This window comes from Lynx canadensis, chromosome B3, assembly GCF_007474595.2.
Source record: "Lynx canadensis isolate LIC74 chromosome B3, mLynCan4.pri.v2, whole genome shotgun sequence".
NCBI classification, from domain to species: Eukaryota; Metazoa; Chordata; class Mammalia; order Carnivora; family Felidae; genus Lynx; species Lynx canadensis.
Genome location: NC_044308.2, coordinates 28,808,341 through 29,733,635, shown reverse-complemented (window position 1 = coordinate 29,733,635; position 925,295 = coordinate 28,808,341). Strand labels below are relative to the sequence as shown.

At 40.2% G+C, this 925,295-nt stretch overlaps 6 protein-coding genes, 2 non-coding genes and 2 pseudogenes across 15 annotated transcripts; 6 read left to right on the top strand and 4 right to left on the bottom strand.

The window, feature by feature from the left end:
• Positions 1-8,263: 8,263 nt before the first annotated feature.
• Positions 8,264-55,222, bottom strand: PSTPIP1 (proline-serine-threonine phosphatase interacting protein 1). 3 transcript variants are annotated; one of them, XM_030317628.1, is made up of 15 exons: positions 54,956-55,222; positions 34,976-35,076; positions 34,554-34,628; positions 25,779-25,813; positions 25,439-25,545; positions 23,151-23,213; positions 22,420-22,518; positions 21,555-21,600; positions 14,643-14,722; positions 13,939-14,037; positions 12,775-12,871; positions 12,170-12,260; positions 9,854-9,909; positions 9,525-9,649; positions 8,264-8,569 (listed from the first exon to the last, which is right to left on the bottom strand). In XM_030317628.1, exons 1-15 carry the CDS (start codon positions 54,989-54,991, stop codon positions 8,438-8,440), a joined length of 1,242 nt encoding a protein of 413 aa, XP_030173488.1. In that variant the 5' UTR covers positions 54,992-55,222; the 3' UTR covers positions 8,264-8,437. The 3 variants fall into 3 exon arrangements, with proteins under 3 accessions (XP_030173488.1, XP_030173489.1, XP_030173490.1); XM_030317629.1 differs by lacking the exon at positions 34,554-34,628; XM_030317630.1 differs by lacking the exons at positions 25,779-25,813; positions 54,956-55,222 and having other exon boundaries at positions 34,976-35,068.
• A 37,252-nt stretch (positions 55,223-92,474) lies between these two features.
• RCN2 (reticulocalbin 2) lies at positions 92,475-109,466 on the bottom strand. 2 transcript variants are annotated; one of them, XM_030317626.1, is made up of 7 exons: positions 109,119-109,466; positions 108,625-108,730; positions 105,352-105,548; positions 98,806-98,919; positions 95,120-95,216; positions 93,836-93,975; positions 92,475-93,300 (listed from the first exon to the last, which is right to left on the bottom strand). In XM_030317626.1, exons 1-7 carry the CDS (start codon positions 109,260-109,262, stop codon positions 93,148-93,150), a joined length of 951 nt encoding a protein of 316 aa, XP_030173486.1. In that variant the 5' UTR covers positions 109,263-109,466; the 3' UTR covers positions 92,475-93,147. The 2 variants fall into 2 exon arrangements, with proteins under 2 accessions (XP_030173486.1, XP_030173485.1); XM_030317625.1 differs by having other exon boundaries at positions 93,836-93,978; positions 109,119-109,465.
• Positions 109,467-133,584: 24,118 nt separating this feature from the next.
• Positions 133,585-641,678, top strand: SCAPER (S-phase cyclin A associated protein in the ER). 3 transcript variants are annotated; one of them, XM_030317623.2, is made up of 32 exons: positions 133,585-133,638; positions 141,042-141,109; positions 160,912-161,029; positions 171,288-171,358; positions 183,940-184,137; positions 216,058-216,158; positions 226,106-226,222; positions 228,359-228,519; positions 252,970-253,232; positions 256,300-256,515; positions 259,069-259,239; positions 264,315-264,390; positions 264,596-264,713; positions 264,978-265,089; positions 268,571-268,711; positions 281,276-281,431; positions 290,157-290,299; positions 316,252-316,333; positions 317,814-317,966; positions 318,493-318,600; positions 355,867-356,003; positions 391,743-391,808; positions 403,209-403,335; positions 476,600-476,715; positions 502,007-502,130; positions 553,809-554,041; positions 579,185-579,340; positions 603,935-604,172; positions 609,921-610,070; positions 635,377-635,568; positions 638,609-638,660; positions 641,233-641,678. In XM_030317623.2, exons 2-32 carry the CDS (start codon positions 141,104-141,106, stop codon positions 641,334-641,336), a joined length of 4,206 nt encoding a protein of 1,401 aa, XP_030173483.1. In that variant the 5' UTR covers positions 133,585-133,638; positions 141,042-141,103; the 3' UTR covers positions 641,337-641,678. The 3 variants fall into 3 exon arrangements, with proteins under 3 accessions (XP_030173483.1, XP_030173482.1, XP_030173484.1); XM_030317622.2 differs by having other exon boundaries at positions 133,588-133,638; positions 256,300-256,533; XM_030317624.1 differs by lacking the exon at positions 183,940-184,137 and having other exon boundaries at positions 133,590-133,638; positions 256,300-256,533.
• LOC115515967 lies at positions 178,564-180,629 on the top strand (annotated as a pseudogene).
• On the top strand, positions 342,729-342,893 carry LOC115517460. Its single transcript, XR_003969909.1, has one exon. It is a non-coding gene; the product is annotated as a U1 spliceosomal RNA (small nuclear RNA).
• On the top strand, positions 595,739-595,844 carry LOC115517333. The gene has a single exon (XR_003969797.1). It is a non-coding gene; the product is annotated as a U6 spliceosomal RNA (small nuclear RNA).
• Positions 641,679-648,513: 6,835 nt separating the features above from the next.
• On the bottom strand, positions 648,514-653,488 carry ISL2 (ISL LIM homeobox 2). Its single transcript, XM_030317833.1, has 6 exons — positions 653,431-653,488; positions 652,393-652,582; positions 651,850-652,112; positions 649,784-650,067; positions 649,034-649,201; positions 648,514-648,630 (listed from the first exon to the last, which is right to left on the bottom strand). Exons 1-6 carry the CDS (start codon positions 653,486-653,488, stop codon positions 648,514-648,516), a joined length of 1,080 nt encoding a protein of 359 aa, XP_030173693.1.
• An 11,047-nt stretch (positions 653,489-664,535) lies between these two features.
• Positions 664,536-665,455, top strand: LOC115517125 (annotated as a pseudogene).
• A 30,499-nt stretch (positions 665,456-695,954) lies between these two features.
• ETFA (electron transfer flavoprotein subunit alpha) lies at positions 695,955-774,112 on the top strand. Of its 3 annotated transcripts, none has more exons than XM_030317619.1 (12): positions 695,956-696,083; positions 712,308-712,454; positions 715,404-715,485; positions 715,589-715,671; positions 721,620-721,719; positions 723,726-723,836; positions 724,720-724,821; positions 725,163-725,231; positions 730,261-730,343; positions 758,159-758,224; positions 765,917-765,997; positions 773,808-774,112. In XM_030317619.1, exons 1-12 carry the CDS (start codon positions 696,045-696,047, stop codon positions 773,844-773,846), a joined length of 1,002 nt encoding a protein of 333 aa, XP_030173479.1. In that variant the 5' UTR covers positions 695,956-696,044; the 3' UTR covers positions 773,847-774,112. The 3 variants fall into 3 exon arrangements, with proteins under 3 accessions (XP_030173481.1, XP_030173479.1, XP_030173480.1); XM_030317620.1 differs by having other exon boundaries at positions 696,060-696,142; XM_030317621.1 differs by lacking the exon at positions 765,917-765,997 and having other exon boundaries at positions 695,955-696,083.
• A 10,534-nt stretch (positions 774,113-784,646) lies between these two features.
• On the bottom strand, positions 784,647-909,817 carry TMEM266 (transmembrane protein 266). The gene is made up of 11 exons (XM_030317618.1): positions 909,746-909,817; positions 858,242-858,372; positions 854,307-854,495; positions 835,682-835,836; positions 832,631-832,704; positions 819,414-819,470; positions 818,160-818,298; positions 814,295-814,410; positions 800,448-800,637; positions 787,312-787,374; positions 784,647-785,810 (listed from the first exon to the last, which is right to left on the bottom strand). The coding sequence occupies exons 2-11, from the start codon at positions 858,277-858,279 to the stop codon at positions 785,215-785,217; spliced, it is 1,617 nt and encodes a 538-aa protein (XP_030173478.1). The 5' UTR covers positions 858,280-858,372; positions 909,746-909,817; the 3' UTR covers positions 784,647-785,214.
• Positions 909,818-925,295: the final 15,478 nt, after the last annotated feature.

Genomic DNA, 925,295 nt, shown 5'->3' with positions numbered 1-925,295 from the left:
GGGAGCTTCAAGTAGCTTGTTGTACCTGGAGCTTAAAATAACAGGGCTGGGAAAAGTTGAAGTGGCAAAGCCCAAGTCCTCTAGGGTCTCCCACGACATCCTGTAGAGGTTCAATGTTACTTGAAAATGAGGCAGCTGTGTGTGTGCCTGTTATGGATGTCCGTGACTGCAGTAGGGAGGATGATTGAAGGGGCGTGAGGTAGGTGTAATGGCTCACGACAGAGCAAGAGCGTGGGGTAGGGTATCGTTGGTGGAGGTGGGGAGAGGGATGGTGGAATTCCATCACTGATTGCATATGGGATAAAGGGAGAGGAAGGAAGGAGTCTAGGTTGAGGCCCATGTTTCTGGCTCAGTCAGCTGAGGAAACAGAATTAGTAACAGAGCTAGGAAGGAAGTAAGGACCATATCTATGGGCATGAGTTCACATTCGGTTTTGGATCTATCAATTTGGGGAAAATCATGCAGGTCTGTCCTGCCTGAAAATGGAGGCATTGAGAAGAGTAAAAACAAACTCCTGTTCACAGAGTGGAAGTTAACTAAAACATTCATGGTTTTTGAGAACTACAGGAGGTTTGCTGTGTTCCTCTGACTCATCCCATCTCTTGTCCCTACAGGTTGCACAGTAGGCAGGAATGTTTTGCTTGTCCTCATGACCTTTCACTACTACCTTCTCCCCCCAGCCCTGTCTCTTTTCTTCTCCCTTCTGGTTTTCGATACGTACCATTCTTTGGCTGTCCCGTCACAGGTTGGAGCTGGGGTGAGCAATATCTGGACCGATGTTGGCTGTCCTCAGCAATTTCTGCACAGCAGAACTGAGCCTCTAGAGTAGGCAGTTGCTTTGGGGAAAATGTACCAATTGTTAGCCTGTTCCTTTAACTTGCCCAGGAGGCTAATTCCACACAGTCTCCTTCACTCGTTCCTCTCTGCTTGCCTGGTGAAAGCGCAGCTTCTTCCCTTTAATGGTGGACTGGGAGTTTATAGTACCTGAGACTCTGTTCCCCAATGCTTATTCTTCAGAGGGCAAAAGAGCCATTTTTTATGTCTGGATTTAATGGATGAGCTCTCAGGCTGTGTCGCTGTCCCACCCTTGTCCGCACATTGGAATCACCTAAAAGAACTTTGGGAACTACAGACCCCTGGATCCCAGAACCTGGGTAGCTTCCAGAGCATGAAGGCTGAGGGCCACTGCTGTATCCTATTGCCTTTTTTTAAAGTTACTTTTATTTGGAAATAATTTCAAACTTAGAGAAAAATTACAAGAATAGAAGGCCCAAATATCCTTCATATAGATTCATCTATTAATATTTTGCCCTGTTTGATCTGTCATTTGTGTTTTTGCATGTGCTCTCTCTGTAAGTACCTCATGGCCCTTAGCTCTAATACTTTGGTGGGTATTTCCTAAGAATAAGGATATTCTAATTCAGCACATTAAACACTGATACAATACTTTAACCTACCATTCGTGTTTCATTTGACCTCATAATGTCCTATACACCATATCTCCTCCAGTTCTGGATCCAGTCAAGGACCCAGGTATCATTTGTCCTGTCTCTTTGATCTCCTTTAATCTGGAGCATTGCCATAACTTTGTCACTTATGACACTGACATTTTGGAAGAATACAGTCCCTTCTTTTAAGTGCTGCTGCTTGTTTGGGGTTTGTCAGATGTTTCTTCTTGATTAGACTAGGTTTTGCATTCCAGGTGGCTGGAGCACCACCCATGTCATGTGTCCTCTCAGGGTGTAACAGTCAGGAGCACACAATGCCATCTGCCCCACAGTGGTGACGTGGTGATGTTAATTTTGATCACCTGGCACCTGGTGTATCCTTCAGGGTGCAGTGAGGGGAATATGAAAACAGGAAACAATATAAACAGTTGCTAACAGTGGTAAAGATTGGTTAGCTACTAAAAGCGGTTTTTAAAAAAAGCTCTAAAGCAGCTTAGTAGGAAACCACTCCCACTCCCAGGGTCAAGGGAAGAGAGGACAAGGAAGGAACTGAGAAAGTCAGAGGAGGGCCCTGCAAGTCTGAGGGTTGGACCTGACAGGAGTACAGTGCCTGCCCTGTGCTGCAGGATAAACTCCCTAGTGGTGCCCACCACTGAGCCAGGAGAGCCAAGAGCCACCATGGAGAATGCCACTGAGATCCAGGCCAGACTGAAACACAAAGTCTCCTCCAGCTGGCAAAAGAGAAATGTCCTCACTTCTATATGGCGAGGAAGGGCGAGTTTGGCACACATTAGTTAAGGTGGTTTTTGTTCTCTCAATGGTATAGTTACTGTTTTCTCCCAACTCAGGCCATCTCTGGAGACCATACAGTAAGACTGTTTAAAAATCCTGCTTCTCACCAAACTTCCCCTAGGTTTAGCAAATATTGCTGATTCTGGCCTGATTTGATCTTCTCTATGATGATTGTTGTTTTAGATTTCATCTTTACTATGATGGTTGTGAAACACTTTTTCCATTCCGGCACTCCTTCCATGTTTACCAGTCTGTCCTCCCTGCCTTCTCCCCCAGTTTATGTATGTATGTATGTATGTATGTATGTATGTCTACACACACACACACATTTATATTCATTATGGACTGATCAAGTCCCATTTTTTTTCCCCAGTGATCTATAGTTCATTATTGTCCTTTTTTGCTTTTGGTTTTCAAATAGTTTCAGATTTGGCCAGCGGGAGCCCCTTCAAGTTGCTTTTTGTGTCCTGACATTTTTTGTTGAACGTTTTTGTAATTTCTGACTTAAGAAGATGTCCCAGGCTTATCTTGTACCCCTGGTGCCCTGGAATCAGTTTCTCTGAGGATCCCTGGTCCCTGACACTAGCTGTGTGCATTACTACAGGGGTGTCTTTGCCGCTTATCCTATCAGAGCTTGTCTTAATCCCTTTTAAAAATTGTTCATAATTCTTTTTTAACAAAAGTAATAGTGCTTTAAAAAATGTAAACCATACAACTATTTTAAAAAAGTACCCACAGGTAAAGTTTAGGGATGGTGTGTATCCTTCCAGACTATTTACATATACAAAAAACTACATTTGGTGATGGGTTTAGTTTTGCTTTTTGCTAATATATGAATTCTGTTCTACAAGGTCTTTTTTTCTTCTTCACAGCATAGTATGTACTCTGTACCAGAATGTAGAATTCTGTCATTTTTGTTTGTCAGCTGCATGGGTATATTAATATCATGCTTAACCAGTGTGCAGTGGATGGACATTCGGATTGACTCCAGCCTTGCTGCAGTGCAGACTTCTGTACACATGCTGTTAAGCATTTAACTTTTTTTTAATTTTTAAAAAATTTTTATTGAGTTAAATGCACATAGCATAAAATTAATTTTAAAGTGCATGGTTCAGCATTTAGTGCATTCAGCGTTGCACAACCACCTCTCTAGTTCCAGCGCATTTTCACCACCCCATGTTGTGCATTTTTACGTGGACGCAAGAATGGAGTAATGGATTTACTCTGGACAAAAAGGCACATTAAAAGCTTTTCATGGTTATGTCCAGCCGCCCTCCAGAAAAGCTGTTCTAATTTATATTCCCACTAGAGTATGAAAGTGTGCATTTTCCTATACCCTTATTGACATTTTGTGTATTATCAGCCTTTATTTTTCTTCCACTCCAATAAATAAGAATATGTATTCTTTTACTATTAAGATGTTTTAGCCATTTGTATCTGTTGGATTTCCAGTTTCTGTCATCTGCCTAATTTGATAGGGTTTTGGTAGTGGATTTTTTCCCCTTACATATCTTAACAGGGTTAAGTTTACTTAGGAAACTTTTCTATGAAATTCAGTGTCTACTGCTGTGAGTGGGATAATCTTCCTGATACATTTTCTAACTGGTTATTGTTGGTGTGAGGGAGCACCTCCACCTTAGATACATTGATCTTGTATCCAACACAGGTTGGGGGGCAGTTCTTGAAAATAATTTGCACATTCTGGGTGGCTCTTTGTTACAGTGTGTCTGAGGTCTCCTGAGGGTGTTAGTAACCTTGCAAAAATAAGCTAAGTGTTCCTACTAAATACCTTTTTGGACAGTGCTGTGTACATTCCTATTCCTGGGGAAATGGACTTACACACAAGTCCTTCTCTCCTGAGTGTATTCACTGAAAGAAAAATAGATATGGAAATAATAGGATAGAAAAGAAATGTGTTTATCTTTGCATCCCCAGCACCTGGCACTTCGTGGGCACTGAATGTCTAAAATAAGTTACTGTGGTGCCAGAAGAATAGGATTTCCATTTTACTTTTTTTTTTTAAGCTGAAAAACCCATTAGCCAGAGAGGTCCTCACTGCTGGCTGCATATTAGAATCACCAGAAGAATGTTTAAAATATTTATGCTCAAATTCGGCTGACTGAGAATTGGTTTCAGTCTGTCTAAGGTGGGACCAAAGCATCAGCATTTTTAAAAGTCTTATTAGGTAACTCCACTGAGAAGCCAGGGTTGAGAACCACTGCTAGTCCAGCATATAAACTCTACAAGTGGAGTTCAAGATGAAATAGGCACGGCACTCCCTTCCTCCTCCTTTTGGCCCCTAAGTGGGGCTTTGCTGGACACAGTTGGAAAGCCACATCCCTGGGGTCCTGAGAATCCTGTGAGGATGTTAAGGGTGGTGTGCCCACTTGCTGGTGGCAGCTTTGTTCTGGGCCTGTGCTACCGCCTCACACGCCAGGATGGGAAATAGGCAGACATCTTGGTTCACCAGACTGAGGCAGATGTGGCTGGGCCTGGGAATAGCTATGGGAAGGTGTTTGGCATTAGGTGTTGGAGCTCAGCGATGGCATGCATCTAGTTTGGCCAAAAAGCAGATCGCTTCTTCTTTACTCCTTGTCTCCTTTGGGAAGGACTTACTGACAACCACAGCCCTCCAAAGGGCATGCTGAGTGAGGATGATTATGCCAAGATTCAGAGGCCTTTTTGTTCAAAATGGTCATCTCTTGCTTTTAATTAGTACTTATATCTAACTTGAACTTATATGAGGATAGCAGGTACACAAGAGGCTGATTATACCCATCTTACTGATGATGAAGATGAGGTCCAGAGAAATTGTGACTTGCCTAAAACCACACAAGGAAGCACGAGCCTGGCTTTGGACCCTGATGTTCTGACTTCAGAGGCTGTCATCCATCAGGAAGCAGGCTGCCAGCTCCCTCTTTATGTGGCGCCATCTCTTCTGCCGGGAAGGTTGTCCGTCCACACAGTTGTTTCATGGCAGCTGAGGTTCTGACCTGCCTGGTGCATGGAGAATGGAGAAAGCTGCAGAGGCCATGACTCTGACTTAGATTCATTTGTGGGTTTTTTCCCTGGTATAAATTGTGACCCATGAGTTGCTTTCAGCTCCATTCTCTGGCTGCCTGAACGACTAGAGCACAGGCTCTGTTATCTAACACTCATTACCCATCGCCCTCTGGGGCCGTAGACACTGCAGCACCTGTCAGAAATGATGATAAATATCTAGGCCAAAGGTTTTTTTAAAAATCTCTGTAGTCGAATGGAATGCTCAGTCAAGATGACAAGGTATTTTCAAGGAACAAATAAAGCACGGATACCTAACTTTCTCTTTTTCTTCCCTCTTGGCTGCCCATACGTGACTGACGCCGGTGGTCAGTCTCCTTGGCTGTCCTGCCTCTTCTGGGCCCTTGCTCAGGCTTTGTCCCTGCCGCTGACCCCTCCTCCATGTCCTTCTCAGCCTCGGGAGGACCCGTCTGCCCTCAAGGCCTGGCTCAGTTCAGAAGTCGCTCCTTTCCTCCTTCCTTTCCAGTCCTCCCACTTCTGTCTCTTAGCCTGTAAGTTACCGAGTCCTGTCGATCTGCTTTCCCTGGCCTTCCTGAACTGCTCTTCAGCCCCTTTGCCACTTCCCAGACGAGCCACCATCACTTCCATGTTGGACAGTCTGCACATAGCATCTGGGGCCTACTCTCACCTGCTTGCTTTCTACCTTATATCAGAGGAGTTACAGCATCTGTGCACCCCTTCTGGAGTGAGTGAGCTCTTTGCACCCCTGAACACCCCTCCACTCCCAATTATTAAATACAGGGCCAGTCACAGAAGTCATCAGGAGGCCTTGATCAAATTCCTTCCGAGGCGCCTGGCAGGTCCCACGCCTGGCAGTCGCAGGCAGGCATTTCCATAGGGCTTTATTCACTGACCTCTCTCCTTCAGGGGAGTAGAAGACCAAGATTACGCACAAGATTATGTTTTCCTTTCCAAACATCCCTATTTATGAACGTCAGATGTGTCAGGTGTTTGGTCAGTTCCCTTGTAGAATGTGCTTTATAAGGGACAATGACATTTCCAGGAAGATTTAAGCCTTAGTCTGATTTTTTCCAAATGCCCAAAGCCTTTCTCTCATCCCATCTGCCACATTGAAGCAGAGGTGGGTGGTATCCAGCAGAGGGCTAGCTGGAGCCCTGCTTCCGGGAGGCCTGCCCTGCACGGGGGCTGCCTCATGCCTTTCCACCCTGCCTGGCCCCAGCATGAGTAACACTTGGGTAGAAAATAACCATTTCATTGCTTGATGGACTTTTGTGGTGCCCACACCCAAGACAGGTGAGAGGCTGCACCCCAAAGGTACTACCCCTCCCAAGAGAACAGAGCCCATCCCCTCCACCACCAGGTGCCAAGTGTATTTAGTCACCCCTACTTTCTTGCTCACGTGATAAAGATGAGGCACAGAGCTGGAAATCTGCATAGCCATGGGGGGCAGCCCCCTTTTCTCAGTGCCCTCCTTACCCTCTGCCTAGGGAGGAGCTTGGTCAGATGCCTCATTTTTGCCACCGTAGCACCTGACATTTGCCCGGGCATATGGGCCTTCATGGATGCTGCCTGTCACCAGGGATGTTGATGCCGACTGGGGTACCCAGTGGTGACAGGCAGGGCATTGTGCAGGAGGTCAGATTAGATTCCCCCAGAGTATCTTCTAGTTCTAAATCCTGGGGGATTCCAGTGCTGACCCTCACTCCCTTCTCCATCACACACATGAGCCCTCTCCGGCCCATTGTGGGCTACCAGAGGCAGGCAGGAGCAGAAAGGAGCCCTCTTTTTTCTCTGGGAACAGCCTTCCTGTTTCCTTGGCTTCTCTTGGGTCACCTATTCCCAGAAGTCTCGTGACTGCTCTGAACCTCAGGACATTTCCTGTACTGTCATTAAATTTCTGGGCTGTTTGGTCCCCTTGACTGGGTCGTGAGCTCCTTGAGTAAAGCAATACTGAGGTTTACTCCTCTTGCTCGTATGGGGTGGGCCATACAAGTTTATGAATAAGTGAAGTAACGGTCCTAGAGAAAGCTGTCTTCAGGGAATAGTGACCCTCCTTGGCAGTATCTCTCAAGATGTGCCCAGTGCAGAAGAACGCTGTGTCCCCCGCCACCCCCTTTGGTCGCGCCTGTTGTGCTGGCAGTGTTGGGGCCCCCACAGTTGGGTGGGGGAGTGCCAGGAATGAGGAGCCACCGGTTCCCATGGGCTCTCTCCCCAACACCCACTCCCAACATCTTTGGCAACGATGGCACTTACTGTAGCCAGAGCAGGGCTTTGGCAGGCCTTGGCCAGCAGTGGAAGTTGTGTTTCTGGGGGCCTGAGAGCCCGGCAACCTCAGGGCCCAGGGCCAGCCTGCGTGGGCTCTGGAGCCCCTACCTGGGTGGGACATGCCATGTTTGATGGAGCGGCACAGGCAGCCGTGCCTTCCCTGAGCCTCAGCTGGGTCTGGGAGATAGGGTCGCTTGCACCCACAAGGCTCCAAGCCTGTCGACTCTGCACTCTGGTCCCTTCACCTCCGGTGGACCCATCACCTATTTCCTCCCCAGACTGAGCTTGGCTCATCCCCAGAATGTTCCAGGCATTCCCACCTCCACCCTGTGCTCACACGTTTACCCCACCCTGATGCTCTTTTCTCTGTGCCCTGTCTGCTACTGCCCTTCTGAGACTCCTTTCCAGTCCCTCTGCCCCCAGAAAGTATGGTCCCCCCATCCCAGGTCTCTTGAGCACATGCTCATCGCCATCCCCCATCCCGACCCCTACAGCCTTCTCCCATTGGCCTGTGTGTGAATGTGTCTCCCTGGCAGCGTGGGAGTTCCCAGACTGGGGCCAGGGCTCTTCTCCCTCCCCAGCAGACCTTGCGACAGGACTGGCCCGGGCCTTAGTGATAACACTGGAAGTAAGTGAGCTCTGCTCCCCCGGACTTCTCCATTCACTCCTTTCCCTCATCTTGGACGATGTACTTGGACACAGGGGCAGGGGAAAGAGTGAAAGGGACCCCCACAGACTAATGAGAAAAAATGCACTCCTTTATTCCCTGTGGGAGAGACTGTTCAGGGAGCCTCCAGCATACGTCCTGGGGTGTAGGCTTGGTCTTAGGGCCCCAGCAAGGCTGGGGCAGCAGTGAGGACTCTGCTGGCCCCAGGGCAGGGCAGGTCCAGGTGGGGGCTGCTGCCCCTTCCTCAGAGCTTCTCCAGGTAGGAACCAGGGACGAAGCCACGCTGCCCATTCCGTTCCACTGTCCACCAACCATCCTCCCCTTCCAGGATGACTTCCAGGATGTCTCCCGCAGAGATATTCAACTCGTCGGAATTCTGGGCAAGAGAATGAAAGTGCATTGGGCTGGAGGGGCCCTTTCAGGGGGGCTCTGGTGGGCACCCCCACCCCAGCAGTAAATGGGAACTTGTCTCCCCAGTGGGCCAGGTCTTCAGAGCCGCACCTGGCCTCCTGGAGCCACAAGACGAGGCTGCTCTGGCTGGGGCAGCCTCCGGAGACATGTAGGGTGTGGGGTGTCTTGTGGGACTCGGCCTCCTGCCCTCCTTGGTTTATTTTTAGGCCTTCCTCACCCTGAGGCTTCTTCCCCCACTTTCCCCCCTGCTGCCCACTCTCCCAGCTCTGCTTACACAGGTGTGTTCGCCACGCTCCGAGCCTTCTCAGGCGCACCGCACACAGCCTCCCCACTGCTGCTGAGCCAGCCCCTGTCACGCAAGCACACTCCCATTCTCCTGGCCTGTCCCCCCTCTGACCGAGAACCAGGCTTTGGGAGTCTGCACAACCCAGGGCACAGCCTGCCTGCCCCTAGGGGATTCTTGGCTTCCCTCTGTGTGGACTGAGGGGGGGCTCTACAACATCCACCAAAGCAGGGAGCAGATTGGACTCTCAAGGATCTCAGAGCACCCGTCCTATGGCCTCTCGACCCATCCTTTCCCCATGGACCTCAGAAGACCAACCCGAGGTCTCGTTCTTGGCGCCTGTGGCCCCAGTCTGAGGGCACAGAGTCTGACCCTTGGTCCATCTCCTGCAGGTTGCCCCAGGTGCTGTCAGCATGCCTGCACGTGCACACCCAGGCACACAGTGTCCGTGAATGCCTGGACACCGCGCGTGTGTGAGAACAGTTTCGGGCACAGGCCCTCGTACCCGTTCCACATTTGCTTGGCAGATACACAGCCACTGCCAAGTGCTGGGTGCTGTTCTAGGGGCACACGCCCCAGCTCACTCCACACTCTGGCCTGCCTGTGCCTGCCTGAGGAGAGGGGGTGAGGGCCTCACCTGGGCCGTGTAGTCGTAGAGCACCCTGTAGCCCTGTGCTGGCACGCTTGGGGGGCCCGGCGCCTCCTGCACCGTGATGGCAGAATAGACAACCTCACTCCGTTCAGGGGTTGGGGTCAGGGTCTCTGTGGAGGCGGAGAGCAAGGTGAGGCTTGGAGCCTACCCCTTTCAAAGGCAGTGATCCCGGAAGCCCCCCTGGCACGGAGCTTCTCCTGACTTGGCTCAGCCTCCCCCCAAAAGCAGTTAGAGAACCCGTCTGTGCCACAAAGGAGTCCTCTCCTTTCCCCTGGGCTCAGTTGCTTGGGGGCCCCCACATCACTCCCAGTAACCTGCAGAGGCTGCCAGTGATGCGGTCTTGGGACTTCCGTGTAGCAGCCCGGAGAACCTGGGGGCAAGAAGCAAAGCAGGGAGGGAGGGAGAGGGATTCAGCAAAGCCCCAGGGCTGGGGCCACCTGGCCTCTAGGCACAGAGTGACATGAGTGCCCGTCAGGCCTGAGGGTGGTCCTTCCCCTGCCTCACCCTCCTAAGCCTCCTCAGCCTGCTTTTTGCAGGCTCTCCTCACTGCATTCCCAAGGCCCTGAGCCCCCAGACTTCTGCTCCATCCTCCTTCTAACCCCCACAGGTGAAGGGGCTGCCCTCCAGAGTTCAGCCCGCTTGGGCCTTGCTGGGACCTTCACCTGCCTGGGCCCAGTCAGACCTCCTCCCTGCGCTCCACCACGACCTGGCCAGCCCAGCCACTCCCTGACCATGGGAAGTAGGGACTCCAATGTACATATGAGCACTAGGAAGCAGTGCCAGGCTAATTCACCCCTTCCCTTGTGCCTGGCTCATGCCTGGACTGAGCGGCCGCCATGAGGGTTTGCTGCATAAAAACACCAGAGCCAGCAAGAGGCAGACCCTGGGGGCATTGGGGAGACAGACGTGGGTACCCACAAAGCAGGCAGTGCTGAGGGCTGTGTAAGTAGAGGCTGATGCTATTCCTAGCCTCTGGAAAGGCTTCCAGGTGGGGTTGAGTCCTGAAAGACAGCTTTAAGTTTATTCATTTATTTTGAGAGAGAAAGAGCAAGTGGGGGAGGGGAGGGGAGAGAATCCCAGGCAGGACCTGAGCTGACGTCAGATGCTTAACTGAGCCACCTAGGTGCCCCCTGAAAGAAAGCTTTAACAGACAGAGATGGTGCAAGGCATAGCCTGTGAGTGGCTGTGAGGTGCAAGGGGGCTGCCCAGGATACATGCCCAGGATAGAAACACATGGACATGGGTGTGTGGACCCGGACTGATGATGATACGGGCTGTGCAGGTTCAGCACCAATGACAGAGTCCTGCCCCTACCCAGAGTCAGGGTAAAAGTCGGCAGGGTTGTGGCTGGGAGGAGCAGAGCTCATGGAGGCTGCTGCCCATTTCCCCAGCTTTGTCTATACCTGTGACACTTTACTCAGTTGCCGGCCACTGGCCCACCCCTCCTCAGCTGTACGTGGCTTCTAGCTCTCCCCTGCTTTGGCTCCTGCCCATCCCCTCCAGTAGCCAGGCCTCCTCCACCTGGTGGGACCGCTGTCTCATCAAGGCACCCGTGTCAGTCCTTTCTTGACGCTGTCCCAGGTGAGCTTTTCCATCAGGTGTTTAAATGACCATCTGTGCTGAGACCCAGGTCCTTCCTAGGGTTGCAGGGAGGCCTGAGTCCCCCAAGACTACACTAAGACTGTGAGGGTGTGACTGCCCTCCCTTGGGGCCTTTGCTTTCTCACGGTTCCTGGAGGGGCATGCTGTGCCCCTGCTCTGAGCACAGGTGGTCACTCCCTGTCTCCAGAGGTGTCCCACAGGGGAGGCTTCAGGAGTTCCCGAAGCCTCAGAGATAAGCTGTCCTCAGGGAGCTGAGAGGTCCATCAACCCCATCCTCATCCTTACCTACCTCCTGAAGGCAGGGCCTTCTCTGCACGAGGCTGGATGGAGAGAGGGCATCACAGGGGCCTCGGGGTGGGAGTGGGGCACAGGCACCACATGAAACCCACAGATGCAGACTCCTCCCACACACACACAGGGCACGTGGCCCCCTCAGGAACTTGGGTGCTCTCAATGAGCTGTCACCATTGTCACCTAAGGCCTGAACCAAGAGGGTCTTTGGATTCTGAGTCTGACCCCAACGACTTCTGGGCTCTGGACCTGGAGAAGGTGACTTGTGCAGGTGACACAGTGATGCATGGCACTAGGATCCTCTGCGGCCAGGCCAGGGAAGGGGCCCTGAAAGGCCTGGGGAATTCTCCCAGAGCACTGTCTATAAGGTCTGCTCTTGTGTCCTGATCCTGCACGAGCAGGAGTGTCACTACCACAGCATGACAGTCCAGGGTACCAACCCAGGCTAGCAGCAGGGCCCAAGGGACAAGGAAGCCAGCCTGGGGCCTCCCTGGAGCTCTGAGCGCAGTCACCGGCAAGTAAATGGGGTGTGATTATTTGCTTAATGTCTGGGTCCCTTTGGACTGAAGGTGTCATGAGTCCAAAATGAGGCTGTCCTGTCCCCAAAGAATGCCCAACACCTAAACCCAGCACTAGGCCCGCAGTAGGTGCTCAGTAAATACACGTGGGAGAAACACTTGGAGGAGGAGGGGCCGGACCCACTTCCTGGCACTTCCTCAGCCCCATCTGGCACCTCACCTCTTTATCACACCGCAAGATGGTTGTACGCCAGGGCTGCCGGATGAGGGCGCGACCTCCCGATCGTAATAGTTCTGGTAGGGCACCGGAGCTGTGGGCAGCAAGCCTGTGAGGCCCAGGGTGACCGAGGGCAGGGCAGGCGGGACCTGCACCACCTGATACCCGACTTGTCCCCATCCAGAGACCCAGACGGGGGCCCCACTTACCCACTCTGGCCCTAGCCTGCCTCGGTGCTTGGGGAGGGGGTCTCTCTCACTTTGATGAGACACACCCCACTGTGGGCACCACTGAGATCAAATATTCTGGGCTCATGATTTAGTGGAACCAAACCGGCTGTAAGAAGGCTCCCGCCTCTATTTCCCCTTCTGAGAGTTGTGTTCTTAAGCACTGTGCCATCTCTGCTTCAGAGGAGGCAGCAGGCCAGGGTCCTGACCAGGGGGTTGCCCCATCCCTGACCCCTCCTTGGGGTCTGGCCCAGGGTCCTTCACCCAGAAGGGAGCTGTGAGCCTTGTCCTGGCAGTTGAGGCTCAGAGAACTGGGGCCAGGCCTCTTAGGGACAGATGGGCCTGGCCCCAGAGGCTGTCTACCTGCAGGCCGGGCCTCACCCGGGGGCTCAGTGCCTGTGCTCTTGGCCTGGATGAAGCCATCGATGTCGGCTTCCACGCTGCAGCCTTCTAGCGTCACCCGCACCTCCTCGTAGAGCTGGCAGTGGGCAAGAGCAGAGGCTGAGGGATCAGGCCTCACCTTGGGGCCTACCCTCTTCAAAGCCCTGCTTCTCAGTGGGTGTGAACTCTGGCCAGGGGCCTCCACCCCACCAGCCTCCTCACGGGCCCTGTGCGCACAGCTCAGTGCCTGTATTTGGGGGCCTTGGCGTGGAACTGAGAGGTCAGAACCCTGGCTGACAGCTTCTTCTACTTCCTGAACACCTATTGTGCACAAGGTCCTATGCAAGGGACTTATCTCACTCCTGTCCTCTGAAGAAGACACCACTTTCCCCATTTTATAGATGAGGAAACTCAGAAAGGGGAAGAGATTTGCCCAAGGTTGCAGAGCAAGAATTCAGTGTAGCCAGGCTTTGCATTAATGAGAGGATCCAAAGCCCCCATTCCTTCCTCTGCCACAAGGAGACCACCAGTCCGTGGTCCAGGCAGAAGGGTTCAGGCAAGTAACAACAGTGGGCATCAGGGAGTCTGGGCTGCCTCAAGAGAGCTCATGGCTCTCAGGCTCCACTAACAGAGGTCAGAGCCCCTCGTGTGGAAGTGGGGGCCCCTCTCTGCTGGGGGAACCCACCCCAACACTCCTGGCATGTAGAGTTCAGTAAGGGGAACCAGGACACCCCAGGGACTTGGGGGGCAGAGGAGGGACTGGACCTGGGCTCTTACAAGCACCAGGCCTGGAGTAGAGCAGCCCAGTGTCCTCCAGCCTCTCTGCAAACCTCTGAGGGGCAGTGCAGAAGGGCAGAAGCTCCCTTCTGACCCCAACAGGAAGCAGGTGCTCTATGGCCTTGAGAGCAGAGCCAAGGACCTGGGAGCAGGGGTGAGCAAAGAGGCAGATGCCAGGGTAACCACAACAGCAGTCTTCCAGGCAAGGAGACCAGGGCCTTGGACTGAGTCCCCTGTCCTTTGGGGCTCCAGGGGCAGAGGCTAAGCCCTGAGCTGTTTGTTGATGGACTCAGACGGACCTGGGCATGCTGTTGCCTGGAGTCTCCCCTATCTGCACACCTCCACCCCCAGCTCACTCTCTGCCCCGCCCTGTCCTTAGTCCCCCACCTCATCGTCCTTGACACACTGCAAGGAGAGCTGGTTACAGTGCACCCACAGCGCATTGCGAAGGATGGTCAATCGATCAAACTCTTGCAGCTGGAAAGCCTGCGAGGTGGAGATGGGATGGAGGTGAGAAGTGAGGAGGGGCTCGCAGGGTCAGGCCAGACTGGGCCCCACTCAGCTACCGTGGCACTGACTAGCCACACGCCCCCCCCCCCAACCCTGCTGAAAGCCAAGTCCAAAGGAAATGCCCTTCTTGGAGGATCCCCACACCCACCTTTGTGCCAGCCCCTGAGGCTTCTGGTTCCTGCCCTCACCCTTCCTCCAGTCTCCATCACATGCTAGAAAAAAAGCCCTTGGGCATTGTTGTGAGAGGAGAACTGGACCCGGGGTCCTAAGGCCTATCTCCCTGGTCTTGTCCACCAGCAGGACCCAGGGAAGCCATGGGCTTTTTCTGAGCCTCAGGGCCGGCTTCAGCAAAAAGGGGTGAAGGATGCCTTACTCCCCATCAGGGCATAAAGCCAGATGGGGAACTCCCTGGGACAGGGGCCCAGCACAGGGCCTGGGGAGAGAGCAGATGGGTGAATGAATAAAGGAATGAGGCCTTCCTCCCACTACTGCCTCACTTTCCCCCATGAAGCAGCTGGAGGGATGGACAGCCTTCTCATTTCGCAGCAGGAGAAGCAGGCCTCATGCCCACAGTCACTCACCTCACAAGTGGTCCGGTGCTCCTGCTCCCACTCACCCCGCACCTTCTCCAACTGCTCGATGTTCTGCCTGTACACTCGCTCTGGAAGCACAGGTGGTCCTCAGGGAGGTCAAGGCCTAGACACCCACCCCCAACCTCCACCCCTTTGCTCCCTCAGTGCCCCTGCACAGAGTGCCCTCCTGCCCCAAGTCCTCGGAGTCCCTCCTCCTGCCTCAGAGAGACCTGCCCTGGCTTCTAGTGCCTCATCCAAAAGCCTGTCAGGACCACTTACTCTGGTACTGCTCTTTTTGGAGGTGACTCTTAGCTCCCTGCTGTGCTCTGAGCTGCCCAGGGCTGCAGTAGAGCCCACACCTCAAGATCAGAGTCCAAACCTTTGCCACCCCCAGGTCCTACCCTCTCACAATTTCTAGATGGGAAACTGAGGCTTGGAAAGGGCAGCACTGAAGGCGGGGGGAGGGGTGGAGCAGGGGAGCTGTTGAGTTGGAACCCAGCAGGCTGGGTTCCATGACCTCCGTTCCCAGAAATCTGAGGGACACCTATCTGCCAGCCAAGGCAGCAGCTGGGTTCTGGGAGAAGCAGAGAAAAAGGGAGAACATTTTCAGGGGGCAATAGGGGTGAGCTCTCTGCCCTAGGAGGTGTACCAACAGAGATGAAGTGTGTTGGGAAGGTTCTGGCATCAGATGAAGGATAGAGGAGACAGAAACCCAGAGAAGGCTGTGTGTGTGTGTGTGTGTGTGTGTGTGTGTATAAGAGAGAGATGATGAACAGGTCTGTCTCCCATGATGGTGGTTGTAAAAGTCCTGGACTCTGGAGCCAGATAGACTGGGTTGAAATGCATTTGTGTGTGTGTGTGTGTGTGTGTGTGTGTGTGTGTGTGTATGTGTGTATAAGAGAGAGATGATGAACAGGTCTGTCTCCCATGATGGTGGTTGTGAAAGTCCTGGACTCTGGAACCAGATAGACTGGGTTGAAATGCATTCACCACCACTTCTTGGCTGTGTGGCCTTGGGTAAGTACTTAACCTCTCTGTGTCTCAGTTTACTCATTTGCTTAAAAAAAGGATTCAACAGTGTGGCCAAGCCACTCAGCCAGCTATGCTGGGGGCTAACCTCACCCACCAGCACACCTGCAGCAGCTGCAGCCAAGCCTCTCAGCTGGCCATGCTGGTGGCCAGTCCTGCCCATCAGCAAGCCTGCAGCAGTCACAGCCAAGTCACAATAGGAGGACATATGCAGCCCACACAGGGGATACCTCTAGAGTCCTGGTTCTAGTGACCAGGAAGGATTGTCCTATTGGGACCCACAAGACATACATAGCTGACCTACCTAACACATAGAAACAAGCACAGTCAGACAAAATGGAGAGATAGAGGAATATGTTTCAAATGAAAGAACAAGACAAAACCTCAGAAAAAGAACTAAATGAAACAAAGATAAGCAGTCTACATGTTAAAGAGTTCAAAGTAATAGTCATAAAAATGCTCACCACACTTGAGAGAAGAGTGGATAAACTCAGAACTTAAAGAGATAGAAGATATTAAAAAAAGAACCAAACAGAGCTGAAGAATGTAATAACTAAATGAAAAATACACTAGAGGCAATCCACAGCAGATTAGGGGATGCAAAAGTACAGATAAGGTAGTAGAAAATATCCAAGTGGAACATCAAAAAAATAAGTTTTTATTTTTATTTATTTTTAATTTTTTTATGTTTATTCATTTTTGAGAGACAGAGACAGAGCATGAGTGGGGGAGGGGCAGAGAGAGGAGACATAGAATGTGAAGCAGGTTCCAGGCTCTGAGCTGTCAGCACAGAGCGCGACACGGGGCTTGAACTCATGAACCGTGAGATCATGACCTGAGCCTAAGTCGGACACTTAACCAACTGAGCCACCCAGACACCCCAAGAAAATAACTTTTTAAATGAGGATAGGTTATGGGGCATCTGGGTGGCTCGGTCAGTTGAGCGTCTGACTCTTGATTTTGGCTCAGGTCATGATCTCACAGTTCATGAGATCGAGCCCCACATCAGGCTCTGTGCTGACAGCAAGGAGCCTGCTTGGGATTCTCTCTCTCCCTCTCTCTCTGTCCTTCCCTTGTTTGTGCTCTCTCTCTCTCTCTGTCTCAAAATAAATAAATACACATGAGCAAAAAAATTTTTAAATGAGGATAGGTTAGGGGACATCTGGAACATCAGGTGTCCTATATTTGCATTTTAGGGGTCCCAGGAGGAAAAGAGAGAAGGAAGCAGAAAACTTATTTGAAGAAATAATAGCTGAAAACAACCCTACCATGGGGAAGGAAACAGACATCCAGGTCCAGGAAGCACAGAGAGCCTCAAACAAGACAAACCCAAAGAGGCCCACACCAAAACACATAATCATTACGATGTCAAAAATTAAAGCTAGAGAATCTTAAAAGCAGCAGGAGAAAAACAACTAGTTATATATACACGAAAAACCACAAAGTTATCAGCTGACTTTTTAGCAGAAATTTTGCAGGCTAGAAGGGAGTGATAAAATGCTGACAGAAAAACAAACAAAAAAAAGACCCTAAAACCAAGAATACTCTACCTGACAAGCAGTATAATCAATTATATCTACAAAAATTGGTCAAGAAATATACAAAATAAAAAAGATGTAAAATATGACATCATACATATGAAATGTAGAGAAGGGAGTAAAAATGTAGTGCTTTTAGAAGGTGTTGGAACTTAAGTGACCATCAATGTAAAATAAATTACTCTATTCATAGAATGTTATACATGAACCTCATAATAATCATAAACCCAAACCTATAATATTAACAAAAAAGAGAAAAGAACCCAGTCATCAAACCACAAGGGAAGAGAGCAAAACTACAAAACATCCAGGAAACAGTTAACAAAATGCCAATAAATGCATGCCTGTCAATAATTACTTTAAATATAAATGGACTGAATGCTCCAGTCAAAAGACATAGGGTGACTGAATGGATAAAAAAACAAGACCCAGCTATATGCTGCCTAGAAGAGATTCATTTCAGACTTAAAGACACACACAGGTTGAAAGTGAAAGGATAGAAAAAGATTCCATGCAAATGGAAGCAAAAACAAAATAAACAAAAACACAACTGGGGTAGAAATACCCCTATGAGGCAAAATAGACTTTTTAAAAAGATGGTAACAAGAGACAAAGAAGGGCATTATACAATGATAAAGGGATCAGTCCAACAAGAGGATGTAACAATTGTAAAGAGCCACACACCCAATACAGAGACACCTAAATATAAAAAGCAAATAATAACAAACACAAAGGGAGAAGTACAATAATATTAGGACACTAACACTCCACTTACATCATGGGTAAATCATCCAGACAGAAAATCAATAAGGAAATGATGGCTTTGAATGATACTTTAGGCCAGATGAACTTAGATATGTGCAGAAGATTCCATCCCAAACCAGCAGAATACACATTCTTTTCAAGTGCACATGGAACATTCTCCAGGATAGATAGATCACATGTTAGGCCACAAAACAAGTCTTAGTAAATTTAAGAATATTGAAATACTATCAAGCATCTTTTCTGATCACAACAGCATGAAACTTGAAATCAATTACAAGGAAAAAATACAAACATATAGAGGCTAAACAACCAATGGGTCAATGAAGAATTCAAAAAGGAAATTAAAAAAATACCTGGAGATGAATAAAAATGGAAACAACATTTCAGAATCTTTGAGAGATGGCAGAAGCAATTCTAAGAGGGCAATTTATACCAATACAGGCCTACCTCAAGAAATAAGAAAAACCTCAAATAAACAATTTAATCTTACATCTAAAGGAACTAGAAAAAGAACAAACAAAGCCAAAAGTTAGTTGAAGGAAGGAAATAATAAAGATGAGAGTGAAAATAAATGAAATAGAGACTTAAAAAAATCAGAAAAGTCAATAAAACTAAGAGCTGTTACTTTGAAAAGATAAACAAAATTCATAAACCTTTATCCAGACTCATCAACAAAGAAAGAAAATCAAAAAATAAAATCAGAAATGAATGCGGAGAAGTTACAACTGACACCAGAGAAATACAAAGGATTGTAAGAGACTACTAGAAAAAAACAGATGCAGAAAAGCCATTTGAAAAAATTCAACATCCAGTCATGATAAAAACTCTCAACAAGTGGGTTTAGAGGGAACATACTTCACCATAATAACCCACAGCTAACACCACAGTCAATGGTAAAAAGTTGAAAGCTTTTCCTCTAAGATCAGGAACACAACAAGGATGCCCATTTTTATTCAGCATAATATTGGAAGTCCTAGCCACAGCAATGAGAAAGGAAAAAGAAATACCCAAAATGATATGGAAGCAGGAAAACTGTCACTGTTTGCAGATGACATGATACTATACATAGAAAACCCTAAAGCTTTCACCAAAAAACTATTAGAACTAGTAAATGAACTTAGTAAAGTTGCAGAATACAAAATTAATACACAGAAATCTGTTGTGCCTCCATATACCAATAATGAAGTAGTGGAAAGAGAAATTAAGAAAATAATCCCATTTATAATTGCACCAAAAAGAATAAAGTACCTAAAAATAAATTTAATCAAGGAAATGAGAGACCTGTACTCTGAAAACTAAGGCATTAATGAAAGAAATTAAAGACAACACAAATAAATAAATGGAAAGATAGTCCATGTTCACGGATTATAAGAATTAATATTATTAAAATGTCACACTACCCAAAGAAATCTACAGATTCAATACAAACCCTATCAAAACACCAACATTTTTCACAGAACCAGAACAAATCCTAAAATTTGTATGGAACCACAAAAGACCCCAAACAGCCAAAGCAATCTTGAGAAAAAAGAACAAAGCTGGAGGTATCACAATCCAGACTTCAAACTATACCACAAAGCTATAGTAATCAAAACAGTATGGGACTGGCACATAAACAGACCCATAGGTCAATGAACAGAATAGAGAGCCCAGAAATTAACTCATGCGTATATGGTCAACTAATCTATGACAAAGGAGGTAAGAATATACAATGAGGAAAAGACAGTCTCTTCAATAAATGGCATTGGGAAAACTAGACAGCTACATGCAAAAGAATGAAACTGGACTACTTCCTTATACCATACAAAAAAATAAACTCAGAATGGGTTAAAGGCCTAAATGTAAGACCTGAAACTATAAAAGTCCTGAAAGAAAACATAGGCAATAAACTCTTGGATGTCAGCCTTCAGAGTACTTTTCTGGATCTGCTTCTTCAGGCAAGGGAAACAAAAGCGAAAATAAACAATTGGAACTATATCAAACTAAAAGCTTTTGCACAGCTAAAGGAAACGATCAACAAAATGAAAAGACAACCAAATGAATGGGAGAAGATAAGGGGGTAATACCCAAAATACATAAAGGACTCATACAACTCAACATAAAAAAAAAAATCTGATTTAAAAATAGGCAGAGGCCTGAATAGACATTTTTCCAAAAATGACATACAGATGACCAAAAGACACTTGAAAAGATGCACAAATCATTAATCATCAGGGAAATGCAGATCGAAACCACAATGATATATTACCCGATACCACTCAGAATGGCTAGTATAAAACAAACAAACAAACAAACAAACAAGAAATAACAAGTGTTGGCAAGGATGCGGATAAAGGGAACCTACTTGCACTGTTGGTGGGAAGGCAAACTGGTGCAGCCACTCTGGAAAATAGTATGGAGCTGCCTCAAAAATTAAAAATGGAAATACCAATTCAGTAATTCTACCTCTGGGTATTTACCTGAAGAAACTGAAAACACGAATTTAAAAAGATATATGCATCCCTGTGTTTACTGCAACATTATTTACAAGAGTCAAGATGTGGAAGCAACCTAAGTGTCCATTGATAGATGAATGGATAAAGAAGATGTACAATGGAATATTACTCAGCGATAAAAAGGAATGAAATCTTGCCACTCATGACAACACGGATGAACTTAGAGGGTTATGATGCCAAGTGAAATAAGTCAGACGGAGAAAAACAGATGCCATATGATTTCACTTTATGTGTGGAACTTAAAAAACAAAACAAACAGCAACAACAAAAAACAGATATAGAGTCATAAAAATAGAGAACTGGTGGTTGCCAGAGGGCAGGGGGTTGGGGGATGCAAAATAGGCGAAGGGGATTAAGAGGTGTAAACTTCCATTCATAAAAGAAATAAGTCACAGGGATGAAAAGTACAGCAGAGGGAAGAGAGTCAATAATAGTGTAATGACACTGGTGACAGACGGTAACACTTATCATGGTGAGCACTGCACAATGTTTATAATTGTCGATTCACTACGTTGTACACCTGAAATTGATATGATATTGTAGGTCAACTATACTTCAATTGAAAATCTAAAAATTTAAAAGAGATATAATTAGAGGTGCCTGGGTGGCTCAGTCAGCTAAGTGTCTGACTTCGGCTCAGGTCATGATCTCATGGTTTGTGAGTTCGAGACCCACATTGGGCTCTGCGCTGACAGCTCAGAGCCTAGAGCCTGCTTCAGATTCTGTGTCTCCCTCTCTCTCTGCCCCTCCCCTGCTCACACTCTGTCTCTCTCTGTCAAAAATAACATAAATAAATAACATAAATAAATAAATAAATAAATAAATGGGGGGACATTTATAGCAGTCATCTCATAGGACTGCTGTGTTGTGCAGACTGGTTGAAACATGCAAAGTACCAAGAACAGTCTTGGCAAATAGGAGAACACCAATGTTTTTATTTTACTTGCATGATCGTGTGAGACTGGTAAGCATATGACTCTGTACAGTCCTGCATGAGTGTGTGTCCCCGGGGTGAGGAAAATGTGGGGTGGGGCAAGGGACAGGCCTATCTGGGCTGCCATCCCAGGGCAGAGGAAGTGGGCCAGGCCGCGTACCTGCCTCCGTGGCTGAGTCCTTGCACTGCTTGGCTTTGTTCTGGCTCTGAGGAGACAGAGGAAAAGCAGTGCTGAGCTGGCCCCAGCGCTCGGGCTCCCAGCCTTCCTGGGGGGCTCTGAGGTGCTTCTATCCCACCCTTCCTGAGCCACCCAGGGGGACACTTAGGAGCCAACTGTGGGCAAGTTCTACCATTTACTCCAGCGTCACCCCACAAAGGACCACAATCAAAAAGCGTCCAATTAAAAAAATAAAAATAAATGCATAACCCGTGCAGATACATGTGAAAACTGGATATGAAGATCAGAGGGAGAAATATGGACTGGGGCCAGGTCCCATGGCCCTGGCCACCTCTGAACTCACCAGCTGGGACGTGGGCCCTGCCCTTACCTTGTTGCCCCTAATTCACCCACAGTTCTCTGCCCTTTGTGGGCCTCAGCTTTCCTGTCTGTGCAATGGCTGAAATATGTTCTTGGGCCCTGGTGCCTCTGATGCCTCACCCTGGCCCAGGGGCCAAAACAGTCAAGATCTTGGACTCTGGATGACCTGGGTGTGTATCCTTTCTTTATTCCTTCTTGGATCTGACACCTTGGACAAGCCACCCACTGTCTCTGGGCCTCGGTTTCCTCTCTGTGGCATGGGTCTCCTGAGCCTGTCTCCAAGGGTTATGTGAGAGTTAGCTGGCCCTGTCTATGTCCTGAGATTCCAGGAAACCCATTCCACAGATGGGAAGATGGTAGTTCAGAGAGGAGTAAACAGATGTTCCAGATGTGGACCTTTCTTGGGGTGTCTGTGGCATGCCCTCTTTCCCTCCCTGCCCTGCTCCAGCCCTGGGTGACACCACATGGCCTCAGTGGCCCCACGCACCTTCTCCACTTGCTTCTGGTGGCCATTGGTGCTAATGCGCTCAAAGGCCTGCTCGGCGTCATCGGCGTCCCGGCACTTCTGCTCATATGTCTTCTTGGACTGCGGGTGTGGAGAAGCATGACTGGGTGGGGGGGGGGGGTGCGGGAGGCACCCAGAGTGAGGCTCCCTGAACCCAGCCTCCCTTCTCCCTGTCGGGGACTGTGGGTGGAGTGGGGGCCTCCTAACCAGGGACAGGGATCTGGGGGTCCAGAATAGAGATGGAGAAGGGAGTTTTATTTCCAGGCCCTGTCCAGTCTCTTTAGAGACATGGTCACATCAAACCACTAGCAGGTCCCTGAAAATACCATGCATCTGCACGATGCTGGCCTCTGCATATGCTGTCCCCTTTTGCCGAACCTTTTTTCTCCTTTTCACTCAGTGTCCTAGGGGACACAGCTCAGGGGTCCTTTCTCCCTCCACCCCCAAAGTCCCTAGCTAACAGTATGGATCATCCCGTGGGCCACTTCTGGGACTGACCACCAGCCCATCAATCAGGAGCCCCCCAAGGGCAGGGTCTGGGTCCATCCACATGAGTCCTTGGCTCCCTGCTCAGCCCCAAACACCCAACAGGCGATGGTGTGTGTTGTTGGGCAGGGGTTGAGGCAAGCCCTGTTCCAGGGGCCCAGCCCAGGGCTCCTGAGGTCCACATTGTGAGTCCTCCACCCCTCCAGGCCAAAGACCCTCACACTCACATCCATAGCCTTCTTGTAGAGAGACAGCTTGCTCTTCTGGACACGGTCCATGACGGCCTCATACTGCAGGGGACACAAGGTTCTGAGCAGGGGGGCTGCGGTCTCAGGATGCTCCCCTAGGCCAAGAGGACGGGGTGTCCCTGGGATGAGACACAGCATCCCCTCCTGGCTCTGAAGGGAGCAGTGACAAGATGCCACAGAAAACTAGAGCCCGGGGCAGGATGTGCCCATTGTGTCTCTTTGCTGCAGACTCCAACCAGGACTTGGTCTCTGTCCCGGGAATACTCGCCCTGCACACACACACACACACACACACACACAGTCCTTCACTCACAGTCTCTGTACCTCCTCACGCTGGTCATACACTGTGTACACACCGGCACACATAGGCACACAAAGTTCCACATGACACACAGAAGTACACACTCACAGGCTCCCATTGCTCCCACCGCTCACGCTCGCACACACAGGCCTTCATGTGCACACTCACAGAGCACCCACAGACACCATCCAAAAGCACACACAAGCCACTCTCCATGTCCCTGTGCACAGCCATAGGCCTGTTCACATAGGTGAACATACACACACCAAACTTTTGCCACTTGTGGGCACACAGGGCCACTGCACCCCTACCTCACCTCCCAGGTTCCTCGTTACGGTAGAGAGAATAGAACTCAGCATGGGCAGCCTCAGCAGGGAGCCTCAGGCCTGCTGCCCAGTCACCAAGGTGTGGGCACACATAGACACTGACACACATGTACATGCTCACAAGTGAGGACACACGCATGCAGGCTCCCCCCTGCTCCCTCTCACACACGCATGTACGTATGCACACAAGTCCAGGCTATCTCCCCTACATACTACACCCCAGTTCTCCACTTGTGGGGTCTCTGGCCACCCTGGGGAAGGTGTCTCTCTGTCTGGAACAGCTTTTGCAGACATTACAGCCCCTCTGGCCACAGAAAAACTAAAAATAGCCAGCCTGGGGCCAGTCTCAGCAGGTGCCCTGCACACATGAGGCAAGTCCCAGCTCAGAGTGGTCACCTGCTTCAGCCCCTTGATGCAGAGCTAGCTTTTGGGGCTGGCTTGGGAGACCAACTGTCCACTCAGGGCCCCAAGTTTAGAATCCTAAAAGCCTGAGACCCCGGGTGGCTGGCTGGGCAGATAGAGTACAGTCATGCTCTATTTCTGTGGCCAGAGCCACTTCTCAGAGCCTGTCGAAGAAGACTGAAGGAGCCCTGCTTGTGGGCTGGGTCCCCAAAACTTGGGAGATGCACATACGTGTCCCAACCTGTGAGAGGGAAACTGAGGCACAAGGAGGAGAAGAGCTTGCCTGGGACTCCCAGGCCCAGCCTGGCCTTAGCTACGAGCTGGCAAGCCCTCCCCTTCACAGCTCCATTTTGTGGGCCTTTCCATTTTTCAATTCTTCGGAGAGTTTGCAAAGATCCTTCATCTCCAAGCAAGAAGTGTTTCTGTGTGCTGCTGGCCTGTCCCATCCTGTCCAGGTGCCACCCTCATCACTAAGGCCTTGTGAGGCTGAGCACATGTCCCCAGCTGCCTTCCCAGCAGCCATGGGCTCAGCCAGTCAGAGAGTCTCCAGCCTGGGAGGAGACCCTGGGACAGAGAGGTCACCGAGCCTACTCTCCACCCCACCTCTGCAGCTTCCCTGACAAATAGCCTCCAGACTCTGCTTACATATCTCCCTTGATGGGGACCTTACTTCCTTTCCATATAGTCCCTCCATCTGGGGACAGCTATGCGCTACCCATGGAGGAGAAGTACCTTTGGATGCCGAGGTCAGCATGACACCCCTACCCCCCATCTCCATGCAGGATCTGTGGCTCCTCTCAGCCGGGCAGCCCTACAGAGTGGCTCCAGTGACTAACCACCAAGTCTGCCTTTGTCCTAGACAAACAGCCTTGACCCTTCAGCTCAGGACCAGTTTCTGGTGACTCAGGCTGCCTCCTTTAGATACCCCCAAACTCTCACGGAACTTCTACAGTCTATTATAGTAGGCTAATCAAAAAGACCAATGCCTTTCCCTCTTCCTGGCATGAGAAGCTCAGGAGAAGACCTCCAGTGGGGCTCTCAGGCCTGCATGCTGGGCCCTCATTCCAGTGGCCCGTCTCTGCCCACACGCATCCCCTCTGCCTTCAAGTCACCCTCATCCCCAAGCCTGGAGTGCTGTCTTCCACCGTTCACTGGCTTCATCTCCAAGGTCCATCACCCAACTTCACAGAGATGATGACCACCTCCCACTCGGGGCCCACCCCCAACACCCGCCTCACCTTCTTTCTCTGCTCCTTCTGCCTCTCACGGAACTCCTCGAGGCTTCTCAGCTCCTCACGCAGGGCCAGGGCCAGCTGGATGTGGGAGCTGCCCACATTCTCCATTTCTGGGGGCAGAGCATGGAGGCGTGGAGCCCCGGCCTCCCACATACTCACTCCTGCCTGGACTAGCCCAGCCTCAGCCCCATACCCCCAAATCCTCTGCCAGCCTCAGAGTGCTGTGTGCAGCCTGAGCACCCCACCCCCGCCAGGATCTACCTCCCTCCCTCTATGGGGACAGGGGTGTTCCCAGAAGGTCCTGTCACCCTGCAGCCTGGGGTTGAGGACAGTCGGGACTTACGCTGCTTTAGGGAGTCAAAGGAGGCCCTCAGGGAGCTGTAAGACAGAAAGGCCAGGATCAGAAGAAGGAGGGCACAACAGATCCTAAAGCCCCCACTGGCCCCAGGGACGTTATGTTTGGTAGGATGGCCCTAGATTGCTCACACACACTGACCTAGGCGCAAGGGACCCTCTGGTCAGACCCAGTGACCATCCACTCAGCCCCTTCTGGAAGATGGAGCTTCTCTTTGGAAATGATAAAGCCTTCAAACCTTTCCACTGTGCCAGAATGTTCCTGGCTTCTGCATGTTTTCAAGGCCCTCCCTCCCTCAGTGGGGTCCCTCCCCCACGAGGTCCTCACCTGCCTTCAGGATGAGCTGAAGTAGGAAAGAGCAGCATTCAGACCTGGCTTTAGGCAAGTGGCCTGGAGGATGTTTTGGAAGAAGCTGGATGGGGAAGGCAAGCAGGACAGGGATACCAGAGGAGAGAAATGTAGGGTCTTAGGGTAGTATGAGCAGAACATATAGGTGAGGACAGAGAGAGGCTGTCCCTGTCGCTGGCTGGGGTGGCTGAGCAGACAGTGGTGACATTTCTGAGAGGGGACCCAGGAGCGAGGACATGACCCATGAGCAGTGTACAATAGGGTGCATTAAGCTTGGAGTTCCTGAGAGAACCCCTCAGGAGGAGTCAGGAGGCAGCAAGGTGGCCATTCTAGAGTAGAGACATGGCATTGTCCACTGCAGAGGGGATGCCAGGGAGGGCAGGAAGGGGAGAGGCTAGCCCGGGCATGGGGGGTGGTGAGGAACATCCAAGGGTAGGGCTGCCAGACAGAACAAATGAAAATAGGGGCGCCTGGGTGTCTCAGTCGGTTAAGCGTCCGACTTCGGCTCAGGTCATGATCTCGTGGTTTGTGAGTTTGAGCCCTGTGTCGGGCTCTGTGCTGACAGCTTGGAGCCTGGAGCCTGGAGCCTGCTTGGGATTCTGTGTCTCCTTCTCTCTCTGCCCCTTCCCCATTTATGCTCTGTCTCTATCAAAAATAAATAAACGTAAAAAAAAAAAAAAAAAAAACAAATGAAAATACAGGATGCCCAGTTAAATTTGAATTTCAGATAAACAGCAAATACTTCTTGAGTAGAAGTATCCCCCATGTAATACTTGGAGGATACTTACATTTAAAAAGTATTTATTGTTTATCCGAAATTTGAATTTAACTGGGCGTCCTGTATTTTATCCAGCAGCCCTGCCAGGGCCACAAATGGAGCTGGTGCCTGAGCAAAGGTGTTGGAGCCCACCCAGGACAGCAGTCCCGTCTGCTGGTAGGTAATGGGGCGCCATGAGGCAAACCTTTCCTTGGGTCAGAAACAGAACTGGCAGGGGAGAATGCCTCTCTGCAGGTCATTGGATCTCAGGGATAAGGGCCTCTCAGTGGGGTGAGTTCCCCATCCTGGTAGAGAAAGAAGGAGACTCGAAATCCCAGCCTCAGAAAGCAGCAGGGCCTTGGCAGGGGCTCCCTGCTCTGTGCTCCCACATGCATTAGAAGCAGACCCTGGAGCCAGACAGCCTCGGTTCCGTCCAGGCTACTCACTCTGTGGGACCTCGGGCGAGTTACTTACTCTCTCTGTGTCTCAGTTTCCCCTTTTGTAAAATGAGGATAATAGCACAAACACGATGTTTGTGAGGAATAAATGAATTAATATGTATAAAGTACCTTGTCGGGACCCGGTTGCTGTTGTGCAACCCTCCCCTGAGCCCACATTTGCACACCCCTGTCCTGAACTTGACCTGAGCTGGCCTCTAAACTACCCCACGTAAGAGCTTACCAGTTTCCCCACTTATCAGGAACCTCCCCAGTTTTGCTTTCAGGTAGGGGTTCTCTTGAGGTAGCACCATAGGCTGGGCTCCCTTCTCACCTCCCCAAACCCCAAGGCAGGAGGGGCAGCCTGTGTTCACCAGCAGGTGTGTGGGCATGTGCCCATGGGTGCCAAGTCTCCAAGTGCGCAGAGAGACGGTGTGCAGGCATTGCAGACTGGACCTAAGGCGGTACTTGTCTGCTCTCTCAGGGGCAAATATCTCGGCCTGAGTTAACTCTGTCCCTTAACCAAGGATGCAAAGTAAGCTGTAGCTCCTTCTGCACCTGGAGGCTCGGTCAGTCGAGGCAGAACGAGAAACTGGGGCCAGAGTGTGGCCAGGCTTGCTGTGGTCACACAGAGGCAGCAGCGAGTCACCCAGGCTCTGGCCACATCCTCTGCCGCTCTCTACCCAGCCAGCCCTGTGCTCCCCTCCCTGCCTCTCTGCCAAGTGGCACGCACGCCCCCTGGTGGCCATATGGCCTCATGACGCCCGCCAGGGACAGCCCTGGACTCTGGCCCTCCTGCCAGGGTCCCGCAGTCCTTGCAAGGCAGGCTTTCCAGGGGGCTCCCTCCTCTCATTGGACAGTTAGGGAAACTGAGGCCAATGAGGATCAGCAACCTGGTAGAAGTCACGGGGATCCAGGCCTAGAAGAGAACTGTGTGGGGTCTGTCTGGTCAATGCCAGGCCCCTTGCCCTAAACTAAGTGGATCTCAAAGGGTGGTCTGAAGACCAGCCACATGACCATCAGCTGGAAACGGGTTGGAAATACAGATTCTTGGGCTCCACCTTAGTCCTCGTGAAGCAGAAACTCCGGGGTGGAGCCCAGCACCCTGTTTTCACAAGCCTCCGGGTGCTGATGATGTACATTCAAATGTGAGAATGGCTGGCCTAAATTATTTAATCCTCACAGCTCTGCCAGAGAGGGTCTCATCCTTATCCGCATTTTACGGGTGAGAAAAACAAGCATCAGCGAGGTGAAGAAAGTGATCCACGGCCACACAACAGGTAAGATGGCAAGGCCAGCCCTCTGCTTCTCACCAGAGGAAGGAGGGGTGACTGCCAGGGTGACCCCACCTGCCCTGGGGATGAAGGGTCAGGACTCTTCTCTGACTGAATTGATGCCTTGCCGGTGGCTACACCCCCAACCCCTCTGCCTACCCACACACTCATGTCCTGCCTCAGTCTCTCTATTCACGGTGAGAGCCTCTCCAGACTCAGTGGGGCCCCTCCCCCACCACCAGCCCTCACCCACACCACCTTCAGGCCCCAACTACTTCACGACCACATCTCCTGCCAGAACTCAGGGCCTGAACACCCACAGCCTGGTCTTCACCTCTTTTTAGATCTCACGGCTCACAGACACCTCAAGTGCAGTGTCCAAAACTGGACTCAGCTCCCCACAAAACTCTGTTCTCAGCAAGATTCCCCTCTCAGCAAAGGCATCGCCCTCTACCTGGCTGTACACACCAGAGACCAGGAGTCATCCTTGTCTCTACCTTCTCCCTCCCCCTGCACTATCTTCCTTCTCACCTCCTAAATCTCTTATCCATCCACCTCACTGCCGCCACCCTGGCCCCTGCCTCATCAGCTCCATGCCTCCAGCTTCACCTATTAGGCCTGTTTTCTGGGCTACCTGGTCACCTGGCCACCCACCAGTTCCTTCTATTCGCCATGTTCATTCTTGCCTCAGGGCATTTGCACGTGCTGATTCCTTATGTGCAACATCTTTGCAGGTCTTCTTCTGTCTCTTCTGGGCACTTGTCCCTGTTGTCACCTTGGGGTGATGCATTGAGTATCTGTTCCTGCACTGACCTGTGAGCCCACTAAACAGGGGCAAGGGCTGGTTCTCCTCCCCACCTTGTCCCCAGGCTTGTAGTCCAGGGCAACAAATTCAATATTTGATAAATACCAAGTCCTTTCTCAATCCCAAACCTACCCTGACCCACCCTCCTTGGCCCATGGCCCTGGGGTGACGGTAAGGAGTCACAACCTCCTGGGACAGCTGGTCCTTCTCCCTACACCCCTCCCTGCCCCCCAGAATGGATTCTGGGAGCCCCTGAGTCCATAGCACTGCCACGTGGACATTCTCCGTTCCCACCCAGCACAGTCCTGATGGTGACAGAATCCATTCTCATCTTGGGCTCCTGTTTGTCTGCCAGCTTGCTGCCCCTTGGGGCTGCACGGATGAGGCCACCCTCGTTCTACCTGGGACAGTGGGGTAGGGTTGCAGGCTATGAGCCCTCCATGTTCCCTACCTGCTCACCTCTGGGCTGTGGTCCTTCCCGCCCAGCCCCATGCATTCCTGGTGCTGGGGATCTTCCAGCCACTACAGCTCCACTCACACAACAGGGCCCAGGACACCACCTCTCTTTCTTGGCCCCAGACTTTCAAGAAGGTAGTCTCTGTTCTATGGGGGAGGGGGTACTTCACTGTTCTTGGGCCCAGAGGCAGCCCACTGTGGGTTAGCCACAATTCTCCCTTGGAGAACAGCCTTCATCTCTGATCTTGTGAAGGACTTGGGGAGCATTTGAAGTTTTCCTCTGCTCCATGAGACCCAGAAAAGATGGCGTCTTGTAGCTTGCCTCCCTCTTGCCACTAGGACCTCCTAGAGTTTCTCTTCTATTGTGTCTCTCTCGCACGGTAAGGGCGGGGCCCCATGCAGGCCTCTATCCTGTGTTATCTGCCACCAATGTCCTCAGGTGTGACTCATCCCATTGTCCTTTTTTTGACTTGGCTGTCAGGACACAGAGCCTGAAATGCCATGCTCAAACACGGTCTAAATTGCCAGTGTAAACATGTCCTTCCATATCCTCCCCACCACCTCATACCCCTGCCTAGACATGCCTACCCCTGCCCACCTACTGGCCAGGAGGCTCCTGCCTCTCAGCTTACAGGAGCAGACTCTTCTCACCTCTGTGCTGGAGGCTGGGCCTCACTGAGCTGGTGTCAGAGGACCCCTGATGGGAACAGGGCCTGCCTCTCTCCCTCTAACACCAACAGCATGTCTTCATTTTCTGAGCTCAGAAAAGAGATCATGAAAAAAAAAAACAAAAAACAAAACCGCTTCTGACAGGAAAAGCACAGCATTTTAGGCAGTGGCCAAACAGTGAGGCGGGGGCTCAAATTCACAGCCTTTGAGGAGCTATCCTGGCCTGCGGTAGCTGCCTAGGGGCTCACAGGAAGTTGGCCGCAGCCCTTTTAGCCTTGATTTCCTTCCATTTCCAGAATGCCTGCCCTCTGCAGCTGCTGGGAGCACGTGGCACCCCAGCACCCCACCCGAGGCAAGATGAGGACTGGACAGGGGAGAAATGAGAGCAACCAGCAGAGCAAAGGCCTGGAGGCTGGAAGGGAGAGTCCAAGCGAACTTTCTGCAGAGAAGGACATGGAGTTTAAGCTTGGATAAGCTTGGATAATGGATATCAATGGATAAGCCCTTCACTCATTGAACAAGGTCTTTAAAATGCATTGAGAGGGCTTGTGGGGATCCCTTAGTTTGGGGACTGGGTCTCATATGTGTGTTCTCCATTGCCCCTGCCCAGGAGGTGTTTGCTGAGTCCGTGTGTGAAGGAGGTGAATGTTAGAAATTATTTAACGATGGGGGGAACCTCCCTTTAATGTATATGGCTGAGCCTCCAGGCCTGAGAGAGGTTTCCGGCCAGGCTGAGGTCAGAGGATAACGCAGAAATGCAGCATCTTCTGGCAGCAGAGGTCAGGGAGACTGGCCCACTCTGCTGTCTTTGCTCTCACTGGGCTTCTTCTGGGGTCACGTAACCCCCCAGCTTTTGTTCTCCCCACTTGCTCCTGCCCAGCCTGTGCACCCCCCAGCCCTCTACTTGCCCTCCATAGAGCTAAGAATGAGCATCTCACGGGACCCAGGAGGGCTGGCCGTGGGGAGGCTGGGAGCTCCACCCTACCAGGGGATGGGCCCTAGCGGATGAGCCGCCAGCCCCATGCTGAATAGCAGGCCATTCCCAGGTGCAAACCTCAAACACAGCCCCCACAAGTCTCCATGAAAACAAGGAGGTGACCCATGTTGTCATGGCCACCCTTCACTCTCCCCACAAAGAGCCCTCCAGGTTGGTAGGGGACAGGGTGACCTGGTCTAATCCAAGACTCTAACAGTCACACAAAGCTGAGTGTCTGGGAGGACCTCCTAGAGGACGTAGGGCATGAGAAGGCCCTAAAGGGAGGCTCTAATGCAAAGGATTGGGAAGGTTCCGCTCAGTGTGTTCGAGTCTGGCTTCAGGGTGGTAGGACCATTTATTTTACATTATTTTTAAATTCTTGAATCCTCCTAACCCAGCATAGGGCATGACACATAGTAGGTGCTCCATGAATGCTTGCTGAATAAATGGATGGGTGATGGATGCTTGGTCCCCAGTTAAAGAAAGGAATGACTGAAGAGTCTTACTAATCCTTGTACATGCCACATGGCTCAATAGCAACACTTATTGAGCACCTAGTATGTGCAGTCAGCTGAGCTGGGAGCTGCATAGGGCATGACTCTGAGGGAGGCAGCAGGTGAACTGAGATGGATTCAGCTCCTGCCCCTGTCACCCACTGGCTCTGAATGTGTCCTGACCTTGCCCACCTTCAGCAAGGTCTCTGACATCTCCCCTCTGTCTCTGTCTCTCCCAGGAGGTGCCCTCCCCAGTCCACCCTGTTCTGACCATCGGAGCCTAATGGTGAGCTTGGGGCCCTGCTGGCTCTCCCCCACCACCCCCGCCTGCTCTGTGCACATCCCTGTGCACAGGGATGTGGGTTTTATTTCTGCCTTTCCTGCTGCTGGGCAGACTGACCCATGGAGCCTGGTGTTTCCGGCCTAGGCTCCAGCTCCTCCTTGGTGGGCAGCAAGGCAGACCTTGACTCTACCCCTTGCTCTGGGCTGGGACTCTACCACTGATGCTCCCACCTTAGATGAAGGCTGACCCTCCAGTGATACTGGCTTCTAGCTTTCTGGGCCAGGGAGGGGCTGGGCCTCAAAGGAAATGGTCTAGACCACCAAGTCAGGCTTCTCAGCCCTAAACTAAATAGGGTGAGCCCAACTTATCTGACCTACACAGGGGCCGGTAAGACCATAAAGAACCCCACTGTTTATTGAGCATTGCCATGGCCTGGTACTTTCTGCTTGACATCGTGACTCCAGAGCAGCTCCTGGGGGCGACTCCTCTTTCACAGCCCAGCCCAGGAGTCAGCGAGGTGTAGCGACCACCCCACTGCCACACAGTACATGGGGCAGGGCAGACCTAGCCCCACTTGGCCTCTTACAGCCATGCAGGGGATCAGGACCACCTAGAGCGTTCCCCTGGCCACTTCTTAGTCCTACAATGGGGCAAGATACTGTGTACCTCCTGCATTTCCCGCAGTCCACCTGGCTCCCCTTCCATTTCGTTCTCTTTTTCAGTGGCTTCTCCTTCTCTGTTTAAGTCCCCAGTGACTCACAGGCTTCTGAGTATGAGTGTGCCCTACAGCCTGGTCTCCTGTCATGGCCCTGCCCGGAACACCCTCTCTATCCAACCCCCAGAAGAGGTGACCTTTCCCATCTGGCTTGGGTGGCCAGGAAGCAGAAAGGGATGCCTCCTGGGTCGTACTCCCTCAGCTCCCCTTCCCCAGGGAAGACAAAGAAGGGTTACATCAGACTTTCATTCATTCCTTACCATGCCCTGAGCCCTCCTCTGCACCCAGCCTGCATCTAACCCCAGCCCTGTCCTGTTTATCGGTAAACAGCCCACTAGAATGGGCAAATGAGAACCAAACTCAAATTGCCCACAGTCACATAGCTCATAAAGGCCAGGTGGGGACTAGACCTCATGCATTCTTACTTCTAGGGCTGTGTTCGTGCTTTCTGGTCCAAAGCACAAACCTTTGGGCATTGAGCATTAATCTCCCCTGGCTCACACCACTTTTAAACCTTCCTCCAGCTCTTCCTGTGTTCTCTCTGGCTCCAGTTTGGAAGCAGAAACCAGGCATGGTCCCACATATCTTTAGAAGACCCAGAAAGTGTTGTATGTTCAAGGCTCAAAATGAGGGAACCTGGGTTCGTTCCAAGTTTTGGAGCTGACAGCCTTTCGGGTCACTCCCCTTGTGCAGAGCCAGATACTCATAGGCTTGACCTCCAAGGGGTTGCTATGGCAGCTGCAGACCCCATAGGTGGGGCTCCTGGGTAGGAGGTGCTCACCCAGGGGGAGACTCCACATCTTCACAAGGCAGCCACAAGACTTACTGTTAGAAAGTCCCTCAGGGGCTCTCAAATCATCCTGCTCTCTCTACTGCCTCCCTATCCCCCAGTCTGCACACTGGGACCCAGGCCTCGGGGCTGGAGAAGACCCCTGCTTCACAGCAGAACTGCTCCTATTGTCTCCCCTTTGAGCCGGGCCTGAACCCGGCTCTATTAATCCTTTGATGAAGGTTGTATTATTATTCTGCTCACTGTTGAGGAAATGGAGGCACAGAGAGTGTCAGTGGCCAGCCTGAGATCCCACAACTGTTGGATGATGAGATGTCTCTGGAACCCAGGTGTATCCCCTCCCGCCACTGTCTCTGGCCACACCTGTCCCCTTGAAGCCCAGGCTAAGCCAAGGCCACAGCGGGGCTTGAGCAACCAGTGGAGGGCCCGTCACCTGGCCCTCAGGGCTCTCAGGACTTGGGTGGAGGCTGTCCGGGTGCCGCTGGCTGTGCTACAAACCCCTGAGGACAGTCTCTGCCCCCAGCCCAGAGTCTTCTCGGCACTGAGACAGCAGGGTGTTCTCCCCTACACAGAACCTGACCTCACCCAGAATGCCCTGTAAGCCAAGAGACTTGTCCTCCAGGCATCTCCGCCCTGGAGCCATCCAGACCCTTCCAGGTCCTCCCAGGTCCACCCCAAGCCAGGAAGTCCTAAACCCCATCCAAGGGCCCAGAAGTGCCTGGACAAGGAGGAGGGAGCCCAGGGCACGGGGCCTCTTACTTGATCTCTGTCTGGCCGCCTGCCTTCCGGGCGATCTGCACCAGCTCCTTCCCATACCTCTCCTCTGCTTGGGCCCTGCAAGAACAAAGTGTGGTCACTGTCCCTCTACTTCTGCTGGCTGCGGCTCCCTTAGATATCTAAGTGGTGGAAGCTGAGGGTCCACTCACTCAGCCTCTTGGGGCAGGCTGAGCCTGCAGGCCCTCCTTGACAAAGTTTGGCTCCCAGCCCTCCTTCCAAATACATGTTGGGCCAAATACCCGCACATCTGAGGGGACATCAGATCATTTGCTCATGAGGGGAGGCCCTGGCTGGGAAAACCAGGAGAGTCACACTTCCAACAGCAGGGTGGCCGGGCTGTCTGTTCCCACAGAGCCAGGAGGACAGCCCACGCCCTGCCGGCCCTCGCCCAGTGACTGGCTCACCTCTGCCTCAGCAGCTCCTCCACGTCCTTGCACATCTTCCTGCCGTCGAGCAGCCGCTGCAGCAGCACCTCATAGCCTGTGTGGGCCGTGAAGTCCCTGCACTGGAACACGAGACAGAGGGACGCGTGAGTGCCGCTGTGTGGGTTGGGAGGGGCACTGAGTTGGGGGTCCTGGCAAGGACTCCGCTGACATCCAGGAAAAGTCTGTGTCCAGCGTCTGGGGCCTGCCCTGCCTGTCTGCCTCCATTCTCCCACTCAAAGACGAGCTCTTGGGCTTCAGGATGTGGTTTCGCACCGCGGGGCCCCTGTCTGTGGGGGTGCCAGGTGTGTGAGCCCTACGCACCATGGCGCTCACAGTCTGGGACACATCAGCTTCATACAAGATGGCCACGGGGAGGGCCGGCTCCAAGGCCTGGTAATGACAACCCCGTAGGGTGCCCAGCAGGGCCCGTTTCTGTCACATTCCCAATAACCCTATTATCTCGGTTGTCCAAGTGAGAACACTGAGGCACGGATGGGTACGGTGTGCCCATAGTGACACAGCTTGGCAGCGGTAGGCCTGGCGTTGGACCCAGGCTGTCAGGCTGGAGTCCGTGCTGTCTGCCTCTACACCGCACAGCCTCTGCGAAAAACTGCACCAATCGTGTCTCCATCAACAACTGTGCGCCAGATGCCACGCCAGGCTCTGTGTGGGCTCCCATAACCGTCTTGTACCCACCTGGCAAGGTGGGCATCGAGAGTGACTTGCATCAGGATGCAGGCACATCCTAACACACCCAGGACACCTGACACATGCTTAGCACCTTAGGGCCAGCCCTGAAACAGGACAGTGGGGAGAGGGGCATTTGGGAGAGTTCTCCTGGATACGACTGCCCCTCTGCTGCCTGGCACTTTCTCAGCCTGTCCCAGGGCTCCTGACCAATCTGATTCTCCTTTCTCACCCTTGGAATGCATTCTGAGCTGCTGGTGCTGGACTTAGTCCTCATAGTCAAGAACTATAAGAGTCGGTCTAGGGAGTGGGTCTTGGGGCCAGGCTGCACACGTGGCTGATTGACAGAGGAGGGAGATTGATCCTAAGAGAAAGTAGTGAAACATTACGCTGAGAGCAGGGGCTTCTGTGTGTATTTCTTACCTGAGCCTGGCCCCCACATCCAGTCTTGGGGAAGGACCGCCCCCCAGGATGCTTGGCCAGGCAACTGTAAATTGAGGCAATCCCTGAGATTCAGCACCTAGTCTGTCTTCTTTTCCATCCCCATGGACCCCCAAAAGCCTCAGAGACTGGAGAAAGGGTCCCTGCTCTCCTGAGTGCACACACCATAGCCCCATGTCAGACCTCAGCAAATCAGTGGGGCTTTCCCAAGGCCACACCTTGGGGGAGGTAAGTCTAGTCCATCTTAGAGTCAAGAGCTGATGGTGCACCTTTCCCTGCCCCATGTCTTTCCTCAAATGCTGTGTATGGGCATGTAGAGAAAGTCAGGAGAGGAGTCTAAATCAAGGAGAGCTTCCCACAGGAAGAGGCATTTGAGCCAGGTTCTGGGAGAGAAGGTGCTGTTCTTCCAGGTCTAAGTAGAATAGACATGGTAGAAAGGGCAGAAATTCCACAAATTGTCCCAACTGGCCCTGTGCCAGGCCCAGCCACCCTCAGCAAACTCAGAATAGTGGAATCTCCAGGCCTATAGCTCACCTACGACCCCAAACTTATTCCCTCCTCCATAAGCATCCCTAGAAATCCCTGAGGCCCAAACTCAGCTGCTGACTGGATCTCAAGCAGTGTGCCTGGGCTCTGGCTGGCTATTTGGGGCCCCAGGGGAAGGAAGTTGTCCCCCTAACTAACCCCTGCCAGCCTGTCCTGGATCAGGCATCAGCCCCCAGGCTGGTGTGGTTGGGCCAGGCTTTCATTTCTGTGGTTTTTGTGAGTGGCCACTTGCCCACTAACTGGTCAGCAGACCCTGGTTTCCCACCTCTCAGCCTCTGCTCTCCCTCCAAACGCCCCTGGCAGAAGGCTACGACAGCCGGGGAGGAAAAGGAATCTGGAGCCTCAGCCTCCTGCCTTCTCCCCCTCCCCACGAGGGAGGCACTCTGAGCTGGACACCACCACTCAAGACTGAATTCCACAGACCACCAAACTGGGAAGCATCTTGTCCAGTGCCCCCCAGTCCCAGGGAAACTGAGGGCCAGAGAAGGGAAGGACCTACCTCAGGAAACACAGGCAGATGCAGGACAAGGATGTGGACTTGCAGGGGCCCTGTCACTCTCCATGAAGCCTCTGGGAGAGAGGGCAGAGCTGGCAGACTCTGTACCCTGCCCCACACCCCACCACAGCAGGTTGCTCTGTTCTTCCCTCCTAGGCCCCTGCCCGACCCCAACTCTCCAGGGAAGCCCCTCCGTCCTTACTGAGACTCCCGGAGTGGAAAGAAGCAAAACCAAACCTACACTGGCCATTCTGTAGGATGCAGAAGGTAGCAAGGCCCTTCAGGCTGGGTCCCCAGGAGCTCAAGTCCCCAGAACGCTGTAGGCTCAAGAATCTTGTCTAGCCTTTGCTCAGAGCCACAGTGGTGCTAGCAGTGGCTGTGGCCAAGTGAGCCACTGTCGCAAGTGACTAGATTGTTCCGAGGAAGTGCTTGGTTCCCCCAGGGCTGCTCCTTCTCAGCACTGCTCCCCTTCCCCCAGCCTGCATCCTCCTCCTTAGCCCCTACTCTACCACCTCCTCCAGGGAGTGGGTTCTGACTCATTATTCAGAGCTGGGCAGAGTCCTGCTCAGACTGCTATTGAGGAAACGAATGAACCAATCATTCAGTTAGATAATCAATCAGTTCTGCAAGTTCACAGGCCCGGGCCCAGCCACACAGTCACCCCTGCCAGGACCCACCCTGGCCTTCCTTCCCAGCACCCACCCAGTTCCACCCTGTGAGTACCAAGGGCTCCATGTCAGCCCCCCTCCTGTACCGGCTGACATTTCCACAATGCAGAAGCCACCAGGCAGGGCCATTCACCTCCTTCCATCTACTCACAGCCTCTGTTGCCTGAAACCCACCCATGGCCTTGATCGTGGTGAAGTCTACCGGCCACACAGTGCACTGTGAACATCACAGGGGTTTTCTCATTGAAAACGCCACACACCCAGGGTGGTTAGGACGGTAAGGAAGATGCCCCAAGGGGGGAGATGACTACCCAAGATCACCCAAATGGTAACGGTCAGAATCTGGAATATGAATCTAGGTCAGCCTGTCCCCAAGCCCACATACCTACACCAGTCATTCAATAGATAGTCCAGCACTGTTTTTCATGTTGAAACATCAAAAACTAGTTTTAAAAAATAACTTTGGAAAATGATTACTCAAATTCTTTCCAGCTTAAATCAAAGCTGTATTTTGGGCTATCATTCAGTTACCATGGATTCACAGAGACCAGCTCTGTGCCCAGGCTAGGTCAGAGAAACTCTTCCCTGGAGAAGGGCCACGTGGGCTCTGCAGATGTGCACACTAAGAACCAGCAAGTGGCCAGAAGCCATGCCCCATCCCCACCAAGTGGCACCTACAGCAAGCCACTCCGGGGTATGACGCCAGGTGGTGAGAAGGTACTGTCCCCTCCTTTGGGAGGCCTGCACAAGCCAGATGTGGGGACTTGCCATCACATTTGTGTGGCTACTCTGGGCCTCCCTTTCCCCACAGAGGAGCCAGATCAGGGCTGAAAGATGTCTCCCAAGGCTCTAAAAGGAATGCTCAGGAAAGCTCTGAGCAAGTGGAATCATATCTGTGCCTCAGCCTCAAGGCAGTGTGGGGAAGGCCTGGGTGCTCTGTTCTACCCGGGGACAGCCCATCTGCTTCCTTCTCTAGGTGGGTCTAGGTGACAGCCATTGTCCAGGCCTGTGCTCTGGGCTGGGCCCTGCCATGCTCCCACTTGGGTGGATAGAAAAACAGCCTTTGTACCCACCATGACTTCACCCTTTTCCTACCCACATCGCCTTTTTCCTTTTTAAATGTTTTATTTATTTTTGAGAGAGAGAGAAAGAGAGTGGGTGAGGGGCAGAGAGAGGTGGGGCAAAGGATCTGAAGCTGGCTCCTCTGTCAGCAGAGAGCCCAATGCGGGGCTCGAACTCACGAACCGTGAGATCATGACATGAGCCTAAGTCAGACGCTTAACCGATTAAGCCACCCAGGTGCCCCTACCCATAGCACTCTTGGTGGTTGCAGGGGCTAGGCCACAGAGACCAGGGCCTGAGCATGCCATTTCCCTTTGTGGGACTTGGTTTCCTCATGAAGGAAGTGGGAAGAGACCAACCTCTCCCCTCTAGGGCACAGCCCCATCAGGCAGACCTACACAGTCAGGGAAGGTGCCCAGGCCTGGTCTGAGAGACTGTACAGACATCAGCAGACTAGCTGTCAGTTCACACCTCTGGTCCAGTAAAGTGGGCCCAACAGTTCCCACCACTTATGGTTGATCTGAGAAGCCAATGAAATAATATGCAAAGGTGAGAATGGTGAACAGAGATCAGAGCATGCCCTAGGTAGGGTATGAGGCTAAGGATTATTACCCACATTTTACAGGTGAGGAAAATGGAACCCAGGGAGTTCACCTAACTTGCCCGGAGCCTGCAGGACACAGCCCGGATTTGAACCCAGCTCTCCCAGGGCAAGATCTTGGCTCTTACCCTCTCAATCTCTTGCCTCTCTGCAGTTCCCCAAGCTCAGCAGCTGCTCCGCAAGTTGTAGCTCCCCAGGCCCTGCCCTGTCCCTGCCTGCCAGCCTGGTGCCACCCCCAACAGACAGCAGGGTGAGAGGGTTGGCCTGTCCAGGAATTAGCACTGATATTTTTCTGGGGACCAAGTAGAGGCTGTGGAAGGTAGCTGGGAAGAGCCATCTTGTGACTTTCTGCCCATGAGACCTTGCTGACAGAGAGGAAGGAGCCACCGCAAGGGGCTGTGTGGAGGGGACTGCTGGGTGCAACTAAGAGGGGTCAGAAGTGGACAGGTGCAGGCAGCAGAACAGGGGGAGACTCGGTGGGGGAATGGGGACACCGAGGAACCAGCCAAAGTACCCAGGAGAGCAAGAGCTGGCCTGCGGAAATCTGCCACCTGCTGGGCCATTGCCAGCTACCACCCTTCACCCCTTTAGAGTCACTGAGCCCACACCTCACCACAGCTGCGGAGACAACAGAAGTAGCCAGCAGTGGGTATGGGTAGAACACAGCAAATGAAGAAACGAACCCTCTTCTTCCCCATCGTAGGCTCCCAATGTGGAGTGTTCAACTGAGCAAGACAGTGAACTTGTGACATGAGATAGAGCTGGAGTGAGTTATACTGAGACTAGAAAAGGACTAGAAAAGCTCTAACACATGCCCAGGCATGGGGAAGGGAAAGCTAACAGTGGCTTTAGAAGGTGGAAGAAAGAAAAGTTAAGTTGCCAGCTTGCACCTTACTGGGCTCAAAAAACATTTTGCAAAATGTTAACCATTCTTGTTGAAAATGTTTCTAATGTCTGGCATGTTCTTGGGTTGATGGGCTCTTCATTCTTTATTTTTATCCTTTTTTAAAAAAGAAATATTTGGGGCACCTGGGTGGCTCAGTCGGTTAAGCGACCGACTTCGGCTCAGGTCATGATCTCACAATTCGTGAGTTCAAGCCCCGCGTCGGGCTCTTTGCTGACAGCTCGGAGCCTGGAGCCTGCTTCAGGTTCTGTGTCTCCCTCTCTCTCTGCTCCTCCTCTGCTTGTGCTCTGTCTCTCAATAATAAATAAACATTAAAAAAAATTTTTTTTAATAAAAAGAAATATTTATTTTTGGAAGAGTGCGAGTGGGGGAGGGGCAGAGAGAGGGGTACAGAAGATCTGAAGGGGGTTCTGCCCTGATAGGCTGACAGCAGAGAGCCCAATGCAGGGCTCAGATTCAGGAACCACGATATCATGACCTGAGCTAAAGACACATGCTCAATCAACTGAGCCACCCAGGTGCTCCAACCATTAAAAAAAAATATTTTTTTTGAATGTTTACTTATTTTTGAGAGACAGAGAAAGACAGAGTGTAAGCTGGGGAGGGGCAGAGACAGAGGGAGACACAGAATCCAAAACAGGCTGCAGGCTCTGAGCTGTCATCACAGAGCGCCACACAGGGCTCAAACCCCCGAACAATGTGATCATGACCTGAGCCAAAGAGGCTTAACCGACTGAACCACCCAGACACCCCTGCCCCTGCCTTTTGTGGAAAACCACCTTTTATCAGCAGGAGAGGAGACAGAACAGGAGACTAGACTCACTCTTCTCACCCCAGAAGCCCCAGACAGTGGCCTGAGCAGGCATCAGGGGCGGCACGGTGCCACCGCACTGTCCTATCCTCTCGCACACTACTTTCACCGAAGGGACCTCTGCAGCCAGTGTGCCTCCCATGGCCAGTTTACTGGCCACAGTTTACTGTTGCCAGTCTTCTGTGGACTGAGAAACCAAAGCCTAAAGACAGGAAACCTGACGTGAGCACTGAACTCTCCAGAAGGCAGCTCCATGAAGGCAGAAAGTGGGTCTGTTCTCTTGCTGGGTCCCAGAGCCCAGAATCTGCACAGCAAATACATTGGACAAGGGCTAAATAAATGTCTTAGGGAGGCCCTCGAGAGGCTGTGGCTTTAAGACTGCTGGCTCCTGAGGTTCCCCATGGAGGGGACCACATCACTGGCTTGCATTTCAATGATTTATTACCCAGCACCTTTATATAAACCAGACAGACCCATCCCCTCTACTTCTTAAAGCAGTATTATCATCCCCATTGTACAGATAAGGAAACTGAGACTCAGGGAGGATCAGTCAATGAATAGTAGCCAGGGTCTTTCCACTGCCCCACAGTACTTCCTCACAGTGGGGCTAATCTCCACCATTCTTAGTTGGCAAATTGAGGAAGGCAAAGGGCCAAAAGCTCAGGTATGGCTTGGACGGATGGATGGTTGGATGGATGACCAGAGACTTCAGTAAGCAAGCTAGTTGTGTACCTGTTGTAAAGCAGGTGGCAGGTGGGTAAAGACAGGGTCCCAAGCCAAGGCCCTTGGGGAATTGGTGAGGAACACTGTCACCTGCAGACCTTTGTGGGGCTATCAGGAACAGAAGGAGTGTCTGTGGCTGGTGTCCCCAGAGGCCCAAGCCAGGACTCATGGAGATAGAGAGAGGGAGGCCGACTCCAGATCAGCACAAGGGCTTCCCAAAAGCCCAAGTGATCCCAAACATGGCTACACAGGGTATGCTGCTTCACCAGGTGGAGAGCACCCTGTCACAGGGGTCTGTAAGCAGGTTAGGGATTCTGCAGAGTGGTCTCAGCTGGGTCTAAGTGTCCCTGGCCCAAGGATTAAGGGGTCCATGCATAAGCAGATAAATGTGGGGTGATTTATAGTTTTTCTAAGATGGCCCAGGGTAGGTATCAGAGGGAGAGATTCAAGAAGGTAAAGGTGGACTTTTATTTTTAAAAGAACAAAAGCACGTTGAATGTGGTTAGATGAGCTACACTGGGGTCAGCTAGGCTGACAGGAGCTTGAGATTAGACATGAGTTTCCAGAGGCATATGGGTGGCTCAGCTGATTAAGCATCTCTAGACCTTGGTTTAGATCACGATCTCACGGTTTATGGGTTCAAGCCCCGCATCGGGCTCTGCGTTAACAGTGCAGAGCCTGCTTGGGATTCTCTCTCTCCCTTTCAAAATAAATAAACTTAAATAAATAAATTTATAAAAAAGAAATGAGTTTCCAGAGGACTCCACTTCTCCACTGAGCCCAGTCTGACCGCCTCCCCGGGGCCTTCAGGGGCCTTCACCCAAGCAGCCAAGCAGTAGAGTCCCCTGGTTGGCAGGGGCCCTGAGATGTCTGGGCCCCTCAGCCTATGGCCAGCAGTCACCCTGAGCCTTCCAGGGGCCCTGTCAGAGCCCTGTGAACTTTCAGAGCTTCTCAGGGATCCCACATAACCAGGTATGGGGGGCAACCCTAGCACCAGAAGAGGACCTACCGTGTGTGCTGGTGGGGAGACGGTGGGGGGTGGGGGGGGGGCATAGGGAAACACTTATCTTAGTAATACTGACCACAGAGTGCTGTTGTTTGAGAAAAGCAAGAATGAGAGAGGTTATGTAACTTGTCCAGGCCCAATCAGCAATTGTGTGGGCGGGCCTGGCTTTCAACCAAAGTCTGTCTGGTTTGAAAGCTTTGTTCTTTTAAATAAGCCTCCTCAGATTATCAGGAAGGAAAGGTCTTGGCTACCACACTCCCCTCCCCCAGTCTGTGAAGTCCTGCCCACTTCCCTTACGCATTCTCAAGTCTTAAAGGAGTAGCTCGACCCCCACTTCTTCCTACTGCTTTATGAAACCAAAACGTGTAGAAAGATTAGAAAAGGGAAGGGACAGGGAGTGAACACAAGTCCAGGCAGAAGCCTGCGGGTGGGAATGGGCCCCTGAGGTTTAGAAGACTGGAAGTCTAACGCACAGAGCTCTAAGTGGTCACGGTGAGATCTGAGTGAGGCTGGAGCAGGTGTCTGAAGAGGTAGCCTAAGGCCAGCTGGACGAGAGACTCATGAGCAGGTGTGGGACCTTCCCAGGAGGTAAAGGGAAGCTTCGCCAGGTTCTGAGTTCAGGGGATGGGAGCTGGGTGGGATGCAGACAGGTAGAGTTCAGTGCTCTAAATCCATTATCACCTCTAATCCTCAGCACCCCCTGGAATGTCAGGCCTGTGCTATTCTTATCGCCCCCTGTTACAGATGAGCTCCTGAGGCTCAGCAAGTGGATGATTGCTCAGGTCACATAGTCCCTCTGCACTGGCCCCACCAAGCTGGTGTGGCAGTGGGGACTCCCTAGATCTAGCACTGGGTGGAGTAGAAAGCAGATGCCAGTGGCCGAGGGTGAGGGAAGCAGTGGGATGCAGAGGATGGTTAATGGAGAAGAGAAGAGAACTGAGCCACCCCAGACACTGAGCCCTGGAGGAGACTGACCCCTTCAGCAAGGAGAGGCACCGTCCATTCCCTGTCCATAGCCAGCCACACAGGGCTCCTCGCCACATAGTTTGTGGGTGACCAGCCAGAGACTAGAGGCCAGCACTGATGGTCCACCTACTTACCCTGCACATCTCGTTCCCCTAGTTTCACCCCTCCTGCACACCTACACCTGCCAGGGGATACCCTACAGAACACCACCCCAGGAGGAAGCCCAGGCAGTGGGATGTGGGCAGAGCTCAGGCATTGGGTTCTAGTCTTGGCCAGTTCCATGAAACAGGCAGTGCGACCTTGGGCAAGTCACTTAACATCCTGAGCACAGAGCCCCTCCTGTGTAAAATGAATGTGAACATATTGCCCACCTCTGGGCTCTAGGACTAAATGAAATAATACATGGAGGAGCCCAGCAATGGGCACCCTGACACTTAATGAGCTCCTGGAAAATGGTGGCCATGGTGATGAATACATATGAAGTCAAAGAAAGGAAATAAAAAAGGAAAGCTAGGTGTGAATCTTAGCTGTGATACTTATTTGGACTGGTTGCCTCTAATCTCTCAGACTCAATTGTTTTTATTTGTAAAGTGGAATGAACACTTGCACTTTGTGCCCTCACAGGGCTGATGTGGGGTGTCTTTCTTTGTGGCCGTGAACTGCTCCTCCTTTGGGCTTGAGACTTGCTCAAGACACAGAGATGAAGCCCTGGAGCTGCAGAGGAGCCCCATTCCCATCCCTACGCCTTTTCCTGAAGGCAGGGACAGACCACTGCAGCCTCTGAAGAAGGCCCTGTGGCCTCCTCTGCCAGCCTTGTCAGGTTCTGGATCTCAGAGCTGACCCTGGGTTCTGGGTGCTAGCTGGGCTCCTGCACCTGCAGGGGGTCTGCACGTGAAGCTCCTTGTCTTTGCAAGGCCATTAACAAGCATGTTGCCACAAAAATCACTTTAATACAGACAAAGAGTCAGGCTCAGAGAGTGGAGGGACTCACCAGGGCCACCCTGTAAATGTAGTAGAATCAAAGCAGGGCATTAGCTTCTAAAGGCAGTGTAAGAGACAAAGATGGCACCTTGTACAGTAATTTAAATCGTATGGTACTGTCATAAGGATAGGCATATAGACCAATGGAATAGAATAGAAAGCCCAGAAATAAGCACATATATGATTTTCCACAAAGATATCAAGGTCATTCAATGCGGAAAGGAGTCTTTTCAACAAATGATGCTGGGGAAAGTGATATCCACATGCAAAAGAATGAAGTTGGACCCAGTCTTTACACTATATACAAAAATTAACTCTAAATTTATCCATGGCCTAAATGTAAGAGCTAAAACTGTAAAACCCTGAAAAGAAAACATAGGAGAAAAGCCTCAAAACACTGGACTTAGCAATGATTTCTTGGATTTGACACCAAAACCACAGATAACAAAAGAAAAAACAGATAAATTAGATTTCATGAAAATTAAAAACTTATGCATCAAAAGACAACATCAAGAGAGTAAAAAGATAATGCCCAGATTGAGAGAAAATATTTGCAAATTATATATATGATAAGGGATTAATATCCAGAATATATAAAGAATTCTTACAACTCAGAAAACACTAACAAAAGAGAGAGAGGATGGGCAGGGGAGGGGCAGAGAGAGAGTTGAGAGCTGTCCACACAGAGCTGAGGACACAGGGCTTGATCGCAGGAACCGTGAGATCACAACCTGAGCCAAAATCAAGACTCGGACGCTTCACCGACTGAGCCACCCAGGCACCCCAAGAAATGAAATTCTGATGTCTGTTGAAACACAGATAAACCTTAAAGACATGCTAAGTGAAATAAGCCAGACACAAAAGATCAAATATTGTATGATTCTACTCATATGAGGTTCCTAGGATAGGCAAATTCATAGAAAGAAAGTAGAATAGAAGTAAGAGACGAGGGAAGGGAGATGAAGAGTTATTGTTTAATGAGTCCAGAGTCTCTGCTTGGGATGATGAAAAGTTCTGGAAATAGGTAGTAGTAATGGTCGTGCAACATTATAAATGTATTAATGCTGCTGCATTGCACATTTAAAAATGGTTAAAGTGTTGGGGCGCCTGGGTGGCTCAGTTGGTGAAGCATCCGACTTCAGCTCAGGTCATGATCTCACGGTCTGTGAGTTCGAGCCCCGTGTGGGGATCTGTGCTGACAGCTCGGAGCCTGGAGCCTGGAGCCTGCTTCGGATTCTGTGTCTCCCTCTCTCTCTGCCCCTCCCCCACTCATCCTCTGTCTGTCTCTCTCTCTCTCTCAAAAATAAATAAACATTAAAAAAAACTTTAAATGGTTAAAGTGTTAAGTTTTATGTTAATGTATATTTACCACAATAAAAAAACATAATCGTAGATTATAAGGTTAAAAAGCAAAACGAAACAAACCTCTACCCTCTATTCATTCACAAGTGAGTCAAATGAGGTCACCTAAGTGGTAAAAGCCAGCTGTATGCTGGTTATCAGCAATGGCAATGCATCCAGCATCACAATTATCCACGCCAACGGCTCTCAACCCTGGCTGCACTTTGGAAACACTCAAGAACTTAGGAAAATACTGATGCCTAGCCTCCCACCCTGAAATTCTTATGTAATTGGCCTTGGGTGTGGCCTGGGCATTGGGATGTTTGAGAACGACAGTCCTACAAGGTTTGGCTCCCTGTCACATTTTCGATATTATCTCCAAGTACTACCCACCCCGGTCACTTGGCCTCAGTCACACAGGTCTCCTTGTCCCTTGAATATGTCAAGCACTCTCCTGCCTCAGCCCATCATCCCCTCTTTCCTTCCCAGTATGGCTCAGCTTCTGTTTTCCCATGTCCACTGCTGGGAAACCCTGAGTCCCATCTGGCCACCCCATCCCTGCCTTAGCTGTGGTCTCTGGAGCTCCAGCAGGCACTTCCTGTTGCCCAATAGTGGGTGCTGTCAACACCAGCGGAAGGGGCTGTCATTCCCCCACGTTCTCCTCACCCACTGCTCAGAGTGCCAGGTCTTAGTGAACCACCGCACCTCCCAGTAACCCCCAAGGGCTCTCTGACCTAAGCCTGAGAAGGTAGCAGCCAGGTCTAGACCAGCAACCCCAAAGTCCACCTCGGTGGTATCCCCAGTCCCACATCCCCTCTGAGATTTCTGCCTGCAAAACAGGCATAAGAATACCAAGTTCACAGAGCTATTGTTGGAAGGAAATGCATCTTGTCATTTGAAGCCATGGGAATGACTCTCTGATGGCAGAATTTAATGTGTAATGGTGAACAGAGTTGGGGAGACATTCTGGGAGTAGGAGGATGCACATACGTGGCTCACCCTGTAGTGCACATGCAATCCTAAGTCTGGGTCCCTTAGAACCTGTTTCTGGTCTGCTTACTCCCCATGGTGAGCAGCAGAAGGTGGTCCCCTTAGTGCTGCCCTTAGCCTCCTCATCTTTAAAGCCTCTGTCTTAGATGAGCATCACTCTGACATCCCCCATGAGGAATCTGAAGTTCAGAGAAGGGAAATGATTCTCCCCAGCCCAGCAAGTGAAGGTGGAGGCTAGGAGAGGCATTAAAGAAGGCCTGGAGGGAGGAGCTGCTGGAGCGAGTCCAGGGAAGAGCCCCAGCATGGGCAAGCCCCCAGGGCACAGGGTGCTACTCTCTCTTGCTGGAAGTCCAGGCAGTTTCAGTTTCCACACCAAGTTCCCTTCATTGTGTGGTTTGCGGCATCAGCTAGACTCTGGGTGAGGAGGGAGGGCATCCCGCCCACAGCCTGCAGCTCCTTTGCATGATAGGAAACATCCGCTGCTGGAGAGGGTGCAGGGAGGCAGAAGAAAGTGTCTCTGTCACCCCTTAAGGCCGGTCAGGACCTTTCACAACCTCCAGTCACTTTCCTACCAGTCACCCTGCATGAGCCTATGGGCCAGAAAACTGCCTTCCAAACCCATTGTGCCCACTCCCCACTTCCACACCTTCGTCCGTGCCATTCCTTCCCCTGGGCTGCCATCTGCCAGCCTGCCTTCTCCCAAATCCTTGCCTGCCCTCCATAGCCCAAGCAAGGCCCTCCCGCTCCATTCCGGGGGGCTACCCCCGTGGTGTGCAGTACACAAGTCCCAGGAACTGGAGTGCAGGGGGCCATTGAGAAGCAGACCTTGTTTTCCACCAAGAATAAAATTGAGGGTGACCAAGGCTGCTGTGGCCAGTAGATCCTCCAGGTGACCATCTGCCAGCCTCACAAATGCACAGTAAGCATAACCAGAGAACTCTGCCTCCTTCTCACACCATCAAACGGCTGGCCATGTCCTGGGAAATAGGCACAGATGAACCAAGTTCTTGGGCCCCAGGGGGACAATGTACCACAAAGTGCACACAGAGTATGTGCAAGAGGTAATGCTATCAAACCACAAATTTCACTTAAAATCTCAGGCTTGAAAACAGCAATTGCTTAGTTTTGTTTTCAAGCATTTTCCTTTTAATGACATACATAATCTGTGTTCACTTACAGAAAATTAGAGGGGAAATGGAGAGAAAAATAACCCTACTTCCAAAATGACCGAAATCAACGTCAACATATAGAGGGCCACTCATGTATCCTATAAGAATTATAACTGAACCAAGAAGAAACTAGTCAATCTCCTTGAATTCAGAGGCAGAATATGATGGTGTCCAATAGACCTGGGAGGGAGTCCCTGCTCTGCCCTGGACATGTGGCCATGGAATAGGCCCACCCATGCCTCCATTCAGGAGATAGGAGGACACTGACAGAGAGAGTCTGTCCTCACTCCTTCAGACGGCCATGGCCAAGGGCACACTGGGAAGGCATTTGGTAGCAGCAAAGGCAGGACAGCTAGGGCCTCCCTCTCCTACCTCCTGCACTGTCTACAAGCCCCTGATGCTTGGGAGGACCCATTCCCCAGCCACTGGCCTCCTTGGCCTTCAAGGCCATAGGGGCCTGCCCTGCTGCAAATTCTTGAACAAAGTCTGAGCAGGCTTCAGTTTGTGGCAGAGCCCGTCCAGGCCTGGCCCTCCCAGCCCCTTCCAGGCCACTCCGGTCCCTCCTTCCTGCATAAAAAGGCTCCTGCCCAGCTAGAGACGGGGCCCCACTATCTCACTCAGGAATGTCTCTTCTCCCGGGAATCCACCCAAGAAAATAATCCTCAAGTGAAAAATTTTGATACACAAAGATCTACCCAATGCATCACTGTCTAGAATAATGAATAATAGGCAGCAGCAACCTACATGTCCAACAATAGGGATTGAATAAATGAATCATACATCTACCAAATCCACAAGCTGGACTGTGTAGCCATTAACAATGGTGTTTTGAAACGAGGAAATCACACCCACACCCACACATGTTCAAAATGGAATTATGATGAAAAGAGGCAGGAGCGTCCACAACAATGTGAGTATACTTAACCCTACTGAACTGTACACTTAAATGTTAAAATGATAAATTTCATGTTAAGTATACTTTACCACAATTAAAAATAAAGTTTAAAGTGAAAAGGGGTGCCTGGACCACTCAGTTGGTTGAGCGTCTGACTCTTGATTTCAGCTCAGGTCATGATCTTGCCATTCATGGGATTGAACCCCACACCCAGCTCAGCGCTGAAAGCGTGAAACCGGCTTGGGAGTCTCTCTCTCTCTCTCTCTCTCTCTCTCTCTCTCTCTCTCTGTCTCTCAAAAATAAATAAATAAACATTACAAAAATTAAAATGCAAGGAAAAAAGGTACAGGAGAATACAAAATTGTGTACACAGTGTGCTTGCACCTATGTCAAATAATGTTAGGGAAGCAGAGCAAAATATTACCAGTTGTCTTTGTGTGATGAGACTAAGGGTGCTTTTCTCCTGGCTTTCTCTATTTTCCTACTTTCTTCTTAGGATCTTATATTTATTGATTTTATTTCTTTAGAAGGTATATACATAGCTTTAAGGGCTCAGAACAGAGTAGGTATCCAATGAGCATCAGCCTCTCCTGATTTTCTGGGAGGCCCCAAGACAGTGGTTGGCAGGTCCTGGAGTGGGGGACAAGCCAAAGTGGGGCCTCTATCCTAAATGGGGAACCTCAGAGTCTCAGAACTGGGAAGGGGAAGAGGCAACAGCAGCTGAGCCGGCACAAGAGGGGAGGGATGGGCCCATCCTCAGCCCCTGTGTATCCCTGGTGAGTCATTCCCCCACCCGGAAAGTGGTGCCTTCCTCTGTGCTCTGTCTGTTGGGGAGCTCAGCCCCTCCCAGGATGACACAGAGGTTTCCAGATGATGCTAGAGCCTAGCCTCAAAGGGGAGAGATGTGATTACAAGTCAGAGGGAAAAGTTCAGGCTTGCTCCTTCTGTCCCCTTTGGTGGTCCATCTTACCCCTTAGGGGTGAGATGTCACTGTAATATATGTGGCCCATCCTCCTCAAGCCCTTACGTTTCCTTTTAACAACACCAAAAGGGATAGGATGTGGATCTCAATAAAACCTGGTTCAAAACTAGATTTTCCTTCTTAAAACAATACTCAGTGGCTTCTTCGCAAAGCCGGGGAGGGAGCCAGAGGGTGGGATGGGAAGACACAGCTCAGAGCAGGGCACCCCGTGTCTGGCCCAGTTATTAGGGAACCTCAGTGTTCAGTGTTGGACAGTAACTTCCTTGAAGGCCAAACAGTCTCGCTCACCTGATTGGATGTGGGGGTGAGGGTAGGTAGGGATCTAGCTTAGACCACCTAGCAGAGAATACTGTTCAACAAATATTTGTAGAATAGAACTCAAGAGAAATGAAGGAGAAAATGGGTTCAGGAAGGCAGTGGAGCCATGTTCATGCGTTCATTCTACAAACATAGACTGAACACTGTCCCTCGCTTGCCAGCCCTGTGTTGAGAATTTAGACAGATGTTTTCTGCAATAGAGTTTAGCTGCCTGCTGGGAGCCGAGACACTGGCAAGGAGACACTGGGAGGTGAGGGGCAGGACCTTGCCTTTTTTGGGCTTCTGTGCCCGTCTGACTCACTGCTGGGCAGGTTATATGAGATCTAAACCCTTCTCAGCTCAGGCACCTGATGTTCTTACCCTCAACTTCGTCTCACTGACAAGCCCCACTCTGAGGCCCAGCCACTAACTTCCTGCAAAGCTGCGATGCTTTTTATCATTTGTATGTGTAACAGAAATTAAATTATCCCTTCCTTCCCCCCGTGGCTAGTCCACCCCTGCCTCACTCCATAGTGGCCTGCATCTGAATGTTTTGCCACAGAAAATAGCAGGCTATAAATAAATACTGGGTAGCCACATTGATAAATTAGAAATACAGGCCTGTTGAGGAACAGAACTGGCCTGCTCCCACACTGAATGTTCCCATCACTTCTGAGCCATTATGTCGGCTTTTTATAATTTTTTGGTCTCCCACCTTGCTATCAGCTATCAGCTATCTGTCAAACTGTCTTTAACAGTTCATATCACTCATCAATGTATATCATGTTCCATGTAGACCCCCTCTAACTGATACATCTATAAATTAAAAGCTTGGGGCCCCTGGGTGGCTCAGTTGGTTAAGCCTCCGACTTCGGCTCAGGTCATGATCTCGCAGTTTGTGAGTTTGAGCCCCGCGTCGGGCTCTGTGCTGACAGCTCAGAGCCTGGAGCCTGCTTTGGGTTCTGTGTCCCCCTCTCTCTGCCCCTTCTCTGCTCGTGCTCTGTCTCTCCTTCTCTCTCAAAAATAAATAAACGTCAAAAAAGTTTTTTTAATTAAAAGCTTGTTAAAATTATGGGTAAAATTAGAGTTCTTAAGCCCTAACTAAAAATTATGGGGCATCTCATATGATTAAAGCATATGAGCTTTAATATAAGCTCTTAGCTCCTCAGAAACCGCTTGTGTTTCTCTCTTACTCTGAGCTAGTGCCAGGAATGGGGCTACATACCACCTGTGTTCTGGATGGTTGAGACTGCCAAATAACTGCAGTGCTATGGTGTTAGACATGATCCTTCTAGTTCATGGGCTTCCTTCCACTATTTAAGACTACTCATTTTGGGGGTGCCTGGGTGGCGCAGTCGGTTAAGCGTCCGACTTCAGCCAGGTCACGATCTTGCGGTCTGTGAGTTCGAGCCCCGCGTCGGGCTCTGGGCTGATGGCTCAGAGCCTGGAGCCTGTTTCCGATTCTGTGTCTCCCTCTCTCTCTGCCCCTCGCCCGTTCATGCTCTGTCTCTCTCTGTCCCAAAAATAAATAAACGTTGAAAAAAAAAAAAATTTAAAAAAAAAAGACTACTCATTTTGAACTGCCAAGCTATGGAATGGGAGAGGGGCAGGTTGGGCTCTGTCCCTAGTATTTCTACAGCAGTGAGATCACTGTCTTTTGTTTTATAGATTTGTCTGTAAACTGAGCTTCAAAATACTTCTATAAACCTCGTCTGATCTTCTTACTTCTCTGGGAGGTAGGAAAAACAGACATTTTCCCTCCATTTTGCTGATGTGGCCCAAAGATCCAGTGATCTACTATGTTGATAGAGGGTGTTGAAGCACCTTGGGTGAGAGCCCAGACACTGGAGCTAGCCTGTCAGGGTTTAATCCCCACTGTGTGACCTTGGGCAAGCTATTTAAGCTCTGTGCCTCAACTTCCTCCTCTGAATAATAGAGATAACAATAGCATCTACTTCATCAGTTTAAGTAGATGAATAGATCAACAGTCCTGAGAACAGTGCCTGGCACTTCCTTAGTACAAGTAAGTGTCATTTGTCCTCATGGGCTGAGCTGAGCATCAGGGAGAGGGGTTAGAATTCAGAGCCCTGGGGTCAGTGATGATGACCATGACCTCCTGGTGCATTTGCCAGGCTCAGGGTGAGAGGCTCCCACTGGGCACTTCTCTCCCCCTCTCTGCTCTGGCCTTGCCTAGGCTATACCCTCACTCCAGTCCAGGGAGCCAGCAGGGAAGGAGAGGAGGCACTGGAGGTCTTGAAGCCTTCGATGGCTCAGAGGTGGGGCAGGCACAAAGCATGGCTGGATGTCCCTTAGAAAGCCACCACAGGTGGGTTCCTTTATTGCTGCTGCTGCTGTCCCTGCCACACCTTACCCACTCCTATGTCATCCCCCACTGCCCAGATCCTGCCATGGGGGCTGCTCCTTGCCAGAGCTCTGCCCTCAGGAAGGTGGGGCCAGGGGCCCTGGGGTGGGACAGATGTCCTAGAGGTGAAACGATCAGGGTCTCCTGGTCTGCCCTGGGCTATAGAGCACCCTGGATTTCCAGGCCCTACCTCTTTCCCCCACTTTTCACTCTAAGTCACAGCAGAGGTGATGACTCACTGCCCCACCCCTTACTGCAGCCAACACCCCTTCGAGAGGACCCAGTTGCCAGCCTGGTACTTGGGCTGGGCTGAGCCAGGTCTGCCTCCATTGTTTTCTCTGGACTGAGCCCACCTCTTCTTTGTAGAGATGGGGAAACAGAGACCCAGAGAGGAACGGGTACCCTCCCCAGGTGGCCCTCTGCCCACTGTATGGTCAGGGCAGGTGAGAAGCAGGCCACTCATATGTTGGCCACAAGCCCCAAGCAGAGCACGGCCCGGAACAGAAGGAAGGCCTGGCTTGTTAACTGTCATCCTCCTAGCCACAGGCCCCAGGAAAGGGCCCAGGGAGGGCCAGGATATTGTCTAAGGCTGAGACGGCTGAGTGAAGGACCAGGGAGTCCTCTGTGTGGTTGAAGGGAGGCACCCTCAGGACAGCCTCATTCCCCAGCTCTAACCAGAGAGGTCTCCGCTTTTTCCCATGAGCTGCTGGGGACAGCCAGAGCTTGAGAAGCAGAGGAAAGGTAGAGGCAGGGCTGCTAAAAAGCTGAGGGGATCTGGGGTCCAAAGTGGGCTTGCAGGCTGTGTGGCCCATGCCAAGCCATTTCACCTCCACAAGCCTATTGCGTGCCATCATTTCATGGGGGAAAGGATTTGAAGTATGCTTGCACTGAATTTAAGAAAGTTAGCAAGGAATTGCCCAGCCCTGCTGCCTCCTTAAAGGACCCCTAAAGTCTGCAAAGAAGAGAGGTTATATCAGGAAAAAAGAACTCTCATTTGATTACATTAGATCACCTTTTTAAATCCTCCCATTCAGTTGAGATGCTTATTAATATTTATCTGGACTGTATAGCTGGAGAAAATGAGGCTCAGAGAAATAAGATAGCTTGCCCAGTCTCTAAGTAGCAGGGCCAAGATCCCAATTCAAGTTTGTCTGGTCCCCAAACCCATGACCCCCCCTCCCTCATTCGCCTCACATGGCCTCCTCAAGCCCCTATCCATATATTAGATTCTCCTTTTTTAAAAAATATTTTTAGGGGTACCTAGGTGGCTCAGTCAGTTAAGTGTCCAACTTCGGCTCAGGTCATGATATCGCAGTTCGTGAGTTTGAGCCCTACGTCAGGCTCTGTGCTGACAGCTCAGAGCCTGGAGCCCGCTTTGGATTCTGTGTCTCCCTCTCTCTTCCCCTCCCCTGCTTGTGCTCTGTCTCTCTCTCTTTCTCTCTCAAAAATAAACATTAAAACAATTTTTTTAAATTTTTTAAAGGTTTATTTATTTATTTTGAGAAAGAGAGCCTAAGTAGGGGAGGGGCAGAGAAAGAGGGAGGGAGAGAGAGAGAGAGAGAGAGAGAGAGAGAATCCCAAGCAGATTCTGCACTGTCAGCTCAGAGCCTGATGCGGGGTTCAAACTCATGATCCCCAAGATCATGACCTGAGCCAAAGTCATACGCTTAACCGACTGAGCCACCCAGGCACCCCTAGATTCTCCTAAAAAGATCCTGCAGTGGGGAGAGGGTCTTTCAGAGAAATCAGGCCTGGGTGTATAGAGGATATCCCTCCCCCACCTCACCGTGGAGAAGTTTGCAGAGAAATCAGCACCCCAGGCCAAGGACCCCCTTCATCTTCCAACTCAGAAGGGACAGAAGCCCGGGTCACCTCCACAATAATTAAGACCAAAACATCAACCGCTATATTTATGAGCAAACCTCCTTCCTGGAGCCACACCCCCACCGGCTGCCGTGGGGGAAATTTCAGTGGAGCCAGCCTCCCCAGAGCCCATTCCACTTGTTCAATGCCCCAGCCGTCTTCACTCACCCAAAAGGCATCTCTGAACTGAAGCTGGGGCATCATCTTCAGGCAACTGCCACGGCAAAGCTTGCTCTCCTGCCACAGACAGGGCTGAACGAGGGCCAGGAGCCAGGCGCACCGTCCCAGTCCCGACAGGGCTGGCCCAGGCCCCCCCTCTCTGGCCGGCACCGTCTGCAGCGGCTCAGAAGGCAGCCGCAAGCCAGAGAGGAGCTGCCGGAGGGAGGAAAAGGGCTCAACCTGTTTTGTTTGGGGCTAGAATCAGCAGCAAAATGAGGAAGGAGCAGTACCCTTCCAGGGATGGGAGGGCGGGCCCTGGTGTCCGGCAGGCCCCTCGCCAACCCTGTGGTGATGGAGACACAGTCCAGGCTGCGGGACTGAGAGCAGGGATGCCAGCCCCGTCTGGGAGGCAGTAGCCAGCAGGAGAGGCAGGCTGGTGCACAGGCCAGGCGGGAAGGCAGCCTGGGGCCTGCGCAGGAAGGTTTGTGCAACCTCCCCCCCACCCCCCGCCCCCGCCCGGGGCAGGCACCGGGCCCTCGCCCACAGGAAGTGGAGCCGCGGTGCTCCCTGGTGCAGCCCCGCCTGACACCTGCCATTCTGCTGCCCGCCTCCACTTGCCCCCTTCCAAAGCCCTAGCTGGGCCATTCTCAGAGCCCATAAACTTACGGAGCCTGAAGCCCACCGAAGGTGGGGGTGAGGACGGGGCAGGAACCCCAGTGCTGTCGCCTACCATCCCAGCCCCATGGCCAAGCCAGGTGCAGATATGCTAGATCTCCACTCCCCAGCAGCAAACCATACCGGAGGGCTCACCCAGGTCCAGGACATCACTATCACTCATAAAACCCTGGCTGCCTAGTGCCTCAGTCCACAGCCTGCCCTCAAGGAACTCGCGGCCTGGGGGCAGACAGCCGTGTGCTATTGTTGGGCGGGGGTGGGGGGGGTTGGGGGGGCTAGCGGGGGAGTGGAAGACAGAGATGGAGTGACCAGGTAACTAGCAAGGGAAAACAGCCTGAGGTCTCATAAGCACTGCCCCCCCCCCCCCAAGTCTCCAGATTACACACTCTCTGGGGCAGGAAACCTCCCTCAGGAAATGGAGTCTTCAGGCTGAAGAACGTGGTTGAACTGAGAGACAGGATTATGAAGGCATAGTGTGGGAGTCTGAAAATCCAGGCTGAGGCGCCCATTTATGTTTTGCCTGGCCCCTACCCTTTAGTGGTCAAGGGACCTTAATCGACCCTCTAACTCTCTGAGTCTCAGTTTCCCTATCCGCCACCACCACCCCGTCCCCCAACTTTGGAAAGGAGATGGTGTTGAGAACATTACTGGGATTTCCAGTTTGGCTGGGCAGGTGCTGGGGGCACTGTCTGGTACCACCTTGGAAAGAGCCCTGGGCTGCAGCCCCGAACACAGCCCCAAAGAGCCAGGGCCTGAATGCTCAGCAGAAAATGCCGGCAGGGGGGCCTGAGCCCAGGGTAGGCAAGAAGGGATGAGTCAGCCTTGTCTACAAATCACCACCCTCACCAATGCCTCCTTTACCACCGACTGAGGTGATAAGACAGATGAAAGCTGGTGTGCAAGACAGCTAAGCTCCCAAGTGCCAGTTCTGTGTGCCCAGACTTAGAGATGGGGCACACCCATACTTCTGAAATAGCCGCCCAGGAGAGAATACTTCAGGGAGAATTGTAGAGCAGTGGGGCTGCCCCTGGGAGTCCCCTACCTCCAGAACCCTTAGGTTTGAGCCACTAAACATCTTCAGCATTGAAGGCACCAAGCCAGGTTTTCTGTTGCTTGCAGCTGATGACAGCTAATGGTGTAAATATCACCTTGAACTTTGAATGCTGAGGCTGCACCTTATCCTAACGGCAGCTGATAGCACTGACTCAGCCTCCCTGGCCTGTTTTTCCATCTATCAATTGGGGTGATGCCTCTAGTTCTGGAGGCAGACTAGAAACCCTATGGTAACAGGAGGTTACCATTGGCAGAAAACTTCACAGCCAGGTTCCTTCCCCTGACTCTCCAGGGGTTCCTCCCATCACCCTCAACAAATTTCTGTTCCTAACAGGCCTTTTCCCTCGCCCCAGAGGTACCCTTCTCGCTGCTACACTTTTCCCCTCTGTTCTCCAGCCTTCCTCCTGGCATGCCTTCCTTGACCTGCCTTACCTGGGCAAGTCCCCCCAAGGTCCACCTCAAGGACCCCAAAAATAAAGAATTCCTATCCTGACTGCTCTGGTCTAGCCAGGGCAGCCTCGGAAAGATTTGCTGTGCTGGTCATGGGCCAGAGCAATTGTGGAAGGAAGTAATGGGAGGCATCCAAAGAGGCTCTAAAGTTCTCCACTGCAAAGAGGTCTTTCTCCTCCCCTCACACCGCCCCACCTTTCACAGCTTCCAAGGCTGGGCCACCAGGGCAGCCAACTGGGCTTCGGAACACTTGCCAAGTACTGGGGACACCATTAAGCTTTCTACACGCACCGTCTCACCTAGTCCTCACCCTATCCTGTGGGGTGCATGCTATCATTGCCCCCACTTCCCAGTGGAACAAACTAGGGATTAAAGTTTATGTGACTCACCCAAGGCCTCACAACCGAGTGAACAGAGTGCTGGGCTGCACACTCAGGTCTGTCTGATGCCAAAGCCCAGGCTCTTGACCTCCACAGTATCTTTTGCCAACAGCTCTCTCTTTTAATTTAATTTAATTAAAAAATTTTTTTTGATGTTTATTTATTTTTGAGAGAAGGAAAGAGAGAGACAGAGCATGAGAAGTGGAAGGGCAGAGAGAGAGAGGGAGACACAGAACCCGAAGCAGGCTCCAGGCTCTGAGCTGTCAGCACAGAGTCCGACGTGGGGCTCGAACCCACAAACTGCCAGATCATGACCTGAGCTGAAGTCGGACACTTAAACGACTGAGCCACCCAGGCGCCCCAACAGCCCTCTCTTAACAATGGGTTTCAGCCTTCCTTTTTCCAGTTCTGCCTCCAGACCCTCTCACCGCAATCCCGAGCTGGAAATACTGAGCCTCGGGAGGCTGTTGGGGCTGGTGGTGCTATTGGGTGAGAGTCCAGTGCTGGCACATGGTCTTCACTGTGTTATTTGCATCCATTGAGGATGTCTTGGTTGCAAGAAACATAAAACCAAAGGGTTTATTATGGAGGAAGTGTGTTATCTCCCACATGAGGGGTCTGGAGGCAGCGTGGCCTCCAGGTGGGGTACTTTAGGGCTTCAGCTCAGTTTCTTTGTGGTTCTCCATTTGCTTTCTTCCCCCATGGGTTGCAGCAGCTCTGGCCTACAGCTCCAGACAAAGCCACATCTAGGGGAAGAAACAGGCTACCTCCCCTTGCATCTCATTTTCTTCAAAGTCCTCTCTATCCCCATCCTCCCAGGAGACCTCCCCTCATGTCTTGTGGCCAGAAGTGAGCCACATGTTTGTACTTCACCACTGGGGGGGGGGATCCCTTGGGGTGTCATGGATGTTGGGAGCCAACCGCTGTTACTACCACAGCCTTCTCTAACCCAGGTCCACAAACACTGCTGGACGCCAACCCCTGCCAGGACTTGCTAGAACTGGGGCCCAGAGAGGAGGCAGACCTGGTCTCTGCCTGGAGGAGCCCACAGACAGATTCTAGAAGATCTTTCCCGATGAGAAGTGGCTTGGGGTAGGAGTGGGGGGTGGGTGAAACCAGAAGAGGGTGTTGTTATATCCTAAAGGAGAGAGAGAGAGAGAGATGAGGCCTGGAAAAGGCAGCAGGGATGGGGGAGATGGACCGTGGGCGATCCAGGAGGTAGAGAAGCAAGACAGAAACATCTGAGTGCCCCTCAGAAAGGGAACTCTTTTCGGGCCTCCCTCATTCACTAGCCCCCTAGAGAGGTGAATCCAGTCCTGAAAATCATAGCTTTTTAATCACTGTTCCAGCTGCTTCAAAACTCAACTTGCCTTGAGGTCTAGGCAGCTATGCCTCAGGCCAGGCTATGGCTCCTCTTTTAAGGGGGAGTCCCCCTGCGCAGGCAATGTCCCATCCTGTTTTGCATGGCATTCGAACACATCTGCTTGAAGAATTCAAGTTGTAGTAGGCCCAAGGATTGAGAATAAAATGCAAAATAGGTTACAACATCGATTGCCACAGCCAGCCACTGGGCAAGGCTCAGCTCCCGAAGCTACTTCAAGATCAATAATATAGCCTCCATTAAGGGAATATCAGTACCTACAGGCCTGCATGTATTTTACATGCTTTATCTCATTGACTGCTTTCTACCAGGATGAGCTATATCATTTGCGGGGTCAATGCAAAATGAAAATGTAAGGCCTCTTACTAAAAAGGCAAAGACAAAAATTGCCATTAAAGGTACTAAAATATAAAGTTTCTCCCTTAGCCATGTTCTCTCACTCTCACTTTTGCGGTGCTTTATTTGCTATTTAATGTGCTTCTGCTCAAACCCCATCGGCTTTTGGGCTTCCTGTCCAGCCAACCATGGCACTGTCTTCCCTGGCTGGGGACAGGGAAGTCTAGCCAGTTGTCTCCCTTTCCTCAGTAGATAGCAGTCCCAAAAGGTATTGCAAACTCCCGCCAAGACACACTTTTCACCTGCATCAGGAATGGGAGAACGACTCACCCCTGAGTCACCTGCTGAATGTGCCATGGTGCTGTCCACCTAGGGCAGTGGCTGTCAACGACATGCCTCATCCTGAGGTGCCACCAGACAACCCTGAGCCTCCCCACACATGCACCCAGATCCCTTCTGGGGGCACAGAGTGGCAGTGGTTGCTAGGAAGGACTGGGGAGGAGGGAGCTGAGAACCTGTGCAGGGGACGTAGCAGGAGTCAGGACCACATAGGAGCCAGGGCTCCCCACCCTTCACCGTCTCAGACTTCACTTATAAAACACAAACTCAAAAGATAATATTATTAAGAATTTCAAATGGCAACTGCAGGGTTTTAAGCCCCAAGTGCAGGGTCCTTCTGATCAATAGTGCCCTGCACAACATCACTAGTAGCTCATCCCTGAAGCCAAATCTGTTCACTACTGTCTGTTCTCCACACAGCAGAATGATATTTTCAGACCCAAATTTGATCATGTACCTTCCCTTTGTCACCTTGCTATGACTTCCCATTGTCCTAAGAACAATGGTCATTGCTCTCACATAGCTTACAGACCCTGTGTGATCCAGCCCCAGCCTACCTTTCAACCTCATCTCATATAGGAAGAGTCTGAAGCAAGAGCTTGGACCCTCCTGGAGAGGGGAAGGGCTATAAAGAAGGAGGGTCTCAAAGCTGCTTGGTGACATCAGGAAACCAGAGGGCCTTTACCATAAATTTCACTTGGAAATGGCATTGCCTGTGGTCCAAGGGACATTTATTTTGTTCCTTTCATTGCTGACATGCTGTCTTGATAACATCTGCCATTCTCTAGGCAGGCCAAGCAACACGTGTATCTCCTTCCTTCCTGGAGGAGCAGAGTGCACTGCCATAATGTTGGCCATGGCTGTCAGGTGCCCAAGGGCTGAACTGGAATGTTCCCACTGCCATGCACTGTTCTGGGATGCCTGCAGAGTACCTCTGGGCAGCCAGAGGCTGGGCCACTAGGCTGGGGCTCCCACTCTCAACCCCACCTAGCTTGCCCTGGAATGGGACAAACCCCACTGCAGTGCACCCATCAGCATTTACTGATCTTCCTTCTGGGGACATGAAAACAAGGCATGGCTCCTGCTAGTCTGGTGGGGGAGGCAACCCAGGTGGGGAAATGTGCTGAGTGGCAGGACAGCAGTGTAGCAGTGAGAGAGAGACTCTGCTGGGAGGTCCTCCCATAGGAGGGGATCTGGAGCCTGATTAAGGAGAAGGAACTCACTGGTGAGATCAGGCAGGAAGGGAATTCCAGAAAAACTGCCAAAGCTTGTTGGGTGTCTCACTGCATCGGGCCCTGTACTTTAGGTCTCACCTAATCCAGCAGATACAGAAACTGAGGCTCAGAGAGGTCGGACAATTGTCAGAGTCCCATCCTAACCAGGATCTTTCCTTCCTAGAGGGTAGGGCTGGAGGTGAGAGGCTGGGCCAGGGTCTGGGGCAAAAGCCTGGCGGGAGGGGAAAGAAAGGAAGTCCCCAGCTGAGGAGGAAGTACAGAGACCTGGGGCCAGGCTGGGTGGGGGTGGGGCTCGTAGATCTTATGTCTGAACCTGGAGATATCCTTCTCTCAGAACCTTGATGGTTCCTGAGGATGTGACCCTCAGCCCTCAGGATGTGATATAGTTTGTTTTTCAGTTTGTACCAGGAAAGCAGTTGCAAATAATAGTAAGTCTTCTTCCCACTCAGACAGCTCTTCTGAGATGACAAGGAGCTTTCAGATTTACTAATTAGCAGCCACAAAAGTGTGACTCTGAGTTTCCATGCACTGTCAATCTTCAGAAGCTGGGGTGCTGCTCAGGATCCTTGAAAGATGTCAAAGAGGTACAAAGTGGCCAGTGGGCAGCCTGCAGAGTAACTGAACAGAGGACCAGCAGACACGGAGAAGGAGCTCCTTCAGTGAGGGCCAAGAATCCCCACCACCAGCTCACTGGTCAGAGGACAGAGGCCTGCAAAGACTATCTGGAGGTTCTCAAATAGTGGGAGGAGTGCCTACCAGAAGCTCTGTGCGACTTCGTAAAACAGTGTAAGGCCAGGCTCCAACTTAGACCTACTGACTGGGTGGGGGCCAGGGAATCTGCAAAGTTTATAGGTTTCATAAGTGAGTCAGACATACACCCTTGGATCAGAACTCCTGCTCTTGCCTTACTGCTTCATTTTACAGATGGGGAGACTGAGGCCCAGCAGGAAAGAAGACTGACCTGACTCTAACAGGGAAGGCAGGATGTAACCACCTCCCACCCACTCCACCCCTTGCCCCGCCCTCATCCTTTCCAGCCTGTTTGTGTTTTCTATTGCGCAGCTGCCTCAAATTAGGAGCTTTAAAACAGCTGCTCAGCATCGTCTCCTCAATTGGGTTGGTTTTAATTTAGTCAGAAAATGACTTGTTCACAGTAAAGCCAAGCTTGATTCTGGCCTTGTTGGTGTTTTATGTATCACCGAGAACCTGGGATTCAGGGGCAGGAGAACTTGACCTCACTTTGGCCGGCAGGAAATTCATGAAGTTCACATAGGAGGAGGGGACCATGGATGCAGGCAAAGGGAATGGCACGTGCCAAGGTGTGGAGGCAGGAAAGTCTCTGGCACATCCAGGGAGGGGGCCGAGAGCCCTAGACTTGGAGTCAGAACAGCAGTGTTTGCAACTTGTTCCAACCTCACCTTGCCAAGACTCGGTTTCTTCAACTGAAAAGCAGGGAATTATCCTATGTATTTAACAGGATTGCTTTAAAGCTTAAATAAGGAGTTTCTAATGTGCCTAGCCCAGAGTCTGAGAACATGAAAAGGTGCCTGGCCCTGAGCCCATGCCCAGCAGGCTTCCAACCCACAGTGGTGATGCACCCTTAGACCTGGCATTGTTGCTGCCCACAGCCCTGTGCCCTCAGGCTTGGTGGGAGAAGCCTCACTCTCAGGACTTAAACAGCAGAACCAAGCTGAGGAGTGACTGGTAGCTTGAGCAGCATAGGGAACTCGACAACAGACTCTCATTGGACCATGAGACTCCCTACTCTTGGGGTGCAGGTACCCATCTGCCTAGTTCCTTCCCAAGCCTGGCCCTCAGCAGCACCCTCCTCTGGGTTATCTGTAGGAAGCATGGTTTCTCATTTTGTAAAATACATGTACATTTTTATTCTGGTATAACTTTAAATTTAGAGAAAAGTGTACAAAGAACTCGTCTCCTTTACCCAGTTTACCAGATTAAGTTTTACCCCAAGTGCTTTACTATTGTTTCTTTCTCTATTTTTATATATGCTTATTAATTTCTTTTTTTTTTTTGCTTATTTCTTCTATTATGTTAGCATGGCGTCCCTTCACCCCTAAATTCTTATACCATAGAGACATGGTATCCTTTCACCCCTAATTTCTTCAGTGTACATTTCCTAAAAACAAAAACATTCTCTTACACAACCACAGGACAATTTTTATTTCTAAATGTTCATTTATTTTTGAGAGAGAGAGAGTAGGGGAAGAGCAGTGAGAGGGAGACAGAGGATCTGTGCTGAGAGTGCAGAGCCTGGAGCAGGCCTTGAACTCACGAACTGTAATGTATGTTTTTTTCTCCTGGTCTCCTTCAATCTATGACAGTTCCTGCCAGTGATTCTATAGAATGTCTTTCTATTTGGATTTGTGTCTAGTCCCTTCCTCATGATGAGATTCAGATCATGCATTTTTGGCAGTAATTCCAGATAAATGATTCTGTGTCCTTCTGGGTGCATCACATCAGAAGGCATGTGATGTCAACTTGTCCCATCAAGGGGATGTTGGCTTTGGTCACTTGACTGAGGTGGTGTCCACCAGTTTTCTTCACCATAAAGTTGCTCTTTTCCCCTTTGTGATTAATCAATAGCTCACAGGAAAATTCTTTGAGACTATGTAAATATGTGTATCCTGTTCCTCATCCCAACCTCACCCATTTGTTTTGGCTTCCAATGATGATTTTCTAACTCCGTCATTGCAAATGTGTCTGTTGGTATCCTACTAAAAGGAGAAAGCCCCCTTTACCTCATTTATTTATTCATTTACTTATAATAATGAGGACTCAGTAACTTCTATTTCATCCAATGGGTTATAATCTGTTACTATTATTTATTTTGATGCTCAAACTGTCACAGACTTGGCCAGTGGGAGCCCCTCTAGGGTGGTTTCTGTTTCCTTCAGATATGGCTCTGTTGCTTTTTGAGCACTTTCTTAACTTCTTGCACAAGATATTCCAGGCTCATTTGGTACGTTACCTGCCCCAAGCTCTGCAGTCAACCTTTCTCCAAGGATCCCTGGTTCCTTTCAATGGTGAGTCCAAAGCTTTTGCTCTTAACTAAATGTTCTTTATCCCTTGTCTCCCAGAAATGGTTGGAGTAGACTTTGAGGAGAGAGTCCAGGTTTTGCATGAGCAGGAGAGCCAAGAAGTTTTAGGCCATTGCTTCTACTGAACCCTAGGAGTGCCTGTTGTTTGGTGGAGCCTAGAGAAGCATGAGTTCTTTTATTATTATTATTATTATCATCACTATTAATAACAACAAACATTTCCATTGTGACACTCACTGAGTCCCCACTCCGTGGCAGCCTGGGAGGAGGCAGGGCCAGCCATAAAGGCATTACATGCCAGGCTGAAGATTTGAGACTTCAAGCTAAGGACACTAAAGGGCTATTGAAGGCCTTGGAGCCAGAGGGTCCTCCTATCTCCTCCCTTCCCTTGAAGACTCAAGGCTCAGGTCATGTCTCTTTCTAGGATTGCCTACTTTCTTCCTGACATCAAGGCCTCGGGGTCAGATCACACAGAAATGGGAAAAGGAGAGAGATAATGTTTAACTGAAGAATAATCTGACACCCTCTCCCAGCAGAAAGCATATTACCAGACCCAGGAGCAAGCACAGAAGGAGGAGAGGGAAGTGGTGAGATATGACAAGCCGGATATTTCAAAACTGCCAGGCCAGAAAATCAGGAACCAGTGTGCTCAGAGGATCTGACTCTCCTGACAGGGGACTCCATTGGTACACTACAACGATTTCTCATTTAATTTTCTTTTCTCTACCTAATCTTTTTAAGCATGTGGACAAGGCACAGGTTTGATCCTCTAAAATTTCTCTTCCAACAGGACTGCCACGTACAGGTGAGCAGGTGGTTCCTTGACCAAGGTGTCACAAACATGAAGATACACTACCCAGATTCCTCTTCAAGGCGGGACCTGCTGCCCAGATGCAGGGAGAGTAGTTAGCAGATAGCCTCCAGCTGTCAGTTCCCTCATAGCCTTTCTCGGCTGCAGAGTGAACCAGTGCCTGGCAAGGGCGGGGTTCTTGTCTAGGGTCACACAGTGAGCTAATCATAGAAGTGCCGGGCAGCTTGTCAGAGCCCCTTGATGCCCACTCCTGCCTTTGGCCAGCCTCTGCTGACCTGGTACCTGGATTCACCTTACGTCCTGGTATTAAACCAGCCCTTCCCTTTGGACCTCAGCCCCTTGGTCTTGACTTTTCCTGTGGGCCCCTCAAGCCCTGTCCCTCCACCCCACCACTTCCTTCTCCTTCCCAGATCTCCTTCTCAATCAGCCAGGAGATCACTTCCTCCCTCTCTTCTGCCCTCCGGACCCTTTGTTCACTTTCTCTGGCCTTGGCCTTTGCCTTCTGCCCTGCTGTCTGCAGGGTTCCTGGGGGCCTTGGCTTATTCAATGGAAGGGCACATATGCCTCAGTTGGTGGAGACTGGAGCCAAGGCCTCACCTGACAGCATCAGCTTACAGAAGGCATGAATTCACTCCAGTCCCAATCGGGAAGTGTCACACTGTAGCTGTAAGCAATTAGTGTGTTCCTACCGTGTGCCAGGTGCTGAGTTCTCTGCTTTATACTCACCTCACAAAACTGCCTAAGGACAGTATCATCACTCCTGTCATACTGTCCTCAGGAAGGAGAACTGATGTGGCCAGGGTTATGAGACCGCCAAGTCTGTTTGATTCAAACCCCACCCCACTCTATCTTTCTATTATAATCCTGTAAATACCTCCAAACAGACCCAAGGACTGACAATGCCACCACCACTACAGGGTACACTAGGAAAACCACTTCAGAAAGTCATTTGGTGGTAAATATCAAGGGATTGTTGACGATCTTAACATGTTGACGTCCTGTCAGGAATCCTGTGCCTGGAAATCTACCCCAAGGAAATACCAAGAAACATAGGAAACAACTTGTACACAAAGATGTTCGTAACAGTATTATTTATTATAGGAAAACAGAAACCCTGAAAACAACCTAAATGTCCAAGCCTAATTACATTATGGCGTTGCTCTACTCAAAATATACTGCAGCCATAGAAAGTATTTACAAAAGTTTAACGATAACATGGGGGAAATATTTATGACATAATGTCAATAAAAATAGCAGGTTTTAAAACTATGTGTACCGCTTGGTCTCGACCATGAAAACATGCTATGCAATTAAAATAAGAAAAAAGGAAGTGCAAGTCTTCAGCAGCTCCACTTCCTCGGTGTACCCCGCCTGGTGGGGCACAACCCCAATAGCAGTTTCCACTCTGATGGTGTTTCCCTGCTTTGCCTCTCTCTCTATAGGGCTGTGGGCATCTCAGGTGGGGGGCAACTAGGTCTTAGTCCTGTCTGATTTTGTTTAAGTATATTTATTTATTTTGAGAGAAAGAGGCAGAGAGAGGGAGGGAGAGAGAGAATTCTGAGCCGGCAGTGCAGAGCCCAATGCAGGGCTTGAACCCACGAACTGCGAGATCATGACCTGAGCTGAAATCAAGAGTCAGACACTTAACTGACTGAGCCACCTCGGTGCCCCTTCTGTCCTGTCTGATTAGCAGCAGATGGGACGGAGTCTCTTTCTGAGTGGATGCTCCATTCACACTATGGAACGAGAGAGCAAATGAAGGAACAGAAGGGGTGGGAATGTTGGCCCAGGTCCCAGGCCACTCACCTCCTTGGGATCAAGCAGTCCAGGATGGGGAAGAGAGAGTGTCCCCATCACCCTGGGCCAGGGGAAGGGAGCTGATGCCTAAGCTGCCGCCCAGAACGGGCACCATATATGCATCATTACCTCGAGTGCTCACAGCTCTAAAATGTTAGAATTGCAAGCCCCTGTTAACATTTACAGAAACTAAGACTCAGTTGTAACTTGCTCCAGCTCTTAGTAAGTGGCAGAGATGGGATTCAGATTTCTCTATCTGCAAAACCCACACCACGACTGTAAAAGTGACCTTGGGCAAGTCCCTTCTCCTGTATGAGCCCTGGGCTTCCCCTCTGGACAGCGAGGTGCTGACTCAGAGGGCTCAGCTCTCTCTCCCCACCATCACAGATAGCCTGTGATGATAAAATACTCTGATTCAACCCCAACCCCACCTAAGTCCCTTGGGGACTTAGGACTGCAATCCATCCAAGTGAAGGTATCTCTACCAACCCCTTTCAGGCAGCTTTGGTCTGGGGTCTGGGTCTGCCCCTTACCAGACACTGGGAGAAACCCCAGGAGCATAGGAGCATCTCATCCACACCTCAGATAGACACCTGTGTGGCAGGTTGCTGGCCATTTCCCCCTGCCTTATTCTCCCTGGGCTGACATCTGAGGGGCATGGAAGGTCCTAGGCCAGCTTTGCTTTGCTCAGCTCAGCTCATATGGCCAAGTAGCTCTAAGAAACAGTCATCCCCCTCCACCCCCAACACACATCCTGATTGCAGGGGAAACCTGCAATAATAACAGCCCACACCTGCACAGAATCTCCCACCCACCTTAACCCAATAAAGTGGCCAGGACAAGGATGGTAGTCTCATTTTACAGCTAGAGATCTAAAGGCCCAGGGAAAGACAGTAGCTCTCCACAGCCACACAGTTTGTTTTTTTTTTTTTTTCAACGTTTATTTATTTTTGGGACAGAGAGAGACAGAGCATGAACGGGGGAGGGCCAGAGAGAGAGGGAGACACAGAATCGGAAACATGCTCCAGGCTCTGAGCCATCAGCCCAGAGCCCGACGCGGGGCTCGAACTCACGGACCGCGAGATCGTGACCTGGCTGAAGTCGGACGCTTAACCGACTGCGCCACCCAGGCGCCCCCACAGCCACACAGTTTGTAAGTGGCAAAGCTGGGATTAAGCTCTAGACTCTCAAACCAGTGTTTAGCGCTTTCCAATCAGAGCCTACATTTGTCCTATTTATGTGACACACATTTATTGTTTATTAATCCCTGCCACAGGCAGGATGCTGCGGGGCCGTGAAATGGGCAATACACAGCCTCTGCTGCTGAAGGTTTACAGTTGCATGGAGCAGGAGAAGAAGGATAAGGTCTCACATGGGAGGTTAGTTGGTGGGTTACTGAGATCACAATACAAGGATGAGGTGTCAGAGCAGAGGGCACACAGTGAGGTGCCTGAAATACCTGCTGAATGAAAGGCTGCCTGAGCGAGTTGTTTTATTAACTAGATGGGGAGAGGAGAGCAGGATGGGGAAGGAGCCTGAGGTGTGGCAGCAGGAATGAGCACACACAGCCTGACACATGGACAGGACACACATCTGAAAGGAAGGAGAAATAAAGCTAAAAAGTTCAGTAGGACCACCTTCTTGAACCACTTTAAATGCCAGGCCAGGAAGTTTCAAAGATCCTTTGTAGGTAAAGGTCGTAGTTATAATACATGTTTTCAGACCAGTAGTTTGGCAGCAAAACAGTGAATAATCAGGAAAACAACGGCAGCTCTGGTGGATAGGTGTGAGGGGTAAAGCTGCAGGCAGAGAGGCAGGTGAGGGTTCTAGAAAGGCATGAAGGGGCGGGGCCAGGCCAGGGTGGCACAGAGGGAAAGGGAAGCATGGACATGGGTGAAGAGTGCATGGGCTTGGCTTCTGACAGTGCTCCCAAAAGCTGGGGCACCCTGCTGGCCACCTCAGCCTCACCCCTTCCCAAGGGTCAGGCCTGATTCACATAAGGAGGGTAAGAAGGCATCCAGCGGCAGGTCTCATCAGCTCTGCTGCTAGTCCTTTTCCTACCTGGATGAAACACAGTAACACAGTGATGTGCCTGGCTTGGTGCCTGGCACACAGTGGGCACTCAGCCCATGGTGGTAACCCTAGACCCTGAGCTGCACCTTCCAGACCCCATAAATGCCACTTCGTCCAGATGTGGGACTGCCCTGCCTCAGCTTGACAGAGCTGGAGTTAGGGCCCCAGATGCCAGACCAAGCTGCTTGTGGCCCTGATGCTAGGAACCACCTGACTCCATGTGTGCCCCTGCCCCCACCTCGTTAGCACTGCCTGTTGGACCACACCACCCTAGGCTGCAGTGGTAGACAAGGGGAGGGAGATGTGAAGATAAACCTGGGTGTGAATTCAACTCTGCCCCTGACTAGCTGCTAGTTCTTGGCAAGTTACTTAACTTCCCTGGGCGTCATCTATAGAAAGCGGCCAACAATACTCATGTAACAGGATGTTAAATGGGGCTTTCTGTTATCTGAGAGCTTGGTCTGATGCCCAAAGGTGAGGAGGAAAAAAGACATTAGGAAACTACCTGCATTGACAGGATCTGCCAAAAGGGGGCTCCACATAGGTCCTGCACTATTGCCCATCATCACCTCCAGCTTTATGTAGAGTTTGGGGCAGAGAGGAGACTGGTGAAGGAGGATGATTCCAAAGAGAGTTTTGGGGAATGCTGATGTATCTCTTCCTTTCCCCTCTGTAGATTCAGAGAATCAAAAATGGCCTTAGAGCTTGATCATTACACCTCTCTCCCCCATTCCCATTTTCTTTCTCTCCCTCTCCATTACCCAACTCTGCTTTCCTGGGAGTGGGCTCTGTTCTCACTCAGCCTCTTCCCATGTGGCTGCCCCTGGCTGTTCAAGGCTGACATCCTCGTTTATCATCCTCAGAAAGGGATACGCTTCTTGTCCAATGCTCCAGCCAAAGTCCCTGCCTAACTCTCCTTTGCCATGTTTGGGTCATGTACCCATCTCTGAACCAATCACTGTGGCCAGGGTGGGATGAGGGTTCCCGATTGGCCAGATCTGCGTTACGTGTCCACTCCAGGAGCCTATGCAGATCAAGAGTAAGGGAGGGAACTTGCTGTACAAGAGGAGGGAACGGGAGGCTAGGCCAGGTGAAATGTCCCATAATTCACTGCTTCAGCCATAGGAGAAAAACACAGCGTCTCCTTTCCGGATGGCCATATTTGATGTAGCTCTCCCCCCACAGCCCATTATTCTCTATCTCAGCACCCTCCCAGTTTCTCTTATTGTTCTTATTGCAATTTATAACTATGTATTTTACTTAACACGCTGCCCTGACACGTAAGAGATGCTTAAAGAATAGTTGTGGAATCAATGAGTAAATGTTACCCTTACAGTGACTGCCCTTGCTCTAGACAGCAGCCATACTTATAGGGTATGCCACCCACCCCTACCCTAGGCTGCGGCAGAGGGCATTCACACCCCATGGCCTCTTACTCACCTCTCCACTCTGACAGGCCCACCCCCAATCTCACTGGCCTAGCCCCAGCGTGGGTGTCCTTAACCTGCATTCGTGCCCATAAGATAAGGGTCCAGAAGGCAAAGAAAAGTATCTCTCCTCCACTGTTTACTGTGTGGTGGTGTCTATTATACTTGTCGTTGCTTGTGTCTTCCTGAGATAAAGCATTCAGGGAGCCTACCAGGGAAGGTCACTGCTCTCCTGCTAGGGAGGAGAGGACGCAAGAAATGGAACTGCAGCACTAGCCAGTGGTGAGGTGAGGGCTCAGCCTATCTTGGTCACTTTGGGAAGGGTCTGGACGAATAGCAGGAGCTCCTGAAACAATGGTGAAAGATGGTTCTGTTGGAGCAAGGTGGAAGAGAACCAAGCTATACCCCAAAGGACTTACCTTGGTTTGGATTCTGCCTGGGCCAATTTCCCTTGATTCTCCCCAAGGCTTTATCTGAGTAGTCTTTACCATCCCCAGAGGCCCCACCAAGCTCTCCCTTGGTACCTGCCCTTGGTTATGGCTCAGACCCTCAGATGTTGAAGAAACAGCGCCCTCTAAAGGTCAGAGGGGTGGGGCCGTGGAAATCAGCAAGAGGTCCTCTAAGGTTCCATCTTTGGGCTTCAAGAACTTCATGCCAGAGTCAAAAATTTCTGAATTGTATTTAGTTCAAGAAGCTTGAACTTCCTAAGGTGGCTCAGGCCAACAGTAAATGAAGATGCTCCCCACAGGCCTGCCTGGCCACGTGCATAGGCGCCCCTGATCCCAAGTGCACCCTCTCAAGTCTTCTGCCTGCCCCGTCCTGCTCCCAAATCTCTTCAGCTTTGGGGCGAGAGGTGGCTGTTTCCCTACCCTGAGCTATGCTCAGTATTCAGGACTTGTAAGCAATATTCGAGCAAATTCTTCAGAGATGTTGGGCCTCTCAACTGAATCCCAGGATGACTACAGAGGAGGGAAGACTGGCTGCTGCTCAACTCTAACTTACATACCCCAAATCTTATAGTTTGTAGAGGTAATCCTGGCACTACCTCTCTACAGAGAGGCATTGTGGCTGTTCAGACTTTCAGAATGTCTCTTCCAGGTACAGGGAAAGGGTTTTGGCATTTGCTGCACTAATATGTTTCCAGACTAAAGCCTCTGTCTCTGTCCTATGACCCAGAAGTTCTGTTCCTGTGCCCGTCCGTGTTGGGTGAGGGAGCAGGCTGAGAGTCCATCGGCAGGGGAGTGGATTAGTAAAACGTGGCCATGGCTGATGCACTATAGGCAACATGGATGCATCATAAAATTGAAGTGCTTCTTTTAAAAACCAGGAAATCAGAGGTGCCTGGGTGGCTCAGTCAGTTAAGCATCTGACATCAGCTCGGCTCAGGATCTCACGGTTCGTGAGTTTGAGCCCATGTTGGGCTCTGTGCTGACAGCTCAGAGCCTGGCACCTGCTTTGGATTCTGTGTCTCCCTCTCTCTCTGCCCCTCCCCTGCTTGTTCTCACTTTCTCTCTCTCAAAGATAAATAAAAGTTAAAAAAAAATTTTTAAGTAAGAAATCAACTGAGATTTTATAATGTGATTCCATTTCTATGCATTAATAATACAGGCATAGGTGCATACTTATTTTTAGCATACTTATTTTATTGTGCTATTGCCTCTGGTGTTAATAAAAGGAACATGACTATCTTGTATCAGTGTGTAAAATATTTCCATGACTTCGCTTATTCTTAGGATACTAGGGAAATGTATTTTCACCCAAAATTTGAGCACAAACTTCATAGACCAGCATGATTGTATAACATCTCCCTTGTGTTAAAAAAAAATTTGTTTTAATTTGCAACTTTCACATTTTTCACATGTGAAAAATTTTTCACATTTTACACAATAGTTGAAAGCTATTTTAGTAATTATGGTAATTTAGTACTATTCAGTACTATTCAATAAGTCAGTATTATTTTAACAATAAAATTTGAAAATTTACCAATTGACAGAAATAATATACATAAGTGGAAATGTAAATATGTGAGTTAATCACAACATATTTTCGCTCCCCAATAAATGGGGAATAAATTCAATAAAAGGGTGATAATGGGCCAAGAAGGCTGAGTAACTCAACCTACTTGCTGACACCTAAGGGCAAAAATATAAAACATCTTGCAAAGCTCCTGTCTCCAGGCCAAAGTAAGTCCATCTACTCCAGCTCTGGGGCCCAACTTCTTCCAAGAGTTTGAAACAAAAGCACAGTGGCCTGTGGCTTATCACCTACCCAGAGGTCCAGCATTATAAAAAACTCCCAGAAGCTTGTATGGAGGATGGTCAAGGCTCAGGGAGTTTCACACTATAACCTGTTAGACAGAGAGAACCGCCCCCTAGAGGCCAGAAATGTGGCAGCGGTCACAGAATTCTCTTTCTGGTCTATTTGAGTTTAACCAAAACTTCCTGGCCAACTTGGAAGCCCTTGACTGCCCCCAAAGCTCTAGCTATGAGCAGTGTTCAGGCTGCTGTGGCTGTGAGACCAGGAATGGGCTGGCAGAGCACTGGTCAACCTGAAGCCTGTGCCTTTGGTCCTTAATATCCAGCTCCTAAAAAAAAAATCAGGATTCCAAGAAGACACAAGTCTCAGATTCACAGTGTGCTGCCTGGCTTATAGAACTCTGAAAAATTCCTGCTGTTTTATATCTGTAATACATTCTGCATCACAGCCTCCTGTGGTACAGGAGCCCTCAGTAAAATTATGAAGAAGGCAAACTTGGGTGGAAGTCTGTACCCCATCTGAAGTCCTCTGTTTATTCTTCATCCCTTCCATTCAAGGGCCAGGGTGGCTGAGACTCTGTTGCCCTTGCCCTTCCTGTGAGAAAAGCTGGTCAACTTGTTCTCACTAAGGTGTGAAGGTCTGAGAGGTTTCCCTTCCTAGGACAAGTTGCATTTGCTCTAAGAGCCTGATGTATATTGCTGCTGACGCTAACAAAGTACTGATGGTGGGACTTTAAGCAACTGAGAAGCAAAGATTTTTCAAGTTAGGCCAAGAGATTGCCACCTGGTCAGCCAAACCAATAAATCTTGGAGGCATTATCCCCTGCTGTTTGGTTTTGGAATGCATACCAGTTTCATCTTGGAGGCACAATATGAATTTTATTTCAATAAGTGCTGTGACTTTTTAGAAGATACGATGTGTATAATTGAACTGATATTTATTTTCCTCTCCAATCAAACCAAAATAACTATATTATTTATAATGTTACTCCAAATAGTCAAATTTTAAACCCTCAAAGGATAAATCAGTCTCCTGATTTAAGATGGCTTCTAGGACACCCTTTCCATTTGTATGCCTTGATTTTGCTGTGGCTGGTCATCTTGCTGTGGGAATAGGGTTGCAGATGAAAAAATTATCCTTTTTCCATCACCCTTTAGGTAAAAGGCATGTATTTAATTCTGGATTTTGAAAATTCTAAGGGCCTTTCAGGTTTGCTTCATCTGAGATAAAATTTCCATCCTCTCACCAGCCATTCACTGGTATCACTCTGGGGACCCAAGGACTCTGGCCCCCATCATGGACCTCCCCCAACCACATTCCTCTCCACAGCATGAGGAGTCAATAGGAACAAAGAGACATACCCAAGCAGAGCTGTGTCCCCTTCCTGGAACAAATTTCAGATTCCTGAAACTCTGGAATAGCCTTCCCAAACTGCCTCCAAGCCTTGTGAGGGCCTCTTCTTCATACCTGTGTCCTCCTGTGGGTAAACTAAACTGTTGGCATGTGCAGCCATAGGTCCAGAGGATGGGGCAGCTTTGGTAGGCAATGTGGACAGAGGTTGGACATGTGAGCTGGGATACCCACATGCATGTGCACAAGGTTCTTTGCAATGTAGGACAAAGCTGGGGGGGAGGAAGAAAAAGGGAGCCCTTTCCAAAATTCCATGTTCCAGCACAGTCTAGGCATTTGAAATTTGAACCTGGTTTTCCAGGTCTGTATGAAAGTATATTTGTCAAGGTAAGAGGATAAAACAAATTTTACTTAGTAATTGTTAGTCTGATTTATAACTTTTATGATTTAGACATCCCATGGCATGTTGCCTCCATTTATACTCTTAGTTTGGGCCCTGCAAATTTGGGGAAAGGCCTGACCCTGTTGTCTTGTGAGTTTGAGACACAAACATCTGTTCTCTTGTTCTATGAGGCAGGGAAGGAGATGCAAAAGGAACTTGAGAAGAGAGTAGAGGAAAAAAATGCCTCTAAATACCCCTTCCAGCCCATCTTCCACACGGCCACTACAGGGATCTTTCTTTTCTTCTCATTGCTTTATGTTTATATTTTAAACATTTTATTGTGGAAAATCTCAAACATATCCAAAAGTAAGATAGAAGGTAGAACAGAAAAATGAACTCCCATGTCCCTAACACCCACTTGCAGCAATTATCAATTTACAGTCAAATTTATGTAATCTCTATCCCCATTCACGTCCTCCCCCTCTGCTATTATTTTGAAGCAAATCCCAGATATTGTATCATTTCGTATGTAAATATTTTTGTATATATTTCTCAAAGATAAGGACTCTTGGGAAAAAACCCATAACCACCTCACACTTAAAAACAATAAACAATAGGGATGCCGGGGTGGCTCAGTTGGTTAAGCCTCCGACTTCAGCTCAGGTCATGATCTCACGGCTTGTGGGTTCGAGCCCCATGTTGGGCTCTGTGCTGACAGCTCCGAGCCTGGAGCCTGCTTCGTATTCTGTCTCCATCTCTCTCTACCCCTCTCCTGCTCTTGCTCTGTCTCTCTCTCTCTCTCAAAAATTAATAAAATATTTCAAAAACAATTAACAATAATTTTAATGTTGTCAAATATCCAGCCATGTTCACATTTTAAATTTTTTGTATTAATTTTTAAAAATTTTATTTTTACGTCATCTCTACACCCAATGTGGGGCTCAAACTCCCAACCCCAAGATCAACAGTCGCATACTCCACTGACTGAGGCAGTCAGGTGCCCCAAATTTGTAATAGCCTTTTATTTATTTATTTTTATTATTTTTTTAATGTTTATTTATTTTTGAGACAGAGGGAGACAGAGTGTGAGTGGGGGAGGGGCAGAGGGAGAGGGAGACACAGAATCTGAAGCAGGCTCCAGGCTCCAAGCTGTCAGCACAGAGCCCATGCAGGGCTCGAACCCACGAACTGTGAGATCATGACCTGAGCCGAAGTTGGATGCTTAACCGACTGAGCTACCCAGGCGCCCCTCTAAGAGTCTTTTAAATGTCACAAATGTCTTGTTTTTTTAGTTTGTTTGAATCTTGATACAAATAAGTTGTGATTGCTGATATGTCTCTTAAATTTCTTTTAAATATCAGTTTTATATCTCTTGTCTCTTTTTTTTTCTTGCAAGTTATTTAAGAAATGAGATCATTTATCCTATAGAGTATCCCATGATGGAGATTTACAAATTGTATGCCCATGGTGTCCTTTTATATTTTCTTTTGTCCCTTATAATTCCTGTAAATTGCCATTTGAATATAGATTTAGGCTGAAAATCTTGACAAGAATACTTCCTAGAAGGCTTGTGATGTCTGGTTGTCTCTATTTGTTTTGTTTTGTTTAAAGTTTATTTATTTTATTTTGAGAGAGAGCACGAGCAGGAGAGGGGCAGAGAAAGAGAGACTCTCAAGTCTGCACTAACAGTGCAGAGCCTGACATGGAGCTCAAACTCAAGAACCATGAGATCATGACCTGAGCCGAAATCAGGAGTTAGACACTTAACCACGCGACCATCCAGGCACCCTGGTGTCTCTATTTGTGATAGCAGATACCGCTAATCAGTGCCACCATTCATTAATTAATTAGGGGTTGCCAAATGGTGATATTCCAATTCTATCATTCCCTCTTCATTTATAAAGGGAATTACTTCTAAAAAGAGAAACTCCCCCTCATCACTGTTGGGTTCCCCAGTAGTACAATTTGTATTGGAAAGACAGATAAATGCTCGATTACTTGTCTTTATAAATTTCAAAATAATGAATTTATTCATGAGCATGCTCCAAAGGCAACCGATCAGATTTGTTTTAATTTCATTATGAATTCATGGAGTTAAACTTGATGTGCTTCACTCCATTGCAGTTTTACCTATATTGATGCTAAAATTGTCCTTCTTTGTCCAGAGGGAGCCTTTTCAAGTTGACTCCTAAATCCTTTTAACCCTGTCCTAGCAGTCTTTGAGGACTTCCTTGTCATCTGGTTTGATTGATGTTCCAGGCTCCTCTTGTCCATTTCCTGTCCCAGACATGGAATCAACCATTTTTTCATGGAGCCTATCCTTTTATCAGAAAGGGGGATTTCAAGACCACAATCTGGGCACTGGGGGTGCTCACTGCTACTGGATAGGTTATTGGTCCTAGATCCTTTCAGAGATCAGAACAAGGAAATATGTCTTTTGTTAGTTTTAAAGATAAAACACATACATTCATAATGATACTGTCAATTCAAATTCAAGGGTAGTGTTTTTGCAAAACCTCTTATTTCTTCCACCTGAGTCTCCTTTCTTCCATGCTAAAAATCTCATTTCTCAAAGACACCAAGAATTATAGAATTAGAATTTCACATAGTTTCTCATTTGTTTCATCTCATATGTACACATGACAGTCTCTGAATACCAATATCAATTCTCCCATCAGCCAAATGATTGCTGAAAATGGCTTAAGATCATTTGTTTACAATTCTCTTTGTTCTTAGCTTATTTCTTTCTGTAGATATATAGTCAAATTACTGTGTTTGGAACAGTTTCCCCATGTGCTTATTCCACCAACAGCAAGCATACTTCTCTTTATTTGTTTCATTTCATTTTTTATTTTCAGGTATTCCTTTTTTAAAAATGTTTGTTTGTTTGTTTGTTTGTTTGTTTGTTTTGAGGGAGAGAGGCAGAGAGAGAGGGTGAGAGAGAATCCCAGAGCCCGACACAGGGCTCAAACTCACAAACCATGAGAACATGACCTGAGCCAAAATCAAGTCAGTGGCTCAACTGATTGAGCCACCCAGGCACCCCCCCAGGGATTCCTTTTTTATTTGATTTTGTTTTTTACTTGCATGAAATCTTTACTTGGTCCCAAAGTTAATATACAAAACAATGTACATTCAAAGAAGTTCAGCTTCTTTGTTTTTAAGTTTATTTTTTTATTCTTGAGAGAGAGAGAGAGAGAGAGAGAGAGAGAGACTGAGTGAGGGAGGGTCAGAGAGAGAGAGAGAGAGAGAGAGAGAGAGAGAGAATCCCAAGCAGGCTCCACACTCTCAGTGTGGAGCCTGATGTGGGGCTCAAACTCACAAACCAAGAGATCATGACCTGAGCCAAAATCAAGAGTCAGACGCTTAACCAACTGAGCTACTCAGGCACCTCCAAATAAGTTCAGCTTCTATCCCCATCCCCTCCAGTCTATACCCTCCTTCTCCGTATAAGTAACCATTTTTCACTGGTTTATCTCTCCAATGCTTGTCTGTTTTAAATATAAGCAGATAGGTTTATATGTTTATATATTTGTATCCCTGCCTTTCTTAGACAAATATTATACACACATGTCTTTTTTACTCAATAGTATGTCTTAGGTGGAGATATTCCTCATTCCTTTTTACAGCTGCCTAGTACTTCTGCACATGGGAATGCCAAAATTTATTCAACCAGCCTGCTGATAGACATGTGGGCTGTTTCCCATTACAAATAGTCCTGAAATTAATTGCTTTTTATATTTTGCCCCGAGTTTATTTGGATACAAATCTTAGACATCATATCATTTCATAGAGGAGTACAGAGGTGGTCATGACTCTCCCTTCCTTAAAACCCAGTAATGGCTCCTCCTCACTTGTAGGGTAAAGTCCAAACTCCCTAGCTCAGTAGACAGCACCCTACCAGATCTTACCCTGCTCAGCTTACCAGGTCACATGCTGCCCCTCACTCCCCAGCACCTCTCATGCCCCCTCCACCCAGGAGGATGGTCCATTCTTCCCTGACACTGGGCTTCTTACACATGCTCTACTTTCTGCTTTGAAGGCTTTTTGTCCTTCTTTTCTTCACCTGGTTAACCATGTAGCAGCTTGTGTAAACCAATTGCTGACAATGCATGGATGTATGGATCATGATTTTCCTACATCTACCACCTCCCCTCCTGGCCCCTTCAGAGTTAGGTTTGACTTAATATCTTCCATGCCCAGCAGAAGCCCAGCAGCTCTATGTGCTCACCAAATGTTTGTTGAATGACCAAACAATTGTCTTTCCTTTTAAATAAGCAAAATCAGGGATGCTTGGGTGGCTCAGTGGGTTGAGCATCCAACTCTTGAATTTGGCTTAGGTCATGATCCCAGGGTTGTAGAATTGAGTCCTGCATCAGGCTCTGTGCTGAGCTTGGGATTCTCTCTCTCTGTCTCTCTCTCTGTCTCTCTCTGTCTCTCTCTTCTTTTACCACACTCCCTCTCTCTAAAAATAAAATTTTTTAAAATTTAAATAAACATAATCAGCTCCAGGTCACAGCCATACCTCTTGCCAACCAGAGAAGCGGCTGTACCATAATAAGCTCTCCTTGGTGTTAGTCTTTGTGTGCCCTCCTGAAGGGAAAGCATTTTCTGCCTGTTAGATATTTATAAGAGAGACTTGAGTTATCATCACTGTGGAAAAAAAGAAAGATGTTAGAATCCAGAAACTCAAGTAGGCCAAGAATTTTATGACAGGAACTCGGTTCTGTTGGAAAAAAGGCAGACTCAGAGCCAGCCAGCAAATGTTGGGCAGAGAAGGGAGGGCCCTGGAGGTCAGCCCTCCACAGCAGGTCCTTGGGCCATCTCACATTTGGCCCCTTCAGAGTTGAAGAAGGCTCCCTTGTTCACCTCTGAGACCCCCTCCAAGGCAGGCCCAGACAGCCTTCTAGGCTGCCTTCAAGATGGGTTTCCCACAGCATGGCAGAACCAATTCCGTTCATGCTTACCTGTTGGCCCAGGCTTTGGGGTCTGCCTGCTTTGTCATGTCTGCACTAAAGCTGGCTGAAGACAGGCCTGTCCACTTGAGTGAGCTCCAATCACAGCCTCAGCTCTCTCCCTGCCACTATGATCCTCAGCCTCAACTTGGAAGGCCTTCAATGCGTGCCATCCCTGAGGAGGAAATGTGAGCCATGTGGCTGCAGAAGCATACACTCTTGGATTTGTCCCACCCCCTTTAAACATCACCATCTTGGTGATACCACGTTGAAGGAAGCTCTTGGGGAGCTCAGGAGAAGCCTAGAGAGGAAAGAGAAGTTCTGGTTCGAAAAGTTATCAAAGCACCACAGAATCAGACAGTGCCCCAGGGATCACTAAAGAGGCCTCTCTTCAAACTGTTTTATAAATTTAGGTACCATGGTGTACTTTCTAGCTTGAAGGAGTCCTGATTAAAAAATAATAGTAATAAGTCTGCAAAACCCTAGCCCTATGGCGGCTTCTTGCCTGATACAAGAATTCCCTTTACTATGGCACCTTTGTCACGTGGCCATCCAGACTTACATGCTCTATGAGCCAGGAGGCTCCTTATTGCCCCTAAGATGCCTTTCTATTATTGGGCAGCTCTAATGATCGTAAGGAGTCCCCAAAGCCTCCATGGTTCTCTGCATTGGTCCTTTTCCCGGTCTTCTTCCCTTTGGGCTGCAGCCAGTTAGTTGAAGGCAGAGCTCAAATCCTTCCTCTCTTCCCACCTCACCTCTTCTCCTTATTAATATCCTCAGGTCCTTGGTCTGCTCCTTTGATATTTAACAGACCATTACCTGCCCTAAAGGGATTCTCTTGTCAGAAGTAAAAATGTTTTATGGCTATCTCTTCAATTTGCTGTGCTACTGATTCAAAACAGCAGTTGTTTTTCTCTTTAATGGGTTTTTTTTTCCTCCTACTTGTGAGTTCTCTCCCTTTTTAAAGGTGTGAAGATGGAAAGCAGGCACCAGCAGGTCTGAGATTGCCTCCCCAGGCGTTTCCCAACACCGTGCTTCTTCCCTTCCTGTCACGGAGGTTGTTGCTGTCAGCAGCCTTACAAGGAGGCAACTTCAGGTGTGCAGAATTACAAAGGAAAGACTTTCTAAATTAGAAGTAAAGCGGTTTGATGATCCACACCAATAGAAACAGTGGTTCAAATTGGTAGTTTCACACCTGACCGCCTGCACTAGAATTACCCAGAAGGCTTGTTAAAACAGATTCCTGGACCCAGCCCCAAGTTTCTCATTCAGGGGGTGTGTGGTGGGGCCAACATGCATTTATAACTTGTTCCCAGATGGTGCGTGTGCTACTGGTCTCAGAACTATACTTTGAGAACCACTGGATGAAATGACCAGAGAAACATTCACAAAGGAAGCAAAGTTTCAGAGAATGAAAGTGTTTCTAAGTGCCCAGTAGGAAAGCTTGCAGCTGGACTTGCACACCCTGCAGGTACCTGAGCTCTCTGATGCCCCCGCTCCAGGTGGTTCCTCTCCTGCCTGCCTGCAGCATCCCTCCTCCCAAAAGGACTCTCACTGGGCCGGAAGCACTGTGCCTGGCACTTAAGCCTTGCTTTGCTGACCATTTTATCTCAGAGACTAAAGGAAACTGCTCCTCTGGACCCAATTTTGGCCATTAAAAAAGAATTGGCAAGAAAATAGCCATTTTGTCTTGGAGGTGGCAATCACCAGAGAACAGAACAAGTCATGGCTCTCAACCAGCATTTAAACAACTCCTATGCATGTCAAAGGGCCCTGCAGACATGTCTCAGTGTCTTCAACGCGGCACGGTTCAAAATTCTGGGAAATATGGTTCCCAAGAGATGTGGCTCCTGAGAGAGATGAGAAATACTTTAACAATAACGGTGGCCTGATTTTGCAATGCTAGAGGATGCTAGTAAGGAAGGGAAGCTGAGCAGGAAACCAAAGCAGGAGAACGGGCTGTCACCAGGACCAGGAGGTGTTAGAGTTTGTGGTGGGGGTGGGGGTGGTGGGTGTTGGTTTTTAAAATTTTTCACACCACCTGAGCATCAAAGACTGACAACACACTGTGAAACTTCCTGGTCCAAGAGAAAAGGCAGTTAAGTTTCAGGGGCAGGAGCTGTCAATTGGTAGCCAATGTGTGTGGAAAAGGAGCCTTCATCTCTGGCATCTTAACTCCAGGCTGTGGGGATTCATCTTACCCTGCAGCCTTATCAAAGCATTGCCCTTTTGTTGCTTAGAAAATCACTTTATGGAGATCTTAAAATGCCTAAATTTTCAAACCATTGTCAGCGGCTATCAGAACTCAGATGAGCTTTAATCAGAATGTGTGTATTTTCTGTTTTAACCTTCAAGAGGAACTTCTACAGTACCCACTGAGGTTTGACGAGAACTGTTTTACGACAGCGGGTTCCAGAGCTTTCCTTCACATTGTATTTTGGCCATGCTTGCTTCATCTTTTTATTACCTAGCAGGGAAAGAATTTCCTTTTTTTTTTTTTCTAGTCTAAACATTCCCCACGAGAAAAACAGTCTGCTTCTCTATTGAATAATAGACCAAAGAGCCTGTTAATAAAAAGTAAAGTCTATTTAGAAATTAACGGTAGGTAAGAATCAATATAAGTCATGTTAATCTTATTTTTGCTACCCTATAGAGCACGCAAAAAGCAGATTGCCTTCCTGAGCTTGCTTTGAAGGAGTTGATTCTCTCCAAAATGTCTCCGCCATCTGTTGTGAGGACAGTTGTCTTACCCAAGGGCTCATTATTCCTTTCTAGATGAGTCAACATCCTCCTAACCCCCACCCCTGATCTCCCCACCCCCACTGTCCTTCCCTTCCCATTTTGCTAATAATCCTTTCTCCACACACTTCCCAAAACACAGAACTCACCTATGGCCCATGGATCAAGTCCACATTCCTCCTCAGGGGGGCACCACAGAGCCCCCCACCAACATTCCTTTCCAGCTTCACCTAGCCCAGGCTCCCAGTTCCCAGCTCCTGCCTCAGAGCCATCACTTTTGAGTCAAGCAGCCAGGAGCTCTTTCATTCTCTCAGCACCCACTATGCCCTTTGGCCCTGGGCCACAGTTTTAATAACAATAACAACAGCTAATATTTACTAAGGACTTTCCATGGGCCAGGCACTGTGCTAGTCCTTTCAGGTAAGAACTCATTTGATCCACACAATGACCCTATTAGGTAAATATAGTAACTCATCAATCTCTGTTAACAGTAATGAAACAGACTCAGAGATGCTAAGCAGCTTGCCCAAGGTGATGCTTCACAGTTTTTGGGAGAGACAGAAGATCTAAAGATTAAGTGCTATAGTAGAGGTATGAAAGTATAGTGGGTGAACAGAGGAGGCTTCAACCTACATTTTTTCCTTCCTCCCTTCCTCCCTTCCTTCCCTCCTTCTTTCCTCCCTTTCTTTCTTTACTCCTTCTTTTTCTTTCTTTCTTTCCTCCTTCCTTTCTTTTCTTGCTTTCTCTTTCTCTTTCTTTTTCTTTTCTTCTAGTGGTTTTGGTGCACCTGTTATGTTCCAGGCATTGTTCTCAGTGCTTGCAAAATATGAGAGAAGAAAACAAAGAACTCTGCCTTCATGGAGCTTATATTCTTGTGGCAAGAAATGAACAAAAGAGAACAGACATCATAAGTAAATTATTTAGTGTGTTTGAAGGTGGTAAGGAATCAAATGAAGAGAAGGGCCTAGGGAAAGGGGAGTCAGTATGTGATTGGCAGGTTGCGGTATTAAATAGGGTAGTCAGGGTGGCTGAATTAAGCAGGGGACCTTTTACCAAGACCTGATGGAAGGAAAGGAGTTACCCTATGGCTGTATGGGGGAAGAGCATCCTTGGGAGAAGGAACTGGCTAGTGCAAAAGTCCCGAGGCAGGAATATGCCAAGTGCCTGGTGTGTTTGAGGAACTAGAAAGGTGTGGAGGGAGAAGAGTAAATGAGGGAAAATAGCAGATGAGGTCTGAGATAAAAGAGGAGGGGTGGGGAGTCAGAGTCTATAGGACCTTGTAGCTATCATAAGGACTTTGGTTTTCAAACTGAGTGAAGTGTGAAGTGGTGGGGAGCTGTTCTATTCTATTCTATTCTATTCTATTCTATTCTATTCTATTCTATTCTTTCTATTCTGGTGCCCTCTAGAGAAGAGATTACGGAGAAGAAGGTGGAGGGTGGGGGAAAGGGAGTCAAAATGGAAGCAAGAAATAGGAGTTGATTACATTAATCAGAAGAGATGGGTGTGGCAGGAGCAGTGCAAGGGTGAGAAGAGGTGGCTAGACTAGAAATGGAATGAGAGAAAGAGAGGAGTTAAGGACTCAAGGCTTCCCAGAGCCTCACTTAGAAGCCCAAGTGCTTTGTCTCTTGTCCCACCTTCTGTCTACCTTCTGCTCTATTCTGCCTCTTTACAGGTTCCTCTGATTTCACTGTTGGCTTTTAAAGGGCAAGGCACCAGTCCTAGCTGATTTTGTATCCCCAGTGCCCAGCAGGGCTCCTGTTTGCACAACTCCAGTGTTCTCCATTCACATTGTAACCTATAGGCAATGCTGCTGTCCTGTGGGGTGCTTCATTATGGGGAACGCAATCAATGATTATCAGAGAAGAAGAAAAGAGGGGCTGTGGAGGAAGGAAGGAAATCTCTTTGAATTAGCAGATTTGTTTGCAATCACACACTCCAAACTGGAAATAGTTCATTTAAGTTAATTTAATATTAGCATTATATTTTTAATATATTATTTAAAAAATAATATCTATATAAAAAATAACACCTACATTTTAAAATTCCTACAGACATTTTTTGTCTGTGAGAGTTGAAGTGTTAAATCCATCATCTCCACTTTTAAATTCCTCTCATAAAAAGCAGTGTTTCTTCCTGCCTGTTTAAATCATATTCCACACTGAAATTGGTTATGTAACTTAGGAATGAAAACAATGTCATGCCTTACTTTTAGTTTGTCCCCTGGGAGGTTGGTACAAGGAAACTTATTGAGGTGGAGTGGAGAATCAATAAATTCATAACCGTAAAGTAATTTGATGAACTTTTTCTTAATTAAATGGGAAATATAAAATTCTTTTCAGTAACTGTATCAATTATTAAAACACTCCAATCCAAGTGGCTGCTAGGTAAAGCAGGAAAAGACAGAGCTGGAAAGAAATGTAAAGATCCACTTTGGTTTGTTTGTTTATTTATTTATTTTGAGAGGGAGAGAGAGAGAGAGAGCACAAGCAGGTGAGGGGCAGAGAGAAAGGGAGAGACAGAATCCCAAGCGGGGCTCGAAACCACAAAACTGCGAGATCATGACCTGAGCTGAGATCAAGAGTCAGACACTTAAGCAACTGAGCCACCCAAGCACTCTGTTTGTGTGTGATCTTTTCCATAGCCCTCTGATGAGGAACAGGACCCAGGGAAGGAGAGAGTGTGGCTGGGATTGTAACGCTGTTGAGCAGCCAAAACCCAGGTCTGCCTTCTCACACCAGCTTAGCGCCTTTCCCAGACACAGTGATGCAGCTTCCTGTCAGAGAAGACACAGAAAACAAAATTACAGGCTTTCAAAGCCAGGCTCTTAAAGCAATACACGGAACCATAGACCAGTGGTTCCAAATGGGGTGATTTTACCCCATGGGAGGCATTTGGCAACATCTGGAGATGTTATCTATCACGAGTGGGGAGGTGCTATTGGCATCTCACCAATAGAGGCCAAGAACGCTACTAAACATCCTAGCACACACAGGACAGGCCCCCAGCAAGGAATTATTCAGCCCCAATCATCAATGGTGCTAAGGTGGAGAAACTCTGAACTAGACTGAAGCCCCCAAATGAAGATAAAGCCAGTGAGGCAGCTCCCACCCTGGGGGCCAGGACCACAGTGAACTACAGAAAGAGCTGCATTGGTGAGGGCCCCTGAGCTTCTGTTTGGATTCTATTTCCATGGGATGCCAGCCCGGTGAGCAAGCAGGCAAAGGGACCCAGCTTCTCTGGTAGGCTAGGATTCAAGGCTTCAGTCATCAAAACTAGATGTGTCCTCCTCTGAGATCCTGTTTGCCTGGGATTTTATCCTATCAGTATCATTAGTGAGCTCTATTCTCTCATGATTTTTTTTTATGTTTATTTATTTTTGAGAGAGAGAGAGAGAGAGAGCATGAGCAGGGGAGGGGCAGAGAGAGAGGGAGACAGAATCTGAAGCAGGCTCCAGGCTCTGAGCTGTCAGCACAGAGCCTGACAGAGCACAGAGATGGGTTGAGCCGGCTCAAACCCATAAACTGTGGGATCATGCTTGACTGACTGAGCCACGAAGGCGCCCCTCTCTCATGGGATTTTGAATAAGGTCACCATACACCAAAGTATTTAGGGCCCCTTTTTCTTTTGCCAATCTTCTCAGTTACAATAAAAACTGAGCCTGGGTGGCTCAGTCAGTTAAGCATCTGACTCTTGGTTTTGGCTCAGGTCATGATCTCACAGTTCTTGGTATCAAGCCCTGTGTGGGGCTTTGCGCTGAAGGTGCAGAGCCTGCTTGGGATTCTCTTCCTCTCTCTCTGCCCCTCCACTGCTCTTCTCAAAAGTAAATAAATAAACTTTTAAAAAAACCTTAATATGATGCAAATATATATGAGAGAGAAAATATTCTTCTGCTTTAAAAGATCTCAAGAGGGTAGGAACAGAAGTCAAAAGGGAGGGTAATGTTGATGAGCCTGGGAATTTATAAGGAAAGTCAGTGGGAAGGAAAGAGTTGAGGACATCAGAGGACATCAGATATAGAGTATCTAGAGGAGGATGGGATGGGGACTGGGGCTTAGAACCAACTCTGGTGGCTCTACACTTCAGCTACACATGCCTATTCCAGATCATTTTTTTCCAAAATGATCTTCTCATAGTCAACCTGATAACATACACTTAGTGGTGTTTTCCAGTAAACTCTGAAATGACCCACTTGGTTTCCTGCCTTTACCTCCTGGTTATATCCTTCTGCAGAATCAACCTTGATCCAAGGTCTAAGGTCAAGCCTATCATTAGGAAGTATTTTAAGGGGTAATTCTTACATTTTGATATAATTTCACACCTAAGAGAAGTTTCAAGAATATAACTTTGACTCAGATTCACCAACTGTTTATGTTTTACCCCATTTGCATCATTATTCTCTTTCTCTTCCCCTCCCTCCCCACCCTCTCCATGCATACACAGATTTTTGTTAATGATTTGAAAGTAAGTTGCAGATATCATGCTCCTTTGTCTTCCAAGTACTTCAGTGTGTATTTTTAGAACAAGGACATTCTTATTAAAACCATGGTTCAATTGTCAAAAATAGGGAGATTTATCATTGGTACAATATTAACAAATTACAGTACATTTCCAAATGTCAGTATTGTTCCACTAATGTCCTTTATCCCTATTTTCTTTCTTCAGGATCCAGTACAGGATGTGTTGTATCTGGCTGTCATACTTCAATCTCCTTTAAACTAGAAGAGTTCCATGACCCTTTTTATCTTTCTTCACCTATCATTCTTGAAGAACATAAGTATTTGTAGAATGTTCCTCGCTTTGTGTCTGTCTGAGGTTTCCTTGCAGTGATTCAGACTATTTTTGTCAGGAATGCCACAGAAATGATGGTGTGTCCTTCTCAATGACTATATCATAAGACAAATAATATTAGTTTGTCCCAGTATGGTGATGTTAATTTTTATCACTTGGTTAAGGTGGTGTCCTCCAGGCTTCTCAGCTATAAATTTACTGTTTTTCTCTTTGCAATGACAGAATCATTTGTGGTAAGATGCTTTGAAACTGTAAATATAGTGTTCTTCATCAAGCTTTCACCCACTAGTTTTAGCATCCATTGATGATTTTCTAACCCCATCATTTGTTTTATGTTTATTGGTTGGCATTCTACCATATGGAGGGAGGTTCCCTCTTCTGCTCACTTGTTTCATTCATTACTTTATATCACCATGGACTCATAGATTCTTATTTTATTCAAAATGTTATAATCTATTACCATGATTCATTTTGATGCTTAAATTGTACCATATTTGGCCAGTGGGAGCCCCTACAAGCTGACTCCAGTGTCCCTTTCATGTGTCCCCATTATTCTTCGTTTGAGGAATTTTAATAATTCTTGTTTAGTCATTTAGTTGACTCAACAGGTCTCTGGTTTGCTCTGACCTCATGGCTAAGTCTCAGGAAGAAAATGCAAATGAGATCAAAATAGCAGTGGGATTTTTCTGACAATCTGCACATAGCATTTTTATTTGAAAAGCATGTAAGACTGCATTATATATGTTGCTTTATTTTTGCACTATCAGATGCTCCTAGTTTGTGGTTACGTAACATTTCCAGCTCTCTTGCAATATAAATTAACACGAATTCTTGTAGTAATCATGGCTGACTGAAATCCTGCTCCAAATAAATAGAAATGCTGGACAAAATACAAAATGTTTAATATAAATCAGAGAACAAGAGTAAGAAAATCTCCAGGTTCTAGAAACAAAGAAGGAATAAACACAAAGAAGGAATCAGCAGGGGCACAATGGCTCACAGGGGAATCAGATATGGCCACTGGATATGGGCCTTAACCACTGGCGCTGAGGTCTCATGCCAAAGAGAGGGAACGAAATGATGCTTGTATATGTGGAGAGCTAGCCAGGACCACGAAGGAAGATCTCTTTGAGATGGAGACTAGAAAAATGCCACTTAACTGGTCTAAAAGGAACAAAGAATTACAGTATCTGCCAGTCATGGGTATATAAGGTCACTGATGAGAAATTGGGATCCAAAACTGTGCCTGTGCAGATACAGGGGAGGCCCTAATTCACTCTATTATGAAGTACGGAAACTTCAGGCTAAGAAATTTAACAAAGAAACCTGTCTAGAACAGATAAAACCACAGGGTTTAACAAAGGACACTTCCACGACGTTCCAGATTCCCATGAAAACAATTCTCACTAAATATGAATTCAGCCATAATTTGCAAACCACAGTGAAGCAGTCATTGGACTACTAAATGGGAATATAACTAGAAGTCACAAAATCATCTCAAAGACACTTTAACATAAATAAACTTAAATATCCAAAGAGATAAAGAATATATAGAGACTATAAGGCAAGAAAAAGGGACATAAAAAGAGACATAAAGAAAAAAAAGCCACAGCCATTGAAACAAACATATATTATGTCAGCTCTCTCATCTTGTACCATTAGTACATTCACTCAGTAGATATCTACTATGTGCTAATCACATCCTGGACACACAATGGTAAAGAAGATATAGCTGCAAGCCCTCAAGAAGCTTACATTCCATTTTTTAAGTGCAAGATAATACACTGATTTCTAGATAAACTGTTATACTTTTTCTTCTTGCCACACATAAACTTTTATAAATGTTTATCATGTCTTTAAATTTAGCAGGGTAGTGGCATTAATACAAACCATCCCCATTTCTTTCCCTCTGTTAAGCATTATGAATTGTTTTGCTTTGGTAGCTTGTTTGGAAGTGAGAGGGTTTAGCTGAGATGTTGCAGTATATAATGGGGAAGGGCTGAAGGAGCAGACTGAAGACTAACTTGCTGTGTGACCATCAGGTAATGTGTAAATCGCTTCATCACAGTTCAGTCTCAGCTGAGCCTAGCTCCCCTTTCCTTATCACCCTGGAGGCAGTCCACAATTAAATGTGATCAAGTTTTTCATTAGAGTATTCTTAGGAAATCAATCACTTGCATAATGTCATTGTCATAGACAGAACAACACGGCATCAGTTCTGACGGTCCAGCAGCTGGCACAAAAATACCCGTGTTTATGTTTTCAGTGTATCTTGTAACGGGATAGCCTCTTTGCCTGTGTCACTAACCACTGCTAATGGTACAAAAGAGCAAAACAGTGATGCCTTCTGTTCATTGGAACCTGGTCTCAGAAGAGATGAAAAATATCTTTGTAGAACAGAGAACTAGTTAGGACTTTATTTTTTAAGGTATGTAAAGTCAAGATTAAAGGCTATCTTATTCTAGAGATATTCTAATATTCTAATGATTCTTTAACCATTTTTAATAGTTTTATAAACTCAAATGATTTCCTTTCTACACCTCATGAACTAACTTTGGTTAATTTGAAATGAAGATATGGCAAACTTTAGGTATTAGTTTTTCTTTGTGTTTGGATTGAGTCCTTTTTTCCAAATAAAACTGAGATATATTTGGTAGCTTCTCTGGAAGCCCTTAGGTAGGAGAACTAGGAATCTAGCCAAATATTTATTTCACAAAACTCAATGTTGAAATAAAGCAAATTAGTTGTTAATACTTTTATCAAAATTTTCACTCTAATTGGCTTTCCTAAACCATTTTCCAAAGTGAAAAAAAGATTTCATAGCTTATAAGTAGAAATTTCTCACTGAAAAGGAAATATTGTTACACAAAAACCTTAGAGAACGAACAGCACAAATTTATTCTTACATTTAAAACTGTAAAGGAATCTGAAAAGACCACATACTGTATGCTTCCAACTATATGACTTCTTAAAAAAGGCAAAACTAGAGATACTAAATTCAGTAGTTGCCAGGGGTTAGGGATGGAGAAGCACAGATGATTCTTAGGGCAGTGAAACAACTCTATATGATACTATAATGGTGGATGCATGTCATTATATATTTGTCCAAATCCACAGAATGTGCAACACCAAGCGTGAACCCTAACGTAAACCATCATCTTTGGTCTTTGAGTAATGATATCGTGTCATTGTGTGGTCACTGATTGTAACAAATATCCACCCTAGTGTAGGATTTTGAGGGCGGGAAGGCTGGTTGTATATGGGGAGCAGAAAGTATATGGAAAAATCACTGTACCTTGTGCTCAATTTTGTTGTGAACCTGCAAGTGCTGTAAAAAATAAAGCTGCAAATGGAAAATAAAAATAAAGCTGCTGTAAAAAACTGCAATGGAAAGAACAAGCCAAACATGACATCATGGCTTTTACTCTGAGTGTCCTGGCTTCCTTTAAATTCATATCACAAACTAGACAGCCATTTTCTGTCCTGTAAAATTGCCCAATCAGAACCACCTAAGAATTGATTTATACAAATCCTGTCAACTTTTTCATTTTGAAGTAGTACCTGCAGTCAAACAATGGAAGTGATTAAGTCCTTTAGGCCAGAATCAGCCAATAATTCAAAAAGTCACATTCCATTTTTACTCTCATGCTACAAAGATATTCAAATTCTCCTAATTCCATCAAAATAAAAACAAAAGCTTTATTTTTAAATTTTTTAATTTTTAATAAATTTTTAATAATTTTTCTAGTTTGACTTATTAGAAGATATAGAAGCTCTTCTCAAGCAGATGATTCTTTTTCTCCGTTTGCCTGTAAAAGCCAGTTGTTTAATACTAAATTTTCACTCAGGATAAGCTAGGCTCTGCTGTGGTTAAACATACATATCCCCCTCCCCCAAGATCTCAGTGGCTTAACAACCACACACACAATCTCAGCAGCTTAACAGAGTAAAAGTTTATATTTTTTGATCATGCAAAGTCCACTGAGGGTCCAGCTGACCTCCATGTGGTCACTCAGAAATCAAGGCCTCTTTGATCTTGTCGCCCCACCATGTCACCTGAGGCCTTCTCTACAATGCCATGGCAAAGGAAATGGGTTGGTCACTGGCCCAGTCTGAGAGTGACACACACTATTTCCACTCACTTTTAACTGGTCAGAGGTAATTGTCTACCTACAGGGAGGCTGGGAAGTGTAATTTTCCTCTTGCCAGGAATAAAGGAGAACAGATATTACTGAACACTAATAATATCACCAAAATTCTTATATGTGATGATATCAAGGCTGAATGTAGAACGTTAATTCTTGGGGCACCGGGCGGTTCAGTGAGTTGAGCTGACTTCGGCTCAGGTCATGGTCTCACGGTTTATGAGTTTAAGCCTTGAGTTGGGCTCTGTGCTGACAGCTCTGAGCCTGGAGTCTGCTTGAGATTCGGTGTCTCCTTTACTCTCTGCCCCTCCCCTGCTTGCGCTCTGTCTCTCTCTCTCAAAATTAAATGTAAAAAAAAAAAATTAGAATGTTAATTCTTTTTTTTTTTTTTTTTCAACATTTATTTATTTTTGGGACAGAGAGAGACAGAGCATGAACGGGGGAGGGGCAGAGAGAGAGGGAGACACAGAATCGGAAACAGGCTCCAGGCTCTGAGCCATCAGCCCAGAGCCTGACGCGGGGCTCGAACTCACGGACCGCGAGATCGTGACCTGGCTGAAGTCGGACGCTTAACCGACTGCGCCACCCAGGCGCCCCAGAATGTTAATTCTTAACTCATTAAGATAAAAATAAAATCCGTATCTAATGATCTAACAATTCTGATATTGATTTTGAAGAACCTAATAACAAAAACAAATAGTATCATGCTAATTAAACTGGTTATTTCTAATATCCCAACTTCAGTAAGGCTGACAAGTGACAAGTGAGTGATAATGGTGTATCTTTAAATCTTAAACTGCTATCACCAGATAGGTGTTTAGGTTAAAATGAAAACCTTATACTTTAGGTACCAGGGTAAGCAAGCTATCAGTATGGTGTAAGAGTTTACAATTTGCATTCACACTTCACATCAGCAAAGATGGGGACAACAGAGAGGTAGGTAGATGCTGTTAATTCCATCAAAAAGAGTTTCAGGCTTTCCCAAATACTCATTGAAGACTTGCTAAGCCCCCTGACTGCTATGTGTGCCATAGAAGACACAACTTTATTCTGGAAGAAGATTAACAGAATATGTAGCTGACCTCTTCCCCCACAAATAAAAGTAATTAAAAAAAAATTTTTTAAATGTTTATTCATTTTTGAGAGAGACAGACAGTGGGGGAGGGGCGGAGAGAGGGAGACCCAGAATCCAAAAGCAGGCTCCAGGCTCTGAGCTGTCGGCACAGAGCCCGATGAGAGGCTCAAACCCACGAACTGCAAGATCATCATGACCTGAACCGATGTTGGCATTCCACCAACTGAGCCACCTAAGTGCCCCAAAGTAATTAAAAAAAAAAAAAAAAAAAAAAAAAGGAAGACTATCTGTAGGTAAGAGCTAGGAAAGCAAATTCCTCACCTTGTCACTTTTCTTCCCCCCCAACAAAGGTGAATAAATGGATCCCCTGAATGAGGTAGCTAGGAAAGCAAATTCCTCACCTTGTCACTTTTCTTCCCCCCCAACAAAGGTGAATAAATGGATCCCCTGAATGAGGTTGAAACTGACAAATACTTACCAAGTATGATTTTAATTTCAATAGAATGGACAGTAAACGATATCACTGATAACTAACCAGCTCTACTACTGATTCAACCTTGTAATTCTTAGGGTTATTTCTAGCACAAAACAGCAAGACTACATTTGTTACAATAGCAACCGAAGTAGGTCAAGTGTACATTCAATTATAACTTGATTCTTTTATCAAAAAAAGAAAAAAAAAATAAGAATATGTAGCAAGAATAATTTAAGTTTTGAGAACACTCACTACCAAAATCTAAGAACGAATAAGGTGAGATCATGTATAATAACAAAACCTATGTGAAATATCTGGGAGATCAAAGAAAAACAAACAACATATAAAAAGATAGGACATTCATTTTTATCAGTCAAAAAATGAAGAGTTCTGGACAATGTCAAATTCCACACACCATAACGCTATAGTTACAATTAAATATAATTACTATCTATACATATGCAAAATATAGTTCTATTTCATACAATAAAACCCTTTTAGAAACCATTTTAAAATAAGCAAACTTCTCAACATTAAAATGTGAGGTATAAGTCCTTCTAAAGGTTCCTTAAAGGTTTTAAAACAAAATGCTAAATCTAAAAACAATGTCCTTTCTGTCAGTTCCAAAGTTAAATCTACTTAAAACAAAAGAAAAACTGATAGCTCAGTCACATACTATTTAAATAATATTGTTCAGGCATCTCTAAAATCCTGCATTTTTTTCAAGTATGGGAAATAGAACTCAAATATCCCACGGACAGTACTAAACAGATGGAATATTTAGGAAAGACTTTGGTTGTCATATGGCACAATATTGTTTTATTCCTTCATACATTTTGAAATAAATACCAGGTTTGGTTCTGTTCTTCTAAAAGGCCAAATTACAATCTACATTTAAGATCATTTTTGACTGTGTTAAGACTTGAGTGTAAAATATAACATCAATATTTTATCACAAAAGTAAAGCTGGTAACAAATTATAAAAGAGACAGTACTCTACTCAGATCTACCCAGGGATTAAAGCTCATCATGATAGAAATACTCATCATGAAGCTGTCTGCCATAATCTGTAGCTTCACTGGTAAGAAACAAGTCCTGGTTCTCCAGAATCTCTGCTTCAGAGAGCTTTCTGTCACTATTCAAATCCATATTCATCAATAGTTGAAGAGCCTTTAAAAACAAAACAAAACAAAATAAAACCAAAAGGTGTCAAGTATTTTCAGCAAGATGTTCACATTTCAATGTGATTGGATTTGTCAAAATCATTCAGGTGTGCCAAATACTCATTATTATCTCAGTACTCAAAATATTAACACATTATAACCAAGCTATCTACTGCTTCTCTTACTATCTCCTTTCTTAATTTCTGCTAGGTTCTGCCTCCTCCCCACTCAAATCCAATTCAGGATTGGAGTTAAGCAAAGTTAAGCAAAATTAATATAACCCACTTTGGGCCCTTATAGGTAAAGTATAAACTTTTATTGTTCTATTCACTGTACTACCAAATTAATACATGATATAATCTTAACTTCCTTGACAATCTAAAACAGTTCACAGATTTAAGTCAAGAAATTGCAATGCATGGATCCTAAAGAAACAATGATTCCATTACTTCTTTCTTCAGCTTATGGCTTTGAACTTCTTTTCTATTAATAGCACCAAATCTGGGGAAGAGGAGAATATATAGTCACTTTTTAACACTCACCTCTTCTTGTGCAATTCCTTGATTATTGGGTACTACCCAAGACAACAGCTCTTGGGGGTCAAGCCTGCCATCGGTATCTTTGTCATAATCATTCAGGAATCTATCTTTCTCAACCAGTATCCACTCTGGATCCTCATTTGCTGCTTAATTAAAAAAATAAAACACAATATGCATACACAAGAATAGAACCTGTATCCAATAAGAAGTTTGGTATATCCCTAGAATAAAGGAAATGAATTTAAAGCTTACTACATCAAGGAAGCCCAATGAAACAGATCTACATATCTGAAAAGTCCTAAAATAAGTATACACTATATAATTTCAAAAGTGACATGTAAGTCTAAATGACCCAGAGTTTTTATTTTTTATTAAAGGTTTTTTTTTTTTTTTTTTTTTTTTGAAGATGAGAGAGAATAGAGAGAGAGAGTGAGCAGGAAAGGACAGAGAAGGAGAGGAATAGAGGATCAGAAGCGGGCTCTTTGCTGACAGCAGAGAGCCTGACATAGAGCTCGAACTCACGAGAACTCATGAACTGTGAGATCATGACCTGAGCCAAAGTAGGACACTTAACTGAGTGAGCCACCCAGGTGCCCCACCACTCAGAGTTTTTAAAATGATGTATATTATCACAACAAGTTAAGTCTGTTAACTGCTGCTAATTGTTCTGGTATCTAGTTTCCCCACATTTGAGCGGGGTACATGTACCCATGTACACATTACATGTACATCATGCGGCTATATAAAGCTTGCCATGTGTGCTTATAAAGTAACATGTGTAATTTTAAAGTGAAATTCACACTAAGTGATGCTTTGAAGCAACAATTCCAAAAAGACCTCTGTGAAAAGAAAAAGCTGCACATGCAGACTCCTCAAATTTCAAACACTCAGTAAGATGCCATCCATGGTCTATACCAGTAATTATAGTATTTTGTTTCTTTTTCTTTTAAGATCTACATGCAAAGGTACAGGATTTTGTTTAAAAATATCAACCTCTACTCCTTGCCCATTTGAATCGATAATTATGTTACGTTTGTTTGGAAAGGAAGAAAACTCTTTGAATCTACAAGTGGAACTAAAAGTGAGATAGCATTCTCACATAAGCCATGAGTCTGTTTTTGCTTATATTATATTTACTCGGCAGAACAAGCAGAAATCAGGCACAATTCTTCTTGTTCCATTTCCCTCTGTCAAACAGACCTCAAACAGAGTAAGGCTCTCTCCCAATTCCTTTCTTCTTTAATTCCCATGTTTCCTTCCTCCTTCCACACATCCCAGGGTACTTACTTGGATCCCGCCTGTAGTCACCAAGAAATTCTTCCAAACTAACAAATCCATCACCATTTTTGTCATGTTCTTCTAAAGCCTCTTGAATGACAAATTCCTATTGTATGTTCATAAACAACAACAACAATTAGTTACAAAATTTTCCCACCACCGTCTGAATCCATCCCAGTACAGAAGTTCTTTAGGAATAATCATTTCAGTTGTCCATACTTGCAAGACAATCTTTCTAAACTGGAATTTAGAAGCAGGAATAAAACCACAAATATTAAGTAGTTTTAAATTCAATGTCTTTAAGCTTCTGCTATTGAGAAGAACTCCACTTCACCCTCCTAAACAACCTGAACACTAAACTCACAATCCTATTTTCTGCACATTCCCCTCCTTCTCCAGAAGGACACCTCTTATCACCTAGGTCTCCTTTAGCTCCGCTTTTCGTCTAGTCCATTAACAAACCCAAAAGAACCCCCATTTTAGATCCCTTTGCGTGGAAGTGTTCTGTCTCTAGATCTAAGTGAAATGTGTCAGTCCCCCATAAACCTACACCTCCTTTCTTCCTCTTCCACCAAATCTACCCCATCCACTGCCCCAAATCTGCTCCTCATTCTTATCATGGCTTCTTATCAACCAATCCTCTCTAACCCAAAGATTACACGCTTTCTAGTTACATTTGACCCAAGGTGACCTGTTTAATGGCCAGCTATTTGAGGCCTTCCCTTATTACCTTCCTGTATCTTCTTGTACCCTTTTCTTACTTTGCCAATCTCCACCCTGTACAGCAGACCCACATCACTTTCTCCTTTATTCCAGAATCATAAAGTCTAAAAGAAAGAGAAACACAAATACAAATACAAACCTAACGCTTATAAATTAATTTTATTCCTTTCAGTGGGCTCTCACTGCAGTTTGGAAGTCTGTCTCTGCCTCAGTTTCCCTAACACATACTCTAAAGCTGTTTTTTGAAAATTCCACTTTGAGCCTGACTACAATTCTATCCAAATACTCTCCCATTTTTCAAAACAAGGTACAGGTCTTCTGAGAGATAGAGCGTGAATGGGGAAGGGAGAGAAGGGGACAGAGGATCTAAACCGGCTCCACACTAACAGCACAGAGCCCGATGTGGGGCTTGAACTCATGAACTGTGAGATCATGACCTGAGCTGAAGTCAGAAGCATGTGACTGAGCCACCCAGGCGCCCCAAGGTATGCCTGTTTATCAGCATTGCCTCCTCACCTTTAATTACCTCTATTTTTATGCCTATTCCTCTCATCCTTCTCTTCAATCTCAGGAATTTGCTATCTTTCCCCTTTCTCTAGGGTGAATCCCTCAACACTCTTCCTAGGAAGACTTTTCCCATACTTTTCCATTTCCTGAGTGTTTTCTTTCGCTCTTAACTCTGGCCTCTCCTAAGGGTCCAATCTCTTCTCATCAGCTTCTTCTATGCCTTTAACACATTCAAGTCCCCAGGACTTTGCTATACTCTTTAATTACCATCCTGGATTCTTTGATGCCTAGCTTCTTATGGGTTACATTTATTACTTTGTCCTCACGACCTGCTGCCACCCAAACACCTTTCCACCTGGATTCTAGCATCACAACTGTAACAAAAACATATTCTCAAAAGTCTCTAATTCTAGCCAAACCCAAAGGCTTCCTTTACATCTGCATGAAATAACTTAAATACAAGTTGTTAGTTTTCTAAAAATCAAATGTTACAGATTTTATATATAGAAATAAGGGGATCTTAACCTGGATATCCAAAGATTAGTTTTAGAGAATCTGAGAATCTCCTGAAATTATAATACCATATTTTGTGTGTAGGAGCCTATGTGATTTTTCTGGGATAGTCTACAGGTTGCTCCATATTTTTAAAGGAGTCTGTGATCCCATACAAGTTAAGAATCACTGTAATCCCATACAAGTTAAGTAATCCTCTTGGGAGACAACAGACTTACTTCAATAATGTTGCCATGATTAAAAGAAATTTTGGGGGCACCTGGGTGGCTCAGTCGGTTAAGCATCTGACTCTTGATTTCAGCTCAGGCATCTCATGGTTGTGAGATGAGGCTAAACCTGCTTGGGATTCTCTCTCTCCCTCAAAAAAAAAAAAAAAAAAGGAAATTTTGGAACTACATGAATGAAAGTACTTTAAATTCTAACTTTTAATCCAAAGTAAAACCATCTAGTTGATCTTGTACCCTGCCTTTTCCTTTATCAAATATATCTTTAAATGGAAAAAGGGATACACCAAAACAAATTAAAACAAATTAAGGTAAATAAGAATTAATGAAGCTGCTTTGAATGAGACACCACTTTTTGGTCACACATCTTATGTGCCACAGTCACATAAGTGGGAGTCAACTCCCACTTGGCATATCCTGTCCCGTCCTGACACAACCCATTCTGTCAATGGTACTACTGTTTTGATCATTTTTATACAAGCTCAAAACCTCACAGTCCTCTCTAGCTTTTCCTTTCTCTTCCCACACTTATTTAGTCAGTCAACATTCTTGCTGTGTTTTCTTCAAAATGTTGTTCATGCCTATTTCGTTCCATTGCCACATTGTACTCTGGGGCCGTGGCACATGATGCCCAAATTATTTCATTGTTTTCACTGGTCATTCCCCTCCTCAGTCTTCAATTCAATTGTTCCTTATTCCCCAGAGAATCAATACCTGCCTGCCATGCTAGGGTTCAATTAGCTAGTCTTAACTTAATTTTGGCACTTAAACAAATTGTGCCCAGCATTGTTCTAAAACTAGGTCGTGTGTTTTGTGCCAGGTGAGAAATCAGAAGCCTCAGTGGCAAATGTGGTTGCAATCGTGGTGTCTTGCCACTGGGCTATGGAGAAAAAGGTTAACTGCAGCCTTGTTATTCAAGGCAGCAGCTTTTGGCCATGACCCATTTAATATAAAGCTATGTTCCCTCCTTGAAATATCTTCCCTCCCTGAAATATCCACAGAACCAAGCCACACAGCTGGAGGCTGAGGCTAGGCAACAGACCTCAATATTGAATGTTTAGTCTATTTTTTAGAAGGCTATTTGTTATATTAGCCTTTACAATAGTAAAGTTAACTAGCCTTTACAATAGTTTCTGTTCTCAAGAAGCTTGCCGCGTCATAGTAGGGACTCAATCAATGTTTGTTGAGCTAAATTCTAGAGTTCAACAAAAATTCTGAAGAACTGGTAATTCTTTTAAGTACTAAAGTGATGAGAGGGATCATTCCTCACGCTGCAAACATGTTATTCAGCAGCGGCTACACCTACACCCCTCACCAACACCCTAGGAAAAGGGATCCAAAGGTGATATGTTTTCCCAGACCTGAAGTTTTTACAAGTGATGTCGTAAACTAAATAGAAGTACTGATGCTACTGATACTGGAAAACAGAACAGTGTGAAAGCTACAAAAGGACAAGGAAGGCAATGAAAGTAATGTGGTTATAAGGGAGAAAACAGCCAAGGGAAGCATGCCACTCACACATTGGACAGAGATTTACCTTCTCCCTCCTAATCAGCACTCCTCCCCCACCAGCAGAAATCCTTTCCCACCTCTCATCTTAAGTGGGGAGATCTTTGGATCTTGGGTTCTCTTAAAAATTCTCATTGCTAGATGATTCATTTTAACAACTTAGAAAAAAACAGGTTTTAAAGTTTTGGTTACTCAAGAATTCTCTTAAAACTTCCTTACCGTCATATAATCAACTTCTTCAGGATGCTCAAAAGCAATAAATTCTTCAAGATTCAAACCAGGACCAGAATCTTGGTTCGCTTTCTCAAATCGCTTCTTGTCCTTTAAATGAAGCTTTGAAAATTAAACATTGAATTTATTTAAGGTCTCATCCACAAACATCATTACACATACTTTGAAAAATACATACTATGTGAAATCTGAAGTACATTCTCATACATTATCTTCACATTGCCCTTTTGAAGGTAGGTTAGACAAATTAACAAACATTTATGAGAAGCAACTGAGACACAGACTCTAGAGTCAGAGACTCAGATCTGAATGCCAGCAATGCCACTTACCAGCTGTGGTAAGAACACATTGCTTAACCTCTCTGGTTTCCTCAGCTATAAAATCAGGATAAAAATCTCCATTGAGCAATTGGGATGAGAATCCCTCTCAAGCAATTAGTAAACCTTAGCATTTAAAAACTGTTACATATTACTATTATTGATAGAAAACTGAAATTAAATGATTGAGAGAGATGTCAGAAATACAGCTGGTATGCTGAACTTTGATCCTCCCTGTTCTTCTACAGTACTACACGTTATCTTCTTTAACAATCTCAACTTTTCCGAATGCCCCAAAAGCAATAAATTCAGACTATGTATTAATTCTTGATATATCATTTTCAAATAATTTCTGGTCCTTGGAATGACTTTTCAAAAATGTTAACAGATTTTAGAAAAATAGTCATCTTATGAGAATACTTCTGGTGTATGTATCTAATATTTGAAAGTCTATTGTTGGTAGGCCCTTTAGAGTGCTAATAATTACTCAGGTACAAACACATCAAAAGGTGAAACGGACCTATTTTGAGGTTAAGTAAACATACTTTTTTACTTTCTCACACCATCTTCCTTTTTTTCCTTTTGTAAAGTATGCACAAGTAGTAAATCAAGAAGCAGCTATTAGAGACAAGGCTGTTTTTAATGCATTTCTCAAAAGGAATTCTGTAATCAAGAACCTTGGAAGCCAATAGTGCTATATTGCTAATCTTGCATAAATTCTATTTTGAGAATTTATGGGAAAAACTTTCCTTTCTGTAAACTGTATGTATTAAACAGCACATGAAAAAAACCACAATTTCAAATATTTTGGAAGTTTTTAATATATGTATCTCATTGTTGAAAATAAATGCTCTTTTCAGTTTTCTAGAATAGAGGTTAGGTAGCAGTCATTTACTGAAACACTAGTTCTTTTAAAATGACTGATTTACAGTGGAGAGGCTCACTTCTTCCCCAAGAGTTCATCTTTTAAACCATCCAGATCCCACTAGCCAGTTATTACTAAATCATGACAGAAAAAAAAAAAAAAATAACAACAACCTTGTTTCCAAATAGCTACTTTTAACTTAATGTTTCCTAATTTCACGTAACTAGACCAAATAATTTACATTTGCTGTTCAGGGGCTTAACATGGGAAAAAGTAGACAAGAATTTGAGGTACTTTGTTGAGTCAATCAAGTTCTTTTTGAATAAACTACTATTCAAAATACCAAGTGCTTAGATTTCCTTATGAAAGAACCCTTCAGTTTGGAGCAAAAAGGTCCATGTTTCAGCAGCGGGAGCTGAATTTGGCCAAATTTGCCTATGGAAAGAAAGGATCTCTTTCAACAAGCTCAGATTGTTTTTTAAAAAATTAAGGAAAGTAGTTTTCTTGTTCATATTTCTCAGATTTTTAAAATCAAATGAAATAATGAGATTTTTAAAAAACAGTTTTATTCATGGTTATTTGAAGAAAACAATTTAAGAGCAACTCAAATTAAAGAAGCCAATACACAGGAAGATTGTTTTTCCAAAGTGGCAAAAGATTACAACAAAAAAGGCTGTCAGCTTCATAAAACCTCAACAGTCTTCTGTGTAAAAACACTGTATTTTAGTGGAGAGTAGAAAGTGCTACACACAGTTAGTAAAAAGGTAGAAATGACCATAATCATTTATTTTTATATTGTCACAGAAAACTTGTGAAGAACAAAACTGCCATCTTTTGGTAGACTAATGATTTTACACGAGGAAATATATAACCTGTGATGCCAGAACAAAAGTCTAGGTCTTAAAAATTCTGATCAGCCATGTGCCAGATTCTATCTTACATAAATAAATATTGCTTGTACATGCACATTCAGCAGCTGGCTTTAAAAGTTAGACCAATTGAACTTTTGCCAGGTAGATGCCCAAACTTTAATTATCCTGCCTAAAAGTGCTGACTATAATTGTTCATCATAACGTAAAGAAATGCTTTTTCAAGCATTTTACAGCCTTAGAGGGCCATTATTACAGGTTATCTCTATTCTCTACATGGAAAGTTACTAAAAATAAGATAAAATTCAGGCATCAAATTGATTTTTGTTTAATAGGCTTCCATATAGAAAAATTTTATTTTATTTAGATATGCAATTCCTTTTGATGATTAGTTATGGTATAATGTTAAGTCTGTAACTTTGAGTAAGACTGATTCATTCTTCATCCTTGTTGATTTTTATTTTGAAGAATAATACATACGTTTCTGAGTTCATCTTTATAATCCATATTCACTTTGAGGGGGTTATATATAACAAATTCTAATAAAGTATTATCAATGGAACTTCATATAGAGACATGAAGAGAGACATGAGACAATACCTCATGCAGAGATATTCTTGGGTTGTCAAAGAATAACCAGTAGGACTCCCATTGAGAAGTGTTCATTTTAGGGATCCATCAATTCCTTTACACTATTAAGATCTAATTCACTCTTAAAAAGTAGAGTCTTATAATCAAAATGTACTGAGTACCTTGGTGGCGAACCCATTATCAGAACCACACATTTTTTAAAAGAAAAACTGTTCTTAAGTAGGTTATATTAATGAGTCATGTATCCCTTCAAAGTGAAGATTTTTTTTCTCAACACCATCATCTATTACTAATCACCCTGTTCCAAGAATATAGACTCAAGAAACCACACATAAACATTTCTCATGTTTTGATGGAATAGTTATTAAATCTTTTGGGTGCCAAAAGAAAAAAAAAAGACACAATTATAGTCTGATGCTGGTAAGATTTTAAAATATTGTATTTAACTTCTCTCTTGTTACCTAGCAGGTAAGTCATATCATTCCATGGTTTGGTTTTAGAAAAGTCTCAGAACTCAAACAATACTTTTAAGATTAATTGATTCCTATAGGATACCTAGGAGACAGGCAAATCCCAAATCTCATTATCGTTTGTTTCTTTTTTTAGCATTAAGTAGTAAAAAGACTAATTTCCACTCTCTGTAGTCCACTGTAAGATGAAGACCCAAATAAGGAGGAAAAAAGGGAAAAGGAATCTTAACTAATCTAAAGCTGATATAGTTAACCAATTCTTCAATAATTTTTAAAAGCTAATTATGGGGGCGCCTGGGTGGCACAGTCGGTTAAGCGTCCGACTTCAGCCAGGTCACGATCTCGCGGTCCGTGAGTTCGAGCCCCGCGTCAGGCTCTGGGGCTGATGGCTCAGAGCCTGGAGCCTGTTTCCGATTCTGTGTCTCCCTCTCTCTCTGCCCCTCCCCCGTTCATGCTCTGTCTCTCCCTGTCCCAAAAATAAATAAACGTTGGAAAAAGAAAAAAAAAAAAAAAACTTATAAAAGCTAATTATGTATTAAATATAAACCTATGTGAATCACACATGCTTTCTTCAATAATATTCTTTTGTGGGGCACCTGGGTGGCTCAGTCGGTTAAGTGTCAAACTTCAGTTCAGGCCATGATCTCATGGTTCCTGAGTTCGAGCCCCACATCAGGCTCTGTGCTGACAGCTCAGAGCCTGGAGCCTGCTTCAGATTCTGTGTCTCCCTCTCTCCTGCCCCTCCCCCAATCATACTCTGTCTCTCTCTCAAAAATAAACATTAAAATAATATTCTTAACCGTCTGAGCCACCCAGGCACCCCTAAAATATTATTCTTTTGTTTACTGTTTAATATTCTGTTGACCTACCCAACTGCTACTATTTATTGCTATCTCTCCATACTTTTATTATCCTCATTTTTTGAGATGAGGAAACTGAGGCATAGGGAGGTTTAATAGCTTACCCAAAGCTGCACAATTATTAAGCTGTACAGCTGGATGTGAAGCCAGGCAGACTGGCTCCAAGGCTGAAGCCCTTAACCTCTACATTGGTGGCATACACATAGCATAATCATTAGCAGAAAAAACAATCCACTTTGAGTTAGTGATGGCCTATAGAGCTCAAGTGGCCAATATGATTCTGAAACAAATAGAATGTATAATGATAAATATGGCCACAACAAAACCTAAAAAGTAGACACCATAATGGAATGTTAAAGAATGGAAGAGGCTCAAATGTTATCCAAGTATCCTTGACTAGTATTTTGGGATGTAATAATTTGCAACAAGGTGTTTGGTTTAATTGAATCAGTTACTTTGTTTATTCATTTATTTTTAAAAAAAAAAATTTTTTTTTAACATTTATTTATTTTTGAGACAGAGAGAGACAGAGCATGAATGGGGGAGGGTCAGAGAGAGAGGGAGACACAGAATCCGAAACATGCTCCAGGCTCTGAGCAGTCAGCACAGAGCCCGTTGCGGGGCTTGAACCCACGGACCGGACCGTGAGATCATGACCTGAGCTGAAGTCAGACGCTTAACGGACTGAGCCACCCAGGCGCCCCTCATTTATTTTTTAAATAGGCTCCATGCTGGGTCCCTAACACAGGACTTGAACTCAGGACTCTGAGATCAAGAGTTGGACACTTAACTGACTGAGTCACCCAGGTGCCCCTGGGTTTATTTTTTCCACATAGAAAAAACTATCTATTCAAAAAAAGTCTTTAGAGTTACCTTTGAAATATAAAAGTTCATATTGAAATAGCAATTTCTTAAGCTTATTTTCCTTTGTGTTAAAAAGTTCATACAAATTAATAATTAAAAGTTCTTATTAACTCCTAAATAAAAATTGTCTTCCTCACCTCTGTTTAAGAAGCATTAGAACCTGTGTGGCTCAGTCAGTTAAGTGACTGACTCTTGCTTTCGGCTCATGTCATGATCTTACGGTTTGTGAGTTCCAGCCCTGAGTCGGGCTCTAAAGCTGGCAGCATGGAGCCTGCTTGGGATTCTCTCTCTCTCCCTCTCTCTCTGCTCCTCCCCTGCTCACGCTATCTCTGTCTCTCTCAAAATAAATAAACTTAAAATTAAAAAAAATACTTTTTTAAAAAAAGCATTAGAAGAAGACATATTTTAATTATGACAAATTAAACCATGAGAATCAACAAAACTTATAGTGACACTGAATCTTCAAAAATGAGTTACTTTAAATGGTACAGCCTCTATGGAAGACCATATGACAGTTCTTCAAAAAATTAAAAATGGAAGTACTACACAATCCAGCAATTCCATTTCAGGGTGTATATCCCAAAGAATTAAAAGCAGGATCTCAAAGAGATATTTGTACACCCATGTTCATAGCAACATTATTCACAAGAGCCAAAAAGTTGAAGCAACCCAAGTGTCCATGGATAAACAAAGTGTGGTATATATACACACTATATCCATGGATATACATGTGGTACATACATACGATAGAGTATCATTCAGTCTTAAAAAGGAAATTCTCACACATACTACAACATTATGAGGACATGATGTTAAGTGAAGTAAGCCACTCACAAAAAGACAAAAATATGTATGATTCCACTTATATGAGGTTCGTAGAATAATCAAATTCAAAGACAGAAAATACAATGGTGACTGCCAGGGACCCAGGGGAGGAGGAATGGGGAGTTGTTGTTTTATGGGTTTAGAATTTCAGCTTTGCAAGGTGAAAAGAGTTCTGGAGATTGGTTGTATTAACAATGTGAATGTACTTAACACTACTGAACTGAACACTTAAAAATGGTTAAAATGGGGGTGCCTGGGTGGCTTAGTCAGTTAAGCATCTGGCTTCAGTTCAGGTCATGATCTCACGGTTCAGAAGTTTGAGTCCCACATCAGGCTCTCTGCTGTCAGTGCAGAGCCTGCTTCAGATCCCCTGTCCCCGTCTCTCTGCCCCTCCCCTGCTCATGCTCTCTCAAAAATAAAAATAAACATTTAAAAAATCTAAAAAAAATGGTAAATTTTAAGTGTATTTTATTACAATTAATTTTTTCAAATAGTTATTTTATATAAAACTATCTGTTTACAAATGGGAATGGGCCTCTAGTCTTAGTCAATATGATATAAAACTGTTCAATAATAACAAAAAATAAAATACTGAGGTACATATTCAAAATACACTAAAAAGCAACTGTAGCAATGAGGACAAATGATGCATCTAGGAAAAAAAAATGCAAGGATAATTTAGGTAGTCCGGAATAAGAGTCCTGAATCCGGTGAGAAAGGAAGCCATCAAAATGACCACTGAAGTGGAACAGGTGATTGCCCAGAGGACAAGGCAATCCCAGTCTATAACCTCAGAACCTCTTGTGCTCATTCATGCAGGAAGGGAAAGTGAACTGATAGATCAAAAGGAACAGCCCATGCACGCATACTCACCTGCCGAAAAGACTCCTCTTCTGCGTCATCCAGAGCAGTGTTCTCATCAAAGTCAATCACACGATCATACATCTGAATGTTGTATTCATCCCATGACACACTACCGTCACTGTTTTTGTCATATTCAACAAACTGTTGTTTCGCTTCTTGCATAGCATAATGTTTGAAAGACATCTGAATCCACGAACTGAGTTCACCTGTGAGAATTTCCCAGAACACAATGAATGTTGACGGTAATTCTGGTATTTACTGAAGTGAACGTTTCTAAACTTTATCTAAAAGAAAAAAATCCTGAGTGTTTTCAAATACTGAGGGAGAATTAGCCTAGTTGTATTCAATAGAAATAGGAGTAGGAGGTGGTGAGAGCAGTTTGGAATCTAAGAATATAATATTATGTGATCCAAATAGAATGCAAACTCTGAGTAGAGTTTGGGTATGTTTTGTTCATTAAGGTACTCTAAATGCCTAGAAAGTGCCTGGCTCAATAAGTAATTTGTTAAATGAATTACCAATTAGCTAAAATAGTATTTGACTTTCAAAAATTATCCACAAAATTGCAGATGACCTTTGCTAACTATCACAGATCTCTTGGGAAGTACAAATATGTTAATAACTACCTATTTATTTTAATATGTATTAGAAATAAGTTTTTCATTTATGAAAGTAATATAAAGTTTCCCTTTAAAATAAATTTCATGTTGAGTTGAATCAAAACCATATTAAGGAAGTAACAGATGGCAAGTAGCTATGGTCTAAATTGTGAAAATCTATTCAAGTGACTGATGTTTGAGAAACACTATTACAGTATATGTCCTTCAACCATGTCATAAAACTTCTGGGTGAAATTTTAACAAAAGTTATGGGTAGCATTTAGGATTTAAGCCCTCTTGCAACAGCTCTCTGTGTTATCTTGGTACCTGAAGACATGGGAGAAAGTTTCTAAATCTCTAATGTCCACGTTCAGATCAACTTTAAAAAAATCTATTCAGAGATATTTACTCTATTGCATTATAGAAAAAAAGTGGTGGGGGAAGAACATGAATATTTGCAAGGACAGCAGGAGTACACCATTTGGTTTAAAAGTGATATACCATTTGGTTTAGAGTGGTACTCCTCTAACTGGTTTGGGGGAGGTCAAGTGGATAGAAAAGTGAAGACACTTTGTCTCTCCTGAAACTCTAAATTAGGGCAGAATAATTATCATGGTAACCATGTACTGAACAATTATTATATATTAGGTCCTCTACATATGTTGTCTCTAATCTTCACAGCAAGGCAATTCTAATAACTGTCCATTTCCGTTTCTAATCTAATTTATTTTAAGTTCAAGAAATTGCCATTTGGAATTGAGGACTCACAGCCAGTAAGCAGAATCCAGATTCAAACCTATGTCTGTTTCTAAAGCCCAAAATCCTTCCACAGAATTTCGGGCTCTCAAGAACCTGAGTCCAGTCCTACCTCTTACAGTGCAAATTAGCAAACTTCTCTGAAGGGTCCTTCAAGTACAATGAGGGTATCTTCTGGTTTATTTAAAGAGATCATCATGACATAATAGAATACAGATTGGAAAAGGGACCAGAAACATGGGTTCACACTTGAGCTCTGCCATAAGGGGTAAGTTTACTCACCCAAGTTTTTGTTTTCTCATATGTAAAATGAAGATTTGAACTAAGTTCCTTTTAACTTTAAATTTAAAGTTTACTATTAAATATTTGAACATATCTAGGCCCTAATAGGTACCACAAAGTCTTCCAAATCAACTTTTTCTGTGTGCTTGCTAGTGTAACCAAAGATAGACCTATTTTTAGTGGACAACTAGAGTCAAAGCTTTGTTTTTATTTGAAGTAGAGAACCCAAAACCTTAATATTTCTGAGAGCACCAATTTTACTGACAACACATCTTAAATTTACCAATTATTTTGTACTTCTCTGTCCAGCAATTTTCTTTATGACTGACTTCAGACAATGAGAAGCATTTAAATAAGAGTTATAGCAAAATATGGGATGCCTGGGTGGCTCAGTCGGTTAAGCATTCAACCTTTGGTTTCTGCTCAGGTGATGATCTCACAGTTTGTGAGTTTGAGTCCACATAGGGCTCTGCACTGACAGCACAGAGCCTGCTTGGGATTATCTCTCTCCCTCTCTCTTCCCCTCTCATGCTCTCTTTCTTTCTCTCTAAATAAATAAATAAGCTTAAAAAAAAAAGAGTTATAACAAAATATCTCCTGAATTTTTTTGGATGATCGACTTAGAAAGTTGAGAGGGTTTACCACTTGAATTAAGCAATGAAGAGAAACAGTTGCACAGCAATTTAATATTCTTTTAATAATCTGTGCATTTCATTTCTGACTGGAGAACCTACCTGAGAGCAAATTTTTTAAAGTAAACTCTACCAACTGAGCCAGCCAGGTACTCCTCATTAAAAAAAAAAAAAAAAAAAAAAAAAAAAAAATTAATGTTCATTTATCTTCGAAAGAGAGAAACAGAGCGTAAGTGGGGGTGGGGCAGTGAGAGAAGAAGACACAGAAACCAAAGCAGGCTCCAGGCTCCGAGCTGTCAGCACAGAGCCCAATGTGGGGCTCGAACCCATGAACCATAACATCATGACCTAAGCCGAAACTGAATGCTTAACCAGGTGCCCCTCAGATTTTTTTTAAGTGAAGGATATTAAAAACTGAATTAAGAGCAAGAAATCTGGATTCTAATCCTGGCCACTCATATAAGAAAGGCACTTACCCCTCTGGATTTCAGTTTCTTCAGCTCTACAAAGAGAGGTGGACAAGATGATTCTAAGGCCCCTACCAGGTGTAGTAAGTTGTAATAAACATAATTTACATGCAACAGGTCTTTTTCTACTTATGAAAAAGAAGCAAATTCTTAAATTGCTAATGAAGCATATATCAAAAGAGCAATACAGCATGTAACACCATAGGTTTTTGACATATTTATGTCAAAAGTCTATTGTTGACATCGATAAAAGTCATATGAGAAACGGGGTGTTTGCTCAATGTATGACTTACACATACCGTGTAGCGTCCACGATGTTTATATATTACCGGAGAGCACTGATTTTTACTTGGAACCTATGCCTAAAGATTTCCAGATAAAACCTACTCAACATGTTCCCCCCACCCCACCCCCCGTCACAGTACCTCTCATTTGTTGCAACACTAGCAATCTACACTCAACAGATAGACCTGCTTAATAAAATGTTTATATTTCTATCTCCTACAAAGGGATTTCTCCATTGTTAGTTGTGTAGGACGTCCTTACTTTCGGTGAGGAAGCCATCTGAGTCCAAGTCAATTTTCTTTATGATTGACTTCAGTCTTTTGTGTTGCTCTTCAGGGGTAAGTTTAACATACTCATCGACTTCTTCCTTTGGGGGGGTAAGCAATACATAGGGGGGTAAAGCATTACCATCAGTGCGGTAAAATGGTGGAAAAAATAAGGCTACCAGAAGCCTCTCCTGTTCAGGGTTTTGGGGTGACCCACACTTGCTCTTCCAAGGCCCCCACCGCCTACACACCTTCAGTGATCCTGCCCCGTGTCAGAGGGTGGAAGGGTTCCGGCTCCTGGGCCGCTCTATTTCCTCAGGCTCAGAGGCCTCGGGGTCCCCCTGAGAGTGAGAGGCGCCCCGCCCGGACCCCATTGTCAGGCAGCCCGGGCCAGGCCTCGTCTGGCCGCCCCTCTTTGTCCCGGGACAAAGCCCGCCGCAGCCGCGGTGCGAGGCCCGGCCCTCCCAGCCCCCGGCCTGGCCACCTCACCTGGCCGCCCAACAGAGCCTCACGGTCGTATTCGCTGCGGTGCTCGCCCTGCGGGTAGTGCAGCTCCTCGGCGTCCCCGGCGCCGGCTGTAACGGCACACAGCAGCAGCAGCCCCAGCGCCGCGGGCCTCGGGCCCAGCCGCATCGCGCCGACCCGCCGCGGACACAGAGAGGCGAGGAAGGAGACCGGCGGGGGCTCAAGCCCGCGGCGGCGCTTCGCGGGCTGCTGCGGACCGGCGGTGCGGCGTATGTGGGGAGGAGGGAAGGAGACACGGAGGGGGCGGTGGCCGTCTTTCCTCAGGCCGTAGGCGGATGAGGCCTGAGCGACTACTGCGATGTTGGGGCTGGCCAGCCCAAGGCCTAAATGGCCCCGGCGGAGGGGCGGGGCCCCAGGCCGCGCCGCTGATTGGGCCGTCAGGCGCTGGGGGAGGGCCGCGGCGATGTGGCGGTCTGCTGCCGGTACGACAGCTCCACAGCGCTAGCGGTGGCTGCCAGGAGGGGAGACCCCCGCAGGCGCCTTCGTCTGCGCCAAGAAACCTTCAGAAAGCACGACCCCACCTTACTCCCTCCCTGTCTTTTCCCGTCAGTCTTGTTAATGGCAGAAATTCCCCACTCCATGTGTCCATCCGCCCTCGAGAAAAGCTGGAGATTGGGATCAAAAAAATATGGTACCTAGAAAAATGTTTATCTTGAGGAACCAACCAACAGTATGCATTTCCCAGTCTTCAAGTGTATGTCTACTTATTTATTTCACCAGAGCAGGAAGAACAAACCCAGCTACTGAAGTCAGGTATTTGTAGCTGATGCTCAATTTCGTGACTTACAGGTTCTGTGACCATGGCCAAGTTCCTTGGCCCTTGAAAACTTGTTTGCTTACTTATAAAATGGACGTCAATTGACCTTAAAAGAGTTGTGAAGGTTATATTAAATAAAATAATGCGTTTAGAACAGTAGCTGCAGCATATGGTAAAGTGTTCAATAAATGTGAGCTTACATCCATGTGGGTGAAAAAGTAGCTGAATGGACAGATGGCATAGCTTAGAAAGTACCTAGGAAAACCTTTAAGAATAGAATGCATGTACTCGTAGCTTCTATTCCATGTCTGTCTACAGGTCTACGTAATTTCTGTACCTCATCCACACTAAACACACAAAAAAATTTGTAGGCTGCAGCTTGAGCCCTTTTCTTTCATTGACTGCTCCACTTAGGATCAGGCCTTTTCACACGGAAGAAAAGGCTTTCTGGGTTCTCTTTCACTTCCCACAGTTTCTATTTGGATTGGGAGTAAGAATCCTGTTCCAAACTGAAAAACTGAGTGGGCACAAATCAGACAAATTTCCTGGGTGAAGATGGAATTTTATTGTTTTTAGTCAGAGACCATGGAAAGGTTTACAGAGTAGACTAAGTTCAAATGGGATCTTTTCAGCGTTATAAAGAGCAATGCAAAATAAAGTTTTAAGTTTCAGAGTCTAAGTGTAGGCTCTAGAGTTGATTTCTCTAAAACAAACAGAAAAGAAGGAAAAAACTTTTATCACCAAGCCATTTTAATTTTAACTTCAGTTCTGGGTTTTGAGGCAGTCTGTGAAAAAAAGAGACACAAATGTCTCTAACTTAGCTTTGTACCTATTGTTCTCCAGTAAGTGCAAGGTAAACTTTGACTAGCTTCTGATGTGATTCCAATTACAAAGGTTAGGATAAAAGGTATTATAGAAGTTCTTCCGGTCTCAAGGGCTCGACAGGTGGGGGTTTTGGGGCAAAGCGAATCTAACGATATCTAAAGAGGCAGTGGTGAACAGACAAATGTCTGAGCATCAGAACACTTGGGTTCTGTCTTCCCTCAGCCCCTAAACAGGCTGCTTTTCCTCCTTGTGCCTATTTTTTTCCTCTGTTGCAAAAGGATTGGGTTAGCTCTGAGGATCTTAATTTGAGAATTTAGGGCTGCTAAGGGTTCCTAAATGGTGTGATAATCTCAAAATCTCATGCAAAATTGTGTGCATATGTACATTTCTGGGGAGGAGGTCTATAGTTTTGCTTTCATCAGAGTCTCAAAAAGATCCATGGTAGCAACACTTGTAGAAGTTTCTAAACAACTCTTCATCTCTTAAATGCACAATTTTATGATCTTGGCGGTCAGAATTGTTAGAGGGCAGATTACAGTAACGACCTGTGCTTAAGAGAGGCAAGAATGATGCATTGTCGTTATTTGTAATTAATCCATTTTATTCAGGGAAAAATAAGTATCTAAAATAAGCAGCCTGTTCATAAAAAAAAAAGGCATTATGAGAATCTGGAGATCAAATTTCTTGACCTATAAAAGTCATAGCACATGGCAAATTTGTTTTTATTTGTATTCAAAGTATAATTTATATGTAGTACAGTGCACAAATCTTATGTGTACAGCTCAATGAACTTTTAGATATATATGCACCTTTGAAACGTGCCCGGCACCCCAAAAAACTCCTTCCCGCTTCCTAGATATCATCTCTGCTAAATCTAGTTACTATTCTGACCTCTCTCATCATAGATAAGTTTTGGCTGTTCTCATCATAGATAAGTTTTGGCTATAAAGATGACATCATATAGCATTAAAAATTACTAATCATATGCCCTTCTGCCCTGCTGGAAAGCAGTATGGTGCCATGGAAAGAACACAGACAATCTTGGAATCACACATACAGAGTTTGAATCTTCAGTCTCCATAGCTTACTCCCTATGTAACCTTGAACAAATGGCTTAATCTTGTTTTTGACCCTGTAGAAAAATGGAATAATGTAAAACTGATAAGTTTTGTGTGATAAGTATATTAAATAATCTATATATCTGATCCATAGAAGGAGCTTAAGTTTTTTACTTTCCTTTCTTTTTCCCTAGAGAATTCCTACTCAACCTTCCAGACCCAACACAAGTGTTTCCTAAATGAGGTCTTTTCCAACTCCCTGACAACCGAAATTTTTAATCTCTTAGGTCTCTCTGTTTCCTCATTGTCCCAACATTGTACATATGTTCTTTGGTACAGCATTTAGCACAATCTACTGTGACTATTTGTTGACACTACTACAAGAACATGGGAGCCTTGAGGTCAGGAAATGTGTGATTGTGCCTGTATTTCACTAGTGTCCCTACTAGTAAGAGGAGCTCAATAAATTTTTGTGGAATGAATGAATTCTGCTGTAGTGACATTCTTTTAGAAGTATGGAGATAGGAGAGTTAGAAGGGGACATTTATAGATTTCCTCTTGAGTTGGGTAAAATGTGTGTTATGATGACAGTGGCTTAAAAAACAAAGCAATTCTTAACGTACATAGTGTGGGCATTTGTGTTATAAGCCAAGGTCCATGGAAATGAATGATTTTTGGCACAATAAACAACTTAAGTGGAAAAGCCAACAAATTCCATGAATTTGTAGCTTTTCCAAAGTTGGAAGACACAGAACAAAAGAACAGACTATTGGGCAGTGAATGAAGGAACAACTTAGACTGAATGATCACACAATTACAGGGATTTTGTCGGTTGTTTAATCTTTTATTAGTCTTTTGAGGAGAGGGGATGTGAAAATTCCAGGGTCACAGTAGAGTCCTAGAAGGTGACAGAAAATATGAAGGTGGGTAGGAGTGTTATACTACTTAGAAAATATTTTCATTTCCAAATGTGTAAGTAGTCATAAAATCTTAATAATCTATATAATTCCAAAAAATTCAATGTTATTGTTTCTTACTGAATGAAAGTTCCTTAAATTAAACATGAATTTGTCCCAATGATCAAATGTAATGACAGCTCTGTCCTCAAATAAAAGGCATCCTCTATATCCGGCAATTCACATTTATGGCCCCAGGCCAGTTACACCCATCTCTGGCTCTAAAGGCAGCCCAAGTGGACAGACACTAGTCAGATTCCTTCCCTGATTTGTTCCCTAAATCCATAGGGTGAATGCATATCTTGGTTGACCTGGCATAATTGTTAATCATGTCCCCTTTCACTCTCAAAAGTTCCAGAATGGGGTGATAAATTATAATGTCACCGTACCTTTGGGCCCCACACTCAAACTGTCCAGCCCCCTCTCAGTACCCCTCCCCAAGTCCCAGTCTTTATTAAGCCTCAGAACCCTTTCCCACACTCTATTCCTCAGGTTCTCAACAATAGGTCCTTGAAGGCTTAGTCAAACACAGTGGCAGTAAAAATAATGAGTACAAAGAAGGAAGGGATGAAACTTAGCTGAAGAAGGCAGTGAGACAAGGAACCAGAAGAGTAAGATTGTGGACTAAAACAGGAGTTTTAACGAATTATAATAGAATTCATTTCTTTAGGCATTACTAAACCAGCCTGAAGACAATTTTGTCAGAGGAAATCCAAAACTGATATGAGCAGAGTGGCTTCTCTGAAAGAATGTATAAGTTTTGGGTGATTATAGGATGAAAACTCAGGATTGCTTTATAGTCACACCATGCATGCAAGCCCTACATGTTCTCAGATCCAACCAACAAAGAGAAAATACAGTTGCTATGATTGCAGCTCCATCACAAGATGGTGTTCTGGGACTTGTGAATGATTTGGGCTTCAGTTTTTTAGATTCAAGATCAAACTCAGGTCTGTGGGCCTTTGAGGTTGGTTTCTGTTAAAAAAAAAAAAAAAGGCTTGTACTGCAATGTAGTGCAGAAACAAAGGATATATATAATGCATGCTTGTTTATTTTAGGAAAGTCAGTATATACAAATAAGCAAAAAAAAATGATCACAAATCACATTCTTATAAATAACTGCTATTAACATTGGTGTTTAACTTTTGAGAGTTTTTCTGTATGTGTTATACATATTTTTGAAGGCAGAGATGCTTTATGCAAAACTAAGATACAAAGGAAGGTACTACTATCAATGAAATAGCTTAAAGAAACAGAGGAGCATAGCCTAGAATGTCCTACAAGGTCTGGGGACAAGGTAAAAATCCTCACCAAATATGTGCATTCCATCTCAGGAATTTCTTTGTGTCAGTTCTCTGTAATGAACTTTTGCCTGATATGCTTTTCCTTATTTTCTCCCTTTCTTGTTGCATGTCTTCACCTCCCACCACAAATGCTGCTTGGCCTAGAGCCATCTCACCTCTATGAACATATGCTTTGGAATTGAGTATAACAAACTAGACCTTTGAATCTCCTCCAAAATATGGCTCCTGGTCTCTATCCTTACATTTTACTCATAATACCCAAAGTGAAAGGTATCTCTCATGCCCTCTCTCCCCAGCACTCAGTAGGAGAGTGGAATTGGAATACAAGGGGAAAAGACAGACATGATTGTATCTGTTGTTTATTCTGTTACAGAGGCCAGTTCTTGGACTCCTATTCCCCATGTCTTCTTCTAAAGAGTTCCCCCACCTGGTGCCTTGGGGCAAAAATAATCTGTGTTCTGAAGTTGTTGATTGCAATTTTCTATGTGTATCAATTAGGTAACGTTTGTTCATTGCATAGTATAGATCTTTTATGACTCTACTGGTATTTTGCCTGCTTGTCTTATCAGTTACTGAGAGATATGTTTCATAATCTCCTACTCTGGTTATTTCTCTACTTTTTTAAGTTTTGTCAATTTTTGTCATATATATTTGAACCTATGTTATTAAGGACCTACAGTTCTGGGGTGTCTGTGTGGCTCAGTTGGTTAAGCATCCAATTCTTGATTTCGTCTCAGGTCATGATCTCTTGGTTTGTGGGTTCAAGCCTTGCATCAGCTCTGTGCTGACATTGCAGAGCCTGCTTGGGATTTTCTCTCTCTCTCTCTCTCCCTTTCTCTCAAAATAAATAAACAAATAAAAAGGACATACAACTACATGATTTTTATTATCTTTCTGGTAGGCTGACATTTTAACATTATGAAATGTTATCTTTAGTTTTAAAGCTTTTTGTCATAAAGACTACCTTGTCTGATGTTAGTATAACTATATCAGGGTTCTTTTCATTACTGTTTGCAGGTATACATTTTTCTATACATTTACTTTTAGCCTCATTGTATCTTTATATTTAAGGTGTATTTCTTGAAACAGCAATGGTTGAATATTTATATTTAGTTTTCAAAATTTTTGCCTTCTAATTTACTTATTTTTGATATAGTGACTGAGAGATTGGGTTTAAAACCATCATCTTACTATTTCTTTTCTACCTGTCTGATATGTTCTATGTTCCTTTTTCTTGCCTTTTTAAAATTCATTTTCTTTTCATTATTTTGTTTTTTCTCTTATTCATTTGCTAGTTACACATTGATTTACTATTCCTTTAGTGTTTGTTATCAAAGAGATTATAACCTTGATCTTTGATTTCTGAAAATTTCTCTAATATAAGATAGGACTTTCACCACTCTCTGAATAGTGCAGGGATCTTAGAATCCTTTAATAACATTTACTACCCACCACATGCCTTAATGCTGTTGTTGTTATGTAGTATAATTCTTTCTACATGTTAGACTCTACAAGATATTGTTGTTGTTGTTGTTGTTGTTGTTATTTCACAAATCAGAGGCGCCTGGGTGGCTCAGTTGGTTGAGCATCGGACTCTTGATTTCAGCTCAGGTCATGATCCTAGTGTTGTAGGATAGAGCCCCACAATCAAGCTCTTCTCTGAGCATGGAGCCTGCTTCAAATTTTCTCTTTCTCCTTCTGACCCTCTCCCCAACTTGCATGCATGATCTCTCTTCCTAAAATAAAAATAAATTTTTTTCAAAAAAATCAATATTCATTTATTACCTACATATTTACCCTAGCAAGTCCCAGGAGGAGAGTCATAGTACAGACCACTTGGGTTCTATAGTAAAGCCATGAGGTCTATAGCAGAGAATTTTCTTTGAAAATAGAGTTAAACTCTATTTTAGCCATTTGAAAAGTATCTCTACGTATGCTATTGTGCCTTGGTAAAGAATGAACATCTGGCTATGATGATATTTTGTGAGGATGGTCTCTATCTTTCTTTATTCCTTCAACCAACAATCATTCTGTGGTTCTGGGTCCCTAGTCAGTACAATACATGGGTCTGGGAACCAGAGAGTGGAAGTAGGAGCAGCTCCATTCACTGTCATTCTTAGAAACCCGTTTGAAGAATTTAGGTTTTTTGTCTCCATAACTTTAGGTCTTATGGTTCTGTATATCCTGCTTTCTGGAAAGAGGATACCGATACCAGGAAACAAAGAATCCCACTGAACTTAATACTATGACTGCCTCCTTACTACTTTGGGTTCTTTGTGCCAGTAGAAAGGAGTTATAACCTTGTGAAGGAAATCAGGAGGAGACAGGTCTGCTGCTGCACAGTGGGGATAGGCAGAAATGTTTGGCACTTGGGTGATCCACTAAAGAGTCTCTTCGTACTTATGGCAATTTTTACTATAAATGGAACTATTCCTAATAAGGGCATGGTAATCGGGAGCTCAGGCTCCCCAGAGATGAGGATTGGGTCACCTCACCAAATAAACCATGTAGACCAGCAGAAGTACTACCCGCGGATGAGGAGAATCTGGATTGGATGGTAGAGGAGAAAGATGATGAATATCATTGTTGGCCTTGGGTCCCGCTACAGAGGAGAGACTGTAGCTCATCTCACAAAGACTACTTTCTTCTATTTTGCCAGAAATTGTAATTCACAGAATCCTTGAGAAAGACATGACAGAGTAGAGTGAACCGAATGTGTAAAGCACTCGGATCTGAACGGTACAAGAGGTAGCCTTTGCAGATATCGTTGATGCTCTGCCCAGATCTTCTGAGATCCCTTTTCCCAGTTTGGTTGGGTAGTATCCACTACCCAGCAGCCATAGGTACTTGAAGTAATGCGCCATACCTGCAACTTTCTCTGGAGGATTTCCCTTGTATATTTAAATCCTCTGGGGCTGGAGGTTCCTGGAGTTTGACCAACCTCCCATTTCATAAACTGTGACAAATAATTGATTGGGGGCAAGGGTACAAAAATTCTACTCCCTTGTTTCAAGGCAAGACAAGATCTGTAGTGCACTTTATACTTCCCCAGCTTCTTGTAGGATGAGGTTGAAACTAGATTTCACTTGGAATCCCATTATTCCATAGTTCCTTGCCTATCCTGCTTTCCTCCCCCACTTCTCTGTCTCTTCTGAGTGCATTCTCAATAAATTACATGCAAACAAATACCTATTTCAAGGAAGCTTACTTAAAATTTCTCCCAGATAAACTACCTGCACCCAATTCTTTCTCCAATGTAAGAAAGTAGTCATTTATCCAATTGATATTTAATACCTGGGAAGACCATATGACCCTAAGTTATTATAGGAAACAACACCTGGACTTCAACTGTTATAAAAACCATTAAACTTGAATCACAGTATATATTGGCATGCATAACTATATTTATACTTTTAAGGCATTTTAACTCACTTTGTATATGAAAGATTATGTGCGTTTGTAGAAACCTCATTAACAATGAAATATGAAAAACTTCAAGATGTGAAATTAGTTTCAAGGGTATAAATTACAGTAACAAGAAAATCCATTTATAGGGAGAACTTTTAGCTTTTAGAGTGGCCTCAGATTAGGTTGAATTTCCTGTCATCTTAGATTTTCAAACACAAGCTGGATGATCACATGGTGAAAACAAAATAAAGGGCTCATCAAGCATCAGAAGCATTGTATTGGTAGTTGGTTGATGCAGATGATCTATAGTTATGATCTATATTCAGGAACTTAAATATAGTATTTTGAACCCTCTGTTGGTTGGAGAAGGATTCAAGTGAGAAATTATTATTTCCAATTATTTACTTTTTCTGTTTTTTTTTTTAATTTTGCTTTCTGATACCTAGTACTAAATCCATCATTTGTTTTGTACACTTTTTGCTTTAACCAAATATCATCTTTATAGTTATTAATATGAACTAAAAACATAACCAACACACCAGCCTATGTGATCTTTCAATGAATTGTGTTGGGCAGTGACCATGACTGGAGGTATGGACTGAAAACCATCAGCTTTCTATACCTGTAGATGGCTGAAAACCAGATTTAAATTTCAGTTGTTGAATTTGAGCACTTACTGAATTCATAGCCTTTCTCTCATGTGAAAATTAAAGCATCAATTAGGAAGTAGGATGCTTAGAATTGAAGTGGGATATATGGTAGTCTTTGGATGATTGCTGTCTGATGGTACCATTCAATATCCCTGCCCACCATGCCTTAGACCATACCATCATCCATAGCCCTTAAATATCTTATACACCTTCATGGTATCCCATGTAATATTACTTCTGGCAAAGAAAACACACTTTATGATGAAAGAGTTAAGGCAATGAACTGATATCTATGGGATTTGCTGGTCTTATCATTTATTCCATCACCCAGAAACAAATGGTCTTATAGAGAGGTATGATGGTCTATTGAAAACTAAAATAATGCTGGCCAGAAGATTTTCCAAGGTTAAGGTGCTACTTTTCAAGGTGTCCTCTAAGTCAGCAGTCAAAATATAGTCTTATTTTCTTTTTCCATTGTAAAAGTATAGGTTCCAAGATGGAAGTGAGAAGTATACCTTTTTTTTAAAGTTTATTTATTTATTAAATTTTTTTTAATGTTTATTTTTGAGAGTGAGAGTGAGAAAGAGAGAGAGCACAAGTTGAGGAGGGCTAGAGAGAGAGGGAGACACAGAACCTGAAGCAAGCTCCAGGCTCTGGTTGTCATTACAGAGCCCGATGCGGGGCTCTAACCCATAAATCGTGAGATCATGACCTGAGCTGAAGTCAGACGCTTAACCTGCTGAGCCACCCAGGTGCCCTTAAGTTTATATACTTATTTTGAGAGAGAGAAAGAGAGTGAGCAAGAGAGAGAGCATGCACTTGAGCAGGAGGGGCAGAGAGAAAGGGAGACAGAGAATCCCAAGCAAGCTCCACTCAGTGCAGAGCTCAATGTGGGGCTCAATCGCACCAACCACAAGATCATGACCCAATCTGAAATCAAGAGTCAGACGTTCAACCAACTGAGCCACCCAAGCACCCTGAAAGTGTATCTTTCATACATAACGCAAATTAGAAAAAATGTTGGTTTTCTTTCCATGATCCTTGATGGGCTAGTTTAGAGGTTTTGGTATGCATGAGAGAAATGCTTCTGCCAGAGGCAGGTCCAATTCAGGTCGTCTGAATTGGAAATTAAGACTGCCACCTGGGTGCTTGAAGTTCTTTCTATCACTAGGAAAACAGGTCAAAAAAGGTACTGACTCGGATGATTGATCGTCCCTATCAAGAAGAGATAGTGTCACTGATAAGTGGCAGGGGCTTAACAGACTACAGCTGGGACTCACAGATCTCCTTGGGGTCACCCTTATTATTGCCATGTCCAGTGGTAAAGTAAATGGAAGACTCCAACAATCTTAAGTGGGCAAGACTATCAAAGGCTCAGATCCCTTGGGAATGAAGGTTTGGGTCATTCAAACAAGTAATGAAGCCTGACCAGCTGGAATTGTTGCTCTGGGCAAGAGAACATGAAATGAGTGGTGGAGGATAGAGGTTAGAAATATCAATTCCAGCCTTGTGACTATTTGCAGAAATAAAGCTTATAGAATCTGCCTAATTTTCTCACATGTTCTGCTCTGCATATACTTTAAATTAGTTTTATATTCTTTTCCATCCCTTTCTTCCAGGGCATGCTGGTGGTGCTTAGCTTTACAAGTTCACTCATGGGTTACAGAATTCTGAGAGAGGATCTTGATGGGACTAGATGAGGACTGAATACCATACAGAGAGTCAAACTGTATTCAGCTACCAATGGGATTTGAGGTTATCATTCTTTTAGGGAGGGAGTGAGCACATTTTAATTTTTTCTTCTGCAGGATTAAATACAGGAAGAAGAGTTATGTTAATATTGGACAGGGGCAGCAAAGAAGTGAGCTCTAGTGAATATTGTCACTTTTTTTCCATCTAGCATGGATGATTGGATGATTGGATGATTTCGATGATTGGAGAATTCCCCACCTTAAATCTGCCTCTTACTCTAGAAGTTGAAAATGGCAAATATTTTCTTACCTTCCTTACAGTAAGGGTATGGGTACATGATCTAGGACCCACCACTAACCAGACACAATCTTCCAATACTCTATATCGGGAGTAAGCCACAGGAGGACTGTGGGGAATTCTTAGCAGCATTACAGAAGGATCAAGTTCCTTGGGCAGAAGTAGTGCTTTCAATGACAAGTTTCGGGGTATGAATTTGGGTATGTTTCTAGCTGGGTAGCACTGGGAAATTCTTGGAACAGCTCCTATGTCATGTTTTTTTTGGTTTGCAAAGCTTGATTTTTGTATAATTTCATACTTGTCAGCAAAATTGTAAGAATAATTAAGGAGCCATATGCCCTTAGGACAGGGAGAAAGTGGGGGGTGGGGGTGGAAGAGAGCAAGCACTGGGAAGAATGGTAAAGGAAATGAAGCAAAGTGTAAACAATTGGTAAATTTAAATGAAAGGAATATGGGAATTCCTTAACCATTTTTGCAACACACACACACACATACATACATGCACATATTTTCTCTCATCTGAGAGTAAGTTGTAAACATAGCTCCGTACCCCAAAATACTTCAGTGTATATTTCCTAAAAACATGAATATTCTTTTACATAACTACCATACATTTATCTAAATCAGAAAATGTAGGGTGAAAATGAGATAACTACCATACATTTATCTAAATCAGAAAATGTAGGGTGAAAATTAGATAACTACCATACATTTATCTAAATCAGAAAATGAGCCTGGGTGGCTCAGTCGGTTAAGCGTCCGACTTCGGCTCACGTCATGATCTCACGGTCCGTGAGTTCGAGCCCCATGTTGGGCTCTGTGCTGACAGCTCAGAACCTGGAGCCTGCTTCAGATTCTGTGTCTCCCTCTCTCTCTGACCCTCCCCCGTTCATGCTCTGTCTCTCTCTGTCTCAAAAATAAATAAACATTAAAAAAAATGTTTAAATCGGAAAATGTAACATTGATATAATGCTATTATCTAAAGTATAGTCCACATTCAAATTCCTGTATCAGTTAAACAAATTTATTTTCTGCTTAAATGAATCAGTGTTAGCTTCTGTGAACTCTGATTAATTCAAAGTCTCAGAGAGCTATCACTTCCTCCCAGATATGTTCCTGGGCCCCAACTTTGGGTTAGATGACTCTCTTATGTACCCTTTATAATAGAGGGTACTCTACCTACCAGAGTATTTATAACACTATTCCTGATTATGTATCTGCCTCTCTAACCTGAATTAAGCCACTTAAAAGGGTAGCTATATCTCTTTTTCACTGGTCTTTCTTCACTGGCTAGCACAGTTTCTGAGATATGGTATATGCTCATAAATATTTGTTGAACAATTGGATCTGTACACTTTAGTGGCAACTCAAATTAAATATGTTCTTTTTAAAATTTTATATATTTTTAAATATTTTTGAGATAGTGAGAGCAAGTAGGGGAGGGGCAGAGAGAGAGGGGGAACAGTGGTTTGGAAAGAGGCTCTGTGCTGACAGCACAGCTGTGGTGTCAAACTTACAAACCATGAGATCATGACTTGGGCTGAACCGACTGAGCCACCTAGGCCTCCCTCAAATTAAATATATTCTAAGTTGAATTTGTCATCTTCACTTTTTCAATTGAAAGCTATATCTTTCATGGTTCAATGCAGAAATTAGAAACCATTCCAGGTACTTTTTATAGGAAGAAACTTATTACAAGAAATTGATGCATATAAGGTCTAGGAGAGCAAGATCTAGTCTGGGCCACTGGAAATTATTCCCAGAAAAATACAGAACTGGACCATCAGCAACATTCTGAGGTCATCATTTGAATTATTCAAGACACACCTATATAGTTTTGGACCAGGGGTCTGGAAACTGTAATTAAGAAGCTGTTGCCCCTACCACCATGGATGACTTCACTGCCTCTTGGCACTCAGAAAGCTGGAAAATGGCTATGGGAATTCAGCTGCAGAAAAAAATTCACATTTTCACAAGTTTTCTTGATAGTATAAAGGGTAAAAAGGTGATTTTCAGCTTCATCTCACTTCTACTTGTCATATTTCATGAGTTTATCCCATTATCAGAAACTAATTCACATTCAGAAACCTAGTTGCAAAGGAGTCTGAAAAAGTAGTTTTCTGCTATCCAGAATGAAGGAAGATAGCCCACAGAGACAGAGTTGATCCCCAGCATGCACCACAATGGCATCCCCATTCATGAAGTTGCTGAAGTTAGACACCAGTGTGCAAACCTCCACTCCTTTCTGATACCAAGCTGCTCTTCTTGGATGGATGGAGGTGGTAGCACCTCTTCTCTGTGAGATTAAATTTAGAGGATTAAATTTAGTATTCTGAGGGAATGGAACGAAGTACACCTTGGTTGACTGCTCCAGAATCACTGATCCTCTGAGCAATTTTCTGCCCAACAAAATGGCAGTCACATGACTAACTTGGACTTTCCTCCCTCTGGAGGTGGCAATAACAGATTAATTCATTTTCCAGGTACCCTGTGACTTTTGGGGTCATGTAGTAGAAGGAAAGTGGAGAAACCAAAGCCCAGATTGATGAGGAGATCTGGGTGACATTATGGAAAGAGCAAGGATTTTATAGTCAGGTGGCCCTGGATTTGCTCTTACTAAATATAACACCTAGAACAAGTTCCTTAGTTTCCCTATATCTTGATTTGTTTATCTTTAAAATACCTATCTCCTAGTGTTGTTATGAGGATTAAATTAGATAATACACATAGAATGCAGGTATATAAAAGTACACAAAGAAAATGTTGGTTCCTTTATTGATTTCCTATGGCTACAATGATAAATTATGATACTCTTGGTGGCTTAAAACAACATATATTTACTCTTTTACAGTTTTGGAGGTAGAAGTCTCAATTCAGTTTGACTGGGCTGAAATGAAGGTGTTGGGAGGGCCATACTCGCTCCAGAAGCTCCAGGGGAGAACTTGCTTTTACCACCTTCTAGATTGTTTGGAGAGAGCTGGAGACATGGAGGAAATATAGCCACTAATGGACATGTTGCCTGAGAAAAGAGTGAGAGAGCATAATACCCTGATTGTCCCTTCCTTCCACCTTTCAGTACTCTGTCAGGGCCTCTCACTGGCCAAATCTACCTGGAAGCCACTTGCCAAGGGATGCCAGGAAATGTAGTTCCCTGAGAGCAGAGCAGAGGAAGATCAGGGAACGGGCCAAGAGCAAACAGGCAAATAAGTGTCACAGTCCACATCATTAGCTATTCAAAATATTTACCTCCTTTATTACAGTTTCATGCTTCTTTCTAACAGGATGCAACTGTGCTTCACACAAATGAAGATGCCCTCATCATCTCCTCAACCTGGGTGAGATAAGTCATCATTGCCATCTTAAAGTCCATCATCTCTAGGAAATTCAGTCTTTCCCAATAAACTGTGTTTCTTATAGTCTGGTAACATCTGAACTTATTGGCAAAGTTAATACCATTGACATTCTTTGTGTAAATTAGTAGGAAGAAGGAGAAAAAAAAGAAATGATTATATTAAAATATACATAACACAAATATGCATAGCTGTTAGTAATTTCTATAACTGGTCATAAGAGCAGAGTTGATATTTACCACTTCCTTCTTTCACTATTCATTCCATGCTTCTGTTGTCCTTAGTTAGTGCTTGACTGTTTGTTGTTTTTACCTGGGTAGTGACCTAAACCTTCATTTTTGAAGGATCTGAATCCTACTGGTCTTGCCTTTATTGGGTTTTGCCTTTTTGGGGGGTTTTCCTTTAAACTTTTCAATTGGAGATGGAAAAACAGAGGCACCCCATTGATTCCCCCTGGGTACCAGATAGGGTCCTCTTTGTCTTCATTGCTAATTGGACTTACTGCTTCATCCAGTATTGTAACCTCTCCTCTGGCTATTGGTTCAGTGGCATGAGGCCCCAAAATAGTCAGGTGGCAGTTTCTTTTTCTCATTCATTACTGTGTACTCTCATGAAAGCATACCTCCCTTGGGACTGTAGCAGATGAGGTGGATGCCTCTCTCCATGTCCTATCAGTCCACCTGAGTTCATCTGCAGCTGCAATGGAGAGTTCCCTGAACAATGACAGCTTTCTCCCTTCTCTTGTCTCTTCTGGTGGGCTTTCTCTGGCACTCTGCCAAAGGGAATTATAGCCCAGGAATGTGAGAAAGTTAATATCCTGTGAGTAGGAGTTGTTGGGTATATTCCTTGGATTCTTGTACCCCAACAGGACAATTCTGAAGCTTATTTCATACTGTTTTTCAGAGGGTTTTTGGTGAGATTGAGCTTTAGTTGCCTACAGTGCTCATCTACTCATTGTCACACGTTTATTGGTTTTTCTCCCTTCTCTGGCTCACTTTCCTTTCTTCCTCACTTGTGTTTACTAGGATCATTGCCCAAACAAACAATTTGCACCCAAGACCTGTCTTAGGACAAGAACCCAAACTAAAAGAGGAACTAAGACCTCTAGAAGGGTCTAAGGTTGTGGACTTTGTCAGTGGGTCATTAGGTTTCCAGAACGTAGGTGTTCTGGCTGTAAGAGAAACAGCACCATCTGTTGGTCACTAGCTCAAAGCAAATACAGTATTCCATTCTGTAGGACAGCACTGTGTCTCACAGGGGTGTTATTATCCTATGGGGGTGCTGTAATTATGACTTCAGTAGGCCATTCCACCAATCTACTAGGTCAGTTATTCTCTGATGATTCTCACCCCTGCTTCCATGGCTATTAGTACACAGGCCCACTGAACCAGGCTGAGGTGGCTTAATAAAGGATCTGACCATAGTTCATAGAGTCAGTGGGTCATTCACGTGGTTATATTGAGAGCCCTCTCTTCAGTGAATGCCTTTTGATAAGCATTCACATGAGAAGCAAAAATCCTCATCCTACTGGCCAATTTTGAGAGATCTATCCACATACCTCTTCCATAGGTTTCTTTGTTATCAATATTCCAATATGATTCTTTCCAAGTCTCTGAGTAACAGGCATAATAATTAATTACTACCCATGAGCCAGAAGAGGTTTGTACTTTGGGCCATGTTTTCTTCAGGCAAAATGGGTATCCAGAAGTGCTGCCCAAAGTTCTCCCTACTTGGGGAGAGAGCTGACTTTCACCATTTTCCTTCAGAGTGATTCCTGAATGGAATGGTGATAGTCCAGCAGTCCACTTCCACCTGATGCCAACATATTGTGCAAACCCATTTTTAAACTAGGCCCAGGTTTTTTTTCCCTCTGTGACAACTGGTTATAGGGAACTCTTCATGAGGCTGTGGGGTCTGAGCCACCTGCCCATGCAACCTCCTGGTCTGCTCAAGTGTAATCTTTTCTATACCATTTTCAATTGATGATGGTTTATTGCTATGTATGCCCAATCTTATGGCAGTCCAAGAATGGCATGGGGTGCCTGGGTGGCTCAGTCAGTTAAGTGGTTAAGCATCTGACTTTGATTTTGGCTCAGGTCATGATCTCACAGTTTGGGAGATCAAGCCCTACGTCAGGCTCTGCACTGACAGTGTGGAGCATGCTTGGGATTCTCTCTCTCCCTCTCTTTCCCTGCCCCTCACCCCTCTCAAAATAAATAAATAAACATTAAAAAAAAAAGAATGGCAGCTGAGATCACATCGATCTTGATGTCATCAAGACATGGTCTCTACCAGAATCCAGTGCCCTTTCAGCAGAGGAGAACATGGTATTGTGTTCAAAATCCTAAAACTCTGTGCATCAGATATCTTATTGGGGTTTGCCAGAGGGTCCAAACAGTATCCTTACTTGCCACAGACACTTTGGATCTTCTGAATCATTAGGCTGGAGTGGCAGAGACTTTCATTTCCTGGGAACACAGGTTTCTCAGTAAATGGGTCAAAGAAATATACCCAAATATGGTATATATGTTGCCTCCAAAATTCAAAGGCTCACCAAGATTGTGCCTCTTTCTTAGTGTTAGGATGTGCAAAGTATAGAAACTTCTCTTTCACTTTAAGGTAGGGATTCTCAACCTCAGTCTTAACATTTGGGCTTGATAATTCTTGGTTGTGGGGAGCTGTCCCGTGCATTGCAGGATATTTAGCAGCATTTTTGGCTTCTACCCACTAGATGCCAGTAGCCACTAACTCCCTTACTCTCAGTTGTAACAACCAAAAAATCTCTCTAGATATTGCCTGTTAAATGTTCCCTTGGGGACAAAATTGCTTCTGGTTGAGAACCACTGCTATAGGGAGATATTCCAACAATCCTTTCACTGAGTTTTTGTATTTCTGGCATTCATGTGTCTTACTAAGAATATTTGCTACTTCCTGTTCACCAAGCCAATCAGCATGGTGTTATCAATGTAGTAGATCAGAGTGATGTTCTATGGGATGATCAAGATCCCTGTGGGCTAGACTGTGACAAAAGTTTGAGAGTTGACATGGCCCTGAAGTAAGACTGTAAAGGTGTATTGCCGACAGCTGAAACTTTGCTGCTAATTGATATGAGGGGAGAATGATTTGTCAGATAATAGCAGCATACTAGATGGCAGGACTATGTTGACTTGTTCCAGAAAAGGTGCCATATATGGATCGGAAGCTGCAAGTGAAGCCACCATCTAGCTTTGTCACTGTCAAACATAGGAGTTAAACAGAAGTGTGTTGAGAATCATCACTCCTGCATCTATCAAATCTTTGATGGTGGCACGAATTCCTGCAGTTCCCACAGGGATGTGATATTACCTTTGGCTTACTATTTTGTTAGGGAAGAGCAGTTCCAGGGGCTTCTGCTTGGTCGTACATACCATGGTAGCCCGTTCATTATGGGTCAGGGAGCCAGTGCAGAGAATTTGCCAGTTACGAACATCTAGCCCAAATATGCATTTAGGACCTAGAAATTGCCTTAGAATGTATCTACAGAGGCCATTGAGCTCTCTGTGTGGTGGACTTGGATATACATTTAGCTTATCATCTGATCACCCAAAGCCCTCCATCTATTCAGCTTTAATCTAAGCTGCCTAATGCTTGTGAAGTTGTTACCTTACTCTATAGTCCTTGTGATTATCATTACTAACACATGGCAGAATATAGCAGGTCCCCAAGGATGTGCATGAATTCAGAGCAGCATCTAATAATCCTTCAAAAGTCTAGTTATGTTCCTTTCTTCAGTGCTCACTCATCTTGTTAATAGTCACAGGTTCTTTTGGGAAAGACTTGGAGATATATTTATAGTATGTAGTCATGACAATGTTGCAGTGTCTTTCCTCAAGAAGACCCAGTTTCTCCTTCAATCACTGGGCCCTGGGTATGTGGCATAACTTAGGTCTGCAACTAAATGAGAGGCTATGACTTCCTTTTGTAACAACTCAAGTCAGGTCTTTGTACACTAGACCTATAGTTTTCCTAGTTGTATATATCAAGTAATACTTTAGTAGGCTGCCCATCTATTTCATTCCTAAAGACCTTGTCATCAGGGAAGCACCCCCACATATCCTTGAGGGTCAAAACATTCCAATTGCCACTTTGCCCCTGTTGTCCATTATGGTAATCGTGCCCCCTTGTCTCTGATGGTTAAGTATTGACACATGGCCTCTGCCACTCTGCCAACATTACCACTGAAATCAGAAAACCCATCCTTGCTCTAGAAAGGATAGTCATTTCAGAGCTTTCAAGGATGCCTATGTTTCTCTCACTAATGTTTTCTCAGTACCTTAGTGCCCTCTGGTCCCTTTCACGCAACATAGTCAGGAAAAGGATGAGCAGGTTACACATAACAAATCCACTCCAACATTCCCATCACCTTGATGCTTTCGTATATTCTGTGGCTTGGCCCTTTTGAATAGGACTTTTTACATTCATTTCTCCATTTATGTGAGGTGAATTTCTGGCATCTCAGCTTCATTGAAGTCAACCAACCAAGTAAACCATTAGATACTCAACTTAGTATATCAAAATTGGGATCTCAGGTAAGGACATATGTATTTAAATTTAGCCTGGCTTGTCAAATATATTCTATCTTTTCTGATGTAACATCCTTAGAATCTACTCCATATAGTTTTCCAGGTTACTGCTAATGTAAATGCACAAGATATTGCAATTCTTTGAGTGTATAAGTTTTGTTTTGTTTTGTTTTGTTTTCTGAAATAGACCTTACAATTCTGTTCTGGGTTCCTGGATTTGATTATAGAAGTGGGTTTGGAGGTAATGAGGGGTGGTGGATAGTATCTGGAGAGAATAGACATCTCTTTGCCAGGCAACTGCTGCATACAGAATCATTAAACAAGGGAATGTCAGTTTCCTAAGATAGAATAGGGATCTCAGGGATATTTACGGGGCTAGTCTGAGGTCCCCTCAAATGTCCCCATCCTAAGTCTCAGAATCCCACTTCTTTCCAATCTATGTCCTATCTTTAACACAGTGATTTAGAAAACCTGTGAGTTCAATTTCATTTTACCCTAGCAACTTGCACAAATAAATTTGGTTCTGATCCTAAGCCATGGTCTGTCCTTAGGCCATAAGAAATAAGAGATTCTCAGCCATGAGCTGAGAGTTTAAAGCACTAATTTTAGCATTTAGTAGCTTCCTAATGCTTGCGAAGTTGTCAACTTACTCTATAGTCCTTGTGATTATCATTACTTTCATGGCAGAGTACAGCAGCTCCAGAATTTTCAATTCCCTTACCTCCATCTGGCATTTTATTTCAAGCAACCACAGATATTAATTTAAGTGATTACACTACCATTGCCTGCCATGGATTACTAGAATTCTACTTTCCACTTACTAGGAGGTGATAACGGCATTCAAGTTAAATAGGTGAGAAAATTAATCCCTTGGTGAACAATGGAATGGGGTGCTGGTATCAGAACCTCAAAGTCAAGGCTGTCAGGGAAAATCCAGAATCATGGCCAGAGATTTCCAGTTGGAGCTACTGCCGTGGAAGAGGTGCATTGGCCACTGGAGATGACACCTGAGGGAACTGTTATACTTTGATCTCTATATGCTAAACTATTCTAACTGCTTTCTAAAAATTGATTAATTTAATACAAAACCCACTTAGGTATATCTTATTGCTCCATTTTACAGATGAGGAAGATGGAGTTTAGAGATGTTTAATAATTTTCTCAAGAACACACAATTACATAATCTGACTCCAAAATCAGAGTCTTAACTGCTATGGGATACCACTATTCTATACTATACTTCCATTTCATATAATTTCTTATTTATTTATTTATTTATTCATTTATTTATTTATTTATTTAAGTAATCTCCACATCCAATGTGGGGCTCGAACCCACAACCGTGAGATCAAGAATCACACACTCTTCCGATTGAGCCAGCCAGGTGCCCCTCATATAATTTCTTTACGTGGATTAAATACAGTCCATGCGAAGTGCCTCAGCATGGTGCCTCCTACAGTAAATACTGAAGAAAAGCTAACTCCCTTTAGCTATTATTATAGCCTAATGATTCAAAGAGGAGCTTTGGAGTCAAAGAGACCTGGTTTCAAATCCTAGCACTACCCCTTTCTAGCTGTCTGCCCTAGGAAAAGTAAATCCAGGGCCTTTCTTGATTTGTAAAATAGTAGAAATTACCTAATTCTCAGGGGTTTTTTTCAGATGAAATAAGACTCTCTCTCTATAGTCTTGCACATAGAAAATTCTTAGGCAAAATTAGCTATTACTATTCCAGTAATAAGGAACAACTTGAACAAAGAGGAAGAAATGAATTTCAGGGTTTCAGTGTACTGTATTTTGTCTGGAACACAGGCTGGTTGAGGAAATAGCCTGGAAATGAGGTTGAAGAAGTTATCAGGCCTGATTCAAGCCTTGTGGGCCATGTTAAGGAGGCTGGAGAGATAGTAGATCCACACAGCACATGGGACAAGTGATACTTTAGCACAGGCTAGGTTATGGTTCAGTAACAAATGTATCAAGCATCTGAGTGGCTTACCAAAATAAATGCTGCATATCCATTGGGGAATCATGCAGTTACATAATCTGGTTCTGTTCCATGCCGTCTTCACTCTGGAACCCAGGTTGATGGAACAACTTTTCTCTGAAATAAATCACCGATCTTGTGGCAGACAGAAAAGAGACATGGTGAACCCACAAGCTGGATTTTAAAATTTCTGCTTGGAATTGATCCTTCTTCTCACATTTTATTGGTCAAAGCAAGTCACCTGGTCAAGTCTGCCATTGGTGGGGCTGAGGAAGGGGCATTTCATGGAAGGGCACCAGAATATTTGGCAGAACAATAATCAGAACAGATTTTGTGGCAAAAGTTAATGAGCTGTGGGGCGCCTGGGTGGCTCAGTCAGTTGAGTGTCTGAGTTCAGCTCGGGTCATGATCTCACAGTTTGTGAGTTTGAGTCCCATGTTGGGGTCTGTGCGGACAGCTCAGAGTCTGGAGCCTGCTTCGGATTCTGTGTCTCCCTCTCTCTCTCTGCCCCTCCCCAGCTTGCACTCTGTCTCTCCCTCTCTCAAAAATAAATAAACATTAAAAAAAATTTTTTTTTTAAGTTAATGAGTGGTAATCCAATTAAAAAATGACCAAAGGATTTGAATAGACATTTCTTCAGGGACATACACAAATGGCCAATAAGCACATGAAAAGCAGTTGAACATAATTAGTCATTAGGAGAATATAAATCACAACCACACTTTACCCACTAGGATGGCTGTAATCCAAAAGACAGATGATACAACGGTTGGAAAAAGTGTGGAGAAATTGGAACCCTTGTAAACTGCAGGTAGGAATGTAAAATGGTGCAGCTGGTTTTGGAAATAGTCTGGCAGTTTTTAAGAAAGTTGAACATAGAATTAGCATATGACCCAGCAATTCCACTCCTAGGTCTATACCCAAGACAAATGAAAACATATGTCCACCCAAAACTTATACGCAAATGTTCATAGCAATATTATTCATAATAGTGAAAAAGTAGTGATACCCAAATGTCCTTCAACTAATGAATGGATAAATAAAATGTGGTATATCCATACAATGGAATATTATTCAGCCACAAAAAAGGATTGAAGTATTGATACATGTTATAGTGTGGTTGTGCTTTGAAAACATTATCCTGAGTGAAAGAGGCCAGTCACAAAATACCACATATTGCATGATTCCCTTCACATGAAATGAATAGGGAATTGAGGGAAAATGGGCAAGTGACTATTAATGAATATGAGGTTTCTTTCTGGAGTGATGAAAATCTTCTAAAATTGACTGTAGTGATGATTGCACAATCCTGTAAATGTTTTTAAAACCACTGAATACATTAAGTGGGTGGATTGTGTGGTATGTAAATTATATCCCATAAGGCTGTTTTACATGTATATAAGAAAGATAATGAGTGTTTTTATTTTCATCTTGTTGGTTTTGAGAGGCTCAAGTGGAACTAACCAGGTAGTTAACCATGTAGATCTGAAGCTCAGGAGCAGAAATCAGGCCTGGAGATATATACTGGGAAATCTAGAGCACAAAAATGCTAACTGAAATTATGTAAAAAGAAGCAATCACCCAGAGAGTGTGTCCAGTGGGAAAAGAGAGGGCTTGCACCTATCCCTGAGGGATACCAACATTTAAGAGATGAGAAAAATAAGAGGAGACTTCAAAAGAGATGAAGGAAGGGTGGTTAGAGATGAAAAAGTGAGATCAAGAGAGTAAAAATGGTAGGTGAGGAAAAAGTGTTTCCAGAAGGAAGAAGTGTCAAAATTTGCAGAGAAATTAAGTTAGGTCATGATGAATACATCCAAAGCATCTGTAGTCAGGTGAGCCCTAATGACTTTGGAAAGAATGGTTTTCATAGGGCGGTAGGGAAGAAACCAGAGTGCAGTAACACTAGTTATTAGACATGAGTTGTAGTTGATGAAGTAGAGACATCCTACACTGGAGAAATGTAGTTGTGAAGGGCAGATCTGCAAAGAAGAAAAATAAAGTGGAGGTTGAAATGGGGTTTGTTGGGTGGGACATTTCAAGATGGGAGAGGTTGTTTAAACCCTTATGGGAATTAAAAGAGAGGAGAAAAGGAATAGTTGATTAGAGGAATAAAAGCCCTGACTACACTTTATGAAATTGCAGTATGTTCCCTACTCCATCCTTCTTATCCTACTCACTTTGTTTACTGTAGTGCTTATCACATTATCATGTAATTTACTTATATGTTCACTATTTATTGTCTCCAGCTGGCTCCAAGAAGGCAGGCATCTTTATTTATTTTTATTTTATTTTTTAAAGCATTGTTTTAAAAATGTTTATTTTTGTGAAAGAGAGAGAGGCCATGAGCTTGGGGGGGGGGTGGGGGTCGGGGAAGGGCAGAGAAAGATAGAGACATAGAATTGGAAGCAGGCTCCAGGCTCTGAGCTGTCATCACAGAGCTGGAGGTGCTGGGCTGGAACCCGTGAGCTGTGTGTGAGATCATGACCTGAGCTGAAGTTGGATGCTTAACCAACTGAGCCACCCAGGCACCCCAAGGCAAGCATTTAAAAAAATGTTTATTTTGAGAGAGAGAGAGAGAGAGAGAATTCCAAGCAGGTTCCACACTGTCAGCTCAGAGCCCAATGCACGGCTTGAACCCAAGAACCATGAGATCAGGACCTGAGCCAAAACCAAGAGTCAGATACTTAAAGAACTGAGCTACCCAGGTGCCCTAGAAGGCAGGCATTTTTAATGTTTTTTTTACTTATTAACTCCAACCATCTAAAATACCATTTGTCATATGGTAAATGCCCTACAAACAGTTGTTAAGTAAATAAAAGAAATTTTCTAAGAAGGCAAAAGGGGAAAGGAACCAGAACATAGCCATTTAATATGGTTCCTGCCTTCAACAGCGTTTATAGTCTATTTGTGAGGCAGACTCCATTAGATTCCATGACTTCTGCTTATTGTGGGTAACAAGGGAAAGGGAAAGTTAGAGTCTGAACTTCCCAGGTGGATGAAAAGTGATGAGGAATATTCATTTGGTAATTACGGTCTGCGCGGAGTTTTTCTATTTCATTCAGAACTATGATTTAAACATCGTTAAATTATTTAATTGGTGTGTTTATTTCGTCTTTGAGGTAGAGAAAACATTTGGTAGATGCTTGTACTTTGAGCCTTTCAAGGCTGGCACGCAGGGGATGAAAAAAGGTTCATCGCGGAGGGTAAGCAATGCTTGGTGTAGTGCTGCGTGCTTTTCCAAAGCGTTTTCACAAGTATAGATTTTTGTAAGGCGGACCTCTAGGTCGTTATCTGTGGGACTGTGACGATAAGACAGGCGGAGGGAAGGGACTGAATCCAAGATTGTGGCTAAAAGCCGCGGTGAGAATGCAGCCTAACGAAGGGAAGAGCTCCTCGGAAGCAACCGCGCCGGTACAACGAAAACCAACCCACGCCAAGTCTCCCCGCCTTCTCGGCCGGTCGGCGCGAACCTGGCTGCGCCTGCGCGCGGGAGGCCGCAACTAGGGAGGGGAGCAGCATGGCCCCGGCTGGGGGTCACGTGGTGCTCCGGCAGCTGCCCCGCCCCCCGTAGCCGCCCCTCCCCGCCCCGCCCCTTTCCCGGCGGGACGCTCGGAGCCGCCCCGAACTGCGCAGGGCTGCCGGGGGTGAGTGTCCGCGAGGGGCGCGCGTAGCGCAGACCCAGGAGGCCCGGGGCTGGGGCCTGGCCGGGCGGAATGCGTTGCGGGGTCCAAGGGACAAAATGGCGGCGGGTACTCCCCTTCACCCTCTCCCCTCACCTGGCAGTGTGGGCGGAGAGGGTCAGCGATCGCTGCTGGGGGAGGGGAGCCACGGCTGCTCGGGAGGGCCCGGGGTTCCTCTGAGAAGGCCTGGGGGCGAGGGTAGGCAGGCTCCCGGCCTGCGCTGCGGGTTCAACTGGGTTGGGGGTGAAGGTGGGGATGGGTACTGCCTCACCCCTTCACTGAGTACGCGGTGGTGCGCGTGTTGAGGCTTCTGGAATGTCCAAACTGCAAGGGGTTTCCATAGGAGACTCCCACCCAGCCCTTCATTTGACAGGTGATCGCCATCATTTCATTCTCCGCAGGGTTTACCACGCTTTCCCTGCTTGATGGTTCGGGTCTTAGCTCTGCTTGGGAAGCAGGGCGGTAATTGTCTTACAAATTCGTAAACTGAGGCCTGGAGGGGTGAAGACTTGAACCAGTGCCTCACACCTGGGAGTATTAGGACCCAGCCTTCTGCCTGTGTTAGTGCTCCTTCCCCCCGCCCCAGTGAGTGAAGGGATTTTTAGAAAGCAGTCAGAAAACTGGTTCTCTGAGCACCTGCTGCTGTCAAGTGGCTCCCGCTGGGATGGGGCTGCCTGCCTGAGACCAGTTTCCTGTTGCTCGTGGATTGTTCCCTCCTTCTATATGTGCCGAGATATTTTCCATGAAAATGGCTGTTCATTATAGTCATCTTACTGAATAGATAGCAATTCCTTGTAAGTACCATAGTTTGGTATGGTTTACACATTGATTTCACCAACATTAGCTATTTCATTCTCATAATCCAAGGTAGAAGGGTGGGCTAGGCATTATGTTCATTTTATGAATGGGGAAACTAAGGTTCAGAGACGTTATTACTTGCCCCAGGGTCACCAGCTGGTGAATCGTTGATCTGGGATGATGCTTTTATACCTTGGGTTGGTAATCTGACCATTATCCCACTCTGGTTTATTTTGGTGCCCTGGCCCTTGTATTTTTTTCTAGCTATGACTTTTCCTCAAAATGTGTTGGGTGCAGATTGATTTATGCCACATATGGAAATGATCTGAGTAATATTCACTAAGGAATTAATATTTTAATTAATCAGAGAGTCAATTTTTAATATGACTTGGAAAGTTTCTTTGTGGGAGGAAGTGTGAGAATGAGGGCTTTGAAGGCAGACTGATTTGAGTTTGAATCCCAGCTTCACTACTTGTCCTTTGGCAGATTACTTAATTTTTCTGAGCCGTGGTTTCCTCATCTGTAAAATAGAGATAATGTGATTCACCTCATAAATTTGTTGATAGCAGGTAAATGAGGTATGTGTACAGCATTAAGAACTGCTCCCCGCCCATAGTAAGCCCCCAACAAATACTTGCCTCTTCCTTCTCCGCATTCCCTTGAGCTGCAATTTTTTTGTTCTCTGTAGTTAACCACTTTACGTTAGTCCACCTGGTGGATTGTGCATGGACGCATAATCAATGTTGCTATACAAATGCATTTATAAATAATTTTGGTTACTAAGGTTCAAAGGATATAGTGTTTTAAACATAGATTTAAAAAATATCCTTAGGGCTTCATAGATACTTAATCACTGAAAGGTTGATTTGATGTTAACTTTATTAAAAGCTTCACTTAACTACTTTACAGGAATGTTAAGATGAAGGGGGTTGATATTCTATCTTTTCTTTCACCTTCCTACCTAGCCACAACTCAACCTAGTTTTAAAGGAGAAACAAAAGTTATTTGGGAATCCCATGTGAACATTCTTTAAACACTTAGATGGTGGTGGTAAGTGGAAAGTTAAACAGAATTCTCTCTAATGGTGCAACCTGATATCCATTGTGAAATTCACGTTTCTGAAATTGTAGAAGTGAGAACTGCAAATGGCTTGAATAACAAAATAAGTAGTAAAAATCTGTTTCCAGTTTCATGCTGGGATGGTAACCTTTTTCACACACATGTTTGGCTTTGGCAGTAGATATTATGGGAAAAGCAAAAAGATCTGCAGTTCACTGGTGAGGCCACCTTAAATTATTAGAAGGAAATGATTTATAGAAAGACTTTATTCTGGACATAAAGATTTCATGGAGCTTTGCTAAAATAATGACTACTTTTTAATGATAATTTCTTCAATAGTAAGTTCATTATATGTTTTGAAAACGTGAATTAGAATAGTAGAATTAATTGCTATGTACCAGTTTTCTATTTCAGTAATTATGTATGCATGGACAATTTTGTCTCATAAAAGCTAATCCCCTTTCATTGTTTGGAAGCATATCTCAGAGGTATTTCATTTGTAAAGATTTCAGTATGTGTTAGGCCTATTTAATATAGTATTGCAAAAGAGAGGTAGTTTTGGTTTTTTCAAAGAGGCATGCCAGGTTCATGGGAGAAGATAAATTCATCCTGTGTGATTTATTCATGGTAGTATATATGGAAGTGCTCAGAATTGAAAACTTCATTAAACAACTGGAATTATAAATAAAATGTCTATATTCTTCAAAGTACTTATTTTGCCATAATACACTTAATTTTCCACTTCGCAAAGCTGTGAACAATTACTGGTAGTTTTTGAGTATGCCTGTGACAGCATTGTGTACCAGACTCAGGGAAATACTTGGATTGTCTTCAATTTCAGAAAATGCAAGTACATGAGTGGTAGACTGTGGACACCGGAGATTGTAAACCCCAGCTTTGTTGGATTATTGGCGAACGTGAGAACAATTCATAGATGTACTCACCTGGTTTCTGTTAGATGGGTCTATATTTTTTAGAGTTACTAACAGGCTTCTCACCATTTGGGCCTGCCATTTGCTTCTTGCCCTTTCACAACCTGCGTACCTAAACTCAGATGAAGAGAGGCAGGCCTTTCCTGGCCCTTGAGCCAATCTTCCCATTTCCATTTGTAGGACTCAGGTGTTTCCACAGACTTTCTGGGACTGTAGAGCAGGCTAGGACAAGTGACACTTCAGTTTATCATTGGCAGCTACTTGTTTTGAAATCTCTGGCCCAGGGTCCGTTTCCTGTTTACTGACTTGTTTATTTTTTGTGCTCCATTTTCTGCTTGCCCATTGTTTTGCTGTAGCCTAGAGTTTCTCAAATTTATTTGAGGAGCACTGCCAAATATTTGCCACATCCATTTTTTTATATTAACTGATTTTTTTGTTTATGGTAACATTTTAGATTTTCTTTTAAAATGTAAGTAAAAGGGGCACCTGGGTGGCTCAGTTTGTTAAGCATCCAACTTTTGATTTCAGCTCAGGTCATGATCCTATGGTTCTGAGATTGAGCCCCACATAGGATTCTGTTTGGGATTCTCTCTCTCCCTCTCTCTCTGCTCGTTCTCGTTCTCTGCTTGTGCATGCTCTCTCTTAAAAATAAATATTAAAAAATAAATTGTAAGTAAAAGTGTTTTATTTAGGGAAAAATGTTATATGAATAATAGTATGGGTGGTAGTTAATGGCAAATACGAAAGTAGTAACTGCTTGAAATTTTGGAAGTTCTGGATTAGGTGTTAGGTTTTTTTTTTTTTTTTTTTAAACAACTTATTGCGATATATTTCACACCATAAAATCAGCCATTAAAGTATACATTTCAGTAGTTTTTTGGTGTATTCACAGAATTGTGCAAACATCACCCCAATTTTAGGACATTTTCAAAAACCCCATATGAAACCCCATAACAGCCATTCTCTATTCCTGACTGTCATCTCTTCTCCTTCCCACTTTCTGCATCAGCCGTAGGCAACCACTAATCTACTTTTTTTTCTCTGTGGATTTGTCTGTTCTGGCATTTCATATTAATAGAATCATATAATAGGTGGCCTTTTGTGTTTGGTTTCTTCCATTTAGCATAGTATTTTCAATGTTCACCCATGCTGTAGTGTATCAACACTTCCCCCCCCTTTTTTTTTAACTCTTTAATGTTTTAGAACAGTTTTAGGAGCACAGAAAATTTTTTTAGGGAAAGTACGGAGATTTCCCATATGTTCCCTGTCTCCACTTAGCTTTGCTTCTCCCATCATCAACATCCCCCACTAGAGTGGAATATTTGTTAAAATTGATTTAACTTACATTGACAAGTCCCTATCACACCAAAGTTCATAGTTTACATTAGTATTTACTCTTGGTGTTGTATTTATGGGTTTGAACAAATGTGTAATGACATGTATACACCATTATAATATCTTAAAGAATACTTTCATTGCCCTAAAAATTCTTTGTATTCTGCCTGTTTATCCCTTTCTCCCTAACCCCTATAACAATTGATCTTTTCCCTTCCATAGTTTTGACTTTTCCAGAAACTTCATGTCTTTTTATGGCTGAATACTATTTTATTGTGTGGATATACCACATTTTATTTATCCATTCATCAGTTGATGGACATTTGGATGGTTTCACTTGTTGAATATTATGAATAATGCTGCTATAAACATTTGTGTACAAGTTTTTGTGTGGACATATGTCTTTATTTCTCTTGGGTATATACCGAAGAGTGGAATTGCTGGGTCATATAGTAACTCTACCTTTTGAAGAACTACCAGATTATTTACAAAACCAGCCGCAGCATATGACATTCCGAAGTTTATGTTGCCTCCACAATTTTTCCACATCGTCTCCAAGACTTGTTATTGTTTGTCTTTGGGATTGTAGCCATCCTAGTGGGTGTGGGTGTGAAGTGATATCTTATTGTGGTTGTGATTTATATATCCCTAATGATTAATGATATTCAACACCTTTTCATGTTCCTATTAGCCATTTGTCTATCTGTTTTGGAAAACTGAGGACATAGCCTTTTTTTTTTTTAAGTAGGCTTCACACCCAGCGCAGAGCCCAACACAGGGCTTAAACTCATGACCCTGAGATCAAGATCTGAGCTGAGATGAAGAGTCGGACACTTAACTGACTGAGCACCCAGGCACCCCAGGACATAGTTTTTTTAACTTCTTCATTTTTATAGATGAGACTTCTGATACTCAAAGAGATCAAATGACTTCTCATGGTCACAACCAGTGATTTGGTTGATGACTCCAGTGTCTCTATGTACTCTTTCTACTACATCGTGCTTTCTCCTACTTTTTATTTTTTATTTTTATCTATCTATCTATCTATCTATCTGTCTATCTCCTACTTTTTACAAGTGAATACAGATGAAGTGATCTGGAAATTAAGATGTAGAAGACATCTGTCAGCTGGGGATGTCAGAGTAGGCTTTATGAAGATGACTTTAGAGTTGGCCTTGAATAGTTAAAAGGCTTTGAATATGTAGGAGGGTGAGAGGAAGGCAACATGGTGAGCAAATATTCTTTAGCATGGGCTTTATCAAATAAGTATTTAATGCTTATTGAATGCCAGGTACTGTTCTAGGTTCTGAGACCATAGCCGTAATGAAACCAACAAACACCATGAAGCTTATGTTCTTGTTGGGGGGGGGGGGGAGATGGACAGTATACCAATTAAGTAAATACTATAAGGTGATAAATGCTCTAGAGGAGAAGTGGGATAGGAAGTGCCGGGGGTGGGAGTCAGGATAAATGGGTTGCAATTTAATGTATTTTAATTTATTAAATAATTTAATTTTGTATGTAATCTTTACACCCAGCATGGGGCTTGAACTCTCAACCCTGAGATCAAGAGTTGTGTGCTCTACTGACTGAGCCAGCCAGGTGCCCCTAAATGGGTTGCAATTTTAAATAAAATGTTTGGGAAGGCTTCACTGAGGAAGTGATATATGAGTAAAGATGGAGTAAATCTTGAGTCTTTCAGATAAGTGGCCAATAATTAAAAAGCCCTGAGGCCTGAGTGTGTCTGGCATGTCGGGGAACATAAAGAGGCCAGTGTGGCTGGAGTGGAATGAACACCAAAGAGGAGAGGAGTTGAGGTATGGTCAGGGAGGTATGAGTGTGGTAGGCTACTATGAAGACTTTGGCTTTTACTCTGAGATGGGGAGTAACTGGGAGAGTTGTGAACAGAGAGGCACTGCATTAAAAAATAACAGTTTAATTGAGGTATAATTTATACACCATACAATTCAGCCATTAAAAAAAATGGCTTTTGTATCCACAGACTTGTGCAACCATCACCATAATGAATTTTAGAACATTTTTGCCATTTCAGAAAGAAACCTCATGCGCATTAGCAGTCACTCCCATTTTCCTCCAACTTCCTAGCCTTAGGCAACCAATAATCTATTTTCTGACTCTGTGGATTTGCCTGTTCGGGAAATTACGTATAAATTATTCGATATGTTATCTTTTGTGACTGGCTGGCTTCTTAGCATAATGTTTTTAAGGTTCCTTCATGTTGTAGCATGTATAAGCACTTTATTCCTTTTTATGGCCCAGTAATATTCCATTGTATGTATATACCACCTTCTATTTATCCATCATTTGATGGACATTTGGGTTGTTTCCACTTTTGGCCATTATGTATAATGGTGCTGTGAATACTTGTGTATAAGTTTTTGTGTGGACTTATGTGTTGTATTTCAAAAGGAACAAATACACTTGGCAAAGGATAAATTACCTGGGCTCTGATCCCAGAAGCAACTAGGTTCCAACTGCTACATTTCTTCATTCATTAGCTTTTCTTATGGGGTTAGGTCATTCTATACAGGAATATCCTTGTTGCTTTGTGTTCTATCTCGGTTTCTGCTTTGGGTTTGAGTAAAGGTTTGGCCACATTATATTGATATCCTGAAAAGTAAGATATGTTCTATGTGGAGACTTATATAATAGTAATTAAAATATTCCGATAAAATCTCAGTTTTTCAAAGTTCCTAAGAATAGGTATATCATGTTTTGTGTCCTGGGTTGGCATTCATTAGTGGGTCATAAATCAGTTCAGTGAAAGCAGCATTTGAAAAATGAGAAGGAAATCTCAGAGTACATCTCACACAATAGGTATAAACATCACTTTATGAAACTTTTGTTGCAGTTAAACATTTGTGAACTGAGTAAGGATATACTATATGTGTGTTCTGTGTACTATATAGATGGTAGTAAAAAAAAAAGTCTCTGGATTGAGAGATCATAGACTCTTAATGTAATTAATTAACAGTGTTTCTCTTGTATTTAATTAAAAAAATTTTTTGGAGACCACTGAGGTATTGTTCAGCATGGAATATTTAAAACATGCAATATTACATCCAAACTATATAAAAGAGCAATTTTATTTTTTTGTTTAATGTAATGACAAACTTGTGGTAATGAGACTTCTGTCTCTTTAAGAATAAATGTTTTTTTTGACAATCTTATGACTAAGAATATATATATATATATATGTATTTTTTTTCTTTTTTATTGTAGGAGTCACACCCCAGGGGTTTATGTGGTAAATGAGCTTCTTGGCATACCAACGGAATTAAAGAATGATGGTAAGTGATCAAACTACCTTAAACACTAACCTGTTTTTTTGTCCTTCCTTCCATCTCTTTTTCATTTATTATCTTTGCAGTATACTCTAGAGCATCAGAGAGCTTTATTTCCTTTTACAGCTTCATAGTATTTCCTATTGATTTGTGTTGTTTTTAAATAGCTCTGATGGGCAAAGTGTAGTAAAAGCATTGCTTGTTTGCCAACTGTGATGGTAAGGAATGTGGCCAAAAACCTGAAAGTAAATTAAAAATGCCTGTGATCATCCATAACAGATAATTCCCATAATGAAAGTATATTCACTTTACTTTTTGTAACATTTCCTGTAATTCTAACAAATAAGAATTGAAAACTGATAGCTTGATAGGGAAAAAGAGAAAATAATTGAGAATTAAGCTTTTGTGTTCTGCCTAATTACCAGGAAGTAAAGAGTTCAAAAAATCTCAAAAACACTTTGGTCTGAGCCTATTAATTTTACAGCAACCATCCTCTGCATTTCTATAGTTCCTGAGGGCATATTGTAATATCATACAAAAGTTATTCCTGGTGCTAACTTGAAAGTATCAAGAAAGGAGGAAGTTGATTCAGTAGCCACTGTTTATTTTTTTACCTATTTATTTTTAATCTTTATTTATTTTTGAGAGAGAGAGACAAAGCAGGAGCAGGGGAGGAACAGAGAGAGGGAGACACAGAATCTGAAGCAGGCTCCAGGCTCTGAGTTGTCAGCACAGAACCCGACGTGGGGCTTAAACTCACAAACCATGAGTTCATGACCTGAGCCGAAGTCGGATGATTAACCGACTGAGCCACCCAGGTGCCCCAGCACCCATTGTTTAAAAGTCAGGGAAGTATGATCAGATTCTCATCCAAAATGGTAAAACTGAAAAGAATTTGTGCTTAGCAGGGCTAACTTCAATTACTTATTTTTGTTGGATACCTTGTTTACAAATGATGTTCATTTATTCATGATGTACTTATTTTAGTCATTTATTCATGATATCTTTATCATGCCAATTATTCATCATTCATGGGAGAAGATAGATGGTAAATACATAAGTATATGATTTAAAATATAATTGTGAGATGTGCTACAAAGGAGTACAGGTTTGTTCGAGCATATGAAAGGGGTCCTGGCTGAGTCCGGGGGTTAAAATACTTCATTTTTTTTTTTTTTTTTAAATTTTTTTTTTTTTTTTCCAACGTTTATTTATTTTTGGGACAGAGAGAGACAGAGCATGAATGGGGGAGGAGCAGAGAGAGAGGGAGACACAGAATCGGAAACAGGCTCCAGGCTCTGAGCCATCAGCCCAGAGCCCGACGCGGGGCTCGAACTCACGGACCGCGAGATCGTGACCTGGCTGAAGTCGGACGCTTAACCGACTGCGCCACCCAGGCGCCCCATAAAATACTTCATTTTGAGAGAGTTACTGTTTAAGTTGGGACTTGAAAGACCAGTAGGTTTTATTTATTTTATTTATTTATTTATTTATTTATTTATTTATTTATTTATTTATTTAAGAACAGTAGGTTTTAGTTGGGCTAAGAGAAACACCATCATCAAGGTGTCATCAAGGATTTGATTGCTTTTCTTCCCTTCTCTCTACCATCTAGTGTGTTTCCATTATATTAAGCTTCTTTATATGATCCTAATTGCCTAGAGGCAGATTTTCTATTTTTTTGGCAGAGTATCACATGACTGATGATGTGTCCTTCTCAGTGAATCACATCAGAAAGCATATGATAGTCAGTTTGTCCTGCTTTTGGTCATGTTACCTTTGATCACTTGGTTAATACAGGATTGTTTTTTCTGTTTAAAGTTTGTGTTTTCTCTTTTGAAATTAATGAGTAGTTTGTTGAGAGAGACTTTGAGGCTGTGTAAATACCCTGTACCTCATCAAATTGTCACCCGCTAGTTTTAGCACTCAATGATGGTAACACTTACTAAACATCTGTGAGGAAAAGGTTGACATACCCACCTATCCGTGTCTGGATACTTGGATTTTTTATTTTATTTAATGTTGTAGTCTATTGCTATCATTATTTATTTTGATGCTCAAATTGTTCCAGATTTAGCCATTGGAAGCTCCTTCAACCTGGCTTTTGCCATATGTCATTATTCTTTGAGCATTTCTGTACTTTGTAGTGTAACAAACTGATCCAGGTTCATTTGTGTTTTCACTGCCTCATTCTTTTTCCCACCTTATTACACAGGCTAGGGCCTTTTTTTAAAGGGAAGTGGTGATGGTGGGCAAGATCCTTGTCTCTTTCAGCATTATAACATTAAATATGGTGTTTGTTGTAGTTTGTGAAGAGTTTTTATCACATGCTTTTTTTCATCTGTTGAGATGAAAATAGGGCTTTACTCCTTTATTTTGCTTATTTGGTATATTACATTAATTGATTTGAAAATGTTATACCAGCCTTGCATATTTGAAATAAACTCAACTTCGTTGTGATATCTTAGCTGGATTTGATGTACAAATCTGTGTGTGTGTGTGGGGGGGTATTTTCACATCTTCACTCTTGAACTGGGGGCCCATGGAACGGGATCCTTTAAGACATCCAACAAACGAGCCCACTCATGCCTGCATGGCACTGTGAAGAGCAAGAAGCCCTTTGTTGGCTGGCTGGGTGGAGTGGTTCTACCCGGAACCAGGGCTTGCAGAGCGGGTCCCCTTAAGACATCAGGGTTTGAATCCCAGCCCAGCGCCTGGGGAGGGGGAGACTGTGGAGTAGAACAAACTGGTGTGCTGGCATCTACACCGCACTGTGAGGACGGCTTAAACAGAGTGGTTTGGGACACCTGGTCCAGGGAGAATGACTGGGGTGTTGCTATTTTTCTCCCCATCACAACAAGGTGGGGCTTCAGGGAATGGGCAATGGGCCCACAGTGGAGGCATGATGCACCTACACCAAATCACGTCTCTCCACGCCTGGTAACTGCATATCTACTGGAGCAAGACTGACACTGACCAGACCAGACAGCCCCTCATCCAGACCAACGCAGTCACTGGTTCCACCGCACCATCAGATATCTGTCTAATGGTTTTGCATTTTCTGATTTGAGTTTTGGTCAGTCCTTACTGTTTATATACATGTATAAGTATATAATTTTTTTTTTTCTTCTTCCTTTTCTTCTGCATGTTCCTTCCCTTCCCTATTCTGGTTACTCTGGTTGTTGGTTTGTTTAAAGAGACATTTTTAATCTATTCTTTTTATACCTCTTCTGTATCTCCTTCTTTATTTTCCCCCCTCTGTCTCTCTGGATTAAGCCATATAGTTCCTCTGATTCTTTGCCTGATCAGTTTTTTTTTTTTTTTCTTTTCTCTTTCCTCACCCCTGTCATTTCTCTCTTATTCCTATGGGATAAGGCTTCTTCTACCACCAACCCCCCCCCCCCCCTTAAAGATTTTTTCCAGGGTTACTTCAACAAACAAAGCATACCTGGCAGAAGGCCCAGACCACCACTACGAGTAGGGAAATAAAGCAACCAGAGTCACAACAACAGAGAACATGCAACACACTCCAAAAACACCTCCTGAAGGGCCAAGCCCTGGACAGTATATGAGCCTTTTTTGATATAATAGTGCTCGCAGGTGCAGGCCACATAATAAGCTATTAAAACACACAAGGGACAGAAAACTATCCAAAATGATGATCCAAAAGAATTCTCCTCAAAAGAAATTCCAGGAAGAAATGCCAGCTAGAGAATTGCTGAAAACAGATATAAACAATATATCTGAGCAAGAATTTAGAATAATAGTCATAAAATTCATAGCTGGGCTTTAAAAAGCATAGAAGACAGCAGAGAATCTATTGCTTCAGAGATCAAGGAACTAAGAAATAGTCACCATGAAATAAGAAATACTGTAAATGAAGTACAAAATAAACTAGATGCAGTGACATCAAAGATGGAGGAAGCAGATGGGAGAATAAGTGAAATGGAAGATAAAATTATGGAAAATGATGAAGCCAAGAAAAAGATAAGAAAATACTAGATGAGGAGGGGGGAATTAGAGAACTAAGTGATTCAATGAAATGTAATAGTATCCATATCATAGTTTCAGAAGAAAAGAGAAAGGGGCAGAAGGTTTACTTGAACAAATTATAGCTGAAAACTAATTTGGGGAAGGAGGCAGACATCCAAATCGAGGAGGCACAGAGAACTCCCTTCAGATTTAACAAGAATATGTCTTCTCCATGGGATATCATGCTGAAACTGGCAAAATACAAAGATAAAGAGAGAATTATGAAAGCAGTTAGGGACAAATGGGCCTTAACCTACAAGGGTAGACATATAAGGGTAGTAGCACACCTGTCCACTGAAACTTGGCAGGCCGGAAGGGAATAGCAGGAAATATTCAATGTACTGAATAGGAAAAATATGCAGCCAGGAATCCTTTATTCAGCAAAACTGTCATTCAGAATAGAGGGAGACAGAAAGGCTTTCCCAGACAAACAAAAACTGACGGAGTTCATGACCACTAAACCAGCCATGCAAGAGATTGGAAGGGTGACTCTGTGAGTGGAATGCTGCAAAGACTACAGAGGACCAGAGATATCACTACAAGTGTGAAACCTACAGATAACACAATGACACTAAATCCATATCTTTGAATAATCACTCTGAAGGTAAATGGACTAAATGCTCCAATCAAAAGACATAGGGTATCAGAATGGACAAAAAAACAAGACCCATCTATATGCTGTCTACAAGAGACTCATTTTGGATCTGAGAACACCTTCAGATTGAAAGTGAGGGGATGGAGAGCCATCTATCATGCTACTGGAAGTCAAAAGAAAGCTGGAGTAGCCGTACTTATATGAGACAAACTAGATTTTAAACTAAAGGCTATAGCAAGAGATGAAGAAGGGCATTATATCATAATTATGGGGCTCTATCAAGAAGAGCTAACAATTGTAAATGTTTATGCCCCCAACTTGGAAGAACCCAAATATATAAATCAGTTAATCACAAACAAAAGCAACCTTATTGGTAAGAATACAGTAATTGCAGGGGACTTTAATACTCCACTTACAGCAATGGACAGATCGTCTAGGCAGAAAATCAATAAAGACACAATGGCCTTGAATGATACACTGGACGAAATGGACTTGACATTATTGACATATATTGACATCTTGACATATATTCAGAACTCTTCATCCAAAAGCAGAAGAATACACATTCTTCTTGAGTACACATGGAACATTCTCCAAGATAGATCACATACTGGGTCACAAAATAGTCCTCAATAAATATAAAAGAATTGAGATCATACCATGCATATTTTCAGATCACAAAGCTATGAAACTTGAAACCAACCACAAGACAAAGTTTGGAAAGCCACCAAATGCGTGGAGATTGAATAATATCGTACTAAGGAATGAATGGGTCAACCAGGCAATTAAAAAAAATTAAAAATGTATAGAAGCAAATGAAAATGAAAACAAGACAGTCGAAACCTTTTGGGATGCAGCAAAGGCAGTCCTAAGTGGAAAATACATTGCAATCCAGGCCTATCTCAAGAAATAAGAAAAATCCCAATACAAACTTAACCACACACCCAAAGGAACTAGACGCAGAAGAGCAAAGAAACCCCAAAGCCAGCAGAAGAAGAGAAATAATAAAGATTAGAGCAGAAATAAATAATATAGAATCCAAAAAAACCCAGTAGAACAGATCAATGAATCTAACAGCTGGTTTTTTAAAAAAATAAAATTGAGAACCCCCTAGCCAGACTTCTCAAAAAGAGAAGAGAGAGAACCCAAATACATAAAAATCATGAATGAAAGAGGAGAGATCACAACCAATCACTCAGATATACAAACAATTTTTAGAGAATACTATGAAAAATTATGCCAACAAACTGGACAACCTGAAATGGACAAATTGCTAGACACCCACGCACTACTAAAACTCAAACGGGAAGAAATAGAAAATTTGAACAGACCCATAACCAACGAAGAAATTGAATCATTTATCAAAAGTCTCCCAACAAATAAGAGTCTTGGGCCAGATGGCTTCCCAGGGGAATTCTAACAGACATTTAAAGCGGAGTTAATACCTATCCTTCTCAAGCTGTTCCAAGAAATAGAAATGGAAGGAAAGCTTCTGGATTCATTCTATGAAGCCAGCATTACCTTGATTCCCAAACCAGACAGAGACCCCACAGGCCAATATCCCTGATGAACATGAATGCAAAAATTCTCAACAAGATACTAGCAAATCGAATTCAACAGTGTATTAAAAAGAATTATTCACCATAACCCAAGTGGGATTCATTCCTGGGCTGCAGGGCTGGTTCAACATTTGCAAATCAATGTGATACATCACATTAATAGAAGAAAGGGTAAGAACCATATGATTTTGACAATAGATGCAGAAAAAACATTTGACAAAATACAGCATCCTTCCTTATTAAAAACCCTCAGGAAACTCGGGATAGAAAGAACATACCTTAACATCAAAAAAGCCATATATGAGGGGCACTTGGGTGACTGTTGATTGAGCATCCGACATCGGCTTGGTCATGGTCTTGCAGTTTGTGAGTTACAGCCCCACGTTGGGCTCTGCTGACAGCTCAGAGCCTGGAGCCTGCTTTGGGTTCTATATTGCTCTTTCTGCCTCTCCCCCACTCATGATCTGTCTCTCTGTCTCAAAAATAAATACACATTAAAAAATTAAAGCCATATATGAAAAGCCCACAACTAATATCATCCTCAATGGGCAAAAACAGAGCTTTCCCCCTGAGATCAGGAACACAACAGAGATGTCCACTATCGCCACTATTGTTTAACACAGTGTTGGGAGTCCTAGCCTCAGCAGTCAGACAACAAAATGTAATAAGAGGCATCTAAATTGGCAAAGAAGAAGTTCAGACTCACTTTCTGCACATGACATGATACTCTACATGGAAAACCTGAAAGACTCCACCAAAAAGCTGCTAGAACTGATACATGAATTCAGCAAGGTTGCAGGATACAAAAATCGGTGTACAGAAATCGGTTGCATTTCTATGCACCAATAATGAAGCAACAGAAAGAGAAATCAAGAAATCGATCCCATTTGGAATTGCACCAAGAACCATAAAATACATAGAAATAAATGTAACCAAAGATGTAAAAGATCTATATGTTTAACTATAGAAAACTTATGAAAGAAATTGGAGAAGACACAAAGAAATGGAAAAACATTCCATTCTCATGGATTGGAAGAACAAATATTGTTAACATGTTGATACTACCCAAAACAATCTACACATTCAATGCAATCCCAATCAAAATAACACCAGCATTCTTCACAAAGCTAGACAAACAATCCTAAAATTTGTATGAAACCACAAAAGACCCCAAACAGCCAAAGTAATATTGAAGAAGAAAACCAAAGTAGGAGGCATCACAATCCCAGACTTTAGTCTCTACTACAAAGTTGTAATCATCAAGACAGTATGGTGTTGGCACAAAAACAGACACACAGACCAATGGAACAGAATAGAGAACCCAAAAACGGACCCACAAATGTATGGCCAACTCATCTTTGTCAAAGCAGGAAAGAGTATCCAATGGAAAAAAGGCAGTCTCTTTAGCAAATGGTGCCTGGAGAACTGGACAGCAACATGCAAAAGAATGAAACTGGACCACTTTCTTACACCATACATAAAAATAAACTCAAAATGGATGAAAGACTTAAATGTGAGACAAGAAACCATCAGAACCCTAGAGGAGAAGACAGGCAACAACCTCTTTGACCTCAGCCATAGCAACTTCTTACTCGACACATCTCCGAAGGCCAGGGAAATAAAAGCAAAAATGAACTATTGGGATCTCATCAAGATAAAAGACTTCTGTACTGCAAAGGAAACAATCAACAAAACTGAAAGGCAACTGACAGAATGGGAGAAGATATTTGCAAATGACACATCGGATAAAGGGTTAGTATCGAAAATCTATAAAGAATTTACCAAACTCAACACCCGAAAAATAAACAATCCAGTGAAGACATGGGCAGAAGACATGAATAGACACTTTTCCAAAGAAGACATCCAGATGGCCAACAGACATATGAAAGATGCTCAACATCACTCATCATCAGGGAAATACAAATCAAAATCACACTGAGACACCACCTGACACTGGTCAGAGTGGCTAAAATTAGCAACTCAGGAAGCAACAGATACTGGCAAGGATGTAGAGAAACGGGAACCCTCTTACACGGTTGGTGGGAATGCAAACTAGTGCAGCCACTCTGGAAAACAGTATGGACGTCCCTCAAAATATTAAAAATAGAACTACCCTTTGACCTAGCAATTGCACTACTAGGAATTTATCTAAAGGATGCAGGAATGCTGATTCATAGTGGCACTTGTACCCCAGTGTTTATAGCAACGCTTTCAACAATAGTGAAAGAATGGAAAGAGCCCAAATGTCCATCAACTGATGAATGGGTAAAGCAGATGTGGCTTATATCTACAATGGAATACTACTTGGCAACGAGAAAGAATGAAATCCTGCCATTTGCAACAACCTGGATGGAACTGGAGAATATTATGCTAAGTGAAATAAGTCAGAGAAAGACAGGTATCATGTTTTTACTCATATGTGGAAGTTGAGAAACTTAAGACCATGGGGGAAGGGAAAGGGAAAGGGAAAAAATAGTTTTAGGAAAGGGAAAGGGAAAAAATGGTTTTAAACAGAGAGGGAGGCAAACCCATAAGAGACTCTTAAATACAGAGACCAAACTGAGGGTTGATGGTAGGGCACGGGGGAGAGGGGAAAATGGTTCATGGGCATTGAGGAGGGCACTTGTTGGGATGAGCACTGGGTGTTGTGTGTAAGCGATGAATTATGGGAATCTACCCCCAAAACCAAGAGCGCACTGTATGCACTGTATGTTAGCCAACTTGACAATAAATTATATTAAAAAAAAAATAGTTTGAACTGGCAATTTACTTTGCTTGTATTATCCTGTTAGGTTCTGTTATCAGGGTGATGCAGACCTCATAAAATGAGTTGTGTTCCTTCTATTTTATTTTCTTTATGAATTTAGTGTAATTTTTTGTTTACATGGTTTGGAAAATTCACCAGTGGAACCCATGGGATCTGGATTTTTTTCTTTTGTGGGACTCAGTTTCTTTAATAAATACTCAGATTTTGTTTCGTTTTATGCCAACGTTTGATAATTTATGTTTTCCAAGGAATTTGCATTTCATCAAATACTGTAAATTGATATTTTTAATATCCTTTTTTTTTCTTTAAAGGTTGGAGGTTCTAGAATCTACAGTGATGTTTCTTTTTAATTCCTGATAATGGTTAGTTTTGTGTTTTTTTCCTTGATCAACATTTCATTGGTGTTTTCAAATAGCCCATTTTAGGTTTTATTAGTTTTTTACTATCATAGGTTTGTCTTGTATTTTATTTATTTTTGGTGCTTAATATTTCCTTCTTTTCTGGAATTAATATGCTACTGTTTCTAGCTTCTTGAAATAGAGACTCAGATAATTGGTTTTTAGCTTTTTGACATTCTCTCATTTATGGCTATACATTTTCCTTTAAGCATGGCTTTGGTTGCTGTACAAGTACTGATGTATCATATTTTTATTATGATTCAGTTGAAAGTATTTTAAAATTTCCAGTGTGGCTTCTTGTATGTATGTTAGTTAGAAATGTATTGCCTAATTTCCTAACGTACAGGGATTCTTCTGGTTGTCTCTCTTTGGTACTTTCTATTCTTTGAAATTTAGTGCGGCCTGCTTATGACCCAGGATATCAACAGTCTGGAAAATTCCATACACTGGAAAAGAATGTATATTCGATCATTGTTGAGTGTTGGGTTCCAGATGTGTCAGATATGTCAAGTTTGCTCGTTATGGTGTTCAGACTTCTGTATTGTTAACTCTTTTTGTCTATTCTGCCATCTTCTTAAGAGGTATGTTAAAATCTTCCATAGTAATAGTGTTTTTTTTTCTATTTCAGTTTTTCCTTTTGTAATATTAGATGTATATTTAGAATTGTTACATTTTACTGGTTGATGAACCTTTTATCATTTTGAAATATCACTTTGTCTCTAGCAGTAATCCTTGCCTTAATGTTGGCTTTGTTCAATATTGATATAGTTACCATTCTTTTTTAAATTTAATTCCAGCAGAGTTAACATACAGTGTTATATTAGTTTCTGGTATACAATATAGTGATTCAACAATTCTCTGTATTAGTTTGTCTCTTGTTCTTGTTCATTTGTTTGATTTCTTAAATTCTGTATATGAGTGGAATTGTATGCTATTTGTCTTTCTCTACCTGACTTATTTTACTTTGCATTATACACTCTAGACCCATTCATGTTGTTGTAAATGGCAAGATTTCATTCCACCTTATGGCTGAGTAATATTCTAATTTATGTGTATATTACATCTTCTTTATCCATTCATCTGTCAATGGCTGCTTCCATAATTTCACTATTGTAAATAATGCCGCAATATAGAGATGCATATATCTTTTTGATTTAATGTTTTTATATTCTTTGGGTAAATACCTCATAGTGGAATTGCTGGATCATATTGTAGTTCTATTTTTAATTTTTTGAGGAACCTTCTTACTGTTTTCTTCAGTGGCTGTACCATTTTGCATTCCCACCAGCAGTGCACAGGGTTCCTTTTTTTCCACATCCTCACTGGCACTTGCTGTTTCTTGCGTTTTTGATTTTAGACATTCTGACAGGTGTGATGTGATAGCTCATTGTGGTTTTGATTTGCATATCCCTGATGATCAGTGATGTTGAACATCTTTTCATGTGTCTGTTAGCTGTCTGTCTTTTGAGAAATGTCTGTTCTGTCCTCTGCCCATTCCTTAATTGGATTATTTGCTTTTTTGTGTGTTGAGTTGTATAAGTTCTTTATATATTTTGGATACTCACCCTTTATCAGATATGTCCTTTGCAAATATCTTCTTCCATTCCATAAGTTGTCTTTTAGTTTTGTTGATTATTTCCTTTGTGCAGAAGGCTTTTATTTTCATGTAGTCCCATGCCTCAGGAGACATATGTAGAAAAATGCTGCTATAGCCAATGTCAGAGAAATAAACTGCCTGTGCTTTTCTCTAGAATTTTTATGGTTTTAGGTCACATTTAAGTCTTTAATTAATTTGAATTTATTTTTGTGTATGGTGTAAGAAAGTGGTCCAGTTTCATTGATTTGCTCATAGCTGTCAGCTATTCCCAACAGCATTTGTTGAAGAGACTGTCTTTTCCCCATTGTATACACTTGCTCCCTTTGTCAAATATTAATTGACCATAAATGTTGACATATTTGTAGGCCCTCTATTCAGTTCTGTTGATCTATGTTTTTGTGCCAGTACTATACTGTTTTGATTATTATGGCTTTGTAATATAACTTGAAATCTGGGATTGTGATACCTCCAATTTTGTTGTTCTTTTTCAAGTTGGGTTTCTTTTTTTTTTTTTTTTTTTTTGCCATTTGGGGTCTTCTGTGGTTCCATATAAATTTTAGGTTAATTTGTTCTAGTTCTGTGAAGAATGCTGTTGGTATTTTGATAGGGATTGCATTAAATCTGTAGGTTGCTTTGGGTAGTAGGGACATTTTAACAATATTTGTTCTCCTAGTCCATGAGCATGGAATATCTTTCCACTTATTTGTGTTGTCTTCAATATCTTTCATCATTGTTTTATAGTTTTCAGGTATAGGTCTTTCACCTTTTTGGTTAAATGTATTTCCAGGTATTTTATTATTTTTGGTGCAATTGTGAATGGGATTGTTTTTTAATTCTCTTTCTGCTACTTCATTATTAGCTTATGGAAATGCGGTGGATTTCTGTGTATTGATTTTGAATCCTGTGACCTCACTGAGTTTATTTATTGTTCTAGTAGTTTTTTGGTGGAATTCTTAGGGTTTTTGATATATTGTATGATTCATTTGCAAATAGTGAAAGTTTTACTTCTTCCTCACTGGTTTGGATGCTTTTTATTTCTTTTTCTTGTCTGATTGTTGTGGCTAGGACTTCCAGGACTATGCTGAATAAACATGGTAAGAGTGGACATCCTTGTCTTCTTCCTGATCTTAGCTCTCAGTTTTTGATGTTGTTTGCTGTGAGTTTTTCATATATGGCCTTTATTATGTTGAGATATATTAACTCTCAACCTACGTGGGTGAGGGTTTTAATCATGAAGGGATGTTGTACTTTGTCAGGTGCTTTTTCTGCATCTATTGAAAGGATCATATGGTTTTTATCCTTTCTCTTGTTATGATATAGCAAGTTGATTGATTTGTGAATATTGAACCAGTCTTGCAACCCAGGAGTGAATCCCACTTAATCGTGGTGAATGATTTTTTTATATTGTTGGATTTGGTTTGCTAGTATTTTGTTGAGGGTTTTTACATCTGTGTTCAATAGAGATAGTGGCCTGTAGTTCTCTTTTTTTGTAACGTCTTTATCTGATTTTGGTATCAGGATAATGCTGGCATCATAGAATGAATTTGGAAGCTTTTCTTCCTCTTCTATTTTCTGGAATAGTTTGATAGTATAGGTATTAACTCTTCATTAAATGTTGAGTAGAATTCGCTTGTTGAAGTTCTTTGGTCCTGGATTTTGTTTTTTGGGAGTTTGTTTTTTTGACTATTGATTCACATTGATTGCTGGTAATCAGTCTGTTCAGATTTTTTTTTAAATTTTTTAATGTTTTATTTATTTATTTTTTTTTTTTTGAGAGCGTTCTTACGGGTGCGAGATAGAGTAATAGTGGGGGAGGGGCAGAGAGAGATGGAGACACAGAAAGTGAAGAAGGCTCCAGGCTCTGAGCTGTCAGCATGGAGCCCAACACGGGGCTCACACTTGGGAATCGTGAGATCATGACCTGAGTCATAGTTGATTGCTCAACTGACTGAGCCACCCAGGCATCTCTGTTCAGATTTTCTATTTCTTCCGATTTCATTTTTGGTAGTTTATATGTTTCTAGAAATGTATCCATTTCTTCTAGGTTGTCCAATTTGTTGGCATATAATTTTTCATAATATTCTTTTACAATTCTTTGTATTTACATTATTTCTGTTGGTATTTCTCCTTTTTTCATTTCTGATTTTGTTTGAGTCCTCTCTGTCTCTCTCTTTGATGAGTCTGGCTAAAGGTTTATCAATTTTGTTGACTTTTTTAATTAAAAAAATTTTTAATGTTTATTTTTGAGAGAGCAGGAGAGGGGCAGAGAGAGAGAGAGGGAGACACAGAATCAGAAGCAGGCTCCAGGTTTTGAGCTGTCAGCACAGAGCCCAACACAGGGCTTGAACTCACCAACCTTGAGATCATGACCTGAGCTGAAGTTGGACACTTAACCGACTGAGCCACTCAGGCACTCCTGTTGATCTTTTTGAAGAACCAGCTCCTTATGGGGTACCTGAGTGGCACAGTTGGTTAAGCGTCTGATTTTGGTTCAGGTCATGATCTGTGGTTCGTGAGTTCAAGCCCCACATCAGGTGCAGTGCAGTGCTGAGCCTGCGTGGGATTCTTTGTGTCTCTGTCTCTCTGCCCTCCCCCTCCATTTGCATTCTCTCTCTCTCTCAAAATAATTAAACTTAAAAAAACAACAACAACAACAAACCAGCTCCTTATTTCATTGTTCTGTTCTATTGGTTTTTTAGTTTCTGTTTCATTTATTTCTTTTCTCATCTTTATTATGTCCTTCCTTGTACTGGTTTTGGGTTTTGTTATTCTTTTCATATTCCTTCAGGTGAAAGTTTAAGTTGTTTAAGATGTTTCTTTCCTCATGAGGTAGACCTGTGTTGCTCTAAATTTTCCGTTTAGAACAGCTTTTGCTGCATCCCAAAGATTTTGGACCATTGTGTTATGATTTTCATTTGTCTACATGTATTTTTTTTATTTTGTTTGAGTTTTTGGTTGATGTATTCATTGTTCAATAGCATGTTATTTAACCTCCATGTATTTGTGTTCTTTCCAGGTTTTTTCTTTTGGTTCATTTCTAGTTTCGTAGTGTTGTGGTTGGAAAAGATGCATGGCATGACTTCAGTCTCTTTGAATTTGTTGAGACTTGTTTTGTGGCCTAACACGTGATCTATTCTGGAGAATATTCCTTGTGCACATGAAAATAATGTGTATTCTGTTGTTTTATGATAGAATGTTCTGAATATATCTGTTAAATTCTTCTGGTGCATTGTGTCATTGAAAGCTACTATTTCCTTGTTGATTTTCTCTTTGGATGAGTTATCTGTTGACATTAAGTGTGGTATTAAAATCCCCTAGTATTACTGAATTACTGTCATTTACTTTCTTTATGTTCCATACTAGCTGCCTTATGTATTTGGGTTCCACCATGTTGGGTGCATAAATATTTACAATTGTTGTATATTCTTGTTGGATTGCTCTCTTTATAATTGTGTAGTATCCTTTTTGTCTCTCGTTACAGTCTTTGTTTTAATGTCTATTTTTTAAGTATTGCTACTCCAGCTTTCTTTTCCCTTTGCATGATGTTTTTCTATCCCTTTGCTTTTTTTTTTTTTTTTAATAATTTATTGTCAAGCTAGCTAACATACATTGTATGTACAGTGTAGTCTTGGCTTTGGGAGTAGATTCCCATGATTCAACACTTATATACAACATCCAGTGCTCATCCCAACAAGTGTCCTCCTCAATGCCATCATCCATTTTCCTCACTCCCAACCCCTCACCCCCATCAACATTCGGTTATCTTTTTTTTCATTAACTTTTTTTTAATGTTTATGTTTGAGAGAGAGAGAGAATGAGAGAGCATGAGCAGGGGAGGAGTCAGAGAGAGAGAGAGAGAGAGAGAGAGACAGACAGACAGACAGACAGACAGACATAATCTGAAGCAGGCTCCAGGCTCCAAGCTATCAGCACAGGGCCCAAGGTGGGGCTCAAACTCAACGACCGTGAGATCATTACCTGAGCTGATGTTGGATACTTAACCAACTGAACCACCCTGGCACCCAAAGTTTGTTCTCTGTATTTAATGAGTCTCTTATGTTTTGCCTCCTTCTCTGTTTGTAACTTATTTGTCCTTCCCTTCCTCTATTGTCTTCTGTTTCTCAAGTTGCACATGAGTGAAAACATGATATCTGTCTTTTTCTGAATGACTTATTTCACTTAGCATTGACTGTTGTTGATAGCGCTGCTGTAAACACAGGGGTACAAGTGCCACTATGAATCAGCATTCCTGCATCCTTTAGATAAATTCCTAGTAGTGCAATTGCTAGGTCAAAGGGTAGTTCTATTTTTAATATTTTGAGGGACGTCCATACTGTTTTCCAGAGTGGCTGCACTAGTTTGCATTCCCACCAACCGTGTAAGAGGGTTCCCGTTTCTCTACATCCTTGCCAGTATCTGTTGCTTCCTGAGTTGCTAATTTTAGCCACTCTGACCAGTGTCAGGTGGTGTCTCAGTGTGATTTTGATTTGTATTTCCCTGATGATGAGTGATGTTGAGCGTCTTTCATATGTCTGTTGGCCATCTGGATGTCTTCTTTGGAAAAGTGTCTATTCATGTCTTCTGCCCATGTCTTCACTGGATTGTTTATTTTTCGGGTGTTGAGTTTGGTAAATTCTTTATAGATTTTCGATACTAACCCTTTATCCGATGTGTCATTTGCAAATATCTTCTCCCATTCTGTCAGTTGCCTTTCAGTTTTGTTGATTGTTTCCTTTGCAGTACAGAAGTCTTTTATCTTGATGAGATCCCAATAGTTCATTTTTGCTTTTATTTCCCTGGCCTTCGGAGATGTGTCGAGTAAGAAGTTGCTATGGCTGAGGTCAAAGAGGTTGTTGCCTGTCTTCTCCTCTAGGGTTCTGATGGTTTCTTGTCTCACATTTAAGTCTTTCATCCATTTTGAGTTTATTTTTATGTATGGTGTAAGAAAGTGGTCCAGTTTCATTCTTTTGCATGTTGCTGTCCAGTTCTCCAGGCACCATTTGCTAAAGAGACTGCCTTTTTTCCATTGGATACTCTTTCCTGCTTTGACAAAGATGAGTTGGCCATACATTTGTGGGTCCGTTTTTGGGTTCTCTATTCTGTTCCATTGGTCTGTGTGTCTGTTTTTGTGCCAACACCATACTGTCTTGATGATTACAACTTTGTAGTAGAGACTAAAGTCTGGGATTGTGATGCCTCCTACTTTGGTTTTCTTCTTCAATATTACTTTGGCTGTTTGGGGTCTTTTGTGGTTTCATACAAATTTTAGGATTGTTTGTCTAGCTTTGTGAAGAATGCTGGTGTTATTTTGATTGGGATTGCATTGAATGTGTAGATTGTTTTGGGTAGTATCAACATGTTAACAATATTTGTTCTTCCAATCCATGAGAATGGAATGTTTTTCCATTTCTTTGTGTCTTCTCCAATTTCTTTCATAAGTTTTCTATAGTTAAACATATAGATCTTTTACATCTTTGGTTACATTTATTTCTATGTATTTTATGGTTCTTGGTGCAATTCCAAATGGGATCGATTTCTTGATTTCTCTTTCTGTTGCTTCATTATTGGTGCATAGAAATGCAACCGATTTCTGTACACCGATTTTTGTATCCTGCAACCTTGCTGAATTCATGTATCAGTTCTAGCAGCTTTTTGGTGGAGTCTTTCAGGTTTTCCATGTAGAGTATCATGTCATGTGCAGAAAGTGAGTCTGAACTTCTTCTTTGCCAATTTAGATGCCTTTTATTACATTTTGTTGTCACATGGTCATCTATATGTAAGAAACCAGAAAGTGTTATCTAGCTTTGTAGCAGGAGAAAAACCTAGTGGTTTTGGTGACCATATTATTGTCTCTGTCCCAGAGGCTGTTATAATAATTTATGCTTGACATGGTAATGGCTCAGACTAGGGTAATACTAGTGGATTTATAATTTCAAGATATATGTAGGGTTAGAATTGGTAATATTTGATAACTGTTCTAACAGATCTCAAAACAAAGTAGCGCATATAAAATTGCAATTTATTTTTGTCCATTGTGATAGTCCAGATAGCCTCAGTTCATCTATGGCTTTATTCAGTCTTTAGAAAGATGTGAAATACCAGTAAGATCTGACAAAGTTATCATTCTGTTAGGGAAATTGAACCAGTTACTCAGTTTCTGAGATAAGTTTGTGGTTTGTAAAAATGTAAATGCTACAATTCTTAGAGTTTTAATGTACTCCTGGTGTTCAGTGACTGGTAATCTTATCTTCATTCTATTTAAAATATGAAGGGCTTAGTAGTGGGAATTTAAAACAAAGGGTCTTGAGGCACCTGGGTAAGGCTCAGTTGGTTAAGCATCCGACTTTGGCTCAAGTCATGATCTTGTGGTTTATGAGTTCGAGCCCCACATGGGGACATGCTGACAGTGTGGAGTCTCCTTTGGATCCTCTGTCTCCCTGTCTCTGCTTCTTCCCTGCTTGTCTCTCTTTCTCTCAAAAATAAAATAAAAAACATTAAAAAAAAAAAAGGTCTTTCCTGAATTATTTGAAAAGCTGAAAAACCATCTTAAAAAGGATGGGATTTCATTTTATGAGCAAGTAGTATTATGGATGGATTTTGAAGAATTTATAAGGAGTAGATACTTTTATGGAGATACAAAGATAAAAATTTAATAAATGGTGCTTGAAACCAGTTCAGGATTATGAACCACGTTGCTTAAAGTGGAAATTATTCAGGAGAAAAATAGGTTGAAACTTCTTTTCCCAATCTAGGAGCAAGTCTCAGAAATCATATGCATAAATCATAAACTGAGAGTTAAACATAAAAACTTTAATTCAAGACTGATATTTATTCCTTTTATTGAAACATTTAGTATTTGAACAAGCCTCTGCAAAATCTCCATATGGCACTAGGTGGCACACTGTGACTTTGGATGAAAATAATATATTTTGTTTAAGTCTCCTGGAAGAAAAGAACTTAGATGAAAATTTTGTTTGAAATAGATAATCTGTAATGTTATGAAGTATCTCAGAGTCATTTATTGAATACCAAGCCCTGATGCTGAGATTAAAATGTTTAAAACTACTGTACTTTAAGTTACTACTGACATCCTTACAATAATAGGGTTATTAAAAATGACTAGAATTTATTAGTTTATTGAAGAGTTCACTCAGCATATATTACAGAATGCACCTATACTTTTATGGAAAAATGATTTTCAGTCAGGCGTTGTCGTAAGATGAATGTTATACTGGTTTTGCATATGAAATATTAGAATTAAGAATTAAAATAAAGTCTTGAGCTAGTAGCTCTTTCTTTGAATGTGTGCATGTGTACTGAATATAAAAGAACTAACTTTGCAAAATTTATGGTAGAACTGAAACATTTATAGAAGAAAAGAATATTAGATTTCCAGTTTTCTGTTCAGACATTACTGCAGCATTGCTATCTTGTGATAACTTTAGTTCCTAGAAATTCATGAATTTATGAAGACTCTTGAGTTAGAGAATAATGTATAGAATGATGGATTTTGTGATCTGATATGTATCTCCATTTATCTACCTATAAGATTTTATGTGATTGCATAATTATTGGAAATATCTGAAATTATCGGAAAAAGAGCTGAAAAGCAGGCCACCTACTTAAACTTGTTCATCTGGCCTGAAAGAAATAGTTATACTCCTTGGTTAAACAATGCTTAGGTAACCTAAATGATAGATGCCAATCTAAGTTATCTATAGAGCTAATAATCATTGGGAGATGTGTTTAATCAAAAGGAGATTTTATTGTGTTTAATTTATTGGAAAGTATGGGAATAGAGATGATTCAAGAATTTTGCACAGGATGGAGTTGGAATAGTGGTCACAGATTAATGAGTTTTGGTGTAAGCTTATGAGTTAGGTAAGTAGATGCCATGTGGATATCCGGCGTAAAGTCAGAGGAATGAAAGAATGTAGGGGTAGGTATTTATTTTAAAGATGCAAAAGTTAAATTCTGGCTGCTTTCATACAAAAACTATGATTGAGTAGTTGTCACAGAGATTGTATGGCCTGCAAAGCCTGAAATAAATTATTATCTGGCCCTTTGTAGAAGTTTGTTGACCCATGCTTTAGAGGGTAATGCCTTTTTCGTCTCTTCAAGTCATACCATTCGTCAAGCAGTTTCTTTGAGAATAATGCTTTCTTTCATGTACTCCCGCAATAAACAAACAATTAAAATTAACCAGTAGGTGAGGAGAACCCAAAATGGAATGTGAATAACGTAATCACACTGAAAGTGGTGAGGATGGGAAGTACTAATTTAAGTAATTTTGGAAAACAAAATGCAGTACTTTGGATGCTGTAAGGCTAAAGATAAGAACTTTATAGAAATGTAATCTTAATAATATGTTTCTCAGAGTTGTGGGCTCGCAATTATGAAACTATTTGTGTGTTAGAATTGAACATGTAAGTAAATTTAGATAATGAGAACTGAGTTTCTCACTGGTAGAGAAAGAAATTACAAATGAAGAAAGGGAAAGAGTAAAATCAACCCTACGCGTGGGATTAAAATCAGAGGTATCAGACCTGTGATACGTAAGTGGTGGTGCTACAGTGTGTACACAGCAGTATTTGTGCTTCTTAGAAGAGCACATTTCCAAACTGAAGATTGTATTTATTCTTGAAGTAATTTGTTTATTTTTAAAGTTGTAAAATCGGTCTTTTTAGAAATAAAAAATCTCTGACTTACTTTCTTTTCCTCGTTTAATCTTTCAATCCCAAATTAGTTTTAAGTGTTTCCTTTATGAGAAAATGTGAGAAATAATGAATTTGTCAGCCAAATATATTTTATATGTTGACTAATCTAATAGTATAATAAATATTCTCTTTTCTCTATATAGGCTTCATTCCAGCGCTCTAATAGTCATGACAAAGTAAGGAGAATAGTTGCGGAGGAGGGTCGTACAGCAAGAAATCTGATAGCTTGGAGTGTTCCACTAGAAAGCAAAGATGATGATGGTATGTGTTTTTAAAAAGTTTCATTTTTGTTGTAAATTAGGAGGATATATTTAGCCCTAAACAGTAGATAGACCGAAAACAGTTTACAATTCAAACTCTTGAGCAAATTAGCATGCATTAAATAGGAAATAACTTTTCTGTTGCTTTTTTATCTTAGCTAATATACAAATGGTTTCATGAAAGTGTTAGTTTTGCTCTTTCACATAGGAAGGAATGTGGGTTATGATCGGCATATTAATTTTCTTTTTTAAGTTATAGGAGATTTAGATTTTTTCTTTTGTTAAATTCTTCTGAAAATAAAGAGGCTTTAAAATTTTACTGTATTCACCACAGTTACCTAGGTATAGTTTATTATTTTTTTTTCTTTTTTTTTTCAACGTTTATTTTTATTTTTGGGACAGAGAGAGACAGAGCATGAACGGGGGAGGGGCAGAGAGAGAGGGAGACACAGAATCGGAAACAGGCTCCAGGCTCCGAGCCATCAGCCCAGAGCCTGACGCGGGGCTCGAACTCACGGACCGCGAGATCGTGACCTGGCTGAAGTCGGACGCTTAACCGACTGCGCCACCCAGGCGCCCCTATTCTCAGTTTTTAAGAGTCTCTTATGGTTTACCTCCTTCCCTCTCTGTATATGTTTACCTATTTTTTACATTTTATCTTGCTTTTTATACTTTTTTACTTAAAAGTTTATTTTATCTGTATTTTACTTTCTACACTTTTATCTCTGATCCATTTGGAGTTTATTCTTGCATATTGTGTGAGGTGTGGGTCTCATTTTATCTTTTCCCATATGGTAAACAAGTTGCTCCAGCATCACTTACTATAAAGTCTATCTTGGCCCCATTTTTTTTGAGATGTCAGCTTATCATAAATTGAATTTCCATATGTAGTTATATTCTATTTCACTGGGGTGTTCATTCATGTATGAAGGCCATGCTGTTTTAATTATAGAGACATTATAGTATATTAAAATATCTGTTTAGGGGTGCCTGGGTGGCTCAGTTGGTTAAGCATCCAACTTCGCCTCAGGTCGTCTCATGGCTCGAGGGTTCAGGCCCTGCATTGGGCTCTGTGCTGACAACTCCCCTGCTCACACACGGTCTCTCTCTCAAAAATAAACATTAAAAAAAAATTAAAAAACAATCTGTTTGGACCAGTCCTCCCTCAGTAGCTTTTCTTTGCCAGTCTTCCTAGATATTTTTAAGGAACAGTTACTTTGAATCAAAAATTACTGAATAGAGAGGGAAATTAAATTTGTCTTAAAAATTTTTTTAAATGTTTATTTTTTGAGAGAGCAGGAGCAAATGAACTGGTGGGACTATTGAACTGTTGGGGAGGGGCGGAGAGAGATGGAAACACAGAATCTGAAGCAGGCTCCAGGCTCTGAGCTGTCAGCACAGAGCCTGACATGGGACTCGAACTCATGAACTGTGAGATCATGACCTGAGCCGAAGTCAGACACTTAACCAACTGAGCCACTGAGGCATCCCAAATTTATCTTTTTATATTTAGCTCTATTCTAGCCAAAAAAAAATTTTTTTAAATTTAAATCCAAGTTAGGTAACATATAGTGTAATAATGATTTCAGGAATAGAATTTAATGATTCATCACTTACATATAACACCCAGTGCTCATCCCAACAAGTGTCCATGCCCCTTTAGCTCTCCCCACCACCCAGCACTCTGCCAGCAACCCTCACTCAGTTTGTCCTCTGTACTTAAGAGTTCTCTTATGGTTTATCTCCTTTTGTTTTTATTATTTTTGCTTCCCTTATGTTCATGTGTTTTGTATCTTAAATTCCACGTGAGTGAAACCATATGATATTAGTCTTTCTCTGACAAATATCCTCTAGTTCCCTCCACATTTTGCAAGTGGCAGGATTTCATTCTTTTTGATCACCAAGTAATATTTGATTGTGTATATATACCACATCTTCTTTATCCATTCATCCGTCGATGGACATTTGGGCTCTTTCCATACTTTGGCTATTGTCGATAGTGCTGCTATAAACATAGAGGTGCATGTGCCCCTTCAAATCAGCACTCCTGTATCCTGTGGATAAATACCTGGTAGTGCAATTGCTGGATCATAGGAGCGGTTCTATTTTAATTTTTTGAGGAACCTCCATACTGTTTTCCAGAGTGGCTGAACCAGTTTGCATTCCCACCAGCAGTGCAAAAGAGATCCTCTTTCTCTGCATCTTTGCCAACATCGGTTGTTGCCTGAGTTGTTAATGTTAGCCATTCTGACAGGTGTGAGATGGTATCTCATTGTGGTTTTGATTTGTATTTCCCTGATGATGAGTGATGTTGAGCATTTTTTCATGTGTCTGTTAGCTATGTGGATGTTTTCCTTTGAAAAGTGTCTATTCATGTTTTTGCCCATTTCTTCACTGATTATTTGTTTTTTGAGCATTGAGTTTGATTAAGTTCTTTATAGATTTTGGATATTAACCCTTTGTCTGCTATGTCATTTGCAAATATGTTCTCCCCTTTCGTTGGTTGCGTTTTAGTTTTGCTGATTGTTTCCTTTGTTGTGGAGAAGCTTTTTGTCTTGATGAGGTCCTTCCCAATAGTTCATTTTTGCTTTTGTTTCCCTTGCATGGAGGGAAGTAAGAAGTTGCTGTGGCTGAGGTCAAAGAGGTTGTTGCCTGTTTTCTTCTCTAGGATTTTGATGGCTTCCTGTCTTACATTTAGATCTTTAATCCATTTTGCGTTTATTTTTGTGTATGGTGTAAGAAAGTGGTCCAGGTTCATTTTTCTGCATGTTGTTGTCTAGTTTTCCTCTCACCATTTGCTGGAAGAGACTATCTTTTTTCCACTAGATATCCTTTCTGCTTTGTCAAAGATTAGTTGGCCATACATTTGTGGATCCATTTTGGGTTCTCTGTTCTGGTCCATTGATCTGTGTGTCTGTTTATGTGCCAGTACCATACTGTCTTGATGATTACAGCTTTGTAATATAGCTTGAAGTTTGGAATTGTGATGCCTCCAGCTTTGGTTATCTTTTTCAGGATTGCTTTGGCTATTCTGGGTCTTTTCTGGTTCCATACTAATTTTAGAATTGTTTGTTCTAGCTCTGTGAAGAATGTTGGTGTTATTTTGATAGGGATTGCATTGAATGTGTAGCTTGCTTTGGGTAGTATTGACATTTTAACAATATTTGCTTTTCCAATCCATGAGCATGGAATGTTTTTTTTGTGTCTTCTTCAATTTATTTCATAAGCTTTCTATAGTTTTCGGTGTATAGACTTTTCACATCTTTGGTTAGGTTTCTTCCTGGATATCTTATGGTTTTGGTGCAATTGTAAATGGGATTGAGTCCTTGATTTCTCTTTTTGCTGTTTCATTATTGGTATATAGAAATGCAACCGATTTCTGTACATTGATTTTATATCCTGTGACTTTGCTGAACTCATGGATCAGTCCTAGCAGTTTTTGGTGGAGTCTTTTGGGTTTTTCATATAGAGTATCATGTCCTTTGCAAAGAGTGAATGTTTGACTTCCTCCTTGCTGATTTGGATGCCTTTTATTTCTTTGTGTTGTCTGCTGAGGCTGGGATTTCCAACGCTGTGTTGAATAATAGTGGTGAGAGTGGACATCCTTGTCATGTTCCTGACCTTAGGGGAAAAGCTCTCAGTTTTTCCCCATTGAGGATGATATCAGTGGTGGGTTTTGTATATGGCCTTTATAATCTTGACGTGTGATCTTTCTATACCTATTTTTTTGTATAAAAGTTTTTTTTTTATCAAGAAAGGATGCTGTATTCTACGTCTATTGAGAGGATCATGTGGTTCTTATCCTTTCTTTTATCAATGCGATGTATCACATTGATTAATTTGGAGATATTGAACCAGCTCTATATCCCAGGAATAAATTCCACTTGATCGTGGTGAATGATTCTGTTAATGTATTGTTGGATCCAGTTTCCTGGTATCTTGTTGAGAATTTTTGCATGCACGTTCATCAGGGAAATTAGTCTGTGCTTTTCCTTTTTAGTGGGATCTTGTCTGGTTTTAGAATCAAGGTAATGGTGGCCTCATAGAACAAGTTTGGAATTTTTCCTTCAATTGCTATTTCTTGGAACAGCAAGGTATTAACTCTTCTTTACATGTTTAGTAGAATTCCCCTGGAGAGCCATCCAGCCCTGGATTCTTGTTTGTTGGTACATTTTTGATCACTGATTCAATTTTTTACTGGTTATGGGTCTGTTCAAATTTTCTATTTCTTTTTGTTTCAATTTTGGTAGTTTATGTGTTTCTAGGAATTTTCCATTTCTTCCAGATTGCCCAGTTTGTTGGCCTATAATTGCTCATACTACTCTCTTAATATTGTTTATAATTTTGCAGTGTTGGTTGTGATCTCTCCTCTTTCATTCATGATTTTATTTATTTGCGTTCTTTTCCATTTTCTTAAAAAAAAATTTTTTTTTTAGTGTTTATTTTTGAGAGAGATGGAGAGAGAGGGAGGGAGGGATGGAGGGAGAGAAAGCACGAGCAGGGAGGTGCAGAGAGAGAGAGAGGGAGACACAGAATCCAAATCAGTCTCAAGGCTCTGAGCTGTCAGCACAGAGCCCGACGTGGGGCTTGAACTCATGGACTGTGAGATCATGATCTGAGCTGAAGTCGGATGCTTAACTTATTGAGCCATCCAGGTGCCCCTCCCTTTTCTTTTTGATCAAAAGGAGGTTTATCAATTTTGTTAATTCTTTCAGAGAACCAACTCCTGGTTTCATTGATCTGTTCTGTTTTTTTTTTTTTTCTTATTTTTAATTTTGTTGTCATTGATTTCTGCTTTAATCTTTATTAGTTCCATCATCTGCTGGTTTGGGGCTTTATTTGCTGTTCTTTTTCCAGCTCTTTTAGGTGTAAGGTCAGGTTATGTATTTGAGACCTTCCTTCTTCAGAAAGGTCTGGATTGCTATGTACTCCTTCTTATGACTGCCTTTGCTGCATCCCAGAGGTTTTGGGCTGTCATATTTTCATTTTCACTGGCTTCCATGTACTTTTTAATTTTCTCTTTAATTTCTTGGTTAACCTATTCATTCTTTAGTACAATGTTCTTTTTTTTTTTTTTTTAATTTTTTTTTTCAATGTTTATTTATTTTTGGGACAGAGAGAGACAGAGCATGAACGGGGGAGGGGCAGAGTGAGAGGGAGACACAGAATCGGAAACAGGCTCCAGGCTCCGAGCCATCAGCCCGGAGCCTGACGCGGGGCTCGAACTCCCGGACCGCGAGATCGTGACCTGGCTGAAGTCGGACGCTTAACCGACTGCGCCACCCAGGCGCCCCTAGTACAATGTTCTTTAATCTCCAAATATTCGTGGTCTTTCTAAATTTTTTCTTGTGGTTGATTTTGAATTTCATAGTGTTGTGGTCTGATAGCATGCAAAGTATGATCTTGATCTTTTTGTACTTGTTGAGGGCTGATTTGTGACTCAGTATGTGATCCATTGTGGAGAATATTCCATGTGCACTTGAGAAGAATGTGTATTCTCCTGCTTTAGGATGAAAATTCTGAATATATCTATTAAGTCCATCCAGTCCAGTGTGTCTTTCAGAGCCATTGTTTCCTTGTTGATTTTCTGCCTACATGATCTGTCTTTGCTCTAACTGGGATGTTGAAGTCCCCTTCTATTATGGTATTATTATCAGTGAGTTTCTTTATGTTTGTGATTAATTGATTAATATATTTGGGTTCTACCACATTGGGGTCATAAATATTTATAATTGTTAGATCTTCTTGCTGGATAGACCCCTTAATTACCATATAATGCCCTTCTTCATCTCTTGTTACAGTCTTTATTTTAAAATCTAGTTTGTCTGATGTAAGTATAATTACTCCAGCTTTCTTCTTGATGACTATTTGCATGATAGATGGTTCTCCATCCCCTTACTTTCAATCTGCAGGTGTCTTTAGGTCTAAATGAGTCTCCTGTAAGCAGCATATAGACGGGTCTCATTTTCTTATCCATTCTGATACCCTGTCTTTTGAGTGAAATGTTTAGTCCATTGACATTTAGAGTGAGTACTGAAAGATATGAGTTTAGTGCCATTGTGTTGCTTGTAGAGGGTGTTTCTGGTGATGTTCTGTGGTTGTTTCTAGTCTTTGTTGCTTTTGGTCTTTTTTGTTTTCTTTTGTCTTCTCTCCAATCAAAGGGTTCCCCTTAACATTTCTTGCAGGGCTGGTTTAGTGGTCATGAACTCCTCTAGTTTTTGTTTGGGAAACTCTTTATCTCTCCTTCTATTTTTGAATGACAGCCTTACTGGATAAAGAATTCTTGGCTGCACATTTTTCCGGTTCAGCACTTTGAATATATTCTGCTACTCCTTTCTGGCCTGCCAAGTTTCTGTGGATAGGTCTGCTGCGAATCTGATTTGTCTTCCCTTATAGGTTAAGAACATTTTTGCCTTGCTGCTTTCATGATTCTTTTCTCATCTGTGTATTTTGTGAATTTGACTACGATATGCCTTGGTGATGGTCGGTTTTTGTTGAATCTAATGGGAGTTTCCTGGTTTTTTGGATTTTGATGTCTACGTTCTTCTCTAGAGTAGGAAAGTTTTCTGCTTAAATTCACTCACATAAACCTTCTGCCCCTTTTTCTCTCTTTTCATCTTCTGAGACTCCTATGATTCGAATGAATCTGTGTTGATTAAGCCCCTGGCTGTCATTTCTTCCTCCTCTTTCTTTTGGGGTAAATTCCTTTGTTTTGTCATTTTGGAAGAAGAAAAAAATAAAGTGAAAAATAAAAATGAAAAAATCAAAAATCAAAAATCAAATAAAGGAAGCTATATCCTAGGTGTGTTTTTAGTCTGCTTGTTGAAGGAATCTTGATAGAGAAAAAAGGGAAAGAAAAGAAAAATAAGACATTTAAAAATTTTTATTTTATTTTTTTTTATTTAAAAAAAAAATTTTTTTTTCAACGTTTATTTATTTTTGGGACAGAGAGAGACAGAGCATGAACGGGGGAGGGGCAGAGAGAGGGAGACACAGAATCGGAAGCAGGCTCCAGGCTCTGAGCCATCAGCCCAGAGCCTGACGCAGGGCTCGAACTCATGGACCGTGAGATCGTGACCTGGCTGAAGTTGGACGCTTAACTGACTGCGCCACCCAGGCGCCCCTAAAAATTTTTAAAAAATAGATAAAATAGAATAAAGTGATATAAAGAAAATGAAATAGAATAAAAATTAAAAAAAAGTAAATGTAAAGTAGAAAAAATAAAAATAAATTTTTCTCTTTGTGTCCACTAAAGAGAATGAAACGAAAGAATGAAAAAAAACCAATTTAATCAAAAGCAGAAGCAAAAAAAAAAACGAATGCAAAACAGCAAACAGAATGAAACCTAATGAAGTTGCATCCAGTTTCCCCTAGAACTGAAACTTTAAACCCTGTATAGTCCATCTGTTCACTAAGTATGTGATGTGACTTCTGCTGGTCTTCTAGTGGATGTGCTTGGAGGGTGCAGTTGGGCGGGGCTTGGTGTAACAGCTCTATTCTCCACTAGGTTTCACTGCTTAGCTTACTGTGGTTGTCATTGTTGTGCGCAAATGTGTGCAGAGAGTGGAAATGGCTTCACCCAGTTCCCTAGTCTCTGGCACAGGAATGTTGCACTTTCACCACTTCACAATCAAGCACCCCTCCTTTGTCTCAGGCCTCTGTCCACCTTCAGCCTCTACCCTCTGCGTGTCCCAAGCTGTCCGCCTGCCAGGCAGCACCTCCCTCCAGAATTTTATATCAGATGGGGTTGTGTTTCAAATCCTCACACTTCAGAGACCCCTCCAGCTTGGACCCGTGCTGACTCCCTGTGGGAGGTTCTTGCTGAGCAATGGCTGGGTGCGGGATTGCCCTTGAAAATGTTCATGCGATCGCACAGCAGAAGAGGGTCAGAGATTATGTCAAACCACAACACAGCTGTTACTGGGTTTCACCACACTGTGGTGTCTTTGTCCCAGTACCAGCGAACATGGCTGCCCTCTGGGGTCTGCTGGGACCTTTGCTTGTTGGCAGGCCTTGTGGCCTCTACCAAATGCACTCCAAGCAGGGGAATCGCTTCTCCTGGGGTGGCACATGGACCCCTTAGATCCCTCTGCCTGCTCCTGGGAATCTACACTCCTTATTTCTTCACCAGAGCACCAGGCACTGAGTTTCGGAACTTTAGACTCTGGGCTCCACTGTTTATATAATCCTGATGGTATTGAAACCCTCTCCTTTCTTCCTGCCAGTGGTTTTGGGGAACAGATTTCTTGTTCAGTCCCCTGCAAGTGTTTTCACTCTTTCTCTCTCTTTCTCTCCAGCTACTTGCAGGGGAGTGTTTTTCCTGCACTCTTCTCATGTGCTGCACACTCCCCTTTCTCTGTCTTCTCTCTGCAAAAACAGTTTCCTACCCTCCATGGCTTTTCTCTTCCCTAGTTCACCTCTCTGCAGTGTGTATCCGCTGAATATTCTGTAGCTCAAGTTATGCAGATTGTTGTGTTAATCCTTAGGTCAATTTCCGAGGTGTTCAAAATGGTTTGATGTTGATCTAGCTGAATTTCAGGGACAAGGCAAGCTCAGGGTCTCCATACTGCTCTGCCATCTTAACTTCTCCCCTCTGTATTAGCCAAAATTTTCATAAGGAAGCTTACTGTTACGTTTTTAAATTATTTGATAGAGAATATATATTAATATTATTTACTATAAAAGTTATAACATAAGACCTAAGATTGTCTTATGGTTGTTGTATATGATTAACGAAATTTTATTTTCCCATTTCCATGGGTTATTTTATTATATAAATCTGAGGTTTATTAAAGTTTCTTCTAGTCAAAAAACATAAAACTAAAGAAAATACAACAGTGAATCACATCTCTGTATATAACCTGATTTTGCATGTAAGTGCATAAGAAATTGGCCAGTACAATTTTAAAGCTTCATTCATGCTTATTTCAAAATAACAGAACTATGAGCACAGAGAATCAGAACTTTCTGAATTTCTAAATAATGATGACAAAAGAAGAATGTTAACTTCATAATTTTTGAGGATTATTTTATATTGTCAGAACTTTGCCAGTAATAGGAAAATTTTTATTTTCTTTTTAAAAAAATAGCATCTTGTTCTTATTTATGGCTATAATATATACTCACATATTTCTAAGGATAATAATTCAGTTTTTAATAGTTTTCTTCTCTTATTTGTTTTCTCTGGTACTTGTTCTAAGCTGGTTATTCTACTGGATATTCTAAAAAATCTGCTGGTACCTTGTTCTCTATAATCAAAGGATGAATAATATAAGGACTGTGTAGGTGAGTGTAGTTCTATGCCTTTATCCCTGGTAGAACATTTGAGGGAGGCCCACTCATGGGTGATTAAATTGTTAACAGGTATTATGGCTCACTTCACTTATACTTCTTTTCAGGGGTCCTGGTCCAAAATTATTTTGCAGAAAGGAAAATCATTCTATTATACATTATAGATAGAATCTTATTCCTGTTTTGTCTTGCTCTCAAGAATAGAGTGATTATAAAACAGTAGTTAGGGGTGCCTGGGTGGCTCAGTCGGTTAAGCATCTGACTTCGGTTCAGGTCATTATCTTGTTTGTGAGTTCGAGCCCTGTACTGGGCTGTGTGCTGACATCTCAGAGCCTGGAGCCTGCTTCAGATTCTGTGTCTCCTCCTCTCTCTGCCCCTCCCATGCTCATGTTCTGTCTGTCTCTCTCTCTCAGTAATAAATAAACGTTAAAAAAAATTTAAAAAACACCAGTAGTTAGTGTCTTTCTAACTACTGGTGAGAAACAGGTGAGAATGATCTAAATGACGTCAAGAATACAAGGAACTGAAAACTTCTCTTCCCAATAAAACTGTGTATTTCATAAATCAGATAAATTAGTCAAAATACTGAGTTTTTAAATGGTAAAAAATATTCTTGATTTGATTGTTAAAATAAATTTTGAATTCAAAGAAGTATTTTTCAGACCTGTTTATAAGTTGAGGAATATCACTAACTTGATCTTGTTTTTAAATTACTGGAATATCTGACTTATTTAAGAAGTTGATTTATTCCTGTTCTGAGAAAGCCATTCAATAAAATCAGTTTCTGGTAACATGGAAGTTTATTTTTTTTATTTTTTTTTATTTTATATTGACCATGTATGGATTGTACTGTTCTGTGGTCTCTAGAAGGAGATTATATGTTAGAGTGTCCAAATGGTTTGTGTAGTTCAATTTTGTATTATCCATTTGTTGACTTTTATATTTGTCTATTTATTCTTGCCTTGAAGGAAAATCTAAATGTCAAACTGGTGGAAAATCAAAGAGGACAATTCAAGGCACACATAAAAATACCAAACAGGTACAGCATATACAACTTTCTACTTATAGAGTTTTAATTTCATTGAGACAATAAATATTGTGTATTTTGTCTTTATGTAAAAATCGTTGTAACATTCTTTAGTTAACAAATGTGTGTATAGTACTGTATACCCAGCTCGTACTAAATACTTTACAAATATAAATTTATTGCTGCTTGTCACAGTCCTTCAATGTTGGCATTATTATCTTCATTTAAAAAATGAGGAAACTGAGGTAGGAAGAAGTTCTATAACTTGCCAGTGAGTGACAAAGCCAAGATTTGAACCCATGCCATTAATTTCTAGTTTATGCTCTTAATGCTTCTGCTACACATCCCATATTTGTGAATTCTTTATGATTTTCTTTCTTGGTATGACAGTGTCTTTAGGTTGTAGAATAGTAAGAGTATTGTCTCTAAAAATTTTCACATTGCTTTACTAAAATTTGGAGAATGCAAGCCTACTTTATTTAAAAAATTTTTTTAGCATATGAATAGTTCGCTTTTTAATTCATAGTTATTTTCTCTTAAAGCATAGTTATATATGCTTTTCATATGTATTATTTTGGTTTTGATATTAAATATACCAATATGATTCTGTAAGCCAAAAGCTTCATTCACATAAGGAAAGCAGGAACTTCTAATCAAAATGTCATTGTGAGTTCCTAAGAAAGTCCCTGACTCCTCACATACAGTGGTATCAATGATAAAAAAATTAGTTTTAATTAAAAAGATAAAGGATTTTCAAAAATAAGATAACCATCTCTGTGGATCAGAAGTAAAACAAACACATTGACAGGTAGGTGGAGTTGGGGATGTGAACCTAATCAACAAATCTTAGGGGTAAAGGAGGCTGAAATGTCCTGATTATGATGGGAAAACAGATGGAGGATATGGTATAAAATTTTAGGCTTGTGTGGGGTTCTACATGAGAAGCAAAAAAAGCTACAATCTTCCTGGGGTTGTGCCCTGTGAATTGATGTCTGAAGCAGTACAAGGGAGTAGCCTGTGGTTTATGACAGGATCTGTATTCTTGAAGGGTGAGAGTTTTAAGTCCCCAGTAAAAGACCTCTGGAAGTGAGATCACTTCCAGAGTGGGCTAGATGATGGTCATCATAACACTAGTGCACATGGAGTGAGGGTGAGCAAAGTGAAGAACAAAAATATGAGAAATTCAGACTCAAAATGAACTTGTGATGTAAAATGTCAAAGCACATGAGGAGAATAATGTTATAAAATATAGATAACACAGTCTGTGAATGAGGTAATGAAAAGGCATTTTCCTAGAGAAGACTTGCAAATAGCTTAAAGTTCTCAAAGGAAAAAATAACTACAAACAAAAAGGAAAATTCTTAAAGAATACAGATGGATATTAATTTTGAACATTTATGGATGAAAGTGAACCAATTAGAAATCTTATAAATGAAATGTCAATGAAATTAAAAAAAACCCATAATTAATGGAGTAAATGTTGTATTGGACAAAGGGAATTTGTGAATTGGAAGACACTACTGTGGAGAATTTAAAACATGTCTCAGAGACCTAACGAGATGGAAAATAAGAAAGATGGATTCCAGGACTGTTGAAAGTAGAGAATAAATAGTGGGCATTGAATATTTGAAAAGATAATGTTGAAAAATTTTCTCATTTTGAGTTCCCAAGAGCTTCAGAGCATAACTGTAGAGCTGAGCAGGGTAAGTAAAAAGAGATATATTCCTAGCTACATTCTAGGGAGTCTGAAGAATGTTAAGGTTAAGGAAAAAAATCTTTAAAAATACCAGGAAGTCGGGGCTCCTGGGTGGCTCAGTCGGTTAAGCATCCGACTTCGCCTCAGGTCGTGATCTCGCGGTCTGTGAGTTCGAGCCCCGTGTCGGGCTCTGTGCTGACAGCTCAGAACCTGGAGCCTGTTTCAGATTCTGTGTCTCCCTCTCTCTCTGACCCTCCCCCATTCATGCTCTGTCTCTCTCTGTCTCAAAAATAAATAAACGTTAAAAAAAATTTTTTTTTAAATAAAAATAAAAATACCAGGAAGTAAACAAAACTACAGAGGAATGACAGATTAATAGCCTTATTATGAACAAAAGGACAATGAAGCAATATATTCGAAGTTTTAAGACAAAATTACTTTTAACCCAGAATTCTATGCTCAGCCAAGTGCAAGAGTAAAATAAAGCCATTTTTAGATATTTTAGACAAAGACTAAGTGTTTGCCACCCACTGACCCTTAATGAAGGAACTATCAAAGACGAACTTCAAGAAGAAAAGGTAACGTGGAGGAAGGAGCGTGATAAAAAGGTATGTGTAGGGGCGTCTGGGTGGCGCAGTCGGTTAAGCGTCCGACTTCAGCCAGGTCACGATCTCGCGGTCCGTGAGTTCGAGCCCCGTGTCAGGCTCTGGGCTGATGGCTCAGAGCCTGGAGCCTGTTTCCGATTCTGTGTCTCCCTCTCTCTCTGCCCCTCCCCCGTTCATGCTCTGTCTCTCTCTGTCCCAAAAATAAATAAACGTTGAAAAAAAAAAAATTAAAAAAAAAAAAAGGTATGTGTAAAATATGTTCGTAAATCTTACTAACAGTTGATGGTTTGAAAACACACACAATTAGATTCAGAAAAGTGAACTATAGTTTTAGACAATATTAACATGAAAGCTAGATTGTAGGGAGTTAGAATGGAGTTAGAGTGATAAAATCCTTGTCTAAAGGAGGAAGTTTTTGTTAGGAAAATATGAAGTAAATGTGTATGATAAAAAGGCCATCTACTAAAAGCAGCCATGATTTCCAAATAGAGGAAAAGAGGAAGTAAATAAATCAAAGCTTTTCAACCCCGTAAAAGGCAAGAGAAAGAAAAGAAAAATTATGGTAAAAAAAACCAGAAAAGATGGTGGTGGATATTAAGCATAAATATATTAGCAAACATAATATGTGTAAACTGATTTAAATTCACTACTTACAAGTACTGTGTGTTAACTGGTTGTGTCACTGGAGCTGCACAGGTTAAGTTCACCACTTAAAAGGCAGTTGATTGAACTAAATCTCTCATTTCAAATTGAGCTATATGTTGCTTACAAGGGACACATTTAAAACTTCAAGGAAAGACAAAAAACAAAGGGATAGAAAAAAATCCAGGTAGATACTTGGTATTCTAGATATACTCTAAAGTTAGTATAGCAATACTCAGATCAGATGGAATTCAACATGAAATGCATTGACAACATAAAGATAATGTTGCATAATGGTAAAAAGAATAATCATCTATGGAAAAATAGTAAATTTTTATGTACCTTACAGCATAAGCTTGAAATAAGTAAAGCCCAAACTAACAGAATTATAATAGGAAATGTACATTCATAATCATACTAGGAAATATTAATATCTCCTACTCAGAAACTGATAGATCAAGCAGAAAAAAAATAGTAAGGTTATAGAATTAGTACAATTATGTTACATCTCACATAAATAAATAAATATATGTGTGTGTATTGGCACTCAAGAAATAGTGTACACAGAACATATATGCAAAAATTGACCACATACTAGGTCGTAAGGGTAGTCTCAATAAATAGAAGTGAGAGAAGCCAGAACATGTTCTTTGACTGTAAGTGCAATTAAATTAGAAAAAAAATGGAAGGATATTTTAATATCATATACAAAAAATAGATTATTGATGGACTAAAGCCCAAATGTGAGAACAAAAATTTAAAACTATCTAGAAAGATATTTTTTATTACCTTGAAATAGGAGAGACTTTCCTAGATAAGACAAAAAACAGAATTCATGCATAAGTTACATAAAATTAAATTTATATGCTAAAAAACTCAGTTAAACAAAACTAAAGATAAGACTGGGAGAAGATACTATATATCAAAATTTATAAAGAGCTAAGATTAATCAGAAAAAAAACTGTAAAAAATTGTGGGAAACCTGAATAGCTTGTAAACCTGTGAAAAGATGCTTCGTTTTAGTAGTAATCAGGGAAATGCGTCTTGTGAAACCTTGCCACTTTGCCCTCTAGAACTAGGTTCATCATCAGCATATCTTCTGTATTCCACTCTTCTCTTGAACATTCCTTTTACCTTCTTGTTTTAAAACTAAATCCTAACTGACTTGTGAGGATCCTGCTTCCACGGTCTTTAAGTAATAGCTGCAGCACTTTGATCTATGGTTGTAGAGTTTGGTTAGGTATTCTGCCTTTCCTTACTGCCATTTCAGACAATTCTCCCTTCTGTCTCCTAAAACTTCCTGGATCTGATATAGCTATCAGACTATACCACCTGCGTTTCCTTCTTGTAGTTGCTGACAGACTTCTAGGTCACTTTTTATTCCTTGAAGATATAATTTCCAGGCTCACTGCAGGCTCTCTACCATCACTGCCATCCTCTCAATTCCTTGCATTTCTTTCTTCCAGCAGTCTTATCTTCTACTCATTTCCATGGTCACACTCTTGCCTTGTCCTTACTGATAACTACTCTTCCTCCAGTATCTCAGTCTCCATCCCTCTTCTACCTGTCATCTTTCTTTCCACCTTACTTCCTCTGATCTCCTGACTCTAATTGTTCTTCAACCCCATATAATCTGTAATTTATTGATCCTGCCACCCTTTGGCTGTCTTTCATTTTCCATATGTCTACACTTCCCTGAAAATCCACCTGAGATTCTATGGTTTGTCTGTCATAATCATTTTCCTGCATACTCTCTTGACTGTCTTACTACCCTGCCCCTTGGCAGTATATGCTTGGCAGGACTGTCCTGTTTAAATCTACCTTTCTGCCTGTTGTGCTGTGTATATCTATGCATTTTGAACATGGCTAGAGAAAAGTATCAATTATGTTGACTAGGCTATTTTTACACTTATGACCGCTAACTTCACATGGATAGTACTGTCCCAAAGTCCTATTGTATGCCCCTAGCTTTTTATGTCAATACAGATCCCAGAGTTATTAAAAGGATAATAAAGGAATACTACAAATAACTCTATATGACACAAATTTGATAACCTAGATGAAATGGACTAAGTCCTTTAAAGGCACACTATCAAAACTCTGTGAAGAGGGGCACCTGGGTGGCTCAGTCAGTTAAACCTCTGACTTTGGCTAAGGTAATGATTTCATGGTTTGTGAGGTCGAGCCCTGCATCAGGGGCTGACAGCTCTGAGCGTGGAGCCTGCTTAGGATTCTGTGTCTCCCTATCTCTCTGCCCCTCCCCCCTTTGTGCTCTGTCTCTGTCTCTCAAAAATAAACAAACATTTGAAAAGAAAAACCTCTCTGAGGAAGAAATAGATAATCTTTATAGGCCTAAAGCTATAAAGAAATTGAATCAGTAATTAATAATCTTCCAAAACAGAAAGTGCCGGGCCCCTGTGGATTCATTGTTGAATTCTAAGTATTTAAGGAAGAAATCAAACCAATTCTCTACAGTCTCTTTCAGAGGGTAGAGGCAGAGGGAATAGTTCCTAACTCATTTAATCAGGCCCTAATACCAAAATCAGACAAAAACATTATAAGAAAAGATAACTGCAGACCAATAACTCTCACGAACATAGATGAAAAACAATCCTCCATAAAATATTAGCAAATTGTATCCCACAATATTTGAAAAGAATGATACACTATGACCAAATGGGATTTATCCCAAGGACAAAGCTAGTTCAACACTCAAAAGTAAATAAATGTAATGCATTACATCAGCAGGCTAAAAAGAAAAATCACATTATCATATCAATAGGTGCAGAAAAAACATGTGACAAAACTCAACACTGATTTATGACAAAAACCTTCAGTAAGCTAGGAATAGAGGGGAGTTTCCTGAACTTGATAAAATAAAATCTACAAAAAAACCTACAACTAATGTGATACTTAATGGTGAGAAAGTAGAAGCTTTCCCACTAAGATCAGTTATAAGGCAAGGATGTCCCTTTCACTACTGGTTTTCAACATTATAATGGAAGTTCTCCTAATGCAGTATGACAAGAAAAGGAAATAAAAGGCATACAGCTTGGGAAGGAAGAAATAAAACTGTCTTTGTCCACAGATGATAAGATTATGTAAGAAATCTGAAAGTATCAAGAAAAAACTCCTGGAACTAATAACCCATTAGAGCAGGTTGCAGGGTAGAAGATTAATACACAGAAGTCAGTGGCTTTCCTGTATACCAGTGATGAACAAGTGGAATTTAAAATTAAAAACACAATACCATTTATATTAACACTCCCTTGAATTAAATACATAAGTATAAATCTAAGAATGTATGTATGGATATATATGAAAAAAACTATAAAACTCTGATGAAAGAAATCAACTAAATAAATGGAAAGGCATTCCATGTTCATGAATAGAAAGACTGAATATTGTCAAGATGTCATTTCTTCCCAGTTTTATGTGTAGATTCAGTATAATCCTGACAACTTATTTTATAGATACTGACAAACTGGTTCTAAACTGTATGTGGAGTCAACGAAATATTGAGGAAGAACAAAGTTGGAGGACTGACACTACCCAACTTTCAGACTTTCTATAAAATTACAGTAATCAAGGCATGTGTTGTTGGCAAAACAATAGGTAAATGGATCATGGAAGAGAATAGAGAGCCCAGAAATAGACCCACATAAATAGCTAGCTACTCTTTAACACAGGAGCAAAGGCAATACAATGGAGCAAATATGGTTTTTTCAACAAATCATGCTAGACCAACCAAATGGACATCCATATGCAAAAAATGAATCTAGGCAGATACCTTATACCCTTCACAAAATTAAACCAAAAAATGGATCATAGACCTAAATGTAAAGTGCAAAAACTATAACATTCCTGATAACATAGAAGACCTAAATGACCTTGGGTATGGTGATGAGATTTTAGATATAATATCAAATTTGTGATCCATGAAGGAAATCTTGATAAGCTAGATTTAATTAAAATTAAAACTTTGCTCTACAAAAGACAATGTCAAGAGAATGAGAAGACAGGCCACAGACTGGGAGAAAATATTTGCAAAAGACACCCTTGTTAAAGGATTGTTATCCAAAATATATGAAGAACTCTTTAAACTCAAATAGTAAGATACAGTGTTATATTAGTTTTAGGTGTACAGTATACTGATTAAACAACACTGTATGTTAACTGCCCTAGAATTAAAATAATAAAAAACCTCAACGATAAGAAAACAAGCAAACTGATTAACAAACAGGCCAGAGGATATACAGAAGGCAAATCAGCCTATGAAAAGATACTCCACATCATATGGCATCAGGGAAATGTAAGTTAAAGCAACAATGAGATGTTACTACACACCCATTAGAATGGCCAAAATTGGGAATACTGATAACACCAGATGCTGGTAAAGATGTGGAATCACAGGAACTGTCGTCATTCATTGCTCATGAGAATGCACACTGGTATAGTCACTTAGGAAGACAGTCTGGCAGTTTATAAATTGCTAGTTTATAAAGTCTTATAAAACTAAACCTACTCTTACCATATAATCGAATAGTCATGGTCCTTGGTATTTACACAGAGGAGTTGAAAACTTAATGTCCACACAAAAATTTGCACATGGATGTTTATAGCAACTTTATTCATAATTGTCAAAACTTGGAAAAAACCAAGATGTCTTTCAGTAGGTGAATGGATAAATAAGCTGTGGTACATCCAGGCAATGGAATGTTATTCAGTAAAAAGAAAAGAGCTATCAAGCTATAAAAAGACATGGGGGGGGGGTCCCTGAGTGGCCTAGTCAGTTAAGCGCCCGACTTAAGCTCAGGTCATGATCTCACGGTTTGTGGGTTTGAGCCCTGTGTCAGCTCTGTGCTGACAGCTCAGACCCTGGAGCCTGCTTCAGATTATGTCTCCCTCTCTCTCTGCCCCTCCCCCGCTCACACTCTGTCTCTTAAAATGGATGTTAAAAAAAGAAAAAAGTCATGGAGGAACTTTATTATTATTTAAAAAAATTTTTTAAATTGTTTATTTTTGAGAGAGATACAGAGCATGAACAGGGGAGGGGCAGAGAGAGAGGGTGACACAGAATTTGAAGCAGTCTCTAGGCACTGAGCCATCAGCACAGAGCCTGACTTGGGGTCTTGAACTCATGAGCTGAGCCATGAGATCATGACCTCAGCTAAAGTTGGAGGCTTAACCGACTGAGCCACCCAGGCACTCTGACATGGAAGAACTTTAAATGCTTACTACCAAGTGAAAGAATCCAACCTCAAAAGGGTACATACCATATGTTTATATGGCATTCTAGAAAAGGCAAAACTGTGGAGACAAGATCAGTGGGGTGGACGCTGCCCAGTAAACATCATTAAAGTCTTCTCCCTCACCACCATCGTGTCTAAGTCAGAGTCTCCCAAAGAGCCTGAACAGCTGTGGAAGCTTTTCACCGGAGGTTTGAGCTTTGAAACATCTGATGAGAATGTGAGGAGCCATTTTGAGCAATGGGGAATGCTTATGGACTGTGTGGTAATGAGAGGTCCAAACACCAAACACTCCAGAAGCTTTGGGTTTATCACGTATGCCACTGTGGAAGAGGTGGATGCAGCCATGAATGCAGAGCCACATAGGGTGGATGGAAGAGTTGTAGAACCAAAGACGGCTGTCTCAAGAGAAGATTCTCAAAGACCTGGTGCCCACTTAACTGTGAAGAAGATTTTTGTCGGTGGCATTAGAGAAGACACTGAAGGTCATCATCTAAGAGATTATTTTGAACAGTATAGGAAAATTGAAGTGATTGAAATCATGACTGACTGAGGCAGTGGTAAAAAAAGGGGCTTTGCTTTTGTAACATTTGATGACCATGACTCTGTAGATAAGATTGTCGTTCAAAAATATCGTACTGTGAATGGCCACAAATGTGAAGTAAGGAAAGCTGTATCTAAGCAAGAGATGGCTGGTGCTTCATCCAGCCAAAGAGGTTGAAGTGGTTCTGGAAACCTTGGTGGTGGTCATGGAGGTGGTTTTGGTGGGAATGACAACAGTGGTCATGGAGGAAACATGAGTGGGCGAGGTGGCTTTGGTGGCATTTGAGGAGGTGGTAGATATGGTGGCAGTGGAAATGGCTATAATGGATTTGGTAATTTGGTAATGATGGAAGCAACTTTGGAGGTGGTGGAAGCTATAACGATTTTGGCAATTACAAAAATCAGTCTTCAAATTTTGGACCCATGAAAGGAGGAAAGTTTGGAGGCAGAAGCTCTGGCCATTAAATCACGAAGCCAAGGTATCTATGGAGGTTCCAGCAGCAGCAGTGACTATGGCAGTGGCAGAAGGTTTTAATTACTGCCAGGAAGCAAAGCTTGGCAGGAGAGGAGAGCCAAAGAAGTGACAGGGAAGCTACAGGTTACAACAGATTTGTGAGCTCAGCCAAGCACAGTGTGGCCGGGTCTAGCTGCTACAAAGAAGACATATTTTAGACACTTACTCATGTGTATGGGCAAAAAAGTTGAGGACCGTATTTGTGACTAATTGTATAACAGGTTATTTTAGTTTCTGTTCTGTAGAAAGTGTAAAGCATTCCAACAAAGGGTTTTAATGTAGATTTTTTTTGTATGCATACTGTTGATTGCTAAATGTAATAGTCTGATCATGATGATGAATAAATGTGTCTTAAAAAATAAAAGATCAGTAGTTGCCAGAGGTTTGGGTGTGGAGTTAGGGAGGGGAGAACAGTCAGAGCACAGAAGATTCCAGATACCATACTATATATGATACTTTAATGATGGATACGTGCCATTATACATTTGTCCAAACCCATAAAATGACCAACACCAAGAGTAAACTGTAAGGTAAACTATGATCTTCGGGCGATTATGATGTGTCAGTGTAGGTACATCAAGAAAACATATGTTGAATTTTATGTGCCCATGCACTTTTCTGCGAATTGGTCCATAGGCATCATTAGAGTATCAGGGGAGTCATTGAACCCTTCTGAGAGAGATGAGTCAGAAATCTCAATTTCTCCCCTCCTCTTTCACTCTCCTTACCTTTATTCTTCCTCTTTCCCTCAAGAGTCATTGATTAAAACAGTATAATGTCACGGAATTCAGTTGTGTCAAACCTTTCTCACCAATTTAGATTGCTTTGTCTTCTTGAGGATCTTGAAAGCAGCTTACTACAGTGAGCTGTAGTAAGGGGATAATTCTCTGATTTTGAATCTTGGTTTTATCACTTAGTGTGAGACCTTGTGTTCATTTCCTAATTTAGTTAAACCTGAGTTTTCTCTTCTGTAAAATGGAGATAATAAAGTTACCTATTATATAAAATTGCTTCAAAGATTAAATGAAGTGTAACTGTGTGGAAAGCACTTAGCACAGTGCCTGGCACATAGCAAGTATACCATGAATGTTAGATGCTGCTGCAGTTATTTATTATCATTGCTATTATTTTTATCAGTGGTAAGTAAGAGCCATGTACTTTGGAACTCTATAGTGACTTAATCTCTACAATTTGATTTATCTGTTCCACTCTTTTTCACAAATTTGACAATTTTGCCATTAGTTTATTCCCATTTTTTTCAATGAGCACATTTCTTTTCTTATTCATCTTTCCCACTATAATCATACCTAACATTATTTGGGCACTAATTGTATGCTAGGTGCTATGTGAAATGCTTTATGAACATTGGAGTAGAGGTTGGAAGACTAGGTTCTAGTCCTGGTTCCATCACTCACCCTTTGACCTGCTAAAAACTTCAATCTTTCTGAGCCTCAGTTTTGTTATCTGTATAGGAATAATAAATATTTGTCCTGTCTTTACAGTTTGTTGGAATGATTAAATGATAAGTCTTCAAAATCCTTTGATAAAATATAAATAAGCATGCAAGTATAAAGTATTACCATTGTTGCAAAGTTAAACATCAAATTTGCATAGCATATTGCCCTGTAGATGGAATTTTCTAACTGTAGTTTTTTGCCTTACTAGCAACTTTCCTAGTAAAAGCTTCACATAGAGCAATCACAGAGAATAGAAACATCTTAACCTGCAAGCAGTAGTGGCTATTCTACATTGTAAGAAGGGATGGCAAAATGTTTGAATCATATACACATGGTTGTGTGACAAGGTAAATGCATAAATGGGTGAAAATGAGTGAAAGTACTTTTGAGAATTCCTAAGATTAGAATCTAAAGTCACAGGAAGCTACTAGCTCTTTGCTGATCAGTGTAGAACAACTTCATGAAGGAGGCACAATTTGGGAAACTTCACAAATTAACTTTAACTTTGGATGGTGTATGGGAAGAGAAGTGAAATGGTCTGGGCTGTATGGTAAAGGGCTGGCAGCACAGGGCCTGCATTACATTACATGCAGTGTAAATGGTAAGCAGTATTTTTGTGGAACTCTAATGGGAAGATGGTCTCCTGTGGCTATATGATCTTTGACAAATGAGCCTCTGAACCTCAGTTTTCTGAACTATAAAGTGGAGCTAATAATACATAGTTTATGAATTGTTTGAAGGAGGTTAGAAGATTATGTAAAGTTGCTTTATGATGTTTTGTTGTCCCTGTTATCAGGAGAGTGGACAGAATTGAGCTTTACTTTGGGATAGATGCTAGTTGAATGGGATTTTGAATTTGGTTTAATCCAAGGAAGGGATATTTGCCATAATAATAAAATTATTTACTACTAGGGCCAGAAAGAACTGGGAAAGCAAGTGAGGCAAAGATTTTGTGGATTGTTGATAATCACTTCAAATTTTATTGCTTGAGTATTGAGAATTTGGACCTGGGCTAGAGCTATCACATAAAACGTTTGCTAGTTTTCGTTTGTGAAATCTGGTTGGGGGACTGTGGAGGGAGGGTAAGCAGCTCCATCTCAACCTCCCAAATGCGTATATGTCTGTGTATGTATGTATACTTTATTTGCTTCCTTTTTGGTGTTAAAGATTCTGTGTAAACCAAAGATTGGCTATAAAAGATTTACGAAGTTTAGGAATTGCTGTTATATTGAAGACCAGAGCCTAAAACAAAACAGGAGGGTATTAGCCTGTTTCGGCTACTGTCCACTCTAGAGCTCTTCTATGAAAAAGAAAAACAAGCAATCAGGAATGATACACACACATACAAAACAACCCAAAGAAACCTGGGATTGTTTGTTGCTCTAACTGTAGTAGAGGGTTAATATTCATTTATTTTTCAGTTTAAGTAGCCACAGGAAGATAAGCAACTCTTTTGTACTTCTAGTAAGAAGCTTCAGGTTTGCATTTTGAATTTCGGTCTTTATGTAAACTACATGCTTTTTGGTGGAATGTCTCTGTGGTAGAGTCTGTAAAACTATAGAATGTAATCTTTATTTTCAAAGCTTGCCAGTGCAACTGAGCAAAGAATGGGTCCTTTAGTGCTCCTTTTTGACTAAGGGTCTGTTAACTGTTGAAGCCATGCTAATCTTCAGTAAGACATGTCTGAAATAAAAACATGTCCTTAAAAACCTGCTGGTTTTAAGATGAGAAGCTTCGTTTTGATGAATTCAGTGTGGTGTAAGATAAAAAGAAGAATGTCACGTTTTTAAGTATTTATGTTGAAAAATGTGTTTTATACAAAAGTCCAATCCCTGAAGGCTTTTACAAAATATTTTTATACGTTTATGTTTTGTTTTATCTTACCAGAATGTTGGAGTAGACTGTAAGATAACATCATCTACAACTGGAGATAAACACTTTGATAAAAGTCCCACTAAAGCACGGCATCCTCGGAAAATTGATCTAAGAGCTAGATACTGGGCATTTCTTTTTGACAATCTTCGCCGGGCAGTAGATGAAATTTATGAAACTTGTGAATCAGATCAGAGTGTGGTAGAATGTAAGGTAAGGTTTGCCTGGAGACTCTGAAAGCCAAATTCTCTAATTTTTGTTACACCTGACATGATCATTTTCCTCAGTATGCAGTACTGTATTGTTAACTATCAGTGTCATCATGCTGTATATTAGATCCTCACAACTTATTCATCTCATAACTGAAATTTTGTACCGTTTCATCAGCTCTATCTTCCCCACTCCTTGGAACCACTATTCTACCCTCTTATGATGGCTTCAGGTTTTTTTGGTTTTGATTTTTTGAGTACCCCCCCATTTTTTTTTGTATTACCTAATTATGTACTTTAATATTCTGTGCAAGATTTGGTAGAAAGCTGTGTTAATACATATTCCTGGGCCAGAAACCAAAAAGATGGATACACACACACACACCCCCCACACAAAATTATTTTGCAAATCTCTCTTATCTGCATTTTCCATTAGTACTGTAGGTGGCACTAGTGAGATTTTCACATTCTTTGGTTTCATGTTTAATGTCTTTAATTGGACATTGCTCCCTTTCTGCTACCATTCTGATCACTCTCCTAATTCACTGTGGTCAGGGAAAAGTGAGATTGATAGCTAACCATAAACGATCCTGGGTGGGATTGGGATGTCATTCTAAGGTGTGTTTTCCAATTTTGGATAACCTTGTGTTTGTAATAGGACATTAAACACATAGTACAATCTGTTTCTAAAAATTCACTAAAAAACCTTACCTTTTAGTAAGTAGAACTATATGCTGTCTTATTTAATACTGAATGAAATTGTTTTGAGAAAAGCCAGAGTGTTACGCCTTCATAGAAATATCTTTATAGAGATAGCTTGTTTTTACAGTGAACAGGATTGAAAACCCTGGAATTCATTATTTAACTTTTGAAAAATATGAAGGGTCTAAGAAAAGTTACATGTTGAAACAGCAGCTGTGTTTCCTCTGTAATTGGAAACAGCCAGAATAGGTTTTAGAATAGTTTAAAAATATCATTCATTAGAAGCAGGTTTCAGAATGAAAAGTAATTGAAAGCACCCAAATTTATAGTCTGTTTGTCACAATTTTGTTATTATCGCCATGTAAAAATTTCTATGTTTAAAAAATATGTTTAGGCAAAATCATAACCTTGGAGTTTAATGAGTCAGCATGTTGTGGTAGAAAACACTATTGACCTTAATTTTAGGTTACAGTTTCTTCTATAAAATGAGCATGTGGACCTAGATAATTTCTTTTTTATTTATTTATTTTCATTTATTTATTTATTTGTTTACTTAAAATCTTATTTTTTTTAAATTGACATCCAAAAAAACCAAAAACAAAAACAAAAAAAAAATAAATTGACATCCAAATTAGTAAGTAAGCCATAGAAATCAGTTAGATCAGGAAATTCTTTGATTTTTGTATTTAAAAACAACAAAAGGTTGAAGAAATAAAATTTGTTTGTAACATGTGTACTTCTTTATAGAAGTGAGTTTGACCAATTGCAATCATGTTTCTACCATGAGCAGAAACCCTTGCAACTGTCTGAATTTTGGTCTCTCTTGTTCATCTACCAAACCTTTGTGAAAATTTAATAACGATAGATCTTTTTTTTGTGCAAGGTATAGATTATAAAAGTAGAGAAGGTTTTGACAAAGAGAGAGTAGTACAGATGTGTTCTTTATTTTTTATTTTTTTTTTTTTTATTTTTTTTTTTTTCAACATTTATTTATTTTTGGGACAGAGGGAGACAGAGCATGAACGGGGGAGGGGCAGAGAGAGAGGGAGACACAGAATCGGAAACAGGCTCCAGGCTCTGAGCCATCAGCCCAGAGCCCGACGCGGGGCTCGAACTCACGGACCGCGAGATCGTGACCTGGCTGAAGTCGGACGCTTAACCGACTGCGCCACCCAGGCGCCCCAGTGTTCTTTATTTTTTGTATTGCTCCAAGATGCTCAAAGGCTTATGCTGGGAAATAAAATCTGAGAGCTTAAAAGCTGATTTTCATACCCAACTCTGCTCTTCTCCCCATCCAGGACTTAACAGGTGGTGAGGTAAAAAAGATATAGTTTGGTCTGAGCATGTGCTGGCTGTGTAATAACTAAAATTCTTTTATTTTTATTTTTTCTTTAGCTCTGTCGTTACTATAAAAGCGCTTTATTTCTTATCTCATTTGATTAGTACCTTTCTGAGACAAAAAACCCAGAGAGTTTTCCTCACTGTGCAGGTAGATTCAACTCTTGTTTTGTGAATTTACTGACAAGATTTACCCCTATTTGTGATTTTTGTGTTTTAGCCTTATTAAGTAATCACAGTTCAGTTCTTTGTCTCATGAGTAAAATGCAGTTAATAACACCTGTATTATGTAATTCACATGCTAAGTATAGCCTGATAGTGGAAAGTATGTTTTTTATTTCAGCTAGGATGGCTGACCAGAGCTCCACTGTATAATCAAGAGGCTAAATTTCTAATGTTTTAGTTTGAAGATGTGCCTTTTATGCCGTCATCCACTTCCCTGTATGACTTGCTAAGAATTGATGTTTCAGCAAAACTGTAACCACCACCATTGCATTTCCCCATCTCCTTTATAAATTGGGCTAGAGGATGGGCTAGGGCAGATTGCCTTTTAGAGAGTACATAGTTAATGAAGCGGTAGCCATCCTCTCACCTTGTTCTCACCAAAGTTTGAGGTGGTTTTGAATTTCTTGTAAAGTTTGTGAGTATGGCTGCAAGAATGAGAGACTGGCATCTTATTCTCTGGCTGGATCTTTGCTATGCTGACTGATTTTGATGCCTTTGGAATGTGTTGAATGAGTTTGGGGGAAAGTATCCTGGGTACACATTGTCTTTCTTTTCCCTGTTTCCCATTTTAGCCTGGGGGGTCTGGATGTGTGGCTCTGGAATATTGGGTATAGAGACTGGTGTATGTATCTGCTTTAGAGATTTCATAACACTATAGGCTTTCTGGCATAACTCATGCCAGCTGGGCTTGAAGGGACTATACAATAATATGTCTTGAAAGGAGATGGGATGGGAGTTATCATTGAGCAAGTAAAGAGGACCTCCAGTGAGTCTGATGATTTATGTGAGGGAAGGAGAGTGGACATTGGTGAAGATGTTGTAGTCAGAGGGGCTTCCTATGGGGACAGTTGGTTAGGTGAGAATATGCAAAATGCTGGTGGAGTTGGGGCAGATACTGGTTGGGTAGAGGGAGCCAGGGTGACCTGAACACTGCCTAGAGAACCACATATGCTACCTGTGCAGAAATCACCATCTACTGCAGAGATCAGTAGAGACCAGTGATCTCAGACTGAGTTAGAGAAAGATTAGGGATATATCTCTGCCTTGGCAGCACTTGACTCTCTTGGCAGTCAGCATTACTTTTGTCTCTGGAGAAGGACAGGCTGATGACTACAGCAGGTCACTAATATTTGGTGAACTCTTGTAAGTAGAATATTGCTCTGTTCCCACAGCTGCTGCACATGGCAAAGCACATAAAGTTTGTGAATGTAGGAGAGTGAGAAGGAGAGTACAGGGGAAGAAGAGAGGAACCAGTGAGAACAAGCCATACCCTTCCCACTACCAGCATCTGCTAAAGGCCATGTAATTCTCACTTGTGCTTAATAGGCAGGTTGACTGTAGATGGGATTTAAAAACTACGCTTTGATAATTGAATATAATTGGAAAATTGTGGAATTTCACTGAGCATACTCAAGAAGTTTAGTATTCAACTTAGTATTTAAGTAAGGTTATAGGGAAAAATATAAAGTATTCTATGTTTATATCTTGGTGAGTTGAGACTTCTCAGTCCAACAAGGAGTAAAGTGAGATGTGAGGAAATGCTTTGGAAGATATGACACGCACTAAAAAGAAACTTCAAGGGCTTCTAGGTGGCTCATTGGTTGAGCATCTGACTCTTGATTTTGGCTCAGGCTGTGATCCCAGGTTGTGGGACCAAACCCTGACTTGGGCTCTGTGCTGAGCATGGAACCTGCTTAGGATTTTCTCTCTCTCTCCCTCTGCCCCTCTTTCCTGCTCACACTCTCTCTAAAATTAAATAAAAGAAACTTTATACTTAGATATAAGGAGAATGTCACAGTTGGGAAAATAGAGGTCCAGAGACAGAGAAAGAATACTCGTGGAGATAGGAAGAAGACCAAGAGAATAGGAATGTCCTGAAAGCCATGAAAGAAGTAAGTGGTATTGGAGAGGTCATGAATGATTGCAGTTGAGAGAAAGCTTTTTCAGTTTGGCCTTCAAGAACAGTAGATAGGATCAAGGCAAAGATTTGTGTTAACAATTTGAAATTCCTTCTGATGAGTTCCTTGCCCTTTTTATTTTTGAAAAGTAGGAGGTATGGGCTGTTGGTTGCAGCCCTGAAGGTCACAGTTTTGATGGGAAATTCTTCTCTTTCCTGTATCTTCAGTTTTCCTTATTAGATTTCTTCCTAGTCAGCATTTAACATGCTTATTTCTCTTCCATAGTAAATAAGAACAATAAAAGCCCAAACCCTTTCTCTACTTATCCTTTCATCTCTTATCCCACCCCCATGTTTCTCCTTTCCTTCTTCGCCAAGTTTCATGGAAGAACTTTGTGTATTTGCTGCCTCCATTTCCTTTTCTTCCAGGTACTCATTAGACTACTCCAACCTGGTATAACATCCTATCAGAGCTCCAGTTAAGCTCTTATTAAAGTGGTTGTTCCTCTCAGTGTTACTAAGCCCAGTAGATGTTTTTCAGCTCCTTCCATGATCTTTGAGTAGCATTTCACACTGTTGACCACTTCCCTCTTCTTTTAGCACTCTCTCGTTTGACTTTTATGAAATAATCTCTGCTATTTTTTTCCTCTTTGTTGGCTGCTACTTCTGCCTCTTTTTTTTTTTTTTTTTTTTTTTTTTTTTGGTTTTTTTGCTTTTCCCACCTGATCTTTAACTGTTGGGAGGTCATTCAGTCTCCTTTTAGTCCATCTTCTTTTTTCACTATCACATACTTTCTCTCTTGGCAGTTTTCTCCATGCCATGGCTTAATTTACCACTTATTTGCTGATGAGTCTTAGTATATATCTCTAGCTTACACCTTTCTTCTCACTTTTAGGCCTGTATATCCAACTTGCCTAGTTGGGACCTCCAGTTGGATATCTCACAAGCATATCAAACTGACTTACAAAAAAACTAAGTTCATGATCTCTTCTTCTACCTGAAGATGTATTTCTCTCTCCTGAATGGGCCTCTACCCCCACCCCCCCCTTTACCTCACTCACGCCAGCCACTGTCCAATGAATTACCTCCTAAATCTTTCTAATCTGTCTACTTTCATTTCTCATATTTTATGATTCAGTGTTAAAGTTTAGAGATAGATAGGTTTCATTTTAGTCTGTTTAACATGACACTTAATTGTTGATTTATGGTTGACAAATCTTTGTTTCTTATACCTGGTTCTCATATATATTATACTCAATAGAGCATGGATTATTTTCTTTTTGGGTATTTGAATAACTTAATAACTTGATCTCACAGTTACCATGTCATAACTATTACTGGGGTTAGTTAAATCTGATTTTTCTGAGTTAAGAGCTTAGTTTTTAGGAGTAAGCATCATACCATTTTATACCATACTTCACTCTTATTTATTTATTTAGGTATAAGTGTAACTTTAAAAAATGTTTTATTAGTTACAGGTGTACTATATAGTGATAACAACAGTTCGTTACATTATCTGGTGCTCATAATGACATGTACACTCCTTAATCCCAACCACCTATTTAACTCAACAACCACCCCCCCCCCCCCCCCCCGCATCCTCTACCCTCTGGTAACCATCAGTTCTCTATAATTTAGAGTCTGTATCTTGGTTTCTGTCTCTTTTTTTCCCTTTGCTTGCCTGTTTTGGTTTTTAAATTCCACATATGAATGAAATCATATGGTATTTGTCTTTGACTGACTTATTTCGCTTAGCATTGTACTCTCTAGCTTCATCTATGTCATTGTAAATGGCAAGCTTTCATTCTTTTTGATGGGTCAGTAAAATTCCATTGTATGTATATACCACATCTCATCTTTATCCATTCATCAGTCGATGGACATTTGGGCTCTCTCCATAGTTTGGTTATTGTTGATAATGCTGCTATAAACATTCCAGTGCATGTACCCCTTCAAATATGTATTTTTGTATCCTTTGGGTAAATACCTAATAGTGCCATTGCTGGATCATAGGGTAGTTTTAGTTTTAGTTTTTTGAGGAACCTCTGTTGTCCAGAGTGGCTGTACCAGTTTGCATTCCCACCAACAGTGCCAGAGGGTTCCCCTTTCTATGCATCCTCACCAATGCAGTTTCTCATATTGTTAATTTTAGCCATTTTGTTAGGTGTGAGGTAGTGTTTCACCTCACAAATGAAATTGTGATTTTGATTTGTATTTTCCTGATGATGACTGATGTTGAACATCTTTGTATGTGTCTGTTAGCCATCTGGATGTCTTTGGAAAAGTATCTGTTCATACACCTTCTCATTTCTTTACTGGGTTATTTGTTTTTTGGGGGTGTGGAGTTTAATAAGTTCCTTATAGATTTTGGATACTAACTCTTTATCAGAAAGGTTGTTTGCGTATATCTACTCCCATTCTGTAGGGTGCCTTTTAGGTTTGTTGATTATTTCCTTTGCTGTGAAGCTTTTTATCTTTTTTTTTTTTTTTTTTTTTTTTTGAGAGGGCACAAGGGAGCCAGCGGCAGAGAGAGAGAAGTGGTGTTCACCTGGAGCTCATGTTTTACCTGCAGTGGGGCTTGAACTTGCCTGAAGTGGGGCTCGAGCTCTCCTAAAGTGGGGCTCGAGCTGTCCTGAAGTGGAGCTCGAGCTCTCCCAAAGTGGTATTCAAGCTCATCCAGTGTTGGACTCAAACTCACGAACTGTGAGATCACGACCTGAGCCAAAGTCAGATGCTTAATGACTGAGCCACTCAGGCACCCAGAAGCTTTTTATCTTGATGAGGTCCCAATAGTTCATGTTTGCTTTTGTTTCCCTTGCCTTCAGCCACGTGTCTAGCAAGAAGTTGCTCCTGTGGAGGTCAAAAGGTTGCTGGCTGTGGTCTCCTCTAGCATTTCAGTAGCTTCCTGTTTCACGTTTAGGTCTTTCATTCATTTTGAATTTATTTTCGTGTATGGTGTAAGAGAGTGGTTGAGTTTCATTCTTTCCATGTCACCATCTGGTTTTCCAAGTACCATTTACTGAAGAGACTTTTTTCCATTGGATATTCCTTCCTGCTTATATAGTTGTGGGTTCATTTCTGGGTTTTCTATTCTATTCCATTGATCTATGTGTCTGTTTTTGTGCCAGTACCATACTGTCTTGATGACAACAGCATTGTAATATAGCTTGAAATCCAGAATTTTGATGCCTCCAGTTTTGTTTTTCTTTTCCAAGATTGCTTTGGCTATTCAGAGTCTTTCTGATTCCATGCAAATTTTAGGATTGTTTGTTCTAGCTCTACGAAAAATGCTGATGGTATTTTGATAGGGATTGCATTAAATGTACATTGCTTTGGGTAGTATAAACATTTTAACAGTGTTTGTTCTTCCAGTCCATGAACATGGAATACTTTTCCATTTCTTTATGTCTTCTTTAATTTCTTTCATAAGTGTTCTATAGTTTTCAGAGAACAGATCTCTTACCTCTTTAGTTAGCTTTATTCCTAGATATCTTACTGGTTTTGGTGCAGTTGCAAATGGGATAGATTCCTTGATTTCTTTTTCTGGTGCTTCTTTATTAGTCTATAGAAATACAACAGAGTTCTTCATATTGATTTTATATCCTTTGACTTTGCTGAATTCAGTCTTAGTTCTCACAGTTTTTAGTGGAGTCTTTTGGTTTTTCTACATAGAGTATCATGTCATCTACAAATAGTGAAAGTTTTGACTTCTTCCTTGCTGATCTGTATGCCCCTTATTTCTTTTGTTGTCTGATTACTGAGGCTAAGACTTCCAGTACTATGTTAAATAATAATGGTGAGAATAGACATCCTTGTCTTGTTTCTGGCAGTAGGGGAAAGGCTCTCAGTTTTTTTGCCAAGGAGGATAATATTAGCTGTGAGTCTTTGGTATATGGCCTTTATGATATAGAGGTGTGTTCTATCTATCCCTACTTTGTTGAGGGTTTTTTAGTCAAGAATGGATGCTGTTACTTTATCTATTGACAGGATCATATGGTTCTTATCTTTTCTTTTATTAATGTGGTGTATCATGCTGATTGATTTGTGAATATTGAACCAACACTTTAGCCCAGGAGTAAATCCCACTTGATCATGGTAAATAATTCTTTGAATGTGCTTTGGAATTCAGTTAGCTAGTATCTTGTTAAGAGTTTTGCATTCATGTTCATCAAGGATATTGGTCTATAATTCTCCTTTTTAGTGGGGACTTTGTCTGGTTTTGGAATCAAGGTAATGCTGGTTTTGTAGAATGAGTTTGGAAATTTTCCTGCATTTCTATTTTTGGGAACAGTTTGAGGAGAAAAGGTATTAATGTTTGGTAGAATTCCCCTGGGAAGCCATCTGGGCCAGGACTCTTGTTTGCTGGGAGATTTTTTGATTACTGTTTCCGTTTCTTTGCTGGTTATGGGTCTGTTCAAATTTTCTTTTTCTTCCTGTTTCACAGTTTTGGTGGTTTGCGAGCTTCTAGGAATTTGTCCATTTCTTCCAGATTGCCCAGTTTGTTGTCATATAATTTTCCATAGTATTCTCTTATAATTGTTTCAATTTCTGTGGTGTTGGTTGTGATTGCTCCTCTTCTATTTGTGATTTGATCTCTTTGGGTCCTTTCTCTTTTTGATAAGTCTACCTAGGGGGTTATCAATTTAGTTTATTCTTTCAAACACCAGCTCTTGTTGATCTGTTCTACCAGGTTTGGTTTTTTTTGGTATCAATTATTTCTGTTCTAATCTTTATTATTTCTCTTCCACTGGCTTTACGCTTTATTTGCTGTTCCTTTTCTAGTTCCTTTGTGTGTAAAGTTAGGTTGTGTATTTGGAACATTTCTTCCTTCTTTAGGAAGGCCTGGATTGCAATAACTTCCCTCTTAGGACTGCCTTTGCTGCATCCCAAAGGTTTTGGACTGTCGTATTTTCATTTTCCTTTGCTTCCATGTATTTAAAATTTCTTCTTTAAACTTAACAGGAACATGGGGGGAGGGGAAGGAAAAAAAAAAGAGAGAGGTTACAGTAGGAGAGAGCCAAAGCATAAGAGACTCTTAAAAACTGAGAACAAACTGAGGGCTGATGGGGGGTGGGAGGGAGGAGAGGATGGGTGATGGGTATTGAAGAGGGCATCTTTTGGGATGAGCACTGGGTGTTGTTTTTTTTTTTTTATAATGCTCATAGATTTTATTATGAAATTAACATTCATAGCTATGATATACACACATTATCACAGCTTACACATAATTCTGAAACTAAAAACAGAGCTGGGATGTAGAAGGTCCGAGTTTGCAGTTTTAGAATGCAGCAGGGCCAGAATTATCAACACATAGAATCAAAATGAGCTACAGGGAAAATAATATCCTTGAGTTACACTTTGTCTTCTCTTTGCACTGGCCATGTTCAGTCTCAATGAATTTCTGTTTGTCACATGATTTTTGTAACAGCAACTGCCCTGTACTTCCCACAGCGTTTCTTCAATGGTAAAATCTCTCATAATTCTCATTTCTTAAGAAAAAAAAATTAGAACAGAAATATTCATATGGACAGCACAGCCAGGTAGTCAGCACAGTAGGCCTGAGGCTGGAGAAGACAGGTACCCAAAGGCCCATTTATACATACTTTTGCTCTAGATTATCAGCTTCCTTGGACATCAAAGGTCTATAATGGTATCAGAATTTAAGGAGCCACAGGGAATCAATGGGTGACTTTAAGATTCTTTTCATGTTTGAGATGACATGATAGTTAAGACAAGTAAACTGCCCTTGAAGAGAAGGTGCTAATTATTAGTACATGCATCCTTTGTATATCCCCATGCACTGTGCTTATAGGTGCTTATCCCTTACTTAGAATATGCAATGTGGTTTTCAACAACTATGAACTGAGTGTCTAAGAAGTCAGATCATGGGGTAAAAAAAGAAACACATTTCTCAGCCTTCTTAAGGCTGAGTATCTTATGGGAACCCTACTTCTGACTCAGTCACACAACAAAATATGAAATTAGTCCCAAGAAAAAGCTTCAGAAGAAAAGAGATACATGGGGTTATGTGTAATGATCAAGAAAAGATTTCCCATATTCAAGGGCAAAGCAAGCTTTCCTAAGAAAACGCTTTTGAGCTAAGACAGGAGGCCTGACCAGGAGCAAAGTCTATAAAAGGGAGAAGGAAGCATGTGTGTAAAAAGGAGTAAATGTTTCCAGACGATGTAGTCGGAGGAAGCAGGACACCGCTGAGGGGCTGTAAGAAGGTTTGAGTGACTGAAGCACAGAACAGGGTGAGAGGTCTGGTCTGGGAAGAGGCTACCAAGCCACATAGGGGCCAGACCATGATCTTATGTATTGCAGGCTGTTGTTTTTTTTTTTTTTTTTTTAATATATGAAATTTATTGTCAAATTGGTTTCCATACAACAGGAGCACTGGGTGTTGTTTGGAAACCAATTTGACAATAAATTTCATATATTGAAAAAAAATAAAAAAATAAAAATAAAAAAATAAAATTTCTTCTTTAATTTCCTGGTTAACCCATTCATTCTTTAGTAGGATGTTCTTTAAAAAATTTTTTTAATGTTTATTTATTTTTGAGAGAGAGCACAAGCAGGGGAAGGGCAGAGAGAGGGAAACACAGAATCTGAAGCAGGCCCCAGGCTCTGAGCTGTTAGCACAGAGCCTAACGTGGGACTCGAACCCACAAACCATGAGACCTGACCTGAGCTGAAGTCGGACACTTAACCGACTGAGTCACCCACTCACCTCAGTAGGATGTTCTTTAGTCTCCAAGTATTTGATGGCTTTTCAAATTTTTTCTTGGGGTTGATGTCGAGTTTCATAGTGTTGTGATCTGAAAATATACATGGTATGATCTTGATCTTTTTGTATTTGTCGAGGGCTGATTTGTGACCCGGTACGTGATCTATTCTGGAGAATGTTTCATGTACACTTGAGAAGAATGTGTATTCTGCTGCTTTAGGATGAGATGTTCTGAATATATCTGTTAAGTCCATCTGGTCCAATGTGCCATTCAAAACCATTGTTTCCTTGATGATTGTCTGCTTAGATGATCTGTCCATTGCTTTAAGTGGGATGTTAAAGTCCCCTTCTATTTTATTATTATCAATGAGTTTCTCTTTTTTCAATTTTATTTTTTTAATTTACATCCAAATTAGTTAGCATATAGTGTAACAGTGATTTCAGGAGTAGATTCCTTAATACCCCTTACCCATTTAGCCCATTCCTCCTCCCACAACCCCTCCAGTAGCCCTCTGTTTGTTCTCCATATTTAACAGTCTCTTATGTTTTGACCCCCTCCCTGTTTTTATATTATTTTTGCTTCCCTTCCCTTATGTTCATCTGTTCTGTGTCTTAAAGTCCTCATATGAGTGAAGTCATATGATATTTATCTTTCTCTAATTTCACTTAGGAGAATACCCTCTAGTTCCATCCACATAGTTGCAAATGGCAAGACTTCATTCTTTTTGATTGCCGAGTAATACTCCAGTGTGTGTGTGTGTGTGTGTGTGTGTGTGTGTGTGTGTATACATGGATATATGCATGGATAAAGATGCATCCATAGTTGGACATTTGGGCTCTTTCCATACTTTGGCTATTGTTGATAGCGTATATATACACGTGTATATATACATGTGTATATATACCCGTGTATATATACATGGATATATGCATGGATAAAGATGCATCCATAGATGGACATTTGGGCTCTTTCCATACTTTGGCTATTGTTGATAGTGCTGCTATAAACATGGGGGTGCATGTGTCTCTTCGAAACAGCATACCTGTATCCCTTGGATAAATACCTAATAGTGCAATTGCTGGGTCGTAGGGTAGTTTTTTTTTTTAATTTTTTGAGGAACCTCCATACTGTTTTCCAGAGTGGCTGCACCAGTTTGCATTCCCACCAACAATGCAAAAGAGATCCTCTTTCTCCACATCCTCGCCAACATCTGTTGTCGCCTGATTGTTAATGTTGGCCATTCTGACAGGCGTGAGGTGGTATCTCATTGTGGTTTTGATTTGTATTTCCCTGATGATGAGTGAAGTTGAGCATTTTTTCATGTGTCAGTTGGCCATCTGGCTGTCTTCTTTGGAGAAGTACCTATTCATGTCTTTTGCCCATTTCTTCACTGGATTATTTGTTTTTTGGGTGTTGAGTTTGATAGATTTTGGATACTAACCCTTTATCTGATGTGTCGTTTGCAAATATCTTCCCCCATTCTGTTGGCTGCCTTTTAATTTTTCTGATTGTTTCATTTGCTGTGTAGAAACTTTTTATTTTGATGAGGTCCCAAGAGTTCATTTTTGCTTTTGTTTCCCTTGCCTCTGGAGACGTGTTCAGTAAGAAGTTGCTGTGGCCAAGATCAAAGAGGTTTTTGCTTGCTTTCTCCTCGAGGATTTTGATGGCTTCCTGTCTTACGTTTAGGTCTTTCATCCATTTTGAGTTTATTTTTGTGAATGGTGTAAGAAAGTGGTCTAGTTTCATTCTTCTGCATGTTGCTGTCCAGCTCTCCCAGCCCCATGTGTTAAAAGAGACTGTTTTTTTTTTTCCATTGGATATTCTTTCCTGCTTTGTCAAAGATTAGTTGGCTATATATTTGTGAGTCCATTTCTGGGTTCTCTGTTCTGTTCCATTGATCTGAGTGTGTGTTTTTGTGCCACAATGAGTTTCTTTTTAAAAAAAAATTTTTTTTAACATTTATTTATTTTCGAGAGACAGATCACAAGTGGGAGAGGGGCAGAGAGAGAGAAACACACAGAATCTGAAGCAGGCTCCAGTCTCTGAGCTGTCAGCTCAAGCCTGATGTGGGGCTCAAAGCCACAACTGTGAGATCATGACCTGGGCTGAAGTTGGATGCCCAACCGACTGAACCACCCAGGCGCCCCCACAATGAGTTTCTTTGTTTGTTTTTAATTGAGTTATATATTTGGGTGCTTTCACATTGGGGGCATAAATATTTATAATTGTTAGATCTTCTTTCCTTCTTGTTAGATGGAAAGACCCCTTAATTATGATATAATGCCCTTCTTTATCTCTTGTTACAGTCTTTGATTTAAAAATCTACCTTGTCTGATATAAGTATGGCTACTGCAGCTTTCTTTTGATGTCCATTAGCATGATAGATGGTTCTCCATCCCCTTACTTTCAATCTGCAGGCATCCTTAGGTCTAAAATGAGTCTCTTGTGGCAGCATATAGACTACTTTTATTTTTTTTTTTATCCATTCTAATACCCTGTGTCTTTTGATTCGAGCATTTAGTCCATTTAATTTCAGGGTGATTATTGAAAGATGTGAATTTAGTGCCAGTGTGTTATCTGTAGAGTTAGTGTTTTTGGTGATACTCTTCAGTCCTTTTTAGTCTTTGTTGCTTTGGTATTTTAAATTCTCCAAAGAGTCTCCCTTAAAATTTCTTGCAGGGCTGGTTTAATGGTCTTGAACTACTTTAGTTTTTCTTTGTCTGGGAAACTCTTATCTCTCCTTCTGTTTTGAATGACAGCCTTGCTGAATAAAGAATTCTTGGCTGTATATTTATCCTGTTGAGCACATTGAATATATTCCTGCCGTACCTTTCTGACCTGCCAAGTTTCTGTATACAGATCTTCTGTGAACGTGTAGGTTAAGGGCTTTTTTCCCCTTGCTGCTTTCAGGATTCCTTTCTTGCCTGTGCATTTTGTGAATTTGAGTGTGATTTGCCTTGACAGTCATTGGCTTTTTTTTTCCTTTTTTTTTTTTCAACATTTATTCATTTTTTTTTTAAATTTTTTTTTCAACGTTTATTTATTTTTGGGACAGAGAGAGACAGAGCATGAACGGGGGAGGGTCAGAGAGAGAGGGAGACACAGAATCGGAAACAGGCTCCAGGCTCTGAGCCATCAGCCCGGAGCCTGACGCGGGGCTCGAACTCCCGGACCGCGAGATCGTGACCTGGCTGAAGTCGGACGCTTAACCGACTGCGCCACCCAGGCACCCCTATTCATTTTTTTTTAAATGAAATTTATTGTCAAAGACACTGTGCTAACTACTTCACCTAGATCATCACGCTTAATCCACACAATATTCCCACAGACCAGTACTGCTGTTCCCATTTTCAGAAAAGAAATCCAGGGTTTAGAGAGGTTAAATATGGCAGAGTAAGGGCCTCAATCCAGGCAGCCCCCCTGCTGAGCCTGAGCCTTTAACTACTTTACTACACTGTACTGAGGGTTAATCAAGATGACATGTGAAAGTGCTTGGAAATTAGAAAGCACTAAACAAGTGTGAGGGAATTTTTATTGCCACTTCCAGATACTTAGACAAGTGACCATGATTAGCCTTCATCCAATGTTAATAATTTAAACATTGTTTCCCCTTGTAACAGCTATTCAAAAGACAATACTTCATATTCAGCAAAAGGTGCAAAAGTACCTGTGAAGGTGTTGTTTTTTTTTTAATATGAAATTTATTGTCAGATTGGTTTCCATACAACAGTGCTTATCCCAACAGGTGCCCTCCTCAATGCCCATCACCCACTTTCCCCTCCCTCCCACCCCCCATCAACCCTCAGTTTATTCTCAGTTTTTAAGAGTCTCTTATGGTTTGCCTCGTTCCCTCTCTGTAACTTTTTCCCCCTCCCCCTCCCCCATGGTCTTCTGTTAAGTTTCTCAGGATCCACATAAGAGTGAAAACATATGGTATCTTTCTCTGTATGACTTATTTCACTTAGCATAACACTCTTCAGTTCCATCCATGTTGCTACAAAAGGCCATATTTCATTCTTTCTCGTTGCCAAGTAGTATTCCATTGTATATATATACCATAATTTCTTTATCCATTCATCAGTGATGGACATTTAGGCTCTTTCCATAATTTGGCTATTGTTGAAAGTGCTGCTATAAACATTGGGGTACAAGTGCCCCTATGCATCAGCACTCCTGTATCCCTTGGGTAAATTCCTAGCGGTGCTATTGCTGGGTCATAGGGTAGATCTATTTTTAATTTTTTGAGGAAGCTCCACACTGTTTTCCAGAGCGGCTGCACCAGTTTGCATTCCCACCAACAGTGCAAGAGGGTTCCCATTTCTCCATATCCTCACCAGCATCTATAGTCTCCTGATTTGTTCATTTTAGCCACTCTGACTGGTGTGAGGTGGTATCTGAGTAGTTTTGATTTGTATTTCCCTGATGAGGAGTGACATTGAGCATCTTTACATGTGCCTGTTGGCCATATGGATGTCTTCTTTAGAGAAGTGTCTATTTACGTGTTCTGCCCATTTCTTCATAGGATTATTTGTTTTTCGGGTGTGGAGTTTGGTGAGTTCTTTATAGATTTTGGATAATAGCCCTTTGTCGTCTGATATGTCATTTGGAACTATTGTCTCCCATTCTGTTGGTTGCCTTTTAGTTTTGTTGATTGTTTCCTTTGCAGTGCAGAAGCTTTTTATTTTCATGAGGTCCCAATAGTTCATTTTTGCTATAATTCCCTTGCCTTTGGAGATGTGTCAAGTAAGAAATTGCTGCGGCTGAGATCAGAGAGGTTTCTTCCTGCTTTCTCCTCTAGGGTTTTGATGGTTTTCTGTCTCACCAGGAAATGTCCTTCATCCATTTTGAGTTTATTTTTGTGAATGGTGTAAGAAAGTGGTCTAGTTTCATTCTTCTGCATGTTGCTGTCCAGTTCTCCCAGCACCATTTGTTAAAGAGACTGTTTTTCTTTTCTATTGGATATTCTTTCCTGCTTTGTCAAAGATTAGTTGGCCATACTTTTGTGGGTCCAATTCTGGAGTCTCTATTGTATTCCGTTGGTCTATGTGTCTGTTTTTGTGGCAATACCATGCTGTCTTAATGATTACAGGTTTGCAGTAGAGGCTAAAGTCTGGGATTGTGATGCCTCCCACTTTGGTCTTCTTCTTCAATACTACTTTGGCTATTCAGGGCCTTTTGTGGTTCCATACAAATTTTAGGAATGCTTGTTCTAGCTTCGAGAAGAATGCTGGTACAACTTTGATTGGGATTGCATTGAATGTGTAGATAGCTTTGGGTAGTATTGACGTTTTAACAATATTTATTCTTCCAATCCATGAGCACGGAATTTTTTTCCATTTCTTTGTATCTTCTTCAATTTCCTTCATAAGCTTTCTATAGTTTTCAGCGTACAGATCTTTTACATCTCTGGTTAGGTTTATTCCTAGGTATTTTATGATTCTTGGTGCAATTGTGAATGGGATCAGTTTCTTTATTTGTCTTTCTGTTGCTTCATTATTAGTGTATAAGAATGCAACTGATTTCTGTACATTGATTTTGTATCCTGTGACTTTGCTGAATTCATGTATCAGTTCTAGCAGACTTTTGGTGGAATCTGTCGGGTTTTCCATGTATAATATCATGTCATCTGCAAAAAGTGAAAGCTTGACTTCATCATTGCCAATTTTGATGCCTTTGATTTCCTTTTGTTGTCTGATTGCTGATGCTAGCACTTCCAACACTATGTTAAACAACAGCGGTGAGAGTGGACATCCCTGTCGTGTTCCTGATCTCAGGGAGAAAGCTCTCAGTTTTTCCCCATTGAGGATGGTATTAACTGTGGGCTTTTCATAAATGGCTTTTATGATGTTTAAGTATGTTCTTTCTATCCCGACTTTCTCGAGGGTTTTTATTAAGAAAGGATGCTGAATTTTGTCAGATGCTTTTTCTGCATCGATTGACAGGATCATATGGTTCTTATCCTTTGTTTTATTAATGTGATGTATCACATTGATTGATTTATGAATATTGAACCAGCCCTACAGCCCAGGAATGAATCCCACTTGATCATGGTGAATAATTCTTTTTGCATGCTGTTGAATTCGATTTGCTAGTATCTCGTTGAGAATTTTTGCATCCGTATTCATCAGGGATATTGGCCTGTAGTTCTCTTCTTTTGCTGGGTCTCTTTCTGGTTTGGCAGTCAAAGTAATGCTGGCTTCATAGAATGAGTCTGGAAGTTTTCCTTCCCTTTTTCTTTTTTGGAACAGCTTGAGAAGGATAGGTATTAACTCTGCTTTAAATGTCTGGTAGAATTCCCCAGGGAAGCCATCTGATCCTGGACTCTTATTTGTTGGGAGATTTTTGATAATTGATTCAATTTCTTCGCTGGTTATGGGTCTCTTCAAATTTTCTATTTCTTCCTGAGTTTTGGAAGTGTGTGGGTGCTTAGGAATTTGTCTGTTTCTTCCAGGTTTTCCAGTTTGTTGGCATATAATTTTTCATAGTATTCCCTGATAATTACTTATATTTCTGAGGGATTGATTATAATAATTACATTTTCATTCATGATTGTATCTATTTGGGTCCTCTCCCTTTTCTTTTTGAGAAGCCTGGCTAGAGGTGTATCAATTTTGTTTATTTTTTCAAAAAACCAACTCTTGGTTTCATTGATCTGCTGTAAATGGCATGGTGGGCCATAGTGTGACTGCGTTCTTCTTCATGGCTGTGCCCTTAGTTCCTGAAAGCTGGCCCAAAGCTCTGAAGCGTAAGCCCTCAGACAAAGACGCACCAGCTTCTGGATTGCAATGTATTTTCCTCTCAGGATTGCCTTCGCTGCATCCCAAAGCGTTTGGATTGTTGTATTTTCATTTTTATTTGTTTCCATATATTTTTAAATTTCTTCTCTAATCTCCTGGTTGACCCATTCATTCTTTAGTAGGCTGTTCTTTAACCTCCACACTTTTGGAGGTTTTCCAGACTTTTTCCTGTGGTTGATTTCAAGCTTCATAGCATGTGGTCTGAAAGTGTGCACGGTATGATATCACTTCTTTATACTTATGAAGGGCTGTTTTGTGACCCTGTATGTGATCTATCTTGGAGAATGTTCCATGTGCACTCGAGAAGAAAGTATCTTCTGTTGCTTTGGGATGCAGAGTTCGAAATATATCTGTCAAGTCCATTTGGTCCAATGTATCATTCAGGGCCCTTGTTTCTTTATTGATCCTGTGTCTACGTGATCTCTCCATTCCTGTAAATGGAGTATTAAAGTCCCCTGCAATTACCACATTCTTATCAATAAGGTTGCTCATGTTTGTGATTAATTGTTTTATATATTTGGGGGCTCCCATATTCAGCACATAGACATTTATAATTGTTAGCTCTTGCTGATGGATAGACCCTGTAATTATTATATAATGCCCTTCTTCATCTCTTGTTATAGCCTTTAATTTACAGTCTAGTTTGTCTTATATAAGTATGGCTACTCCAGCTTTCTTTGAGTTCCAGTAGCATGATAGATAGTTCTCCATCCCCTCACTTTCAATCTGAAGGTGTCCTCAGGTCTAAAATGAGTCTCTTGTAGACAGCAAATAGATGGGTCTTGTTTTTTTTATCCATTCTGATACCCTATGTCTTTTGGTTGGCACATTTAGTCCATTTACATTCAGTGTTACTATAGAAAGATATGGGTTTAGAGTCATTGTGATGTCTCTAGGTTTCACGCTTGTAGTGATGTCTCTGGTACTTTGTGGTCCTTGTGACATTTCACTCACAGAATCCCCCTTAGGATCTCTTGTAGGGCTGGTTTAGTGATGAATTCCTTCAGTTTTTGTTTGTTTGGGAAGACCTTTATCTCTCCTTCTATTCTAAATGACTGACTTGCTGGATAAAGGATTCTTAGCTGCATATTTTTTCTGTTCATCACATTGAAGATTTCCTGCCATTCCTTTCTGGCCTGCCAAGTGTCAGTAGATAGGTCTGCTACTACTCTTAGGCATCTACCTTTGTAAGTTAGAGCGTGTTTATCCCTAGCTGCTTTCAGAATTCTCTCCTTATCCTTGTATTTTGCCAGTTTCACTATGATATGTTGTGCAGAAGATCGATTCAAGTTTTGTGTGAAGGGAGTTCTCTGTGCCTCTTGGATTTCAATGCTTGTTTCCTTCCCCAGATCAGGGAAGTTCTCAGCTATGATTTGTTCAGGTACACCTTCAGCCCCTTTTTCTCTCTTCTTCTTCTGGAATTCTTTTGATAGGGTTATTGTTCCATTTGATTGCATCACTTAGTTCTCTAATTCTCCCCTCATACTCCTGGATTTTTTATTTCTCTTTTTCTTAGCTTCCTCTTTTTCCATAATTTTATCTTCTAATTCACCTTCTCTCCTCTGCCTCTTCAATCCGTGCTATGGCCACCTCCATTTTATTTTGCACCTCATTTATAGCATTTTTTAGCTCCTCCTAACTATATCTTAGTCCCTTTATCTCTGTGGCAATAGATTCTCTGCTCTCCTTTATGTTTTTTTCAAGCCCAGCAATTAATTTTATGACTATTATTTTAAATTCTTGTTCCATTGTATTGCTTACATCATTTTTGATCAATTCGTTAGTTGTTGCTACTTCCTGGAGTTCCTTTTGAGGAGAATTCTTCTGTTTCTTCATTTTGGGTAGTCCCTGCGGTATCTCCAAACTGCAGGGCACTTCCACTGTGCTCTCCAGAGTAACTTGTCTTGTTGGTAACTTTCGCTGTGCTCTCCAGAGTAACTTGTCAGACTGGTGTGTACCTTATCTTCCCCTCTCTTAGGGGCAGGACTCACTGTGGAGTGGTGTGACCCCTGTCTGGGCTGCTTGCATACTGCAAGGCTTGTGGTGCTGCTTTAATGGGATCTGGCCAAGGGCGTATTAGACAGGGTGGATCCGCAAGGTGCACTGTGGCTGGAGGGGCAGGCTTAGCTTGCTTTGCCGTAGGTGGTCCCCTGCAGGAGGGTCCCGAAGCACCAGGAGGGAGGCTGGCCCCTAGGAGGGATGTATCCACAGAAGCACCGCATTGGGTGTTTGCGGGGTGCAAGCAAGTTTGGTGACGGGAACTGGTTCCCTGTGGACTTTCGGCTGGGGGATGGGAGAGGGAAATGGTACTTGCCAGTGCCTTTGTTCCCCCGCTGAGCTGAGCTCTATCCTTCTGGGACTCAACAACTCTCCCTCCCGGCATCCTCTCGCCCTCCCCACTCTCAGAGAGTAGAGGTGTTGAGTTTTAACATTCCAGATGTTAAGTCCCGGTGGCTGTTAGAACTCATGCAGTCCGGCCTCTCCGCTTTTGCAAGCCAGACTTTGGGAGCTCTGCCTTGCAGAGTGGGCTGCCCCTCTGCCGCCCTGGCTCTCTCCTGCCAGTCCGTGTAGCATGCACCGCCTCTCTGCCCTTGCTACCCTCTTCTGTGGGCCTCTTGTTCATGCTTGGCTCTGGAGAGTCCGTTCTGGTGTTTTTCTGAGTTATTTAGGCAGATGTGGGTGGAATCTAAGCGATCAGGAGGATGAGGTGAGCCCAGCGTCCTACACCTCCAACCTCCTCTTCTTTTCTCTGAAATTCTTTCTCTCTCTAATTTGTTAATGCTATACTTTTTATTTCTTTCTGCTAGCTTTGGATTTAGTTTGTTATTTTTTAGCTTCTTAAGTTGTAAAGTTAAGTTTTTGATTTGAGATCTTTCTAGTTTTTTATGTAAGCATTTATAGCTATAAATTTCCCTCTGAGTACTGCTTTAGATATGTCTCTTAAGTTTTAATCTGTTGTATTGTTATTTTCATTTGTCTCTGTTTTCTGTTACCTCTTGTGATATTTTTCTTGACCAATTTATTGTTTAAATTCAACAAATTTGTGAATTTTCTAGTTTTAACTTTGTTATCAGTTAACTTTATTCTGCTTTGGTTGGAGAAGATACCTTGTATGATGTCCATCTTTTTAAGCCATCTTTTTAAATGGAGACTTACTATGTGTGTCCTAATATGTGTTGTATCTTGGAGAATGTCTAGAGTAGGGATTCTTAACCTTGAATTCTTAGACCTGTGTTTGTAAATCATCTGTAGGTATTGAAATTATTTTGTTCATGTATGTTGTTTTGGGTAGGAGGCCCATAATTTTCATGAAATTCTTAAGGATGATTGTTACCTGAAAAGGATGTATCACAGATTCTTGATTAATCTATTCTACTTACACCCTGGATGAGAAACATGGATGATAAAGCATAATAGAGAGATGATGTTACAGACTTGGAAATTTAACTCTCTCTCTGAAAAGTTAAAAAGGGCTATCTTAGATAGGAAAGGCTTAGTTATCTAGTCTCCTGTCAAGATGATGAGACCCATTAGAAATGCCCCTGCTTTTGTCTTCTCTATTCCATGGTGCCAATAATTTAGTCACAATTTTTGATTGTGGCAACATGTTAGATCTCCAAATTCTCAGTCTCTTTCTAACCATGCTTGTGGCTTCAGCCTGTTAAACTGCCTCATCTTGAATCCTGTTCACTTGCTCTCATCCCCTCCATGAATCCTGTCAAGGTTTTGCTCATTTCTTATTTCCTGGTATTCTGACAATGCCTTCCAATAACAGGCTTCAATACCTATAAACCTGCTCTGCTGCATCTCTGACTTGGGCTTCTTTTTGGAATGACTCTTGTCACAATTAAATTAGGTGAACATTTCCTTATCTTTCCATGATTCCCATAAAAAATTAAATATATTGCAATTATAAAATAGGAAGACTGAATAAAACAAGGCAAGAACATTAAGAAGGTAAACCTTGAATTCCTAATGTTTGCTGAGTTTTATTCTTTTGGTGAAGTTTTGTTTCTTTGGTGAAAACTATTTAATAGGAATTTATTCGTCACCTGTGGGCACATCAAGGAATTTGAGCTGATGGTGTTAGGAAACAGAGAGAGAAATCTTTAGGAAATGGATTTTTATAAAATTGTATCCCAGGAAATTCTGTCCAGTGTTCTTTAGCAAGAGGCTTCTTATTTCCCCTTCAGAAGAGGATGAGACAGTCATTTGAGTGGGATCTAGCTACACTGTCATGTAGTTGCTCTACACCCATTCCTCTTTTCCTCACTGTATTTAAATATTTAATAGAGGCACAGTCATGGAAATGATGGTTTGCAAAAGTAATCCATGAAGATGTGCTGCCAGTGAGCTCAAATTACAAAGTGCATTGATAATGATAACAATATCAGAAATATAATAATTAGCTCTCATATGGCTGATATGTGTAGTTCTCTTAGTTGTTATATACACTAACTTCTTGGGTGAACATTCCTGTAAGCTATTTCAATTTAGTTGGAATGTTGTAATTATCGATTATGGGACTGAAGTCTTTATGACAGTGTGCTCTTCATTTCATTAGGTGATAGTGAAAGAATGAAGTAGCATAATTTACCATATTAATTTACCAATTATCCTCCAATAAAATAATAAATAAGTGAAATTGAACGATTTGGGGGAGTTTACAGATATAATTGTTCTTAGTCATGAACAAATAAGGCAGATTTCATGGTAACATATTTGTTTAAAGATTTAGGTATCTTTTGTTGTTTTCTTTGTTAATGAGTATTTACATTGAAATTTGGTCATGATCCATTTCTTAAGTAGTAGTGTTTGGTGGTTTGTATTTTTAATAAGACTGGAAGCATCTTTAATGAAGACCATGTCATCTGCTTTTTTTGTTTCTACTACACTCTGGGTACATACAGTAAAAATTTAATAAATGAGTCTTAAATCTAGTTTGTGATACTCTAGTAAAAATTTACAGGGCCTACAAAATATTTATACAGTCTTTCCTTGGCAATTACCTTATTTTTAAGGTATCATGTTTTTGTTTTAGAATTAAGTTATTTGTCTCAGAAATATTTTTTGTAGTTATAGGATTAAAAACTTTAAAATAATTATACTTCATTTAACAGCTACCCTAATACTGATTTTGTAATTCAGTTACACTCACCATAGAGCATGAAATTTTTAAAAACAGTTGAGTTTTATAAGTATCAAAGGATGAATTTATAAGGATTCTTGGAAATAGAACAGTTTCCGTAAAAGGTACAGTTCTTGTTTCCTGTTTATTTTTTTAATCATAAAAAAAATTTTTTTTTTAAGGCGGCTCCATGCCCAACATGGGGCTTGAACTCATGACCCTGAGATCAAGTGTTGGATGCTCTACTGACTGAACCAGCCAGGTGCCCCTTATTTCCTACTTATAATTAGAGTATTTTTTTTTTTTTAAACTTCACATTTAAAAAATCAAGAAATACAAACAGACATATTAAAATTTAGTTTTGTTAGAAAAAAAGAATTTAAAATGTACATATGATTTGTATTAGAAACAAAAATAGCACAGAATGTGAAATAGTATCATAAATCATATCTGAATATAATTTTAGAAATTATATAATCCAGTCTTCTTATTTTACCCATAGGAGACTGAAAAACTAAGTGATCTGTCTGACATTATGTAATGAATTACCAGCAGAACTAACCTTTAGTTCTAGACTTATCTTTCATGCAACAACTGTTTACTGAATATTTATTACTGCTTGCACTGTTTTGGGTGCTATTCATGAGACTGAAAAAGTTATAACTATAACAAAACTGTTTTTGATCAAACACATCCTATTGATATAAACATCAAAGATTTTATAAAAATGTATTTAAGGACTTTCTTTTAGAAAGGAATATCTGTGCCATTCCTGCTGTGGATATTATCTTGGGTTATTGATATTTTTCATCGAGCGTTTCTGTTTTTTTAATTTTTTTCAGTTATTTTCTACTGTTATGTTGAAATGATAGAAATTTACCAGATAATGAGTGCAACACAGAACATAGATCTTGGTGTCCAGACACAAGATGTATAGCAAAGGTTATAGTTCTGTTCTATTATTCCTCTGGATCACTAAAAGTATTTGAGATTTGATTGATGAAGAGAAAGAGTCAGTTTATGCCTTTGAAATAGATTTTGCTCTTCCATGCATGGTGACTCAGTGGGAGTTAAAATTTTAGAAAAAATCATGGTGTTTTTCTCTTAGGATGTGAGATGTGTTATAACAATAACCATTTATTTATAACAATAAATGGCATGAGGGAGAAAAGTGTTTTTTCCCTTTCAGGTTCAGGAATAGCACTTAGGAGTTTAGTCTATGTATTGACATTAGTTATTATACTTGGTAATATCATAGCTGGAGAGGTGACTTTGGGCTGTAGGATTGTGGGAGAGTTTTGCACATGGTATTTGTACTGTCCTTTGCAAGGAAAGTGAGGAATAGTCGTGATTTCCATGTTTCCTCTAAGCTAGTTGTAGGACTTTGGAAGAAATCACCAAATCTTTTTCTACCTTTGTCTCTATAAACGAGGAGCTTGGTATAAATGAGTGCTGAGGACCTTCAGCCTGAATATAAGCATTTAGTTTGGTATTGGGAGAATAGTTTGGCAAAAGAAATGCCTTAAGCAGGTGTTTAGGTAAACTTGCAGGCATCAGTGGGGAATTTGAGTATGTTATTTTGAGACTTGGAACAATTTTTTTTTAAGATTATGTCAAGTTGGCTAGCATACAGTGTATACGACAGTTTTCTAAAAATACTTATTTTTGAGAGAGAATGAGAGAGCTTGAGTGGGGTAGGGGCAGAGAGTGAAGGAGACAGAGGATCCAAAGTGGGTTTGCACTGGTAGCATAGAGCCCACTGTGGGGCTTGAACTCACAAACTGTGAGATCATGACCTAAGCTGAAATTGGATGCTTCACTAACTGAGCCACCCAGGTGCCCCATGACAAATTAGTTTTTAGTATCATTGTTTACTTATTCTTAGCTGCAGTAGGTCTCTTGAGTTTTGTTAGTAGGAGTACCATAAGAGAAAATGTCTAATCAAGCCAGCTTGTAAATGAGTTGAGATAAAAATTAGCCACTGCAGTAGAATATTTGTATCATTACCCAGGCAACTGCAAATTTTATTTATCCACAAAGAACCTGGTAAAAATTAAATTAAAGGAGAGTGGTTTCCATTAGCAGATTTTCATTTATAAGTTTTCATTCATTGAATATGTTTTGTATTTTTTTTTTTTACTAGGCTGCTTATATAGAAAATTAAGGGGAAGTATTTGAAAGAAATGAATGATTAAAGGTTGAAGACTACTGTGAATGATACTGTTAGTTTTGAAAGTGGTTTACTTGCCATTTTTCTTTCCAATGATTTCTCTTTTGAACTATTTATTCTATTTGTAGCTTTTAAAAAACTTTTTAAAACTATTGTTCTTAAAAATAATGCTTTTAAAAATTTGTTTCACTTTTGGTAAAGCTCTTTCTTATAAGGTTCCCTTTATCACTGACTTCTCATGTGATGCATGTTTCCATCCCTTTATCACCACAGGGGCACACCACTGTGCACATTCCTGTAGCTGAATTGGAGGGCTGTGTTGATGTCCTGGGCCCAAGGGCCTGTGCACTAGTATTGTGTGTCAGGAGGACAAAGGGATGGCGCCAACCATCCTGCTCTGTGCGCCAGTAACTAGAATTAATTACAAACCAATCGAACCCGTTGCAGCCAATTGGTAAACTAATTGGTAATTTTAGCTGTATATCTATATGTAGTTATCTGAATGCCTATAACATTACTTTCAGAGCCACTTTTGTTCTGTTTCATCCTGATTGACAAAATGGCCTTCATAGCTATAGGGAGAAAGATGTGCATCAGTGACTAAGAAGCTGCTCCAGCTGTGTGTCTTGTTTGTATTCCCCTGTTCATAAAACATGACTCAGATTACAGCTGCATGGTACCACTCTGATCATTTCTGATAACATTGTGCTAAGCATTCCTTAAAATAGGTTGTTTAAGCCACCAAATGTACTTTCTCTGTGCCAACTAGTATCAGAAGTGTAGCTGCTTATATGCTTGCCCATTAGAGGGTTTTTTTCTCTTTTTTTCTTTTTTTTAAGCAAAAAGGGAAATCATAAAACTTCTGAAATAAATTATTCTGAATTACATCTTTCTGTGCCTAATGTAGGCGATTTAAGTTGAACTTAATTGAATTTGAATTATATTCGTAGAATTGAGAAAAGGAAGCCAAGTAAATTAAAAATTTTTTTCCTTTTCCTGATTGTAGAAGACTTTTATTACCAGGGATTTGGCACTAAGGATTACCTTTGAAAGGAAATAAACAATACTTCTTTGTTCAGGAGAGTATTTTAAATTAGAATATAACATTTATGACTAATGTGAGGTTGGTACTGTATTTTATTTGTGGCTAATTTGGCATACATAATCAATCTTGGGTCTGATTTCCAAAGTGTATCTATATTTTAAAAAACATAAATGAAAAGTGTTTTTGAGGTTTTGAGTTCCACTGAATACTAGAAAGTAAGCTTAGTTATGGAAAAGTAACATGTTTATAATCCAAGTGATCATTTTGTAGTTGGTTGGAGTTACACTAATACTAGAAAGTAAGACTTAGTTATAGAAAAGTAATGTATTTATAAACCAAATGATCATTTTTATAGTTGGTTGGTATTTTCTGATGGTCATCTTTGGGAGTATGGAAAATTGCCATTTCTAGTAAAATGAGACTGGTATGTCTCTATAGTAAGGTGAGTAAGGTGAGAATGGTATGAGACTGATAAAGTGAACACTTTAAATTTCGTTGTCTTATACATTTTAAATGACAACTTTGGACAATTAACCACTATCTACACACATATTTATACTTGGGATCAGTTTTTCTTTCTGAGCAATGGAGTGGATCTCAGTGGCCTATATTTTTATAGTCTTTTCTTATATACATTTTCATTGCCATTAGTATGCAAGACTAATCAGTACCAAGAAGAAAAAATCTTTGCCAAATATGTAGAATGTAGTATTACAGTAATGTAACTTGAATTATCTAAAGACAAAAATTAGCTTTCCCTGCTAATAACAGGAACAAAATACTGATGTCTATTCTCACTGCTTCTTTTCAGTCTTATACTTGAGGTTCTAGCCAGGGCAATTAAACAAGATAAAGAAATAGAAAGCATCCAGATTGAAAGGAAGAAGTAAAATTATATCTGCAGATGATTTGGTTCTACATACAGAAAACCCTATAGAATCCATTCACACACATAAAATTATTAGAGCTAATAAACAAACTCAGAAGGGTTGCAGAATACAAGATCAGTGCATAAAATTGTGTTTCTATATGTTAGTAATGCACAATAAAAAAGTGAGATTAAGAAAGCAGTCCCATTATAATGGCATGAAAAAGAAAAAAAAAGAAACATTGAGTAATAAATTTAACCAAAGACGTTCAAGACTTGTACACTAAAAACTACAAAACATCATTAAAAGAAATTAAAGAAGACCTAAATAAAGAGGAAGATATCTGAACTTGTGGATTGGAAAACTTAATATTAAGATGGCAATGGTCCCCAAAGTGATATACAGATTTGGTTCAATCCCTACTGAAATTCTAATCTCCTTTTTTGCAGAAGTGGACAAGGTGATCCTAAAATCTGAATGGAAATGCAAGGGACACAGAATAGCCAAAAACCATCTTGAAAAAGAACAAAGTTCTTTTCAAAACTCAGAATTCAAAACTCATTACAAAGCTACAGTAATCAAAATAGCATGGTACTGGGATAAGGATAGTTATAGATCAATGGAAGAGAATTGAGAGTTCAGAAATAAATCCACATCTGTGTCCATTGATTTTTGATAAGGGTGTCAAGATCATTTAATGGAAAAAGAATAGTCTTTTCAACAAATGGTGTTGGGATCAACTAGATATCCACACACAAAGAATGAATTTGGATCCTTACCTCACACCATATACAAAAAAATAACTGAAAATAAATGAAAGACCTAAATGTAAAAACTGAAACTATGAAATTCTTTGAAGAAAACATAGGTGTAAATCTTTGTGACCTTGGACTTGGCAGCAGTTTCTTAGATATGATACCAAAAACACAACCAAAGGTAAAATAAATAAATAGAATTTCATTAAAATTAAAAACTTATGTGTATTACAGGATGCTGTTAGTTGACAAGACACCCCACAGAATGAGAGAAAATATTTTCAAGCCATGTGTCTTATAACAGTCTAATATTTAGAATATATAGAGAACTCTTGCAGCTCAAAAATATAAAGGACAAATAACCTAGGCCAAAAATTGGCAAATAATTTGAATAGACATTTCTTCAAAGAAGATTTACATACGTCCAATAAGCACATGAAAATATGCTCAATAACTTTAGTCATCAGGGAAATGCAAATAAAAACCACAATAATACTATACTTATTAGGATGACTAGACTCAACAAATCAGAAAATAGCAGGTGCTGCTGAGGTTGTCAAGAATTTGGCCCTCATACAGACATACCTTGGACATCCTCCAGGTTCAGTTCCAGAGCACTGCAATCAAGCAAATACCACAATAGAGCAAGTCAATGAATTTTTTGGTTTCCCAGTACATATAAGTTATGTTTATACTGTAGTCATAAGTGTGCAATAGCAGCATGTCTAAGGAAACAATGTATGTGCCTTAAATAATGCTTTATGCTAAAAATTGCTAACAATCATCTGAGGTTTCAATGAACTGTAACCATAACAAATATAATAGTAATGAAAAAGTTTGAAATATTACAAGAATTACCAAAATGTAACATGAGACATGAAGTGAGCAATCACTGTTGGAAAAATGGTGTAGACAGACTTAGCACAGGGTTGCTACAAACCTTCAATTTGTAAAAAAACATGATATCTGTGAACTGCAATAAAATGAAGCATAGTCAAATGAGGTGTGCCTGTATATTGCTGCTGGGAATGTAAAATGGTGCAGCTGTTGTGGAAAACATTTTGGTAGTTCATGTTAAATTTAGAGTTACCATATGACTTAGTAAATCCACTACTAGGTATACACCCAAGAGAAATAGAAACATATTTTCATAGAAAAACTTGGATGTGAATATTCATAGCAGCATTATTTCTAATAGGCAAAAGGTGGAAACAAGCCAAGTATCCATCAACCGATAAATGAATAAGCAAAATGTGTTTGTTTATGCAATTATTTAGTCATGAAAAAGAATGAGTACAGATACATGGTACCAGATGGATGAATCTTGAAAACATTAGCGGCGCCTGGGTGGCTCAGTCGGTTGAGCGTCCGACTTCGGTTCAGGTCATGATCTCACAGTTCATATGTTCGAGCCCCACGTCAAGCTCTGTGCTGACAGCTCAGAGCCTGGAGCCTGCTTCAGGTTCTGTGTCTCTCTCTCTGTCTCTAACCCACTTGCATTCTGTCTCTGTCTCTCTCAAAAATAAATATTAAAAAAAAATATTCAGAAAAAAAAGAAAAAATTAAATGAAAGAATTTCGCCACAAAAGGCCATATTCTGTATGATACTGTTTATTTGAAATGTCCAGAACTGGCCAGTCCATAGAGACAGAAAGTAGAGTAGTGGCTTCCAAGGGCTGGAAAGAGGAGAGAATGGGGAGTGACTGCTGATGGGTACTGGGTTTCTTTTTGGGGTGATGACAATGTTTTGGAATTGGATAGATGCACAACTCTGCATGTACTAAAAGTGACTGAATTGTATAATTATAAATGGTAAATTTTATGGCGTGTTAATCATATCTCAACCAAAAAAAATGAGCAAAATATTGCCAGTATTATACAGACTCTTCTAGAACATAGAAAAAGAACTCTGCCAGCATAACTTTGATAACCAAAGGTCTCAGGAGAAATAAAAATAGAGACCACTTAATAATACAGATGCACAAATCCTAAACCAAATATTGATATATTAATCTGGTTATTCAAATACTGGACAATACATCACAGTCAAGTTAGGTTCTTTCCAGTACCGCAGTGTTGGTTTTATCATTTGAGAATGAAATTAATATTTATCAAATTAGATGAATAAAGGTGAAAATCATATAATTGTCCCAGTAGACCTAGGAAAAATATTTGATGAAATTCAGCAAACTGAGAACGAACATCTTTACTAATAGAATCTTCCAAAGAACCTATGTAAACATCATACTTAATGGTGAAATGTTGAGAACTTTCCTTCTGAAATTGGGAATGAGACAAAGTCTGCTATCTTTATTTCTATTCAACATTGTCCTTAAGATCCTGGCCAACACAGGAAGACAAGAATAACATATAAAATATATAACACTTGGAGAGGAAGAAATAAATATGTCATTATTCACAGATGATATATTCATATTTATGTATTTAGAAAATCCAGAAGAATCTAAAGAGAAATTATTAGATGTATTAAGTTAAAGTTGCTGGATACAAAAATCAATGGTAACAGAAAATGAAAAAAAAGTTAAATAGCTACCATTTATTCTTAGGGCTAAAGCTAAAAAAAATGTGCAAGACCTCTACACAGGAAACTATCATACATTTTGAGAGACACTGAATAAGGTACAAGTATATAGAGGTATAAATAAGATATATATATATTTCTTCATAGACCAGAAGATACAATATTATAAAAATGTCAGTTTTCATCTAGTTGTTTTATAGAATATATGCAATTACAATTAAAATTGTGTTTTTAATTTTTTTTCCTGGGAAATTGATAATCTGATTTTAAAATTTGTATGGAAATAACAAGGGGCTGGCATTAGCCTAGTCAAAGATATAGTTGGAGGATTTACTCTACTGGGTTTTGCGTTTTATTTTAGAGCTACAGCAGTGTAAGTTAGGTTGATATTGGTACAAAAATAAATAAACAGACCAGTGTAACAGAGGAGAGACTCCATGCTCTAAAAGACAATATTGGAGAATATCTTCCTGACCTGTGGTAGGAAAATAATTGCTTAAAATTGATGCAGATAGTATCAGTCTTAGATAAAAGAGTCAGAAGTTAGACTACCTTAAAATTAGGGATTTATGTTCATCAAAACATTCTATTCCATTAGGAGAGTAAAAAGTCAAGTATATGTGTGCAACATGTATAACCAAAAAAGGCCCATATCCAAAAGATGTAAGGAATTCCTTCCCATCAAAGAGTCTTGAATAGGCACTTCACAAAATGAAGATGGCTAATAAGCATGAAAAAAGGCTGAAAATCATTAATAATCATAGAAAACCATCTTGAAACCAAAATGAAACCATTACATAACCACCAACAAGAGTGGCTCAGGTTAAAGTAAACCCCAAACAGACAATACCAAGTGTAGTTGAGGGTGTGGAGTAAGGAGGGCTCATATACACTGCTGGTGAGAGTGGCAACCACTTTGGAAAACAGTTTGGTGTTATATACTGGAGTAGAGCATATGCTCATCTTGTGACTCAGTATTTCCTCTCTTGGGCTTGTTCTCAATAGAAATGCATACATATGTGCAGAGGACATACATGAATAACAGCATATAATTTGGAAATCACCTCAATGTTCTTCAGCTGTAGATTGGGTAAATAAATATGCATGCAGTATAATACTGTTCAGTAAGTGACCTTGGACAATGGCAATAAATAAATTGCAGGTTCATCCTGCAACATGGATGAGCCTAGTAAACAAAGTAAAAAAAGAAGTCAGAAAATGTTAATACTCTATGAATTTCATTTATATGAATTTCAAAATCAGGTAAAAATTAAACTATTACAAGTCAAAGCAGTGGTTGCCTCAGAGCAAGGACAGAGTAATGATTGGGAGGAGACACCAGGTAATTTCTAGAGACTAGCATTGTTCTGGGTGGATGGATGCATGGGCCTTTGCTTTGAAATGATCTGTATATACATTTATACACTTTACTGTTTATTAAACTTAATAATAAAAAAGATTAAAAGAATGGTCATGGGGGGTGGTTCTTGAGAAAGAATATCAATACCATCTCTTGGTCTTTGGACTCTCAGCTTTACTAATTTCTTATCATACAGTGAGAATGAAAATAAAACAAGATAAAAAAAACTAAATCAGTAGGTTTTGCTACTTTCTCAATGAGGAGTATAATGTAAAAACTATTAATTCCTAAGTACTTCAGTCTAAAGTTTTTTCTTAAAACTTTTCAGTATCAGAATGGAGTTTAATGATGTTGTTTGTTTTAACTAGGAGGTGCTAATGATGCTGGATAACTATGTGAGAGATTTCAAAGCATTGATTGACTGGATTCAACTTCAGGAAAAGCTAGAGAAGACAGATGCTCAAAGCAGGTAATGAACTTTGGTCTGTGTAGCAGCCAGCAATTTCAAAAGCAGTCATTGAAGTTGACAGTTAACTTGACCTAAGCTTAACTTAAAACTTGTAAAAATCTAAAAGTTGGGATCTGTATTTCTTATTCAGTTCAGTAACATAATTATTGGTTACCTACTAGTGCAAAGCACTTTTATCCAGTACAGAGATTTAATTGGTGAATATGATACATTGACTACTCTCATGAATTTGTAGTGTAAGGGTGGAATAAAATAGAGCTTATTATTACAAAAAAGCTATTACAGGTGTTCAGAACAGGACAGGGTCATTTCTCTTGTAGGGGATAGATGAGGAAGGATTTCATGCAGGATGCAGAAGTGTTTAAAAGATGTGATGGATCTTAACAAGTGGTTGGCCTTTTATTTTATTTTTTAAAGTTTATTTATTTTGAGAGAGAGAGAGAGAGAGAGAGAGAGAGAGAGAGAGACAGAGCGTGAGGGGGGAGGGGCAGAAAGAGGAAAAGAGAGAGAATCCCAATCAGTGCTGATAGCGTGGAGCCTGCTGAGGGGCTCAAATTGTGAGATCATGACCTGAGCCCAGATCAAGAATGGGACACGTAACCAACTGAGCCACCAAGACGCCCCAAGTGGTTGGCCTTTTAGATGAAGAGAGAAAATTAAGACAGCTATTAAAATGCAGAGGATGTGTGAAGTGAAAGTAATGTAGGGAAAATTATAGTATTTCTTCTTATATATTTATTTAAGTTTATTTTGAGAAAGCACGTGCAAGCAGGGTAGGGGCAGAGAGAGAAGGAGGGAGAGAATCCCAAGCAACTCTGTGCCGTCAGCACAGAGCCCAATGCAGGGCTCGAACCCGCGAACTATGAGATCATGACCTGAGCTGAAGTCTAACACTTAAACTGACTGAACCACCCAGTCTCTCCATGTTTCTTCTTAATGTAGTACTCAGTGAGGAAAATTGATGATTTTTGATTAGGGGAGTAATGAGAGATCAAAGTTACTTTAGAAACCTTCATTTTTTTGTTTGTTTGCTTCAAAATTTTACCTAAATTCCATTTAGTTAACATATAGTATAATAGTTTCAGAATTAGAATTTAGTGATTCATCACTTACATGTAATACCTAGTACTCATCACAAGTGCCTTCCTTAATATCCATCACCAATTTAACCCACTCCCCTGCCTATGTTTCCCTCCAGCAACCCTCTTAACTATAGAGTTAAGAGCCTGTTTTATGGTTTGCACCCCCCCCCCTGTTTTTTTTCCCTATGTTAATCTGTTTCGAGAAACTTTAATTTGAAATAACCACACAACATTTGAGTCCTAAGTGCCACGCTCTGGAACTATTGTTGTGAAGGAAACAGACACAGTCCCTGCCCTTAAGAAATACATAGTGCATTCACAGAAAAGATTGATGTGAAATACTTATCAGTGCACAAAATTCATCAATAAGAAATACAGGGTACTTGGGAAATATAAGAAAAAGCACCATCATCCATTTTGCTGAATCCAGGAAAGCTTCCCCAAGGAGGACATATTTAAGTGAGACAGAAGTATCAAGTAGGTGTTAGCTTGACAACGAGAGAACAAAAGGGTAATCCTGGGTAGAGGTGATGGGTATATGTGATATCCTGGAAGTAGAAGACAGCACAGTATAGTCAGGGAATTTACAGTTTAGCAGGACTGCAATGGAGAGAACAAGGGGAAGATAGCATGAAAGGAACCTAGAGAGGTAGGTTGGGACCAGATTATGTAGGGCTCTGTAGACATGATACAAACTTTAGACTTTTTTTAAGTTAAGGAAGTGACATGTCAGATTTGTGATTTTAAAATTCTTTCTGGCTGCAGTGTGGGGAGGTTGAAGTGCAGCAGTATAGATTATAGATTATGGCTATTCAGACTGGAATAGTAGCAACAGGGAGAGTTGAGAGATAACTCCAGAGATAGATGATCAACTAGACTTAGTATTATTTTGGTTATGTGCAAAGGCAGAAGAACAATTTATTACTCAGTTAAGCTTATAAGTGAAAACTGAGCCATTGTGAACTGGACCAAGTCACTTGAAGCTACGATGGTACCTTTTTACCCAGAGAAAACAGGCCTAGGCTCCTCTTTCCCTTGGATTTAACTGTGGTTCAGTTTCTATAAGTGGAATCATTTGGTACAGAACATGTTTTTTGTCCTATCCTGAGGTATCAGCCCCATGAAGGAATGAGGAGACTAAAGGTATCCCAAGAGGCAAGTCCAGGAAGGCTTGATCCCCAGGAAACCAAATTCAGGGAAACCATGATGTGTTGATTTTTTTAACATTTTCGTTCCTCATAATAAAAAAAAATGTTTTTAATTCGTGTGTAGTTAACATACAGTGTTATGTTAGTTTCAGCTGTACGATATAGCAATTCAGCAATTCTGTACATTATTTAGTACTCATCAAGATAAGTGTAATCTTAATCCCCTTTACCTATTTCACCCATCCCTGCCCTTACCTCTGGTGACCATTGTTTGTTCTCTGCAGTTAAGAGTCTGTTTTTTGTTTTTCCCTTTTGTTTTGTTTCTTAAATTCCACATATGAGTGAAATCATATGGTATTTGTCTTTCTCTGACTGACTTCGTATCTCATAATGAAAATTTTTGATATGGTGTTTTTGGTACTTGATTTACCCACACTCCCTGGGTGAGTCAAGCCTAGTTGTCTGTGTTTGTACCAAACAACTTCACACTTAACCCTGGATAATAGGTAAGTAGATTTGTGGGGGCAAGGGATGTGCATTCCCTCACTGGGTTGAACCAAGTTAAGGGATCATCATGCTGATTTGGGATTGGTGGCTCTATTGTTTTTGTGAAGATAAGTAGAAGAAAGCAGGTTCCAAGAAAATGGAAAAGATATACCCAGAGAATCAGGAAATAAGAAATCATGTGGACTTTGAGAGCGTCAGAGTGTTGCTTTAAAGCCTCTCTCTTCTTGGTCTTATCCTCATGAGTCTTGATTCTAGTTTTTTTCCCACCTTGGATGTCCTTGACCTTGTACATTTTATATCCTTGCAATAAATCTTTATTTTCTTCTTTCCTTTTTTTAAAATTTCTTTTTAAAATTTATTTATTTTTAATATAATTTATTGTTAAATTGGCTAAAATAACAGTGTACAGTGTGCTCTTGGTTTTGGGGGTAGATTCCTATGATTCATCACTTACTTATAACACCCAGTGCTTATCCCAGCAAGTGCCCATCACCCATTTTCCCCTCTCCCCCACTCTCCCATCAACCCTGTTTGTTCTCTGTATTTAAGAGTTTCTTATCGTTTGCCTCTCTGTTTTTATCTTATTTTTCCTTCCCTTCCTCTATGTTCATCTTATTTCGCCTAGCATAATACACCCTAGTTCCATCCACATTGTTGCAAATGGCAAGATTTCATTCTTTTTGATCACTAATATTCCATTGTACAGTAAAACCTTGGTTTGTGAGGATAATTCATTACGGAAACATGCTTGTAATCCAAAGCACTTGTATATCAAAGCAAATTTCCCCTTAAATAATGAAAACTCCACAGATGTTTCATTTCACAGCCCAAAAATATTCATATAAAAATGATTGCAATACTATAATATAATGCAAAATAATAAAATACAAAATATAAAGAAAAATAAATTAACCTGCATTTACCTTCGAAAACCTTCATAGCTGGTGTGAGGAAGACAAGAAAGAGGAAGGTTATTGTGTAGGACGACTTTCACTATCAGTGGAATCAATGCTATCTCTTGGCTCAGTGGAATCTTTTACTTTTCATGCAACTTTAACAAGGAATCTATCCAATGATGCTTGCTTTTGCCTCCTTTTGAGGGTTTCATGCAAATGTGACATTGCATTGTTGTTAAACAGATTCATTGCTTGCACTGCTAACAGCCTTATTTGGGTAGTACTTTTCTACAAAACTTTGCATTGTTTCCCACATTTTACACATCTCCTTAATCTCATTTGAAGTGAGGAATTCTTCTGCCTTCTTTTCTTCCTCCTCTGCAGACAAGATGCAGACACAGACTTACAAAATCTTGTACTTTTGGCCAGTCGCATACCTTGTTTGTGCTTCTTGATTTCTTTCTTAACTTCTATCATAATCATTTCCTCCTTCTTACTGCCTTTCTTTTCAACCTTTTCTGCATGGGAGCCATTGTGCGCCCTTGCATGGATGTTAACGACAGTACAGTGAGAATAAACTCTTGTCATATATGGTATTTAATGCAACTGGCAATAAGGCAGCAGAGGAAAGGGTCTATATATGCAGGCAGCCTGACCTAGAATGAAGCAAAGGATTCCTAAGCTTACTCTTATATGGAAAAACAAAGGACTGTCCATAGGTCCTTGAAGTAACAAAAAATACACTAGTGCCAATTCTGGGCACCTTCCAGTGTTCTGAAAAATCACTGATTTCTGCTAAACACCACAGCCTGAGACTGAGCATTCGAGCATGGGCGACAATAACCCACAATCCTACAGCAGGAGAGGGAGAGAACCAGTTCTGATCATGTGATATACAGCATCCCATAATACTTGTATCACAAAACTGCTTATCAAGTGAAAATTTATTAGAAATTTTTGGGGGTGCCTGGGTGGCGCAGTCGGTTGAGTGTCCGACTTCAGCTCAGGTCACAATCTTGCGGTCCGTATGTTTGAGCCCCACGTCAGGCTCTGGGCTGATGGCTCAGAGCCTGGAGCCTGCTTCCAATTCTGTGTCTCCTTCTCTCTCTGCCCCTCCCCCCTTCATGCTCTGTCTCTCTCTGTCTCAAAAATAAACGTTAAAAAAAAATTTAAAAAAAAATTTTTGCTCATCTTGTTGAACACTCAATAGAACAAGTTACTTGCAAAATCCAAGATTTAACTGTATGTGTGTGTGTGTGTACATATATATATATATATATACACACGCATATACATATATATACGTATATACATACACACACACACACACACACACATATATATATATATATATATATATGCATGCCACATCTTCTTTATCCATTCATAAAACAGTGGACATGTGGGCTATTTCCATAATTTGGTTATTGTTGATAGTGCTACTGTAAACATTGGGGTGCATGTGTCCCTTCAAAGCAGCATTTTTGTATCCTTTGGATAAATACCTTGTAGTGCAATTGTGGGGTCATAGAGTAGCTCTATTTTTAATTTTTAAGGAACCTCTATACTGTTTTCCAGAGTGGTGCCACCAGTTTGCATTCCCACTAGCAGTGCAAAAGTGCTTCCCTTTCTCTGCCTCCTCATCAACATCTGTTGTTTCCTGAGTTGTTAATTTTAGCTATTCTGACAGGTGTGAGGTGGTATCTCTTTGTGGTTTTGATTTTCCTGATGATGAGTGATGTTGAGCATATTTTCATGTGTCTGTTAGCCATCTGATTTCTTCTTTGGAAAAGTGTCTATGTCTCTTACCCATTTCTTCACTGGATTATTTGTTTTGGGGGTATTGAATTTGATAAGTTCTTTATAGGTTTTTGGCTACTAACCCTTTATCTGATATGTCACTTACAAATATTTTCTCTCATTCCGTCAGTTGCCTTTTAGTTTTGTTGATTGTTTCCTTCACTGTGCAGAAGCTTTTTATCTTGATGAGGTCCCAATAGTTCATGTTTGCTTTTGTTTCCATTGCCTCTGTAGACATTCTAGTAAGAAGTTGCTGTGGCCGAGGTCAAAGAGGTTGTTGCCTGTGTTCTTCTCTGGGATTTTGATGGTTTCCTGTCTTATATTTAGGTCTTTCATCCATTTTGAGTTTATTTTTGTGTATGGTGTAAGAAAGTGGTCCAGGTTCATTCTTCTGCATGCCACTGTCCAGTTTTTCCAACACCATTTGCTGAAGAGACTATCTTTTTTCCATTGGATATTCTTTCCTGCTTTGTTGAAGATTAGTTGGCCATACGTTTGTGGGTACATTTCTGGGTTCTCTATTCTGTTCCATTGATCTATGTGTCTGTTTCTGTGCTAGTACCATACTGTCTTGATGATTCCAGCTTTGAAATACAGCTTGAAGTCTGGAATTGTGATGCCTCCAGCTTTAGATTTCTTTTTCAATATTACTTTGGCTCTTCGGGGTCTTTACTGGTTCTATACACATTTTAGAATTGTTTGTTCTGGCTCTGTGAAGAATATTGATATTATTTTAATAGGGGTTGCATTGAATGTATAGATTGCTTATAGTGTCAACATTTTAAGAATATTTTTCTCCCAGTCCATGAGCATGGTATATTTTTCCATTTCATATCTTCTTCAATTTATTTCATAAGCTCTTTATAGTTTTCAGCACATAGATCTTTTACCTTTTTGGTTAGGTTTATTCCTTGGTATTTTATGATTTTTGATGCAGTTGTGAAGGGGATCAATTCTTGATTTCTCTTTCTGTTGGTTATCAGTGTATAGTAATGCAACTGATTTCTGTACATTGATTTTATATCCTGCGACTTTGCTGAATTCATGTAACAGTTCTAACAGTTTTTTGGTGGAGTCTTTTGTGTTTTCCATGTAGAGTATCACTGGGACATCTCTTTTTATCTTAACCGCTTATCAGCATATATACTCTTTGCTTCTTGAGGCAACTTTTAGATATAGAAAACAACCTTAAATTCCCTGTAGATGGCATTACCCATCTTCTGTTCCTCAAATCAAGCATCAAAATTCATTTCACTTAGACTTGAGATTTAAATGTAAAAACTGCAATATTTATATATTTTTATTTTGGGTAAGAATTCTTTTTTTTTATTAAATATGAAATTTATTGTCAAGTTGGTTTCCATACAACACCCAGTGCTCATGCCAACAGGTGCCCTCCTCAGTACCTATCACCGGCCCTCCCCTGCCTCCTACCCCCCATCAACCCTCAGTTTGTTCTCAGTTTTTAAGAGTCTCTTATGTTTTGGCTCCCTCCCTCTCTAACCTCTTTCTTTTTTTTCCCTTCTGCTCCCCCATGGTCTTCTGTTAAGTTTCTCAGGATCCACATAAGAGTGAAAACATATGGTATCTGTCTTTCTCTGTATGACTTATTTCACTTAGCATAACACTCTCCAGTTCCATCCATGTTGCTACAAAAGGCCATATTTCATTCTTTCTCATTGCCATGTAGTATTCCATTGTGTATATAAACCATTTTTCAGTTGATGAACATTTAGGCTCTTTCCATAATTTGGCTATTGTTGAAAGTGCTGCTATAAACATTGGGGTACAAGTGCCCCTATGCATCAGCACTCCTGTATCCCTTGGGTAAATTCCTAGCAGTGCTATTGCTGGGTCATAGGGTAGATCTATTTTTAATTTTTTGAGGAAGCTCCACACTGTTTTCCAGAGTGGCTGCACCAGTTTGCATTCCCACCAACAGTGCAAGAGGGTTTCCGTTTCTCCACATCCTCTCCAGCATCTATAGTCTCCTGATTTGTTCATTTTGGCCACTCTGACTGGCGTGAGGTGGTATCTGAGTGTGGTTTTCATTTGTATTCCCCTGATGAGGAGCGGCGTTGAGCATCTTTTCATGTGCCTGTTGGCTATCTGGATCTCTTCTTTAGAGAAGTGTCTATTCACGTTTTCTGCCCATTTCTTCACTGGATTATTTGTTTTTCGGGTGTGGAGTTTGGTGAGCTCTTTATAGATTTTGGATACTAGCCCTTTGTCTGATATGTCATTGGGAAATATCTTTTCCCATTCCGTTGGCTGACTTCTAGTGTTGTTGATTGTTTCCTTTGCAGTGCAGAAGCTTTTTATCTCCTTGGGGTCCCAGTAGTTCATTTTTGCTTTTAATTCCCTTGCCTTTGGAGATGTGTCAAGTAAGAAATTGCTGCAGCTGAGGTCAGAGAGGTTTCTTCCTGCTTTCTCCTCTAGGGTTTTGATGGTTTTCTGTCTCACATTCAGGTCCCCAGTGACCGAGGTGAGCTCTGTCTTCCGGGGCTCAGCAACTCTCCCTCCTGTTGTCCTCTCGCCCTCCCCACTCTCTGAGAGCAGAGCTGATGACTTTTAACCCTCCAGATGTTAAGTCCCGGTGGCTGTTAGAACTCAGGCAGTCCGGCCCCTCTGCTTTTGCAAGGCAGACTCACGGGTGCTCTGCCTTATTGGGAGGGCTGCCCCTCCACCGCCTTGGCTCCCTCCCGCCAGTCCGCGTAGCGCGCACCGCCTCTCCGCCCTTCCTACCGTCTTCCATGGGTCTCTTGTCTATGCTTGGCTCTGGAGAGTCCGTTTTGATAATCTTCTGGTGGTTTTCTGGGTTATTTAGGCAGGTGTATGGGTGGAATCTAAGCGATCAGCAGGACGCTGTGAGCCCAGCATCCTCCTATGCTGCCATCATCGGGAGTTCAGGATTGTAAGAATTCTGTAAGACTAAAGCAGAAACCACAAAGGAAAGTATTAATAGGCTTGATTTTTTTTAAATGTTTATTTATTTTTGAGACAGAGAGAGACAGAGCATGAACGGGGGAGGGTCAGAGAGAGAGGGAGACACAGAATCTGAAGCAGGCTCCAGGCTCTGAGCTGTCAGCACAGAGCCCGTCGCGGAGCTCCAGCTCACACACCAGGAGATCATGACCTGAGCCGAAGTCGGCTGCTTTACCAACTGAGCCACCCAGGCGCCCCTAATAGGCTTGATTTAATAGAAATAAAATATGCCTTTCCACATAAAAGAAAATCAAAAATAAAATTCGAATTTAAATAATTCTGTCATCTGTGCCAAAGGATTGGTAGCCATAATAGTAATAATAATAGTAGTAGTAAATGATTTCAAATTAAGGAGAAAATGATGCAGATTCCACTGGAAAAAATGACAAAAGCTACCAACATGCAAATCCTAAAAGAAGACATTTAAATGGGTGGTAAGAAATTTCAGCTTCACTAGTAGTGATAATAAAAATAAATAAGTTCAAAAACAAAAACAAATATTTTGCTAATGAATTTTTAAAAAATAAACACCGTTACTAAAATTTGTACAAGAAAATGAACTTGTCACATACTGAAACTCTAGCACAGAAGTCAGCAAACTTTTCCTGTAAAGTGCCAAGTAATAATTATTTTAGACTTTGCAAGCAGTGCTGTCTCTCCGAAGCCATTGACATTTCTAAAATAAGATACTGTTGACAAGGTTCAAGGGAAATGGACACTTTTTATCTGGCTGAGTTATAATTTGTTAGAACCTTTCTGAAAGGTGATTTGACAATAAATTGTCAAAAGCTTTAGACTTTATTTGGATAATCTTTTATCTGAATTTTCTTGTTTTCTAACAACAAATGTCAGTTTTTAATGTGACAAGAAAATCGCAACCACTAGATTGAATGCAGAGTAAGAGAGAAGGAGATTCTGGGAGTTATGGAGGTTCCCATTGAGGGCATTAGGGATAGTGAAAATGCTGCCTTAGGAAAACATTTTAGTAAAAATTGTGCATCCTGTCAAGGTTTGGGGAACAGTGAAGAAGAAGTTAGCTTTCCCAGCAAAGAGCAAGGAAATGTTTATGTTCCCACTCCCGTGTAGAAAAAAGGAGACTTCATATTTTCCTGTGTATTCTTCATTTAACCCTCTCATTCTGTTTTTCTGTCTTGATCTCTGTTCTACACACTTAGTTTTCCAGGGCATCATACACCAGTTTAGTTGTGTAAGTAGGCTCAATTAATACCATTGTCTGTTTAATGTGTTTTTAGCTGGGTATATGGAGACTTTTAAAACCTAAGTAGTGTATCTCATATCTTTGTAACCCCAAAGCCCATTTTAGATGTTACTGTGCTGCAGTGGGTGGAAAATCCTGGACCATGTGTCATCTGTGTTCCTTCCTGGTAATATGGTAACTTGCCGGTAAACAGTACTCTAGGAAAAATTGTGACCTGATTATGTTTTCACCCAGTAACAGCCAGAAAAAAGATGAAAAATTTTTCTTTATTCTCTGTTAATTTAATCTGTTGTATGTCTTGAATTGACAGACCAACTTCTTTGGCATGGGAAGTAAAGAAGATGTCTCCAGGACGTCATGTGATTCCAAGTCCATCAACAGATAGAATAAGTGTAACATCAAATGCTCGAAGAAGTTTAAATTTTGGGTGAGACAAACTCAAAAAAGCCTACTAAGGCTTACATTATAGTAAATTATTTTCTGTGAATAATACAGTATTATACAACTGATATTTCACTTAAAAAAATCCATGTATATGTTTGTGTATATGTTTGAAATTGTTTGAATAAAAAGTTTAAAAAATCCAGTAAAGTTTAACTTTTCGAAGATTTTATAAAATGTAATATATTCAAATAGGATCCAAAAATTAAAACTCATAAACATATTTCATGCTAAATGATTCATAACATGAACTGGCAATTTCTTTATAACAAAAGATCTAAATGTATATCATAATCTATGTTACTGTCATGAAATTACATCTTTATGCATTGTAATCCCATCAGTGCAGTTTTATAATTGTTATTTTATGCAGTTATATTTTAAATCAATAGAAGAAAAGTTATAAAGAAAAAAGACATTTATATATTTTTTTGTATTTATTACCTATGTAGTTACTTTTGTTAATGCTCTTTATATCTTAATGTGGATTCAGGTTACTGTCTATTTTTCTTTCATTTTGGCCTGAAGGACCCCCTTTAGTATGTCTTGTTGGGCAGTTTTTCTCAGTTTTTATTTTGAAACTATCTTAATTTGTCCTTTAGTTTTAGAAGGATAGTTTTGTAGTGCATAAAATTCTTGGTTGAAAATCTTTTTCTTTCAGGACTTTGAATATGTTCTTTGATAGTGTCTTCTATGTCATTATATTGACAAATTAATGTACATTTATATTATTAAAAGATAAGAGTTTCAAAATAAAATATTTAACTTATATATGTATATTTTTTAAAGGTCCCCATTTAACTGAAATTTTCTTTTAAACTGAATTAATGAGAGCTTTTATATCATCCCTGTTCCCATACAATATTTATATTAAATTAATGAAGTATTAGACCAACATAAATTTTTAAATATATTTGACTTAAATTGTTATTGTATGGTACTCTGTATATGTGGATACACACAAACACACACACACACACACACACACACACACAAACAATTAAAATTTAAATATATTAAGCATATATTTAAAATTTTAACTTTTTGGGGGAAAAGTCAAGCAGTTTTAGGGTGCCTAGGTGGCTCAGTCAGTTAAGTGCCTGGCTTTCACTCAGGTAATGATCTAGTGGTTTGTGAGTTCGAGCCCTGAGTCAGGGTCTGTGCTGATAGCTTGGAACCTGGAGCCTGCTTGGGATTCTCTCTCTCCCTCTCTCTCTCTGCCCCTCCCCTGCTTGTGCTCGCTCTCTCTTTCTCTCTCAAAAAAAAAAAAAAACATTAAAAAAAAAGAAACAGTTTTGAAATGTGTTAAATTTATTTAAATAGACATGACGTAAATAGTGATAGTGACATTTATATAGCCAAATCAGTAGGGAGTAAAATGTTGCACTGATTTTTTTTTTTCTTCTTCAGATATAGGGGAGAAAGAGAGTACATAAGTAGGGGAGGGACAGAGAGAGAGGGAGGGAGAGAATCTTAAGGCTCCATGCTCAGTGTGAGCCCAATGCAGGGCTCAATGTCACCACTGTAAGATCATGACCTGAGCCGATATCAAGAGTTGGATGCTTAACTGATGAGTACCCATGTGTCCCCTACATTGCTTTTTTATTTGGAAACATTTCAGGTTCTTTTTTTTTTTTTAATCAGGCATATTCCATTTCTTTTTTATTGACTGCATAATATTTCATCATATATATTTTTTCACTTTTTAAATTTTTTCTCAAATTTTTTATTTTTTATAATGTAAATATTTAATATGTAAATATTAAATACTACACTACTGCACAAGCAATGGGCCAAATGAGAAATCAAATGGCAAATCAAAATATGTCTCAAAAGAAAAAGAAAATCCAATATTCCAAAACCTATGGGATGCAGCAAAAGCAGATGTTAGAGCGAAATTTATGCTACAAATGTTTGTGTTAAGAGAAAAGGTTGAAATAAGCAATATTACACCACAAGGAACTAGAAAAAGAAGAAACTTAGTCAAAATTTACTAGAGGAAGGAAATAACAAAAATCAGAAATAAATAAAACAGAGACCAGAATAATATTAAGTATGTATTTAAAGTTTAAAAAGTTTTAACTTTTATATTTGATTTAATAATGCAGAATTTTCTCCATAGGGGTTCACCTGGCACAGTAGCTGCTCCCCGTCTGGCTCCCACAGGTGTCAGTTGGGCTGACAAGGTAAAGGCTCATCACACAGGCTCCCCTGCTTCTTCAGATGTATCACCTGCCCAGTCTTGTCCACCAATAACAGTGCAGAAGACTTCCCGCAAAAATGGCAAGTGACATTGAATCAACCTTTTTATGTGGTAGACAGGTGGAAGGCTATGGAATTTTACTTATTTTATTTAAAACTGGTGCTAATAGTATTGCATATTTACCTTTTGTATCATTTATGTGATATTAATTTGCCTTGAAATAATCTTAAAATAATAAAATAATCTTTTGCAGATCATTCTAATCTCAGGTTTGCTCTGTGTAAACTTGAAGGAGGGTGATTCTTTAAAAAAAAATTTTTTTTTAATGTTTATTTTTGAGGGAAAGAGAGAGAGACTGAGTGCGAGTGGGGCAAGGGCAGAGAGAGAGGGAGACACAGAATCCGAAGCACGCTCCAGGCTCTGAGCTGTCAGCACAGAGCTTGATGTGGAGCTCCAACTTACGAGCCATGAGATCATGACCTGAGCTGAAGTTGGACACTTAACTGACTGAGCCACTCAGGCACCCCAAAAGAGAGTGATTCTTTTGTTAATTCATTTGTAAGATCCTTTATAACTCTTTTGACTTAAATAGAAAAAAAATGACTACTAGTTCATTCCCTAGGCAGTATACTCTTTTTGTGTCACTACTTCATTTCATTAATATTTGAATACTGTTTTGGTACTAAAAATGATATTCTTATCTTTGCTTACACATTTGTTTTCTATGCCATCAGAATAATTAAGGGGCACAAATAAATGTAAGAACTGTTATTCCAAGGACCTGTTTATCCCATAAGAATTTCCTTCATGGACTTTGACAAAAGTGGTGTTTGTACTTTATCATACAAAACCTAGAGTATACAATTTAGAAGCAGAGGTCATGGGAAGGTATTTTAAGAAGAAACTAGAGTCAACCTTGATTTGGGAAGATCAATGTTGATACAATGGGGAGGATAGGCACCATGAGGGATGACTGGGGACTAGGGAGTAAGATGTCTGTTTACTTTTAAAGTTTTTATTTATTTATTTTGAGAGAGAGAGAGTGAGAATACATGTACGCTCACATGGGGAAGGAGTAGAGAGAGAGGGAGAAAGAGAATCCCAAGCAGGCTTCATGCCATCAGTGAGAACCCGATTCAGGGCTTGATTTCACTAACCGGGAGATTGTGACCTGAGCCGTGATCAAAAGTCAGACAGTTAACCAACTGAGCCACCCAGGGGCCCCTGGGATTGAGATTCTTATTAATCAGAAAGCGAAGTAATGAAAATGAGAAACATATCAGATCTAACTGGAATCTCTTTTGGAACACAAACATTATCTTGTCTCTTTTAACTGAAAGTAGTCTGAACTTAGAACATAAAAAATAAAAGCTGGTTGTTTAATGTAAAAAAAAAAAAAAAGATCTTCCTTCATAAAGCCTTTTTATTTAGACATCAAGAATAAATTTTTTTTAAATTTTAAACATTTACTAAGTTGTGCTAAACTTCTGATATATAGAAATGTATATCCACATAACTATATATATACACACATATAAATTATACCAATAGTAATATTTTGAGCTTTACCTATGAAATTAATTTTATTTTTGGTCAAATATTTCATCTGTATAATAAACCTAATCTGTTCATCAGAACCTTAAATCCATCTGAGGTAAGGAATATAATCCTGGGTAGGACTTGGATATGGTAGTGGAATGGTCAGAACTGCCCCTAGCCCATACAGGATGCCTTGGTACAGTTTAGAAAAGGGAGTCTGAGTGGATACAGTCATACACCCATAAACTTGGCTTGGTGAGTAGAGCCTGGCAGGATTTCAGCTCTCACTGTCTCAGCCTGGTGCCCTTATGCAGGGCATAACCTGCATATAGGTGGCAGTCCTGGAAGGAGCTGCTCAGTGGTAGAGTGAGCAGAAAGTGGTGATCAGGCCACCCTTGTACTGCTTTACTCCTGTCTGAAAAAGATTCAGTTTGGCTGAGTTTGGTCAGACAGGGGGTCCCTTCTGCTCCTTCAAGCCACTTCTGTTGATTTGGTTGAAGAGGGAGATCTCCTTGAAATGGAAGAAGATCATTTTCATGTTCAGGTGTGCACATGGCTATGCAGCATCCAAGTGGTTTTTCATGGCCCAATCTTAAGAAATAACCCATGGTTCATTTGTGATTTCTAAAAATTATGCTGTCAAGCTGACAGTAGGTGAGCTGTAATTTCTCTCTTTAACTGTCCTTAACCTTTAAGTACAAACCATAAGGAAGGCCTGTTCTAAAACTACTAAGATGAATTCATCACTAGGAGTGGGAGATCAAACCATTGCTCTTGGAGCCTTGTCTTGACTGCCTTTAACCCCGGGTATGTGGAGAGGCTGAGGGGAGAAGAGAGGAGCCAGTGGGCAATCTCTAGGCCATGCTCTCACCTTAGGCACGCGGGCCAGAGGCTCAGGGTGGTGGATTTCTCCAGCCAACCCCTTGGCAAGGCAGGTGCCCTAGGTCTAGGTCTACCAGGCTGTTGCCGAGGGCTCCACCGGGTCCTCCCACTCTATCTGCTACTTCAGGGCAGCCACGAGGCCATTGGGCCCAGGGACATACTTGTGCCTGGGCTGCCCCTCCCCCAACCTCGAGTGAAGTTTTTGTATATCTATAGAGGCTTGGATTTTAGAATAAAACTAAGTAATCGTGAATTTGTGTTATAAGTTAAGGAGTAACTTCAGAATACTGCTTTCTCCTTTCTTTAGTGAAAGATCCCTTTGGAGCTTCTTGGTTCAGAAAGAAATATTTTATTGGACATAGCAAGGCATTGCCACCTTTGCATTATGGATATTCTTTTTTCCATTTTTGTCTCAGTAAGGTGTGTTGACCTATTTCAAATAATAATTCTTACTCTTACCCATTATGTTGCCTTTGGTTTCTCTATACAGACTGAGTAGTAGTAATGGTTGTAGTAGTAGTAGAAAATTGAGAGTAGTCATGAGTTCTTTCTTCTAGGAGAAGGTAGGAAAATGTGGGATCATCAAGTTTAGTTTTTGTATTGTGAAAGAGTCTGAGAAAAATGTGTTGCATCATAATTGGAAAAAATATCTTAAAAGAATCATGATATTGGCATATATGATGGTTTTGTTTAAAGCATTACTCTCAGATTACTCTCATAAATATAAGTGTGACTCATTTGGTTGGGATGAAATGAAAGATCTTGATTATAACTAGGCTTAAAGTATCCATGTTCATATATAAGCAAATTTTGTTTTTGACTACTTTGGTCTCGGGGTTTGGGGTTTTGATGCACTTTTATGAAAGTGAATTATGGTGCATATAATTTTTTTTCTTTTCATGTGTTTACCATTTTAAATGTCTTATTTGGTGAAACATCTGTGCAAGTCACTGTTTTTTAATGGGTTGTCTTTTTCTTATTGAGATTTGAGAATTATTATTTTTTGGTTATTTTATTTTATTTTATTTTATTTTATTTTTCTCAACAGAATAATTTTATTTTTTTAAATTTACATCCAAATTAGTTAGCATGTAGTGCAACAGTGATTTCAGGAGTAGATTCCTTAATGCCCCTTGCCCATTTAGCCTATCCCCCCTCCCACAACCCCTCCAGTAACCTTCTGTTTATTCTCCATATTTATGAGTCTCTTAAGTTTTGTCCCTCTCCCTGTTTTTATATCATTTTTGTTTCCCTTCCCTTATGTTCATCTATTTTGTCTCTTAAAGTCCTCATATGAATGAAGTCATGATTTTTGTCTTTCTCTAATTTCACTTAGCATAATACCCTCCAGTTCCATCCACGTAACTGCAAATGGCAAGATTTCATTCTTTTTGATTGCCGAGTAATATTCCATTGAATATATATACACCACATCTTCTTTGTCCATTCATCCATTGATGAACATTTGGGCTCTTTCCATACTTTGGCTATTGTTGATAGTGCTGCTATAAACTTGGGGGTGCATGTGTCTCTTCGAAACAGCACACCTATATCCCTTGGATAAATGCCTAGTAGTGCAATTGCTGGGTCATAGGGTAGTTCTATTTTTAGTTTTTTGAGGAACCTCCATATTGTTTTCCAGAGTGGCTGCACCAGCTTGCATTCCCACCAACAATGCAAAAGAGATCCTCTTTCTCCGCATCCTCACCAACATCTGTTGTTACCTGAGTTGTTAATGTGAGCCATTTTGACAGGTGTGAGGTGGTATCTTATTGTGGTTTAGATTTGTATTTCCCTGATGATGAGTGATGTTGAGCATTTTTTCATGTGTCAGTTGGCCATCTGGATGTCTTCTTTGGAGAAGTGTCTATTCACGTCTTTTGCCCATTTCTTCACTGGATTATTTGTTTTTTGGGTGTTGAGTTTGATAAGCTCTTTATAGATTTTGGATACTAACCCTTTATCTGATATGTCATTTGAAGCTATCTTCTCCCATTCTGTTGGTTGCCTTTTAGTTTTGCTGATTGCTTCCTTTGCTGTGCAGAAGCTTTTTATTTTGATGAGGTCCCAGTAGTTCATTTTTGCTTTTGTTTCCCTTGCCACTGGAGACGTGTTGAGTAAGAAGTTGCTGCGGGCAAGATCAAAGAGGTTTTTGCCTGCTTCCTCCTCAAGGATTTTGATGGCTTCCTGTCTTACATTTAGGTCTTTTGTTCATTTTGAGTTTATTTTTGTGTATGGTGTAAGAAAGTGGTCCAGGTTCATTCTTCTGCATGTCGCTATCCAGTTTTCCCAGCACCAGTTGCTGAAGAGACTGTCTTTATTCCATTGAATATTCTTTCCTGCTTTGTCAAAGACTAGTTGGCTATACGTTTGTGGGTCCATTTCTGGGTTCTCTCTTCTGTTCCATTGATCTGAGTGTCTGTTCTTGTGCCAGTACCATACTGTCTTAATGATTACAGCTTTGTAATATAGCTTGAAGTCCGGGTTTGTGATGCCTGCTGCTTTGGTTTTCTTTTTCAAGATTGCTTTGGCTATTTGGGGCCTTTTCTGGTTCCATAAAAATTTTAGGATTATTTGTTCTAGCTCTGTGAAGAATGCTGGTGTTATTTTGATAGGGATTGCGTTGACTATGTAGATTGCTTTGGGTAGTATTGACATTTTAACCATATTTGTTCTTCCTATCCAGGAGCATGGAATCTTTTTCCATTTTTTTGTGTCTTCTCCAATTTCTTTCATAAGCTTTGTATAGTTTTCAGTGTGTAGATTTTTCACCTCTTTGGTTAGATTTATTCCTAGGTATTTTATGGTTTTTGGTGCAACTGTAAACGGGATCAATTCCCTGATGTCTCTTTCTGTCACTTTATTGTTGGTGTATGGGAATGCAACTGATTTCTGTGCATTGATTTTATATCCTGCAACTTTACTGAATTCATGAATCAGTTCAAGCAGGGTTTTTTTTTTGTGGAATCTTCAGGGTTTTCTATATAGAGTATCATGTCATCTGCGAAGAGCAAATGTTTGACCTCCTCCTGGCCGATTTGGATGCCTTTTATTTCTTTGTGTTGTCTGCTTACAGAGGCTAAGGCTTCCAATACTATGTTGAATAACAGTGGCGAGAGTGGACATCCCTGTCTTGTTCCTGACCTTAGGGGGAAAGCTCTCAGTTTTTCCCCATTGAGGATGATATTAGTGTTGGGTTGTTCATATGTGGCTTTTAAGATCTCGAGGTATGATCCTTCTATCCCTACTTTCTTGAGGGTTTTTATCAAGAAAGGATGCTGTATTTTGTCAAATTGTTTTCTATGCATCTCTTGAGAGGATCATATGGTTCTTGTCCTTTCTTTTATTGATGTGACGAATCACGTTAATTGTTTTGCGGATATTGAAGCAGCCCTGCATCCCGGGTATAAATCCCATTTGGTCGTGGTGAATAATTTTTTTGATGTATTGTTGGATCCACTTGGTTAATATCTTGTTGAGGATTTTTGCATCCATGTTCATCAGGGAAATTGGTCTGTAGTTCTCCTTTTTAGTGGGGTCTCTGGTTTTGGAATCAAGGTAATGCTGGCTTCATAGAGTTTGGAAATTTTCCTTCCATTTCTGTTTTTTGGAACAGCTTCAAGAGAATAGGTGTTAATTCTTCATTAAATGTTTGGTAGAATTCCCCTGGAAAGCCATCTGCCTCTGGTCTCTTGTTTTTTGGGAGATTTTTGATTATTGATTTGATTTCCTTACTGGTTATAGGGCTATCCAAATTTTCTATTTCTTCCTGTTTTAGTTTTGGTAGTGTGTATGTTTCTAGGAATTTGTCCATTTCTTCCAGATTGCCCACTTTATTGGCATATAATTTCTCATAATATTCTCTTATTGTTTTTATTTCTGCTGTGTTGTGATCTCTCCTCTTTCATTCTTGATTTTATTTATTTGGGTCCTTTCCTTTTTCTTTTTGATCAAACTGGCTAGTGGTTTATCAGTTTTGTTAATTCTTCCAAAGAACCAGCTTCTGGTTTCATTGATCTGTTCTGTTTTTTCGGTTTCGATAGCATTAATTTCTGCTCTAATCTTTATTATTTCTTGTCTTCTGCTGGTTTTGGGTTTTATTTGCTGTTCTTTTTCCAGCTCTTTAAGGTGTAAGGTTAGGTTGTGTATCTGAGATCTTTCTTCCTTCTTTAGGAAGACCTGGATTGCTATATCCTTTCCTCTTATGACTGCCCTTGCTGTGTCCCAGAGGTTTTGGGTTGTGGTGTTAGCATTTTCATTGGTTTCCATATACTTTTAAATTTCCTCTTTAACTTCTTTGTTAGCCCATTCATTCTTTAGTAGGATGTTCTTCAGTTTCCAAGTATTTGTTACCTTTCCAAGTTTTTTCTTGTGGTTGAATTCGAGGTTCATAGCATTGTGGTCTGAACATATGCACGGTATGATCTCAGTCTTTTTGTACTTGCTGGGGGCTGATTTGTGTCCCAGGATGTGGTCTATTCTGGAGAACGTTCCATGTGCACTGGAGAAGAATGTATATTCTGCTGCTTTAGGATGAAATGTTCTAAATATATCTGTTAAGTCCATCTGGTCCAGTGTGTCATTCAAACCCATTGTTTTCTTGTTGATTTTTTGATTAGATGATCTGTCCATTGCTGTGAGTGGGGTGTTAAAGCCTCCTACTATTATGGTATTACTATCATTGAGTTTATGTTTGTGATTAATTGATTTATATATTTGGGTTCTTCCACATTTGGCACATAAATGTTTACAATTGTTAGGTCTTCTTGGTGGATAGACCCCTTAATTATGATATAATGCCCCTCTTAATCTCTTGATACAGTCTTTATTTTAAAGTCTAGATTGTCTGATGTAAGTGTGGCTACTCCAGCTTTCTTTTGTTGACCATTAGCATGATAGATGGTTCTCCATCCCCTTACTTTCAATATGAAGGTGTCTTTAGGTCTAAAGTGGGTGTCTTGTAAACAGCATATAGATGGGTCTTGTTTTGTTATCCATTCCGTTACCCTATGTCTTTTGTTTGGAGCATTGAGTCCATTGACGTTTAGAGTGAGTACTGAGAGATATGAATTTATTGCCATTATGTGACTTGTATAGTTGGAGTTTCTGGTGGTGTTCTCTGGTCCTTTCTAATCTTTGTTGCTTTTGGTATTATATATATGTGTATATATGTGTGTGTATATATATATACACACACATATATATACACACACATATATATACACACACATATATATATGTATATACATATATACATATATATGTGTATGTATATACATATATACATATGTACATATATATGTGTATATATATACATATGCATATATGTATATATGTCTAAACATATATATGTATATATATATATATACGTATGTGTATATATATATATATATGTATATATGTATAATTTTTTTTTTTTAATCTTTTCTCCCCACAGAGAGTCCCCCTTAACATTTCTGGCAGGGCTGGTTTAGTGGTCACAAACTCCTTCAATTTTTGTTTTTCTGGGAAACTTTTTATCTCTCCTATTTTGAATGACAGCCTTGCTGGATAAAGAATTCTTGGCTGCATATTTTTCTGATTCAGCACATTGAATATATCCTGCCACTCCTATCTGGCTTGCCAAGTTTCTGTGGATAGGTCTGCTGCAAACCTGATCTGTCTTCCCTTGTAGGTTAGGGACTTTTTTTCCCTTGCTGCTTTGATGATTCTCTCCTTGCCTGAGTATTTTGTGAATTTGATTATGATATGCCTTGTTGATGGTCGGTTTTTGTTGAATCTAATGGGAGTCTTCTGTGCTTCTTGGATTTTGATATCTGTGTCTTTCCTCAGGTTAGGAAAGTTTTCTGCTCTGATTTGCTCACATAAACCTTCTACCCCTACTTCTCTCTCTTCCTCTTCTGGCACCCCTATGATTCTGAGGTTGTTCCTTTTTAATGAGTCACTGATATCTCTAATTCTTAAATCATGCTGTTTTGCCTTAATCTCCCTCCTTTTTTCTGCTTGGTTATTCTCCATAAGTTTGTCCTCTATATCGCTGATTCTCTGTTCTGCCTCATCCATCCTTGCTGCCGCAGCATCCATTCATGATTGCAGCTCAGTTATAGCATTTTTTTATTTCATCCTGACTAGTTTTTACTTCCTTTATCTCTGCAGAAAGGGATTCTAATCTATTTTCGACTCCAGCTAGTATTCTTATTATCGTGATTCTAAATTCTGGTTCAGACATCTTGCTTGTATATGTGTCAGTTAAGTCCCTGGCTGTCATTTCTTTGTGCTCTTTCTTTTGGAGTGAATTCCTTTGTTTCGTCATTGAAGGGAGAAAAGGAATTAATGAGGTAGAAAAATTAAAATAAAAAAATTAAAATGAAAAAATATTAAAATTAAAAAATTAAAAACACAGACACACAAAAAAATCGATTAAATGATGGTACATTCTAGGTGTGTTTTGGTCTGGGTGTTGAAAGTGGCTTCATAGATTAGAGAAAAAAAGGGAAAGAAGAAGAAAAAAGGAAATCGTTTGAAAATTTGACAAAATGAATACACTGAAGCAGACTAAAATGAAATGATGGAAGTAAACCAGAATTTGAAAAAATTTACACAAAAGTAAAAAATATAGTAGGAAAAAATTAAAAATATTTTCAATAAAAATTAAAAATAAAGATGAATTTTTTCTGTTTATATATTCAAGAAAAAGAATAGAAATGAAAAAGAAGAAAAGAAAAAAAGGAAATTGAAAATTTGAAAAAAGGAAAACATTGAAGTAGACTAAAATAAAATGATGCAAGTAAAATACAATTTCAAAAAACTTACACAAAAGTAAAAAATATAGTAGAAAAATTGAAAAAATATTTTTAATAACAATTGAAAATAAAAATGAATTTTTTCTTTTTCTCAAGAAAAATAAAGAAATGTAAAAAAGAAAGAAAATTGAATAGATGGACCTGCTAACAGATTGAAATATGACTGAAATTACTTTGTTTTCCCCTAGAAGTTAGATTCTGAATCTCTTTATAGTCCATAAACTAAGCAGGCGGTGAGACTTCTGTTCTTGATGAGCAAGTTTGGCCCAGTTGAGCGGGGTTAGTGAAACGGCTCTGTTCTCCACTAGGTGGCGCTGGTAGCCTGCTGGGGTGGATTGTTGTGGCACTTGTAGGTGCATATGCCCATGTGTGGCAGTGGTGAAAATTGTGTCACCCAGCTACCCAGTCTTTAGTATCAGAACTCTGTTCTCTCCAGTCAGCAATTGTGCACCTGTCCTTTGTCTTCAGCTTTTAGCTACTCCCCTCTTTTACACTGTCTGTTACCAAGCCCCAGGTAGTACCTCTTTCCTGAGTTTTGTTTCAGTTACAGCTGTTTTCCCCAGCCCCTTACTTCTGAGGGACTGCAGCTTTGACTCGTTTTTCCCCTCTGTGGGAGGGTCTCACCGAGCAATGGTCGAATGCCAGCTGTACCCAGGAAAGTTTGTGGGTACTGTGCTGCTGCTGAGGCCCAGAGATTGCGGCCAGGTGCTAGCCCGCCCCAGAATAAGTTCGCAAGATAGTGTAGCAGCAACGTTTCAGGGGTTATGGAAAATCACAACACACATCTGGCACCAGGCTTCACCCTTAACGACCTTATTCCAGCGCCAGCAAATGTGGCCATTCTCTGCTGTCTGCTGGGCCCAGGTTGCCTTACAGCTTCTACCAAATGTCCTTCCAGCAGTGGAACTGCTTCTCCCTGTGTGGCCCAAGAGCCTCCCTCACCCCACTCTGCTCCTGGGGATTCACCCTTCCCACCAGAGCACCGCCAGGTATCAAGCTGTGGAGTTGCAGTCTCTGCACTCCCCTGTTTACAGTCTTAATGGAATTTAAACCCTTTCCTTTCTCCTTTCTCCCTTTTTAGTTCAGTCCCTGCGCCTGTTTCCAATTTTCCACTTTCTCTCCAGGTGCTTTTGGGGAGGATGCTTTTCCCATATTCTCCCCACCATCTCCGTCCTCTCTCTGCATGCAAAAGCACCTCCCTGCCCTCCACGGCTTCTCTCTCCCCACGTTCACCTCTCCCCTCTGAGTACCTGCTGAATTCTGTGGTTCAGGTTGTGCAGATTGTTGTGTTAATCCTCAGATCAGTTTTGTAGGTGTATACGATGGTTTAACGTTGGTCTGGCTGTATTTCATGTATGCGAGACACACAAAAAACTTCCACGCTGTTCTGCCATCTTGACTCCCTCCCTTAAGTAATTTATAATAGCAGTAGTCTATAGTATTGAAATTTGTAATGATAGCTTATAAAAATGATTTTTGTTAAAGGTGATAGAGCACATACATTTACTTTTTTCTTTCCCTAACCTCAACTAAAATGATATAGAAAGATTTAATGTTTATTTATTTTTGAAAGAGAGAGAGAACTCAAGTGAGAGTGGGGCAGAAGGAGAGAGACAGAATTGGAAGCAGGCTTCAGGCTATGAGCTGTCAGCATAGAGACTGACGTGGGGCTTGAACTCATGAACCATGAGATCATGACCTGAACTGAAGTCAGATGCATAACCAACTGAGCCACCTAGGCAACCCTAAAGGAATTTAAAAATAAGACTTAAGGGAGAATAGATAGGAGAAGAGTTAATGAACACATTTTTGGAAGTTAGAAAGTAGAAAGACATATTCTAGTTTCAAATGTTAGTGGTGACATTTGAGTGAATTAGGTGAATCCTGGACCCAGCGAGTGGGCAAAACTGTAATGCAATCCAGTTTGCTTCAGAGAACTCCCAAATGAGTAGGAAATTCCAGAGCAGGTATCTCTGGAAGTGAGGGTAAAGGTAGGGATTATATGTTAATCATCCCAAATTTTCCCCACTTGCCTTCAGCTATGAGTAGTGGGATTACTGTATTTCCCTCACCCCAGCAGAACATTGGAGGTTATTTCTGTATAGAACGTAAAAGAGATGTATCTTACTGAGGGATACCAGGCAGATACAAAAGTTGGGAGTGCTGTATTGATAACAAGGAGATTAAGTGAAAGACTGTAAAGATAGTGTTTAGATGTGCCTCATCCTTGCATCTACCTCAAGCCTTCTTCTCTCTCCCACTGAACTACCAGGTTTGCAGATCAAGAGAAAACACACCTGAGGAACAAATCCAGAACCAGTGTAGATAATGAGATAATTGGTCTTGACATTGAGATGTAATTGGATGAGTGTCTGGTAGTCTCACAAGACTTTGGAAATCTGAAGCCAGATTGTGGACTACAGTAGATTGTCTGCAAATATGGGTGCCAGCAATTTCTCCCATTCCTATGCATACATGCCACTCCCACTGTCAAGTGGTAGAGTCTGTTTCCCCTCCCCTTGAATCTTAAGTTTGTCCTGTGACTTCATATGATTAATAGAATGTGACTGAAGTGATTGGTTAAGTTCCCAGCCTAGCCTGTACAAGGCCTTGCGCTTACCATTATCATTTTCTCCTGTGGAAGCCAGCTGCCATGTAAGGAAGCCCAGGATAGGCCGTTGAATAATGAGAGACTATGTGAAGAGGAAGAGATGATGAGAAGGAGAAGTAGCTATCTCAGCCAACACATGGTACCAAGACTTTAATTTAGGCATGTTGGTGAAGCCATCATGAACATTTTGGCCATATTTGAACCACTCTAGCTGACATCATGTGGAGATGAGAGGAGACCTCCCTCCACTGAACACTCCTCAGATTTCTGACTCAAGAGTTATATGGTTAGTGTTTTAAGATCCTAGGTTTTGGGCTTCTTATATAAAAATAGATAATGGGAATATCCAATATTTGAATAACAGGAGTTTTAGAAAAAGAGAGAAAGAAAGGAAATTATGAAATTATTAAAGGCAATTTACTTTAACAGAAGGATATGTTTCTTCTTCTTATAGTATAATTATGTAGAAGTATAATTGCTTCTGCTAAACTATCACTAGAAACCACAAGAAAATTGAACAATGTCCTCAAAATTATGAAGGAAAATGATTTCTATTTTTTTAATGTATTTATTTTTAAAGAGAGAGCACAAGCAGGGGGAGAGCAGAGAGAGACAGAGGGAGAGAAAGAATCCCAAGCAGGCCCCATGCTGTGAGCACAGAGCCCGATGCAGGGCTCAATCCCAGAAACCTTGAGATCATGACCTGAGCCAAAATCAAGAGTCAGATGCTCAAATTACTGAGCCACCCAGGCGCCCCTGAAGGAAAATGATTTCTAATCTAAAATACTGTGTTCAAATTATCTGTTAAATGTGAAAGTAGGCCAAAGATATTTTCCTTCATGCAAGATCTCAAAAAAAAATTTTTTTTTTACCTCCATGGACCCAATCAGTGCTGGAGGGAGCCAGCCCAGAAGAGAGGCCAAAGTAATACTCTATGGTGCTGATGCCACTGTGATAGCTGTGTACCAATTGTAGGGAGCAACCAATCCGGATTTGTGATGGTCCCAGTTCTCTGGAAGAGAGGAATCCAGGAAGACAAATGAAATTCTTAAAACATCTGATGTATTTGCACACATCAATAAGATATTTAAAATTTAGGAGAGTTGGGGTTGAATTAATTCAGAGTGTAGTAGAAAATATTGAGGCTAAATAATGTAGCAAAACGAAATAGGAAAGTTCATAGAGGCCCATAAGAGGCACAACTGTAAATCGAGTCTATGAAGGGATAGAGTGAATGGTGCAAAGGTAATGTTTGAAAAGATAAACCCTAAGAATTTCCCCAAACTGTTGAAAGACATCAAGTCTCATATTTAAGAAGCACTGTGAACTCCAAGCAGAAAAAACAGAAAACAAATCTCATTAGGTGTAATATAGTAAAAATACTAAAAATCAAAGAAAGAGAAAATCTTTACAAGTAGAGCCAAAAAAAAAAAAAAAAAAAAGAAAAAGAAAAAAAGAAAAGAAAAAAAGCCAGCACGCGAGAGAGACTATAGTTGACCCTTGAACTACCCTTGAAAATCCATGTATAACCTTTGTCTTCCCCAGGACATAACTATGCATAGCCTGTTGCTGACTAGAAGCTTTAAAACATAACTAGTCAATGAACACATATTTTGTATATGTGTTATATACTGTATTCTTCTAATAAAGTAAGCTACAAAAAGGAATGTTATTAGGATCATAAGAACAGATTAACTCATAGTACTATACTGTATTTTTCAAAAGAAATCCTTGTATAAGCAGACCCACACAGTTTAAACTAATGTTGTCCAAAGGTTAACTCTATTTTCGAAGGAGCAAGAGTAAGTTGATACCTAATGGAAGCCAGATGACCATGGAATGACATCTTTCAGGTGCTGAAAGAAAATAACTGACAAGAAAGAATTCTGTATCCAGCAAAAAAAGTAAAGGTGAAATAAAGACAATTCAAGACAAATAAAAATTGAGAGAATTTGTAATCAGTAGAATTATACTAAAAGAAGTACTACAGACATTTTTGTAGGTTGAAGGAAAAAGATTCCAAATTCAGACCCAGAAATGCATGAAGGAATGAAGAACACCAGAAGAGTAAACATGTGGAGTACATTAAATATTTAGTATTGACTGTGTGAAACATAATGTCTTAAGAAGCTTGAAATACATATGAGATGAGACTTTTTGACAATAGTCCAAGAGACAAGAGAAGAATAAATGGAGATTATATTTTCTAGGGTCCTGGCATTGTCTTTGAAGTTACAAAAATACTAACTTGTGTTAGATACTATAAGTCAAGGATGTATTTGTGAATTCAAGAAAACCACAGAGAAGAGTAAAGGAATATTCAACTAATAAAACCATTGTGATTAATGCAAAAGAGGCCAAGAAAGGAAAAAAAAATCATAAAACAGATGAAACAAATGAAAACCAAATTATAATGTGATAGAAGTAAATGCAAATATATCCATTCTTACATTAAAGGTAAATGGTCTAAATATTAAAATTTAAGAACAAAGATTACAATTGCATTAAACATAAAGCCCAACTGTATCCGCTTAAAGGGATATACTTTCAGTATGAAGATAGAAAAGTCAGAAGAAAAAGGGGGAAAGATAGTCTATGAATATCGCATTCAGATCAAAGGTGGCATTGCTTTAGTATCAGACAAAATGTATACAGTAGCCAAGAAACATTTTAAAGAGAAATCTTTTTTCATTATTAAAAGATTATTTTAACAGAATGGGAAAATAATTCTAAATTTATATGTAACATATCTTTAAAACATATAAAGCAAAACTGACAGAATTGAAAGAAAAATGGAAGAATCTAGACTCATACTTGGAAATTTTAACACAACTGTCTCAATGACTGATAGTACAAGAAGACAAAAATCGGGGCGCCTGGGTGGCGCAGTCGGTTAAGCGTCCGACTTCAGCCAGGTCACGATCTCGCGGTCCGTGAGTTCAAGCCCCGCGTCGGACTCTGGGCTGATGGCTCAGAGCCTGGAGCCTGTTTCCGATTCTGTGTCTCCCTCTCTCTGCTCCTCCCCCGTTCATGCTCTCTCTCTGTCCCAAAAATAAATAAACGTTGAAAAAAAAAATTAAAAAAAAAAAAGAAAAAAAAAAAGAAGACAAAAATCAATCAAGATATACAATATCTAAACAATATGATTAATGAACTTGATATAATTGATATGTCTAACAAATAATGCTATTCTTTTCCATTTTATTTCCTTTTGATGCATCAACATAGAAACATTTTACCGATCCTCTGTTCTGTGTGTCTAACCCATATTTTCTTAAATATATTAATAATAGCTATTCTGAAAAGTCTGAGTCTGAAAAGTAAAATACCTGAACTACCTGTGGCTATGTTACCTTAAAAATATTTTGGGGGAGTTTTCAGTCATTTGACCCTTGTTTTGATTCCTCATAATATTTAAGTGAATGTTTAACATGGTATATTTAAAATTATAGAGGCTCCTTTCAAAAATACTGTTGTTTTTTTCTTCTGGCAAGAAGATAGAGTATAAGCAGTTCACCATAATCCTTTAAGGTTTGGTTTGAGGTTTTATTAAAGTTGATGTGTTTCAGTTTTGTCCTTATTCCTTTTGGGGTCTTACCTGAAAATCTGGGGTGTTTGCCAAGGCTACTACATTCCCGAATTCCTCAGCACTCCACAGTTGCTATAATATCTGCTTAGCTCATTAGCATCCCAGCTGCTGCTTTTTGCTGGGTGTCTTGGAACCTTGCCTTGTATATGCAAAGCTTAGTAGCTGTCAGACTTCTAAAGGGAAGATTAAATGCAGGTTTTTTGGGCTCATTTTCTTGCAGTTCCTCCCTCTCTAAGATTTTTGCCCTTAAGGTCTCAGTTGTTTTAGACTCACTGAATTCCATTATCTGTTTCAGCCAGACAGGACTGCTGGTTTCTGCTAGGACTCACTTCCCCTGTACTGTGAATTTGAAATGTCTTCAGGGAAAAATTCTAGGGTGAATGTGATCTCATGTTGTCCTTCTCTTTCCTCAAGAATTGTAGTTCCTTAAAATCTTGCCTACTTTGGTTGCTTTCCAGTGCCTTTAAATGGTTCAGTTATATAGTTTGTCTAGCTTTCATAGTTGTGTTTGGCACGAAGAGGATTAATTTTGATGTAGGCTACTTTGTCCTGGTAGTAACTTGTAAGTCCAAATAAAGATCCAAACACACATGGAACATTTACCAAAATTGACACATGCAAAGCCATTAAACAGATTTCAAAAATTCAGATGATTGAACTCTTTTTGTCTTGTTGAACACAGCGGAATTATGTTAGAAATCAATTAAAAAAGATAGCCATATACTTCAACAAATGGTGTTGGGAAAGCTGGACAGCAAATTGCAGAAGAATGAAACTGGACCACTTTCTTATACCATACACAAAGTTAAACTCAAAATGAATGAAAGACCTATATGTAAGACAGGAAACCATCAAAATCCTAGAGGAGAAAACAAGCAACAATCTCTTTGACTTTGGCCACAGCAACTTATTTGACATGTTTTCTGAATCCAGGGAAACAAAAGCAAACATGAACTACTGGGACCTCATCAATAAAAGGCTTCTACACATTGAAGGAAACAATCAATAAAACTAAAATACAACTGATGGAATGGGAGAAGAGATTTGCAAATGACATATCAGATAAAGGGTTAGTATCCAAAATCTATACAGAACTTATCAAACTCAACACCCAAAAAAATAAATAATCCAGTGAAGAAATGGGCAAAAGACATGAATGACACTTTTCCAAAGAAGGCATCCAGATGGCTAACAGACACATGCAAAGATGCTCAACATCACTCATCATCAATGAAATACACTTGTCAGAATGGCTAAAGTTAACAACTCAGGAAACAATAGATGTTGGGGAAGAGGCAGGGAAAGGGGAACACTTTTGCACTGTTTGTGGGAATGAAAACTGGTTTAGCTACTCTGGAAAACAGTATGGCATTTCCTCAGAAAGTTAAAGATAGAACTACCATACAACCCAAGCAATTGAACTACTAGGAATTTATCCAAAGGATACAAAAATGCCGCTTTGAAGGGGCACATGCACCCCAATGTTTATAGCAGCACTACCAACAGTAGCCAAATTATGGAAAGAGTCCACATGTCCAGTGACTGATGGATGGACAAAAAATATGTGGTATATATACACAACGGAATATTACTCAGCTATCAAAAAAAATGAAATCTTGCCATTTGCAACAACATATATGGAACTAAAGTGTATTACAGTAAGTGAAATAAATTAGAGAAAGACCTATGATTTTACTCATATGGAATTTAAGAAACAAAACAGATTAACATAGGGGAGGGGAAGAAAAAAATGAAGTAAGATAAAAACAGAGAGGGAAGCAAATCATAAGAGACTTAAATATAGAGAACAAACCAAGGGTTGCTGGAGGGGAGATGGGTAGGGGGGATGGGCTAAATGGGTGATGGGCATTAAGGAAGGCACTTATTGGGATGAGCGCTCGGTGTTATATGTAAGTGATGAATCACTAAATTATCCTCTTGAAACCAATACTACACTATATGTTAACTACTTGAATTTAGATTTAAAGAAGTAAAAGGATAGCCATATAAATCTCAGATTTTTGAAATTTTGGAATATATTTCTGAATAATCCATGAGTCAGAGAAGAAATCACCATGAAAATTAGAAAATGAAAATGCATATTTAAAATCTTATGGGTTTAAGGTTAATGCTGTGCTCTGAGAAAAATTTCTAGCCTCAATTGCATATATTAGAAAAGAAGAAAACCTAAAATCCACATTTTTTGCCTGTCTCCAGAAGTTAGAAAAGAACAGGTTAAATCCAAGGAACATAAAAAGAAAGGAAAAGATATAGGTGATAACTGAGAAAATCAATAGAGCCAAAAGATAATCTTTCATATAGACTAACAAAATTTCTGATACTGATAAAAAAAGAGGAGACAAAGCATAATACCAAGGTATTACATAAGACTATTGGTAGAAATCCCATGGATATTAAGAAGATAATAGGATATGATGAACAATATTATATACTAAATTTACAAACTTAGAAGAAATTGACAAATTTCTTGAAAAACACTAAGCACACTTCCATGGCAAGAATTAGAAAAACATGAAGGAACTTAGTAATTTTTTTTTAAATGTGAGTCTATAATTAAACATTTTTTTGCAAAGAAAATCCCTGGTCAAGATGGCTTCACCTATGAATTCTTCCAAATGTTTAAGGTAAAAATGACAGTAATCACATAGAAACTCTTACTGAAAATGAAAAAATGGAGCTTGTTTTATGATGCCAGCATAACCTGAATGTCAAAACCTAGCAAGGATATTATAAAATAGAACATTTTCTCTTAAACACTGATATAAAAATTATAAACAAAATGTTAGTGAATTAAATATAGTGATAAAAATGATAACACATCAGTCAGATGGGAATAAATCTGGTGCTTTTCAATTATTGGTTATATTAATTTGTATTTAGTGCTACTTTATTAATGACATTTATAAAATTTTTAAAAATGAACAAGTTCTTGGGGCGCCTGGGTGGCGCAGTCGGTTAAGCGTCTGACTTCAGCCAGGTCACGATCTCGCGGTCCGAGCCCCGCGTCTGGCTCTGGGCTGATGGCTCAGAGCCTAGAGCCTGTTTCCGATTCTGTGTCTCCCTCTCTCTCTGCCCCTCCCCCGTTCATGCTCTGTCTCTCTCTGTCCCAAAAATAAATAAATGTTGAAAAAAAAAATTAAAAAAAAATGTACAAGTTCTTGGGTGTAAGAACTACGATAATGAAATACAGTTTTAAATTTTGTGTACTTCTAAGATTATTCTGAATGTTTAGACACTCTCTGACAGTTTAATTACATAATTTGATATTTTCAATAAGCATTCTTTATTATGGGAATGGTTTTTCAATATAGTTTTTATTGAAAGTTCCTTAAGAAGGTAATTTGTTCATAGCTAATTTCTGAGAGTCTAAGAGACCTATGTTATAGTTTCTATTTTGATATACTCCTCTTTGACTTGCTTCAATCATTTCGCTTTTTTTTTTTTAATTACATGACAGTGTTTGTGTTGGCCATAATACTGGTTGTGGAGTAGGTCCAAGTGTTAAGCAGTATTTCTATAAGGAAACTTTGAAAGAGGAGTGTTTTTCTTTCCTTTAAAAAGTGAAGTTATTAATCATACTGCTTCTAAGGGTGAGCCTGTTAAATTAACTGGAAACTAAACTCTTTTATTAAACTTAATTTTGGTATGTGTGATTTTTATTAGGTTGATTATATATATTTTTAATTTATATATATATACGTATATGTATATACACATATATATATTTAAAAGACAAATGTAATGAGAAATTTTTGAAAGTTAAATACGGAAGAAAATTGATCTCAGATTGGGTAGGATATGATTTAATTTTAATTTAATTTAATTTTAATTAATAATATTTTGTTGTTTACCATAATGATATTGTTACATTTCTTAAAAAGTCCTTTTAAAGACACATACTGAATATTTGCAGGAGAAATGATAATGATGTATAGGATTTGTTTTAAAATCTTTCAGAAGAAACAATAGGGAAGGGGAACTAGATGAAATAAGAGTGGCAGAATACTGATAATTATTGAAGCTGGATAATTGTAACATGGGGTTCATAATACTATTTTATCTATATTGTGTATTTTAAAATCTTCATGATAAAAAGTTAAAAAAGCACAAGACAAATTTAAATGTAGTTTTCCCTTAGAGATTTCAAAGTGTAGACCTTTGAAAGAAAAAGTTATAGGTCTTTTTTTCTTTTTATTTTAAAATATACAGTACTAATAAAGTCACTGCATTTTATTAAAATTTTTTTAATGTTTATTTATTTTGAGAGAGAGGTGAGCACAGGGAGGGGCCAAGAGAGGCAAAGAGAGAGAGAATCCCAAGGAGGCTCTGCACTGTCAGTGTGGAGCTTGACGTGGGGCTTGGACCCGTGAACCATGAGATCATGACCTGAGCCAAAACCAAGAGTCAGACACTCAACTGACCGAGTCATCCAGGTATCCCAACAGTCATTGTATTTAAAAAAATAGGATAATGAGTTATTCCCAGTTATAAGAACCAGTATTTTGTAAGTATTTTTTTTCCCTTGAAATAATATTCCTTTCCTTTAGTGAATCATTTGGTGGTATGGTCTTGATACTCATAAAAAATGTAGTTTTCATAGTGATGTAAGTTTTTAGTTTTACAGAAATAAGTCTGAGAAATCAGCTTACTTTTTCCTATTAAATTTTTTGCTTTTAATTCTTATACCAAATTTGTTAAGATAAAATTCATACCATTCAATTCATCTATTTATAATTCATCTATTGTTAGTATATTAACACATACATAGTACCATAATCACAGTCAATGATAGAACATTTTCATCACCTCAAAAATATATGTCTTGGCAATGATTTTTTGGATTTGACACCAAAGAAAAGCAACAAAAGCAAAAAACAAGTGGGACTACATCAAACTACAGAGTTCTGTACAGCAAAGGAAACCATCAACAAAATGAGGAGGTAACCTATAGAATGGGAGAAAATACTTGTAAATCATGTATTGGATTGGGGGTTAATATCCAAAATATATAAAGAACTCATACAACTCTTTGGCAGAAAACAAACAATGTAGTTAAAAAATTGGCAGAGGTTCTGAATAGACACTTTTCCAAAAAAGTATCCAACTAGCCTCAGGTACCTGAAAGAGTGCTCAACATCGTTAATCATTAGGGAAAGGCAAATAATCAAAACCACAATGAGATAAGACCTTACATCTGTCAGAATGGTTGTCATCAAATAGATAACAAATGTTGGAGAGAATGTGGAGGAAAGGGAACCTTTGTACAGTGTTGATGGGGATGTAAATTGGTATAGCCACTATGGAAAACAGTATGGAGATTCTTCAGAAAATTAAAATAGAATTGCCATATGATCCTGCAATCCCACCTCTGGGTGTGTATCCAAAAGAAATGAAAATACTAACATACCTGCTTCTTGTTCGTAGCAACATTATTTACAATAGCCAAAACATAGAAACAACTTAAGTGTCTATTGGTCAATGAGTGGATAAAGAATATGTGGTGTATATATATTTGAACGTTGCTAAGAGAGTAAATCTTAGAAGTTCTTATCTCAAGAAAAAACATTTGTTAACTGTGTGAAGTGTTGTATATTGACTAAACTTACTTTGGTAATCCTTTCCTGATATATGCGTATATCAAACAATATGTTGTACACCTTGAACTAATACGATGTTATATGTCAGTTATATCTCAGTACAACTGGAAAGATAAAAAAGAAACCTCATATCCTTTACTTAACACCCTTCTAACCCTGCATCTCCCCATCCATTATTAGTATGTAATACTGTGATTATATTGTATATAACCATTCTGATAGGTATAGAGTGATATCTCATTGTGGTTTTTAATTTGCATTTCACTAGTGGCTAATGATGTTGAATGTCTTTTGTTTACTTCTTTGCCAGTTGTATATACCCTTCATTGTAGTATTTCTTCACATCTTTTGCCCATTTTCTAGTTGGATTGTCTGCAATACTACTGTTGAATTTTCAGAGTTCTTTATATATTCTAGACATCATTGGGTATTTCCTACAAGTCTGTTGTTTATCTTTTCATTGTCTTCATAGAGTCTTTTGCAGGGGAAAATTTTTCAATTTTGATGAGGTTTGTGAGGGTTTCCTATGGATCATGCTTTTGGTGTCAAGTGTAAGAACTCATTGTCTAGCCATATGTTCGAAAGATTTCTTGTTTTTTTTTTTCTTCCTAGGTTTTATAGTTTTATATCTTAAATTAGTGATACTTTTTGACTGAATTTTTGGGTGAGGTGTGAGTTTTAGATGGAGGTTTACTTTTTTGCCTTGGATGTCTGGTTACTACCACCATTTGTTGGAATTTCTCTTGAAATTTTATCAAAAATCAGTTGGGCATATTTGTGTGGGTGTATTTCTGGGTTTTAAAGTAGTCTATTTCATTGATCTGTGTGTCTGTTGTTCCACCCATACTGTACTTTCTTGATTAATCTCACTCTGTGGTAAGCCTTAAAACATTGAATAGAGTGATTATTTTTAATTTATTCTTTTTTAAAGAAAATTGTTTTTAGCTCTTTTAGGTTTTATGTCTTTCTATATAAATTTTAGAGTAAGCTTTTCTAATGTTCAAAAAAATGTTACTGGTATTTTGATAGAAATTGCATTATGCTGTTGATCATTTTAGAGAGAATTGACACTTTGATGCTGGATTTTCTAATCATTTTTTAATGAACATGGTATGTCTTTCAATTTATTAGGTCTTCTCTTTTTTTAATCAGCCTTTTGTAGTTTTTAGGATACATATTCTGTACCTTTTTTCTTAGACTTATTACTAAATATTTTATTTTCTTTAGTGTAATCATAAATTGTTTCAAATTTGTTTTCACATGTTCACTGTTAGTCTGTATAAATGCAGTGCATTTGTGCATTGACTTGTATCCTACAACATTACTGAATTTATGTAATAATTCTGGAATTTTTATGTAATTCCTTGGGATATTCTATGTAGACAATCATGTCATCTGAAAATGGGGACAGTTTTATTTCTTCTTTTCCTTCTGCCCATCCCCACATCCCATGCCTTTTTGCACTGTCTAGGACTTCCGGTACTATGTTGAAGAAGGATGGTGAGAGGAAACATCCTTTTCTTGTTCTAGATCATGGGGAAAATTATTCATTCATTCTTGCACCATTGAGTATATGTTAGCTATAGGTTTTTTGTCGATGCTTTTTATTGAGTTGAGTAAGTTCCCCTATGTTATAGCTTAATAAATTTTTCTCAAGAATGGATATTGGATTTTGTGAAATACTTTTTCTGCATCAGTTGATAGGATCATATGATTTTACTTGTATAGTCAGTGGACAGTAGTGAATTACGTTGATTTTTTTTGAATGTTGAACCAGGTTTGCATACTTGTAATTAATTCTACTTGGTCATGGTTTGTAATTCTTTTTATACATTGCTGGATTTGATATGCTGATATTTTGTTGAAGATTTTTATATCTAAATTCATGAGAAATACTGTTATTTAGTTTCATTTTTATGTACTGTCTTTGTGTGTTTTTGTACCAAGGTAAAACTGGCCTTGGTACTTGGGAGGTGTTCTCTCCTCTCCTATTTTCTGGAATAGTTGTGTAAAATTTTTAAATCCTTTTAAAAGTGTTGCATAGGATTTGCCAGAGAAACCATCTGGGCCTGGAGGTTTTGAGTGGGGAACTTTTAAAAAGTACAAATTGAATTCTTTAATAATCATGAGACTATTCAGATAGTCTGTTTTCATTTTGGTTGAGTTTTATAGTTTGTGTTTCTTATAGAATTGGTTCATTAAACTTTATTTTATAGAATGAATATGGTCTGTGATACTGAATGTTATGTATATATTTGAAAAAAAAGCATTTTACTGTTGAATGGACTGTTTTGTATATGCTATTATATCAAGTTGGTTGATTGTATGTTCAATTTTTCTATATACTTGCTGATTTTCTGTCTAGTTCTATCAGTCCCTGGGAGGGAGTTAGAAGTCCACATTTGTAATTGTGTATCTTTCTCTTTCTCATTTCATCCTTATCAGTTTTTTTGCTGTGTATCTTGAGTTTATATTGTTCTGTGTATACATACTTAGGGGTATATATCTTCACTGTGCAATGCTTTTATCATTATATAATATGTTTTTGTTTCTGTAGTAATTTCTTTGCTCTGAAGTCTACTTTATCTGATAATAATATATCTACTCCTGCTTTCCTCAGTATTTGCATGGTGTATCTTTCTCGCTTTGAACTTACATATGACCTTGTATTTAGGTGAATACAAGTATTTAAGTGAATTTCTTGTAGATAACCTAGAGTTCAATTGTATTTTTATTTTTTTTTAATATTTATTTGAGACACAGAGCACAAGTGAGGGAGGGGCAGAGAGAGAGGGACAGAGGATCCACAGCAGGCTCTGTGCTGACATACAGTCAAATGTATGCTATTAGTACTAGGATAGAGGAAAGAACTTGGACTTTTGAGGTAGGCCTGTGTTTGGATTCTGAAAGATGGGGGTGGAGGGCAGTTTTTATGTAACCACGGGGACATGAACACCAGAACCAATTTGCCTAAACTTGCATCTTGGCTTTACCTTTACTGGGTGTGTGACCTTGGGGAAATTACTTAACCTCTCTTTGTCTCATTATTTTCAATGATACATGGGGTAAGTGAAATGACAAATGATAAATTTTATCAATGATAAAATTGGGATAATAGTATTGGTATTACAGGGTTGTTGTGGAGATTGAGAGTTACAATATGTAAACACTTGGAACAGTGCTAGCACACAGTACACACTATATAAATGTTTATTATTACTTTCTGACTCTGTGGCCTATGTCAGTCTTAATCTGAATCTCAGTTTTGTCATTTGTAAAACATGGAAAATCATACCAACCCCACAGTGTACTTGTATTAGACATTACATATGCACATACACACACTGCATCTTGTATAGTTAGTGTCATGTTTATATATTAGTTACACTTAATACAAATTTGATTGGAAAAAGTTTTTATTTTATAGGTTTTGAAAATTTTTATCATCTAAAGAAATCTTGATTTATTTCCTTCCCTCAATTGCATAGAACGGAAAGATGCTGAAGGATGGGAGACTGTTCAGAGGGGAAGGCCTGTTCGCTCACGATCAACAGCAGTGATGACAAAAGTTTCAGTAGCAACAGAAACATTAAGGTCAAAGGATGACAGTGATAAAGAAAATATACAACTTTTACCTGATGAAAGCATTGAGAAAGGTGAATTTGATGGAGATGGACCTTCTAATACTATAGAATCTCGGTCCAAAGACTCATTACACTCTTGTGACCATCCTCTTGCTGAAAGAACCCAGGTAGTACATTCTGAAAATCCTTTTAATACATTTTTATAAGGGATATGTCTATGCCGGAATGTCTTATTTTCCTATTTTATTTTTAACTTTTTATTGTAAAAAAATTCAGATCTCCAGAAAAGTTGCAAGAATGAACAATGAACTCTCCTATACTCTTTACCTAGATTCACAGATTAACATTTGCCTCATTTTTTCTTTTTTCTTCTTTATTCATACTTACATGTCACACACATGTATACTAAACAGTATGCAAACACCATAACCATTTACCTGCATTATAGCATGTATCTACAAAGAATAAAGAAACCCTTAACCATTTTAATTGTAAAATTCAGGGAATTTGATATCTATATAGTATTTTCCTCTAATTTATAATTCATATCCATGTACCAGTAATTTCTTCATAGAATTTTTAAAATTTATTTATTTATTTTGAGGGGGGAAAGGGCAGAGAGAGAGGGAGAGAGAGAAAACCCCAAGCAGACTCCACACTGGTAGTGAGGCAGGCGCCTGATGCGGGGCTTCATGAACCGTGAGATCATGACCTGAGCCGAAGTTGGATGCTTCCCCAACTGAGCCATCCAGGTGCCCTTTCATCATAGAATTTTTTCTCTGAGCAGAGATCCAATCTAGAATCACACATTATAAATTCAGCTTTGTTTCTTTAACATCTTTCATCAGGGACAGTTTTTCAGTTTATCGTTGTTTTTCATGACATTAATGTTTTTGAAGAATACATTGCATTATTTTTTTTGTAGAATATCCTTCAGTTAGTTTATTATCCAAGTTAGCTTATGCATTTTTGACAGAAATAAAGTGATTGGCCTTAGTGTCACATCTAGAGGCATATATTAATTTTCCCAACTTTGTTGTTAATTTGAATTACTTGGTTTAAATGGTGGTCTACTGTTTCATTTGGAGTGTTATTAAAAATGTTGATGAAAGTAAGGATCATTTTGAACTTGCTCTCCTTTTACATCCTGCAATTCAAGTGTATAGTCATTTGCCAATATTTAATGTAATTCTTTAAAGATGATATTCTCAGTATTTCTGCTGTTAGTCCATTTGAAATTTATTTTACTTATTTGATGAAGGAATGCATTTTTTAGATATTTGTTTACATGAAAATATATGTTCAATAGGCATAATTTTATGCAAAATGAAACATAAGAGATTCTTTATATGATACAGGGACTAAGTAAAAATTTGTAAAATAGTTACATTATTTCTCTGTTTAGAATAGTATTTCTGCTTTAAAGTTTTCTCTTTTTACATGTAGGATATTTGTTTTTATTGGAAACTGTACTCAATTTCCATGTTTTTCTTCTTAATGATGATAATGGCTCTTAACTGTACATTGCTCCTGATGTTCTGTAACTCCTTAATGTATGTATGTTTTATGCTCATGTGAGATTGGAAGCTCCTTGTGAGCGGTATCTTATGTTGCCTTTAATCTACTGCATTATGGAGCAGAATCCTAGACACAGGAAATAATCAGTATTTTTGTTGGTTATACTTTTCAGAAACTTTTTAATATAGGTAAAAAATCTTTTTGTATCACTTAACAGACCTGTAGCATTTTTGCTAACCTATATTTTAGCTATAAAACTTAACAATATAAAAATTACATTGGTTTTGGGTAATGAATAAACTTACATGATTTGGGATTTTAGGAATAATCCATACATACAACTTTTGAGTAATTTAACTATTGCTAAAATATTTCCATATAAAAAGTTCACTGCTCTTGGTGTCCAAGCTAATGATAATATTTGTTTTTTCCACTGTCATTCTAAAAATGGAAATAGCACATTGTATATTTTTTCAACATTATAGTTTAGCTTTGATTTTACTGTATAAATGATACTGATTTTTTAATAAACAGAGTTGACTATATTGTAAACATCAGTAATGCCAATATAAATATTGCCAAGAAGATTATAAACTATGGTGAATGATGTATAGATAATGTTGATAGTGATATAAACAATGAGCTACAATTTAAATAATACCTACACTAAAATCAGTGCTTTGGGACACTAACTTTTGACCAATAGTAGAATTTTTAAAGTAGTTTATAAGACTTGACCAAGTTTCATATTTATATAAATAATTAATCAAATTGGGAGCTTCATGGCCACTGCAATATTTATCTAATGTTTATTTAAATAGTGATGTGAGTGGGTTTGAAATCCACAATTTTAGATTTTAGTTCTACTTGTAGCTCATTACTCTGAGTATAATTGGAAAACACAGCACATTCTTTCTGTACTCTGTTACAAAGTGGAAATAAAGACATGTTTCTATTTACTAAACTAGGAGGTTTTTAAAAAATGGGTATTTGGCTTAAGACAGTACTTTATTTGACTTAGATCATTTTCCTATTTTTGTTGGTTATGTGTTAAATATTTCTAAAGGGTAATGGGGGAGGATATTGAAATCTAAATAGGAATTGCTTGCTCAGATATACTATACTTTTTATGGTGTATTTTCTCTTTTAGATCTGAGAATTGGTATTGTGTACCATGTGGGTTTACATGAAAGATACTTTGAGGTTTGTTAATGTTATCTTAAGAGAGCAACTGTCTTGTTATGAGTAAAATGCCCTGAAAGTATATATTTTGGTGAAAAGTGCCTTCATTTGATATTAGACAGACAATCTTTGCAAAACCACATAAATACCTTTAGTTATTTGAATATAAGACGAACTATTATACTTGTGACTAGAATTTCTTTTGTGACGTATATAAAGTACTCATCAAGAATCAGCCTACTAAAAATAAAAATGTAATTACAATATAGCTTAATAAAGCTAAACTTTCAATATAGCTTAATAAAGCTAAGCTTTCATAAAGCATTTCAGGTATTGCCCTGTACGTAGTAGGTGTGCAAATAAAATTTGTTCTGCTTAATGGTATTTTTTTTCCTTACACTTGAAACATAGAAAAAAGACGAGCGAGTCGTCAGTCAGCCAGTCAGCTACTGCTTTAGTTGATAGGTGTATTATAATCATTTTTTCTACAATGGAGTAGTTTGTCTGATTCATTCTGTAAATGTGTTTTGTTAGTTCACAGTGAATACATTGGATGATGTCAAGAGCTCTCGCAGTAGTACTTTACAAGACCATTCTCTGCGAACTTCTGAAATACCTGCTGTTCACATTGATACAGAATGTGTTTCAATTATTCAGCAAGCTGATATGCCTCCTTTGCAAGCAAATGACATATTTTCAGCAGAGAAAGCAGGGATAGAGAGTGAAATGGACCCTTCAGATATTTCAAATGTGAGTGCTGCTAACTTGGTAAGAACAACTTATCAGAATTCTGAGTAAATATATTAAAGAGGCATAAAACTTTAATAGTAATAAATTGTGTTACTTTACACTTTATAAAGTATTTTGTACATGTTATTTCTTTTTAATATTTTATTCTTATAGCAAGCTTTGAGATGCTTCTCATTTTGTAGAGGACGAAAATAAGATCGCCAAATAACTGTTGCTAAAATCATTCATTTTGTGATTTGATCAAATGTTTTTTAGTCTGGCATTAAGAAACTAAACCAGTAACAATAAAGTCTTCCATGCAACATCTAGCACTCTGATGGATGGAAAATGTTGCCTACTGGACTTTTTAAAAATTCTCTTAATAGAGTTCTTTAGATAGCCTCTGTCATTTGCTTGGAGTTGGTCTTCAAGATGAAATTTATTTACCATCCCTATTGCAGAACCTTTAAAAATGTGTTGATTTGGAATTACAGTTTTATGCTTTTAGATGACTACTTATTTGTCCTCATGTCTATTTCTCACTTTAGTAGTAAGATATATGACCTGAGGATAATCCAGAATGGGTTATTCTAGTATAAAAGTAACTTTCAGAAGAAATAGGCACACACAAAAAATTACTGAGAAAAATCATTCAAATCTTATTTTACTTTATTTTTATTTATTTTGAGAGAGAGAGCATGCACGTGTACAAGTGGGGGAGAGGCAGAGAGAGAGAGAGAGAGAGAGAGAGAGAGAGAGAGACAGACAGACCCAAGCAAGCTTCACACTGTCGCAAGGCTTGATCTCACAAACCATGAGATCATGACCTGAGGTGAAATCAGTCATATGCTTAGCCGACTGAGTCACCAAGGTGCCCCATCAAATTTTATTTTTTAAATGGCCACCGTATACTGTACTTTCCTTAAAAACTTAGTGCCTTATCATGCTGAAAGATGCTATTGACAGATGGTATTAGATCAAATTATGTATCTTAGAGAGATAATAACATTAGACACAGATGAAACTTGATAGGGGTTTGTATAAGGGAAAAATAAGGGCTCTATAGTAATAAGAAAAACATTTAAAAATTTAAAGTAAGGAATAAAGAGAAAATTATATTTTAAGTTGGCTCTTTCAGTGTGACTGTTCTTAAAGGTGAAACATAATTATGGTCATGTAAGTACTAGGTTTAATATATGGGATAGAAATTGGTCATATTTATATTTTTTATTTGCATAGCTAGGCATCATATTATTTATTTTGCGAATTGATTCTGTGAGAATCAAATTTCAGAAGAGGAAAAAAATCCCATACTTAAATAAGCACTAAATAGTTATTTAAAAATTCTTTCATCCATTTTATTTTGATCACATGTATAAATAAGCTTGTGGTAGAATATTAAAAACTCTTGGTTATTTTAAGGATCAAATTTATGTACTTTATATACTCTGCTTTTGATATGAATATTAGTATATTCTTAGAGTTCTTAGAGGAATTTTAATTAAACCAGATTTTAAAAAACTTTTGTGTTTGGATTTGTCTTGGTGGAGCTAAATCTTTGGATTGCTCTCTACATGTACCTCATTGTATAGGTTCTCAGTGGGGGGTTGTAGAGAATTGCTGCCTGTGATGACAGAACTTTTTCTTTTCTTTCTCAATGCAGTAGTCCTGTAGCTAAAGGTAAATAATAATAATAATAATAATAATTCGGTTATCTTATTCAACAGAAATTTTGGTAGAAAATGACTGTTCAAGGGGCACCTGGGTGGCTCAGTTGGTTAAGCGTCCTACTTTGGCTTAGGTCATGATCTCACAGCTAGTGAGTTTGAGCCCCGCGTCAGACTCTGTGCTGACAGCTCAGAGCCTGGAACCTGCTTTGGATTCTGTGTCTCCCTCTCTCTGCCCCTTACGCAGCTCACACTCTGTCTTTCACTCTCTCAAAAATAAATAAACATGAAAAAAATTTAATAGAAAATGACTGTTTGAACCTTTCTATTTAAGCTCAACTTTTGCCATTGTTGTAAAAAATGTGCTAATATAAAACCTAGCTGCAGTGGATCTAGGTTTTTAGATTTACTAAAATTTCAAATTTTTTTTTTTTACAGTTTATTTATTTTGAGAGAGCATGAGCTGGGGAGGGGTAGAGAGAGAGAGGGAGAGAGGGAAAATCCCAAGCAGGCTATATTCCTTTTATAGTGCTTTTCTTTTGTCTTAAAGATACTTGATCTACAACTGTTTTGAATTTTGGCACTCAAATGAAATTCATACTTTGACATTAATAATAATACCTGTTATTTGTATAACTTCACAGTTTCTCATACACAGCTGTCTCATGATGAAGGTAAGTCATGAATTATTGTACCATTTTATGGAATACAAAATAGGCTCTTGGTTTTAAGAAGCTTCCCAGTCACACAAGTAGCAAGTGGTTGAACTTATACTGAACCCCACATTTTATAATTCTAGATCAATGCTATTTTATGTATACTGTTGAGTGTGTCGTTAGTACATAAAGAAATGATTACTTTCCACTTAATTGATGATTCTTTTGTTTGTTTGTTTTTAACTTTATAGTCCATGGCAGAAGTTCTTGCTAAAAAAGAAGAGCTAGCAGATCGTCTAGAAAAGGCCAATGAAGAAGCTATTGCTAGTGCTATTGCTGAAGAGGAGCAGTTAACCAGAGAAATTGAAGCAGAAGAAAACAACGATATTAATATTGAAACTGACAACGACAGTGACTTTTCTGTGAGGTTTTATTTTTTAAATTACAAATTTTTATTTTTTATTTTTTATTTTTTTTTAATTCCAGTATAGTTAGCATATAGTGTTGTATTAATTTCAGGTGTAATATAGTAATCACCAATTCTGTACATCTTTACTCAGTGCTCATCCTAAGTGTACCCTTAATCCCCATCACCTGTTTCACTCATTCCCCCAGCTATCTCCCCTCTGATAGCTTTATTTTAAACGAGCACCCTCAGGTAAAGAAGGGTATTTTTTTTTTCCAACAAGAGCATTTTTTATTTGAAGCATACTTCAGAATACATGATTCTAAAAGATGTATTTAAAACATTCCATCCAAAAAAAATAGAACAGACATTTTTTTTTTAAGTATTCACAAAAGAATCCCAGAGACATAACAAATATTACAAATTTAAGAAGACTGAAATCGGGGCGCCTGGTTGGCTCAGTTGGTTAAGTGTCTGACTTTGGTTCAGGTCATGATCTTTTAGTTCATGGGTTTGAGCCCCGCATCAGGCTGTATGCTGACAGCTCAGAGCCTGGAGCCTGCTTCGTGGATTCTGTCTCCCTCTCTCTCTGCCCCTCTCCCCTGCTCGTACTCTGTCTCCCTCTCTCTCAAAAATAAATAAATAAATAAAAAACATTAAAAAAAAAAAAAGACTGAAATCATACTAAGTATAATTTCCATTTACAATGGTACAAAACTAAAGATCAACAATAAAACAAAGCTGGAAAATCTACAATGTAAATATTAAATATTTAATGTGTAAATATTAACACACCACTGCACAAACAATGGGCCAAATAAGAAATCCAATGGCAAATTAAGATATGTCTTAAAACGGGCGCTTGGGTGGCTCGGTTGGTTGAGTGTCCGACATTGGCTCAGATCATGATCTCATGGTTCGTGAGTTCGGGCCCCACATCAGGCTCTGTGCTGACAGCTCAGAGCCTGGAGCCTGCTTTGGATTCTGTGTCTCCCTCTCTCTCTGCCCCTCCCCCACACACGCTCTCTCTCTGCCTCTCAAGAATAAAGAAAACTAATAAAAAAAATTTAAAACAAAAGAAAAATAAAACACAATATTCTGTAACCTATGGGATGCAGCAAAAAGCAAATGTTAGATGCTAGATGCTATAAATGCTTGTATTAAGAAAAAGTGTTGAAGTAAACAACATTATATCACAAGGAACTAGGAAAAGAAGAGACTTAGGTGAAATTTAGTAGAGGAAGGAAATAACAAAGAAAAATCAGAAGTAGAGGCCAGAGTAAACAATAATATAACATTGAAAGTCATGACTGGTTTTTCCAAAAAAAAAAAAAAAAGGAAATAAAATTGGCAATACTTTACATTAATTAAGAAAAAGGAGAGAAGACACATAAGCCAAAATGAAAAATAGAAAACAATACAACAGATGATAACAGATTACTATAATTATATATTAATAAATCAAATAACTAGAAGAAAACCAAACAAACAAAATTCCTAAAAACGTACAAGTTACCAAGATTGAGTCATGAATCTTGAATCTAAGAAGTAGGAAATCTTCTTAGACCAATAACAAAAATGAAAGTTGAATTGGGAATCAAAACTCTGAGCACAGAAAAGTCTAAGACCACATGGTTTCATTGGTGGAATTCTACCAAACATTAAAAAAAAAACCAATGACAATATTTACCAAATCTCATAAATAATGGAAGAGAAGAAACATATTCAAAATCATTCCATGAGGCCAGTACTGTTCTGATACCAAAGCAGGATAAAGACAATACAAGAAAAAAAAGTCTAGTTCGTCCCATATAAGTATTGCTACTTGGACTTTATTTTGACATCCATTTGAGTGATAAATGTTTCTCCACTCCCTCACTTTCAATCTTCAGGTGTCTTTAGGTCTAAAATGAATCTCTTGTAGGCAGCATATAGAGGGGTCTTATTTTTTTAATCCCTTCTGACACCCTATGTCTTTTGACTGGAGCATTTGGTCCATTTACATTCAAAGTAATTATTGATAGATATGTATTTATTGCCATTTTATTACTTGTTTTGTTGTTTTTAATGGAGATTTCCTCTGATCCTTTCTTGCCTTTGTCACTTTTGGTCTTTGTACTCAGAGTCCCCTTTAATATTTATTGCAGGGCTGGTTTAGTGGTCATGAACTCCTTTAATTTTTGTTTGGGAAGCTCTGTATCTCCCCTTTTATTCTGAATGATAGCCTTGCAGGATAGAGTATTCTTGGCTGCAGACTTTTTCCATTTAGCACATTGAATGGAGCATGCCACTTACTTCTGGCTTGCCAGGTTTCTGTGGAGAGATCCATTGCTAACCTGATGGGTGGTCTTTTGTAAATTAAGGACTTCTTTTGTCTTGCTGCTTTTAGGATTTTTTCTTTCACTGTATTTTAAAATTTGATTACAATATGTCTTGGTGTTGGCCCGCTTTTGATGATTTTGATCAGAGTTCCCTGTGCTCCTGGATCTTGATGTCTGTTTCCTTTCCCAGATTACGGAAATTTTCTGCTGTTATTTCTTGAAATAATATTTTCTGCTTTCTGGGACTCCTCTGATATGAATGTTTTTATATTTGATGGGGTCACCGAGTTCCCTAAGTCTATTCTTGTGTTGTGTAATTATTCTTTCTTTTGTTCAGCTTCATTATTGTTGATTATTTTATCTTTTAGGTCACTAGTTCATTCCTCTGCTTCTTCCAGCCTGCTGTTCATTGCATCAAGCCTGTTTCCAATCTCATTTATTTCATTCATCTCTGGTTGATTTTTTTTTAAACTCTTTTATCTCTGTTGTAAGGGTCTCACTGATGTCTTCTATTCTTTTCTCAAGCCCAGTGAGTATCTTTATGATTATTGCTTTAAATTCTCCATCAGGCATGTTACTTATATCTGTTTTGCCTTATCTTGTTTTCATTTGGGATAAATTCCTCTGTCTTGGCATTTTATCTGGTATCTGCCTTCTTCTCTGTGTTAGAAAAGCCAGTTATGTCTCCTTCTCCTGAAAGTAATGGCCTTATGTACTGCCCAGGGCCTGGCGCTTCAGGGATTGGCTCTGGTGTGTGCTATACATGCTTTACTGTTGTGTTTTGGCTGCTCTGTCCTTTAGGCCAGTTGTCTGTAGAGCCTCTCCTTGCCTGCTGGGGGCAGTGTTTGGTCCCTGGCCTGAATGTGTTAAGTTTTAACTAGATGTGCTCTGGTGTGTTTGTGCTTTAAGACCTGACACCAACTCCACCAGAACCAAGGTCTTGTAGAACTCTCTGGTCAGGAGACGTGGTGTGGGCAGGGGTTTGTGCTGTTTTTCTGGGAGAGGGACTCACCACACTAGGGCTGAGGCAAGCTTGACTGAGAAGGGCAGTCCCGCTAGAGCACAGATGTGTGGGACTTGGTGGAAGCAACTTAGGCAGCCAGTGTTGGCGCTGAGCTGCTTCCCTCAGATGGCCTTGTGTTCATGCTGAGGGGTGTTGGAGGGAAATGGCTTCAGCCAGCTCCTTTGTTCCTGGACAGCAGTCTCCATGAATGTTGCCTCTCTGGGAAACACTCCTAGAATAGGGAATAATCTCACCACTGTGTGCCCCAGCTGTTCTTCAGATCACTGTTTCCACACTGACTGTCCCTGGGGTTGTTTGCCTGCCTCCTCTCCAGGAGCGGGGTTGTGCCCTCCGGGCTCTATCCCAGCTAAGCCTGCTGACCTTTAAAACTCTAACGTTTAAACCCTGCTGGTTGCAAGAGCTCAGAAAATTCAGTCCCTCTCTGTTTCCAAGCTAGTGGCTTTGGGGAAACGTTCTCCTTGTGTGTTCCTGGGCTTGTCTTTTTCTCTCGCCCTTCCTCGCGACCACAGCTCCTTCCTCTCTGCAGCACCCATGATCTGTTTCTCCCCTAACCCATGTCTGCACTTCCTACTTTCTTTGATATGGCCTCTTCTCTCTTTACTTGTGGAGTATGTCCTGTCTTCAGGGTGATTTCGGGGGTATTTAGGATGATTTGATAGTTACCTAGTTGTGTTCCTGAGACAAGATGAGCCTAGGGTCTTCCTACTTCACTGCCATTTTGGGTTCTTTCTGAGAGCTTTCAGAATTTTTTGCATAATTGTTCAAAAATTACATTTAGAAATAAAATTCTTTTTTTTTTTTTTTTTTTTTTTAGAAATAAAATTCTTAGGGCCAGAAGGACCTAGAGTTCATACAAAAACAATAGGAAATCATTTTTTAGCACTTTAACCATTACAGAGTATTTTTTTAAATTTTTCTAATGTTTGTTTATTTTTGAGAGAGAGAGAGAGAGACAGAGCATGAGCAGTGGAAGGGCAGAGAGAATGGGAGACACAGAATCCGAAGCAGGCTCCAGGCTCTGAGCTGTCAGCACAGAGCCTGACATGGGGCTCGAACCCATAAACCGTGAGATCATGACCTGAGCCAAAGTCGGACACTTAACTGACTGAGCCACCCAGGCGCCCCACAGAGTATTTTTGTATATAATGCAACTGACAAGTTGGAAGTTGTTATTTTCATTTTACAAATCAAGAAATTGAATCTTGGAAAAAGTAAGAACTCAGCATTACTCACATTTTAATTGCAGAGGCTGAAATAGAATCTAAGGTATTTACTTTTTTTCTGTTCCACTAATAAAAAGCAAATGATACATACCTTGCTATCAGGATTCAGGATATGTATGTTGATAAGAGGGATTTCTTCAGAATGAAAGTAACTGTAAATGTTTTAAATATTTTTCTATTAATTTTTAATGCCCAGTGAATAATCTTGAGCTCTTCTGAGGTATACTATGAGTACGGCAGAGTTATATAGTAATAGTATCAGGCCAATATGTTTCTTTTAAATTTACTTGATTTGTCTCTGCTGTTAATGACAAGTAGGTTGGTCTTCCTCTTAAAATATATAGACTATATAGTATTTTAACTTGGTGATTATTGTAACTATAAGAGGTATATAGCTTTTTTCTGGTTTTGAACTGTTTGTTAAATTCTTACTAACAGGTAAGAAAATTACATCTACAGTTCATTTTTAAGGTGATAATTGTGTTCAAATATTTGTTTTTCACTCTTCCTTATTACATTTTAGGCCAGCATGGGCAGTGGGAGTGTATCTTTCTGTGGTATGTCTATGGACTGGAATGATGTCCTTGCAGATTATGAAGGTATTGTGTGTGTATGCCCGTGTGCATTGTCTGTGTGCAGCTAAAAGGGTTTAAAATAGATTATCTTATTACATGGAGTTTATATGTGTAAAATAAATAATTTACAGTGGGAATGCTGATGCCTTTTAAAAGCCTGTTCTCAAATGTTGGTTTTATAGAACTGTGTGGTTAAACAGTAATGGTGGTTTTCTTTTTTTCTGGGCAGCTCGTGAAACTTGGCGCCAAAATACATCCTGGGGGGATATTGTAGAGGAGGAACCTGCTAGACCTCCAGGCCATGGAATTCACATGCATGAAAAACTTTCCTCACCATCTCGTAAAAGGTCTGGCCTTTGAAAATTAATTTGAAATGTTTCACAAGAGGGAAACTGACTAGTCTTTAGTAAAATTGCTATACAACATTTTAAGGCATATTATTCAGGATAGTTACAGATCTATTGAAAAGTGACAATGTTTTCCTGAAATGTTAAGCCAAAATTAGTTGTGTGTACTTCCTGTATTTATTTTAAGAATGTTGAAGACTAAAAATATTTTTGGCTTTATCATGTAAACATTTGTGTCTTCTATCCATTTGTTTGTGTTAATAGAACAATTGCAGAATCTAAGAAAAAACATGAAGAAAAACAAATGAAAGCACAGCAGCTAAGGGAAAAGTTACGTGAAGAGAAAACATTAAAGCTTCAGAAATTGTTAGAAAGGGTGAGTTTTTAACATTTAGAAAATTTTGACAGCCTTAAATTGATGGACTCATTTTTAACTTTTTTTGGGTCTAAGAGAAGCTAGCAGAACTATAAAAATTAAATTTTCTGGGAAACAAAAGCATTTCTACCTATTGAATTACAGAAGGTTACCTGCAAAAAAGAAAAAAAATTGACATTTCTAAATTAGCTAGTAAATTGATGTTTGCAGAGTTGGCATGGATTATTGAAGTTGCATTTTGTCCTTTCTTGTTTTCATTGGGGCGTTTCTTCGGGGAGTCTTGTGGACAATGTAGGATGAGTTGGTAGGATAGTTTTGAGCTTCAGATGATCAGGTTTGAATAAGTTGGGGCACTAATTGAATTTATTAAGAGATTTTTAGAATATTTAGAGAAGTGCAACTTCTGATCAGTGTGATATAGTAGAAAGAACATGGGATTTGGAGATGGCCAAGCAGGGTTCAAATCCTGGTTTTACCACATAATAAAATATGATGCACTGGGCAAGTTACTTGACAATATTACATTTCAGTTTCTTTCTTTCTTTTTCAAATTAAAAAGAATTTTTTATGTTTATTTATTTTTAGAGAGAGGGGGAGAGAGAGAGAGAGAGAGAGAGAGAGAGAGCGCGCTCAAGCTGGTGAGGGGCAGAGAGAGAGGGAGAGAGAAATCCCAAGTAGGCTCCACACTGTCAGTATAGAGCCCTGTGCGGGGCTTGAACTCACAAACTGTGAGATCATGACCTGAGCCAAAACCAAGAGTCGGACGCTTAACCAACTGAACTACCCAGGCTCCCTTCAGCTTCTTTATTTTTAAAATGGAAATTTTAATTATTAACATGATGTGATGATTAAATATGGCAAGTGTGTATAACAATGGCATAGTATTATGATGGCTGATGCTCAGTGTCTGGTCATTCTTACTGTTATGTCAAAGTGGCAAATATAGGCAAATACTGTATTAGTTACATGTGCTATATAACAAAAGACCTCAAAACTTAGCCACTGAAAACAGATGTTTATCACATTATATGTGGGCAAGAGAACCAGGAGTGGCTTGCCTAGTGATTTTTATTCAGAATCTCTCATGAATTTGCAGTCATGCTGTCATTTGGAGCTACAGGATCTACTTCTGGACTCACTCATGTGCTTGTAGGCAGGCCTCAGGTCCTCTTTAGCAGTTGGCTGTAGACTTCAGTTATTTGCCATGTGGGCCTTTTCATAGCCCAAGTGTCCTTATGACATAGCCCCTGGCTTCCCCACAGAAAGTAATCCAGGAGGAAGGGAGGAAAGGAGAAGGGGACAAAGACAAAGACAGAGACAGAGAGAAGGAAAGAACAAATGAGCTGCCAAATTCGAAGCTGCCCTTGCCTCTTATAACCTAATCCTGGAAGTGATAAACCATCACTTTTGCTGTATTCTGTTGGTTGCAATCCTGGTACAGTGTGGGAGGGAATTAGACAAGGATCTGAGTACCAGGTGGCTGGATCGTTGGGAGCCATCTTGGAGTCTGTGTACTTCAGGTACCTAAAACAACATGACGAAAGATGTGTGACTGTCATAGTATATGGGAACTCCTTTGTTACCTTCTAGTACTAGAAAAGAGTACTAATATGCATAGGTTAAAATATTATTTGCATTGGGGTGCCTGGCCGGCTCAGTTGATGGAGCATATGAGTGACTCTTAATCTCGGGGTTGTGAGTTCAAGCCCAATGTTGTATGTAGAGATTCCTTAAAAATAAAATCTTGGGGTGCCTGGGTGGTTCAGTCAGTTAAACGTCTGACTTTGGCTTAGATCATGATCTCACGGTTCGTGGGTTCTAGCCCCACCCTTGGGCTCTGTGCTGACAGGTCAGAGCCTGGAGCCTGCTTCGGATTCTGTGTCTCCCTCTCTCTCTGCCCCTCCCTCGTTTTCTCTCTCTCTCTCTCTCAAAAAATAATAAACATTTAAAAATAAAATCTAAAAAAATATATTATTTACGTTACTTATAATGTGTAATTTAAATTTAGGAGAGATAGTTGGACCAAATAATCCCAATATTTTTAAAAAATGAGGTGTGGTATAAGATTCTCTTTAGTACAGTAGAAAAGTTGATTGGGAAAAGAAGGAAATCTGTGATTTTTCTCTTTACCTAATGCTTTATTTTATTTTATTTTATTTTTATTTTATTTTATTTTGAGAGAGTGTGAGTGGGGGAGAAGGGCAGAGGAAAAGAGAGAGAGAATATATATTTTTTTAATGTTTATTTACTTAGAGTGAGCATGAGTGCGGAAAGGTCAGAGAAAGAGAGAGAGAGAGAGAGAGAGAGAGAGAGAGAGAATCCCAAGCAGCTTGCCACTGCCAGCGCAGAGCACAATGCAGGGCTTGAACCCACGAACTGTGAGATCATGACCTGAGCTGAAATCAAGAGTCAGATGCTTAACCAACTAAGTCACCCAGGCGCCCTGAGAGAGACAGAGAGAGAGAGAGAGAGACAGAGAGAGAGAGAATCTTAAGCAGACTCTATGCTCAGCACAGAACCTGACACAGAGCTTGATCCCACGACCCTGGGATCATAACCTGAGGCAAAATCAAGAGTCGGATGCTCAAATGACTGAGCCACCTGGGTGCCCCTCTTTACCCAAATCTTAAGAATTTGTCATTATTATTATTTTGATCATTCAGAATCAATAAATCAAAATGAAAAACTGCATGTTCTAGGATTCTATAAGAGTTAATGTATTATTTAATTTCAGCTTTAGAGAAATGCTGTAACACAACTACAACTTCACCTCTTACTGTGTTTTTCAGGCAGGAAAAATTATATAGTTTAATTTCTTACATATATGTATGTAATCTCCAAGTATTCCTGTAAACAGAGTAATAAATTCTTGAAATTGTACAAGACGTTAGAGGTTGTACAACTGGTACAACCTGGTTTAATTTTTCCATTAATTTTAATGATAAATCCCACCTTCCTTTTATATAGTAGGTTGTTATTTCAACACTGTTTTACATATGTGGTCTCATCTGATCACCAGAATTCTTTGTGGGTCACAGAACTAAACATACTGAATCCCATTTTACAGGTGTGAAAACTGAATCTAGGAGAGGTGAAGTGCTGTTTCCAGTGTCACATTACCAGTAATTTGCTGAGCAAGGGCTTTAAAGATCTGTGGTCTAGCTCTTAATCCAGTGCTGTTTCTGCATTATGCTTTTTGAGGTTGTTAAATGCATAATTATGTAGCTAAAATTCAACTTCAGTTAAATGCTAGTTTTATTCCCACTCATGTTGAGCCAGCATTTGATTTTAGCTAGCAGGTGACCAAAGTATATTATGAACTCAAGCAGTCTGGCTTCCTAGTCTGTGTTCTCAATCATTAGTCATGCTCCTTTAGGTCTTTCTGGGTTCTAGAATTTATCGTTCCGAAGCTGTTTATCAGTTTTCCCTTCTGTTAAATTACTATGTATGCTGAAATTAATGATATGATAACTCTGTATAGGAGAAAGATGTCCGGAAGTGGAAGGAAGAATTATTAGATCAACGACGCAGGATGATGGAAGAGAAATTACTTCATGCTGAATTTAAACGAGAGGTGCAGTTACAAGCAATTGTTAAAAAAGCACAAGAGGAAGAAGCTAAGGTAGATCTTAGGTGCTTTGAACGTTGAATTAGTTACCCAAGTACTTTTTTTCAGTTGTTAATATGAGAAGTAATATTTATGAAGTGTTTATTCTGTGCCAGAATAACAGGCTCACTAAAACTTATTAGGTGCAATATCATATACTTATAGTAATCCTGTGAGATGTATACTATGTTTTTACAGCTTTTTTTGAGGTGCAATTGACAGACAATAAATAGCACATATGTAAAGCTTCAATTTGATGAGTTTTGACATGTATATATTCCTGAAACCATCAGCACAGTGAAGATAATAAACAGTTCCATCACCCTCAGAAGTTTGTTCATTCTTCTTTGTATTCATTCCTTCCTCCAACTCTGTTACTGTGCAATTGCTGATCTGTTTTTTGTCATTATACATGTTAGCAGTTTCTAGAATTTTATATGAATGGAATCGTACAGTATATATTCTTTTCCTCTGGCATCTTTCACTCAACATAGTTATTTTGAATGTAATCCATACTGTTGTGTATATCAGTTCCTTTTCATTGCTGAGAAGTGTATCATTGTATAGAAATACCATAATTTGTTAATCCAGTCACCTGTTGATGGGTATTTGCTTACTTTCTAATTTTTGGCCATTATAGATCTAGGTGCTGTGAATCATCATGTGTAAATCTTTGTGCAGATGTGTGCTTTCATTTTCTTGGGTGAATACCTAAGAATGAATTAGCAGAGCATCATGATAGGTTCATGTTGAACTTTTGAAGAAACAGTTTTCCAAAATGGTTATTATATAAGTTTCCCCTACTATCTGAAAGTAGAGTGTTCCTATGAAACCTTTTGTAACCTGAAATGCCATAAAGATGCAATTACCATTAATTTATATGGAAAAAAATTTGAGCATTCCCAGACCCCAAAATAACCTCTTTTAGTCTTTTCTGATATGTTAGAACAGAACTTGCTAATGGATGCACAAAATAAATTGAGATAAAGCACAGATGTTCACACAGTTCAAAACTATGGTGGCCTAAAGCTGAGATGGTGAGTGTAGCTCCTGGAGAATAAGTGTGGCAGTCCACTCTCTCTCACTATTTGGGGTGTGCTAGCTCTGTAATGGCTCCCTGTAAAACACTGAATATAGTTTTTGCTTTTTGCCTTTTTTCATTAAGCAGAAATTCTCTTTGGATTTCTTTTCTTTTGGTTAGGGAAAACAAGTATAATGTAGGTCTCTTGTAAAAGCGAAGTGGTGTAATGAGAACTTTTGGAAAGCAGGGGATTTTTGTAGTAGTAGACATTCTTACCAGCGGTGGATGAGGGTTCTAATTAACCACATTCTCACCAACATTTGACATGATTACACACTGTAATTTTAGCCACGTAAGTTTACTATGTGTGTACAGTATCTCATTTGGTTTTAATTTTCATTTTTGAACATCTTTTCATGTGCTTATTTCATATCTTTAGCTCTTGTTTGGTGAAATGTTTGTTCAAATATCTTGTACATTTATTAAAGTTGGATTGTTTTATTGTTGAGTTTTTTCAGCTTTACTGAGGTATAATTGACAAATGGTAAGGTATATAAAGTATACAACATGATGATTTGATATCCATATACATTGTGAAAGGATTCCCCTCATCAAGTTAAATAATGCATCCATCACCTCACATGTTTATCTTTTATGCGTGTCTGTGAGCGAGAGAACATTTAAGTTCTATTCTCTTAGCATATTTCAATTAGTGTTATCGACTGTAGTTACTGTGTTATGCATTAGATCTTCAGGACTTATTCTTCTTATAACTGAAAGTTTATACCTTTTTACTAACCTCTCCCTATTTCTTTCTCTACCCTTAGCCCCTGGCAGCCACATTTCTACTCTCTATTTTTATGAGTTCAACTTTTTTTTTAGATTCCATATTTAAGTGATACCGTGCAGCATTTGTCTTTCCTTGTCTTGTTCATTTAACTTAGCATATTGCCCTCCAGTTTTATCCACATTGTCACAAATGAAAAGATTTCTTAGAGGACTTTATGTATTTTAGATACTAAGATCTATGTTTTGCAAATACTTCCTTGCAGACCTTGGATTGCCTTTTCTTTTTCTTGAAAGTATCTTTTGAAGTTTTAAAAATTGATCAAGTCCAATATATTAACTTTTTTTTTTCTGTACCCTGTGTCTTTTGTGTCCTATTTAAAAAATCTTTACCTGAATTTAAGGTCACTAAGATTTTCTCTTAATTTTTTTGTAGGAGTTTTAAATTTTACAATGACATCTGTGTCCTCTTTTGAATTAAATTTTGTATCTGGTGCAAGATAGGGTTGAGGTTCATATTTTCATAGGGATATCTAATATTCAAGTGCCAGTTGAAAAGATTGTCCTTTTTACATTGAATTGCCTTAGGACCCTTGTTGAAAGCTATTTGCCATATACTGTATGGGTTTGTTTCTATTTTGTTTCATTTGTCTTGATGCCTTTTTTTATGCCAATGCCATTTTATCTTGATTACTGTTATAATATCCTGTTACATTGATACATGTCTCTTTAGTGCTTTGAAGTTTTTAGTATGCAAAAAGTTTTTCAACTCATTTAAATTTATTCCTGAGTATGTACTCTTATAGACGTGATTGCAGATTGGAATTGTTTTCTTTTCTTTTTTTTAACCTTGTCTCATTTTATTTATTTGTTTGTTTATTTATTTATTTCCAAGTTAATATGTAGTGTAGTATTGGTTTCAGGAGTAGAATTTAGTGATTCATCACTTACATGTAACACCCAGTGCTCCTCCCAACAAGTGCCCTCCTTAATGCCCATCACCCATTTAGCCCATCCCTGCCCCACCACCCCTCCAGCAACCCTCAGTTGTTCTCTGCATTTAAGAGTCTTTTATGGTTTGCCTTCCTCTCTGTTTTTATGTTATTTTTCTTTCTCCCCCATGTTCATCTGTTGTATTTCTTAAATTGCACCTGAGAGAAATCATGTAATATTTGTCTTTCTTTGACTTATTTTGCTTACCATAATACGCTGTAGTTCCATCCACATTGTACCCTATGACCCAGCAATTGCACTACTACGTATTTGTCTGAAGGATACCAAGATGCTGATTCGAAGGGGCACATGCACACCAGTGTTTGTAGCAGTACTATCAACAATAGCCAAATTATGGAAAGAGCCCAAATGTCCATTGACTGATGAATGGATAAGGAAGATGTGGGTGGATACACACACACACACACACACACACACACACACACACACACAATGGAATATTTCTCAGGGATCAAACAGAATGAAATTGTTTTCTTAACTTCATTTTCAGATTGTTTACTGCTCGTGTACAGAAATAGAGTTGAATTTTATACGTTGATCATGTTTCTTACAGCTTTGTTTGAACTGGCTCTTTAGTTCTAATAGCTTTTTAGTGGATTCTTTAGGATTTTCTGTCTCCAAGATCATGTTATCTGCAAATAGATACACTTTTACTTCTTTTCCAACCTGGATGTCTTTGATTTGTTTTTCTTGCTTTTTGTTCTAGGTAGAACCTGAAATACAGTGTTGAAGTGGTAAATGTGGACATGACATCCTTGTCTTATTCCCAGTCTTTAGAGGAAGTATTTAGTCTTTTATCATAAAGTATGATGTTAGGTGTGGGGTTTTCATAGATGCCTTTCATCAGATTGAGGAAGTTCCTTTTTATTCCTATTTTGTTGCATGTTTGTATCATAAAAGGATGTTGGATTTTGTCAAATGCTTTTCTGCATCTATTGCAAAATAATATAGTTTTTGTTCTCTTGATATTTTCTGTATTACATTAATTGAATTTGATATGTTTTATGTATTTCCCTAATTTTTTAGTTGTTTAAGGTGGTTGCTTTTTCTGGCCTTAAAAATATTCTTAAGGTCTACTAGAAATGTAATTTCCTTGAGACATGTACCAAATATATTCATTTTAGTCCTGTTATATAATCAAGATATAATTTTTATCTCATATACACCTTCTGTGAGTTTGTGAAGTAAGTTCATAGTCATTTCAAATTCCTTATTTTTGGGGTATATACATGGTTGAAAACAAAACATCCACTGTTTAGTTGATAGTGACTATTATTATAACCTACATTAATCAGGACCTGGTTTTTTCACTTGCAACATCTACTCATTATTACAGTAGACTTTAATTTTTTTATGAGGAATAGATATCCTTTTCCTGATTTCTGGCAGTAGCCCTCTTCCATGTGCTGTGTCCTCTTGCCTGCTCTTTGAATTTGCTTCATTACTTCTTGTGCCTGCTCCTTTGCTTTTTTTCCTCTAGACTACCTACTTGTATACTCCAGTTCTGCAGATTATCTATTCTGGCCTTTTGTGAATCTGCAGATTCCTTGGAAAGAGTGAGCTGAGCTGATTTTCACCACCTCATCACCCATATCTTCTTGAATTTTTTATAATACCATTTTCCCTCTATGCTATACATAGAATACATACATAGAATAGTATCACTGTAGTATAGAATGTTATCACTAAGTTTAAAAGACTTTTCTGAATCTTTCCATTATGAATCCTGTGAAATAACATTTTCTAGAATATTCTGCACTACCTTGATTTTCTTTATGTTTTCTGACTAATCCTTTACTGTCTTTCCTTTTTCATTTGATGCCTAAGTTTTACTGACTTCAGCCCATTTCACTTGTTCTTTTCCTCGAGTATGACAATCATTATCTTGCTTCAACTATCATCTCCCTAGTGACTCCTAGATTTGCATCTTTAGCCCCAACCCCTAATCTTTACTTTTTATTTCTTTTGATGTTTGGGAATATTTCTTTTGAATTTTAATTCCCATTTAAATAACATACAGGTGTACAATAATTTCAGGTGTACAATATAGTGGTTTAACAATTCTATACATTACTCACTGCTCATCATGATAAGTGTACTTTTAATCCCCTTCACATGTTTCACCTATTCCCCTACCCAGCTGCCCTCTGGCAGCCACCTGATTGTTCTCTAAGTGTCTGTTTTTTGTTTCTCTCTTTTTTTCATTTGCTTTGTTTCTTAAATTCCACATATAAGTGAAATCATATAGTATTTATCTTTTTCTGACTACTTTCACTTAGCATAATACCCTCTGGATCCATCCATGCTGTTGCAAATGGCAAGGTTTCAATCCTTTTTATGGCTGAGTAATATTCCATTGTATATAAATACTACATATTCTTTACCTATTCATCTATCAGTGGACACTTGGGTTGCTTCCATAATTTAGATACTGTAAAAAATGCTGCAATGAACATAAGAGTACATGTATCTTTTTGAATCAGTGTTTTCAGATTCTTTGGGTAAATACCCAGTACTAGGATTACTGGATCATATGGTAATTTTTAATTTTTTGAGGAACCTCCGTGCTGTTTTCCACAGTGGCTATACCAGTTTACACTCCCACGAACAGTGAATGGAGGGTTCCTTTTTCTCCACATCCTCTCCAAGACTTGTTGCTTCTTGTGTTTTTGATTTTAACCTTTGTGACAGGTGTGAGGTGATATCTCATTGTGGTTTTCATTTGTGTATCCCTGAATATTAGTGCTGTTGAACAACTTTTCATATGTCTGTTGGCCATGTTGTATGTCTTCTTTGGAGGAATGTCTGTTCATGTCTTCTGCCCAGTTTTTAATTAGATTATTTGTTTTTGGGGATGTTGTATGAATTCCTGTGTATATTGGATATTAACCCTTTGTTGGATATGTCATTTGCAAATATCTTCTACCATTCAGTAGGTTGTCTTTTAGTTTTGTTGTTTGCTTTGCAGAAGCTTTTGGTTTTTCTTATTTAAGTTTTTATTTAAATTCCAATTAACATACTGTGTAATATTAGTTTCAGGTGTACAACATAGTGATTCAACACTTGCATACAATACCTGGTGCTCATCACAACCAGTGCACTCCTTATTCCCCATCACCTGTTTCACCCATCCCTCTACCCATCCTCCCCTCTAGTAACTGTCTGTTCTCTATAATTTAGAATCTGTTTCTTTGTCTCTCTCACTTTATCTGTTTTTTTTTTCCTTTTCTCATTTGTTTCTTAAATTCCACATATGAGTGAAGTAATTTGGTATTTGTCTTTCTCTGACTTATTTTCACCTAACATAATACTCTCTAGTTCCATCCATGTCATTGCAGATGGCAAGATTTTATTCTTATTTATGGTTGAGTAATATTCCATTTTCCCTATATACATCACATCTTCATTATCCATTCATCAGTCTGTGGACACTGGGCTGTTACTGTATTTGGCTATTGTACATAATGCTGCTATAAGCATTGTGGTGCACATATCCCTTTGAATTAGTATTTTTGTATTCTTTGGGTAAATACCTAGTAGCATAATTGCTGGGTTGTAGGGTAGTTCTATTTTTAACTTTTTGAGGAATCTCCATACTGTCTTCCAAAGTGGCTGCACCAGTTTATATTCCCACCAACAGTGCGAGAGGGTTCTGCTTTCTCCACAATCTTGTGAATATCTATTATTTCTTGTGTTGTTGATGTTAGCCATTCTGACAGGTGTGAGGTGCTTCTCATTGTAGTTTTGATTTGTATTTCCCTGATGATCAGTGATGTTGAGCATCTATTCATGTGTCTGTTGGCCATCTGGATGTCTTCTTTGGAAAAAATGCCTATTCATGTCCTCTGCCCACTTTTTAATTGAGGTATTCATTTTTTGGATGTTGAATTTTATAAGTTTTTAATATGTTTTGGATAGTAACCCTTTATCAGAGATGTCATTTCCAAATATCTTCTCCCATTCCATAGGTTGTGTTTTAGCTTTATTGATTGTTTTCTTCACTGTACAGAAGCTTTTTATTTTGATGAGATCCCAGAGTTTATTTTTGCTTTTGTTTTCCTTTCCTTGGGAAATGTATCTAGTAGGACGTTGCTGTGGCTGATGTCAAAGAGGTTATTGCCTGTGTTCTCTACTAAGAATTTTATGGTTTTTCAGCTCTCACATTCAGGTTTTTCATCCATTTTGAATTTATGTTTGTGTATGGTGTAAGGAGGTGGTCCAGTTTCATTCTTTTGCATGTTGCTGTCCAGTTTTCCCAGTACCATTTGTTGAAGAGACTGTCTTTTTTCCATTGGATTCTCTTTCCTGCTTTATTGAAGATTAATTACCCATATAGTGAGTTCATTTCTGGGTTTTCTATTCTGTTCTATTGATCTATGTGTCTATTTTTGTGCCAGTACCATACTGTCTTCATCACTTTAGCTTTGTAATATAACTTGAAATCCAAAATTGTGATGCTTCCAGCTTTGCATTTCTTTTTCAAGACTGCTTTGGGTACTTGGGGTGTTTGTGGTTCCATGCAAATTTTAGGATTGTTTGTTCAAGCTCTGTGAAAAATGCTGGTGGTATTTTGATAGGGTTTGGATTAAATGTATAGATTTCTTTGAGAAGCTTTTAAATTTGATATAGTTCCAATAGTTTATTTTTGTTATTTCCCTTCCCTTGGGAGGTATATTTAGAAAAATGTTACCACAACTGATATCAGAGAAGTTATTCCCTATACTCTCCTCTAGAATTTTTATGGTTTCAGGTCTTACATTTAGGTCTTTAATCTTGAGTTTGGAAGAAAGTGGTCCAGTTTCATTTGCTAGCATGTAGCTGTCCAGTTTCCAGCACCATTTGTTGAAGAGACTCTTTTTTCCAATGTATATTCTTGGTTCCATTGTATAATCATGGGTTTATTTCTGGGCTCTCTCTTCTGTTCTACTGATCTGTGTGGTTTGTGTGTGTGTGTGTGTATTTGTACCATAGTGTTTTGATTTCTACAGCTTTATATTATACCTAGAAATCTGGGATTGTGGTATCTCCAGTTTCATTCTTTTTTTTCAAGATCGCTTTGTTTATCTGAGACCTGATGTGGTTACATACACATTTTAGGGTTATTTGTTCTAGTTCTATTAAAAATGCTGTTGGTAGTTTGATAGTGATTGCATAAAATCTGTAGATTGCTTTGGGTAATAAGGGCATTTGAACAATATTTCTTCTCCCAATCCATGAGCATGGACTATCTTTCCGTTTGTGTCATCTTCAATTTATCACTATTTTATAGTTTTCAGAAGGTCTTTCACCTTTTTGGCTAAGTTTATTACCAGGTATTTTATTATTTGTGGTACACTTATAAATGAGATTATTTTCTTAATTTATTTTTCTGCTACTTCATAGAAATTCTTCGTGTATAGAAATTCAGTGGATTTCTATGTATTGATTTTGTATCCTGTGACCTTACTGAATTCATTTATCAGTTCTAGTAGTTCTTTTTGTGGAGTCTTTAGGGTTTTCTATATGTAGTATCATGTTATCTGCAAGTAGTGAATGTTACAATTTTTCCTTACCAATTTGGATGCCTTTTATTTCTTTTTGTTGCCTGATTCCTGTGGCTAAGACTTCCAGGTCTATGTTGAATAAAAGTGGTAAGAGTAGACATCCCGTCTTGTTCCTGACCTTAGCTTTTCACCATTGAGTATGATGTTAGCTGTAGGTTTTTCATAGATGGCCTTTATTATGTTGAGGTATATTCCCTGTAAAACTACTGTGTTGAGAGTTTTTATTACAAGTGGATATTGTACTTTATCAAATGCTTTTTCTTCATCTTTTGAAATGATCATACAGTTTTTATTCTTTCTTTTGTTGATGTGATGTATCACGTTAATTGATTTGTGAATATTGAGGCATTTTTTTTTAAATGTTTATTATTTATTTTTGAGAGACAGAGTGTGAGCAGGAGGAGGGGCAGAGAGAGAGGGAGACAGAGAATCCTGAGCAGGCTCCAGACTGTGAGCTGTCAGCACAGAGCCTGACGTGGGGCTCAAACCTACGGACCTCAAGATCATGACCTGGGCTAAAGTCGGTTGCTTAACTAACTGAGCCACCCAGGTGCCCCTGATTTGTGAATATTGAACCATTCTTCCATCCCAGGAATAAATCCCACTTGATCGTGGTGAATGTTATTTTTAATGTATTGTTGGATTCACTAATATTTTGTTGAAGATTTTTGCATGTCTGTTCATCAGAGATACTCCCCTGTTCTCTTTTTTTTGTATTGTCTGGTATTGGTTTTGGTAACAGGGTAATTCTGGCCTCATGGAATGAATTTGGAAGCTTTTTTAACTCTTCTGTTTTTTTAGAATAGTTTGAGAAGTACAGGTTTTAATCCTTACTTAAATGCTTAAATTTCATTGCTTGTAATCTGTCAGTTCAAATTTTCTATTACTTCCTGATTGAGTTTTGGCAGGTTATAGGTTTCTAGGAATTTATCCATTTCTTTGAGATTGTCCAGTGTGGTCCTTTTTTTTTTTTTTTTTCTTTTTTCTGATGAGTCTGGCTAAAGGTTTACCAATTTGGATAATGTTTTCAAACAATGAGCTCCTGGTTTCATTACTCTGTTCTGTGTTTTGTTTTGTTCTGATTTTTTTTTTTTTGGTTTTTATTGAATTTATTTCTGCTGCAATCTTTATTATTTCATTCCTTCTACTGGCTTTGAATTTTGTTTGTTGTTCTTTTTCTAGCTCCTTTAGGCAGAAGGTTAGGTTATTTGAGGTTTTTCTTACTTATTGAGATAGGCCTGTATTTCTTTAAACTTCCCTCCTAAAATAGCTCTTTCTATATCCCAAGATTTTGGACTGTCCTGTTTTCATTTATCTCCAGGTTTTTTGATTTCCTCTTTGATTTCTTGGTTGACCCATTCATTGTTTTGTAGTATGTTATTTAACTTCTGTAGTATTTGTGTTTTTTCTAGATTTTTTTCTTGTGGTTGAGTTCTAATTTCATAGAGTTTGATCAGAAAAGATGCATGGCATGACTTCAGTCTTTCTGAGACTTGTTTTGTAAGGGCACAGTTGATCTTTGGATTCAGTTATCTATTGCTTGGTGATGGCTTTCAGTGGAACTCATCAGCTCACCACCTCTATCTTCCAAACCATCTACTTCCTGAAATACGTATTTCAGATAATGATATTCCTAGTTTCCCATTCATTTAGACGTGGAAAAGTTTTGATCATATAGTTTGATTCACTGTTGTTACTGTTGTTGTTTTAAAAGATAAGCTAGTCTTGGGGTGCCTGGGTGGCTCAGTTGGTTGGGTGTCTGACTTCGGCCCAGGTCATGATCTCATGGTTCGTGGGTTCGAGCCCTGTGTTGGGCTTTGTGCTGACAGCTCCTAGCCTGGAGTCTTTCAGATTCTATCTCCCCCTGTCTGTCCACCCCTGCTTGCATTCTCTCTCTCTCTCTGTCTCCCTCTCTCTCAAAAATAAATAAACGTTAAAAAAATTTAATAGTTTTAAAGTTTATATATTTTTGAGAGAAGGCACACATGTGTGAGTGGGGGAGGGGCAGAGAGGGAGAGAGAATTCCAAGCAAGCTTCCTGCTGTTAGCACAGAACCCAACACGGAGCTCGATCTCAGGAACCATGATATCATGACCTGAGCCAAAATGGAGCCGGACTTTTAACTGACTGAACCACCCAGTTGCCCTGGGCTGTGTGGCATTTCTATCTGAATACATTTTGGCTAGAGATCAGATACATAGTTCAAAATGGTTTTCCTTCAAAATTTTGTAGGTTTTATTTTCTTTTAGCATTAACTACTTCTGGGGAGAAGCCTGAGGCCCAACTGATTTTTTTTTTTTTCCCTCTTCTTATAGGTGATTTGCATTTACTGCTTAGAAGCTTAGAAGAGTTATTCTTTTTCCTTAGTGTTTTGTAATTTAATATGGATATTCTTGGTACTGATTTTCTGAAATTTTTTTCATGACAACATGGCTTCTTTAAGTTCTCAATTTGCTTTTTTTTTCATGGAAAATTTTTTGTATTATATGTTGCAACATTTTCTTTTGTCTTTTTTAATTATAGATGTTATTCATGCTTATATTAGGCCATCTTCATTTGTTCTTTATATTAAAAGCTTGTTACTGATACATAAATTTTCGTTTTTAAATTCTGCATTAACTTATCAAAAGACTTAGCGATTTATTTTTTTGCCATCTTTATTTGTTCCATGCTTGTTCTAATTCAGTTAATTATATGATGGTGTTACTTTTGTCCTCAGTTTGTTTCCTTAGCTTTCTAATCTTTTATTGTTATGTTGTTTTGTCATTTTTTTCTACCTTTAAATTCAGGTTTTTGTTAACTTCTATATTACAAAGTTTGCCTAGGGTATTTTCTGGTGTTTCGTGGGTTTTGTTTTCTTTCAGATTGGGTTTTTTTAGTTTCTAGTTAACTTCTTATCTATTATTTATTTATAGCTTTATTGAAATATCATTGACACATCAAAATTATATATATTAAGGTTTACAACTCGATGTTTTAATATACATACACATTGTGGAATGATCACAACCCAGCTAATTAACATATCTATCACCTCTCCTTAGTTATCATTTGTATGTTTGCATATGTGCTGAAAAGATTTAAGATCTCTCTTCTTAGCACATTTCAAGAATACAGTATTGTTAAGTGTCATGATCATGCTGCACGTCTCTAAAACTTACTCATCTTCCATCATTGAGACTTTGTACCCTTTGACCAACATCACAGATTGAAATTATTTAACTTTTGCTCACTTTTCTAATTTTATTTTACTTATTTTTGTCTAGAACATTAAGTCCCATTTCTTTTTCTTTCATCTTGATTATGCTTAATGTGTGAGCCCTGATACAGTATGATTCATTTTCCTTCAGTACTGCTGTTTGCCTTATACTTTTAGTACAGTTTGAGGGTGGTTATGTTACTATCCTACTTAAAAAAGTGGCCACGTGGCAAGATAAGTGGGAAACCTTGGTTAGAACTCTATTCAAATTCTTGTCTGAGATGTATAACTTATCTAGTGATAGGTTTTATTCCATTCAGCATGGATTCCTGGAGTCTGTTCTTCTGTCAGAGTCAGTCCCGGTGTTTACTTCCCTGTTTTAGTCCATCATTTTCACTGCAGCATGCCTTCCCTCTGGCTTTCAAGAATGAGAAATTTGATCCCAACTGACATTTCCCTGCTTTATCTTTAGCTAAACTTTACTCATAAAACTTCACTTTCTAGCAAAACTTGGCTGGTAAGTATCAATATATGTGAAGTCGAGGTGTAGTGTATTTTCCACTACCTTGTTCCTAATTGTCACGCATTTGGTATATGTTGAAGGAAAATGATGTGATGCTCACTTTAAGTTTTGTCTTCTCAAACTCATTAGAAACACATGTACATACCTACTTAAGTCTTAATGTAATTTATATAATTGCAATCATAATGAAATAAGTAGAACTTCACAAGATGTTTTTGTAAGAATCTTAATTTGTTTCTTGACCTAAAGCTATTTCATTGGCAGATCTTTATTCTAAATTACTCCTTACTAAGGCCAATGGATTTGTTATATACACTGGATTATTATCCATTTTGAGGTAAATATTAAAGGAAAAGACCCATATTTAATTTTTGTTTTCTTCCTTATTAGTGGTTTATATTTTTATATAATGACTGCTGTGGGGTTTCTTATTTTTGTGGTGTGTCTTAGAATTAACTTGATTTGAAACTCCTTTTCTTTGTTTTTATTGAAGGTAAACGAAATTGCCTTCATAAATACCCTTGAAGCCCAGAATAAGCGCCATGATGTCTTATCAAAATTGAAGGAATACGAGCAGAGGCTTAATGAATTACAGGAAGAACGTCAGCGAAGACAGGAAGAAAAACAAGCACGTGATGAAGCTGTTCAGGTAGAATTTATTCGGCAAGCAGTTATTGAGCACCTGCCGTATTCTAGGCTCTGAGCTAGGTGCTGATGATCTAAAATGGAGTGACACCTAATCTCTGACCCAAGGGTGCCTCATTTAGTATAGCACTGTGGAAATATGAGGTCTGATTGCCAAAAGACAATATGTACCCCTTTAGATAAGGTAATCAGTGCTTTCGTCAGTACATAGCAGTCATAGAGTCTGAATCTCTAATCTCAACCAGATGAAGGACTAAATTGGACAGATTATTATCTATTCTTTTCTAATTGGGCTTTGTAAGAACAAGCTTCTTCCATTTAAAAAAGGAATGTGTTTGATTGAGTATATGTAGCCTTACAGAACTGGGCAATCTTTATGCTTATGACAAGGAACATCTGTCATTTATTGGGCAATATCATCAGATACTTTAATTGCTTTGCTCTTGACCTCTGTAGTGAACCCTAATTTAGGTACCGTTTTCAGGATAGGAAGAACTGTACTAATGTTTATAAACTATTTTAGATCTTACTTAGTAGAAAGTCTTGCCCACAAGACTCTTTTAGGACTTGACATTTTTGTTTGTTTGTTTGTTTAAACTGGTGTCAAAGATTTTATTCAACTCAATTAATTGGTGAGGGATCCAGTAAGATGTTACAACCAACGTGAGGGAGAATTCAAAGAATAGACCCATACGTGGGTGATCAGTAATGTTGAAATGAATTTGCTGAACAGATATAAAACTGTTCAACACTCAGAGGCAACAGTCAACAGATGACCAACCCTCCCCAAAATTGTATACATTACCATCATTTTCTTACAACTCACAGTTCAGTATATTAGCTCAATGAGACCAGCAGGCAGGGTGCACCCTGTGATTGTGTTTTTCGCACAATGCCTTTCTCAGTTTTCCCATTGTTAAAGAGGGGTTTGTTGCCAAAGTGTAAATGTCCGGTAAATTATTCTAAAAATGTGCTAAGGCTCTGGGTCATATTAAGTATGCTTTCTGAATTCACATTATATTTGCATCAAAGACTGTATTAGAAAAATAAATGTTTTTAGAGGAGGGGGATGATTTTGAGGTAGAAAGTATCCTCACATGTGGACATGCACCTACATGTAAGATATAAATTACAGTTATGTTCACACTGAAAATAAACTTCTAATGGTATGGTGCAGAGTTGGCCTTTGAGTAGAGGTCCACAGAGAGATTTTGAGGGCACAGAAATACTCAATTTTACTAATAAGGAGGATGATTTCTTAGGACTTATTGATGACATGGCTTTTCCACTCAATTGCAAACCAAATACAATTACCATCTCACTTTTATCAGTTGATATGGCACATTAAAACCAACACTTAAAAAGACTAAAGTGGTGTAGGAAATACATAAATATAACATACATACATATGGGTAAGCATATACATATATGTACACATATTTTACATTTTTCAGCCAGGGTTTAGAAAAACTAAAAAGGAAAAGAAATGAACACAAATGTAATTTTATTTTGTCTTAGAAAAGGAAGTATTTTACATATATATGTGTGCATGTGTAAATACATACACATATATACGTACACAAGCACCCACATGCAACCATGTATGTATGTATATTTGTCATATATGACTATTACATGATTATTTAAATATAATGACATTGTATGATCACTTACATATTCTATATGATTATGTATATGAGTACTTTGATCTCTCTTTTGGACTATCTCTGCTGTTTCTCAACTGTGTCATTATGATTTGTCAGCACTAGCCAGAGTAAGCCAAGCCCACTAGGGATGAGAAGGCCAACCTCATGGGCTGGAAGGACTGCTCACATGGTGATTTCCTGGGTGGCATGGGTCACCTGAATGGGTGCAGTGGCCGTGGTGCCCAGAGTGCATGGTGGGCAGCTTATTCATAGGTCTGCAAACTGAACAGCTTTGGCTGGAAGTCCTGAAGGGAATCCAGCACCAAGATGGCTTTTGAGGTCAAGTGTTGCTACAGGTTTCCATCTGGAACCATGACCACCTACATGCTGGCTGCAAGGGCCGTCTCCACACCATTGAGAACATCTTCAAAGACAAGGCACTTCTCCATGGGAAGAGGAGGAGAAAACCTCTTTGTACAGGCTAGAAATAAGGACTTGACACTTTTGATGTAGAGAACAAATTTTGCAGTGTTCAAATATAAGTGAGGACATACTTTATTATGACCAATGTTTATTTGTTCATTCAGTGATCATTTATTGAATTACTACTAGAGTTAGGGAACAGGTCATGCAGAGCTTTGTTATGTTAAAGATTAGAGATGTTATTAATACTTCATGCTTCTTTTTTTAAAATTTTTTTTCAATGTTTATTTGTGAGAGAGAGAGAGAGAGAGAGAGAGAGAGACCGATTGTGAGTCAGGGAAGGGCAGAGAGAGAGGAAGACACAGAATCCCAAGCAGGCTCCAGGCTCTGAGCTGTCAGCACAGAGCCCGACATGGGGCTTGAACTCACAGACTGCAAGATCATGACGTGAGCTGAGTCACCCAGGTGCCTCTCCTGCTTCTTTATGTTACTGGTGGTTTTAGGAAGTTAAAATATCAATACATTTTTAAAAGTTCATTGATTATTCTCTACTATTTGTGGGTATTGGCAGGCATTCCTATATTCATCCCTGATCTCTATTTGATTTCAGTTCAGTGTCTTATTTTAATCTGAGTTCTAAGCTAATTTATGTTAAAAAAATACGCAATGATTCTGTTTGAAAAACTTAAGATTTTCTTCTCTAAGGAGTAACAAAAGTTTTTATTTTATTTATAAGTTGCTTCTCTATTAACTAATTAAATGAGTAAATAAAACAGGAAATTTGAAGTTTTAATAAGAGATGTCTTTTCAGTATGAGTGCTATTTCTCTGCTTGGGACCGTTTTATAAAAATCATTATGTTTTGTAAATTATGTGTTATTTTTGAAGAACCATTAGGCATTAATAATTCAGATATAATTAAGACACAATCCTTGCCTTATGGCAAACAATACAACACAATGTGAAAAGTGTTGTAGAGCTATGTATGAGCTACAGATTAACTCTGTTGGTAGGAAGGGAAATATATGAGTAATATTGCATATTTTGAATAGACATCTTAGCTTCATTTTTTTGCATTCACCTTATAGATCTGAAGATTTGGAATATATAGTTATCTTCCATTTAAAAATGATGACTCTTGGGGCGCCTGGATGGCTCAGTAGGTTAAGCATCCTACTTCAGCTCAGGTTGTGATCTCACAGTTTGTGGGTTTGAGCCCTGCGTCAGGCTCTGCTGACAGCTTAGAGCCTGCAGCCTGCTTTGGGTTCTGTGTCTCCCTCTGTCTCTCTGCCCCTTCTCTGCTTGCACTCTGTGTCTCTCTCTCTCAAAAATAAATAAACATTAAAAACAAAATAATGACTCTTATTTCACAAATTGGGACATTTATTAAAGCCAGAAGGAAAGCAGTTTTTTCCTGAGAGTAGTAAGGAATTTCCTGTACACACTAGCACTTTAAAGTTGTTTTGACTGCTTAGAATTATTTTTCTAGTGAAAGGGGTGCCAAGGTGGTTCAGTAAATTGAACATCAGATTTCAGCTCTGGTCATGATCTCACAGTTGTGGAATTGAGCCTTGCGTCAGGCTCTGTGCTGACAGCATGGAGCCTGCTTGGGATTTTCTCTCTTCTTTCTCTCTGCCTCTCTCCTGCTCACACACTGTCTCTCTCTCAAAATAAATAAACATATAAAAAATTTGGAAATTTCCTATGGATTTAATTTTCAATGAAAAATTAAAAACCCATCAAGTTTAGTCAACCTATACTGATATTAGAAAAGTCCTTTGAGGTGCCTGGGTGGCTCAGTCAGTTAAGCATCTTACTTCAGCTCAGGTCATGATCTCGCGGTTTGTGAGTTCAAGTCCCGTGTTGGGCTCTGTGCTGACAGCTCAAAGCCTGGAGCCTGCTTTGGGTTCTGTGTGTCCCTCTCTCTCTGCCCCTCCCCTGCTCATGCTCTGTCTCTCTCTCAAAAATAAATAAATATTTAAAAAAATTAAAAAGAAAAGCCCACCGGTAATGTATAACTTATTTATAATTAAAAAAAATTTTTACCGGGTAGTCATTAGTAGATGTGCAAGGCACTAATGGCAAGCATTCTGTAGATGCAATAATAGTAAGGTCCTCTGCTTTTCTTTCACTATTTTACTTTTTAACATTCCCATAAACTGTTACAGGCAATTGTGACCCTTCTTTCTTGTGAGTAAAATACTAAGTATATGCTGTCATCATATATTCTCAATTTGCCATTTTAGTTATGTAAATTATTGGTTAGTTTTAAGTTCAATTTCCTTAGATATTCTGCCTGTCCTTTTGCCCTAGTCACTAAATTGTAGGCCTAAAGAGCGTATAGGGGTAGCAGTATCCATTCTTAGGCTTCCATAAACAAATACTGATTGGAATAAGCAAAGTTTGTGGGGGTTTCAGAGGTTTCAGAAGGCTTAAGGGTTAAATATCTTTCTAACTCATTTGCTGCAGGTTGATACTCTTTATTTGTGTGTATATAGATTTATAATGCCTATTATTTTATAAAGTTATGCTTCATTTAAGAGATATTCATGGAACTCTTGCACTGTGCAAAATGCTTATGTGGGGTACAAAGTTTCCTATATTTAGGAAACTTAAATTTTAGAAAGGAAAATATGAGCTGAACTTAATAATTTTATTCATTAGCTATAGTTACCAGTTATCTTTTCCATTTATATTAAAAACAGAAATTAAAATATTGAATATTTTTTGAAGTCCAGTTATATCTATTGGTACAATATTGGAGTATCTGTTATATATATGAATAAGATCAAAAGTTGGCATTATATTTACACATTCAACACAATGGCTACAATTGTACATACACATAAATTATATATACCCATATATTTCATTTATAAGACCATTTTATAATTTTTGAAAGCATATTTTTGAAACTTTTGGTTTTACAAAGTATGAAATGAAAAGTTCTGATTTAATTCTTTATATTTTATATCTAAGTTTATTGTATTTTATTGTGAAATTTGTGTTTTCACATGATATAGTTTTTTAAGGTTTTATTTTATTTCAAGTTAACATACAGTGTTATATTAGTTTTAGGTATACTATATAGTGATTCAATAATTTCATATATCCCCCAGCGCACATCACAAGGGCACTCCTTAATCCCCACCACCTATTTTACCGATCCCTCCACCCACCTCTCTGTTAACCATCAGTTGGTTCTCTATACTTAAGAGTCTGTTATTGGTTTGTCTCTCTCTCTTTTTGTCTTTCTTTTGTGTGTTTGGTTTCTTAAATTGCCCATATGAGTGAAATCATATGATATTTGTCTTTCTCTGACTGACTTAACTTCCCTTAACATTATAAGCTCAGTCCATGTTGTCACAAATGGCAAGATTTTGTTCTTCTTTATGGCAGAATAATATTTCATTGTATATATATATATACCACATCTTTATCCGCTCATCAGTTGATGGGCACTTGGGCTGCTTCCATATCCTGGGTATTGTAAATAATGCTCATATAAAGATAGTGGTGTATGTTTGAATTAGTGTTTTTGTTTTCTTTGTGTAAATACCCAATAATGCAATTGCTGAATTATAGGGTAATTCTATTTTTAACTTTTTGAGGAACCTCCATAGTGTTTCCCAGAATGGATGTACCAGTTTGCATTCCCACCAACAGTGTAAGAGGGTGCCCCTTTCTGGACGTCCTCACCAACACCTGTTGTTTCTTCTGCCTTTGATTGTATTGACATATTTTTTTTTTTTAATTCATTCCCATTCCCCAGGTAGCTCACATAGCCTCTCCCTGGCCCCTAGTCTTTATGATTAATGGAACACAGTGATGGTAGGTTCTCCTAATTACTACTTATACAGCCTTGTGCAAGTCATTTTACCTTAAAGACCCCCAGTTTGTTGTGATACTAAAATTGCTAATATGGGTAAATACTTAGCAAAGTGTTTAGCATAGTAAGTGCCCAGTAAATGACAGAAAAAAAATACTAAGGCAGTTTAAGAGAACACTGAGGAGACATCTGAATACTTCTAATACTTAACTAAGCTCACTATGGTAACTTCATACCTACAAGAAACCCTATCTACCCCCGCAGAAGAAAACTTTTTTAAACTAGTAAGCTAAAAAGTCCCTACTTTTTTTCTTTTTCTTTTTCTTTTTTTTCTTTTTCTTTTTCTTCTTCTTCTTCTTCTTCTTCTTCTTCTTTTTCTTTTTCTTTTTCTTTTTCTTTTTCTTTTTCTTTTTCTTTTTCTTTTTCTTTTTCTTTTTCTTTTTCTGTTTTTTTGGAGGGGGCCCAGGGAAAGAAGGATTGGGAACTACAGGGAATGTACTGATTTCCAGAAGGCATATGTGGTAGATTACAGACTACTGGAGGCATACAGTTAGATTTTAAATATATTCTTTACTGTCAGGCACTAATCATGAACTAATTGATTATAGCTCTTCTCATTACTAAGCATAATATGTGGAAATTTTTCTAGCTATATATAAGATCTCAAAAACTCTTTAAGACTAAAAACAACAATGTCTGGCACAGAAAATTATTTACAATGAAGAAAATATAAGCAAAAGAGTTTTCTCTTAAACTCACATTTATTTGCAGTTAAAAAAAAACCTGCATTGGCAGTTTATGGAATGGTAGAAGGTATTTGTTAATGACATATCCACAAAGGGTTAATATGCAATATATAGAAAGAACTAACAACACCCGAATATCAAATGATTCAGTTAATAAATGAGCAAGACATGAAGACATTTTTCCAAAAATGACATCCAGATGGCCAACAGAGACATGAAAAGATGTTCATCATCACTCATCATCAGGGAAATACAAATCAAACTGACAATGAGATATCACCTCACAACCCTCAGAATGGCTAAAATCAACAGCACAAGGAACAACAGGTGTTGGTGAGGGTGTGTAGAAAAAGGAACCCTCTTTTCACTATTGGTAGGAATGCAAACTGGTGCAGCCATTCTGGAAAACAGTATAGAGGTTCCTCAAAAAGTTAAAAATAGAACTACCCTATAATCCAGCAAATTGCACTATTGGGTTTTTACGCAAAGAATACAAAACACTAATTCAAACGTGCACCCCTGTGTTTATAGCAGCATTATGTACAATAGCCAAGATACAAAGCAGCCCAAGTACCCGCCAGCTGATGAGTAGATAAAGAAGGTGTGGTATATATACAATGAAATATTATTCAGCCATAACAAAGAATGAAATCTTGCCATTTGCAATGACCTGGATGGAGCTAGAGGGTATAATGCTAAGTGAAATAAGGCAGTCAGAGAAAGACAAATACCATATGATTTCACTCATATGTGCAATTTAAGAAACAAATGAGCAAAAAATGAAAATAAAAAACAAAAACAAAAAACCAAGAAACAGACTCTTAACTATAGAGAACCAACTGATGGTTACCAAAGGGGAGGTGCATAGGGCAATGGATAGGTGAAATACAGGTGGTGGGGATTAAGGAGTGTATTTGCTGTGATGAACACCAAACGATTAAAAACTTGAGAAAAATAAATAATAGAAATGAAAAATAATATCATTAAGAGAAAATGAAGATGTGATAATACTTTTTTTCAAAGAATAATAATTTCAAGATAGTCTTGGAATTTACCCATAATTCTGTACTTGTAAATATGGAGATTTATATGTTGAAAAAGATACTAAAAGGCATTGGACATAAGATATAAATGTCAGCAAATGGTTTTATGGAAACAAAACAAAACAAAGATATTAGGAACTTTGATGGGAACAAAATCTTTAAAAACATGACTGAAAAAAAAGAAAAAAAACATGACTGAAAATTTTTCTGAATTTTATAAAAAAAAATCTTCATATAAAAAGTGTATTTAAAATGGCAACCACAAAAAATAAAACTATGTGCACAAGTAAAAAATGTGTCAGTACAGATAGTAATATGGTGAAAGTTATCAAAGTACTCCTAGTAGGCAAAAATGTACATAGTACATAATACTTCACAGTATTTTGATTAAGTATCTTCTGCCTTAATGTTGTGGATGATAAATAATTACTGAGAATTTACTATATGCTAGGCCCTCTGGTAAGTATTCTTTATGTATTACCTCATTTGTTCTTTACAATATCTGAAGATGTTAGTGATGTTATTATTTGTCTTCCAGAAAACTAAGGCACAGTTACAATACAACTAGACCAGAGTCCCTAAGCCAGTAAATAATAGGATCACGGAATAAAATCAGGGAATCTGACCCAGTGCCCACTCTTTTACCCACTATGCTGTATTATGATACCTTTTTCCTTGCCACAAGTTTTTCTCTTTTTTTCCATTTAACTCCTTCATGACATTTTCTGCATCATTTTCTGGTATTTTTGAAACCATTTGTAAACACAAGACTATAGAAATGATTAACCATAAAGTACATATTAGGTTCTCACAGACTATGAATAACATAGTATCTGCTTCAGAGAGCACTTATTATGTGTAATACGGGTAGATGGCATATGAAAACCAGATTATCATTGATACTTGATTTTTTTTTAATTCTATGAAGTTTACCTAGTAGTAAGGATCTACTTGAATATCTAAATTTATGTCAAAACTGTGCCACCTTTAATCATTTTCACTTTACACATAATTCTAACATTTTAAAACATTTCTGACTATAGGAACGTAAAAGAGCACTAGAGGCAGAACGGCAGGCCCGTGTAGAAGAATTGTTAATGAAAAGGAAAGAACAAGAAGCCCGAATTGAACAACAGAGGCAAGAAAAGGAAAAAGCCCGTGAGGATGCAGCCCGAGAAAGAGCTAGGTACTTCATTTGCTATCATGATTTTGATGCTGATGAACTTTTTGTAGTGAGTGGATATTCAGATCAAGTCTTAAAGTCATTTGCTGTCATGTGGTTTTCTAAAGAAAGAGTCACAAATACAGAAATGTAATGAATTTTGATTTCCAGGAATTATGTCATTGTACTCAAAACAGAAACCTTTTGAATCTCCTATTGAAAGGGAAACTTGAAGTATCAGTAGTTTTTGATTGCAAGAAATAAAATCTGATAGAAATAGAATTTGCTAGCTTAAGCAAGGGAGTTTTTTGGAAAATATCGGGAGTATAAGTAATAGGAAGTTAGAGGAACAGGCTTGGAAGTAATCAAGCATCAAAGGCTAGTCACAAGAGCCACACTGGTAGTATTTTGATGGAAACAGTCTAATCAGCATATTGCCACTCTATGATAAATGATCTTCAGCCACTGCTGCGTTTTAAAATCACTTGGTTAAGATTCAAAGATCTAGGAAAAATTTAAATGGCCAAGTCTAAGTCACTTTTGGTTGTTGTACACATTTCTGATGTGATATTCTCTGATCTCTTAATTGGGGCAAATTTAGTGGATGTGAAAAGATAGCTGTTTGTGGTTTTAATATGCTTTTTTGTCCAAGATTAGTAATAATCTTGGCTGAGCAACTTTGCTCATACTTACCAGTTACTCTTTTTTTTTTTTTTTAATGTAAAGTGCCTATTCAAGTTCTTTGTTCATTTCTGTATTGGGATCTATTGATGTTTAGGAGTTATCTTTACTAGATACCAATTCTTTGTCAGATACATATGTTGCAAATATTTTTGTAGGTTATGGCTTGCCTTTTCACTATCTTTATGATATCTTTTAATACAATTCTTTCTTTTTTAAAGTTTTTATTTAAATTCCAGTTAGTTAATACACAGTGTAATATTAGTTTCAGGTGTAGAATATAGTGATTAAACAATTGCATACAACTCCCAGTGCTCATCACAACAAATGCACTCCTTAATTCCCATCAACTATTTAACCACCCCCTACCTGATTAATATAATTCTTGATTGCAGTGTAGTATAACTGAACAGACTTTGTGATTTGTGCTTTTTTATCTTATTCATGGAATCTTTACCTCTCTGGAGTCCTCTAAAATATTCTTTTTTTAATTTTAATTTTAATTTTAATTTTAATTTATTTTTATTTTTTATTTTTCTTTTTTTGAGACAGAGAGACAGACAGAGTGTGAGTGGGGTAGGGACAGAGAGAGAGAGGGAGACACAGAATCAGAAGCAGGCTCCAGGCTCCGAGCTGTCAGCACAGAGCCCGACGTGGGGCTTGAACCCACAAACCGTGAGCCGTGACCTGAGCCGGAGTTGGACGCTTAACTGACTGAGCTACCCAGCTGCCTCTGTAGTCCTAAAATATTCTTTAAAATGTTGTAGTCTTTTTTTTTTTTTTTTGTAATAGGAAAGTCTTTATCTACCTAGAATTCATAATTGTATGGGTTGAGGTAGGAATCCAATTTCATTTTTTTCTCCATGTGGAAACCCTATTCTAAGACACTTTATTGAAACAGCAGTTTTTTCCCTACTGGTCTACAAAACTTTCTAACATAAATGAAGCTTCCATGTATTCATGGTTTGTAGACTCTATCTTATGTATGTATGTTTGTATGCATGTGTTTAGTTACATCCAAGTTAGTTAGCAAATAGTGCTATAATGATTTCAGGAGTGGGTTCCAGTGATTCATCCCCCATGTATAACACCCAGTGATCATCCCAACAAGTGTTCTCCCTAATGCCCCTTACCCATTTAGCCCATCCCCACACTGACAACCCCTCTAGCAATCCTCAGTTTGTTCTTTGTATTTAAGAGTCTCTTATGTTTTGTTCCCCTCCTTTTGATTTTATATAACTTTTGCTTCCCTTCCCTTATGTTTATCTGTTTTGTATCTTAAATTCCTCTTATGAGTAAAGTCATATGATATTTGTCTTTCTCTGACTGGCTAATTGCGCTTAGCATAATGCCCTCTACTTACATCCACGTAGTTGCAAATGACAAGATTTCATTCTTTTTGATTTCTGAGTAATATTCGATGGTATATATATATACCACATCTTCTTAATCCATTCATCTGTCAATGGACATTTGGGCTCTTTCCATACTTTGGCTATTGTCGATAGCACTGCTATAAACATTGGGGTGTACATGTCCCTTCGAAACAGCATACCTGTATCCCTTGGGTAAATACCTAGTAGTGCAATTACTGGGTCATAGGGTGGTTCTATTTTTAATTTTTTGAAGAACCTCAGTACAGTTTTTTTTTCAGTGTGGCTGCACCAATTTGCATTCCCACCAGCAGCGCAAAAGAGATCCTCTTTCTCCACATCCTCGCCAACATCTGTTGTTGTCTGAGTTGTTTATTTTAGCCATTATGACTGGTGTGAGGTTTTAATTTATATTTCCTTGATGATGAGTGATGTTGAGCATTTTTTCATGTGTCTGTTCACCATCTGGATGTCTTCTGTGAAGAAGTGTCTATTCATGTCTTTTGCCCATTTCTTCACTGGATTATTTGCTTTTTGGGTATTGAGCTTGTTAAGTTCTTTATAGGTTTTGGATACCAACTCTTTATTTGATATGTCATTTGTAAATGTCTTCTCCCATTCCGTTGGTTACCTTTTAGTTTTGTTGGTTGTTTCCTTCACTGTGCAGAAGCTTTTTATTTTGATGAGACCCCATTAGTTCATTTTCCTTTTGTTTCCTTTGCCTTTGGAGATGTGTTGAATAAGAAGTTGCTGTGGCTGAGGTCAAAGAGGGTTTTGCCTGCTTTCTCCTCTAGGATTTTCATGGTTTCCTGTCTTATGTTTAGGTCTTTCATCCATTTTGAGTTTATTTTTGTGTATGGTGTAAGAAAGTTGTCAAGGTTCATTTTTCTGCATGTTGCTGTTCAGTTTTCCCAGCACCACTTGCTGAAGAGACTGTCTTTATTCCATCTTACATACTTTTCTGTTTTGTCAAAGATTAGTTAGCTATATGTTTGTGGGTCCATTTCTGGGTTCTCTATTCTGTTCCATCGAACAGAGTGTCTGTTTTTGTGCCAGTACCATACTGTCTTGATGATTACAGCTTTGTAATACAGCTTGAAATCCGGAATTGTGATGCCTCCAGCTTTGGTGTTCTTTTTCAGGATTGCTTTGGGTATTCAGAGTCTTTTCTGGTTCCATACAAATGTTAGGCTTGTTTGTTCTAGCTCTGTAAAGAATGCTGGTGTTATCTTGATAGGGATTGCAGTGAATATGTAGATTGCTTTGGGTAGTGTTAACAATATTTGTTTTAACAATATTTGTTCTTCCAATCCATGAGCATGGGAATATTTTTCAATTTTTTTCTGTCTTCTTCAGTTTCTTTCATTAGCTTTCTATACTTTTCAGTGTATAGATTTTTCACCTCTTTGGTTAGGTTTATTCCTAGGTATCTTACGGTGTTTGGTGCAGTTATAAATGGGATCCTTTCCTTGATTTCTCTTTCTGTTGATTCATTATTGGTGTATAGGAATGCAACCAATTTCTTTGCTTTGATTTTGCTGAATTCATGGATCAGTTCTAGCAGTGTTTTGGTGGAATCTTTTGGGTTTTCCATATAGAGTATCATGTTGTCTGCGAAGAGTGAAAGTTTGACTTCCTCCTTGCTGAGTCGGATACCTGTTATTCCTCTGTGTTGTCTGATTGCTGAGGCTAAGATTTCCATTACAGTGTTGAATAACAGTGGTGAGAGTGGACATCCCTGTCGTGTTCTTGACCTCAGGGGGAAAGCTCTCAGTTTTTCCCCATTAAGGATGATATTAGCAGAGGGTCTTTCATATATGGCTTTTATGCTCTTGAGGTATGATCCTTGTATACCTATATTCTTGAGGGTTTTTATCAAGAAAGGATGCTGTATCTTGCAAAATGCTTTCTCTTCATCTTATGAGAGGATTGTGTGATTCTTGACCTTTCTTTGATTGATGTGATGTATCACATTGATTGTTTTGCAGATATTGAACTAGCCCTGCATCCTGGGTATAAATCCCACTTGGTCATGGTGAATAATTCTTTTAATGTATTGTTGGATCCGGTTGGTTAGTATCTTGTTGAGGATTTTTGCATCCATTTTCATCAGAGAAATTGGTCTGTAGTTCTCCTTTTTTAGAGGGATCTTTGTCTGGTTTTGGAATCAAGGTAATGCTGGCTTCATAGAAAGAGTTTGGAAGTTTTCCTTCCATTTCTATTTTTTGGAACAGCTTCAAGAGAATAGGTGTTAACTCTTCCTTAAACGTTTGGCAGACTTCCCCTGGAAAGCCATCTGGCCCTGAACTCTTTTGTTTTTTGGGAGATTTTAATTACTAATTCAATTTCTTCACTAGTTATGGGTCTGTCCAAATTTTCTATTTCTTCCTGTTTCAGTTTTGGTAGTTTATATGTTTCTAGGAATTTGTCCATATCTTCCAGATTGACATTTTATTGGCATATAATTGCTCATAATATTCTATTATTATTGTTTGTATTTCTGCTGTTTTGGTTGTGATCTCTCCTCCTTCATTCTTGATTTTATTTATTTGGGTCCTTTCCTCTTTCTTTTTGATCAAACTGGGTAGGGATTTATCAATTTTGTTAATTCTTTCAAAGAACCAGCTTCTGGTTTCATTGATCCATTCTATTATTTTGGTTTCAATAGCATTGATTTCTGCTCTGATCTTATTATTTCCTGTCTTCTGCTGGTTTTGGGGTTTTTTTTGCTGTTCTTTTTCTAGCTCTTTAAGGTATAAGGTTAGGTTATGTATCTGAGATCTTTCCTCCTTCTTTAGGAAGGCCTGGATTGCTGTATACTTCCCTCTTTTGACCTCCTTTGCTGCATCCCAGAGGTTTTGGGCTGTGGTGTTAACATTTTCATTGGCTTCTATGTACTTTCTCATTTCCTTTTTAACTTCTTGGTTATCCCATTCATTCTTTAGTAGAATGTTCTTTAGTCTCCAAGTATTTATCTTTCCAAATTTTTTCTTGTGGTGATTTTGGGTTTCATAGTGTCACGATCTGAAAATACACACAGTATGATCTCGATCTCTTTGTACTTGGTGAGAGCTGACTTTTGTCCCAGTATGTAATCTATTCTGGAGAATGTTACATGTGCACTTGAGAAGAATGTGTATTCTGTTGCTTTAGGATGAAATGTTCTGAATATATCTGTTAAGTCAATCTGGTCCAGTGTGTCATTCAAAGCCATTGTTTCCTTGTTGATTTTCTATTTAGATAATCTATCCATTGCAGTAAGTAGGGTGTTGAAGTTCCCTACTATTATGGCAGTATTATCAATGAGTTTCTGTATGTTTGTAATTCATTGATTTATATATTGATTAATTGATTTACATATTTGGCTTCTCCCATGCTTGGAGCATAAATGTTTACAGTTGTAGATCTTGGTGGGTAGACCTCTTAATTATGATATAATGCCCTTCTTCATCTCTTGTTACAGTTATTTTAAAATCTAGGTTGTTTGATATAAGTATGGCTGCTCTTGCTTTCTTTTGGAGACTATTAGCATGATAGATGATTCTCTATCTGCTTATTTTCAAAGTGAAGGTGTCTTTAGGTCTAAAGTGGGTCTCTTGTAAACAGCAAATAGATGAATCTTGTTTTGTTATTCATTCTGTTACACTATGTCTTTTGATTGGAGCATTCAGTCTACTGTCGTTTAGAGTGAGCAGTGAAAGGTACGAATTTATTGACATTATGTTTCTTGTAGAGTTGGAGTTTCTGATGGTGTTTTCTGGTCCTTTCTAGTCTTTGTTGCTTTTTGTTTGTTTTGTTTTTCATCTCTTCTCCCCTCAGAGAGTCCCTCTGAAAATTTCTTGCAGGGCTGGTTTAGTGGTCACGAACTCCTTTAGTTTTTGTTTGCCTGGGAAACTCTTTATCTCTCCTTCTATTTTGAATGACAGCCTTGCTGGATAAAGAATTCTTGGCTGCATATTTTTGCAGTTCAGCACTTTGAATATATCCTGCCACTCCTTTCTGGCCTGCTAAGTTTCTGTGGATGGGTCTGCTGTGAACCTGATCTGTCTTCCCTTATAGGTTAAGGACTTTTTTCTTTTGGTACTTTCATGATTCTTTCTTTGCCTGAATATTTTGTGAATTTTAACTATGCTATGCCTTGTTGATGGTTGGTTTTTGTTGAATCTGATGGGAGTTCTCTGTGCTTCCTGGATTTTGATGTCTGTGTCTTTCCCCAGGTTAGGAAAGTTTTCCACTATGATTTGCTCACATAAACCTTCTACCCTTTTTGTCTCTCTTCCTTTTCTGGGACCTCTATGATTTGGATATTATTCCTTTTTAATGAGTCACTGAATTCTCTAATTCTTATACCATGCTTTTTTGCTTTAGTTTTCCTCTTTTTTCTTTGCTTCATTATTCTCCATAATTGTATCTTCTAAATCACTGATTTGCTGCTCTGCTTCATCCATCCATGCCATTTTGGCATCTGTTTGAGATTGAATCTCGGTGATAGCATTTTTAATTTCATCCTGACTAGATTGTATTTCTTTTAATCTCCGTAGAAAGGAATTCTATGCTTTTTTTTCAACCCCACCTAGTATTCTTATTATTGTGATTCTAAATTCTGGTTTAGACATCTTGCTTGTATCTGTGTTCATTAAGTCCTTACCTGTTATTTGGGGTGAACTCCTTCATTTTGCCATTTTGAAGGGATATAAAGAGTTAATGAAATAAAGAAGAAAAAAAATAAAAATTCAAAATGACACAAGAAATCAATTCAAGGAATCTAGATCCTAGGTGTGTTTGGTCTGGTTGTTGAAATAAGCTTGATAGAATAGAGAAAAAAAAAGTAAAGAAAAGGAAAAAAAAAGGAAAACATTTGAAAATTAAAATAAATGAATACAATAAAATAGAATAAAATGAAATGGTGAACACAAAATAGAGTTTAAAAATTTTACAAAAAGTAAAACATATTAGAAAAAAATTAAAAATCTTTTTTATAAAATGGAAAATAAAAACTTTTTCTGTACTCAAGAATAAGAAAACAAAAGAAAAAGAAAAAAAATATTGAATAGATGGACCAGTGAACAGAATGATACACAATTGAAATTACATCCAATTTCCCCTGAAAGTCAAACTATGAAACCCTTTATACTTTATAAACTAAGGAGGAGGAGAGATTTGCATTATTCCTCTAGAGCACAGTTGGCTCAGTCACGAGGGGCTTGGTGTAGTGGCTCCGTTTTCCACTAGATGGCACTGCTTAGTTTATTGGGGTGGATTGTTCTGGTGCATGTAGGTGCTATGCGTATGTATGGGAAGGATGAAAATGGTGTCACCCAGCTACCTAGTCTCTACTGTCAGAACTCTGTGCTTGCCTACCGGCAATCAAGCACCCCTGCTTTGTCTCTAGCTTCTGTCCACTCCCTGCTTCTAATCTGTCCGTGACCAAGCCATTGGTCTGCCAGGCGGCACCTCCCTTCTGCGTTTAATTTCAGATGGGGCTGTGTTTCCAAACCCCTCACTTCTGAGGGCCCTGCAGCTTTGACCTGCTCAGACTCTCTGGGGGAGGGTCTTGCCGAGCAAAGGCCGGGTGCTGGTCTGCCATCTGGAACATTCTTGTGACCATGCTGCTGCAAATGCTCAGAGACTGTAGCCAGGTGTGAGCCCACCCCAGAAAAACTTCATGTGATAATGTAGCAGTAGTGTTTTAGGGATTATGGTAAATCACAACACACATCTGGTGCCAGGCTTCACCCTTAACGTCCTTATTCTAACACCAGCGAATGTGGCTGTTCTCTGGGGTCTGCTGGGACCTTTGCCTGTGGGGAGGCTGCACAGCCTCTACCAAATGTCCTCTCAGCTGGGAAATTGCCTCTCTCCCTGTGGCCTGAGGACCCCTTTGTCTTTGTTGTCTGCTTCTGGGGATTTGCCCTTCCCCCCTGGAACTTCACCAGTGTCTTAGTGGAATTTAAATTCTCTCCTTTCTCCCTTTTTTCAATCCCTTGTAGTCCCTTTCTCTTTTCTCCCTTTTTTGTTTAGTCTACTCTTTCTTTTTCTCTCCAGCTGCTTTCGGCGGGGGGGTGGGAGTACTTTTCCTGTACTCCCCTCCCATCTCCATCCTCTCTACACAAGCAAAAACAGCTCCGTGGTTTCTCTCTCCCCTAGTTCACCTCTCCACACCACATACCTGCTGAGTTCTGTGGTTCAGGTTGTGCAGATTGTTATGTTAATCCTCAAATCAGTTTTCTAGGTGTGCAGGATGGTTTGGTGTTGATCTAGCTGCATTTCTGGGAGGAGAGAAGCAAAAAAAAGGTCCATGCTGCTCCACTGTCTTGGCCCCTCCTATAGACTCTATATTCTGGTCAAGTGATCACTTTGTCTGTCTCTAGCCTTAATTCTAAAGATTTACAATAATTCTTGGTGTCTATTACTGTCCTTTATGTTTTTTTTAATTATTAGGACTGTCATGGCCCTTTTGCATTTACATTGTTAGAATCGGCTTGCTCAATTCTAAATTAAAAAAAAAAGAAATTATAAACATTATCTTGTGTTTTTTTTTAACTTTTAGATACAGAATTTACTGATGCAACACTTACATACAACACCCAGTGTTCATCACACGTGCCCTCTTTAATCCCCATCACCTGTTTAACCAACTCCCTCCCTCCTCCCCTTCTATAACCATCAGTTCTCTATACTTAAGAGTCTTTTTCTTGATTTTCCTTGCAAATGGCAAGATTTCATTCTTTTTTATGGCTGAGTAACAATTCCATTATATATATTCACCACATATTCTTTATCTACTCATCAGTTGATGTATAATTGGGCTCTTTTCATAATTTGGCTATTGTTGATGCTGCTGTAAACATTGAGGTGCATGTATCCCTTTGAATTAGTATTCTTGTTTTCTTTGGGTAAATATCTAATAGTGTAATTTCTAGATTGTAGGATAGGTATATTTTTAATTTTTTGAGAAACCTCTGTACAGTCTTCCACAGTGGCTGCAACCGTTTGTATTCCCATAAACAATGTAAGACGGTTCCACTTTCTCTACATCCTCGCAAATACCTGTGTTAATTTTAGCCTTTTTGATAGGCGTGAGGTGATATCTCATTGTAGTTTTGATTTGTATTTCCCTGATGATGAGTGATGTTGAGCATTTTTTCATGCATCTGTTAGCTTTCTGGATGTCTTCTTTGGAAAAATATCTATTCATATCTTATGCCCATTTTTAACTAGATTATTTGTTTTTTGAGTATTGAATTTTATAAGTTCTTTTTAGATTTTGGATACTAACCCTTTATCTGATATGTCATTTACAAATATCTTCTCCCATTCCACAGGTTCATTGTTTCCTTCACTGTACAGAAGGTTTTTATTTTGATGAAGTCTCAGTAGTTTATTTTTGCTTTTGTTTCCCTTGCCTCTGGAGACATGTCAAGTGAGAAGTTGCTGCCCTTGGTCAGAGAGGTTGTTGCCTGTTTTCTCCTGTAGGATTTTGGTGGTTTCCTGTCTCACATTTATTTACTTATTTATTTTTTAATTTATTTTTTAATGTTTATTTATTTTTGAGAGAGACAGAGACAGAAGGCGAGTGGGTTGGGCAGAGAGAGAGGTAGACACAGAATACTAAACGGGCTCCAGGCTCTGAGCTGTCAGCACAGAGTCCAACGCCGGGCTCGAACTCACAAACTGCAAGTTCATGACCCAAGCCAAAATCAGATGCTTAACTGGCTGAGCCATCCAGGCACCCCCTCCTGTATCACATTTAGATCTTTCATCCATTTTGAATTTATTTTTCTGTATGGTATAAGAAAGTGGCCCAGTTTCATTCTTCTGCATGTTGCTGTCCAGTTCTTCCAACACTGAAGAGACTGTCTTTTTTCCATTGGATACTCTTTTATGCTTTGTTGAAGATTAGTTGACAGTATATTTGAGGGTTTATTTCTAGGTTTTCTTTTCTGTTATATTGATCTGTGTGTCTGTTTTTGTGCCAGTACCATACTGTCTTAATCACTACAACTTTGTAATATAACTTGAAGTCCAGAATTATGATGACATTTCTTTGTCAAGATTGTTTTGGTTATTCGGGGTCTTTAGCAGTTCCTTGCAAATATCAGGATTGTTTGTTCTAGCTCTGTGAAAAATGCTGGTGGTATTTTGATAGAGGAAGCAGTAAATGTGTGGATTGCTCTGGGTAATATAGACATTTTAACAATATTTGTTTTTCCAATCCATGAACATGGAATGTTTTTCTCTTTCTTTGTGTCCTCTACAATTTCTTTCATCAGTGTTTTATACTTTTCAGAGTGCAGATCTTTCCCCTATTTGGTTAGGGTTATTCCTAGGTATCTTATGGTATTTGATGCAGTTGTAAATGTGATTAATTCCTTGATTTCTCTTTCTGTTGATTCATTATTGGTGTATAGAAATGCAGTAGATTTCTGTATGTTTGTTTGGTATCGTGTGACGTTACTGAGTTCATCTGTCAGTTCTAGCAATTTTTTGGTGAAGTCTTTTTGGTTTTCTGTGTAGAGTATCATGTCATCTGCAAATAATGAAAGGTTTGACTTCTTCCTTGCCAATTTGGATGCCTTCATTTCTTTTTGTTGTCTGATCAATATGGCTAGGACTTCCAGTACTATGTTAAGTAACAGTGGTGAAAGTGGACATCCCTGTCTTGTTCTTGACTGGAGAGGAAAAGCTCTGCGTTTCCCCATTGAGGATGATATTAGCTCTGGGTTTTTTGTATGTGGCTTTTATTATGTTGAGGTATGTTCCCCATAAACCTACTTTTTTGAGGATTTTTATCAATAATAGATGTTATACTTTGTCAAGTGCTTTTTCTCATCCGTTAAAAGGATCACCTGGTTCTTTTCCTTTCTTTATTCATGTGGTGTATCATGGTGATTGATTTGCAAATACTGAACCACCCTTACAACCCAGGAATATATCCTACTTGATCATGGTAAATGATTCTTTTAATGTACTGTTGGATTTAATTTGCTTGTATTTTACTGAGAATTTTTGCTTCCATGTTCATCAAGGACCTTGGCCTGTAGTTTTCTTTTTTAGTGGAGTCTTTGTCTGGTTTCGGTATCAGGGTAATGCTGGTCTCATAGATTGAATTTGGAAGTTTTTCTTCCATTTCTATTTTTTGGAATAGTTTGAGAAGAATAGGTATTAACTCTTCTTTAAATGTTTTTTGGGGACGCCCAGATGACTCAGTCAGTTGGACATCCGACTTCGGCTCAGGTCATGATCTCATGGCTCGTGAGTTCAAGCCCCACATCAGGCTCTGTGCTGACAACTCAGAGCCTGGAGCCTGCTTCAGATTCTGTGTCTCCCTCTCTGCCTCTGCCCTCCCTCACTCACATCTGTCTCTGTCTCAAAAATAAATAAACATTAAAAAAAATTTAAAAAATGTTTTTTGGAATTCCCCTGTGAAGCCATCAGCCCATGTACTTTTGTTTAGGATAATTTTGTACTTTTGTTTTGGGATAATTGGGTAATTTTGATTACTGATTCGGTCTGTTTGCTGATTGTCTGTTCAACATTTCTGTTTCTTCCTTTTTCAGTTTTGGTAGTTTATATGTTTCTAGCAATTTATTTATTTTTTTCCAGGTTGTCCAATTTGTTGGCATACAATTTTTCATAATATTCTCTTATAAGTGTTTGTATCTCTGTGGTGTTGGTTGTTATTTCTCCTCTCTTCATTTGTGATTTTATTTATTTGGGTCCTTTCTCTTCTCTTTTTGAGAAGTCTAGTTAGAGATTTATCAATTTTATTAATTAATTCAAGGAACCAGCTCCTGGTTTCATTGATCTGTTCTATTGTTTTTTTAGTTTCTATTTCTTTTATTTGTGCTCTAATCTTTGGCATTGTATTGAATCTATAAAGTAATGCAGGGAGATTGATATATTTTAAATTGATCCTTCTAGGTTTATGAACATACTACTAAATGTTTTTTTCTATTTGTTTAGATCTTCAGAAATATCTTTACATGAACTGTAACTTTTAAAATGATTAAAATAGTAAACTTTATGGGGTGCCTGCGTGGCTCAGTTGGTTAAGTATCAGACTTCGGCTCAGGTCATGATCTTGCAGTTCATGAGTTTAAGCCCCGCTTCGGCCTCTGCACTGGTGCTGCGAAGCCCGCTTTGAATTTTCTTTCTGCCCCTTCCCCACTTGCCCTCTGTCTCTCTCAAAATAAATAACTAAACTTTAAAAAAAGTAAATATTATATTATATATATTTCACTACAATAGAAATATGTACAAAAGCTGTTTATTAAAAAGGTTATAAAACTTCTATTATAAATTACATATTTGTGTACTACAAATTACATATTATAATCCTTATAACCTTTTTATAAACAGTTTTTGTGCATATTTTTATTGTAGTGAAATATACATAACATAAAATTTACTATTTAAATAATTTTAAAATTTGCAGTTCATTGGCACTAAGTACCTTCCCATTGTTGTGCTTGCCATCAACACTGTCCATGTGTCCATCAACACAACACATGTCCAACACTGTTAGAGACTTTTCATCTCTCAAAACTGAAACTCAGTATCCATTAAGTAATATCTTTATATTTTACAACCGTCCCCTCCTGCCACCAAGCCCATGACAACCACCATTCTACTTTCTGTCTATGAATGTGACTACTCTAGGCACCTCATATAAATGGAATCATATGCTATTTGTGTTTTGTGATGTCTTTAAGGTTTTTCCATGTTGTAGCATGTGTCAAAATATCCTCCCTTTCTAGGGCTGAATAATATTGCATTGTGTGTATACACTATATTTTGTTTACCCATTCATCTGTCAAGGGACACCTGGATAGCTTCTCCTTTGGGCTGTTGTGAATAAAACTGCTGTACATGTGGGTATATAAATATCTGTTCAGGTCCCTATTTTTAATTTTAGGGGGTATATAGGTGGCCAGAAGTGGAATTGTTGGATCATATGATAAATTTATCTTTCATTTTTTTGTGGAACAGCATACTTTGTTTCTGTAGTGGCCGCTCCATTTTACGTTTCCACTGGCACTAGAGTTCTAATTTCTCCATATCATCAGCTTTGCTTTTTTTACTTTTGACTTTTTTTCTTCTTTTTGGGGGAGATAGTAGCCATCCTAATGGGTTGTGAGGTGGCATCTTAATTGTAGTTTTGATTTGCATTCCCCTAATGATAAGTGAGGTTGACTACCTTTTCTTGTACTTAATGTACATTTATATATCATCTTTGGAGAAATGTCTATTCAAAATCTTTGCCTGGTTTTTAATCAGGTTTTTTTTTCTTGTTGAGTTGTAGAAGTGTCTTTATATATTTTGAATATTGACCCTTATCAGACATTTGATTTGCAAATATTTTCTCCCATTCTGTGGATTGCCTTTTCATTATGTTCTTGTTCAAAAATTTTAAATTTTGATGTATTCCAATTTGTCTGTGTTTTCTTTTGTTGCATGTACATTTGGTGTCATACCCATGAAACCATTGCCAAACTCTCTGCTCCATATGCTTTCTTCTAGGAGTTTTAGTTTTAGGTTTATGTTTAGGTCTTCAATCCATTTTGAATTAATTATTGTATATGTTATAAGGTGGGGGTCTAACTTCATTCTTTTGCATGTGAATATCTTTTCCCAGTATCATTTGTTGAAAAAATTGTCATTTCCTCATTCGATGGTCTTCCCTTGGCACCCTTATCAAAAATCATTTGATCATATATTTGAGGGTTTATGTATTGGCCTTCTATTCTGTTCCACTGTTGTATAAGTCTTTATACCAGTACTGTAGGTTTGTAATAAGTTTTGAAATCAGGGACCTTTTAGCTTTGTTATTGTTCAAGATTGTTTAGGGTATTCAGGGTCCCATGTGAATTTTAGGATAGACTTTTTCCCCCCATTTCTGCAAAAGAAATCATTGAGATTTTGGTAGAGATTCCATTGAATCTGTGACTTGCTTTAGATAGTACTGACATCTTAAAAATATTAAGTCTTCCGATTAATGAATATAGGGTTTTTAAAAATCTTTTTGTGTTTGTATTTTCTTTCAGCAAAGTTGCACATTTCAGTTTACAAGCCTTTTACCTCATTAGTTTATTTTTAATTATATGTGTGTTAACATTTTTTGAAATTTATTTTTGTTAGTTTATTTTTGTTATGCTGTTATAAATAAAATCTCCTTAAAAAAATTTTTTTTAAACATGTATGTTGCTGGTGTTTAGAAATACCATTGATTTAGACCTAGGGCTGCCATAGCAATCTTGAGAAAGAACAAAGATGGAGGTTTCACAATCCCAGATTTCAATATGTCTTACAAAGCTGTAGTAATCAAAATAGTATAGTACTGGCACAAAAATAGACACATAGATCAATGGGACAGAATAGAGATCCCAGAAATAAACCCATGTTTATATGGTCAACTAATCTATGACAAAGAAGGCAAGAATATATAATGGGAAAAAGATCATCTTTTCAACAAATGGTGCTGGGAAAACTGAAGAGCTACATGGAAAGTAATGAAATTGGACCACCTTCTTACACCATACAGAAAAATAAACTTAAAATGGATTAAAGACCTAAATGTGAGACTGAAGGCTTAAAACTCCTAGAAGGAACATAGGCAGTAATTTCTTTGACATCAGCCATAGAAACATTTTTTCTAGATAGGTCTTCTCAGGCAAGGGAAACAAATGCAAAATCAAATTATTGGAACTATACCAAAATATAAAGATTTTGCACAGCAAAGGCAACCATCAACAAAATGACAAGGCAGCCTACAGATTGGGAGAAGATAATTGCAAAGAATATATCCAATAAGGGATTAATATCCAAAATATATAAAGAACTTATACAAGTCAACACAAGAAAAAAACAAGTAATCCAATTAAAAATGGGCAGAAGACCTGAATAGATATTTTTCCAAAGAAGACATATATAGATGGCCAACAGACATATGAAAAGATGCTCAACCTCACTAATCATCTGGGAAATGCAAATCAAAGCCACAGATATTACCTTAAACCTGTGAGAATGGCTAGAATCAAAAAGGTAAGAAATAACAAGTTTTGGTGAGGATGTGGAGAAAAAAGAACTCCAATGCACTGTTGGCAGGAATGTAAATTGGTACATACATTATGAAAAACAATATAGAGATTTCTATCAAAAATTGAAAAATAGAAATAGTATATGATCTAGTAATTCTGCAGATGATTTACCCAAAGAAAATAAATACACTAATTTGAAAAGATTTATACACCCTTGTGTTTATGGCAGTATTACTTATAATAGTGAAGATTTATGGAATCAACTCAATAGTCCATTGATAGATGAATGGATAATGAAGACGTGATGCACATGTGTGTGTGTGCATGTGCACACACACATACATATTGAATATGACTCAGCCATAAGAAAGTATGACATATTGCCATTGGAGCAACAAGAATGGACCTAGAGGGTATAATGCTAAATGAAATCAGTCAGAAGAAGACCAAAACTATGTGATGTCTCTCACATGTGAAATTTAAGAAACAAAACAGATGAATGTAGGGGAAGGGAAAAGAAAAAAAGAGGGAAGCAAACCAAAAGTGACTCTTAACTACAGAGAGCAAAGTGACGATTGATGGAGGGAAGTGGGTGTGGGGGAGGTGTGTTAAATAGGTGATGGGTATTGAAAAGTGCACTTGTGATGAGCACTGGGTGTTATATGTAAGTGATGAATCATTAAATTCTACTCTTGAAAACAAGGTTGTATGTTTTTTAAAATCATGGAGTTGAATTTATCAAATGTTTTATCTCCTTATATAGATATGTTCATGTAAAATATCTCCTTTAATCTGATCTAATGTGATGATTAATTTTTTAATATTTAATCAAGCCTGCATTCCTGGAATAAACCCAACTTGGTTTTGATGTAGTATAGGAATTTGTTCATATAAGTATGGTTTTTAACTTAAAGGGTGAGATAACCCTATATTTTTTAAATAAACATTTTTCTGAACTATAACATAAGCAGAATAATACACAAATGAATAAATCTGCAGCTTGGTGAATTGTCACCATGCCCCTGTATCCTCTAACCTGGTCAAAATATGGAACATTTAGCAGCACCACAGGATCCCTCCCATGTATCTTCCAAATTGCCACCCCTTCTTCAACCTTAATAATAATCACTATACAAGCTTCTTGCACTTTTTAGCCTAATTGGTTTTATGCCTAGGGATGAGGTTGCTGGTCTCTGGGTTATTGCAAATGTTCTGCATTAGTAAACACTGCCAAATTGTTTAGCAATATAGTTGTACAGTTTACATTTTCACTAGCATTTTGAATATTCTCGATGCTCTATATTGTTGTCTAAAATTGGAGTAGACAGTTTTTAAGAAAATTTTTTTACAATTTTATTGTGATATAATTGACATATGAAAAATTGCATTTATTAAAGTGTACTATTTCATGAGTTTTCACATATGTAATCTCTGAAACCATCAGCATGATTAAGGTAATGAACATAACCATCATCCCTCCAGATTTTCTCGTGCTGTTTGATAGTCCATCTCTCCTTCCCTCTACCCTCCTCTCCAGACAGCCAATGATTTACTTTCTCTTTTGTCTTTCACTTTCTTTTGCTCAGCATTATTATTTTGAGATTCCTTCAGATTGTTACTTGTACATACAGCTTCTTTTTTATTGCTAATTAGTATATATCCATATACTAATTATGCATTTTTCTATTGATAGAAATTTAGGTTTATTCCACTTTTTTGGTCATTATAAATAAGCTTTTCTGAACGTTTGTGTATGAGTACTTTTTGTGGACATATGCTTTCATTTCTCTTGGGCAAATAGCTAGGAGATGGATGGCTGGGTTATAGGGTTGATGTATGTTTAACTTTTTAAGAAACTACAAAATGTTTTTCCAAAATTAGTCACACCATTTTACATACCCACTAGTAGTGAAGGAGTTTCAGTTTCTTCAAAGCCTTGACAACACTTGGTGGATCAGTTTTTTAAACGTATGCCTTTCTAGTTGGAATATTGTGCTGTTTCATTGTGATTGTAATTTGCATTTCTCTGATGACTAATGTTCAGCATCTTTGCATGTGCTTATTAGCCATTCATCTATCTTCTTTGGTAAAACATCTACTCGTATCTTTTGTCCATTTTTCAAGTGAGTCCTTCATTATTATTGAATTGTAAAAATTCTTTATATATTCTGGATTCCCATCCTTTCAGGTATGACTTAGAATTTGTGGCTTATCTTTTTATCTTTTAAATAGTTATTTGAAGTGCAAAAGTTTTAATTTTAATAAAACCCAATATATCAAACTTGTTTTATGTATGAAGCTTTTGGTGTCATATCTAAGAAATCTTGCCAAACTCAAAATCACAAAGATTATTTTTCACATATTTTCTTCAAGAAGTGTTTCAGTTTGGCACTTACATTTAGGTCTATAAGTCCATTTTTCTTGTGACTTTATTTAATTTAATGACTTTTGTTTTTAGTGTAGTTGACACACAGTGTTACATTAGTTTCAGGTCTACAACTTAGTGACTTGACAAGTTTATACATTATGCTTTGTTTGCCACACGTGTAGCTACCATTTGTCCTGTTATATCACTATTACAGTATCATTGACTGTATTCCTTATGCTGTGCCTTTTATTCCCATGACTTATTCATTCCGTAACTGGAAACCTGTATCTCCCTATCGCCTTCACCCATTTTGCCCAACTCTCCATATCCCTCCCTTCTGGCAGCCATCAGTTTTCTATATTAATAGGTCTGATTCTGATTTTGTTTGTTCGTGTATTCTTTTCCTTTTAAGGTAACTTTTATGTATGGTATGAAACAAAGATCTAAATTTATTTGCATATGGATATCTATCACAGCATCATTTGTTGAAAGACTATTCTTTCACCATTTATTGCCTTGCCACGTGTTCAAGATCAATTAGTCATACATGTAAGGGTTTATTTATGGATCTGTGCTGTTCTATTCATATGTGTATTTCTATTCTTATGCCAGTACCAGACTGTCAATTACTGTGGCTTCATAGCAAGTTTTGGAATCATGCTATGTAAGTTCTCTTACTTTGTCTCTTTCAAAACTGTATTTTCATGTAAGTTTTAGGTTTGCCAGTTTCTACAAAATAGCTTGCAGGGATTTTGGTAGGAATTGCCTTGAATCTATAGATCATTGTGGGAAGAGTTGCCATCTTTACAATATTGTATATTCTGATCCATGAATATGATATCTCTATATCTCCTTTAATTTATCTCAATAGTGTTTTATAGTTTTTAGTTATAGTTCTAATTTGTAGGTCTTGCACTTTTTTTCTTAAATGTATTCTAAGTACTCTTCTTGATGTCATTGTGATTGGAATTATTTTCTTTATTTTTGGTAGTATTTGTTGCTAGTATACAGAAAGACAATCAATTTTTTATATATTTCATTTTACAACTTTGTTTTTTTATTACCTGCTCAGTTTTCTTACTAGTTTTGATGGTGTTTTCTTTTTGTTGTTGTTGTTGTTTTTCCTTAGGATGTTTTACATATAGACTCACATCATCTGGAAATTACGAGTGTTATACTTCTTGCTTTCTAGTATGAATGTCTTTTTTTTTTCCATTGTCTTTTTGCACTGGCTACATGCCAGCGTATAATTTTAATAGAGGCTGTGACATTGTATATACTTACTTTGTTCTTAATTTTAGTAGTGAAGCATTTAGTCTTTCCCTGTTACCAATGATGTTAGTTGTAGGTTTTTCTTAAATCCTCATTATTAGATTGAGGAAATTCTCTTGTATTTCTAGTTTGTTGAGTGCTTTTAAGCATGAATGGACTGAGTTTTGTTAAATAAATGCACTTTTTTTTTTGCACATCCATTAGGATTGTGCAGAGTTTTTTTGTATGTTGTAGTTATTACATTAATTCATTTTCAATATTAAACCAACCTTGCATGCCTGAGTTAATTCCTACTTGGTCATGGTGTATACTCATTTTTATATGTTCCTAATTTCTTGTTAAGGATATTTACATGAGGGATATTGGTGTATAATTTTCTTGTGATGTCTTTGGTTTTCATTCCTCATAGAATATGATGGAAGTGGTTTTTCTTGCACTATTTAGGGGAACTGTTTGTGTTAGGATCAGCATTATTTTTTTAAATATAATTTGCCAGAGAATCTGTCTAGGCTTGGATTTTTCTTTTGGGGGAGATTTTAAATTACCAACTCATTTTTTTTCATGTTTCAAGTTTTACTAAATTCTGGTTAGTTAAGGGATTCATCACTTACATATAACACACAGTGCTCATCACAACAAGTGCCCTCCATAATACCCATCACCTATTTAGCATTTTATGGTCTATTGGGATTTTTTTGTTTCTTATTCAGTCAGCTTTCATAATTTGTGTCTTATTAGGAATTTGACCTTTCCATTTAAGTTCTCTATTTTTATATATTTATAAAGTTCATTATTTCTAATAAGTAATTTCACTATGATCTATAGTGATGTCTCTTTCATTCCTAATTTTTGTTTACTTTGGGTTTCATTAGCTCTGCTTTTCCTACTTTTATGAGGTTGAATCTTTAGTTGATAGATTTTATATATTTCTACATTCCCTTTTAAATTTTAAAAATTAAAATTTTTTTAATGTTAATTTTAGAGAGAGAGAGAAAGCGTGAGTGGGGGAGGGGGAGAGGGAGAGGGAGAGGGAGACGGAGGATCCCAAGTAGGCTCCGCAGAGAGCCTAGGTAGGGCGTGAACTCACGAACCATGAGTTCATGACCAGAGCCAAAGTTGGATGCTTAACTGACTGAGCCACCCAGGTGCCCCTATTTCTACTTTCCTAATTCAAACATTTAAGGGTCTAAAGTTTTTTCTCAGCACTTCTTTAACTTCATCCCATCAATTTTGATATGTTAATTTTAATTAAAGATATTTTCTAATATTTTTTAGATTTTTTTGATACATGAATTATTTAGAATCATGCTTAGTTTCCAAATATTTGGTGATATATCCCCAATTTTCTGTTGTTTTATAATTAAATCTTTTGTAGTCGAGGAATATTCTTTGTATAATTTTAGTCCCTTTAAATTCATTGAGATTATTTTATGACCTTGAATGTAAACTATTCTGGAGAAAGTCCTACAAGCTGTTGTAAAGTGTTTGTGTTCTGCTGTTGTTGGGTCAGGTGTGTTTGTTTTTTTTTTTTTTTTTTTAATGTTTTACTTATTTTGAGAGAGAGCGGGGGAGGGTCAGAGAAAGAGAGAGAGAGAATCCCAAGCAACATCTGCACTGTCAATGCAGAACCTGATCTGTGGGGCTCAGTCCCATGAACCTGTGAAATCATGACCTGAACTGAAATCAAGAATCTGATGCTTAACAAACTGAACCACTCAGGCACCCAGGATGGAGTATTCTTTAAATGTCAGTTAAGTTAGTTGGTAGTTTTGTCTAGGCTTCTGTATACTTACTGATTTTCTGTCTAGTTTTATTAATTTCTGATAGACTGTTATGGAATTCCCCTGGAAAGCCATCTGGCCCTGGACTCTTGTTTTTTGGCAGAGTTTTGATTACTAATTCGATTTCCTTACTGGTTATGGGTCTGTTCAAATTTTCTATTTCTTCCTGTTTCAGTTTTGGTAGTGTGTATGTTTCTAGGAATTTGTCCATTTCTTCCAGATTGCCCATTTTATTGGCACATAATTTCTCATAATATTCTCTTATTATTGTTTTTATTTCTGCTGTGTTGGTTGTGATCTCTCCTCTTTCATTCTTCATTTTATTTATTTGGGTCCTTTCCTTTTTCTTTTCGATCAAACTGGCTAGTGGTTTATCGATTTTGTTAATTCTTGCAAAGAACCAGCTTCTGGTTTCATTGATGTGTTCTGTTTTTTGGGTTTTGATAGCATTAATTTCTGCTCTAATCTTTATTATTTCCTGCCTTCTGCTGGTTTTGGGTTTTATTTGCTATTCTTTTTCCAGCTCTTTAAGGTGTAAGGTTAGGTTCTGTGTCTGAGACCTTTCTTCCTTCTTTAGGAAAGCCTAGATTGCTGTATACTTTCCTCTTACGACTGCCTTTGCTGCATCCCAGAAGTTTTGGGTTGTGGTGTTATCACTTTCATTGACTTCCATATACTTTTGAAATACTGTTGAATTGTCTATTTATATTCTCAGTTTTGATAATTTTTGCTTTGTGTATTTTGGTGTCTCAATATTAGGGGCATATAATATCTTCCTTGGGTATTGACCCTTCCATCATTCTGAAATGTTCCTCTTTCACATTTAAAAAAAAAAATTTCTTGCTATAAAGTCAATTTTTTTCTATTTTAAATATAGCCATGGCTATAGTTTACATGTAATGTCTTTTTCTGTCCTTCTACATTCATACTTTTGTGTCTTTTTTATCTGACCTGTGTCTCTTATGGTCTAAATAAAGTTGAAGTTACTTTTTGATCTAGTCTGCTAGTTTCTGCTATTTCATGAAAGTGTTTTGTCCATTCTCACTGAATATAATTATTGATATAATTACATTTATATTTTCTATTTTGATCCTTGTTTTCTATACATCTCAAGTTTTTTTTGTTCTCTTACTACTGCTTTTTTCCTAATACTTTTTTAGTGTGTTATTTAAATTTTTCTCTTGATTTTTAAAACTATTATTTTAGTTGTTGTGCTTAGTGGTTGCTCTCTTTACTACAATACAAAGTAAAGAAGTAGATTATTAAAATCTACTTTTGATTAAAACGAACTTAATTTTGGTAAGATAGAGTAACTTTGTTCCACTATAGGTCTATATCCTTTTCCTCTAGTGTTGTCATTGTCACATATATCTATATATGTGGTAAACTCAACAATCCAGTGATAGAATTATCTCTTTATGTAGTGTCACATTTTTCAAAGAAATTAGAGTAAAAGAGAAAATACATTTATAAGTTCCTTTATACTAATTAACATATTTACCATTTCTGGTGTACTTCATTTTCTTTGTTTATGGATTCAGGTTACTTTTTGGCATAATTTCTCTTTAGCTAGATGGCCTTTCTTCAGTATTTTCTACGAAGGGAGTTTTGCTGTCATTGAGTTATCTTGGTATTCACTTATCTAGGAATGTTTTGCCTTCATTTTGTTTTTGTTTTTAAAAATTTTTGTTGAAGTATCATTGGCGTTTTCCTTCATTCTGAATGATATTTTTGGCAGATTTATTTAGAGTTCTTGTTTTTTTTCTTTTTTGTTTTCAGTAGTGTGATTTTTTTGACTTCTGTTTTTTTCTGATGAAAAGTTAGCCATTAATCATATTGGTTTTTCCTCTGTGTATGGTGAGTTATTTTTTTCTTCCTGCTCTCAGAATTTTCTGCCTGTGTGTAACCAGTTTCATTCTGATTTGTCTAGGTTTATTGTCTTCATGGTTATTCTGTTCTGTACATATCAAGTTTGGGAAGTGTTTGGCCATTATTTGTTCAGATATTTGTCATTTCTCTTCTGAGTTGTCACAGTTTCTTAAACTTTGCATGGTTTTGATGACCTTGACAGTTTTAGGTAGTGGTCAGGTATATTGTAGAGTGTTCCTCAGGTAGGACTTGTCTGATGCTCTTCTTATGGTGAAATTGATGTTATAGCTTTTGGGGAAGAAGAGCACAGACGTGACTGTGAATTACCATTTGTAACATGTCAGAGGTTCATGCTATCAATTGGAATTATCACTGATTTTATTAACCTTGATCACTTGGCTAAGCTAGTGTTTGTCAGGTTTCTCCATTGTTACTTTAAAAATTTCTCTATGCTGTCCCCGGTGGAAGCAAGCCACTAAGCATAGGCCATGCTGAAAAGGTGGGGAATTATTCTTTACCTCCTTGAGGGAAGAATTCCTATGTTAATTGCTGATAATTTTTCTGTACAGGACAGTTGTCTATTCTCTCCTATTTATTCATTTAAATGTTTTTTTTTTAATGTCAGTGTGGACTTATATATATTTATTTTATACATTGTGCTGTAAACCAGTATTATTTATATTGTTACTCAAATTGTTCCAGCTTTGGACATTGGGAGCTATTTCATATGGAATCATCCATTTGTTTAAGGATTCTTGGTTTCTTTTATTGGAAAGGTTTTTAAAAAAACTTTCTATTTTTCTGTTGAGATTCCCTATTTGTTGAATCATTGCCATAATATTTTTCTTTAGTTTGGCATACTTTCTTTTAATTCTTTAAACATATTTGTAACAGCTGTTTTGTAGTCTTTGTCTACTAAATACAGCATATGGCCTCATTCAGGGACAGTTTCAATTGACTGCTTTTTCTTTTCTTTTTTTTTTTTTTTTTTAAGTTTATTTTTCAGAGAGTACGAGAGAAAGCATAAGTGGGGGAGGGACAGAGAGAGGGAGGGAGAGAGAGAGAATCCCAATCAGGCTCCACACTGTCAGTGTGGAGCCCAATGCGGGGCTTGAACTCACAAACTGTGAGATTGTGACCTGAGCTGAAGTCTGATGCTTAACTGACTGAACCACCCAGGCGCCCCTAGTTGACTGATTTTTTCAAAGCCTGGTCATTTTTCTTTGTATGTCTCATAATTTATGATTGTTTCTTTTCCTGTTATTTTTGTCTTTGTGAGTTTATGCCTATTCTATTCATTTCTTGTGGTTTTTTGGAAGGGAACAGAAATAAATATGTTTTCAACACGCCGTGTGTATTTTTTATTTATTTTATTTATTTTAAATTTTAGTTAACATACAATGCAATATTGGTTTCAGGAGTAGAATTCAGTGATTCATCATTTATATGAAACACCCAGTACTCAGCACAAGTGCCCTCCTTAATACAAATCACCCATCTAGCCCATCTCCCACCCACCTCCCTCCAATAACCCTCAGTTTGTTCTCTGTCATTGAGAGTTTCTTGTGGTTTGTTTCCCTCTCTCATCTTCTTCCCCCACCCTTCCTTCCCCTATGTTCATCTGTTTTGTTGTTTAAATTCCATGTGAGTGAAATCATATGGTAATTATCTTTCTCTGTTTGACTTATCTCTCTTAGCATAATACCTTCTAGCTCCATCAATGTCATTGTAAATGGCAAGATTTCATTCTTTTTGCTGGCTAATATTCAAGTGTGTGTGTGTGTGTGTGTGTGTGTGTGTGTGTGTTTGTGTGTGTGTCACACACACACAAACCCCACATGTACTTTACCCATTCATCATTTGATGGACATTTGGGCTCTCCATAATATGCTATTGTTGAGAATGGTGCTATAAACATTGGGGTGCATATACCCCTTTGAATCTGTATTTTTGTATCCTTTGGGTAAATACCTAATAGTGCCATTGCTGGATCAAAGGGTAGTAAAAGTAAACAGTAAGCTAGATCTTTTTTCCCCTAGATCTGAAGCTTTGTATACTTTTTGATCCATAGACTTGGTGCAAGCAAGTTGCTTATGCTGTTTTTCTGGGGAAGAGGCCTGCTGTGCTGATTCTCAGGCTGACTTGTTGCAGTGGAAATGTGCCTTCAGGGCATGGGGGGGGTGGGGCTTGGTGTAAATGGCTCTGGCCTCTGCTAGTTGATATAGTTTTGCTCCCTGAGGGCTCTCCATGCTGATGGGTGAGTTGAATATGGCTCTGCTCCCCTCTCTAGCCCCAGAGCTGAAAGATAATGCCTCCTACTCTTCAGGGGAACCCTCACAGAAGAACAATCAGTCACCCCTCTTGTCACCCCTGTTTCTGTCAGAACCCTGCATTCACTCTACCTGTGTCCTAGCTTCTTTATCTCAGGCCCATGACTGAGTTTCAGAACTCCTCCAAATTTTAGGGACTCTGGAGGCATGGACCATTGCTTTTTTTCTGGGGGAGGGCCTTGGAATGCTTTTGCTGGCCTGTGGGAGGAAAACAGTGGCAGGACTGTAGCAGTTCAGGGTTTATGTCAAAATGTAGCAGAACACCAACAACTCTGCTTGCTGCCCTCAGCCCTTATTCTGCTCCTGTGCCTGGATATAGTGCAGCACCTTTGTCCCACCTGTCCTTTTTGTGACCGAGGGGGTCCTCAGACCACGCTGGCTGTCACTCCTGGGATTCCTCCCTGCTTTGCTACTTGGGCACCTTTAAGCCAGGCAATTCCTCCACTGTAGCAGACTTCTACAAGTTCAGATTTTGCACTCCACTGCTTATAATACTTTGCGATAGCCTCCATAAGTAGGCTCCCTCCCCACTGCTATACCCACAGCTATGTTTCCCCCAAGACCACTCTCTGCACCTCCTGCCTTCCAAAAGGTGGTTGCTTTTCTACTTGTAGACTTGCAGTTTTTGTTTTCTTAGACCTCTGGTTGATTTCTTGGGTGTTAAGAATGATTTTTATCAAATCATTGTGAGGTCTGTTTGGTGTTTTGGAGGAACAAGACAAGCTTAGGGTCTCCCTACTTGTTGCCAATTTAACTCCTCCCTCTCAACATGCCATGTTTAAATGAGAGTTCCAGTGGTAGTTAGTATTTAAAACCATCCCTGGGTCTGTGTCCAGAAATCTATTATTTTTAAATTTCTTTTTAACATTTATTTATTTTTGACAGGGAGAGAGTGCTGTCAGGGGAGGTGCAGAGAGAGAGAGGGAGACAAGGGATTTGAAGCAGGCTCTATGCTGGCAGCAGAAAACCCAATGTGGGCTGGAGCTCATGAACCATGAGATCAAGACCTGAGCTGAAGTCAGATGCTTAACTGACTGAGCCACCCAGATGCCCCCAGAAACCTATTTTTATAACTGAAAACTTGTGTTGCTTTTTAAACATTTATTGAGCAGTGTATTTGGGACATAGGCACTCAGAAAGAATAATTTAAAAAATAATAATCCTGTAGAATACATAAGCCTATGTATCCTAATCATTTTTAACCTCGTGAAGTTCGATTCTCCAAGCAGTTGAGTGTATCGTTTTTTACTATCTTCTTACAGAGATAGGGAAGAGCGATTGGCTGCACTCACAGCTGCTCAACAAGAAGCAATGGAAGAGCTCCAAAAAAAAATTCAGCTTAAGGTAAGGATAGTATATATTTCAATGTGAAATTTTAGAGCTTTCAATGGCACATGAGATTAAATCTTTTATTTAAGGGATTGTATAACATTTTAATTTGTATTCTTAATATTTGGTTAATAAGACTTACATGATTTGGTTTTGGTCCGTTCTAATTCAACTGTCTGAAAAATTTATTTTAATATGATAAAATGATGAGAATAATTAAAGGAATTTTAACTTTCCTGTTTTTACTAACCAATTTGTTAGTGACTTGAAGGCATTACTCTTTGGTTTCTGATAGTTATACTTTTTAATTATTTACAAATAAACAAAAAATGATTAGTATAATTAGTTTCACTTGATTTTCAGTGCCTATGAATTGTGCGATTGTAACTTGGGAAATTGTGATAAACTGCTATTTTCTAGAAAATCTTTACCATTAGTAATACAGTTTCTAGCAGTATATTTTACACTGTGTAACAATTACTTATACATTGTCTCCTCACAGAGATAGTACATTCCATAAGGTAGAGGGCCATATTTTATCACAGGACTTTATCATTCACTAAAATTTAATGTACCAAAAATCTGTTGAGCCTTGTAGTAGACGTGGGGTTAATGAGATGAGTCAATCATGATTCTAAATTCCAAGAAACTCTTAATGTAGTGTGAGAATCAGTTGCTAAACAGATAATTTCCATATGGACATATTACTTGGAGTGCTATGAAAGTATGGATGAGGACACTGAGTTTAATATGAAGCATTTCAGAAGTCAGGAAGAAATTTTAGAGAATAACTCCTGAGCTGAATCTTGAATGGGTAGGAGAATAGGTAGGTGGGTGGGATGACATTTCCAATCATATGAAAAAGTATGAGTGTTAAGTCAGAATTCTGGAATTGTGTTTTTTCAGCTTGGTTATGTTTTTTGTTTTGGGGGTAAGTCACTGGAGGTGTGGAGCAACCAGAAATGGTGGTGTGGAGTTGGTGTGGTAGAAGTCTGCATCATGATGGGGTTTGTCTGCTATGAGGATATGCTTGGTCTTTACGTAGGGGTCAACATTTCCGAAAGTATGTTCCCAGAAGTGCTTCTCAAAAGTGTGTTGTAGTCAATTAAGTGTGTAAAATGTTTTTTAGTATGAGCTAGGCTTATTGAGTCACAATGCACAGAGACATACTACAGGCTCCATATAGTTCAGTGTTAAAAACCTGTTTTGCTTTAATGTAGTGTTTTCCAAATTTATTTGCGGATAGAACCTTTTCCACAAAGCACTTACAATATCCTATGGTGTTGTTCCAAGAAGCACACTCTAAGAGACGTTACTCTGCATGTAGGAGATATTAAAGGGCTTTATGTAAATTCTTATTCTTAGTGTTCACGTCAACATTGAATGAAGACATTTCTTCTATTATTGTAGAAACTTTAATGGAAATACTGTTTTTTTAAGTTCTCCGTATAATTTGCATCATTTTTATATTCTCACGCTTTGACTTCATTCACAGCATGATGAAAGCATTCGAAGGCACATGGAACAGATTGAACAAAGAAAAGAAAAAGCTGCTGAGTTAAGCAGTGGGCGGCATGCAAATACTGATTATGCCCCCAAACTGACTCCTTATGAAAGAAAGAAGCAGTGTTCCCTCTGTAATGTCCTGGTAGGTTGTCATTACTAATATTGTGATGATGATTTATTACTAAAGTTTGTTAAACTATGGAAATATATTCTCCCGGTCTTTTAAAATTCATATGATTTTAAACCGTGGATTTCTTTCATGATTTTTATGCTAAGTAAGTAGTATAAAAATAGCATTGGCATTTAAGAGTATCAGTGCAAAGTGCCAGAGTAATGCAATTGCTGCTAAAATGGATATATACCTGCTTAATTGATAGCCCAAGCAATATTTTTGGGTACTGGAATCAAAAAAGAAAAAGGCATTTTCAGTCTCGAAATTTGAACTCTGATACTTAGAAGAAATAATATCCTGTTAAGGTTGGTTACAATGGCATGATTTTTCTTATGTATCTTCTAGAGGATTCTCAGAGTTGTGTTTTAAAGAAAATATTTTTAGCCTAGTATGTAAAGGCTAGTGTGATATCAACATGCATATAATATACTGGCCTGAATATATAATTAGATATAATTATATGTTGATTACAATTGCTTTGATTTTATGCTTTTAGATCTCTTCAGAGGTGTATCTTTTTAGCCACATTAAAGGAAAAAAACACCAGCAAGCTGTAAGAGAGAATAGCAGCATTCAAGGGCGTGAACTTTCAGATGAAGAAGTGGTAAGCTTTACTTTTGTTCATTTCCACATATTTATTGAAAACTCAGTATGTCCTATATTATAAAGAATTCCATGTTCGGTTGTGATTATTTAAAATTATATTTAACATTTAATAACTACTAAAATATAGTATACAAATATGTCATTTAGTATACAATTTAGTGCTCACTTTGACAGTGCATATACTAAAATTTAGTATACAGTTTAACAAGAAACAGAAATAAGAACAGTTTTACTATAAAAAAAGGTCATAGTATTTTGATATTTTAATAATATACAAAAGAATTCTTTAGTGATGCCCTGCATTTCTTGGAAAATAATTAACAATATACATGTCATGTAAATTGATAATTTTATGAGTACAGTATTTAGAAATTTTTGGAAATGCATTATTTATCTACCTATAATTGCTTACAGTGGAATTTAGATTTGTATGAATATTTTTAGAAATATTTTACATTCAATTGTTATTTAGACATGGATAACATTGCTAATCTATGAATTTGTTGGTTCTATTTATAATAGCAAATTTCTAGAGCTACCCAAAGATGAGACATTCATGTTTGTGAAGTATCTCTTAAGGTGCCCAGGAAAAGTTATTATGGTTCTAATGAGAGCAGTAACTGTATATACATACATGTGTGTGTTTAACTCCTGTTCCCCAGTGTAACGTATATTAATAGAGTACACAAATCTCAAGTATACAGCTTGATTAATTTTTACATATGTTTCACTCACATCAAGATATAGATCATTTCTTATACTCCAGAAGGCTCCCTCATGCTCCAACCCAGACATGTCCCCAAGCGGTAACTAGTCTACACCATCAGTTAGTTTTCCCTGTTCTGGAACATTCTTTAAATGGTATCATACAGTATGTACTTTCTGTGTCTGGCTACTTTCACCTACCCCTAACTCTGAGATTGATCTTAAATGTTTATGTGAAGTTGTAGTTCATTCTTTTTCTTAGCTTTTTATCAATGCTCTCCAGGTGAAGACCATCAGGAATATATTTGTAGTTGAATAAAATAGCGTTTTATTTATTAAAGAATGGAAAATGTATACTGTGGGGAATTATGGAGCTTCTCAAATAAGGTGTTAGAAAGGGCTTATTATAGGATTTGGGCTTGTGCTAGGTGATTTGGTTGGGGAGGGGAAAGTTCGAGGACTTGAAGCTTTGATCTGGATTGGATGCTGTCAGGAAGCAGGGGTAAGTCTGTGGTTGGTTCTTAACAAATCAATAAATCTTACCTGGGTAGGAGGACTGAAGCTACTGTTTTCTCCTGAGCTTCTGGGTATGACCAGCACTTGATGGGAAATTGCACATAGTTATTTGGGCTTACTTCTCTATGATTTCCTCCTTTTGAGGATATTCCCCCCTCAAGCTCCAGTGGCTTTGGCAGCTCTAAACCAATTCTGTCTCTTCAGCTCAGTAAGGCTGCTACTTTTAGTTTGCAGTGTCTCCATGCCAAAAATTGGTATAAGCCTTTCAAGGAAAAATCCAGAGTGAATGTGGAGCTTACCTCATGTGCTTCCTTTCTGTTAGGGATAACGGTCTCTCAAGTTCTGGCTCTGTTGGCTGTACTGTAATGCCTTCAAATTGATATTTGGTATACTTTGTACAACATTTTGAGTTGGGAGATAGTCCAGTCAGTATAAGCCAGTCCACTGTGGCTGGAATTGGAAGTCTCCTAATATTTAATTCCTGTATTCACATTGTTTGACATAATGCTTGACACATGGTAAGGTATTTAATAAAAGCTCATTGAGCTGAGTTGAACTGAGAGCTTCTACTGAATGGCTTTAGGTACCTCTAATAAAACATGTAATTAATCATCTATTTAGTTTACCTCAAATAATTTTTTGTTTTTTACTCAAATTGTATGAGTATTTTAAGAGTGAATAGTAAGGATTTTTTTTTATTTTACTTGAATCATTCATATAATTTACCCCATTCACTCTTTAAGTTTGCTGTTTAGAACAAGAGTCATGTGTATGTGTGTGCCACTTTGAAAAAATCTTAAATTGCTTTCTTTAATTAGAATTTAATTCCATTACAAATGAAAATTTTCCATTTATAGAAATTGCTTGTAATTCTCTTAATTAAAAAACTGTATTTAATTTACAACAGATTATTTAAACATTTTCTGGAATGTTGCTGTTATATAAATTGAAATCTAAATTTTATGTGTTTTACTTCAGTGAGAAAAGTTGAGAAGGAAAGAATAGTTCATGCAATTTGAAAGAAAAATGTGCAGTATTGTCTCACTTTTGTAGCTCTTATAGCATAGCCTGATGTTTAGCTGTTGTGATTTGAGATTTGGTTGATGTGTTCATTTTTTTATATTATTTCAGTTGAAAGGAATTAAATTTTCCTTAAGTTCTCACTTAATTCATGTAGTTATTCTGGGTTATAGCCCTTTCTTCCTGAAAACAAACATGCGATATAGGATATGAGTTATGTGATATAGTAGGGCAGTTTTATATTTACTCACATGGAAGTTTCATTTTTAATCAGTGGAGGTATCTGTAGTAAACATACTTGTTCTACTTAAAGTTATTACTTGTCATCTGTGATGTCTTTATGTTATATACACCTTGTCTGTGACCCTTCTTCCTTGACATGTAAGATTTTATTTATACCACCTCTGACCTAATAAAATTGTACCTTTGACCTTATGCACTTGACATATCAGATAACTTACTCTTGATCTTTGACACATTTTTTTTTTAAGCCTGTTAAACATAATAGGTAGCTGCCTGGCAAGAAAGGTATAATGTTTTGTGTTTTTGTTGTAATTTGACTGGGAAATTTTTCTTGTTTTTTTTGAGACTTCACAAAAAGAGCTGTTATGTGTTTGATTTTTTTTCTCTTTCATTGTCTTAAAATCCAGGTGTTAAAAGTAGCTAATTTTTGAAGGTCAAAACAAATGGGTGCTAGTTTAAATACATTCCAAAATTTAGTTTTTATACATTGCTAGAGAAATAATGAAGTATAAGTTTTAATTAAACCTCTGATTTCTGAGTCATCCTCTTTTCACACCAATATCTAAAGAAGCTAATAGTGATTTTTGTGAATGTTGAATGAAGTACATCCAACCTTATATAGAGAATGAAGTTAAAAAGGGTTTTTTTTTTAATCCATATTTTTCTGTTTGTGAGACTCCTTGGTGTGTTTGTTAACCTGTGTACTTAAGTAAATTTTATTTTCATTTGGTTCATGGATGTATAAAAAGGACTTTCATGAAGGATCTTAACTATAATTTATTGGATGTTTACAACCAAATGTGATTTTTTTTTTAATTTTTTTTTTCAACGTTTATTTATTTTTCTTGGGACAGAGAGAGACAGAGCATGAACGGGGGAGGGGCAGAGAGAGAGGGAGACACAGAATTGGAAACAGGCTCCAGGCTCTGAGCCATCAGCCCAGAGCCCGACGCGGGGCTCGAACTCACGGACCGCGAGATCGTGACCTGGATGAAGTCGGACGCTTAACCGACTGCGCCACCCAGGCGCCCCCAAATGTGATTTTATGAATCCCAATTAGTATTTCAGCTTGGAAAAATTATGCAAATTAGGTGATTGAAAGAAAATGATATTTTAAGTTAGCAAAAACATGAAGACATTACTGTACTTAATGAAATATAAGCTGATCTCTTTTGCCAGAGTGCGCTGGTGTTGAGGTGAAAGAAGTCTCCTAGATATCTCCTAGAATTGATGACAGTCTAGGAAATAATAGATAATTCCTAACAGATTGGTTCATTTCCTTGCCTTGCTTACCTTTGTTTGTAGAGGCCAGAAGTATTTGTTGTCTTTTTGTAATCATGTTAGGAAAGCATTTTGTCTGCTTCTCAACAGAAAGTCAAGTCAAATGAACAAACTGGGACTCATTTAGAATAAATATTTTTTCCCCCAGTACCTCAGTTGGGTACACTTTAAGTTAATTTGAGAAATTATCTAAAAATGCCTTACCCTTTCTTGTAGGATATAGCTTCCATTGCCTTTATTTTCTCTTTAATAGGATGGGAAAAATTTTGTGGTGTATGTGTATATGTGTGAGAGAGAATGTGTGTGTGTGAGAGAGAACATGTGTATGTGTTCAGTATGTAACACACATATATAGCTGATTGTTAACATATAATTCTTCTAACTTTTAGAATTCTTATGGTGGTAAATTCACCACATTGGAACACGGGCGTGCAGAGGCATGTAGCTATTTATCCGTGCTGATTTAGTCTTCTTCATTGGTTTAAGGAAAAAATTTGAAGTAGGTAACCAGTTTGTTTTAAACTTAGTTTGATCCAATAATTTAAACAGTTTCTCTAGTTTGTACCTAGCCTCTTTTGAATAACAATCCTTAGCCCCTATCCACTTGCTTATCTCCTTAAGATAGCATCTATGTGTATTGGAGGAAGAGTATGGCTTACTTGACCCCATATTAAGAGGAAAAGTTGAGGTCTTTCTACCAGATGTCTTCTTTCTTTTCTGATTTCCAGTGTGAGACCCTTCTTTACCTGTTCACTTAGTAAACCAGTCATGAAGAGTGGCTGGTGAACTCTTGATCTCTTCTTTCCACTTAGTGTTACAGTGGAGCATCAGCCATTTGTTTGCCTCTTCCTGACCAGGTCACCCCTCAGTCCTCTCTGCCCATATGTCTCCGAGTCTTTGCCATAACCTTCATTCTGGCCCTGACAGGCCTACTGGCTTCTACCACAGGGTTCATACCACATAAGAACTAAGAACATTTTGGGAAAGCTAAAACGCAAGACATCTTCCTGACCACCTAGCAAGGCCATACTAATAGACCTATTTGGTGACAGGGACAGATGGAGAGACTGTTTCTTTTGAGAATCAAAATTATACTTTGGGCATTACTGTCACTTAGCTAACATATTATACCCCTTGGGATACACATTAAAACTTTTTTTTTTTTCCCCTCCTTTTATCTTCAAAATGTTTTGGCTGGAAAGAAATAAAATTTCCTTTAACCACTCCTTCCTCCTCATTCTAACCAAGCAATTGAGCCTTAAGGTTGGAAAAGGGAATTTTCTTCTTACTGTGGAATAAATACTATGGTTTGAATTCTCTAGGCTTCATTATTGACATGCTAAAGGGCAAGATAAATAAATTTGTTAAATCTCAGGCGATTAACTTGGTTTATAAACCTATTGTTTTGCTGCATTTATCTGTTTTATATGTCTAAAGTTGATTATTGTAGAGTGTATTTTTCTTGTATTTATTTTAGAACAAATTCTAACCACCTTTCTAGCAGAGTTGAACTGGGCAAATGCCATATGCTAAGAAAGTTAAAATAGATCATCACATTCATAATTTTGAAATATTACTTCATTGATGTCCATTTTGCATACCTTTTCTGATGTTATTTGACCATTGCACTTTTCCTGCTAATAATCACAGTCTCGGGGCGCCTGGGTGGCTCAGTCGGTTGAGCATCGGAATTTGGCTCAGGTCATGATCTCACAGTTTGTGAGTTCGAGCCCCACATCGGGCTCTGTGCTGACAGCTAAGAGCCTGGAGCCTGCTTCGGATTCTGTGTCTCCCTCTCTCTCTGCCCCTCTTCTGTTCGTGCTCTGTCTCACTGTGTCTCTGAAAAATGAATAAACTTAAAAAAATTAAAAAAAAATCACAGTCTCTTTTCTGTATTGGTTTTCTTTTAGTTAACATTCAGTTTTAGAAATATTGATCATTAATCAGAACTGTAGTTTTCTTACAGTTTTTTCAAGATTCTCTGTCGTTGGGTTGGTAAATTACAACTACATGAAATTCTCTTCCATGAACCTTTTTTTAAAAACACAGTTGGTTTATTTTAAAATGCAGTTTCAAGGGTACCTGGGTGGCTCAGTTGGTTAAGCATCCAACTTTGGCTCAGGTCATGATCTCACTGTTCGTGGGTTTGAGCCCTGCATTGGGTTCTGTGCTGACAGCTTGGAGCCTGCTTCAGGTTCTGTGTCTCTCTTTCTGTCCATCCCCCACTCACATATTCTCTCTCTCAAAAATAAATGAATAAACATTAAAAAAATAAATAAAATAAAATGTAATTTCAAATAGGTAGCAAATGCCTGCAATTTAGATACTTAAGCTCTCTAGTGTTTGATAAAACTCTATTTTGTGACCCTTAGATAGCTATACAAATGTGAAAAGCCATTTTCAACTGTATTTCTCTGCATGAGTCCATATGTATTACAATATGTGCTGCTTTTTGTTTACAATATGATAGTTATCTAATTTTATAGTTTGCTTATAGCAATTAAAACTATTTTTTTCCTTTTTGCATGTGTTTATTTGGAAATTAGAATGGAGTGTCCCAACCTGATATTTTAAGTGTTTAAGTTGTAACATGTTGGCTGTTATTTGTAGCTGATACCCATTCCCTTTACAAAGTTGATTAAATATCTAAACATTATTGCTTTTTAAAAGACATAAACTCTTAAACTCCTTAAACTCTTATTCAAGATCATGGTGGTTTGGGATGTCTAGAATAGTGACTACTTTTACACATCTACAGATTACAGACTAATACATTTTCTGGCTTTTGTGTGTCATTTGTGAGGAGTTGCAGAATCATCACCATGGGCGACATTAAAAGACCAAAGCAATTGTGATGACTATTTTGCAGCTGCTTTCTTTCAGTTGCATGATAGAGGATCAGAAACAGTGTTGTAGTGAGGCATATTTATATAACCCAAGCTACTTCTACTTCTCTCAAAGTTTTGTAATATGTACTTCTTTATATAGAAATTTGATACATGTGTAATCTTGAAATCCATAATATGATAATTTCATATTGTAACGATAAAGGAAATAAAGGATTTATTTTTAAAATCTTTTTTAATGTTTATTTATTTTTGAGAGACAGAGAGAGACACACACAAATCTGAAGCCCGATGCGGGGCTTGAACCCATGAACTGTTGAGATCATGACCTGAGCTGAAATTAGATGCTCAACCAACTGAGCCACCCAGGTGCCCCGGAAATAATGGATTTATTAATAGGAGTTTATAAGCAGGAATGTTCTCACTCTGACAAGAATAGTTAATGAGTTTAACATTTTATTTGCCTAATTTACATAATTCTTATTTTCCTTACTAAATAATTGATTATAAATGCTTTTATTTTAATTAATTAATTAATTAATTAATTAATTTAGAGTACAAGCAGGGTAGGGACAGAGAAAGAGGGAGAGAGAGAATCTCAAGCTGACTCCATGCCATCAGCCCATCAGTCGGGCTTGAACTCATGGAACCGTGAGATCATGACCTGTGTCGAAATCAGGAGTTGGACACTTAGCTGACTGAGCCACCCAGGTGCCCCTAAATGCTTTTATTTTAATTTGGACTTTATTAGGTTCTTTATCTGAAATTCAATGGCCAGCATATTAGTTCCAAAGTAAATATTTATAGAGGAGCAGACCTCTGATCAGAGTTATTGAGTTTTAGTAATAATTATTTTGTCAATTGACTTCTCTTGCAGTCTTTAGAGGCACATCTGTTGTGTCAGGAAAATCACAAAGTTGTAAAACAAAATTTTCACAATCCCAAATTTGGTCCTCTCTCTCAAAAATTTGTTTTATATTACAAAGTATTTCAGCATCATAAAGGAGTGTAATAAACCCCGTATTTCTGTCACCTAGATAATGAGATAACACTTATTTCCTGGTCCCTCCATATTTGGAAAGATGGAGGGGATACAGAAGCTATAAAGTGTGGGTAGTGACGCCAGGCTCTGGGAATAGAACTAAATCCTTATGTTGCATGCTGAGAAATCAGTAGATAATCCTAAACTGGAAAATGAAGAAGTGGCAATGCAAACGTATATTCAGGAATATAGAGAAGAAAGATAAAATAACCTACTAAAACCATTGTGCCTGGATTGGAGAAAGAAGTGGGAGAGCAGTGGGAAACTACTTTCTTTGAACCATTGACTGTGTTAATCATGTCTGTGGGTAATATTGACAAAAGCATAAACATTTTTAAAAAAATAAAGAACTACAACAATGGCAATTATGTTCATGGCCATGTTGCTCAGGAATCTTCTGTGTCCATAATTTTTTGTTCATGGTTAAATTAGGTAAATTAATGCATATGCCACCATAGATGGCTATCATAGTGAACTTGGATATTTTGGCCAATTATATTCTTAATTCTTTTATTTTAAATTTATTGCAGTATCCTTTGATGCCTTTAATCCAAATACTGGATTTTTCCTTTTTTTCTGTTGCTTTCTGTTCCTATTATTTGTAGACAAATAATAAAACAACTATCAGTGTATCCCCCACTCAGGTTAGTGAGTATCTCCTGGTAGGAAATTATGTTTTTGTTTGTTTCTAGTGCTTTTGCTTGTGAAAGATATTTTCACTAGGTGTAGATTTGTGGCTTAATAATTATTTTCTCCAAAAATTGAGAGATAGTATTCTTTGTTTTCTTGCTTCCATTCCTAGTAGTGTAGGTTTTTTTCTTCTTTATTATTTTTTCAAAATTGACTTGGCTGTTCCTCTGCTTTTCAGTTTGTACATAACCTCTGCAATTAACTTGTTAAACTAAGAAAATCCAGTTTGAATTTTTATTGACATTGCTGTGGAATTCTACATTAAATTGGCAAGAGTAGGCATCTTTTAAATATATTTTCTTTCCATCCAGCAACATGTTTGTCTACTTGTGCCTTGCATTTGTTTATGTGTCCTTTAGTTAAGCGTTCATTTTCTTCATTTAACTCTTAAACATGTTTTAGTAGGCTTATTTTGTTTCTAAATTAATGGGTTTTAAAAGTATTTTAAAGTGACAAAATTTAAAAAATTCCAACAATTTAGAATTACAGTTATTTCCTTTTAAACAAAAAGGTATTTCCAAGGTTATGGATTAGAGAGGTGGCAGTGCCTTTTGTTTTATGAGTATGAGTATATATGTGCCATTTAAAAGTCTGAAGTGATTCATGGATTTGACTGCCATTCTGTATAGGGACCAGACTGATCTTCTGGGCATTGCTTCAGTTTTAAACTATGTGATGCTAAAATGAGTCCTGTTCTTTGTTTTTAATTTCAACTTTTGTCACATTATGATCAGAGTGTATGGTTTATCTAGGCTTCTACTTTGGAGAGTTTATTGATTTTCTTTATGGCTTAATACGCTGTAAAACATTACGAATACATTTCTCACTTTGGGTATATATAATATATATTAGATCAGATTTGCTCATTGTTATGCAAATATTCTCATTTTTCATACCTATTTTTTCTGCTCACTAATACCCTTTTCTCAAAAATGGAAAGATTGCCAGTGTACTATTATTACTATTTATACATGTCTTCTTGTGTTTTAAAAATCACTCTATATATATGTATATCACAATGTTTTATTATCATGATTACAACTATTTACATAATTTTTGTCTTACTGATGAATTTTACCTCTTAAAAATATGAAAGGTCCCTCTTTCCTATTTCATGCCTCTCTCCTTGAATATTATTTTTGTATGGTATTAATTTTGCAAACCTAGTTTTGGATAGTGCCGCCTGATATGTCCCTTTATATCGTTTCCCTCCCTTCTTCTCCCTTTTGCTCTTGTCTCCATCATAGTTTTGTTTTTGCACCTAGATCTGTTCTTAAAAAGTATAATATTATTTTAGCTGTTTCCTGCTTTATAAAAAAGTACCATGCTATATACACCCTTTTGGACTTAACTCTTTTCTACTGAATATTATAGTGCCTCAATTCATACAAGTTAGAAAATTGTTGCCATTTTTATTCTTTTTTAATATATATATTTTGTAGAAAGAGGGTGCACATGAGCGGGAGAGAGGGGCAGAGGGAGAGAGAGAAAGAGAGAGTCTTAAACAGGCTCCACACTCCGTGTAGAGCCCAATATGGGACTTGACCCTACAACCCTGGGATCATGACCTGAGCAGAAATCAAGAGTTAGACGCTCAACTGACTGAACCACTCAGGCACCCCAAAATTGTTGCTGTTTTTAAACAGCTTTGAGGCATAACTATCATAAATTAGACTGCACTTACTTTTAGGTTTACTATAACTTTTAGCATATTCATACCATCACCATGATCAGGACAGTGAACATAGCTGCCGCCTCAGTAAGTTTCCTCATCTACTGTATCCCTGCTGATTATCTGCCTACTTTTGTTCTATCAATTTTTGAGAAAGGGATATTGAAACCTTTTATTTTAATTGTGAATTCTTCTATTTCTCTTGGCAGTTCGATCAGTTTTTGCTTTATGTTGTTTCAAATTGTATTATTAGTGGCATAAATGCTAATGATTGTTATGTCCCCTTGATTAATTGACCCCTTTCATATGAAATCACCTTCTTTATTGCTAGTAATATTTTTTGCCACCTTACCTACATATTAATTATCCATTCCAGCTTTCTTTTATCTAGTGTTAGTGTATCTTTTTCTATTCTTTTACTTTTAACATATTTATATTTTTGCATATGTCTTTTTATTAAACACTTAAATAGACTTATAGACAATCTGTGTCCTGGTTCTGGTGACTTTGATGTGAAGCTACAGAGTTTCTGAAGCTCTTGTCACCTAGGGCTGTGAAAGGCGCTTACAACTGAGGACTTCCAGCTTTGCCTCTGAGCATTCTTTTCCCTTTGATCTTTTATTGAAAGGGTGATGTTATTTGTGATCTTTGGTAATATTGTTACTGGGATATTATTGAGATGACTTTGAAGGATGAAGCCTAATTGTAATGTAGCATGCTGTATTTGAAATCTGAGAATTCTGAGAAAATACCTTTCATTACAAAGCTTGGTTCAATATAATTGAACCATTCCCTGTTGCAGTGTTGAGTTCAACCTTTCTCTATCTTCACAGCATAATAAATTAATAAGCTTGTTGAACTCTGTGCTTTCCTTTGAGACATTTGTTAAACCTCAGATTAGATCAGAAAAGAACATCAGAATCTACAAAAGAAGTCTTTACCCCATTTATCATCTCCACCTACAGGAAAACTGATGGAGTATTTGTAATTGTCACTGAGTGGCAGGGGGACAGATGGTCGGCTATCATCCTATCAGAAGATGGCCTTTTCTCTTTGGCGTGGTGTCTGTTTCACAGTATTTCATTAGCTTCATTTTTCTTGTTTGTCACTTGAGACAATGTAATACATAGACTATAGTAGATAAAAATAGAAGTGTGTCCTATACCTGTAGAAAGGGACCTTGGTGGAGTTGAATCTTTTGTCTAATTAAAATTGTCTATCAGGTTTTAAAAGTTGTCATTGTCTTATGTTTAATTTTTCAAAATGGATGCTGTCACAAAAGGCATTGTTTTGATAAAAAGCATTACATTTCAGATTTTATTAAATTTACTGTTTGACAAATTTTTAAGTTTTACTTAAATGTAATAGAATTCTCAAACTTCTTATTTTTTCAAGCATTTTTTCAGCACCTGCTTGTGCACTTTGCATTAGTCCAGGCACCAGGGAAGCACAGATGAATGTCAAGTGAGCCTAACTTTTCAGTGTATGCTGTCTGAGTTTCATGAATCTCTAAACACACTCATTTTTAAAACTGAACTAGTTCTTTATATGGTGCTTTATTTTTGAATAGTGTTTAGGTAATATCTGTAGATACTTTATTTGATATGGCAAATTCCATCTTACAAATCACTAATTACAAATCATCTTTCCTCTGAACTCATTCCGGAGGATAATCTGCTGAACAGTTTGTGGAGTGATACCAGTCAGAATAATAGTTTACTGCAGATTGTTTTGGTGTTATTCTTGGTAAAACTCTGACACCCAGAGAATCTTACCTCTTTAACTTAAGCAGTTAGCATAAGCCCTTGGCATATAGTAACTATTGAATTAAATGTTAATAAACTAAATGTTAATGAGCTAATTACCATTTATTGTTTTCAATATATCATATTGAAGAGTGGTGTTGGTATTCAAAATATATGGTAGAGTGCTGTCTAAAAATACCATGTTGTTTTAGTTGAGTATTCTTTTATTTCCTCCGTTCATCTGCTTCTTTTTCTCCTAATTTTTCTTCTCTTCTAATTTTTTCTTCTTCTTTTCTTCCTTCATTCTCCATTCCTCTACTTCCCCCTCACCCCTCACTTTTCTTACCCTTATCATCATCCAGAAAAAAAAAAAGATGTTCCATTCCTCCAGCCTCCACCTTTCCCCAGTTTTTGTAGAAGGCGGTGAGGAAGTGTTGTAAAATGCCTCCTTATTTAGCTTATTTGTTGTTCTGCCACGTAGGCTTAAAAGAATAGAATGCCTTATAATATTTTTAAGAATATAAGAAAAAACATTGTTTGGTTTTAGAATAGACTGGTATCGTTGGATTTTAGATTCATAGTTGAAGAAGTACAGGATGAGGTTTAGAGAAAAATGTTTTTCCAAACAATATATGAAAACCCTTACATTTATTCCTCATATATTTAGATTGTAGTTTGGTATCCACCCTGCTCTTGAAAGCAAACTTTTAGCTGCAAAGAAATAAGTAAGCTTCTTGAGTATGAGATTGGATTTCAATAAAGAGGACTTTTGATGTTCAAATACATTTGTATTATTGCAATGAAGCTTTAGTCCATTTTTTTTTCCAAAGGAGACGTGTTTAAACTCTTTTGATCCTAAAAAGAACATCCTTAAATATTCTCATGTCTGTGTTGTAATATTTTAGAACAATGGGCAGCAGATTATTTCTTTTGATATACCACATTTTATGAAATGTGTTTATTCTGAGGTATAACTTGAGTTCTAAAAATGGCAGTTTAATAAAATTCTTTATTGTGTCACTTATGTTTTCTTGCTTAACCTATTTTTAGAACTTTTACATTCTTTTCCAAAAGTCATGAATCTGTCTGTAGCTTAATTTTTTTCATTTCTCTATTAAAAAATGAGGAAGTATGAGAACTTTTAGGAAGAGTGAAAGAACATCAAGTTCATAAATCTCAGTATGAATTATTTAATATAGCAAATTATGGTAGAAAGACCATAAAAGGTAATTAAAAGAATAAGGGTATAAACTTTGATGAGATCATGTCCATATAGGTATTAGTTTCCTTATATACATCATTCGTATTTCATATTGTAGCAATGTGTTTTAAATAAGTCACAATTGTGACTTAAAAATTAGATTTACAATTTGTGTGTGTATAATTAGCCATCACTGATTACCTTTTGGGCTAGTTACAATGTTAGAAAAGGGGGAACCTTAGGATTTATTGTCTAATCCCTTTATTTTACTAGGGAGGAAACTGAGGCCCAGAGAAGTCACTCAGTCATGAATTGTAGACTTTATCTTGCTGTAGGTATTTTGACTCATAGTTCAGTGCTGGTTCTACTGCATCACTCTGCTTTTCTATGCCCAAAAGAAAAACATGACTCCTATTAATGCTTATGTAGGATTAATAGTATCAAGTAGCCAAAATGGCCAACTTAGACTCACTTCTGACTTGTTAGTAGGAGAGTAGGACTTGCATTGAGCCAGGATTCCATGAGATTAGGAGTTGTACTTTTTCTGTTAGGAAGGAAGGACATTCAGGGGCCTTTGGGATGATTTTTGGTCCTGAGTACTTTGTATTTTGAAAACGACTAAGTAAATCACAGATACTGTGTCTTAAGGAGTATATTTTGCTTTTTCTTATGACTGTGGCATAGTATAACTGTGAGGAGATTAAAAAGATGAGTGTAGTTTTGCATAGTTACATTCATTCTTCCACAGCACTAATAAGCTTACAATTATAAGCTTATACAAATCAACACTCTTTTCTTTAAAAAGCTTGCTTTTCTTTGCATTTCCATATTAGCATTAATTTTGCAATAATTAAAATATTAATGTAGAAAATTGGATAAAAAATAAATAATACTTAGTTAACATTTTGACCTATTTTCTGCTCTTTATACGTGAATATATAAATTTACATGCTTATTTATGTATAAACTACATGGCCTAGGTTTGAATCCTGAAATTTCATGTAACATTATCCAGTGTATGTTTTTAATATCATTACTGTTGTTTAAAATTAATCAAATCTGTGTAGTATCATCTTATTGCATGCGCTATAATTTATACAATCAATTCCCTACTGCTGATATTTTGTCTGCAGTGTATATATTTATAGAGAAATATTTTTTTACCTCTGTTCCTTTATGGCAGTTTTGCAGAAGTAGTTAGTATCTTTATTATTTTTTAATGGAGCATGTTATTACATATTACTAAATATTAAGTAGAACACTTAATACTGATATCAGGGATACTGATACCTGAAAAGTTCCATTTTTGAATGGCCAGAGCTATAGATAACTTGAAGCAAGTAATATTTTCAAGTAAAAGGAAATGAGACTGCTCTATTTTCCTGATCTTGGCCAGTTCCTTTTAAGAAAGGATGTCATCAAGAATTAGAGCCCAAACGTTAGGTTCTAGGGTTCAGGGCAGGCTCAAATCATAGCAGGAATCTAGAGCAGTAAGTAGGGAAAGAAAAAAGAGTCAAATTTTATGTGGACTACTGCTGAGTATAAATTGGAGTGAGAGGAAGTGCTGCCTGCCTGTGTACACAGGCGCCCAAGGATTGCTCAAATATACTGGATGCTGGACCTTGAGCAGCAAGATTAATTTTAACTAGTGGATGGATCCTGCTAGTGTACTTCCTGTCACAACAGATTGGGCTATGGAATTAGGGTGAAGAGCATTAGAACCTTCATCTTTGACTCAGCGAGGAGAGTCTGGATCTTTTAGGTCAGCACTCTTTCTTAGGAGGCTCGGTTTATTCACCATATTGTAATTGCCAGTTAACTTTTGCCCTGTCCGTCCCATAGTCTCAGACATAAGAGGGCCATGTAAGGAATATGATTGGGTCAATAAAATATGTCACTTCTTCTTTAAGTAAAACACTTCCTTATTATTTCTACTTTTTTTTTTATAAGGTATTATCTCCCATCTTTATAACAGATTTCAAACTTGCGCCGCACACTTCAGTGATCAAATCTGCAGATGTTAGTCTGTAAATCTGTTCATATTTTAAGTTCAGCTCTTAGATAATTCAGGGATATGAATATTATGATTTCATTTACTTCTTTTGGCAAGCCAAATAGTTTTAAGACTCATGTGTACAAATAACTTTTCCTTACAATGTGACTCTTTTCTGAACTGGTTATTATGGAGAAATTAAAACATAAGTAATAGAACAGTATGATGAACCTCCATGTACTCATCACTGAGCCATAACAATGAAATTCATAATGAATCCCTCCCAAATACTATTTTGAAATCAATTTCCAGATATCATTTCATGATAGCTATTTTTAAAAAGACTTACTGCTTATTATACATTCTTATTATAAAGAGAGAAGTTCTTTAAGTTAGATTTTTAAATCTAAAATCTAAAATTAAGATAGATTTTTAAAATCTATCACAATCTGGGAACGTTTTAGTGTTTTGCCTTCTTTTCTTTCTTTCTTTTTTTTTTTTCAATTTTTCATTTAAATTCTACTTACTTAGCATACAGTGTAAAATTGTTTCCAGGAGTAGAATTTAGTGATTGATCACTTACATATAATACCCAGTGCCATCGCAACAAGTGCCCTCCTTAATACCCATCAGCCTCCACCCAGCTCCCTCAATTAACCCTCAGTTTGTTTTCTGTCGTAAAGAGTATCTTATTGGTTATTTTCCTCTCTCCTTTTTCCCCTCCCCATATGTTCATCTGTTTTGTTTCTTAAATTCCACATATGAGAAAAGTCATATGGTATTTGTCTTTCCCTGATTGACTTAGTTTGCTTAGCATAATACAGTCTAGCTCATTCCATTTTGTTGCAAATGATAAGATTTCATTCTTGTTGATCGCTAATATTCCATTGTGTGTATGTGTGTATACACATGTGTATGTGTGTATACACACATACATACACACATACCTTCTTTATCCATCATTCAATGGATATTTGGACTCTCTCCATAGTTTGTTGATATTGCTGCTTTAAGTATCTGGGAATGTGTATCCCTTCAAATCTGTATTCTTGTATCCTTTGGCTAAATACCTAATAGTGCCATTGCTGGATCATAGGGTAGTTCTGTATTTAGTTTTTTGAGGAACCTCCATACTGTCTTCTACAGTGGCTGTACCAGTTTACATTCCCACCAACAGTGCAAGTGTTCCCCTTCTCAGCATCCTGTTCAACACCTGCTGTTTATTGTGTTGTTAATTTTAGCCATTCTGACAGGTATGAGGTGGTACCTCATCATGGTTTTGATTTGTATTTCCCTGGTGATGAGCGATGTTGAGTATCTTTTCATGTGTCTTTTAACCATCTGTATGTCTTTTTTGGAAAATGTCTATTCATGTCACCTACCCATTTCTTAACTGGGTTATTTGTTTTTGGGTGTTGAGTTTGATAAGTTCTTTATAGATTTTGGATACTAACCCTTTATCAGATATGTTGTTTGCACATATCTTCTCCCATTCCACTGGTTGCCTTTTAGTTTTGTTGATTGTTCCCTTTGCTCTGCAGAAGTTTTTTATCTTGATGAAGTCTTAGTAGTTCATGTTTGCTTTTGTTTCCCTTGCCTCCAGTGTCTAGTGAGAAGTTTCAACAGCCAAGCTCAAAGAGGTTGCTGCCTGTGTTCTCCAGGATTTTTATGGTTTCTTGTCTCACACTTAGAAACTTATTCTTCAATCCATTTTGAACTTATTTTTGTGTATGGTATAAGAGAGTGGTCCAGTTTCTTTCTTCTGCATGTTACCCTCCATTTTTCCCAACACCATTTGTTGAAGAGACTGTCGTTTTTCCATTGGGTATTCTTTCCTGCTTTGTTGAAGATTAGTTGACCATATAACTGTGGGTGCATTTCTGGGTTTTCTGTTCCATTGATCTGTGTGTTTGTTTTTGTGCCAGTACCATACTATATTAATGACTACAGCTTTATAACGTAGATTGAAGACTGACATCGTTATGTCTCAGGCTTTGCTTTTCTTTTTCAGGATTGCTTTGGTATTCGGGGTCTTTTTGGTTGCATACAGTTTTAGGAACGGTTTGTTCTAGCTCTTTGAAAAATGCTGATGGTATTTTTATAGCAGTTGCAGCAAATGTGTAGATTGCTTTGGGTAGTATTGACATTTTAACAGTGTTCTTCCAATCCTTGAGCATGGAATGTTTTTCCATTTCTTTGTGTTCTCTTCAGTTTCTTTTATAAGTGTTCTGTAGTTTTCGCAGTACATATTTTTTACCTCTGTAGTTAGGTTTATTCCTAGGTGTCTTACAGTTTTTGATGCAGTTGTAAATGGGATCAATTCCTTGATTTCCCTTTCTGCTGCTTCATTATTGTTGTATAGAAATGCAACAAGGTTCTGTACATTGATTTTATATTCTGCAACTTTGCTGAATTCATGTGTTAGTTCTAGCAACTCTTTGGTGGAGTCTTTTGGGTTTTCTACATGGAGTATCATGTCATTTGCAAATAGTGAAAGTTTGACTTCTTCCTTGCTGATTTGGATGCCTTTTATTTCTTTTTGTTGTCTGATTGCTGAGGCTAAGACTTCCAGTACTATGTTAAATAGCAATATGAGAGTGGACATCCCTGTCTTGTTCCCGACCATAGAGGAAAAAATCTCACTTTTTCGCCATTGAGGATGATATTAGCTGTGGCTCTTTTATATGTGGCCTCTATGATGTAAAGGTATGTTCCATCTATCCCTACTTTTTTAAGGGTTCTTATCAAGAGTGGATGCTGTATTGGGGTGCCTGGGTGGCTCAGTCAGTTAAGCATCTGACTCTTGATTTTGGCTAAGGTCATGATCTCATGGTTCCATGAGTTTGAACCCTGCTTAGGGCTCTGCGCTGACAGTGCAGAGCCTGCTTGGGATTCTCTCTTTCCCTCTCTTTGCCCCTCCCTGCTTGTGCACATGCTCTCTCTCTCAAAATAAATAAACTTTAAAAAGAATGGATGCTGTATTTTGTGAAATGGTTTTCTGCATATATTGAGAGAATCATATGTATCTTCTCCTTTCTTTTATTAATGTGGTGTATCATGATTGATTTGCGAATATTGAACCAGACCTGCAGCCTAGGAATAAATCCCTCTTGATCATGGTGAATAATTCTTAATGCACTTTGGATTCAGTTTGCTACTGTCTTGTTGAGAATTTCTGCATCCGTATTTATCAGGGATATTGGCCCATAACTCTTTTTAGTCAGGGCTTTGTCTGGTTTTGGAATCAAGGTAATGCTGGCCTTGTAGAAGGAGTTTGGAATTTTTCCTTTCATTGCTGTTTTTTGAAACAGTTTGAGAAGATTCCGCATTAACTTTTCTTTAAATGTCTTGTTGAATTCCCCTGGAAAGCCATCTGGCCCTGGATGTTTGTTTGATGGGAAATTTTTGATTGTTGATTCCGTTTCTTTGCTGGTTATGTGTCTGTTGAAAGTAACTATTTCTTCCTGTTTCAGTTTTGGTAGTTTGTATGTTTCTAGGAATTTGTCCATTTCTTCCAGATTGGCCAGTTTGGGGCATATAATTTTTCATAATATTCTCTTATAATTATTTGTATTTCTGTGGTGTTGATTGTTATCTCTCCTCTTTCATTCATGATTTTATTTATTTGAGTTTATTTTCTTTTAGATAAGTCTGGCTAGGGGTTTATCAATTTTGTTAATTCTTTTGACAAACCAGCTGTTAGTTTTGTTGACCTGTTCTGTTCTTTCTTGTTTCTATATCATGTATTTCTGTTCTAGTCTTTATTATTTCCCTTCTTATGCTTGCTTTAGTCTTTACTTGGTGTTCTTTTCCTAGCTCCTTTAGGTATAGGGTTAGGTTGTATATTGTAGACTTTTCTTGCTTTTTGAAGTAGACCTGTATTGCAGTAAACTTCCTTCTTAAGACTGCCTTTGCTGCATCTCAAAGTCATGTTTTCATTTTCATTTGCTTCCATGTACTTTTTTATTTGTTTTTTAATTTCCTGGTTAACCCATACATTCTTTAGTAGAATGTTCTTTAACCTCTGTGTATTTGAGGGCTTTCCATATTTTTTCTTGTGGTTGACTTCAAGTTTCATATTGTTGTCATTTGAAAATATTCATGGTATGATCTCAGTCTTTTTGTATTTGTTGAGGTCTGATTTGTGACCCACTATGTGATCTGTTTTGGAGAATGTTCCATGTGCACTCAAAAAGAATGTGTATTCTGCTGTGTTAGGATGAAATATTCTGAATATATCTGTTAGGTCCATCCAGTCCAGTGTGTCATTCAAAGCCATTATTTCTTTGTTGATTTTCTGCTTAGATGCTCTGCAGTAAGTGTGGTATTAAAGTCCCCTACTCTTATTGTATTATTACCAATGAGTTCCTTTATGGTTGTTATTAATTAATATATTTAAGTGCTTTCAATTTGGGGGCATAAATGTTTATAATTGTTAGATCTTCTTGATGGATAGACCCCTTAATTATGATATAATGCCCTCCTACATCTCTTGTTATAGTCTTTGTTTTAAAATCTAATTTTTCTGATATAAGTATGGCTCCTCTGGCTTTCTTTTGATGTCCATTATCATGGTAGATGGTTTTCCATCCCTTCATGTCTAATCTGCAGGTCTCTTTAGCTCTAAAGTGAGTCTCTTGTAAGCAGCATGTAGATAGGTCTTGTTTGTTTGTTTCATAACCATTCTGACACCCTATGTCTTTTGATTGGAGCATTTAGACCATTTACATTAGAGTGATTTTTTTTTTAAATGTTTTATTTTGTTTCTGAGAGAGAGCAAGTGAGGGAGAGGGAGACAGAGTCCAAGCAGGGGAGGAGTAAAGAGAGAGGGAGACATCTGAAGCAGGCTCCAGGCTCTGAGCTGTCAGCACAGAGCCTGACATGGGGCTAGAACTCATGCAAGATCATGACATGAGCCAAAGTCAGCCTTAATCAACTGAGCCACCCAGGCACTCCCAGAGTGATTATTGATAGACAGGAATTTACTGCTTTTGTGTTACCTGTAGATTTGGTGCTTCTAGTGATGTTCCCTGGTCCTTTATAGTCTTTGTTGCTTTTGGTCTTTTTTTCCCCCCACTGAAAGAGTCCCCTATAATATTTTTTGCAGGTCAGGTTTTGTAGACATGAACTCCTTTTGTTTTTGTTTGGGAAAGTATTTATCTCTCCTTCTATTCTAAATGACAGCCTTGGTGTATAAAAGATTCTTGGCTTTATATTTTTTCCCATTCAGTATGTTGACTGTATCCTGCCACTCCCTTCTGGCCTGCCGAGTTTCTGTGGAGAGGTCTGCTGCAAACCTGATCTATTTTCCCTTGTAGGTTAAAGACTTTTTTTTCCCTTGCTGCTTTCAGGATTCTTTCCTTGTCTGTGTATTTTGTGAATTTGACTATAATATGTCTTGGTGATGGCTGGCTTTTGTTGAATTTAATGGCAATTCTGTGCTTCTTAGATTTTGATGTCTGTTTCCTTCCCCACATTAGGGAAATTTTCAGTTATCATTTGCTCAAATAAACTTTCTGCCCCTTTTGTCTTTCTTCATCTTCAGAGATGCCCATGACACGAATGTTATTACAATTTAAGGAGTTGATAAGTTCTGTATGTCTACATTTGTGATACAATATGTTTCTATCTCTGTTGTTTTCAACTTCATTGTTTTTCATAATTGTATCTTATCTGTCACTGATTCGTTCCTCTGCTTCATCTGTCCTCCCTGTCCTGACATCCATTCAGGTTTGTACCTTGGTTATAGCATTTTTAATTTTAGTCTAAGTTTTGAGTTCTTTTATTACTGCAGTAAGGGATTCTCTAGTGTCTTCTATGCTTTTTTTTAAAGCCCAGGTGGCATCCTCATAATTATTGTTTTAATTCAAGTTCAGACATTTAACTTATATCTGTACTGAATAAATCCCTGGCCATGACTTCTTCCTCTTTCTTCTAGGATGAATTCCTCCGTCTTGGTACATTTTCAAGGTAAAAAAACAAAACTAAGCAAAAATGGAAGCTATATCCTAGGTGTGTTTTGGTCTGATTATTAAAAGAATCTGGATCATGTATATGTATATGTATGTGGATGTGGATATATGTATGTATTTATAATATAAAATAAAATAAATTTTAAAATAAAAAATTAAAAACTTGCTTTTTCTGTATCCCAAGGTGGGAGAAAACCAAAAAAGCTAGATCCTATTTCCCCTAGAGCTGAAACTTTGTAGTACTCTATGATCAGTAGACTTTGTGTGTGCAAAGGGTTTATGCTGGTCCTCTAGGGGTTGGACCTACTGCGCTGATTCTCAGCGGGAGATGTGCCTGCAGAGCACAGGTTAGGAGACTTGGTGTAAGCAGCTCCAGCTTCCACTTTGATGGCACTTATTTGCTCATTGAAGTTGGTCAGTGCTGATGGGTGTGGTGAAAATGGTGTTGTCCCACTTTCTCGTCCTCAGAGCAGGGATCTTGCGCCTGCCCCTCTTTAGGAAGCCCTCATAGAAGAGCAAACAATCACCTCTTTTGTGTCCCTGGCTTCTGCCAGATCCTTGCCTTCACCCTGCCTGCATCTGAGCTGTCTGCCTGCCAGGCAGCACATAATTCCTGTGTTCTATTTCAGGCACATGGCTAGGTTTCAAAACTCCAAATTTTATTAGAGATCCATTGTGTGGACCTGCACTGGTCCTCTGGGGGAGGATCTTACACTGTGGCCAGTGCCAGCTTCTCCCAGAAATTGGTTACACAATTGCCCAGCAGCTGGGAGGTCATGGTAAAGCACAGCAGAAAGCCGGCACCAAGGCTTGCTGCTCTCAGCCAGAGTCCCTGTTCCTATTTAGTGAATGGGCAGTTCACTGGCATCCACTGGGTCTTTTGCCCCAGAGAGACCTTGCCACCTTTCCCAAATGCACTCTAAGCAGGGGAACTACTTCCCATGTGACCCCAGGGATACTTAGACCATGCTGCCTCTACCGGGTCTCTGCCCTTCTTCCCCATGGGAGCACCACTAAACCTACCAGGCACAATCCTGGAGATGGTGCACACCTCTAGAACTTCAGACTTTGTGCTCCTCTGCTTATAAAAACTTGGGGTGTTCAGCTCCTTCCCTTCCTCAGTCAGTGGTTTTGTGGAAGTTTTTCTTGTACAATTCCCCATATGCACTTTCAGTCTTTCTTTTTCGCCCCTCTCTTGGCAGTCAGGGCTCCCTCCCCATCACAGCACCCACAGCTCTTCTCTCCCCAGATCAACTGTCTGCAGCTCCTCCCCTCCACTATGTGGCTATTTTTTCACCTCTAATTGAGCATTTTTGCTCTCTCAGTTCTCAGATCGATTTCTTGGGTGTTCAAAATTATATATTTATCTAGCTGCGTTTGAGCGATGAAGCAAGCTTAGGGTTTCCCTACTCCTCTGCCATCTAAACTCCTCCTCCTGCCTTATTTTCTTTATACATATGCATATACACATATAAGTATACAAAGATATTTATAGGTATATATGTAATTTTTTTACATAATTTCATTCGAGTAGAAGACTAATCTGCTTTAATAAAGACAACAAAAATACAATGATTTTGAGAACACAGAATTTTATTTCTTACAGTATTGCCCTGATGTTAACAGTAGAAGTATTCAGGGTAGATTTATTCCATGTTGTCTTTTCTTTTTTCTTTCCTTCTTTCTATTTTATTTTTATTTGGGTGTAGTTGACACTCAATGTTATATTAGTGTCTGGTGTAGATCTTAGTGATTTGACAAATTTATGCATTATGCTGTGTTCACCACACATGTAACTACTTACTGTCTGTCCTATTACATGGCTAATACAATATCATTTGCTTTATTACATATGCTGTGCCTTTTATCCCTGTGACTTAGTCATTTCATAACTGGAAGTGTGCATCTTCTACTCCCCTTCATCTATTCACCCCTCTCCCCCTGTTAACTATGAGTTTGTTCTGTGTATTTATAGGCCTGATTCTTTTTATTTTTTTTCTGATTCCAGTTTATGAGTGGAATCAAATGCCATTTGGTTTTTCAGCGACCCATCTTTCTCTGTCATCCTGTAGTATATGCCCTCTCCTTCAGGCTCAGAGCTGTGTTAGAGTGTTCCAGTCTGCTGAAGAGGAATAAAGTGAATGGACCTTCAAACACTGAGCATGCATTCATATTCTATTGATTAGAATTCAGTCAGGCTATTTCTAGCTATAAGAGGGACTTATAGGACTAGGAAATTCAGTTCCTAACTAAGGAATAATGTGACTTTCTAAGGCTCTATTACTGTACAGTGTCCAGTGGAAGTTTTCCCTGTGTCCTCTATTACATGCCCATGTCAGGTGAACCTAGAGGCTTGATCAGAGTAAGGTTCAACCGAAATCCGTAATTTGTATTGGGTTCTATAATTGGGAAATCTATAGTCGGTGTTCAGTTCTTTCACCAAGATGAACATAATGTCTTGATTGTCTTTTTCTTATATTGATGTATTAGCTATTAATTAATGGATACCTATACCCATGAATTAATGGATAGGGGTATATTCCAATTTTATATTTCATTTTCATTTACTATTTGTGTATATTTATAAAGAGATGCTTTCCCTCATCTACTATTTGGTTACTGAATGGCAGGATAGTTTTTTTTTTGCCACTTTTAAAAATAATCAATTTGTTCTCTAATATCCTGCAAAGACATCCAACTAGTTTTTTTTAATGTGTGTGGTTTTTTTTAATTTTTAATGTTTTATTTATTTTTGAGAGAGAAAGAGGCAGAGCATGAGCAGGGGAGGGACAGAGAGAGAGGGAGACACAGAACCCAAAACAATATCCAGGCTCTAAGCTGTCAGCATAGAACCCAATGCAGGGCTTGAACCCACGAACTGAGAGATTATGACCTGAGCTGAAGTCAGACGGTTAACTGACTAAGCTACCCAGGCATCCCTTAAATGTGTATTATTGAAAACTCATGGATTTAAATACTTTTGATGGGTTTCAGTCGTTGCAAATTTTCTTTTTTGAAGCTCAAATTATGCCATATTTTGATCAGTAGGAGTCTCTTAAAAAGTTTGCTATCAAATTCTTTTGACATGAGCCTAGTTGAATTTGATAGTTATCCTGCTACTTTGTATGGCAATCTTTTTACCCTTATGATCAGTTATTTCACTGGAAGTCCTTGTTACTTTTAAGAAATGGTATATTAGCATACTTAACCTGGCAGGGGAGATACCATGATCAGGAAGGTGGTTTTCCCAGGGCGAGGCTTATCCATTGCACTCGGGATGTGCTGACCTCTGCGATTTCCCCAAATGTGGGAAACTCGACTGCATAATTTGTGGTAGTGGGGGACTGCGTTCACGCTTTCCCCTGATTAAAAAAAAAAAGAAATGGTATATTAGGGTTGCTAATTACTATTGAGTAGGTCATTGTGAACAGAATTAGGAAATAAATAAAATGTATGTGATCTGTATATGAACTCTGTATTTGCACTCATATATACTTATGTGTGTGTGCATATGTTTTATTTTTTCTTTAAATATGATGGGCTCATGAATTCTTAAAATTTAAATTTAGGACTATAGGCATTTTATTTAACCTCTTCTGTATTTTAACTGTATCTCTTTTCTTCCATACCAAAAATTCAGAGAATCGAAGACACAGAAAATGATACAATTATAATATCCATAATCTCCTTTACTTCATCCCACATTACACACAAACTGGTTTAGAATGACATTACCACTACTCCTACTACCAATGTAATTGCTGAGAACAGTTTAAAATTTTGTTCATAAGTTTTCCCCATTCTTTCCGCCTTTTTCAATAGTAATACTGTGAAAAATCTGAGGCACAGCCATGATATACTATTTTCTTTAGCCTTTAACTACCAGTTTAGTCTTAGTTCTGTAAGTTTGTATTGTTAATACTAGTCCTTATGTCTATGTCTTTCTAGTCATTTTAGTTTTCTAAGGCTTGTTGTTTTTTTTATTACCTCTTAAGTTTTATTTTGTTAAATTTTTGAACTTTTTTCTTTTAATCTTATTTAAAATTAATTCCATTATAATTAGCATCCAGTGTTACATTATTTTCCGGTATACAATATACTGATTTAGCAGTCTATACATTACTCAGTGCTCATTATGTTAAGTGTACTTTCAAGCCCCTTCACTTGTTTCACCCATCGCCCCACCCACTCCCCTCTGGTAACCACCAGTTCTCTGTATTTAAGAGTCTGGTTTTTTGTTTGTCTCTTTATTCCTTTGTTCATGTGTTTTGGTTCTTAAATTCCACATATGAGTGACATTATAAGATATTTTCCTTTCTCTGACTGCCTTATTTTGCTTGGCATTATACCTTGTAGATCTAGCCATGTTGTTTCAAATGGCAAGATTTCATTTTTCATATGGGTAATATTACACACACGCACACACCACATCATCTCTATCATTTCGACTGTTGATGGGCACTTGGGTTGCTTCCATAATTTGGATATTGTAAGTAATGCTGCAGTAAACATAGGGGTGCATATATCTTTTTGAATTAGTGTTTTTATATTCTTTGGGTTAATACATAAAGTAGTACACTTACTGGATCAAAGGTAATTTATTTTTAATTTTTTGAGGACCTTCCATACTGTTATCCACAATGTCTGCACCAGTTTGCATTCCCACCAATAGTACATGAGCATTCCTTTTCCTCTGTATCCTCTCCAATACTTATTTCTTGTATTTTTTATTTTAGCTATTCTGACAGGTGTGAGTTGGTATCTCACTGTGGTTTTGATTTGCATTCCCCTGATGATGCATGATGTTGAGCATCTTTTCATGTACCTGTTGGACATTTGTATTTCATATTTGAAGAAATGTTTGTTAATGTCTTCTGCCAAGTTTTAATTGGATTCGTTTTTGGGGTGTTGACTTGTGTAAGTTCCTTATCTGTTTTGGATACTAACCCTTTATCGGATATGGCCCATTCTGTAAGGTTGCCTTTAATTTCGTTGATTGTTTCCCTTGCTGTGCAAAAGCTTTTTATTTTGATAAAGTCCTGGTAGTTTATTTTTGCTTGTGTTGCCCTTGTATGGGGAGACATATCTAGAAAAATGTTGCTACAGACAATGTCAAAGAAATTGCTGTGTATGTTCTCTTCTAGGATTATCATGGTTTCAGGTCTCACATTTAGTTCTTTAATCCATTTTGAGTTTATTTTTGTTTATAGTGGAAGTAAGTGGTCTGGTTTTGTTCTTTTGCATATAGCTGTACTCTTTTCCCAGCACCATTTGTTGAGGAGACTGTCTTTTTCCCATTGCATATTCTTGCCTCTTTTGTGGAAAATAATTGCCCATATAGTTGTGGGGTTATTTTTGGGGTCTCTATTCTTACCCATTGATCTTTGTGTCTATTTTTGTGCCATACTATGTGGTTTTAACTTCTACAGCTTGGTAGTTTATCTTGAAATCTGGGGTTATGAAACCTCCAGTTTTGTTCTCTTTCAAGTTTCTTTGGCTATTTGGGGCCTTTTGTGATCCCGTACACATTTTAGGATTATTCATTCTAGTACTGTGAAAAATGTTGTTGATACTTTGATAGGGATTACATTAAGTCTGTAAATTGCTTTGGTTTGGATGGCCATTTCAACAATATTTTTTCCCCCAATCCATTAGCATGGAATGTTTTTCCCTTTGTTTGCTTCGTCTTCAATTTCTTCCATCAATGTTTATAGTTTTCAGGATACAGGTCTTTTACCTCCTTGGTAAAGTTTATTCCTAGATATTTTGTTATTTATGGTGCAATTATAAGTGGAATTGTTTTCATAATTTCTCTTTCTTCTACTGTATTTTTAGTGTATAGAAATGGAACTGATTTCTGTGTATTGATTTGGTGTCCTGTGACCTTAATCAATTCATTTATTATTTCTAGGAGTTTTTTGATGGTGTCTTTAGGGTTTTCTATAGAATACCATGTCACCTGCAAGTAGTGAATGTTTTGCTTAATTCTGTACCAATTTGGATGCCTTTTATTTCTTTTCCTTGTCTAATTGCTGTGGCTAAGATTTCTAGGACTATGTTGAGTAAAACTGTTAATAGTGGACATCCTTGTCTTGTTCCTGATCTAAGGGGAAAAGCACTTAGTTTTTACCATCGAGTATGATATTAGCTGTGAGTTTTTCATAGATGACCTTTATTATGTTGAAGTATGTATCTTGTAAATCTCTTAGGTTGACAGTTCTTGTGACTAGATATTACACTTTATCAAATACTTTTTCTGCATCTGTTGAAATGATCATGTGATTTTTATCCTTTCTCTTGTTGATTTGATATATCATATTGATAGATTTGTGAATATTGAAATACCCTTGTATCCCAGGAATAAATCCCACTTGATCATGGTGAATAATTTTTTTTAATGTATTGGTGGATTTGGTTTGCTTATATTTTGTTGAGAATATTTGCATGTATGATCATTAGAGATACTGGCCTGTCACTCTCTTTGTTTTTAGTGTTGCCATCTGGTTTTGATATGGTGATAATGCTGGCCTCATAAAATGAAACTGAAATGTTACTCTTCTATTGTTTAAATAGTTTGAGAAGAATAGACATTAAGTCTTCTTTGAATGTTTGATAGAATTCATCTGTCAAGCCATCTGGTCCTAAACTTTTGTTTGTTGGGAGTTTTTTATTAGTAATTCACTTTCATTGCTGGTGATCAGTCTTTTCAAATTTCTATTTCTTCCTGATTGAGTTTTGGTAGGTTATATATTTCTAGGAATTTACCCATTTCTTCATTGTTGCCTAGTTAGTTTGCATATACTTTTTCATATTACTCTCTTATAATTGTATTTCTGTGGTGTTGATTGTTATTTCTCTCTTTAATTCTTGATTTTGTTTATTTGAGTCCTCTCTTTATTTTGATGAGTCTGGGTAGAAGTTTATCATTTTTTTTTCTTTTTCTTTTTTTCAAAAAACAATCTCCTGGTTTCATCGATCTGTTCTATGGTTTTTTTAGTTTCTATTTTATTTATTTATGTTCTAATCTTTTATCATTTCCTTCCTTCTACTGGTTTTGGGTTTTTTTTCTTACTTACTTTATTTATTTTTAGCTCCTTTAGATATAAAGTTCAGTTGTTTATTTGAGATTTTTCTTGCTTCTTGAGTAGGCCTGTATTAGTATAAACTTCCTCTTAGTGCCACTTTTGCTGCATCCCTATGATTTTCAACTGTCGTGTTTTTATTTTCATTTGTATCCATGTTTTATTGATTTCCTTCTTGCTTTCTTGATTGACCCATTCATTGCTTAATAGCATGTTATTTAACCTCCATGTATTTATGTTCTTTCTAGAACTTTTCTTCTGGTTAATTTCTAGTTTCATAGCATTGTGGTGAGAAAAGATGGATGATAGGACTTCCTTTTTTTGAATTTGTTAACACTTGTTTTTTGGCCTTATATGATCTATTAAGAATATTCCATGTATACTGGAAAAGAAATTGTGTTCTGTTTTAGGATGGAATGTTCTGAATATATCTATTAGATCCATCTGGTCCAGTGTGTCATTCAAACCCAGTTTTCTTGTCGGTTTTCTGTTTGGATGAACTGTTCATTGATGTAAGTGGTGTTTTAAAGCCCCCTACTATTACTGAATTACTACTGATTGCTGCCTTCATGTTTGTTAATAGTAGCTTTATGTATTTGAGTGCTTTCCTATTGGGTGCATAAATATTTACAATTTTTTATATATTCTTGTTGGATGTTTCCTTTATGATCATATAGCATCCTTCTTTGTCTCTTCTTACAGTCTTTGTTTTAAAGTTTATTTTGTCCCGGAAAAGTTTTGCTACCCTGGCTTTCTTTTCATGCCATTTGCATGATGAACACTTTTCCATACTTTCACTTTAAATCTTCTTGTGTCTTCAGGTCTGAAATGAGTCTCTTACAGGCAGCATATGGATTGGTCTTGCTTTTTATTCATTCCGTCCCCCTATGTATTTTGATTGAACTGGTATTTCCATTTACATTCACAGTAATTATTGATAGGTATGTACTTTTGTTAGCACTTTTTTTTACTAGCTTTATGGTTGTCTTTGCAGTTTTTCTCTGTTCCTTTCTTTTGCTCTCTTCTCTCACAGTGCTCTGCTTTCTTTAGTAATGTATTTGGATTTCTTTCTCTTTATTTTTTGTATATCTATTAACAGTTTTTGATTTGTGGTTACCATTAGGTTTATGTATAATATATTATGCATATAGCCATCTATAAAGTTTGAACCCATTCTCAAATCACTTAATTTTTACTTCTCTCCCCACCACATTTTAAATGTATAGTGTCATACTTTATATCTTTTTATTTTGTGAATCCCTTGACTGATTTTTATAGATGTACTTAATTTTACTGCTTTTATGCTACCTACTTTTCTTATTCCTGCTTATGGTCTTTCCTTTCCATCAAAGAATGTTCTTTAACATTTCTTGTAGGCTGGCTTAATGGTGATGAATTTCTTTAACTTCTGTTTGGGAAACTCTTTGCCTCTTCTTGCTGCATAGAGTATTCTTTTTTTTCTTTTTAATTTTTTAACGTTTATTTATTTTTGAGACAGAGCATGAATGGGGGAGGGTCAGAGAGAGGGAGACACAGAATCTGAAACAGGCTCCAGGCTCTGAGCTGTCAGCACAGAGCCCGACACGGGGCTCGAACTCATGGACCGCAAGATCATGACCTGAGCTGAAGTTGGCCACTTAACCAACTGAGCCACCCAGGCACCCCTGCATAGAGTATTCTTGGTTGCAGGTTTTTTCTTTCAGCACTTTGAATATATCATGCCACTCCCTCTGACCTGCAAAGTTTCTGCTGAAATATTAGCTGATAGCATTATGGGGTTTCCCTTGTATGTAACTGTTTTGCTGCTTTTAAAATTCTCTTTATTGACCCAGCAATAACACTGCTAGGAATTTACCCAAGGGATACAGGGGTGCTGATTCATAGGGTACTTGTAACCCAGTATTTATAGCAGCACTTTCAACAATAGCCAAATTATGGAAAGAACCTAAATGCCCATCAACTGATGAATGGATAAAGAAGTTGTGGTTTATATATACAATGGAATATTACTTGGCAATGAGAAAGAATGAAATATGGCCTTTTGTAGCAACATGGATGGAACTGCAGAGTGGTATGCTAAGTGAAATCAGTCAGGCAGAGAAAGACAGATACCATATGTTTTCACTCTTATGTGGATCCTGAGAAACTTAACAGAAGACCATGGGGGAGGGGAAGGGGGAAAAAAGTTACAGAGAGGGAAGGAGGCAAACCGTAAAAGACTCTTAAAAACTGAGAATAAACTGAGGGTTGATGGAGAGTGGGAGGGAGGGAAAGTGGGTGATGGGCATTGAGGAAGGCACCTGTTGGGATGCGCACTAGGTGTTGTATGGAAACCAATTTGACAATAAATTTCATGTTAAAAAATAATTTAAAAAATCTCTGTATCGCTACATTTTGCCATTTGAATTACTCTCTGTTTTTGTTTGGACCTCCTTGGATTGATTTTGTTGTGGGATCTCTGTGCCCCCTGGATCTGGATTTCTGTTTCCTTCCCCACATTCAAAAAGTTTCCAGCTATTATTTCTCCAAATAAATTTTCTGTTCCCTAGTCTCTTCCCTTTCTGGGACCCCTGTAATGCAGATGTTTTTGTGCTTGATGGTGTCCTGAGTTCCTTTTATTATTCTCAATTTTTATTTGTCTTTTTCTTTCTCCTGTTCAGCTTGATTGCTTTCCATTACTCTGTCATCCAGGTTTTTCATCCATTCTTTTAGTCTACTATTTATTAGCTCTAGTGTATTTTTAATTTTAACTACTAAGTTTTCCATCTCTGACTGGTTTCTTTTTATGTTTTCTATATCTTTGTTGAAGGTGTTACTGAGATCCTCTTTTTTTTTTTCAAGTCTGGTGAGTGTCTTTATGATTATTACTTTAAATTTCTATCAGGCATATTACTTCTGTCCATTCATTTAGTCTTCTTACTCTGATTTGTCCTGTTCTTTCATTTGAAACGTATTCCTCTGTCTCCTTATTTTGTTTGATTCTCTGTGTTTCTTTGTGTGTTTTAGGAAAGTCAGCTACAGCTCCTGATCTTACTTATGATGAAGAGGTGCTATAGTGCCCTGTATTGCAATGTCCCCTGTTCAGCTGAATCTGGCGCTTCATGGGTATCTCCTGTGTGCATTGCATGTGCTTTACTATTGTGTCTGAGCTGGGTTTGCCTTAAGCATAGTAGCCTGCAAAGTCTCTGTTTTTTGTGGTCAGCGTTTTGTCTCTGAGTTGTTAGTAGGCCAGTGTGGGTCTGCCTAAGCTTGAGTTGGCTTAAACCATGCATTTGTCGGAGCCACCATAGCACCACACTGCAGGGCACTTGCCCTGTGTTGTCTCCTGGGAAGCTTCGGTTGGTGGGTAGGGCCTGCAGTCAGACCAGATGTCTGCTCCAACCCAGTGCTGGGGCTGCCACCTTACTGGTTTGTGTGTTTTTCTGCCCCTCTCCCCAGGGTCAGAGTCACTTTGGTACGATGCTGACCTCTTTCAGGGCCACTTACACACTGTCACACCTGTGGTGCTACTTTGGTTGGACTCTTGTCAAGGGTGTGTTGGAGGGTGTGGGTCCATAGGAGAACATGGAGGCAGCGCATGCTGTTAGCAAGCTACGTGGAGAGTGTTGGGCTGTGCTGTTTCCCATGTGTCCCTGTATCTTGGTGAGGGGAGGGGAGGGAAATGGCACCGCCAGCTCTTTTGTTCTTGAAGAAGTCTTCCTAAGATGCCTGCCCCTCTAGCACATGCTCTGAGACTAGTAAACAAACCTCACTTTCATAAACCCCAGGTGTGTTTCAAACTGCCACTTCTGTGCTATATTGCAGTGAGGGCCATGTGGCTCTTGACCATGTCTCCACCCTTCCTACCCTCTTCTCTGCATTAGGTTTGGAGAGCTGCCAGTCTTCTGGGTGGTTTCTGGGTTATTTATGCACATGTGTTTGTTATTTAGGTGTACCTATGTGAGGAGGTGAGCCTAAGATCCTCCTACTCTTCCATCTTTCCTTGGGATCCTCAGGGGCTTAGTTGATTCCACAGGAGGATCTTATGAATATAATATTCTCTGAGTTTTTTTTAATGTTGATAACATTTATCTGTGACTTAATTCCTGAAAGTTGGTTTTACTAGATATAAAATCTTTAGCTCATATTTCTTTCTTTGAAAATACTAAATATATTGCTTCATTTTCTCCTGCCATAAAATGTTGCTGTCAAGAAGGCTGCTGGTAATCTTGATTTTTCCCTTGTAACTCACTTGTTTTTTCCCCTATATGTTCAAGTAATTTTTCCTTTTTCTTCTAAGCCCAAAAGTTGTAATAAGATATATCTTGGCTTTAGCTGCTCTGGGTCAGTATTTTTGGGCATGCGGTGTACCCTTTTAGTATTTAGTATATTCTAGTATTTTAGTATTTAGTATATTCTCTTCAGGAGAGTTTTCTTGAATTATAGTTTTTATTGTATGATCTCTTCCCTTGCTTTGGTTTTCTTTTTTAACAGACTTTTATTTACATCTTTGCCCATCTTTCATATTTCCACTTACTCTCAACTCCTTTTTCTTTATATCTTTGGATATAAACATTTTTCTCCTTTCATCTTTTATTTGTCTAAGGCATTATTTGTTGTTTGTTCTTTCTTCTGTGTCTTCTATTTTATTAACATTTCTTAAGTGTTAGTTTTTCATTTTCAATCTTCTTTGAATCTCATGACCTAAATTCTAAATTATTAAGATGGTGAGTTGTGTTGTTGTCTCATGCCTTATACCCCTTGAAAAATTTGTTTTAGCTTGTTTTGAAATGGAGAGTAAAATTTGGATTTAGCCCGTGCATGTTTTTTGGTGTATTTTCATTGTTTGTATTGTTGCTTAATTTTAGCTATTTTTTAAAAATAATTTTGGCTAGGGGCGCCTGGGTGGCGCAGTCGGTTAAGCGTCCGACTTCAGCCAGGTCACGATCTCGCGGTCCGTGAGTTCGAGCCCCGCGTCAGGCTCTGGGCTGATGGCTCAGAGCCTGGAGCCTGTTTCCGATTCTGTGTCTCCCTCTCTCTCTGCCCCTCCCCCGTTCATGCTCTGTCTCTCTCTGTCCCAAAAATAAATAAAAAACGTTGAAAAAAAAAAATTAAAAAAAATAATTTTGGCTATTGGCCTTGATACTTTTAGGGTGGAATTGGTTTTATAAGACTTTTAGATTCAGTTGTGATTTGGCATAGGTATTCAAATTTCCTGGAGCTCCTTTTCTGTTATTTTTGTATAAAATAGAGTAACTTGATTTCTGAAATTTCTTTATTCTCTTTCCTTGCTCTTCTTTTGTCTACACTTTTCCCCCCTTTATCTTTATTATCTCTAGTTGGCACATTTAAATTCCTTTTGCAGCAGTTTTCCCATGGCTCAGTTTTGAGAGTTCATTGGGACTAGCCTTCACCAAAGTATTAAGTCCTTAATGCAGCTGTTTCTTTCACTGCCTTCGGAGTGGGCAAACTTCTCTCCATTTTAGATGCTCTTCTCAAATTGGCCTATTGAATTCTCCAATGGAAAATGGTTCCTTTTCTAGAATTCTGATGTGAAGTTCATTATTCACTTTTTGTTTCCCTTGATTTCTCCTTCAAAGACACTGAAACTCTGCTGATGTGTTGGTAATTTGACCTTACCTACTTGGTGTGGGCTTTAGGGGGATACATTGTCACCTTGTTTTGTTGTAAATATTTTCTGTGGGTTTTGCTGTTGATATATAATCGCTTTTTCTGTTTTATATGATAATTTAGAGAGAAGCTAAATTTTTTACTGTTTATTTTTGAGAGAGGTAGACAGAACATGAGGGGGCAGGGGCAGAGACAGAGGGAGACACAGAATCTGAAGCAAGCTCCAGGCTCTGAGCTGCCAGTACAGAACCCAGTGTGTGGCTCAAACTCACCAACTGTGAGATCATGACCTCAGCCAAAATTGGACTTTTAACCGATTGAGCCCCCCAGATGCCCCTAGAGAGAATCTAAAATTTTGCTGCCACTGCCTTCATCTACTTCCAATTTTCTGTTTATAAGGATTTTAATGACTAATATTTCCTCATGGAAATATGCCATAATTTCATCAGCCACTCTTTAGTGTTGAAAAACCTTTACATACACCTTCTATCTTCAGAAGCCATCTCAGTACCTTCCTGTATAAAGTCTCCATAGTTTTAATGGAAAAATGACTATTAATTATCCTCTGTCACGTCCCACAGTGTGTTTCTTTTATCAACCAAAATTGATTTGTTTCTTATAGAAGCTAAAATATAATGCAAATCACTAGACGGAAACATATAAAAACTTGAAATCTGTTTGTAGAAAGCTGGACAAAAGACACATTTTAAGTCACAGAGGACAAAATATAAATGGTCTAACATACTAACACCAGTGTTTCAGCCAACAAATTGATAGATTTACAAACAAAATAGAAACACTAGGTAGTGGCAAGTCACTTGTGGGCATGTAAATTAATTCCCAGTTTGGTTGTTCAATTTGGGAATACTTATAAAAATCCTTAAAAATATGTGTATTCTGTGATATAGGAATTTCATTTTTATGATTTGATCAAAGGGAAAATAGATTATGTGTTTAAAATCTTAACTGTAGGAATATTTGTTGCACTGGCATTTATAATATTGATAATAAAAGTTATCTAGATATCTAACAATAAAGTAGTAAAATTAGGTATATTCATGAAATGGAATAACTGATAGCCACTAGATTATGTTGTAGAATATTATTTAATAGAATGTATTTGAAATTTTAAATTTAAAAAATTTATAAAATATTATAAATGGCATGTCCCACATATAAAAACATACAAAGAATATAGGATATATTCATATAATTATTTTTAGGTGTTAGTATTTTATGAGATTTTGTATTTCTTAATTTTTATTTATATATTGTATAATTGACACATACTGATTTTGTATTAGGATAGAACTTACTTTTGGGCACCTTAATCAACTGTAAGTTGATTAAGCATCTGGCTCTTGACTTTAGCTCAGGTCATGATCTCGCGGTTTGTGGGTTAGAACCTCATGTCAGGCTCTGCGCTGGCAGTGTGGAGCCTGCTTAGGAGTCTCTCTTTCTGCCCCTCCCCCACTGGTGTGCTCTGTCTCTCTGTCTCTCTTTCTCTCAAAATAAATTTAAAAAAAAGTTTTTTTAAAAAGATAAAACTTACTAAGTCAAATAAAAATATATTCTCATTTGTTTTTAGTTTTGAGATTTTTGAAAATGTTAACATTAACGTGAATGCATAATTCATGTGTGTAGATGTATTGTTCTTTAAGAAGATAGGATTTTTGATAGTTCTAGATAAAGTCCAAGATTTTCTATATAGTGTCTACCTTTGTGTATAGTGATCTTTAGTGGATTCTATTAGATATGTAAATGACATTTACATATAACTTAAAATAGTATAATTGGACCTTCCATAAAGTAGAAGGTGTCATTTGGAATATTCTTTTTTCTTGGTGCAGAAATAGAAATTAACATGTCAGACTCAGTCTACATCGGCAGTGTTGGGGAAGGGGAATAGCTTGGTCTTGTGAAGTCAGCTAGTTTGACCTTGAGCTTTGTGGCTGTGGACATAATACCAAACCTCTCTGAACCATTATTAAGTATCTTGTAAAATGTAAACATATTACCACCTCTTTTATGGTATTGTGATGATTATAAAAAATAATGTGTTCAGGTTAGCCCTTTGCTGATCATCTATTAAGTATTCAAAAATGGTAACATGGATAATGATTTCACATATGACTTGCTTTATACCATGTATCCTTAGAAGATATGGTAAGAGGATTATCTTTATTTATATTATTGCTTTTGTTTGATTTGAGACCTGGGTTATTTTTTTCTAGTTGCATTTGAAATGGGAAACATTCTGGGAAGAGTAACTGTATGTGGGGAACATAAGCATTTTGTTGTGGACTATTATTTTGGAAATGCTTATGATGGAAATACTTTATCTAAGTGGAAATTTGTAGTAGACAGTTTGATATAGGAGTGGAGTTCAGAGGAGAGGTCAGAGCTAGAGCTAAAAATTTGGGAATTGCCTGTGTATAAATAATATTTCAAGTCACTGCACTTGATGAATGAGTTTGGATAGAGAAGTATATAGCTCTGGGATATTCCAACATTTGCTCATGCAGAGCAAAAGAATCCAACAAAGAAGACTTAGAAGGTGCAGCTGGTAAGTTAGGAGGACAGTGTAATGTCTGGAAGCCTAGTGAAGAAAAAGTGTCAGGAAAGAGGAAGTGATCTACAGGGCTAAGGGTGTTAGAAATTTGAGGAGAAGATCTAAAACAATTTCTAGAAAAGAGTGTGTAGAGAAAATAGTTTAAGGTTCCCTAATTGCCTGGCAATACTAGGGGCCATTTGAGTATGACATTTGTAATGTCATAAATTTAAAGTGAGAGTAGTCAACACAGTTCATAATTACAGCCACATTAATCTGGCCAGGTATGGGCACAGAGTAGGGTGGGAGTTGGATTTAGAATTGGGATTTTGCCATGCAAGTATGAGTAAAGAAGAGAGGGGAAGGGAATGAACATGCTGTGTACATGCAAGGAAATGATTATAGTAATGGGCTGTAAAATCTAACATTGATAAGGAGGGACATGGGGCCAGAATCTGTGCGCTCCAGCCAAACCACATCGCTGTTTCCAGTAACCACATTCTACTTTCATCTCTTTTTGTGTGTTCTGAAATGCCTTTTTTTATTTTTCCTTTCTGCCACCTTTCCCAACACTCAGCTCAAACAAACACACATATATCTAATATCTGTATGTTCAAATTCAGTCCATTCTTCAAGAGATAGCAGACATGGTACTTCCTTCTTGAAACCTTTCCCCTTTACCCCCAGTGAACATTGCTTTTGTTTCCCTTTTGGGCTCCTATAGCATCCCATCTTTCTAATCGACACTTACTACTGGATATTATAGATTTGTGTGTGTACATATACATATGTACATTTACATATACATATACATTTTTTTTTACCTCTCAATGCTGTGTGGTTGTGAGGGATAGGGATATGTCCTTGTATCCTTAGCATTTATAACAGTTGATGTACAGAAAAGGTTTGATAAGTCCATGAAAATCTTAAGTAAAACATTTCTTCAGTGTTTTCCAAAGGAATTGTGAAAAACAGAATTTCGTAAATATTACTTTACTTTTATCTATATACTTTTTTATACTCACTATAGTCTGTAGCAATGCTATGTTATTCTTTAACCATCATCAATGTTATTATCATTTATTTATCTTGCAGGAGCATCTTTCATTAAAGAAGTATATTATTGACATTGTGGTTGAAAGTGCAGCTCTACCAGAACCATTGAAAGATGGAGACGAGAGGCAGAAAAATAAAAAAAAAGCCAAAAAGATAAAAGCCCGGATGAACTCCAGGTACCATAAATATCCTTAAAAAGAAAAGAAAACAAAAACTTTAGTGATATATCCTTGCTAATGTATATCTAAGGAAGACCCTGTGCCCTCCCAAAAAGTTTAAACTTGTTTGCTTCAAGAAAGCTTTGAAAATAATACTGATGAGCCTAATTTATAGCCACTTTCTTTGATTGAGAAAGAAAACTGCGTATTGATCTAAAGCCCTTGCTTTCACCTGTTAAGAGCTCTTCTTATAATTGGATGCCAAAGCCTTGCCAAACCTGTGCCTCCTCCAGCATACAGTAGTATGTTTAAGTATGTGTAAACTAAGCCTATTTTTCTTTCCAACTATTGATTTTTAAATGAGGTATCAAAGAAAATCAATAGCAATCAACAAATAGAAGTCTGCTGGCTATAGTGTCAAATCCCATGACTAGGTTTAATCAATTTGGTTGCTGTCACAACAAGAAAAAGTTCAAGAAATATCTTCAAATGGAAAGTGAGTTGTCAGACCCGTAGTTTATCATCAGCCTCCAAAGTACCATCTGAGGATCAGACAGCTATGTAGTACATCATTGCCTTACATGCTTGTAGCATCATCTGATGACTGATGAGTCTTATTCAGGACACAAGTGTAGTTCCTCAGTAGTAGATGATTTTTGCTATTTGGGAGTAGGTAATCTAAATGTGTTGTTTTACCTTTATCAGCAAATGTCTTGAAAGTTGGAGAAGCTTGATCCCATGGGATTATAGCAATATAGTTCTAGAATAACAGTGAATGATGGTTATCACTCAGTAGTTTCCAATTTCAGATTGTAATCAAAGGTGTCCATTTCATCTTACAGAATCAATGAAAACTTCAGAGTATTCATTCAAGCAAAGAATAGAAAAGGCTTTTTTTATTGTATTTTTTGAGATCCCACTAAGTTTCTAAAAATAGTTTCACAGTGCACTTGAGGGTATTACTGACCTTCATTTCTAGTTTATGCTAAGAACTTACCTCCTGACACTGAAATGCTATACAGCCCATTTTTGTAAGCTCTTTTTTCTCTATGTACATATTCCCTTGGTAAGCTCCCACTATCTGTGGTTCTAAATGTCCTCTACTTGGTGATGACTACCAATTTTATATCTGCAGTTTTACTCAAACACAAGCTCTTGCTGTTTCCAGAACCCCTCTTTGACCCCATAGTCTTCTCTGTCACAGTAAATAGATACTTTATTCCAGCTTTTATGCCAAAACCCTTCCTTGTCTTTTCTTTCTCCCACATCTCACATCCAGTCCAACTACAAATGTTCGAAATTTGACTACCTCTAACTTCACTGCTTACCCTGAACCAATCCTTTATCATCTCTCACCTGAGTTACTGTACTAGCTCTGTGATTAGTATCCTTATTTCTGCCTTTGCCTCCTTGTCTATTCTAAATACTCTAGCCAGAGTGAGCCTATTAAAATGTAAGTCAGTCATGTCACTTCTCAAAACCTGAGGGCTCTTTACACCTCAGGTTTCCCCTCCCCACATATATCCATACACTTAGCTCCCTTATCTCCTTTGGTCTTTGTTCAAATGTCACCTTTTTGATGAGGCTCTCCTTGAGAGCTTAACTTGTTTTTTCATTTTGTTTGTTTGTTTTTAAATATAAGTAATGGTAATTTATTAAATAAAATCTTAAAATTATAGGAAAAATACCTATAATTCTGTTGTTAATAATTTGGCTTAAATATCCTCTTTATGCATACCTACCTATATCTATAGACTTTTTTCTTCATTGTGGTATGATGTATTTAGGTGAAATGTAGAGATCTCCAATGTAGAGTTTGTTGACTTTGACAAATCTAGGTACTCATGTAATCCACACCCATCAAAATTGTCTTTGTACCTCTTTCCAGTCAGTTTCTCACCAGCCCTGGTGCTTGGTAATCACTGATCTGCTTTCTGTCATTATGGATTTCTTTTTCCTGTTCTGGAAAGGCATACAAATGAAATCAAACTCCTTTGTGGCTAACTTCTTTTACTAAGTGTATTGTTTTTGAGATATATCAGTGTTGTTGCATGTGAGATAGTTTGTTTCTTTTTATTGTTGCACATATTCATTGTGTGCATATCCTATAATTTTTATTTATTCATCTGTTGATAGACTTTGGGTTTCCAGTTAGCATTTGTAAGTTAAGCTCCTGCCAGGTCTTTGGGTATATATGCATTTTCATTTCTGCTGGGTAAATACCTAGAAGTGGAATACCACACCATTTTCCATAGTGGTTGTACTCTTATACACTCCTGTCAGCAATCTGTGGGAGTTCCAGTTGCTCCACAATCTTGCTAGTACATACTTAATGTTGTTCTTAAAATTTTGGCCTATTTTCAGTGAGAGTGTAGTGTCATCTCATTGCGATTCTAATTTACATTTCCTTAGTGACAAATTATATCACGCATCTCTTTATGTGATTTTTTAACCATTCGGTATCTTTCTTTATGAAATGTGCATTGAAGGTTTTTGCCTATTTTAAAAGTTGTTACCTTACTTTTGAGTTTTTTATATGTTTTGACTACAAAGTTCTTTGTCACATATGCATTGCAAATGTTTTCTTGTAGTCTGGAAATTGTCTATACATTTTCTTGAAGATAGCCTTTGATAAGGAAAGGTTTTTACTTGTGATGATGTCTATTTTGGGTTTTTGGTTTCTAAGAGATCTCTGCCTAAACAAAGGTTTAAAAAAGCCTTTTATATGTTTTTTAGAAGTTTTGTTAAGTTTTACTTTTGCATTTAGGCTATGACTCATCTCAAATAAACTAATGGTCAGATGCCTAGGCCCAAATTTATGTTTCTGTACAGGTAACCAGTTGTTCCAACACTATTGCTGAAAAGGTTTCTTTTCCCGTTATACTCTGTTAGCACTTTGGTTTAAAAAAAAAAAAACAACTTATGAGCTCTAATAGTTTTGTACATTTATAAGATTTCTTTATGTACATAAACATATCTGAGAATAAAAACAGGTTTTTTTAATTATATACTATTTATTTCTTTTCATTGTCTGTTATCTTCAGCAAAATTTGAATAGAAGCTTTGGTCCTGATCTTAGGGAGAAAGCCTTTAGTTTTTCACCATTAAGGTATTCTGTTAGCTATAGTTTTTTGTAAATGCCCTTTATCAGGTTGAGGAAGCTTTTTTTTTTTATTCTTAGATTCCTGAGAGTTTTTTTCATAAATTGATATTCCATGTTTTCAGATGCCTTTTTCTGCATCTATTGAAATGGGCCTTTTAGTTTTATCAATGAAGTATGTTATATTGATTTTTATAACAGCTTTATTGAGATATATTCACATACTATACAGTTCACCCACAAAATCTACACAACTCTATATTGATTATTGGGGAATAATTGACATACAACATAATGATTCGATATTTTTATATATTGTGAAATGATACTACAATAAATCATTAACATCTGTCACCATACATAGTTACTGATTTTTTTTCTTTTTCTTTAAGATTTGCTCTCATAGTAACTTTCAAATACATAGTACACTACATCCCCATCACATTTGTTTTATAACAAGAAGTTTGTACTTTTTAAAAAAAATTTTTTAATGTTTATTTATTTTTGAGAGAGAGAGAGAGAGAGGGAGAGATAGCACAAGCAGGGGAGGGACAGAGAGAGAGGGAGACACAGAATCAAAAGCAGGCTCCAGGCTCTGAGCTGTCAACACAGAGCCTGACGTGGGGCTCAAACCCATGAACTGTGAGATCATGACCTGAGCCAAAATTGCGTAACTGATTGAGCCACCCTCATGCCCCAGAAGTTTGTACTTTTTAACTCTCTTCAACCATTTTGCCCACCTTCATCCCCCACCTGTGACAATCACCAGTCTATTCTTTGTGAAGAGCTTGGTTGATTTTGGGTTTTTGGTTTTGGTTTTTTTTTTTTTTTTGGTCTTTTTGTTGTTACCAAAATGAGATCATATGGTATTTGTCTTTGTTTGACTTATTTCACTTAGCATAATGCCCTCAGAGTCCATCTGTGTTGTTGCAAATGGCAAAATTTTATTCATTTTTACGGCTGAGTAATATTCTATTGTGTATATACACTTATACACACCCCACATTTTCTTTATCCATTCACCTGTTGATAGACACTTAGGTTGTTTCTATATCTTGGCTATTGTAAATAATGCTGCAGTGAACATGGGGTGCACATATCTTTTCAAGTTGGTGTTTTCATTTTCTTTGAGTAAATACCAGAAGTGTAATTACTGGATCGTATAGTACTTCAATTTTTAGGTTTTGTTTTGTTTTTTTGTGGAACCTCCATACTGCTTTCCATAGTGGCTACGCCAGATTACATTCCCAGCACAAGGGTTCCCTTTGTTCACATCCTCACCAACAGTTGTTACTTCTTGTCTTTTTGATAGCCATTCTGACAGGTGTGAGGTGATATCTCATTGTGGTTTTGATTTGCATTTCTCTGATGATTAGTGACATTATACATCTTTTCATGTGTATGTTCCCCATCTATATGTCATCATTGAAAAGTGTTCAGATCTTCTGCCCATTTTTTAATCAGATTTTTTGTTTGTTTGTTTTTGAGTTGTATGAGTTATTTATATTTTGGAGATTACCCTTTTATCAGATGTATGATTTGCAAATATTTTCTCCCTCCTAGTAGTTGCCTTTTCATTTTGTTAATGGTTTCTTTTGCTATGCAGAAGTTTGCTAGTTTGATGTGTTCACACTTGTTGATTTTTTGGTGCCAAATCCAAAAAAATCTTCACCAAGACCAATGTAAAGGAGCTTACCACCTGTGTTTCCTTCCAGTACTTTTATGGTGTCTTGTCTATAATCCATTTTGGGTTAATTTTTATATATGGTGTAAGATAGTGTTCCAGTTTCATTCTTTTGCATGTGACTGTCCAGTCTTCTTAATACTATTTACTGAAGACCCTGTCCTTTCTCTGTTATTTATTCTTAGCTCCTTTATTGTGTATTATTGACCATGTATGTGCATTTTTCTTTTCTGGGTTCTCTTGTTCTGTTGATATATATGTCTGTTTTTATGCCAATACCATACTTTTTTGATTACTGTTACTTTGTAATGTAGTTTGAAATCAGAGTATGATACCTCTAGCTTTGTTCTTTCTCAGGATTTCTTTGGCTGTTTGGTTCTTTTATGGTTTCATACAAATTTGAGAACTGTTTGTTCTAGTTCCATGAAAAATGTCATTGGAATTTTGATATGGATTGCACTGAATCAGTAGATTGCTTTGCATATTATGGACATTTTAGCAATATTCTTCCAATCCTTGAGCACAGAATATCCATGTATTCAATGTTTTCTTCAATTTCTTTCATCAGTGTCTTGAAGTTTTTAGTGTACAGGTCTTTCACCTTCTTGGTTAAATTTAATACTGGATTTTTTTTGATGTAATTATAAATGGGATTATTTTTTAGGTTTTCCTTTCTGATAGTTATTAGCATATAGAAATACATCAGATTTTTATATATTGATTTTATACCCTGCAACTTTACTGAATTCACTTATTCTTACAGTATTTTGGTGGAGTCTTTAGCGCTATATAGTATCATGTCATCTGAAAATAGTGACAATTTTATTTCCTCCTTATCAATATAAATACCTTTTATTTCTTTTTCTTGCCTAGCTTCTCTGGCTAGTACTTACAATACTATGCTTAATAAAATTCGTGAGAGTAGACATCCTTGTCTGTGGGAAATAAGTTTAAGAATTCTGTATGCTTGCACCAGTGGGTTAACAAGGCTTAGGGCGGAAAGCCACTACAGGGCAAAAGTGCCCAAGGCCAGTCATTAAGTAAGACAAAGCATAGAGGTGGAAAGCCGCCACCTGGGTGAAAGCGCTCAAAGTTAGTCACTAACTAAAACAAGGCTTAGGGCAAAAAGCTGTCTCCACAGGATGAAAGCATTTGAGAACAATTAGAGGTGGAAAGCTGCTGTGGGGTGAAAGTGCCCAAGGTTAGCTAATGAAAAGGGTGCTTTGTTAGCCTTGAGGCAGCATGCTCCAGCAATCGTAAACTTTGGAGATAACAGCTAGTTGGCTGTATTGTCACAGAGAAACTGTTCATCTGGCACCAATATAGCATTGTGCTTTAATCTCAACTTCTAATGCCACTCGCCCCCCAAACCCTTTGCTTCTTACACAAATTAATGGTCACTATCTTATTGTTTTCTTCTGCGCATTCACTGCATTTGTAAAATCTTTTTTTTTTAATTTTTTAAATTTATATATATATATATATATATATATATATATATGAAATTTATTGACAAATTGGTTTCCATACAACACCCAGTGCTCATCCCAAAAGGTGCCCTCCTCAATACCCATCACCCACCCTCCCCTCCCTCCCACCCCCCATCAACCCTCAGTTTGTTCTCAGTTTTTTTGTTTTTTTTTTTTAATTTTTTTTTTCAACGTTTATTTATTTTTGGGACAGAGAGAGACAGAGCGTGAACGGGGGAGGGGCAGAGAGAGAGGGAGACACAGAATCGGAAACAGGCTCCAGGCTCTGAGCCATCAGCCCAGAGCCCGACGCGGGGCTCGAACTCACGGACCGCGAGATCGTGACCTGGCTGAAGTCGGATGCTTAACCAACTGCGCCACCCAGGCGCCCCTGTTCTCAGTTTTTAACAGTCTCTTATGCTTTGGCTCTCTCCCACTCTAACCTCTTTTTTTTTTTTTTTTTTTTTTTTTTCCTTCCCCTCCCCCATGGGTTCCTGTTAAGTTTCTCAGGATCCACATAAGAGTGAAAACATATGGTATCTGTCTTTCTCTGTATGGCTTATTTCACTTAGCATTACACTCTCCAGTTCCATCCACGTTGCTACAAAAGGCCATATTTCATTTTTTCTCATTGCCACGTAGTATTCCATTGTGTATATAAACCACAATTTCTTTGTAAAATCTTGAGAGCTCAATAAAATAGAGACAAAACCCCTGTTTGGGGCTCTTGTCTCCTCCTGGATATCAGCCTGTCTCGTATTCAATTCTGTGTCCACTCTCTTGCTGGACAAGAGAGAATTCCAGACTCAAAGTCTGAGACACTTGTCATGTTCTTGATCTTAGAAGAAAAGCTTGCAACTTTTGACTTTGTCATATATAGCTTTTATTATATTTAGGTATGTGCTCCCTATACCCATTTTGTTGAACGTTTTTATCAAAAATGGATGTTGAGTTTTATCAAATGCTTTTTCTGGATCTATCAAAATGATGCTATTTTTAATTTTAATTTTGCTAACGAAGTGTATTATGTTGATTCATTTGGGAAAATTGAACCATATGTGCAACTTGGGAATAAATCTCAATCATGGGGTATAACTCTTAATGTGTTGTTGAATTTTGTTTGCTAATATTCTATTGAGGATCTATAATAATTTTTGAATATTAAATCAAGCTTATATTCCTGGAATAAACACCCTTTCCTTAGTATTTATTATCTTTTCTACATATCGTTAGATTTAATTTACTAACTCTTTATAAAGGATTGTCACATTTATGCTTATGATGAATATTGATCTGTAGTTACCTTACAATGTCTTTGGTTTTGGTATCAAGAGAATGTTGGCCTCATTAAATGAGTTTGAGAACTAGTCCCTTTTCTATTTTTGAAGGGATTTCTAGATGATTGGGTTTTTCTTATTCAAATGATAATATTCATAAGTGAAGTCATATTTCTTCCATCAGTTTTGGTAATCTGTGTCTTTCAAGTAGTTTGTCCATTTGATCTAAGTTGTTGAACTTATTAATGTAAAGTTGCATACAGTTGTCCGTTATACTTACGGTTTTTGGTACTGTACATAGGAAGGTTGGAAGTCAACACTCACTCCATCCTAACAAAAAGTCAAAATCTGAACAAACTGAAAAATTAGCAACTCTTCTTAGGATCTGTAAGACAAGTGAAATAAAAGGGCAAACTGCAGCCCCTAAAAGTGGAGAAACAGACAGGCAAGTAGAGACTTACAGGTTACTAGACCAGATACCTATAAGCAGAAACCTCTGTAGAAACCAGTACTGGGATAAGAAAACCTGCATCTCTGGAGGTTCAGTGTGGACAAGGCTTAGAGTCAAAACTACAGGATATCCCCACACTTTGTTAAGTTTTACCTCCAAGAGTTTGACCATGTTCTTATATTGAATGCCAGAGAAAAATCTTGCCACACTTCTACTTCCAGCATGGGGAGGGGATAAGGAACCATTTTGAAATATAAAGATGCCTGCCCTGAGGCAAAAGTATTTAATCAGAGCCTAACATGCTGGTGGTTTAGCAGAGATTAATTGACTTGAGGGAAGGAAAATACCTTCCCTTTAATCTTTCACCTGAAGGAAGGGAGAGAGAAGGGAAATACTCAACTCCAGCCCATTTTAGCCATTCTGTCCTACCTCAGGGAAGAAAAGAGCCTGAGAAGCACTTGTGAAGTTTAAAGTTAACAGGCCCTGGTACAATAAAAGACAGACATAATCACGGGAGTAGAGAATGTTCTCCTTCTCTCATACCTTATTACCATATTACTAAAGGCCTATTTATAACAGTTCCATATACTCTGTCTATATCATGTCTAGCTGTCAAGTAAAACTACAGGACTTACTAAAAGGTAAAATATGGTTTGAAGAGACAGAGCAAACATTGGAGTTAGACTCAGATATGCTAGGGATATTGGAATTGTTACACTGGAAATTTAAAACAATTTGATAAATATGCTAAGTGTTCTAATGGATAAAGTTGACAGCATGCAAGAAGAGAGGACAATTTAAGCAGAGAGAAATTCTAAGAAAGACTAAAAAAGAAATACTAGAGGTTAAAAACACTGCAGTAGAAATGAAAAATACCTTTGATGGGCTTATTACTATACTGGACATGACTGAAGAAAGCATCTCTGAGCTTCAAGATATTGAAAAAGAAACTCCCCCACCAAACCCCTGAAATAGACTCACAAATACAGAGAACAAATTGATGGTTGCCAGAGGGGACATGAGGGAGAGATGAGTGAAATAGGTGAAGGGGACAAAAGGGTACAAACTACTAGTTATAAAATAAATAAGTCATGAGGATGTAAAGTACAGCATAGGGAATATAGTCAATAATACTGTAATAACTTTTTATGATGACAGATGATAACTACACTTATGGTGAGCATTTCACAACGTATAGAATTGTGAAATCTCTATGTTGTATACCTGAAACTAATATAATATTGCATGTCAACTGTACGTAAATAAAAAATAAAAATTCAGGGTGGCTTGGTGGCTCAGTTGGTTGATTTCTGCTCAGGTCATGACCTCACAATTTGTGAGATCAAGCCCTGCATCAGGCTCTATACTGACAGCGCATGGCCTGCTTGGGATTCTCTCTCTGCTCCTCCCCTGCTTGTGCTGTCTCTCTCTCTGTCTCTGTCTCTCTCTCAAAATAAATAAACATAAAAAAATTAGAATTAAAAATAGTGTTAGGTGTGTGAGACAGTTAATTAAAAAATACTTTAGTAAAAAAGAAAAAACTTCCAAAACCAAAAGCAACAGAAAAGACTGAAAAAAAAAAAAACCCCAAAACCCTCAAAACATAATATCTAAGATCTATGAGACAACTACAAAGCACATAACGTGTAAATGAGAATACAGGAAGGGGAAGGTAGGGCAAAAGGAACAGAAGCAGTATTTGAAGCAGTGATGACTGAGAATTTCTCCAAATTAATTTCAGATACCAAACCACAGATCCAGGAGACTCAGATAACCTCAATCATGATAAATGATTCCCCTCCCCCCCCACCCCCGCCAAAATCCAAATGACACATTGGCGTATATTCAAGCTCAGAAAAACAAAAAGAATCTTGAAAGAAAGCAGAGGGAAGAAAATGCCATACTTATGGTGGAACAAAGATAAGAATTACATCCAGCTTCCCTTCAGAAAGCATGCATGAAAGCTCATATGGAGCATTCATTAAGGTAGACCACATTTGGGGCCAGAAAAGACACCTTAACAAATTTAAAAGAATAGAAATCATACAGTGACTATTATTAAACCACAGTGGAATTATAATAGAAATCATGATTAGAATGCTGAAATTTCCCCAAATGCTTGGTGATTAAAGAAAACACTTTTAAGTGATACATTGGTTAAAGAGGAAATCTCAAGAGAAATTTAAAAATTATTTTGACCTAAATGAAAATGAAAATACAAGTTACCAAAATTTGTGTGATTCAGTAAAAGCAGTACTTAGAATTAAATTTGGATATTAGAAAAAAGAAAGATCTAAAATCATCTAAGATTCCACCTTAGGAAACTAGTAAAAGAAGAACAAATTAAATCTGAAGTAAGCAAAACAAAAGAAATAAAAATTATTGCAGAAGTCAATGAAATTGAAAAGAAATCAATAGAGAAAATCAAGACCAACACCAATAATACTAGTTCTTTGAAAGATAGATAGCATTGGTAAACTTCTAGTTAGGCTAAGAAAAAAAGGAGACACAAATTAATATAAATGGAAGAGGGGATATCAGTAAGATCCCATGGACATTAAAAGGATAATAAAGAAATACTATGAATATCTTTTTTCCCACAAATTTGATAACCTAGGTGAAATCAACAGTTTATTAAAAGACACAATTTACGGGGCGCCTGGGTGGCTCAGTCGGTTAAGCGGCCGACTTCAGCTCAGGTCATGATCTCGTGGTCCGTGAGTTCGAGCCCCGCGTCGGGCTCTGTGCTGACAGCTCAGAGTCTGGAGCTTGTTTCAGATTCTGTGTCTCCCTCTCTCTGACCCTCCCCCGTTCATGCTCTGTCTCTCTCTGTCTCAAAAATAAATAATTGTTAAAAAAATTAAAAAATAAAATAAAATAAAAGACACAATTTGCCGCAATTCACACAAAGAATAGACAATTTAATAGGTTTATATCTATTAAAGAAGTTGAATCAATAATTAACTTCCAAAATGAAGTACCAGGCCCAGATGGGTTCACTGGTAAAGTCTACCAGACATTTGAGGAAATTATACCAGTCGTGTACAGTGTCTTTCAGAGTATAGAAGCAGAAGAGATACTTAACCAACGCATTCTATGATGCCACCATTATTTAATACTAAAACCAGGCAAAGATATTAGAAGACAAGAAAATAGATCTCTTTTGTGGACATACATGCAAAAATCCTGAAAATAATATTAGCTAATTAAATCCAACAGTGTATAAAAAGAATTATGACCAAGTGGGACATACCCCAGATATGCAAGGCTGGTTCAAAATTTGGAAATCACTTAATATAATCCATCACCTCCATAGACTAAAGAAGAAAAATCACATGATCATATCAGTAGATGCAGACGAAGCATTTAACAAAACCCAGCACATATTCACAACAAAAACTCTCAGTAAACTAGGAATAGAAAAGAACTTCCTCAGCTTTTTAGAATATCTACAATATATGTGCAATTAATAAAATACTTAATGGTAAAAACCTGAAGCTTTCCCACTAAGATCAGGAACAAGGCAGGGATGTCCTCTCACCATTCATTTTCCACATCATAATGGAAGTCCTAGATACTGCAGTAAAACAAGAGAAAGAAATAAAAGGTATACTGGGCATCATGGGGAGGAAGGAAATAAAACTGTCCTTGTTTGCAGATGACATGATTATGTACATAATAAATTTGGAAGAATTGACCAAAAAAAAGCCCTCCTGGGACTAATAATTATAGTAAGGTTTCAAGATGTGAAGTTAATATACAGTGGTCATTTTTCTCTTTACTGGCATTGAATGTAGAATTTGAGATGGAAGAAAAAAACCACAATACCACATACATTAGTAACCCCCCAAATTAAATACATAGGTATAAACCTAACAAAATATGTACAAGCTCTATGTAGGAATACTACAAAATCCCATCAAGTTATTTTATGGATATTGGCAAACTAATTCCAGAGTTTATATGGAGAGGCAAAAGACCCAGATTAGACACTATACTATTGAAAGAGAAGAACAAAGTTGGAGGATTGACAATACCTAACTTCAGAACTTATTATAAAACTATAGTAATTAAGACAGTATGGTATTAGCAAAAGAATTGATAGATAGATCAATGCAAAAAATAGCCCAGAAATAGACCCATATAAACAGAGTCAATTGATCTGTGACAGAGGAACAAAGACAATAAAATATGGGAAGGATAGCCTTTTCAACAAATGGTGTTGGATGACTGGACATCCACAGCTAAAATTGAATCTGGACACTGATTTTACACTTTATACATGTCATTTACATTTGTCCAAACCCACAGAATATAGAACACTTAGAGTGAATCCTAATGTAAACTATGGATTTGGGGTGATAATAATGTGTCAGTGTAGGTTCAATAGTTGTAACAAATGTACCACTCTGTTGGGTGTTGTTGACCTTGGGAGAGGCTTAAGCATGTGTGGGGCAACAGGTATATGGGGAATCTCTATACCTTTCTCTCAATTTTTCAGTGAACCTGAAATTTCTATAAAAAATATAGTCTTAAAACATTTTTTTCTATCTTTTTAAACCTCTAAGATTCTATAGTGACATGGCTTTTTTTATTCCTGAAAATTGTGATTGTATTCTTTGATCACTCTGGCCAGGAATTTATCAATTTTAATTAATGAACTTAATTTATGAACTTTCACTGTCATTTGATTTTCATTTTGTTGTATTTCATTTATTTATATTTTAAATTCTTTCTTCCTGGGTTTTCTTTGTATTTATTTTGTCTGTCTCTCTAGATTCCTATTGTATCAGTTAATAAAGAATATTAACATTTATTATTATTCATATTCATTTATTATAATATTATTTCACACTTCCATTTCACACTTCAGTACTTTCCAGTTTGCTTCAAATTTTGAAGCTTTGTTGCTAGATACATACAAATTTAGTATTAATTTATCTCCTTGAAAAATTGATCCCGTTACCATTATATTTCTTAATATTATGATTCTTAATATTAATAACTTCTTAATATTTCTTATGATTAAGTCTACTTTAACTTTATCTATCTACTACTATCTATCTACTTTATCTAACTTTAGTATTCTCATGATAAATCTTTTCCCATTCTTTTAGTTTTAAACTTACAACTTTATCTCCTTATATATTTTTGTGTATTTCTTATAATTGTCTTTTGTGAGTCTTCCTTTTCTGTCTTTTCTGACACTATTTGCAGTTTTTAATCAGTTTATATTTACTGAAACTATTGCTGTGGTTGTTTTATGTTTCACTGTTATCTTTTTTTAATTAAAAAAAAATTTAATGTTTATTTAATCTTGAGAGAGAGAGTGCGAGCAGGGAGATGGGCAGAAAGAGAGGGAGACACAGAATCTGAAGCAGACTCCGCTCTGAGCTGTCAGCAAGTCTGATGGGGGGCTGAAACTCATGAACCATGAGATCATGACCTGAGCCAAGTCGGTCGCTTAACCAACTGAGCCACCCAGTTAACATTTGATATATGTGACACTCACTACCTCAACTGAATTGTAAACTCTTTTATGGCAGAGTCTATGTCTTATACATATTCCCCTTCTTTACATGGTGAAGTAACAGGTGTACAGCAGGTGTTTCCTTTTACTCAGGGATTACTGTCCTAGGCTACTAGTTGATACATGAAAAACAGTAATTCTGTATATACTTTAGGAATTTTCATTGTTGTTCATAACAGAAGGGCTAGTATGATACTAGCTAATCTATAATGACTGAAAACAAAATTGTCAAGCAGCATTATCAACATTTCTCCAGTTATTTTTGCTTTAGCACTTACCATCTTCTAAAGTACTATGTATTATTTATTATACTATGTGTATTAGTATACATATATACTATGTATTATATATATTATACTATATTATTTAATATAGTATGTATATTATTTATTTACACATTCCTTTTCTCCCACTGGAATATATACATGAGGATTTTTGTCTCTATTTTTGCACCTATTAGGTTTTCAACAAACATTAGTTAAAAAGAATTAGATGAGATTGGATTATGAAATTAGTGTTCATATCACTGGGATTTCTTTGGCTTTATAAAAGTAGAGAAAAGAACTATGAATTTACTTTCATAAATCAGAATTCAGCCTTGAGGCATGATGGTCCATTCCAGGTTTAATGGTTATAGTTAGTGAGGGTAAGGCTGTAGGGACCTGATTTTAGATGATGTAAAACCAGAGATATTTGGTCTTCCTTTGACACCAGCTAGATGAGGGACATTGTCTAATGGCAAAGCCAGAATTAGCAGGTGGTTTAAATTGTGGGTATGTGTTCTAAAACTAATTAGTAAGGTTCTATATGACCTATACTGGATGAACTGTGAGAGTGTATGTGGTTCCTTGAAAGTTTTGGCATTCAGGCAAAAAATTTATTCTGAAAGAGGAGTCCATAAGAGGAGTCAGAACTTTGTTTGCTGCTGGAAATTAGGTGGAAAGGATCCATCATGTGGTGCAGAAGAACAAGAAAAGCAAGATAGGCAGTAAAGCTCTAATCACTAGACTGCATTTTAGAACAGAAGTGTGATGACATTAAGCAAGAAATTAGATTTGTGGGACAGATTGTCATTGATGTGGAGTTTGAATGGAGGTAGGAATGAGCAGGGGAGAGAGCTGCTAGTTAGAGCAACTATTAGAGTCATAGGTTTTCACTGTATATAGCCAGACCTGTGTCTGCAGTATTGGCAGCTTGCATATCACCTTTCAGTTATCCAGTGGTAATCACTAGGATAACAGAATCCTTATCTCTGAGAATAAAGGACTTTCAAGAAGATGTTCTGACATGATGGAAGGAGAGCAATGAGAGAATGAAGGTGTGTGTCTATGTATATCTATATACATATGAATAAATATAGGTATGTAAACATGTAAATGAATATATGAGAAGAGAAAGTGAATTAGGTGAAATTAGCTATCTGTCCATAATGTGTATTTATTTAGAGGTAAATTCAGGTATAGATACATGCACAGACAAACATAGAGTCTGCCTTGAATTTATGTTTGAGATATGATAGTGTTAATCCTTGGCTTACAGTTGACCAGTGAGCCCAACCATGGTCATGGAGACTGTAGTTGAGCAGAAGAGAGGCAGGGGAAAGATATAAGGGCTAACAACTATTATAGGATTCTGATGTAGAACTTTAAGGTGAAACCTTTTGCATCCTTTATATGTGTTGGTTATGTCCTCTGTGGTCTTAAGGAATCCATTCAACCCATTATTCAAATATTTGAATGATCAGCAAACAAAAGTGAATAGAACATAACTTCTACCCTTGTGACATTTACAAGGTATTAATAGAGATAAATTACATATAAATAACCCTTATATGAGACAGTGTGTCCACAGTAGCAGAAGAAAGGTACAAATAAGTATTTAGGTGAACTCCAGGGAGAATAAACTTAGTTATGCCTGGGTAGTCAGGGAAGACTACTTATAAAATTGATGATGATGATAAAAAGAAATACATATAAACAAAAAGTGGCTCATATTTATTAAGCTCTTTATTATGCCCCAGATATTGTCTTAGACTAGAAGTACCCATTATAAGCAAAATTAAAATAGTCTGTGAGTGTTCATTGTGTTGGTAATCCTAAGAGCAGAAACTTGAGTAATAGTTTAGATAGCCAATAATAAGGAGATTATCAAGTAATGTATGGCATGATGTTTTTAGAATATGTAACATGGGCATGTATTTATAATGTGGAATATGGAAATCCACTGTGTGCTTTTAAGAGAATGAGAGTGAAAAAGTTTGACCTGAAAGACTCTCTGAGACCCTCTGGAAATCAGATTATACTCTAAAAACTATCAGCCAATTAAATATGAAAAAACTCAATTGATAACAAGTGTTGTGTTGCTTTGCAATATGAATTGAATCATGAAACAGGACAATGATTTTCAAACTGTGATCCTTATACTTCTTGCATTGGAGTCAATTGAGATCCTTTTTAAAAGGTAGATTCACACCTAGACTTCAGCTTATTGATTCGGATTCACTTGGTTTTAGTTGAGAAATCTACATTTTAACAAGTTTTTAACTCCTAATGTACCTAACAATTTGACACCTATGATGTTTATAGGAATTTAGAAGTATGGAATCTTAGAGCTAGAAAAGACCTTAAGAATTTAGCTAGTTCTATTGCCTCATCTTACAAATGGAAGAAAACGTAGGCTCAAAGCCTAGGGTTCTAAAGGCTACAGTTATAATAAAAAAAATTGTTTTAACTTCCTCACACATAATTAGACAATGGTTCGTTAAGGATCAAAATTAAATGCCAGAATGTTTGGCACAGACATGTGGTGGAGGAGATGGATAGAAGAAAGAAATCCGAAAAAGATTATGTAGATGTCTTGATGTGAGCGAAGGAGACAGGAAGAAATTGCTGATGACCCTAGAGATTCTAGCTATATACCAATGTCCTTGACTGAAGTAGAGCCAAAAGAAGGAAATTCTGGCTTTTGTGACAACATGGATGGGCCTTAAGGGTGTTAAACTAAGTGAAAAAAGTCAGGGGAACAAATACTATATGATTCCACTTATATGTGGAATCTGAAAAAGACAAACTCATAGGAACAGAGTAGAAATGGTGATTGTCAGTGGCTTGGGAGTGAAGGAAATGAGATGTTGGTCAGAGTACCAGCTTCCAGCTATGAAATGAGTAAGTTCTGGGGATCTAATAAACAGGTTGGTGACAATCATTAGCAATACTATATAACTTGAAAGTTACTCGGGATAGAAGGAACATACTTAAAGATCACAAAAGCCATTTATGAAAAGCCCACAGCTAACATCATCCTCAACGGGGAAAAACTGAGAGCTTTTTCCCTGAGATCAGGAACACGACAGGGATGCCCACTCTCACCGCTGTTGTTTAACATAGTGCTGGAAGTTCTAGCATCAGCAATCAGACAACAAAAGGAAATCAAAGGCATCAAAATTGGCAAAGATGAAGTCAAGCTTTCGCTTTTTGCAGATGACATGATATTATACATGGAAAATCCGATAGACTCCACCAAAAGTCTGCTAGAACTGATACATGAATTCAGCAAAGTTGCAGGATACAAAATCAATGTCCAGAAATCAGTTGCATTCTTATACACTAACAATGAAGCAACAGAAAGACAAATAAAGAAAATGATCCCATTCACAATTGCACCAAGAAGCATAAAATACCTAGGAATAAATCTAACCAAAGATGTAAAGGATCTGTATGCTGAAAACTATAGAAAGCTTATGAAGGTAATTGAAGAAGACTTAAAGAAATGGAAAGACATTCCCTGCTCATGGATTGGAAAAATAAATATTGTCAAAATGTCAATACTACCCAAAGCTATCTACACATTCAATGCAATCCCAATCAAAATTGCACCAGCATTCTTCTCGAAATTAGAACAAGCAATCCTAAAATTCATATGGAACCACAAAAGGCCCCGAATAGCCAAAGGAATTTTGAAGAAGAAGACCAAAGCAGGAGGCATCACAATCCCAGACTTTAGCCTCTACTACAAAGCTGTCATCATCAAGACAGCATGGTATTGGCACAAAAACAGACACACAGACCAATGGAATAGAATAGAAACCCCAGAACTAGACCCACAAACGTATGGCCAACTCATCTTTGACAAAGCAGGAAAGAACATCCAATGGAAAAAAGACAGCCTCTTTAACAAATGGTGCTGGGAGAACTGGACAGCAACATGCAGAAGGTTGAAACTAGACCACTTTCTCACACCATTTACAAAAATAAACTCAAAATGGATAAAGGACCTAAATGTGAGACAGGAAACCATCAAAACCTTAGAGGAGAAAGCAGGAAAAGATCTCTCTGACCTCAGCCGTAGCAATCTCTTACTTGACACATCCCCAAAGGCAAGGGAATTAAAAGCAAAAGTGAATTACTGGGACCTTATGAAGATCAAAAGCTTCTGCACAGCAAAGGAAACAACCAACAAAACTAAAAGGCAACCAACGGAATGGGAAAAGATATTTGCAAATGACATATCGGACAAAGGGCTAGTATCTAAAATCTATAAAGAGCTCATGAAACTCCACACCCGAAAAACAAATAACCCAGTGAAGAAATGGGCAGAAAACATGAATAGACACTTCTCTAAAGAAGACATCCAGATGGCCAACAGGCACATGAAAAGATGTTCAGCGTCGCTCCTTATCAGGGAAATACAAATCAAAACCACACTCAGGTATCACCTCACGCCAGTCAGAGTGGCCAAAATGAACAAATCAGGAGACTATAGATGCTGGAGAGGATGTGGAGAAACGGGAACCCTCTTGCACTGTTGGTGGGAATGCAAATTGGTGCAGCCGCTCTGGAAAGCAGTGTGGAGATTCCTCAGAAAATTAAAAATAGACCTACCCTATGACCCAGCAATAGCACTGCTAGGAATTTATCCAAGGGATACAGGAGTACTGATGCATAGGGGCACTTGTACCCCAATGTTCATAGCAGCACTCTCAACAATAGCCAAATTATGGAAAGAGCCTAAATGTCCATCAACTGATGAATGGATAAAGAAATTGTGGTATATATACACAATGGAGTACTATGTGGCAATGAGAAAAAATGAAATATGGCCCTTTGTAGCAACGTGGATGGAACTGGAGAGTGTAATGCTAAGTGAAATAAGCCATACAGAGAAAGACAGATACCATATGGTTTCACTCTTATGTGGATCCTGAGAAACTTAACAGGAACCCGTGGGGGAGGGGAAGGAAAAAAAAAAAAAAGAGGTTAGAGTGGGAGAGAGCCAAAGCATAAGAGACTGTTAAAAACTGAGAACAAACTGAGGGTTGATGGGGGGTGGGAGGGAGGGGAGGGTGGGTGATGGGTATTGAGGAGGGCACCTTTTGGGATGAGCACTGGGTGTTGTATGGAAACCAATTTGTCAATAAATTTCATAAAAAAAAAAATAAATAAAAAATAAAAAAAAATAAAAATAAAAAAAAAACAACCACACACACACAAAAAAAAGTTACTAAGTATATACTAAATGTTCCGTCACACACACAAAATGGTAGTTATATGGGTATTGGAGGTGTTTACTAACCTTATTGTATTCATTTTGCAATATATACAGCTAGATATGGATATAGATATAAGGTGATTACATTGTACACCTTAAACTTACACTATGCTATATATCAATTATATCTCAATAAAGTTGGGGAAGAAAAGAAATAGGGGCACAGATAAAGATGATGTGATAGATGCTGTGTGGGTAGGTTTGAGCTATCAAAGGGATATCCCAGAGGAACTGGTAGACAGGGCTCCCATTTGTATGCGTGTTAAATGTCTACTTATTCTTTTTAACTGAAATTTATTTTTGTAAAAGTAATATTTTCCTCCTGTTCTTTGCCTTCAGCATTAGTCTGTGCAGGTATTTATAATACTGCCCTCCTGCTGGAAGCAGTAGCCTAACTGGTGAAAATGTCTCAAGACAGTTTTCAAGAAAAAATCTCATAATGTCTCAAAAGTATACTGTGCAAATCTAAATTTATAAAATGCAGATGGTAATGTGAAAGAAAATAAAGTTGGATAGCTAGAACAGGGTCACATTATAGAGAGCCTTGAATGCCATTTAGCAGATTGACTAGATCTTTTGGAAAGGAACCACCATAGGTAACAAAGGGAGTAACATCAAGAAGCCAGTGATTTGGGAAGATTTAAAACCTGTGCTATGCTACAGGGTTACAAGGTTAAGAACTTGAGTGAATAGGAGGTTATTCTACTAATCCAAGCATGAAGTGATAGGCCTTACATTATAGTATACTGCAGAAAAAATTAGGAGTAAAGAAAATAATCAAAAAGTGTTTTAATCTAATAATTTTTGATGATATATTATTTGAAAAAATGAAAAATAGAAAATAATTTTGAAATTTCAGTCCAAGGTACTATTGAGAAATCTAGTGAAGTGGATATACAATGGCAACCATGAGTTTTGCTTTAAAGTTGTAGAAGAAAAGACGAAGGTTGAACTACCAAGTGAAGAGCTAGAAAAGTTTGACATTTGGACTGAAAGCTGAAGTTATATAGTTAGCATACATTATTATAAGCATTCATTATTGTAATATTAAAATTTCAATGGTGAGAATAATAGTTATTAAATAGAAATTAAAGAAGATGAAGCCTTGCAAAGGGCAGTGATACTGAGCTGTAAAATACAGGGACAGAAACGTCAAGAAGGAATAGAGAGAAAAGGCCATTGTGTTTGATACTAATCAAGATCATTGCAGACTTTCAAGAATGCATTTTTAATGGAGTAGCATGTTTATATAATCATGATTCTGCCTCCATTTTTTCATTGTTGCCATTCTGTTTCTTGAATATACCTTAATGTATTGGCACTTAAAGTTCTGTCTACCCAATCTGAGCTTTCCCCAGATTTATCTGTGACCAGCTTCTTCACTTCATTCAAGTTTCTACTTAGAGTTATCATTATTATTTTTTTTAAGTTTATTCATTTTGAGAGAGAAGAGAGAGTATGTTGAAGGGGCAGAGGGAAAGAATCCCAAGCAGGGCCTGCACCATTAGTGTCGAACCCGATGCGGGGCTCAAACCCACAAACCGTGAGATTATGACCTGGGCCAAAATCAAGAGTCAGACGCTTAACCAACTTAGCCACGCAGGCACCCCTAGAGTAATTATTTAGAAATCTTTCACGAGGCCCTCTGTAAATCCCATGACTCCTCAACACACATATATATCCAGTTACTCTATATTGATTGTTCTGTTTTCTTCATAGCATTTCTTATTTTCAGATTTCTTTCCTTCCTTCCTTCCTTCCTTCCTTCCTTCCTTCCTTCCTTCCTTCCTTCCTTTCCCTCCTCCCTTCCTTCCATTTCCCCCCACTGTAAACTTTCATATGAGAATAGTTACCTTATTGAGCTTTTTATATCTGAGTTTTTTATATACTGTATGTTTAATGCTGAGAATAATTTTTGATACATTATACATACTCAATAAATATTTATTGAATGAATAATAAACATGAATATATGAGAAACTATCTGAAGAAGAAATAATAGTATTAAATCAGATTTCATTTGATTTTCTGTGAAACTAAAATTATTTGGGTATTCTTTTGTTTATTATTTACTTATTATTTTTTAAAATATAATTTATTGTCAAATTGGCCAATATACAGTATGCAAAATGTGCTCTTGGATTTTGGGTATTATTAAAATTGGCAAGATTAAAAGTGAAGAATGGGACACATGGGGTTTAATTACTTTATTTTTAAGTTTTTTATTTTAATTCCAGCAAAGTTAACATAGTGTTAATTTCAAGCGTACACTACAGTGATTCAGCATTTCTATACATTACTCACAGCTCGTCATCGTAAGTGTATTCTTTAATTGCCTTCAGCTATTTCACCCATCCCTCCACCCCCCACCCCCCACCCCTTTGGTAACCATGTTTGTTCTCTGTAGTTGAGAGTCTGTTTTTTGGTTTGTCTCTTTTTTTTCCTTTGTTCATTTGTTTTGCTTCTTAAATTCCACATGAGTGAAATCGTATGATTTGTCTGTCTCTGACTTATTTCACTAAGCATTATACTCTGTAGCTCCATCCATATTGTTGCAAATGGTAAAATTTCACTCTTTTTATGGCTGAATAATATTCCACATATACTTATGGAATAATATAATAATATTTTATTATAATTTATATATAATATAAATATAATATTATATATGTAATATAATATTCCATATAAATTCCATACACACACACACACACACATATATGCCATATCTTCTTTATCCATTCATCCATACATGGACCCTGGGGGTGCTTCCATCATTTGGCTATTATGTAAATAATGCTGCCATAAACATAGGGGTGCACGTAACCCTCTGAATTAGTGCTTTTGTATTTTTTGGGTAAATACCCACTAGTGCAATTAATGGGTCCTAATGTAGTTCTGTTTTTAACTTTTTGAGGAAACTGAATACTGTCTTCCACAGTGGCTGCACCAGTTTGTATTCCCACCAACTGTGCAAGAGAGGGTTCCTGTTTCTCCACATCCTTGCCAACACCTTTTGTTTCTTTTGTTGTTGATTTTAGCCATTCTGGCAGGTGTGAGGTGGTATCTCATTGTAGTTTTGATTTGCATTTCCCTTATGATGAGTGATGTTGAGCATCTTTTCATGTGTCTGTTGGCCATCTAGATATCTTAACAATATTTGTTCTTCCATTCCATGAGCATGAAATCCATTTATTTGTGTTGTCTTCAGTTTCTTTCATCGGTGTTTTATAGTTTTCAGAGTGCAGGTCTTTTGCCTCTTTGGTTAGGTTTATTCCTAGGTATTATTTTTGGTGCATTTTTAAATGGGATTATTTTCTTAATTTCTCTTTCTGCTGCTTTGTTATTAGTGTATAGACACTCAACCAATTTCTGCACATTGATTTTGTATCCTAGAACCTCAATAAGTTCACTTATCAGTTCTAGTAGTTTTTTGCTGGAGTCTATAGGGTTTTCTGCATTTAGTATCATATTATCTGCAGATGATTAAAGTTATACTTCTTCCTTACCAATTTGGATGCCTCATATTTCTTTTTCTTGTCTGATTCATGTGCCTAAGACTTCCAGTATTATGTTGAATAAAAGTGGGGGAGAGTGGACATCCTTGTCTTGTTCCTGACCATAGGGGAAAGCTCTCACTTTTTTTCCCATTGAATATGTTTGCTCATATAAAGCTTTTATTGTGTTGAGGTGTGTTCCCTCTAAATCAACTTTGTTGGGGGCTTTTATCATGATTGGTGTTAAACTCTATCAGATGTTTTTTTCTGCATCTACTGAAATGATCATATGGTTTTTATCCTTTGTCTTGTTGATGTGATGTGTCACTTTGATTAATTTGTGAATATTGACCCACCCTTGCATCCCAGGAACAAATCACACTTTGAGTGTGGTGAATGATTTCTTTAATGTATTGCTGGATTGGATTCAGTTTGGTAGTATTTTATTGAGGTTTTTTGCATCCTCAAGGTTTTTGGTCTGTAGTTCTTATTTTTAGTGGTGTCTTTATCTGTTTTTGGTATCAGGATAATTCTGGCCTCATAGATTGAATTTGAAATTTTTCCTTCCTTTTCGATATTTTGGAATAGTTTGAGAAGAATAGGTATTAACTCTTTAACTATTTGGTAGAATTCGCCTGTGAAGCCATCTGGTCCTGGACTTCCGTTTGCTGGGAATTTTTTTATTACTGATTCAATTTCATTGCTGGTAATTGGTCTGTTCAAAATTTCTATTTCTTCCTGCTTCAATTTAGGGAGATTATATGTTTCTAGGAATTTACCCATTTCTTCTAGGTTGTCCAATTTGTTGGCATATAATTTTTCATAATATTCTCTTATAATTGTTTGTATTTCTGTGGTGTCAGTGGTTATTTTTTTCTTGTGTTACTGATTTTATTTGAGTCTTCTCTCTCTCTCTCTCTCTCTCTCTCTCTCTCTCTCTCTCTTTGATGATTTTGATGAGTTTGGCTAGAAGCTTATCAGTTTTGTTGATCTTTAGAGAACCAGTGTTGATTTCATTGATCTGTTATTTTTTTAGTTTCTATTTCACTTACTTCTGTTCTAATCTTTATCATTTTCTTCTGCTGATTTTGTGTTTTGTTTTTTGTTTTTTGTTTTTTGTTTTTTTTTGCTAGCTCCTTTAGGTGTAAGGTTAGCTTGTTTATTTGTGATTTTTCTTCCTTCTTCAGATAGGCCTGTATTGCTATAAACTTCCTTCTTAAATCAGCTCTTGCTATATCCCAAAGATTTTTTTTCAAAAGTTTTTCTTTAAGTTCCAGTTAGTTAACATACAGTGTAATACTAGTTTTGGGTGTGGAGTTTAGTGATTCATCGCTTACATACAACACAGTGCTCATTACAACAAGTGCCCTCCTTAATACCCATCATCTATTCAATTCATCCCCCTGCTCACCTCCCCTCCAAGAACCCTCAGTTTCTTCTCTATAGTTAAAAGTCTTGTTTCTGGTTTATGTATCTTTTTTTACCCCTATGTCCAGTAGTTTTGTTTCACATATGAGTGAAATCACATGATATTTATCTTTCTTTGACTGTCTTATTTTGCATAGCATAATACTCTCTAGCTCCATCCATGTCATTACAAATGGCAAGATCTCATTCTTTTTATGGCTAATATTCCATTGTGTATGTATATGTGTGTGTGTATATGTGTAGGCACACACCCATATACATACACAATGTGTATGTATATATATATGTATACATATATACAATACATATATATACACATATATATACATATATATGTACATGTGTGTATGTGTGTGTGTGTGTGTGTATATATATATATATATATATATATATATATATATATAAATCACATCTTCTTTATCCATTCATCAGTCGGTGACATTTGGGCTCTTTTAATTTGGCTATTGGTAATGCTGCTATAAACAGGGTGCATTTATCCCTGTGAATCAGTATTTTTGTGCCCTTTGGATAAATACTTAGTAGTATAACTGCTGGATCATAGGGTAGTTCTATTTTTAACTTTTTGAGGCATCTTCATACTGTTTTCCTGGCTGGCCGCACCAGTTTGCATTCCCACCAACAGTGTAAGAGGGTTCCCCTTTCTCTACATCCTTGCCAACACCTGTTGTTTCATGTGTTGTTAATTTTAGCCATTATCACTGGTGTGAGATGAGATACCTCATTGTAGTTTTGATTTGTATTTCTCTGCTGATGTGGATGTTGAGCATCTTTTCATGTATCTGTTAGCAATCTGTATGTCTTCTTTGGACAAATGTCTATTTCTTCTGCCCATTTCTTAACTGGATTATTCACTTTTGGGTATTGACTTCTACAAGTTCTTTATAGATTTTAGATACTAACCCTTTATCAGATATGTCATTTGCAAATATCTTCTCCCATTCCATAAATTGCCTTCTAGTTTTGTTGATTGTTTCCTTTGCTATGCAGAAGCTTTTTTATCTTAAGTCCCAATAGTTTATTTTTGCTTTTGTTTTCTTTACCTCAGGAGACATATCTAGTAAGAAGTTGCTATGGTTAATATCAAAGAAGTTACTGCCTGTGTTCTCCTCTAAGGTTTTGATGGTTTCTTGTCTCACATTTAGGTCTTTAATCCTTTGAATTTATGTTTGTGTATGGTGAAAGAAAGTGGTCTGGTTTCATTCTTTTTGATGTTGCTGTTCAATTTTCCCAACACCATTTATTTAAGAGACTGTCTTTTTTCCATTAGATATTCTTTTCTTCTTTGTCAAATATTAGTTGACCATATAGTTGCAGATTCATCTGGCTATTCTATACTGTTCCTTTGATCTGTGTGTCTGTTTTTGTGCCAGTACCATATTGCCTTGATCACTACAGCTTTGTAATGTAACTTGGTCCAGAATTGTGATGCTTGTAGCTTTGCTCTTCTTTTTTAAGATTGCTTTGGCTATTCAGGGTCTTTTGTGGTTCCATACAAATTTTAGGATTGTTTGTTCTAGTTCTTTGAAGAATGCTGGTGTTATTTTGATAGGGATTGCATCAGCTGTCTAGGTTGCTTTGGGTACTATAGACATTTTAACAATATTTGTTCTTTCAATCCATGAACGTGAATGTTTTTCACTTTGTTGTGTCATCTTCAGTTCCTTTTGTAGGTATTTTATAGTTTTTCAGAGTACAGATCTTTTACCTCTTTGGTTAGGTGTATTCCTAGGTATCTTATGATTTTTGGTACAGTTGTAAATGGGCTTGATTACTTGATTTCTCTTTCTGCTGATTTATTATTGGTGTATAGAAATGTGACAGATTTCTGTATGTTGATTTTGTGTCCTGTGGCTTTATTGAATTCTTGTATCAGTCCTAGCAATTTTTTAGTGGAATCTTTTGGGTTTTCTATACAGAAACATAGAGTATCATGTCATTTGCAAATAGTGAAATTTTTACTTATTCCTTGCTGAAAAGCAAATGTTGTGTGTTGAAAGATAATTACTTTGACCCCCAAAGTTTTCCTTTCTGTTTCATGCTGGGGATCAAGCTGCCTAGGCTCAATGTATGTTAACAGAACATTTAGTTAAACAAGAATTTGAAAGAGAAATGTATCATTAGAAAATTTAAATACAGGTTTGATGCAATTTTATCAGTCCCTTTACCCTAGCATATAAAATACCTTTTTCTGGCAAAAGGACCCTCTTTCTCCCTCTTTACACTTATTTCTTGTTTTCCAAAACAGGACAGATGTTTTCTATTAGACTTTGGTTCTAAATACTTTGACTTGAATCCATCTATGTAATATAACTTTGAACAACTTCTCAGTGCCAGTTTCCTCATCTGTAAAATGGTTAACTCATAACTTTATTATGAGGATTACATCAAGTTAACTCACGTAAAGTGCTCATCACATATTAAATGGTGTATATAAATTTAGGAGGGGGGTGCGCCTGAGTGGCTCAGTTGGTTAAGCGTCCAACTCTTGATTTTGGCTCAGGTCATGATCTCATGGGTTCGTGAATTCGAGTCCTATGTTGGGCTCTGTCCTGACAGGGCAGAGCCTGCTTGGGATTCTCTCTGTCTCCTCTCTCTGCCCCTCCCTTGCATGCGCATCCTCTCTGTCTCTGTCTCTCTCTCTCTCTCTTTCCTCCCCCCTTTTTCCCCCTTCTAAAAAATAAATAAACATTTTTTTTAAATGTAGATGACACTGGGAATATTTTTAAAGTATGTAGCCAATATGAGAACGTCCCTAATTTTAAAGTAAGTGGTAATCTATAATTTGTCATTAACATAGTTCATAGCCTTGGAGAAAATTCCAGTTTAAGTTTATTTGAATGTTAGGTTTGTTGAACATTTAAAAATGAATCAGCATAAGTCATCACATTAATTGAATAAGGAGAAAAATCCTGATTCTCTCAATGGACTTAGTAAAAGCAATACATCCATTCAAGAGAAAAACTTCAGCAGAATAATATTATTGAGAGAAACTTCAGGATCTGATAAAGTATTAACCAAAACCTTAGAGAAGATATACTTAGTGATAAACTATTGAATGCATTCTCATTTAAGAGTAGACAAGGACACATCTGCCACTGCCCCTTTTTGTTTGATATTGTAGTGGAGATTGTATTGAAGTTAGTAAGTTTAGGCTGTGGGAAATCAGAAAGGGAGAAACAAAGTTGTTATCATTTATAGTTGTTATGACTGTGTACTCTTATTTGAGAAAAACTGATTTGGATAAAGAAAACAGAAGATTTGATCAATAAATGAAAATATAGAAAAAGAGGAAAGAGGTGATCTTCCTGAACAGAAATTTTAAAATAAAGCTGCTAGCACCAAAACAGAAAAGGTAAATTGGATGATGTCAAATTCAAAATGTGCTTGAAAAGATACCATCAAAGAAGTGACCAGACAACGTGCAGCATGAGAAAATACATTTGCAAATCATGTTCCTGTAAGAAACTTACAGCCAGTATATATGAAGACCTTTTCCAGCTCCATAATAAAAGGCAAATATCCCAGTAATAAACGGGCAAGGGATCTGAGTAGACATTTCTTGAACAAGATATACAAATGGCCAATATGATCACAAAAAGGCCCAAAATCAGTAGTCCTCAAGGAAATGCAAACAAGTTCATAATGAGATTCCACTTTCTACCAAGTAGGATGGCTATATTTAATTATTTAGTTAGTTAATTAAATTATTAAATTTGATAATTCTTTAATAATGAAATTAACAACAAATATGTGGATAAGTTAGAATCTTCATAGCTCAGTGGTAGGGATGTAAAATTGTCTACTTTGGAAAATACTTGCTTAGTTCCTAAAAAGTTAAACATAGAATTACTACTATGTGACATAGTAATTCCACTCACAGATCTATATGCAGGAGAATCCTAATTATATAGTAAAATAAAACTTGTATACAGGGGCACCTGGGTGGCTCAGTCAGTTAAGCGTCTGACTTTGGCTCAGATCATGATCTCACGTTCGTGAGTTCAAGCCCTGCGTCAGGCTCTGTGCTGACAGCTCAGAGCCTGGAGCCTGCTTTGGATTCTGTGTCTCCCTCTCTCTCTCTGTCTCTCTCTCTCAAAAATAAATATTAAAAAAATTTAAAAACTTGTAAACATATGTTACAGCATTATTGAAAACAGCGAAAAGGTGGAAATAACCCAATATTCGTCATCTGTTGAATGGTTAAGTAAAATATGTATACTCATACAATGAAATAGTATTTAGAAATAAAAAGAAATGAAGTAGTGATATATGCTACAATATGGATGAACTTTGAAAAGCATGCTAAGTGAAAGAAGCGAGTCTAAAAAGGCCATGTATCCTATGAAATATCAGCACTTACATGAAATATCCAGGATAGGAAAATTTATTTTTATTTCTTTTAATTTTTTTAATGTTTTTATATATTTTTGAGAGAGAGAGAGTGTGTGTGAATGAGTGGAGGAGGGGCAGAGAGAAAGGGAGACACAGAATCTGAAGTGGGCTCGAACTCATGACCCGTGAGATCATGACCTGAGCTGAAGTTGGAAGCTTAACCGACTGAACCACCAGGCGCCCCCAGGATAGGAAAATTTGTAGACACAGAATGATTAGTGGTGCTTAGGGATGGGAGCAGGAGGGGTAAAATGGGGATTGATTGCTAAAAGTTATTGTGTTTTATTCAATGAGTATAAAAATGTTCTAAAGTTAGATTGTGATGATGCATGCACAACCTTGTGAATATAATAACATTGAATTATACATTTAGATGGTATTTGAATTATATCTCAATAAAGTTAGTTTAAAAAATAAAATAGCAGAAATAATGCTACGTAAATGTACTGATAAAAAACAAAGACTTGAATTTAGAATTCTTGAATTATGTGAGTGAAAATGGCTTCGTAGGGAACTGCAGTAGTAGTCTATAACCCTATGAAAACAATGGATTAACTGGCAAAAACTGTCAGATTCAACTTTTGTACTGCTGGAAATTAATCAAAAACTTACTGCTACCAGGGGAAAACACAATGCAAAACAATCAACTGAACGTTTTTAAGAGAGTTTAGTGGCATTTTAATTTACCCTAATTACATCTTCCACTCCCTAGCTCAGCAGCAGCTTTGAAGACAACCACCTACATCCCTGATACAGGTACCTAGTACTACAGGGAGCAGATAAGACTTTATATTCGTGATGTGTAGTTGTTTATTTTGATCTGTTTGATGATTTTCTGAAGGAGTGGTTCCACAGGTTGCCTTTCTTTAACGTAACTCAGAAATCTCCCAGAGCTGCAGAGGCTACCTGGGGGCAGTTGTCAAAAAAAAAACAAAAACACTTAAAGGCAGATGTATTAGACAGTGCAGTCTGGGGCAAGGAAAAACACTCAGGACAAACAATAATCAAGAAGCTTGGGAGTGAGGTGCCTTGAGGAGGGGAGGGGAGGATTGAAATGCTTTCAGTAATAAGGGCTTTGAGGCGCTCCCACATACTGTGAAAAATCTAGAGGGCCAAATGCATGCCCGGAGCTGGATGGATACATGTTCAGAAAAGACCTGAGAATTTCCTAAGGTCTTATCTCTGGCTGACCTCCAGGCTTATATGCATGAAGAGTTGTAAACTGCCAGAGTTTTGTCATTTTGTCTCAACCGCACACACAGCACATCAGCAAATATGATATTAGGACTTTTGTTGTTGTTGTTGTCATTCCTGGTATTTAAGGAAAGCACTTGCATCACTAGTTGATCACGAAACTAACTGAACAGAGACTTTAGTGGCCATAGTGACAAAGAATACAAACTTTAGATGGTTAATTCAGAAAAGTGGGAGGGAGGTGAAAGTGGGTAATGGGCATTGAGGAGGGCACCTGTTGGACTGAGCACTGGGTGTTGACAATTTGACAATAAATTTCATATTAAAAAAAAGTTACCAAATAAATAAAACTACATCAAGCAGCAAAAACACACCCTGTCAGAGGAGGAGAATTTGATTTTCAGCATTGCCACATTATAATATTCAAAATGTCTAGTTTTTGACAAAAAGTTACAAGGTGTGCAAACAAAAAGGAAGTTGGCCTATACACAGGAAAAAAAAATTAATAGAAAATGTCCCAGGAGAAACCCACACATTGGCCTTAATACACAAAAGCTTTAAATTAAAACGTTAAAGTATACTTGGGATGCCTGGGTGGTTCAGTTTGTTGACTGTCCGACTTTGGCTCAGGTCATGATCTCATGGTGTGCGAATTCCAGCCTGCATCGGGCTCTATGCTGACAGCTCAGAGCCTGGAGCCTGCTTGGGATTCTATGTCTCCCTCTATCTCTGCCCCTCTCCCCCTCTCTCTTTCTCTCTCTCTCTCTCTCTGTCTCTCTCTCTCTCTCTCTCTCTCTTTCTCTCTCTAAATCATAAATAAACATTAAAAAAATTTTTTAAGTTAAAATATACTCAGGGAACTAAAGGTTCCATGAGAATGATATCTAACCAACTGGGGAATAGTAATAATGATATATTAAAATTATATTTATATTTTATTTAATATATAATTTAAATTATAAAAAGGATGAATAGAAATTTTGTAGCTGAAAAATACAGTGACCAAAATGAAAAATTCACTTGAAGAATTCAACAGCTAATTTGGGCAAGTAGAAATAAGAATCCATGAACTTGAAGATAGAGCATCTGAGATTATCTCTATGGGGGAAAGAATGAAAAAAATGAATAGAGTTTCAAAAACCTGTGGGACCAATACATGTTGAAGGGGAGTCCCAGAAGGAGAGTAGAGAGAGAAAAAAAATAGAGAGTAGAGAGAAAGAATATTTGAGGAAATAATGGGTGGAAAATTCCCAAATTTAATGTAAGATATGAATCTGCACATCTCAGACACACAACAAACTTCAAGTAGAGGAAACTCAGCAATCCAAACTGTTACACATTATAATCAAAATGTTGTAAGGCAAAGACAAAAAAATCTTGAAAGCAGCAAAAGTGAATCAGCTCTTCATATATGAAACATTCTCAATATAATTAACAGCTTATTTCTAATCAGAACCTATACAGGCTAAAAGGTAGTAGGATGACATATTCAGTTCCCTTGTAGAAAAAAAATCAAAAACAAATTGTCAACCAAAAATTGTATGTCTGGCAAAACTTCAAAAATGAAAGAGAAATTAATATATTTCGTGATAAATAAAAATAAAAAATAAGTATTTTTTCTATTTGATTTAAAAGACATTTGCCAAAAACAATAATTATCAAACTTACATTGATGAACACATAATATATAAGGATGTAATTTGTAATAATAGCATAAAGGAAGTACAGAGCTATATAGGAACAATATGTTTATATACTGCTGAAAGTAAGTTGGTATTAATTGCAACTAGATTGTTATGAACTGTTAATTATAATTCCCAGGACAACTGCTAAGAAGTTAATTCTGTGTGTGTATGTATGTATGTATATATAGAATCATACTAGAAGAAATGAGAAGAGAATGAAAATGGCACTCTGGAAAATTTCTAACACAAAACAAAGCAGTAGTAAGGTAGAATTGAGAGGGACAAAGATATATGGGAAATAGCAAAATGGCAAAAGCAAATCATTCCTCATTTATTACGTTAAATGTAAGTACAGTAAATATTCCAGTGAAAGACACAGGTTGGCACAATGGATTTTTAGAAATGATCCAACTGTATGTTTTTTTCGTGACTTACTTTGAATATAAGGACCCAAGTGGTTTAATATGAAAGGATGGAAAGATATTTTATGCAAAGTTTACCTCTACAAAATAATATAGCTGAAGTAGCTATGTTAATATCACACAACAAAGACTTTAAGACAAAAATTATAGGGGCGCCTGGGTGGCTCAGTCGGTTAAGCGGCCGACTTCAGCTCAGGTCATGATCTCGCGGTTAGTGAGTTCAAGCCCCGCATCAGGCTCTGTGCTGACAGCTCAGAGCCTGGAGCCTGTTTCGGATTCTGTGTCTCCCTCTCTCTGACCCTTCCCTGTTCATGCTCTGTCTCTCTCTGTCTTAAAAATAAATAAACGTTACGGGGCGCCTGGGTGGCGCAGTCGGTTAAGCGTCCGACTTCAGCTAGGTCACGATCTCGCGGTCCGTGAGTTCGAGCCCCGCGTCAGGCTCTGGGCTGATGGCTCAGAGCCTGGAGCCCGTTTCCGATTCTGTGTCTCCCTCTCTCTCTGCCCCTCCCCCGTTCATGCTCTGTCTCTCTCTGTCCCAAAAATAAATAAACGTTGAAAAAAAAAATTAAAAAAAAATAAATAAACGTTAAAAAAAATGTTAAAAAAAAGACAAAAATTATACAGTAGACAAGAAGGACATTATATAATGGTGAAAGAGTGAATCTATTAAAACATATATGCACCTATCAGAGCCCCAAAATATATGAAGAAAAAACTGACAGAATGGGGGGAGACATAGATAATTCAACAGTAGTAGTTAGAGGCTTCAATATCCCACTTTAAAAAAGGAACAGGACGGCTAAACTGAAGATCAACAAGGAAATAATAAAGGTTAATAACTTATTACAAGCCAACTAAACCCAATAGATGTATAGAGAACATTCCACCAAAAACAGCAGAATGTATACTTTGCTCAAATGATATGGAATATTCTCCAGCATAGACCATATATTCGACCACAAAAGTTTTCATAAATTTGTAAGTATTGAAATCATAATGGCATTTTTGACCACAAGGAACAGGTTTGAAATCAGTAACAAAAGGAAATTATACAAGACACTCTTTAAGTACTAAAGCAACTGGAACTCTCATACTTTTCTGGTAGAATTACACATTGGAATGATCCCTCCTGTAAATATTTTGGTAAATATGCTTATCATGTAAGCCAGTAATCCCATTTTTAGGTATTTATCCAAGAGAAGTTAGGACATTTGCCTATGTAACAACTTGTCCTCAAATGTTCATAGTAGCTTTATTCATAAATAGCCCCAATCTAGAAAGAAGTGAAATACCTAAGTAGAGATAAATAAATCGTGATGTCCACCCAATGGTACACTACAAACAGTAAAATCCATTAATTAATAATACATTCAGCACTATGAAAGAATCTCAAGAGATTTATGTTAAATGAATTTATGTGTGTATGGGTGTGGTAATTTGATATTCAGAAAGCCATAGTGGTAAAAAGCAGATGAACAGTTGCTAGTAGCAAAGGAGGAGTGACTCCAAAGAGACATGAAAACATTTTGTGGGGTGGTGGAAATGTTTTATATCATGATTGTGTTTTCAGTTATATTGGTAGACACAGCTGTGAAACTCATTTATACACTTTAACTTGTTTTATTGTATGTAAATTATATCTTAAAATAAGAGTAACCCACAAAATATAAAAATAAGTAAAGACAAGAAAAAACCCACTTTGGAATCAAGGGCTTGGGGGGTGGAGACAACATTATTTGAAGTAAGAGTTTTTTAAGAGTAAATCAAAATGGAAATTAGAGATTATTTGAAATTTGTGACAATGAGAGCACAAAACTTATGGGATGTGGCCCAAACTATTACAAATGAAATATTAGCCTTAAGTGATTTTATTATTTAAAGTAAAAATGGCCTAAACAATCAAGGAGCTAGACCCATATTCACATCAACCCCCATACAAAATAGGATATAAAAATACTTTTTGTTAGCCTGTGAAAAGGCTAACAAAAAATAAAATGGAGTAAACAAGCCACATTATGAATAAGAAAGAGTATGACTAAGATGACATCATTAAAAATGAGGGAATGCAGTATACAGCACTACGCTAACAAAATTTAAAATCTTTTTTTCTTTTTAAGAGAGATAGAGCAAGCGAGTGAGTGAGCATGTGCCCAAGCAGGGGAGGGACAGAGGGAGAGAGAGAATCCCAGGCAGACTCCATGCCCAGCGTGGAGCCCCACATGGGCTCAGTCTCAGGCCTGTGAGATTATGACATGAGCCGAAATCCAGAGTCAGATGCTTAACAGACTGAACCACCCAGGTACCCCGAAATTTAAAATCTTAATAAAGTAGGTCATTTCTACAAAATAAGTCATCAGAATTTAATTGTAATAGAGTACCTGAAAGGGTTTGTTTTCTGCCTTACCTCTCACTATCCCCACATTTTAATATTTTGCTCCAGCAGAATGGATCTGTACACTGCCTAAGCATAGCCAGTGTTTTCCCATGTGTTGAGTATTGCTTACTCACTTTTCTCTATTGTTACTACCATTTCCTCTTTTTTGTGTGTATTTGGATGCTACCTATTTTTCAAGCAAGTACACATTCCATTTCCTTCAGGACACTTACTTTAGCATGTTAGCTAGAAATAAGCACTTGTGGCAATAGTCATCTGTCACTTACTCTGCCTTGTAGACTTGGGTATCTTTTTATACTCTTATGTCTTCCTCTCCCTTACAGAGAATAAATTCTGTGACTATTCCCCCTATGTAGACACATCATTCCTGCTACATATATACCTCTCAGTTTATACAGAGTAGGAACTCTGGAAATAAATACTTACCTGATTGCTAAAAAGTGAATCAAGAGAGGATTCAAATTAGGAAAAAGTGGTTAGCTACTATTTCAGGTAAAATTAAGATTTTTGAGGGGTGCCTGGGTGGCTCAGTTGGTTAAGCATCCGACTTCAACTCAGGTCATGTTCTTACTGCTTGTGGGTTCAGAGCCTGGAGCCTGCTTCGGATTCTGTGTCTCCCTCTCTCTCTGCCCCTCCCCTGCTTTCTCTCTCTCTCTCTCTCTCTCTCTCTCTCTCTCTCTCAAAAATAATTACTTGCCACTGTAAAGTGGTTATTTTCCTGTTTTGATATTCCTTAATATTGTGGCTGATAGCAATGAGCATGCGGAGGTTGCAACAGCACATAATTTAATGTTGAACTCTAATTTAGTTATTCTTTTGTTCCCATGTATAACCTGTGCTAATTTGCTTTTTCCTTATTAGGGGTGTTGTAATTTGCATCTTTCATGATTTTTTTTATGAAGTATTGCTTATTTTTTCATTGTGATCTGGATTGATCTACATCATGAATAATTCTTTCATAGGTCACTAGACTAATTCTTTGAGACTAGGACTCTTTGGGTGAGCAGTTAAAATTTAAGTTAGTATTTTCCTTTTTTTCTTCCAAAAAGAGAAATTGACAAATTAAGTCAATATTAATGGATTGCTATAGTGACACCTTTGTTAGATTAACTGTTGATGGCTATCCCTATTGGTTCAGGCAAGCTAGAGCCTAGTTAGACAGTGGCAGAAAAGCATTATCTCAGATTTTTCCAAGCTTTTGGTATTTAAGAAATATAAATAACAAAACAAAACAAATCTTTGTCTCGTCCAGTAACTTTCACTGCCTTTCAAATTATTTCTAAAGTTAAATATTCTTGTATTCAGCTTTGCGTTATATATCTCTTAAGGTATATAGATATTTAGCCATTTCAACTATCTTGTAGAAACCTAATATGGTTTTAAATTTAATTATCATGAGTTTAACATTTCTGAAAAATAAGCAAGCACCATTCTGTACCATATCTGTAAACTTAGAAATGTTTTTATGAATCTCCTCTTTATCCTATGAGGAAATAATTTTTAGTCTTTTTTGATAACATTTATAGTATTTTAAAGAAATATTCTCAGAAATCAAAGTGTTAAACTAATGTTCCTAATACTGGGAGAGGAGAAACATAGGGTTTTAGATCATCATAAAAATTAGCAGCAAATTAACTGACAGTGATAAAACTTTTTTCTCTTCAGGGCCAAGGAATATGAGAGTTTAATGGAAACAAAAAACTCTGGATCTGACTCACCTTATAAAGCAAAGTGAGTATTTTACCCTATATTTTATTTCTCTATCTCACTGGTGTCTGCCTATACAAAAGTTTATCTGAACTTGTATTCCTGTGATCCTGTGCTTTGGTATTGGTTGCCTAGAGCTTCATTCTTCTAACACAGTGGTCTCCAGCCAGGGATGATTTTGTCAGGGGATATTTGTGCCTGGGGATATGTAAACACATTTTGGTTATCACAGCTTGGAGAAATGGTGCTACTCCCATCAAGTGTACAGAGACGCAGGGATGCTGTTAAACACTCTGCGGTGAGCAAAGAATTATCTCATCCAAAACATCAGTAGCGCCTAAGTAGAGAAATGCTGTTCTAGCAGAACAGGTTCTGGCAGTGCTGTTCTGGTTCTTGCTCTGAGGAGGCCTTGTTCAGGATTGTTGCCAGGGCCACTTGACAGATGAGGAGGATTTGACTCCACCACTGAGTATACATGTAACTACACAGGAGCTAAGTAAACAAAACCATCATCATTTTGCTTCTCTCAAATATGTTACCAGTAGAGGTGTGGTGAGGAAGATACTCAAAAACACTGCTGATGGGAGTGCAAATTAGTGCAGTCTTAGTGAAAGGCAATGTGAATCCAGAGCTTAGAACATACACTGCTGCTTGGTGAAATAATGCAAAATGTGCCCAAATATTTATATATAAAAATAACTATTTTACTGTTATTTTTCATAGTGAAAAAGTCAAGAAATAACTGCCACAAATTGAGGAATATCTATAACCAGTTGTTGGTGTAGATATGCTATAGCATTTTAATGTAGCAGTTATTTACATTTAAAACAGAAATATTGTTGCCTTCTGAAATGAGCTACCCACTGGGGCACCTGCATGGCTCAGTCAGTTAAGCGTTTAACTCTTGATTTCAGCTCATGTCTTGATCTCAGGGTCATGAGTTTAAGCTCTGTGTTGGGCTCTGTGCTGGACATGAAGCCTACCTAAAAAAATAGAAAAAGAAATGAGATGCCCTTAAGATAATTACTTTTATCACTTATTGTTTTGAAACAATTAGTCATTGCCATCCTAAAAGAAAAAAATGTGTAAAATATTAAAGAAGTTAACAAAATTATCAAGATTATGATACTGTATATCTGGAAAACCCAAGAAAATCAAGTGAAAAACTAGTAGAAATAAGAGAATAAATTCAGTAAGGTGGCTGATTACCAAATTAATGTGATAATATTTGGCTTTTCTGGGCCTTTGCCTCATTCCAGGCTCCTTACTTGTGTTCCCTCGTTTATTCCTCACAACAACTCAATGAGTTTCATTAGGGAAGCTAAGCCTTAGACAGGGTAAGTAACTTGCTTTAAGATTATGCAACAACATAGCCAAGCTACAAAATTAATACTTTCCTTTCTGATGATCAGTTAGAAAACATCAATATCATTTACAATAGCAATAAAAAATAAACTAAGAATAAACTTGACAAGAAATATGAAGGCTCTATAAAAATTAAAAACCTTAAAATCCTAACAAAGGGTATAAAAGAAGACTTGTATAAATGGAAAAACAAATTACACTCTTGGATAGAAGACATGGTATAGTAAAATGTCAATAAAATAACAACCATTTTAAAAAAGAATCATTTTAAAGAACATACAGAAAAATAAATGAAAATTTCTAGAAAAATAATTTTAAGGGATAGTGAGGTAGGACTGCACTTACAGATATCAAAGTATTTGTTAAAATATTTTTGCACTGGGACATTAATAAAAATTCAAATTGATGGAAGAGAGTTTTAAAAACAGTCTAGAAATAGATTAAAATATTTGAGCAAATTTAATATATGATGGTGAGATAATGTTTACAAAGATAGCCACAACTCGAGCCATTCCTGGGGGCATGCCCCTGTGCAATCTAATATAACTTTGCCACTATTACATCAAGTGGTGGACTCTATTTCCTTTCCTCTTGAATTTATTCTGGACTTTTGACTTGTTTTTGACCTGCAGACGACTACAGAAGCACTATGTGATTTCCAGGACTTGGCCTCGGAAGTCTTGAGGCATCTCTTTCAACCTCACTTTCTTGCTCCCCTATGATTGCCATGTAGGGAAGCCTGGGTCAGCCCCCCGCCCTCCCACCTTGAGGATGAGAGATCACTTGGTCATGGTGATAATCCTCTTAATATGTAGTTGAATTCATTTTGCTTGTTCTCTTGAGGATTTTTGAATCAGTGTTCATAGGAGATTTTAAAATTTATCAAGCCTCTGCTTGTGTTACATTTGCTTATATCCCATTGACCAAAGCAAGTCATCTCACCAAGTCCAGGGTCATTGTAGGAGGAGAGTGTACAAGTCATGGATAGCAGGGTGTAATTCAGGAGGGCCTTTAATGTAAACAGTCTATTTCAGAACTTTCTCTGGATTCTCCTCTTACTTGACTGGCCACTCTTTTTCAGTATCTTTTGCTCGGTTCTTACTTGTCTCCTTGACCTCCAACATTAGCATGCCTATGTCTTGAGCATTCAAACACAGAATTATTCCCTTGGTAATCTTACTCAGTTTTATGACTGTAAACGTTTAGTCACTGATGGATTTTAAATTTAGGACTCCAACCCAGCCCTCTCCCCAGAACTCCAGGCTCATATATCCAACTTCCTATTTAGTATTTCCACTTGGATGTCTGTTTGTTCAGTTGGACCCCTCAAGTGAACGTGTACACAATTAAACTCTTGAAATTTGCTCCCAAACTTTACTTATATTTTTTGCTCGTTTTAGGAAATGGCAAGTCCATCCTTTAAGTTGAGACTAAAATCTTTAGAGTCATCCTCTTTCTCCTCACACTTCATTTTCAGTCCATCAACAAATTCTGTTGGCTCTGTCTTTAAAATATATTCAGAATCTGACCACTTTTCATTACCTCCATAGTAACTATTCTGATTTAACCTACCATTATCTCTCATCTGGATTAATTTAATAGCCTCCTAATTAGTCTTCTACTGCTTCTGCTTTTCCTTACTACAGTCTGTTGACTACTGGGCAGCCAGGACGTTTGTTTAAATTATAAGCCTAGAAAAAATAGCAGTAGCAATAGAAGCATAATTTTTCAGTATCTCCAGATCTTCACATAGAAACCAGGCAAGTAGTTAAGAAAACCAAAAACCCATGGCAGTGTTTAACAACAAACCACCTTACCAGATATCTCCATGAAATCCAAAAAACAAGTAAATCCAAACAGCCTTAGGTACTGCATGTTATTGACATCAGTGTGAAAGAAAGCAAAAAGAAGCAACTGGAATAACAGATGTAAGGAAAGAAGAAGAACCCCAAAATAACTAAGGTTTTCACTGCAAAGTACAGGGAACCAATTTGAAAAAAATCACTTGAACCTCATTTTCAAGTAAGTTCCTCTGGGAGGGCTCATGTGAACAGTGTTGCCTTGCTCTTGCATATCAGTAATTTTATGCCTTCAAAAATTAGTTTTGCCAATGGCAAAATTATTGACCCACATTTTTTTTCTTGAGGATCTTCAATCTTAAAAAATGAACTTTATCTAATCAAAATTGTTAGACTTCAACATAATGACTGTGGTGAACCTGATATAGTTTCTTATAGAACTAATACTGATGGCCAGAAGAAGAATATTACATAGTAACTGTATCTCATAATTTTATAACATAACTAAGAAAAATATCAGTGAATATGAGGAGAACGTTTGCTAATAAATTAAATGTTCTCTAATTATATTGGTAATGATACCAATAATGTTATTCTGAGTCTGTTCTGCATATAATATGCGATAAAGTAAAAGATATTATGCAAACTAAAATTCTTTCATCCCCTGTGTTCCTGAGAAGTTGAGTCCTGAGTTTACAAGAAAGGAGAAAGGAGATAAATGTAATATAGAAGAGATGAGGTAAAACCCCTGTAGGACTGAATTTGAATTAAATGAATTTATGAGGTATTTTATCTTTCAGAAAGTGTTATGTGTATTTGTGTGTATACATATTTGTATATGTATGTGCATATGTATACATGTATATATATGAATGTATGTGTATATGCACACATTTATTTCCTAGCTCTGCCCATTAAAGAGACCTAGAAACAATGACCAACATAGTGGCAGTGAGCTCACTGATTTGGAACTTGAAATATCATTTCTCATGAAAAGAAGTGAGAACTTCTTAGAAAAATGCCTAATTCTAGATCTAAATGCCCTGTCATACTAGATGGCAAGGAGGCTATCAAAAACTTCTAGCATTTTGTCAAAGGACTCAGTAGCCAACTTAAGAATTTTATACTGGACAAAGAAGATCATTTGACCTTCCAAAAGGATAATTATTATAACTGATTTAATTTGGTAACCAAATAGTAGATGAAGTGTCTTCTTATTAAAATATTCTAGCCAATAAGTGAAAATGACTCTTTCTCTCCTCCTCTGGTTACCCCTCCCTTTCCAGAAAAATTTAGTCCTGAAGTCATTAGATGAGAGAATACCAAGCAGCCATCTGCAGTGTTGAGATGGCTGGAGACAACAGTGGCACAGTGGGGGATGTAAGAGCCTGAGGAGGCTGAGGTGGACATTTGTGCAGGGGCATGAGGAGTGGCCATATGTGGAAGCTCAGAGCCCCAGCAGAATGAAGGGAGCTTCCATGTGAGGTGGGGCATCATGGCCTGGCGTGGTGAGTCAGAGCAGAATGAGGAGGGCATCTCTATGGAAGAGCATCCTGGCATAGTCTGTTAGAGCCCACGTGAAGAGGGAAGCCTGACAAAGGCTGTTGAAACCCAAGCAAGGGTGAGAGAGCACAAAAACCCAGAGTGGGGAGTCAGAGCCCAAGCTGGGACATAATAGCATACATATAGAAACAAAGATGGGTGATATGTTACATGTGGGGGAATTGGTCAAATAAATAAATAAATATATTAAGGATGATGAAAGGCAGATTGCTCACTACTGGAGAAGAGTTAAAAATATATCCAGGGGGCGCCTGGGTGGCGCAGTCGGTTAAGCGTCCGACTTCAGCCAGGTCACGATCTCGCGGTCCGTGAGTTCGAGCCCCGCGTCAGGCTCTGGGCTGATGGCTCAGAGCCTGGAGCCTGTTTCCGATTCTGTGTCTCCCTCTCTCTCTGCCCCTCCCCCGTTCATGCTCTGTCTCTCTCTGTCCCAAAAATAAATAAACGTTGAAAAAAAAAATTTTTAAAAATTAAAAAAATATATCCAGGAAGAATAGAAAGACCATGTAGTGAATTGGAATTATAGGTATCAGTTTTAATTTGTATTTTCCAATATGTAGAAATAGAAATATAGATGTAACTGTGTTGATTTATTCATATATACATATAATATGATAATATGTATATGACATATATAATATATGTAATAGTAATATATAATAATATAATATATTATATATATGTATATATTTATATATATATATTTATTATATACACATTTCCTAGCTCTTTCCACTGAGAGTCAGGGCCTTGAAACAGCAACACCCCAATAGCATTGAGCACATCAAGTATACTCATGTAATGTGAAGGCAAGGTGGTTTCTCAAAAGGGGAAGTGGGTTCTTTTTTCTACAAGAAGGGATGCTGGCGGGCAAAAATGAAAGATACCCAATATAAGAGGTAACATGTACACTGATTTTTGTCATCTGATCTAGGTATTTCTTAAGATCTTACATTTAAAAATATAGGCTTCACCATATTATTTAAAAATATAGGCTTCACCATATTATTTAAAAACAGAAGGGGAACCAATAGCCCTAAAACCGTTAAGGTGTTTATGTCTTCTTGTCCATCACACTAACGAGCAATATTTCTTCCTAAAGTGGACCCAGTCTCCTTTCTTACATTTTTACAAATCATCCCAGTGATCTAATGAACCCTCCCCAAAACTTTACTGTGACAAAAGTTAGGGCTTCTTACAGAAATACATTTACATTTCACATTTACCGGTGACATATATGAACTTAGAGTTGTTGTGGGAATTTAAGTTTTGAGAAGAAAGTACTTGACCTTACAAAATTCCTCACAAAGCCCTTTATCAGACAGATAATTCTCATGTTCTAGGCTGGGAGGTACAGCGCCTCTACTTTTTCTTCCCATGCTAGAAGAATTTTCTGCCAGAAGTAACTCAAATAACATTTTCTGTGTTAAAAACTGGATCCTCTAAACAGCTTCTGTTCTTCCCCTGTAGGGAAAATATAACTTTCAGGGCCTGAGTCCCGACAGTCTATAATTATTCATAGTATGAATCAAAATCTGATGCTTTTTTTTGAAAGGGGCTATATTATTTGTGGTACTTCTGTGGAGGCAGGGAATAAAACAGAGGTTTATCTCATGTTACCAAAGCATCCCCTTGATTTGGCATTCTTCCTTGAAGGGTAGGTTCATATGAGTCCCAGATTTGATTTACCTCAGGGTGAAATACAAGCCTCTTGTATTCTGTGAATTAAAATGGTCCTTGTGCCTCCCTAAGTACCCCTGATTTTCAGTGGAATGTGAGCATTCTTGGTAAGAATACTGCTAGATTCATATGCATCCATGGCTATGGCTGGATATTTAGTTACATGGTGTGCAGGCTTTATTCAGCCAAAAGCTGAAGTGGCTACTTATCTGTCACACAATAAACTTCATTGCCAATATTCCTCAACATGATAAGGTCAGTAACTTTAATCGGATGGGACTCCAGCCCATATTCGATTAAAAGGGAAAAGAAGTATGTTGTTCTTATTCTGTGTCTGTGTTTTTTATATTCCCTTTTTCCTTGTGTTAGATTGAGACCTTCTGTCAATGAATAGTAATAATAGTTGATCATTTATTGAATGTCTCCTTTACTCCTGAATGGTGTTAAGTACATTACATTATTTGTCTCGGATCTTCAAAAGCTCTGAAAGGAAAGAAAAGGAGATATATATAAGATAAATATATATATATTACACATATAAAATCTCCACTTTTTTTTTTAATTTTTTTTTTCAACGTTTATTTATTTTTGGGACAGAGAGAGACAGAGCATGAACGGGGGAGGGGCAGAGAGAGAGGGAGACATAGAATCGGAAACAGTCTCCAGGCTCTGAGCCATCAGCCCAGAGCCTGACGCGGGGCTCGAACTCACAGACCGCGAGATCGTGACCTGGCTGAAGTCGGACGCTTAACCGACTGCGCCACCCAGGCGCCCCAAATCTCCACTTTTAAGGTGAAGAAATTGAGATTCAGAGTAGTTAAGTAATTGTCCCAGAGTTTATATATGTGGTATGTACTGGAGCCAGAATTCAAGCAAAGGTATGTCTGATATTAGAGTTTATATTCATTCTTTTGACTTATCAAAGTAAACTTCGTATGGATAGCTTAGATTTATTTATTTCTATTAATTTATTTTTATTTATTTTTTGGCAATGTATATATATATATATAAATTTATTGTCAAATTGGTTTCCATACAACACCCAGTGCTCATCCCAACAGGTGCCCTCCTCAATACCCATCACCCACTTTCCCTTTCCCCCACACCCCAAAGCCCTCAGTTTGTTCTCTGTATTTAAGAATCTCTTATGATTTGCCTCCTTCCCTCTCTGTAACTCCCCCCACCCCCGCCCCGGTCTTCTGTTAAGTTTCTCAGGATCCACATAAGAGTGAAAACATATGGTATCTGTCTTTCTCTGCCTGACTTACTTCACTTAGCATAATACTCTCCAGTTCCATCCATGTTGCTACAAATGGCCATATTTCATTCTTTCTCATTGCCAAGTAGTATTCCATCGTATATATAAACCACATCTTCTTTATCCATTTTTCAGTTGATGGACATTTAGGCTTTTTCCATACTTTGGCTATTGTTGAAAGTGCTGCTATAAACATTGGGGTGCAAGTGCCCTTATGAATCATCATTCCTGTATCTCTTAGGTAAATTCCTAGCGGTGCTATTGCTGGGTCATAGGGTAGATCTATTTTTAATTTTTTGAGGAAGCTCTACACTTTTCCCAAGCGGCTGTACCAGTTTGCATTCCCACCAATAGTGCAAGAGAATTCCTGTTTCTCCACATCCTCGCCAACATCTATAGTCTCCTGATTGGTTCATTTTAACCACTCTGACCTGTATGAGGTGGTATCTCAGTGTGGTTTTGATTTGTGTTTCCCTGATGAGGGGTGACATTGAGCATCTTTTCATGTGCCTGTTGGCCATCTGAATGTCTTCTTTAGAGAAGTGTCTATTCATGTCTTCTGCCCATTTCTTCACTGGATTGTTTTTTGGGTGTGGAGTTTGGTGAGTTCTTTATAGATTTTGGATACTAGCCCTTTATCTGATATGTCATTTGCAAGTATCTTTTCCCATTCCATAGGTTGCCTTTTAGTTTTGTTGGTTGTTTCCTTTGCAGTGCAGAAGATTTTATCTTGATGAGGTCCCAATAGTTCATTTTTGCTTTCAATTCCCTTGCCTTTGGAGATGTGTCAAGAAATTGCTGCGGCTGAGGTCAGAGAGGTTTTCCTGCTTTCTCCTCTAGGGTTTGATGGTTTCCTATCTCACATTCAGGTCCTTCATCCATTTTGAGTTCATTTTTGTGAATGGTGTAAGAAAGTGGTCTAGTTTCATTCTTCTGCATGTTGCTGTCCAGTTCTCCCAACACCATTTGTTAAAGAGACTGTTTTTTTCCATTGGATGTTCTTTCCTGCTTTGTCAAAGACTACTTGGCCATACATTTGTGGGTCCAATTCTAGAGGCTCTATTCTATTCCATTGGTCTATGTGTCTGTTTTTGTGCCAGTACCATACTGTCTTGATTACAGCTTTGTAGTAGAGGCTAAAGTCTGGGATTGTAATGCCTTCCGCTTTGGTCGTCTTCTTCAATATTACTTTCACTATTCGGGGTCTTTTGTAGTTCCATATGAATTTTAGGATTGCTTGTTCTAGCTTCGAGAAGAATGCTGGTGCAATTTTGATCGGGATTGCATTGAATGTGTAGATAGCTTTGGGTAGTATTGACATTTTAACAATATTTATTCTTCCAATCCATGAGCACAGAATGTTTTTCCATTTCTTTGTGTCTTCTTCAATTTCCTTTATAAGCTTTCTATAGTTTTCAGCATACAGATCTTTTACATCTTTGATTAGGTTTATCCCTAGGTATTTTATGGTTCTTGGTGCAATTGTGAATGGGATTAGTTTCTTTATTTGTCTTTCTGTTGCTTCATTATTGGTGTATAAAAATGCAACTGATTTCTGTACATTGGTTTTGTTTCCTACAACTTTGCTGAATTCATGTTGGATAGCTTAGGTTTAAATTGTAGTTCACCAGTGCCTTTTTGAGCTGCATTTGCTGTTGTATTCTTTGAGAAATTTAACATTTTTACACAAATATTATTTAGGTGAAATTGTATTCTGTGGTATTATTTATTTGTGAAGAAAATTTCCTTAATTGAACTGACTAATATGGTTTGGAGACAAAAGCAGATTTGGGATCACAGGCCTAACCCCACTAATACCTTTTACCAGTTGTGAAACCTTGGGAAAGTCACTGAATTTGCCTGAGCCTTGGTTTCTTCATTTTTTTCAAATGGGAATAAGACTAATGGACATTATTTTCATAGGATTATATAAGATCATGTACATTATGTTGTAATATATGGATATTATTAAGACTAAAGAAGAAATTTCTTCCTAGCCCATTCATCATTAAATACCTGTTGAGTGCACTTATGTAGAGATAGCACATTTGGTGCTGTTAATAAGGCAATGAATAGGTAGACACGAGCCGTCTTTCATGAAGTTAATACTATGCTTCTGTACTGTTCAGTATAATAGCTCCTAGCTATATGTGACTATTTAAATTATTAAGATTAAATGCAACTTAAAATTCAGTTCCTCAGTCTCACTAACTATACTTCTGGTGCACAAGAGCCACATTTGGCTAGCAGCCACCATATTGTACAGTCCAGATATGGGACATTCTCATCATTGCATAAAGTTCTGAATGGGAAAGGCTTGTGATGAGTGCTTTGAAGGAATAGTCAAATCAGAGAAAGTAATGTTTGAACTGAAAACCTGAGGATACATAGAAATTTTCTAGATAATGTGGAGGTGAAGGAAGCATTTCAGAAGGAATGAATGAAGAGCATTTGCAAAGACACTGAAGGAAGACGAAGAGAGTTAATTTTGATCCAGAAAGACTTCATGTACACAGAGTCTGTGTGGCAGGATTAGCCCTACATGGGCAGAATCGGTCTTCTTTGATTGTAATAGGAGAGGCAAAGGAGAGTATGGGTGAAATATACGTAGGCTTGTAGGTTTTGTGGCAGAAAGTAAAGATTTTCTTGTTCTAGTAGTTCCATTTTCACTCCGAAATGTAAGATCTTCTTTTGAAAACAAGAGGGAGAAAGGAAAGGATGGAGTTTTGAAGAGAATGGATAATGTATGAAGCAAGCCTTTATGGAGAGTGAGCAGATTAGACAGATTTAGTAAGATCCTGAATCTATAGTCATAGGAAGATCAGAGATGGAAAAGGCTTGCTAGATGGTAATTATCCAGCTAAATAAATTAATACATCAAGACACTGAGAGTGGTGCCAGCCCACAGTAAGAGTTAAATATTAGTGATTATCACCACTGCTGCCATTTGACTGGTAGGAGTAACAAACAGAACAACAGAAAGGCAATGTAGCATGTTTAGCAGAAAGTGACTATAATCTTGGCCTACAGAATCTATCACAGATAAAAATGGAAGTGAGACAACAGGGGGATGATGTATAGGGGAGAAGTGGAGAAATCTGGAAGTGTTTCTGGTGAATATCTGTCAGTGGGCTACTTAAGCGAGTAAGTGGAAAGGAGAAGAGGATTGCTCAGAGTGAGGTACATGAGACAGAAGAAGTAAGGGCCACAAAGAAATACTACACATAGTTCACTTGCAGGAATCCTACAGTCTAGGTAACGTGTTTATTTTTTGGTGAAAAGCAAATGTTGCTGTGTTGTCTAAGTAAATGACATCAGCAGTGGCAGGCAATCTCCAAATTACTTGTAAATTGGAACGTGGGAGTTTGACATTTTGAGACTTTACAGTGCTTACAAAATAATATCCAAGCCTACCTTGAAGATATAAATCAAAGTATGAAAACCTGCTGAGTTTCTTATACTCATTTTCTCTGCCATCATTGCCTCACCTTCTCCCCATCTGCAGTTCTGTTCTAGTTTAAGTGTTACACAGAAATTGATAGTAGCAATGTCCTAGCTAATCTAGATGGACAGTACTGTCCTCTAGTTCTGTTTTGTACCATGAGGACTAGGAATGGTTTTGTTTGTTCCTCCCCAAAGGTGTTCTGTGAAGCACTTTCTACTACAATAATGAAAGTAGCTTTTGTTTCAAAAGGTTTAGGAAAATGAAATATTATAGTCTAATTCATTAATGTCATTCTTCCCTTTCATTTTGTATTGAAGACTTCAGCGATTAGCCAAAGATCTTCTAAAACAACTACAAGTACAAGACAGTGGCTCATGGGCAAACAATAAGGTTTCTGCTTTAGATCGGACCCTAGGCGAGATCGCTAGAATATTGGAAAAAAAGGTATGTAACTAATCTCTGGCCTTTGGCCTTAATCTTCGTGATTCTTTCTCACTATGACAGGACATAGGATTATAAGGCTGACGCTCGCTTATGCATTTCTTCTGTGTTTCCAAAAGCTGGTCAACCACTGATGGATTATTTTTTCCTTTTGTTTCTGATTAATTTGGTATAGTTTTTAGTCATTTTAATTGAAATCCTCAACAGCAAAAACAAGTCATATTTTTCCACACACAAACAAAATAAAATAAATTTAAAAGGAATCACAGTAATAAAGATATACAATTTTATGCCAGACAATGTAAAACTTTAAATTATAAAGCTCATAAATCGCAACCAGATTTCCATAAGCACCAATTTCCTTACTGTTTCCAAAAGAAGATTTGGCAGTTTTCTTTAATGACTTAGAGTCATAAATGTTTTTGTGACAGTTAAAACATTCTTAATGATCTTTAAATGATCTTTATTATTCACTATAGAAAACTTTAAATATATCAAGAAGAAATAAACTCCCTATAATGCCCACTGTCGATATTTTATTGTATTTTCTTTTAATCTTTTTACTGGACATTTCTTACATTATTTTATCTGACTACCTGTATCATGAATATTTTCCTGTGTCTTTATAAATTCATTGTAACTAAATGAACATACCATAGTTTACACAATTTATATCACTTTGGTGGTTTCTAATTTTTCTATTTGATGTAATAGCTATCTTTGTTTATTATCTAAATTTTTTTGTTTTTTGTTTCCTGGGTTTAATATTTATAACATTTGAGATCTACAAAAAGAATGTAGTGACAAAAATAACCCAAATATAATGAACACCTATGAACTTACCATGAAACTTAAAAACTAGACTGTTCCCAGTACCTCTGTGGTTCCCAATGCGATCCTTCCATATCCCATTCCTGTCTCTGCTTCCCCTGAAGGAAATACTGTACAGTATTAAGGCAGTATCTTTTCTTTTTTTGTTTAAAAAGAAGAATATTTCTTTGGTTTTTAAGAGCTTTATTTCTTTATCAAATGAATGTTTTCCTAAGTAATATATTACTGTTTTGCTTGTATTTGAACTTTATAAAATATACTGTAGACTTCTGTCAGTTTTTCAATCAAAATTATGATTCTAAGTTTTATTTAGGTTTACAATGTAGCTGTTTTTCATTCATTTTCTCTGCTGTATAGTGAGTACTTCACTGTGTTAATTATAACACAGTTTTTAAAATCTCTTTTCCTGACATGGACATTGTTTTTCAGGATTGAATTCATTCAGGGTTGAATGTGTATGGGGGTGTGAGAGAGAGAAAAAGAAAAAGAGATTAGAAACAGTGCTGCTCAGACATTCATGTATCAGAGCAAATGAGCAAGAATTTCTCCAAAGTGGGGAGCCTTAGACTTCAGTCTACATCAGAATCACCTAGGACTTGTTAAAACACACCCCACCTTGGGTTTTTGACTCAGTGGGTCCCAAGAATTTGTGTTTCATAGGTAACACTGATGCTGCTGGTCCAAGGGTCATATTTTGAGAATCATTGCTCTTGTCTAGGACATATGCCTCAGGGGTGGAATTACTGGGTTTTTAAGCATATGAATGACTACCTTTACAAGATAGTGTTCAGCTGCATTTTGGCATCAGACAGTATAGTCCTCTGTAGGAACTAGAGCAGCAGAGCCACAAAGAGTCAGTTCTTCAGTATAACACATCCCTTTCAGAGTGTCGGAGAGTTCAGAGACTGCTAATCGTCAGACGTGTGCTAGATGGAGTGTTTGGAGGCTTAATATGCTTTAGAAAAATGTCTGTTTTTTAAATTAGCACATACTAATTATTTTTATTTTTATAAAGGGTAATTATACTTTGGACTATAGTTTACTTGGAGATACCACCATGTGCACCTTATCTCATGAATATTGTTTTAGATTGAAGTAATCACAGAATTTTTGAGGAAAAAGTAAAATGATCTATGTAAGAAAGGTATTCAGTATGAAAATCTAAGTAAAGTTACTCTGTTCACAAAGGAGCAATTTACTGGAATACTACTGATTCCTTATAATTTGAGGGAGAAAAATGTAGTCTGGCTCCCAGTCTAAATGGTCTGTGTCAGAAACCTTGCTGTAAAGCTGTCCTTAGAGTATACACTGCAGGACCACCTGAGAGTCTAAACTTACCTACAATAAGATCCTTTTGCTATTTTTATAACAAATCCTTTTTACTTAGCCAGGACAGACTCACTTTATGTGAAATTCTCTTCATAGAGTTATACTGACATTTCAGTGTAATTCAGCTGATATTTATGATTTCAGTCTAAAAATTGTAAATAACCTTTCCTTTTTGTTTGGAAAACTGCCTGGAGTAACAAAATCATTAGAGCCAAAGCCAGGTACCCAGTGAAGGATTTGAAGACATCCTAGAAGTGACAAGGGTGAGACTGATGGAACTTGAGCAAGCACTCACTGAGGAATGGTGGGAGATGAATCTTGAGCTCTTCACCCTCCTAATTGAGATCTCAACACACTGATGCTTTCTGTTAGTGCTTTGATACAGTTTTGCTTAGATACTTTTTCTGAAGTTCTGAGAACTACGTTAGAACTAAGAGGTTAAACTTGTGATGTACAAAAACATTCCTGCAATGAGAGAGATCAGGAAACTGAGGAAACATGAGTATTGTAGTACTTACTCTTTGTCTCAGGTCCCTTCCAACTTTTTGGGTTCTCTGTTTCTGTTTAGAAAGAAAGAGTTTGTAAGCTGTGTTGCATATGTTACAGTTTTTAACAAATTCTACCTAGTTCTGTAAAAAAAAGTTGGTGGTCTAGGGTACTTGTACCTATTCTACTAACAAAAACATTTAAAAATACAGGAAAAAATCAAAAGTAACTTTCTTAAAAGAATCAAATTGCTAAGAAGGAATTGAAAAATTACCAGGCCAAAGAAAAACCAAGAATTTGGGAAGTTGTATTCAGTTATAACTAAATGCCCCAAGGGGAGTTGCCAGGCTGGCAAATGTGAATTATGATTTGCAGGCCTCATGAAGTGGGGACAAAAGTAAAATCCTTAGGGCTGCCTAAGGTGTGAAATCTACTAGATTTTCTCTTAACAAAGATAGACTACCATAACCTATTCCATGATATAATCATAAACCCTCTCACCCCATCCTCTGAGACTGCAAAAGAAGTGCCTTGGTATAATGCAGAAGTTATTACTATAATCCATCCCTGGTGTCGACTTGTAGCTCAAATTCACATCATCTGTATTATTTCAAATAGTGAAGTGAGTTTAAAGTAGTTCCAGATTGATCAGTGATGTCCCTAGGAACTTGGCAGAAGGAAATAGATGCAAATCCTCATTTGAAGAAGACACCTTTATCCTAGGCTTCAGATAATTTCTCTCAAATGACTTTATAAGAACAAGTAGCCACAGTCCAAAAAAGGGACACAAAACTAAATGAATCATTATGAGTAATAACTAGCTGAAACTGGAATTGGAAGACTTTGTAAATACCAGTTACAGATTATAAAACTATGTTTTTTTGTTTGTTTATCTTTTAAGGAAATAAAAGGCTTGAAAATATCTTCAGTTATGGACAGAGTAGGTAATTCAGAACAGTTCTCCTACTGATGCCAATTAATAAAGCTAGGCAAAATGTAAACTGGAACTGAATTGCTAACAAAGTAGTGAAGAATTACTAGGCCAAGATCTAGGAACAAGGCTTTTGGGGGCTGGGTACAATTAGTGATCCAAAAGAAGTGGATGAGAAGCATCCATTTTAGCCCAGGGCTAAAAATGGATGGGCTAAAAATGTTGGAGTCTAGGACTATCAGTGGTAGAGACTGTGGCAAAACTCCCATATTTTGGGTTGAAATCTTAAAGGGCTGCACTAGGTGAGAGGGTAGATTGGAAGTATGCCAATCATTGCTCAGACCACAGCTCAACTTCAAATCATCTGGGTAGCTGAAAAAAAGTAGTGACCTTGGATTGCTAAGACCTCCAGGTGCCTCACAGAAGTAAATGGAAAATGTACTCTGGAGGAAGATAATATCAACCTAAGTCTCAAATTATTTCATTAAATAAATTCAAATACAGTGTCTGACAGAAAAAGGTAATTAAGCACATAAAGGGGCAAAACAACATGGATAAAAATCAGTGGAAACAGACCAACAGGGGCTATACTTCCTGTGTTCAACAATATAAGTATTATTTTTTAAAACATATACCACATTTTAAAGAAAATAGAAATTTAAGAACTGAACATTTTAATGTTTATTTATTTTGAGAGAGAGAGAGAGCATGCATGTCAGTGGGAGAGGGGCAGAGAGAGAAAAGGAGAGAGAGAATCCCAAGCAGGCTCTGTGCTATTAGCACAGAGTCTGACTCAGAGCTCATTCTCACAAATCGTGAGATCATGACCTGAGCTGAGATCAAGAGTCGGATGCTCAACTGACTGAGCCAGCCAGGTGCCCCGATTACTGAACATTTTAGTAATCAAAATTAAGAAAATTATGCATCACATAACAGCAGAATAAATCCACTGAAGAAAAAATTAGTATATTCTAAGTCATAAGAATCTGGACTAAAACATGGAAAAATATATGAAAAATACAGAAAAGATTATAAGAGGCATATTGAATATAGTGAAGCATTTAATTTATGTATAATAATCCAGGAGGAAAGGAGAGAATAGGGCAGAAACAGTACCTGAAGTGATTATTATTTAGAACTTCCTAAAACTTAAAAATCAACCCAGAAATTCAAGAAACCAAATACATCCCAAAGAATACAAATAAGAAGAAACCCACACCTAGAGACATCATCGTGAACCTGGAGAAAATCAAATTACAAGCCAATCTTATTCATGAGCTTAGATTCAAAATTCCTAAACAGAATTTTAGCAAACAAAATCTTGCAATGTATGAAAAGAATGGTATATCACAACAAAATTGGATTTGTTCAGTATATTCAAGTTTAGTTTACCATTGGAAAATCAATCAGAGTTTGTCATATTAATAGAAGAAAAGATAAAAAAAAGATCTTTTGATCATCTCAAAAGATCCAGCAGAAGCATTTGTTAAATTCAGCATCAATTCATGACAGTAAATGAGGAATAGAAAGCAATTTTCTTAATCTCATAGCTTATATCTAAAGAAACAAAGTATAGCTAATATCATAAACTAATGAATAAGTTTAATATGTCTACTAAGATACAGGAACAGTATATAAATATCAACTCTGTTTATATTATCATCCAAATATTAAGTATTAGGAGTAAATTGATCATGTTCATGGATTGGAAATCTTACTACAGCAATATATGTTTTCATCACAAATTAATTTGTAAATTCAGTGCATCTGCAATTAAAATTTTTTATATTATGAAACTGAAACTGTACTTTCTGGAAATTGAAACGCAGATTCTAAAATTAAAATGTAGGATTTCAAAGAACAGCCAAGACTCTGTTGAAAAAGAATAATATGGGAGGATTTGCTCTACCATATATCAAAACTTACTGTAAAGCTCCACTATTTAAGATAGTGTATTGTTGGAACAAAGATGGCAAAAAAGAAGAATGGTTATATTCATAAGTAGCATGCTTGATGCATGATGTGAGGCACTTGTTTATGTACATAAAGAAAAAGGAGACACTACAATGCATTAGAGGAATGTATGGTCCATTTTGTGAATGATGCCATAATTCAGAATGTTGACCCAAAGTCAAGAAGGTATTCTTCTTTATTATCTCCTAAAAGTCTGTTTTCACTTTTTACATTCAGGTCCATCTGAAATTAACTTTTTGATTATGATGTCAGGCGAGGTCAGCTTTATATAAAAAAACAGAAAATCCAATTATTAAAACATTCATTCTTCTTTTTCACCATCTTCAGTCCAACAACACACTATCTTAACTACTGCTTTACAGTAAGTTATGATCCTTTCAATAGAGGCAGATGAAGCATTTGACAAAATACAGCATCCTTTCTTGATAAAAACCCCCAACAAAGTAGGGATAGAAGGAACATACATACCTCAACATGGTAAAGGCCATATATGAAAGGCCCACAGCTAATATCATCCTCAGTGGGAAAAAACTGAGAGCTTTCCCCCTAAGACCAGGAACACGACAGGGATGTCCACTCTCACCACTGTTGTTCAATATAGTACTGGAAGTCCTAGCCTCAGCAATCAGACAGCAAAAAGAAATAAAAGACATCCAAATTGGCAAGGAAGAAGTCAGACTTTCACTTTTCTCAGACAACATGATACTCTACATGGAAAACTCAAAAGACTCTACCAGAAAACTGCTAGAACTGATACGTGAATTCAGCAAAGTTGCAGGATATGAAATCAATGTATACAAATTGGTTGCATTTCTATACACCAATAATGAAGCATCTGAAAGGGACATCAAGGAATCAACCCCATTTACAATTGCACCAAAAACCATAAGATACCAGGAATATACCTAACCAAAGAGATAAAAGATCTGTACACTGAAAACTATAGAAAGCTTATGAAAGAAATTGAAGAAGACACAAAGAAATGGAGAAATATTCCATGCTCATGGATTGGAAGAACAAACATTGTTACCAAAGGAGTCTACACATTTTCAGTGCAATCCCTAACAAACGAATACCAACATTCTTCACAGAGCTAGAACAAACAAATTCTAAAATTTGTATGGAACCAGAAAAAACCCAGAATAGCCAAAGTAATGTTGAAAAAGAAAACCAGAGCTGCAGGCCTCACAATTCTGTACTTCAAGCTATATTATAAAGTTGTATTCACCAAGACTGTGTGGTACCGGCCCAAAAACAGACACACAGATCAACGGGATAGAATAGAGAACCCAGAAATAGACTCGAAAGACCGTCTTTTCAGTAAATGGTGCTTACACCGTACACAAAAATAAATTCAAAATGGATGAAGGACCTAAATATGAGATAGGAAACCATCAAAATCCTTAGAGAAGAAAACAGGCATCAACCTCTTTGACTATGGCCGCAGGAACTTTTTACTGGACATGTCTCTGTAAGCAAGGGAAACAAAAGTAAACATGAATTGTTGGGATCTCATCAAGGTAAAATGCTTCTGCACAGCAATGGAACAATCAACAAAGCTAAAAGGCAACTGACGACATGGGAAAAGGCTTTTGCAGATGACATATCGGATAAAGAAGGAGACAAACCATAAGAGACTCTTATATACAGAGAATAAAATGGTTACTGGAGGGAAGGTGGGTAGGGGGATGGGCTAAATGGGTGATGGGCATTACGGAGGGCACTTGTTTGGATGAGCACTGGGTTCTACTCCTGAAACCAATACTACAGTGTATGTTAACTTGAATTTAAATTAAAAAAATAATTTTAAAAGTTTTATTCATCAAAAGACACCAGAAAACTGTGAAAAGACAATATAATGTAAGAAGATCTTTGTGTATAGCTCACGAAGAAGTGGTATCCAGAGTATATAAGGAATTCTTACAAGTCAACAAGAAAAAAAGATGAACCAGCCAGTAGGAAAATGGACGAGATGACAGGCATTCCAAAAGAAGAACTCTTAATAGCCAATAAGTAAATACAAAGATAATCAACATCTTTAATAATCAGAAAATTCCAAATGGAAAACTCAATGTAATACTGTGATTCACCTTTCAGAATGGCAAAAGCTAAAGATTGAAAATACCAACTATTGACAAAGATCTAGAGCATTGGAATGGTCATACCCTGTGATAATATAAGTTAGTACTACCACTTTAGAAAGCAATTTGCTATTATCAACTAAAGTTGCAGGGGTACACATCATATTTTACTTCTATGTCTATGCCCTACAGAAAGCAATACATATATGCACCAGGAGACATGTATAAAAATTTTCAGTGGCATTTTTATAATTACCAAATATGGGAAAAGCCCAAGTATCCATCAGTGGCTGACTGTATAAATTATGGTATGTTTGTATAATGGAATATTATTCAATAATAAAAACGAACTACAGCTATAGGTAACAACATGGATGTATCTCACAATGTTTAGTGGGCAAAACAAGTCAAATAAATATAAGTATATATAAATATATATTCATATTTACACACACAAGATACATGTTTATATTTACACATATGTATATGTATATACATACACATACATACATGCATATACTATTACAGTTCCAGTTATATAAAGTCTAAGAATAGACAAAAGCACCTATATTGTTTTGGAATATATTAATAGTGGTAAAACTACAAAGAAGATACAGAAAATATTTCTTATAATAATCAGGATAATGATTATTCAGAGAATTGAGAGGGAGGTGTAATCAGGAAGATTCATGTAGGTGGCTTCTTGAAGTGCTTCTAGTCTTTTTTTTCTTGACCTGATGGAAATTATACAATGTTCAAATTACTATTATTCTTCAAATTGTACTTACATATTTCTTCCTTTTTCTGTATGTTATGTTTCACAATAAAATTACATTTAAAATTCGGGTTAAAAGAATTGCTCCAAAGACCTTTTTGTTGCAGAAATGCTTAATTATTTCAAATAGTTTCTGAAACATTCTTATATATGTAGAGGCATTTTCCTCATTCTTGCCATTGTATTAAATTTGGGCCAAGTAAGCACAATTTGTATTTTCATTGACTTTTCTTGTTACTCTGCGATGATGAACATTACTTTTGAGTTTGGATAGTAACAGCATCCCAGAAGCTTTCTGTGGTTTATCAGTAACATGAGACATTTATATACTGTTACTGTAAGTAAACAGTTTAAGCAGATGGATTGGTCATGGAGTTTTTCCAGTTGCCTTTCCTGACTCTTTGTGAATTCTACCATACTTAGAGATTCAGCTATAAATCTCTTGAAGCTGAATAAGCAAACCACATAGCTGTCAGTAATCATAATTTGAACTGAATTGAGAGATATGAAATCACAACTGACTTTTTGATACCTATCATAAACCCTGCCTTGTTTTGGTGTTTTTGAAATTTAACCTGGAAAATTCCACTAACAGATAACTGTGGAAGGTTAGAAAGTCCGAGCTCTTCCTGACCCTATCCTTTTCCCTCCCTGCTTTTTTGCAAAAAAAAAAAAAAAGCTTGTGGCTATTTAACACATGCCCAGACTCAAAGCAGATGAACCAGTCATCTCTGAGAGCTTTCTCAATCAGTTGTATTTAAAAAATTGTGTTCAGGTCCTGCTAAAACACTGCCTGTCTTCTAAATTTCATGGTTTCATTTGGTTTTGCTTCTTTTATTTTCAGCTGGAATTCTTTAGTTGAGAGGAACTGCAAAACATTCTATCACAGAAGCCTCTGATTTTGATCTCCTCAGTTACTATGTTCTCAATTTATGTAGTTATTTCTTCATGGCAGCTGTTAAATAACTGTATACAGCTTATATGACACCCGTATTTTGTCAGAAGGTGACAAATACATCCTATAGCCCAAGGTAAAATGAAAATGTCTCTTATACCTTCTTTAACTAGCATGTATTAGAAGATGAGTGCAAGGAAAATGGAATTAATAGTTACTTCAAGAATCTGACGGAGGTTTAATCTATATATGGTTTGTATTTTTAAAAAACAAGGAATATAAGGGTAGAAATGTTTACGTATTTTGTTTAAGGTGGTGGTTACATAGGTGTGTGCAGTTGCCACAACTCATCAGACTGAACACCTAAATTTGTGCATTTTATTGTAAACTATATCTCAGTAAAACAAAACAGTAAATAATGATTTCAAAATAGTTTACGTTATTTTTCAGATGGTGAGGTTTGCCTTTTAGAAACAGTTTTAGTCCTTTCATCTGAAATCATTTATTGTGGCTTCTTTGTGAAAAGTATTCTTTAAAGGCAAATAAATTTGTTATAAAAACTTGAATATTGATAGTGCTAGTTTATAGGAACATTTTCCACACTTGTGGTATTTTGTGTTATGGTTATGCAAATTGACACTTCCAAATCATTCACAGTAATGAATAATTATAACAGCAAAAACTCCAGTGACTAGTTGAGAAATAGAACATTGCCACTAGCATCCCAGAACATTCTGATCACCCATATTTATTCTGCCATTCATACTTTTCTCTTAATATTTGAATAAACTATTACTTTGACTTTTTTTTTCTTTTCTTTATAGTTTTATCCTGTAAGAGTATATCCCTAAATAATAAATGTTAGGTCACACGTGTCTGGGTTTGAAGTTTATGGAATGAATGCTACTCTCTCTAATTTGGAGTCTTGCCTCTATCACGATTATGTATTTAAGAATTTATGTTGTTTTAGAGGGTTTTTTTTTTCTTTTCTATACTGTGTCATTTTCTATATTGTGCAATTTTCTATACTGTGTCATCGCTTCCTACAATGATACTTCTCCATTCTGCTATTGATGGGCACTTGGGTTGTTTTTATGAAAAAATGTGCTTCTAAACATTTATCCTGATACTCATGTGCATGAATTTCTCTAAAGAGTGGGATTCCTGGGGCGCCTGGGTGGCGCAGTCGGTTAAGTGTCCGACTTCAGCCAGGTCACGATCTTGCGGTCTGCGAGTTCGAGCCCTGCGTCGGGCTCTGGGCTGATGGCTCAGAGCCTGGAGCCTGTTTCCGATGCTGTGTCTCCCTCTCTCTCTGCCCCTCCCCCGTTCATGCTCTGTCTCTCTCTGTCCCAAAAATAAATAAACGTTGAAAAAAAAAAATTAAAAAAAAAAATAAAAAAAAAAAAAAGAGTGGGATTCCTGGGTCATGAGGTGTATACATATATCTTTAACTTTTCTTGATAACACTAACCTGTTTTCCAAAGAAATAGTATCAATTCACACTACTACCTGGAGAATATAAAAGTCCCATTGCTCCTTTCTTCTCTAACACTTGGTATTGCCAGACTTTTTAATGTTTGCTAATCTTGTGAGTATGTAGCGGTGTATTCACTGTAGTTTTCATGTGAATCTCTGTTGTCAGGTAGAGTTAGGCACCTATTCATATTTTTACTGCCATTTGAATGTCTTCTCTTGTGACTTGCATGTTCAAAGCTTTTGCCGAAAAGATTTCTATTGATTTGTAGGAAATCTTTGTATGTTCTCAATATCAATTTGTTCAAATGTGTTAAAGATACCTATTCCTATTATACAGCTGTCTTTTTACTCTTTTGACTCAGTGAACAGAAGTTCTTAATTTTAATGTGGACAAATTTATCAATATTTTATGATTAATAGTTTCTGCTCTCCTTCAGAAACTATTTTCCTACTCCAGAGTCAAGATGATCTTTTTTTCTCTATATTCTTGAAGTTTTATAGTTTTGTCTTTACTTTTAGTTTGTTATGCACTTGCAATTAATTTTTCTGTTTATTGTGAGGCGGAGATTTAATTTCATTGTTTTCCCCATCTGGATGCTTAATTTTTTGAGCACCGTTTATTGAAAAGACCAGTTTACTCTACTGTTCTTTGGTAACTCCTCTATCATAAAGGTTTGTAAATACAGGAGTTTTTTTCTAGTTTCTCTGTTGTTGTACTTTATTCTCTCTCCAGTTGTCTCTGATATGCTCTTTAAACAGTCCATTAATTTCTTAATTTTATTCACAGTATTTTATTTTCCCTATCTAGAATGCCTACTTTTCAAATTTTCTATGCCTCTTACAATTTCTTGTTCTTTACAAATATTTTCAAACTTACCTTTTATTTTTATGCACAGAAAATATAATGAATAGTCTATCTCTGGTAATCCCAATATTTCATGTCTTTGAATGTATATTTGTCTGTTGTTTTTACATGTTCTTTCTTATGATGTCTTGTTTCCTTTTTAACCCCTTAAATTTTTATTGCATGCTGCTTGTAATTGTTGAAAACTTTTGCATCTGTATTTAGGAGATACTGTTCTGTGGTTTTCTTGTGAAGTCTTTGTCTAGCTTAGATATCTGGACGATACTGCCCCAATGGAATGAATTAGGCAATATTCCATCTACTTCAATTGTTTTGAAGTTTCAGAAGGATTTGTGTTAATTCTTTAAATGTTTGATGGAATTCACCAGTGAAGCCATTTGGCCCTGGATTTTTCTTTGTTGGGAGGTTTATGATTACTGATTCAATTCTTTACTTGTTGCAGATCTATTCTGATTTTCTGTGTCTTCTTAAGTCAGTTTTAGTATTTTGCATGTTTCTAGGAATTTGTCCATTTCATCTAGGCTTTCTAATTTGCTGGCATGTATCATAGTATATGTTGATTATAGTAAACTCTTAACAATCCATTTGCTTTAAGGACATTAGTAATATCCTCACTTACTTTTCTGATTTTAGTCATTTGACTCTTTTTTCCTCAGTCTAGCTAAAGGTTTGAAAATTTTGTTGATCTTTTCAAAAATCAACTTTTGGCTTCATTGATTTTTCTCTATTTTTCTACTTTTATTTCACTTATCTCCACTCTAATCTTTATTTACTACCTTTGGGTTGGCATTGGGTTTGGTTTTCTCTTCTTTTCCTCGTTCCTTAAAATGTAAAATTAAGTTATTGATTTGAGATCTTTGGTGGTGTTTTTTTTTTTAAGACAAATAAACTCTGAGCACTGCTTTCAATGAATTCCATGTTTTATACATTGTGTTTTCATCATTTATTTCAAAGTATTTTCTAATTTCTCTCGTGATTTCTTTTTATTTGGCAATTATTATTTCTTTAATTGCAATATAATTAGCATACAGCGTTATATTAGTTTCAGGTATACAGTATAGTGATTCAACAATTCTATACATTATTCAGTGCCCATTATGATAAGCATACTCTTAATCCCATTCACCTATGTCCCCCACCCTCCCCCCACCCACCTCCCCTCTTTTAACCAGTTTGTTTGCTATATTTCAGAGTCTGTGTTTTGGTCTGTCTCTATTTTTCTTTGTTCTTTTGTTTCTTAAATTCCACATATGAGTGAAATCATGTGGTATTTTCTTTCTCTGACTTATTTCACTTAATATTATACTCTCTACATCCATCCATGTTGCAGATGGCAAGATTTCATTCTTTTTTATGGCTGAGTAATATTTCATTTTATGTATTTACCACATCTTCTTTATTCATTCATCTATCTATGGACACTTGGGTTACTTCCATAATTTGACTATTGTAAATGTTGCAATAAACACAGGACGCATATATCTTTTTGAATTAGTGTTTTCATACTCTTTGGGTTAATACTAGCGTGCAACTACCAAATCATACAGTAATTCTATCTTTAATTTTTTAAAGAACCTCCATACTGTTTTCCACAATAGCTGCATCAGTTTTCATTCCAACAAACAGTGCGTGAGGGTTCTTTTTTTTCCACATCCTCACCAGCACTTGTTATTTCTTGTTTTTTATTTTAGCCATCTGACAGGTGTGAGGTCCCCCTGTGATTTCTTATTTACCCACCGGTTGGGCAAGAATGTATTATTTAATTTCCACATATTTGGGCATTTTCCAGATTTCCTTCTGTTACTGATATGATTCCCTTGTGGTCAGAGAAGATGAATCATATAATTTTTGTCTTTTAAATTGTTTGCATTTGTTATATGGTTTTTGTGTTTGAAGAGTTTTCAAGAATAATTTGAGACCTACTATAATGGTCCTCTGGAAATATTTTCATTTACTTTTGTTAGGTGGTAAGAGTACCAGGGTTTCTGAAAGCATCTTTATCCAAGTTCTTCAAATTCTAGGGTTCCCAAGGCCACATGGGTGTCCTGAACACAGGCTGCAAGTTGGATGATTGGCCAGTTTTAATGTTGTGCTTATCATGAGGATGAAATTTTTGAGAGTCTTGCTTGGAATGGTTTAATATGTATCATTCTGTGAATGTTTCTTACAGATTAGTAAAAGTAGCTTTGAGGGCTGTGCTTCTTTCTCTTGGTTTCACCTCCTCCTGGATTTTGACTTGCAGTTCTCTCTCTGGTAATTTTAATTCTTTCAAGGATATTTTTAAATGTTAACTTTTTTGGTTGTTTTCACTAGGAGGACTTACTTTCATTGCCTTACTTGTCATTTGTGAAATAGTCCTTCTAGTGTCATTTTAAACCACATTTTCAAAATAAATTACATAAGAGGTTGGAAAGATATTAAAATAATGCCTGTAACATCAGGATTGGGGGGAAATGGCTGTTCCAGTTATCTAGTTGTATACCTGAGGATCAACCTGTTTCATATCAAACCATGTTGCAAATCTTGGAAAACAGGTGTATGTCATCTTCTACTTAGAAAAGTATCACATATGGAGGATTTAATTAAAAAGAGATTGAGGTCTGGGGCACCTGGGTGCCTCAGTCAGTTAAGTGTCCAGCTTGGGCTCAGGTCATGATCTCGTGGTTCGTGGGTCCATGCCCTGTGTCAGGCTCTATGCTGACAGCTCGGAGCCTGGAGCCTGCTTTGGATTCTGTGTCTCCCTTTCTCTCTCTGCCCCTTCCCTGCTCATGCTCTGTCTCTCAAAAATAAATAAACATTGAAAAATATTTGTTTAAAAAGTTAAAAATACAACTGTCCTACAATACAGCAATCACACTCCTGGGTATTTACCCAAAGAATACATGAACACTAATTCAAAAGGATGCGTGTACCCCTATGTTTATACCAGCATTATTTACAATAGCCAAGTCATGGAAACAGCCCAAGTGGCTATCAATTGATGAATAGATAAAGGAGATGTGATATATGTCTCCATATATATATATACACACACATACATATATATGTACATATATACATTTTATAGCCATATATACACACACACACACACACACATATATATACACACACATATACATATATATGTATGTACATATATATGTACATATATACATTTTATAGCCATATATATATATACACACACACACATATACATACATATATGTATGTATACATATATATGTGTGTGTGTATATATATGGCTATAAAATGTATATATGTACATATATATATATGTACATACATATATATATGTATATGTGTGTGTATATATGTATATGTGTGTGTGTGTATATATATATATATGGCTATAAAATGTATATATGTACATATATATATGTACATACATATATATATGTATATGTGTGTGTATATATATATATGTGTGTGTATATGTGTATATATGTGTGTGTGTGTGTGTGTGTGTGTGTATGGCTATAAAATTAATATTCATGGAGTACTATTTGGCCATAAAAGGAGTGCAGTCTTGCCATTTGCAACAACATGGCTAGAGCTAGAGAGTATATGCTAAGTGAAATAAATAACAAAGACAAATACCATATGATTTCACTCATGTAGAATTTGAGAAACAAAACAAATGAGCAAGGGGGAAAAAAGAGACATACCAAGAAATGGACTCTTAATTGTAGAGAACAAACTGATAGTTACCATAGGGGCAGGGCGTGGGAAGTTTTGTTAAATAAGTGATTGAGATTAAGAAATACACTTGTGATAAACACTGGGTGGTGTTTGGAATTGTTGAATCACTGTATTGTACACCTGAAATTAACATAACACTGCATATTAGCTAACAGGAATTAAAATAAAAACTTAAAAAGAGAACCTGTTCAACCTAGCCCATGCCATGAGTGATTTTACCTCTCAGTAAGGAGATGTGCTTATTGAAGTTTCTGCCCATAGCATCCTGACAGTATTCCATCATGCTACCTCTCTGGCAGTATTCTGTTCTTGGGCTCACCTTAGTGATTGATTGCCTGATGCAGTAAGTAAACACTTACTGTTTTAAACTACATTTATATAAATCTAGGTTCTCGGAAATAGTGACAATAAAAAATGAGAAATTGCCCATATAAAGACCTTGATGCTAACTGTCTTCAGTTCAGCTCAGTTCTTTTCATTAGTAGACTCCATGGCATATACCTTGTGTACTAAGGAAGATAGAAAACTATCTCCTCCATGAGATATAGAAAACTTATCTCCATGAGATAGAAAACAAAAGAAAACTTTTCTCCTCCATGGCATATAATATAAAACACTATTTTCTGGTTAAAATAAACATAGATGATATCATGAAAAAGATGCAAAAAAAATTTATTTTTTAAATAAAATACTCAAGAAACCTTAACTTATATCTTGCTGTTACTAGGTATATATGCCCCCCCCCACCCATACCTGGAAATTCAGTTTTTCTGACATTAGAGATTCCTAAATAGACTGTTGGAGAAACTCTGTCTTAGACTAAATTAAATCATCCAGCTTATTCTATATTCCATTCCCAGGAACTGTGATGAAATGGGATTGTTGAAAGTTGCATGTGATATGGTACAAAATTAGAGCATCAGTGGGAAGGTATTTAAGGAAGCAGCTGAGAACAATGTAAAGCATGGACCTAGAACCTCCTATCTCTTTATTGTGTGACCCTGGAAAAGTTAATTTCCCTGGGTTTTAGTTTCTTACTAGTAAAATATGTGATATTGACATACCCCAAAGGATTATGTGGCTGTTAAATTAAATAATATATGTTAAAATCCTGCAGTCAGTAGGCAGTCAGCTGATGTTGATAACAATATAATGCAGTCATTAAGAACACAGGGTTCGTAGTTATGGCCCTAAATCCAAATTCCTGATCAGCCTTGTAGTAACTCTGTAAGCTTAGCCAGATTATTAACCTTGGTAGGAAACTTCAGCTTTCTCTTTTGAAAAACATGGATAGGATTGCATATATAACTCTATCAGTTATGAGAATTAAAATTTAGTAGCATTATAATCAAGTACTATTTATTATAGGGATGAAAGGATACTATAACATCTAAAAATAAAATAATACAGGGGTGCCTGTTTGGCTCAGTCGGTTAAGCATCCGACTTCAGCTCATGTCATGATCTCACGACTTGTGAGTTCGAGTTCTGCGTTGGGCTCTGTGCTGACGGCTCAGAGCCTGGAGCCTGCTTCGGATTCTGTGTCTCCCTCTCCCACTTGTGCTCTGGCTCTCTCTCTCTCAAAAATAAATAAACATTAAAAAATGTTTAAATAATATAAATCATTATTGTTAAAAATTAAAAGAGAAAAATAATATGATCAATAAAAACAAAAGGCATAAATTAAAGTTCAACACTTATTCTGAGTTTTTAACATTTTAATGATTTAGTTTAAGAACAAGAGCCTAATAAAGTGTGGTTATCAAAAGCTTGCAGCAAACATTGTATTTAATACTGAAATAACGATGTCCCATCGGAGGGTCTGGATAGCTCAGTATAGTAGCAAAAAGCATTGCTGATAACTGGCTGATATGTACAGCCATATGGATTGTTTAAAGTTAGTGCTCCATCTTGATTGGTTATCTGTGAGGTATGTTATTAACATACCTAGACCTCATGCCTGAATAAAAGATAAGCAGGAAAGTAACAAAGTTGAGTATATTTGCTAATAATGTGCTTGTCTACATGGAAAAATCCAATAAAATTCCTGGTTACAGGGTCCATTTATCAAAATATGTTCCTAGACACCAGTGACCAACTAATTAGAAATGTAAGAAAGAAATTAATGATGTCATTCTGAATAACAACAAAAATTGTGCCTAGGAATAGTCTTTTTAAAAAAACCAAAACTTTTCTGGATGAAGTTACAAAACCCTATTCAAAGAATACATAAATCAGTGGAACAGAATAGAAAACCCAGAAAAGGACCCACAACTATATGGTCAAATAATCTTTCACAAAGAAGGAAATGATATCTAATGGAAGAAAAAGACTGCCTCTTCAACAAATGGTGTTGGGAAAACTGGACCCCTTATACCAAACACAAACATAAATTCAAAATGGATGGAATACCTAAATGTGAGACAGGAAACCAACAAAATCCTAGTGGAAACCTCTTTAACCTCATCCGGAACAACTTTTTACTAGATACATCTCCAGAGGCAAGGGAAACAAAAGCAAAAATGAACTACTGGGACTTCCTCAAGATGAAAAGCTTCTGCATAGTGAAGGAGACAGTCAACAAAACTAAAAGGCATCCTACGGAATGGGAGAAGATATTTGCAAATGACATATCAGATAAAGGGTTAATATCCAAAATCTATAAAGAACTTGTAAAACTCAAAACCCAAAAACAAATAATCCAGTTAAGAAATGGGCAGAAGACATGAATAGACCATTTTCCAAAGAACACATCCAAATGGCTAACAGACACATGAAAAGATGCTCAACATCACTGATCATCAGGGAAATACAAATCAAAACCTCCATGAGATACCACCTCACACCTGTCAGAATGGCTAAAATCAACAACACAGGAAACAATAGATGTTGGCAAGGATGTGAAGAAAAGGGAACCCTCTTACATTGTTAGTGGGAATGCAAACTGGTGCAGCCACTCCAGAAAGCAGTATGGAGGTTTCTCAAAAAGTTAAATATATAACTACTCTATGACTCAGCAATCACACTACTAGGTATTTACCCAAAGGGTATAAAAATACTCAAAGGGGAACAATCACCTTATGTTTATAGCAGCATTATCAACAATAGCCAAATTATGAAGAGAGCCCAAATGTCCATTGACTGATGAATGGATAAAGAAGATATGGTATACTTATACAATGGAATATTACTCAGCCATCAAAAGAAAGATATCTTGCCATTTACAATGACATGGTTGGAGCTAGAGTGCATTATGCTAAGTGAAGTAAGAGAAAAACAAATACCATATGATTTCACTCATGTGGAATTTAAGAAACAAAAAAGATGAACATACAGGAAGGTAGAAAAAAAAGAGAGGGAGACAAATCACAAGAGGCTTTTTAACTATAGAGAACAAACTGAGGGTTGCTGGAGGAGAGGTGGGCAGGGGATGGACTAAATGGGTAATGGGTACTAAGGAGGGCACATGTTGTGATGAGCACTGGGTGTTATGTGTCAGTGATGAATCACTAAATTCTCCTGAAACAAATACTACACTAACTAGAAGTTAAGTAGAATTTAAATAATTCTTGATATATAAAGAATATATATATATATAATAAATAAATACTTGAAACAAACATACATATATACATATGTATATACATATATACATACATACATACATACATACATAGGGGGTTATATGATATTCATGATTGGGAAGACTAAAGATGTCAAGTCACTACCAATTAAACCATAACTAAAATTCAATTAAAACTTCAGTAAACTTGTTTGTGAAATATTAAAAGATGATCCTAAATTCCTTTTAAAAAATTTAGGGAGAATAACCAAACCAATTTTAAATAAGAAATAAATGAGAGTTGGTTGATATCATCAACATAGTCTAATAATCATCTTCTATTATCTTTCCCTCCAAAGAATACCACTTCAGACAATCACCCACATCAGGAGCCTAACAGAGAAGTTCCAGCACACTGTTAAAGCAAAAAATCTTGAGATCAGATGCATAGAAGAGGACAAGATGAAACTTTTAACTTTACTAGGGTTACCCCTCCCACAAGGAGGCACAGATCAGCATCAGAAGAGACCTTTTTGGCATGTAATCTCTTCCTTGTGGTAAAGTGAGAGCTTGTTAGTGAGAGTCTGGCTTTCCCAGCTGGGCAGGATGCTGCCAAAGAGACCCATTTCTTTTTAGCCCCACCCTAAGGTGTGCTTCATGTCTGGCTTGTGGACTGTGGCTGCTGAATGAACAGCAGCCAGGGCTCTTGGAAGACATCAAAGAAATGCAGATCCTACTAACTACATTGCCTACTCCATTAGGAAGCTCACCCATGAGAGCCTGGGATACCTCATGTGCAAATCCCAACTGGCTTACAGTTACCCCGGTGCTTTGTGTACCTCACCCATATCCCATATACCCTCTCAGGCTGTGACCAGGTCTGTATGCTCCTGATGCCCTTGACAGCAGTGAGAGGAAACCTTTGCAGATGACTAGTGAGTATGCACAGAAAGCCAGCTCAGCTCTGTAGGATTGCTAGAAACCACACATACTTGCACATTTAGCTCCACCCTAAGAAAGCAAAAGGGGGGCTGTCAGCATGTGGCCTGGCTTTGCAGGATCAAGAGAAGGCATATAATCTTAAAAATTTAAGGAAAAGAAATCAGGAGCAAGTGTATCCATACAAAAGGTCGGAGAGAGACTTAGAGTCCGTAACAGGGATGACTGAATGTATTTTTGTCCCAAAGCCAGTCAGTAAAGACTGAAGGAGGTGATGGCTTTTTAAAATGTGAAGACAGCACTCTTTAATCTGCATCACCTATTTAACCCAACCCCCCACCCCCACCCCTCTGGTAACCATGAGTTCTATATCACTGAGAGTCTGTTTCTTGGTCGGTCTCTCTTTCCTCTCTTTCCCTTCCACCCCTTCCCCCTCCCTCTCTACCCCTCTCTCTTCCTCTCTCTCCCTCTCTCTCCCTCTCTCCCCCCTCCTTCCTCCTTCACTCTCCTTTGCTTGCTCATTTCTTTTGTTTCTTAAATTCCACATATGAGTGAAATCATATAGTATTTGTCCTTCTCTGACTGATTTATTTTGCTTAGCATTATACTCTGTAGCTATATCCATGTCATTGTGAATGGCAAGATTTCCTTCTTTTTATGGTTTAATAATATTTCATTATATATAAATACCACATCTTCTTTATCTCTTCATCAGTTGATGGGCACTTGGGCAGCTTCCATATCTTGGCTATTGTTAATAATTCTACTATAAACATAGGGGTGTATGTATCCCTTTGAATTAGTGTTCTTGTAATCTTTGGGAAAATACCTAGTACCGCAATTGCTGGATTGTAGGGTAGCCTAACTTTTTTTTTTTCAACGTTTTTTATTTATTTTTGGGACAGAGAGAGACAGAGCATGAACGGGGGAGGGGCAGAGAGAGAGGGAGACACAGAATCGGAAACAGGCTCCAGGCTCTGAGCCATCAACCCAGAGCCTGACGCGGGGCTCGAACTCCCGGACCGCGAGATCGTGACCTGGCTGAAGTCGGACGCTTAACCGACTGCGCCACCCAGGCGCCCCTAGCCTAACTTTTTGAGGAATGTCCATACTGTTTTTCACAGTGACTGCATTCCCACCAACAGTGCATGAGTTTTTTTATACATTCCCACCAACACCTGTTTCTTGTATTGTTCATTTTAGCCATTCTGAGAGGTGTGAGGTGATATCTCATTGTAGTTTTGATTTACATTTCCCTGATGATGAGTGATGATGAGCATCTTTTCATGTGTCTGGGTTGGCCATCTGGATGTCTTCTTTGGAGAAATGTCTGTTGGTGTCTTCTGCCCATTTTTTAATTGGATTGTTTTTTGGTTGTTAAGTTGTATCAGTTCTTTGTATATTTTGGATGCCAACCATTTATGGAATATGTCATTTGCAAATATCTTCTCCCAGTCAGGTAGTTTGCCTTTTAGTTTTGTTTGTTTCCTTCATCATGCAGAAGCTTTTTATTTTGATGTAGTCCCAATAGTTTATTTTTGCTTTGGTTTCCCTTATCTCAAGAGACATACCTAGAAACAAGTAACTAACAAGAATTAAAATAAAAATAAATAAGTAAGTAAATAAATAAATAAGAATAAAGCAATGGAAGACATCAAGGAAGCATGACACCATCAAAGGAACAGAATTTTCCAGAGAACTGACTCCAAAAAAATAGAAATCTGATATTTGTGTGATTAAAATTCAAAATAGTGTTTTAAAGAGCTCTATAAGCTCCAACAAAATAGAGACATTCAATGAAACCAGGAATACCATACACAAACAAAATGGGAAGTGTAGAAAAGAGACAGAAATCATAAAAAACAACAAAACAAATTCTGTAGCTGAAGAATGCAATGAATGAAATGAAAAGCATGATAGGGAGTATCAACCACACACTGTATCAAGCAGAAGAAAGGATCTGTAAAGTAAAAGACAACTCATTTAAATTAGTCCATTAAAGAAACAAAGAATAAAGGATGAAAAAGAGTGCAGAAAGCCTGTGCAAAGTATATGATACCATTAAGAGAAACTTGATTCCAAGAAGGAGGAGAGAGAGAGGAAGGGGTTCTTGAAAAAGCTTATTTAAAGAAATAATGGCTGAGGGGCGCCTGGGTGGCGCAGTCGGTTAAGCGTCCGACTTCAGCCAGGTCACGATCTCGCGGTCCGTGAGTTCGAGCCCCGCGTCGGGCTCTGGGCTGATGGCTCGGAGCCTGGAGCCTGTTTCCGATTCTGTGTCTCCCTCTCTCTCTGCCCCTCCCCCGTTCATGCTCTGTCTCTCTCTGTCCCAAAAAAAATAAATAAACGTTGGGAAAAAAAAAAAATTAAGAAATAATGGCTGAGACCTAAACAAATATAGGAAGAAATTTGCATATTCAAATTTTTGAAACTCCTAGTTGCCCCCTAAAATGACCTCCAAGACACATTGTAATAAAACTACAACATCAAAGATTAAAAAAAAAGTTTTAAGCAGTAAGAGAAGATAATTCCTCACAAAAAAGGGAAACCCCCGTAAGGCTATCAGTGCATTTCTCAACAGAAACCTTGCAGGTCAGTTGAGAGTGGCCTGGTATTTTCAAGGTGCTGAAGGAAGAAACTGCCATAAAATATAAAAATAGTTTACCCAACAAATCTATCCATCAGAAATGAAGAAGAGATAAAGGCTTTCCCAGGTAAACAAAAGCAGAAAGAATTAATCACCATTAGCCCTGCCTTTTAAGAAATCCTGAAAGAAGTTCTTCATGCTGAAATGAAACGATGCTCATTTAGTAACATGAAAATATGAAACTGCTTAATTATATATTAATCAAATTCAGAATACCTTAATAAAGTAATATGGTGGCATATTAATCACATAATTCTAGTATAAAGGCTAAAAGGACAAAAGTATCAAAAATAACTATAAGCTAGAATAATTTTTTAATTGACACATTATAAAAAGATGTAAATTGTGACATCAAAACATAAAATGTGGGTGGTGGAGGTAAAAGAGTAGAGTTTTTGTATGTTATCAAAGTAAATTTTTATCAGCACAAGAGACTTATCTTGGTAACCACAAAACAAAAGCCAATAAAATAGTACATATACAAAAGACGAAGCATATCACGATGAAAAATAATCAATTTTTAATGAAGGAGTCAAGAGAGGAAAAACAAGGGAAATACAAAATGCCAGAAAACAATATATGGCATTAGTAAATCCTTATTATCAATAATTACTTTAAATGTAAACAAATAAAATTCTTCAATCAAAAGGCATAGAGTGGATGAATGAATAGAAAACAAGACCTTAGTAAATGGTGCCTGCAAGAGACTTGCTTCAGCTTTGATGACAATGGAATGAATGTGAAAAAATGGAAAAATATATTCCATGCAAATGGAAATCAAAAGAGAGTAGGGGTGGCTATACCTCTTTAAGACAAAATAGATGCTAGGTCAAAAATTGTAAGATACTCGGGCGCCTGGGTGGCTCAGTCGGTTAAGCGGCCGACTTCGGCTCAGGTCATGATCTCGCGGTCCGTGAGTTCGAGCCCCGCGTCGGGCTCTGTGCTGACAGCTCAGAGCCTGGAGCCTGTTTCAGATTCTGTGTCTCCCTCTCTCTGACCCTCCCCCGTTCATGCTCTGTCTCTCTCTGTCTCAAAAATAAATAAACGTTAAAAAAAATTTTAAAAAAAAAGATAAATTAAAAAAAAATTGTACGATACAAAGAAGGTCAGTCTATAATGGGAGATAAAAGGGTCAAAGAATCAAGAGGCTATAACAGTTGTTAATATGTATGCATCTAATATCAGAACCTTTGCATATATAAAGCAAATACCAACAAATATGAAGGGAGATATAGACAATATAATAATAGTAAGGGACTTCAATGCCCCACTTTCAACAATGGGCAGATCATCCAGAGAGAAGATCAGTAAGGAAACATTGGGCTTAAATTATACTTTAGACCAAATGGACTAATAGACCCATGCTAAACATTTCATCCAATAGCAGTAGAATAGATATTCTTCTCAAACACACACACAACATTCTCCAGGATAGGTCATATGTCAGGTAACAAAACAAGTCTCAGCAAATTTAAGAAAATTGAAATCATACAGACTATTTTTTCTACCTGCAGTGGTATGAAACTAGAAATCAATAACATAAAGAAAAGTGGAAAGTACACAAATATGTGGAAATGAAACATTATCCTCCTAAACAACCAGTGGATCAAACAAGAAATTGAAAGGGAAATTTAAGAATATCTTGAAACAAAGAAAAATGGAAGCACAACCTATCAAGACTTATAGGATGCCACAAAAGCAGCAATAAGAGGAAGTCCATGAAGATAAATGCCTACATTAAAAAAAATCTCAAATAAACAACCTAACTTTACACCTCAAGTATATAGAAGAAACAAACCCCAAAGTTAGTAGAAGAAAGGAAATAACAAAGATCAGGCCAGAAATATGTGAAATAGAAATAATAGAAAAGATCAGGGGCGCCTGGGTGGCGCAGTCGGTTAAGCGTCCGACTTCAGCCAGGTCACGATCTCGCGGTCCGTGAGTTCGAGCCCCGCGTCAGGCTCTGGGCTGATGGCTCAGAGCCTGGAGACTGTTTCCGATTCTGTGTCTCCCTCTCTCTCTGCCCCTCCCCCGTTCATGCTCTGTCTCTCTCTGTCCCAAAAATAAATAAAAAAAAAAAAACCTTGAAAAAAAATTAAAAAAAAAAAGAAAAGATCAATGAAAGAAAGAGCTAGTTGTTTGAAAAGATAAACAAAATTGACAGAAGTTTTAGGTAAACTAAGTAAGAAAAGAAATTCAAACAAAATCGGAAATAAAAGAGATGTTACAACTGATATGATAACATCAAAATACAAAAGAGCGTAAGAGACTACCATGAATAGTTATACATCATCAGATTGGACAACCTAGAAGAAATGGATTAATTCTTAGAAATACCTACCAAGACTGAATCATGAAGAAGTAGAAAGTATGAACAGAAAGAAAACAAGTGAGGATAGTGAATCAGTAATCAAAAACCTCCCAACAAAGAAAAGCCCAGGACCAGATGGATCCACCAGTCAGTTGTACCAAACATTTAAAAAAGTATTAATCCTAATCCTTCTCTATTCTAGACTATTCCAAAAAATTGATGAAGAGAGAACACTGCCATTCTCATTTTATGATGCCAGAATTACCCTGATATCAACACTAGCTAAGGACACTACAATATAAGAAACTATAGGCCAGTATCCCTGATGAACATAGGTACAAAATCCTCATCAAAACAGCAGGAAACCAAATTTAAAAGCACATTAAAAGGATCATACATCATGATCAAGTGAGATTTATTCCTGAGATGCAATGATTGTGCAACATACACAAATCAGTAAAGGTGATATACCACATTAATAGACTGAAAGATAAAAAGATTTCAACAAAATCAAGATGCTGTCATAATTAAAAGCTCCCAGCAAATTGGGAATAGAAGAAATATACGTCCACATAATAAAAGCCATAGATGACAAGCCCACAGCTAACATCATGCTCAACAATGAAAGGTTGAAAGCTTTCCCTCTAAGATCAAGAACAAGGCAAGGATGACAACATCACCACTCCTACTCAACATAGTATTGGAAGTCCTAGACAGAGCAGTTAGGCAAGAAAGAAATGTAAAAGGTATCCAAATCAGAAAGGAAGAAGTAAAATTGTCTCTGTTGGAAGATGGTAAGATCTTAGAAAATTCCAAAGACTCCACAGAAAAACTGTTACAACTAACAAATTAAAATGAAGTTACAGTAAACAAAGTCAGCATACACAAATTAGTAGCGTTTCTAAATACTAACAAGGAAGTATCTGAAGAAGGAATAAAGAAAACAATTCCATTTACAATAGTAGCAAAACCCATAAAATACTTAGGAGTAAATTTAACTGAGAAAGTAAAAACTCTGTACATTGAAAATTATATGATACTGGTGAAGGAAATTAAAGACACACATAAATGGGAAAATGCCATGTTCATGGTTTAGAAGAATATTAAAGTGTCCATACAAAAGCTATAAATTCAACACAAACCCTATCAAAATTCAAATAACATTTTCCACCGAAATAGAAAAAACAATCCAACAACACTACAAAAGACCTCCAGTAGCCAAAATGATCCTGAGAAAGAACAAAGCTGAAAGTGTCACATATATATATATATATATTATAAAGCACATACATGTAGACATATACATATGCATAGGGAGTGGATGTTGGTATATATGACTTAAGTTGCATATTGAATAATGGAGAAAGAGTGAACCCTTCAGTGAATGGAACTGGGACATATGAACAAGCAATGAATGGATATAGGAGTAAGTGAGTGAGTGATAGAATTAATAAACTCTTACACCATACATGAAAATTAATTCCAGTATAAGCTAAAGACCTATATGTGAAAAAGCAGAACTTTAGGAGAATAGACTGTATCTTTATGACATTGCTTTGAAAAATAATTTAAGATTCCCCAACATATATAATTAAGGTAGTATGACCATATTAAAGTACAAATTAAAATTCTTCAAGAAACAATACATCCGGAAGTTATATGCCATGAATGAAAAGAGGATATTTGCAACACATAACTGGCAGTTGGACTAGAAAAATATATTTATATTATTCTACAAATCAGTAAGAAAAAATTAGTCCATTAAAAATTGAAGTCATAAAAGAGGGAAATCCAAATGGCCATTAAATATTTGCAAAGATGTTCAGCCTCATTAATAATCGTATCTCTGTAAATTTATACAAGATATTATTTCATTCCCATTTTTCTGGCAAAAACTGAAAATTCATATGCATTGGAAAGCATATGATGAAAAGAATTCCCTCATACATTGCTAGTGGGGGTGTAAATTGAGACACTGCTTTGTACAGCCATTTGGCAAAATCTGGCAAAATTGAAGCTGTGCATGCTCTATTTGACCCCCAAAATTCTATTTCTAGGTTTATACTATTAAGAAATACCTATTCCTTAGTATAGAGAAATCTATATAAGAATGTGTGTTGATTCATTTAATTAAGAAACTTAAATGAACTTTCTACTGTGTGCTAAACACTTTGATTCCTGAGAATATGATGGTAAAGAAGATAAAATCTTTTAATTCATCAGACTTCACTTTTGGCAGTTAAAATGAATGGAGACAAAGAGCGTTTACTTTGTGAAAAGTCATTTTTTATACGTACACTTAAAACATTTACTTTTAAAAAACAAGTATACATTGTTAACCAAAAAAGGCAAATTGCAAAAGTCTAAATAACATTTTTAAAAACTGAAAGAAATGTTATAATTCTTGAGGGAGGAAGGGAGAGAGAGAGATAAAAAGTATAAAAACACCAATGACCAGTTTAGTCCTTACCTTTGAGAACGTTAGGAGGGGATGTTAACACTATCTGTTTTGTCTTATTTCTTTTTTTTTAATAAAGCAATTTTGAAAAAATAACATTAAATGTGGGCTGTGGGCCCATATTATTTGCTATGCTTTTGTGTATATTTGAAATATTTCATAATATTTTATTCTGAAAATTAGTAAAGGGAAGAAATCAAGTATTTATCATGCCTTTTTTATATATGAATAGTATCTCAACATAACAAAGTAATGTTATTTAATTCATAAGGGATGATAAAGATAGAAAGTCTCTCCTCTGTAAATCCTCTAATTAAATAAATCTAGATAACAACCATCAGTGGTTATTAAAACCATGAGGTGTATGGTTAAATATGGTCTTCCATAGTTATATTTATTATATGTAAGATTGCTTATGTATATATCACTTTTAAACATAATTCACATACTATATAGTTCACCTGTGTAAGACATACAGCTTACCATTTTTTGTTACATTCAGAGTGTGAAACCATCATTCCAGTCAATTTTAGACCTTTAACATCATTCTAAAAAAGAAACCCTGTACCCATTAGCAGTCATTTCATATTTCTCCCTAACCTCTCCATCCTAAGAAACCACTAATCTACTTTCTGTCTCTATAGATGTGTCTATTTTAGAAATTTCATATAAATGGAAACATAAAATACGTAAACTTTCGTGACTGGTTTTTGTCACACAGCATAAATTGTCAAGGTTCTTCCACATTATAGTATGTATCAGTATTCTTACTTTTGATTGCTGAATAATATTAGACTGTATGGATGTACATTTATTTTGTTGATTAACATGTGAGTTGTTTTTGGTTTTTGTCTGTATGTCAATTTATTTTTCTTTCTAAAAATTACGTTTTAATTAACAGCAGTTAATTATTAGTTTCAGGTGTACAATATACTGCTTAAACAATTCTGGACATTACTCATCAGCGCTTTTCATGATAAGTGTACTTTTAATCCCCCTCACTTATTTAACCCAACCTCTCCTCTAAGAACCATCAATTTCTTCACTATACTTAAGGGTCTGTATTATTGTCTCTTTTTAATTTGTTCATTTATCTTATTTCTTAAATTCCACATATGAATGAAATCATATTTCACTGAGTGACCTATTTTACTTAGCATAATACCCTCTAGGACTATCCATGTTGTTGTAAATGGCAAGATTTCATTCTTTTTTATTGCTAGGTAATATTCTATTGTACATATATACCACATCTTCTTTATCCTTTCATCAGTCAGTGGGTACTTTGGTTCTTAACATAATTTTGCTATTATAAATAATGCTGCAGTAAACGCCCATGTGCATATGTTTTTTTCAAATTAGTGTTTTTGTATTCTTTGGGTAAATACCCAGTAGTGGAATTACTAGGTCATATTGTAATTCTGTTTTAACTTTTTGAGGAACTGCCATATTCTTTTCCACAATGGCTATGCCAGTTTTCATTCCTACCAACAGTGTACCAAGGTTCTTTTTTCTCCACATCTTCCCCAACACTTGTTGTTTCTAGTGTTCAGACAGGTGTGAGGTGATATCTCATTGTGTCTTTAGGTCTGAAATGAGTCTCCTCTCGACAGCATAGAGATGGATCTTGATTTTTATTTTTTATTCTGTCATTGCGTGTCTTTTGATTGGAGTGTTTAGTTTATTATTCAGAGTAATTATTGATACGTATATATTTATTGTCATTTTGTTACTTGTTTTATGGTTGTATTTTTAGTTCCTTGTTCCTTCTCTTGCATTCTTCTCTCACATTTTGCTGGCTTTATTTAGTGATTTTACTTGGATATTTTTCTCTTTATTTTTTTCATATCTTTTACTAGTTTTTGTTTTGTGGTTACCATTAGGTTTATTTATAATATGCATAAGGCATATAGCAATCTGTATTATGTTGGTGGTTGCATAAGCTTGAACCCATTTTGAAAGCACTAAGTTTTACTCCTCCTCACATATTAGGTATATGGTGTCATACTTTAAAGCTTTTTATTTTGTGAATTCCTTGACTCATTTTTATAGATATAATTAATTTTACTACTTTTGTCCTTCCTATTTTTCTTACTCCTGCTTGTATTCTTTCCTTTCTACTCAGAGTCCCCTTTAGCATTTCTTGTAAGTCTGGTTTTAGTGGTGATGAATTCCTTTAATGTTGTTTGGGGAACTATTCATCTCTCTTTCTATTCTGAATGATACCCTTGCTGGATAGAGTATTCTTGGTTGCAAGAGTTTGTTTCTTTCAACACTTTGAATACAACATGCTACTCCTTTCTGGCCTGCATAGTTTTTGCTGAACAATCAGCTGGTAGCATTATGGGGTTTCCCTTTTGTGTAACTGTTGTTGTTTTTTTTTTCTCTCTCTCTCTTACTGCTTTTAAAATTCTCTCTTTGTCACTACTTTCGCCATTTTAATTATTATGTGTGTTGGTGTGGACCTGCTTAGGTTGATTTTGTTGGGGGCTATCTGTGTCCCCTGGATCTTGATTACTGTTTTCTTTCCCAAATTTGAGATGTTTTCAGCTGTTGTTCAGATAAATTTTCTACCTCCTATTCTCTTTCTTCTCCTATGATCCCTATAATGTGAATGTTATTATGCTTGATGGTGTCCCTTAGTTTATTTTTATTTGTTATTTTTTCTCCTGTTCAGCTTGATTGCTTTCTGTTACTCTTTCCTCCAGATTGCTGATCTGTTGTTTTGCTTCCTCTAGTCTACTATTTATTCCATCTAGTGTAGTTTTAATTTCAGTTTCTGAATTATTTATTTGTGATTGGTTCTTTTTTATGTTTTCAGTCTCTTTCTTGAGGGTCTCAGTGAGTTCCTCCCTGCTGGTTTTCAAAGGCAAATGTTACGGGGATTCATCTTGCCACTGCAGGTCCCCCATGGCTGGGTGCCTGGTATGGGGTCTACTCCTCTTCCCTCTCCAAGTCCATGGTGTCCCTCTGTCCTGTGACAGTCCCATGAGTCAGGTTGGCTCCTGACCACACCTCTACTCTTGCTACCCTTTTGAACACGGCTTGCAACCAAAAACTCTTGCAACCAAGAATACTCTATCCAGCAAGGGTGTCATTCAGAATAGAAAGAGAGATGAATAGTTCCCCAGACAAACAACATTAAAGGAATTCATCACCACTAAAACCAGACTTACAAGAAATGCTAAAGGGGACTCTGAGTAGAAAGGAAAGAATATAAGCAGGAATAAGAAAAATAGGAAGGACAAAAGTAGTAAAATTAAGTATATCTCTACAATTAGCTGTGGAGAGTTTCTCCTACCAGGCTTCTCATTGTTTTATGGATTATTTAGACTATTGTGGATGTTATCTATATGTGTCTGTGGCATGAGGTGAGCCTAGGATCCTCCTCCCATCATCTTCCTCAGAAGTCTCAGTTGGTTTTGTTTTTTGGGTATTATAAATAATGTATAAACATCCATGTGCAAGGTTTTGTGTGTCCATATATTTTCATTTCTTTGGGGTATGTACCTTAGAGTGAAATTGCTTAGTTGTATAGTAATTTCTTTATTTAACTTTTCAAGAAACTGCCAAACTCTCCAAAGTCAGTGCACCATTTTATATTCCCACTAGCAACATGTGAAGATTTCAGTTTCTTATCATTCTTTTAAATTTCTGTGTGTGTAAATGTAAACATCCTAGTGAGTGTGAAGTGGTATCTCACTGAGGTTTTGATTTGCATATCCCTGATAACTAATGATATTGAGCATCTTCATGTGGTTATTTGTATATCTTTGTGAAGAAATGTCTATTCAAATTCTTTGCTCATTTTTTAAAATGTATTTATTTCAATTTGGGTTAGTTAATATGCCATGTAGTATTGGTTTCAGGAGAACTCAGTGATTCATCACTCACATACAACACTCAGTGCTCATCCAATAACTGCCCTCCTTAATGTCCATCACCCATTTAGCATATCCACCCACCCACCTCCCCTCAGGCAACCCTCAGTTTGTTCTCTGTGTTTAAGAGTCTCTCATGGTTTGCCTCCCTCTCTGTTTTTATCTTACTTTTCCTTCCCTTCCCCTGTGTTCATCTGTTGTGTTTCTCAAATTCCACATATGAATGAAATCATATGATATCTGTCTTTTTCTGACTAACCTATTTCACTTAGCATAATATACTCTAGTTCCATCCACATTGCTGGAATTCATTCTTTTTGACTGCTGAGTAGCATTCCATTGTATGTGTGTGTCTATGTGCACGCACGCGCCTGTGCCCACATACACATACTACATCTTTACCCACTCAGCAGTTGATGGACATTTGGGCTCTTTCCATAATTTGGCTATTATTGATAGTGCTACTATAAACATTAGGGTGTATGTGCCCCTTCAAATCAGCATTTTTTAATCCTTTGGATAAATACCTAGTAGTGTAATTTCTGGGTCATAGGTGAAATAGAAGATAAAATTATGGAAAAAAATGAAGCTGAAAAAAGAAGGAAAGGAAATTACTAGATCATGAGGGGAAGACTTTGAGAACTAAAGATTCCATGAAACAAAATAATATTTGTATCATAGGAGTCTCACAGGGAGAAGTCCAGGGAAAAGGGGCAGAGGGTTTATTTGAACAAATTACAGCTGAGAACTTCCCTAATCTGGGAAGGAAACAGGCATTCAAGTCCAAGAGGCACAAAGAACTCCATTCAAAATCAACAAAACAGGTCAACACCATGACAATATCATAGTGAAACTTGCATAACGCAAACAGAAAATTCTGAAAGCAGCTAGGGACAAATGGTCCTTAACTACATGGGTAGGCACATAAAGTTAGTAGCATACCTGTCCGCTGAAACTTGGCAGACCAGAAGGGAGTGGAAGGAAATATTCAATGTAAATGGGAAAAATATGCAACCAAGAATATTTTTTTAGCAATGCTTGTCATTCAGAATAGAAGGAGAGAGAAAGATTTCACCAGGCAAACAAAAACTAAAGGAGTTCCTGACCACTAAACCAGCCCTGCAAGAAATTTTAAGGGAGACTCTTTGAGTGGAGGCGGGGAAAAAAAACCCAAAGCAACAAAGAGTAGAAGGGGCCAGAGAACATCTCCAGAAACACCAACTCTGCAGGTAACACAATGGCACTAAAGTCATATTTTAATAATAATTAAATGGATTAAATAATTAAATAAGTAAATGGATTAAATGCTCAAATCAAAAGACATAGGGTATCAGAAGGGATTAAAAAAAAAAAAAAACCACCAAGATCCATTATATGCTGCCTACAAGATACTCATTTTAGACCTAAAAACACCTGCAGATTGAAAGTGAGGGGATGGAGAACCATCTTTCATGCTAATGGAGGTCTAAAGAAAGCCGGAGTAGCCATACTTATATCAGACAAACTAGATCTTAAAGACTGTAACAAAAGATGAAGAAGGACATTATATCATAATTGAGGGCTCTATCCATCAAGAAGATATAACAATTGTAAATATTTATGCTTGCAACTTGGAAGCATCCAGATATATAAATCAGTTAATCACAAGCATAAACTCATTGATCATAATACCATAATAGTAGGAGACTTTAATACCCCCACTTACAGCTATGGACATATCATCTAAGCAGAAAATCAACAAGGAAATAATGGTTTGGGATGACACACTGTACTGGATGGACTTAACAGATATATTCAGAACATTTCATCCTGAAGTAGCAGAATATACATTCTTCTTGAGTGCACATGGAACATTCTCCAGAGTAGATCACATAGTGGGTCACAAATCAGCCCTCAACAGATACAAAAAGATCAAGATCATACCATGCATATTTTCAGATCACAATGCTATGAAACTTGAAGTGAACCACAAGACAAAATTTGGAAAGCCTTAAATACATGCAGGTTAAAGAACATCCTACTAAAGAATGAATGGGTTAACCAGGAAATTAAAGAAGAAATTTTAAAAAATACATGGAAGCAAATGAAAAAAATGAAAACACAGTAGTCCAAACCCTTTCGGATGTAGAAAAGACAGCCTTGAAAGGAAAGTACATTGCAATTCAGGCCTATCTCAAGAAGCAAGAAAGGTCCTAAATACATAACCTTACAGCTAAAGGAGCTAGAAAACGGGCAGCAAATAAAGCCTAAAGCCAGCAGAAGAAGCGAAATAATAAAGATTAGAGCAGAAATAAATGATACAGAAACAAATAAACACACACAAAAAAACAGTAGAACAGGGGACGCCTGGGTGACTCAGTCAGTTAAGTGTATAAAACTTAGGCTTAGGTCCTGGTCTCATGGTTTGTGAGTTCCAGCCCCACATAGGGGTCACTGCTGTCAGCACAGAGCCCACTTGGGATCTTCTGTCTTCCTTTCTCTCACATTCTCTCCCCGCCACCAAAAACATTTTTTAAAAAACCAGTAGAACAGATCAATGAAGCTAAAAGCTGGTTTTTTGGAAGAATGAACAAAATTGATAAGCCCCTAGCCAGTCTTTGCTCATTTTTTTAATGTTTATTTTTGAGAGACAGAGAGAAACAGAGCATGAGCTGGGGAAGGGTAGAGAAAGAGAGGGAGACACAGAATCCAAAGCACACTCCAGGCTCTGAGCTGTCAGCACAGAGCCCGACGTGGGGCTGAAACTCACAAACTGTGAGATCATGACCTGAGCCAAAGTCGGACGCTTAACCGACTGGGCCACCCAGGTACCCTGTAGGTCTTTGCTCATTTTCAAACTAGGGTATTTATTGTTGAGTTGTGTCTTTTATATACTATAGATATCAATCCTTTATCAGTATAATATGATTTGCAGATATTTTTCTCCCATTATTTGTATTGTCTTTTCATTTTCTTGATGGTGTCCTTTGAAGCATAAAAATTTTAACATTGATGAAGTTTAATTTATGTGTTTTGTCTTTCATTGATTGTGGTTTTAGTGTCTTTATCCAAGATTATGAGATTGAGGTCTTACTTTTCATGGCATTAGGGAACTCTGTCCTTATGAGTACAAGCCTTCACAAAATGGAAACAAGAAAACTATTTGTTCAATCTCCCTTACAGCATGGCACAGGCATATGATCTAAGTTCTTCCATTTAGAAACACCCATGCCATATTTTGTATCAGAATTTAAGGAAGTAAGAAAGTCACAAAAAAGAATCCATTCCAATAAGAGTAGCAGCAGATACATGCAATTTCCAGATTTCAACATGTCAGATTAGTTATAGGTAGCATATATTTCCTTCTGTTTAGTGCACACTGCGGTGTTTTGCACAATAGTTGCAAGCAATGGGTCCACACTGAAAATCTCCCTCTTACTGTTAGTAATCCATCCCTGAAATGAATTCCTGAAGTGAGAATGTTAACTAGAAGCCTACTTCACATTACTTTAAATTAAAAAAATGCATTTATGTCAATCTTAAACCCCAACCAATTTCCTGAACTGTATTAAAATACAGTAAGATGCAAATATAAGTAATAGACACTCATGTTAGGATATTAAATGTTTAAAATGTCATAACAACATGGTTAATATTGTGCTTTGCAGATAGTAACATATTACACATCCCCTTGGTGACAGTGCATTTTTCACAATGTCCACATGTAATCCTGACATTTTGCAGGTTCTGTGTGGATTATAATTCAACTTGTGTATTACTGTATCTAAAAAGTACTGGTTTGAGGTATATATAAATTTTTCTGTATACATAGCAACTGAAAAACTTCCTATTGAGAAATAAGTGTGTTCTATGAAGTTTGAGTATTAAAAACCAAGAGGAATTCCAGGAAAGTATTATCCATAGAAACATTCTTCAGAGATATACCTGTTTTTATTGAGCATCTGTACTGTACAAGGGGTGCAATGCTTGTCCGTTTATATATATATAAAGTTGTGTTTAGTAACCCCATCCTAGATACTCTAAACTTATACAGAATGTAAAAGATAAGAAATTCTTCCTGTTTCCTTAGGTAGATAAGCTCTACCTACTTCTCTTTATGGAAAATTATGAAACATCTCATTAGATAAGTTCTGGATTCTAAAACTAGCTTTGTTCGGGTATCATCCTAGTCAAGTCACTTCCCTTCCCTAGGCTGTACTTTCTGTATAATATTTGAAGTAGTTTGAATTAGAAGATCTCTGTGGTTCTATCCAGCTCTATTTATGTTTTGCTTTAAGCACGTATATGCAGGTTGTGTTAGCAGAAAATATTCAGATAAAATATTAAGGTTTTTCCTAAATGGCTTTCATCTTGTAGTCACTCTCAGAGAAGCCCAGGTGTTGCCTTATTTAGAAATTATCTCCTGATCTTATAGCATTGGAAGACAGTGATCAAAAATTGTTTTTATGTCTATTTTGCTCATTTAAAATATGTTACCAGCAAGTATTAAGAAAAAGCACATGAACCACAAAATTGATTATTAACTTTTATCATATATATTTCTAGGTGAATGTTATAATAGGAAAAGGGCACTGGGAAGATAAATTTGGCAGTGTTAATAGGCAAGCCCTCATTGGAGTATTTTTTTCTTTTTCCAAGCATTACTCTGCCACCGGTGAAGTCTCATTATTTCTAAGTGTCCTAATCAATAAGGTCATGAAAGATTGATTTCAGTAGCTGTCACTGTGTTTATGACAAGAAGCATATAGAGTCATTTATAGGAGTGGGCAGTAATTCTCCTGTTAACTAGCAAGTCAGGGAATCAGTAAGCCCATCTTACATGTCTTTAGGTGGTGACGAGAATCTCAATGGTGTTCATCACTGACAGAGGAGGAGACTAATATTGTTAATTGAATTTCCCTAAAGAGAACAAAAATATACCATCATGTAGGGGGAAGGAGTGAAGGGGCAAATCTATACAAATCTCCAGTATGTATGAGTTGGTTGAATTGATTTTCCTCTGCTAATGGCCTGGAATGGATACAGAATTGTCGTCAGAAAATAAAAAGTTGATTACAACAGCTCCTTCCCACTTAAGACTTTCAGAAGTCTTAAGAATGGCAACCAACAATGTTTCAAATAAAACGTGTGTATTTAAATATATGTAATTTAAAATAAAATATTTTAGCTTTGTTTTTATAAATGTGTATTGTAGAAAATGTGTAACACAAACATTTTCTTATTATTTCTTATGAGTATGATTTTTAAGGACCACACATAATATATAAAAGACACAACTCAACAATAAATACCCTACTTTGAAAATGAGCAAAGACTGAGGGTACCTGGGTGGCTCAGTCGGTTAAGCGTCCGACTTTGGCTCAGGTCATGATCTTACAGTTTGTGAATTTGAGCCCCACGTTGGGCTCTGTGCTGACAGCTCAGAGCCTGGAGTGTGCTTTGGATTCTGTGTCTCCCTCTCTCTCTGCCCCTCCCCCACTCGCACTCTGTCTCTGTCTCTCAAAAATAAATAGACATTAATTCAGAGGTGCCCATGGTAGATCCCCATTTTTCTGATCGGAAATCTCTTTGGCAAAATAAAAGATTGGAAATCTCGTCATTAAAAACCAGCTTATATGTCATATCTTCTGGAAGTCTTCCTTCGCAGGCTTCCCCTCTGTATCCATATACTCACACACACCCTGTCATCACATAGGATAAGCAGCTTTTCTTTTATAATCCCATGCATTCATGCTTACCCTTCCCATCATACTTCTCATTAGTATATTGTAGTGGTTCTCAACTCTGTGCCTCAGAATTACTTAGGAATTTTCTTAAAAGTAAATATAGATGACTGGGTGATTTCTTTTTGTTGTTGTTGTGTTTGAAATTTTTTTATCATAAAAATTAAAAAGAAAAAGATGCTTTGAGCCTACCACAGACTTACTAAATAAAAACTCCCACCAGTAATTTTGAGATGCAGCCAGGGTTGGGAATCGTCACTACACCAGAGTGCTTCATCAGTTTGTTTCTTATAGGATTGTAGAGTCCTTGAGGATCCTTTTGTCTCCATGTCCCTAGAACCTAGTCCAATGTCTGACATATTAATAGATACTCAACAAAGACCTACTGAAGAAAGCACAAAATTAATGAGTGATTGAAATTGTCCAGTTAACTAGGAAAATAGTAAAGAGTAAACTTATGAACTTTGCATATATATATATAAAGCTTTTCATAAAAAGATATAAGATATACAATTCCAATTTCTTTGAGGATTGAATGAAAAATAGACCAAAATGTACAACACCATAGACTATGCGTTAGGAATAAGACCTTATTGCCTATAAGGATTATTAAACTACATCAATAAGTAGATAATTTGTGAAGAGTGTGGACTTCTTTCCATAAGCAGGTAGCTAGACAAAATCCTGTACACTGAGGATTTAAGCCAAAGAATCCTTGCTATGCAGTTCTAAGACTTTGGGGCCAGGACAAACTTGTTGGAAAAAGTTAGAATACTATGGTCCCAGGGTGGACCAAACCAAGACTATAAAGTACTTACCTGAGGCTATTCTGGGGTAGTTTGGGTCTCAGGTATAAAAATGGGGCTGAGCATCTTGACTGATAAAAAGCAGAGGAAGGGCAGAAACAGAAGAAAAAGCAACATGACCATACCTAGGAGGAACAGAAGCAGATGGAAACTGCCACGCAGATTGCATCTAGAAATAAGTTAGAAATAGGCTGTGACTAGAGAGTATTGTTGAGTGACCTCTTTTCCTGATACTGGGTTTGTCCAGAAACAGGTATTGGTAGTTCATAAGAAACTATAGGGGACTTAACATGTAACTAATATTTTATGAAAAACAAGACTGATCCAATCAGTAGGAAGACTAGACCAGGTAAAAAAATTCATGGTTTTGTCTTTGATTTTATGATTGCATGTTTTACAAAAAGGATCTAGTACTTTTGATTTAAAATATAACAACATAGGGGTGCACAGGTGGCTCAGTTGGTTGAGTGTCTGACTTTGGCTCAGGTCATGATCTCATGATTTGTTAGTTCGAGCCCCTCATGGTACTCACCGCTGTCAGCACAGAGCCTGCTTCAGATCCTCTGTCCCCCTCTCTCTCTGCCCCTTCCCTGCTCTCAAAAATAAATAAAGGATTTAAAATATATGTATAACAGTATAGTAGGAATAAAGCTATGTCGGTTGTTTTAGCTGATACAATCAAGGTAAAACATATGGATTCCTCTGTTTTCATTTGCATAGTAAGACTATCTCCCTTCTCTCTCTTTTTGTTTTTTAAAGAGGTCTTTGTAGTGTTTTATATATTCAGGTTATTGGTAGGGTGGAAGATTAACCATAAATCCATTAGAAAAATTAAGATTTTAATTTGCCATATAGTGCAGTCTGATTACCTTATATAAATGTATAAAATAATTTAATTGATATTTATTGCAGACAATAAGAAGCCCAATCTTTGATTTTAGACTTATTTAATAGATTTGATACTATGTCTTGAAGTGACTTCCATTCCTTTTTTTTTTAACACTTTTTAAGCATATTTAGAAGTTAAAAAATTTTAACATATTTGTCCTTCATATTAAAAGTCATCTAAGAGTATATAGCCCAGGAATGTAGATGTGGGAATTGTAAACATTTAGACTGACATAAAATTTCACTCAGCAATATTCTAACTTATCCAGGTTTCCCATACTGTCCAAACTTAGAACATTTTCTTGCAACCTTTCCTAAGCCAAAATGGCATAAAAAGTATCCCCTGACCTGCATTAGTACCTGTTTTTTGCGAACTGAAAGAGGTCAAAAGAGGGTTTTCACTTTTATGAAATACTAATTGCTTCTTTGCTTTATGCCATTTTAGTTTACAAAAGGTTTCATAGGAGAAAGGATGCTCTGGTTTCAGATAGGGGACGAAACCTGTACTAATGGAGGTCTTTTGTAAACGTGAGGTGGCATAATGTGAACTTTCAAAAAGCAGAGGTACCTGTAACTTATAAAGGCAGTTTAATTTAACATTATCAGGGGCGCCTGGGTGGCGCAGTCGGTTAAGCGTCCGACTTCAGCCAGGTCACGATCTCGCGGTCCGGGAGTTCGAGCCCCGCGTCGGGCTCTGGGCTGATGGCTCAGAGCCTGGAGCCTGTTTCCGATTCTGTGTCTCCTTCTCTCTCTGCCCCTCCCCCATTCATGCTCTGTCTCTCTCTGTCCCAAAAATAAATAAACGTTGAAAAAAAAAATTTAACATTATCACTTATAATTGTGAAGTAATAGACTTTGACCTGCAGAGTCATCTTAAAAGCTAACTTGAAGTCTTCATAAGATCCAGACTGGACTTGTATAACTTTTGTTCACTGGACTTACATAACTTTTCAGGAAAGCTCTACAAAGAAGTGGTAACAATTCTCTCTTATACAATTGAAGAAAAGAAGAATGAGATTCATTAAATCTTACAGAAAATTAGAAATATAAATTTTATTCCATACTCTTCTACCTAAAATAGTTTAAAAACCAGAAATTAAGGCTAACAAGATTTTAAAATTCTGTTCTAATTAAAAACTGTCCTTAAGAGTAAAAAATAAGGTCTACCCTTTTTCTACTGGTTTCTAATTCTTTTGTCTCTCATATAACTTACTCTTGCCTCAACTAACTTGTGACAATATCTTTGGTGCATATTTTTTGAAGACTGATGGCAACACTTATGACCTCCCAAAGCTGCTCCCTTGGTGACCACTAATGGTTTATCTAGTGTCAAACAAGATCTTTGTTTTCTCGATTTTAGATAAATTTGCAGCCCACTGCTTCACCAGTCATGATGTCAGCTGTTTACATTTCAGCAAAATGTTTGTCGTAACTTTCAAATACTGGGGAACTGTGGACAGACGGTGTTTATCATGTTGTAGAGACTGTCAGAAATGGTTGGCCTCAACATAACTGAGTCGATCTTAGTGTTTACATTTTAATCTGCAAACTGTCAGGCCTGCTCACTATAGTGACCAATTACATCATGAGAAGATGAATAGCACAGAATTTTTATACTAGTTGCCATATATTGCCCTGAATTAGTCTTTTTGAGAAGTGTTTTACAGTGATGATGGCTGAAGGATGAGAAGAAGCCATTCCAGCATTGGAAATGATATTACTATTTTGGTTAATGACCCTCTTCCAAAAGTGCAGTGTGGAAACTCACATGTAGAATGTGTTTCCTGTGGGTGATACTCTTGCCTGTTATCTCCAAGTGAGGTCAGAAAAATGTACTCACAGGTAGATAGAAGAGGAGCTCTTAGAAAGGAGGGATGGCTCCTTGCTTGCACTATGCTCATTTCCACTATGACAGCCAGTTAAAACCTATTTCTCAGTTTCAGGCATTTATTCAATCACTTACTGAGCAAGGGTGGGGGTAGTGTATAAATACAGTATTGCTTAAGCTGTGTCCATAGATCATATATATGTGTATAAATATTGACATATTGAATTTTTAAAAGTACACTTCCTTCCTGACTGCCTACATGCCATTTCCTCTTCTGGAAGACCCATTCACTGAAACCAACCCCTACTTATTCTTCAAAACTAATCTCAGTAATCTCCACCTTCAGAAGCCTTACGCCAGTCTACTATTTGCCTTTATTAACATCCTTGCCCAGCTTTGTTATAGCTGCATAATATAATTTGTCATGTCTACAACATAATATGATTACTGATTTCCTTGTTTACCTCCCCCTACTAAGATATAATCTCCTAAAAGGTAGGGGCTGTTTTATTTAACCATGTGTCATTATGTAAAAAAGAGTGTTTGGCATATAGTAGGTGCTAAATAAATGCTGAATTATTTCATTTAGGACATCTTAGCATTCATGGCCTCCCTTACTTTTTTTCTCATTCCTCACCTCTCCAAAGGCATTATTACTTGTTGATCAGAACAACATCCTCTATATTGTGCCTATACCACCCTTCTTTTCTGCATTTCCTTGTGATGTTTCTGTTACTGGCCTCTATTTCCTCTGCTTATCCATGTGTACTGGTTTCTACAAGACCACATTCAAGACACATTTCCTTTAGAAAACCTATGTGTAACTCAATCCTTGATGATTTAGAGTGCCGTGAGTGATATAGGTCCTCAGGATACTTACTGAAAAAAATGTATTAGACTATAATTAATAATGCTGTATTATGTTTGAAAGTTACTGAGAGAATAGATTTTAAAAGTTCTCATCACAAGAAAAAATATATAGCTATGTATGGTGATGGATGTTAACTAAGCTTTTTGTGGTAATCATTTTGTAATATATACAAATATCAAATTATTTTTTTGTACACTTGAAACTAATATAATGCTGTCAATTATATCCTAAATAAAAAATAATAATAAGGCAAAAAAAAGAATGATAGATAAATTGATGAGTGAAAAGTCAGTATTATCCTGCAGACTTAAAAAGGAAGGAAAAAATATAGTAAACAAAGAGGAAAATAAGTGATAGGAAAAATGATCATAATGGAATTTGAATATTAGTCATATATTGTCAGTGTGGACATCTCTATGATAGGGAGGACAGTCCCACAGAAAGGATAAAACTCAGTTACTTGTCCCAGATGTGCCCTTGGGACTGACCAAACCTGTTAGCTTCAATTTCCTTATGTATGAAGCAGTAGTTTTGAGAGTTCTTTTAGCTCTGCAGCCTAGGAGTCTTACAGATAAGTGACAGTGGCAAAACTCTTTTCTGAGTAGAACTATTTGGGAGATTGATTTGAAATTAATTAATGTGTGTCTCTGGAACCATACTGCAGAAGCTTTCCCTACTGGAAGAGTTGTATAGTGATGGCAGAGGGGGAGTTTTAGGTTATTATTTGATTAGAGAGGACAAGTATTGTAAGATTTCAAGACAATGGTTGCATCATTTAAAGAGAATTTAAATGTTTTTCCCCCAGTGATTGCCTCAAAGCACAATTATAGAAGAGTAGAATATGAATTAGAAAGCTTTCAGCAAGCAGCATCAGAAGTTAATGGAATCTCAGAATAGATGCACTATTTTTCCAACTCCGGAATATTAATAATAATAATAATGCTTATATCTGCAGGCTCTGTCATGGTTTCCAGAGAGTCTTTTGCACTCCATTCCTCATATGAGCAGATCCTCTTAAAAAGTTAGACCAAAGGGGCGCCTGGACGCTCAGTGGCGTCCAACTTCAGCTCAGGTCATGATCTCACAGTTTGTGAGTTCGAGCCCCGTGTTGGGTTCTGTGCTGACAGCTCAGAGCCTGGAGCCTGCTTCAGATTCTGTGTCTCCCTCTTTCTGTCCCTCTCCTGCTCATGCTCTGTCTCTCTCTGTCTCTCAAAAATAAACATTAAAAAAAAATTTTTTTTTTAAGTTAGACCAGAGCCGATGAATAGGAGTTGGAATAAGGACAAGGAAGTGAAAGGTACCTGAGGAGTGGCAGGTGAAAGAGAACTTATGTTCTATCTACTGCATCACAGAGATGATGTGTATGGTTGTTAGGGGATGATTTTGATGATAAGTGTTTCTCTACCATGCCCTGATACCAAAAGGACAAGGATATTTGTTGAGTAAAAGAACATGAACACAACCTAGGCATCTAATTTATTGACTTTACCAAAGATTGGTAGACAGGCCACCTCTGTGGGATCCTGAAGGCTACCTTTACACAGAGCCAGAAGATACTGAGAAGTAGAAGACATCTCTAAGCAATGTGATTAAGTAGGTGCAGACTAATAATCATAATTAACACTTATTTTGTGCCAGATACCATTCTGAATTTTTAACCTATATTAACACCTCACACCAACTGTTTGTTGCTTTTATTATCCCACTTTTTACAAAAGAAGAAACTGAGGCTGTAGTCTAAGTTTCTATAGCATATAAGTGGAGAACCAGTTGTTGAAACAGATAGCTTTCTGTCAGAGTCCATGCTATTAATCACTATGATGTACTGACTAAAGTAGGTCGATATTTACCTTGCCACTTCTTGCTTGAGTGTGCATCTGAATGTAGCTGTCTTTATAGCTTCCTCAGCAAAGAGCTTTGGGACTGTCTTCACACATTCTTATAAGCTGCAACTGTAAAAGTCATATTTTCCATATGGAAAGATATCTTTTTTATCAGAAGTGTTTATGCAGCCCAGTAAGGAAAACAGGCATCTTACCCCAAGTGGTTTGATCTTCTGATTTCCTCTACCAACTTAAATAGATTATTATAGCAGGTTTTAATTTAGGATCTGTATGCCCTCAACTTTTCCTAAAATAATCATAAGAAATACCAGTGTCCTTGAAGGCTATCATACTTATTTTTTTTAATTTTTTAATGTTTATTTATTTTTGACAGAGAGAGAGACAGAGCATGAACAGGGGAGGGGCAGAGAGAGAGGGAGACACAGAATCCGAAGCAGGTTCTAGGCTCTGAGCTGTCAGCACAGAGCCCGACGTGGGGCTCGAACTCACAGACTGCGAGATCATGACCTGAGCTGAAGTCGGTCACTCAACTGACTGAGCCATCCAGGCGCCCCAAAGGCTAACATATTTATAATCAACTTAATTTTATTCTGAGGTTTACAAACTTCAACCCTCAATTTTTGTTATATTCAGTTAACTAATTGCTTTTATCTCTTTGGTCCAAAATTGATTTTTAATTACAGTTGATCCTCGAACAATGTGGCAGTTAGGAGTGCTGACCTCCTGTGCAGTTGAAAACCTGTGTATAATGTTTGAGTCCACCCAAATTTAACTACTAACAGCCCACTATTGACTGGAAGCCTTACTGATAAAATAAACCGTCGATTAACACATATTTTGTGTGGGTATTATGTATTGTATTCTTAAATAAAGTAAGCTAGAGAAATGGGGCGCCTGGGTGCTGCGTCCGGTGCTGCGCCTGGGTGCTGCAAAGTCGGGTAAGCGTCCGACTTTGGCTCAGGTCATGATCTCATGTTCCTGAGTTCGATCTCTGCGTCAGGCTCTGGGCTGACAGCTCAGAGCCTGGAGTCTGCTTCGGATTCTGTGTCTCCCTTTCTGTCTGCCCCTCCCCTGCTTGTGTTCTGTCTCTCTCTCTCAAAAATAAATAAACATTAAAAATTTTTTTAAAAAAAGGTAAGCTAGGAAAAGATATTATTAAAATCATAAAGAAAAAATACATTTACGGTACTGTACTTATAAAAAACATCCGCATATAATTGGATACATGCAGTTCAAACCTATGTTGTTCTAGGGTCAGCTATATATTCTTTGTGGTTTGGGTGAAATATATATACACATATAATTTAAAAATTATTCAATTACAAGAAATATGTTTTTCTTCCATTATTACCCATCTCCCTCTGTCTCTCCCTTCCTTCCTTCCTTTTCTTTTTTTCCTTCTCAGCATTGTAAAGTTGTTCTGTGAACCATGGTACATGATTAACATATGATGATGATGATTTCCAGATACATAGCCTATTCACAGGAAACAGATGGTCTCTAGTTCCTCTGGTGCAAACTCAGAAACCATGTGCAGGTACACACTCTCACCACCTTCAATTATTTGGGGTGGGGGGGAACATAAGAAGAACAAGATCCTCATGAGTAAGTATGACTCTGTAGGGGATGACAAGTTTGCCATGTTGTCCTTATAACAGATCTTTTTGGACAGTGGAACCCAGTACATGATGCCTTTACATTTTTCTCATACTCAAACCACATTTAGATTATCTAAATGGGTTTAAAGTGTTCAGAATATGAGTTACAAGGTGACAATGCCCATTTCTCTTTCAAAAGAGTACAATGACCAAAAAGTAATGCTGGATACCTGAGAGTAGGATTTACTTGGTCACTGAAAACCAACGAGTCACACGATTATTAAAACCTAAAGCTAAGTTATAGCATGTAGTTATGGCTGGTGGATGCAGAATTTATTGTGTATATCCTGCCTTTTACTGTGAAAGAATATTTCATCTTTCCACTGAAAAGCATACAGTGTTTATTATGCAATATGTTCTTATGAGAGCATGTTCCTGTGTTCCTGAAAACTATGTTAACAGATCCTTAGGAAGTAGATCATTTTTTGAACAAATGTAAATACCTAAATTGTGTACCAGATCCTGCTAACAAGGTGCTTTTTACTACAGAAAAGGAAAGAGGCAATTAGAATACAATAGAATAAGCTGTATAATAACAGGTCTCCTAGGTCATCCTCGCTACTTTCAATCTGCTCTCTACACAGCATCCAGGGCAATCCATAAGTCAGGTCTCATCATTTCCATGCTCAGTCCGTTTCAGTGGCATCTCAGAATATTTGGAACAAGAGCTAAAGTGCTCAGGGTGGACTAGAAAGCAATGAATTTACGCCACATTACATCTCTTTTATCTCAGACTACTTTTTCCCTCATTCACTCTGCTTTCGCCTCGTGGACCTTGCTGCCCCTCACATACTTCAGCACTCTTCTGCCTTAGCCTCGTCAACTTACTTTTTTCTCTGCTGAAAAGCTGCATGACTTAGACCTATACTCAAATGTTGTCTTCTCAAGAGGTCTTTTCTTACCACCTTATTTAAAATTGCAGCCCCTTCTCCCTCCACAGCCCCCAGCCCTTCCTCTCTATTTTTCTTTGTAGTCCTTAATCACCATGTAACATATTTATTTATATTGGTAATTAATTTATATATATTTCTACCCTAACTGGAATATAACTTTCATGAAAGTAGGGGGTTTTATCTGTGCTTAATAAATACTTGCTGAATCAGTCAGTGGATAAAAGCTAAAATACAAGGCGCTGTGAGAGTACATAATCCAGTAATGAATATCAAAGAAGACTTTTAAATTACAGGGAAGCCAGGATTTCAAAGATGTGTAGGAAGTTTTTAACAGTGTTTCCGGCAGGGAGAACAGCACTTGCAAAGACCCAGAGAGGCACAGAAGAGTGTGTGGTACTCTACTCATTCATCATAACTGGAACATTGCAACGATGGGGAGTGGTGAGCAGTGAGACTGCAGAATAATCAGGGACCAGATAATGAAGGGTCAATGAGGAGCCACTGAAGGATTTCAAACAAGGAGTGAAGTGATTAGGTTTGCTATTTTGAAAAGATTCTTCAAGCTGCAATGTGGGGAGTAGATTAGAGGAAGCCATGCTTGTCGCAGGAAAGCATTTTGGGAGGCTTTTTTTTTTTAAGTTTCTACTTAAATTGCAGTTAACATACAGTGTAATGTGTACAGTGTACAGTGTAAAGTTTCAGGTGTACAATATAGTGAACCAACACTTCCATACAATACCTGGTGTTCATCATAAGTGCCTCCCTTAATCCCCATCACCCATTTAACACTCACCCACCTCCCCTCTAGTAACCATCACTTTGTTCTCTATAGTTAAGAGTCTGTTTCATGGTATGCCTCTCTCTTCTTTTGTCCCTTTGCTCATTTATTTTGGATAATTAAGTGAGATGGTGGCAGACTGAAATAAGCTGACAGCGGTAGGAATGAGAAATAGATGCATTTGAAAAGTATTTAAGAGAATCAATATTGTCTGTGAAAAGTAAGGGAAAAGAAGAAACTAAAAATAGATGATGGTGGCTTTCAAGGTCAGGTCTTATAGAGAGAAAAGTAACAAATTCCATTTTGGACATGATATGCTTGTATGATATCCAAATGGTGGTAAGATATCTGGTAGAAAGTTAGCTATAAAAATATGAGCGTTAAACACACACATAAAAAGATGCTCAACATCACTAATCTGTAGGGAAAAGAAAATCAAAACCACAATAAGCTCACCTCAAACCTGTCATGATGGCTAAAATAAAAAACAAAAGAAACAACAAGTGCTGGCAAGGATGTGGAGAAAAAGGAACCCTCACACACTGTTGGTAGGAATGCAAACTGGTGCAGCCACTATGGAAAACAGTGTGGAGATTCCACAAAAAAATAAAATAAGAAGTACAATATGTCCCAGTAATTGCACTTCTGGGTATTTGCCTAAAAAATACAAAAATACTAAATCAAAAAGATACATGCACTCCTATGTTGATTGCAGCATTATTCATAATAGCCAAATTATGGAAGCACTCTAAGTGTCCTTTGATAGATGAATAGATAAAGAAGATGTAGTGTGTTGGGGCACCTCGGTGGTGCAGTTGGTTGAGCATCCGACTTCAGCTCAGGTCATGATCTCACGGTTTGTGGGTCCGAGCCCCACGTCGGGCTCTGTGCTGACAGCTCAGAGCCTGGAGCCTGCTTCGGATTCTATGTCTCCCTCTTTCTCTCTTCCCCTCCCCTTCTCATGCTCTGTCTCTCTCCAAAATAAATAAACATTAAAAAAAATTTTTTTAAATACATAGTGTGTGTATGCATGTATCTATACATATACATACATATATACATGATGGAATATTACTGTGCATAAAAAAACAAAATCTTTCCATTTGCAACAACATGATGTATCTAGAGAGTATAATGCTAAGTGAAATAGGTCAGTCAGAGAAAGACAAATACCATATGATTTCACTCATGTGGAGTTTAAGAAACAAAGCAAAGAACAAAGGGAAAAAAGATACAGAGAGAGTCAAACTAAGTAACAGACTCTTAACTATAGAGAACAAACTGATGGTTACCAGAGGTGACTGGAGGGATGGGTGAAATATGTGAAGGGAATTAAAAAGTACATTTATCATGATGAACACTGGGTAATGTACATAGAATTGTTGAATCACTATATTGTATACTTGAAACTGATAACATACTGTATGCTAACTACAGTGCAGTTAAAACTGAAAAAAAAAAAAAGAGTGTATTGTGAATACCAGAATAAAGGGGACTAAAATGATCAGTAAAGACAGAAAACAAAAAAACATGGGGTTAGATGAGGCACCTGGGCTAGAGATAGATATTTGGGATCTTCAGCTTAGATATAGTGAAGAAAACAGTAGAAATGAGTGATAATCTAAAGAGTAAGGAAAGGATAGAGCAGAGGGGGGAGGAATGGTATTGTTTACTCCACAGATTGGCAAACCACGAACCAGAGCTTGCCCACTGCCAGTTTTTTAATGGCCCGCAAACTAAGAATGGCCTTTATATTTGCTAATGATTACAGTTCACCTAATAACCTTGATTTTTGCCACTTGGCCTTCCAAACTTAAGATATTTACTATCCAATCCCTTAAGGAAAAGCCTACTGATTTAGGCAAAAGAAGACAAACCTTCAAAGACAAAGATAAATGTTAGTAAGAGTGATGGGGAAAATCAGAAGAATGAAGAGGAGAGATGAGGGTTTTCAGATAGTTAGGGAAACTTTAGGCATGTTGGTATATCTCATCTGCTTCAAATACATAACACATCTCTTCTTCAAATATATAACAATAAGAAAAAATACTTAAAAAGAAAACTAAGACATAGCCAGGTCAAAGCAAAATTGGGATTTCTGTGGACCAGAAATGGAATGAATAGAAACACAAAGCAAAAAAGAGCAGACACCAGAGTACTGTCACACTCCTGATCCAGAGGCACTACGGTGACAGGATTGGGTTCCTTCAGACTACAAGGGGCTAGGTGCCCCATAGAAAGCCATGTTCACAACCTAAGGTCAGAGCGTGGGGTAGGGACTTTTCTACTCATGATAGGAGGTTGAATAAAAACTGTATTGACTACTGCCTAGCGCATCAGCTTATAGGAAGCTTTAGGCCCAGGAAGGAAGAGAATACATTGCTTCATACCCAAGAATTAAACCAACCCACCTGCCTACTCAGTGACTGAATCTGTAGTATCTTCAGTATTACTGCCAGAGCTCTAACCTCTGAATTGCCATTTATGAGACCTATGGGTGCACGTATGGGTACAACTATGAAGCTGCCCGACAAGAGAGCACAAAGGGATGGACAGACTAAAACCTGTCTCCCAAAATGTGCCTGCAAGCCAAAATTACAGACATGAATATATCAAATTTTAGGAAAGACAGCCATGAAACAACCTTTTAAAAGGGAGTAAGAATTTATAAAAGATATTAATTTCACAGAACTACCTGAAAAAGATTTTTAAAGATATATACTTAGTATACTCAAGGAAATGATAAAACCATCCAGTTAAAATCAACAGGAAAATATGAAAAAATAGGCAGAAATGAAATAATAGGTAATATGAAAAAGGACTAAAAAAGCTAGGAAGTAAGAATACATTATTTGAAATTAAAAATAAACTCAACAGGATAAAATCTAGACTGGAAGTAGACAGAGAATTAATCAATAGCTTGAGAGAGAGCATTAAAGACTATACCCAAAACACAGCAGAAAAACAGATTAAAAGGGTGAAAGAATGATTAAGAGTCCTATAGAATGCAGACTGAAGGGTTCTATAGGATTTGGAGTTCCAGAAGGAGAGAAAGGAGAGAAAAGTGTACTTAGTATTTTACACTTAACATCTGAGAATTTTCAACAATCAAAGAAAGGTGTGAATTCACACATGCTAATCATGTAAATCAAAAAAGAAGAGGGATGCCTTGGTAGCCCAGTCAGTTGAGCGTCTGACTCCTGATGTCAGCTCGGGTCTTGATCTCAGGGTCATGAGTTCAAGCCCTGTGTTGGGCTTGAAGCTTACTTTAAGAGAAAAAAAAAAAAAAAAAGGAAGAAAATACTTAAAACTACCAGAGTAGAGACACACATTACCTAAAAAGTAGTTTGATAGCAAGTTTCTTGTCAGCAGTGCCAAGAGACAATAGAGTACTATCTTCACAATATGTAATCTCAAGAATTTCATGCCAGTGAAACATGATTCAAGAATGAAGGCAAAATGTAGACATTTTGGACATTCAAAAACAAAGAAATAGAACTACTCAGTAAATCAGTTGAAGCTCTGCTTCCGCTAGAGGAAAATGAGTTCATACTGAAAGAATGGGACATGTAAAATTGATTAGCATAGAAAGTGTAAACATGCATCCATTGTTAAATTAACCATTGACAATGTTAAAAAAAAAAAAAAAAAACTTGTTAATTTACAAAAAAGAAAAAAAACCTAACCCTTTAGTTCCTGATAACAAGACAGAAGGGTACATAATTGGAAGTGAGGGTATCCTAAGGGCCTTTTACTAGAAATGGCAAAATAAGAGTTGAGGTGAAGATTTTAAGTAAGTTACTGTTCCTGTGAATCAAAATTTCATGATTTAAGGGGCCTGTTTTGGCTTGTTTAAATGGTCCAAGTCTCTTAGATCTCCTCCATATAAACTTATAGCTAGCAATTTATATTTATTCCTGAGGTCTTTCAAAATTAGGCTCAAATTCTTGTTTCATTTCATAAATAATTCTCTAGTATTGGCAAGTCTCTATATGAATGATAAAAAAAAAATAGAAACTGTTAACAGTAAATATCTCCAAAAATTACAGAATGAACATTTCTAAGTAGAATATGGGACTGTCCTCATTTACTATTTCTGAGTATCAAAAATAGTGCAGAGAGGGGCTTAGTTAAGCATCAGGCTTCGGCTCAGGTCATGAGCTCATGGTTCATGGGTTCTAGCCCCACTTTGGTCTCTGTGCTGGTGGCGCACAGAGCCCAGAGCCTGCTTCGAATTCTGTGACTCCCTCTCTCTCCATGCCTCCCCTACTTGCACTCTGTCTCTGCCTCTTAAAAACAAATAAACATTAAATTTTTTTTTAATAGTGCAGAGGCAAAAACACTTATGCAGTGAGGTGTAAATAATAAGTGAATATATTTTTAAAACATTCACTTATATATGTGTTGGTCTTGTTTTTAATGGAACCACCCATAAGCCTAATAATCCAGGGGTGCCTAGGTGGCTCAAGTCAATTAAGCGTCTAGCTCTTGATTTCCGCTAAAGTCATGGTCTCAGGGTTAGTGAGTTCAAGGCCTGTGTTGGGCTCTGTGCTGGTGGTGTAGAGCCTGCTTGGGATTCTCTCTCTCCCTCTCTGACCCTCCCTTGCTTGTGTTTTCTCCCTCTCAAAATAAATAAATAAACATAAAATAATTAATCACTGTCGTTATAAAAAAAAAAGCCCAATAATCAAAATGAAAATATCTCCCCAGGAATAATGATCTCTTTCTTCTTTGAAATCTAAATGCTTTGTATCTCTCTTAGGACAAGTACCAAGTTTTGCCTTAGCTTATAAGCTACTTGTTCTGACTTTTGTCTCCACTTGTAGACACTAGTGTTGAGGTCTCATGCCATGGCTCTCTATCCTTCACAGGATGCACCAGCACAGTCGGTACACACAGTACACAAATGTTGCATGAATGGCCATTTCATATATCTGAGTTTTGTTTGTTTTTTACCATAAACAACAAATCATTTTATAGTACATTTTTGCATGTTGTCTTTCAAAGAAGCTATGAACAATTTACAGGTTTTCTGGTAAAGTTTCAATTTGAATAATTGGGCCATTAAGTTAAGAAACAAAACAGATGAAAGTAGGGGAAGGAAAAAGAGAGAGATGGAGGCAAACCATTAGAGACTCTTAACAATAGAAAACAAACTGAAGATTGCTGGTGGAAGGTGGGTGGGGAATGGGCTAAATGGGGATTCAGGAGTGCACTTGTGATGAGCACTGGGTATTATATGGAATTATTGTATTGAAGCATTATACTGTACACATGAAACTAATGTTACACAATGTTATCTAACTAGAATTTAAATTAAAACGTGATACAAAAAGAAAAAAAAAGAAAAATTTGTGTACCGCCAGATTGTGTTGATGTTTTGAAAGAACTTCAAACCATGATTTAACATAAAAGACTCTTATTTAAGTCCTGACTGTCATTTCAGTCCTAAGAGAGTTAGGAATTAATGGCTTATGTGAAGTAACTGAGGTGGGAGAGGTTAAGTGAATTCATCCTGATCACACACAATAGTAGGGATTTTTGATATTGATTTATGCACCTTTTTTTTTTTAACTGAGTAAGACACTGAAGTGGAAAATATATCATCTTCTCCAGCATACCTGATAACATGATGTAGTTGTTATTTTTCATATATAAAGCATGTATTTTCTTAAAAAAGCAATAACAATTTCTCCTCTTCTCTGCTCTCAGAGCCCTCTGATCATACTTTTGTTAGAGCATCTACCATAGAATTATGGTGAGTTGTCTGTCTTAACACAGGATCCCCTTAGTAGTGGAATTGGATGGATCCTCCCCCCACCCCCCCCCAAAAAATGTTTATTGAATGATTCCCTGATTGTTGTTTAATTGCCTTTGGAATTTGGATCCTTAAGGTTGTTTATATTATCACATTTTCTGAAGCACATCAGTTCTGAGTCTCTTTGTTGATTATGAGTTGGTACTATAAGATTCCCATAAAGGGCAGTCAGTGACTATCCTGGAAACCAGTAAGTGACTACTTCTATGGCCTCAATCTTTTTTTAAATTTTTTTTTTTCAACGTTTATTTATTTTTGGGACAGAGAGAGACAGAGCATGAACGGGGGAGGGGCAGAGAGAGAGGGAGACACAGAATCGGAAACAGCCTCCAGGCTCTGAGCCATCAGCCCAGAGCCCGACGCGGGGCTCGAACTCGTGGACCGCGAGATCGTGACCTGGCTGAAGTCGGACGCTTAACCGACTGCGCCACCCAGGCGCCCCTCTATGGCCTCAATCTTGGAAATGTGCTAACATGTTTGTGTGAGAGAGAAATATGTCAGTCCACACCAGAACCTAAAATCAGAGACTTTTGTCTGATTCCAAGTTTTCCTCATTTGGTGTAAATATATATTTCTGATCTAATATTTAAGACTCTATGACTAGTCTTTTAAAACGGAGTCTGAATCTTTAATAAAGTAGAAAATATTTTTGTAAAATAGTGTTGTCCTAGTTTGAATTTTATGTATCCTGTTTATTTAAAGCAGTGTGCCACTTTTATTAGAGTTAATAAATGATAACTACTGATAGTTACACTATTCAGTCTATTTTGAAATTGCTGTAACTGTTTAGGAAACCAATATTCAATAAGTTGTGTTTTTTAATTAGGCCATCTTGTTAACCCTGTTAACCACTTTATTAAGATACAATTCACATAACATAAAATTCACCAATTTAAAGTGTACAATTAACTGTTTTTTAGTATATTCACAATGTTGTGTGACCATTACCACAATCAATTTTAGAACTTTTTCATTACCCCATAAAGAAATTCCGTACCCCTTAATCATCACTCCCTAAACCTCCCATCCCCCCTAGCATTTTGTTAACATTTATACTTATGATGGAAATACTTATTTCCTACCTTGTCTTAGTATACAAATCAAAAGTTCATTCTGTATATGTGTGTGTTTCAGACATCTGTTTCTGTGTACACTCCAGGTTTTTGTATGTTATATGTTTAAATGAGCTCCAAATTTAGTAATTTGCCTAGTATCATTTTTTTCTTTTTCCTTCCAAGACTTAAACTTAAAAATTATTATATTACTTCAAGACCAACCATTGCTGTGACAGAATTAAAATCAACAATCTTTTAACTGACTTATCAGCGACCAGTGATTGTACAGTGATTAAAGAGGTATCTTTCCTGGGCGCCTGGGTGGCTCAGTTGGTTAAGCTTCTGACTTCTGCTCAGGTCATGATCTTGTGTTTGTGAGTTCGAGCCCCACGTGGGGCTCTGTGCTGACAGCATGAAGCCTGGAGCCTCCTTTGGATTCTGTGTCTTCTCCTCACTCTGCCCAGCTCATGCTCTGTCTCTCTCTGTCTCTCAATAATAAAATAAACGTTAAAAAAAATTAAAAAGAGGTATCTTTCCACCAAATTTAAATTGGAAGAAGTCATACAGGGTGAATCTCTCTTTCTCTCTGTCTCTGTCTCTCTCTCTCTCATAGTTTGGATTATTATATGTGTTCAGTGAATACTTCTTGACCTAAATGTGTTCTTTTTCTTAGATTTAGATAATTATTAGAAGATTAAAGTTAGTCACAAGGCATTGTGAATTTTTCAAATAGAAGAGTCCATGTGAATGACAAGCTACACTATACATTAAGTCTATTTTGATTAATAGAAATTTTATGTAAATCACTTGTCAGAAACACATGAAATGATTTTTTTATCTGTGTCATTTACACTAAATTCTTGCGGGCACAGAGCATTTTCTGAATTAAAATCTCTGTAGACAAGCAGTAAAATGCATAATGTGCTTATGAATAATACATTAACAACCTTATAGTCAAGATCAGTGATAAACAAATTGGTAGCCTAGTGTCTAGGGACACATTAGACTATTGAGTGCATTTGATAGAGGACTTTGTAGACTTGTCTGCTATCTTTGTACCAAGTGCCATAGAAACAAATTCAATAAATTTCTTATCTAACTCAAATGACGATTTAGGTAAATCTGATGAGTCTATACAGCTTTCCTGAGGTCTTCTTTGTATATCCTTTGTGTATCCTTTATACACACTTTGTATAAGTTGTATCATTTATGTGTTCTTATAATGCCTAATTGTAACATCAGGAACACAAATGGATTACTAGGTACAGCTATGAAGGGTGGACTCCTCTTATTGTGATTTATTAACTAATAAAAATTACTTTTTATAGTTTGGTTAACTTAAAGCAATAAAGTCCATTTTAGAGTTCCTTTCTGATTAAAGCATTCACCAGGGAACTTCATGATCTTGCTTTCACTGAGTTTATAATCCTTACATATTCATGAATAGAAACTAATTATACCAGACTGCAATGCTACACTATAAACTCCATAAAGATATGGACATGTCTGTTTTATCTGTCCTCAGCACCTAACATAAGAGCATAATGGTCACTCAATAAATGTTTGTTGAATAAATGAATGAAAATGTTAAGTAATGGTGCCCAGTAAGACAGTACTAAAGTGCTGGTTAATTAATGTCTCATATGGCAGCCAGTCAGGAAAATAGTTAACTACTCTCAGTATTTTAAAAATAGGGGAATTTACAACAAGGATTTCATTACAAAAATTATTGAACAGGCTAGAAGAGCAAAAAGAAGAGGGTAATGGTACCCAGAGACTGATAACTCTGCACCACTCAGCTGGAGGAGTAAATATGGGAATGGTACTGCCTGAAGCTGTGAGTCCACACTGACCACTGGCAGTGCTGGAACTCTACCTCTACCTTTAAAAATAATATTTTTGAATAGTTATGCACTATATATGGTACTTAAATTGTGGTATAAGGTTTACTGGGCAGAGTACTCTGTATAGGATATGGTTCTCCTATGTAGCTTGTGCATTTTGGTATTTCATATATTTAGAGACGTGCAGTCTTCTGATTTATTCCTTTTGTAGGCTGGGAGGTGATTTATCAGTACAAAAATAATTAGTATCTACTTGGTGCCAGGTACTATGTTAGATATTAGGATTATAAAAATTAATTTTTAAAGTGCAACTTTTAATATGTAAGTAAATTTGTCAGATTTAGACTTACATCTACATGTAAATATGTTCGGACCATGTAAACCATATAAAGTGTTAAGCTTGTATAAAAATTTTTAACAGTTTTGACCTGCCAGTTTACTTTAAAATAGCCATAGTTATTCCTATCAAGTTGTATTGTTCTTTAGGGAAAAAAGGGGGGAAGGAGGTAGCACCTGGATGGCTCTGTCGGTTGAGTGTCAGACTTCAGCTCAGGTCATGATCTCACAGTTCATGGGTTCGAGCCCCATATTGGGCTCTCTGCTATTAGCACAGAGACCGCTTAGGATCCTCTGTCCCCCTCCCTCTCTCTGACCCTCCCCTATTTGTGCTCTCTTCTGGAACATAAACATTTTTTTTAAAAGTAACATAAATGCATGTCTGCTGCAGTCTCCTGACTGCTAGGCAGTACCACTCACAGGCCATCTGAAATATGAGAACTTTATTTCCTGGCAGATGAGAGAAAAGGTGACTTGTCAGAAATAGGTGTGCTTAATGAGGTGTGCATTCTGAGAAGACAGCATCGTGTCTCGTGTCTGTGGGTAGGCAGCTAACAGTTTTCAAAGCTTAAATATGCACTGTTTCTGAGCTTATGATACAGGGTAGAGCTTGGAAAACATAAGCACGAGAACATACAGAAAATCATTCTTAGAGTCTAGCCTCCTCTTTGAACTGTTCTTTGTTCAAACAGCTCCACTCTCTGAGCTTTGGTACAGGTTTTAGTGGCCTGTGATGTAGACCCTGATGCTGTGTTAAGAGGTGCCAAACCAATATCCATAAAACCTTTAGAAAACATGGAATCCTTATTAGTTCAAAATAAGGGGAAGGAAAAGCAGGCTTTTTTGTTCAGAGTGTATGGCAACCAATATATGATATCTGTTGGGAGAAAATTGCCTTTCCTAGAAAAAGCACCATATGTTCCATTTCTTCCCCCTCCTCCATATTTTACTTCTTTATCTTTCGCATGGAATTAATATTATTGAACAGTAAAGGCTAGTTAATGACGACTCAGTAAAATTTTCAGTCCTATATACAAATACCCAATTTGAGGTACTGTTGAAGTCACCAAGGTTATATATTAAAAAGTTAAAATGGTTTTTAAAAGTGTTTTTTCACTTGGCATTATGAGAAAGGAGCCACAAGAGCTCTTCCTGTCCTGCTTTGCATGAGCCCCGGATCCTGTGACTGCCACATACTCATTTAGCACTTAGACATTATCTTGGAAAATCATCAGATTTTTTTTTATGCCTACTTTACCCAGTTAGATTCTAAGCTTTTTGTGGAGGAGACTATGATTCTGTACCAGACCAGGTAGTACCCTTTATGCCTTCTATGTAAAAGATGATTGGTAAATTGGCTCTTCTTTCTCCTCACATCTAATCGGTAGCCAAACCTGTTGCTTTTACTTGTAAATATAGCTTCTAGCCAGCCAGCCTATCTCTCTATTTGAATTGTCACTGATGGTGTTGGGTCCCTACTTATTTCTAAACTGGAATATAATCTCCTATTTGAGTTCTTTGCTCTTTGCCTTAACCCTTTCCACTGTATCCTTATAGCTGCCGAAAGTGAAAATTTAGGTGTGTCACCCTCTCCTTTAAACCTTTTCATGTCTCTCTGTTGCTTTAGAATAAGATCCAGACTCTATATTTTTGCATACAAGAGCCCCTGCAAAATATGTTCTCTTTCTACCCCTCTGGCATCATGTCTCGACATCCCCCACACACATCTTACACTCTAACCATTGTAAATGGGTTATAGTCCCTTGAATGAGCCCTGCACCCTCTTATCCCCATGCGTCTCATCCCCTCAAACACCTAATTCTCCCACCCAACCCTTTTGCTTCTCACAACCCTTACACCACCCCCACCCCAACACACACATATCCACCCTTACCACAAATACTTTTACCTGGATGGCTTCGTGTCTTTTGAGACTCAACTCTGGTGTCCCCTCCTCCAGAAAGTATTTCCTGTCATTCCCCTGATCTTCATCCAACCAGGTTAGGTGTACTCCGTACCTATGTATACATAGGACTTATCACACTACGTGCACTGATCTGTTTTCAAATCTGTCTTTCTTAGTAGAATATGAGGTCTTTGAGGGCAGGTCCTGATCCTCTGTGCTTCTGTAGTTCTACCACTTACCAAGCACCAGGTACATAGCTGGCAGACAATAAATGTTTGTTCAAATAAATTCAGTGGGGTTTTTTTGCTTTTGTTTTTGTTTTTTCATTTTTTTTTTTTTTTTTTCAGTTTGTCTTCAGTCTATCTCTTGCCTAAAGCCAAGCGAATGCCTCAGTATTCACAACAGATGTTTGTCTGGGCCAAATAGCTTACTTTACAGAAACAGCCAACTTGGCAGATTTGGTGATACCAAGAAAGAGTTAGTTCTGGGAATACATCACAGTCTATTCAAAGGAAAAATTGATACTATCTTGAAGTGTTGCAGTACTAGCAGTGACTCGTCATTTTATCGACATATCCCAAGTTTGTTATACTTATGTCAAGGACCAGAGGAGACTAGAAAATAGATTTCTATCTCAGAAAAAGCTAATAATTTATATTGTTTACTTATTTAATACAGAATCAAAAGTACAGATACCAGTTGTTTTTAGATTTGGTCATCTAAGGTACCAACAACAGTTCCTTATGTATTCTAGGTACTGATCATTTGTTTGATATATCAGCCTTGTTCATATATGAACCCGAGCCAATGAGTTGTAAAATATACTATAAAAATCTAGTGAGATTACAGAGTATGTAACAATTGCCAAACTACCCAAAATGGCTATATTCTATGGCACATATTGGACTCATCTAATACGTCTAACTTTCATAAGGAAATTAGATCATTTTCAAATTCCTTCTTATATTTTGTAATTCCTTTCTGTCTCTTACCATTTATTTTGAACTACTTGAATAATGGCCCTTTTTCAAAGCTTCAGTAGTCTCTCTCAAGAACAATATAGAGCCAACTCAAATCTAGAAGTTTAAGGTTAATTGTGTCTGTAGTGCTATCATCCTGTCTAGGGAAACTTCTCAACACTAACTCTATGTCATTCATTACACTCACCTTGCAGACATTTTAGTTCGGTGAAGCAATTTTATTTTTCAGTGCATGCTGTGCAGAGAGTAGTAGTGTGATGTTTAAAGCTCAGATTCTAAAGTCTGACATATCTGGATTTGATTCCTAGATCAGCTCTTACTGGTTAAATAATCTTAAACAAGTTACGCCTCTTCCTGAGCTTTAGTTTCCTCATGCAAATGGAATGGTAACTGTATCAACCTCATGCTGCCCCGTTGTGAATATTCTGAGACACTGCTTGCAAGGCACTTGGAGTGTCTGGTGCATATGCACGTGTGCTCAGCAAGTGTTGGTGATTCTTTTTAATGTGCCTAGCACATAGGAAATAGCAGTAATGAAGACAGATATAGACCCTGCCCTTCTCCGTACCTATGTATACATAGGACTTATCACACTTAATTGCCCTTCTAGACAATTAAACAATTAATTACAATTAAGAGCAATGAGTGTTTGAAGAAATGATTGAGAAAATACAGAATTGTTTGTGGATGTAGTAGGAAGACTGAATACAACCTAGAAGTCAGAGAAGGCCTGTTTGAGGAAATAACCTTGAAGCTGTGACTGACAGGGCAAGAAGGTAGACTCTGAAACAGAGATATTTATGAGAGAAATCATACTTCAGTGCAATTTTGAGATGTCACAAAGATCCCAGGATATGTCCCCTTAAGAATCCTCAGGTTAGGAACTAGTATTTATTTGATGACAGCATGGTAGGTACTTAGCAAGATAAAGGAGGGCAGTATAAAGAAGATGATGATGATGATCACTAACATTTATGAGAATCAGCTTATTTAATCCTCTCAACAACCATTTGGAGTGGAATTACGTGGCCCAACTTACGAATAAGAATGCTGAGGCATCAAGAGGATAAGTACCTTGGCAGATGTTACGCAGCTAATAAGTGTGAAAAGATTGGGATTCAAACCATGGCAGAATTATTCCAGAGGCCATGTTAATGGTTCCTAAACAGTGACTAAGAAATGGTTTGTGCCCACAGGAGCTCAGTCTAGAGGACAATAATTCTTCTGGCTACAGCTACTATAGCAAGAACTATTTTGCAGTCTTTTCTATCATAAAATTAGCAAATGGTCCTTCTATCTGATTCCTCCCCATACAGTACATCATTTCTGCAGATCTTTCTCAGATCCCTAGCTCTCCCCACCCTGCTAAAGAGGTCTAGCATCATGTACCATTTATGTTCACACATGAATTTCTTCAGAGGGACAGATTCTTTTTAGGGTCTTTACATTTCTTTTCCATATGATAACTTTACTTATCATATTGGGAGGATATAGACTTTCATGCTGACTTAAAACCAAAACCAATTTCAGACTTCAGACTAAAGGCTTTGTGTAAATACAAACTTTTTAAAAATGTTTTATTTATTTTTGAGAGAAAGAGAGAGATAGCGCGAGCAGGGGAGAGGTAGAGAGAGAGGGAGACACGGAATCTGAAGACAGGCTCCAGGCTCTGAGCTGTCAGCACAGAGCCCAACGTGGGGCTCAAACCCACGAACCATGAGATCATGACCTGAGACGAAGTCGGACCCCCAGCTGACTGAGCCACCCAGGCGCCCCATGTGTAAATATAAATTGATCATCAAACTTTTCTTCAAATGAATTTGAGTATTCCTTGTAAAGAAAAAGGGATTTATATTTGCCTTTTCATAAAGCAAAAAAATGGTCTGGTGTTCTGCAGACTTAATGATTCCTCTGGGTTTTGTTTGCCTTGAAAAAGCAGACTTTTAAACATTTCAGTTCACCTTTAGTAAAGGTCTTATCTTATTCTCATAGCTAAAAGTAGTAGCACAGAGCAGTCCTCACGTTAGAATTCAGTGGGGCAGCATTAACTCTTCAGTAAACATTTGATCATGTTTGCTTTAGGAAAATTAGGAAGAAAGACCAGATATTCTGAAAAAGTCTTCACACTGTTCTCCACATAAAAAGGTATTGTTTGCAACATTATAATGGAGAACAGAAGCTCTGCATTATTAGGCAGTTTTCATCCATGACCAAAGAATAGTTAACATGATCATCTTGAAGTCCAGAATCTGAAGGACTATTTATTTTTGCCTTCTTCCTTGCCACATTTTGTATTAGTCTCATAAGTAACAGATTTCACACTGTTTTTGTCTTCTCTATTTTATCTATATCCCTTTTAGATGCTAGAGAACAAGGCCTAAACCAGAGTGCTGGCTCCAGATAATCCATCTGCAAAAACATTGCCCATCACTAGCCATTTCCCTCTTCTATTTCCCCTGGACTGAATAAAGCAGGCCTTAGCAGCATCATTTCTGAAATTAGTTGTACTCAACTTTCCTAGTACCCAATCACAAGGCTTTTTAACTTAGTTGCTTCTGGGAAAAAAATAAAATTAAAACTAAATAATATATAACATAACATAACATAACATAATATATAAATGAAACAAAATAAAATAAAATAAAACTTGGGATAAATATCCTGTCGTGGGTACAAGTGGAGAAATCATACTTAAAAGACTTTGAAACAGTATCTGTGCTGAAGTTAGAAGCAAAGCCTACAGAGATTTCACTGACATTCAGGAAGGAAAGGATTTTGAAAGACTGCCCCAGCTGAGAAAGTATTGAAGGCCATTTGGGACTGGAGCTGCAGAGGGAGCTCATCTTGGGCCACCTGGAGCCTTTTTTAACCCTGGTCCCACGTTGCCTCCCTCCTCAGTCAAGGCCTGCTTCCCTCCTGCTGTGTGCACACTTCTTCCTGTTTCCTGACAGTCTCAAGACCTGCGCCACCAGTTAAAAGAACTACTCGTATTTCAGTCCCTTAGAATCTAGTTAGGTCTCATTTCCTTTTTTATTTACTTGTGATGGTCAAACTTGGCATTCTTTTACATTCTCTGAGTCTGGATTATTTCAAGAATTTTTTTTTAAGCTGCTAGCGAATTCTTATTAGTTTTGATAAATGTAGAATGGTTGTGTAAGATTTTAACATGAGGGAAAGCTAGATTAAGGCATACAGGAACTTTACTGTCCTTGAAACTTTTCAATATATCCAAAATAATTTCAAAATCAAATTTTCTTTAAAATTTTCAAAATTTAATTTTCTTTTTTAAAAAGTCTCAGAATGTAAAAAATTCGGATATTTAGTGATAAGTATGCCAAAAGCCGAACACATTTTTATTTTAACATGCTAGATTTTCTTTCTGTAGATCCATCATACCCTCCGAAGTCAGATAAACCTAGACTCAATCCCCAGCTCTGCCAATCACTAACAGTAAAAAATTAAATGATTCCTCTAAGGCTTTTTTTTTTTTTTTAAATCAGTACAATGAACAATGATTCCTACCTCATAAGGTTGTTGTGAGAGCTTGTGTAACAACCCAGGGCCCGCCACATGGTCAGCCCTTGAATTGTCACTTTCCGCCCTACTGTTTTTTGAGAAAAGTAAAGTTTGGATTCCTATTCTTTCCTTAAGTTTGTTTTCACTTTTTAAAGTTGCCCTCCCCCTCCCTCTTTCTTCTGTGTCCCTCCTTAAAGACATAAAAGAGTCCTGGTCACTACTTTACTTGAGTATGGGGCAAAATAAACGAAGGTCAACGTGATTAGGGCAGTACATAAGCATCACATCTCGGGCCTCTCCTCTCAGGGCTTGCCTCCTTCAGAGCAGGGCCTACCTTCGCTTGCCTTACCTTGTCAGCCCAGGCAAGGACTAGTGCCTCTTCCACAACTTCTAGCTTACTTGCACCCTTACCTTGACTTTCCCAGCCATATGGGTATTTCTACACCTTTTCTTTCTCATTGTGGATTGATGAATTTTCTCTCTCCTCTTAAGACAATTTCTGATGTTAGAACCCCAGAAACTAGAATGTGCCTTTATTTTTTTTTTGATTCAGCAGCCATTTACTGAATACCAGTTGTTTAAAATGTTTTTTAATTGAAGTATAATTAGCATACAGTGTTATATTCATTTAATATAATGATTTACACTTCTATATATTACTCAGTGTTCATCAAGATTAATGAATTCTTGGGGTGCCTGGGCGGCTCAGTTGGTTAAGCATTGGCCCCTTGGTTTCAGCTCAGGTCATGATCTCAGGAGATCCAGCCACATGTCAGGGCTCCCTGCTGCATGTGGAGCCTGCTTAAAAATTTCTCTCCTTCTCCCCTCTCCCCCTCCCCTGCTTATGCATGTGCACACACTCTCTCAAAATAAATAAACAAACAAACAAACTCTTAATCCTTTCTATTTCATCCATTTCTGCACCTACCTCCCTCTGGCAACCACCAGTTCTCTGTATTTAAGAGTATGGTTTGTTTTTTTTTGTTTGTTTGTCACTTTTTAAAATTTCTTCTGATTCTTAAATTCCACATATGAGTGAAATCATATGGCATTTGTCTCTGTTTGACCTATTTCACTAGCATTATACCCTCTAGGTCCATTCTTTTTACGAATGGCAAGATCTCATTCTTTTCTATGGCTGAGTAGTCTGAATACCTACTTTTTTTGCTAGATTCTATAGAAGCATAATTCCAGCTGTCCCAAGAGCTCACAGTCTGCTTTGTGATTAAGTAGAAAATCATATGATCTAGTTTATAATTAAATAATAGAAAAGTGTCATGAACTATAAATGTCATGATGGAGAGAGAACAGAGTGATGTAGAAACACTCTCCTTTTCCTTGCCATCCAGGTGGAGAAAAGCCTTTGAGCTCTAAGGTCCTGCTCCCTGGGTGCTGCTAGACCCAAAGGAGTTTGTCCATGTTACTCACTTTTGTCCCTATCATTTTCCTGCCCAAAAGAGATTCTCATTGATTTGATGGTCCCAAGTTGTTTTACCTCTAAGCTTTAAAATTTCCAGGACATTTAAGATGCAAGAACGGAGGGGAAGGAACTGCTGTGTTAAGACTCTTCAAGTTCTGTTGTAAACTAGCAGGTAGCCTCAAAGTTGGGAGAGGTGAGAGAAATAAAGCAGTCATTCAAGGAACCTCATTTGTAGGTCCTTGACTTTGGGTTTTTTGTCTTTATTTGATAGCGTGAGAACTCAGAAAACTGTTCCAACAGATACCCATTGTGTCCTGAAGAACTAGTCACAGGGACCATTTCCTTTGTGGGAGTACAGCTCTCCATCCATCCCCTCACTGTGGCATCCCCTCACTGCACTGCATTTATCTATATGAAATCTCTGTCTCACCAGCTCTCTGAGTGCTGCACCTGGCCAGTGCCTGCCACTTGACATCCTGGCAGCACTGAGGATGAGGGAGATCAAAAATAACTTTATTGTGAGTTTTGTTGGATTGCAATGATAAACTTTATATACTGATCTTCGGTCATCTGTCTCATAACAGCTTAAAGGGAAGGAGCAGGGTGTCTTGTGTCCCGCACCACCCCCTCTCACTCACCCTGCCCTCATCTCACTTAGTCCAGACAGGTCAAAAATGGCACAGTTCAGCTCCCTTAGGGAGAGCCTTCCAAAGGATCCAAGTTCTGATTAGCATTACAAAGGAATTGTTTCTCTCATCTTGAGAAAGCTTTTCCAGCCTCCCCCAGCCTCACTTACCTTATTACCTAAGCCTTCAAACTGTAGATTATGACTCTTTGGGGTACAACATTTACATAAGTTTCTAATTTCCTTGTGATATTCTCAACCCCAGACCCTGAGTTCTTTCAAATGTGAGTATACAGCTGAAAGGCTGAGCCTAGACATTTATGTAGATGATAGGAATATGAGGAAGCCAACATTAGAAGGCTTAGAAGGGAAAAATCCTGTCAGCTCATCATGCTCCCTTTAAACTAACACTAACAGGTGAGGATAGCAGAGGAATGAAGATGATGTCCTTTAAGTGTTAGGTTAGTTTTCCATATGGGAAAAATAACCATAAAAAAATTTACTCTGGAATCTTCTCATCTCTGTAAATTGGTCTACCGAGTTCTAAATTTATGGACTTGCCAAAACCTACTTGTATTATCTCTAAACAGGTCTTAAGGTACCACCAGATGCTCAGAACAAATCTAGCCTATCCTACTAATGAACAGGCAAACAGTTTTCCCCATCTGCCACCTCTGTCTAAAAGGCTAGGAAGGCCTTCCTCCCTGATCACAAAGAACATAATTACCGTCTATAGAGAAGTCAAGTACAAAGGCCACCAGCCTTTGTAGGCCACCAAAGATTAACAGCTGCCTCTCCTTTGATTGGGAGAGGCAATAACAGTTACTCTAGTTAATAATTGAATGGATTCCCGGGCCATGTAATTCAGATTGAAGCTGTCATTTTTTTGCTGGCCTTCAGCTAAGCTGGGTTATTAGAATGGAGCCACTAATCCTATTAGTCAGTTGTCAGTCTCAGAGTGGGAGAGAGCAGAGGAAGGCAGAGCTATTAAGGTGTTATGTCAGGTACATAAGTAAAGCCACACATTTCATCTTTTAGAGGTATTTTTTTCCTCACTCAAATCAGAAAGGTAGAGCTCCTTATGAGTGTTCCACTTTCACATGTCTGAATGCAGAGTGTTTGGAAAAGGGGTAAAAGGGAAAAGGAAAGGTACCTAGTTCATCTTTCTAGATATTTTTAGTCACTAAACAAAGTTTGCTTGGTGCCTACTATGTGTGTAGCCTGTGCTTGACCCTGATTGAGAATGCAGAGACAGGAGAGCTAGGCTTTATAGCCTAGTACGTGAACACAAATAATACAGGAATAATATAAGGGATATATAATATAGGGGATAATATAGAAAGTGATAAGGGCCCCAAGAGAAATGCAGTTAAATACGGAGACCTTTGACTTTAGTTGAAGGTATCAGAAAGGCTTCATGAAAACTATTTGATGTGGGTCTTAAAGGAATGAGGGAGCATTTGAACATTATAGGGTGAGAACGTGGCAATTTAGATGGAGAGAATAATTATGGTTAAGCATTTTTAGGATACTAGCTTTTTTCTAGACACTAACAGGGATAGGAACAAGTATAAGATGATGTATTTGAGAAGCATCCATTCCCATCGTGGCATTAAGATATCCAGGAGCATAAAGAGCACCGAGTATAGGAAGTACCAGGTGATTAGCGCAAGCAGTTAGTGTGGTGGGCACAGAGAGGAAGGTGAAAAATGGGAGGCCCTTTGAGTCTGTGGATTGTTGTGTGAATGTGACTTCCATCTTTTATTTGCATATAGAGCTTTTAATGCCACGTGCCAAGTCCAGATACAGAGCCACGTGCTTAAGGAGGTGGATTTTCTCCTTTACTTGAACATTTGGGTGCTCGTCGAGCCAACTTGATTTTCCTTTTTCTGTCCTCCTGAGGTGAAAATGTCATGGGATATGATAGGACTATTTTACCCGTTTTTCTGCATAGAGAGGGGGAGAGCTGTTTGTTTGCACTGTGTTCAGGAACGGAATCCAGAAGGAGGCATTCGTTCTTTCTTATGGGCCTCTGTATTGTGTGTTAACCTCTGATACCTCACAGAACATTTTTGCTCTCTGAGAGAAATCTTTTCATTTGTTCATCCTTTTGTTCAGTCACTCATCCATCAGGTGTTCACCATTCCTGTTCTGTGCCAGAACTGGGGCTGCAAAGATGAGTCAGCTTAAGGAGCTTCAGACCGAATGAGGGCCTGAGGTAGGGCAGAGATGATGGGAGGAATAGAAGTTGATATAGGAGATGAAGAAGTTAGGAAGATACTAAACAGGTTGCCATCTGGCCATCTTCTGTGGAAGAGGATCCACCTCTGGATTCTGAATTTCCATTGCAAAAGTAACCAGAAACCTCCATGACTCCAGAGGGAGGTTTGTGAGTTTTTTTATTTCACAGTTGGTTTTGCCTTTTGGTTTATTTCCTTGAAAAGCTGCAAATGACAAATTAAAGCTTCAGTTTTCAATAATACATTAGGAAAAATTTGGCTTTAAATGGCCTTTATCTTCCTGAAATTGGCTTATTTTTTCCTGTTTAATGTCTAACTAGAGCTTATATCTTCAGTTTTTTAAGAGGTCACATCCATGTTGTTGGCACTGCATAAAAGGCTTTGAGTTTTGTTTTGTTTTTAAAGCATAGATGTATACATTAAAATGGTCTGCTTTTACTCAGTCCTTTTCACCTCCACCTCTGCAATGTTGATCCGGTTCTCTCCCATTGTGGAGAGGTCTACAAGAATAGCATTGGTGCTGCTTCATTTCCCTGTGGACAGATTGCATCAATTGGTGCATCTGCTTGGCCTGAGGTAAAATATACTTTGTTTTTGAATTAAGAGATATATATAAAGGCTTTACACAGAAATGGATGGATCTTCCTTGTTGGCTATTAAGGAGGCTCAAGGTGAATATGTCCTTCAGTCTTGAAAAACTGAATTTTATTCCTTGGTCATGAAGCTCACTTTCAGGAACAAACTGTTCTACAAGGCACACACAGTAACAGGAGTGGAGGATTTTATCCTGTGATCATACCAGAGAAGTTATTGACTATCTGTGTTTTCACAGTCAAAATCATGTGCAGGTATCCTTTTCAGCCTTCTTTCTCAGAAACATCATTCACAACCATTGGCTGAGCACATACTGAGTGCCATCCCCTCTGCTAAGTGTTGGGAATGTGATGAAACAGACATGGCCCCTAAACTCAGGAAGCTCTGAATTTAGTGGGGATACAAAGATAAAATGCTGGAGAATCATCCCCTCTGGGGAGGAGGAACAGTATTTGCAGAAGCACAGAGGCATGAAAGAACGAGGGCCATATGGGGAATTTGGTTGAGGGAGAGGCAGGAACATGGCAGGGAAGAAGGCTGTTAATGGGGCATCAGATTCTGAAGACCTGTGCTAAGGAATTTGAGCCTCCCGCAGACAGTGAGGATGAAGTCACTCAAGTGTTTTAAGCAGAGTGACATGATTACATTTACTCTTGAGAATATTATCCTCATTGCATATATAGGCATCCAGAAAAGGACTACTCAAAAGGGAGTCCACAGTCCAGTGCTAGGCCACTGTCACTAGAACAGGGTGAGATAAATACACAAATCCAGAGTAAGTTTTAGCAAACTGGCAGAGTAATTTTATGTCTGTTGTATCTAATATTTTTAAATGTGGTCTCCACTTTTGTGCATCTTTTTTTTTCATTTGTTCAGTATTTCATTTGTATTGCATTTCACAAAAGTATTGGTCTACAATGGAGTAGAAATCGAAGGAAGGAAGGAAGGAAGGAAGGAAGGAAGGAAGGAAGGAAGGAAGGAAGGAAGGAAGGAAGGGCAAAGAAAGAAAAAGGAAAGGAAAGGAGTAGGAAATGAAGGAAACCCTGATTTTTATCTTAGAGTATTTAGAAAGCACAGCTCTAGAGAATAGGCTGGTGTGGGGTGAGCCTAGATCCAAAGATTCCAATTAGGTACTGATTGCTGCAGTACCTCAAGCAAGAGACCATGAAAGCCTCAACTGACGTGGTAGATGTAGGCAAGAGTTAAGAGCTACAACAGAAGTGGAGTGATCAGAACTTGGATTCTGAATCAGTGGGAAAGCTGAGGAAGAGGGAAAAGTCTAGAAGGGCAAGTGTTCTTTTAAGAGTCTGCTGAAAGTTGGACCCTTGCCCTATGCGTTTTTTTAGCTTTTTCATCCCTGGTTCACAGAGATGTTCCATTTATTTTATTTATTTTTTTTTTATTAATTTTTTTTTCAACGTTTATTTATTTTTTGGGACAGAGAGAGACAGAGCATGAACGGGGGAGGGGCAGAGAGAGAGGGAGACACAGAATCGGAAACAGGCTCCAGGCTCCGAGCCATCAGCCCAGAGCCCGACGCGGGGCTCGAACTCACGGACCGCGAGATCGTGACCTGGCTGAAGTCGGACGCTTAACCGACTGCGCCACCCAGGCGCCCTCCATTTATTTTTTAATGTGGTTCTGCCTTTTCAGTATGATCACATATTATGGGGACACCTGGGTGGCTCAGTTGGTTAAATGCCAGACTTCGGCTCAGGTCATGACGTCACGGTTTGTGGGTTCAAGCCCCGCGTTGGGTTCTGTGCTGACAGCTCAGAGTCTGGAAGCCTGCTACAGATTCTGTGTCTCCCTCTCTCTCTCTTCCCCTTGACGTGTGCGTTCTCTCTCTCTCTCTCTCTCTCTCTCTCTCTCTCTCTCTCTCAAAAATAAACATTAAATATTATCACATATTTTATCTATAATTCCTACTTCTTTCGAGTATAAGAAGAAAGGAGGTATATATATGTGTTTATATCCCTGTACTGACTAAGAGTTCCTCTGCTGTATTCCTTATGCTTTAGATGCTTCTGGTACCAGATACAGTAGAAACATTGCTAATGGGATAACCATTCACTACCAAATTAAATCCAGAAAATATTCATGTATATCATATGATCTCATTTACATGAAATTCTACAAGAGACAAAATTAACCTATATTTTGTTTCTTTTTACCTTATGATCCCCTTCACCCATCCCATTTCTTCCACCCCCCATCCTCTGCCTCTAACAACCACTAATCTGTTCTCTGTGTCAGTGGGCTTTTTTTTTTTTTTTAATTCTACATGTTTTTCTCTACCTGACTTATTTCACTTAGGATAATGCCCTCAAGGTTTATCCATGTTTTCACAAATGACAAAATTTCATCCCTTTCATGGCTGAGTAATATTCCATTTTATTTATATACCACATCTTCTGTAAACATTTTATTTATCATTGGACATTTATCTTGCTTCCATATCTTGGCTATTGTAAATAATGCTGTGTGAATGTCGGGTACATATATTTTTTCAAATTAGCATTTTCATTTGCTTCAGCTAAATACTCAGAAGTGGAATTTCTGGATCATATGGTACTTGTACTTTTAATTTTTTGAGGAACCTACATACAGTTTTCCATAGTGGCTGCACCAATTTATATTCCCACCAGTAGTACACAAGGGTTCCCTTTTCTCCATATCCTCACCAACACTAATTCTTTCTTTTTCTTCTCTTTCTTTTTCTTTATCTCTTTTTCTTTCTTTCCTTTTCTTTCTTTCTTCCTTCCTTTCCTTTCTCTTTCTTTCTTTCTTTCTTTCTTTATTTCTTTCTTTCTTTCTTTCTTTCTGATAATACCATTCTAACAGGTGTGAGGTAATATCTTACTGAGATTTTCATTTGTATTTCCCTAATGATTAATGGTGTTAAACATCTTTTCATATACCTGTTGGTTATCTATGTGTCTTCTTTGGAAAAAATGTATATTCAGACCTTCTGGCCATTTTTTTTAATTGGATTGTTTGTGTTTTTTACTATTGAGTTGTTTGAGTTCTTTATGTATTTTACCAGAAATATGATTTGCAAATATTTTCTCCCATTCAGTAGATAGCCTTTTCATTTTGTGGATGGTTTCCTTTGCTACATAGAAACCTTTTAGTGTGATGTAGGCCCACTTATTTATTTTTGCTTTTGCTTTTGGTGTTTAAATCTATGGGACTATAAATCAAATCTGTGGTTGCTTCATGGAGTGGGGGGATTGACTATAAAAGTGGTATGAGGGAGCTTTCTAAGGTGATGGAAGCGTTCGGGTCTTGATAAGGATTTCTCAAATTTATTTGAATGGTATACTTAAGATCTGAGCCTTTTAACCAATTGCAAAGTATACCTCAATTTAAAAAAATACCCAGTAAACATAAAGTGTTCAATCCAACTGATTATCCAGGAAAGGCCAATAAAAACCTCAATGAGGGGCACCTGGGTGGCTTAGTCAGTTGAGCGTCCAACTTTGTCTCAGGTCATGATCTCGCAGTTCATGAGTTCGAGCCCCATGTCGGGCTCTGTGCTGACAGCTCAGAGCCTGGAGCCTGCTTCGGATTCTGTGTCTCCCTCTCTCTGCCCCTTCTCCGCTCATGCTCTGTCTCTCAAAAATGAATAAACCTTAAAAAAATTTTTTTTTAATTTAAAAAAACAACCCTCAATGAAATGCCATTATGCATTCATAAGAATGACTAAAGTTTTTAAAAAAATGATAAAATCAATTTTGGTGTGAATGTAGAATAGCTGAAATTATCACATGTACACAAATACTTTAGAAAGCTGTTTGGCCATAGCTAATAAAATTGAACCTATGTATACTCTATGATGCAGGAATTCCACTCATATACCCAACATAACTGCATGTCACAGTTGCGCAAATACATGTACAAAAATGTTTAAAGCAGCATTGTCCAGAGTTTGAAAGTGGAAACAACCCAGAGCACGTTGCTGGCTCAGACCTTGGGACACTCAGTTAAGCATCTGACTGCGATCTAAATCATGATCTCACCGATCCCAAGTTCAAGCCCCTTGTCAGGCTCTCTGCTGAGAGCTCAGAGCCTGGAGCCTGTTTCAGATTCTGTGTGTCCCTCTCTCTCTCTGCCTCTCCCCTGGGCATATTGTGTCTCTCTCAAAAATAAATAAACAAAAAAAAAAAAAATTGAGGGGCGCCTGGGTGGCTCAGTTGGTTAATCTTCTGACTTCAACTCAGTTCATGATTTCACAGTTCATGGGTTCAAGCCCCGCATCGGGCTCTGTGCTGATAGCTCAGAGCCTGGAGCCTGCTTCAGATTCTGTGTCTCCGTCTCTCTCAAAAATAAATAAACATTGGGATGCCTGGGTGGCTCAGTCAGTTAAGCGTCTGACTTCGACTCAGGTCGTGATCTCCCAGTTTGTGAGTTTGTGAGTTCGAGCCCCGGGTCGGGCTGTGTGCTGATAGCTCAGAGCCTACTTTGGATTCTGTGTCTCCGTCTCTCTTTGCCCCTCCCCCGTTTGTGCTCTGTCTATCAAAAATAAATAAAAAATGTTTTAAAAAAAATTTTTAAATAAATAAACATTAAAAAAAAAACAACCCAGATGTCAGTCAGCAGTGAAACATTTAAATAAGTTGAGTAAGATAATAAGATAATGGTTATCTTCACCCTGTAATGTTAAAAGTGAAAGTAATGTGGAAGGGATGAAAAAAGATGCTAGAATAAAGTAAATTTTTCCAAAAAAAAAAAAAGTTGATGTATATAATCAGACAAGGGAATATTATATTCCAACAAGGGAAATGAATGAAACACAGGTATAGGCAGCAATATGGATGAATTTAGAAAAAAAAAATTTGAGCAAGAAAAGAATATGTAGATTCTGTAGAATATGTAGAGTATGATTATGTTTTTATGGAACTCAAAAGAAGACAAAGGTAATCTATGATTTTAAAAATCAGGATCGCTTTTACATTTGGGGAAGAAGAAGAGAGAGTGAATGAGATGGGCATCAGGAATATTATGGCATGTTATAAAACTATTTTTTTATTTTTTATTTTGGAGTTGTTACAGGGCGTTGTGTTTGTTATTTTTTTAATTTTTATTTATATTATTGCTTTTTCATTTTGGATTTGGTATAGGATGTGTTCAACTTGCCATAACTCTTCCAGCTATACAGTTATGATTAGTGCAGTTTTCTTTGTGTTGTGTGCTAATACAAAATTTATTATTATTTTCTAATCATATTGACATCCTAGCCTATGAAGAAAGAATGGTAACAGCATGATGGTTTCAAATTACTGAATACACCTGGGTTTTTCAGTTTTTTTGATGGTTAGTTTTATTGCAAAGAAACATTTTTTCCCATTAAAAACAAAAATTCTTTATTTTCTATCCTAAAAGTATGATTTCTTGTCTAGGATTCACAATAAACTTATTATAGTGTCAAACTGTATTTTATTGTGCACATAGTGAGCGATTAAATGACTAAGGCACTGTACTACCAAAGTCTAGTCAGAAGTCAGTAGTCCACATCAAGCAGAGCATTGTGCTTAGAACATCAGAAGAATCAGACAAACATGTTTGACAGATCTTGTGTATAACTCCTATCTCTCCCTGATGCACACCCTCTTATCCCCCCAAAAATACTTAAGTGTTTCAAAGATATTTCAAGGCTTGATGAACTATAGCATGCTCTTAGAAGAAACATAAAGGTGGTGGTATAATAGCAGATTGCGGTGATCGTTTGTATGCATAGAAACTAATACAGTGTACCATAGAATTGCTCTTGCCTGTCCCCATGCCAGAGAAATGCAAAGAGCTCAGAGATGTTCCTTTCACAAGACTTGAAAACAATTCAGAAATTGTAAAGAAATAATCATCGGTTGAGTTCTATAATGCTGACTTAAGATTCTCCCTAAAATAGCTGAAATGGTGAAAAAAATATATGGAGATGGTTAGGTATGAGATTATCTTGTATTGCCAAGGAAAAAAGTAATACGAGAGGAAATCTTTGTGACAGTTAGTTTGTCTTGTTAGGTGGTAATTAGCATTACAAGATGATCTGCTTTTTAAAATTATTGCTAAAATATTCTGTGTAAAACGGTTTTGCCCTCGGCATGGAGCACTCCATCCCCTCCCCTTTTTTTTTTTTTGCCTGTTTCAGAACCTCAACCAGAAAAGCCTGTGCTGACCCTTTCCCCAATATATAGTTGGTTCCCTATTATTCTTATAGAGCACCTTCCCTTTTTCTTCAAGGTACTTATCATAATTGAAATTATTTTATTTATGGTTATTTGATTGGTGTTGTTCTCATCCACTAAATTTTAAGCTTCATGGGGGCAGCAACTATGTCTTCTGTGTTCACCAGTTTCAACCTCCTGTTCCTAGCACTGCATAAACATTCAATAAGTATTTGTAGAATAACTGAACCAACAGAGTGTTTGACACTAGAACTAAATATTTCATTTGGTGATCATTCTATGCCTGAGAAATTGGGCTAATTTCTACTTGTATTTCTGTCTAGAATGTAGCAGATCAGATTGCATTTCAAGTTGCTGGTGGATTAACAGCCCTTGAACACATTCTTCAAGTAGTAGTCCCAACCACAAATGTGAACACAGCCTCACGAATTCCTCTTAAGTAAGTATAGTTTTTTAATCTGTCTTTCACGTTTCATTTGTGAGTCATTTCTGCTCTATGGTTTCCATATGGGGGACCACAAGAAACTTGTATGTGTATTCAGGCTTGAATAGCAAAAGCTTACACTCCCCATTAGGGAGAAAAACAGAGGTGCTCGACTTCACTTACAAAACTCAAATCGAGCCTAAAAGCCTTAAAAAGGAAATCTCCTTGGTCTATGACCTTCTCTAATCCTAAAACAAGAAGAATGGATGAACTCCTGGGCAGCTTTAACTGCTTACATAAATTGAACAGAACTGAATAGTAGTAGCAAAAAGGTAGTACAAGAAGAGGTAAGTACATTAACAAAGGCCTGAGCTGTGAAATTTGAAGAAATCCCTAACATACAGGAAGATTAGTTTGAAGCCAAGACTGCCATAGTCTAGAGTCCTGGCCAAATAGCTGGCAACTGAATTGCAGTTCAGTCTTTAACTGCAAATTGCTCTTTGTCATATGGATCCTGCACAAGCTTTGGACCCAAGATCTGCTTTCCTCTTCTCTCAAGTCACTCTGTGATCCCTGGCCGCCTGGGATATAGTAGCAGACAGCTTTATTTCAGAAGTACTACATTCTGGAGGGGTAGCATGCACGGTTTCTGGATATTTTGTGGAGACTCTTATTTACAGAGTTTAAATGAGAAGTTTTGATAAAAGTTTACTTGTATCACTGAGAAAACTTAAATATTTAGTTGGCCCAACAAAAGTGAGTGCTTTATTTGTCCACTGGATACTACAGAAATTGCAAGAATACATCATCTTTTCTCCTGAGAGACATTTTGGTAAAATAAAAATAGCACTGGCTTTGGAGTTGGACAAACCTGGATTCCGGTTTTACCTGTGCCAGTGACCAGCTGGGAGAATTGGGGCAAGTGCCTTATTCTTGTGGCATGTTTCCTCATTTGGTTACTCAGGGGTAGTCATATCCACCTCATAGTGCTACTCTGGGGATTGGATGAAATTACATATGTGAGAGTTTTTGTCAACCTCAAAGTGTTATATAAATGTTAGGTAACAGTTTTTAAGTAGTAGTTTTGCCTGCTTTAAGACAGTGTTATATTACCTCTTCGAAATGATACATTTCTAAGAACAAACTGATAGTGAAGTTAGTTTAGGTTCCTTTGCTCTACTGACAAAGTAGAGATTAATAAAAGAAGCTATAGGTATCCTTTGAGTCAGGATATCTTTCTGTGTAGCAGAAAGTTCTACATCAGTCAGATATAGCACGCATGGAGGTTTTCTAACCCAGGATAGTTGATATTTCTTATCAAAATGGACTTTAGTGACAGTGTGTTGTTATCACTCAGTGTTTGTTAATTGACAGGGAGAGAGGAAATAAATTTGAGATAAGAAAGGAAATGGCAGGGGCCCCTGGGTGGCTTAAGTGTCTGACTTCAGCTCAGGTCATAATCTTGCAGTTCGTGAGTTCAAGCCCCGTGTCGGGCTCTGTGCTGACAGCTGGGAGCTGAGGCCTGCTTCAGATTCTGTCTTCTCTCTCTCTGCCCATCCCCCACTCGTACTCCATCTCTGTCTCTCAAAAATAAATGAACATTAAAAAAATATTTTTTAAAAAGAAAGGAAATGGCATTTGATTCTTTGGGACAGGGCTTTGATAACTGTTAATCATTCATATTGTTCATCTTAAGTGCACCTGTAGGAGCACCTGGGTGGCTCAGTCAATTAACTGTCTAACTCTTGTTTTCTTTTTTTTTCTTTTTAAATTTTTTTTAACGTTTATTTATTTTTGAAGGAGAGACAGAGAATGAGGAGGGGAAGGGTCAGAGAGAGAGGGACACACAGAATCCAGAGGGGCTCCAGGCTCTGAGCTGTCAGCACAGAGCCCGATGTGGCACTAGAACTCAACGAGCTAGGAGATCATGACCTGAGCTGAAGTCGGATGCTTAACTGACTGAGCCACCCAGGCACCCCTGACTCTTGATTTCCACCCAGGTCATGATCTCGCAGTTCATAAGATCGAGCCCAGTGTCAGGCTCACTCTCTTGCTCTCTCTCTCTCTGTCTCACAAATGAAATAAATAAACATTAAAAAGAGTAAAATTAAATGCACCTATAGTTTTTTGTTTTGTCTTGTTTTGCTTTTTTTGGTTTTGTGGTAGGTTTAAACATGCATGAGACTGAGCTCTCTGGCTGGTAACTTAGATGCCTGTTTTACAAAAGCTACATTTGTCATTGTGGCAAAAAGCATGCTTTGGTGCTTATCTGTGCCTATCATTTTGGGAACAGAAGAAGTTTCCATACTTTCTAAAAAGACCTGAGCAAGAGTTAGTGCACCAACATTGGAAACAAGCTCTGGAATCTTGGGAGCCCAGCCCAGTACTCCTCTGATGGTCACCAGCTGACCACAGTGCCAGGATTGAGAGTTTGTTTCTTCATCTCACCTTAGGCCAATAGATTCGTGTGTTCATCCAGGCACTGCTTGCTAAGCGAGGCCAACACTCAGGGCAATGGGCATCGAGCGGTGACTCTAAGATTCTCTTCTCCTGAGCACAGCTCAAGATCATGTTGACTTTCTAAACTAGCCTCCCTTCTCAGGGCTAGAGGATTAAGTCTAGGAGAGTGTTATGCTGCTTACTTAGAAAGGGGCAAGAGAAATGCCACAGCTGTGTGAGATTTAGTATGGACTCAGACACTCTGGTGGGCATGAGTCAGTGGCTTAACTCAGAAAGTGTTCTTTCTCATATTCCTTCCAACTACTATTCTGTACAAAACAGTTGTTTTGCTTTTGTTAGAACCAGGGAAAACCCATAGAATTGCTTGAATCCTTGCATCCTTGAGAGGACTTAGTTAGGATGTGGTATTCCAAAATCAACCTTCTTAACAAATGTGTTCCCGTAAAATTGTTTTCAGTGCCAAGAAAGATCACCCTGAAACAAGGCAATTTTCATTTCATGTTTTATCTACTTTTGGGATTACTCATATTAATTTGCCTGTTAATTTTAATTGCAGAAAACAAGTACAAAAGAATGAATGAATATTCTAGCCTTTTCTTTGGTTTGGGCTAATAAGAATTGTTTATTACAGCTTTTAATATTTGAAAATAGATGGTAGTTTGTCATTTTCTTTGGACATAGAGAATGCCTCAAGTGATGTAAATAAGAAGATAGATCTGATGTGATTAGAAGCTGTGGTCAAAGCTTTGTGTTGTGTTTTTATAACAGATTTACAGAGCAGCAATGATAATAGAAGGGAGAGTTGGTACTTACTGGCATTCTACATATCCAAACCCTTTTCAGGCAGCAATAGATGTTCATAATTCACAAAGAAACCCACATCCCCTTTCGGGCCATGATCACTAGGCTAAGTCATCCCCAGGTTGCCTTTCACTTCCTTGGTATTCCTATTTCTTGACACTCGTAGACAATGAAGGACCCAAATGGTTAACTCTCCAAGCCACTCTAGGTTGTTCAATGGAAAACTCACCAGGCCCCCTATTTCTTCTCTGTTAGCCGTGCTTATCTTCCTTAATTGCACCTCTGGACCCAATTTTTATATAGAAGTACTATAGTTTCATCAACACAGAACAATGCAGATGGTATAGTATAGCAAAAAATAAATAGGCTCTGGAGTCAGATCTGAGTTTAAATTCTCTGCTTTTCACTTATTAGTTATATGACATTGGTCCAAATTGCTTGTTATAACAGAGCCTCAGTTAAATGGTAACACTACCTTGTTGAGTAGGACTTGTTGGCTGTTGTGAGAATTAAAAGTGTGTGTGTTTGTTAAGTGCCCTGTGCAAAGAAAGCACTTAGTTAATATCAGTGGGTTTTGTTGTGGTTGTTATGATGTTGACTTGATATTATCTTAATTAACTGAGCTTTAAATCCCCAACTCTGTGCCACTTTGGCTTCTAAAAAGCTATAGTCTGTTTTTACTTGTGCATTTGTTTTTTCATCTTAAGCACAAACTTCATCCTGATAAATTTTAGTCTTGCCTGTCAGGATCCATTTTAGATCCTGATTTGACCTCTAACTTAGTGTCTTTTTCTTTAACTTTGTGTCAGACCTAAAGTTGATCTGTAGAATATATGCATCTTCATCTAAATCACTGAAAAAATATCCACCGGGTTAGGGAATAGTTCAGTTTAGCACTTTATTAATGAACTATCTTGTACTCCATTTATTGTATTGCCATCTCCCCAAATAGACTGTAATTCCTTGGGACCAGAAACCATAGTAAATACATTACTTTTATTTTTATAAAAACAATATTAGTGTAAATCATAATGGCATCTTAATAAATATCATTTGAATACATGAATTAATTATTTTTCCCATGGATAGAAATCAAGCAGGAAAAGAGCTCACTGCATCGGGGCGCCTGGGTGGCTCAGTTGGTTAAGTGTCCGACTCTTCATTGCAGCTCAGGTCATGATCTCATGGTTCATGAGATCGAGCCCCATGTTGGGCTCTATGCTGACAGTGCAGAGCCTGCTTGGGATTCTCTCCCTGCCTCCCACCCCTGCTTGCTCATGTTCTGTCTCTCATTCAAAATAAAGAACTTTAAAAAAAAAAAAAAAAAAGAGCTTACTGCATCAAATACTTGACTCTGTGGATTTGAAATATGATCACATCTCAGCCAAAAAGGGTCCTTGATTTTGACCACTCTTTAGAATTTTTTTTAATTTTGTCTTTAAATTTCTATGTATTTATAATTAAGTCAAGTATCTATAACTGCCACTTACTGAAAAAGCCAAATGGGGATGCTAGAACTGTACTCTTGGTCATCCTTACCACAGTTTTAGAATCACAGCACATTGGTATATTATGAGATGGTCCCGATTTTAAACTATGTTAAAAATAGATACTTCTCGCTGCTGTGTTCTTTATAAAGTAAACCTGTTTATTCATATCAAACAAATTAAGTTGTTTTCTTTTTTTTTTTTTTGCTTTATGGTATATACATCTATGTATAATAAATCGGTCTTAGGTAAAACAGCAGTCACTGAATATAATAATAAAAGTAAATAAATTTAGAATGATGTGAGGTGGAGCTTTGCTTCCTAGGAAGATCATTTACAAGATACCACAAATTTATTCTCCAGAGTAAAATAAAATAAAACTTGTGATTTTGTGCAGTTTATTCACTTGGCAGTATTGCCTGTACTTGATCCTTTGCGTTGGTAAGGAGACAGACCTTACTTAACATTACTGGGTATATCCTTAGTGCTGGTCACTCTGCTAGGGGCTTTGTATGCCTTCCCTATTTACTCCTCACAGTCACTAGCAGCCTCATCTGTGGCCTGCTACCAGAATGAGGGTCGACTGCCGTCATGTTTGGAACGTGACTACACCCTGAGGGAGCCATAATATCCCTTTTGAAAGCATGTTTATTCATTCTAAATAGCAACAAGAATGTTCAGAATTGCTTTCCCGTGATTATTGAGGTTTTGTCTCTAAAGGCTTCTGTTCCCTTTTCTTGGTCTTATGGTACACAGTAGAGACTGGTGGAGTTCATCTTATAATGGAAAAGAGATATTCCTTTGTGTTCCAGAAGCAGGTAAATAATCTAGGGCTTCTAGGACTTTAAATCCTAATGACCAGGGGAAAAAACTATTTTCCAGGGAGTCCCTTCTTAGGATCAGTTATAAGCATGTGTGGACATGGGAATGGGACTGCCACATTTAGGAACCGTTCCAAATAGACCCTGTCCATAGGGAACTTAGAATCATAGAAAATGAGATGGATTAAACTCTAAGTATCATTAGAGCCTGCTGTATTACCTTGGTGGAACAGGCACTCTGGTGGTATACACAAACTTCAGAAAAGGAATGTTTTGCTGCATATCCAGTGTCTGCAAACTTAGTTTCCTGAGATGCCTGGCCTCATGTGGTCTATAGCGTACTTCTTACTCTGGTCTCCTGACTCACTTGTCTGTTCTTTTGGGGGCTCATTTACTTTGCCTTTTTGTTTTGTTTTGGGTTTTTTGTTGTTGTTGTTGTTGTTGTTAAATTTGTTAAATCTTTGCCTTTCTCTTCAAGTTGCAACACAATCCATACTCTGTTAATTCAGCTTTCACCATGAGTTCCTCCCCTATTATCCTTTCATCTCTCTTCTTGGTTTGTCATACTCACTTCATATCTGTTGTCGTTTTTCTGGGTGTTTTGAATACTACCTGTTCTAAGCATTGCACCATGCCTCTTCTTAGCAGCTCTGTTTCATGCCATGTGATGCTCCCTCAATGGCCATACCTGATTCAACCAAGAGTGGACATTTGACTGGAGCAGCCAATCTATAGACTAGCCAACAATATCAGACTTAAAACTCAGTCCAGAAAGTTAAACTGAGCCAGTCAAATATCTCTCTCAGGAATTTGCAGTTGGAAAGTTGTACAACTCCAGCTCATTTTTTCTAGTGTATTTGAATTTGAAAAATCACGTTGAGTAACTTCTGGGATGGCCATTACAGGGCTCTGTTCACTCCAAGTTTAGCAGGGCTAACGAAGGCCATTTGGGAAAAAAGGAGGAGAACAGAACTGTTTCAGGAGAGAGAAGGGAGATGGAAATGAAAGCGGGTCCAGTCTACAGAGCTGCCATTGTTCCTGCCCTCCTGAGGTCTAGTAGTTCATTTTCTCCTGGATTCATGGGAAGTTCCCAATAACCTTCAATAAATGCCTCTTTTACTTGAGATATTTTTAGTGAATTTCTGTCCCTTCAAACCAAAAGAGCCTGATACTTTTAAATACAAATATTAAAGATTTCTTAAATTCTAGATTGGGTTGAAAATACTTGACTGTGTTAAAGAGCCTTCCTTGTGACCTCTTTTGTTTTTCTAAATTCTTTCCTATCAAGAAAGAATGAATGCCCATAGTTTAAAGTAGAAATAGAAAACACGCTCCACAAGTTCTCTAGAGTATAGTTCTTTATGAACATTAAATGTCTCTACAAGCTGGGACTGGCTGAACTTTCCTTCTCTCTGCTAACCCCAGTTTGGAGACTCTGTATAGAAAATTATGTAGATTGAACTTTCTGTCTCTGGTTGCTAAGGCAAACACACTTAAGTAGCATACTCTAGAGTGCAGAGCTTATCTTCAGGATCAAAGGTAAGAAAATGTATTATATATTATTCTTTAAGAATAGAAGTGCCTGGGTGGCTCAGTCAGTTAAGTGTCAGACTTTGGCCCAGGTCATGATTTCACAGTTCATGAGCTCAGGCCCCATGTCAGGCTCTGTGCTGACAGCTCAGAGCCTGGAGCCTGCTTCGGATTCTGTGTCTCCCTCTCTCTCTGCCCCTCCCCCACTCACACTCTGTCTCTCTGCTTCTCTCTCTCTCAAAAATAAATAAACATTAAAACACAAATAACAGTACTATTCATATTTTTTATAGCTCTCAAGTGTTAACTTTCTTGGTGGCCCTCAGTCCCAGATCGGTTACCTGGTCATTAACATTATAATTAGGAATTAGTTTGAATCCTGGTAACATTTACAAACAAGTGAAAAGTGTATTTCTTTAGACCCTGCTCTCTCAGACTTGATCATAATGGGCCATAGTCCAACTTTTTGATAAAAATAAGTTTGTTCATGAGAAACCCAATCATTTCACAAGTTATTTTTGGAAACTGGAAAACAGTTGCCTATTTTGACTCCGAGACTATGATGTTTAGAAGGTGAGAAGACTGTGAGGTCAATTGTCCCTCCCCCTCAAATCCTGGCAGCATGATGCAGCTCGGAACAGTAATCACGCGCTACAAGATAGAGCTTCATTATATTTTTAAGAACTGAATAATATGCCTTTAATAGCACAGTTTCAGTCACTAGGAGAAAGAGACAGCGTTTGTAAAAGACAAATTGTCCTCTGTTAGTTAAGTCATTTTATAGTACCTAACAGAAAGAAGAAAAGCATTGGCTTATCCCATTTCAGGGCAACCCTTTTGGGGATTGCAGTCTTGTTTCTCTCAGGGAAACCAAACAGTATCTCCATATTATTCAACATTTATCTCAGAGTATGGCTTACTTAAATACCTGATGCAAACTTCAGAGCGTTGTATCATCTCTTATTCCTTCCTCTCTCTCACCCAATACGAAATGCAAAACTTCATTCTAGAGGGGGTTGTTGTTTTACCAAAATTGCATTGGTAGATGCTGGATTCATGTTTTCTAATACAAGTAGACTTGAAACTTTATTTGTAGTTCAGTCTACGTTAAGGCATTTGTTATCATGTAGAAAGCTCTCCAGCAATAATTTGTCAAACATTTTTGGTTATCTACCTGGTTAAGAAAATCTTTAACTGGACTATCATTGTTAAATCACTCCTGGAACATTATTCACATCTTACCTGAGGCTCTCACTTGCTTGCCATTTTCTTTGCACTATTACCTTTTCCTGGGAATTATTTTCACCAAGCCTAGCTATTGACTCAAAGATCAGGTTAATTGCCTTATTGAAAATCAAAGTGCGTGTAAATAGTTCTCTACATTGACAGTTGAGTTAAGGTAAATACAGATCTCTCACCTTTTCAAATTGATGCATTCTAACAAAGATGGTTATAAGGTTAATTTCTATTAAGTAAATCCAATTTTCTTATTAATTTCCTTCATAAAGTCAACAATGAATTTCTATGGGCAAAGTATCAATGCATTACATAATCGATGAAGAGCATGTAGCCAAGTCATTTGGTGTTCTAGACAGTGTAACACAGCAGTCTTGTTGAAAACACACTTCAGCACTTTCAGAACCATGAATTATGTAACTCTCCTAACTTTGTAACTCTCTTTTCTTGTCACCTTCTGGGACTTGAATCCTTGAAAACTACCTACAGAGGATGAAGATTATATCATTTTTTATATATATATCATATATATATATCATATTTTACAAGTACATACCACAGTCTAACACATAATATAAGGCTAAAATTTACTTCTGTAAACATACTCACTTTTCCACTTGGCTAGCTCTAGAGCTCAAGCCAAAAATACCTGTATTTAGAATTAGAGAAAGGGGAATATAATGCACTAATGGATTAAACTTACCTGGGTTTCAGTGTCAGAGCATTAGGGTTCAAATACCAGCTTTGCCAGTATTTGATGTGAGACTTGTCTCATAAGGCCTTATTGGCTGTAGTATTTTTCATCTGGGAAATAGGAGAAAGATTCCTGTTTCACAGGGTTGTTGTAAAGATGAAATGCTAATATGTATAAAGGGGCTTTGTGAATTGTCGTACTCTAACATGGGACGCCAGTGGCATCTGGGGCAGAATGCGGGATTGTCCTTCACACTGTAAGGTGTATGGCATCCTTTGGCCCATTAGATAACATTAAATAGCCATTAGATACCTGTGTTCCCATTGTTTTGACAACCAAATATGTCATTACACATTTCTACCTTTTACTTACAGGATTAATACCATCCTGATTGTGAACTATGTGCTGGGCAATAGAGTTGTGGAAATAAATAAAACATTGTCCGTATCCTCAGGAAGCTCACTTGTTAGAGGGTGAGCTAACCAAGGAAAGATGTAATTTAGTACAGTGTGCTAAGTAAAACTACAGAAGTATGCACCAAGTACAGAAATAGCACAGAGGATGGAGCAGTTAACTGCCAGGGGAGGACACAGAGTTATAACATCCAAACTGGGTTTTAAAAGAAAAGATTCAGAGTTTGCCAAATTAACAAATCTTCCTCAGTTAACAGAGAGCACAGCATGTACAAGATCATGGAGGCCTGAAATAATAGGGTGTGCTTAGGGAGCTGTACACGTTAGAACAATATCAGAAATATTTAGGTATGAGTGAATTGGGCAAATGACAATTCAGGGAAAAGTAAAAGGCATCCATTCCTTATTTATTTCACATTTGGGGGCGGAGGGAGTTCCTGTCAGTTTTATTCACTCATCTATAATTGTTGCCACTATCTTAATTTCAGCCCTATTGCTTATACTGTTATTACCAAATACAAAGAAGAATTCAGTCATTTAACATACTTTTATTGCCACGGACCTGGTGCTTTGTTTATCGTGGTGGATAGAAGATGTGCAAGAGAACCTTTGCGAAGGAGTGCTTAGAACCCCTGCAGAACACTTGGCATTTTCAGAAGTACAAGGGTAGTAAAACTGCTTCATAAATATATTAGATTTGTTAACAGAGTTTTTGGCACGTCTTCCCCAATGTTATCACTGATATAAATGAAGAAACTAAGGCTTAAAAATATGAAAGGATTTGTCATCAGTCATCACGTTGGCAGCTAGGACTAAGCATCCGGTTCTGGTGTCTGTTTTCTGTACCTTCCTGCCTTGTTGTTTCTGATATGTGAGCACGTAACTTTAGCCATTTTAATAAAAATAAAATACCATTTCATTAATATCTTATAAAAAATTACTGTCATTATTCCTGTGAGTTGCTGGAGTTTTGTTGTTGTTGTTATTGTTACTTGTTTGTTGTTTAGTTTTTGACTTTTGGTGGGGGAGAGACTGACTGGTTTTGGATTTTTTTTTTGTAGTGGTTTGTTGGTATACGTATAGGAAATGTTTGTGGAATCATTTTTCCCACCTAGGAGCCAAAGAGGGACAAGAGGAAGTGATCTAACAAAAAATGAGAAAGAAAGACAAAAACCACTCATAACTGTTTATAAGACAAAATGTCCAGGGAATATTTAGCAATGAAGTTGAAAAAAGAAATAGAACATTTCAATATTACCTTAAATACCTTTTTCAGAACTTAAATCAGGTGGCACATATGGAGAAAACTGATCATAGTATTTACTCCTGTTATTACCTGTTCTAGATATTATGGAGTTAGAAACCAAGTACCACTTCATGTGCCCACTACATCATAGCCCCCGGTAAATGTTAATAAAATGGTACTTGCCAGTGTGGGTGAAATCTGGAATACAGCCCACTGTCAATAAATAATTCCTCTTTTCTAAGCAGGATTGTTTGAATATAATTCTAAATATCTGTTTTTAGATCCAAGCTTACTAAAAGTGACTAACTTTCCCTAAGACAATAAAAGTAAAAAATTATTTTGCAAGCCAATTAGCCATAGTGATTGGTAAATACTCTTCTCCATTTGACATATTGAAGCATTTTGTTTGTGTCTCAAAAGGCTGCACAGAGATGGTTACATTTGACAGCTGTTGTACCACTAATAAGATTAAAGTAAAGAAATTAGTTTTGTCGACTTTAATCTGCTGTTTAACACTGCAAACCACCTGGGGTCTTCTCCAGGGTCTGCATGTCTAATTGTGAATTTAAAATTACATAACCAGATCCTACTTACAAATATATCAAAAGATTTGCTAACGGTAACTGTCTTGTTACTAGACCAGACAGTTTAGCACTAGACTTTATAATTAATGTTTTAATTTGGCAGTCACCCTGCATTTTTAAATGTATTATTCTAATCTTTGAAACATAACACCTTCTCAGTGGGAGGTTAATTTTAGGAAATGAAGAAAGTTTCATTAGGTTGGTGCTTAAGATATGTACGATTTTTCCATCTAAAATTAGAATATATCTATGGAATAATTAAATTGCCAATTCTAATTGTACCAAATTGACCGATTTAAAAAAAAAAAACAAAAAAACCTTGAGATAACACATCTAGGTGAAGGTTTCTTACTGCTTGCTCTGGGCACCATTATTATTAGGAAAATAGTTTACTTTAAAAATTAATGTTGGTGTTATTAAAATGTTATGTTGTAGAGAAGTTTCTGGGTGGCTTAGTTGGTTAAGCATCTGACTTAGGTCATGATCTCATGGTTCATGAGTTCGAGCCCCACATCAGACTCTGTGCTGACAGCTCAGAGCCTAGAGCCTGCTTCGGACTTGGTGTCTCCCTCTCTCCACCCCTCTGCTCATGCTCTGTCTCTTTCTGTCTCTCAAAAGTAAATAAACATTTTTTAAAAAGTTATGTTGTAGAATGTGATATGCAGTGCAATAATCCTTTGTGATTATTACATGGAGTTTTAATGCAAACTGAAGCATAGGGTACATATAATTTATAACCCCACAGCGAAGGTCATTTGGTCAGGCAGTCTTATTAGCATCCCTTGAAGACCCACCCATCTTTTTTTTTAATGTTTATTTATTTTTGAGACAGAGACAGAGCTTGAGCGAGGGAGACACAGAATCTGAAGCAGGCTCCAGGCTCTGAGCTGTCAGCACAGAGCCTAATGCGGGGCTCAAACTCGTGAAACGCGAGATCATGACCCGACCTGAAGTCGGCCACTTAACTGACTGAGCCGCCGAGGCACCCCGAAGACCCCCCATCTTGATCTGAGCTTTATTGTTCCTGAATGTTGGTTCCCCCACTGGCCCTGCTTACCCCAAGTGTTCTGGCATCAGACAAATGGATCAGGAACAAGAAAGGCAGTGTGGCTTTAGACTAGTCTTCACAGCACCATTGGAAAAAAATTTCCCTTCACCCACAGCTTGTGCTGATCCAAATGTCCCATTATCCATTGCAAAAAAAAAAACTTCCCAAATTCTGACACAAGTTCACCTTTTCTGTGGTCACAAAAATGTCAAAACTGAATAATCCACAGGTGTATTGGACATCACAATCGGAAGTGGAGTTCAGTTTGCCTGCCTGCTGCCTCTAGGGTTAGCACCTTGAAGAAGTTGGTGGGCACTGACTCTTGCTTCTTGATGATTACCCAATACTACTTCACATAGGGCTTTCCATCAGCCTCCATCCTGCAGGCAAACCCAGATACACATGACTGTTCAGGGCTCCCAGGGAGTCTGGTCAGACCCAGGCCACCACCTTCAGGAAGCCTTCCCTGACTTGACCTCCTCTCATCATGAAACCTCTGTGCCTTTCATGGCTTCCCTAGGAGGCTGGAAGCTCCCTACAGGGTAGAGACTAGCTTTTGCCCTGTTTTCCCCATGCCCATCACTGGATCAGGCAGAATGGGTAGTGGCACTAAATACCGCTGAAAGAAAAAAAAAAACTAAGGAGAATATGTTAGGAAATGACTGTAGTATAGCTGATAACCTGATAGTATAGCTAATACAACCTCATTGAAGATGAGGAATGAGTATGGCATATGCCAAGATATGTTTCAACTGTCTTTAGTATTGGTGGTGGTAATTTTGTTTTACTGAAACTGTTGTGTGTTGTAGTATAAAGCAGGTGAATAATTATGGATATTCTAATTCTGTCATCCTCAGTGCATTTGAGGGCTAAGATTTTCCGTGTCAAAGAAAGAATAGAGAGCTATTATATAGAAGAGTTTAAAGGGGGAAAAAATCCCTTAGTCCTGAATTTGAATCTGAAATATCACTATGCATTCATAAGATATTTTATCTTTAAGTAGGTGGCATGGTTCCTACCTCTACTCATTCTAATGAGTGTTTAAAAAATAGAATAGTGGAAAATGTGGTTAATTAGTGTGTTAATATATTCCACAGCTGTATATTCTTGTATATTGTGCTTGAAACAAGGAAAGCGGTTGCCCCTTCATTAGACATTTCTGGGCTCAGCCAACTCAGTGCTGCACACTGTGATGGCTCCAAAGAGGATGAATCAGGCAAGGACCTTGCCCAGAAGAAATTTAGAGTAGTCCCATAATAGAATAGAGTTCTCAGTGGTTCAAAAGGAGTGTTTTCAGCCTCAAGAATTGGCGTAGGCAGCTCTCAAGTGGCCACTCCTGTAAGGCCAGGCCTAGGTCACAGGCTTCATTCTGGGGGTGGCCACTTGCTTGGTGGGTCCACTTAGGGTATTTGAATCCTAACTGCAGTTGGATCTCCCTAGTATGAGATAACTCTTTTTTTTTTAATGTTTATTTATTTAATTTGAGAGAGAGCACGCACTCTAGCAGGGAGAGGGGCAGAGAGAGAAGAAAGAGAGCGCTGTTAGCGCAGAGCCCAATGCAAGACTCAATCCCACAACGGGGAGATCATGACCTGAGCTGAAACCAAGAGTTTCAGCTCACTTAACTGACTGAGACACCCAGGCACCCCTCAGATAACTCTTTTTAATACTATCTAAAGAAATTATTTTAGTTTGGAGCTTTATAAAGACAAAGCATAATTTAAGAATGACAGTTTTTATAAACTATATACTATTTATTAAATGCTTAAAGCAAATCAAATATATTTTGTAAAATATATTTTGAGGCTCTAGTTTTAACATTCTTTTCTCCCTTCCCTAAGGAACTGGTATTAAATACTCCAGTTCTGTGTGTTCTGATTCAGTTTCAATAATCTTCTTTGCTAAAACAAATTCTATATCATTTGCTAACCACCTCTGTTTTGTGAGGATCTGTCACATTTCCACACTTATCCACATCAGGCAACCCCTTTCTTACATGAAGGTTGAAACAGTAATTGATAAAACTTCCTGCAGCTGTATGATGTGACTCTGGTATTTGCTGTGCCTACTTGGCATAGAATTTTGCCCTGCAGGACCATATAACTAAAGGAGTATATAACTATGTATCATTTATTAAATGCTTAATGCAACCAAAGGAATTTGGTAAGTTATATGTACTGGGGCTCTGGTTGTAAAATGCCCATGGAAGTTGTTTTTAAATGTCTGCGGTCTTCACACAGGTGTAAGACAGTGGATTTTGGTGAACGGTATTTTCCGAAAAGTCTTAACTACTGCAAACTGCATAAGAATATAAACTATGTAATTCCTAAGTTATATTATCATACCCTCTTAGGCTACAACCACCTGGGGCTTTTCTAATTAATTATTTCATAGGGTATAGGTATTAATCTTAATGTCTGAGTTTTACTAGTGTTTTATTACTGCTTTTAATGTGGAAATATGTTACTGTACTGATTGCCAAAATATCCAGTTTTGTGATGCCTTTTCTCTCCTCGCTTTTCAGAGGCAACATTTTCAGTGAGAAGACTTACTGACACAAGATTCACTCATGTAGTCACAATCATTTGGGGCACAAAGCCTTTATCTAAGCCAGCCGCAGTGTACTTTTGACAGAATGGGCAATAAGATTTTAATGTCTTCTCAGAAGATACTTTTAAAATCTGGGGCTTTCTGTTTGATGTTAAAAAGTGCTTCTGGTCATTTGAGTTTTAAATTACAGGGAAAGCCTCCTGGGCAGACCACCCAGGCTGTGTTCAAAGAAGTGATCTTTCTAAGACAGGTGCTTTTCAAATAGAAGTTGTCTTTCAAACAAGTTTTACTGAGAGGACAAGTTTTTCCTGACCCTGAGATTTTTGGTACCCCCCCCCCCCGCTTTTTTTCTTATCAGAAAGTAGTTTCTTTGTGGAAGTTTCTTGGGGGAGTTTTGTGAGCATAAGATTATATAGATGCACATTCCACACTTACCAGTAAATGCTTTTTCTTTAAAGCACAGAGAGCATTAGGACAAAATCTTATACTTTGTGTTTTTTATGGGTGTGTTTATTGATGCCTTATGATATTCCATAAGTGATTTTAGACAAGTTGTAGGGATTTGATTGAATGAAACAGAAAAATTGAAATTAAAAATCAAGGTTATAGGGGTGCCTGGGTGGCTCAGTTGGTTGGGTGTCAGACTTCGGCTCAGGTTCATGGGCTGACAGCTCAGAGCCTGGAGCCTGCTTGGATTCTGTGTGTGTGTCTCTCTCTCTGCCCCTCCCACTCTCTCTTTCTCTCAAAAATGAATAAGCATTAAAAATTTTTTTTTAAAAATCAAGATGATAAAAATTATGGATCAAAACAAAAAGGAAAAATAGCATACAATTATAAAGCTATAAGGTTCTACATTTTTAAGTCCTTAAGGATCTACAATTGTATATATTAATCCTACTATAAAACTACAATACACAAAACCATGTAATATGACACAATGAATGCTTAACAAAATCATCAGTTAGAGTAGGAAACCAGGGAATATATCCTGTATATAGTTATGATAAAGATACCATTTCAAACCAGTAGAGCAAAAGTGGTTTATTCAATAACCTTTTGGGGGTAGGGGGGATAAATGTAGGTTTCTGGCTCACACCACATGTCAAAATAAATTCTAAACGAATTGATAGTGAATTTATAAAACCATAAAATTACCACACACAATGATCATTCAAGAAAAAATAAAAACAAATGGCTGGATACAACTGTATAGTTACCTCATCTCATAGCAAAGAAGAACTTTTTTTTTTTTTTCAACGTTTATTTATTTTTGGGACAGAGAGAGACAGAGCATGAACGGGGGAGGGGCAGAGAGAGAGGGAGACACAGAATCAGAAACAGGCTCCAGGCTCCGAGCCATCAGCCCAGAGCCTGATGCGGGGCTCGAACTCACGCACCGCGAGATCGTGACCTGGCTGAAGTCGGACGCTTAACCGACTGCGCCACCCAGGCGCCCCAAGAAGAACTTTTTAAACAATGAAAGGAAGGGAAGGAAAAATAAAACCACAAAGAAAATAATTGTTAGACTACATAAGATTGTTTAGCTTCGATACATAAAATAATAATACTGTGAAAATAACATGAACAAAATGAAAGGTAGTAGATAAACTGAAAAAAGCATTAACAACATGTATTAACCCTTTGCCATAATGAGAGAATCCTTATAAATCACTAAGAAAAAGATGAAAACCTTTTTTATGTTTTTCATCAATAAAGACATCACCTTATTGATGAAAAACAATAAAAATTTTTAAAATAGAGAATAAGAATAATTAACAAAAAGATGAGTAGACATGGCAACTTCATTTTGAAAAACTTCAATAACCCCTACCTTATCTCACAATCAATTTTAGATCATGGACTTAAGTGTAAAATCTATGAAACTACCAAAAGTGAATTTAAAAGAATATTTTTATAATCTTGAAGTGGAAAGGTTCTTTTAAGTCTGACACAAAACTCAGATGCACTAAAAAAGTTTGACAGATTTTATCAAATAGAAATGAAAACATTCCTTGAAATCTTGCCATTTGCAACTACGTGGATGGAACTAGAGGGTATTATGCTAAGTGAAATTAGTCAGAGAAAGACAAATATCATATGACTTCATTCATATGAGGACTTTGTAAGACACAGAACAGATGAACATAAGGGAAGGGAAGCAAAAATAATATAAAAACAGGGAGGGGAACAAAACATAAGAGACTCTTAAATATGAGGAACAAACAGAGGGTTATTGGAGGGATTGTGGGAGGGGGGGTGGGCTAAATGGGTAAGGGGCATTAAGGAATCTACTCCTGAAATCATTGTTGCACTATGTGTTAACTAATTTGGATGTAAATTTAAAAAAATAAAAAAAATGAAATGAAAACATTCTTTTGACAAAAATAAGTTTAGATAAACTGAAATATTTATTTGCAACATACAGTGATCGAAGGTTAGCATCTTTATTATTGGTAAAGAGCCTTATAAATCAATAAGAAAAAGACAGCCCTCCCCCATAGAAAAATGGGTATAAGGTATACAGTGATAATTCAAGAAAATGTAAATATGTATGGCCAATAAGAACATGAAAAGGTCTTAAAACACACTAGTAATAAAAATGCAATCTTTAAAAATACTATATGTAGCTGCCAAATTGGTAAAGATTTTTTTAATGAAATTTTCCAGTTTTTGGTAAAAGCATGGAGAAACTCTTTTTCTAAGAGTATAAATCAGTTTTTTTTAAAACTCAAATTTTTTTTCTGGAGGGCAATTTGAATTTGGCAGTGTCTATCAAAAATCTTAAAAATGTTCATATCTTTTTATGTAATTTATCATTACTGGAAATTTATCACAAGGTGATACGATGTTTTCAGTACAGCTATTATGAGTATGAGTTGTGCCATTGAGCACATCCTGTGTTTGCTAAGTTCCCAAGCATATAAAGTGGCCCTACCACTATAGAACTTGGGAATTGCTTCCCAATTTTCATGTCTAGGATACAGGCATGAGACCTAAGCTTTGCAACCCAGTATACCTATTCCAGATATCCACTCTGAAGCTGACGAAGCAAGGAGATCCCAGATTCTGTCCTTTTGACAACTGGAAACAGCCGCATGTAGCATGCAAAGTCACAGTGTAAGTTCAAGCTGTGCCATATGGTGCCCACTGGTTTTTTTCATCAGATCAGTTTGGTTGTGTGTGATTTGGGTATTGGTCCTGGCAGTGTAACTTCTGTGCCTGTGTTTTCTAAATCCCATCATATACTCAATAGCCTATCAATTAATTTCCTTTCTGTTTAAGTCAATCAGAGCTTTCTTCTTGTGTCTTGTAACTAACTAAAAGGTCTGACTGTTAAAACAGCATTATTTATAACATCAAAAATTAAACACAAAAATGGTAAAGGAGTGGTTGAAATAAATATTATATCCATAGTATAACACTCTTAATCCTTTTTAAAATTATGCAGTATTTCTCAGTGTAATTATTTTAATCAGAGAAGGAACTTAAAATAAGACATTAGAGGCTTACAAAATTGTTGGAAACTATTGTAGACCTCTGGATTGACTGCAAAACAATATGTTAGACTACATAAAATTGTTTAGTTTCAATACATAAAATAATACTGTGAAAATAGTATGAGCAAAATGAAAGGCAGTAGATAAATTGGAAAAAGCATGGGGTTTTTTTCCAGATTAACTCCAAAACAATACCAAACATATCCACTGGGGGCACTGCTCCCTCTGAAGCCAACACACAAGTTGGGAAGGAAATAAGGATGCCATGCACAACTGTCTCTCACACCAGAGAAACTACAGAATGGGTACAGATCAGAGATTAGGAAATCAGATAAATTAGCATAATCCCACTGGTTCTTGACACCCAGAAGCTGGAAGATGGAACCTGGAATGCTGCTGCAGGAAAGCCTCACATTTCCAAGTCTTGCTTAATAGCAACAAGAGCCAAAGAAAGATGACCTTGACTCAGTTCAGCCTCCAAATCCCATGTGGTAATAGTTGTGTAGAGGGAAAAAAAACTCTTCAGTATGTATAGATTATGTCTAGAAGGATATGTAAACTAGTAACCATGGTGATTTCTAAGGTGGGAAATTGAGTGGCTGAGGAACAAAGTAAGAGGGCAATGCTTTTGACTACTTACCTTTTTTTTGTGCATGTTGTACTATGGTTGTCATTCCTAGTCAAAAAGTTACAAGGTAAATTTTAATTTATCAAAGCTCAGTAGTTTTTATGCACCCCATGGGAACACACCTTAAGTTCTCTGAAGAACCATTCAAGGCTCTGAAGGAGGGAACATAGTAGGACTCTGGGTTCCTCACTTCTGCTTCAGTCAGAACAACTCTGCTTTTATCAGTTCTGTGGTTTAAGCATCTAAATAAGATTGTGTAAGCTTTGAATCTTCTGAGTAAGAAAGCATTCTGCTGCTTTTTTAAAAAAACTGAAGACCATTATTACAGGAGAATATTAAATGTCATGGAGAAATATTCATTATGTATTTCTTAAATAAATGTACATTTATAATATTGGAAAAAAGGGTGGGGTGCCTAGTGGCTCAGTCCATTGAGCATTTGGCTCTTGATTTCAGTTCAGGTCATGATCTCATGGTTTGTGGATTTGAGCCCCAGGTCAGACTCTGTGCTGGCAGTGCAAAGCTTGCTTGGGATTCTCTCTCCCTCTCTCTGCCCCTCCCCCACTCATGCTGGCTCCCCTCTCAAAAACACATAAATAAACTTAAAAAAAAAATAGAACAAAAGACCAGACGTACAAATGCCAAATTATTGCTTGATAGCTTTTTGCTATTTCTTTGTCCTTGTCTTTCCCAAATTTATTATAATTTTAAAAATTATTTTTATTATTTATTTATTTATTTATTTATTTATTTATTTATTTTGGTTTTTTTGGTGCCAAAACCCGGGAACGAATTAAAAATTATTTTTATAAGGGGTGCCTAACTGGCTCAGTAACTCTAGATCTCAGGGTTGTGAGTTCAAGCCCCACGCTGGGTGTGGAGGCTATTTTAATGAAACAAATAAAAAATATTTTTAAATGTTTGTATGATTTCATTTTTTAATCTAATTTATTGTCAAATTGGCTTACATACAACACTCAGTGCTCATCCCAACAAGTGCCCTCCTCAGTGCCCATCACCCATTTTCCCTTTCCCCAACCCACCCCATCCACCCTCAGTTTATTCTCTGTATTTAAGAATCTCTTGTGGTTTGCCTCCCTCCCTCTCTGTTTGTAACTATTTTTTTCCCCTTCCCTTCCCCCATGGTCTTCTGTTAAGTTTCTCAAGATCCACATATGAGTGAAAACATGATATCTCTTCTTCTCTGACTGACTTATTTCACTCGAATAATACCTTCCAGTTCCATCCACGTTGCTGCAAATGGGATGATTTCATTCTTTCTCCTTGCCAAGTAATACTCCATTGTATATATAAACACAACTTCTTTATCCATTCATCAGTTGATGGACATTTAGGCTCTTTCCATAATTTGGCTATTGGTGAAAGTGCTGCTATAAACATTGGGGTAAAAGTGCCCCTATGCATCAGCACTCCTGTATCCCTTGGGTAAATTCCTAGCGGTGCTATTGCTGGGTCATAGGGTAGATCTATTTTTAAGTTTTTGAGGAAGCTCCACACTGTTTTCCAGAGTGGCTGCACCAGTTTGCATTCTCACCAACAGCGCAAGAGGGTTCCCCATTTCTCCACATCCTCGCCAGCATCTGTAGTCACTTGAGTTGTTCATTTTAGCCACTCTGACCGGCGTGAGGTGGTACCTCAGTGTGGTTTTGATTTGTATTTCCCTGTTGAGGAGTGATGTTGAGCATCTTTTCATGTGTCTGTTGGCCATGTGGATGTCTTCTTTAGAAAGGTGTCTATTCATGTCTTCTGCCCATTTCTTCACTGGATTATTTGTTTTTTGGGTGTGGAGTTTGGTGAGTTCTTTATAGATTTTGGATACTAGCCCTTGGTCTGATAGGTCATTTGCAAATGTATTTTCCCATTCCGTTGGTTGCCTTTTAGTTTCGTTGATGGTTTCCTTTGCAGTACAGAAGATTTTTATCTTCACGAGGTCCCAATAGTTCATTTTTGCTTTTGTTTCCCTGGCCTTCAGAGATGTGTCGAGTAAGGAGTTGCTATGGCTGAGCTCAAAGAGGTTGTTGCCTGTTTTCTCCTCTAGGGTTCTGATGGTTTCTTGTCTCACATTCAGGTCCTTCATCCATTCTTACTTTATTTTTGTGTATGGTATAAGAAAGTGGTCTAGTTTCATTCTTCTGCATGTTGCTGTCCAGTTCTCCCAGCACCATTTGCTAACAAGACTGCCTTTTTTTCCATTGGATATTCTTTCCTGCTTTGTCAAAGATGAGTTGGCCATACATTTGTGGGTCCAATTCTGGGTTCTCTATTCTATTCCATTGGTCTGTGTGTCCGTTTTTGTGACAATACCACACTGTCTTGATAATTACAGCTTTGGAGTAGAGGCTAAAGTCTAGGTCACAAAAAGCCTTCAATAAATATAAAAGAATTGAGATCATACCATGCACACTTTCAGATCACAATGCTATGAAACTTGAAATCAACCACAGGAAAAGTTTTGGAAAACTTCCAAATGCATGGAGGTTAAAGAACATCTTACTAAAGAATGAATGGGTCAACCAGACAATTAAAGAAGAAATTTAAAAATATATAGAAACAAATGAAAATGAAAACAACAAAAATCCAAACCCTTTGAGATGCAGCAAAGGCAGTCCTAAGAGGAAAATACATTGTAATCCAGGCCCATCTCAAGAAACAAGAAAAATCCCAAATACAAAATCTAATGGTATACCTAAAGGAACTAGAAGCAGAATAACAAAGAAACCCCAATCCCAGCAGAAGAAGAGAAATAATAAAGATCAGAGCAGAAATAAACCGTGTAGAATCAAAAAAACAAATACAAAAACAAAAACAAAAAAAAAAAAAAAAAAAAGGAGAACAGATCAGTGAAACCAGTTGGTTTTTTGAAAAAATAAACAAAATTGATAAACCCCTAGCCAGACTTCTCAAAAAGAAAAGAGAGAGGACCCAAATAGATTAAAAATCATGAATGAAAATGGATTTATCACAACCAATTCCTCAGAAGTACAAACAATTATCATAGAATACTATGAAAAACTATATGCTTACAAACTGGACAACCTGGAAGAAATGAACAAATTCCTAAACACCCACACACTACCAAAACTCAAACAGGAAGAAATAGAAAATATGAACAGACCCATAACTAGTGAATAAATTGAATCAGTTATCAAAAATCTCCCAACAAATAAGAGTCCAGGACCAGATGACTTCCCTGGGGAATTCTACCAGGCATTTAAAGCAGAGTTAATACCTGTTCTTCTCAAGCTGTTCCAAAAAATAGAAAGGGAAGGAAAACTTCCAGACTCGTTCTATGAAGCCAGCATTACCTTGATTCCCAAACCAGACAGAGACCCCACTAAAAAGGAGAATTACAGGCCAATATCCCTGATGAACATGGATGCAAAAATTCTCAACAAGATACTAGCAAATCAAATTCAACAGCATATAAAAAGAATTATTCACCATGATCAAGTATTCGTTCCTGGACTGCAGGGGTGGTTCAGTATTCGCAAATCAGTCAATGTGATACATCACATTAATAAAAGAAAAGATAGGAACCATATGATCCTGTCAATCAATGCAGAAAAAAGCATTTGACAAAATACAGCATCCTTTCTTAATAAAACCCCTCGAGGAAGTTGGGATAGAAGGAACATACTTAAACATCACAAAAGCTATATATGAAAGGCCCACAGCTAATGTCATCCTCAATGGGGAAAAACTGAGGGCTTTCCCCCTGAGATTAGGAACACAACAGGCATGTCCACTCTCACCACTGTTGTTTAACATAGTGTTGGAAGTCCTAACCTCAGCAATCAGACAACAAAATGAAATAAAAGGCATCAAAATTGGTAAAGAAGAAGTCAAACTTTCACTTTTTGCAGATGACCTGATACTCTCTACATGGAAAACCCGAAAGACTCCACCAAAAGACTGCTAGAACTGATACATGAATTCAGCAAAGTCTCAGGATACAAAAATCTATGTACAGAAGTTGGTTGCATTTTATACACCAATAATGAAGCAACAGAAAAAAAAAATAAAGAAACTGATCCCATTTAAAATTGCACCAAGAACCATGAAATACCTAGGAATAAACCTAACCAAGCATATAAAATATCTGTATGCTGAAAATTATGGAAACCTTATGAAGGAAATTGAAGAAGACACAAAGAAATGGAAGAACATTCCATGCTCATGGATTGGAAGAATAAATGTTTTTAAAATGTCAATACTACCCAAAGCAATCTACACATTCAATGCAATCCCAATCAAAGTTGCACCGGCATTCTTCTCAAAGCTAGAACAAACAATCCTAAAATTTGTATGGAACCACAAAAGACCCTGAATACCCATAGTTAATACTGAAGAAGAAAACCAAAGCGGGAGTCATCACAGTCCCAAATACAAATTATTTTTATAATTATAAGGACAAGTTATTTTTTAAGTAAAAAGAAAAGGACTATTTTGCAAAATCCAGATATTTCATCTGGTAAATGAAATGCTAATTTGCATTTGTGAAGGACTTCCTAAGTAGAGACTCCAAACAATGTATTATAAATGGGTTTCATATGGACCTACATTTTTCTGTACAACCTCAGGGATTTAATGAGGCTAGACAGAGGTGAGCCTCCTCCTGGCACCCTGCAGTCTAGATTCCTTTCATGGTTCATGCCAGTGTACCGTGAAGACATTTGGGAAACAATGTGCTTCCTGATTCTGGAAATAATAGCTTTTATAGATGTTTAATTTGAGTCAATTTTTTAACATTTCATTTGTGCCTTATTCATAACAAGAATAATAAGATTAATAATCCTAATAAAGCCTATCACTTATTTTTAACCTTCTGCCAGGCACTTTCCTAAGTACTTTACATCTATTATCTCACTTAATCCTCATAACACTCATGTGGAGTCTAGGTATTATTATCCTGGTTTTATAGGTGAGAAAATGGATGCTAAGATGTACACATATTTTTAGGAAACTATAATTATATAAAGCAAAGTCCAACTATATCAGATAATAGATAATTACAACAGGGGCTCTCTTCAGCATTTCTCTCCCACATGAGACAGAGAGCTTGACTGTTTTGTTCACCTAACTGTGCCTGAAAGATCATAGGAACTTAGATATTTGTTAGATGAACACTCACATGGTGGTTCTTTGACCAGTGGTTCTCCACTTCGGGTGCACATCACAATTGCTCCATAGAGCTTTTGAAACATGCAAATGTCTAGAACTCACCCAACTAGCATCTCCAAGGGAGGAACTCAGGCAGGTATTTATTTTTAAAGATGTGCAGGTGATTCCAGTGCTCAAACTATTGAGCCCCTATTCTAGAGCAGCGGGGACTTGCAAGTACATCTGAATCACTGGCAGAATTGGTTAAAGCACGGATTGCAGGAATCTATCCCCAGAGTTTCTATTTAGTAGGTCTGGGGTGGGGGCCTGAGAATTTGCATTTCTAAGAAGTTCCCAGGTGATATTGATGCTTCTGGTCCTGTAGGATTATTGTCCTACAGGGTTGGTTGTAAGGGACGAAATCAAAACATTTATATGTAGAATTTAAGCAGGAGATTTAGTCGGGCCAGAATCCACATTGATCACTCAGGCAATGCAGGTTTTAAACACAATCTTCAGAGCACCCAAAGAATACCCACTGAGTTTGTGGCTCCAGACATTTCTTTGAACAGTGGCATATGAATTTGTTTTATTCCCTAAGAGGAATACATTTCCTCTTAATGTTAACTGATCCTAAGATCAGTTTGACCTGAGACTACTGTGCGGAGCCCATGCCCACTCAGGTGCCAAGCAGGCGTGGTGCTCACTCCCCAGAACCCCACCACTCTTGTCTCAGAGGGAAAGCCTGTAGTTTCTCCTCATGTGTTCTCCCTTCTTCATTCATCTGCCTTTATTTAGGACCAGGAGGTTTGGGAACAGGAGCTTTGACCCTTCTATTTCTGGACTTTATTCAAAAATGTCTATGTCCCAAAGTTCCTGGGTGATAGATACCTAATTTTAGATTATTAGGATATTATCAGATAGACTAGTAAACACATTTCCATGATCTGCTATACAACTAAGAAATTAGTAAGAGGTAAGTATTAGATACTGACAAACACTAGGCTTTGGATAAATTATAAGCTTTTGTATCTAGCTGATGAGACTTGTACCTGATATTTTGCTTTTTTTTTTTTTTCAGGGTGATTTCCATCCTGTGCCTGTTGCCTTTGTACGATTCATTTTATGTATTTTAAATTGTTTAGAGAAGAGCTGCTCAAGTTTTATAAATGGTGTTTCTCTCCTATTAGGTCTCTCTGCAGTGCAATCAATGTTTACAACCTCACCTGCAGTGACTGCTCAGAAAATTGCACCGATGTTCTGTTTAGTAACAAGATTACCTTCTTAATGGACCTCCTGATACACCAGTTGACGGTATGTAATATTAGCGTTCTGAGTTAGAAGCAGGTAAGGTTTGGGAAATAGTCCCTGTGGAGAAAATGAAAAGAATTCAGCTTATTTACCCTCCAGATGAAAAAGTGAAGATGACGGAGAGAGTAAACTGGAGACTAGCAAAGAAACTTCTTAATTTGAAATCTCATATTGGATTCTCCTCTAAGTTCCAATATTTAATGGATAATATACTTATAACACTTGCCAACTTCACAAATTTACATGGTTAAACTGAGGCTTTAGAATCAGTTGGACTCAAAGCCAAACCTCTGAGCCCACAGGAATGAGGGCTGTAGAAAGGAAGAAAGCTTGGGAAAGCCTTGAAACCTGTCTTGCCAACTCAGTTAAAAGGGTCAGTTTAAAAAGGACTTTTTGATGGCCCTTGATATATACTTTTTTGAATCAAGAAACTCCTCTGTCAAAAAAGAGTAAACCTGTTACTCTTTTGACGTGAGAACAAGCAGCCAATTGTTGTTCACAGATGTTGAAAGAGGTAGTAAGCTCAGTATAATATCCAAAGGTTTAGGTCTGTCAACTGCAGCCTCCAGAATACAGCCCTGGGGCCAGAAGTTTCCTGGTGAAGTTTCTGAGCCCCTGAGGTATTGGCACAAAATCTCTCTCAAGCTGCAAGTTTACAACACAGGAGATTTATTTTTTAGAACAGATTTGCTTTTACTCAGCACATAGTTCTAATTCTTCTTCCTAAACTACATGCCTTTTGCACTATCCCCTCCTCAGTCTGGTTAATTTCTGTACATTCTTCAGACCTTAACTGAAACATAATGGCACCTTCCTCATGAAATCTTCCCCAACCTGACTCTCCCCAAGTACAGGTTAGGAATTTTTTTTATGTGCTCCCAGGCAGTACATCTTTCATAGAACTGATCACATTGAATTGCAATTAACAATTTTTCCATTTCCCCATTAGCCATAGAATCAACAAGGATAGGAGGCAACTTATCACCCTCTCCAGGATCCTAACACAGTGCCTGACACTTAGTAGATTTAGTACATCATTGGTGAATATATGAGCAAACAAGTGAATCCCCACATCTCAAGCTAAGAATCAGAAAGGGAATGATGAGGTCCTTACAGGCAGGCATACTGACAATGAGAAGGGACAACAGTGAGAGAGAACAAAGGCACAGACCTAGAACTGTTTACACAGTACAGCAATGGCTATTTATAGTGACGACTAAGGGTCATCATCACTTGAAGGGTAAATTATATTTGGTATTATCTATAAAAGAAGGCATTAAAATATGGGTAAGACATTTTAGCCCAAAATCCTACTCAAAATAGTTGAAAGGCAGGGACAAGGAGAAAAGACAGCGTTTGTTATATGGCCTCATATTCTAGACATTTTAATATATATCGCCACATTTAATTTATCTAAACTTAAAGTTAGTATTATTATCCCATTTTACCAGTATGGAAACTTGAGTCCCAGAAAGTTTGGCTTGCCCAAGACAGCATAGAAAGTCATGGAGCCAAGAGTCAAATGTAGGTCTCTCAAACCCAAATTGAGGGACATTCCACACAGTGACTAACTGCTACTTTTCAAAAGTGTCAATGTCATGAATGACAAGGGAAGAGAGGAGAACTATCACAGATTGGAGGAGGCTAAGAAGATCTGACAAGTAACTGAAATGTGTGATCCTAGACCAGAAAAAGGACATTAGTGGTAAAACTGGGAAATTCAAATAAAGTCTATAGAATGGTTAATTTTATTGACTCAATGTTAATTTCCTGCTTTCAATAATTATAGTATGATTTTGTAAGATGTTAGCAATAGGGGATACAGGGTGAAGAGAACTCACTATTTTTGAAACATATCTGTTAGTTTAAAATTAATTTAAAATAAATTAAAAAAAAATTATAAAAGGGGGCACCTGGGTGGCTCAGTCAGTTGAATATCTGACTTGATCTCAGATCGGGTCTTGATCTCAGGGTCATGAGTTTGGGCCTCTCATTGGGGTCCACGCTGGGTGTGGAGCCTACTTAAAACAAAAAACAAAATAAAACAAAAAAACGTGCTTCCCCGCTGTTCCATGTTGTATCATCTGGAAGAATGTATTCTGTAGAACTTTTTCTATGTTGGTAATGGAAGAAAAGACATTAATGTGTACTTTGACCAGAACAAATAACAACAGAGATGGCCTTTGAAATGTGAAGGGATGAATAAGATTTACAGACAGGATCTTCCATCTTAGCTCTTCAGTCCTTTCTGTTCAGTCCTTTCTATTCTTACTGAAAAATATCATATGCAGTAGTTTATTATTCTCACACTAAATAAAGTGCCTACTATTTCCACTTACAGAGAAGCACAGAATATAATCTGCACCATCCAGGAAATCCCAGTTTAGGAGTAAGAACAGATAGATTGCATATAGTAAACAGTGTGATGGCAGCATATACAGACTACAGTGGAGCACAGGAAGGTGTTTTATAGCCTGGGACATCACAAAGCAGGGACATTTGAGCTAGACCTTAGCTCCTCATTTACTAAGTGCCTACCATGTGCCAGGAGCTTGTAAGTAGCTTGATCCTCTCCTTCTTCCTTGAATAATATACCCTTGCTTATGACTTCATGGTTTCTTGACACTCAGAAAAGCTTTTAATCTCCTGACCGGTGGATTTCACCACATTCTGTGTTTAGTTTTCTCAGTTCAGGACTGTAGTCCTGGGACATTTATTTGCCAAATACATTTTATTCCTCCTTTCCTTATACGTGGCACTTCTTGGTTTTTACAGATCTTTTAGGCTGCTTTCAATTCTAATACAGCTGTGACTGAGTTTGTGACAGTTGGCAGAGGAGATTGTGTTTCCTAATTTGGGGAGAAAAGGGATGGAGATGGTTAGGGATGGTGATTTTACATTTCTTGAAATCACTTGAATACGTTTCCATTTTTCTTGATAACTGGTTTTGATAACCATGTAACTGAAATATGGACCACTAACTTGCAGTACCTATTAAGTAATGGAGAGAAAATAGTCGTCAACACATTTTACAGAAGGATGAGAAAGAAGCTAATTAAGTGAAGTCTGGTGAGATATATAAGACACCTAATAATGAGGCACTTCAACCTTCTTGAGCAAACTGAGATGGTTTAGAAGAAAAAAAATTTTTTTTTGTCTAGCTGCTTGAAATTTGTTTTAGCACTCTTATATTTTATTTGAACTATGTGCAAAGCACTGTACAGATGCCAGGGTTACAGAGAACATTGGACACAGTTCTTTCACTCCAGAAGCCTACAGTTAAGGAAGAACTTGCACACACAAATACTAAAGAAAAGCTGTGAGAAGTTTGTAATGTAATGAGAGCTACAGAGTATCCTAAGCAATCTAGAAGAGTACCTGACACATAAGTGGTGCTCCTCAAATATCTGATGAGTGAATGAGTGAATTCTAACTTGGAACATTAAAGAGGTTTAGGGAAGAAATTGGACTTCACTGTGCCTTGAGGAAGGGTGGAAATTCCTTTCTAGGTTAGGATTTTTACAGAAGATAAATTAGCACAAGTGGCACGGTAAAGTATACCTTGCAACAGAGATTCTAAGTAGGATTTTTGGGATAAGCTCTTCAGAAGTTTATTTGGAGCCCTGTGAAAACAATACATTTAGATAGACATGATTTAGGTTGAAAGCTAGCATAAATGTATTATATTCCAAGAAGCATGAAAGTTTTAAAATATGTTAAAGCAGATTACTGTCATTCCAGAAGCATGGTTCAACATCTCTGTGCCTAAATTTTCCCAGTGCACAGAACAGTGGGTCTCTATCTTCAAAATGTCTCCTTGAAGAGACCAAATATGCACATTGGAAGGCAATGAAAAGACCAGTGAAAAGAGAAAGATGGCAGAACAGGAAGTCCTAGCCCTCCTTCCCCCACAGAGACACCAACATAATAGTATATGGACCAAAATACCATTGTGAGAATTCCAGAAGACAGTTAAGTTGTTGAAATACCCCCAGGCAGTCTCAAAGCCAAGAACAACCACATTGAAATGAATAAGAAGAATGGTTTTACTTTACTTGTGTTTACCCCCTCCCTAAGCCAGCAAAGCTCAGCACTGGCAGACAATACCCCAGTTCATGAGTTCTCTTCTAGGAAGGAGAGGGGAGTAGAGTGTAAGTCTGGCATTTTGGCTTTTTGGAGAGCTTCCCAAGGGTCTTGAACCTGTTTCACCTGACTCAGGGCACTGACAAGGAGCTGGCATATTTTGGATGCCTGGAAGCGCCTGAGAACATGAGAGCGCAGGGCAGCTTGCTGTTGTAGAACCAGAGAAGTTAATGTTGCAGACAGACACCAGAGGGAGCAAGAGATTATGATGTCCTGAAAAGAAACCAGCAAAACTCTCTACTTGAGAAATTATACACGCAGACCCAGAGAAGTCACATCACCCATCAAAAGGTTTCAGAAACCCCTAGATTCTCTAACCAAGGTGACTGGTGTCTTCCTCTCTACAAAGCCAAGATGTAAAGTGTAAAAGAGATGCCTTTTTTTTCCAAATGTACAGATTCCAACACAAAGGTATAAGATACACAAAGAAACAGCGAAATATGGCCTATACAAAAGAACAAGATAAATCTACAGAAACCAGTCTTAAAGAAACAGGTATATGAATTAACTGACAAAGAATTCAAAATAATTATCATAAAGATGTTCAATGAGCTCAAGAAAATGATGCATGAACAAAATGAAAATAACAAAGAGATAGAAAATATTTTTTTAAAAAGCAAGTTTTAGAGCTGAAGAAAACAATAATTGAACTGAAAAATCAGGTAGAGGAGTTCACAAGCAGACTTGATGAAATAGAAGAAAGAATGAGTGAACTTAAAGACAAGTCATCTGAAATTATGCAGTCACAGGGATAAAAAGGAAAAATAATGAAAAATAGTGAAGAATGCCTAGGGGACATATGCAGTACCATCAGACAGACCAATATACATATTATGGTACTCCCAAAAGGAGGAGAGAGAATGGGGCAGAAAGCTGTTTTAAAGAATAATAGCTAAAAATTTCCCTGTCTGGGGAAGGAAATGGACATCCAGATTCAAGAAGTCCCACAGAATCCCAACTATAATGAACCCAAAGAAATCCACACAGAGAAACATAATCAACTTGTCAAAAGTCAGAGACAAAGAGAATTTTGAAAGCAGTAAGAAGAAAGTGACTTGTCATGTACAAGGGAACCTTTATAAAATCAGTGATTTCTCACCAGAAACCCTGTAGGCTAGAAGGGATGGAAGGATATATTCAAAATGCTGAAAGAAAAAACAATGCCAACCAAGAAAACTATACCCAGTCAAACTATCCTTAAGAAATGAAGAAATTATGGGGCGCCTGGGTGGCGCAGTCGGTTAAGCGTCCGACTTCAGCCAGGTCACGATCTCGCGGTCCGTGAGTTCGAGCCCCGCGTCGGGCTCTGGGCTGATGGCTCAGAGCCTGGAGCCTGTTTCCGATTCTGTGTCTCCCTCTCTCTCTGCCCCTCCCCCGTTCATGCTCTGTCTCTCTCTGTCCCAAAAATAAATAAACGTTAAAAAAAAAAAAAAAAAACAGAAATGAAGAAATTAAAAACTTTCCCAGATAATCAAAACCTAAGAATTCATCACCACTAGCCCTGCCTTACAGAAATTAGAAAGTGAGGGGCACCAGTCTGGCTCAGTCAGTAGAGCATGTAACTCTTGATCTTGGGTTGTGAATTTGAGCCCCACGTTGGATGTAGAGGTTACTTAAAAATAAAATCTTTTAAAAAAATTTTAAAAAGAAATTGTAAGGTGAGTCCTTCAAGTAGGAGCAAAAAGATGTTAAATGGCAATACAAAAGCATATAAAAGTACAGTTGATCCTTGAACAACATGGGTTTGAACTGCATGGGTCCACTTACATGTGGGTATTTTAAATAAATAAATGTTAATAAATAAATAAATGTAGGTAGGTTAAACTCCCCAATAAAAATGCATACAGTGACTGAATGGATCAAAAAACAAGATCTAACTATATACTGTCTACTCAAATAGACTCAAGAGACTCACTTTAGAAGGACAGTTTTCAATTTTCTGGGAAGATACTGTAAATACATAGGCACCCATCAGGGCACCCAAATACAGGAAGCAAACATTGAAAGAATTGAAGGGAGAAAAAGACAGCAACACAATAAAAGTAAGGGATTTCAATACCCCAATTTGAATAATGGATAAACATCAGAAAGAAAACCAATTAGGGAACCAGATGGTTTAAACAACACTGCAGACCAAATGCACCTAACACACATATACCAAATACTCCACCCAACAGCAGCAAAATACACATTTTTCTCAAGCACACACAGGACATTCTCTGGTATAGATCACATATTAGTTCACAAACAAGTCAACAAATCTAAGAATAAGATATGCCTCATCTTTATCCATTCTTTCATCTGTCAATGGATAGTTGGGACTGCTTCCATAATTTGGCTATTGCAAATAATGCTGTAATAAACATGGGGTACATCTATCTTTTTTTATTAGTGTTTTCATATTCTCTGGGTAAATACCCAGTAGTGGAATTACTGGATCATATAGTAGTTCTATTTTTAATTTTTTGATGAACCTCCATACTGTTTTCCATAGTGGCTGTACCAATTTGCATTCCCACCAGCAGTGTACTAAGGTTCCTTTTTCTCCACATCCTTGCTAACATAATGTTTCTTGTGTTTTTGATGTTAGCCATTCTGACAGGTATGAGGTGATATCTCATTGTGGTTTTTATTTTCATTTCCCAGACGTTTAAGGATTTGGAGCATCTTTTCATGTGTCTGTTGTCTATCTGTCTTCTTTAGGGAAATGTCTGTTCACGTTTTCTGCCCATTTTTTAATTGGATTATTTGTTTTTTGAGTATTGAGTTGTTGTTTGAGTGTTGAGTTCTTTATATATTTTGGATACTAACCCTTTATCCAGATATGTCATTTGCAAATATCTTTTTCCATTCAATAGGTTGTCTTATAGTTTGTTGATTGTTTCCCTTTCCATGCAGAAGCTTTTGAATTTGATTAGTCCCAATAGTTTATTTTTGCTTTTGCTTTCCTTGCCTCAAGAGACAATTCTAGAAAGATGTTGCTACAACTGATGTCAAAGAAATTACTGCCTGTTTTCTTTGAGGATTTTTATGGTTTTAGGTCTCACATTTAAGTCTTTAAGCCATTTTTAGTTTATTTTTGAGTATGGTGTAACAAAGTCGTCCAGTTTTATTCTTTTGCATGTGGCTGTCTAGTTTTCCCGGCACCATTTGTTGAAGAGACTCTCTTTTTCCCATTGCATATTCTTGCCTCCTTTGTCAAAGATTAATTGACCATATAGTTGTGGGTTTATTTCTGGGCTCTCTATTCTGTTCCATTGATCTATGTGTCTGTTTTTGTGCCAATTCCATAATGTTCTGATTACTATAGCTTGGTAGTATATCTGAAAATCTAGGATTGTGATACCTCCAGTTTTGTTCTCCTTTTTCAAGATTGCTTTAGCTATTTGGGTTTTTTTTTTTTGTGATTCCATACACATTTTAGGATTATTTGTCCTAGTTATGTGAAAAATGCTGTTGGTATTTTGATAGGGATTGCATTGAATCTGTAGATTGCTTTGGGCAGTAGGGACATTTTAACAATATTTGTTCTCTCAATCCATGAACATCTTTCCACTTGTTTTTGTCTTCAGTTTCTTTCATCATGTTTTATAGTTGTCAGAGTAAAGATCTTTCACCTCCTTGGTTAAGTTTTTTTGACAATTTCTTAAAATAAAACAACATACAGTGAAATTTGCTGCATTGAATGACTCTTCCTTTCATGAATGATTTTTCTTTTACATGTGATGCAATTCAGTAGCATTTTACTCGCAGTACTACTCCTGTCAAAAATGGAGTCAATCCTCTCAAATTTCGCCATTGCTTTCTCAACTAACCTTATGTAATATTCTTAATCTTTTTTTGTCATTTCGACAGTCTTTATAGTCCATCTCAAAAACCTCTTTCTTTGCTCATCCTTAAGAAGCAACACCTCATCAAGTAAAGTTTTGTCACAAGATTGCAGAGTTCAGTCCCATCTTTAGGCTCTACTTCTAGTTTAGTTCTCTTGCTACTTCCACCACATCTGCAGTTACTTCCTCCACTGAAGTCTGAAACCTCTCAGACTCCTCCATGAGAGAACCAGCTTCTTCCAAACTCCTGTTAATGTTGATATTTTGACCTCTTCCCATGAATCACAAATGTTCTTAATGGCATCAAGAATGGTTAATCTTTGGGGTGCCTGGGTGGCTCAGTCAATTAAGTGTCTAACTTCAGCTCGGATCATGATCTCACACTTCGTGAGTTTGAGTCCCGTGTCAGGCTCTGTGCTGACAGCATGGAACCTCAAGCCTGCTTTGGATTCTGTGTCTCCCTCTCTCTCTGTCCCTCCCCCGAACCTCACACTTTGTCTCTCTCTCTCTCTCTCTCTCTTTCTCTCTCTCTCTCAAAAAATAAATAAACATAAAAAAAATAAAAAGAATGGTGAATCTTTTCCGGAAGGTTTTCAGTTTACTTTGTCAAGATCCATTTGTGGCAGCTACAGCCTTACAAGTGTATTTCTTAAGTAAGAAGACTTGAAATTGATAATGACTCCTTAATCAATGGACTATAGAATGGATGTTTGTTAGCAGGCATGAAAACAAACATTCATCTCATTGTACAGCATCATCAGAACTCTTGGGTGACCAGGACTTTGTTAATAAGCAGTAATATTTGGAAAGAAATATTTTTCTAAGTGGTAGAGGTTTACAGTAGACTTAAAATATTCAGTAAACCAGGTCATAAACAGATGTGCTGTCATCTAGGCTTTGTTTATAGAACAGATGCACAGTAGATTTTGCATAATTCTTAAGGGCCCTAGGATTTTCAGAATGGTAAATACACATTGGCTTCAACATAAAGTTACCAGCTGCATTAGCCCCTAACAAGAGAGTCAGCCTGCACTTTGAAGCTTTGAAGCCAGGCATGGACTACTCTCTAGTTATGAATGTACGAGATGGCATCTTCTTCTAATATAAGGCAGCTTTATTTACACTGAGAAAATCTGCTGTTTAGCATCTCCACCTTCATTAATTATTCTAGCTAGATGTTCTGGGTAACTTACTGCAGCTTCTGTATCAACACCTGCTCTTCATCTTGCCCTTTGATATTATGGAGAAGGTTTCTTTCCTTAAACCTCATGACCCAATCTCTGCTAGATTCAAAGTTTTCTTCTAAACTTTCCTCCCCTCTTGATCTTCATATAGAATTGAAAGGAGTTATGGCCTTGCTCTGGATTAGGTTTTAGCTCAAGGGGATATTGTGGCTAGTTTGATCTTCTATCCAAACAACTGAAACTTTCTCTATATCTGCAGTAAGGCTTATTCACTGGAGTAGCACTTTAATTTCCATCAAGAAAAAAAAATTCCTTCAAGTACTTTTCCTTTGCATTCACATCTTGGCTAACTGGTGCAAGAGGCTTAGCTTTTGGTGTATCTTGGCTTTCGACATGCGTTCCTCACTGAGTTTAATCTTTTGTAGCTTTTGATTTAAAGTGGGAGACATGCCACTATTCTTGTCACTTGAACACTTAGAGGCCATTGTATTAATTGGCCTAATTTCAGTATTGTGTATCAAGAATAGGGAGGCCCAAGGAAAGGGAGAGAGTTGGGGGAACAGCTGATAGATGGGGCAATCAGAACACACACAGCATTTATCAAGTTCACCATCTTTACCTGAGTGCAATTCATGGTGTCCCCAAACAATTACAATTGGGGTAACATCAAAGATCACTGATCACAGATCACCATAACAAATACAATAATGAAAAAGTTTGAAGTATTTCAAGAATTTCCAAACGTGACACAGAAACATGAAGTAAGCAAATGCTGTTGGAAAAATGGTGCTGATAGACTTGCTCGATGCAGTGTTGTCACAAACCTTCAATTTGTAAAACAATGCACTATCTGTGAAGCACAATTAAATGAGGTATGCCTGCATTTGCACTCTCATGTTTAGTGTAGCATTATTCATAATAGCCAAGAGGTGGAAATAAATATCCATTGACAGATGAATGGATAAAGAAAATATGTATGTATGTGTATATGTATGTATATATATATATATATATATATATATACACACACACACACACACACACACACACACACACATATATATATTCATCCATATAATACTATTCATCCATAAAAAAGAAGATGGTCCCGTCTTATGCTACAACATGAGTGAACCTGAGGGCAGTATGCTAAGCAAAATAAGCCAGTCACAAGGAACAAATACTGCATGATTTCACTTATTTGAGATATCTGAAGTAGTCAAACTTGTAAAACAGAGAGTAGAATTGTGGTTGCCAGGAGCTGAGGTGAAGGGAAATGGGAAGTTGATGTTTAATGAGTATTGAGTTTCAGTCATGAGAGATGAAAAAGTTCTGGAGATCTGTTTTACAGAAAATTGTAAGTTTGTGCATATAGTTAATTAGATTGTAATGTATACTTTAAAATTGTTAGAAGGTAAATTTATGTTACATGTTTTTTATCATCAGGAAAGACCAGTGAAAATATTACTGAGTGCTGGGAAAATAGATTAACAGACATTACTTTTGGAAATTGTAAATAGTCTCTATTACAGATAAGCAAATTGAAATGTGGCAAAGAGATCACACAGCTATTCAGTGATAGAACATGACTTGGATCCTAGTCTCTTGAGCCCCTGTCCAGGGTTTCCCTTCCTATAACCTGAATTGATGTGTACTCACTTTATTGAATTGACAAATGAGACAAAACAACATTTTTGTGACTTTAATTTTATACATGTTTAATATTGGCACCTGGGTGGGATACACTGAAAAACCATTTAATTAAAAGACTTTTATAATTTCTTGATGTTTCATTGCATTGTAAAAAGCATTAAATATTTTATTAGCATCTTTATTTTTAATTCATAGTGACCTGTTCTTTATTGAATATTTAAAGAATATGCTTATAAATTGTGTGTATATATTTTCTGGAGCCAAGGAGATTATTAATTAAAAAGTGATGTACAAACCTTAAATAATTGATATGATATAGTTGGATCAAATAGGCTGTTGGTGAGTACTTCAGAAGGTGACAGGAAAGTTCTGTATATAAACAAAATATAAATGCAACCCTACAACAAGGGGATTGTATTTTACTGAGTCATGTGCAAAGCCATGCTGGTGCCTGTTTGATTTTCATTATAGCAGCAAAGGCCTGGAACTAGCATTAACCACATAGTTTTCTTTGTACTAAGGAGCCAGAACACGGACTCCATAGTTAATTATATGGGATTAGAAATCCTTCAACCCTCCACAGGTAATAGTACTCTTCCTGATGCCAATTGCAACCTGTTACCTCCTTTCACTATGTGGCACTTACTCAAGCTGTCAAGGACAACCTGCCCTTTTCTTCATCAGTAATGTGAAGTCTGTTTGTGTCTTATAGGACACGTATTGATACAGAGAATGTCATATTGACACAGAGAATATCAGAAGCAGAAAGGCGGCCTTCATAGTATCTGGTGTAGTTCAGTCCTTTTGTTTTATAAACAACGGCAGTGGAACTCAGAAGAGGAAAGGGGTGGAAGGTGTGTGGAGTGGAGTACTTGCCAGAAGTTTCACTGCCTGTTACCAGTAGGACTATGATTAAAATTCAGGTCTCCTAAATCCCAACCTAGATTCTTTCCACTCTGTTACTTGACATGCTGCTAATTTAAGTTTGGCAAGAACAGTTAAGTGATGTTATGACTGTTGTAGAAACTTTACCCTCAAAGCTGCATTCAGAATTGATCTAGTGAATTAAAAATAATGGGCCAGATTATAACTTTAATTGCCCTTCCACTGCATTCGTATGAAGTTCTATCATCACCATCATTATTACTATAACCTAAAATCACTAACTGACTGCTTGAGGGAAAAATTGACACATCCAGCATCATAGCAGAGATTTCATCACACCATTTTCAAATGGCAGGTAAAGCAAACAATTATTAAATGTGTAAAAAGTTTGAATGAAACAATTAACAAACTTGCTTTAACACACATGGAACCTTATGTGCAGTATTGGAAATATACATTCTTTATAAGAACACATGGAAAATTTACAAGAAATGACTGTGCAGTAGGCCATAGAGCAAGTCTTAACAAATGTGAAAGAATCAGTTATCACATGAATGATCCAGTTCTGCTTTAGGTTTGACTGAATAAGCTCTTATCAAACTGACCCTCCTGTAGATAACAAGTATAAACTCTGGGTAAAGTATAAAAAAACAAATACCTAAAGTTACTAGAGACCATTCAAAAGCTGACACATTCTGATTAGAGTAGACACTTGGAAGAAGAGAATGGCATGGTGTGTGTGTCCTGGTTTATGGCTTTTTAGTCTGAGGGCAGGGCATAGATGGTACCACAGGCAATGACTAGAATTACCATAGAAAATCCACAGTCTTTCTGGCCTGAAGAACTAGAGGACAGATTTCGGGGTAAAAACAACTGCTAGAATGTGAGGATGAGGTTCAGAAAGGAGAGAGCCAGAAAGTGGGGTCCCCTTTCAGACAATTAAATAATGTCTGAATGATCCTTGTACCATACGTGTGTGGGATAGACTCAACTAAAGACAAAAGAACTAGAGTGAGGTTTTGGGTTCTCTCCACAAATAGAGTTTTACAGTTTGTGTCTAACAAAGTCAAATGCCTGCTTTAAAAAAAAAAATCAAACTAGGGATGCTTGTGTAGCTCAGTTAAGTGTCCGACTTCAGCTCAGGTCATGATCTCATGGCTCATGAGTTTGAACCCAGCATCAGGCTCTGTGCTGACAGCTCAGAGCCTGGAGCCTGCTTCAGATTCTGTCTCCATCACTCTCTGCCCCTCCCCTGCTTGTGTGTGTTCTCTCTCTCAGATATAAATAAACATTAAAAAACTTTTTTTTCAAAATCAAACTAAAAAATACAATGACAGATTTTAAAAATTCACTGAATAATAAATAAGATGGAATGGTGATAAGTAGAAAAAAAGTCACCTTTATTTTTTAATATAATTCACTATATATACAAAAAAAATCACCTTTAGACAAATACCACAGTAATAATTATTGCAAGAGAGAATCATTAATGAATAAAAACTAGTGAGCAAAAGTATGATGAGCCTCAGATTCAGAGCCTCAGAATAACTCCCGACAAGATAACTTAATTACAAAAAGGGAAAATAGAAACTTTATAATAAAGAACTTGATAGATAGTACTTTAACCATGTGATCAAAGCTAGCATAGCAACATCATTTACCCTCTGTTATTATGTACTTAGAAGTTCACAGCATCACTTTTGTGGTATTCTTGTCAAAAATGCACAAACGTCACTTAATCACAAAAAAACATCAGACAGATCCAAATTGAAGGTGGCCTCCAAAATAACGGGCCAAAATGCAAAGACTGAAAAACTCACAGATGAGAGGAAACTAGAGAGATGTGACAGCTAAACTTACTGTGGAATCCTGAATTGGATCCTGGGGTCCAAAACAAGGACACTAGTGAGAAAACTGTCAAAATTCTAATAAGGTCTATAAATTAAGCTCATTGTTTTATACCAGTGTTAATTTTTTGGGTTTGGTAATTATGTAATAGTTGTGTAGCATGTTAACATTAGGGAAAGCTGGGAGAATTGTAAAATTATTTACAAAATAAGTTTAAACTTTTAAGAACAATTTACTAGGGGGCTTGAGGAGCCCTAAGGAGGTGACCAGGGACACTGGCTATTATCAAAAAGACAAAAAATGGGTTACCTGGGTGGCTCAGTCAGTTAAGCATCTAACTCTTGATTTTGACTCAGGTCATGATCATAGGGTAGTGGGATCGAGCCCTACGCTGGGATCCGCACTGAGCATGGAACCTGCTTGAGATTCTTTCTGGCTCTTGCTCTCCTTTGCCACCCCCCTAATCCCACTCTCTCCCTCTCTCTCTTGAAAAGAAAAAAAATAACAACTGTTGGTGTGGATGTGGAAATGAGAATTCTCAGGCACTGTTGGTAGAAATGCCAGTTGGTGTAGCCAGTATGGACAACTATATAGAGATTCCTCAAAAAGTAAAAATAGAATTACTGTATGATTCAGCAATTCCACTTTCTGGGTATTTATGTGAAGCAAATGAGAACACTAATTTGAAAAGATATGTGTACTCCCATGTTTATTGCAGGATTATTACAATAGCCAAAATATAGAAACACCCTAAATGTCCATCTGTAGATGAATGAATAAAGAAGATGTGAGATACACACATACAAGAGTATTATTTATTCATAAAAAAGAATGAAATTTTGCCATTTGTGACAACCTGGATGGACTTAGAGGGTATTGTGCTATGTGAAATAAATCAGACTGAGAAAGACAAATACTGTATGATTTCACTTATATGTAGTATTGAAAAAAGAGAAGAGAAACAGATGCATGGATAAGAAAACAAACTGGTCATTACCAGAAAGGATGGGAGTGGAAGGACAGGAAAAATAGGTGAAGGGGTTGAGGGACAAACTTTCAGTTATAAAATGAATAAGCCATGGACATGTAATGTACAGCATAGGGAATGTAGTCAATAAAATTGTGATAACTTTGTATGGTGATGACTGGTAACTAGACCTATTGTGATCATTTCATAATGTATAAAAATATTGAATCACTATCTTGTAAAATTGAAACTAATATGATATGTGTGTCAATTATATGTGTGTGTGTGTGTGTGTGTGTGTGTGTATATATATATATATATATATATATATATTTTTTTTTTTTTTTTTTTTACCAGTCAGCCTTTCTTTATTGATGAGCAGGTGGAGTAGTGGGCAAGTCAGGATGCTGGGGAGCAGTTGGGGAGGAGTTATGCAGTTGCTATCACTGCAGCCCCTGCAGCCATGGTCACCACACCACTCCCAAACAACTGGGTGTGTAGACAGCAGGAACAGTGAGGGGCCCACAGGGCCCACCAGCAGCCACATAGTCCAACCTGTCTCCACACATGACACAGACCTGAGGCAACCTGCCAGCACTACCTTCAGACAGGCAGGATACTTGCACCATGCATGACCTGTGACCTTCCACAAAGGTTCCCAGCAAGGCCCAGCAGCCTCAGGAGGTAGAGTCCCAGTCAAAGGGCAGTCTGCTCTTCACAACCCCCACAAAGGGCTAGGATGACAAATGCCCAAGAGACACCAAGGGGATGGGTTGGGGGTCAGCTGGGGACAGGCAGGAGACAGTCGGGGGACAGGAGAGACAGGTGGGGGGGAATGGGCAAAAGCCAGCAGGAGTCTCACAGGAAGCTCATGGCTCCCCTGAGACATTCACAAAATGTTTCAAAAGAAAAAAATGAAACCCCTAAGGAATGAAATTCTACATGTAGAAAACCATAGTTAAGTTTAAAAAAGGAAAGAAACGTGTGATCTGACCCACAGCATGGCTAGCTTTCATGGGGCGGATCTCCTTTAAGAGGAGAGAATGTGGCATCTGCAAACACCAGAGTGAACTGTGCTGGACAGAGGCTGGAGGCCTCAGTTGCTGTTCCACTGGCGAATGTTCTCACTTTTGTTGTTCACGTGCCTGCTGCTCTTCAGAGAAGCGGAGCCTGTGTCCTTGTTATCCAGGATCTCGTCCAGCCTCCACCACTTCTCATAGATGAACATGGCAGTGACCAGCACTAGTACCTCGGCTATACTGCCCACGAAGGGCCAGAGGGCAGCAAAGCAGTTTCATACATGAAGCATGATGATGGCCTGGCTGCTGATGCCTTCCAAATTGGTGCCATTGCAGGCATACTTGGCATGGTCTTCCTCCAGATTCAGGTTCCAGGTGTGCAGCTCCCCGCAATCTTGTTCTCCAAGGACACCGTGAAGAACTTGCTCTGGGAGCTGTTGCTGATGACCTGGTCCCAAGAGCTTCCATCTTGTACCACACCCGGTCGCTGACCAGGGAAAAGGAGTCCAACTTGCAGCCCCAGCACACCCCTCAGTAGTGTGCTCTGACTTCTTTATAGCCTTGATGTTGAGGAGTCCCTTCACTTTAATACTGGTCTCGCCTGCATGCTCTGGGAGGAAGATGCACAAGTACTCACCAGAGTGGTCATCCAAGCCCATCTCGTGTTTCATCTTCAAGTCTTCCTTCAGCATCTTGCCCCCCTTCACCCAGCTGTAGCTGACGATGTCAGTGGTGTGTTTTGGAGCTGATATCATCTACGGAAGTCCAGATCCTGCTCCCTGCCCCAGAGCAGCTTTTGGTGCTCACTAGCGCCAGTACCACAAGCTGCCATGCTGCCATGTCGCCACCATTGGTGCTGTCCCCTATACTTCAGTTTTTAAAAAGAGTGGAAGTAGCAGAAGGAATTGTTGAACTTGAAATTGTATCAATAGGAATTACCCAATCTGAAGAATGGGGAAGCGGGGGTGGGGAGGTGGCAACAAAGAAGAAAAGGAGAAGGAACAGAATGTCAGGGACTTATTAGACAATATCAACCTGTAATATACATGTTTGTTATTGGATGGAAGGAAAATAGAGAATGAGGCATTAAAATATTTTGAAAAAATAATGACTAAAATTTTTCCAGATTTATGAAAGACATAAATATGCAGAGTAAGGAAGCTCAGCAAACCCCCAAAAGAATAAATACAAAGACAATAATGCCTAGATTAGTCATAGTCAGACTGCTAAAAATCAAATACAAAGAGAAAATTTTGAAAATAGCCACATTGCATAAGGCAAATCATGATTCAAATAGAGTCTGATATATCAACAAAGTCTGGAAACCCTTGACCATCTTTAGAAAAAACATCCATCCAGAATTCTGTATCTAGGGGGGAAAACCCTTTAAGAATAAAGGTTAAATAAATGCATCTGCATATTACAAAACAGATGCCTAAGAGAATCTGTTGACAACAGGTTTGCACTACTAAAAGTGTCAAAGAAGTTTCAGGTTGAAGGGAAATGATAACCTGTGAAAATTTTCACCTTTAAGACAGAATGAAGAGCACTGGAAATGAACACTTTTTCCTCTTTATTTCTTTAACAAAATTAAAAAGTATATGTGATGGCTTAAAGCAAAAATTTTAGCATTGTCTTGTAGGGTTACAACATATATGGGTGTACTACATATGATAACTATACTATAAAGGATGGGGAGGACAGAAAATGAGCCTGTAAGGGTACAACAGTTCCACATCTTACACAAAGTGGTAAGTTCAGCTCTCAGTAGACTGTGAAGTTAAGATTATGTTATAATCCCTTAGAGCAACTACTAGCAAATAGCTTAGAAACCAACATGTAACCAAGAAACAGACTCTTAACTATAGAGAACAAACTGATGTTACCAGAGGGGAGGTGGTTGAGGGGATGGGTTAAATAGGTGATAGAGATTAAGGAGGGCACCTGTGATGAGCACTGGATATTGTATGGGAGTATTGAATCACTAGATTGTACACATGAAAGTAATATTACACTGTATGTTAACTAACTGGAATTTAAATAAAAACTTTTTTTAATTAGGGGGAAATATATATGTGTATGAGTTTGAAATATTTCAAAAGAAGGAAGGAAAGGAACAGGAGAACAAAACAGGGACAAACAGAAAACAATAGATATAAACCAAATATATCAATACTTACATTAAATGAAATGTACAAAACCCTCCAGTTACTAGGCATAAATTGTCAGGATAAAAGGAAGGACTCAACTATAATACTACCAATGTGAAATACATTTAAAATATAAAGACACACAACCTACATAAATATAAGTTGGAAGTAAACGGATGAAAAAAGACTCAACTAGTAAGCATTGAAAGCTAGAGTGGCTATATTAATATCAAATGAAGAGGAGTTTAATATATAACTGTTAGGAGATATAAAAGGGGACACTGCATCTTGATAAAAGATCACATCAGTTAGTGGAAAGATAAAACAATCATAAATGTGAGTGATAACATAGTAACAGAGTCTCAAAATACATGAACCAAATGTTAACAAAATTAAAGGGGGAAAGTAATTCCATTCTAATACATGGATGTTTTAATACCCTTCAGTAACTGATAAAACATCTTAACTAGTAATGTCAGTTAAGATGTTACTACCTTGATCAAACAGATATTTATACATCACTGTATCCAAAAACTGCAGAATACATACATTCTTTTCTAGCGTGCATAGTACGTTTAAAATAGACTATGTGCTAGACCATAAAGCAATCTTAGTAAATTTAAAGAGACTGAAATCAAAGTATGTTCTCTGACCACAATGGAATAAAATTAGAAATCAATACCATATCTACAAAATGAAGAGGAAAATTATAAATTATTTTGAACTGACAATAATTAAAGTATAGCATATCCAAAAACGATGCTTAAAGGGATGTTGATAGCTTTAAATATGAGTATTATGCAATTTGCCCTGAATGTAATTCAGTTAAAGTAGAAATCAATAGTCATAGAATAAATCACAAATTTTTAAACTTAAAATAGAACAGTAATGAAAATACTACATATCAAAGCTTGGGGGATGCAGTTAAAGCAAAATTGTAAGAAAAACATATAGCCTTAAGTGCTTGTATTTGAAAAGAATAAGGCTATTCTAAGGCTATGGCTAGTCAAGTATCTATAACCTAAGAATCATAGAAAAACACCAGCCAAATTGATCTACAGAGAGAAGGGAAATTATAATAAAGATAATTAGAAAACAAAAATTGGAGAGTATCAATAAAGCAAAAATTAGTTATCCACAAAAACTAATAAAATAGAAAAACTTCTGATCAAGAAAAAATGAGGTGAAAATAATATAAAGAATAAAAAAGGAAAATTAACTACAGACTGAAGAGGAATTTAAAAGTTGAAGCTACTTTGAATAACTTTATACCAGTGCATTTAAAAGCTTAAGTAAACTAGCTCAACAAGAAATAGAAAGCCTGATGAGGCTGGTTCAGTTGGAAGAGTGTACAACTCGATCTCAGGGCCATGAGTTTGAGCCCCACATTGGGTGTAGAGATTACTAAAAAAAGAGAAACAAGGAAGGAAGGGAGAGAGAGAGAGAAAAAAAAGCCTGAATAGTTCCTTAACCATTAAGAAGTTGAATTGGTTATTTACAATCTTTCCATAAAGAAAACACAAGACCTAGATGATTTTACAGCCAACTTCTAGCATATACTCAAGGAATAAATGATTCCATTCTTAAAATATTCCAGAAAGAGAAAAAGTGGGACTACATCCCAATTCATTCTTTGAGGCCAGTACAACATTGGTAACAAAACAAGACAAATATGGTGTAAGAAAAAAAAAGTGTAGGCCAGTCTTTCTCATGAACTGAAAAGCAGAAAGTTCTAAAAATATTAGTAAACTTCAGTAAATTAAATTCACTTTTTTTTTTACTTCCAGCGTAATTAACATGCAGTGTTATATTAGTTTCAGGTGTACAATATTGTGATTCAGCAAGTCTACATATTATTCAGTGCTCATCACTACAAGTGTACTTGTAATCCCCTTCACATATTTCAGCCTTCCCCCGACCTGCCTCCCCATCAGTTTGTTCGCTGTATTTAAGAATTTGATTTTTGTTTGTCTCTTTTTTTCTTGTTTCTTTTGTTTCTTAAATTCCACAGGAGTGAAATCATATGATAATTGTCTTTGGCTGACTTATTTCATTTAGCATAATACTCTTTATATCCATGTTGTTGCAAATGGCAAGATTTCATTCTTCTTTATAGCTAATATTCCATTGTGTGTGTATATAAAATATATGTATTATATATAGTGTATATATATATTTTAGAAATTAAACAATAAATATTTGTTTTATTGATATACTAGGCTTAGACATGTATTCAACGATCAAGCCTAATAATAGCACTATGGTCAGACTATAAGCCTACTTTTCCAAGTAATCATTTTATAATTTGTTGAGCAAACGAGGGACCAAATGTCTGTCACCTACCTGTGTGATCTTTTTATATAAATACTGCTAGTAAGTCCCATTTGGAACAGTTGAAAATCTTTTAGCAAAAGCTTTCAAGATAAGCCCATAAACTCAGTTTAAATTTCACAAGATAGGGGCACCTGGGTGGCTCAATTGGTTGAGTGACTCCGGCTTAGGTCATGATCTCATGGCTCATGGGTTTGAGCCCCGCTTCAGGCTCTCTGCTGTCAGCCCAGAACCCACTTCAGATCCTCTGTACCCCTCTCTCTCCCCCTCCCCCATTCACGCTATCTGTCTCTCTCAAAACTAAGCATTAATAAAAATTATATTTATATAAATGTATTAAATATTAAAAATATATTTAATATAAAAATATTTAATATATATTAAAATATATAAATATTATATAAAATTATTCTATTATAATTTACATACATACACATGTGTACATTCACATACATACATACCACATCTTCTTTTTCTGTTCATCTATCAATGGACAGTTGAGCTGCTTCCATAACTTGGCTGTGGTAAATAATGCTGCAGTAAACATAGGGGTGCATCTATCTTTTCCATTAGTGTTTTTGTATTCTTTGGGTAAATATCCAGTAGTGGAATTACTATATCATATCATAGTTCTGTTTTTAATTTTTTAAGAAACTTCCAAACTGTTTTCCACAATGGCTGCACCAATTTGCATTCCCATCAACAGGGCACGAGGATTCCTTTTTCTCCACATCCTTGCCAGCATGATGTTTCTTGTGTTTTTGGTGTTAGCCATTCTGACAGGTGTGAGGTGATATCTCATTGTGATTTTGATTTGCATTTCCCTGATATTGAGTGATGTGGAGCATCTTTTCATGTGTCTGTTCACATTCATCTGAATGTCTTCTTTGGAGAAATGTCTGTTCATGTCTTCTGCCCATTTTTTAATTGGGTTATTTGTTTCTTGGGTGTTGAGTTGTGTAAGTTCTTTATGTATTTTGGATACTAACCCTTTATCAGATATGTCACTTGCAAATATCTTCTCCCATTCAGTAGGTTGTCTTGTAGATTTGTTGATTGTTTCCCTTTCTGAGAACAAGCTTTTAAATTTGATGTAGTCCCAATAGTTTATTTTAGCTTTTGTTTCCCTTGCTTTAGGAGACTTATCTAGAAAAATGTTGCTATGGCCGATGTCAGCAAAATTACCTCCTGTGCTCTCTTCTTGGATTTTTATGGCTTCAGGTCTCACATTTAGGTCTTTAATCCATTTTGAGTTTATTTTTCAGTTTGGTGTAAGAAAGTTGTCCAGTTTTATTCTTTTGCATGTAGCTGTCCAGTTTTCCTAGCACCATTTGTTGAAGAGACTCTTTTTCCCATTGCATATTCTTGCCTCCTTTGTTGAAGATCAGTTGATCATAGATTTATTTTTGGGATCCCTGTTCTCTTCTATTGATCTATGAGGATCATAGATCTATTTCTGTGCCAACTGCATACAGTTCTGATTTCTACAGCTTTGAAGTATATCTTGAAATCTGGGATTATGATACCTCCGGTTTTGTTCTTTTTCAAGATTGCTTTGACTACATGGGGTCTTTTGTAGTTCCCTACAAATTTTAAGATTATTTGTTCTAGTTATGTGAAAAATGCTGTCAGTATTTTCATAGGGATTGCATTAAATCTGTAGATTGCTTTGGGTAATATTGACATTTAACAGTATTTGTTCTCTCAATCCGTGAGCATGGAATTTCTTTCCATTTGTTTGTGTCATCTTCAATTCCTTTCATCAGTGTTTTATACTTTTTAGAGTACAGGTTTTTTACATCATTGATCAAGTTTATTCCTAGATATTTTAGTATTTTTGGTGAAATTTTAAAGATTTGTTTTCTTAATTTCTCTTTTTACTACTTCAGTATCAGTGTATAGAAATGCAATGGATTTTTGCATATTGGTTTTGTATCCTATGACCTTATTGAATTCATTTATCAGTTCTAAGTTTTTTGGTGGAGTATTTAGGGTTTTCTATATAGAGTATCATGTCATCTGCAAATAGTAAAAATTCTACTTCTTTCTTCCCAGTTTGGATGCATTTTATTGCCTTTTCTTGACCAATCGCTGTGACTCAGACTTTCCAGTACTATCTTGAGTAAAAGTGTTGAGAGTGGACATCCTTGTCTTGTTCCTGATCTGATGGGAAAAGCTTAGTTTTTCACCATTGAGTATGATGTTAGCTGTGGGTTTTTCATAGATGTCCTTTATTATGTTGAGGTATGTTCCCTGTAAACCCCTTAAGAGTTTTTATCATAAATGCATGTTGTACTGTGTCAAATGCTTTTTCTACAATTGTTGAAATGATCATATGGTTTTCATTTATACTTTCTCTTGTTAATTTGATGTATCACCTTGATTGATTTGCAAACATTGAAACATGCTTATATCCCAGGAGTAAATCCCACTTGATCGTGGTGAATGATTTTTCTAATGTATTGCTGGATTCGCTAATATTTTTTTTTTTTTTGGATTTTTGCATGTGTGTTCATCAGAGATATTGGCCTGTAGTTCTATTTTTTTTTTTTTTTGTCTTGTCTGTATCCTGTTTTGGTATCAAGGTAAGGCAGGCGTCATAAAATGAATTTTGAAGCTTTTCTTTCTCTTAGAAGAATAGGTATTAACTCTTCTTCAAATGTTTGATAGAATTCACCTGTGAAGCCATCTGGGTTGGACTTTTGTTTGTTGGGAGTTTTTTGATTACTGATTCATTTTAATCACTGGTAATTGTTCTGTTCAAATTTTCTATTTCTTCCTGATTCAGTTTTCGAGAGGCTGTTTCCAGGAATTTATCCATTTCTTCTAGGTTGTCCAATTTGCTGGCCAACCATAATTATTTTCCTAATATTCTTTTAAAATCCTTTGTATTTCTGTGGTGTCAGTTGTTTCTTTTTCATTTCTGAGTTTGAGTTCTCTCTCTCTCTCCCTCTCTCTCTCTTTATCTCTCTCCCCACGTCTCTCTCTTATGAGTCTGGCTAAAGGTTTATCAATTTTGTTCTTTTCAAAGAACCAGCTTCTGGTTTCATTTATGTTTTGTATTTTTCTTTAGTCTCTATTTCATTTATTTCTTTCAAATCTTTATTATATCCTTTCTTCTACATTTTGGGAGTTTTGTTTGTTCTTTTTCTAACTCCTTTAGCTGTAAGCTTAGGTTGTTTATTTGAGATTTTTCTTGCTTCTTGAGGCATACCTGTATTGCTATAAACTTCCCTCTTAGAACAGCTTTTGCTGCATCCTCAAAAGTTTGGAGCATTGCGTTTTCATTTTCATTTGTCTCTATGTATTCTTTTATTTCTTTTTTTATTTCTTTCTTGGCTCATTCATTATTTAGTAGCATGTTATTTAACCTTAATGTGTTTATGCACTTTCCAGATTTTTTCTTGTGGTTGACTTCTAGTTTCATAGCATTGTGGTCAGAAAAGATAGATTCAATTTTTTTTTTAAGTTTATTTTGACAGAGAAAGGGAGCATGGACATAGAGGCAGAGAAAGAGAGAGAGAATGAATCCCAGGCAGGCTCTGTGCTGAGCATGGACGTGGGGCTCAGTCCCATGACAGTGAGATCATGACCTGAGCTGATATCAAGACTCAGATGCTCGATCGACTGAGCCACCTAGGTGCCCGACTTCAATCTTTTTGAATTTGTTGAGACTTATTTTGTGGTGTAACATGTGATCTATTCTGGAGAATATTCCATGTGCACATGAAAAGAATGTGTATTCTGTTTTAGGATATGATGTTCTACATATACCTGATAGATCCATCTGGTCCAGTGTGTCATTCATTCAGAGCTATTGTTTTCTTGTTAATGTTCTGTCTGGATGATCTATGCATTGATGTATGGAGATGTAAAGTCTTCTACCCTTACTGTATTAGTACTGATTACTTCCTTTATGTTTGTTAGTAGCTGCTTTATGCATTTGGATTCTCCATGTTGGGTGCATAAATATTTACAATTGTTATGTATTCTTGTTGGGTTGTTTCCTTTCTGATTATGTAGTGTCTTTCTTTGTCTCTTGTTACATTCTTTGTTTTTAAAATCTGTTTTGTCCAATATAAGTATTGCTGCCCTGGCTTTCTGTTCACTTCCATTTGCACAATAAATGCTTTTCCATCTCTTCACTTTCAGTCTGCATGTATCTTAGGTATGAAGAGAGTCTCTTTTAGGCAGCATATTATAGCATATTGTAGGCAAGGTCTTTTTTTATCCATTTTGTCTCCCTTTGTCTTTTGGACTGATTAGTCCATTCACATTCAAAGTAATTATTGATAGATACGTACTTATTGACATTTTATTTACTTGTTTTATGGTTATTTTTGTAGTTCTCTGATCCTTCCTTCTCTTGCTCTCCTCTCTTAGTGTCCTGGCTTTCACTAGTGATATACTTGGGTTGCTATTTTATTTTTTGTATATCTGCTACTGGTTTTTTATTTGTGGTTACCTTTAGGTTTATATATAACATCTTATGCATATAGCAGCCTATAATATGTTTGAACCCATTCTAAAGCACTAAATTTTTACTCCTCTCCCCACCACACTTTAGGTATATGGTGTCATACTTTACGTATTTTTATTTTGTGAATCCCTTGATGACTTTTTATAGATATACTTAATTTCACTGCTTTTGTGATCCTACTTTCCTTATTCCTGCTTATGGTCTTTCCTTTCCATCAGAGTGCTCTTTAACATTTCTTCTAAGGCTGGCTTAGTGGTGAACTTCTTTAACTTCTGTTTGGGAAACTCTTTACCTCTTCTTCTGTTGTAAATGATAGCCTTGCTGGATAGAGTATTTTTGGTTGCAAGTTTTTTTCATTCAGCACTTTGAATATATCATGCCGCTTGCTTCTGGCCTGCAAAGTTTCTGCTGAAATATTAGCTGATAGCATTATGGGGTTTCCCTTGTGTATAACTGTTTTCTTTTCTCTTGCTACTTTTAAAATTCTCTTTATCACTACTTTTTTGCTATTTTAATTACTGTATGTTTTTGTTTAGACCTCCTTGAGTTGATTTTGTTGTGGAATCTCTGTGCTTCCTGGATCTGGATTTCTGTTTCCTGCCTCAGTTTCAAGAAATTTTCACTATTATTTCTTTAAATAAGTTTCCTGCCCTCTTTTCTCTCTCTTCTCCCCCTGGGATCCCTATAATGCAAATGTGATTACATTTGACAGTGTTGCTGAGTTTCCTTAATCTATTTTCATTCTTTATCATCTTTTTCCTTTCTCCTGTTCAGTTTGATTGCCTTCCATTACTCTCTCCTCCAGGTCACTGATCTATTCTTCTGCTTCCTCTAGTCTACTTATTCCCTCTAGCATGTTTTTAATATCATTTATTGAGTTTTTCATCTCCTGTTGATGCTTTCTTATGCTGTCTTTTTTTTTTTTTTTTTTTGGAGGGTCTTTCACTCTTCTCAAATACAGTGAGGATCTTCATGACTATTACTTTAAGGTCCCCATCTGTTATATTGCTTATCTCTGTTTTGTTTCACTTTCTTGCTATGATTTTGTCCTCATCTTTGATTTGGGATGTATTTCTTTGTCTCCTCATTTTGTCTAGTTTTCTGTGTCTGTCTCTGTGTGTCAGGAAAGTCCGCTATGTCTCCCACTCTTTAAAGTAGTGGCTTTATCAAGAAGAGGTCCTGTAGTGCTCTTTAGGGTAATGTTCCCTATTCACCAGAGCCTGGCGCTTCAGGGTTGTCTCCTATATATGTTGCATGTGTCCTACTGTTGTGGCTGAGCCGTGTTTTCCTTTAGTCCCAGGTGTCTGCAGTTGCCCTCTTTGCCTCCTGTATGCACAATAGTCTGGGTCTGCCTTGGGTTTGAGTTGGGTCATACCATGTATTTGTCAGAGCTGTGATCACACTGAATAGCAAGGTACTTTCCCTGTGTTGTCTTCCTGAGCTTTCATTGGTGGGTGGGGCCTGTAGTCAGACCCAATATTTGTCCCCAGCCCACCACTAGGGCCACAATGGAACTAATGTATGGAGTTTTCTTCCCCTCTCCCCAGGCAGGAGTCACTTTGGAGTGGTTCTGACCCCTTTCAGGACTGTTTGCACACTGCCACTTCTGTTGCACTGCCTTGGATGGGTGTGCTGAGTGCATGTTGGAGGGGACAGATCACAAGGAAACATGGGGGCTGGGCGTGCACTGTTAGCAGTTTTCACAGGTCTGCTATGGGAGGGGACTTGGAGCTGCTTTGGAAAACTCCTGCCAAGGCCAGGATGGAGGGGGTGGTTCCACAGAAGCACACAGTGGCAGGGCACACTATTAGCAATCTAGGTGGAGACTATTGGCACTGCACTACTTCCTGCATGTGTCTACGTACCTAGGCTGGGTGGGTGGGGAGAAATGGCACTGCCAGCTGTTTTGTTCTTACAGAAGTCTCCCAACAATCCCTGCCTCTCCAGCACAGGCTCTGAGATTAGTAAACAAATCTCCCTCCCATATACCCCTGGCATCTTTCAAACTGCTGCTTCTCTGCTCTTATCTCAGTAGGGCTGTTTGTTGTGCTGTCTCTTTAAGGGCAGGGACTCCATTTCCTATTGCCCTCCAGCTCTCCCAGAGCTGAATTCATTGATTTTTAAAGTTCTAGGGTTTAAGCCCCACTGATTGTAAGAACTGGTAAAGTTAATCCCCTCTAGTTTTTAGAGCCAAATGTTTTGGGGATTGATCTTACCAGGGAGGGTCCCCTGTGCCTGGGGTGGGGTCTGCTTCTCTCCTGTCTCCACACCTGGAATGTCCCTCCCTCTCTCAGTCCCACAAGTCATTTTGGCCTCTGTCCATGTCTCCACCCTTCCTACCCTATTCAGTGTGGCGTCTTCTGTACATTCCGCTGTGGAGAGTCTTCTGCCAGTCTTCAGGTCGTTTTCTGAGTTATTTACACTCATGTGTGTGTTATCTAGGTGTACTCGTAGAACAAGGTGAGTCTAGCCTACTCTATTATCTTCTGACCACTGACTTATTTTTTAAATATTATTTTCATAAAGCATGAAAGCAAGGAAAACTCTACATTATATTCTTTTTTTAAAAAAAAGTTTTTTAATGTTTATTTTTGAGAGAGAGAGAGAGAGAAAGAGAGAGAGAGAGAGAGAGAGAACAGAAAGAGGGAGACACAGAATCCAAAGCAGACTCCAGGCTCTGAGCGGTCAGCACAGAGCCTGATGCAGGGCTCGAACTGATGAGCTGTGAGATCATGACCTGAGCTGAAGTCAGATGCTTAACGGACTGAGTTACCCAGGCTCCCCTAATGTTCTTTAGAGACACATACATATGTGATAAAAAAAGCTTTTTAAGTAAGGGAATGATGAACAGAATTCATGATCGTGGTTACTTAGGTCCAGAGGCAGGGGATGGGATAGCAGAAAAATGAAAAGTAGTTTAAATCTATTGGTGTTGTTCTAGTCAGATTATTAAATTTTTAGTTAGTAAATTAAAGCCATAGTCTCAGTCTTCTTGGAGTTTACAATGTGGTAGGTAGATAGTTCAAACAAGTAAACACATATACCACATTTTAAGGCTTATAATGAGTGAAGACAGTGTGTGAGATGTACAAGGTCAGGGAAAAGTTCCTGATGATATCTAAAGAGATGATATCTAAACTGAGACCTGAGGGCTGAGTACTGTAATCATTATGCTTGGAAAAATGAGAAAATATCAACCTTGGTAAAGCTTACAGACTAAGTAAAAGCAAGGAGAAAGAGGAGGGGATGCTAAGTGGTAACAGCCTTGGCTGGAAGGTGTGAAGGATACTGAGTTCATGGTGAAATGACATGGCCTTACCTTTTGCCCTTCAGAAACTTGCTTGTCTCAGGTTTCAAACATGAAGGAAAATGTAAGGAAAGAAGATACTTATTATACTGCTGTTTGGGGAAATAATGACATATTTTAAATAGAAACAAATTGTAATTGATCTCTTGGTGCAAGCAGGAAGACGTGTATCTCCAATCCTGCTCCACGTATCATTCTGCCATTTTTTTTAACAATGAAAGATATTTATTTCATTTATGAAATACACCATACCCATTTCCTAAGAAAAATGAACATGGAACAAGATATTTACCTAGTTTCAGAGTACATCCCTACAGAATTATTTTTTTTAAGTTTTTACTTAAATCCCAATTAGTTAACATATAGTGTAACATTAGTTTCAGGTGTATAATCTAGTGATTCAACACTTCAGTACATCACCCAGTGCTCCTCACCAGTGCACTCCTTATCCCCATCACCCATCCACCTCCCCTCTGGTAACCATCAGTTTTTTCTCTATAGTTAAAAGTCTGTTTCTTGGTTTGTCTCTCTTGCTCTTTTTCCCTTTGCTCATTTGTTTTGTTTCCTAAATTCCATATATGAATGAAATCATATGGCATTTGTCTTTCTTTGATTTATTTCGCTTAGCATAGCTAGTTCCATTCATGTCATTGTAAATGGAAGATTTCATTCTTTTTTGTGACAATAGTATTCTGTTGTGTCTGTATACTACATCTTTATCCATTCATCAGTCGATGGACACTTGGACTGTTTTCATATCTTGGCAATTATAAATATTGATGCTATAAACATAGGGGTGCATATATCCTTTTGAATTAGTGTTTTTGTATTTTTTGGGTGAATACCCAGTGTTGCAATTAATGGATCTTTTTATTAGTGTTCTTTTTTTTAATTTGTATTTATTCTTGTTTTTTAATTAAATATTTTAATTCCAATATAGTTAACATTACAAGTGTTATTCATTACAAAATGAGAGAAACTTTATAGTGGAAAAACTTGGCTCATGCCACCTTATTAAGTGATCAAAGTATATATTGTCAACAATGCACAAATCAAAATTGTCTGCCACTTGATAGGTTGCAGTGAGAACATAGCATCACTTCTGTGATATGGCTGTCAAAGATACATAATCTGAATCTAATCATGAGGAAACAGAAAACATACCCAAACTGTGAGACATTCTTCAAAATAATCTATAATCTTCAAAAGTGTCAAAATCATGAAAGTTCAAGATCACACTGAGCAGTTTTTTAGATGGGTAGAAAAGAGACACAACAACTAGATGTAGCATGATTCTAGATACCAGCTTTTCTGAAGTTTGAGATTTTATACACAAACACACATTTCCTAAATGTTTATTTATTTTGATAGAGAGCATGCGTGTGTGTGAGCGGGAGGGAGGAGAAGGGGTTGCAGAGAGAGAGAGGGAGAGAGAAAATCACAGTCTGTCAGCCCAGAGCCTGATGTAGGACTCAATCCCACAAACCATGAGATCCTAACATGAACTGAAATCAAGAGTCGGATGCTCAACCAACTGAACCACCCACGCACTCCATCACATACATATATTTTAAAAGAAGTGCAGGGGTGCATAGGTGGCTCAGTCAGTTGGGCGTCTGACTTCGTCTCAGGTCATGAACTCCCAGTCCGTGGGTTCAGGCCCAGGTCAGGCTCTGTGCTGACAGCTCAAAGCCTGGAGCCTGCTTCAGATTCTGTGTGTATCTCTCTCTCTGCCCCTCCCCCACTCATGCTCTCTCTCAAAAATAAATAAACATTAAAAAAAAATTTAAGGAAAAATAGAAGTCCTAAAACCTGGAATGATTTGATAAGAGTTATATGGTTTCCATCAGCTGCGTGCATTGACCCTAGTGGCTGAGACACTGGTAATTTATATACCAAGGCTTATTTCTTGGGGCTTAAATATGGCCTTGAACTTACAAAGATTTCCTTATTGGAAAAATGATTGTTCCTATGAAAGGAAAGAAAAGCTTTCATGGTAGACTGTGTATCTAGTTATATAAATGAAACACATTTGTAATACTTGCAGAGAAATTATTAACACAGCTGTTTATGAAAATTTCTTAAAGGAGCTGAGAGCTATTCAGTGTAGATTTTGTGCTCATTTGAACAAAGTATTGTTCTTTAACATGGAGATTGATAAAATGTGCAGTCCCAGTCTCAGATGGGACCCTGTAGTAGAATGTTCTAGCTGCAATTAAAAAAACCACAGATGAGAAGTACAAAGGCCACCATCAACAATTGCAAAGCAATAGTTCTATTAGTTTAGGAATAGTTCCAATAGTATATAGCTTATGTCTAACAAGTCTGAAGATACAGATTTGGTAACTTCTGTTCAGGAAGAGGAGAGTGGGAACAGAAGCCTCAGATAAAGAAACCTAGAAAGGTTAAGAGTCATACACACACACAGGTGTGCACACATTGAGAATGCAGAAAGGTGAGAGAAAACAGAAGACTGAGACCAAAAGGAAGATAAGAATGAGACCCAGAAAGAGAATGAGAACAGAAACAAGGGGAGGGCTGAGGAAGGAAAGAGGATAGAAAGAGACTACTAGTGGTCACGTGTGGGCTGTGGGTAGAAGTGGGAAAGACAAATACAGAGAAATCCTGTTTAGGCCTTTCCCAGCACCCTGTAATAATGCAGTCTCTCCACCTGCCCTCCTGAAGCTTACATCCCAATGTCCTTATATTTGTACTTAGACATAGCAGGACATCAGGCAGAAGGCCTTCTGGCTTTTTCAATAAATGAAAGAAAACAGTAACCCCAGACATTAAAATGGTCATAGAGCTAAGTTCCTGTTTCTGTGCCCTTTCCCACTCCTCCTGGGGTTTATGAGATGTGGGAAAAAGCATTCTTTGTGGTTGGCCTCTGCTCTTGCTCAGTTCGTTCTCACCTGTGAAAGCAGTCTGGTTAGAGAAGTAAAAACAGCAATATTAGGTCTCATTAACACCTCTGACTGCAGCAAATGAGAGTCCATTAAATCTGTACACTTCAGTATGTGGTTGTGTTCCTTGAAAGATAACTTGCTTTCTCTTGAATCTTGACAAATAAATTAACAAATTCCTGTGTTTTTAAAAAGTGTGATTTGAATTTGGCAATTTATTATGAACATACACTTAACCCTACAGCCTAGCAATTTCACTCTTAGCTTTTTATCCAAGAAAAATGAAAATAATTCTTCACAAAAAAAGACTTGCATAAGAATGATCTTAGCAGCCATATTCATAAATAACTAAAATCCCTAAACAACACACCACCAACAGGTGAACTGATAAATTGTGGTATATCTGTACAATGGAATAATATTTAGCAATAAAAAGGAATAATTATTAATACACTGAACAACATGGATGAATTAGAATTCATGGAAGCATTATTCAGAGTAGGGAAAAAAGCCACATTCAAAAGTCTACCATGTGATTCTAGTTATTTGAAATTTTAGAAGATACAAAATAATCTATGACACAAAGCAGATCAGCGGTTACCCAGAGCCTCAAATGTGGAGGAGCACAAGGGAACTTTTGTGGATGATGAAAATATTCTTCATCTTGATTAGGGTGGTTCTTACATGGACACATAACATTTGTCAAAACTGATTGAAGTATATACTTAAAATGGATGCAGTTTATAATAAAATTTATTTTTTAAATGTGCTTTTGCACATGTGGCAAAACATCAACCAGTGAGTCTAGGTAAAGAGTATAGTTCATTGTCTCCTATTCTCCAACATTTCTGACAGCTTGACATTTTTCAAAACAAAAATTTGGGAGAAATGTGATTTTGTGTACATACAGAAGGGTCGTTTGACTTTTGGCATTGCATGCCCAGTGAAATTTATTTTGCCCTAGATTTAGAAGAGGAAAAAATACTCTGTCCAAAATATAGTGATGTAAAGACTCTTGATTATTGAGGGGAGAAGCAAGCCAAGGGGGCTAATGCCTGTATATCTTCATATGATTTCATATTCATTCTCTCATTTTTTTTCTTGATACGAACAACATAAAGGTAATGGCTGTTGATTTTCTTTCCTCCTATTTTAAGTAAACACAATATATTCAAATTATTTGTATGCCCTCTTCAGCCAAGAATATACTATTACTAGATATCACAAAGAATGCAGAAAGAAAATAGTGTGGAAGTTGCTCTCAAGAACCTTATAGTCTAGCACAAGGGTCAGCAAACTAAGATCCACAGGTCAAACCATCACTTGTTTGTAAATAAAGTTTTATTGGAACATAACCACACCCATTCATTACATATGGCTGCACTCTGTCTACAGGGTAGGGTTGAGTCGTTGCGATAGAGACTGTGTGATATGCAAAACATAAAATATTTATTTTCTGGCCCTGTGTAGAAAATATGCACCATCCTCTGGTCTAGAAAATGAAACATGAATGCCAAAGCAAAGAATCCTGTAAGCAAAATAAAGATCAGGTGTTCTGAGAAGTTAGAGGAAAGAGAGATTCCTTCGTAATAAAAAGGTTGGAAATAAACATTTAAAAAATTAAACATGTAGGGGCGCCTGGGTGGCTCAGTCGGTTAAGCGTCCGACTTCAGCTCAGGTCACGACCTCGCGGTCCGCGAGTTCGAGCCCCGCGTCGGGCTCTGGGCTGATGGCTCAGAGCCTGGAGCCTGCTTCCGATTCTGTGTCTCCCTCTCTCTCTGCCCCTCCCCCGTTCATGCTCTGTCTCTCTCTGTCACAAAAAAAATAAATAAACATTAAAAAAAAAAAATAAAAAAAAAAAAATTAAACATGTAAGAAGGGGTGCCTGGATGGCTCAGCCAGTTAAGTGTCTGACTTCAACTCAGGTAATGATCTCATGGTTCACGAACTCAAGTTCCACATTAGGCTCTGTGCTGACAGCTCAGAGCCTGGAGCTTGCTTCTGATTCTGTGTCTCCCTCTCTCTCTGCCCCTCCCCCTCTCCTCTCCTCCTCTCCCTGCCCCTCCCTCCCTCCCTCTCTCTCTCTCTCTCAAAAATAAATAAACATTAAAAAAAAGTTTGGAGAAGTCTCCATTGAGGAAGTAGTGTTGGAAGCCAAACCTAAGTAGGAATTAGGCAGGTGGGAACAGAGTGGCAAATGGCTAGAACAGGAGGCATGGAAGGAAATTGTCCCTTGTGTTCTTGAAAATCACCAAGCAGAAAGCAAATAAAGCATAGAGAAAAATAGAGAGAAAATAAACCAAATTCAGCAATCCTAGACTCACTTGTCAACAAATCATAAAGTATCAAGAGCTATAAAGAACTTCAAAGATCCTCTCATACAACCCTTTCAATTTTCAGGTGAGGGAACAGACTCAAGGAGTCTTAAATAACTCATGCAAGGCCACATACAGATTTAGTGCAGAAACCATACTAAACCAATTGCTTTTGCCTCCACCTCTTGTATTGGGCATGTTGAGATAGTTTAACATTTACTGAGCTACCTTCCTAGACTGGATCTGTAGGGCATGGAGTCTCATCTAAAGATTAGGAATACAGATCAGGTTGTCTAGAACACTTTTTTCAAATCACACATACCTACCCTTCCTTTGAGATTTACTGCATGCAGTGAGAAATATATGGGGATATGTTCCCCAAATCAATGTTGTGAAAAAGGAAGACTGAAACCTTTATTTTTATTGTACATTATATATAAAGTCTAACAAATACTTGATATTTTTAGAAAAACAAATAATACAATTTTGAAAACATTATCTATAATTAACTTGGGAAAATCTGGCTTCTTTGTTGGATCAGATTACCTGTCCTGGGGCTCCCGGGTGGCTCAGTCGGCTGAGTGTCCGACTGCGGCCCAGGTCATAATCTCACGGTTGGTGGGTCTGAGTCCCGCATCTGGCTCTGTGCTGACGGCTCGGAGCCTAGGGCCTGCTTCAGATTCTGTGTCTCCCTCTCTCTCTGCCCCTCCCCTGCTCACGCTCTGTCTCTCCCTCTCTCTCAAAAATAAACGTAAAAAAAAAAATTAAAAAAAAAAAAGATTACCTGTCCTGAGACTAGCACTTTCATATTTTCCTAACAGTTTAATTCCTGCATTTGTTTTAGTCCAAGCTGCCAAAATTAAGTGATCACTTGTAAAACATAAGCCAACATCATCAGGCTTTATTGTATTACTATCACTGGGTGCTGTTCTGTTTCCGACACAAGAGAAGTAACAGCTCATTGGCTTCTGTCACATTTACCACACCTTTCCGTCACAACGAAGCATCTCAAAGAGCATTCTGCCTTCACTTTTTTCATTTTGACATGACACACTTTTTAAAAAAAAATTTTAAATATTTATTTTTTAGAAAAACCTTGGGCGCCTGGGTGGCTCAGTCGGTTAAGCGTCCGACTTCAGCTCAGGTCACGATCTCGCGGTCCATGAGTTCGAGCCCCGCGTCGGGCTCTGGGCTGATGGCCCAGAGCCTGGAGCCTGCTTCCGATTCTGTGTCTCCCTCTCTCTCTCTGCCCCTCCCCCGTTCATGCTCTGTCTCTCTCTCTGTCTCAAAAAATAAATAAGCGTTAAAAAAGAAAAAAAAGAAAAAGAAAAACCATGAGCGGGGGAGGGGCAGAGAGTGAGGGAGACAGAGGATCCAAAGCATGCTCTGTACTGACAGCAGAGAGCCCATTGTGGGGCTTGAACTTATGAACCATGAGATCATGACCTGAGCCACCCAGGTGCCCCAACACTACACATTCACTTTCTACCCACTGTACTTTGGCTTTTTCTCCCACCATTCTACTCAAAGTGCTTTCACCAAGATCACCAGTGACTTCCAAGTTCAAAATCTCCCCTTCTTTGGTATATGTAAATCCCCTTCTGGACATTTTGCAAATGTTGATGTTTCCCAGGATTTCTTTTTGAGTTTTTCTTCTCTTCCCCCTTAAGATGTACCACCTTCATGGACAATTTTGTGTTTATGGCTTCAACTATTATACATACACTGGTGATCCCAAATAAGCATCTCCATACCCAGGATCCAGAACTTAGCATGTCCAAAACTAGGCCTGCCCTCCTCCCTTCTCCTATATTCCCTATCCTGGTAAATAACTCCTTCCTTCCCATTCCCTAAATATGCAATTTAATCAGATTATTCTCCATTCCCCATCATCTCTCACTTGTAGCAGTACAGTAGCCTCCTTCTCTTAATTTTAACCATTAATTTTAGCCATTAATTTTAACCTCTTCTATAATAGCCTACACATTGTGACAAATCCTCTTTCTGAAATGAATCTTTCATTGGCTAACACATCACTGTCTAGATTAAGAGCAAAATTCCTTAATGATGCATACGTGGCCTCTGTGATCTGATAGTCTTATTTCCCAATACTCTGGCTACACCCAGCAACTTGAGGCTCCCTGAATGTACACACACACTGATTCCTTCTTTCATGCTGTTTCCTTGTGTGCACTCTGCTGCCCCACACCACCACCACCCCACCAAGCTAGGTTCTGGCTGTGAGACTCAGCTCATGACTTATCCCTCTGGGCAATGTTCCTTGTGTTCCAGTCCTTACAGTGCCATGAGTTTATTTCTAGGGTTGCTGTACCTATAACATGAAATTCTATTATGGTATACTTACCAATGAACTCTTTTTTTTTTTTTTAAGTTTATTTTTGAGAGAGAAAGAGAGAGAAAGAGCAGGGGAGTGGTAGAGAGAGAGGGAGAGAGAGAATCCCAAGCAGGCTGAATCTCAGGAACCATAAGATCATGACCTGGGCTGAAATCAAGAGTCAGGGAAATCAACAAACACTCAACTGACTAAGGCCCCCAGATGCCCCACCAGTGAACTCTTGAGAACAGAGCTTTGTCTTTATCTTCACCCACTGAGCTTGTCACAGAGCCTAGGACATAGTATTTGAAAAATATTTGATAAGTGAATGAAAGAAATTGTTGTAAGCTAATGGGTTTTGTGGGTCAGAGAATTATACTGTTATTTCAAATACAGGTGAAATATGGATGATATTCATGTCCTTTCTTATGTGAATTTATCTATTTCATGATCCACATATACATACTTACTTAAACTGAATAAGTTCCTCCAAAATGTTAATCTTTCTATAAGGTAGATAGCATGGCTCAGTGGTTATCCGTAACAAGTGTTTCCCCATGTTTCTACTTAAACCTTTCTGAAGATATAAAACCAAAATTCCGCTCTCAATTCTATATATGCAAAATGTAGAAATATCTATGAGAAAGATATATATGTGTGTATTTTCCTGACATTCTACCTTTAAACACTTCACAGGTACTTCTAGGGTGCCTGGGTGGCTTAGTTGGTTAAGCATCCAACTTCAGCTCATATCATGATCTCACGATTTGTGAATTTGAGTCCTGCCCTGCGTCAGGCTCTGTGCTGACAGCTCAGATCCTGGAGTCTGCTTCAGATTCTGTCTCCCTCTCTCTTTCCCCCTCTCCTGCTTATGCTGTCTTCAAAATTGAATAAATGTTAAAAATTAAAAAAAAAAAACCCTTCAATTCATAGAGAAAAGATGGCAGCATAGGAGGACACTGGGCTCACCTTGTCCTGGTGATCACTTAGATTCCACCCACATGGGCCTAAAAATAACCCAAAAAACCCCTGGAAGACTAGCAGAATGGACTCTTGAGACCCAAGCGTAGACAAGAGACCCACAGAAGAGGGTACGAAGGGCAGAGAGGCGGTGCGTGCTGCACGCACTGGTGGGAGGGAGGTGGGGTAGTGGAGGGGCAGCCCTACAGGCAAGGAAGAACCCCCGAAGTCTGGCTTGCAAAAGCAGAGGGGCCAGACTCCGTGAGTTCTGACAGCCAGCAGGACTTAACATCTGGGATGTTAAAAGTCAACAGCTCTGCTCTCGGAGAGTAGGGAGGGCAAGAGGATGCCAGAAGGGAGAGTTGTTGAGCCCAGAAGACAGAGCTCAGCTCAACAGGGGAACAAAGGTGCTGCCAATCTCCATCTCCCTCCCCCATCCCCCAGCCGAAATTCCAAGGGAACCAGTTCCCATCACCAAACTTGGTTGCACCAGGCAAACACCCAGTGCTGTGCTTCTATGGGTCCATCCCTCCAACTGACCTGCCTCCCTCCTGGTGCTGCAGGGCCCCACCTCAGGGGACCACCACCAACAAAGCTAGCTAAGCCTGCCCCTTCCACCCCTATGCACCTTGCAGATCCACCCCATCTAATAAGCCCTTGGCCAGATCCCATTGAAGCAGCACAAGCCTGACAGTGTGCAAACAGCCCAGACAGGGGCCAAACCACCCCACAGTGAGTCCTGCCCCTGGGAGGGGGGAAGATAAGGTACACACCAGTCTGACTGTGGCCCCAGCGGTGGGCTGGGACAGACATGGGATCTGACTGCGGCCCCACCCACCAACACAAGTTACCCCGGGCAGCACAGGGGAAGTGCCCTGCAGTTTGGAGCTACCGCAGGGACTACCCAAAGTGATGAAACAGAAGAATTCTCCTCAAAAGAAACTCCAGGAAGTAGGGACAGCTAACCAATTGATCAAAACCGATTTAAGCAATACAACGGAACAAGAATTTAGAATAACAGTCATAAAATTAATCACTGCGCTTGCAAAAAGCATAGAGGACAGCAGAGAATCTATTGCTACAGAGATCAAGGGACTAAAAAATAGTCACGAGGAATTTAAAAATGCTATAAATGAGGTGCAAAATAAAATGGAGGTGGCCATAGCACAGATTGAAGGGGCAGAGGAGAGAATAGGTGAATTCGAAGATAAAGTTATGGGAAAAGAGGAAGCTGAGAAAAAGAAAAAAATCCAGGAGTATGAGGGGAGAATTAGAGAACTAAGTGATGCAATCAAACGGAACAATATCCGTGTCATAGGAATTCCGGAAGAAGACGAGAGAGAGAAAGGGGCTGAAGGTGAACTTGAACAAATCCTAGCTGAGAACTTCCCTGATCTGGGGAAGGAAGCAAGCATTGAAATCCAAGAGGCACAGAGAACCCCCTGTAGACATAACTTGAATCGATCTTCTGCACGACATATCATAGTGAAACTGGCAAAATACAAGGATAAAGAGAGAATTCTGAAAGCAGCTAGGGATAAATGGGCCCTAACTACAAAAGTAGACACATAGGGGAGTGCCAAACCTACCTACTGAAACTTGGCAGGCCAGAAAGGAATGGCAGGAAACCTTCAATGTGATGAACAGAAAAAATGTGCAGCCAAGAATCCTTTATCCAGCAAGTATGTCATTCAGTATAGAAGGAGAGATAAAAGTTTTCCCAAACAAACAAAAACTGAAGGAATTCATCACCACTAAACCAGCCCTACAAGAGATACTAAGGGCGACTCTGTGAGTAAAATGTTGCAAGGACCACAAAGTAGCAGAGACATCACTACAAGCACGAAACCTACAGACATCACAATGACTCCTAACCTGTATCTTTGAATAATAACACTGAATGTAAATGGACTAAATTCTCCAACGAAAAGACATAGGGTATCAGAATGGATTAAAAAAAACAAGACCCATCTATTTGCTCTCTATAAGAGATTCATTTTAGACCTGAGGACACCTTCAGATTGAAAGTGAGGGGATGGAGAACTATCTATCATGCAACTGGAAGTCAAAAGAAAGCTGGAGTAGCCATACTTATATCAGACAAACTAGACTTTAAATTAAAGGCTGTAACAAGAGATGAAGAAGAGCATTATATGATAATTACACAGTCTATCCATCAGGAAGAGCTAACAATTATAAATATCAGTGTGCCAAATACGGGAGCCCCCAATTATATAAAAGAATCACAGACATGAGCAACCTTATTGATAAGAATGTGGTAGTTGCAGGGGACTTTAATTCTCCATGTACAACAATGGAGAGATCATCTAGACACAGGATCAATAAAGAAACAAGGGCCCTGAATGATACACTGGATCAGATGGACTTGACAGATATATTTAGAACTCTGCATCCCAAAGCAACAGAAGATACTTTCTTCTCTAGTGCACATGGAACATTCTCCAAGATAGATCACATACTGGGTCACAAAACAGCCCTTCATAAGTATAAAAGAATTGAGATCATACCATGCACACTTTCAGACCACAATGCTGTGAAACGTGAAATCAACCACGGGAAAAAGTTTGGAAAACCTCCAAAAGTATGGAGATTAAAGAACACCCTACTAAAGAATGAATGGGTCAACCAGGCAATTAGAGAAGAAATTAAAAAATATATGGAAACAAATGAAAATGAAAATACAACAATCCAAACGCTTTGGGATGCAGCGAAGGCAGTCCTGAGAGGAAAATACATTGCAATCAGGCCTATCTCAAGAAACAAGAAAAATCCCAAATACAAAATCTAACAGCACACCTAAAGGAAATAGAAGCAGAACAGCAAAGATACCCCAAGCCCAGCAGAAGAATAGATATAATAAAGATCAGAGCAGAAGTAAACAATATAGAATCTAAAAAAAACCTGTAGAGCAGATCAATGAAACCAAGAGTTGGTTTTTTGAAAAAATAAACAAAATTGATACACCTCTAGCCAGGCTTCTCAAAAAGAAAAGGGAGAGGCCCAAATAGATAAAATCATGAATGAAAATGGAATTATTACAACCAATCCCTCATAATACAAGCAATTATCAGGGAATACTATGAAAAATTACATGCCAACAAACTGGACAACCTAGAAGAAACGGACAAATTCCTAAGCACCCACACACTTCCAAAACTCAAACAGGAAGAAATAGAAAACTTGAAAAGACCCATAACCAGTGAAAAAATTGAATCAGTTATCAAAAATCTCCCAACAAATAAGAGTCCAGGACCAGATGGCTTCCCTGGGGAATTCTACCAGACATTGAAAGCAGAGATAATACCTATCCTTCTCAAGCTGTTCCAAAAAATAGAAAGGGAAGGAAAACTTCCAGACTCATTCTATGAAGCCAGCATTACTTTGATTCCCAAACCAGACAGAGACCCAGCAAAAGAAGAGAATTACAGGCCAATATCGCTGATGAACATGGATGCAAAAATTCTCAACAAGATACTAGCAAATCAAATTCAACAGCATATAAAAAGAATTATTCACCATGATCAAGTGGGATTCATTCCTGGGATGCAGGGCTGGTTCAGTATTCACAAATCAAACAATGTGAGACATCACATTAGTAAAAGAATAGAAAAGAACCATATGATCCTGTCAATCGATGCAGAAAAAGCATTTGACAAAATACAGCATCCTTTCTTAATAAAACTCCTCGAGAAAGTTGGGATAGAAGGAACACACTTAAACATCATAAAAGCCATATATGAAAAGCCCACAGCTAATGTCATCCTCAATGGAGAAAAACTGAGAGCATTTCCCCTGAGATCAGGAACATGACAGGGATGTCCACTCTCACCGCTGTTGTTTAATACAGCATTGGAAGTTCTAGCATCAGCAATTAGACAACAAAAGGAAATCGAAGGCATCAAAATTGGCAAAGATGAAGTCAAGCTTTCACTTTTTGCAGATGACATGATACTGTACATGGAAAACCCGATAGACTCCACCAAAAGTCTGCTAGAACTGATACATGAATTCAGCAAAGTTGCAGGATACAAATTAATGTACAGAAATCAGTTGCATTCTTATACACTAATAATGAAGCAACAGAAAGACAAATAAAGAAACTAATCCCATTCACAATTGCACCAAGAATCATAAAATACCTAGGAATAAACCTAACCAGAGATGTAAAAGATCTGTATGTTGAAAACTGTAGAAAGCTTATGAAGGAAATTGAAGAAGACACAAAGAAATGGAAAAACATTCCGTGCTCATAAATTGGAAGAATAAATATTGTTAAAATGTCAATACTACCCAAAGTTATCTCCACATCCAATGCAATCCCAATCAAAGTTGTACCAGCATTCTTCTCGAAGCTAGAACAAGCAATCCTAAAATTTGTATGGAACCACAAAAGACCCCGAATAGCCAAAGTAGTATTAAAGAAGAAGACCAAAGCGGGAGGCATCACAATCCCAGACTTTAGCCTCTACTACAAACCTGTAATCATTAAGACAGCATGGTTTTGCCACGAAAACAGACATGTAGACCAATGGAATAGAATAGATTCTCCAGTGACCCACGAAACTATGGCCAACTAATCTTTGACAAAGCAGGAAAGAATATCCAATGGAAAAAAAGGCAGTCTTGTTAGCAAATGGTGCTGGGAGAACTGGACAGCAACATGCAGAAGAATGAAACTAGACCACTTTCTTATACCATACACAAAAATAAAGTAAGAATGGATGAAGGACCTGAATGTGAGACAAGAAACCATCAGAACCCTAGAGGAGAAAACAGGCAACAACCTCTTTGAGCTCAGCCATAGCAACTCCTTACTCGACACATCTCTGAAGGCCAGGGAAACAAAAGCAAAAATGAACTATTGGGACCTCGTGAAGATAAAAATCTTCTGTACTGCAAAGGAAACCATCAACGAAACTAAAAGGCAACCAACGGAATGGGAAAATACATTTGCAAATGACCTATCAGACCAAGGGCTAGTATCCAAAATCTATAAAGAACTCACCAAACTCCACACCCAAAAAACAAATAATCCAGTGAAGAAATGGGCAGAAGACATGAATAGACACCTTTCTAAAGAAGACATCCACATGGCCAACAGACACATGAAAAGATGCTCAACATCACTCCTCAACAGGGAAATACAAATCAAAACCACACTGAGGTACCACCTCACGCCGGTCAGAGTGGCTAAAATGAACAACTCAAGTGACTACAGATGCTGGCGAGGATGTGGAGAAATGGGGAACCCTCTTGCGCTGTTGGTGAGAATGCAAACTGGTGCAGCCACTCTGGAAAACAGTGTGGAGCTTCCTCAAAAACTTAAAAATAGATCTACCCTATGACCCAGCAATAGCACCGCTAGGAATTTACCCAAGGGATACAGGAGTGCTGATGCATAGGGGCACTTTTACCCCAATGTTTATAGCAGCACTTTCACCAATAGCCAAATTATGGAAAGAGCCTAAATGTCCATCAACTGATGAATGGATAAAGAAGTTGTGGTTTATATATACAATGGAATACTACTTGGCAAGGAGAAAGAATGAAATATGGCCTTTTGTAGCAATGTGGATGGAACTGGAGAGCGTTATGCTAAGTGAAATAAGTCATACAGAGAAAGACAGATACCATATGTTTTCACACTTATGGTGGATCCTGAGAAACTTAACAGAAGACCATGGGAAAGGGGAAAAGTTACAGAGAGGGAAGGAGGCAAACCATAAGAGACTCTAAAAAACTGAGAATAAACTGAGGGTTGATGGGGAGTGGGAGTGAGTGGAGGGTGGGTGATGGGCATTGAGGAGGGCACCTGTTGGGATGAGTACTGGGTGTTGTATGGAAACCAATTTGACAATAAATTTCATATTTAACAAAAACACCTTCACAGGTACTTTTGCAGCTTTTGCTGAATATGAAGCATTGTCTTTTGAATAGCTGCTACAAGGGGAAGCAATATTTAAACTATTAACATTGGATGAAAGCTAATTGTGGTCACTTGTCTAAGTATCTGGAAGTGGCAATAAAAATTCCCTCACACTTGTTTAGTGCTTTCTAATTTCCAAGCACTTTCACATGTCATCTTGATTAACCCTCAGTACAGTGTAGTAAAATAGTTAAAGGCTCAGGCTCAGCAGGGGGGCTGCCTGGATTGAGGCCCTTACTCTGCCGTATTTAACCTCTCTAAACCCTGGATTTCTTTTCTGAAAATAGGAACAGCAGTACTGGTCTGTGGGAATATTGTGTGGATTAAGTGTGATGATCTGGGTGAAGTAGTTAGCACAGTGTCTTACATTGTTAGCTGATCGCTAATTGTCAGCTGTTCTTACCACTGCCGCCTCTTTCACTACCGTTATTACTACAAGAGAAGTCCCTGTGAAGTGACAGTGGGCAAATAGTGAAAGTTTCACTTCTTCCTTACCAATTTGGATGCCTTTTTATTTCATTTTATTGTGTGATGGCTGTGGCTAGGACTTCCAGTACTATGTTAAATAACAGTGGTGAGGGTGGACATCTCTGTTATGTTCCTGATCATAGAGGAAAAGCTCCCAGTTTTTCCCCATTGAAGATGATTTTAGCTGTGGATTTTTCATATATGGCCTTTGTTATATTGAGGTATGTTGAGGTATTCTCTCTAAACCTACTTTGTTGAGAGTTTTTATCACAAGTGGATATTTGTGAGATGCTTTTTCTGCATCTCTTGAAATGATCATATGGTTCTTATCCTTTTATTAATGTGGTGTATCACAATGACTGATTGGGGAATATTGAACCACCCTTTCAACCTAGAAATAAATCCCATTTGATCATGGTGAATGATTCTCTTGATGCATTATTGGATTCAGTTTGCTAGTATTTTCTTGAGAATTTTTGCATCCATGTTCTTTAGGCATATTAGCCTGTAGTTCTCTTTTTTAGTGGAGTCTTTGTCTGGTTTTGGTATCAGGGAAATGCTGCCTCATAGAGTGACTTTAGAAGTTTTTCCTTCCTTTTCTATTTTTGGAATAGTTTGAGAAAAATAGGTATTAATTCCTCTTTAAATGTTTGATAGAATTTGCCTGTGAAGCCATCTGGCCCTGGATTTTGTTTTTGGGGAATTTTTACACATTTCTTTCAGGTTGTCCCATTTGTTGGCATATGGTTTTTCATAATATTCTCTTATAATTGTTTGTATCTCTGTGGTGTTGGTTGTTATTTCTCCTCTCTCATTTGTGATTTTATTTGGGTCCTTTTTCTTTTCTTTTGGATAAGTCTAGAGGTTTATCAGTGTTTCTAATTTTTTTCAAGTAACTATCTCCTAGTTTTATTGATCTATTTATTGTGTTTTTTTAGTTTCTCTTTCACTTATTTCTGCTCTAATCTTTATTATTTCCTTCCTTTTGCTGGCTTTAGGCTTCATTTGTTCTTTTCTCTAGCTCCTTCAGGTGTAAGGTTAGGTTGTTTATTTGAAATTATTCTTGGTTCTTGATGTAGGCCTGTATTTCTTTTTTTAAATTTTTTTTTCAACGTTTATTTATTTTTGGGACAGAGAGAGACAGAGCATGAACGGGGGAGGGGCAGAGAGAGAGGGAGACACAGAATCGGAAACAGGCTCCAGGCTCTGAGCCATCAGCCCAGAGCCCGGGGCTCGTACTCACGGACCGCGAGATCGTGACCTGGCTGAAGTCGGACGCTTAACCGACTGCGCCATCCAGGCGCCCCTAGGCCTGTATTTCTATACAATCTTCTATTGGTTCTCAGTGAACTTAAATCATATTCTTACCATTGTGAACAAACACACTGTACAACTTAAAAATACATAAACCCAACTTCACAATACTAAAAATTATCTGGATAGAATTACCACTGATTACCAAGTTAATTTTCTCTCTCGGGAAATCACGTTACAAAAGGATGGATTTGTACTACTAAGAAAAGCATCTTTCTGTATTGCAAAGAAGAATGTAGGAAGTTTTTGAAATTACTTTGATAGTATGAGGTAGTGGGAGGAAAAATGTAAATTTGCCTTTTAAAAGTGACAATGACTTTTAACTTAATTTTGCCAAAACACTTTGCCTCACGGTTTGGTCCCATAAATATTGGATTTCTCCTTGGAGTAGGTTTAGAGAAGACACACAGTACTTATTCCAACCTTGACAGTTTCTTTATCCTCAGGAAATTTTCCTCCTCTGGACCATGATTTTCTCAAATATAAAATGAAAAAATTTGATTCAGAAATTCTTTCTAGATCTAAAACTATATGAAATACCTGTAGACTTTAAGAAGCTAAAATATCTTTTTGAGAGGAAGGGGAAACTTTATAGTAAGAATATGTACATGAAGTCAACCTGTAATTTGCAACTGTAAGGTAATGACCACAAGTGTATTCTGAAGAAATATACTAAGGGAAATGCCTTTCATCCATTGGAGAAAAATTGTGGTTTTAGATTTCTGCCTCAGGAGTGACAGATTCAGAAGAGCCAAAAGCTACATAGCTCTGTTTTTTCCCAGGCCAGGTCAGGTACATACCACCAGGTGATAGTTATAAGCACTGGTGCATGCTGGGAAGGTAACATTCCCCTGCCCTTCAGAGACCACCCACCCCAGGATGGAATGTGTTCCAGACGCAGGTAAGCCAGGTGTGCAATAGATCGGGGCAGTGAGCAGGGGGGAGGGGAGGATGTTGCTAGCACACCTTTCCTAAAGGACAGGCTCCTCAACTTGCAATGTGCCCTTGGCCCGCAACTGTGCTGGAAGGAAGTTAAACTCTAGTGTTGGTCTGTAAACATGTATTAGAACTCTAGGTGTGCCTTTCATCTACTAAGTGTCCCAAAAGAGCAGGCTGCTAATGAGTTATTTTACCTCTGGCAAGTAACAGCGATACCCAACTAGACAAAAGACAACAGTATAGAGTAGTGCTCTGAATACATTATCCTTTACAGTGTAGATACTTTCCCCTGCAAGTTTCTTTTTATCAAATCTCATTTTTGAAGACTTAGAAAGAACCTTTCTGTCTCACTGAAAATAAGTCCCTCCTTACCTTAACTTAGGCAATTTTGAAATTCTTTCCTAGATGAAACATTGGTTTCCTATTAAATCGTTGCTGTTAAATGATTTAAAAGCAGGAAAAGAAAAGTCTATATAGAAGGATAAGGAGAATTTCTGTGACCACTTGAATAAAATGTCCTGATGAAACACAAAAAAGACTTCAGTAAAGGTTACAAGCAAAAGAAAATTCTGTTCTCAGCAGTGAAAGGATCAATACTAAATGAGAAAATACACATACAAACACAAAATTCTATGTAAAAATATGATAAGGAGCTGAACTGAATGTCAGGCTAACTTAGACTGTTGGAAAATAGTAAATTATGGGGAGAAAGTAAAAGACTGTTCAGTACAGTGACATTCTTTTGACCTAGGTCTGAAGTCCCAGGATTCACTGCAGCAGGCCTAACAAGGGAAGCTAGGCCCCTGCAGGCCACGAGCGTTCTTCATATAACTGCCAGATTGTTAGGGAGGTTTTTCAGTTTGTGTTTACTTTATGAAGAAACTGCCAAATGGTATTTCTAAAATTAAGTAGAAAGCCCCAATGAAATATAAAATCAAAAGTTACCAGCTATAGACAGAGAATATAAGCATATTGTAAAAATATATCTGATTTACTTTACACTGAGCTTATTTTCTTAGGGCTGATGAAGAAGTGACATTTGATGTTTAAACCACATTGACAGTTTCTGGATAATGAGATTAGTATATTTCACCCAGAATTATCCCAACAATCCTTAAATATAATGTATTCTTGCCCTTTGGCCAAGAATAAAGCACTTATGGAATTCTTTTTTTTTTTTTTTTTTTTAATGGAAGAGACATCAGAAAGACATTGTTTGGCCCATGATCAGTTTTTACTTCCCTCCACCAAAGAGAAAGTTTCTGCTGAATCTTCAGTAAAAGAGATACCCAATGTGAGGAGTCAGTGCACACGGGCTTTAAAGTCTATTAAATTCAGGTTCAAGTACTGGACCTTCCTTTAATTAGCTGTGAAACTTGGGCATGTCCTTGATATCTCTGAACTTGAATTCTCAATCTGTAAGAATTAAATGTTATGATACAGGAAAAATGCTTAACCATGTTTGACTTAGTAGAAAAACCTCATAGATGTTAGTCTCTGTCCTTCCTTCTCTTCCTCTCTCCCAGTGAGTATTGTTCACAATTTATCCTTTTTTTTTTTTTTTTTTAGTATCTTTAGGTTGTCATTTTGAGCATAAGCAGTTATACTGATATATACTAAATGATAATTTCAGAGGAAATAAAGATGAGTAAGTCTAATAAAGACAACTGAGTCTCATGTTGTAATACCTTTTTTGCACTCATATCTGTCCTTTCTTGTGCTTCCAGAATTAGTGTCACCTTTTGCTACTGCCTGCCTCTAAAATATTCACCACTTTCCTCTTTTATATTGTTTTTTCTGTTCCTCTGTAAACCATGAAACCACAGCCTCTTACATTTGTTTATAAAATCAGAGTCTGTAGGGTCTGAATGACCCATAAGGTGAGCAGAGCATCACTCTGATCCCTTGATCATGTATGTAGTAGATACTCAAATGTTAGATAAGCAGGTGATTAAATAAATGTCATTAATTTTGGTACCTCAGGTTTTTTTTATTTTTTATTAATTCTCAAACTATATTCTTCAAAGATGAAATAAATGGATGAAGTACTTCTAATTAAGTGAAAGATTACTAAATACACATGCATAGTGTTTTATTTGAAATAATGATGAAAATCAGTACAAGGTTTTGAAAAGAAAGGATTATGAAATTTTGTGATAATGAAGAAACTGACATTACCCAGAAATGTATTTCTCCTATTCTTTCTGTAGTGTGTAAAAGAAAAAGAAAGTTGTGTTTTTAGTGGATTTATTGAGTTAATTTTAAAATGTGGCCAACTTGAAAACACAAGTTATATTTTCTTTTCCGGGGGGGGCCCCACTAATAGTGGTTAGATATAGGCCTGAATCCTCAAAAACAAAGAAAATAGAAAGAAAAGGAAAGCAAATATGTTTTAATCTGGGAAGCATATACTTAAAGGACAGTTGTCTAAAAGCTAAAACCTAAATTAATGGAAGAAAAATGCCAGAAGAAAATTTGTGCCACAGAACCCCAGAAGGTTCAAGAATTAGAGTCACCAAGTATCTCAGAAAATGAGGATACAAGTGGGACTGGAAAGAGGGTAATTGGTTGAAAGTTTAAACAAGAGACAGTTTAGATACCCTAGATTTCATGTGCTCTGTGTACCGCCAAATGACACTCCCCTCAATGGTGGCAGAAACAAGTTTGAAACCTAAAGTTTCTCCAGGTACAGGGACACCATATACAGACACAAAAAATCCTACAAAAACAAAATGACTAAGTGAAAATCTATTCCCTAAATAGTGAGACACTCGGCCTCCTTCTTCTATGAATCTCTGCAAAAATGGATAGGCCATGTTATATACTCCAGGCTTAGAAGATATAGGATTTCATTCTTCTGAAACTAACTCTCCTGGGAGAACATACCTATACTACTAATAGTTGGGATTTCCCAGTGGAAAAGCTGGGTCTCTGTTTAGTCATCTAAATTGAAGCCCTTCACACAGAGTGTGTGTCCATCTTGTGATTGGATCAAGATTGTGATAAACTAATCTATGCATCAGTCTTGAGTATGAACAGAAAGTCCTACATTACCACTTATTTATGGAAGGCTTACAACCTAAAGAGAAAGAACTCACAGGAAACAGAGACCATGTAAGAAACAGAAGAAAATCTTAAAAAAGCATAACTTCACAGAGATGAGAAACATATCCATGAAACAAAAAATACTATAAAAACAAAACATACAGGGAGCTAAAAATAGCTCCTGAAAATTAGAAATACAATAGATGAAATGAAAAACTCAGTAGAAGGACTGGAAAATAAAGTTAAGGAAATCACCTAAGAAGTAGGACAAAATGTAAAGAGGTGAAAAGCTGAAGAAAACAAAATATAAGAAAATTACAGGCTCAGTTCAGGACCAAAGTCCAGCAGAGAAAAGTGAGTGGGAGGAAATTAGCAAGGAAATAATGCAAGAAATTTCCCCATAAGTGAAACACATGGTTTTCAGATTGAAAAGAGTACTGAGTTTTTGTACACACACACACACGCACACACACACACGAAGGAAGAAGGAGAAGGAGAACCTATACCAAGACACAGGAAATCAGGGATAAGAAGTTCCTGAAAGTTTCTAGAGAGGACAAAACAGACCATGTACAAAAATATTAGAATTTGTTTGGACCTTTTAATGACAGCCCTTGGAGTAGGAAATAACGGAGCAGTCTTTCACAACTCTGAAGGAAAAGTAGTTGCAACCAAGAATCCTCCATTCAGCCAAACCATCATTCAAGTATAAGGATGAAATAAAGATCTATAAAGACTCACTGGTCTCAAAATTTTTCTTTCCATGCAGCCTTTCTTAGGAACTTGTTGGAATATATTCCTCAACAAAATGAGAGAATGGGAAGAAAAAAAAGACATGGAATCCAAGAAACAAGGGAATGTAACCCAGGAAGGGGTGGAAGGAATTCTTAAGATGAAGATGAAGGGCAATCCCAAGAGGAGAGTTGTGTCACAGGCCTACAGAGCAGACAGTCCATATTAGTGCAGGGGTGTTGTAGGTTTCAGGGGGAATGTGGGGGGAGAAAAAGAATCAACAATTTCTGCTGTGACTGAACTTGAGAGGAAATTTCACTGTAACCAGAAAGATTGACAATGAATTAATGACAGATAAATAAGAAATTCAGCATATGAAAAAAGTTACCTGAGACCAAAAATTTGTATAAGAAAGTAAATGTAATCATCATATGCTAAAGAACTTAACCATGAATGATATTTGTGTAGGCATAATGGAAGAAACAATATCATGCAGTCAATAGTACCACGGACCAAATGTCCTGCCTCTCTTCCTCTTTCCAAGTACACAGTTGGATGACATTTCTTGGTTCTCTTGTGGTTGGGTTGGATGGTATGATTATTCTAGCCAATAAGGTGTGAGCAAAAATGAGAAGATCACTTTCAGGTAATGCATGTAATGTTGATTCAAGACCTTACAGAGATTTTTTCTCTTCTCTGCCACTGTGACCTATAGTGCTCTGTACTGTCTGATACACTAGCCAATATTAAAGTTAAAATTAATTAAATTTAAAAATATAATCCCTGTATCACACTAACCACATTTCTAGTGCTCAACAGCCACATGTGACTAGTGCAAATATAGAACAGTGTAGACTTAAAAACTTGCATCATCTTAGAAAGTTCTATTGGTTGTTGTTACTATAAATGGTACTTGCTTTGTCACTCCAGAGTAAAGACAAGGACGCAGAACAGAGCCCCAGCCAGCCTGAGACGAACATGTCATTTGAATGAAAAATAAAACTTTATTGTTTGAAGCCACTGAAATTTTTGAGGAGTGTTTCATTGCAGCATAACCCAGCTCATCCTGACTTACATAGAAATCCTAGGTTCAAATTCCATTCTCATATACCACCTGCTATATTGGGATAGGCTAGGTTACACTAGTCACAGTCGAAAGTTTGTGTGACTGTTTTATAACTACTATAGAGTTTCAAAGGGAGCTTTCATCAGTTAATTGGAGCATAGACTGCAGAAAGATTCTGCTGTAATTACTTGGGTTTAGGAATGGCTCCATGGTTGGATAGAACTTATGATCAGCAGTCTTAAACAGGCTATTCTCAGAAAAGTGACTTTCATGGCATGTCTAAATTAACAACAACAGAAAGGAATGAAGGGGACATTAGCTTGTGTTTATAAAGATCCTCTTTTTTTTTTTAATCCAAGTGAGTATTTATTCCTCTTTTGATAGGACTGGTGCAGGTGAAGAGTGAGGATAAGCAAAGGCTGATTATACTAAGTGCATTTGAAGTGTAATAATTTGCCAGGTGTTTTTCTACTCATCATCTCATTTGAACTTTATAGTAGTCCTAGTAGGTAGGCAGATACAGAAACCAAGTCTCAGAAATGTAAAATTGTCACTTTGAGTCATGTAATCTCCTAGAAGAAAAAGTAGATCTTGAGTACAGTACCATCTGATTCCATCCAGACCTCTTCTTCCCACCCTTAGCTTATTGTCTCTGCCCCTTTCTTGGTAGTAAGGCTTTTAGGAGTCAACCCCTCCTCTTCCTGGGAAGAGTGAGCCCTTACAGACCAAGGGCACAGAGCTCCCAGCCTGGTAATTATATATCCAGCCATTGTACTTTTTTTTAATGTTTATTTACTTATTTATTTTGAGAGAGAGAAAGAGCAGGGAAGAGGCAGAGAAAGAGAATCACAAGCAGGCTCTACACTGTTAGTGCAGAGCCCAACATGGGGCTCAATCTCACGAACCATGAGATCGTGATCTGAGCTTACACTTAACAAACTGAGCTACCCAGGCACCCCTAGCCATTGTACTTCTTAAGTCATCCTTCTCTGTGAGAACTGTTATTCATATACAGTAGTATTTACTCATGGTAATAGTAGGAATCATAGTAAGAGTAGAAATGTAGTAACAGATAACACTTCTGTGGGGCTTACCTATGTGCCAGACATTGTTCTAAGAATTTACACGTGTTGATTTACTGCTATGATTATGATTATCCTCATTTCACAATTGAGGAAATAGAGACACAGAAAGGTTAAGGAATTTGTCTAAGACCATGTAACTGTAGAGTCAGAAACTAAGCCCAGGTTCTGACTCCTAGTCCCAACTTTTAACCATGTTACTTCTTGTAAACTATATACAAGAATAGCTGAATATGACACTAGGTATTAGGCAAAAACTGTTTTACCATTCTGTAATAAGGAATACGAATTTGATTTTAATAGAGGAATTCAGATTAGATATTTTTAGAATTCACTTTAACAAGAAAACAATGTTGTCAGTTTACCAATTGGTTCATTTTCTGGGCTCATATAAATTGTTAATATAATGTATTCAATTGAATAAATACTATTTCTTGAGCACTTACTGTATGCCTTGGCATGAGCTAAGCATTTTATGTGGATTAACTCATTTAATCCTCACTAGAATCTTATGATATAGGCATTGTTGTTGTCCCTCTTTTATAAATGAGAATATATTGAAGCTTTGAAGTAGCAACATGCCCAAGGTCGCTCAACTAGCAAGGATAAAGCTGAGACTTGAACTCAACAATCTAACTTCAGAACCAACACTCTAATATTTAGCTAGCCACTTCTACAATTTCAAAATTATTTATGATTCCAGAAATGTTCCACATTATCTCTGTCCACTTCTGGTGGTTTTCCTGAAATATAATTACTGTATTTTTTTTCCATCTAGGTTTATGTTCCAGATGAAAATAATGCTATTTTGGGAAGAAATACAAATAAGCAACTTTTTGAAGGTTTGACAACTGGACTTCTCAAAGTCAATGCTGTGGTTTTTAGCTGCCTGATTGCCAATCGACCAGATGGAAACAGCCAGCCAGATACACCAAAAATATCGACACAGGAAATGAAAAACAAACCCTCACAAGGTGATACTTTTAACAGTCGAGTTCAGGACCTCATCAGGTAAAATTGCTAGACTTCTTCAAACTTTCTTCTTTAAAAAAAGTTATATTAAAATAATTTAAATCTCAGGGTCCATATGATGGCATGTTCTCATGATACCGTCCATAAATTCTTGGCAATAAATACACTACATTTTGTACCACAGAGAAGAAAAATCCTGTTAATGAAAAGCAATACAGTTAGAGCTCATCTGTCATTATTGATATTTAGATATTTGATATTAGAATATGTAGTGTCCAAGCTTTTATAACTTTCTTGCTATTTATAACTTTCTCAAATCAAGAATTTCTGAGAATTCTCCTATTTCAGGTCATCTCTTGTTTTAAATTTGATTTGGACTTAAAACAGTAATAGCTACCATTTATGGAGCACTCATTATGTGTAAGGTATTATAATGTAGTAGAGGCTTTGCAGCCCTTGAAGTGTAGGATTTCTAATTTAGACTTTGTAGGTGGTGAAAATGCTCAGGGAGGTTAAGTGCTTTGCCTAAGTTTATTTAATAGATAGATTTACAAGTAAGTAGGAGATTTGAGATTGGACCTCAGGTCTTGCTGGACTACCAAAACCTGTGTGCTTTGCACTACACAAATGTAGCGATTTCTGACACCTGTTCAAGGTCAACCCTGCTAAGGTCACCTTTTCTCCAGGGAAATTTACTCCTGTTTTGACATCTGAACTCTTTTTTCCTCATGCATCTTGAATCAAGTAGGACATTTAATTTCCCAATAGGGTTCCATTTGGTGTTAATCACTTACCTGCCCCACCTATCTGCAGCTTTTCTGTGATCAGCACTGATCTCCAGTTTGAAAAATCCATGAAATTTGTTGCTCTGAAGCTTATGGTAGGTTAATAGAAAAGAGAATGCCTTCTTCTTCATTTGTCTCAAAACAGTTCTTATATTTCTGCTGGTTTCTTGTAGTGCTTTCTTGGGAACAGTTGTTTCATTCAGTATCTTTCTTACCCTTGATTATTTTGTTCACATATCCCTTCCATCTGCCTGCCCTCTCTCCCCAAGCATATTTATTGCTAGAAAGTACTAGGTCCTTTGGGTCTACAACGATTTATCTTATAGCACTTAACTTTTCTTTTAATTTTTTATATTAAATATAATTTATTGTCAAAGTGGTTTCTATACAACACCCAGTGCTCATCCCAACAGGTTTTTTAAACTTTTTTTAATGTTTATTTATTTTTGAGAGAGTGAGAGAGAGACAGAGCAGGATCGTGGATGGGGCAGAGAGAGAGGGAGACACAGAATCCGAAGCAGACTCCAGGCTCTGAGCTGTCAGCATAGAGCCCAACATGGGATGCGAACTCATGAACCTTGAGATCATGATCTGAGCTGAAGTTGGATGCTTAACTGACTGAGATACCCAGGCGCCCCTACAGCACTTGACTTTTAACCTCCCTGGACTTTCTCTCATTTGCTTTATCCCATTCAATTTCCCCATCTCCTTTGGTCACTGTAGAACCTAGCTCCTCGGTTGATAAATGCTATTCTGTCCCTACATTGTCCCTTGGGCTACTGTGTGATGCAGCAACCCTGCATTCTCGTCCAGGCAACATAGCCACAGCCTTGCCTCCAAGCGCTTCAGTGTAATTCTAATGGGCTTTCCAGGAGAAAGGACATACATTTTCACATATATTATTATATATTATTATAGTTACCAGATCCTCTATAAAGGAGGAAGGTATTAGGGAAGAAATAACAGTGGTAATCTCCCAAACCAAATAACTCAGGTAACTTAAAAAGACTGATTGACAATTACAGCCTTTCAGAACAAAACTCTGCCACTGTTTCTCTGACTTGAACCACTTCTGCTGCAGGTTGTTTTCTTATAAATAATGCATTGTTAGTTGATTGATGATGACTTTGTGTAGAACCACAAACTATATTTTGGATCAGAAGCAAACAGAACATGTCTAATTATTTCCATGCTTGCTCTCTCACCTTATCAGATATAAACTAACAAGAAATCTCACTCCACTCCCTGCCATTACTTGGGAGTTTTTTGTCAGCTTATATCTGTAGAGTTGTAAAACTGGACAGAAAGTTCCAACAGTCTTTGGTGCTGTTCTCTAGCCTATACTCCAGAAGTAGAGCTGGAGCCGAGCACACTACCCTGACATATGTCCCTTTCTTCTCGTGTGATATAAAAGAGGCCAGAGGATATATAACAGAGATGGTAATAACAGTATTTATTCTCATTATTTTACATGGTTCAGTCAAGTGTCTAGATCTAAGAGATTCTCAAATATATATCAGTTCATACTATGGTCACCTGTAGCACTTTGTGCTAGATACCATACAAGGTCCTAGGAAACAAAAAACAGATGGCACAAGAACAGCCACTCAGATCGATGGAACAGAATAGATAACCCAGAAATGGACCCAAAAACATAATGGGCAACTAATCTTTGACAAAGCAGGAAAGAATATCCAATGGAATCAAGACAGTCTCTTCAGCAAGTGGTGCTGGGAAGACTGGACAGCAACATGCAGAAGAATGAACCTGGACCACTTTCTTACACCATACACAAAAATAAACTCAAAATGGATGAAAGACCTCAATGTAAGACAGGAAGCCATCAGAATCCTCGAGGAGAAAGCACACAAAAACCTCTTTGATCTTGCCTGCAGAAATTTCTTACTCAACACGTCTCCAGAGGCAAGGGAAACAAAAGCAAAAATGAACTATGGGGACCTCATCAAAATAAAAGGCTTCTGCGCAGCAAAGGAAACAATCCACAAAACTAAAAGGCAACCGACAGAATGCGAGAAGATACTTGCAAATGACATATCAGATAAAGGGTTAGTATCCAAAATCTATAAAGAGCTTATCAAACTCAACACCCAAAAAACAAATAATCCAGTGAAGAAATGGGCAAAAGACATGAATAGACACTTCTCCAAGGAAGACATCCAGATGGCCAACCGACACATGAAAAAATGCTCAACATCACTCACCATCAGGGAAATACAAATCAAAACCACAATGAGATACCACCTCACACCTGTCAGAATGGCTAACATTAACAACTCAGCAACAACAGACGTTGGCAAGGATGTGGAGAAAGAGGATCTCTTTTGCATTGTTGGTGGGAATGCAAACTGGTGCAGCCACTCTGGAAAACAGTATGGAGGTTCCTCAAAAAACTAAAAATAGAACTATCCTATGACCCAGCAATTGCACTACTAGGTATATATCCAAGGGATACAGGTATGCTGTTTTGAAGGGACACATGCACCCCCATGTATAGCAGCACTATCAACAATAGCCAAAGTATGGAAAGAGCCCAAATGTCCATCGATGGATGAATGGATAAAGAAGATGTGGTATATATATACAATGGAGTATTATTTGGCAATCAAAAAGAATGAAATCTTGCCATTTGCAGCTACGTGGGTGGAACTAGAACTAGAAGGTAATATGCTAAGTGAAAATAGAGAAAGACAAAAATCATATGTCTTCACTCATATGAGAACTTTAAGATACAAAACAGATGAACATAAGGGAAGGGAAGCAAAAATAATATAAAAACAGGGAGGGGGACAAAAACATAAGAGACTCTTAAATATGGAGAACAAACAGAGGGTGCTGGAGGGGTTGTGGGAGGTGGGATGAGCTACTCATCTACTCCTTAAATCATTATTTATTGCACTATATGCTAACTAACTTGGATGTAAATTTAAAAAATAAATAAAAGTAAATAAATAAATAAATAAATGCTACTCTCTTAGCAACTTCCAAGTATGTAATACAGTATTGTTAACTATAGTCACACCGTGCTGCACATTAATCCCCAGAACTTAGTCATATTATAAAGTTTGTACCCTTTAATAACATCTAATTTTCCCTAGCCCCTAGGCCTTAGTAACCACCATTCTACTCTCTATTTCTAGAAGTCTGGCATTTTTAGATTCTACTTATATGTAAGTGAGATCATACAGTATATATCTTACTGTCTGACTTATTTTACTCAGCATAATGTCTTCAGGGTCCATCAGTGTTGTTGCAAATGGAAGGATTTCCTTCTTTTTTTTGGATGAATAATATTCTATTATACATACACACACACACACACACACACACACACACACATATCACCCATTTGCTTTATTCATTCATCCATTTTAGTCACTTAGAGTTGTTTCCATGTGTTGGCTATTGTGAATAGTGCTGCAATGAACATGGGAGTACAGGTATCTCTTTGAGATAGTGACTCATTTCCCTCATATGTATACACAGAAGTAGATTTGATGGATTGTATGGTAGTTGTGTTTTTAATTTTTTGAGGAATGTCCCTATTTTCCACAGTGGCTATACAAATTTACATTCCCACCAAAAGTGTACGAGGGTTCACTTTTCTTGACATCCTTGCCATAATTATCTCCTGTCTTTTTGATAATTGCTGTTCTAACAGGTTTGAAGTGGATCTCATTGTGGTTTTGATTTGTACTTTCCCTGATAATTGGTGATGTTGAGTGTCTTTTCCTGTACCTGGTGGGCATCTGTATGTTCTTTGCAAAAATGTCTATTTGGGTCCTTTGCCCACTTTTTAATCAGATTATTTGTGTTTTTACTATTGAATGGTAAGAGTTCCTTATATATTTTGGATATGGACCCCTTATCTGGTATATCGTTTGCAAATATTTTCTCCCTTTCAATAGGCTGCTTTTTCACTTTGTTGTTTCCTGTGCTGTGCAGAAGCCTCTAAGGTTGATGTAGTCCCACTTGTTCATTTTTGCTTCTGTTTCTTATCATATGCAAAAAAATATTTGCCAAGTCCAATGTGAAGGAGTTTTTCCCTGTATTTTCTTCTAAGAGTTTTATGGTTTGAGGTCTTACACTTAAGTTTAATCCATCTGAAGTTCATTTTTGTGAGCAGTGTAAGATAGGAATCCAATTTCATTCTTCTGCAAGTGGCTATCTATTTGTACCAGCACCATTTATTGAAGACACTGTCCTTTCCCCGTTGACTGTTCTTGGCTCCCTTGTCAAAAATTTGTGGACTGTATATGCATGGGTTTGTTTCTGGGTTCTCAATTCTGTTCTGTTGATCTGTGTGTGTTTTTATGCCAAAACCATACTGTTTTGGTTATGATAGCTTTGTAATTAGTTTGAAATCGGGAAGTGTGATGCCTCCAGCTGTGTTCTTCTTTTACAAGGTTTCTTGGGCTCTTTAAAGTCTTACTAAAGCACAGTCCTTTTCATCATATCCAAGTAGATATTTATGTCTTAAAACAGGGAAATCAAACTGTGAAACCAGAAGGCAAATAGATGATTCCAAGTCACTAACTGATACCAGTCTTTTGGAATCAAAAGTTATCAAATGAAAGGCATCTATTCAAGAAGTTATAAAACTGTACTTTAGCACTTTCCTAGCCAACAAACCCTCACCTCATATCAGAATATAGCATAGGCCCATCAGGCTGCACAAGTTCAAAACTGAACACAATCTTTTCACCCAGAGGAGCTCCTTTTCCTGTGTGATTTGTCCTTCTCAGTGGCACTGATATCCCAGTTACTTAAGCCAGCAATCTGATCACTGTCAAACACTCCTCACAGAGACTCTTTTACCAAATCAATATCCAATTAAGTCTTTAGTATTTACTGAGTAGAGACAGACGTGCCTGGCGAGAAGAGCAAGTCGCACCTTAATGTCTGGGGCTCAACCGAGGGTGTGGCTCCCTGCGGTGCAAGCTGAACCACCTTGGAGTGTGGAGACACAAAGGAATCTAGATCCAAGTCACCTCTTTCCCACTTTTGGAGCTCGATGTCTGGCCTGCCTGTCTGGCTCTTGAGGAGAGACCTGGGAAGATGGCTGGGTAGGAGGATGCTGGGCTCACCTTGTCCTGCTGATTGATTAGAGTCCATCCACATCTGCCTAAACACCCAGAAAACCACCAGAAGACTAGCAGAACAGATTCTCCAGAGCCAAGCGTAGACAAGAGGCCCACGATAGAGGGTAGGAAGGGCAGAGAGGCAGTGCATGCTACACAGACAGGCAGGTGGGAGCCGGGGCGGTGGAGGGGCAGCCCTCCAGGCAAAGAAGAACCCCTGAAGTCTGGCTTGCAAAAGCGGAGGGGCAGACTCCGTGAGTTCTGACAGCCAGCAGGACTTAACATCTGGAATGTTAAAAGTCAGCAGCTCTGCTCTCGGAGAGTGGGGAGGGCAAGGGGATGCCAGGAGGGAGAGTTGTTGAGCCCAGAAGACAGAGCTCAGCTCAACGGGGGGACAAAGGTGCTGGCAATCGCCATCTCCCTCTCCCATCCCCCAGCCGAAATTCCAAAGGGAACCAGTTCCCATCACCAAACTTGGTTGCACCAGGCAAACACCCAATGCTATGCTTCTGTGGGTCCATCCCTCCAACTGACCTGCCTCCCTCCTGGTGCTGCAGGGCCCCTCCCACAGGGGACCACCACCAACAAAGCTAGCTAAGCCTGCCCCTTCCACCCCTATGCACCTTGCAGATCCACCCCATCTAATAAGCCCTTGGCCAGATCCCATTGAAGCAGCACAAGCCTGACAGTGTGCAAACAGCCCAGACAGGGGCCACACCACTCCACAGTGAGTCCTGCCCCTGGGAGGGGGGAAGATAAGGTACACACCAGTCTGACTGTGGCCCCAGCGGTGGGCTAGGGCAGACATGGGATCTGACTGTGGCCCCACCCACCAACACAAGTTACCCCGGGCAGCACAGGGGAAGTGCCCTGCAGTTTGGAGCTACCGCAGGGACTACCCAAAGTGTTGAAACACAAGAATTCTCCTCAAAAGAAACTCCAGGAAGTAGGGACAGCTAACCAATTGATCAAAACCGATTTAAGCAATACAACGGAACAAGAATTTAGAATAACAGTCATAAAATTAATCACTGCGCTTGCAAAAAGCATAGAGGACAGCAGAGAATCTATTGCTACAGAGATCAAGGGACTAAAAAATAGTCACGAGGAATTTAAAAATGCTATAAATGAGGTGCAAAATAAAATGGAGGTGGCCATAGTACAGATTGAAGAGGCAGAGGAGAGAATAGGTGAATTTGAAGATAAAGTTATGGGAAAAGAGGAAGCTGAGAAAAAGAGAGAAAAAAATCCAGGAGTATGAGGGGAGAATCAGAGAACTAAGTGATGCAATCAAACGGAACAATATCCGTATCATAGGAATTCCGGAAGAAGACGAGAGAGAGAAAGGGGCTGAAGGTGAACTTGAACAAATCCTAGCTGAGAACTTCCCTGATCTGGGGAAGGAAGCAAGCATTGAAATCCAAAAGGTGCAGAGAACCCCCAGTAGACATAACTTGAATCGATCTTCTGCACGACATATCATAGTGAAACTGGCAAAATACAAGGATAAAGAGAGAATTCTGAAAGCAGCTAGGGATAAACGGGCCCTAACTACAAAAGTAGACACATAGGGGAGTGCCAAACCTACCTACTGAAACTTGGCAGGCCAGAAAGGAATGGCAGGAAACCTTCAATGTGATGAACAGAAAAAATGTGCAGCCAAGAATCCTTTATCCAGCAAGTGTGTCATTCAGTATAGAAGAAGAGATAAAGGTTTTCCCAAACAAACACAAACTGAAGGAATTCACCACCACTAAACCAGCCCTACAAAAGATACTAAGGGGGACTTTGTAAGTGAAATGTTGCAAGGACCACAAAGTACCAGAGATATCACTACAAGCACGAAACCTACAGACATCACAATGACTCCTAACCCGTATCTTTGAATAATAACACTGAATGTAAATGGACTAAATTCTCCAACGAAAAGACATAGGGTATCAGAATGGATAAAAAACAAGACCCATCTATTTCCTGTCTACAAGAGACTCATTTTAGACCTGAGGACACCTTCAGATTGAAAGTGAGGGGATGGAGAACTATCTATCATGCAACTGGAAGTCAAAAGAAAGCTGGAGTAGCCATACTTATATCAGACAAACTAGACTTTAAATTAAAGGCTGTAACAAGAGATGAAGAAGGGCATTATATGATAATTACACAGTCTATCCATCAGGAAGAGCTAACAATTATAAATGTCAATGTGCCAAATACGGGAGCCCCCAATTATATAAAAGAATCACAGACATGAGCAACCTTATTGGTAAGAATGTGGTAATTGCAGGGAACTTTAATTCTCCATGTACAACAATGGAGAGATCATCTAGACACAGGATCAATAAAGAAACAAGGGCCCTGAATTGGATCAGATGGACTTGACAGATATATTTAGAACTCTGCATCCCAAAGCAACAGAAGATACTTTCTTCTCGAGTGCACATGGAATATACTCCAAGATAGATCACATACAGGGTCACAAAACAGCCCTTCATAAGTATAAAAGAATTGAGATCATACCATGCACACTTTCAGACCACAATGCTGTGAAACTTGAAATCAACCACAGGAAAAAGTTTGGAAAACCTCCAAAAGCATGGAGATTAAAGAACACCCTACTAAAGAATGAATGGGTCAACCAGGCAATTAGAGAAGAAATTAAAAAATATATGGAAACAAATGAAAATGAAAATACAACAATCCAAACGCTTTGGGATGCAGTGAAGGCAGTCCTGAGAGGAAAATACATTGCAATCAGGCCTATCTCAAGAAACAAGAAAAATCCCAAATACAAAATCTAACAGCACACCTAAAGGAAATAGAAGCAGAACAGCAAAGATACCCCAAACCCAGCACAAGGAGAGAAGTAATAAAGATCAGGGCAGAAGTAAACAATATAGAATCTAAAAAAACCTGTAGAGCATATCAATGAAACCAAGAGTTGGTTTTTTGAAAAAATAAACAAAATTGATACACCTCTAGCCAGGCTTCTCAAAAAGAAAAGGGAGAGGCCCAAATAGATAAAATCATGAATGAAAATGGAATTATTACAACCAATCCCTCATAATACAAGCAATTATCAGGGAATACTATGAAAAATTACATGCCAACAAACTGGACAACCTAGAAGAAACGGACAAATTCCTAAGCACCCACACACTTCCAAAACTCAAACAGGAAGAAATAGAAAACTTGAAAAGACCCATAACCTGTGAAAAAATTGAATCAGTTATCAAAAATCTCCCAACAAATAAGAGTCCAGGACCAGATGGCTTCCCTGGGGAATTCTACCAGACATTGAAAGCAGAGATAATACCTATCCTTCTCAAGCTGTTCCAAAAAATAGAAAGGGAAGGAAAACTTCCAGACTCATTCTATGAAGCCAGCATTACTTTGATTCCCAAACCAGACAGAGACCCAGCAAAAAAGAGAACTACAGGCCAATATTGCTGATGAACATGAATGCAAAAATTCTCAACAAGATACTAGCAAATCAAATTCAACAGCATATAAAAAGAATTATTCACCACGAGCAAGTGGGATTCATTCCTGGGCTGTAGGGCTGGTTCAGTATTCACAAATCAATCAATGTGAGACATCACATTAGTAAAAGAAAAGAAAAGAACCATATGATCCTGTCAATCGATGCAGAAAAAGCATTTGACAAAATACAGCATCCTTTCTTAATAAAACCCCTCGAGAAAGTCGGGATAGAAGGAACACACTTAAACATCATAAAAGCCGTATATGAAAAGCCCACAGCTAATGTCATCCTCAATGGAGAAAAACTGAGAGCATTTCCCCTGAGATCAGGAACATGACAGGGATGTCCACTCTCACCGCTGTTGTTTAATATAGCGTTGGAAGTTCTAGCATCAGCAATCAGACAACAAAAGGAAATCGAAGGCATCAAAATTGGCAAAGATGAAGTCAAGCTTTCACTTTTTGCAGATGACATGATACTATACATGGAAAACCCGATAGACTCCACCAAAAGTCTGCTAGAATTGATACATGAATTCAGCAAAGTTGCAGGATACAAATTAATGTACAGAAATCAGTTGCATTCTTATACACTAATAATGAAGCAACAGAAAGACTAATCCCATTCACAATTGTACCAAGAATCATAAAATACTTAGGAATAAACCTAACCAGAGATGTAAAATTTCTGTATGTTGAAAACTGTAGATTTGGAAAAAAAAATTTTTTTAAAAAGAAAACTGTAGAAAGCTTATGAAGGAAATTGAAGAAGACACAAAGAAATGGAAAAACATTCCGTGCTCATGGATTGGAAGAATAAATATTGTTAAAATGTCAATACTCCCCAAAGCTATCTCCACATCCAATGCAATCCCAATCAAAGTTGTATCAGCATTCTTCTCGAAGCTAGAACAAGCAATCCTAAAATTTGTATGGAACCACAAAAGACCCCGAATAGCCAAAGTAGTATTAAAGAAGAAGACCAAAGCGGGAGGCATCACAATCCCAGACTTTAGCCTCTACTACAAACCTGTAATCATTAAGACAGCATGGTATTGCCACAAAACAGACACGTAGACCAATGGAATAGGGTAGAGACTCTCCAGAATTTGACCCACAAAAGTATGGCCAACTAATCTTTGACAAAGCAGGAAAGAATATCCAATGGAAAAAAAGGCAGTCTTGTTAGCAAATGGTGCTGGGAGAACTGGACAGCAACATGCAGAAGAATGAAACTAGACCACTTTCTTATACCATACACAAAAATAAAGTAAGAATGGATGAAGGACCTGAATGTGAGACAAGAAACCATCAGAACCCTAGAGGAGAAAACAGGCAACAACCTCTTTGAGCTCAGCCATAGCAACTCCTTACTCGACACATCTCTGAAGGCCAGGGAAACAAAAGCAAAAATGAACTATTGGGACCTCGTGAAGATAAAAATCTTCTGTACTGCAAAGGAAACCATCAACGAAACTAAAAGGCAACCAACGGAATGGGAAAATACATTTGCAAATGACCTATCAGACCAAGGGCTAGTATCCAAAATCTATAAAGAACTCACCAAACTCCACACCCAAAAAACAAATAATCCAGTGAAGAAATGGGCAGAAGACATGAATAGACACCTTTCTAAAGAAGACATCCACATGGCCAACAGACACATGAAAAGATGCTCAACATCACTCCTCAACAGGGAAATACAAATCAAAACCACACTGAGGTACCACCTCACGCCGGTCAGAGTGGCTAAAATGAACAACTCAAGTGACTACAGATGCTAGCGAGGATGTGGAGAAATGGGGAACCCTCTTGCGCTGTTGGTGAGAATGCAAACTGGTGCAGCCACTCTGGAAAACAGTGTGGAGCTTCCCCAAAAACTTAAAAATAGATCTACCCTATGACCCAGCAATAGCACCGCTAGGAATTTACCCAAGGGATACAGGAGTGCTGATGCATAGGGGCACTTTTACCCCAATGTTTATAGCAGCACTTTCACCAATAGCCAAATTATGGAAAGAGCCTAAATGTCCATCAACTGATGAATGGATAAAGAAGTTGTGGTTTATATATACAATGGAATACTACTTGGCAAGGAGAAAGAATGAAATATGGCCTCTTGTAGCAATGTGGATGGAACTGGAGAGCGTTATGCTAAGTGAAATAAGTCATACAGAGAAAGATAGATACCATATGTTTTCACTCTTATGTGGATCCTGAGAAACTTAACAGAAGACCATGGGGGAGGGGAAAAGTTACAGAGAGGGAAGGAGGCAAACCATAAGAGACTCTAAAAAACTGAGAATAAACTGAGGGTTGATGGGGAGTGGGAGTGAGTGGAGGGTGGGTGATGGGCATTGAGGAGGGCACCTGTTGGGATGAGTACTGGGTGTTGTATGGAAACCAATTTGTCAATAAATTTCATATTTTAAAAAAAGTTGTGGTTTATATATACAATGGAATTCTACTTGGCAATGAGCAAGAATGAAATATGGCCTTTTGTAGCAATGTGGATGGAACTGGAGAGTGTTGTGCTAAGTGAAATAAGTCATAAAGAGAAAGATAGATACCATATGTTTTCACTCTTATGTGGATCCTAAGAAACTTAACAGAAGACCGTGGGTAGGGGAAGGGGGAAAAAAAGTTACAGAGAGGGAAGGAGGCAAACCATAAGAGACTCTTAAATACTGAGAATAAACTGAGGGTTGATGGGGGGTGGGAGGGTGGGGAAACGGGTGATGGGTGTTGAGGAGGGCACCTGTTAGGATGAGCACTGGGTGTTGTATGGAAACCAATGTGACAGTAATTTGCATATTTAAAAACAATCTTTAGTACTTACTGATTCTGCCTTGTCACTATCTCTCAGATTTATGACCTTTGCTCTATTGTTATGTCTTTAAGTATTCAGGTTCTCTTGTGATAGCAGATAGCTTGGCTCTCTGTTTCTCTCTCTCTTCTCCTTTTCAAAATAATTTATTTTTCCTAATTATAAAAGTAATGTGTGCTCAATGAGAAAAACAACTTGTTAAATCAGAAAATAAAAATGGGTATTTTTGTAAAAACACAAAAATTTTCTTTAATTCCTCCACCCAAAGATAATGACTGGGTTGGTTTTGGTGTACATACATGTGGTGGTTTTATAAAAAATATTGTAATACTTGTGCATATTGTCTTATGTATTTATTTTTCTAAATAGGAATTTGCAAATTACTTTTTGCTGGCTTTCCAATTGTTTGTTTATGTAGTAGTGATTTGTTTCATGTAACCTATTGTTACTCTGTAGGTTTATTCTAGTTTTTTACTACAGATGCCACTTTGAAGAACATCTTTGTACACTCATTTTTCCCTGCAACTGATTGTTTTCTTAAAATAAATGTTGAGAAGTAGAATTTCTGGGTCAAACAATTGCAGTAAGGGTTTTTGTCCATATTGCCAAATTGACCTACACAAAGATTAACTATGAGTATGTTCTTGCACCCTCAGTCTACACAATATGTCATCACTCTTTTGAGCCTTAGCCAAATTGAGAGGTGAAAATATTTATTTTTATAGTAGTGACATTGAACATTTTTAAATGTTTATTGGCCATTTCTATTTTTTTGTGAGTTGCCTGTTCTTTTACTTTGCCCATTTTTCTACTAGTGATTTTGAGTCTTTAATTGTAAAAGCTCTTCTTATATTAAGAACATTGGGCACATGCACATGTGAAGAAGCAGCAGAAGGGCACCATCTGAAAACCAAAGAGAGAGTCCTCAGAGGAGTTCAACATTGTTGGTACCTTGATCTTGGACTATAAACCTCCATTACTTTGTTGAGATATGAATAGAATGCACTAAAATATCACTTACCATCATATACTGTGAAATGGAAATACAATGCTGCAGATGATGCTTCTGCTTATTTGGAGCAGTGTTGATTCCTTGTGGTAGGTCTCTGTTTATAAGATCTTAGTTCTTTACTGTGGAACTGACTGTGTCATTGAACAGATGGCAACATAGGTTCCTGCCAACTTCAGTCCCCCCCCACCATAGAAGGCCAACTAGCAGCTATCTATAGATAAAGACACCAGTGTGAAAACCCCAGAAATTGGGGGTGGGTGAGTCTGAAGAACCCTCCCTGGACTTCAGAGACCAAGAAGGACTGCATTAGAAGGGTGAAAGGAAAAACTAACACTCTGATCACATCACCTCTTCCCCAGGCTGGCCACTGAGAGGGTCTCGGTAAGCTTATAGTTTCTCCAATGTGAAAAGAGAACCCAAAGTGGATGTCCAGGTCTTCCAGTGTTGTGGGACACTTCCCAGGAAGCCCACTTGGGTTTTGCCTCATGAAGATCATAGGGGTAATCTGCAGGGTTCAACCATTGAGAATCAACTTGAAAAAGAGAAGGAGGGGTAGGACTGAGAGCAATAAGCATTCAAATCCTGGTGAACTGCACTCCAGTTTGCAGTGATACCTGAGCAGACATCCCAGATAGCATTTCTGCCTATTCATAAAGCTAAACCTAGATAGCCCCCATCTTGGCAAGGAGCTTAATTGGCAGTTCTGCCTGATTTGGTTCCTCAGTCTCAGGCTGTACTGGCTGTAGAGCCTGTTCTATAGCCCCACCAGGACAGAGAAGCAATTTTAATCCCTGCCTAACTGCTCAGCATCACCTCCAGTTTTGACCAGCCAGAGAACCCATGCAGCCACAAAGCCCATCCTACAGCCCTGATCAGGCAGGTAGCCAAGCCAACAGCCCTACCTAACTGTTGATCATAGCTTCTGGCCCCACACATTTCCAGGAAACCTTAACAGTGACCCTGGGAAATCTCAAAGCATAGCCTACAGCGCCACCCAACTATGAGATAGATCTGGGAGTCCCTCCCAACCAGAGAACCCAGCTGGCAACCTTGCCCAATATCAGAGCACAGCCAGCAGCCCACCTGAAGTCCAGCCTGCAGCCCCACCCAACATTAAGGCATAGCCTTTAAAAACATGGAAGGAAAAAACTGTCAACCAAGAATGCTGTAACTGTGACAATGCTGCCCTTCAGAAATAAAGGAGAAATAAAGACTTTCCCAAACAAAACCTAAAGTTCAGCTCCACTAGACCTGCCTTATAAGAAATGCTAAAGGGCATTATTCAAGCTGAAATAAAAGGAGGATAGTAACAAAAGAAGGTGGATGTGTAATAGTCACTGGTAATTGTAAATATATAGTCAGAATCTGAATGTCTGATATTGTAATGTTGGCACATAATTCACTTACAAGTGTAGTTTAAAAGTTAATTAAGGGGCGCCTGGGTGGCGCAGTCGGTTAAGCGTCCGACTTCAGCCAGGTCACGATCTCGCGGTCCGTGAGTTCGAGCCCCGCGTCGGGCTCTGGGCTGATGGCTCAGAGCCTGGAGCCTGTTTCCGATTCTGTGTCTCCCTCTCTCTCTGCCCCTCCCCCGTTCATGCTCTGTCTCTCTCTGTCCCCAAAAAAATAAATAAACGTTAAAAAAAAAATAAAATAAAAAAATAAAATAAAAGTTAATCAAGGGGGGCCTGGGTGGCGCAGTCGGTTAAGCGTCTGACTTCCGCTCAGGTCATGATCTCCCGGTCCGTGAGTTCGAGCCCCGCATTGGGCTCTGTGCTGACCGCTCAGAGCCTGGAACCTGTTTCAGATTCTGAGCCTCCCTCTCTCTCTGACCCTCCCCCGTTCATGCTCTGTCTCTCTCTGTCTCAAAAATAAATAAACGTTAAAAAAAATTTTAAAAATAAAATAAAAATAAAAGTTAATCAAATGTATTAAAAGTAACCAAATGTATTAAAAGTAACCATAACTACAATTAGTTGTCATTTGATGCACACTATAAAAAATATAAATTATAACACCAATAACCTCAAATGTGAGCAGGGGAGAAGTAAAAGCATAGTTTCTATATGCTATCAAACTTACAAAGGAAAACCTGTAGTAGATACACAGAAGATTATTATAAAGGAGTCAAATCATACCACAACAAAAAGTTATCAGATCACAAAGGAAGAGAGCAAGAAGCAAGGAACAAGGAAAGTACAAAACAGAAAACAAAATGGCAATAGTAAGTCCTTACTTATTAATAATTTAAGTGTAAGTGAATTAAATGCTCTAATCAAAAGACAGAGTGGCTGAATGGATTAACAAAACAAGATGCAATGATATACTGCCTATAAGAGACTCATTTTAGCATTAAGGACATACATAGAGTAAAGGGATGGAATAGATATTTCAAAGAAATGGTAATAAGAGAAAGTATGGGTAGCTGTATTTATATCCGACAAAATAGACTTTAAGCTAAAAATAGTCAAAAGAGACAAATAAGGTCATTATATAATGATAAAAGGGTAGTCTACTAAGAAGATGTAACAGTGGTAAATATTTATGTGCCCAACTCTGGAGCAAAAATTCTCAACAAAATACTAGCAAACCAAATTCAACAGCACATTAAACGTCTTACACACCTAACAATATTATCAATACCTATGTGCCAACTGATAACATTTTTCAGTAACTGATAACACTTTTTTATAGTGCATTAGATCTTTTTTCTTATTGGTAAGAAACCAAATGTTGCAGGTACAGCTAACTCCCCATCGTCATTGCTTTCACCTTACTCCTCAGGAAGAAAATCACTATGTTAGTTTGTGTATATCATTCCCATTCATGTTTGTGTGTGTGTGTGTGTGTGTGTGTGTGTGTGTGTGTGTGTGTGTGTATGATTATATATATATATGTACAATCATATAATCATATACATACACATACGATTTTATATAAACATTATGTATAAAAATATGTATGTGTCAGCATATAGATGGGTCTTGTTTTTTTATCCATTCCAGTGCCCTGTGTCTTTTGACTGGAGCATTTGGTCCATTTATATTTAGAGTGATTATTGAAAGATATGAAATCAGTGCCATTGTGTGGCCTGTAAGTTGGTGTTTCTGGTGACATTCTCTGGTCCTTTCTAGTCTTTGTTGCTTTTGATCTTTTTTTGTTTTATTTTGTTTCTTATCCACTCAAAGAGTCCCCCTTAAAATTTCTTACAGGGCGGTTTAATGGTCACAAACTCCTTTAGTTTTTGTTTGGGAAACTTTTGATCTCTCCTTCTATTTTGAATGATAGACTTGCTGGATAAAGAATTCTCGGCTGCATATTTTTCCAATTCAGAATGTTGAATATATCCTGCCACTCCTTTCTGACCTGCCAAGTTCCTGTGAACAGATATGCTGTGAACCTGATCTGTCTTCCCTTGTAGGTTAAGGACATTTTTTTTCCCTTGGGGCTTTTATAATTCCTTCCTTGTCTGTGTATTTTGTGAATATGCCTTTTTGAAGATCAATTTTGTTGAATTGAATGGGAGTTCTATGTGCTTAATGGATTTGGATGTCTGTGTTCTTTCCCAGATTAGGAAAGTTTTCAGCTATAATTTACTCACATAACCTCCTGCCCCTTTTTTCTCTCTCTTCATCTTCTGAGACCTAAAGACACCTGCAGATTTAAAGTAAGGGAATGGAGAACCATCTATCATGCTAATGGACATCAAAAGAAAGCCAGAGTAGCCATACTTATATCAGAAAAACTAGATTTTAAAACAAAGACTGAAACAAGAGATGAAGAAGGGCATTATATCATAATTAAGGGATCTATTCACAAGGAAGGCCTAACAATTGTAAATATTCATGCCCCCAACCTGGAACACCCAAATATATAAATCAACATAAAACATAAAGAAACTCATTGATAATAATACCATAATAGTAGGGGATTTTAACCCCGCACTTATAGCAATGGACAGATGATCTAACTAGAAAATCAACAAGGAAACAATGGTTTTGAATAACACACTGGACCAGATGGAATTAAGAAATATATTCAGAACATTTCACCCTAAGGCAGAAGAATACACTTTCTTCTCAAGTGCACACCAAAAATTCTCCAGAATAGATCACATAGTGGGTCACAAATCAGCCCTCAACAAGTACAAAAAGATCGAGATCATACTTTGCATATTTTCAGACCACGGCACTATGAAATTCAAAATCAACCACAAGAAAAAATTTGGAAAGACCATGAATACTTGGACATTAATGAACATCCTACTAAAGAATGAATGGGTTAACCAAGAAGTTAAAGGGAAATTAAAAAGTGTAAAAAGTACACAGAAGCCAATGAAAATGAAAACACAACAGTCTAAAACCTCGGGGATGCAGCAAATGTGGTCATAAGAGGGAAGTATATAGGAATCCAGGCCTTACTAAAGAAGGAGGAAATGTCTCAAATATACAACCTAACCTTATACCTAAAGGAGTTGGAAAAAGAAAAGTAAAGCCCAAAACCGGCAGAAGAAAGAAATAATAAAGATTAGAGCAGAAATTAGTGATATCACAATAGAAAATAAACAAACAAACAAAAAAAACCAAAAACAGGACCAGGAACTGGTTCTTTGAAAGAATTAACAAAATTGATAAACCCCTAGCCAGATTGATCAAAAAGAAAAAGGAAAGGACCCAAATAAAATCACAAGTGAAAGAGGAGAGATCACAACCAACACTGCAGAAATACAAGCAATAATGAAAGAATATTAATGAGCAATTATATATATGCCAACAAATTGGGCAATCTGGAAGAAATGGACAAATTCCTAAAAACATATAAACTACCTAAACTAAAACAGGAAGGAATAGAAAATTTGAACAGACACATAACCAATAAAGAAACTGAATCAGTAGTCAAAAATCTCTTGAAAAACAAGAGTCCAAGACCAGATGGCTTTCCAGAGGAATTCTACAAACATTTAAAGAAGAGTTAATTCCTCTTCTTTTGAAGCTATTCCAAAATATAGAAATGGAAGGAAAACTTCCAAATTCATTCTATGAGCCCAGCATTACCTTTATTCCAAAACCAGACAAAGACCCCACTAAAAAAGAAAACTACAGACCAGTTTCCCTGATGATCATGGATGCAAAAATTCTCAACAAGATACTAGCAAAACGAATCCAATAATACATTAAAAGAATTTTTCACCATGATCAACAGGATGTATTCCTGGTCTGCAGGGCTGGTTCAATATCTGCAAATCAATCAATATAATACATCACGTTAATAAAAAAAAAAAGGATAAGAACCATGTGAACCTCTCAATAGATGCAGAAAATGCATTCGACAAAATATAGTATCCTTTTTTTGGTATAAACCCTCATGAAATTAGGAATAGATGGAACAAACCTCAAGATCATAGAGGCCACATATGAAAGACCCACAGCTGATATCATCCTCAATGGAGAAAAACTGAGAGCTTTCCCCCTAAGGGAAAGCACTTTATCAGATATGTCATTTGCAAATATCTTTTCCCATTCCATCGGTTGCCTTTTAGTTTTGTTGATTGTTTCCTTTGCAGTGCAAAAGCTTTCAATCTTGATGAGGTCCCAATAGTTCATTTTTGCTTTTAATTCCCTTGCCTTTGGAGATGTGTCGAGCAAGAAATTGCTGCGGCTGAGGTCAAAGGGGTTGTTGCCTGCTTCCTCCTCTAGGGTTTTGATGGTTTCCTGTCTCACATTCAGTCCTTCATCCATTTTGAGTTTATTTTTGTGGATGGGGTAAGAAAGTGGTCCAGGTTCATTCTTCTGCATGTTGCTGTCCAGTTCTCCCAGCACCATTTGCTAAAGATACTGTCTTTTTTTCATTGGATGCCCTTTCCTGCTTTATCAAAGATGAGTTGGCCATACATTTGTGGGTCAAATTCTGGGTTCTCTATTCTATTGGTCTATGTGTCTGTTTTTGTGCCAATACCATACTGTCTTGATTGCAGCTTTGTATTAGAGGCTAAAGTCTGGGATTGTGATGCCTCCCACTTTGGTTTTCTTCTTCAATATTACTTTGGTTGTTTGGGGTCTTTTGTGGTTCCATACAAATTTTAGGATTGTTTTTCTGGCTTTGAGAAGAATGCCGGTGCAATTTTGATTGGGATTGCATTGAATGTATAGATTGCATTGGGTAGTGTTGACATTTTAACAGTATTTATTCTTCCAATCCATGAGCACGGAATGTTTTTCCATTTCTTTGTGTCTTCTTCAGTTTCCTTCATAAGCTTTCTATAGTTTTCAGCATACAGGTCTTTTACATCTTTGGTTAGGTTTATTCCTAGGTATCTTATGGTTCTTGGTGCAGTTGTAAATGGGATCAGTTTATTTCTCTTTCTGTTGTTTCATTATTGGTGTATAAAAATGCATCCGATTTCTGTACATTGATTTTGTACCCTGCGATTTTGCTGAATTCGTGTATCAGTTCTAGCAGACTTTTGGTGGAGTCTGTCGGGTTTTCTGTGTAAAGTATCATGTCATCTATGAAAAGTGAAAGTTTGACTTCTTCTTTGCCGATTTTGATGTCTTTTATTTCATTTTGTTGTCTGATTGCTGAGGCTAGGACTTCCAACACTGTGTTAAACAACAGCGGTGAGAGTGGACATCCCTGTCATGTTCCTGATCTCAGGGGAAATGCTCTCAGTTTTTCCCCATTGAGGATGACATTAGCTGTGGGCTTTTCATATACAGCTTTTATGATGTTTAAGTGTGTTCCTTCTATCCCGACTTTCTCGAGGGGTTTTATTAAGAAAGGATGCTGTATTTTGTCAAATGCTTTTTCTGCATCGATTGACAGGATCATATGGTTCTTATCCTTTCTTTTACTAATGTGATGTATCACATTGATTGATGTGCAAATATTGAACCAGCCCTACAGCCCAGGAATGAATCCCACTTGATCATGGTGAATAATTCTTTTTATATGCTGTTGAATTCTATTTGCTAGTCTCTTGTTGAGAATTTTTGCATCCATATTCATCTGGGATTTTGGCCTGTAGTTCTCTTCTTTTGCCTAGTCTCTGTCTGGTTTGGCTATCAAAGTAATGCTGGCTTCATAGAATGAGTCTGGAAGTTTTCCTTCCCTGTCTACTTTTTGGAACAGCTTGAGAAGGATGGGTATTATCTCTGCTTTCAACGTCTGGTAGAATTCCCCAGGGAAGCCATCTGATCCTGGACTCTTATTTGTTGGGAGATTTTTGATAACTGATTTAATTTCCTCACTAGTTATGGGTCTGTTCAAATTTTCTATTTCTTCCCATTTGAGTTTGGGTCATGTGTGGGTGTCTAGGAATTTGTTCATTTCTTCCAGGTTGTCCAGTTTTGTTGGCATATAATTTTTCATAGTATTCTCTGATAATTGCTTATATTTCTGGGGGATTGGTTGTGATAAATCCATTTTCATTCATGATTGTATCTATTTGGGTCCTCTTTTCATTTTGAGAAGTCTGGTTAGGGGGTTATCAATTTTATTTATTTTTTTCAAAAAACCAACTCTTTGTTTCATTGATCTGTTCTACTGTTTTTTTTTTTTTTTTTGGATTCTATATTGTTGATTTCTGTTCTGATCTTTATTGTATCTCTTATTCTGCTGGTTTTGGGGTGTCTTTGCTGTTCTGCTTCTATTTCCTTTAGGTGTGCTGTTAGATTTTGTATTTGGGATTTTTCTTGTTTCTTGAGATAGGCCTAGATTGCAATGTATTTTCCTCTCAGGACTGCCTTTGCTGCATCCCAAAGGGTTTGGATTGTTGTGTTTTCATTTTCATTTGTTTCCATATATTTTTTAATTTCTTCTCTAATTGCCTGGTTGACCCATTCATTCTTTAGTAGGGTGTTCTTTAACCTCCATGCATTTGGAGGTTTTCCAAACTTTTTCCTGTGGTTGATTTCAAGTTTCATAGCATTGTGATATGAAAGTGTGCATGGTAATGATCTCAATTCTTTTGTATTTATTGAGGGCTGTTTTGTGACCCAGTAAGTGATCTATCTCGGAGAGTGTTCCATGTGCACTCGAAAAGAATATATATTCTGCTGCTTTAGGAAGAAAAGTTCTAAATATATCTGTCAAGTCCATCTGGTCCATTGTATCATTCAGGGCCATTGTTTCTTTATTGATTTTGTGTCTAGATGATCTATTGTTGTAAGTGGAGTATTAAAGTCCCCTGCAAATACCACATTCTTACCAATAAGATTGCTTATGTTTACGATTAGTTGTTTTATATATTTGGGTGTCTCCAAATTCGGTACATAAACATTTATAATTGTTAGCTCTTCTTGATGGATAGACTGCATAATTATTATATAATGCCCTTCTTCATCTCTTGTTACAGTCTTGAGTTTAAAATCTAGTTTGTCTGATATAAGTATGGCTCCTTCAGCTTTCTTTTGACTTCCAGTAGCAGGATAGATGGTTCTCCATCCCCTCATTTACAATCTGAAGGTGTCCTCAGGTCTAAAATTGATCTCTTGTAGACAGCAAATAGATGGGTCTTGTGTTTTTTTGTTTTTTTATCCATTCTGATACCCTATTTCCTTTGGTTGGAGCATTTAGTCTGTTTATATTCAGTGTTATTGTTGAAAGATATGGGTTTAGAGTCACTGTCTTATCTGTAGATTTCATGCTTATAGTGGTGTCTCTGGTCCTTTGTGGTCTTTGCTACACTCACAGAGTTCCCCTTAGGATCTGTTATATGTCTGGTTTAGTGGTGATGAATTTCTTCAGTTTTTGTTTGGGAAAACCTTTATCTCTCCTTCTGTTCTGAATGACAGGCTTGCTGGATAAAGGATTCTTGGCTGCATGTTTTTCCTATTCATCACATTGAAAATTTCCTGCCACTCCTTTCTGGCCTGCCAAGTTCCAGTAGATAGGTCTGCTACTACCCTTATGTGTCTATCCTTGTAGGTTAAGGCCTGTTTATCCCTAGCTGCTTTCAGAATTCTTTCTTTATCCTTGTATTTTGCCAGTTTCACTATGATACGTCATGCAGAAGATCAGTTTAAGTTATGTCTGAAGGGAGTTCTCTGTGCCTCCTGGATTTCAATGCATGTTTCCTTCCCCAGATTGAAGAAGTTTTCAGGTATAATTTGTTCAAGCACACCGTCAGCCCCTTTCTCTCTGTCTTCTTCTTCTGGAACTCCTGTGATACGGATATTGTTCCGTTTCATTGAATCACTCAGTTCTCTGATTCTCCCATTGTGATCCAGAATTTTTTTTTAATCTCTTTTTCTCAGCTTCATCTTTTTCTATAATTTTATCTTCTATTTCACCTATTCTCCCCTCTGTCTCTTCAGTTCTCGCTGTCAGTACCTCTAGTTTATTTTGCACCTCATTTACAACATTTTTTAATTGATCATGCCTATTTTTTAGTTCCTTGATCTCTGTAGCAATAGATTCTCTGCTGTCTTCTATGCTTTTTTCAAGCCCAGCGATTAATCTTATGACTATTATCCTAAATTCTTGTTCAGTTATATTGTTTATATCTGTTTTGAGCAGTTCTTTAGCTGTCATTTCTTCCTGGAATTTCTTTTGAGAAGAATTCTTCCATTTCGTCATTTTGGCTAGTTTTCTGTCCCTTATGTGTTTTCAAAGCTTGTTATCTGCCCTTCACCTTCGAGCACTACTATATTAAAGAGGGGTCATACACTGTCCAGGGCCTGGCCCTTTAGGAGGTGTTTTTTGGAGTGCGTTACTTGCTTTCTGTTGTTGTGACTTTGATTACTTTATCTCCCTACTCATACTGATATTTCAAACCCTCCACTAGGTGTGTTTTGATTTGTTCATTGATGTGGCCCTGGAGAGGAAAACAAAAAACAAACAGAAAACAAAAATACACAAACACACAAGCAAACAAAAAAAACCCCAAAACAAAAAGTCAGAAACACCAGCTACAAGTAAGCAACAGGGGGGAGTGGTGCTGATGGAAGAGGCCTTATCCCATACAAAGAGAGAAATGACAGGGATGAGGAAAAAGAAAAAATAAAAATTGCCCAGACAGAGAAACTATACAGCTTAATCCAGAGGGAGAGAAAGGAAAATAAAGAAGGAGGCAGGAAAAAAGAAAAGAAAATAACATTGGCCAGACAGAGAAACTATTTGGCTTAATCCAGAGAGAGAGAAAGGAGAATGAAGAAGGAGGTGTGGAACATGTATCAAGAGAATGGATTAAATATGTCTGCTTAGACAAACCAACAACCAGAGTAACCGGACTGGAGGAGGGAAGAGATAAGAAGGAGAAAAGGAAGGAAGAATGTATCTATATAATAAGAATTGTCGGAGAATTAAACCAGGCAATGCAGCAGTGCTGGTCTCATGGAGGGGCTGTCTCATTCCTCAGCTACTACTCCGCTCCAGTAGATATGCAGTTACCAGGTGCAGAAGGGGTGGTTTGGAGTAGGCAGGTCCAGCCTCCAGTGTGGGTTCTGCTGTCTGATGCCTGAAGCCCCACCTTGTTGGTGGTGGGGAGAAAAATGGCAACATGCCAGTCTCTCCTCCACAGACCAGCTGTCCCAAACCAGTCTGTTCAAGCCATCCTCACTGTGCTGCAGGTGCAAATGAGGCAGTTTGTCCCACTCTGCCGACTTCCGTGCCCTGGCTCTTGATTGCGATTCAAACTCCTGCTCTGTGCTCTGCGGTACTGGGGGAGTGCAGCTGCACACCGCCCGATATATAGTCCCCAGCTGGTGGACGTGAGCAAGCTTTGTCCTTTCCCGCAGCACACCAGGGAGGGGATCACTTTCTCCAACTGTGGACTACACCCCTGTCCTAACCACCAAGCCTGGTGCTGGCTCCCCTCCTTCCCAGGTGCGCCATCCGGGCAGCCGGGACCCAGTCGCAGAGAAAGCCCTTCATTTAAAGATTGGATCTTTCTCCGGCCTGGTCCGTGGTTTTTCTCTTGTCCAGATACAGTCCTATGCTTCCCCAACCTCTCTTTCTCTTCCTTTTGTCTCCCTGCAGAAGGGGATACCTCCCCACCATTCGTTGTCTCTCTCCCAGTTTGCAATCACGCACCTATGGCCCGTCAGGTTGTCCCGGTGAGTCCCTGGAAGCGACTGCCTCCCGGACTCTCGAGTTCAAAGTCCTTGAGCTTCAACACTGCTTTGTTTGTGAGACAAGGGAACTTTGGATTCCCCTACTTCACCATGTTGGCCCTTCCCAAAATTAACATGTGTTGATTTTCAGAACTACTACATACAAAGTCCTGCCCTTTTCATACATGTAAATACAGTAGCACTGAAGTAGTATAAAATCTCTAAGGTAAAGCTGATTTATCTACAGGTAATTTATAGTCTTAAAATACTATTTTCAACGATAGTTGCTTTGCAGACTAATAAAAGAACCACTATTTTTGGTCCAGTTTAATAAACAGTTCTGGAAAGCTGTTTAATGGGATGAAAAGTTGAAAGTGACTTCTTAAATGTTATTGTCAATTGTCAAGACTGGTAATTTTCATAACAGAGAGCAATTAGATTCTCATTATTATACTCTTAATGATGACAGGATTTTGGAAAACAGAGAATCTACAGTTGCATTAGAAATTTAGGTTGAAACAAGAGTATCTGAGTAGCATCATCTTATTTTCTAAATCTCTACATTCTAGGGAATTTGGCTCTCTGGTACTTTAAGAAGTATTGCTTTTCAAGAGTGTAGAGATAATTATAAATCATTTCAAATATTGACAGACTCTTTAGACCACTAAAAATGATCAGATGATCATTTTCATTCATCTTTCTTGAAAAAAATAGCATCAGAATGACCAAAAGAAGGAAGCAAATCACTTACAGAAATAGCTGATTATTCAGGACTAAATCTAAGGAAATTGTTACTTGAGATGCTTTACTCAAACCTATTGTTTGCTTGTTTGAGGGGTCTAAGCCTATGTTTGTTAAGATTTATCTTTGAAGGTGACGATATTGCCAGCCTGTGCAGACTGATAACACATATGTTTCTCCCCACATCTAGCTACGTGGTGAACATAGGCCTGATCAACAAGCTTCATGGCTGCTTCCTCTCTGTGCAAGGCCCAGTGGATGAGAATCCCAAGACAGCCACCTTTCTGCAGCATGCTGCAGGACTCTTGCATGGAATGTGCATGCTGTGCTTTGCTGTCACCAGAAGGTAAGGCTTCTACTTGATACTAATCTAGGCTCAACTTTGGAAACATCTCTAAAGTTTTGCCAATCTTGGGGTCATTTTATAGGGATGCAAGTGGTCACGTTGGCCTCTTTTTTTCTTTGCCTTACCTTTGTCCTTCTTGGTTTCCCATACTGAGGCAAGCCTCATATTTCTTGTTTTTCCCTAGCTACATGCTCCTGTCAAAGTCTGTTTTTCTTTTTGGTGTCATAAACTTAACTGTCATTGCTGGAAGAGATCTTGGGGGTCATCCATCCCTCTTCTCCTGAAATCCAGAGGAATTAAGTGATTCTCCTTGAGTCAGTTACAAAGCCTACACCAGATCAAGCCAGGCCCTCAGCACAATACAGCGCAGCCTCACAGTGTCCATAAGTTTGTTCACATGCTTTTATTTACAGCCTCCTAGGTTTGTTTATTTTCCCCTTTTGTCTCTTTCTCCAAGATACCTTCATGAATAAAGGAAGGGAGCCATCCAAAAACAGTAGCTCCCTAAAGTTACATATGATCTATGTGTGGGGAGACCCGATGTGGTAGAGGCCTGCAAGAATTCACCTGAGGCAGAACAAAAGAGATAGAAGTTTATTGAACACTGCAAGGGACCAGCAGACAGGACAACAAAGGAGAGACTGGCTGCCATGAGGCAGTGGTGAGGGGCTGTAGTTAAGGGGGAAGGTGAGGGGTATAGGGAAATGTATAGAATTTTCCTTTTTTGGTACCTGTGTCCAGGGTCCGGGTGTAAGTAACCCATTGTTTTTGCCTAGGGCTTAGGATATTTTGAGGAGGGTCACCTGTTGGCCTGTTGTATTCAACTAGGGGCTGCTGTCGGCCCTTCTACCTTACTCAGGTTTCCATTGCTCAAGTTGGTTGCCCAAAAGCATCCTGTACACTATGGGCATGATTATAGCCAATGTGTCAGGGACAACTGCTGGCCTGGTTGGCTCTTTATACCCCTCACCCCATCCTGTGGACTGTCTGCAAAAGCAGTAATTCTCTGGGGCGGGGGTGGGGGGCACAAAATAAACCCCTGTTGCATTCTTTTCTCTCCCACCAATTAAAAATCATTTGCAGGGGTGCCTGAGTGGCTCAGTCGGTTAAGCATCTGACTTCAGCTCAGGTCATGATCTCGCAGTCTGTAAGTTCAAGCCCCGCATCGGGCTCTGTGCTGACAGCTCGGAGCCTGGAGCCTGCTTCAGATTCTGTGTCTCCCTCTCCCTCCGCCCCTCCCCCACTCACACTCTGTCTCTGTCTCTCAAAAATAAATAGACATTAAAAAAAAAAGATCTGTTAGCAATAGTGATTCAGTGTTTCTGATAGGAATGTGATGTAGCCATCAGGCATATTAAGAATGTTCAGTAGGGGCACATAGGTGGCTCAGTTGGTTCAGTGTTCAACTCTTGATTTTGACTCAGGTTGTGATCCCAGAGTTGTAGGATCAAGCCCTACATCAGGCTCCTTGCTGAGTGTGGAGCCTGCTTGGGATTCTCTCTCTCTCCCTCTGCCCTCTTCTCCACTCACATGTGTGCTCTCTCTCTCACTCACACCCTCTCTCTCACTCACACTCTCTCTCTCTCTCACTCTCAAATTAAAAAAAGAGAAAGAATGTTTAATAAAATAATTTTCTTACAATTAAATTCTAAACAGCACTACATACAATTTTTTTATTGTGGCTCTTTTTATTTATACCCAAAAGGAGAGAGTACAATAATGAACCCCAGTGATAGCCATTGTCTAGCTCCAACTATTATCAGTATTTTATTTTTCCCATTCTTATTTTATCCTCCTGCTCACACCCTGGGTTTTTTGTTTTGTCTTGTTGGTTTTTTGTTTGGTGGGAAAGGGGTTATGCTAGAGCATGTAATAACAAATTTCAGGTATCATGACATTTCACCCAAAATAATTCAGCATGTATCTCTGAGGTCTTAAACATAAATACCATGCCATTATCACCCCAACATAATAAACAATCATTTTGTAATATACCTGGTCCACTTTTCCCCACTGTCTCAAAACATCTTTCTACCAGAAGTTTATTGGAATCAGAATCTAAATTTCAGGTGGCATTTGGTTATTACATCTCCTAAGTCTTTTTTATTCTGTAAAATATTCTGCCTCTTTTTTTCTTGCCATTGATTTGTTAGAGAAAAAAATATATTGTTTTTTATTATTTATCAAGAAAAAAATTAAAACCAAAATTAAAATTAAAAATTTGAAACTTGTGGGGCGCCTGGATGGCTCAGTTGGTTAAGTGACTGACTCTTGATTTTGGCTCAGGTCATGATCTCATGGTTCATGAGATCGAGCCCTACGTGGGTCTCTATGCTGACAGCACAGAGCCTGCTTGATATTCTCTCTCTCTCCCTCTTTCTCTCTGCCCCTCCCCCACTCATGCTCACTTTCTCTTTCTCTCTCAAAATAAATAAACTTAAAAAAATTCTGAAACTTCTAAAGTCTCGCTGCTTGAAGAAATATCCACCCATTTTCAATGTACACAGAATGCTAGTGACTATATTCAGAATATTTTAAAACAGAGAATTTGCCATCTAAAATGAACCTCCTCGAAGCACCTAGCTGGCTCAGTCAGTTAAGTGTCTGACTCTTGATTTCAGCTCAGATCATGATCTCACAGTCATGGGATTGAGCCCCACATCTGGCTCCATGATGGACATGGAGCCTGCTTAAGATTGAAGATTCTCTCTCTCCCTCTCCATCTGTCCCTCTCCCCCTTGCACGCACATTCTCTCCCTCTTCCTCCCTCCCTCCCTCTCTCCCTCTAAATAAATAAATAAATAAATAAATAAATAAATAAATAAATAATGAACCCCCCCCCAACAATTTTTAGTCTGTTACACATGGAAACCCAACACCCACCTATTCTTCCTTTACTGTTACCTCTCTTAATCCGGTCACATTTCTAGGAAGATTAAGACTACCTGATCGTCAGGGAAGCCAAGCATAATCTGTATTAAGTTAGTCTTCTTCCTTCCAGAAATGCAGACAGAACCTGTTCCAGGGATTAGATAAGAACTTGGGAAGTGGCTATCTGAGTCTCTAACCTAAATATGATCAGATGGTACCACATGGCAGAGAGGCCAGCAGCGGTATTAGGGCATTGGCACCTGGGGCACTGGCACCTGCCAGCTTGGAGTATAGCCTGCTGCCTGGCTAGCTCCTGTGCAGTAGGCTGCTCCCTGGAAGGTGTCCTCTCCCCCAGGAGACCCCTGTCCAACAGTGGTTCTTTCGTGTACACAGCATTAGAAACCTGCCAGCATCTCAAGGCTTTGTCACCTGTATTCTTTCCTTGAATCCAGATGAATATCACACATAAGTATTTCCATATGTGGTTATTGTACAGTTTGGGGCTTTGGCTTTCACTTACGCACAGATTTAGTCACTTGAAATCTCTGGAACTTGAAAGAAGCTTAGAGATCAGTCACAGCCACTCACTCTTACGGGAAAAGCAACTGAGCCAAACTAACTTGAATTAGGATATAAGATTCCTACCTCAGTGCTCTCACCTACACACTTGACTTTGTATTATTCAAAATGTAGGAGCATATATTTCAGTTCTTTGAAGATTTTCTCAATTACATGTATGGAAATCAGGATCCTCTTCTCTCTAACACCCACAGTCATGTCCTTTCCCGTAGACATTGAGCATCTGTTGTATGCCAAACACCAAGACAAGTACCCAAGATACTGCCCACGGGGATCCCACAGCCTGGTGTGGGGTCATACTTGTAAACTAATAGCTGCAGGAGAAGAGAGTGTTCACAGAGAAGGAAGTAAAGCACTCCCACAGGAGATCAAGAAAGGTTTCAATGGACTAAATATTGAAGGGTCCAGAAAGACAAGTAGAGGAGAAGAATGCAACAGAGAAAAGGGTCATAATATGTGTACTCTATGATATAACATGTTATTGGTGTCTTTGGCCCACCTGGAGGTCACCTACCAATGGCTTCTTGTATTTCTCTACCTGAGGATATTCTCTGGACAAATAGCTGTTTGCTACAAGTACTGGGGAGCTAATACCTCCAGGAGTGACCCTCCACAGTAAATGGGTGGATTATATCCCAGCTTTGCTAACCCTCAGTGAGACAGTCCTGAGGTGTGTTCTGTATAGTCTGTAAGAGGGGCCCCAGTGGTAACCTGTGCACTAACACGTCGTTGATTGGCTTTCTCCCTTCCCTCTTTCTCTCCTTTGCTTCCTCACAAATAAACTATTTACACCCATATCCTTGTTTCAGAGTTTGGTTTGGAGGCAACCCAAACTAAGATATGGATATACAAGATATTGTCTCATGTTGAATTTGATGTTGCTGTGTGATGGGGTGACTGTGAAGAGTGACAGGAGATGAAGTAGTAAATGAGCTCCATGTGGGGCACCTGGGTGGCTCAGTCAGTTAAGTGTCCTTCTTCAGCTCAGGTCATGATCTCACAACTCATTAGTTCAAATCCCGTGTCAGGCTCTGTGTTGACAGCTCAGAGCCTGGAGCTGCTTCGGATTCTGTGTCTCCCTCTCTCTCTGCCCCTGCCCTGCTCACACTCTGTCTGTCTGTCTGTCTGTCTGTCTGTCTCTCTCTCTCTCTCTCTCTCTCTCTCTCAAAAATAAATAATTTTTTTTTAAATTTAAATGAGCTCCATAGATAGATGTTAGCTCCTAGGAGGCTGGAATGGAGACAAGAACTGGATGTGCTACATTAGAGCTACAGAAAGCCACTGAAGTTTAAGAGAGGGTAACAGGATCAAATTTCTGTTATAGAATGATCATTCCTGGAAAGAGTAAAAATGACTGGAAAGGCATGAGTCTAGAGGACTTGCATGAGGCACGTAGGAAATGTTGAGGGCCTGTGGGACAGTGGAAATAGAATCAAATGCATTAAGAGGAGACAGAATAAATGTGAGAGAGATGGCATAGAGCTTGGAGGGAGGTAAAAGGAAGGGAGGAACCTAAAATGGTTCCTGGGATTTCTGACTTGAAACTTTTGAGTGGTGGATGGTAGAGTCTCCAAATTAGGAAATATAAGCAGTTTTCCAGAGAAGAAATATGTTTGTTCCTACGAGTACCTAAGGGTCATCCAAGTAGACCAAAGTCTTTATATGTATGTATAATTGTTTTTTCTGTACATATACAGCTGGATTTTAAATAAATCAGTAATTAACTCTAGGTGGTATTTAAGAATTCTTAATCCATTTTTCCTATTATAATTTCCTTCTCCAGCTTCAGTTTGTATTAGTAGGCCTTGCTGCAAAAGCAGATTATTCTAGGAGAAAGGGTCCAGGTGGTTTCCTGGCTTAATTTACCTAGGAAGTTCTTAGTATCAGTATCAGCTGCCTCTGTGAGATGAAAGGATGACGCCTAACTGCAGTTCTTCCTCATCCTTCAGTCTTCAGCATATCCAGAACACCACCAAGCCACAGAAAGACAGGGAGTGTTTTCTACCTTTCCATATTAATTTGCCTCTAATATTTACAGACCATTTCATACTACTTCCCATTTCTTCATGGAAATTCTGTTTCTAAACTATAAACTACAATGACCTATGGAAAGCACTTTGTTATGTGTGTCAGAGTTTCTTTCTGCAAGGTCACGGCCTTGTCTGGGGACAAAGGTAGTGTGGCTGTCGTTATATTGGAGTAATTCACATAATGCCTGTTTTGGCTATCAGGACAAGCCAGCCAGAGCCAGAAAGTTGAGGAAGGATTGTTGTCAAAGCTCTTTTATGACCAGCAGGAATAAAAAGACAAAGAGGAGCCAGAGAGGCCTTCAAAAATCATCTTGTGAGCTGGCGAGCCCTGAGATAATTAAGTAGCTGATTAGCCCAGGGCTTTGAGTAAACACTGCAGTCTGCTGGTGGCCCAGCCTTTTTGTGACGGTGATTACAGCCCGGCTGCCTTTGCACTACTCTCCTATTGTGCCCTTAATCTGCTAATTTTTACCTAGGTTTTCTGAAGGACAATTTGGGTGTCAGAGTTTATGTTCTTAATCTTTGCTTCAGTGTGGAGGAGAAAAGACTAACTTGAATTTTGTACCAGGCTTGGTTTTGAACTTGCATTTAAGTAAAAATTGGAATTGTGATCTTCTGGTGAAAGGTTTGATGTTATGTTAGGATTAGTTCAGAATTTTAATCCGAGGACTTTTCACAAATTATAATTCTTAATGACTTAAATGAATTTCAACAGTCTGTAATAGGACTTTCAGAAATACTTATTTCTTTGGCCTTTACTGTTAATCACTTTTACATTCTTGGTCCTTTAAGTAGTAAAGAGAAAAGGATGGTTTTCAAATCTCAGTCAGCATCTCAACTGCCCTAATTAGCTGAGACTCACTGAGGCCCCCTGAAGGTGCTAACAGGAGCAGAACAGTAATGAGTGATTATGAATTGCAACCAACACAGGCCTTTTACTTAATCAGCAATCATTGACTAATTCCATAACTGTACCAGACATTGTAGTAATAGGGCCAAGGAGCAGTGGGTTCACAGGGAGAGCTGACAGTCCTTATGACCATACAGAATAAGAAGAGGAGCTTATAAAACCTAGCTAATTCTGATTGAAGAAGACTCTTCTGAATTCTAGAATATATTTACATGAAAAGGAGTTTGTTGTTATACACATTCATGGTTTTTATTTTCACATCCATAAACTACACTAACAAAATGGGTTCTATCCAAGGTCCCTGGAAACCTGTCAAAAAAAAAGAATGATTTATAATTTAGCTCATTAATTATGTGGATATAAATGAGTACTTCTCAAGTGTTTAAGGGTGCTTGAAAACCATTTGTTTGGCAAAGGTAAACTTTAACTCTGCCTGCCTGAATTATTCACTCATGCATTAAACAAATATTTATGTAGCACTTGCTCTGTGCCAGGCCCTGTGCTAAGCTTGGGAGAAAGCAGAAATGACTCAGACATCAATTGTGTCCTCAAGGACCTTGTCGGCTAGTAGAGGAAAGAAGATGCATATACAAAGACCCATGGTATAAGGCAGAGTGGTACAGAGGATAGAAGATAACCCTGAAAAGCACTTAGCACACTGCCTGCCACATAGTAAATACTTAATAAACATTGGATGCTGTCATTACATCATTATTGATGGAGTTAAGAGGAGGGAGAGATCACTCTTAGTGGTAGGAATTACCTGTTCCCTAGAGCAACTAAAATTTAATCTGGACCTTGAAAGATAGAAGGGTTTGTTGGAACATTTAGAGTTGAGAGAAAGTAGATAAACAAATAGCTAAAGCGAAGACATCATGGTAGAAAAATATGAAGAACCAATAGAGTACTTACTTGAGCTCAATTTGGGGATGTATGTGGTGGTGATTTTAGTGCCTCCCAAGTTTTTATGAGGTTCAACTGAGGTAATAAATGTAAAAAGACTGTGTGAACTATTTTGCTAAGATGTGGTGGCAGTGGTGTCATTAAAAGCCTTTGATCAGGGAAGTGACATGCTAAGAACCATATTTTGGGAGCATTAATCAGATATCAGGAATATTTGGTGAAGAATGTATTAGAGAGGAGGCAGAAAATGGGACCATTAACGGTCATCTGAGCAAGAGGCAGAAGGAAGGGAAAAGAATTTTTCTTAATCTTCCCAGAGTCTCTTTCCTCATGTACAATATCATCAGACTCCAGATGCCATCATCTCTGTCTCCTCTGTCTTCCTTGTACCCCAGATCTCATCTGTTGTCACATTTTGTTGAATGGAAGGAACCTTAAAGTTTCCTTAATCCAGTCTTCTATTCATGTGTGAATCTCTCCAATAACCTCATCCATTCTATATTTGAATATTTCTTTTGTCAGGGAACTCATTACACTGAGAGAACCATTCTGTTACTGATAAGTTTTAATGCTTTAAAAAGTCTCTCCTTATACCAATCTCTAACCTGTCTCCCTACTGCTACCTATTAGAACTAGTCCTAATTGTTCCTTGGCAACATACAGACTATTCTACCCATGCTTTCCTCCCTGAACTTCCCTGATCTCACCCTTCCACATATTTCCCTTTGCTTTTATTCTCCTTGTTCAATTACTGTAACTGTATAACAGATTTCCCCAAAACTTAGTGGCATAAAACAACCATCTATTGGGGCACCTGGCATGCAACTCTTTTTTTTTTTTTTTTTTAAAGTAGGCTTCACGACCAGTGTGAAGCCCAGTGCAGGGCTTGAGCTCACAACCCTGAGATCAAGACCTGAGCTGAGATCAAGTGTCGGACACTTGGGGTGCCTGAGTGACTCAGTCACTTAAGCATCCTACTTCAGCTCAAGTCAGGATCTTGCCATTACTGAGTTCGAGCCCCACATCGGTCTCTGTGCTGACAGCTCAGAGCCTGGAGCCTGCTTCAGATTCTGTGCCTCCCTCTCTCTCTGCCCCTCCCCCACCTCAAAAATGTATAAACATTTTAAAAAATTTTTCAAAGAGTCAGATGCTTAACTGACAGCCACCCATGCAACTCTTGATCTCAGAGTGGTGAATTCAGGTCCCACACTAGGGGTAGAGATACATAAAAAAATAAAATCTTAAAAAAACCAGTCATCTGTTAATCTCACAGACTCTGTGTCAGGAATGTTGTCAAGATACCGAGAGACTGGCTTATCTTTGTTCCACAATATCTGGGCCTCAGTCAGAAGACTTGAAGGCTAGAAGTTGAAATCATCTGAGTGCTTATTCACACACATCTGTGGCTCATGTGGCTGTTAGCCGAGGACCTTTCCACCTGGTCACTCTGCATAGGCCAATCTGGGCTTCCTCACAGCATGGTGGTCAGTTCCCAAGAGGAGCATCTTGACAAAGAACCAGGTAGAAACATTACCTTTTATGAGCCACCCACAGAAGTCATGCAGCCTATTTCCACTGTATTCTATTCATCAAGGCCTTCACAACACCCACCTCCCCTCCTTCAGATGTAGGAGAAATAGACTTCACCTCTTCACGGGGAATACGAAGGTCCTAGAAATATAGGACCAGAAATATTGCCGTAGTTGTGTTTGAAAAACATTATTTGCCACATTCCAGCCTTCCCTGTAGATAAATGTGTTTCCAGCATCCTTTTCTCATGTGTCTTCTGTTCTCTCTGCAGTCTCGTATTTGGTATATCACCCTGTCCCTTGACATCACCTCTGTTAACTTTTAAACCTGTGGTCATTAGCCACTGTCCTTAGACAAAAAACTTTCTGGGATTGGGAAATAGGGACTAAAGTAAATATAATAGGACTCAGGAAGTTACATTTGTTGAGCACCTTTTATGTATCCCAGGCTAAGTGCTCCTTGTGAGTTATGTTCCAGCAGTCCTGCTCACACCATACAAGGGAGCACAGCAGCCAGTAGAGTGATGAGGAAAGTGACTATCACCTGCTTCAGATCCAGAGAGTGAGAAGAATACAAGAGCAGGAACTTCTGGACTGTTTCTGTACTCACAACTGGGTGATTGCTAGTTGAGAGATTTCAGAAAGATCCATTCCAGCTAGTAATAAAGCCTTAGTTGACTTATAGGGACAGAACAATGAGACCACTTCATTGCTACAATTCAACTTGTGTGTCCACTATGTGCTAGGCACTGTGCCAGAGAAAGGGAGCTGTCTGGGCCATAGCCTACAGGACTAAAGTTTAAGAGCAGCCTTCACTTCCTTACTTCTCCCAGAGAGGATAGGGTATGATGAAGGCAGACTGTCAGTACATGTATAGGCTCACCAGGTTCAGAGCAGCAGAATATGTCAAGAATGCACCTGCCGTCAGGACTTTGGAGGGCAGGATCTCAAGAAAGGTTTTGTGCACAGTTGTATTGAAGAGCACAGGTTTGGGAGTCAGAACAGCGTGGGTGCAGCTCCTCCCTGATGGACATTTCCTCATGGAATTCCTACTGGTGGTTTCTACCAAGAACTTCTATTTTATACGTCAGATTCTAAACCTCATTGGCTTTCACCCAAAATTGACCGTTCCTCCTCACTACCTTATTCTACTTATGATTCTTGTTATCTGACCAGATTCTAAAACCTAAAACCTTAGTGATCTTTAGCTTCTGTCTCCCAGAATCAATTCAGTCCAATCTGATATAATCAAAAGAATGCTTGCCTCAGAAATATTTATCCCTATTTATCCCTCTTACTTGATATTTGTCTGCTTCATTCATTCATTCTCTTGTCCTGTGTATTTGTTTTATGTCTTCAACTACAAAGATTTCCCTAAGGAAAGAGACTAAATGACTTAGCAGTTCCCCTCTGGCACCAGCACCAACCTAGAAGCAAAATAAAAACTCAGGAAATAGCTTTTGACTGGCAAAATTAGCAAATACCAGTGTGTATCATTAACCTGTGCCAGGGCCCCATTTCCTGCACCTGCACTTAACATAGGAAGAAGGCCTGCCCACATCTCATGTTCTCCCTCCTCTAAGGTAAGAGGGAGACATCCAGAGCCCTCATTCCTTGGCAAGGAATGGGATGAATTTTTCCTCATTTCCTTCCATTGCTTTGACAGATCTTTATTCATTACTAGTTATTGAGCACTTGATATGTGCCAGACATTCATCAAGGTATTAGGGAGGTGGTAGTGAACAAAATGCCTATCCTTATGGAATTTATAATCTACCGGGAGAAAAAAGTAAAAAAAAACAATAAACCAATGAACAGTTTGGATAATATTAGCTAGTGATAGCAGTGTGAGAAAATAGCAGGGTAATATAGCACAGAGGCCTAGTCAGGGACTTCTGGAGATGGAGTGGTCAGGGAAGGCCTCTCTGGGGAGATGACACTGAAACTAAGGAGCCAGCCATGTAAAGATCCAAGGGAAGAATATTCTAGTGGAGATGAATGGTAAATTGATGACTCCCAAATGTCTGAGGTGGGTATGTTCCAGAAACAGAGAAGGCAGTATATTGGAATGTGATGAGCAAGAAAGAAAGTGCTAGATGAAGCGAGAGAAGTAAGGCCCTGGAGATGAGGACAGAGAGTGTAGAAGTTTGGGTTTTCTTCTACTTGTGAGGGGAAGCCATTTGAGGATTTTCAGCAGAGAGTGGCATGATCTGATTACTTAAAAAATAAAAAAAGCATCTGTTTACTCTGTGAAGAATGGATGAGAGGCATGAGAACACAAGCAGGAAAGATCAATTAGGAGGGCACTGCAGGTATCATGCAGTCGTGATATGACTTTTTTTCCCTCCCGGTTACCCACCAGCAGAAGCAATTGCCTTCCTCTGGCAACACATTAGAGCCTCTGGCAGAGCTCCTTCAGCCTAACTGCCAACTTCTTAAGATAGGAGAAGCCAAAACATCAGCAAAACTAGCCAAAGCCAGCACAGGGCCCTTTGCTGCTTGCAGTGAACGAGAAAACTGAAGTTGGAAGGTTAGAAATGTCCCATCTGAGAGGTGTTTCTGGACAGCAGCCCTGGCCTGCAGCTCCAGGATCCAGAACTGCATCCTGTTGTCAGGATGTTGTCAGGGCCGCTCACATTCTCACCTCCTGGGCTCCTCCCTGCCCTTCCTTACCTCCACCTTTACTTGTCCCCAGACTGTCCGGGCCCATCAGCTCTCTATCTTCCCTCTCCCTGGGCCTCCATTCAGACCTGTGCCAGACAGAGCCTGGTTTCTCCTCAATGGCCTCACCCTCTCCCTCCCATTCCCACTGGTGTCCCCTTGGTCTTCCTCTTTCTTCATCCTCTCCCAGGTTGTCCGTTCCAGACAGCAAGAAAGTCCATCTCTTATCATCTCCAACTTCTCTTCCCAGAAAGGTTTCCTTCTCAGAAGTTGCTCTGTGAGTTCAACTGAAACTTGGATCAGGTACTTTGGAAATCCTCCCACGTATCAGCCAGCCTCACCCCACCCAGTAATATTACTCTTTCATTGTCCCTGTATTTTTTCTTCTCTCTAACTGAATAGCCAGATGTCTTCTAATGTTTATACATACATTTTTCTCACCTTCAGCTTTCTCTTGCTCTCTCACCTCCACTAAGTCATCCCCATTCCCTTCATTGGGGCTCCAAATTAGAACTGCATTAAACCAGCTATAGGGTGTGTGTGCATATGTGTATGTGTGTGTGTGTGTGTGTGTGTGTGCGCGTGCGCGCACACACACAGGAGGGTATTGTTAGAAGAATTTCTGTAAGTTTATCTAATATCTGCTTTCAGGTAATGTCTCTTCTCTGGGGTCAAAAATAACAATATAACACCTCTTCAGTTTGAAAATACCCTTTATGGCCTCCAGTTCTGACATAAATTTCCCAATTCCGTCAGATGTTCCTCAGATGACACTGCTTCCAGATACTTGTACAACACGAGTCACTTTCTTGAGAACTTTCCGATGCATCAGTGTCCTCCTCAATGTAGTATGGCACCCAGTGCTGGACCCAGTGCCCCCAGGGTAGTGGAGCAGGACTAAGCCTTCTAGTTGTGTACGTTGTGTTCCTATTAATTCAGTCAAAAATTGAATTATATTCATTGGCAAACAAGCAACATGATTTCCTCATTTGAGCTGTTAAGCAGCTAATTTGCTAAGCCTTTTCTTCCACTTATCACAGACAGCTGTATTCCAGTCCCCCGTCACTCACCTTCTTCCCATTCTAAACATATGCAGCTAGTTTTTATAATCTAAAAATAGGATTTAACAGTCATTGATACAAATTTTATCCTTTTTTTAGTTCTCATTTATTTTTAGTTAAACTTTTTTATTGATCACTTCCCTCTCCTTGAAACTGTCTTCACTCAGTTTCTAGGACACCACACTTTGCTGGTTTTCCTCCTACCCCACTGGTTTCTGTTTTTTAGTTTCTTTGCTGATTTCTTCATACCTCCCCAGTGTCTAAATGTTTGAATATCCCAAGTTTCAATCCTCAGACCACCATCTGTGTTCACTTACTGGATGACCTCCTGAGCTTAATACCATGTATGTGTTGATGACTCCCAAATATCCCAAGCCCAGACCACCCCTCTGACCTTAGGCTTGTATATTTATTAAGTCATTCAACAAATAATTTGTTGAGAAGCTACTGTGTGTCAGACACTGTTCTAAGCCCTGGGGACAAAATTGACAGAAAATATCTACCCTTGGGAAGTTAATTGTATCCAACTTGCAATTCATTATCTCCACTTATATGTCTAATATGCATCTTGAATTTAACAAGTTTAAAACTGAACTCCTGTGGCACAAGAACAGATACTCAAATCAATGGAATAGAATAGAGAACCCAGAAATTGACCCACAAACGTATGGCTAACTAATCTTTGACAAAGCAGGAAAGAATATCCAATGGAATCAAGACAGTCTCTTCAGCAAGTGGTGCTGGGAAAACTGGACAGCAACATGCAGAAGAATGAACCTGGACCACCTTCTTACACCATACACAAAAATAAAGTGGATGAAAGACCTCAATGTGAGACAGGAAGCCATCAGAATCCTCAAGGAGAAAGCAGGCAAAAACCTCTTTGATCTTGCCCACAGAAATTTCTTACTCAGCACATCTCCAGAGGCAAGGGAAACAAAAGCAAAAATGAACTACGGGGACCTCATCAAAATAAAAAGCTTCTGCACAGCGAAGGAAACAGTCAGCAAAACTAAAAGGCAACCGGCAGAATGGGAGAAGATATTTTCAAATGACATATCAGATAAAGGGTTAGTAGACTTATCAAACTCAACACCCAAAAAACAAATAATCCAGTGAAGAAATGGCAAAAGACATCAATAGACACTTCTCCAAAGAAGACATCCAGATGGTGAACCAACATGAAAAAATGCTCCACATCACTCATCATCAGGGAAATACAAATCAAAACCACAATGAGATACCACCTTACACCTGTCAGAATGGCTAACATTGACAACTCAGGCAACAACAGATGTTGGCGAGGATGCAGAGAAAGAGGATCTCTTTTGCATTGTTGATGGGAATGCAAGCTGGTGCAGCCACTCTGGAAAACAGTATGGAGGTTCCTCAAAAAACTAAACATAGAACTACCCTACGACCCAGCAATTACACTACTAAGCATTTATCGAAGGGATACAGATGTGCTGTTTTGAAGGGACACATGCACCCCCATGTTTACAGCAGCACTGTCAACAATAGCCAAAGTATGGAAAGAGCCCAAATGTCCATCGATGGATGAATGGATAAAGAAGATGTGGTATGTATATACAATGGAGTATGACTCGGCAATCAAAAAGAATGAAATCTTGCCATTTGCAACTACATGCAAATGTAGTTGGAGGGTATTATGCTAAGTGAAATTAGTCAGAGAAAGACAAAAATCCTATGACTTCACTCATATGAGGAATTTAAGAGACAAAACAGATGAACATAAGGGAAGGGAAACAAAAATAATATAAAAACAAGGAGGGGGACAAAACAAAAGAGACTCATAAATGTGGAGAACAAACTGAGGGTTGCTGGAGGGGTTGTGGGAGGGGGGATGGGCTAAATGGGTAAGGGGTATTAAGGAATCTACTCCTGAAATCATTGCTTCACTACATACTAATTTGGATGTAAATTTTAAAAAATAAAAAATAAAGTTTAAAAAAAAAAACAACTGAACTCCTGGTTTTCCTCCTAATGTGCTCTATCCACTGTCTTCCCCATTTCTATAAATGGCAGCCACATTCTTGCAGTTACTCAGGGCAAAAACCACTGAGCCATTTTTTACTTCCTTTATTTCACACCTACATCCAATCTATCAGGAAATCCTGTTGGCTTTGCCTTCTGAAGATTATCAGAATCCAACCACTTCTCACCACATTCATAGCTACCAGCCTGGCTCATCCACCATGATCTCTCAGTTGAATAATTCTAACAGCCTCCTAATTGGCCGCCCTGCTGCTGCCTTGGTTCTTCTAAAAGCTTTTCAACCAGTTAGTTATAGTGATTTTTTAAAAACTTGTCAGATACATCATTGTTCTGCTCAGAACTTTAAAATGGCTTTCTTTCTCATCCAGTAAAATCCTTATAATGTCCTTACAATGGTCTGTAAGATCCTACCTGATCTTCTTCCTGTCCTCTCTGACTTCATCTCCTGTTGTTCTTCCATGCACTCAATCTGCTGTAGCCACACTGGCCTTGCTGTTTCTTGAACATGTCCTGCATGTTCCTAGCTCCAAGACTTGAGACATGCTGCTTTTCTGTCTAAAACACCCTGGCGTCAGATATCTTTATGGCTTCCTTCCTCACTTTCTGTAGAACTCTACCTACTTAACACCTTAGAAAAAGCTTCCCTAATCACCTTATATAAAATACTGTTAAACATTCACCCACTTTTTCATTCCCCTTCTCCATGTCCCCTTCTCCTCCAGAGCATTTAGCATACCTGACATACTATATATTACGTATATTTTTGATTTGTTTCTTCTATACTCCCACACTAAAATGTAAGCTTTATCAGGAAAAGGGCATCGCTTTTACTGATGAATCCTAGTGCCTGGAGTAGTGCTTACTACAGAGTAGGTCTTCAATAAATATTTGTTGAATAAATGAATGAATCATGAATAACTAGTCCATTGTGGTAGGCAGAATAATGCTTTTCCTGAACATTCTAACCTACAAAGACAAAATACACATTCTTCTCAAGTGCACATTGGACATGTTCCAAGATAGATCAGCTATTAGGCCAAAGATTAAGTCTTGTGCGATTTAAAAAATAAATATCATACAAACTATCTTCTCCAACTATTACAGAGCAAAGTTAGAAATCCATAATAGAAGTAAAACTAAAAATTCACAAATTTGTGGAAATTAAACAACACACTCTTAAACAACAAATGGATTAAGGACAAAATCACAAAGGAGATTAGAAAATACTTAGAGATGAATGGAAATGAAAACACAACATATCAAAGCTTACAAGACACAGTAAAAGCACTGTTAAGGAGGAAATGTATAACTATAAACATTTATGTTAAAAAATAAGAAATCTCTCAAAACAACCTAACTATACAACTTAAGGAACCAGAAAAAAGAACGAACTAAACTCAAAGCTAGCAGGAAGAAGGAAATGGCAAAGATTACAGCAGAGATCATTGAAATAAAGAATAGGGGCACCTAGGTAGCTTAGTTGGTTGAGCATCCAACTCTTGATTTCAGCTCAGGTCATGATCCCAAGGTCATGAGATCAAGCCCTGTGTCAGGCTCGGCGCTGAGCGTGGAGCCTGTTGGGATTCTCTCTCTCTCTACCCCTCCCCAGTTTACACGTGTGCACTCTCATGCTCTCTCTCTCTCTCTCTCTCTCTCTCTCTCTTAAAATAAATAAACATGTTTTTAAAAAAATAAAATAACAATAGAGAAAATCAATGAAACCAAAAATTCAAGTTTTTTGAAAAGAGCAAGAGAATTGACAACCTTCAACTAGATGAACCAGGAAAAAAAGAGAGAGAGAGAAGACTCAAATTACTAAACTCAGACATGAAAATGGGGTGCTTACGTTGGCAGCACACATATTAAAATTGAAACAATACAGAGAAGATAACATGACCCCTGCATGAGGATGACACTCAAATTCTTGAAGTGTCCCATATTTTCTGTAGTTTAATACAGTATTGCATACTTGAAATTTACTAATAAAGTAGATTTTAAGCATTCTACCACAAAAAATAAAAAGGTAACTATGTAAAAAAACAAAAACTAAAGTAATGGATGTATTAACTTTATTCTGAGAGTCATTTCACAATATATCCAAATCATCATGTTGTACATTTTCAATAAGCTATAATTTTATTTGTCATTTCTACCTCAATAAAGGTGAGGAAAGAAAAGAAAGTGGGAACATTACTATCAATTCTACATAAATAAAAAGTGTTATAAGAAGGTGCTATTAACAATGTATGTCAATAAATTGGATAACCTAGATGAAATGGATAAATCTCTAGAAACAAAAAACCCACCAAGACTAAATCACAAAGAAATAGAAAATATGAATATACCTATATAACTAGTAAGGAGATTGAATCAGTAATCAAAAATCTCCAAAGGAAAGCCCTGAACCTGATGGCTTCAATTGTGAATTCTGCCAAACACTTAGAGAACTAACACCAGTCTTTCTCAAACTTTTCCCAAAAATTTAATGGGAGAGACCACTTCATAACTCATTCTCTGAGTTTCTGGATTCTCTGAATCCAGAGCCAGATGAAGACACTATAAAAAGAGAAAATTACAGACTGATACCCCATGTGAACATTGACGTAAAAATGCTCAACAAAACACTACCAAACCAAATTTAGCAGCATGGTAAAAGGTTTATACATCATGACCAAGTGGGATTTATTCCTTGAGTGCAAGAATGCTTCAGTACATGAATATCAATCATTGTAATTAGACCACATTAACAGAATGATGGAAACAACACATGATCATCTTAATTGATACAGAAAACATTTGACAAAATTCAGCACCCTTTCATTACAAAAACACTCAAAAAACTAGGATAGAAAGAAAGTACCAACATATAATAAAAACCATATATGAAAAACCCACAGGGAACATCATAGTCAATGGTGAAAGACTAGAAGCTTTTCTTCTAAGATCAGGAACAAGGCAAAGATGCCACTTCTACTATTTCTACCCAACATAGTACTGGAATTTCTAGCCAAAGAAATTAGGTGAGAAAAAGAAATAAAAGGCATCCAAATCAGAAGGGAAGAAGTAGAATATCTCTGTTTGCAGATGATATAATCTTATATATAGAAAACCCTGAAGATTACACACACACACACACACACACACAAATTAAAACTAATAAATGAATTTGGCAATGTAGCAGAATACAAAACCAACTCACAAAAAGCAGCTGCATTTTTTTATATTAACAATGTACAGTCTCAAAAAGGAAATTAGGAAAACAAGTCCATTTACAATAGCACCAAAAAAAAAAAAAACTTAGGAATTAATTTAACTGAGAAGGCAAAAAAGCCTTATACAATGAAAAGGAAAAAACATTGCCAAAAGAAATTAAAGAAGGCATAAACAAGTGGAAGCACATTCCATGTTCATGGATTGGAAGACAGTATTATTAAGATGTCATTACCACCCAAAGCAATCTGTGGATTTTATGTGATCTCTGACAAAATCTCTTAAGACTTTTTTTTTTGCAGAAATAGAAAAACTGATACTAAAATTCATATGAAATCTCAAGGGAGCCCAAATAAATAGAAAAAATATTGAAAAAAAGAACAAAACTGGAGGACTCAAGTTTTCTGATTTCAAAGCTTACTTCAAAGCCACAGTCATCAAAACAATGTGAAACTGGCATACAGGCATATATAACAATGGGACAGAACAGAGAGCCCAGAAATAAACCCTCACACATATGGACAAATGATTTTGACGAGGATGCCAAGACCATTGAATGGGAAAGGGGTCTTTTCAACAAGTGGTGCTGGGGAACATGGACATCCACATGCAAAAGAGTAAAGCTGAACACTTTTCAAACGCTATGACTCAAAATGGCTCAAAGACCTGAAACTATTAAACTGAGAAGAAAACACAGAGCAGAAGCTTCAGAACATGGGATTTGGCAGTGATTTCTTGGATAGGACACAAGAGGCACAGGCAGTAAAAGAAAAAGTAGACAAATTGGACCTCAGGAAGATTTTTAATTTGTGTATCAAAAGACAGTATCAACACAGTAAAAAGGCAACCTGGAGAATGGGTAAAATATTTGCAAATTATATATCTGATAAGGAATAAATATCCAGAAACCATGGAAAACTCCTAAACCTCAACAACAACAACAAAAACACTATTAAAAAATGGGCAGGGCATCTGGGTGGCTCAATCGGTTAAGTGTCCAACTCTTGATTTCAGCTCAGGTCATGATCTCACTGTTCCATGGGATCAAAGCCCACATCAGGCTCTGCACTCATAGCATAGAAGCTGCTTAGTATTCTCTCTCCCTCTCTGCCCCTCCCCACTCACATGCATGCATGCGCTCTCTCTCAAAATAAATGAATAAACATTTTTGTTTAACGGGCAAAAGACTTAAATAGGCATTTCTCCAAAGATATACAAATACCCAATAAGCACATGAAAAGAAGTTTGACACTACTGATAATAGGAAAATGCAAATCAAAACTATAGTGAGATAACCCATTTGGATGGCTACCATCAAAACAAAACAAAACAAAAAATAACAAGTGTCAGTGAGGATGTGAAGAAATTCAAACACTTGTGTATCGTGGGTGGGAATATAAATGATATAGCTGCTGTGGGAAATATGGCAATTCCTCAAAAAATTAAAAATAGAATTAGTGAATGATCCAGCAATTCCACTTCTGGGTATATATCCAGAAGAATTACAAACAGGGTTTTGAAAACATTTGTATGCCCCTGTTCATAGAAGCATTATTTACAACAGTTAAAAAATGGAAGCAACCCAAGTGTTCATCAGTAGATAAGTGGATACACAAAAAGTGTTGTATACATACAATGGAATATTATTTATTCAGCCTTAAAAAGTAAGGAAATTCTGACATATTCTACATCATGAATGAAACTTGAGGACATTAGCTAAGTGAAATAAGCCAGTTACAAGAAACTAAATATAGTGTGATGATTCCATTTACATGAAGTATTTAGCATAGTCAGTCATAGAGACAGAAAGTAGACTGATGGTTGCTGGGGGAAGAGGGGACGGGAAGTTATTGTTTAAGGGGTATACAGTTTCTGTTTTACATAATATGAAAGAGTTATGGGGATGGTTGGTGGTGAAGGGTGTACTTCATTATGAGTATATTTATTATCAATGAACTGTATACCTGAAATAGTTAAGATGGTAAATTTTATGTTATATGTATTTTAATATGAAAAAGTGGGGGAAAAAAGAATAATGCCCTGCCAAAGTTATCTGTATCCTAATTCCCCAAAACTGTAAATGTGTTATCTTACATGGCAAAAGAGATTTTGCAGAAATTAAGGATCTTGAGATGGGGAGATTATCCTGGTTTATCCAAGTGGGCCCATTGTAAGTACAAAGGTCCTTGTAGATGAAAGAGAGAAGTGGGAAAGTGAGCGTTAGAGGGGTTTGAAGGTGCTGCTGACTTTGAAGATGGGGGAAGGGGCCACAAGCCAAGAAATGCATGTGTACTCTAAAAGCTGTGAAAGGCAAGGAAACAAACTGTCCCCTGGAGCCTTTAGAAGGAACACACCTCTGATAACACCTGGTTTTAGCCCACCCAGTAAGACCTGTTTTGGATTCTGACCACCCCCCGCCCCCGCCACCCCAGACTGTTAGAGAATAGTATTGTTTTGAGCCACTAGCTTCTGATAACTTGTTCCATCAGCAATAGGAACCTGATACACATTCCTGTCTCTGTTAGACTGTAACCTCTGTAGGACAGGGACCTAGTCTTCCTTGACTGCCCATATCACAGATGGTCACTGTTCCTAGAGCACAGGTAGTTTGGCTTTTCAAATTGAGAGTATCTGACCAGACGATCCTGCCCCTTGTGCTCACCACAAAGCCTGGTGAATGGTCAGGCTTTTCCAGATTCAGGTCAGCTTTTCCAGAATATCCCAGTCCTTAAGAGCCCCACACTGGACTACCTCTAAAAAATGATTCACTTTTGAACAGTGAAGTTTACATCCATCATTGGGAGAGACAGTGACTTAATCCCACCTACTCCCAATACTGCAGACCAGTAAGTGGAATGCTCAGGGTTCAAGGATTAAAATGGGACATTCTTACAAGATGCCTGGGGATTCCAGCACTGAAGGAATGAACAAAGCCAAAATCCAAGAAGATAAGAGAGCAGTCTAGAAGATCACTGGCACTGAACGAGATCAGGGTTGATGTTACCAAGCCAGAAAAATGGGGATCAGGGAGAAGAGAGCAAACAAGCCAGGAACAAATAGGGAAAAGGGGGCTGTAGTATCTGGAACTGTCACACTTGGCACATAAGTGGTAAAACACCAAAGATGAATGGATGGCATTTGATCCATGCCCATACAAATCACTGCTTTTTTTTTTTTTTTTTTTTTTTTTTTTTTTTTTTTTTTTTTTTGCACATCTATACTTTCCTTTGAGGCAAAGTAGGGTTTTCAGGTGCTTGTGCAGGAGTATTGATGGTCCAATTATAGTTATTCCTAATTGAATCTGGCTGTTAATGAACAGAAATGAATATACCACTAAGATCCCTAGTCCTAGAGAACAAACAAAAACACTTTAAAATTCAGTAAAATTGAGAAGATCTCAGAATGTAAAGTAATATATTAACTTTCAGATCTGAGTTTTCATATCTTCCATGTATTTTTAAAAGAAAATTCTGTAACTTATGTCTGATATGAATAAGGCCTTTTACATTTTCATTATAAACATTTAGGTTTAAAGTGATTATAACTGACAGTTAAGACCAACGGGAGCCAGTGGCCTGTTCATGGACAAATTATCTGTAATTCAGACTAAATCAAAAGTAAACATTTCCTAAAGTCCTTTCAGCTCTACATTAGTCCTGTGGAAGCCAAATGTAATAGACAAGCCCTTTCCCTTCCTCTCTGTCCTGTGAATTCTATGGGCTCACTTTAAAATGAATAGTCTTTTCTATGAAGCAATGTTATATGCATTTTGAACCATTTCCACATCTAAGTCATCGAATGCTTATTCATTTTTCTGAATCAACATGTTTATTTCATCAGGAGAATGTTGCAAGAGTACCTGGGAGGTGTTGTTTCATAGTTTATGATTAGTATTTTCCTAAATAATGGGATGGAGAGAGGAAGAAAGAAGTAGTCTGATGACCTTCACTTTTTTCTTATCTGCATTTGTTCTCTTGAGGAAGTAATAGCAGTGAATTCGTGTCATTTAAAAGTTTAGAAAGATTAAGTATGACAAATTGTTTTAAATGACAAAATTATATTTCTGAGTATCTCATTTGAATATGCTGATAATCAGTTTAAAAACCACACAGGCAGTAAGGGGAAGGCCAGCATTCTGAATCACAGAGCAGTAAAACTGTTGTCACCAGCAATGATGTCACTCATTCCCAAGGCTCCAGAAGACTTTTGGAAATTAACTTTAGGAAGAAATGTCTTCTGACTTGTCATTGGTTCTAAAAGGCAATCAGTGTTAAACAAGCACAGACCCCTTTTTGGAACCTATGTAATAAAGTCAGACATATTAATCTCTACTCATGCCTCTAGTCAGGGTCTGACCCCAAGTTCTTATGGCTACAATGGAAGAAAGCAAGGAAGAGCCAACTGACATAAGCTAACAGTTCGTGTAAAGGTCTAGATGTGCCTAAGAGCAAATAAACATCGTTTCTCAGCTTTGTGTTTGTATTGAGTCCCATAAGACAAAAAGTATCTCTCTATGATCATATGAGATTACATTACAGTCTCCATGTCCTTTCACAGTGTTCAGTTAACACCCCTGAGATTTGACTTAAGAAAAGGGATGGAGAGAAAAGAAGAGGTCACTCCTGTTTAGCCTGGATGCTTTGGTCCCCAGACAAAGTATTGGCTTTAAAGAGTCAAAAGTCCTTGTGGTATCCTGCTTTTTCCACTGACAAATGTGTATGACCTAAAACATCTCAACTACTCTTCATGTGTGGAGTGAAGGGGATTAATACCTTCACTACCAACCATGAAAAATGAAGAGTGAGGTGAGGTAAAATACGTGAGTGAATTTGGCAGATCCTGTTACCGGACAATGAAAGGACAGTAATTTCTCTTAGGAAACTAAGAGAGCTGCTTTCTTGAGAAGAGAATAAGGTATATAATGTCATCTCACATCCTTAACAATATCAGAAATAATGCACGTTCAAGAAGTAAATACTTACCATGGCTATGAATAAAACTCTTCTTTGATGAAACTAGTAGCAAATCAAAATGAAAAAAATAATCCGTTTGGAAAAAACAAGTTATGAATTAGAAAACTAGAAAAGATACTAGAAACTTTCCAGCCAGCACTTCCACATTCTTATTTAATTGGTGGCATCTCTTTTTTCTTTTTTTTAAATTTATTCATTTTGAAAGAGAGAGAGCACAGCAGGGGAAGGGGAGAATGAAGGAGGGACAGAATCCCAAGCAAGCTCCACACCATCAGCACAGAGCACGATGAGGGGCTTGAACCCACAAACTGTGAGATCATGACCTTAGCTGAGATCAAGAGTCGGCACTTAACCAACTGTGTCACCCAGGTGCCCCTTATTAGCAGCATGTCTTCAGTGTTTCTAGGCTAATGAGATAAGCATAGATCTTTAATAATGCCCCTCTCACATTCCAGATTCCATCTGAAAGGAGCAACAAAAAAGAAGCTGTGGAGGTGGACATGGTGGGCACCTGTATTCATGTTAAAAATAGGGAAGAGTATGGTAAAGGAAGACACTAAACAGGGACTTGTAACCTCTCTTCCTGAGGGAAAATTATGTCCGTGAAACAAGACGTGTGGCCCACTTGGAATAGCATGGAGAGGACTGAGGATTTGTACAGAAGTGGCTATAGCAGCTGCAAACCTTACATCTTCTCAGATTCAAACCCAATGGAGAAAAAGTGAGGGCTTTTTGCCAAGCATTTCAGCAAAAGAATCTCCCTCCACTGTGATGTGTGCCATCCCTGAGCCATACTGAACAGCCAGAAGAATAAACTGTGTCTTTTATTACCTTAGGTCCTTGAGTCAGAGTGAATGGGGGAGGAGCCCCACCTAAAGCACGCTGGTTATAAGAGAGAGAGGTAGTTCCTCAGAGAGAAATTTGGGTGCAGTTTCTTTAAAAAAAAAAAAGTGAACGAATGCTTGGCAGCCACATTTAGTAAAACTGCAGGCTCTTGGTCACTGGATACTTCGTATAGACCTGATTCAGGAGTGAGGTAGATTTAGCAAACCCTTGCTGGCTTTACTATTAATTTTAGGAGCTCATTTGCCATTGCTGTTGCTTCTTGTTCACCCACGGCACTGCTTGCGAGTTATTAAACTGACTTCATGGTGATTTGTATAAAGCTAATCCAGCACTTGCTTGTTCTTGGGAGTCTGGTGCCTACAACCTGTCCTGCCAATATTCCTTGATGATGAACCGTGCTTTCAAAAGCAGGTGAATTGTCTCCTCCCCACCACAGTATACCAACACATTACAGAGCCCTTTTTTTTTTCTTAATTTTTTTTTCTTTTTCTTTTTTTTTTCTTTTTTTTTTCCAGAGCCCTTTTTTTTGAGGCCTCATTTTCCTGTTAGCTGTCTCCCCTGAAAAGATTCCCTTTGTGTATCCAGAAAAGAAACTATGGGATTTCTGACTTCTGAGTCCCAGTAGCTCTAATGGACTCTGTCCAGTTTGCCCAGATGTAGACTCTAAGCAAAGTGAGCCTTCCTAGGCTGCAGAGGACAGGGAGGGTGGGTGGCAAGCTCAGCACTGGCTGCACATTGCTCATTTGCTGCTGCTGCTGCTGCTGCTGCTGCTGCTGCTGCTGCTGCTGCAACAGTGAGCAGGTCTCCCAGGGGGAGAAAAGGGCAAGCCACTGTGCTCTCGGGCAGGGGAAGGCTGCATTTATTCCTTGAGGTTTCTTGTTACCTTATTATACAACTCAGATGGTTTGCTTTTAACGGTCTGCTTGTCTTGTTCCATCTGACCTATAAAAATGCTAACATCCTTTAAGTAGATTTCTTTTAAAGAGTTGAATGTTTCTTTGTCAGGTCAAACAGCGTATTTGACAATAATCGCCAGGATCCCACAGGACTAACCGCTGCTCTTCAAGCCACAGACCTGGCTGGAGTTCTGCACATGCTCTACTGTGTCCTCTTCCACGGCACCATCTCGGACCCCAGCACAGCCAGTCCCAAGGAGAGTTACACTCAGAACACAGTCCAAGTGGCCATTCAGAGCTTACAGTTCTTCAACAGTTTTGCAGCTCTTGATCTGCCTGCTTTCCAGGTACCAAGCATTGGTTAGTGATGGTGTTAACCAACCAAGAGTTAATATTTTAGTGTAGATAATGCTGTGAGGTTCCTCTCCTGGATTGGGACATTAGGAGTAAACTACAGTAAAGGAAATCACAATATACATCATTTATTAAGCTACTGTCATCTGGGAACTATTTTAGATACTCTACATATGCTTTCTCATTTATTCTCATGATAGCCCTGCAAAATATTACACCCATTTTGCAGATGGAAAAGCTAGCAGTTATTTGCCCAAGGTTACACGTGGCTATGCCAGGACTGACACCTATGATTTTCTGATTTCCCCAAATCTGTGTCACTCTGCTACTAATAAATCTTCTGTGTTGATTTCTTCATAGAAAGGCATTATTATCCCATCAACTTTTAAATGTTAAGGAAAGGCTTACATAAACAGAACCAAAGTTAGATAAATTGTTTTGATTGATATGACTTTCTGTGGATGATTTAACTGATTTGTGTCCGGTGTAAAGTGTATGTATAGTTATACGTGCACACCCCCATAAATTAAGTTTTTATAGCAAAAGAAAGAAAAATTGCTTTATGCTGTAATACCAGACTGTCAGCTTAGAAATAGATTTTTTTTTCATGTGGGAAATTTAATTTTCAAAAACACTGAACCTTTGGAACAGAGCAAGCCCCAAGGAGTAGACTTTCTCTTTCAGTTTATTAACTGTCAAGTGATTTCATTAAAAAAGGAACAAACTTGGCAGATGATGAACCCATAATTTAGATGAATTGCTTTGCTCAGAGGGAGAAAGGGAAAAAGGTTATAGAGATATAAATGTATGAAAATGGTGGTCTTTGGCCATTCCCAACTAGACGAAACACTTGTTTTGTAGCTGATGACAAATGTGGAATTCTTGTCTTCCTGTCATTTTGTGCACAACAGGAAATTAGTGAGTAAGTTGTATCATTGGGCTCAATAGCTTTCAACTTGGTAGAGTTAGTTTATCCATCACAAGAACAGAATCCTGTTTAGGGTTAAAGCATTTCAGTTTCCAAAGCAATTGAACACTATAGCCTTAGATGGTAACTACATAATGTGTAAAGTTCTGAGAGTTTACAGGCACACCTAATAAGGAGATGTCTGCTCCAGAAAATGCCAGTGATTCTTGCCTCTGGGTTGAACATCTGTGTTTTGTGAAGACCCAGGCCCATTGTGTTCTGTGTGGAAACAGCTTGGAAATCCGGAGACACTAGTTTTTGTCCTCAGAACATGGAGACCAGCAGTCTACCCATCAACTAGTCCAACTAGAGTGATTTCCGTTGTTACTAGGGATTATGAAAAGAAAATATCTAAAAACTGTCTCTTAGCATCTAGTTTTATAGGTCTTCTGACCAGTATTTATACTGCTGCAGGGTGCTCCACATCATAAGCAAAATCATCTGTATTAAGTCAGCCATTCCATGAGTCACTCTTGAATGTCGGATCCCAGATCCATGTGCTCCCCACACCATCCCTGTGAGCTCACAGCCTGGTCAGTCTCACTCAAAAGGAACACCACTGAACTCCAACCAGCCCTGCTCCCCGAATGGCCTTTAGGCACAGTTGCCAATAATGTTAGAAAAATCAAAAGCTTATTTCTGGAGCAAATGTCAAACTAACATAAAGACCAAGATTCTTCCTTTCCAGCTCTTTGCCATATCCAGCCTGAAATGTACCCCCTACTTGAAAAAGCAGCAGGAAAGATACCAGAGTGACTCAAGAGTGTTCAAGCCATTCTGTTTTTTATTTTATTTTTGTAATATTTATTTATTTTGAGAGAGAGAGAGTGCAAGCAACCAGGAGAGGGACAGAGAAGGAAAGAGAATCCCAAGCAGGCCCCTGCACTCTCAGCAGAGAGCCCCATGCGAGGATCAAACTCAGGAACCTGTGAGATCAGGACCTGAGCAGAAATCAAGAATCGGACACTTAACTGACTGAGCCACCCAGTTACCCCTGTTCAAGCCATTCTTAGAATCAAATGCCCTGCCTACCAAGTAGAATGTCCTGTTCTGGCTGGTTCTTGATAATTCTCCAGTACATTTGTTTCTTTCCTCTCTGTCCTTCATGCAGCTCCATATTACTCTTAAGTCTCTCTTCCTGTTTTTTTTCCTCCTGTTTTCTTTTATCTTAGTCAATTTGGCCATCATTGTTTCTCATTCTCTCCCAGACACTGTTCCCAGGTCTTCTTTTCTCTTGAACAGGTGCCTGGACCAGGAAAGCTCACAGGGGCCTCCCCCTGGCTGCCATCCTTTCAGTACTCAAGGTCCAGCACATGTGTTTTTCTTACACCTCATCAGTATGTGCAGGGACCCACATGCCCAGAATTTCTAGCATCAGAGCCTTTAATGATTACCTTATTGTTCCAGTCACTTTTATGCATTTAAAACCAAACAAAAAAAACTTAGTTACAACAACCACTTTATTATGATCACAGATTCTATGGGTCCAAAATTCAGGCAGGGCTTATCACAGTAGGGGTGGCTTGTCACTACTCTCTGATATAGGGCTTCAGGTAAGAGGCTCAAATAATGAGGTGGGGGGGGGCAGGTTGACACAGATAGCTGGAAGCTAAATTTATCTGGAGGCCCCTTCGCTCTCCTGTTCAAATCGTGGGATGACTTAAAGACTAGGTTCACCAAGGACTGTTGGCCAGAAACACTACATGTGGCTTTTCTGTGTGACTTGGGCTTCTTAAAATGACACGGTGTTGGGGCGCCTGGGTGGCGCAGTCGGTTAAGCGTCCGACTTCAGCCAGGTCACGATCTCGCGGTCCATGAGTTCGAGCCCCGCGTCAGGCTCTGGGCTGATGGCTCGGAGCCTGGAGCCTGTTTCCGATTCTGTGTCTCCCTCTCTCTCTGCCCCTCCCCCGTTCATGCTCTGTCTCTCTCTGTCCCAAAAATAAATAAACGTTGAAAAAAAAAAATTTTTTTTTAAATGACACGGTGTCTGGGTTCTGAGTGAGTATCCTGAGAGGAAGCTTCCAGAAAACAAATGTTCCAAAAGAAACAGAAGCTGCATGGCTTTTTAGGACCTTGCCTTACAAGTCATATAGCTATATATCAACCATGCTCTTGGCTAAATCAGTTATAAGCCTTCTGGATTCAAGGGGAGAAGGCTTAGGCCCCACCTCTCAATGGGGGGGACTGTCAAAGATTTATAGACATTTTTTAAACCACTGCACTCTTTTTAGCAAGCTAAAGTAAATCGTCCACACAGATATCATTGATGTAGATGGGTATCTGATCAAGCATGTAATACTCAAGTAAATATAATACAAATATACAATACTTGCATTGTAATGCAATTGAGAGAGTTTGGGAGAAAAGTACTATTTTTCTGATAAATGTGGTCAGAGAAACTCGTGTTCTAGTTCATCAAAACAACTTACATGTCAAAAGTGAGATTTTTAGGACCTATGTTAATAAAAGACAGGAAAAGAGATTTTAGGTACAGCATGGATCTGACCTCAAGAAAAAATCTGGGAGACAGTTTATGAATTGCCTGTGTGGGTCAAAGGAACTGAAGAATAAAATTGAAATGAGATAAATGGTCTGACCTGCTAAACAGGATAATGTAAGACATGTTGACCATTTGAGTCCCAATGCATCACAAGAATGCAGAGCTCTAATAGGCATCCTCATCAAACCTTTCTGCATCTGGAGTCAGACTGATGTGACTGTAAGCCATTATACCACCTTAGAGAAGTCATTTGAACCGTTATGGGCTCAGTTTCTCATCTGTAAAATAGAGATTAAAAACACCTACCTCACAAGTGTGAGGATTAAATGAGATTACATAAAGGCACTGTTCTAGCTAGCAAATAGTAGGCCCTCAAGAAATGTGGACTGGGGGCACCTGGGTGTCTCAGTCAGTTAAGTGTCTGACTCTTGGTGTTGGCTCAGGTCATGATCTCACGGTTCGTGGATTTGAGTCCTGTGTCAGGTGCTGACAGTGCAGAGCCTGCTTGGGATTCTCTGTCTCCCTCTCCCTCTCCTCTGCTCATTCTCTCTCTCTACCCACCCCCGACTCTCTCTCTCTCTCAGAATAAATAAATAAACATTAAATTTTTTAAATTTTTTTTAAATGTGGACTGACTCAGCTTCTGAAGATAAATAATTTACCCAAACCATTCTGCAGATGTTGATTCAGAAAGTTAACTTTTGAGTGAAGCTTCCCCAGTGCCCCTCCACACTTGTGTGAAGCCATGAACCTGTGTGCTCGTTTTATGTGGAACCCATCATGTGCTAGTAACAAAAGGTTATCCACTAGACTATTTTCTTAGCTTGTTCCATTTCATTGTATACTAATAAGGCTGTCAAAATATTTTTCCCCCTTCAGCAAAGAGTCTGATTTCACTGTGAATTCATATTGGCACAGATGGCCTTGAGATCCCGGATATTGTATATTGCATACACTTTGACAGATTTTACAATTGAAGGTGGTCTCAAGAAACAAATCAATGTACTGACTTGGCAATTAATTCTGACTAAAAAGGAAATATAGTTTCCTTGAAAAATTGGTTTAATTTTTATATTCAAACTTACATGCCCCTTGACCTGCTCTTATCAGTGAAGGTTAAACAGAGGGCACTGGGTCACAGCATGCTGGACACAACTAATTAAATAAGGGCTGAGCTGAGAAGGTGTCACTATTTGATTTAAAGGAACAGAGCTCTCCTGAACCTCTTTGGGGCTTGAAAAACATTTTGTCTCAGGGCAATGAAACTGAGACAGAAGGCACTCTTAAAATTTAGCAGTAATTTTATTTCCACAATACTCACTAACAGGACTGTGTTTCACCACTGTTAGGCAAAGTGAATTCATTGAAACTTCTAAGCTGCTATGTATCTGACCTGGTTCAAGGCCACCAAGACCTCAAATGAAGAGATGAGTTTAAAACGCTGCCTTTCCCCACAGGCCAGCAGTGGTGCTTCATTCCAGTGTCGGCTGCGAGTGTATTCTGTAGGCTTCGCCTCTCCCCTTTGCCCTCCTGTCGCTCTGTCTGTTTGACATGTTTATTAAATAGAAGCTTCAGGCTGCACAGACAGACCCAGGCTCTCCTCCTGCATCGCCCACCAACAACAGCCCTTTGCCTGTCTGGGGAAAGGATCCCAGAAGCCTCATAGTTGAGGGGGCTTCATGGTTTGTTTTTTTTGGGGGGTCAGGGTGTTGTGTTTTTTTACATTCTTTTGGGAACATTGGGTTTATAGGGCTGTTTATTTGAATAATAACCAGTTGTTATTTATATTGCTTTCCTGTTTGAACATAAGTAAATAATTAGAATTGTATTTTTACCCCTGTGTTCAAGAAAATATTTTCTCCTTCAGAAAAAGAAAAGTATTAGAAGTTAGCTAAATGGTAACAGGAGATTCACAGGAGAATTTTAGCATTTTTATATTTTTCCACATTTTCTACAATGAGACTATTTGTACCATGGGAAAAAATAACTTCTTACAAATGGAATAAACAACTATGCTTTAGGTGGATAGTATGTCTTGATCCACAAAGTAAGAGTATTTCTCCATGTCTCTTTTCAGGTTAAATGTTACATTGATTATGGTCACTTATTAGAGCAAGAATCTCTAAACTGAACTGTCAAGCATAGTGCTCTAGAAATTTCCTATGTTTTTCCGGCACCATGGCAGAAAGTGCACAGGGTCCAGTCTTGCTTTGTGATTTGCAGCCCTGCCTGTCCCTGGGATGGGGAGTTCTAACTGCTCCTTGTCTTTGTCAGTCTATTGTAGGGGCAGAGGGCTTGTCCCTTGCATTCCGGCATATCGCCAGCTCTCTACTGGGCCACTGCAGCCAAGTCTCCTGTGAAAGCCTCCTTCATGAGGTCATCGTCTGTGTGGGCTACTTCACTGTCAACCACCCAGATAACCAGGTAAGAGGCCCTGGACAGTTCCTCAGGCAGCTCCCCCAACACTGAGAGTGTGAGGTATTGGATTGAGAAAAGGCAGGCTAGCCTGCTGGAACCCATCTGTCCTGCGTGAGGCCCTTTAACCAGACTCCAAGGACACCTCTCTGCCTTATTCTACCCAAAGAGATTTGATCAGCACTAGATGAGCACTAAGGCTTCCTCTTAGAGTTATAAAAATAAAATTTTTTCAATAAAATATTCAGTACCCAGAAGCATCTACTCCCTTACCACAGAGGTTCTGATGTTCTATCCATATATTTGTTTCATTGTGATGAGGTAGAGTGCATCTTTCAGTTCGGGTCATTTTGCACGTAGCATTAGAGTCGGGTGCTTTATGAAGCCACTCTTGGCACTTGGCTTCTAGTTGCTTAGGGGGTGCTAGGTGGTGTTGGAGGGGGGCCTGAGAAAGCAGGACTTGGGCTTCTTCCCCTTGAGTCACTCAGAGTAGTTTCATTTTTAACTGTTTGGATTATGTGGTTTCCAAGCAAGATTTCATTTGTAAATAGGGTTCTGCTACTCTAAGAACTTGGGAAAACTGTTACCGATTTCGTAAAATAATAATAATGATGATGAGCACCTTATTTCTCTTCATTTTTAAAACCAGAGTAATGGCATAACTAACACATCAAATAGTAGTTCCTGATAGCCTCATTTATCTAAAACCTTCTGCAACCTCAACTGTATGGATTATAGCTGAGAAAAAGGCCTCTGGACAACCATTAACCCTCACTTCAAGCTTAATAAGTTTTATTTTAGGCACATCTCTAACAACCGTTTATTAGCCTGCAGCAAACTAGACCAGGGCAGGAGAAGGACAGGAGTTGGTTATAGTGACAAAGCCAAGTTCAAGGTGAGAGCGGGGAAAGAAAAAATAAAAATAAGGCAGGGCCGAGAACTCAGAAACCACAGCCATCTGGATGAAAGGAACACTAAACCCTGTATTTATTTCCGAGAAGATCTGGATGCCCCCAGTGCTAACCTTGAATGAGCATGGAGGCAAAATGTATGTTCTTTGCATTCCCTTTGAAGAAGGTTGAGGAGCATGCAGTCCATTCTGGAAAGAATTTCATAGTTAAAGTATAGAAAATGTGGACCAGAACAAGTGTCATTTATAGAAAAGTTCCTCTTTTCCAGACACTGGTGCCAGGAGAACAGATCTTTTTCACCTCCCCCTCCCACCATGGGAACATTCTGGAAGTGCTTTCCCCTTGCTAACACCCCCCAGGTAGCGATGCATTGTCCTTTCCAGGCCCAGCAGGTTCATAAGTCTCTTACAAGCTGCTCTCACCATCTGAGATAGCCACTGTTAGCATTTTGGCAAGTTCCCTTACAGTCCTTATTCTGAATACTTTTTCCAGTTTTATTGAGATATAACTGACATACAGTTTTAGTGTACAAAGTGATAATTTGGTATGTGCATATTATACAAGATTAATACCACAGTAAGCTTAGTTAACATCCATCACTTCACATAGTTACAAATTTTTTTCTCATATGGTGAGAACTTTTAAGATGCACGATCTTAGCAATTTTTAAATGTATGTGTGATACAGTACTAGTCAACATGCTGTACACTACATCCCCAGAACATATTTATCTTAGAACTACAAGTTTGTACCCTATGACCACCTTCACCTGTTTCACATCCCCACCCTTCCATGAATATTTTACGTAGCTGAGATCATACTGTACATACATACTGTTATATCCTACTTTATACACTTAACATTACAGGTCTTCCTTTACTTACACTGGGGTTATGCCCCAATAAACCCATCAGAAGTTGAAAATATCTTAAGTGGAAAGCGCACTTAATACACCTAGCCTACTCTCAGGATGCTCGGAATACTTACATTAACCTACAGTTGGGTAAAATCGTCTAACACAAAGCCTGTCTTCTAGTACAGTGTTGAATATCTCATTTAGTTCATTGAATACTGCAGTGAAAGTGAAAAACCCAGTGGTTTCTGGGTAGGGAATGGTTGTTAAGTGGATCAGTTGTTTACCCTCATGATCGCGTGGCTGACTGGGGGCCAGCTGGGAGCTGCCGCCACCCAGCATCACCAGAGAGTATCTTATCAGTAGCCTGGGAAAAGATAAAAATTCAAAGTACTGTTTCTACTGAATGTGTATCACTTTCATAAAATTCAAAAATCATAAGTCGAACCATCAGTCAGGCACTGTCTGTGTATCAAAACCATTCTTTGTGAATATCTATATTGAAGTATAGTTGACACACCTGTTGTGAATATCGTTTTGGCTGCAGGGCTCTATCCTGTGTAGACAGCCCGTGGTTTACAACTAATTTCCTGGTTTTTTTTTTTAAATTTTTTAATGTTTATTTATTTGGGAGAGGGGCAGAGAGGGGAGAGAGAATCCCAGGCAGGCTCCATGCTGTCAGCACAGAGCCTGATGTAAGGCTCAAACTCATGAAACTGTGAGATCATGACCTGAGCTGAGATGAAGAGTTGGACAGTTAACCGACTGAGCCACCCAGGCACCTCCAATTTCCTGTTTTATACTTAAGTTGTTTATTATGTATCATGACACTATCTACTGGACTTGTAAAGAGGTCATCTGTGGATGTGAGAGTATTTTGCTGTGTTACAGTTCTACGGCAAGAGATAAGCTCCTTCACCATATCCGCATTCGGAGATGGTTTGAAACTTTTTGCTTAAGCCAACTCTGTTGTAATGAATTTGCTGAACTCAGAATTGTGTGGGATTTCAGAGAGTTTTTCTGCCAATGCCAGGTCACAGACTGATCCTTTCCTACAGATAAAGCACACCTCCTAAGTATCTGTGGGCTCACCAGAGTGAATGGGAAATGGGGTCAGGGGAACTGGCATTTGGAGATGCCATGACAGAGCAGTGACTGGGCACGTTGGGGCAAGCGGAAATAGACTAAAAGGGCAGAGAGAGCATCAGGCAGCACAAGCAGGATACAAGTGCGCTATGGCTTGTCATCTGGGGAAGAAGACACAGCAGCATTTGGAGATCATTGTTGAGAAGTGAGCTCACTAAGAGAAAGAAATTAGAAAAGGGAAAAAAGCCAGATCTTCTATTTTGACACCTAGCCTCCCAGAAAGATTGAATATTAAACTGGACATCCACTTCTGATTTGAGGCAAGATCAGAGAAGTCAGTTCAGCCCCAAGGCAATTAATGAAAAGCAACAATCTATGAGAAGAAAGAATGTGATAAAAAGTAGAGGAGAAATCAGAAATCAATAGACTTATAGTAAGTGTCAAATACTGAGACACTGCATCTTATGGAGATGTGGTTTCTAAGCATAACCCCTGATATTTGTAAAATCGTTGATACCGTTTTTCCCATCTGGTGTCTTTTGGACCTCATTAGCACTTCAGTGAGGGCGTAAGTACATCAGGATGTAGTTCTGCCTCACATACAGGTAAGGGATCGGGATTTGAAGAGGTTATAAGTCCCCTGAAATGGTACAAAGAAATACAAAGATACAAAGAAAACTTTAGGTCCTGGGATGGTATAAATGAGCGTGTTTTATGAACACAAAATTGAACACAGTCTAGCAAAAGAAGGCCTGGGTTCTAACCCCCACTCTGCCACAAGCTGTGTGATCTTAAATCATTTTCCCTCTTGAGGCTTGAGCATGTTTGACTATACAAAGAGGTATACTGGTTCTGGAAATGACGGTGGTGATAGTGCACAATATTGTGAATGTACTTAATGCCACTGAATTGCAGGCTTAAAAATGGTTAAAATGGTAGGTTTTCTGTTATATATATTTTACCACAATAAAAAATGCTTTTTAAAAAAGGAAGTGGATTGTTCTAGATGACCTCCCTTGTGAGTTCCAGGAGTCTGTGATATTTTAAAGGCTAAGATTAGAACCACAGACAGACGAGCATTCTGATCTCATGAGGACTCCAAGCCATTTTGTGGTTTTTCAGATGCTCCTTGCCCTACTCTGGATCCTGTCAGCACCAGATGGCTTCATTAGCTGCCTGTCCACTCCATGGCAGTGAACCCTTAAAAGCTGCATATACCCTGGCTCCCCATATTAATAGAGGAGCTCCATTGACAAAACCAGTAAGCAGAGACTTACAGGTGAGATGTCAGGTGCCTTGCTCTGTGAAGCCATCTCTAGCTACAGTTGTTTCACCCGCATCAAAGGGTTGTGCTCACCAGCTCGTGGCTGGGCTCCATGCCATCCAGCTGCATGGCAGGGGCTAGGGAGGGGAGAAATAACCCCAAGCTTACTAAGAGGATAACTGCTCATATCCCAGTAGAATTAGGGAGTTTTCTGTAACTAAACAGCTGATTGTTTATTTCATTCTAAAAACTTGTTTTACTAAATTCCCTTTCTAATCTCCCCAGTAATTTGCCAAGTGAGTGTTTGCTGAGGGGATGTGGTAAATTCAGCTTTAAGGTCTCATCCTTTAAGGTCATAGATTCATGGAATCTTCACCTGAAAAGGCTCTGAAATATCTAGCCCAGCTGCCTCATATTACAGGTGGAAAAACTGAGGCTCAGAGGGAGGAAAGGAATTGCCAAGCCAAGAACTGGCACACCCAACTCACAACTTGCAGTCAAGTTCCTGCCCTTTCCACCTCTCTGTTCTTATGAAAGTGAATGTACTTAACCTGATGCCACATTCTCTAAATCAGAGGAATTTCAGAGGAAAAATTATGATGCTCAATTCATTTAATGCTTCCGTATCATTAGTCAGTCATGTTAATTTGCAGGGCCTGTTTGTGCACAGTGGATCCTTTGTTTTCTCCTGGGGAAACAGCTTGTGTCTTTAAAAGACAGGAGATTTTGAACTCCTGCTGCAGCCTAAGCCTGTTTTATTAGGTAACTGCTTTGCATAAAGGATTGGCACTTTTTATTTGCCACCATTTAGTCTATTAACTGCAAAGACAGCCCCCCTGATACCAAAGATGACTTCAGGGAAGAAACCTGGATAATAAAAATAATACCCTATTCTTGATGGACCCAATCATGTTTTCTATCGGGTTGCAGTTTCTAATTAAAATGTTTTTTTTAATCAAAAACTTCCTTGTATTTTATGGCAATTTCATGACTCTTTCTAAATCCCTTCCCATCTAATTATTATAATGAACATAATTAGTATGTGCTGTCAGCCCTTCACTTTATTTACATTTTATATTGAATAATTAAATGTGGTCTGATAATTAAATTAACTCGAATGACAGATTATTTGACTGCCTGCATATTACCGTATTGGGAATAAGCACCTTTGCATATTCATTTTAGTTAGTGACTTTTTCATTTGGAAAGACCCCATAGATCCTAACTATCAGAACCAGAGTCTCTTGTGGCAGTTGAAAGGAAGGATCCCTGTGGCCCACCCTCCCCCATCCAGCTTCTCGGTAGAGAAGTCCTTGCAAATCATTTAATCATCTGCCCTGCACTGGACCAAACGCTCTTGAATGCTTCTGGGGAATCGGAACGGACGAGTAAGGCTGGACAGTGAACCTTTTGAAACTAGATTCACCCTGAGCTGGGTGACATGCATTTCCCAGGTCTTTTGTAATTTGATGACTTAGTAAGAAAACCTAAACGTTGGTTGACTAAACATATCTGAAATGTATCTATTGTACTCACCTCAGGCATTTCCCTGCAAACAAAAACAGGGCACTTTCCTAGCTGTATACCATCTGCAGCTGAGGAAAGCAGACTGATGTCTTAAGAGTGGCAGTTTTCCAAAGCCCCAGTTCAGCCTTTAGAACTTTGAGAAGGGACCTAATTCCTACTCAAACATTCTTAACTTCACTCTTTGTTTTTCTCAAAGGCAGATGGTCCTAGGTCACACCCATTTGGTAAACTCCCCCGGCCCGTGCGAGTCCATGAATGGGGTCTGCTGTGGTGGGCTCAGGGCAGAGTCTCCAGCGTTTGAGGACTTTCTATTCTCCCAGTGTTGGCAGCTCGTTCTTCAGCTGTCACACAAACATTCACCTTTCTGTATTATCTTTCTTTATGTGACAGATACAGTTCCTTTCATAAAATGAAAATGTATCACGTCTAAGGAAAGCTTAACAATTTCAACAATATAACCATTTGACAGTTACTCTCTTTATATTATAATACCAAAGAAAAATGTGGGATTTTTCCCCAAAAAGAGAACAACACTTTCCTAATTAAACTTAACTTCTGCCTAAACATTTAACACTTCTAGTGAGTGACCCAGCTAGTATTACGATGGAGAAATTTGCCAGTTAGCACTTTGGGCTGATTGTATTAAGTCACCAATTTCACAGAATCCGCATAAAAGACACCTTTTACCTCGGTCATCTCTTTGGATGAATTTTCCCATGCAAGGGTAGTTGGAACTACCACATGCTCATAGCACATAAACCACCTGAGAGGTAGGGAACTCCTAGCCCCATTACCAGATCAACTGGAGTTGAAGGCAGTCCCACCAAGGAGCCCGCACTTCCACCACTCAGCATGAACACTGGCCACAGATACTTGTACTGAACTGAGAAAGAAACATTCTTCCCCCTGTGATTGGAATGGCTTCCTGATCTGTGACTCTTGCAGTTCCCACAGATCCTCCCGTCTGTGGTCAATGCAGCAGTAGTGAGGGTGGCACCCGAATGGATTCACATCTTGAATCAGTCTGCAGCTAAAGTTTTGAATTAGCTCTCCACTGGTTCTACAAGTCAGATGTCCTAGAGGATAAAAGCATAGGCTCTGAAGTCAGCTGGCTTAGAAATCCCTATTCTGCTCTATGCCAGCACTATGACTTCAGGCAAGTTACTGAATGCCGAGCCTGACTCCTAGTGAATGCTCATGAAAGGTAGCTGTTGCTACCCCTGCTTGCCCTGTCATCATCACCTTCATGACGCTGAATAATACACCTGATTCAGCAGTAGGCTAAACTCCTAATTCTTACGTAGTGATCTGAAACAAACAGGATTGTACAGGTAAACTATCCTTCCTTTGCCAGTTTCCTCAGGTTCTCATTTTTGAGGAACTCAGATCCAGAACATTGCAGTAAAATAACTGTCGTGAAATCTAACAGTAAAACTTTGAAGTTGGAAGCTAGCTATAGCTTTATCCCAGTTGGACTATAAAAAGTTGGGATCCCACGAAGGCCCTTCAGCAGTGACTATGAGACCAGGGGCATGAGTAGGGTCATTCTGAGGGCTAGTTTAACTGCAAGGTGGCATGAAGTTAATCATTCCTCTCAGTTCCATCCCAAGACTAGGCAGAGCCATGGAAGACACACAAGAGGAAGCCAAGAAAACCGTCAACACCCTCTTCCCAAGGTACCCAAACCCAGACCCGCTGAACAGGATGAATACTGTCAGGGCAGCTGTGTGCACAGACCTCAGTCATCCTTGCTCCCTTGAACGTCTTCTATTGGGACGTCAAACATGCATAAGAAAATGATGCCAAAGGGATATTTTATCCAGAGTTTAACTCCTGACCAGTGATTATTCTAATTTTTCTGGGCCTGCCTTGGTCTTCAGTCACAGAGGAACTTTTTTCATAAATCACTGAGGTAGATTATAAAGAATTAATGTGCAGTGGAGCGCCTAGGTGGCTCAGTCAGTTGGGCATCCAACTCTTGATTTCAGCTCAGGTCATTATCTCACAGTTCATGAGTATGAGCCCCGCATCAGGCTCTGCCCCAACAGTACAGATTCTAATCTCCCTCGGGATTCCCTCCCTCCCTCTCTCTCTGCCCCTTCCCAGCTCATACACACAACACTCTTTCTCAGAATAAATAAACTTTAAAAAAAAAAAAAAAAGGATTAATGTGTAATCACAAAGAAAACACCACTCCTGAGATAGGAAATTTTATTAAGACCCTCATTAGTCGCAAAAAGCCCACCACCATGGAACAAATGCTGGTGCAGCAGTCAGGACTGCTAGATCCTTCTACAGCTGCAGAGCTGACTGACCCTGGGCAAGTCACTGCCCTCTGGGCTTCAGTTACCTGTCTGTAAAAAAGGGTGATTTGAAGGGCCCCTCCTACTCTGATAGAGGATGGAGTGTGAAGTCATGGCCAGACCAACATAAAAAGATAGATTTAATCATTTTCATTTCTAAGTATAGTAATCACAAATATTCCACTCTAGCCACAGCTGGTCTCCTTGCTGTTCCACAGACACACCTCAAGCCTTTGTTCTAAGTGCTTTCTACTAGAATACTTACCCTCAGAAAGCAACATGGTTTGGAGAGGCTTCCAAACTTTTTCCTCAGATATCATGTTATCAGGCCTTCTCTGACCACAGTATCTAAAACAGTTACATAAGCCTCATGGTCACTGTTTCCCCTTTACCTTGCTTTATTTTCTTCACACACTTATTACTTCCCACCATGTATTTCTTTTGTCTGTCTCCGCACTCCCACCCCCACAGCATCCCACTAGAATGTAAGCACCTTGAGAGCAGAGTCTTGTCTCCAGTGCCTGCAGCGGTGCCTGGCACATAGCGATTACCTAATAAACGTTTGTTGATTGAATGACTGGGTGTTGAGATGATACATTTCTCCTTAGGCATAATACTGCACAAAAGGTTAAAATGATCTCAGATTTTGAAAGATACAACACTTCTATTTTACTGACCAAACCTCCTGAACTCACTTCTAGCTAAAAATTTAAGAGCCATTTCTTTGGCACTATGGGTTACTTATCTTCAAATCTGTTCTAAAAGAAATGGCTTTGTTTTGTTTTTGCTGGAGCCAGTAGTTTTGACATCCAAAGGAAACTGTGTGTTTAAAGGTTTGGCAAATATTGTGCTTGAGAACACAGTGGTGTGTGAGAGAAAAGCTTTGGGGGTGGATCACATCCTAGCCCCTCATTTCCATTGGGTGGTAAACAGAGGCAGGCTGTCGTGAAGGTCGCTTTCACTGACTATAGCAGAGAGACAACAAGTGCTAACTCACAGGGTTGTTTTGAAGAGTAAATGTCATCCTGATCACTCAGGTCTCAGATTTGACTCTCAGCTATGCCTGTGGGGTCTTTGCTCACCAACTTGGTGCCATTGTCATGACAAATCTACTCTGACTTATGATTTGGTTTTTAAAAAAGGTTTTTGGGGCGCCTGGGTGTCTCTGTTGGTTAAGCATCCGACTTCTGATTTCAGTTCAGGTCATGATCTCACTGTTTGTGAGTTCAAGCCCCAAGTTTGGCTCTGTGCTGACGGCATGGAGCCTTCTTGAGATATTCTCGTTCTCTCTCTCTCTCCCTCTCTCTCTCTCTCTCTCTCTCCCCCTTCCTCCCTCCCTCCCTCTCTCTCTGCCCCTCTGCCACTTGCTCTCTATCTCTCTCTCTCAAAATCAAAATAAATTTAAAAAAATAAATTCTTCTTAAAAAAAAAAAGATTTTCAACAGTTATGGCCCACTCTAAGAAAGCACACTGCAGGAAAATCTATACTTAAAGGCCCCCAAACCACCATATCATTCAATTTAATAACATTTCCTAAGGACCTCTTTAAATGTTTATCTTAAATCTCTTCACATGTAGTTCCTTTGAGAATATGTAGCTTTAGTGGGCCGTCAGATGCTGCACACCTTGTCAGAGAACCTGGTGTGTGAGAGCCCTGTCAGGGCAGCAGCCCATGGCTGGCCTCTGCTTCAAGGCGTCACTAGTACATTTTTATAGCTTGTTGAGAGGATCATGGGCTCTGGAGCCTGGCAACCTAAGTTCTGATCCCAACTCTCCCACTTACCAGCTCTGTGATCCTGGACAAACCACTTACCTTTCTGGTGCCAGTTTCCTCACCTGTAAACTAGGGAAGCCATCAATAACATCACAGCCTTGTTGTGCAAATTAAATTAGGCCATGCACATGGTGATTAGCACATTCCCTGGGCTGGAACAGATGTTGACTGTGATGTTATTGAAGTGATCATTGTCTGCCTCCTGATTCCCTGCTCTTAGTGGGAGAAGCCCAGGAGTGTGCCCTCGGTAAGCCCTGACACATGATATCAGCTTGGATAGGCCGTCTCTGCTGTCGGGGTGTGTTTCCCCACCCATGAAGAAGCTGCAGAAAGCTCTGCATGTCCGCTGCCTACAGGGTTCCTCTGTGGACCCAAAAGAGGTAGATGCACCAGGGGTCCACTTGCAGATGCCTCTGGGCTGCCACTCCGTGCACTACTCTGGTGTAGCTGCCAAGGGGCAGTGACTGGGAGGGTCAGTCTCGCTCTATCCAGCTGCCAGTCCCCTTCCTAAGGTGCATGCCTCATGCAGCTGGACATACCTGGCAGGTGACAAACATATGCTTGTCTGGACAGCAGTGAAGGAGAATCTCCACTCACCACTTTGCATTGGAAAAGTAGGATGAAGGAAGACCTCACACCCAGATCATTCTTTTTTGTACAGGCAACTGCTAAACTGAAAACACACCACAGAGATCACTCAGAGGTGCACTGAGATTGTGTTAGGAAAAGAAACTGGAAAATGGCTCACATGAATCACTGTGAACATTTAATGGGTCTTAATTGGAACCTTATCCTACTGTACTTAGAGCAGGGAGATGAAAGCAAAAGAAATCTGAGAGACCATTTATTTCACTCGAGAAAGCAGTAAACTGAAACTACAAAAAGATTTGACTACTATTATATTTTTATGATTAAATAAAATTGTCATAGACTGGTGCTGGTGAGCCCATAAATGCTCCATGGAATGCATCCATGCTCTCTGACTGCTGATAGGATGTGACCAGAAAATCTATCAGCCTGTGCTCTGCATTTATTAACCCTGCTGTTCTCACACCACCCAACGTTTGACCCAAAGCTCTCCTCCCAGGAATGGTCCAAAGCCCACTTGGAGTATTTGTGTTTTAAGGCATCATTAAATGCATTACCCACCCACCTCCCTACCCACCCCCCCCACACACACACACACATCCTGTTGGTCTGTGATGGACATAATCTTTCCAGTATTATGTGTGTCTGTGAGCGTGTGTGTAATTATAAGTTCTCTTTTCTTAAAGAAGTGACTTTAGAAAATCAGAATAGCTACTAGTTGAGAATTTGTGGGCAACATGTTTTGTATGATGATTCTTTTATTCATTCTTAAGAAAAACAATAAGCTTTTTTTTAACCACATTTAAATGTAATATCTGTGTGGGTATAGGCAGCATAAGGTGCTTATGTATGTGAATGCTCATAGCACAGGATTATATTATTTCTGCAAGTTCACAGGCCTTTAGAGACCATTTAGTCCAACTCCCCTCATTGCCAAAGAGGAGTAGGACTTGAGCTCAAAATCACTGGAATCAAGCCTTCTGACATATTATCTAAGGCTTTCTGCGACTAGCCTTCCCACTCACTCCCCCTTTCCCCACTCTATGGTAGATGGCACACAGGTAATGCAAGTAAACAGAAAACCCAAAATAAAATAGTCCCTCGAATGTATGATGATGAGTCTGTGTCATTTACAAGGTGTGTGCTCTTTAGACAAGGTTCTTTCTCAAACATAAATTAAAATTAAAATCTGGGTATAGTCCCTGACAGATTATACAATCCGTGACTTTAAGGGTGAGCCAAGTGTTTGAGATAATCTAGCCCAAACTTCTTGTGCTGCAAATGTGTTTGAAGGGAATTTAGAACATGCCTTATTTGAAAGGTAACTCTTCTCACAGAATAGACAACATAAAAGAAGGAAAAAGAAGCTCTAACACAGAACAGAATGCTGGAGGTGACTTATTCTTGGGGAAATGCCAGTACTGTGAGCTTTGTGTCCATATGAGCATTCATCACTCATTCCTTCTCTCATATATCCACTTTTGCTAAATGCCCAGCCTCCATCAAATCACGTGCTGGGAGACACGGAAATGAATACAATCTAGACCTTGTCCTGTGGAACCCACAGCCTAGGAGCAGTGCTGTCAGTGCAGAGACTCAATCCTTCCTTCAGCAAACTTAATCAGGACCTGCAGTGGTCCAGGCACTGTTCCAGACACCCAGGATCCAGTGGGAAACAACATAGACAAAGCCCCTGCCCTCAAGTTGCTGACATTCTGGGAGGGAAGGGAAGGGAAGACCATAAACAAATGTGGATCTATGCTAGAGGTTCCTCTTAGAGGTCGTTCATGGTGGAGGTGGCGCTTTGGCTGATATCTGAAAGTAGAACAGGGGTGCCTGGGTGGCTCAGTCGGTCGAGCGTCCTCCTTCAGCTCAGGTCATGATCTCACAGTTCGTGGGTTTGAGCCCCATGTCAGGCTCTGTGCAGACAAGCTCGGAGCCTGGAGCCTGCTTTGGATTCTGTGTCTCCCTCTCTCTCTGCCCTTTCCTGATCATGCTCTGTCTCTCTGCTCTTGAAAATAAAATTAAAAAATTAAAAAAAAAAGTAGAACAGATATTTACTGGGCAGCAAGGTAAGAAAGACCTTCAAAGCATAGGAAAGACCATAAGCAGAGGTACAGGGATGTAAAATAGCCTGGCAGGTTCAGGGAACAGCAAGCTGCTCATTCTGACCAGAGCTTAGGAGGCAGGGGAAGGAATAAGAGCTAAGAGTAAACAAGCAGGCCAGGCCCAGGTCTTGAAGGGACGTTATGTGCTAGATCAGGAACTTGGGAATTTTCACCTCTAGGAAATAATGAGAAGCCCCTAAATATTACTAGCAGGAGATGATATGTTCAAAGTATGTCTCAAAGTCACTTCAGTATGTGGAAAATAGGAAGGCATTAAGAACTTTCCTACTGGAGCCCAAGAATTGAACAGAGGCCCCTGGTTCTGAAGCATCATTCTAACCTATAGGAGCACAGTGATGTTTGAGGAAGCAGTCTGCCCATACGCCTCTTTTGCATCCCTTTGCTGGTGATAACCTATTTCCCTGAGGAAGCAGAGAACAAACAAGGCACTCACTTGCTTCTCACTCAGTTTCCCTGGAGGGACACAGTAGGACAGCCACTCACCCCTTACTACATGAGGAGACCCTTGTTTCTGGAGGATCACCTGCTCTCCAAAGCTTGTGAGAGGCCACACCCCCAACTACTGGCTTTAGTTAGTCCTCCTGACCCTGGCTGCTTTCCTCCCTTTTTCCCTTCTTCCCTCTCTCTCCTTCCTCCTTGACACTGTGCTGGGGCTTGACAGCAATGAATCCCTGGGACCACCAGGAAAGAAGGCTAGTGCTTAAAGGGCCTACCTCCCACACAGTCTGCCAAGATCTCTGCATTTAATCTCAGCCTAGAAATCTATTTTATGGCAGAAGCAAGTTTGGGAGGAGAGAGAAACTTATGTGCAGTGCTAACCAAGGGATTCTATGTGTTTCTCTGCTCGGAATTTGATTTGCTTATGTATGTGGACAGACTCTCCAAATTTTTCTCCCATGTTATTTAAATAAAGCCACTTCTACACCCTCCCTACTCTACCCGCAAGGCATCAGATGAGAGAAACAAGGTGTGTGTGTTGGGGGCATGCCATTTTCTTTATATGATTCATAGAGATCACTGGCTTCAAGGCCCCTCCTGTCCTGTTGTTTCTGTCCTGGGCCTGGGCTTTGGGTCTGATAAGACTGGTCAAGAGTGATGTGGACAGAGAGGCTTGGCCTGGCCACCGTGGCTGCTGCCTCTTCACCCCAGCATTGTAGCAGGACCAGTTTTATGGAGAGGAATGTAACAACTCCTTTGTTTTGGTCCTGCTAGAAAAAATAGTCTTTGTTCCAATGATTTACAGATTCTCTCTGCTGTCTCTTTTAATGAATTTAGATGTCTAGACACCTATTTTTGCCCCTCTGTTGAGGATATCTTGTCTCTGACAAGAAAATGAGAAAAGCAAAACAAGAATTCTTAGGCATTAAGAATTTGCCTCAGTGAGATTTAACCGTTTGTACACACATCTGTGCTACTTTATACTCCACTCACCCTACCACACTGACACAACTGGTTGGACCTTAGGTTTAACAGACCAGCTCACAACACTTGCTGAAAGAGGCTGCCCCTGACCCACCCTGCCCCTGCTGTCTGTACTGTTGTGCCAAGAGGCTGGTGAATTCCATAGGGTGCTGGCCAAAATACCCAGTCGGCTATTCTTGCATATCCAAAGATGGTGTCCCCTGAGGACCTTGAAGGCCCTGGCCTGAGTAGGCCCAAGGCCCTGATAGGGTAGGTATAGGCCCCCTGGAGCTGGGTTTAGGAACCAAAGCTCATTCATTCATTCCCCTAATACTTTCTAAGCACCTGTTGTTCACCATGCACTGTGCTAGGCACCATGCCAGATATTAGGAATATAGCAGTAAATAAAAGGGGCATAGCCCCTGTCCCTACAGAGTTTAAAGCCTTAAGACTGTTGAAAACTGGGGATTCACACCTGTCTTTCTTTGCCTAAACAGGTATTCATATGTGTGGAGCCAGGCAGGGCTATGTGCGTGGTTCTGTCTTTTGGTCCATGGCAGACATAGGGCTGGGGTCCTGAGGACAAACGTATTTAGAAACTTGCCAGCGGGCATTCTGAGAAAAAAAAAAATGCAGAGCTTTCTAAAACCACTGATAAAATTCCTCCTAAATAAGGGGGAAATTCAGGATCACTCTTAGATCTTAGCAAAATCAGCAGGATTCAGGGTATAAGTAGGTAAAACTGAACTTGCCCATTTTCTGTTTTGTTTCCTTGAAGGTACATGATTTCTAGAGAGCTGAAAATTTTATAATACACCATGGTTGTATCTATGATTGACAGGTAGACACACCCATACATACTTGCCTACTTAGGCAAGAAACTGCTACAGAACCTTTTTCTAGCTTATTGTTGTTATTTAGTATCATAGTTATGGTATTGTCAGGGAAAGAGCTGTTCCCATATAAGTGAACTTTGCAGATGACCAAAATTACCTTTAAAACATGATATGTGTTTAACATGAACTATTTGTGATCATATTTTAAATATTATAGTTTCCTGGGGCACCTGGTGGCTCAGTCAGTTAAGTGTCCAACTTTAGCTCAGGTCATGATCTCACAGTTCATGAGTTCAAGCCCCACATCAGGCTCTGCACTGACAGCTCAGAATCCAGAACCTGCTTTGGATTCTGTATCTCCCTCTGTCTCTGCCCCTCCCCAGCTTGCACTCTGTTCTTGTCTCTCTCTCTCTCTCAAAAATAAACATTAAAAAATGTTTTAGACAAGGGGCACCTGGGTGGCTCAGTCGGTTGAGCGTCCAACTTCGGCTCAGGTCATGATCTCACGGCTCATGAGTTCAAGCCCTGCGTCAGGCTCTGTGCTAAGCTAACAGCTCGGAGCCTGGAGCCTGCTTCCGATTCTGTGTCTCCCTCTGTCTCTGCCCTAACCCACTCGCATTCTGTCTCTGTCTCTCTCAAAAATAAATAAACATTAAAAAATTTTTTTTAAATTTTTTTAGACAATATTAGTTTCCTTCCTTCTTAAACTTAAATTATACTTAATACGTTATATGTTTTCTTAAAATAAATATCTACTATAGTGCTAGGCACATGAGGATTACCATGTGTGTGGAAGCAAATATTTAAAGTGTAGAGTACTAAGTAAAGGTAATTGGTGATAATTAATAAGATACTTTACTACCATATGGTAATGTTCTCAAAACCAACTGAAAAGAGTAGGGATATTTAGTCTTCTACTGAGTGGTTCTAGGCAACTTTTTGAAATTTCATTTCTGCTCAAAATAATTTTAATTCCCACCTCTTCACTTATTAGTGTCAGCTGATGCTTCTTCCTGTTGTCAGTGTACCTAACTCCAGAAGTCTCCTAATTTGCTGACTCCAACTATCCTAGGCCAGAAAACCACTTTTATTAGACTTGCTTCTGAAACGTGAATTGGTAGACTGAACTGGAGCTTGTAGAACTTTCTTGTGAGTGATTGACACGGATTTCGTGGAAAGACCGGGCACTCTTGAAGGCAGGGATGTCTGACTTGTCACTACCCCATTCCAGGTGCCTTGTACCGCACTTGGCCAGAGTAGATGCTCAGTAAACATTTGATGAATAGACTAATTTGTCTGCTCAGAGGCCTGCTTGCTCACTTCCTGGTTCTGGGCTGAATTCCAGGTAGTCACAGTTGCAGGAAAGGGGCCCTCTGGGTGAGGTGAGGCCAGCTATTTTCCATTTGTACAACAGGATGGACTCTCCACAGGCCTTCCTAGCCACTCTCCTTGGATCCTGTAAAATACACACAGCAGTTATCCTTTTACAGATGTGAAATCTACACACTCTCCCTAGGCCCACTGCGTTTCTAGACCAGACTTATGACTACTCAGTACCCCACCTCCACTTTCCTCTTTTTCTGTTTTAAATTTAAGTGTTGGGAAAGACCGTTCAGCTTATACCAAGGATTAACATTGTAAGTATATTATACACGATAGCATTTGTTTCAAAAGTATAAGACCAGCTTTGCAGGCACTCAAAACTCAGAAGACAGCCGGCTGCAAGGCCGTCACAAGCCAGTGCTCGCTGTACGGCCACACGTCCCAGCAGTCCGCTCCCGAGAGTCTGGCTCTCCCGCCAACCCTCCTCTCTTTCAGATTCTTATGTCTGATGATTTGAGGCAAACCCTTGGCACCACCCAGCACTGTCAAGAACTGGCTACTCGATACCTTGCCAAGCAGAATATAGGTTTCTGAAGAAAGGTCTTTTGTGTTGGTTTAATCTGTGTATGTTGGTTGGTTTAGTCTGTGCAGAATGGCAATGTGTCATCCTCATCTTCATGTGGGCTGGCAGAGGTGTGCGAGAAGCTGGCTGGCAGCCAGCCGTGGGAATGAACTCAGGCCCGGCGACAGAAAGCCTCTGTACCCAGGAAGGGACGGACTCAGTCTGATAGCCCTGGATGGGTCTGGGAGGTGAGAAGCCAGGACTCAGTCATAGGAGTTTTCCATTCCCAGCTCCACTAATGACTGGCTGGGGGACCTGGGGCAAGTCTCTTGAACTTTCTGAATGTTGGATTTCTTTTTATAAAAGATTATCATCATCCCTGTTTGCCCACTTTCAGAGAGCGTTTAGAGACTCAGATGATGTAGGTAGAGAGGCTTTATAAACTACTGAGCACTGTCTCTGCCGGTGACCGGCTTTATGTTGTGGTGGGTGTTGCTGAGGTTCTAGCAATGCAGTGTCCTACAAGACTTTGGATTTCTTCACACCAAATGAGACACCACTCAATACTCACAAAGGGAGGATCTTTTCCAGACCCGTCCTTATAACCAGGCTAAGGAGCCCTGAATTGGTGCTTAGGACCCTGAGGTCCCCAAGCCTAACTTCCTTCTAGGGTAGAAGACAAACAAAGTTCATTATTTAGGGGTGTCTTGATAGGCAGCTGGGGCTGCAATAACAAAGTACCATAGACTGAGTGGCTTATAAACAAGACAAATTTGTTTCTCAGAGTTCTGAAGTCTGCGAGTGTAAAATCAGGATGCCAGTCTGCCTGGGTTCTGGGGAGGGCACCCTCCCAGGTTGCAGACTGACAGCTTCTTGTATTCTCACATGGCAGAAAGAGCCCTGAGGGCTCCCTGAGGTCTCATTTATAAGGCACTAATCCCATTCATGAGATCTCTGTCCTCATCCTAATCACCTCCCAAGGGCCCCACCTCCTGATGCCATCACATTGGGAGTTAGGGTTTCAATGTATGAATGGAGGAGGGACACAAACCTTCATTCTGTGAGAAGGGACTAGATATGCAGACGTAAGGCAACATGATGTGAAGATCATTGCAACCTCCAAGTTAGAAAATGGCATCTGTATCTAATAAGAGATGTGGTATGATTCTTCCCCAAGGCAAGTCACAGATGAATTTGTGAAGTAGGAAGCCTCTGACATTTTGATTAATTCTTTCCGTAATTCTTATGTGCCCAGCACTTGCCCAGCACTCCGGGAGCGCAATGGAGCACTAGATAGTAAAAGACACAGTTTCTGCCCTTTGGGAACCCGGAATTAAGCTGCACAACTCCGATTGTGATAGCTGCTGCCACGTCTTTGGGGTTGAAAAGAAAAGGCTGTCTCTGGCTCTGCTGCCTGGGCAGACTTCCTGGGCTTAAGGATTTCCTTAAGTGCTTCGAGGGAAGCTCATCCTGGATCTGAATCAGGAACCCACAACACAAGCCTATTAGCTTTAGCCCTTCCTGTTCTGCTTTTAGATTGATGAGTCTAGCACAACAGCCTCAAGACACACACGCAGTAAGCTAAGCCTCTCTTTCTCTGTACCACTTACCAGTGTTTCTTGGACTGTGCTTATGCTGGGATTTTCTTTTCAGAGCTGTCAAAATGCACTTCCTACCCCACCACCACAAGATCCTGGCTGGCATCCCCAGCTCTGTTTGCATATCTCTCTCCTGTGCAAGCAGGGCCAGGGAGGGGCCGCAGAAATGGCTTCCCTGGGTAGCATGAAGCTTATTGGTGAGTCCCAGCCAGAATGCAGGGCCTGCTGCTGTCTGACCCCCATTCTGATGAGGGTGGGATGATGGAAAGCATTCATTAGGCCTCATGCCGGGAGGGGACTTCTGGTCCTACTAGTATATGGAAGGCAGATCCAACAGGAGAAGACTTGGAGCAGCAGAACTGGTGAACTAACCAAACACTCATTAATAATGTTTTTCACGTTGTGGTCACAGACTCTGTCTCATTTGCTCCTCACCTAAACCCTGAAGGCTGCCATCTATCTCTTTTCTTTTCTTTTATTCCAGTGTAGTTAGCATAGAGTGTTATATTAGTTTCAGATGTACAATATAGCAATTCAACATTCTATACTCTGTGCTCATCATAAGTGTACTCCCCACCACCTGTTTCACCCATCCCCCCACCCATTTCCCTGCTGGTAACCATCACTTTGTTCTCTATAGTTAAGAGTATGTTTTTGGGGGGCGCCTGGGTGGCTCAGTCAGTTAAGCGTCTGACTTCGGCTCAGGTCATGATCTCACAGTTCGAAGGTTCGAGCCCCATGTCAGGCTCTGTGCTGACAGCCTGGAGCCTGTTTCGGATTCCGTGTCTCCCTCTCTCTCTCTGCCCCTCCCCTGTTCACGCTCTGTCTCTGTCTCAAGAATAAATAAACCTTTAAAAAGAAAAAAGAGTATGTTTTTGGGTTGTCTTTTTTTTCTTTGTTCATTTGTTTTCTTTCTTAAATTCCATGAACGAGTGTAATCATATGGTATTTGTCTTTCTCTGACTTCTTTCACTTCGCATAATATACTCTAGCTCCATCCACATTGTTGCAAACGGCAAGATGGCTGAGTAATATTCCATCACATATGTATGCCTCTTCTTTATCTATTTATCTATCAAAGGACACTTGGGTTGTTTCCATAATTTGACTATTGTAAATAATGCTGCAGTAAACATAGGGGTGCATGCATCTTTTTGAATTAGTGTTTTTATATTCTTTGGGTAAATACCCACTCGTGGAATTACTGGATCATATGGTAATTCTGTTTTTAATTTTTTGAGGAACCTCCATGCTGTTTGCCAGAGTGGCCTCACCAGTTTGCGTTCCCACCAGCAGTGCAAGAGGGTTCCCCTTTCTCCACATCCTCTCCAAACTTGTTTCTTGTGATTTGGTGTGTGTGTGTGTGTGTGTGTGTGTGTGTTGTTTTTATTTTAAAGGGAGCATGCATGAGCAGGGGAGGGGGTAGAAGGAGAAAGAGAATCTTAAGCAGGCTCCACACTCAGCACAGAGCCCAGTGCAGGGCTCTATCCAATGACCCTAGGATCATGAGCCAAAACCAAGAGTCAGAAGTTTAACCAACTGAGCTACCCAAGCACCCCTCTTATGTTTTTTATTTCAGCCATTCTGACAGGTGTGAGGTTCTATCTCACTGTGGGTTTGATTTGCATTTCCCTGATGTTGTGTGATGATGAGCATCTTTTCATTGTCTGTTGGCCATCTGGATGCCTTCTTTGAGGATATATCTGTTCATGTCTTCTTCCCATTTTTTAATTCAGTTATTTGTTTTTTGGGTATTTGTATAAGTTCTTTATACATTTTGGATACTAAACCCTTATATCATTTACAAATATCTTCTCCCACTCAGTAGGTTGTCTTATAGTTTTGTTGATTGTTTCCTTTGCTGTGCAGAATTATCTATCCCTATTTTATGGAAAGGACCCTGAGGCTCAAATTAGTTAGCTAACCAGAGCCAGAATTAGAGCCCAGGGCTATCTAATAGCAAGCATCCTTGAGCCTGTAGATTCGTGGCTTATGGCCACTGAGAGACAAATGACCCGTCTGAAATATACATGGTTAGAGAGGGCAGTCTTTCTAGTGAAACATTATTCTGACCAGGGGCAATGAGAAATCAGAGCTGTGCTATAGACTGAGTCATATCCCCCCAAAATTCATATTTTGTACCCTAACCCTCAGTGTGACTGTACTTGGAGATTGGGCTGTTAGAAACTACTTATGATTAAATGAAGTCATAAGGGTGGGTCTTAATGAGATAGGATTGGTGGCCTTATAAGACTAGGAAGACAGATCTCTCCTTCCGTGCATACTCGCCAAAGAAAGGACAGATGGAGGTGTCAGTCTGCAAACCAGGAAGAGAGCTTTCATCAACCCTGCTGACACCCTGATCTTAGACTTTCAGGCTCTAGAATTGTGAGAAAATAAGTTTCTCTTGTTTCAACCACCCAGTTAGGACAGCCTGAACAGAGTAAAAACAGGCTGGTATTCAATCTGGGAGCTTCTCACCACCTAAAATTCTTCCACCAATCCAGCCCTGAAAGTCCAACCCACCTTCTCAGTGTAGCCTTCCACATTTACCTAAGAAGTAATCTCTTCCTCCCATGGGGCCCCCTAATACTTTATCCTTGACTGTCTGATGACCCAGTCTCCTTTGTATCAATTGTCATTGGTGTACATACCTCATCTCCCTGAGAGCTAAAGCATGGATTTTCTCCATGTTCCTATAGCACCTGGCACAGGAGGCACTCGGTAAGTGTCCAGTGAATTTAGAGCTCTTTCTTGGCGCGCTCGCTCGCGCTCTCTCTCTCTCTCTCTCTCTCTCTCACACACACACACACAGTGAACCAAGTTATAATTCACCTATATTTACTACTTTGTAGAAAGCACAAGGGGGCCAGAGGTCAGCAGATGAAAGAATCAGTCCATTTGTCTGCTCCAGATTCTTTGTAAAAAAAAAAAAAATTTTTTTTGGTTGGGAGTAGGTGCACCTGGGTATCTCAGTCAGTTAAGCATCCAGCTCTTGATTTTGGCTCAGGTCATGATCTCACCGGTTTGTGGGTTCAAGCCCCACATCAGGCTCTGCACTGACAGTGCAAAGCCTGCTTGGGATTCTTTCTCTCTCCCTCTCTCTTAACACTAGCATTCAGATTCTCCTGACCTTCCACTAGGTTATAGCACACGTTGGCAGCATGTAACTTTCTTTCTTTTAAAGCCCCTTCTTCCCACAGCTGTCAGTAGTTCCAAAAAGAAGAAGGAATAGGGGTCCCTCACCTCCCCAAGCCCCCCCCCAATCCCTTGTCAATGATAGTTAAGAAAAAGGTGGTGAATACCAGGCATTGGATAAAAGATGCCCTTCTTCATTGACTCTGGAATTATGCCCACTGGCCTCTGCTGAAGAGAAGGGGCCTGTGCTGCCCATGGTCCTCTCTCCAGAGAATGATTAAGAATGGATCCAAGAAGGCTTTGAAGTACTCTCCCTTATGTTCTAGTATAGTCAAATAGTTTCTGTATGATTTATCTTAAATTCAAAATGTAGGAAGCTGGGGGTGCCTGGGTGGCTCAGTCGGTTAAGATCTGATTCTTAATTTCGGGTCAGATCATGATCTCACAGTTTATGGGAATCAAGCCCCGCTTCAGGCTCTGTGCTGACAGTGCAGAGACTGCTTGGCATCCTCTCTCTCTCCCTCCCTCTCTCTGCCCCTCCCCCACTCACACTCTCTCTCAAAATAAATAATTTAAAAAACATCAAAACATAGGAATCTAATTTTGAGTGAGAAGGAATGTATTTAAAGATCCAACACCCGTGGTCATGTTCTCATTCTTTATTTGGGTACTGGCAACACAGGTATATTCACTTTGTAAAAATTGAGCTATTCACTTTAGAGATGTGTGAGTGTGTGTGTGTGTGTGTGTGTGTGTGTGTGTGTGTGTGTGTTACACTTCACTGAAAAGTTCACTTTTCTAAAAAATTCTCCACCTTGAAAACTAGGAAAATTGAACAATTTTCCCAGGGTCACACAGCTAGTGAATGCCTGGAGTAAAGGCAAGAACTCAGATCTCCTAGCTCTTTAGTTAGTACCTATTTTAAAAGTGCACCTAAGAGTAAGTGGAAAGTTCAATTTCAGTTTCTTTTAATCTGAATGTTGCTAGAAATTCCCTTGGTTTTCTTAGAGCCCTGCTCTGCATCTAAAAGTTGACATATTTGAGGTATGCCTGGGTAGCTCATTTGGCTGAGCAACCTACTTCAGCTCAGGTCATGGTCTCATGGTTCATGGGTTTGAGCCCTGCTTCAACAGCTGACAGCTCAGAGCCTGGAGCCTACTTTGGATTCTGTGTCTCCCTGTCTCTCTGCCCCTCCCCTGCTCATTCTCTCTCTCTCTCTCTCTCTCTCTCTCTCTCTCACTCACTCACTCAAAAATAAATTAATGTAAAAAAATTTTTTTTTAAGTTGACATATTTGAAAGAGGGTTTTCTCATTATTATGGAGCCATACCAGCTCCCTACATGCTGTCTAACTGGTGGCTGTGGCCACCAGTGAAATTTACAGCCAAGCCACTCCTTTCTCCTGGTGCATGGGTCTGGAAAGGGGCTCCATGGGAAGCCCCTATATGTTTGTGTTGGCCTGTGTGCCCTGAAAGGGCAGGTGGCCTGGCCAGGCTCAGAGTGGTACTCACCTTAGACCTTATCAGCAGCCCTTTGTCTGGACAAAGGTGACAGACCAGCAGTTATTGATTTAGTTACAGCTCCATCAGGAGGGCATAGAGAGAGAAAACATCATTATAAATCTGAGATTTTCTTTAGCTATTTCCATTTCATTCATTCAGCAAGACTTTCATGTTCCATGATGACTCTGTCGACTTTAGAAAGCTTGAGCAGTTCATGGGGACGTTTGACCACCCTAAGGCCTAGGAGTCAGTGACTGGATGAGATAAAATTGAGCCTTGCCCTCATCCCCCAATCTGTCAAAAGCCTTTCAGTCAACTCTCTCCTGGTGCCCAAGGCTCTGAGTGTCAAGGTCATGATGCATCCCAGCCTTGCTTCCCTGCCCATGTGGGAAGTGCTTGGCCTAATTCAGCTGACCATTCAGCAGTGCTCATGGACATCGGAAACACCACCCCTCTGTACCAAAAGCCCACCTGAATTACCCAGAAGTGGTCTCGCCCACCAAGTCTCAGTGCTATAGGTTGGCCCCCTCCTGGACTTCCTAATCCTGTCTCCCCACAATGTCTGAAATGTGGTCCAAGGGACAGTGCCGACGAGATGTCCCACTCTGGCTCACAGCCAAGCCGGGGGGTGTGGCTTTTACCACCCTGGGTGGACCCCTTCCCTATAACCTGAATAAGTTCTATCATGGGTGGTCCTGTGGGTAGAACACCCTGCCCAAGGTAACCAGACCTCCTACATCCATTTGTGTCTTCCCGTAGTCCAGGGACTTAAAAGTAGTGGCCTCTGGCAGGTCATTCACTACACTGCTGGTGACCTCTGTAAACTCACTTCTTCAACAGGCAACTGATAGTCAGCTCTGTTCCTCGAGGGGACTGACAGGCCCCCAAGGGGCTTGCTTTCACTCCAGTGAGGGTCAGGAGTCCAGATGGAGTAAGTTCTGGTTAAGTTTGCATGTTCTGTGCTCCTTTTACCAGGAACCAGGAGCTGTCGTCTTTGAGTTAACATTGTGCCTGTGCCAGCCAAACTGGCCAATTTAATATCTTTTCAATTAGTGAATCTTCCAATAATAGCATTTTAACAATGAAGTTCCAAAGAAAAAACTTCTTCATTTTTGTCCAAAGGGGGAAAAGAAACATGTAATAATGATATTATAAATTCTAAAGTGGTGATCATTTGGCTGTGCTACAAAATTTGTTGCTAATAATTAAAATAAAGATTTAAGTAAATGCTTTATCAATAAAATAGACGATAGGACATATTTTTCTCAGCCGGTGTCAGGAAAGGCAGCACACAGCCATGTGCTGAATTGTCACACTGAGTCTTTAAAATTCCTGCTGGATTTGAAGGTATTAACAAGTCCCTATCAACATTCTCTAAGGGTTTTTGATGTCATTTTAGCTATTGAACTAAAATATGTGAACTATTACCTTGTTGATTTTGTCCTTAAACCAAACTGCATTATCATCTGAGAGTATGTTCTTAAAGTATTGTTAAAAGTACTTTGAAAACTTGTAAATCCCTGTAATTTATGTTTCTCCTGCCTCTGCTGTTTCATTCTGTCCTTCTGGTTTTAATTTGAATGCAGTCTTGTCTGGGTGTGTACCTGTAAAATTATGTTTTTCCAAGTACAATTTACAGTCCTGACCTTAGATTCTTACAGTGTCCCCAGCGTTCTCTGAGCTTCCTCTTATACCAAGAAGTGGGCTTCGGGTCCTTCAGTTCTTTCATATTAGAACCATCTAATCAAGGTTACTTGAAACAGATCCGATTTTGACATTTCTTAGTTTATCATGTAGGCCCAGGGAGTAAATTAGGAGGGCTTCCCTGCAAGCCCATTAATTGCATTGCCCCATTCCTTAAAACATATACACTTGTAAACCTAGACTGCCTCAAGACAAGAGTCTCATTTATCTAAACAGTTCTCCTTTTAGACTCAATGGCACTGATGGAAACACAGATAAGGAGTGTGGATCAGAGGAAGGATCTTTTGGAGCCTGTGCTTGCTGAAACTGTTCCTACTCCCCTTACAGTCCCTTTTTCTTTCCAAGGGCCTGTCTGCATATACAGAACAGTCAGTATATCCCCGGAGCTTGGTTAGGGGAAGACCGCAGCAGGCAGTGCAGTGGGAGAGGGCATCTTTCTTCTGAGGGGGCTCTTTGCAGGTTTCAAGGAATAGGACTTCTCTGTTTTAAGGGGAGGATGGAGGGCGGGCGCTTTGTTAAAGCAGAGTCTGTATGTTGAATCCTCTCCCGCCTGGCAGCCGAGCCCTTCATCGTGGACTAGAAATGGCCGCAGAACTTTTGGAATCGTTTCCTTAAGTTGGGAAATGAGATTTCTTTACTTTCTGTTCCTTTAAGAACAGATATCACTTAGGAGTCTTTTTTTTTTTTTTTTTTTTTTTTCTCCTTACACTCCTTCAGTGTGTTCTCCATGGTTCTTACAGACACTGTTGGGAGTGGAGGAGAAAGGGGCAGGCAGAGCTTTTTGGCCGTTGACCTAGGTTTCCTCTTCTGTTTCAGGTCATCGTACAGTCTGGCCGCCACCCCACGGTGCTGCAGAAACTCTGCCAGTTGCCCTTCCAGTACTTCAGTGACCCACGACTGATCAAAGTGCTGTTCCCCTCACTTATCGCTGCTTGTTACAACAACCGTCAGAACAAGATCATTCTGGAGCAGGAGATGAGCTGTGTTTTACTGGCCACATTCATTCAGGTACCTTCTGTGTTATGCCTGATTCTCTGACTTTGAACCAGCTGTTTATTCTTGCCATCCTCAATGTCTTTAAAATTTTTCGCGTTTTTATGTGCTTGAAAATTAATTTCTAAAATATTAGGATAGTAAAACTAGGGTTGAATGGTGTAAACTTCAACGTGGAGGACTTCAAGAAAAGGATATTTTTCCAGTTGTTGAAATGGTACACCCACACCAAGGAAACATTTTAAAAAGGTTGCCAGACTTCTTTAAGGCTTTTAACATTTACATTCACCTTGCCTTTAGTGCAGCTACAGGGAATAGATAAGGATTGCTGAAGAAGGATCAGTTAAAACTTCAGTTGATTTGTAAGTTTTAAAATAAGTATGATTCATACACACACGTGTGTGTAATAAAAACCTATATTGCTTTTTTAAAAATCTAACAATTGTAAGTATGGCCTTATATTTTTCTGATGTGGTTAAAATTCTGTAGGACTAGAATCAGAATTAGTGCTGTAGCAAAATAAAGCAGTATTTTCACATCTAAATTAACTGCGTCAACTGACAATAGAAACTCAAGTTGGCTATTCTTTAACATTTGCTAATAGCTAATCCTGCAACTTTTTTTCTGTCACTGTAGATCATTCATTGCTGAAAATCTTCCATTTTCCTTGAAATGTTCTATAAAACCAATGTTTTTTTGTCCCATGATGTACGTGTGATTAAAAGACAATGTTTTCTGTTAATAACAATGAAACAGAAAGCAGAGCTCTGTAGCAGTATTCTTCTTTATTCTGGCAAATATACATGCATCTTTGTTGAAAGGATGTGATAGTGCCCAGCTGGTTGGGATGGCTAAAGAGTCCAGCTTTCTTCACCTTAGACAGCAGTCAGCGGTTTATGTTTTTTAAACTATCCTCTATTAGACCATCAGTTAACAAATACAACTAGATCAATTGTGTTTAGAAATGTTTACTTTCAGGGGCGCCTGGGTGGCGCAGTCGGTTAAGCGTCCGACTTCAGCCAGGTCACGATCTCGCAGTCCGTGAGTTCGAGCCCCGCGTCGGGCTCTGGGCTGATGGCTCGGAGCCTGGAGCCTGTCTCTGATTCTGTGTCTCCCTCTCTCTCTGCCCCTCCCCCGTTCATGCTCTGTCTCTCTCTGTCCCAAAAATAAATAAACGTTGAAAAAAAAAAAATTTAAAAAAAAAAAAAAAAAAGAAATGTTTACTTTCAGCTTAGTTGTTCCAATTGAGTCTGGGTTCTGTTTTCTGAAAATTTTTTCAAAGATCTGCAGATCCACAGGTAGGGTATGGATTTCAAAACAAAAATCTTATGGTTAAATTAAAACCTTAATAAGATCTTACATAACCATCATAGCAACATTTAAGATTTTGCATATATTCTTAAAGGCTTAGGATTAAAATTTAAATAGAAAATACTTGGGCGCCTGGGTGGCTTAGTCGGTTAAGCAGCCCACTCTTAGTTTGGGCTCAGGTCATGATCTCACAATTTGTGAGATCGAGTCCTGGGTCAGGCTCTGTGCTGAAGGCACAGAACCTGCTTGGGGTTCTCTGTTTCCCTCTCTCTCTGCTCCTCCCCTGCACTCTCTCTTAAAATAAAAAAATAAACTTAATAACAATAATAATAATAATTTAAAAATACACTATAGAGTATTTTAAGACTGATCTTAAAATTCAGTCTTGTATTCAGGAGGTAATTTCTGAGTGCCTCTGGTGTTCTGGGCACTGTTTAGGCACTAGGAATACACCAATGAATAAAACAGATAAAAATTCCTGCCTTTATAGATCTTTCATTAAAGTGGGGGGAATCAAACAGAAAAGTAAAACAAATAGCATGTCAGGTGGTGTTAAGTACTATGGAGAAAAATAAGGCTGGGAAGGGGGATGGGCTGCCAGGGAGGGGGATGTGATGTGCAAATTTTTTATGACATGAGCAGAGAGGCCCCACCAAGACAGTGATAGTTGAGCAAAGACAGTTTTGCATGTGTATGAACTTAGTCCCTCACATTTTCAACCACTTGGAAAACAGTTTATGAAAATACAAATGATTTCAGAATCTAAAGTAAAAAATTTTTACTTATTTTCATCTGGTATTGATCTTAAAGCCTTCTAACTTTTCTCTGTGCTATTTAACACACATTTAAATGGAATTTAATGTAAATGTAACAAATTGAACATACATTTGGACACACACATTTTGTAAATGTTACAGAAATTTCTTATTTGAGATAGCATGTTAGATTAGTGAAATTAAATCAGATTTTCTTGGGGCGCCTGGGTGGCGCAGTTGGTTAAGCGTCCGACTTCAGCCAGGTCACGATCTCGCGGTCCGTGAGTTCGAGCCCCGCGTCAGGCTCTGGGCTGATGGCTCAGAGCCTGGAGCCTGTTTCCGATTCTGTGTCTCCCTCTCTCTCTGCCCCTCCCCCGTTCATGCTCTGTCTCTCTCTGTCCCAAAAATAAATAAACGTTGAAAAAAAAATTTAAAAAAAAAAAAAAATAAATAAATAAATCAGATTTTCTTTTCTATAAATAATTATGCTCAAAGGAGTGAATATATAGTGGGTTTTAGTGTATAATGTGGTTCTTTGAGGTCTGCATGTGTTAGGTTATTAATAGTCACTAGAAAATGATACTAAAAATAGGAGCTGGTAGTTTGTCATAGGTCTCTGAAAATTTACATAAAAGTGAAATTACTAGACTTTTTTAGCTGCAGAATATGTAAGGGCTTTTAGAGTTATGCTTTTTTAAAAAATGTTAAAAATTATCAATATTTTAAGAGCAAGTTTGGCTAAAGCATTCAGTTTGCTGAAATAAAGTTGTAGTTTCTGGCCCCTGATGATCTGTACCAAGATTTGAGTCATCACTATTTGATTTAAATTGAGAACCTGAACATCAATTTCTTAAGCTTTTATATTTGGGCTCCAAAGTATTCATGCAAAAATAGTTGTCTTTAGACTTCAGAATCACATTTAAAACTGCCGTCAGAGAAATTCTCTGTTCATAGCACTGGTATAAAAACAATTTTCTTGTCTCACACAGGATTTTGTACAGACTTCAGGTCAGGCAGATAACCAGCTTTATCAGCCCAAAGGTACGTCCTATTGAAATGAAATGTCATATGTTTGTTAGCTGAATGGACATGTTTCTTACTCCACCCTCTGGAACTATTACAGAAATCATTTTATTACATCACCCTAAAACATTTGAGATTCGGATACCAATTATAATTCAATGAGTAAAGAAACTGATTTTGTCATCAAGCATTAATGCATCAGAATATACAGAGAAATTTTGAAAATAAAAGCACGAAACATCTTTACGTAATTTATATTCACCTCATACAAGATATAACAAATAGTGAATAATTGCTAAAGAGCCACTTTGTAATACAGGAGACAATCAGGTCATTAATATTGGCCTACATTACTCACATAAATGCTAAAATCACATAGATTTGGTTTCCTGTCTGTGTTCAGAATAAAATTATGAATGATAATACCCCATATTTCCCCCCTTAAATTCAAGTACTTGGATATTTTTATTGAAAATAAAAACTGTAAAATTGTTTTACTTGGAGAAAAAAGAACATCAGATTAGTAAGAGTTCAGAGGCCAAATGATTTACAAGCATTTTTTTTCCTGTAGTGTTCCTGCTGAGGTGCTTCCTATGATCAGAGCTGGAGATGTAGAATATTAAGGATATTTTTACTTTTTAAAAATATTCTGCTACACACACTGTAATTGAGAAGTACAAATGGCTCTTTGTCTGGCTGTTGTGACAGCACCTTTGATTAATGAGGCCCTAATACAGATTTTTCCCCAATTCTTCCATTAGTTTGATACTCCTTAAAGTGGCCAGAGGCCCACTCCCAACAGGACCCTCTAGGTGACCCACCAAGTAGCCCCTACTTGGAGGGGTGGTGAGTCACCTTGTCACCTTGGACAGTCTCTCTCTTTCTCTCCCTAGCCTCTCTCTCTCTCTCCCTCCCTCTCTCTCTCTCTCTCTCTCTCTCTCTCTCTCTCTCACACACACACACACACACACACACACACGTACACCAATTATCTATAGTGGGCAAATGTTGAAAAGTACATAGAAAAGAATATAAAGCTGTACCAGTATCATGAAAAAAAGGTCAGGTTTTATTGGTTCAGACACTCAGAGAAGTAAACAGAAAGCTATGTTCCTTTTCAGAAGTTCAAATCAACATCATAGTACCATTTGTCTAAGCCAGAATTAGTGTGCAAGTTCAGGACTGCCCTGACTCAGTCACAGCCTTTTTTTTTTTTTTAAGTTATTGGAGGCTGCAGTGAGTGAAATCAGTATAATTTGTTACTATTTCTTAAAAAGTGTTTTAAATTTTGAATATATGAAAATGCCTTGAAAAATCTAATGTATTTTTAATTGTACAGCAACTTTTTTGCCCGTAAGAAGTACAGACATTCTTTCTTCTTCCTTTCTCCTGACTGTAAGGATGAGTCACCATTTGCTACATATCTGGCAGACATAGTCCCAAGAGCTGCCTCAGCTCGGTGGGTTGAGGCCTGTGAGAGTTTCAACCTTCTTTCTTTTCCAAGGACCCATCTTCTTGACATCCACGCTTTCCCCAATTCCAGTATGCTTAATCCGTAAAACAGCAAATGGAGAACTGTTCTCTGCATTTCTCAGAGTCATTATATTGGTGACAGCTCTTAATATGCTTACTTGGTTTTAAAAAAAAAGTGAGGGCACCTAGATATTTCAGTGGGTTGAGCACCGACTTCAGCTCAGGTCATGATCTCACTGTGATTTGGAGCCCCGCGTCAGAATTGCTGCTTTCATCATAGAGCCTACTTTGGATCTTCTGTCTCCCTCTCTCTCTGCCCCTTCCCTGCTTAGTTTCTTCCTCTCTCTTAAAAATAAATAAACATTTTTTTAAAAAGAAATTTTCTTTAAAAAATAATTCAAAAAGTTAAAAAAAATGATTCCATACTAGACATCTGTTCTCCTTTTGCTTAGTTTAAGTCCCCAGAAATGTTTCAAGGCATTTTAGTTCATTGCCCAGGTAAACCTCTACATTCTAAGTGTAAAGCAGCTCCTGGTAGCACCACATTCTTATTGCTAAAGGAGAATTCTGATTTTCAAACACTGGCTGCTTAATCACTACCCAGCTAGGAGGTTGTTTTCTTTGCCTACATTGATAACCAGTAAAGTTCTCACTCATTCCCTCCGCTTTGTTAGATGACTTGAATGCCAGATTTGAGCATTTTTTAAAGTCATATTTAAATTAAAATATTTTAAATTAGGCTATTTTAGACAAATGTCAAGTTTATATACAGATATATCATTTCGAGGCTAACTTAAGGATGGAAGAGATGACTGTCATTTTATTTGGATCACCATACTTATTTCCCCCTATTTTCTTACTCTGGAGTCCAAAAACAGGTTTTTTTGTAATGTTTTACATAGGGATTAATGTCTGAATATGTTAGAAGCACAAAATAAATTGTGATTAAAATATGTATATTTTGTGCTGTAGGTAGATAAAAATAGATCAGTTACCTTCTTTATATAAACTTGTATCATGGTTTATTTGAAGTGCATGTCTCCATTTTGTAGTCAGATATCAAAATAATTTTAATTTCTTAAACTTCAAAGAATTTATTATCTTTTTTTCTTCTCAGGAAAATCCCTTGGTTCCCAAGACTATCTTGAGCTGGCTAACAGATTTCCTCAGGAGGCCTGGGAAGAAGCTCGACAGTTTTTTTTAAAAAAAGAGAAAAAATAAATGATTTGGTTAGTTCTGTATTTGAGTGCCCTTGTTAATATTTTAAACTGTTCAAACAAATGTTCTAACTGTTCCTTAAGAAGCTCATTTTCACATGTTTATACTCTCCCCCTGCATTGTAGATATGGTATATACTTTGCACTATTTATAATGACTGTAGATACTTTAATGTTCTTTCTAATTCTGGAAGTTGAGTTTATTTCACTTATGCACAATATTTTGGAGTTCGGTTACCTACATCCTATGATAATATATACTTTGCATTTGTAATATGGGTGAAGTTAGACATAAAATTAGCAAGTCTGTTTTGTTCTTGTAATAAAATAACTTATTCTGTTTGCAGTGGTGACTTTTCTTATTAAGACAATACCAATTTGAAAGAAAAATGTTAACTCCAACTCTGGGAGTATTTTAATTAAAGACTTAAAATTAACCTCTAAATTTCCCTTTTTAAGGTTTGGAGTAAAGATGTTTATAACACTTGGCTATTCTAATTACATAATAGGTTTGGGGGCTATTTGAAATGAATTTAGGACATTGTATCCATTGGTCCTCCTCACCTTTCCTAGAGAACAGGACTTTCCTAGCAGACAGGACTGAGAACCATTGCTGAACTGAAAGTATTCTCCAGAATAAAAATTATCGATTCAAAAAGATCAGCCATAGTGAATCACCTTGACGCATTTCCTCAAATAATTGTGAAATGAAGCAACTCTGAAGTAACCATAAAACAAGGCCAGAAGGGCTCTGAATAAAAGTTTTAAACTCCGATGCCCCGCTCACAGTTGAACGTGAGAAGGGTCTGCCTGGGAGGCGTAGACCTTTTCATATCTCGTTCCCAGCGTTTCCCCACCTTAAGCCGACGGCCAGTGCTAAGCCGCTCACTGAATGACATCTGTAATAATTTCTGTCCGATAAGGATCAAACATTACCGTGAAGAAAAGATCTGGTTGGAAAAAAAAAGTGGCCTGAATATGTGTCAGAGTCAAAGCTATAGGAAGGTAGGCGGGGCGGGACCAGAAAATAACAAAAGTTTCGGTTTTTTAAAAACAACCTACTTAATGTTCACAACACTCCTTTTTGGAGCCTCACAAAGCTGCTGAGCTATGTGTTTTTACTTCTTTGCAAATCGAAAGAAAATGAAGAGGTCCCCAAAATTAAAAAAAAATAAAGACGGAAACCACGGCGAACGCGTCCCTGTGCCCTCTGTGCTCCCGCGGGCGCGGGTCCCGGGCGTCTTCCCCACGTCGGGCCGCAGGGGCCGCTGCGGGGCTGGGGCCGCGACCCCGCGGGTCCTGCCCGGGGTCCAGGGCGGGGGGGCCGCCGGCCCCAAAGCCAGCGGGACCCGCTCTCGGGAAGCCCCTCCCGCCAGGGCTCGGGCGGCGATCCGGCGCCGGACCCGGGACGCCGCGGCGGCGCGCACACAATGCCGCGAGCCGGGCGGTGCACCGCTCTCCGAAGGCCGAGGGGCTGGGCCCTAGCGCCCGCACGCCCCCTCCGAGACTGCGGCCGGGGCTCCTCCGCGGCCCGAGGCGGGGGAAGGGGCGGGGCGGGGGAGCAGGCAGGTGTCCGCGGCCGGCTCCATCGGCGACCAGCAGTCGCCCGCCCGGGAGCCCCAACCTGGAGAGGAGTTCCCGAATGCCTCTCGCCCAGCGCGTCTTGGGGCGTGAACGCAGAATCCTTGTAGCTGAAAGGAATAATCAAATATTTATAAGATTTCCTGCAAGATGCTTCACAATAGAATATACTTATCTGGTCGGAAATTTGCCAGAAAGCCATAAATAATTGAAACAGCTGTGATTAACCTCTCAGAAACCATACCAGAATTCGCAATTAAACATTTAATTGAATGGTGTCGTTTGCCCCCCTCGTCCGGGAGTGGGGGGGGGGGGGGGGTGTCTGATTGAGATGAATCCCGGCTCCGCCCGGGTAGGGAGGTTTCGAGAATCGGGCCTTGCAACTCCTCGGTGACTCCCGACCTTCACGGTCTCTGTGCGTCTCGAGTTTAAGGCGCCTTCCGCCCGGCCAGAATGATTGAAGTTCTGACTCCCCTGGGTTTTACGATTAACAAACTCGCCGGGGACTGGGAGGGTGCGGCGCGCAAGTGAGTTCCAATTTGCGGGGACGAGTGCCACCCACTTGTGGCGGGGGCCGCATCCCGGGTCTCCCGAGCTCAGGGGCCACAAGTGGATCAGGCTGGGCCCAGGCGAAAGGCTTATGCTGGGTCCAGCCTGTGAAGCTGACGGTGCGAATGGGCGCGGCTGGGGCAAAAAAGCAACAACTTCATTCGGGCGTCGGAGCCCAGAATTTGAGCCAAATAGGAAAAAGCTGCCCGAAGCCCGGCAGCAGCGACATTTGAGCGCCCAGCGCTGTTACCCAACTGAATTTCCTGCTCCGGGAGGCAGCTCGCCTTCTGGGGAGCTCGACACCCTGGATGCCCAACAGGATGTCGAAGCCACAGCTTCCTGCCGAAATTCCGGAGCCTCTCCCTGGCTCCAGGCACTCGGGGCCTCTGTGACCCCGGACCCTGAACCTCGCCCCCGTTGCGCCTAGGTGGGAGCCTCACCTCCCGGCCCAGCCTTTCCTTCCTTCCCCAGCGCAGCTGGGAAAACCACTTGGGTCATTTCTTCCAGAGCTCCTTGCCACCTTTCTAAATTCTTAGGTGTCGATAATCTGAAAAGGGATTACTCCTCACCATCCCTATTCTTCCACTTCTCTCTCCCAGTTCCCACGCCCCCAACCCAGGGGTTCTCCCGCCTTCCGTATTCAAACCCCCCCCTTAAATATCCTGTTTGCCAACCGGGAGATTCTCAGCCTTCCTAAACTCCTGCCCCTCCGTTCATTCCCTCACTCACTCTCCCGCCAGCTGCTGACTTTGAGGAGGTGCCCTGATCACCTAGAAGTCCTGCCTTTCTGGCCCAATTGCTGCGGGGCCCCAAACTTGCTTTATAAATTGAGCCAACCCCAAATCCCCACACAAATCCACATCTGGATCCCAGTGAGTATTTTCTTGTGCCCTTTTCCTCTGCTATTGCTATTCTCAGTCTAACTCCGTTTATCTGCATCGTCCATGCACAGTCTCTCTCAACAAGGTGCTAGTCTGTAATTGGTCACACAATCCTCATTATTGCACTGAATCCCAGTATCTTGAGGAAAGTTTACCTTTACATCAATCAGACCCGTATTTAAAAGCCTCTAATCTTCCCTACATCAGCTTAATAAACTCTGAATTTCCTGCTTGGAACTTCTCTTCAAATAGTTTATTATTCATTCATTGTTTCTTCTCTCCAGCATGCTATTCAGCTAATTCTCTTGCTCTCTCTGGTGACCACTTCTATGGGAAAACACAGCTAACTAAAATGTGTGGCAATGTAGGTCCTCCCCCAGGCAGCAGTGGCAGAATTAACATTTTCTAGAGAACAATCTTAGACAACGTCTCATTTAAACACAGTATTTGCAGCTCTGAGCTTTAAGCCATTCCACATTCAAAATTGAAAGGCTGATTTCTGTTCCACAACCCATTAAATATTAAAGTTCGTTGGGAATACTGCCACAGGGACTCTGAATTTCCCAGAATTGTGCAGCCTTTCAATATGTGTTAAATTTTGTGGTATAATGGCCATAAACTTTTCCATCTCTGGGAATCCCTCTCCTGCCTCAATTACATAGGGCTATCCAAATTATTAGATAAATCTTCTGGAAAAAATATTCTAAAGTGAATCTAGTTAAATAACTAACTCCCATTTTCCACCTATGGCCCCTTTTTATTGAACTTTTTACTACACAATTGGGCATCTCACTCTGAAAGTTCAGTAAGCATAAAATACAACATTTGTAATTGTTACAGGTAATTTAATTTACAAGGAAATCCCGACTGTATTACTGAGCATGTTTAAAGATGACCTGGGAACCAGTAAAACTGATATTTATTAATGTAACCAACCATAGATCTGACACCACACCAGAGACCATTGTAATAAGGCTTCAAAGTCAAAGCTTTTCCGTGGAAATGATGCACCTTTTTGGGTGGCCAGCAACCAACTACAGAAGAGTTTGTAATATTTTACATAGTAATACATACAGATTCAGGCATCCTAATAAATGGTAATCACTTTTATCTGGGTAATTTCCCAATATTCAAAATCTGACACACTCACAGAATAGCAAAAAGGAGAATTAGATTTTTGATCTATGGATAATAAGAGTTTACTGTACTTAGGCAGATGTTTCCGTTTGTAGCATTTGCAGTCTTTCAGGGCGCCTGGGTGGCTCAGTTGGTTAAGCATCTGACTCTTGGTTTCGGCTCAGGTTATGATCTCACGGTTTGTGGATTCCAGCCCTGTGAGCCCTGCGTTGGGAGCTGGCAGAGCCTGCTTGGGATTCTCTCTCTCCCTCTCTTGCTGCCCCTCCCCCACTCGTGCTGTCTCTCTCTCAAAATAAATAAATTTTTAAAAATTAAAAAACTACTGCAGTCTTTCAAAAGCAAAAATTCAGAGCTAATTAACAACAAACATTAATGAAATTCTTTACTCAAGAACCTGTTACTTCCGTTTTTAAAGTGACAAAACCTAATATTCTGGATTAATCAAAAGTTTTCCAAAGTAAGATTTCTTGGAAGTTTAGCCTGCTATCCAATGGCCAGCCAGTAGGTAAGAGAAAATAATCTATATTTCTGTTTGGGAAGGAATGGTCTAACTTAAGGGAGCAAAGCCTCAAAGAATCTAACCCTGATTATTAAAACCGTTTCTAGGCACTTGAGAGGTAAAGCTGGTCCTCATTAACCCTATGTATCTCCTCCCTTATCTCTTAAGTCTGCAGCACCATTTCCTAAATCCCGAAGAAAGGGAATGTTCTCTTCAAATTTTGTGCTAGCATCACCTTGACTTTGAGGAAGTAAAATATAAATTTGGCTTGAGTTTCCCACCTCCCATTTTCTTTCAATAATTGACAGCTAGTCTTCCAGTTTTCCATTTCTAATGGGGGAGAGGGAGGTGACGGAATCCTGCCCTCAGCTCTGCTGAAAAACCTACAGTGGCCTCTGGCCATCCAAGCAGCCCACAGTTTTAACAGAAGGCACCTACTCTTCTATCCAGAGACCACAGCTGCCGCTCACATTTTCCCTTACCAGACTCTACCTGAGATATCCCCTATTCACGGCATTGCTCTTTCAAAACAAATCCTGGACAAAGAAGGATATGCTTGGGGTCATTTATCTCGAGGGACGAGAAAACGGAAACCCAATGCCAGAGATTCTTCAAGAGTAGTGGATTGACTGGTAGGGTGGCAGTTTCCTGAGTCCACCAAGTGAGGCCTGGTCAGAGGAAAAGAACTGTCCCAGGCTGCCAAAGGGTTAAATATTTGTTAAGGGTAAAACCTGAGCCTCCTGTTTTTTGTGCTTGCCCGGGGGCCTGCTGGAGATTCAGTATCTCTCGGTTATTTCCTGCGATCACTAAAGCCAGTTTTCAAGAAAACAAGTCGCAGGGGTTTGAAATGTCACACCAAGTGACCTGGGCACGGCATATCCAGGGGCCATTCCCAGCCCCCTCCCACCCGGGCTATCCCCCGCCTCCTGCATTTCGGGTCTGGAAAGAAAATAAACCAAGGACACGCCAGACTGGTTCTGGGTGGACTTATTTTCCCGGGCAGCCACGATCCTAGCGGGGGCTTGTTGTGGCTCCTTCAGTGTATCGCTTGCAGGTGATGCCAAACGAAGATAAGGAGCCGCCGCCCGGCCTTCTCCTCTGTCTAGACAGGGGAATTAATAAATGCAGCGAGATTGATCACGTCGCGCATCCACTCTGGGGACAGCGCCGAGGGTGAGCCGTCACAGCCCCCCTGTTCGCCACGGGCCCGCGGGCTCTCTGGTCGACGGCATGGCCCGAGTGGCAGGCGTGCGAGGCGCCCTGGACAGGGGGTTCGGAAAAGAAGCGCCGGAAGGGCCCGAATGCACCGGCCGAAAATGCAGCGAGCGGTGGAGGCTCGGCCTTTGGGGGTGCACCGGACTGGGTTCTGCTCCAAGAGCAGAGGCAAAGCTGAGGGTACGAGACGCCCTCGCGAGCCTGACCGCAGGCTGGAGTCCGCCGAACTGCCGCTAACCGAGCATCGCAGGTTTCCCGCTCAAACGAGGTTTCCCCCCACTGCCCCGCGGACCTCGGCCTCGAAACGCCCGGGACCGGGGAAGGGTGGTGGGCAGTGCAGACAGAGCATGGCCTGGAGCAAGGGGCACGCGCCGACTTCCGGGAGGGCCGCCGCGCTTTCTAAAGCGCCAGCCAGGGCCGCCGGGGGGCGCACAGACCCAGCCCCGCCCCCCCCCCAACAGCGCCCAATCCCCGCCGGGCCAGCCCCCCGGCCGCGCGGGAGCCCCGAGGGCAGCGGCGCGCGAGGCGCGGGCACAAGCAGCTGGGCCCACCCATGGGCACCCGCGGCGGGTTCTGCTCGGCCACTGTTTCGTTGAAACAAGCTCCGAGCCCCAACCGGCGCTCGTCCAGCCCTCCCGCTGTGCCCACAGCACACAGCAGCAGCATCGCATCGGGTTATTATTATTTTTTATTAAGATCAAAATATCCATCCCACTGTGAACTGGCTGTTCTTACAATAAATAACAATAACTTACGTTTTGTTCGGCAAAGGCTCACACACTCTGTCCTCCGTCGACTGATAATTTAAAACATTTTCAGGAAAGTCTCGTTTCTACTTTTTTCCGGCAATCATGCGCTTTGGGGATTGAGTGTTCCATTGGATTGTCCCCGCTTAGAGCCCAGGCAAAGCTGCCTGGGAGCGCGGGACCGGCTTGGGGTTGGAGCCCGCCTGGGCGAGTTCTGGGGGTGGCCCGGCGCCAGATGGGCCCTGCGCGTTCTCCGCGGGTAGGGGGCGCGGACAGAGCGGCGGCAGCCACGCAGAGCGAGGGAAGAGAAGAGGGCAGAGCTAACTCTAGTAAATCCCAAATTCTGGTTTTGAAAAAATAAAAGTTCTTGGATCAGGGCTCTCCGGTCTGGTGAAAGCAGGTTGCATCCTGGCGCTTTGGGCTGTCCTGACTGCTTCTCTGTCCTCTCTCTTTAAATAACAATAATAATAATTACAAAGGCGAGAGAGTTTTCGGAGCTGGAATGGCCAGAGCATGGGTGAGTCTCATGCAGGGAGCATGCGAGGTCCGCGGGCTGGCGAGGATGGGGTCCCCTCACGTCTCCACAGGACTCGGCACCATGCTGTTGGGGGTGTCCGGGAGCTGCGAGGACAGGGAGGTCACATCGCTGCCGGAGGAGTTGCCTAGCGAGCCAGACTCAGAGAAGGAGACCTGGGGATGCAGAGACACCAGGAAAAGGCAGGTGAAGAGATGCCAGAGCTGGTGCCCCCAGACCGTGTGCTCTGAGTTGAGGGTGTCCCTTAGGGACAAGCCACCGGCTGGGAGCAAGCCCTTCGGGGAAGTGGGCCAGGTCCCCAAGCGCACTCTAGGGTATTAGGGCGAGAGCTGGAGTTGGGTTAATCCCTCTACCTGCCTCTTGAGGGCTTTAATCCAGGGAGACTTGCTTTAGAGCAAATTATGTATGGGCGGAGGTGCAGTTGCAGTCCCCCCCAACGCATGCCCCCTCTCATTGTCTACGACAGGCCCCTGGGAAGTACCCCCTTCCCACCTCCGCCCAACGGCCAAATCCCACCCCTCGGAGTAGAGAGGTCAGGTGGGTAGGGCAGGACCTCACCAGCTGCTGGAAGGCGGGTTGGTCCAAGTCACTCTGGAGGGCAAATTCGCTGAGGGCTTTCCACGGTGGCTGGTACGTCTGCACCTCCACTGCGCTGCCCTGAACAGCACTCTCGTGGCGGATGGGGCTGCCCGCCACGAGGGGCGTCCCGGTCAGTCCTTGGAGGCTCTGAGGAACAAGTGGAAGTGGAGGTGAGGGCCGCTCAAGTTAGGCCTTACCTCTCCCGCCGCCTTTGGCACCGAGGCCCCAGGCATTGGCCCAAGATATGGGTCCTGGTTTGGGGGGAGACGCACATTCCACCGTACCCAGGTGAGCCCTCCCTCCCCAGTTAAGATGCCCCGGACACAGAACCTCCACCATAGTCCAGCCTCAGCGTTGGCAGCCAACAGAACAAAGGGATTTGAGGCCTGTATTCCCATTTTTCAAGAGGAAAAGTGTTCAAACCAAGCCATGCCAAGAGGACACAACCCGCCGGGACTAGCAGGAGATGCATAACCATGCCTCCTGCGGCTTGGAGCTGTGCCAGCTCAGGTCTGCCGCTGGAACAAGGAGGAGACCCAACATCAGGTACAATCATTATTGAGCCTTAATCCCCAAGGTAAGCCTTTCTCTGAACGCACAAACAAACGCTTTTGGAGAGTCCAGTTGCCCCTGGATGTCCCCAGAGCCCGCCCTGAAAAGGGCACCCAGATGCTGCCCCGAGAACTCGAGGCCCCACCTGACCCGCTCCTCCGCTGCACGGTCCCTCACCGTCTTGTCGTTGTGTTGCTGCTGCTGCAGCTGCTTCATGAGGATGGATTTCTTCTTGTCTTTGCAGCGCTTGTTCTGGAACCAGACGCGGATGACCCGTGGGCTCAGGCCCGTCATCTCCACCAGCTGCTCCTTCATGAGCGCGTCGGGCCGCGGGTTGGCGGCATAGCACGTCCGCAGAGTGTGCAGCTGCTTCTCGTTGAGCACCGTCCGCACGCGGGTTGTCTTCTCCGTCTGTTTGTGCACGTGCGGGCGCAGTGAGGGCTGCCGGCCCGACGCGGGGTCTGCGAGGACAGGCGGACAAGACGTGAGAGAGGGGCCGCCACCCGCCTGCCCCGTGCCCCACCTTGCGGCGGCTGAGCCCTCCGAGGCTCTATTTCGTTCCTTTTTCTATTCCGTTGATTTCGTTTTATTGTTCGTCTCCCTTTCCAATTGTTCGCCCTACCCCGAGGGAGCTCTGCATTTTCGTCCCTTCCCTAGTTCCCCGATCGGGCTGCCCCGCAGCGCTGTCCCCGGAGCTCCATCAGGGCGTGGGAGTCCTGCGCTACGCCGGCTGCGGGAGCCGGGTGGCCGCTCCCGGCTGTGCCTCCTCCACTTACCCGACCCTAGGAATGCCCGTTTGGGCCCTGCGGGACGAAGGAGGCCCTCCGGAAGAAGTCGGAGTTTCAGAGGAAGAAGAAGGAGGAGCTCCCGGGACTCTGAGGGGGAAGGGGACCGACAGGGGCCCAGAGCGCCGCGCAGCTTTGGGGTTAGGGGGCTTGTCTCCCGCTCTTGGGGGCCTGCGAGAGCCATTCCTCCTCGTGCAGAGACCACTGGGACAAGGCCGCGAAGACCCAGCCTGGGGTGCGGACGGTCCTCAAGGGACCAAACGTTCTTCACTGCCAGCTCTCCAGCCTCAGCTCTTGGGTCTCCTCGTTCAAGGCTCCAGCTTCCCTGGCCCGGCGCAGCTCACCCTCCCGGCCCGAGCGCAGCGGCTAGCATTCTCGCTTGGCGTTGGGAACTCTCAACCCCGGGTAAATAGCGCCTGACCCCCGCGCCGGCAGCCTGAAACCCGTAACACACAAAAGGGAGTACCTCTGAGACCCGAAATCCGGTGCACTCAACACCAGCTTCATCCTGTTTCACACTCCCATCCAAACTAGGTCCACACACCCATGGATATATGCTGCACTGTTTCAATTTATATCCTCCTTCAGGCATTTCTAGGTCTGAATAAATATTTACAAATAGTCCATCCAGCTCAATTTCCTCATTCTATAGGAGAGGCAAGAGAGGACCAGAGAGGGGAGGAACACTACAAGACCACAGAGCACCCAGAGGCTCAGCCAGATCTGGAGATTGGTGCTTCAGGTCTGTGGCTGCCCAGCCTGGGGGCACCATCCTGCCCACTAACCACACACTCAGACCGCATCTCTGGGAAGCTCCTGATTTGCACCCAGGGCATCATCCCTTGAAATGTTTTCTATGACCTCAAGTCCACTGTGCCACCACACCCTCCCCACGGAAGAAGCACTCTGCTAAGTGGTTCATCAAACTGGGTCTCAAAACACAAATACAGACACCGGCTCTTTGTTGGGGCGGCTGGCCTGCTAGTTGGCGGAGCCCAGGCCCAGTTCTGGGATGGGAGATGTATTCCTTACACACATACCCCCAGGCAAACCTAGCTTTCCTCTCTGGCAGTAACACATAGTGCTTGTAATTCCCCATACAAGTTTCCCAGACAGGCACTGCTAAGATTCTGTTGTCATTCACGCTCCTACTCCTGGCAGACCGTCCCACATATTCCTGATCATGGAGAACACAATTTTCGACAATTCCCCGCATGCTCACACACTCCTACACACAATCCCTGTTCATGTTGATCCACAAACGATCCCCCTCCAACACACACACACTCTCCTGTGTTCCTACCCACAGATCTGCACTCACACAGAAACACACAATCCTGGCAAACGGAACCGCGCACGAGTGACAGCTTTTCGTCCGAGCAAAAGCACTCCGGTAACACACACTCGCACGTGCACTCACAACAGCGCAGGGGGCGCCGGGCCCCGCGCGCGGCTTACCTGGCAGATGCAGGCCTCGGGCGCCCGGGAGCGGGCCGGGGCTGCGCGGGCTGCCGGCAGCGGCGCGCTCCAGCAGGAGGCCGTGGTCGGCGCGGCAGAGCAGCTCGTGCTCCCGCAGCGAGAACTCGTCGCCGGGCAGCAGCTGGCGGCTGCACACGGAGCAGCGGAAGCACTCGATGTGATACACGCTGTCCCGCGCCCTCATCACCAGATCGCTGCTGCTGAAGCCCACCTGGCACTTGGCGCACTTGATGCCGAACAGCCTGCGGGCCCAAGGCGCGGTCTGTGTCAGCGAGGGGCCTGAGGCCCGCCTCGCCTCCCGGTCTGCGACCGGCTCCGGGCACGCGGGCCCAGGACGCTTTGTGGCCCACAGGGAGCTTGCGGGGACCGACCCTCGGGGAGTTCGCAGGCCCAGACGCTCACGGCGGCACACGTTCGGAGTAGGAGTGGCCTTCTCTCCAGGCTGGGGAGCGCAGACAAGCCGCCACCCCCAGCCCCAGCCCCAGCAGGCGGTAGCTGAGCCCCGGCTCTCGCCGGCCTCACCTGACATAGTCCCGCTTGCAGTAGGTCTTCCCGTCTCTCACGAAGCACGTGCACGTCTCGTCCAGGTACTGGCTGCACTCGGCGCACTTGAGGCAGGCGGCATGCCACTCCAGGTCGGGCGACACCCGCAGGATAAACTGGTCGTGGATCTGACTCCCGCAGCCCACGCACATGGCCGTCCCGGGCTTCTCTGCCAGGGAAGGGCGCGGGACCCGTGTCAGGCCAGGCTCTCCGGACCCGGTCTGGGCCTCGGCCACGCCAACCCCAACCCAACCCAACCCGCTCGCTCCCTCGTTCCCTTTCAAGAATTTCGACTACAAGAAGGAAGTGGGCTTTCTAAACGTCCAAACAATTGGAAACGAAAAAACAAAACCTTCTGAATTTGCGGAGGCTTTTTGTCTCCTCTCCACCCCCAATTTTTTTTCCGCTACTACATTCATTTGGACACAGTCATTTTATTGATATATCTTGTAACTAAAAGCTAATACGTAGGGGGGAAGAAAGAATAAAAAGACATTTAAGCACTGCGGACGCCACCGCATCAATACTGAACGGTGATGTTCCGGCATTTCCGTCCACACACTCCCTCTTACAGCGACTCCCTCCAATCCCAACACAGACACATCAGCTTTCATCGGAGTCTCCTCTCATCCTCTCTGACATTTCTTAAATATCCCATATCAAGCTAGAGAAATCTGCCTTCTTGGAAAGGCCAAAAAAGACATGCAAGCAAGGAAAAGAGCCCATATTCCCCAATCAAACCTAGTTGCCCTAGCGCAAAACAGAAGCAGATTTCACAACCTGAGGTCAGCCTAGCAGCCTAACATTGAGAAAGAATGTTTAATAGTAAATTAAAACAACAGGATTCCAAAGGACAAGTGGCCTGCAGGAGACATGCATTCGTTTTGTTTTTTTTCTCTCCCAGTGTCCTGTCAAATAGAAGCCACTTGTAGAATCCGCTAAACATTCTTCTGCATTAGAAATAATGCATATTAAACACATACACATACACACCCACATATAGAGAGAAAGACTTACTCTTGGAATGATCCCCCATAGCACCCAGAAAAGGATAATGAAAAATAATATCCACCATGCAGAAAAGAGATGTGCGCAAAGTGTGCGGGCAGGGGCAGAAGGACGAGGGTCGCGCGCCCAGCCTCGGCTCTTTGGTAACTAACTCCTCCTGCCCCGCTGAGTTGAAGGAGCGATTCCGCACCGGCCCGCACGCAGCATGACGTCAGCACGCACTCGCCCGGGGCCGGAGCTGGGGGCGGGACCTGTGGCGTCATGAAGCTTCCCCAGAACCTCGGGGGATGCGGGGGAAGTAATGGGGACCTGGGGGCTGTAGGGCGGGGTGACTTGGGTGGAAGGCGAGGGTGACGGGGGATTGGCTGCAAGGAAATGGACAAACCCTGATTGGCCTGGAGTGAACAATGGAGCGCAGCCCCCACGTCCGAAATCTACAAGGATCCTCTCTCCCGCCCCCGGTCGGGCTATCCCTGCTGGACCTTGCGTCACCGCCGAGCTGGCTCCGCGGCCACCGCAGCTCTGAGCTTCCTCATGGATTTGCCGGGCAGTCTCCGCAGGCGTGCCCGAGCGGGGTGATGGATACCTGGGGAGGGGGTGGGGACGGGGGGGGGGAGGCCTCTCCTTTAAATGCTCCCTACTTTCACAAATAAAAAAATTAAAAAATCCACTCTTTTGGAACGAGAACTAGGGGAAAGGGAGGTCTGTTTGGACATAACCATCACCGTCCAGCCGATCACCTTTCTCCTCTCGTGCGCCTTTGTCCTCAGGGTACAAGCTAGAGAGAGAAGTTAGGGAACGACCACTGGCGTTTGGATAAACTCTTTTTAGACTTCCCCCATCCGCCCGCCTGTGGAAAACTTCTCCAAGTTGGAGCATTAGATGGGTAGCGCCAGAACGCAGAATTCGAAGACGCTTGTCGGATCCTGATTCGAGCCTTGACTTGCATTTGGAGGTTTGGCGGGGTGTGTGTGTGTAAGGGAGGGGGGTAATTTAACACGGACTCCCCCCATCTTTTCCCCACCCGAATAGCACAGCTCCTTCTAGGAACAATGCTGGGGTCGAATGTATGTCCTACTTCCCAAATAAGCGATTTTTATAAGCTCTTCTGTTTGATTTCACAAACCAACTGCAACGCAAATAATCAGAAACAAATGTAGCGCGCGGGGTAATATACTATCTGTGCACTGGTTTGTCGGTCCCTAGAAAACCCAAGATTTGGAGCAGAATCCAAGCATTTCTTTCTTTCAAAGAAATCGCTGTGGGTTTTGTTTGAAAGGGTTCAAAGACTGGCCCATGAATTATAAATAACATATATCTAACCATGATGGCTGTTGTTTTCCCTTTAAAAGGTGTACCAAGAACTTGGTGCGCGCCTTGGGGTAAAATGTCAGACCGTGGCCCTGGTGCCCGCGGGCGGGTCGGCCTGAGGGTGCGGTCGAGCGCTGCGGCCTTTCTAATAAAAATCTGTCTGTTTGGCCTCAAGCTCTCGGTTGCTCTCTGGGAAAGGGGTGCAGCCAAGGGTGCAGGGAGAGACTTTGCGGAGAGTTCGTGCTAGGCCCTCCATACACACCAAACTCGCTACTTGACAATGGTCCACGCACAGCCAGAGAGCGCCCACCCGCCGCCCCCGAGCTGTGTCTAGTGCTTCACGCCGGCAGTCCCGTCGTCCCGCAAGGCTTTCGATCACCGCCACTACCTTTGAAACATCTTGTCACCAGTCTGGTTCTTCCGCACAGAAGATTCGATCGCTCTGCTGACAAGCCATTTCTTGCGTCTTTGGCTACTAGCTCCCACAAAGGGCGCTCACCCTGGGTGTGTACGGAGCAGGTCGGGGATGAGGAGGATGATGCGTTTGAATATGTTTTTGTAAATAAATGGCGTTGAGGAGCCAGGGGAAGGGCAATCTGCGCTTGTATCCTCACCAGGCTACTCTGTGACCTAATGCATCTTATTTTACTTCTCTGTCCCTCAGTTTCCTCATGTGTAAAATGGGGAATAAAATAGTAGCTATCTCTACTATTGTAAGAATTAAACGATTCTCTGGAAAAGGCTTAGAACGACACTTGACTTATACTAAGTGTGCAATACGTGTTAACTGTGATAATTATCATTATGGCTATATCTTTGTGTTGGGAGCCTCTGTGTATGCTGTGTCTTTCCTGCATGGGTGCCTGTGTGTGGAGGAGAGGTCTAAATATGTCTGTGTGTATATCATCTGAAGATTTCTTTGTATATCTCACTGTGCATTTACTCTGTGTGTCTGCTGTGGGGTGGAAAATCAAAAAGTGTGGCTTGAGTGTAGTTTGCATACAGGTGATGTCTGTGTACCTGGGTATGCAGTCCTGAAATGGGGGCATGAGGTGAGCATATTGGTGAGCTAGGCTGTGTGCCTGGGCCATGAGCTTCCTCCTTAGGCCACTCTAAGCCTCTCCTGGTTTCCAGCATCTGGCCAGGAGCAAGTGACTAGTCAATAACTCAAGTTTGAAGGCCACCAGGAGAGGATGCCTCCAGCAGAATCTTAGGCCTGGACTTTAACCCTCTTCTGCCAAGAAGAGAAATTTATCACCACCTGGAAAAAAACAATCTTTGAGGCCATCTTAGGGGGAGGGGAGAAATAGTCACCTCTCCTGGAATGCCAGGAAGCCAAGTCAAGAATTAATATTTGTTCAGACCCTACCAAGTGCAAATCCCCTGTTATTAGCCTACCAAATCATGTTATGACATGGGCAATATTAGACTCATTCAATCCCCAAGGAAACTGAGGCTTCCTGAGCAGACATGACTGTTTCCAGTCACAGGGTAAGTCAGAGCTGACATTCAAAGCCAGGTCTGCCTGGTTCCATCTCCCTTGCTTCTTTCAATGTGGCCGCTGAAGACCCACAGAGGTATGGTTCTACCACTCACCCCCTTCACCTCTCTGGAGCTGTAAAGCCAGCAACCTGTTTCAGGGTCCCTCAATGTGGGTCTCCTGGGTCATAGCCACCCCTGGGAGACCAACGCAAGTGTGGGAGAAGAGAAAACAGAGAAAACTCTTACCCTGGCACAGCCACAGGGCACCATTGACCTGGCCCTGCCCTTGTTCTCTGCCTCCTGGCGGCTCCCAGGGTGCCCTTCTAGGGGAGGCAGGGGCCACAACACTCTGCACATCCCAGGCTACCACAAGCAGGAGACCTGGATGCCTGCTTTGCTGGGCTCTGGAACACTGTCTTCCCTTAGTAGAAATAGCAGCTTGAGGTCCGTAGCTCTTCATTATCCCATAAAACTAGCCCCAGCTGTGACCCTCCTCTTGGGAAGATTTCAGAAGCACAGAGAAGTCCCCTGAATTCCATCTCCCCAAATCTCCTCACCCCACCACTGCTGCCTAAAACTCTGCTCACAGTTCCAATAAAAGGTCAGCTTACTGTGCAAAGATCCTTAAGAAAGAACAGAATAACAGGTGGTCATTCATACTACAGTGATAGTGGCTCTTTCCCTGGGAACGAGACCTGAGAGAAGGAGCAGGAAAGCACAAGGCCCCAGGGTTGGGAGGTGGGTCACCAAAGCAGACCAGCTGGCAAAAAACCCACTTTTATTATTTTACAGTTTTGCTTAGTCAGTCCTCCCATCCTTCCTTTTCTTCCTTTTCTTCTACAGTCTAGAACTGGAAAGCTGGAAGAGCCTTTAGAGCCTCTCTCTTCCAGGTCTGTGTTTGACAGAGAAGAAACAGACCACTGGAGAAGGTGGTCATCCTCTCTCTGACTGTCCATGAAAGGACAGATCCTGCTTGGGGCGCCCAGACAGCTCCCCCACATGCACACACACACACACACACGAACACATGTGCACATGTGCATGTATATATGCACACACACATGCACGCCCACACATGCACACACATACACACATGCATGCATGCACATGCACACATATGTGCACACACATGCACACACATACTGGACTTCCTTCCCCACTAACTGCCTTCCAGATCTTACCCACTCAAGAGACCCTCATCTGCATAAAGATGTTTTGTCTCCTTGTTTCCATGGAATCACACACATGGGGAGGAATACTGGGTATAACCTACATCTTCAACAGCAGCATCATAATAGCTATCATATCGGCCTCTTGCTTGGGGCCCCCTTCACACACATGGCTGCCCTTATACTCACATTTCTAGAAAGAAGTTACTATTGTTTAAATTATCCCTACTTCACAGATGAGGAAACTGAGGCTTGGAGAGGTTAAGTAATTTGTCCCAGGTTACAAAGCTGGCAGAGCCTTTGAACAAGCCTCTCTGCCTCCAGATCCTGCTTATGGAATCATTACACCATCTTGCTTCCTGATCATTCACAAAGGGGATGCCACAGGAATGATGCCCACCCAACACAAAGGAAATTGATGCCAGTGAAAAGGGCATTAATCTCTACCATGAGTATCAGAAAGGAAACCGAAGCCCAGAGACCTTGCACCCAGCATGTGAGTGACAGAGATGGAGCTGGAAGCCAGGGCTCTTCCTGCTAGCATCCCTGGGGATGGGGTTCTACCCTTGCCCATCTGAGGACCAGCCCACCTGGCCCTGCCATGGCCGTAGGCCTCTACTTTTCTCCCAAGGCAGTTGGAGATGTGTAGAACAGGAAAAAGAGGCCTCAGCATTCACATCATCACCCACCATCCAGTTCTGAGAACTCAGCTTTGGTGTGGCAGTTGGGCACCAAGCTTCAGAGAAAGCAACTAAGACCTGAGAAAAGGAAGAAACTTGACAAGACTCTAGGCCTTCTGACAGGCAAACCTGTGCTCTCATCTGAGGCTCTATCACCTGCCTCCCACTGACTTCCTTTGAGCAAACAGCCACCCAATGGCACTGCTGGGCCCCTCCCTTCCCCTGAACCCTTTCTATCTTCCCTGACGCCCACTGAGCACTTGCGGCAGGCTGAGTCCTGGGCTAAGGTATTGCAGACCATATCATTTAACACCCAGGTTGTCCATGAAGCCAACCCTGCCTCTAAGGCATTGAGGTAGGTTTTATAGTCATCTTTCAGCAGCTCAGAAATGAATAAACCAGTAACTGTCACATGTTAAAACAACTAGTAAGAGGTGGTACTGAGACTCAAACCCATGCCCTCGCTAGTCCATGAGACTAGTTACAAACTTGTGCTTTTGAGTCTGCCCCAGATGGGACAGTGGACATGTGTCAAAGTCATTCTGTATTAAGAAAACCATGGTCTATATCACTCTTTTCCTTGGGAGATCAATAAGATAATTATAGAAGGATGAGAAAAATGAACCCTTTTTAAAAACATAAGGGAGCTTTGTTTCTTTCCAAATCACACCCTGAAGGCAGCTGCAGGGAGAACCATCAGCTCTAGATTTTCAGGGAGAAGGCCAGGGGAAGGAGTTGTGCTTGGCAGTTTGGGGAAAAGTTGCATATTTCCTATCTTTCCAGAAGGGGGAACCCTCGCCACCTTGGCATGGCCTGGGAGTGCTTCTGAGCAGTCTGGCCCAGCACACTGGTGTTCCTGTCTTCTGCCAGCCCACATCCTCATGGGGCCTCCCTTCTAGTCACTTAGAACGAATCCCTTCCCTTACTGAGATCCAGGTAGTGGGTAAAATGAGAAAGATAAGAAGGGAAGGAAAAAGGGAGAGACTGAGCTCCAAAGAGAAATAGATGCACCAAAGCAGGATCAGATGGTGGTTTTGCAGCGAGGCCAGCCTTTTGCAAATGGGCCAGGCTTCAGGCTGGGGCCCTGGATGGACAGGGTGTGCTTCACTGAAACAGATAACAGGTAGAAAAGAGAGGAAGATAATGGTAAGTGACAAAGAGTCTCTCCTTTGACCAAACTCCAGGTGGGCTCCTCTGAGCCCTTTTTCAACTACGTCTCAACCTTGAACAAAACACTGACATGGGTTCTGACAGCTCAAGGCTATATCCACAGGACCACCCTACCTGCCCACCCCCCCCACCACTCCCTAAATGCCTTCCTAAGAAAACTCAAGGCTGTCAAGAGAATTTACTGTTTGTTTCTGTCAACATCTGAAGATAGGGCCCTTGTCTCCCAGCCTCTTTGGGAGGGAAGAACCTACCTTGGATAAGCAGTTAGCAAACCCACATGGGTTTCTCCTGAACCAACCCCTACTTCCTGCTTTTTGTACTTTTTCACTTCTCTGACTCTCCTGAACCCCCGTCCCCTCCCCTCCCTATTCCCTCATTCTCCCTTTAAAACAGTCACTTCTGTACAAGTCAAAGTTGAGTTCAGTGCACATGGGACTCTGCCCTGTTATTATACTATATTTCTGACTAAAATCAGTCCTTGCCACTGTACCTAGTGTCCGGCTTTGTTTACCTTTGACTAGGGGTCAGCACCGTGACCTAGACTATAACAGGAACACAAAGGAGGGACCTAGAATAGAATGGTTGGAAAGTCTTCCTGGAGCCCATGGCATCTCATCTGAGCCCTGTAGGATGAGTATGATTCTTCCAGACCAAAAAGGAGAAAGGAAGAGGGAACGGTTTTGCAGAGAGAGGAAGGAGGTGTGTGAGTCATGTGCATTTTGGGGGAAATGTGAACCTGGAGTCAGGAATGATTTGGGCAGTGGCGGACACCATCCACAGCAGGTCCAGGTAGCTGGGTTGTCACAGAGGAGACAGATGACAAAAGACTGAAAGAGAAGTTTGGGTTAGACTGCAGGAAGCCTCAAATGCCAGGCTGAGGAATTCTGATGGCATTCTTTCGGCGAAGGAGAACTGTGATCCTGATGTAGTGTAAAGAAATTCAGATGGGGAAATGGCATGAACATAGCTGTTCTGTGGAAAGATGAACACATGGATGAATCAAGCAAGGCAGGAAATAAACGGGACACAAGTCAGGAAGGTGTGGGAGGAAGTGAAGGAAGAAGATGTGCTTGTGGACTTTGGGCCAGCCCCTCTCTCTCCTTAGAAATGGACAGGCTAGGAGAAAGCCTGATTTGGAAGAGGGGTGCATAGTGACCAATCAATCTCAACCATTTACATGGGGCAATGGGAAGAATCTCTATATGTAATCCTGAGGAAAGTGGAAAAGAATATCACTGCCTTGTAACTTACTTGCTAAAGATATTGAAAAAATATATCTGGGTTCAGATCCAGACCAGCATCATAGGGAACAATCCTATATTGCGAATTGTATCTTCCTGGGGTGGGAGTAGACTTCAGGTTTTTTCTGCTGTGCTATTCTGGGCCAGTGCCCTGAAGTCAGAGAATGTAGGCATAGAATCATATTTGCCCTGACTCATGTGGTCCTAGCATTTTCCTTTAGCAGTATTTCTAGATTCAAATTAGAGGAAGTGTCAGCTATCTGCTTGACTTGAACTTTAGTGATGCCTATTTTTCATTTTATTTCCCCAGCAGGAAAACTGAATATTGTAATAGGCTCCTCCCACTGCATAGATGTGGGTGTTTAGGTTTTGCAGACTTTGGGACCCATTTCCAGCCCCCTTACCAATCATAGATGCTTGCCTTTTATGATACTAAAACAAATGGATAATCATTTATTGTATGCCCTCAAATGTGAGGATGCCTCTTCACAAAGCTATTGTCATAACCTTTAAAGGTTTTGAAGGATGTCTTTTATTCTCTCCAACACACATTCATAAGACGCTAAATGCGTGTGTTTTTTTTCTCAGACCACAGACTTTTCAAAGACCACAGACTTATGTCTTATTTTGTCTCTTTGTCACCTTAAAATAAACTAGGAATTATAAATGACACCAAATATTTGGCTATTGTCAAAGCCCATCCAGCAACGATTTTTCAAAAGAACACAGATAGGATCCTCTTTCACTGGAAAACATCTTCTGAAGGCTAGAGTTACCAGCAAATTCCAAAAATAGATAAAAAATGAGATAATAGAATCTGGGTTGTCACCTCTTGTCCAATGGGATTATCTGATGTCTAATCATGGACAGATTGTGATTAATGTGATTGTGGATGGGGCATTAATCCGATTCAGGAGGGAATCCAGTCAGATTTTCATCTGCTCCAAATGTGTAATTGGTTTGGAGGCAGCAGCAAAGCAGCTTGTACCAGATTTTGCCGCATCACGGTGATGAGGTCTATTTTGATCAGCTTGAGTTATGGGCAATATAAATTATTTATAGCCACTTTAGACATGCCTTATACTTGTAAAGACCTTCAAAACAAAATAACATTCCTCTTGCTATTGTAGGAATCTCATTCAGCTGAATCTTGAAGCCCATAGCTTGTAAAAAGTTAGGGAGAGAAAAGATTATAGGCCAGTAGGCTCATCATCAAGTACTGACTGAACATTGCAAGGAACCAGAGGTTGAACCAGACTATAGAGGAGGCCAACTGTTGTATACAGAATGGTCTTGGCCCAAAAGGATTTTGCTGTCGCTGAGAAGAGAGACCCAGACTCAGGAAAGCACAAGCATCCACAGAAAGCAGTATGTGGTGAGGCTCATTCAAGCTGAGCATAAAGCAGAATTCCTTCTGAACTAGGCAAGTTTCATGAAAGTGGTGGGATTTGAGCTGGGTCTGTAAAGGAAAGAAAGCTTCCACTGTAGCCTGTGAGTGAGGAGGGAAAGTGCTGGGGGCAAAAGCTGGCATGCACATGAACACTGGGTACAAGGAAGGATGGTCTGGGTGGAGGGAAGGGGAGATACTATTATTTATTGAGCAGTTACTATGTGCTATGGATGGTTCTTTTTTCATCTCCTTCATTCCTCGTGTATCAGCAGGGTGCTTTGGGCTAATAGAAAGCCCAGTTAAAAGTAATACCATAAACAGGAAATGAGCAGGCTCAAACAACAAGCACAGAGATAGGGCAGACTGTACAGTTGGATGACCCAGGGCTTCAAAGGTGTCATCAGCAGGTTTTTTTCTGTTTCCCTGTTCTAGTGTCAAGAGACTCAGCTCCATCCTAGGGATGGTTCTTATGGTCACAGAATGGCTGCCAAAATACCTGGGACCATATACCTCCTTGTCTGTGACCAGCAGGAGAAGCTGGCTTTCTGGGGCTCTCACCAAAGGTCAAGAAAGCTTCTTTTCAGAATCTCCCAGAAAACCCATTTTCTGTTTGACCCAAACTGGCTTAGATACGCCTATTCCTGATCCAATAACTGATAGGGAGTCAGACTCCTTTGTTGGCTTAGACTAACTAGTACAGGCACATACACACCACCACTGGTGTGCTGATAAATGTTTAAGCAGAACTGGCTCTCTAGGAGCACCTGGGTGGCTCACTCAGTTGACTGTCCAAGTTTGGCTCAGGTCATGATCTCTCAGTTCATTAGTTCAAGTCCCACATAGGGCTTTCTGCTGTCAGCCTGTCAGCAGACAGCCTCTGTCTCCACTCTCTGTGCCCCTCTCCTGCCTGTGCACTCCCAAAAATACATAAATATTTAAAATTTTTTTTTTCAAAGTTTATTTATTTTGGGGACAGAGAGAGACAGAGCATGAACGGGCGAGGGGCAGAGAGAGAGGGAGACACAGAATCGGAAACAGGCTCCAGGCTCCGAGCCATCAGCCCAGAGCCCGACGCGGGGCTCGAACTCACGGACCGCGAGATCGTGACCTGGCTGAAGTCGGAGGCTTAACCGACTGCGCCACCCAGGCGCCCCGCAAAAATACATAAATATTAAAAAAAAACAACTGGCTCTCTAGGAAAGAACTTGTACATATACATATATGAGTATTATAAATTTATTTATACAAAGAAGTATAGCAAAGAATTTACAAATAATAATAAAATATGCAATACGCTGTACTGTAAATTCCATATAGCCAATTGATTCTTATAGAATGCTTTCAATGATTTTCACCAAACTTTTGCTAACTTATGATTGCATAATTAAGTAAGTAAATATCTTTCCTATAACCTAGCAATAAACAATTATAAAAATATACTACAATTAATTTTTTTGAGAGAGGGGTAGAGAATGAAAGAGAGAGAATCTTAAGCAGGCTCCACACCCAGCATGGAGCCCGATGTGGGGTTAGATTTCATGACCCCGAGGTCATGACCTGAGCTGGAATCAAGAGTCAGACGCTTAACCAACTGAGCCACCCAGGCACCCCTACAATTAATATATTTTACATGAAAATGTTTAAAACCCTGGTGCTAAGTCAACAGGAAATGTAAAAAGTCTATGTGAAGAAAACTTTCTTGACTAGGGCCAGGTGGAAAAAAAAACAAAAAACCAAAACACATAGAGTACCACAATATGGTCCAGTATACCATTATTTCTATGATGTCAATTTTGCTCCAATTAATCTATAAATGTATAAATCTATAAATGTAATTTGGCATGCCACAAATATAATTAAATTGCCAATGGAATTTGACATAATAATTCTAAAGATAAAATGAAAAAAGAAGTGTGTGAGAATAGTGAGGAAAGTTTATAAAAGAAGAGAAACGAGGGGTGTTTCTCCCTACTAGATATTCAAATGCATTATAAAGTTCTAATAATGAAAACAGTTTTATATTAAAGGAGAACTTGGCAGATTAAAAAAAATTAATGTTTACTTATTTTTGAGAGAAAAAGACAGAGCATGAGTAGGAAAGGGACAGAGAGAGAGGGAGACACAGAATCTGAAGCAGGCTCCAGGCTCTGAGCTGTTAGCACAAAGGCTGACAATGGGGCTCAAACCCACAAGTGGGGAGATCATGACCTGAGCTGAAGTCAGACGCTTAACCTACTGAGCCACCTAGGTGACTCAGAGATAGCAGGCAGATTTAATATAATGTATTGAAAAGACCAAAATCAAACTTTTGGTTTGATATGATTCAGGAGAAAGGCAAACAATTTTCAGTATATATTATTGGTACATTTGAAAAAAATTAAGTCAGACCTCTCTGCACCACATCATTTACCAGAACCTTCTTCAGATGGATTAAAAATTTAAATGTAATGGCAAAAACACAAAGATACTAGACTAAAATATATGTGACTCTTCCTGTAACTTTGGGATGAGGATGGGCCTTCCTAGTGGCACAATAAAGGTAGAGTCCAGGTGGGAAAGACCAATGGATTTGACCACATAATACTGCAATGATTGTTGTTCTTTCCAGGCATCCTCACGAGGGTGACATAGTCTTTAAACCCTGCATAGAAATCCCTGATGAACCACCATGATGCCCAAGGAAGACAGAGTGACCTGAAAGTCCAACTACTTCCTTAAGATAACCCAACTTAAGACCATCCAAAATGCTTCATTGTGGGAGCAGACAACATAGATTCCAAGCAATGCAGCAGATCCGCATATCCCTCAATGGGCAGGCTGTGGTGCTGATGGGCAAGAACACCGTGACGTGCAAGGCCATGTAAGGGCATCTGGAGAACAACCCAGCTCTAGGAGAAACTGTTGCCTCATATCTGGGAGGATTATGGGTTTTGTGTCACCAAGGAGGACCTCACTGAGAACAGGACGTTCTGCTGACCAGTAAGGTGCCAGCTGCCACCCATGCTGGTGCCATGGCCCGAGAAGACCTCCTTCTTTCAGGCTCTAGGCATCACCACTAAAATCTCCTGGAGCACCACTAAAATGCAGCTGATTAAGACTGGACACAAGGTGGGAGCCAGCAAACCCACACTGCTGAATATGCTGAAAATCTCCCCCTTCTCCTTTGGGCAGATCATCCAGCAGGTGTTTGACAATGGCAACCTTTGAAGTGTTTGACATCACAGAGGAAACTGCATTCCCGCTTCCTGGAGGTTGTCCTCAATGTTACCAGCATATGTCTATAGATAGGTTACCCAACTGTTGCATCAGCGCCCTATTCTATCATCAGTGGATGCAAATGGGTCCTGGCTTTGTCTATGGAGACTGATTATACCTTCCCACTTGCTGAAAATGTCGAGGCCTTCTTGGTTAATCCATCTGCATTTGTGGCTGCTGCCCCTGTGGCCACAGCCCCAGCCAAAGTTGAAGCAACAGAAGAGTAAGAAGAATCCAATGAAGATCTGGGATTTGGTCTCTTTGACTGATCACCCAAAACAACCAATTGAGCCAACTTTATTTGTGAAACAAGAACCTAAAGTTTTACTTCTTTTACCAAAAAATGCAATGAATGTTTATTATTTATGACAAGTGGGATGGTGCCCTTACAGAAAAAGCCTTAATGTATTGATGACTTAAGTAATTAAGTCATTCTTCAAAACAAGAATGCTAACAAAAAAATGGGCTACAAAGAAGAAAAAATCATGATCAGTTATACATGGAAAAATGATTGTCTCAGTACAAATTCAGTAGCTTAAAATAACACCCATTTATTATATCCCTGTTTCCATAACTCAAAATTCTGGGCATGGCTTAACTAGGTTCTCTGCTTGGGGTCTTACAAGGCTGAAATGAATGTGTTGGGTGGGCTGTGCCACACATAGGGAAGGATATGCTTCCAGGCTCCCAGACTGGTAGTAGAATTCATTTATTTGCAACTTTACTTCATGATAGCTTGCTTCTTCAAAGTCAGTAGCACAACAAGAGAGAGAGAGAGAGACTGAGCAAGAGAGCAAGAGAATGAGATCAAGAGAGAATCTGTTGAGTCTCCATCTTCAGGCAGCCCTTTTAAAGGGTTCACCTAATTGAGTAAGGCCCACCAGTTTTGATGAACACAAAGTCAACTGATTAGAACTTCACTTACATCTGCAAAATCCTTTCATTTTTGCTATAGTTGTCAGAAAAAAGTTACAGCCATTCAAGGGGGAGGGGATTATACAGGGTTTAGATCTTTGGGGATTACCTTAAAGTGTACCCACCACATTAATAATGAATGAAAAGCAAATCAAAGCATGGGGAGGAGCCAAGATGGTGGAACAGCATGGAAGTTTTTTGTGTGTCTTGTGTCCATGAAATACAGCCAGACCAACACTAAACCATCTTACACACCTGAAAAACTGATTGGAGGGTTAACACAACAATCTGCACAACCTGAACCACAGAATTCAGCAGAAAGAGAAAAAATTCATTTTTATTTTCAATTTTTATTAAAAATATTTTTCTTTAATTTTTATTACTATATTTTTACTTTTGTGTAAATTTTTTCAAATTCTGTTTTAGTTCCATCATTTTATTTTAGTCTACTTCAGTGTATTCACCCTTTCAAATTTTCAAACTATTTCCTTTTTTCTTTTTCTTTTTTTTCTCTTTTGTTTCTTTTCTTTTTCTTGAATGAAGAAAGAGAAAAACTTCATTTTTACTTTCAATTTCTATTAAAAATATTTTTCTTTAATTTTTTACTATATTTTTTGCTTTCATGTAAATTTTTTCAAATTCTATTTTACTTCCATCATTTTATTTTAGTCTACTACAGTGTATTCATTTTTTCAAATTTTCAAACGATTTTTTTCTTTTTTAAATCTTTTTTCTCTTTTTTGTTTCTTTGCTTTTACTTGAATACAGAAAAAGAAAAAATTCATTTTTATTTTTAATTTTTATTAAAAATATTTTTCTTTAATTTTTTCTACTATATTCTTTACTTTTGTGTATAGTTTTTCAAATTCTATTTTACTCCCATCATCTCATTTTAGTCTACTTCAGTGTATTCATTTTTTCAAGTTCTCAAACGATTTCCTTTTTTTTTCTCCCCCCACCTTTTTTTCTCTAATCTGTCAAACCACTTTCAACACCCAGACCAAAACACACTTAGGATCTAGCATCATTTATTAGATGTGTGTGTGTGTGTGTGTGTGTGTTTAATTTTTAAATTTTAATATTTTTTAATTTAAATATTTTTTAATTTTAAGTTTTCGACCTCATGAATTCCTTTTCTCCCTTCAAAAACAACAAAACAAAGGAATTCACCCCAAAAGAAAGAGCACGAAGAAACGACAGACAGGGACTTAACCGACACATATACAAGCAAGATGTCTGAACCAGAATTTAGAATCACGATAATAAGAATACTAGCTGGAGTCGAAAATAGATTAGAATCCCTTTCTGCAGAGATAAAGAAAGTAAAAACTAGCCAGGATGAAATAAAAAATGCTATAACTGAGGTGCAATCACGAATGGATGCTGCAGCAGCAAGGATGGATGAGGCAGAACAGAGAATCAACGATATAGAGGACAAACTTATGGAGAATAACCAAGCAGAAAAAAGGAGGGAGATTAAGGCAAAAGAGCATGATTTAAGAATTAGAGAAATCAGGGGCGCCTGGGTGGCGCAGTTGGTTAAGCGTCCGACTTCAGCCAGGTCACGATCTCGCGGTCCGTGAGTTCGAGCCCTGCGTCAGGCTCTGGGCTGATGGCTCGGAGCCTGGAGCCTGTTTCCGATTCTGTGTCTCCCTCTCTCTCTGCCCCTCCCCCGTTCATGCTCTGTCTCTCTCTGTCCCAAAAATAAAAACGTTGAAAGAAGAAAAAGAAAAAAAAATTAAAAAAAAAAAAAAAGAATTAGAGAAATCAGTGACTCATTAAAAAGGAACAACCTCAGAATCATAGGGGTACCAGAAGAGGAAGAGAGAGAAGTAGGGGTAGAAGGTTTATGTGAGCAAATCAGAGCAGAAAACTTTCCTAACCTGGGGAAAGACACAGATATCAAAATCCAAGAAGCACAGAAGACTCCCATTAGATTCAACAAAAACTGACCATCAGTAAGGCATATCATAGTCAAATTCACAAAATAGTCAGGCAAGGAGAGAATCATGAAAGCAGCAAGGGAAGGTCCTTAACCTACAAGGGAAGACAGATCAGGTTTGCAGCAGACCTATCCACAGAAACTTGGCAGGCCAGAAAGGAGTAGCAGGATATATTCAGTGTGTTAAATCAGAAAAATATGCAGCCAAGAATTCTTTATCCAGCAAGGCTGTCATTCAAAATAGGAGAGATAAAAAGTTTCCCAAACAAAAATTAAAGGAGTTTGTGACCACTAAACCAGCCCTGCCAGAAATGTTAAGGGGGACTCTCTGAGGGGAGAAAAGATAAAATAAAAATAAAAATAAAAATAAAATATATATATCAAAAGCAACAAAGATTAGAAAGGACCAGAGAACACCACCAGAAACTCCAACTCTACAAGCATCACAATGGCAATAAATTCATATCTTTCAATACTCATTCTAAATGTCAGTGGACTCAATGGTCCAATGAAAAGACCTAGGGTAACAGAATGGATAAGAAAACAAGATCCATCTATATGCTGTTTACAAGAGACCCACTTTAGACCTAAAGACACCTTCAGATTGAAAATAAGGGGATGGAGTACCATCTATAATGCTAATGGTCAACAAAAGAAAGCTGGAGTAGCCACACTTATATCAGACAATCTAGACTTCAAAAAAGACTGTATCAAGAGATGCAGAAGGGCGTTATATCATAATCATGGGGTGTATCCACCAAGAAGACCTAACAATTGTAAACATTTATGTGCCAAATGTGGAAGAACCCAAATATATAAATCAATAAATCACAAACATAAAGAAACTCATCGATAGTAATACCATAACAGTAAGAGACTTCAACACCCCACTCACAGCAATGGACAAATCATCTAATCAAAAAATCAACAAGGAAACAATGGCTTTGAATGACACACTGGACCAGATGGACTTAACAGATATATTCAGAACATTTCATCCTAAAGCAGCAGGATATACATTCTTCTCCACTGCACATGGAACGTTCTCCAGAATAGACCACACCCTGGGACACAAATCAGCCCTCAGCAAGTACAAAAAGATCGAGATCATACCGTGCATATGTTCAGACCACAATGCAATGCACAACCTCGAAATCAACCACAAGAAAAAATTTGGAAAGGTAACAAATACTTGGAGACTGAAGAACATCCTACTAAAGAATGAATGGGCTAACAAAGAAGTTAAAGAGGAAATTTAAAAGTATAGGGAAACCAATGAAAATGCTAACACCACAACCCAAAACCTCTGGGACGCAGCAAAGGCAGTCATGAGAGGAAAGGATATAGCAATCCAGGTCTTCCTAAAGAAGGAAGAAAGATCTCAGATACACAACCTAACCTTACACCTTAAAGAGCTGGAAAAAGAACAGCAAATAAAACCCAAAACTACCAGAAGACAAGAAATAATAAAGATTAGAGCAGAAATTAATGCTATCGAAACCAAAAAAACAGAACAGATCAATGAAACCAGAAGCTGGTTCTTTGAAAGAATTAACAAAACTGATAAACCACTAGCCAATTTGATCAAAAAGAAAAAAGGAAAGGACCCAAATAAATAAAATCAAGAATGCAAGAGAAGAGATCACAACCAACACAGCAGAAATAAAAGCAATAATAAGAGAATATTATGAGCAATTATATGCCAACAAAATGGGCAATCTGGAAGAAAGGGACAAATTCCTAGAAACATATACACTACCAAAACTGAAACAGGAAGAAATAGAAAATTTGAACAGACCTATAACCAGTAAGGAAATCAAATCAATAATCAAAAATCTCCCAACAAACAAGAGTCCAGGGCCAGATGGCTTTCCAGGGGAATTCTACCAAACATTTAAGGAAGAGTTAACACCTATTCTCTTGAAGCTGTTCCAAAATATAGAAATGGAAGGAAAACTTCCAAACTCTTTCTATGAAGACAGCATTACCTTGATTCCAAAACCAGAGACTCCACTAAAAAAGAGAACTATAGACCAATTTCCCTGATGAACATGGATGCAAAAATCCTGAACAAGATACTAACCAAGCGGATCCAACAATACATTAAAAAAATTATTCACCACGACCAAGTGGGATTTATACCTGGGATGCAGGCTGGTTCAATATCCACAAAACAATTAACGTGATTCGTCACATCAATAAAAGAAAGAACAAGAACCATATGATCCTCTCAAGAGATACAGAGAAAGCATTTGACAAAATACAGCATCCTTTCTTGATAAAAACCCTCAACAAAGTAGGGATAGAAGGATCATACCTCGAGATCATAAAAGCCACATATGAATGACCCAACGCTAATATCATCCTCAATGGGGAAAAACTGAGAGCTTCCCCCCAAGGTCAGGAACAAGACAGGGATGTCCACTCTCACCACTGTTATTCAACATAGTATTGGAAGTCTTAGCCTCTGCAATTAGACAACACAAAGAAATAAAAGGCATCCAAATCAGCCAGGAGGAGGTCAAACTTGCACTCTTCACAGATGACATGATACTCTATATGGAAAACCCACAAGATTCCACCAAAAAACTGTTAGAACTGATTCATGAATTCAGCAAAGTTGCAAGATATAAAATCAACACACAGGAATTAGTTGCATTCCTATACACCAACAATGAAGTGACAGAAAGAGAAATCAAGGAATCGATCCCATTTACGGTTGCACAAAAAACCATAAAATACCTAGGAATAAATCTAACCAAAGAGGTGAAAAACCTATATGCTGAAAACGATAGAGAGCTTATGAAAGAAATTGAAGACACAAAAAAATGGAAAAAGATTCTATGCTCCTGGATAGGAAGAACAAATATGGTTAAAATGTTGATACTACCCAAAGCAATCTACATATTCAATTCAATCCCTATCAAAATAACACCAGCATTCTTCACAAAGCTAGAACAAATAATCTTAAAATTTGTATGTCACCAGAAAAGACCCTGAATAGCCAAAACGATCTTGAAAAAGAAAACCAAAGCAGAAGGCATCACAATCCCAGACTTCAAGCTATACTACAAAGCTGTAATCCTCAAGACAGTATGGTACTGGCCCAAGAACAGACACTCAGATCAATGGAACAGAATAGAGAAACCAGAAATGGACCCACAAATGTATGGCCAACTAATCTTTGACAAAGCAGGAAAGAATATCCAATGGATTCAAGACAGTCTCTTCAGCAAGTGGTGCTGGGAAAACTGGACAGCAACATGCAGAAGAATGAACCTGGACCACTTTCTTACACCATACACAAAAATAAACTCAAAATGGTTAAAAGACCCAAATGTAAGACAGGAAGCCATCAAAATCCTTGAGGAGAAAGCAGGCAAAAACCTCTTTGATCTTGCCCGCAGCAACTTCCTACTCAACAAGTCTCCAGAGGCAAGGGAAACAAAAGCAAAAATGAACTACGGGGACCTCATCAAAATAAAAAGCTTCTGCACAGTGAAGGAAACAATCAGCAAAACTAAAAGGCAACAGACAGAATAGGAGAAGATATTGCAAACGACACATCAGATAAAGGGTTAGTATCCAAAATCTACAAAGAACTTATCAAACTCAACAGCCAAAAAACAAATAATCCAGTGAAGAAATGGACAAAAGACATGAACAGACACTTCTCCAAAGAAGACATCCAGATGGCCAACTGACACATGAAAAAAATGCTCAACTTCACTCATCATCAGGGAAATACAAATCAAAACCATAATGAGATACCACCTCACACCTGTCAGAATGGCTCACATTAACGACTCAGGCAACAACAGATGTTGGTGAGGACGCGGAGAAAGAGGATCTCTTTTGCATTGTTGATGGGAATGCAAGCTGGTGCAGCCACTCTGGAAAACAATATGGAGGTTCCTCAAAAAACTAAACATGGAACTACCCTACGACCCGGCAATTGCACTACTAGGCATTTATCGAAGGGATACAGATGTGCTGTTTTGAAGGGACACATGTACCCCCATGTTTATAGCAGCACTATCAACAATAGCCAAGGTATGGAAAGAGCCCAAATGTCCCTCAATGGATGAATGGATAAAGAAGATGTGGTATATATGTACAATGGAGTATTACTTGGCAATCAAAAAGAATGAAATCTTGCCATTTGCAACTACGTGGATGGAACTGGAGGGTATTATGCTAAGTGAAATTAGTCAGCCAGAGAAAGACAAACATCCTATGACTTCACTCATATGAGGACTTTAAGAGACAAAACAGATGAACATAAGGGAAGGGAAACAAAAATAATATAAAAACAGGGAGGGGGACAAAACAGAAGAGACTCATAAGTATGGAGAACAAACCGAGGGTTACTGGAGGGGTTGTGGGAGGCGGGGTGGGCTAAATGGGTAAGGGGCACTAAGGAATTTACTCCTGAAATCATTGTTGCACTATATGCTAACTAATCTGGATGTAAATTAAAAAAAATAATAAAATTAAATTAAAAAAGAAGAAAAGCAAATTAAAGCATCATGAACGTTCATTTTTGGCATCTCACACTGGCAAAGATTTAAAAAAACAAAAACTAAAAATTCCCAGTGTTGGCAAAGTGTGAGAAAACCTGCCCTATCTCCCTATTGGAGGGAGTGTTGAAGGTTACAACATTCTGAAAAGGCACAACAATCTGAAATGCAGTTTGGCAAAACTCACCAAAGCTTAAAACTCTGCAGTCTTTTTGACACAGCAAACCTTCTACTAGAAACTATTCATGGAAATACTTATGGATAATGTACACAAAGATTTAATCTTGAGGTTGTACACTGCAGCTTTATTTATGATACCAAAAATTTTTTTTTAAAGAAGAGGGGGATAAAAATGAACAAAAGTAAAACACTGGTTAAATAAATTGTGGTAAATCCACATAATGGAAGTGAGCTGAATCACACTGTGTTTTACAGTTTGAGCTCCAGTGCCGGGTACTGCTGGTCAGAATCCAGGCTCTACCACTCAGCGGCTCTGTACAATGGGAATGTATTGTAACCTATCTGAGCCTCAGTTACAAAGATGGAATAATAACAGTACCCACCTTGGGGCTACTGGGTAGCTTTGTCAGTTAAGCATCCAACTCTTGATCTCAGCTCAAGCCTTGATATCAGGGTCATAAGTTTGAGCCCTGCATGGGGTTCTGTGCTGGACATGGAGCCTACTTAATAAAACTATGTTTTTAAATAACAGTACCCACATCAGAGGGCTGTTGTGAGGATTAAATGGCTCACACATGTCACTGTTATGCCAAGTCAGTACTTAATTGTGGAGAAGGAGAAGGTGGGGTGGGGTATGAGGTATGGTGAAATTACCAAACAGCTTATACAAAATAACTCCATTTTTGTTTAAAAATTCAATGATAAACTCAGCAAATGGAATAGAAGGTCATCTTTCAGACTGCTTATTTTCTCTGAGAAGTGGTATTACAGAGGATTTCCATTTTCTCCTTTGTGAGTTTTTAAATTTTCCAGTTGTCCTATACTATATACTTATGACTTTAGAGGGAAAGTATCCAAACTGATTTTTTTAAATGTTTATTTATTTTTGAGAGAGAGATAGACAGGAGCACAAGTAAGGAAGGGGCAGAGAGAGAGGGAGACACAGAATCCAAAGCAGGTCCCAGGCTCTGAGCTGTCAGCACAGAGCCCAACTTGGGGTCCAAACTCACACTCCATGAGATCATAACCTGAGCCAAAGTCGGACACTTAACCCACTGAACCACCCAAGCACCCCATGATTTTTTTTAAAGAAAGGAAAAGTAAGCCCTGAATGATTAAGAAGGCCTCAAGAATGAGGTGGGGATTGAATGGGTATTACAACGGTTCTCAGACTTTTGGAATTCAAGATCTAAGAAAAAAAAAATAGAGACATCACATGGGACTGCCACTATTCCATGTTGCCAAGTGAGACATGTTTTAAAAAGCTACTATCTACTACCATCACTTCATATGAAACATACTAAACTAACACTGAAAAAAAAAAAAGGAGAAAAGAAAAGCCTAGTTTCAGAATAGTCCTTTCCACTGAGTTTTGTGGAAAACTCACTACATTTTTAAAATTTTTGTCATTTAACTGAAAAACGCTAAAAACTTCATCTTGGGCTGAAGATTGGGAACCACCGGGGTAGAGTGTGGGAAATGAAATTGGTCAACAAGCAGCAGGCACTGGCAGCAAAGCAGGGAGGCAGCATTGTGGGTAATGCGGAAGGTCTGGCCTCTCTGCTCGGCCCCAAGGCTCTCATTACATTTTCATGGTGTGTGAGGTGAGTATGAAGACTCCTAGGGTTCAAGTGATGATTTCATTCTCAGGGATTCTAATGAAGATTACTTGAAATCCCTCTTCTTTTTCTTTTTCTTTTTTTAAAAATAATTTTATTTATTTATTTATTTATTTATTTATTTATTTATTTAAAAATTTTTACATCCAGATTAGTTAGCATATAGTGCAACAATGATTTCAGGAGTAAATTCCTTAGTGCCCCTTACCCATTTAGCCCACCCCGCCTCCCACAACCCCTCCAGTAACCCTCGGTTTGTTCTCCATACTTATGAGTCTCTTCTGTTTTGTCCCCCTCCCTGTTTTTATATTATTTTTGTTTCCCTTCCCTTATGTTCATCTGTTTTGTCTCTTAAAGTCCTCATATGAGTGAAGTCATAGGATGTTTGTCTTTCTCTGGCTGACTAATTTCACTTAGCATAATACCCTCCAGTTCCATCCACGTAGTTGCAAATGGCAAGATTTCATTCTTTTTGATTGCCAAGTAATACTCCATTGTACATATATACCACATCTTCTTTATCCATTCATCCATTGAGGGACATTTGGGCTCTTTCCATACCTTGGCTATTGTTGATAGTGCTGCTATAAACATGGGGGTACATGTGTCCCTTCAAAACAGCACATCTGTATCCCTTCGATAAATGCCTAGTAGTGCAATTGCCGGGTCGTAGGGTAGTTCCATGTTTAGTTTTTTGAGGAACCTCCATATTGTTTTCCAGAGTGGCTGCACCAGCTTGCATTCCCATCAACAATGCAAAAGAGATCCTCTTTCTCCGCGTCCTCACCAACATCTGTTGTTGCCTGAGTCGTTAATGTGAGCCATTCTGACAGGTGTGAGGTGGTATCTCATTATGGTTTTGATTTGTATTTCCCTGATGATGAGTGAAGTTGAGCATTTTTTTCATGTGTCAGTTGGCCATCTGGATGTCTTCTTTGGAGAAGTGTCTGTTCATGTCTTTTGTCCATTTCTTCACTGGATTATTTGTTTTTTGGCTGTTGAGTTTGATAAGTTCTTTGTAGATTTTGGATACTAACCCTTTATCTGATGTGTCGTTTGCAATATCTTCTCCTATTCTGTCTGTTGCCTTTTAGTTTTGCTGATTGTTTCCTTCACTGTGCAGAAGCTTTTTATTGAAATCCCTTTTCTAAGCACTGAGAATACATTTGTGAATAACACAGACATAATCCCTACTCTTTCTCATGAAGGAGGAGACTAAGGGACAAGTGTATTTCCTTAAATCTATGGGAGCAGAGATGGTATCAGTCTCCTCTCCTCCATCTTCTGCAGGTGGAGAACCTCAGGCTCAGCAAACAGCTACTGAACCACAGAGTCTTCAGGTGCCCTTGAAGGCCGGTCCAGGGCATTACAGGGAAGGACGGTCATCCAGTGGGACTTCAGATTGTATCTCTTGGGTACCGGCAGGTTCTTCTGCACCAGCAAACCTTTTAGTATTCATTTCTATCTATGGATATATTGGAAAGATATGCATGTTTTATCATGCTCAGAATAAGAGTTCAATATTTATGTATAAATCTCAAGCTTCACTTCAACATTATGAAGACTGGCAAAATGCATGGCTAATTTGATAATGTAGGCAAATTTCTTGGCCATTAATCCCATGAATCATACATGTCTCCTCTAAGAGTCTGAAATCTGAATATTTTAGCACAAGTATGAGGAGAGGAAAAGCTCACTAATTGGGACAAACCAGGAGAAGGTCAGAGCGCATTCTAGAAGATGTGAAAGTCAAGGTCACCTTCTTATATAATCTATACATATCTATATATACATTATATTAAACATCAAGAAAATTGACAGTGGATGAGTCATTGTCAAAGAGAGGTCCCATGTTAGTTGCTTTCACATGGAATTAAGAAGGCCATGACTTTAGAACCTTTTTTTATTAGTGTGCCTATAGATGCAGCTAATGTCTGAAAGAATAATTTTGGAAAATAACCACCTTTAAACGATGATAAATACCATCAGTTTGCTTATTACACCTTTTTCTCACATATTATTATAATGTCTTTACTTCAGCTAGGATTCTTATTATAAATTCTCAGCCTCTAAACTGAAATTTGCAGAGTCTTCCAGCTTGTAATTGTCACATTTGGGGAGAGTTTCTCAACTTTCTCTAGTGGGAATTACTTGGGTTGTGTCTATATTAGCAAGATTAGCAAGATCTCTGAACTCATGACCCTGAGACGAAGACCTGAGCTGAGATCAAAAGTCAGATGCTTAACTGACTGAACCATCCAGGCTCCCCAACAAGATCTCTTTCTATAAAGTATTTGTGTTTCTTATGAGGAGAAAACATATGTCTTAAGCGCTTACTATGAGCTTCTAAATTGGAAGCTCTTGAGGGTGAGGACTATGCCTATTTTATGCCTCCTGGGCCCATAATAGAGCCTGCATATAACTGCTCAATAAATGGTTGTTGAAGTCGTGGTGTCCAGGTGTCCCTTCTTAGGTGGTAGCCAGCTTCCACGGTGGCCTCCAGTGACACCTGCCTCCTGTTATTTTCACCCTGGCATAGTCCTCTTTCACAATGTAGCAGGGTTGGTTAGTCTTACCAGTGGAATATGGCAGTCATGATGGTGTGTTACTACCAAGCTTAGGTTATAAAGGACTTCAGCTTACATCTTGGTATCTCTATCTCACTGCTTCCTGCCTTTAGGAAAAAGCCACATGGATAGATCCCTGTGGTGCGGAAATGAAGCCTCCTGCCAACAGCTACACAGGTGAACTTGGAAGTGATTCCCCGACCCTACATAATTCTTCAGAGACTACAGACATGGCCAATAGTTTGTAATCTTGTGAGAAAGTCTGAGCCAGAACCACCCAGCTGAGCCATTCGGTAATTTCCTACCCCTCAGAAACTGTAAGATAATAAATGTTGTTTCAAGCTGCTAACTGTGGAGGGTAACTTGCTACACAGCAGTAGATAACTACTACAGCATGAAATCCCACACATTTCTCACCAAAACCCTATGAGGAAGGTAATGACAGCACCTTCTGATCAATGAAGATACAGAGTCAGTGAAATCAAGGAACTTGTCTAAGATGTCGTGAATATAAACCCAGGTCAGACACCTGCTATCTCTCAGAGAACAAAAATATCACATTTCCCTAGCCCAAATAATCTTACCTTTAAAGTCCATCACTCTGTTATCATTTGGGATTTTTGACATCTGGTAATAATAAGGGCAGTGATTATTAAAAATATACCAAGGGAACCTGTTTGCATAACCCATTAACGTTCAAGGTTTCATGGTCGTGATTTCCAAGTAGAGAAATGACAACACATTGGAAGGAACAGATGAGTTGAAAGGAGAATCTGAAAGTGGCATAGTTAAAATCATGTGTAGGTATTTTTAGCACAAAGAAAGAAGTCCTGTTTTGGCAGACACTGCTAAAACATAGGGCCATTTTCAGGCGCTGTATTTAGAAAATCAGCTAATGTCATAGCAAAATGATTGCTTGTTGAGAACACAGATGAGCCTTGAAAAAATGAAGGAGGTTTTAAGAACATAGGCCCATTTCTATGTGGCCCTTATTGAAGCAGAGGAGGGGACCACTGAGAAGCAGGACTCTGGGGTCCAATCTCCATCAGCCTCCAATTTTAAGTGAAAAAGTGGGTCTGCTGTGCAAACACAGCTTCATGACAAATCCTTGGATGTCTTTTTCTTCTAGCCAGACTGCTGCCCCTAAAATACTCCTGTACAGAAGTTCTGGGGAAGCTTTGGGGAGCATCAAATTTGAGCCATATAGATGGATACAGAGAGGACTGAGGGGTGTTAAGCATATTAAATTAAGATGTGAAGCAATGATTCTCATTCATGGAGTCCTGAAACACTGGTGGGGCGAGGTTGGTGTGTGAGGTGTGTACAAGACCTATGCAATTATTGATTAAATTGCTGGCTTTTTCAAATGATTTTTTAAAACAGAAAACAAACAGGAGAACTTATCATAACATCTTTTACCCTCATGTGTGATGTGTGTGTGTGATGTGTGTGTAACTATGTTGTGTATCTATAGCTTATGCAATTTACACACTTAAAGTGTACAGTTTGATGGGTTTTCATGTACTCAGAGTTGTGGAACCATCACCACAGCCAATCTTAGATATTTTTATTACACCCCCCAAAGAAGTCCATACCCATTAGCAGTCACTCCCCCTTCCTCATTCCCCTCTCAGCCTTAGGCAACCTACTCATCTACTTTTTATCTCTACAGATTTGCCTACTCTGGACATTTCCATAAATAGATCATACAAATGTGGTGTTTTGTGACTAGCTTTTTTTACTTAGCATAATCTTTTTCAAGGTTCATCCATGCTGTAGCATGTATCACTACTTCATCCTTTCTTATGAATGAATAATGGTCTATTGTGTGAATATATCACATTTTATTTATCCCTTCATCAGTTGATGGCCATATGCTTTGTCTGCACTTTTTGGCTATTATGAATAATGCTGCTATGAATATTTGTGTACAGGTATTGTGTAAACACACATTTTCATTGCTCTTGGGCATACACCTAGGAGTGGAATTGCTAGGTCATCTGGTAACTCTGTCTAACATTTTGAGGAACTGTCAGGTGGTTTCCCAAACCATCTGTACCATTTAGGAGGGTTCCCATCAGCAATGGATGAGGGTTCTGGTTTTTCCACATCCTCCTCAACTATTGTTATTATCTGCCTTTTAAATTATAGTGATTCTAGAGGTTTGTATCCTTCTCTGTTTTTATCTTATTTTTGCTTCCCTTGCCCAATGTTCATCTGTTTTGTTTCTTAAATTCCACATGAGTGAAATCATATGATATTTGTCTTTTTCTGACTGACTTATTTCACTTAGCATAATATACTCTAATTCCAACCGTGTTGCTGCAAATGGCAAGATTTCATTCTTTTTGATCTCTGAGTAATATTCCATTGTGTGTACCACATCTTTTTTTATCCATTCTTCGGCCGTGGGATATTTGGGCCCTTTCCATACTTTTGCTATCGACGATAGTGCTGCTGTAAACATTGGGGTGCATGTGCCCGTTTGAATCAGCATTTTTTGTTCCATAGTAGTGCAATTGCTGGGTCATAGGATAGTTCTATTTTTAATTTTTTGAGGAACTTCCATACTGTTTCCCAGAGTGTGGTTGCACCAGTTTGCATTCCCACCTGCAGTGCAAAAGGATTCCTTCTTTTCCTCATCCTCGCCAACATCTGTTGTTGCCTGAGGTATTAATGTTAGCCATTCTGACAGGTGTGAGGTGATAACTCGTGGTTTTGATTTGTATTTCCCTGATGACGAGTGAAGTTTAGCATTTTTTTCATGTGTTGGTTGGCCATCTGGATGTCTTCTTTGGAAAAGTGTCTATTCATGCCTTTTGTCCATTTCTTCACTGGATTAGTTGTTTTTTGGGTGTTGAGTTTGATACTCAAGTTGTTTTTTGGGTGTTGAGTGTTGAGATTTTGGATACTAACCCTTTATCTGATATGTCGTTTGCAATATCTTCTCCCATTCTGTTGGTTGCCTTTTAGTTTTGCTGATTTTTCCTTTGCTGTGCAGAAGCTTTTTATCTTGATGAGGTCCCAATAGTTCATTTTTGCTTTTGTTTCCCTTGCCTCTGGAGACACGTTGAGTAAGAAGTTGCTGTGGCCGAGGTCAAAGAGGTTGTTACCTGTTTTCTCCTCTAGGATCTTGATGGCCTCCTGTCGTCTTACATTTAGGTCTTTTAACCATTTTGAGTTTATTTTTGTGTATGGTGTAAGAAAGTGGTTCAGGTTCATTCTTCTTCATGTCGCTGTTCAGTTTTCCCAACACCATTTGCTGAAGAGACTGCCTTTTTTCTATTGGATATTCTTTCCTGCTTTGTCAAAGATTAGTTGGCCATACAGCTGTGGATCCATTTCCGAGTTCTCTACTCTGTTCCATTCTGAGTTCTCTACTCTGTTTTTGTGCCAGTACCATAATGTCTTGATTCCAGCTTTGAAATACAGCTTGAAGTCTGGAATTGTGATGCCTCCAGATTTGATTTTCTTTTTCAACTTTACTTTGGCTATTTGGGGTCTTTTCTGGTTCCATACACATTTTAGAATGGTTTGTTCTAGCTCTGTGAAAAATGCTGGTGTTATTTTGATAGGGATTGAGTTGAACATGTAGATTGCTTTGGGTAGTATCGACATTTTAACAATATCTGTTCTTCCTATCCAGGAACATGGAATCTTTTTCCATTTCTTTGTGTCTTAATTTCTCTCCTAACTTTCTTCAATTTCTCTCGTAACTCAGTGTATAGCTCTTTCACCTCTTTGGTTAGGTTTATTCCTAAGTATTTTATGGTTTTTGGCACAATTGTGAAGAGGGCCGATTCCTTGATTTCTCTTTCTGCTGCTTCATTATTGCTGTATAGAAATGCAACCGATTTCTGTACATTGAATTTATATCCTGTGCTTTTGCTGAATTTGTGGCAGTTCTAGCAGTTTTTTGGTGGTCTTTTGGGTTTTCCACGTAGGGTATCACGTCATCTGCAAGGAGTGAAAGTTTGGCTTCCTCCTTGCTGATTTGGATACTTATTTCTTTTGGTTGTCTGAGTGCTGAGGTTAGGACTTCCAATACTATGTTGAACAACAGTGGTGAGAGTGGATATCCTTGTCATGTTCCTGGCTGTAGGGGGAAAGCTCTCAGTTTTTCCCCACTGAGGATGATATCAGTTGTGGGTCTTTCATATGTGGCCTGTATGATCTTGAGGTATGTTTCTTCTATCGCTACTTTCTTGAGGGTTTTTATAAAAAAACTATGCTATATTTTGTCAAATGTTTTTTCTGCATCTATTGAAAGGATCATGTGGTTTTTATCCTTTCTTTTATTTTTTTTAAAAAAAAAATTTTTTTTCAACGTTTATTTATTTTTGGGACAGAGAGAGACAGAGCATGAACGGGGAAGGGGCAGAGAGAGAGGGAGACACAGAATCGGAAACAGGCTCCAGGCTCTGAGCCATCAGCCCAGAGCCCGACGCGGGGCTCGAACTCACGGACCGCGAGATCGTGACCTGGCTGAAGTCGGACGCTCAACCGACTGCGCCACCCAGGCGCCCCTATCCTTTCTTTTATTAATGTGATGTATCACATTGATTGATTTGTGGATATTGCACCAGCCTTGCATCCCAGGAATAAATCCCACTTGTCATGGTAAATAATTCTTTTAATGTATTGTTGGATCCAATTTGCCAGTATCTTGTTGAAAATTTTTGCATCTGTGTTCATCAGGGAAATTGGTCTGAAATTCTCCTTTTTAGTGGACACTTTGTCAGGTTTTGGAATCAAGGTAATATTGGCCATGTAGAATGAGTTTGGAAGTTCTCCTTCCATTTCTATGTTTTTGGAACAGTTTCAGAAGAATAGGGGTTAACTCTTCTTTAAATGTTTGGTAGAATTCCCCTAGAAAGTCATCTAGCTCTGTACTCTTTTTCTGGGGAGACATTTGATTTCTGATTAAGTTTCTTTATTGGTTATGGGTCTGTTCAAATTTTCTATTTCTATTTCTTCACTTTTGGTGGTTTATATGTTTCTAGGAATTTGTCCATTTCTTCCCAATTTGTTGGCATATAATTGTTCATACTATTCTCTTACTGTTTGCATTTCTGTAGCATTAGTTGTGATCTCTCCTCTTTCATTCATGATTTTATTTGTTTGGGTCCTTTTCTTTTTCTTTTTTATCAATCTGGCTAGGGGTTTATGAATTTTGTTAATGCTTTCAAAGAACCAACTCCTTGGTTTTTGTTGTTGTTGTTGTTCTGTTTTTTTTTTTTTAATTTCAATATCATTTGATTTCTTCTGTAACTTTATTATTTCCCTTCTTCTGCAGATTTTGGGCTTTATTTGCTGCTCTGTTTCCAGCTCTGTTAGGTGTAAGGTTAGGTTGTATATTTGAACCTTTCTTCCTTCTTTAGGGTGGCCTGGATTGCTATATACTTCCCTCTTATGACCACCTTTGCTGCCTCCCAGAGGTTTTGGACTGTCGTGTTTTCTTTTTCATTGGCTTCCGTGTATTTTTTAATTTCATCTTTAATTTCTTGATTAACCCATTTATTCTTTAGTAGGATGTTCTTTAATGTCCAAGTATTCATGGTCTTTCCAAATTTTTTCTTGTGGTTGATTTCGAGTTTCATAGCATTCTGGTCTGAAAATATGCATGGTATGATCTCGATCTTTCTGTACTTGTTGAGAGCTTATTTGTGACCCAGTATGTGATCTATTTTGGAGAATGTTCCATGTGCACTTGAGAAGAATGTGTATTCTGCTGCCTTAGAATGAAATGTTCTGAATATATCTGTTAAGTCCATCTGGTCCAGGGTGTTACTCAACACCATTGTTTCCTTGTCGGTTTTCTGCTTAGATGATCTGTCCATTGTTGTAAGTGGGGTGCTGAAGTCCCCTACTATTATGGTATTATTATCAATGAGTTTCTTTATGCTTGTCACTAAGTGATTTATATATTTTGCTACTCCACATTGGGGGCATAAATATTTATAATTGTTAGATCTTCTTGATGGATAGATCCCTTAATTATGATACAATGCCCCATTTATCTCCTTTCACAGTCTTTGTTTTAAAATCGAGTTTGTCTGATATAAGTATGACTACTCCAGCTTTCTTTTGATGACCATTTTCATGACTGATGGTTCTCCATCCCCTTACTTTCAACCTGCAGGTATCTTTAGGTCTACAGTGAGTCTCTTGTAAGCAGCTATAGATGGGTCTTGTTTTCTTATCCATTCTGATACCCTGTGTCTTTTGATTGGAGCATTTAGTCCATTGGCATTTAGAGTGAGTACTGAAAGATATGAATTTAATGCAATTGTGTTGCCAGTAGAGTTGGTGCTTCTGGTGACATTCTGTGGTCCTTTCTAGTCTTTGTTGCTTTTGTTCTTCTTTGGTTTTTTCATCTTTTCTCCACTCAAAGAATCCCCCTTAAAATTTCTTGCAGGGCTGGTTCACTGGTCACAAACTCCTTTCGTTTTCGTGTGTCTGGGAAACTCTTTATCATTCCTTCTGTTTTGAATGACAGCTTTGCTGAATAAAGAATTCTTGGCTGCATATTTTTCCAATTCAGGATGTTGAATATATCCTGCCACACTCCTTTCTGGCCTGCCAAGTTTCTGTGGATAGGTCGTCTGTGAACCTTTTCTGTCTTCTCTCATAGGTTAAGGAATTTTTCCCTTGCTACTTTCATAATTCTCTCCTTGTCTGTGCATTTTGTGAATTTGACTATGATATGCCATGGTAATGGTTGGTTTTTGTTGGATCTAATGGAAGTTCTCTGTGCTTCTTGGATTTCGATGTCTGTGTCCTTCCCCAGACAGGAAAGTTTTCCACTATAGTTTTCCACTATAATTTGCTCACATAAACCTTCAGCCACCTTTTCTTTCTCTTCATCTTCTGGGACTCCTATGATTCAGATGTTATTCCTTTTTAATAAATCACTGAGTTCTCTAAGTTTTGTATTGTGATCTTTTGCTTTTGTTTACCTCTTTTTTCTTCTTCATTATTCTCCATAATTCTATTGTCTATATCGCCGATTTGCTGCTCTGCTTTGTTCAACCTTGTCATCATGGCATCCATTTTAGATTACATCTTGGTTATAGCATTTTTAATTTTATCCTGACTACATTTTATTTCTTTTATCTCCACACAAAGGGATTCTCTGCTGTCTTCTATTGTGGTTTTCATTTACATCTCCTTGATATTAATGATGCCAAGTATTTTTTCATATGCTTTTTGGTACACAAAGACATTTGTATATATTCTTTGGAAAAAAGTCTATTCAGATTCTTTGCCCATTTATAAAAAATGCATTCTTTTTTATTATTGGGTTGGAAGTGTTCTTTATATATATTCTGGATATAATCCCTTACCAAATATGTGATTTACAAATATTTTCTCCCATTCTGTGGAATGTCTTTTCACTTTCCTGATGGTGTCCTTTGAAGTACAAAGTCTACTGATAATGTCTAATTTTTCAATGTTTTCTTTCATTGTTCATGCTTTCAGTGTCATATCTAGAAGGCTTTACCTAACCTGAGGTCAAGATGATTTACTCTTATAGTTTGTTCTAAGAAGTTTATAGTTTTAGCTCTTACATTTAGGTCTATCGCTTATTTTGAATTAATTCTCATGTATGCTGTAAAGAAGGTACCCAGCTTTGCATGAAGAAACCTCACAACGAGTTACTTTTTCAAGAAGAAAAAGTTCTTATTCCCCTAAGCAACACCTGCTGTACACCTGTTACTTCACCATGTAATGAAGGGGAATATGTACAAGACATAGACTCTGCCATAAAGGAGTTTACAATTCAGTTGAGGTAGTGAGTGTCACATATATCAAATATTAACTCAGGGGACCTGGGTGACTCAGTCAGTTAAGTGTCAGAGTTTGGCTCAGGTCATGTTCTTGTGGTTCTTTAGCTCGAGGCCCCACATTTGACAATGCAGAGACTGCATGGGATTCTCTCTCTCTCCCTCTGTCTCTTTGTCTCTCCCCTACTAGCTCTATCTCTCTCTCCCTCTCTCAAAATAGATTAAAAAAAAAACTAAAATAAAAAAAACGTTAATCCCTAAGGTCAATAACAACCTAAGGTTCAAACTGGTCCCAGGAACACAGTGAAATATTTGTATTGTGGCAAAATGACAAAGTCATATATAGATCAATGGAGTACAATCAAAGAGATGTGGATATGAGAGCACTCAAACACTGCTGGTGGAAATGTAACATGGTGTAGCCACTTTGGAAAACAGATTGGTAGTTCCTTAAATGGCTAGGCATAAAGTTGCCAATTCTAATCCTATAGAAGTGAAAACATATCCAGACAAAAACTTGTACACAAATGTTTATAGCAGCATTATTCATAAGAGCCAAAAAGTGGGAAAAAACCCCAAAACATCCATTAACTGATGAATGAATAAATAAAATGCAGTATGTCCATATAAAAGAATATTATTCAGCCATTTCAAAATACATGTTACAACACAATGAACCTTGGAATGGTTATGCTAATTGAAAGAAGCTAGTCACAAAAGACCACAGATTATATGATTCCATTTACTTAAAAAATGTTCATAATAGGCAAATGCATAATCAGAAAGTAGATGAGTAGCTGCTTCAGGCTTGAGGGGCAGGGCGATAAGGATGTGACAGCTGGAGTGTGAGATTTCCTTTTGAGGTGATGAAAACATTCTAAAATTGACTGTGGTGATGGTTGCACAACTCTGAACTTACCAAAATAATTTATTTGTAAAAATTTAGTGGGTGAATTATATGGTGCATGAATTATATCTCAATAAAGTTGTTATAAAAAAACAAAACAAAACAAACAAGGGCTCCTTGGTGGCTCAGTGGTTAAACATCTGGCTCTTGATCTCAGCTCAGGTCTTGATGTCAAGGTCTTGAGGTCAAGCCCCACCTTTGGTTCCTCACTGGACACAAAGCCTACTTCAGCAAACAAACAAAAAACAAACAAAGAAGCAAAGACAACCAAAGCCAGAGGGATGAGGAAAAGGGAGAGATAAGTGCAGGTTGGGAGGTCTAAAAAGGCTTCATAGCAAAGGGCTCAACTCTTCATCCATCTATTCATTTGTTCATCCATGAAGTATGCATTGAGCATTTACATGTACCAGATATTATTCTAGATACAAGGGATACAGCAGTGAACAGAACAAAGCCCTTGCCCTGAAAAACAAAACATAGTTAGAAGAAGGATAAAATGGAGAAGGGGCTACATATCAGTGGTTGAAGAAAGCTAAGACCTGACTGAAGAGTGGGAGCAAGCCAGAGTAGAAGCTCTGCAGGAAAAGCTTTCCAGACAGAAGGAACAGCATGTACAAAGGCCTCAAGGCAGGAGCATGCCTATGCATTGGAGATAGAATAAAAGGGTACCTAAAGTGGAAGAAAAGAGATAAAGCAGAGAGCTGAGTAGGGGAAGGTCAAGGAATGATTTGAAGACACCATGAGAGCTTTGGATTTTTTTCCCTCAGTGTTATAAGGGAGGGTTTTGAACAAAGATGGTATAATGTGGTTTATAGTTTAAGAGCATCTCTATTTGTGTTGAGGAGTACAGCCTGTGAAGGCAAGAGCAGAGGCTCAGAGACTAGTTGGGAGGCTTCTGCAATTATGCCAGTGAGAGAGAACATGGCTTGGACCAGAGTGGAAGCAGAAAGCTAAAACCAACAAGAGTTGCTGATGGACTGAATGGAGGATGTGGGTCAGATTTCAAAATGAAATGTTTCAGTTATGTTTCTATCAAGCTGGCGACCAGCTGGGCATGTTTGTGTGGATATGTGTTCTAATCAACTTTACAGAGGTGAAATTTATATATGGTAAAATTCACCAATTTTAAATGTATAGTTTTTTTTAGTTTTGATAAATGTATATACTGTCATTGTAAACAGACTACAATCATAATATAGAGCATTTTAATCTCCCTGGAAAGTTCCCTCATGCCCATTTGCCAGGCTTAACTCCTAGAAATGACTGACCTGCTTTCTTTTCCTATAGTTTTGCCTTTTGCAGACAGTCATATAAATAGAATCATATGTCTTTTGTGTTTGGCTTCTTTCACTTAGTATCGTGCTTTTGAGATTCATCCATGTTGTTGCATGTGTGAGTAGTGTGTACTTTTTTTTATTGTTTTACAATGAATGCAATAGACCATACTTAGTCATTTGGGGAAGCCCTAACAAAATACCATAGACTGGATAACTTAAACAACAGAGATGTGTTTTCTTACAGTTCCAGAAGTCTGAGATCAGGGTGTCAGCATGATCAGGTTCTTGTGAGGACTGTCTTCCAGGCTTGCAGATGGCCACCTTCTCTTTGGGTCATCACATGCGGGAGAGAAGAAGGGCACATTAATCCCATTATGAGGGCTCCATCCCCATGGCCTCCTCTACACCTAATCATCAAAAGCCCATCTTCAAATATCAAATTGGGGGAGGGGGATAAGGCTTTAACATATGAGTTTCGGGTGACACGTTCAGTCCACAGCACCACTGACTATACTAGACCACAATTTGTTAATTCATTTGCTAATTAATAGGCATTTAGATTATTTCCAGTTTGGGGCTATGGCAAATTAAGCTGTTATAAACATTTGAGGACAATTTCAACGTAGGTCTTGGGCTAAAACAATCCAATAAAACTTTACCACTGTTAGGTTGTCAAACTGCTATATGATAGGATAAGTCACGATATTCAGCATTTCTGACACACCAAAAATCTTGGAACTGACAGTAGTCTACTAGAGTGAATGAAATTCACTATTGACACTGTGAGAAAATAACATGTGATAGATTAAAAATATTTTCAGGGGTGGCTCAGTTGGTTAAGTGTCTGACTTTGACTCAGGTCGCGATCTCAGGGTCCATGGGTTTTAGCCCCACGATGGGCCCTGTGCTGACAACTCAAAGCCTGGAGCCTGCTTCAGATTCTGTGTCTCCCACTCTCTCTGTCCCTCCCCTGTTTGCACTCTGACTCTCAATCTCTCTCTCTCAAAAATAAAACATTAAAGAAATTTTTAAAAATATTTTCAATGAGGGGCGCCTGGGTGGCTCTGTTGGTTAAACATGTGACTTTTGATTTTGGCTCAGGTCATCATCTCACAGTTAGTGAGGTGGCCTCTGTGCTGACAGATGGAGCCTGCTTGGGATTTTCTCTCTTTCCCCTCTCTCTGCCCCTCCCGCACTCGCATGCACAAGTGTGCATGCGTGCTCTCTCCCTCAAAATAAATAAATAAACTTAAAAATATTTTTTTCGATGAAGTAACTGCTGATGCACAACACAGTGAATACCTATAGGCTTTGCACACCTTGCATTTTTGCAAACTTTTACATTGGTCTAAGTCCTTTCTGCTTCACACATATTTTTACCACCATCAGTTGTAATACATCTTTGCAGATTCCACTTCAGGTTGTATTGAATTAGTGTTTCCTCAACTTCTTTGAAAATATTCTGTTCATTCAGAGTATTGATGGAGACTAATCCTACCATCATTTCAAATATGGCATTGACTCCTTGAATAAACAATTATGACTGAGCAGTATCAGTAACATCTATTAACTCATCAAAGCCAAGGGAATAATCTGCTTTGACTTTCAATTGATTGCTGACTTGCTTCCCACGTTCTCTTCTGCCCCCAAATTTCATAGTAGTAAACAAGTTAATTTTCTCTGCACACATTTTGTCAGCTGATGCAATCAAACCCAATTTAATTAATTCACCATCAGTAAATGGCATTTGTTGTTCGGCTAACGAATGACTCAGTAACTTCAGCTGCAGCTTCATTTTCCTTCTCTACATTTTTGAAGAAGTTCTGATGTAATGAAATAGTCTGTTTTAAATATCTCACGTAGAAGATATATTCTCTCTTAAATTTTCTAGTTTTTTCTGATGGGTGTTCTATGAGTCAAGAATGTTGTGTTGAGTTTTTAGTCAATAGATATCATATTTTTTTTGGCTATCATTTTATCGCATAATAAACACAATGCATTGCCATCTAATTCAATAACAGAAAATTCACATTCCTTTGGATTATTGTTCAGGCCTACACCTCAGCCCAGCTTCTCCTTCTGCCTAATTCTGCTACTGTCTCACCTTCCACATGTGTGCGTCCTAAGAGCACCCTCCTACTAGCCATCATGTTTCTTGTTCCAAGAGAAAAGCCTGCTTCTGAGAGGAGTAGAAGTGTAGGAGTGGTCTGAGAAAGCTGGTGATCAGATGGGGGTTTTGGAGCTGTATTGCCCTTTGCTAGCCTCACACTGAGGACCCCCTCACTGCCAGTACCTGGAACACAGATAGCTCTTAACATAAAGTGATGGTCCAGTTGTGAAAATGTTTGCTGGTGGTGAATTGAGATGGTATGCCTACAGAAGGGAATGTACCAGGCACCTGAGAAACATGGAGGGGGGAAACTAACAGCACAATGGCACTGGGTGGCAATTACTAAGCTTCACTGAGGTCTTAGGGAAAATCTTTTTTAAAGACTAGGAGTAATTAACAGGCAATTGGAAACCATGTATAAAAGCTAGAGGGCCTTTCTGGCAGCATACAGCAAAGCGACCTTCAAGGATCTAAAGAATCCATACTCTTTTTCTTTTTTTAAAAAAGTTATTAATTTTTTTAAGTAATCTTTACACCCAAAGTGGGGCTTGAACTCACAACCCCAAGATCTAGAATTGCACCCTCAACTAACTGAGCCAACTAGGTGTCCTTCCCCATCATTTTTCTATTTAACTCACCAGTATTGTTCCCACACAAATCAGACGAAACCTAGAGAATGGAAGTAGATGGCCAGACAAGTCACCCAAGGAGGAGCCCTATTGCAGCCCCCACACCAGGTTTTGTATCTTTGCTAGAAAAATCAACACAGTCTTAGATACATTTTATGTGGACATTGATTTGATGAATGGGTTCTTTTTAATCCCTATGAGAAGAATGGCTGAGAAACAGTATGCATTCACATGGGACATAAACCAGTATGTGTACATCTATGGTGTTCCCCCAGAGCTATGTTAACTTTCAGCCTCTCTCATAATGTGGCCACAGAGATCAGGACCGTTTGGACATCCCACAGAACATCACACTGATCTATTACATCGATTGCATCATACTAATTCAGCCAGATGTACAAAATGCAGCCAGCACATTAGAGGCCTTTGTCTGACACATGTACTCCAGAGGTGGGAGATAAGCTGCATAAAGTTCAGGAGCCTGTCCTATCAGAAAGATGTTTAGGGGTCCAGTGTCAAGGACATGCCACATATCCTGTCCAAAGAAAAAGATAAATTATTGCACCTCCTACAATGAAGAAGGAAGCATAATGCCTGGTAGTTCTCTTTGGGTTCTGGATATAGTATATTGCACACTAAGAATATTGCTCTGGCCCATATACCAGGTGATGCAAAAAGCTACAGGCTTTAATTGGAACTCAGGAAAGGAAAAGGTTATACAGCAGGTTCAGGCTTTGGTGCAGGCAGTCTTGCTACTTGGCCATATGTTTCTATATATCATATAGATGGTATGCATGATATTAGTGTTTTCAGTGGTAGAAAAAGAGGCTGTGTGTAATTTATGGCAATTTCCACTGGGAATCACAACATAAGTCCTTGGGGTGTTGGAGCAATGCCATGCCATCTATAGGAGAGATTTATGTGCCTTTTGAAAAAAAAAAAACCAAACTGCTGGTGTACTACTGGGTCTGATTTTGAGATGCCAAGTGAACACATGTCAGGAACTACCTTATGAGCCAGGTTCTATCAAACCTACTAAGACATAATATCAGGCAGCCAGCAACAATCCATCCTATGGTGGAAGTGGCACATCTGGGATTGAACACATGTAGGCTTACAGATGGTTTACACAGGTTTTGCTTGAGCAGGCAGCCCAGATGCCAGGCCATCACACCACCATTATAATAGCACCTCCTCAGCTCACACTGATGGCTGTATGTAGGATCCCTTACAACCAGCTGAAAAGAGGAAAAATCCTGTATTTGGCTAGTGTAAAGTTGTCTCAGTTTGTGACCTCAAGCTGAGAATGGATGGCAGTTACAATACAGCCTGAATTAGCGGTGGCTTTGAGAAACAGTGGTGAAAGATCTCAGTGCGCAGAACTTCAGGAGGTGCACCTGGGCATCCACTTTGTGGACAGACAAGTGCCCCCAAGGTTAGAATATATATGAACTCAGGGGCAATGGTAAAGACTCTATGGCTAGTAAGGGCCTGGAAGAAGAAATTTAGGAAGATTAGGGACAAGGATTGTGGGATAGAAGCACAAGGATGGATAGGTGTATAGGTGCATCACCGCAAAGTATGAAGATCTTTTTTTAAGTAGGCTTCACACCCAACGTGGGGCTTGAAATCATGACTCCAAGATCACGATCAAGATCGGTGCTTTATTGACTGAGCCACCCAGGCCACTAGTATGAAGATCTTTGTATCACATGTTGACACCCACCAGAAAGCATCCACCATGGAAGAGGCACTAAATAACTAAGAAAAGCAAAATTCACTTGACCAGATGACTTCAGCTAGTCTCTGTCATCAGCCACCCAGTGCTGGCACTAAGGACACGTGAATAAAGAGGTTACAGCAGCAGAGACAGAGGCTAGTATGAGTAATAGCATAGACTCCCACTTACAAAAACTAATTTTAGCTACTGTTGCTATTGAATATACCCCGAATATAATAACAACTATTCAGGAGACTAATCGGCAATATAGTGGCAAGTTGACTACATTGAACCCCTTCCATTCTGGAGGAGCCATGATTCATCCTAACAGGAATTAACATATATTCTGGATGCTGTTTACTTTCCCTGCCCGCAAGATCTTAACCAGCACCATTGTCTGAGGTCTTTTTGAATATTTCATTCACCAGCACAAGTGATCTTACATAACATCATGTCAGATCAGGGACCCAACTCACTGAAGTGGAGGTTCAGGAATGAGTCCATAATCACAGGGTTTGCTCATCTAGTCATATACGGGACCACCCAGAAGCTACTTCCCTGATAGGGCATCAGAATGGCCCTCTTGAAGCACCAGCTTGGAGGCAATACTTTATGAGGATGGGGTTCATCTTCCAGGATACCATGTACATCTTGAATCAAAGACTTTCATATGGTGCCGTGTCCCCACTTGGAAGAATTCATGGACCCAGGAACCAAGGGGTAGAATCAGGAGGGACCTACTACCATCACTCTCAGTGGGCACCTGTGGAATTTGAGCTTCCAACTCTCACAACTCTGGACTCTGCAGGGTTAGAGATATTTGTCCCCCGAGGGGGAATCTTCCACCAGAGGATACAGCAAGAGTACTATTGATCTATAAGCTATAGCTACTACCTGAGCACTTTGGGCACCTTGTTTGCAGGGACCAACAGGCAAGAAGGAGAATCATCATCTTGGCCAGTTTGAATGCTTCTCAGTACTCTCTTGCTCGATTTTGACAATAAGGGGACAAGTGCAGTGACCTTGGCCTGAGAAAGCATGGTGGTCAGGAGCTCATATCCTCAGGTAAGCCACTGAGACCAGAGGAGATGCTAACTGAGGGTGAGGAGAATTTAGGATTGAAAACAATGAAGGAGGCAATGAGTACTAGTTGTGGCCCCTGGACAGGATCAGTAATTGGGGCTGTAGTTCGTCCCACTAACGCTCATCTTCTAAGTTTCCATCGGGAATTCTGGAGGAGCTCTCCTGAAACTGGCCTGTGGAGAAGAAAAAAGACAGTGAGGTGTTTTCCAAAATAGACTGGAGTGTTGTCTTCTAGGGTTGACTGTGGCAAATCCACCCTCCTTTCCCCCACCCATTTCTTCCTTCCTTTTCTCTTTGGACAAACATTTCTATTAACACTCACTAAACATCCACATACATGAACCAGATAATAAAAACCATGGGTCCTACCACCAAAGCAGCTCATAAATTAGTGGGAAAAACAGACACCCAAACATGTATACAGAAATTGCGCTAATATAAATGTTTTAGTGTTCACATTTTGGTAGTACTTGACCTCCATGTAAATATGGAACTCCTCCACACTCCCCCTGAAACCCCCCAGGGAGCATCTCATGTGTGCTCATGAGCAGGTCTGGTCAGTTATCGCAGACTTTGGCAGTTTTCTGCCTTTACCTCTCTTCTGGCTCTGCTGTTCCAGAAATCATCCTGATCCATGGGTATTGCCCTTCTGCTGGCACAGATGCTGCTGATTCACTGGAGCCTGGGAGGTGACAAAGCTGTCCTGTGGTGTGGGGCTAGGGAATGTTCTCCCTCCTTTTCTGTTTTGCTTTCTCATGGGGGGAGGGCATGAAGGAAGTTAATTTGTGTACCATTTTTTAAACATTGCATTTAGTCCCTTTTAGTTTTTACTTAAAGTATTCTTCACCTTTCCTTACACTTCCACAGAACTCAGACATGAGTCCAGTGGGGGACCAGATTGGGAGGCAAATGCAGTGATAAATGGAATACTGCATTGTCCTTCCCACATATAGATTCACTGGGGGCATCCAATGGCCCGAGTCTACTCATGGGCACAGACATGGTCTCAGTGGTTGCAACGTATGTTCAAGCTGAGTCCTTGTTCGCAGAACCAGGAGGATGAAGGAGAGGGAAGGATTCATTTATCCTGGAAGATCAGGGAAGACCTTACAGAAGAAATGTCACTTGAGCTGAGTGTTAAAGGTGGAGTAGAGGTGGGGAAGAGGCAGAGCAAAAACTGAGCACAGGCCCCTTAGAATGTTTGTTGACTCAGTGTTCTTGCCCAGGGAACTTACATTCCCATGGAAGCAGATCAACAATAAACAAATGAACAAAAATGTGCATCCTGTTAGGTGGTGACAAATGCCAAACAGAAAAATCAAACATGAGGGAAGGAGGCTATTTTATCTAGAGTGGCCAAGGCTGGCCTTTCTGGAAATGTAGCTTTTGGGCACAGACCTCAGCGAAGTGATGAAAAGAGCCTTCTGGATCCCCAGGAAAGAGATTTCAGGCAGAAGGAACAACCAAAGTGCAAAGCCCTGAGATGAGAGCCTCTTGGTGAATTCAAGAGCAGCAAGGCCTATGTCTGGGGCACGGTGATAGAACAGGGTTTTGAGCAGAGGACACAATCAGTTTGCTATTTGGAGAAGAGACTTCAGGAGGCAAGGGGATAAACAGAAAGAACAGTTAGGAGGCTCCTGAATGATCCGGGTGATAGAAATAGGGACGGTGTAGTGGTAGAGGAATAAATAAAGAGGTGTTGGTAGAAGTTGTTGGATTCTAGGCATCATCTGAAGGTAGAGCCAATGGGATGTATTAGTTAGACTTCACCAGGATGGAAAGGTTGTTGATAAATTGGGAATTGAGACCATTTCTGAACATATGACTCCCCTGCTTAAAAGTGTCATGGTAAAGTTCAGACCTTTTTAGTGAGTCATTGATTGGTTTGTTGATTCATCCAACAAATACTGACTGAATGCTTACTATGAGCCAGACACTGTTGAAGACACAATAATTAAAAAAAGGTAGGACATACAGTCAGATGGATGAGACAGACAAGTAACCAGGTCATTATAACCCATGTGACAATTGTCAATAAAGGGGGAAATAGGGGCACATGGGAGAGGTATCCAATTCAGAGTTGGTGGGGGGAGGAGTTTCCAAGCTGAAATTTCAAGAATGAATAGGTATTAAACAGTTAAAGGAGTAAAGGGAGAGTGAGGAAGAAGAGTGGGGAGGCAGAGGGGGTAGGGCATGGAGGATAGTTCTTTATGGCCATGGGGGATGAGAGGGAGGGGAAAGACAAGGCTCAAGAGAAAGGGAAGGATGAGCTCACAAAGGGCTCGTAAGTTATATTAAGGGGTTTGCATTTTATCCTAAAAGTCAATGGGGAGTCACTGAAGTATATTCAACAAGGGAGTAATATCACCAATTTACCTTTTTGAAAGAGTCTTTTGGTTGCAATGGGAGATGGATTGGAGGGTGGAGAAGACTAGAAGGTGGGAGAACAGTGAGAAGGCAACTGTAACCATCCAAACACGGAGAGGGGTAGAAAAGAGTCCTAGATGGATTTGGGAGCTATGTGGGAGTGGAATCACTAGAACTTAATGACTGATAGGGTAAGTGGATAAAGGGGAGAAAGGAGTCAAGTATGGTCCCTAGGTTTCTTGCTTGAGCAGTTGGGTGGAGGTGGAAAGTATTTGCTGAAAAGGGGAGTACAGGAGAATCAAATCTGGAGGGGGATGCTGTCAATTGTGTACATGTGGGTTTGAGATGTTGAGGGACATCCTGTGGAGATGTCCAAGTAGGTTGGGGGATATGTAGATCCAAAGGTCAGGAGAGATTTGGCACCAACAGCACTGAAGCCAGGATGTGGGTGGGGTGCCCAGGGACAGGTAGAGGAGAAGAAGAGAGGAAGAGGATAAGGCCAGGGAAGGGGAGAAGGCCAGGGTCAGCCCCAATTCCCCAAATTCAAGGCTTTCCCCAACTACTGTTCCAGTTGTATCTCCAGCCATCCTGCCTCCTTTTACAGCCAGCACACAAAGTTCTGCCCCTGTCCTTGGGTCTTCACCTCACGTTCCTTCCTGGTTTTTGCCCACACGGTTCTTTCCTCCAGAACCTAGCTCAAACATTATCACTTCGGTGAATCCCTCTTTCCGTAATAAGAAATTTATATGTTTCCTTCAGAGTCTGGTGAGGTCAACTTCTTATGCATCCTTTTATTATATTCCCCTGACCTGGAAAATGTGTTTAGCACGTTACAGGTGGAGCGTTGACATGCGTGAATAAAAAAGCAAACAAAAGAATAACTGGGGGGGGGGGGAGGGGACTTCATCCAGAGGGCTGGCAGCCAGGAGACTGACGTCATCAGCTCAGGGTGAAAGTTCACTTTCAGAACGTTGCCCACTGTGGGGCTGAGAGGCATTCTGGGCCACCACTGTCGCTGGTAGTTCACCAGCTCCGCCAGCCATTCAGCCGCTGCACTTCACCCGAGCCTCACCTTTGCCCTACTTCCAAGCCCAGTCCCTAACTTTCCGCGAACCCCATTGGTTGCGCGACTGCCCAATGGGCAGACAGAAACCGTGAGCTCTTGCTCTTCCCTTGAGCCGTTTCCGCTCTCGTTAGCGCGTCTCGCGAGCGTTACAGTGACTCGCAGAGGCGGTGCTGCTTGGTTAGGCTACCGGAGGCCGTGAGACTGACGTTGCTTTTAGGCGGACGGGAATAGAGACCATGTTCCGAGCGGCGGCTCCAGGCCAGCTCCGGCGGGCGGTGAGTCCTGGAGGGAAAGGCAGAGCCCGATGACGGCACATCCTCAGTGTACTGCCCCTGTGAGTGCCTTGGCGAAGGTCATAGTCTTCCACAGACCTGACCAGCCTTAACGCAGGCAGGCCCAGCACGGTCTGTGGCTCAGGCCCGAAGTTCTAGGGTCTGCCCTTGACTCCTTCCCGGTGGACCGCGGGGTGGCCGATGTCAGAGGTCAGGGTGACCCAGAGTATGAAGCCGCGCTTCTGTTTCCCAGCCCCTCTTGAACCTTCCGGATTTACTCCGCATTCTGCCAGGCCGCCAGGTTCTCCAGTTTGGCGGGGAGTGGGCAGCTGCGTCCCGGGAATCTTTACCTGAGGAAGGAAAATGTCGCTGCTGGGATGGCCTCTTGGAAAGAGTTTAAAACCTGAATTCACCTGGAAGCCAACATTTCTGGAAGAATTAAAACATTTTCTCTGGGCGCGTAGGGGCTGCTGGAATCCACTCACAGCCAAGTGCTGGGGGGCTCCGGGGTAAGGGCGATGTTTTAAGAACTTGCTCTGCTCTCTGATTTATGGGGCAGTGCTGAGTTTAGGGGATTGTAGTGTAAAGTCAGTCATCCAGTTTCACAGCTTTAGCCAGTTTTATAAGGCAGGCGTCTTTTTATACAGTAGATTGTTGGTTAAATAGCCAGGGAACTATTGGTAATGGTAAGTTTTTGGTGCTTTCCTTAGTGACAAATCAAGAGTTTACCACATTTTTCTCTTCTCTCGTGAGAAACACTGACAGAAAATATATTTTTGTCTTTATGCTATGGGGACAACCGTATTTGGAGGTTGACTGATTACAAGTCAAGTAACAATTTATTATTGTGGGTTCTGTAAGTTTTCTAAGTTACGGTTAGGTTAAGTGAAAAACAAGATTGCTAAATTGGGTCAGAAACTTTATGGACGTTTTTTTACTTTTTCTATAGTTTGTTTTATGCATGCATATTTTCACATCCACCACTGGGATTTTTCTCCCTGAGACATAGTTGGCAATATTCCTAGATGTCTGTAGGCTCTTTTCTTGTGTATTCTTTGTTTCATTTAAAAAAAAAAAAAAAAAAAGAAAAGAAAAAGAAAAGAAAAGAAAAATCCCGCATGCCCCTCTACTCTGTGAAAAAGTTCAAATCCCCATCCTTCAGGTCGCTGTTCAGTTTTCTCCCAGGAGATTTTTTTTTCCTCAGAAGATCTAGACATAAACAAGTTACAGTTGTGAATTTGGGAAAACTCCAGGTATCAGAGCCAGACTGGCAGAAAAATAGCTATGCAGTAATTAGAAGGTAGTTTTGTGGACAAGTTAGGAGTCTGGCATAAGTGAAATAATTTTAGTGGGGGCAATTTAGGACTCAGATGTTTTGTAGATCTCATGGAAAAAATGGAATGATTAGCTTAAGTGATTCTTCTTGTCAACACAGTTTGCCAGTGTGCATACATGGTATTTCCAAATCTTTATTGTGGTTTGCCAAAGAGTTTGACCTTGCCTTATTTTGAGAATTTGAAGTCAAGCTAAATAGAGTAGTTGCTCTAAAGTCATAAGAATGCTTCAGAGTTGAATTTCAAGAATCTAAGGAAGTGGTGGGAACACTTCTAAAATGGATCCATACATACACATACATATTTAACTTTTTAAATTTTGAAATAATTTAAGACTTAGAGAAAAGTTATAAGAATAGTGCACATAATTCTCAAAATCCTTTCAGTTTCACCAGCATTAACAGTTTGACATATTTGCTTTATCTCTTTTCATATATACTTACTATTATTTTTCTGGACTACTTGAGAATATGTTGCAGATATACCACTTATTCCCAAGTAAGTCAGTGTGTATTTTCTAAAAACAAGGAGGTTCACCTTTCATTTCCATGGTAAAATTGGCAACGTCAGGCAGTTTTAACAACGATAAAATACTGTTGTCTAATCTGCAGACATGCAAACATTGCCAATTGTCATATTAATATCATTTTTAACAGTTTTTCTGGCAATTTGGTCTAGGGTCCTTGAGAATCATGCCTTACATTTAGTTTTCTTTTATCTTTAGTCTTTGTTAGAAAAGCTCCTCAGCCTTTCTTTGGCTTTGATGGCATTGACATTTTTGAAGAGTACAGGCCTTTTTTGTTGTTGTTGACTGTCTCTATTTAGGTTTGTCTGGTGTTTCCTCATGATTAGATTTTGGCAGGAGTATCACAGAAGTGATACTGTGTTTTCAGTGCATCGTGTCGGGCGGCTCATAATGTTAATTTATCTCATTGGTGACGTTGACTTTAAAATTTTTTTCTCAACGTTTAGTTATTTTTTTTGGGACAGAGAGAGACAGAGCATGAACGGGGGAGGGGCAGAGAGAGAGGGAGACACAGAATTGGAAACAGGCTCCAGGCTCCGAGCCATCAGCCCAGAGCCTGACGCGGGGCTCGAACTCCCGGACCGCGAGATCGTGACCTGGCTGAAGTCGGACGCTTAACCGACTGCGCCACCCAGGCGCCCCGGTGACGTTGACTTTAATTACTTGCATAAAGTTTTGTTCACCAAGTTTTTCCACTCTCAAGTTACTACTTCTCCCTTTGTGATTTTTAACAATTTGTTAAAATTAGATACGTTGAGATTATGTGAGTCTCCTGTTTCTCATCACCTGTTGATGTTGAGATATTACTATGATGTAAAATGGTAATTTTTCTAATTCCATGATTCCTTCTACATTTATTATATTCTGTTATAAGGAAGAATATTTTCTTCTTGCTTATTTTTGTATTTATCATGGATCCTTTATTTAGTAGGTTATAATCCATTACTACTCTTACATTTTTTGATGCTTTTAAGTTGTCTTGTATTTCTAAAGTGGGAGTCCCTTCATGGGGACTTCTGTTTACTTATGCTTCTGTTTACTTACAATGTCATAAAGTCACATAGCTTTTGTGAAATCTGTACTCTTGGAATAAAAAAAAAATAGTTCTGTAGCCAACCATGAGTTTTTTTGGAAGATATTTTTCCACAAAACTATATTTTTACTAATAAAGTTAATCTATTAAAAGATTATCTTAAACTGTTAACAATGTGTATAAAGCTAACTATACCCTTAAAAATGATTAATATGATAAATGTTATGTTTTTTTACTGCAATTAAAATTTTTTTAATGTTTATTTATTTTGAGAGGTGGGGAGGGACAGAGAGGGAGGGACAAAGAATGAAACTTCAAGCAGGCTCTACACTCAGTGTGGAGCCTGATATGGGGTGCGATCCCATGACCATGGGATCATGACCTAAGCCTAAATCAAGAGCTGAAAGCTTAACCAACTGAGCCACCCAAATGACCCTGTTTGTTACTGGAATTAAAAAAGGGGCAGGGGATGCCTTAAACTGTTAGAATGTAAGTCAAATGACTTGCATTTGGTATTCAAGTTCTCTTTCCAGTGTTGACCTGATTTGTGCCCTTGAGCAAATTCCTTCATCTTTCGGGGGCTCCTCAATGTCATCTGTTTAATGAAGGTGGTATTTTACATCTGCAATAAGGAGCTTAGAGAACACATTAAGAGGGAAATAGGTAGGGAAAAAAAAAGAGGGGAATAGGTAGGCATTTGCAATTAACATTCTTGCAAGGAAGTTAATCTGAATTATGAGTATTATTTTATATTCATTTGCATTTGAAATTGATTTGTTGACTAATAAGATACCAGAGAAATACTTTATGTGGAGAGTGAAGCAACACTTCTCAAGGTCAATTGAGTGTCCTGTTTTTGTATTCATTACTAGATGGAAGGCATAACAATCATGATTCAGAAGCTATGAAACTGGTATGAAGGAACATGACATTTTTCAGAGTCCATGGCCTACCATTGACAAATGAGATTGAACTCTATAATTTGCATGCAAATTTTAATTTCTTTTGAAAGAAGAAAGAGAGCCAATTTTGATGGAGTTCTAAAAGATTTATTGTATAAGGTGAATTCCATAAAATTATGCTGCTTGCCAATGTGTCTACCAAGGGTCTTGTCTGTTTTAAAAGTGAAGTAAATTGAGTGTGTTTTTAATATTATAATCAATGTCATATGACATTTCTAGTCATGATTAAAAGCTATCATATTTTATTACTAAAGAGGTTAAAGTAAGTTATTTAAGTACAGAAATGTAATATACATTTTATTATTACAAAATGTATGTTAAAATAGGGATAGTTGACTTTAATTATATATTATTTATCTTTTGCATTAGAACTTGTAAAGATTTTATAGATTATTCATGCCTTTTTTTAATTTATTATTTTTTTAACGTTTATTTATTTTTGAGACAGAGAGAGACAGAGCATGAATGGGGGAGGGTCAGAGAGAGAGAGGGAGACACAGAATCTGAAACAGGTTCCAGGCTCTGCGCTGTCAGCACAGAGCCCGACGCGGGGCCCGAATTCACGGACAACGAGATCACACCCTGAGCTGAAGTTGGACATGTAACCAACTGAGCCACCCAGGTGCCCCTCATGCCTTTTTATTTTTGAGTTAAGAAGTAAAAAGACCCTCACATTCTCCTTCCCCTTACCCATATCCCACTTAGTTTGCAAAGATGGTGGGGGGGGCTAGTAGGCTAAGTTATTATTTAAAAACATTTTTTTTTTTACATTTATTTATTTTTGAGAGACAGAGTGAGACAAAGTGAGAGTGGGGGAGGGACAGAGAGAGACGGAGACACAGGATCAGAAACAGTCTCCAGGCTCTGAGCTGTCAGCACAGAGCCCAATGCCGGGCTTGAACCCACAGACCGTGATATCATGACCTGAGCCGAAGTCGGACGCTCAACTGACTGAGCCACCCAGGTGCCCCTACGCTAAATTATTCTTACTACTTTAGGTTTTGAGTGGATTTGTAAGGGAGTTAGATTCTACCTTTTTTTTCTTCTAAGACTTGTGGTATTTTACTACATGAACATAGAGTTTGTCTATGTTCAGCAGGAACTCTTAAGCAGTAAATCTCCTTGGTTGCTCCTAAAAGACTGAAAAAATCAAAAGCAGTGTCATAATTGTTAAGGTTGAATAAGAGAAGGACCAAAATATTTCCATTGGACTTACTCATAACGAGGTTGTCAGTGACTTTGAAGAGATTGGATTCAGTGTTGTGGTGGAAACGAAAGTCAGTTTGCTGTGAGTAAAGGAGACAGAGAGATGAGGCAGTAGTTGGTGCTTACAGATATCATTTTCAAGAAGTTTGTCTCTGAAAGGGTGGAACCCTTTTAAGCCCTGCCCTAAAAAATTATACTCTGTCATAAAGGCCAGTCAACTCTATGAGGGTATGTAGTTGGTATACAGAAGAAAACTTCTCACATTTTATTACTTAAACTAATTTTAGTCAGTAGTCTTGGTAAGTTTTCTAAGAGCATGATGGGTAGTGATTTAACAAGTTTATATACTGTTCTTGGTAGGTACACATGTAAGTTCTTAGGTAATTAAGTTACCAGTGAGATACAAAGAGTTGCTTTTTAGTTTTTTTTATCATTTTGGGGAAACTTCATTTAGTCACTAAACATTCATTGAATATCTGCTGTGTGCCAGGCACAAAGGTAGGTACTAAATTCACAGTGGAGAACAAGACAGACCTAATTCTTGCCCACATGGTATGAATAGATAAGGGAAGAAAGACATTGAACACATTATTTTAAGTATAATCATTGTAACAGAAAGTTGTATAGGGTATTTGGGGAACAAAATGGCAGGATTAATCTAGTTGGGGGGCTGGAGAAATTCTGAAAGGATATCTGAAATTACTTTGTAAACTGAGGTGCTTTACAGTTGTTATTGAGTGATGAATTAATAGTAAGAGGAAAAGATTTTCTTTAGACAAAAAACGTCATTTTTGAGTTTTGTCTATCTTAGATCACTTATTTAGTATTTTAATTCTGTTCATATTGTATGTGTTCTTATTAGATATCTTGGTTTTTAATATGGATTGTTTCCAGGCTTGAACTAGAAACAGAAACAGAAACTAGAAACAGTTTGATCGTTCAAAACAAAACAAAATTGAAAGTCCATGTGAATTTTGTCTAAGGTAAGGTGGAACATGCTGAAGGAACGCTGGAAATTAAGAAAAAATAGTCTGGAGTAATGACACCACGTGAAAAGGAATATCTGTAGCACCCTGGCTTCAATTCTGTATGACCCTGAAGGGCCTGCATAGCTTCAGGCCTCCTTGTGAGATCAACTGAGATCTTTGTTGTGACTGCATCACAGTGTTTCGGTTTAGCTTCTTCCACTGCTCAGTCCTGTTTCCTTGATGTCTCATAGATGTTGTTTCCAGGAGTACCCCCCGGAAAACTTCTTCCACACTTACACCCACAGAAGGAAGATATGATTGTAAGGTGGCAACAAGCATCTAAAGCATCCACTGTATGCAGTGAATTAACTTACTCACCTATGTATCTAGAATGGTCCTAACTGTCTGTGTTCATTCTTGGGAGAATTAAGACAACAGTCATTTAGATTTTCTCTGGCTCAGATGAGCAACTTTGGAGAAAGGTCTTAAAATTGCTTTCTATAGGGGCGCCTGGGTGGCTCAGTCGGTTGAGCGTCCGACTTCAGCTTAGGTCATGATCTCACAGTCCGGTCCGTGAGTTCAAGCCCCGCATCGGGCTCTGTGCTGACTGCTCAGAGCCTGGAGCCTGTTTCGGATTCTGTGTCTCCCTCTCTCTCTGACCCTCCCCCATTCATGCTCTGTCTCTCTTTGTCTCAAAAATAAATAAATGTTAAAAAAAAATTTAAAAAAAAAAATTGCTTTCTATAGCTCAGTGTATACAGTAGAAGTATTTAAAGGATTTTTTAAAGCAACAGAAGATTTTTAAAAAAATAGACTTATTTGGAAAAAAAAAAGACTATATGGGGGAGCAGTTTTAGACTCACAGCAAAATTGAGGAGAAACTACAGAAAGTTCCTATATATGACTCCCCACCCATCCCTACCCCCTCCCTAGCCTCTCACTATTAACATCCTACACCAGAGTGGTACTTTAGTTCCACTTGATTCTATACATTCATTTGACAAATGTACAGTGGCATGTATACATCATTATAGTATTGTAAAGAATGGTTTCAATGCCCTAAAATCTACTGTGCTCTGCTTATTTCCCTCTTACCTCCCTGCCCCCACCCCCTGGCAACTACTGATCTTTTCACTGTCTCCATAGCTTTGCCTTTCCAGCATGTCATCTGAGTGAAACTGTACAGTATATAGCCTTTTTTTTGGCCTGATAGCACTTTTTTTTTTTTAAGTGCTGAATATTCTGTTTTCTGGATGAATTACAGTTTATTTATCCATTTACCTACTGAAGGACATTTTGGTTGCTGTCAAGTTTTGGCAATTATGAATAAAGCTGCTATAGACATCCATGTTTAGGTTTTTTTGTGTAAGTAATTTTTTAGCTCATTTGGGTAAATACTAAGGAATGTGACTGTTGGATTGTATGACAAGAATATATTAGTTTTGTGAAAAACTGCCATATTCCAAAGTGGCTGTACAATTTTTAATTTCTCCCAGAGTTCCTGTTGCTCCACATCCTCACCAGCATTTGGTATTGTCAGTGTTTTGGATTTTTGCTATTCTAATTTTTTTTTTTAATGTTTATTTTTGAGAGAGAGAAAGAGAGCCAGATCACGATCAGGGAAGGGGCAGAGAGAGAGAGGGAGAAACAGAATCTGAAGCAGGCTCCAGGCTCTGAGCTGTCAGCATCGAATTTGACGTGGGGCCCGAACGCATGAACCGTGAGATCATGACCTGAGCTGAAGTCGGATGCCCAACTTGACTGAGCCACCCAGGCACCCCTGGATTTTCATTATTCTAACCGTATATGCAGTAGTATCTCATTTTTGTTTTAATTTGCAGTTCCCTAGTGAGACATGATGTTGAACATCTTTATATGTGCTTATTTACCATTTATATATCTTCTTGGTGAGGTGTCTGTTCAGATATTTTGCCCATGTATAAAAACCAATTTGTTTTTTTTTTTTTTTTAATATTTATTGATTTTTGAGACAGAGAGAGACAGAGCATGAACTGGGGAGGGTCAGAGAGAGGGAGACACAGAATCTGAAACAGGCTCCAGGCTCTGAGCTGTCAGTACAGAGCCCGACACGGGGCTCGAACTCACAGACTGCGAGATCATGACCTGAGCCGAAGTCAGCCGCCTAACCTACTGAGCCACCCAGGCGCCCCAAAACCAATTTGTTTCTTATTGTTGAATTTTTAAGAGCTCTTTGTGTTCTTTTAGATATCTTTTTATCAGATATGTCATTTGCAAATATTTTTCTCCCAGTCTTTGGGTTGTCATCTCATTTTTTGTTTTAAGAGACAGGGAGAACATGAGTGGGGGAGGGACAGAGGGAGAGGGAGAGAGAAAATCTTAAGCAGGCTTCAAGTCTAGCATACACCCCATGCAGGGATTGATCTCACAACTGTGAGATCATGACCTGACCAGAAATCAAGAGTCAGATGCTTAACTGACTAAGCCACCCAGGTGCCCTGATGAAGAGGTTTTTAAAATCAATGGTCGGTTCATTTATTGGATATTTCCTTTGTGCTAGATACTGAAGTGGAAGCTAGGGTTATAGTGATAAGAAAATCAGACATGGCCCCTGTACTCAAAATCAAGTGGGGAAGACAAAATAATCTAGTTAGTATAATCAAGTGTGATAAGTGCTATAAGGGAGGCAATTCAGTGTACTGTGTTGGTGCTGACAGAGTTAACTAGTCCAAGGAGAACCAAAGAAAGCTTTTGTGTATAGCTAACATTCATTGAGCATTTATTATGTTCCAGCCACTATTCCAAATAATTCAATCCTCACAACAACTCTGTGAGGTTATTATTATTATCATCTCCATTTTATGATCAGGGAATTGAGACACAGAGAAGCTATGGTGGAGGTGGAATTCAAACCCAGGCAGGGTGGCTCCAGAGCCTGTATGTTTACCACTGCTCTGTACTAAGGCTTCTTGGAAGGATTGGCATTTAAGCAGAAAACTTAAGGATGATTGGAAACTAACCAGGTAAGAAGGGAAGAGGTCCTCTAGGTAGAGGGAACAATGTGAGGGAAGGCTGGAGGTCAGAGAGAGCAGGCAAGTTCAAATATCTGAAAATAAGGTATAAACAGAGAGAGGATATATGGCTAGAGAGGTAGATCACACCATGAAATAAATGCCTGATAAGCCAACATGGAGTCTAGTTTACCATATCCTAAGGAGACAGGAAGCAATTAATGTGTTTTAAGCAGAGGAATAACAGGCTAGATTTATGTCATAGAAAGCTCACTGAGAGGAATGGATTGAAGGGGAGAGAGTTAGGTTGGGAGATTGTTGGGGTGATATAGGAGAGGGATAATGGCCTGCACTAACTAGGTGGTGGCACCGATGATGGAGAAGTGAATAGATTTAGGAGATACTGTATTTAGAAGGCAGAATTGTTATGATTGGCAGTTTATTGGATGTGAGGGTGGAGAAAAAACTCAGATCTGAGTTTCAGATCATGGTTTGTGCAGCTTGTTAGAGAGTGGTGCATCCCCTGAAGAACTCTGGAGGAGTATGGTGAGAGGCTAGAATATCAGGGGAAAGATGAGTTAAGATTTGAATTGCTGAGTTGGAGAGTGATGAGACAGGCACGTTAAGCAGTTGGATATGCAGATGTAGCCTAATTGTAGGTCTGGCGCTTAGCAAGGTTTGTTATCTCTTTCTCCCTCCTTCCCCCAATATATATGTGATTCATGTACAGGTGGTAAATTATAAATTAAGCCATGGAAATGAGAGTGGAATAGTCCATAATTTCAAATAATGCTGAGAGAACAAGTAAGGTAAAGCCTGACGCATATCTGTTGGTAATTTTAGTGAGGACATAAACCAGAATGCATGTAGTTGAGGCATGAATGGGAGCTGAGGAATTAGAGAATTGGAGTGGAAGGTGGGGCTAGTGGGTTTTTAATTTTGGGCTTGTTTAAAATTGGGAGAGCCTCGAACATGTTACATGTTGATGGGAAGGAGCCCTGGAAAATGAAAGAGGTTGGAGACATGACTGAGAGGAGATTATAGAAAAAGTCTTTGACTAGATTTGAGAGGACAGCATCTAAAGTCCAGATAAAGATACCAGATCTAGGACCTGTAGCAGCTTCTATTTTGACAGGGCAGGGGCAGGAATTTTTGTTGGATATCAGGAAAGTGCAGCAGGTCCCCTCTGATGGCTTCAGTTTTCATTGTGAATAAGGAAGTGAGGTGCTTTTCTGAGAGTAGGGAGCAGACTGTTGGCAGTTGAGAACATCAGAGGGGAATCTTTGAAATGGTTGTATGGACAGTGAGAGTGCCAACATGGATATCATAGTAATATTGTCAGGCAGTTTTGAGCGCCCAGATAAGGTTAATGACCCAGAATTTATCGTGACTGCAGTGTGCATTAAGTAATTATAATTTCAGTGTTTTGAAGAGATTGAGATTCCTTTTTTGGCTGTTACCTAATTAAATATTTCGGTAGTTTATCTTTAATGTTTAAGGACTTGGTTTCTTTTCCCCCATAAAAAATAGGGCCCTTTGGGGCACCTGGGTGGCTCAGTTGGTTAGGCAACCGACTTCGGCTCAGGACATGATCTCACAGTTCGTGAGTTCCAACCCCACACGCGACTCCGTGCTGACAGCTCAGAGCCTGGAGCCTACTTCAGATTCTGTGTCTTCCCTCTCTCTACCCCTCCCCTGCTCATGCTCTGTGTCTCTCTGTCTCTCAATAATAAATAAACGTTAAAAAAAGTTAAAAAAAAAATAGGGCCCTAAGTATGCAGATGTAATGGATCATAAGATAATAAAATGTAACTTTTGTTTAAAAACCTTTTTGGTAATGGACCTGTACCTTTTGAATCTTTAGTGGTATCTATCCAACTCTTCTATATAAAATTGGATTTTAGGGCTATGGAATTTTTAGAGCTGGAAAAGAGGGCTTTGACATCATTTGTTTGTTTCTTTTTGATCAGTGCTGTTTTTAAAAAAGCAGGGAAGTATTTACTAAATGAAATCTTATAGGAATGACCCATATACATGTTTCCCCTGTTATGCAGAATAGAGCTTTCCTATGAAACCTTTCATAAGCTGAAATGGTATAAAGTGAAGAAGCAATTGCCATTAATTTATACAGAAAAATGTTTAAGCATTTTCAGACCCCAAAAATAATCTCTCTTAGGCTTAAAAAATTTTTTTTTAATGTGTATTTATTTTTGAGACAGAGAGAGACAGAGCTCGAGTTGGGGAGGGGCAGAGAGAGAGAGGGAGACACAGAATCCGAGGCGGGTTCCAGGCTCTGAGCTGTCAGCACAGAGCCCAAAGCAGGGCTTGAGCCCATGATTGTGACCTGAGCCGAAGTCAGATGCTTAACTGACTGAGCCACCCAGGCGCCCCATCTCTTAGGCTTTTCTGATACCATAGGACACATCTTGCTAATGGATGCACAGAGTAAGTTGAGACAAATCACAGATGCTCACACAGTTCAAAGCTATGGTGGCTTGATGCTGAGTGTATATCCAGGGAAGGAGCTTTATGGTTCCATTCTTGCTGCTTTGGGATGTGTGATGCTTTGGGTTACAGCTTGCTGCAAAACCAATGCTGAAGGCTATTTTTGCTTGTCACCTTTTTTTCATAAAAGTGAAAATCCTCTTCGGATTTCTTTTGGTTAGTGGAAACAGGAAGATGTTTTATAAAAGTGAAGTGGTATAATGTGAACTTTTGAAAAGTGGGGAATACCTATATAAGACAGCTTAAAATGATGGTACTTTGATGTGAGCTAGTAATTAAAAACTCAGATTCTGGAGTCTGACTACTTGCACTTTTAAGCTGGCTTTGTTTTCTTAGTTATGTAGCCACTAAGCTTCATTTTCCTTGTCTGTAAAGTCAGGGTAATACAGTACCTACATCATAGAGTTATGTGTTTTAATTAAGTTATATAGTTGACCCTTGAACAATATGGGTTTGAACCTCACTGGTCTACTTGTATGTGAAAATTTTTGATAAATAACTGTATAGTACTGTAATGTATTTTCTTTTCTAATGATTTTCTTAATATTTTCTTTAGCTTTAGTGTAAGAATACAGTGTGTAATACATATAACATACCAAATACAGGTTAACCAACTGTTAACGTAATTGGGGAGGCTCTGGTCCAACAGTAGGCTGTTAGTTTTGGGGGAGTCAAAAGTTACATGTATATCTTTGACTGCACCAGGGTCAGTGCCCTAACCCCTATGTTGTTCAAGGGTCAACTCTATATATTTTGGTTTAATTAATTCGGTTAAAGCAAAGCCGAGGAGCCATTCTGGGAACCCTGCTTGCCTAGTTCTCACTTCATCCTATGTGGTGGTTCCTGGGATGCCTCCCTGAAACTCTTAGCTTCTTTATATGGAGTGTAGTTTGAAACCTTCTGATCTAGTTCATCTCCCTCAATTTGCATGTGAAGAAACTGGGCTCTAGATTGAGGCGTATCATTTTATTTTTATTTTTTAAACAATCTGATTTTTTAAGTCTATTTATTTTAAGAAAGAGAGAGTGTGAGTAGGGAAGGAGCAGAGAAAGGGAAAGAGAATCCCTAGCAGGCTCCACACTGTCAGTGCAGAGCCTGACGTGGGGCTCGATCTCACAAACCAGGAGATTATGACCTGAGCTGAAATCAAGAGTCAGACACTTAACCAAATGAGCCCCCTAGGCACCCTACAGCGTAACATATTAAAGGCTACAGGCCAATTTCTCCTGCTAAACACAACTATTATTGCTGTATTAAGCCGTATAACCATGTTTAGGTGCTTAGGTTTTCTTTACATGGTATCTGAGGAATAGAAGGTAGAACACTGAGTTAGAAGGAAGCTTAGTATTAAAAAAAATAATAACAAGGAGTCAATTGATAACGTAACATAGAGTGTTGGGGCTCTGGGTGGCTCAGTCAGTTGAGTGTCTGACTCGATTTTGGCTCAGATCATGATTGTGGGATTGAGCCCCATGTTGGGCTCAACACTGAGCATGGAGCCTGCTTAAGATTCTCTCTGTCTCCCCTGCTTTCTCTCTCTCTCTCTCTCTCTCTCTCTTAAAAAAAAAAAAAAAGTAATATAGAGTGCCTTTGTGATGTATATAGTACTTAGTAAAGATTGATAAGGCAAATGAACTGAGTGTGTTCTTACATACATTCTTTTGTTGTTGTTTACTCTTATAATTTTGAATAGTCTTTTTAAATTTTTTTTATTTTTGAGAGAGAGAGAGAGAGAGAGAGAGACAGAGTCTGAGCAGGGGAGGAACAGAGAGAGGGAGACACAGAATCTGAAGCAGGTTCTAGGCTTTGAGCTATCAGCACAGAGCCCGATGCGGGGCCTGAACTCATGGATCGCGAGATCATGACCTGAGCTGAAGTCAGATGCCTAACTGACTGAGCCACTCAGCCGCCCCTTGAATAGTCTTTTTAAAAGAATATACTGTGTCCCCCTAGGAGTTCTAAAAAGCTTGAGGATTCCTTGGGAGGATGGCCTACTTTATCTTATGATAGGACTATAATTTATAGCAATTATGGGCCTTCTGCCACCAAATCTTGGATTTATTCTTCAAATGGTGATGGAAATCTCATAATTTTTATAGTAAATGATGTGTGAAACATAATCAAAAATATGGTGTCTGATATATATTGGTAATAAGTAGCTTGTTACTGGCAATTCTTGTGAAATGTGATTTAAATCATAAATTATGCCATTGAGTTCTAATTAGAGTTCTTTGCAAGATACCGTGCTCTTCTGATTAAAAAAGAAAAAGTACTATATATTTCTACAGATGTGTATTAAAAAAAAAACCAAAAAACATTGTAGCAGACTCTTTGAATAGGCCTGGTATTTGCCTTCTAAGAACTTTCATTCCCTCCCAAGAATTGTGAACTGTTGTGAATTGCCACAACTTTCTGGAGAACAGTTTGTGCCAGTATTAAAAGCCTTAAAAGTGTGCCTGTCTCTTGATCTAACACTTCTGGGAATTTGTCACAAGAAAAGAATCATAAGATCTGCATAAATATTTCTAACCTTAACTTTAACCACTTCTTATAAGAAGGCAATTTTTTTTATCGTTATACAAGCAGGTACTCGATCTGGCAACAACAAAAGTCTCATTTTCCCTCCTTTACTTGCTTCCATTGAGTAAAAAAAAAAAGGGAGGGAAAAAAAAAAACAAGAAATGCCATCCATGATACATAATGCAGTGATTTCTTCCTCTGTCATGTCCCTAGAGTCTCTGGTCCCCAGCTCTGGGATTGGTTCATCAAGGATAAAGGGGGTTAGAGGACTGAGAAGGTTGAGGATGAACTGGTAAAGGTAGAAAGCTTAGGGGAGGAAGGGTCCCTGTTGGAAAGTTGCACAGAATCTGGCTTAGTCTTCTATGCAAGCAGAGAAGCTAAAGTCTGGCCAGGTTCTTTTTTTTTTTTTTTTTTTTTTTTTTTTAATTTTTTAAATGTTTTTATTTGTTTTTGAGAGAGAGAGAGAGAGAGACAGCATGAGCAGGGGAGGATCAGAGAGAGGGAGACACAGAATCTGAAGCAGACTCCAGGCTCTGAACTGTCAGCACAGAGCCTGATGTGGGGCTTGAACCCACCGACCACGAGATCATGACCTGAGCCGAAGTCAGATGCTTCACTGACTGAACCACCCAGGCGCCCCATGTCTGGCCAGATTCTGATCAGAAGAGTCTTTACAGACTGAAACAAACTCTCATTTGTTGAGGATGAGTGCAAAGATTTAGCTATGAGGATGGTCTTCCCTGCATTTTTTTAAAAAAATGTGTTATTTATTTATTTATTTATTTATTTATTTATTTATTTATTTATTTATTTATTTAAAGTAATCTCTGCACCCAACGTAGAATTCAAACTCACAGGCCTGAGATCAAGATTTGCACACTCCATTGAGTGAGCCAGCCAGGCGCCCCTGCATTGTTTTTACAGATTACAGAACTGGTTAAACTGGTATGCTCATATACTTAACACCAATAAAAAGGAAAAGTATTAAAATATGGCAATAGGTATTTATAGTATAGTAAATGAAAACATAAGTATTTTCCAAATTTAATTGTGTAATGAGCATTGTAAGTCCTATGCCTCCCTGCCTTTCATTCATACCCTCCTGTGTAAATTTCCAGCTCTGGATGTAAATTTTATACCATGCTTCCTTCACTCCAACTCCATATCAAAGATTATTGCTGAATTAAGCCATATAACCATGCCATTTGATTTTCAGTGCCTATTTTTCTCATTTCTCATTGCAATTTTTCACAAGGATAATTCCACAGTTTTCTTATTTTCTTAGACTTCGTCACACCTGTGGTACCCTTCCTTATGTTTTCACAAGACAGGAACACCTAAGCTTGTTCCTTTCTTACCCTTGATTCTGTGCTTCATGATCTGCAACCTCCAGCAGTTTGGATCGCTTCATTAACTGAAAAACTGTCTAATAATTGTATGTAACAGGTTTTATTTCCCTTAAAATCTTTGAGCACAGTGAGCATTCTTATTCATTTTTGTGTTCCTGGTGTTTGAATTTATTCCAGATGACCATGAGCTTGATCTCTTGATAGTCCACAGTAGATATAAGTGGATACTGGTTGGTTCCAAGATGCTGTCTGCAAGCTTCTTTTTTGAGTTCAGAAGCATTGTTCAAACAGTTGAAACCTGAGCAGAATTACTGTGTAGCATTTAAAGACATTACATTATTAGTTATCTGGGTATTGAATGCATTTTACGTGAAGCAATAGAAATCAACTTTAGTAAGTGTTCTAACCTATTATTTCTAGATATACTGTATCTTTAGGAGTTTGCTGCAAGTGAGTGTAATTGGTAGTAGTTTGATTCCTGGTTTGATAATTAATCGGTACAACTTAAGAATTTTAAATTTAGATGTATTTAGCAGTTTCTCATTGAACATACAGTATTGAGAAACATATATTAATGGGAAAGTTGTTTTGAAATAATTAAATTTTTCTAACAGTAGAATACAAATGCATTTTCTGTTTTAATTAAGAATATTAGTAATAGAATGATAGACACAAATAGCTTAATTTTTGCCATTGAGCAAGTATTTTATGAATATATTTATAGAACTGAGTTTTGTGTACAGTTTTCTTTGAGGCACACATACTTAATAATTAGAATTTTGAAAACCCTGTTTGCATTACAATATTCTTTTTCACCTTTTTTTTTCCTTTTAGGCCTCATTGTTACGATTTCAGAGTACCCTGGTGATAGCCGAGCATGCAAATGATACTCTAGCACCCGTTACATTAAATACCATCACTGCAGCCAAACGTCTTGGAGGTGAAGTGTCTTGCTTAGTAGCTGGAACCAAATGTGACAAGGTGAGAAATTTTTAAGGTCAACCATAGCAAATATAATCTCCATCAAGAGACAGGGAAAGATGGCAACAGAGAATTATGCTGAAGACTGTAACCCAAACTGGGCTCTAATCCTCATTAAATGGCCAATGTCACAATCATTACTACGTGTGAAAAAGGAACTAAAAGGTTTGCTCACTAAGCATTTTGTCTTTTGAAATGAGGTAAAATACTTGATTTAGTTCTCCTGGCACCATCATATGCCATCAGGTACCAAGTAGAATGATAATATTTGAGTCCCCTTAGAGGTTAATAGCCGATCTCTTTTTTGTATTGATGAATATACTAGCTAATTGCTTTTAATTCCTGAAAGTGGGAAATCTGGACAAAGTATCATAGGTGTTAATTTTTAATTGGTATAAGAATTCAGATGGAACTACTATGCTTTTCAAACTGTAGCTCTGACTAAAAGATGTTCTTAGTTTTTGTTGTTGTTGAAATAAGATAATAGCTTTGTAAACTAACCCCTGGAAAGGTACTGTAACAGGGTTTGCAGGCTCTGTACCACTGGGCAGCTGTGTAGTTGAAATCATGCTTCACTTAAGTTGAGCCACCAATTCACTCCCATCCTGTATAGAAGTTACCAAGTGTGCAGTTGGGGACTTGGACCTCAGAGGAAGAAATCTGGAAAAAGCATGTTTCTTTTTAGAGGATTTAATTTATTTTTTTATTAAATGACATTGATGAAGAGCATGTAATATAGTGCAGGCTCAGAATACTACTGTCACTTTTGTCTAATTTCTTACATGAAATTAGTATCTTGAAAGAATGTATTCTTGCGGGTTTAGGGTTAAGTTGTGTGGATTACTTTGCCTAAATCCTGCTAACAACTGTTGAATCTTATTTATTTGATAGTGACCACAATGTATGATAAAATGGCTAAGCTGTCTTTTTTGGTTGCCCTGTATTCATTCATTCATTCATTCATTCACTCGTTTATTTTTTTTATTTTATTTTATTATTTATTTATTTATTTTTAAATTTTTTTTTCAACGTTTATTTATTTTTGGGACAGAGAGAGACAGAGCATGAACGGGGGAGGGGCAGAGAGAGAGGGAGACACAGAATCGGAAACAGGCTCCAGGCTCTGAGCCATCAGCCCAGAGCCTGACGCGAGGCTCGAACTCACGGACCGCGAGATCGTGACCTGGCTGAAGTCGGACACTTAACCGACTGCGCCACCCAGGCGCCCCTCGTTTATTTTTTTTATAGAGAGCGCAAACTGGGGAGAGGGACTGGGAGACAGGAAAGAATCTTAAGCAGGCTCCACGCTCAGTGTGGACCCCGGAGCCCGATGCAGGGCTCAATCCCATGACCCTGGGATCATGACCTGCACTGAAATCAAGAGTTGGATGCTTAACTGAGTGAGCCACTCACACACCCCACCCTGCTTTTAGATATACAAGTTCTGGGTTTGATTCTTTGGCTGTGATTTTAAATAATTATTCTAATATTATTTTTTAAATATTTGAAATGCTATTTTATTTGTACTATTTTGAGAAAAAGCAGAAATAATCTTCTCTTTAGTTACATTCTTATTGTTTTGTCACATTCTAATCTGAAAGAAAAATAATCAGTATCTGCATAAAGAGACTCCATTAACGGCTAGGCAGATTTCAGTTTTTTGTAGCTACCTATCAAAAGCAGCAAGTGATTCTTCTGTGTAGTGCCAGAAGTTTTTGCTGGTAAAAAAGATAATTTTGATAGTACAAGATAGTCTGCCAGTGATCTGTCAGTGAATTCTTGGCTCAGCAGAGGTACTCTTGCAAACTTGAAAACAGTGAATATTGTTGCAATCTTAACCTTCCATTGATGGGGGCAAGAGGAATAGCTCTTTATGCCTACTCATCAGTGAATCAGTAAACAAGAAGACAAGACCATAATATGATTGTTATGTCTCTGCTAAAGCAGAAATCAGTCTTGGCTGTAATTAGATAATTAAAAGGGGGAATTCTAATTATCTTCTATATATAAGAAATCTGAGTGGTTAAAATTTTATGCTTTCCCAGAATTTAATTATGATTCCACACAGGAAAAATGAGGAAATAAAATAAAAATTATTTAGCTTCATCATAGATAAATAGATGTAGGTGGGCAGGAGCTCAGTAGTTGACAATGGACTATTATATAAGACTTCTTCTATTGCCTAGATTCACTAATTTTAACAGCAGAAATTATTATTATCAAATAAAGTACAGTGTCCTGTAAACAAATGTGGTTAGGTCCTGTTCTTTACCTCTAGGAAACCCTGAGTCTGAAATATATTGGCTGTGTTATTACTGTATGTGTCAGACCGAGAACCTAAGCACTGCCTCATTTTCACCATTTCTAAAATGATGAATTTACACTTACATTGAGTGAAAGGTAAAGGGCACAATCTACAATTAAATTTGAATAGAGAGCTGTGCTGATTTTGGCTTACCAGATAATACTTATTCAAAGTAAGAATTTTTATTTAAGGTCAGTTGGTAGTAAGATCAGTTGGCCTAAGTTTTGTTTTTGTTTTTGTTTTTTGTTAAAGGGTTTTCTTTTTTCCCCCTAAGTTGCCCTTTCTCTATTAAAAAAAATTTTTTTTTTTTTTACTGTTTATTTTTGAGAGAGAGAGAGAGCAAGTGAGTGCAGGGGAGAGGTAGAGAGTGAGGGAGACACAGAATCCAAAACAGGCTCCAGGCTCTGAGCTGTCAGCATAGAGCCTGACGCAGGGCTCGAATTCATAGACTGCGAGATCATGACCTGAGCCGAGGTCGGATGCTTAACCGACTGAGCCACCCAGATGCCCCTAGTCGCCCTTTTTCTAATAAGAACAATTTCTATAGTTGACCCTTAAGATTTTATGCTCTGTTGGTATTTGTAGTGGTGGCACTATTTGTATCTTTCTGTTAGATGGATAATTAAAAACTCTTTTAATTATAGGTGGCACAGGATCTCTGCAAAGTAGCAGGTGTAGCAAAAGTTCTGATTGCTCAGCATGATGCATACAAAGGCCTCCTTCCAGGTGAGATTTTTCCATTGGAAAAAGTGCAATGTCTAAATTATACTTGAATATAAGAATATGAAAACATTATGAAGTGTATTTATCAAATGTGTTTAATTCTTAGAGGAACTGACACCGTTAATTTTGGCAACTCAGAAGCAGTTCAATTACACACACATCTGTGCTGGAGCATCTGCCTTTGGAAAGGTGAGAAGATTGAGAATGTGGAATCTGATGTCATTATTTGGAAGGGTTATTAGATTTCATTGTGCTTGAAATGTACAACAGACTGTGTTTAGGTAGCTAATCCTGGCTTTCTGAATTAATATGGTAATAGTTTTGCTAAAATGTATTCTTTTAAGACTTTATTACATTTCTATAAAAATGCCACCTCCACCTTTTCAAATTTTGTCATAGAGACAACTCTGTGCTTTCAAGATTTTGTCATAATTTATTAGAATGCTACTTCCAGAGTTTCAAATTTTGTCATGGACAAAACTCTAGGATATTTTTTAAAATTATTTTTCTTTAAAAACAATGTTGAACTGTCTCTGTGTGTGTGTGAATGTCATTGTAGTCGTAACCGATCTTAAGCAATGGTTTATTTGGGTGGCTGATAGATATTTACAAAGGCCAAATTCTGTCTACTTGGGGGATTTGGTAATGGCTGTGTGGTAGTTGAAAACATCCTTAGGGTAAAGAAAGCTATAATCTGATCATGTGCATTGTGATATGTCTGAAGAAAGAATGTGCTGTCGGGCAGTTAGTTATCTGCATGAAGTTTTAAAAAAGGGGGAAACTAAGTGGGAGCCCAAGAGAATTTGTCAGTGGGTTGTTCTTGCTCTCTCTGTGGCCATGGGTATTCTAGCTCCCTTTTATCCCATTCTTAATAAGCTGCTGTTTTTAGTTTTTGTTTTACTTTTAAAGATTATAAATTGTACACAAATACATTTTTATTATAGAGGGTGCATGTAGTACTGAGCAGTATGCAGAGCAGAGCAAGGTATCAAAGTCTCCCTTTCTTCCCAACTCCCTCTTCCCGCTTCAGAGGTACAGGTGTTAACAATTGTACGTTCTTTTAGTCCTGCTGCTATGGATTTTGAAATTGTAATACCTGTACAAATTTTTTTCTTTTACTCCTAAGATAATATAACATGAATTATTTTGAGACTGGTGGTTTTTACTTAAGAATGTGTCCTGGGGGCACCTGGGTGGCGCAGTCGGTTAAGCGTCCGACTTCAGCCAGGTCACGATCTCGCGGTCCGTGGGTTCGAGCCCCGCGTCGGGCTCTGGGCTGATGGCTCAGAGCCTGGAGCCTGTTTCCGATTCTGTGTCTCCCTCTCTCTCTGCCCCTCCCCCGTTCATGCTCTGTCTCTCTCTGTCCCAAAAATAAATAAAAAAACGTTGAAAAAAAAAATTTAAAAAAAAGAATGTGTCCTGAAAATATTTGCTCATGTCTGTCTCATTTTTTTGTGGCTGCATAATATTCAATATTTAGCTAAGGATGGACAGTTAGGTTGCTTCTAATTTTTTGCATTTATAAGCCTTACTGTAAATAAATGTCCCTGTACATACATCTTTGTATACATGTGCTGCTATTTATTTAGAATAGAGCTTAGAAGTGAAATAGCTGGGTCAAAGACTGTGTGCTTTTAAAATTTTGACATATATTGCTAAATTGCTGTCTTAAGAGGATGTCTTGCCAGCACTTGGTATTATACATTTTAACATTTTCCCCCAATCTTATGGGTGAAAAATTATATTTTGTAACTTTTGCATTTCTCTGATAGTAAGATCAAACATCTTTTCATATAGTTATTGGTTGTTTTTATTTCCTTTTTTGAACTGTCTTGATTTGACTTTTTTTTCTTTTACTATCATAATTTTGGTGTAATTGATTTTAAAGTTTATTTATTTTGAGAGAAAGAAAGAGAAAGCACAGGAGGGGCAGAGAGAGAGAGAATTCCAAGCAGGCTCCACACCACCAGAGCAGAGCCCAACATGGGGCTCGAACCCATGAACCGTGAGATCATGACCTGAGCTGAAATCAAGAGTTGGATGCTTAACTGCCTGAGCCACCCAGGTGCCCCTGTTGTAATTGATTTTAAAATATTAGTTTGAGGAATAAGATATAATCTCTTATATCAAATAACCATGTTGAGTGATTAACAGTGAGCTCCCAACATACTGATCTTGTTTCTTGTGAAATGAATAGTGTTTGTGAATATTAATCTGTGGTATAGCATTGCTTCTAGGCATGAATCACTGCAAACCATGTAGAGAACTTGCAGAATAACTCATGTAAATTGGTGTAGTTTGTTTTTAACCTCTAGAATTATCAATTTGAACTCACTAATTTTTTTCTTTTAAGGTTAACAGAATTTCTAGGCAGTAACAATGTTCCACCTACAATGTAAACACAAGTTTAACAAACAATTATTCTTTTATTAGGTTATCACATTGCAGACTATCATACATTTTTCAGGGTTTTTTTTTTATAGAGTTTAGTGATTGATAGGTAAGATGAGTCCACAGACATATATGACCTTGGGCTAGTCATTTTACCTTCCTGACGTCTGTTTTTCTTGTACGTAAAATGGTGTAGTTTGATCAAGTGATGTCTAAGATCTATCAAGTAGAGATGTTAAAAAAAAAAGAATGGGTTTCCTCTGTGGTAGGTTGCCCTTTCTCTGGAAAAGATTAAGTCAGGATTGACATCTCACCACTGTTACAGATGAGCATTGAAGTAAAAGATCTTTGTGGACCATTCTATCTGAGGATTTTGATTTGGTACTAGATGATTTAAACAGATTTCATGAGTCTTGAGTTTCTGTGTTGACGGTTCATCTAAAATATTGTTGTTTTTTTTTTTTTTTTCCAACGTTTATTTATTTTTGGGACAGAGAGAGACAGAGCATGAACGGGGGAGGGGCAGAGAGAGAGGGAGACACAGAATCGGAAACAGGCTCCAGGCTCTGAGCCATCAGCCCAGAGCCTGACGCGGGGCTCGAACTCACGGACCGCGAGATCGTGACCTGGCTGAAGTCGGACGCTTAACCGACTGCGCCACCCAGGCGCCCCCATCTAAAATATTGTTAAACCAAAAAAAAAGGGCATTCGTTGCATCTAATTAGCTAGATTGTAATACTCTGAGCTTAATTGTGGTGTTGCGACATATGAGAGTTTTGAGAACAAGGGTCACATAATAGTAGCTGGTGCTGTATAGCCTCTGAATGGGTTTGGAATGAAAAAGAGTCCATTAGATGAAGCTGAGCAGTCTGCTCTGTAATAGTCCTTTACCAACTGTGGTTTGAGATTGCATACTTCATACTGGTATGCTAGAATTTAAAAATCTGTCATCCTTTTGTACATGAAAAAACACTGACAGTTGTTTCATCTCTTTCCCTGAAATCATGTGGTCAAGCCTGTTTGGACAGTGTAGAGATAGATCTGTTTACATCTACCCTGTCAGGACATTTAAATGAAAGATCAGATCTGGAGAAACATAAAGCCTTTAAGCACCATGATAAATTTTGTTTCAAGATGTGCTAAATAAAACAGGGATAAGAAGGTACAAAAGGTATTAAAATGCAAGCAATTTAGAAAGTTTAAAACTATAAAAAGAGATACAGTCTGCACAGCCTAACATTTGTAATAGAATTTGCTCAACCAGATAACAGTATTCCAATAGTATTTCCTGAACAGTTAAAGAAGGTGATTTCTTTTTTTTTTTTTAATTTTTTTTTAATTTATTTTTGAGACAGAGAGAGACAGAGCATGAGCAGGGGAGGGGCAGAGAGAGAGGGAGACACAGAATCCGAAGCAGGCTCCAGGCTCCGAGCTGTCAGCACAGAGCCTGACGCGGGGCTTGAACTCACGAACCGTGAGATCATGACCTGAGCCGAAGTCGGCCGCTTAACCGACTGAGCCACCCAGGTGCCCCAAGAAGGTGATTTCAAGAAGAGTTACTTACTGAAGCAGGCTTTAAATATTGTCAAACTTGATTTATTTTAAAAGTAGGCATCTTCTAAACTTATTTACCAAGTTAGAAGTATATTTAATGGCATTTTAATTGTTTTCCCAAATGCTTCATTTTCTAAGAGATCTTAATTTTTCTAATTGTGGTTTTATAAACTGTGGTACTTTTCAGTGGCTCTTCTGTCATGGTTGAAGGAGAACTGCTATGTAATGAAGGTAAAAATAAACTGAAAGTTAGAAAATCTTTCCTGTTGGGAGATATGACAGGAGGAAAATTGACTTAGGCTGTCAACCCTTGTTAGCATCAATATATATAAAACTGCTTGCTTATCAGATGTAGGGTAGGGACCCAAGAGGAATAGAAGACACAAAACCTCTACCCTGGGGGTGCTTCTGAGTTTAGTCGTGAATCATTATAGTATGTATATTAAAATTATTTTAAAACTAACCACATGTTAGTGCCAATTAAGTAGTGTAATTTTACATGCAAGTGGGTAATCCCAGGAGAATTCTTAGAGAACAAAGACGGTTTGGAGATGGAATTGAGAGAAAGTTGAATACTGTTATAGTGAGAGTTTGCCTCCTGGAGATGGTTTCATGTACCAAGTTCAGGAGATGCCCTGGAATAAGCTCTGTGTAGAAAGCAGTGTAGAATTCAGCTTTCTATTTGTGTGATAAAAGCAGCGCTTCACTTTTTTCATTACACTTAGATGATGTTATCATCTAAGAAAACCTTTGAGTCTAGAAAGTATGGACATTCAGTCTTCACTAACTAACTCTGTTTTAGAGCCCTAGAGTCATAGAATTTTAGACTAGAAGCTAGGAATTACCTTCCTGTTATTTGTGAGGTGACGTAACTGAGACTTTGGGGAAATCGCGGCTTTCCCAGTGATCCCTGCTAGTGAGGGCAAAGTTATCACACATATCTATTCCAGAGATGTTCTGTGCATATACAAGGAAAAGAATATACATTACTTTTGTTGCTTCTGTACATATTATACAGCTGTGCTTCACCTTTCTCATATGGTTACATAGGATTCCATTATACGGATGAGCTATAATTTATAAACCTATCCCTTGTTGATGGGTATTTAGGTGAGTTTTGATCTTTTTTATTGCAATATTGATTTTTAAAAAGGTGAAAATGTCTGCTTTGATAATTTTTCTTTCATATACATTAAATATATACATGTCTAATCTTTTTCAGTATTTGAGAATTTTATTACTCCTCTAAATATTTTTCTGTCTTATCTAAATTAAGTAATCCACAAGGGTCACACTTTGTGAGTAATGTTCATTAAAGTGAATATCATATCTTACAATTCAACTTACTGAGTTAAGGTGGTTTATTACTGTAAAACTCATAAAACTCTTAATGTAGTTAGAGTAATGGTAGACTCTTACTTAATCTTTTTTTTAATATGAAATTTATTGTCAAATTGGTTTCCATACAACACCCAGTGCTCATCCCAACAGGTGCCCTCCTCAATGCCCATCACCCACTTGCCCCTCCCTCCGACCCCTCCATCAACCCTCAGTTTATTCTCAGTTTTTAAGTCTCTTGTGGTTTGGCTCCCTCCCTCTCTAACTTTTTTTTTCTCTTCCCCTTCCCCATGGTCTTCTGTTAAATTTCTCAGGATCCACATAAGAGTGAAAACATATGGTATCTGTCTTTCTCTGTATGACTTATTTCACTTAGCATCACACTCTCCAGTTCCATCCACATTGCTACAAAAGGCCATATTTCATTCTTTCTCATTGCCAAGTAGTATTCCATTGTGTATATAAACTACAATTTCTTTATCCATTCATCAGTTGATGGACATTTAGGCTCTTTCCATAATTTGGCTATTGTTGAAAGTGCTGCTGTAAACATTGGGGCACAAGTGCCCCTATGCATCTGCACTCCTGTATCCCTTGGATAAATTCCTAGCAGTGCTATTCCTGGGTCACAGGCTAGATCTATTTTCAATTTTTTGAGGAAGACTCTTACTTAATCATAAAGACTATCCAAAAAGTTGTACTTGAAGTTGTAGTATGTCTAAAGATGCATATGAAATATAAAATACTTGAATTAAAACTTCTACAGAATATGCATTTAGAGAATGTTATTGTTGATAGTTGATAGCCATCCATAACTATGTATGTGTGTAATTTACTGCTTATTTTGCTTTTAGAACCTTTTGCCCAGAATAGCAGCCAAACTTGATGTTGCTCCAATTTCTGATATCATTGGAATCAAATCACCTGACACATTTGTGAGAACTATTTATGCAGGTGAGTACCCAAGGAAAATAATTAATCAACATAATAACTTTTGGTGAATTTTAAAAGCAGAAATTAATTTGAAGATAGGATTTTATTTATTTATTTATTTATTTATTTATTTATTTGATTTTTTAAAAATATAATTTATTGTTCAATTGGTTTCCATACAACACCCAGTGCTCATCCCAACAAGTGCCCTTGTCAGTGCCCATCACCCACTTGCCCCCTCCCCTACCCCCCATCAACTCTCAGTTTGTTATCTGTATTTAAGAGTCTTTTATGGTTTGCTTCCCTCCCTCTCTGTTTGTAACTTTTTTCCCCCTTCCCCTCCCCCATGGTCTTCTGTTAAGTTTCTCAAGATCCGCATATGAGTGAAAACGTACGGTATCTGTCTTTCTCTGACTGACTTACTTCACTTAGCATAATACCCTCCAGTTCCATCCATGTTGCTGCAAATGGCCATATTTCATTCTTTCTCATTGTCAAGTAGTAGTCCATTGTATATATAAACCACGTCTTCTTTATCCATTCATCAGTTGATGGACATTTAGGTTCTTACCATACTTTGGCTATTGTTGAAAGTGCTGCTATAAACATTGGGGTACATGTGCCCCTATGCATCAGCACTCTTGTATCCCTTGGGTAAATTCCCAGCAGTGTTATTGCTGGGTCATAGGGTAGTTCTATTTTTAATTTTTTAAGGAACTTCCACACTGTTTTCCAGAATGGTTGCACCAGTTTGCATTCCCACCAAGAGTGCAAGAGGGTTCCTGTTTCTCCACATCCTCTCCAGCATGAAGATAGGATTTAAAACAAGCCATACCTTTGCTTTAAATGGACCATCTTAAAGGTTTCTGAGAAAAACCTTAATCTTAGAATTGATACTAGACCATGACATTTCATTCTGTTTGATAGATCCAGAGCACTTTTCTTTCCTGCCTGGTTATTCAGTTTACAGAGTGACGAGATTTTTCCAATCATCAATAAAGATTAGATTCACTGTTCAGTACATTTTGTAAGTGGCACCTGGAGAAGCAAAACTTTTCCATTTAAAAAAAAATAGTATTCTTAATCTTTGCTGCTTCTATTCCATTTCCATCTGCATTAAGAAATTCATTTCAGTGTCTCTTTCGTTGATTGATCTTCTAAGCACTCTGGTCTCTAGTGGGGCTAGAGAAAGCAATGAACTCTTTGTTCTTTCTGATTGAAGTTCTGTGTTTCAATTTAATGGTCAGTTCTCAAATTAGATCTTTCGTCTTTAGTAGTTTGAGGGGAAATATTGGTCAAGTTTAGGTCACTCTTACGTGATTGCTAATCCATAAGAAATGTCTTAAATTCTTTTAAAATCCTGGCATATCACACCTCTTGTTCTTTAATACCCTATCATATTTTCATTTGTTTTCCTCTCTTAGCGTGCATAGTGGCTTCAGTCTTAAGTTGTTGCAGCTAATGTTGTTGAGTTACGGATTGTTTTTGGAGAAGGAAGCTTTTGTTTATATTTCTTTTAGGAAGACCATGCCTTATTAGGGTGGCTGCCTAGTCTATTCCAGTTCCTTACTTCCAGGCAGGTCAGAACTTGTCCTTCTTTTAAAAACATCCAACGGGGCGCCTGGGTGGCTCAGTCGGTTAAGCGTCCGACTTCGGCTCAGGTCATGATCTCACGGTGCGTGAGTTTGAGCCCCGCGTCGGGATCTGTGCTGACAGCTCGGAGCCTGGAGCCTGTTTCAGATTCTGTGTCTCCCTCTCTCTCTGACCCTCCCCCATTCATCCTCTGTCTCTGTCTCAAAAATAAATAAACATTAAAAAAAAAATTAAAAAAAAAAAACATCCAAGGTTATACAAATATCCACTGATCAGTTTTTTCAGTGTTATGATCCTTTTCCCTGCACTTAGTAGAGGTAGAAAACAATTGGTCCACAGTTATTTCTTCCCTGTTTTCATGAAGTAAATTCTTAACCTCTAAGGAATACATGTCTTTCATGAGTGTTTTTTTAAAAATAAATTGTGTATTTCAGGAAATGCTTTATGTACAGTGAAGTGTGATGAAAAAGTGAAGGTGTTTTCTGTCCGAGGAACATCTTTTGAAGCTGCAGCAACAAGTGGAGGTAGTGCCAGTTCAGAAAAGGGTGAGTGTTCATTTGAAGTTTGTATTTGTTTTGTTTCTTGTTTTTCTTTTAGTTCATGGATTATATTAGAGTAAGAGATGGCCTCTGGTTAGATTTCTAATACACAGTGTCTGAGAGCTCAGTCTAAGTAATATTCCCAAGCTTATACAAAAGTAACGTGCCTTTTTCATATCATTTTTGGTACTAGTATAGTTGTTTTTGTAGATCAGAGGGGTGAGAGAAAAGGTCCATTAAGATTAATCTGTTATGTTGATGTTAGGATTTTTTACTTTTCTCTCCATTTCCTATTATAGTACTTGAGACGTTCAGTGTAATGGAAGGATGTAATTAAAAGTAAATGTTTAGGGGCGCTTGGGTGGCTCAGTCAGTTAGGCTTCCGACTTCAGCTCAGGTCATGATCTCACGGTTCATGGGTTCGAGCCCCGTGTTGGGCTTTGTGCTGACAGCTCAGAGGCTGGAGCCCACTTCAGATTCTCTGTCTCCCTCTCTCTATGCTCCTCCCCTGTACACTCTGTGTCTCTGCCTCAAAAATAAATAAACATTAAAAAAAAAATAAAAAAAAAAAGTAAATGTTTAGAGGGTGTTACTCTTTACTGTATACAGTATCTTATTTGAACCCCATAAAGAGAGGGTCATTCCAGTTCTGTAGTAGACTCAGCGAAGTAAATGACTTTTCAAAAGTTGTGTAGCTGATAAGGTAAAAGCTAGAACCCAGTCCCTTTAATTCTTTCCAAAAATCCCAGAGAATGAAATGAACACAAAAAATTCACAGTAACTAACAAACTTCAATTTCATGGAATTAATTCTTTGTTTATCTTAAAAATTACTATTATTGAACTTTAACTCGTGGTCATTGTTTTGTTATCTGTATCAATATATACAGCATCAAGTACTTCCCCAGTAGGGATATCAGAATGGCTTGACCAGAAATTAACAAAAAGTGATCGACCAGAGCTAACTGGGGCCAGAGTAGTGATATCTGGTGGTAAGTAGATTATTGTAATTTATTAATTTTAAAAGATACTTTGATTTTAAAATACTTTGATTTTATTAGTATTCATTTTAGAGGAGCATAGGGTTTGTTTTTTTTTTTCCAAATGTAACAAGTTGGTAAGTTGCAAGTATTATTCCCATTTTAGCAATTAAAATGAAATCATGAGCTTGATAACCCACTTTGGGCTCTTTATTGCACATCTGTATCTCTGGCACCAGGGGGAGCATGGCACAAGTCATCTCTGTAGCTGTATAGAATGGAGTTTGTGTATTCTTTATGGAATGGAGTTTAGGTTTAGTTAAATTGTTTTTCCCCCATCTGTTTTCAACAAGGCCGGGGTTTGAAGAATGGAGAGAACTTTAAGTTGTTGTATGATTTGGCAGATCAACTACATGCTGCAGGTAAGGTTATTTTCTTTGGTAGAAAAATATTCTTTTTTTGTTGGATATATTTTTTCCTTATTATTTCATTTATACAGAGGTCATTCAAGGCTGCAAATTATTTTGCTTTCTCTGGTTTTGACTTTCCTCTCTGAAATGGTTTTTCTTAGTCTCCAAGTAGCATTCATTGTGGAGATGGTATCCTTATGCTTTTTAATTATTTATGTCACACTCTTATATTTGCCAAATCTTTGTATTTTTTCTATTAAAAAAATTTTTTTTTAATGTCAGCTTTAGTGTCTACTTCTGATTCAGGAATGTCCTTGTTTTTCTCTTTATTGGTAGTCTAATATAAACCTCTCCTAAAAATAGAAGTTAACATTATCTAAAAATTGTAGTTAACCAGGGGCGCCTGGGTGGCTCAGTCGGTTGAGAGTCCGAATTTGGCTCAGGTCATGATCTCGCAGTTTGTGGGTTTAGGTGCCACATCAGGCTCTGTGCTAACAGCATGGAGCCTGTAGCCTGCTTCAGATTCTGTGTTTCCCCTCTCTCTATCCCTCCCCTGCTCTCACTCTGTTTCTCTCTCTTTCTCAAAAATAAACATCTAAAAAAGAATTGTAGTTAACCATTTATAGAAAAGCTAGTACGTATTAAAAATGTACTGATCAGAGTGGAATGTCTTTTGAAAAGTCAGAAAATTGACAATATTTTAGTTTTTTGTTTTTTTTTTTTAATTTTTTTTTTCAACGTTTATTTATTTTTGGGATAGAGAGAGACAGAGCATGAACGGGGGAGGGGCAGAGAGAGAGGGAGACACAGAATCGGAAGCAGGCTCCAGGCTCTGAGCCATCAGCCCAGAGCCTGACGCGGGGCTCGAACTCCCGGACCGCGAGATCGTGACCTGGCTGAAGTCGGACGCTTAACCGACTGCGCCACCCAGGCGCCCCGACAATATTTTAGTTTTTAATTATAGAACTATTACATGAATATATTCTTTTTTTATAAAAAGTCTCCATTCTGTCTTTCCTTATTTAAGGGTTTTGTGTATAACTTTCTAGGTTTTCCCTATGCTTTTATATGAGTATATATTTATATATGTACTCACAGAAACCGTAATGGCTTTGTCTGAATAAAGGCATGATATTGACTCTTTATGATCAGATGGTGTTATTTGAGGGTGTTTCATTCACTTATTCTTTAATTGAAGAAATATTTACTGAGTGTCTGCCATATGTCAGGCATGATTTTAGGAGCTAGGGAAATAACAGTGAGTAAAATAAGCAAAGTTATGTTTGTATTGGGTGAGACTGGACTTTGTATTAGGTTCCTGTGGCTGCTGTAACAAATTGCTGTAAACTTGGTGGCTTAAAACAACAGAAAATTGTGCTCTCACAGTTCTAGAGGCCAGAAGTGTGAAGTGTGTTGAAATCATGGTGTTGGCAGGACCACACTCTGGGAGCAATCTGTTCATTTCTGTGTCTAGAGGTTTCCCTGACATTTCTAGGCATGTGGCTGCATCACTCCAATCTCTGCCTCAGTCTTTATATCACCTTCTCCTCTGTGTATCTGTCTCATATCTCCTTCTGTATCTCTCTAATGAGGGATACATGTGAAGACATTTAGAGACCACCTAGATAATTCAGGGTAGGCACCCTCTCCTAAGATCCTTAACTTTATATCATATCTGCTGCCATGTTTGTTAATACTCACAGATTCTGGGGATTAGAAAGTGAATATATGTTTGGAGGGGCTGTTTTTCTGCCTACCACAGACACTAAACAAAATAAATTAGTAAATACTATATTAAATTAAGGGTAGTAAACGCTATGAAAAGGATGAGGAGGAGGAGTTTGGAGAGGGAGGGTTTCAGTTTTAAATAAGGTGGTCAGAGGAAGCCTTAAGAAGGAGACATCTGAACAAAGGTTTGATGGATGTGAGGAAGCAAGCCATGAGATCTGAAAGAGAGAGTGTTTCAGGTAGAGGGACCAGTAAAGTAACAAAGGGCCTGACTAAGGCAGAAGCATGTCTGGTCTGTGTGATGAATAGTAGGGAGGTCAGTGTGGCTGGAATGGGAAGTGCAAAAAGGAAGAGTAGTTAAGAGACAAGATTGGGGGTAATAGACCAGACCATGCCTTTGTAAAGAGATTGTTTTTCTCTGGATGAAATGGGAAACCATTGAAAGATTTGAGAAGAGTCACATGATCTGTTTTGAGTCACATCTAGTTACAGTTTTGAGCACAGAGTATAGGGAAATAAGTGCATTAACAGGGAGATCAATTAGGCTGTTTCAATCAGGTGAGAGACATGTGTGGTTTGGATAAGGTTAGTAGCAATGGATGTGGGGAGAAATAGTTTTGGGATATATAGTTGAAGGTAAAGAACCACTGGGATTTCCTGACAGATTGGATATATATTATGAGAGAGAGGTTTTTTTTTAATTTTTTGTTTACATTTATTTATTTTTGAGAGACAGTGAGACAAAGTAAGAGTGGGGGAGGGACAGAGAGAGACGGAGACACAGAATCTGAAGCAGGCTCCAGGTTCCGAGCTGTCAGCACAGAGCCTGATGCAGGGCTTGAACTCACAAACTGTGAGATCATGACCTCAGCTAAAGTCAGATGCCCAATCAACTATGCCACCCAGGAGCCCTGAGTACAGACAGCTCTTTAGAGAAATTTTGCTGTATAGGAGAACAGCAAAATGAACATTATTTGGGGGGGGGGAATGGGGCCAACAAGGGTGTTATAAAGAGGGGACAAATAATAGCATGCTTCTGTGCTGATGGGAATGCTCCAGTTGAGAGGGAAAAAATAATCATATAGCAGAGGGAGGGGAGAGTTGTTGCAGTGATGTCCTTAAGTAGGCCACAAAAAATATTGGTCACAGCTTCGAGTTTATGGGTGTATGTTAGTTGGAGCATGTGAAAGTTTGCTTGTGATTATTTCAGTTTTTTCAGTGAAATAAGAAGCAAGCTCATCAGCTGAGAGTGATGATGTTAAAGAGTATTGGAAGTTTAATGAGAGAAGGAAAACTATGAAATTATAGTTTAGGAAAGAGTGAGAGAATTAAGGCCTATTTATTTAAAGTAAAAGCCAGTTAGCACAGCTTGGTGTTGGTGTTTTTCTCCAGTTATGTTGAACTACAGGGGGACAGGTATGGAAAAGGTAAGGGAGGTTGTTTAATCAATTAACCAGAGATGGAGCTTTTTCCAGTTGGGTGTGATGATTTAAGAGGAAGGCAAGGAAATTGCAGGCGTATGCAACTAAGTGATTAGAGTCATTGATCGTAGAATTTAAGGTAGGGTAAAGAAGAGCAAACACAGTGGGAGAGAGGGACAGTGAATAGAAATGTAGATCCCAGTGAGGTCAGAGGATTGTTGGAGTTGGGTATGAAGTGAGTCAGCTGGAAAGAGTAGGTCACAGAGAGACATTGGAAATTGTCAGGGGATTGGTAATTGAAAGTTTGGGGGATATGACCATGGGTGTGGCTGAGGACAGAGATGACTGCAGGAGAGTTGTTTAAGGAACCAAGAAGCCAGGTATTAAAATCTTCGAGAATTAAGACTAGTGTTGGAGAAAGTGACAATGACCCAGAAGCTAAAAATCATTGAGAAATGAAGGAGATTGACCTAGTGGTTGATAGATGACACAGCAATACGTGGGTGATTATGATGACATGAGATTCAAAGCTGAAGCCTTTTAAGGAGGAAGGAGGGAAAACTTTCTGAGGGTGTCAATGAGGTGCCCGCCTATAGGCCCAGTGGTATGAAGTTGGTGGCAGATAACTGCCGGAGAGGATTGCAGGGGAATCATTGTCCTCAGGGAGCATCTAGACAAATAGGAAGATGGGTGAAGATTAGGACGTATTTAGGGCATTATGGAGATTAGTGTGTGGATTATGAAGGATAACCTTTGAGTCTGGGGCTTGTTGTAGTGACCGATGCAAGTAAAGGGCAGGATGTGATCAGTCATCACTGATCTAGGTAGTGTTGTTGAGACTGAGCATTAGGAGGTAGTGAAGAGTACTATTTGTGACTTCCTCTTGTCCTCTGTAGATGAAGATGAAGAGGATCGGAGGGTCATTCAACCCCTACTGTGAGAGGGGTGACCTTATTACCAAGTACAGGGCTCCTTATTGACTCCTGATGAAGGAGGATAGAAGGCTAGTTAACTTCTCATTTTTTTTTTTAGATAGCAGATATTGGTTAAAACTTACCTTGTGTTATACATAACTTGTCTTTTTCTGATCATAGGAAATAATGATATAGTACCTTTCTTCAAAAGTTGTGAAGTTGTCAGGGTGCCTGGGTGGCTCGGTAGGTTGGGCGTCAGACTTCGGCTCAGGTCATGATCTTGCGGTTCACGAGTTCGAGCACCGCATCGGGCTCTGTGCTGACAGCTCAGAGCCTGGAGCCTGCTTCGGATTCTGTGCCTCTCCCTCTCTCTCTGCCCCTCTCCCGCTCGTGCTCTGTCTGTCTCTCTCTCGAAAATGGATAAACATTAAAAAAAAAAATTTAAAGAAAAGGAAAAGTTGTGAAGTTATTGAGGCATTTGGGTGGCTCAGTTGGTTATGTGTCTGACAGCACGGAGCCTGCTTGGGATTCTCCCTCCTCCCCTCCCCAACTCGTGTGTGCACATGCTCACTCTCTCTCAAAAAATAAATAAATAAACTTTAAAAATCTTTAAAAAAAATTGAACTTATTGCATAAAGGACCATTATATAATGGCATGCCAAACAGATTATAATGTATGTTTTATGAATGCCTGAATGTCTTTTTGATAAAGCAAGCAGAGGACTTCAGCCAAATTTAAAATCTTAAATCCTTGGGTATAAGTAGAAGGCATTTCTTGAAGTTTTGTGTGTAAAATGCACTAGCACTTCATTTTAGAATTTTTGACCAGTGACAGGAGGATTTTTTTTTAAACAAGGCCTTTATAAAATAAAATTCTGATTGTACTTGTCGGTGTCTTTCTAATACACTTATTAGTGAATATCCCAACCAGTGGAATAAGAGCTTAAAAAAGTGACAAATATGTTTTTCCCCATTTAGTTGGTGCTTCTCGTGCTGCTGTTGATGCTGGCTTTGTTCCCAATGATATGCAAGTTGGACAGACGGGAAAAATAGTAGCACCAGTAAGTATTGCAATAAAATATGCCATCCAAAATTCTATGGAGATAAAAAGTGTGTGTATGTGTATGTGTTTATGTTTGTCCACTTTATATGTATGTATAATTTACTGAATAACTATGTCAGTGATTTATGTTCTGTTCAGTGTATCTAGGCAGTTAGCCATTACCATGGTGAACGTGTCCTCCTCACAAGGTCTGTGGATTTCTTGGTCTCAGTAATGTGCTTTGCAGTTCTTAAATCCAGCATTGTCTTTCAGATATTTTCTTAAGTTTTTATTCAAATTCCAGTGTCTTTCATGGGGTACCTGAGTAGCTCAGTCAGTTAAGTGTCCAACTCTTGGTTTCACCTTAGGTCATGATCTCATGGTTTGTGAGTTCGAGCCCCACCTCTGTCATTATTTTTATACATTGACCCACATTTGGCCAGTGAGAGCCTCTTTGAGATGGTGGCTCCTGTGTCTTTTTTGACCTGTTCCCATCATTCTTTGAGCCCTTTCTTACTTTCTAACAGAACAATATGTTCCAGGCTCATTTTGTACTTTTCCTATCCCAGCCTGGAATTTGTCTTTTCTCCAAAGAGTCTTGGTGCCCTTTAACGAAGAATAGTATTTTGTAGGCAACATCTGGATGCTAGTTGCATTCATTGCTATTGGGATGTTGTTATTCCCAAGACCTCTCAGTGAAAAAATCTAGGGAATGTATATAACGGTGTGTATGTGTAGGCAAACACACATTCATAATTACATACAGTACACATTTACATCTGTATTTCTGAATCAGTCTCTATATATTGAAAAGTGTAAGGGCAACTGGGTGGCTCAGTCAGTTAAGCATTGATTTTGACTCTTGATTTTGGCTCAGGTCATGATCTCATGGTTTGTGAGTTCAAGCCCCACATTGGGCTGTGTGCTGACAGTGTGGAGGCTGCTTGCGATTCTCTCTCTCCCTCTCTCTCTGCCCCTCCCCTGCTCACTTGGGAGCTCTGTCTCTCTCAAAATGAATTAAAAAAAAGAAAACTGTAGTTCACTTTGATACTGCCAATTCCAGTTCTCTCCCTTTATCTTTTGTAATGCCCTTACCCCACTGTAAAAAACCTGGACCCTCCCAATATCCTACCCTGCACAGATGCCCTCCTTGCCCTGCTCAGGCTCTGACACTCTGCACTGAACAGTCCTTCTGTATAGATACTCTTCCCACTTTGCTTGGACTCTGACACCCCTTTCTGGATCATTTCTTCCCAAAGTGCAGTTTTACATTCCTGCCAACAATGTATTTGGGTTCCAGTTGCTCTTCATTTTTACCTACCAACATTTGGTGTTTTAGTTGTTCAAGTGCATGTGCAGTGGTACCTTATTGTGGTTTTAATTTGCATTTGCCTGATATCTAATCATGATGAACATTGTTGTGTTTTGGGGATTCACATGTCTTCCTTAAGAAGTGTCCATTTAACTCTTTGGCCCTTTTTTATTGAATTGCTTGTCTTTTGTTACTGAGATGTTGATATTATATATATTTATATCTATAGTTATATTATGTAATTGTATAACCTTCTTGTCAGATATATTTTGCAAATATTTTCTCCCAAAGTGTGGCTTGCCTGTTTATTTTCTTAATGGTATCAAGTTGAGGAACTTCCCTACTATTCCCAATTTGTTGAGAGTTGTTACCATGAATGGTGGTTGAATTTTGTCAAACGTTTTTCTACACTTACTGAAATGATCATGTTTTTTCCTACTTTATTTTGTTAATATGATGAGTTACATTTTTGATTTTTGAAAGTTAAATCTGAAAGTTAAATCACTTTGAATTATAGTGATAAACCCTATTTGATCATGATAGGTTATCTTTTTAAAAAAATTTTTTTTAATGTTTATTTTATGAGAGAGAGAGAGAGAGAGAGAGAATGAATGTGCACGAGCTGGGGAGGGGCAGAGAGAGAGGGAGACACAGAATCCAAAGCAGGCTCCAGGCTCCGAGCTGTCAGCACAGAGCCCAATGCGGGTCTCGAACCCACAAACAGTGAGATCATGACCTGAGCTGAAGTCAGACGCTCAACTGACTGAGCCACCCAGGTGCCCTGTGATAGGTTATCTTTTTAATATATTGCTGGTTTTGATTGACCAGTATTTTGTTGAGGATTTTGGGGTCTGTCTTGATCAAAATAATCTGCAACTTTCTTTTTTAAAAATACTTGTCTAAAAAAAATGAAAATACTTGTCTAATTTTGGTATCATCGTGATGCTGGCTTCATAAAATGAGTTGAAAGATGTTCCCTCCTGCTCTATTTCCTGAATGAGTTTGTGTAAGATTGTATTTGCTTTGTTTTGTCTTAAATGTGATAGAATTCAGTAGTGATGTCATTTTGGCCCGGAGTTTTCTTTGGTGGAGTATTTGAGAGTTGACTCAATTTCTTTAATGGTTTTAGGGCTATTGAGATTTTCGATTTTATTTTGAGTCTGTTTGACTAAGTGATATGTTTCAAGGAATTGGCCCTATTCTTCTAAGTGGTCAAATGTATTAGATAAAGGTGTTTATGATACTGCTCTAATTGCTTTTTATTGTCTATAAGATCTTCTGGAGTGATAGGTCCTCTTTAATTTCTGCAGTTGTAATTTGTGTCTTCTCTTTTTTGTTCACCTTCTCTTCATCAGTCTAGTGAAAAGTTTCTAAAAAATTTTTAAGGGTTGTGTAGGTGACTCAGTTGGTTAAGTGTCCAACCCTTAATTTCAGCTCAGGTCATGATCTCTCAGTTTGTGAGATCAAGCTCCACGTAGTGCTCTCTGCTGACAGTGTGGAGCCTGCTTAGGATTGTTTCTCTCCCTTTCTCTCTGCCCCTCCCCTGCTAACCCATGAATATGCTCTCCCTCTCAAAATAAATAAATAAACATTAAAAAAAATGTTTTTTTAAATCTCACTGATCCAACTATTTTAGAATAACAGCTTTATTGAGGTATAATTCATATACCATACAATTCATTTGATTAAATGTTTAATTCAGTGGCTTTTAGTACAGTCACAGTTATACGACCATTACCTCAGTTAGTTTTGGAACATTTTCATCGCCCCCAAAAGAAACTGCATAGGTGTTTTGTTTTTGTTTTTGTTTTTTTCTCCAACTCCCCCAGGCCAAGGCAACTAACATTCTACTTTCTATGTAGATTTATTTGCCTATTCTGGATATTTCATGTTAATAGAATTATATAATATGTGGTCTTTTATGTTTTTTATTTTCATTTAGCATAATGTTTTTAAGGTTTATCTATGTCATAGTATTACTTTTTATTGTTAAAAGTATTCCATTATGTGGATATGCCACCTTTTATTTATCCATTCATAATTTGATGGACATTTGGGTTGTTTTTACATTTTGACTATTATGAATAGTGCAGATATGAACATTCATGTATAAGTTTTTGTGTGGACCTGTATTTTAATTTTTCTTGAATGTTTATCTAGGGCTGGAATTGCTGGATCATATGGTAACTCTATGTTTAACCTTTGGAGGATCTGCCAAATTGTTTTCCATAGCAGCTATACCAATTTTTATGAACCAATTTTTGGCTTTGTTAATTGTTTTCATTTTCTTTTTTTTTTTTTATTTTTAATCGATTTTTTTCTCTCTTAATTTTCTCCCTTGTGATTACTTTGGGTTTACCTTGCTCCTAAAGTAGAACTTTACTTCATCAACTTTGTATTGTTTATTTTTAAAACTTTGTAAAAAGTTTGTTTGTTTACTTACTTACGTACGTATGTATGTATGTAATCTCTATACCTAGCGTAGGGCTTACATGCTTTTTTGACTAGGTCAGTCAAGTGCCCCTCTATTGTTTATTTTTAAATTTTTTTAAATTTGATGTTTATTTTTGAAGGAGAGAGAGGCAGAGCATGAGTGGGGGAAGTGCAGAGAAAGAGGGAGACACAGAATCCGAAATAGGCTGCAGGCTCTGAGCTGTCAGCACAGAGCCCGATGTGGGGCTCGAACCCATGAACTGTGAGATCATGGCCTGAGCTGAAGTCGGATGCTTAACTGACTGAGCCACCCAGGCACCCTATGTATTGTTTATTTTTAAATATAAATATTAAATATATAAATTTCCCTCTTAAGCACTACTTAAGCTGCATCCCACAAATTTTGATATATTGTATTTTTATCTTTTATGTAAAAAATATTTTCTAATTTATAAAATTAGAAATATTTAATTTCTAAATACTTGTGGGTTTTTTTTCCCTAGAAAGCTTTCAATTATTGATTTCTAATTTAATTTTGGAGAATATCTTCTTAATATTTCAGTCTTAAATTTTATTGAGATTTATTTTAATGGCCTAACAAATGCCCTATCTTGGTGAACATATGCACTTGAAAAGAGTGTATATTTTGCCATTAGACACTGCAGGAATAAATGTTAGTGAACTTTGAGGATATGATAGCAAAACTATCTGAAATGACAGAGAGAAAAACACACATACACACACAGGAAAAAAAAATAGAGCATTGTTGAGCTGTGGGACAACTTTAACAGGCCTGCTATATGTATGATTGGAACAGCAAAACTCTTTGAGGAAATAATGACCATAAAAGTTTTAAATTTGATGAAGTCTGTAAACCCACAGATCTCAGAAGCTCAGCAAACCCCAAGTACAGTAAACATGACAGAAACTGCAAGGCACATCATAATCAAATCGATTAAAGATTGATAAAAAAGTTCTTAAAAGCAGTAAAGAGACAAATGTGATTTAAATGCTCTAATCAAAGAGCAGAGACTGTCAGAATGTATAAAAAGCAAGACATCATCTATGGCAATCCTAGTAATTGATAGAATAACTAGACCAAGAAATTCAGTAAGGACATGAAGAGTATTTAGACCAGGAGTCAGCAAACTTTATCTGTAAAGAGTAATAAAGCAAATACTTTTTGTTTTATGGGTCATAGAATGTCTCTTGTAACTATTTAACTCTACTGTTGTATAGCAAACTTAGCCATAGATAGATCAGTAAATGAATGAATGTGGCTGTATTTCAGTAAAACTTTATGTACGGAAACAGACAGCAGTCCACATGTTCAACATTTACAGAACTGTGAGCCACATATCTTTCAGTACTTTTATGCTGGGACTCCAGTTACACATATTTTAAATATCTTTATATTCTTCCACAGGTTATGGAAGTTCTGTTCATTCTTTTTCATCATTTTTCCCTCTGTTCTTCAGATTGGGTAATTTCTGTTGGTCTACCATCAGGTCACTGACTCCTCTATAATTTTTAATTTGCTGCTAAAACCATCTAGAGAATTTCTTATTTTTGATTTTATATGTTTCAGTTCTAGATTTACATTTGGTTCTTTCTATAATTTTAATTTCTCAGCTGAGATTTCTTATCTGTGTAATCATTGCAGATATCTTTTCCGTTACATCCTTGATCATACTTAAAATAGCTGCTTTAAAATCTTTGTGTGCTAGTTCTAGAATTTAGGTTATTTCAAGGTTGCCCTTTGATTGTATTTTCGCATTTTCCTGTTTCATTATATGTGTGGTACAGTGGTTCTCAAAATTTTTGTCTTAGGATTCCTTTTAAAAATTGAGAGCTCTCAAAGAGCTTTTGTTTATTTGGGTCATACCTGTTGATACTTATGGTATTAGAAATTCAAACAGAAAATTTTTAAAAATTTGTTTGAAAATAATAAAATCATTTTTCATAATATAAATAACATTTGGGTTAAAAAAACCAAATCTTCCAAAACAAAAATAAATTTAATGGGAATAGTTGCATTGCTTTACATTTTTGGCTTCATATTTGGTTTAATAGAAAATTACTAGATTCTCATTTCTGCTTCCAGTATGTTTTTTTATATTAGTCTGATTGAAGTATATGAAGAAAATCCACCATCACACAGATATATAAAGTTGGAAAAGAAGGGAATATTTTAATAGCCTTTTCAGAAAATTGTGGATATTCTTCTTTTATACTACACCAAAATTTGACAAGTAGTAATTTCTTAAAGGTTATTTGCAATGTGGAATACAAAACCATATTGATGAACTTTTCATATTTTTATATTAAAATCCATTGGTCTGTATTGCACTTTGAATAGATGTTTTACCATCTTGTAACATCATGCATGGTTCATTTAGAAAATACAGGCATATCTTGTTTTATTGTGTTTTGCTTTATTGTGCTTCACATATATTATGTTTTTTTTAAAATAAATTAATGGTTTTTGGCAACCCTGCATTGAAGAAGTCTATGAACACTATTTTTTCAACAACATTTGCTCACTTTGTGTCTGTGTCACATTTTGATTATTCTTGAGATATTTCCAAGTTTTTCATTATTTTTGTATTTGTTATGCCAATCTGTGATCAGAGATCTTTGATGTTATTATTGTAATTGTTTTGGGGTACCATCACCTCACCCATATAAGGCAGTGAATTTAATCGATGAATGTTTATCACACAGAATACTAAAAAGATGTGTACTCAAAGGCCACGATTTAAAAAACTAATAATTTGCTTCATCATGAACAATCTTAAGTGAAACCAGCTTTTTTATTTTTAAAGTTTTTTAAACTGAGTATGTGGCCATGAAGAATGCAGTGACAACTAGTTCAGTTTGGTGCAGCTATCTTGATTAATGCTAAGGCAGCAGCATTTTGACCCACTATTGTTTTTTGCATCATCAGTACAAAAGTCAATACAGTTTTTCCAGGATAAATAATGAGATTCAAAAAAGTTATTTAACACTGATTATTTAATTTAGCACCATTTTTGTTGCCAACCATTCACATAAAGGAATTCTTTGATGATTAGTTGTTATTGATTCTGGACAAACAGAACTAAACACAAAACTCAAACTCCAAACTCTGTCTTCTCTTTTAGTTACCAGCCAGGTTACTTAAAAGCCATCTCACACATGTCGAATGCAGGCATCACCAGAGTTTTGAGCATGGTATATATGCAGTCTGTGATTCTCTGTCTGGATTTTTTTCCTTCCTTCTCAGCTAATATGGCAGCCACAAATTCTGTTTCTGTGTTTCCTTAACTGGTAAGACTGCAGGTTTCCATCCAAAGTGACTGCTTTCTGACTAGCTTTTATCCCCTGTGGGAAATCTGGAAATGCCCCAAGGGAGAAAATAGATGTATAAGGTAAGCCCATCTTATTATGCCTCCCTCCCCTACAGAATTCTGCCTTCTCCAGTGCTGCCTGTCTTGTCTCCAGTGCACTTAAACAGTTGCTGTCTGTATTTTCAGGAGGTTTTAGAGTTTTTCTCTGCAGGAGGATTAGTCTGATACAAGCTATTCATTCCCTCAGGGCCATAAGCAGGAGTTCTAAGGCCCAGAATTGAATGCATTATTTCACATGTGCTCTGATGAGTACAGAGTTGGATTATTATCTTCCTGAATAATATTTTAATTAATGCTACTTAATATTACATTAGGTTTTTGGCAGCCATATCCCACTGTTGGCATGTATTACACTTGTGGACATCCAAAATCTTAGTCTTCTCCTTCGCCCGTATTTTATTGCCAACCATGTCTCCCTTATCTAATAATAATAAAGTATTCCTTTGTGTTTAAAGCTGAACTGTTACTTTATTAAATTTGGGTTTTTGTTCTCAACCATTGGAAACCTCTTGAATCTTTTTTTTTAATTCTTTTTTTTTTAATGTTTCTTATTTTTGAGAGAGAGACACACACAACAGAGCCTGAGCGGGGGACAGACAGAAAGAGAGGAAGACACAGAATCTGAAGCAGACTCCAGGCTCCCAGCTGTCAGCACAGAGCCTGACACAGGGCTGGAACCCACAAACCATGAGATCATGACCTGAGCTAAAGTTGGACACTTAACCAACTGAGCCACCCAGGCGCCCCGAAGCCTCTTGAATCTTTTAAAGCTTGTTTTTTTCTATTCACATTCCAGTCAACTTTATATTCTTTGAAGATCCTGTGTTCTATTTTGTTGCCATTTTGTATAGCTATGGAAATCATCACCACAGTTTTCTCTGTTGGAAATAGTAAGAAGTTCCCTATTCAAGTAAGGGGACACAAAGGCAAATTTTGTTATCCTCACAGTTGGTTAAGCGTCCGACTTTGGCTCAGGTCGTGATCTCACAGTTGGTGGGTTTGAGCCCTGCATCGGGCTCTGTGTTGACAGCTCAGAGCCTGGAGCCTGCTTCAGATTCTGTGTCTCCCTCTCTTCTCTCTGCTCCTCTCCCACTCATGCTCTGTCTCTCAAAAATGAATAAACATTAAAAAAATAAAAAGAATAGCACAGTACATATGTATGTACACATATATACACAAATTTTCCCTGAACATGCGACAGTAACATCATGACCCCTAAATATTTCAGTGTGTATTTCCTAAGAAAGAAATATTTTTTTATATAACCAAAGGATAAAGTATATTTGGATTTTGTCAGCTTAAATTCTAATTCCAAGTTTCTATATTATAATGGGATATTCCAACTTTATCATTTAGCTTAGTAACCTTCATTATACTACTGTCCCATCTCCATATGGAATCGAGTTTAGGGTCAAGTATTGCATTTAGTTGCTATAGCTCTTTAGCCTTTAGTCTCATGGTTGTAGTAAGGAATAACTCTCACTTCTTATTTAGCCTCAGTCTTAGGCAGGCCCTCTGTACCCAGACCTCAGGGCTGGGGCTTTCTTACTCCTGTTCCCCACCCCTCTACATGTAGCCAAACTCTGCCTTTTGTCTCTTGCAGGGAGGTGCTGGGTGGCATTTTGGTCTTGAGATAACTTAGGTGGAAGATAGAGTTTGGAGATATGTAAGAAAATAAATTTTATTCTGTCCATTTGCTAGAGCTAGTCTGTAAGTTTGGCACTAGGCTTTCTAGGAGCCAGTTCATATTGGGAAACAAGATCAGTGTCCTGATTTACAGTGTCCCTAAGGTAAAAAATAAACTAATTGCACATGGGAAGCATAATTTGGCCTGTTATCAAGATCAGAGAGAGATATTTATCCCTTGAGCCCTCATAAAGAGGACACTATTGATTAACATCCTCAACAATACTTTTACTATAAATAGGACAGTGGTTTCATAGGGTGTTTTTTTAATAATGTCCCTCAGTGTCAGCCAGTTGCCTAATATTTTAGGTACAGTTCTGTAAGGAGCCAGAATTATTTGGTTTGGGGCTTGCTGGTGTGGTTTTCCCAGGATAAAATTTCAGAGTAGTGATTTAGTTGCAGAACTCTTCTTCAGATGAAATCTTCTCAGGAAGCCCCATGAGTAGCAGGGAAAGTGGAAATGAAGTGGGGTGGTATAACCAAGAGGGCTGCTAACATAGCCCTTTCCTTTTTCTTTTTCCTGAAAAGGTCTCTATGGCCCCTCTGCAGAATAACTAAAGCCCTGAGCACATTTTAAAAAATCACTTGTCCATGAAAAACTGGATTGCATAGCCTCATACAGTTTTCCACAAATAGATCTACCTGAAATGAATTTTGATTTTGCCCTCTGTTAGTGTATATCAATATTATGTTGTACCAATTTTTCCAGCTCTTTATTTAGTATTATTTCCCCTATTCTCAGGCACTGATCTTTCTCCTTCTACTTCGGAAGTCAACTTGTTCTCCCTATAAAAGCAAAACAATACAGCTTACCTTTGTACATCAAAGAAAGGTGAGCCCTTTCTAATTTAATGCTAATCTCTCTAACCTGTCCTTGGATTCCATAAATTCCTACCTCCTTCAGGATAGTCCATTATTTACTCCCATGGTCTGGATTCAGAACCTCTCTGTCTCTACTGGCTCATTTTCATAATCTTTTTTTTTTTTTTTTTATTCATTTTTGAGAGAGGGGGTCAGAAGGGGCAGAGAGAGCAAGAAAGAGAATCCCAAACAGTCTCTGCCTGTCAGCTCAGAGCCCCATGTGGTGCTCGAACCCACAAAATGTGAGATCATGACAAGCTGAAATCATGAGTGGATGATTAATAGATAGATAGATAATTAATGCTTAATAGACTGAGCCACTCAGGCGCCCCTCTTTTTTATAATCTTAAAAAAGAAAATTCAGGGCTCCTGGGTGGTGCAGTCGTCTGACCATCAATCAGACTTTGGTTCAGCTCATGATCTTACATTCGTGAGTTTGAGCCCTGCATTGGGTTCTGTGCTTACAGCTCAGAGCCTGGAGCCTGCTTTGTATTCTGTGTCTCCCTCTCCGTCTGCCCCTCCCCTGCTCACGCTCTCTCTCTGTCTCTCAAAAAATTTTTTAAAAAGTTAAAAAAAAAAAAAATCCTTTGTCTTCCCAACAGCCTCTTTTCCCCACTAAGCTATCACCCATTTCATTTCTCTTGTCAGGCTAAGCTTAAAAAAGTAGCTTACATTTGCTAAATCCACTTTGCTTCCCATTCTTTTCTATTCATTTTGAAAATATGCATATATAAAAATAATATAGTAAACACCTTTGTTTTTACTACTAAATTAAAAAATATTATAATACAGTTGAAACCCCTGTGTACTCTTTCTTTAATATATATGCTTCCCTTCTCTCAAAAAGTAACCATTACCCTAAATTTGGTGATGGTGATTTCATACATCTCACTTTTACTGTGTATCTACAGTTCCCTAAACAGTCTGTAGCTGAACTTTTCAACTTGAGTACTATGAATGATTTACAAGTGTGACGAGATGTTGATCCTCTCAGCCTTTGGAACGGGAGACATTATGACTAGCCGGTTTTGTAGCCCAGTGCACCATATAAATGGTACCATTTTCTGTGTGCCATGTTGTAAAAAAGTTGAGAAACACTGATAGGTAATATCGTTTTGTATACATTTTGAAAACATTATATCAACAGCATACTGTATGTGTTCTTTATGTTTTTAAGTCTCATGTTTGAGATTCTTCCATTTTAATTCAGGTGAAGGTTTTTCATTTGTGTTTCATTGATGTATGGTATTCTGTTATATAAATATATCACACTTCACCCATTTTCCTACTAATGGATGCTTATTTAGGTAGTCTATAATTTCTGCTGTTATAAATACTGTTCCTTGAAGATTCTTCTGGCTCCTTGTATGTTAATGTTTCCCCAGAGAAGTGTGCCTGAGAGTGAAACTGCTCGATTACCGGAAATGAAGTGTTCACCAAAGTGGCTGTTTACACTTACCAGCAGTTTATAAAACTTACCTTCTCCCATCCTCTTTGAACTTTGGTATTTTTGGTTTTTTAAAGTTTTGTGGTTCTGGAGATAGATGGTAGTTCTGGAGATAGCAGTGATGGTTTGCACGACAAGGCAAGTATACTTAATGCCACAGAACTATGCTTAGCAGTGATTAAAATGGTAAATTTTATGTTATGTATACTTTGCCACAATTGTTTTAAAAAAAGCTTTGCTAGTCTAATGGGCATGAATCTCAGTTTTTTATTTGCTTTTCCCTGATACTAGTGAGGTGTCTTTATATTCTAAATTCCATTAATTTTTTTTTTCTCTCTGAATTTCCTGTTCCTATCTTTTTGCCCATTTTTCTTTTGAATTGTTCTTATCAACTCTTGGAAGTTTTTAATATCTTTTGGATACTAATCTTTTGGTTATGTGTGTCACATACATGTTCTCAGTTTTTAGCCATCTTTTTCTTTATATCTTTTGATAAACAGAAGCTTTTAATTTTAATGTGGTTCAACTTACTGTTTTCTTTTTTGGTATCTACTGTCTGTATTGTGTTTAAGAACTATTTTGGGGCGCCTGGGTGGCTCAGTCAGTTAAGCATCTGACTTCAGCTCAGGTCATGATCTCGCAGTCCGTGAGTTCAAGCCCCACGTTGGGCTCTGCTGACAGCTCAGAGCCTGGAGCCTGTTTCAGATTCTGTGTCTTCCTCTCTCTCTGACCCTCCCCCGTTCATGCTCTGTCTCTCTCTGTCTCAAAAATAAATAAATAAATGTTAAAAAAAAAAAGATTTTTTTTAAAAAGAAGTATTTCCTGGAGCGGCTGGGTGGCTCAGTCGGTTAAGTGTTTGACTTTGGCTCAGGTCATGATCTCACAGTTCATGGGTTCAAGCCCCGCATGGGGCTCTGTGCTGACAGCTCGGAGCCTGGAGCCTGCTTTGGATTGTGTGTCTTCCTCTCTTTCTTCCCCTCCCCTGCTCGTTCTTTGTCTGTCTCTCTCAAAAGTAAATAAACATTAAAAAAATATATTTCCTAAGACAAGGTCTTATGATACTCACCTGTATGTGTTTTGAAAACTTTTAAAATTTGCTTTTCACATTTTAGTTTATAATCTACTTGGTTTTATTTTATTTTTTATTAAAAAATTTTTTTTAATGTTTTTATTTATTTTTGAGACAGAGAGAGACAGAGCATGATCAGGGGAGGGGCAGAGAGAGAGGGAGACATAGAATCCAAAGCAGGCTCCAGGCTCTGAGAGGTCAGCACAGAGCCCAACACGGGGCTTGAATTCACGGACTGTGAGATCGTGACCTGAGCTGAAGTCGGACGCCCAGCTGACAGAGCCACCTAGGCACCTCTACTTGGTTTTATTTTGATGTTTGGTGTGAAGTAGGTGTTCAGTTTTTTCCTTGTATGACTAATCTCCTCCTCCACTGATCTCTAGTGTTACCTCTTACAAGTTTATATAGCACACAAGTCTATTTCTGGGCTCTCTGTTCTGTTCTGTCAGTCAGTGGTTTATCATTGTACCTGTACTGTATCTAAAGCTTTAGTAATAAAATTATGTAGTTGGGCAGTATCCCTTTTCCCCATTCTTCTCCAGAATGGTCTTAGCTGTTCTTGGCTCTCTGCCTTTCTCTTGCAGTTTTAGAATTAGCTTGTCAAACTCCACAGTTGAAGTTTAGATTGGAAATGTAGGTTGTTTTGCCCAAATTTAGTGTGATTCTTGCTATTGTGTAGTTATTGAAAATTCAGAGAACCTTAAATGATAAGAATTCACCAAGGTTTTCGACATAATATAAAATATTTAAAACACCAATTACTTAGTTGTTTCACACTTACTAAACTCATTATTTAGTATGTTTCTGGACAGAAGGCAGTGATACTGGATGGTATCAAATATTTCTTCTGCATTGCTCCAAACATGTATGAATTGTTATATGAATAAATAATGAAAGATTTGCTAAAGGCAGATAATTCTTAGTTAATAACCAACGCCATATAATATACTGATTGAGGACTTGCCCAGGTGAGATTTGGTCATGAGAATTAGGAGAATTCAGTGGTGAGTCAGGGTGCATGGGAGGAGTTGGTAAAGGGGCTCACATTCAGATGCTGAGAGGTGATGGACAGTTTTCTTGTCTCCTAAGACTCCAGAAATAGATGCTGTGAATCATTGTCCAAAGCCAGGTAAGCAACAAGATTAAAAAAATCTCAAAATGGATATCTCTTTGTGTTCCCATTAATTGTAGTTATACAGTGTGAACATAAGATACGATCCTGTCAAATAGCTGAGATACAACTGTTGAGTGGACACAAAAGTCTCTATGAGATTCATAAGCACTTTACATGTGCACTCATGCAAATTCATTATTATTCTGTAAAAAAATTTATTTGAATAGTGAGTTCTGGATTTAAAAAGTACAAGTTGTAACAAATATTCAGGCAGCAAAAATTCAAGTGAACTTATGGATGCATAGATTTAATTGGGGTGAGTTGACATCTTTGCAATATTTTGTCTTCTATACAACACCATGATTTTATTTCTCCATTCAAATAGTTTTATAATTTCTTTATAAATGTATACAGATAAATAAGGAATGCTATTGATGTTTATATATTGCTTTCATTAACTTATCTGTAGATTCTTGGGTGTTGTACATGCATAGTCATGTCTTGTCTTCTGGAAATAATGAAATTTTGTCTTATCCTTTTGTTTGATTTTTTTTTTTTTTTTTTTTTTTTTTTTTGGTGCTGTGTCAGCTATTAACCTGGACATTGTTAATAGAAGTGGTGATAGTAAATACCCTGTCCCTTATTTTCCAGGAATTTCTTCTAGGTTTCACCACTAGGTATAATGTTTGCAATCTGTTTTATCAGATTAAGAAAAACAAGAAACAGAAATTTTCTATAATAGTGTCATATAATTATTGCTTACTTGCTTGCTTGCTTGTATAACCTTGGACAAATCACTTCTGTGTACCACAGTTTTCTCAACTGTATAATGGTGATAATAGTCTCTATCTCATGGTAAATAGTAAAGATAGAATAAGTAATATGTAAAACACTTAAAACCATACCTCACATATAGTACAAGTGCTATGTGTTGGCTATTTTTATAATTATAAATCCTTGTTTGCTAAGAGATTTTTTGTTTTGAAATCATGAACAGATATTGAAATCTTATTTCTATAACTCATATTTGGCAGTCTCATTGGATTTTGTTAGGACATTAATTAATATTTGTTGAGCTTAGTAGAGTGTCAGACTTAAACTATGACTAGAATTTAATTTGGCTTTTTAAGGCTTGGCATATTTATTGGTACTTCCCGTTTTACGTTTTTCTCTGAATTGCCTTTTAGAAGCTCTGTTTGACTTTACGTCCTATCCATCCAAACATGTAGGCTTATTGCAATCATTAAAGAATCTGTTATCTACTGCCAGGGAAATATGTTTTTACACTTAGTGCAACTTCTTAGTGGAAGTAGATTACTTTGTATTTTGGTATTTTACTAACAGATCAGTGGTCTGTTTATAACTCTGAGAGTAGGGGAGTAGTTACTAGGTGAAGAAGCAGTTTGGGGGAATTTACCAAAACAAGAAATTTTGTTTTGGGGGTTCTGTTTTGAAAATTCACTTATGCTGAAAAAGTCTGTGTAGGAGCAAACTTTATATAGAGTTATTTGTATACAGCTGGGACTGAATTTATGGACTGCTTTTCTGACTTGCTAAAAAGCTAAAGATTGACAAGCCCTTTCATACTGCATTATCCAGCTTGGCTTTTAACTCCAAGAGAACTGTGTTCACAAATTGATGCTCTATTCCTTTGGGGTTGGTATAGAAGCATTAAATTGTACTAAAATATTCATATGTGAGTGCATTTAGCTGAAAGCAATTGATGTTCTATTCCCAAGAGGGCAAAGAGAAATGCTGTATGGACCTGCAGTCCAGAAAACACCCTAAGCATGCTTCTTAAAGGTAATTACGTGGCCAGGATGATCAGAGTCCTTACAGTGAAGCTTAAAATGACAAAGGAGAAGTTGTAGAATTTATAAACTGAGGTTAATATGTATAAATTGTTCAGTTGTGTAACAGTTAAAAACTTAATTGGTAAAAATTAGTTCTAATTACATCTTTGAGTTCAAATTATAGCTTTGATTTATTTTCTTAGCTTATTTTCTGATTTTTATTAGACTGATTTCTTTAAACATTTATTCCCAAAGACCAAGATCAGTGAAGTTTTTTATTCATTACTATTTTATATATGAGGTTGAAATTTTTAACTTTTGGAGAGTCTTGGGCTCTTTTTACATGTATAACTGTTTAAAAGCATGCCACTGTTATGATAAACTGACATGTCTTGTAGGCAGTCAATCTAATTTAATAACTGGCAGGAAAATCAATAAGAGTAGACAGATCTTTGTTGCTTTGTTATAGCTATCTTTGTGTGCTAACTTGGAAAGAATAAAACTATTCTAAATTTCTATTTTTATTCTAATTGTATTTTTGGTTCTTTCATGTAAAAGCTAATTTATTTTCTCATGTATAGTTTCAGATGTGATAAACATGCACACAAATGTCAGAGAACATAAGACATTGTAAATTAAATAAAATGGAGAATTGATCATTTAGCATACATACTTCTGTCCTTGTGTTCACTTTAGGGCCAAAGATAATTGAGCACTAAAATCTTGTACAAAAGAACATTTGAATGACTTAATCTAATATCATTCTATATTAATATTAACTGAACTTAGTCTGAAAAGGAATTTGGGAAATGGTGTTTGGGACAGAAGAATGTATTCCATTTCCTTTTTTGTTTTTTTAAAGTTTATTTTAGAGAGAGCATGTGGATGAGCTGGGGAGGGGCAGAGAGAGAGCAGGCTCTGAGCTGTCAGTGCAGAGCCCAACATGGGGCTCAATCTCAGTGAGATCATGACCTGAGCCGAAAACCAAGAGTCAGTTGTGTAACCGACTGAACCACTCAGGCGTCCCCTCCATTTCCTTGAAGTGAGGTTACTTAGAGGGTCTCTGGTTAGGTTGGATGAATAGTAAATTTATTATTTTCTTACAGGTACTTTCTTTTTCCATATTATTAGTGCCACTAAAAGTCTTATAACTTGAGAAAGTACTTCAAAGAGTCTTTGTGTAACTTGGGCTGAACTTTACAACTCTGGTTGCTTTTTTTTTTAATCTTAAAAAAAATTTTTTTAACGTTTACTTATTTTTGAGAGAGAGACAGTGTGAGCAGGGGAAAGACAGAGAGAGAGAGGGAGACACAGAATCTGAAGTAGGCACCAGGCTCTGAGCTGTCAACACAGAGCCTGATGTGGGTTTCAAACCCACAAACCACAAGATCATGACCTGAGCTGAAGTCAGGCACTTAACCAACTGAGCCACCCAGGCGCCCCTAACTTTTACTTTTTAGAACAGTTTTAGCTTTACAGAAAATTTGCAAAGAAACTACAGAGAATTCCTATAAATCTTGTACTTGGTTTCCCCTATTATATTTCTTTAACATTATGTGAACTATTTATTTTTTATAATTGTCAAGACCACAAGATTCTAGAACTTAAGTTTTTTGAAGATGGAGAATTATGTGAAGGCTTCTGTCATGGTGATAACTTTCTAATGACTTTTTTATTATGGTATAAAATCTAATAAAATCTGCCATTTCAACCATTTTTGAGTGTACAATTCAGTGGTATTAATTACATTTACAGTGTCATGCAACCGTCACCACTATCTATTGTCCAAAATTTTCATCACCCCAAACTGAAACTGTATACCCATTAAGTGGTAACTCTCCATTGCCTAACCCCCACCCCTGTTTCTGGTAATCTCTGTGTACTTTATGTCTCTGTGATTCTTGCCTATGCTAGGTATTTCAAGGAGGTGGAATCATATAATATTTGCCCTTTTATGTCTTATTTCATTTAGCATGATTTCAGATTTCATTTATGTTGTAGCATGTATTAGAATTTCATTTCTTTCTATGGCTGAAAAATATTCCAGTAATCTTCCATGAACATTTTGTTTATCCATTTATCTGCTGGTGGGTATTAGGTTGGTTTGTTTTCACCTTTTGCCTATTGTGAATAATGCTGCTATGAACATTCACATACAAGTATCTGTTTGAGTCTGTTTTTAGTTGTTTTGAGTATACATCTAAGAGTAGGATTGCTGGGTCATATGGTAATTCTGTGTTTAGCTTTTTGAGGAACCTTCAAACTGTTTTCCTCTGGTTACTTTATAGCTCTCATGAGGTCCTGGGCATAGAAGTTACCTTAAGAATTTTAGAGTAAAGATCAAGAAATGCTGTGCAGAAGCAATGGCCTAACTCTTCTTAGTAGTTTTAGGAAAGCGGCAGCTTGGTAAGTGAAAAGAATACTGCCTGGAGGTCAGGTTCTGGTGCCATCTCTGTTTTGTGGACCTCAATTTTTTCATTGATACAATAAAGTGATTACATAGATAATCTTAGAGATGCCTTACTACTCCAAAATTCTATGTATGTATATATAATTTAGCATGTTCTGACTTAGATCAACTAAAACCTTGCTGACAAAAAATTTTATAGTCAGATTTCTTACTTGACCTGCTAAAATGCAAAGGTCTGTAATAGACTGATTGTATATCTAAGTGTTTTGATGGCATGTACCCAAATATTTCAATGTAAATTAATCACCTGAATAATTTTAGTAAAGTATATAATAATATTCACTTTTTCTGGCTTATGTTTAAACTTGCATTGCAAGTCACAATGCAGTTGATGTTCTTATTTTCTAAAAAAAATCTTTTAACTTTGCATTTGAGCAAATGGGTTATTAAATTTATATTTTGAACTAAATAGGTGTATAATGAAGTATATGCTGGTGGTATAATTTGTCATCTGCTTTGGACATATTGTAACTAAGCTGTTGTGAAGAAGACATTTACTTGGCCTCTTCTGGGGAGAAAAGGTGGGCCGGAGAAAGAATATAGAAGTACTTATGTCTAAAGATGAATTTAGGATTTCAAAGAATCTTTGTCTAAAAAATCCAAGCTATATATTCTGTGCCTGGTAAACACCAAGTCCATCACATTCATGTGAGGAACCTTCAGAGGCTACATGAAGACTGTTAACTTTTTTTTTCCTAGATGGGCTTTCTGGCTTTGCTTCTAGGCCTTTCCCATTAGGTTATTTAGAACCAGATACTGACTTCATTGAAAACTGGATCAAAGTTTTTATCTGAAAGTATTGGCTAGTTTTTAGTACATGTTGTATAAACATTGTCAACAACAATTAAGAAATAATTTCCAACTCTTGCCTCTTCTGTGAGTCAGTCTCTGACAGACTTGTAGCTAGTCTGTGTTTATGGAGGGCCTGCAAATTCCAATTGATATGCAAGTGGTTGGTAGAGAGAGGAATGTAAAAGATGTAGCTTATGTCCCTTCTCAGAATATGAAACTTATAGCTGTTGTACTAACTGATATCTTTAATAACATGGGATAAAAATTGTTAGCTAAAATTGATAGTACTTTTTTATATATAAACTTCAGTTTATATATAACTTAAGTTTATATATAAGTTAGCTGTTCATTTCATCTCATCTTGTGTTAGTGTTTTTTCTCTAAGGTAAATATGCTCACTGCACTTTTATAGACTAGTGGCTTCAGTTGAAGCATATTACCAGTACTGTCATAATATTCAGTTATTTGTGGTGTAGTAGAAAATGTACTGAATTTAATATTAAAGTACTTGGGTCAAGAAGCTGGCCTTTTATAGGTACACTATATGTATAACCTTGAACAACACACCAAGCCTGCCTGAGCCTGTGCTTTCTCTTCTATAAAATGGGAATACTTTTAAAAAATTTTTTTATTAAAAAAATTTGTTTAAATGTTCATTTATTTTTGAAGAAGAGTGTGAGTAGCGGAGGGAGAGAGGGAGATATAGAATCTGAAGCAGGCTCCAGGCTCTGAGCTGTCAGCACAGAGCCTGATGTGGGGCTCGAACTCGTGAACCACGAGATCATGACCTGAGCCGAAGTCAGATGCTTAACCGACTGAGCCACCCCGGTGCCCCTAAAGTAGGAATAATTTCTATCCCATAGAGTTATTGTTATAGTTAAGTGAGATAATGTATGTAAGGTACACCATGGAACTCTAATGATTAGTATACCATCTTGACTCCTGATAAAACCTGAGGTAGTCCTAGTATAGGAGCATTGTCTAATGGCCGGGGACATACCTTCAGCTTTAAACCAAGAGTATGGGTAATGTCCTCCATTCATGTTAAAACTCAGTTTAGCCATAATCCTGCCTGAGAACTTCATAATACAGGCAGAGAACTGTTGGAGAAAAGACCCATAGATAGTTGTGCCTTGTGTTTTGGAGCCTCTTCCAAAAAGAAAAGAAGCTTAACACAATTTGGCAAACAGAGGAAATAGTTTGGCCTTTTAAATGAGCAACAGGATGAAATACAGCAATATTAATGCACAGGAGATTTGCAGTAATTAGAAAATATAGTTTGGTGAATCTACTTCTTAGAGATATTCATTATTTGCTATGATAAATTCCATTTAATTCCTAACATGGCATTTGTCCTCTGTTTGTGTGTTGTGTTTTAGCTGTAACAGTTGCTGTTTAAGGTAATGCCTCTGTAGTCTTCTAAATAAGAAGGTTGAGAAAGCATTTGTTATCTTGTAAAACTGTTGTCCTGTCTGCGACAGTCTTAGGGGTATTGTTTTTGAGCACGTAATATTGGATCTCTGAACTCTAGAATTGCTTTTATCTTCCTTCCCTAGCTCTGGAAAAGGAGACTGTTGGTAGAAAAGAAGTTTTAAACCTGATTTTTATTTATTTTATTTTATTTTATTTTATTTATTTATTTTTTCAACGTTTATTTATTTTTGGGACAGAGAGAGACAGAGCATGAACGGGCGAGGGGCAGAGAGAGAGGGAGACACAGAATAGGAAACAGGCTCCAGGCTCTGAGCCATCAGCCCAGAGCCCGACGCGGGGCTCGAACTCACAGACCGCAAGATCGTGACCTGGCTGAAGTCGGACGCTTAACCGACTGCACCACCCAGGCGCCCCTAAACCTGATTTTTAAAGAGATGAAGCAAGGGTGCCTTTGTGGCTCAGTAGGTTGAGCGTCCGACTTTGGCTCCCGTCATGAACTTGCAGTGCGTGAGTTTGAGCCCCGTGTTGGTCTCTGTGCTGACAACTCAGAGCCTGGAGCCTGCTTTGGATTCTGTGTCTCCCTCTCCCTCTGTTCCTCCCCCCTTGGCACTCTGACTCTCTCAAAAATAAATAAAGATTTTTAAAAAATTATTTTTAATTTGCTTAAAAAAATAAAGAGATGAAGCAATGTTGGCTCAGCTTCTCTGCTCTGAAAGCTTCTAATTAAACTAATATATTCTTATTTTGTATAAACAAAAAAGTAAATGTTTACACCTTTCCTTTCTACTTTTTTTAAAGTAAAGCAGATCTGAAGTTGCTATAGGCAGAATACTGCCCAATTCCAGGAAAAAGTGAATGTATGAGTTTATATCATAAAACTCATGTAATTTCAATTTCATATATATATGTTTTACATAGCCAATATGGGTCTTGGTATTGAAACTGGGGAATGTATCTCTCTATATTAAGATTGTGTTCGAATTTTGCAAAGAAATTTACCCCAACTTTCTAAACCAGTCTAGGAAGTTGGGCGAATTTCTAGCTTTACAGCTAGTGCTAAATGCAATAAAGAAACTAATAGGTATCAATGAAAAGAAATTTTTCCAATACATTATCCCAGAAGAATTGTATCAAATTAATAACTTCCTTGAGATGCTGGTAGTTGCCTCTTTAAAGTGGAATTTAGGGGTGCCTGGGTGGCTGAGTCAATTGACTCTTGATTTTGACTCAGAGCATGATCCCAGTGTCATGGGATTGAGCCCTGCATCAGGTTCCATGCTGTGCATGGAGCCTGCCTGAGACTCTCTCTCTCTCTCTGACCCTCTCCCCTACTCTCTCTCTCTCAAAATAAAAAAAATAATAAAAAGTAAAGTGGAATTTAGGTAATAGTTGGCTGTCCTTTGCCTTCTACTTTAGAGATTTAGTGATCATTTAGTAATAATAACATTAATAATAACACCAAACATAGTTTGAACACTATACATGCACTGTGTTATTTAATAATCACAACAGTTGTATTAGCTGCAGTTATTTATCTCCATTTTGCACATGAGGGGATTGAGATTTTGAGAGGTTAAATAATTTGCCTGAAAACAGATGGTAGGGAAGAGTTAAGATCTGAACCCATCTCTCCCTGATCTTTCTTATTTAGTTATATTAGTGATTGAATAAATGTAGTGGTTTTGTGTTGTGTACTTATGCATTTCAACTTTCTTGAGTTGAGATCTTAGCTCATTAATTTTCTATCCTTGTTTCCTAATATAAAAAATTTTTTAAGTTATAAATTGTTTTTTGTTTTTGGTTTTTTGTATTACTTTAGCTACATCCTACAGGTGCTGATATACTTTGTCCTTTTTTGGTGTTTTGTTCCAAGTATTTTGTGTGTGTGTGTGTGTGTGTGTGTGTGTGTGTGTTTATTTTATTTATTTGTTTTGAGAGGGAAAGAGAGTGGGGAAGGGAAAGAGAGAGAATCCCAAGCAGTCTCCCTGCTGTCAGTGCAGAGGCTGATACAGGGCTTGAACTCATGAACCATGAGATCATGACCTGAACTGAAATGAAGAGTCAGGTGTGGGGCACCTGGGTGGCTCAGTTGGTTAAGCGTCCAACTTCAGCTCAGGTCATGATCTCATGGTTCATGGGTTTGAGCCCAGCATCCGGCTCTGTGCTGATAGCCTAGAGCCTGCCTTGAAATCTCCCTCTCTCTCCCTCTCTCTCTCTCTCTCTCTCTCTCTCTGCCCTCCTCCACTTGTGCTGTCTCTCAAAAATAAATAAGCATTAAAGAAAAAAAATTTTAAGAGTCAGGTGCTCAGCTGACGGAGCCACCCAAGCTCCCCTTGTTCCAAGTATTTTTAAATTTCTATTTAAACATTTTTTTAAAAACTCAGATTATTTAGATACTTTTTTTTTGGAAAAGTATGAGTTTTTAAGGATAGATTTTTTAGGTCCTTCTAGAGTTTTAAGAAATACATTACTTATGAGAGGACAAAACTTGATAGTTTCTTTTCAGAATAAAAATTAACTGTATTAAGCCAGTAGTTTTCGTGTGCTTTTGGTTTTCCTGTAATAGTCCATACTACCTGAAATTTGATGGACTTTTGTCATCATTTATGACACTATTGGCTGCTCTTTTGTTTAATCTTGATGCCTCTCATGCTGGTCTTCAGCTTTGTTATACAACTGACTTTTCCTTTTCTTTCTCTTTCAAAGTTTAAAACAACCTATAAATGCTCTTATTCTGAGCCAATACAAGCAAAGCAGACACGTGAAACTAAAGTCGTTTTATCTGTAGCTCTCCTTTCAGACCATGTGCTACAGTACCTTTGTAGAGTGTACAAGAAAGTTCTTTAGCTTATTCTAAAATTATCTTGGATCTGTGCTATCCAGTACGGTAACCACTAAACTACATGTGGCTATTGGACACATGAAATGTAAATTAGTCTGAATTGAGATTATTATTAAAATTAATTTCACCTGTTTTTTACTTTATTTAATATGGCTAATAGAAATTTTAAAATTAAATATGTGGCTCACACTATGTATCTTTTTTGGATTTAACAACATTAGACAAAAATTGGCGTTAGACAAAAATCACAATGTGTAAGTCAGAGACCACTTTCTCCTTAGCTTCTGCACTAAAATCCTCTGGAGAGTAGGACTCAGATAACACCCCTTGAATTCCAGGTTTCCTGCACAAGGTTTGGGTTAAGCAGGAGTGATGTTAGTACATTCTTTCTGAAGAAAGTAACTGAAATTCAAATAATCTACCAGAGAATATTCTGGCCATGTTGATTCCACAGGTTGGTTAGATTTCTGTAAAAGTATTTTAAGACTGCATTGTAGTCATCTTTCTGTTTATCAGACATGCAGGTTTATCAGTAAGCTAGGACCAGTAAAACCTGCATTTAATAGCTTATTTTGTCTGAAGGACTAAGGGAGCCAGAGTAGATGGGATAAGCTGCAAAAGTGGGCTCCTGTTGGGCAGAAGATAGAATTGACTACAGAGCAGTGTCATCCCCTGACCTTTTCATTTCTCAGTGGCAGATACTGAAAGCATTTGCACAAGAGACCAGAGCTCTGTCATACTTTGATGTTTTTTCCCTTAGCTTGGATTATAGATTTTTATTACTTTACCTTAACCTATGTTGCTAGACTGTGAGCTTCTTGAGGACATGGGACAAAGAATCATAGTTGTCTTTATAGCCCCTATAAAGTATAACAGCAGTATCAACAACTATGAAGTCTTAGTTAACTCTCAACTTTTTAGTCTCTCAACTTTTTCCTGTTATGGCATACTTAGAAAATTACAGTATTTGTACCACAGAGAATTTTGGCTTCCCTGTGCTTCTAGTCTATACAACTTTTTTGTATGAATTAGGAGAAAAGTACCCCTTTCTCAAGTTACTTTACCGCCATCTGTTGGAAAATTATTGTAATAAATATGCAGTTCTGTAATGACTATAAGTGATGGCTCCCTCCAGAGCTGTTCCGTGTACATAGTTGCTCAGCTGTACATAGTAGCCTTGAGATTACCTCAGGAGCCCACCTGGCCAATGAGTGGGCTGAGAAAATCAATATTTGAGCATACCTGAAGGCACATCAGTGTCTTGGGAAACTAGATACTATGCCAAGGACTGAAGCCTCACAGTACCCTTTGAAGTAGGGTTCTTATAATTCCAGTTTTTCAGGTGAGCAAGCTGGGGCATAGAGGCTAAATAGCTGGCCCACAGTCACAGGTCTACCAGGTGGCTGAACTGGAATTTAAACCTAGGCAATGAAATTCTAGAGCCTAGGTTCTTAATCATAGTGATATACTCCTCTTGTAAACCTTTGTTAAACCACACTGGATGCAGCACTTTCCAAGCCCTATTCCTGTTTTCATCTCAGCCCACTGTAAGGTATTTTAGAGCCCTGCCCCTGAATTCTTTTGTTGAGCCTGTAGCTGTAGTCTTTTTTAGGTTTTGACAAGAGAAGAGTAATTTGTGCTTTCTCCTACTGGTCCTTGTTTCTGTTGAAGTGAATGCCATCCCTTCTTTCTATTTCAGAATAACCTCTGGTCCTCTTACCACCCTTTCTTTTTTCCCACAGTCCCATCCCCATTCTTCATTTGCAGAATGACCATCCCAAACTGCTGCCAGCTCATGTAGGTTGATCTAGTCTCACTTCTAGATTCTCTCCCTTTGTTAAGGCTGCTAGGATTTTATCTCCAGAACTACCCCTCCCTACTTCTGTGTCTGTTCCTTTCTTTAATCCTACCTTTTTTTGAACCCTTAATTGCTGTTCTTCCCTCCAAGTCACCTCTCATTTTCTCTCCAAACTATCTTACTTACTATCTGATTTTAGAAGGAAAGTGCCTCAGGGCAGGGATTGCCTTGTTATGTTGTGAAGCAGTGTCTAAAGTGCTCCATAAATTAGCATCTGTGGAGAGTTTTATACATACTAATTATTATTATTGAAATACAGAAATGCTTTCTGAGCCATGAGGAAGCATCCTAATAGTCTAATTGCCTGTACATGTTTTTTAAAAAAGAAGAAAAAAGTCTCTCTTCCTGCCTCAGAGAGCTATCAGATCTCAGAACAGAAGCCCAAATCCCAGGACTCTTTCTGGTTATTATTTCAATGCTTTTATATTTATTCAGAGAACTATGTTTGTAAGACAGTAAAATAAGATCCCGTTGGTCATGTGAACCTATTTGGACCACTTATACTGTTCAGAGAGGCAGGAATGGCCCCTTGGTTTGCTTTGGCCCAGAATCTTTTATTTCCTTTGTGACATTTATGGTTAAAGTCAATGGTATTCATATCTCATGGGGTTTAAAGTAAATTTCATTTATATTTATGTAGATGTTTACTGCCAGGATGATCATTTTTTATTAGCATTTTATGATGCAAATGGAGAAGCTTTTAAGACTTGTTGAATTTTAATGTAGACATGTATGTTAGAAGGACTCATTTACAGAATTATTGATCCTTTACAATGCTTGCTTTGAGAATACACTTGGAAGAGTGGTTAGTGAGACAGTTTTCTATCTGTACGTTTGTCTTTCTAAATAACTTGCTTTATAAATCTTATTGTCCTGGTTTTCCTGAATGTGAGATTTATTAGTAAGTGTATTTTGATTAACAATTTAATGAATGATCTTTTGTGAAAAAAATGCTAGTCAAAATAAACTGAAATGGTGTTAAAATTATCATTTGAAGTTACCTGTAAATCTTAAATAAAAAAGTGGTGCTTTTTCAAAGAAAAGAAGCTTGTTGACCACTCCATGCCTGATCATATATTATATATGATCATATATATATATAGATAGATGAGATATATACATCACATATATATGAGATGTATATATCTCATCTATATCTATATCTGTATCTATCTGTATAGATAGATTGTTGGGATTGGGATTGTTTTTTATCCTTTCCCATACATTTTACTTCCTGCAGCCTAAGACAGTCTTTTAGGCCAAATTGCACTTACTTATCTTTTTTTTTTTTTTTTTTTTTTAATTTTTTTTTTTTCAACGTTTATTTATTTTTTGGGACAGAAAGAGACAGAGCATGAACGGGGGAGGGGCAGAGAGAGAGGGAGACACAGAATCGGAAACAGGCTCCAGGCTCTGAGCCATCAGCCCAGAGCCTGACGCGGGGCTCCAACTCACGGACCGTGAGATCGTGACCTGGCTGAAGTCGGACGCTTAACCGACTGCGCCACCCAGGCACCCCGCACTTACTTATCTTTATAGAGCAAGCTGAATTGGGAAACAAGCCCACATAATTTTTAGATGATTTAACTTACTTTGGGGATTAAGTTGTTTCCTTTTACAGGGTACACAGTGGTACCTTGCTGCTCTAGAAGCAGTTGGACAATTTATGCCTTTAAAGATAAGACCTGGGGGATATACCATCCCCTGGCCTGGTCCTGCTGGAAAGAGTTAATAGATTTCAAGCTGCATAAGAGCTTATGGATCATCTATTCTAGAAGTTCTTAGCTCTGGCTGCACATTAGAGTATCCTGTGGAGCTTTTTTAAGAAGCTCTAGTGTTGGGGCTGTACCCCTTCTGTTTGCAATTGGGGAAACTGAGAGAGGGAGAAATTGGCTTGTATCCAGCCACATACCACACACGCTTAGGTATTATGAAAAATCCTTATTCTCAGATCTTAGTTGAAATGCTGTCACATTTTGGAGTGAGCAGTTATTAAATTAGATCATAAGCAGTGCAGAAAACAGGGTGGGACCACCTGACACTGTCATTGACTTTGAAGTGTCTACCCAGTAATAAAACATATAAAAATAAAAAGCTACCTTCAGTGCCTTCCACCTTAATCATATTGAGGAGAGTCTTTACTGTCAGTTGTGATGAAACCATAGTGTCAATCTGTTTACATAGTGGGTGAACCCCCCTACCCAAGGTAGGACTTGCTAGTTCAGTTTAGGTGTGGGGAAAAGCTTTTCAGTTAAAGCTTTAATTATATCCAATAGATAGAATGGAGCAGCTAAGCTCTTTTAATTAAGCACTGATTAAATTGGTTTTCCATGATAGTTTTATTTTTCAAACATGGACACTTTAAATTTTTTAGATAAGGGGACAGAGAGCAGCAGTCAGTTATCATTTTCTTTATTACTTTAGTTATTACTGGGGGTGAAGGGTTAGGAGGAGACACAAATACTGTCATCAACATTTACTTAGAAACTACAGTCTGGGGGCCCTTTTATTAAGTGCTAGAAATACAAAGGTTACGCCTATGCCTTCAAAAAGTTTATATTCCTTACTTAGGGAGACTGTGTGTGCGTGTACACATGCATATGTGTCTGTTAGAACCTCTTGAGGCTGATTTGTAGTTTTGGTTTTTCTGAATATGAAGTCTAATAAATATATCCTAATTATCATTTTTAACAAATTTCTTTTTATGAGAAGCCAGACAAATAAGTCAAAATATATTTTAGTATGTGTTTATATGTTAATGTACATTGTGTGTATATTGTGAATGGGTATATACAGAATGATGAGTTAAAGTGTGATTATCTAAAAGTAGCCCAGGGACGCCTGAGTGGCTCAGTCGGTTAAGCGCCTGACCTTTGGTTTTGGCTCAGGTCATGATCTCGTGGTTTCGGGAGTTCAAGCCCTGTGTCTGGCTCTGCGCTGGCAGTGTGATCCTGCTTGGGTTTCTCTTTGCCCTTCCTCTACTCGCGCTTTCTGTAAATGAATGAATAAATAAATAGCCTAGACAAAAAGTGCTACCTCACAGGAAATTGTGAGATTAAGTGAAACAGGTGATGTAAAATGCTTAATATAGTGGTTGGCACATATTTAATGCTCATAGATTCTCATCCACATGTTTATTATTCAGAGGAAAAAGAAGACTATGGATTAGGGAGATCAGGGAAGGAGGTAAGCATAATTTAAGTAATACATATTTCATCTTTTCTATTTAAAGTATCTTCAGTCTGAGACCTGAATTGCTAATAGCACATACTGTGGGAGATACAATATAATATATATAAGTATGTATTAATGATAATGGTCTCTTTTGTTTCAGGAGCTTTATATTGCTGTAGGAATATCTGGAGCCATCCAACATTTAGCTGGGATGAAAGACAGCAAGGTAACTACACAATAATAATGATCCTAAAAGAAAGATTTTTATATTTTAAAATTTTGGTTTCACTCTGTTTCCATATAGTTATACAGTGTATGTAAGTTCAGCCATTCAGATTAACATTTCTTTCAGGAACTGAAAGAAGTACAAGCTGGTGTTCACTGATTGAAGGTGTACCATTGGTAGGAAAGGCAGTGCCATGTCAGGAAAAAAAAGTGTGACCCTGAGTCCCAGCTTTGCTACTAGCTTACCACATGATGTGTCCTGTCTGCACCTCTGTTCTTTGCCTAACACAGGTGTTGGTTGATGATGTCTGAGGTCCCTTTCAGCTCTGAAATTAGTGGATAGAAAATTTAGGGTGAAAACAGCTTGATGAGGTTCTGACCATCTAACTAGTTTATGAGATTTCTCATCCCTGATTCTCTATCTGCTTTACCCTGGTCCCCTAAAAGTCCCACCCTCATATGTCAGCACAGCTCCTCTTCTCAGGCTGTTACTAAAGTGTGACGGACACGTTTGGAGTTGGAGCATCTTAATATCTGAGTAATTGTTAAAAATACAGGATGTAGAGGAAACACTTGATTTTAAATTGTTGCTTGGACTATATCGGGAAGTCCTGTGTAATGACTCTGTGAACATATATTTCAGAATATGACACATTAATTCATGCATACGAATGTACAGTTTGAATTATGAACTTAGTCTTTCATGAAGACAGAGATGCTTCTGACACTCTGGCTTTTATGCATTCAGATGGAAGTTTGATATAAAAGGTAATAAAACTTTTAACAGGTTTAACTTCTAACTTGAAAAAAATGCATCCACTACCTCCTTGTAACCTCTAAATGAATTGGCCCAAAACCAGTCAGATTTCACAGTTGGATGGCAGGTTTCTTTACTGAGATATGAAAACAAGCAGTGCCAATGGGGAAAATGTTATTGCTGCATTAAAGAAAAAAAAAAAACACTCTAGTACAGTAACCTTAAAAAATACTTTTAGCTGGGCCAGTTCAGACATATCTAATTCTGCTTCTCTAAAATAAAAGATTCTTCCTGCCAAGAAGTTCCTGGTAAAAATTGTCATCCCATGCCAGCAGGACTAGCTTGCAGGAGAGATGGAGTAGCTAGTATATGTTAAAGCAAAAAGGGAACAATTGAAGTAAGGAGACCAGTGTTCGGGAACAATCTATAAGAAGAAATTTGAGCCAAGAGTTTGTCTGTTTATGCAGTCAACAAATATTTATTAAGCACTTAGTTTGTACCAGATGCTGGGGATGCTTAAATGAAAAAGGCATAGCCCTTGTCATCAGTGCCTTATGTGGGAAACACAACAAATTTTGGTTAAGGTCAAAAATGGGATATTAGAGTAATTGGTTTATATCTGATAATCACATTGCATACAAGCTACAGTTTTAATTAGCATCATGGTATAGTTTAGAGAATATGAGATTTGGTCGTTATATCAAATGAGTCAATGTAATGAAAGCACTTTTTGAACTATATATGTATTAATTTCATTGAATACAATCTGTGCTTTAAAAGTTGTGTAAGGAAGGGGAGCATTCTTAAATACTTTAGTGATTCCTTGCCCACAGTTGTGTGCTCTTGCTTTAAAAATAACTGCTATACAGTAGGAATGAAAAAGCTTTCAGATGAGTAAACTGTCAGATGTTTGACTAGGTGGCCTCCAGGAAAATCATTAACCATCATTAATTAAATAAATCTCTGCTAGTTGCTGTGAAGCAGGCTTACATATTCCCAGAAGAGAAACACCTCCATACAAATCAAATGCTTGTGATTCAAAATGTTAGTCCTTGTGACTTTGGATTTAAGGTTCATATTGAAACCATCATTTATTGTCTTTGACCACACATGTTTCTCTGGAATGGTAGTTACCTGGACTGCACTGTGCTCTAATCTCAGATATTCTGGAATATTTTCATCTCTTTGAGGGACCCTAGAGGAATTACACATATGTCATAGAGCCTATATTTTAAGCCAGCCTATATATCAAAGTTCTTCTAAAATGTGTTCCAGCTGTTTTCATGTGATAGAGTAATAGGCATTAGAAACTTAATTTTACTTCTAGAGAAATGAATTATTATAATCTATTAAAATAACACCACATTAGGGGCGCCTGGGTTAAGTCGGTTAAGTCTCAGTCGGTTAAGTCTCCACCTCTTGATTTCCACTCGGGTCATGATCTCTCCATTTGTGATATTGAGCCCTGCATCAGGCTCCTTGATAATTTTATTTTATTATATTGGCTTCTTGGGATTCTCTCTCTTCCCCTCCCCCACGTGCACATGTTCTCTAAATAAATAAACATTTTTTTTAAAAACAAACATTTTTTTAAAGCAAAAATAACACCACATTAGAATCAAATATTAGAGTCAATACTTTACTTATTTTGAGAGTGAGTGCACACGTGTACACGTGTGCATGAGTGCAGAGAGAGGGATACACAGAATCAAGCAGGCTCTGGGCTGCCACTGCAGAGCCCCATGTGAGGCTGGAACTCACAAACTGTGAGATGATGACCTGGAGCCAGTATCAAGAGTTGGACGCTTAACCGACCGAGTCACCCAGGTGCCCCTAGAGTCAAAACTTTAATTGCAGTGGTGTTAGAAGCACCTATGGAGAATACCAAACACTTTGTAACATATACGTAAATCTGTTATTAATAAATTGGATAATTGGTAAATGCAGCACCTTTTTGTGTGACTATTTCTTCTTAATCTGTTACTAATTGGTCATTATAATCCTTCATGTTAAAAATTCTTGTAGGAGATAAGAGGACCTTTTGGTAGTTCTTGTAGGAGACATAGTAATTTATTATATTATATTTGCTGGATACCTAAGGACTTAAACCTTTTTGTTTTAAAGTTCCTTACTAACAGGCTGACTAGATAACTTCTATATTGTAATAAAGACCCAGGATAATAATTTAAAAATAGTAAGTGGAATGCAGTATATGGAAGATAAATAGTTTGAGCTACAAACTATATGAATTAGGGTGTGGATTTGTTCTGGTTTTGTTTTTGTCTTTTTTTTAAGTTGAAATCCAACATTTAAAATCACAAGTTTAGGAGCACCTGGGTGGTTCAGTTGGTTAAGCGTCTGACTCTTGATTTCGGCTCAGGTTTGATTTCACAGTTGTGAGATCAAGTCCTGCATCCAACTCTGTGCTGAGCATGGAGCCTGCTTGAGATTCTCTCTCTGTCCTTCCCAGACATGCACATGTGCACATGCTCTCTCTCTTTCAAAAATAAAAAAAACCCGCATTTAAATTTATATATTGTTAACAGGACATAGAAGATATTAATCATTTTATAAGTGAAATAAGCTAAAGGTTGACTAATCATAATAAATATCTAATGATTTAATAAAGTAGGCTTCTAACTATCATATTGAATAAAACACACCAAATATAAGGTACTTAATTTTTCATTCAAAGGTTTTATTCAGTGTATCTAAAGTTTTTTGATAAACTGCAGAACTTTTCAGTTACCTTTTGTTTAAGTCAGATTATTGAGGTATAATTTATATATAGTAAAATTCAACTTTTTAAGTGTACTCTACTTAAAACAAAATTCTGTGGTAAAATACACATAAAATTTACTATCTTTACCTTTTTTAAGTGTAGAATTAAAAATTGTGTACACATTGTCAGTGATATTAAATTATTCATAATGTTGTGCAACCATCACCACCATCCAATTCCAGAATTCTTTTCATCTTGTAAAATGAAACTCTGTACCCATTAAACAATAAGTTCCTAATTTCCCCCCATACCTCCCACCTCCTGGTAACCACAGTTGTTATACTTTCTGTCTCTATGATTTTGACTATTCTGAGTACCTCAGATAAGTGGAATCATCACATATATTTGTCTTATTGTGACTGGCTTACTTCACTTAGCGTATGTTGTTAGTGTTCATCCATGGTGTAGCATATGTCAGAATTTGCTCCTTTTCTGGGCGGAATAATATTCTGTTGTATCTGTATAACACATTTGGCTTATGTATTTATCCGTTGATAGACACTTGGGTTGCTTCCATATTTAGGTATTGCAAATAATGCTACTGTGAACATGGGTGTGCAAATATGTCTTTGAGCCCTGTTTTAATTTCTTTTCAGCATATACCCAAAAGTGGTATTGCTGGATCACATGGCAGTTCTACTTTTAATTTTCTAAGGAACTGCCATAATGTTTTCCACAGTGGTTGTACATTTCACATTCCCACCAATGGTGTACAAGAGTTCCAATTTTCCACATTCTTGCCAATACTTGTGGCTATATATATTTTTTAATAGTAGCCATTCTAATGAGTGTGAGGTGATACCTCATTGTAGTTTTGATTTGCATTTCCCTAGTGATCAGTAATGTGGAACGCCTTTTCATGTGCTTATTTGGCTATTTATGTATCTTCTTTGGAGAAGTGGTTATTCAGGTTGTCTTTTTGAATAGGCTTATTTGGGGGTTTTTTTGTTCAGCTTAGAAGTTTTATTAAAAAATATTCTGTATATTAATCCCTTTTCCAATGTATGATTTGCAAATATTTCTCCCTTTCTCTGGATTGATTTTTTACTCTGTTTATAGTGTCTTTTGATTCACAACATTTAAAAATTCCCATGAAGTTCAGTTTGTCTTTTTTTCTATTATTGCTTATATGTTTGATGGACTATCCAAGAAATTATTGTCAAAAACAATGTCATGCAGCCTTTCCTCTGTGTTTTCTTCTAAGAGTTTTATAGTTTTAGTTAGGTCTTATGCTTAAATCTTTGATCCATTTTGAGTTACTTTTTGTTTTGGTATTAAGTGTCCCAACTTTATCGAGTTTTCCCAAAACCATTTGTTGTAAAGGCTCTCCTTCTGCATTCAGTGGTCTTGACACTCTTGTCAAAAATCGTTTGACCATATATGTGAGTGTCTATTTCAGAGCTCTCTCTATTCTATCCCGTCCGTCTGTATGTGTGTCTTTATGCCAGTACCACACTGTTTTAATTACTGTAGCTTTGTAGTAAGTTTTGAAATCAGGAAGTATGGATCCTCCATCTTTGCTCTTTTTCTAGATTGTTTTAGCTATTCAGTGTCCCTTGAGATTCCATATGAATTTTAGGATAGGTTTTTTTAATTTCTGCAAAAAGAATGTCATTGGAAGGACAGTTTTGATGGATATAAAATTTGGGATCAACAATTTTTTTTCTTTTAGCATTTTGAATATATCAATCAGCTCACTGCCTTCTGGTCTCCAATATTTCTGATGAGAAATCTGCCAATATTGAGGATCCCTTGTATGTAATGAGTCTCATGTCCCTGTTTTCAAGATTCTGTTTTTATCTTTGGCTTTTGAAAGTTTGACTATAATGTGTCTTGTGTGGGTCTCTTTGAATTCATCTTTCTTGGAGTTTGTTGAACATCTTGGATGTTTATATTAATGTCCTTCATCAAATTTAGGAAGTTTTCAGCCACTGTTTCTTCAATTCTTTCTGCCTCTTTTTCTTTCTTCTGGGTCTCCCACAATACATATTTTTGTTTGCTTGTTGTTGGCCCACAGGACCCTTCACTTTTCTTTAATCTTTTTCTTTCTATTCTAAGGACTTGATAATTTTCATTGTCCTACTTTCTTTTTAAAAAATTTTTTTAAATGTTTATTTGTTTTTAGAGAGACAGAGTGCAAGTGGGGGAGGGGACAGAGAGAGAGGGAGACACAGAATCCAAAGCAGTCTCCAGACTCTGAGCTGTCAGCACAGCCCGATGCAGGGCTCAAACCCACAAACTGCGAGATCATGACCTGAGCCAAAGTTGGATGCTTAATTGACTGAGCCGCCCAGGTGCCCCTCCATTGTCCTACTTTCAGGTTTGATGATTCTGTCTTCTGCTTGTTCAGATCTGCGTTTGAGTCTCTCCAGTGAATTTTTTATTTCAGTTATTATATTTTACATCTCCAGAATTTTCTTTTTGGTTTCTCTTTAAATTTCGCCTCTTTTTTGATATTTCCATTTTGTTCATACATTGCTAGCTTGACTTCCTCCACATCTTTATGATTCTTTGAGCATCTTTAAAATGGTTGTTTTAAAGTCTTTCTATGGTAGGGCTGCCTTTGGATCTTTTTCTTTAAAAAAAATTTTTTTAGTGTTTATTTTTTTAGAGAGAGACAGAGCATGAGCGGGGGAGGAGCAGAGAGAGAGAGGGAGACACAGAATCTGAAGCAGGCTCCAGGCTCTAAGCTGTCAGTACAGAGCCTGACACCAGGCTCGAACTCACCAACCATGAGATCATGACCTAAGCTGAAGTCGGACACCCGGATGACTAAGCTAGCCAGGCACCCCGGATCTTTTTCATAGGCAATTTCTATTGATTTTATTTTATTTTTTTTGCCTTTGAATGGAATTTTCCTTGATTTTTTTTTCCTGTTTCTTAGTATGCCTTGTGATTTTGTTGTTGTTGTTGAAAACTGGATATTTAAATCTGATAATATGGTATTCCTGTTAATCAGATTCTCCTCCTTTCCCAGGGTTTGCTGTTTGGTTTTTTTTTTTTTTTTTAATTTTTTTTAACATTTATTTATTTTTGAGACAGAGAGAGACAGAGCATGAATGGGGGAGGGTCAGAGAGAGAGGGAGACACAGAATCCAAAACAGGCTCCAGGCTCTGAGCTGTCAGCACAGAGCCCGATGCGGGGCTTGAACTCAGCGGGACTTGAACTCACGGACCGGACCATGAGATCATGACCTGAGCTGAAGTCAGACGCTTAACAGACTGAGCCACCCAGGCGCCCCGCTGTTTGTTTTTATTTATCGTTCTTTTTTTATTGTTGTAGGCTCTTTGCCAAAGATTAACCTGAGGTATAAACTTAAGGTCTTTTTGTGTCCTTTCTCAGCCTGAATGTGTGGCCAATTTGTAATTTTCCCTGTATCAGCAGTTGCTTTTGAGAAAAAGAGAACAATGAAGGGAAGCAGAAGAAGTGCTTTAAGGCTTTAAATCCCCTGGAGGTAACTTTAGCCAGAGTAGGGGAGGGACTTGCAACAGTGGGGAAGTGCAACAGCAATGGCCATCCTCCTCTTTGTATGCATCTCTTTGATCAGAAACAGCAGTCAGTAACCAAAGCACTGGTCCCCCAGTAGTTGGGGGACAAGAGTTCTTTTTGCCCACTCTTGTTCCTGCAGGCTGTGTGCAAGCTGCTCCAGGAATATGTGCACAGCTGCTTGCCACTGGGGGTGGGGACTGTTACTGCACTAAAGAGCTGCAGTTTACTTTGCAAGCCATGCCCTGGAAGTTGCAAGCTCCAAGAGTTCCAAAATGGTTACATTAGACAGATTCTGCCAGTGCAGTTGTTAACAGTCTAGATGGGGAGACAGATTGCTGATGCTTCCTACTTTGCCATCTTCCCAGAATCCTCTCCTCTGATTTATTACTTCCTAAAATATTTTCTTTCCATAAGTCAGAGAAGAACTTAGAAAAATAATGGTTTAAAATCTTTTAAAATACTGTGATGGGCTAGTGGGGAGTGGGAGATAATTTTGTTATGTGCCAACCCAGAAATTTATAAATTTACAATATTGGCACAAATGAATCAGATTAATCTTATTTGGTAGACATTTTTAACCATATAAATTTGTTGTTGGGAATGTTAAAATACAGCCATCAATCTATATGTTTTCTTGATAAAGGCCAAACTCTTTATTTCACAGACAATTGTGGCTATTAACAAAGACCCAGAAGCTCCAATTTTTCAAGTGGCAGATTACGGAATAGTCGCTGATTTATTTAAGGTAAGCTGGCCATCAGAGAGGTGGCTGTTACCTAGCTTGTCATCCAAGAAGAACCTTTTAGAGTTGGTAGAAAAGAGGCTATTATAGGAAAATCTTATATGTGTGTGTACTGTGTGTCTTTATATATTAATACATTTACCAGTTTTGAGCTACTTAAAATGAAGTTGTCCTGATAAATACATGACATTTATATAAAGTGTTATAACTTTCCCTTTAAGAGGGAGTCCATTGGGGCCATTTCTGTTTTTCATACTAACTTTTCCTCCCACTGGTATATCTTAGTGGTCAAATGACTGCCGTTAATTACTGTTCTTACGGGGGCGCCTGGTTGGCTCAGTGGGTTAAGCTTCCAAATCCTGATTTCAGCTCAGATCATGATCTTATGGTTCCTGGGTTCGAGCCCCACATAGGGCCCTGCGCTGGTGGTACAGAGCCTGCTTGGGATTCTTTCTCTCCAGTCTCTCTGCCCCTACCCCGCTTGCTCTCGCTTTCAAAATAAATAAACTTTAAAAAAAGAAAAAAAGAGGTAATCCATATTGTCTTTAAAATATCCACATGACTTTTGGCATCTCGTGTGCATAGTTAGTACACAATGTGAAGTGATTCAGGTAATTATAACCTAGAATCATATTTGACAGGTACCTTAAAGAAATTCACATCAAATACCCTCATTCAGAAATTTGCCAACAATGCTACAGCTTTTCAGGGAAAGAGGGGGCATTCAAGTCCATTTTATCTGACTCAACAAGTATGCTCTGCTTGAGAGTTAAAGGCCTTCCTAACCTGATAATTGTAGGGGAGAACACTTATTTCCCACTCTTCATAGTCTTCACTGTTTTGAGTGTTCTTTCCACCCTGCCACCACCCCTGTAGTTACCCTACCCATGAGTGAAATTACTTTAGTGATATTGATGTGCACCTGATACTCATTTGGCCACATTTAAAGGTGATAGCTCATGCAAGGCCTAACTGCTTTTTGTCCCTCAGGGCCTGCCTACAAACTTCTAGGTTGCCTAGAAGTGCAGAAAGCATTCATGCAGGCATTGAGGCTCTGAAAGTAGCATCTAGCCCAGGGAGAAGTCGGTTTGCTAGAGTGAGGAACCCCTTGCACAGAATTACAGTGAGCTACCGTGGGCCTTAATAGAGAGGCTGCAGCCTGAGAATAGAGCCAGGGTGGTCCTCTTGGCAAGAGGATTGGCCCATTACCACGGCTCCACTAACAGTGTATATGATCCAGAAAAACTAATGAGTGTATTTTGAGAACACATCTAAACTGTGAAGTATGTGTTCATAGGGCATCCTTCACCTCAGGAGCACCCCCCACCCCATCCCTCAAAGGGCCTGTATCTTGCCCTGGAAGAGTACAGCCCCACTTCAGTGATCCTGGGGTCCTATAATTGAAATTTAGGATTTAGGTAGTTCTTCTGCAATTGTTACTTGGCCCAGCTGTGTAAGAACAATATATATAAGTTTTAAGTTTATTATGTTGAGAGAGAGAGAGAGAGCTAGCACGCACATGAGTGGGTGAGCAGGGGAAGGGCAGAGAGAGAGGGAGAGTCCCAAGCGCAGAGCCCGACGTGGGGGTCAACCTCACAAACCGTGAGATCATGACTTGAGCTGAAATCAAGAGTCCGATTCCTAACCAACTGAGCCACCCAGGAGCCCCTGTAAGAACAGTAATTAATGGCAGTCATTTGACCACTAAGATCTGCCAGTTGGAGGAAAAGTTAGTGTGAAAAACAGAAATTTTTTGTATCTCTGTACAAGGATAACTTTGTTCAAGTACCAAGCATTTAGCTCCAGTGAGAAGGGGTAGAGGGGTAAAGACCTTTTAAATAAAAAATATGAAATTAAACACTTCTGAACCCTATCCATGTATTGTGTTGACACATTTGCAAACAGACATCTACTGTAGTTTGCCTTTTATTTTTCTTCAAGAGAATATTTTAATAAATTTGCAAGTTGTTTTGTTTATGTTTTTCTGTTAGCGTATTGTATATTGCAACCTACAGACAGGGCTTACTTGATAAATGGATGAAGTATTAGTTGGAAATTTGTGATGTTTATACGGTGGACACCTGCCTTGGGGCAGGAGCATCTTTGTAGCAATTACTGATGGAATGGTATCACACACACTGTGCTTCTTGCATTTAGGGGAGCTCCCAGGTTTGACATGAGAGAGAGACAGAGAGGTATGTGAGCGAGTGAGAGCGTGTGTGTGCTGAGAGAGGTATCTTGTTGAGAGTCCTAAGATAGTAGAAGTGGAAAGGGACCTCAAGAATCATTCAGTTAGACGATTTCCAACTGGAGATTCTCAAGCTGTTCTTGGTGTTTTAAGAAGCCTACATTTGATGGGGCGCCTGGGTGGCGCAGTCGGTTAAGCGTCCGACTTCAGCCAGGTCACGATCTCGCGGTCCGTGAGTTCGAGCCCCGCGTCGGGCTCTGGGCTGATGGCTCGGAGCCTGGAGCCTGTTTCCGATTCTGTGTCTCCCTCTCTCTCTGCCCCTCCCCCGTTCATGCTCTGTCTCTCTCTGTCCCAAAAATAAATAAAAAACCTTGAAAAAAAAAATTAAAAAAAAAAAAAAAGAAGCCTACATTTGATGTGTTTGGACTAAGACCTAACGTTTGTTTGCTTTTAGCTAGAATTATGTTAAGTTAGTGATTATCTCATCCTGCTCCGAAGTTCTGAAGCACAGTTATATATACCTTTAATTAATATAAAGGGAGGAAAGTTAATCCTTTAAAAAGCAGTCTGATTATGGGGCGCCTGGGTGGCGCAGTCGGTTAAGCGTCCGACTTCAGCCAGGTCACGATCTCGCGGTCCGTGAGTTCGAGCCCCGCGTCGGGCTCTGGGCTGATGGCTCAGAGCCTGGAGCCTGTTTCCGATTCTGTGTCTCCCTCTCTCTCTGCCCCTCCCCCGTTCATGCTCTGTCTCTCTCTGTCCCAAAAATAAATAAACGTTGAAAAAAAAAAAAATTTAAAAAAAAAAAGCAGTCTGATTAGATTATAAAATATCAAAAATATTGCTTGGGGGGGCACCTAGCTGGCTTGGTTGGTAGAGCATGTGACTCTTGATCTCGGGATTGTAAGTTCAAGCCCCATGTTGGGTATAGAAATGACTTAAAAATAAAATCTTTAAAAAAAAATTACTGCTTGAGTTGCAGCTTCCCATTAGCTACTACATGTATAACACAAATGAGTCATGTTCTTTTTTAAATTGTCTATGTCCCAAAGAGATGTGACTTGGGGAAGTTATTCTGCAAGTTTTTGGTACAACTAAAGCTCCTGATTCCATCCTTTCACTCATCACCCTGCCTTCCCATCTCATCAGGGACTGCCAGGTGGTTCACCACTACTGCTCTTTAATAAATTGCAGTAAAAAAGACTGCACCTTTGGCAGACTCTGGGAACTTAGACAGTATCCATCAGATTGTTTTGTCAGTTGAAATCAGAATGAGTATAATATAGATGAATATTGTAGTAATTCCGACCGAAGAGTGGACAAGGTAGTATAGTGACTATACTCTTCAGGGTCACCCTCTGTCTTTTAAAAATCAAATATTTAAAGGTATAACAATACATAAAAGTACAATTATGCAAAATATGAGTGAGTGAGAGCATAATCTATTTCAGATTAAGACTTTAAAGAAAATACTGTAAGTCAGGGGTGCCTGCCTAGCTCAATTGGGAGAGCATGCAGATCTTGATCTCAGGGTTGTAAGTTCAAGCCCCACGTCAGGCGTAGAGATTACTTAAAAAAATAAAATCTTAGGGGCGCCTGGGTGGCGCAGTCGGTTAAGCGTCCGACTTCAGCCAGGTCACGATCTCGCGGTCCGCGAGTTCGAGCCCCGCGTCGGGCTCTGGGCTGATGGCTCAGAGCCTGGAGCCTGTTTCCGATTCTGTGTCTCCCTCTCTCTCTGCCCCTCCCCCGTTCATGCTCTGTCTCTCTCTGTCCCAAAAATAAATAAACGTTGAAAAAAAAAAAAAATTAAAAAAAAAAAATAAAATCTTAAAAAAATATATCATAAGTCAAAAAATAGTTATGTAAAAAGGACTTTTTTAGACTAAATTTCTGTGTAAAAATTTTAAATTTCAAACTATCACACATAGCGTGACTAATAATTCTCCAAGTGATACGGTATCCACCAAACTTCATGTCTGGAGTAAATGTAAATGTAAATTTATTCTTTAATATTTATTGTTTTATTTCACCCTTCAGTAATCATGAGTTAGAGATGACAAGTTGTTTTTTTCTTAATATAAGAAAAATAATATGGTACAGTAGTTAAGAGCTTTAATTCAGATTCCGTCTTGGCCACATACTAGTTAAATTATCTTGGCCAATTACTTGATTTTTCTGAATGTAAGCTTCCTCAAAAGTAATATAAATAATATACTACCTACCTTACATGGTTGTATTGAAAGTTAAATGAGATTATGCTGTACCTAGTACAGTCTTGGTTAAATATTAGCCTACCTGTTTGTATTTCTTTTCATAATAGGTACATAATAGGTGTTCAATAAATGGTAAATATTATAATCGGAGTCAGAGCGACAGAGCACAGGACACCACCTGACTGGTGGTTGTTGTTGTTGTTTTTAAAAGCTTTCCTGAAATTTAATTCACAAATCATAAAGTTCACCCTTTTAAAATGCAAAGTTCAGTGAGTTTTAGTATATTCAGAGTTATGCAACCATTAGCTATTTAATTCCAGAACATTTTCTTCACACTGAGAAGAAACCCCATACCCATTTGCAGTCACTCCCTGTTCTGCACTCTCCCCAGCCCCTGGCAACAACTAACCTGTTTTGTGTTTCTATGGATTTGCCAATCCTGGACATTTCATATAAATAGAATCATGTAATATATGGGCTTTCTGTGGTTGGCTTCTTAGCATAATGTTTTCAAGATTCATCTGTGTTGTCTCCTATATCAGCACTTTCGTTTCCTTTTAGTGCAAAATAATATCCATTGTGTGGATATGCCTCATTTTGTTTATGCATTAATCATTTGATGGACATTTGAGTTTCTACTCTTTGGCTATTATAAATGCTGCTGTGAGCATTTAAGCTTTTATACATACATATATGTTTTTATCTTGTTTGGGTATATATCTAGGAATGGAATTTCTGGGTCCCTTGAAAACTCTATTTTTAGCATTTTGAAGAACTGTCAGATTGTTTTCCAAAGTGGCTGCCCCATTTTACATTTCCACCAATAATGTATATGAAGGCTCCAATTTCTCCATACACTCACTAACACTTCTTACTATCCCATCTTTTTTGTTATAGACTTCCTAATGGGTATGAAATGGTAACTTGTTGTGGTCTTGATTTGTATTTCCTTGATAGCTAATGATGATAAGCATTTCTTCATGTCTTTATTGACCATTTATAATGTATTTTCTTTGGAGATATGTCTGTGCAAATCCTTTGCCCATTTTAAAGTTGTGTTATTTGTCTTTTTGTAGTTGAGTTATAAGAGTTCTTTATATATTCTGGATACAAGTTCTTTATTAGGTATATGATTTGCAAATATTTTCTTCCATTCTGTGGGTTGACTTTTCCTTTTTTCTCTCTCCCTCTTTCTTCTCTTTTCTTTTCTTTTGCAATTTACTTATTTATTTTTATTACTGGCTTTATTAAATGAGTCATGAATCAGGCAGCATCCCATCTAACAAGTAGAGGGGAGCTCCTGTCTTTTCACTTTCTCGGTGTCCTTTGACGCATACAGGTTTACATTTTGTTGAAGTCCAGTTTATTTTTTCTTTTATTGCTTGTCCTTTAGTAGGTGTCATATATGTGAAACTTTTGTCTAATCCAGTACAATGATTATAGGCCTACAAATATCTGTTCTAAGTCCCCACTTTGATTTCCTTTGGGTATATACCTTTGAATTGCTGGATAATGTGGTAATTCTGTGTTTAGCTTTTCAAAGAATCTCCAAGCTGCTTTCTCTAGTGGCTGCACCACTTTATATTCAGCAGTGTGCAAATGTTCTAGTTTCTCCACATCTTTGTTAACAGCTGTTACTTTTCTTTTTTAAATATTTTAAGACAGAGAGAGAGAGCATAAGGGGGAATGGGGGAGAGAGAGAGGGAGACACAGAATCCAAAGCAGTCTCCAGGCTCTGAGCTGTCAGCACAGAGCCCGACGTGGCGCTCAAACTCATGAACTGTGAGGTCATGACCTGAGATGAAGTCGGATGCTTAACCGACTGAGCCACCCAGGCACCCCAGAATATCTTATTTTAAATGTAAATTTATTTTCATTTAGTCTTACTGAATAGAGAGCTGCCTCTACAATATCTAAAATAAAAATAAGAATCCGGATCTTTGAGTTTGCTCAGGCTATAAGATAGTCAGTGAACCGGAGTTGGCATTTTCTTTTCCCTAAGTAAGGCATTGTGTGGTATGCCTGGAAAGTCTGAGGTTGATCTAATAAAAAAGGATATAGATGATGGACAAAGTCCTCTTAACCCTATTTTGGGTAGTGTGGCAGGGAGACGTTCTGTAAGGTTTTTAAAAATTGTGTGTTCTAACTCAGGTTAAATGTTTCATTTAAAAGAAGTTGTTGGGCTCTAGCCTATTTTTCATGAAACACGTCGGTCCCATGTGAGGCTTGTTTAGCATGTCATCTGTGTGACTGGCATAAGCTCATGGTCTCTCCACCGAGGAAAGCTGGGACAAGTGGTGCCAGCACCTAATGCTGCCCCTGAGCTAATGCCTGCTGGCTCCATGGTAAACATGGGCCTTTTAACAGGCTGGAGACAAAGTGACATTCGGAAGAAACAACATGTCGACAATTTCCTTAATAAATTTTGTACGAACACATTATTTCCACCTAATGGAAATGTAGCTCTCTTAAATAATTGAGAGGCTATATTCATCAGTGGCGAGTTCAACTGGGATCTCTCTGAGCTAGGACAGTCGACAGCCCCATGGAAGACTGGGTAATTGATGTTTTACACAAGTGGCTCGGCTAGTTTTCAGGTGGGCTCCGTGTGACCCTCCCCTGCAGTCCCCACTCACAGCCTCCTCTTGTCCAGGCTGAAAGCAGCTTCACACTGAAAGTTCCAGTTGCAGCCCCTGAACTGCCAAGACTAAGGGTTAGTAATTAATCCATTTTAAAATGGGAGCCAACTCCGTCAGTTTTCCTTCACTGTGGTTTCTTATTTTGTCTGTTGACCAGACATGGCATTAGCACAACCTTTATTTTCATAAAGAGTGGTGAAATTGAATGTTCAGCGTGCAGTCTGTTTTTAAGTGCAGAAAGATAGTAACTTGTGCTGAAGAAACAACTGTAGTGTTTGTGGAAGGAAAGATGAGTGAGCAAACGAACAATGAGAAAACAAGTGCTAGGGGGGCCAGCAAGAGTCATGACTAAGGAAGAGACTTTGGTATGGACTTTGAAGGAAAGGCCAGAGTACAATAAGGGAAGGAAGAATGCCCAGAAAACATGAAGGTAAAAAATACACATTACTCTCCTCACAAAAGAAAAATTGGACTCCTGTTTCTGTGGTGCCTTTGTAAGGTTTGTGGTTGTGTCAGAAAGGTTCCTAGGCAGTGCGTGGGCCAGTGGTCCTGCCAGCCGTGTGTCTGGGTGGTTTCTCCCTGCAAACGTGTATAGTCTTCCCACAGATGGGAGGGAGGCCACCCAAGGGGGGGAGTTGGGTGGGGGAGGGGCACCTTGTGCCTCAGCGGTGATGCGCGTGGCTTCTTTTGGCCTCCGTGTACTTCTTAAGGAGCTATGACTGTAGCACACTAAAGGCTCAAATTGCTTAATTACTTTTATTTTTTTTAATTTGCAGGTAGTTCCTGAAATGACTGAGCTGCTGAAAAAAAAATGAGTTACCATATTTCAAGAAGGAATATATGTCAAAGTATTCAGTTGAAGTAGAAATTCATGGCTAGTATAATCAAAAGTATGAAGAGCTAAATATCGTAATTTAAGAAAAAATTCTCACAGATGCCAGAATGCTTTTTTATGAGCCTGTTATTATATTTCTTTTTAATTATTTGTGGTTCCAAACAATTACTTTTTGAAATTTTCTAATTCTGTAATAAAATATGTAATAATAAAACATTTCCACAGCTTTAAAACTACTACTAGAAATATGCCTAGCTTCATAAAGAAAAAAAACTGAAGAAAATGAGTAAAAATTGATTTTTTCTTTGCCTGTCTTGTTCATGGAGGACTCTGGGTTTTATGCAAGATTATAAAAACGAATGCTCCCACCAGACTAATCATCTTAATATGATTATTGAGAGAAGGGAACTAGATTGGCAAATTCAGCTAAAAAAGCATGAATATTATCTTAAATATATTCCAGTCTTCAGAAAACCATAACTAATATGACAAAAGCAGATCTGATAAACCTGAATCTACTGAATATATTTAGTTGGCTTAAGTTAAATTTAATTTTCCATTTCATTTTAAAGTTTTGTCAGCTTATAGAGGAATTTGTGTCTATAAAGAAGAGGGGAATGGAGAAGGAGGGGCTGCTTTGCCACAATATGGCCTCTTTTGTTAACAGATAGTTTGATGTTATGTTTAAATTCCTGCTCAGAGATTGCTTTGGCTTTTCTCTGGCCCTCCTGATGCTTCCTTTGGGTTCTCTTAGGAAGCAGCCAGGCATGGGAGATGGCCACACTTGCGGTTGCCTCTGGCACTCTCACTCTGCCCCCTAGGGCACAGCTGAGATCAAGAGTGCCACAGGGGCTAGAAGCTAGTATGAGTGCGAGACCAAGAACAGAGGCTAGTGAGGCTTGGTCCATTCTGTGGGAAGGTACAGGCAGTTATCTGGAGTCCTGTAAAAGCCAGGAGCCAGCAGGCAAGTAGAATGAAGACAGCTGTGTCTGAAGCAGATCTGCAGAAGTTGTAGTAGTTAACAGGACGAGGAAACCTCAGGGAGGGCATAGGAAGTGACCAGTGGTACATGAGGGAGGGGCGGATGTTGTCAAACAGTCCCTTTATGTGGCCAGCCTGGGGCTTGGCTAGTTGAACTAACCAACTAGTTGAACTGATTTGTGTCATAATCCCTTGCTATGAAACACTTTTAGAAGTTAAATGCCTCTGGCATTTCAGCCTTCTTGAACCTAATAGGATGAAAAGATGGCAATAAAATGAAGCACAGCATTGTAGAATGTCAGGGCTGAGAGCGATCATCTGGTTCAGCTCCCTTGTTCAGATGGGACACTGAAGCACAGAGAAGTGGTGAAGAAAACGAAGACTTGTCCAAGACCACAGGTTTGAGGCTCTTCCCAGGGGAGTTAACCTTGCTTAGGGCCCTCTCCCTTTACCCTGTTGGACACTGTACCTTGGGGATAGGAGAGATGCACAGGTGACAAGTGGAGAGGGACCCCTAGTCTGGGGTGTGCTGGCTCAGGGAGGACCAGTCCCAGGTGGCACGTCTGTGTGGTTCCCAGCCTCAGAATGGAACTGATTGGTCTCTCTCTCCTTTGGTTTCCTCCTGTCATGACCACCACACCCCATCTCCATAATAGCATCAAGTACCACGCGCTTACTATATGCTAGGTGCCACTGGAACACTTCACACTTATTAAACCTTCAGTCCTCACAGCACCCTGTAGGATAAATGCTATTATTATCCCTATTTTTACAGATGAGGAAGCTGAGGCACAGCGAGGTTCTGTAACTTGCCCAAATTCAGATAGCCTGTACATGAGAGCCAGGATTTGAAACCAGGAAGTCTGGCTTCAGAGCCATGGTTTCACCAGTGTGGGTTTCTGCCTCACCTCGACCCAAGGAACAGGGAGACTTGCTGCACAGTAACCTCAGGTAAAGGGCGCTAAGTACCCAGTGCCAGGTGGGCTGGGCACACATTCAGGATCCTAGCTGGGGAGGAGAGATGGTGTTCTGGGTTTGTCTCTCCAACAGGATTTTATTCAACTCAGAAGCCCCTCTAAGTGCCTACTTAGAGTTTACCTTAAAAAGGCAGCTGTGCAGGGTGGTGGCAAATTGTTAAAACTATAATATATGCCAGAAGGTGCAATTTGGTGTGTTCTTTTCATACTGTGTTTTATTGGACACCAAGCTGTCAGCTCCTAATGACTCTGCCCCTATATCAGGCTTGAGGACTCAGAAGAACAGCTGGAAGCAGTGTGGGGAAAGATGTTAGGGGTAGCTTTCTTTAGTGTGGGTGTGGGTGTGTGTGTTTTCTGCTTTTCTCCCTAGTTTTTTGAAGTCTTTGGTTAACCTCATACAGCCCCTGGGAGTTGGGTGGTCCGATTACTTTGGCCAAACAATCCCTGAGAGAGCAGAAATACACATGTTGAAAGCCAGCCCTGTGAGCAAAGAGCTGAATAGGTCCTTGAGGCCATCTAAATCAAGCAAATGACTACCTCACTCTATGGACTGAGACCCAATGAGAGCCTGATCTCAGCTTTTCAGTAGTTGAGAAAGCACGAAATCCAGCATTTTCCCTAGTGTAGTTCTCTCAGCAGTACTGTGGGGGGACATTCCCTGCTGGGTTCCCTGGCCCACCTGCTTTGCTGTGTGGGACTACGGAGTAAACACCTAGAAGAGTCTGGCCCAGCCACTGCCCTGAAGTAGCATCCTGCTGGGTTCTAAGAATACAGGCTTCTGGAGGCACAGCCTTTCCCCCCAAGATTTTGCAGCTACCATGAGTGATTAGAAAAGCATACAGTATGAACATATACAGAGAGGGCTTCCTTAGTGGGCCAGCCCCGTCATTCTTCCTGGGGTAGAGGCTTTGATATCAGTATGTGGGGTAGAAGTAGAAACAGATCTGAGCTCACATAGATGCTTGAAGTGGTCAGAGATGGAGACTGGGATTGGAGGGGGGAGTCAGGAAGGGGGTTGAGGCTGATAGGTAATTAAGGCCAGATTGTGGAGGCCATTGACTGATATACTGAGGATTTTGGACTTTTCCCTCATAAGTCAGTGGTTCTCAAACTTTGCCCTCAAGGAATACTGCTATTTCAGGAGCTGGACCAGGAATGGTACCAGGAAAGGTATAGAGGTCTTTTCCTGATTTGCAGGGAAAATCACTAGAATTTTCCCAATCCTGTCTTACATACTTTTTTTCCCCCCTAAAACTTTGGTGGCTGCTATGCCTTCTCTTAGGAATATAAGCAATATGTCTGTATATCGGGGCGCCTGGGTGGCTCCATCAGTTAAGCAGTTGTTTCTGACTTTGGCTCAGGTCATGATCTTGTGGTTCGTGAATTTGAGCCCTCCATCAGGCTCTGTGCTGAGAGCTCAGAGCCTGGAGCCTGCTTCAGATTCTGTGCCTCCCTCTCTGCCCACCCCTGCCCTGCTCGTGCTCTCTCTCAAAAATGAATAAACGTTTAAATTTTTTTTTAAATAAATGTCTGTATATCAAGAATGTTCCACAAAGTGCTACCTGACTTCCTGAGACCTTGCCACCTGAGCAAGTCTTAAGCACCCTCCTAGCAAAAAATTGACATTTTTTTCAGGAGGGTCCCATAATCTAACCTAGGGAAATAATCTAACCTGGTGGTATATTCAGGATAGATGGAGCAGAAGATGGAAGAGATTGGAAGGCTGTTGCAGGAATCCTCTGGCCTTTTGCCCCAGATGGGTTTGACTGAAAGCTCTTTGGTTACAGAATGGGTCCCTGGAGACTGTGGAAATGGGTCCAGTTCTGTGGACGAGGCTGGCAGAGAGTGGGGGCTCTTCCTCCTGGGATAGTGTGGGAGCCATGCTGCCGGTGGAGCCTGGGCGTGTCTATACAGGGCTGGAGGGCTTAAAACGCCAGCCATAAGTGCTCTCTGCTATCTTTCCGAAAGGGATGATCAGCTTGGTTGCATTTCACGCTCTCACGAGGGATTTTTGTCTTGGTCTACATAAAAGTGGGCTTAAAAGGCTGGGAAACCCAAAAAACACTTGATTACAACAGATGGATTTGGTTAGCTATTGCTGAGCTAAAGGAAGTTTGATAACCTTGTAAAAAGCCCATATAGGGTGATATACTGCCACAATTTCATAGTGCCCTAGGTTTTAAAAAATGTTTTGTGGAGAGCACAAGTGAAGAAGAGTTGCTGATAACTGTTGGTTTATAAAACACTTTCATGTAAGTTACCCCATCAGAGGTGGAAAGGGTGAAGAAATCAGGCTCTCAGAAGGTGATTTCCCCAGGTCACAAAGCAAATGGTGAAACTAGAACACACCAGAATTTGTGGCAAATATTATTTATTAAGAATCTACTAGGTGCGGGGCGCCTGGGTGGCGCAGTCGGTTAAGCGTCCGACTTCAGCCAGGTCACGATCTCGCGGTCTGTGAGTTCGAGCCCCGCGTCGGGCTCTGGGCTGATGGCTCAGAGCCTGGAGCCTGTTTCCGATTCTGTGTCTCCCTCTCTCTCTGCCCCTCCCCCGTTCATGCTCTGTCTCTCTCTGTCCCAAAATAAATAAACGTTGAAAAAAAAAAATTAAAAAAAAAAAAAAAAAAAGAATCTACTAGGTGCATTTTATTATCCTTCCCTAATATAACAATCCCCCAAATGGATATTGTTATCCCTGCTTCGTGGATGAACAAATGGGCTGAGCGGTAACTAGAGAGGCGCAGTCAGTGAAATGTGGAATCTGAACAGGACTCCAGGTCTAGAGTCCCTTTCCACCACACCAGGCTGCCTCCCAATGTCTCCCAGCTTCTCCAGGACTCTTCTGCTGACATTGCCCCAAAACAGTGAGCTTGTCATTAGAAGCATGGAACAGAGATGGAATTAGGAATTTGTTGGGAAGGAAGCTAGCTGGCAATTACTTTCTACGGTACCTGGATTGGTGCGTGGTCAGGTCCTGGTGAGGCTTCACTTGTCTGGGTTTCTGTCTTTGCCTCCCACAACTGGTTGTCAGGTTTGCTACTATTTGTGCGCTCACCTCCAGCTCAGAGGGCTGTTCTCTTTCCCAGTGTGGGGTTGCGTGGGGAACATTGGGGACGGAACAGTTCAGGAGGACTGAACACTGAATGGGCTGGTCATAGGGACACTTGTGTTCTTATCCTGGTTTTGTTACTGCCTCAGAAGCAACCTGGTCATGTTCCTTCTTTTGGGATTCATTTTCATCATCTGTAAAATGGCAAATTGAATTTGGTAATCTTTCAAGCTGTCTTTAAGCTTTAATCTTAAAGCTTAAACGTGTTGGCAGATCTCAAACAACTTAGGCAGATGGAGACAAAAATTATTTTTGAGAGCTTTTTATGTCCAGCATGCTCTGCTGAACCCTTTACATATACTACCTCATTCTCGCCTCCTAATCTCACAAGGCGTAGTAGCGGTCCCCACTCTCCAAGTAAGAAAACCAACACCTACAGACCTTAAAACACTTGCCCAAGGATTCATGACTAGTAAATGGAGACCTTAGGCCAAATTCTCTCAACTACATATCCTGTCCTCTCTGGGATCATGGTGGACCTATCTAATGAATGCAGCCTGGCTGAGGCAGGCTGACATGGAGAGGAGCAAGATGAGACAGCTGAGCCAAGTTCAGAGGGAGCTGTCAAAATAACCAAAGAACTGCACCCCAGGCAGAAGGCCCAGCAAGGACAAGGAACAGAAACACCAAGAACATGACTGACTCTGGACCCCAGTCCCTGAGTCCCCATCTAGCCCGACATTCCTGAATTCTGAGCCAGTCTTTGCTCAGGGAAGCAGGGGTCTTTGTACTAGAATCTGGATCTGGTCTGCACACTGGCTATCTTTTGCAACATTTAGCAAACCCAGGTCCCAGAACCCTACGTCCCTTCTTTATGCAGTGGAGGCAGAGGTGAGCCTACCTAGTTATGAGACATAATTGATGTTGAGGAGGCTCCTAGAGTGCTTGGTGAAAGGTGCCCCGTAAATCTCAGACACTGAAGGATTCTTCCACATTCATCACAGTGTTTAATGTCCTGATTGATCTCTAGGGTAGTCAATTTCATTTGCTTGTTTCAAGATGAACAGTCTGCTCCCCTATGCTGTAGCCTAGGGCTCTGCATAAGATTATGCTAGCGTGGTCTCTTTGGTAGCGTGTAGTAAATTCAGCAAATGTTCCATCATTTTATTTGGATAATTGAATTAACTATTCACCAGGAGACACTACCAAACTTTTCAGCACTGGAGCGAAAAAAAAAAAAAAAAAAATCCTTGCTCAGTTTATGTTGGAAAAACAGGCTTTTAGCTGGTACTGGAAAAGGGGGAGGAAAGGCAGATAAGGTGCTTCCTGTCTGGGGAACAACAGTGCTCTCTTAGCTAACTCAGGGTGACTCCAAGGCATTACCTACAAAGGAACTGTTGGGGATATGAGAGCAGGGATGAGCTCTGTAGGAGCAGACAGTGCCTTGGCTGGCAATGGGGCTGGGGGGCAGGGCTCACACCCTGTCACCACCCATATACCTCCATACACCACACTAGCTGCTGCAGCAAATGAAACAACTGAGCATCTCCTGCACAGTCTTCCCCAGAAGTGCTGAACATGGGCAGGCAGTGCAACACCCCAGACATCTATTATTAATAAAGATGGTTTCTGTTTGTGTCTCCCTTGACACATTCTCAAAGGGCTTTCCCTTCCATTATGTCATTAGCTATCCCAGAAACCCTCATGGGGGCAGGGAGGCTGGGAGTTATTATTCCTGTTGTACAGGGGGAGGAAGTGGGTCCAGGGATTCACTTGGAGCCGTGTAACTGGAAACAGCGCTGGATTGAGAATCCAACTGCCTGGGCTTAGACACACTCTAGATGCAGAACAGTACCTGAGGTGAAGGATGGAGGTGGAGTGATCCTGACTTCTCTCCAGTCTTGAGAAGTCCATTCAAAAGTTGGAGTTAACCATGCTAGCCCCTAGAGTTGTTGGGTGTCCTTGTTAAGCAACTCTACACAAGTATCCTGTTGACTGGTTAGTAAGAAACTCTTTTAAGAAGGCTTCCTTGGACCTTATTTGAGGCTCTCTGTAGCTCAGAGAGTAGAGCTTCCACTCTTAGTCTTTCTCTTTAGAGATGAGGAAGTTGCACCAGAGAGGAGCATGGAGGCAACACCAGAACAAGAGCTTCTGTCAAGAGCTGTCTTGGAGTGAGATAGAAGTTCCTGAACTGAGGGTCATGGATGGAATGAATACCCACCACACTAAAGAGAATTCCAGACCACTAGCCTCTGACCATGCAGGATCTATGAAAATCCCCACAGTTGTGGACTTGATCTGAAAAGCGAAGGCTTGGGTTAGATGCATTGCACTGAGCTGGCAGGCAAGGGGCCGGTACGTTCTTCAGTGGGGGAGGGCCTTACAGCTTTCCAGTCCTGGGCAGACTTTGAACCAGGTCTGCAGGGCTCTGGCCCAGCTCTGCTGTGAGCTGCTCAGTAGCCCTGCTAGCTCTGAGCCTTGTCCTCTTGTCAGGGTGGCACCCCGGCCGCAGGATTGGCTCATCTCCAGCTACGGTGGAAAGGCTGAGCAGGGAGGCTGGCTCTGCAAAAGGGGCCATGGCACTCTGCAGACACAGTGGGCTGGGACCTCTAGACTGAGAGGGCCATGTGGGCTGATGAATGGCCTGGGGGGCTGAGTCCAGATTTCTATCTCTTGCTTCCCCCCACCCCCTTTTTCCTTCTTTCTTTTTAAAGAAAGTGCAAGAGTGTGTGAGCATGGGAGGGGCAGAGGGAGAGAGAGAGAGAGAGAGAGAGAGAGAGAGAGAGAGAGAGAGAGAATCTTAAGCAGGCTCTATCTCAAGACAGTGAGATCATGACCTGAATGGAAATCTAGAGTCGGAGGCTTAACTGACTGAGCCACCCCGGTGCCCCTAGCTACTGCTCTCTTATTGACACCCAGTTTAATTCCAGGAAGCTCAATCCAGCATATCCAGCATGACATCTGACTGAGATATACCTGGGTTTGAATCCTGCCACTAGTTTACCATTTAGCTGTATGCCCTTGGGCAAGTCATTTAATCCATCATTCTGTGCCTGTTTTTTCCTCTGGAAAGCAAGGAAAAGAATGCCACTTTGCAGATTGTGATAAAGAGGGAAGGTGGCAGAGAGCACCTGTGACAACAGGAAGTGAATCAATGGGAGCCATTATTGTTATCACCCCCTCACAAGAGACAGTGGCTCTTACCTAAGCTCTATTCCCTTCTGGGAGGCCACCAGAGTGGGCTCTGTGAAAGGGTGGATGAGTAAGGGGAAACCATTTCCCAGAGCTGCAAACCTCCCAGGGAGTGCTCAGGCTCCATCTCCACTGACCCCCAGCTGCCCACCAACCATAACTCTGGGCTATGGCACCCAGGGGAGCAGTGAAAGCCAAAGCTTTTACCCTCCTCCTCCTGCATTCCAGGCCTTGGGACTCCACCCCATGCCTGTCCCCAGGCAAGCAAGTGGCTTCCTCCATCCGTGTGCACCCTCTAATGCTATGATTGTGGGCTCTGTCCTCTGAGAGGACCTCCTCTTGGTATCTCTGTCCTCAGTTTTATTTATTTATTTAAAAAAATTTTTTTAACGTTTATTTATTTTTGAGACAGAGAGAGACAGACCATGAACGGGGGAAGGTCAGAAAGAGGGAGACACAGAGTCCAAAGCAGACTCCAGGCTCTGAGCTGTCAGCACAGAGCCTGATGCGGGGCTCGAACTCACGGACCGCGAGATCATGCCTGAGCCGAAGTTGGCCGCTTAACCACTGAGCCACCCAGGCGCCCCTGTCCTCAGTTTTAATTGGCCCAATGCTAACACTGGTACTGCCCGTTCAGGCATGAGGCCAACATTGAGTGCTCAGGCAGACTTTCACCTCACAGCAGTTTGCAAATTCCCTAAGAAATCAGCTTTCAAAAGTAGAGCTCTTCTGTAAACCCCATTTCTAGATGGGGAAACTGAAGCACAGAGCAGGTGCCACTTGCCTAGCATCTTACCCCATTGCTCTCCTCCCTGTCCTGTGGTTTTCTCTGGAGTAGAAGTCCAGAGCAGAGGCGAGTGCTGGCTAGGAGTGGGGTCTCACCTCTGGTGCAGGGCAGGCTCCACCACCTGTTGGGGTACCCTAAAAGCTGGGGCAATGGGAGCTCAGCAAGCTGGGTTTGGCTGAGGACTGTAGCTGTTTCTAGTCCAGCAGGTGCAGACCACTAATTACAGACCCTTATGGCTCCTACCCTAGAGATTATAAATCATGTAATACCCTCCACTCATTATGTGACAAAAGCTGAGAGTACCACTTTGCTTCCAAAAGCTCTGAAAGCTGGGAGCCTTAGCACTCAACACACTACCAGGTGGATTTGGGCTCCAGGTTCAGTGCCTCTCTTATTAGTGTCTGACCTCAGGAAAGTCTCTTAAACCTATCTGAACCTCAGTTTCTTCCATCTGTGTAACAGGGCTAGTATACTGGCCTCACAGGATTGTTGGAAGGCTTAAAGGAGCTCCAGTAGAGGCCCTAGTGAAGAGCTCAGTAATGGAAACTGTAATGACATTGCTAGCCACTCAGAATGCCTCAGATTACTCCCCCCAAATGGCTCAAGTGGACACTGCTCATCTCCCCAGGAATCAAGCGGATGCTCTTTGCCTGCATGTGGTCATACCTTACAATTTAGCCATCTTTCCCAAGTGGCTCTGCCCAAGCTTGTGGCCTTTTATGCACAGTTCTGGGGTTCTAATGGGACTCAGGCCTGATCCCTGTTTTTGAGGACCAAGGGGAGGCAGGCAGGGAAGCAGATGCTGACCCAGCCATGGGATCACTGCACTATCATGATGAGTCCACATGAGGACACAGAAGTCCTGAGGACACCCTGAACTATAGTGAGGGACTAGTGAGATACAGTGAGAACAACCTAAAGGTGGAGGGGACAAAGAACAGGTTGGGAGGGTAGCCAGAAGGACAGGTAAGTGGAAGGGGCTATGAACACACGGAGAAGTTCAGCTGGGGCAATGGGAGCCCTTGGAATTAAGTCTTCCCTTTTGTGTACATATAAAACAAAACATAGCGGTTATAAACACAGAATTCCTTGGAGGCTTTTCAGCGAGGGAGACACGCACCAGGCTCATCAGCCTGGAAGGACCTACTAGTGGAATGTGGAACCAGCGGCGGCGCCTGGGCCTCAGCAAGGCTGTGATGGGGTTTAGGGCAGGTGCTTTGAAGGGCAGAATGGCCAGGATTTACCACTGCTTGTGAGGGATGAGGAGGGAGCCAATGATGCCCATGCCATGCATGGTAATAGCTGGGTAGATGATGGTGCCCTGGCTGGGAACTTGGGAGTAAGAGCAGGCTTCAGGCAAGATACCGCACTCGGTTGTGGACCTTTGGAGTTTGAGGTCCCCAAGAAATGGAGACCTGGGTCAGGGAACTGGGTGTGGGAACTGGTGGTGTCAGCAAGGAAGGCAAAATTCCAAGCTCTGTTTTGGTGGGGAGATGAAGGAGCGGGAAGAGACCAGTGCAGTCACACAGCCAGGCAGTGTGAGAACTTCCTGCCTGGGGTCCAGGGCTCCTTCCACTCTGTAGAGGCCTCAAGAGCTGCTGGGTACGGCTTGGGCCTACCTGGGTGGCTTTACACCAGGCCAGGCCAACCCAAACCCACTCATGCTTCTTCACCTGGGCTAGCAATTGCAAAGGAAAACCTCTGCCAACCAGAAGTCTCAGTGCAGTTGGTTTTTATTATTAAAGCCAAGATTGGAAAACAGCTGTCCCCCCCACCCCCCCAGTGACCCTCCCACCCACCTCCAGATTCATCTCATTATGTCCTATGAAGGTGAAAACTAGACTTGTCTGGAAAAGACTCAGAAATGCTCATGCCGAATGAGAGAATGAGGATGAATGAAATAGGCTCAGATGGTGGTCTTTGTATGATTGTGTTGGCTCCACCCAGGATTCCCAGAAAAGACGGCTTGGGGGTGGGGCTAGATAGCCCCTGCTCACAGTGCTGTTCCCAAGGGTCCGGGGTGGGCGCCAGGAACAAAGGCAACGGAAGAGGCTGGGCTGCCCCTGCGCTCTACCCTGCTGAAGCTGGGCCACAGGCTGGTTTTTGTAAAAATGGTTTAAAAAGACCCCAGCCATGAGCACCACCCTCCCCTGAGCAGGGCCAGAGGAGGCGCCAGCTCTGGGCTTTGAGGTCTGAGGCATGTGGCCTCCTGGCCTGGTGACACCTCCCTGGAGGCAGGCAGCACCCTGAGGGAGGCCAGGTGGGCTCCCGGGCCTTGAGTGATGCCCCTGGTTGCCTCTGGGGCTCTAGGAGAGCATCCAGATAGCTCTCCCTCCTCCTCCCATGCAGCCCAACTGGAGGCTCTAGGCTTCAGGGACCCTGTGCAACTTTTGCTCTTTGGATTCCAAAGATCTGAATTTCTCCTCCAGCAGGGGTGCAGCAGGCTGGAAGTGGATGACAGGCTTGATCTGAAAGACAGTGAAGCCCTCCTGATTCTTCTGGTTGAAAAGACTTACCCTGTGCTCCAGCTCGGGGCTGGTTTGGGCCGAGCCCGCTGGGCTGGGCCAGGTGACAGGGGCTGGGTCCAAGGCCCTCTGGGATGGGCAGGGGTCCTCTGATAGGGAGGACAGCAGGTCCTGGACCGTGGCCTCTGCCATCTGCTGCTGGGGTGGTAGAGGCAGTGGCTGAGGAGAGGGGCTGGGCTCTGAGGACGGCTCCTCACGGGCGGTACTACAGTCTGTGGAAGAGCCCAGTGTCTGGCTGCTGTTGCTCTGGGCCCGGGTGACAGAGCTGTGAGCAGAGCGGGAGGCGCTCTCGGAGGTGGCACTTGCACGGGTGCCATTGCTGCTGAGCTTCAGGGGCACATCGACTGAGAAGAGGTCAGAGGAGACGTTGGGCTGGTGGACATCGATGGCAGCTGTGGTGACTACACACACAGCTGGCTCTGGAACACCACTGTCTGCAAGAAAGGAGGGGATGCTGGTAACACTTCTCCCTATGCCACACCTCTGCAGGCCCTGATGCGGGTGGCTCTGACCTGAATGGTGGACAGTGAGTGTGCCTGGGCTCTGCTGGGGGGGGTAGGGGGGGTTGGTCTGTGGTCCAATTTCCCAATGTTTGCTGGCCTGCCCTGAGGGAGGATTATGCCCTGCCTTCGTCTTGGTGAACTCGTGTGGACATGGGACACGCACTGGTCAATTATCTGTGAGAACTGATCTGTGGCATCTATATAAACAGTAAACGGCTGTTGTTCTGCCTGGCAGTCAGCAATGCTCTAGAATAGATGGTAGCTGTTCTGCCCACTGGGTGCTGAAGGAAAGATGACAACCTGGGAGCAGAGTACCTGGATGATCTGCCATGGACCTTTGTTGATTTAGTTAAACCACAGTGCTGCTGGGGTTATTAATGCCAACATCCTAACTCAGAAGGCATGAGGTGCCAGGACAAGGAATTTGGGTTTCATGGTCAGGGGGAGTCATTCAAAGTTTTAACTGGGGCTAGTCTGAGAGTGACATGATCAGAGCTGTGTCTTCAGAAGATTGATTCATCCCTGAAGGAAGCATTGCAGGGGGAGGACAGAGGACACTTCAGAAGGTCTTTAAGTGAAAAGTATCCAGGGGCCAAATTACAGTGGGCAGGCACAGTGAGGGCAAGGTCTCTCTCCCCAAAGTTGTGGGGTGAGTGCACTGGGTGAGAGGTCTGAGCTAGAGATGATGGTGTTTGAAATCAGCAGATTGGATGAAGCTTTGAAAAAGAGAGGGAGAAAAGAGATCTTGAGGGGGCTAAATTATAGAGAAGAAAAAAATCCAATGCATTATACATGTCACACAATGTAACATTCTAGCCTTACAATGGAATATATAAGGATTTGAAGGCTGTGAAATACAAACTATAAGGTTTAAGACACTGGCTAAGGAGAAACAAGACACTGAAGGCCTGCGTATTATTTTACACTTGATCTTAGCCAAAAGGCTGAGAAGCAATAGGCCTGCGTATTATTTTAAAACTCAACCTTTCCCGTAAGTGGAAACCACTAGGCTCCCCTGAAACTTCTTTCAAGTGCAAGAATGAAACGTAACTGGAGCAAGGACATGCCCCACACCTGTTGCTCCTCAAGCCCAAATACCTCACCCCCATCATGATCATGCTGAAAGGGTCTCAGGTTGAGAGGCACTGAGGTCACTCAGATTTCTAACCTCCAGCCCCCCTTTCATATGAGGGTCCCACATGCAGCCCTCATTGGTAATCACAGAGTACTCCACCCTTGACATCCATAGCTGGGTGCTGGACTTGGCTGGGAGTTAAAGCTCCAGGTCTTTGAACTCTGCCTGCAGTTATGGTTCACAGGCAACAGGAGATGGGCACGCCAGGCCGAGTTGTCCCCACTCTCAATATTAGGGGTTGCATGGGGCCACAGAGAGGTTCTGGTATGTGCAGATCGGCCCTGGACACAGACTCACCACTGCTGGGCCCATTGTAGTACTGACTGATGTAGCTGTTCATGTCATCTTTCACTGCGGCATCTATGCAGAGGACAGAGAAAGGTGAGTGTGGTGGCTCGCCAGGCTGTGGCCAGTTCATGTCCCTCCCCCAGTACTAAAGCCCCTACCCATCACCATGAGAAGAGGCGTTGTCTCCCAGAGGCTCTCTGCTGCTTTCCAATCCTCAGTGGGGCTCTTCGCCAAGGCTGGGCTGGCCTGGGTATCAGGGACCCAGGTCCTCATGAAGCATCTGGCTTGATGTGTGACACGGGCAGGGCCCTTTCCTTCTCTGTCTTCAGTTTCCCCATCTCTGAGATGAGGAGTGTGGAAACAGTTCCTCAGGGTTTTCCCTGCCTGGATGGCCTAAGTCTCTGAGTCTACCTGAGGTTCTCAGGGTGACCGGAAATGCCATCCTCAGTACAAAAGTCTCAAAGCCCTGCAAGTGGCCACACACAGACAGCTGCAGAGGCTGATCACTGATGACATCCCCTTGGCTCATCTATCTGAGTACCTAGTCTTCCATGCAGTACAGGGATGGACCAGGGGCTGCGCTTCCCCACTACCTAGTACAGGGTGAGTGCTCAGTAAATAGTTACTGCATGAATAATGCATGACAAGGTATAAAGCTGTTCAGATCAAAGGAGATGACATGGGATCAGGATCTCAAAGAAATGGTGGTTCATCATCCTGATAGGAATGAAGAGGGAATGGGAGAGAGGAAAGGTGAGAAATTCAGAGTGGCCTGAGAATGGGAGGACAAGCAGATGACTGGAGACCCCAAAAACCATCCCAAGGAGCTTGGCCTTGTTATGAGGGCAGTGAAGAACCACATGAAAGTTTGAATGCGGTCAGGTGTGACTCACTCCCAAGGTTGTGGGGTGAGTGGTTCAGAAGGTGCCAGGATTTAGGCAAGGAGACCAGAGACGATGCCCAGGTGAGGCTGACAGGTCCTGGGGAGGGAAGTGGTGCCTGATGGGACAGAAGGGAGGGATCAGAGTCAAGTGATAATCAGGAGGGACCTGGCATGGTTTGGAGAGTAACAAGATGATCTTTGACTCAGTTTGGTAACTTGTCAGCTGAGCTCAGGGTATGCTCCATTAGCAACCGTGGTCTCCCTTGGGTCCTAGGGTCCTACAAGGACCGATCAGAATCAGACCTGATTTCAAACCTCGACCTACCACATTTTAGCCAAATGGTCCTCTCTGAGCCTCTGTTCCCTTATCTGTTAAGGAGATTAAGCAAGCTAACGAATGTCGAATTTCTCCAGTGGGGTCAGGCACACGAAGGCCTTCAACACACAGAAGTCTAGTTCTTCCTCTCCTATGGACGTCTGAGGGAGTCCACACCCCTAGGTGCTTCTCCTAGGAGCCGTGGTCTACAGGTGAGTGGACCAGATGCTTTCTACGGCTGCCTTCCTGGGCACACCTGAAATCACTGCAAAGGCCAATCTGTCCTGACGCTGGAAGTCTGTGAGCACAGGCAGACCTGGCTCTTAGAAGCTTTTTTGGCCTCTTTTGATCTTTAAATGCCTGTGGTGAGAGGTGTGTTTTGCATTAATGCCTCAGCTGAGGGAGGGGCCGAGGGAGTCTCGCTCTAGGCCCTGTTCCAGGATCAGCCAGAAATACTCCCTCAGAATCAGACAGCAATACAATTCTCCATGGCTCTTTATAATTTATGTTGTAAATGCTGTCTAGCCCTGCAGGTCACCCTGGGAAGTAGGTGGTGGCTGGTGTGGCTGCTTCCGGCAAGCAGTGACAGGAGGGGGTCCCCCAGGCCTATTGGGCCAGACAGGAGGTTCTGGTCCCTTCCTTTGCGCCATGGCTGCAGGGGCCTTGTGACATGGGCAGAACTATGAACTCGGCTAAAATATCTGCAGACCTGTGAAAATTCATCCTAAGGGAGTTACACACAGAAGGTGGCCTGGGGTGATGAAGAAAAACCCAGACCCTAGAAAATTACATGGACAGCTACATGCAGAATGAAACTGGACCACTTTCTTACTGAATGAGAGAAGTTATCTGCAAATCATATTCGATAAAGGGCTAAAACCCAAAATATATAAAGAACTCCTACAACTCAGCAGTAAAAAAAAAAACCATACTAATTAAAAAATGGGCAGTGGACCTGAACAGACATTTTTTTCAAAGAAGAAATATAGCTGGCCAACAGACACATGAAAAGATGCTCAACATCACTCCCCATCAGGGAAACGCAAATCAAAATTACAATGAGCTGTCACCTCACACCTGTCAGAATGGCTAAAATCAACAACACAAGAAATAAGAGGTGTTGGCAAGGATATGGAGAAAGAGGAACCCTCTCTTGCACTGTTGGTGGGAATGCAAACTGGTACAGCCACTGTGGGAGACAATACGGAGGTTCCTCAAAGAATTAAAAATAGAAAGACCATGGAATTCTACCAGTGGGTATTTGCCCAGAGAAAATGAAGACACGAATTTGAAAAGATATATGCATCCCTATGTTTACTACAGCATTATTTGCAAAAGCCAAGATGTGGAAGTACCCTAAGTGTCCACTGATGAAAGAACAGATAAAGAAGATGTGGTGTACACACAGAGAGAAATATTACTGAGTCATAAAAAAGGATGAGATCATGCCATTTAAGGCAACATGGACAGAACTAGAGGGCCTTATGCTAAATAAGTCAGAGAAAGACAAATACCATATAATTTCACTTACATGTGGAATCTAGAAAACAAAGAATAAATAAACAGTGGAAACAGACCTGTACATATGGAGACTGACTGATGGCTGTCAGATGGGAGGTGGTGGGGAGATAGGCAAAATGGTTGAAGAGGAGTGGGAGATACAGGCTTCTGGTTATGGAGTAAGTCCCAGGAATGAAAGGTAGAGCATGGGAGATGTTGTCAATGGTATCGTAATAGCATTGTATGGTGACAGATGGTAGCCACACTTGTGGTGAGCACAGCATAATAAACTTGTTAAATCACTGTTGTACGCTTGAAACTAATGTAACATTGTATAAACAAATTGTAACAAACAAACCCAAAACCCAGATCCTGGGTCTTGTCCTGGGGCATGCCACTGCCACAGGAGCCTGAGGTCACATCCCCTCTCTGGTCCTCAGTTTCTTCATCTGTACCACCAGGGGCGGGTGAGGCCCTTGCAGATTGTGATGTTGCTGGGCTAGATGGCTTCCAAAACCTCTGCCAGCTCTAAAGCACCCAGCGGTGAGAGAGCAGTGTGGGAAGGGACCAGAGGCATCTGGGCTATCACCTCACTACCTCCTGATGGGGGGCTCTCCCCTCCATGGCCTGCACACCTGGGGAAGGGAGGGCCTACCTCTTTGTTGAGGAGCTCTAACAGTCAGCTGTGGACAGTTAGGATTTGTGCTCAGTAGGATCACAGTGTGCTGGACCCTGTGCTGGGTACTGAGGCCAGGAGTCTTGGCCTCTGAGGAGCATAGGCGGGGCCTTACCAGGATGTCCATTCCTTGGTCAAACAGCCAATCTCCATTTAATCAAGCCTTGCAGACCCTGGTCCTGTCTTTCACAGGTACCAAGGCTAAGCCCACTGCTCCTCACCGTCTATGTGATGGTGACAGACCATCCAACACTTAAACACTTAAAAGGCCCTCCTGAGAAGTCTCCTCTGGGAAACCACTGTCCATTTTCTACCCCTCCCCAGTTTTCCAGCCTTTCCACTCTGAAGGCTTCACTAGGGGTTACAGATGTGACCAAAACAGGTGGAGGAGGGGAAGGGAGGGAGCATTCACTGTGCCTTCATAGCTCCACACCTTGGGGTTTGGCACTACACACACCGAGATCCTTTAATCCTGGCCACTGCCCTGCAAGGCCAGGGTTACTTAATAGACTGGTCCTTCCTAAAATCTGGCGGGATTACTCCCCTAATGCAGTCTGACATCTTCCAAGTGGGTGCAGCAACCGCCCTACTCCACTGACTCACGAGACACCCAGGGCTTCTCTGCAGTAACTGGGGCCAGGCCAAGCCCTTACCACACTTGGCTGTGTAACCCCCATGGAGGATTCCTGTTTCTCATCCCAGGCAAATGTCAGTACAGAGGTGCAGCCTGCTGAGGAGGACTTTTTTTTTTTTTTTTTTAAGTTTACTTATTTATTTAGAGAGAGAGAGTGGGGGAGGGGCAGACAGAGAGGAGAGAGAGAGAGAGAGAGAGAGAGAGAGAGCGAGCGAGCGAGAGAGCAGGGAAGGGACAGAAAGAAAGGGAGAGAGAGAGAATCCCAAGCAGGCTCCACGCTGTCAGCATGGAGCCTGATGTGGGGCTCGAACTCATGAACTGTGAGATCATGACCTGATCGGAAACCAAGAGTTGGAGTTGACTTAATCAACTAAGCCACGCAGGCACCCCAGAGAACTGTTAATGTTGGTTCAGTCCAAGGTATTAGATCTCTCTCCTATCTCAGTGTTGACTGTTTGAGGTTGCCACATCTTCATCCAAGCCATTGGAAAACACAATCTAGGCTAGGTGAACTGTAGCCCTGATGTCTCTCTTGAACTTCTGACTGATCTGGCAACTGGCCAACTTCGTCTGAATGACCTCTAGCTACTTCTGATTCAACATGTCCCAAATAGAACTCAGTTTCTCCCTCCACCTCCATCTTGGTGAATGGTTTCTTTGCCCACCAAGGCTGGGAGACTGGCCACTTCTCAGTGCTTTCTCTTTCCTCACCCGACTCCTACCAAGTCTGTGACTATTCGAGGGACCCCTGATGCCCTCTGTTATGGTCCTGTGGTCTAGCCATAGGTCAGATGTCATGCTTTCCCCTTTGGACTCTTGTCATGTCTTGGGTTTAATGAATGGGATGGCTAGCTGCATGAATATGCCTGACAAAACCTAGGGCCCAGGTGGCCACTGGAGGTTTGTCCAGTCTGCATTTGCTCCCTCTATTCCCACACAGGGGCCTCAGAATGAGCTTTAAGATACAGATCTAAAAGCGAAGCCTGCTGGACTCCTCTAGCAATGCTGACACCGTTCATGCCTGCTCTCTGCTTTAAGCAGGCCTTCTTCTCCAGAACTGACCACTTGGGCTGGGGTTCCATCCTGACCCACACAGGGGCCACATTTTCTTCAGCATCTCTCTAGCACTTAGCATGAGGCTTGCCATATGCCAGCGTCCAATAAATAGTGTTGACTGGACAGATGACTGTGTCTGGGGGCCTGCAGGACCTCCCAGGACCTCCCCCTCTGGGATTCTCTCTCACTGTTCAGCACACAGCCTCTCTCCTTGTCCCTGATCCCTGCCTGGAGACTAGAGACTGTTGGGTGACTGGGAACTTGGGGAAAAGGAGAGGAGGTAGACACAGATGCTTGTGGCCAGGAACAGGCCACCATTCATCCTCTACACGAGGGGCTCCCCACCTTCCACCTAAGAATAATCTCCTGCCCCAGAGTTTCTTTTGATTTGGCCCCAAGGGGTCCTAGGGCCATGGAGGAACCACCCCATGGGAGGACTGAGCTGGCTGCCCCTGGAGGGGCTGGAAAGAAGGGTGGGCACAAACACAGGCTCCAGGACAAAACAGCCACCTTGTGGTCTCAGGCAAATCCCTAGGCACTCTGAGCCTCAGCTTCCTCACAGGTGAAATGGGGATGAGAAACACCAACCTGCTGGGAAGCTGTAAGATTTACTGAGATAATGAATGTCAAGTCTAGCCCTGGGATGTCCCTCACCTTTCTGAACCCCTGGCCCATGGCGTTCCCTACCAACCCCAAAGTCTTGAGGCTTCTGAGGCAGCTGCAGCAGCTGCTCTTGGCCACCTGGCACCTTTCTTCCTGGGGTGTAAACATTCTGAAAATGCATCCGGGCTAATCCTCCCAAAGCCCTTCGAGTGTTGGCCATGGCAACGCTCATTATGTGTGTTTGCCCTTGGGGTGGAGCCCCAACTTGCCTGGCAAGGCTGAGGTTGAGAGAAAGGCTGAGGTTGAGTCAGCTGGGCCTCCTGGAAGGGGTGAGAGCGGGTGCTGTGGGGCAGGGTCCCAGGACCCCACATCCATACATCCTGTGCAGACACGGGCCCCAAAGTCCATAGGGAAGCCCTGATTCCTGGTTTGGGGCTCCTGGTCCCTGACTCGGCAGCCCTCATAGAAGGAGGCACGGACATTCACTGGGCACCTGCTGTGTACCATGCACTAGAGCTGTGCCTGTGACCAAAAGCCCAATCCTTCGCAGAGAAGATGTGCTTCTGCTACTATCCTCATTCTGGAAAAACTGGGGCTCAGAGACAGGACGAGCAGGATTGTGGGGTCCCTTGTTCAAAAAGCCAGATCATATGTGATAAGGGGCTAATATCCACCACGTATAAAGAACTCATACAACTCAACAGCGGAAAGAACCAAACCAGTTAAAAGCTGGGCAGAGGATCTGAATAGACATTTTTCCAAAGAACATATATAGATGGCCAACAGACACATGAAAATATGCTCCACATCACTCGTCATCAGGGGACTACAAACCACAATGAGATACCACCTCATACTTGTTAGAATGGCTATTAGCAAAAAGACAAGAGGTAATTTTGGCAAGATGTCAAGAAAAGTGAACACTTGCACAGTTTTGGTGGGAATGTACATTTTATAGCCACTGTGGAAAGTAGTATGGAGGTTTCTCAAAAAATCAAAAATACAACTACCATAGAATTCCACTCCTGGGTATTTACCCAAAGTAAACGAAAACACTAACTTGAAAAGATGCACCCTCACATTCATCACAGCATTATTTATAATAGCTAACACATGGAAACAACATAAGTGTCCAATGGTGGATGAATAAAGATGTGGCATGTGTACATACACACACACAGACACACACAGATACACACACACTGGAGTATTTCAGCTATAAAAAAGAAAGAAATTGCGCCATTTGCAACATGGACGTCCCTTGCGGGCATTATGCTAAGTGAAGTAAGTCAGGGAGAGAAAGACAAATACTATATGATCTCAATTATGTGTAATCTAAAAACAAAACAAAAATAAGAAAACTCTGAGCTCACAGATACAGAGAACAAATTGGTAGTTGTTAGAGGTGGGGGTTGGCAAAATGGGTGATTGGGGTCAAAGGGTACAAATTTTATTGTAAAATAAATAAGTTATGGGGATATGCTGTATTGCATAGTGACAATAGTTACTAATAATGTACTGCATATTTGAAAGTTGTTAAGCAAGTAAATCTTAGAAGTTCTCATCACATTAAAAAGAATATTTGTAACTGGGGGGTCGGGGGGGTTCAGTCGGTTAAACGTCTGATTCTTGGTTTCGGCTCAGGTCATGATCTTATGGTTCCTGAGATCGAGGCTCACATCAGGCTCTGTGCTGACTGCATGGAGCCTGCTTGGGATTCTCTCTCTCCCTCTCTCTTTGCTCCTCCCCTGCTTATTCTCTCTCTCAAAATAAATAAACTTAAAATTTTTTTTAATTTTATAAATATGTATGGTTACAGATGTTAACTAGATTTATTATGATCATTTTGCAATATATACAACAAATATCTAATCGTTACATAGTATACCCAAAACTAATAAGCTATATGCCAATTACACATCTGTTAAAAAAAAAAAAAAGCATTAAGGATTTCAAGTAGACCACAGCAGAGCACTGAACCAAGTTCGAGCCCCTGTATGACCAACCAAGTCACCAGGCCATGGAGCCAGTCCTGATCAGAGAGGTAAAGTAACTTGTTCAAGGCTGAGGTGAGATACAAACCCCTAGCCCTAGCCCTCTGCCCTGTCAACTGTCTCACTATTTTGTGTGAGGCCCTACAGCTCGGGGCTTCCCTGGGTCCTCAGTGACTCCACTAGGAACACACGTGAGGAGGCCAGCAGTGGCAGAAACCCCGACTTGTCTCCATAGCACATAGGTCTCTGCTCTCCTAAGGGTACACCCTGGTGCCAGCTGCTTGGCAGAGGAAAGGCCCTCTGGGGGGACCGCCTGGCCTGGTGCACCTCTGTGGGGGTTTCTCTGAGTGCTGGGGCAGCATACAGGGACGCAGAGGTTTCCTGTGATATACAGTGAAACTGTGGCACTCCCACCAGTAGCTGTAATTCATAAATTATGGGCAAGTTTCAAGACTAATAAATTTGGGAGGGAAGTATTAACGACTACACAGGGGCACCGTGAACTTGGCAGGCCCCAAAGTCTGGAACTTTGCAGCCTGGGTTTTAAAAATGATTTGTGCCAGAGCAAGTCTAAACAGAAGCTGGTCGGCGTTAGTCTGGCTCTGACCTGCTGGCAACTGTTGAGACTGTAGGAACCACTCAGCACTCCCGCCCCTCAGGGCCACCCTCCCGCAGTGAGCAAGGCCCCCTCCAGAGGCTCCTGTCACTTCTCGCTCATTTCTGCAGGTTAATCCTTGGAAAGTCTGTGTGCTGTTGTGACACAGTGAGCTTCGGAGCCCTCACTGGCTTGAAGGTCATCGTTAGCAACAAAGGCTGCCCTTTCTACATCTCCAGAGTAGCCCAGGGCATCCCTAGCTTGTCTGGCCATAATTTCTAATGTCATGGAAATCCCTCCCTGGACACAGCTCCTGATCAAAGAGAAATCAGCTGGGGGATGCCCTGTCTCACTGGCCCACTGGAGGCTATGAATCACACATGCCACTTGCTGGCCCTCCAGCTTCTGTCCTCTGCTTCAGCGGTGTTGGCTTTGCTACTGATGGCTCTGGAGGTTGGCAGTGAAGTGGCAGAAGTGGCCTGTGGGGGAGTGGACTGTGCATGGCATACACTGGGGCAGGTACAGGGCAGGTTTGCGTCTAGAGAGATTGGAGGTAGGGGTGTCACAGAACAGATAAAGGAGAGCAGGGGTGGGTTCCAGGTATAGATGGGCGGGGCATTTGTAGCTGCTCCCAGGGATACATGTTTGGCATCTCTATGGGAGGCCTGGGTGCCTTGTTCAGACACCTCCTAGTCTCAGGAGGGTCAGCACAGATGCCATGACATCCTGGCTAGTGACACACAGCTGATCAAATTTACCCTGAGTGGGCTTCAAGTGTGACCCAGCTTTCTCCCTTCTTATTCTGCCACCCTCCATCCCTCCTGGAAGTTGTTCACTATGGGGACGGCAGAGAGAGGGAGCAGGATGGAGAGGCAAGGACTCCTAGAACGTGTAGGATTATTTCAAAGGCTTGGTTTGTTTGTAGACTCTCCAAACCCAGATCTTGACTCCCTGTGGGCCCAAATGTGGCATCAGGTGTTGAGGGTCTGGAGGTCACTGGCTCAGGGACAATAATGGCCATGCTGTTATCGCGAGAGCTAAGGATCCTGATGATAGAGAGGTGCTATAGAATGTGTGGCTGTTTGGAGGTGCTCACCTGAGCTCAGATGTTTATAGGTGAGCACATGTGAAGAGACAACAGAACCAGGCAGGCCTAAGCCCCAGGTGAGCTGCAGCCTCGAGATGGGCTGTGAGCACCACTGTGGGCAGAGGAAGGAGGCTGGCTGCCCAGCAGCTGCTCCTCTGACTCATTCTGCTTTATCAATGAGGAAGACCCTGGGATGAGCTGGAGACTGTGAAGCTCCTGTCCTTGGGAAGCAAGACAAGCAGGCAAAAGCTGCTGACTTCTAGAAGAACTTGCAAAAAGAATATTCTTATATTTTTTTATTCTGGATTCCACAAACACCAGCCTAGGGAGCTGAAGGTCTAGAGGGGTTTCTGGAGTGCACTGCTGTCAGATGGCCCCTGAGCTCAGAGCACTATAAGGACCCACATTAGCACAAGTGACATCCACAAGCCTTCTTTTGTTCTTTGATCAGTTACAGACTTGCACATTACATTTCACACAACAAGCACTACAGGGAGCCTGCTGAGGGCCAGGCCTGGGTGGGCTCTGGAGATAAACAAGTCTTGGGGGGAACACACACATAAATGGTCACAGCAACACGGCACAGTTGATTGGGGCCTCATGGGAGTTCATGGAAGTCTAGAGGGGAGAGAGTGGTGGCTGGGAGCTCACCTGGAGATGGGTTCTAAGGAGGAAGAGAAGTTTGGCAGGCAGGCCTGGCCCGCCAGTGATCAGCATGTGGAAAAGTTCCAAGACCTACCACTGCATAGAACAACACAGAGCTAAAAGATGTTTCCCTTGCCCACAGTGAAGGTGAAGACAGTGGGAGGAGTTGAGGCTGGGCAAGTGAGATCATTAAAGGTCTGTATGCCACCTGTTAGAGGGTGAATCGTTGTGTCTCCCCCAAATTCATACGTTGCCCTAACCCCCAGTACCTCAGAATGGGGTCTCATTTGGAAATGAGGCTGAAGCAGAAGTCACTAATTAAGGTGATGTCATACTGGAGTAGGGTGGGTCCCCAACCCAGTATGACTTGGGTCCTTATAAAAAAGGAAATGTGAACACAGACACACACACAGGGAGAATGCCAGGTGAAGAGGAAGCCAAGGAACACCAAGCATTATGAGCAAACCACCAGAAGCTAGGGGAGAGACCCTCACAGCCCTCAGGAGGAACCAACCTGCCAAGACCTTGATCTCAGACGTCAGCCTCGAGAGCCGTGAGACAGTAAACCGACAGTTAAGCAGTTTGCCGTGCTTCATCACCGTTACTGCAGCCCAAGCAGCCATCAGCCAACGTGTTAAGTCAGGAATCAAAGAAGCTACAGCCCAACACAGATGGATGTAAAGTGCTGCACAGTGGAATGGGAGCAGGGAACGGGGATGGGGGGGCCTCCCAGGGAACACAGGGCAGGGGGCTGGGTCAGCTGTGAGCTCAGGCCAGGCAGCCACATCTAAGGGTTCTCGGTTCAGAACAAAAAAGCAGGGGTGGCCCCTTAGCACTCCACCCTGGTCTTGCAGCTCCCCAAGAACTGTGTTCTGTTCTAGATGTCACTCTAAGGAACCAAAACACTGGAATGTTCAAGGAGAGATGATACAGCAAGAACATGGAGAGCTTCTCTCCTGAGAGTTGGCTGTGGGAATGCAGTGACAGTCCCCGCAGGAGAAAACACTCAGAGGCCAGTCTTTGAAAATGACACTGTATGTCAAACAGACTTCAATAAAAAAATAAAATGAAAGGTGCCTCAGCCGGGAGGGCATCCACCAAACCAATGCAGAACAGCTGCAGCCAAGTAGGAAAGACAGGTGCTGGGGGGCAGACCTCAGCCCAGAACGAAGAATTCTTTTCTAATAAACAGAGCCATTCAAAGTTGGGTTGGTGTGGGCTTCCCTGGGAGTTCAGGAGCACCTGTTGTTAAAGAAGGTAAGCTGAGGCCAGGGAGCCTCTTGGCAAGAGTTTTAGATGGGATGAACACATCAGCTGAAGGTCTATCCCTCCCTCAGAGAAGTCCCTCCCAGCCCCCAACTTCTACAGTTCTAAGATCCGAAGTTCTCTCTAAAAGATCATAACAGCAATCATCCCACTCCACAAAACCTGTCCACAGTGACTTACAGCCTCCAGAGCTTTCTCACATCCACCAGCTCCTCATGCTACCTGTGAGGCAGGCAGAGCTGGAGCTGTGAGGCACTTTATAGAAGGGAACACTGAAGCCTCAAGTCACAGAGCTGGGGAGTAGTGGAGCCCAAGGCTCTGGCCTCCTGCCTCCCAACCCACGCAGCTCTGCTGGGCTGTCCTGGCAAGGGGAACCTGGCAAGCCAAGGTGAAGTGGGCCCGAGGTCAAGCTGGGGTTTAGGGCCCCACAGCCTGGGTTCTAAGCTCAGCACCATCATTTCCAGTGTGTAATTCTGTGAAATTCTTTTTTTTTTAATGTTTGTTTGTTTATTTTGAGAGAGACACAGCAGGGGAGGGGCAGAGAGAGAGAGAGAGAGAGAGAGAGAGAGAGAGAATCCCAAGCAGGCTCTGCACTGTTAGCATGAAGCCCAATTCAGGGCTCGATCTCATGAACCCTGAGATCATGACCTGAGCCAAAATCAAGAGTCAGACACTTAACTGACTGAGACACACAGGTGTCTCTACCCTGAAATTCTTTCAACTTCTCTGGGTCTGAGTTTTCTCCTCCATATGAGAGAAAGGTGACGTGAGGATGAAATGAGATCACACTGTAAAAACCTCCCTCCGGGGAAGGGGCAATTTGATGAACTTTTAATTCCCTTACCTTCAGGTAAAAAATGTAAACTTGAAAATGTATCCTGAATTATTAGGGGAGGTCAATATTTAAAAGAATTTTTTGATAAAGTGACGTAACCCCTTACCCATCACTTTAGTGATAACATTTTCAGGTACAAGTTAGGGCAGGGAGGACTCAGACAGGAACACAAAAGGTGCCTGGGGAGGGAAGTCTGTGTTGAGAGCTCCTAGGATCCCCTTGGGGCCCTAACGTGGGCGCTCATCCTCCTACCTGGCTCCCCAGCCCCCTGAGCTGAGGTAGATCCCTGACTTGGGTCCATTTGAATACAGACTCCCCAAATCCTGCGAAGGTCCAAACTTGACAGGGCCGTGTCACCAGGCAATACCATCTGACATTTGCAGGACTGTTCTGCAGCTCTGGAGGCCACTTGCACCCACTTCCCTGAGCCTCACAACAACACTGTGAGGAAAGCTCAGCACCGTTCCCATTTGCCAGCTAGCACAACCAAGGCTCAGAAGGAGGAAGTTCCCTGTTCAAGATAACACAGCTGGCCATCTATACAGTCCTCATGCCCCATGCTCCCATCTCCACTAATCTCTCCTGCCCACCAATTTGTTACCACCTCCAAGACTTAGGTTCTGGGCTGTACTGGCCCTAAGGATGGACTGACTATCTGGCCCCTGCGGGCGGGGTAGTCCAGAAGGAAAGTCTCAAGTCTCTGGTTTGAAGCCTAGCTCCGCCATTTATTAGTGATGCGCCTTTGTACAACTTTTATTTCATCCGTAAAATAGGTAAGTCATGCTTCTAATGCAGTGAGGGATGGGGAGATAATAATGCATGCAAAGCACGCCAGCGGCCCACAGGCATAGAATGGGTGCAAGTCACTGAGATGACTTCGTGGTTGGGGCAAGGCAGCCTGACTAAACGCTTGCTCCAGGGCTAGGAAAGGTCGTCCCGGGGGCACCCCCTCCTGAGGTGAGCCCCTCCTCCCACCAGTCCCGCAAGGAGGCTCGCCCGCCCTCAGGATCCTGGGCGCAGAGGCCTGGGTGGGGGCGGGCCGCCGGCGGGCTCACCTTGCGAGGGCTGCAGCTCCTCCACGACGCTCTCGGCGGCCGTCTCCTCCGCCCACGTGCCGGCCTCCACCACCTTGTAGCGGCTGCGCGGCTGGCTGAGCACGTGAGGGGCCTGCAGCGCCGCCTCGCGCTCGGCAGCCAGGTCCAGGTCCTGCTGAGCCAGGTGCGCCCGCAGCTGCCGGATCTCAAACTGCAAGAGGAGAGGGGCTGTGGGCGGTGGGCTGCGCGCGGGAGGGCGGGGCCAGGGGCGCTTTGCTCCTGGGGCAGGGGCCAGGAGCCTGGCGCTGAGAGTCCTGAGGGGTGGGTGGGGCCTTCCTTACAAATCTCCAAAGACACCAGTCGCTAGAGCCTTTGACGTTTATGGAGTCTTATCCAAGTAATAAAGTGCGTTCCTGTGTGTCATCTCTGGGATACTGTGTAGTCTGGCCCCATTGTGAAGACAAGATGGCCATTAGGGGAAACACAGCTGTGGTCTGTGGGAAGAGCACTGAAGGAGAGGCGAAAAACACGGGTTTGAATCTTGTTCTAGTTACTTGCCTAAATGTGAGATCCAGGTGTGCCTTAATTCAGGTGTCTTATACTGATGATGAATGTAAGACAGGATACCTGGCAACATCCAGGGCCAGCCTAACCAGCCGTGGGAGCCCATCCTGATGTCAGGGATCATCACCTGCTTGCTGGGCTGTCGACTGTCCATTTGTCTTCGAGCAACACCCACTTTCCTCTTTTAGGAGGTGTTCAGAAAGGGTTGGGCCCTAGTCCAGGCTCTGTAGCTTCCTGACCATGTGGCTGGGTTCCCTTATCTGTATAACAGGGGTTCTCACACCCTAGATCTCTCTGAGGACTTGGGTACTAAATAAGGGCTTTGAAAAAAGCTGCACACATTTTGATTTTGGTTAATTATTTTTTGTTGTTTTGGGAAAAGCCAACAAACCCAGATGCTTCTTGGGTTTGTGGCTGAAATGGCTGTTCATCCTCGGGCCTTTCTGGGCCATCTGTGCGAAGACAAAGTTGACGTCTGTCGTTGAAGGGCCTGGCTGTGGGCTCAGCTACAAGGAGAGCCTTCACTGCCACCTAGTGTCCCAAGAACACATTGCATCACTTCTGCACAACCTCCAGACAAACTCTCAAAGCCTGAAACAAGTGGTGGTGGAGGAGGGCAGTCCCAGGGAAGCCCAGTGCCTGGTCTCCCTACCTAGAAGATTACCTACTTGCCCATGATGCTCAGTGTCCTGCTCTGACCCCTCCCTGTAATGTTAGCCTCACACCTCCAACTCCTACCCGACAACAACATGGAACTGGGTCACAGGAATCACCAACTCAACTTGGTCAGAATAGGACTCTTCACTGCATCTGAAAATCACTCCTCAGGTGGTTTCATCTCATCTTAGCTGGAGCCAAAAATGAATCACCTCCTTTGTTTCCTTGCCTTCCCTCCCCCACCATGCAATCTGTCCCCAAGTCCAGCTCCACCTCCAAGTGCTACGCCACGCCTGCCTGCCCCACCCCCCACCACCTCCACTGCCAGCCCTCACCTGGGCAACTGCAACTTCTACAGCCTTTTGCCATCTATTCTCCAGAAGAAGTCAGAGAGATTCTCCCAAACCTAGATCACATCATGTCACCATCTTGTCTACAAATCTCAACTGGGAGGAAACTCAACTCCTTACCCTTGGCTTACAAAGCAGGTGCATGATCTGGCCCTGTCTATCTGGCCTACTTCGCCTCATCCTTTCTCTCTTTACCTCTCCCTGTGATGCAGGGCTTCTTGTAGTTCCTTAAACACACCAAGCATGTGTTGATCTGAAGGCCACTTCCCCAGCTGTGCCGTTTGCTCACAGATCACATAGTCAGCTCCCCCGCTCAGACCCAACCCCCCCCACCTGAGGCAGCCACCCAGGTACTTTGTCATGCCAGCCTGTTTGAATTCTCTGCATTGGACTTATCACCTTCTGATATTTTATAATCTATTTTAATATTTTATTATTTTTCTTTTGGTGTAAATGAAATGCACAATTAAAGCATTAGTTAACATTAGGGTGGTCAAGTAGGAGACTGACGTTGGGACAACCTCCCAATGTCAGTGTCCACAGGTTTTGTCTCTGGGACCACTCAGTTTTTCAGAGAGCTCATCAGCCTCTGGCAGCCTCTGTGCTGGGAGCAGGGCAAGGGAATGGGGCAAAGGGTCCCATCATTATATGGAAGGATTATCACTTAATCCTCGTTTTCAGCCCTGTACCCCTTCTCTGACCCTTGCCTAACCCAGGGACCACCTGCAGAGCCCTCTGGTTCAGTTTCTCCAGAGGAAAAACCTCTATGATTCTTGTAGGATGCGGGTGTGTGGTCTCCTGGCTGTTCAGGATTGGGATGGGGCCTAAGGGGCTCAAATATTGTGTGTACAGGCTTTTAGCCAACCCCTCTCCCTTTGGTCAGCTTCCCAATCACTCCTTTCTTCCCAAACTCTCAAGGGTTCTGAGGGCAGAATTAGCCCATTTCCCTCATTATCCTCTGCAGGCACTTGAATTATAAATTCTCCATTCTGCTAGATCGGTTACCCCTTTCTCATCCACTATTTTTCTCAAATCCACTTAAGTCTCTATATTCTTTGTCCTTATGGACAGGACTTAAAGAGACACTTTCTTAATTCTTATGTGTTTATGGTTTTTTAAATAATGATTTTAGTGGAGTTTGGGAAAGGAGATGATACAAATATGTGTAGTCACTCCATCATTTTCTTTAAGGACTATCTTTTGGTTTTCCCCTCCCACTGCAGTGATGGTATGATGGTTAAAAGAAAAAGAAAGAAAGAAAGAAAAAAGTCCTGATGGGTAGTTAATGCCAATCTCTGTGGTGTAAATACTCCACCATAGCCAATTTCAAACTACCAACACAATGTCATGGAGAATTGGGAAGACATGTACAAAAGTGGCTGTCAGGGATGAGGGCTCTAGCACAGCACTGCCACCTTCGCCCCCCTAATAAAATATAATCTCTGTAAGAGCAGAGTTCTTGACTGTTTTGTTGCCTGGTGTAGAGAAGGCACTCAATAATTATTGTTGAATTAATGAATGAATGAAACTAATCAGCTCTGCTCAATTCTGTGGTTTCAGACCAAGCCCCAATCTTAGCCCAAAGCTGAGATAGTCTGAGCCCTGATCCTGCTCACACACTAAGCTCTGACTGTGAGCCCCAACCATGGTTACACACTGAGCCCTGTACCTGCTCACACACTGTGCCCTATTTCTGCTTTCAGTCTAGGCTCAGACTCTGGACCTCAACAACTCAGTACTTACATGGGGCCATTGGTTGTAGACGGTAAGAAAGCAACCCTGACTTATTATACGGTGGTCTTCTGTGCAGGGGGAGAGAGTTCAAGCTACCTCTCTGGCAGCAAAGTCTCAGAGGTCACAAGGGGCCCATGAGGCAACCTTCCTGAGTTCTGCTGGGGCTGGAAGCCCCTCCTTCCCAGGCTGATCTGAACTTCCCATGGGCATATGTAGACCACTTTCTCCAAGGCTGCTCATCAGGGCCAGTAGGCCCAGCTAATGGCCTTCTAGGCCACTCTGAGCAGATGCATTATTGATAACTTGTAATTGATATAGAGCTGCCCATGAGTGTCCCACTGGAATTCAGGCCAGACAGCCAGAGGCCAGGGCTTGCCCAGCCCCAAGCCCACATGTGCAGACACAGGCACATACATTAAAACAACTTTTAGGCTACAGATATGAACCCCAAGTATATGGGAGTTCTCCTAGACATTCATTCATTTATTCATTCATTCATTCATTCATTCACTCATTCAGATAAAGCATGGTGAGGGCTATGTTAAAATTCTGTTACGTGTTTTAGAATGAAAATGTGTCTCTCAGCTTGGAAGTGAGTCCTCAGTGGCCCCATGTGAGGGGGACCGTGTCTGCTGCACTGTGGGGAGTAGATCTCCCAGGACAGTCTCAAGGGGTGACACCGGGTGGCACTTGTGGCAGGGGAGGCACGATGTGTCCAAAAGACAGAGGCCTGGTAGGTAAGAGAGCCTGGGGAGATCAACAGAAGCCACACCAGGCAGAGCCCTTTAGCTACAGCAAGATGTTTCTAGGATGTCGGCCTTTAAAAAGTGACAGGAAATCACTGAAATCTTTTGAACGGAAGGACAGGTGAGGGAGGAGGTGTTGTGGTGACTCAGGTGAGCACTTTGGAAGGACTGTGCTGACAGCATGGTGAAGGATTGGACAGAGATGGGCCAGGGTGGACCTGGGAATACCAGCTGGGATGCTATTTCTGCAACCTAGGCCAGATAACCAGAATTTGGACTAGGTTGGAGACAGTGGAGACAGGAGGTTAAGGTGACTAGTAGGAGGTAGAAGTGTCAGGATGGGCATGGATTGGAATGAGGGTGAAGAAGAGGGACATATTTTTACAAGCTTCAGAGGGTATGAGTGGCTGGATGCTCTCAGCCCGTGCCCTGAGGAGGAATGACTGACTTCCTACAGAGGAAGTGCATATAGCTAAATGGCTCTCAGCTCAGCTCAATTCAGCTCAGCTCTAGGGGGCTGTCAGGGTATTGCAGCTGGGACACTCAGAGCCTGGCTTCTGCTTCTCCTCTACTGAACATGGCCACATGTACTTCCCCAGCTGACTGAAGGGCTGTCAGGGGTCCTAGGATATCAGGACCTCATTAGTCAGTGGGTGAACTGGGGCTCCAGGGTTGGAAGAAGCCTCTGTGCTGGGAGACAGGGCAGGGGAAAAGCTAGGTCAACAGGGTGCATCAGAAACAAAGCTAGGCCCAGAATCCAGGCCTCTGGCTTCTAGCTTCACAGACTTTGTGTCAAGGAACTCGAAGCCTTAGAGACAAGATGGAAGAGACTAGGCTCAAGCAGAATACAGAGGGGTTGATGGCTATAGGGGCCAGGAAAAAGCAGGAGGCTCCAAGTGGGGAAAAAGCAAGGGCTGGAGGCAGGCACCAGAATTCTCAGCCCTTCACCCCTCCCTCACTCTGACTTTGGGTGAGTCTCTGTTCCTCTTTGGACCTTGGTTTTACTGTGTGTTCAATAAGGCAAATGGACTAGCTGAACTCTGAGTCTATGACAAGCTCTGTGCTGGCTCTGGGAGCCTAGCTGGGAGGGAATAAAGTACAAGTGACAGGTGGCTCCTGGTGCTGTCTTGAGGGCCATCCCCTGCTCCCTGATGAAATGCCCCATTCCCGGAGGGCCGACTCTTTACAGAAAGATAATATAATCCAGAATCTCTAAAACACATTATTAACAGTGTGTAGTACACAAAAAGAATTACTATTCATGCAAATAAGCAAACACACACACACACACCCCCCCCCACACACACACACAGACAACCAGTGTTCAATTATCAAGACATAAAACAGTCAAGAGGCTGCTTAGAATTTTCATAAAGGCTGGCTTATCTAATATTTGAGTTAGCAGATAAGGACTTCAAAATAACTGTGATGATTATATTGAATTAGGAGGAAAGATGAACAGAATGGATGTAGCATTTCAGTGGAGAAACAGAACTTGTAAGAGGAATCAAATGGAACTTCTAGAAGTTCAACATGCAATATATGAAATTGAGAATTCCATTGGATGGGCTTAACAGCAGACCAGACATTGTAGAAGATAAGATTGTTGGACTTGAGGGCAGGTCTACAGGAAAATATTGCAACATATGGCCAAAAAAAAGGAGGCGGGGGGGGGGGGGGAGGTAGGGAGAATGAGTGATCAAAATAGGTCTAAGAGAGATGTGAGACATGCTCAAAGGGCCTAACATAGGCAAGCAGAATTTCAAAAGGAGAAGGAAAGGATAAAGCAAAACAATCAGTAAAGAAATCATGGTCAAGAACTTTCCCAATATAATAAAAAAAAATCCACAAATTCAAGAAACTCAGAGAATCTGAAGCAGGATAAATACAAAATATGCACACCTAGACACTCTGTGGTCAAACTGTTGAAACCAGTTAAGAAGAAACATCCAAGCTCTCCAGGGCTCACGTGGGCCTGGGCCTTGGGCCTCGAGGGGCAAAGGCACATGGTGGCTCTGATGACAAAATGAAGCAAATTTTCCATTGGCAAACTGGCCTGGGGGAAAAAAAGACCATCCTGAGACTCAGGGAGAATGAAAGTGCAGTCACAGCCCTTCTTAATGCACATCATTAGCTAAGTATTTCTATCAGATAACCTGACCAGATCAGCCAGCATCCACAGGGAAGCCCTCAGCATGCATTACAGAGTGAGTCAAGGCCTCTTCCATTGGGGCTGGGCTTTTAATGCATGCCCAGGTGGGGCCAGACCCCTGGGGCGGCAGAGCTGGCACACCCAGTACATCTCTGCCTATAATGGTCTGGTTTGTGGAGTACACTTGACACGGCCTTGGCCTGATCAATGCACACTCTGGCCAGAAGCTCGATGCTATCTAATGCAAGAGCAATAATTTTCTTCCATCCTATTAGTGCTGTCTGCACAGACTGCCCTGCCTTCAAACCTATCTGCTATTGGGATGGCATCCAATGTTTATTTCCATTAGTTTCACCATTGTTGGTAACAATAAAAATCAGGAGACAGTTGCAAACTAATGATTTAGGAGCAGGGGGAAGCTGAATTCGACCTTGGCCCCTTTCCATCCATTGTGAAGATGACTAGTAGTTGGCCATAAATTTAAATTATGGCAAAAGGATAACATAAGTTATTCCTCTGATGGCTAATTTTATCAGCTAAATAGGCTTGTCATTAAAGCTATCGGCTGTTTTACAAATCACTTCCCATGCTTAAACACACACACACACACACACACACACACACACACACACACTTCCCTTCCCACAGTGGAGATCTTGAATAATCCAGGTAACAAAGGCGATTGTGCTGAGCTGGGTACTTGTGGCCTCTGTGGGAAAAGTGGGGGGCTCTCTGGAATGAGTCAGATCAAGCACCACCCCTAGAACCAGGATAGGACCCTTTTCTGCTCTTTCCAATCTCCTGATGGCCATGGAAGCCCTTCTCTGAGTTGGCGGCCCAGCCTCAAAGGTGAGAATCTGTGCAGCTGTTGGCGTTCTCTCAGAGGTGCTGAGCACCGGGGATCCTGGGTCCCAAGCAAGGTCCGCAGATCACCTCCCACCACCTAACAAGTGGGTTATGACCCCTGCATGATCCCTGCACCTGAAAGTGGAGCGGATGGAGAGGGAGGAACAGGACAAGGCCCTTCCCCCCACCGCCTACTTCCACCAGAAATGCCTATTGCTTGGGGTCAAGATTATTATTCTGTTTCTTACAGAAAAAGGTCAAGGTGACTTGCATCATCCAGAGAGGATTAATAGATGTGATTGTGCCCATGGGATGGGGGAAAGGGGTAGAGAACGTCGTGAGCCCATGGGCCTCATTTTATGGATTAGTCCCCGTGCAAGTGACTGTTTTCTTGCTGGGCACATAGACCACTTTGGTCTGCATCTGGTGCCTTAAGTGTGACTGTGAAACTGAGTCCCATCTACGAAATGGGGGCAGAAGCCTGGCTAATAAAAACCTGTACACAGTTCTCTACTCTCCCCTTCTCTACTTCTCCCCTGCTGAAGGAAGAAAACTGCAAGGACTTAGAAGGAACTACAAAATGGGAGGAGCCTGGAGGCCAGACTGACTGTGTCGAACAGTGGCCCACCACCCCCTGTCCACTGCAACCTGCATTGGGCTGTGATGTGAGAGACAAACTCTTCTTGTGGTAGGTCACTGACATTTCCATATTTGTTTGATGTAGCAGCTTGTGTTACTCCGCCTGACAGTGACTTATACAGACACCCCAGGCCTAGTGTAGGCAAGCAGACCCTGACACTGCGTTCCATCCCTGGCCCTCTACCACGAACTGTGTGGCCTGGGCAAGCAACGGCCTCTCTCAGACATTGTCTTCCCATCTATAAAGGGGTTAATAATACCTAGCCTACCCACTCTGACCATCAAAGCCAAAGGGAGTTAAAATACACTGGAGCGCCTGGGTGGCTCAGTCGGTTAAGCGTCTAACCCTTGGTTTCAGCTCAGCAGTTTGCATGAGCCTGCTTGGGATTCTCTCTGTCTCTCTCTCCCCCTCCCAGGTGCCCTCTCCCTCCCAAATAAATAAAGAAACTTAAAAGAATTTTTTTAAGTACATGGAAGCACATTTGTAAATGGCCACCATTATACAAATGATTTAGTATATTTATTTTCTCTCTCTCCCCTTTTTTTTTACATTCCCAGAAAGACTCTGGTAGGCTGGACTTTATATATGTTACTTGACTTAGTCTGATCCTTATAGCATCCTGGTGGCATAAGCCTTGTTTCCTCCGTTTTTCCAACAAGGAAATGGAGGCCCAGGGATTAAGGGGGAAACTAGTCATTGGTGGAGTGGAGGTTGGATTCTTGCTTGCTGGCTCCTTGTCTAAGAGGGCTCCCTCCACCCTCCAGGCTGCCCCCACACAGGACTCCTCTTTCAGGGACTGAAGCTTGCCCAGGGCCCGAGACTGTCCTAAGAGGTTCACTGAGCTCCACTGGCCTCCTTGTGGGCTAGGCCTCCAGTCGCCCTAGATACCTGGGTTTTTGCTAATGGTCTCAGGGTGAATGGTACTCAACTTAGAAAGAGAACTTCCTTCTGTCCTTCCCAAAGGACCCTGGAGAAAAGAAATAAATTTTGACTGTGAGCCAGGTTGGATCCTATTAACACTGGGCCAAAGGCAAAGCTTACAGGGCAAAGAGCAAGTACAATGGGGACTTCAGAACAGATTTCAGAATTAGAGCAAGATCCTGCGCACAGCTGTACATAAAGCTTCAGAAGTGGTTTCTTAAGACGAGTTAGAAGAATATACAGTGATTTAACCGCTGTATCGAAAACAGCTTTAATCTCTGAAGCAGTCAGAACACAGGGACCTAAAGCTCATGCTATCTCTCCAAAGGATAGTAACTAGCATCCCACCTCTGGAATCCATCTGTGTATCAGCAAAATTAACCCCTAAGGACATCCTGGCCAGGACTCTCAGACAGAGAATAAAACACAACTGAATGAGAAGGAACTTTCATCAGCAGAAGGACTGTTGAATTTGGGGGTCTGAGGCTATCTGCTTCTGTCACAGAAGTGAGCAACCTGGAAGCAGGATGCAGAAGGCCTGCCAGAGCTTAGGCAGGGGAAGACTGACCAACAGAGTATCCTCCTTCCCCGCTGGCCCCAGATTTCCAGAAGGAATCTGTTCAGGGTGAGCTGAGCCCATCAGTCAGAAGAGATGATAGAAATACGGGAAGCAGGGCAATGAACCACAAGAGACTTCTGTTTCCATCCTAATCTTCTAACTGCTGTGTGAGGTTGGGCACACCTCTCCCCCTCTCTGTGCCTCAGATTCCCCCATCTGCCAAATCTAGGATTCTGCCAGACGCCCTCTAAGGATGCTTTCATTTATAACATAAAGTGGTTCTGGGGCACCTGGGGTGTGGCCTGTGGTAAGAAATGAGCTGCCACATGGCACAGAAGATAAAATGTACAAGATATTCATGTAAGGAACCCACACACTGTGTCACCCAAGAGTCTCTACAGCACTTCACCTCTGTGGTCTTCCTCCCCAAACCCATAACTCCAATCTAGTCATGAGGAAAACATCAGACAAATCCCAACTGAGGAGCATCCTACAAAATACCTGACCAGTACTCCAAATGGTCAATATCATTAAAAACAAGGCAAGTCTGAGGAACTTTTATAGCCAAGAGGAGACTAAAGAGACACGATGACCAAATGTAATGTGGTGTCCTGAATGGGATCCTGGAACAGATAAAAGATGTTAGATAAAAACTAAGGAAACTGGAACAACGAATGGACTCTAATAATAACATACCAATATTGATTTATTAATTGTAAGAAATGCATGATATTAATGTGAGATGGTCGCAGGGAAATTGGGTGTGGGGTATACACAGGAACTCTGTACGATCTTCATGACTTTCCTATAAATCTAAAACCGTTCTAAAAAAATAGTTTATTTTAAAAAGAGCTAAAGATGAGTAAAGTCTTGAGAAATATTTACACAGATACATCTTGGGGAAAGAGCAGGATGAATGCAAATTTGGTGTTTCATTAAACTGAAATTCTACACACTTCATGGGAAGTTTGGTAAATTTCAACGTTTTAGGTAGTGCATACAAATTCGATTTGGAAATTGTTTTATTAAACTAGGAGAATTCCAGCAGGGAGACAGAACGCAGGAGTGTTTGACAAAGATGATTGAAATGACCTGGAGTGGGGTTGGAGGTAGCAGGGAGGTGCGCAGCAGGAAGAGACTCTTAGGAAATGCTGTTGAGACAGCTGAGTAGAGCTGGGTCTGTGCCTGTGGGAGAGCTGCGCTCAGGCTGTGGTTTAAAGATACTCTGGTGCATAATCTGGCCGATGCCTTCAACTGAGCACCAAGAAACCATATGAATAGAAAAATAATGTAGAAAGACTCTAAGCAAGGTGGGCTGGGAAAGAACAGTATTCCATTAGGACAACTGAGTCTATTCCTGGCTCTAAAAGCCCTCAATCAACTGTGAACTCTTGGGAAAGTCACCACTCCTCAATTTTCTTAACTGTAAAATAAATGGGTGTATGTCAGGGAGGGGCTGGGCTGGCATTAGTTGCCATTCATCATGTGCCGGGTTTTAGGTGACATAATGTCGGAACCATCCTTCAAGGAGTTTTACTATTGCTCTTTTTCAGACTAGGAAAACCAAGGCCCACACAGGTCCCACCAGTGACCAAAGCTACAAGGCCAGGAAGTGGCCAAGCTGGCTTTGCACTCAGGTCTGTTGCTGAAGTCTCTCCTAACCATTCCAGGCGCTATCCTCTCAGAGTGGTTGGCTGCCCTGATAACGCCATGAGCACCCTCATTTTTTAAGGGTATTTGTAGCCCAGTCAAGTCTCAAACCTAGTCCCAAAACACAGGTGGAAATGAGGTAGGTGTCCACTGGCCCTGCCTGTGGAGTGGAGAGCAGCATCCATGGTTCCTCTGCTCTCACCGGGCCCCCTCCCGCCCTCCGTGTGGCCCTCCCTGTGGCCTCCCTGTGAATGCCGCTGGGATTCCAGTCCAGCTGCCTCTTTCTGCTGTCTCAACTAAGATTACAGGCTTCAGGTGTTTTTTAAATTAAAACGGTTTGTTTCTTTCTGTTCATCTCTTTTCCAGATGTCACTACCTAGAGGGAATCTGTCTTTATTTATTGGCTCTTTCCTGTGCAGGATCCAAGGGAGTCTCCCTCTGGCCAAGCCCCCTAGGAAGGAGGGCACATGTGGGGGGTGACTTAAACCAGGACAGCAGGAACACGGGGTCTCTGGGGGCTCAGGACAGGAGTCCTGCTGGAAACTGCTGGGGGTGGGGTTGCCATTAGGGTTTTCTCTCAGCTACGTGGCCCATGTGGTGTTGATGTGAGGCTGCTGTAGGGTCAGCTTGTTCTCTGACGGGCTGGGAGGCTGTGTGTGAATTTATGAAGGGCAGATGTGGCACCCTGTGGGCGTCTATCATGTGGCCACTGAGGCAGAGTGTTCATTTTCCGATTAGACAGTAGACTGAGAGCTGCCTGACTAAGCTCTAGCCAGGTCCTGGATGTCACCCAGATCTGTCCTCTCCCCTCTTCCTCTATACCTCTGTCTGTCCCAAACCTAGGCCTCTCTACCCAGGCATCCTGTCTCCATTCCTGCCCTCGCCCATCCTGCCTCCAACAGCAGCCAGAGAGATCCATCAGAAACTCCAACCTGATCAGATCTCCTACCCCTGCTTCTAACACTCCAGGCCTCACCCTTCCCTATAGGCTGGAGCCCAAGCTCCCTGATCAGCCAGGCAGGCCCTTCCCAAGCCTGCCTCCAGATCCTCCTACTTTCTCCCGCTGCTCATACTCTGAATGGCCTTAAGCGCCCCTGGTACAACAGCCACTCTAGTGCCTCATCTGTCCCCTCTGCCAGACATCCGTCTCCAAGAGACCCTGCCCGATGTCAGCTCCCCTGGAAACCCACCACTCTCCTGTCCCCGTGGCATGCAGAGCCCCCAGGCACGTCCCTGCTGAAGCATGCATGCACCAGATTGCCACTGTTTATGGGCCTGCCACACTCCTTGAGTCACCCAGAGCCACATGAGGGTAGGGGCCAAATCCTCTCCACAACAGTGCTCCTAGTGCCCGGCACAGGTTGGGATGGTGCTGGCTGACCAGATGTATGGGCGAGAAAATGAAGCTGACTCCAACTACTTAGGGGCTAGGATATTGGTCTTCCCATCCACAGCTCTGGATAGACCGCCCTACACCCAGGATCCCTTGGATAATGTGCTGCTGAGGGCTATGTCCCCTGATGTCCCCTCATCACCCATAAGCATTTTGTGTTCCCAAAGTAGATAAAAAGATTTGGTTCCCTGACAGACATTCCAAGGAGATGATTTTGAAGACTCTGTGTGCCGGTTCCTGTGGGACATTTCTAGGGATCCATTTGTGGTGACATTCCACAGATTTCCCACTCCCCCCCACCCCAGCTCTTCCTCCAGCTGTGAGAGGTTGGGGTTGAGGGGCCAGGAGACCCACAATGTGCGGGGCGCTGGGCTGAGTGAAAACATGAAGTCAGGCGAGGCCTGCCCTTGTGGAGCAGTCCACTCAGTGGGAGAAGCAGTCCTGGGTGCAAATAATGACAGCCCATGGCAGCAAGTGCCCCATGCTCTCTGGAGGCCAACAGCAAGGGCTGGCGGGTAAAGGAGCAGTGGCTGTGGTGAAGGGGGAGTGCCATGTTTTGTGGAAAAGCAAAGACTTGCAGGCTGTGCACAAGTTCGATAGGCAGAGCTTGCAAGGGGTAAGGATTCAGGAGAGGGGCACAGCACAACCAAAGCTAAGAGATGGGATGGCATGGGGCTTGTCAGAATGACAGGTGACTCCACCTGACTCCATCAGAGTGTTCACGTGCGAGATGAATGAGGCATGAGGTCGACAAGAATGACAGCTGTGTGCGGCTCTCAGACCCTCATTGCGAGTGCCTGGGTGCTCGGCTATGAGGCAGGGGGAGGGAACCAAGGGGTGTCCATCCTCACCACACCGCAAGCTAGAAGTGCTCAGCCCCACGTGGGGCAAATAGCTGGGGCATTCTATGCCTGGATTGGCCCTGGGCACTAAGGGCGGGGGCATAGCTTATGTGGCTCACAGGGCCAGGGGCAGTGGAGTATCCTCTCCCCAGCAGCCAAGGCATAGGCCGGAATGACAGTCCATCCTCTCACATACCTTCCACCACCTTGCTAGCTAGTCCCCTCTCTGGCATTCCTACCCTGCGCACTGGGTACTAGAACATTTCTTCACTGGAGGCTGTGTTTCTACAGAGCTCTGGAGCCTTGTTGCAGGACCCAGCTAGACAAGCCCTCTCCCTGGCCCAGCTGCCCAGCCCCCCTTGCTCTGCCGAGCACGGTCTCCCAGGGCCTGTCACCTTTTTCTCTTCCCCGCAGCTCCTAGAAGACAGAGAACTGCTAACACCTCTTTGGGGTGTCTGCGGTGGTGGGGGGGGGGGAGGGTCCTGAGTGGTGACTGGCCCACACTGGTGCCTACAACCTCTGCAGACAGAAGTTGTCCCCTGCTCTAGAGACCACTGAGCTGAGAAGACTCTGATGAACTGAGTTGGTGACTCAGCTGGCTCAGGTTGGAGAGCTGACTGGTCACTGTGGTACCAAAACAAAAGCACCCAGGCCTGGCTGCGCTGAGCAGGAGTGACCTTAGAGACTTGTTTCCCACTCTCGGGGCCTCAGGCTCCCTTTGTGTCCTTGGGGGCCCAGCTGCTCTGGCTTCCTGCAGCTTTAGGCACCAGCAGGGCCCTCAGCCCTGGACAGACTGGAAGTGGTAGGGCATTACCCCTTGCTCCTGACAGATCTGCGTCAGTCTCTCCAGCTGCTCGTCTTGGATGACCTTGGCCTTCTCGTATTGCTGGATGACCATCTCCATCTCCACCTTCACAGGCAGGACGTAAGCTGGAAGAGAGACAGCTCTGTGAAGAACTTGGCAGTAGCAGGGCTCAGGCTGGGAAGGGGCGGGTCCCAGCATTCAGTCAGCAGCAGGTTCAGTCCAGGAGCAGTTCCTAGAGGGGCCAGGGGTGTAGGGCTTGGGGGGAATGTCTAGGTACCCAATAGCATCCAGGCAGTAGAAAAGGGCCAGAATCCTAACCAGTGGTGACTGAGATATCTGTTTTTCTTCTTTTCCCTAGTGATAACACCCTTACTTTTGGCTGTGTGCACAGTTGCCTAGAGCAAGGACTCTGTTTTCTAGTCTCCTAGGCAGTTATGGGCAGCCATGAGACCACATTATGGACAATGGGATGAAAGAGGTGTGATGCAGCAGCTTCCAGGAGCTGGTATTGATGAGGAAGTGGAAATATTGGAACCCTCACTCTCTGCCACTTTGGAAAAACTCTTTAGGAGTTTCTTAGATGGTTAAACACAGTGACTACATGGCCCAGCGATTCAATTCTTGGGTACCTAGGAGAAATGAAAACATATGTCCACACAAAAACTTGTACATGAATGTCCACAGCAGCCCAAAGTGGAAACAAACTTAATGCCCATCAGTTGATGGATACAGAAAACGTGCTCCATCCATACAAAGGAGCACTATTCAACAATAAAAAGGAATGAAGTTCTGATACATATGCTACACATGGATGAACCTTGAAGACGTTTTTGCAAGGTGAAAGAAGTCAGACACAGCAGACCACATATCATATGGTTCTGTTTCTATGAAATGTCCAGAAGATGCAAATCTATAGAGACAGGAAGTGGACTAGTGCCTGCCCAGGGCTGAGAGGCTAATGTGGAGTGACTATTGGTGGGTATGGGCTTTCTTTCTGAAGTGGCAAAAATGCTCTAAGCTTAGATTTTGGTGATATTTGCATGAATCTATGAATATACTAAAAGCCATTGAATTGTGCACTTCAAATGGGTGTTTTACGGTGTGTGACCTATATCTTAATAATGATGTCTAAAAAGAAAAGGCATCTGGAACTTTCCTTTCGCCTCTTTATCTTCGTCTCTTCCTTCTTCCTAGCTGCTGAAATGAGGATGTGATGGCTGGCACTGGAGCAGCCATCTTGGGCCATGGGTGACTTTGTAAAGTAGACTATATGCAGCAGAGCAACAAAATGGGAGGAGCATGGAATCTTGACTACAGAGAGTGCCACATCAGCCCCGGACTGCCTACCTGCAGACTCTCATGTGACAGAAATAAGCTTCTGTTTTGTTTAAGTCCCTGTTATTCTGGGTCTGTTACTCATAGACAATCATATCAATCACTGATGCACACACTGAGACCCAGAGCAGAGAGACTAGACTCTGGATTGGAGGGTCCCAGTGGTAGCCCCATAGGCCCCTCCCTTGGGCAGTTCTCTGGGCTCTGTGGAAGTCAACTCCTGACCCAACCCTTATGCTCTGGCCTTCACACTCTCATATCTCACAGAACCAAGCTCTTCCTGACTCAACAGAAACCCCAGTCACATGCCTCTATTGCCACCGTATTCTACAATCTCCACATCTCCACTCTTCAAGTCCCTTTTCCACCCACAGTGTCTCACCCTCCAGATGTTCTCTGGCTGCTGCAGGGATCATGCAGAGAAGAGAAAGCATAACTCTTGCTTGCTTCTAAACTTGAGGGCAGCCCACATGTCCTGCAGACCTATCTCTAGGTTCCAGAGGCTGGACCAAGCGGCTTCTGCCTCCTCAGATCTCTGCTGAAGCCAGTTCACACCCAGGGCAAGAGAAACAAATTAACGCCCACACATGCACACAGCACATGCCTATCCTGCAGCTCCCAGTGGCACAGCAATGCCTGATTTGTATCAGGAAAAGGGGAGGGGACAGCTGGGAAGAGTATCACAAGGGCTGTCAAGATCCATCAGTGTGAGGGTGTCCAGCTGTCCACAGCTGGCAGAGAAGAGCCAGAAGGCACTGTTCCTTCCCTGAAGGGAGAGGATGTTCTCATAAATGGAGCCAAGAGCAGGGCCCTGAGCAGATGGGGGTGAGTGAATGTATGAAGAACACTGGTGGGTGCCAACAATCCTACTTTCCACTTCTGGCTCATCGCCTGCTCTGCTGTGTGACAATTCTCCCTCTTGGTCTCAGTTTCCCCAGTTATCAAATGACAGGAATGGACTAGATGATCTCTCAAAGCCTTCCCACTTGGGCCTTTCAGTTTGATAAAGATTCTGGATTAAGAGATCCCTGACAAGACATCATACCTCACACTGCTAACTGGGTAGGATATGGGGTGGGGACAGGGAAAGGGTGCCCTGCCAAGGGATGAGACCCCAGAATGAGTCTGTCCTTTCTGCCTCAGGCTCCCTAGTCCCTGACAAAGGTTGTCGGGGTACTCTCACAGCCACAATTTCTGTCATTTGCAACCAAAATTCAGGGCTGGAATAACTTTAGAGTCTATATACTATACAGTTTATAGTCTTAGCAGTCTATCCCAGTGATTTAAAAGTGCTCCAAAGGGCCAGAAGATCCTTAGAGATGCCCCCAGGGAGAAGAGAGGGGGCATGGAGGTGGGCTCTGGCGCCCTGCTCCGAGTCATCCAGAGCAGCCCCACTTTTAATCCAGTTTTCACACTGGGTAGCTGCATGAGATTTTGCAGAAGAAAGGGGTTTGCTACTTAAAAAAAAACTTAAAAGCTTAGGACTCCTCATCTGGTCATGCCTTGCCCCTCCATGTGACCACCTGGCCTGAAGCTGCCTGCACTCCAGCAGAAGCCCACCTCCTAGAGGCAGACCAGCCCGTCTGTGGGTGGCTCTGTGCCTAGTCTGCCTGAGGAGAGTGGGCCTCCCTGTCATGTCCCCAGAGGTCCAAGGACCATCCTCTGGAACCCAGAGTTGGTTCCACCCTCTTCCCCCTCCCCAGACCACCCATCCCATCCCAGTACCCTGTCCTGTACTTCAGGGACAAGGCTTCCGGTCTCCTCTTCAACCAAGCATCCCTCCTCTGGGGGGGTCACACTCTTTCTGGAAATACATGAACCACCCGGGTCAGGGCACAGCCCTCTAGATGAGGTGGCTCAGGAGGAAGGGTGGCCTTGCCTCTGATGGTAGCAAAGGCAATGATAAAGTGGAATGGATCAGACACTCACTGGGATGGACACCCAGATGGGAGCATGTGCTACTAAAACTGGGTGAAGCACCAGCCAAAACCCAAACCAAGCCAGCAGCTCCCATAGAAACCTTCTCTAGTTGTTTGCAGCTCGACAGGCTTGGGAGGGGCACCCCCCTGCTGGACACACAGGTGAGATGGACCCTGCGGGGAGCAACACCTTGACCAGTAACCTGGACAAAGCCAGTGGCGAGTCTGCAGGCAGCAGGGAGCCAGGGTAGTTGTGCGTTGGAACGCTCAGGATGTACAAAGCCACTGCTCCCAGAATGGCAGGCCCTGCTGTGAGCACTCACGTGAAGGGCTGGCCATCCAGACATACCATAAATAGTTATGTGGTAATGAATGCTCAAGTGTTTGCACATGACATCTGGCCAGTATGCGTGGTTCCTGAACACATGACATCAAGTGAGCAGTGACAGGCTTGGTCTCTCCGTTGCCAATAGTTTCCATCCTCCAATCCCTGAGGCTGGCGGGGTCATCCCTCCCTCCCACCCCATATCACATGGTCTCTCTCCTTAGTTGATAGCTCCATGTTCTATAGCAGCTACCTACCACCCTGCCAGCTCTGCCGACCCATTTGGACCACTCACCATCAATGACCCTCTTCACCCGCCAGATCCGGAGCATGATAATGAGGCTGATGGCATCCCAGGGGCTCCTGGGCCCATTGGCCACGGTGGACGCCACCATCGGGGCCAAGGACAGGATGATCACAGCCCCATCAAACACCTGTGAGAGGAATTGGATTTCAGTGCCCTGGGCCACCTTCCTGAATGTCCCAGAAACAGGCAAAGCATCTGGTGCTGGCCAGTTTCTCCAGGAGGTCTATTTCCACATCAGAAGGTCACCCTTATCCGTGGCTGCCTCTCCTGAAAGTCCTCAGTCTTTAGGGACCTCCCACTCACAGACATGCCCCTGAGCACTCTTTCCTCTTAGAGACCTCAGCCCATCCCCAGCCTTTGTTCAGATGGCCTTGGGTTGCTTCCAGCATCTTGTCCCTTGGGATGGGGCCTGCATTCCACGTCCCAGAGTTCCTGTTCCAGCCTTGCTGAATCCCTCACTGGCAGTGGGGGCTGAACGCAGGACCCTTCCCCTGGGGTAACAGGAGCCCAGAGCCTGTATCTCATTTCTATCTGGCATTGAGTCTCTCACCGTGCAGGGAGGCAGGGCTAGGAGAGGAGGGGGCCCAGCACGGGCGATACAGCCTTGGGCCCTGACCTTCTATCTGCCTGTTCCAGCTTGGCCTTGATCTGTGACTTCCATGGGCCAGGCCTCTATGTTTGCTCCCAGCATTAGGCCCAAAGAGGCTAAAATGTGGATGTTGGGTGGGGTTGGGGGTGAGGAAGCAGTTGGGCAGCAGACACTAACCACCTTGCCTTGTCCTAAGCGCACAAACCCCCCAGCAGCAGCCAGGCTTCCTTGGCACCTCATCTCCACCCACTGCACCCCACCCCCTACATGATGCAGGGCAGCTGGATGCTCTACAGAGTCACAGGCTGGGAGGTGCCTGTATGGTTTCCTGCCCAGCTCTCCAACCACCAGGCCATTTTAGAGTGGACTTACTTGTTTGAAAACACTTTTCACAGCTTTTCCAAATGATTCAAGAATAACTTTTCAAATTTTGCAGAATTTAGAGAAGTTTTAGACTGTCCCTTTGCCAGGAACCTTCTCAGTCTGCCCGCCTCCTGACCCTCAACAGCACAGCCGCAGGGACTCCTGCATCCAGTGGGGAAGGACAGGGCCTTTTTGATGCTCCCACCCTGAGGTGGGTGGGACAGTGGCATTTTCCAGCTCCCAGGATGGCTAAGCGTAGGTAGGGGGTAGGGGTGGACACTGGCCTTTACCTCTATTTTGTTTTCGATGTAATCCCAGATCCCAAGTACTATAATCCGCAGAACAGTCTGAGGAGAGGAAATGAAAGAAGAGGTTATGTTTACTGCTCTCCAGCCCCTGCCCCTCCCCCTAGCAGAGAAGATTCTGGAGCTCAGAATCAGGGTGGGCCGCTGCCTCCTTATTCAATAATGGGAACCGTCTTCACTATCTGCTGAGTGTTTCTCAGACCACATGCCCTCTCCACCACAGGTCAAGTGCCTCAGCTCCAGTCTGCATCACCATCACCATCTGTGCAACCCCTCCCCACCACCTGCCCCTGCTCAACACCCTGCAGTGCAGAATATACCTGGATCCTTTGAAACAACACTCAAACCTGTCTCCCTCTCCAGAGTCATCTCCTGCACTCCTGTCATGCCACAAATCTACAAACATGCAAGCTCTTTCCTCTTTCGCCTTGTCTTTGCATGTGGCAGACTGACAATGGTTCACTCCTCTTCCCTTTAATCTCTTCTCCTTTTATTTTAGAGAGAGAGAGAGAGAGAGAGAGAGAGAGAGAGAGAGCATGCACAAGTGCAGGGAGGGGGAGGATGAGGGGGGAGAGAGTGAGAATCTCATGCAAGCTCCATGCCCAGTGCAAAGCCTGACGTGGGCTCCATCCCATGACCCTGGGATCATGACCTGAGCCAAAATCAAGAGCTGGACACTCAACTGACTGAGCCACCCAAGTGGCCCTCTTCTTAGAGAATAATTGGATAATTAGCATGGTTACGTAGCCAAAGACGATACTTCCCAGCCCTGTAGGCACTAGGTTCCTTCTCCTCTTTCCCTCTTCCCAAAGACTAGAATGTGGGTGTGCAGGTATGGTGGTGAGCCATCTTCAGGTAGGGAGGGCAGGGCAAGATGAAGCATCCTGGGTCCCCACTAGCCCCACACCACCATGTCTGCTTTCACTGTTCACTCCACTTGTCCTTCTGTGAGAGAGAAATGAACCCTGCGTTGTTGAAGCCCCATTGTATTTTCTGTTGTCTTGTTAGAGCAGCTCGGCCTATGTGCTAACCATCAGGGCCATTTCCCTTCTCTGCCTGGAAAGGGCCTTCCTGTCCTTCTGGCATCTGCTCGAGTGTCACCTCTGTGAAGTTCTTCCACATTCCCCAGGCTCAGTGCCTCTTTCCTTGGCATTCCTGTAGAACTTGAACACCAATAACTCTCCACTACACTTCATCATACCTTGTGGTGATTACCTCCCTGATCCCCCGATCAAGGCTCAAGAGACACTGATTTCTCTCCATTACCCCAAATCCCTGACATAGAGTAGACACTGAATGATTATACAGTTTGAGTGAATGAACAAATGCATGCATGAATGACTAATTCCTTAAAACCCTCAGTAATTCACTCCAATGCCGTGCCTTCAGGAGAGGCTTCCTCACCAACAGTACATCTTTCTACAAAGAGAATATTTAAAAGCTGGTCTCATATTACTGGTACATTTGTCTGTAGGCCCTTCCTTAAACCAAGATGACTAGTTCACAGTAATTCACACCAGGTGGTGTCCCTTCTCCCACACGCTGCAGTACAAGGCCAGCCATCTGGACTCAACAAAGCTGCAGAAAGCCCATGGATCTTCACCCACATTTATGCCACAAAAAGGCTTAGCTGATAAAATTCCCCTCTTCCTTAGAAAAGACTATCCTGACTTCCATGAGGGCATGAGTAGGTGGGACACAGGTGGCATCTCTGAGAACAGAGAGGGTCATACAGCAGCCTGATGTCCGTTCCTACATGGCTTCCTTATCTCCAGGTTGGAGGACCCCTGCTTCACTGCAAGACAGCTCTAAGTGAGTGGAGAGAAATCTGGGTTGAGGTCCAAGATATCCCGAAGTTACAGCTCAGTAACAGGCTGGTTGTGTAGCCTTGAGCAAGTCAAATCCCCTCTCTGGGCCTCAGTTTCCTTTCTGCCAGAGAGATGGGTTATAGGATATGAATCTTCCAATTCTTTATGAAACTAACCTTTGCCATGTACTCATATCAATACGTGTCAGGCCCTGGGCCAGCCCTCCTTACATGTGATTCTCACTTTGCAGAAAGGGAAGCTGAAGCTCAGAGAGGTTAAGGAAGCTGCCCAGGGTCCCTCAGGCATTGCATGGTGAGCTGACATTTGGACTCAGAAGTTGACTCTGCATGTTACACTCAAGTGGCGTAAGAATACCACACATGGGCCTGGGTTTTGTTGTTGTTGTTGTTGCTGTTCATTCTAACTTGTGCTGACATTGAAATTTGGTGTTTGTCTCCTCTGAAATGTTACACCAGCCACATCTGCTCCAAATTCCCAACTGTGAGGTTTCCAAGGCACAAAGTCCAGGCCAGGACAGGGGGGAACAAGGCCTGGTCCAAATAGGACTTCTCCGGCTGCTGCTTCTCCTCCTTCTTTTTTCTGTTTCAAGATTGTGGTAAAATACACAGAACATGAATTTTACCATTTTAACTATTTCTAAAAGTGTACTGTGGGATTAAGTACATTCACATTGTCACACAACCATCACCACCATCCATCTCCAGAAGTTTTTCATCATTTACATTAAATACTAACTACCCCCTCCCCCCTGCCCCTGTCAACCACCATTCTCCTTTCTGTCTCTGAGCCTCACTGTTCTGGGAACCTCATATAAAAGGAATCATCTCACTTCTCTATAAACAAGGCAGCAGCCCAGGGGATATGGGGTTGGGGGAGGAAGAGGGAGCTGGCCAGGCATGAGACTCAGCCAGACCCCCCCATGAGGGGATGAACAGGCATCACACATGGAGCCCTGTGCTCCAGGAAGGGATGGAAGTTTAATGGGTGGATGGCTGAAGTAGTGATGTATAAACAAGCAGAACAGCTGGAGCACTGGCTACTTGCCTCCCTCCAGCTGGCTCATCCACATGGGATCTATCCTCTGAGGCCTGGCTCAGCTCACCCTCCTCTGGGGAAGGCTTTCCTTCCTAACCCAACCCATGGAAACAGAACAGCCAAAGGCAGCCGTGGAAACACCTCCTGGTCCAGCCTCCTGGCATAGATGGGGAAATGGCGGCCTGGAGACAGTTGCTCCAAATCAGAGTCAAAGCCAGAATGAGAACGCAGCTCTGAAACACCCCACCTGGTGGCTTTCCCCTGCAGCATCTTTTGCCGAGATCCCTCATCCATGGAGACAGGGACCTGGCCACACTGCCCTGCCAAGGGCTGACCAATCCAGCGGTGGCTATGTTTCTCAACGTACAGGCAAGGACACACTGCTTCAGCAGCATCTGGGGATTTGTCTACAGTGCAGATTCCTGGGGTCTCATGGAGATCCAGATATCAGAATCTCTGGGTGCAGGGCCCAGGAACATGCGTTTTTAAAAAACTTCCTCCAGGGTGCCCACCAGAACCACAGGGATGTATAAAGTGACAATTTCCCGAGTGAAAACAGGGAGGCTACATGCCCTGATGCAAGAAGGAGAAAGAGCATTATATGAGGAGTCAAAAGTCTGATCCTCTTTCTGTTTCTGACCAGCCCTTACTGACCATGTGACATCGGCTGGAACAAAGGGCGACGAGCACCCCATGCTGCCTGCCTCCCCGAAGCTCCACGGGGAAAGACAAGTGCAGGGCAATGAGGTGGGACTATTTTATCACCCACTCCCACCCCTAGGACCCTCGGTCCTGCAATCCTGCCCCCCAAAGTTGCAAAGGGCTTTGAGGAAGGGTCCAAGGGAACCCAAATCCTCAGCTCCACCTGCCTCTTTCCCACCTGGGACTTAGGGTTTTCAGCCTCCTTTGTTCCAACCTTGCCTTCAGGAGACAAGGATACTCTGACACGTGAGATAGGCCAAAGTCTTAGCAAAACTTCATGGATAGTATCATTTGAGTATTACTATAAGCCCAGCTCTCGTGCCATCTTACAGATGCAGAAACAGACTCAGGGAGAAACAGATAAACAGGGTCCTCAAGTCCCTCTTCCTTCTACCACAAGTACCCTCATCTTTTCCCTCAGAAAGCCCTGTTTTCTGGAAGGATACTTCTCTTCTCTCCCCAGAGAAGGGATTCAGGCTTCAGGTAGCAGGAGAGCAGAGTGAGAACCTTGCATCTAATCCAGGCCCTGTGTTAGTCAGGTGGTAGCAAGGCCTCCTGCCCTTCCTGCTGAGGCCCAAGCCTCATGTTTTAGGGGACTGAGCTTCTCTCCCTGGGATAGGGTCTGATGAGCTCCTAGGGTTTGGGAACCTTGGGGGATACAGGCAGAAGCATCTGCTGGTCTGTAAGATGCCTCTATGCGAATTTTTCAAAGGTACTCATTTTCCAGGCAGAGGGAGATCCTGGTTCACAGCTTGGTGACCTGAGCGGGGGCTGGCACCCTCGCTCTCTGCAAAGCCATTCTGAAACCAGGCCTACCAGCGGGGGAGAACGAGGCAGTGCATGCCTGGCCCTGAGCCTGTGTCCCTGTAACCCTGCAGCTGGCCAGGGTTGGGAGGTGCAGGCTGGCCTAAGGAATACCCACAGTGCGTACTAGGTGCAGAGGGCTGGCCCCAAGCACTTCTTCAAGGAACAGATCTACTCTTGGGCAAATTTTCCCTGCAAAGAGAGCTGCTGGCTTCCTCCTCCAAGTAACCCCCAGACCCAGAGTTAAACTAGAGCAGCAAGAGGAAAACATGGAATCCACATTCCAGTTATGAGGAAAAATTAAGAAATGTGGAAGGGGCTGAAAGCACTCCTGAATTGGTGTGCAGAAGAAAGGTTTTTGGGTAACAAGTGCAGGTTGAGGGGTGATAGTGGGGCAGCACAACAGTGTCTCCTAGGCTTAGGCATCGACAAAACAGGAGCAGAGGAACCAGCTTCACTCCTCCATCCGCACACAGTCAAAACCCATGGAGACAGAGCACGATGAACCAGACATAGCACCCTCCCCAGGAGGGTGGCCTCTTGCCTAGGGATCGAAATGTGAGCCCCCTCCACATGCAATAGGCAATACCTCTGGGGGACATGGGTTCACAGGTCCCTGGTGCTGGGTTCATTTTGGCAGGAGGTTCCAAGCTACCTTAAAAGAATGGGTACAAGACCTGTAGGGTAGAGAATGGGGTGGTGGACCACATGACCACTGACTGTGTGCTCTCTGTGCCCACCCTGGGGTGAGAGGCAGACTGAAACACACAGATGTGCAAAGTTGAGTTCCAGAACTTCCACTTAGCCTAGAAACCTTTTTAGTTTCCTCCATTCTAAAAAATCCCTCACTGACCCCATGTCTCCCTTAAGCCACTCTCCTCTCTCTCTCTTCTCCCAGGTTTTGAAGAGGTGTCTCCACTTAACCCACCGCAATCTGACATGAGCCCACCACAGCAGTGGAACCACTCACACCTTGGTTACTGATGACTATGTGTTGTCAGATCTCATGGATAATGTCCTGCAATTGATCTTAGTCTGGCAGCGTGTGGGGCACTGAGCACATCCCTGCTCTTCAAGGACTCCTCTTTCCTCTCCAGGGAGCCGCATGCTCTGCGTTCTCCTCCCACTGCCCTGCCTATATCTTCTCGGTTACCTTTGCAGATTTCTTTTTCTCCCTCCATATCAAGATTATTTCCCAGGGCTCCAGTTTCTTCTCTTTTTCCTCCCCACATCCCTGGACGATCGTACCCTTGGCTGCAACTCCCACTAATATCCTGAAGCCCCCTAAGTCCATGTGTCCGGCTTAGGCCTCCTCCTGCTGCAGTTCTGACTTGGCAAACCCCATCACTATCCCCTCCCTGTCTTGTCTTCTCCACTGCCACACTCCCTCCCAACCCCTGGCCACCAGTGATGAACATTCCCAAGTCCCACAAAATACAGCTCTTTAATTCATCTCCAGTTTGTCCCTTCCTCCATCTCTACTTGCACTTTCTGGTTCAAACCTTTAACCCCGCACAGCTGAGCCATGCCTCCTACATGGTCTCCAAATTCCAGTCTTCCTCCTTCCTCCAAACCCAGCTCTCAGGGTGATTTCTCTAAAAAGCCAATTTCATCATGCCCCATCATGTCCCTCTTCTGCCTGGAGGCCTCCCGGGTCTCCCCACCGCCCTTGGATCAAGACCCCAACTCCTGAGCAAGGCACTGAGGGGCCTTTGTGACCTGGCCTTGCCTGGGTTCTCAGGACGTCTTGCCACCTCCACTGCCATAGTCAACAACCAGACACGTGGTGTCAGCTCACGGCTCTTGCCCTTCGGCATTCTATGACTGCCATCTGAGGTGCTTCTATCTCACCCACCTGGAAGCTCACACATCTGCAGACAGATTCCTTCCCCTCTAAGGTCTTCCAGCACTGCCTTAAGCTTGAACTTAAGCTCCTTTCCTGGCTCTCTCAATACACACATTTGCTTCCTAGCCAACTACAGCCAACTTACAACCCAGCACCACCTACAGTGCATCACAGAGTCACTTAGAAATGTTGGCTAAATGAATAAATAAATAAGAGCTTCCATTTGTCAAGTGCCTCTGTATTAGGAGGGATGATGGTTAATTTTACGTGTCAACTTGACTGGACCATTGAAAAAGTTTCACTGGACATAGACCGAATTAACAGTGGTTGTCTGTGGGTGATGAGAATATGGGTGATTTTTATTTTCTTATTTTGGCTTGTTTATATTTTCTTAATTTTCTACAATAGCCGGAATTATCCTTGTAAACATGAAGATTATTTCATAAAAAAAAAAAAGATTATTTTGTGATTGGATAGAGCCTCAGTGCTTACTCTAATGTAGATGAAGCATGAGAAGTCACCAGGGACCCAACCTATGGATTCTCTTGTCTGGTGGCCTCCCAGCTGTTTTTGAATGTTACCCTGATGGCCCAGAATGAGGTCCCAGTCTGCTTCTGAGGCCAAGGGCCAGTGAGGACAGGCTTCTTTCCTACTAGGTACCTCCTCCAGGAGTTAGAAGTATCATCCCAGTTCTCCCCACCTGCCCAGATCAGTTGTTGCTAAGAATGTGGTGGTAAGGTGCGCCTGGGTGGGTCAGTCAGTTAAGCATAGGACTCTTGATTTTGGCTCAGGTTGTGATCTCGCCGTTCATGGGACTGAGTCCCAAGTTGGGCTCTGTGTTGACAGTGTGCAGCCTGTTTGGGATTTTCTTTCTGCCCCACTCCCTCAGTCTCTCTTTCTCTCAACACAAACAAATAAAGGATGTGAGGTAAGCGGAACATTCTGGACCTGAAATTATTCCTAGAATCTCAGAGCTGGAGGGAGAACCTTAAATGTTATGTCGCATGGCCCAACCCCTTTCCGTTGTTTTCATCCCTTACCCAGTAGCCCAATGAGTGAGTCATCTAGCCTGAGCCTGCAAACTTCCAATGACAGTGAGCTTGACACTATCTAAAGTAGTACATTCCAACTTGTCTAGAAAATTCATCTCTGTATCCGACTTTCACGCTCCCTAAGATCACTGCCAAGGTCATGGCAAATGAAAAAATGGAAATGAGATTTTGAAGAATAATTTCTCAAATGTTTATTCACTCCTTCAATGATGAGTGTTAGATGCCCAATCCCATACCAGGTGATCAGGGGAGACAGAAGAATATACTAAGGCTCCTGTCCTACTGCTCACAGCAGAAGGGGAGGCAAAACCTGGGCCCAAGGGAGTGAAATAACAATGGGTTCAGCTCAGAGTAGGGGAGGTCTACATGGGCTGGTGAGGACAGGATGCCTGAAAGAGGTGAAGGAGGGGGACCTGGGCTGAGCCTTGAAGGAAGGGAAGGTGTCAGAGAAGCAGTAGCAAGCGGGACAGTCCTTCCAGGCAGAAATCACAGGCATTTCCAAAATAAGTACATGGAATTTGACAGGGCCACCACTAGCTTATGTGGTACCTCCATGCAAATGGGGAGGTTCCTGACCCTATGGCGCCTCTATCTACTGGAAAACGGTTATGATACACTCACTTTACAAATGAGGCATTTGGCTGCCATCTTCCAGGAAAGTGTCACAACACACAAACAGATCTATAATGTGAGTTACCCCCTTTCACGTCCACATAACCCTGCATAGTGGCATTGTTTGTTTTTTTTTTTTATCTCTGCACAGTACCAGGTGGGGCCTGGCTGGGGTGTGAGGACAAAGGGCTCCTGGCAGTGCTGAAAAAGCAGCAACAAGTCACTGCAGACTTGCTCTAGCGCCAGCCCAACAGAGGCAGGAGGCACAGGCTGGGGATGGCAGGATCAAACCTTCTAAATCAAGTCTGGTCCCTCTAGAAGTCCACTGCTCTGGGATCTTACCCACTTCTTTCTCTTCAGTCTGTTTAAGGCATGTTCATAAACCTATCAGGCTTTTCCTGTGAGGTGGCGGGGCAGCTGCTGTTCACGTTACAGATGGGGCAAGGGAAGTCAGAAGTGGCAGGATGGGCAGGGACTCCCTCGGCTGGGGGTGAGGCAGGTCTGGGACCCCGATTTCCTTCCACCTCTCTGGAAGTTGGAAAGGGAGACAGAAATTAAACTCTCCCCTAAGGGCAAGCAGTGGCTCCACCTCAGGTGGGGTCAGGAAGGCAGCCTCTAGGACAGCTCCAATTCCTTCAGGTCAAAGATGGGGGAAGCCAAGACACGGAGAGAGGCGGTGACTTGCCCAAGGACATACAGCAAGTCAGTGGCCAAACAGGCTCCCTTCTGTTGAGTTCTCATGGGGCTCTGAAGGTACACAATGGCATCCTCATCTCTCAGCATAAAGCATTCTACCACCCTCTTGCCTTCTGTATGGTTACTGAGGCTCACTCCTGCTTGGAAGCAGTGGGTAGGAGGGGGACCCCCTCATGAATCCAGAATCTTGGGGTGACTGCTGATTTGCTAAGAGGTGGCCTTGGTTCAGTTCAGTTGGCACTGGCCTTCTCTTGGCACACGGCACAGGTAACAGGGCAGGCCACACTCCCTCGAGACTGAGAGGCTGCCTTGGGAGAGGAGGTGGCCCTAAGAAGCCTTGATCAACTGATGGGCAGAAACATAAAACGTGGTCTATCCATCCAAAGGAATAGTATTCAGACGTAACAGGAGTGAAACACTAACCCATGTTACAATGTGAGTAAACTTGAAAACATGTTGATATAAAAGACCATGTATTTTGTGATTCCATTAATATGAAATATCCTGAATATTTAAGTTCACAGACACAGAAAGCAGATCAGTGGTCGGCAAGGGTTGGGTAAAAGTGGAATGGGGAGTGACTGCGTAATGGGTTTGGGGCCTCCTTGAGAGTTGAGGAAAATGCTTGGGAACTAGAAAGAGGTCATGTACAACACTGGTTATGTACTGAACGCACTAGAGGGTAGAGTTTAAGGAGTTATATTATGTGCAAGCACCTGGGTAGCTCAGTCAACTCCTGATTTCAGCTCAGGTCATGATCTCACAGTTCGTGGGTTCGAGCCCCATATTATGTAAACTTTACCTCAATAAAATAATAATAATAATAGGAGGAGGAGGAAGAAGCAGCTGTTGCCACCACTGCTTTGAGGCTCCTATCTAGAGGGCCAGCCATGGGTCAGCTTTTTCTTCTTCCAGGAAAAGAGCTGGGCTTCTCCAGATCCCCCCACACCCAGCATTAGGGGACAGGGCCAACACCTCGTGGCCTGCACTGGAGCTCTGCTGCAGGGTGGCCCAGTCTGGCCAGGCCCTAAATCCTTGTACAGTCAGGAAGAGAAGCAGCTGGACCCCCTGGCTGCACGTGGCTGGCCGGTCCTGGTGTCAGCCAAGGGTGGGGCAGCCTGTGTTTTTGCAAACACCATTTGTACAATTCTCCATCTGGATCCCAAAGGCTCTGCTCATTCTTGGGTGCTTCAGAGCCATCTGGAATATCAGGGCCCAGGAAAAGTTCGAGGGCACCCGTTTTCACCTTGGTCACCTTGGGACCCCGCACAGACTGCTCGACTGAGGAAGACTCGCTCTTACCACTTTGAGAAGCATCTGTCTCACTGGAAAATAGCACAGCCTGTTTGAACAGATGTCCTCAAACTAAGCCCAAAGCAGCCTCATGCTTCCCTTCTTTGAGTCTAGATCTGTCCTCTGGGGCCTGCACAGAACGGAGTAACCCATCTTCCCTGAAGGAGCCCTCAGAGCACAGAGATGGGCAAAGGACGACATGGAGCACTTACACACCCACCTTCTGGTCCAGCCTGTCACTCCTGCAGACCCTGGGCAGCTTTCCACGCCTTCCCAGGCCTCAGTTTCCCAACTTGTAAAATGTCACACCCACATTCTGGGTTGTCCTAAAGCTCAGTGGAGACAAGGAGTGGAATATTGCTCCGAACAAGTCAAAAGGTACCACGGCATCAGGAGCCCTTTGGGTCAAACCTTTGTAGAATTTGTCTGTGAATTAACACCCACGCATTAAGTCTAACCAGTCTTGGAGTCCTGGAGAGACCCCCCCCACCTGTGGCCCAGAGACATATCTCTGGGTATTTCCGGAGGAAGTATTTCCCACTCAGCCTTGAAGGAGTGATATGGACATCACACTAGAGGAGGATGAGCCAGTAGCACTGGGTCTGGGGTCAGATGCACTGTAGGGTTGGACTTCTTCTTTCTCAGCTCCTGGCCCTGGCAGCCCTTCTCCAAGATTCTCTGTCCCCTCACAACCTGCTGGCACCAGGACCACAAAAATATGCAGCGGTGACAGACCAGATTAGGAGCCCAGAAGCCTGGGCCCAGTTTGGGCTAGAATTGGCTGTGTGACCCCAGGCTGCTCCCCTTGTCCGTGTGATTTTTTAAAAGGGTACAACTGGCATTTTCAGGGGGCAAATACTCTGGCGTGGTGCACTACTCAGGGAAATTGGCTGCCCTGGCCTTTCTCACCGGAGGTGCTCCGGTCACACAACTCCAAACCCTCTGAGGAACAGGCTAGGGGGACATCTATGAGGCTATTCTAGCCCCTTCTGATGCTTGGTTCTTCCGGGCACTCCATGACATGTGAGAGCCCAGGCTCATGAGCTGGGCTGCCTCATCACAAGATCACTGTCCCAGCCCCTGTGTTCATGCTGGTCAGGGTGTGCTGGGGAGACAGATCTCTCCTGTTACTCTACTGCTAGCCCTCTGTTGCTCCACCTGTTACTCTTCTCTTACTACCTTGTTACAGCTCCACCCAACCCTCTCTTCGACAAGGTCCAAGGTCAGGGGCACAGTCATTCTCCTCCAGCTGGGCCTGTGGGAAGCCCCAGGCCCATCCCCCTCTGGATGTGTGAATGGGAGTGAGTGGGGGGTTTGAGACTGAGATTCCTTTGCACAGGGGCTTGTCTGTTTCAGGTGGCTTGTCTCCGGCAGTGACAGGAAGGGAATGCCAAATTCACGCTGGGTAATAAATTCTGCAAAGGCAATAAAACCAAAGCGGAGGGATAGATGGAAGAACCGCAACAACTGATTAAACATTTTTGTTGGCAGTCACAGACACATGACACATTTTCTGAGGTTTGTAGCAAGGAGACATCTGGCCTTGGCCCATGTGTTTGTGGGAGGGAATCATGGTGAGTGGAGGCCAGGGAGCTGGAGAGGGCAAGACCCTAAAAAGGCAGCAGGCTGGGAAGCAGGCACTGTTTAGGGGGTACTGAGGCACCTCCAGGGCAGCGGTCTCAGCGAGCCGCTTGGGACACTCCCAGGAGGGGCAGTGTCAAGATCTGCCCCCACATTCACAGCTTCAGGCCCAGGCTTGCCTGCCAATTCCGTGGACTGCAGGAGTCGAGACCTGGAAAGAGAACGCTTTGTGCTTGGAACGCCTGCTGCCCAGCCCCACACCCAGACTCAGGGTTCTGGACTGAAGGCCTGAGGCCCAACCCTCCCCTGATCTTTGCAGGGTATTGAGGGCCATCATATAGGGCCTCCAGCTGGCCCAGAAGAGGACCTTGGGACTCTTGACTCCCTGGGTTTCCTGATCAGGTCTCAAAATATTCTGTACTTCCATACCTTCACTCATGAGGTTCCTTTCCCACTTCATCCTGTCCTTCAAGGTTCTGCTGTGCTCTGAGACCCAGAGGCCCCTTTGCCACCAGGGAAGCAGCACCCACTGATCTGTATGTGTGTGTCTGTGTCTGTGTGTGCATGCATCTTCCCAACAGGCTCTTTGCCTTTTCTCCCCTGCCATTCTCCCCATGCCTGCTGCCCACTGAAATGCCCCACTGGGGCTCTGCGTGAGCTAATGTGGACCTGTGGCAGTGGTGGTAGAGCACATGGGTGGAGAGGGGCAGTGACCAGCCACCTGACTTAGACTAGCCTTCTGCTCTCTTGAGAAGAACCGGATTTCCACATGCAACTCTCCAGTCCCTCAATGACCCGCCACTGCTCACAAGATAAAGCCCACCCTTGCCAGTCACCCTGGGAGACCCCGCCTGCAGCAGGCCCAAGTCAACAGCACTGAAATGCAGGCCAGGGTATCACTGTGACAGTCTGGAAACTGCTTGAAAGAAGTGTCATGCACCCCTGTGTAAAGGCAGAGCAATGTCCTGGGATCTGGTTTACCACTATTTCAGTCCCACGCTGGGCTACCAGCTGGCATTAAACCCAGTGCCCACAAGGCCCCAGGAGCTTTTCCCCTCTCACATAGAGATACTGACTTAGGTATCTCACATAGAGATACCTCTCACATAGAGATACCTGACACATGGAGATACCCACTTAGGCTTTACTGGCTGACTTGATAAAGGGAGCCTCTCACCCCTGATCCCACCACTTTGTTCATGTGCCCCTCTGTTCATACCAAGGGGGCAGCTCTCAGCCTAGCCAGACCCCATGGTCCTGCAGCACCTGCTCAATCCACTGGCCAGGCATGCGACTCCATCCTCTCTGCCCTCTGCAGGCCTGAGCATCCCCCCTCAAGGGGCAGCTTCCAAACTGCTCTCTCTACCTCCAGGCCCCCGAGGCATCAGCCCAGACTCTTATCTATAGCTCCTTACTGTAAACATGACCATTTGCTCTCCTTCAGCTACGCCCTACTCAGTCTCACCTTCACAAATGTCATCCCCGCCCCTTACTTGGACAACACCTGCCCATCCTCTCATATTCCATGCAGGGGTCACCTCCTGGGGCCCAGGCCTCCCTGAAGGGGTCGACAGCTGCCCCTCCAGCGTCATTTCCCAGCACAGAGCTCAGTTCTCTGTATTGTCTCTCCCTCTTTGCAGCCTTGAGGGCTAGAAGAGGGCTGGATGCTAGTAAATATTTAGAGAATAAAGCTTGGTCTCCCCAGGGCAGGAGTTGCCCTACAGAAGTCCCAGGGCCCCAGTCTTTACCTACCTCTGAGAAGAACACAGAGAGAATGACCAGACTGATCCAGTGAATTATGCCAGCAAACTGGAATGCACTGGAAACTGCAATGAACACAATAATGGACCAATTTTAGGCACAAGGAGTTAGGTGTGTTGATAGAGGACCTTCACAGCGTGGAGGCAGACCTCTGCGAGTCCGGGGCCCGCTCATGTGAACATTTGGATCCGGACAGAATCAGGCCAGAGAACATCCAGGGCGGCTTTAAGTGGTGTCTGCGATGGAGCTGGTAGGAGGATGCGGGGCCAGTGGTGCTGCTCCTCCCTCTGTCTGTCCCCCCATAGGCCATACCTCAGAATTCTAGCTCAGTCCCATCAGCTATGGTGGGCTGTGAGCTATAGCCATCCTCCCAGAAAGGAGCCCTCCAGAGGGGGGCTTATCAAGACATTCGTGGCTGTCAGAGCTGGGTAGGCAGCTTCAGTCAAGTCTACCTGAGCTTTTGGAAACCCTTACCACAATTCACAGCCAAAGCTCTGGGCACTGGGTGGGACTCAAAGCGAGCTTGCTTTGAATTTTCACTGTGAAAACCCTGATGTAGAGATGGCTATGCTGGCAGGGGTATTTGGAGTGAGGCTGGAGAAAGGCCTGGAAGAGGGAGCCGGGCCTGGTAGGGAGATGTCACCTCCTGAACATGACAGCTCAAGCAGCTGGGGTCTGCCATGCTTCCAAGTTGCTCCATTTGCCCTCCAGACTCCATAGTGAAGTGGGGAGAGCCATCAGCCCCTGAAAGCTCCCAGCCCACCTTCCACCAGACAATCCTTAGAGTTAAGGCGCTATCTCTGGAAGACCCCTTTAAAATACAGGAGCCATGGCCAACTTCAGAGCCTAATCAAGGTGTAGTTTATCAGGTAGTGATGCCAAAAGCAGGGTTCTGGGCCCAGGACAAGGGTTAGGTGGGCTCTGATGGAGAATGGATGGGAGGGGATGCTTTCCAGAAGGCAGGCCTGAAAGACAGCCGGGCAGAGCAGTGGGCAGGGCCAAAACAAGGTGGAGGAATGCTGCCAAGAACAGGGCTACATTGCTTCTCTGCTGGTCAGGCCTGCTTAGCGTGTAGCTCAGAATTCCCTGGGGGCTAAAAGAAAAGTACCCCAGGCAGGACTCAGTGGGGAAGGCTGACCTGAAAGAGAGGAACTCAGAGCCTCCCCCAAAGCTCTGGGATCACAGGGTGGGCAGAAGCCAGAACCTGGAGCATGTCTGGGAGAGAGAGGCTGCGGTACCAGGTTCCAGGTGGGAGACCTCAGGGTCCCCTGGTATTGGGCCAATGTGACCGACCCTTAGAAGCTGGGGCCTGGAGGCACCGTGGATTCTTTCCATCCCAGGCCACATGAATACCAGTGGGAACCGAGAGTCTGAGGCCTGTGTGACTCTGAAAAGACCTCCAGATGATTCTGAAAACATAAAATCTCTCCCCATTATTTCTCAAATGAATTCCTGTGCCTTTTTTTACGGTTTGCTTTAGAAGAGCAATAAATCTCTGATTGTGCGTTTTATGGAATTTAAGATGCCTTTTATGAGCTGCTATTGGATCTCCCACCAAAATCAATCTCCTGGATACTTAATTTTAAGCAAAATTCCAGTGTCGGCCAGGTTCTCAGTTCTATTCAATGCCTTGTCACAACCTGAGCAGCCGAGGGCCCCAAGTATAACCTACAACAGGGAAAGAAAGACTCTGTTATGGCCAGACCTCATAAAAAGCAGACATATGGATGAGTGGGAGGGAAAGTATACAACATGGTTTAATTGAAGACAGGTTGAGTGTAAAATCAGTGCTGGTCACTTTATGCTGGAAGATACTTTGATTGGAACCAAGGGGCCACCAGCTGCACAAAACCCAATGAGGCTTATCAGACAAAAGCAATTCTGTACTGCCTGTCATCCTCTCTAGAGAGTAGGGAGGGCTGATAGGGCATGGAAGGAGCTTTGATGGACCCTGAGTATAGAGGCTCCAGGAAAAGAACTGGGGGCATTTGAGAAAACAAGTCTAAGATGACTGACTGGGTTTGAGGATGGATCTATAGTTCTACACTTTGCCAACGGTGGAATCTTGCAGGCCAAAAATTTTATCTTTTTCTTTTATTTGCATTTGTATAATCCGCCTTCTGAATTGGGGAAATATAGGGATCCAGGAGCTCTAACAGAAACTGCTCACTCATCTGAAGCCAAGAGTAAAGACACCTGGCTCTCCCCAGAGAGCCAGATAGGGGTCTGCGAGGGTGGGGGGCAAGAAGTGGGCACCTCCCAACAGCCATATTGCCATGGGACATCTAGAAGGACAGAAGAGGTAGCAGACAAGCCATTGACTGCCATGTGCATCAGGCTCCCATAAACACAAGACTAGAACAAACACCAAGACACTATGGTGGGAAAAAAACTGGCCATGCCATTAAATGGCCTGATGGCTTGAAGACCCTTACCTAGGGAAAGTCTCTAACTTCTCCAAATCTTAATTCCCTTGCCTATAAGGTGAGATAAAATCAGTCATGCCACCTCACAGGGTTGCTGCGAGGGTCAAATGTATGGAAAAGTCCTTTCAAAATGATCACATCATGTGTAAATAACACTGCCAAATTATGGCTGGATAAAAACACAAGCAATCATATCATCATTGTGGTTGCTATTATTATTAGTTAGTAGAAGGTGATATGCCTCCACACATGAGAACTCTCTTTAAGATACAGAAAAGTCCAACCTGGAGAATTCCAAATGGGAACAATAAAAAGAAAAGTGCATACAGGGGTCCCCAACATTTTTGATCTCATCAGTTTCTGATCACGGAATGCTAAGGAGGGGGACTGGAGAGGCCACATTGGGTAGAAAGGGGCAAACAGGTACTTGGGGGGACAGAGAAAGCAGCTGTCAGATTTCCTCCCCGGGCAGTAATCCCCATGAGCCATGGGGCCAGGGTCATAACAGTGGCATTGGGCTGGGGGCATATTGCACTGCTGGTTGGGGACCCCTGATGGATGCACACTGAATATTGACATCATATGTATTTGCATATGTATCTCTCTTGCTACTCACACTGGAGAAGCTTTATATCTATTAGAAGTTCCAGAGTCAGGAGAATCACCACCAATATTACACAGGCTACCAGGAAACTGTTGAGACTTGCACTGAGCAAAAATACCTGCCACACGGCTGCTCTCTTCCCACAGCACGGCTTCAGCCAGGTAGACCTGTGGGGACACAAGAGGGAGAGGAGGTAAGATCCTGGCCACAGCCCTGGTCCCAAACATACCCTCATCATTCCTCCCAGGCTCTACGTTTCCCAGCAAAATGCAACCTTATTTAAGAGGCCACTGGGTAGAATCACAAAGAGCAAAACCAATCATAAAAAGGTGCAGCTAGGTTTATAGGCTGACCTGGGCAACACACAGCATCCATCTGGGTTTCAGTCTCCTCATCTTTACAGTGGATGTGAAACCCACATCTCATGGGCTTCTTGCAAACACTGGAGATCACAAAGGTCAGTGGAGAGCCTGGCTAGGTGTAAGAACTGCATGAAAACGAGCTGTTATTACTGTCTGTCTGTCTAGTCGTGGAACCTAGCACAAACTCTGCATTTAGGAGACCCTCAGTTCGCCTCTAATGAATGATTGATAAATTAATGAATGAATTTTCAGTGGTTTTCAGCTATATAAGAAGAGATCTGAGCTAAATCCCTATTTCTCAGAGGGGGTTGTATGGAATCCTAGTTCCACAGAATGTTAATGGTTGTTACTTGATAATTCTATGGTTGGATAGGTTTTGGAAAATTGGGGTCAAAGTCAAATGGCTATTTTTCTAGGCAGGACATTGCAGTGCCTTTAATATGTTATTTTACATCATCATGCTCAAAAGGGATTATAGTATCAGTGCTTTCCAAACTTGCTGGACAGCACCCTCATGTCACAGGGCATCTGGTGGGACTAGTGCTTCATGGAAGATCTTTTCGGAAACCCTGCTTAGATGATCTTGAACAACCACAGGTAGAGATCAAGTCACCGAGGATGGAGTTTTTCCTGAGTAGGACTGGAAGTGGGAAGGAGGTGAAAAACCTCAGAGCTGGGGCAGGCATTTGATGTACTCCCTTCAGGAACACAAGATCCTGGGAAAAAGAGGTGCCTCTGAGGGAGCAGGTGGTATTGAGGCCAAACCTCATTGCCGTCTTGAGGAAGAATTAGGCATCCTGAAGTAGCAGAGACAGTGCTAGTCAGGGAGTCCCCACTTCTGGCTCCACCTTCAGACACATAGGACTATGTGTGAAGGTTATCTGTGCATTTCAGGCCTCAGCCTCCCATTTGTAAAACTCCTTAACTCCTAGGATTGTTGCAAGTTAAATGAGGGAATGTATCTGATCTATAAAGCACCATGGAGCTGAAATGGATTGCTAATGATGATGATGATGATGTTGGAAAGTTATTTGAAGACCCAGACAGCTGGCTGTCCCCATCCTTTGCACACAGGTATGCTTTATAACTAAAGTGTCCGCTGAAGTGGGTCAGGGCCCAATGCCCTGAAGATCCTAAAGTGTCACTGGAAGAGGAAATTCTGAGATGCTCTCTTCTCCCCAAAGGAATACTGTGAGTGCTTCAAGGAGGAGTTTCTCCCTCAGAATCCATCTAGGGAAAGCTTGACGGAGCCCCCAGTTGTTGGAAGGTGGTACAAAGCTCATGCCTCTTCAAAAAACCTGGCAGGAAATTTGGCTTATTCAAGTCTTTCTGGAGAGTTTCCAAAACCTATGGGAATGACAGGTGCTGTCTTGGTTCTAAGGGAATGCAAAGACTCGGGGGTTCAGTCTCCAGCCTCAGGGATCTGGTCCCACAAATAGGGGTAGAAGGATTTCAACAGGTGATTGTGGAAAAGGAAGAAGGTATTTTGGACAGGGTTGAGAGGGGACTGATGTGAGCCCCATCTGGCCCAAGAGTATGGGGTGAGGATGAGGAGACCAGCCAGGCCAGAGAGAATTCTCACTAAGGGACAAGCAGAAGACAGGGAGACAAAGGTGAGTGGAGACCAGATTGTGAAGGCCATTGATGAATGCCTCCATCACTCACTGCAGATGGGTTTCAAAGTCTGATGCAGAAACACTTCTCTCCAACTTCTTGCAGACTCACATGGGCCAACCCATAAGCAAGAGGCTACAGGGTAGATCCCAAACTGACATCATATGGAGCTCAGTAGGGTTGTCAGATAAAACACAGAACATCCAGTTAAATCTCAGATAAACAATGAACAATTTTCTAGTGTGAGTATATCCCAAACATTGCATAGTTATACTAAAGAAAGTATTCATTGTTTATTTGAAATTCAACTTTAACTGGGTGTCCTGTATTCAGGGCAGAGGGGTGTTGAGGGGGCCTGGTAAGGGTGGCTGTGATTTGGTCAGGTGAGAAGCCAGTGCCTGTGAAGGAAAGGCCATGAGAAGGGCCGCCAGACAGAGGACTAGGTGTGTCTGTCCAGGGTGGGCAGGAAAGAAGGACAGGGGCGCCGAAGCCTCCACCTCACAGCTCAGAGGGACGGAGCCCCAGAGAAGCTTAGAGGCTGCTGCCCACAGGTGCTATCAGCTGCGTGTGGATATGAAAGACCCTTTGAACTGTAAGATCTCTTTGGCCATCGCTACTCAGCTGACCTCTCCTGATTCATCTGCATGTCTCACCTACTCCCCCTTCTTCCTCTCCCAGTGTGACATTCCTGCCCCCACTTTCCAGTGGCCCTATTTTAATCTTTCACACCTCTCTTGTGGCTCATCACTTCCCCTCCCGCCCTCCTGTCAAGTTCTCCCGGATCACCGGATCACTGATCACTGCAAGCACTGTCATTGCCATGCCCCAAAGCAGACATCGCTCCAGTTCCACATCTTCTCAAAAACCCAGTCCAGTTACTTTTGGCCCCTAAAAATGATGGCCTTTCACTGTCATCTGAAATGTGACGCAAGCACCTCCTGCAGTTATAACTAAAGAGGGGAGCTGCAAGGGCCGTTTGCCTGGGCCGGCGTCAGGGTGAGCAGCGAGCAGGAAGACGGCCTGCACGTTAAATGGAAGGAGCCAGGCCATGTTTTGGCCTCTGTGCCTTGTATACCCCAGGAGAATGGCATACGCCCCTCAGAGTCTGCTCCTTCTACCTCAAGCACAAGGTTCCAAAGAGAGAAGGGGATGAAACAAACTATTTGTTTCTCCACAAACAGGAGACTCCAATCTGTACCTGCTTCCATGGGACGAAAAGTCATTTTATGTTGCTCCTTAAAACGCTGAAATGTCGGGGCTCCTGGATGGCTCAGTTAGTTGAGCATCCAACTTCGGTTCAGGTCATAATCTCACGGCTCGTGGGTTCGAGCCCCATGTCAGGCTGTGTGCTTCCAGCTCAGAGCCCGGAGCCTGCTTCAGATTCTATGTCTCCCTCTCTCTCTCTGCGCCACCCCTGCTTGCACACTCTCTCTCAAAAATGAATAAATGTTAAAAATAAAAAAAAAAAAAAAACCCACTGAAATGTTGATTTTTGCTTTTTTGTTTGGATAGCAAAACTTCCTAACCGGACCAAGGTCTGGTTATTGGAAAGATGTAGGTGTGAAGTGGGGTGGCGGAGACTGGGAACTCACAGCCAGGTAAAGAGCTACTACTGGCAGGTGTGTCTGGAGCCACCCACAGTCTGCAGTCAGCAATAGCGGGCCTGGCCCTGAGACTGCAGCATGCCTTGGGGTGCAGCCAGGCAGGGCACCAGGCAAGCGGCAGGATTCAGAAACCAGGCAGGGGAAGGTCTGGGAGTCAGATGAATGCCAGTACCCACCACGTTGCTACAGAGGCACTGTCATCAAAACAGGCAACAACCCTCGGACAGCTTACATTTGAGTGGGTGAGAGAGTCAAACAACAAAACAAATTATGTTTGTAAATTATGTGGTTTACTATAGGTGGTAGGTACTGTAGGGAAAATATAGAGCATAAAGGGTGACACTTCAGATAAGGCGGTCAGCATAGGCTGCACTGAGAAAGTGACATTTGAGAAAGAGTTGGAGGGAGTGATATCCGGGGACATGGTGGAAATGTACACTAAACAGCGACTCTTCATGGTAAAATTCTACTCAGCCCCAAAGAACGTCTGACAGAATAAACACCAGAACAGGAGCCAGGAGTTGGGCTGAGTGGAGACATCCTCCTTCAGTGCAGAGTGTGGTTTACCAAACCCCACCTAGGCCAGACGCTGCAGGCATTTCTACAGTCCTTGGTGCAATGCACATGGTTCCCAAAGAACCCCAAGGCAGCTGCAGAACGAAGCCTGTGCCCCACTGCTCTAATCCTGTTCTTCCACTCTGTGCCAGCTCCACAGTCCCCTCACACTTGCTTTCAACTACCAGTCCTTCAGCCAGGCCCACCTGGGAGTGACTTCACGAAGCCCCAATTTTGCACAGGTTCAAGAGGTACAATTTGCATCATGGTGTATGTGAACCCCAGGACCCCAGGGTAATACACAGGGAGATGGACTGGACTAAAGATGGAGGGAAGCCAACCTCTAAAAGAAAGGGACAGAGTATCTGATGAAGAGCAGATGCCTTGGGGCCCGGAGGCTGGAATCTGCATTGTGGTCAGTGGTTCTCAACACTGGCTGCATCCTAGGACCACTGAGAGAGCTTTAACAATTCCAGTGCCCAGATCACACATCAGACCACTTAAACCACAACCTCTGGGTTGAGACCCAGGCTTCAGAATGTTTTGATCTCCTTAGGGGGTTCCAATGTGTGGCCGAGATTGAGAACCACTGCCCTAGGTCTCCAGGGACCAGCAGCATCAGCATCATCTGGGAGCTGGTTAGAAATGCAGAATCTTGGGCCTTCTCCGTGCCCTCTGAATAAGGGTCTGCATTTCAGTGAGATCCCAAGTGATCTAGGTGAGAACTGCTTTGAACTTAGCAAGAGGTAACAGGTATTTCAGGAGATGGATGGAGCACAGCAAGGGGAGTCTGGGAGCAAGAGAGATGAGACAATGAAGGCAAGCAGGTGCCAACCCAGGCCCAGGGAGTGGTGAGGCAGGCAGGTCCTCTGGAGGGGCACCAGCTCAGGGGAAGAAGGTGGCAGGGACACTCACTGAGTGTGTGCATTTGTTTTTTTTTTTTTTAATTAAAAAATTTTTTTTTAACGTTTATTTATTTTTGAGACAGAGAGAGAGCATGAATGGGGGAGGGTCAGAGAGAGGGAGACACAGAATCCAAAACAGGCTCCAGGCTCTGAGCTGTCAGCACAGAGCTTGACGCGGGGCTCGAACTCACGGACCGTGAGATCATGACCTGAGCCAAAGTCGGGCGCTTAACGGACTGAGCCACCCAGGCGCCCCTGACTGTGTGCATTTGGGGGCGAGGAGTGGGGGGCGGTGGGGAGTGCCAAGGCCTTCCTTAGCCATGGATGTGAGGCTGAAGCCTGAATCCAAGAAGGCTCTGGGCTTCTAGCTCCTTGAAGAGCAGGACCATGGATTCCAAGCCTCCAGGACAGAGGATGGGTTGAAGCAGAAGACTTTCTGGCTGAGGGATTGTTTGGAAATTCCAGCCTGCTAATAAAATTCCTGTGAAATTCAAATGACTCAGACATTCCTAAGAGACTGTGTTTTAGCAGAAAAATAGAATGTGTCCAGTTTCGAAATACTCTTGAGTGGTTAAATAATGACTCAAGGAGCTTAATGGGCCAGAAGGGAAATCAGCATTGACTTGTTAATTAGAGAAGATACTTCCTTCAGCATCCAGCCCAATCAAGGCCCTGGCGCTGGTTCTCAAGATGGTGTTATCCCTGGAATTGTCACCAGAGGGCAGGCGTCTCCCAATTTCATATCTTGGTACAGCAACAGCAAAGGGACAGCTCCAGGAGGCAGGATTGGGCTGCCAAAGTCTGTAAATACCAACAACCAGATGGCATCTCCTGGCAGGTAGGCAGGTGTTCTACCGTGGGTTCCACTAGTTCCTGAGGCCTCAGAGAAATCCTGGGTGGGAGGGGAGGCTGGGTACCTTTGCTGCTTCTGCTTTATATTCTTAGTTACCTTGATAACAAGTTTGAGAGAATAACTTCTAGAAAATTAAAAAGAGCTTTGGCAAATTTCTGATGTACTTTTCATGTGAGGTAAGGCCACGGGGGTGGCCAGAAGCAGGCATCTCCAGGTCACTGCTCCATCAGGCAGCATTCCCAAGCCTGGCACTGGAACAGCCCCTTTCTGAGAGGTGAAGCAGAAACACAAGTGCCAGGATAGCAAGGGCTCTTTGCTCCTGTGGGGAGTGGCCTCTCCTGCCCTGGCAATCCACTAAGCAATTGGGCCACCGTGACTGCCAGGCTGGTGTGGCTGGGAAGATGCATGATAGGAGAAGGGGCAGTGGCTAGAGTCTGGGGAATGTGGAGAACCTTCAAATTGTTCAAAAAAGGGCTCACAGGCAGTGGAGAGGCATGGTGTCCCCAGAGGAGGTAGCAGGCTACAGAAAAACCTATTTCCCTGTAGGCAGCCAGACCAGATGGCCTTGTCAGTCCTACATTGTGATTTTCATCCCATCAAGTCTCCAAAGAAAGGAGCTGAGGGAGGGGGTGGAGTGAGTCAGAGGCCTGTCTGGTAATGGGAGCGGAATGAAGTCTGGAGCACTGGGATTCCCTACCTGCCCCTAAATGCTGACCTTGGGAGGCACTGCTAGATCTGAACCTCAGAACCCTTCTAAGCTGCAGAGCTCTCTAACAATAGATGAAAATTTTGGCCCTATGCCTGGAAAATGCATGAAACCACAACACTGTGCATAACATTCTAAGGGGTGCATGGACCTTCTGGATCTCACTGATGATCTCACTGATTAAAGGATACCTGGGTTCCAGGTTCAAACTCTGAGTCCCCTCCTGGCCCCAAGTGCTCCAATTCTGTGATGCTGAACATCTGGGGCTGGATGTCGCAGACTTGGTGGCGGTGCCAAATGTCCACAGAACATCCCATGGCCCCACTTTACTCGTCTTTACTGTATTTATTCCAGATGATTAAAACACTGTCAGTGAAAGCCATGAGGCTGACTTTAATCCAACCTCTGGCATTGACCTATGCTTGATTCTTACTGATTTAACAAACACTTATACAGCATTTACTATGAAACAGGAGCTTTTCTGAGCACTTTACAAATGTTAACTCAGCTAGTTGTTTTAAGGCAATTCTTTCTATTTTTTTCGCTGTTAATGAATGGTGGGGAAAGCTAGACTTTTCCACCAATTGGGTTGGGTCACAACTGGAATTTCCAAATCACGGCCCCACGACTGACTGAACTCTGAGTGTATTCTTTGAGCCTTAGTTTCCTAATCCCCCAAATAGGAGTATTATCTTCCTTTGCAGGCTTGTTGTTCTAAAATATTAAAAATAACATATGTAAAGCCCATAACATAGTGCTCACTACATGCCTATAATACGTATCTACTATGATGATGATTTAGGTATGTGGGCATTAGAAAAGGGGTTAATTATCTAAATAAAGGAAGTCTTGACATTCATTCCATTCCATGCATGGTTATTATGTGCCCCCTAAATGTCACTGTATTAGGTGATAAGCACATGAGAGTGGACAAGGCCTTCATCCTCACAGAGCCTGAAGCCTTGTAAGTGAATTCTGACTAAGGAGTGAGCTCCTAGTACTAGTCCACTCTGAAAAGCAAAACAAATAAAGGGAGAAAAGAAACAGGAGAGGGAATGAGCTCACACACATAGGACTTCTCCAAAGAGACAAATATCCACTAGTGATGATAACTCCATGCCCACAGGGATACCTTTTTGCTAAATATCTGAAATGGTTTTTGGGGCTTCTTTCTCTCCCAGAGAGAACCAGAACAACAGGAAAAGCACTGTCTGGCATCCTCTTTGTTCCTGTATCCAATTCCAGGAGGCAAACCACAGCGGTGCACACAGACCCAGAAATATGAGCACATAAATCTACTTCGTGTAACAGGAACTCTCAGGTTGGAGGTGAGAGATGACCGTCTCAGCCATTTGTGGGAACTACAGAAATTGGTTTCCATACTGGCAGCTTCAGTTCTGCAATCAGAGCTAAAGGTTAGCCCCATTGCCTTGGGGAAGAGAGGGCGGCATGCAGCTGGGGTCAAATGCAATCTGACATTTGCTTGTCCAAGAATCTCAGATTTCTTGCATCCTCTGAAAGGCCAACTCTGGGAAAGACAGCAGGGTGTGGCAGTAAGAGCTTGAGGCTGGGTGGTAGGAGCCATCACCTACCTTGGTGAGTCACAAAACCCCCCCTCTGGGGATACAAAGGCCCACACACACCATGGACTGGCTGCTCCTACCTGGGGGGACCAAGGGTGTTGTCCACATACATTTGAAGGGTTGCTACAGAGTTCAACCTGACTTATTAGGCAGTGGGGTGCTGTTGGACCAAGTGGCTATAAAGGCCCCTCCTACCTCAAGAGTCCTCAATTCTCAAAACTGGCCACAAATCTGAGACTCTCCTTTTGTCATGCTTTGCAGTAGGGATGCCTGGTAAGCTTCCCAACCAGATGGGAACCAGTGGGCTATAGTTTTCCAATTCTCTCTCCAGCTCTTTGGTTCTGAGCTGTGGTTTGGCAAGGCAAATCCTGAGCCAACCACACTGCCCCTTCTTCTATTTGGCCAAAGTGTGGATTCCAGGTGCCTCCACAGATGACTGAGGACCCCCCAACACCATAAATGCAGCTCACTTTCCCTGGGGAACTTGTCCTCGGGCTTAACACTTTGCCAATTCCAGGCAGCTCTCACGCATTGGGTAAAGGTGGTCAGAGGCACTCTGACACCACCTAGTGGTAGCCTGCAGGCGTATACCCTGCACCTGTCAGAGGCCATGTGGATGGGCGGTTTATTTTGCTGAGAAATAATAAATCTGTGGATTTATTGCCTTCTTAACCAAAGAAAAATCTTTGAGGTTTTTGGACTACAGGAAAGAAGCTAACCTGGAAAATTTTGCCAGGAAATTTTTTTAATCTTAATTAAACCTTTATTGCTTGGCTGGGGCATCAAGAAGAACCTGCCTGGAAGCCTTAGCCTACTAAAAATATAAAGGGTCCCAGGTCACAGGGCTTGGGGTCCAGCTGGTATGCCACAGGAAGAAGTGGTGTTTCATTACAGACAAATCTTACTGACATCACAAAAATGGATTAATGAAGCTCCTTTCAAACTTTTTTCTCCTTGGGGGAAAAATGATACAAAAGACTTTGCCAGCCAAGTGAAGATACAGAACTTCTAGACTGCATTTGCAAGGTCATGGCAGGGATGAACCTGCCTTTTAGCCCTGAACTCCAAAAGGCTTTTCCTTCTTCTAAAAGGACACTAAAATTGTACTAGGTGGAGTTGCCATGTTCTGAGGCATATCTGATTTATTTTCTCTAGGATGACTTTGTGAAGGGTGTGTGGAATTTCTGAGGTGGGCCAGCCACAGATCACAGCCTTGCATTCTGGGGTCTGAGAAACCTAGTGCCTCCCTTGTGGCTTATCCTTGACCCCACAGAGGTCTGGGAGACAGCCCCTAATTCTCTCCAAACAGAACTGGCTTCCACTTCTCTTCAACCCTATCTTAACACAGCCCCATCCATTCACTCACTCATTCATTCAACTCCTTCCTTCTTTCCATCAACCACTGTCTCTGTTCCAGGCTCAAAGGATCTGATCCTTGCCCTGAGGGAGCACATGATCCAGCACTGGAGGCAGACTGGTGAGCGGACGAGTAGAGTCCAGTGTCAAGAGTGTTGAGATAAAGGGAGATAAAGGGCTAGTGGTACACAGAGATGAGGCCCTACCTTGGGTGGGGTGGGGCACAGAGGAGGAGGAGGAGGTGGTCCTTGAATGAGATAGTGTAAGGAGAAATGAGAGTATTTTGGGCTGTGGTTTAGTAGGTTCCTCCCCTTCCCCTTTGCTTCCAGCTTGGTTTGCTGGCATATCTAAAATTAGTTTAGTTCTTATTTAAAGATGTTGCTATATTGGACCTGTCTCCCCACCACCCCCCCCTCCCCACCTCCAGTCTGACATCTGAAAAACCATTCCTGGCACCTATTATGTTTTTTTTCCTCTGACTGAAGTTCTGACAGAAATGTGCCAATGGCATCATCTTTAAGTAATAATATTCCTTTCTGTCTACCCATCCTTCCTCCAAGTTTCTGATGTCAGGACTTTAGCCCTGACCTCTCACGTTAGACCTTTTAGAAGCCTAAAATATAAATAATTACAAAAGACTGAGTATCTTTCATTACTTTATTTTTATATTTTTGACAAAGACTACCCCATCATGTCTCATGACTCTCTCTGCACCCTCTTTCCACCAAAAAGACAGACAGCACTATCTTTCTTTGTGGCCACAGAGTCTCCTCTGTAAAACGGGGATGAACAACTCTTGCCTTGTACTGCCTTCCTCAACACATTCTATCACCATCATCTCCCTAGGGTGGAGACTCTGGGATTCTCTGAATTTTCTCTTTTGTGGCCTCTTGTCCAGCCCAGACTCTGTAATCCAACCAGGACTTCAATGTAGTGTACCTGATTATAGAAGGTAGAACTTCCAGTCTAGAACATGAGGTAGCCTCTTGCAAACCTAGTTTCCCTCTTCCAAAAGTGGACAGTTGGTTCGCTGAGAAGCAATTCTGTGCCTCACTTCTGCATCATTGAATGGAGTTATGTCCGATGCCAAAGAATGAGAACCAGGTAAAGGAGGCTTTGGTTACATGGAAACATAAGCACTATTCACCAGGATGACAAACACAAGTCAAAACTGCATCAAGTACAAGAATCAAGTTGACTAAGTTATAGAAGAAACAGTCTAAGAAGGCAGACATGTTCCTAGATCTTTCCCAAATGATGGTAAGAAAAGCTGAAGAGGGGCACCTGGGTGGCTCAGTCAGTTGGGCGTCCGACTTCGGCTCAGGTCATGATCTCACAGTAAGTGAGTTTGAGTCCCGCATCAGGCTCTGTGCTGACAGCTCAGAGCCTGGAGCCTGTTTCAGATTCTGCGTCTCCTCTCTCTCTCTGCCCCTCCCCCGCTCACACTCTGTCTCTGTCTCCCTCAAAAATAAATAAACCTTAAAAAAAAAAAAAAAGAGGGGCGCCTGGGTGGCGCAGTCGGTTAAGCGTCCGACTTCAGCCAGGTCACGATCTCGCGGTCCATGAGTTCGAGCCCCGCGTCAGGCTCTGGGCTGATGGCTCGGAGCCTGGAGCCTGTTTCCGATTCTGTGTCTCCCTCTGTCTCTGCCCCTCCCCCGTTCATGCTCTGTCTCTCTCTGTCCCAAAAATAAATAAAAACGTTGAAAAAAAAATTAAAAAAAAAAAAAAAAAAGAAAAAGAAAAGCTGAAGAAAAGATCTAATTCTGGATCAAAGGCTATGAATGGAGACTTGGCTCTCTAAATGGCTGTGGTAACTAGGGTGATTCTCCAATATCCATCCCACTTCCACCCCAGTAGGTAACAGCAATGTGTTTTGGGAAATGATACAGTTCAAGTGGTGGGTCTGACTGGCCAACACATTTTCCCATATCCTTTGTGACCCAATTCCAGCCAATGAGACATGAAGAGAGAGCAGGTAAAGGTTTCTGGGAAAGTTCTTTGTTGCTCTTAAAAGGGAATAATGGGCAGTCATTGTCTTTTACCAGACATGAATGAGGAAGGCAGGCAGCCCTCTCGCAAACTGAAGGAAACCTTACAGCGTGAGAATGAAATCAACACTGTTGGCAACAGAATGGAGAGATGGAAGGAATCTGGTCCTTGTTGATGCTGTTCAGACTCTGGAACTGTGTTCCAAGTTACATGGGCTAATGAAAGTCCTCATTATTGAGTATGAGATGGGCTTTCCTTTGTATGCAGTTCACAGCAGCTGGCTGATAGTCACTGATCCTTTGTGAGAAAGGTGGTATAATGAAGAGATATTAAGGCAGCAGAAATTTATAGGACCCGGAGATGGCAGAACATGAGGGATGAGGGCAAAGGAACTGAACTGCTCCCCCAGGTTATTGATGTAGTACAGCATTGTGACCAGCTCAGGTGGGGTTCAGACATGCTCAGATACCTTCTCTGTTCCCCTTCTTCCTGTCTCCTGAGTGTTTACATCTGTGGACATACATGAAGACTTTTTTTTTTTTTTTTAAGTTTATTTATTTATTTTGGGAGAGAGAGAAAGACAGCTAGCGAGCTGGAGAGGGGCAGAGACAGAGGGAGAGAGAGAATCCCAAGCAGGTTCTGCACTATCAGCGCAGAGCCTGACAAGGGACTCAAACTCACGAACGGTGAGATCATGACCTGAGCCGAAACCAAGAGTTGGACGCTTGACTGGCTGAACCACCCAGGTATCCCAAGGTTTGTGTTTTATCACTACTGAAGGATGAGGCACTGGTCAGGGCGGGAAGAGGCAGGGAGGGAAAGATTGATGACACAGTGGCAGGATGTGCCAGTGCGGACCTTTGCACTGGATTAGATACTTGGTGGTAAAGAAGCAAAGGTCAGAAGCACATGGGACCAGAGCTGTGGCCACAAGCAGAGCCACTTCTGGGTTCACTGATAGTAGAGTACAGTCTGGGGGTGGGTGGGAGGGTGGCTTTTCTTCCTCACCTGGCATGGAGCGCACACTGCATGGGTACCCTGTGGCCTTGTGGTTTCTGAAGTCCCTGAACTGGGCACAAGCATTTCCACAATGGATACTGTTGATGGCAGTGGGTTCGTAGGCAGTGGACATGGATGAGAGGAAGCCAGGGGAGGAGGAAGGACACAAATTCCAGTGGTGACCACACACCTGACTGACTAGCTGCATGGAGCTTTGGTGTCTTGGAAACCACTGGCTCCAGGTGAGGCAGCAAGGAGGCTCAGAGTCTCTCTAAATGAGCCAAAATGCACATGTAGCTCATTCCGGTGGTAATGGGTTGCGGAGGCCAGGCAGCTAGGTGTAAGTACATGGATTGGAGCCATAGAAAATACATTTTGGGAAAAGACAGTTCAGTTTCAGGCTGAACTGGTTGTGGTTCCTCAGGCTGGACACGAGTGCTCTTAATGAAAGGGCTATTTTTAGCAATGACTTGTATGGGGACAAGTTTGTGACCAACTCACAAGAACAGATTATTCCACAGATACTTGTTAGGATTCTGAGGTGTGTTTAGGATCCCTGTGAAGACATCCAGGAAGCAGTTGGATATAAGCCAGTAGTTTGAGAGAGAGAGATCTACACTAGAGACATGGCTTTGAAAGTGTAAGTTGAGGGGTGCCTGGGTGGCTCAGTCAGCTGAGCGTCCGACTTCAGCTCAGGTCATGATCTCATGGTTTGTGAGTTGGAGTCCTGCATCAGGTTCTGTGCTGACAGCTCAAAGCCTGGAGCCTGCTTTGGATTCTGTGTCTCCCTCTCTCTCTGCTCCTCCCTCACTCACTCTCTGTCTCTCTCTCTTTCAAAAGTAAATAAACATTAAAAAAAAAAAGTACAAGTTGAAAAATATTAAGTTATGGGACTGTATGGAAGTATCCAGTGTGTAGAATTAGTAGAGAGAGAATGACCAAAGACAGAAAATGAAGAGCTCCAACACTGAGGAACCAAGCAGAGAAAAAACAATTTTTTTTTTTTTAATGTTCATTTATTTTTGACAGAGAGAGAGAGAGAGAGAGAGAGACAGGGCACGAGTGGGGGAGGGGCAGAGAGAGAGGAAGACACAGAATCTGAAACAGGCTCCAGGCTCTGAGCTGTCAGCACAGAGCCCGACGCGGGGCTTGAACTCACAGACTGCGAGATCATGACCTGAGCCGAAGTCGGATGCTCAACCGACCGAGCCACCCAGGCGCCCCAAGAAAAAACAATTTTTAAAAGGCTTAGAAGGAAGAGCCAGAGGGACAGGGAGAAAATCAGGAGCTGGCATAGCAGCTGACACAGGGAGGCTGTGATTCAAGAGGGAGGGGTGGCTGACAACTTCAAATGCTGGGCAGAAGATAGCATAAGGATCCCAGCAAAACATAGGCTGTCGATGACCCTGAGGAGAATAGTTGTCACAGCACAGATGAGGCTGAAGCTGGATTGAAGTAGTCTCAGGAATGACTGGGAGGAGAAAGGGGACACGGCAAATGCAGATGAGGCTTTCAAGAAGTCTGGCCACAAAGAGGAAGAGAGAGAGGGTGGCAGCTAACAGGAGACGAGCAGTCAAGGGAGAATGTGAGAGACCCATGTGCATGCCGAGTCAGAGTGAGGATGCAACTGATGGAACCACATTCAGGACAAGGTGGGAGGGGAAGGGAATCAGAGCTCAGAGATGAGACAGGCCCCAGAAGGAGCGGGGAGGACTGAGGGGGTGGGGTGCAGCCCCACTGGAACTGTTTCTACTTTCATAGCAGGAGCAGAGGAGGTCATCTGCTGGGGGCAACAGGGAATTTGAGGAAAATGGAAACAATCTGAAATAACCACTGGGGACCAGGAGTGGCAGCTAGCCAGGACCACAGAGGAACACTGTAGGGCAGAACCAGAGACATTGAGTCTGAGGAGGTGCTATTATGGATCAAATGTCTGTGTCCCCCCCAAATTTTATGTTGAAGTCCTAACCCCTCAATGTGATGGTATTTGAAGGTGGGGCCTCTGGGAGGTGCTTAGGCAAGGTCAGGGTGGGAATAATGCCCTTATAAGAAGAGGAAGAGACCAGAGCTCACACTCTCCCTTTACTCACATATAATGAGGAAAGGCCATATAAGGACAGAGAAAGAAGGTGGCCATCTACAACCCAAAGAGTCCTCGCCGGCCCTGTTGGCACCTTGGTCAAAGACTTCTATCTCCCAGAACTGTGAGAAAATAACATTTCTAACGTTTAAGCCACCCAGTCTATGGTCTTTTGTTATGGTAGCCTTAGCTGACTAAGGTGCCGATCTGGACAGATGTCTGATTTTCCTCCCTGAACCGTCAGCAGCCTGGGTGTAGAAATGAAGAGAGTAGACAGTGGGTAGCTGTGTACTCTGGGCTCTGCTATGTAAGGACAAAGGGCTCTTAGGAAAGTCAGGGAGCTTGATGGAGATGGGGCTTTTCCCCACTGTCTCCTGTACAGTCCCTGCTCCTTCTTCACAGGACTTTCCTGGGCAAAAGGGAAAGTGGACTTAAAAGCACCCCAACAAGTTAAAGGTATCTGAGAGTGTAGCCTCGCAAGGCACGTTAACCACAGTCACAACTGTGATGTTATAAAGGGATAGGTGACAAACAGAAGCCCAATACTGTGAGCCTGAGTCAGGAGCCAAGAGATGAAGCTCTATTTCAGACTCTGTTGCTGTGTGACCGTGGGCAACACACGGGCGTCCCAGGGCGTCCAGGGCGTACTGGACTCTGGAATATTAGAATATTTAGAATAGATGCTTTCTAAGGTCTTTTTCAGCTCTAACATTTTCAGGTTCTGGGTAATATAAAAGCATTGAAATATTGCTAAGTTCAAAAGAAGTGAATGGTGGGGCAGCTGGGTCACTAGGCACTTTCCTGCTGGGGTCCCTGAGATCTCTTCATTTCCTACAGACAAGATTCACATCTCTATATAGCACTGCCTGTAGCAGTGTTAAGAAAGAGACAACAAGTACAAAATGGAGTCACCTTTGCTAAGCCCCACATCAGCAAACTGAAACTTAATACTTAGCCTAATTGTAGCTTCAGCCTCTCCCAGGAATGTAACCTTTAACCAGTCAACCTGGAATTACCTGCACTGGTAATCTTCCTGACAGACACCCCCCTCGAGCCACCCCCCCCCCCCATCCCCTGAAGGAAGGTGGCCTTGCCCGAAACAATCCACTCTTTCCTAGAATAACTTCCTTGCCCTGACTCCTGCCTATACAAGCCTTTCATTTTACACAGCTCCTCAGACCTCCTTTCTACCTGCTAGATGGGGATGGCACTTGATTTGTGAATTGCTGAATAAAGCCACTTAGATCTTCAAATTTACTCAGCTGAATTTTGTTTTTTTAACCGTAGAAAGAGGTGTTTTTGATGAGACTTACGTCAAACCTTTTTGAAGGCTGACCTGAACTGTAGGTAGTGTTATTTTGCAGCGTTTCAGGAAAGGCCAGGTTGGAAATTTTGGGGAAACCCCAGGAAATGCAGCAGGAGCCAAGAAGCCTTGTGAAGAGAGGCCTGTCCCCTCTGCAGTATGCTTTTGTTTCTCTTCCTCTTCCTCTGGCTTCTGCTCTGTGCCTGCTCTTCCTTCCTCTGGGAAGCCCTCTGGCTGCCAATGGAGCGCCTCACTGAGAGCTCCAGCAGCTAGGCAAATCCCTCCCAAGCCGCTTCCTATTTACCCAAAAGGAGCGGCTTTCCAGGGCACACCTGGAGGCTCAAATCAAATCAAGAGCCTCCCTGCCTTGCGGGCACTTCATTTGTATTCTCCCTAATCAGAAGAAACCCTGCAGAGGCCTAGTTCAGGAGCCAGTGGAATGAGAAAGCAGAACTCCTGCCCTCTCTGGTGCATGGGAGGGAGTGGCACAGTGTGCCCATAGGCTGCATGTGTGGAAATTGCCCTGAACCTGAATCCTTGGAGGCTTTCCCGGTTCTTTCCCCACCTTCTGACTGTAAACTTGAAAAAAAGGGCCTAACACTGGCTCCGGCTGGGTGAGAAAGGAGTCCCTGGTGATAAAGGAGCAGAAGGCAAACAAGCAAGGCCCACCCCCACCCCCAGATGGGATATGTGTGACATTCCTCAGGTACTCCTGGCTGCCCAAGAACAAAGGAAAGGAAAGAAAACAAATGGTTAGCTGATAAGAGATCACAGTCATACAGTACCTGGGTCTCCATCGGTTTACAAATGTCTTAGTAAATTACAAGAAAAAGGCAATCTTATCTATAGCCTAATCTCCAGAAACCTACAGACTCAGTTTCCTGGAGCCCCTAATATCACCCTCCCCTCCACAGTGATGTGGGGAACAAAGTCAAGAAGGAAATGGCAGGTGAAATTAAATTTCCTTATAACCTGCAGCCCATTGACAAATACTTGAGGCAAATACAGAGTATAACATTTCTCTAGGAACCCCCTTCCCTCCTAATGTTAATGCCTTACTAGGGGGAAAACAACCTTAGCTTGACGATAGCAAAGCCCCTGGCATCTTACGAGTCTTCTTTAGCATATCAAAGTACTTCTGGAGGCCTCCCTTTTGTCCTTACCTCCCCCAGCTCCATATTATATAACCAGTCTCTCCTGAGGACCCAGAGCAGCTCTTTCTGCCTCCTGGTCCTGTCCCACTGCTTTAATAAAATCACCTTTTTGCACCAAAGACATCTTCAAGAATTCTTTCTTGGCTGTCAGCTCCAAACCCCCACCAGCATTCCCAAACCTCACCATTGGGAAAGACTGGAACCCGTTATCAGGCTGCACTCCTACTTTTGGCCACCAGACTGCAGTGATATGCATGATGACCAGGGAAGGACCTAGTTTACAGGCCCCAGTGAAAATGCATGGCTCTTTGTTCAATAACTATTAATTTCAAGGCTGCAGCAGTAAAACATTAAACTAAAGATAGGGCCTTTGCAACTGCACAGGTCACATGAGAATGAGGCTGGCCCTGGCTGGGGCTCTCAGACCTGGAGATCCAGGAGAAGCCAGCCCTGCCATCAGATGGGTGCTGATAGTGCTCGGGATTAGTCTGTCACCACTGATAGGCATCCCTTGGCCATCTCCCACCTGCTTGCCTGTCCTTTTCCCCCAGTGTCCTGCTGACTCTATGCACAATACTTAGAGAAAATTATATTTTCAGAGAAAGCCACTAGGGTACAGTTTTTGAAAAAGGTGCATGGTTTCACAATTGTTAGGAAATTTCTCTCGGGAAGTGGGAGAGCCTCTCTAGGAAACAAGCACAGAAAATCCAAGGTCTGCAAATTTAACTTTAGCTAAGCCCTCTCACTTACTTCTAAAATAACCCAGCAACCTTTCATTTTTATATTCAAAGCAGCCAGCATGTTCCAAAATATGTACAGACACCTGAGAAAGAAGAGTGGCCCAGAAGTGGCTCCCAAGATCCTGGTCGATGTTTAAAATCCTGTATCTGAGAACAACAGGGTGGGGCTGGGAAAAGTCTGACCTGCCCTGAGACCCCAGGACCTGTTGTTCCTACCCTTCAGGTTCCCCCAGGTAAAAGGAAAAGTTAATTGGGGAACAAAGGCATTCAATCTGCTTTGAATCTAACCACTCCTTTGAATCAAGGACTAGCATATCCTGCAAGTCCTCCCAGAAAAGGGAGCAGGAAAGTCCACAAAGCTCCTAGCTAAATGGTGCTACATTCCCTTACACACTCACATGTTACTGCATGCAGAATGCTTTCTTCCCAGCCTCTTCCCTGGTGAGAGTTGGCTGATAGAGGAGAGCAAGTCCAAGTCCACCCACTATGGGCTCTGTGACCTTGGGCCAGTCCCTAATCCTTATGGGTCTCCTGATTCCCAAGTGTACAGAGAGGAGGTTGGATGGGCCACTAAGGAGCAATTCAGTCCTGAAACAATTTTATGAATGTCTGAGTCCCAAGTAAATGTCATATTAGAGGTTGTCTAGCAGCGACAGATATTTTCTGTACCTAAAACATTTTTCTGTGGAAGCAATGTCTGAGGAGAAAAAGAGCTCGGGTGGCAGATGTGAACCTGGGGTCTCTAATCTCTGTGCTGCTTCATTGGAGGTACCCATGGATTATGGGGGTTACGCAAAACAGACTTCTTAGCTACTCAACAGCCCCAGCACCTACCCTTCTCTTTGGTAATCTTCGTCCAGATTTGACAGGAGCTGAGAGCCCGCCGTGGAGAGGTCGACTGCAGCCAGGGGCAGATCACGATAGGCAAAGTTCACCAGCTGCACGGGAGCAATGCTCTTGGTTTCTTCGTCTACTTGTTGGGAGATGATCTCAACTTCAGAAATTCCTCCTTCTATGGCAGGCCTGAGTTGGGGAGAAGAGCGACAGTCAACCCTTAAGAACAAAATAATTTTTCTACTCTCCAAGGAAAGGAGGAGGAAATGCATCAGAATGTATGCTGTGCTGGTGGACAGTGGGGAAGCTTGAGGTCACCATTCTTACACACTGGCCACCTAAGGGACTGGACTGAAGCCCCATTCTCCTCTACCAGTTGGGGAACAGTGGAAGAATGGAAAGAGGAATTGCTCAGATCTAAAAATATGAGCTATGGAGGCAGGAGCCTTATCAATGGGGCTAAAGACCCAGATGGAAATTCTGCCAACCAGAAAAACCAGGGCTTAGACCTTTAGGATTTTTGGTCCCTAGAGTTTATATCGGAGTAATATATTCTTGTAAACTGTCTCCTGGGTTTCTGTGTACAAGTCCTTTGAAATGTTTCTACCATCTATACCACAATAGAGAAGAGAGGTTTCTGTTCATGACTGGATGTACTGCTGGTGGTCGTGGAGCCCACCTGGAGAGACAGAGTGAGCCTTGGACAGTGAGGACAGCAGGAACCAGCTGTCACTGGGCGCCACTCCCTTCTTACTTGAACTGGTCCTACTACTCTCTCCTTTTAAGGTTGAGAGTAGGAAATGGAGGCCACTTGATCAAACATCTGTGGAGTTATCGGTCTCCTATGTCATTGTCAGGCTAGGGCACTGCAAATAACTGAACTCTGGCATTACAGGGCTTCTCATCCAGGGGCAGTATCCCCTCCCAACCTACCAGGGGATTTCTGGCAATTTGTGGAAATTTTGGCTGCCACACTGACCACAGGAGGTCACTATTGACCTAAGTAGGAGTGGACATTACACATCCTCTGCCCAAACACCAAGAGACACCCTGTGGAGAGATGCTGGGCTGGATCATTTTGCTTTACCTTCCTGCGGTGCCATCTTTGCTCCCCCAACACACTCCTGACCCCATCTTATCCTGTAGAATCTGAGGGGCTGGGTCTTATGCCTCAGGCCAAACAATGAAGGTCAGAAAGAAAAATGGTGTGGATGGAGGGGAATAAAAATTAAATATTTGGGGAAACACTGAGAGGTCAGTTTGAATACTGAATGGCAGCCAGTCTTGGCAGCTGTGTCTGGGCTCTAGTGCCCCATCTCTAATGCTGACTTCCATTGGGCCTCTCTACAGGCTCAGTTTCTCCAACTGAAACACACAGGTGAAACAGAGGCTCCTTAAGGGTCATTCTTTCTTATGCTACAGTCTGATATGGATATGAAATATGGGGCACCAAGTGGGTGAAATCTAACCAGTAATACACAGTGGCAGTTATCCAGGAAGTTTAGAGCTGAATTTGTCTATTGCTCATTTGATTGAATCATCCAGATAATTGAGGAAATAGTGGGATTTTTATTTGAATGCCCCAGGTTGGCAGCCTAAACTACCTGGATTCACCAAGTAATTTCCAATGCCCCAATTCTCTTTGGTAGGCATTATTTAAACCTTTGCTTTTTGCTACCTGTCAAGCACAGATAATAGTACTCATCATTGTATGACATTTACAAAATGACTCAAGATCTTTAGACAGAACAGTCATAGGATAGGAGGCTTCTGTGTTTCTCAACAACTGAAATACAAGTGGTGGGTGTTCAGTGGGGGAATCCTGGCTCCTCCAGGTATTTCCAAAAAAGTAGATGCTGAGTTGGGGTGCCTGGGTGGCTCAGTCAGTTAAGCGTCTGACTTTGGCTCAGGTCATGATCTCACAGCTTGTGAGTTTGAGCCCCACATTGGGCTCTGTGCTGACAGCTTGGAGCCTGGAGCCTGCTTCAGATTCTGTCTCCCTATCTCTCTCTGCCCCTCCCCCACTCACACTCTCAAAAAATAAACATTAAAAAAATTTTTTTGAAAAGTAGATGCTGGGTTGAATTTTTTGTTTTCTCTTGGACTACTCAAGGAAACTACGGGTGGCTTAACTGAACAGACAGAACTTTTTGATTAATGGGATGTTCATTGAGGGCTGGGGTGAGTTTCTGAGACTAACAGGATGTGGCTCTGAGAAGCAGGGAACAGGGTACTACTGCCTTTCTTGTTCTCTGTTACCCTCCTGCCAGTGGCCATAGCAGCCAGCACCATCTCTGGTCATGTGGTCATCTCAACAGGAGGAAACAAGGCCTCCCTTGGTAGGACTGAGGGTCCCACAGTTCATAGCCTGGGTCCTGGATATGAAGCCTCTGGTCCTGGATATGAAGAACAGCATGATGGACAACATGTATTAACGGCCCTATTCTTCACCCCTCCCTTTGCCATGTGACTCCATAGAACTACTCCCATCAGAAAGAAGAGTGTGTTTTTCCACCCTTGATTCTGTTTTTTTTTTTTTTTTTAATTTTTAAAAATACTTATTTATTTTTGAGAGGGAGCTGGAGCAGGGAGAGAGAGAGAGAGAGGGAGACAGAGAATTCAAAGCAGGCTCTACAATGTCATCGTAGAGCCCGACGCAGAGCTTGAACCCATGAACTGTGAGATCATGACCTGAGCCAAAATCAACAGACACTCAACTGACTGAGCCACCCAGGTGCCCCATGGGTTCAGTTTTATGAATTGTTTTGTTCAAAGGGATGTCATGTTAGCAGACATGACACAAGCAGAGGCATGAAAAGACACTTGAATTTCTGCTTGTGATTTTGTGTATCTGATATTGCCATTAGAAGGTGACCAGTCTAGCCTAGGGGAGGCTGAAAGGCACCTTGAGCAGAATCCAGTTTCACCTAGATCAGCTGATAGAAGTCAAGCCCCATATCTGAGAGTGATCCCAGATTGGTGGAACTATCTAGCTGGCTACCCCAAACATAAAGGGATAAATACTTATTGCTGTATTCTATTCAGGTACCATGGTTGGTTGGTACACAGCATTACTGTGGCAATAGATAATGGGTTCCTGCTCCAGATGACAGCAGCCAGTCCCATAAAGAGGCAGGCTGGGGCAGCGTGGTGTAACAGAAAGATTGCTGTTCTCATCTTGGTATTTTTGCCAACGTGTTGCAGGACACAAATAAGTGACCACTTTGCTGGTATTTGGTAAGACTAGGTGGTGGTCAATGTGGCGTCTTAGATTTTGGGAACTGAAAGCACTTCTCCCTTACAAGTTCTGCCCTTGGTTTCATAAAGCCTGCTTTTAGAAACCCTCTCACGATTTCTAAATTTCCTTGCCAATTCTCATTTTGTTAATTCACCTTAAGTACTTCCTAATCTTGTCTTGAGGTTTGCTTTTGAAGTTTTCCTCATTTTCTGAGGCCTCCTACTAGAGGAAGTGTGTTTAGTGGTTGTCTGAATCAGAAGATCCTGTCTTATGGAAAATTCATAGCAACAGTTTTGGACTGCAGAATTACTCTGCTTTTTTTTTTTTTTTTTTTTTTTTTTTTTTTTTAAGAGAAAGAGGGGCGGGAGTAGAGGGAGAAAGAGAGAATCTTAAGCAGGCTTCACGCTCAGTGTAGAGCCCAATGCAGGGATCGATCTTATGACCACAAGCCCAAACCAAGAGTCATACTCTTAACCGACCAAGCCACCCAGGTGCCCCATCCTTTGCTTTTTCAAACCAAAAACTGAGATGACATTAGTGGGGCAACTCAGAGAAAAAGCTTAAATGTGAGGTTCAAGGACAAAGTCACCTGGAACGCCTCCATCTACATAGGGCTGAGGAAGAAACTGTTGGTTGCACCCATGATTCTGAATTACCAACTCAGCATCCACAGAGAGGAGATCCTGGTGTTACTTACTGTGGATTGGTCATGTTGAAAGATGCAACCAGAGCCATGGGTTTTCTTGGTGTCTACTGTGGCTCAGCTGTCTTGAAGCTTGCTGTCAGCATTTCTAAGCGTGAGTTCTTACAAGACATACAAAATGGTACCTTGAAAACAAATAATTGAATGGTAGGAATTTATCACACTCAGATGTCAAACCAAAGTCCTCCTAAGCTCATCTAAAAATGGAAGTCCTTAGAACTTTGTCCCATACAGCACTTTTCTTCGAAGTTATGTTTGAACACAGTACATGTTGAAAAGATTCTTACAATTACCCTATGGTAGAATAGGCAGAATTTTTTTTCAGAGATGAATAAGTCAAGAATGACAAAATGACTTTTCTGTGTCACACACAGATGATGGAAGAGCTAGATTGGACCCAGTTTTTCTGACTTTCCACCAAATAGCCATGCCTAAGCAAACCAGGGTAATGTTCTACTCCAGCTTTGGGAATCTCAAAAATCTGAAGTGTCTTCCCACAAGGAGAGAGGCAGCATACCCTGGAGCCAGACTGCCTGGGGTCAGAACCCGGCTCCCACTTATAAGCCTTGTCACCCTGGGTAAATTCCTTAACCCCTTTGTTCCCAGTTTCTCTACCTATAAAATAACAATGAAAACAGGACTAACTAAATGAGTTAATGCTTGTGAAACACTTAGAATAGTGCCTGGCATGTAGTGTTGGCTTGTATTATCACAAGTATTATTTTATAAATTTAGATTACACAGTCTGTTGAATCTGAGCACATTCCAAAACATTTGGATGGCTGGGTGTAAGATTTCCTCTTAAAATTTGGATTAGGTAAACAGAATATACTTTTCTATAAACCACTGCTATGGCACCACCTGGAAGTCTTCTAAGAGACAGTAACGATCTGGCAAAAAGTACACAAAGAGACAGATCCGGGTTCTGGGTGATTGTGTACAAGCTACAACAGAGGGTATTCCAATCCTTGTGGAGACTGTCTCCTATTGCAAAATGCTTTTCCTGCAAGGCAGCAACATGAGAGCAACCCCCTCTCTGAATCCCAAAGCTCAGCAATTAGAGGCACTTGAAAGGGACAGACAAAGTCTCCTTACATCATGTAAAAGGAAAAGACGCTCCCAGGGTGAAAAGTATCAGGAGATGGTTGGTAAATCTGCAAAGTGGGGAAGCTCCTTCAAGTTCAGTGTAATTAAGAAGTGACAGTTGAAGTTAAAAGTACTTGAGGAAATTTTGGGAAAGTCTTACAGTAGTTACTCTAAGAGAGATGGGGAACTCTAAGAGAGTAGTTACTCTAAGAGAGATGGGGAAGAGAGATGGGGAACTTTCTAAAATTAGAAGGGCTTCAATATATGAAGCCACCGTTTCCATATCAGATGGATGTGGGGCAAAAAAAGAAAGAGACAACCACATGTAGTAAGGTTCTGAACATTAGAATCAAAACTCTTCTTTACAGTATTGGGAATTGTGAATTAATTGTATACTAAGCTTTATACACATACATATACATATTATTCCATAACAGAGACATAGTCGGTCTCAATCTTTTTTGTTCTCTTTATAAAGCCTGAAGCTAAGAAACACCCTGGTAGGAAGACTGGTCATGTGGAGTGCTTCAACTCAACTGACAATGAAGCCAGGATCAAGGTACCCACACATGGGAGACCAGCTGAGCAATGCCCCCTTCCAGAATGGGGTTTTCACAAGTTGTATCTCCAAGTGAACACTTTACATGTTTCATAAGGTATTAACCCTATGAAGGACATAACAGAAAGATCTTTGCTCTTATGGACCTTCCAGTTTGGTTGGGCTGACAAGTTTGAAACACACAAAACTTGAAATTTTGTGTGTGCCCTTGGTAGTGAATGAGTAAAAATGGATAGATCTATATTTATAAATAAAAAAACACCAACTACTGCAGTAATATAGTATGGCCAATGATGAGGGAAACAAAGGCAGAAGGAAATGGCAGGTAAAATTAAATTTCCTTATAACTTGCAGCCCATTGGCAATACTTGAGGCAGGCAGAGTAAAAAGTTTCCCCAGGAACTTCACTGTCTTAATGCTAATGCTTTGCTAGAGGGAAAAACAACCTTAGCGTGACAATAGCTAGGCCTCAGGGATCCTGTGAGTCTTCCTTAGCATATGAAAATCTCCTGGACTTCCCCCAACTCCTAGTTATGTAAGCAGTCTCTCCTGAAGGTCCTGGGCAGTTCTTCCTGCCCAGGGGTCCTGTCCGCATGCTTCAATAAAATCACCTTTTTGCACCAAAGATGTCTTCAAGAATTCTTTCTTGGCTGTCGGGTCCATACCCCACGAACCCGACTATCACCCCTAAAACCTCATCAGCCAATAGAAAAGAAAATTATTTTTAAAAATTCTTTGACTTTTTAGGAAGGAAAATTCCAAATATACATTATTACAGGGAATTACAAAAAGGACTTCCAGTTACCTATCACCTAACTTCAACAGTCATCAACTCATGGATAGTCTTGTTTGCTCTATATTCCTGCCCATTCCTCACCCCTCATGATGATGTCATTTCATTCATCTATAAGCGTTTCAGTATGTAGCTTAAAGGATAAGGAATCCATTTAAAAGATATACCATAAAATCGTCAATGCTCCTAAGCCAGCAATATTTTCTTAATATTGTTAAATATCCAGGCATTGTTCACATTTCCCCATTTGTCCTGTAACTTTTTTAAGGTTTATTAAGTCAGAAGCCAAATGAGGACCACATGTTATGACTGGTTAATATATCTCTTAAGTCTCATTGAATCTGTAGGTTTCCCCCTCTATCTCATTTTTTTCCATGCAATTTATTGGAAAAACTGGGTCATCTGTTCCAAAAGTTTCCCAGTCTGGATTATGGTAACTGTAACTCTTTCATGTCATGTTCCTGTCCTCTACCTTTCCTGCAGTTTTTAGTTAATCTATAGACTTCAATCAGATTCAGGTTCAATTTTTTTTTTTTTTTTTTTTTTGCAAGACTGCATAGGCATGAAAGTGTCATGACTTTCATCAGGAGATACATGTCTTCTTTTTTTTTTTTTTTTAAGATTTTATTTTTAAAATACACCTAATGTGGGGCTCGAACTCACAACCCTGAGATCAAGACTCACATGATCCACCAACTGAGCTAGACAGATGCCCTAGGAGATACTATACATAATATCTTCTTGTTCCTCTTTTTTGTGATATTAACAGACATTGATGATCACTTCCCAGATCCATAAATTCATTAGGATTTGCAAAAGGGGCATATTATGATTTGTATCATTCCTTCTTCATTTATCAGCTTCTATGAAAACAAATCCTCCTCACCAACTATTTGATTCCCCTAACATACATTTCACATAGAAAAGAAAGGATAAATGCTTAACTTCTTCTGTTTATTGATTTTCAAAATAATTAATTGGTATCGTTTATCCTCCAAACTTATCAATGAAATATTTTTTTGTTTTCCACAGCATCATGGATTTAACCATTCACTCAGCAGGGGTGGAGTGAAAGAGCAGACTCCCTGGTAAGCAGGACGGTAGTTTCCTGAGGAGATGTGGGAGTGGGTGAGAAATGACTGGCATCTCCAGTACAAGATAAAGATGAGGCAGGAGAGAGGGTAAATCATATTTGGATGGACAGTGAGTAGGTGTGGGACCCAAGGAATTTAACAAAAATCCCCAACCCCTGGACAAGCAGAGCAAGACTAACTCCATTTTGTGCTACACCCATTATCTCATGTATAACCCCCACATGACCTACTTATTGCTTAAGACACTCTCCCACGCTAATCAAGCCACTGAGCACACCTTTACTGGAAACTGGCTCATATAGGAATGCGGAACCCCTAACCGCCAAAGAATGTAAACCCTGCCTTTTGCCCGCCAAACTTGCACGCCAATTCTGACCAGAGTGATAGGCTAGTTCAAACAGTTACTATAGGGTAAATTGTAATTCAATTGGCCACCTGCGTGTGGACTGACATGACTATGCAACTTTCTGTGTGTGTTACAATCTCATTGGCCACTGGCCCCTATAAAACTGCTACGCCTCTTAACCTAGGGGTCCAAGTCCCTGCTCCACTGTGTCCGGTATACTTGGGCCCAAGCTCGAGCTCGCAATAAACCCTCGTGCGTTTGCATCGGTATTGGCTCCTTGGTGGTCTCTTGGATTCGAAATCGGGGGCATTACAGTAGGCTGCTTCAGTCAGTGGTTTTGATCCTTAACAAGCAGCACATTTTAGAAAGCAAGTTCCTTGAAGGTGATGTTATTTAAAAATAATATTCTCCAAATAAAATAACCCCCAAAGCACAAGCCTAGCATGAAGCAGGTGTAGTCTAGCACTCTATAAATGAACATCTGAAGTGCAAACCTGCTGTCTCATAAACCTAGTAAAAGCAGAAGAGAAAACCTGTTTTGGATTTACAGGGTCTGGCTATGGTGGGTGGTGAGGCTGCTATTTTGACTTTAGCAAAATCCCAGTTTCTTCCACTTGTTGCTCATTCATCTTTGTAATTACAATATCATTTGCTTGTTCCAGCCAGATCTGCAAAATTCAAGCTGGCATCCTAGGAATTTTAAACCTGAAAAAGGCTTCTAAAATCAAGTTGTCAGTTCCCTCACTTAACAGGTGAAAAAGTCCATAATACAGCTCACCTGTCCCCAGAGGCACCCAGGTCAATTCCTCATCCCTTACTTGTGTAACAGCCCGATGGCATATGTGACCTGCTTTAATATGCATCCCATTCAGGTTTCCAAGCCTGGTTTACTCAGAATCACCTGGGGGCCTTTGGAGATGTATAGATTCTTAGGCTATCCTGCAGAAATGCTGAATCATAATTCTGCAGGTAGAGTTTGAGAATCTTTTCTTAAGTTCCTCAGGTGTTTCTGACATGCAACCACTCCATTTGACTCTGTATCAACGTTCTCAAACTTTCCATTTCACCAGAATCACCTGGAAAAGATTACTGGCCCCACCCACGAGCTTTCTAATTTAGTATGTCTGGGGTGGGAGCCTGAGAATTCATAGTTTCAACAAATTCCCAGGGGATACTGGTTTGCTGATGCACAGACCACGTTCTGATCTTCTGAATCATAAACTGTACTTGAGGTAAAGATGGCATTTTTATCCCTATTTAGCAGATGGAATTTACTGGCTGCAAAGCTACTGTGGTGGAACTGTCAGTAGAACCTACCTGGTCCAGGCTGAAAGAGACTGAGTATATCAGTTGGGAATACTTTCATTTGCAAGTAACAAATATCTGACTAACAGTGACTTAGGCAGTGAAGACTTAAAAAAAATTTTTTTTTTGAGAGAGAGGGAGACAGAGGGGCCAGGGGGGACAGAGGGCGGGGGAGAGGGGGAGAGAGAGAGGGGAGGGAAGAGGGGAGGAGGGGGAGGGGGGAGAGGGGAGGGAAGGGAAAGGGAGAGAAGAGAGGAGGAGAGGAGGGAGAGGAGAGGGGAGATAGGGGGAGAGGGGGAGAGAGGGGGAGAGAGAGGGAGAGAGGGGGGGAGAGGGGGAGAGAGGGGAGAGAGGGGGAGAGAGAGGGAGAGGGGGAGAGAGAGGGAGAGGGGGATGAGAGGAGGGAGAGAGGGAGAGAGGGGAGAGAGGGGGAGAGAGGGGAGAAGAGTAGGGAGATGGGGGAGAGAGGGAGAGGGGGAGAGAGAGGAGAGAGGGGAGAGGGAGAGAGGGGAGGGAGAGGGAGGGAGAGGGGGAGGGAGAGGAGGGAGAGGGGGAGGGAGAGAGGGGGAGAGAGGGGGAGAGAGAGGGGGAGGGGGAGAGAGGGAGAGAGGGAGGGAGAGAGGGACGAGAGAGAGGGAGGGAGGGGGACAGAGGGAGAGAGAGAGAGAGGGAGGGAGAGGGAGAGAGGGAGAGGAGGAGGAGGAGGGAGAGAGGGAGAGAGAGGGAGAGGGAGGGAGGGAGGGAGAGAGAGGGAGAGGGAGAGGGAGAGGGAGAGGGAGAGGGAGAGGAGAGGAGAGGGAGAGGGGAGAGGGAGAGGGAGAGAGAGAGGGAGAGGGAGAGGGAGAGGGAGAGAGAGAGAGAGAGAGAGAGAGAGAGAGAGAGAGAATCTTAAGTAGGCTCCATGCTTATTAGGACAGAGCCTGGCATGGGGCTCGATTTGATGATCCTGGGATCACAACCTGATCTAAAATCAAGAATCAGACGTTCAACTGACTGAGCCACCCAGGTGTCCCAAGACTTTTAATTATCTTAAGTAGCAAGAAGTCTGGAGGCCGTGGCTCTCTGATACCACCAAGGACTCAAACTCTTTTCATCTTTCCCCAATCCTCTGTGTGATGCATTACTCATACTTTATGCCCTGTGGTTGTAGAATGGCTACTGTAGCTCCAGCTTGCACACCAGCTTCACACAAGAAGAAAGAACCAAAGGCTTTCTCCTATTTTATTCTGCAGGAATGATCTTTCCAACCCTGTAGCCAACATCTCCTGATGTCTCTTTGGGCAGAGGTGGGTCACATGGTCGCATGGCTGCAAAGGAGTCTGGGACAATGGGCAGCTGGCCAAAGGAGTAAGGGGTGATATGAGAGCCTAGTTCAGTCATAATTCATCCCTTGGGGCTGGGTATATCGTTTCCATAAACAAATCTCCATTTCTCAGCAAGTAAGCAGTGGGAAGGAGCAGTTGCATGCATAACTAATTGTCTGCCAGGCCAGGTTTGGACACTTCTGATATGGTTCTGAGGCTCAGCTGGATAAGTTTCCTGGGTCTCCAAACAGACTGACCAAATATTGGTAAATGGCTGGCAGGAAGTATGAAGGATGTGCTCTCACAAAATCTCAGGGTTCTTTTATTTAGAAAGCATTGCATGTGTGTAAGGTTCAGTTTTGACATCACCAAGCTTGCTGTAGAATCTGTCCCTAGGGAGAAGCCACTGAGTGCTGGCACCTTTCATGGACATGATGTTCCACACCCCCAGGAGGAGAATGTTGTGTTTCTTGTGCTGAATGAGAAAGGTTTCTGTATAACAACACAAGGTCATCCTTGTTGTTGCCTTGACCTATTAATACCTTGCTCCATTAACAAGGAACTAAAATGAAGACAATCAATCATGTATCCAAGCATTCTCCCACTCTAATCTCCAGTCTTTTGTAAAATTCTTAGCTACCAAATGAGTGGGCAGGGAGCCCACAGTGGCTGTCGTTTCTAGGTGGAGCACAGTGTCTTATGGACACCTCTAACTTTCTATTGTTTGCTCTTCTTCACTTAGACAGTGATGCAGCCTATCAATTATTATGAGTCTCATCAAGTATGGGAAACATAAAACAAGATCATGCAAAACTAGACCAAATCATCCCAAATTACTTGAGTGTTCTGAGAAGAGAATCAAGAAGACTGTTATCATAATCTTTCCATTTTTCTCAATATGTTTTCCTAACAAACACTCCCCTAAATTGAACATACCGTATCCCTGCTGGGACAAAAGATCCACTGCCTTCTCATCCTTAGCTAGCCTGGACAGAAAAGGATGCCACCTAGCAGGCACTCCTCAACCCCAGCCTGCTGTCATTTTCCCTCTGGAATTCTGCAGAACTTCTGGAAAACTCCATCGTCTATGATTTGGGGAAGTACCAACAATGAGGTGGAGCTGTAATGGCTGCCCTGTTATCCCTTCCCCACCTTCCTGGGTCAAGCAAATCTTTATTTATTTATTTACTTATTTATTCACATTTATTCATTTTTGAGAGACAGAGAGAGACAGAACATGAGCAGGGAAGGGGCAGGGAGAGAGGGAGATACAGAATCCGAAGCAGGCTCCAGGCTCTGAGCTGTCAGCACAGAGCCCAACGCGGGGCTCGAACCCATGAACCATGAGATCATGACCTGAGCCAAAGTGGGACACCTAACTGAGCCACCCAGGTGCCCCCGGGTCAAGCAAATCTTAAGTGTATATGCCCCACTTTGCAAATCTCCAAAGCAATATTTTGCTTTATATGATATTAATTAAAATAGATTAAGAAGCCAGATATAATTAATTTTGCCACTAAATTCTACATGACACCAGGCAAGGGACCATTCTTACATAAACAGAAGGGAGAAAGTCCTCTTCCTTCAATACCTTTTCTACTGCAAATGGTGTGATGTAAAAGTCATCCTCATTCTTTATCCTCCCTGTATCAATATCTCCTTTGTTACAGACTGAATGTTTTTGTCCCACCTCAAGAGTCCTATGTTGAAATCTTAATCCTAATGATGGTATTAAGATATAGGTCTTTGGGGGTGCCTGGGTGGCTCAGTTGGTTGAGCATCCAACTTTGGTTCAGGTCATGATCTCATGGCTCGTGGGTTCAAGCCCCATGTCGGGCTGTGTGCTGACAGCTCAGAGCCTGGAGCTTGCTTTGGATTCTGTGTCTCCCTCTCTCTGCCCCTCCCCTGCTCATGCTCTGTCTCCCTCTTCCTCTCTCTCTCAAAAATAAATATTAAAAAAAAAGATATAGATCTTTGGAAGGTAATTACGTCTTGGGGGTAGTGCCCTCACAAATGGGATTAGTACAGTTATAGGAAAAGACACTTGGCCATGTGAGGATACGAGAATACAGCTGTCTGCAAACCAGGAAGAGAGCTCTCACAAAATACCAGATCTGCCATCACCTTAATTTTGGACTTCCCAGCCTCCAGAACTGTGAGAAATAAACATTTGTTGAAGTCATCCAGTCTATGGTATTCTATTACAGCAGCCTGAATGGACCAAGATAGTTCCATAAATTTTCATTGCCCTTTTACCCTGTCTCTGGGTTTGGCCATGTGACTTGCTTTGTCCAAGTATATTGGAAGCTGTGATGGTTAATTTTATGTGTCCCCTTAATATTGATATTAATAATATCAATTCTATCATAAAAGGATAAACATGATTTCTAGGTATGTCTGTGGAGGTGTTTTTGGATGAGATTGACATTTGAATTGGTAGACTGAGTAAAGTAGGTTGCCCTCCTCAATATGGGTGGGCCTCATCCAATCTGTTGGAAGGCCTGAATGGAATACAAGGTTGAGTAAGAAAGAATTCTTTCTCTCTGCCTCACTGTCTTTGCGTTGGGACATCAGTCTTCTGCTCTGACTCAGACTCAAACTTATACTAGTGGCTCTCTTGGCTACACTTCTCAGCTTCCATAACCATGTGAGTCAATTCCTTGTAATAACTCTCTTTATTGATACACACACACACACACACACACACACACACACACACACACACACAGTATTGGTTCTGTTTCTCTGTAGTACCCTAATATATGGGCAAACATGAAAAGCACTCACATGATTGGGCTGGCCCTCTCACTTGTCCATCACCATGACAACATACACACCCAGGGCTGACCTGCTGGAGGATGCCTAACTGCCTCATTCAAGGCCAGCCACAGACAGTTGCCCCCCAGATATGTGAGTGAGCTCAGTTAAGACCAAAAGACTCACCTAGCTATCCCCAGCCTAGCTAGCCACCTAGCTATTTAATCCAGACCCATGAGTTAAATAAAGTTTTTAAAAAAATTCTTTATTTACTAGCATCTTTAGCATCATCAGCAGTTCTTTATTAGCATCTCCCATGTTCTAGGAACAATACTAAAATAAACACTGACATTATTATGATAAATGAGACATGGTCACGGCACTCAAACTTGTGGGCTAGTGATGGAGACAGATGCACAGATAGAAATTAAAATTCAAAAAGGTGAGAAATAATGAAACATTACAAGAGTGTTTTGAAAGCTGTAAATTTCTTTATAAATATTAAGTAACTTATGATTCCTCACACTGGCAGGCATAATTCCCTTCTTCCTTCAGCCATCTGTCAAGGGAAGGCTTGGTTTTTTTAAGCCCACCAAGTTCGGGTATAGTTTATTATGTGATATTACTGTGGCAATAGATCACTGGTACATTATAGACAAATGTCCACTGCAACACATAAAATACAAAGATGTGTATTTTTATTTTATTTTTAAAATCTTTATTTTTGAGAGAGAGAGAGAGAGAGAATGAGCAGGGGAGGGGCAGAGAGAGAGGGGGACAGAGGATCTGAAGTGGGCTCTGTGCTCACAGCAGCAAGCCCAATGTGGGGCTCGAACTCATGAACTGTGAGATTATGACCTGAGCCGAAGTTGGATGCTTAACCGACTGGGCCACCCAGGCGCCCCAGTGTATGTTTTTAAAACACAAAACTTCCCTCCATCCTCCTTATTAACCTTTCGTATCTCAGTTGAGGTCCCTATGTTAGCACCCAGGTATAGAAATCCTTGCTCAGAATAATGTAAGCATGTATTCACATATACAGGCTAATTTTTGTGGGTTTGTGCTTAACAAAAAAAAACACCAACTTTGCAATTTGCTTTTAGCACATATCAACATATAAGGACATCCTTTCTGGTCAATAGATAAAGATTTACATTTTTTCTAACTTCTTAATTCACATATATACACACATGCACATATATAACTTTACATAAATTGCTTGTCATAAAATTCAAGTTTTTAGTGATGCTTGCATCCCCTATATTACTTGCCTTACTATTGTCCTCCCCCAACAGACCTATGTGCACACACACATAACCATGTTAAACCTATGTGCATCTTTCCTTACTATTCTGTGTGCTTATATAATTACACAAATGGTTGTTTTATTTAAAAATATATATTATTCAGGGGCACATAGGTGGCTCCATCCATTAAGTCTGACTTCAGCTCAGATCATGATCTCACGATTCTAGGAGTTCGAGTCCCACATTGAGCTCTGCACTGACAGCATGAAGCCTGCTTTGGGTTCTCGGTTTTCCTCTTTACCCACCCCTGCGTGTGCACATGTGTGCATGTTCTCTCTCTCTCTCTCTCTCTCTCTCTCTCTCTCTCAAAAATAAACATTAGAAGATGTATATATATATTATTCATACTTACCTACTTCCCCCCCCACTCAATATCTGGTAGAAACCCCCTCTCCCAAGTCAAGCAGAAAACTCTCATTGTTTAATTAATGGTTGTATAGTATTTCAAGGTGTAGATGTGCCACAATTTAGTTAACAATTTACCCACTGATGGGCAGTTTTTGTTTTTTTGGCCACTGTGGAAAATGCTACAATAAACATCCTTGTATACATTTCAATTTGTATTTATTTTTAATTTATTTTTAATGTTTATTTATTATTAAGAGACTGAGAGAGACAGAGCATGAGCATGGGAGAGGCAGAAAGAGGGGGAGACACAGAATCTGAGCAGGCTCCAGGCTCTGAGCTATCAGCACAGAGCCAGACACAGGGCTCGAACCCACAAACCACGAGATCATGGCCTGAGCCTAAGTCTGACACTTAACCGACTGAGCCACCCAGGTGCCCCTATTTGTATTTATTTTTAATTGGATGGGATAGATTCTCAGGAGTGGCATTAATAGGATGAAGAGTATATATTTAAAATTTTCGTACTTAAAACAAGATTGCTTTCCAAAGGACTGTAATACTTCATACTACACAGCAATTCTTTGAGGGAAGAGTCTAAATCATTCACAAGCTGTTGAGGGTGGCTGTGAACCAGATAAGTCCACATACTTGCTTAATTATACCCTCTTCTCCATGTATCACTAGAGTAAAAACAGAAAACAAGGGTGAAAGCAAAACTAGTAATATATATCCTTATACCACAACATACTCAGGTGACTTAGGGACCATCCTGTCACAGTATTCCTAGGAGTTGTTTTAGCAACACTCAATCCCCTGGGAATCCTACTTTCTTCCTTGTGCCACAAACCCTAACCATCCAAAGCAAACCAATCAAATAACCAGTTTCTGGGTTCCCTCTAGTGCCCTAGTGCCCATCCTCTGCTTACTGCCAGGGCTTATAAGCTGGCAAAGAGAAGGAGTAAAATTATGGTGAGCTTAAACTACATATAGCTCCTAACCAACTAGATATATTCTCAAAGGAGAAGAAATTTAGGAAGAGTCACTCTCTTTTTTAATAACTTGAGTAGATCAATATATAGGATAGTGCCCAAAACATTACCAGAAACTGTCAGAAGGTGACACCAGAATTTCCTGAAGTTGTCCCCTTCAGTGTTGTGCTCTCCTGTCCTCAATTGCAGAGAAGTCAGGTCTCCTTTCACAGATCATAGGTCTTTGCATGATCACAATGGTCAAAATGTTGGCCAATGGCTCATCTGAACACCAGCGGCACAGTGTCCATTGGCACTAAGCTGGGGTTCTGTTTTAGGTCAGGATTTGGGGAGAGGTACCATCACCAATACCTCTCTTTGGAGAACCCAAGTCTTTTTGGAAGGCTCCCAATTTGGAGCTATCCCTTTATATGATGTAGTAGTGTCATATAGATACAATGGTGCATACATCTCCTGGGATGCTGAAAAGATAGCACTTCCTTCTAAACAGCACTGTATATTTTAAAAGGGTAGAGACTGGAGCAAATACAAGTCAAGGTGTCTACTACATGACTTTATATTGGTCAGGACCCCTCAGAGAACAGGCATTTATAGAGATCCCAGGAAGGGCAAAGCTTGGTGCTGGGTACTGGGATGCAACATGGTCTAAGGCCATCCCTGCTCTCAAGCTTTCAATCTCACCAGATGAAAGTTTCCAAAGCAGCAATATGTGGATAATGATTGAAGAGGACATGTACAGAGTGAAGGTGTGGCAAGAATAAGGAAAAGGAAGGCAGCATGGGCTGCACAATTGAAAAGGCACTGGTTCTTCACATGGATGTGGTGACCTGGCCTTGCCCTGGACTATTTATCCAGTCAGTGGCAGAAGAAAAAAGAGAACACCAGCTTTCTGGCCTCAAGGTCAAGGGTGTCCACTAGAGGCTCTAGCTGCATCAGACCTGAGACCCACCTACAGAGCTTGTCTAAAATGCAGATTCCTGGGTCACTCTAGTTATCCTGATCCAGGTAGCCAGGAACTGGAGTTTCCTGGGAGTCCTGCCTCACTAACTGCCCCCCCCCCACCACTGGCTTTACTTTTATGTCCCTACTTCAAGAACCACAATCAGAGTTAATTACACAAACACCTCCAGGCTTCAGTTCATTCCAGTGCACTCTGCTGTCAACCCTCTGTAAACCTACTACCATTCCCAGCTTGTGTGCACTTAGTAAATCCTCCATTATCTCTAGAAGCTCCTGGCCCTGAGCTCATTTTGCTGACTTCAATAGTCCTTTCTTATCTGCCTTCAACTCAGAACAAACTACAGATATTCTCACCAAAGTTTACATTCAGGCTCAGAAAACACAATAAAACAACTCCAAAACCCCAACTGGTCAAAACACCCACCTGGGCTCTTCACGCAGTTCAGACTGCGTGGGACAGAGGTTTGGAAACTAGGGAAAATCCCTTAGTCAGAGCCCAGTTTTGCCACTGGGATGACATGTGACTGACCCACCTCAGGCACTGTCACAGTATGTCGTTTGGTCCTGGTATGTGACAAAGTAGGACTGCACGTGAGAAAATTTTTTACTGTTACTACCACATATCATTGTCTCTAAGAAGCCATCAATGTAAGGTACAGAGTCAATTTAATAACAGCCTGTCAATGAAAAAAAACTTACATACTGTCACATTAAATCTGTGCATCAACTGTAAGACCCTGGTGGTTTCAATATAGGGGAAATATTAATTCAGTGATAGCACTGAAGGTTGTGAATATGGTGCTACTGTTAATATTGAACATTTAAAACATAAGACGATAAAAAATAAATATAAACTGAGTATCAGGATATCTGAGGAAGAAGGAAGTCTAGAGCCACCTTACAAACACAGCCTTCTGGTAATTGGCTAAAATGGCCAAAAAGCAAAGGGAAGGGAGAGAGGGAACTCATATGTAAAGGTACAGAAGGGGACAACGAGACCCTAACAGCCAAGAGAGAATCAATTTGAGGAGCCATCTCACTGAGACTCCTAATCTGGAAGGGTAGGGGAGGTCTCTTGGGAGAGCCAAGGGATAGATGTGGCTGCCACACCGGAGGCAACTTTAATATCCACTATCAGCACTGCCCCCAGGCTGCAGAAGTGGACTGCAAAAGAAACACTTAACATGGCCTTAGCTGCTCTGCAATCTGTTCCTCTGACCCAGTTTCTAAGTGGTGTAGACTTGCTCAGGTGTACCTACAGGGGTAGGTCCAATCACGGAAGAGCTTAGGGCCAATGCTACCCTTGAGGGCCTTTCTCCAAAGTGGCTGTTCAAGTGGGATGTAGGGAACTGTCAGGAACCAAAGAGTGACTTCTGTCCAACTTCCAACGGAACAGGATGTCCTTCCAGCTCAGAGGACAGAGATACAGGGAAAAGCCCAGTCACAGCCTCACTCTGAGGGGTGCAGACCAGGGAGACTGGCTCCTGGGACTGTGATTTCCACAAACCAAATAAAAGTCACAGACACTAAGATGGTCCACCTTATCAGTAAACAAAGACACATAAATTAAAGCCACCTTTCTCCTAATGGACTGGGAAAGATTTATAACAACTAGTGCTGATGATGGTATGGGAATAATAGCCATTCACACACATTGTTGATAGGACTGTAATTTGTTGAAAATTTGCTCAGGGTAATTTGACAATATTTATCAAAATTATTTTAATGTGGGGGTGCCTGGGTGGCTCAGTCAGTTAAGCATCTGGCTCAGGTCATGATCTCACTGTTCAGGCTCACTGCTGTCAGCGGGGAGCCTGCTTTGGATCCTCTGTCTCCCTCTCTCTGCCCCTCCACAGCCTGCGCGCGTGCACTCTCTCTCTCAAAAATAAACATTAAAAAAAATAATTTTAACATGCACACTTTTTGACCCAGCAATTCCACTTTTAGGGGATACATTTTAAGGAATTAAGCTATTAAATACACACACACACACACACACACACACACACACACGTGCACATAGCAGGTGCTCCAAAAATATTTGTTGATACAGGAATAAATAAAGTAATAAATTGAAAGCAATATAAATATCTATCAATAGGAGGAGACTGGTTAAATAAATAAGGAACATGTATGTTATGGGATTGTTACCCAGTTATTGAAAAGGATGAATGTCGCCTAAGAGCTGAGGGTTGGGAGACACTGCCAAGAGATATGAGGGAAGTGTCTGGAATAATGGAAATATTTTAAATCTTGATTTTGATGAGATGATGGTTGCAGTGTGCATTTAAAATGAGTGCTTTGTATTGTTTGTTAATTATACATTCAGCAATATGGCTAATTCAAAAAAATGGATGAAAGTATACTATTCTCATTAACATGGAAACTTGTCTGCAATGTAACATTAAAAAGTAGGTTACAAAATAACATATATAATGATCCCACTTATGAAAAATACATATTGGGGCACCTGGGTGGCTCAGTTGGTTGAGCTGCCAACTTTGGCTCAGGTCATGATCTCGTGGTTCGTGGGTTCGAGCCCTGCATTGGGTTCTGTGCTGACAGCTCAGAGCCTGGAGCCTGCTTAGATTCTGTCACCCTTTCTCTCTGCCCCTCCCCTGCCTGCACTCTGTCTTTCTCTCTAAAATAAACATTAAATTTTTTTTTAAAAAAGTAGGCTACAAAATAACACATATGATGATCCCACTTATGGAAGATACATAGAAAATGTGTATGTGACAGGGTGTGGAATGGGACTATCCTGTTGTCCTAGAGTTGCGTAGATGCCTTTTAAAAGAGATGCCAGACCATCTATTTGGAATATACTAACAGATGGTCAAGCTGGTCCAGTAACTGCTACTCCCAACAGCATGTAGGAGGGAAGGCTACAGAAACCCATGCCAGACTCCCAGGCTGGCTGGGGCAGTGGGAGATGGCCAGGTGAGGACAGAGGGCAGTGATGGGAGCAGCCTGTCCTTAACCACCAGCTAAGCAAGGATGTGACACCAGTCAAGGTTCTTAGTGAAAATTAAACTCAATAGTTTAAGCAGAGCATGGATTTTTAAAGGATACTGAATCCTGGGTGCGTCAGAGAGCCAAGCATAAAAAACTACATAGTCAGGAACACCAACCAGACCTAATGCTACTCCAGTAAAAGCATCACTGATGCTACTGCACCAAACATCCTCTCCTTTCCCTTCCAAGTCCTAGACCCCACAACTCCATCTCATTGGCAGAGACAGGACAAACGGCTGCATCAGGGCTACAAGGGAGGCTACTACTTTGCATGGGGGTGGGGCGGTGGACTCAATTTGGGAATTTCCCCGAATCTGGAAAGGCCATTCAAAGGATGTAGGATGGTCCCAGATAAGGAACCAACCTCTATAGTTATAGATTTCCTATGGGCATGTTGACAGGACTCCACCTAAGAAGGCTGCCTCCTAGGTCAGAGGGACCCAGGGACATAGTGCCAAAGCAGGAACTAAGAGTAGCCCTAAAAAGTTAGTGTGTTCAGTGGAATGGTGCATGCAACACTCTCTTCCCTGGCAGAGTGAGCAGAGGGGCTGGGGTGTGTCAGGGCAGCAGAAGAGCTGGTCTGCAGGTCAGGCTGTGTTGACTGGATGAGAGACTGAAGTTTGATTTGGATGGTATATTTTAACACCTGAAAAATGAGTCTGTCCTAAATCCCGAGAGTGACTAGAAAAGCTAAGGCACCTTCAAACGTTCGTATCAGGTGATGGAAAAGGGGAGACAACAGAATATTGGATAAAGTCATAAGCTGAATGCTTCCCCATCAACTTCCATTCACCTAAAAGGTCTGGATGACTATATTCCCAATTACTAATGGCAGTTATACATAGGGAGGCAGGGAAGTGGTATTCTTGAGGAGGGTTCTCAAATCTCAGTGCTTTTTGTTTGTGAGCATCTTTTAAGAAAAAAAAAAGGATATTTCCATTAAAAAAATCTAGATATAATGAAATTTGAAAACACTGTACTAAGTGAAAGCCAGTCATCAAAGGCCACATATTGTATAATTCCATTTACATAAAATATCCAGAACAGATAAATCTCCAGAGGCAGAAAGCAGATCAGTTGTTGCCAGGGGTGGGAGGCCAGAAGAATGGGGAGTGACTACTTGATGGGTACAGAGTTTCCTTTTGGGTTATGAAATGTTCTAGAATCAAACAGTAATAGTTGTACAACAATGTGAATGTCCTAAATGTCAGTAATGGTAAATTTCATGTTCTATGTATTTTACCACAATTTTAAAAACTGGGACAATTAAAACAAAACCCAACGACAACAAAAATCTAGATATATTGATTGACAAGGAAATTATGTCCACCATAAATTAGAAAAAGTAGGTTTTAAAACAATGCCCAATATAAGAAACCCAATGTATGAATATATAAAGCATCTGAGGGGCGCCTGGGTGGCTCAGTGGGTTGAGCATCCGACTTCAGCTCAGGTCATGATCTCACAGTCCGTGAGTTCGAGCCCCACGTCTGTCTCTGTGCTGACAGCTCAGAGCCTGGAGCCTGCTTCGGATTCTGTGTCTCCCTCTCTCTGTGCCCCGTCCCCGCTCATGCTCTGTCTCTCTCTCCCTCAAGAATAAATAAAACATTTTTAAAAAATTTTAAATAAATAAATAAATAAATAAATAAATAAATAAATAAAGCATCCGAAAGGGCAGATCACATAATGTTAACAGTAGTTATTTCTGGGCGGTAAAAATACTGTTAACTGCCTATATTTCCATATTGTCTAATTTTCCTTTACAATGAATGAAATCTGCTTAAAAAATGTACATAGTGTAAAAGTTAGTTAAGTGCATAAGAGAGGTACAGAAAAGGGACCGTGGAAATTCAGAGGCAGAAGAGATGGCTTCCAACTGTATGTGTTCTTGTTACTTCCTTAAAGCAGTCTCCTGACAGGTGTCATTACCTCCAGGCTTCTCTTTTCATATACATCTTATATGCTTCTGCCAGATGACTCTTCTGAAGCACAGCTGTGATTTGCTCATTCCTCGACTCAAATATCCTCAGTGGTTCCCCACTGCTTACTGAACATATAGTCTCAATTCCTTGCCTGTGATTCAGATCCTTCCACTATCTTGTCTCAACCTTTTAAGCCCTTCCTTATCCTTCTCCATGCACTTCACTCCAGCCATCTTACCCAGACACTATATTACTAGTGTGCATGCACGTGCGCACACGCGCGCGCACACACACACACACACACACACACACACACAATTATCTACCTTTCTGCCTATAGAATTTTCTCTGCTTGGAACATGGATTCCCCTATTCTATCGTGCCTGGCTCTCTCACCCAACCTTCTCTAAACCAGTGTCATTGCCTCCACTTGAGGACAGTGGAGAGGAGACATCTTTTTCTTCTCTCCCACCTACTTCAATTGTACCTCTCTCAGGGCATGAATTACTTTTTATTTCCTGTTATAGTGGTTTATGCTCATGTACTTTCTACTTCAGACTATCAGCTCCTTAAAGGTCAGGGTTCCTAATCAGCAAATTAAAAAAAAAAATCTCTGGCACGTTTCTATGTACCAGATTTAGTCGGTGGCTTTTCTAAAGACAGAAAAATAATGAAAGGCTCTTGGATGGCCCCATGAGTGTGCTTCCCACATTCAAAAGGTATTCCTCAATAATCCATCAAACTCAAGGACTGTTCTCCACGTATCAACGCTGTGCTGAGGCAGCTTGCGAAGTGCCATCAGTAGTGAATGTGCAAGGTCATTTTTGTGCCTAAGGAGAAACTGAGCTGAGCTGTTATCCAGCAACTGATTTCCTTTCAGAATTCAGCAACACATGAAAAAAATTAATAGGCTTTATTTAGGGGGGGGACACAGTTTTAGGCTTATAGAAAAATTGAGCAGGAAGTACAGAGCACTCCCATGTACCCACCTCCCAATAGTTTCCACCATTTTTAACATGTTATGTTAGTGTGGTACATTGTTACAACTGATGAACCAATATATATATGTATATGTATATGTATATATATACAGATATATATATATATCTTTTGATTTTTTTTTTTTTTTTTGAGAGGTCACAAGTGAGAGAGAGAGAGAGAAAATCCACAAAGGGCAGAGAGAGAGACACACAAACAGACAGACAGACAGATGGGGCTCACCTGGGGTTCGTGTTCACCCAAAGTGGGGCTCAACACCAGTGTAGGACTCAAACTCACGAACTGTGAGATCATGATCTGAGCCGAAGTCAGATGCTTAATGACTGAGCCACCCAGGTCTCCTTGATAACCAATACTGATACTTACTAAAACTCTTCAGTTACATTGGGGGTCACTGTGTTTTATATCTGTGAGTTTTGACAGATTTATGTCATGTGTCCACCATAACAGTATCATATGGAATAGTTTTACTGCCCCTAAATGCCCTCTCTCCATTCCTCCCCCATCCCCTGAATATCTGACAACACTCATCTTTTTAATGTGTCTAGTTGTGCCTTTTCTAGGATGTCATATAGGTGGAGTCAGACAGCTTGTCACCTTTTCAAATTGGCCTCTTTCACTTACTAATATGCATTTAAAGGCTCTCCAGGCCTTTTTCCATGGCTAGATAGCTCATGTCTTTTAATTGCTGATTAAAACTCCATTGTCCAGATGTACAACAGTTTGTTAATCCATTCATCTATTGAAGGACATCGTGGTTTCTTCCAGTTTTGGGTAATTATGTTCTTTCTTTTTAATATTTTTTTTGGGGGGGGGAGAATGTAAGTTGGGGAGGGACAGAGAGAAGGGGACAGAGGATCCACAGTGGGCTCTGTGCTGACAGGCTGACAGCAGTGAGCCCAATGTGGGGCTCAAACTCACGAACCAAACTGCTGCGAGATCATGACCCTGAGCTGAAGTCAGACTGCTCAAACCAACTGAGCCACCCAGATGACCCTTTGGGAATTATGAATAAAACTTGTATAAAGGTTCATGTGCTGGTTTTTGTGTGGACAACTCCTTTGGGTCAATACTGAGGAGTGCAACTGCTGAACTGAATGGTAAGAATATGTTTAGTGTGAACCTGCCACACTGTTCTCCAAAGTAGCTGTACCATACCACGCTGCAGTCCCACTAGAAATGAGTGAGAGATTTCCTGTTGTTCCACATCCTCGCCAGGGTTTGGTGCGTCAGTGTTCTGGGATTTTTCCATTTTAATTGATATGTATCGATCACTGTGGTATCTCTTAATGACACAGGATGTGGAGCATCTTTTCATATGCTTGTATGACATCTGTAGATCTTCTTTGGTTAGGTACTGTGCAGATATTTTGCCCACTTTTAGTTGGGTTTTCTTGGGTTGTTTTCTTATTGAGTTTTAAGAGTTCTTTGCATATTAAGCACTATGTCCTTTGTCAGGTATGTTTTGCAAATATTTTTCTTCCAGAAGAAAATATATTTCTTCCAGATATTTCTTTTGTGGCTTGTCTTTCATTACATATTGTTTTTACCCTTGGGAAGATAAGCACCACAGCAGACAGACAGACTGGGCCATCTTTGACCTCCGGCATTTAACTGAGCAACTCTGTTTGGCATCCAGGTCTATGGACTTATGCTTGGCTCTGTATGTGTGCCAATTCACTGGCTTCAAAAGAATAACTGATTTTTAAGTCAAATAGAAAAATTTGCCATTGCCACTTTTGAAGTGTGCCAGGAAGTGTGTAATCATTGCTAAGCATATGGAGTCTTTAATATGTCTTGACCTTCCTTTGTATATTTGTTCAACAAAATGGTAGAGCCCTTGAAGGAACTGGGTGCTGGTCCTGGCTCCTTGCTTGCAAATCAGCCTCACCCCCTCTTGCCACATGCCCGGACACCACATGAGATGAGCCCGCAGCCTTCTCTCTCAATCCATGGACTGAGTTCAGAACGATTCAACATGGACTCCCTGGATTCTCTGCCATCTCCCACCACTACACCTTTCCCACTTCTATCCTCACCTTTGCCCTTGAGGTTTGGTACCTGCTGAGTTCTAGTTCCACTTGGGTCCGCTCCACTGTGCCTCTGATCCCAGAAGCACCTGGTGCAAAAAACCCTCCCAGTTGGCCTAGCCTCAGGTAAATGTGCTTTCCACAGCTCATGTGGCCTCCTCACATGGGACTCAAGGGAGATACACAGAAGAGTAAGATATCACCTTGCTTCAAACCAGTCTAGCTGGAACAGGATATTAACATAAAGTGGTCTGTGATAAGTGTCAAAGAATTCTGCAGATAGCAAATACAGTTGGTTAGTATAGTTAATATTGAGGAGACTTCTACTGTGATTTAATTGTAATCCCTCCTTCTGAGTTTCCTCACCTATAACAAAGGCTGACAGAGATGAATTAGATTTATTCTTTTCAGAGTTGGTCCCTGGACTAGTGGCATCATTCGTATCCCTGAGAGCTTGTTAGAAATGCAGATTCTCATCTTATCCCAGACCTAATGAATCAGAGAGCTGTATCATAAGATTCCCAGGAGATTTATAGGACATCACAGTTGAAAAGTGTTGGGAGGCATGATCTTTAAATTCCCTTTCAGTCCTAAGCTTCTGCAATCTGTGCCATTTCTTTTGACCCTGTCAGAAGGAAGGCTGCTAGGAGTTCCTGGGAAGACGCTGATTGGCTGGGCTTGAGGAGAGCCTGAGGGTGCCTCAGCAACCAGGCTCTTGTGCCAGGCGCCCCAGGCACGGTAGGTAGGCACCAGCTGCTGGTTGGCACAACCCTCCTGGAGATTCGTGCTGCCGTTCCTGCCAGGGTAAACAGCTCAAGCTGTCACGATGGAGCATGACCCAAGGTGGAAGTTAGGGTAGAACTCACATGAGGTGAGCTCTGTCTGTTTATGCAGCTTCCCTTAGAGACCTCTGCCGCCCCATCACTGAGCAGGCTTGGCTGCTCAGCACACCTTTCAGAGTGCTGAGTAGGGAGAGTGAAGGGAGAGAAGGGAATTTGCAACATTTATGGCAAGTTCGGAGGCTGTAGATTTGGTAGTGGGGGAGAGACAGTGTCTACTAAACCTCTACCTGCAAATACAAAGAAAGTTTCAGATGTCAAATTCCCTTGGTTGCTTTGGGCTGATCACTTGCACCACAACAGAAGGACATGGAATAAGAGTTATGCAGTGGGAATCAGCAATGCACGTTCTAGCCCAGACTTCCCTCTTTTGAGGGATTTGGTCAAGTTTCCTTCCTTTTCTGGACCTCAGTGTTCACATCTGTAAAATGAAACCAGATTTGCTCATCCAAATATTTCAGCTCCTGGGATGAGCCTGACACTAGGCTAGATGCTGGGAACACAAGTGATATTTAAAGAGTTGACAGTTTGGAAAAAATTTTATTTTTAAAATTTATTACGAGAGAGAGAGAAAGAGAGAGTGTGTGTGAGTGGGGGAGGGACAGAGAGAGAGAGGGAGAGAGAGAGAATACCAAGCCAGCTCCTTGCTGTCAGCATGGAGTCTGATGTGAGGCTTGAATACACGAATCATGAGAACTTGGGCTGAAACCAAGAATTGGACACTTAAGACTGAGTCACCCAGGTGCCCTATGGAAACAAAATTTTTTTTATTTTTTTTGGAAATGTTTATTTATTTCTGAGAGAAAGAGAGAACATGCGCACACATGTACAAGCTGCGGAGGGGCGGAGAGAGAGGGAGACAGAGGTCCGATGTAGGCTCAAACTCATGAACCAGGAGAACATGACCTGAGCCAAAGTCAGATGTTTTACTGACTGAGCCACCCAGGCGCCCCTCCCATGTGCCATCCTTCCGTACCCTCAGTGTGACCGTAGTATGACCGGTCACTGACAAATATGCCAGGACCTGTATGTTCAAGGGAACATTGTCTGTAATACATGTTCCTTGGCAGGCCTAAACACTTATTCTAGTACATCCATTCATCTCTCATCCTCTGAAACATTTTCTGAACCCCTACCTGGTACCCAGATCCCCCAATGGTATGCGGGCTATAGAGTTTACTGAGACACACCATCCCCACCATCTCCTTGAGCAAGGGTTGGCAAACTAAGGCCTGCAGGCCAAATCCAGCTGACTGCCTGTTTTTGAAAATAGAATTTTATTGGAACACAGCCATGCCCATTCTTGTGTGTATTGTCTGGCTGCTTTTGTGATACAATGGCCAACTGAATAGTGTGACAGATTGTATGGCCCATAACAGCTAAAATATTTACTACCTGGTCCTTTACAGAAATATTTGTGACCCCTCCCTTACAGCAACAGACACATAAGCAAATAATGACAATGTGACATGATCAGAATTCTAAGACAGGGATGGGAAGGGAGGGAGGGAGGTGCCAGAGGTGATTCCCAAGCTATACCTTGCAGGACCATTGGCTTGTTGGGAAGATAAGCTGGTAGGAAAGTGGAAAGGACCCTCCAATAAGAAAAAACTGCATATGTGAACACATAGAGGCAAAACAGGCTGGATCTGGCAAGAACACACATGTCAAGTAGACACTTGGGGCAGCCCAGCAATCTCTCTTCCATCCCCTAATCCCATCACCTTCCCTCTTTCCCAGATGGCTGCTTGATGCCTTCTCTCTCCTCACACCTCCAATGCCTCTGTTCACACTCAGCTGATGACCTCCTTCCTACAGCCCAGGAAAACTAAGACAATCGCTAGAGAAGTTCCACGTGCCGCCCTTCCCACAGTTTCCTCTTACCTGCACCTTGCCATGGCCTCTGCCTTCCCTCTTCCCTTCAGAGGAACTGTCCAAATCCTAGCCAAGGACTACCCTTCCACTTGGGACTGGATCCCATCTGCTTTCCTTGCAAACAGAGATAACTCTCCACCGTCTATCTTCACTCCTGCATCACCGATTCCTCCCTCTCCCAAAGTGCGACATGCTACAGAGCTCCTCCCATCCTGAAAACCTCCCTTACCATAACCAGCCTGTCCAGCGGCACCCTTTTTTCCTGTTCCTTTCCAGCACATTCATTTGAAAAGGTGTGTACATGTGCTGCCTCCAATGCCTTTCTTCTCCTTCTCTCTTGAATCCACTACTTCACTCAAGCTTTTGCCTCCACTTCCTCAAAACTGCTCTCATTGAGTTCACCAATGCCCTACTTCTTTTTTTTTCAAGTTTTATTTAGAGAGAGAGAAAAAGCACAAGCAGAGGAGGTGAAGAGAGAGTGGGAGACAGAGAATCCCAAGCAGGCTCCATTCTCACAGCCCAACGTGGGGCTCGGACTCACGAATCACGTGATCACGACCTGAGGCAAAACTGAGTCAGGCGCTTAACCTACTGAGCTACCTGGGCGCCCTGACCAATGCCCTACTTATAATCTACTGGTCAAATCTCAATCTTCAATCTCCCTGGCCTAATTGCAGCATCTGACCTGGTGAATCACTCACTCCCTCTTCTTCAATACACTTTCATTACTGGCATGTAGGAATCTACTCCCTTCTGGATTTGCATCTTCATCTCCCCATCTAATAAATGCTCACTTTTTTTTGTATCCGTTCTGGGAATCTCACCAATCTCAAGACATATAAACACTGTCCAACAGAACTCCCTGCAACAATGGAAAGCTACTGTGCCCATTTTGTCCACTATGGTAGCCCCTTGCCACATCTGGCTGTTGAGCACTTGAAGTGTGGCTAGTGTGACTCCTGGCTGGTGGCTTCTATGTTGGACAGAGCAGGTCTATTTGCTGATGATTCACAAAATACATCTTTACCCTCAACTACTCCCCTTAATTCTAGACTTGTGGACCCAACCATGTACCTGACATCTCCATCTAAATAAATGTCTCACCTGCCCCACTATAGCCTCTCCCATCTCTGCTAATGACAACTCCATCCTTCCATCAGTCCAAAAAGCCTGGGAGTCATCTTAGACTCCTCCCTTTCATGCCCCACACCCAGTGTCAGCAGATCTGTCAGTGCTATTTCAAAATATATCCCCAATCTTCTCACCATGTCCCCCACCCTGTCCAAGCCCCTGTCATCTCTCAGCTGGTTTACTGCAACAGGCAACTAATTGCTCTCCCTACTTCCACCTTTACCTGCCCTCCACACAGCAGACACGTCCCTTCTCTGCTCACCACCTCCCAGTGGTTTCCCATCCTGGCCAGTGTGTGATGGCTTCTAAGTTCTACACTCTGCCTCCTGCTGCCTCTCCAACTTCTGCCCTGCTAGCCACACCAACTTCATTCTTCAAAGACATCAAGCACAATCCCACCTCTGGGCCTTTTCTCTGCCCAGGAGTGCTCTTTCCTCAGGTGTCCCATGGCCTGTCCCATCACCTCCAGGTCTTTGCTCAGCTATCACCTCATTGCCAAGGTCTTCCCTGACCACCCCAATTCAAATAGCACGCTCTGCCCACATGTCCTATCTCTTCTACTTGCTTTATATCTTTCTTCACAGTATGTCTCATCATCTGCATACTATATATAATGGTTATTTATTTATTATCTCCTCCACTAGAATGTAAGCTCCTTGAGAGCAGAGTTTTTGTCTCATTTACTATGGTAGTCTCAGCACCCAGAAGAGAAGGTGCTCAGGAAACATTCATTGAATGAATGAAGTGTAAGTGGAGGAGTAGGGAAGGAGAGGCTAGAGAGGCAGATGGTTCATGAAGAGACTAAGGGCACAATGCTGGGGGTCTGGACATGGGTGGAGAGTCACCGCAAGTGACTTGGCCCTCTGTCCAGGTAGTTTCTTGGCCAACCTTCTTGGCCCTCTGTCCAGGTAGTTTCTTTATCCTCCCAGTACTGCTGACCTCCCACAGGCCTCCCTCTTTAGGCAGTAGGAGGAGGACACACCCCTGCTTCCAGTTGAGGAAACCGGATCTTCCTTTACTGTGCAAGTAGCTGGAGTGGTTCCAGGTCCCTCCTCCAATGGAAGGCAGTCTCTGAAGCATAGTGATCTGCTCCTGACCCCTACTCCTTCTTCCAGTTCGAGTGGGCAGCTGACCAGGGATGGGGAAGTTACCTGCCTAAGGGTGCCCTCCCTCTGCTCTGACTGTCTGTAGGGGAGTAGAGTCTGTGCGTGACAAAGGGGTAAGAAGAGGGGTATTTCCCATGTGAGTCTGAGGCTGGAGTCCCCAAGGCAGCAGGCTCTGCCTTTTCAGGATACTAACGAGACATTTTGAAGCTGTGGTGTTGGGGCATTTTCACGCTGGAAGAACCACCGGACATCATCTGGGCACTGGTCTAACTATCTCACTTCTTTTTCTTTTTATTAAATTATTTATTTTTAAAATAAATTTATTTGGGGGGGGGGTGGGCAGAGAGAGGGAGACACAGAATCTGAAGCAGGCTCCAGGCTCTGAGCTGTCAGCATAGAGCCTGATGCGGGGCTTGAACCCACCAATTGTGAGATCATGATCTGAGCCAAAGTCAGACAATTAACCAACTGAGCCATCCAGGTGCCCCATAACCATTTCACTTCTAAGGTAAAGAAAAAAAATGCTCAGAGAGGGTTGGTGACCTGCCCAAAGTCACTCAAGGAGTTAGTACCTGAACCAGGACCGGAATCTAGGTCTGTCTCCTGTATCTCTTCATAACATGATGCTGCCTGGATTAACAGTATCCTCTGGGTCGATTTCTCTTGGCTCCTCTCTGAGATCAGGCCCAGTGGTTTCAACAAAATGCTGATTCCTGAGTCTAGGAAAGGCTTCACTGTCATAGCCTGGGTAAGGAGCTTCCTCTTTTGGGCCTTAACCTCTGTGGCTGTATGTAAGGTTCTGACCCTGATCCTTTCACAGATGATGGAAATGAGAGGACAGATTGCAGTTGTCCCAGCAATAATGAAGGGCATTTGCACCAGGTACTTCAGCTGCTTGGCATCCCTTAGCAAGATGGTTTGCTAAATCTCAGCAATGACCAGCCATGTTATCTTGGGAAAGTCACTAATTCATATAGCTATCCACCCACTCATTATTCACTGACATCCAAAAAGAATTTGTGCCAGCTTGCAATATTACAAAATGTGGCCACTAAAGGAAAAGTAAAAGCTTAAAACAATCCTCAGATAAAAATATGGAGATTATAGGGGAAAAAACTCAAGCCAAGAATTGAACATGTATTGTTTTGGTAATTAGAAAAAAAAAAAAAACCTTAAGAATCTAAGCTGATATAGGGGTGCCTGGGTGGCTCAGTTGATTAAGCATCCAACTTCAGCTCAGGTCATGATCTTGTGGTTCATGGGTTCGAGCCCCACGTCAGGCTCTGTGCTGACAGCTTAGAGCCTGGAGCCCACTTCAGATTCTGTGTCTCCCTCTCTCTCTCTCTCCTCTCCTGCTTTTGTTCTATCAAGAATAAACATTAAAAATTAAAAAAAAAAGAATCAAACTGATACAGTTATTATCTTTTAGCTGTGGGCTTTCAAGCCTTTTGTTCCCTAGCCTCAATTTCCTCATGTATAAAATGATGGGTTGAACTTAATGATCTAAATCTATGTCAGTATTGCTATTCTGTGATTCTGTCTTATAGAGGGATGGAGCAGAGTGTCCACTCTGCATTCTCTCTCTTCCCATCTCCTTTTCCCCAGTTCAAATAATGACCGACACATGGACATACTTAAGCTACATTGTCAAGTTCTCTGCTTTGAAGGGAACAGACAGTCTGGCATTAGCAGAAGCCACTCATCCAGTTTATTCAACATTTACTGAGCACATATCATAGGCAGGGCATAGTGCCAAGGCTATGGAGGATAAGCCAGATAAATCTGACAAAGATGCTGTCCTCAAGACATTTTCAAAGGCAACTGTAGTAAGTCAGCAGTAGCGGGTTCTAAAGAGGGCAGAGACCAAAGCCCTATGGGAGCTCAGAGGATGGAGAGGCCATTTTTTACTGAAGGAATCTGGGATGCTTTTGGAGGAACCTCTTTAATATGGCCTTGAAGTAGGAGTAGGATTTTTAAATGATGAAAGCAATCCACGCACGCACATAGTAAAAACAATTCAAATGATTCAAAAGTATATAAAATGACAGAAATGAAAGATTTTCCCCTCAGCCTCCCAACCCCTAGTCCTAACCTACAGAGACAACCACTCCAGGTTACTTTAAAAAACATTCTTAAACATCTGGTCTGCTGCATCAGCTTGGGTTAATATACCCTATCAGGATGTGTGATAAGGTCAGTGGCACCTGGGTACTTCTCTCTGCCTCTCCTGAGGAAACAGAACAGTGGAATGTAGATGTAGGCTCTGGAGCCAGACAATGGGGGTACCAATCTCAACGCTTCAATTTTCTAGCTGCACTGACCCTTTGGCAGGTTACTTCACTTCTCTGTACTTGAGTGTACTTATCTGGAAATGGGTATTAAATAGCACCTAACTCAAAGCATTGTTATGAATTCAATAACCACAAAAAGGCTTAGAATAGTGACTGGGACATAATAGGGATTCAATAAACGTTAACCAGCATATTGTTAATATCCTTCCCAACTTCTATCCTGCCAACTTTGATTGGCTGTGCCAATGCTTTTTTTACATGGCAAGATTTAAATAATTTAGATTCTGTTTTCAAGCTATATGAAGTTTTTCATGCTTTGCAAATTGCTTATAAATTGAATCTAAAACTTCAATACCACTAAGTAGTACTTATATTTAGGATTAAATTCACTGCAGAATCAGGTAGTGTGAATAAATCATGAGAGAAAGGGATATAATACTATTTCATTAAACCTATGTTGCTAGATGGAATTGTCAAGTACATAGGTTTCTTTATCTTTACATTCCATTAAATTGCTCAAAATCATGGTATATTTCAGCTAGCTTCATATTTAGTCCAGACTTCTTGCACAAGTTTTTCTTTAATGAGGTTTCTCATTGCCTTTTTGGTTATAGAAAATAGAAATATATGTTTTCTTTATCTAATGGTAAGAGGGCCAGGATCCCTAATTTTCCCGTTAAGTGGCCAGTTTGGGACACATTACTCAATGGACTTGCTGCATGACTGTCATCCTGGCTTGGCTATATTTTTTTCTCTCAGATTTCATGTCTTCTTTGTTGGATCCATTTAATCTTTGCTGGAGCACGTCCTCAAGTAAATTTTCCTCAGTAAAATTGTGTGGAAAGGAAATTTTCTGAGTCTTTATATGTCTGACATTATTTTACATTACACTTGCTCTAAATTTCTCCTCTTCTTAAACACTATGGCTTCCATCTCTGGTCTCCAATAAAGTGGTTTTTCTCTGTTAGCCAGTGACGTCCTAATTACCCAAAACAGTGGACACTTTTAATCCTATACTTTTCTGTAGAATTTGACATTGTTGATGACCCTCTGATTCTTAAAACCCTCTGTTCTCTTGCTTTGTGGGACACTATGTATTCTTTTTTTTCCTCTCCTTTTCTTTTTATTTCCTTTGAGGTTTTTCCTCCTCTTCCTAACCCTTCAAAACTGGTATTCTTTGATGTCCCATCTCTGCCCACTGATGGTCTTTCTCTGCATGGGCTTTCTGAAATAGCTCATCTAACACTAGGGCTTTCAGCCACCATCTGTGTGTTGAAACCGAGCTCTAACTAAATGTTGCATAAGAATTCAAAATTAGTATGTCCAAATCTTAATTATCTTACCTCCATCCAAAGGCTGTTTCCGCTCTTGTGGTTTTAATTTTGGTCATGGAGTCACCATCCACCCAAATCTCCTGATTTAAGAACTGTGGAGTCATCATCAACCTTTCCCTCTTTCACATTTCCCAACAGGTGCCAAGTCTTCTCAAGTCTATATCAGAACTATCTCTGGAATTTCATCATCTTCTCTATTCTCACTGCTACCTTAATTCAGTTCCTCACTATTTCTCACCTGGCTTACTGAAAGAGCCTCCTAACTGGCCTCTCTGCCCCCACTCTCTCCCCAGCCTCTCTACCCTTCATTCAGCTAGTTATCTTCCAAAAAAAAATTTTTTTGTTATCATGCGTTTCCCTGTTTAAGACCCCATCTGTCTCTCTGCTACATATAGAACAAAGCTTAAAATCCTTAGGGTGACACACGACACTTTGCAATTTACCTGTCTACATTTATTTACATTTTGAACCCCCCCTCACCCTTCAACCCCACATTTTCTATACTTCAGCCACAGAAATTTCTGAGGATCCCATTCTTCTCATGCACTTCCCTTCACAGCTTTCTTATTTACTGTTTTGTTCCCAAGTTCTTCAAGCCCAGTTGTTTCCTCTATATTCCCGGAGTACCCTGCTAATAACTTCTGAATTTACAATGTTATTGATGTGTGTTTCCATCTTCCTTTGTAGCTATGCTGTACAGTTCTGGGACATCAGTTTCACTTACTGGAATCATCAGCACCCAGCACAGGTCTGACCACTAGAAGATGCTTCAGTTCTATGTTGAGGGAAGAAAATAAGACAGAATCTTGGAGAAGGATTATGCTCAGGAGCAGGAAGAGGAGCCATGAGGGTCATGTGAAGGTAATGACCCTGCAGAGTAGTAAAGGACTAGGCGAGAGAATTTCAAGGAGGAGGAGATGGTCAGCAATGTCAAATGCTACAGGGAGGCTGAAGACGAGGCTGGGAAATAGGTCACCGGATCTGGAGACTTGGTGGCCTCTCGCCACACTCAGGAAGAGCATTTTAGTAGCATGAGAAAGGAGCTGAGATTTGAAGGGCTTACGAGAGAGGGAGTAGTGAGGAAGCAGTTCTTTTCTGATCTGACTACTACAACATTTGACATCCACCTTTCCATTATTGAATCACTTGCCCCCTTTTTGGCTTCTTTGATACAACATTTTAACATCACCTCAGATTCCTTCAAGGGCTCCTTGTTCTCTATCACCCTTTAAATGTCAAGGATACAAGGGTTCTGTTTTTAGTTCTTGTCTCTGTTACTCAATAAACTCTACTATTCATGACGACTTCAATGATGCCTATCTCTTGGCAACCCCACATCCTTATTGGCAGCCTGGGACTCTCCCCAGTCTTCAGACACATATTTAGTTCTGCCCATTGGACGTGTAGATGCCCCAGAGGTACAACCTCACATTTCTGGAACTCATCTCCTGCAACCAAAACTCTCCCCCAAACACCTGCTTCCCAATTTCCACCAACTATACCTACGCTACCAAAGGGTATAACCCCACTGCTACTGCTTAAATCCTAGCCCTAAAATTTCTCAGCTACTTTCTTACAATCTCCCCACGTCAAGTCTCAATCCTTTCTTGCAGCATTCTCCACACTGTTTCCAAAGACGCCTTTTTCCTCTAACGTGTAAAAAATTTGATGCATAATTTACACACAATAAAACACATATATTAAAAGCATATGGCTTGGACTGTTTGAACAGAACTACCATTCCAGTTGAGATACAGAAGATTTCCATTGCTCCAGAAAGTTCCCTGGTGACTCTTCACAGTTGAACCCCTGACACCCAGAGGCAAGTGCTGCCCGAATTTCTAGTACCAGAGATTGGCTTTGCCTGTTCTTAAACTGTATGTAAATGGAATCACATGACATAGATTATTTTGTGTCTGGATTCTTTAGTTCAACATAATGTCTGTGAGATTCATCTAGGTTCTTGCATCTATCAGTAGTTTGCTCTTTTATACTGCTTAGTAGTATCCAATTGCATGGATATACCACAATTTATTTTTCCATTTATCTGCTGATGAAAAATTGAGTTGTTCCCAGTTTTGGTTCTTTTGAAAAAGTTGCATGAGCATTCTTGTAGAAGTCTTATTTGAATATATATTTTTAACTTTAGGTAAGTATCCAGGAGTAGAGTTGCCAGTTTGTAGGATAGGTGTACGTTGAACTTGATAAGAAGCTGCCAAACAGCTTTCCAAAGTGGTTGTACCATTTTATAATTCCACCAGCCATGTATGAGAGTTCCAGTTGCCAAAAGAAGTTTTTTTAAAAATGCAAATCTGGGGCGCCTGGGTGGCGCAGTCGGTTAAGCGTCCGACTTCAGCCAGGTCACGATCTCGCGGTCCGTGAGTTCGAGCCCCGCATCGGGCTCTGGGCTGATAGCTCGGAGCCTGGAGCCTGCGTCCAATTCTGTGTCTCCCTCTCTCTCTGCCCCTCCCCTGTTCATGCTCTGTCTCTCTCTGTCCCAAAAATAAATAAACGTTGAAAAAAAAAAAAAAAAATTTAAAAATGCAAATCTGTCATACCATTTTCCTACTTTAAACTCATCTCTGGTTTTTTCCATACACGTTCAAATTCCACAGGATGTACGCAAGGCCCTCCATTTTCTGTGTCCCAACTGTCCAGCCTCATCTCTTGCTATTTCTCCACATGCTGCCTTTTCTCCAATCATACCAATCTTACTCAGTTCCCTCAATTTTTGAAGTTCTTTCATAGTTTCACAGAAGTCCTTCCCTCTGCCACAATGCCATTTTCTGAGTAGCTTTTCAGAGGTGTTTGCTGATTACTTCACACCTGCACCCACACCCCTGTGAGCTAATTGCTGCTATTCCATACTGCCTTGACATACAGGGTATAACTCCATTATAATACTCTGCTTGAAGCATCAGAATACGTTATTTCCTTCTCTCTACCTGACCAGCTCCTGAAAGACACTCTCCCTCGCTTCCTTCTACGATTGAATGATGGCCTACCACCAGACAGAGCCTATGCTAGGAGCTACGCCTAGAATGAGTAGTAAAGACAGTCATGGTCCAGGCTCCCACAGAGCTTAGGGTAGAGTGGAAAACAGTCAAGTAATTACGCTCATAAATGCAAAATTAGAAACTGAGTTAAGTTTTCTAAACAAAAGGAATGATGAGTCTATAAGAATGTAAAAGATGAATCTGTCCTAAGTGGGGTGGCAGACGAGGGCATGGAAGGAAGGGTTCCCTGAAGAAATAATGCTCAAACTGGGATCAAAAGGAGGTACAGGAATTAAGTAGGTGAAGTGTGTCCCCTTTTTGTGGTGGAAGAGAACTTGGGACTGTTCAAAAAACTGAATGAAACTAACGTGCTAAGGACAGAACAGAGGCTGATGGCCCCACACGAGGGAAGAGAGCTGAGCAAGGCCAGAGCAGAAGTTGCTGAGGTCACTATCTTGCTTGAGACCAAGGAGCAGCGGAACTGGTAGTATTATCCTTTGCCAACAGCCCTGACGGTAGCCCACTGTCTGTCATTGTACCCAACACATTGTCACGCATAATAGACATTTGTGAATTAATAAATTTTAGATGTGTTCAAGAAATTGACAGCTAAAGGAAACACACCTCATGTATCCTGAGTGGGCTATAGCCTTGAAGGAAGAGTGTTTTTAAAAAAAGCATAACTTAGAATTTGTTGAGGGAATACAGCTAACAGAGATCAAGTGATTAAGTATGTACATACAGTTCTGACATAGGTGGGAAGGTATGCAACCATGAATACAAAGATTATTAGGAACAATTCTTCCTTTGAGGTAAGACAAAAGGGCAGGAAAATAGGGAAAGCTGTAGAGGAAAAACACTGTTGGGAGAGGCATTATTATAGTCATGTGGCTCTGGGGACATTTTCCTGAATCCATGTGGTGTTGTTAGCCACTTTTTCTCAGCTGTGCCATGGATTCTGGCCAGGATCACAGTAAGCAGATCTATGGAAGGATGACTGTACAACTGGTGAGGTGCTAGAAGTTTTCATGTACATTCCCCATCTCACTGAATTTTCACAACAACTCTGCAAAGTATAGAGTTTTAGTCCCAATTCACAGATATTTACAGAACTCATGTTCAAAGAAGTTAAGAAGCTTGCCTAGGTCTACCCTGTCAGTGAGTAGCTGACCTGGAATTAGAACCCAAGTCCATCTAACTCCACCACAAGGAGCCACAGCAACTTGGGAGCCTGGTCACTCCATTCCCTTCTCACTGGTTTCAGATGTTTTGTTCCAATATGGCTGGAACATCAAGTTCAGTGAGCCCAGGCATAGAGCAGTGGTGGAAGCAGTTTTTGCCTGCAAAACGGGCTTAATCTGCATAATGTGACTCCCAGGGTCTCGAATGAATGAATGAGAAATAAAAAGGAAGTTTGGGAACCTAGAATGTAATAGTCTGACATAAAACACATTATCTTCTTATTGGGATGGGAAGAATCAGAAAGAAACCAATACTGGAGTGCCTCATAGGTCAACTGAACTAAAGGTAAGGACAATGACTTGTCCATAGTCAATGGCAGGGCAGAAGAAAACTGGAGATATGTCTTCCTGTGACCTTTTGAGCTCTGTACACAAATGCCATGAAAAAAATAACTTAGGTGGTAATTACAGTGATTATGGGTGGAGTAGCTCTTAAAAGAGAAACCTATCCCATGGAAAGCTACAAAGCGGTGAAGGCTCTGGGCCAGGAGACAGGTGGCCACACCAGCAGAGAACAGCAGGTGATGTGGCAACTAGCCCCATCTGTAGAGAACAGTACTGCTGGAGTGGTCTCAATTAGATGAAGACAGGAGAGCCCAATGGGCAGGTAGTTGTTCCCAGTTTGGAATGGTGCCCTGGGAGATCTTAACAGGAGACATCACTGTGTATCACTGCTGCCACCAGATAGGGTGGACTCTTGATCATTATCAAGTTTCTTTATGATAGAGTTCTTACAGTTACAAATTGGGGCCTACTTAATCTGTTGCTATAGTTGACTTATATTTGTTTAGCATAACCTAAGACTCATTCAAGCCTTGGCATCTTTTCCAACTTTAGGAGTTGCCTATAGCAGGTTGAATAGTGTCCCTTCACCCCCAGCCCCCAACAAATTCATGTCTACTCAGAACCTCAGGACATGACTTTATTTAGAAATAGTTTATAATTAGTTAAAATGAGGTCATATTAGATTAGGGTGAGTCTTAAGTCCAATGATAAGTATCATAAGATACAGAAGAGGAGAAGGCTATGTGAAGATAAAGGTAGAGACTGGGGGTGCCTGAGTAGCTCAGTTGGTTAAGTGTCAGACTTCAGCTCAGGTCATGATCTCACAGTTCGTGAGTTTGAGTCCCATGTCGAACTCTGTGCTAACAGCTCACAGCCTAGAGCCTGCTTTGGATTCTGTGTCTCCCTCTCTCTCAGCCCCTTCCCTGCTCGCACTCTGTCTCTCTCTCTCTCAAAAATAAACATTAAAAAAAATTAAAAAAAAAAAAAGGGTAGAGACTGGAGTGATGTGGCCATAAGCCAAGGAAGGCCTGGGGCTACCAGAAGAGGCAAGGAAGGATTCTCCCTTAGAGCCTTTGGTGGGGGGAGTGTGGCCCTGCCAACACCTGGATCTTGGACTTCTGGCCTCCAGAACCCTGAGGAAATGAATTTCTGTTCTTTTAAGCCACCTATTTTGTGGTGCTGTTACACCAGCCTTAGGAAACTAACACAGGAGCCAAGGTCATTCTTCCTAAAGGGACATGTTGAGGGGCTCTCCAGCCCCTAGCAGCCCCTTAGAGTAATCTAAGATTGTAATCTAGATTGCTTAGAGCAATGTAGAAAAATGTCTTCCAGATTTCAAATTGAGGTAGAAGTGTGATGTCTACTGAGGTAGCACAGAGGGCTCAATAACAGTATGATAGTCTCCGGAAGACCCAAAGGCTGTACATCAAAAGGTCTTATTGTATGGTTTTAGCTGGCAAATGTACTGTGTCAGGATGTGGCCTCTAGTTTTGTCAATCTCAAGGTTGAGTCAACCTTTAGCATGATTAGCTAAATCTTGCTGATTCAGATTTGCAAGAAATAAAAATTAGGTTGCAAATGTATTCATCTGTACATGTGTGAGAAAAAGAGAAAGCTTCTCTTGCACTATCCGAAATGCTCATGTGCATGACCGGGAGCCCAGAGTCAGCATACCTGGAAGCTGATCAGTGACTGTAAGCTGCATGAAATCAAAGCACGGAGGCAGAGTACCACCCAGCAAGCAAAGACAAGGGGACTCTATCCAGGCCGTGAAGAAACCAGTGGCCCTCTATGTACCATAACAATGTATTTGTCTCCAGCACACAAAATTTAGGCCTGATAGTCTATGGCATTCACTACAAGTTTCTAGGTCTCTGGCTTCTTTTTATGTTCTGGGGCCAACTGCCCCAATTCTACCCACATAGCTTTTCTCTAAATAAGGTGTTAAATAATTAATTTTAAACTTGCTAAATTGTACTTATGTTCTGAACTTGCCTCCCTAAGACCACAAACCATGTCATCTTAACTAATGTACCAGGCTCTTCTAAATTCACATTTACAATTTGTTCATTCCTCTAATAACTAATACCACCTGTATGAATTTCCTATGGCTACTACAACAAATTACCACAAAGTTGGTGGCTTAAAAGAACAGAAATTTATTCTCATGGTTCTGGAGGCGAAAGGTCCAAAATCAGTGCCAGCAGAGCTGTGCTTCTCTCTGGGGGAGAATCTGTTCCTTCCTTTTTCCAGCTTTGGTCACTCCAGGTGTTCCTTGGCTTGAGGCCACATCACTCTAATCTGTCTCCGTGGTCCCACTGCCATGTCCTCCTCTTCTCTGAGTCTCATCTCTCTCTGCCTCTCTCTTATGAGGACACTTGTGATAGTATTTTTCAACCAACAATAATCCAGAATTATCTCCTCATTTCAAAGTCCTTCACTTAGCCACATCTTCAAAGACCCTTTTTCCAAGTAAGGTAACATTCATAGATTCCAGGGATTTGATGTGGATACCTTTTTAGCATTTTAGGGCCTACTACACTACCATTTGTGGATTTTGAAGACTGGGACCTATCTGTCTTGATTTACCTTCAGTGTCTCATACACAAATGGATTGAATAAAGTAAAGCAATTTTATCTCCAAATTCTTTTTTTTTTTAAGTTTATTTACTCTGAGGCGGGGGGGTGGGGGAGGAGAAAGGAGAGGGAGAGGGAGGGAAAGGGAGAGAGAGGGAGAGAGAGGGAGAGAGAGAGAGAGAGAGAGAGAATATCCCAACCAGGTTCCACACTGCCAATGAGAGCCAGATGTGGGGCTCCAACCCACAAACTGTGAGATCATGACCTGAGCCAAAATCAAGAGTTGGAGCTCAACTGACTGAGCTACCCAGGTGTCCTTATCCAAATTCTAAGGCAACTCACTACCACTAAATCCTATCAACATCACGCTAAAAGGTAATCTAGAACCTTTATACTCAAAGGTTTCTCAAGACAAGTCAACATGATTGGGTTTCATGTGTACGTGACTCAATGTGAATTATTTCTGACAATGAATCCATCTCTTTAGGTCAATCTGTCAGTACAAATGTAATCACAATCAGCATCAACTTTGACTATGATATCAGATATCTTACATTATTATCTTTTTCCCTACCTGTTCAAATCCTTTCTACCTTTCAAGGCCCAGCTAATGCCCCACCTTCCTAGGAACCTTCTATGACATTTTCTTACCCTCCACACCTCAAGATCCTATCTTCCTTTGAGTTTTTTCTGCCCTGCCTTGAGGAATCATTTCTGCCTGGGTCTTGGTAAACTCTTCCTGAGTGGAATTTTCTTTCTCAAATAAGACTCAATGCATATAATATATTGTTGGACTTTTGTTAAATAATTGTTGGTTAGTGAATGTAAAGGGAACTATTGATTGTTAGAGTACAGATTAGAGTCCACAACAAATGGACTGACTGCTCTCTATTTGGAGCCAGAAAAAAACAAAAAAACAAAAAAAACAAACACCTATTTGCTTGGAGGGTCCAAGAGAAGACAGAATATTTGTTTTGGGTCAATTAACTTAGAAACTTAGGTGACTGTCTCTTGGAGGATGTACTTAACATTCAGCTAGAAGGGAAAGTTCTCTTACATAACTGGTAACTGGTAAGATAGTCAGGAAATGAGAAAAGTGATTTTCTAGCAAGAAGACTTTGGTGGGAACCACCATCTTCCAGTAATTTGCCAAAATGACCAACACAAAGAAAGGAGAGGAGAGGCACCTGTTATATGTTCTGTAGGCCTTTTAGAACACAAGGATGTCCCTTGTGGACACCAAGGGAATGGGCCGTGTTCAAAAAGGCACACACCACAAATGTTACTGTGGCAAAACTGGAAGAGTCTACAGTGTTAACCAGCATGCTGTTGGCATTATTGTAAACAAACAAGTTAAGGCCAAGATTCTTGCCAAGAGAAATAATGTACGACTTCAGCATATTAAGCACTCTAAGAGCCAAGATAGATTCTTGAGGCATGTGGAAGAATGATCAGAAAAAGAAAGAAACCAAACAAAGTTATCTGGGTTCAACTGAAGTGCCAGCATGCTCCAACCAGAGAAACACACTTTGTGAGAACCAGTGGAAAGGAGGCTGAGCAGCTGGAACCCATTCTCTGTGAATTCATGGCAGAAGTGTAAAAAAAAAAAAAAAAAAAAAAAAAGAGACCTCAGACCTTAAAAAAAGAAAAAAAGAAGACCCTGGTGACTGGACTCACATCTCAACTACCAGCCATGATCTTCATGTTGCTAAATACAACCCTCAACCTCTCAGCCACCTTAGACACAAATAGACACAACTGATCACTCATTCCTCCTTCTTGAAATACTTTGTTCTCTGGTCTTTCAGGAGACCATACCATCTGGTTTTTCTCTCTCCTCACTGGATGTTTTTTTTTTCTCAGTTTTCATTCTGGGTCCTCGTCATCGTCATCCTCCTCCTCTAAATGTTGACATACTCCAGGGTTCTTTACTCAGATCTTTTACCTTATCCATCTATCCTCTCTGCCAGGGCCTAGGTGAGCTCACTCAATCTCATGGCTTAAAATGTCATCCGCATGTGCTGTCTTCAAAATTTTTATCTCCAGCCCCATCGTTTCCCCTGAAATCCAGATTTGCATATCCAGGTGCCCGCTTGACACCTTCAGTTAGACATCTATTAAATGTAAAACTTAACACTGAAACACAACTCTTCATTTCCCCCACCTAAAATCTACTCCTTCTCCATCTGTAACCTCAAAAAATGGCAACTTCATCCTTTCAGCTGCTCAGTCCCTAAACTCTGAAGTCCACCTTGAACCCTCTCTTTCTCTCCTACCCCACACCCAATCCATCAGCAAATCCTACCAGTTCTAGCTTCAAAATACATCCACAATCCAACCACTTGTCCCCGTTCCACTGAGAGCACACTGAAGAGCCACCATCATCTCTCACCTGGGTTACCCAAATAGCCTCCTCATTGCTCTCCCTTTTCTTCTCCTACCCCTGCAGTCTACATCCATACAGCAGCCAAGTGTACCTTCTAAGACAAATTAAATCATGTCAGTCCTCTGCCCGCAACTATCCAAAGTTGTTCCATCAAATTTTAAATAGAATCCAAATTCTCACCATGGAATACAAGGCCCTACAAACTCCCTTTCCAGTTTTATTTCCTACTCCATTATCACAGCACTCTCCTTACACAGGCTTCAGCAGGTTATTAAACTGCACACATAATACCTTAAAATATAAAATATAGTATAAACAGGAAATTTGTGACATCAATAACATAAATTGTGTGTGTGGAGCTGTAACGGAGTAGAGTTTTTTTGTTTAATGGGTATTAAGTTTCAGTTTTGTGAGATGACAAGAGTTCTGGACATGGGCAGTATTGATGATAGCATAACAATGTGAATATATTTAAGATCATTTAACTGTGCACTTCAAGATGGTTAAAATGGTAAATTTTGTTATGTGTGTTTTAAAAATGAAAATTTTTAAAAATCATGCATATTATGTCTCAAAGGAGAGGCACAAAAGGTGAATAATAACTATAGTAGGATGATAGATGATTTTTTTCTTATTGCTAAAAATGTTTCCAGTTTATGTATTGCTTATGTGTAACTTTTATGTATTAGTTCTATAATAAAAATACATAAAAAGCTGCATATAAAACTTACATCTAAAACTTACACAAACACAGAAATAGACTCATATAGAGAGCAAACTGGTGGTTGCCAGAGGGGTGTGACGGTGGGAGAATAGGCAAAATAGATGAAGGAGGAAAAAAATCCCATTATATTTAGTATAGTATTTAATTACATAAAAATCTGGAAATAAACCATATGTGTCACTAGCTACAGACCCCAAACCCCTCACTGAGTAACATCAATTTTAATGGACACATTTCCACAGGAACTGGACAGGAGGTCTTTAATCTAAATATAGGAGTGCTCAGATTTTCAAATGCAGACTGTGGATGCTATCTGACATAGGCCAATCATGCTATAGATGAAGGAGCTGTTGCAAAAACTCTGAACATCTCCATACTTTGTCATTTGATAATGTGGTGTCTTTTGACACAGACCAAGCTACAGAGCTGCCTACAGTGTATAATTAAGGGTTTCGGATGTACTCCTGCCAAATGCCATTCATCTATGCTTGACTCTTCCAACAACTATAACCGAAGTATAATTTGTAAAGCAAGATCACCGTGTGAATTATTTTGTCCTGCTGTTTTAAGGTACTGCACAGATCAGAGTAATTATTCTGGAATCCCTAAACCACAAAGCCTAATCCCATCATTTTATGGGAAAGGATGTCCAGACTCAGAAGAGGGAAGTGACTTGTCCAGAGTTACATTTTTAGTGTATGGAATGAATGGTGTATGAGCTGGACTCCAGAAATTCTGATGCCATAATCTGATGCTTCTCTTCAAAACGTAGAATGTTACCTTTGGAAAAGGAGAGTAACAAATAACAGTCTCAATGTGGTTACAGCTAGAAAAGGCTTTATTTCTAACTTTTGCCTGTAGGCTCCATAGCTTTCTGGTTATACTTTTAAGAACTACCTAATTTCAGCAAGTAAGACTAATTTTCAGGTGTTAAAAAAATTTTTTTTCTGAGGCAGATAGATTCTTGATAACCTGGTAAAATCTGAGTTGATCATGATATATTTGTAAAATATTTTGTTTAGAACCTTAAACTGTCTTTTTCGTAACATCTAACCATGTCTAACCAATCCTACAACAATCCTGAGATAAACAGGGCAAGTATAAGAACCCTGATGCTTACAGAAGAGATGAACCACAGGTTCTAGGGATAATCAGTAAAAGCCAATATGACTTGAGGTGGTATGAAAAGGGAAATGTACAATGGACTAGAAGTCAGGAAACCTAGGTTCTATGTTCTAGTTCTGCCACTAACCAGTAACTTGAGCTTTGGCAAGTCATTTGCCTCTCTGGGTCCAATTTCCTCATCTGTACAATAAGGATGCAGAATGTGTTAGCCGGGCCTGTAATAAACAAATACGTACACTGAATGGCTTAAACAACAGACACTTATTTTCTTATAGTTCTGGAAGGTAGAAATCCAAGATTGGGGTCCCAGCATGGTCAGGTTCTGGTGAGAACCCTCCTCCTGGTTTGCAGATGGCCACCTTATCACTGAGTTCTCAGATGGTGAAGAGAGTGAAAGAGAAATCTTTCTCTTTCCTTTAAGTTTATTTATTTTTCTTAGTAATCTCTATACTAATGTGGGGCTCGAACTCAAGACCCTGAGATCAAGAGTCACATGCTGTTCCAACTGAGCCAGCCAGGAACCCCTCTCTTCCTCTTCTTAGAAAGCCATAGTACTATTGGATTAGGGACCCCTCCTTATGACCTCATGTAACCTTAAGTACCTCCTAAAGACCCAATCTCCAGTCATGTTGGGGGTTAGGGCTTCAACATATGCATTTCAGGGTGGGGGACACAATTCAGTCCATAATTATCTTTGGAGTTCCTTAAGCACAAGTCTAGAACACAGAAGATGTTCACAGTTGTCTGTGGAATGAGAAATTCTACCTTGCCTCCTTGATTTGAGAAATTGCATGAGGTGTATTTCTAGACTATTGGTTAGTGATCATCTTGAAGGTCTTCTATGTATGTCTTCCCTTAAAATTTTTTTTTAAGTTTATTTATATATTGAGAGAGAGAGAGAAAGAGAGAGAGAGAGAGAGAGAGAGAGAGAGAGAGAGAGAGAGAGGATCCCCAGCCTAATTCAGGGCTCGATCTCACAAACTGAGATCAGAACCTGAGCCAAAATCAAGAGTCAGATGTTTAACTGACAAAGCTACCCAGGTGCCCCTATGTTTTCTCTTTTTAAAGGTAATTACAAGCCAAAGGTGATCTTGGGCCAAAGCAGGTCTCTCCCAAGGTTGAAGCCTTAATGCTCTTCAGAAAGTAGTAAGTACATCTAACTGTTCAGCCCTTGGGTGTGACATGCAACTTGTGCTGTTGCATTTAGAAAAAACCATAATGGTGTCAACTGGAGGTGGGTTTGATGGGCCTTCTTTTTTTTTTTTTTTTAATGTTTACTTATTTGAGAGAGAGAGAGAGACAGAGTGCAAGCAGCGGAGGGGCAGAGAGAGAGGGAGACACAGAATCTGAAGCTGGCTCCAGGCTCTGAGCTGTCAGCACAGAGCCTGATGCGGGGCTCCAACTCACAAACTGTGAGATCATGACCTGAGCCGAAGTCGGACGCTTAACTGACTGAGCCAAGCAGGCACCCCAAGTGGAGGTGGGTTCTAAATCAGAAGTCTACAGCTAAATTGTCTTTTTTTTTTTTTTAATTTTTTTTTAAACGTTTATTTATTTTTGAGACAGAGAGAGACAGAGCATGAACGGGGGAGGGTCACAGAGAGAGGGAGACACAGAATCTGAAACAGGATCCAGGCTCTGAGTTGTCAGCACAGAGCCCGACGCGGGGCTCGAACTCACGGACCGCGAGATCATGACCTGAGCCGAAGTCGGCCACTTAACCGACTGAGCCACCCAGGCGCCCCCTACAGCTAAATTTTCTAACAACCACGAAGATTACTGAGCAATTGTGGTCCTTCACCAAAGCACAAAGTACTTTGTCATTCCTAAGTCGCCCCTGAAGCACCTGAACATGTTTAGAGCAGCTTTGGGATCAAAAACAGCCTCTTGGGGGCTCCTAGTGGGTTAAGCATCCTTACTCTTGAATTCCACTCAGGTCATGGTCTCAGGGTTGTGAGAGCCTGCTGGGCATGAAGACTGCTTAAGATTCTCTCCCTCCCCCTCTCCTTCTGTCCCTTTCCTGCTTGCACGTGCAAGCTCACTCTCTCAGAAAGAAAGAAAGAAAGAAAGAAAGAAAGAAAGAAAGAAAGAAAGAAAGAATCAGCTTCTGGTAGGGAGAACCAGCTTACCTCAGGTCAAATATGATTCCCTCCAATGGTGATCAACTTAAGAGTTCTCCAGTCATTATTTTTTGTTTAATATACTTATTGTCAAAAGTATAAAAGTATTTGGGGCACTTAAATACATTTCAACAAAAATACCCCAAGGATGATTAGGATATTGCATTCGAGTTGTTGTATTCAGACCCAAGATCTTTTAGGAGTATGACAGTCTGAATTTCTGTAATTACTTTATTGGTTTACTTCTTATTTATGATATAAGCCACAACTGCTTATACAGACAGTCCCCCAATTGTAATGGTTCAACCGATGATTTTTTGATTTCATGATGGTACAAAAGCAGTATACATTTAGTAGAAATTGTACTTCAAATTTTGAATTTGGATCTTTTCCCATGCTAGTGATATGCAGTACAGTATTTCCCCTGATGCTGGACAGCAGTAGCAAGAGGCAGCTAGCTCCCAGTCAGCCACAGGCTGTCAGGGTAAACAACCGATACATTTACAACCATTCTGTTTTTCACTTTCAGTAGAGTATTCAATAAATTCAGTAGAGTATTCAGTATTCAATATTCAACACTTTATTATAGAATATGTTTTGCATTAGATGATCTTATGCTAATGTAAGTGTTCTAAGCATGTTTAAGGTAGGTTAGGCTAAGCTATGATGTCAGGTGTACTGGGTGTATTAAATGCATTTTCCATTTAACAATATTTTCAACTTATGATGGGGTTATGAACCAAAGATCTGTAGACACTAAATTTTCTCTACGTTAGTGATTTCAAACCCAAATTTACCTTTCAAGCCTATTACAATCTTCACTTGATCCAAACTGTCCGAGTTCTGATATTTTGTGAATTGGGAAGACACTGAGTTTTCTGGATTGATCCTATAGAGCAGTGGATCTCAAATGGGGATGATTTTTACCCTAGGGGACATTTGGCAATGTTCGGAGACATTTTTGATTATCATAACCGAGGAGGGGGCTGGTAGTACAACTGGCAGTAATGCTTATTTTGCTTGGGAGGGATGGCATGGGGAAAGAAAAAAGTCCCAAACACTTTATAAAAAAAAAAAGAAAAAAGCTTCAAAGGTTGGTAGAATTTCAAATTCCTTTTAAAAATAAGTTACTCCCGGGGCACCTGGGTGGCTCAGTGGGTTAAGCGTCTGATTTCCACTCAGGTCATGATCTCACTACTCATGAGTTCAAGCCCCACATCGGGCTCTGTGCTAATCGCTTGGAGCATGGAGCCTGCTTCAGATTCTGTGTCTCCTTCTCTCTCTGCCCCTTCCCCACTCACGCTCTGTCTCTCTCTGTCTCTCAAAAATAAATATAAAAAAATAAATAAAAAATAAGTTACTCCCTGTGCTCCCATTATTTTAGTGATTTCTATATATCCCTCATCATTCCAAAAAGGTTCTGAAGTGGTTAATTCTCCCTATGGTGTTGACTCAGTTTTCCCATATAAAGCTTACATGGGCTGTAGGACTGATCAATACAAATTTCAGTTTAGAAAGAAAAATGGTTTTGGAAGGACCAAGAAAAACCGTCATGTTTTGGCAGTTAGAAGATAGGAGTTAATTCCTACTATGCACATAGTGCTATATGCTGAGAAGGGTATTTTTAAAAAGTATAAATCACAGCTGGTGTCCTTAAGTGATTTATAATTTGCCTGAAAGAGATAGGCTCGGTGCCCAAGGGAGGACATCTTCCATTACACACGGCCTGTGCTAAGGGCCTCCAGGTGGGCACAGCCCTTCTGGCTCTCCCTCCTCTGGCCAGGGAAGCAGGGGCAGAGCAGAAAGGGGTGAAGGTGGTCCTCAAGTGGGGACAGCATGGATAAAGTCTTAGAAGTGGGCACATATTGGGAAAGGCCGGGGGCAGTAACTAAACTTAATTACCTGCAGATACAAGGGAGTCTCTGAAGGTATCCAAATAGGAAGTTACAATGATCAAAGTTGGCAGTTACCAAGTGCTTTACTCTTTACCAGGCACATTAATTTAATCCTCTTCCTGAGAGCCCTAATGACCTAGCTATTCTTCTTCCCATTTTATGGATAAAGAAACTGAGGATGCGGGGGGTAGGACAGCTTAAATAACTCACTAAAGTCACACAGTTAGCAAGTGCTAGAGCCAGGGTCCAAACCCTGGCCAGAGCCTATACTCGTAACCACTTCTCCAGACTGCCTCTTGCTAGACAGGAAATGATGAGAGCAGAGCAAAGACCAGATGCCTTAGGAGGGTGCTGCCAACAGAACATTTCAAGGAGTAGAAGAAGTCAACAGGGTCAGATGTTGCTGAGCCATCAGGAACGAAATCTGAGAATCGGCCATCGGATTTGTGATTAGGCAATCATGGGTGACCTTTAAGAATTCCGTTTCAGTAGAGGGGTAGGAACAGGGGTTCCTTGTAGGACATCAAGGGAGGAGTGATAGCAGATAGAGCCCCCAGGGAAGAAACTGACAATGAAAGGACATGGAGAGATAGGAGAGAAATGTCCAAGCTTTTCTTTTGAGATGATGTCCCCAAACAATAGAACACTTTATTTCAGGGACTATAGTATATTTCACCCTGTTCTTTTGTCTTGGAAGGGCAAAACTAACAAAGTTGAGTAGTCATGGTTAAAGGAGAATTAGCAAGTGTCACAGAAATTGTTCATTAAAAACACTGCATCAAACTGAGGTACAATACAATGATTTAACTGTTTGAAGGGACACCATTATGGGTGAAAGGTTACTTGACTTTATACACTGCATTGGCTGGACAGGATGGCAGTTTCGTAACTAAGGTAGGAGACCGTGAGGGAATCACAAATGAAAGAACTCTTTTTTCAGATCTGTTTTGAGCCAAAAGAGAGCAGCCAAAATGAATGTGTATGTTCTGGCTTTAGACTGAAATCCAAAGAACAGCTGCCTGATCCCAGTCTGGACTTCCAAAACCCTGGCCTGCAAAGAGCAGAATACTTATTAAAATTCTTTGTTTTAATGAGCTGTGGGAACATGCATTATCAGCCCCTGTCCTAGCTACGGAGTAGTTTTTATGATAAACCAAAAGCAGTTTTAAGGAGGCTGCATTTTTTTTGAAGGGGAATTCTCTACTGGCAGGTAATTCAGGCTGCCTAGGGCAGCAATTAAAGTCACAGAGGAGGAGGAAAACAGGAGGAGAGGAGGAGGAGGAGCCAGAGTGTGAGGCCACCCTGTGGCTGAGGAGCACTTTCACTGACTTTATCCCATAACCATGAACTCCCTCCAGCACCCCAGTGTACTAAATTCTAAAGGGTTCTAAGGCTGACTTATTCCCCCAAATGCCCATCATTGTGCTGGGGCCCAAGAACTACTGCAAACCACAGATGTATGAAAGGTAACCAGAAGTCTGGGACTGCTTGGGCCAAAAGAATCTCGGGCTGTGATGCTGTTGGTACATGCTTCCTGCCAAAACTCAGACACACGAGTTAAGTGCTTTGGCAATGAACTCTCACACTCTGGCTTAAACAGGAAAGACACCAACAGGTATTTAATCTTTAAAAAATGCAACAGGCTGATGACGGTAATGCAGTGATTAATCTGCCTGTGTGAGTGTGTAGATTCTTCTTCCTTTCTAGTTAACTCAGGCCACTAGGAAAGTTGATGGAATCTGGTGTCTCCTTCTTTGGAAGTCTTCAAAAAACATTATGTATGCCAAATAGAGGGGAAACTACACAGGTCTCCTCTTCCTCTCTGGCCATCTCCCCCTGTACTTCCTGCTACCTTGTCACACATCCAACCCTCAGGCAACTTTCTTTCCATTTTCCTGAGTCTACCTGGGAGGTTCCTCTCTCCCAGACACCCACTTAAGAGTAAGATGAGATCTCTCCTGATTCTTCTCTACTTCCCTTGCTGTTCCCCACTGCTCACTACATGGAAGTGTAAGGGCTAACAGAAACAAGAAGAGTGGAAGGCTGGAAAGATTCAAGGATGCCACAGTGACTTGTCAGTTCTTTTCCTTAACATCAGGGTTCGGGAAGTAAACAAAATAGATAAAATCCCTGTGTTCTAGAGCCTTCATGCCCAGGGTGGGGGTGGGGGTGGGGGTGGGGGAGATGGGCAATAAACAAAATAACCAATTTATATGGTAAATTAGGAGGGGCTATGAATGAAAACAAAGCAGGGAGGAGAGCTAAGAATGCTCATTGGAGAGTGCTTCATTTTATTTTTTTTTTATGATTTTATTTTATTTTTGAGAGAGAGACAGAGTGTGATCTGGGGAGTGGCAGAGAGACAGGGAGACAGAATCTGAAGCAGGCTCCAGGCTCTGAGCTGTTGTCAGTGCAGAGCCTGACACAGGGCTTGAACTCACAGACTGTGAGATCATGACCTGAGCTGAAGTTGGAAGCCCAACCAACTGAGCCACCCAGGTGCCCCGAGTGCTTCATTTTAAAGGAGTAATCAGATTTCAAGCAAAGCCAAAAGGAGGTGAGGGAGCAAACCAATCAGATATCTGTGGGAAGGACATTCCAGGACAGGGAACCACTAATGCTAAGGCTATGAGGTAGGGGGAACAGCAAGGAGGTCAGTGTGGATGGGCACAGGCAGAGTGCTATTCATTCTGTATTCTGAAAAAGCCCTGAGTTTGAGCCACACTGATCTGGGCTTGAACTTAGCTTGGCTCCTTAAATCTCCTGTACCTTGGACTCCCCTGTCTCCACACCTATACACAGTTAACCACAAAGGATAACTGTAAAGGGTTAAAGGAGATACAGAATGTAAATCTATCATAGGACACAGATCGTGCCCAGTTCCTACCCACCACACATTAGTCCCTTGCCTCTTCTCCTGGTTACAGGGTTCCTATCATCTAGCTCTCATTGTGGTTGAGCAAACATGTCTAGAACTATGCCATTCAAGGGTCTCTAGGAGTACAAAAAAGAAAAAAAAAACCCTGCAAACCAGTATGCATCTATGTATATAGTACCGTTGGCAAACAGTAATATTTTAGTATCCACATTCAAAAATCTAGAATTCACACCTAACTATTAATGCTGACTATTGCTGAGGAGTAAGATTACTAAAGATTTTAATCATTGATCTTCTATCTTCTATATTTATGTAATGCTTGACTTTTTACAATGAATACATACTACATTTGCAAGCAGAAATCACAATATAGGCTAATGTTGATGCAGAAGAAGTGATTTCCTGGCCCTCTCCTATTGAGTAGCCACCATTCCATCTTGCTTACCCAAGCAAGGCTGCCTGGTGTGACCTAACTTTAGGAACTCTTACACCTTCTATGTGGGGAAACTGGGTACAAGTAAGGCCAAAGGGAGCTAGAGGGTTCACAGATCAGACCTGAACTACAGGTCTTATGGTGGGTGAAGGTCTTATGGTGGGTGTGCCTGGCCAGCAACTGTGAACTCTGGTCCAGTTTGGAAACGGAATGGATTAACTTATGGATTGTGAACCATTTTCTTAATAAAATTAAAACTTTTAAAATGGCTGCCACCAAGGGGAGAAAAAGAGACTGATGAAAATAAAGTATCTTAAAAATAAGCTGTGAACTTCTTTTATGACTCAAGATTGTTGACCCTGAAAAAAATATCATTTTAAAGAATACTAAATTAAGAATACTATAACAAAAAACACATTTCACAACTAAGTAGTTTACAAGGTCAAAGAAAGACAAATAAGCCAGTTTCCAGTGTCTTACTCAATGATGCATTAAAATGTGCATTACAATCAGTCATTGCAATGCATGCTAGCCATGGCTTGGCAAAATTTTAGTTGTTCTCACCTCCAAAAAACCCCAAAAAGACACTTGGTGAGAGGAAAAAATAATGCTTAAGCATCCATAGTTGACCATACGGTTTTTCCTAGTTTAACTTTTTTTTAATGTTATTTATTTTGGGGAGAGACAGAGAGACTGACCATGAATGGGGGAGGGGCAGAGAGAGAGGGAGACATAGAATCTGAAGTGGGCTCCAGGCTGTGAGCTGTCAGCACAAACCCCAACACAAGGCTCAAACTCACCAACCGGGAGATCATGATCTGAGCTGAAGTCCGATGCTCAACTGACTGAGCTACCTAGGTGCCCCTTGGATGCTTTTTAATTATGAGATTTCTTACTGAAGAAGATAGTGATGCTCTACATAGGAAAACCCATTTCCTCCCCAGAAATCAAACAACACCTCTCTTTACTTTCTGCTGCTTCCCCAGTAACACCAGGACTCAACTTGAGTTTATCTGAAGCATAGACTGGAAATCCCCAGGGTGGGAAGACTCCATCTCAGCACTTCCATAAGCACTAGGGAATGTGCTCTTCCACAACCAAATGTTTTCCATGAGGCAAAATGGCTACACAAACTGCTTTACTGTCAACACAACACAGTATAATGAAAAAAGTAAGAATACGGTGTTCTAAAACCAGTCATATTGTCCAAGGAAGAAAATTTACAAGATAGTCTTATATTTCCTACCTAGTATCAGTCACCAATTTGTGATTACAAACTTGTAACTTCCATGGGATATCATTTTCAAATAATCCCTTATATTTACCTATACCTTTTTCACGACCATCTTAAATATGTGACCTGAATATAAAAGTTTTTAGCCCCATAGAGTGCTTTTTCCATTGATGCAACTATAGCAATTTCTAAGTCTATGGAGAACTACTAGGAATGTGTAGCAAAATCCAATATTTGCCTTATAATAATGCGCTTGCAAAAAATGATTAAGTAGACATCCATAGCTGAATGCACAGATACTAAGATTTTCAAATGAATAACTGCTACAATCGCAGAGACTGGATTATGGTCCGTGACTGGTATGGATTCCTTCACCCCATTAAGACACTCACATACAAGTGTGATAGGTAATGTTGTTCTTATGACTAGCAGTGAGACCAGAAGCCAGTGTGCAGGGTGGCAAGACTGGAGTGGGATGCAATAATGAAAAACATGAGTGACTCATTCTATCTGATGCATATACATTTTACAGATTTAAATCTGAAGGGAAACAACTTTTTGAACTTAACTGCTTGTTTGAGAGAGTTAAATGGAAGCATGTTTAAGACACCATTTTTTATAGGCTCAGTGCCACCTCAAAAAATTCCACAGACCCATTCTGAAACAACAGTTTCTCTTACTGGAAAGCTGCAAAGACTGATGTGGAATCTATGAAATGGAAAATCGGATCCAAGCATGTATGCTCATGCATAAGCTTGATCTAAATGCAAATGTAGATACAGCAGCAGCACCAGGGTTAAAGGTTCCTTCCAATACCCCTCCACCTCCAGCAATTACATGCTTTTGAGTGTGCACCTTTATCGTGGCTCTGTGTGACCTTGGGCAAGTTAGCTAACCTTTCTTAGTCTTAGCTTCTTCATCTTCAACATGCAGATAATAGGTTTGTTTTAAGGACCAAATGAGATTGTGCACACAGCCTTTAGCTCAGTACCTGGCACATATGAGCATTTAAGAATGTGTCCTCATGATTAGATATGGCACACAGACTATATTTTACAAGCTATTAGTTCTACTGCCATATCCCAATGTCTTGTGATAACCATTTATATTCTACACTTCTAGTTTTTACTATTCTTTTTACCACAGTGAAAACATATATCCCGCTTTTCCGACTGATGCTTGAAGCAAGGTGAGAAGCTAGGAAATAGGTAACATACACACTACAGAAATTTAGTCTCTAGGATATGATGTTATTAAGTATATGGAATATAAACAAATCATGTAATTTATAACATATGGAGCATCATATCAGAGGTTTTATTTTAAAATAAACAAAAGCCAAGCAGTATTAAAGAAGATAGGAAGAACCAATATGGGCTTATCGCTAGGTATTAGTGACTGAAGCAAGGATTGGTGGGCTAAATTATGGAAGATTTCATGGGGTCTGACTTCCAACAGGTGGCAAGCTTTAGTCATCTTCAGATGCAAAACCTTAATGAGTTTGAGTATGCAAGTCTGGAGGGTTCTGTTCAAGGCCTCCTCTTGGCAACCAAGGGAAACAATTTTCGGGGTTTAAGCATCCTTGGCAAGTTAGCAAGCAGGGAACTGTATGCCCTAGGTTGCACCTGTCCCCTGAAGGGGATTCTGGCCTGACGGTGAAAACCCACCATCCTTTCCTGACAGCCCATCCTGCCGCTGTAGCGCCTCCAGACAAATGGGGGAAGCCCAGTAGGAAGTGGTCACGACCAACCAAGCCACAAATGCCCAGGGTGTGGAATTTCCACTTCAATACCACGCCTGAAAACCGAAAATAGGCGCCACTCATCCCATACTGCAATGGGATTCCCCCAGCAGCAATCCACCCCCCCCACACCCCAGCTTGCATGTTTTATTAATAAATGCAAGATGGCACACGGAGGCAAAGAATGGGAGGTAAAACATCTGCAGCTGGACCCGAACCAGAGCAGTTTGCAAAAATAAATAAGGAGCATGTGACGAGAAGCAGACTCCCAGGCTGGCACTGAAGTCCTGGGTTGCCCCACGCACCCTCCTCTTGCTCCCCTGGCGAGCGGGGATGAAGGTCAGCGGTGAGATCCCAGCCCTCCCGGACACGCATCCTGCAAACCTCGACTGGCCCCTACCTCCGGCCCGGCCACAGGACCCGGACACCGAGGCGGGGAAGCCCCGGCCACGGCCGGCTTCGAGGACACATACCTGCTGCCTGGGCTCGGGATTTGCTTGGCTCTGCAGCGGTGCCGGCCGCAGCTCGCGCTCCCGGGGCTCCCCTGTCCGCCCCCCCGCCCCCTCGCGGCTCTGCCGCTCCCTGGGCTCCTCCGCCCACCGCGCTCGGGGGCGCGCGCGCGGTCTCGCTCCAGCGGCTTACCCGGGCTCGCGCCTGCGCCCTCGCCTCCCGCCGTCCGCGCGCGCGCCCCCGGCGGCTGCGGAGCGGCGGCGCGGCTGTCTAGGAAACAGCAGTCTCGGCGGGTCCGGCTGGCGGCTGCAGCCGGGCAGGGGGCGGGGGCTGGGCAGCCACCAGGGCCCGAACGCAGCGCGCCGGCGTCGTGGCGTGGGTGAGGGGGTCGCGCGGCCGAGTCGGGGGGCGGGGTGGGGGCGCGTGTGCATGTGTGGAGGAGAGGAGGGGGTAGCGAAGGGAAGATCTGAGCTGGAGGCGGGCGGGGCGCCTCGGGGAAGCAACAAGTGCGCTGGCCGGCAGGGCCCCGCCTGGGGGATTTCGTACGATCAAGCTAAGAAACCTCCTTTGGCTTTGGTGCAGCGCTTTGCAGTTTCCCGAGCTCTTTGCCGGTTTTTCGTTACATCCGCACATGGCACTCGGTGAGGGAGCGAATGGCAGGCATTACTCTCTACGTTTTGAGGCCACCCAGGGGAAAACCACCTCTTTCTGGCCAAGGTCGTAACAGAATCAGAAACCCCTGACCCTCTATGTGCTGTCTTGGGATAAAAATACCTAGCAGAAGCCTCATTTGATAGTCTCAGCCCAGGACCCTTGTAGGGCAGTGTTTCTCAACCTTTTTTTCCCTACCCATTATTGTCCTCTTAAGACATTTAGACATTTTGCTCACGAATCGCCGCACCCCCACATGAAATTCAAACATGATTGATAAACTGTATAGTTATTTACAGTTAAGTGTAGCTGAATCTTATACATATAGTAAGATTTCACCCCTTGGAGATGATACTGACCTCCTTGAGTTCTAGGACCATAGTTCTTGGTTAGCAGGTGGGTAAGTGGAGTAGGTGAGGATTCTGGATGCAACCACAGTTTTTCTCTGTACGTTAAAAGAGTCCTCGCATATATATGCACGAGTCTAATGTCTGCAGGTGCCATGAGCAGTGGAACATGGTCTCTATGGCAGCTTCTGGGATTCATAGCTTTTATTTGTAGTCAGTATCAACTCATGCTAAAAATACAGCCATTTTCCTATGGGGTCCTGACATTTTTGTTAAGATACTTGAAAAGTTTGGAAATCTTCCTTTCTAGGACACTTAAGTGTAGCCTTTGGCTCTGCAGACAACCTTATTTTCTGGATCTCCTACCTCTTCTGAAGCAGATTTTGGTTTTGTTTAGGCCCATTTGGCCTCCCAGGAGTGTTTTTGTCATTCTTGCTTCCTCCTCCCCTTCTGCTTTCCTAGCTAAAAGATGAAAATTGTGGAGTTGAAAGAGTAAAAACCTAGGTCAAGGAATTGCCCCAGGGGCTGCATCATGCTCTTCTCAGACTCAGGAATGTCTGGGTAGGGTGTGAGTATCTAATTTGGCAAGCTGGGAATAGGTAAAATTTCTTTTTCAGGCCACCCCTCATCTGTGTTTCTTACCCTAATGGTGCAATTTCAGAGGGAAAAAAAGCCTTGGAGGTGATATTTGTAGAAGCTACCTGGGTTGCCAGAGAATTTTTCTTCTACATTTCCAGAAGAAAGAAATGTGGACTGGAAGGGAGAAAGTGGGGATGTGTCAAGAAATCTTGGGAGGATGGATGAAATGGGGGTGAGGGGAGTATAGTTTTCTGACGGGGTGGAAGCATTTTAATTACACTCAAAAAAAGGTGTAAAAAAAAAAAAAAGCCTTAGCATAGTTGGCCAACATTGTTATCCACTCTAGTTTTCCCCCACTTAGTAGAACTTTAAAGATTTGATTAATACCGTTGAAAAGCACCCAGTTACAATGCTAGTTAAAAGAGTAGGACAAGTATTTTGAAATTTACAGACAAATTGGAACATCACTTTAGTTACCTGGAGTCTTTGTAGTCTAATACAATTTTTGGTTCCAGGTACAATGCTACTTCAAGGGAACTTTCTGCCTACAATGGCTGTTTATAAAGACAGAGAATGAGAAAACTATGTAGAAATTGCGTACTAACATCTTTTACCTGTGTCTTCTAAGTGTGGTGCCCCAACTCCCCCCCCCCCCCCCGTTTTTTGGTAATCTGAGTTTATGGAAAATGTAGGTGCAACCATTTTAGGTGGTAGTGTGAAGTCAAAAATCCCTGAACACCTATAATTTGTCAGCTCTATGCTGACCCCTGGTGGTATCCTACTTCACAGCACATACTCCAAATTAAAATCTTCGCCCCTTTAGGTAAATTATACAGGGTGTTGAAAACAGAGATAGGTAGACAAGATGGCGTTCTGCTTTCTCCAAACTTGTCCTGTTCTTGTTTTCAAATACCCCTAACACCCAGAGGAGGACTAGCCCTTGAGGCTGATCAGTTTAGAGGAACTGAACAGCTCTGGCAGGCCTCTTTAGCTTGTTCTTAAACTTGCCTACAAGAATCACTTGGGGACTCTTGTTTAAAATCAGATTCTGGAGCCTTAAATCCATTAAAATCTAATCTGCAGGAAAGTGGCATGTGATTTTTATTTTTAACTGCCCCAGGGGCAGTTTAACTGTTTAAACAGAACAGGTATGCTTCAGAAGACTAGGTAACTAACCAGAGGGAATTTTGTGGGTGAGGGAGCCCCCCAGCCATAGGAAAATGGAGTTATCAAGCAGGAGTGGAAGAAATTAACTGGGTTTAAGCCTTGTATGTCACTTTCTTGCCAGATATACCCGGTTTTAATGTGGTTGTAATTGGCATAATATCCCATACCAAAATGTCTTTTGAGGTAAGTCTGATTTTCTTTAAGTTAAAAAGACTCTTTCAAGAGTACTAGAATCACATAATCAGAAAGTTTGTGCATGTATGCCGCTGTGAGATTATGAGAGGGCAGATTAGAGATTATGTTGATCTTGTGAATATCTGAAAAAAGATTGATATCAGGGTTAAAATTTGTTCTCTTGAGGTAGTTGCTTGTAAAAATGGAACATATAAATCTGATGCCACATGATTTGTGAAATTTAATACCAAGAGATCTTAAATTGTTAATGTTTATGTATCTGTTTTAAAACCTTTTTTAAATGTTGGTTTATGATGCTTCTTCATTTATTTGGAACACACAGGGAGAAGGCAATCTGAGTTAGTGAGAATCCTGAAAAATGGAATATATGTGACTTTGTGTGACACTTTTTTAAACATTTACGTATAGACAATAAGTGCTAACAAAAGAGCTCTTAAAAAATCCTGCTGAGATGGCTTTAATGAATAAATATGATTGAATTAAAATCAGCAAAATTCATGTGCATACAGTCTTGTGTGGATAAAACACAAAGCATACTACCATACACGCAGTAGGTCTTCAATTAACATTCATATTAGGGGCGCCTGGGTGGCTCAGTTTGTTAAGTGTCCGACTTCGGCTCAGGTCATGATCTCACCGTTGGTGGGTTCGAGCCCCACATTGGGCTCTGTGCTGACATATCAGAGCCTGGAGACTGCTTCAGATTCTATGTTTCCCTCTCTCTCTGCCCCTCCCCATCCTGTGCTCTGTCTTTCTCTCTCTGTGTCTCAAAACCAAATAAACATTAAAAAAAATAAAAATTCCTATTAAAAAGGTTTTCTTACAAGTAGGTTAAATATAATTCAGCAAACCCATCTTTAAGGATAGTACCTTGATGGTAGATTCAACCTTGAGCAGTGGCATTCAAAGAGTGGGGCAAAAAGGGCATCACCTTGGGTGTAGGCAGTAGTAATTCTCATTGTCCTTAGAAAATCTAAACTATCACAAACCCACTAAAAGTTTGTCTACTTCTTATTACTGGTAATTTTTATGTATCAGAAATTCTAAACAATGTCGGTGATAAAAATCTATCAGTCTAAGTTCTAAACAATTTCTCTAGTTAGTTTTAATAATGTATATATAAGCTGTAAGCACATTTTAATTACCATTTAATAACTATATTCTACATGGAAGTTAATTCACAGAACTCCCAGTTATACAGTTGGCCTTCAGTAAACATAGACTCATCTATATGGGTATTTCCCCAAGTAGATTCATAACAGTTCAGGGTAATTCAGAGCTTTGGGCACAGTTCATGTCTACAACTCCTTTGGTCTATATCTCTCATTTAAATAATTCTTAATTATTAATAAACAGTGGTAGCACAGTGATTATAAGGATGAAGAAATAGAAAATGATTGCTTCAGTGTTGTTACTCTGTGTGACCAGTTAGAGTTTTCATTTGTATGGTAAACTCAAGAGTAAAACAAAGTGCAAACTTGATGGTGTAATATTTTGGGTTGGTAAGTACACATTTTAGTTCATATGTGAAATCATTCTTTTAAATAATTGAATCAGAATATTTTTAACTTTGAAAATTATTCTTTTTGTTAATATTTGCTTTAAAACTAAAGAACAAATCAAGAGACTAGGAGGTGTAATGTTTTTATTTAGTATGTCAACAAACCAATATGTAGGTTTAAGTTTTTCCTTTTTTCAAAAACATTAATTCCATTACTTTTTTGGGGGTACTATAATACTTATATTGGCATAGACGTGGAGTTGAATAAAAGAATTTCATGATCTGTTTCTTTCCTGGATATTATTATTTGTTTCATTTCATGATCATTACTTGAAATAATTTTGTCACATAGGACAGGAGGTGTTAAAGGCAAACCCCCTCTGTATGTCATGTTCTGAATATACCATTGGGCTAAAATGATCACAAAGTGGATGGTATTCAAATGAATTGAGCTTTACTATAAGCTTAATATTTGGAACTTTACTTGTTCTTCATGAGGAAACTGTTCTTTTGGTTACATAATTCATGTGTCAAAATGGAATATCAGTGTATATATATATTATATGTGTGTGTGTGTGTGTATAATGAATATATATGTATACAATGAATATGTATGTGTATATAATGAATATGTATATAAGGAAAATGATCCTATATTCCAACTATAGTAAGATTGGTCTATTTTAAAACTTAGCAAGCACATGACTATGTGTTTATTGATGGAATCCTATTTTTCTTAAAACAGCCCCTATTAGGAAGGTATAGTTATAGATGAGAAAACTGAGGTACAAAGGGATTAAGTAACTTGCTCAAGATCACATAGCTAGTAGGTTCAGGAACCAAGATCCTGATTCAGAGACCCCAAGTTCAACCCCAGTGCCTCAAGTGACTCACATGTATACATCAAATTGTGCCTCAATGAGTTTTTGATGTTTTGCAGTTACAAAATTACACTATTAATAAAACTTTTATGTTCATTATTTGTAGGACTACAGAAGGAGCATAAACTTCTTTGGGATTGTGCATTCCAAAAATTGACTTGTTATAAAAACTTATGTTATTCATATATGCTACTTTTATATAATTAAGGTCTTGTGAGCCACTGCCTTTATCTTCTCAGTGCCATATAAAGTAAAGCCTTTTGGGGCATGGGAGTTTGAAAGAGGAAGACAGATGATACTGTATGCCACTTTCCTCCTTTTTCATGAAGGTTACTACCTTATTGAAATGACAATTCTTATGAACTCTCTATGCATAATATTTTTTCTTGGTAGAGACATAATACAAAAAATAACTTTTATAATAAAAGAAATATAATTCCTTGCCATCCCCCAGAACTCCCTGCTTGAAAGGGCATTCCCCCATTCAATACCCTTTTAATAAAATTCTATTTCCCTCTTAATCCAACTTTTAGCCTTGTATTTAATAATGAATAGTTTTCCTGTGGCTTAAAAAAAAAGGTTGGGGAAGGAGGAGAAATTAAATATATTAACAAAGTAAAATTTCTGCTAGGGTATCACGAGGTAAAAGAAAGGCTCATATGAAATCGGTAAACAGATTCTACTTTCCTTCTCTTCATATGTTACTAAAATTGTTACGTAAAATATTTCCCATTTTTATGTTTCTTTATGGCTGCCATAATTTCTATCAAAGCAGAAGAAATAGAGGTGAACTATAAAGTGAGAGCCAGTTGCCTCTCTACTCTGCAATTTAGGAGGAAAAAAGTTTCACCCAAGGACAAATCAGGTAAGTATTTGTTAATTCTTTCTAATGTTTTGGAACCATACATATAGCCATGATTTGTCAACTGTAACCATAGATTATGGGTTTAAATTAACTAAGAGACAATAAGGTAGACTCCACAGTGTGGAAGTTCTGTAACTTTTAATTTATGGAAGCTGGAGTCTCATTTCAGAAGCCTGTACGTGTAGAATCCTGTTCAATTATGTATTAACTATGAAAGCATTACAGACAACAAAGTTCTATAAACTGGCTAAATCTAAGTCTGGTCTTTGTGATTTAAAAATAATATGGGTAGAACTAAAGAAGGTTAAGAAAGTTTTGGAGAATAGGAGTCTGGAAAATAGTCCAAGTTGTTGAGCTTAGAAAACAAAGCCTAAGAGGTAATCATACTTTTCAAGCAGGTAAGATATTGTCATACTGAGAATGGTACCTGTCCTTTTCCCATCTCCTTAGGGGAAACACAGCAGGATAAATTTACATTAGAAAAATCAAAGATTTTGAAATTAAGATGTTTAAGATTAGAAGGATTTATGTTAGGAAATTGTAGAATCTGCTTTATAAAAGGTCCAAGTAGCCTGATCATCTGCCAAGAATAGCTTATACATCCATCTAATCCACTTATACATCCATCTAATTTTATGATGCTATGGTTGATTTTGAAAAACACAGTGATTTATGTCTAAGGCAGTAGCTAACATGGTATATTTCTAATGATAGAATATGTAAATTTATAGAACTTGACTTCAGGAGTATCATGGAAAGTTATAAAGTTATTTTATGAGCCCAGAAATAGTCATATATTTTATTCAGTTCCATTGTTGGCCATGTGACCATTATTAACATGTTTAATTTTTCTGTTTCATATATGAATATATATTAACACTGACAGAAATGGAATTATGGACTCTTAATGAATCACTTTTATCAAGACTCAAGAGAAGGATGGGAGGATAAATTTAAAGATGAGTGTGTTCAGGATTGTTGAGGACTGCTCTCTGAAATGTGCGATAAGGTGGCAATGTCAAACAATAAGTGGACCACGGTGGGATAATCTGAAAATGACATTTGGGAACAAAGACAAGACTGTTCTTACTTCTTTCCATTGATTCTGAGAAACAGGGGAAAGTAAGGACTAAATAGTTATATTGGAAAATGCACCTTGTGAGTTAAAGGAAAACCAGATTTTTATTAAAAATGAACTGCAGAGAAGTAAAAAATAAACTTAGGATAAAAAGAGTTTATCCTTAGAGAAATGGACTCTAGGGGCACCTGGGTGGCTCAGTTGGTTAAGTGTCTGACTTTGGCTTAGTTCACGATCTCACAGCTTGTGGGTTCAGGCCCCTCATCAGGCTCTGTGCTGACATATCAGAGGCTAGAGCCTGCTTCAGATTCTGTGTCTCCTGCTCTCTCTGCCCCTCCCTGCTCATGCTCTCTTTCTCTCTCTCTCTCTCTCTCTCAATAAATAAACATTAAAAAATAAAAAAAAAAAAGAAATGGACTCTAGTCGATGGGGAATGGGGTGGAGAGTTAAGAATGGCTTGAGAAGTCGAAGAATTGGAGTGAGTGTGATTTAGGGGGGTTGAGTGTGAAGATGTGATGGTCAGAGGCAAAAGGAAAAACAACATGCTGATGGAGGTGACTAAAACAGAAATGAAGGTAGTATTTGAGTTAAAGAGAAAAGTAGGCACATGTTAGAGGAAAATCAGGGCCATTAAGAGAATATTTCTTTATGAGCAAGAAAATATTAAAGATGACCAGTTATGTATACTGAGGAAAATGGGAGAAGATAGTAATTATTCCAGGCCTGAGAAGGGCACATACATGTGAAAAATCACTAGGCTGACTGACCATTTATTTCAAGAAGAGTTTTCCTGGGACAGTGTTCAGAGACTTAACTCTGTTTGGATGTTGATTGTAGAGTGTCTAGTCTTCAAAGCCATAGGAAACCTTTAGAAAGGCTAGGGTACTAGGGATAACACTAAGGGGTTGGGTTGGAAAGCTATGATTTTTATCTTCTTTATATCTCTGTGTAGAGCTGTAGCATTTTGTAGGAGACCTGGATAATTCAAGACTATTCTTAGCAGCAAAGAATGGAAAGTTTGCTATGGCCACATGGCAGTAGCTTAAAAGAGTTATTTTATTTTACTTTTTTAGAGTGCACAAGTGAGGGAGAGGGGCAGAGGGAGGGAGATCTCACAATCCTGGGATCATGACCTGACACAATATCAAGAGTGGGATGCTCAACCAAGTTACTCAGGTGCCCCTTGAAAGTTTTTTAAATCACTCACCAGTCAGCTTTGAAACTGTAATTCTTTTTTTTTTTTTTTTTTTTTAATGTTTATTTATTTTTGAGACAGAGAGAGGCAGAGCATGAACGGGGGAGGGTCAGAGAGAGAGGGAGACACAGAATCGGAAGCAGGCTCCAGGCTCTGGGCCATCATCAGCCCAGAGCCCGACACGGGGCTCGAACTCACGGACCGTGAGATCGTGACCTGAGCTGAAGTCGGACGCTTAACCGACTGAGCCACCCAGGCGCCCCGAAACTGTAATTCTTGATGAATTATTAATTTGGGAGAATCTGTGTTATTTCGAATTTTATATATAAAATGAATCTTTATTATCAAATCATTTCCTATTTGCGTAAAATGCAGCCATGCACTATTTAGGTTTTCCCATTAAGAGTAATGATAGCTGGGATACCTGGGTGGCTCAGTTGGTTGAGTGTCCGACTCTTGATTTTGGCTCAGGTCATAATCTCATGGTTTGTGGAATTGAGGCTCACGTGGGGCTCTGTGCTGACAGCATGGAGACTGTTTGGGATTCTCCCTCTCCCTCTCTGTGCCTTTCCCCTCAAATAAATAAATAAACTGAAAAAAAAAGAGTAATGATAGCTAACATTTGTTGACTGTTTCTTATGTGCCAGGCACTTTACATGTATAGATTCATTTTATATTCAGAAAACTCTTTGAAGTAAGCACTATTATTCTGCCTCAAGCTGCCTCGTATAGGTGAGGAAATTGGGTGCAAAGATTTTACCCAGTGTCACACACTTATTCTGTGGTGGAATGCTTCAGTTGGAACTGGGATTTGCATTCTATGTCTCTGGTTCCAGAATCCATGCCCTTAACCCTTATACTACATACCTTTGTATATATACTTACACTTAAACATATGTATAATACATAAGTATACATAATGTATAATACATATGTATAATATGTATAATACATATATTATGTATAAGTGTATGTATATATATGAAACATGTATATGTGAAATATATGTATAATATATATATATAAATTGTGAGTTGAAGGTTGCTTGAAACTATTCTTTGAAACATTGGTGACTTGAGTATATTGATAAGTGGCACAATTTACATAAAAAATGGCTTTTGTGAGCTGCTGTGTAGAATGAAAATTGACTTAGTGCTTCTTTTAAAATTTTTTTTTTTAATTTTTTTTTTCAACGTTTATTTATTTTTGGGACAGAGAGAGACAGAGCATGAACGGGGGAGGGGCAGAGAGAGAGGGAGACACAGAATCAGAAACAGGCTCCAGGCTCTGAGCCATCAGCCCAGAGCCCGACGCGGGGCTCGAACCCATGGACCGCGAGATCGTGACCTGGCTGAAGTCGGACGCTTAACCGACTGCGCCACCCAGGCGCCCCTAAAAATTTTTTTTAATGTTTATTTATTTTTGAGAGAGAGAGAGAGCATGAAAAGGGGAGGGGCAGAGAGAGAAGGAGACACAGAATCTGAAGCAGGCTCCAGGCTCCAGCTGTCAGCACGGAGCCTGATGCAGGACTTGAACCCATGAACCGTGAGATCATGACCTGAGCTGAAGTCAGTTGCTTAACGGACTGAGCCACCCAAGTGCCCCCCCCCCCCTTTTTTAAATTTTTTTTCCCCTTCTATAAATGTGTTAAAGAAGTCATGCCAGTACACTTAGTGATGTGAAGGGCTATTGCTTTGGTTAGGCCAGTTGCTGTTATTCAGAAGACCACATTGGTAATATAACCTTACTTAGTGAATTTACCAGGATCTGAGTCTCAGTTTTGTGGTCTTAGAAACCTGATCTGGTCATTAAATGTCTCATAGAGCATTACATTAGTCTAACAACCTCATTAGCTGAATATGTAAAGCCAGAATGTAAATTTATTACTTTGCAGTGAGATAAAACTGTTACATAAACCAGTCATACCAGGATGCTCAGTGTATTTTTCTTTCAGGTGTTGGACCTAGATGGGAAACCAAATTATAATCAAGAAGTTTCTTGGTGAACAACAAGCACCATGAATATGTCTTGTTTTTTGTTTTTTGTTTTTTGTTTTTGTGTTTGTTTGTTTTCACAAAATTTATCTCTTTCAGAAATTCCTCAAGGATATCATCAATAATAGCTGCTATTGGCATGTACTGTCAGTCCTTAACTTATAAATAGCCTCCACCCCTGTGCCCTACCACCAGGGGCTCTGCTGCCATAGAAACGGTTGTTAATAAACATGGGTATTTTAGAGAATCTGTGGGTTCAGAATTGAAGAAGGGAAAGTCTGTGAAAAACTGAGTTGCTAAAGGGTGCTAATTTCAGGGATGGACTCCTAAGTAGGATGAGTAGAGATCTCTTTACTTAAAATATATTTCTGTAGCACTGCCTGAGGTCCTTACCCCCACCCCTGCCACTTCTGTTATATTGCCTGAAATTTCACCAAATAGAGATTGGTTTTTATTTGTTAAATGTTCTCTTAAAACTATAAATACCTATGCATGGCAGATATTCTTAGTGACCTTTCTAATACCCATTCCCTGTTGCTCACCTTCATTTTCTTAGGGGCAACAATGTGCCCATCTTCAAGCAAAAAACCCTAGTTAAAGTCATTTATAACCATCCCATTCTCTTTTGCCAGTGATCCTGAAGACAAGTCTGCTGACTTTAGGGAAGGCTTTTGTTTTCCTAATATAGAGACTGTTAGGTGGCTGGTACTTTTTCCACTTTCTTTGTGCCTTAACTGCAGACATGCAGCTGGGAAATGTAGCAGCCATCTTGCAACCATGAGATGGCAAGCATGATACTGAAAATGTGATTCCAAACAAACTGAGGACTGTGGAGGAGAAGGATCAAAAGAGTCGAGAACATTGTTGGACAGTGTGTCCAACCTTAGACTGCCTACCTCCAGGCTTATTATGGGGGAAAAAAGGGGGAGAAAAGTTGTAACCTTTGTTGTATAATAGCAAAGCATTTGATTAACCTGTGCCTACTGTTTCTTGGAAGGCTGACTGTGCAAATTGAAGCTGCAGTGTTAGGAGAAATGATAGGAGAAATTTGGAATGTTGTCATGTGTTGGTTACTTTTTGTGGCTTTTCAGAAGGATCCTAGAGAAGGGGTGAACTCAAATTACTGCCCCTCAGCACGAGAGCAGTGGAGGCAACAAAATATAGCTTTGCTATGGAGGTATTCTGCCTTTAGCTCACACTCTAAATGGAAAGGAGTCTCATAATTTGGAATTTTGTAGGATTATGTGCAGTACCTCCTCACCTAAGACTATTTTTAGAATTGCTTCAAATCTTTCATGAGAGTTCAGAGGTCAGTAGCTAAGAGATGAAAATCTCCAGGCCTAAAACTTATTTCCAGAAATGATTTTTGGCTATGGTTACTCATACAAGGAATTGATCTGGAGAAAATAGCCCAGAAGCTTGATGCATCTTTGAGGGAACTATAATATAGAGGTGGCAGCTAGTTGTGATTGTTTTTACCTTCTAAGCAGTCCACATTCCTTCTTTCCTAAGTCAAACCAACATGAAGTAGACTACAAAAGCTGTGGAGCCCCTGAGAAGGGCATCTGCTTCAAAACCTACCTTAGATATGGCCATAGAGGACAATGTCAACGCAAATATTCCAGAGATTTAAACTAAGAGCTGCCAGATTGGCTAACCAGGGAGTTTACCTTATTGCCTGCTAAGGAATCTCTGATTTCTGACCAATGAGATTATGATGTGGGTTGTGAACTATTGACCACTGTGTGCTTCCTGTTGTCCCCTTTTCGCAATAGAATTTTTATTGAGGGGCACCTGGGTAGTTCAGTTGGTTAAGTGTCCGACTTAGGCCTAGGTCATGATCTCACCATTCCCGAGTTCAAGCCCTGGGTCAGGCTCTGTACTGACAGCTCAGAGCCTGGAGCCTGTTTCAGATACTGTATCTTCCTCTCCCTCTCTCTGTCCCTCCCCCATTGGTGCTCTGTCTCTCTCTCAAAAATAAATAAACATTAAAAAAATTTTTTTTAAAATAGAATTTTTATTGAGGCCACTGTGTTGTTTCTTTTTCATTATTTTATAAATATATATAGAAAGGGAATCGTTTAGAGACAGGTTATCTTTTAGCCATATAGATGGTCAGATAAGAGTTGCCATATTTGTACTACATAGAACAGATAGAAAATCACCCAGACATCCGACTTCATGCAGTAATTGGGTGAAATAGTGGGGTTGTCTTCCTTGAAGAAATGATAAGTCTGTTCTTTTTAACATATGTGTAAGAAATTGTGTGTGTGTGTGTGTGTGTGTGTGTGCGCGTGCACATGTGTGTATTGAGTTGAGGCCTGACAGACATTGTTGGTTGGCCATCCCATATCCATTCCTTACTGCTACCATAAAAATTAGGAAGTTAAATATTTAATTGCAACCTTTCTTAATGCTGCAGTAATATAATTCTAATCCATGAATCTGGGGGGGGCGGGGAGAACTTCATGGAAGGCTTTCCCTGTTTCTAAATAAAGGGTCAGACAGGGCTGGGGTTAACCCCATTTTCTTGCTTTGACCTTAGATATGATGTTTGGAGCTGCAGTGATCATCTTGCAATCATTAGACAACAAATATGAATACAAAAGGTCAATATGTTCAGTGTAGTGGAGCAAAAATATTGAAGATATTGATGAATTCATTCACTACTAAACCAACCTTAGCAATCACTGAGTTCAAGATTTTTTGTTTTTTGAAAATAATGAGTCCATATTTGTATATGCTATTGTGAACTAAGTTCTCTGTTCCCTATAACCCAGTGTCCTTAACTGTTATAGTATAAACGTCTATTTCTATACAATGTCAAGGATAGTTTTTGTTCATTGTTAGTCATGATGTCTTATTAGTAAATAATGGTTATATGAAGAGAGGAAAAGATTTTTTTAACTTTTTACAATAGACTGATTCACATGTGAAATTGCATTATTGAAGTGTTAACTATGGCATCTTCTCAATATGTGGCCCAGATTATATTTTTTTACTTTTTGGAATCGAATATTGCCATAGCTCAGCATTGCACTTTTAATATAATTAAGAAATACCTTTTGAAAATTAGTTTCTCATGCTGAGTTATATAATAAGAAATGCTAAAGATTGTTAGAACCCTGTAAAAGGTTTTCAGGAAGGTTCTTCAGGAAGAAATTGCTGACTCCAGTGGAACAGGTCGATATAAAAGTCTTGGCTTTTGTGTGGAACAGTCTTTTAGTTCTGCGTCATTGACTACTAGTAAATGTTTATTCCAAAGTGATGTTTTACTTTAACTGCCTTATATCAGAGCATGTACTTTTTCTTCCAATGTCCATTTAGTGTTTTTGTTCACTTCAGACATTTGTTTTATTCCAGTTGTTAACTCAACCTTATGAGGTTTAAGATTATGCTTTTTTATTTTTGCCCTTTTTAAAATTAATTAGAAGTAATAGCCAAGTGTGCCAGTTTTTGTAACATAAGGAAATGCTTGAACACCATACAAAGGTAAATATGGAGCTAAGCAGAATAGACATGTTTCTTTGGGTGTATTTCATAGAAAAATTATATTTGGCTTCAGGAAAAACTCACTTTCTAATTTTTATTCACATTGACAAGATGTGATCCAAGTACTTTCTTAGGAAGAGAAAGATTATTTTGACCTGATGTTGGGGTTTTTTTTTTTTTTTTTTCACATTCTAAAAACAAAAGCTTTTAAAATTATTTAAGAAATAAGCTGAAAGGCCTAACACTAATTATTACCATATTACCATACCATCTATTATTACCATACCTAAATACATAGTAAGTAATTTTGAGGTGTTGAGATGTACTGGTCTCCACTGTGGTTTTGTTGCTGGCCTCATACATAATATTTTGTTTTTCTTTCCTAATGTGCCCTGAGTCAGGCCTGACAAAAAACTAATATTGTAAGATTGTTAGCAAGCTAACATCTAAGTGGGAGGCTCTTAAATGTATTATAAGGGTGGTTTTAACCAACTGGCTAGAAAAATCTGATCTATTTCTAGGGAGATTTATACATTCTACAGGAAGAATTTGAAACAAAATTTAAAGCTTGGGTTTTTCGTTATTTAAATTACTCTTATTTTTAAGAATGTGTTATTAGAGTGGTGGCTTCTATGACTATCCTATAAAGTTTTTCTGCTGGATGATTCTCCTATCTACTTTTCCTGGCTACCTTGTTTACAGGCTGTTCTTAAATTGTATTGATACACATGTGCCCATATTCTTTCACTATGGGAGGCAGCATTGCTATGTGGATACTTTCCTCTCTGACCTCATCTCTTGCCACTATCTGCTCAAACTGCACAGCTCTTCTAGTTAGCTCACTATTTATTATTTAAGCCCCCATAGTCATGAGATTGCAAAGGGAAGCCAAAATTATATTCAGATGAACAAATCACTTATAAAACTAGTTGTCCTTCATATATGCATGCCTGTTTAGTCTATGGGCATTGTTAGCCAGTCTTTTCCGGGTTGTTGAATACTCCTGTAAAACACTTAATGCAATACAAAGTGATTTTAGGGTTCAATTGCAAACTTTGAAAAGATGTAGATAGATGATGAAAATGATGTTGAACTCAAATTACAAATGAAACTGAAGACAAATGAAGGTTCGGCAGAGTTAGGCCACCGCAATTAAAAAACAGAGAAAATAGAAAGATGATGCTGACCCTCTCATCTCTTAAAAAAAATTGAATATCGGGGCGCCTGGGTGGCGCAGCCGGTTAAGCGTCCGACTTCAGCCAGGTCACGATCTCGCGGTCCGTGAGTTCGAGCCCCGCGTCAGGCTCTGGGCTGATGGCTCAGAGGCTGGAGCCTGTTTCCGATTCTGTGTCTCCCTCTCTCTCTGCCCCTCCCCTGTTCATGCTCTGTCTCTCTCTGTCCCAAAAAAAATAAATGTTGAAAAAAAAATTAAAAAAAAAATCGAATATCAAGATTAAAAGAAGGTCATGGAAAAATTGTCAACAATCTCAGATTTTTTACAATAAAACCTTCTTTACAATTATGATATAGAAGCTAGACATTAGGTGAAGTTAGTTTGTATGCAACAATTTTGTTGGAAAATTATGCCCAAATCTTTACTTCATTTGTTCATGATTAAGAATTAGTAC

Excerpts from the sequence above, each read along its gene's own strand:
- PSTPIP1 (XM_030317628.1), bottom strand. The coding sequence starts at position 54,991 with ATGATGCCCCAGCTTCAGTTCAGAGATGCCTTTTGG. Across the intron at positions 14,723-21,554 it reads GGACTCAGCCACGGAGGCAG|AGCGAGTGTACAGGCAGAAC; the intron begins GTACGCGGCCTG and ends CTGTGCTTCCAG. Across the intron at positions 12,872-13,938 it reads AGTGTGTCAAGGACGATGAG|CTCTACGAGGAGGTGCGGGT; the intron begins GTGGGGGACTAA and ends GCCCACTGCCAG.
- RCN2 (XM_030317625.1), bottom strand. The coding sequence starts at position 109,262 with ATGCGGCTGGGCCCGAGGCCCGCGGCGCTGGGGCTGCTGCTGCTGTGT. Across the intron at positions 108,731-109,118 it reads AGGCTCTGTTGGGCGGCCAG|GAAGAAGTCGATGAGTATGT; the intron begins GTGAGGTGGCCA and ends ACCCCCCCAAAG. Across the intron at positions 105,549-108,624 it reads AGATGGCTTCCTCACCGAAA|GTGAACTCAGTTCGTGGATT; the intron begins GTAAGGACGTCC and ends AAATTCTCACAG.
- SCAPER (XM_030317622.2), top strand. Across the intron at positions 316,334-317,813 it reads AAAAAAAAATTCAGCTTAAG|CATGATGAAAGCATTCGAAG; the intron begins GTAAGGATAGTA and ends CTTCATTCACAG. Across the intron at positions 476,716-502,006 it reads GCCTCACGAATTCCTCTTAA|GTCTCTCTGCAGTGCAATCA; the intron begins GTAAGTATAGTT and ends CTCTCCTATTAG.
- ISL2 (XM_030317833.1), bottom strand. The coding sequence starts at position 653,488 with ATGGTGGATATTATTTTTCATTATCCTTTTCTGGGTGCTATGGGGGAT. Across the intron at positions 652,583-653,430 it reads TATGGGGGATCATTCCAAGA|AGAAGCCCGGGACGGCCATG; the intron begins GTAAGTCTTTCT and ends CTTCCCTGGCAG. Across the intron at positions 650,068-651,849 it reads CCGAGGCCTGCATCTGCCAG|ACCCCGCGTCGGGCCGGCAG; the intron begins GTAAGCCGCGCG and ends CTGTCCTCGCAG.
- ETFA (XM_030317619.1), top strand. The coding sequence starts at position 696,045 with ATGTTCCGAGCGGCGGCTCCAGGCCAGCTCCGGCGGGCG. Across the intron at positions 715,486-715,588 it reads ATACAAAGGCCTCCTTCCAG|AGGAACTGACACCGTTAATT; the intron begins GTGAGATTTTTC and ends TTTAATTCTTAG. Across the intron at positions 765,998-773,807 it reads TAGTCGCTGATTTATTTAAG|GTAGTTCCTGAAATGACTGA; the intron begins GTAAGCTGGCCA and ends TTTAATTTGCAG.
- TMEM266 (XM_030317618.1), bottom strand. The coding sequence starts at position 858,279 with ATGGCTCTGGTTGCATCTTTCAACATGACCAATCCACA. Across the intron at positions 814,411-818,159 it reads GGTGAAGAGGGTCATTGATG|CTTACGTCCTGCCTGTGAAG; the intron begins GTGAGTGGTCCA and ends TCTCTCTTCCAG. Across the intron at positions 787,375-800,447 it reads GGAGCTGCAGCCCTCGCAAG|ATGCCGCAGTGAAAGATGAC; the intron begins GTGAGCCCGCCG and ends TCCTCTGCATAG.